The sequence below is a fragment of the Kogia breviceps genome, chromosome 14 (genome assembly GCF_026419965.1).
Source record: "Kogia breviceps isolate mKogBre1 chromosome 14, mKogBre1 haplotype 1, whole genome shotgun sequence".
NCBI lineage: Eukaryota > Metazoa > Chordata > Mammalia > Artiodactyla > Physeteridae > Kogia > Kogia breviceps.
This window is the reverse complement of record NC_081323.1, coordinates 68471538-69599772: the sequence shown is the minus strand read 5'-3', so window position 1 is coordinate 69599772 and position 1128235 is coordinate 68471538. Positions and strand designations below refer to the sequence as shown.

The following is a 1128235-nucleotide window of genomic DNA, read 5'->3' as shown; positions in this document are numbered from 1 at the left end:
CAGTAATATTTATCAAGCGATTTATCTCATTCCATCTTCACACCAACGCTAGTAGCTCTACTTCACAGATCATAAAACTGAGGCTTATAGAGATACACTTGCCCAGATTTACAAGGTGGCTCCTTCCTCTTGGCAAAGGGCATCTATCTATATTACAGAACTCCTGCTGGTTTGGGGTCTGCTGAGTTATTCTGTAGTAAAAAAGGGGAGAGGAATTTGAAGGACCCCCGCAGGTGAGAGGAGTGGAGGAGCCAGGCAGGGGCTGCCAGGGGCTGTGGGAAGGATGAGGAAGGCGCCGCTTCCAGTGGGGCGATGTCTAGCTGGGGCTGTTTAAATAGTTCGTGGTGGAGTTTGTGACCTAATCACTTACCTCTGCCCCAAAGAGTTCTTAGTCAAAGCCACCTTGGACTGGAATGGTGTATGTGACCAAGTTCTCCCATGGAACTGGAGGGAGGGCTGAGTGTCCAGGTGAGTCCCAGGCAAACACAGAGAAACAGGTGTGTGCGGGCAGGCCAGAGACAGACACGGTCATCAGGGTATGCATATGGGAATATATACATTTTTCCTAACAAGAGTGGACTCATCTATTTCTCCTTTCTACTCAACACTAGGTTGTAAACATGTTTCTGTGGTCAACGGCCACCTGTCATTTGTAATGCCTTCTTTGATGAGCCTTTTTGGGGTTTTGGTAAAAGCTGATATTTACAGGGCATTTATTTTGTGTCAGGTACTGTGGTAACTGCTTTACAGACATTATCTCTTTTAATTCTCATTACAACCCTCTTACTGTCCTCACTTCATACACAGAAAGGAGGCTGGTTAAGTGACTCTCCCAAGTTTACATAGTAAGTTGCAGAATTTGACCCAGGTCTAGGTATATACTGACCCCTTTAATGTCCTGTCTGTAAGCCTTGCCTCTTCAGTTTTTGTGGCCCCTAAAAATTCAGATCCCGTTGGGAGAGTGAAGTCCTTCAGCTTACCAGCTGCAATGGCCCCTGCAGGGAGAAGGTTCAAGTTTATGAGGTTTGGGGAGTGGGTGACATTCAGGCAGCATCTCATAAGGTGGTGAGGGGAATGAAAAAAAAAGAAATGGTCCTGAACCCCATCATTGAGTGTTTTAACTTTTTGGCCTCTGTACTACAAGTTTCAGAAAATATCAATACAAGATCTAGAAGATACAATCAGTTTGGTTTGAAGTATTGGCTCCTTTAGTCACCTTGAGAAAACTCCTCTGGCTTTTGGCAAAAAACAAAATTGCACCTGAAATTTTGACCGTGGGAAAGTTGGGCAAGGACAAAGAGTCTGATCTAGTCTGTCCAAGCCCAAAACCAGACAAAAAAAGAAAAAAGACTGTTCTACGTATAGCTCTGTGACCCTGCGCAAGTTATTTAGCTTCTCTTTTCCTCTTTAATCTCTTCTGTGCATGAGCATCTTGATTTGTCTTCAAGGAACCAGTCCACCCTATTCTCAGTTCATGAAAACTGCCCTCCACACTCTCCTGCTCTAAGATTGGACATATGATTAGACCTGGCCAATCAGCATATTCCATCCCTTTTGCCCCATTCATTGGTTCTGGGATGAGTATGTAACTCAAGCCAAGCCAATGAGATACTAATCTGGGTCTTTTATAGAAACCATTTATAAAGAGAATCTCTTGGAAGCAACCTAAATGTCTATCAGCAGATGAATGGATAAAGAAGATGTAGTATACATATATACATATATGTGTGTGTATGTGTGTGTATAATGGAATATTACTCAGCCATAAAAAATAATGAAATAACATCATTTGCAGCAATATGGATGGACCTAGAGATTATAATACTAAGTGAAGTAAGTCAGACAGAGAAAGACAAACATCATATGATATCACTTATATGTGGAATGTAAAAAAAAATGATAGAAATGAACTTATTTCCAAAACAAATATTCTCACAGACATAGAAAACAAACTTAAGGTTACCAAAGGGGAAAGGGGGGGAAGGGAAAAATTAGGAATTTGGGATTAAAAGATACACACTACTATATATAAAATAAATAAACAACAAGGACCTACTGTATAGCACACAGAACTATATTCAGCATCTTGTAATAACCTATAATGGAAAAGAATCAGAAAAATAATATATACATATATGTATATCTGAATCACTTTGTGTGCACTTTCTGTAACAGTTGTGTTAGTTTCAGGTGTGCAGCAAAGATATATATATATTTTCTCACCTTCTTTTCCATTATAATATTTACAAAATATAGAGAGCTCTTAGAACTCAAATAATAAAAAGATAACTCAATTTCAAAATGGGCTAAAGATTTGAACAGACAGTTCTCCAAAGAAGATATATAAATGGCCAATAAGCACATGAAAAGATACTCAACATTATTAGTCATTAGAAAAATGCAAATCAAAACTACATCCACTAGGATAGCTGTGATCAAAAGTCAGATAATAACAAGTATTGGCAAGGGTGTGGAGAAATTGGAACACTCATACACTGCAAGCAGGAATGGAAAATGGAAAACAGTTTGGTGGTTGCTCAAAAAATTAAACATGGGGTTACCATACAACCTAGCAATCCCACTCCTAGGTAGAAATGAAAACATGTCTGCACAAAAACATATGCACAAATATTCATAGCAGCATTATTCATAATGGGCAAAAGGTGAAAAAAAACCAAATATCCATCCACTGATAAATGGATAATTAAAGTGTATTATACCCATACAATGGAATATTACTCAGCAATAAAAAGGAATGAAGTACTGATAAATGCTAAAACATGGATAAACCTTAAAAACAGTATGCTAAGTGAAAGGAGCCAGACACAAAAGGCAACAGATTATATGATTTCAATTATATGAAATGTCCAGAATAGGGAAATCCTTAGAGACAGAAAGTAGATTAGTGGTGGCCCACAGCTAGGAAGGGAGTCTGGGAGGAATGAAGAGTGACTACTAAAGGTACGGTATTCCTTTTGGGGAGGATGAAGATATTCTAAAATTGATTGTGCGGAGGGCTGCACAATTCTGTGAAGATACTAAAAAACAATGAACTATACACTTTAAAGGGGTGTCTTGTATGGTATGTGAATTAAATCACGATAAAGCTGTTACCCTCAGAAAAGGGCTTCTGGTATCCTCACAGTGCTTCAGGGTGTGGCAGCAGAAGAGAGGTCACCAGGAATGGTGCTCTAGCCCAATCTAGGTATGTGGCTGCTCCCAGCTTCAAGGGATGGGTGTAATCCTTCCATGGGCTCAGGGAGGGTTGGAGAACTGCTCTAGACATCTATGCCATGGGAATGAAATGCTTCTCAAGCTCTAGCTGCTCGGATTCCCTGTCCACAGGAGGCCGTGTCCGAGGGAGTTTAAGGCAGTTTTAGGTTCACAGCAGAGTTGAGTGGAAGGTTTGGAGGTTTCCCATATCCTTCCTGCCTCCACACAAGAATAGCCTCCCCCATGATCAACATCTCCCACCAGAGCAGTGCATCTGTTGCAATTAACAAACCTACACTGACACATCATAATCACCTAGAGTCCACAGTTTATATTAAAGTTCACTCTTGGTGGTGTACATTCTGTGGGTTTGGTCTAACTTATAATAACATGCATCAACAGTTACAGTAACATACACAGCTGTCCCACTATCCTAAAAATCCTGTGTTTCAGCTATTCATCCCCTGCATCCCCCTCGATCCCTGGGAACCACAGTGGGATGTTTTTAAGCAGAAGCTTTAAAAAAAGTCCTTGTATGGGAATGCGTGTATATGTATAGCTGATTCATTTTGTTATAGAGCAGAAACTAACACACCATTGTAAAGCAATTATACTGCAATAAAGATGTTTAAAAAAATGTCCTTGAAAGTCCTCCTTGGCTCCTTGGTTCAGGAGGTCCAGGGCCTACTGGGCACAAAGCCATCACAGGGCCATTCAATGACCCACCTGTAGCTACAGAAGGACTCACAGAAGCAATGAAATGACCACTCTTCTGTCTTTTGGATAGTATCTTTCTTCCTTTCTCTTGCACAAGGCAAACCCCAGGATTAGGGTTGGGTATGTGTGGGCCTCTAGTTGCCCCTACGTCTGCATAGGGAAAGATCTGGAAGGATACAGCTAAACTGTTATCATTATAATGAGTTGTGGGATTCAGCTGTGAAGGACGAAGGTGGTGAGGAAGAGAACTTCCCTTTAACTTTATACAGAAGATTTGACATTTGAAAAAACAATTTACAATAAGCATGCATTACATTATATTTCAAATCTAAAAAGACAAAAAAGCACCTTCCTTTACCAAAGTGTTGACAGAGCTTAACTGGGTGGAGAAATTAAAGGTGATTTTATTCTCTTATTTGTGCTTTTCTTTCTTAGCTTGGAGTTTCAACAAGGAACATGTATTTATTATTTTAGCAAAAGTTATTTTTAACTGTTACTTAAAAAAAAAAAAGAAAGGAACAAAAACTAAACAGAGCCCAGTTGCCCTGGTTTCTGTAGCCTCCCCACCCTTGCCTGCCTGGGCCTAGGTTTTGCATAGGAACTGCCCTCCCAGCCTCGACCTTAAGGCATAAATCACAAGGAAAGCCGAGTCAGGACTACTGCGGAAGTCTGCAGGGAGACAGGCCTGCTCGCTGGAGCAGATGAGCTCATGGCCTTGCTTCCACTGGATTTTTGTTCTGGTGAAGCACCTCTGTCATGCAAGTTCTGAGCAGCTCTGCTTCTCCTGAAAGACCTGAGTTTTGCCCGATCTGGCCTAGTAGGTATTGGATAAACGTTTACTTGAATTAAATTATTAGAGACAGAGAGAGTTGGGAGGGGAAGGGTCACATTACAGAGTCCAAGCTCATACTTCTGGTCACATGACAGGCCAATAAATTGAGAGATGAGGTATTGGGGCAAGGAATAGCAACTTTATTTGGAAAGCCAGCAGACTGAGAAGGTGGTGGACTGGTGTCCCAAAGAAGCATCTTCCCCATGTTAGAACTCAGGCTTTTATATTAAAAGGGGAGGGGGTGTGGTTAGTTGTTGTAAACTTCTTGGTGCTGGAATCCTTTGTTCTGGCAGCTGTCCAGGTAGGTCAGGTCATGACGTTCCTGTAAACCTCCAACAAGACAAATGTTCTTTTCTGTTCTGCAACTTTTCCTCTCTATACGAATGGAAAAGTGTTAAGTTTAAGGGTCAGAGCCTTGAGAAGGGAGTATCCTGTGTGTTTCAGACTACAGGCAACAATCTTTCACAAAAGGTGCAGAGCCAGCATGACCAAGAACAGGCTACAGAGCACAAAGGTTAGAGCTAAAGGAATAGATTCACTATGGAGCAGGTTTGTTCTTCTCTGTTACAGTTGCTGTTAGCAAATGGTGCAACTACTGGAGAATGCTTCGAGTCATTTGTGGGGGAATGACTCAAAGAGATCTCCGCTTCCTTCTTGTGGCCACAGGGGGTGATCTTTCAGAAGAGCTGAATATAATTAATTCTGGTGGCAGAAAATGGAAGTTTGTTATGTATTTATTGATATGTATTTGCTCTGAATTTACTGCATTTTGTTTTTATTTTTATTTATTTATTTTTTTTGCGGTACACGTGCCTCTCACTGTTGTGGCCTCTCCCGTTGCGGAGCACAGGCTCCGGACGCGCAGTTTCAGCGGCCATGGCTCACGGGCTCAGCCGCTCCGCGGCATGTGGGATCTTCTCGGACCGGGGCCCGAACCCGCGTCCCCTGCATCGGCAGGCGGACTCAACCACTGCGCCACCAGGGAAGCCCTTATTTTATTTTATTTTATTTTATTTTACTTTTTACAAGGAAAACCACCATTTTGGTTCCCAAGTTTCATTCAAGAACTCAACAAAATATTCCAGATAATTGAGTTTTAATCATCTTCCTCCTCTTCTTCATCTTGATTAATCTGGAAGTAACGCAATTCGAAACTCTCTTTGCTGTTAGCAACTATGCGTAACCAATCACGCAGATTATTCTTCAAATATTTTTTGGTGAGGTATTTGGAATACCTTTTGGAAAAAGGCACCTCAGAGGTTACAGTAATCTTGCTTTTGCTTCTTTCGGTTGTTACAACCCCTCCACCAAGATTCCCAGCTTTTCCATTCACTTTGATTCTCTCCTGAAGAAACTGCTCAAAATTGGCAGCATCTATGATTCCATCTTCTATAGGGTGGGTACAGTCAAGGGTAAACTTCGGGACCTGCTTTTATTTTGCTCCCCTTCGCCACAAACTTTTTCACGGGGGCCATGGAGGCAGCAAAGGCAGAAAAGGCTACTGCATTTTAAAACACACTGAAATAGTCTACATAGACGAACACTGGGTTTTGGGAGGCTAGGGAATGCTGGCTCTGCCTGCGGGTAGCTAACACAAGTTACTCTGACAATCTGAGCCTGTTTCCCCCTCTGTAAAAAGTAGGTAAGAGTGATGATTGAGGGAGCCTACACAAGGCAAGGATCTGTAAAAATGTTCAATGATTTTCCTCCCTGGACCCATGATTTTTACATCGCGGTGGCAGGGGCCGGCCATGGGGCCACCCGAGACTGCAGAGGTTCCCTGAAGTAGGGCTACAGAGTCCAAACAGGATGGCGACTCGGCCGGTTCCGCGCAAACCCGGGTTCCCGGCGGGACCCGCAGCCCAGCCAGGAGCAAGCGGCAGCGCGACACTGCCCCCGCGTGGCCGTAGGCAGTATGCCACGCTCGTGGAAAATCAAATGCAAACATACATGACGATTGAATATTAATATTAACAATTGGGAACTTTGTTTTCCTTTTTAATGCTGCGTCCCAACTGAACTTATTACTGCCGATTATAAGAGCACTTTGACTTCAAAGCCCAGGAGGAAGCCAGGGGTTAATATGCTGTAACTGGCGCGGTAAGCGTCAGGCTAATACCGGGCATGCGTAAACCGATGAGGGTGGGGCTTAGAGAACGTGAAGAGCCGCGTCACTAGACTAATATAGTATGAATGGAAGAAATTGAAAGCGGGCGGTAGCGTGGCCGAGTGGTCTAAGGCGCTGGATTTAGGCTCCAGTCATTTCGATGGCGTGGGTTCGAATCCCACCGCTGCCACACCTCAAGGGGTCTTACTTTTCCATCCTTCAACTTATATATCCTCTCTCAATTTCTCTTCACTTTTTCTGCCCTCTGACGCTTTTTTTCCCCACAGTAGAAAATCCTCAGAGGGATCCTTCATTTCATTCACTTTCTCCTTATACAGGAATTTAAACGTGTAAAAGTTATTTCTTCCAGTTCAGCCTTTTTTTTTTTTTAATGGAATGGGGGAAGGGAGGGGAAAAGAAGGAAACTGCAGGACAAGCCACCTCACTCCCTAGCCTAGTACACAAACCCACCAATACCGCTACGTTAAAAAACGGAAACAAAAACGTCTCCCTATTTCCATGGGAAAGCATCCTGAGATACCTTGAAAAGCTCTCAACAGTCTGCCTGCACCTTTAATTTAATGCTTCAAGGCCTGAGGCCACCGGGAGTGGGCCCCTTTACCTCCCAAGGACAAAGATTAGGTGGAGGTGATTTTAATCAAGACGTCAGTTAGGAAGGGTCCCTTTCTGGCCCACTCTATGTCAGCAAAGAGCTCAGGCTGACTCCATAAATCACTGTTGGTAGAAACTGTGTCAGGTGCCTTTATGGAGGGTCTGGGGTATCAGGAGCCCTGCCCCCCACCCAGGTGTATCAGCCTTGAGGTCCCAGCTTCATTGATCCACTTCCTGCTTGGTTTTCCGTGCTTGTTTATTTACTTATTCAACAACCATTTATGAAGGGCCTACTATGTGCCAGAAATCAAGATCAACCTGAGGCTACCGAGCAAAACAGCAGACAGGTCTTGGCCCTCATAGAGTTCACAGCCACTGTAATTTCTTTAATTATACCTGTGAGGAGTGTCATGAAGAATGCGGAAGCTGACCCAGGGACAATGGAACAAGTGACATTTAGCTTGGACTTGAAATTGAGATACTAGCTAGTGAAGGTGGGAGTTCCAGGAAGAGGGAACAGCATGTGGAATATCCTAGAGGCAAAGGAGAGCCTGGTGAGTCTGAGATGCTGGCAAGGTAATTCAGGGCAGCTGGACAGAAAGCAGCTGGACAAATGGCTAGAGATGAGACTGAAGTGTTAGGCAAGGAAGGCCATGAATGCCAAGCTGAGGCTTTGAACTTGGCCGTGAGGGCATGGGAAACCATTGAAAGGTTTTAAGCCGGAGGGTGGCATGTTTCAATTTTGGATGTTCCCTTTGGCAGTAGGAATAGGAGGTTCCATTCAAAGCCTACTGTAGTTGTCTAGGAGAAAGGAGAGTGGCTTGTACCATGGTTGTGACAGTGTGTTGGACAGGGAGACATTTTGGAGGTGGATCTCACAGAACTCAATGACGAAGACATGAAAAAGAAGAACACATCGAAAGTGATGACCAGGTTTGGGGCTTGAGCCACTGGATGGCTGACAGTGCCTCTTGTCTCCCTAGGAGGGAACACAGGATGAAGAGGACGTTTGTGGAAAAGATGATTTCACTTTGATCCACATTGAGTTTGAGATTTAGGACATGGGGTTGAGTAGATTGGACATAGAAGTCTGGATGCCAAGAGAACACTCTGAGCAATTGATACAGATTTGGGAGGCATTGGAGACTGAGGTCATGGGAATGGATGAACTTGCCCAGGAAGAGCATGCAGAGGAAGTAGAGGGGCCAATATGGAGTCCTGAGGACCATCATCCAAAAGGGAATGCAATGGAAAAGAAGCCAGTGAAGGAGATAAAGAAGGACTGGTCAGGGCTTCCCTGGTGGCGCAGTGGTTGAGAGTCCGCCTGCGGATGCAGGGGATAAGGGTTCGTGCCCCGGTCCAGGAAGATCCCACATGCCGTGGAGCGGCTGGACCCGTGAGCTATGGCCGCTGAGCCTGCACATCCGGAGCCTGTGCTCCGCAACGGGAGAGGCCACAACAGTGAGAGGCCCGCGTGCCGCAAAAAAAAAAAAAAAAAAAGAAGGACTGGTCAGAGACACAAATGGAAGACAGGTGTGTTGTTAAGAAGATTATGGCAAGGAGGGAGTAGCCAACTATGTTGAAGAGACTTGGCAAAAAAAAGACTGAAAAATACTCTTTGGTTTTATGATTTATGGACAAGGTCATTGATGACCTTAAAGCCATTTTGGTGTGAGTTGAAGAGAAGAAATGGAAACATAAGTGTGGACATCTCATCACGAAATTGGATGAGTGATGGTAGCAGTAGCGGGAGGGGGAATGGGGAGTCAAGAGAAATATTTTTAAGATGAGAGAGACAGGATGATGTTTTAGACGCCTGGCACTGGGTCTACAAAGGGGAATAGCTTCATCACCCATAATGGAAAGTTTATGAATTCGCCTTACTGGTCCATTCTTATTGGCTGTTTCACCTTGAGCTGCCCACAGTAATGACTCTGTTTTCTGCGTTTATAATGCTTCTGCTTAGTGTCTCCAAGAAAGCTAGGACCTCTTCCTACTTGCTGTCTCAAAGTTAGAACACTCCCTAACACTACACACAAAAATAAACTCAAAACGGATTAAAGACCTAATATATTTGTAAGGCCGCATACTATAAAGCCCTTAGAGGAAAACATAGGCAGAACACTCTCTGACATAAATTGCAGCAAGATCTTTTTTAATCCACCTCCTAATGAAAATAAAAATAAAAATAAACAAATGGGAACTAATTAAACTTAAAAAGATCTTGCACAGCAAAGGAAACCATAAACAAGACGAAAAGATAACCTACAGAATGGGAGAAAATAGTTGCAAACAAAACAACTGACAAGGGATTAATCTCCAAAATATAAAAACAGCTCACAGAGCTCAATATCAAAAAAACAAACAGCCCAGTCAAAAAATGGGCAGAAGATCTACATAGACGTTTCTCCAAAGAAGACATACAGATGGCCAAAAAGCACATGAAAAGTTGCTTAACATCATTAATTATCAGAGAAATGCAAATCACAACTACAATGAGCTATCACCTCACACCAGCCAGAATGGCCATCATCAAAAAATCGACAAACAATGAATGCTGGAGAGGGTGTGGAGAAAAGGGAACCCTCCTGCACTGTTGGTGGGAATGTAAATTGGTACAACCACTATGGAGAACAGTATGGAGGTTCCTTAAAAAACTAAAAATAGAACTACCATATGATCCAGCAATCTCACTCCTGGGCAAACATCCAGAGAAAACCATAATTTGAAAAGATACATGCACCCCAATGTTCATTGCAGCACAATTTACAATAGCCAGGATATGGAAGCAACCTAAATGTCCACAGACAGAGGAATGGATAAAGAAGATATGGTACATATATGCAATGGAATATTACTCAGTCATAAAAAAGAATGAAATAATGCCATTTGCAGCAACATGGATAGACCTAGAGATTGTCATACTGAGTGATGTAAGTCAGACAAAGACAAATATCATATGCTATCACTAATATGTGGAATCTAAAAAATGTACACATGAACTTATTTACAAAACAGAAATAGAGTCACGGATGTAGAAAACAAACTTATGGTTACCAGGAGGGAAAGGGTGGGGATAAATTGGGAGATTGGGGTTGACATATACACACTATTATATATAAAATAGATAACTAATAAGGACCTGTGTATAGCACAGGCAACTACTCAATACTCTGTAATGACCTATATACGAAAAGAATCTAAAAACGCATGGATATATGTATATGTATAACTGATTCACTTTGCTGTACACCTGAAACTAACACAACACTGTAAATCAACTATTTCCAATAAAAATTTAAAATAAAATATCTATGAGAAGGTATACAGGAAAAAAAAAAAAAGAACCTCACGGAGGGTGGGTTATCTGGGCAGCCTCTAAAACCCTCATGGGCACTTGGTTCCTCTGTTGGGTGGAAATGCCACCTCCTTTCCCACTGGGTAAAGACACTTGAGAGGAAGGAAGCTTTCTGGCATAGTGACCCATGCTGTCCCCATGCCCAGGGTTTAGAAGTCTACTTTCAGGGGAAGAGATGATTTAGAGAAATCCAGAAAACAAAGAAATTGGTTTTGCTTTTGGGTTTCACAAGCTGAGGTTCGGCAGTAGACAAAAGATCTAGAAGATTATGTGAACAGTGAAAACCTGTTTTCCCTGCCCTAAGGACAGATTTCTCAGGATTGGTAGAGGAAGTCAGAGGAGAAGGTGAGTTTACATGCAAGCATGTTACTGAGAAGAAAGCAAGCCCCAAATGGCCTGAGGTTTGTGGATCTGAGACTGAGAAAGACCCCAGAGCTCAACCCAAGCCCTGACGTGGTTAAGGTGCAGAAAAGCAGAAATAACCATGTGTCATGGGCAGGTCCTCCAAATTACCCCACCTGTAGAGAAGTGACCCCCCACCCTCCTCTACTCTCTGAAGTTAGGCAACCCCAGTTTCCTTATTTATAAAATAAGAATAATAAGCCCTATGTAAGGGTGGGCCTGAGAATTAAGTAAGAGCATACAGGTGAAAGCTCTTTCAAATTGTCAAGCATTAAACATAAAGGATAAAGCATAAACAAAGCATAAAGGATTATTATTGAGCTTTTAAAAATTATATACACACATGCAAATTCAACATAGCAAACAGGAGCACACATTTTTGAACTGCTTCACAAACTTTCTTAATTGTTCAGCAGAGGACATACTGCTGATGCCCACACCGGGCGATGGCCATGTTGGCCCTAACTAACACTTTGCTCCTCCCCGTCACAGATTTCTTTAGGCTTGTGATGGTTTTCTTCTCTGCTAGGATCCATAGTTTTATCAGCCAATTCCACGTGTGCATATTATGATATATACACAGACATATTTACACACTAATATTTGGGTATTCACAATTGATACCAAGATGATAGGGAGGCGCTGTTTCTGTGGAGAGCAGCGCTGGATTAAGAAATTTTGTGGTTTAAACATTATAGATTATGGTGATCACTACTGGCTCCCTCATTAACAAATTGAAGCAATAGTAAAACAAAAAATATGACCAACTAATTTCTAATAATTCCCATTATACTATATTGGTACTTTTTAGAGAGATCCAATTTTTTAAAGGGTTTTTTTTTTTAGATTTAATTGACATGTAACATTACATTAGTTTCAGCTGTACAACATAATTATTTGCCATATGTATATATTGTGAAATGATCACAATGTTTAGTTAAATTCCATCACCACACAGAGTTCCAATTATTTTTCTTGTGATGAAAACTTAAGATCTACTCTCAGCAACTTTCATTTATACAACACTGTATTATTAGCTATAGTTACCAGGCTGTACATTTCACCGCCATAATTTATTTACTTTGTAACTAACTGGAAGTTTGACCACCCTAAAAAAAATTTTTTTTTTTCCTTTTTTGATGTCCCTTCTGGTATTGAAGTCTGTGCTTACTGGGTCATCCCCAGACTCATGCACCGGAAACCCAAAAAGGCCAAGTTGGGCTGGACAGAAGCCTGGGTCTCAGGTGTCCTTCCAACCCTGGCTATCAACACACAGGCAGACCTGCATTAGTGAGCGAACCCAAAACATACGCGTAGCAGCTGATCAAACTCAGTGCTCCTAGAAGGGGTCTAATCCAAGATCCCGAGACGATCTCAAGACAAGCACAGAGAAGCTCGGGCAGCGAGGAGGGTCCGTGTCCCTAGAGAGGTAGCAGCAGCCAGCGAAAACTTGCAAACGTCAGCCCAGCCTGCACGAGCGGCTGCGGCTAGGCCCCTAGGAGTGGAGCCAGACGGGAGGGGATGGGGCTGAGGCTGACTCACAAACAGAAGAGAGGGACCGACCAAGAGAGATGAGCAAGTCTAGTTACCAAAGGAGAAACCAAGGCGAGGGCTCAGGCGTTCGGCTAGAGCCAGAAACGACGCGCACCAGAGCAGAGGAGAACGCGAGGGCGGGCCAGGCCTGGGCAGGGGCGGGGAGAAGGCCTGGAAGGCGGAGCAGGCTGTGAAGATAGGACCTTCTCGTAGGCATCCCGGCCAAGTCAGAGACAGACCAAGGCCGGAGGGAGGGGAAGGGGCGTGGCCAGGGCTCAAGAGGCGGGGCAGGGGCACGTCAAAACCCAGAGGGCGGGACAGGGGCGGGGTTAGAACGCCGGAATATCCAAGCGGAAGACCTGCTGGGCAGATCCAAGCCCAGAGGGTGGGGCAGGGACAAGCCCGGGACTCAAGGGAGCGCCCAAGTCCGGAGGGCGGAGCAGGGTCTGGTCCAAGTCCTGACGGCGAAGCAGGGGCAGGGACAGGCCGGCGACGATGGTCAGACGACGAACGGCCGCGGGCCTAGGAAGTGCAGGGCCAGCACGAGCAGGCCAAGGAGCAGCAGCAGCCCGAGCAGCAGCCGCAGGAGCGTCCGCGCTGTGGAGCCGCGGGTTCCCGTGCCCGTCGACTGCACGTATCGCTCCACGGCGTCCGCGAAGCTGAACTTGTCGGGCACGTAGCCAAGCTGAGCGCGGGCCTTAGCGATCTGGAAGGTGTGCGTCACGGCCACGCTGCGCACCTGCGGGGAGAGGCGGGGCAGCCGAGGGACGGAACTAGTGGGCGTGGGGAGCAACCTCTACCATGTTTCACTCGGATAAGAGAGGGTAGGGATTTCCCTTCCGTCGCACAGGGATTTAAAAGGACCTCTATGCTGGATCTTGCGTCTGCGACTCCCTCATCAGGGAGGACTTCCTGTCTCTCTTCCACCTCCATTTACCTCGAGGGGGCCGCCTCCAGGATACATTTTCTGCATCTCCCCACCCTACTGAACTCCTCAGTCCCCCAAAAGTAAAGGCCCCACCTCTTCACTCCCCTTCCCCGGCCCTAGCACGATGCCGGGGCTCAGGAGGCCCTTGATACATTCTGCCTGTGGCCTGAATGCAGCTATCCGGAAAACTGTCTCCAGGAAACATCCTTGACTTTTCAGCCCACAGCCCCAGATGGAGTCTGGGCAGGCAGGCTCCAGGGTACAAACTTCACGCCCTGGCTGATTAACTGAGCTTCCCTAAGAGAGGAATTCAAGTATGCATAAATGATTACTCTCTCCAGGGTTTGAAGCTGCGTTTCCTGATGCCAAATGGCCTGCGTCCCACAGGCTTCAAAGGTAGTGCTGATAAAAACAATTACTGAATAAGCACTCTGTGCCTGTCATGGGCTAAATTCTTTCTAGGCCATATCTCATTTAATCTTCTGAAGTGGTAATACCACCATCTCCTCTTTTGAAAATTGAAGATCAGAGAGGTTAAGTGACTTGACCAGGGTCACACAGAGGAGCCAAACTCTAGCCCATGCCCTTCCCTGCTATGCTAGGATTGAGAAGAAACCCTCCCACCTGACTCATTTCTTCGCCCTTTGTTCCTCAGCTGGACACTGGGAAGGAGTCCACTAGCTGCTTGATTCTGCCGTGGCCCTGAAACAGCCCCTGGGGTCAAGCCCCTGGTCTTGGATGCTTGTGTGAGGAGAGAGGGAGAGAGGCCAGTTCTTGTCCTTTTTTGCCTCAGCTAGTAAGTTGAGGGCTTTGGCGGGTACAGCTGTGAACTAGATAGGCAGGGTCCTGGGACACAGCGTTCTCAGATCTCAGGCTTAGATGTCACCTCCTTTGGGAAGCCTCCCTAACTTCCTCAGAATTGGCTTAGGTGCCCCTTCTGTGTACTCTGAAGTTCCTCATTATTTCCCCCAGTATAGCCCTTGCTGGGCTGTCTTCCCCTTTGGACTGTGAGCTCACCATTAAATGAGGTCATAATCTTTTTGCCCTTCCTAACTTAGCAAAGCATCAGGGACAATCAAATGAGAGAGTGGACTGGAAGGATTTTGCAAATAACACCAAACACCACTTGTTGCTTTACTGTTTACAATCTGCATTAAAACATCCTCTCTTTTAAACTGTATGTGCAAATAGAAAGCAAGGACTGTCTTGCCTCCACTCCTCAGCACAGTGCCTGGCATACATTAGGCGCTCAATAAATGTCAAATGAATGAAAAAAGGCTATGAAGTCAAACTAGAGGGCTAGTTGGTGTGTCATAGACTGACCAGAAGAGGGCGCCCGAGCTACAGTGCCCAGAAACTTCCCAGCTAACTAGGGATCCTTTGCCCCCGAGTTGAACAAGGAATCCAGGATTGGTACCTGGCTCCCCTCTCTCTCCACTCACCTGTGAGTGGAGAGAGAGGGGAGCCAGCTCCCTACCGGACCACAACTCAGCAGCACTTTGGCAGCTATTTTATGTGACTACGATTCCTGACATTTCACAAGCTAGTGGTTAAGCTTGAAATCATTTAGGTCTCCTCTGGGTTCAAATCTCGATGCTGCTACATAAGGGAATGGTCATGAGCAGGTTGTTTCACCCCCTCCCCCTCCCTCCGCTAGGTGTTTCATTTCCTTCTCTGTACATGGAGGTGATAATAACAGAATCCACAGTGTATAGTAGTTGTGAAGATTAAATGATATAAACACAGTGCCTGGCATTTCACACTCTATAGATGGTCCCTATTTTCATTATTCTTTCCTCTGCTAGTCCAGACGGTTCAAAAGAGAGACCATAGGGAACTGCTTTCTGTGGCCCATTCTCGATTCTCTGAGGTGGAGAGCACTGAGCTTGGAATGTGAAGCCAATTCCAGAATGGTGGGAGCTTGGACAAAGCACTTATTTCTCTAGTGCTCAGTTTCTCACCATTAAATGAGATCATAATCTTTTTGCCCCTCCTAACTTAACAAAGCATCAGGGACAATCAAATGAGAGAGTGGACTAGAAGAAATTTGCAAATAATACCAAACACCACTTGTTGCTTTACTGTTTACAACCTGCATTAAAACACCCTCTCTTTTAAACTGTATATACAAATAGAAAACTGCATCATCATTTGAGAACAGTGTTCTTAACACAGTAGGTACCTTAATATATACTTATTATTCAGTGAGTAGCAACTGTGAGCCTTGAATCAACAGGCTGTGTGTGTGTGTGTCTGTGCGTGTGTGTGTCTGTGCGTGTGTGTGTGTGTATTGATGGTTATTGGGAGTAGTGATATTCCAAAAAGTGAATTTCATGGAACCTGCCTTTGGGAGCCTCCAGTCTGGCTGGGAAGACAAACTGCTTATGAATGAAATGACAGTGATAAAGGATGGGCTTGGAGCTGTTGCCCTTCAGACCAAGAGAGCACAGCCTCAGCAAAAGCTCAGAGGTCGGAATGTTATACAGGAGCTGGCCCTAGATTTGAGCCCACATGGGAGGTTCTGAGACCTCAGACGAGCATCTGGTTACTACAGTGTCAAAAGGTGAGGGTTTGTGGCAGTGGAGAAGGGGCAGGAAGGCAAGTGAGGGGCACCAGGGCACAGGGGCTCCCCTCACAGCAGCCCACTTACCTCACTCCGGGTGAGCACTGGCGGGAGGCTGCAGATGGGCTTCAGGGCCAGGTGCAAATACTCCATCACCGTGGCTGTGTGGGGAGAGAGGGACCAGTGATCAGGCGGCCTGCTCGAGGCAAACTGCAGGGAGGTTCTCAGGGACAAGTCAGCTGGGGGCATTATTTGCTTTGCTCGGGGGAATCTTCACTTAGCCAACTTTTCCTGTCCTTGGATTCCTTTAAATCATCAGTTCTCCGCTCACCCTGGGGTGCCTTGTTTGGCTGTGAAATATGTCACAAGTTAAGTTGTTATTAATATTAAGACTGACATTTTAAAATAAATCTGAGCAGATTCAAAGTGATCTCTGCAATCATGTCTCTCTCACTCACTTCTATCCCAATATGCTCTCTTGAGTCAGGGAGAAAGAAGTTGGAACGGTGGTTCAACTCAACCTGGGCTGCACTTGGGACCACTTTTTAAAAAGTTCCGTCTTCCCCCACCCCCTTGCTTCCTGCGGATGCTGAGGTCATTGGTCTGGGGGTGTGGCTGAGGCATTCCTACATTTTAAAAGCTCCCAGGTGATTCTACTATGCAGCCAAAGTTAAGAAGCACTGAGTTTGCAGTCAGCTCACTGGGAATTTATAGACAGTCCTCCAAAACTGCCAGAACCTGCGGTTGAACTTTTCTCAGCTGGGGGTCAAGGAGTGTCAATCTTGGTGGTGATGCTGTGCAGGGGAAGTCATCCTGTGTGAGCTCCCTGGGGGACAAAAATGTGCAAACCCCTGCTTTAAATGGCAGGCAGCCCAATGCCGTTTTTTTTTTTTTTTTTTGGCTGCTCTGTGCAGCACGTGGGATCTTAGTTCCCAAACCAGGGATCGATCCCACATCCTCTGCATTGGAAATGCAGAGTGTTAACCACCGGACCACCAGGGAAGTCCCCCAATGCATTTAAAGTGCAAGAGATCCAGCTGAGGTTTTCCAGGAACACAGCGACTTGAGGGCCACCTGCCCCCCTCGGGCTGATCACTCCAAGCCTGAAGCCTGTGCTCATTCCAGCTGGAAGGAGGCCAGCATAGGGAAGGTGGGGCGTGAGAGCAGAGACTGACCTTCAGGGTGAGGAGGAGAATCTAGGGTCAAACAGAACCCTCACATGTCTAAAAGCAGCCTTAACTCCAGGGCGACCTTGGGGGATGGGGCAGCCCCAGGGCTCCCCCTCCTCCACCTGGCATAGCGCATTCCAGCACAGGCGGCAGGACTGGGCGTGGGCTTCGGGGTCAGCCGAGCCCAGTGTGAATTCTGCCTCTCCCACTTTCCCACTGGGGCACCATGGGCAGGTTGCTAACCTCTCAGAGCCTCAGTTGCCTCATCTTTACAATGGGCCTAACCACACCCACCTTGCAAGTAGGATAGGGTTAAACCGGGCCAGGACTAGGGTGAGGGGAGTGAGGTGCCTCGAGTGCAAAATTTAAGGAGGCACTTGCTCTCAGGGCTGGGCAAGTGCAGATGGGGCTTGGAGCATTTGACTCCCGAGAGTAAGGGTTTCCTTAAATTTTGTGCTCTCAGTGCCCCACTCGCCTCAGCCAGGTCCTGGCTCTGGGTTTAAAATGAGGTAATGCATGTACATCTGGCACATAGAGGGTTTTCACATACACACTCCTTTCCTCACCTGACAGGTAAACCCAGGAAGTAGGAACCTGGATCCAGGGCTTGCTGTACCCCAGCTTCTCAAACTGCAAGGAAACATGGCTTGAGGTGAGAACAGATCCTTGGAGGGCTGGTATTAAATTTTTTTAAAAAAAGCATACATGTGGAGGGTGGTGGGAGAAGCATGAAGAGGTGGGCTGGCATAGGATGAACTGAGGTCTTGTATGAAAACTCTCCAGGTCAAAAAGACAGATAATAACAAGTGTTGACAGGATGTGAAGAAACTGGAACCCTCTTACACTGCTGGTGGGAATGTAAAATAGTGCAGCCATTTTGGAAAACAGTCTGGCAGTACCTCAAAAGGGTAAACATAGAGTTACTGTATGATCCAGCAATTCCACTCCTAGGTATATACCCAACAGAAATGAGAAAATATGTCCACACAACTAATGTTCATACAGCATTACTGATAACAGCCCCAAAATGGAAAACCCAAATTTCTATCAATTGATGAATGGGTTAACAAAATGTGGCACAGCGATTGAATGAAATATCTTTTGGGCAATAAAAAAGAATGAAGTACTTATATGACACATCCACAACATGGATGGACCTTGAAAACATGCTAAATGAAAGACACTTAACACAAAGCCCACATTCCATTCATAGGAAATGTCCAGAACAGGCAAATCTACAGAAGCAGGAAGTAGCTTAGTGGTTGTCTATGGCTAGGGGTGGGGTGGGGTGAGAGGTAAATAGAAGTGACCGCTAAAAGGTATGGGGGAGGTTCTTCTCTGGGAAGGTGACGAAATGTTCTAAAATGTGTTTTGCTGATGGTCGCACAACTCATACGAAAAACCATCGACTTGTATGCTTTCAATAGGTGAACTGTATGGTCTATAAATTATATCTCAATAAAGCTGTTAAAAGTTGACATGCAAAGGGCCTGAATGCCTCCAGGATGTATCCTCCAGCGCGGGGTTTCTGCTCTACCCCTTCCAGGAGTCTGTAGGCTGCTGGGAGAGGAGGCCAGGACTCTCAGAGGGGCTGCAGCATAGGGGCCCGAGGGCCAACACCTCCCTTTGTGCTTTGCCTACCTTCTACTTACCTCTTTCAGGGCCTCACCCATAGTACGGGGGCCACAAGCAAATTCCCACAGGGCAGGACATCGACATAAATCAGGAAGTGGGCTGGGAGGGACTATGGCAAACTGGGGGAGCTCACAGCCCCCCAAAGGGGCAGCCACCACCCAGCTCCAGCCAGTTCCAGTGTTGCCCAGTGGACACTGTTGCCAGAGCTGGTCTTTAATGTGAAATCCTCCTACTTTTTTGGAAAAGGTGACAGGGAAAGAAGACATGGGGATCCCTGAATTCGCACTTGGGATGGGGGCGGTGTCCGGGCACCTACCAGTGGGGCCATCCACTCGAAGAGGTTGACGCTTTCCCCGTCATTGATGTAGTACGCCTGCCCACTCTGAGGGGAACACGCGGGGAGGGGGACGGTCAGGCACATACCTGCTGCCTGACCCCACCCTCTCCGATGGCTCCCAGCAGCTGCCCCAACTCCCCACTTCTCCTGAGCAGCCCTGGAGACGGACCTGAACAAGTCCCTTTGAGTTCCGGGGCTGCCAACTGACTAGCTGTATGACCTCAGTGGAGTCACTTAACCTCTCTGTACCTCAGTTTCTTCATCTGAGAAATGGGAGCATAATAATGGCATCTCCCCCTTGGGCAACAGCCCAAGGTAAAGGTGCAGGTGAAAACGCTTAGCATTCGGTGACTGTAATTCCAGGCTCAACAACACCTACCTCGCAGGGTCATTTCAAGGAGCTAATGATGCTCTAAAAGGCCACTCTCCGCCCACCCCATCGGGCAGCTTGAATCGGGGAGCTATGTCGTGTGTGAGCCAGGAATCCCCGAGGGATGGGGGACCCGCCTGCAGCCCGAGGAGTAAGGTCGGGGGAGCACTGCAGGAGACTCACGGCCACGTAGCCCTTGGCGGCGGTGAGGGCCTCGGCTGCTAGCACGTGTGCCTGCACCAGATTGCACACGTGAACCCAGTTCATCCTCGTCCTGCGGTCCCCAAATCGGAACATGAACAGTCTCTTCTTGATGTGGCTCTGGTGGTGGGGGGGAGAGGGTGAGAAACACAGACCGAGCCTGGAGTGGCTTTAAATTCCATCTACATGCAGAAGGCTCCCAGGCCAGACTCCTCTGTCCCAGCCCCACACGTCTTCCAGAAGTCTCCACTTGGCTGCCCGATAGACAAGGCAGACTTATCCTGTCCTGTAAGTGCCTGATCCCCATTTGGCCGCCCCCCAACCCTCAGCCCACAGCACCCAGGGCTCAGGCCTAAGGCCTGCAGCCAGCTTTGGCTGTCCCCTCCCTCCCTCCCTCTCCACACCCAACTGTCTGCAAACCCAGTCGTCTCTGCCATTACAATCTGTCCAGAATTCGGCCACTCCTCACAGGACTGACTTCCGCCCTCATCTCTCACCTGGACACTGAAACAGCCTCCTAACTGGTCCCCTGCTTCCACCCCCAGCCGCTGTCGCTTGTTCTCTGTGCAGCTGGAGGATCCGTTTTTTTTTTTTTTTTTGGTACACGGGCCTCTCACTGCTGTGGCCCCTCCCATTGCGGAGCACAGGCTCCGGACGCGCAGGCTCAGCGGCCATGGCTCACGGGCCCAGCCACTCCGCGGCATGTGGGATCTTCCCGGACTGGGGCACGAACCCGTGTCCCCTGCATCAGCAGGCGGACTCTCAACCACTGCGCCACCAGGGAAGCCCCCTGTTATGCTTTAACGTCGGACTGTTGGCCCTGAGCAGCCTGTTTGTTCCTGCCCAGTCGTCCTTGTGTGTGTGTGGTACGCGGGCCTCTCACTGCTGTGGCCCCTCCCATTGCGGAGCACAGGCTCCGGATGCGCAGGCTCAGCGGCCATGGCTCACGGGCCCAGCCGCTCCGCGGCATGTGGGATCTTCCTGGACCGGGGCACGAACCCGCGTCCCCTGAATTGGCAGGCGGACCCTCAACCACTCGCCACCAGGGAAGCCCTGCGGGATCCTTTTGAATCCTAAGTCAGATCGTGTCTCTTCTGCTCAGAAACTTCCGGGCACCCATCCCACCAGGTCAGGTGGCAGAGGAGGCCCTTTCGCTGTGGCCCCAGCCACTCTCTGACATGTCTCCCACAGACCCTCTTGCTCAGTCTGCACGAGCTACTCGGCCTGGAACGTGCCAGCAGGTCCCCACCTCAGGGCTTTGGACTAGCAGTTCCCTCTGTCTGGAAGGCTCTTTCTCCAGATAGCTGTGTGATGCACCTGGTCACCTCCTCAAGTTGCTCAATATCCCTGCTTGAAGAGGCTCCCCGACTGCTGGCACCCACAGCTTCCCCCAACCCCACTCCACTTTTCCTCTTTCTCCATAGTCCCTGGCACCTTCAAACATTCCTTGTATTATATCATGTTTATTCTCTCTCTCTCCTCCTGTAAGAATATAAACCCCACAGGGGCGGGAATCATCTGTTTTGTTCACTGACCTGTCCCCAAACCTGGAACAGTTTTTCATTTCCAGCTTTGTGCCCAAGCTGTTTCCTCTCTTTGGACCACTTTCTCTCTACCAACCCATTTCCTTGGTTATCTCCTTCTGTATCCAAACAGCACAGCCATCACTTCCTCCAGGAAGCCCTCCTGGACCTCCCCTGCCAGGCCCTCTCTGCTGTGCTCCCATCGTCTCCCTCTCACCTCTACACAGCCCTTACCACCCTGAATCTGTGACTATGGAGTCTGTCTCCCTGACTAGGCTGTGAGAAATTTGAGGACAGGATCTAGAGCCCCTTGTAGCTATATCCCTGGCAACCTGCCTTCTCTGAAGACAGGTTTTCTGCGTGAAAAGCCTGGTACTGGCAGCATGAGATGAGCCATCTGGCCCTCAGGGAGCTCACGTCTGAGCAGGGCAACAGTTTCCTCTGCTTCTTTGGGGTCATAGCTCCATGTCTCCTCTACCGGTACCCAGGCCTGGCTGATACACCCTGAGAGCTCTGTTCCTGGTGGGCCTAATGGGGGCAGGACTTCTCCCAGAACTGAGGGTCCCCCGCTCGGGACACTGCCCTAAGACTGACACGGTGACCGTGGGTCCCCATTCACACACATATCAGCCAGGCTCCTCCTGTGCCTCCGACCTGGGGCTGGGACAACATACCGCCACGCGGGGCAGGTGCCTCTGCTCTTCGGGGCCGTAGATCCCTGGGGGCCGGAGCACACATGTCCGCAGAGCGCCTCCTCCTACAACACAGGGGAGGGTAGTCAGGGACCTGGGGAGGGGCGGATGAGCAGGGAAAGGGACAGAAAGGCTGTCCGCATCTCCTGGTTCTTACCCGGAAAGGTTAGTGGGGAAGGCAGGGCCTTGGGGTTTCCTCATTCAATTAATTATTCTCTCAGTCGATCAGTCAGTCATTCAACAAACACTGTTCAGAACCATCCCCCACCTCCACCCCCCTCAGCACTGGGCCCTGGGATGGATGCTGTGAAGAATCCAAGGATGACCAAGAAATGGTACCTGCCCTCACAGTGCTCTCAGGCCAGTAACAGAGGCAAGACCTAGATGCAGGTATCTGCATGGCCCGTGAGAGTCTAACCAGCACTTGACAGACATGATCTCCTTGGACTCCCAGAGTCCTACTGTGTCCATTGTACAGATGCGCACAGACCCACACGTCCTCATGCCAACAGCTATAGTTCTTTCCTTTTTCTGGTCATCAGTTAGATAAGGATCATGATGGCTCTCAGAGAGGTCCTACTATGTGCCTGGTGCTCTGGTAAGCCTGGAATTTTTTCCCTCAAAGCAACCCTATGAGGTGGGAGCTGTTATTATTCCTGTTTTATGGATAAAAGAACCAAGGCTCAGAGAAGGGATGTGATTTGCCTAAGGGCACAGAGCTCAGCCTCGTGGAGCTGAGATGGGGACCAAAGTCCAGGCACTTTCCACTAATACCTCTGGTGACACAGTACTAACAAATAGGCCCTCAGCTCTCTCACCTGGGTCTCCTCACCTGGAAAATGGGTGCTTTGTAACTGGTGGTAGCAGTTATACTTTCCAGACAACCAATGGAGAAATGAAAAGACTAGAGCCATCAGCATGAGAGCTGGGGGCCTGTTTCCCTAACTCTCACTGCTCTGTGCCAGCAGAGTCCCCAGACCAAGACAAAGCCTGGTCCAGGGCTTCCCAAATTCTCTGCTGAGGGGCCCCCACTGGTGGGAGTGGGAGCATGTCTCCCCAGGGGAAGTCTGGGGGTACAGCCTGAAGGGCTGCTCCAAACATAATCCTTTTAAGTCTTAAGAAAACCTACAGATTTTTCAATTTATTCTCATAATTCATCTGTGTTTAAGATTAAAATTTTTAAAAATTACTATTTGTAAATTATTTGATCCCCAACCCCAACTCCTTAACTGAGATGGAGCCTCCTGGAAGATGTTCCACTCCTCCAAGGCTCAGGTTTCCCAAGTGGCTGTGCCTCCAGTTTGGGGAGCCTAGTGTATGCCATCCTCTGGGACCGGAAGCCCACCTTCCTTGGGTGGCCCCTTCCCCTTTGCACCAGGTCTAGCAGGGACTGTCAGTCTAGATGCACCTCTCTTCCCTGAGATGGCAGCCACGGGACCCAGGCTGGGCCAATGCCATGTTCTCACCCAGGAATGTGACTCTGTGCAACACTGACACGGGATCGAAAAATCATAGGAGTGGGTTCACACTGAGAGACTGATCACCAGCTCCTGTCTCCCAGGTCCCTGGAACTGCCCTGACCCTGTCCTTTCTAAGCCCTGGTGGTCATTTTTCTGGAATATATTTTCCAGAAGCTATCCCAGTATAAATTCCATTTTCTCCATAAATTAGCCAGGGTCAGTGTCTCCGGGTCATAGCCAAACACCCTGACTGCTCCCCCTCCAAAACCCTCACTTTACAATGAGGCCCAGTGTATTGGGTTGAACAGTGGCCCCCCAAAAGATATGTCGGTGTCCTGGAACCTGTGGATGCTACTTTATCTGGAAAAGGGGTCTTTGAGGATGTAATTAAGGACCTAAAAATGAGATGATCCTGGATTATCTGGGCGAGCTCCAAATCCAGTGTCAGGTATCCTTATAAGAAACTCACAGAGAAGAGGCAGATGGAGAAGAGAAGAGGCCATGTGAAGGCAGAGGAGGAGACTGGAGCGACGCAGCCACACACCAAAGAAGGACCCCAAGCTTCTGGCGCCACCAGAAGCCGGAAGAGTCAAGGAAAGATTCTCCCCTCGCACTTTTGGAGGGAACGCAGCCCCAATGACACTTTGATTTCAGACATCTGACTGTGAACTGTGGGAACTGCGAGAGAAGAAATTTCTGCTGTTTTAAGCCACCAGGTTTGTGGCAATTTGTGCCAGTGGCCCCAGGACACTAATACACCCAGAGACAGGAGGACACAACGCATTCGCATGGAGCTGGGGTCTGCGCGCCTCAGGACTCTGCTACAGGGACCAGCGCGCCCCATGCCAGGTTAGAGGCAGAGTCTCAGGGACCAGCTTGGGTAGTAGGGACTGGAAATCACCCAGGGCGATCGTGGCTGGACTCCTGCAAGGCAGGTATCAGGTGAGCTTTTCTGTAAACAGCCTGCAGCTAATTTTAAACTCTGGGTCACCTGGGCATGGTGGGGGGGAGGTTGGTTGGGCTACAGCTGACACTGGCCAGCGGGGCACTGGGTGCCACGTCACAGAGGGACTGCGCCCAGGGTATCCATGACTCTCCTGACCATGGAAAGCTGGGGATGCTTGTATAAATAATTCTCAGCCAGAGGATTAGGTGTCTGGCTTGTAGGCTGCTGGTACAGCCAGGGGAGGCCCTGGTAGAGAAGAGAATTCAACTGCAGAGGGTCAAACTCCTGGGAAACACAGATGGATGTTCCCACTGGGATAAGGGGTTGAGGCTTGACAGGCCCAGGGTAAGAGGGTGAGGTGGGGAGGCTTTTAGGGAAAAGAGTTCATGCTCAGAGACTTACTCAGCCATAGCTACAGTGGATCACAATGGTTAAGCCCCAGGCTCTGGTTTTAGACTCCCCTAGGGGGAGAGGGGGTTTTCAAATCCCACCTCTGCCACCTAAGAGCTATGTGACCTTGAGCTAAGTCAGTTAACCTCTTAGCCTCAGTTTTCTCTCCTGTAAAATTGGGGATTATAATTTCAAACAACATTCGCTCTCCGAATCCACTTGGCTCCTGAGTTTAGACAATGAGGGAAACCAGGTTTTCTGTTTCTTTTTAGTTTCTGAATTTCAGAAAGCAAATAATGATAATTTAGATAGCAGGAATCTTTCTGAATCTATTGATATTTGACTCCTGAGTTTGGAAAGCAAGGGGTAGCTAAGGTTCTTACCTCATATGGATGCTATGAAGAGTTATTGAGACTTTTGCAGGTAAAATCAGCATGGAAAATAGGGCTTGGCATGTAGTAAGCACTCAATAAACACAAAATGTCCATGTTGGTTTTTTTTTTTTTTTAACAGTGCCCATCATTATTTTATTCTCACTCAAGCTCTTTGAGGTAAATTCCACTATCCATTTTTTCATAGGTGAGGAATCTGAGGCTGGGAGAGGGTAAGTGCATTGCCCAAGATCACATAGCTGAGAGGCGGTGGAGCTTGGATTTGAACTCAGTTCAGTCTGATGCCAGTACGTGGGTGCTTAGCCACTGTGCCATGCTGCCACCTGTCCTTAATCTACTATTGTTTCTCTATCACAATACAGTAAAAAGAGGCAATCCAGTAAGGCAGCCAAGGCCAAGTTTTCTGGCAGTTACTGAAGGGCCCCTCACTTGCACAGCCCTTCCAAAGCGCTATACTTCATGCATATTCATAAGTTTGTACTTTTATAAAGAGGGTCCCCAAAACTGGATCCCCTCCTATGTGGCAGAAAAGAGAGCTAGACATGGACTAGCTCAAGTGTCTCCCCACCAGGCCATGAGCAATGTGAGGGCAGAGATTGGGCCTGACGTTTTCCAGGCTGTATCCCTGGGTGCTCAGAATTTGTTGGATGATGAATGTCCAAGGCCCTGGGGAAGTGTTCTTCGGAAGGAAGCGGGGAACATACCAGCTAAAAGCTAGAATCGCACATGTGCTCCAGGGAGGGAGCAGTGGGTTTGCACGTTGGCTGTGAGCAGGGCCCCCCAGTACTCACCTGGGAGAGGCGTCCCGTTGGCCATGAGGATCAACTGGTCGGCAATGGCTTTAGTTCGGGAGTAGTGGTCCATGTGCTATCAGAGGACAGGGAGCACAGAGCCACCGAACGGGGGTCAGAGACACTGCTGGCCACACCCGCCCGGCCCACCCAGCCCTCCCGGCCCCAGGGCTGTACCTCTGCTTCAGACCACATGGGGGTTCACTTCTGGGACCCCCCCACTGGGAAATGGCCAGGCCCTGAGCCCCACTCCCCCTCCTCTCCCTCTGGGTGGGAGCCACAGGAACAGAGGAGAGAGTTCAGAGCAGTAAAAATGACCAGGGGCTCGCTGATTCAGGGAGGCTCCCGCAAACCACAATGCCTGCTCTGGGATGTGAACGCTGGGCGTGAGTTGATGGATTGTTCACATGGAGTCCTTTAGTGCTCACGGGGCATTTTCACATACATCAACTCATTTCCGGGTCTCCACGCCCCCATAGGGTGGTGCTATCACACCCAGATGAAGAAGGAGAGCCTCCAAGTGAAGTGGTTTGCTCAGGGTTCCACAGTAGAAAGTGGCTTTGCTGGTTCAAGGCCAGGTCTATGTGATTTCAAAGCTCCTACTGGCACGACCAGCCAAAACAGGAGAAGGCTTTTGTGCCACGCCGTTTCGGGGACCCTTTCTTCCTGGGTCTCACCCTGAGTTGTGAAATTGATGCTGGCTCCGCCCATCCCTACCCTTTGGACTGTGGGTTCCAAGTCCATTGGCCCCGCCCACCTCTCCTGGAAGCCAGGTACCTTCTCCAGTGGGAAATATGGCACAGAGTCCTCATCGCCCTGTTCTATGGGCTTCCCGCCGAATGCGACATTGACGGTGCTGGTGTAGACAAGCCTTGGAACCCGCCGGTGGACACAAACTACAGCGACAGGTCACACGGCAACACACACACACACACACACACACAGCTGATGTGAGCAGGGAGCTGGCTGAGGAGGAACCCATGGGGACCTCTGTGGTGAATCCTCCACCCAGCCTCCTGCACACATCCTGGCTCGGGGCGGAAGAGCCTCCTTCCCTTAACTTGGGGAGGGGTCAAGTCCCCGCTCCCTGGGCCCTTGGGGGCCGGGCTGGCTCATTCTTCCTTCTCAGTGTGGCTGCGGCCCCTTAGCTACCTTGCCAGGGACAGGTCAGAAGAAAGTCTCACTCAGTGGGGACATAGGGAAAACACACTCTAGAATCAGAGAGAAAAACGGGATGCAGGACAAGGCAGGACATGCCCAGAGAGCCCAGATGTGAGTTTTCTAATTTGGTGCTTCAGCAACTTTTCTTGCTCCCAACCCCTAACCCCTCTGTGCAAACTCCACTCCCCGTGTCCCCAGACACACTGAGGCCACGCTGAGCCCATGCCGGGGCCTGGGCAGGCCTGCAGAACAGAAAGAATGTGCTGCCCACAGGCCCTCTACTGGGGAGGGTGGGGGTCGGGGGGAGGCTCCCACCTTTGTCCCCCTGCCCTGTCCCCCCAGAGCCGGGCCTGTGCAGGGGTGGGGAGAGAAGAACAAACACACAGCAGGTCACACTCTGCTCTGAGCGCCTACCATCAATCACTAGTTTGGTGCCTCCAACATTTATAGACTCAATCTGCTCTTTTTGCAGCTAAAAGACAAGACGGAGGTGGGAGAGTCGGGGTGCTGTCTCATGCCTTGTAGCTGAGGCCGTGAGGCTGGGCTTGGGTAGCAGGGCGGGGGGCTGCAGCTCAGAGGCAGGGATCCCGAGGGGCCCATGGGCAGGGCAGGGCCCCTGGGCTCTAGTGCCCCTTCCTGCCACCATATGCCTGGACCACAGGGGAGGTTCTACCCCTCCTCTGGCCATCAGCTCCTTCATCTATGAAGTGAGGAAAGACCCCCTTGGGTGGTCAGCAGGATTTAAAAAGCCCCATGAGAGGACAGGGTACAGGGCTTGACACAGAAAAGAGCCTCAGATGTGTTGGATTGTTTCCTGGCTCTAGAAGTCTCAGCTTCCTTATCCGTAAGACGGACAAGTAATACTGTCCCTACCCAAGTGAGAGGGCTAGGCTTTGAAAAATAAAAACAACTGGGCTACAGGGAGAGCTGCTTGTGCGCCAGGGATGGGGCGAGGCCTTTACATCTCATTGAATCCCTACAACCACATGGGAGGTGGGTTCCCTATTGATTTTCAAACTATATTTATTCTTGTTGTGGTTGTTTTCAATAGGTAATACAATCACAAGGTTAAAAATAACTCAAACAGAAAAACAAGAATGCAATGAAGAGGAAATTTCCCTCCCACTCCTGATTCCAAGTCTCCCTTTTCCCTCCCCAGACTGTTACCAGTCTCTGTGTTTCTAGAGATAATCGACACATTAATATCAGCGCACACACAATGTGTGAGTATATAGCTTTTTTTAAAACAAAAATCAGTGTCAAACACTGTTTTCGTACCTTGGAAATTGTTCTGTTATCAGTACCTATCGAGTTATCTCATTCTTTTGAATGGCTGCCTAGAATTTCATCGTTTAGCTATATCACAATTTATTTAAATAATCTCCAACGGATGGGCATTTCAGTTATTTCCTGTTTTGTTATTAAAAACAATGCTACAAATACATAACTCAGTGTAGTTTCTGAGTCAAAGGGTATTGCATGCTTTGGTAGATACTCTTATACTGCTCTCTGGGGAGGTCGTGACATAAGTACTAGTAGTGTCCTCACTCTACAGGTGAGGAAACAGAGGCTCAGAGAGGTTAACTTTCCTAGCCACACAGGCAGAAAATGGCAGAACTGGCATTTGGTCCCATGGGTGTAGCCCAAATCCTCCCTGGAGTAGGTGAAGAGCACGATGAATGCCAGGCATGAAGCGGGCAGGCAGAGCCAGGACCCAAGCCTTGCATGTGAGACACTCACCTGCTCGGCACCGGACATTCCGCAGGAGGCCATGTGGAAGACACAGTCCACCCCTTCGAAGGCGCGGTGCAGGGCTTCTGCATCGCGGACATCAGCCTGAAACAGAGAAGGAATACACGGAGGTAGGAGGTCTGGGTCCAAGACAATCAGAGGTAACAGCTGTGCCAGGTCCCGGGGCCGGGCCCCTCACCCCACCCAGGCCCACAGCACCTGCAGGGCCCAGACAGGCTTTGGGGCAGGATTTACTAGATGATCCATTTATGGAGCTAAGTCACAGAGGCTGTGCTCAGTGTTTTACATGCACTGTCTTCTCAACTCCCCACGAGACCCTTGCGAAGCAGATATTGTTAGTGTCCCCTTTCTGTGGATGAAGACGTGAGGCTCAGAGGTGCGAGACCCTGTGGCCAAGGCTGCCCAGCTGGGAGCTGGAGTTGGAGCTTAAACAGTCTGACTCCGAAGCCTGTGCTCTCAACGCCAGGCACTGGTTACACATCAGACCCCATCCCCTGACCTCCACCACCAGCCTGCCCCCGCCATCACTGCACCTGGATGAACTCGGTTCCCGGGCACAGCACCCACTGGGGTCTGCGGAGGTCGAGCAGGATGACAGAAGTGCCGCTCTTGGCCAGGCTGGAACCCAGGGTAAAGCCCAGGTAGCCTCCTCCTCCAGTCACCAGAACCTTCTGCTTAGAGGTCTGCACAGGTGTGGCCTGAGTCTTCTGCTGCAGTACTGGCACTGGGGCTGTCACTGGCTCACTGGGTTTCTGCCCAGCCCCTGATTCCCGTCTGGGCCCAGGCCCTACCCCTGACCCAGATAAAGGTGCAGCTCCTGAACCAGGTACTGACCCAGCTCCTGGCCCAGGCCCCAGAGCTGGTCCAGGTGCTGAAGCAGCACTAGGCCCTGGTCCAGGCCCCAACACTGCGCCAGACCCTTGTCTGGGCCCCAGAACAGCACTAGGCTCCTTCCCAGGCTCTGACACTGCTGCTCCAGTCCCTGGCCCAGCTCCTGAAGAAGCCCCAGGCCCTGGTCCAGGCCCCAACACTGCGCCAGACCCTTGTCTGGGTCCCAGAACAGCACTAGGCTCCTTCCCAGGCTCTGTCACTGCTCCAGTCCCTGGCCCAGCTCCTGAAGAAGCCCCAGGCCCTGGTCCAGGCCCCAACACTGCGCCAGACCCTTGTCTGGGCCCCAGAACAGCACTAGGCTCCTTCCCAGGCTCTGACACTGCTCCAGTCCCTGGCCCAGCTCCTGAAGAAGCCCCAGGCCCTGGTCCAGGCCCCAACACTGCGCCAGACCCTTGTCTGGGCCCCAGAACAGCACTAGGCTCCTTCCCAGGCTCTGACACTGCTCCAGTCCCTGGCCCAGCTCCTGAAGAAGCCCCAGGCCCTGGTCCAGGCCCCAACACTGCACCAGACCCTTGTCTGGGTCCCAGAACAGCACTAGGCTCCTTCCCAGGCTCTGACACTGCTGCTCCAGTCCCTGGCCCAGCTCCTGAAGAAGCCCCAGGCCCTGGTCCAGGCCCCAACACTGCGCCAGACCCTTGTCTGGGTCCCAGAACAGCACTAGGCTCCTTCCCAGGCCCTGACACTGCTCCAGTCCCTGGCCCCGCTCCTGAAGCAGCACCAGGCCTTGATCCAGGTTCTAGAACCACACCAGGCCCCAGCCCAGGCCCCGGAACAGTACCAGGCCCCAACCCAGGCCCCAGAACAGTACCAGGACTCGACCCAGGCGCTGGAACAGTACCAGGCCCAGGTCCAGGTCCTGACACAGCACCAGGCCCCGGCCCAGGTCTGGACACAGCAGCAGGCCCTGGTCCAGGTTCTAGAACCACACCAGACCCTGGCCCAGGTCTGGACACAGCACCAGGCCCCGGCCCAGGCCCTGACTCAGACCCCAGGCTTGAGACCCCACCCCAGGCCTGGCAGACAGGGCAGCTCTGCTCGCCCTGCCCCGCAGCTTTGCAGGCCTCTGGGGAGGAGCCTGCCGGGTTGGGCTTCATCTTCTACTGAGCCATGTGGACCTGGGATCTGTCCACCTGTAGGAAAAAACAAAAGAACGTATGTTCTAGAGTTGTCTCAACTCATGAGGATTATCAGACCCCTGGGGGCTTAGGAGACCTCCTGGTAGTAATTAGAGACTCTCTGAGTTCCCAGACCTGTCCCTTTCAGAATCTTGAGAATTTCCAAGGTGGCTGCTGCCTTCCTCAAAGAGAGTCAGAGACAAAGCAGCCAGGCCTTGGGTTTCACAGCTCAGGAGACCGAGGCCCAAAGTCACACCGCACGGCTGAGATTGACAGCAAGAATTCCTGACTTCTCTACCAGTTCCTTAAAATCGCGGTTCCCATGTAGTACAGAGGGAGACAGATCAACTCGTGCCAAGGGGAACCCCACCTGACTCGGGGGTGACTGCTTTCTGATGGGGAAATGGGGAGGGCCTCCTGGAGAAGGAGAGAAGGGAGGAATCCCCATGGGATCCAAAGGGCCTTGGAAACTTGCACAAGTGCTCCACCACCTCTGCCCTGGCAACCGCTGCCTCTGGTTCTCCCAGGTCCCCCAGCAGTGCAGACGGCTGGCACCACAAGGCCTACCAAGCCCCCTGTGGGCTTCAGGATCAGGTCTGTGGGTCTCGGGGGGCCAGCACTGCGGATCTCGTCCTCCTCACTCTAGACTTAAAGCGAGCCAGGCTGTCAGTCACGGTTACCATCGTCTCACCCCCAGCCCCCCACCTCCTGCTCCACCTGAGGATCAGGCTGGCCCGGAGGCCGGATCACCATTATCATCATTAATAACAGCAGCAACCGTGTACTGTCAGCCTGCTGTGCGCCAGGCCCCGTGGATACAGAGAGAGGTGAACTCTGCCCCGTGTGGCACACGGTGGCTGTAAAAAAAAGAACAGGCGCCACTGGGTGACCGAATGACTGAGTGATGAGCCCCACAGGTGTTGGTGGTGGTGGTCACGGGGCAGGGACGGGGACAGCTGTACAGCATCTTCTAGTCTCCTCTGTCACTGCCCTGCTCCCCGAAGTCTGAGTGAGGGATATAGTCATGCCCCATACAAGCACTGACACTCATGGGTGTAACAGGGAGGGGAGACACCCCAGATGTCAGTCGTCACAGGGGATGGGTCTAATTCCTCCACTGGGAGGGGGTATACAACCACAGAGTGGCGCCCTCCTCTACCCAGGCCCAGGGGACTCTGTCCTGGGGAAGCGTTTGTGGCATCAGAACTGTCTTTCTATCCTATGGGGCTGCTTCCAGAAACAAAGGCTGGGACCCTGCCTCAGGTCCCATTTGCTGGGTGTGCCCTTGGACAAGGTCCTTATAACCTCACTGCACCTCAGTATCCACGTCTGTCAAATGAACCCCCATAACTGCCACAGATGGCAGAGTCCTCACAGACCACTGGCATGCACACTCCAAGAAGGTTTGGGTCACTATAGGGTGCATGGCACCCAGTCCTCTGCCTGGCACAAAGCAGGCCGTCAGTAAACAGCCGCTGAGTGAATGAAACCACTCAGGTCTGTTCTGCATGAGGGAGCCTAGGGCCAAGCACCCGGCTGACCCCCAAGGCACTGCCCCATTTAATCCTCCTGGCGGTCCTGTGCAGCGGGGGCTACTGTTCCCATCATCCGGGGAGGGAAACTGAGGCTCGGAGAACATTTGCGAACTCTGATGGAGTCTCAGTGAATGGCTGGCTCTGGACCCAGGTCGCTGGGGACCCAAAGCGGGGTTGGGTGAAAGGAATCGGTGGAAGATGGTCAGGGACCACCCCCCACCCCGGGCGCGCGGGCGCCCGCCTCGATGGGGCGGCAGGAGCGGACCCCCAAGCGGAGAGCGGCCGCCTGGCAGCTCGGGGGCGGGTCCGCCCTGCTGCCGCGTGCGCCCACCCCCCCCCCCCACCCCCCCGCGTCCCCAGCCTCACGCCCTGGCTGCGCTCACCCGGCCCGGCTCCCGCGGCGCTGCGTGATCCCGGCTGCAACCCCGCGTCAGTCAGTCTCCGCGCAGAGCCCGGCGCTACGGGGCTGCCCCCTCCTCGGGGCGGGGCCGGCCTGGGCTCCTGGGACCGCCCCGAGCCCGCCCCGCGCCGGTTTCCTGCGTCCCGGCTGCACCCACTACGCCCTCCGCCGCAACCGTCGTCTGTAAGGCGGGGACACGCACGCTCTCCCAGAGGGGAAACTGAGGCCGGTCGATGGGTGAAATGGGCCACGATGCTAGTGGGGAAAAGGCGCGAAGGTCCTGCGTGCTGGTCCGGGTCCTGCTCGCATAGACGGCCTGGAACCCCAAGAAACGGTGTTTCTTTCTCCACCCACCTACCCATCCATGTCCTCTCCCACGTGGTCCCGTCTGTTCAGCCTGCCTCTTGCCTTCTTTCCTCCTGCCCTCCCTCCTTCCTCTCTCTCATCTATTCATTATCCCGCCTATTCTTCCATCCATCTCTTTGTCTATTCATCCATCCTTCCACCAATTTTAAACTATTTTTTTGTCCATTCGTCCATTCATCTATTCACCCGTTATTCTGTCTTTCCACCTATCTATCCATCAAGGCTTCCATCCATCCAGTTCATTTCGATCTTTCTTTCCTGCCTTCCACCCATCTATCTACCCTTCCTTTCTTACATCCTTCCACCCACCTCTGGGTTAGCCATTCTCCAATGCCATCATTCCACATTTAATAGGTGATTCTTCAGTGCTGTCCTTTCCCTTGCACTGGGGACCCAGATGGATCGCACCATCCCTGGAAAATTCATTTGTAAGTGCCAGTGGCAGAGGGCAGGCATGTGCCCAACAGTGGGCACAGCTGCAGAGCACCAAAGGCTGGTTACTTCGGTTTGAAGAGGGCTACTGGAAAGGCTTCACCTAAATGAACCTCCTCTGTGGACATAGGTGGGTGTGGGGAAGAGAAAAAACTCAGCCAGCACATGCGATGTGCCAGGTGGTAAGGTATCTTGCTTAATCCTCACAACTCTGTTTTAGCCCAATTTTAGAGACAGTGAAGCAGGTTCAAAGGGATAAAAAGGGGCTCAGAGTGTAGTGGGAAAAGGCCATGGGGTCAGCCCTGGGTTTAAGTCTTGGCCCTGCTACTTTCTTGTTGTGTGTTTGGGTAGCTACAAGGCTCGGTTTCCTCATCCACTAACAGGAACTAGCATGTACTTTACAGTTGTGATGTTGCAAGCCTTGTGGCTCACAAGGTACCATATGCAGAATGCTGAGTATTGTGCCTGCCCAGTTGGTGCTCAACCAATGGTAGCTGTTATCATCATTATATGAGAGGAGGTTGGGATTCAAACCCAGCACCTGTGATTCGCTACTTTGCAAACCATGTCTCTGGTCTGTCCTTCCATTCACAAAGACCAGCCTCTTCCTCTCCCACCAGCAGGGCTGGAGAACGCTTGTTCCACAGGCCCAAGTGTCATCTGGCTGGTGTCATCTCATGAGGAGAAGCATAATTTACAATACAAGTGTTATAGCTGAACTGTGCCCCCCTCAAGTTCATATGTTGAAGTCCTAAGCCCCAGTGCCTCAGCATGCGACCTTAGCTGGGAATAGAGTCGTTGCAGATGTAATTAAAGATAAGGTCATACTAGAGTAGGGCCCTGATCCAGTATGACTGGCATCCTTATAAAAAGGGGAAATTTGGACACAGACATGTGCACAAGGAGAGCATCACGGGAAGATTGGAGTTATGCTGCCAGAAGCAAGGAACTGATAGAAGCCAGGAGAGATGCCTGGAACAGACCTTTCCCGGTGCCTTCAGAGGGAGCATGGGCCTGTCTGTACCTTGATCTCGGACTTCCAGCCTCCAGAGCCGGAGACAATACACTTGTGTTATTACGGCCACTCAGTCTGTGGTACTTTGTTATGACGGCCTGAGTGACATACTATAGCGACCACAGGCGTGGATAGAGATGATGCAGAGGGCAGCTGTCCAAGACAGTGACCAGACTGAGACCCACTGTGGAAGGGGCTGTGATCACTGCTGTCTCCCTGGGCCAGTACAGAGCCTGGCCAAAGCCATGGCTTGTCAAGTCTCAGTAAACTGTGTTTTTAAACAATCTGATGAATTTTTACTTATGTATATATCAATGTAACCACCGCCAGATCAAGGTATAGCCCCCTTGTGGCCCCAACACACAAGGTAATCACTATTCTGACTTCTGTCACCAAACAGTAGTTTTGCCTATTCTTGAACTTCATATAAATGGAATTATACTGTATGTACTCTTGTGTGTCTGGTTTCTTCTGCCCAATATTGCTCATAAAATTGATGCAGCTTGTTGAATATAGCTGTAGCTCATTCTTTTAAATTGATGTGTAGTACTCCACTGCACAGATGTGTCACAATTTATCTGTCCCTTCTACCATTGATGGGCATTTAAGTAGTTTCCATTTTCTGACCCTTACGAATAAAGTTGCTGTAAACATTCTTGTGTATGTCTTTTGTCGAACGTGGGCACTCATTTCTCTTGGAGTGGAATTGCTGGCAGAGAGAAGGCACACGTTCTACTTTGGTGAAAATTGCCAGACAGTTTTCCAGCGTGGTTGCACCAAGTTACGCCGCGCCACCCTGCACTCCAGCAACGCGTGAGGGTACCTATCTTCATATTGGCAGCCTTTACTTTTAGCCACTCTGGTGGGTGTGTAGTGGTTCTCACTGTAGGTTTGCTTTTTTGTTTTGGTTTGGTTTGGTTTGGTTTGGTTTTTTTGCGGTACGCGGGCCTCTCGCTGTTGTGGCCTCTCCCGTTGCGGAGCACAGGCTCCGGACGCGCAGGCTCAGCGGCCATGGCTCACGGGCCCAGCCGCTCCGCGGCACGTGGGATCTTCCCGGATCGGGGCACGAACCCGCATCCCCTGCATCGGCAGGCGGACTCTCAAGCACTGTGCCACCAGGGAAACCCCTCACTGTAGTTTTAATTAGCATTTCACTGATGGGTAAGGCTGTTGAGCACCTATTTTCATATACCTCTTGCTCATTTATACCTGTCTGAGCCTTTTGTCCATTAAAAAAAAATAGGATGTTTATCATTTTCTTATAGATTCAGAGTTCTTCATATATCTAGATACGAGTCTTTTAATGAAGTTTTATCACACCAAAAATTTACACAGAGAGACACACACACACACACACACCAATGATCACATCCATTTAAAAGTAACTATGATCCTATTAATTAAATAAAAGCAATTTTCCCTGTCTTAGAAATGACCCCAGCTGACAAAACACATGACACAGTCATTGCATAGGTACACAGTGGGGCTGGTCCAGCAGGTCCAGCCCGATTTTCACAGGCTTGAGCTGAGCATTCACTCTGGACTGGGCTCCAGAGCAGACTTCAGTTCAGTTCAGATGAGCAGGGGCGGTGGGTGGCGGTGAGACTCACTTGTTTCTTCTTCCTCCAAGATGGGCTGACGGTGAGTCTGCATCGCACCCGTGGATCAGGTTGGTGGGGAAGCACAGAGCAAGAGGACTGGGGCAGAAACAATCGCATCTGCCTGGTCTCCAGAGCTGGGCTCTCACAACTAAGCTTCATGCTCACTGTTTACTATGGGTCTGCCACGTGGCAGATTCTTGGGACCCAGAGATGGTTAGGACACCAGCCTCATCCTGAGGGAGCTCACGGTCAAGGAGAAGAGACAAGGGAGCAAGGGAGCATAACGTGGAGTGCTAAGTATAGTTAAGTGTCACCTCTATAAAGAGGGATGTGTGGTCAGGATGCTATGGGGGGAAGACTGGAATCTCCCAGCTCTTGATGGGTCCCAGGGGCATCTGCACAGTGGAGTTGATGCCACTTGCACTGTGCCTGCATGGACGAGAAGGAGTCACCAGGCACAGGGCGGCAGAAGGATATTCCAAGCAGGGGGCTCAGTGCAGGACTTCCAGCAAGTGACAGTCTGGTGACTGAAGTGTGTTGGGGACAAGGTGGGAACATTAGGGTGGACCCAGGGATAGAGGGCTTTCCTCTCTCAGCTTCCAGGGAGTCCTGGTGCCTGGAATCACGCTGGTCTGTGGGTTACAGCTTTCTAGGGCCCCTTTCCCTCTGGGCCAACATTCGCTGAGTGGGTCCTTGTAGGATTGCCTTTCTATTTAGAGGACTCATTGTTTCTGATCCCACCCCCCCATAGCCACTGCTGTCCACAGAATGGAGCCTGCTGCCTGGCCCTTGACGAACACTCAAACGTTGACGAGTTCATCCCCTCCCCTTACCTGGGAACACTTTTCTAAAACGGAGCGACCTTCGGTTCTGTGTTGTTTTTCTTCTGGAGTTGGGACCTAGTGAACAGGAGATGAAGAAAGATGGACCCTCGATGCCCAAATTTCTGGGCCTGGCAGGGAGAAGCAGGGCAGGGGCTCTTGGAGCAAGGGTGTCATGACCGAATGGGCACTGACCTGATGGAGGCCCAGGGTCTGGGTGGGCTGGAGCCACGAGGCAGGTGGGAGGGGCTGCTTGAAGGGCATTCCTGAAGGACTGGGCCTGCCAGAGGAAGCTTCTGGCTTTGGTGATCTCCTGGGCCAATCTCCTTAAATCATCTCCTTCAAATAGTGGCAGCATGGGGTCCTTGAAAAGGGGAAATGAGTATGAAGTTAGATCCGTTAAATGACTGGGTGGAACCTGAAAATCCAAAATCTCTGGAGAAAAGTTTTAGAGTGAACTCCAAGCAGCCTTCCTCCCAGTGCAGGAAATCTTGTGGGCCTCAGCTCGCATGTTTCCAGGGACAGGGAGCTCACCACCTGTCAAGGCAGTCATTCTGCAAAGAGGACACTTTGCAGTTAGATGTCTAAGAGTCACTATAGGGAGGGGATGGTGGAAACTAAGAGGGTCTCTGGACTTCACTGAAGTCAGCACATCTCTGCCCAGTAGAACAGAAGAAGTATATACACCTTATCTCACTGTTAATCAGTAAAACCTATCCAGCCCCTTCTCTATTTCTTCTAGTAAAACAGCTCCACAGACATGCCTTTTTCTTATGTCAACTAATGAAATTCTAGAGCCTAGCCTTAAAAGTACAAATTCTCACAATTAGCAAGAGAAGCTAAGAAAGAGATGAAACTGTTTCTTCTCTCTGGGAGCAGTAGTGGCAAAGCTCCCACTCTGCACCCAGAAACTATTCAAAGAATCTGATTTGATAAGGTATGAAACAGAGAACCTTCCCAATATCGTCATTTGTTTTCCTGTGTAATAAGGATATGGGTGAATATTCATTACTTTTACTTATTCTAATCTCTGTATTATTTGTAATATTTGCCCCTAAAACAGTTACTCAAAGAAATCATGCAAAGCATTGACTTCAAACATTATGCAATGTTCTGTAAACTTTAATTCCCCCCCACCAAAAAAAAAAATTCTGGAATTCTGGTTGTTTGTCTTACTGGATGATTTGTTGGCCTGGAGATGTTGTAATTCACAGCAGCATATTACTAGAAGGTACGAATATGTATATAATTTTTCTATCAGATTGTAAGATCTTATCCTGCATGCATTATAAAACCTATGACTTTACTGTATTTATTTTTAAACAGATCGTTTGAATATCTGGGCTTCAATGAATTTAAGGTGGGAAGACAGAAATATGCAGGAATTAAAGCACAGAATTTAGGAGCATGGGTGTCTGGGCTCTGGCTCTACCATTTACTCTGACTTTAGGTGTATTCCTAAACTTGGCTGAGCCTGTTCATTCATCTGTTAAATGGGTATAACAATGGCTGGAAGGCTTAAAAGAGGTAATTTACATAATGCAACAAACCTGTAGCATGTAGGAAGTGCTCAGTGAATGTGAACTGTTCTACTATTAAATAATGCCCCTAACCCTGCTTCTTTCCCAGCCTCGAGGGGAGGCAGCCTAAAAGGAGAGCAGCAGGGAAACACAACCTTTTTTAGTCAATACTTTGTTTTACAAGAGAAGCAGCAATCTTATCAATCAGGAGGAAAAAGCCACGCCTGTTGACATGTTATTGAGCTGTTTCAACAGAACTCACCCAGTAGCTCCACAACCTACCCTTTGGTCGGTGAAGCCCCTGGTCAGCAGGCCCTGCATTTTGAAGAGCGAGTCCTCACCGACAGGGCAGTGAGAGCAACCCCCAGTAAGAGAGGCCAGATCTCTCAAGAAGTTAACCACCGTCCTGCGGGGAGGAACCGAGGGCTGGGGCCAGGCCCACCGAGGTCTCTGTGAGCCCCCAGCCCCTGGGGAAGTCACATGAGTGGGGTAAGGGGTCTTGGACCTTGAGGTCCAAGTCTCTGTGCCACTGAGACTGTGTCAGCATCACCAAGCCCACTCTCCCAGCTGGTATTTGGGTGGCAGGGGCTACTGCTGTGTGAAGTGGATTCACCGTATGAGGGTCACCCTCAAAGCACGGGGCCCCATTCCTTAACTGGACATCTATCCAGCGCCCACTATGTGTCTGGCCTGGCAGGGACACCGTGTAAACCTTTACGGAGCTCACAGTTTAGACAGAGATTAAATATGAATGTTCTGAAGGAGCTGAATCTCTCCTGTCTAACATACGTTCTTCTATAAAAATAACCACAGTTACTTTAAACTTTTTCCCCCTAAATATTCACAAATGTGCCCCTAAGGAAGACGAAATGGGAGAACACAGCGTGTGACTGTGGGAATCGGTGCAAGTCCATTTCCACGCTGGAGAAAGTCAGGATGCTGACGGGTGGGCAGGGGCACAGAGGGCTCTCTCCGGTGCAATGCCCGCCCAGGGCCTCCTAACTGCTCACACACAGGACTTGGGCCCAGGAGAGCTCAGCGTCTAATGTGAGTCCCTGGATTAGGCAAGGATCAGCCTTGCCCCTCAGACACGCGGCCGTGGGGAAGGGATACAACTCCTCACCGCCCACCTTTCTGAGCAGTTCAGGGAAACGGTGTGCACTTTCACGTCTCTCTTCTCCTTGAGTCTTTGGACTTCACTGAGGATAAGGCTGCAGCTTGTATCTGGCTTCCCGTCTGTCAGGAGGCACAGTCCTTCCACATCAGGAAAACTGAAAGCTTTCTGAAAGAGCATGTCGGTTGTCTGGCTCAGAAGAGGGGCCAACCAGGACTCAGAAACCACTGGCCTGCTGTCCCCAAGTCTGGTTGGATCTCACCAACTTGTCATTAAGACTGAGAGCCTCCTCTTTCAGCCTATGACAGACCAGGAAGCTGCTGAAGTTTAGGAGAAAGAGCTCGGCCCACTTCCTAGCTGGTTAACCCCAAGCAAGTCACTTAACCTCTCTGGGCCTCTGTGTCTTCAGCTATAAAGCGAGAACAGCGAGAATCTCATCCTCACTGGGTTGCTGGGAAGATGAAATGATTTGACAGTAAATTCTAAAGTGCTCTTTGTAAACTGCAAAGCATGGCGCAATGTCAGGATAGGGGTGATGGTATTTCTGCTTTGCCACTGGGTCGGGCTTGGTGGTGGAACTCGCCAGCAATGCTTGCAAGACTGAGGTGCTCCCCTGAGCACGCAGGTTGGTCACCCACTGTATAGCCTCGTGACAGGCTGCATCTGTGGTCCCCACCAGAGTGTCCTGCCACGGCTATAGGCCCTCTGCAAAGCTGAGCAGGTTAAAACTGTGGAGAGCAGAGAAGAGGTGGGGGCCGGAGAGGAGGTGAAAGAGATTGGTTAGAACGCACCAGTCTATATTGACCTCAGGGGAAGTAACCTCCGTGAGGACTCACACCTATCCCTGAAGGCCCTACAGCAAGCCCTGGGCCCCCTGTGGACCACCTGCGAATGAGAACATACACAGTGAAGATTCTGGATGCAGACAGAAATAGATTTAAATCCCACTTCAGCCTCTTACTGGTTATGCAATCTTGGGCAAATGATTTAACCTCTCTAAGCCCTTGTTTCCTTTGCTGAAGAATGGGGATAATCACCGGATCGTTGTACAGACTGAATGACATCACGCATGTAAAGCGCTTGGCACGAGGAAAGTGCTCTCTACGTGTTGAGGAGGGAGTGACCTTGGCCAGGGGAGCCTCAGGAAGTATCCCTTGGATCTCCTGACCCCCGCGCACCAGCACCCCTGCCTCTCACCTGTCACAGTGCTTCCACAGCTGTTCCCAGATCAGCAGAGTGAGCTCTGTCTTCACCTGCTGCAGGGAGGGGCCCATGGATCCCGATGTGTCCAGCAGGACGCACACTTTGCTCTCCAAAATGGCACCAAAGAGTCGGCGGCTCCCTGCTCCGAGGCGGGTGCAGGCAGAGGCAGGGGAGGAGTGAGGGTGGTTTTTCTCACGGCAGCTATCAAATCCAAGGTCTTGCCACACCCATTGCCTGAGCGATCATGGATCAGATGTGAACCCACTGGGAGACGGCCTCTGTGGTGTTGCTAGAGGGGTCATTGTCCAAGGGCAGAGCCGGTGTGTGGACTGGGCTTTGGGAGGTCAAGGTTTCAGCTGTGGCTTTGCCTGGGATGACTTGCCCAAGTGATTATAACTTCCCTGGGCTTGAGTTTCCTCACCCCTAAAGTTAAGTGATTGGGTTAAGCGGTGTCACAGTATTGTTTGGGGCTGGAAATGATGTTACAGAGCGTGCAGTCTGTAGATTGGTTGACAGAAATCAAGTGAGCATGCACCGTGTGCCTGGCACTGAGCAAAGTGCAGTGGAGATGAGAGAGTGTCCCTGCCCTCACAGAGCTGCCAGTCAGGCAAGGAAGACGGATGTTATACCAACAGCTACCACTCTGCTGAGGGTTATGACAAAAAGTTAAGGAGTACATACTTGGGAGAATCTGAGTTTGATGGATGTAGGGTGGGGAGCAGACAAGCTATGGCTGAAGGATGAGAGGGGGTGTGTGTGGAGAGAACAGACTGTGAAAAGCTCTGAGTGGGAGAGAGGAGCATGTCATGCTTGAGGGACAGAGAGGAAGCTGGAGAGGTTGTTAAAGAATTTGGGATTTATCCCAAGGGGAAACAGAGAGGGCCAGTGACTTGCCCAGGGTCACACAGCCTGGCAGCGAAGCCGAGATTCACATCCAGGTCCTCTGATCCACACTTTAAGGCAAGCGCTAACCCCAGCCCTTCTGGTGCCTCAAGGCTAAATGGAGGTAACACGGGGGAAGCCAAGGAGCAGAAGATGGCATGTCCAGCATTCCCGAATCACACCTCAGACCTCATTGGAGGCAGGAGTAGAAAAAATGGAAAACTGCTGCAAAAAGGGTCCACTGGTCTCCAGGAAAAGGTGGCCTGTGCTGGCTGGACACACTGCCCAGGAATCTTCCAGGACTCATCTGGGCTGTTCTCTGGCAATGCTCATGGCAACATGAGGACATGAGGGGAGCCATCCTGAAGTGTGTGGGATGTTCCGCGGGGACAGCCAGCCAGCTGGTCGAGGGGCCTCCCACCACAGAAGGCCAGCTGATCCATCTTGGGAACCAGACAGCGGAAACACCCTGTAAGCCACCGAGCCCCGCCGTTATTGCCTCCCTAACTCTGCTTTCTTCGTCCGTCTCCGTCATCACTACCCTCCCCAGCTATCCTAATCTTTCCCCTGGATTCCTACTAGGTTCGCCTGATCTCACTCCGTCCCCTCAGCAATTTATACTCCACGCAGCAACCAGAGGGATTGTTGCCGATGCTAACTTCATCACTTTCCCCTTATTTAAAACCTTTTAGTGGCTTCCCATTGCTCTTAGGATAAAGTCTGGGCCATGGCCTCATCTCCCTGGAATGGTGGCACCCTTTAATCTCAGCCACCCTGCTTCCTTCAGTCTTTGTACTCAGCCTCCTCCCCCGCTTAGCACCTCAGTCATGCCCTGAGAGTCTTCCCTCTCTTTCCTCAGGTGACGTCTATTCATTCTTCAGATCTCAGCTCAAATGTCACCTCCTCAGGGAAGCCCTCTGTGATCTCTCTGTGCAGGCCCCCTGCCCCTCTCTCACTGCACCATGCCTGTCTCCTCCTTACACTTGTCACCATTGCTCTTTGGGTAACAACTGTCTCCCCCAGACCATATGTTCCATGAGCTCAGGGAACCTGTGGAGTGTTTCCCCTACCACCTCCCCAGCACGGAGCAGGAGAACAACACTTATTCGTTGAATAATGAATGAGTGGCTCAGGGCAGCATCCCCTGGGTACGTTTGGAGGCGTTAGATGGTGTTGGATGGGTAGCTGTACGTGAGGTGGGGGCGCGACTCGTACTACACCAGGAGCGGCTGCACTTCACACTCTCTCCGGCGGGAAGTGTGCGTTGGGAATGGGGAACGCACACGACCTCGTCGCCCCACCTCAGCCTCTGGCCTGACAGCTGCACCCGAGCTTGCCGCCCGCTCCAGAGGCTTTGGAAAGCAGCAGTCAGCCCAAGGACTGTTTATACCAGGTTCTACTGCAGAGGACTGGACCTGATGAATTTGTGCAGGCGCCTGAGTGGCCCACCCTGGGATCCTTCCTCTATCGTCCCAGGAACCCTCCAGGCTCCAAAGCCTGAACTGAGCCTCCGGTTCAGTTCCAGCTGTCTGCCCGGCCTTTTGGACTTGATGCTTCAGACCATCTCCTAACCCCCAGCCCAGCCTCCTCTGGGATGTGAGCCTGGCTCTCCTCAGCCAGCCCTGCCATTCGCCTCTCCCAGAGGGGCCTCGGTGCTCTCTGTAAAGAAGAACAGGGGCGGGCTTCCCTGGTGGCGCAGTGGTTGAGAGTCCGCCTGCCAATGCTGGGGGCGCGGGTTCGTGCCCCAGTCCGGGAGGATCCCACATGCTGCGGAGCGGCTGGGCCCGTGAGCCGTGGCCGCTGGGCCTGTGCGTCCGGAGCCTGTGCTCTGCAACGGGAGAGACCGCAGCGGTGAGAGGCCCACGTACCACAAAAAAAAAAAAGAAGAACAGGGGCATCTTCTCTGTCCAGAGCCCCTCCCACCTCTACCTTCATGGACTGGTATTTAGTATTTAGTATTGATTGGGGCCCAATCAATACTAAATCGAGGCTCCTGAGGGGCAGCAGCCCTTCAGTCACACCCAGGAGGCGAGGTGTGGGAGACGACCTGGCAGAGCGGCCTGAACAGGCCTGGTTCTCCCTGGTGCTCTGGCTTGTGTTCCACCTCCCTGTCATCCAGCACCTTCCCTGACCTCTGAACCCAGAAGTCATGGTGTCCCTGGGTGACAGTCTGTGAGTGCCTAGCCTGGGAAGGACTGACCCTGGGGTCCCTGGGTTGCCCTCCTGGTGCCCGTTATGCCCCTCCGCCCTCCAGGACAGCAGGCAGGCTTACCAGACAGCAGCCATTGCGGCCTTTGGACATAGCACTGCATCACCTTCTCCAGCTGTGTGACGTACGCTTCGATTTCCCTGGGGGTACACTGAATGTGTCTCACCATCCCCTGGATTAAGGCAAGCAAAGGAAAATTCCACCCCCCGCACCCCGTCAGCTATTTCTTCACCTCCCCATTACCCCCTAAAATAGTTCAGTCTACTGTGGTTCACAATTTTTCAAACATTGTTAAGCATACATTTTTGTCTCTTTGTTTAAAAGCTTTTTTCTTTTATCGAACTACCAAATGCATAGTTCTCAGAAGGTGTGTGAGAATTGGGATGATGATTTTTGTGGCAGATGTGGTCAGTGTAATAAGAAAAAACATAGTATCTCTAAATTTTAAATAGAAAACCCTTAATGGTAGGATGGGAGGTCGATAAATTTCAAACTAAAAGATGACCTCCGATGGAGGAGGGGGGCAGCATAATTAAACTCCCATAAAATTTTTCTGGTGGATAATTTTGAAGTTGGTGGCTATTTTTAGCTTGATAGTTGACAATGTCATATCAAAGGACAAGGAGAGAAAATGGGGTCTCTTTTTTTAAAGCACGATTAGATTTTCATTTTCTACTAAATTTACCTGTGTCTACTAAATTTACCTGTCTACTAATTTTCCAGTGTCAAAGCAAAAAAAAAAAAAAAAATGACCCAGGGGCTTCCCTGGTGGCGCAGTGGTTGGGAGCCCGCCTGCCGATGCAGGGGACGCGGGTTCGTGCCCCGGTCCAGGAAGATCCCACGTGCCGCGGAGCGGCTGGGCCCGTGAGCCATGGTCGCTGAGCCTGCGCGTCCGGACCCTGTGCTCCGCAACGGGAGAGGCCACAACAGAGAGAGGCCCACGTACCAAAAAAAAAAAAAAAAAAAAAAAATGACCTCAAAACTAGAAAATAGAGAACCCCCTCACCTCCTGTCATAACTTCTGTTCCCGGTCATCCTGAGGGGACCATCATCAGTATCAGGGTACGGAGTTCTCATTAGGGAGTATTCCAGCCACTGACCTACATTCTCAGCAACTGTTTCTAATTCTCACTCCAATGAGCCCCTCTAACCCTAGGGCATGGTCTCAGGTACTCTGAGGGGCTGACTTTTCTTCCAACAGGATTCTGCATCTCCTATTCCTTGAGGGCAGTCCCCCTTTGGGGGTTGGGGTTCTTAGAAATAGGAATTGAAGCCAGGCGCATACCTTCATGTGGAGTTTTCCCCAACACACTCAGCCATTTGTGCCTGAGAAGAGCCAGGAGGTGGGGGGAAAAAAACCCAGCACCAATCTTGACTTACATTGATCTCTATGCTGGGGAAGATACTGCAGTATCTGGCTGATGCCGACGTCTGTGTTGACTTTTGATTAGTGCACTTGGGACCGAGGTACCTGGAGATCTCCATCTTCAGTTTTTTTAGTCCATAATTTGCTACCCACTTTGAAATAAAGGAAAGAACTATTATCTTGGGTAATCCAGGCTTAATGGAATGATTGACCCATGTTTGAAATCTGTCTTGTATTTGCAATGTGGGGTCCCCAGGTCCTCAATGGGCCTCCATCACATTCAGATTCCTGCCCCTGTGCTGGGGAGAGATGCACAAGAAATACGGGGAACAGGGAACAAAATTTATTGAGCACTTACTACTCCCTCGTCTGGTGGATACTGTTGCCTCCCCAATTTCCATTTCAACCCTCCCCCATGAAATTTGAGTGGAAACCCTGATTGCTCTAAGGTTTAGACTCTAAACCAATGAGGATAGTCTCAGGCTCCTTGTCACAATGAGAGATACAAGAATGGCTCAGTTTAAAGCAATCAGAGCATGGCATCCAGGGTCAGAACCAAGCTCAGACTTTTATTGACCGGTTGTGGGAAGAAAAGAGGTTCTATCTTCTGGATCTGTACAAGAAGGGGGATTTCTGCTGCTTGCACCCAAAAGGATCTGACGTCACTAAGTACTTTACACAAAACATACTTCAATTAATCAGCAATCCTATTAGGTACAATTGTTTTCATTTTATAAAGGAAGACTTTGAGACTGAGTGACTTGCCCAAGGTCACCTAGCTAGGAAGTGGCAGACCCAGGTTCCCACGTAGTTCTACTGAATCCTTATCCTGACACTTTAAACAGTTCCCACGTAGTTCTACTGAAACCTTATCCTGACACTTTAAACAGTCACTCTAAGCAGGTTTGGCCTCAATTCCAAATATACCCACCCTCTTAGAAATAATGGTTGGTGGAAGGAATTATCGCGTGGGGGCATGTGCTGGTGCAGACAGCATAATACCTCTCGGCTGGAGCAGACTGTATCCTTTCTGGGCAACTCAATAGAAGAGCTAGTCCTTCTTAGGCCTCTTCCTTGAGGGTACTTCCTGTACACGAAGCCTGGGAGAAACAGAGCAGGGTTACTTTGTGCAATTCTCTTACGCTAGCCTCCCTTTTGCATGTCAATTTCTCTATCAATCAAGTCAGCTGTAACATCCCTTAGGTGCAATTTGCTGAGAGGTAGGAGGGAGGCTGTTGTGCTGATCTGGGGAAGCATGCTGGGATCTTCCTTCTCTACATGTCAATGAGTTGCTACCAGGACCTGTGCCACTTCACAGCAATCAATCCAGCTGGCCTGGGAGACTCATCTCCACTCCCTTCCCATCAGTCTGAGGACACTGCCCCTCATGCACGGAGCAGGAGCGCCGCGCCCAAGGACCTGGGGAGATGCCGACATCAATTCTTCCCATTCTCCTGCCTGTGTCAAGACTTTGCAAGCTCATTTCCCTGGGCTGGGAGATGTGAGTGGTTTGAGGATAGGCCTGCTTGGGGTGCACTGCTGCCCACGTCCCTGGACTGCGGGAGATTTCTCCTTTCCTTGGGGCCTGATCACCTTCCAGGTCCCATGGGGAAAGGGGGCTGTCCAGAAATCTGTGCAGCCTCCGACTTACCCACATTATTCCCTGTCTCTGTATAGAACAGCGAGAGAGAGGTCTCTGCGTCCCTTGATTTGGTCTTCCTCCTCCGATCTGCAGTCCCTTTTTTCACTGGCTGGGCTGTAGCTAGAGGACATTTGGCCTGTCGGCTGGAGCAGCCCTGAGGGTTTCTGTGGTGAAGCTGTGCAGCTTGGCTTAGAGACTAGTCAACTTCAGCTATGCTCTGCCCTTGAAATGGGGCTCCCAGGGGGATCTGAGGTCCTTTGGGACTACCCGGGTCCTCTGGCCTCCCCTGGATCAGTAAAGCCAGAGCTGCTGATATTTACCAGGCTTGGTGCAAAGTGCTTCCCGTAGCCTGTCTTGTTTTATCCTCATAGTACCCCAGTTCACAGATGAGGTAAGTGGGACTCAGAGTCGGTAAGAAGCAGAGTAAAGATTCCATCCAGGTCTTGCTGACTCCAGAACTCTGCTCTGAGCCGCTCTGCTATGTGTCTGACATTAGAAGACACATGGTCTTAGGTGCCATGAGCTGAGTACTTTCATAAAAATACTGGTGCCCTGTCATGACCGGCTGACACTGGACATTCTCCTTAGCCCCTCTGAGCCTGAATTGCTTCATCAGTAAAATGGAGGAACTAATAGATTCCCTGCCATTCAGGACGGATTGTTACAAGCTTTAAATGGGACAATATTAGCAGAAGGGCTGGCACACGATTGCTGATCCCTTGAGTTACTGTCGTCACGAATCCATGCCTCAGCCGTGCTTGTCCACCCCTCCACCCCCATGGCCGTGCCTTACCTGGGGGGACGCCCGCTTGGCCACTGAGTGGACTCCATAGCAGAGCTTTCAAGGGGGGACTCTTCTCTCTGTCAGGGTCACCTTTAATGCTCTAGAAAACAGCAGTCTTTTCCATCAGAGGTCTGTTCTCTGTGGGGGGGGCAGTACCCCAGGCACCCCAGCCTCAATCTGTTAAGTAGGAACTTTGCATGGAGAGGCCTCAGGAAATAGACTTCTCACACGCTCGCCCCATCTCCTGTTGCACGTTCAGAGAGGACTCTGGGGTTTGAGGTGAAAAAGGGTGTGTGTGTGTGTGTGTGTGTGTGTGTGTGCGCGCGCGCGCACGTGCGTGCGCGACTAAGTGTGTTTGCATGTGTGTGCGAGTGTGTGAGACAGTGTATGTGCGTTGCGTGTGTATGTTCGAGAGTGTGTATGTTCGAGAGCGTGCATGTGAGTGTGTGCGTGTGTGGAAGTGTGTGCGTGCGTTGTGTGTATGCGTGTCTGTGCGAGTGCGTGAGTGTGCGAGTGCGCATGCGTGTGTGAGTGTGCGTGCATGTGTACGCGTGTGTGCATTGTGTGTACGTGTGCGTGTGCATGTGTGCGCTCATGGGTGTGCGTTATGGGAGTGTGAGAGTGTGCATGTGTGTGAGAGTGTGCATGCATGTGTGTGAAGAGTGTGTGCACATGTGTGAGCACGGGTGTGTGTGAGAGCGTGAGTGTGTGTGTTATGAGAGAGGGCCTGCTAGGACAACTGTGGGGGTTTGCCTGAACTTTCTTCACCAGTTACCTGCCCCTCTTCCTACTGGACTGGGATTTCTGGGCCTCCAGCATGACAAGCAACCACTCAGGTAACTTCTGTGCCCTATTGGGCACCTCGGTTTTAGGGAAGGGGTTCCTTCATTACCGGGCATAACCGGAATGTGGTGATGGTTAAACAAAGTCACCCAGGGCCTGGACCAGCGGAGGAGACCTCTGGGTGGTGGCTGTGAAAAATGCCCAGAGCTGCCATCCCAGAGAGCCACCCGCCAGCAACCCAACTTCCCACACCTGCATTTCAGGAGGCCTGCTAGAGGCCCTGGCGAAGCCCAAGCCCCCTCGTAACCAAGCCAGCTTGGGAAGCACTGAAGGCCCAAGGCGGGCTCCGAGACCGCGGGGTTTCACCTCAGAATCTGGGAAGACGGGAAGGCGTGATGTCTCTGGGCCGGTGCCCAAAACCTGGTGGAGTTCTGTGCACGAGGGCAGTGCCCGTGGGGATAGAACCACTCGGAAGTGCTGACCCCGGGAAGGGAGTCAGCTGCACACGGTTTGGGTGGATTTCTTCACTCTGAAAACGTGCTGTGTTCACAGGGGCCTGTCAGTTGGTGAAATGCTGAAGCGCTCGCAGATCTCACTGCCCTTCTGCTTGCAAGTGCTGTGGAGTCTGGGGTCTCCCCCCAGACACACCTCTAGAGGCCCCTTCTGATTGCCGAGGTGGCTTTTTTTTTTTTTTTTTTTTTTTTTTTTTTTTTTTTTTGCGGTACATGTGCCTCTCACTGTTGTGGCCTCTCCTGTTGTGGAGCACAGGCTCTGGACGCGCAGGCTCAGCGACCATGGCTCACGGGCCCAGCCGCTCTGCGGCATGTGGGATCTTCCCGGACCAGGGCACGAACCCATGTCCCCTGCATCAGCAGGCAGACTCTCAACCACTGCGCCACCAGGGAAGCCCCGAGGTGGCTATTTTATGTGGGACAGATTTGACAGGCTGTGAACGGGAATCAGCCCTGGGCAGGCCCAGGTCCCCCCTCAGGCTCCTATCAGGCCCCCGAAAGCCTCGAGCAGCAGCAGAAAGAACCCATGAGACGCCCCAGGCCCTGAATTCCTTTGCCCTGAGAGACCCTCCCGGACAAGCCCTCTTGCCTTACAACCAGCACGTGTAACAGAGGGTGCCGAGTCCATGGAGCCCTTGGTACTGCAAAGCTGGGACAGCCAGGTGGAGTCAAAGGTGGGGTGGAGGGGTGGCCAGAGCTGAGAAGCAGCGCCCCCGGGGGTCCCCTCCCCCTGGAGGCCAGGACACTGACAACTAAGGACCCTGCTCCCAGCTCTGCTGGCCCTGGGGTCTGGGGGCCTGGCCCAGGCCACTTCAAGATCTAGGAAAGACCAGGAGACAAGGCAGAAACAAAATCCCCTGTGTGTTATTAGGGAGGGGAGTCAAACCATTCTGGCCACAGAGCGTGCTGTGGGCTTGGAGGGACAGAACTTCCCGGGCTGACTTCTCAGCTTGAGCATCTTTGGCTTTTCTCTCAGGAGGGCTGCACTTTCCTGTTCTTTTCCAGACTGGTTCTTCAGAGATGACACGAGTAAGGCACACTGCAGGGGGATTGGGAGTGTCAGCAGCACCCGAGCCAGCGTGTCTCCATGCAGGGCACTGGTGCACGCGCACGCGCGCGCACACACACACACACACACACACACAGCAGGAGGTGCTGGGGCCACTGGGGCCCCTGTACTCCTCTTTCTGTCCCTAGAGTGCTGCCTGGGGCCAAGAGCACTGTGGATCAGGCCTATTAATAATAAGCACCATGGGACTTCCCTGGTGGTGCAGTGGTTGGGAGTCTGCCTGCCAATGCAGGGGACACGGGTTCGAGCCCTGGTCTGGGAAGATCCCACATGCCGCGGAGCAACTGGGCTCGTGCGCCACAGCTGCCGAGCCCGCGGGCCACAACTGCTGAGACCCGCGTGCCCGGAGCCCGTGCTCTGCAACAAGGGAAGCCACCGCAATGAGAAGCCCGCGCACCGCAACGAAGAGTAAACCCCACTCGCTGCAACTAGAGAAAGCCCACTCACAGCAAAGAAGACCCAACGCAGCCAAATAATAATAATAATAATAAGTACCATGTATGGAGGGCCTGGGATGCATCGGGCACCAGGCTAGTTACTGCCTGGGCGTCTCAAACCTCCTTGCCAACAAGACATGCAACTACACTGTCAGGGCAAGTGCTATCTTATCCCCATTTTACAGGTGAGGAAACCAAAGCTTATGAATTTAAAGGACTTGTCCAAGGCCATACTATGAGTAAGTAGAGGATGTTCCATTCAATCCCAGGCAGGTCTTGTTCCAAAGCCAGTGTTCTCTCCATATGTGGACCCAGCAGCCACATGGGGTGGTCAGCTCACCATGTGCCCTGGGCCGACCCTGGATGCTGGCAGAATAGTGGTGTGATACTTTGTTCCTTTGCCTATATATTTCTCAACTGCCTGAAAGATTCTTCAATAATTACTCTCGATCAAGGCACTAGAAGACACCACTCAAATGTAACTAACATCATAAGGAGGGTGGATTAAACCATTAGTGCCCATTAACACCTTGTGAACGAGTTTATCAGAGGAGGGAGCAGGACTAATGTGCACCTGAAAAGCAGTTTAATACAAGCACCAAAGAGGGGCCCTTTCTGGGAGGACAGCTCAGGCACGTCTAGGGGAGCCGCAGGTTTGCCAATCTATGGCCCTGCCTTCCCAAGAGCTCACCATGTAGTTGGGGAGACGGGCAGTCCTGACAATGGTCATATTTGCAATGTGAGTCACGTCCACCTACGTGTTCTCTGTCCACCCCCATGGCTTGAACTGCCCCATACCTCTATGTCCAGGCCTCATTTTTTTTTTTTTTTTTTTTTTTTTTTTTTTGTGGTACGTGGGCCTCTCACTGCTGTGGCCTCTCCCATTGTGGAGCACGGGCTCCGGACGCGCAGGCTCAGCAGCCATGACTCACGGGCCCAGCTGCTCCGCGGCATGTGGGATCCTCCCGGACCGGGGCACGAACCCACGTCCCCTGCATCGGCAGGCGGACTCTCAACCACGGCGCCACCAGGGAAGATCCAGGCCTCATCTTTATCCACCTGCCTGAAGGATGCCCCCACTTGTTATTTCACAAGACCCGCAAACTCACCTTTGTTCTAGGCCCACCCTCCCTGAATCCCCACCTGTTTTCTCTCTCTGGGTCAATGGCACCACTGTCTACCAGGTCCCTCAGCAAGGAACCTGGGAGTCATCCTGGGATTTCTTCTTCTTCCTCACCCCATTCATTCAATCAGCCACAAGTTTGGTCAATTCTTCCTTAAAGACATATTCTCATAGTTGTTCCCTTATTTCCATTCTCATTGTTCCCGACGCGAACTGGTCCCGCTCTCATCTCACCTTGAACTGCTCAACTCCCTCTCTGAGAAGGTAACATATTAGTGAAATTTGAGTCATAAGGAGCAAACCATGGATGACCTGGGAGGGGAACAGTTGGTGAAGGAAGTGGCAGGTACAAAGGACTTGAGTTTAGGAATGAGACTGATGTATTCAAGAATGTACAGGCCAAGATGTAGAGCACACGGACCTGAAACCAGTGACTTACAGGAAACTCTCACATTTCAATGGAAGCCTTTGGTATCTGTGGATCAGCACAAAGGTGGAAAGCTGATGTGGGATGAGTCGTGTCCCCCAAAAAGACATGTTGAAGTTCCCTTGTACCCATAAACGTGACCTTACTTGGAAACAGGGCCTTTGTAGATGTCATTAAGATGTAAGTTAATGAGGTTGTACTGGGAGGGTGGGCCCCTAATCCAATACAATTGGTGTCCTTATAAGAGGAGAAGAGACACAGACACACACACAGAGGGAGGAGAGCCATGTAGAGATGGAAGCAGAGATTGGGGTTCTGCTGCCACAAGCCAAGGAAAGGCAAGGATTGCTGGTGCCAAGGACTCCCTCCTTGACCAAACTCTAGTCATGTTCCTCTGAGCCCTCTTCTTGACTGGGCTTTGACTTTGGCCTGCTGAACCCGGTTTTAGCAAAGAATCCTGTTGAGCCCGTTTAGCAAGAATCCCCCTACCCTCGATATCTAGTCAACTTCATCTTAGTAATTTTCCATCCACTGACCCTCTCACTCTGCTCATTGGCTATAAATGCCCAGCTATCTTTGCTGTAAAATCGGAGTTGAGTTCAATCTCTCTCCCCGATTGCAGTCGTCTTGAATAATGTCTTCCTTGCCATTTTTAACAAGCGTCCAGTGCAATTTCATTTCTTTAACAGCAACCATCACCAGAAGCTAGGAAGAGGTAAAGAGGGATTCTACCCAGAGCCTTCGGTGGGGACATGGCCCTTTTGATACCTTGATTTCAGACTCTAGCCTCTGGGACTGTGAGGGAATAAATGTCTGTTGTTTTAAGTCACCCAGTTTGTGGTACCAGCCCCAGGACCCTAATACAAAAGCCAGCACAGTCATTTGCCCCACACCTAAGGCATACCTTTTGGGAGTAGTTGAGAGCCTTTTCCATCTCAGACGTGATGGCACTGATATCATCGCTTTCGTAAATACCTGGAAACAAAGCACATCATGATCGATCGTGGGGAAGGGATGGAGATTCTGGCAAGTGTCCACATCTGTAAACACGTGGACCATGTGGAGGTGACCTCAGCCCAAGGGGCAGGGTGGGGTCTTAATGGGCTTAGCTGACTAGCCCCCCCCCCATACTTTCTGGTGGTAAAGAGGATGGACGGGTACAGTGAGGATACCAAGAGCGGGGCCGGCCTTGGGACCCAGCACCCTGGCACCCAGCCAAGAGCTCTCACCCACAGGAAGCGTAGGTCAGGGGAAAGGTCCTGCTCCTCCAGTGAATAAAAAGATCCACCCTGGGGTTAATTAAAGTAGCTAATGTCTGTAGTGAATAATGTCTGTAGTAATATCTCAAATATGACTTATTTGAGAGGGACTAGAGTGTAATGACTAACAAGACAGACTCTGGGTTCAAATCCTGGTTCTACTACTTACTACATTTATGCTTTGGGTTCTGTGTCTCAGCTTCCCTATCTGTAAAATGGGGATACTAGTAATAACACACTTCATAGGGTTATTGTGAGGAATGTATCACAACATATGCAAAACACTTAAAACCGTGTCTGGCATATAATAGCTATTCTATAAATGTTTGCTATTATTAATAATAATCAACAATAATAAGTTAAATGTATATGCCTAGCACTTTTCATGAGTTCCACCCCCGGCTATGCCACTAATTTTGTAACCACAGGCACCTCATGTTCTTGGCAGTCATTTCTTCATCCGTAAATCAGAGAGGTCAGAATGCACTAGCATGTCCTAAGCTTCAGTCCCTCCTGAATCACGCCACAATTTTGCCTTGTCTGCATTATCACCTAAACCATAATTTACTTAACATATATTTTTAATCAATTCACTTTCATTTACTTAAAAGTACACACATATATAAAATTGAGATATAATTGACATATAACATTATATTACTTTCAGGTGTACAACATAATGATTTGATATTTGTATATATTGTGAAATGATCACCATAGAAGTCTAGTTAGCATCCTTTAAAAGCATATTTTAAAGAGAAAATTTATGTCACTGCTGACAATGAATGCTAGCTTTTTTTTTTTTTTTTTTTTTTTTTTTTTTGTGGTACGCGGGCCTCTCACTGTTGTGGCCTCTCCCGTTGCGGAGCACAAGCTCCGGACGCGCAGGCTCAGCGGCCATGGCTCACGGGCCCAGCTGCTCTGCGGCATGTGGGATCTTCCCGGACCGGGGCATGAACCCGTGTTCCCTGCATTGGCAGGCGGATTCTCAACCACTGCGCCACCAGGGAAGCCCCCTAGCATTTTTTAAATGAAATATTAAAAGAATCATATAACCATTTAGGGGAAGGAACAAAATTTTCCTCTACCCTCCTAGATTCTCCGGCTGGGGCCTTGGAAATCAAACTGACGAAAGACAGATTAACAAGAGAAAAATAGAGTTGATTAATGCATGCGGTGTGCATACATGGGGGAGAAACTCAGCGATGAGTTACTCAGAGGGAGTGGTTGGAACTTGGGGCTTCTGTAGCATCTTAACGAAGAACAATAGAAATGACAAGACAAAGAGAAATGACAAGACAAAGGAAATGGGGTTTGGCTTTGAGGGCCGGCAAACTGTGGGAAGGTAAATATTTGGAGGGAACTAATGGAAGACAAGGGTTTTTTAGGTGAGGGTTGTCACGTAGATCCCTCTTGGTGCTGTGAAGAGCCCAGAGCTGCCAACCAGAGCTTACGAGTCTAAGAGTCATCCTTCTCCTCCTGGCACAGAAGCAGGACATAGAAATTTATGTCCTGCTTTTAGGCAAATGGGGGAAGGGGGAGCAGAGAGGGGTTTTGGCATCTGCTGTTTCTTAATTGTCTTCAGCTCAAAATAATCCTTATGCCAAAGTGGCACATATTGAGGTGGCGTATTCTGATCTGCTACAGCTATGATAAAAAATTGTTGCTTTGTGTTCCATGTACAACTATCTTGCCAGCCACCTGCTGCGAACACATCACCTTTTGAGAAACGCTAAACTAGGGGACCTTTAGGACCCCTTCCAGCCCCGACATTCTAAAATGTTTTTAAGTAGTTTTACTTTTTTTCTTTTTCACTTTAACACAATTATGGGAAGATACACATAACATACAATGTACCATTGTAACCATTGTTAAGTGTACAGTTCAGCAACATTAAGTACATTTACACTGCCGTGCAGCCATCACCACCATCCATCTCCAGAACAGTAATTGTACATTTGCAAATGTGATTTTCACATGCTGCTTTCCTGGCATATGTCTATAGCATAGGGAGCTATATTGGCACTGAGACAACTGTCTGGAAAGAAAGATGTGGAGAGTTCAGCCAACTCTTACGCACCTGTGTCTCCAAACCAGTGGAAGCGGCCCCCAGCAGCCCGGGCGACCTCCCGGTAGGCGGTGGCTGTGTCACTGCAGCTGGCATAGCAGGCAGGGGGCGTGGTGTCCATCTGTGACTCTCCCACGTAGAAGAGACACACGTTCAGCTGGAAGTCACAGCCCACACGGGCCTCGGCCATGTAGGCACTGAGCATGGCCTGTGGGGAGACAGGGAAGAGGGGTCCACAGCTGACGGCTCTCCAAGCCGCTGATCTTGGGTCAGTTCAGCCTAATTGCTTTCTTGAGGACCTACTGTGTACCTGGTCTAGTATGTGGCACTGAGGATGGAAGGGTGAAAGAGCCTGGGTCACCATTTCTCTTACTATCTTAATAGGGCCTGGCCAGGGAGCTGGGCCTGAGATCCTAGACCAGCATCCTCGACACCCTGTGGAAGCTTGTTAGAGATGCAGACTCTCAGGCCCCTTCGGAACCAGATCTAACATCATCTGCATTTGAACAACATCTCCAGGTGATTCTTCGGCACGATAAATTCCAGACTGGAAAATCATGCTGGAGAAACCAGTTGCTAGGCGTCCACCTAGCAGAAGATGTGGGGTCACAAAGGCCAAGGGATGCTCAGGACGTGTTCTACCCACCATGTCCTGGTCAGGGACACCCCCGGTGAAGAGGTAGATGCCCTGTGATTGCTGTTTGTCTTTGTCCTTGAAGTCCACTTCCACAGCCTTCCGCAGGGCGCTGAGGACGTTCCTGCTGCCTTGACACTGCAGGCTCAGGACCCACCTGGGGGGGAGGGAGGGCCATGCTGAGGGGGAGGGCAGGGAATGGAAGGCGGTCGTTTCCTGATTCACGCCTGAGTCCCTCGGATGGCAAAGATTCTAGAGAGAGCTACTTTCTGGGGGAGGGGGGCCAGAAAATAATAGCACAGGGGAGGGTGACGTCAGACCCAGCAGGTCACCTACCGCCAGGCGCTTTGTAAGTTGCTATGGCTTGTGACAACCATCTCAGGCCTCCAGCTTTCAATGGTGCTTCCAAACCTTGGAAAAAAGGAAAGAGGGATTGTTCTTAGGGGGGAAATACGTGCCCCAGCTCTTTGGGCTCCCCAGGATTTAAAGGGGGAAAGATTTTGATTACACCCCCAAAATATTAGGGTGCCACTGGCCTGGGCCAGCCACAAGATCTCCTTGCTGGTCATGACACATCTCAGCACATTCACGGTGGGAGCAGAGCTGTGCCCTCAGTGGAGACACAGCCAGCACCAGTTTAGCCAGACTTCCCTCCTGAAGAAGGGTCACTCCCTTCTCTGTGTGAACTTCCTCAGCCCCAGGGAAGGAGTCGTTTCTCCCTTTTTAGCTCTGATTCATCCTCACAACATATTTTTCACTCTCCATCTGCACTATAGCTTTTCTTTTGTATATGTATCAGCTCATTTTCCCTATGAGACAGAACTTAAATCTTTGAGAAGAGGATTTATCCCCTTTAACAAGGAAAAGATGTAAAGATGTCCCCTCTCTGGTTCAAGAGCAATTCCTCCACCCGGGCTCTTGACTTCACCACCACCCATCTCTTCTGAGACCTTGTCCCACAGTGACCTCTCTCCCACACATATGCCCAGCGTCTACTTCCGTCTTCCCCATCGCCTCTCTTAAATATAACTTCTTCGTCTACCAGCTACTTCTCTCTCTTTCCTCTTCCCCCTCACAGACATGCTCCCTAGAAAAAGTGTTACCACGTCCTCCTCATCTTCTACTTCTCAACCCCCTGCAGTCAAGCTTCCTCCCCAGTTCTCTGATAAATATTAACAAGGCTCTCCTTTCCCCCTCCCATGGAAATATCTCTATTACAGTTGGATAAAAATTCTAACAATATACAAAGAGTGAAAATTCCTCCAATTTTATCCCTCTCTCCCAATTTCTGTTAACTCTTTGTTCTATATTCTTTTGGATTAAAAAAAAAATGCGTAGGACTTCCCTGGTGGTCCAGCGGTTAAGACTCCATGCTCCCAATGCAGGGGGCCCGGGGTTCGATACCTGGTCAGGGAACTAGACCCTGCGTGCCACAACTAAAAGATCCCTCGGGCTGCAACTAAGAGCCGGCGCAGCCAAATAAATAAATACATATTTTTTAAAAATGTGTAGGTAAATATATATTTACAGAAGTGGAATTACATAACCTAGACTATTTGTTTCCTTTCATTTGGACTTATTGAGGACTTTTTCTGAATGCGTTCACGTAAATCTCCCACATTCTTTTGAATAGTTGCATAGAATATGCATAGTTGCATATTCTATTCTATTCAATAGAATAGAATCCTATTGTCAGGATTATTTTACCAATTTCCTCTTGCTTTTTTCCAGGTTTGCCAACCATTAGAACTCTGCACTGAAAGACTTAATCGAAGGAACAAAGAACATACACTTAAAAGATTTAGTGCTTGCTTCAGCAGCACATATACTAAAATTGGAATGATACCAAGAAGATTAGCATGGCCCCTGTGCAAGGCTGACACGCAATAAATTAGGAGTTTGAGTTTAACAGATACACACTACTATATATAAAATAGATAATCAACAAGGACCTACTGTCTAGCATGGGGAACTATACTCAATATTTTGTAATAACCTGTAAGGGAAAAGAATCTGAAAAAGAATCTATCTATCTATCTATCTATCTATCTATCTAGATAGATAGATAGATAGATAGATAGATAGATGAGAAACTGAATCACTTTGCTCTATACCTGAAACTAACACAACATTGTAAATCAACTATACTGGAATAAAAAAATTTAATACAAGGGCTAAACCAAATTACACTTCCACCAATACTTTCCAAGAGTGCCCTTTTCACCACATTATCGTCAGCACTGGGTATTATCAACCTTTTAAATACTTGCCAAAATGAACTGCAAAAACATTATATCTCATTGTTTTCCTATCAGGGAGCGCTACTGTCAGATTCAGTGGATTCCTGCATTCTTCCCTTTCCTTCTTCGCTTCTGCAGGCTCTAACTCTGTTATTTTTCCCTTGGGAAAGGGTAAACGCCTTTCTCTCCGGTCTTCCTCCTGCCTTTCTGGATGCCCTTGTCTTGTTTCTTTGGCGGTTCCCTTTCTCTGCCCACACTCCAAATGGCAGTTCTTTCCAAGTTCTGTCCTTGCTGGTCATCTCTCCCCCTTCACGTCTCCACAGGTGCAATTCATGCCCTCCCATGTCTTCAGCCAAAATGCTGATGGCTCGCAAACCCGTATTTCTTGGCTAGAGCTCCTAACAGGAGAATCCCCGGACTCCTGAGGATCTCAAACTCTACGTGTTTTTCTTCCAAGCTCTGCTCCACCTGGCACATCCTATCCTCACCATTCCCTCATCCCCTACAGCCAAACAGTGACTACATTCTGTAGAGTCTAACTCCCCCGCACCCCTCACAGGCCTCCCTGTCTTTCATTCTCACTGCCTTGGCTCAAGCCCCCTCTACCCCTGCAGTGGTCTAACTCGTCTCCCCTCCAGTATCGCATCCTTTCAGTCCATCCTTCCCCTTGTAGCTCGAGCGTTTCAAGATTATTACTCTTGCTTAAAATCCTTCAGGGCTTCCCTGGTGGCTCAGTGGTTGAGAATCTGCCTGCCAATGCAGGGGACACGGGTTCGAGCTCTGGTCCGGGAAGATCCCACATGCCGCGGAGCAGTTGAGCCCGTGCGTCACAACTACTGAGCCGGTGATCTAGAGCCCGCCAGCCACAAGTGCTGAAGCCGGCGCGCCTAGAGCCGGTGTTCTGCAACAAAAGAAGCTACTGCAATGAGAAGCCCGCATACGGCAACGAAGAGTAGCTCCCGCTCACCACAACTAGAGAAAGTCCAGATGCCACAACCAAAGAAAGCCCGCACGCAGCAACGAAGACCCAATGCAGCCCAAAATAAAATTAATTAATTAAAAAATGTATATATATAACTATACATATATTTAAATTATATATAATTATAGATTAAAAATATAAGTAACTATGTAGACAGAAGTATAACTTAAATATATATAGTATTATAATTTAAATGTATATGTAGTTAAACACTTGTTATATATTGAATATTTACATTTTAAATTTAAGTTTATTTATATATAAAATATATAATTTAAATATATAGTTTGATTTATACTATATATTTAATTTATACTATATATACTTATATATAATTTAAATATATCGTTTATATATAATTAAATCATATAGGTTTATATATAACTGTATAATTTAATTCTATATAGCTATATATAATATACAATATATAACTATATACAAAATTATATTGATATACCTATGTATAATTAACATTTATAATTGGAATTCTGAATGTTTGAAATACTGTGGCTTGCTAGAACTGAGCTAGGAACCAAGCCTGGGGGCCCTTCTTTTTCTCTTTTGTGTTTATCAGCTTGGTAGCAAAATGGGGCAATGGGCTGAGTTACTTTATCCTGGCTGATCAAGCAATGTGTTTTGGGGCCGCTTATCACCTTCGCCCCAGTGGGACTGTCCTGCAACCATTTAATTATTCAATGCCCCAAACAAGATCATTCAAATCAGATAAACTGACGGCCCTCCTAGGATGCTGGGTGCCCATACATCTGTCGTCCTGCCAGAAGCCTCAGCCCAGTGATGGCATCCGAGCGCACACGCCCTTCCCACCACGTGAAGCGGGAAGCAGGAAGCGTACGCGATGATGTTGAAGCAGTCCTTGTCGGACAGCTGCCCCTCCAGCAGAAGTCTCAGGGAGTGCTGGATATGAATAATGTACATGGAATTGGTCACAGAGATATCAAGCAGTATAACCACCCTAAAAAGAAACACAAGCTTTAAGAGGAGAACCGAACCTCTCAGATAATGTTCATTTTGTTCCATTTTACTATTTAACGTTTTTTCCAGGGGAGTTCTGCATGCCAAATTCATAGCTGGCCAAATCTCCATGGTCTGAAGTCAACACAGGCGGGTTTACAACAGTAGAACCCTCTCTCCAGGAGGGTCTATCATGGTATAAAGGCTCGTGGTGGAGATGGTTTAAGGGCAGGGCTGCATATAATGATTTCGTACATTTCCTTGTTTTAAATTACTAGCGTTCAATATTATTATAGGTTGGGGTCTATGAAGGGAAAACAGAAACAAGCTAAGCAAGTTAGATGGGGAATTAGGCGTAACTGGGGCCTCTGGGGAAATGTATCATTGTTTTCTCTCTCTGTTTTAAGATCTCTAGTGCTATTCAGCCTTCTCCTTTTATTACTTCAAATCTTATAGTCCCATCTCCTCCCCACCATTCTCATTTTGAGACAGCTATGGATAGCAAAAGAAAATCCACTGGATAGAGAGTCAGAAGGCCTTGGTTCAAGTCCCACTTCCTGTGTGGCCTTAGGCAAGTCACAATACCTCTCTGATCCTTGGCATATTTAACTATAAACTATTTAAAATGAGACTCTTCATCGTGTTGCTTTGAGAATTAAATGATATAATAGATGAACAGTATTACCAAGCATAATACTTGGTAAGTGGTAAGGCATCAAGTAAGCTATGGAAGTGATAATGATATTTTGGATACCTATTGTTTCTCCCTACTCAGCATCCATTACCTCTTCTCACAGCAGCATCTTGATTTTTGGGGGGTGAGGAAGGGGAATACCTCTGTCTCTAACAGTCCATTTGAGTTTGGTAGAGCTGACGCCATCCCAAGTTTTAAGAGTGGACATTTGACCCCAGGCAATCAGAACATCAAACCCCCTTGGCCCTAGTGAATAGCTCAAGGATGGACCGTTGCCCCAAGCCCTGGGAGTGCTAAACTAGAAGGAAGGAAGTTGGGAGCTTTGGGTGGCTATCTTGCCACCTGGAGGGGAAAGCCAGCCTGAAAACAAAGCGAACAGAGAGGAAAACAGAGCTGAGGGATGGAGAGAGATTCCTGACATGCATGAACCTCTGGACCAAGCCATGCCTGAAGACAGTTAGCAAATCTAGTCTAGAATTTTCAGTTACCTTAACCAGACTTCCCTGTTTTGTTTAAGTCAATTTGCACTTAGTTTGTGTTGCTTTTTAACAGAAAGATTCCTGAGTGACACTGTTGATATTGAGTGACGCTATTGTTGATGTTGAGGATGATGGTGGTGACTTTTCCCTCCAGGGGTTCTGCTGTGTGATTACTATTCCTTAATCGAAATGATGGCTTCTGACGCTACCAACAGGGAATTCGAGTTGGTTGAGTGCTGTGTCACACATGACACCCATGAAGGACAAGAACACTACTGGGGGAAGGTACCTTTTTTCACAGACGGTGCCCCAGATTCTTCTGCTGGCCAAGGAGAGCCACTCGATCCGTCTCTCATACATCCGCATAGCTCTGCTGAGCTGTTTCTGCAAACTCATGTGCCACACACAGTGAGCGACTGTGCAGAGCATGGCCAGATTAAGGGGTCTGGGGGGAAGGGGGTGTACCCCACTTGGTCTCTGGGAATGGTGTGTCAAGGCCATGGGTATCCAGGCAGTACAAACATTCCACTAAAGCATGGACGAGTCTGCCACAAGATCAGGAAGGGAAGAGTCAAAGTATTTCATTGCCTCAAATGGGGAGGAGGTAAATGTGGACCCAAAGGATCAGAGGCTTTTGATCCAGGTCCCTGCCTGGCATCCAGGTCCCTGCCTGGGGAGGAGGTGGAGAAAGCTCCAGAGGGGCCTGTGGGTAGAGCACAGTCTCTGTTTATAAGAGGGAGTTCAGTTAGTGGCTTGGTGTCTCCACATTCCACCCATCTCCCTCCCCGCACCCCATATTCTGACTGATGGGACCCACCACTGACCTGGTACTCATACAGGAAGGGCAGGTCCACGTGAATATTCTTCATTGCCCCATCATGCCATTCAAGTTGTACCATTGCCTTCTGCACGCAGGTGTGGCCAGGAGGGGAGCAGGTGAACAGAAGCACAGGTGGGGGAGGATTTTAAGTTTAAATTGGCCACCGGGCTCTCCAGGTGAGATGCAAGACAGGGAAATGGGCTCTTAGCACATCTGGGGTTGGACTATTGCCCCTCTTCCCCACACACCAGGCCATTGCCTTATCTGGAGCTGGTAGCAGAGGGCTTCAGGATACAATCCCCTGAGTGAACTGTGCCTGACAGCAAGCCAGCTCCCTTCTCAGGAGGCCCTTCTGAACATCAGAGTCTCTACTACAAGATATGGTTGGAGGTTTGGTAATAACAGAGTTGGAGACCTTAAAACATGCTAGCCATGAGTTCTTAGGTTTGGGAACCCAGATGGGCCTTCATGGACACTTTGAAAATCAAGTTTGTTCATTTTGTTCTTTCATCCTCCACCAAGTTGTTATATCTCTCACTACCACTCCTTCCATCTAGTCATCCATCCATGGGCTGCCAGAACTCCACCTCCCCACACTCTCTCTTTCCTTGCATTCTTCTGCCTTTCCACTGACCTTTCTTTTCCTTCCTTTTCTTTCTTTTTTTTTTTGACCGCATGGTGCGGTATGTGGGATCCTAGTTCCCCGACCAGGGATCGAACCCATGCCCCCTGCAGTGGAAGCGCAGAGTCTCAACCACTGGACCGCCAGGGAAGTCCCTCCACTGATCTTTCTATTCGCCCATTACCATCATACCATCCTTCCATTTTTCCATCCTTCCACCCTTCCTTTAATCTTTACTTTCATTCTTTCATCTTTTAAAAGAAATATTTATTTAAGTAATTAATGTATGTATTTGGCTGTGCCCGGGTCTTAGTTGCAGCACATGGGACCTTCGTTTCCACGTGCGGGATCTTGGTTGTGGCATGCGGGATCTAGTTCCCTGACCAGGGATCGAACCCGGGCCCCCTGCAGTGGGAGCGCAGGGTCTTAACCACTGGACCACCAGGGAAGTCCCCATCCTTTCCTCTTTTTAATTTTATCCTGTCATCCATCCTTCCATTTTCCCTTCCATCTGTCCATCTGTTCACTTTTCCATCCATCCATCCATCCAACCATCCATCCATTCTTTTACCTATTCATTCATCATTTCTATCCATCCGCTCATTCATCCTTTTCATTCTTCTTTCCATCCTTCCTTCCACCCACTCAGCCACCATTCACTGAGTGCTTACTTGTACTAGATATTGGGGATAGAGGGTTGGAGAAGAGCTTTTTCTTTTAAAGGGCTCATACTTCGGTGGGGATTAGACATGTAACAAATACACACATTAGCGCATTACAGGAGTGATAGTAGAAGTCTGTACAAGGTACAGCGAGGACACAAGGAGAGTGTGTTCTGAATGGGGAGGAGGAAAACCTCCAGGGAGGAGGTGACTGTGGTTCCTCTTACCCCAACCTCCCAAGTTTCATTTCCTTGAAAAACAGCAGTTAGAGTAGATTTGATGAGAGTTCTAGAGTCCTGGGTGGAACGCCTCCATCCCACTCCAGGCCCTCAGGCCCTTGCTCCCTGGGCTCTGTCTTATGACTTCTATTTCCTGAACATTTCCAAAAGGAAATACCACTCAGGAGCTCCCCTGCAAAGGACTGGACAGAACTCTGAATCTGAGTTACCTCATGGATAGTTGATGATACTGTCTTCCGGAGAACAGGCAGAAATTCCTCTACGGGAGAGAATGCATTGGGTGCCAGAACCTGATAAAGGCTTAGCTTCTTGGCTGTAAAAATAAATGGTGGGGTTTGAGGCACCACTCATGGAGCCCCAAAGGGTTCATTCCTTTCAGTTAGTCACCTGAGTCCTGGGTTCTTCCCTCTTTGGGTATTTACCTTTCAGGCTATTGGTCTTTAGCCATTCTGCAGAAGACTTGTCCAAGTTTGGGAACTCAATTGTGAGGGGATCCTCATGCTTTGGGGGTTTAGGCAAGAGACTCGCAAGTGGCCTCTCTGCAATCTCTGCGGAAATCTAATTGAAATGAAAAATCATCCTTACATAATCATATTTTAGAGCTGGAAAGTTCACAGTCTCCCCCATCCATCCAAGGGAGTATCTTAAAACACTACCTGGTACATTAAAGGCAGTTCTGCCTTCCCCTCCCACTATCCCCATCCGCTTCTCAGGAGATTTCTGGAATTCCCAGGAGAAGAGAGAGATGTACCCAGAAACTGACTTCCTCTTTCATTTGTCCATCTTCCTCACCCCTTCCCACCCTTACCATTAAGATAAGCACCTCGGACTCCAAGATGACAGGTGGCCTTGCCGAGGGCTCAGATATAAGGCTCCAAGGAACTAAAAACTGTCTCCTGCACCAAATCATTTAGGGAGCCCTGATCTAGCCCAGCCTCCCTCGCCCACATTTACAAACAAAAACCTGAGGTTCTGAGAGGTTAAATCACATAGTTCATGTATGAGGAAAACACAGAACAGCAATTCCCAAACTTCAGACTTTCGAGTACCTCCTTCATGAACTTTGCTATGAGTACCACTGTACTGTTATTTACTTAATATTTTAAAAATCAAACATATAACATTAAATCTTTTTAATTATTAATTTTAATAATATTAATTGAAATTAATGTTAATTTCAATTTTTGACTTCCTTTTTTGTACTTAAATAATTTTAGAAAGATCTATTTCTGCCATAATGAGCTAGTTTTAAATGCATAACATTGAAAAGAATATTAATCTATGTATCACCTTATAATCATCTTGCAAACTACAAGGAGTACATGCGTTTCATTTTGGAAAACATCTGGCAAGGTTTTGGCATCAAACAGACCTGGGTTCAACTGAGACTAATCAGCTTCCCTCTGTGATCTCAGGCAAATTATTAAAACTCTTAACTTCAGTTTTCTCATCTGTAAAATGGGGGTAATAACATACCTACCGCAGACGGTTGTTATAAAGATAAAATAAGGCATTTAAAGAATTAAGCATTGTGCCCATCTTATAGTGAGCACTCAGCAAGTGAAAACTATTCTAATACTAATAATTACTGTTATTGTTTTAGATAATCAGTAGAAGAGCTGAAACTAAAATTTAAAATCCCAGTCTAGGGCTTCCCTGGTGGCGCAGTGGTTGAGAGTCTACCTGCCGATGCAGGGTACAAGGGTTCATGCCCCGATCCGGGAAGATCCCACATGCCGCTGAGCGGCTGGGCCCGTGAACCATGGCCGCTGAGCCTGTGCGTCCGGAGCCTGCGCTCCGCAACGGCAGAGGCCACAACAGGGAGAGGCCCGCGTACCACAAAAAAAAAAAAAATAAAAAAATAAAATAAAATCCCAGTCTAGGTCCTGTGTTATTCATTCTGTGAAGCTATAAACGCATTCCCAATTCTCTTCTGTACGCAGCTTTAACTGTGATTGTGTCCATAAGCTCTCTGAGTTACTCTCCTGATGTTAAATTAAGCGTCCTCAAGCAGGGCCTTTGCCCTGAATGAGATACTGGTGGGAAGACCGTCTTCAAGACAGCCTACCCTGTGTGGTTGAGGCTTTCATCATTCTCCAAACTGGGGGGAAGGGAGGGGCAGTGGTAGGGGGAAGCGGTGTCAAGGAGCCTCCTGGCCTTTCTCTGAAATAAACCTTTCGCTTAGAAAATCCACCAGGATCCTTCCGGCGGAGGCCTGGGCAGCTCACAGCTGTTGGGACAGCGGGGGGCGAGGCCTCGCTTTGTTCGGTCTGAGCTTGGGGCTCTCACCACCTACCTCGTGCATCAAGCCGGTCCGCTCCTCGCAGGGGGCGCTCTGGTGCAGGGCTTGCACATGGACCCGGAGGCTCTGGGCCTTCTGGATTTCTGCCAGCAGCTCATCCACCTCCCGGCTGCTGTAGATCTGGGGGTGGTGAGGGCAATCAGTCATCCAGAAGTCACCTGGCTACCGGCATTGGAAAGCGGACGTTGTAAACCGGGGTCCATGTGCAGGACAGGGCCTGCGAAAGTCAGTGTTCCATTTGTACAGTATTGGCTTGCAGTGTTTTTAAACAACTGAAGGGCTGTCTAGCCTTAAAAATGGGAAGAAACACTTTACACCCTCTAGGATGAAAATAATAATAATGATAGGAGGAGGCGTGGGGAGCAGGAGGAATTGGAACTGTGGGGTGAGGGTGGAATTGTAAAATGGTGCAGCTGCTGTGGAGAACTGTTTGGTGGCTCCTCAGGAAATTAAACAGAATTACTACCTGACCCAGCATTTCTGCTCCTAGCTTTATACCTACAGGAATTGAGAACAGGGACTCAGATACTTGCACACCAATAATCATACCAGTTCACAACAGCTCAAATGACCATTGACTGATGAATAGATAAACAAAGTGTAGTTTATCCAGAAAATGGAATATTATTCACGCAAAAGGAACAAAGTTCTGATACAGGCTACAACACAGATGAATCTTGAAAACATGATGCTAAGTGAAAGAAGATGGACATGAAAGGTGTATGATTCCATGCATATGAAATATCCAGAATAGGTAAATCCCTAGAGACAGAAAGCAGATTGGTGGTTACCTGGGGCTGCAGGGGAGGGGGAACAGGGAGTCACTGCTTTAATAGGTACAGAGTTTCCTTTGGGGGCGCGGAATGGAAATGTTTAGGAGCTAAATAAAGGTGGTGATTGTACAACATTGTGAATGTACTAACTTCCCCTGATTGTTCACTTTATGTTATGAGAATTTCACTGCAATTTTTTTTAAATGTAAAGAAACCACACACATACAAAAATTCAGGTTTCTGGCTCTTGTTGAAAAATCAGAAGACCTGGCAACACTGGTGGTCACACCCCTACAGAACACCCGGCTGGGGCTGCGTGGAGGAGCCTCTTGAGCTGCGGCAAGTGCTGCTTCGTTCACCGCACTCCTTACCGCTCACTGTTGTGTCCCCATCAGAATCAGTTGTCATTTTCTGTCACCTTTGCACTGTTGTTTCGCCCATAATAACGAAGACAATGAAATTTGTTTTACCCATACCTCTACCAAGAGTGGAAAAACAACAGATAAGCCAAGAGGTTCACAGGTTTTAACAGAAAATATTTCTTAAACCAGCCAGTTTCATTCACTCACTGTACTTTCCTAGCCCCTGGAGTCTGTGACTCCTCTAGAGTCTGGGCAATGAGGTAAACAAGAAGGGGTTCTGCCCAAGGAAAATGTTGCCTGACCTTGGCTCCCTCGTGGGAAATGTCCGACTTTTCGACACTCGAACATACTTGTGAGATGCGAATATTCATGTGCTCACGGCGATTAGCTTAGCAGGCAAGGCACAGCCTATTAGCTGAGCCAGACCAAGTGGATCTACACACACATTTGTTAACTGTCACCTCCATTGTCGACACGGAGTACACGATGTTATTATTAACCGGGGGACTGGTACAGAATTACTTGCTCATTCAGAATTGATTGCTGTGCGTCTCCTGCTGTAGGTGGGGTCCATCTAGGAGAGAGAACTGAAGCAACTGCTTCAGACTCCGAGCGCTGGTGGGAGCCGAGGTGGGCTGGGGCCCATGTTGATGGCAACTGGATAGGGATTCAGGATTCTACCGGCGTGTAATCAACTCATCATACACACCGACAATAGGATCTCTTGTGACTTCATGTTGTTTCTGTTCTTCCCACATATTCATTTTAACCTGATTTTACCTCTGTAAACCCACCGAGTTGGGGAGCAGGGAAAGCAAGCACACACACAGCATGGTCTGTCAGGCCCAGATTCCCCAGGCACTATCTTGGAGGCAGGCAGGGATGGGAGGAGGGGGCAGTGTGTCGGCCCAAGGGCTTACCTCTGTCTCTGGGCTGTAGCAGTGGTAGTAGCCCCCAAGAGCTTCTGCAAGGTTCTTCAGAACAGCCTGCGGGGATGGTGACAGGGTGAGCCGTCACTAGGGCAATGCCGGTACCTTAACAAACTTTCTCCTCGTCTGAGCCTCCCAGCTGAGCTTACCAACAGGAGAACTAGGTACAAGGAGAGTTGTTTTCTGGTCCGCAGCTTGGGGGCCTCAAAGGCTGGCCCAGCTCACTATAGCCAATCCAAGGGAAGCCTTGGAGAATCTCGATACTTACAGGGGGCACCTGACCATCGCATTTGTAGGTGATGATGTGGGTGATGAGGTCCCTTCCAACGGTGGACTGTTGGATGTACTCGGACAGGATTTCAGAAGGCTGATCTGGGCTGTGGAGAAGACGGAAGAAGAGAAGGGGACGCCTCAGCCTGAGGACATTCCGCAACAAAATGGTAATTCCCAAGGAACATCTACCAAATCGAATCAACCGCCTGTGTCCCGGGTCACCTGTGTAAGATGCAGGGCTGAGTGGGCCACAGGCCTGGCCACCCTGGCTGCCCTGCCCCATCATCTGTGGACAAATGGCCTGGAAACACAATCCTTCTCTCAAGCGTCCGTGAAGAGTCTTGATTGTCTTTTTTCTAACAATGGTTTGGTTCTCCAACCCCTTCATGTTATCAGCTTAGGAAAGGAGACCTACCAGCTTCCCATTATGGTCACCAGAGAATTCAGCCCCTTCAGAGCGAAGATTTTCTTCAGGGCTTGCAGCAGATTGCTGCCTCTCTCAGGCTGCAGTTTCTTTACCCAGAGCTTGAGTTCCTGGAGGCTGGGGGAGAGGAGAACAACCTAATAACGCTTCCTAGGGGCCAGGCCCAGGACAGGTACGAGCTGGTATAAATCTAACAATCGTTCTTTGAGGCGGATACCTTTATTCCCATTTTATAGATGAGGAAACTGAGTCTCAGCGTTAGGACTTGCCCAAGGTGATACTGTAAGCAGCTGGCAGCGCTGAGACTTCAAACCAGGTGTGACTCTAGGGCCTGAGCTTCTAGCGACTCTGCTGCATGGGGGTCTGGGGCTAAGCTCTTTTCCCCTCCAGCTCTCCTGGGAGGCAGACCTCAGCCTGAAGCACAGAGTTAATCCCTTAACCCTAAGAGGGCTTGAAGAGAAGGCACCGAGGCTGTGTGGCTACATTCCACATGGGCTGGGAGGCACACCACTCGTAACAGGCAAAATGACATAACACAGAGCTTTCTTGGTTAAATGCCTCATGTGGCACTAGTGAGACAGCCCTTCTCTCTCCATTTCTCTTTCAGTCTGACCTCCCCCTGCAAAAAAGACCCCTCAGCTCGTTGCTAGTAAGTCTGTCTTTCATTACTATAACTGTTTGAATCTCCCTTTTAAACAAAGAGAACAAATCACAGGCCTGGCGCCCTCTCTAGCCAATAGGTTTCAAGCTGGAATTTTTTTTTTTTTTTTTTTTTTTTTTGCCGCTCCGGGGCATGTGGGATCTTCCCGGACCGGGGCGCGAACCCGCGTCCCCTGCATCGGCAGGCAGGCTCTCAACCACTGCGCCACCAGGGAAGCCCCAAGCTGGAATTTAATAATGTTGTTTTGTCTGCTTTCATTCTATTTATTTTTATAGCGACTTTCTAATTATGGCAAGTGATACGGGCTTCTCAGTTATGGTATTGATAGTTGCCTTCAAAGTAAATATAGCGTTGATATTTTAAAAAATCGATAATAGTACAAGTGGCACAGAGTAAATAATAGTTCAGGAGGCAGGGATATGACAAAAGTCACAAGGGAAGACCAGGAATAATTGCAGTTGAGGAACTCTTGGCTAGATGGTCTCAAGGTGACTTCCAGGTCTGACATTCCAGAGCTCGGGGGTTGGACAAGAGTGGAAATCACAGTAAAAAACACTCTTACCCACTGAGTACCTGCCCCATGCCAAGTACTCATTTTTCACTCATCTTCACAACAACTCTGTGAGAAACAATTGTCCTCGCCTCATCCTGCTAACAAGAGAGTTAAAGGACCTGTCAAGATCCCCCAGTAACTGTCAGAGCCAGGAATCAAAGCCTGTGATGCCTGAACCAGCACTTCTCTACCTGCAAGGGCTCCTCTTTACAGCTAGTGCTGGGCAAGGCGACCTCCGTCCCAGAAACCCGAGCATGTGGTTTTCCCTGGGATCCGCTCTGGGCTTTGGAATCCAATCCTGACTCTGCCATTTTGGAAAAGTTCCCTAACCTGAGTCCCAGTCTCCTCATCTGCAAAACGGAGGTAGTAATCCTATCCCATGTGTTGGCTATAAATATTAAGTAAGAGAGTACCTGTGAAGTGCCAAGCATGGCACCTAACACATGGTGGATGATCAAGGCTATTCCCTTCATGGAAAAGAGATATCTATTTACTGGCATAAGTAAGTAGAAATTCTTAGCTTCCCCCTCTCCCCACCTGCAAAAAACTCTCCAAACCAGAAACTCCCAAAGGACTAGCTAAATAAATTACAGTATATCTACACAGTGGAATACTATGCAGCTATTAAAAAGAATGAGGTTGATCTCTGTGTACTGAGAGAAAAGGATAGTCAAGATTACGTGCAACGCCAAGATGCAAAACAGTGTAATGTGCTCCTGATTATGTTTAAATAAGAGAGGGTACACACACAGATGCATGTATGTGCAAAGACTGTGGAAGTAGATAGAAGAAACCGTTATTGGGAGGTGAGGGGGAACTAGGTAAGAGGGAGACTCATCTGCTATTATTTATCCTTTTATTCTGTTCCAGTTTTTGAAAATGAGCATGTATTATTTTCATAATAATAAAACTACCTTGCTAGTTTTCTGGGTAAAAATGGTGTCTCGTCTTTTCATTTTGTGGTGCTCGTGGGGTGACTTTTCCAAAAGTTACTGGCTCCCTGTGTTTCTGCTTTTGTGAATTGTCTCACTTATCTGTTGGGGGTCTTGCACTTAATCATGGAATAAAGACACTAACACTTAGGGAGGAAGATGACCAGGTAGACGTCCGGGTTAAGGCTGGGCAGTCACTCACCTGGAGGTGCTGACTTCTACCGGGCTGGGCCACAAGGTGCCGGTGGTGGTACCGAAGGACAGGACGTACAGCTTCTTCTTGTGGCTCAGCTGCTCATCAATGAGGCTCTGGTGGGCAAAAGGGCATCCCTGGCGGCCAGAGCCACGGGCCACGTGGAGCCTGGCTTCACCTCTCACGCCGTGGCTGGGCCCTCTGGGCTGGGGTGTGAGCCGTGCTGAAACAGGCTCGTTTAAGGCCCAGCTTAGTAGCCCCACGTTGACATCTGCTCGCTGCCCATCCCAGCCTGCTCCTGGCTGTGCGTGGCCGGTGTGGGGCCTGGGTGGCCAGCCCGCGGCTTGGCGGGCCAGTCGGGAGCTGGGCCCTCACTCCTGCTGACCGCAGACCACGTGCTCTTCTGCCGCAGCTGCTGTGCACTTGGGTCACGGGTGCGGTGGAATGAGCGCCCAGCTCAGCGTGTGCTGTGGTTGGACCCTCAGCCCTTCGCTGTGGCCCCCAGGGAGGAGAAGGGAGGTCGGGGCCAGCGGTTTCTGTCCCAGGCGTGTGAGTTGGGGATAGAGCGACGGGTGCGGGGCCAACCCATGGGACGCTCTCAGGCTCAACCTGGTGAGCGTCCAACAATAAGATAACTCATCCCGCTTCTTCCCGGCCAGCTACAAACTTCACCTGTTACTGTCAACACGAGCCTTGCCCTGGCTAAGACCGGACCAGCCCAGCTGGGGGATCTTTGGAAACCGGGCCCTGGGACCTGTCAGGAAGGGGGCCCTGCACTGACACCTGTTCCCTGACACCTGCTGAGACCAGGAACAAGGGACAAGTCTGGAAACTGGCCCATATAGATCCCTCTAAAGGGTCCTGGCACCAGCAGCTGTTGCTGCTAAGGTCTCATTCAAAGCTCTAGAGGTTCCGCGAGGAAAACAGACGCTCCGTATCACTTCCCAGAGACTACAGAGGCTTTTTCCGATGCCAGACTCTGTACTGAGCACTTAATTTGCATGTACTCCTTTTGTCCTCTGGTGACCCTGTGAGGCGGCGACTGTCATCCCTGTTTTACAGATGAGGTAACACGGTCACACAGCCGAGAAGTGGTGGAGGTGCCTGGGACTTGACCCTAGAGTTCTTAGCTTCTGAGTTACGGCCAAAGTAACCAGGATAGCTCCTTGTGTGGAAAAGGCTGGAAGACCGTTCTGTGCTGAAGTCAGTCCAACTGATTACCACCTACGTGCCCTCTTTCCGGGCTCTTGAGACAAAATCAGGTTAGTAGGGACTGCTGTGGTGTGAATACTAGAAGCTCACACTGCAGCTGAGAAAGACTCTGAGGCTGGGTTTTGCAGAACTCAACATACATATTTTTTAACTGTAGGTGTTCATTAAGTGTGAACTGTTCTTTGCAAAACGCTCCATTTTGCCCTTGCTATAAACAAAGCCCATTAGCAAGCTTACCAGGGAGGGTGGGGTGGAGGTGCCAGTTCCAGGTCCTTCTCTGCGCCCGAGAGACTTACCATGAGGTCATTTTGGAACTCCTCCTTCTGAGGGCCACTGCTGACAGCTGACACATCAATGAGGGTGCCAACTCTGTCCCCCTTGATGAGGCCAAATGCCTAAAACCAAAGAGGGCATGCGGAAACAACCAGCACAGCTCCCTGCTTCTACAAACCTTTTACTGGGCAGCTCTGTGTAGCAGACGTTCAAGCGCTCCCCGACCTCAACAAGAAGCCGCAGGAGGAAGACCCATTTTATAGAAGAATGCTGCAACTACTGAAGCCCGGGCGCCTAGAGCCCGTGCTCTGCAACGAGAAGCCCCCGCTCGCCGCAACTAGAGAAAGCCCGCGTGCAGCAACGAAGACCCAACGCAGCCAAAAAGAAAATAAATAAATTTAAAACAAACAAACATGCATTCCCTTAAACCTAGCCATTGAACTTCTAGAAACTCATCCCATAGAAATAACTGCAAAAGTAAATAAGAGGGAATTGGAGTCCAGTGATGCCAGATAGTCTCAGTTTTTCAAGAGAAGACTGAAAGCAGACATAAAAGTGAAATATCAGGATTTTAAAATCTTGACAACTAATTCAAAAAATAAAACTATGGAGGCCTAGAAAAACATGGTTGTAGGGCCAGATCTGCCTGCGTGCCACCGGTTAATAACCCCCGCTTATATCCTCTGCAGATATGGAAACGGACACCCAGAGAAGTGAGGCCTTGCCGACAGCAGAGCCGGGAACTGGGCCCAGTGACGGACTATGCATCACCCCAGGTGCCCCAGAACCCAGAAGGCTCACGAGCTGGTTTACAGGTGATTGCTTCCCTGGAATCCAATCGGGGCTTGTTTCCTGGCTCCGCGGTAACTCCATCAGAAAGGGGTAAGGGGAAGAAAGACCCAACCAGCAATCCCTGCCCCTTTTGTCAAAAGTGCCAGGACGGGTGTGATGTGGGTAGGCAGGTGAGAGCAACATTCCCTGAATGGGTGTTTGTGGAGTAGGTGAGGATTTCACCCCTCTCAGTTCTCTCTGCCTGTGTTACCACGTGCAACCAGAGGGGGCATGCCACAGCTGGAGATGTGCATTTGCTGACCTGTCTAAGCAACTGAAGATGGTTCTGGATCTGAGATGTAGACTACACCCTGGAATCGGCCTGGGTAGTAGAGGTGGGGCTTGAGGGTGGGGAGCATGGATTTCAGCATCTTGCCTGTCCCAGGGTTTAAGAAAAGAGTTGAGGATTGCCTAAGGTGAAAGCAAATGGTGGGCCAGAAAAGCATCAGTGGAAGAATATAGGCTAAAACAAATAAGAAAGCAAAATAAAGGTTAATTTGCCCATGATCACTCTTCTACTCTTTGGGTCTGAGGAAAACATTTAATCAAACTTTCAAAAGTTATGTCCAGATGATCAGCCGTAATCATAAATCTCATTAGGGGTCTGAGGTTAAATGGTCCAGGGGATTTCTGCTGTTCTCACTCAGGATCTGTTTCCTCTTCTGGTAACAGCACTCTGGCTTTCCATGTGCAGCCATCTGTCTCCCTTTTCTCAGTCCATGAGGTTTGGGGGGGCTCACCCAGTCTCCCCCAACTTCCCTCACCCCCTGTCTTTCCCCAGGAGTGAGCACTAGTTCCAGGCCCAATCAGTTAGTGCATCTCATCCTCTTGGTTATGGCGATTGGTCTAAATTGGTCCAGAGAGTGTCAATCCCAGGTCTTGGGAGGGTGTACTGGGAAAGCAAGGTGAGATCCTTTCTGACATGTCACCTTAGTTGGTGACATGTAAGCTTAGAGCTGCTGGTGACCATCTTCCCAAGACTGGGAAGAGCCTTCCCGAGAGTAAAACCAACCCAGGGGAAAGCGGAGCTCAGAGACAAAGAATGACATCATTTGAATCCCCGGATACAGCGGTGTTTGAGTTTTTCATTTCTGTAGGTCTAGAAATTCCCTTTTTAGCTTTGGCTAATGTAAATTGGAGGTCTAGCACTTGCATCTGAAAGGGTTCTAACAAGTACAGGTGGAATGACTGAAAGGGGGCAAAGAATGAAATCTATTACCTTCTTGCTATTTTCTGTGAGCCACTGAATTCTCTGTTGATAGAGTTCAATAGCTCTGTCAAAACACCAGGAAGACTTGTCACCCAAGGTCAGCTTCATCACTGAACAAAACAGCCACTTACATACATGGAAGGAAAGTGCAGATGGGACTTTCTTTCTTTTAACGTGTCTAAGGCAGTGGGAGAATATAAGGAAAAATCTAGCAAAGAGAAAACTGAAGGTCTTCGTTTTCTGGGATAAAGGATGGAGGGGATTTTGTGAAAGGGATCAAGTGTGTGTGGGGGGGTCCTTTTGCTGATGCAATGTTCATTATAAATGGCTGTGGTTTGGTGGAACTAGGTGGGCTTCGAGGGAGGGCCAGTCTATGGAGGATGGGGGTCGTTCTCATGAGGAAGGTGGAAGAACATTCTTACTCTTCTCAAATCTGTGTCTTCTCAGGTGAGACTTCCTAGTCACCTGGACATGATCATAAATGCACAAGTGAGGCAACTCAGCAGCAGTTTCTCAGTGGATTGATGAACAAAAAACTTAGTCTTTGAATAGTAAGTGGCCAGGGGAATTGCTTGAGTTTCCCTTATTGCAAACTATTCCAGTGGCTGTTTGGAGACCAGCCTGTAATAGGCACTCAAGTTAAGGACTCAGCCACGTGAATTTAACTGAATTGCCCTCACTGAGGCAGGTGGGATTTGGGGGCCCAGAGAAGGGCAGGGAAGGCCTTTGGATATAAACTCATGGGCATGGGGCAGTGGGCAGAGTCATAAGGCATGCATGAGTGTGGGTGCAGGTAAGGGCATGGGCAGGTAATGAGACGAGCTTGTCTTTGAGGCCCAGCTCTGCTGTTTACTAGCTGTGTGACCTTGGACAAGTGTGGTGAACTCCACAGCTTCATCAGCTCCAACATGAAGATAATAAGACTTTATCCAAGTCAATTTGCCAAAAGTTAGTTTACTGAAAACCAATTCTCTGAAAATCAATTTGCCAAATGACCAATTAACTGGAGACCTGAAACACTCCTTACATTGCTGGATTCACAATTAAAACCAATCAACCAAAATCTTGCAGAAATCTTTAAAATCTGTTTAACCTTCCAACCCAATAAAATTTGCTATAAAAGTTACAGTTAAAATGTTTTGATAAATTTGGCAAATTGGTTATTTAGTAATTGACTTTTGGTTAACTGTCTTGAGAGTAACACTATATTTTGAGTTGTTGTGAGGATTAAATAAGATAATGTGTGCAGCCCTTAGCAGAATTTCTGACACATTAAGAAATGTTGGCTATTGGGCTTCCCTGGTGGCGCAATGGTTGAGAATCTTCCTGCCAATGCAGGGACACGGGTTCGAGCCCCGGTCCGGGAAGATCCCACGTGCCGCGGAGCAACTAAGCCCGTGAGCCACAACTACTGAGCCTGCACATCTGGAGCCTGTGCTCCACAACAAGAGAGGCCACGATAGTGAGAGGCCCGCGCACCGCAATGAAGTTACGGCCCCCCGCTTGCCGTAACTAGAGAAAGCCCTCACACAGAAACGAAGACCCAACACAGCCAAAAATAAATAAATAAATTAGTTTTTTTAAAAAAAGAAATGTTGGCTATTAATTATTATTCTAACCTTTTAAGAAACCTCAGGCAAGCAGTAATCATGGCCCATAGATTGCTACACCGGGGATGGATGGTGCTGTCAAAAATCTGGTTTGGGGGAATTCCCTGGCAGTCCAATAGTCAGGACCCCTCGCTTTCACTGCCAAGGGCCCGGGTTCTATCCCTGGTTGGGGAACTTGGATCCCACAAGCCTCTTGGTGTGGCCAAATAAATAAATAAATAAACCAAAGAGAAGCTTTAAAACAAAATCTGGTTTGGAAGTGGGGAGCCTGAATATTTTTTGACATACATCTGTAAAAGTATGAACCAAATCAATCTGTCATCGAAAGTGGTCACTCTTAACCATTACACATCAGATGAGGCTGTGAGGTTTCATGTGTTCATCCAAAGGGACCATGGATTTTAAAAGGCTGAGAAAAACTGATATGGTCCAACCTCTCTGTTTGCAAAAACAGGAAACTGGGGCTAGAAGCGGGAAGAAGCCTGCCCAAGGTCCCACAGAGAATGTCATTTGAACAAAGTCCTTTTCAGGTGACTGAAACCAGGTACTTCTTGAGCTCTTGGGTTGTTGGGAAGACACTGAGAGACATACTTACTCAGAAAGCTTGGATTCGAACTGGTGAATGGTCTGGGTGGAGATGTGCATTTTCCTCGTGACATTGCTACCCTCCTTCCTGAAGAAGAAAAGTCTTATGAAAGGGTCTCTTGGGCTCAGGGGGACGGACGCGTCTTGCAGGCTTGGGCGGGGGGAGGGGAATGGCTTCAGACTTACAGCATGGCTGTGCCCTGGCTTATCAGGTCAGCCAAGGTGAGTTTCATAGACTTTAAATTGTGTGTTAAAAGCCAATCTTCTGAATCCTCCCAGGCTGAAGGCAGCTGGGTCTCATCGCCCTGCAGCCTCTGCAAGACAGAAGCCAGGGTCAGACAGAAACCAGTGGAAAGAGAGGGTGAAGTTGAGGATGTTTTGGGTTCCCTCCATGTGGACCCCTAAGGGGTGCCAGCCTGACCGGTCCCACCCGAGAGCAGTCTGTTCAAGAACTCGCCTTGCTGAGGCAAACAGACAAATGCGGAGGCCTGTGCTCTGGACCAGTTGCCCGGAAATACCCGTTCCCATCCCTCAGCTCATCCCCAGTACGTGTCTAGAGGAGTCAAACGCCAGTCGCCACATCCTGCCTTGTGAGAGACTGAATACACAAACACACTGGCTAGACCCTGTATGACAGCAGAACTCCAACCCACACGTGTAGCAACCAGTCCATGGAGCCAGACCACAACCTCTGCAGCAACTGGACTGGGAAGTCAGGACTCTGGCAGTGACTGCCAGCTTGCCTACTTTTCATCTCCTTTTCAGCTCAGGACCAACCAGAGAAAGTCAAACATGCCCCCTGATCAGTCACAGGAGACGCCGGCTTCTAGTTAGTCCGCCTCTGGCTTCCTTCAGGGTACACCTGAGGCTTTCCCTGTTTTTCACCATAAAGCTTTCCTTCTCCCCTGCCAACCTTTGAGTCTCTGTCAAACACAAGTAATGGTGGCGTCTTTGTTTATTTCTGTATTTGCATTCCCTGCATCTTTTCAGGTATATGAGTTCTGCCTCCCTCTCAGTCTGAGGGATCCTCCACAAACGTTTGTTGACTGATGGAAGAGGGAAGGGGTTTCCCTGTCCATTCCAGAGGCCAGAAACAGGAGCAGTGGGTAAAAGTTTTAGAGGAAGAATTTCCGAGCCATCACAGGAGTCTGGCCATGAAATGAACAAGCCCAGTGTCACTTAACATAGTACTAAGCTCAGGACGTGGGTGGTGGCCTTGGTGATGGAGCTGAGGTCGTTCACAGCAAGCATTCAACATTGGTGATACATTCTGAGAGCCAGAAGGTGGAGAGAGCTGACCTAAGACTGAGCCCACTTTGCCCTGTTCTGAGCCCTGTTTTGAACTAGGCACTGTCCCTGGTCCTAGGGCTACTGTGTGAACAAGATAGAAATGTTCTCGCCCTCTCGGAGCTCACATTCTAGTGTGGATTGATGGTCAGTAAAGAAAAGCAAAATCAATGTCCATAATTTCAGCAAGGAACAACTGTATTAAGAAAGTGGGGCAGGGCAATGTGATAGAACATGACTAAGGTGGAGATGGGGAGGTCGCTTTAGCTGAGATGGGGGGTCAGGGGAGGCCCCTCTGAGCTGTGATCTGGAGGTTCAGATCCTGTGTGTCTCTGGGCGCGCACAGCCCAGGCAGAGGGGGGCTTGGGGGCAGGGGCAGAGTGCTGGAAGAACAGAAAGGCGGCCACGGTGGTTGGAGTGTAGCGAATGCAGGGTAAGCAGCGTGGTGTGAGAAGAGGCTGGAAAGGTGTGCCAGGCCTGGAGCAGACAGGGATGCTGCAAGAGCTTCCAGCACGGCCGCCATAGTCTGTGTGAATTAGTGGGCCTTACATGTTGCCAGGGTTGGCTGTGACTCAGGGTGTGGGACACGGCCTCACAAGGGGAGAGGCCGGCTCAGTCCCACAATGAGAGAAACCGCCCTGCCGCGTCCAGTGACTGTGGAAAGGGCCTGCGCACTGCTTAGCCCACCGCGGCCCCCGACTACACCCAAAGAGGGCTTTGCCTGTCTCCTGTGCGCCTGTAAGATGGGCGTGTGATGCTAAGATCTGGAGCGTGGCCTGGAGTGCTGCTGCATAAACGGTTCTTTTTTTTTTTGTAGTACGCGGGCCTCTCACTGTTGTGGCCTCTCCCGTTGCGGAGCACAGGCTCCGGATGCGCAGGCTCAGCGGCCATGGCTCACGGGCCCAGCCGCTCTGCGGCATGTGGGATCTTCCCGGACTGGGGCACGAACCCGTGTCCCCTGCATTGGCAGGCGGATTCTCAACCACTGCGCCACCAGGGAAGCCCCCATAAACGGTTCTTAACAGTGACTCTTGTTTCCCCTCAGGTTGGGTCATAAACAGAAGGTAACAAACAAACAAAGGCAATGAAAATAAACTGCTGCTATCATATTCCAGCTAGATAATATTGGATGCCCGTGAGTTCTGTGCCTGAGACCTTCTCCCCCTCTGTTTCAAAAGGAAATTAGCAAGTGTTAAAGAAGTGTGAAAACACGAATAATTAGAGCAAACTCTTAATAGTGCTTATTATGTGACAAGCACTTTCCGTATATTAACTTATTTACGTCTACAAAATAGGTTCCATAGTTATTAACCTCATTTTACTGACAAGGGTGCTGAAGTGTTGAGAATTAAGCAATTTGTCCAGTCACACAGCTGGTTAGTGGCGGAGCTGGGATTCAAACCCAAGCAGTATAGCTTGAGCCATGCTCATAATCACGATACTATATTGCCTTTAAATTACCACCAAACCGTGACTATCTTTGTGAAGGATCAAGAGAGAACTGACTGAAAAGACAACTTTCTCAGTATGTGATTCTCTGCTAATTAATGTCCTGCCCCAGAAGAGCACCGCCTATAATCTTAGCCCCAGCCGCTCGCTTAGGAAAATGCTGCTCTGCAGCATATAAACACTAGGTGTCACTCACTCTTCTCATCTTTCAGGACAACCACCTCCCTTTGGTAACACTGAACCTGGTAGACTTCTAATTCACCTCTCTTCCATTTTACTCGCATTTGAAATGATCCATCACGTTTTAGGACATGGATTTTGTATTATTAATATTTGAAGAGTCCCCATTAAACACATGATGGATTTTGACTGTAGGACATACTGATTATATACTGAAGGATGTGCTTTACATACAGAAGAATAAGATCTTTGTGCTGGGGCAATCCTTTCTCTCTTTCCCACTGCTATTTAGTTGTGAAGTAAAGGAGGCCCCAGTCGTGGCTGATAAATAAGAGTGGTCCTCGTACACCTGGAAAGTCATGTATTTGATAAGAAATTAGGTGAAATAAAGACTCATAGTACCAACATCTAAAGTCATTGAAAGAATTCTTCAGAATTTCCAGACTCTATTGACATTTGCTCATTTCCTTTTAATTAAACTTGCTTTCCCATAAGTGCCAATACTGGAGAAAAGTAAAACACAACGATTTTCCTGATTTTTAATTGCTAGCATTAAAACTGTATTGTTTTTGACTGATTATCATTTCAAAGGACCATTGTTAAACTCTAGTGTAGAATAGGTAGACGGTTATGGGCCAGACTCGGACGGACAACCCCTGATGACAATAGTTTCTATGGTGGAGTGAATTGCGAGTTCTAGACAATCCACTCACCACCACGGGAGGAGAGCTCATCAACACATTGAGAGTCAGCCTAAGACCACAGTTCTGGTTATTCTAGAGGTTAATTCTCCTGCCCTAACGTTCTCACTCCAATGGCACTTCCTGAAACTGATTTTTGGATCTAGATTTTAGGGAATCCTACAAGAAAAACAAATCTCAGGAAGGAGAATCTTAGAATTATATTCCTTAGTCTTCAAGCTTTGAGAACAGTGTCTTCACATCCCCCTGAATATTTAATGATATGGTCAAGAAGGCCATACAATTTCTATAAACAGCGTAGAGATTCTTCAGTCATTTCTAAAGGCAGGGGATCAGAGAGGAGTGTGTAACTAATCCTTTTCAGTCCTGAGATCCCACGTGAAGAAAGAAATACCCAGAGTTTAACACATTCTGCATTCCCAGACTATGGTTTGTAAGCACTGCCATCCAGTTAAAGCACTATGGTTTTTACCAGTAAGTCCTGTGTCTGGTTAATATGTGTAACCCGTAGTCCATTGTCTAGCTTTTGGCCACGTTCATTGATATTCTTCTGGTTCAACTGCTTCTTTGGATCTCTGTCATTGTTTCTCCTCATGCTAAAAAACACAAAGTGATTTGATCAATGCCCCAGCACCAGAAAATGACTCCACCTTGTCAGGGCCTCCAGAAACATTTTATTTCTGTACAGTAACTGGGAAAGTTTCCTGTGTAGATCCCGATAAAATGTGGACTCCAGGTTCATAAGACATTTTATTCTAGTGTTTTGGTAGTTAGGTAACTGAAGCCCTCAGGTATAAGATGATGCATCGACCATTTACCCAGTCTCACTTAAAGGCAGGTATTTCCCCCTCAACTCCCATGAACAAAATATTGTTGTTGTTATTTTCATTTGGAAAGTCCGAGAAGATGCTTACCAATGATTTTCCAGAAACTTATTATCTTGACCATGGAAGATATGACTAGTTTGTGTGGCCATTATAAAAACACCCAATACTTATTTTCCTAAGGAGGAAAAGAATACCAGAAAAGAAAAGGGTAAGTGCAGCATATAGACAACAGCTCAACTGTTCTTTAATTCATTCATTCAATAACTACTTATTGAACACCTACTAGGTATCAGGCTTTGTGCTAGATGCTGAGGATACAACAGTGAACAAGATAACAAAGTTTCTTGACTTCAGCACTTTCGACATTTTGGACGAGCTAATGCTTTGCTGTGAGGCTCTGCTGTGCTTTGAAGGATGCTTAGCAGCATGCCTGGCCTCTACCTATCAGATGCCAGTAGCATCCTTGCCCCCCTGCAAGTTGTAACAACCAAAGACGTCTCTAAACATTGCCTAATGTCTCCTGGGTAGCATAAGTGTCCCCAGTTGACAATCACTGAGCTAGACATTGTCCTTGTCCTCCCAGAGGGGGAGAGTGATGTAAATATAGTAATAACAAATTGTGGAAAGTACTGTGAAGGAAGTAAACAGGATGATATGATAGTAATCAGGAAAGGAATCTGCTTTGCATAGGTCAGGTGATCAGTGAAGGTGTCTTCTGAGCTTAGACCTTTTTTTAAAAAAGTATTTTATTTTATTTATTTTATTTTGATTAATTAATTATTTTTTTTGGCTGCGTTGGGTCTTTGTTGCTGTGTGCAGGATTCCTCTAGTTGCAGCAAGCAAAGACCCAACGCAGCCAAAAATAAATAAATAAATAAATAAATAAATAAATAAATAAATAAACCCTCCCCCCCGACACACACAAAAAAATCCAGGGAACTCCCTGGCTGTCCAGTGGTTAGGACTCCACGCTCTCACTGCTGAGGGTCACGTTCAATCCCTGGTTGGGGAACTAACATCCCGCAAGCCGTACCATGCAGCCAAAACCCCCACAAATCCGAGGTCACACCCCCTCTTCTCCCTCCTGTTTAAAGCTATTCAAAGGCTTCCCTTTATTTCTAGGATAAAGACTAAGATCCTTAAGATGGCATTTGAGGCTCCCAAGCTCTGGCTGCTGCCCACCTACCTCTCCAGCTTTCCCACTCCACCACTGCTCACTGCTTCAGTGTTTGACAACCCCGTTCCCCTTCAGTTCCTAGAACGCTGTACAGTTGCTTTAATCACAGGGTCTTCTCATGTGCTGGTTTTGCTCTGGAACATTCTCCTCCCCTCCCCCCAACCACTCATCCTTGACCTTTCAGCTCAAGTGTTACTTCCTCTAAGGAAGTCTTCCCTTCCATCCCACTCGATTCCAGGTTCCTTTGTGTTATGTAAACTGTCATAGAACTGTGCTCCTTTCTTTAAAAGTAATTAACTTAAGTTAGAATAATACATTTATTAGTGTGATTTTTAAGAATTGGCATCTTTCTCCCATTAGACTGTAAGTTATGCGAGAGCAGGGGCTGGCAGACAGTAGATATTCTGAGGAGGGGAGGTAAACCTCAGTTCTTGAAGAACTGACTTCACTTTCTGCTCTTGGGTTCCATGAGATACTTGTTCCTTCTAATTCCCTTCCTTTTTGCTTAAGCGACCTCGTTCATTTATTTATTATAAATGTATGTATGTATTTATTTATTTTTGGTTGCGTTGGGTCTTCGTTGCTGCACGGGCTTTCTCTAGTCACAGTGAGCGGAGGCTACTCTTTGTTGTGGCGTGTGGGTTTCTCATTGCAGAGGCTTCTGTTGTTGCAGAGCACGGGCTCTAGGCACACGGGCTTCAGTAGTTGTGGCACATGGGCTCAGTAGTCGTGGCTCGTGGGCTCTAGAGAGCAGGCTCAGTAGTTGTGGCACACGGGCTTAGTTTTTCCACGGCATGTGGGATCTTCCCGGACCAGGGCTCAAATCTGTGTCCCCTGCATTGGCAGGCGGATTCTTAACCACTGCACCACCAGGGAAGCCCAAGTGACCTCATTTCTATTGCTTATTACTTGCAACAGAAAAAATATTGTCCAAAACACTGCAAGTGAGAAACTCCAGATGGAACTGCAGCTTCAACATTGGAGTGTGTGTTCTTATGAAACCATTAAATTAAATAGCCTAATGATGGTTCGGCAACTTGCTTTTCTCTTTGGGGTCTTCAATCTTTTATTCAGAGGAATTTTCTTTTGAGAAGCACCAAGATAATGTGGCAAATGTCTCAGAAAAAGAAAAAGCGGTTTTACTTCAGTATGCTTTGCTGGGAGACTCTTGTGGCAGAGTCTGCTGGACTAGAAATACCTCATCAACACTGGACACCCCGCAGTCTCAGTTCCCTCTTTTCAGTGAGTGATTAACAACCTAATGAATTCAGAGGCTTGCACGACTGGATTCTGGGATGACTTGTGTTGGCCAATGGCAGGGTGTTTGGGGTGCATAAAACTAGCAGAACAATGTGGTGTGCTAGAAGGAGCACTGGACCATTGGTTTCTTCATCTGCAGGATGGCATGGGGATAATAGTAACTGCCCTGCCTACTTCAACTCCACCGTCAGGAGGATCAAATGAAATTGAGAATGTACAAGAGCTTTGTAAAATACAAAAGGCTATAGGAATGCAGAATACCATTTCAAAATCTGCTGCATCTTCAAGAACTTCAGCATATGACACAAGCACTCGTTCATTCCGCGCACATTTACAGAGTGCATGCTAGGTGCCAGAGAGAGTTGGTAGGCAGAGCTGGACAGCCCTTACCCTCAGGCCTTTGCTCAAGTGAAACCTTATCAGAGAGGTCTTCTTTGATTACCCCATCTCAGACAGTACCTCCCTGCCTCTGTTTTGTTTTCTCTGTAGCACGTTTCATCATCTGATGTTCTATATATTTTCTTATTATCTGTCCCTGGCCCCCTCTCTCTCATCCATCAGTCCACTAGAAGTAAGATCCATGAGGGCAGGGACTTAGTCATGTTCACTGTTAGAATAGTTTTATGTAAACATTGCCTAGAACATAGTAGTTGCTAAAAAAACATTTGTTGAATAAGTGTACTCAGGGCAGGTCCAGAGTTTAGAGAAAGGTGGGCCACATTCATTACCTTGGGAGACTGGTCACGGGAGGGGAAGAGAACATGCAAGCCGGTCCTTAGGAGATGGCATCTCGTCAAAGGGAGAGAGGTAGCCCTGATTAGTGGATAAAAGAAAACCGTCAGCTAACTTCCTGATTTGCTAACAGCTGGATCTAGGATTCTCCTAAATATCCAGGATAAAGCCACCCCCAGGGTTTGTATTTTTAACTGCCTAATAACCTCTAGTCTTTCCCCCAACCAATCCATTTTACAATCTGCTGCCAGAATGATTTTCCTGATATGCAGAATTGTTCATGTTACTACTTGTTTAGAACCCTGCCGTGGCTTCTCAGTACCGTGGACAAGCAAGTCAAACCTTCTTCACAAGGCTTTTCATTCCATTTGGATCTATTCTTTGCTCACCTCTCTACCTCATCCTGCATCCTTCTACACACCCTGGTAACCCCTACCTACACACACCTTGCTAATTCATACTCTTCTTTGTTCAAGTTGGACCTACTTCTAGAATTGCCCTTTGCCCTTTTTGTTTGACAAGAAAACCCAGGAAGTCTTTCCTGAACAGTGTTTGCTGCCCTCCAACCCCCAAGGAGGAAATCATTCCCTCCTATTTCTGCCTCCCGGCTGTCTCTTACCAACTGGTCACAATCCTTCTGGGGAGCAGCCCCGTTACTTGCTTGTCTACTGTTGTACCCCCAGCACGTAGCAGAATGTCTGGCAGGTAGGGAGCAGGTGCTTAAGACCCAGGCTCCCTAAATCTTTCTCACTTAGTCCAGAGCTTAGAGTCTGGGCCCCCCCGCCACCCACTCTTTTACCACCCTGTCAACACTTGTGACTCTCAACTTCACCTGCGTTTCTCCATTTATTTCTCCATCTTTGGGAGAAGGGGCCCTGGTCATCCCAGGACTGTTTTCTCTGGTTCCCACTTCTAGTTCCTCCAAGCTCCTCCAGGCAACTCAACAGTGAAGCTTGCCCTGTCGGGAAGTGTTTGCTGGTCTCCATGGTAACAGACTGCACCATTGCAGCTTGAGGCAGGGACAGGGAAAAACCTTCCTCACCCTTGGGAAGAAATTACCACTTTCTTGTTCATAACAACCTCTCCCTGGGCACTCTGCTTTTCTCTGCCCCCGCAAAGGCTGGGGAGCAGGATTTGCACCTCTTTTCTATTTTTAGAACCTTTGGGTCAGCAGAAAACTGTGGTTTAGACCAGTGGAGCCCTGGTGCCTGCTGCCTTCCTGTGGTAGGAACTGAAGAAAGACAGCAGAGAACCTGTGACATGCGTGAAAGGTGGTAACTTTCTCTTCCTCCGCAGAGCCCCCCAGACATACTCCTTGGGAGAGGTCTGGCAGTCCCTCACCCCTGCCAGGTCCATCTCCACCCAAGCCAGGCTAACACAGCAGCAGACTCAGTGACCTCTTAGCATAAGAAGAGATCATCTACTGCAGTGGTTCGCAAACCCAGGTGCCCGTCATAATGATCTGGGTTGTTTGCCAGGAAAACATATGTACATTCCCATCTGGGAGACTGATACAGAACTGTAGCAAAGTGTAGGAACATGAGTATTTAACAATGGCCCCAGGTGATTATGATGTAGCCAGCCCTTAGCCCACAGCTGGGGACCTTTCCAACTCCTTCCATGGAAATCAGGAGAGATGAAATGATGTGCTCAGTGTCAACTAGCTTGTAGTGGCTAAGGGAACTGCACTTAGTTTTTCTTATCCAGGTCATTTCTCAAATCACGACCTTCACTTTCTGAATCTTTAATTTGTCATTTAGAACATGTGCTACTTGTGGTAGTCACTGTATGGTAGAGAACCCCTTCAGATGTTGACCCCAGTGCCTCCTATAGGCCAGATCAGAAACAACAAAACCCTTCAAAGTAGAGACAGCTTACCTACCGCCAGTCGCTCTGGGCAGAAGAGTCATGGGGTGTAAATCATGGCATTTGGTCAGCACCAACAAGGCAGGAGAGGAGGGAGATCAGAAAGAGGTAAGGAAGTCAGAAGAGTCACAAGAGGCTGAGAGCAACCAACCAAAGGCTACTCTGTGAGCAAGAGGTAAGTGTCCCTGTGGCCACCTTACTGCGAATCCTGGGTAGAGGGGCTGGCTAACTTTGAGACACCATTTTTGGAGACACAGGGGCCCAAGATGGATGGCTTATCGCCCTCACAACGTCCTTTGCTCCTGGATACATGGGTTTTCAACGTTTTACAAGAAGTAAAACCCAACTTTGAAAAGTTCTTTGTTACTGCTTTTTTCTACTTGAGTTTACATGACACATGTTCTGGACGTATTTGTGCCAGATGGATAAAGCAGAGTAAGATTTTCAGGCTGTATGACCAGCCAAGGAGAAAGCTCTGTGCTGGTACCATCTTTCTCAGTTCTCCTCAGGCTGTATAGAGCTCATGATTGGCCCCATGTAAGGAATCAGAGCACAGTAGGAATTTCTTTTCCTCTTACCTTAGGTTCTTGGGACCTGATGGGTCACCTTACCTCTGGTCTTTATTTAGGAGCTCTAAACTGTTCCCATTACTCAAACTATATTTGCTATGATCTGAATGTTTGTGTCCCCACCCCACAATTCATATGTTAAAAACCTAACCCCCTAATGTGATGGTATTCGGAGTTGGGGTCTTCAGGAGGTGATGAGGTCATGAGGACAGAGCCCTCATGAATGGGATTAGCACCTTTATACAAGAGAGCTGACAGAGCTCCCTAGCCCCCTTCCACCATGTGAGGATGTGAGAAGTCTGCAACCCAGAAGAGGGCCCTTGCCTGACCGTGCTGGCACCCTGATCTCGAACTTCCAGCCTCCAGAACTGTGAGAAATAAATTTTTAAAAAGTGATGTTGCAGTGAATATTGTTTTGTATCTTAGGTTCACAGCATGCTCATTTCATGGCAAAGCCTGACTTGAACTGGCATGAGGCTAGTTAGTCTTTATTTGTTCCCTTTAATGTGAATATTTAGATGTTTTGTGATTATGGAATACTGCTTCATTTTCTGATGGGGATGTTACATAATATATAGTGAAGGCACATCATTGATTTTTTTTGTCTGAAAAAATTGAATTCCAAAGATCTTTTAGCTTTTTGATAAATACCGTAGTGAGGTGTCATATTTCGTCCCTATTATCTTCATGTGTTAAAATGAGCACATAATGGTGACTTTGATGGTTTTGTTTTCAGCATCTAAAATTCCTCTTAAAAAAAAATAATAAATAAATAATAAAATTAAATTAAATTCCTCTTTTCAGGAATTCCTTGGTGGTCCAGTGGTTTGGACTCTGCACTCTCATTGCTAAGGGGCCAGGTTCGACCCCTGGTTGTGGAACTAAGATCCCATAAGCTGCTCGCACCACGGCCAAAAAAAAAAAACCCTCCAAATCCTCTTTCCCTTTTTTTTTTTTAAATTGAGGTATAACTGACATATAACATTACATTAGTTTCAGGTGTACAACATAATATGTATATATTGGGAAATGATCACCACAATAAATCTAGTTAATATCTAGTTAAATTTGTTTTCTATAAGCCACCTAAGTCCGTGGTGTTATAGTAGTCCAAACAGGCTAAGACAATATTATTGTGTGATATATTTCTTTAGGTATTAATTTGTATTCTGCTCTGTTTCTTTCCTCCATTTCAAGCAGTTGCAGGTGCTTTTTAAGAAGCGACTTGAAGTCAACAGTTTTTTCTGTCTTTTGTAAAAGCCTAAGCTACCTGAAAGATTATAAAGTGACATGCCAGAGCACGGGAGGTGAGGGATGTGTTTAATGTCAAGAGGAAAGTGGGAAGGTATATAAAGATTCTTTCAGTTAAAAGAGTCAGAAACCCAGTTCAAACTGGCTTAAGGGAAAAAGGGAATTTGTGTGATCAGATAAAAGAAAAATCCAGGGATAGTTCTGGCTTCAGGCATGGCTTGATCCAAAGGCTAAAATGTTAACAGAAACCTGTCTCCACTTCTCAGCTTCTTTTCTTCTGTGATGGCTTTATTCTTAGGTAGGCTCTTTAGGAGTGGTTGGTAAACTTGGGACATCAGCACTAAGCTTTCCCCCCCATAGCTTTTAGCACCCTAAAGGAAGGAGAACAACTCTTTTCCAGGAGTTCCAGCAAAGTCCCAGGCTTGGCTTAGTCACAGGACATGCTGCTCATTCTTGAACCAATCACTGTGACTCTGATTGGCCAGACCTGGTTTCTGCACCTAGTCCTGGAGCCAGAGGGTGAAATCAGCCCCATGAAAAGAGCTGTTTTTGTTGTTTTTGTTATTTTGTTTTGTTTAACCAAAGAAGGGGACACGAGGCAAACAAGACTGAGGAAAGCCAAAGGGGAGAGAACAGTCCCCAGATAAACAGAGGTCAAGAAATCAGATCTGAAAAATCAGAGGGAGGAGGGACCTGCCCCGTGTTTGGTAGCAACAGTGGTGAGATGGCAAGACCTGAGAGGAAATGGGTCCTCGGTGCATACAGGAAGAAAGTCCAGAGGCATAGGGGCTCACAGCTCACCAAAGGTTACCGTGCCCCAAGCGTGGGATTGGGTACTGTAGAACTATTGCACCATTCGGCCTGGAACAGTTGATGTTTCAGCAGCAATGGGTATAGGCAAAAGACAAGCAACCAGAGGGGACTTTCTAAAGTTTCAGCCATGGATCTCTGCACAACCCTAGGGTATCCCCAATGGCCAATAGATTTCCTACCAACAAGGAAGAAGGGATCTAGTTGATTTTTAAAAGTGCTACAGGGAGGATAGGAGATAGCTTCTTTGGGAAAATTTCCCTGGGTGCTCAATTCTCAAAAGGGTTCCGATAAAACCAATGGATAACATGGTATAATTTACCAGTCAAGGAAGTAAGCGCTATAAAATACCACTGAGCAATGATTGCAGAAATCTTGACAATGAGCAGGGAATGATGGCAGATTAAACACAACTTAACAATAACTTACATAATTTTTTTCTGTCAACAAAATATGTAATATTCACAAGTAGAGACTACTTTTTATGGTTGTTTGCATTCCACATCCAGAAGAAGCAAACCATAGATTTAGCTGCTCATGTCTGAGCCAAGGAATCATGCAACTGGGACAAGCTATTTTTATTTCGTTTAGACTAGCCAAACTGGCAATGTGGGACAGCAGAAGCAGTCCTAGATTTGAAGTCAGGGAACCTAGGTTTGAAACCCAGATTCCCTAATAGAACTTTGGGTAAATTGCTCACCCTTCTGACCTTAGTGTTTTCTAGTCTATACAATACTATCTCCTACTTCATAGGAGGAGTATTAATTAAGATGACATATGGAAAAACACAGCATGAATTTAATGTTAGTTTCTTTCTCTAAACTCTTATGAATGCCACTATTTTTTAACCACAGTTTTTCAAAAAATATGAATTGCCTTAATAGAGTAGTTGATATGCTTCAGTTAGAATGTCAGATTATTATGATATTTGGGAAGTTTCTGTCATCTAAGGGCTAAGTTCAGAGCAGCATTATTTGTAATAGCAAAACTTGGAAACAACTTAAATGTACAACAGGGGAAGAGAAATATATCTATATCTCTACAGTGTGTAATAGAGGTATCTATCTATACTATACAGCCATTAAAAATGAGGAAGATCTATATTTACTGACACTGAAAGATATTTATCATAAATTAAGTTAAAAAAGAAAGTAGTGGTAGTTACATATAATATGATCTTGCTTTTGTTAAAACAATTGAACAGGACACACCCATCTCTCTCTCTCTCTCTCTCTCTCTCTCTCTCTCTCACTCACACACACACACACACACACACACACACACACACATAAACACATCATACCCACACATACACACTGTAAAGAAAGCAAAATGTCTGAAAGAATACCTAATAAACTGTCAACAGTGGTACTCTCTGGAAGGTGGATTGTGTGGGAGGGAACTTTTAATTTCCTATATTCATTAAAAAAATTTACAGACAGGTGCTACTGTAAAAAAAAAAAATTCTTTTGTCACAGTTTAGGGTCATGTTAACTTCCTTCTCCATAGTAGCAGTTAGGACAAGAGAAAAAGTTACTGAGACTCCCTGGTGGCACTGTGGTTAAGAATCCGCTTGCCAATGCAGGGGACACAGTTTTGATCCCTGGGCTGGGAAGATCCCATGTGCCACGGGGCAACTAAGCCCGTGCGCCACAACTACTGAGTCTGCGCACCACAACTACCGAAGCCCGCACGCCTAGAGCCCGTGCTCCGCAACAAAAGAAGCCACCGCAATGAGAAGCCGGCGCACCTCAATGAAGAGTAGCCCCCGCTCACTGCAACTAGAGAAGGCCCCCAATACAGCCCCCCCCAAAAAAAGTTACCAATGACTCAGAAAGCAGAAATGAGGTAAAGTATTTGAGTGGTGTGTGTGAGTGCGACTGCAACACACAAGTCCATTTTGCTCTCACTAATTAATTAGCAAAATACGTAGATGAGGTAGTGAAAAACTTTCTTAGATATGTGGATTATTTTTTTTCCCCTAGAGTGGATAGTGGAAGGGGTTTTTTTTTTTGGTGGTTCTTCAACTGCATTTGTATTTTGCCATAGAAATCAAAGCAATGTAAAAGAAAGGGTTTTTATTTTTTTTATTAAAGAAAATACTTGAATTGTCTTATACAACTAAATTAAGTATTTAAACAACATGAAAATAGTGCCAGAGTCAGGACACAGTATTTATTTTAGTAACTTGCCCCAAGAGATAATAAATAGAGATTGATTTAATGGTGACCAAAGACATTGAAAATATCTACTAAAATGCACCATAAGATGGCCAGTTGGGGATAACCACATCTAAACTGAGATCAAATCCTTGAGTCCGTTCCATTTAGCAGAAATAATTAAAGCCGTCTTGGTAGAACCAAGTCTCTGCAAAACATACGAAATGTATGGATGGCTTCAAGAGAACAGAGAACCCACAAGCTTGAGGCCTCCAGAGAGTTCTCTTCAGGATCGACAGGGTACTTGCATCATCCTGGTCCTCTGTATAAGTATCAATATTAGAGCACTGTGAGTTTAGTAGTAAAGGGTCTTGAGTCCAGAGAAAACCTAAGGAGGTCAGCAAGACTGGCATATTATGCAGTCAAATACTTACCAGTAAAATAACCACACTTACTTATAAAGGCTGATGCTCTATGCAAGCTTCTGCTTTCAGGAAAAATTTCACTGGAAGACAGGTGACTGGGCCTTTCACATCTCCAGGAAATACAGTTTCATAATTTTCCTTTATAACCTAGCCCCAAATTTAATCATGATAATTCATGTGTAAAGCACTGTGTCAGGTCTCTGGACTATGAGAAAGCCACATTCCTTGAGTTCAAGAGTTTATGATATAGTTATAGAGAAGTGTTTAATAACATCAGCAGCTAACACTTGAAGGCTTACCATGTACCAAGAACTTTCCACACTTTATCTCATTTAAACCAACAATAACCCTATAAGGTAGGTACTATCAGGCCCGGTCTACAGATGAGAAAACCAAGGTGCACAGAGGTTAAGTGATTTATTGTGGAACTGAGACTTGAATCCAAGCAGTCGACTCCCCTCTAGTAAGTTCTGTTACAGAGGTACAAGCAAAAGAGAAACAAAGCACAAAAAATTAGATTATTTCAAATACAGGAGGGAATAAAGAAACTGCAAGGGGGAGGTAATACAGGCACAGCTAAGACAGAGAGCAAGGTGTAGTAAAAGAATGGAGAATAGGCTGGTTAATCAGTAAAAAGCGAAAAGGGAGAATAATGGGAAATAAGGCTGAGGAGACAGCTTGAAGCCAGCTCAGTAAGGGTTTTCAGTATTATGCTAAGAAGTTTGGATTTCATTCTGTAGACTGCTGGCATGACAGGAACTCGAATAAAGAAGTGAAAAGTTTCTTTTGTGTTAAGATTATTTTGGTAGAAATGATCTGGATGAATTGAAGTATATGGAGATTAGTTGAAGAAAGATTCATTTAAGTGCCTATAGAATTTGAACGACTCTCCTAGGCCCAAAACTGTCCAAGGCCTATTGTCAAAGACATTCTTTTCTACATCGAGTGTTCTGAGACCTAGTTATGTGACTCTGGGAAAGTCAAGAAGCCTTTGAGTCCTTGATTTCTTCATCTGGAAAATGGAAACACTGAACATGCTTTTAGATTTCATCCAGCTCTGAAATTTGACAAGTCTCATGAAAAATTTCTTCTTGAAATTTAATCTTGGGTGGTCTTAGTCTTTGGAACTGGAGCGTCTTTGTAGAAAGCTTAAATGTGCTTCAAAATATCATCCCAGCATTTTTTTTTTCCTGCTGGGAAAAGAACCAAAATTCTAAAAAAATAATACAGCATTATGCTTTCTATCTTTAATACAATTTATAAATAACTACTTTTATTTTGTTGCTGGGTAACTGTGACCCAGAAGAGTTGACTTTGCATAAAAGGAACCCAGAGTCCACTAGTCTTGGTGTTTTTCCTATAACCTTCTCATACAGTGGTTAGAAGGGAGTTGATGGAAGAGTAACTCAAAATAGTTTTTTCACCCATGTTATTGTTTTTAAAGACGGTCTGTTGCCTTTTCCTACAGTATTACCAAAGAGAAGAAAAGTGTTTCCTTCCCCTCTCTTAGAAGTTCAGTATTTAGTCAACGATTACAATTTCCAGTTGACCTATTCATTAATGTTTATAGAAAAGAACTCTTCAAATACCTCTAATCTGTGTTATAAATCGGGGTAAGATTTGAATGGTGGAAAGGTAGGGTGACCAACTCATCCCTGTTTGCCTGGAACTTTCTCAATTATAGCACTGAAAGTCTCATGTTCCAGAAAAGCCCTGTCTCAGGCAAACCAGGATGGTTGGTCACCCTAACATGACGTTAAGGTCCAGAAGCCAAGAACACCCAAATCCTACCTTGTCTTAAACTCCCAACTCCGCACGAGGCTCCTGCAGAGGCCATATAAAGGAGAAACAGCAGCAACGGGTAAATATAGTGTTTCATTTGATTACTAGTTATTATTAGGCTAGGTCACACCTGATACTCCTAGAGAGAGTTACAGTAAAGCCGTGATGGAGCACACGGATAAGTCTAGAGACCAAAGGGTTCTATATTGCTCCTTCAACCCAAATTTTAAAATCTTACAAGCTAAGAGGACTTTGGCCTGAAATAAAGTAAAAACAGAAGAATGAAGCAAAGATGAAAGGGCTTAGGTCGATGTGCAAGGAAAGAAGGAAAGAAAACTGAGAGCCTTGGCTCAGTATCTCTCTCCTAGTCCATGGAAACATGATGTAGAAGAGAGCGCCACATGTGTGTGGTCTTTTATTCCTGAGTGCCTCTTCTTATTGGTAAACATAGCCTAATCCATGTTCTGGAACATTAATAGCATCTCCTCCCGAAGGCGGAGCGAGGAGTGAGAGTGGAAGAAGAGAGGGGAGACATTCCCCTGGCACAATGCTAACAACAAGCCTAAACCAAGAGGCATGGAAGTGTCACTGTGTGAATATGTGAAACCTCTATAAGAAATTCATTTCTGAAATAAATTTTTAAATTCAAAGCTTATTTCAAAGTAATAGAAGCCTTTTTAGTTTCTTTAGTAGACAATTTATTTTGATAAACTTGCTCAATAACAAAAATACAAGTGAAGAAAATTATGTTCATTTTATACAGTTTGTATTAACAATTTGTTTTGAAACTATTAATCGAAAAATGTTATAACCAATTAGAAAACAATTCTTAATAAAGTTTGGGGTAATATACAGGCCTTGATGACAAACTTTAAAATCTCTTGAGGTGATATAACTAATAAGTCCTATGTAGGGAATCCAACCTACACAGGTCACTTTTTTCCTTCATATATTTTTATCTTTCAAAAATTAGTTCTGAAAGACAGCTTACTGTTTTGAATTGTGAATGTACATTTAATATTTTAAAGAAGATCAAAGCGGGTTGATAAAACAGTTACTACAATCAGAGTAACTGTGGCTAGTAGTCTTTTAATAAAGACAAAATAAATGCAACATGTTCCTCCCATGAAGCCCACGATGCAAAATAATAGCTAAGAGTAGTATATTCAAAGTTAGTTTCCAATACTTTTTCAGGGTCTTTCCTCTAAGTCAACAGGTTGTGTCACCAGGACTGTTCATTGTTTTACTTAAGAGATTAAACAGTGAATTCACAGAACATCGAGTGGGGATATCAAAGATTTAGGCAAAAGGGTAAAAACCAATGAAGTGTTTTGGTCATCTAGAACATTAAAAAGAAAAAATTTAAAAAGAGCCGTCCTTCAAAAACAAAACAAATGAAACGGAAAATAGGCTTATAAGAAGTAGAAGAGTCGGAAAAATTACATACACACATTAACAACATAGAACATGGATTACCTTTGGAAAGAATCATACTGAAATGTTTGCTTTTAATGAATTGAAGATTTTTCATGTTTACAGATGTTTAGGCATGTTCAATAGGAGCTTCCAAAACTTTCAAACTAATTAAGTCTTGTGCAAATAAAACCTATAAATATTTTTCAGCAGATTTTACAGTGATATTCTTAGGTATGAGAAGAATGCACACACTCTAAAAACAATGTAACAGACAAAAATTTGACAAATGATTGCACCATTAAACAGTGTTTTATATACAGTTTACAAGATATGATTTCCTGCTATAAATTAATACTGTACTATATAGTACTTATTATAGTGACCTTTTTAAAAGCAACTGCTGACAGTTGTCTATCTTTTCATTTACAGGGTTTATAGACTTTTATATGAATGAGTCCATTTCAATGTTTGGTCTGGAAGAGTACAAAGATTTGACTTCACATACTACTTAATGGGATGGTTTTAATCCTGGGTTAGAGTGCTGACTGGTTAGAGGGAGTTTTCCCCCATCAGCCCTTTGTGCACTGGACCTCCAAGATAATGATGAAATTAAAGACAATTTAATGGTTTGTGTAATAGATACAAATAAAACCTTAAATTCTGCAATCTTATATGCAATACCACTGTAAGTGAAAGACGTAAACAGTGGGGAAATTCTTAGCAGCTGAGAAACTTTCTCTCCCCATGCTCATGGTCCAGTTAAAAATATTTTGAGAAACTATTTACAATAAAATTCATCTTTTGGAAGAGAAAAGCTCTTGGTCATATCATAAGTTAATTTGAACCATACTTTGCTAACCTTTTATTTCAGTGGTATAATGGTGACAACCAAAGCTTTCCTTCAAAGTGATCCATTTGCCTGAGGTCCAATCAAATCGCAATGGGAACTGCCATCCCAAATGTCCATAGCACATGTCCAGTGGTATTCTTAGAACTGACTAGACATCATAATACTTGGGGAAAATTAGTCTCCCTCAGGCATTTCCTAGAGGTTCCTTTGGACTCTGGGAAGGAAATGTGTGACATGCCCCCAGCACACTCAAGGAACTCACCCCAGTGGTGGTCTACCTCTTACCTGACTCCTGAGTGAGCTGAAACACTGGGGTTTTCTTCCACAATAAAATACTGCTGAATTAACAGTAAGATACATGAATGTCAAACAAGCCAGTGTGAAACACATCAGGCTCCTCCATTTCATACCTTGAATATCTGAGGAGGCAGCCCCATCTCTGAAGTAATCATTAAAAAAAAAAAAAAAAAAACCACAGTGCATTCATTTCAGTTTGTGTGAAACAAGGGACCCTAACTCTTCTGACAGGGACATTTCAGTTGCCGTTGCCATGAAAGACTCCATTGCCATGAAAAACCCTCCCGCCCCACATTTCAAACAGGAGATTATCTATTGTGTTCACCTGGAAAAACAACTAAGCATTGACATGAAGACATGGAGATGTGGAGAAGAGAAATACTATATTTTAAAACTATCTGTGGGCTAAAGGGTTAGCTGCAATGCTTCTTTCTGAAAGAAATGTAAAGCTGTGGGTTTAGTACAGCCCTTTAAAGTAAATGCAAAAATGTTAGCTTTTAGCAAACAAAGCCATATAGCATTGAAAGAAAATACTGTATTGCTCAGGTTTTTGGTAAAGGAGATTATTAATAATGCTTAGATGAAAAGAAACATAAATTTAATTTTTATGGCAGAGTGAAGTTAGTGTTATAAATAGCCAAAATATTGTAAATTGATATTACTAGTGAATTTTGTATTTATGTAAAGTTGTGTGCTTAAACATATAAAATGCTTTATTAATGTAACAGAATGAGCCAGTAGAAAAAGAGAACCTCTGTACAACAGACAACAGTTGCCAATAATTTAAATAGTGTCAGATTCCCCAAATTATAAGGTTTGACATGATCTTACCTTCTACTATCATAAACAAATAAATTAACCCTACGAAGAATTTTAGCTTAACTTAAAATTGCACCTAGAAAGGTATGGGATTATTTGTACCTATTACAAAAACCTGTTAAAATCAAGGGCTGCTACAAAGAATGAGGTAAACTGAAGACTCTCTCCACTATGCAGCCTTCAGATAAATGGCTTTTTTTCTATTGAGTTCTAGGTTTGCACACCACAGTGTTTTGCTAGCAAAGCATTCAGAGTTCTCTTCCAGGAACTGTTTGCATGTGTGTGTATATAAATTTACACACACACATACACACACACACACACATATATACACACTGTATACTGCATCAGCAAAATATATATATTATATATATATTTATATAAATATAAGGAAAATTTCCCCCACCCAACCCCCCGCCCCCCAACGACATGTTTCTTAGTGTTTGATTTTTTTTTTTTTTTTTTTTTGTACACAGAGAATAGGGAATTTCAGAATTTTTACATACATTTTAGCAAACGAGTTTTGATCTACTGGCTTCTTGGTGCGGTAATGCAATGGCAATCCATTCTGGTGCCAAAGGCTCATACCATTACAAGGAAGCTGGGAACTCTAATTTCTTAGGAGGTGAGGCCAGCCCCACATGAACTTCTCTTGCATCCCTCTGGTCCGCCATGATTCATAAATACTTAGACTTATTTTTTCCTCCCTCAAATGAATCATTAGACGTTAAAAATGGAACAACAGAGTCACAAAGGGCCACGTGCTTTTCAGTATAAAGCATTCTCCTTCACTAGGTTGCTATCACAGTGCAGACCTGACTGCCTGAATATGCTCAGGAGATTTAGTCAATATTGTCTGTATTTGGTTATGGAAAAGGCTCTCCTTATTTTTTGTTTTTAAATCCAAAGTGCATAGTGAGAACAAATCAAAGCATTTTTTTTTTCTTTTCAGCATCAGTTTCATCTAAGCATCTTCCTATGTGAGGACTGCTCAGATGCCTTGCCTTTGTCCTCCCCACCCTCCAAAAATAAAAAAATAAAATAAAATTAAAAATAATAAGAGTCAAGCAATTCAGACATTCATCAGCCTGGTAAACAAACTTTGCCGGCAAATAGAAGTCCTACTATTGTAAAGAAAATTGATAAGACAAAAAGTACATATGATGACCCAACTACTGTGTTGTTGGGTAATTTATATGGTTGACCTCCGACTTCATTGATGTAAAATCCTATTGGAAATATTAGGGCAGCCATACAGAAAAGGATCACTGTAAAACAAACCAGAACACAACATTAGTAACATGGTTTGGTGATTAAGAAAACAATGAAAATTTGGCACAAAGGAAGTTTATAAGGGTTGTGGATTGATGACATGGTCAAATCTGTTACAACATGGATCACTTATCAAAAGATTTGTGTATACTACAGATCCCCAAAGCCTAACAATTAAATACAGTAAAAGCTAGCTTAGCCTTTTACATAGTTTTGAATATCAGCATTAAGGAAGGCCTCCAAACCTACTAAGTACTCGTATATACAACTCTTGACCATTTAAAATAGTGACTAAGGGCTCTGGCTAGTGTCAGACAGGGGCTAAGTTCTGGGTCTACTACTTACTAATGGTATAATCTTAGGCTTCTGAAATTCTGAAAATGGGTAAGTATATAGTACAAGGATAAACAAAACAATGTCAAGTCCTTCACACAGTGAGTGGCAGGTTGATAGTTAAGTGCTGAATAAATGCTGTATATTATTATTATCCTAGCATTATTTTGCCAATTCTCTGCTCTCTCAGTTGGTATTAGCTGTAAGGAATTGAGAAAAGGTGCATACAAATATAAATACTATTTATCTTACTCTGATTTAAAATCAGTTAGTGGAAAGAACCACAGACTTCTGGGATGAGGAGCAAATTGTCAGACTGGTTATCTCTCATCATGGACAACGTTCCAAAAAAAAAAAATCTCCCAGGTTTCTGACTACAGAGTTTAAAGTGGGGGAGAATGGGGAAATCTTTTGAGTTTTGTATGCAAACACAATGAAATATATTATTTGCTAAAATGCTTCTAGAAAGATATCAGAAAACCCAGTGTCTGGGCAGAAGTAATTCCACAGTTGGCTGTTTTAGGAAACCGTGTGCTCCCTGTGCTAACAAAGAAACACTCCTTAGGGAACACAAATTACCTATAGATAGGCTGGCGTTTCCAAGAAAATATTTTATGCTTTTTGAAAGCATGTTGGTCAAATGTTCATAGTCTTTCAAATTTCTTTGAAAGCAGAAACATTTCTTCAGTGTAATGTCATTCTATAGTCATTCCCAATATTAACTGAATGAGAAGACTTTTCTCAGTTAAACCCATCCCTAGCAATACTGACAGAGTCCTGGATAAGTATACCAGCTGACACTTGTCCTAAATTATTTTTGTGTTACTCAATCTATAAAATTTAATAGGAGAGTCCTGAAAAAGCCAATTAGGAATATTTCTTGGAAGGAAGCTCCAGAAATGCTGTAAAAAGTAACATTTTCTTAAGTAATACACTAGCTTAAGAAACACACCAGCACACTCGTTTGCTTTGCACCATTTAGGTGGATTATTTTATATTAAGCAGTCATAGAATCTGTTTCATTTTGGGCATATGACCACACCAAATAATATTACATAAGCAGGTTTAGATTATTTTGGATACCTACTATAGAACAAATGAAAAATTCAGGTATTCAGTATTAGATCTTTTGGCCTTTCTGTTGTATAGTTAGCAATAAATAACTTTATTACTGCTGCCAGTGCCCCCTGATCTGTGGTATCTGTCACCAATCTCTAATGGTGCTTATGCCTTAATATGGTTTGGTAGGTAAAATGAAACCACAATCTAAATAGCTATAGACAATCTAATAAAAACAATGGGAAAACATTATTGTCTTAAAAACAATTTGTTCTTTAATGTGGATTAATCTCTAACCTCAAGAAACACTAAAATAATTTAGAAGTCCTTAAAAGATATGCAGATATTACTGTTGTGCATTCTGTTAATTGATGTGCCAACTTAATTCCTATCCTTTCTTATTTTCTACTGTAAAATAAAAATCCATCTTTTATAATGGAGTAATCATTTAATGACTATATTTAAAGCAGGGCTTAATATTTTACAAGTGTTAAACATTTTCCAAATTGGTTAGGAAAAGCTTAATCAAATTTTAAGAAAGCAATGAACTACTAATTCTATCCAATATTTGTTTTTAATCCAAGGAATCTAGTTCTCTATCCCTGGGGAGATTTAATGTTGGTGGGTGAGGTTTTTTTTGTTTTTGTTTTCCTGGTTTTTGTGGGTTTTTTTTTTTTAGCTATTGAGACCTGTGAAGTTACTTTAGATCTTAAAATACTGTTAATGCTGAAAATACATATCAACTTTTGACAATTAAGTTCTGGGTCCTAAATAAGTCTGTAAAGACATAACTTCATATTCTGTATAGCATAGACTTCTTGGTGGTGAAAGTCCATCAGGTGTACTGGTAGACAAGTAAATTAGGGTGGCAAGAGCAAGGACAAGAGTCAGACTTGAAGAAAAAGGCACAGCTTTGTCACCCTTGCCCCCATAGGTGAGCCCCCTCATGTGTGGCTCTCCTTTGAACATTTCCACTGTGTAAATCCATCAGAAAATGTTAGCTTATATTCTTACCAAACTATAGCTTAACTGGAATAGAAGTGCAAAAAATAGAGATGAAGTACATTTTCAAAGGCTGAATGGAAACACCAGGGGGAGCCCAATCCCTCTTAGGACTACCACCCCAGTAAACTAGCTCTGGGAATGCAGGTCTGCGCTTCCTTAGATGACATCAACACCAAGACATACTGTTGAACGAAAAAAACCAAGGTACAGAATAGTATAAATAGAATAAATATGTATTTACAGAACACTCACACATATACATATATGATTCTATGCATAGAACACCACTGGTGGGAAACCCCAGAAACTGGTGAGTATGGTTGCTTCCAAGAAAGGAGTATCGGACGACTGGGTGACAGGGCCACAAAAGAGATTTACTTTTCACTTGGTGACCCTTTCATAGGCTTTGAATTGTGTATTATGCACATATTATTTTTAAAAGTTAAATTATTTAAAATGGAAAATAAAGGAAAAACATTTTGCATTTCAAGGTAGCTATATATTAAATATGTACTTAAATATTTTCTCTTGAAGAGGAATGAAAAACAAGATAATCAAAGTTCTTTCCCTTTATTGGGTCATAAGAACCAATGGCTCATGGGAGCACCTTAATGCTTTTCTCTGACTCATATTACTTTGCTAAATAATATTTCAGATTTTTGGTATTCAGAGCACATGCACTCCCAAATTTCAACAAAATCCAGAAAGTAAATCCTTCTTCTTTGATTTTATTTTACTCCTAAAGAGTGAATTCTAAAGAGTGGATAAGTAACTGTATCTGTGAGTAAAGATTCTCTTTAAATTCCTCATCAATACCCTTTAATTTAGTAGCACTGTCGCTATAACTGCCTCTAGACCCTACTATTTAGAAAAGAACTCTCAGGAGGTCTGTTTGACCTCAAAAAATATCAACTTGTTTCACATTTCTTAACAAGGATGGAGAAGCCTTTTTATGTCAACTGCAACTTGATCTAAATTTTAAAATTAAGGGAGAAATAGATACAAAAATAAAACAAAAGATCCAGAAACATATACATTCTCTAAAGAGAGTTTCCCTATCCTATGATCTTTAAGAATAAACTGAGTTTTAACATTAATAGGGATACATGGGATTATGCCTTAGCCCTGTAATACAAGTTCTACATGACAGTATCAGGTGAAAGTAAGCTGTGTTATAATATTCATTTTTTAAAAACATAAGAAAACCTGAGATGATTATAAGACACTGAATTAGAAATTAAATTCCATAGTATTTGGCATAGGGATAGTTATCCTGTTTAGAGCAGGGTTTCTCAACAGGGCCCTATTGCCATTTGGGGCCAGATTATAGTCTTTGTTGTGGAGGGCTGTTCTGTGCATTTGTACACTGTTTAGCAGCATCCCTGGACTCTACTCACTACATGCCGGGAGCATCCCCTTAGTTGTGACAATCAAAAATGTTTCCAGACTTTGAGGGGACAAACCTGCTTTAGAAAGAAGAAAGCAGAACTACAGAAATCTTCCCTTTGAGCATTTTTGTTGCTTTTAGCTTGGGAAAAGCCTGCGTTATGTTCTGAAATTAAACCAGTTTTGCAAAGTACAAGAGAATGTGTAATATGTAAATATTATCACACCCTTGGGCATAGCATAAATGGCATCAGAAACGTTGAGAAACGATTATTAAATAACCAAATGTGTTGATTTTTCAATGGTCACACCACAACTTTCGGTAGAAACTCAAATCAATGATATTAAAAAGCAAATCACCACCTTAAACTAATTTGTATTTATCTATATTTTCTTCTAGATTTATCTTTATTTGACAGAAGATACCAATACCTTCAAGAAGAGGAAGACTCAGGTTAGTGGTAGTTCTGAGTCACAGACCTGGAACACTTATGTCACAATGTGAGCAAAAATAAAATTCATTAAAATAGCACGTTATACAAAGCAATTAAGGTTTGGATGTCCTGGTCTTATGGTGAGAATTCTGAAGAGCTGATGGGACCGCGTAGAGTCTATCTGATGGCCGTATGCAAGTGGTGCCCTTTGATGATTAGAGAGTCCTTATTACTGAGTCTTGATTCCAGGGTGAGTGCCTTCTAGACAAATTTAGTTAGCACAGGTTACTTACTTCCAGTGAATGCTATCCATCGAGCATATTTTGTGGCTTCTCTTCGCCAGTGGGAAGCCACCAGCAAACCACATGTGACAGTCAATGAAATGATTCCCATGATGATAAAAAACAGTGTGGTGACCCACTCTGGGGGAAGCCGAGGTGGGATGCATGTCCGGTCTCGTCCATGGATTGTTTGACACTGTCGCACAAGGCCCACAGTGAGTGCTCCTGGAGAGATGCAAAACGTGGGAGTATTTTAGTGGGTTTGGCACACCCAGGGAATTGTCCCTACCAACACCCCTTTAGTCCTTTTCTCTCTGAGTGGGTCATTCAAGCATTGAATTCCACTGAGTCCTATTCTTCAGCATCCTGCTGTAGTCCACTATGTAGTAATACTTTGTTTAAGGTACAAAGTGAACTTAAAAAAAAAAAAAAAAACCTCACAAGTTATAGAAGGCAATACATTCAGTCATTTATTAAACACTTTTCTGGGTACTTGTGTCTGGCACTGTTCTAGGCTCCAGGAAAATAATAGTGAACAAGAGAGATGAGGTTCCTGCTCTCGCTGAGATTACCATACTAGCAAAAAGAACTGGAACTTTTCTATTCCCAGATACAAGACTCAAACGTTTATGATTTTATTTTGGCTGAGGAGAAAAACACGTTTTAAAAATTTGAAGGCAAACTTGAAATATGTCTAAGTGTAATACATAGATAAAATTAATTAATGGATTAAATACTGGAACTAATATTATTTTATTAAACTTAAAAGGTCTAAGAAAATTACAATATGAGTACTTTTCCACTAAATACAAGAAAATGCTGGAAAAACTAGTAGGTTCACCCCATTTGGTAAGTTCAACAATTTTGTACAATGTACAAGTGCTCACAGTGCCAAATCATTACTAGTATGCTTCAGCAGAAAAGCATAAAGGCATCGGTGCTCATTTTTAAAGTGCTCCCTCTTCCATTTAAATAAATGAAAGTGGTTTTTGTAAAACATCAAGTGCTATTTTTAAACAAACATGTTCTCATGTCAAACCCAAGGAACCTCTCTATCAAATTTGGGGTGAATTAATTTACAGAAACCTACATAAGGAAGATGAAAGAATTACTACTTTATCCTTTTCCCCAGTAAGAAGAACAAGTAAAATGTTACTTTTGAGTAGAAGTTGCTGGCTTCCCCCTTTAACGGCAACTGAAAATGGGAAAACAGCTGCCAAAAATACAAGAAAAGAAATTTCTGGAGCCACTGAAAACAACAGATTTCTGCATCTTTTATTGGTCTTATTTTGAACAACAACAACATTATGAACAACAACTACAACAAAAAATCATTAACCTCAAAATCATAGCACCTGCCATGAACAAGTGCCTTTTTTGAGGACAGTCAGTAAAATTCCCAGAGGCATTTTGGGAAGCTGCCCTTGGTGGGAGAAGACAGACCAGGGCTGGACCTGTACATACAGATGTATATGTGGGTAGGTGGGGCTGTTGGAGGGAGGGGGTTTTCCTGCAACATGCCTTTGCCATTCGTACATTTGTAGAAATAAGCAATGTGTTCAAAGAAAATGAAGAGAAAAATGAGTTCTGCTCTCAGAATTGAGTTGTGGTCTTTTTTCCTCTAATGCTAACTCTGACTATAACTTTTCAAAAGAGTGGACGACGATAATGAAAACAAGTTGTACCTTTTTCTCTCAAATCATCTAATAATTAGGCCCTTCTTGTGATCTCCGCATAGGTGCAAACAGCAGTACAATTACAGGATCATCGCCAGCAAGATGGAGGCAGATGAGGGGCGGGAGAGGGATAGAAAGTGAGCAAACTGTCACAGTAAGTAATGCCACACTATCCCTCCTCCTAGCTGTTGTTTGGAGTGGAGTGATTCCACAGGCCAGAGAAGTAAATCAGTTCAAAGTTTTTGACAGTCACTAACATTTTTAGTATCATGGTAATTGCTTGAAACCAGAAAAGGGGTGACAAAAGGGGTGAGTAGGTACCAGGGAGTTGCATAAATGTTCTTAAAATGAAACATTAAAAAGTTTCCTTGAAAAGAAAACTTGAGGGAGAGGGCGTGTCTTATTATGATAAGGCATTTTATGGTAATTTTGGAAATAAAGAAGGCATTCTTGAGCACAGCAGTGCTCAAGCTCTTCTAACAGGAAACCACTCCTGATCACTCAGCAAAAATCTTCTAACAAATTACCCTCTGTAGTCACTATCTCATTTATAAAAGCTATCAGAACTGTGAGAATAGACAACAGGCAATGAAAGACCCTCTGGCAAAATTCAATATTATGGATTCTGATTATAGTAACAATTCTCTTCACAAATTTAAAATACAAAGGAACTTTCATTGGTAACTCTATAAATAGCTAGTGGACTGAGATTTACTTTTTTTAAAAAATGAATTTATTTATTTATTTATTTTTGGCTGCGTTGGGTCTTCGTTGCAGCATGCAGGCTTTCTCTAGTTGCAGAGAGCCGGGGCTATTCTTTGTTGCGGTGCGTGGGCTTCTCATTGCGATGGCTTCTCTTGTGCAGCATGGGCTCTAGGCGCGTGGGCTCAGTAGTTGTGGCTCGCGGGCTCTAGAGCACAGGCTCAGTAGTTGTGGAGCACGGGCTTAGTTGCTCCGTGGCATGTGGGATCTTCCAGGACCAGGGCTCGAACCCGTGTCCCCTGCACTGGCAGGCAGATTCTTAACTACTGTGCCACCAGGGAAGTCCTGAGATTTACATTTGAGAATTATTTTTTGCTGGCAAATATTTGAAGTTGTAGGTTCAATAAACCATAACTAAAACATTTCTCCTTCAAAATATTTTTGAGTATCCTTATGTTGCCTCGTTTACTTTCCATTTATGGACATGGCAAGGAGGGCTCAAATTTAACTTCCTGTGCTTATAGGTTGTTAAGCTTTCTGAGTAGGATTGCTTTTTCCTCCTCTCCTGGCTGGCACACCACACCAAGTGAATACAAAGAGAACAAGTAAGAAAATGAAAATTATACCTATACTTTCTACAAATCAATGGAAATAACCTGACAGATGTTCCGCTGTAAAAGAAGAGTTATGCGTCTGTATTTATGAAAGTCCTTATCACCACAAATCAAGACCAAATATTCAACAGCTACATTCTGGAAGAAAAGAAAGCTAATGATAACTAACAAGAAGGTGTACTGTATATAAGAAAATCAATTCATAAATATTTTATTGAGTGTCTCATGTGCTCACATTTTTGTAGTGGTCTGAAATTACAAAACTAGTACTCTCACACTTTCAGTGAAAACAGAGTTTTCTTAAATTATGCAAAGGCTAGTGCAAACAGTGGTTGGTCAACATTGTTGCTAAAATGCATTTTCTTAAGATTCTATGGCAATATAATTTATATCAGAGTTACATATTTTCCATAAGCTGTCTGGGTGTAGGGATCTGCAAGGGTAACTGTGCTGCTACCATTGAATCTTGTAAATTCAGTTAACTGTTAGTACCCAAACTTTTACCATGTCTTTAAATTTCAACTTTTACCTCAAAGAATGATCTCCTGCCTATAGATTCAAATCCATCACTCACATTGACTAGCCAAGATCTTTCACATCCTCCAAATTCTCTGAACACATTTAGACTGTATCACATAATCGTGCACTTGATTTTAAGGTAACTTCTTTTAACCCCAAACAGAAAATGAGCTTTTCAGGAGGGAACTGAACCTTCTGCTTCATTGGAAACCCTTAGAATGGCCTGCAGCAGTGGGCACAAAGCAGGAATTAATAAACATTTGGTGAACTTAAATAAATTAAAAACAAGCTAAATTTAAAAATCACGCTGCATTAACTAGGTTCTCCTATAGAACTGTCTCAGTTTGATTTGTTGAAGCACACTAAATTAAACATAAATTCAGCCATTCACTAATTTTTGTTTTATCCAACAGGTCTTTTGCCTCTTGAAGGGGCCTGTAATTCCATTTTCCAAATAGCCAATCCATCTTTACCCTGCAGCTGTTTCCTAGGTAACCAGTCTAGCCAAATAAAAACTTGTACACAATAGGAAAAAGGAAAACCAACTAGGAACTATAGCATCCCACATGCCTCTTAGTATCTCACCTGTGTATCAAAACACAGAAAAGGAAGTCATAATGAATCTTACCCTGTTAAGTGGGGAATCTTGACTAAAGAGGCTTTTGACACCCATCATCTATAGATCCAGACACTGCTGAAATGATTTAACAGTCTGAGCATGTCTGTTGCCACAATGAGGATGATTACAAGGCATGTCATCACTACATGTAAAAGCTGTGTCACAGAAAATCTGAAACACAGTAATTGTAAAGCAGAAAGGCACATATTCCCACCAATCTGTCAGAGCAAATCATATGCAGTAACTGCTTGCTAAACTGACCACGGAGAGGGTTTTCCAATATAGGGCTGAATTTGAACAAAATCGTGAAGTTAACATTTGCTATTGCCCTCTCCCATCTCTCCCCAGAGTTTTCTTCCTACTCACGTTCTCTTCCTCTCAGGGGGCTCTCTTCGTTAGCTGTAGGTATTGTGAACTGGCCCGCCCAATCCCTACAACTGATGTGGATCTTTTACTCTACTTTCTCCCTGGGGATATAAAAATCTAATCTTGGCAAGCTATCCTACTGGTAACACAAACCAAACATGTTACCACAAAAGGCTTAATGACTGATAGAGGCTTAACGTATTGCCCTTTCCAAGAGCATCTGTAGTTAAGTAAGGGACAATATTCCAACTTAACTGAAATTATAAAGTTTCATGTTTCAGTGACAGGTTGGCTGAGGAAATTTAGGAGAACCTGGAGGCAGCTGAGAAGGGGCCTGGTAGGGGGCCCCAATGTAGGCAGTGACACATACCTTCCGGTGTAAGTCATACCCTGGCAGCTCATACTTTAAATGAGTAGAAGCACAAGCACAGAAAATAATAGTCTATAGGTAACTTAAAAACTTCACATACTTAATTTTTTTCCTCCAGAAGCACTGCTAGTGATGATTATTTTTATCAGCTGTGATTTCTGGGTTCTACCTTAAGATGCGGGTGCTCATAAATAGTGAACTGGCCAAAAAGAGTCAACACGTAAAACAAGGAAACTTAATGAACCATACGTAGGCAACGTCTGAAAACGCGAGTAACATAATAGGTTTATTAGGCCAGTCACTAGTGTCTACTATAGTAAGAGTGTCCATTCCTGTTACTTCCACCTGTTCTTATACCTCCCTGGCACTAGCCCCTATTATCTCCCCATCCATCACTTTCCTATTGTCTTCACTTCTTTCCTTATCCAGCCTAGAGTCCTTGATCCATCATATTATCACCTAACTTCTGTCCTTTCACTGCACCCACCTGGCAAAAACCATAACCCTGATTCACTATAAGTTTTGCCCCTCCTGCACTTACCTCCAGTATGCTGAATCCTGATGAAGAAAATCGTATCTCAGAGAAGAGGCATGCCACTATAAATTCCTAAGTTTCTATCTCATGACCATCACCACTACCCAGAAACTAATTAGATTTTCCTAATTCAGCGCTTCCCCATTCTCTACTGTCAGGCCTTACATTTAGGTCTTTAATCCATTTTGAGTTTATTTTTGTGTATGGTGTTAGGGAGTGCTCTAATTTCATTCTTTTACATGTAGCTGTCCAGTTTTCCCAGTACCACTTATTGAAGAGGCTGTCTTTTCTCTATTGTATATTCTTGCCTCCTTTATCAAAGATAAGGGGACCATATGTGCATGGGTTTATCTCTGGGCTTTCTATCCTGTTCCATTGATCTATATTTCTGTTCCTGTGCCAGTACCATACTGTCTTGATTACTTACTTTGTAGTATAGTCTGAAGTCAGGGAGCCTGATTCCTCCAGCTCCATTTTTCTTCCTCAAGATTGCTTTGGCTATTCGGGGTCTTCTGTATTTCCATACAAATTGTGAAATTTTTTGTTCTAGTTCTGTGAAAAATGCCATTGGTAGCTTGATAGGGATTTCATTGAATTTGTAGATTGCTTTGGGTTGTATAGTCATTTTCACAATGTTGATTCTTCCAATCCAAAAACATGGTATATCTTTCCATCTGTTTGTATCATCTTTAATTTCTTTCATCAGTGTCTTATAGTTTTCTGGATACAGGTCTTTTGTCTCCTTAGGTAGGTTTATTCCTAGGTATTTTATTCTTTTTGTTGCCATGGTAAATGGGAGTGTTTCCTTAATTTCTCTTTCAGATTTTTCATCATTAGTGTATAGGAATGCAAGAGATTTCTGTGCATTTTGTATCCTGCTACTTTAACAAATTCATTGATTAGCTCTAGTAGTTTTCTGGTAGCATCTTTAGGATTCTCTATGCATAGTATCATGTCATCTGCAAACAGTGACCGTTTTATGTCCTGTTTTCTGATTTGGATTTCTTTTATTTATTTTTCTTCTTTGATTGCTGTGGCTGAAACTTCCAAAACTATGTTGAATAATAGTGGTGAGAGTGGGCAACCTTGTCTTGTTCCTGATCTTAGTGGAAATGATTTCAGTTTTTCACCATAGAGAACGATATTGGCTGTGGGTTTGTCATATATGGCCTTTATTATGTTGAGGTAAGTTCCCTCTATGCCTACTTTCTGGAGGGTTTTTATCATAAATGGGTGTTGAATTTTGTTGAAAGTTTTCTCTGCATCTATTGAGATTATCATATGGTTTTTCTCCTTCAGTTTGTTAATGTGGTTTATCGCACTGATTGATTTGCGTATATTGAAGAATCCTCACATTCCTGGGATAAACCCCACTTGATCATGGTGTATGATCCTTTTAATGCGCTGTTGGATTCTGTTTGCTAGTACTTTGTTGAGGATTTTTGCATCTAAGTTCATCAGTGATACTGGCCTGTAGTTTTCTCTTTTGGTGGCATCTTTGTCTGGTTTTGGTATCAGGGTTATGGTGGCCTCATAGAATGAGTTTGGAAGTGTTCCTCCCTCTGCTATATTTTGGAAGAGTTTGAGAAGGATAGGTATTAGCTCTTCTCTAAATGTTTGATAGAATTTGCCTGTGAAGCCATCTGGTCCTGGGCTTTTGTTTGTTGGAAGATTTTTAATCACAGTTTCAATTTCAGTGCTTGTGATTGGTCTGTTTATATTTTCTATTTCTTCCTGGTTCAGTCTTGGAAGGTTGTGCTTTTCTAAGAATTTGTCCATTTCTTCCAGGTTATCCATTTTATTGGCATATAGTTGCTTGTAGTAGTCTCTCATGATTCTTTGTATTTCTGCAGTGTCAGTTGTTACTTCTCCTTTTTCATTTATAATTCTATTGATTTGAGTCTTCTCCCTTTTTTTCTTGATAAGTCTGGCTAATGGTTTGCCAATTTTGTTTATCTTCTCAAAGAACCAGTTTTTAGTTTTATTGATCTTTGCTATTGTTTCCTTCCTTTATTTTTCATTTATTTCTGATCTGATCTTTATGATTTCTTTCCTTCTGCTAACTTTGGGGGTTTTTTGTTCTTCTTTCTCTAATTGCTTTAGGTGTAAGGTTAGGTTGTTTATTTGAGATGTTTCTTGTTTCTTGAGGTAGGATTGTATTGATATAAACTTCCCTCTTAGAACTGCTTTTGCTGCATCCCATAGGTTTTGGGTCGTTATGTTTTCATTGTCATTTGTTTCTAGGTATTTTTTGATTTCCTCTTTGAATTCTTCAGTGATCTCATGGTTACTTAGTAGTGTATTGTTTAGCCTCCATGTGTTTGTATTTTTTTACAGATTTTTTTCTTGTAATTGATATCTACTCTCATAGCATTGTGGTTGGAAAAGATACTTGATACAATTTCAATTTTCTTAAATTTACCAAGGCTTGATTTGTGACCCAAGATATGATCTATCCTGGAGAATGTTCCATTAGCACTTGAGAAGAAAGTGCAATGTGTTTTTGGATGGAATGTCCTATAAATATCAACTAAGTCCATCTTGTTTAATGTATCATTTAAAGTCTGTGTTTCCTTATTTATTTTCATTTTGCATGATCTATATACTGACTTTTATATCCACCTTTGTAGTTACCTTTATTGTGCCCTATTTCTTTGTGTGGATTCAAAACACTGCCTAGTGCCCTTTTCTTTCAGTTTGAAGACTCCTTTCAGTATTTCTTATAGGACAGGTCTGTTAGTGATGGATTTTCTCAGTTTTTGTTTATATTAGAATATCTTGATTTCTCCTTTGTTTCTAAGGGATAGTTCTGCAGAATTTTTAGTTGACAGTCTGTTTCTTGCAGCATTTCGAATATGTCATCCCACTGCTCTCTGGTCTCTTGGTTTCTGATGAGAAGTCAATTGTTAATGGTATTAAGGACCCCTTGTACATGAGGATTCACTTTTTTCCTGCTGTTTTCAAGACTGTCTTTATGTCTTTGGCTTTTGATTGTTTGACTATGACGTGTCTAGGTGTGAATTACTTTGAGTCTATCCTACTTGGAATTTGTTGAGATTCTTCAATGTGCAGAGTAAAGTTTTTCATTAAACCTGGAGAGACTTTGGCTCTTATTTATTCACATATTCTTTATGTCCCTTCTCTCTTCCCCTTCTGAGACTCCCATTATGTGTAGGCTGGAATACAGTTCCCCTCTTATCCACAGTTTTGCTTTATGCAGTTTGTACCTGCAGTCAACCACAGTCCAAAAATATTTAATGGAAGATTCCAGAAATAAACAATTCACTAGTTTTAAATTGCAAGCTGTTTTGAGTAGCATGATGAAATCGTGCACCATCTGGCTCCAGCCCACCTGGGACGTGACATTCCATTGTCCAGTGCATCCACACTGTATGGGCTACCTATCACCTGTTAATCACTTATTGGTCATCTAAGTTATCCAATGGACTGTTGCAGAACTTCAGTGCTTGTGTTCAATGAATCCTTACTTTACTTAATAATGGCCCCAAAGTACAAGACTAGTGATGCTGGCAGTTAGGATATGCCAAAGCAAAATCATAAAGTGCTTCTTTTATGTGAAAGGTGAGAGTTCTCAACTTAATAAGAAAAAAATTTGTATGCTCAGATTGCTAAGATCTACAGTAAAAATGAAACTTCTTTCTGTGAAATTGTGAAGATGGAAAAAGAAATTCATGCCAGTTTTGCTGTTGTACCTCAAACTGCAAAAGTTATGGCCACAGTGTGTGATAAGTGCTTAGCTAAGATGGAAAAGGCATTAAATCTGTGGGTGGAAGACATGCTGATTGATGGCAATGTGTTAAGCCAGAAAGCACTGAGCCTATAAGAAAACTTCAGCAAAGGATCCCCTGAAACAAGTGATACAAAGCCATTTACTGCAAGTAAAGTATGATTACACAGCTTCAGGAATAGGTTTGGATGAAAAATATAAAAACTACTAAAGAAACTGTATCTGCCAGTGAAGAAGCTGCTACCACATTTCTGGCAGAGCTGAAGCTAAAGAGAGAGATCACATTCACATAACTTTTATTCAATATACTGTTATAATTGTTCTCTTTATTTTAGCTGTTGTTTTTAAGCTCTTACTGTGCCTAATTTGTAAATTAAACTTTATCACAGGTATGTATGTATAGGAAAAAACATAGTATATAGAGTTGGGTCCTATCTGCAGTTTTAGGCATCCACTGGGGGTCTTGGAACATATCCCCTTGCGGGGGGGGGGGCGGGGGGATAAGGCAGGCACAACTGCATTTCCCTTATTGAAGTAAAAGAGCTCTTTAAATATTAAAGAAATTAACTACTTGTCTGTGATTTGAGCTACTGATATTTTATCCCAGATATTTTGAGAACTCCTGCTCTAGAGACAGGTTTACCTTCAATACTTGCTTCTAGTCATAGAGATGATCAGACCTAAAGAGTAACATCCAATTACATTTGGCAAGAAAGGTGTTTCTTAAACAATGGAATTATTTTTTTTTTTGAGTTTAATATTTTAAATCACCAAGTAAATTTTCTGGTGCTAGAGATATAATGAAGTATGCTCTTTAAAGACCACAAAGCAGAAAGTTGATAGAGGAACACAAGCAGAACCCAAGTCAATACACTTGACTTACTGTAGCTTAAGAGGGGTTTTCCTTTTAACTTCCAAAATTAAACTGTTTGAAAATATTTCTACAGAGTGCTTTCTTTCCAAGGTAAACTCTCTAGCCACAAAATAGATATATCAATCAATAAAACAGAATCAAATACACCTCAACAGCCCAAATATATATATGATGGCATTAGAAATCAATTGAAATAATGTATTATTTAGTAAACTGTTTTAGATAATTGGTTTACCATTTAGAAAAGAATTAAGATAGATTCCTACTTAATACCATGCATCAAAATAAGATGGCAGAAATATAAAAATGAAAATCATAAAATAAAAAGGAAAATAGTCTAGTTGACTGTGTGGTCTTAGGAATGGGGAAGACCTTTCACATATATATACAGTCAGATTCTATAAAGAAAAAGACCATGACTGTAATTTAAAAGTAAACAATAACCATCATGCAATACACATGAAGGGGTAATATTCTTTATATATAGTGAGTCCTTTCAAATCATTGTGAAATCAAACACTAAAACTGAAAAATGGACAAAGGATATGAATAAGCAATTCATATAAGATGGCATACAGGATATCAAAAGGATATATATATTTTAAAGTTCATGCTTTCCAGTAATCAAAGAAATGCAGACCAAAACAACAAACGTTTAAAAATATCTGTATCTTCTAATCTAATACATATAGGAATTTAGAATACGGTAAAGGTGGCATTTCAAAACATCAGGGAAAAAATGTGCTAGTCAATGAATAGCACTGGGGCAATTGCCTATAGTTGGGGGAAAAATAAAAGCTAATTATTTAAAATTATGGATAAAAATAAAGTGCTATATACGGCTAAATGTAAACAAAACAAAACAAAACAAAAAACTATAAACTTGAAAGGACTTTCAAAAGAAAAGAAAAAAAAGACACAAAACTCTAAACCCATGAAGAAAAAAAAAAGATAATCAAAACTTTAAACTTCTTTACGACAAAAGAAACCATAAACAATATTGAAAAATAAATTTGAAAACCAATGTGAGGCTGGGAGAAAGTATTACAACTATATAACAGTTTAATATCTGGAATATATGAATAGGTACTAGAAATCAATGAGGAAAAATTGAAAACTTCAAGTATACAAACAGAAGAGTGGCCAGTAAGATGAAAAGATGTTCAGGGAATCCCCTGGCGGTCCAGTGGCTGGAACTCCGTGCTTTCACTGCCAAGGGCCTGGGTTTGATCCCTGGTCAGGGAACTAAGATCCCACATGCTGTGGGACACAGCCAAAACAAAACAAAACAAAAAAAAGTTCAACTTCATAATAAAGAAACAGAAATTAAGACAAAATACCATGTTTTGGTCATTAAATTGGCAAAAACTAAGATTTATATTAGCCAGTACCAGAAGAGGTATAGAGAAATGAATACTATTTTACACATTGTTGGGATGGTAGGAAGAAAAATGGTACAGTCTTTTGGGGGAGCAATTTGAAATAATAATAATAGCAACAATATCAGTTAATGCTTATGTAGTACATGTCCCAGGTTCTATTCTAATTGCTTAAGATAAACTAGCTCATTTCATCTCTTTACAATACTATGAGGTAGGTACCATTATTTCTCCAGTTTATAGATGAAAAAACTGAGCCACAGGGATGTTGAGTAAAATCATTCACAAAGATGTTGAACCTAGGAAGTTTGGCTCTAGACTCTGCTATTATCCACTATGCTATATTATCCTGCAGTGGCAGCCTTGGAAATACACTGCTCAGATCTCCCTTGAAGACACCTCAAAGTTTAACTCCAAAGTGCAATTAGCCTACAGCTGTTAGTGCCTTTCAGATTCACCTAATTTTTCAAGATGAAGCCACTTTTTTCTCAGACAGCCTCTGGTCAATAACTGAGCATGAAGGAGTTCTAGGGCCTAGCCATTTCTTCCCAATGCAGTACTACTCCTCTAAGAAGTAATCTTTACTTCAGAGTATCCTGCTGAGTTGGCTGAGACTCTGATAGATCTGTATCATGATCTGACCACTTTCCCTCTCCTTCAGCTTCTGCCCTTTTTCATTCACAGGCACTAACCCTTGAATACTATTTGCAGTTCTAACTCCATCTCAGTGTCAGCTTCCCAGAGGATCCAACTGACTCAATTGCCTTTCTAACAAAATTTTAAGTGCATATACCCTTCTATCCAGCAATTTCATTTTTACATATGTAATCTAGAGAAAACCCTGCACATATGGATAAAGAAACAGGTACAAAGATATTCACTGCAGAACTGATGAGGATGATTATAATTTTTGTGACTTTCTGTTTGAATAAAAAAAATTTTTTAATATGTTCACTGCAGTATTACTTATAATAGTGAAAAAAACTAAACACTGATCAATAGAGGAATGGTTAATTAAACTGTGGTACATACACACCACAGAATACAGAAAAGAATGAGATAATTCTTGCATACTGATATGAAAAGATTTCTTAAGACATCATGAGAAAAAAATAAACCAGTATGTATCATGAGATCCACTTATTTAAAAATATTTATTTTTGTAAGTACACATATATGTAGATGCATAGGAAACTGAGTAACCACTGTTACTTCTGGAAAGGAAAGATGGAGCTGGGGGTAGGAAAGTTAGAGATGGGCAAGAAAACCCTATATTTTCCCTTTTTTTTTGGCTGCACCTCACGGTTTGTGGGATCTTAGTTCCTGGACCAGGGATTGAACCTAGGCCCCGCAGTGAAAGTGCCGAGTCCCAACTACTGGACCATGAGGGAATTCCCTCATTTTTCATTTCAAAATTTAGAATGCATTCATATACAGTTGATCCTCATTATTTACAGATTCCATACTTGCAAATACGTCCACTCATTAAAATTTATTTGTAACCCTGAAATCAATAGTTGTGGCACTTTAGTGGTCATCCAAAGACAGCACATGTGCGGGATGGCAAAAAACTGAGTCAGCTGACACACACACTTTCACTTGAAGTCAAACCAGGAGATGCTCTGCCTTCTTTCAGCTCTCATACAGAAAACAAGGGTCCTTTCCATGGTCCCTTTATACCGTGTTTTTTACATTTTTGTGCTTTTTCTTGGTGATTTTGCTGTTTAAAATGGGCCCCGGGCTTCCCTGGTGGCGCAGTGGTTGGGAGTCCACCTGCCGATGCGGGGGACACGGGTTCGTGCCCCGGTGTGGGAAGATCCCACACGCCACGGAGCGGCTGGGCCCGTGAGCCATGGCCGCTGAGCCTGCGCCTCCAGAGCCTGTGCTCCACAACGGGAGAAGCCACAACAGTGAGAGGCCCGTGTACCGAAAACAATAAAAATAAAATAAAATAAAATAAAATGGGCCCCAAGTGTAATGCTGAAGTGCTGCCTAGTGTTCCTAAGCGCAGAAAGGCTGTGACGTGCCTTTCAGAGAAAATATATGTATTAGATATGCTTCATTCAGACACGAGTTACGGTGCTGTTGGCACGATGTTATTACATATTATTAGTAGTATATAATATATAATATTATATATTAATATACAGTTGATTCATTGAATCCTTAAGGTGTCTTTAAATAGAAACACTCACAAAACTAGGTTACGTATTGATTAGTTGATGAAATGTGACCATAGGCTCGCAACAACCTAACCCCTGGGGACAATAATCCACTATTTACTAATCCGGCGTTCACAGTGACTTTATAGAACATAACTACCACATGAGAATCAAGTGTTATTAAAGTTTTAAAAAAAGCACAAGAGCTATGTTAACCAGAGTCCTTTAAAAATAGAGCAATAAAGTCATCAATAGGGGTCAAGTGTCCTTTTAGCTCTCCTGTGCACTGAAATTCCACACCCCTGAGCTGCCTGCTTTTTACATGGTGATGATACAGCTGTTTGGACTTTTATTAACTCAAATTTTTCTTCACGAGGCCCCCAAAAAGAATTAAAGAAATCAGAACAAATTACTATTGACACCCTGGGTTCATCCAAAGAGACTTAAGATCTTACTACATAAATGACCCCTTGGTCAGCTTGGACCTAAACTAATATGATAGCCACTTAGCCACATGTGGCTATTAAGAACTTGAAATAAATATACCATAAAAATTTTTAAAAAACACTAATTAAAGTCCTTTTAAATGTAAGAAATGCAACGAGCAGACAAATTTTTATTTTCAGGATCCAATAACTACTCATTTTTATCAGTTTCCAAATATTTTACTACCCACCAATGCCCACAGCCAACATTAGAGAATTCAATACATTTTATTTACAAAGATCATGGAGATCTATTCCAAATACTGCTCTTCTGGGAATTCCCTGGTGGTCCAGTGGTTAGGACTCGGCACTTTCACCGCCGTGGCCTGGGTTCAATCCCTGGTCGGGGAACTAAGATCCACAAGCTGCGCAGTGCGGCCGAAAAAAACAAAACAAAACGAACTTCACACTATGAATTAACTACAGACGTTAGAATCTTGACTGTGTATAAGAGATTATAGCGAAGACCTGATTCTTTCTTTTCACTTAGTTATATTATTGCTATTAAATATAAGGTCATCAGATGATGCAGAATAACTTGCTACGCTGTTTGAAAAGTTATCCTTATTTAACATGAAGGCCAGTGAAAGGCAGCACAGAATATTCGCTAAGAGCATAGTAAGCTGGAGAGCAAGTCTGTCTGGGGCTCTGTCACTTACTAGCTCTGTAGCTTTGGGCAAGTTATTTATCCTCTCTCACTTTCTTCATCTGTAAAATGGGGATGATAAATAGTACCTACCTTATAGGGTTACTGAAGATTAAATTGAGTTTAATCTTGCAAAAAGCTTAGAACAATACCTGGCACACAGAAGGGCTTAATAAATTAGTTACCATTATTAATATTAAGAAGGTGTTTCAACAATACAAACAAAACACTTCTGGCTACCTAACTTGGGGAATAGGTAACTAAACAATCATGTATTCCTTCAATGGGTTGCATTCTTTACAACTATTTTCTATACTATTTTCAGACAACTGATATTTCAGAATTTCTCAAACCTACCTCAACTGATCATATATTTGAGGCAATCTAGGCATCTTAGCCTGTTTCCTTATTTATAAATAGAGACCTTCTATTATCTATTATACAGGTTGTTGAAAGTATTTAGTAAGATAAGTATAGTATAAACAGTATAGTGCCTAGGTGTTCCTCCCCACTTAGTTCCAACTGATTTCTATTTATCCAAATCGACAGAAAGCTAAGCAGGTTGGTTTCCTTTGCCCTGAGCCAGGGCCCTACATTCACCTGGTAACTTCTGGTGCTCAGGTGAAAATATACACCTTCCACAGAGCTGGCCTTAGAAAAACCAATCTGTAAAATGACAGCAAGCATCATATGAATTGTAATCAAAGTCCATAAAAACTTGAAAAGTATGGAGAAAATGAATGTAATTATGTTTTAGCAAATCACAGGAACTACCTTTTGAGCTGAAAGTCAGGTAAATTTTAAATACTTATAAAGTAAAATACCCTATATATGAAGTTCATCATTCCATGAAGTGTGAGACAGGGTAAAACCGTCAAAAAAGGTGTAAGTAAATCTACAGATGACAGAGTCATGACGAATTACCAAGAGAAGAAACATGTTTTTAGGACTATTCCTTACTTTGAAAACTGTCAGGTAACTGCTGACTGGGTCCGCCAGTCATGCCACCTAACTTAACAGAAGCCTAATGCTGCTCAGTGGGGCTTAAGTTCCTCCTTGGTGACTCTGTTGCATCTCCCACAGAAGCTGTTTTGGACTTTTCCACTCTCCTCAAATTTTCTCTTGCCTGCCCAGAGTAGATAACCTTTCTTCCCACTTAAAGGAAAAAATCAAGGTCATGCAAATGAAGCAAACTTATTTGCCCTCCTCTCCACCTGAAATCATCTTTGAAGCTCAGTGTACAATCTCAGAATTTCTCTGTACCACCTCTTCCGGTTTTTTGTTTTTTGAGAGCTTAATAGTAACTTTCACGGTGATTCTTTTTCTTTTTTTAATTGACATATAGTTGATGTATTTCCTGTTTCTTTTAAAGGAGATGAATTCCTTCTTCTTCCCAAAGCTTAATCCTTAACTAATTCCCTTCCCACCCTTTCTTTTGACTTCAATTACTCCCTAGACCAGTGTTGGTCAGAGTGTGGTCTTAGTATTTAAACATATCAGAATCTCTTAAATGGGTACATGTGCCTGTGTGTGTCTTGGGGGTGGGGGTGGGCATGGGAATTACTTGTTTTAAAATGCTGATATCTAGTACCCAGACTTATTGAATTGGGTTCCCCTTATACGGTGCCAACAACTTGCATTTTAAACAAAACCCTCTTTTTGGCTGCATGGCATGTGGGATCTTGGTTCCCCGACCAGGGATTGAACCCACACCCCCTGCAGTGGAAGCACAGTCTTAACCACTGGACCACCAGGGAAGTCCAGGCAAAAGCTTGTTATTCTTGTGCACACTAAAATTTGACTAAAATTTGATAGTCTTAGACTATCGATCTTTCTTCTGTCTACAAGATGTTTATGTCTTTATATATATATAAAAAAGCAAACTATACTTCCTTTAAGTGATTATCTCAGATTGCCACATTGCCCCTCTTCCTTTAGCTCTGTGGGGAAATGTATCTCATTATCCACTCATTCCTCACACTCTTTGTAATGTGATTTTCACTTCATTGCTCTATGTAGGTTGCTCTTTCCAAGATCATTCTTGTCTTCTCCAGTCCTCATTTTCTTCAGCTTTTCCGAAGCATGCAACATTGGTAGCTAGCTCCTTCTTCCTGGCTCTGTCTTTGTTATCTTGAAACCATACTCCTGTTACTCTCCCATCTCTGGGGCTGCCTCTTCTGTTTAGTTGGTTCTTTCCCCTTAAATGTTGTAAATCCCAAGGCTCTTAATTCTTTACAGAATTTTAGCCTCATCTTCTACCTGCTTGGGTGTCCTATTGTTACTTCAAACACACAATGCATATAAGATGTAACCTTCTGATTTCCCATTTCCCTTCCTTCATTCAAATATTTACTGCCCATCACTATATGCTAGGCACTGTTCTAAGTATTGGACATAAAAAGTTGTAAAAGGAGATGGAGGCAGACGCTTTCAATAATGAAACTGTCACTGCTCCAATCACCTACTTTGGAAATCACGGAACCATCTTGTTGCTTACCTCATTCTGTCCCTTCTAACATATTAAAAATCATTCTTTCTTTGTAATTTTTATTTGTTCCTTCCATTTCCACTGCTATCATCCCTATCTAGATCTTCACACCCTAATGCTGAAATTATTCTAATAATTTTTTTAATGTCACCTTTATTTTTAAAAATTATTTATTTATTTTTTATTTATTTTTGGCTGCGTTGGGTCTTCGTTGTTGCACGCAGGCTTTCTCTAGTTGCGGTGAGAGGGGGCTACTCTTCGTTGCGGTGTGCAGGCTTCTCATTGTGGTGGCTTCTCGTTGTGGAGCACGGGCTCTAGGTGCGTGGGCTTCAGTAGTTGTAGCACGCAGGCTCAGTAGTTGTGGCTCTCGGGCTCTAGAGAGCAGGCTAGTAGTTGTGGCACACAGGCTTAGTTGCTCCACGGCATGTGGGATCTTCCCAGGCCAGGGCTCAAACCCATGTCCCCTGCATTGGCAGGTGGATTCTTAACCACTGAGCCACCAGACAAGCCCTCTAATAATTTCTTAACTAGTCTCTCTCCTTCTAGTTCCTTCTTATATTTCATTCATTCAACACATATTTACGGAATGGCTTCTATGTGCTAGGCACTCTTCTGGGTAATGGGATACAGCAGTAAGGCAAACAGCATCCCTTTTCTCATGAAGCATATATCTTAGTGGAGGCAGACAGGAAAAAAATAAACAAATAAACAAGGTAATTGTAAATAGTTACAAATGTTACTATGACATTGGAAAATGATATAGGGTAAGGGGTTAAAGAGGAGGAGGAAGCAAATCTTAGATTCTCAGGGTGGTTATGGAAGGCATCTCTGAAAAGGTGGTATCTGGCTTAGATTATAAATCCTATCACACTACTGTTAAGTTAATATTCTCAAAACACCACTTTCATGTTATCTCTCTGCTAATGAACTTTTAAAGGCTATCTATTGATTATAAACAAAGGCCAAAATTCCCACCTAACTTTCCAATTTAATTTTCTAAAAACTCTCCTACAGATTCTGCTTCAACTCAAAGTTACTAAGTGGTGAAAAGGATACGCCTGGCATAGTGCTCTTTTTTTAAAAAAAATTATTTATTTATTTTTGGCTGCGTTGGGTCTTCGTTGCTGCAGGCGGGCTTTCTCTAGTTGTGGTGAGAGGGGGCTACTCTTTGTTGTGGTGCACAGGCTTCTCACTGTGGTGGCTTCTCTTGTTGCGGAGCGTGGGCTCTAGAGTGTGTGGGCTTCAGCAGTTGTGGCTCATGGGCCCTAGGGCACACAGGCTTAGGTGCTCCGAGGCATGTGGGATCTTCCCGGACCAGGGCTTGAACCCCTGTCCCCTGCATTGGCATGTGGATTCTTAACCACTGCACCACCAGGGAAGCCTTGGCATAGTGCTTTTTTCCCTTCAAGATACCCAAATGAATACATACTCCCAACAAGTATTATCGTGTCCTTTTTTGCAAATAAAAAGGAAAGAGACTTGCCTAAAATCATTCAGCTAATAAGGGACAGGACTGGGCCACAAATAACAATAAAACTGCTATTTATTAACGTTTATGTGCCAAACTATGTGTTAAGGGACTTACCTGTTTGTCTCATTTACTCCTCATCACTGAAGGAGATAGGTATTATTATGACTAGGAAACTGATATGGTTAGGTGTGGTTTGATTATTAGGAAACTGAAGCTTAGAGAAGCTTAAGTAATCCTCCTAAATCACTAAGTGGTCAAAACAGGATTAAAACTGAGACCCGTCTGATTTAAAAGTCTATTAGACAACTATGCTTAATCAACTCAATGTTATGTGGAACAAACTCCAACCCTGGATCAACACAATGATCTTTTCCCATATCTCCACTTAGTCTGCTGAACTCTACTGGAAAAAAATATATAACCAGAAGACTGGGATCATTAAAAAAATTTATGCCCCATAGGCCCAGCTAGGCCCGCATTATGACCTAGAAACATTCCTACTTTTCTAGCCAGCTCTCTCTCTCCCATTCTCTATAGCAGCTGTCTCAACCTTTTCCACTCTCCTCAAACTTCCTACCTTATCATCCCCTTTTCACTCCTAACAAATGACCCCTTCTGTTATACCACAGAGAAAATATGAGCCATCAGAAGTAAACTCCCTCAACTTTCTACCATCAGATCTAGAAACTAACTTAATCTACTTGCCCCTTACTTCCTTTCCTCCTGTCACAAAGGAAAACTTACCTTGTCTCCTGAAGTCTATCCCTCTGCTACGCTGTCTACCACTCTGCTTTGTATCATTAGGATCCTTAATCAAGAATTCCTTCTCTTTGGTGCATTATCAACCCCTCCCTTTCTACTGACTCCTTATTACCATCAAGATAAGCCCAACTCCTCTCAAGCTAAAATTGACACACCCTGGACCCCACATTCTTTTCTATTTAACTAACCTCCCTCTCCCTTCCACTCGCAAAATTCCATCTCCATTGCTATCTTACTTCACCTAGTCACTTCTCAACCCACTGGGAATGAGGCTCCTACTCTACCACTTCACTGAAACTTCTTTCATCAAGGTTATTAAAAATCTTTTTTAAACCAATTTCATTTTACTTTGGTAACACTGCTGACCATTTCTTTCTTCTTGAAGGCACTTTCTCTTCATGGTTTCCACAATATCAAATTTTCTTTTGGTTTTCCTCTTAAATCTAGCTCTTTCTCAGCCTCCTAAAAATGTTGGTAATCTTCAGAGGTCTGTCCCTGGTTCTGTTCTCTTTTTCTCCCCCCTCATTCCTTGTACTCTCCCTGGGAAATACCATCCCTACACAGAGCTTCTAAAATAAATCATATACTAAGGACTATTCTTTATCTTCACTCCAAGTCCGATTTATCAGTTTCAGGTTCACCTATATACCTGCCCAGCAGGCGTACTCTCCGGTTTGACAAGCTCTTCAAATTCAAAATATTAAAATTGGGATTAATATTAAAATGCCCCCCTAATGCCCTAACAATCAAGTCCAAGTTCTTCACATAGCTTAAAAGGTTCTTCAGAAAACATGTTGGCAGTTTCTTAAAAAAACTAATCATGCTACTACTATATGACCCAGCAATTGCACTCCTGGGCATTTGTCTCAGAGAAATGAAAACTTAGGTTCATACAAAAACCTGTACATGAATGTTCATAGCAGCTTTATGTGTAATAGCCCCAAACTGGAATTAGCCCAGATGCACTTCAGCAGGTAAATGATTAAACAAACTATAAAAAGAAATTAACTATTGACACACACTACTTGGGATGTCTGATGCTGACTGTGGTGGTGGACACATGAAACTACCCAAGTGATAAAACTGGGTAGCACTTATTAATACATAAACACAAGTGAGTACAAGTAAAAGTAAGTAAATCTGGATAAGATCTGTGAAATACATCGATGTCAATAACCTAGTTGTGATATTATACTATATGTTTGCAAAAATGTAGGTATAGAATAGGAATAGGCTAGGAATAGAAATGAACTTCCTCAACCTGATAAATATCATATATATATAACATATTATAACAGTAGGATGTATGTATATATCCCACCGTTAACATACTTAATGGAAAAAGACTGAATGCTTTCCCCCTAAGATCAGGAATAAGGCAAGGATATCTACTCTTGCCGCCTCTATTCAACACTGTTCTAAAGGTTCTAGCTAAGGCAACTGGGCAAGAAAAATAAATTCATGGAAACACTATTAGAATAAATGACTTTAAAAAGATTGCAGGATATAAGATCAATACATAAAAATTAATTGTGTTTCCATATACCAGTAATGAGCAATCTGAAAATTAAGAAGGCAATGAGGGACCTCTCTGGTGGCGCAGTGTATAAGACTCCCAGTTCCTAATGCAGGTGGCCTGGGTTTGATCCCTGGTCAGGGAACTAGATCCCACATGCATGCCACAAGTAAGAGTTTGCATGCCACAACTAAGGAGCTCTGGAGCTGCAACTAAGAAGCCCACGAGCCACAACTAAGGAGCCTGTCTGCCGCAACTATAAGAAGCCCACGAGCCACAACTAAGGAGCCTGTCTGCCGCAACTAACACTCCATGCAACTAAATAAATAAATAAATAATTTTTTAAGAAGAAGGTAATGATTGCATTTACAATGACAGCAAAAAGAACAAAATACTCAGGAATAAATTTAACAAAATAGGTGGTAACTTCTGGTTTCTAGACCAGTATGTAAGGAGCTTTGAAGCTGTCATTCTTGCCCATAGAACAAGAAAAGTAATGAACAAACTGCATATCAACAACTCTTCTTAGATCCATCAGAGAACTGAGGACACAGGGCAAACCACTACCTCCAAAATTAGAGAAACAAACAGGCAGATATAGAGAATTACAACCCATTGCAGCAGAAACCTTGAATCTTCCATGGGGACTGATACCAGGGTAGGAAAATTTAAACTGTAACTTACGAATTCTTGGAGGCTCAGTGTGATTAAGTTTAAGAGTTAAAAATTCCAGGAGTGTCTAGTTTTAGAAGGTCTCCCACACTTTTGTGAGTTTTACCTCTGGGAGCTCTACAAGGTTCTCACAGTGGAGATAAGAGAAAAATTTCCTTTTGCATCCAGCATGTAAAAGGACAAAACAGCTATTTTAAAATAAACCCAGAACATTCTATTCTTAACGAGGCTTGGCCTCAAAAGAAACCATTTCACCAGAGCCTAACAGATGGGTTTTTACCAGAGCCTAATAGAGCTAGAGAAAGAGAAGAGCCAACTCCAGCCCTTTTTTAGCCTTAATGTCTCACCTAAGGAGGGTAGGGGGACTGAGAAATACTTGCAACGGTCACAGCCCAGGGGCACAGGCTCACTAGAAGACTCACTAAAAGACCTGACCTCAGAACTGTAAAATGCTCTCCCTCCCTACATACCTTGACATCACCCAAATAGGGTTCCTGTATAATAGCAGAGGAATACAACTCAAATAACTGCATGTATCAGATCTTATTTAAGAAGTCTCTAGAGAACCTCCAGACAACACTGAAGACAAAAGACAAAAAAAAAAACAAAAAAAAAAACAAGACACCAAAGGAAATTTTAGCCACTGACACTACAGCTACAGTAAATACAGCCAAGCCCCTAGCCAGATAAACATAAAACCTCACACTAAAAGGTCTATTTATCTTAGTTTCCTTTTACCCAATATATCATGTGCAGCTTTCAACAAAAAATTACAAGACATACTAAAAAGATAAACACAGTTTGAAGAGGAAGAGTGAAAAAGCATCAGAAGTAGACTCAGATAAGAAAGACACTGGAATTGTCAGACTGGAAATTTAAAATAACTATGATTAATATGCTAAAGGTATACCTAATGGAAAAAGTGGACATCATGCAGAAACAGATGGGCAATGTAAGCAGAGAGACAGAAACTCTAAGAAAGAAAATGCTAGAAATCAAAAATCCTGTAACAGAAATGAAGACTGTCTTTGATGGGTTCATCAATACACTAGACACAGCTGAAAAAAGAATCAGCAAGCTTGAAGAAATCTCAATAGAAACTTCCGAAACTGAAATGCAAGGAGAAAAAAGAAAGAAAAAGACAAAACAGAATATCCAAGAACTGTGGGACAATTACAAAAGGTATAACATAGTGTTGCAGGAATACCAGAAGGAGAAGAAAGAGAAAAAGGAACAAAAGAAATATTTGAAGCAATGACCAAGAATTTTCCAAAATTAGTGACAGGTACCAACCACAGATCCAGGAAACTCAGAACATCAAGCAGGATAAATGCCAAAAAACATACAAGTATATACATTATATTCAAACTGAAGAAAATCAAAGAGAAAATCTTGAAAGAAGCCACAGCAAAAACCACCTACCTATAGAGGAGCAAGGGTAAGAGTTATATCAGGCACCATGCAAGAAGACAGTGGGGTGAAATATTTAAAGTTTGAAAGAAAAAGCCCCATCAATCTAGAATTCTGCATTCAGTGAAATTATCCTTCAAAAGTAAAGGAGAAAGGGACTTCCCAGGTGGTGCAGTGGTTAACAATCCACCTGCCAGTGCAGGGGACACAGGTTCGAGCCCTGATCTGGAAGATCCCACATGCCGCAGAGAAACTAAGCCCGTGCAGCACAACTGAGCCTGCGCACCACAACTACTGACGCCCATGCACTCTAGGGCCTGTGTGCCACAGCTACTAAGCCCGTGTGCTGCAACTACTGAAGCCCACTCTCCTAGAGCCCGTGCTCCACAACAAGAGAAGCCACCACAATGAGAAGCCCACGCACTGTAACAAAGAGTAGCCCCACTCGCTGCAACCACAGAAAGCCTGCACGCAGCAACGAAGATCCAATGCAGCCCCCCAAAAAAGTAAATAAAGGATAGTCTTAAAAAAAAAGTAAAGGAGAAATAAAGACTTTCTCATACAAACAAAATTGAAAGAATTTTCCACCAGTAGACCTGCTTGCAAGAAATATTAAAAAATTCTTCAGAAAGAAGGAAAATTACATCGATCAGAAATTTGAATCTACAGAAAGAAAGGAAGAGCATGAAGGAATAAATGAAGGTAAAATAAAATCTTTTATTTTTCTTATTCATGATTGATCTAACAGAAAAGCGTTTGCTCAAAGTAATAATAGCAATGATGTATTCATTGAAGTGAATGACAGCAAGGTTACAAGGAGGAACTGGGAATTGAATAATACTTTATAATATGGTAGCTGCACTACCTCTGAAGTGGTGTAGTGTTATGTGAAAGAGGACTTGGATGAGCTATAAATACATACTGCAAACTTAAGGTAAGTCACTAAAAAAAAAATTTTTATTAAGTATAACCCCTTTACACTGAACACTACAAAATGTTGCTGAAATTAATGAAGTTTTAAATAAATGGTAAGATATCCCATACCCATGGATTGGAAGACTTAGATAATACTCCCCAAATTCATTTATAGATTCAGTGTGATCCTTATCAAAATCCCTGCTGGGTTTTTTGTTTTGTTTTGTTTTGTTAGTTGCAGCAATTGACAAGATGACCCTAAAATTTATATGGAAATGCCAGGGACTTAGAATAGCCACAAGAATCTTGAAAAAGAACAAAGCTGGAAGACACACTTCTTGACTTCAAACCTACTATAAAACTACAAGTAATCAAAATGGTGTAGCAATGGCATAAGGACAGACATATAGATCAATGGAGTAGAACTGAGAGTCCCAAAATAAACCCTCACATTCATGGCCAATTGATTTTTAACAAGGGTGCCAAGACTATTCAATGAAGAAAGAATAGTCTTTTCAACAAGTGGTGATGGGACACATATGAAAGAATAAATGTAGACCCCTACTTCACACCATATACAAAAATTAACTCAAGGGGGCTTCCCTGGTGGCGCAGTGGTTGAGAGTCTGCCTGACTATGTAGGGGTCATGGGTTCGTGCCCTGGTCCAGGAGGATCCCACATGCAGCAGAGCGGCTGGGCCCGGGAGCCATGGCCGCTGAGCCTGTGCGTCCGGAGCCTGTGCTCCGCAACGGGAGAGGCCACAACGGTGAGAAGCCCGCGTACCGCAAAAAAAAAAAAAATTAACTCAAAACTAAAGAGAAATCTAAATGTAAGAGCTGAACCTTCTAGAAGAAAACTTAGGAAAAGACCTTCATGACAGTGGATTAGGCAATAGTTTCTTAGATATGACACCAAAAGCACAAGCAATAAAAGAAACAATAGATAAAATGGACTTCAAAATTAAAAGCATCTGTGCATCAAAGAATACCATAAAGAGAAAAGATAACCTACAGGACAGAAGAAAATATTTGCAAGTCATATGTCTAACAATGAGTTATCTTTTATAACTCAATAATAAAAAGACAATTCAACATAAAAATGGGCAGAGGATCAAACAGACATTTTTCCAAAGACAGAAGAGAAATGGCCAAAAGCATATGAAAAATGCTTACCATTATTAGTCATCAGGGAAATGCAAATCAAAACCACAATGAGAACTACTTCATATCCACTAGGATGGCTATAATCAAAAACACAAATAACAAGTATTGGTGAGACATGGAGAAACTGGAATCCTCACACATTGTTGGCGGGAATGTAAAATGGTGCGACTACTTTAGAAAACAGTCTGTCAGTTCCACATAAAGTTAAAGATACGATCCAGCGATTTCACTCCTAGGAAAGCAAGCGAAATGAAAAGATATGTCCACATAAAAATGTGTACAGGAATGTTCATAGTAGCATTACTCATAATAGCTACCAAAGGTAGAAACAACCCAAATGTTCATCATCTGATGAATTGCTGAACAATATGTAGCTTATCTATACAATGGAACATTATTTGGCCATAAAAAGTACTGATACATGATATGACATGGATAAACCTTGAAAATAATATACTGAGTGAAAGAAGCCAGTCACAAAAGACTATATATGATTCCATTTATATAAAATCTGCAGAATAGGTAAATATATAGAGATAGAAGGTAGATTAGTAGTTGCTTAGGGCTGGGATAGTTGGTGGGGGTGTTAATAGCTGAAGGGTATAGGGTTTCTTTCTGAGGTGATGAAAATGTTCTAAAATTGACTGTGGTGATGGTTGTACAACCCTGTTAATATACTAAAAACTGTACACTTTAAAGGGATGCACTATGTGGCATGTAAATTATATACCTCAATAAATCTGTTTTTTAAAAAGGAGGAAGAGAGACGGAAAAAATAAGCTCTTCATGATCTAGTCCGCATTTCCCCACCATCATCTGATACCAGTCCTCCCTTCAAACTATTGTTATCAGGCACACTGAGCTTTCAGGTTCCCTACATATAACTTTTTTTTTTTAAACCTCTGAGGCTTTAAACTTGCTTTTCCTTCTACATGGAACATTCTTACATTCTTTCCTTCTTTGGCCAATTTATTCCTTAGATCTCAGGTTGGATGTCATTATTCCATGTAGCTAGCCATTTCTAACATTCCAAGCCTGAATTAGAGGCACCCCAATGTGCTCCCACAGCAATATGCATTTACTACTATTTCAGCACTCTTACTGAATTCCAATTAACTGTTTAATTGTTTGTAGTTCTCACTAAAACTGGGTCTTATTTATTGCATCGTGCTCTAGAGTAGGTAAAAAATACTTTGCAAAGAATGGAATAAACTAACCATAAGCCAGAATCACTTTTGTGATCATTAGTCAGCTCAATAGAATACTTAAAAAAAATTCCTCAACTACTGGAAATATTTAATTGTAAAGAGAAAAGCACTGGCGCACAATTTGCCTAGAAATATGCATGACACACTTAATGTTCCGACACTCTAAGTTTTCAAATGGAGAAATACTGACCTGCCTTAGCTGGTTAAGCTTTATACAGACATACACGTTTAACCTGTTTGGAAAATACAGCTTTGATTTTCACATACTTTGATTGTATTTGAATCTTTTCCTGTGGTGATGCATGATAGGTTCTGAATCCCAGTGAGTATCTATCTACAGGTAAGTCTGCAAAATAAAAGACCCAAGAGAATACTAAGGCCCAGAGCACTCTTATCAATTCTGAGTCTGGGTCAAGTTTGAATAGATAGTATAGATTCCATATATATGGAAGATTATATATAACAGTTCCTAAAAGAAAGAGGTTCAGTAGAGTAAAAGGTAATTAAAAAAGAAAAGAGTCACGGATATAGAAAAACTAGTGGTTACCAAAGGGGAGAGGGGCAAATGAAGGGTATGGGATTAAGAAATGTAAGTCTAAAACAATGTGGTGTTGTCCTCTGTATAGATTTCTTCTAACTTAAGAATGGACTTCAGAAGCAATTTTGCTAGGAAATGTTCTGAAACTGGGGGGTTGGGTAGAGAAACATGGGTTTATGGGGAAGAAATCTGAGAAAATGGTCTTTTTAGCCAAACATTAATGTTTTGTCTGAAGTTGTTTAGCAATCCTGTAATTTAGAAATTTCTATGAGAGGTCCAAATAACTGCTGAAAAGCCTTTAAGAACACAACAGCATTTTCTGTCCAGAAGATTTAATTGTCTGAAGTTCCATGTCAACTGATTGCCAAACTACATTTTGGTGACACAATGAAAGGAGAGGTAAAAGCTTTAAAACTGGAAAGGAGATTGAAGAAAGGAGAATTTTCTCAAACCATAAGATCTATGATAATGACATTAAAGTATGTTAGATTTTTTTTTTCCCTAGACAGATGATAAGGCTGGAAGACTATAAACGTCAACTCAATTAAGAAAGAAAAACAGGCAACCCTGTTTCATGTTATGAATCATACATGTATCTAACAGCCTTGAGAAAGAGGACTTTTGAACTTGGAAGTATTTAAAATGCTAGGAATGTACATTAAACAATCTGCCTTTTATAACTTTTAAAAACATGAACACTGCAGAAAGTGTAAAGGAAACAATGCTCTCTGATCTTATACACTCATTCACATATATGATAGTGAGGGAATGCTCGGCAGAATGTAAATGTAGAACACGAAATATATAATTTATCGCCTTTGGGAAAATAAGGTTTTAGAAAAGGAAAAATTAAAGGATATATGACTGAGAAGATTATATATAACAATTCCTAAAAGAAAGAGGTTCAGTATAGTAAAAGGTAATTAAAAAAGGAAAGAGTCACAGATATAGAAAAACTAGTGGTTATCAAAGGGGAGAGGGGCAAATGAAGGGTATGGGATTAAGAAATATAAGCTGCTATGTATAAAATAGATAAACAGCAAGGATATATTATATAGCACAGGGAATTATAGCCATTATCTTATAATAAATTTTAATGGAATATAATCTGTAAAATACTGAATCAATATGCTGCACACCTGAGACTAATATAATATAATCAACTATACTTCAATTTTTAAAAAAGTTGTTTTAGAAATAAGTTTAAGACACCCTTCTGATATTTACAGAGTATTAATTATGTGCTTCTGATGTTAGGATCCTCTCTTTCCTTTGGCCATGCTGTGCAGCATGTGGGATCTTAGTTTCCTGACCAGGGATCCGATCCGCACCCCCTCCATTGGAAGCATGGAGTCTTAACCACTGGAACTCCAGGGAAGTCCTGGATCCTCTCTCTTTAAAGTCCAGGGACCAGAAGGCTTATCCATGACATTGCTGAAATGATTATAATCAAACAAATGTCATAACTTCTACTACTTAAAGCAATTGAGTAATCACAATAAAGGAAAACTACATTTGTATGTATGGGTATATATGTATATGCATGTTATGTGTTTGGCGTAATGCTTATATTCTGAAACTGAGATAAGAAGGGAAAACTCCGGTAGTTTAATTGATAATAATAATTTTTATTGATAGTCAACTACATTCTTTGTATTTTCTGCAAAAAAAGATATACAGCTCTTAAAATGGATGGGCACAACCTAGGAAAAGAATTGAAATCAATAATTTAGAACTACAGAAATTTACTGACATAAAATATGATAGACTTTAGAAGCTGAAACTGCATCCAGATGTTCTTCCAGAAAGTTATGGTTAGCTAGCCATACTAAAACTCCCGGAGACTGTTCTTTGTTGTTTCAGTCAGACAGGAATCTCCAAACGAATACAGAAATTTTCATATTGAGACAAAGGGATTCAAGGCAAGGGCTTGAGGCAGGAAACAAATTAGAAATTCAATCTTCTTGCCACTGCACAAGTAGAGTAGATATTTGGCATCTGTCTTTCTTATTTCCCAAACAGAACCTCAAGTGTTTGGGTTCAGAAAAATCTGGTTTTGTCCTAACCTCTCCTTTAAAACCTTGACATTAGAATAAAGGGTGCTCAAAATAAATTTTGTTTCCCTATCACTCATAAATCTGGAGGAGGAAAAAGGATAAATAATAATAGCTGTCACTATATTCTGAGCACTTATTTAGTGCCATTCATGGTATTATTAAGTGCTTTACATATGCTCATTTAATTCTCAAAACAATACAAATGAAGGAACTGAGTAACAGGCTAAATGAATAGCTACCAGCTTGAAAAAGGTCTGATTGAACACTGTGCTCAAAGTTTACTATTTAGTAATATTTTGGTAGAACAGTTTAATATTTTTTGTTTGTCCAGAGAGTTAAAACCGTAGAAACATCAACAAAGAGGTCTCATAAACCGTTTCCACAGACAATGGCACATTCTCCACAAACAACTTTGCACAGGAAATACTAAATTAATTTTCTCCAGGTGTTTAGAAACTCAGTTAATCCAATAAAAGACTATAACACTATTTTACTTTCTTAATTCTAATTAAAAGCAATTTAAAAAAATTAATCTGACTGCCAGTCTTACTTCCTTTTAAAATAATATTGAAATTCTGGGCCTAGATCTTCTGGACAATTTCTCTGGTATATTATTTAAAATCACATTTTAAAGCCATGCATTTTAAAGATAGTATTTCATGAGTGATTAAAAAATAGACAATTCCATTTTGATTCTGCTAATTCAAGAAGTCTTTTTTCGTGTGTGTAGTACACGGGCCTCTCACTGTTGTGGCCTCTCCCGTTGCAGAGCACAGGCTCCGGACGCGCAGGCTCAGTGGCCATGGCTCACGGGCCTAGCCGCTCCGCGGCATGTGGGATCTTCCCGGACCGGGGCACGAACACGTTATCCCCTGCAACGGCAGGCGGACTCTCAACCACTGCGCCACCAGGGAAGCACGAAGCCCTCAAGAAGTTCTTTAAATTCTGTAATTTATTTAAAAAGTAAGTTTGGAGATTTACGACACGAAGTACTTTAAGCAAGATCCAACTAAATTCTTGTACAGTTTAATTCTTCCTATCATTTTTCCTCTGCAAAATCTCCAATAGCAGCTTGTGTACTCAAGTTATTTACATATTTTCTCCCTTAATCATTCGCTTTTCAAAGGACAGAGTTCATTTAACAACCAGTTATTATGTCTTTGTTTCGTTGCTATTTTTGTTTGCCTTCTTTAATGAATGAATCATTTCAAAATCACAGTTTATAAAGTGATACTTGTTTCTACGATCTTTCATGGAAAAAATGCAGGTCCAACAATTGCATTCTTTATCACTCTCCCGCTACATGTCTCACCACCAAATCCCCAAAAGATATGTTAAATTACAAATAGATAAATGTCTTTAAGAAGGCAGGTCTCTCATTTACAACTTTCAGGCTCAGTTATCAATAGACTATGCCCGTAAGTAATCATGACTTTGACACTAGCTATAATTCAGCAGGAAACTAATTATTGGTGAAGTAGGAGGAATAAGAATCGAGAAAGATCTGTCAGGACACCTTAATTCGTAAAGAAAAGTGTGGGAAGTGTCACATACCCTTTAATTTAGGAAGGCAGATTTCAAAAGGGTAGGCATGATTGCACGGAATGAAATTCTTGAAGGAAAAGAGATGCGAGAGGTTAGGAAGCTCTTGAAAATGGGGTTCTGACTAATATTACAGATGACGCCAAGAAAAGGGAGGTACTAAAGAAACCAGGGACTCACCTGAACAGCACGCTATAAAAATAAAGTAGTGCGGTATAAAGAACGGAGCATGGGCTTTTAAATCCAGTTCTACCACCTAATTAAATGATGCCAAGTAAATCCTTCTCTAAATATGCTTCTTCGTCAGCAAAATGGGAATAACATTTCTTGTGAAGAGCTACTATAGGGGGTTTGCTAAGTTCAATATTTCTTTGCTGGTCTCTTTGCCCTTAGGCTATATGCTATTAAGAAAGCACTATGTTCAAAAGTTACTTAATTCTTTTTTCCTTGATAGTTACATTATCAATGTGACATATAGTCAGGCTCACTGGTTTCAATTTGTATTCAATACTAGGATTTACTTTCTTGCTATAATTTTTAATTTATTTTTTTGAATACGTGACACACATATGTGGTTCAAGCAAAGCTTCCTCTTTGCCCTACATTACAGTGGTGGTACTATTCTTTATAAAGGGTAAATATTTGACTATTTGTCCACAGGCTAGAATCTACATTCTAGTATGGTGACATTTATATCTACAACCTAAAACTACATAGCATTTATGATCAATTTTAAGATAACTGCCTATGGCTACTGAAAAGATTATAGCAAAGAATCTTCAAAAGTTAGTCCCATTAATTTTAGTTGACACACAGTGCTATGTGCCAAGCACTGTTTTATATACATGAATGTTTTAACCTTCAAAGAGACCTCTGAAGTATGTCGGCCAAGATCATGCTGCTAGCAAGTGGTACAGGTAGAATTTGAATCCAGACTCCAGAGTCTGTGTTATTAGCCACTTAACTATAATGTCTCCTGCATCCTAACCAGTCACACAGATGTTCTTGCCATATGGGGACTACAGAATTTAAACCTTTTCTGGCTTACCTTAAAAAAAAAAGTGTGACTTAGGAAAATTACTGTATCACAACTTTTCCCATTATAAACAAAAATTTAAAAGATAAGCAAATATGGACTAAATCTCTTTTGATTTCTCTCATTCAATTAACATTTATTAAACACCTCTGGGAGATGAAGTGAATCAATTTGCTCTCCTTCCTTCTCCAAATCCCACTGAAATGACCCAAGCAATATATATGTAGAAAAATTCTATAACAGCATGGGAAAATGTCAACAACAAAGCAGAATCACTAAAGAATTTCTGGAATGTAGAAGAGAATAAGTTCACAGAAAAGGAGTAAGTGCCTATGTTGCTTATAATAATACAGTTAAAAGACAGTCCTCTTCCTCAGAGAAGTGGATGGATTTTCCTTTTTAGTTTTTTGACTCAGAAAAACCCCAAGCTCAGAAGACTGGAGACCTCAACCACAGTAGAGGGCTTTGGGTGATATCTAAGGGGATACAAGAAGTCAGTGGGAACTGCACGAGTGTCCTGACCATTTGGGATGGCTGATGACATTTGCAAGCCAGACTTTTTCACCTGGGTGTGAACTGCTTGAAGTCAAGTTTGGGATCTGCCACATCAAGTTCCTAAAGAGGGAGGGCAGAGGGCAGTAGGAGGCGATATGAGGGATAAAGTGGGTTTTTTTTGTTTGTTTTTTGGTGGTATGCAGGCCTCTCACTGTTGTGGCCTCTCCCATTGCGGAGCGCAGGCTCCGGACGCACAGGCTCAGCGGCCATGGCTCACGGGCCCAGCCGCTCCGCGGCACGTGGGATCTTCCCGGACCAGGGCATGAACCCGTGTCCCCTGCATCGGCAGGCGGATTCTCAACCACTGCGCCACCAGGGAAGCCCAGGGATAAAGTGTTTTTAAAGAGGGAGGGCAGAGGGCAGTAGGAGGCGATATGAGGGATAAAGTGTTTTTGTTATAACTCTAGGCTATCAAAGAGAACAAAAGCACCGGCCAACAATTTATAGGGGTAAAACTTTTAAATAAAAAAAAACTAAAAGAAATAGCACAGTAGGGAAAACCCATAATGCACAAAACCCCCCTGATAACTCTGAAGACATTCACAATAACATTAATTAAAATCTTAAGGGGGGAGGGATAAACTGGGAGATTGGGATTGACATATACACACTACTATATATAAAATAGATAACTAATAAGGACCCACTGTATAGCACAGGGAACTCTATTCAGTACTCTGTAATGACCTATATGAGAAAAGAATCTAAACAAAGAGTAGATATATGTGTATGTATAACTGATTCACTTTGGTGTACAGCAGAAACTAACACAACATTGTAAATCAACTATACTCCAATAAAAATTTTAAAATAAAATAAAACTTGAAAGTCAAAACAATAAAATAAAATGAAATCTTAAATACAGGGTGGTCCACTTAAAGCAGACATCTTACCGGCTACTGGTGTGATTGTAAATGGTTGATGGATGATAGCTACCTACTGGATGGTTAGTAGGCAGATACTAGAAATAGTCCTCTAAAGCTCTGGGGGTTAGTCCTATATCAGTGACACTTCAACATACATGAGTTTGTCTTCGGATCCTAACACATTAAATGTTACTGAGAGTGGAAGTCCTAAAGGTGATCTAACATGACTGTCTACATTTGTTTTAAATAAGATTCATTGCTATGGTTTTTTAAGTGATTCAATTAATGATTTTAAAATTTTTAACTCTCAAAGTAATTATTTTATCTACAGGATAAGAAAATGTAAAGAGTTTCTCATTTTATGCTCATAATAAGCAAACGAATAGGACTGTAACAAATTATCTTATAGACTACCTGGGATTATCAATCACCCTTTACTTTTAGAACCCTTTATACTTGGTTACTGACTTCAACTAATGAGGTCAGGGTCATGACTTATATACTTAGCTGGTTAGGGAGAAATCTACTTTAGGACGGCAGACTACATCCATAACCTACTTAGCAAATATTAGCTAGAGTAAGAAGGTTGACAGAATATTAATGGTTTAGTATAATATGTCATCATTCCTGGAAAAATCCCCAAATACATGTTACCTTTGATATGCAGAACAGAACTTGTATATAAACATTAAAATAGGCTGCCTGGTACTTTTTTCTCTTAGTGCACTAAGGTGGAAGGAAGAAGGCAGCAATCCAGGTTAAGCATCAGGGGCATCGTACAGTGTGTATGGTCAAAATGATAGGGTCAACCAGGTCTAACACAGTGATATACCCCAGTTTAAAAAAAATCAGGACTTCCGTGGTGGTACAGTGGTTAAGAAGCCACCTGCCAATACAGGGGACATGGGTTCGAGCCCTGGTCCGGGAAGATCCCACGTGCGTCGAGCAACTAAGCTTATGTGCCACAACTACTGAGCCTGTGCACTAGAGCCCGCGAGCCACAACTACTGAGCCCACGTGCCACAACTACTGAAGCCTGCACACCCAGAGCCCGCGCTCCATAACAAGAGAAGCCATCACGATGAGAAGCCTGCGCACCGCAACAAAGAGTAGCCCCCGCCCGCCGCAGCTAGAGAAAGCCTACACGCAGCAACAAAGACCCAATGCAGCCAAAAATAAATAAATAAAATATTTTTTTTAATACAGAAAAAAATCAGATTGCTTTTGGTGACTATACGATGGGCAAATAGCCAATTGCAACATTATATTTTATGTATCACAATGTGATAACAGATTAATCCATTTAGTTGCTTAACAACAGCAATCTATCATAGGTGCCAGTACTGTGGTAGGTGTTTCAGGTATATTAACTTTGATTCGTACAGCCATTTTGCAAGGTAAGAGGTATTATCCCCATTTATAGATGAGGAAACTAAAGCTCAGAGGCCAAACAACAAGTCCAAAGCCACATAGTTGGGCAATGGCAGAGCCAGAATTTGAACTGAATTCTGGCTTCACCCCCATACTCCTTTCACTATAACTTTCTTAATAAAATAATTTTCTAAGAATTCAATGTATCATATATACCCACTTTTATTTTAAATCAAGAGATGGGATTTATGAGGGTGAAGGAGGAACACAGAACTATTTTTTGGTTGGGGAAAATAAAGAATAAACATTTAGGTAATTTTTCAAGCACAAAGAAAACATCTACAGCAAAGCCTAAACTAGAAGCCAAGTTTCAATAGAGGTACTCCTCAAGTTAAAAATACTTAATTTGTACCATTTTGTACCCCAATTGGCATATAAAATACTGTTTTCCTCCTCCTTCCATCCATTCACAGGGCCCCTCAACAAACAGTAACCATACTAGCCAGGACTCTCGGCCCCTCCCATGGGGGTTGAATGAGGAGCACTGGATCTAGTCTATTCTGTATCACTTTGCTTCCACCACGGAGAGATCATTTATCCATTACAAGTTCCTTACCTTCCCCCTGTCCACTCACCACCATCATGCACCATACATATCACATGCACATTCATGCACTCATACCAATCTTCCTCATCTCTACTGAGTTAATTCTATCTCAGGTTATTCCACTTCAGGAAATCTCTTAAACATACATTTTCTGCAAGTCCTTTTTCTTCCTTTGACAGGACACTTTGTAAGTAAAAAAATGACCCAAAATATTGTTGACAAATGTAAGAAGAATCTCAGTGAAGCACCTATATCACACAGAAGAAATGTCATAAGTTTTAAAGTCAAATTGACAAATTAAAGGATCAGAGAAATAAGCCACCATTTCTTATTCCTTTTTAACTTTTTAAAAGCTATTTATTAGTAATATAACTGTATTGCTTTCTACTATTTTTTTTGATGCAGAAGTAAATGTTTCAGTTATAACATGGCCTTAAAGACTCACTTAGGAATCTAATTTCTGTATTGACCCAGAGAATCAACTAGTCAACCTACAAATTAACTTTCATCTTATAATATGTTTTCAAAGTTGGGAATAACTAGATGGTTGCTGGACCTTACTTTCCAAAATAAAAACCAACTGATAATCTATCAAAAATCTTAAGAATGAATTTTGTGGACATGCAGTTATTGAACAAAAATTTGGCATATGTAACAATGTAAGTATCGTGTTTGTGAAAATGAGATAAGACAACTAGGAATGCCAAATAGTCCTCTTTCCTGACTAGCTCCTTTCTGCTTTGATATTCGAATTCTACTCTTACTTCAAACATAACGTCTAACAAAATCATCACTTTTGCCCTTAAAGCAGCTCACTCTCCAAAGTTCCCAGTTCTAGTCCGTACTCCAGGTTCAAAATCTTAGTGTCAACCATAACACTTCCTCTTTCCTGCCATGTGCAAGCTTGGTGTGAGTGCTACCTAAGGTACAGAGACCAATAAATTTTATGCCCTGTTCTTAAGGAACTTTAAAAATCTACATTAGAGGGACTTCCCTGGTGGCGCAGTGGTTAGGAATCTGCCTGCCAGTGCAGGGAACACGGTCTTCCTGGTCAAGGAAGACCCCACATACCATGGAGCAACTAAGCCCGTGCACCACAACTACTGAAGCCCGCGCCTAAAGCCCTTACTCCACAAGAGAAGCCCCCACTCGCTGCAACTAGAGAAAGCCTGTGCGCAGCAACAAAGACCCAACATGGCCGAAAATAAATAAATTTATTTTAAAAAAAATCTACACTAGAAAACAGGGCAAGTAACACACATATAACCATGATATGGATATGCTACCATGAAAAACATGCAAGAGGGAAAAATCACTTTAGGTAGGGGATCAAAAAAGGTTTTTATGAAGACAGCAGTTAACACACGCTTGGAAGATGGGTAGGACGCTGATACAACAGGAACTGCGAAGAGTGAGAGGGCATTTCAGACTGAGAATAAACAACATAAGCAAAGATTTAGAGATGAGACTACAGGTTGTATTTAGGAAACATAAAGTAATACAGAGAGGCTGGAATGTAGATCCACATAGGGAAAATGTAGGATCTAAGGTTGGAAAGGTAAGCAGAGCCACATTGTGAAGATCCTTGAGTGCCTTCTGTGCTATGGCAGATGAAGAGTCACTGAATGTTTCTGGTCCAAGCATATGCAGTGGTTAAGAGCCAGGACTCTGGAGCTAGAGTTCCTGGATTCAAATCTCAGCTCTTCCACTTACCAGCTATGTGACCTTGGGCAAGTTACTTAATTTCTCTGTATCTCTGTGGGGCTAATAACAGCACTTAGGGATGCTGTGAGGATTAAATTAGTTCATACATGTAGAGTGCCTAGAAAAGTATCTGTCATAAAGTAAATGCTATATAAGTATTTGCAATTATTACTATCCTTATCCTTTAGAAAGATAAATTTAGCAGCGATGTATAGAAATGAACTGAAATGGAAATTTCCCTGTCTTCTATATACGTGTACTCACACCATTCCACTTTCAAGCACTGCCCAAGTCTTCCTAATTATTTAAATACCATCATTGGTACTCCCCTGACGGTCCAGTGGTTAAGACTCCGTACTCCCAATGCAGCGGGCATGCGTTCAATCCCTGCTCGGGGCACTAAGATCCCACATGCCGCACAACGCGGCCAAAAAAAGAAAAAATTGAGTTTCATAAATACTCATCATTAAATGTATAATCTATTAAGCTCAAATTCTACCTCCTCCTCAACCACCTGGGCAGAAAGTAGTTTCATCACCTATGACACTTATTTAATATGTGTATAACTTTATCTTCCCAAACACAGTACAGGTTCCTCAAGGATAAAATACTTTTTCATTTGCTTAAATGCAGTCCCTCAGAATATTTAGTTCAGTTCCTTACAGACCACACATACCTTAATAAGCATCTGTTGTGAGACTGTCTGGTATAAAGTATAGTGGTATACGAAATATCTACAGGAAGATTTACAGAATACTCATAGTAAATTAAAGATTTATTTTATTAAAATGGATGGTACTTTATAAATGAAATGGACATATAAATGAAATGGCTTTGGAAATCTCTGCCTTAATTTGAACATGTCCTATCTATTTTTGAAAAAAATTTCTATTATTATAGCTGAAAGTAGACCCAATAATGTTCCATGTGAATAACTTACTGTGAATAGACCACAAGTGGGGAGACCTAGTGAAATTCTCCTCTGCCATTTTCTTACTTGACTCAACCAACTGCATTTTCTTTACTCTTTTTAAATCTCTAACGATAGCAGTATATGGTCGCTGGTTGAACAGATCTATATTAAAAGTCAGCAGCTGCCTTTTTGCTCAATATACACAACAGCAAGTGTCAAAATACCAAATGTGACCTTTTATTTATAGCAAAGCTAGTATAAAGAGACACATAAAAAGTGCAGTCTTTTCCTCCCAATTAAAAAAAAAATTCAGCAATTCAAAGAAATGTTTGCTTCAAAACTGAAGTAATATACTGAAACTTCATGTAAGCAAATTATACTTGCTGGTTTATATATACTCATAAATACATGTAAATATCATTGATAGCAACACTCAAATCTTTATTTTGTCAACTCTAAGGCAATGAATCCCAGAGGACTACTGCGTTCTACTTGCCCATGTCATATTCAGTAAGGATATGTAATTTAGCTGTAATTTACAGTTAATGAGAGAATACATAGTAAAGTTTACAGAGGTGTATTATTGAAAAGTGATTTTGATCCAGATATTTACTTTTAGGTACCTTGATTTTTAAGGATCCTTAGGTTCCCTCATGCTCTTATCTAACCTCTCTAGTATTTCAACAAATAGCTTTGCTAAATATTACTTTTTCACCAGTCTACAGTCAATAAAGAATAAATAATGTTGCCACTACCCCCAATCTGTTGTTACCAGTGGACCAGGTTTTGTTAAGTATCAAACTTTTCAGCAGTTAGCTGCTAGTTGGGCAAAGAATTCTAAAAAGTACTTAGAAAAAAATGTGTAATTTCAGAGCTTGAAAATAAAACATTCTGACAACCAAAAAGATATGAATGTCATGTTTACATAAATCATCATAAACAAAGTTGTAAATAGGAAATTTATACCTATACATTGTCATTGCTGTCACTGTACAACCTGATTTCTTGGGTTACTTAGAAGATATAAAATAAGGTCACTATGTAAACAATTATCCATTCAGTTGGCATGATTAAGCTCTTATTTATAATTCAATAATAACAATTTCATAAACAGTAATACTTTACTAGATCTCTAAATTTCCCCTATAAGATTATGTAATATGGCCCACTGCTTAAGTATGCATTGAAATGGGGTATGAAAAAATTCAAAGACTCACAGTTGCATTGAGGAAGCTAATGACAACTAGAAGAAATTTTATTCCATAAACAAAAACTAAATTTTCAGTTGTACTATTTGCTATTATACAGTTGTACTAGTTGCTATTCAGTTGTACTATTCTATTAAGAAACAACTGTCTCATATATTTCAAACTTATTTTCAGCCTTTGAGGTGAGACTAATTGACTCTCTATACTCCAACCGTAAAGCTTTACAGACCACTATATTCCTTTAAAAATAACTTCTGGGACTTCCCTGGTGGTCTAAGAATCCGCCTGTCAATGCAGGGGACACGGGTTCGATCCCTGGTCTGGGACGATCCCACATGCCACGGGGCAACTAAGCCCATGGCCACAACTACTAAGCCCATGCGCCTAGAGCCTGTACTCTGCAACAAGAGAAGCCACTGCAATGAGAAGCCCATGCACTGCAACGAAGAGTAGCCCGCTGCTCACCACAACTAGAGAAAGCCCGCATGCAGCAACGAAGACCCAGCAGAGCCAAAACAAACAAACAAACAAAAAAACCTTCCGAAATAAATGATTTTCACAGTGCACTGCAGATATTACTGTAATCTACAGAAGAACAGAAAGTTGGGGTCTGAACCTGCATAACAATTGGAAGTGCCGCAAGAGGTATTAAGCACATCTGAATGATATAATTTTTATTAATAAAAAACCCTCAACAACAACTTGTCTAAGATCAATTACATGGCTAGCAAATAGTGGGACTGGGATTTGACTACATGTTGATTTAGCCCCCAAACCTGTGTGCTCTTTCCACTATGCCAGGCTGCCTTTCACTTAGAAAACCTCTTTAGTCTGTTCTAGAAACATATAAACCCAATGCATTCCTTGGTTTTGGTACTTACGTGTATCCCATTAAGCTTATATCACCACTACAACTGACCTCAAAGTCTGTCTTCCCAGAGACCTCCCCTCCCCAAGTTGGACTTCAGAAATATTCAATACAGACACATCGTGTTGCCTTAAATCTTTTTTAGAACAAGGTAAGATATAAGTAAATAAATAACACCAATAATACAAAAGGGAAATATTTTTAAATTCAGATGTTTTGATCTTTCATATAATAATACTAACATTTGAGCATTTGCTATGTATTAGACCATGTGCTAATTCTTCATATGCCATATTTTATTTTCTTACAAGCATCCTTTGAGATAAATATATCATCCCCATTTTACAGCTAAGAAATCAAATTACATGCCCCAAATCATAAAACTCATAAAAAGGGAATCCAAGAATCAAATCTAGATATGTCTGACTCAAATCCCATAGGACCATTTTACTACACTGCAACTCCAATACAAACTCAATATTTATGAGGAAAGGGGTTAAACAACAACACTATTTTAGGACACACTAAGCTGAACAGTGGATGACTGACGTATATGACTCTTACTATGCCAGCTTTGAAAGGGGCTCAGGCAGTCAAGTGAGGAAAAATTCAACAAGTCTGGTTGCATCTAATAAATGCAACGGCAGTCATCACTCTGTAATATCTTTTTCGGAATTTCCTTCCTCTTAGATTTTTCCATTCTCTCATGGCTTCTGTCCGTGTTCTTGGTCCCAAATTCCCCTTCTCCAAAACTTTTAGGCCAACTAGCTTACACCCTTCATCCTGAAGTGGCTACATCTCTGTTGATAATGGTAAAAACAGAGGCTTTCTGGAACTAACGTTGTAAAGGGAATATATGCTTTGTTCAGGAAATATAATCTCATATTGGAAAATCTGGCCTATGCTGTGAAATTCACAGTATTATAAGTGATTTCAAGTTTCAAGTATGACCTGTGAACACTGTAAAAAGACTGGCCTTGGATTCTGGGGGTTCTTTTTGGCTGTATTGGGTCTTAGTTGCAGCACGTGGGACCTTTCTTGAGGCATGCAGGATCTTTCGTTGTGGTGCGTGGTCTGTTCGTTGCAGTGCAAGGGCTTCTCTCTAGTTGTGGCGTGCGGGTTTTCTCTCTCTAGCTGTGAGGTCTTTGAATTTTTATTCAAAGTTCTTATTTGATATGTTGAAATAAATAATACTGATAATGTTACTTTTGTGTGTGTGTGTGTGTGTGTGGTATGCAGGCCTCTCACTGTTGTGGTCTCTCCCGTTGCAGAGCACAGGCTCCGGACGCCCAGGCTCAGCGGCCATGGCTCACGGGCCCAGCCGCTCCGCAGCATGTGGGATCTTCCCGGACCGGGACACGAACCCGTGTCCCCTGCATCGGCAGGCGGATTCTCAACCACTGCGCCACCAGGGAAGCCCTAATGTTACTTTTTAAAAAATGAAGGAGGACTTCCCTGGTGGCGCAGTGGTTAAGAATCTGCCTGCCGATGCAGGGGACACAGGCTGGAGCCCTGGTCAGGGAAGAGCCCACATGCCCAGAGCAACTAAGCCCATGCGCCACAACTACTGAGCCTGCAAGCCACAACTACTGAGCCCGTGTGCCACAACTACTGAAGCCCATGCTCCTAAAGCCCGTGCTCTGCAACAGGAGAAGCCATCACAATGAGAAGCCTGCACACCGCAATGAAGAGTAGCCCCACACAGCAACAAAGACCCAATACAGCCAAAAAAAAAAAAAAAATCTTCCATTAAAAAAAAAAAACAAGGACAAAATTTTATACTGCTTTACCATTATGAAGAAATGTTATTCTTGGAAGGCAAAGAAATTTACTGGCCCAAATTTCCATCAACTGATGAATGGATAAGTAAACGGGGATATACCACACTATTTGGCAATAAGAAGAAATGAACTGCTGCTACTTGCTATAATATGGATAAACCTTGAAAATGTTATGCTAAGTGAAAGAAGCCAATCACAAAAGACCACATATTGTATGACTCCATTTATATGAAATGTCCAGAATAGGCAAATCTACCAAGACAGAAAGTAGACTGCCTAAGAACCAGGAAGGTGGAGGGTAATGGCTAAGGCATCTGGGGTTTCTTTTTGGAGTACTGAGAATATTCTAAAATTGACTGTGGTGATGGTGGCACAACTTTATGAATATACTAAAAGCCACTGCATTGTATACTTTAAATAGGTGAATTTTATGGTTATGTGAATTATATCTCAATAAAGCTGTTTTTAAAAAAGGAATTTACTGGAAAAAGGCTCAAAAGGCCATTGAAAAAGTTTTGTTAATGCTTTTTAAATTAAAGAAAAGCACAATCTCAAGATTTTTGCCCTCTTAGGTAACCCAATTCTGTCCTTCTCTGCAAGTCATGTCCAAGATGATTAACAAGACAAAGTTCTAGATAGGCTTGTTTGTTTAACAACTGATGTTACAGAGCTCCTTCACACCAAACCAACTTTGTGATTATTGAAGTTGTCACAGTTCAGGAGAAAGGACTTATTATTTAATAATTTTCTAGTATTTAATAAACAGGTCTGCTTGGGAAGCTTGTAATTTTAATGTTTTAAACCAAACACTCCCAACTTGTAGGCTAGGATCTACCTAAAGATCTTGAACTCTTATGTGATAGATGTCAAGCCCACAGTCCCCTATCTGAGGTTTACCAGGATTTCCTGTGGAGAGAGTAGTGAGTAACAGAATGGGAAATGAAACCCTCCCCACAAAGTCTTTTATTACCCCAAGCATCTGCCAGTCTTTGTACTTGAGGAAAAAGAAAATTCTTCCTTGCAAATGCCAGCCATATCCTGGGTTTCAACCAGGTAATGCTTTTTTCCCATTTCTGATGTTTCTATCCATGAGGGGCGGGGTAGAGGTATGGCTGTTAGAATATCTTAGCTTATCTGTGTCCCCTCACTCAATCCTTCTCAGATCAGGAGGAATGACTTCATCTGACTGACAGTTCAGGAGAAAAAACTGGGCATAAGTGGTCCAATTTTTTGCCCTTGGGAGCAAGTTGCCTAAAGGGAGCATTCATCTCTTCTGTTCTTTCCTGCTGGAAGTCTTATAGGGCGGGTCCCAAGTCCTGCCTGGGATTGGACAGTTAAGTCTGTTCAATTTTGAGGCCCAGTAAGAGTAAGTGACTTGTCCAAGGATATAAGCCACATTCGCCAATATCCTCTTTATCAATAATAAATAATATTTTGGCTCCTAATTATCTTATTCTTTTTTTTCTCAATTAGTTCAGAATATAAGTAGGGAAGAGGGTGTTATTGAGACTCCTTAAACACCCTAACATCCAATCTAAACAATTTTTAAAAGAACAAGAATGAAAGTAAAAAAATAAATAAATAAGGTGGCAGTCATATCTTTAAAAGTTTGAGCATAATCCGCAAGCTATTAGAACAAACTCAGGAAATGCTATCACACACAGATGAAAATTAAAGGAACATGCTTTCTCTGTATTTGGGCCAATACTATAAAAACTGCCGGTATGAAGCAGGGTCCATAATCTTATGGTAATATAGTTTATTAGTTGGGATTTTAGGAAGTTCTTCTACTCAGCTTTTTGTTTTGGGATATTTCATTTCCTTTTGTGGTAGTTCAAGCAGAAGGTGAGGTGTAGAGACACTAGAATATGGAGATGAGAGACTGAAAGAGGATAAACAGTGATGGAGAAGTCCAAAGCCAAGAGGGAAGACAAATTTATTTGACTAACACTAAGCCTGGCTATATTATTCTTGATGTTTCTTCATTTCCAAGAACATCTAATAAAGAAACTGTGTCGGTTCTCACAGTAATAAGTTCTGAGCTTTAGTTTCAAAATTGGGATTCTGACACCTGTTATAAACTAGAACAGCAATATAACAATATCTAACTTTTACTGAGCACTTCCTATGCGTCAGGCACTGTTCTAAATGTTTTACATGAATTAACTCAATCATCACAACAACCCATTGAGATGGATACTATTATTACCCTTATTTTACAGAAGGGGAACTATAAGGAGAGAGGCTAGGTAACTTTCCCAAAGTAACAGAGTTAGTAAGTGATAAAGTTTGGATTTGAATCCTAAACTTTCCCTTACTAGTTTACTGCAGTGGTTTTCAAACTACATTCTACAGATCTTTCAGCTCCAGGAGTTCTATTTTCAAAATATATTTTGTTCATTTAAAAAACTGCAGTAAAAACATCACAATCAAGACTTTTGTACAATGTATAATGCACCAAAGGGAATCAACACATTAACTTTTTGCTACCAGGTGAAGTCACATTTATGCAGATCTTAGCATAAAGCTAGTCCTGTCACCTCTGAGATCTTAACTGAACTTCCTGTAAATGTTTCATTGATTTGGAAAGTATAACTCTGCACTGATTTTTTTTTTAAACTCAAGACTGGATCTGTCCAGGTAAAAGTGTACAGTGAGCATACAAGCTCAAACACTAGGCAAAGTTCAGGTGCATCTTATCACAATGCAAAAGCACAAGAGTGAACAAAGGAACATACCATCTCATTCATTTTACATTTTGGGGGGCTTATTGTCTGACATATTTAGCCGTTAAGAAATACGCGTTAGGGAATTCCCTGCCAGTACAGTGGTTAGGCCAAAAAAACAAAAAACAAAAAAAAAAACGGGGTTAGATACGATTTTGAAAAATTTCCCCCTGTTCTTATGCTCTTACTATCTCCTCCTATTCCTCTTTCTAGCCACAGAATATTTAACTGAAGGGTATCTTGAGATGGCAAGGGAAACTGTTAGGAAAAAAAATCACCTCCTCCCCACTTCAGCCACACATCACCACTGTCACACTCTGGACCTTGTGCCCACAATGCCCTGCCCTTCCATTCTGCTGTATCAATCACTCCCAGTCAAGTCTTCAGCTCCATTGGATCCAGATCAACTATTCCACTGACCATATACCAACTGTTATTCAATGACCAATATACCGGCTTTTTCCTTTTTCACTTTTACTCTTTATCCAGCTAAGATTTCATGAGCCATCATTACAATATTTTGACTAACACCCTAAACACCTCTGCTCCTCTGTCATTCTGTTGCATGTATCTGGCAAATCCCAACCCTGAATGAAGCCTTCTATTGGCTTTCACCACACACTGGTGACAAAGTAGCTGAGCACTACCAGAGACAGCCAACAAAGCAGACCCATTATCACACTGTATGTTCATGAATACTGACTTCAATGAAGTGTCCACACTGCTAGATAATCCTACTGTCTCTGGTTAGCATGCTTTCTCTCACAACTATTGATTTATTTCGAACATTTTCTACTTCTCTCAAACCTTGGACTTCTGTCCCTCCCATCTCCAAGGCAACTCACAGCGGATGACTTTGCCTAATTTGAAGGAGTTGTATTCATCCTATTCTTGCTTTCTTTCAAATATAATAGAGCATAACATCTTCTCAGGAATGTTATGCTATTACTTATCTCTCTCTTCCCTCTCTCAACTCTATCTTTCCCATGGACATTTAGTCTATTTTGTACATTGGGATTCCACTTGAAACTTCTTTACAAAAAAAGATCTGCTAGAACAGTGAACCTCTTTGCCCCTAAGTATGTTAAGTCTCAAAGAAAGTCTCATAAAAGGAGTCATTGCACACATAATCAGGATAAAAACAACAACAGGTCATGAACTGGACATCACACATATAACTACAAACTAGTACTAACACTGACATCACCAGCATTTTCAGAAACAAAGCCCATAGTTTCACCAAATTCTAAATCATTGATATTTTCTTTATATGCTTTACAGTTTAAAAAATTGAGATATAATTAACATATAACATTGTGTATGTTTAAGCTGCACAAAGTGTTTGATACATTTATATATTGCAATATTACCACTGTAGCATTAGCTAACACCTCTATAGGGCCACATAACAATCATATATGCTTTACAATTAAGAGCTCTGCTAAGACTATATAGGCAAGAAAAGGAGCAGAAATTTTTAGTGTTATTTTAATAACCAGTAAATCTGATGGCATGATTTTGTGTTACTAGGTCTAGATGGGGGAGAGAACGGAGGCGGAAGCAACAAATGTCCCAGCCACAGCTTTTTTTAAGGGCTAAAAATATTGCAGGATAAATACAGAACCATAAGTAATACTTAAGAAGTAAGTTTGACAGCATAGTGATACATTCTTACAACAAATTATTCATGGAGGGAGTCTGACATTCCCACCCCCCATTATTCCCTTCATCTGCACTGAACAAGCAGTTAGAAAACAAGCTCATTCCTTTATTCCCATCAGCTCTCCTGGCAGCTGTTACATTAATTAAAGGTTTGGTCTCAGAGGTCTGGGTGAGTGTGAGCGAGTGAGTGTGTGTGTGGGAGGGTGGAGGGTGGCCCGAACTGAGAAAAATCGTGCAAGGGCATTCACCTAGGATACCCTTCAGAAAGATGCCTGCCTCTTTCCTGAGGGCACCACCTTGTCTCTGCTGCCCACAGCTCCGTGGTGCTACAGCAAGCACTGCTACTGGGCTGCCTGCAACTCTAATGTGTTATTTAATTCTGAAACTACTATTAGGATCGCTAAAGCGTTTTGTGATGCGCTGGAACGAAAGATGCTCCATAAAATGAAGTTTATTATTAAGGTTATTACAGCTCCGGGGCCTAAAATAAAGCTAAATTATAACCACACAGACGTCAAAGGGAAACTCGGAAGCCACATGCATCTCAAACACTGCCAAGTGGGCAGGGGCTGGGCAGGGGTGCGGGCAGGGGGCTCTCATCCGGCGCCCTCCATCGGCATCACTGCTCCCGGCACCATGAACCCGGCCCCGCCCGGACCTCTCCCCCGGACGCCGCTTCCTGGGGAGGGGTGGGGGGACGTCAGCGGTCGGACCCGACTCCTCTTGGTCTCTCATCGACCATCAGCTCTCGGGTGACTCTCACACTCCATAGGCTGCCTCGCTCCCGGCCCCAGCCTCCCCGGCGGGTTTCTAATTCCTTCACAGGCGCCTCAGTTTCCTCCCGTCTCCCACCTTGACTTTTGTTTGTTTGTTTAAGTCCAGGACGAAGCTCGTTCCTCTACAGTCCCTCAGGTCGCCGGCTGTCTCCCCTCACTCTCCCTCCCCGGTCCAGGACCGCCAGCCCTGCCCAGGTCTCCTCGCCCCTCCGCCACTTTGCACTCAGCCTGGGGCGCAGCTCCCCTCCGCCCGGGGGTCCCGATAGCGCCCCGCGCGTCCCCTTCGCCATCCCCTCTGCCCCTCGGCCGCCCGCCCCGGCAGCCCGGATCGCCTCTCCGCCCCCTTCTCCTCAGGCCGGCCCCCGCCTCGCACCCTCCAGCCCGGTCTTCTCCTCAGCTGGGTCTCCCTTCCCCTCCCTTCGCCCTCAGCCAGTCCTCCATCCGGCCCCGCGCGCCCGCCGCTCACCGGCGGACTCCCCGGTGTTGATCCAGTCCGGGTTGGCGATGCTGGCGATGGCGAAGATATCGGCGGCCAGAAAGAGACATCCTGAGATGATGGTCAGTTTATCCATCTCCCCGCCCCGCTCCCCCCACCCCCCGAGCCCCGGGCAGGCCGCGGCCTCACGCCTCCCTCCCCATGGGCCGCCGCCGGGGCCACGAGACCCCGCGCCGCCGCCTCGCGCCCCCTCGGCCCCCGCGCGCCGCTCGCGCCCTCCGCGCGCCCGGGACCAGCAGCCGCGGCGCGGCCCGCACAGCCGGAACCGCCGCCCGCCCCGGAACTGCTCGGCCCGCCCGCCTCTCACCCGGAAGCGAAGCCGCGGCGCTGGCGAGGCCGGCTCCGGGTCCCGGCCGGCGACGACCCTGGTCCGACTTCTCGGTCCTGCCCTAGCACGCGTCCCCGACCCTCCGGCCAGCCCGCCTGGGGCCCCGCTCCGCCCCGACTTCTCTTCGGCCGCCCGCCTCGCTGTCCTGGACAGGGCAGGAGCCGCCTGTCTTCCTCAGGAGGCGGCCCCGAGCCCGCGAAGGGAGTCGGTGACAACGCCTTGTCACCTTGTGTTATCATTGCCTCTGCCCTGGCAGTCCTGGGACTGTCCCTTTTAGGAAATGGCTATGGACACCTGCTGTGCGTCAGGCACTGTAGGTGTATGTGCTGGGGCTGCAGGAGGGGACCTGAAAGATAAAGTTTTCGTTCTCAGGAAGCTTACCTCCTGGTGGGGAAGAAACGGAAACTTAAAAACTGATCTTTAAAATAAAGATAATATTAGGTGTTGATCTATTAATTAAGTTGGGGGTCGGTCTGATGGGGGGTTTAGGGTACATAGGATGGTCAGGGAAGGAAGGTTACACGGAGAACGCCAGGTTCATAAAAACCTGATCTATGAAGATATGAGCAAGACTATTCCAGACAGAGGGAAAAGGAAGTGCAAAGGACATTAGGGGAGGGGGCAAGGAAGAGGTTGGCCTGTTCAAGGAATGGCAATATATCCTGTGTGCCTGGAGAGTGGTAAGAAAAGACAGAGGTGGGCAGAGACCAGCTGTAGGACTTTAAGAGCCATGATAAAGAGTTTGGATTTTGTTCTAAATGCAACGGGAAGGCACCGGAGGGTTTAGAACAGGAGAGTGACAAGGGCTTATTTAATCTGTAAAGAGAGTGTCGATTGTAGGGGGGAGGGGCAAGAATGAAAGCAGGGATACCAGTTAAGAAGCACAGTAGTCCAGGAGAGAGAGAAATGTAGCTTTAGCTAGGATGAGAGTAGTGAAGATAGGGGATGATGGGCAGATTGGATGTTTTGTAGGCAGAGGGTAGGACTTGCTGATAAACGGGGGAGGGGTTGAAAGAAAGAGAGGACTCGGGGGATGACTCCTAAATTTTTGGCCTGAGTAATGGGGTGTTTGATGATACTATTTATTGAGGTGGGTTGTGGGGAGGAGCTTAACTTGGATGGAGAAACAGAAAATAAACAAGACAGTGGCATAATTTATTAGCAATACCAGATGGTCTACCACATAGTTTTTCTGTCTAGTGGAGATTTCCTTTTCTTCCATGGCTCATGGACTAAATCACCATTAACCCTGACTTTGAGTCCAGCTCTTCCTTTCCCAGTTAGTTCCCCATGAGATGCTCATTTTCTCCATAAACGCCACCTAGGTCATCTCTAGAAAGACCTAGAAGAGTGACATCTGTCTCTATTTTTGGAATGCCTACATGTCCACAGAACTCAGCAAGTTTCAAATTCCACCAATCCAACATCCTTGCGGAAGTGCACAGAGTTGAGTATCACCACATACATTGGGTAAGGAAATTTGGTTGCTAGCCTGCAGACTTGCCTGTCCAAACATTGGTCTCTTGTGGGGGGGGTAGTTTTTTTATTATTATTATTAAACCATTCGTTTTTCCTCTGCCACAGAAACTGACACAAGCTGATTTATATGTTCCAGGGATTTAGACATAATGTGTATCACATTACTGCAGGAAGTTTCACTGTTTATTGTTGTTTAAACACTGGAGAAGTTTGGTGGAGTCATATTCTTGGCTTCTTTCTGGTGTTTCTGTTGCCAAGTAATAGAAGACACTCCAACTATACAGTTATGAATTCTCAAATAATGTCCACTGATGTTCACTACTGGGCAGTTGATGAGAATCCTAGGGTGAAATGTTGGAACATTTGCCTATTCTAACTCCAGCTAAGTGGAATGATGACTTGATTCTTGTGTTTAAACAATACAAGTGTAAATCCCTCCTTCTACCCAGGCATCCCTTCCTGGTCCCTCCAGCCTTTGCCCCTCCACGAAATGTTCTGGATCTAAGATTAAAGCATAAAAACAACCAGTACCCAGTTAAACATTTTTTTTTACCAGGTTAATAGCTGCATATCCCTACAGACAATAGTCACCTATCCCATTCCTTACCAACCAGGATGTGGGGTGGGTGGCATGGGCAGGACCAAATACTCTGTTTACAGATTTCCCATTAATCCCATTAATTTGGGGCTGTTTTTACCCCAAGTCTCATTCTTGCTTGCCAATGTACCTAGTGTTTCAAAGTCTCAAGGCTCTCAGGACAGGACAGATCAATTCTGTTCTCTTCTATATCTCAATCTAGATTTTAGTAGAGGCAAACCCTAGGAGTTAGGGACAGGTGGCGTGATGGAGTAAAAAGAATACAGAACCATATTTTAGTCCCGCCTGTGCTACTGACTTGAACTTGGGTAAGTCATGTCACCTCTCTGGGTCTCTTTCCCCTATCTGACCAACAGACTCCTGGAGTCAGGCACTCTGCTTCAGTGATAGAACTTCCCCATCCTCTCACCCCTAAGCAAAGCAGCTAGGGCTTTTCTATTCAGAGAGAGGATGAGCCATGAGGCTACTTAAGGCAGAAAATCCTTCAGGACCCGGAAGAACATAGAAGGCCCCCAGGAGGGAGCTATGCTGGCAGCCTGAAGTCATAAATAGTCATTCTGTGGTTGTTAAAGGGCCGTGAACACAGCGTGCTTTATCGTGATGGATGGTAGGCTTCAGCCCAGCAGAGGCTGAATCCAAATGGGACCTCAGGGAAAGCTGTGGAGGGGAGTGTGCAATCACTCTTCTCTTTGAGGAGGATCTTTGACCTGACAGGATAGAGAACACACTACCTCCCTGGAGGTTACGTTTACCATCCAGGCCAAGAATGTGGTGGATGCACCACATGTGTTCACCTGGGGTTTCTGGGACTAGACGAAACAAAAGAGCTAAATCCAGAGGTTAATAGTTTGTGCCTTGAGCTCAGGTCTCATTTAGTCTCATGGATTGGGTTCTGTTGGAGCTGACTTGGAGACAAGAGATTATTGTCTACTGTGCAGAAAGTTTATTAGGGTGTGCTCTTAGGATCGACCCCTGTGGGGGAAGGGAAGGAAGCAGGATTGAACAGAGGGAGCAGTTTGACTGTGGTGCAGTCACAGGAGGCTTTGGCAGAGCCCAGGGAGAGCTCTGAAGCTGGGACGGCTGTTCTGCCTTGTTTTGAATTGGAGTAAAGGGGCCAACCAAGCCTTTGTATCTCTGCATGGACCAGTCATTGGATGTCAGTCATGGGGCATGACCTTGGGTAAGGCGGCTCTCCAGCCAAGGACAATTCCTTGAGGGAGCTGACAGCTGACAGCAGTCAACCGACAACCTCCCCAAGAGCTGGGGCCTAGGTTCTCCTGTCCTGAAAGGGGACTAGGCATGACAGTGCAGCATTTGCAGCAGTGCACCCATTGTGCTGCACAGATCCACCTGCTTCTTTTTCAGTTCTGAAAGCAGAACCTTTAGGGCCCTGGTGGGCGTCTTTTCCTGTGGGAAACTTATAAGAGGAAAGTTAGTGGGACAGAGTATAGCTCTTGCTGCTGCTGCTGTTGTAGCTCACCTTAAGGTGTAACAGACATACTCATCATTTCCCTCCTCTCCTATCCATCCTAGATTCCTCTCACCCTCTGCTAGCACCTCTAGGTGGCTTATGGTGGGGTGGCCCAGACCTCCATCCCTGAGGGGGGTGAGCCACTAGTTGCCATATACTTCTCAGGCTGTGGCTACTGTTTTTGTCCATTTACTGTAAAATAGGCCAAAGGAGAACTAAGAGACACCCACGTGGATCATGTGGGTGCCACATCATTCCATTTTACTACTGGTGAAAAACTGAACAATCTTAGTGCTTCCCTGTGCTGAAGGCTACGTATGCTTCTCCTCTACTGGGGATGGGGTCCTCATTATTACCTGGGCAGCGGGTCCAGCTCCAAAATCCCATCTTAGCATCTACTCTTTCCTGTTGTCCCTGGCACAAGCGGTTGCAGGTTGGGTTCTCTAGGAAATACTCTTGAGTTGCAGGACATCTATTGAGGAGTACTCTTGGGACCCCTATCTGTGGAGGGAGAGAAGGAAGCAGGACCTGGCAGAGGGAGAAGTCGGGTTGCAGTGCAGCCACAGGGGGACCTCAGCAGACCCCTAGGGAGCTCTGAAGCTGGGATGTCCCTCTAGAGTTGTTCAAGTTTCTGAGGGAGCCAGGTTTTTTACCTGCCTTACCTGCATCCAGTCACTGGATGCTCGCTGCCCTGGGTAGGTGTGATCTTGGGCAAGGGGCTCTCTTCAACTAGTGGCAGGGTTGGGGTGGAGGGAAAGGAATAGGTCCTTCAGTCCTGAAGGGGGAATCTGGGCAGCACAGCATCCATAACAGTTTTTATCCTTCAGCTCCACCAATCAGTGTGATCTTGGCATTCACAATAGTTTTCAATCTGGGATGGAGGGAAGGTAGATGGACCCTGTGCGCCAGGCACTGATATGCTCCCCTCACAGGACCTTAAATACTGATGTGCTTTATTCCTTCAAACTCTCACCATTCTCTACCGATACGAAAATGGAGGAAAAGGATGCATTTTATAATAGAATTAATTTGGTGTCTGGACAGAAGCCTTGCCAGACTGGAGGAGGAAACAGGCGATCTATCACAAGGCGCTACCTGCAGGAGATGCCTTGATGTTGAGAGTTACAGGGAATGGGATGACACTTTGCATTTCCTCTGTCTCAGCCACTACAACACAAGATTTATCCAACCGGAAACCTGCCCTGGTTTATTGTCTGGGTAGAGCCACAGAAACAGCTGAATAAGCTGGGACCTCCCAGTTTACCATGGAAATCTTTGCACACTAATAGGTGCCTGATTACTATTTGCTGAAGGTATGAACACAGGAGGCTTTGCCTTTCGCTTTCATCAGAGTGGGGATGACAATAGGACCTACTACATTACATTGTTTTCTATTTCTTCTAGAATTTATTTTTGATACTTTATACTTTCCTAAAATTGTCCACTCCATCTGCTTTTTAAATCTAAGTTCCAAGAGGATAGAGCCCTTGCTTGTTTTGTCTACTGTTGTGTCCCCAGCATCAGCAAAAACCACAGAGCGGGCTTCCAGTAAATATTTGCTGTATGAGTAAACGTGTCTGGGGGAGGAAGAGTTATTTTGGAAAAAAAAGAAGGAAGAATTAATTCCTCTCCTAATCGTGACTCATTTTTAAAAAATAAATTATTTATTTTTGGCCGTGTTGGATCTTCGTTGCTGTGTGAGGGCTTTCTCCAGTTGCGGAGAGCGGGGGCCACTCTTCATCGCGGTGCGCGGGCCTCTCACTATCGTGGCCTCTCTTGTTGCGGAGCACCGGCTCCAGACGCGCAAGCTCAGTAGTTGTGGCTCACAGGCTTAGTTGCTCCGCGGCATGTGGGATCTTCCCAGACCAGGGCTCGAACCCGTGTCCCCTGCATTGGCAGGCAGATTCCCAACCACTGCACCACCAGGGAAGCCCGTGACTCATTTTTTTCAGGCCACCCTTGGCCTTTTCTTATTCAAAACATCCGTGAAAAAGAGTGCAGTTCCAAAGCAGTTGGCGCGGTTGATAAAACAGTATTTGAAAACACCATTATCGGGAGTGCAGCAGGGCATCTGTGTTCTTGTATGAGCTAGCTATAATCTTCCTTCGTGGACCACTCACGTCTTTGAGACACCCTCCTCTGGGCTTCCTCCACCGTCTCCATTTCAGTTTCCCAAGAATGGGTGAGGAACCCACTGTGAGCCAGGCACTGTGCTAGTCCGTAGTTTTGTTTTTCTGCACCAAAATTTTCACATACTGCATTTTCCAGGGTCCACTGGGGACCTTGTGACCGCACTGCAGCGCAACGTCTGGGCGGCATTGTCGCAGCGTCCCCTGGGGGCCAGCCCGAGATCTCCTCGCCGCCCGCGGTCGGCCCGCAGTGCGCCGGCTCCCGGAGGGTTCGAAACAGTTGGGAGTTGGACTGACTCCAGCCTCGGTTCCGGGAGACCCTCCTGATCGGCCTGCCGTCCCGGGGCCATGAAGAAGGCCGTCCACAAAAGCGTTAAAGGTAACTGGGTGATGTCCTGGGGACCAAGACTTCTTCACTTTTCCTCCTCTGTAAAATGGGAAAGTCACACTCTTGGGCCTCTCACCATCATTTGTTTACCAAACTATAATTTACATACGGGAAGAGCCCCCTCTTTTTAGTGTACAGCTTTGTGAGTTTTGATAATCATATACCCACATTTAACCACCACCACAATCAAGATGTGGAGGTCTCACCACCCCCAAAATTACCTTGTGATGAAGCCCCTTTGCTGCCAATGCCTTTCGCCACCCCAGCTGCTGACACTCCTGATCTATTTTCTATAGTTTTGCCCTTTCCATGGAGAATGTCACAAAAATGGAATCATATGGTATGGAGTCTTCTGAATCTGGCTTCTTTCATTTAACACTACTGTCTTTTGAGACTGGGCTTCATAGTAGATTATATCATGAGCACTTTAATTTGCAAGCTGAGGTTGGAACTCAGACCCTGTCTATGATGCCAGTTCTCTGTTTGCTCAGGAGCCAGAGGCTCGAGGAGGGGATGACCTGTAATCCTGAAAAGTCTTGAAGATGGTACCTTCTTTATACTAGGTTACTTTATTTTCCAGACAGAGAGCATCTGTGCTTTGGGAGAGGGTGAGGTTGGAGATAGGCAAGGACACTTGCTTGGAGTTGAAAGGACCATGAAACCACCCAGCTCCCTGCAGCTGGAGATGTGGGAGCATGGGAAGCCCCTCCCCCAGCAGTGGGGAGGACTCCTGGGTCCCCGAAACACCACAGTCACATGGATTTGGCAAAGGTTTGGCAAGGTAGCAGTTTGTCACCTCTCCTTAAGGAAAAGTGTTGTGTGTGTGAAATGCTGGAAGAGTGTGCTGAAAACAAGTTTCTCCAGAAGCTTCCTGTAGACTGAAAATGAGTCTCCTCAGAAGCTTCCTCTTGGGGAAATAACTTGTTGTTTTAAATCACTCCTCCATCTTCGAAACTTTTCTTGTGAGGTTTAGTTTTGTAGAAAACATACTTCAACGCCTCCCTACCCATTTTTCCTGGATTTTCCTCCCCAATGCTTTTTTTATACTGTCCATTTCCACTGACATTGCTTGGGTGACATGCTCTGGGTGAACGCAGTAACCCTTTCATTTCTCACTTCCACTCTGGACCCCACAGTCCATATAACAGTCGGAGGTTTTTGTTTGTGTGTTTCTTTGAAGGCAGACCTTAGCTTGTCCTGCCGAAATTGCTTCTAAGCTTTTCTGGTGAGGTAAGAGAGACAGCCAAGCAGCCTGTCTGCTCTGCCTTTGCTCCTCCTGCCTGCCCCCTACTGGTCTCCTTTATGTTCTTTCCTGTCTCAGGATTGTGATCTAATTTGCTCTCTCCCATCCTACTTTGCTTAAAGCTTTCCTGTTGGTCTTTTCGACCTCAATTCAGATTTTACCTCCTCTGTGAAGCCTTGACCCACCTTCCTCATGGGAGACGTTAGTCTCCTGTTGGTCACCCTCAGAGCTCTCTGAACTTTTCCTTCATAGCATGTGTCACGGTTTGTTGTTCAAAATATGTTTACATGATTCATTGATATTTGTCTCAGCCACTAGGCTGGAAGATCCATGAGGGCAAGAAACACGTTTCCTAGCATACTGCCCGTATCAATAACTATTTGTTAAGTGAATGGATAATAATAACTAACATTAATTAAATATTCACAATGTGCTAGGCACTGTGCAAAAGCTCTTTAACTGTCTCCTTTAATTTTCATAACAACCCTCTGAGTGGGCATTTTTATTATCACTTTACTGATGAGGAAACTAAGGAAGAGAGAGGTTGAGTAACTGCCCCAAGGGTCTGGCTTTAGAACACCAGTTACTACTGTCATGCTGATGTCTAGGTGAAGGACTAAAACAAATCTCTCCTTTTTTAGAAAGACAAATCGGCCTCAAGGTCAAGCCATCTGTACACAACTTGAGCAAAACTGAGCAGACCGAACTCACTGTGGGCAGCCTGGGATTAGGCCTGATCATCATCCAGCATGGGCCCTACCTTCAGATCACCCACCTCATTAAGAAGGCGTCTGCAGCCAGGGATGGAAAACTCCAGCCAGGTGACTGTGCTTTCCCCATGCCGTCCAAACACTCCACCTCTTTCTCCCTCCCATCTGCCTTCAGGGAGACTCAGGTTTCACTGTAACAATGATAATGATGACATTGTTTGAGAGCTTTCAATGGGCAGGCAAGTTGGTATTACTTGTATAACCTTCGCAGTTGGGCATTTTTATTCATTGAATTCTTACAATAACCCTCTAGGTAGGAACTATTATCATCCCCCTTTTACAGGTGAGGAAACTGAGGCTCAGTGAGACTGAGTTCCTTGTCGAGGTTCACCCCCATCTAGCAGGTGGGATTCATATACAGGCACAGCGTCACACCAGCATTTATGGCTCTCTGTGGATAAAGCTTTCTTCTTTTGTAGGCAGTATTAATCATCATTAACATTTAGAAGCATGATCTTATTTCACCTTCCTGGCAATCCCTGAGGTAGATTCTACATTAAAAAAATATTTTTAAAATTTTTTAAATAGACCTTTATTAGAGTATAATTGCTTCACAATACTGTGTTAGTTTCTGTTGCACAACAAAGTGAATCAGCCATATGCACACACATGTCCCCATATCCACTCCCTCTTGAGCCTCCCTCCCATCCTCCCCTTCCCACCCCTCTAGGTCATTGCAAAGCACTGAGCCAGTCTCCCTATGCTATGCTGCTGCTTCCCACCAGCCAACTATTTTACATTCGGTAGTGTATGTATGTCGATGCTACTCTCACTTTGCCTCAGCTTCGCCCTCCCACCCCATGTCCTCAAGTCCATTTTCTATGTCTATCTCTTTATTCCTGACCTGCAACTAGGTTCATCAGTACCTTTTTTTTTTTTAGACTCCATATATATGCGTTAGCGTATGGTATTTGTTTTTCTCTTTCTGACTTACTTCACTCTGTATGACAGACTCCAGGTCCATCCACCTCACTGCAAATAACTCAGTTTTGTTTCCTTTTATGGCTGAGTAATACTCCACCACATATATGTGCCACATCTTCTTTATGCATTCATCTGTTGATGGACATTTAGGCTGGTTCCGTGTCCTGGCTATTGTAAATAGTGCTCCAATGAACATTGTGGTACATGTCTCTTTTTGAATTATGGTTTTCTCAGGGTATATGCCCTGTAGTGGGATTGCTGGGTCATATGGTAGTTCTCTTTTTAGTTTTCTAAGGAATCTCCATACTGTTTTCCATAGTGGTTGTATCAATTTACATTCCCACCAACAGTGCAAGGGGCTTCCCTTTTCACCACACCCTTTCCAGCATTTATTGTTTCTAGATTTTTTGATAATGGCCATTCTGACCAGCAAGAAGTGATAACCTCATCATAGTTTTGATTTGCATCTCTCTAATAATTGGTGATGTTGACCATCTTTTCATGTACCTCCTGGCCATCTGTATGTCTTCCTTGGTGAAATGTCTATTTAGGTCTTCTGCCCATTTTTTAACTGGATTGTTTGTATTTTTGCTATTGAGCTCCATGAGCTGTTTGTATATTTTGGAGATTAATCCTTTGTCTGTTGTTTCAGTTGCAAATATTTTCTTCCATTCTGAGGGTTGTCTTTTTGCCTTGCTTATGGTTTCCTTTGCTGTGCAAAAGCTTTTAAGTTTAATTAAGTCCCATTTGTTTATTTTTGTTTTCATTTCCATTACTCTAGGAGGTGGGTCAAAAAAGATCTTGCTGTGGTTTATGTCAGAGTGTTTTTCCTATGTTTTCCTCTTAAGAGTTTTATAGTGTCTGGTCTTACATTTAAGTCTTTAATCCATTTGGAGTTTATTTTTGTATATGGTGTTAGGTAGTGTTCTAATTTTATTCTTTTACATGTAGCTGTCCGGTTTTCCCAGCACCACTTATTGAAGAGGCTGTCTTTTCTCCACTGTATATTCTTGCCTCCTTTGTCATAAGTTAGGTGCCCATATGTGCATGGGTTTATCTCTGGGCATTCTATCTTGTACCATTGATCTAGATTTCTGTTTTTGTGCCAGTACCATACTGTGTTGATTACTGTAGATTTGTGGTATAGTTTGAAGTCGGGGCACCTGATTCCTCTAACTCTATTTTTCTTTCTCAAGATTGCTTCAGCTCTTCAGGGTCTTTTGTGTTTCCATACGAATTGTAAAATTCCATACGAATTTTTTGTTCTAATTATGTGAAGAATGCCATTGGTAGTTTGATAGGGATTGCACTGAATCTGTAGATTGCTTTGGGTAGTATAGTCATTTTCACAATATTGATTCTTCCAATTCAAGAACATGGTAGGGCTTCCCCGGTGGCGCAGTGGTTGAGAGTCCGCCTGCCGATGCAGGGGACGCGGGTTCATGCCCCGGTCCAGGAAGATCCCACGTGCCGCGGAGCGGCTGGGCCCGTGAGCCGTGGCCGCTGAGCCTGCGCGTCCGCAGCCTGTGCTCTGCAGCAGGAGAGGCCACAATGGTGAGAGGCCCGTGTACCGCAAAAAAAAGAAAAAAAAAGAATATGGTATATTTCTCCATCTGTTTATGTCATCTTTGAATCATTTCATGATTGTCTTATAGTTTTCTGAATACAGGTCTTTTGCCTCCTTAGGTAGGTTTATTCCTAGGTATTTTATTCTTTTTGTTGCGGTGGTAAATGGGAGTGTTTCCTTAATTTCTCTTTCTGATTTTTCGTTGTTGGTGTATAGGAATGCCAGAGATTTCTGTGCATTAATTTTGTATCCTGCAACCTTACCAAATTCCTTGATTAGATTCTACATTAAACCACCTTACAGAGAAGGAATCAGATATTTAGTAACTTGTACCTTGTCACACCAAGGAGTGGGGATTTGAACCCTCTCTGTTACACTCTTTGTCAGTACTGCCCTGCTTCTCTTGGCTTTGGGTGAATGAATTTTCCATCCAATTCAAGACGTTTTCCCAGCACCTACTCTGGCCCTGGTGCTGTGCTCAGGAGTCAGGGACGCACAATGGGATGGTAAGGTGGTGGGAAGGAAAGACCATTCAGTGGGAGCTGGCCTGAATTCAGGCCTAGGCTCTGCCACTTTCTAGTTCTCTGACCTTGGACAAAGTCCCTTAACTTTCCTGGCCTTAGTCACCTCATCTCTAAATTGGGATAATACCACCTTTGTCAGAAGTTGCTAGGATTTGATGAGATAATCTTTATGAAAATGCTTTGAGAACTACAGTACTATGGAAATACTGGCAGTCATTTCTCTTAGGCTGTTCTTACTTAGAGATTCTTTAGACTGGTATCTTTGTTGTTGTTGTTGTTGTTAACCAAAAATGATTGTGGTACAGGAGCCCCCAGTGGATTAAACCACTGGTTTGCAACTCTGGTTACCTATTAGAATCACCTGGAGACCTTTTAAAACAAAAATGCCTTGGCCCCATGTCCCCAGAGGTTCTGATTCAATTGGTTTGGCTTTGGGGATAGAGCAGTTCATGGTTTAAAAGCTCCTCAGGTGATTCTAATTGCACCTAGGGTTAGAAGCAGTGGATTAAAGAATTAAGTAGATCAATGATGCTATTACAAAAGTTTACCTCACCTTAAAATCCAAAGCATTTTCTCCACATAGAAAATGGTGCTGGGGAACAAACTGACAGAGAGTTCTGGACTTTCCAGACCAAAAGAACTCTAGGCCAGGTCCCGTGGGCCTTTTCTGCTTGTTCTCCTTAGCTTCTCTGGGGTCAGGGGACAGATGCCGGTTGATAACCAGAGTGCACACTCACTAGAGTGGGACAGGAGTATGCTTTCATGCACATGAAACAGAATCTCCTGGTGGGGCTACAGTTAGTGGACTCCTGGAGGTCAGAGGCAGTCCTGAATTCACCTTTTAAATCCACGACTTACCTACAGCACTGGCACATTTATTATGTGTGTGCTTGATAAATGAATAGCAAGTGAGTATTTGTCCTAGGCATTTTGCAAGGTGTTTCCACATCTATTATCTCATTTAATCTTTGCAACACTCCTGGAAGGTAGATAACAAAACATAGAGCCTTAGAGAGATGAAGTAATTTGTTCAATACAGAGCTAAGTGGGTGGTCAGAGCTGAGAGTTGAAACCGTATCCGCTTAGAAAGCCCATACCTTTGACTAGAAAAGAGATTTCAGTAGAGAGGAAGTCCAGGGCCTCAAATCTCTTCATGACAAGTCAGCCACTTCTCTTCAAGGTCTAGGTTTCAAAGACTCTGTAACTCAGTCCTTCTGACAATGATTATGAGATTTTGAGAGGTGATGGTCTTAGAAACCTGATGTTTTTTTTACCCCATTACCTCCCAGCCCCATTATTTCTCATTCATGTGCTTCGAATTTCTCTTTTTGGTGTTTAATAATAGGGTTTCATCTTGATTTCCTAATTAGTTTATTCTGGCTAAACTTTAAAATCCTTTTGGCCAGTATAGCTTTAGCAAACTCTGATATCCAGAGTCTTAAGAAATTAATATAGCTTTTTTTCCCTTTTCTCAGAGAAATTAATATAGCTTTGAAGGTAAATACAAGTCATGTACTGGTCACCACCCTTACTAGGCCACATTCATTCAATAAGCATTTCCTGAATGCCTGCTCTGTGTAGGCATCCTGCTAGGCACTGTGGTATAATGATGAGCCAGACACACATGGTCTCTAACCACACAGAGCTTATGGAATCTACTGCCTAGTTTGTAGAGATGGTAGGGGCTTGGCTGCTGCAAAGTTGATTAAATATAGGTAATCGAGCCAGTTTATATAATGTGGTTCCTATAGCCCATTAAAACAGAAAGAAAATGTATAATGTTGATATTCATAAATACCAAATTGGTGTTTCTTTATGAAAGGCAACGTTAATATCTATTGCCAGAGTACTCACATTCACACAATGATATGTCTGGTTTACAGCCAGGACGGTCAGGGAATTAAGCTGTTTATTTTCTGCCCTCTTGATAAAAGTCACCCTTTAACAACATAATTAAGCAGAATGACAAGCCATAAACACTCCTTTTAAGATTAGGCAAGTAAGCTCATCCAGTGAGGTTTTCTTCCTCCCCCCACCATTTTAATTAACCTCCATAGGGTGAACAGTTTTAGATCGCACAATCTGCAGGTCGCCGGGAGAAGCCCTCTTTCATTCTGAAGTTAGCCCCAGCTATTTTTAAAGACCAAAGTAGGTTTTCTTCACCCTTCTAAATATTCATTTTCTTTAATACTGTGAACTTTTGTTTCTGATAGGATCTAGCACTATGGAAATTTGTCCTTGGCATTCCTTGGAGGCTTCCTTTGGGATCAGCATAATTCCCAATTATAGCACAGTGGGGAGTAGTATCAGAAAATGTATTTCATTTTGACTCTTTTCTCCTCTGAGGTTAGGCTTCAGCTGTCTTTGAGGTTGACTGAGGGGTCTCTAGCTTCCCATGCACAGAGAGGTGAACATATCCTTTGGGACTCATTGGGGTCACTTTATCCGATGTTAGCTATAAAGTATCCATGACCATTTGGCAGGATGTTAGTACTAGTAAGAGCTGATGACTAAGATTTTACCCAATGTGAGTCTGTCTGTCCTTAAAAAGCAATTTCCCTGTATTCCTTCCTCTCTTGCTGAATGCCCTTGTAATAGTCAGAGGTCTTCAATGCAAGCAATAGAAAAGTTCTGTTAAGGCACTGGATTTAGAACACTGAGTCTGACAGAATTGCCAGAAAGCCTGGAGAACCAGGTTTGGAAAATGGTGAGAGAACAAAGGGCCATGAAAACTGGGTGCTCCTGTCACCTCTCTGCATCTCCTGCTCCAGGTTCAGTGACCCAGGGAGACTGACAAATAACTGGACCTAGTTTACATGTTCATGCCCTAGCTGCTGCGTACAAGTGAATAACTGGTCTTTTTAACATCCAGTTTGGAGGTCCAGGGGCTTGCTGTCAAGATGTGGTTCTCTGCCTATCTGCTGGGGGCTCAGGAGCTCCATGGTTGGCCATCACCCTCCCCTGCCTGTTCAGCACTGTGCTATGGTAGGGGACCTAGCTGTCAAATCCCTTTGAGCTGACATACTCTCTGTATACATAGCTTAAACTTAATTGAAGCATGCTAACTGTCCAGTGTTTCATGTAGAATTACTTGCTCAACGAATACTATGTAAGGGCAAACATTAAACTGAAAGGCTTGATGTTTAATATGGTCTGCTTACTGTGGAGGGCATTGGAAATGGCCAGGCAGGTATAATAGAAAGTGGGTCATTTATTCACTTAGTGTAAGTGGTTTTTTCTTTAATAGTAATAGCCATTTATTTTACTTGAAATGAACACATTTTTAGAATCCTAAAGGATGATTCAGATTATAAATGGTTTTTAGCCTCTGTCACACCAAGGACTTTAGAAATGTTGTAAAAACATGCTACAATATCTACCACCACACTATTAAGAAACATCTTGCATGTATTCTTCATTATTCAAAGGATACTTATGTCACCGAGAGGGTCATTTTTATTAAATAAAGGCGGAAGCCTGGCTTTGGTTCAAAATGAACCAACAATATGAACCCATAAAATGAAATACCTCACCGCCCCGCAAAAAAAAAAAGAAAGAAAAACATTGCACAATAAAGCCAGAAATGGTTATGACCCTTTTAAACCATTATCTTAATTTTACTGATTTTTTTTCCTTTTTCAGGTGATGTTTTGATTAGTGTTGGCTATGCCAATGTGTTAGGATATACTCTTCGAGAATTTTTAAAGCTTTTGCAACATATCACCATAGGAACAGTGCTACAAATCAAGGTTTACCGAGATTTTATTGACATACCCCAAGAATGGCAAGAAATATATGACTTAATCCCTGAGACCAAATTCCCAATTACACGGTAAGTAGTTAAGTTTAGGAAATCTTTGTTATACTACAGAATTCCCTAGGGTCTATGAAGTAGAGTCTTAGTTTAATGTGAGACCTATCAGTTGGACCACATAGGAGGGATTGATGACACTGCCACAATTTAATGGGTTTCTAAGTCCTTTTGGAAAGTACAATCTGTAGGACCTAATATGAGGCAGAATGATAAAGGCAAGAGCCTTGGACATGGAGTTTAAAAAAAGACCAAACTATCCAATGGCAACTCCACCTCCAAACCTACATGCGTGACTCTGCCTTTTCCAAAGTTAGCCCTTAAACATGTGCTGTGAATCCCATTTCCTCATTTGTCTCCGGCATATTCAACTTCTCTCTCTGGATCCTTCCCAATAACATTTAAGCCCTTTTAAAACCTCTACCATCTTAGCAAACCCCACCTGATTCCACTCTCTTCTTCTTTCCCTTCCAGCCACTGCCCTGTCCCTTGACTCCAAACCCATTGAAAGAGCTGTATTAGACTTTGCCATTTCCTCAGGAGACACCATTTCCCCCCATCAGTGCAGGCCTTGGCTGAGAGTCCTTTTTCCCAGGGTCACCTACAACCTTCATACTGCTGATTTCAGAGGACTCTTCTCAGTCTTTATTTTGCTTGGCTTCTGAGCAGCATTAGACACTGTACACTCAACTCTGGTTGAAACATCATTTTCCCCAGACTTCTGGGATACCATACTCCCATGATTTTCCTATTTCTTCTAGTCACTTCCTCTTGATCTCCTTTTACCCAACCTTGGAGTTCCTCAAGGTTTAATCTTTGGCTTTCTTCTCTCAAGCTCCTAAGCAAACTCCTTGATTTCTCTAAAAATAGAACTACCATATGACCCAGCAATCCCACTACTGGCACATACCCTGAGAAAACCATAATTCAAAAAGAGACACGTACCACAACGTTCATTGCAGCTCTATTTACAATAGCCAGGACATGGAAGCAACCTAAGTGTCCATCGACAGATGAATGGATAGAGAAGATGTGGCACATGTATACAATGGAATATTACTCAGCCATAAAAAGAAACGAAATTGAGTTATTTGTAGTGAGGTGGCTGGACCTAGAGACTGTCATACAGAGTGAATAAGTCAGAAAAAGAAAAACAAATACTGTATGCTAACACATATATATGGAATCTAAAAAAAAAAATGGTTCTGAAGAACCTAGGGGCAGGACAGGATTAAAGATGCAGGTGTAGAGAATGGACTTGAGGACATGGGGAGGGGGAAGGGTAAGCTGGAATGAAGTGAGAGAGTGGCATGGACATATATACACTACCAAATGTAAAATAGATAGCTAGTGGGAAGCAGCTGCATAGCACAGGGAGATCAGCTCTGTGCTTTGTGACCACCTAGAGGGGTGGGATAGGGAGGGTGGGAGGGAGATGCAAGAGGGAGGAGATATGGGGATATATGTATCTGTATAGATGATTCACTTTGTTATAAAGCAGAATCTAACACAACATTGTAAAGCAATTATACTCCAATAAAGATGTTAAAAAAAACCTCCTTGATTTCTGTGGTTTCTATTAGTATCCCTAAATTAATAATTTTCAAATTGTATTATCTCCAAACTTGTATAAATACCCAGTTGATATCTGCATTTGTATGTATCATAAACCCCTCAAACTCATTATGCCTAAAATCAAAAGCCAGCTTGCCACTGTCCTAGTGGAAGAACGCTCACATAGTCAGACAAGTCAGAAATTTATGGGTTGTGCTTGATTTCTCCATCTCCCTTTTTTCTTTTTTTTTTTTTTTTGTGCAGTACACGGGCCTCTCACTGTTGTGGCCTCTCCCGTTGCGGAGCACAGGCTCCGGACGCGCAGGCTCAGCGGCCATGGCTCACGGGCCTAACAGCTCCGCGGCATGTGGGATCTTTCCGGACCGGGGCACAAACCCATGGCCCCTGCATACGCAGGTGGACTCTCAACCACTGCGCCACCAGGGAAGCCCTCCCTTTTAAGTGATAAATTCAGTGCTCTGATGCAAGAGTGGTCCTTATTAATTCTGACCAGATTCTTGACCACTAGTTGCTTCAGCTGTGCACCTTTAGTTACTGGGATGGGCTCAAAGAAATATGGCTAGGGACTTTACTAAGACTAAAAAATGGCCCATATTCCATAGACATTAGAGTCCAACTTGTGGCCCTAGGAACTGATATGGCCAGCAGATGTACTTTGCTTGTCTCCCTCAGTGTTTTAAACACTGTAGAGAGAAAGGATAGGTAGGGGGGTGCTTTTCCAGGGGGCAGTAATATACTATTTCTTGAACTGGGCAGTAGCTACCAAGGTATTTATAAGTTTTTTTCATTCAACTTTTTTGCATTTTTCTGTGTTTCAAAAAAATTTTTAATGAACAAATATTTGAATCGCTAAATTTACGAATCTAAGATTCGTAAAGAGTCTTTATCTCTGGTTCCTCCTGAAAAAACTAAAAGATGGGCTTGCATTCCCACATGGTGACAGTGGACTAGAGCTGGGCAGTTGTCCCCTTAAGGCACAGATTGGGGAAAAAATTCCCAATAACTAAACCAATCCTGATTTGATTAAAAATCGTTAATGATAATAGTGATAATTGCTTGCTATGTGGTGGGCACTGCTTTACAAGCATTATACCATTTAATCCTCATGCCAATTCTTTTTATTTATCCTCGTTTTACAGATAAGAAAACTGAAGCCAACAGAGTGTATAAACCTGCCAGAGGCCACAGGGCTAAGTGGTATATGTCTGTCTCCAGAGCAGCAATGTCCAATAAGAACTTTCTGTGATAATGGCAATGTTCTGTATCTGCGTTATCCCATGTGGTAGCCACTAGCCACAGGTGGCTACTAACCCCTGAAATGTGAAGATTTGTAACTGAGAAATTTTAAATTTTATTCAAGTTTAACCAGTTTAAATTTAGCAGCCACACGTAGCTGGTGGACCTTGTACTGGGGAGTTCAGCTCCCGAACCTGAACTCTTAACCATTCGCTTATAGAACTACTTTCTAAGCACAGAGTTTGAGATTCAGAATATTAAAAATCTAAGGATGGCAGACTGACCGTTCAAAAGCAGACATAGGGGCGTCTCTGGTGGCGCAGTGGTTGAGAGTCCGCCTGCCGATGCAGGGGACACGGGTTCGTGCCCTGGTCCGGGAAGATCCCACATGCTGCGGAGCGGCTGGGCCCATGAGCCATGGCCGCTGAGCCTGCGCATCCGGAGCCTGGGCTCCACAACGGAAGAGGCCACAACAGTGAGAGGCCTGCGTACCGCAAAAAACAAAAAAAAAACAAAAAAAAAAAACAGAACAGCACAACTTAAGTATGAGGCTAAAATCCACAAACTTAGGGACAATATCAATCATGTTCTGAATCTCTTTCTTAAGCAAAGTGCTTATAGCTAAGGCATTTTAGCATCTTATATGGAAGGGGCAGAAGTGGAAGGAAAAGGCTTATTTGGTATGATTTCCTTCAGGAGCAAATAACACTGTGTGCACAATGGAGAGAATACTCCATATGATGCTCTGGGCAGGCCTAGTCGTATAAAAACTGTTTCCAGCTAACCCTGACCTCTGCTGGCTTGTGGCGTTACTATCTAATGCAGCTCAATAACAACCTGGCTCTGCCACCTGTCCTCGATGGTTATCTAATACAGTTACAAAGGATGTCCTTTGCACTCTGAAGGCAAACTGTTCTAGTCCTGAGATCTGAATCTCCTTGCACACACTATATCAAGGATTAAAAGAAAATAGTACAATTAAGACTAGCGGCCCTTAGTAAAATTGACTCCACACCAAATGTCATTTCCAGAAGAGAGAAACTTTAGAAAAACTTCAAAAGCTAAGGAGCAAATAAAACAGGCAGGCCTCCAAGGATGTTAGTGAAAACACCAGTAAGTCTGTAAGCTTGGAGGGACTGGGGTAGGGAAGAAATCTATTTCCTATTAGCAGGACAGAAAGTAACCAAGGTTCATAATTCCAAAGGTCTGGTTTTGGATCTGCGGGCAAATCCAGCACCAGAATGAGGGGTAGCAGGTAACAGACAGCATTTGTTCAGGAAAATAATAGCAGGCGCACGTGCTGCCATTAGAAAAGTTCAAGAAACCTGTTATTGGCAAATTACAAAAAAAAAAAGTCTTTACAAGTTTTTGGATGGCAACAGCGAGGTGGAATAGTGAATGATGAGACATCTGGATAGAAGGGTGTTCTACAGATCCACATATGTAAACCCAAATGCGAAGCAAAGAATGATGCTCAGGGGAGGAAAAAACAGACTCAGATTAGCATGTTGAAGATCTTTGAGGGCCATTATTTCTGGACGTCCCCTTGGAAATCAGTAATATTCTGTTATTGCTGACCCCATTTGACCCATGAAAACTGAGTTCTGTGGAGGAGATGGCCACGTTGACCTGTCATTCTGTGTGAAGTGAAATTAACCCACCGTTAAGGCCTGCTAATATTCTGGTCAATAGTCTGGCTTAAATCTGTGCAAAGCTTTTTAAAGTAATGTGAAATAATTTAGGGCAGAATTTGATTTCCATTGAGGAATGGAAACAAATTTAAAGGTAATTTTTTTTTTGGCCACATCTCGCGGCTTGTGGGATCTTAGTTCCCCTACCAGGGATTGAACCTGTGCCCTAGGCAGTGAAAGTTCTAGCCCTAACCACTGGACTGCCAGGGAATTCCCTAAAGGTAATTTTAAAAAGAGAAAATTTTCAATAACACAGAAAGGTGGTGTTAAAGCTAAATTGTATTCTTTCTTTTACAAACCAAAGCAGGTTGTAAGACATCTCTTAGATGATAATGAATGTTCAGACATTAAAAATCCATTTCATTCACTATTCTTTTCATTTCAGCATAACAAAGAAAACTGAGGAGGCAAAAGAGGGCTCTTTCACAAGCAGTGATGACGATGAAGATGCAGTTTTAGATCAAAGATTTAAGTACTATAAATATCCGCGGTCCACTGGGCATTACCCTGCAAGGAGACCAATGTCTATCTCCAGAGAATGGCATGGATATAAAAAGAAGAACTGTACTATTAGTGTAGGAAAAGACATTAACTGTGACGTGATGATTCACAGAGACCACAAGAAAGAAGTGAGAAGCCCTTCTCCATACTGGACAATGGTGAAGCAAGACAATGAAAGCTCCTCCTCCTCCTCGGCCTCCTCTACCTCAGATGCATTTTGGCTTGAAGACTATGCCCATGTTGAAAAGGGCAAGAGTGAATCTGTATCAAAAGTTGGTTAGGCAGCAGTTTGCAAATCTGTGACCACAGGAGCATTTGTCTTGAAAACACCCATTTTTTTTGCATTGCCATGTATACGTTTGCTATACTTACAGGAATATGTGCAGACTTAACATTTCTCTTTCACGAGTGTGTTGTAAAGCCTTTAGAGACCTTCTTCAATGTGATATCCAAAGACTTGCTTGAGGTTTTCACAGGCCTCACAATTATTCAGATCCTTAAGACACTCCTTTCTGAGAAGAATGTCTCATCTTTTAGAAAATGCAGCAGAGGAACCCAATATCAGAATGTGTAAACACAGTAGAGAATTTTACTCTTTAAGTATCACATTTTACTTTATTTAGTTTCTCGTTTGTAAACTTCAAGTGCCCCACTTAAAAGAAATGAGAGATTTTTGCCTAGTTGTTCACATTAGTTTTTTCCCCCCTTTTCAGCCCCACTTTTACTTTTGTTTAAAAAAATTATTTATTTATTTGGCTGCACTGGGTCTTTAGTTCTGGCATGTGGGATCTTAGTTGTGGCATGGGAGATCTTTCACTGTGGTGTGCAGGCTCAGTAGTTGCAGCACAAGGGCTCTCTAGTTGTGGTGCATGGGCCCGAGAGCACTCAGGCTTAGCTGCCCCACAGCATGTGGGATCTTAGTTCCCCGACCAGGGATCGAACCCGTGTCCCCTGCATTGGAAGGTGGATTCTTAACCATGGGACCACCAGGGAAGTCCCCCTACTGTTACTTTGAATGTTGGGTTGATAGTTAATTACTTGAAAGAGATAGGATAGAAAGAGATGAGGGAGAAGACAAGGAAAAAAACCCACAAAATTCTGCCACAGTGAAGATAAACATAAAATGAAGCAGTGTGAATACAGGATATGACTGGCAGGGAATTTATATTTTTCACAAATAACTTTCACAAAAAAGGCAAAAAAGGGGGTAAAACCCAGACCATCTAATTATTCTTACCCAAGAATACAGACTTTTAACTGCGTTTATCTTAAAAAGCCACCAATAACAGTCTGGAAATAGTTACTCTGATAGCCACTTAGCCTTAATTTTTAATAGTTTCTCATGCTTCTGTACTTTATTATTATATTCCTGTTCTCCTTTAAAGCATCTAAAACAAAAACTCAGCATATAACAAATACTTGTTGATTAACTGATTAGGAAAAACGCGAGAAAAACATTTAAACAGAATGTTTTATTGACTTTAGGTCAGCTGGGAACAATTACCTGCATTTATGCTTTATGATATTTCACCTCATTGGAAAAAAAGATAAATGTTACATTAGAGACTTTTCACTTTCATATACTTGCTGCTCTGGGTTCAGAAAATATTCAGCTCTTTCCTGCAATATGTGTTTCAGTACTACAACTCATCAACGAAAGGTGTATGCCCCAAATTTCCACTTGCTGCCATTGACTTCCGGCTAGAAACAAACTTCTTTGCAGCCTTTAAGTAAACAAACAAAATAAGACAGTTAATAGAAATAACCAAGCAGATAAACTTCCATTCCTTTGAGTATTTCATCCTATGTGTGACTGAGCAAGTGTGGTGCTCTAAGTATGAGCATAGCTGTTAAAGAGGGAAAAGGAAAACCCTTCTGACGTTGCAAAATATGGCAGAGTCTCCTTGAGCAGAGCTATACTTCCCTGCTTTGGTATTGCAATGGCAAATAGTCTAAGTCAATAAAAATAAACTGATTGTTAACTTAAAAGTTACACTTTTTATCCTAGTATTCTTTATGCCGCTACTTTGAGTCCAAAGGCTGGTTGTTTAGGTTAAGTGCAATACCATGAGGAGCAGTCCCACATTATCTGAGGTCAGCTTTTTTAAATAAAGAGACAGTGTTGGGCTTCCCTGGTGGCACAGTGGTTGAGAGTCCGCCTGCCGATGCAGGGGACACGGGTTCGTGCCCTGGTCCAGGAAGATCCCACATGCCACAGAGCGGCTAGGCCCATGAGCCATGGCCGCTGAGCCTGCGCGTCGGGAGCCTGTGCTCCGCAACGGGAGAGGCCACAACAGTGAGAGGCCCGCATACTGCAATAAATAAATAAATTAAATTTTTTTAAAAAAGTGTTGCAGGCAGCTGGGTTGGGCTCACATGATAGTATGGTATATAAGATGAGGACAGCCATTTGGAAGAGTATATAATGATGAACTTATGGGCCAAGTGAAATCAAGTCAGGGTTGCTATCTTAAAATAGCCTGCTTCTTTTTTCTATCCCCAAGGGGAGACTCCTTGGTGAGAAGATGGTTAAGATCTCGACCATGGAAGAGGAGTTGGCATTTTTAATACAAAAAGGACTGATTTGGGGTTCATTCTGTAGTTCATGTACTTGTTAGGCATAGCAGGGAATACAAAGAGGTATAAGACATAGTCCTTGCCCTCAAAACAACTCAATTTTAGAAACAATATATGTGAAAAAATAAATAGAGCAGGGGCAGGAGAAGGTCTTAGGTTGAGAAGACTAAAGAAAATCTTGAGATGGTAGATTGTGAAAGATTGGCAGGATAGAGTTTATTTCTTAGGAGTGAGGAGGAAAATACCAAACTTGACAATTAGGTTGAATCGTATGAAACTGCCAATATTTGACTCTTCTCGACCTTTAAGAATTTAAAATGGTTTAACCTAATCGTAATTTAGTTGCATGAGGAAGATACATCACCCTGAGTTGACAAGGAAGCTATCTGCAGATATGGGGATGAGCCCTTCTGCCTCCACATCAGGTACACAGGCACCAAACACCACAAGAACAGCATATACAGCCCAAGGAAGCTTATGCATTCCTTCTGAAACTGGATCATTAAGGACAAGTTATTTGATGTTAAATAAATTTTCATTTGCTTACGTTTATGACATCAGCGTCAGCTACCGAGTCAATCTGCTGAAGGACTGTGGATGGCGGCACATATGAACCAGCAACTAGAGCCTGGGACCCAACTTCATCCAGGAAACCCTCAGAAGACTCCACTGACATTAGGTACCCAGCTTTCAGCTTGTTCCTGTCCAATAAAAGGTGTGTAACTAAGGCAGATGCCAGTTTTATAGAGTAAGGCAAAGTATGTTCCCAAACCCTTAAACATGTTTGGGTAAATATGCAAACTAACAGCTTTGAAATCTTACAGTGCTAAAGGTCTCCATTCTATTTCTTCAACTCACCAACTATTTTAGATACATTTTTGGTGATGATTTTAGGCATCTCTATTAAAGAACATCCCTATGTGGGCTCTTCTCACTGTCCCTTTAGCAGAATGCTGTGTGCTGATAATATAACTTCCCTTAACCCCACCCCCAGCCCATTTGTGTGCTGGGATTTGTCTCACTGAGGGTAGGGCAAGTGGGGAAGGACAGTATAGGTCCTATTAAGTCCCTGTAGCTTAAATATGGGCACAAAAACATCAATTTGAAATAAAACAAAATCCAATTCATAATTATCCCAGAAAGAAATTGATGTTCAATAAGGCACTTGAGTTATTTAACTCAAACTAATCTCCTTGGCACTCTGTAGCAAGACTTCCGTTTAAACATAATTATAATTTAATGTAACAATTTTACCACACTGTCCGCTTAATTGAAAAAAGATTTTACCTGCAATAAACTTTACCAAGTGATTATTAGTTTGTCCCTTCAGCAATGACACCTCACTTCCTCTCTTTCACTATAGGAGGACTAAGAACCTTACAAAAAAAGTATCAACTCCATCAAAATGGCAGAAAATAAATATATCTTGACATTAATAACCAAAATTCCATTTTCTAAATGTTGCTGTACCTGGTAAGAACTGTGCTACACTTATTAAGAAAATACATTTTCTTAAATAAATTAGATTTGAAACAGATTTCTCCTAAGCTTATCCATTGTTTCTATTATAAGGTTTGTTTCTGATACAATCATGCAGAGCTGCATCCTATCGATCCTTGATTCCATATATACAATATTTAATAAATTGTGTTGTACTTATTTGAGAGATGCACTTCTTAGTGTGTTCAGTATAACAAAAGTAATAATACTAATGAGAATAGAAATGGTAAAAGACTGTTCCCTCCTGGGTTGTAATTCACCCTGTCGTATTTCCTTTGTGGGCAATACTGAATGATCATAAAGACCTCCAGAGTTTTAGGATTCACATTCTGAATTGTCTTAAATGGATGGAGTCAAATTTAAATGTTTTAAACTCCTGTATGAAAATGCAAGCTTATTTCCACCTCTGTCCAAAGTCTGTCTCTTTTAGAGAAACTCCCAGAGCTACTGAGTTAAGAGGTGTTGTTAGCACTTTCAATGAGGACAGTGGGAATTTAAAAATCACCAAATAGGAGACAGATATTGCAATCTTTTAATCAGATATATTTTTTGGTCTATCAAATCAGTAAAGAGGAAAAAAGTTGCCAATGGTTATGGTAGAACAGGCACTCTCATATATACTGACGATGTGCTTATCAACTGGTAAAACCTTTTAACATTGTGACTCCAAAATATAAAAATAAAAATATTACATAAACAAAAACATATATTTTAATGCACAGTTTTTCATTATGTTTATAACTCTTGGCCCAGCTGCAAATCTATACCAAGAAAGTAATATGAAATACAAAAATGTTTTAAAACCCAAAGATATCCTTTATAGTTTATAATTTCCAACTGCCAACTTGTTGAAAATGTCCAACAAGTATATTTTGACACACCAATTAAAATTGTTTATGACAAATTTTTAGTAATAAAAATAAATGGAATAAATGCAAACAGCATTATAATGTTAAAAAAAGAGAAGAATCATTGGTAGGGAATGAAAAATAATTTTTGTCTTTCTTTGTGTTTGTAATTTTCAATTTCTACAATAAACACTAATAAGTATTGTTTATTAACAAGTATATATACAATATTAACAATTATGTTTAAAAATGGTCAAGAGGGCTTCCCTGATGGCGCAGTGGTTGAGAACCCGCCTGCCGATGCAGGGGACACAGGTTCGTGCCCCGGTCCGGGAAGATCCCACATGCCGCGGAGCGGCTGGGCCTGTGAGCCACGGCGGCTGCGCCTGCGCGTCTGAAGCCTGCGCTCCGCAACGGGAGAGACCACAACAGTGAGAAGCCCGCGTAACGCAAAAAAAAAAAAAAAAAAAAAAAAAAGATAAAAATGGTCAAGAAAATAATCAAAATGTTAACAATTATATCTCTAGGGGGTAGGAGTATATTTCCCTTTCCTTTTAAATACTTTTCTGTACCTTTCAATCCTTTTGTGTATTTATTACAATAGTGTTGTAACTAGAAAAAATACAACTTTCAAATAACTGAAACATGAAACATTAATATTGAAACTTACTTGGCAACTTGGACATCTGTATTAGAAAGGTTTCCTTGAGCAACTGTTTTTACTTGGTTATAGGCAGCCTTGATAACCTAGGATAAACAAGTAAAAGCTGGTCATCTTTGATCAGTGCCAAAGTCTGCTGCAGCATTCAAATGCTCCTCTACTGAGGCAAAAACAAAAGATGGAAGGTTAGTTCCAGAGAAACAGTATAAGTGTCCATTTGGAATTCTTAAGTCACTACGTGCTGCTTACTCTTCCAATGTTCCATATAGCAGCTGTTTGTACAATATCCAAGTGGCCAAGTTTCTTAACAAACATTAAGTGGCAGAGGGCAGAGGATGGCAATAGGGTTTAGGAAAAGAAAACTCAGGGATTTATAATTGCCTACAAAGAATAAGCACCTCAAAATTTTCCCAAGACTCTCAAAGTATCATGTAATTAATACTGCTATCTCTTACTATTCACTAAGAAAAAAGTAGTAATCCATACACAGCCAATCGGTAAAGCCTGTCCATACCTGGAGTGCTAGAGTCGTGAAGGAATCAAGTTATAGTGATGTGGGTGGGTACTTGGTAAATATATGTTGAATAAATAAATTAATAATAAACCTGGCCCATGATTTTCTCCATCCCAACCCTGGCACCATTCTGGGTTTGCTACTTACTTTTCTTCCTAATCACCTAAACTCTAGGACCTTCATTTCCCCTCCAGGTGAGCTACCCACTTCCATAGCCATATCCCAGACCTGCACATAACCTAGATCTGACCTACCTCTGAAATCCTCAATTCCAAGACCTCTAGCCTAAGTCTTTAATCATGGTATCCTTATCTTTCATTTTATCAACATCTCTAGTTCCTTGATTTGTCCACTTTCAATCGATCAGGTCCCCCTGGCTTCACTTCTTTAGCCTAAATCCATGAATCATCTCTTCAATCACTCTTGCCAGTGTTTCCAACTTCCTGCCATCTTTTCATACTTCCAACCTGCCTACTTTGCAGGATTCCAGCCTGGGATCAACCCTACTGCCTGCCTCCTCCATTTCTGCATTAGGCTAGACATCTGACTGTACTATGAATTTGTGGTCACTTATCTCAAGGAGACATCTGTACTGCTGTTATGCTCATTCTGTGTGCATCTAGCCACTCATCTGTCCCAAACCTCATTTCTTTCTTTAAACTCTCCTCCCTTCTCTTATTCTCAAAACATGACTTAGCCTCCTACCTCACCAGGGATGTACTTTCTCATCTTCCCAACATCCTCTTCTCCCATCAGCCTTTCTGTCCAAGGCTAAAATGTCCGATTGTACTTTGGATCCTGCTTGCTCTTGCTTTTTCTTTTTTTTTGCTCTTGCTTTTTCAGACTTGATCCATCTATAATTTATCTCCTACATTTGCTCCAATTTTCTTTCCTTTCAGTGTGAATGTCTCTTCCTACTTAATCTCTCAGTGGAAACTCTCCTAAAAACTACCACCCACCTCCTTACAAGTCTAAGCTCCACCTGCCTGCACCAACTTTGTATTTCTTTCTTCCCATTCATTCCTTAATATTATAAATTTTAGTTCACTTCCAATACTCTGATAAAAACTGATAGTATCCCCAATATTATCCTAGTTTTCTAAAACTACCAAACCTCTCTGTGGTTAACTAAAAGGATGTTAATCCAGAGTAGATCGAAACAGTGTTAACCATTCTCTCTTTCCTGGCCTCCAAACATGCCAGTTTCTCTTCTTTTTCTTTCTGTTTTTTTTTGGCCGTTTTTCTTAGCTCGACCTTCAGTTTTCTTCTCCTCCAACCTTTCACATGTAACCCCGACTTCATCACACCCTTTATAATGAGGACTCCCAGTATACATCTTGGCCTTGATCTCAACTGAGTTCATTTATATATCCCAGAGACAACTAACTCAATGCCACATGTCCACACAGAACGAAAATACCAAGGAAACATTTCCTCCCTCTTTTCTGGAAGCATCAGTATATGCATTTTTCATTTTTAACTTTCCTCCACAGCAGGTAACACTTTAATGATATTATACTACTATACAGAACTCTGATAAATCATGGCATTCAAACATTCCATGTTCCTACTAAATATATGTTAATGGGGGAAAAAATCTTGTAAGAATTGATGAGTTTGCAACTTACATCTCCAGCAGCTGCAGCCTGCGAGATAGTGTAAATCCCAAAGAGTCCAGAATCTGAGTAACTGGCATTAAAAGCAGAAACCTGAAAATATAATGAAACTTTACTGTATGTCATTCTACCAGGTAAAACAGGGCACAATTTCCCTAAGGCTGTCTAGACAAAAACGTATACCTTCACAGTATAAGCAAAGACATGGATTAATATTTCACTTATTAAGGACTGAAGTGTTCTATATATAGGTTACCTCTTTCACAACTGTAATTTTTTTTTTTTTTTTTTTGCACGGTACACAGGCCTCACTGTTGTGACCTTTCCCGTTGCGGAGCACAGGCTCCGGACGCGCAGGCTCAGCGGCCATGGCTCACGGGCCTAGCCGCTCCGCGGCATGTGGGATCTTCCCGGACCGGGGCACGAACACGTATCCCCTGCATCGGCAGGCGGACTCTCAACCACCGCGCCACCAGGGAAGCCCACAACTGTAATGTTTTAACTTTTCTCATTTAACTCTAAAACGACGGCTCACTTTCATTGGTATTTTCTAACCTTTTGATGATTAAAAGTTAATGCAAACATTAACTTATGAACATTACTACTGTAGATTCAGTACAGCTGAGTGGTATAAATCATGGGCTTTGGCATTAGACAAACCTGCTTTCTTCCCTCTGCTGTTGGTGGTGACTTCCTTTTCACCAATTCGCTTTCAACTCTCCTATAGACTAAAGTTAAAGGGTTAGGAAAAAAATTTCTGCTTAGTATCTATTATTCAGATGTCCAAGGGAGTAAGAAGTTTAGCCTCTGGAAAACAGGGGTATTTCTGTCTGTAGTCTGAGTAGAGAGTTAAGTTCCTTAAGGTGGACATGACATCCCAATAAAGTGCTTTTCAGTGTTTATGTGGACAATTTACATTAAGGATCACTTGAGCTGTTATTAAAAATGTAGACTTTCAGGTTCCTACAACAGATCTACTCACTCAGATCACTAAAGATGCAGTCTGGGATTCCGAATTTTAAACCAGTGTTCCAGATGAAGTTTGAAAACCATTGGTTTGGCCCATATGAAGCATACAAAGATATGCACTTCAATCACCTGAAGTTTAATTACAATTCTGAGACTAACAAGTCATCCTCCAAATTTCTGGCCAAATTCTGAAGTAGGAATTTCTATTAAATTTTTTTTTTTTTTGGTGGATTTATCTTTTAAATTTATTTATTTATTTATTTTTGGCTGCATTGGGTCTTCATTGCTTCATGTGGGTTTCCTCTAGTTGCGGAGAGCAGGGGCTGCTCTTCATTGTGGTGCCTGGGCTTCTAATTGCGGTGGCTTCTCTTGTCGCGGAGCATGGCTCTAGGTGCGCGGGCTTCAGTAGTTGTGGTGTGCAGGCTCAGTAGTTGTGGCTCGCAGGCTCTAGAGTGCGGGATCAATAGTTGTGGCGCATGGGCCTAGTTGCTCCGCGGCATGTGGGATCTTCCCGGACCAGGGCTTGAACCCGTGTCCCCTGCATTGGCAGGCGGGTTCTTAACCACTGCACCAACAGGGAAGTCCCAGGAATTTCTATTATATTATGTCACTGGATTAGATTAAACTCCAACTACCCAAAGCATCATTAACATTCAATGGTGAAGAGTAAAGCATGAAGAAAAGAAAACAGAGTAGACCATGAACCAGGAGAAAGAAAATCTGGAGGAAATCTAATTTAGGACTAGGACTAATTTAAGATAATGGTTTTGGGGAGTTCCCTGGTGGTCCAGTGGGTAGGACTCTGAGCTGCAGGGGGCCTGGGTTCAATCCCTGGTAGGGGAACTAGATCCCACGTGCATGCTGCAACTAAGAAGCCCGCATGCTGCAACTAAACATGCCACAATGAAGATCCCACGTGCCACAACTACAACCTGGAGCAGCCAAAATAAATGAACTTAAAAAAGAAAAATAAGATAATGGTTTTCAAACTGTACTCCAGGGAACCCTAAGGTTCTATACAGAAGATTCCAAGGGTTTCACTGTCAAGTAAGCCTTCTAAACTTCTTTAAAAGCAAAAACTTTTGTGTTGGGCATTGAAGCTGGGAAATGGCACCGATGAAAAAGGCTCCAGTGCTAAAAAAAAAAAAAAAAGTCTGACACTACCACTAAAGTATTAAACAGAGGAATAAAAAGAGAAGATAACTGATTTTAATTTTCACCATTAAGTGTCAAATGGCCAAAGACTTACTGAGGCATAAACCTACCTGTGCCATGTACTATTGCTGAAATTATAAATGAGACTTAATCCTACAATTTAGTACATTTGTTACTTTTTAAAGATATCATTGAAGGTCACACGGGGCATTACACTGGGCAAACTATCGTCACTCATTAAATATTTTGCCGGTTGTCATTTTACATTCTCTTGATTTGAGTATCATTATTTTGAAAGCTTTAGCACTTTCCTCATTGTCATAACAAGGTGTCTTCTAAGGCAACATAACTTTTGGTTGTGGTTAAATGTCATTTTTCTCTTTTAACTTAATCTCAAGCTGGAGGAGCAGGTCTGTAATTTCTTGCTGTATATCTTGCACACTTGGTTGGAAAACATGAAGAGCAGTGAAATTCAGGAAGTAGCCACAAGAATAGAAGGGGACAGAAGAAATCAGAAAAAAAGACTAATTGGAATGTTTAATATCTAAAACTTTATTCTAAAGGGAACTGAACCAAGACTGAACCAGGAAGAAATAGAAAACATGAACAGACCAATCACAAGCACTGAAATTGAAACTGTGATTAAAAATCTTCCAACAAACAAAAGCTCAGGACCAGATGGCTTCACAGGCGAATTCTATCAAACATTTAGAGAAGAGCTAACACCTATCCTTCTGAAACTCTTCAAAAGATAGCAGAGGTAGGAACACTCCCAAACTCATTCTACGAGGCCACCATCACCCTGATACCAAAACCAGACAAAGACGTCACAAAGAAAGAAAACTATAGGCCAATATCACTGATGAACATAGATGCAAAAATCCTCAACAAAATACTAGCAAACAGAATCCAACAGCACATTAAAAGGATCATACACCATGATCAAGTGGGGTTTATTCCAGGAATGCATGGATTCTTCAATATACGCAAATCAATCAACGTGATACACCATATCAACAAACTGAAGGAGAAAAACCATATGATCATCTCAATAGATGCAGAGAAAGCTTTTGACAAAATTCAACACCCATTTATGATAAAAACCCTGCAGAAAGTAGGCATAGAGGGAACTTTCCTCAATATAATAAAGGCAAGATATGACAAACCCACAGCCAGCATTGTTCTCAATGGTGAAAAACTGAAACCATTTCCACTAAGATCAGGAACAAGACAAGGTTGCCCACTCTCACCACTCTTATTCAACATAGTTTTGGAAGTTCTAGCCACAGCAATTAGAGAAAATAAAGAAATAAAAGGAATCCAAATAGGAAAAGAAGAAGTAAAGCTGTCACTGTTTGCAGATGACATGATACTATATATAGAGAATACTAAGGATGCTACCAGAAAACTACTAGAACTAATCAATGAATTTGGTAAAGTAGCAGGATACAAAGTTAATGCACAGAAATCTCTGGCATTCTTATACACTAATGATGAAAAATCTGAGAATGAAATTAAGAAAACACTCCCATTTACCATTGCAACAAAAAGAATAAAATATCTAGGAATAAACCTACCTAAGGAGACAAAAGACTTGTATGCAGAAAACTATAAGACACTGATGAAAGAAATTAAAGATGATACAAATAGGTAGAGAAATATACCATGTTCTTGGATTGGAAGAATCAACATAGTGAAAATGACTGTATTACCCAAAGCAATATACAGATTCAATGCAATCCCTATCAAATTGCCACTGGCATTTTTTACAGAACTAGAAAAAAGAATTTCACAATTTGTATGGAAACACAAAAGACCCCGAATAGCCAAAGCAATCTTGAGAACGAAAAATGGAGCTGGAGGAATCAGGCTCCCTGACTTCAGACTATACTACAAGGCCACAGTAATCAAGACAGTATGGTACTGGCACAAAAACAGAAATATAGATCAATGGAACAGGATAGAAAGCCCAGAGATAAACCCACACACATATGGTCACCTTATCTTTGATAAAGGAGGCAAGAATATACATTGGAGAAAAGACAGCCTCTTCAATAAGTGGTGCTGGGAAAACTGGACAGCTACCTGTAGAAGTATGAAATTAGAACACTCCCTAACACCATACACAAAAATAAACTCAAAATGGGTTAAAGACCTAAATGTAAGGCCAGACACTATCAAACTCTTAGAGGAAAACATAGGCAGAACACTCTATGACATCAATCACAGCAAGATCCTTTTTGACCCATCTCCTAGAGAAATGGAAATAAAAACAAAAATAAACAAATGGGATCTAATGAAACTTAAAAGCTTTTGCACAGCAAAGGATACCATAAACAAGACCAAAAGACAACCCTCAGAATGGGAGAAAATATTTGCAAATGAAGCAACTGACAAAGGATTAATATCCAAAATTTATAAGCAACTCATGCAGCTCAATAACAAAAAAACAAACAGCCCAATCCAAAAATGGGCAGAAGAACTAAATAGACATTTCTCCAAAGAAGATATACAGATAGCCAACAAACACATGAAAGAATGCTCCACATCATTAATCATTAGAGAAATGCAAGTCAAAACTACAATGAGATATCATCTCACACCGGCCAGATTGGCCATCATCAAAAACTCTAGAAACAATAAATGCTGGAGAGGGTGTGGAGAAAAGGGAACACTCTTGCACTGCTGGTGGGAATGTAAAATGATACAGCCACTATGGAGAACAGTATGGAGGTTCCTTAAAAAACTACAAATAGAACTACCATATGACCCAGCAATCCCACTACTGGGCATATACCCTGAGAAAACCATAATTCAAAAAGAGTCATGTACCAAAATGTTCATTGCAGCTCTATTTACGATAGCCAGGACATGGAAGCAACCTAAGTGTCCATCAACAGATGAATGGATAAGGAAGATGTGGCACATATATACAATGGAATATTACTCAGCCATAAAAAGAAATGAAACTGAGTTATTTGTAATGAGGTGGATAGACCTGGAATCTGTCATACAGAGTGAAGTAAGTCAGAAGGACAAAAACAAATACCGTATGCTAACACATATATATGGAATCTAAAAAAAAAAAAAAAAAAAAAATGTCATGAAGAGATTAGTGGTAGGAGGGAATAAAACACAGACCTACTAGAGCATGGACTTGAGGATATGGGGAGGGGGAAGGGTAAGCTGTGACGATGTGAGAGTGTGGCAGGGACATATACACACTACCAAATGTAAATTAGATAGCTAGTGGGAAGCTACAGCATAGCACAGGGAGTTCACCTCTGTACTTAGTGACCACCTAGAGGGGTGGGATAGGGAGGGTGGGAGGGAGGGTGACAAAAGAGGGAAGAGTTATGGGAACATATGTATATGTATAACTGATTCACTTTGTTGTAAAAGAGAAACTAACACACTATTGTAAAACAGTTATACTCAAATAAAGATGTTAAAAAAAAAATTAAAAAAAAATAAAATAAAAAATAAAGGGAACTGAAGTGTGAATTTCTGACTTTTTAAGCATTCAATTCTTCTTTTTATATTAGAATAACAGTAAGTTTTTGATAGACCCACTAAGGTACTAAAATTAAGCCCGGCTGCCTCTTCAATTTTACAAAGATTTTCTCTGTGTTCACCTTAACTTTTTTTTTTTTTTTTTTTTGGCCACACCATGTGGCATGCGGGATCTTAGTTCCCTGTAGGGATAGAACCGGTGCCACCTGCAGTGGAAGCGCACTGAGTCTTAACCACTGGACCACCAGAGAAATCCCTCATCTTAAATTTTAAAAGCATATTAACGTTAAGAGCAAGTTATCAGGACTACATCGTAAATACTGAGCCTGTGAAAACAAAAGGAGAGATATCAACTGTTCAGACTCACATCAAATGGCTGGTGAATTCCCTTGGCAACAGCTTGGTATAGAGAGCTGGTGGCATTGCTGCCCCTCTTAACATGTGGTCCAGCACCGAGGACATGCTGGAGAACACTAAACGCATTTGCTTCTGCACTTCCTGCAGCAGCACTTTCTGCTACAAGAGCAGCATGGACGAGACTGTCTCCATTCTGTTCTCGAATTTCACCTGGGGCCAGGTAAGGCAAGAGCAAAGAAAGTGGCTTTTGGTTTTATTCTTCAATATTCTCTACAACACAGTATTAACCCATTAAGATTAAGCTTTTCCCTGGCCTGGTGCTCTCCTTGCTATCCTGCCCTTCCCCCAACACATACACAAACATGTTTAATACATAACACTCAAGCAATCTAATTCTTTCTTTCCACATTGATACTATTTGGTAGTAAATAATCAGGGCTATTATACTCCAATATGCTACTGGGGGGAGAGGCAGCATCCTGGTAAATTAACCTTAATGGAACAAAACGCTTACCTCCACGGTACTTGGTCTTTGCACCAGATAAACCAAGCCCACCCCTCATGTTGAGAAACTGCTCAGCAACTTGCTTTAGAACAGGATGACTCACACCTATTTCAAAAGAAACAAAAACAAACTAGAACCAGAATTTCTAAAACACAATTGTAAAACACTATTTTAAAAATACATCATTATACAATTCAAATATTACAGAAATAAAGAAAATAACAGCCTCCCATAATGCCACTCTTCCAGACACATGCATTACTATATATTCATCTAGAACTTTTTCTATGCAAATATTAATATTATCCTTTTTATTTTTAAAATATGTCATTCTATTGATATTGTTTCTAACTTGTCTTTTGTAATTTACATCTAAGTGAATGGACTACACCAAACATTTAATGGTTATAAAGAATTTTATTATATTGATATACCATCATTTATTTAATCAATCTCTTCTTGAGGGACATTAGTATGCTTCTAATAGTTGGCTATTAAAACAATATGCCAATGTGCATCAAAAGACATTTTCAAGAGTGAAAAGATAATCCACAAAATGGGAAAAAATCTGGTAAGGATTAGTATCCAGAATATATAAAGAACTCTTATAACTCAACAATTAAACAAAACAAACACCCCAATTAAAAAATGGACATGGGACTTGAATAAGCATTTCTCCAAATAAGATACACAGACGACCAAAAAGCACAAAAAAATATGTTCATTGTTATCAATCACTACGGAAATGCACATCAAAACCACAATGAGACACTACTTCACACCCATTAGGATGGCCATAAGCAAAGACAGATAACTAAGTGTCTATAAGCACGTGGAGAAATTGGAACCCTTGTGCACTGTTGATGGAACGTAAAATGGTTCAACTGCTTTGGAAAACAGTCTGGCAGTTCTTCAAATGGTTAAACAGAGAGATACTCTATCCTGTCAATTCTACTCCTAGGTATACACCCAAAAGAATGAAAAAGATGTTTTGTTAAAACTTATATATGAATGTTTATATTCATAAAAGCCAACATTCAGGAACAACCCAAATGTCCAGCTAATAAATGAATAACAAAATGTGGTAATGAAATATATTTTTCAGCCAGAAAAGGGAATGGAACATTGGTACATGCTACAATATGGATGGACTTTGAAAACATTATGCTAAGTGACTAAGTGAAAGAAGCCAGTTACAAAGGCTATTATTGTATAATTCCCTTTATATGAAATATCCAGAATAGTCAGCTCTATACAGACAGAAAGGAGATTAATGGTTACCACAGGCAAGGAGGAGGTGGAACAAGGAGTGACTGCTAATGAGTATGGGGTTTCTTTTGGGCATGGTGAAAATGTTCTGAAATTAGATAGTGGCAATAGTTGCACAACTCTGTGAGTATACTAAAAACCACAAACTGTACACTTTAAAAGGGTGAATTTTGGGGGCTTCCCTGGTGGCACAGTGGTTGAGAGTCCGCCTGCCGATGCAGGGGACACGAGTTCGTGCCCCAGTCCGGGAAGATCCCACATGCCGCGGAGCGGCTGGGCCCGTGAGCCATGGACACTGAGCCTGCGCGTCCAGAGCCTGTGGTCCGCAACGGGAGAGGCCACAACAGTGAGAGGCCCGCGTACCACAAAAAAACAAACAAACAAATAATAAATAAATAAATAAAAGGGTGAATTTTATGGCATGTGAATTATACCTCAATTAAGCTGTTATTTATAAAACAAATGAACAAAAACCCAATACTGAAAATAATATTCTCATGCAACTATTTTGTAAACTTGACCAAATGTTTCTGCAGGGTAAATTTTCAAAAGTAAATGCTAGGCCTAAGAGTATGAACAATTACAATTTTAATATATTAAAATAGACCTCCAGGGACTTCTGTGGTAGCACAGTGGTTAAGAATCCACCTGCTGATGCAGGGGACATGGGTTCAATCCCTGGTCTGGGAAGATCCCACATGCTGTGGAGCAACAACTACTAAGCCTGTGCACCACAACTACTGAGGCCACGTGCTTCAACTACTGAAGCCCACACGTCTAGAGCCTGTGCTCCGCAACAAGAGAAGCCACCGCAATGAGAAGCCCGCACACCACAACGAAGAGTAGTCCCCACTTGCCACAACCAGAGAAAGCCTGCGTGCAGCAACAAAGACCCAACAGAGCCCCCCCACAAAAAAAGACCTCCAAAAATGTACCATTTTACACTCCCACCAATAACTTTTGAGAGTGCCTATTTCTCCACACCATGGTTAATACTAGGCAGTGTCAATCTTTTAATTTTTGTCAATTTCAGATTAAAAATTTTTTAGTTATTACATCTTTTACAATAATTGGCCATACACACACACACACACACACCTTTCCCCACGAATTGGTTGTTCATGCCCTTTGTCTATTTTTCTACTAAATTGTACTTAAAATGAAGCAAAACAAAAACAAAAGCTCTTTGCTTAGAGAAATCTGCCCTTTGTCATAGGTTTTGCAAATACTGTAATGAATTTGAAAGCCTGTGCTTTAAAAAGTTAAATGCTGGATTCTGCTTAAAAATAAAAAAGACTAGCTATTTTTTTTTTCAGAGTTGTGGAGGATTTATTTATATGCTATAAAACTGTTGGGGAAGTTGTATTTTAAAAAAATTTTATTGACATATAGTTGATTTACAATGTTGTGTTAATTTCCGCTATAAAGTGACTCAGTTATACATATATATATTCTTTTTCATATTCTTTTCCATTATGGCTTATCACAGGATATCGAATATAGTTCTCTGTGCTATACAGTGGGACCTTGTTGTTTATCCATTCTACATATAATAGTTTGCACCTACTAATCCCAAACTCCCAATCCTTCCCTCCCCCCTCCCCCTTCCCCTCCCCCTCGGCAACTACAAGTCTGTTCTCTATGTGAGTCTGTTTCTATTTCATAGATATGTTCACTTGTGTCGTATTTTAGATTCTATGTATAAGTGATATATGGTATTTGTCTCTTTCTGACTTACTTCGCTTAGCATGATAATCTCTACGTCCATCCATGTTGCTGCAAATGGCATTATTTCATTCTTTTTAATGGCTGAGTAATATTCTATCGTATATATATGTACCACATCTTCTTTATCCATTCATCTATCAATGGACATTTAGGTTTTTCCATGAAAGACTAGCTATTAAAATCCGATCACATACTGACTTTCTGACATAAACAGAGGATGAGTTCTGAAATTTTGTTCAATCCTGTGTTCACATAATTATAGCTTAAAGGACTACTCTTTTTTCTTAATGACTCACATTGAGACAGTGAAACAATACTTTTATTCATAACTGTAAGTGCAACATTTAATAGTAGCACATCTTAGAGTTTCTCTTTTTTTCAATTAACCACTTTCTAGAATGAGACAGAACAACATAATGGAGAATTGTATAATCAGAATTTAAGAAAATACCCAAGTGAGTATATTATAAATTGAGGCTGGTTACCTATATAGTGACAGAATCACAATGCACTGGAAAGGTGTCCCATCCCCTACCACACCAAATTATAAAGGAAAAGTCAGCAGCCTCAGTGAATTTTCTGACTATCTACCACTTTCTCTGGGAGCCAAGGACCATGAAACTGTAAATTATCTAGATATCGATCTATATATAACTATAAAAGATGTATATATACACAGTCAGTTACATATGATAGTACCTGATTTTACAGAGTTTCAAGGATAATTCTACCTTCTCATTGAATAAGTTAGTCACATGTTTCACTATCTGCCAAATCATCCTTTTTTTTTTAACTGAAGATTTACAATGTTGTGTTAGTTTCTGGTATACAGCAAAGTGATTCAGTTATAAATATTCTTTTCCATTATGATTTATTACAGGATATTGAATATAGTTTCCTGTGCTATATAATAGGATCTTGTTGTTTATCCATTCTATATATAACAGTTTATATCTGCTATTCCCAAACTCCCAATCCAACCCTCCCCTGTCCCCCTCCCCAATGGCAACCAAAAGTCTATTTTCTATGTCTGTGACTTAAAAGCTACTTTTAAAAGAAGCAAACTGACATGCAAGCAATTCCCAACTTACCAAGTCCAATCAAAGCTATTCTTGCACTTGTAAAATGATTCTGTACATAGTCATGTAACTGAGGAAGTAAAAACATTTATTAGGTTATATTGGTATAAATATAAAAAGCTATAAAAACGTGAAACTGCAGTTCAGCAGAAGATAAATACTCAGGCTTAAAAGCTGCTATAATGAACTATAAGGGACTACTTAGTACTGAATTAAACTGAGCTTTTAAAAACCATTGCTTAAAAAGAACTAAAACTTAATGTGGTGATGGTTATGTAACTCTGAATATAATAAAAACCACTGAATTGTGCATTTTAAATGGGTAAACTGTATGGTATGTGAATTACATCTCAATGAAGCTGTTAATGGAAAAAAACAGAATTAAAAATTAGAGCGCACATTAGCTTGAACTTGAAGATATGGGACTAAGTATATGATTTTTATTATAATGTGATTTAAGTAGTATATCAGGTTTCTTTTGTCTTTATACAGGTAGTAATAAAGCACTGTTATTAACATTCTATAGTAGGGCTAATAGAGTTATATCACTATACCCCTCTTGCGCATCTTTGAAGGTTTTTTTTGCTCTGAGGTTACTGTCTATACCAGGGTTTCCAACCTGGGTAATTACAGAAATTATATGGGGAGCTTAAAAAACAAAAACACTGTCAATGTCTCCCCACCCCATCCTATTCCTAGGCCCACTATATAGACTGATATAGTAGATTCAATGTGAAATCTTCGAATCTTTCTTTAAAACAAACCACCCACCCATCTAATCAACCACCCAGGTGATCTGAGGATCAGCGAGATTTGACAATCACTGGTTTATACTATCACTTTAGACCTAATATACAAAAATAGTGCTAAAACATGCATTCTAAATAGGCACACTATTGCTCCCAAGGGAGTGAAAATTAGTTCTTCGGGGTAAGAAAAAAACCTTATTGCTTCACATATAAACTACAAATATACATAAAGTACATAAACAGATACACAGTATATCCATGGCATTAAAAATTCATGAGGGGTGGGTATTGGCTAAAAAGGCTCCTTGGCTAATGTTGAGAACTGTGAAGCTAAGTTAATAAAACTAAACTTTTATTCAATTTATCAGAATTTGTGCCCTAAAATGAATGGTATCTCCATCTATGGAGCCACCTTGGAAAGTCATATTCTTTTTTTTAAATGTTGATGTTTTTCTATTGAATGCTGCCTTTGCTCAAATTATTCTAGCAACCATTTCTTTAGAATTTCCTTTAGCCTAGGGATATATTTTAAAAATGCTAATAACTTTGAGATAACCATGGTTAACATCTTGGTATTTGTCTATGATGCACACACCTTATTTTTTAAAAAATGGGACCCCTTGGTAAATCCTATTCATAAATTACCTTTCCTTTACTTGACAATAAGCTATGAAAATTTCATTATCAATTAATATTTTTGAATGGTTGAATAGTATTCCATTCTACAGATATTTAATATATTATTTAACTCGTTCTCTAATGTTGGATATTTGATTTGCTTTTTCTAATTTTTCACAATGACATACAATGCCACAATGGACATCCTTGTAGGTAAATGTTTTGTTATGTGCATCCTTTTAGCTACCTCAATAATATATCTTCAATAATATATCTTCACAAGAGTGAATTTGATTTCTGAAAAACTTCAAAAACTTACTAGAGGCCAATCTTATGAAAAATGTTGGCTGTTCCAAGTTGGATGACATCAGTTATAATTTTTTTTAATAGTACCATATGAATGGTAGGCATTAAACCGATAACTGGATAGTTTTCTTAACTAGGAGATAAGTCAAAAGAGGAAAGGGATACAAAATTCAGTTTTCTGTAGTGGATAACCAGAAATGAAAATAAAAACCTAATTTCTGAGTCATATATACTTTGAAAGTGTTGATAATTCCCAGTTTTTCTCTTAATGTCTCTTGGTAAAAAGTTTTTTGGGGGGTGGGTGAGTGGTAGGAGTATGAAATTAAGATCATATACACATATCTACACTTGCAAATTTAATGCTCAAAGTTTCACAATTTGGAAACAAAGTTTTATGATATATACATGGCTGTGACATGTGACAAATCTGTACTGCCAGCAAAGTGAAGCAGGTGTGCTAGAGAAGGTAAATGAGCTGGTGAGCAGGCTGATGCCAGAATGGGAGGCAAGAAAGTGGGGTTCATTCCTACCTATGTATTCAGAGTGGTTAAAGGAAGACTTTTAGTCACAAGACTATGGTATTTAAACACTTACATACTGTTTAAAAGATAGATATACATAGAAAAGGGTCTAGAAGAAAAATACACCTATGTGCTAAGAATGAGTGCCTTTAGGTGTGTGAGATATCTTTTCTCCCCCTTTATTTTCTGAAATATCTATAAGGAACATGTCCATTTTGTAAGAAAACCTTTTTTAGTTGAAAGATACACAAATATTGTTCAGATGGAATTTTAATTAAAAAGCAAGCTGATGGATGGGAAATTCCCTGGCAGTCCAGTGGTTAGAACTCTGCTCTTCCAATGCAGGGGGCACCAGTTCAATCACTAGTAGGGGAACTAGTACCCCACAAGCTGCATGGCATGGCCAAAAAAAAAAAAAAGCAAGCTGATGGAAAAAAAGCAAGCAAGAGAATTTCTTAAATTAGAAGACATGAAAAACTAGCAAATGAAACTGAAGTGGTAGATGAACATTCAATTTAATGTGAAAATAAGCACATTTTAAAATGTAATGTGTTGGAGCCTGAACCAAGATGGTGGAGTAGGACGTGCTCACTCCCTCTTGTGAGAACACCAGAATCACAACTAGCTGCTGGACAACCACCGACAGGAAGACACTGGAACTCACCAAAAAAGATACCCCACCTCCAAAGACAAAGGAGAAGACACAATAAGACAGTAGGAGGGGCGCAATCACAGCAAAATCTAATCCCATAACTGCTGGGTGGGTTGGTTACTCACAGACTGGAGGACACTTATACCATGGAAGTCCACCCACTGGAGTGAAGGTTCTGAGCCCCATGTCAGGCTTCCCAAATTAGAGGTCTGGCAACAGGAGGAAGAATTCCTAGAGAATCAGACTTTGAAGCTTAGTGGGATTTGATTGCAGGACTTCAACAGGACTGGGGGAAACAGAGGCTCCACTCTTGGAGGGCACACACAAAGTAGTGTGTGGTGTGCATCAGGACCCAGGGGAAGGAGCAGTGACCCCAGGGGAGACTGAACCAGACCTACATGCTAGTGTCGGAGGGTGTCCTGCAGAGGCGGAGTGTGGCTGTGGCTCACAGTGGGGACAAGGACACTGGCAGCAGAAGTTCTGGGAAGTACACCTTGGCGTGAGCCCTCCCAGAGTCTGCCATTAGCCCCACCAAAGAGCCACTGTAGGCTCCAGTGTTGGGTTCCCTCAGGCCAAACAACCAACAGGGAGGGAACGAAGCCCCACCCATCAGCAATCAAGCAGATTAAAGTTTTACTGAGCTCTGCCCACTAGAGCAACAGTCAGCTCTACCCATCCATCACCAGTCACTCCCATCAGGAAACCTGCATAAGCCTCTAAGATAACCTCATCCACAAGAGGGCAGACAGCAGAAGCAAGAAGAACTACAATCCTGTAACCTGTGGAACAAAAACCACATTCACAGAAAGACAGACAAGATGAAAAGGCAGAGGGCTATGTACCAGATGAAGGAACAAGATAAAACCCCAGAAAAACAACTAAATGAAGTGCAGATAGGCAATCTTCCACAAAAAGAATACAGAATGATAGTGAAGATTGATCCAGGACCTCGGAAAAAGAATGGAGGCAAAGATTGAGAAGATGCAAGAAATGTTTAACAAAAACCTAGGGCTTCCCTGGTGGCGCAGTGGTTGAGAGTCTGCCTGCCGATGCAGGGGATATGGGTTCGTGCCCTGGTCCGGGAATATCCCACATGCCGCGGAGCGGCTGGCCCGTGAGCCATGGCCGCTGAGCCTGCACGTCCTGAGCCTGTGCTCCACAACGGGAGAGGCCACAAAAGTGAGAGGCCCAAAACAAACAAACAAACAAAAAAAAAAAACAAAGACTTAGAAGAATTAAAGAACAAACAGAGATGAACAATACAATAACTGAAAAGAAAAGTACACTAGAAGGAATCAATAGCAGAATAACTGAGGCAGAAGAATGGATAAGTGGCCTGGAACAAAGAATAGTGGAATTCACTGCCACAGAACAGAAAAAAGGAAAAAAGAATGAAAAGAAATGAAGACAGACTAAGAGACCTCTGAGACAACATTAAACACAACAACATTCACATTATAGGTGTCCCAGGAGGAGAAGAAAGAAAGGACCCGAGAAAATATTTGCAGAGCTTATAGTCGAAAACTTCCCTAACATGGGAAAGGAAATAGCCACCCAAGTCTAGGAAGTGCAGAGTACCATACAGGATAAACCCAAGCAGACACACGCTGAGACACACAGTAATCAAGTTGGCAAAAATTAAAGAAAAATTATTGAAAGCAGCAAGGGAAAAATGACAAATAACATACAAGGGAACTCTCATAAGGTTAACAGCTGACTTCTCAGCAGAAACTCTACAAGCCAGAAGGGAGTGGCATGATATACTTAAAGTGATGAAAGGGAAGAACCTACAACCAAGATTACTCTACCCGGCAAAGATCTCATTCAGATTTGATGGAGAAATCAAAAGCTTTACAGACAAGCAAAAGCTAAGAGAATTCAGCACCACCAAACCAGCTCTACAGCAAATGCTAAAGGAACTTCTCTAAGTGGGAAACACTGAAGAAGAAAAGGACCTACAAAAACAAACCCAAAACGATTAAGAAAATGGTCATAGGAACATACATATCGATAATTACCTTAAATGTGAATGGATTAAATGCTCCAACCAAAAGACACAGGCTTGCAGAATTGGATACAAAAACAAGATCCATATATATGCTGTCTACAAGAGACCCACTTCAGACCTAGGGACATATACTGACTGAAAGTAAGGGGATGGAAAAAAGATATTCCATGCAAATGGCAATCAAAAGAAAGCTGGAGTAGCAATACTCGTATCAGATAAAACAGGCTTTAAAATAAAGAATGTTACAAGACACAAGGAAGGACACTACATAATGCTCAAGGGATCAACCTAAGAAGAAGATAAAACAATTATAAGTATATATGTACCCAACATAGGAGCACTTCAATACATAAGGCAACTGCTAACAGCTGTAAAAGAGGAAATCAGGGCTTCCCTGGTGGCGCAGTGGTTGAGAGTCCGCCTGCCGATGCAGGGGATATGGGTTCGTGCCCCGGTCCGGGAAGATCCCACATGCAGCTGAGCAGCTGGGCCCGTGGGCCATGGCCGCTGAGCCTGTGCTCCGCAACAGGAGAGGCCATAGCAGTGAGAGGCCCGCGTACCGCAAAAAAAAAAAAAAAGGAAATCAACAGTAACACAATAACAGTGGAGGACTTTAACACCTCACTTACACCAATGGACAGATCATCCAAAATGAAAATAAATAAGGAAACAGAAGCTTTAAATAACACAATAGACCAGATAGATTTAATTGATATTTATAGGACATTCCATCCAGAAACAGCAGACTACACTTCCTTCTCAAGGGCGCACAGAACATTCTTCAGGATAGATCACATCTTGGGTCACAAATCAAGATTCAGTAAATTTAAGAAAATTGAAATCATATAAGGCATCTTTTCTGACCACAACGCTATGAGTTTAGAAATGAATTACAGGGGAAAAAAACGTAAAAAACACAAACACATGGAGGTTAGACACTACGTTACTAAATAACCAAGAGATCACTGAAGAAATCAAAGAGGAAATCAAAAAATACCTAGAGACAAATGACAATGAAAACACGACAATCCAAAACCTATGGGATGCAGCAAAAGAAGTTCTAAGACGGAAGTTTATAGCTATATAAGCCTACCTCAAGAAACAAGAAAAATCTCAAATAAACAATCTAACCTTACACCTAAAACAACTAGAGAAAGAAAAACAAACAAAACCCCAAAGTTAGCAGAAGGAAAGAAATCATAAAGATCAGAGCAGAAATAAATGAAATAGAAACAAAGAAAACAATAGCAAAGATCAATAAAACTAAAAGCTGGTTCTTTGAGAAGATGAACAAAATTGATAAACCATTAGCCAGACTCATCAAGAAAAAGAGGGAGAGGACTCAAATCAATGAAATTAGAAATGAAAAACGAGAAGTTAAAACAGACACCACAGAAACACAAAGCATCCTAACAGACTACTACAAGCAACTCTATGCCAATAAAATGGACAACCTGGAAGAAATGGACAAATTCTTAGAAAGGTATACCTTCCAAGACTGAACCAGGAAGAAGTAGAAAATATGAACAAACCAATCACAAGTAATACAATTGAAACTGTGATTAAAAATCTTCCAACAAACAAAAGTCCAAGACCAGATGGCTTCACAGGTGAATTCTATCAAACATTTAGAGAAGAGCTAACACCCATCCTTCTCAAACTCTTCCAAAAAACTGCAGAGGAAGGAACACTCCCAAACTCATTCTACAAATCCAACCATCACCCTGATACCAAAACCAGACAAAGATACTACAAAAAAAGAAAATTACAGACCAATATCACTGATGAATATAGATGCAAAAATCCTCAACAAAATACTAGCAAACAGAATCCAACAACACATTAAAAGGATCAAACACCACCATTAAGTGGGATTTATCCCAGGGATGCAATGATTCTTCAATATACGCAAATCAATCAACGTGATACACCATATTAACAAACTGAATAATAACCATATGATCATCTCAGTAGATGCAGAAAAAGCTTTTGACAAAATTCAACACCGATTTATGATAAAAACTCTCTAGAAAGTGGGCATAGAGGGAACCTACCTCAACATAATAAAGGCCATATATGACAAACCCACAGCAAACATCATTCTCAATGGTGAAAAACTGAAAGCATTTCCTCTAAGATCAGGAACAAGACAAGGATGTCCACTCTTGCCACTATTATTCAACAGTTTTGGAAGTCCTAGCCACGGCAATCAGAGAAGAAAAAGAAATAAAGGAATACAAATTGGTAAAGAAGAAGTACAGCTGTCACTTTTTGTAGATGACATGGTACTATACATAGAGAAACCTAAAGATGTCACCAGAAAACTGCTAGAGCTAATGAATGAATTTAGTAATGTTGCAGGATACAAAATTAATGCACAGAAATGTCTTGCAGCCCTATACACTAATGATGAAAAATCTGAAAGAGAAATTAAGGAAACACTCCCATTCACCATTGCAACAAAAAGAATAAACCTACCTAAGGAGGTAAAAGACCTGTACTCAGAAAACTATCAGACACTGATGAAAGAAATCAAAGATGACACAAACAGATGGAGAGATATACCATGTTCTTGGATTGGAAGAATCAATATTGTGAAAATGACTATACTACCCAAAGCAATCTACAGATTGAATGCAATCCCTATCAAATTACCAATGCCATTTTTTACTGAACTAGAACAAAAAATTTTAAATTTGAATGGAGACACAAAAGACCCTGAATAGCAAAGGCAAACTTGAGGGAAAAAAACGGAGCTGGAGGAATCAGACTCCCTGACTTCAGACTATACTACAAAGCTACAGCAATCAAGACAATATGGTCCCAACAAAAAAACAGAAATATAGATCAATGGAACAGGATAGAAAGCCCAGAGATAAACCCATGCACCCATGGTCAACTAATCTATGACAAAGGAGGCAAGGATATACAATGGAGAAAAGACAGTCTCTTCAATAAGTGGTGCTGGGAAAACTGGACAGCTACATGTAAAAGAATGAAATTAGAACACTCCCTAACACCATACACAAAAATAAACTCAAAATGGATTAGAGACCTAAATGTAAGACTGGACACTATAAAACTCTTAGAGGAAAACATAGGAAGAACACTCTTTGACATAAATCACAGCAAGATCTTTTTTGATTCACCTCCTAGAGTAATGGAAATAAAAACAAAAATAAACAAATGGGACTTAAACTTAAAAGCTCTTGCACAGCAAAGGAAACCATAAACAAGATGAAAAGACAACCCTCAGAATGGGAGAAAATATTTGCAAATGAATCCATGGACAAAGAATTAATCTCCAAAATATATAAACAGCTCATGCAGCTCAATATTAAAAAAACAAACAACAACCCAATCCAAAAATGGGCAGAAGACCTAAATAGACATCTCTCCAAAGAAGACATATAGATGGCCAAGAAGCACATGAAAAGATGCTCAACATCACTAATTATTAGAGAAATTCAAATCAAAACTACAATGAGGTATCACCTCACACCAGTTAGAATGGGCATCATCAGAATATCTACAAACAACAAATGCTGGAGAGGGTGTGGACAAAAGGGAACAGTCTTGCACTGTTGGTGGGAATGTAAACTGATAAAGCCACTGTGGAGAACAGTATGAAGGTTCCTTAAAAAACTAAAACTAGAATTACCATATGATCCAGCAATCCTACTACGGGGCATAACCCAGAGAAAACCACAATTCAAAAAGACACATGCACCCCAATGTTCACTGCAGCACTATTTACAACAGCCAGGTCATGGAAGCAACCTTAATGCCCATCGACAAAAGAATGGATAAAGAGGGCTTCCCTGGTGGCGCAGTGGTTGAGAGTCCGCCTGCCGATGCAGGAGACGCGGGTTCGTGCCCCGGTCCGGGAGGATCCCGCGTGCCGCGGAGAGGCTGGGCCCGTGGGCCACGGCCGCTGAGCCTGCGCGTCCCGAGCTCGCAGCGGGAGAGGCCGCGGCAGTGAGAGGCCCGCATACCGCAAAAAAAAAAAGAATGGATAAAGAAGTTGTGGTACATATATACAATGGAATATTACTCAGTCATAAAAAGGAACAAAATCGGGTCATTTGTTGAGACGTGGATGGATCTAGAGACTGTCATACAGAGTGAAGTAAGTCAGAAAGAGAAAAACAAATATCGCATATTAATGTATATATGTGGAACCTAGAAAAATGGTACAGATGAACTGGTTTGCAGGGCAGAAATTGAGACACAGATGTAGAGAACAAACATATGGACACCAAGGGGGGAAAGCCGCGGGGGGGTGGGGGGGTGCGCTGAATTGGGCGATTGGGATTGACATGTTTTATACACTGATGTGTATAAAACTGATGACTAATAAGAACCTGCTGTAAAAAAAAATAAATAAAATTTAAAAATTAAAAAAATGTAATGTGTTTTATCAGTACCTCATCTGGTGTCACTTTTCCAATCCTATAATCAGGACAATATAAGGAATTAGCCAAGGCATTACGGTAAGCTGCAGCATGCAAATTTTCAATGACATCTGTAAAGTAAGTAAAGAAGCAGTTACAGAAGTGTGATTTAAATAAAGACAACATGACATTTAGAGCCTAGAAAGCAACTAAACTATACAACTTTGGTCATTGAATTCAAGTATTAAGAGGACTGAAAATATAATTTCATTTAACCTCTAACAACTGTTAAAATTCTTCCACTCGATTGTGCTGAGAAAAATGAGTTTCTATGATAGCAGCTTCTAAATGTCAGAGTCCACCTAAACTCTTCTCTAACTTTAATCGACCTGATATCATCTGGAAACCATACATGGGTTTTAGATTCAGAAGTCTGAATCTAATTACAGTTCTGCCACTGATTTGCCATGTGACCTTGATTAAGTCATCTAATCTGAATTTTGCTTACTTCTAGATTCCCTCTCAAGGTAACAAGGGAGTCGTCAGGGTAAGAGGAGATATGAAAGTATCGTGTTAGGTCATATTACTAGCTTACAGGGGTCAAATGCTACTGCCAAATTGTATACCTCCCTGGCACTGTTCCTACTTTCCTGGTTCAGTGCCTTTGCCTGAGGTATGTCTCTTTTATTTGCTTATTATTTGGGCGTCCCTCCATGCCAGGCACTGTGCTGGAAATACAGAGACCAGTAAGACACATGTGTGCCCTCAAAATGTTGAGGGGGAAAAACTGTAAAATAAAGTATTATGGGTGTGATGTTAGCAGTATATCAAAAATGCAGCGGGGGCACTAGGGAAGGGCTGTGGGAATTAGAAAGGAGAAATAAAAGTAAAATCTGGGATAAGTCTTACAGAATGAGTAGGTGTTTCCCAGGTGAATGATCTGGGAACAGCATTTCAGGCAGAGGACACAGACAAAGGCATAAAGTATGACAACAGTCTGATTCAAAGGGGAATTGCAGCTAGGAGGGAAAGAGAGCAAGAAACAAGGGAGGGAGGCAGGGGCTAGATCATCAGAGTTACCATATATGCTAAGTTAAAGAGTTTGCCTTTAAAGGATTTTCACTGGATTTTCATGTCAGAAGGATCATTGTAATGACAATGTAAGATGTACATTGCCATTGGTGGAAGATGTACACCTGGGGACAGAGACACAAGCCAGGAGACTATAATAACTTTCCAGGCAGAAAGGATGAGGGCTGAAGCCTCACTACCAGTGGGGAAGAAAGCTACCCTGGACACTGAAATCATCTTTTATACAATTTACCATTCTATCTATTTCTTTGGTAGAGGTCTGGAGTAACAAAGTTATCTCCATGAAATAATATGAGCTAACAGGAACCAAGCACACATTATGTTCCAGACACTTGACAGGAGACCCTCTTGACAGGCCTGCATCTGAGAAGTCCATCCCATTCTGAGCCCCTGCAGCTGGTCACCTGCTTACACCTCAGTGGTCTACCTGCACACTTCCGCTCCTACCAGAAGCACTATGACTTCTGAGAATCAGTGGTGCTTTTTTTTAAAAGATTTGTTTTGCCAGACGTGCTTGTCAAGATTAGATAACTAAACATTATATAAACACAAATATGAATACAAAAAAGTTTTTTTTAAATTAATTACTTTGGAAAGACACAATAAAAGTGAGTTGGCTAAACAATAATAGCAGCAGCAGCAACAATAAACTGCTGCCAGATTTAGTGTAAGCAAAACAACCACTGAAAAAACACCAGGAGTGGGGTGGGGTGGGCGGTAGGGTAGATGGGTGCGGAGATGGGGGGAGGGGGACAACACAGGCAAAAGGCCTAGGATTCTATAGTCAATTTACTTGCTATCAAAGATGAAAAATAACAATACAAATGTTTAGAAATGAACAATATGTTTTAAAAAGTGGACAAATTTTTGGAGAGGGTATTTTCAAACCCAAGGAGAAAAAGAATTTCAATAGCAATTTTATTCTTCTACACATTGATCTTCTCAAAAACCCAGTATCTTAGAAACAACAGAATATAATCTGAAAGTGTACTTACTAGCCTGTGGATTCTGAAAAGCCACAGCTTTGTCAATCCTTAGCTGAGACTGAAGGGCAGCTACCTCCCAGCGACAAAATTCTGGTGCTGTGGTGACATTGAGCAGGAACTCCATTAGAATATCACTACAGAAGACATGAAGATAAGTTACCAGTCAAAAATTTAAAACCTACATAACTGTATTGCTCTCATTATTAAACTTTAGGCAGTTTGTGAATAATAATCTGAAACCAACACCAGAGGTCATAATGCCACATTAAAAAAAAGACTACAACTGAGCAACTTAAAAAGCAGATGTTCTAAATACACAAAGATACTTACACATCATCCCGCAGGCACTCCACAGTATAAGCCATGTTTTCCCTTGTTGAAATCACACTGAGTCAAAAATAAATTACAGTGAATTATCTAAATCAGAAGAACAAGCTTTCCCTTATATCTTCATTCAATCAACCAATTCTTTTGGAAAAAATTATTTTGAAGTACAGAAAGTATAAATAATAGTATAACAAAAATACACTCAACTAAATTTTTAAAATATTTTTAAAAATCTTAAGAAAACCACAAATATTTCAACCTTAAAAAAAAGGAAGAAAATCCTGACATATTACACATGGATAAACCTTGAGGGCATTTTGCTAAGTGAATCATAAAAGGACAACAAATACTGTATGATTCCACTGATAGTAGATACCTAGAGTAGTCAAAATCACAGAAAGAGAACACAGAATGGTGGTTGCCTGGGGCTGGGGGAAGATGGGCATGGGGAGTTAGTGTTTAATAGCTACAGAGCTTCAGTTGGGGAAGATGAAAACATTCTGGACATGGGTGGTGGTGATGGTTGCTTAATGACACTTATTGCCATAGAACTATACAATACAAGATGGTAAATTTTACGTTAAGTATATTTTACCCCAACTTAAAAAAAAGGGCAACTTTAAAGTTGAAGATCTCTTTGTACCATTCCCAGGCTAACTCTCACACCTTCTCCCACTCTAGAGACAAACATAATCATTGGCATTACATATTATTTTGTTAAAAACCTCATACCTTAAAAAAAATCTTGAAACTTGTTTTTCCACAAAACATTTTTAAGTCTGCTATGCTGAACCAGATTGAGTTCATTCCTTAACTGCTGTGTAGTAGTCCCAGCATATTACTATATTATACTTCACTTATCCATCTCTTTAAAGATAGGCATTTAGATTGTTTCTGGTCTCAATAACAATAAAGAATCCCTTTTTGTGTGTGGACTAAAAACTGTTAGATTGTAGAATATGCTCATTTTCAATATTAATAGATATTCCTTGATTCTTTCCTATATAGATGTATCAATTTATACTCCCACCAGCAGTATAAATTGGTATTACACTGTTGATTATAAGTAAAGATCATTGTTTCTGTCTTACTCTTCTGGGAACAGCCTGTTCCTCTCCTCTATTTACTCCTTGGTTGTTTTTTCCTAATTTGTAGTTCTTTATTTTTCCAAATAATCCTCTCTATGTTACATATGTTGCAAATATCTAGTCCTAGTACTTAAATTTTTACTTTAAGGCATAAAGATGTTTTACATTTTATGCAAATTCATCAGTCTTTTCCTTCTTGTGCCTTAAGAAATTGTTAAACACCTTGATAACAGAGAAAAGTTCCTTTACAATTGATTATCTTCTGGTGTTTTCACTATTTCCGATTACATATTTTTAACAAACCTTAATTTGCCACCAACTGCTTCAATTCCACGGGTTATCTTGAAAGATGAAGCTCCTTTTGTAGTCTTAGAAATGAAAAAACAATTGTTTTTAGTAGTTTTTAAATGCCAAGCTTGCCAAACATCACTTTATGTCAAAATCTAAAGTCTAATTGTCATTAAATTCAAAAGGAACACTAACCGAATAGTGAATCCTTTTTAGTTTAGAATTATAAAACAAAGTTGACCAAAAAGCACAAGTATAGATTTTTATACAAAGTACATTTAGGTAAAAATTCCATTATCAAATACAAGCTTACTGGATTCATCCATTTATTCAGAAAGAGATTTGCATATGAGAAACAGTAATTTTCTTTCCGTTTCTGGCACTTCTTTTTTAAAATTAAAAATTTTGTTTTTTACTGATTTCTTATGCTCCAGCACTAACATTCGGATGGACACTAGTTTAATGCTTCTCTATGGTAAATATCCTGTGGTTTTTCATGATGTATTAGGGGACTGTACTGGGTTGAAAGTGCCCCCCAAATTCATGTCCACCCAGAACCTGCAAATGTGACCTTATTTGGAAATAGCCTTTGCAGATAGAAATATTTCAAATGAGGTCATGCTGGATTAGAGTGGGTCCTGAATCTAATATGACTGGAAAAATTTAATAAGAGGGATATTTGGAAACAGAGACACAGAGAGGGCCATGTGAGAACAGGGACAGATATCGGAATGATGCAGCTGCAAGCCAAGGAATGCCAAGGATTGCTGGCAACCACCAGAAGCTAGGAGAGACAAGGCAAGATTCTTCCTAGAACCTTTAGAAGGAGCACGGCTCTACTGACACCTTGACTTTGACTTCTAGCCTCTAGAACTGTGAGAGGATAAATTCCTGTTGTTTAAGCCACGCTGTTTGCAGTAATTTGTTATGGCAGCTCCAGGAAACTAATATAGGGATGTTGCTTTTAGTTTTTCTTTTCTGTAGGAGCAAGGTGCCACAGATTTCTAAACATATTGAGGTAGTAAAGATGCTTACCAAACTGGATGCAAGACGAAGCAAATGAGAGGTTCCTAAATTGTTGGAGTCCTCATATCTGCTGCCTGCTTTAATGAACAAACCAATTCTTGATGCAGGAGCATAGTTTTCGAGAGAAGCAATCACTAAACCATTTGGTAATTTGGTAAACTGTATTTAAAATAAAGTAGGGATGTGATTAATGTCTTTATATTACCAAGGACAGTAAGGCACGTATGTGTCCAGTGAGCAACTCAGAGGGACTAACCTCAAGGTCCTGAGGATGTGGAGGCGCTCCTGCAGGGGCAGTTGTGGCTTTAGCTTTGGGAGCAACTTTGAGGGAATAAAATCTCTAAACACAAAAAAGATAGGTTACCACATTTCTCAAAAGAATAGTGCATTGTATCCAAGTGGGCCCAAGCAATAGAGGGTGTTCAGTGGTAAAAGAACTCCATAGGAGGACTTAGCTGACTAACTTTACTATGAAATTACTACCCACCAGTTTACCCATGCCACTCTTAAATATCTAGTTATTTGTGATTTGTAGAGCCTGAAGGAATACTGAGTTGAACATGTTCATTTCATACTATGTAAAGAATTACTGTATTTTCTTTTACCTTTTAACTACCTTAGTAAAAATTCAAGTAGTCCTTTCTAGCTCTAATGCTTTGGAATTTTTTGAAAATATGTGGAATAGCCACATTCATACCCTTTTATAGATTTCAGCATTATTGCTTCCCTTATCTGCCCAAAGAGTCTCATCTTTTTAATCTATTTTCCAATATGACTTCATTTCCTTAATGTTTAGTAATCTTTAAAAAAGACAAGGTATATCAAAGAAAACTGCCTCCAGCCCCCAATATTTCCCATAGTATCTTCACTCTCTTCTGTACTACATTAAGACTACACAACCAAAGGTTTTATCTTCTTTGACTAATATACCCTGAGATTAACAATAGCTTCATCCATAATAGATTCTCAGTATATATAATATGCAGCCACTGGAAGGGTAAAGGGGTCCTCTTAAATGTCAGATAATGGATCCAAAATGCATAACTTTATTCAGTTTTTTTTTGGCAAATGATATACAATGCCACAGAATTCATTCTGATTATGTCTAAGGATCTTAAGGTTACTAGTAGAGATGTTGAGAGTTAATCCTTGGTACTCCCAGGATCAAATGAACATGCTGCTAGAGTTTCCCAAGGACCCCCCTCAGAGGCTGCAATGCCTCTACTCCGTGTTGTCCAGGATGGCTGTCTGTTGTGCATTCAGCATCAGTGCTATACTATCATAAGCTGGTTCCTAGTTTTCATTTGCTGTTAGTACTTTCAAATTATAAATTCCAATTAGCTTTGCTTTATCATCATCAATTTCATTTCCTGGGTGTGGTACAGTTAACCCTACTATTGATTCTAGCTTTTGATTTTCCAGAAAGTAAAAAAACTGTTGTGGGCACAGCAGTTCAAATAATCCATAGTTCCATTGCTAAGGTACATTTAGGTGCTCTCCTCTCAAATGTGCCCGAACAGTGATACTTTGTTGGTTAGGTACTTCGTATAATTTGTCCCATTCAAATCTGTTGCAAAGAATTTTCCTAGTAATTGTCCATACAACTACTATTTTGTTTAAATAACAAAAGATGTATAAATTTATTCTTATGTAAAATAAGTGTTATAAGTAGAAACAACAATTGCTTTCAAGCTTATTGCAATTTGTTTACATTGGTCCTCTTCAACTCTGTTATCTTTGAGTTCTTTTTTCTCCTGGAAGGTGGGGATGGATGCAGTGGAGGAAGAACTTTTGGGGCCTTTTGCCAGTCTAACCGGGCTTCTCTCTAAGGGTTATTAATCACTGGTTAGTCTAGGGGTGCTAAGAAGGGTAAGAGAATTACAGCCTAAATTACAGCCATTTGTGTAATTCATATTTTATCTATTTAAACATTAAGCACAGGGAAACTCCATTCTCCGGTCTTCTGCACCTCCTTCTAGAAGGTTACTAGGTTACTCAGTAACCCAGGTACTCTTGGCACTTTGGGCTGGAAAATTCTTTGTTGTGGGTGGCTTTGTGCACCGTAGGATGTTCAGCAGTAGCACTCCCCCCCAGGATGTTACAACCAAAAATGTCTCTAGATACATTGCCAACTGTCCCCTGGGGGGCAAAACTGGCCTCGCTGAACTTTTTTAATCTCAGAGACTGAGACTGTCCCCCCTTGACAACCACCAGTTCACACTGATATAACACTGACCCTAGAGTTTTCCCCAAGCAACAGCTGTGTTTCACTCGGGCTTGAAGGAGGAGCCTTAAGAAGCTCTAGAGGACACGCCAAGAAACCCTCCTGGATAAACTCTAATAAGAGATCAAGAAAAGCATACTTCATACAGCCAGGACATCACAGTAACAATCAAGTTCCAGGAACAGTGAAAAAAGCTATAAAGGCATTAGCTTATTTCCTCCTTATGATTTTACTCATAAGCCCACTTAACCGATGGGGAAGCTGATGCTCCGTGATACGCCAAGAAGCAGAGGCCGCAGTTGATAGGTTATGGATGGGGGACTAGGTCTACGCCGGCCTCCCGCGTCCCAGATCTCGCGGTCTCCTTCTGCACGCGAAGTGCAGCAGTGACCTTCAAAGGTGTCCCCACCTGAGTCGCTTCACCTCCGCTCTTAAGCCCTCCCCCTCTCTTCAGGTTTTCCGGCATTAAGTCTCCTCTGCTCAGAGCATGAGCTGGCCTTCCAACGCCCGAACCACCCCGCCTGAAGCCCACTTGGCCGGGAGGATTCACCTGAAGGGCAGAACAAAACCCAAGGCCCCGAGACCCCAGACCAGGCACCTCCGGTCCGTATGACGCTGCTGACAATCTGCTCCCCCACCCTCCCCCAAGCCCGCCAGCTGTACTCACCGAGAGGGTCCCAGCTCTGGCTATTAGCTTCATGGCTGAAGCTTGCTCTGACCCGCGGTCACGGCCGCCTTTGAGTAAAGCAAGATGGCGGCGGACGCCGGAAGCGGCCCAGACTGCCCCGCGACACTCTTTCCTACGCCTCCTACGTGAGGAGACTCTCTATACGACCGACCGCACTCTACTGCTCCTTGGAGGAGGTTGGAACAGTCCAACTCCTCCAACACGCAGGATAGGGAGACGCATAATTTCGTAACGCAGTTTTCAGAAGATAATTTAAGTTCCCGCTTTTTGGGTTCTCTTTCTGGCCCGGATATCCGCTCTATAATCCTCTTCTGACTACGACTGCGACAGCCCATCTCCCCCCCCTCCACTTTGGATTCTTCCGATCCTGGCTGTCCAATGAAAGAGCCCCGGTTCGCCGGATTCCACCCGCGGCCTCTGGGCTCCAGCCTTCTGAACTTCAGGGCCTCCTGCACTGTGGAAGCTGGCGGCTTTAGGAGACTTCTCCCTATCTGCCTTTCTACGGAGACATAGGCTTTGAAGCCGGGTGTGATCGCCTCTTGCTTGGTGAGGTCCTCATTAGCTCATTAGCTCCTAGGAACAGAGCCCTTGTCCAATGAATTCGCCGCTCTAACTCCCAGGCCTGGGACACACATAGGTGAGACCGAAACCTAGGAAATACTTAAGACTAAGGTCTCTGGTCTTATGGAGTTTATATTTTAGGCTGAGATTACGTAGAAAATAAAAACAAATATAGTTTTGTCTTAGAAAAATTAAAATGTTTTGAATAGTAGTGGTGTGTGTGTGAGAGAGACTTCTGATCTGAAGCCGGCATATGGAGAGTCACGTGACTGCTTTTGTGGGAAGAAAATTCTGTGCTGTCTTCAACGAATGTTAGCTGATAAGTTGCCTGTGCCAGACACTATACTAAAGATTAAGGCACGGTCCCTCCCCTTCAGGGACGTATAATCTCGTACCTTGCAAAGTTGTGTGATTGGGAAACCAACATTAATGTCATTTAGGGGTTTGTTAGAAATGCAAAGTCTTCAGATTACATAATGGATCAAAATCCGAGTTTTACAAGGTCCCGAGGTGATTCGTATGCACAGTAAAATTTCCTACGGGCTGGTTGTAGGCGTTACAGAGCATAGACAAAATTTATGCCCTCGGCCTGTGTTCGAATTTCTTCACACTTACAAGTGGTTCTCTAACGAGATTCCAGATGACATCTAAGACCCGGTCATTAAGAATCCGGCAGGAGTTCCCTGGTGGCCTAGTGGTTAAGATTCGCTGCTGTCATGGGTTGAATCATTGGTCAGGAACAGAGATCCCGCAAGCCACGGGTGGTGCGGCCAAAATATATTAAAACAAACAGACCTTAAGACTCTGGCACAAAACTGGTAGATTTACATAGTGCTGCATGAGATGATTTAAAGTTGGTACATAAATGAACATTGTTCTACTTTAATAGTTATATATTTATTTTGAATATTTGTTATGGCAAGCAATGGTGGTAATGAGTTTCCTCTTGACATACGTTTGTAAAAGAATAAAAGGGTTTAAACAACATTAAGTAAATTAACTACAGGTGATATGAAGATAAGGCAAAAATCATGAAGGTGTTATAATGGGTGAAGTTTGAGAAACATTTTGCTGATCAAGTCACCCACCTGCCTAAACTTTTTCGATGGTTTCCCATGTTTTTCAGGATAAAGTTCAAATTGATTAACATGGCATACAAATCTCTGTCTCCAGTACTTTAAAAAAAATTTTAATACCACCACTCTCCCCTACTTTACCCCCTTGGTGTCCATATGTTTGTTCTCTACATCTGTCTCTATTTCTGCCTTGCAAACTGGTTCATCTGTACCATTTTTCGAGATTCCACATATGTGTGTTAATATATGATATTTGTTTTACTGTAGATTTACTGTAGATTTCCTGTTTTATGGCTGTTAGCATTTGCCTTATGTATTGAAGTGCTCCTGTGTTGGGTGCATAGATATTTACAATTTTCATATCTTCTTCTTGGATTGATCCCTTGATCATTATGTAGTGTCCTCCTTGTCTCTTGTAATAGTCTTTATTTTAAAGTCTGTATTGTCATATATGAGTATTGCTACTCCAGCTTTCTTTTGATTTCCATTTGCATGAGATATATTTTTCCATTCCCTTACTTTCAGTCTGTATGTGCCTCTAGGTTTGGAGTGGGTCTCTTGTAGACAGTGTACATATGGGTCTTGTTTTTGTATCCATTCATCCAGTCTGTGTCTTTGGTTGGATTGTTTAATCCATTTACATTTAAGGGAATTATTGATACGTATGTTCCTATTACCATTTTCGTAACTGTTTTGGTTTTCTTTTTGTAGGTCTTTTTCTTCTCTTGTGTTTCCTGCCTGGAGAAGTTCCTTTAGCATTTGTTGTACAGCTGGTTTGGTGGTGCTGAATTCTCTTAACTTTTGCTTTTTTGGCAAAGCTTTTGATTTCTTCATCGAATCTGAATGAGATCCTTGCCGGGTTGAGTAATCTTGGTTGTAGATTTTTACCTTTCAACACTTTAAATATATCCTGCCACTCCCTTCCAACCTGCAGAGTTTCTGCCAAAAAATCAGATGATAACCTTATCGGGATTCCCTTGTATGTCATTTGTTGCTTTTCCCTTGCTGCTTTTAAGATTTTTTCTTTGACTTTAATTTTTGTTACTTTGATTAATATGTATCTTGGTGTGTTTCTCCTAGGGTTTATCCTGTATGGGACTCTCTGTGCTTCCTGAACTTGGGTGGCTATTTCCTTTCCCACATCAGGGCCGTTTTTGACTATAATTTCTTCAAATATTTTCTCAGACCCTTTCCCTTTCTATTCTTCTTCTGGGACCCATATAGTTTGAAAGTTGGTGCATGAACTGTTTCCCAGAGGTCTCTGAAACAGTCCTCATTTCTTTTCATTCTTTTTCTTTATTCTGTTCCTCAGCAGTTATTTCCACCATTCTATTCTCCAGCTCACTTATTCATTCTTCTGCCTCAGTTATTCTGCAATTGATTACTTCTAGTGTATTTTTCATTTCAGTTATTGTGTTGTTCATCACCATTTGTTCGTTCTTTAGTTCTAGGTCCTTGTTAAACATTTCTTATATTTTCTCAATCCATGCCTCCATTCTATTTCTGAGATTGTGGATCATCTTTACCATAATCACTCTGAATTCTTTTTCAGGTAGATTGCCTATTTCCTCTTCATGTATTTGGTCTAATAGGTTTTTACCTTGCTCCTTCATCTGTAACACGTTTCTCTGTCATCTTGCTTTTGTTGATAGGTGGGGCTGTGTTCCTGTCTTGCTGGTTGTTTGATCCGAGGCATCCAGCACTGGAGCTTGCAGGCAGTTGGGTGGAGCTGGATCTTGGTGCCGAGATGAGGACCTCTGGGAGAGCTCACACCAATTAATATTTCCTGGGGCCTGAAGTTCTATGGTAGTCCAGTGTCTCAGACTCAGTGCTCCCACCAAAGGGGCTCACGCCTGACCCCCGGCATGGGAACCAAGGCCCCGCAAGCAACATGGCTTGGCAAATAACAAGCAAACAGAAAAACCCTAAAATAGACAAACAAAGCCCAAGGTAAATAATAACAACAAAAACAAACAAATAAAAACAAACAGACAATACCTGAGACAAATAACAAAAACAAATCCAAGCAAACAAAAAGCAAACCACCAACAACAAACAACATGGATAGCAAAAAACAAAACACCCAAACAAACAAGAGGACCCCAAACCATAACCAATAATAGAAATGAAACTAAACAGAAAACAAACAATAAAATAAAAAAACAAACTAAAAGAAAAGCTAAGAGAAAAGACAATAAAATGACAAAAACAAAAACAAAAAAAAGATAAAAACAAAGCAAAAAAATAACAAAATGAAAGAAAACAACACAAAAATATCAAAAGAACAAACCACCACCACCAAGAAAACAAAAACAAAAAACAGACAACAAATGAAAAAGAGCAGAACAATAACAATAAAAAATAAAATAAGAAAAATAAAAAATATATTAGAAAAAAATTAAAATGAAGCAATGACAAAACGAAAGAGGACAACAGCGAAAAATAAAATTGAAAAAATGAAAAATTTCCTGGTACCTCTGCTATCAGTGTCATTGCCACTATAGTGAGTTACATCCATTCCCCAACTCCCCAGGAGGCCCTCCGAGACCTCTAGGTAGGTCTCTGGACCTGCTGTGTCAGCCCCACCTCTGCATGTGTTCCTTTTACCAGCATCTGCTCCTGAAGCTGGCCTGGAGCACACATGCTCGTGCAGGCCAGGTGGGCACAGGCTTCCACAGGTGTGTCCACAGGGGCTGGGACAGCCAGAGGAGGCTTTGGAGGGTGGTGGCACTTGGCCCACCTGGACCCATGTGGCCAGAGGAGGCTTTGTCAGGGGCGGCCCACGGGCCACCACAGAGGCTTGGACGGGAGGGCCAGTGCTCGGATCCATTGGTACCGCGGGACCCTCAGAGGCTTTGATGGACGCGGGGCTCAGGCCCAGGACCTGTGCAGCCATACTAAAATTCCTAATATGCTTGAGGCAGGAACAGACGGATGTCAGGAGTTTGGGTCTGGGAATAGTGCTCTGTGGATGGATTGTGCTCTCTCAGCTTCTTGGATTGTGGCCTTAGCCTTAAACCTCGGGGTTATAGTGCTAGCAAGAAGGGCTCCTTTAACAGGAAGGACGATTGAGAGCCACCAGTGTGGGGAATGGAGACAGGAAGGGAGCTTGGCCTACAGGATCGAAGATTTGGGGGTTCCTTGTGTGTAGCGGAGAACCAAGCTTAGGCAATTCCAGGTAGAGAATGCCAAGGAGGGTGGGGTGGGGTGGGTATGGGAAGAAGAAACTGAAGGGAGCAGGAGCCAGGCTTTCTAGGTAGCATCTTGCACATGCACCTCAGGGTGGCAGTGTTGCACAATTGCACTGATTCCCTGTAGCTGTTTCTGCAGGACCCTTAGGGCCTCACTGCAGCCTGCTCACGGTAAGAACCTGTCTGTTAGATCTAGCCTGATGGCTGTTTTTTGTTTGCTTTATTATTTTTTCCCAGAATTTGAGGAGAAGCAGGCCCATCCTGTGTACTCTTTCCCTGAGTGAAAAGCAAGGCAAATCTCTATGTAAGAAGGCTTCTGCAAACCTGTCGCAGTCTGAGGTGGCAGAGCCAAATCCTCCCTGGAATGTTGTGTGTCTAAGTTGAATAGGTACCTGAATCACTTGGCAGTATGGTTAGCAGGTGGGTTCTAATTCCGTGTGTAGATCTTGGTGGGGTACGAGCTCTCTGGTGATGTTGATGCTGCTGTTTGAGCAGCACACTTTTAGAGCCATGCTGTAAAGTTCTGCAGAGACTCCTTTTCTGCTCATTCCCCCCACCTTCTCTGTGAAGGGGTAATTGATTTTGTATAAAACTTTCTATGTAGACAATTTGAGCCAGGAGCTAAGAAAGGTCACTCACAGAAGGCTGGGTCTTGCATATGGGTTTTTGTTCTAATTAGCACAGGCCCAGTGAACATTGGGTATTGATCTGCTTGTTCTTTTTTCAGTCTTGTGATGCTTAGAGGTTTGGGCAGAAAATGTTGATTGTTTCAGATTGAGGGCCACTGAGGAGCCTAAGCCATTGAGCAGCTAGGAACAAAAACATCCTGGAGATCACTGTTGACACTAATGTGTGCTCGCTGTGGGCCATCTGCTGTTAGGTGGTGAGCTGTGTCCTGTTGTCCCTACTTTATAGATGGGGATGCTGAGGTACAAACTGCCCTTAAGTCTCATAACTGGTGAGTTAGGTGGAGCAGGGATTGGAATCTGTCCTTTGGCTGCAGAAGTGTGTCCTTAACCAGTATATGCTGTGGCTTGTAGAACTCTGAGCCTCGCCCTTCCTCCCCCTCCAATAAAAAGGAAAAATAAAGCCCCCAAGAAGTCTTTCAACTTAGGGGAGCTGTTTCTTAGAACCATACCTTTTGCCTCAGGCCTGCCCTGGTTTTTGTAGCTGCTCTGTTTGAGCATCTGCTGTGCAGGGAAGTGTTAGTTATGGCTCCATCTCATGAGAAGCACTGGGTTCCTGTGAAGTTTTTGAAAAAATCCTCTCTCAGACACTAGACATACACAGTAACTGCTGTTTATTATTTTTCACATGCAAGGCACTCTACAGAGGTTGAAAATATGTCTTTTTATGGGGCTTACTCTAATGGGAGAGTCTTATGTGAAAATAGACATGACAATATGGTTTGCTCTCCCACAGGGACAGTAGGTGAAAGTGCCACTGGAGACCAGAGGAAGGCCACCTGTGGGCATGCTAGGACAGATGGGTTTCAAGGTGTCCAGAGGTAAGGGACCAATGTGTGCTAGGGCTTGGGGTATAAGTAGTGTTGGGATCCAGGGGTATGTGAAAAGGAAGGTAGGAGAGGTTGGATGGATCATTCAGGATCAGGCTGGAAGAGGGGCTTAGGTGTCCTAGTGTTAGAAGGGAGTCCATTTCCATCATCAGTTTTGATCACTCAGGCCCTTGAAGGCGGTTGACTAGAAGCAGGGAGATTAGGAAGCCTGTTGTGGGTAAGACATGAAGGCATAAGCCAGATGGGGGCAGTGAAGTTGAAAAGGAAGGTGTTTGGATATAAGCTGGAAGACTGACTAAATCTGGGCTTTATGGAACAGGCTAGGATTTCTTGTTTACTGGTTAGGCTGCTGCTGTTGCCATATGTGGAGATACAGAGGTAGTAAAAGGAAGACAACTTCAGTTTGGGAAATGGTAAGGTCTTTGCAGAACATAAGTGAACAAACACATCTCAGGGATTGAATAAGATTTGGTTTATAAGATTTAAGAAGACTTGGTAGAAAAGGGCTGAGGGTGAAATGGGGAGCATCGGCATTTATTTTATGGGGTGGCTGACTAAAGAAGATAAGCCCAGGGGATCCTGAGTATTGGGGCTGGTTCCCGATTTGGGGGAAGCTCAGCTTTCCTCCTGGAGTCCTAAATGGCATTAGGAGCAGTCCCATGTGACTGTGTAGCCTTGACAGTGGTCATTAGCTTAGCTTCTTGGTAGCTTCCTCCTACAGCAAATTACCTGTTTTCTCCTGTTGCTCTGGTGATCTGGTCATCAGAATAGGGAAATGTTACATAGACTGTGTGTGTGTGTGGAGGGAGGCAGGGAATGAAAACTACATTTGCTAATTCTTGTGTTTAGGGAAGGTATTCCAAGTGAAGCCTTCATACAGCTTTGTTCATTCTGCACAGGTGTATCATTGTGAATGGTACACCTTGCACCCTCATACCTGGATCCCTGAGTCTGATGATCTGACTCCTAAGGATAGGATAACTGGCCTTCTTGGGGCCTGCCTGTTGCTTTGCATCCACCCCTTCTAAGCCAGAAAGAATTTGGGTGCAAAATGTACTCAGGATGTGGTCCTAGGATCCTGGTTCCCTAACAGCCTCTGGAAAGGCTCCTTAAGTGCTGTTTTCTGGAAATAAATATCCGTATGTTCTTTTGTTGGCACAGTTCCATCAAGAGAAGAAACAGCTACTAGAGCTAATTTCCTTAAGTTTTGCTTTTGTGGTTGGCAGGTTTTCTGGGCCAGGTGTAACCTATAACCCCTTCTTGCAGTAGGTGGGAGGGAGCAGTGACGCCTGCTGGTGTCAGTGCCAGAAGGAACCCCAGGAATACTTGGTGGTTTGTGCTCTTCTGTTCTGCTTAGATGATACTCTTGTCACTTCCCCTGAAAATTGCTCTCATTTTGCAATTTTTTTTCCTATGATAAAGTGAGCGATTGAGAAGCTTGGTAGACGAGTCTGTTTTGAAATGCATCTGTCAAATATGGCCCTCCACAGTTCCAGGCCCTTTGTACATACCTCTAGTTTAAGTTTTAGACCTTGGCCACAAGGCTAACTTGTATTCACGGGTCTCAAGGGCAGACCCTCTGGGGTGGCATTGAAGGAGCCACAAAATGGTGAGGGACTATTCCATGGTGACTGAGGCAGGAAGGATGAGGTGTCTGGGGAGTCTGCTGCCCCAGGAACAGGCGAAAACTAGAGCTTCATCTGAGCCTCTGTGGGGCTTGGATGTGTAGCTCAGCTCCACGTGTGCTTCCAGGCTGGAAGTAGGAAAACACACCAAGTACAAGCTGATTTTTCATATATCATGTATAAAAAATCAGAGACTCCAGGTAAGATGGCTGGAACAGCCAGGGGTTGTCTGTGGGACCGCTGCTGGGGAAGATGCCTCAGCTCTGCTCCAGGTTGACCACCAGGTAGGGCTGGGTGTCCCTCAGGGCCTGGAGGAGCAGATCCTTGGAGGCCAGGTTCCAGGCTGGAGCAAAGCAGAAGAGCTTCCTCATCTTGGTAGGATTGGTGCGCTCCGCCTGCACAGTCTGGTACTTCTCCTCTGTCAGGACCTTCCCATACAGGGCGTCCAGCACCCCATCCGTGTCTGTGACCCGTGCAATGAGGGCCGCCCGGTGCTGGTCCACAAAGTGCAGTGCTGGGGCGGGAGGGAGGAGAGGGGATGAGCTGGGACCAAGGTGGGTGCTGGAGCCTGTCCCTCTTGAACACTAGGCTTTCTTCAGAAATTGCCCTGAATGCAACCCTAAGCGGTGGGGCTCAAGGCGGGCATGCCACCGGGACTCTACGTATAGTGGGATGAGTTTAACTTTGTCTCCCTTTCTCCTCCCAACCAGGCTCGGGCCCTGGAGGTGTGTGAGTAGGTGGGTGGGGAGGGTTGGCCTAGCTTTGCGCTCTCTGGGTGCTCTTGGCCTTGGGGCAACAGATTTAGGCTGTGCAGGGGTGCAGTGGGGGCGGGGCTGGTGAGGTGCCCAGGTGGGTGAGGTTGGGTGTTGAAGACTTTACTTGGCTTGGCTGCTGTCTGGCGAGGGGCCTTGATCTCGGTTGGCACGGTTCCAGGGCCTGTAAGAAAATGTTAAATGGTGTCTCCAAGTCTTTCTGGGGTCAGGGATCTCTTGGTCCAGAAGCCAAGGTCAGTACCAAGCCTCCCCAGCAGGAGAAGCTTTTATTAAAGGGTAGGAGGAACAGGAAGCGAAAGCACGGGGAGAGGCAAATGTTCGGGTTGGGAGGAGGGTGCAGATGAGGGCATACTGGTCTGGACCTCTGCGCGGAATGTGGAGGAGGTGAGCTCCCCCTTGCCCAAGGTCTGCAGCTGCTCTGCCACCTCCTGCATGCCCATATCGCAAAGCACGAGCGCCGTGAGGTTGGCACCGTATGCCTCCAGATAGTAGCTGATGAGCTTGTCGGTGAGGTCCACAGCATCCATGGGCAGCAGCGTCCCCTGTGGGATGCTTGCATAGCCTTCATGCAACGGCACTGAAAGCAGCTTCATCTTGAACTTCTTGAACTCGTCTGCAGTGAGGTTCTACAGCGCATCCAGGATGGCATCACGCGTGCACCCCATGGCTCCCGGGGTCACCCACCGTAGCTCACTCAGGCTGTCTGCCAAGCAGGAAGTCTGCTCTGTGGCAGGACCTGGAACTCCCTGCCTTCTCTCAACTCCGGCCTCTGCCCCAGAGCATTGCCCTCGGGTGTAAGGCTCCCGACTATCCCGTTCCTTCCCATCCTCTCCTGGCCATCAGGGGGTGCCCAGATCTCATCCTTTCGTTGGTCTACAAGGTGGGACCCAGGAGACCAGGTGGAAAAGAGCTCATGGGTGGTGCCTGCCTCTCCAGGCTTGGACTAGCTAGCCCACATCAGGAACCTGGTTTATTGGAGTGCTAAGGCTTAGAACTGTGGAATTTTAGAACCCTGAAATCTCCATGTTTCCCTAAACCTTAGCATCCTCTCTGACATGTCATAGAATCAGAGTCATAGAATCCTAACAGACCATGTAGCTTCCCAAATTCTGGGGAATACTGGGGAGAAATGAGGTGTCAAAAAGAGGGTAGAGATAACTGTGTGTGCTTTATGTCTCCAAACCTCAGTTTCGTTATCTATAAAATGGGGATAATAACAGTCACTCTTCCACTTAGTAAGTATTCCAACATAACATGGGCTACCTAATGGTACCTGAGACCTTGACAAATGCTTCCTGGGAGAGCCAGAATTTGGTCCCCCAGGAGTTGAATTTCTTGGGAAGTGATGACAAGAGACACTTGCAGTGGTTGAGAAAATTCTTGACTGGAGGGAAGGTCATGGTTAGAGAGCAATTCTGGGGTCAGGGGGCTTGACCCAGAAGAGCAGATGAAAGGTGGCGTGGGATGGCACTGGAGGCCAAGCTGTGCCCAGAATCGTTAACTTGCCCTTAACATGGCTAGGAAGGCCCTGCTGGTCTGCCCCTGTGGACCTCACCAGCCTTGTCTTGCACCACACCCGGCCCCCCACTCCACCTCTGAGTTACAATCACACTGGCCTTTCAGTTCCTCAAATCTGCCAGGCTCCTTTGCTTCTCCAAGCCTTTGCACATGCTGTTCCCTCAGCCTGGAGCTCTCTTCCCTCACTCTTTGCCTGACAAACTCTCAAGACTTTAGGTCTTAAGTTAAATGCTACTTCCTCTGGAAGTATATTAATGTGTATATGTGGAATCTAGAAAAATGGTATAGATGAACCGGTTTGCAAGGCAGAAGTAGAGACACAGATGTAGAGAACAAACGTATGGACACCAAGGGGGGAAAGCAGGGGAGGGGTGGTGGTGGGATGAACTGGGAGATTGGGATTGACATGTATACACTAATAAGTATAAAATAGATAGCTAATAAGAACCTGGTATATAAAAAAATAAAACAAAATTCAAAAAAAATGATAAAGGGATCAATTAACTAAGAGGATACAACATTTATAAATATTTATGTACTCTACCTCAGAGTACCTATATAAGCAAATATTTAAAGAACTGAAGGGAGAAGTAGACAGCAATACAATAATAGTAGATTCCCATCACCAGCCTCTAAGGCAGTGTGCATACCTGTGGCAATATCCTGCAGCCATGGAATTGCACACTGACAGCTGGGGCCCCCACAGCTGCCTGAGGGCTCAGCTCTGGCCTTATCTCCTGTCACTAGACTGCACCACTAGGCTCACCTGCAGCTGTCCCCACAAACTGTGCACCTGCATCCAGCCAGCTAGATCCCCATTAAGCCTCCATTGCTGTGCATGTCTGATGTGAGATCCTGCAGGCACAAAATGTACATACACCAACATCCAGGGCCTCTGAAGCCGCCTGTGTACCCTCACGTGGCCATGGCCCTTGTTCCTGGCCCTGGCCCCTACCACTGTGTGTGTATCTGCAACCAGCCTCTGCCATTACTTAGGCACCAGTTGGTGGTATGTACACACCACCACCAGCTCCATGCCACTTCTGCCTGCCCTTGTATGTAGCCTCTGGACCTGGAGGCACCACAAGGGCCCCAATAGCCCTTGTAGCCATTGCAGATACCCCACTATGCTCACCAAGGACCACATAGTTGTCAATGCTGTGGACCCCTGTGGCCTGACCCAGAGAGACATCATGCCCCCACCCCCCACCCTGGACCCAGAGCTGCCACATGCCCCTGCATTTGGCAGTCTGCGCCACTAGATACAGTCAGAACAGACTCCAGCATGCTCCCACCCACAGAAGGTCTTTCATTACCAGAGTCAGTCCATAAAGTCTGGAAGAGGTGACAAGTTTTTAGTTATGCAGACACCTACACAAGACTACCAGGGTCACAAAGAATTGGGGAAACATGACACCACCAAAGGAACATAGCAAACTTCCAGTAACTGACCCCAAACCAATGGAGATAATTTAATTGCCTGGCAAAGAATTCAAAAAAATTATTCAAAAGATGTTCAGAGAGCTCAAGAGAACACATAAACAATTTAATGAAATCAGGAAGACAATACAAGAACAAAACGACAGGTTCAACAAGGAGACAAAAAACAATCCCATTCACAAAAGCATCAAAAATAATAAAATAGGGCTTCCCTGGTGGCGCAGTGGTTGAGAGTCCGCCTGCCGATGCAGGGGACACGGGTTCGTGCCCCGGTCCGGGAAGATCCCACATGCCGCGGAGCGGCTGGGCCCGTGAGCCATGGCCGCTGAGCCTGTGTGTCTGGAGCCTGTGCTCCGCAATGGGAGAGGCCACAACAGTGAGAGGCCCGCGTAACACACACACACAAAATAATAATAATAATAAAATACTTAAAGAGTATATTTAAAGAAGTGAAAGATCTGTTCACTGAAAACAAGACATTAATGAAAGAAATTGTATACACAAATAAATGGAAAGCTATATGTTCATGGATCAGAAGATTTATTGTTAAAATGTTCCTACTGCCCAAAGTCATCTATAGATTAAATGTAATCTCTAGGTTGCCATGGCTAAGGGGTGAGGGAGATGGAGAGAGGTTGGCAAAAAGGTACAAACTTTCAGTTATAAGATGAATAAGTTCTAAGGATCTAATGTAAAACATGGTGACTATAGTTGATAGTATTGTATAATTGCAATTGCTAAGAGAGTAAATTGTAAGTGTTCTTACCAAAAAAGGAGAGGGGGCAACTTTGTGAAGTGATTGATACGCTAATGAACTTGAATTTGGGAATTCTTTCACAAGGTATACATATATCAAATCATCATGTTGTACACTTTAAATATAGTACAATTTTATTTGTCAATTATACCTCAGTAAAACTGGGGGGAAAAGAAATGAAAGAAGACCTAAATAAATGAAGACAGCCCATGTTCATGAAAAATTCAATATTGTTAGCATGGCACTATTCCCCAAATTGATCTACTGAGTCAGTCAATTCCCAGCTGCCTTTTTTTCAGAAATGAACACACTGATCCTAAAATTCATATAGAATTGCAAGGAACCCTGGATAGCCAAAAATTTCTTTAAAAAGAAGAACAAAGTTTTGAGGTCTCACACTTCCTGATTTCAATACTTTCTACAAAAGTAACGGTAATCAAAGCAGTATGGTACTGGCATAAGTATAGATATATCTTAATCTAATGAAATAGAATTGAGAATCCAAAAGTAAGCCCATACAAATATGGTCAATTGATTTTCAACAATAAATAACAGTCTTTTGAACAAACAGTGCTTAAACAACTAAATAGGTGTGAGACTGGAAGACAAGAGTACAGCCATTTTTGAAAAGACCCAGGGGACGACCTTGCTCAAGCAGGCTTCACAGATCCCTTAAAATGTCATCAGTCACGAACTGACCGGTGAGGCCAGCCGCGGGTTGAGCCCAGGGGGCCCGCCGCCTCACACAGCGATCCCAGGAAAGGGTGTGTCAACCGCCTCCACGTGGCCACCGGGGTCTCAGCGGCTTCTGCGCCTCGCTTCACCTAGACCTGGAGGAAGACGTTGCTGGAGCAACCTAGTACTTCTTCAGACCTGGCGGCTTTCTGGGATCGCACCTTTCCACTCAGGGTGTGAGAGCTGCGAGGCAGGCGCGAGCTGTAGCAGCCCCGCTCAGCCATTGGTCGGTGCCACAGTGGCCCCGCCCCCTCCCCCCTCTGGTATATAAAAGGAGCCTGAATTCGGACTGAGGTAAGGTGGATTTTTGAGACGCTAGTCTGCCGTGTTCTCGGTCTGCTAGCTTTACCATTGAAATCGTTATTCCTTGTTCCAACAACTCCTCTCCCGATTTATTGGCCCGTCGTGCAATGAGCAGAAGGAGGTTGGGCTTGGTAACAATATGACCTTGCAATTCCACTCCTAGGTTTCTAGGAATGGAAAGCATATGTCAACACAAAAACTTGTACACAGTAGCATTATTCATAACACCCCAAAAGTGGAAACAACCCGAAAGTCCATGAGAATGGATGAACAAAATGTGGTATTATCCAATATGTAATACATGACACAACACTCATGAATCTTGAAAATATGCTAAGTGGAAGAAGCCAAACACAAAAGACCATATATTATGATTCTATATATAAATGTGCTGGAAGAAATGTTCACATATTGAGTTATGAGGCAGTCATTCTAGCTTATACAGGATTTAACTTGAATTTTATGCTAGCTAAAATAGTCTGTAGCCTATTAAACATACACTGTACATCTGCTTTAATCATCAAAGAAAAGGGTACCTGAAGTAAAGAATGTCCTTTTTAAAAATAAAGATTAAATGCCTCCCTTCCTGGGATGTCAGTGCTGCATACTTCTTCGATGATAAGACTCCCTTCCCAGGTGCCAAGGCCATACCGACTCATTGTATACATGCTGATCTGTTTTTTTGTTTTTGTGAAATCTTGAAGGAATGTATTCCTGACTTGTTTGGTGTTCTTCGTTCTGATGAGATATAAAACTATGCGGAAAATCATGCTTCTCTGGAGCAGTTCCTCAGAGTTATCTGAGAGACCGTTCTCCTGGGTGATCATCCTCAATTTGGCTCTAACTGGCTTATTGATTATTTCCGTCCACATAAGAAATGCCCAGAATTGGCAAATCCATACAGACAGAAAGCTGATTTGTGGTTGCCAGTGGTTGGAAATACGGGGAATGAGGAATGGCTGCTCATGAGTACAGGGTTTACTTTAAGGAAGATTAAAATGTTCTGGAATGAGTGGTGACAGTTTCACAGCATTGTGAATGTAATAAAAGCCACTGAATTCTAATACTTTTAAATGGTGAATTTTACCTCAATTTTTTTAAAAAAGAAAAATCCTATGGGATGGGTAAAATGATATTCCTACATAATAGCTGAGATTCAGAGGTCAACTCATTTGTCTAAAGTCAAATTAAAATTTGACTGAACCTCCCAAAACCTTCCTTCTAATCACTGTTACAACCAAAATAAAAAATAAAAACAGTTAAAAATTAACTCTAAGTCCCTAGTGGGTTTTTGCGTGTTTGTATGGCGTTGGGGCGGGGGGCGGGAGGGGCGAGGGGAGGGGAGGAAGCACGCTCTTGGGCTGGAACGTGGGGTAGGCGGAGCATCCCTATTAGGAGGGCTTAGGGAGGAGGAGGAAGGGCGAGAAGGTCTGCACTCACGGCCGAGGCCTTGGTAACTGCCTCCGACCCGCCGTTGAGGGGCGCCAGTGGACCCAGCGCGGTACCTCCTTCCAACGCTTTCCCCGACCGCCCCGCCGGCGGCCCCGCGGACAGGTTTGCAGCCTCTGCCCAGCGCGGACCCCTCAAAGGCGAGGTCCGACCCCGTACCAGGCGGGCGGGAGGACCCAACGAGGGCTGCCTCGGCCCTTTTCCCGCTCACGGACCGTGGAGCCCCTACCTTCCTGGCAACCTGCCATCTCCTGGCTCGCCCAACCCACCTGTCTCAGGTTTCCCGAATATTTTACCACTTGCTCCTCCTGGCCCACCACACAGTCCCCCACTTGCCGAAGCCAGAGACTAGGAGTGAGAGGAGTGAGACACTTGCCTTGGTATTATTAAAATAATGAAACTACTATTAGTAGTAACGACTTAATAGAAAGAATGTTAATAAGCTTATTAGTAATGTAGGGGCCAGTAACCAGGATGCCTTGCCTGCCTGTTTAAGGGGAAAACAACTCAATAAGCAAGATAAATACCTTAATATGACATTTAAAATTTTTTTCAAAATAAAAAACTTAAAAGTACCATGAGGTGCTATATGGGAGGCTAAAACAGAAGGAAAAATCAGTAATCCTGATCCTAGCTTTATTTAAAATTTTGGTAGTTTCATTATCATGGAATTTTTTTAGTGTTTTTTTTCAATATTACATTAAAAAAATTTTTTAAAAATCTTAAGTACTATCTTGAGTTCTGAGTATGTCCCTAAATTTTGCACTGGAAGTGAGTACTTCAGTCACTGTGCTTGGCTCACCCTAGTGACAGCCCTGCCCTACTGTCAGCTTCAGTGTGGTAGTGGCAGTAAGGAAGGGTAGGGAAGTGCAAGTGGCCACCTTCTCCCCAGAGTCTGTGGAGGCTTAGCGAGGAGCTTCCAGAGGTTGCAGGCACAGGGGCCTGTAAACCCTCTAGGTGTGTCCCAGCGCAAGGTCTCAGTGGAGGGCAGGGAAGGAAGAGAGTTACACCAGCATCCTGGTTACTTGCTCCTACATTACTAATAAGTTTATTAATATTCTTTCTCTTAAGTCATCACTGCTAATAGTAGTTTCATTATTTTAATAATATAAACCAACAAGCATCAATAATACTTATATAATATAATACTTATTAAACACCTACCAGCTAGACACTTCACAAAATGATTTCATTTATGCCTCACCACAACTCTGGGAGGTTGGTTCTAATATTACTAATACCATCTGATTTTACAGTGCAGGAAAGAGGATCAGAGTGGTTCAATCTCTTGTTTAAGGTCATCCAGCATGTACAGTGGCAGAACTAGGATTCAAATCCAAACTGGCTGACCACAGAGCCCTTACTTGGGAATCACAAAGTACGAAGTTCCTAATCCTCTACCTGGAAATGACTTGGTGGGGATTTCATCTCCAAAGCATTAGAACTCCAATAAAAACCTTAGAAACAAATTGAGATGTTAGGATATCTGCTCATATAATGTATCACATCAATAAGTTGAAAAAAACAATATGATAATTTCCATGGAAGCTCCTTGTAAACTAAGCCTAGAAAGGTATTTATTTACATGTCATACAAAAGTATGCTAACTCCATAGCCCAGCCATGTAGTGTGGCACCAGCAACCCCCTTCCCTCTGGACCATTGGACCAGTGTTTGTTGTACACTGGTTAATCTGCTGTCAGTCCACACTGCAAAACAGCTTCTAACCTATATTCTAGATCATTGCTCTTCAGTTGGCCACCAGACCTGTGCTACTCCCCTGGAATTCCAACCAGCCTCCCCAGAACCACTGCTGCTACCACCAGGCTGGGAAGGAGGAAGAAGGCTGCCCTCCCCTTTTATGATGACTTCTTTCCAGACCCTTGAGCTAAAACCAGACCACCATGTTTGGCAGCTAAAACTTTGCTGAGGACCTGGGTGATCTCACCCAAAGCCGTATAAGGAAGATGATTTGAGGTGACTCACAGACCTACTGTCTTTTGAATAATCATGCATTTGTTTTGATGCAAATTCAAAATGATTGAAATAGCATATTAAACTACAATAGCAGGCTAATTTTGCTCCTAGTGCAGCTAAAAAGAGTAGTAAAAATTTTAACACAGTATATTTAAAGTAAATAATAAAAGAGATCTCAAGGAGGTATCAGAGCTTCAATAGAACCTGGCAGTTGGACTCCTAGCATATGTGATCACCTAAGAATTCCCTTCTACCTGCCCAGGTTGCACAACTCCTGACCCTAACCAGATATTGCATATTGTATAACTTTCATTTTGGAAAGGCTCTGGATACTTGGGACCAGTTAGTTCCCTGGGTCTCCAGTCCCAACAGAATTAATTCAATCAAGACCAATTTTCCCAGTGCTACTTTAGTGAGGGCCTGGGTGATGTTACGCAAAGCTTTATAAAGAACACAATTTGAGGTGATTTACAGACTAGTCCTGTTCCTACAGGATTTGCTAGAAACAAATACAAAAGCTTTCTACTTGACCAGGGCTCAATTTTTAAGTACAATGGAAACAAACAAACAACAAACCATCTGGCTTTCCTATTTAATTTCTCTTTTAGTTGGTAAGTATTTGGTTTTGCTTTTTTTCCCTCAAGAATAATGAGACACACTGCTATTTTCTTTATACCTATGTCACTTTTTAAACCCAATAAACGTTACATCATAATAATTATAACAACACAAATAATGAGCCGTAAACACTTCCGTAATCCCAGCAGCCCTGGGCCTGCATTTCTAAGGATGGTGAACTGAAGAAACAAATTTGTGTAATTGAAATAAGCTTTTCCAACCACTGCCACATCTTCTCTGTTTTGATGATATAAGAGGTTTTCATTTATTATGTGGCTACTCTGTGCCAAGCACTGTGCTAAGTACATTACATGCGATTTATTATTTCATTGGTACATATTTTGACAATTACTATACTGTCTTTCATTATGATGTGACCATTTCCTAAGAAGTGTCCTATGTAGCTCCCAGTGAAAATATCAGGGGAGCACAACTTAAGCACTGGAGTCTCCTGACCTGTCTCCCAGGCTACACTCTTGCTCATTTGTTTCACCCTCTGCATTGGTACAAGACCCTCCTATCTAAATGTTTAATCTCTTTAACTATGTAATTCCCTTCCAAAGAATCACCCTTCTTAGCTGCTTGACTTCAAGAAGCATCCCAGTTTTATGTCTTGATGCTCCTAGATATCAGTCCCTGGTTTCAGTCCAACTCTGTCTGGCAAGACACAGTTCTCAAGGAGGAGACAACATTCCTTCCACCCCTGGGTTTAACCTGGCCCGAAATGCCCTCTTACACCCTCTCTGCCAATGTAGCCTAATGGCTAGGGGTAGAGTTCTGGAGTCTCACTTCAAGGGCAGATCCCAACTCCTCTGCTGACATGACATCTTATGCATTTGGTGATTTGTGACTAAGGCCATTATATCTTGTCCTGGGAACTTCCCCCTTTTCTAAAGGTGAAGGTTAGTTCAATTAATTAGCCCAGGAGAATACTGTGCACTCGAAGCGGTCAACAGCCCGGGATCTGGGGGTGGGGATGGGGTAGGGGTGGGAGGGAGGTTGGGATAAGAGACTCCAGATGGGGACAGAATTGAAAGGAAATCGTTTTTAATAACCTTCTATCTCCTTTCATCTAAGAGCTCCTAAAAAGCACGCAATAATTTAAGAAAGCAGGGAGCCCATCATTTTTTGCCCCCAACTCCTCTGTCTGCTCTTTCCCAGGCAGCAGGACCTGGACAGCAAATAGTGGAGTTGGGGGGAGGGAGGAAGGTAGGGCGCCAAACTAACATGTTTTGCAAGGAATGTGACTACAGCTAACTACAGGAATTGAGAAAGTGGACCCAAGAATACTAACTCCCTGCCAGCCCGCCGCCTCAATCCAATCTTGGGGAACCTGTGTCTGGAGGGGACCCAGCTCGCCCACCCCTGCGGATGGGGGTTGGAGGAAACCGGTTTTGCTCCGCCCCCGGAGCTGGGCGGTGACCTGTAGGCGGCAGCGCGCCCTGGGCGCTCTCACATAGGGCGCAGCGCTGGAAGCGCGGATCCCCGTGAGCTCGTAGAAGGCCCCCGGCGACATGAGCTCTGTACCAGCGTTCCTGAGCGCGGCAGATGTGCAGGACCACCTCCGCAGCTCCAGCCTACTCATCCCGCCGCTGGAGGCGGCTCTGGCCAACTTCTCCAGCGGCCCCGACGGAGGGGTCATGCAGCCGGTGCGCACCGTGGTGCCCGTGGCCAAGCACAGGGGGTGAGTGAGGAAGGCCGGGCCAGGGGCTGGAGCAACTGGAAAGGAGGAAGAGGAGGGGTGAGAATGGAAGCAGCTGGAGGAAGGAAGGGAGGGCTTTTACCTAACCACTGCTAATAACAGCTCCCACCTGATTTGTGCAACCCACTGTGTCAAGTGGGCGCTTTACAGGAATTACCTTGTTTAATTCAACACACTCCATATATAGGTGGGTATTGATGCAACATTTACTAATGGGAAAACCGAGACTCAGAGAGGTGAAGTGAATTACCCAAGGTTATGCAGCTAGGAAGTGGCAGAACTGGGGAGATTTTTCTCACCCAGAGCCGGATTCTTGAACATACTGAGCATACTGCCAAAGGGCATGACAGAGGGATGGAGTGGGGGGTGGCGAGGGAGAAGGCCGGTAGGGCATTGAGCCAGGAAAGAGAAAGGAAAGGACATGGGGACTTGATAGGATACCTCAGCATTGACCGGAAGGGGTTGAAGCTTCTCCCTCTCTTCTTGTAGTTTCCTGGGGGTCATGCCCGCCTACAGTGCAGCAGAGGACGCCCTGACCACCAAGTTGGTCACCTTCTATGAGGGCCACAGCACCACCTCCACTGTCCCCTCCCATCAGGCCACTGTGCTACTCTTCCAGCCGAGCGATGGCTCCCTTCTGGCGGTGAGCAACTCCCTGGCCAGGGGTGGGTCAGGGCCCCTGTACACAGAGCTAGGCTCAGAAGTTAGTTCTCTGTTGACCAGGAGGAGTTTTGAGTGTGACCACACATGACCCTCTCTGAGTGACTGGATGCCAGTGATAGTGAAGGTTATCTGTGACTGTGTATCTGATTCCAGGACTGCCTAAGGATGCATAACCCAGCACCAGAGCCCACTGCTGCTTTAAGTGTGTGACAGTGTGGAAGTAATAATCTCGTCATTCTTGTAATGTTCTTGTCCTATAGCGGTTACTCCAAATATACATCTTGCACCAACCCAGTAGCCAAGGAAACGTTTATTTAGTGAATCTCTGCAATGTGGAGTTACGTGAGTTACAGAGTAGGGGTGCTCTCTAATACCTGGGAGTTTTTTTCTAAGGGGTACACAATGACCTGTTTTAACATTTAATGATAATATCAAAAATTAGTAGTAGTCCAAATTTATTAAGCACCTTGTGTGTGTCAGGCACTGTTCTAAACACTTTGTATGTGTTAATTCTCTTAATACTTAGAACCACTCTGTGAGGTAAGTAAATTTATTACCTCCATTTTGCAGATGAGAAAACTGAGTCATAGAGCAACTATGCCAAACTTACCAAAATTTATATAGCTAATAGTGGCATGGATGGACTTCAGACCTACTCTGTGTAAGTCCAAGGCCTATACTGTCTTAAGACTGTGCTCTACTGCCTTTCTCACTGCTGCTTACTGAGCACTTATCATGTGCCAGGCAGGATAAATTGATCTCATTCAATTCTAACAACACTCCTCTGTGGGAGTTTTTATTACACCCTCACCTCCCCACCCACTTTCTTTTGAGGTTCCTGAGGCTCAGAGTATTAGAGTCACTTTGCTTGAGGTCACACAACTGGTTAATAAAAGTGCTTTGTGCCCTCCAGCCTGGCTCTGAGGCCAGCCAGTTGAGTCCTCATCAGGGACAGACCCCTTAATTCTACCCAAACCACCCCTGGATCCTTAGACTCTCCTTCTCAGAATTTCTGGTTCCCCAAGGAAGCTGGCCATTTATTACTCCCCTGAAAAGAGTATTTAGCTATTCCCAGTCGCTGCTCATCCAATGGAAATGGCATCCATACCACCTACCAACAGTGCTTCCCCAGGAAATTGGGACCACCTCAGGCTTTGGAACTAAATGACAAGGCCTGAGATTCTTCCTGAATCTGATCAGTAGCCAAGCAATTCACTTCCTTGTCCATAAAATGAGAATACTGATACTACTTGGTGAGGACCAGTTGAGTTGATTAATATAAACAGAGAACAGTGCAAAGGATGTTAGTTATTACTAGCAAGGCATAATTCAGAATCACCTGGGGAGCTTTTAAAAACAATGATGTCTGGGTCCTATCCCTAGTGTTCAGATTCAGTCAACCTCATCTGTATCTTCACAAACCTCCCCACATGTGCAGGAGGAGTTGAGAGCCACTGAGATAGAGTTTCAGGGCCCTTGCACAGATGTCAAGTGACTTACTCTTATTCCTGAAGTTTCTCCTTAACTTGATGTTTTGAGAATCCCAGGGCAAGTAAAGCAAATGGGCAATTCTTGAGGGCTCGCCATATGCTAGATGTTTTCATGTATGCCAGTGCATTTAATCTTCACAAAAACCCTCTGAATGGTTGCCATTATCTTTGTTTTTACAGGTAGGAAACCGGTGCTTAAAGATTAAGATATTTTTTCAAAGTTGCATTTCTTATAAGTGGAGGAATTGGATCCAGGCCAAACGTTCTCTGTATAGAATATTATGATGCTTCCTAGGGCTAACTCTTTTAGAGCGTCTTCTCTCTGCTTAAGTGGTGGATAGGGGTGCCCCTTGTTCACTGTCTCTCCTTTCCTCCAAGGTCATGGATGGAAATGTCATAACTGCAAAGAGAACAGCTGCAGTGTCTGCCATCGCCACCAAGGTGAGATTAGTGCCTGGCTGTGCTGAGCTGGTGGGTGGGATTGAGTGTCTCAAGTTTGAATGTCTAAGGTAGAAGTGAGGAACTCATTTTGATCTTCTTTGGACATAACTGGAACTTCATATGCCAAATATGGGATGCCAGCTGAGCACAGTGATTCACGAAATGATTGGCTACCATTTAATGAGCCCAAGATTCCAGGTACCTCACATGTGCTATTCCTGATCTTCACATCAACCTTGCAAAGTAGATATGATTATCTCCATTTGCCAGGTATAAGGAATATGGCTCAGAGAGGTTGTGTGAGTTGATCAGGATCACACAGCTAACAAGTGACAGAGCAAGAATATAAAACTTGACCTCTCTGACTCCCAGGACTGCTTTCTTTCCCCTCTGCCACACTGCTCCTGGCAAATCGGTGTGGTTGCCCCATAGGCCAGAGTCAGTACTGCACAAGTACTGCACAAGTAATCTCCCCAAAAGCAGAGGGGGAGATAAACAGATCCAAGCCACACAAATGTATCCATTCAGCAAGTATTGACTGAGATCCTACCACATATCAGGCACTGTTCTGAATGTCAGAGATGTGGTAGTGCACGAAACAAGAGTTACATGCAGAGGGGCGGTGAGACAATAAATAAAATAAAAAGTAAAATACATAGTATGATTTGCTAAAAAAAATAATTAACCAACAGCAAACCCCTTTTGAGTTTACTAATAGGCTAGGACTTGCTTTAAAAAATAACACGCCCACCCCCCCCACCAGCTAGAAGGATGAAAATAGAGCAGAATTGAGAGCATTGGGAAGGGGTGATATTTTAAATTATCGAGGAAAGACCTCACTGAGAAGGTGATATTTGAGTAAAGACCGAAAAAGAAGTGAGTGAGTGAAACAGGAAGAGGGGAGGAGCTCTCCACGCAGAAGGAAAAGCAAGTGATAGAGGTGATGATATTTCTAAGCAGTGCAAGGGCATCCTACAAGAAGAACAGTATTTTTAGAGGCTAGGGTTAAGAAGACGGGGTATCTGTAGGAACAGTTAAAGGCTGGAATCTTTCACATTAAAGGTCTGGGAATGCTGGTTTATGAGGCCTAAGCATAAAGGAAATGTGGGGATACATCTGGTAATTATATAGGAAGGGAGTAGACTACAGTGTGCAGCTTGATGAACTGGCTTTGAAAAATTATATCCAGACCCAGCTCAGATTGAAATGATCAAGGGACTCTGAGGTATGTCCCCTGGTAACTTAGGAACAGAGGGACTCTAACAATACTGCCCTACATTTGAAAAGGACTTTGATCTTTTCCAAAATAATTTCCATACCATTGTTTGATTTATTTTTGGATTTCTGGGAGGAAGGCAGAGCAAGTATTACTGGCCTCACTTTGTGCAGAAGGAAATGGAGTCTAGGGTTTTCTGTAGTCAGACAACCCAGGTAGCTGTGGGTCTTCTCGTCCCAGGTCAGTAGTTTCCAACCCAGGCTCTGCAGCAGCAGCAGCATCTGGGGAATTTTTTTTTAAATTCAGATTCCCAAAACCACTGAATTGAAATCGCTGAGGGTAGGGCCTAAGAAACTAGGTGTTTCGGTTTTTTATGGTATCTGATTGATTCTGATGATCAACCAGGTTAATTCTTCTATCAGAGGTTAAAGGTTACTTTATAGGATACTGCAACAATTTCTGAAGCCCACGTGTACTTCCAAGAATAGATTCATATTAACTGAGAACAGAAAAAAAAATTGAGTTAGAGGAAAATTACATAATTCTCCGTATTGGACAGGAGCATAAGACTACTAGTCTTGTGGATATTGTCATTTTGAAAACTTTTCAAATCAAGGTTCTTTGAACCTTGAGATACCACAAAATGGTAACTCTCCTTCTGCAGCTACAGGAGACATCATCTCTAATCACCTGTCAATATTTGAGACTCCTTTTTGCAAGTGATTAATAATTAAGAATACTTTCATTTTTAAGGTTGCACTCCAGAATCTCAATAATTAGCGTTGTAAGAAAGAGCAGCCCCAAGGAGCTCAGTTTTTATTAAATGAAATAGAGGAAAGTCAGAACACGGTTTTATTTCATATGGATGGTTTGAGGAGCAAGTGATGTCATTCCTCAATGCCAGTTGTTCTTAACTGAAAACAATTCGGCCAGCTGCCCCAGAGACAATTAGCAATGTCTGGTGACAGTTTTGGTTGTCGCAACTGAGAACATAGGGGGTGCTAATGGACAGAGACCAGGGATGCTGCTAAACATCCTATAATGCACAAGACAGCCCACCCACCTGCCAACAAAGAATTATCCAGCCCAAATATCAGTCGTGCTGAGAAACCCTGCTCTATTTCTCATAGGTAACGGTAGATATGTGCCAATTCTGTGCAAATAAGACTGTCTCTGTTTTCATGGGGCTAATATACCAGTACAGGAAAATGAATTTGTAAACAAACAAGTGCTGTGAAGTGGTGAAATCTATCAGGGTGGTCAGAAAGACTTTACTGGAGAGTTGATCAGAGAACCTCACTCGCAAATAAAGACACATACACCCTTAGCAGGTGCCACAAATGCCATCTCTACAAAGGAAGACAGAGGCTGAGTCAGGATCAACAGAGAGTGGGCACAGCAAATATAGCTGAGAACCTAGGCTCGCAAGGATTCATGGATTCCAGAAGCCATTAACAGCTCTCAGAAGTAGGTGTGGCTTATCATGCCCCTGAGATGGGGTAGCAGAGCAGAAAGCATGTGGGCTTTGGAGAATGAAAGATGTGGTTTTAGGGCCCCACTGTGCCATTCAATAGTCATAGCGCCCTGAGCAAGTTACTTAACCTCTCTGGACCTCAATTTCTTTATCTGTAAGAGGAGGATAACAATGGAAGTATCTAGCTCATAGGGTCAATTGTCTGGACTAAATGAGATCATGAGGCTTAAGCACTGGCATATGTTAGGTACCCAATGAAGGCTCCTTCCCTCCCTCCCCACTCTGCAGAGTGGAAACGGAAATACACAATGACATCTCCTTGATTGCCTGAGAGGTCTTGAAGTTCACCTGATTCTCAAACTGTATTTGATCTTCTCCTGGCTACTAGAGTCTCCCTTGACCTTTTCTATCTCATTTCTCTCAAATAGTTTTTGAAACCCCCCAGCAGTGAAGTGCTGTGTATCCTTGGAGCTGGCGTCCAGGCTTATAGCCATTATGAGGTCCTCACAGAGCAGTTCTCCTTTAAGGAGGTAGGTCCAGGGAGGGTTGTGGAGGAAGCTGGGAGGAAGCAGCAGTGACCTTTCTCTGTACTCCTTTGTTACAACGTGGGTTATGCTGAAATTGTCAGGTTGAGAGTCCCACCATCTAGACCATTCTTTTTTTTTTTTTTTTTAATAAATTTATTTATTTTTGGCTACATTGGGTGTTTGTTGTTGTGCACGGGCTTCTCATTGTGGTGGCTTCTCTTGTTGCAGAGCACAGGCTCTAGGTGCGTGGGCTTCAGCAGTTGTGGCGCACAGGCTTAGTTGCTCTGTGGTATGTGGGATCTTCCCAGACCAGGGATTGAACCCGTGTCCCCTGCATTGGCAGGCGGATTATTAACCACTGTGCCACCAGGGAAGTCCCTAGACCATTCTTTTAATGACTTGCCCAGAAGTCCCACTGGATATGAAGAGTTGGGGGAAAGGCCTGAATCACCTCCTCCAGTTTCTCAGTTTGCAGGGTGTGCCAAAGTATACAGAGAGCCTACTCGGTTACTTAAAGGATTGTGTCATATCCATTACATACATTCAGGTGTTCTTTTGGCCCCTTTCTATTGTTTCTCTTAGGAGAATCTGGGGTCCTTAAGTATTCAGGCTGAGGGATCCAGGAACTGGGAATGAGGCCTAGAGAGCATGAGGCCACAGCATGCCCCTTCTGTAGCCTAGATGTTAGACTACTTTTCCCCATTCTGGCTGGCTCACACTTCCTATTATTATTATTTATTTATTATTTATTATTATTATTATTATTTTTGCGGTACGTGGGCCTCTCACCGTTGTGGCCTCTCCCGTTGCGGAGCACAGGCTCCGGACATACAGTCTCAGCGGCCATGGCTCAGGGGCCCAGCCGCTCCGCGGCATGCAGGATCCTCCTGGACCGGGGCACGAACCCGTGTCCCCTGCATTGGCAGGCGGACCCCCAACCACTGCGCCACCAGGGAAGCCCTTCCTATTACTTTTGATACATTTGATGCTACTTTTATTTTATTTTTTTCTATGTGTGTGAGAGGGGTGGGGCAGATTTAAGGTATGATTTCTTATGATAAAAATAATACTTCTGCTTTGAGAAATGAAGACTGTAACGAAGAAAACAAAAGGAAAATTCCCTTTGATCTGTTTTCAAAGACAAGTAGTTAACATTTCCAATCTCTCTCGTCTGCTTTTTGTAACACAGTTGTATGGTTTTTCTCTGCTTTTTTTATTAAAGTATAATTGACATATGATATCTTATTAATTTCAGGTGTACATCATAGTGATTCGATATTTATATACATTTCGAAATGGTCACCATGATAAGTCTAGTTACCATCTGTCACCATACAAAGTTATTATAGTACTATTGACTATATTCTCCATGCTGCACATTATATCCCCATGACTTAATTATTTTGAAACTGGAAGTTTGTACCTGTTAATCCCCTTCACCTGTTTTTACCCATCCCCCAACCCTCCCCCCTCTGGAAATCACAAGTGGTTTATTTATTTAACTTACTTATTTATTTAACATCTTTATTGGGGTATATTTATTTTTGTAACATCTTTATTGGAGGTTATTTATTTATTTATTTTACAATGGTGTGTTAGTTTCTGCTGCATAACAAAGTGAATCAGCTATACGTATACATATATCCCCATATCCCCTCCCTCTTGCGTCTCCCTCCCTCCCTCCCTACCCCACCCCTCTAGGTGGTCACAAAGCACCGAGCTGATCTCCCTGTGCTATGCAGGTGCTTCCCACTAGCTATCTCTTTTACATTTGGTAGTGTATATATGTCAATGTTGCTCTTTCACTTTGTCCAGCTTACCCTTCCCCCTCCACGTGTCCTCAAGTCCATTCTCTACGTCTGTGTCTTTATTCCTGTCCTGCCCCTAGGTTCTTCAGAACCTTTTTTTTTTTTAGATTCCATATATATGGGTTAGCATAAAGTATTTGTTTTTCTCTTTTTGACTTACTTCACTCTGTATGACAGACTCTAGGTCCATCCACCTCACTACAGATAACTCAATTTCATTTCTTTTTATTGCCAAGTAATATTCCATTGTATATATGTGCCACATCTTCTTTATCCATTCATCTGTTGATGGACACTTAGGTTGCTTCCATGTCCTGGCTATTGTAAATTAATAGCCAGGACACAATGCTGCAATGAACATTGTGGTACGTGTCTCTTTTTGAATTATGGTTTTCTCAGGGTATGTGCCAGTAGTAGATTGCTGGGTCAAATGGTAGCTCTATTTTGAGTTTTTTACGGGAACCTCTGTACTGTTTTCCATAGTGGCTTATCAATTTACATTCCCACCAACAGTGCAAGAGGGTTCCCTTTTCTCCACACGCTCTCCAGCATTTGTTGTTTGTGGACTTTTTGATGATGGCCATTCTGACTGGTGTGAGGTGATACCTCACTGTACTTTTGATTTGCATTTCTCTAATAATTAGCGATGTTGAGCATCTTTTCATGTGCTTTTTGGCCATCTGTATGTCTTCCTGGGGAAATGTCTATTTAGCTCTTCTGCCCATTTTTTAATTGGGTTGTTTGTTTTTTTGATATTGAGCTGCATGAGCTGCTTGTATATTTTGGAGATTAATCCCATGCTGGTCACTTCATTTGCAAATATTTTCTCCCATTCTGTGGGTTGTCTTTTCATTTTGTTTATGGTTTACTTTCATGTGCAAAAGCTTTTAAGTTTAATTAGGTACCATTTGTTTATTTTTGTTTTTATTTTCATTACTCTAGGAAGTGGATCCAAAAAGTTATTGCTGTGATTTATATCAAAAAGTTTTCTGGGGCTTCCCTGGTGGCACAGTGGTTGAGAGTCCGCCTGCCGATGCAGGGGACACGGGTTCGTGCCCCGGTCCGGGAAGATCCCACATGCCGTGGAGCGGCTGGGCCCGTGAGCCATGGCCACTGAGCCTGTGCGTCCAGAGCCTGTGCTCCACAATGGGAGAGGCCACAGCAGCGAGAGGCCCGCATACCACACACACACACAAAAAAAAGTTTTCTGCCTATGTTTTCCTCCAAGAGTTTTATAGTATCTGGTCTTAAATTTAGGTCTTTATCCATTTTGAGTTTATTTTTGTGTATGGTGCTAGAGAATGTTCTAATTTCATTTTTTTACATGTAGCTGCCCAGTTTTCCCAGCACCACTTATTGAAGAGACTGTCTTTTCTCCATTGTGTATTCTTGCCTCCTTTGTCAGAGATTAATTGACCATAGGTCTGTGCATTTATTTCTGGGCTGTCTAACCTGTTCCATTGATCTATGTGTCTCTTTTTGTGCCAATACCATGGTATTTTGATTATTGTAGCTTTGTAGTATAGTCAGAAATCAGGGAGCCAGCACTGTTTTTCTTTCTCAGGATTGCTTTGGCTATTCAGGGTCTTTGGTGTTTCCATACACATTTAAAAATTTTTTGTTCTAGTTCTGTTTAAAATGCCATTGGTAATTTGTAGATTACCTTGGGTAGTTAGTCATTTTGACAATATTGGTTCTTCCAATCCAAGAACACGGTAATCTTTCCATCTGTTTGTGTCATCTTCGATTTCTTTCATCAGTGTCATAGTTTTTGGAGTACAGGTATTTTTACCTCTTTATGTAGGTTTATTCCTAGGTATTTTATTCTTTCTGTTGCAGTGGTGAATGAGATTGTTTCCTTAATTTCTCTTTCTGATCTTTAGTTGTTAGTGTATAGAAATGCAACAGCTTTCTGTGTGTTGATTTTGTATCCTGCAACTTTACCAAATTCATTGATGAGCTCTAGTAGTTTTCTTGTAGCATCCTTAGAATTTTCTATGTATAGTATCCTGTCATCTGCAAATAGTGACAGTTTTACTTCTTCTTTTCCAATTTGGATTCCTTTTATTTCTTTTTCTTCTCTGATTGCTGTGGCTAGGACTTCCAAAACTATGTTGAATAAAGGTGGTGAGAGTGGACATCTTTGTCTTGTTCCTGATCTTAGAGGAAATGCTTTCAGCTTTTCACTGTTGAGTATGATGTTAGCTGTGGTTTGTCATATATGGCCTTTATTATGTTGAGTTATGGTCCCTCTATGCTCACTTTCTGGAGAGTTTTTATCATAAATTGGTGTTGAATTTTGTCAAAAGATTTTTCTGCATCTATTGAGATGATCATATGGTCTTCACTCTTCAATTTGTTTATGTGGTGTATCACACTGACTGATTTGCAAATATTGAAAATCCTTGCATCCCAGGAATGAATCCCACTTGATCATGGTGTATGACCCTTAATGTATTGGTGGATTCAGTTTGCTAGTATTTTGTTGAGGATTTTTGTATCTATGTTCATTAGTGATATTGGCCTGTAATTTTCTTTTTTTTGTGGTGTTTTTGTCTGGTTTTGATATCGAGGTGATGGTGGCCTCATAGAATAAGTTTGGTAGTGTTCCTTCCTCTGCAGTTCTTTGGAATATTTTCAGAGGGATAGGTGTTAACTCTTCTCTAAATGTTTGATAGAATTTGCCTGTTAAGCCATAAGGTTCTGGACTTTTTGTTTGTTAGGATTTTTAAATCACGGTTTCAATTTCAGGACTTGTGGTTGGTCTGTTCATATTTTCTGTTTCTTCCTGATTCAGTTTTGGGAAATTTGTCCACTTCTCTTAGATTGTCCATTTTACTGGCATATAGTTGCTTGTAGCAATCTCTTATGATCCTTTGTATTTCTGTGGTGTCTGTTGTAACTTCTCATTTTTCATTTCTAATTTTATTGCTTTGAGGCCTCTCCCTTTTTTTCTTGATGAGTCTGGCTAAAGGTTTATGAATTTTGTTTATCTTTTCAAAGAACCAGCTTTTAGTTTCATTGATCTTTTCTATTGTTTTTTTCTACTCTATTTCATTTACTGCTGCTTTGATCTTTACGATTTCTTTCCTTTTACTAACTTTGGATTTTATTTGTTCTTTTTTCTCTGGTTGCTTTAGGTGTAAGGTTACGTTGTTTATTTGAGATTTTTCTTGTTTCTTGAGGTAGGCTTGTATAGCTATAAACTTCCCTCTTAGAACTGCTTTTGCTGCATCCCATAGGTTTTGGATCGTCGTGTTTTTGTTTTTATTTGTCTCTAGGTATTCTTTTATTTCCTGTTTGATTTCATTAGTGATCCAGTGTTTGTTTAGTAGCATATTGTTTAGCCTCCACATGTTTATGTTTTTTATAGTTCTTTTCCTTGTTGGTTTCTAATCTCATAGCATTGTGGTCGGAAAAAATGCCTGAAATGATTTTAATTTCTTAAATTTACCTAGACTTGCTTTGTTGCCCAGCATGTGATCTGTCCTTGAGAATGTTCCATGTGCACTTGAGAAGAATGTGTATTCTGCTGCTTTCAGGTGGAATGCTCTATAGATATAAATTAAGTGCATCTGGTCTAACGTGTCATTTAAGGCTTGTGTTTCCTTATTGATTTTCTGTCTGGATGATCTGTCCATTGATGTAAGTGGAGTGTTAAAGTCCCCCACTATTACTGTGTTACTGTCGATTTCCCCTTCTATGGCTGTTAGCATTTGCCTTATGTATTGAGGTGCTCCTATGTTGGGTGCATATATATTTACAATTGTTACGTCTTCTTCTTGGATTGATCCCTTGATCATTGTGTAGTGTCCTTTGTCTCTTGTAACGGACGTTATTTTGTTTGATATGTGTATTGCTACTCCAGCTTTCTTTTGATTTCCGTTTGCATGGAATATCTTTTTCTATCCCCTCACTTTCAGCCAAATTCTCTGGGGGCTCTTTCTTCCAATGCCAGACCCCCAGACTGGGCAGCCTGACATGGGGCTCAGAACTCTCAGTCCTGTGGGAGAATCTCTGCAGTATAATTATTTTGCAGTTTTGGATCACCCATCCAGCAGGTATGGGATTTGATTGTATCGTGAATGCACCCCTCCTACCTTCTTGCTATGGCTTCCTATTTGTCTTTGGAAGTAGCATATGGTTTTTGGTAGGTTCCAGTCTTTTTTGTTGTTGGTTGTTCAGCAGTTAGTAGTGATTTTGGTGTTTTCATGAGAGCAGGTGAGCTCAGGTCCTTCTACTCTGCCATCTTGTCCTGCAATTCTCATGGTAGTTCTAGTCTTAGTTTTTTGAGGAACATCCATACTGTTTTCCATAGTGACTACACCAATTTCCATTCCCACCAACAGTGAACTCAATTTCCCTTTTCTCCACATCCTTGCCAACACTTGTTATTGTATTCCGATAGTCATCATGCTGAGGGAAGTGGAGGCGATATCTTATTGGGGTTTTGATTTACATCTCCCCTATGTTCCAGTGATGTTGAGCATCTTTTCATGTGTCTGTTGCCCATTTGTATGTCTTCTTTGGAAAAATATTTATTCATGTCCTCTGCCCATATTTAAATAAGGTTGCTTATTTTTTAATATTAAATTTTATAATTTCTTTGTATATTTTGAATATTAACCTCTTAAAGTTTTAATCATGTTAGATATACACAGTTGTATGTACTGTATTTTCACTGAATGTTGTAACACCATCACTTTTCCAGATTACTTAATTTTTGTATAGTATTTCATATTTTTCTATCAAGAAAGGTGGTATAGTTAACCATTCTCTTATAAATGGACATATTGTATTGTTTTTCACCTTAGTTAATGAACTTACTCAGATATAACATTTATTTCCATATTTATTATATTTCCTTATGAGAGATTCCTTAGGCCTTGTTTTCAGTTGAAGGCTGACAGCTGCCACCACAGACATCAAAATCTGTTAAGCAAGCAAGCAAGTCCCCACCTCCTGGTGATGCCAATGACCCACCCTCTCCCTGCCACCGCTTCCCAGGAATCTAATTGTAGCTATTACTCTTGACCTTCTACTCTGCTGCACCATTCACTCCTAAAACCCTTCCAAATTTTAATTCCCTACATATCCTTCAGAGATCAAGTTATTCCAAGCACAGCCTTGCACATCCTGTTTGTGAATCTCATACCAGTTATGACTCCTTTACAGACTCCCAAACATAAACTGTGAGTTTGATACTGACTTTGCCTGTTATCATTTGCATTTTGCAGACATGAAAACTTAGGCTGAATGAAGTTAAATATACTTCAGGAACAGTAAGTGACAGAGCAAGGATTGATTCTAAGCCTGTCTAGCTCCAGAACTTGCTCTGCTAATCTTTAAGCTATATAGTAGTTATTAAGCTACTGAGGCTGTGTGTCCCAAGCTAGAAATGAAAAACCTCCCCCCTTCTTGAAGGGGAATGGGATAGAGAAAGGTCATTTTCAAATATCTGGCCCAGACAAATGTACATTCACCATACAGAATGATTTAAATACTATAGCCCTAACCCCAGAGTGGTTCAACTTTTCCTTGCACCCTTGGGCTTAATGAAACATAAACAGCCAAATAATCATGGCACCAATGTCCCTCTTGTTACCCCCAATGAAGGTGAGGATATGGAACCGCACCAAAGAAAATGCAGAGAAGTTTGCGAACACAGTGCAAGGAGAGGTACGGGTCTGTTCATCGGTTCAGGAGGCTGTGACAGGGGCAGATGTGATCATCACAGTCACCATGGCAACAGAGCCCATTTTGTTTGGTGAATGGGTGAAGCCCGGGGCTCACATCAATGGTAAGCAGAGTGGCTCCATGAGCCTTGGGTGGCCAGACTCTCCCTTGGCTGGACCAAGGGGGCTGTATCTGCAGAGCTGTTTTTTACTCATGCAAAATGCTTGAGCTTTTTAAAGGCCTCAGAAACATTTGAGTCCTGAAAAAAACGATACTCATTCCAAAATATGAAACAAAAATCACAAACCTGAAACTAATAAATTTAATTAAAGTTTTATAAAGTGTATCATTATAGCAAATGATCAATTATAGCTGAGTTCTTAAATGTCATGAAATTTAAATTACAAAAGCCAAATGACTCACTTGTTCTTTAACAACACTTGGAATTACAAAAACAAATTTTTAAAAATTACAGCACAAAAGACATTTAATGTGACATGTGGATGCTTTTTAATATGTGGGATAGGATGGTTGGGACTCTAAACATAAGAGTTCCTGGGGCCTCTGAAGATCCTCAAATGGCCCTGGGGGTTATAACAAGATCTGGTCTATATTGAGTACTTAATATTGCAGGTGCTGTTCTAAATTCTTTGTATGTACTATATTACTGAATCCTCACAACAACCATATGAAGTAGGAGCTATTATTATCATGACCCCCATTTTACAGGTAGGTAAACCAAGGCATGGAAAGATTAAGAAACTTGCCCGAAGTCAGAGGTTCTTAGAGGCAAAACTGGGATTTGAACTGAGGTAATACACCCTCAGAGCCCAAGATCTTAAATGATACCCTATGTTATCTTTCTATAAGAAGACTGGATTCTGATGAGCAAGCAGTTGAAGACTCAAGAATTTAAACATGGTATCAGTGCCCCATGTTTTAGTGACAAGCACATAGTGTGAACTCAAAATCTAAAATGTCTGCACACACATGCAAGGGCCAAGAATCATGATTATGCGTTCATTTACAAATATGTATTGACTCCCTACCATGTGTCAGGCACTGTTCTAGATGCTGAGGATGCCACAGTAAACCAGCAATCAAGACCACTGCTTTCCCGCTGCTTACATTCCAGAGAAGGGAGGTAGACAACAAACAAGTAAACGAATAGATGAGCTAGATAGTTCCAGCTGAAGATAAGTTCTATAAAGGAAATGAAATGTGGTATGATTAAACAATGGGCCATGCAAATTGAAGGTCTCAGCCTGTGTGGGACTGGTATTATGAATGTGGGTCCAGGGGGTAGGTCTTACTATTCATAAAGCCAGACTTGAACAGTAAGACCATTTCTGGAAGGACTTAGGGAATCAAGAGAAACCAGTTCTTGGTGAAATGGACAAGAGCTGAATCTTCAGCAAGACTGATTTGATATTTTTTCAGCTTTTTCTTTTTTTTTTTCCAGCTTAAAACAGCACATTTATTATCTCAGTTTCTGTGGTTAGGAGTCTGGGCATGGGTTAGCTAAGTCCTCTGCTCACACAAGGATGAAATCAAGGTGTTGTTCAGGCGGCAATCTTATCCAAAGCCCGGAGTCTTCTTCCCAGCCCACAGGGTCATGGCAGGTTCCTTGTGTTGTAGGACAAAGGTGCCCTTTTCCTTGGGGCTGCTCTCAGCTCCTAGAGGCTGTCCACATTCCTTTTCATGTGGACGCTCCACCTTCAAAGCCAACAACAGAGACTCTCCCTCATGTTGGATTCCTCTCACACTTTGAGTCTCCCTCCAGGAAGGGCTGACTTGATTTTGAGTCAAGCCATCTTGTATCTTTCCCTAGCCTAAAGATGAAATTGGTTTATGTATTCACAGAGGCATTAAATATACTTAAGTATGTTATAAGTGCAGTCAACAGGGAAACACCATCAACAGATTTTACTTACTTTACAGCTTGGCTTAAGATACGCCCAATTCCAACCTCCCCTGCACGTCCCTCATCCTATCCCTGCAGCCCAACAGCCAGCGTTTGACCCTCACCCATTCTCGCCCCACTGCAGGAAGGCCAAGGCCCAGCCCGAGTCAAGCCCGTCCCTTTGCTACCCAGACCATCTCCATCAGCCTCAGTGGCCTTATGCAGCCCTTCGAGAATTCACCGTGCTCCAGACTGGGGGGAACAAGAGCAATCAGAAGAGGTGGCTTAAGAAGCTAGGGTTTCTCCCACCAGCTTATGATTTATTTATGAGCTTCATTAGTTGGTGCTTCTGTTCTATAGAACTTCTCACACAAACAGCTTTCAAGATGGACATTTTCACATCACTCTCTTTGAAAATTAGAGTGAGGGAGAACAGCAGGAGAGGGAACAAGTAGAGAAAACTGGATGGCAGTGAGAGAAGGCTTGTAAATGCTGCCTTATATTTGTATAAAGCTTTATAGCAGTTTCCAAAGACTGGCTGGCATGGGCCGGATCCAGCCAGCAGATGTGTTTTTTTCAGACCATACAGTGTTCTGAAAATCAAGAATCTAACACATGCAAATGGATTTCCTGCTTCTCTTTTAAAAAAGGAGCAGGGGTAGGGGAGGCTCTCTAACAGTGGCCCTGCATTCTCACATGGCAACAATTAGCTTGAGCTGAACAATAGCTGTCCCCTTTAGAAGGGTCTGCTTTCTTCTCTGTACCTCAGTCTCCACCATTTCCAATCCACTTCCTCTGACCAGTTCTGCTCATTTTCATTACCTTCGTGGCCCTGCAGGCATTTGGTTGCAGCCTCTGCGTATCCCTGTGTTCCAGTGCCAGGAGTCATGATTCCTTGGATTCATCATTATGGTTCTGGGCTCTGCAGAGGATGTGAAGCCTTGGTGCCAGGGTGCAGCCAGTTTCCTCTTTATTGGGGCTTCTCTCTGACCCTAACACTGGGCTCTTTTCTCGTGAATTAAGAGAGAAGTGGTTGGGGCTTCCCTGGTGGCGCAGTGGTGGAGAATCCACCTGCCAATGCAGGGGACACGGGTTCGAGCCCTGGTCTGGGAAGGTCCCACATGCCACGGAGCAACTGGGCCCGTGAGCCACAACTACTGAGCCTGCACGTCTGGAGCTTGTGCTCTGCAACAAGAGAGGCTGCGACAGTGAGAGGCCCGCGTACCGCGATGAAGAATGGACCCCACTCGCCGCAACTAGAGAAAGCCCTCGCACAGAAACGAAGACCCAACACAGCCAAAGATAAATAAATAAATAAAATACAATTTTTTTTAAAAAAAGAGAGAAGTGGTTGGGGGTGAGGAATGGGAATGATTGAAGAACAAGCAGACAGACAGAAGATAGAGGAGTGTTGGGTCTGAATAAGCTCCAAGTGATGTCTCTGTTTAGGGGTTTTGTAAGGAAGTCTCTGTTCCTGATAAGTGGAAGAAGCATGAAAGGCATGTACTGTCTCAGAGATACAGATGCACTTATTAGATACGTAACCTTGGCATGTACCACTTCTTTGAGCCTCAGTTTGTGTACTTTTTAAATGGGAATCAGATGTGAAGTGTGCTTGTGAGGACTATAAATAGTATGTGTGAAACATCCCACAGATAGTAGGCACACAGTAAATGAATGCTAAGTTGCCTCGAAATCTTTTTTTAGTAGTGAGAATGGATATGAAATGGAAAGGAAAAAATGCCCGGGTATCATTCTTATTAGTGAATTCAGTCTTGTCGATTGGGAGGGAGTTGGCCTGGGGAAATGAGGCATTCCACATCTGTTCCCATGTGTCCTCTGTCACCTCCTTTCCCCCACCCCTTTCATTCTTTGGAGTGTTTGGTATCCCTTGTGACCATTTCTAGGCTCAGGGTCTGTTTTGCTGTCTCTTAGCCATCGGCGCCAGCAGACCTGACTGGAGAGAGCTGGATGATGAGCTCATGACACAGGCTGTGCTGTATGTGGATTCCCAGGAGGCCGCCCTGAAAGAGTCTGGAGATGTCCTCTTGTCAGGGGTGAGCCTCCTTTCTGGTGGGCTGTTGCCTGGCTGGCCTCACCTGGATCCCTGGGTTTCATTAACACCCCCTTCTGTCTGGCCTGCTTCAGACCTCGGTAACCCTTACCTCTTTGTGGGATGACAACTCCCAAACGTCTCTCAACCTTTTCTAATCCCCTTCCAGAATAATGTGGCCATTATGTGGTGATGTGTTTTCCTGTCCCCTTTGCCTGAAGAGAGCAGCTTGATGGACTTTTCTGTTGGACTGGGCTGTCCTATAAAGCAGTAGCATTGCAAGATAGGAGGCTGTTACAGCCTGGAGACTTTCCCAATGTGGCCAACAAATTAGGACTAGGGTTGGCCACTTTCTGGCCTTTTTTTTGTAATCAGGGCCTAGAGGCAAGAAGGGGGCTGCCAAAATGAGTGTTCAGATAAGAACAGGCCCATTTCTTCACTGACAGTGTCCTGGCAGGACATTCCCCTGGCTACAGATTTGTATCTCTGCAATCACAGTATCACAGAGGCAGATGGTACCCGCGCCCCCCTCCCCCCAAAAAAAAGGTTTAAGGGGGAGGCTTCCTTCCTGACTTCATCCAGTTTACAAAAGGTATTTTTATCAAGTTTATCCTTATCCAGTTCAGGGACACCCTGTCCTGGCTTCAGAAGCTGGCCCTGAGCAGACATTAGCCCCATGGCCTGGGTCGGTGTGTGTTCATTTGACAGGCCAAGATCTTTGCTGAGCTCGGAGAAGTGGTAAAGGGAGTGAAACCAGCCCACTGTGAGAAGACTACGGTGTTCAAGTCTTTGGGTAAGAGCCATTGCTCCCAAGGCACAAACTTAACCAGAGCACAAGGTAGGTTTACCCACTGGTGGGAAGAGGGATGAGTCAGCAGGCTCCACAGCTGAAGCACCGTGAAATCTGTCACTCAGGTCAATCATTTATGTCGGCATAGTGGTGAAGCCCATGAACTCTGGAACTGGGCAGTCCTGGGTTGGATTCTCTTCTCTGCCACTCCCTGGACACGCGTCCTTGGGCAAGTGACCTCACCTCTCTGAGCCACAGTTTCTTCACCACCTGTTCCCTGGAGTTTTTGTGAGAATTAAGTGAGATGTGTGTATAAAACAATGTGCACACAGCAAGTGTCAGCATTAAGACAGTGACACTAAGAAGAAGATGTCCTTCAGAGGTGGGAGGGCAGGAGAAAAAGATGTTTAAAAACAGGGAGCTTGGGCTTCCCTGGTGGCGCAGTGGTTGAGAATCCGCCTGCCGATGCAGGAGACACGGGTTCGTGCCCTGGTCCGGGAAGATCCCACATGCCGCGGAGCAACTAAGCCCGTGAGCCATGGCCGCTGAGCCTGCGCGTCCGGAGCCTGTGCTCCGCAACGGGAGAGGCCACAACAGTGAGAGGCCCGCATACCGCAAAAAAAAAACAGAAAAACAAAAACAAAAAAAAAAAAAACAGGGAGCTTAAGAGAAATAGCAGGGAGCCCCAACCTGACAGAGACCCAGACAGGAAGTACAGCCTGAGACCTTTTTTTCCCCTCGTTCCCTACCTTTCTGCTTGCTGATTTAAGAAGGTCTTCAGTGGGGAGCCCCATTACTACCTGAGTTAGCACAGGCAGAAGCCCAACAAAGAAACCAGCTTCCAGCGGCTGGCTTGCCCCTCAGCTCAGCTCTCCCATCCCACCAGATTTAAGGAAATGGACACACATGGTAACAGAGCTAATATTCAGCTCCTACACCTAAAATATTGAAATACTCTCAGAAGGGTTGGTAAATATTTGCTGCCCTGAGCCCCTCAGCCTCACCAGACAGACCTTACATATTTTTTAATGTTTAAGCAACCAAAGCTTTCATGCCTGGCAGACTATTAAGAGTACTCTGACCACCCAGCATCCGTGCCAATCAGTCAGTATCCATGCCTTGCCATCTGTTAAATATTTTTTAAAAATCTCTCATGCACAGAAAGACAGGCAAACACAGTATAAGCTTTATCTAGAGCCTGGTTCAAAGACATCACACTGGTCTAGTTGGGTCTGAAAGTCTCATTGTTCCTAGCAGATCAGAGGTCAGCCGGCTCCCTTCAGGAGACACAGCACTGCATAGCCCTGCTCTACACTTCTGAGCAATTTTTACTTTTCACTTCTGGGGCCTGGTTTATCGGCACATCCGTTCATCTAGCAGGTGCATGTTAAATACCTGCTATGTATCAAGCTCCATACTGGGTGCAGTGGTAGCTACAAAAATTAATAAAAACCGGCCCCTGGCCTTTAAGAACATATGTCCATTCAAGCTTAAGGTATGTGCCCCAAACTACAAGACAAAGGGGTCGTTGCTGAAGGATTCAGGGTTTGGATTAGACCAGGGGGTCCAACAAACTGCAGACCACAGGCTAAACCCAACCTACCACCTGTTTTTGTACAGCCCACAAGTGAAATGGTTTTTTACATTTTTGAATGATTGGGGAAAAAATTAAGAATATTTCGTGACATGTGAAAATTTAAGAAATTCAAACTAGAGTGTCCATAAAGAAACTTTTCTTGGAACACAGTCAGGCTCATCTGTTTCCCTATTGTCTGTGGCTGCCCTTGCACTACAACGGCAGAGTTGAGTAATTGCAAGTAATTGGCCTGCAAAGCCTGAAATATTTACCATCTGGCCCTTTACAGAAAGTTTTCTGACCCCTGAACTAACCTCGGAAGTATACGTAAAATTTCTTTGGTGGGCATTGCTTGCCGTGTTTTGCCCTTTGCCAATAATTCAAGCCTGAACTCACCTCTGGGCGTCAGTCCTTGTTACCCTGATGGACACTGTATCAGGGGACTGCCAGTTCTGGGACCTGGGCTGTTTGAGGAAAAGTTGTTCTGACAAAAGGTGAACCAAATTTCTGTCCATTCCAGGAATGGCGGTGGAAGACATGGTTGCAGCCAAACTTGTGTACGATTCCTGGTCATCTGGTAAATAAAACGAAGGAACTTTGTGTTGAATGGATGCTACAGCTCAAGGCGTATTAAACTAGTTGTCTCATAATCTCTAGATTAAATGAGGGAGCCCAGTGATCTATAGTTTTGTGCTTATCCTGTCTTACCTTAAATAATGAGATCCCCTTTTGTGTTTGTAGTTAGAAAGCAAAACTAAGTGGCCATTCTCTGTTATGCCAGATTATACTAGCACTCCCTTTCCCCTGTATTTCACTACCTTTTCTAATTCCTTGAAATAAAGCTTTTTCCAATTCTGCAGTTCTTGCTTTGGTAACTTCTGTCCCTCACAACAAGGAAAGTGAGGGGATCAAGTGCTCCCGTTCACTCCCTGCAGGAGCTCCAATGGCTATAGTTAAATTTTTTCTATTTTATTAATTGGGATACAATTTACATATCATAAAATCCACCAGTTTAAAGTATATAATTCAGTGTTTTCTAGTATATTCACAGGGTTGTGCAACCATCACCACTGTCTAATTTCAGAACATTTTCATCACTCCAAAAAGAAACCCAGCAGCCATTAGCAGTCAGTCCCCATTCCCCCTTCTTCTCAGCCCCTGGCAACCACTAATCTACTTTCTGTTGTTATGGATTTGCCTTTTCTGGACATTCGTATAAATGGAATCATATATTATGTAGCCTTTTGTTTCTGGCTTCTTATAATTGAAATTTCAAGGAACAGCAGAGCTTCTCTATTCGTCAGAACTCCTTCAGTCACAGTTGGTAGAGACCACAACTCAAACTACCTTAAGTTGAATGAATGAGTGAAGAATGGAATTCATTGGCTCTTATAATTAAGAAGTACACAGGTAACTGGTTTCAGCTATAGCTGTATCCAGGGGGTCCAAGTGTCATCAGGACCCAGTCTGGCTCTCTCTGTTCCTTGGCTCTGTTTTCTTCGGTGTTGGCTGCATTATCATGTAAGCTCTCCCCTGATAGTGGCAGGATGGGTGCCAGCAGCTCTTGAATCATAGTCTGTCCTCTTCAGCAACCTTGGCAGAAAGAGATATTCTCTTTCTTAACAGTTAAAAGTCTCAGAATGGAGACACACCGGACCATCTAGGGCCTATGCCCATATGCATAACAGTGGCTAAAGGAAATGAAATCTGCTGTTTGGCCAGGTCAGGCCCATATGCTTATTATCCCTGAACCACTGCATCATCCAGGGGGATCTAATTCCCCTATTATCCAGGCCTGGGTCACATGCCCCCCTTGAAGTCAGCAGTGCAATCAGCCCATCTGACCACATGAGCTAACAAAAGGAAAGGGGTCTCTTACCAAAAAGGGGGAGGACTGTATATTGGGTAGGCAAAATCTACAGGTGTGCACTACAGTATCAGTGTTGAAGGGCTATTAGGAATTATCCAGTCCAACCTCTTCAACTTACAGGTGGGAAAACTGAGGTGCAGCAGTGCTTTCCTCAGGTCCCCTGGGTTCCTAGCAGAGCTGTGTTGTCCGTGTCCTGTCGAAGACCCATTCAAATACTCCCTCTCCAATCCCTGGGCTGGTTATAAGTCAGCAGCAAAGAGAAGCATATTATTTTGCTTTGTTTTCTTACCCAAATTCCTCCTGGCAGGTCTTCTTCATGCTGTAGGTAGCTTACCCAAAAGTTTATCATGTTTGCCAGACTGTCTAGCCTTTGTGCTAGAACAAAATACCCACATGATCTGCTCTGCACACCTCAAGCGACTATGGAGTCTTTCTGGAGATCTTAATGGTCACAACTCTAAGGATGTGTAGAGAAGGGTGTGTGACGATGAGATTATCAAGAGCACCTTAATTTATTCATAGATTTCTTCTTTCATTCATAATAGTCCCTACAATAACTCATGCTAGACTGCTAACAGAAAAGAAATGGTCCTCACACCAAAGAGCACAGATGACTCTCTCCAACTATATTAGAGTTAGGGCAGGAAATGGATCGAGAGTAGTTTTGCAATAAGTTTTTTGCCTTTCAAAGTTACTCTTTTCCATTTCTCATTGTCCACCCACCTCAAATGCCATGTGAACCACTGAAGTCGGTCAGAATCACAGGAATCAACAGACCAGAGTAATCTGCATCCCACCTTCAGCCTAGGCATCACATTCTGTTGTTCAGCAATATTTATTGAATACCTGCTTTGTGATGGATTGGCACTTGGTACAAGGGATATATCAGTGAATACAGGAAGAGCAAATTCCCTGTCCTAAAGGAGCTTACATTGTAGTAGGGCAGAACCTAGCTTCTCTGCTAGGGAAGTGGGCATAGGAGAATTCCCAGGAGCTGGAACCATTTAATTTGCCTACTTTGCTCCTTGATATGTAAGCCCAAAGGTAATTCTGTTTGGTTCATACACTTTAAGCCAGTCTTTGCAATAATCATCAATATAGTATTTACCCTTTAAATGGAACAGGAGGTATTCAGAGAATGGTAGATGAGCCTATGGAGTCTATAAGCTGGGATACCTTAATAAAAATAAAATGCAACTATTCGAAAAAAAAAACACCTTCTAACAACCCATTCTGGCTTCACTGTGTTTTATGTTATTCACTGTTATTATATAAAGGGATTATGTTTGCTCTCTCCTTTTTTTTTGGTACGCGGGCCTCTCACTGTTGCAGCCTCTCCCGTTGCGGAGCACAGGCTCCGGACGCACAGGCTCAGCGGCCATGGCTCACGGGCCCAGCCACTCCGTAGCATGTGGGATCCTCCCGGACCGGGGCACCAACCTGTGTCCCCTGCATCAGCAGGCGGACTCTCAACCACTGCGCCACCAGGGAAGCCCCTGCTCTCTCCTTTTTAATCCAGCAATGTTAAGGAAGTTTTATGTGAGGTTTTAAAACCCACAGAACACGCACTGGCTTGAGGTGTTCTTCAAATTCATATCACTTTATCTCATCACAGAACTGACATAAAGTCCAATGGGATGGTCCTGGTGAGAACTTCCAGTCCTGCTTGGCAAACATCCCCTTCCCATATTTCTGAGCAAATTGCTACCCCTCCAGTAGGGCAACGTGGACAAATTCCACTAGAAATAATCAAATCCCATGAAGCAGGACTATATCCTGTAATGCTGAATTCCAGTAACATTTTTGCTGGCCTGTCTTTTCTTATTTTCCCTAAGAGTACCTTTCCATTTACTATTCTGTCACCTTCCAAGTAGCAATGCTCGTTGCCAGTTCAAAATTCTTTATGCCACCTCTCATTTGCTAGAATACATTGTCAGGCTCTCTATATTATTTTTACCTCTGACAATGATGTACAAAGCACTGCTGGAAAGCATCCTTTTTGTTAACAGTAGTACTTTCCTAGTGGCTTATACTTCTCCTATATCCTAGCAATGAGTGTCTCATCAGGCAGATTCTGGGGGTTACTTGGAGAGAGGATCCTGGCATCTACAATAAGGACATACTAATAGAGAAAGACTGAGACACTACAAACTTTTTCTGAGTGCCTTCTATGTGACTACTGCTTTCATGTACATTATTTCTTGTACAGCTGCAGTTTATTCCAGAACAATGAAATGCAGCATTTGTAAACATAATTATCCCCTAGTATAACATATTTATTCAATGACTGACAACCTTTTCGATCCATTCACTGAGGAAGAATGTGCCAATTGTTCATCAGATTTAAGCATCTGTATCCTCCATGGTGCCTCTTAAAGTAACAGACAGCTGTGAATCAGGAAGCATGCTGAAGCTTTTTCTATATTATACACATAATGGTAAATTTCATTAAATGCAAGTCTGGCTATAAAAATCCAGTGAAGCTTAGCTATTCAAATAGGGTTTCAACTTAAATTTGGGATTTCCATTTAAATAACATCAGCAGCAGTATTAGTGTTGACAATTTATATTGTAGAACCTACACGTATTCAGACGTGCAGAAATGGTGATAGACAACAGTAAATAAAAGATATGTATATAATAAGCATAAAAGGTAAAACTTACTTTTACAATTGAATTTTCCCAACAAAGAACCTAGATTTCTTTTTCCTTTTTTTTTTTTTAAGTTTCAGGAGGCACTTACCCTTAGGAAAAATCATCTAACAAGCCAGAGTTCTTTTCTGTATCCTTCTTTCTCTCCTCCCTGACTCTCTTGCTTAAGCACTGTATTAGTCTGCTAGGGCTGCCATAACAAAATACCACAGACTGGGTGGCTTAAACAACAGAAATTTATTTTCTTATAGCTCTGGAGGCTGGAAGTCCAAGATCAAGGTGATAGAAGGTTTGATTTCTCCTGAGGCTTTCCTCCTTGGCTTTCAGATGGCTGCCTTCTTGCTGTGTCTTCACATAGCCTGTTCTGTGTGTGTGCACATCTCCAGTGTCTCCACCTCTTCAAAGGACAACAGTCATATGGAATTAGGGCCTCACCTTTATGACCTCATTTAATCTTAATCAGCTCTTTAATAAAGGTCTTATATTCAAATACAGTCACATTAGGTATTACGGTTTCAACATAAGAATTTTGGAGGGACAAAATTCAGTCCATACAGGTAACATACATTCTGTTTCTTTCTTCTCTCTCTCTACCTGCCATCTTCTCTCTGTTCCCAGGCAGGAGTACTATAGACCCATTTCTATTACTTGTAAACATGTAAACATCTGTTGAAGGGTTAGACACATTTAAGTTGGGCATCACGCCACAGGCCAATGGAGGAACTTTAGTCTCCGCCAACAGGTAAAGTCATAGAGCTAAGGACAGAACTGGAGTTAGAATCCCTAGCTATGAGGATCAGAAATTAATCAGCAGCTAATGTGATGAGATTATAATTTTAAGTCCAGAGTTAGGAAAGTGAAGAAAGTTTTTTTCCCTTCTCTGTCATCCATTTAATCCTTTCTGTATTCAAAAATATCAAAAAGATAATTGAAGAGAAATGTCATTTTCTTATTCCCAGGTCTCCTTGAGTTTCTCATGAGCGGTTTATGTGGACAGGTATAGAGTATTTCTCAGAGTAGAATTTGGGCCTCTTAGATGGACACCTCCAAAACCCTAGAAACCCAGTATTCTGGTATTGGGTAGAGAATGGGTAATGCCTGAAATGTTTCCAGTGGGCCACAGCATCACCCCACTGCTGCAGACTCACCCAGTTGACCCAACACTCCATCAAAGGCTGGTGTCGACCAACTGCCCAGGCTGTTGTAGCACCTGCTTCCTTCTGTTTATGGCATGAAGGACTTTCTTCCTGGGACCCAGCTGCATTTGTATGCTCTGAAGGTCCTCATCAGAGCAAAGCAGCAGAGCTTCCAGATCAATCTGCTCTCTCATGAAAATAGGAAGGAATTCTTCCAGGTAGTGGGACTGCAGGAACACTTCCAGGGGGGTAGCATCAACCACATCTTCCTCCCATTCCACTGCGTTCTCATCCCAAGGCAGATTGTCTTCATGGTTGTTTTCCACTCCCTCTTCATCAGCCTCAGCTCCTCCTTGTCTCTGAAGCAATTCACTGGGCATTTTGAACCCCAACTCCCTCTTGCTGTCTGAGATGTCTTCAGGGCTCAATATTCTGTTCCTTCTAAAAACAACATTTCCTAGACCTGGACGGTTGAGAATGGATTCGTGTTGCACACAACTGTCTGCCTTTACTGAGAACTGGAGCTTCTCTTTGAAGTCCCCTGAGAAGTGACCTTCCTCCTCCTCCTCCTCCTCCTCTCTGAACACTTCCATCACGTTCTTCTGCCCACTTGTTCTCTCCTTCCCTAACGGCTCTGCTGTATCTTTGTTCTTCTTGAACTTTATTTTAAAGGTGTCTTTAATGCCCTTAGACAGTGACCCAAATGTGTTGGAAGCAGAAACATTTGAAAGGGGTGACCTGGAGAAAGTGCCCTTGGAAGAAGAAAGAGTCCCAGATTCCTCCTTGTTGTAGGTGCGGGCCATCTTATTTTGGTGCTTCTCCTGGAGCCTCTCACACTCTTTGATCTGCCTCCTGGCATTCTTCTGAGCCTGCTCCTTCAGCCTGGTGACCTTCTTGGGGTTCATGATGTTCTGGGCAGTGGCAGCCTTATCCAAGAGACCAACACATTCATTCTGTTCTCTGCTGGCAGCAGCATCCAGTGGAGACTGTAAATCGTTGTCCAGGGCAAAGATGTTGGCACCAAAGTTGATCAGAAACGAGACACAGTGGGCATGACCATTGGAGGCTGCATAATGTAAAGGAGTATTTCCCCAGATGTCACATCTATCAGGATCTCCTCTAGAAGAGAAATTATAAAGAATACATGCTAATTTTTTTCTCTGAACATGAGGTCTAAAAAATAAAAACTAAAAGAACAAAATGCATGTTAATCCTGCCTTGACACTGTTACAAGATAACTTCTGAAAGTCCACATATGTCACATCCAGACATCACATGGCCAGAAACAGAAAGAGCCCATATCTACCCTGTATCTCCTTGTTAGAAGCAAGAAAAGCTTTCTAAGAAACTCCCAACATGAGCAACTTTCTTGTCTCATTGGCCAGAACTGGGCCACGTGCCTAAGGGAAAGGAAATATAGCTATCTTGTTTATCTTAAATCAATTAGGTTTTTCCCCTGTATAGGATTACCCCGTGGTGTGCTGGTAAATATTAACAACCAGCTCACCCAGGAAAAACATCAAGCTCCTATTTATATAGCATGTGCCAATTACTGTGGTGTAAACACACCACCATAACACATTTCAAGCTCCTAATGTGACATTACTGGACGCAGAATTTGGAAGAGGTGCACAGTCAATTGAGTACAAATTATTCCCACCACATAGATATTTAATAGATGTGCGTAATCTTAAGAGCAAAGATAACAGTAAAATGTGGTAAAATAATTAGAAAGAAGTAAGTTTTGAGTATTACCTTTTTAATATAATTTATTAAATTTTAAGTTTATATAATTTTTTTTTTTTTTTTTTTTTTTTTTTTTTTTTTTTTTGCGGCATGCAGGCCTCTCACTGTTGTGGCCTCTCCCATTGCGGAGCACAGGCTCTGGACGCGCAGGCTCAGCAGCCATGGCTCACAGGCCTAGCCGCTCCGCGGCATGTGGAATCTTCCTGGACTGGGGCACGAACCTGTGTCCCCTGCATCAGCAGGCGGACTCTCAACCACTGCACCACCAGGGAAGCCCCTATAATTTTATTTTTAATAATGGATTGTTTATCTGATTCAAACTTCCTAAAATTTAGCTGTCATCTCTCCTGAGCTGGTAAGAGCTGGTTCTGAAACTATACCTTGTACCTTAAATGATCTTGGTCCCTAAGGTAGAAACAAGATAGAAACAAAAATCATAACATGGAGAACACCAAGCTTGGTTCACAGAGTATCAGGGAAACCACAGATGTGCAAACAACTTGCTGCTAGCCCCTCCAATTGATCATGAGCGTCACACAGGTGCACTGAGGGACGGGAATGACTGACAGCACACTTCGAATGGCGCAGGCTGAAAATCCAATGCATGTTACATACTGCACTCCTCCACCTCTGAAATTGTACATGCCACCCATGAAGAGGCATGAAGGACTGTCTGGCCCATTCAGGGAACGCTTGAACTCTCGAAACTTACGTTGAAACTTACACTTACTTTCCATCAATCATTTGAGCACCCTCCCCTTCTTGTTCCTTACTTCCAAGATAACTACTCCATTCAAATGCCAGTCAAGGAGCCAGATCGAAAGCAATGCCTCTTGTCTCCTTGTTTTCCACCCCACAATAAAGTCTTTTCTCTCTGCAAAAGACCATTGCCTTGGTCTTTCCATTGCACAGTGGGCAACGAGCCCATTTGCTCAGTTACAGTTCCAGTACACCACTGCTACCCTCCTCTGAGTCACAGGCAGGGAAATGAAAACTGAACAAAACTGGTTCCCCATCAGCAAGAAAGAAGAGAGGAATGGATACTGGGCAGGAAGCAAACAGTGTCTAATACAACTAATATTTGTACAAAGAGTCTATTAATTCCTCAGTTTATTTCCATATAATTATGAGTAGTTCTGCAATGGTTTAAGGTAGAATTGGGGGCATTATTAGATAGCATTATGGCCAGGGACCCCATGCCTAACACAGAATCGGGTGCATGGTAGATTAAAAAAGATTTGAGGAATGAATATCTACTGGAATCCTGCCCCAGGCTCTAACCCCCACCCCTTGCCCTTCTCCTGTGAGGCCTTGAGTTACAAACAGGCACAAATGAAAAGTAAAGTAATAACTTATTGTTAACTATGGCTCTGACCCCAAGCCACTGTTGAGAATTCTGATAATACAGGTACTAAAGGGCATCTTCCTTTGCCCTAGTCTAGATTCCAAAATCAGGACCTCAGTAAACTTGGGCCAGGCTGGCCCCATGGGATGGCAGGAGAGAGAGCCTGAGAAGGCCTCTTAACATTCCTGGTAAGTAGCAGGTGGAAACAGGAGAGAAGGCCCATGCCCTTGCGACTGGCATGTTAATGCACTGTGGCCTTTCCATTCCTTGCCACTTAAAGGTTGGTCCCTGGACCAGCAGCAGTAGTAACATCACCTGCAAGTTGTTAGAACTGCAGAATCTTGGACCGCATCCCAGACTTCCTGAATCAGAAACTGAAGTTTAACAAGATCCCCAGGTTAGGCTCACTGCAGGTTGAGAGCTGTACTAGTTAAGGTGACCCAACCAGTGTCCTATAATTTGGTGAATCAGATTTGTAATTCCTCCATGGGAATCCTTGGCTTCTTCATGCTTTTTGGTTACAAAGCACTTACACATTCTCTGCCCCCCCACCCTACAAGCACAATCTTTCTCTTAGAGAAGGAAGAAAAGAATAATTATCAGAGGGGTAAAATAAGACTCCAAGCACGTAACTGATTTTCTTACCAGTACATAGGCAATACACTTTGGATCAGGCCTGCCTCCAAGTCTACTGGTCTCCAACACAATATGGTCTTATGTTAACTCATTTCAGCTTTTCCCTTTTACCCACTGTGAGACCTCAAGTTCAACTTTTCTAGGACTCAGTGTCCTCATCTATAAATTTAGGATAATATTACCTACTCATAGAACTATTACGTGAATCAGTCAACATACATATAGCATTAGAAACGTGCTTGGTACATAATGAATACTCAATAAACTTTACCTGTTACCATTTCCTTTGTCTCTAAACTCAAAATCCTTAATTTCATATATTTATTTTTTTCTCACACCCATCTAGTAAATTCCTGCAGCACTGCAATGACTCTTGTGCCTTTTTAACACTTATAGTCTTAATTTGTCAAATATGCCCTGCCCCCCAACTAGATAATATGTCTCAGAGGGCAAAACCTGTGTCTTTTGTCTTTTATATCATCCACATCTCATAGCAAATGTCTCAAACTCAACCTAAAGAAGCCAAAAATGTAATGTAAGTAACTTAATGGGGCCAGGTTTGTTCTTTGAACAAAGTCATAATTAAGTGCAAGTTCCATCTAAAAGAATAGACATTGATCAGCTGTGGCTGATTGCTACCTTGAAAAAAAGCAGACACAATATTGCCAGAGTTTTCCATTTTCCAAACAAAGCCAGAAATCCAGAATTTCATGTGAAGCTTTTTGATTTTTAAATGTTGGCTCAAATTTAAGAGAAAAATACACTGAAGTCCAAATAAAACATATTTGTGGGCTAGATCCAGCCATAAGCTGGCAGTTGGCAACTTCCTTCTGAGCAGAGAGAACAGTGTAAGCAGATGCACATATAGGTGATGTTACATATTTGTGGCACCAGGAGTATACTTCAGTGTGACCAGAGATAAGGGAAGGGAAATAAGTTCAAAGAGGAAGGAAAGAAAATAAAATTGAATCTAAGGAAAGCAAATATATTAAATAACACAGTTCTGTTGCACAGCCTTTTTCCTGATTTAATTGTCTTGGATCAAAGGAAACCTCTTTCAACCTTAAAATAGTTGTATATCTTAAGGGAGCACAGTACCTCACCCCCAAAGATGGAGTTTCACTTCTTATTTATTTTAACCAAACACCACACTCAAAAGACATAAAAGAGGGATTGTAAAACATCTAAGACATTACTATAAACATAAACATATGGATTAAATTTGCCTGAAATTAGATTGGGTAAGTTAAAAGAGAAATTACTGAGACGAGTGAACTGTGGTAAGTATGTTAGAGGTATTAAAAAGTTTGGGTTAAATCTACATGCTTCAGGTCATAAAATAGTGGAATTTTCCCATCCTGAGGGATCTTAAATGATCCTTCAAGATAGGAAGAACATGAAGAAAACCTGAGGTGACCCCAAAGACTATTCTTCTCTTAAGAAACACAGAATTCCAAATTTAAAGATGAAACTATCAGTAAGCTGATTCATGAGTTTCCCTGGTGCATTTAAGCTATTTCCACTTGAAATAAATTCTGTTTACAGACAACTTTCCAAATTGATTTACAACTTAAATCAAAATGTTTACTATTGACAAGTTGGGGGTCCTTCTAAAATCAGTCTTTGTCTTTCAGTCCCTGATATCCTTCACATTTCTTGATAGAACCATTACACATACCTGTCCAGATAGTCACAAACTCATTTGATGATCTGAGTCCAATATTGATGTTATTCAATATATTGTTTCCTTAAGCTAAATTCATAAAATTTTGATTTGACTTTTTCCTATCCTTTTTTTCCCCCAAAGATAAACTCAATGAAAAGATTTTAAGTAATCATATTTTGTCCTTGCTTTTTTGTAGATTAGTACATTTGAGCAATAATTTTTAGAGCTGGATTGCTATTATTGTCACAAAATAGGCAATTTGCTTATATTAAATTACTCAGAATCTGTTTCATTTCAGTTTCTCCTTTTTTTTTTTTTTTTTTTTTTTTTTTTTTTTGCCGTACGCGGGCCTCTCACTGTTGTGCCTCTCCCATTGCGGAGCACAGGCTCACGGGCCCAGCCGCTCCGCAGCATGTGGGATCTTCCCGGTCTGGGGCACGAACCCGTGTCCCCTGCATCGGCAGGCGGACTCTCAACCACTGCGCCACCAGGGAAGCCCCAGTTTCTCCTTTTGAAGTTGATTTGATTTTTTTGTAGTTGTTCTCAGAAAAAAAATCACTCTTTCAAGAAATGTTTTTCTACATAGGAAGGAATATTTAGACTCACTAGTAATCAAATAAATGCAAGTGAAAATAATGCACCACCATCTACTTGCCTATCAGATAGGCAACAAATAAAAAGAATACTACTACTCAGTTTTGGCAGGAGTGCGAGGAAATGAACAATGCTGGAGGAAGCATAAAGTGGTTCAAATTTCCTGGCACAATGTGTGCCAAAAGCCTGTAAAACATGGCACCCTTCTGAATCAATAATTCTGCCTTAAGGAATTTATCCTGAGGAAATATCAGACCCTTGTGCAAAGATGAATGATCAAGGATGTTCATTCCAAATTATACAAAAACTGGATTCAAAGTAAATGTCATGAACAAGCAATTGATTAAATAAATTGTGATGAAACCATAAAACAGAATACCATGTAGCCATTAAAAATAATGGCGTGCATCTCTACTTTTAAGTGCAAATGGTCCATGAGGTATTACTAAATAATTAGATGAAGATTCCAGAACAGCTTGTATAATGTGATTGCCTTTTTAAGGGCTGAACATACGTACATTTAAGTGCATGTTCTCAAAGGGAAACGTCTGAAAGGATATACACCCAAATGTTAATGACTGAGAGAATTCATGTGATTTTTACTTTATTAAGTATATTTTCCAATATGACATGAAATGTTACAAAAAGTCTGTATTCCTTTGAGAATCAGAAAGGAAGAAAACATTCCATTTTAGAAAATGAAAAAAATAACTAAAAAAGAAAAATTCATGCACATTTTAAAGGCAAAATGAAATTTTGTGTTATTGAGGCCATCTTCCCAGTGTAGGATAATACATGTAATCGTTGCTTTCCATCTTTAAAATTAAAAAAGAAAGAAAAACAGGTTTCAACAAAGCCAGAGTTTGGATATTAATGGTTGCCACATGATCCATGGTTCAATCAGGTAGTGGCAGGAAAACACTAAAATCATCAGACTGCAATAGACCTCAATAATTGATTCAATTTTTGATTGGTTTCCCTTTTTAGCCCCCTTAAATTTAATGGGCAATTTGTTTTCACACAAGCGCCTAAAGATTGGCTATGGTGAAAATGGGAGGTGACCTATGAAAACCCTTACAAGACATTTTAATAAGACTACACCAGGCCAACTTAACAGATCTTAAATGCTTCTGGAGAGAAGGAAACAAAATCTGGGATGTACTAGAATCGATCCACAAGATAAGAGTTGAAAAGGAAGGACTAGAAAAGTCAGGGTAAGAATGTTGATGCCCATAATCAGTTTTTAATAAATATAAATCAATGGACCGGATTTTGACATTACATTGAGAGAAATTACCATGTCAAATAAATAGGTAAAGGGTGGACTATATAACAAAATGTTTAGGGACAAATGACTAACCACTCGGAGAAGGCATAGTCAGATCATAACCCCAAATCTTAAATCAAATAAATGATATATGAATTATTTAAAATAAAAACTAAAACTAAAAAAGTACTAAAGAAAATATCTGTCAATATTTAGGCAGGACCTCAAAGTTGGAATTATATAGTAAATTGAAAGACTTAAGTATATAAAATATATACTTAAATATATTTATATTTTCATTTATAGTAAATATCACTGTCAAAAATATGAATTATGCATTGTGAAAATATTTGGAAATATAATGACAAAAGACTGATATTCTAACTTTAAAAGCATATTTAATAAATCAATGAGAAATGTTGAAGACCCCAATATATAAGTGGGACAGGGTTATAAATACATAGTTCACAAAAGTGGAACTATTATGGCCACTAAATAGAAAAAACTTTTCAACCTCACCAGTGACCAAAGAAAAGAACATTAAAGGCACATTGATATTTCATTCTGGACCTATAATAATGACAAAAATGGGTGCTCACTTTCTGAAGGGCAATTTGTCAACAGACACCAAAAAAGTCTTTAAATTGTGTACATGACAATTGATCCAGAAATTTCACTTTGTAGAAGTTGTTCTCAAGAAAATGTGAGCAAAGATTTACGTACAAGGATAATCATCACAGTACTGTTTAAACTATGGGAAACAAGTTATTTGTCTGAAAGAGAGACTGACTTAGAAATGTATTTATGTAATATATTTATTAACTAGAATACTAAGAAGTCCCTGAAAATTAAATTGTAAAAGAATATACACTGACATGGAAAAAAATGTCCATGATGTATTGAGGAGTAAAAAGAAAAACTGCATACCACAAAAAAATGTCTACTTAGTATACTATTTCATGTGTGTGCACAAATATACATGCATATTTATTTATAAATAATATATATACATGTATGCATATATATTTATATACACTATGTATATACTTATACACACTATATATATGGCATTACGGGACATTTTATTCTTTATAACTTGTGTGCATATATATATGGTTTAATTTTCTGGGCTTAGCTTATGTTACTTTTGTGATAAATGAAGACCAGTAGAAAAATTTGTATAAGAAAATGTTTCAGGTGTACAAAGGGGAGAGAGAGAGAGAGAGAGAGAGAGAAAGAGAACATCTAGGCATTCTCATTTAAATTGGACCTCAAAAGTGCAAGGGCTTTCGCTGGTTGTGAAGTAACTGATACCTGCACTTCCTGCAGAGGTGGTATACTTTGAGTAGGTGGAGAAAAGTTTGGGAGAAGAGGAGAGATGATGCAGCGTTACATCTGGAGAAGGCTGACTAAACGGGTTGGGCAGTGTCTAGGAAACGGAAGTTAAACAAACGGAATGGAGTACATCAACTCTACTTACTTCCTCATTCAGTTTTCAACTCAGGAACTCTCTCCAGCTTTGGTTCCTATAACTTCCTAAAGTGCCCCTCACTTCAGTAAAGGGTGCCAACATCCACAAGCTGTCAAAGCCAGAATCTGGGGTCTTGATCCTCCTCTTCCTTCCACCCCCCAGAATCCAGTCAATCATAACCAATTCTACATCACAATTGCCACTCAAATCCATCCACATCTCTCTATTCCACTGCCACTATCCTAGTCCAGTTTATCCCGCATCTCAACTGTTAAACCAGCCCCGGAACATTTTCTCTGACCACTGTACAACTGCCTGAGCAAATTTTGTAAACAAAACCCTACATGTATAAATATGTATAAATAAATATGCATTGGATTGAAATAAATTCACTTGTCTCCTTTACTCACATTTTCTTTTTTTCTTTCTTTAGCCTTCTTGGGTTATAGTTGCCAACACTGCCTAGCCCCTCCAGTAACAAGCAGAAGACAAGAGCTAGCTAATTTCTGCTTCAGAATTTGCAGGGAGAGTATGTGTACGTGTATGTATCTAACAGCCAGAGAGGTAATGAAGTTAAGACAGGCTGAAGGTCCCTTTTATAGCTTATAAAGCCAGAAATTTCACCTAAGAATCATGAGCTTGCACTAGGATTGAATATTTTTTTAAAAGGTTGTGAGATTTTAATGGCATAGATGAAAAAATAAAAACATGTCATTTGTTCCAGTCAAGGTTAACATCTTAAAACCAAGTAGATCAGTGATCTCTTTTTTAAAAGTGAAGAATTTGCATGTCATGGAAAAGATTTTTAAAGACACAGAATTAAAATATCTTCCCCCAAGGCAAATAATAGTGCCTTAGAGTTCAGGATCTCTGTATCTCTGTGTGTCTGGCTCATAAAGGATCAGCCAACACATGGTGCCAGTTCTCAGAGTGAAAAGAGAGCATCTCTGGGGAATTTTCTCCTTTTCTCTAAAAGACAATTTTTTACACAGACTAGAAAGAAAGCAAAGTATTTTCACTTTTTCCCTGCCTCTTGCTGCTGTCTGCAAAATCCTCCCCATAAACAGTTTCCAATCAAATCCATCAGGTTGATATTACCCTCTGCTGCAGATTATTTCTAGGGCTTCCAAGTTCCCATGGTAGGCTGCCAGGAGTGTGGGAGTCATGCCATCTTCATCAGAAAGATTCAGATCTCTCTTGGTAGCCTCTTTCAGAAGTTCCAGGTAGCTATCACTAGCAGCTTGGTGGTAGCGAGTGGACATTTTTTCTGCTCACCAAAGCTTTGCCAAATGTCACTCTCCAGGCAGAGCAGGATGTCAGTGAAGCAGCCTTCCTATGAAGCTTGTTAATCAGTGACAAGGAAGAGTGTCAGCCCAGGGCAAAGCTCATTCCAACCTCCCTCCATGGAAGGCAGCCAGAAAGGTTCACAGCACTGAACTTAGACCTTTTCTTTCTGGAATGGCCATGACATTGAATAACGAGGACTGCTGTGTTCATCTTGAATGTTTTGAGGCACTGTTTTTTTTCTGTCCTTTAACAAGTACTGAATGTAATATTAGTCATCTAGGCACACTCAGAACTAGTCTAGTTCCCTGGAGAGGTCTATTTTTTTTTTTTTTTTTTTTTTTTTTTGCGGTATGCGGGCCTCTCACTGTTGTGGCCTCTCCCGTTGCGGAGCACAGGCTCCGGACGCACAGGCCCAGCGGCCATGGCTCGCGGGCTTAGTTGCTCCGCGGCATGTGGGATCTTCCCGGACCAGGGCACGAACCCGTGTCTCCTGCATCAGCAGGCGGATTCTCAACCACTGCGCCACCAGGGAAGCCCGAGAGGTCTATTTTTTAAAGTGCTGTATTGAGGTATAATTCACAAACTATGAAATTCACCCATTTTAAGTATACAATTCAATGATCATTACTAAATTTAGAGTTCTGTAAGTATCACCATGAAACCAAGCAGGACCCTGTGGGGCCTTTGCAGGGACAGACCCCCTCCTCATCTAGTCCCCTCTTGTTTATAGGAAAGCTGTAGTCTCCTAGGCCTTCCCTGAGTTCTAAAGAGCAAATTTAATCAGAGAAGGGAGAAAAGACAGAAACAAAGGAAAAGCCATGAAGCAAAACAAAATAATAACAGCTTAGCCATAAAACAAAGTCAAGGGCCTTTAGTTCCCCAAGATAATATCCTGAATCATATCCTTGAGTTGTTTGGCAGATACTAAAACCCTCACCAGGTGAAAAAAGGTAACTGCATGCTGACCACCAGCACATAGACCCCAGACCAGTTAGAACCAGAAGGTTGATGATTGAGATTCCCAAAATATCACCCTGTTACCTCACCATCAACCAATAAGAGAATTGTGGATGAGCTGATCGCACACCCTGTGACCCTCTCCCTCACACTGTGTTTAAAAACCTTTCCCTGAAAGCCATTGGTGAGTTTGGGTCTCTTGAGCAGAAGCTGCCCATTCTTCTTGCTTGGCATCCTGCAATAAATGCTGTATTTTCAGCAGATTGGCTTTGCTGCACTGAGGGTGAGCAGACCCAACTTCTGTTTGGTAACAACCATGATCCAATTTTATAACATATCCATAACCCCCCAAATATCCCTCATGCTAATTTGTAGTCAATCCTCATTCCTACTCCCAGCCCCAGGAAACCACTAAAATGCTTTCTGTCTCGAAAGATTTACTGTTTGTAGGCATTTCATATAAATGGAATCATACAATGTATATATAGTCTTTTGTGTCTAGCTTTTTTTCAGCTTAAAATAATTTTTTAAGGTTCATCCATTTTATAGCATGTAACAATATTTCCTTCCTTTTTATTTCTGAATAGTTTCTACTATACTAATATACCACAGTTTATGGACATTTGAATTGTTTCCACATTTTGTTTTTACGGATAATTCTGCTATGAACATACATGTCTTTGTGTGGACATATATTTTCATGTCTCTTGGGTATATACCGAGGAATGGAATTGCTGAATTACATGATTTGTATTTAACTTTTTAAGAAATTGCCAAACTGTTTTCCAAAGTGACTACGATTTTCATTCCCATCAGCAATGTATGAGGCTTCAAATTTCTCCATATCCTTGCAGCATTTGCTATCTGTCTTTTCATTTTCAGCCATCCTAGTGGGTGTGATGTGGCAATGATTGTGGTTTAAATTTTCATTTCCCTAATGAATAACAATGTTGAGCATGTTTCTATGTGCTTATTAACTATTCATACATCTTTTTAAAAATTTCTTTACTCAGTTTTTCATTAGGTTGTCTTATTATTATTGAGTTATAGGAATTCTTTATATATTCTAGATACAAAGTCTTTATCAGATATATTTTGAACTTAATGAAAATAAAAGCAAACATTGCAAAATTTACAGGATGCAGTTAAAACAAAACTTACGTGGGAAATTTGCAGTTTTTAATGCCTGTGTTAGAAAAGAAGATCTCAAATCCTTAACTGAAACTTCTACCTTATGGAAAAGCATAGAAAAATTAGTGTAAATAAAGAGCACAATATAAGACCAAAAACATGGTCCAAATTTATCTGCAATCAAAATAAATGTAAACAGACCAAATTCACCAGTTAGAAGACTCAGGTATGTCTTATTTACAACAGACATCTAAAATATAAAATTGCAAAAAAAATTGAAAGTAAAAAATGGAAAAGTTATATCAAGCAAATACTAACAACAAATTGGTACAGCTATATTTATATCAGACAAAAAAATAGTTTAAGCCAAAAATATTACCAGGGATAAAGAGAAATAATACATAATGATAAAAGAACAATTCATCAAGAAAATATGATACTCCTAAACTTTTATGTACCTAATAACATAACCTCAAAATAGAGAAAACAAACAGTAGTAGAATTTAATGAGAAAGAACAAATCTGCAATCATAGTGGGAGATTTTAACACAACTCCTTAATGTTATATAACAATCAGACTAAAGATTAGGAAAGGTATAAAAAAATTGAACACAATTAAAAAGCTTTATCTAACAATCCTGTATAGAATACTGCATTCAATAGAAAATGCATGTTCTTTTCAAGCACATGAGAATATTTATAAAAATTGCCCACCTAATAGAACCAGTGCAGGCCTCAACAAACATCAAATAATAGGTTTCACGTAGATCATGTTCTCTGAAGACACTGCAACAAAATTAGAAACCATCATCCTTATACAACTGATGAACTGTTTACATGTTCTCTTGTGATATAACTTTTACATCATTTTCATCATCAAATACTTAACATTTTGCATTGTAATTTTTCTTCTCTTTAATACGTCATAAATATTTCCCACATTGTTACAAAATATTTAATATGTTTGGATAATATTCCATGTAATTGATGTGAGGAAGGTATATATTTGAAGTCTGTGACTGTTTATTCCTCTTATCTCTTTTTGTCCAAGTCTTTAGTCCAAGATAAATTATCTGCCCACTCTGAAATAGTACAAAGCTTTCATCTGCAAATTCCTCACAATAATTAGCTCTAAAGGTCAATGTGTGTTCCTTTTCTTTGGTTTCTATGAGAACAACAGTGGAAGCTGTAGAAGCAAAACCTGGAAGCCAGAATTATTTGTTTGTTAAAAAACACGGGGGCTTCCCTGGTGGCGCAGTGGTTGAGAGTCCGCCTGCCGATGCAGGGGACACAGGTTTGTGCCCCGGTCCAGGAAGATCCCACATGCAGCGGAGCGGCTGGGCCCGTGAGCCACGGCCGCTGAGCCTGCACGTCCAGAGCCTGTGCTCCGCAAAAGGAGAGGCCCACGTACCGCAAAAAAAAAAAAAAAAAAAAAAAGGAATTTTTTTATCCTAGAGAAAGTGAAATATCTAAACATGGTTGTGGACACTTTGAGAACAATGTAACACTGTTGCTCTATCATTTTTGCATAAGCCACTTTAATTTAGACACAATTGCATTCATTAATGTGCTCTAAATAGAAAATCTTATGTAACCTGAGAAAGGGCTTCTCAAAGATGGATTAATGGAATAGAACACTCTGTTCTATTATACAGTATTCCATTCTATTCTACAGTAATAGAATGCTAAGTGCCAATCAAATAAGGAGTCTGCTGCCAGATAAAGATGATGATGGTGATATTAATGATAATGATACCAATGATGAGAAGAGCAGAATGGTAAGAATTAGGGTAGAAGCAAAGGAAAAGGAGGACAGAGCAATTATAGAGGAGGGGAATAAGAATTGGAAATGCAAGACAAAGAGGAGAAGGAAGAGTGTCTCAACTCCAGTAGTATTTACGACTTGGACTTAAACTTTCCTATGAAATGTTAAAAAAACTGAGCTTTCTTTTTTTTTTTTTTTTTAAATGGTGAAGATATTGGCACCCTCTGGCATTTCCTTGGGAAAATTTTCCGTCAGAGAAGAATGGATGGGGAGGGAGAGGGAAAGCAGAAACAAATCTTTATGAGTTTGAAGATCCTCCTTACTTTATCCCTTCAAGATGAGGTTGAGAGAGAGGGCTGAACTTGGAGCTAGAAGGCCTAGAGTTCATATGGTCTGGGACAAGTTATACTCTATATTTGAGTATTTCTTTGTGGATAAAATTGGAGGAAATTGCTCATGATGCTATCATCATCACCTAAGCTTACAGGAATAAGGGTGAAATGAGATTTTAAAAATTCCTTATAGACTATAAAGCATGGTATTACAAACTGGAAGTAGTGTGATTGTGGCTTAGGGGACAGGGAGAGAGTGCTATAGCTCAATAATTGGTCTACTTCCTTATTCCCCAAAGCCCAAAGAAAGGAAAATTGGTAGAAGATGGTAAGGGCAGACATTAATGAAAATAACTTAACACAGATTTACATATAATGTAGACACGAATTCCTTATGAGGGGTTGGATAATTGTGGGGCAATTGTGACTTTTGACTGTTTTTTTCTTATGGAAATAAGTATTTGAGTGTCTTGTTCCAACAGTATGCTGCTGGACTCTTCGAAGGTCAGAGAAGAACTGCCATACACACAGAGACTTTGAGGATTAGATTTAAGTGGTGATGACCCTCCCTTGTATTGTTCTATTAGCTAGCAAGTTAAGGCCCTCATCAACCATCCTATTGGAACCAACCCTGCTGCCCTCAACTCACTACACTCCTGCAATATTAGTATAACTTTAGAGAAACATCCTGCATGTATCTTCTGTGTTGTTCTGGTTGTTACTTAGGTTCAGAGGGGTAGACTCTATTTCCTCCTTTGTTTTTCTAAAACTCTAGAAACTCAACCTATTACCAGGATCCCCAAGAATGTAACTTTGAGAGCCCTTCTGCCTAGACACCACTTTTTTTTGCCAAAGACTCATAGGAAAATGGGGTTAACGAGCTTCCAGGGACAGCATTTGGAGAGATCCTCTCGCCAGTGGGTTTCCTCTTTCCCATAGAGTGATGCCATTTTCAAGTCTTCATTGTTGTGTTTATAATTCTGTGACCTCTCCTGCTTTAATAGCAGCTACCTGATAGCTGAGTGGTCTGAACAGGAGTCCCATATACCATGAATGCAATCCTGGCCAAGTAACCCTTGGATGGAGGATTTATCCAGGGCTTTGACCTATCTATAGAACAGATTCCTGTATGTTCCCTTGCTTAGGGAGAGGAAAAGAAGGGACAAAGACTAGTGGTAGTTGATAATTCCAGTCTGCCCCACGAAAAACCAATGCCAGAAAAGTGGAAAACAAACTTCTCCCTTGTTCTGAAAAACCATTCACTGCTATTTGGGAAAGAAATTCAACAGCTTGTGCAACCTATATTTTTTTTAATGGGATTGCCACCTGCACCGCAAGAGATCTGGCTTTCAAAAGCAGACATTATTTGTTCTTCAAAGCTACTCACATCTAATTACAGAGGAAATTCACTTGTATGGTAGGGAAGCACATTTTTATGTAATAAGGAAAAAGAAAATATCCAAGCAGAACATTTGCTTTTAACAAGATCACTTCATCTAATGAGTATCTTATTATGAATTCTATTGAAAATAAAAACAATAGCAGAAAGTAAATGAAAATAAAGGGGATTACAAAAGCCCTGTTGTTACCCAGAAAACTTAGAGGAATCAGGCAAGAACAGAACCAAGCATCGTTAACACACTACTGCATGTGCTGAATGTGTTTATGAGAAATATATCTGTTGAGGTAAAGGCATTTTCATATGGATTATTAAGAAATGTCACTTACATGTGTATTTTTTCCTCTTTATCACTGTAATAAAACTGTTCAACCTATTTGATGTGGATTTTTTCTATTCAAAAGAGATTTCAACAATCCTGTTTGTCATTTAAACTCATATATAACTCCTAAAATACAGAAACTTTGGGCTTCCCTGGTGGCGCAGTGGTTGAGAGTCCTCCTGCCGATGCAGGGGACACGGGTTCGTGCCCCGGTCCGGGAAGATCCCACATGCCGCGGAGCAGCTGGGCCCGTGAGCCATGGCCACTGAGCCTGCGCGTCCGGAGCCTGCGCTCCGCAACGGGAGAGGCCACAGCAGTGAGAGGCCCGCGTACTGCAAAAAAAAATACAGAAACTTTCTTTCCCACACTGAATATCATTGGTGTTGTTTTCCTTAGAAACATTGTTTAAACACAAACATGAAGCAATCAAAAGAACCACTGTCTTCCCTTTTGTTTTTTCTTCTCCAAATGAAAACATTTATGAAAATATTTAGGTGGATAAGTTGAGTATTGAAATTGTAATGTCCCTGAGGTATTGATTGGGCTTAATTTATTCACATAAGTTTCAAGACACTCAAAGTCCTATTTTTTTCTGCCAGAAAAATAGAGCTGTTATTGTACCATCTGGTTTGCATGAGGAATCTCTTGGCATCTCTTAACTGCACATTTTATAAATGCTAAACCCCAGATGGCAGTACATTTTAACAGTGGAGAGTTTTATAAAGGTTTCCAAAAACAAATTCTTTAAAATGTGAATATTAGATAGTCTAAGCTGGGGCTATGAATTTAAATTCCACGCTTGAATTAACTGACTTTGTTAACTGGACAAATTTCCTTTCATCTTATGTCTTTTCCCCTTCCTAATTAATTATGGTTTTATGAACTGAAGACCTCAATTAACATAATCATGTGACCTAAATCCTCATACAAAGCTTAAGTCCAATAAAAACTTCAGGAACAATGATCACTGGGAAACCTACATCAATGGCCATTTTGTTTCAAGATGGTGGAATTTACCACAAGGGAGGTGTGGTATAGCACCATTAAGCAGATTATCAAATACCATCAAAACCATTCAACTTTCTCAAAGCTGATAGTTGGACTGAGAAGACAGGAAAATGTGAATGTCAAGCACTGCACTGAAATAAAGCCAGAGTACAGTATGGTTAAGAACATAGATTCTTAAGTCAGAAACTAGACTCTGCATTTTCTTAAACATTCTTCTCTTTCCTCTGCATTTTTCTTTTCGATAATAAGAACAACAACTTGGTCCTGGGGTTTTTATCATCCTATACCTTACAACACAGTAAAAAGTATATATTTTATAGTCACACAGAGCTGTATTTCAATCTGGGAGTTTATATTGGTTTTCTAAGGCTGCCATAAATAGTACCTCAAAGTGGGTGGCTTAAACATCAGATTTTTTTTTTGCTTAGAGTTCTGCAAACTAGAAGTCTGAGATCAAAGTTTTGGCAGAATTGGTTTCTTCCGAGGGTGATGAGGGAAAGATTTTTTTCCAGGCCTCTGTCCTTGACTTGTAAAACGCCATCTTCCCCCTGTGTCTTCACATTGTCTTCCCTCTGTATGTGTCTATGCCCAAATTCCTTCTTCTTAAAAGGACACCAGTCATATTGCATTAGGGCCTACCCTAATGACCTCATTTTAAGTTAATCACCTCTGTAAAGACCCTAGCTCCAAACACAATCACATTCTGAGGTACCTTGGTTTTTGGCGGGGAGGCTTCAACATTAATTTTGAGGGGTATTGCAACTCCCACTTTCTTGTCATTTCCATTTGCATGAAATATCTTTTTCCATCCCCTTACCTTCATTCGATGTGTGTCCTTCGCCCTAAAGTGGGTGTCTTGTAACAGCATATTATAAGCTCTTGTTTTTTATCCAATATGCCACTCTGTGTCTTTTGATTGGAGCACTTTGTCCATTAACATTTAAGGTAATCATTGATAGATATATATTTATTGCCATTTTAAATGTCATTTTCCTATTGATTTTATATTTCTTCTTTATCCCTTTCCTTTTCTTTTTGTTTTCCCTTTTTTGGTTTGATGATTTTATTTTGTATTATGCTTATGTTCTCTTCTTTTTGTGAATCTACTGTATGTTTTTGATTTGTGGTTACCCTGTTATTCAAGTATATTAACCCTCTATGCTTCCTGTACCTGGATATCTGTTTCCTTTGTTAGGTTTGGGAAGTTATCAGTCATAATTTCTTCAAATACATTTTCAATCCCTTTTCTCTTTCTTCTCCTTCTGGGATCCCTATTGTGTATAGATTGACACGCTTTATGTTATTCCATAGGTCTCCTATATTGCTTTCATTTTTTATTTTCATTTGGCTTTCTATCTGCTGTTCTGATTGGGTGATTTCCATTACTCTATCTTTCAGAGCATTTATGCATTCTTCTGCATTTTTCATTCTGCTATTCATTGCCTTTAGCTCAGCTTTCATATCGGCAAATGAGTTCTCTAATTTTTCTTGGTTTCTAGTTCCTTTTTATAGTAATCAGCATTTCTATCAATGGTCATTCGCAATTCCTTCAGTATTTTCATTATCTCTTTTTTCAAACTCAGTGTCTATTAGACTGGAGAGGTCTATTACATTGTTTGTTCTTTCAGGGAAATTCTCTTGATCTTTTCATTAGGAGTGGTTCCTCTGCTTCTTCATTTTATTTATGTCTCTCGCTCTATGAGTTTTGGAGAAACAATTATGTACTGTGGTCTTGGAGGGCTATTTTTATGTGGGAGTGTCCTTGTGTAGCTTGCGTGGATTTAATATTTTTTGGTGCGAGGGCTGTTTTTAGTGCGGCTGGCTGCCACCTCTTTCCTCACGTATATGCTGGCCATTATCCCCTTGACGGGAGGTGTGACTAGTGTTGTGGTGACCAGAGCCTGCACTGGACATTGAGCGGGGCCTCCTCTTTGCTATGTGGTTGTCATGGGCCGGGTCTGTTCCCTAGCTGTTGGAATAGAAGCCCCCAGATCCATTTCTGAGCTGTGTTTCTGAGCTGTCGTGTGAGGTAGGTGGGACTGGAGCTCTCCCATTGGGAGAGGAGCCACTGAGTATTCCTCCACCATAGATGTTCACCAGTGAATGTGCTCTGCTGTGTCTGTCACCTGTCACCCGTTGTGCAGGCTCACAAAGTACACTGTTGTTGGCACTGCCTTGGCCATGTCTCAACCTTGGGAATGCCAGCAATTGGCCCTGGTATCTATCAGGTATTGTTTTTACAAGGCAACCAGTGCAGATCCACTGAAGTCAGGCCCAAGGACTGCAGAAGGCATGCCCCTGGACCTGCTATGAGCACTACAGAGCCAGCTCATACCCTGGCCCAGCCCAGGCCCCATGTGCAGGTGCCCACAAAGCCTGCAGCTGCTAAGCCAGAACCATCCCAGCCACAGGAGCACCCGTTGTCCACTCAGATGTCCTGCAGGCGCTGAATTTACAAAGCCGGCAGTGGAGGTGTAAATCTGTGGCTTGTGCAGCCAGGGGGAGAGATTTCAGCCTTGCCGCCTAAGCCGTCCAGGCCCTGGGACTCAGCTGTGGTTTCAGCTCTGTCTCTGCGTGTGGGCAACCGGGTGGCATCTGCTCCCAGAGCCTACCGAGGCAGTGGCTGGGGCATGGGAGGCCACCGAGGTGGGAGGCCCCGAGGTGGCAGCTGGGGCACAGAAGCCCGCTGAGCTGGCGTCGGGGATGAGCTCTCCCTGAGCCCCTGTAGGCAGGGAGTGGTGCATGGAGAAAAAAGCTATCCAGGCAGCACCACCCCTCCCTTTGTGGGCCACTTAACAATGGCGCCTCACTTCTGTGGTGGCCCGGGTTTCTTTCACAAACAATCCCCTTTGCAGCTGTAGCACTCTCCAGCTCCTTCAGGCTGTCTCCATGCAGCCAGCAGCACTCCTCTCCCTGGGTCTGTCCTCTAAACCCCCAGTTTTGGCACCCAGCCCCACCCATAACAGCAGACTCATGTCTCAGGCTACGATGAGCAGGGTGGTGGCACAAATGTCTGTGTAAGTCTCTCTCTGTTCTGCCTGCCACCAACCAGCTGTGGCGCTCTCCTCGAGCCTCTGAAGCTCACTTTCTGTCACAGCTGGTCTCCCTGCCAGTGAGGCAGCTTCCCACGGTGTGCGGGAACGTTTCCTCTTTTTCAGCTCCCTCCCAAGGCCACAGGTCCCATCCCACTTCCTCGTTTTTTTTTTTTCCTCTCATCCTACCTGGTTACATGCTGATCTTTCTTGTCCTTTCAGCTATTTGAGGTCTTCTGCTAGTGTTTAGTAGGTGTTCTGTGAGAACTGTTCCATTTGTAGATGTATTTGTGGGAGGAGGTGAGATCCAAATCCTTCTGTTCCGCCATCTTGATGTAAATGGATTAAATGCTACAACCAAAAAATATAGCCTGGCTGAATGGATACAAAAACAAGACCTGTATGTATGCTGTCTACAAGAAACCCACTTCAGACCTAGGAACACATACAGACTGAAAGTGAGGGGATGGAAAAAGGTATTCCATGCAAATGGAAATCAAAAGAAAGCTGGAGTAGCAATACTCATATCAGATAAAATAGACTTTAAAATAAAGAATGTTACAAGACACAAGGAAAGACACTACATAATGATCAGGGGATAAACCCAGGAAGAAGACATAACAATTGTAAATATATATGCACCCAACATAGGAGCACCTTGATACATAAGGCAAATGCTAACAGCCATAAAAGGGGAAATCGACAGTAGCATAATTATAGTGGAGAATTTTAACACCCCACTTATACCAATGGACAGATAATCCAGACAGAAAATAAATAAGGAAACACAAGCCTTAAATGACACCTTAAATCAGATAGACTTAATTGATATTTATAGGACATTCCATCCAAAAGCAGCAGAATAAACTTTCTTCTCAAGTGCACACAGAACATTCTCCAGGATAGATCACATCTTGGGTTATAAATAAAGCCTTGGTAAATTTAAGAAAATTGAAGTCGTACCAAGCATCTTTTCTGACCACAACACTATGAGATTAGAAATCAATTACAGAAAAAAAAAAAACACCTGTAAAAAACACAAACACATGGAGGCTAAATAAATATGCTACTAAATAACCAACGGACCACTGAAGAAATCAAAGAGGAAATCAAAAAATACCTAGAAACAATTGACAATGAAAACACGACAACCCAAAACCTGTGGGATGCAGCAAAAGCAGTTCTAAGAAGGAAGTATATAGCAATACAATCCCACCTCAAGAAACAAGAAAAATCTCAAATAAACAATCTAACCTTACACCTAAAGAAACTAGAAAAAGAAGAACAAACAATGTTAGTAGAATTTTATAAATTTTTATAAATTTATATTAAAAAAAACAAACCCAAAGTTAGTAGAAGGGAAGAAATCATAAAGATCAGAGCAGAAATAAATGAAATAGAGACAAAGAAAACAATAGCAAAGATCAATGAAACGAAAAGCTGTTTCTCTGAAAAGATAAACAAAATTGATAAACCTTTAGCCAGATTCATCAAGAATAAAAGGGAGAGGGCTCAAATTAATAAAATTAAAAGTGAAAAAGGAGAAGTTACAATGGACACAGAAATACAAAGAATCATAAGAGACTACTACAAGCAACTATATGCCAATAAAATGGACAACCTGGAAGAAATTGACAAATTCTTAGAAAGGTACAATCTTCCAAGACTGAACCAGGAAGAAACAAAAAATATAAACAGACCAATCACAAGAACTAAAATTGAAATGGTGATTAAAAAACTTCCAAAAAACAAAAGTCCAGGACCAGATGGCTTCACAGGCGAATTCTATCAAACATTTAGAGAAGAGTTAACACCTATTCTTCTGAAACTGTTTCAAAAAAATTGCAGCGAAAGGAACACTCCAAAACTCATTCTATGTGGCCATAATTATCCTGAAACCAAAACCAGACAAAGATACTGCAAAAAAAAAAAAAGAAAACTATAGGCCAATATCACTGATGAACATATGATCCAGAAATCCCACTCCTGGGCATATATCCAGAGAAAACCGAAATTCAAAAAGATGCCTGCACCCTAATGTTCATTGCAGCACTATTTACAATAGCCAAGACATGGAAGCAACCTAAATGTCTATCAACAGAGGAATGGATAAAGATGATGTGGTACAGGGACTTCCCTGGTGGCTCAGTGGTTAAGAATCCGCTTGCCAATGCAGAGGACATGGGTTCAAGCCCCAGTCCGAGAAGATCCCACATGCTGCAGAGCAACTAAGCCCGTGCACCACAAGTACTGAGCCTGCTCTCTAGAGCCTGCAAGCCACAACTACTGACACCTGAGTGCCTAGAGCCCGGGCTCCACAACAGGAGAAGCCACCACAACAAGAAGCCCACGCACCGCAACAAAGAGTAGTCCCTGCTCGCCACAACTAGAGAAAGCCCTCATGCAGCAACGAAGACCAAATGCAGCCAAAAATAAACAAATAAATAAATAAATTTATTTTTTTAAAAGGTGTGGTACATATATACAATGGAATATTACTCAGCCATAAATAAGAATGAAATAATGCCATTTGCAGCAACATGGATGGACTAGATTAGATTATCATACTAAACAAAGTAAGTCAAAAAGAGAAAGACAAATTCCATATGATATCACCTGTATGTGGAATCTAAAAATGACACAAATATATCTATGAAACAGAAGCAGAATCACAGACATAGAGAACAGACTTTCTCTATGTGGTTGTCAAGGGGGAAGGCGGTTTGGGGAGGGAAGGATTGGGAGTTCACACTTAGCAGATGCAAATTAGTATTTATAGGATGGATAAACAACAAGGTCCTACTGTTTAGCACAGGGAACTATATTCAATATCTTGTGATAAACAGTAATGGAAAAGAATATGAAAAAGAATATATATACATATGTATAACTGAATCACTTTGCTGTACAGCAGAAATTAACACAACATTTAAATCAACTATACTTCAATAAAATATAAAAAAATTTTGAGGAGGACAAATTCATTCCATAACAGCTTTCTACTTAGTGGCTATCAACTTGGGGGAAATTCACCGTGAGGAGCCTTAATTTCCTTTTCTTATTCCTACCTTGAAGGTTTATACATCGGTGTCCAGCACAGGACCTATACATAATGGACCTGAACAAAAATTCCCTTCCCTCTTTCCTGCAGAGACTCATCAAATCACAGGGTTTCTGAGGACCACCTACTCTTTCCCAGTACTCTGTGTGAAATGTGAATTATAAAGGCATGGATTTATAAAACCCACAGGGAAACCCAAAGGGAAAGGGGTGGATTACAGAGATTTAGTGAAGGGAGATTTAACAGAATTAGGGGTTACTTGAATAAGAGACAACCCTTCAGGAAATGGGCTGAGTTTCAACCTGGGTTATCCTGATCAAGACTGAAATTCCATAGACCTTGTTTGATTAGCTTTAGTCATGTACCTACCATTTGTCCAAAGGGTGATGGAGGCAGCTTGACTGAAAGTCTCACCAAGACTATATCTAATGGGAAAGAGTTCCTACCAAAAGAAGAGAAAAGGATACCAGACAGAAAAGAATATACCTGTGTGTATTTAAGTTTACTTATTTATGCTTAGGTTTTATTTGTTACATAAGTAGTCATTTGGTCTCTCCCATCAGAAAGCAAACTCCTTAAAGACAGTCTTTGTCTGCACTTGGATAAATGTGTGTGTTGCTTCTTTTGAGACTTCACAGTTTTATAGTTGCTCGGTAAATGCTCCCTCGGAGAATACCCACAGTTTCATAATGTAAAATTGGGTTCATTTTGAAACAGGAATTCTAAATAATAGTCACAGACAAGCACTGCCACAGTCATGCTGCTTAACAAACACACAAAATTAAGTGGCTTTAAAGAATAAGCATTGATTTAGGTCACAAGTCTACAGTCAACTGGTCAATTCCTCTGTGCTCAGCTGACCTTGGCTTGGCTTGCTCATTCATCAGCAGTCAACTGGCAGGTCGGCTGGGAACTAGTTGCTCTAGGATGGCGTCAGCCTAGATGACCTGTTTCTGCTCCTTGTGATTGTTTATCATCCGGCAGGATACCCTGGGTTTGTTGTTACAGTGAATGCAGAATGCTAAGAGACAGTGCATAAGTGTACAGGCCTCAAGAGACCTAGTCTCAGAACTGGCATACCATCACTTCCACCACATTCTGTTGGCCAAAGCAAGTTACAAAGCCAGTCAGATTCAGCAGGGAGGAGGAGCGAGGGGGACCAGGCTAACTGCAAACCATGCTGCTAAGGATGGGAGTCCAGGGAGGGGTGGAAGATTGGCACCTCTACAGTTAATCTACCATATCACCTTAAGCACTTTAACATTTCATATTCTATCAACTAAAAGGACTACGCTGTATTGCATTTTCTTTATTTCTATGGTAACCATTACCCTAGCTATAGAGTAATCTGTGTTAATATTTGTACGTAAATGAGCTTTTATTTAGAACTTCTGAGTCTTCTGTCATTCATTTATCTAAGCTACCCAATTTTTACATTAACAGATCAATGAAGCCTTTTATGCCCTTGTCCTATTTCTTTCTGAATCCATCACTGTTACAAGGCTCATTCAATTTTGATCTGTCTAAAGATCCAAAGGTGGAAAATGACATTAACATTGTATAGTTACATTGTATAGTTAAAGGAACTACTATATGGTGTTCAAGAACACTCTTTTTTTTTTTTTACATTTATTTATTTTTATTTTTGGCTGTGTTGGGTCTCGTTTCTGTGTGAGGGCTTTCTCTAGTTGCGGTGAGTGGGGGCCACTCTTCATCGCGGTACGCGGGCCTCTCACTATCGCGGCCTCTCTTGCTGCGGAGCACAGGCTCCAGACGCGCAGGCTCAGTAGTTGTGGCTCACGGGCCTAGTTGCTCCGCGGCATGTGTGATCTTCCCAGACCAGGGCTCGAACCCGTGTCCCCTGCATTGGCAGGCGGATTCTCAACCACTGCACCACCAGTGAAGCCCCCAAGAACATTCTTATTAACATAGTCTATCTTATTTTTCCAAGTTAAATTCATATTTGATATTTGAAAGCTATTTTAAGCTATGTTAGCCTAACTGATAGAAGATTCTGTATTTCTTATTTATCTAATACTGCTAAATTCTAATTAATGCCATCTTGTACTTTTAAAGCTAAGTGAACTGCAAGAGAAGCATTGAGTTTTAAAACACCCCCTCATACACACACAAGTACACACACACACACAGAAAATCATAATGAATTAGAATGAGCCTGGGAGTAGATATCAGAAGATCTGGTTTCTCCCTGGAGCTCTGCTACTAACTTTCTGTATGACCTTGGGCAAGTCACAGAACCTCTTAGGCTTAATTTCCTCATTTTATATTGGGGAGTTGGACTTTGAAAGCCTCATGAACCAAATCTACTCACTTGGGTGATATACCTTTATACCATGAAGCTTAAATTCATCGGCCTTTCATTCTATAGCTTCTATAGATCACTTATATACAAATCAGATTTACTGTTATCACTTTTAAATTACTTTAATTGGTTATTTATCACCAAGATAATTCAATCAATACAGAAGTGAATGAAGTTTAAAAAAAAAGTATGATACCAAATGTAAAGTAGCTAGTGGGAAGCAGCCACATGACACAGGGAGATCAGCTCGATGCTTTCTGACCAACTAGAGGGGTGGGATAGGGAGCGCGGGAGGGAGACTCAAGAGGGAGGGGATATGGGGATATATGTATATGTATAGCTGATTCACTTTGTTATACAGCAGAAACTAACACACCATTGTAAAGCAATTATACTCCAATAAAGATGTCAAAAAAAAAGAAAAAAGTATGAGTCTCCCATCTCCCTATTCCTATTCTGGGAATAATGCATCACATATGTTTATAACCAGTACAGCAAGAGCACAAACAAATCAGAACAGATGACAGTTGTGAATGTCCAGCACAGCTGGATTGGTGTGGACTGCCTGGATACCTGCACTGTCTCCTCCCTCAGGTAACGTGTTGGCTCCCCGGCATATAAATGCAAACACACATTTCTATACTCACACATAGACACATAAATGGATAAAAAATACACACATTTCTCATTTTTCTTTTTTTAAGTAAGACAACATACTAATCATACAGCTCTAATACTCCAATTCATTGTGGATGTCTTTAATGTCAGCATTTATAGATCCAGTTGAACCCATAGATTTATTTTAGTATCTGAACAGTATTCCAGAGTTTATCTAACCATCTCTTGATGATGACAGGTCATCTTCAATTAATACTTTTACAGTTGTTGTGGAAAGTAAGGCAACAGGATTGGAAATTAAGAATTATGAACTATTGTTTCAAAGAACTGCATTTCAGAAAGTAAGGAGGGCACCTGCCCAAAGGAGGCAAAAATAGTGTATTGTTGTTATGCATTACAACCTAAAACTCTCTTCAAGAAATGCCTGGTGATTAGCAACAGGTGAGAAGAGGCCTCAGAAGTCAAGCAGAGACCAGGGCATTCAAAGAAGAGGAGAGGGAACACATTGTAGTTATAAACACAGTTTAAAAGTCTCATTGAAAAGAATGTGGAAAACAGAAATACATCTGAAAGAGAGCCTACTGTTTATTTGGTAAAATATTAAGGATCTATTATTTTTGTAAAGGTTTTAGTTTTCCTAACTAGTGATATGAGACACCATCTTATTGTAGAGAGCCATGTCTTCCTCATTCTCAAAGTTGGCTACACTGAACACATCTGTATCCTTGTGCCCTTATGCAGAATTGATTCTTAGGGGCCTGGAGCTAGTTGTTCAGTGACTGTCCCAAGCACAGCATTGGTTGGGTCAGGCAAGGCAAGTGAAATTAATCTCTGGTGCACTCACCACCCTCACCAGCTCTCACAGTGGTCCTCCTTCTCTCCATGCCTCCTGCTTAGGGCCTTTGTGCTGCCCCTTAGTCTCCCAGAGCCCCCAGTTTAGGGCTCTGACCAGAGCTGCCTTTTCCAAGGCAAGACCTCACACTCTGGAAAAAAGGTACAGTATTGGGGGAAGCAAGCCTGTGGGTGGGGCCTGGGAAGGAGGAGCAACACATTAATCTATTACCTCTCTGACCATCTTCCTTTTTTTTTTTGGCGGTACACGGGCCTCTCACTGTTGTGGTCTCTCCCGTTGCAGAGCACAGGCTCCGGACGCGCAGGCTCAGCGGCCATGGCTCACGGGCCCAGCCGCTCCACGGCGTGTGGGATCTTCTCGGACCGGTGCACGAACCCGCATCCCCTGAATCGGCAGGCGGACTCTCAACCACTGCACCACCACGGAAGCCCTGATCACCTTCTTAATAGGTCTCTCTGAATCTTGCTCCTGCATTCCATCCTCTAATGGCTGGAATGGTCTTCTAATCTCTCCAATGGTCTTCTTATCATAGTCTTAACCATCGTGGTAACAAATTACCTTCACAGTTGTAGAAAAGGTCCCACTTTTCGGAAAACATGCTTAGGAGTAACTATTGCAATCATGCTTCTGCTCAGAATCTAAATCCTTTCACCATCTCTATCCTCAAAATCCTGCTTATCCCGGATTTTGCTCCCTCTCCCCCATTCCACTGGTATAAAATCAACTGATTCTCATGAAGAAGTTAGTTAATCACTGGCAATCATTCAGTTTCTTGCCTGCCTCCCTTCAGATATTTCCCAAATTTTCCTGATCATAAGACTCACCTGGCTTGTTAAACATAGAGTACCCCAGGCCCCTCCCCAAGAGAGCCTGATTCAGCAGCTTTTCGGTGGGCCCCAGGAATCTGTGATGTTAACAAGAGCCCCATGTGATCATTTTGATCAAGGAAGTCGGGGAAACCGCTACTCTAACCAACAATATTTCAGACACCTATAACAGGGAATGAAGATTACTCCTCAAGTTATATCGTAACGACATAAATAAAGACATAAAAAACAACACATAAATAAATATTTCAAGTGCCACCCCACTACTTGCACAGAATTTGAGCATTATCACCTGTTATGGAACATGGACTGCAGGCATCTAGGTATCTCAGTCTGGCCCTGGCCCTGACACCCAGCTTGGGCAAATTGCTTTTCCTCAGTTTCCCCACCTGTAAACTCCCAATTGCTACGCAGTGACATTCTTATTTAGATCACTATTCCCTTTGACCCAGAATTTCTACTTCCAGGAATTTATCCTGAGAGTTAACCAGGGAAATGTACAAGAATGTCCATCAGATTATTGTTTATAATGATGAAAAATAGAAAGCTATATTAATGTCCATCATTAGGGAACAGTTAAACACTGATTTATCTAGACATTGAATACTATGCAACCCTAAAAATGGTAATGGAGAACTTTACGTTTGATATGGAAAATGTACATGACATATAAAGTAGTAAAAGCAGGTTACAAACATAATTTATACTTCAATCTCATGTTGTTTTTAAGTGTGTGTGGTGTTTGTAAAAGAAGACCATAGAGTTACATACCTAAGTATTAGCAGTGGTAAAATTTGGATGACTTTTTCCTTTTCTCTATATCCTTCTGTAATTGTCGACATTTTTTGAAGTAAGCTTAAAATCTATACATGGGGAAAATAATGCTTCATCCATTTTTTTTAAAGGTACTTCTTCATACACATTGCCAGGATGGTGTCTACAATAGCCAAGGAGACCAGGAGTAACTTAAATGAAAGGTTTACTTAAAGATAGTGTGAATAAGAGATGTTCTTTCCTCAAAAAAATCCCACCACATTCTTTCACTGTGCATTTGAGTTGTAAAGATTTTGTCCAAAAGATCCAAATTTTTCCCAGTGTTACAGAAAAAAAAAGCCCCAATTCATTCACCTGGAGCCAGTTTCAAGGACTCTGGTTTCATGGCTGGCCCGCAGAGCAGCCGGTGGAACAGCAAGGCAAGCGTCAGAAAGCGCAGAACTCTGCTTATTTCAGGCCTTCCAGAAAGGCTCTCCCTTCCCAAATTCCCTCCTCTCAGCTGCAAGGGCTGGAGAAGACTCAGGTGTCTCCAGTGGGGAGAGGGCGGGATCATGTCCTGCTTCCTGCTATAAAAGCACAGAGCAGCACACCCTGCTGTCTGGCTGCTTTGGTGGTGTCTTCGGTCATGGTGTGCAGGCAGAGAGGAGACAGTGGGAGACCCTCAAGCTGGTTCAGTGCAGACTGGAGGTAACTGGGGGCAGAAGGGAGAGGACATAATGGCCTTGTCTGCTGAAGTTCATCCCTCTTTAACTTTCTCCCCCATGCCCTCCAGCACCTACAGGTCATTTCCTCTATTCTTCGCCCTTTTGACTTCGGTGAACTCAGTACGCGTTAATCAGTTGGTGGATCCCACCTTCCCAGGTAGGCCTCTTGGGTGAGGGAAGTGCTCTTAAGCATCTCTCGAACAGTTTGCACCTAGGGTGCCTAGATGGCCAGGAAACACAAACATAGGTTAAACAATCTCCACTCATTCCCCCCGTGTTTTTTTTGGCTGTACGCGGGCCTCTCACTGCTGTGGCCTCTCTTGTTGCAGAGCACAGGCTCCAGACGCGCAGGCTCAGCGGCCATGGCTCACGGCCCAGCCGCTCCGCGGCACGTGGGACCTTCCAGGACCAGGGCTCGAACCCACGTCCCCTGCATTGGCAGGCGGACTCTCAACCACTGCGCCACCAGGGAAGCCCATGTTCTTCTTTCTTTTTTTCTTTTTTTTCACTCATTCCCTTTATTACCTTGATCAAGTCACTACAGTTTTTCCATTGCTTACCTAGAGCTTGTTCTACCAGCTAAATGCAGGAGTGTGCAAAAACACCTGTACTACCTTCTATTCCCTCTCTGCCTCAAGCTTTACGGCATCCAAAGAGTAGCAAACCACATGCTAAGCCCCCATCTTTGGGAGCAGTCATCTTCAAACAGATGCTGCTGCTTAAGGAAAGCATCAACAGAACAGACAAAATCAGAGCCGTTCCACTTGTAATGAGTTTTTCAAAATTTTCATCTGAGCCAGAGGATGCACAGTGTCAGCTTATAGGCAGATTGGTTAGTCTTTAAAAAGTGTGTCCTTGGACTTACTTAGGGCATTTGTTTAAACTTCAGATTGAACAATCTTAGACAAAACTTTTCTCCAGTTCTTCACAGACCTACCATCCCCATCTCCATCAGGGTGCCAGCCTGGTTCCTGCATGCATGTGTGTTAACCCGAATCCAGGCTTATCCTGGAGTACTTCAGAAAGCCCTAGGCACCTAATTGATACCTTCCCTACAGTTCTTGGTATCTTGCATTGTAGTTATATCTTTCCCACCAATCTGTAACCTCCTCAAGGGTGGTAGGCAAGCTTTGCCTCTCCCAACTGGCATCTTCCCTGTTGCCTGTTGGAGAGGAGAGTTCCCTCAATACACTTCTGTAAGAATCATGCCTCTTGTGTTCAAAGATGCCCCATGTGTTTCATTTGCTCTTCAGGTACTGTCACTTGCTATGAAAATAGAATGATAGTGGAGTTTCAAAGCATTCTTGCCAACAAGATACAGCATGCAACTGTGGTGGGTAAGTCATGTGTATTATCTCATCTTAGTCTTAGTAGAAGCCCTTGGCTCAAGGCCATCTCCATTTTCTGGTGAGCAGAGCACACAAACCCTGGAGCAACTGGCACCCAAAACCCATGATGACACAGGGGCCCTGAATTGCATGATGCCTCCAAGAGTGGAAAACCCTGTCTTTCTTTGGAAATCTGTCTTATCTCAGAATCCCCTAGGAAACATCTACCTTCAAATCACAGCATCTCCCAGAGCTTGGGTTATATCATTCAGGTGGGAAAATAAAAAGTGAAGTGATTGAAGTACCTTAGAAATGGATTGGCAGTCTTGGCTATGTACCTCTGGTTGATTTAACGTCACTGAAATGTACTTCTTGGCCATCTCCTGTCTAAATTGCTCTTGCTTCTGTAGATCCCCTTGGTCTTGAAATGCTGAACTGCACTTATGTTCTGGACCCAGAAAAGCTCACCCTGAAGGCCCCATATGAAACCTGTACCAAAAGAGTAGTAAGTAATTGTTTGAGGAGTGATTTGGGAAGTAGTAACCTAGGAGTTAAGGCTTTGGAGTAGAGCAGTAGTTCTCAATCAGGGTGATTTCTTTTGTCATCCCAGAGAACATCCTGCAATGTTTGGAGGTAGTTTTGGTTATCACAGGTGGTTGAGGGGTGGGGCGGGAAAGGGCAGCTACTGGCCGTCTAGTGGGTACAAGCCAAGGATACTGCTAAATAGCCTCCATTGCCCAGAGAAACCCTCAGTAACAGACATGTTAGAACCCAAATGCCAACGCTGAGGTTAAGAGACCCTGGAGTTGAGGATTTGGGCTTGATTTCTGGCTCTGCTACTATCTAGATGTGATTTGGGGTAAGTTAGCTAATCTTTCTAAGCCTCTACTTGCCCATTGGAAAATGGATTATGATATCTCTCCATAAGGAGTCTAAAGATTAATGACATAATACAGATGAAGGACTTGGCATAGCATCTTGACACAACAAATGATCAAACATGAGCTATTTTGATCTGTAAGCCCCATGGAAAAGGGGAGGCTATTTTGGGGCTGGCAAATAGAGTGCTGGTACCTCTAGGCTGTAAAAACATGTGTCGGAGGCCAGCAGAAGCTGAACAATAGGATTTTCTACTGTTAAGCAATAGACTGCCCAATCAGCGTTATTAGGAGCAGTAAAAGCAACCTAGTCGTTTTCAAGTTTTAGTGTGCAAACAATCACTTAGGGAACTTGGAAAGTACAGAATTATTTCATTTAGTTGATGACTTAATAGGTCTGGGGTGCATCCTAGAAGTCTGCAAGTTTAACAGTCTACTTCATCTGATTCTATAGTGAAGATCTCCAGTAATTAAAACTTTCCCTTCTGAAATGGCCTTTCCCAACTTTAGGGAGCTTAGGGTTGCATTCCTTTAGACCAGAGGCCTACAGAGTATCACCTGTGGGTGGCCACATCCAGCCCACAATCTGTGTGTGTGATGGTCCTCAAGCTAAGAATGTTTTTGTTTTTTTAAAGAGTTTTAAAAACATGTTAGCACTCATATGCGGCCTATAAAGTCTATATATTTACTAACACTTAACAGAAAATTGTCGGCTGACTCCTGCTTTAGACTGTGAGTTCCTTGGGCCAGGGGAAATGGCAAAGATGGCTACGTCCAGCACCCAGCACAATGGCTGCTACATAGGTGCTCAATAAGTGTATTTGAATCTCTTGTTACAGGCCCCAAACCAAACAGGACCTTGATACCCAGATATAGGGTGAATGTAAAAAGAAAATAAAAACTGGACTCTGAGCCCTGAAACTCAAGGAACTATTCTCTGCCAATGTACAAGTCTTTCCTGGGATATCTAAAGAGGCTATAGAATCTCCTGGTATGGGAATGAGGGACCTTCTAGAACCCGTGGTGCTGATAATTTAAGGGTTTTGCCAACATTAAGGGTTTTACCAATCAGCTGGGTCAGATGGTATTCTGGAATCCCCTTTCTCGCTGAGGTACTAGCACTCTGTCCTTACTATGCCATTTTCATACAGCTTGGCCAGCATCAGATGACCATCAGACTCATGGATGACAATGCTGCTTTAAGACAAGAGGCTTTCATGTATGACATCAGCTGTCCAGTTATGCAAGCAGAAAGCCATGAGCAGCATTCGGGATCCACAGACTGCTTGAAGGATTTCATGTCTGTGAGTGAAGCAGCCTGACTGCTTCTCACCCACCTACTGCAGGGGAAATGTGGTCTAGACAGAGCTGGGCTTCAGAACAAGATCGGGATTGCAATCTGTATTTCACTACTGACTTGCTGTGTAGCTTTGGATTGATTTCTTAACCACACTGAGACTTTGTTTCTAAGTCTGAAGTGGGGGACAACAATACCTCATAGGATGGCTTTAAGAATTGACTGAGAAGGCAGATACAGCACTCAGCACATCATGTCTCGCAATAAAAAGGATTCAGTTGGTAGCTTGACAAACTGGATACTTATCCTGTGCCAGGCCCTACACCAGATACTAGGATATAGCAAATGAGCAAAACAGCCCAATCACATACTCGTGGACTTTATAGTCTAACAGCTAACATCAACAGTGGACAAAAATAATCATACTTTATTAACAATGATGGAACTGCATGGCTTGACAGAGTATTTGATTTCTATGCACATAGTAAAAAGCTGTACATTTAAGGACTTAGTGTCTCAGCTTACAACTGGAAGGGAGCTTAGATCTTCCAATTGCCTTTTGGTATCAAAAGCTCAAAGAGGAAATGATGTCTAAGGGCACTGCTAGGACTCATGACTGGTCCTGTGCTTCTACTACATCCCACAACTAGGCGTCGTGGTGTAAGAATCACACAGCAGTTGCTCTGGGTGTTTTCCACATACTCTCAGGTAACATGATTTCAGAAATCTCCAAATCAAAGCCTCACATCATCTTTTTTTTCTTCCAGTTTACCTTTCACTTTTTTCCTGGCATGGCTGATGAAAGTGCGGTATGAAAGTTATTTTTTAAATTACAAGCCTAAGTAGCCTTTAGTTCTATATTAAAGATGACATAACTTCAATCCTGGTTAAAATATTAAATAGACAATAGTCTTGGGGTTAAGGTGAGCACCAGCCCTCTAAATGAAACTTTTGACTTTAGGATCCCAAACCTCAGATGGGATGGACCTTTGCAGTTGGTGATGGTGAAAGAGCCCAAACTCTGACCCTTCAGGAGGCTATGACACAAGGATATAATCTCCTGATTGACAACCAGAAGATAAGCGTCCAAGTGTCATTCCATGCCACTGGAGTGACTCACTACTCGGTAGGTGTGAATCTTTTTGTACCACAATCCAGGCACAAACCAGTATTTCTAAATCCAAGCAATGATCTCAACCATGTCCTCAATTGAGAATACAACTCATTCAACAGGTATCTTAATGCTTACTATGTGCTAAGCACTGTACTAAGAACTAAAGATAAAATGGTGAGATACAATGGTGAACAAAATAGATATGGTCCTTACTTCAATCTCTTCTCCCTCTTCCTCCATAGATCTAAATTAACTACATAATATGGAGCTAGGGTACTACTAAATTCTTTTACGAATTAAGGTGTTCTGTTTTATCATTGCCCTGTATTGTGTTTACAGTAGGTACCAACACTTTGGGTACCAACAATCATGACACTCCATTAAATCAGTTAATGTGCCAAAATACTTAGAACAGGTCTTGGCACCTATGTGCTCAAAAGTCAGCCATGTTAACAGTCCTGTTATACACTGAGTATATGCTGAATCTTATAAACATTCTCTCTGAATGCTGATACCATAAGATAGTCATAAAACAAGAGCTCATATCTGCTTAGAAATGATCAGCTATAGGTCATATCAGTAGACACTACTTTGCCAGATGTTATGAAGTACAAGATTTTAAAACTAGAGCACCTGCAGAACAATTGGGACAAAATGCCTGAACTCTGGGCCAAGACAGTGCCCAATAGTTGAGTATGTTTGCCCTGACTGTTCCAGCATTGGTTAGAAATTCAAGTAATTCAGGTAAACCAATGTCTTTGAAAATGCCTCTCCTCAGCAAGGTAACAGCCACCTCTACATGGTGCCTCTGAAGCTTACGCATGTATCTCCTGGGCAGACGATCATCTTATCATCACGACTCATTTGTGTGTCAGGTAAGTGCCTAGGAAGGGACAACCCCAGTTGTGGAAGACATTGTTCTAGGGCCTTAATCAAAACTGATCATTCTGTCATTCCTTCTAGATCCTGTGACTTGTAATGCCACACACATGACTCTCACCATACCAGAGTTTCCTGGGAAGTTAAAATCCATGAGCTTTGAAAATAGAAACATTGCTGTGAGCCAGCTGCACAACAGTGGGGTTGATATGGAAACAACAAATGGCTTGAGGTTGCATTTCAGCAAAACTCTCCTCAAAACAAAAGTACGTTCCATTATCAATCACTGAGCGTTATGGAAGCCTGACTTGAAGCATAGCCTTTTAGGCTACCCCTGATACAGCTGCTGACTTGTCCATAAATTCTAATTGCTGATGTAAAAAATTCAAACTTTGGAAGGCCTCATTTGAACACCTTGCATAAGTGAATCCTCAAGTAACTGAAATTTACTCTCAAAACACCAAGCCTCTTTAACTGCAATGGAAGTTTTCCTGTTTCTTAGTTCACTGAATAGTACAAACTTCTATCAAGCTTCTAATGATGAACCTCTCATGCCCTATTAAAACAGGACAGCTTGAGCCAAACAAGTGTCCCCAGAGGTCCTCACTGAGGCCAGCCTTGACTGAGGCAATTGCCAGGGCCACCAAAGAATAATTTTATGTTGGTATGTACTTTGCAATAACATTTTATAACTCCTGGATTGGCAGCTCTTTAGAGGTTGAATTAACAGATCAAATTCCAGTGTCTAGTACAAAGAGCATACAGTACTGGGTACTGGAGGGCATGAGCTTAAAGAAATAAATTTCCTTCCTAGGGAAGAATCCTGATCTGGAGAAGTGATAGGGTCTCTTGTTCTGGCTTAAAGGGAAACCATAATAAGTCTGGAGTGTGCCTTGAAGGTTTCAGTGTACTTCCTTCCTACCTCCTTTGACTGCTCCGGGTCCCAACAGGCTGTGGCTGCTAACTGACATTCTTTCATTTCAGTTCTCTGAAAAATGCCTACCCTATCAGTTCTACTTATCATCACTCAAGCTGACCTTTTACATTCAACTGGAGATGGTATCCATGGTGATTTATCCAGAGTGTCTCTGTGAGTCAACAGTTTCTATCGGTAAAGACCATTTTTCTTAAACGGTTTCCTACATTCTTTCTCTCTTAGCTCTTGCATGTGGGAAAGTGTATAGAAGTTCAGACGCTGCATTGCTTATACTTTGAGGAAATGAAAGGCTGGTCAGATCAGAAATGTCAGTCTAAGCTGCTGTGATAGGGATCTAAGAAAGATAACACTTCTAAAATACACATACAGGTAGGTTTCACAACTGTTTCATGTTTTTAAGTAACCTGGATATACTTCATGTTAGGAGCCTAAGCTTACCATCTAAATAAGACTGCTTCAAACCTGAAACTACAGGGACTACAAGTATTTCCCCAAACTCCTGAAAATTCCTCAAAGAATATGGAAGTAGGTATTTCCTCTGGTGTAGTATTGCTTCTGCCTCTTTGCTCCTATTATTCGCTGACCTGTATCAGGTCAAGCCAAATAGGAAAAATTAGTTGCTTCTTCAACTTCCCCTTAAACCACCAAGATTTGTGAGCCTTGAAAGAAGGGACATTATGACACAAGGCAGTGTACTTTAAGCCTCATCAGGGTTTTTTGTTTTTTTGTTTTTTTTTTTTGCTGTACACGGGCCTCTCACTGTTGTGGCCTCTCCCGTTGCGGAGCACAGGCTCCGGACGCGCAGCCTCAGCGGCCATGGCTCACGGGCCCAGCCGCTCCGTGGCATGTGGGATCCTCCCGGACCGGGGCACGAACCCGTGTCCCCTGCATCGGCAGGCAGACTCTCACCCACTGCGCCACCAGGGAAGCCCCCTCATCAGCTTTTTATCATGGGTCTCTTACCTCACCTGGTGCTTCTTCCCATGTCTCCTGTTGCCTCTTCCTTTGGATGAAAAATCCTTTTGCTCATATAGAGCAGCCTCACTGTTGTCTTGGCACCTTAAGGGTCTCCCCTTGTAACTCAAACTGCTTATCAAGGTATTTTCCCAAATAAAGACTTAAGACAAATTCTGTTGCCTCCTGATGAAAATTCAAACTTCCATCACACTTCAAATTAGTAGATGACAATAGTCACATGGCAGACAGTTTTTTTTTTTTTTTTTTTTTTTAAACTCTCACCACTCTCTAGTTTCAGGGGAGCTATGTTCTCAGGATGGGTTTATGGACGTTGAGGTCTACAGCCATCAAACAAAACCAGCTCTCAACTTGGATACCCTCAGGGTGGGAGACTCATCCTGCCAGCCAATCTTTAAAGCTCCATCTCAGGGGTTGGTGCGGTTTCACATACCCCTGAATGGATGTGGAACAAGACATAAGGTTAGTACTGGCCCATGGCAAGAGGTTAAGACTTACTTTTGAGATAACTAATTAACCACTTTCTCTAACCTTACTCTAAGTTCAAGAATGACAAAGTCATCTATGAAAATGAAATCCATGCTTTCTGGGCGGATCTTCCTCCAAGCACAGTTTCCAGAGATAGTGAGTTCAGGTGTGAATGCAATTGCTACTTGACTTTTTAAGCCCCAGCTTAAACTCAAGCAGTCTTTTAATCTAAAATTCTTAACTCCACCCACCCACTCTTACAGGATGACAGTGAGGTGCTATTACAGCAGCAGTAACATGTTAATAAATACCAGTGTTGAAAGCCTTCCTCCTCCAATGGCCTCAGTGAAGCCGGGTCCACTTGCCTTGACCCTGCAAACCTACCCAGGTGAGACATTATAACCTAAAAAATCTGCTTAAATACTTTCAGAGAACTCTTCCCTAAAATGAACTTTGATGCCACCAGACTAGAGTAATAGCGATGCTTAAGCTTCTGTTGTGACCATCAACTACTTGAGTACCAGAGGGGCTTCTCCTCCATTTCAGATAACTCCTACCTGAAACCATATGGGGACAAGGAGTACCCTGTGGTGAGATACCTCCGCCAACCAATTTACCTAGAAGTGAGAGTCATGAACAGGACTGACCCCAACATCAAGCTGGTCTTAGATGACTGCTGGGCAACATCCTCCATGGACCCAGCCTCTCTCCCTCAGTGGAATATTGTCGTGGATGGGTATGTATTCTCCATATAATTAGCCCAGCTAGTCAAACTGCCAGTAAAAAGAATAAAAGGCTCCTGGGCTTTAGAGGAGCACTATAGCAAAGGCCCTGATTTTTGTTCTTGTTTCTTAACAACCAGTCCTTAGTCTAATAAGGTGACTCATGCTTTCCTATTACCCTTGAATCTAAAAGTATAAGATCCTTCCCAAGGAAATCTGGCTTTAATATGCCAATATCTGGAGAGAAGAGATTTCTAGTTCCTATTCATTTATTGAATACCTACCATATGCCAAACATGGTGCTATGTACGCCAGATGCATTATTTGAACCTCTTCACTCTATGAGAGACACTAGCCACTTCACTTCATAAAGAAACCCAAGCTTGCTACTTAAATAACTAGCCCAAAGTAATATTTAGTAAATGGTAGAACATGAATGCCCATCTGACTCTAGATCTGAATATAACAATGCCCTGAAGTTGTGACTACCCACTTGTATGTTGGTGTTTGTCCTCTTGGCTCTGCTGGCACCTAGATAGAACTGCACCTTATCTTTCTTTGAATCTGTTGTAATCTGTTAAGCTTGTATCCTCCAGTTGCACTCCTGCTCCACAATCATAGTAGCCAGCACATTCATGCAGCTCATTCCTTCACCCCATTAAAGGCTTGCTCGAGTGTCCACTTCTTGAAGCCTACCCTGACCCTCCTGCACCCTTACCCTGGTCTAACTCTTCTTTTGTTAGTACTTACATGCTACCTAACATACTAATTTATAGCTACTCTACTCTGCTAGCATCTAAGATATAAAATGGCAGGAGTTCTCCACCTTGTTTTTTCAGCAACATATACAAACTGCCTGGGACAAAATAGATACTCAGACTAATAAGAATTAAGCCAGTGTCATCTGAAGAGTTACATAATTCTTGATGAATTTAGCTGGCAAACAAACTGGTACTGAAATTGTATTAACATATAGTAGAAGAAAAACTAGCATGAACAACTTATAACTTCATGAATATTGTTGGATAGGCCAAATCAGAGGTATATTTTTTTTAAAAAAAGAAAAAAGTACAGGTAGAAGGTGTTATGTGTGACTGAATTTGAGAAAATGCTGAGTTAGACTCTGGGGTGAATTCAGCTGATGTCCCTCCCTGAAATGTACCTTCCAGCTGTGAATACAACCTGGACAACCACAGAACCACCTTCCATCCGGTTGGCTCCTCTGTGGCCTATCCTAATCACTATCAGAGGTTTGATGTGAAGACCTTTGCCTTTGTGTCAGGGGCCCAAGGGTTCTCTCACTTGGTAAGTGATTAACAAGTCACCTGGGACAGGTCGAATGTGAGACCTCAGTTTTACTCAACTCTTGTCCCATCTCCAGGTCTACTTCCACTGCAGTGCCTTAATCTGCAATCAACTCTCTCCTGACTTCCCTCTGTGTTCTGTGACTTGCCTTGTGTCATCCAGAAGCAGGCGAGGTAAAAATTTCAAGTCCTTATTAATGTGAGTTTACAGCAAGCCTCAATCTTTCAGAATTTAAGAATGAGTGCCCTTGTTCTTCACCTAGTCCCAAGAGCACAAGAAACCTGAGTCTGAGATAGACAGGTTCTCCATCAGTCCTATGGACAAGCTTTTTTTTTGCACATGAGCTGTAGCCTGATCTTCTGTAGACTTTAAAGTTTCTCTTCCTGAGTCACTCTTCCTGAGTTTAGGTAGACTCTGAACTTTGTCTTCCGATATTCTTTGATAGTTCATCCTGCTTTTACAGTAAGGTGTATGCCCTCTCCTGTGAAGGCAGGCAAAACCACCTAGAGCAGGGGCTCCATGGGGAGCTGCTCTAGGTAATCCCTCAGCACACTTCTTACCACTACTCATTATCCCAGAGGTCAAACTATCTGTTTCCAGCCACAGGAGCCACTGAGGAAGAGAAAATGATAGTGAGTCTCCCGGGTCCCATCCTCCTGTTGTCAGACAGCTCTTCACTCAGAGGTATGGATTTAAAGCTTTGGGTACTTCTTGGACTCAAGTTCTTGGTTTTATGTCAAATTTAACTGTGCATAGATAACACATGCTCCTGATTAGACAAGAAGAGGAGGAGTCTCTTCCCAGCAATAGGTTCTGTTAAGTCTCTTGTGTGCCCTTCCAAAAATCCCCATTTAACACAAGTGGAATCATATATTCTACCTACTGTTCTGTAACCTTTTTAAACTTGTTTTAGCCATCTTATATCTGTACAGAGACCTCTCACTGTTAGTAACTAAAGGATTCTAGTTTTGTCACTAATGCTACATTAGAATCCTCAAATCTTGGTCCTCAAATCTTGGCCTACTATATAAGAACTTCAGACTATGTTTCTAAAAAAAAAAAATAGGACTAATAGGTCAGAAGACATGTGCTTGTTACTATTAAACTTAAGTCTTTACTGGATTATGTTACTGTTAATATTTTATATCTTCAGCCCAGATAGTCTTAATTTTAGGCCTAGAACTTGAAATTAAGCTCTCAAATCCCTAGCTAACAAGCTGCAAGAAATCATGCACTCGGGACAACTAATCATATCTGTTAGTGCCAGAATGTTAAACAATGAGCTGGGACTGTGAGGTACTTTCCAGGTGTCAGGCCAGAGTGAAAGCAAGTAGGAAGTTGGAAGAGCTGTGGGAGTGGAGTAAGGAGAGGAGGAGGTTGGCTTGAGGGGTAAGACTACACCCTGTTGCAAGCTTCCCAAATGAGCTCTTTGAAGCTTAATTTCACTTCCTTCTCTGGAGAGTTTTAATGTGTAAAACTTCAGCTTCAACTTACACTTCATTTCAGTGATCTTAAGACTTGAATGTCTGCTTCCTTTCCAGATGCCGTGGACTCTAAAGGGTATGAGACTGCTGGATATGTTGCTTTTAAAACTATGGTTGCTGTGGTTGCCTTAGCAGGCATTGTGGCAATTCTAAGCCTTATCAGCTACCTGCACAAGAAAAGAACTATAATGCTAAGTCACTAATTGGATATTCAAACAAAGTAGTCAACATAAGCCTCTTTCTTCTTTCTTATTAAATTTAGATGGAATTCAAGGACTGTTTCTTGCTCTCATTCTTCTTTAGAGAATATAGTACCTTTCCACAATCCTCTGGGCAGGCCTTGTTCTGTGTGGACATGAATAAGGATATTTCTGACTTAAGTGCTTCCGGTCACTCAGCTTTTTCTGAACTCCATCCCCCAAACTGGCAGTCCCAGAGAATTCAATCACTAATGGGGCTTGAGGACAGCCCACCTCTAGGGGTGCATTTAGGTGACTTTAATGTCTTTTACCCCCTCCATTCATATATACAAGATGAGGAGGGCAAGGAGTCACCCCTAGTCCTTGGCATAACTTCCCTTCTCTACAGAGGAAGGGAAGCCAGGTATCCCCAAGGAAGTAATCTAGTATCATACTTAAGTAATATTTCCTAATTCAAATTAGTCTTTCCAGTGAGTAGAAAACTTTCCCTGAGAACTTAAGGGATTTATTCTCCCGTGTACTCCCATTCCAATTAAAGGCCAGCAATCTCCTTTGGGGGGAGGGAAAGGAATAATAAAAGATTCTAGCTTCATTAAGTGCAATGACAATATTCCTGGTCTTATTAAGACTACACATCTGGACACGAGCCTCTTAGCTGAGCCTGGAGAGCTGCTTTCCCACTACCTAGCACTCAATTATTACCTCCTCCTGAGGCTGCTCCATCTTCTTCCTGAGGGTGTCCCATCTTAACTAGGCTGTAATTATGTCAAAATGACTAGTCTGCCTCACACTGTAGCTCTAACAGACCACATTCAAGATATCTAATATAGACATTAACTTGTATACTTCAACTAGAAAAAGTCTGAATCTAAACAAGAACTTTTGCTATGAAAAAAGTTGTAAAGCTTCTAAATCTCTGTACATGGTGGAGGTGAATAGAAATATGAACATCTTTAGTGTTTTGACTTCACCCCTCAATTGTGAGTTGTTATACTCCTGGGTTTTTCAAAACCTTGAAAGAATATATACTTGGTCATCTTATGATACTGTAGGACTTTAATAATGAATCCTGCCTTTTCTTCAACACAACCTTTGATTCTAAATCCTTTTTTTTTTTTTTTTTTTTTTTTGCGGTACGCGGGCCTCTCACTGTTGCGGCCTCTCTCGTTGCGGAGCACAGGCTCCTGAAGTGCAGGCTCAGCAGCCATGGCTCATGGGCCCAGCCGCTCTGCGGCATGTGGGATCCTCCCGGACCAGGGCACAAACCCGTGTTCCCTGCATCGGCAGGCGGACTCTCAACTACTGTGCCACCAGGGAAGCCCCTAAATCCTTTTAAAAGTTATATGGTAAAACTCAACCCTGGTATGGGTAAGGAAACAGTGGCATTCATATTGTATAAAAGGTCTGGTCTTCCTATAGTAATAAGGGCCAAAATTTCAAGTTCTCATCCAGGCTATAATAAGGCATTAATAATAATAAGGCATAATAATAAGGCATTAATCTGTCACTGATAAAACAAATGGTCTTGGATTCAAACTTTTTCTGTGACTATGTCATATTAGTGTTACATATTAGAATCAGAAATATTGCATTGCTGCATGCACTTCTTAAAACAGCATTTAAAAAACTGTTGGCCACTTACATGGCTCCCTGATCTCATGTGGTAGGCTGAATAATGACCACCCCCAACATGTCCACATCCTAATCACCAACAACTGAATATTGTTACCTAGTCATGGTCCCAAATGGACTTTGCAGATGTGGTTAAAGGTCTTGACATGGGAAGATTATCCAAGTGGGCCCAATTATAAGGCTCCCTATGAAATAGACAGGAGGGTCAGAAAAGATGTCCCAGTGGAAGCAGAAGTCAGAGTGATATTGTCCACAAGCCAAGGAATGTGGGCAGCCTATAATAGCTGGTAATGGCAAATAAATGGATTCTCCCCTAGGGCCTCCAGAAGAACACAGCTCTGCTGCCCTATTTTGGACTTGTGAATTCCAGAGATAAAAAATAACTTGCTTCAAACCATTTAGCTTGTATTAATTTGTTACGGTGGAAACAGAAAACTAATATACCCTCTAATGAGTCATTACCCACAAGTTGAAAAACACTTTGCTAGAAATGCACATTTTACAGATGAGCAACTTGAGCCCTAGCAAGCTTGTCTAAGGTATCAGAGTATCTTGGTTATAGAGGTGGGGCCTCTCATCCCCAATCTGGTCTATTTGTGTAGAGTCACAAGCCAGGATCAGACCTGGGCCACAAGGCTGCCACATGGCAGGTTGGTTCTGATGTGTTTGCAAATGTTGAGGCAGAAATTTGAGAGAGGAAAGCCAAGCTGGCTGTGGAGCAGCTGCTGGAATGAACACTAGTTGCCATGGTATCCTAGAACAAATATAATGAGCAGTTGTTTAAAGTCGTGTTCTCATCTTCTGAAGATACCTATCCTACTGTATACATGGGGGGAGGCAGCCTAATAAGCAGAGAGGAGCTGTGTGGGCAGAGAGGGAGCTCAGATCCCAAGAAGCTGCTCCTTCATCCAAACTTGTGTTTGCAATCTCCCTCACCAGGTAGGGATTGGCTGTAATTGTAACTCAGGTGGCAGGAGGTAGACGAAAGGCATTTGGGATTCTAATATTCTACTGGACAGTTCTGTTGGTGCAGTTTACAGGGGCTGGGAGCAGACTTGTGTGCCTTGGGAAGCCCCCTTTAATGCTGAACTTCTCTTCCCTGCCCTGTTCTGCTGCTTCAAGCTGTTTTATGGAACGTGTACAGCTCTAGAACAAGAGCTGGGCTTGGGTTCTGGATCTGTCTTCCTTACTGTGTGACCTTGGGCAGATGGAACAATTTCCAAGCCTATTTCCACATCTGGAAAATGTGAATAAAACCTACTTTGGAAGCATGCAAGGGTTCAATGAGATAGTCAACGTATTAGTGTATTTGCATTGGAGCCACCTAGAGAAAACCTCATAATACTATAAACAATAACTAAAGGTTGAATAAAATTCTGTGACAGATGAGAGGTTCTTGATCATGCACATATTTTGTAAAATATAGATGTCCTGACATCACCTACTGAACTAGAATCTTTAAGGAGTGGGGTCTAAGCATGTTTAGGCTCTGTGGGAGGCTGAATAATGGCCCCAAAATATCTATGTCCTCATCCCAGGAACCTGTGACTGTTGTTACCTTTCATGGCAAAAGGGACTTTGCACACATGATTAATCTAAGGATCTTGGACCGAGAAATTATCTGGATTATCCAGGTGGGCCTGAATGTAATCACAAGTATCCTTATACAAGGGAGACAGAATGAGATTCACCTACAGAGAGAAGGTGATATGATGATGGAGATAGAGACTGATGCACTTTGAAGATGGAGGAAAGGGCTCCAGCCAAGGAACACAGGCGGACACAAGAAGCTGAAAAAGTCAAGGAAACACTTCCCCCAGAGCCTACAGAAGGAAACAGCCCCACTGACACCTTGATGTCAGCCCAGTGAAACTGTAGGAGACCTCCAGATTTGTAGGACAGTAAATCTGTGTTATTTTTAAGCCACTAAGCTTGCGGTAATTTGTTACAGCAGGGAGAGGAAACAAACACAAGCTCCTCAGACGATTCTGACATGTACCCTGGATAAGAATCACTGCGCTAGACAAACGCAAAGGCTGTGTGGACAAAGAATGTTCCCTGCCATCAAGCCCTCAGCCACTGCAGCTGCCCCCAAGGTGCGCCCTGAGGTGAATTCAGGATGGAAAAAAACAAGATACTGGCCCTAGATAGTTAAGAGGCATATCAAAGGAATAATTTCAAAGAGCCCCGACTCTTGCATCTACACATACACAGAAAAGCACTAAAATCATTAACTCAATATGTCTGTTTCTTGTGATTAGCAACATTTTGATGTTTGACTACAACTTTGTTTTCAGCAAATCTGCTATATGTCCAGACTCTTCCCTCACCTCTTTGCAACAGTTCCTCAGAGCTATCTGAAAGGCTGTTTCTGAGCTAAAGTCCTCAGTAATGTCCTTGAATAAAACATAATTCTCAACTTCTGGCTTGTGCATTTTTTTTCAGTTGACTCTTGACTTTGTTCAGGAATGACATAGCATGCCCCTAGTATCATGATTGGGCTAAATAATCAAGATAAAGCCTCAGTTCCCTTTGCAGATATTTGTGTAGTGGTAGGTACATGATACTGTTCTGTTCAATAAGATTTAAGAGAGAAACTGGGAGGGGGTTTCTGTCTTCTTCCTCATTAAAAAAAAAAAGGTATATAAGGCTAGCCCCTTTTCTCCCTGTCTTTGGCTGTGGTTGTGTGAATTGTGATTCCTTGAGCTGTGCCAGCTTTCCTGTGACCATGAGGAAACAAATCTAAAGATGCTCTCTGAGAATGGTGAAGTAATAACACAGAAAGCCTAGATCCCTGATTACTTCACTGTGTTTCCTAAATCAACCCTAGAACAACCTGTATCTGGATTTCATGTTTAGTGAGATGCTAAGAGTTCTTATTTTTTAAGGGAGGCACTTTGTTTCCTGTAAGTAAAAGCTTTCCAAATCATTCAGGCTGAAAGAACCCTTATTTTTAGAATAAAGTTTATGACTAATTTGCATCTATAAGAACACACCTAGTTATATGTAAGCGTTTCTTTGGGTTAACAGCCAAATTTGTATAAACCAAAAAAATAAGAAAACCTTTTGTTAACAAATTTATTTTGCTTTGGCTCCCTCAAGGTTCAAGAGGTCCAGAGTCTGATTCTGTTCATCTTTGAACTCCCACTGATACTTCTGTGAGGGAAGTGATTTGACCAAAAATGCAATGCAAAGAAGCTTGATTCATAGCAAACAGTATAGTCACTTACTTCTCACCCTTACTTAGAGATGAATCCTCCTGCCTTAATTCTGTTCCAGGGTCACAGGAGCAGGGAAGATGTCATAAAGCAAGAATTGGATGCAGGAAACATAGATTCTATCCCCGGCACTGCAGACTTACAGTGTCCACTTCTTCTCTGGGCCTCAGGTGTACCAGCTGTAGAAGGAGAGGACTGGAGAGAGCATCTATTACCTTGCTATTCAGGGTGTGATCAGTGGAAGGCTTTGAAACCGAGGGCAGTCATCAGTTAGATTCCCTTAGACTATAATGTGCTTAATAAATAATATCCTGTAAACTGCCTTCACTGACCAAGCTTAATTTGTTTTGCAAATTGCATACCCTCCAAACTTCATGTAGCTTGGACAATATATATCAAGACTCCTTTAACAGCCCCTTATAGAAAACACCTCTGAGAGTAATGTTTGCTTAAGTTGTTTTTAAGGAACATGGAGCTAGTCTTACCCAGTTCAAACCGGTTGAGACCACCAACCATTCAGCTGCACAAGTGGGCCTGCACAAGTGTCTGATGGGTGACTTTTTGACATCAGAGGGCCAAAAACTCTACCCTCAGATCATGCTACTGCCACCATTTTCTAAGCATGTGTCCCATGAAGAAGCATGTAACTCAGATATGCTTGTGCAGATCGATTACCTCGCCTTTTTCCTGCCTCCAATCACCTTCCCCTGGACCTTCGACCACCCTATACTCTCCACCCACAAATATCCCAAGCCTCTTGCTTTTGAGGAGGCAGAACCTGAGACCTATTCTCCTGTCTCCTCGCTTGGCTGCCTTGTGAATAAACCGTTTCTCTGCTGTAAACCTTAGCGTCTCAGCGCTGGTCGGGCAAACAAAACTAGTTCAGTAACAGCTTCACCAGGAGCTGGTGAGCCATGTAGAAGCTCAGGTCCTGCTCCAGACCTACAGCCTCAGAATCTGCCCTTTAACCCCTTGTACACATGCACATTAACGTTTAAGAAGCACAGTCTAAAGCTTCTTCCAGCTCTCAGTTGAGCCACCTGCAGATCACCTGATGTGAGTGCCCTCTACTGGCTTTAGGAAACATTTTCTTTAGGAAACACTTCTGTTCCATTTCCCTCTGCTGGTTCTTTAAGGTTTTCAAATGGGGCTTGAAGCTCCTAAATAGGGCCATAAGGACTACTAGAGCATATGTATGGGGCTTGAGTCTCCTCTGCAGTTTTGGGAAGCCGATCAATGTCTACTGCCCCAGCAGAGGGGCCCATGCCCTCTCTAGCTCAGATGGCTCTGTGATTCCCAATTACCGAGTAGTCTAGCTTCCTGATGTCTCACCCTTGGCCACTTCTGCTTTAACAAAAAGCAGGGAGCAGAGGAAGAGCACTTGAGTGGGCCAGGTGATGGTGGGTCCCTGGCTTAATCACTAGCTGTCTCTGAGACCTTCAGAAAATGACTTGCTTGTTCGCCCAGTTTCTTCTGCTGCCAGTTGACTAGTAAGGCATGGAAATGAGAAGAGGAGGACCTCTCAGGACTCTTATGAAAGGTCAGAGATGACAACATATGTGAAAGCTCTTTGAAACCCTGAAACATTTCACAAATGTGAAGGTGTATGTGTCCCTGAAGCCGCTGGTGTAACCAGCTGCTCTGGTGTAACCAGCTGCTCTGGTGCAGACCTGGCCAACTTCAGCCCCGCCTCAGCCTGATACCGACCAGGGTTCTTGGCCTTCCCCAAGCGACAGAAATTGACTAGAGGCAAGACAAGAAACTCAGGCAAGGCTTTCCTGGGGACCCTGCTGCAGCAGAAGAGAGAACAAACAACAGTTTCCCTTGATTGTTTGCTCCCTGAGGGGGTCCAGCTTATTCCTTACATGGGGTGAGGGTAGGGGTGTGTCCAGGGGTCAAGTCAGAGGCGTGGCTTAGGTGGTTTACCCACCTCTTAGGTGGTGTTGAGTGCAGGGGGCATGCTCGGTACCCTGCTTTTGCTCCCCACACCCAGTTTTTGCTCTGGGCTCTTCCAAATTGGCAGTTGGGTTTTTTTGGTCTCTTTGTATCTTTTGTCCAGAATTTGCCCCAAATTATCATGCAGTTATTTTTAGTCCCATACAGTTTCTTTGTATTTTGTTGCTTGAGGAGAGGTGTGTCCAAGTGCAAACACTGCAGAACTGCAGCACTGCTGCAAAGGACCCCAAGTCCCAGCCTGTCTCAAGCCCAGCTCTGCTGTTGTGGGGTCTAATGCTCTAAATTCTATTTGTCTAGATCAGGGATTCTCAACCTTGGCACTGGTGTTTGGGCCCCTTAGATCTTTGTTGTAAAGGGCTGTCCTGTGCATTGAAGAATGTTGAGCAGCAACCATGACCTTGACCCACTAGATGCCAGCAGCATTTCCCCCAAACACACACAGTCATGACAATCAAAAATGCCTCCAGACTGCCAAATGTCTCAGGGTGGCAGTGGGAAACGTCACCCCTGATGGATAACTCCTCTAGGTTCAGTTTCCTCAAGTCTTTCTAGTCCATGCAAAATATTGTGCAGGGGTTTCTATAGTTAAGTTTCTGGGCTACCCAAAGGGAAAGATACAGACACTGTTTCCATTCCCAGAGCACTAGAAGAGAGGAGGCAGGTAGGGCAGGCGGGAGGAAGGACAAATATAAGGGAATAGTGGCAAACAAGACACAATCTAGTCAAGCAAAGGTTTAATCGTCTAGTATTTTGTAGCACTTTTATAATTTAGAGATCACTTGCCTCAGTTCCCAATGACAGGTTGGGCAGCATTCTCGTTACTGACTGAGGACACCAATGCCCAGAGAGGTTGTCATGTGCTTACCATGCCTGGTCCATGAGGGCTGTAAGTGTAGAGACAGTGTACATAAGTGAGACATGACTTCACTGAGGGATGAGCCTTGAGCTGGATCGTGGAAGGTGGAAATGTTTGGAAACAGGAGGTGGGGAGTGGGATGTTCCAACATCATTGATTTGTAACTTCCATACACATGATGGATAATATTCACCATAAAGACATATCCAGGAGGCATGCCAGATTTGGATGTAATCCCTACCTCCTGTCTTTCCCCCAAGAAGGCAAAGAAAGCACTTCAATAATTTGTAATTATCAGAACTCTTACCAACCACTCAGGGTGTGTGTGTGTGTGTGTGTGTGTTTGCACACATGCTTAATTACTCAGGTATATGTGTGTGCACACACACGTGTTTTGGGGGGATACTGTGGAATAGGTAAGAAAAAGCAGCTTATTCTCAAATTCTACTCCCTCTCTCTAGTTCCAACTGTTATCTCCTGCTTGAGGAAGCACAGCAGAATATGTGAAGTAGTTAGTCATCCTCAACCTTGCGACAACTCACACCTGATCATACCTTGCTGGGGTGTCACAACATCCGGGCTGAATCTCCTATTCTATGTGGAGCAGATAGTAGAATCCATGCAGAGGCAGTGGTTGAAACAGTACTTCTATATGCACAACTCTAGGGGGAACCAACGGTTCACGTCCTATTTTATGAAAACAGGGATCCCCGAAGTTATTCGACACAGCAGCAAAGGTTATAGGAACTGTTGCAGACAATGTCTATTAGGGCATGGGTCCACATCCCAGGCCTTAAAGGTAGGTGGAGGCATTAACATTTAATAGCACACTGCTTATAAGGGTGGGCTCTTCAGTCAGGCGAACTGGGCTTGAGTCCCACTTCTGCTTCTATGTGCCCTTAAGCAATTTAACATCTCAATCTTTCAGCTTCCTCATCTCTAAAATGAGTGGTAGTGAGAACTGACTGAAAACGTGTATTGAAGTGTAGAGGGCTTAAGATAGCACCTGACTCATGGCAAAAACAAACACCTATAGTTATACTGATAAATTAACATTCTGACTGTGTAAAGTCAGTTTCCTGCTTTTAATTACCTTTCCAAATAAGGAACGTATTGAACTGTGCCTAAAAGGCCAACAATACCTTTTTTTTAAGTATAATTGACACACAATGTTAGTTTCAGGTGTGCATCAGTGAGTCAATGTCTTTGTACATTATGAAATGGTCATCACAGTAAGTCTAGTTACCATGTCACCATACAAAGCTAATTCAATATTATTGACTATCTTCCCCGTGATTAACCTTACAACTGTTCCACTGTTTCAAATGATGGTGCTCCGTGCACTGTGACAACTATTGTTTATGGGCCTATTTCTGTGGCAGGCACTGTGCTGGGTTCTTTTTTACTTTGTTTGATTGGCAAAGGCCTCAGGCTCCAGGCAGTGTGACAGACAGCCTGAATTGCAAAGCTCTGATTTAGATGCCACGTTTCTTGGCAGAACTGGTGAATCATTTCCGCTCTGAACCTTCGTTTCATCCACCTCTAAAATCCAGAGGCTAAGGGAATATGAAAAATGAGAAGCTGGCAGGTGCAGCTTGTGATGGGAAGGAGTTAGTTAGCACTTTTAAGTGCAGTGGGAAGGCAACTTGAACTCTGAAGAATTTGAAGCAAGGCTGTTTATGTGATCAGAAATATGTTTTAAAAAGATCTCTTGGCTTCTCTCAGGACAGCATTCCGTAAGAAGGCTGTGTACAGCCCTCAGTACTGAAAATACTCCTAAATCTTGTATCCCCAGCCCATACCTACTCTCCAAGCCACTGTTCATTTGTCACATCCTCTTGGTGTCAAAAAGGCGTATCTGACTCAATATGAGCAAAGCAAATTTTGACTATTCACACAGCCCCCATATCAGAAAATACTGTCACTGACTACCCACTGGCTCAAATTTAAAATTTATGTGCCATCCTTGTGTCTCCCTTTCCTTCACTACCCACATACAATCCATCACCAACTGCTGCTAGCTCTCCAAATAAGGAAGGTCTCCATTACTTCCACTCTAGTGTAAGTCACACCGTCCTCTGCTCTGGACCTCCACAGACCTCCTAACTGGACTTTTGACTCCCAATCCATTGGCCAAAAGTGACCTTTAAAAATCTAAGTCTAATTATGTCCCTCTTAATGCAAAGTGTAAAATTCTTCATCATCTGCCCTTTGCTTTTTGCTGTAAATTTCTTTCCCTTCGAGGTCCTGCCTAATGGGCTCCTATCTCTCCTCCATTTACCCTTTACTCACCAAGCCCAGTCACACTGATATTTCTTTTCCTTAAACACATTCAGCTCCTTCCAGTCTTGGGGCCTTTGTTTTGCTGCGCCCTCTGCTGGGAATACCTGAACCCCCAGCTCTTAGCACAGTGGCAACTTCTCATTATGTGGTTTAAAGAAAAGATTGCTGTGGCTGACATGGCCTGCCCCTTCAACTTTCTTCAATGCACTTATCATAATAATCTAATATTTTGTTTACTTGTTGTCGCGAGTAGAATCTAAGGTGGAGCCCATGATCCCCAACTGTGGTATGCATTCCCTTGTGTGATCCCTCCTCTTCGTGTGAGTGGGACCTGACTGCTTCTAACCCACAGAATGTGGTGAGAGTGACGGGATGTATGTGATTATGCATACATGATTATGTGTTATAAGAATGTGATGTCCATCTTGCTAAGAGACGGTCTCCCTTGGTGGTTTTGAAGAAGCAAGCTGTCAGGCTGTGAGCTGCCATATGACAGGGACTGGGGGCCTCAGCCCCAAAGCCTACAAAGGAATGGATGTTGCCAATGACCATGTGAGCTCGGATGTGGATCCTTCTGCAGGCGAGCCTCAAAGGAGAAGCAACGTGGCAGCGCTACTGTTGTAGTCTTGCAAAGGACTCAGCTGAGCCAGGCCTGTACTCCTAACACACCAAAAATGTAGGATGACAAAAGTGCTCTTCGTAAACGGTTACACAACAATAGATAACTAATACACTTGTTAGCTGACTCCTGCATTAGAAAGTAAACTTCAGGAGGCCAGGGCCCTCTTCATTCTTCTTTTCTGAAGCCTCAGAACCCAGCAGGATATTTAGCTTAGACAGCTAATAGCAGACACTTGCAGGTCAGAAAGAAACATTCAGTAAATAGTAACTGTTAATACCCCCATGTATTGGCAGGAAAAGGCAGTTCTTGTTCTCTAATAGAGTTGAAGGCCACTTTAGTGACAGGTGTGGCTGTCATGGGATACAGAAAAGTTTGAGTACCAAATTAAGGCCTTTATGCCCTCCTGAATCAAAGAGCAAGTATTTGCTTCTGTCTGCCTGGCATACATGTCCTTTCCTTGCAATACTCCTTTGGGATCGGATTGTCCTCCCATCTCTACATACTCTAGCACTCCCACCTATGCAGAACCAGTGGGGCTGACCCACCTCCTCCCCTGGTTCCAGAAAGCACACATGTCCCAGCCCTGACCTGTCAGCATATTCCGTCCCCACTTGCCACGGTGTTTGGTTTGGAGTTGCTCACATGACCCAAGTCTGTCTAATTGGAGCCAAAAATCTAAATGTACCACTGGAAAAGAATAGCGTCCTTGTCCAATAGGGAGTGCTAACTATAAGGTTGATGTAAAATTAGAGCTGCTGGGACCTCCACATGGGGAGGGCCTGCCTAAAACTCAGCTCACACTGAGAAAAGCAGTGCTGAGAGATGAAGGGAGAGAGATGCCTAATGACACCACTTGAGCCCCTGGATCCGGCAGCACCTAAAGACCTAACCTCTTGGACTTCCCTGGTGGCTCAGTGGTTAAGAACCCGCCTGCCAGTGCAGGGGACACGGGTTCGAGCCCTGGTCCGGGAAGATTCCACATGCCGCGGTGCAACTAAGTTCATGAGCCACAACTGCTGAGCCCGCGTGCCAAAAAAGAAAAAAAAAAAAATAAATAAAAAAGACCTAACCTCTTGGCCTTTTAGTTCAGTGAAACGAATCCTTCCCCCTCTGCCCCCACTTTTTAAATCCATTTTGAGTTGAGTGTCTATCACTAGCAACTAAAAAGTCTTATTACCCAGGATCTGCCATGAAATTGACACAGAAGGAAAAAATGGGTCTGATGTCTAGAAAGGGGGTATTTTGAAATAGAGTGAAGATAAAAAGCTCATCTAAATATTTTTAATAAAATACCACAGGAAATAAACCACTGAAGTAGATATCCCATAGGATTTTTAAAATTTTTGTAGTCCTTTATCATTTTCATGGGACTTTTTGAAGCAATGGCTTAACGAGACAAGTCCTTAAAACAATAAAAAAGTATCAAGTGCAAATATTTTAAAGAGTAACATCACTTAACAATACTCAACAGTGGAAACCATACCTTTAGACTTAGAAAAAAATGCTCTTGGCCGTAAGGTTAAGTTTGGCCTCTATTTTCTAACTTTGTCTGAGAGGCTATTATTCCCAAATGTTGTTTGTCTTTCTGATAAAAGGCTAATAAGGCAGAAGAGCTTGTTCTGTTTTGGATTCTTCTCCCCACCTCTTTTTTCAAATGAGTGAAGAAATAAGCAGCTCTCATTTAAGAAAAAAAGGAAGAAAGAAAAAGGAAAAACAACCTGTGGCTGCCCCAAATCGGGGCCTCGGATATAAGATCTGAGCCTTTGGGGTCAAGTCACTGGCCTGTAGAGGCTCAGAACCCTGCCAAGGTCAGGTGTGCATCTCTGGGGAGGAGGAGGTGAGAGGCGCGAGGAGCCGCCACGCCATCGAGATTCTCTGCTGATTCTCCATGTGAGGGCCGGTCAGCTGATGGAACTGACCAAGAGCAACAAGATCCCCAAAACTGTCCATTGCAGGACGCTACAAATAAGTGAAAAAGCTAGAGGACACCTCCAGGAAGAGCATGACTACCCAGTCCCTTCTGAGACATAATCCCAAGGGGCAAGGATGATCCAACAGCTTTCCAGAAGTGCTTGAAAAAAAGCTTTGGTTCCATTCAGCTGGTCATTCTTGGTAGAGCCCCTCTAAGTGTGTAGACGTCATGGCCAGCTAACAGTCACCACTGGAGTTGTGTTGTGTCCACAGTCTGTTTGGCAACAAGAGGAAATGATCAGCTCTGAGGCCTCTTTAAAGAGCAATGTTGAGAGTATACATGGCGGAATGAATGACGTTCTATGTTGGTTTAGTTTTGGTTGCTTCTTGCAACCACACCAGAGTTTGGGCTACACTGACTTTACAGATGAGGAAACTGGGGGCCCAAGAGGTTAAAATGCCTGAGTTAGGGGCAAGGGTTATGATCCTTTTTCCCATTCTAATTTGGATACTGCATTTTCTCCAAAATATTGTTTGTGTCCTCATGACAATCCAGTGAGAGAGGCAGAGCAAGGAGTAGCCCTATTTTACCAATGAAAGAAAACTGAGAACCGAGATGTTGAACAGCTTGTTCAAGATCACACAGGTAAAAAATGGCATAGCTGGGATTCAAACTCTAATTAATTCTAATTAATTGACCATTTCTTTACATCTTTAACAGAAGGGAGATGGAGCAGGGAGAGAAATAGGTCTGTCTTTTTTTCATCCCAGTGATGGTAGGTTTCAGAGGTAAGTGAGAGAGGAGGTAGCACAATTGATATTAACTTAACTGGCTCTATGGATTCTCTTTGAATTTCAAGTAGCCTTGCTAAGAACACTTATACCCCAAGCAGGGGAGCTATGGCACACACCAGATCTCGGCTGACCAACACACATTCCCAAGGCCCTTCTCCTTGTGGGTTTATACTCCATTTCCCAGCCTCCCTTCCAGCTTACTGTGGCTATCTGCCAAAATTCCAGCCAATGAGGTTGGTTGGGATAAGAAAGGGGGTAGGTTCTGGGAAAGATTTCATTTACTTGACAAAAAAGGTCAGACTCAATTGGTGAGGGAGGACTCATTTTTTTTCCTCTCTTCATCCTGCCTTGAATGAAGCTGGTGTAGCCAGCAGCAGCTTTCTTGTGGCCATGAGGTGACAAGCCAGTGGGGTAAGGATGGCAACACAGAAAGGCAGAAGGTGCCTGGTACCTTGATGACACTCGAGAGGCTGTGCCAGGACTGGGCTATCTCCAGCTTTTTGTTATGCAATAAAAATAAATCCCTATTTGTTTAAGCTAGTATCTACTTAGGTTTTTCATTACTTGCCACCAAAGTATTCCTACCTGATAATAAAAAAAAAAAAAAACTGAGAAGGAAACCTTACCTCTTTTTAAGTAGAGATGTGAAGAGGCTAGGCACCTCCTATCTTGGGAGACTGAGTATGATGTGACCAGGGTTAGGGTGTTACTTGTGAAAATCTCCCCAAATAGTAAAGATTAAATTATTGCGCTGACATGTATTTACCTGGGAGAAAACCAGTAGTTGACGAGGCTGGAGACTACCATGTAGGACACTATGATTGTCCCTGACATGATGAGTGACACGAAGCCCAAGCCACAGAGGACACAAAGCAGTGAGAGGCTGCCCACACAGATGACCAGTCCTAGAGGAAAGCATGTCAAAATAATCATTCATCTAAAACAGACTGAAAACACCAGACCCTGCACTACTGTGTTTAAAACAACAGTTAATTCAGATGTTTTAAGTGAGGAGGTTTTCCACAAAAATCCAGGCTTCTGGTATCGCTTAAAAAGGAGGCAATCTCAATACCCAAGTGAGCATCACTGCAAGGCAACAACTGCTGGCCTTCCAGTTTCCTCCAGGCCCCACTGTTCCCAACTGTATTATTCTTGGACCGCTTTGCTCACTTTTGTTACCTGTCTTGCCCATGGGTGTTTGAATTTGAAACTCCCTCATTCTCAAGGTCAGGGATGGGCTCCCGATGGAATCCTCTAGAATGAGTTAGCCAAGACAGTAATGGGGGTGGTAAATCACGACCAGTGTTTCAAATTGCCTAACAAATACTATAATTTACACTTACCTACAACCTATGGAAATAAAGGCTATGCCAGCTAAATAAAGTCTAAACATAACTTTTGATTACATCCTTTACAACCCAGCCTGGCAACTATCACACAGTAACCATAGGTCTGAATGGTCATTTTACCCACCATTAAGTAAGTTGTTAATGGGAATATTAATGAATTACCATCTAATAAGTGCAGAGAAAATACATTTCTATAACATGGGGTCTATGGGAGAAAAATAATAAAAGGTTCCATGGAAAGAGGATGGATTTTCATAGTTGACACACGTGAGTTTGATCCTAGTTAAGTCATTTATGGTGAGACTTTGGGCCGCTTGGAGCTTTAGTTTAACTCATCTGTAAAAAGAATATAATAACTACCTCTAAGTGTTGACATGACAATTAAATGACTATCATATATGTGACTCACTGTGGCAGTTTTTGTCTGCCCAGCACACTTTCTCTTGCCTTCCTCATAACAAAATTCCTCTTTCCAATGCAGAACTAATAACATGGCAAATGTTGCATGGCAGACATCCTTTCCCTTGCCTCACGAGTTGTCAAATAGCCCACCCAGTCCTCCACAGTGACAGTTTCAGGGATGGACTCTGGAAAGGAAGGAAAGTAGAGAATGTAAACAGACGTGCTGCCTTTTCATAAAGATTTACAAAATCTTAGATCAGTATTTTTCAAAGGATGGTTAACAACCACCTGTATCAGAATCAGATGAAATAGGGAATCTGGTTGAAAATTTGCATTTCTGGACCCCACTCCAGACCTACTAAATAACAATCTCTGGATGATACATGAAAGTCCACATGTTCAAAAAGCAAGTAAGATTTATGCAGACTCAAGTTGCAGAACCGCCGCTCTAAAGTGTAACAGCTTTGCACATGCTGTTCCTCCTATCTAGAAAGCCCTTCCTTGTCTACTCTGGGACAAAATTGTTACACATCTTTAAAGTGCTCTCTCCTGTAAAGCTTTGTATGATACCACAAAAAGGTAGTGGCTCTCTTATTTCTTTCTAAATTTACCTTTGTTTTAATATTGATTCATCTTTCGCCCATCTATTCATCAATATTTACTGAACAACCACTCTGCCATACTGTATTCGGCTCATCCACCTACCGTGCCTGCCTTCTTCAAGTGTAAACTGCCTTGTCCACAATCCCTTTGGTAGGGAAGCAACCCTGGGTGCTCTTAGCTCTGGGAAGCCATAGATCGAGCCAGAGGTGATCACCTGAGCAGATGGCAACCATCTCTTTGTGGATTGTGATCTGACTTGAAAAGGCAAACTGAGCCAATCAAATTTACTTTCTTAGTAATTTTAACTTAGCAACTCAGGGAGAAGCTGACAATTGGCAGTGGGACCTCAGGAGGAAAGGTGGAGAAGGGGGAACCCCAGTACACAGCAAGGCACCTGACATGCAACAGGTGTTCAATAACTATCTGTGGAGTGAATGGCTTTTCTGTTTAATGACAATAGTTAGCATTCATGGAGAAGCTACTCTGTGCCAAGGATTGTGCTAAGTACTTTATGGAACTGTAAGTTTCAATCCTCACAACCCTCTGAGATAGTATTATTATATCCCTATTTTACATATGAGGAATTTCAGGGTCAGAGAGGATAAATAATGTGTCCAAAATCATACTGTGGGAGGTGGGATTCTAATAGACTCCAGAGCCCATGTTTTAACTACTCTGACAATCTGCCTTGGTCGATGTGATTTTGACAAGAACAGGAACCTTTGACAAGAGTGGCAGACACCCAATAAATACTGTCATCCCAAGTGAGTCATTTTCCAAGGGGGAGAGTAACTGAGTAGGATACCTTCCAGTAATATGACTCCCACAAAAGCAGCCAGGGAGGTAAGCAGCACGAGGACCAGGAAGCAGCCAACAGGAACGGCTGACACAGCAGCAAACACCAGCAAGGTGAGGGCCAGAAAAGGATGCCTGTCCAGGTACTGGCCCACTGGAGACTTCATAAAGGCAACCACCTGTGGGCAAAGGAGACGAGCAGGACTGAATGCCATATCTGAACCCCAGGTTGATGAATTCACCCGAGCTATAGGAAGTATAAGCCAAGGTTACAAAGTTGGAAGGCCCATAGGTAAGAAGTCAACAATAATAATCCTTCCAAGACACGAGTTGCCCCAGCAACAACTTAAGGCAGTTGTGGACAGGGGGCAAGTTTGAGGGCCCCACCCAACCCCAAGTCTTGTGAAAGAAGGAAAGACCCAGGCATGGCTCTACTGCTTCACACACACACTCTCAGAAGGCATCCTCAGCATATCTGTGCTCTGACGTAATATACATATAATTGGCTGCTTACTTCACAGCTGAGGCCACTGAGGCACAGAGAGGTTAAGTCCTAGCTACTTGGCATCACCTGGGAGCTTGTTAGAAATGCAGTATCTTGGGCCCTGACCCAGACCTGCCAAATCAGATTCTGTTTTTTAATGAGATCACCAGGTGATTTGTACAAACATTAAAGTTTGAGAAACAGTGGGACGAAATGGCTCACCTAGAGTCACACGGCTTCCAAGTGGCAAAATCTGGGCATTCAAAGCTAAATCTTTTCACTTCAGATGTCAGATGTTTGCAATGGCTGCCACTTCATTAGGAGAAAATGTTTTTATGTCATCAACCTGGATACCACAGTCAGGCCACAGCCTGATGACTACTGCAAGCTTATGCTGTGTTAATAAGTAGATTATCTTCCTCCATCAGGCAAAAGAGTTCTGGAGCTGGCTCAGTGGGGGGGGGGGGGGGGCCTGCTTTAATACAGAGCTGGCCCTAGGCGTCCTCACAAGGATGGGCTTCCCCCTCTTCTTAGGGTCCACGCCGTCTCTCTCCTCAGTGCTGGCATGCTAGTTCCCGTTCCCTTGAAAGCTTCCATCATTCCAGAACTTTACCCCATCAAAACTGGTCCTTCCTGTGTCTCATTCCTTAGGGCCATGTAGGCCAGCAGGTGAACTGAAGACGTAATTTAAGCTTCAGTGATGGTGGGTGCCACTAACCAAAACACACGTTCTCCTAGAAAGAGTTGTTCACCCAAGTGATTCAAACGGAGGAAACTGTGGGCAAGCTGGAAGGCAGGAGGATTTTGGAGCTCAAGTTGATGGTGACAAAGCACAGGACTCACTCTGCTTAACTAGAAAAGGCCGTTCCACAAAGCCACCGTTCTCAGTCCTAGGGCTTCAGCATTGACAAACTTCAATTCCCATTCCCAAAATGGCATAACGCCTACTGGCTACACTGCCTCCAGCTACTCCTTTCAGACAAAAGCTTTTTAAGACTTGGCTGTTCAGCTTCTCTTGCCAGAGGTGACTGTGCCAGGAATCACCTCTGAGCTGGAAATACCCAGCTTGGATACTCTAGGATCAGAACCCAGTGAGATCTTCCCGTTAGGGCGGCTGAAGGTGAGAGAGAGGCAGAGGGGCCATGGGAGTGGGGCTGGATGGTCCTTCGAGCTGTCTCAGGTCTTGACTGCTTTCCAGCTCTAGTCCACATGTATCCTTAGTAAACCTCCAGGGGTCATTTGACAGACTGAACTGCTCTCTCTGATCCTTAAAATCAAGAGACCCAGTAACCCCAGTGGTGGGGGAGCAGATGAGGCTGGAACCCCAGAATGCCAGGCTTATGACTTTATACCCAGACTGTCCAGCACAGAAGCCACATGTGGCCACTGAGCACTTGAAATGTGGCTAGCGTGACTGATGAATTGGATTTTTAATCTAATTTAAATTTAAAAACTGATGTTTGATTCAGTCATTGAAAAAATTTTAATTGCATTTCATATAAGGTAGGTATGTTTCAAATAAGTTTTTCAATTATCAATTTTATGAAATCTGAATAGAGACCAAGTATTTCCAATGGAAAATCAGCATGTGAATTGAGATGTGCACTGAGTGTATTAAAAAAAGAATGTAAAATATCTCATCAATGATTTTTTAAATATTGATTACATGTTGAAATTACATTGTTTTGGATATATTAGGTTATATAAAATATATTATTAAAATTAATTCTACATGTTTCTTTTTATGTTTTTTAATATGGCTACTAGAAAACTTAAAACTATATATGTGGTTCACATAATATTTCTGTTGAAAAGCGCTCACTCAAATTTTACCTAGAAAAAAAACCAAGAAGCAAACTGTTGGCATTTGAGCAGGACTGCGATGCAATCAAAGGAATAATTTTAAAAAGATGAACCTGGTGGTCCTGTGCAAGAGGCAACGAGGAAGTTTTGCAGGGAAGCCAGCAAGAGGTAATGATGGCCAAAACTAGGCTGATGGCAGGGAAGGATGAGGAGGAGGAGATGCAGTATGAAAGTGGAATGACAAAAGAAAATTCAACAGGACCAGGAGACAGATTGGCATGGGGATCCAAGAGGAGAAAAGCAGGAAGGGATGAGTTGTAGTCCTTAAGAAATCTAATTTTTTCTTAGCCTCTTCTAAATCTGGGCCCTACAACGAAAAAATAGAAAGTTATTCAGATATGCAGAGAGACCAACTTAAGATGCAGACAATTAAGCCCAGCAATTGTCTTCCCCTAGGGAGGATGGCCCTGCTCGGACCAGTCTGTCTCAGAAGAGGAAGATATGATTCAGTTATGCCTAATAATAATAGAGAACATTCATTAAACACTCAAGTGCCAAGCACTATTTTAAGAGCTTTCAATAAACCTCTTTATTTCTTTCTCTCTACAATGCTACGAGGTAGATAACAAGGCAAAATTTAACATTATTTAAATCCGGGAATTAGACTATAGCAATTAACTTTTCATTCTCCCAGGCAACAGAGGGTGACACAATGGAAGGATGGAAAGTGGGAGAGCTTATTATTCAGCAACATTTTCCATCGCCCTCCTGGAAGCAGACACAGGTTATCCAACCTAGATTTTACAGGCATGGTGCGGTGCTAAATAACCCAGGAATGCCAGGCTGGGACAGACTGGCACCATTATGTGCCAAACTCTGTGCTAAGGCCTTCTCAAACGACATCTGAGATCATCCTCACAACAAAGCTATGAGCCTGGCATTGCTTATGTTAGAGAAGATGAGACGGAGAGTCAATGAGCCCAAGCAACTTGCCCAAGGTCAAACACAGGTGATTTATTTTAAAATGCACACATGATTATGGGAGGTTCCAAAATAGGGACAAAATGGCCATGGCCAGTGTTTAAGGACATGGAACTATTCAGAAGAGAGGCTAATTCCCTGGTGTTAGAATGCAAAAGATAATCAGTATCCACTGTCTTTGCTACCAGAGGGGTCAGCATTATTTAAAACCACTGGTAATGACAAGTCCAAGGTGCTGTGTGACAGTTTCTCCCAGATTTTGGTCCTGTGATTCAGGATTAGAATATAGGTGCCAAGGAGCTAATTCAAAAGCATCCTTTGTGGAAGGAAAGGGCCAGCATGAGAGCAAAAGTATTTTGTCCTAGGTAATCCACACAAGGAGATACCATTGGGAGGGCATCTGCCCAGCCTATGCTCCATCTCTCTTCCCTCCTCTGTGAAAACTGCCCCCTCTCACAGCAGGGGAAGCCATGTTTATACCAGTGAAATGGAAAGCCCCAGCCCAACTGCCACCTCCCTGGCCACAGGTGACTTGGTCAAGCAGATTCTTGCTCCTAGGAATCAAGCTCTCCTGAGACCAGGTCCCATAGAGGAATTCAGCTGGGAGCTGGAGGAGACATGGGGAGTTGAAGGTACCATCCTGGGCGATCATGTCTGCCCATGTGAATGGAAGAGCAAAGGAAGCCAGGCTGCAAAGAGAGGAGAATGAAGCTGATACACAAGGAAGAGTTATGATGAGGAACAATATGTCTCAAGAGAGGGCACTGAGAGTTATCTCTGACCCCAGTGACCTGCCAGACCCTGGTTCTAACCCCTCCTGAGGCTCTGCCCTGCTTACTTCCTGCCTTGGCTTCTACGATAGCCTTACATTTCCCAAAAGCCCTGGCAGGTCTCAGTGTTTGTTTGTTTGTTTGTTTAAGCTATTTGGGACAGGTTTCTGACTCTGTCAGTCTAAAAGTAAGACAATTAAGACTTGACTTTCCAGAGGTTTCCTAGAAGAGATGACGGAGTTGTTCCACAAACACTCCATCTGGAAGCCATCTATTCTTATCTGGAACTCAAAGGGTTTATTAACTCTGAGAAAAGGTTATAAATTATTTGGGGGAAAGAAATCATCTAAATATCACAGAAGCAAGGGGATGACTACGTAAATTATGGTGTGTCAATCTGAGGGAAGGTTCTACCACCAAGAAAAGCAACTGTTCAGAAGACCTATGCTTTAATATGAAAAAACACCAATATACAGTATCAAGCAAAAATAAAAATACAGAACTACATCTGCCACAATTAAAACCACTAGATCTAAAAATTACATACTAAAGGGGCCTAATAATAACAACAACAACAACAACAGTAATGATAATACCACCACTGGATTTGTTAGTGATGGGTTTACAGGTGATTTCCTTTCCTCTACTGCCAATATTACTCTATTCAGTAAACACAATATAATTAATTCAATTAATATAATTTAAAAATTTAAAAGAAACTACCTCAGGACTATCTGAAGAACTTAGCCAGGGCTTAGCCAACTGATGATCTGTCCCATCATTCTGGGAGTCAACTGCCCTGCAAGTTATCTAATCCAAATCTATTCCAATGACCATGGCTGAGGATCCAAGGTGAAAAAAATGAAGAAATGTCAGGAAGTCAGAGTTCACATGCTTTGAAATGCCTACCTTAGACGGTAGACACGAATATTGACTAAGTTAAGATATGCCAAGTGCATAGCACAGTGCTTTGCATATAATAAGTGCTCAACCAAGGTTAATTAATGTACAGTCAATCCCTATTATTTGCAGATTCCATATTTGTGAATTTGCCTACCCACTAAAATTGATGTGTAACCCCAGAATCAACACTTTGAGTTGCTTTCATGGATGTGCACACGGCAGTGAAAAACGTGAGCCACCTGACGCACATGTTCCCAGCTGAGGCCAAACTAGGCAATGCTCTGTCTTCTTGTTTCAGCTCTTTATACAACTGTCCTTTTCATGGTTTATTTAGTGCCATCTTCTTCTGCATCTTTATGTTTTCTGTTGGTGATTTTGCCATTTAAAATGTGTAGCAGTAATGTCTAGTGTTCCTAAGTATAAGAAGGCTGTGACATGCCTTGTAGAGAAAATACCATATGTGTATTAGATAAACTTTGTTCAGGCAAGAGTTATAGCTGCCTGTATAGTATAGGCTGTTGGCCTGGAGTTCAATGTTAATGAATCAATAATATCTACAGGATAAAGGTGCGTTTAAACAAAAAAACACAAAAAAAAGGTTATGGTTTGATTGGTTGATGAAAATGTTGCCACCAGAAGTTTGCCAGAACCTAATCCTGTACTTCCCGTTTGAACAATTGTTCAGTATGTGCTAATTCAGTGTTTGAGGTGACTCAACAGAACAGAACTAACACAAATTATATAACGAGAATCAACTGAACATGTAGATGAGTATGAGGACCTTTCTCACGGAGCTAACTTGTAGTAACAAGAGTCTCAGCCTGCTGGCTAGAAAGCTGCTTGTCCAACCTAAAAATATCTTGCTAAATCCACAAAGAGTGCCAGAGGCATTTGGGGATGAGTTCAGAAAAGATCTCTATAGAGTATATTGCTCTGCAAAGGTCTGGCTCCTCAAATAGATACTAGTGGTGTCCAATACAAAAAACAGATCACCAGCCAGTTCAGTTTCTTACATATACATATGTATTTTATGGGTATATTGCATAGAAAAAAAAGTCTAGAAGAACATACAACAAAACGTTAATAATATTCTGAGAGCTGTTATTTTTTCCCTGAAAAAATGCTGAAAGGCACATAGAAGAAAGCAATAAAGATAAAAGTTCAAGAAAGCAGAATATACTATCTCAAGTCCCATTGCCATTGAATAGCTATTGAGCCCTTGTAAAATGGCTAGTTCAAATGGAAATGTGCTGTTAAGTGTAAAATACAGACTGGATTTCGAAGACTTAGTACAAAAAAGAATGTAAAACATCTCAATAACTTCTTTCATTAATATTTTTTATAATGATGACATGTTGAAATATATTTTAGATAGGTTCAATAAAATACACTATTAAAATTGATTTCACCTGCTTTTTACTTTTTAAATGTGGCTACTAGATAATTTTAAATTACGTATGTGGCTTATGGCATATTTCTATTGAACACTGGATTTCTAGTGGAACACTGGGCTCAAAGTAGACGTTAGCCTCTCATTTTCAGTGTAACAGGTCAAAATTAACAGCAAAACAAAAAAAAAGGATGGTATCTGTGGCACAGACTAAGAGTTGCCTCTATTTCCAGCTAAAGAATTGCATTTGCTACAAGGGATGATCGTAAGACTACATTTTGGTCTATGAGATGCAACTGGAAGCTTTGTGTGTGTATGACTTCCAGGAAGTCTCCTTAAATTGGAGGTGGTATGCAAGTCTTTCTCTTCCCACATCTTATTGCCTAGAATATGGATACAATGGCTGATACTCTAGCAGTCATCTTGGACAGCGAGTTTGAAAGTCACAACTCAGACACGACAAGGTGGTGAGTTAGAAAGATTCCTGACCTACCTCCAAATTTCTTCTACTTGAGAGAGAAACAACTTTCTATGGTGTTTAAGCTAGTATTATTTTGGGATCTCCCATTATATGCTCTGATTGGAAACTGACCTTTGAGTTACTCTGGACAGACGCTATCAGCAAAGACACCCTCCTCTGCAGCTCCTGCAAGTCCTTTGAAGTACTCGGGGGCTCTTCTTTCACCATCCTGAAACCCACTTCAGGTCTCTTTAGGGATTAATTCTACCAGTAAGCTCTTTAGTGCAGGGCACGGTCGTATCTCTCATGTCACCTTGTCTCTTGCTGTCACTGGAGGAAATGAAAAGTATCTTAAACCATTAGTGGTCTTCACCCAACTGACCCAACAAGAAATTCTACTATCTTCACATACTGATGGTGGGCATGCAGATGGAGAGTAACTTGGCAATATCTATCAAAATTTCAAATTGCACACACCTTGATCCAACAATTTACTTTCCAGGGACTTGAAGGAAATAATCAGTTATACCAAAACATGCCAAAAGGATGTGCAATGTACCCGTTTCTAATACATAATAAATAGTAAAACACTGGAAAGAAGCTGTCTACTAATAGGAAATAGGTTAAATAATGATAAATTCATAGAATGGAGTATTGTATAGCCATTAAAATGATGTTGATATTTATTTAGTGAAATGAAAATATATCTATGATGTGAAAGTTATAGAATACTATAAATTGTTACATATTTTATGCATATATCCATAATATAAAATACATATATGTATTTATGTATTTTATGTCTATATCCACAGTAAAATAAAAGATCTAGATGGACATATAATAAAATGTTAATGGTATTGTCTCTGAGAGCTTATGTTTATTTTTTTAGCCTGACAAAATTGTGAAAAGAATGTGGAAGAAAGTAAGAAAGCTGAATACACTATTTCAAGTCCTATTGCCTTTTTTTTTTTTTTTTTTTTTGGCCAGAAAACCTTTTTCAAACAAGTGACAGTGGCCAATACACTAAACAGGTTGGCTCCCAATTACATTGTGCCCTAAATTATTCTCTATTTACTTGTAAGTCTCAGCTCCATAACAAGAGAGGCACCTGAGGGACAGACTTTGCCACAATTATACCCTGTGACTCAACAGCCTGGAATTTCCAGGACTGTCCCAATCTCACATAATTATTTATTTTTAATAAAAGCTTTTTGTTAAGTTAGATATCTTTTAAACCCTTTAAAATCTTCATATAAACTAATATATTGTTATTTTATATTTCCCAGAACAACACTGTGGGGCTGGACACAGATATCTTTTCCATTTCTCCCTTACAACTGATCTCCTGACCTATAGCACAAACGCCTAAAAGATTCTGTCACAGTGGACAAAATTAACTGAGAGATGCTCACATTTATTTACCATACTGAACGTCCCCCATGCTAATTATGTGAGATGGGAAGAGGTATCTCCTAATATCTATAGGGTCTAGCACCAAATTAAAGCACATTTTAATCTCCCCAGCTAGAGATTCTCTGCTACAATCCCTTTTGTGAAACAGGAATCCCCTGAACAGGGCAGGACTAAACTCCCATTCCCATACTGTATCTGAAGCTACAGCTGGCACAGATTTGAATTTGCGATGTTCCCAGCACTCAATTCCCCTAATCTCCAATCCGCAAGGGTCAGAAACAAGCCCAGCTCCCCTTACTGGTCTCCCAGGGCCTTGGAAACCCAAGCGCCACCCGGACCAACCGGGTTTGGGGAGTCCAATAGGGGCTAGCGTGGGTAAAATGCCAGCGGCCACATCCGTGGAATGCAACCACCGGGCCACCAACCCCAGACCCCCTAGTTACTCACTCCTCGGAGGGGCCTCCACAGGAACTGAGAGGTCTCGGGAGGAGGGAAGACGGCAACCCCTTAACCCGACGCAGCGCACTGTTCCCCGCCTTCTGCCTTCTCCGCGCCTTCGGGCTGACCCAGGAGAACACGAGCCAACCCGCCCTTCCCCTTCCACGCCCCACCCCCTCCAAAAGCCCCCGGCTCTTCCACCACCGCCCCTCCCGGGACAAACGGAAACCCTGAGCATTCCAGCCAGGCAGGGGAGGGGTCGCATCTCGGCTTGAGGCCGGGAACCGCCGGGCGCCTCGGGCCTATCCAGACCACCCGCTCCTCATCTGGTTCCAGTCTCTCAGCCTTCCTAGACGCGACAGGGGACAGGCGGCCAGTTTCTTGGGATCCAAGGAGAGGGGAAAAGGGGGGTGATGCAGGTACAGAGCGGGCTCTGCGCCCGAGGGGGCACCGAGGCTGAGAAATGGGAGCTCGGGGGCGGGGAGTCGAGTACACCGTCGTTAATTTGGGGAGGAGAATCCCACCTGTGGTGCTTGGAATTCCCCTCTCCGCAGTGAGGGGGGAGGGGCCCTCCGTAGAGAAGAGGAACCTGGGAGGGAGGAGGGCACCCATTTTCATTAATCCCAAAGAGGGAGTTCGGAGACTTCCCAACCAGGTTTCCCAAGAACGGGAAGGGTCCGGGGTGGGATGGGGATGGCAACCCTTTTACCACATGTAGTAGTAGGTGTCGGGGTGTGTGTGTGTGTGTGTGTGTGTGTGTATGGGGGTCTCGCAGGGACTCGGAGGGATGAGACTCCCCTTATTACCAAACGTCGTGCTGAAGGCTTCGAGCGTGGGACACCGACTATCCTCTCAACCGACTCCCCGCCGCCCTCCTCCAAAATTTGTCCCGCCCGGCGAGTGTGGGTCTAGCCAGCCGGGTCTCACCTGGTTCCGGCGGCCGCGCTGCAGGCCGAGCTGAGTGTGCCGGCAGCTGGAGGAGACACGCCCTAGCGGCGGCTCTGGAGCCGGAGCCTGCGGCCTCACTCCACCCCCGCCAGCAGTCTTCCGCCGCCGCGCGGCCCCGCGCCGTCCCTCCTCGCCCCTCCCCTCCACTTCCCTCCACTTCGCTGGGCTCTCCCCGCCTGCAGCTCTTGAAATGGACGCTATCTCCCTCAGCTTTTTGGAGCCTCCCGGACAAGCCACGAGTGAGGAGCACGTGAGGAAACTGAGGCTCAGAGAGAGTTGCCCTTCCTACACTCTTGGCTTGGGGTGAGGGCGCCCAGGCCATCTCTGAGACAGGTGGACTGGCAGCTGAGAACGGGTTTTCCCAGGGTCTCAGGGCTTCCCCTGCCTAAATACCCTGAACCAGCTCTTCTGGAAGCATCTCTGGAGCTCAGGACAGACAAGTGATGAGGTACGACCCTGACTGGAAGGTTTTAACCATTACTTCTCAAACGCAAATATCATGAGCCAGGGAGATCCCTAAAGATCGGTTCGATTAGTATCTCCATTTTATAAATGAAAAGGTCTAATCCCAAATCCTTCAGTTTCAAGTCAGAGCCAGAACACATGTTCCTTGGCCTGAAACCCAGCCCATAGAGCAGGGTTTCTCAAGGGGCAGCGCTATTGACTTTTTGGCCAGGAAAATTCTGTGTTGAGTGGGCTGTCCTGTGTATTGTAGGATGTTTCGCAGCATCCCTGGCCTCCAACCGCTAGATGCCAGTAGTACTTTCCTTCCCTGCAGACCCCCAAACATTGGCAGATGTCCCCTGGGGGGCACAGTTGTCTAGGTTGAGAACAACTGCCATAGAACATACTCGTAAAGACCATGAACTGAGGTCCAACAGCCCTGGACTCTGATCCCAGGTCAGAGTCTTACTGTGTGGATGAGTTAACCTCGCTGAGCTTCAGCTTTATCTGTAAAATGGAGAGGGATAGACTTGAGAATTGGCCTGCTACTGCACACTTCTCATGCCCTTTCCATCCAGGGACCTTTGTTGATCTGTCTCTCCTCTGTGACTTTGTGTCCGTAGGCACCTGAAAAATAACTTCAGGAAAGAGAAAAGCAATCACAGGGTTGTAGTGAGGACTGGTGCAATAATGGCTGTAAAGAACTTAGCACCTATCGGGGACATAGGAGGAGCTCAAAAATATTTAACGTATTGCACTTTGTTTTTTTCTGTGTCTTATCATGGTCACCTGGTTTATTTTTCTTTTTTGTTTATTTTTATATTGCGGTATAGTTAACATAAAACATTATATTAGCTTCAGCTGTACAACGTAGTGATTTGATGTTTGTGTATATTGTAAAATAATCACCACAGCAAGCCTAGTTAACATCTGTCACCATACACAGTGACAGAATTTTTTTTCTTGTGACGAGAACTTTTAAGATTTGCCCTCTTAGCAGCTTTCAAATATGCGATACAATTTTATTTTGACTTCTTTCACTGATTTTGCCCACCCACCAATGATGTATTACTTCTATCAACTAATATTTCTAGAAATAATCAGGCTGGTGGATAGAGAAATAAGCTTGGGGATAATAATAATAAGCTAAGGGATCCTGCTGTAACTCCACAAGAGCCAAGAAGGGGGAAGCTAATGGTGAAGATAGGAGGACGTGGATGGAAAAGTGTCCCTAAATTTTACGTTTCAGGCAGTCCTGTCCGGTTTCATGCCTTTTGTTCAGCTGCAGTGTGATGGGTGCCCCATCCAGGAAAGCGCTGGTTATTGTTTGGGTTTGGAGGGTTTTTTTCTTTAGGACAAAACTGCAACCCTCCTTCCCTGGTGGGTGTTGCTTTGGGAAGCTGAATTGAGGCCTTCACTGGAAATTTTGTTCAAGGGTGCCATCTAGGGGAACCTCTGTGAATCTTCTAGTTCCTTCCACTTGCATTTTTGTAGGGCCAGCCAGATTTTGCTTTTCCTTGTGTGTTGGCTGGCTTCTCTACCACACTATATATTACCCAACGGTGGGAATCTTTTTTTTTTTTTTTTTTTTTTTTTTTTTTTTTTTTTTTTTTTTTTTTTTTTGCGGTATGCGGGCCTCTCACTGCTGTGGCCTCTCCCGTTGCGGAGCACAGGCTCCGGACACGCAGGCTCAGCGGCCATGGCTCACGGGCCCAGCCGCTCCGCGGCACGCGGGATCCTCCCGGACCAGGGCACGAACCCGCGTCCCCTGCATCGGCAGGCGGACTCCCAACCACTGCGCCACCAGGGAAGCCCGAGAATCTTAGCATCTCTCATTAGCACAAGGACTTGGCTCTTGCTGACCATTGGATGGGTCAATAAAATAAGTCCCTGGATAAGCAACTGTTTCAAGCCTCAGAAAAGATCTGCCAGAAACACTAGGCTCTGAATTAGAAATGTGTGAAAATTTCCAGCAACAGATTGAGTCTCTAAGCTGTTAACACCACAGAGATGGGGATAACCTAGAGCCTAGCTGACCTCTTCTCCCCATATTGCCAGATTTAGCAAATAAAAATACAGGACAACGAGTTCAATTTGAATTTCAGGTGAGCAACAAATAACTTTTTTTCGTATAAGTATGTCTGGGCATCCTGTGTTTTATCTGGCAACCCTATGTACTTGAAGTTGATTAAGGGATTTGAGGCCTGCATCCTCACTTGGAAATTTCTGAACAGAAGATTAAGTCAGCAAGCAATTCTGGTGCCAGTGAGGTGGCCTGGGGCAGAGGGGAGATGATGGAATTTTCATTCTCTTTGGCAGATATTTTATTTATTTTCTGTCTTTCTTCAGACTACATGTAGGCTTTTGGTTAAAGCCATGGAGCAGATTCCATAATCAGGTAAAGTTCTGACTTTGCCACTGACCTAGCTGAGTGACTAAGGGCAAATTACTTAACCTCCCTGTTTCTCAGTTTCCTCAGTCGTAAAACTTGGGATAGTTGTATTCATTTTCTCTATTGTTGAGACGATTTGGAAAGATGATGCTCATTAAGTGCTTACCACAGTGCCAACAGCTAATATACGTCGATAAATGAAAGCTATAATTATTGCTTGTATGTTTTTGGATACGGGTAGACTTAAGGCACACAAAATTTTAAAGCAAGGTGTGTCTCCTACTCACCCACAAGGTCACGGGGCTCATGGGCACCCTACCAGGCCCCTTCTAAAGTTCTTTACTTTGTTGGGTTACAGTTGCTGGTTTTTTTGTGGGACATGGGGTTTCATATCCTATTATAGGAGGCCTGGTAATAACCCCATTTCCGTCTAAAGTCTCAAACCCTGTCACTGGCTCACTTATTCCAAACACTATTTGAAACTGTATATATATATATATATATATATATATATATATATATATATATATATATATATATATATATGTCTTATGGTAGAGAGTGCAAATGTAAGGAATGAGGAGCCTCAAGGTTATTTTGAAGGTATGGAAAGCCAAACTTTGAGGGAAAAGTAAGAAAACGGAGAAATGGAAGTACTTGGTACTATGTAATGCTCATTGTAAGATCTCAGAAATGTTTTTTTTATGAGCAGGTACTTTATGGAAAGAACACTGGACTCTGGAGTCATAAGGACAGGGTTCAAATAGTATCAGCACTACTTACAAGTCCTGGCAATTTAGGAAAATTATGTTTCTTTCTCAGTTTTGGTTTCATCAGTCATAAAATGGCAGCATCATGGAGTTTGGGGAAAAATTGAATGACAAAACATACATATATGTGTATATATAGAAGCCTGTCTCCCAAAAAGAGCTCAATAAGTCTAACCTGATTTTGAGAGAATTTTGAAAGTGACTGCTTAACATGTGCTTTGAATATCTGGGCAGCAGCTAACTGTATCTTGTGTGTGTGAGTGTATGTGTGCATGTGTTCCTGTGTTTATCATGAGAATGATGTTAGCCACACTTATAGAGTGCCTGCTGTGCTGAGTGACCAAGCTGTCTCAGTTTGTCCAGGACTGAGGGAGTTCTCAGGGAGCAGGACTTGCAGTATTAAAACCCAGAAAGTCCCAGGAAACTGGGACAAGTTGGTCATCCTTCTACTATGTGCAGGTTGCTTTACAGGTGTTATCTCATTAACTCTCAAGTCCACCTATGAGGTAGGTTGTCACACTGTTGGCATTTTACATTGTAAAGGACACTTGGAGAGATTAAGCAATTTGCTCAAGCCACATAGCTAATTAAATGGGAAGGGCAGGATCTGAACCCAGACCTGTCTGACTCTAGGGCCCAAGAATTTAACCACCACTCTGTGTGCATTTAGGCCCCTCCAAAGGCACAACCTCTTGTTGCCATTCACCTCCTGGATCATTGCTAAACACCTTCCCACCTTCCCTCCTGTCACTGAAACTTCCTGCTGGACAGCTGGCCTACAGCAAAAGGAGAGACCTGGACACAAAGCTGAGTCAAGACCAGTCTTGTATCTGGGCACAACAGAGGCACCTCCTTCCCTAGCAACAGACACTGAAGCCTTGTGACTGGCCCCAGGACCTGGGTACAAGCTCCTCCAGTGTTAAAAATAACCCGAGGGGAGGAGAAAGAAGAGTTCAGGCTGTCAGGGGGATTGTTTGGTGGGGTGCTTCCTCCCTCTTCTCTGTGTTAGTATGTAACTCTGCTTCAGTTTTTCCTCTATGGTGAACTCGGTGTATTCCTGGAAAAGTTACAAGGGAGGTGCTGCTCAGTAGCAGAAGAGCGGCCATCACAGGGAAGCCGCAGCACAGAGCCCAGCAGGGCCCCATGGCTGCTGCTTCATTCTTTAGCTTCCCTTTCTCTCCTCTTCTACCTGGGAACTCCTCGGGGGGCTGAAGTCCATGACCTCGGAGAGGCAGCCCTGTGAACAGAGCTTTCAGAACATCTGGAAAGTTCCATAATCCGTGTCATCCCCATTATGCTATAAGGAATTTCAGAGCCACTGATAGGAGAGGAAGAAACTGAGAGCTCTTTGTTCCTTTTTTTATATTTTTATAGGTCCAATTAGAATGGACAACATGAGTGACATGGATTGCTCATCTCAGAAGGTAGGTATGAATTTTAAGGTGTATTTCTTTTTTCATACCTGTAGTATTTTCAACATGTAGGGAAATTGGAAGTGGGTGGGAAGGAGATGTTTCAGTCGTAAACCAATTGCCATGTTAGATCTCCTTGACCAGGCATATATGTTAATCACATAATGTCCTTGAATTACGCTTTGTTCTGAATTAGGCTTTTGGACATCTTCAAGTTTTGCTGAGAAAATTTCAGGAATAGACACCTTTCTTTCCCTTCCTTTTCAAGGCCATTAGACCATATGTTCCATCCATCAGTTCCCAGCACTGGAGGTACATAAATAAGAATGTACTGGGGAGTATCTTGAAAATATAGAGACTTGGCCTCACTGCCAAAGATTCTGATCTCAAAGGTCTGGAGTGGAGCCCTGCAGTCTGTATTTTTAGCTAAGACTCTAGTGACTCTGCTGTTGCAGGTCCTTAAGTGAGCATTTGGAAACTGCTTCCGTGAAGGACTTGCAAACATCACATGTAGTCAGAAATAAGCACCTGAAAGTAACAGTTCTACCCAATCTAGGTGCCAGAATCTTGGTGGAGAAGCCAAGATCCACTAACTTGCCATACATTGAAGTGTATGGAGCATTTTACACTCTAGAGGAGCATTTTAAATCAAAACTTTGTGAAATTAAAGTGGATTTATTGATAATTACTGAGCCCACCCCCTGAAATGGAAATACTCTGCAATTTACCAGAGAGAACACTTATGCATTAATATTTTTAACAAACCGTTTTGGGTAGCCAGGTAGTTCTTAAAGATATCTCCATCTCTTTCACCTTGAAGGTGCCACAGAGGATTCTTAACCAGGCGTGTTCAAGAAAACTCTCTTTGTTTTATGAATTGATTTCTAGATCTGCTAATCTTGTATGTGTCCCGTGTGTCCCTGTCGCATGAACTGAGCTGTTTTCTGCTATCATGGTTTAATGGCTATGTGTGTATAAGTCTTAGTCTGTGCCCATGAACTAGCTTAAAGTTTAATTTGTTCTTCAGTGGTTCTGCTTCTCTCCATTGTACTCTGCAAAACGCTCAATGTTAGTTTGCTTTCTTTTTTTAATATAAATTTATTTATTTTATTTTATTTATTTATTTTTGGCTGTGTTGGTTCTCCGTTGCTGCGTGCGGGCTTTGTCTAATTGCAGTGAGCGGGGGCTACTCTTCGTTTAGGTGTGTGTGGTTCTCATTGTGGTGGCTTCTCTTGTCGCAGAGCATGGGCTCTAGGCACACAGCCTTCAGTAGTTGTGGCTTGCAGGCTCCGTAGTTGCAGCACACGGGCTGAGTTGCTCCGCAGCATGTGGAATCTTCCCGGACCAGGGCTCGAACCCATGTCCCCTGCATTGGCAGGCAGATTCTTAACCACTGTGCCACCAAGAAAGTGCCTAGTTTGCTTTCTTGCAAAATGTTGCTTTCTTTCTTTATTATCCCAAGAATGGCTTTTCTCTTTATATGATGACTCAGCTGCCTCTGTGTCTATCTCTTGGATGACCGTCTCTCAGTATGGAGGGACTTACATATGATTCAGTCTGGCTCAAACCCAAAAAGGAATCTATGGGCTCAAGTAATTGAGAAGTCCAGGTTGGATCCTGGGGTCCAGTTGATGTCATTGGGAGTCTGTCTTTGTCCTTCTGGTGCTTTGCTTTCTTTCATGTTGGCTTCCTTCTTCTAAGGAAGACTTTTTTCACATAAGGCAAAGATGGCTGTTGAGAGTACCTCTTTCTCAATAGCACTATCAAAAGTGTCAGGAATGATTGTGATTAGCCCAGCTTGGGTTACACACCTATCCCTGAACCAATCACAGTGTCTAGGAGGAGAGAGTATTCTGACTGACCAGACCTGTATCACATGCTCTACCCTGGACACAGGCTGGAAACTATACAGCATGGACAGAAATTGGAGTAGAGCCAGTTTATGTCCACTAGGGCTCTATTCTGCCTGTTTTGCTGGGAAGAGTAACTTCCCAGTATATGTCAGGGCTGAAATCAGGTTTACCCCAACCATAAGCAGAAGCATGAATGCTAAGCCACCTCCTGAATAATGTTAATATTCTCCTCAACTGCAAAAGAGTCTCCTCAACTGTAACTTACTCAAGATGTCTGGAATTTGTGGTGTTTGCTTATTGTTCTTTTAATGAATATTTTTATTTGAAACAGATTTAAAAGCTAGGCCAAGGGAAAGATTTCCACTGACCACAAAACCTTCTTGCTTGCAAAGACAAAATGCAGACAGCCCTAACTTATCAATCAGTATATGTCCCAGTCACATCTGGGATCCTGAAGGAAAACATGAATGACTTCATTTCCCTGAAAACAGTGCTGCCAAAATCTACCTTGGATGGTATAGTACCCATTTTGGATGACCAGGTTCCTTTCAAGTTGATGCTGAGTTTTTTCATTTTGTTCACCTCATCAATGCAGATCTGATATTAATTTCAGTAGTGAAAGAGAAAGCTCTTGGAGATGATTAATCGATTCTTAGATCCTTGAAATTGAGGTCAAGAGCAGAGAGACAGGCACAGTGCTAAGCTGAAAACAACAGGGTCATCTTGTTTAAGGTGGAGCCTGAGCATCCCCATGTTTAATAAAGTTCTGTTAGTGGGTCTGACATTTTTGAAAACCACTGAATTAGGCCATTAGATCAGTGAACCTATTATGTTTTTAAAACTCCCAGGCTCAGTATGCGTTTTAAGAGTTTGCATGTTTTTGTTTAATTTTAAGATCAACACATTCCCAAAGTAATTTGCCGTGTAAATGATACTTGTCACTTCCAGTGTGTTGGGATGCTGAGTGATGTGTATTTAAAAGCTCCTCTGGGGACTTCCCTGGCAGTCCAGTGGTTAAGACTTCGCCTTCCAATGCAGGGGGTGTGGGTTCAATCCCTGGTTGGGGAGCTAAGATCCCACGTGCCTCATGGCCAAAAAAACAAAACATAAAACAGAAGCAATATTGTAACAAATTCAATAAAGAGTTTAAAAATGGTCCACATCCAAAAAAAATCTTAAAAAAAATAAAAGCACCTCTGTGTGGCTAGTATGTGTTACCTATCCTCTGTGAGCCTTAGTTTCAGCTAGAACATGGGTATAAAAAATCTCATAGATATGGGAACATATGTATATGTATAACAGATTCACTTTGTTGTAAAGCAGAAACTAACACACCATTGTAAAACAGTTATACTCCAATAAAGATGTTAAAAAAATCTCATAAGTGCCTGGTGCATAATATTTAGAATGATGGCAGATGTTATTGTTGTTAATGTTATTATTTTATGAGGTTGAGTCATCAGTGAGGGATTGGTTGGGGCATGGGATGGCTAATATCTGATTCATATACCCCCTACCTCTCTACCTTCAGTTACCCTGCATGAGTTAATTTGCTGACCCAAATAAATCAAATCTGTCCAATAATGTCTCATCTTACACAGTCATTGCCTAAGGTGAAAAATCACAAAGAGCCAAAATTATCCTTGCAGATCCATCAAACCATCTTTAAAGTGCTGTATAGCAACATCTCTCAGTAAGTCCAGCCCAGAAGTTTGCCTCCATCACAGCCCCAGATAAAGTAGTTGTCTTGCTTATAGTGGCTGGGGTGTAGGACAGAAACACACACAGCATTGCTCAACACTGAAATCACCTTCAGCTCTGAGGTGAAAAGGCATCGGGAACTGAGAGTGACCGTGGGAGCCACAGGTTCGCCTCTGTCTGAGGCTCACTCTCAAGTATACACTCATGAATGGCATGGTGGACCTACATGCCCGCACTCTTTAAGTGATACTTTTTCTTTCCACAGGAAGCACAGAGTTACTTATGCCACTGCATAAGCAAATTTCTATTTGGAATTTTGCCAATGTGAAATGCAAGAGTCAATTTTTTAAAGTCAACCCCTTTAATTACAACCCAGGGTAGGGTACCTGGAGGTGCCCTCAGATTTGGGCTCTTCCCAGGGGAAAACAATATATATCTGAATTTGCTCATTGAAGTGTAGCCAAGGAGGAGATGCGAGAGGAGAGACATTAACAATTAAGAAATGAAACCTACACAGTGGATAGGGGTAAGAAGGTTGCTGTATGGCAGAACTTTGTGCCTAAAACCTTTCCTGAGGCCCTTTTTACTCCTTATCAACCTCAGAAGCTTGGAAATCTTTCCTAATTCCTGAAGTGTGGCTTTGTGTCTGTTTCCCACAGATCCATAGAAGTGACTCGATACATCACATGAGCCACTCCCAGATGCGGCCAGAGTTGCCTCCTCTGCCTGCTTCTGCTAACGAGGAACCATCTGAACTCTATCAGGTATGTTCACCTGGCTGCTATTCTTCTGCTGGTACTAGTTTGGGGGCAAACAGTCAGACTTGACAAGTGGCATTAGAGGTCTTGGTCATTTTTGCCACTGGAAGAGGCTACAGCACCATGGGAGAAAGCTATGCAGTAACACAAAGGTGAGTTAGAATCTGGCCTTCTCACTTACCTGCTGCATTATTTAAACTCTCTGAACTTCTCCATACTCAGCTGTAAAATCAGAACAGTTATTTCTACCTTATAGCCACGTCCATAGCAATAAAGACAGTAGATGTAAATTATCTGATTGCAAATTTACTGAATATTGAAAGCAAGCTGTTATCCTTGTCATGAGAAATCATGCTCACAATGGTCAGAGAAGTACAGTTGGTGTCCATTCCAAAAGTATTTGCACTCAGTGTGCAGAAGTTAGAGCCACCATGTAAGGCATGTGGGATGCCATGAGTCTCAGTGTGAGTGGAGCCTGGCCCTACGGAGCCCAGGCCCCCTGAGTCATGTCCCTCATCATGTGTCACTCTGCATTTCTTCCCTTGTAGACAGTCATGTCGCACAGCTTTTACCCACCCTTGATGCAACGCACATCATGGACTCTGGCTGCACCCTTCAAAGAGCAGCACCACCACTGTGGACCCAGCAACTCCATTGCCAACAACTACTCCTTGATGGCCCGGGACCTGAAGCTGAAGGACCTGCTGAAGGTCTACCAGCCCGTCACCATCAATGTCCGCAGGGAGAAGATTGTTCAGGGGCTGCCATTAGGTATTTCTGGCCGTGTGCCAAACCCACTCAGACTAGGGCTTTGGAGTGAGATTTCTAATCCTGGGTTTTAGTCCTGGCTCCACCTTTTGCTGCAGCTAACTTTGGGTAACTTCATGGAGCCTTAGTCTCCTTGTCTCTGAAATGGGAATGATTGTAATGGCTAGCATGACATTTACCATACACCAAGCACTGCTCCATGCGCTTCTTGTTGATTGCTGCATAACAAATTACCCCCAAACTTAATAGTTTAAAACAACTACCATTTGTTATCTTACAGTTTCTGTCAGGAATCTGGGCATGGCTTAACTGGCTCAGAATCTCTCACAAGTGTACAATCAAGGTGTCAGCCAGGGCCACAGTCATCGAAAGGCAACTAGGGAAGGATCCTCTTCCAATCTCACTCACATCCTCCACTGCCTGTTGGCCATAAACATCAGTTTCTTACCATATGGGCCTATCCATAGTGCAGTTCACAGTATGACTTCTGGCTTCCCTTAGAAGGAACGAGGGAGAGAGCAAGAGAGAGAAGAGAGCCAGCAAGATAGAAACCACCGTCTTTTTGGAACTTAAATTTGGAAGTGACATCCTATCACTTTTGCCATTTTCTCTTTGTTAGAAGTGAGTTGCTAGGTCCCACCCACACTTGAGAGGATTACACAAGGGCATGATTCCAAGAAGTGAGGATCCTTGGGGACCATCTTGGAGGCGGCTTACCACAGTACTTTATATGTATTAATTTGTTTAGCCCCACTGGGTATACCTATATCTGCTTAAGGATATCCTTTAGTAGTTTTTGTTAGAGGTGTGTTGGAGACTTTCAATCTGCCTGCTGTCTCAAACTCATTATCATGTTTTTCTTTATCCTCTCTGCTGTGTCTCAGTGAATTCCTCAAATATATCTTCCAGCTCACTAATTTGCTCTTCAACTGTGTTCAGTCTTGAGTTTAACGTGTCTAATGAATGGGTTTTGTTTTAATGACAGTATCTTTTTATTTTCAGATTTCCTAATTGGTTCTATTTATGAGGACCACACTTGCCAATTTATTATTCTATTCTCATGGACATAGCCCTTCCAATATCAATCGCTTGGAGGATCTTAAACATTTATTTTAGAGAATTATTAGTACTGCTGTATTATTTCCATTTTGTAAATATGTCCCTCAATTGTTGAGTTTATTTGCTATCTTTCTTAGTATTGGTTTCTCATGTGTTATGGGATTTTAGTTTGCAGACTTACGTTGAGAGTTTTTCCCTTTCTTGCTACATGCATTCCCCATTGGTTGAGGTATAATTCACATACAATGAAATGCACAGATCTTAAGTGTTCAGTTCAATGAGTTTTGACAATTGTTCACACCATATAGCCACCACCCAAATAAGGTATAGGGTATTTCCATCACTAGAGAAAGCTCCCTTGTGCTCCTTTCCCATCAGTTCCTTCCTCTACCCAACACCATCCCACCCCAGGGTAACCACTTTCTGATTTCTGTCACCGTAGGTTAGTTTTGGTTGTTCTCACATATAAATGTACTCAAACAGTGTATTCTTTTGACATACCTTTTAAAATCTTGCCTTTTTCCCTTATGCCTTCATCTGACATCTTGGACCCCAAATTAGTACCAGACCTTATATTGGTGGCTTAGGACTCCCATCCTAAGGTGATGTTTGGGGATTGTAGATCTGATCCCTGAGGCAATGTTAGGCTTGGCCTAGATATTACCAGCCTTTCTTTGCTCTCTGTGGCCACCATGTGAATTGAGGACAACAAGTGCTTTATCTGCATGACAGTGCTGCTGTCTTTTCAGCGTGTCTTTGTGGGTAGGGCAGCCCTGGCTTCATGCTGTGAGCCTACCTGCAGTCCCCACAATCATGGTGTGTTTTGGGTTCTGGTATTCCCCCAGGTATCAAACACCTAACTACTTCTGCCTGCTTCTGGAGCCAGAAGCCAAGTTTAAGACTTTTAGTTCACAATGTGTTTATTTTTAGCCCACACAGAAGAGCATCTTTTCGAACAATGCACTGTCTTTTTAATTTTAAAGAATATTTTTTCTATTATCATTATATTTGGAATAGGTTGAGGAAATTAAAGTATGAACTCAAAATACATCTTAACCAAGAGTCTTCAATCCTCTGATTCCCTCAAAATGTCAATTTCATATTAGTATGTCTTTAACATGTCTCAATGACATGTTAGTTTCCTTAGGCTAGAATATTAAGCAAGTATTCAGTTAAAGTTTAATAGTAGAGTTTTATATTATTTGTTGAATTTATTTATCACAAATGATATTTATTGCAAAACCTTCTATTTATTACAAATGACATCGGTTTTTCTATTTGCAATAATTATATTTATTGCAAATGATACTGGTCTTTCTACTTGTGATAATCATATAATATTTCCTTTAAAATAAATATATTAGGTTTAAAAGTCTGAATCTATTTAAAGAAAAATAGTAAGCAGTAATACACCTGATGTTTAGAAAATAGAGCATATGGGATTGGGGAGTGAATTGAGCTTTTATTAATACTTGTCCAATGTATGGGATAACAGAAGGTATGCTCATCCCCATTTCACAGTTGGGGAAGCTGAGGCTTGGAGTGATGGTCACTTCTTCAGGGTCACACAGGTAATTAGTGGTGCAGGGCTCACATCACCTGCGTCACCCCACCACACCAAGTCCACCCTGCTTAGTGTTCTCCTGCACTACCCTGAGACTGGCATCCCTGTGGACAGAGGACCGCCCAAGGCCACTGCCCATCACTGATGTCTTTCTTCTCTACTGTTCTAGCAAATAAAAGTTCATCAGAGCCTAACAAGAAGAAAATGAAGTTCTCCCCCAAAGACAAAGAAGATCTCACTGGGTAAGGTGTCCCTATGGGCACAGGGGATTGCAGGACACTGGGCTGAACCGAAGGAGGCTGTGGTCTCTTGAAAGCCATACTCTGCTTCTTGACTTTAAAGCATTCCTGGATACCTAGTGACTCATGTTTTTTTCCCAACAATCCTCTTTATCCAATTTTTTGAGGCTCTAAATAAAAATAAATTAGCCAACTAAGCAAAACCAATGCTAACGAACCTATGAGGTGTTCCATGGAACCAAGGACTGAGCTTGTGTCTACTTTTCAGGACAAGGTTGGCCTGCAACACCTCAACCTCCTTACCTATGAGGACGGAGGTGGTGACATCTTTGACTCTCCCAGGAAGCAGACCAATGAGTCCAGAAGAACAGATTGATGTGATGTTGCAGCAGGAGATGGAAATAGAAAGTCGAGAAACCAAACCAACTGAATCAGACTTGGAGGTACATTCTTATTGCCTCCTTTCTCTCAGTTTGCTAAGTATTACTCTTGGCATCTCAGTGATTCTAAACTGGAGAAAAACAGCAGAGTCACCTAGGGAATGTTTTAAAAATACTGAAGTCCAGACCCCATGACAGATTACTGAATGAAGGTGTGCGTGTCTGAATTCTCTGCTCTAGTAAGTCTTAGAAATCAGTGCCTGTGGGTCCTCGTAAAATGTAGGTTGCAGAATGGTGACCCATTGGCTGGGGTTGCCAGATTTTGAAAAACAATAAAACAAAAAACAAGACACCAGTTAAATTTGAATTTCAGATAAACAATGAATAATTTTTTAGTATAAGTATATCCCAGTGCATCCTGTATTTTATCTAGCAACCCTACCATAAGCTGAATTTGGCTTGTAAGTGTGTTTTGAAAATAAAGGAAATCTCACATAAGCTAGATTTCTGACCTCTCTTGAAAAAATTAAAATATTTGAAGCTGACCAGTAGCTACTTCCTTTAGATGAGAAATACATTCTCTGGTTTGTCAGTCTCCACAATTCCTTATTATCTTCTTATGTACAGCCAACTTTAAGTTATTAACATTACCTGCTTGGTCCCAGGTAGACTTTTGAGCTTCCATCCCCTATCTTAAAAGAACAAATAGCTTGCGAATTTATAGTGTATAGTAAAATGATTAATAATAAAAACCCATAGTGACTGAGCATGAGCTATTAGCAAAATTCCATGCTAAACCCTCTAGATGCTTGACCCCATTCAAGACCTGGGGACTGTGATTATTTCTATTGTCCAGTTGTGGAAATTGGGGTGGGGACTGATTAAGTAACTTGCTCAAGGTTATACAGTTAGTAAGAGGCAAAACTAGAACTTAGACCAGGTCTGGCTGATACTGACATCTCTGTGCTCTTAGGAGCTACACAGCATTTCTCAAACTTGCCTGAAAATAAGAATCAACTGGGGTGCTTGTTAACAAATCCCAAATTCCCTATCAGGGGGCCTATGAATCTGCATTTTAACAGGACCCTCTCTCCTCACCCCACGCAGTTCTTATAATGAGAAGTTTGGAAGTTTGTCCTGTATTAAGGTTGAAGAGATGTAAGCTCAGCCTCTTCTGACCACAGACAATTGGCACTGAAGGTCAAATCTGATTTCAAACCCTTTCCTATACTTTGTGCTTCTTATCCATCTGAAATTATTCATTTCCAGAACCACTTAGCCATCTAGCAGCTTAGAGGCAAGCCCTAAATAAACCAAACTTCCTAATGTCACCAGGTCCCACTGGGCATTTTTGTTCAGTTCCTGTGTTTGTGTGGCTTTTCTAATCTCAAAAGTCCCATGGTTGGATTAGAAGAACTAACCCCCAAGTCTCACTCAGACTTGGGGGTTTTCCCCCATGGACAGCTACAAGCCACAGGATCAAGTGCTTTCTTTGTATAGGAGCACTGTTGTTGAGGAGGGTGAATTATTTGAGTCCACTTGAGGAGCTTGTCATTCCTCTTCTTAAAGCTCACTAGATAATGCCACCTCCATCCCTGGCCTCAGTCCTCCTTCCACTATTCCTATCTGAATGGCATTTGACAAGTCCTGCCTTATACCACGCTGAGATCTCTTTGGCTTTGTTTGACTCCTCCAGAGTCATGGGGAATACTCGCCAATGATTTATTGCAATGAGTGTGAAGTCACAGGCCCAGGAGCGAGTGAAGGATGGAGATAGGTGCTGTATGAACAGGGTCCCTGGGTGGCTGACGGATGTGGGCAAGTGGGCACAGTTAGCCAATTGATTATGATCATTTTCTTGTTGGTGGTTTGTTTATGGAAGAGATACTATTACTATTTGACCAATGGAGTCCAAAAAGACATGATTGCCCCTGAGGAGGATGAAGTGATGGTTCGGATTTCAAAGCTGATTTCTAACACACTGCTGACAAGTCCCTTCCTGGAACCCCTGATGACTGTCCTTGTGGAGGAGAAGGAAAATGACTATTACAGTAGCCTCATGAAAAGCATTGGTAAGGCTGGGCATAAATGGGACAGGGGTTCCTATGTGGAAGGCACCTTCTTTCCTCTCACTGTCAGTGCTTCACCCTGGTTACTCTGAAAATGCCAAAAACATCATTTAACTTTTCATTCAGATGCTCCCCGCCACCATCACTCGTGTCCACACCAGTACTTACCACGCTTTAATGTGCATCTATGTAACCTAAAGATCTTGTTAAAGTGCAGATTCTGATTCAGTAGAGTTTGGGAGAGGCCCAAGATTCTGCACTTCTAACAAGCTCCCAGGTGATGCAGGTGCTACTTAATGTAAGTAGCAACCCTGAGAAGTAGGGGCCTACTCACATTTAAAATCTAGTTCAAGACCTGCCTCTTCCCTCAAGTATTTTGATCTCTGCAACCCTCAGTGATGAATCCATCCTCTGCATTCATAGCACTTCTTGTTTCTACTTTCAACTCATCCCACTTTGGAACTTCTCCCGTGCCACTGTTTCTCTACAGTTATTTAACACTGGCATTGTCTTTCTTATGGGTCTCAGCTCTCTTATTAGACATTAGCTGATGTATCATCAATCCTCCCTCCCCTTCATATTTAGCCCCATGTCTTGTGCACACGGTAGGTCATTGGGAAATGTTTGATGATGGTGAATAATGTGAGAAACATATCAAAGGGGAGAAGTGATCATATTAGCCCCCCACCTTCCCATTTTATCTGGAACACAGCTATACTTACCAAGTTGTCTAGTTATTTTTAATTTCTTAATTAACCTTCTAATGGTGTCAGTGTAATGGCTCCTTGTCTGCTATAGGCTAGAACCAAACTTATAAGGATAAACATGTAAAGCCCTTTAAATTTCAGCCTCAACCTACTTCTCCAGTCTTATCACCTTGAACTCTACCACTTGTACCTGTTATTTCTGCCACAGAATGACTCACAGCACCTTGAGTATATTATACAAAAGTCATGGAACTGCACTTCTTATCCTTCAAACAAAATCCTACTCATTCTTTATGACCCAGCTTAAATGGTACTTCCTCTGTGAGGCTTTTGCCGATCCTTAGCACGTGAAATATTTGGCCTCTAAATTTCCATTCATAGGTATCTGGTGTCATCCATTGTGTTTATTTTTTATGTAACTATTTTGGTGTGAGAAATCAGTGAATGAGTAATGAGGTATCAGCAAATACTAATTCACTGATATGCATGATGCTAGATATCCTAACAGGACTCAACTCCGGATTCGAAGTACTCCAGACTGTAAAGTTATATTCCTCTTTCCCTGAAATATCTCACATACCGACAGAGAGGAACCTACCCAATTTAGTTATACCCAGGGGATTACCACTGACCTTGTAAACGAGGGAGCATTTCCAAGTGTAAATGGACAGAGGCACATTTACCTTTAAAGTGTTGAAGCTAAGAGCACAGAGTGTTCAGGGTCCCTGCTTAATAACAAGTGTTCGCCCTGTTGGTTATAGTTGATTACATCCTCATGGATCCAATGGAGAGGAAAAGACTCTTCATCGAGAACATCCCCCGAGCATTTCCTCAAAGAGTGATCCGGGCCCCTGTGCCCTGGCACAGTGTCTACAGGAATGCCAAGAAGTGGAACGAGGACCATCTGCACACAGTGAACCCCATGATGCTCAGCCTGAAACAACTGTGGTTTACAGAGTAAGAAGTGCTTCCTGTCCCTTTTCTTCCCTTTCTTTTTGCGGTACGCGGGCCTCTCACTGTTGTGGCCTCTCCCGTTGTGGAGCACAGGCTCCGGACGCGCAGGCTCAGCGGCCATGGCTCACGGGCCCAGCCGCTCTGTGGCATGTGGGATCTTCCCAGACCGGGGCACGAACCCGTGTCCCCTGCATCGGCAGGCGGACTCTCAACCACTGCGCCACCAGGGAAGCCCTTCTTCCCTTTCTTTATTGCTTCCACACATAAGAGATCATCTTATGTGGGAGTAGCCTTGCCCTTGTAGTAAAATGACAAACATCTCAGACCCAAAGTGCATATGAACAGCAAGTGACAACTCTCCATGCAGGGCTAAGTGGCCCTCCTGTGTGCCTTCACAGCACCCAGTGCCTGTCTGTAGGCACTGGAGCATACTGGTTAAGAGCACTCACATGGAGCCAGCCTGCTCAGGTCCACCTCTAACTGTGCTGCTTCATAAGTAACATCCTTATCTCTAAATTTGGGATAATAAGACTTCCTACTTCATAGTGCTGGTAGGAGGGATAAATAATTTAATACATGCAAAGTACTTAGAATAGTGCCTGATATAAGTATCCAGTAGGTGTTAATTAGACCTCCATTATGAAATGTATCACACTGAATTATAATTGTATATTTATGACTTTGACTCTCTCTAGCCTATGAAATGTATGGTGGCTTGAGTCTTTTTGTTTTCTTCCTTTCCAAATTCTTTTTTAAAATTTATTGAAGTATAGTTGATCTACAATGTTGTGTTAATTTCTACTGTATGGCAAAGCAATTTGGTCATACATGTATATATTCTTTTTCATATTCTTTTCCATTATGTTTTATTACAGGTTTATCTAACATAGTTCTCTGTGCTATTTAGTAGGACCTTGTTGTTCATCCATTCTATATATAATTGTTTGCATCCACTAACCCCAAACTCCCACTCTGTCCCTCTCCCAGTCTCCCTCCCCCTTGGCAACCACAAGTCTATTCTCTATGTCTGTGAGTCTGTTTCTGTTTCATAGATAAGTTCATTTGTGTCATATTTTAGACTCCACATATAAGTGATATCATCTGATATTTGTCTTTCTCTGTCTGACTTACTTCACTTAGTATGATAATCTCTAATTCTATCCATGTCGCTGCAGAAGGCATTATTTCACTCTTTTTTATGGCTGAGTAATATTCCAGTGTGTGTGTGTGTGTGTGTGTGTGTGTGTGTGTGTGTGTGTGTGTGTGTGTGTACCACATCTTCTTTATCCATTGAGTGGGATTACTAGATCATATGGCAACTCTATTTTTAGTTTTTTGAGGTTATTCCTTTATGTAACTCAGGGCCAGCACAGGGTTGGCAAACAGTAGTCTCAGTTATATTCATCAGTGACTAAATTTGCCACAGGTATTGGTAGAAGTCCAGAGGAGGCAGGAGTCACTTTTTTTCTCTTTCATTTTTCTAAATTGTTATTCACATACTTTAAAATTCACCCTTTTGAAGTGTACAATACAGTAATTTTGAGTATACTCACAGATTTGTGCAACTTTCCTGAAAATATTGGGAATATTTTCATTATCCCTAAAAGAAACCCTGTACCCATTAGCAGTCACCCTCTCTTCTCCCTTCCACCCAGCCCCTGGCAATATTAATCTGCTTTCTGTCTCCATGGATTTGCCTATTTTGGATATTTCATATAAGTGGAATCATACAATATGTGGCCTTTCATGTCTGGCTGCTTTCACTTAGCATCATGTTTTCAAGATTCATCCATATTGAAGCATGTACCAATACTTCATTCCTTTCTATGACTGAATAATATTCCATTTTATGGCTATACCACATTTTGTTTATCCATTCATCAATTGCACTGGGAAGAAAGACTGATTTTTTGTGTGAACCCCTCAAGAAGGGGTGTGAATCCTGGTGGGAGAATGAGGCCACCAGAGTTCACCAAAGGCAGGCTAATGAAATGATGAGCTGCCACCATCTGGGTTTTTTATTAGAAAAATTAGAGGCCAATATGTTTACGTAATTTTGATCGGGTGAACTTAATCAGTAGCTCAAATATTTTGTTTGGGGAGGACCTATAGCTGTGAATGTGTTACGTCTTTGCAGAGTCTTGTTACTTGGATAACTTACTTGTTTTTTCACATTCTTAGTTTTACCTGTATCTTAAAAAGGAATTGCAGGTGGGGTCAACCTAGGACAGAGCCCACCAATGATAAGAAGGAAATACATTCCCTGTTTGAACTGAATTCAGTTTTCTAAGGCATTGGAGGTGCTAGTAAGGACACTGGGGGAAAGAAAGTAATTTTTTAATGAGGCATAAGTATATAATAATAATTTATAGAAGAGTAATAATTTATAAAGTGGGCTCTGAAACTAGACAGCCTAGGTTCTGGTTCTTGCTCTGTCCCTGATGAACTGTATGATTTGGGGAAGTTAATCTGTCTGGACCCCTGTTTCTTTATATGCAAAATGAGAATTATAACAGTACTTCCCTCATGGGGTTGTTGGGTGAAGTGCTTAGAGCAGTGCTTGGCGTACAGTAGTTGTTCAATAAATGAAGATAACTGCTTTAACTACAAGCATGTTTATGGCCTTAAAAAATATATTAACCTAGAAATTAACAAGAAAGTCAGTCACAGGGCTGGTAAAATTGCCAGAAGTTCAGTACCAAGAGGATGTACATGTGAATTTAATCTGATCATATAGTGAAGATGACAAATTATTGAACATATAGCTTCTACTATAAGAAGGATTCTTATCACTTGCTTTTCATGGTTCCCTGAAGAAGATTATATAGGCAACAAAGGCACAAAAGTGAACCAAAACCATTTAGGTTTTTGTCAGCTGAACCAAAAAATCATCAAGGAGAAAGATTTAAGGAAATGCTACAGAAAAGTGTTCTTATATGACCTGCAGCATTTAGCTTTAAACATTTTAAGAGGTCAACTAGTGATCAGTGAAGGGTGAGGGGTTTAGGGGCCAGAATGAGGGTCGTGATCTGAAGAAAGAGTAGATTTTTCTGGCCAATGTGGGAAGTTTTTTAGGATTGAACTAAAGATGAGTAACATAGTTAATCAGGTTGTGACCAGGGCCATGCTAGAGTTGGATATCAAAGTGTGTGGAGAGTGAGGTCCTCGAATTCTCCTCTCCCCTAGCAGTGCTTTGTGACTGGCCAGACAAAAAGGAATAGAAATGTAGACTGCGGGATTTTAGAAGGATGAGGGAAAGTGCCTAATGGGTCATTACAGTGGATGATGAAAATGAGAAGCGAGAACTGAGGCAAGCTAAGAAAGTGAGCAAAGATCTAGTTTGGGAAGTTGTAGGCACTGATGATTTAAAAGGCTGATTAATAAATGAATGAATAGGTGTCAGGAAGAGAAATGGTGGCCCTGTAAGCTAAAAAAGGCCTTGGGGAGTGTGGTAAAGGGCAGAACCTCCATTAATCTGAGAGAAATAGGAGAAGGTAAGGTTATCATCAGAGAGGGCAGGAAGAGATTCACGTGTTCATTTAACAAATATTTATTGAGTACCTGCGCTATGTAAGGTACTGTGCCAGGGATGCTGTGGGTGTCTCGGTGAGCCTGTCAGCTGTCGGGGGCAGGTCTATAGGGTTTTCTGGGTTCAGACCAAAGTGGACCTCCAAGTTGTTTTGAGTAGCTCACCCAGGGGCCACATTGAGGATTGAGTGGAACCCACTTGATCATGAAGGTGGTGCTTTGCTTGCCCTGTCCTCTGTGTCTTCACTGTTGGAAAGAGCTTTGATTTGTCCATTTGGTATCCCAGTTCCCAGCCAGCCAAATTCCAGGTCAGTGTTAAAATCCCACTTCCCAGATGCGTTACCCAGAGCAGGACACATAGGAAGGCTCAGTAATACCTGCTGAGTTTATCTACTCCTTGCAAGAGTTCTTGTGAACTATCCACTCCCTCCTCAGACTCCCAGATTTTTCAGATATAATTCATTTTAATCTGTTTATATCTCCTCTCATTGAAAAATGAAAATATATTTCCTTTGAAGCCGTCATACAAAGTTTGTTATTAAGCATCTACTTAGCTTAGGAAGATTTTCCCTCTCTTTCTGCAGATTTAAAGACCTCAGGTTTGTTCGAACAGCAGAATTACTGGCGGGAAAATTACCTCTGCAGCCTCATGAATATCAGGATGTCATCCAGAAACACTGCATGGAAGCACGCCAAATTCTTCTCAACAAGTCAGTATCTGGCCTCAGAATGGGGCTGTATCACAGTATCATAAAGATCAAAAACTCTGTGAAGTGAAAACGTATCCAACCTGGGGGGTACACAGATTTTGCTGACTTCTCGCTGACATCTTCCTCTGTTCTCTTCCTCCCATGTTCCCGTCCCCGACAGCCTCTGTGCCTCCTCATGTACACTGATCTTTGACCCTTACTCCTAGTCTTTCTCTGCCTTTTTGAAACTCTCTCATTACCATTCCTTGATGAGAGTACCACTTCCATTCCCCCCCTCTGAAATCCTGTAGGCCTTGCTGGGTTACAGGACAATGCATTTAAATGACTTGTGTTCAGGTAGCCCAGATAAATACCTGCAAGGTTCCAAGAATGGGAGTTTTTAGTCACTTAATTCTTTTTTCCTTTGCAAATGCATGCAGGACTGTGTCCAGAGCCAGAGAAATTCCCTTATGTGAGATGATGGTGATAATACCTACCAATGGGTTTTTATTATCAGACAAAATGTTTATACAATAGCTGGTACAATAGTAGCTGTTAAATATAATTATTACATCTACAACTATGACTATTACCAGTACTTCTCTGATTGTTAGAGTAGTACTTTTCTAGCAGTCAGAAAGGAGAAGTGATAGGATGCAAATGCCAGTGGTTCCCATTGGGAATTAGAAATTGGGGGAAGTAGGATGAAAGGAACAATGAGGCATCCATTTCCTCTTTTGGTTTTCTAATTTCTGCTCTCAACTTCTGAGCAACCACTGCCACACTGGAGTTTCTCCTTCCAAGTTTTCTTCCTTTTCTCCTCTTTCTCTTTCCCCCTATAAAGTCTCAATCAGAAAACAGACATCTGCCAGGGAGAGAAGTTAAAGAGAACATTCCAGTTCCTTAAACCCCTTTACCCCAATCTCTGAATATAATGAAGAAACTGTAGACACTTTCATGTTTCAGCAGGACTGTTCATTTGGGTATTGCTTAGTACTATCTTCCCCAGAAAGGGATGTTGGCAGGTGAAGTGGCCAGGGATATGAAAGTACCAATTTGCAAAGCTGCTTAATGGGAAAGGAGCCATCTGCCTTGTAGTGGAGAGTGGGGAGTGGCTGAGAGGACTTCTTGGAGCTTGGAAGAGATTCTTAGTTAGACGCCCTGCTTTCTTTACAGATGGATCCCCACCTGTGCCCAGCTTTTTGTCTCCCAGAAGGAGCAGTGGGTCCTTTTTGCTCCCAAGAGTGACTGTGACTCCTCTCGTCGCATTGAGGAATATTTTGCTTCTGTTGCATCCTTCATGTCACTCCAGCTCAGGGAGTTGGTCATTAAGTCTCTGAAGGACCTCGTTTCCTTTTTCTTGATACACAAGGTATGTAGAGGACCAGCAGTAGACCCTTTGGAGTGGAATCAACTGAGATAGACTCAGGATTCAGTCATGTAAGGTCCTCAGCTGTAAGCCAAGCCAAAAAGTAAAATTGTTGATTTGAACACATATCAGGTGATTATTAGTTTATAAAAATGATTTATTTAAACACACAGCAACCTTTCCTGAGATAATTACCTCCTACTATATTGGTAAAAATCTATAGAACTATAGAAATTAAGAAACTGTAAAGAAAGATTGAATAAAATGGAATGCATACCTCCTATAGTAGAGGGAGTGGTCACTTTTTTATCCTCTCTATTAAAAGAAGGAGTTGAAAATGGTTTGTTATCAATTTTTGGCTTGATATTTAGGGAGTGTTGTGTGTGTTCATTGCAGATATTGGCTTTTGTTCTTCAGTCTTTGAAAGGGTACCTCTTAAGACAAAAGGCTTTATTGACCTAATAACTTCTTTCATGAAACTACTTCAGTGAAGTCTAGATAAAAACTGAAGCACTAAGTCCTGGTTTTCAAAGCATCCCTTAAATTTAGATAACCTGGGAGATCAAGGAATATTCTTTTGGATTTTATATTATGTGCCATTTTATCTTAAAAAGAGCTATAAAATTTTAAATTGCCTGTTAGAAAAGGTTAAGTTCTAAGCATTTTTACAAATAGAGTAAAAATGAACAATTGCCCTTTTGCTCAAAAGAATGTAGAACCAATGCTGTTGAATTTAGACTGCACTGTTAGCACTCTACAGTGGACTAATCTATACATGTCATTGTAATCATCTACTGGCTAAGCAGAAGAAACTCAGATGTGGGAACAAGTCTCACTCTAAAATTCCACACAAAGGGAAAACTAATATCTTCATATATCTTAAAGAAAGAAATTTATGGGTATTTGGTACATAGTAGGTATTCAACTAATGATTATCAATAATACTTAAACCAAGCTAGATATCTCTAGAATCAGTTACTTGGACAAGTACTTTACAACTGCCCCATGCCAGTTTCATTAGGCACTGTAGTTTATGAAAGGTATTTTGTGTTACTAACCTGTGTTGGGAATTAGAAATATCTCCACACCAATATTTTCTACTGCAGGAAGGTTGACATTTTGAGTATCTAAAATATACTATATGCTAATTAGCAACTTCATGTGAGGTATACAGATAAACTATTTATACTTTTGGATTCAGTCAACAAATTTTTATTGAGCACCTACGATGTACTAAATGATATTTTGGGGGACATAGATGGATCAGAGACAGATCCTGCCCTTAAGTTTAGTGTAGAGAAGATGTGCATGTAAATCTCACGAGAGAAAGATAAAATACCATAAGGAAGTGGAAATATGGAAGTTCAGAAGTGGAAAGTTATTTCTTGCTGGGGAACAGGGAGGCTTCCCAGGGGAGGGGATTTTGAGCTGAATTTTAAAGGATGGGGAGGATTTGGAAATACTGACAAAGGAATTTCCAAGGAAAGTAAATGTACTGAATCAAAACTTCGAAGAAGGGGGAGAGGGTGAATGAACTCTGGTGATTTGCCCTTATTTTAAATATGAACAGTGCATGGTACCTTTCATTTCCTTTTCTGGTGCCCATGTAGTACTATAAATGGGTAAGATTCACTCCCTTGATTCTAGAAGGTTCCATTTTGTAATAATTTCCATATCTTATGTCTCCTGAAGGATGGGAATGATTTTGAAGAGCCCTACCAAGAGATGGAGTTCTTTATACCTCAGCTGATCATGATCAAGCTTGAAGTCAATGAGCCCATTATTGTCTTTAATCCATCTTTTGATGACTGCTGGGAATTAATACACAACTCTTTCTTGGAAATTATTAAGAACTCTAGGGGGATTCCCAAGGTATAGTATTCACTTAATTATTCATTTTTAATTTTATTCACATATTGAATAAAATATATTTAAAATGGCTGCTTGTACAAGGTAGGGTTTTATTGATACTTTGGGAGATATATCCTGAGTACACCCACTTGACTCCCAGAAAGAGGATTTGGGCCTTAAAGAAATGTCCACACATCCCATTAACAAGGACACTAAGAGTTACTTTGTGAGAAAGTAGAGTTCCCCACATGATGCCAACCTCAAAAGGGCAGATGTGTCCCAAGCTATATCCATCTTGGGTTAATAATTCATGATGGATCAATTGCCATGTACTTTGCCAAGAATTTTCATAAGACTATATCTAATTTAGTTCTTGAATTTCCATTTGTTTGTTTGTTTAACTCACTGTAGGCTTCTAGGGGAGAGATTAAAGCTTCCCTTCCTGGCCCAAGCCCTTTTCCAAGTTTCCTTTCCAGGGTGACATTACTTATCAGATTACAGACAGTTATTAGCAGACTTTTAGAACTGGGCAGGATCACCCACATGTGTGTGACTCTTTGGCATTCCATCTTCTGCCCCCTCTGGGTGGTTGGTGTGGCAAGAGGGCCAGTGTCCAGCCCCACATAGGGAAGGGGCTTGTGGGGTGTTTCTCCCCTCCCCATGCATTATGTGTGATGCTTGCATGCTCTTAAGCACTCTTCTCTTTGCAGTCCTGTGCTTAGAGGGTTCTAAGAGCTCATGATTAGAGTTGGACTTTGTAGGGAAGCATGTGAAGCCATATGTTCCAGTTGATTTCACCAGAGAACTCTAAATTGGGGGTTTTGAACCAAACCAAGTCAGACTAACAGGAAAACTGGATGTTCAGAGGGGGAAGAAATGTGGGCAGCTTGCCTACAACCAGTATTCCTAGGAAGGAAATGAAAGAGAAGACCCTGTAATTTGGAAGGATAAGTGTGGGACTTGGAGACAGTTAAAGTACATACCACTCAAGTTCCCCTTCACTGCTGTTGATCAGCAACGTTTGCGAGCAGCTGAGCTGGCAGAGCCCAGGGCTCATGTGGCTGCTGCTGCTAACAGTCTGGCAGGGGCTGGTAGTAGATTTAGTGGGTTGTAATGCCAAGAAGACATAGTCATAGGTCATAGTTTGTACCAGGTTTGAAAGCTAGGCCCAAGTAAATGCTGATGACTCTACTAGACTATGAGAAAAAGCAGCCCAGGATCTGAATTCTCCATCTAGAGATGCCCATAGCACAGTCTGCCTCCCTGAACCCCTCACACTGTATTATCTCTGATCTGGGTAGTGACATTTTAAAAGAATAGTCCCTCAGGTTGAATATCTAAGAAGAATATCTAAGAACAGCAACAGATAGACAGTACCCCATCCCCTATCAGTCCTGTCTTATTTATGGTTAAAGATGAATTTTAAAAGTTGGAAAAAACGTCAGCATGAGATGTTTGAAAGTAGTACTCAAGGTGCGAAAGGAAAGCATATTTGTGAGAAAGTTACTAAAGGAAACCAAAGTAAATATTAGAAAATATTTGCCTTTGCAAAAAACCGAGAAAAACATGGATCTGTAATACTGACTGAAATGAAGAGGTGAATGAGAGACATAAATAAAAGGAAGCTGGATGAGATAAGGGAAGGATTTTATAAAATTGAAAATGCAATAAGAGTTTAAAACAGCATTAGCGGTTGATGCATTACTTTCATAATCGTTATATAGATATATAAAACACATTATATATATATGTATAAAATTATATATAAATTATATATTCCCCCTATGGAATGGAGTTGCTTGGGTCAGTCTCTCTCCTGATGGGAGAATTTTCTAACTCAAAGTGCTAGGGAAATGCCAAAGTTGGAGAAATATACAGGAGGAAGCACTGAAGGTAATGACAAAACCGAGAAGTCTGGGATCAGAGAGCCATGGAGATAAGCAGATAGTAACAATAATTACCTGGAAAGAGCACTATTGTTCTTGGCTCGGTTTTACAGACTGCTCTGTGAGGCATAGGAGAAGCAGCCACATTTTTTTAAAGGTGTATTTTAAAAAATTTTTGATTGAAGTATAGTTGATTTACAATGTTTCAGGTGTACAGCAAAATGATTCAGTTATACATATATGTGTATATATTCTTTTTCAGATTCTTTTCTATTATAGGGTATTACAAGATATTGAATATAGTTCCCTGTGCGATACAGTGGGTCCTTGTTGTTTATCTGTTTTGTATATAGTAATGTGTATCTGTTAATCCCAAATTCCAAATTTATCCCTCCCTCTCCATTGCCCTTTGGTAACCATAAGTTTGTTTTCTACATCTGTGAGTCTGTTTATGTTTCGTAAATAAGTTCACTTGTGTCATATTTTAGATTCCACATATAAGTGACATCATATGGTATTTGTCTTTCTCTTTCTGATTTACTTTACTTAGTATAATATTCTCTAGATCCATTCATGTTTCTGCAGCTGGCATTATTTCATTCTTTTTTATGGCTGAGCAATATTCCATTTTGTGTGTGTGTGTGTGTGTGTGTGTGTGTGTGTGTGTGTGTGTGTGTGTATAGGCCACATTCATCTGTCAGTGGACATTTAGGTTGCTTTCATGTCTTGACTATCATAAATAGTGCTGCTATGAATATTGGGGTACATGTATCTTTTTGAATTAGACTTTTCTCTGGATATATGCCCAGGAGTGAGATTGCTGGATCATATGGTAACTATATTTTTAGTTTTTAAGGAACCTCCATACTGTTCTCCATAGTGAGAACCAGCCACATTTAAAATGTTCTTTCGATTGAAGACTTTTCCCAAGAGATAATCCCTTATCCTGCCCACCTATGATCTGTTGCAAGGCCTGAATGCTCCAGCTGTGCTGCCCTAAGCCATTTCACTCATGTCCTGTTTTCAAACACTGCCTGCAATACGGCTGCAGCAAAGAAGTTGCTTCTCCACTGGTTTAAAAACCTTTGGATTGTCCAAAGAGGGAAGACAAAGATCTGTTGCACTTGCTTTTCCCCCTTTTAAAGCAATGGGTTTTCATCAGCGGCATATAACTCATAACTCAGTAAAGCCCTCTGAAGAGTCTTTTCTTAGATCACTAAAATCTTTCTTAGTAGGGAGAGCAGTGGAAGGCAATGGGTCCCCAACAAGGCCTTGCAGCTTGCATGAGTCATGCAACTGAGAACATTCTCAGAGATACACTGTGCCATTAAGAAGTTGGAGAGTTGAATTCTCAGGAAAAATACTTTTTGTGCCTCAGATCATAACAACATAGCTTTTTTTCCTGAACTGAGGGAAGAATCTAGTACACATCTCCCTTTCTTCAGATGAGAAAACTAAAGTCCAGAGAAAGTAGCTTACCTAAGGTCACATAGTCAGCTAGCAGCAGAGTTTGAATTGGAACCCATGCCTCTAGTAGCTTTTCATTAGAGAGGAAAAGTGTTTGGTGGTGGGGAGGGGTACCACTGTAGTATTTATTCACTCACACAATGTTTATGTGCACTTACTATGTGCCAAGCTCTTGTTAGGCCCTTCACAATAGTGAAGAAGTCAGATACAATCCAGACCCTCATGGTATTTATATCCCAGGACAAACCTAGAACAGCTCATTACACATATGTTTAATTACAATTACGATGAGTGCCAAGTGGGATAAATTTAGAATGTGAACTTTAAGCAGGGAAACCTAACATCCACTGGGGGCCCAGGGGGGACTCTCTAAGGACATGAGAGTTGAAAGGAGCAAGAATTTGAAAGATGAGTAATCCAACAAGAGGAAGAGGAGAGAGAATAGAGATAAAGGGAACAGTGGGGTGATTCCAGCACCATCTGAGAAGAAATAGAGTTGAAATGCAGCTGATGTCCCTGGAAATTAGTGCATTGCAGGAGACTTTACATTTTGGTGTCATCTTCCTCTTGTGTCTTGTGGATGTCTTGTGACATTTAAACATGGTTTCAGGACTTTCCTGGCAGTCCAGTGGTTAAGTCTTTGCCTTCCAGTGCAGGGGGTGTGAGTTCAATCCCTGGTCAGGGAGCTAAGATTCCCACATGCCTTGTGGCCAAAAAACCAAAAAACATAAAACAGAAGCAATATTGTAACAAATTCAATAAAGACTTTAAAAATGGTCCACATCAAAAAATAAATCTTAAAAAAAAAATAAAAGTGGTTTCTCCTCTTTAGGTGGAATCTATCCTGTTCCCAGAGTTGAAAGGATATAATCTGATTCTTGGAACTGTTAATGCTGATGAAAAACTGGTTTCTGACTTTGTGGATCAAACTTTAGAGGTATTTCAGAAAAATCAAGTTGGCCCCTACAAGTAAGTTGGTTTAGTTGTAACTTAGCCATTGGCATTGGTTTAGAGTTCCTAACTGTCATCAAATAAACAATCCCTGTTCCCACATACCTGAAAGAATAAGAGTATCCAATGTTTACTTACATCAGTATTGCTGTTTAGCGCTATTTGCAGATAAGGAAACCATAACTTTCCAGCAAATAGATAGGAGAGCCAGAATTCAAATAACAGGTTCACCTCTATTATATGAAAGCCATGGCACCAGACAGGTTCTGGCATTTAGAAATTCATGGATTTTAACCAGTGGGCAGGCACCAGTTCCTCCCATCAGGAAACCTGCACAAGCCCCTGGACCAACCTGACTCACCAGGGCGCAGACACCAGAAGCAAGAGGAACTACAGTCCTGCAGCCTGCAGAACAGAGACCACAAACACAGAAAGTTAGACAAAATGAGATGGCAGAGGACTATGTCCAGACAAAGGAAGAAGATAAAACCCCAGAAGAACTAAGTGAAGTAGAAATAAGCAATCTACCTGAAAAAGAGTTCAGAGTAATGATAGTGAAGATGATCCAAGGTCTCAGAAACAGAATGGAGGTACAGACTGAGAAGATACAAGAAATCTTTAACAAGGAGCTAGAAGATTTAAAGAAGAAACAAACAGATGAACAATAGAATAACTGAAATGAAAAATACAGTAGAAGGAATCAATGGCAGAATAAATGAAGCAGAAGAATGAATAAGTGAGCTGGAAGACAGATCAATAGGTGGAAATCACTGCTGTGGAACAGAATAAGGAAGAAAGAATGAAAAGAAATGAGGACAGTCTCAGAGACCTCTGGAACAACATTAAATGCACCAATATTTGCATTGTAGGAATCCCAGAAGGAGAAGAGAGAGAAAAAGACCCTGGGAAAATATTTGAAGAGATAATAGCTGAAAACTTCCCTAACATGGGAAAGGAAACACTCACTCAAGTCCAGGAACTGCAGAGAGTCCCATACAGGACAAACCCAAGGAGGAACACGCCGAGACACACATTAATCAAATTGACAAAAATCAAAAACAAAGAGAAAATATTTAAAGCAACAAATAACATACAAGGGAACCCCATACAGTTACCAGCTGATTTTTCAGCAGAAACTCTGCAGGACAGAAGTGAGTGGCATGATATATTTAAAGTGTTGAAAAGGAAAAACCTGCAAACAAGAATACTCTACCCAGCGAGGCTTTCGTTGAGACTCAACGGAGAAATCAGAAGCTTTATAGACAAGCAAAAGCTAAGAGAATTCAGCACCACCAAACCAGCTTTACAACAAATACTAAAGGAACTTCTCTAGGTGGAGAAAAAAAAAGCCCACAACCAGAAACAATAAAATTATGAAAGGGAAAGCTCACTGGTAAAGGCAAACATACAATAAAGGTAGGAAATCGTCCACACACAAATATGATGTCACAAATATGATGTCAAAACCAGCAATCATGAAAAGAGGAGACTACAAGTGCAAGATATTGGAAATACATTTGAAATTAAGAGACCAGCAACTTAAAACAATCTTGTATGTATATATATGTGTGTATATATATATATATATATATATATATATATATATATAGAGAGAGAGAGAGAGAGAGAGAGAGAGAGGCTGCTATGTCAAAACCTCACGGTAACTGAAAACCAAATATGTACAATAGATACAAAAAAGAAAAAGCAATCCAAACACAACCCTAAAGATAGTCATCAAATCACAAAAGAAGAGAACAAAAGAGAAAGGGAAGCAAGAAGACTAGACCAGAAAATTCTGCATTATGAGGGGCTGTCCTGTGTATGGTAGGATGTTTAGCAGCATCCCTGGCTTCTACCTGTTAGTAGGACCCTCCCCAGTTTTGACAACCCCAAATGTCTTTGGACATGGCCAAATGTCCCCTGGGGGCAAAATCACCCACAGCTGAGAACTGCTGCTAATCTATTCCGAAAACCATGGCCTCAGATTTGAAAGCTCTGCCCTCGTGAATTTAATCTGGTGTCATCTATTTGAAACCTCTGTTTTCCCTGTTGTTGATTCTTATACATATAGTTTGTTTTTCTGTACTGACAGTTCCATGGGCTTCTCCTTGTATCTCAGTTTCAGTCTCTGAAGTGTTGGCCAGCTCTTGGAAGTATACCCCTGGGCCCCACAAAGTTAATTCTGTTTACTCCATGTCATCTTTATTTTAATTCAACCTTATTTTAAGTCAGAGCATCCCCCAAACGTCCTCCAATTTGGGGGAAATCTGTCCAGCCATTTCTGCCTCATCTGACAACAGACAGAGGGAAACTTATTCTATTCAATAGACTTTAGGTTCATTAGTTACAAATTTTCATCTTAAAATTTAGATGTAGTATTTTAGAACCAGAAGGAAGGATAGGAAGTAATGTTTATTGCACATTTACTGTATGTTAGGCATAGTATTAACTGCTTTAAATATATATTATTACAGCTTTACAACAATCCAGAGAGCTGTTATCATTTCCACTTAAAATTAAGGACACTGGTCTTTGAAAAAGAGAAATATCTTGTCTAAGTTCATGCATCTAGGAAGTGGCAAAATTGGAATTTGAAGCTAAAGTTCTGAATTCCCAGTTCACTCTATTTTGCCATGTTATATTCCTCTTTCGTGATTTGGGCTGGTTTTTATGATATTGTCTCTTCATTTGCCACTCTGACTAATCTGATTTGGTGACCTGTATTTGTATGTTTGATTTTATGCTCTTCAATATGGAAGATACTTAAATGTATACAAGAAGTATGATGACTTATTGGATAACACGGCAGAGCAAAACATCACTGCGTTCCTGAAAGAAAATCATGAAATTGAGGATTTTGTGATGGTAGGAGATGCCACTTGACATTTCGTATCTTGGTTACATGTGCTACAGACAATCCATTGAGTAGTCAGTGTGTTTCATTAGTATATATACTATGCTCAACATTGTACTATATTGGCTGGGGATGAGGCTGGGGGCATATGCATAGAGGCTAGAGGCAAATTAAGCTACTGAATCTACTCTCTTCTACAGAGGATCAATAGCATAAATAAGCGGAGAAATGAAATTGCATCCATGCACATTACCGTGCCTTTGGCCATGTTCTGCCTTGACACCATGACCCTAAATTATGATATCTGTGAGCGAGCCCAAAATCTTAAAGACCATCTGATTCAATTCCAAGTGGATGTAAACCGGGACACCAACACCAGGTACTATTGTTGCATGCAGAGAAATAGCAATGATAATTGGCACGAATGGGAGAATGGAAAAGTGGACAGATCTTGCACCTTCCAGAAATGACCAGATTGAACTTCCAGTTCACATTGTTTCTGCCCAAAGTGACGGTTGCAGGGAATCAGGTTCACGCTAGAAGGTGAACAGTTAGGAGAAAACTACCTGGGACTTGGAGTAGGAAGGTGGAAAGCATCCTGAGGCAGTTCATCTCTGATCCTTCAGCCTTTGTTTTCTTGCAGGCAACTTCAGAGAGAAATTACTTGACTCTCTGAGGTCACAGCCTCTCTCGCTGGCCATCTAGCACACATTTGAAGACACAGAGTGATTACAGGCAGCCCTTAGAATCTCTTCTATACAGACTTCTACTGTCTGGGTCTGGGGATTCTGTCATTCAATGTTAAACTCTATATTGTGTCTTCATTTTACTGATGAGTATTTATTAAAGACGTTTTTGGTTTTAAGAGATAGGAGGCCAGACTGGCTAATGTAAAAAAAGGAATTTGGGGCTCACATGTTGGAATGTTTAGGAGTTACTAGCTTCAGGCCCTCAACACTACAATTAGAATGCAATCTCCCTCCCTCTACTTGGCTGTCCTCTGTGTCAGCTCCGTTCTCTGACAGATTCTCTCCAGTTTGTGGGCCCCAGCAGCTCCAGACTTACATCCTCCCAGGTTTCCATCCACAGAGGAAAAAATGGTTTCCCTTTTTTCCAACACTGTGGCACTGGCTGGTTTGGCACTGGCCTGACTTGGGTTGTTTGGGCCACAGCAAGGCAAACACCATAGCCAAGAGGATGGTTTAGATTCGGGTAGTGTTCTCATCTCTAAAACATGAGAACCAAGAAAGAGAAGGATGGGGTACCCCAAGAAGGCTTAAGCTGTGGTTAACAGAAAAGGGAATGATGCTAAGAGGCTGGGACAGCAACTATCTGCTACTCTGTTTCTATTTGAATGTTACAAAATGGTTAGCCCGTGTTATTTTAGCTCTCTTCCTCAGAGAGCTTTAAACTATAGACTAAAATGATTTAATACTAATAACCACTGTTAAATTGTTATATATTATATTATTCATATACATGTAGATAAATATAAGTTTAGCATTTTATAGCTCTTTTAAGGTTTACAAACTGCATATCAGAAACTCATCGGGAAATTAATTATGATAATAGCTACCATTTTTCCAGCACATGTTATAGTCCAAGCACTGTGTAAGTGTTCTGAACATTCAAGATTATCAGGTCTTTACACCAACACTAAGAAGTTGTTCATTATTCTCTCCATTATGTTGATGAAGAAACTGAGACTCCAAAAGGTCAGCAAGTGGCATATCCAGCGCTTAACCTAGTTCATTTTGACTCCAAATTAATTCTCTCCACCACTGCACTCAATTTTCTCATGGGTAACGAAATGGTGGGATTCCTGGTTTGGGAGCCAGAAGGCTTGGTTTTGAATCCAAGACCTTCTGTTTGCTAGCTTGTGTCCCCTGAGGCTTCACCTCTTGGATCTTCAGTTCCTTTGCCTATAGAATAAACATTTGGGACTAGGGTAGTAAAATTTTTTCGACCTTCAGACTACTAGGACACTTTCCTTTGGAAAGTTTGAGCATCAAGCAATTTATTTTTTTTAAACATCTGTTCCTGTCTAATCAAAGCAACATAGTGCCTTGGTTGGTCAGTGCTTTCTTTCTCATCAAAATAAATGTACAATTTCCTTTGGCCTTTTTAACATAAATAAAAGTTAGGGTCCCATTACAAACCTGGGGATTTCTAAAGACCCAGAAACTCCAGGTTAGTGATTGAGTTCTGAAGTTTCTTTCTACCTTAAAAATAGTGATTCTGACTCATTTAGTCTTCTCAGCCACCCCATGAGGTAGATAAAACATATATAAGACACCCTAATGAATGAAGAGAGAAAAACTAACTTGCCTGATTAGGTGAGTTTGAGTGTTCTGAACCCTTGCTACTTCATTGTCCTATAATTGCTGAGTGGAGAACCCTCCTTTTTCCAGTGATTAGGTGTGCCCTACAAAGGGGTGCTCTGGTCATATAGGCAGGGGGCACCTTGGAGTGCATTGGTAAGAAAGTGGGCATGCCATCCATTTCCACTACAGGTACAAGGTCTAAAGTTCCTAGAACAATGACCTGAAATCTTGACCAGAAACATAAGAGCCTGAGTTAGAGATAAAAGAAATTATCCCTCTGGTCTGTGGCTGTTTGTTTCCTTCAGGGTAGGAAATCTTGTCCAAACAGTGACAACAAGGTAGAGAGAGGCCATAGATTGATGCAGAATAGTATTGGTCTCCCTTATGCCATCCCCTACACCAGAAAGAGAGTGGCCCTGTGCTTACAGGACCCCTGGACCTTTATATTTTAAATGATATTATAAATACATGTAGAAGACAGTATTTATTTCTTTTTTTTTTTAGTTTTATAACTTTAATATGTTAACAAATCACACAGTTTTTTTTACTTTATTTGTGAAGTCAATAAATACATGATAAGTGGTCATGACATCAGTGGCCTCCATCTGCACATCAAAGTGCAGGGTGCTAAATCAATAAATACACAATCAGACGCTTGATCGTTGGCTATCCAAGGAGCCCGTGGCTACACTGCTGGACAGTTATGTTCTGTAGTCTTAAATTATCAGTTCTTTTGATGTGACCTGTATTAATGACTTCTGGGTGTCCTCAAAATGCAAGTGATTAAAGAAATATCGCAGCATGCAACTTAGCCAAACCAGTACTAGTAGTATCTTAGAAGTTTAAAAAAAAAAAAGAGAGAGAAAGACATATCAATGTAACTTGTAACGATGCCTGATTTAGCAGATGCTTCCCCTGACTTTCCTTCCCTATGCATTCTTTTTTTTTTAACATCTTTATTGGAGTATAATTGCTTTACAGTGGTATGTTAGTTTCTGCTTTACAACAAAGTGAATCAATTATACATATACATATGTTCCCATATCTCTTCCCTCTTGTCCTTAGTTTATCCCTAGATATTGCTAAGGTGTTATGTTGGTCCAATTGTTAATATTGTCAACCCATATTCAGGACTTTTTAGAGGGTCTAGTAGTTAATGGGTATAAAGGAAAAACTCAATTCAGTCTACCTTCTGAGTAGAGAAAATCCAGTTCTTCTCTACTGTGTCTTTTCTGTGTGTCTCCTATATATTTTTTTATTGGAGTATAATTGCTTTATGATGTGTTAGTTTCTGCTGTACAAAAAATTGAATTGGCTGTATGTACACATATATCCCCTCCCTCTTGGACCTCCCTCCCATCGCCCCCATCCCACCCATCTAGGTCACCACAGAGTACTGAGCTGAGCTCCCCATGCTATACTGCAGGTTCCCACTAGCTATCTGTTTTACACATGGTAGTATATTTATGTCAAACCTAATCTCCCAGTTCATCCCACCCTGCCCTGCCCCCCCATGTCCACATATCCGTGCTCTACATCTGCATCTCTATTCCTGCCGTGGAAATAGGTTAATCTGTACTATTTTTCTAGATTTCACATACATGCATTAATACATGATATTTGTCTTTCTCTTTGTGACTTACTTCACTCTGTATGACAGACTCTAGGTCCATTCATATCTCTACAAATGACCCAATTTCATTGCTTTTTATGCCTGAGTAATATTCCATTGTATATATGTACCACGTCTTCATTATCCATTCATCTGTCAGTGGACATTTAGGTTGCTTCCATGACCTGGCTATTGCAAATAGTGCTGCAGTGAACATTGGGGTACATGTGTCTTTCTGAATTATGGTTTCCTCTGGGTATATGCCCAGTAGTGGGATTTCTGGGTCATATGGTAGTTCTATTTTTCGTTTTTTAAGGAACCTTCATACTGTTCTCCACAGTGGCTTTATCAGTTTACATTCCCACCAACAGTGCAAGAGGGTTCCCTTTTCTCCACACCATCTCCAGAATTTATTATTTGTAGATTTTTTTGATGATGGCCATTCTGACTGGTGTGAGGTGATACCTCATTGTAGTTTTGATTTGCATTTCTCTAATAATTAGTGACGTTGAGCAGCTTTTCATGTGCCTCTGGGCCATCTGTATGTCTTCTTTGGAGAAATGTCTATTTAGGTCTTCCACCCATTTTTTGATTGGGTTGTTTGTTTTTTTGATATTGAGCTAAATGAACTGTTTGTATATTTTGGAGATTAATCCTTTGACCATTGCTTCGATTGCAAATATTTTCTCCCATTCTAAGGATTGTCTTTTCATCTTGTTTATGGTTTCCTTTGCTGAGCAAAAGCTTTTAAGTTTCATTAGGTGCCATTTGTTTATTTTTGTTTTTATTTTCATTACTCTAGGAGGTGGGTCAAAAAAGTTCTTGCTGTGATTTATGTCAGAGTGTTCCTCTCATGTTTTCCTCTAAGAGTTTTATAGTGTACAGTCTTACATTTAGGTCTTTAACCCATTTTGAATTTATTTTTGTGTATGGTGTTAGTGAGTGTTCTAATTTCATTCTTTTACATGTAGCTGTCCAGTTTTCCCAGCACCACATTGAAGAGACTGTCTTTTCTCCATTGTATATCCTTGTCTCCTTTGTCATAGATTAGTTGACCATATGTGCGTGGGTTTATCTCTGGGCTTTCTATCCTGTTCCATTGATCTGTATTTCTGTTTTTGTGCCAGTACCGTACTGTCTTGGTTACTGTAGCTTTGTAGTATAGTCTGAAGTCAGGGAGCCTGATTCCTCCAGCTCTGTTTTTCTTTCTCAAAATTGCTTTGGCTATTTGGGGTCTTTTGTGTTTCCATACAAATTGTAAGATTTTTTGTTCTAATTCTGTGAGAAATGCCATTGCTAATTTTATAGGGATTGCATTGAGTCTGTAGATTGCTTTGGGTAATATATTCATTTTCACAATATTAATTCTTCCAATCCAAGAACATGGTATATCTCTCCATCTGTTTGTGTCATCTTTGATTTCTTTCATCAGTGTTTTATAGTTTTTGTTGTACAGGTCTTTTGCCTCCTTAAGTAGGTTTATTCCTAGGTATTTTATTCTTTTTGAAGCAGTGGTAAACGGGATTATTTCCTTAATTTCTCTTTCTGATCTTTTGTTGTTAGTGTATAGGAATGCAAGAGATTTCTGTCCTTAAATTTTGTATCCTGCAACTTTACCAAATTCATTGATTAGCTTTAATAGTTCTCAGATGGCATCTTTAGGATTTTGTATGTATAGTATCATGTCATCTGCAGTGACAGTTTTACTTCTTTTTTTCCAATCTGTATTCCTTTTATTTCTTTTTGTTCTCTGGACGCCATGGCTAAGACTTCCAAAACTATGTTGAATAATAGTGGTGAGAATGGACATCCTTGTCTTGCTCCTGATCTTAGAGGAAATGCTTTCAGTTTTTCACCATTGAGAATGACGTTTGCTGTGGGTTTGTCATATTGGCCTTCATTATGTTGAGGTAGGTTCCCTCTATGCCCACTTTCTGGAGAGTTTTTATCATAAATGGGTGTTGAATTTTGTCAAAAGCTTTTTCAGCATCTATTGAGATGATCATATGGTTTTTATTCTTCAGTTTGTTAATATGGTGTATCACATTGAATTGATTTGTGTATATTGAAGAATCCTTGCATTACTGGGATAAATCCCACTTGATCATGGTTTATGATCCTTTTAATATGTTGTTGCATTTGGTTTGCTAGTATTTTGTTGAGGACTTTTGCATCTATATTCATCAGTGATATTGGTCTGTAATTATCTATTTTTGTGGTATTTTTGTCTGGTTTTGTAATCAGGGTGATGGTGGCCTTGTAAAACAAGTTTGGACATGTTCCTTCCTCTGCAATTTCTTTGGAAGAGTTTGAGAAGGATGCGTGTGAGCTCTTCTCTAAATGTTTGATAGAATTCACCTGTGAAGCCATCTGGTCCTGGACTTTTGTTTGTTGGAAGATTTTCAATCACAGTTTCAATTTCATTACTTGTGATTGGTTTGTTCATATTTTCTGTTTCTTCCTGGTTCAGTCTTGGAAGGTTGTATCTTTCCAAGAATTTGTCCATTTCTTCCAGGTTGTCCATTTTATTGGCATAGAGTTGCTTGTACTAGTCTCTTATGATCCTTTGTATTTCTGCAGTGTCAGTTGTAATTTCCCCTTTTTCATTTCTAATTTTAATGATTTGAGTCCTCTCCCTTTTTTTACTGATAAGTCTGGCTAAAGATTTATCAATTTTGTTTATGTTCTCAAAGAACCAGCTTTTAGTTTCATTGATCTGTGCTATTGTTTTCATTTCTTTTCATTTATTTCTGCTCTGATCTTTATGATTTCTTTCCTTCTACTAACTTTGGGTTTTCTTTGTTCTTTTTTGTCTAGTTGCTTTAGGTGTAAGTTTAGATTGTTTATTTGAGATGTTTCTTGTTTCTTGAGGTGAGATTGCATTGCTATAAACTTCCCTCTTAGAACTGCTTTTGCTGCATCCCATAGGTTTTGGGTCATTGTGTTTTCATTGTCATTTGTTCCTATTTCCTCTTTGATTTCTTCAGTGACCTCTTGGTTATGTAGCAGTGCACTGTTTAGCCTCCATGTGTTTGTGTTTTTTTACAGTTTTTTTCCTTTAGTTGATTTCAAATCTGATTGCGTTGTAGTCAGAAAAGATGCTTGATACGATTTCAGTTTTCTTAAACTTAGCAAGGCTTGATTTGTGACCCAAGATATGATCTACCTTGGGGAATGTTCCATGTGCACTTGAGAAGAATGTGCATTCTTCTGCTTTTGGGTGGAGTGTCCTATAAATATCAATTAAATCTATCTGATCTATTGTGTCATTTAAAGCTTGTTTCCTTATTTATTTTCTGTCTGGATGATCTGTCCCTTTGTGTAAGTGGGGTTTTAAAGTCCCCCACTATATTTGTGTTACTGTCGATTTCCCCTTTTATGGCTGTTAACATTTGCCTTATGTATTGAGGTACTCCTATGTTAGGAGTGCATAAATATTTAGGTGCATAAATATTTAGGTGCATAAATATTTATGATTGTTATATCTTCTTGGATTGATCCCTTGATCATTATGTAGTGTCCTTCCTTATCTCTTGTAATAGTCCTCATTTTATCGAATATGACTGTTGCTACTCCAACTTTCTTTTGATTTCGCTTTGCATGGAATATCTTTTTTCATCCCCTCACTTTCAGTCTGTATGTGTCCCTAGGTCTGAAGTGGGTCTCTTGTAGACAGCATATATATGGGTCTTGTTTTTGTATACATTCAGCCAGTCTGTGTCTTTTGATTGGAGCATTTAATCCATTTATATTCAAAGTAATTATCAATATGTATGTTACTATTACCGTTTTCTGAATTGTTTTGCATTTGTTTTTGTGGATCTTTTTGTTCTCTTGTGTTTCCCACCTAGAGAAATTCCTTTAGCATTTGTTGTAAAGCTTGTTTGGTGGTGCTGAATTCTCTTAACTTTTTCTTGTCTGTAAAACTTTTGATTTCTCTGTCAAATCTAATTGAGATCCTTGTGGGTTAGCGTAATCTTTGTTGTAGGTTTTTCCCTTTCATATAAATATATCCTGCCACTCCCTTCTGGCCTGCAGAGTTTCAACTGAAAAATCAGCTGATAACCTTATGGGGATTCCCTTGTATGTTATTTTTTGCTTTTTCCTTGCTGCTTTTAATATTTTTTCCTTGAATTTATTTTTTGTTAGTTTGATTAATATATGTCTTGCTATGTTTCTCCTAGGGTTTATCCTGTATGGGACTCTTTGTGCTTCCTAAACTTGGGTGGCTATTTCCTTTCTCACGTTAGGGAACTTTTCGACTGTAATCTCTTCAAATATTTTTTCATACCGTTTCTCTTTCTCTTCTGCTTCTGGGACCCCTTTAATTTGAATGTTGGTGCATTATTAAATGTTGTCCCAGAGGTCTCTGAGACTGTCCTCAATTCTTTTCATTGTTTTTTCTTAATTCTGCTCCTTGGCAGTTATTTCCACCATTCTACCTTCAAGCTCACTTATCCATTCTTCTGCCTTAGTTATTCTGCTATTGATTCCCTCTAGAGTATTTTTAATTTCGATTGTTGTGTTGTTCATCACTGTTTATTTGTTCTTTAGTTCTTCTAGGTCTTTGTTAAACATTTCTTGTATTTTCTCGATCCATGCCTCCATTCTATTTCCAAAATTTGGGGTTATCTTTACTATCACTCTGAATTCTTTTTCAGGTAGGTTGCTTATTTCCTCTTCATTTATTTGGGCTTGTAGGTTTTTACCTTGCTCCTTCATCTGTAACATATTCTTTTGTCATCTCATGTTTTTTCGATGGGTGGGTCTGTGTTCCTGTCTTACTAGTTGTTTGGCCTGAGACGTCCAGCACTGGAGTTTCCAGGTAGTTGGGTGGAGCCGGGTCTTGGTGCCGAGATGAGGACCTCTGGGAGACCTCACTCTGATGAATATTCCCTGGGGGGGTCTGAGGTTCTCTATCAGTCAAGCAATTTGGACTTGGCACTCCCACCACAGGAGCTCAGGCCCGACCCTCGGACCGGGAGCCAAGATCCTGCAAGCTGTGTGGCACAGGAAAAAAGAAAAAACAAGGAAGAACAATAACAAAGAATAAAAAAGAAAATAAAATTAGAAAAATTTAAAAATCTATTAGAAAAAATTAAAATGTAAATGAAACAACAAGGTAAAACAGAGTTCCAAATGGCTGAGTAGAAGGACGTGTGCTCACTCCCTCTTGCAAGAGCACCAGAATCACAACTCACTGCTGAACAATCATCAACAGGAAGACACTGGGACTCAGCAAAAAAGATATCCCACATCCAAAGACAAAGCAGAAGCTGCCATGAGATGGCAGGAGGTGCGCAATCACAATAAAATCAAATCCCATAACCGCTGGGTGGGTGACTCACAAACTAGAGAACAGTTATACCGCAGAAGTCCACCCACTGGAGTGAAGATTCTGAGCCCAACATCAGGCTACCCAACCTGAGGGTCCAGCAATGGGAGGAGGAGTTCCCAAGAATCAGACGGTGAAGGCTATTGGGATTTGACTGCAGGACTTTGACAGGACTGGGGGAAACAGAGACTCCACTCTTGGAGGGCACACACAAAGTCATTTGTGCATCGGGACCCAGGGGAAGGAGCAGTGACGCCATAGGAGATTGAACCAGGCCTACCTGCTAGTGTTGGAGAGTCTTCTGCAGAGGCGGGGTGTGGCTGTGGCTCACCACAGGGACAAGGACACTGGCAGCAGAAGTTCTGGGAAGTACTCCTTAGTGTGAGCCCTCCTGGAGTCTGCCATTAACCCAAGGGCCTGTAGGCTCCAGTGCTGGTTGTCTCAGGCCAAACAACCAACAGGGAGGAAACTCAGCCCCACCCATCAGCAGTCAAGTGGATTAAAGTTTTACTGAGCTCTGCCCACCAGAGCAACACCCAGCTCTGCCCACCACCAGTCCCTCCTGTCAGGAAGCTTACACAAGCCTCTTAGATAGCTTCATCTACCAGAGGGAAGACAGCAGAAGCAAGAAGAACTACAATCCTGCAGCCTGTGGAACGAAAACGACATTCACAGAAAGATAGACAAAGTGAAACATCAGAGGACTTTTTACCAGATGAAGGAACAAGATGAAACCCCAGAAAAACAACTAAATGAAGTAGAGATAGGCAACCTTCCAGAAAAAGAATTCAGAATAATGATAGTGAAGATGATCCAGGACCTCGGAAAAAGAATGGCGGCAAAGATTGAGTAGATGCAAGACCTGTTTAACAAAGACCTAGAAGAATTAAAGAACGAACACCTAGAAGAATTAAAGAACAAACAGAGAAGAACAATATAATAACTGAAATGAAAAATACACTAGAAGGCATCAATAGCAGAATAACTGAGGCAGAAGAACGGATATGTGACCTGGAAGACAGAATGGTGGAATTCACTGCTGTGGAACAAAATAAAGAAAAAAGAATGAAAAGAAATGAAAACAGCCTAAGAGACCTTTGGGACAACATTAAATGCACCCACATTCACATTATAGGGGTCCCAAAAGAAGAGAGAGAGAAAGGACCTGAGAAAATATTTGAAGAGATTATGGTTGAAATGTTCCCTAACATGGGAAAGGAAATAGCCACCCACGTCCAGGAAGCACAGAGAGTCCCAGGAGGGATAAACCCAAGGAGACACACACTGAGACACATAGTAATCAAATTGACAAAAATTATTAAAAGCAACAAGGGAAAAATGACAAATAATATACAAGAGAACTCCCATAAGGTTAACATCTGATTTCTTAGCAGAAACTCTAAAGCCAGAAGGCAGTGGCTCAATAAAGTGATGAAAGGGAAGAACATACAACCAAGATTACTCTACCTGGTAAGGATCTCAATCAGATTTAACGGAGAAAACAAAAGCTTTACAGACAAGCAAAAGTTAAGAGAATTCAGCACCACCAAACCAGCTCTACAAGAAATGCTAAAGGAACTTCTCTAAGTGGGAAACACAAGAGAAGAGAATGACCTACAAAAACAAACCCAAAACAATTCAGAAAATGGTAATAGGAACATACATATCGAGAATTACCTTAAATATGAATGGATTAAATGCTCCAACCAAAAGACAGAGGCTGGCTGAATGTATACAAAAACAAGACCCATATATATATGGTCTACAAGAGACCCACTTCAGACCTAGGGGCTCATACAGACTGAAGGTGAGGGGCTGGAAAAAGATATTCCATACAAAGGGAAATCAAAAGAAAGCTGAAGGAGCAATGCTCATATCAGATAAAATAGACTTTAAAATAAAGACTATTACAAGAGACAAGGAAGGATACTATATAATGATTAAGGGATCAATCCAAGAAGAAGATATAACAATCATATTTGCACCCGACATAGGAGCACCTCAATACATAAGGCAAATGCTAACAGCTATAAAAGGAAACTGACAGTAACACAGTAATGGTGGGGGATTTTAACACCTCACTTACACCAAGGGACAGATCATCCAGACAGAAAATTAATAAGGAAACATAAGCTTTAAATGACACAGTAGACCAGATAGATTTAATTGGTATTTATAGGACATTCCATCTGAAAACAGAAGACTACACTTTCTTCTCAAGTGCACACAGAACATTCTCCAGGATAGATTACATCTTGGGTCACAAATCAAGCCTCGGTAAATTTAAGAAAATTGAAATCATATCAACCATCTTTTCCGACCACAGTGCTGTGAGATTAGAAATGAATTACAGGGCAGAAAACATAAAACCACAAACACATGGAGGCTAAACAATATGTTACTAAATAACCAAGCGATCACTGAAGAAATCAAAGGGGAAATCAAAAAATACCTAGAAGCAAATGACAGTGAAAACATGACAACTCACAACGTATGGGATGCAGCAAAAGCAGTTCAGAGGAAAGTTTATAGCAATACAATCCTACCTCAAGAAACAAGAAACATCTCAAACAATCTTACCTTACACATAAAGGGACTAGAGAAATAAGAACAAACAAAACCCAAGGTTAGTAGAAGGAAAGAAATCATAAAGGTCAGAGCAGAAATAAATGAAAGAGAAACAAAGAAAACAATAGCAAAGATCAATAAAACTAAAAGCTGGTTCTTTGAGAAGATAAACAAAATTGATAAACCTTTAGCCAGACTCATCAAGACAAAGAGGGAGAGGACTCAAATCAATAACATTAGAAATGAAAAAGGAGAAGTTACAGCGGACACCGCAGAAATGTAAAGCATCATAAGAGACTACTAGAAGCAACTCTAGGCCAATAAAATGGACAACCTGGAAGAAACAGACAAATTCTTAGAAAGTTATAATCTTCCAATACTGAACCAGGAAGAAGTAGAAAATATGAACAGACCAATCACAAGTAATGAAATTGAAACTGATTGAAAATCTTCCAACAAGCAAAAGTCCAGGACCAGATGGCTTCACAGGTGAATTCTGTCACACATTTAGAGAGAGCTAACACTCAACCTTCTCAAACACTTCCAAAAAATTTCAGAAGAAGGAACACTCCCAAACTCATGCTACAAGGCCACCGTCACCTTGATACCAAAACCAGACAAAGATACTACAAAAAAAGAAAATTACAGACAAATATCACTGATGAATATAGATGCAAAGATCCTCAAGAAAAAACTAGTAAACAGAATCCAACAACACCTTAAAAGGATCATAAACCATGATCAAGTGGGATTTATCCCAGGGATGCAAGGATTCTTCCATATATGCAAATCAATCAATGTGATACATGATATTAACAAATTGAAGAATAAAATCCATATGATCATCTCAATAGATGCAGAAAAACTTTTGACAAAATTCAACACCCATTTATGATTAAAAACTCTCCAGAAAGTGGGCATAAAGGGAACCTACCTCAACATAATAAAGGCCATATATGACAAACCCACAGCAAACATCATTCTCAGTGGTGAAAGACTGAAGGCATTTCCTCTAAGATCAGGAACAAGACAAGGATGTCCACTGTTATTCAACATAATTTTGGAAGTCCTAGCCACGGCAATGAGAGAAGAAAAAGAAATGAAAGGAATACAAATTGGAAAAGAAAAAGTAAGACTGCCACTATTTACAGATGACATGATACTATACATAGATAATCCTAAAATGCCACCAGAAAACTTGTAGAGCTAAGCAGTGAATTTGGTAAGGTTGCAGAATATGAAATTAATGCACAGAAATCTCTTGCATTCCTATACACTAACAAGGAAAGATCAGAAAGAGAAGTTAAGGAAACAATCCCATTCACCATTGCAACAAAAAGAATAAAATGCCTAGGAATAAACCTACCTAAGGAGGTAAAAGAACTGTACTCAGAAAACTATAAGGCACTGATGAAAGAAATCAAAGATGACACAAACAGATGGAGAGATATACCATGTTCTTGGATTGGAAGACTCAGTATTGTCAAAATGACTATACTAACCAAAGCAATCTACAGACTCAATGCAATCCCTATCAAACTACCAATGGCATTTTTCACAGAACTAGAACAAAAAATTTCACAATTTGTATGGAACCACAAAAGACCCCAAATAGCCAAAGCATTCTTGAGAAAGAAAAACAGAGCTGGAGGAATTAGGCTCCCTTACTTCAGACTATACTACAAAAGCTACAGTAATCAAGACAGTACGGTACTGGCACAAAAACAGAAATATAGATCAATGGAACAGGATAGAAAGCCCAGAGTTAAACCCATGCACCTATGGTTAGCTAATCTATGACAAAGGAGGCAAAGATATACAATGGAAAAAAGTCTCTTCAATAAGTGGTGCTGGGAAAACTGGACAGCTACATGTAAAAGAATGAAATTAGAACACTCCGTAACACCATACACAAAAATAAACTCAAAATGGTTTAAAGATGTAAATGTAAGGCTGGACACTTAGAAAGAGCACTCTGCCATAAATCACGGCACGATCTTTTTTTTTTTTTTTTTTCTGGCTAGGTGGACCTCTCACTGTTGTGGTCTCTCCCGTTGTGGGGCACAGGCTCCAGACACGCAGGCTCAGCGACCATGCCTCATGGGCCCAGCCACTCCGCGGCATGTGGGATCTTCCGGACCGGGACACAAACCCATGTCCCCTGCATCAGCAGGTGGACTCTCAACTACTGCGCCACCAGGGAAGCCCAGCACGATCTTTTTTGACCCACCTCCTAGAGTAATTAAAATAAAAACAAAAATAAACAAATGGGACCTAATGAAACTTAAAAAGCTTTTGCTCAGCAAAGGACACTATAAATAAGACAAAAAGACAGCCCTCCGGATGGGAGAAAATATTTGCAAACGAATCAACAGACAAAGGATTAATCTCCAAAATATATGAACAGCTCATGCAGCTCAATATCAAAAAAACAAACAACCCAATCAAAAAATGGGCAGAAGACCTAAATAGACATTTCTCCAAGAAGACATACAGATGGCCAAGAGGCACATGAAAAGCTGCTCAACATCACTAATTATTAGAGAAATGCAAATGAAAACTACAGTGAGGTATCACCTTACACTGATTAGAATGGGCATCATCAGAAAATCTATAAACAACAGATGCTGGAGAGGGTGTGGAGAAAAGGGAACTCTCTTGCACTGTTGATGGGAATGTAAATTGATACAGCCACTATGGAGAACAGAATGGAGGTTCCTTAAAAAACTAAAAATAGAATTACCATATGACCCAGCAATCCTACTACTGAGCATATAACCAGAGAAAACCATAATTCAAAAAGACACATGCACCCCGATGTTCATTGTAGCACTGTTTACAATAACCAGGTCATGGAAGCAACCTAAATGCCCATCGACAGACGAATGGATAAAGAAGATGTGGTACCTATATACAATGGAGTATTACTCAGCCATAAAAAGGAATGAAACTGGGTCATTTGTAGAGACATGGATGGACCTAGAGACTGTCATGCAGAGTGAAGTAAGTCAGAAAGAGAAAAACAAATATCACATGTTAACGCATATATGTGGAATCTAGAAAAATGGTACAGATGAACCAGTTAGCAAGGCAGAAATAGAGACACGGATGTAGAGAACAGACATATGGACACCAAGGGGGGAAAGTGGCGGGGGTGGTTGTGGTGATGGTGTGATGAATTGGGAGATTGGAATTGAGATGTATACACTAATATGTATAAAATAGATAACTAATAAGAATTTGCTGTGTTAAAAAATAAAATTCAACAACAACAAAAAAAGAATTTAGGTGGAATTGGTAGAAAATGGAGTGGGCAGAATTAGAAAAACATTTCTTATGTATAGCCTGCTGTGTTTTTAATACAATGTAAGATTTTTACCCTGAGGATGATATTGTTGACAGTGGCATATTGAAAGCCACATTTTATATTGGTTCCAATATTTAAATGGAAATCTGAACTGACTTTTATGTGAATTTATTCCTGGAAATCGATGCTGAAGGATATTGGAGTGTGGATCATCAAAAAGTTTTTAACTTTTATAAATAAAGTTGTAATCAACAATTGTAAAGAAAAAGAAAGAAGCAAGGTAAAACAACCACAACAGCAAAACAAAACAAAACAAAAAGCTGGAAAAGGCCTTGGCTGTGTAGAGGTGGGGAGGCTTAGGTGGGGGCGAGGCCTAGGCTCAGGACCAGAGTGGAGGTAAAAGGTGGGGGGTGGGGGGGTAGTGCCTAGGCTCAGTGCAGCCAGAGGGGCCTTGGAGTGCTGAGGATCAGGCCTCGGACCTCAGCAGGCCCCCTGGGGCCAGAGTGGGCAGGGGAAACACTGGCCCGTTTCCTTCTGATCCTCCTTATCCCCCGAGTGTCTCTCCCGTCCTGCTGGCTGATCTCACTTTGGATGGACCCCTCCCAAGCGAGTGTGGGAACCCCTCCCCTCCCCCAGCTTCCCATTAGTGGCACTGACCCTGTGTATGCTCTACTTTTCCTCCCCCTCCCTTCCTCCCACTCCCCCAGGGCCCAGCAGCAGGAAGGGGCCTTGGAGGGCAGAGGATCAGACCCTGGACCTCAGCAGGCTCCCCAGGCCCAAGTGGGTGGGGGAAACGCTGGCTGTGTTCCCTTCTGATCCTCCAATCCCCAGAAGGTCTCTCCCCATCCCCACTGATCCCCTCACTGCGAGTGTGTCCCTTCAGGCATGGGAGCCCCTCCCCTCCCCCAGCCACCCCTCAGGGGCGCCTGTCCTGTCCAGCTTCCACTTCTCCTTCTCCCTCCCTCCCCCCATGTCCTACCCAGTTGCTTGGGGGTTCCTCCTGTCTCATTAGGTGTCCAAGGTCCCCCACCAGCATCTGGTAGGTGCCCTAGTGGTGAGGACACATGAACTCCGTGTCCTCCTATTCCACCATCTTGACTCCCCCCACCTTCACTTTTATATAGAACACTTCATTCTTGTCACTGCTGATCACCAAATGTGTGGAGGATTTTCTCCACACCACGCAATTCTGTAACACCAGCTAGGTGCCCTACAATTCAACTTAATTCTGACACTGTCTACCCAGAGATAGCATCAGCTTGCACAGGTTAGGGGTTCAGTCCTATAAAACTGGCCCCCATTACTTCAGACACCAGTCACAAGTCCAGGTTGTCACCTTGCTTCTGATCAGCCAGCTATAGATTGAAGGTTCCAATGACCCCCTTCTTGGGTTTGATTAATTTGCTCCAAGCTTCTAATCATGGCTCGGTGTTTTCGGTGACCCACTCCTCATCCAGGAGCCATCTAGGAGCCCACCCTGAGTCACCTCACTAGAAGAAAAGATACTCTTATTATCCATGAAATTACATGGGTTTCATGGGCTCTGTGCTAGGAACCTGGGGCAGAGACCAATATATATTTTTCCTTTATTTTGCAGTGGGTCTGCTACCACTCTTCTGGGCCCTTGCAAGAAGCTGATAGGTTAGCCACATGATATTTACTCTATGCTTTCTCATACAAAAGGGAAGAAGAATGGATTCTTATCAGAGGGAGTCTATCACACTGAGAGGATCTACCTATATTAGGCTAGGCTACATGCTGTAACAAAGAGACCCAAAATGTCGTGATTGAAAATAATAGTTTATTCTTGCTCAGTATAGCTCCAGATTGGCGGGGAGACATATTGTGTGCATTCAGAGACTCAAGGAGATGGTGACTTTACATCTTTAACATATAGCCTTCAAGGTCATTCTAAGTGTTGATATCCTAGACTGTTGGCAGGAAGAAAGAGCATGGAGGAATATGCAAGGACAGTTTCATGTGCTGTACCTGAAAGTGATACTTATCACTGCTTCCTACTTCCCACTGACTGGAACTCAATCACATGACCTTACCTACTAGGGACTGAATTGTGTCTCCCCCAGATTCATATGTTGAAGCCTGTCTTAGTCCATTCATGCTGCTATAACAGAGTACCATTGGCTGAGTAACTTACAAACATAGAAATCTATTTCTAACAGTTCTGGTGTCTGGGAAGTCCAAAATTAAGGCTCTCGCAGATTTGTTGTTTGTTGAGAGCCTACTTCCTTGTTCACAGGCCACCATCTTCTCATTGTATCCTCACATGGAAGAATGGGTGAGGGGTCTCTGGGGTCTCTTTTATAAAAACACTAATCCCATTCATGAGAGCATAGCCCTCATGACCTAATTATCTTCCAAAGGCCACCTCAAAATAACTGTTACAGGCTTGAGGCACAGGGGGGAAGGGGAAGCTGGGACAAAGTGAGAGAGTAGCACTGACATATATATACTACCAAATGTAAAATGGATGGCTAGTGGGAAGCTGTTGCATAACACAGGGAGATCAGCTCTATGCTTGGTGATGACCTAAAGGGGTGAGAAAAGGAGGGTGAGAGAGAGGCTCAAGAGGGAGGGGGTATGGGGATATATGTATATGTATAGCTGATTCACTTTGTTGTTGTACAGCAGAAACTAACACAACATTGTAAAGCAATTATACTCCAATAAAGATTAAAAAATTTTTTTAAATACTGTTACATTAGAGATTAATTTCAACATACAAATTTTGGGAATCCACAAACATTCAGTCTGTAGCAAAGCACTAATGTCCTATGTGACTGTATTTGGAGACAGGGCCTATAAGGAGAGAATAAGACTAAAGGAGGTAAAAGGATGAGGCCCTAATCCAATAGGGTTGGTGCCCTCACAAGAAGAGAAACAGACAGAGCTTCTTTCCTCTCCACCATGTGAGGACACAGCGAAAAGGTGGCTATCTGCAAGCTAGGATGAGAGCCTTCTCTAGGGACCAAATAGGTCAGTACCTTTACCTTGGACTTCCCAGCCTCTAGAACTATGAGAAAATACATGTTTTGTTGTTTAAACTACCCAGTCTGTAATATTTTGTTATGGTAGTCCAAACTGACTGGTAAAATACTCAACTAAAAATACAGAGGAGGCTGGGAAATATAATCCAGCTCTGAATCCAAAAGTGGAGAATACTATGAATCCATGTAGCACAATAGATAAGTTTTCTGTATAGCAAGTTTCTGAATTGTATAAAAATTCATTTCTAAAATCCCAGCATCATCTGTAAAGATGTTTTAATAATTTTCTCATCAGTTTGATACAATTAGCTTCGTTGTGGAGGGGCCTCCACACATTGAGAAGGAATATCAAGGACTGAAAACATTGAGAGGAGTGGTTTTTATCTATCTATAGTGTATGACCATCAACATATAACAACCAATTAATAACAAAAACTATTATAGCTATAATTGCTGACATTTCTTGAGGGCTGCTAGGCATGTGCTAGGCATGGATGTATTGCAAATAATTTGTTCCTAATTGTAGTTAAAATGCTGAAGACTGTCATTCATTAGCTTTTGTATAAATTAGAGCATACTCAAATTATCCCTATAAAAACATATTTTTTCACAGTCTTGTGTTTGAGGATAAGTGGGCAGCTAGATCTAGTGGTCCCAGTAGTTGAATGTAAATTTCTCTATGCCACCAGGAATTACCTGCAGCACATGAGGATAAACTTGGTGGTGTACTATTAAGAGGAGTGATTACAAATTAATTTAGTGTTCTACTTCAACATAAAATTGAGGAGTTGCTGCTGTTGGTAGTGGTGATATTGGTTATTGTTTTGGTCTAAATCTGTATTTTACCCATGGTATATCTGTTAAGAGTATAAGCTTTGGAATCAATTAAACTAGTTCAAATCCTGGCTCTAACATCTACACATCATGTTGCTTTGGATAAAGTTACTCAGCCTCCCTTTCTTCCATTATAAAATGTTGATAATAGTTCCTAACTCTTGGAATTTTCATGAAGATTAAATGAGTTAATATTCATTCAGTGATTAGAATGGGGCATGGCACATAGTATAGGGCCTAGTACATGTCATATATTATTATCATTTCTACTGTTATTATTTCTACAATATGGTATGTATGTGAATATTATCCATCAAGAATTTTCAGGTAGAGAAAAGTTGGAAAACATTGTTCTAGTCTCCAAATAGGAACCATGTTTATTTAGTATAGTGGGTCTTATAAGAAAGCTATTTTTAGATAATGATGATGGCTGTTTCTTTCCCTATAGCATCTGTAATCAGTACAGCATCATTGCAAACAAAGTCAGTGAGATTCCTGTCAACACTGGGGAACTAGTATCCCTCATTGAATTCTTAAAGAAATCTAGTGATGTCACCGTGTTCAAACTCAGGAGGCAACTTAGAGATGCAGCTGAACGGCTAAAGTTCCTGATGGACTATGCAGACTTGCCCCGTAAGTCCAATGTCATGTGTGTACATGCAACTGTATGTGTATGTTTATATTTTTAGGGATAAGGAGCCAGGGGAAGGAGAGTTAGCAATTCTACCACTAAATATCAGTATCGGGAGAGCTACTTTTCAAGTGTGTCCATATAATAGAGGCGCTAATTCCACACCAGAATTTGAATCAAAGAGAATCTTATTGTTAGACAAAAAGAAGAAATATCTAGGGACTTGACTGGTTCTTAGATGCCTGTCTTTGCATCTTGTGCCGGTGTTCCTGGAAAAGTCACTTTCAAATGCAGAGTCCTTTTATAAGTGGGTAGGTTGCATTCATCTATAATCTAAATAGAATCCCACCTCTGAGGAGGCCTGGGCACTTTCCTTCATGCTCCTGCATATATTAAAAGGAAAGAAATGATCAGAGCCCCTTCAAGGCTTATTGAGCCAAGTTAGGACTCGATAAGGACCTAACTTTGTAAAGACCAGGTTCTGAAGGAAAAACTAATATGCCCTCTACAAGCCAAGTTTCAGAACCTTTTTCCATCTGGAAATACCTGTGAATTACCTGGTATTCACAATGCTTAGGGGGAATGGTTATGGAAGATAGAGATAGGGCTAGGAGTGAAAAGTAGTCCACCATCACCATCCACCTGTACATTCATGAGCTGTGCTCTTGACCATGTGAACACACACTGGACTCTCTCACTGTGGTCTCTGCCTCCTAAATTCCCAAGGGTACAGAGGGAACCCAGGGCATTTTAACTGACCAGAGCCATAGATGGGTAGGGCATCTGGCATTGATATTATCACTGACCTTTAACCAAAAGGGAGACTGAAACTCAGATGAGGTGAAATAGTTTAAAGAATAGTACTGAACTTCAATCTAGCTTTCTACTCAGACATAGCCTGGGAAGATAATGAAGCACAGTGGTTAGAACATAGGCTTTGGAGTTGGTTAGACTTAGACCTGGGTTTGAAATCTGCTCTGCTGTCTCTTACTGGTGTGACCTTGACCACTTGGCTTAACTTTGTTTCCCATCTGTGAAAACGAGGATGATAATACCGTCTACCTTCTAGCCTGGCCTGTGGAAAGTGTTCAATAAATGTTGGCTATCATTCATCAGTAATGGGCCCATTCATTAATTGCCACCCCCATACTCACTTCTGTTGACCTCTTGTTCTGCTGAATTAATTCCCTGCGAGTTGGCCTATGCTGAGCATTGTCCTAGAACAGACTGTGTGTGTTTTGCAGAAGAGGATATCAAACTGAACAGTACTCTGTTCCTCTGGCCAGACCAGATTGAAGATATCTTTGAAAACAGCCGAAACCTTCTCCTTAGCAAGAGGGATCAGGCAGAGATGGACCTCATTAAAAGGTACAGGGAAAGTCTGAGGTTGTTTTAGACATGATACCCAGCATCATAACATGCTACATGTTCCTGGTTCTGTCTAGAGCCACCTCACCCAGCAGTGTGTGGGTGAAGTCGCAAGACAATTGGTGGAGAAGGAATTTCCTTTTGTTTCCCATTGAAGTATGTTCTCTTTAAGCCTGCTTCACTGTAGTGACGCCGGCCAACACCTTCTCTCCCTGCCTTGAACAATTGGAATTAAGTGGTGCAGAGAGAAAAACACAGAAATAGTAACATGTAATAATAGCTTCACAATAATAATAGCAAAATTGTCAGCCTTACATTGGAGACTATAGATATGTGAGATATCAAGATAGGATAATAAAGGCATGGTTGGAGGCTGAGAAATGGCCTGTTTTGCAGCTGGTCTCGTTCAGTGCTAATGTGCCTGTAATCATTTATTCATTGAGTATTTATTATGTGTTTTTACTATGTGCTATGCTCTATTCTAGACACATAGTGTGTTTGATTGCTAAATAAATATTTTAATGCAGTGACAAAGAAAATATTGCACACTGAAAAAGTCAGACAATATCAAGTGAAGTGGGCCAAGTACCACGTATATGGTAAAGACACACCTGTGTGCATGTACGCACGTGCACACACAAACACACACATCCCAGCTTGTAACACTTTGTTTAGGAACTGCAGATTCATACCAGTTACCATCCCCATCACACATGAAACTCCCACTACCCAACTTTAGGTTCCATAATCCCTGGAAATACTCAGGAGAAAGGAAGAGGGTAGATAAAAGCAGGGATTTCTACACAGAATGGGAGTTTGGGCTGAAGAATAAACCCACTTAGTTGCCACCTTCAAAATATGACTTAGGTCTGTTGCCCAGAAAAACAACAACAACAAAAGATGTGTCTGTGCGAGTATTTGTTTCTTCCTGCAGCCTTCTCCTTCCTCTACCTAAATGGCTACTGTCCCCAGAACCCAGAATTTAGCCCAATGAGTAGAAGTGATTTCTTTTAACTAATAGATTTTTATTTTTAGAACAGTTTTAGGTTCACAGAAAAATTGAGCACAAAGTATAGGATCCCTCTATACCCCCTCACCCCTTACACACAGCCTCACCCATGGAACTGAGTTTTGATGCCTCACCAAGAAGCAGAACCATTTTGTAAGTTAGATGAACAGGAGCAAATTTCTTCATCTTTTTGAGCCTCAGTGTCCTCATCTGGAAAATGGGATAGTAGAACCAATCTCAGATCGTCTTATTTTATGAGAGGTGTCATTGTATTGAAGGATGAAATGAAATGGTCTGAAGTGGCGCCTAGGTGGCGTCCAGCACGTGACGGGCATTCAAGAGTGGTCAGCTTCTTTTGCACTTAAACAATGTCTTCTTTGGGGAGACAGTGCTTCTTACCTTCCAAACCACTACCTTGTGAGCGTACTTCTAGAACATTACTGTAAGGCCATTTACAGTAACTGTTGAAGTTAAGAGGAGTGAAGGGTGTCTCCTGAAGAAATGGGTACAAGTGTCATTTATGATGAGAGGAGAGTGCCAAGATTCTTCTTCTTGGAGGGGCAACTCTAGCTTGACCCCATCAACTGGTCCCTGAGCTCTCAACCACAGAACTCAGCAGAGGAGCCTCTCTAGGGGATACCTGCAGCCCTGGGCTCAGCCCTCTCTTTGGTGAAGTCTTAAACTTGCTGTCCATCATTTTTGCATAAATCCTGAGAAAAACCTTTGAGGAGGGCTTAACAATATTCATTTATTGATTCATCTTCTGTGGAAACAATCCCATTCCCTCTCTAAGAGACTTGACCTTATTTTTCCAGCCCATGATAAGTTTTTGGCTTCAGTGCTTATCTTTCTCCACTTGCTGTCCCCACTCCCTCTCCCAATTTCTTTCCACCTTTCCTCTGTCCACTCCATGCCTGGTTGGCTGATACCTGCAGTCTGTAGCCTCTGGCTCCCGTGTCTATTGGATCCAGACAGGGCCTGGCCAGTGGAGAGCACTCAGGAGGTTAGAGAGTGACTGCTGGGCTTCTTCCCCTCTCCCTCCCTGTTTGTTCCTGGGGCTCTGGCCAGTAGCTGCCTCCCTCCTGGATGACAATTCTTGCTCCTCCGTGGTTGTCCCCTCAGCCCTAGGGATCATAATGGCTTCCCTCTGAGGCTAGTCTCTGGGTGCTTCACTCTCCCCTCTTTGTTCCTTTAACCCTACCCACATCTCACCTCTGTAAGTAGTCCCTTAATTAAAGTCTCTTTCTTTGAACATCAGAGTGAATTCTATTTCCCACCAGAATTCTGACCAATCCACCATTTTAAAATTCTTGCATTATTCTCGCATAGACCCCAGGTGGTCCCACTAATAGAACTCAATTTACTTAACTGAATTTCCTGAGTATCTACTATTTGCTAATGACATACATTTATATATGTATATATTATGGACATGAAAGCACTTTAGAAACTGTAATGTGCTAAGCAATTATTAAAAATTTAAAACAGTACAAACTGTCAGTTATAAAATATGTTACAGGGATGTAATGCACAGCACAAGGAATAGAGTCAATATTTTATAATAACTTTGTATGGTGTGTAATCTATAAAAATATCAGATCACTGTGTTATACACCTGAGGCCAATATATCAATACTATTGTTAGTCAACTATACATCAATAAAATTTTTAAAAAGAAATTTAAAACAATAATAATCATACTATTTTACAATAATCACAGAGTTTGTATACTATTTCCCCCTGGGAAGAATTCAAGAGTGCTTTTATCAGAGATTTATCTTTGTGTGTGTGTCTGTGTTTGGAGCCTCAAGAAGAATCTTAACGATGTGAAAAGGCACCCAGCAGCACCTAATTGTGTAGATAACAGGGGAATCAGCTTTCCCCTCATTTTGTTCCACTCAGTGGTAGGTTCCATGGGCCTGGAAGTGACCTGGAATATACATGATGGACATCTCAGGAAAGTGAGCTGCTCTTTGCCATAAGAGTGCATCTTCCGGGAAGAAAGGAAGGCGCCTTAGGGGGAGTACCCAGATTGTGTTCTGGGATCCAGAGAGAGCACAGTGCCTTGCAAATAGCAGGTGCTTACTTTTTTGATGAGTGAATGAATGAGACTTTCTTCCAGTAAGGATATTCTCTAAAATTAATACCTATCAGAGTCTAAAATCAGAGATTATTATGAAACAAAACAAAAATCTGAGAAGAAGCAGGCTGTCTCTCATAGCACTTATGTTCTCTATCTCTGAATCCTTAAGACTTTGGTGAAAAACAATCAGGGGAAAGAGAGGGTGGCAGTGGCCTCCTTGCCCAGTTTCCTCTTGGGCTCCTGTCTCCATTCCTCTTCTCTGAGGATACAGAGAACAAAAGGGGCATGGGAGATGGAAGATAAAGCAGATAAATACGGAAGCTCTATGAAGGAAAAGAACAGGGTAACAGAGCACAGTGATCGCATTCAATGGGCAAGTCAGGGAAGGGCTCATGTAAATAAGACTTGAAGGATGAGAAGGATCCCATCAAGGGAAGATGTGAGGAGAGAGTAGAAGGGGGTCCTGTCCAGGCATAGAGCATAGTGTGAGCAATGGCTCCACCATGGGAATACCTTTGCCTAAGAAGGAGAGTAGCTATAAAAGGAGGCTGAAGAGTTAGAGGAGCACGTCCTTGAACTAGTGGTAATGAGTTTGGGTTCCTTATTAAGTATGGTAGAAAGTCACTGATGGTTTTTAATCTGGGGACCAAAATGATCTAATTAATTTTTTCTTTTATGGCTTGTTTACTTGAATCAGAATTCAAAAATGTCTACAGCATTGCTGTAGACATGTCGACATGTCTACATGTAGACATGTCAACATGTTGACATGTCTAAGACATGTCTCTTAGATTTCTTTTTATCTGTAGGTCCCCCCTCCATCTCCTTTGTTTTTTTCCTTGTAATTTATTTACTGAAGAAACCAAGTCTTTTGTCCCCAGATCTAGACTTTCCTGATTGTACCTCTGTGGTGTCATTTAATATGTTCCTCTGTGCTCTGTATTTCCTATAAAATTTTAATAACTGATTTAAATCCTGTTACTAATCTTTGTCCCTGATCTCCTGTGCTAATAGGTAGCAAAGAAAATTTTAACTTTGTCTGTGGGCAAGAGTACTGCATGCAAATATGAGGAAAAAGAAAACGGAGTCAGCCATATTAATATCAGATAGAGTCAAAGTCAAGGCAAAAACATTAGTGATTCAAACATGGTTACTTAGGTGGGTGAAATAATGTTAAAGCAGTCATCAACCCTTTTATATCAAATAATCAATCAATTAAAAATAAATGAAGTGAAACTTGAATAAGGAGATAATGGAAGTAAATAATTAAGAACCTTAATTTGTTGGATATGTATCAAACCTTCTACTCTACAATGGAAAAAACTATTCCTAAATGTCCTTAGGGGACTTCTCTGGTGGCGCAGTGGTTAAGAATCTGCCTGCCAATGCAGGAACACGGGTTTGATCCCTGGTCCGGGGATATCCCACATGCTGTGGAACAACTAAGCCCGTGCACCACAGCTACCGAGCCTGCACTCTAGAGCCCACAAGCTGCAACTACTGAGCCCGCATGCCACAACTACTGAAGCCCACATGCCTAGAACCCATGCTTTGCAACAAGAAGCCTGCGCACTGCAACGAAGAGTAGCCCCTGCTCGCTGCAGCTAGAGAAAGCCCACAAGCGGCAACGAAGACCCAACACAGCCAAAAATAAATAAATAAATAAATTTATTTTTTAAAATGTCCTTAGAACATTTACAAAAATTGACCATATTTTAGGAACCCCTCCCCAAGAAAAAATATTTAAAGAAGCAGAAACGGTATTGGCCATACTCTGTTATAATAGTGTGTATTAGTTATCTATTTCTGCATGACAAATCATTCTGAAAAATAGCAACTTAAAACAACAAACATTCATTATCTCACAGTTTCTGTGGGTCAGAAATCTAGATGCAGCTTAGAGTATACCTCTGGCTCAAGATCTCTTACGAAGTTGTAGTCAGAATGTCAGCCAAGGCTGCAGTCTCATCTTACGGCTCAACTGGGTGAGGATCTACATCCAGGCTCACTCACATGATTGTTAGTAGGATTCAGCTCCCCATAAGCTGTTGGCCAGAAATTTCCCTTTATTCCTTGCTATGTGGACCTCTCCATAGAGTAGCTCGTAACATGGCAGCTGGCTTCCTTCAGAGAGAAAGAGAGAGAGAGAGGGAGAGAGACAGAAAGTCACGGTCTCTTTGTAACCTAATCTTGGGAGTAACATCCCATCACTTTTGCCATATTCTTTGTTAAAAGTGAGTTACTAGGTCTAGCCCAACTCAAAAGGAGACAGTTACAGAAGGATATGAAGTACCAGGAGATGTGGCTCTTTGGGGACCTTACCAGAGGCTGCTTATCACACAGTGCAATTAGAAATAAAACCCAAATCAAACCATTGAAAATTAACTCTCTTAAATTACTTTTAAGAAAAAAAGAACATCAAAATTGCCATAACAGAATTAAGTGTTCTTAAGATAATAGCCAAATTTATGGTACGCTACTATAGCTGTTCTGAATGGCAAATTCCCTTATTCATTCAATGAGTATTGATTGTTTTATGCCGGACACTCTCCTAAGTGCTGGAGATACAAAAAGGCATTACGGGGATTAAAACTGCATTGATAGAGTTTAAATTCTAGTGAATGAGACTAAACATTTTTATAGTGATTATTATGTACCAGGCTTAATTCTGAGCATTTTGTATATGTTAGCTTATTGAATACTAAAGTATCCCTGTTTTCTTTAGCTGAGGCATACAGAGGTTAAAGGACTTGATCAAGGTCACATAGCTACTGTGTTGCAATGTAGGGACTTGAACTTAACCTGTCCAGCTCTAGAACCTGTCCACTTAACACTGTGTTAATCTACCTCATTAGGAAAAGGGAGAAGTAAATTTGAGAACTGCTTTGTTGATAATATGGATGAAGTAGATAAATCTCTGGAAAAGTCCTCCCTGATCACTCTAGCTAAAGTAGCCCTTCACTTGCATCCACTAGGCACTCTGCCCTGTTCTATTTTCTTCAGAACATTTATCACTATCAGAAATATCTTATTTCATTTTTATCTATGTATGGATTTATCCATCCATCCATCCATCTGTCCATCCATTCATCCATTCATTCATCCATCCATATATGTTTACTGTCTGGGTTTCCCCAAACTAAAATACAAGCTCCATGAGGGTAGGGAGCTTCATAGTGTACTTCACAAATATATTCCTGATGCCTAGAGCAGTTCTTGATATTAGGCACTTAATAATAAATACCTAATGGATAAATGAATAATATGTATATACATAAATTTTATACATGTATATATTATATAGCATATGTATTATATATTTACCTATATGAGAAACATCTGGAAATAGTTAACCACCATAGGTTCAAAGCAGCTGTTTCTGGGAGGTGGGATTACAAATTATATATAATAACATTTATAACTTTTACATATATTATATCAGAAGATCAAATTCTCCCCAGGCTTGAATTGGGTGAGCAATGCTGATAAATGGAAAGTCCAAATGTGATTGGGCTGTCTTTACTTTCAGATGCTCAGAATTTGAGGCAAAACTTGAGGGCTACAAAAAGGAACTGGAAGGTTTTAGGAAACGTGAAGTGAAGACTACAGAAGAAATGAAGAGCAGTGTTGAAAAGCTTAATGAGCTTTCAAAGAATCTAGATCAAGCATTGGTGGAATCTGAGGTTTGGGGTCTTGGGATGGGGACTTATGACTGTACTGTATGACTTATGACTGTACTGCTCTGTTGGTTCTGGCCCTTGGTTTTGTGTTTTCCTAACATCATCTGTCAGGTGGATAGTATTAGTTGATTGACCAGTTCTTCCATTGGTGCTTTAGACTACCTTTTTCCACACCCCTACATTATACCAGCTTTTTTGTTAGTCACTGAGTACACAAAGAAGAATTATAATGGAATAATTGCTCATGTGTATTGCACATGTATTATGTGCACAATGTGCAAAGGACTTCATATGTGATATATCACTTCATATCCATAATAAACCTTTGTGGTAGGTACTGTATCTTCATTTATCCCTATTTAAAATGGGAGAACTAAGTCTTGGAGAAGCTAAGTAACTTGCCCTGAAGTTCACTAGTAAGTTCTTTAATCATTAAAGTTCTTACCTTTGAGGCAATTCAGCATAAGAAGGCAACATTGTGTTAACAGTTTCATATGTACTTTAAAGTACATATGAAAATTGGGAAAATGGGGATATGGATATGATACAGTTGGAGCCAAGGTGATGGAGCAAGTGGCAAATTATCATAAAGTTTCCCCCAGCTAGATCTCAGCTGCCATGGCCCTCAGAGGTAGCACAGGGACATTCTTGCTTGAGTTCATGCCTTATTTTCCTGTCTTACTCTCCAGATGAACACGCATCTTCCTCAACTTGGTTTTCAAAGCACTGGGGAACTTGCCATGGTGGCTTCTAGGGTTCAGGGGAACCACCCACCCAATAAACAGCATCCCCTTTTGCCCTGCAGTTGATCAATAAGGAGGAGGAGCTGTTGGAAAAGGAGAAGAGTACCTTCCCTCTTCTACAAACCATGATGACCAACAAAGTGCCTTATGAGCAGCTGTGGGTGACAGCCTACGAGTTTAGCATCAAATCGGAGGAATGGATGAATGGTATACCGCATTCTCACTCTGCTGGGTCAGGATGGCGATGGGGTAGCAGATTCAACCCAGCCAGTTCTGAAATAAGATTGGGACCTCAGATTCTGGCTGGACTTTTTATCATATTCTCATACTCTGGATTAAGGCAACCATAGTTAAATTTTTCTGATGTGATAATGATGGAAGGTGGGGATCAAAGTGCCAGATCTATTGCCAGGGTAAAATAGAATAGGCAGCCACCCACAGCCATGGGTTGGGTAGTGACTCAGAGAGGCAGGTGGTGGGAGAATAAGATGGCAGTTCCCCTATTACGCTGATGCAAAGAAGGCCAGAGTGCCATAGATATCTGTAAACTACCTCTTTTACTATAGATCCTGGACACTAGAGAGAGATTGAGGCAGTAGAGTCAACAAGACTTAATGATTGATCTGATATGGGGCAGGGAGCAGTGAGGGAGAGGAAAGCACCTAGGGTGAATTCCAGATTATTAGCTCAGGCAGTCTGGTGGATAATGCCATCACTGAATAAGAGAAATGACAGATTTGTTGGGAAGAAAACATCAGCTTGAATACACTGAGTTAGGTGTCTGCAAACATCCAAATGGGAATATTAATTAGCAGTTCAGTATATCAGTCTGGATTGAAGTTATAGTGGGGGTGGGATTTATATTGGGGAATAATTGATATGTAAGAGTACAATTAAAAACCATCAATGACATCACCTGGGCAGAGTATTTAGGAGCAGAGGACAAAATCTGAGACCTCCAGGGTTGAGCCTTTAGCTTATTTCCAGTGCTTCAATATTTTTTTAAATTAATTAATTTATTTATTTATATTTGGCTGCATTGGGTCTTCGTTGTTCCACGTGGGCTTTTCTCTAGTGCAGTGAGCAGGGGCTACTCTTTGTTGCGGTGCATGGGCTTCTCATTGCGGTGGCTTCTCTTGTTACAGAGCACGGGCTCTTGGCATGCAGGCTGCAGCAGTTGTGGCACACAGGCTCAGTAGTTGTGGCTCGCGGGCTCTAGAGTGCAGGCTCAGTAGTTGTGGTGCACAGGCTTAGTTGTTCCACAGCATGTGGAATCTCCCCGAATCAGGGCTCGAACCCATGTCCCCTGCATTTGCAGGTGGATTCTTAACCACTGTGCCACCAGGGAAGTCCAGTGCTTTGATATTATAAGAACAACTGTGATGAACATCTTTGTTGCCAATTTTCAGTATACAATAATGATCATTTTCTTAGGATAAATTACCGAAAGTGAAACGGCTAGATCAAAGGGATGTAATAAAAATTATTAGGATTTTAGAAAATGCTTTTGTTATTGGTATTGCCTTCCAGAAAAGTTACATGTTTTAATTTATTATTCTTCTAGCAGTATTTGAGGGCGCATTCCTCATACCCTTAACAAACTTGGGAAGTAATAGCTTTAAGAACTTTTTTTGCTCATTTGATGTTTAAAGTGGTATTTTCTTTTTCACAACGTTTAAGTATGCTTTTTCATTATTAAAAAGCATTCTTGGGGCTTCCCTGGTGGTCCAGTGGTTAAGAGTCTGCACTTCCACTGCAGGCGTGGGGCACGGGTTCCAACCCTTGCCGGGGAACTAAGATCCTGCATGCCGTGCAGCCAAAAAAAAAAAAATTGGTCAGTTGAATTCCTTACTTTATAAAAGGCTATTCATTTGCTCTCCCACTTTTTCTCTATTACTAAACCACCTTACTTAAATAATTTTCCGTTTTGAATAATATTTTTATTGATGCTTTTTATTTTTTGAAGTACTCGATCGTATCTATACACTTAGGATATTTTACCTTATCACTTTCACACCCCTTTTAAAATTCACTTTTCTGTGTTGACTAGCACCTCCAAATTAAACAGTAGTAATAATGATACCTTTGTCTTATTCCTGGTTTTTTTTTTTTTTTCGGTATGCGGGCCTCTCACTGCTATGGCCTCTCCTGCTGCGGAGCACAGGCTCCAGACGCGCAAGCCCAGCGGCCATGGCTCACGGGCCCAGCCGCTCCACGGCACGTGGGATCCTCCAGGACCGGGGCACGAACCCGCGTCCCCTGCATCGGCAGGCGGACTCTCAACCACTGTGCCACCAGGGAAGCCCCATCCCACAACTTTTGATGTTAATTTTTATTTTCATTTAGCTCAAAATATTTTAAAATTTATCTTGATATTTCTTCTTTGACTCGTGTTGTGAAGAAGTATGTAGCTTAATTTCCAAGTATTTTGGGATTTTTCCAGCTAATTGAGTTATGAGAATAAAAAATCCTTGCCTTGTTTCTGATCTTAGGGAGAAAGTATTCCATCTTTCACCGTTAAGTATAATGGGGTTTTTGCTTTTTTTTTTTTTAAACCACTTTTTTGGTATGATTAGCGTATAAAAAGCTATATATATTTAATATATACAAAAATGTAATGTCAGTGTAGATTTTTATAGGGTGCCCTTTATCAGATTGAGAAAGTTCTCTTGTATTCCTAGTTTGTTTATAGATTTTTATCATGAATGGAATTTGGATTTCGTCAAATACGTTTGCTGCATCAATTTACATTATGTGATTTTCCTTTTTTCGACTGTTAATATGGTATATTACATTGCTTGATTTTCAAATATTAAATCAACCTTGCATTCCACCAGTAAACCCCACGTGGACATGGTGTATTATTCTTTTTATATATTGTATGGAAGTCATACATATTTCTTTTCTTCTTTTTAAAAAATTTTAATATTTTATTACTTAACAAAAAATGTTAGGTTGATAAAGCATTAATGAAGGTATATGAATGAATCTATTTTTAGTCTTGGCAGCCCTGAAAGAAAAGTGTTTTTGAGTTAATTAGCAACATCATAATGCAAGAGTTAATACTAATTTGAAATAACAAAGGGGAAGGAAGCAGCAGCATGGAAAGACTGAATGTGAAAACCCAAATGCTAAAAGATACCTGTAAAAGAAAAGGAGGAGAAGAGAATGAAGGTTTTGGTGAAGTGTTTTTTCTTTTTTTATAAATGAGGTGTCATTTTCTGTTTTAAAGATAATCTATTTTTAAATAATTTCAAACTTACATAAAAGCTGTCAGAACTGGACAGTTAATTCCTATGTCCCTATTCATTCACATTCCCCAGTTGTTAATATTTCACAGCATTTGTGAAGCACCTTTTGATACTTCTATAATAGCATCTATAACATACTAACAATTGATTCCGAAACTACTCTTGCATTGTGTGCCAGCCAATATGTTAGCCACTTTACTTATCTCATGTAGTTTTTACAGTCACCCTCCAAGGTATCCAGTATTACCCCTGTGTCACAGGTGAGACTGCTGAGGCTTAGAAAAGTTCAGTCAGTATCCCCAAGGCTTCACTGGCTAAATAGAGGTTTCAGACCCAACTCTAAAGCCTGTGCTTGTTCCAATATCCATACCATAGACACAGTTCTAAATTCAGGGAGTTAAAGGTACATGTGACTAACACTACTTGGTGATCTGACCTTTCCCTCACCCCATCTTTTCTATTTCAGGACCCCTCTTTTCACTGAATGCTGAGGAAATCGCGGAGAAAATAGAGAATATGTGGAGGACGATATATAAATTGACCAAGACCTTAGCTGACGTGCCTGCACCCAGGCGCTTAGCAGAGAATGTGAAAATCAAGATTGATAAATTCAAGCAGCACATCCCTATCCTCAGCATTTCCTGCAACCCAGGAATGAAAGACCGGCACTGGCAGCAGGTCCCTGTCACTGCCCACCCCCAGCCAGCCCAGCCCATCCCTGGTCCTGGTAGCCCTCTGGAAGGCAGAAACCATTAATGGGTCAAGCTTCTTCTCTCTAAAAGGAGAATCTACTTGAGGCCAAGGGAGTAGTAAAGGGGGTGATAGTCTCTTGAAGGAAGGGAAGAACTTCCTGCCTCTCCACATAAACAGGCCTATCCTTTTCTTTGGGGACCCCTTTGCTGGTGGTTGAGTATTGTTCTAGCCAGTGGCCACAGAGGCTCTCCTAATCTGCTTTCCTAAGCAAATGGCTGTTCTGCATCCTAAAGGGTGATTAGGGTGTTAAATTACAATGGAAGGGGCCTGGATTTGTTCCTTAAACTAGGCCACACAAAAGAGTAAATCACATTTATCCCTGGGGGCTCCTAACAATGTCAGATGATTCCTACTTCAGCTTCCTCAACCAGGAGGCTATATTCAGAAGTAATTTTGCACTCTTTTTTCAGCCCTTTGAGTCTATAAATGAGAATAATAAATATTCTCCCTAAAAATGATGGGATTTTTATAAGCAACCAAGTGTGAAGGTGATAAATGTAGTATGAATACTAAACGGAAGAAAGAAAACTCACTGTGTTTCTAAAATAATTGTCACATTCAAGAGCTAACAATGGCCTTGAAACATCTTCTACCAGGGAATTGCTCTGTGTGGAGGTGAGGAAGAGACTGGCTCTCGGTAGGCAAATTGCTCTCTGACTGGGCCTGAAATTCTCTCTCCGGGAACCATGCACAAGACTGCGGACATTGTCTCTAGAAGGACTCAGTCTGAGAGCATAACCATTAGGAGTACTTTGATCTCCCTGGGACAACAGAGATCTTGATACATGAGAGATTCAAGATTTTTCTGTAGAGAGGAGCTGCTTTCAATTTCCCAGAAAGCCTTGAGATTTGCTTAAAGACTTAAGCAAAGATGTAAAGAAGTCAGAGCAAAGTTCACCTGGTAGACTTTGGGTCTTGAACTGCCCCAGCAGAGGGATCTGCACAGCGGCAGCTGCCCCCACTTGGTACTCATAGGGTGCCTCTCCCTGCGGATCTAGCCTGACTAGAACTTTGACCATTTAGGGAGTTAGGTAGACAGGTGCCCTCCAGCAGTGCTAGGTCTCTCCATGAGATGACATTATAGAAAGTGCCCTCATCAATGGCATTTAAACAGTGCTCTAGGGGTGCTCAGAAAGCCATCCCCTCCGTCTGGTGCTCCCCCTGTGATGACAGGATTCTCACACATGGGCACTTTGAAAATCCCAACCATTCCTGGACATTAATAATTCTCATTTATAGGCCACTTAGATGGACAGATTGGGGGAAAAAATTCCCTGGACTTAAAATAATAATAACAATAATAGCTAAAGTGTATTGAGTACCAACTTTGTACTGGGTACTGTTATATACTTTATGCAGATTCTCTCATTTCATCCTCCCAAAAACCCTTTGAAGTAGGGACAATAAATTGTCACGTGGCCAGTGAGGAGTGGGGAAGAGAATTGGAATCTAGGTGCTTTTGACTCAGCCTTGATGTGTGAAAAGGGGGCAAGAAATATCAGGTCAGAGAGAGGGAGTGGACAGTAGGGGGCAGTGAGCTATAGATAAGAATGGAATGTGCTATATTCCGCTTAATAGGCAAGAGGAAAGGTAGCTAGCTCCTGAGTAAAGAGCACCTACAGTGGAATCTCAATGGGCTAAACTGTTGAAGATAAGCTCAGAAAGGACAAAGGCCACAAGGTACCCTCAGGGTTGCCCCCACTCAGAGCCCATTTCTGCCTGTACTGTAGGTCACACAACAAGCCCGCCCAGTGACAGCCCCAGGCTTGGGGAAGCATTCTCAGTTCTAATGCCTAACTCAGGAGATCCTTGTGCACAGATTTGGCTCTGGCAGGGGGGTTCTGTAGGCTAAACCACCTGTAGCTCTCAAGACTACAAAATGGATCTTCTGTGGTCATGAGGTGGTTGTGTTGAGATTTCTGACCATTTCCCAGAACTTAAGCAGGAAAGGCTAGTCTCCGTATTTGAGACATAGACTTTATTGCTACTGTGGTGTAAAACAGGATGGAACAAGGTAACACTACTGATATGTACCAAAGCTGGCCTCTAGGACACTGCTGCCCAGTGGAAGTATACTATGAACATATGTATTATTTTAAAACTTCTAGTAGCCACATTTTTTAAAGTATAAACAAGGTGAAATAAACCTTGTTTATGAATGAACCTTGTATGAACAGATTTAACCAAACGTATCTAAATCACTATCAGTTCAATAAGTAATCAATATAAAATGTTAATGTGATCTTTTACATTACAGTTTTCATACTAAGTCTTTGAAATATGGTGTGCTTTTACCTACACGTTTTGATATGGACTAGTTGCATTTCAAGTTCTCAGTAGCTACAAGGGGTTAGTGGCTACATATTGGACAGCATAACTTCATTTTCTTAGAATTAGACCAGATGCCTGTTAATCTCTATAATTAACAAAAGCGATTTAAAAAATAAAACTACAAATCTCTGAGTCCTTCCATAGGCCAGGTATTTACTATGCCAAGTGCTTTTACACAGTTAATGTCATTTAATCCTAGAGATAGTTAGTCTGTTGTTCTAAGCCATACTTGCAGGTATTAGAGAATAAATGAGAGCCCTGGGCCACCAGGAATAATTGTGCAGTTTATGCTCTAGGGAATGCTATTTTTGTGCACTACAGTGGGAATTGTACTTTCTAGAGTTATGCAGTATATAATCTGCACAGTTATACATAGAAGACCTGCAGGAAACACTAGCGTATGATGGATGAGAGCTTTGGAGTCAGAATCAGATACAAGTCCCAATTCTGCAATGGCTGTTATGGTCTATTAGCTAGATGATCATAAACTTAATTTCTTTGTCTCAGTTTCCTTGTATGTAAAATGGGAATAATAATATACCAGTACCTTCCTCACCATGTTGGGAGAATGAAATAAGTACATAAAGCTCTTAAAACCAGCCTACCACATAATAAGCCCTCAATAAATGTTAATTAGTTTTATTATTTCCATTACCTCAGTGGTCCTCCAGGTGACCTCAGGACCCAGATTGGAATTAGCTGGTTCACTCATGCTTTCACTCCACAAGTGCTTATTGTTGCCTACTGCATATCAGTAGCCCCAGGGACACAGGGCTGAATAAGACAGAACATGATGGGACTTTCATGTCTCTTCCTGCTCTGACATTCTTTAGTCCTGCTGGAGCTGGACAGAGACAAAACTGGGCAGTAAGTGAGGTTCTTTTTACAGAGTCTCATTCCCGTTAACCCCTGTGCTCTTCTTGAGCACACATAACCCTCGTACTGCCCAGATCTCTCAGTCCCTGAGAAAAATGTTCAAAGCCATCAGAGACTTCATCACACCTTTCACAGGGATATTTTCACTTAAAAGATAAGGTTGGGGTAATATTTACCAAAGGAATGGGCACAGGTGCTAACATTTCCAACAAGTTAGCACACTGGGTTGGAAAGGAAGATTTTGGTGGGGGGAGTCCTTCCTCCTTCCCAACATCCTCAGATCATAGGATTTGGGAATCCACCTGTCCCATTGACTCATGACTTCCTCCTTTTATTCAGCAAATGCTTACAGCAGCTTCTGTCATGGACCAGGTTTTACAGTCAGCCCTGGGAGCACAAAAACAAACCAGACCTGGTTGTGAGCCTGTAAGGTGCCCACAAGTTTGCATTATGCTAATTCCTGGTGGGAGAACAACCCCCAGCAAACCAGACACAATGCAGAGTGGGCCCTAGGCCACTGCCCAAAACCTTAGACCTGCGCTGTCCAATTCAGTAACCACTAGCTACATGTAGCTATTTAAATATAAATTAAGTAAAATAAAATTTGAAAATCAGTTCCTCAGTCACACTAGCCACCTTTCCAGTGCTCAACAGCTGAATGTGACTGGTGGCTCCTGCACAAGACAGCACAGATATAGAACATTTCAGTCATCACAGAAAGTCTACTGGACAACACTACCTTGGACAATACACACTTGTTTTTCTCTTTGCAGATTAGTGAGATTGTCGGCTGTGAAATAAAGCCCACTGAAAGGACTTGCCTCTCAAATATGCTGGAATTTGGATTTGGAAAATTCATTGAAAAGTAAGGCTTCTCCCTTCAGAAAGTTTTTTCGTCAAAGTGTCTATAAATTCTCACAGTTGTATGACTGAATGGCCTCACAGCAGGCTGCTTTTCTCATTCTGGTTTAGGGTAACCTCTACTTCAGCTGACTAGCTGCTTGCTGGTGAAGCTTTCATTTCCAGCTGCAGAGTTGATGTCAGATTATGACTAGAAAATTGAGTCAGAGATTTTATTTCAAAAAGAAATTTTTAAAAATAGTTCTCTGAACCTGAGCTCCAAGCCCAGCTCTCAGTGACTTTGCGTAAAACCATTTCACATTTCTGGGCCTCAGTTTCTTCCTCTTTAAACAAACAACAGCAACAAACAGGAGTGGCTCTCTGAGCTCTAAAATTTCATGAAATATGTTCAAATGAGAGATCTCTTCACTTGCTTTCTCTCCTTCTCCAAATGCCCCTGGAGTTCATATGTGAGAATTTGTACTATTTGAACTGCTGTTTTCAGGACCAGAGATTCTCAGGACGCTGTTTGTTTTTCCACACTTCCTTCAGGGTGATGCATAGGGAGATGTATTGCTAAGACTAGAGACCCTGTTAGGCAACTGGGTTTGGTGCTCACGCAACACGTGAAGTTCTCAGACTGTGACCCCAGACCAGAGGCATCAGCATCACCTGGGAACTTGTTAGAAATGCACATTCTCAGGCCCTACCCCAATCTGCTGAATCAGAAATTCGGGGGATTGAAAGCTGAAATCTGGGTTTAAACAAATCCTCCATATCAGCGCTGTTCAGTACAGGAGCCACTAGCCACGTGTGGCTACTCAGCCTTTGAAATGTAGCTATTCTGAATTTGATGTGCTGAATGTGTAAAATATAGGCTGGATTTCAAAGACTTATTAAGGAGGGGAAAAAAGCAAAATATCTAATTATTTTAAACATTGATTGTGTGTTGAAATGATAATATTTTGGATTTATTGAGTTAAATAAAATAGTTTCTTTTTACTTGTGTTAAATTAGCTACCAGAAACTTTGAAATGACATATGTGGCTCAGGTTATATTTCGAATAGACAGCGCTGCTCTAGGCAGTAATGATACCTGTTAGAGTTTGAAAGCCCTTCCTTTATACTGGGGCAGAGCAAGAACCTAATCTCAGGTCCTTCCAGGCCCCCAAATCTGTCTGCCACCTGAATACTGTGATGACCCCCAATACCACCACTACTGTCCCTCTTTAAGGAGCAGGTCTGCAGACACAGGCTTTTATTTTATTTTTTAAAAATTTTTATTGGAGTATAGCTGATTTACAATGTTGTGTTACTTTCTGCTGTACAGCAAAGTGAATCAGTTTTACATATACATGTATCCATACTGTTTTAGATTCTGCATAGGCCATTACAGAATATTGAGTAGAGTTTCCTGTGCTATACAGTAGGTCCTTATTAGTTATCTATTTTATATATAGTAGTGTGTATATGTCAATCCCAATATCCCAATTTATCCCTCCTCCCCTTTCCCCCCTGGTAAACATAAGGTTGTTTTCTATATCTGTGACTCTATTTCTGTTTTGCTAATAAGTTCATTTGTACCATTTTTTAAAATTCCACATATAAGTGATATCATACAAGACACATGCATTTTTACCAGGTTTATGTTATTTTATTAAAGGGCCTCAATTTCCCCAATGAGATGTTCCCAAGAAATACCAGCTCTAGAAATTGATTAGAGAGATTAAGCAAATATCCAGAGGTCACAAGAACCAAGACCCGAGCCCAGGCTAGCTAACTTCAGAGCCTTAACCATTACCCTGTACTGCCTGAAAAGATAAACCCATCAAAGGAGACAGACTGAGCAGATACAAAGCACATGTGCTCAGCTGTGACAAATCTAGAAGTGGTGTTTCCTTGGCCAAGTTGTTTACCTCTATGTGCCCAGTCTCCTTATCTGTAAAATGGAAATAATAATAGTAGTTGGGTGATTGGAGTTATTGTGAGGATTATGAGGTAAGGCATGTAACCTGGACTGAGTTAACGTCTAAGTTCTCAGCTGCTACCTATTAGTGAAATGTGATGTTCCTTGTATCCCACTATCCCATAGTTAAGGCAGTTTTATCACAGCCCACAGTTAGTGAGCATCTTGAGTACATTTGGATAAGGTCAACTCAATATACTTCATGGACTCCCAACCTCATTAATTCCTCCCCTGTGCAATTATTTGCATAATTATAAGTTATAAGGCACATTACAAGCATTTTATCTTATTTAATTATACCACCAATGTTTGATATGAGCAGATGGGGACCGAAAGCCTGTCAAGTGACTTGGTCATGGCCACACCGCCAGCCTGTTTGTCTCATACTCATCTGGATTGGCTCCTGCCTTTATTGTTCTCTATATGCACGCTCATTTTGGTTGTCTCCCAAGAAGGCCACATTTAGAATGAAGACCATGCTGCTGAGGTGTTGATCAGTCATTGTCTGGCATTATCCGTGCCTCTTCTACCTCCCTACATGAGGCTAGATGAGGGTTTTCAGCTCTATTTAGTTGAGCTGTTTGGCTGACCACATGTGAGCAATTCTTTTGCTTCTCTGACAAAGAGAGAGGAGAAGGCACATAGTAGGGCAGGAAGAAACACCAGATTAGGAGTCAGAGGAGCTGGTTCTGGCACTCCCCAGCTGTGTGTGTGGCTTTGGACATGTCACTTACTTCCTCTGGGCTTCAGTTTCCTGACGTGTAAGTAAAGACCAGATGGTCGAGGATACAATGAAAGACAGTGCTGAGGAAGAAAGAATAATCCCTCCTTTTCCCTCCAAAACCTTTGCTTCCCAATTTTTTAGCCACGCCTGCATTTAGTACCCAGCTCTCCTGTGGAAACAAGAAGAAAGGAATTTATCTTCCCCTTCTATCCCTCCCCCCCTTTCTATAGAACAGAGGGGCTGTAGATGGATGGATCCAGTGCATCAGGAAGATAGCAGGTGTTTTTTTAAAAGGTAGGGACAGGTAGTGGGAAAAAAGCCGTCATATAAATTAACAGAAGGTCTAAGACCTGAATAAGAAGTCAATAATAATTCTGAAGTAAATAGGAATAATAAGGAGTAAATGAAAATGGAAAAAGGAAGTTTTGTTTTGATGGCCTTAAAACAGTCGTTCTCAACTGGGGGTATCCACCCCCAGGGGACACTTGGCAACATCTGGAGACATTTTTGGTTGGCACAGCTGGCAAGAGGTGGGGACTGGGGGAGTCAGTTACTGGCGTCTAGTGGATTGAGGCCAAGGATGCTGCTAAGCCTCCTGCAGTGCACAGGACAGCTCCTCACACCAAAGAACTATCCAACCTGTATTAGTTTTCCAGGGCTGCTATAACAAATACCATAGGCTTAAGCAACAGAAATTTATTTTCTCACAATTCTGGAGGTTGGAAGTCCAAGGTCAAGGTTTTCAGGGGGTTGATTTCTTCTGAGGCCTCTCTCCTTGACTTGCAGATGGCTGCCTTGTCCTTGTGTCCTCACATGGTCTTCCCTCTGTGCCTCTGTGCGTATCTGTCTTAATCTCCTCTTATAAGGACACCAGTTATTTTGGATTAGGACCCACCCTAATGACCTCATTTTAACTTAACTACCTCTTTAAAGACCCTATGTCCAAATAGGGTACCTCACATTCTGAGGTACTGCTGGGTAGGACTTCAACATACGATTTTTGGAGGGATACAATTCAGCACATAACACAGCCCAAAAAGTCACTAGTGCCAAGTGTAAAGAAACCCTGGAGATAGCTGGTAAATATTAGAGTAGGATGGTAAACATTTTAGTAAAATTAAAGGCTTTTTAAATTTCTCTAATGGCTGAGCTGAAATTCCTCCTTTGATGTGTTTTGAGGCCTCCTCTGTTGACGTTACTGTTGCTGTGTTCTCTCTAGACTGGAGCCCATTGGTGCAGCTGCCAGTAAGGAATACTCTCTGGAGAAAAACTTGGAGAAAATGAAGTTAGACTGGGTTAACATGACGTTCAACTTCATGAAGTACAGGGACACCGTGAGTCTCAGTCCAACTGTTCAGCCCCCTGAGAGCAGCCCATTTATTATGTAGTAAATTACAGAAGGGATTTGTTTCAGAACCGCAACAGAGCTCAAAGAAGAAGGATCTCTAACTAATCTGTTTTAAAATTTTTTATTGAGATATAATTGACATATAACATTGTGTAAGTTTACAGTGTACCGTGTGTTGATGTAATACTTTGACGTATTGCAGTATAATTACCACCCTAGCTAACACCTCTATCACCTCACATAGTTATCCTTCCTTTTTTGTGGTAGGATAATTAAGGTCTAGTCTCTTAGCAGCGTTGAAGTTTTTAATACAGTATTGTCTATAATCACTGTGCCGTTGCATCAGATTGTTTCCTCCTGTCCGCCTTCCTGTGCCAGTCAGCCTTCCTCCCAGACACCGTAGAGGGATGCATTTTCAAATGAGAAAGGCCTTTTGATTCAGAGCAACAAGATTTCTGTTGAAAAGGAGCGGAGCAAGCCTCCTGAATTAACATCTCCCTGGGAGGGCACCCCAGGTCCCTCAGAAGTATACCTGAGGTAGACAATACTTAGCACTTCTCCAGTGTTATTGTATTAAGTGCAGAAATCACCTGAGAATCTTTCTAAAGTGCAGGTTCTGATTCAGCAGGTTTTGGCTGGGGCCTGAGGTTCTGCAGTTCCAACAAGCTCCCAGATAATACTGAAGCTGTGGTCTCTGGACCACATTTTTTTTTTTTTTTTTTTATTTTTTTATTTTTTTTTTTTTTTTTTTTTTTTTTTTTTTTGCGGTACGCGGGCCTCTCACTGTTGTGGCCTCTCCCGTTGCGGAGCACGGGCTCCGGACGCGCAGGCTCAGCGGCCATGGCTCACGGGCCCAGCCGCTCCGCGGCACGTGGGATCCTCCCGGACCGGGGCACGAACCCGCGTCCCCTGCATCGGCAGGCGGGCTCTCCACCACTGCGCCACCAGGGAAGCCCTCTGGACCACATTTTGAAGAGCAGTGCTGTAGACTTTCTTGTCACTGGCACTTGTAGAAAACATACAAGTTCACAGAGTGCCTGTGGAGGTGCATAAACCTGAAGGGTTTGCTCAGCCGTCTCTGGGGTCTGGCTTGCTCTTGGGATGGGCCATGGATAGGAGGACTTGCTGCTTGGGTGAGCTGTACATCATGGAGGCAACAGGCAGAAACTCACATACTGCAGGCCGTCAGCTCTTGAACCAGTGCATTTCAACACTGGTACACTTCTGGTCACTCAGTTCCAATGTGTGTGTGTTTGGGGTAGGTGGCTGGAGTTCCCACACCACCACTCAATTCTCTGACACCAGCTGGGTACCTTCCAATTCCACTCAACTCTGACACTATCTACCTGGAGACAGCATCAGATCCCACACGGTAAGGGCTCAGTCCTACAAGACTGTGAACCCCTTCACCCCCCTTCAGATGCCAGTCTCAAGCCCAGGGTATCACCTGTGCTTCTGACCAACCAGCTATAGATTGGAGGTCCCAACGACACCCTCCTTGGGTTCAATTAATTTGTTAGAACTCAGAGAAACAGTTTACTTACTAGATCACTGGATTGTTACAAAAGGATATAGGACCCAGGAACAGCCAGATGGAATGCCTATGGGGAAGTGGTGTGGAGCTTCCATGCTCTCTCTGAGCATGACACTGTCCCCAGATCTCTACATGTTCACCAACGCAGAAGCTCTCTGAACCCTCTCCTTTTGTGTTTTTTTTTTAATTCTTTTTTTAAACATCTTTTTTATTTTTTTTTTTTGCGGTACGCGGGCCTCTCACTGCTGTGGCCTCTCCCGTTGCGGAGCACAGTCTCCGGACACACAGGCTCAGTGGCCATGGCTCACGGGCCCAGCCGCTCCGTGGCATGTGAGATCTTCCCGGACCGGGGCCCAAACCCACGTCCCCTGCATCGGCAGGCGGACTCTCAACCACTGCACCACCAGGGAAGCCCTAAACATCTTTATTGGAGTATAATTGCTTTATGATGGTGTGTTAGTTTCTGCTGTATAACAAAGTGAATCAGTTATACATACACATATGTTCCCATATCTCTTCCTCCTTTTGTGTTTTTATAGAGGCTTCATTACTTTGGCATAATTGATTAAATCATTGGCCACTGGTGATTGAACTCAGTCTCTATCCCTGTTGCCCTCCCAGGAGGTCAGAATGGTAGAACTAAAAGTTCCAACCCTCTGATCAAAGGGTTGGCTCTCCTGGCAACCAGCCCCCAACCTTTGGTGTGGTCCAAAAGGCCACCTCGATAACAAAACAAAAGATGCCTTTATTGCTCTCATCCCTTAGGAAGTTCCAAGGGTTTTAGGAGCTGTGCCAGCAACAAAGACCAGAGATATGTTTCTTATTATAAATCACAATATCACTCTGGCCTGAGCATCTGTATTTTTAAGGCATCCCTGGTTTTTCTAAAGTGCAGTGTGGATTGAGAACTAAAACCCTAAAGACTCCCATACTCCTCCATCCCCCAGGCTGCATGTTGTCCTTTTGTGACTTCTTTTCCTTTTTGTCTTGATGCCTTGATTTCACTTGACGAAGAACTGTAGACAAGCCAGTGGGAGGGAGGAGAACTGGGGGCCTCTCCCAGCAAGACCAGGTGACCGTGTGTCCCAGCAACTTGGTGTTACAGGATCTGATTGGGTTAGATACTGCTAGAGGCTGTGGGGCTGAGATGAGGAGTTAAGTCGGGGAACCTGATAACAGCTCAGTTACATCTGGCCAGTCTTCAGAGTTTTTGACTGAAGTAGCTATAGACAAGGGTCAACAGCAAAATGGGAATCGAGGTACCACTTCATTAATAGCTGGACACCCCTCAGTGCAGAGCTGCTGGTAAAAGGTGGATGAGAGAATATATCCTCCCTCCAAATTAACCACCCAGATGTAGGTTTGAAAGAAGTGAAAACAGAGGAAGAAAGACCAGACCTACCACAAAGGGACAGACCCTTATCAGCTTTCTTGCCACATGGCCCAGGAGGAAAAGTCCATCTACAGGGGCTAACCTTTAAGGCACAGTAACCCTAACTACCAGTAAAATATGGCCAAATAATTATTTAGTCAGAGGTTCCAAAACTTTCTTGGTTCACAGTGCTGTTGGTATCTGAGTACTTTTTAAATGGTTCCCTTCCCTAGTCCAAAAGAAATACTTAACAGCTTTGTTTATGAAGTAACTGGGTTCAAACAGTTAAGTATTTGTGTCCCATCAGCTGAACAAAGGTCTGGGAAAAAGTGCGTATAAATTAAAAGAAAAACATTTGTATTTTGTTTTAAAATAACCACAGTTATTTGCTGTGAGTTTGCTGCAGTGCCCTGGGGCACACAGTTTGGGAACCAAAGGTCTAGACCTAACCAGATTAGCAGTTGATTCTACCTGAGGAAGAGCCAGGAAAACAAGTGAACAGAAAAGCAGGAACACAGGGAAGGGGACAGAACTCTTCCTCTTCTAAACAGGCTCTAGTTGCAGGTCTAGGCTTGGACCGTATCTGATTTCTGCAAAGGAGGTAAAAAAGTCTTTAAGAATATTTTCAAGGAAGACAATAGAAAATTCCACCTCCTACAAGACCTAGTGTCCCACTAGGGTGGAGATCCAAGCTGTGAGGACTTTGAGGATCAGCATAAAAATTTGTGGGAGAGGTCTTGCGATTTTGACAGGGTGGTCATTTTTATTCACAGGATACAAGCATCTTGTGTGCAGTTGATGACATTCAACTGCTGCTTGATGATCACGTGATAAAGACCCAGACCATGTGTGGCTCTCCATTTGTCAAACCAATAGAAACAGAATGCCGGGTAAGAGGAAATGAGGTTGAATGTTTTGTGATGGCCCATTAGCTCCGGGTTTCTTGGAGGAGCAAGAAGTTTTTGGTTGTTGTTGTTGTTTTCTGGCTGTGTGGCATGAGGGATCTTAGTTCCCCGACCAGGGATCCAGCCCGTGCCCCCTGCAGTGGAAGAGTGGAGTCTTAACCACTGGACCACCGGGAAAGTCCTGGAAGAAGGTTTTTAAGTCCAATTAACAAAGAAGCTCACTTTCTTTTGATTAGGAAAAAAAAACAACAAAAGACTGAAAGCAATAACCATCCAAGTAAGCCTTTATAACAGTCTGCCAGACTGAGCTTTTGCAACAGTCTGCTAAAAGAGAAGATGAGATTATTTGAATGCACCAAACAAAAGTACATATGGAAAGTATCTTATGGGCTGTAGTAATCTAGAATGTAAATTACACGAGGTTTGGCCTCCTTTGTTCTTTGTTTGTAGAAGTGGGATAGGCTAAGGACGCAAACTTGAGCCAGACTGCCTGGGTTCAAATTCTGACTCTGCCCCTTATCAGTTGTGTGACCTTGGACAAGTTACTTGAATTAGTTGTATGTCAGTTTCTGCACCTGTGAAGTGAGCTTTGTAATAATATCTCCCTTATAAATCTGTTGGATTAAATTGGTTTCACATACATAAAGCACTCAGACCATCACTTGTCACAGAGTAAGCCTTACAAATACTACTGTTATTGTTATTATTATGATTATTCCACTAGGAAAAGAACTCTATGAGGGCAAGGACTCTTGTTTTTTTCTCTCATTGCTGTATCCACTTTGCCTAGAAGAGTGACCAGGACATAGTGGGCACTCAATAAGTATTTGTGGAACAAGTGAATGAGTGAATGCGTCAATTTGTCGGTGGGTCTGTGATGCAGAGTGGCATGTTAATGACTCAGATATGAAATGCTAAATTTGCAGAACTGGGAAGAAAAGCTAGTTCGCGTGCAGGAAATTTTGGATGCCTGGTTAAAATGCCAAGCTACCTGGCTGTACCTGGAACCAATCTTCAGTTCAGAGGACATCATAGCCCAGATGCCAGAAGAGGGCAGGAAATTTGCCATCATTGATAATTACTGGAAATCACTCATGTCCCAAGCCGTGAGTTTTTACTGCGTAGCACATCTCACCATCAGGAATGTGGGATGCCATACAGATGTTTCTCATTGTGCAATGCAGCGATGTCCCTTGAAACCTATTAGTAAACTGGATTTTTGCAAATTCATTATCTTTATAAATTTTTTCTAATTTCAAAAGTTATTTGTTATTAAAAATTCAAACATAGAAATAGGAAATATAAAAAGTAGAGGCCTTTTGAAATCCCAACTTCGTAGAGGTAACTATTAGCAGTTTGGATAATTTAGCTCTCATTCCTAACGAGGTATAAGATTTTATTTGTTACACGATAATGCAGTAAAGCTTTTATAGATTGAGAATAATTTTAGAATTCAGATAATTCTCTGTATTCTGTTACTCAGTTGTTTAACAAATGTTCAAGGGACCAGCGCAGACTAGTATAGAATGTTGTGGTCTGAATTCCACAATCCCAGAAGTTAAAATATAATTGGCTTCATTGGTTTCAGGTGCCCAACCCCAGCCTAGTCAACCATGGCTAGAGGAAGAGGGTCATGTTATACGAGCAGTCAACCTTGTGGGATTAGGAGGTGATTAGGGTAGGAGGGTCATTAGTTGATGGGCTGGTCACACACTCATTACAATAACCATTCTCAGAATCTGGGAACCCCATGATGATTATCACCTTTTTTTATGGAACCTAGGTAAAAGATACCAGGGTTCTGGTGGCAACAGACCAACCACGGATGGCTGAGAGGCTTCAAGAAGCTAACCTTCTGTTGGAGGACATCCAGAAGGGGCTGAATGATTACTTGGAGAAGAAGAGACTATTTTTCCCCAGGTATCCAGTACCGTTCTCTTGCTTGAAGTTGCCCTCTTGACCCATATATAGGTAGAATTACATTTTTTCATACTGAGAGTTAGCTTCTACTCATCTATTCCATATTGTTTCTAGATTTTCCATTCCCCAAAAGACAGCTCTCATCGGTAAGGCAAGTCTTCACGGTCACTATTTAGAGTGAGGTTGAATGGACACCAATGGAACCAGCATGGTCAAATACCCAATTAGAGGGGTATAGTACTCAAGAGCCTGGACTTTGGAGTTTAACAGACCTCAGTTTGAGTCCTTAGCCACACATGGCTATCCAGTGCTTGAAATGTGGCTAGTATAACTTAGAAAGCAAATTTTTAACCTATTTAATATTAATTTTTAAAATGTAAATAGTCACATTTGGCTAATTGCTTCAGTGTTGGACAACACAAATATAGCACAAATAGTGGAAAGAACCTCGATCTGGAAGCACAGAACTTAGTAAGAGGAGACCTCTGAAATTTGGGCTTCTAGTGCTATACCCACTACTGTTATTCCTAATAAAAATATGAATAATAGCCAACACCCATACAGCATTTACCATATGCCAGGTCACCACTTTAAGTGCTTACATGAATTATCTGATTTAACCCTTACAATAATCCTATGAGGTTGCTAACATTATTTTTACCCCCATTTTACGAATGAGAAAACAAACAGTAACTTGCCAAAAAGCACAAGACTGGTAAAAGAACAAGCTAGAATTCAAATTCAGGCAGTCTGGATAAGATACTCAGCTATTTAAATTCTCTGAGCTTCATTTTCTCCTTAAGTTAATTAAACACATACACGAAGTATCTCAGTATTTCTTTGTGCATTTTTATGGAATAAAATTAAGCAGTCTCAACAAACACTTTGAAAATATTATTGATAGTCACATATTTTAAATTAATTTTAGCTTGAAAATACAGTGCTAAATAATGATTTTAGTTTTAAATTATACAGATATATTAATTATTACTCTTATGGCCATTGGCCTTATTCATTATCATACATGATGAATCCACAGAGGTCAGCTATTTGAATTTCACTTGGGAGTGGGAGAAATTGACATCCTCATTAGATATTGGTTAGTCAACCAGCCAACAAATAATTATTGAGCTATTCCTACCCATTCAATGCTGCAGTTATAGTGTATTAATTTGCTTTGCTGCATAACAAGCCACCCCAAAACTTAGAAGCTTAAAACAACAGCTATTTTACTTAGCTCACAATTCTGTGGGTTGGAAAATTGGGCTGAGCTCAGCTGGGTAGTTCTTCGGGTCTCATCAGGGCTCACTCAGGTGACTACAGTCAACTGGCAGTCAGTGGCCTCAGTCACTTGTCTGGTGGTTAGCTTCCTGTTGGCCAGGGCAGTGAGGATAATTGGGCCACATGTCTTTTATCCTCCAGAAGGCTAGCCTGGGTTTATTCACATGGTGGTGGTTGTAGGGTTCCCAAGAGCAGCAAGAGTGGAAGCTTCAAGGCCTCTTGATGTTTAAGCTTGGAACTAGTACAAATTCATGTTTGCCACAGTCTATTGGCCAAAGCAGGACACAGACCCAGCCAAGGTTCAAGAGATGTGAAAACAAACTCCACCTCTTAAAGAGAGAAGCTGCGAATATTGTGGTCTTTTTGTAATCCACCAAATACAGTGAAAACCATCATCATATGATCCCTCCATTATGGAACTTAAAACCTAGTGGTTACAGTAGAGGTTTGTCCCTTGAACATTTTCTGAAGGTTTGTTGTTGCTTAGGGTATAAGCAAGAGAATGAAGCTATCTTATTACCTCTAATATAAAACATGATAAAGCCCTCTGCACATGAATAGGCTCATTATTAACATGCACTTCTTACTTCCCACCTGTAACATTTTTCTGGAGATAAGGAAAGAAAGGGAAGTCTTTTCTCCTCCTACCCAGCAGTTCTCAACACTGACTGGACATTAGAATCACCGGGGATTTTTAAAAATACAAATTCCCAGACCCAATCCCAGATCAGTTATATTACAATCTCTGGGAAGTGGAACCTTGGCATTGGAATTTTTTTTGTAAGCTCTGCAGATGATTCTAAAGTTCAGCCAAGGTTAAGCACCACTGCTCTATCCAGGTTTCTTTCACCTGGTAGCAGCCCCTCTCTCCCAGCCATATAAAATCCACATATACCAGCTTTCTTCCTTTTTTTTTTTGCTCTGAGTCAAAACCATCTCCACCCTCTATGCCCTAGATGAAAAATGGTGAAGAAGAGTGGGCCTTAGATAAGACTCTAGAAGTAGCTGGTATTCACGGGAGTGTCATCTACCTATTGGGGAGTATCACCTTGTTGGAAAAAGAAGCTCTTAGAAGAGATTCCAGTAGCCATCTTCCTTTGCTTTGCAATAGGTTCTTCTTCCTATCAAATGATGAGCTGTTGGAGATCTTGTCAGAGACAAAGGACCCCCTCCGAGTTCAACCACACCTGAAGAAGTGCTTTGAAGGAATTGCCAAGCTGGAGTTTACAGACAGTCTGGAGATTGTGGGCATGATCAGCTCAGAAAAAGAAATCGTTCCATTCAAACAGAAAATCTCCCCAGCTCAAGCCAAAGTAACTCCACTTACCCATTTTTGGTTCTTATCGTCATAACAGAGCGAAACAGAGAGAGGCAGATTGTATGTTGGTTAAGCATGTGGACTCTGGTTCCAGACTGCCTGGGTGTGGAACACTTAGATTACACAACTTAATGACGGGGTGACTTTGGGGAACTAATCTTTCTGAGTCTGCTTGCTCATCTCTAAGATGGAGATTGTACTGCAATTCACATGGCATCATAAATTTGTGGAAAGATGTCAACCAAACTTGATGTGGAGGCAGCAGCAGGAATCAGATCCAAACAACTAATGCTGTTTAAATCCCCATGAGCAGAGCCCAGTTTAAAGAGATCTGGTCAGATGGGGCAAGTGTTTTTAAAGGTCAATAATATTTCATAGAATTAATGCCATTTAACTCAGATTTTTCATACATGTGCCCTTATCAAATGAGTAAAATGTAAGTTACTTCCACTCTTGCTGAACATGACAGCACCCCAGCGTAGAAATAGACAAGCACTCTTGCTTTGCCGTTTTTGCCACCCACACATTTAAGTTGCAACAACCAGGGATCATACCTTAAAACCAGATACCAGCTAGCTCACAAGCACCTGAGGTCAGCAGGTACAGTTGCCTGAAATTCTAACACTGAATAATATGCTGCACATTCAGATTACCTGTAGAGCTTTAAAAAAATCCAAATGCCCTGCTTTCATCCCATACCAATTAAATCAGAATGTCTGGGAGTGGGAGTCAGGCATCCATAATTTTTAAAGATCTCCAGATGATCCCAGTGCACAGCAAAGTTTGGGGACCGCTGGAATAATGCAAGAATTAGAACTGTTCAATTAGAAATGAGCAATTTATTTTATGAACTTGTCGACTAAAAATAAAAATGCACAACCTAAACGTTAAGAGTTGTGTTTTGTTCAGCGGACATTCTTAGGACTTCAAGCTGGAGAGGCAGCATCTCAAGTAACCCTGAGAAAACTGCTTGGAGGAGGCAGGGAGGGGAGATACATAGGAGTTTTGCAACAAAGGGCAGGTAGTCTGAACTTCAAAAGATTATTGTTAATTAAAGAAAACCAGATATCTCAAGTTAAGGAATTTAGTGCTTTTCTATGGATGGGAAAATGCAAAAGTCTAGGCTCACTGAAATCATTCCTTTGATATGCACGTCAGCTATCTGGGGCCAGTATCCTGTGTTTTCTCATCCTGAGTTCCCTCAGGGCTCACCAGCTCACTTTGGGAGGTGGTGGCTGTAGTCACTGATGGCTGCAGCATCTTTTGATTACTGGTATGGCAGAGGCAATATTTTATTTCTCAAACTGAAGTGTAAATGTGTCATTTGTCTCCTGAGAGAGACATAAATAACTTTATTTACAGTTGTCTTCCAGAAAATGATATGAAAGAAGTACATGTTAAAAACCCCCTATTGCCCCTTTTTTGAGGCATACACTTCTTAGAATACAGTAAATAAGTGTAAAACCAGTTAAAGAATACTGGCTTGAAGGTGTCCAAACCTTTGGCCTCCCTCCAGCCCTGTCCAGAGAGAAAGCTGGCTTCTGCCTATGGTCCCTCCCTCCAGGCTTGGCTAACTGTCACTGCCTCTCTGTCTGTCTCAACCCACAGGGCATGGTGGAAAGATGGCTCCAGCAGGTGGAACAGATGATGCTTGCCAGTATGCAGGAAGTTATTAGACTTGGGATTGAAGCATATGTCCAGGTAAATGAAAATTGGGGTACACATGCCAGGGTGTTGGTACACCAACAAGAACTTTGGGGACAAGGTTAAATGGAAGCCTGGCTTCTGCTAAAACCCACCCCTCTCCTGCTGAGTAACACCTGACCCCTCTGTGCCTCTTTCTCCTTTCCCTGTAAATCCTGGGGCAGTGTATGTATTTCTGAACGTAAAACGTTTGCAGTTAGAAGCAGCTGACACTAGCATAGCCTGTGAACCAGAACCCTTTGTTTGCTGTGGGGCGGTCCTTTCTGTGAAAATAATTGATGGCAAACAGTTTATTTAGAGCCCCTTCCCAATTAAGCATCCCCTCCCCCAGGTTTTTATTAACATTACACATGCCCTGAAGGGTTCAACTCATTAAGCTCCCAAAGATTTAGGTGACCTGTATAACAGAAGGCCTAAGGGAAAAGAACCTGTGGCAATTACTCTTTAGCCAGCTCCTGGCAAGGTTAATGTTGGCAGACTAGATATTTAGTCTCCTCTACTTTAGGTGCTTCTCACTTTGGGGCCCCCACCCCTATCCCCAGGACTTTTTCCATCCAAAAAAGGGGTATTCAATGAACACCTTCCCACTAAGTACCAAGGACTGACCCTGCTGCCCCTCTCAGTAGTATTTGCCTTGTAAATGAAAGACCAGTCCTTTATCCCATGATGTATTACAAATCAAAAATTAAAGAAAAATGCCTACCTGTATGAAGTTATTTCATGCAATTGCATCTGTAGCCAGACAAAGCAAACTTTTTCTGTAAAGGACCAGATAGTAAATGTTTTCAGCTCTGCAGGCAATATACACCAGGCACAACTATTTATCCTTGCCTTTCTTTTTTTTAAAAAATTTATTTATTTTTGGCTGTGTTAGGTCTTTGTTGCTATGCATGGGCTTTCTCTAGTTGTGGCGAGGGGGGCTACTCTTCACTGTGGTGCACGGACTTCTCATTGCAGTGGTGTCTTTTGTTGCCGAGCATGGGCTCTAGGTGCGTGAGCTTCAGTAGCTGTGGCACGCAGGCTCAGTAGCTGTGGCGCATGGGCTTAGTTGCTCCGTAGCATGTGGGATCCTCCCCGACCAGGGCTTGAACCCGTGTCCCCTGCATTTATCCTTGCCTTTCTAATACAAAAGCAGCCTTGGATGATGGGTTCAACAGTGGGCATGGCTGTATTACAATATAACTTTATTTACAAAAACAGATATGGCCATATTTGGCCCTCAGGCTATAATTTCCCTATCTATAGTTAAAAAAAAGTTAGGGCAGTCATGGCTAAGAAAATCGTGGGGCAGTACTACAATGTTATGTAGCTATCAAAAGGAGTAGTTACATAAATACTTCCTGAACAACACCTTGATTATAACTATGTAAAATCCCTGGATTGGGAGCATTAAAGAAAAAAAAGGAAGAAAGGAGTTGTTGACTGAAAAAAAAATGCACGACATGAGAGTTTTGAGTTAAGTTTTATTTGGGGAAAAATGAGGACTATAGACTGGGAGACAGCATTTCAGATATCTCTCAGAAAATGCTCCAAAGAAGTAGGGGAGAAGGTCAGTATATATGTGATTTTGGTGAAGGGAGAGTACATGCAATCATCACATATTTTTTGCAGAAGTTTTCTTCTAGTCTCGAGAAGGTTGCTGCTAGTCATGAGGAGCAGACGTTACCAAAAAGGGTTTTAGTGCTTTTCTAGATATGAGGAGATGCAAGAATTGGGCTTATAAAATGCTTTCCTGAAAATATCTAATTATCTGAAGACCTGTTCTGCCAGTTTTTCCCAGAGCACAGAGTGCTTCATTTCTGATCTCTACCCTGAACTCCTTGCAGGGGGTGTTGAAGGTCAGCAGCTGCAGCAGGTCATAACTTAATCCTTGTAGAGGTAGATGGCAAGTGACAACTTATAGACGACAGAGTTAATGAAATTGTTGGTGATGATCCTTTTCTTTTTCATAAAATTCAGGGAGGAAGACATAAATCAGTAATCCCAGAAATGTCAAGCCTTGTAGCCTCTGAGGTTGGGGATGAATTTTGTTTTTGTTGAGGGGGTAAGATGGTGGTGGATGTTTTTAGGAAGTCAGTTTAAATCACGCAACATGAACTGACCCTACAATGTGCCCCACTGCACTTTCCCAGGTCCCTCGTAATCAGTGGGTCTTGCAGTGGCCTGGCCAGGTGGTTATCTGTGTCTCCTCCATCTTTTGGACCCAGGAGGTTTCCCAAGCCCTGGTTGAAAAGACCCTACCGGTAAGTGAGCCTGTCATGAAGCTTGTAGAGGAGATTTGAGCTTGATTATGATTTGAATGACATATAATTAGAATAGCCATTTTTCTAAACAAAAAAATAAACAGCCCCATGGTGTCACAGAAGGCAGGGTTCTCTTCGGGACAGAGATTTGGGAATTAGGGCTGTCCTGGAGTTCTGTAGTATAAGAACTCTGACATTTCTTCCCAGACGGAAATTCTAGGCTGCAGTATCCTAAGTTTCATCAGCCTTTGCTTTCAGGTGTCAACCTGGCAGAATTTCTACCAACAGAGAATGCTCATCTTCTTCCTGGTCCTGTCTTCCTCTCCTCTTCCTCCACCACATCCCTTCTTACCACCTCCAGTCCAACACTAACCCACCTCCAACTTTTCCTTCAGCCTTCTCTTGAGACGAAGAATGCTCAGGTCCTGCTTGTTTTCAGATCCGGACATACATACTTCCAGCTAACTGTGCCACCGATGCCTGTACTTGAGAGTTCAAGACCTGGATGGATTTGAGTTCAAATTCTGACACCTCCACCTGTTAGATGTGTGACCATGGTCAAGTTACATAACCTGAACCTCAGTCTCCTTGTCTGTAAAATGGAAGGAATTGTAGCACCACACCTTACTACTGTGAAGGGTTAAATGAGATGCTAGTAAATTACTCAGTACTTAGATCCTAGGCTATAAACCCCACAGGGCAGGGGGCATGTCTTCTTGGCTCACTATTATATCTCAGGGGGTTATTGCAGTGTCAAGTACATAGTAGTTGATCAATAAATATTTTTTGACTGAATACATGGTAACTCCATTCCCAACATTTTTACCATGGTATAATTTCCCATGATTATCTTATCAGAATTCCTGTTATTCCCCCTATATACAATATGATTGTCTGTGACTAGAATATGTTTTAATTTACTATATTTTACTTTATACATTAAAATCAGAACATTAGTATTTGACCAAGTTTCACTTTTTTACAGATTTCTTGTTGATAATTCCTAAAAGATGTGTTGCACTTTACATGTGCAAACTGCTTTCACGTACATCATTTCAAACCTCAGAAACACTAAAAAATTCTGACTTTTGTGACTGTATCTCTGTGCCCCAGTTTTCCTACCTGTAAAAGAGGAGAGTGCTTCCCATCACACACTCAAGCCCTGGAGTACAATGAATGCTGAATGATGTGCCTTGGCATCCTAAAGGTGTTGGTACAGAATTGCTATCCATCTACCCATTGTTCATTTAACAAATATTTGTTTGATGTTGCAACTGGGACTTTGCTGCTAGGCAAGGGGAATTAGAGGTGAATGAGACAGTCATGGTTCCTATCCTCACGGATTTACAGTCTAGTGGGGGGAGATAAAAAGGCTCTTTTATAGAACTATGATACTGAAAGTACAGAGATCCAGAAAGCATGGGAAGAAAGGAGAAAAGTAAGAGAGGGGAAGATTTCCCGGAGAAACAGTGTCTAAGAGGAGACATAAAATATGAATAGAGAGTAGCCAAGCAAAGAACAGGAGAAAGAGCACTCCCGAGAGAGAGAGAGAGAGAGAGAGAGAGAGAGAGAGAGAGAGAGAGAGAGAGAGAGAGAGACCAGAATGTGCAAAAGTCCGACGATGAAAACTACGGTGCATTCCAGCAACTGAAGGCAGTTTGGTCCAGAATTGCTGTGGAATGCATGTGGTTAAGAGAGATGCAGGGAGCAGTTCCATCACCAACGGCTTTACAGACACAACAAGGGTGATGGGGACACATCAAAAAGGCTTTTTTTTTTGCTATGTGCTACGGATATTATAATTAATAACAATAACAACCACCACTATTTACTGGGTGCTTTATTCACACCAGACATTGTACCAAGTGCTTTACATACACTATCTTATTTAATCCTCAAAAGCACTTGAAGAATAGCTATAATTATCGGGATTTGACAGATCAGGAGACTGACACTCAGAGGGTTAAAATCATTTGCCAAAGAAGACCATAATAGGAAAGTGGGGAAAATGAGATGAGCCTAGGGCGGTCTCACTTATTTTTAATTCTTTTTTTTTTTTTTTTCAGTTTTTAAAAATTTATTTATTTTTGGCTGCATTGGGTCTTCGTTGCTGCGTGTGGGCTTTCTTTAGTTGCGGTGAGCGGAGGCTACTCTTCGTTGGAGTGCAGGGACTTATTGTGGTGGCTTCTCTTATTGCGGAGCATGGGCTCTAGGCGCGTGGGCTCAGTAGTTGTGGCGCACAGGCTTAGTTGCTCCGTGGCATGTGGGGTCTTCCCAGACCAGGGCTCGAACTTGTGTACCCTGCATTGGCAGGCGGATTCTTAACCACTGCACCACCAGGGAAGTCCCATTTTTATTCATTTTTATTGTTTAACTCTTTATTTTGAAATAATGTCAGACCTGCAAATAATGTTGCAAAAATAATACAAAGAATTCCCATACACTCTTCATCCAGATTCCCCACATATTAATATCTTACATAACCACAGTACAATGATCCAAATCAGGAAATCAACATTGATAAAATATTGTTATCTATTCTATAAACCTTTTATACTCATCCTGGTTCAGGATCCAATCCAGGATTACATGTTTACATGCATTTAGTTTTCGTATCTCCTTTGTCTACTTTAATCTGAGTTTCAGGTATTTTTGTTAATTCTGGTTTACTACCTAATTTATATAATAGTAAAATTCACCCCTTTTAGTGTGCATTTCTGAATTTTGACAAGCACATACATTTGTGTTACCACCATCACAGTCAAGACATAGAACAGTTCCAAACACCCTAAAATTTTCCTCATACCCTTTGTAGTCAACCCTTTCCCCTATTCTCAGCCTCTGGCAACTACTCTTTTGTTTTCTGTCCCTATAGTTTTGTCTTTTCCACAATATTATAAAAATGAAATCATATAGTATCTAGGCTTTCAAATCTGAATTCTTTCAGTTAGCGTAATGCATTTGAAATTTGTCTCAATGTTAATGACTGGGGGTGAGGGAAAGGGAGCTTGAGGGATGACATCCAGGAGTCTGGTTTGGACCATGGGGTGGTGGATGGTGTCATTCCAGAAAAGGGATTACCAGAAGAGAATCCATTTTAACCCATTGTTCCATCTTCCTCCCCTGCTAGGATTTTCTGGAAAAGAGCAATGATCAGATTGCACAGATTGTCCAGCTGGTGCGAGGGAAGCTGAGCAGTGGGGCTCGACTCACCCTTGGGGCCCTCACAGTCATCGATGTCCACGGTAAGCAAAGAGGTTTCCCTCGCATTACTGACTGTCCAGTAAGAGCTGCCAGGCTTGCCTCTCTCCCTTCTGGATGGAATGACTCAGGTCCCTTTTCTCATTAGGAAGAGGCTTCTCCAACTGAAAGTAAGTGAGGGGGTAAGGAGAGGAGTCAGTGCTTCTGTGTATCTCCATCTTATGTTTTCCCCTCCCATCCCCAGCCTTTCTGAGATTTACCAACTCGAATCGGTTTCCTTGTACTGATCTTAATGAACATTTCTGAATACTTACTTGGTGCCAAGCTTTGTGCTAAGTGCTTGACATACATTGTCTTATTTTTGTACACATTTCACAGATTAAGAGCCTGAGGTTTATAGAGGCAAATAACTTGCTGAGAGGTACACAGCTAGTAAGTAGCAGAGATGCTTTTGTAATTTGAACTTATGTCTGATTCCAAACCCAGAGACTGGAAATGGGCAGTGATGCAGGGAGGGGATGGGTAAGAGAGGATGCCTTCCAGCTCTTCCTAAGAGAGAAGAGAGAGAGAAGGAGAGAAGGAGGAAAGGAGGAAGAAGAGCCAGGGTCTTTATATAGAGCAAACCACCCCCACACCGTCACACCATCATCACCAAGGAAACTAGGGCTGGACCAAACTGATTGCCTGGGAACAGTGTCTCTTTTGCTTACACACCCAGCTTCCTACTGGCAGTTCATGCATCTTACTCTCTGTGAGGCTGATGCTCATTTCTTTTTTGGCCACATGGCTTGTGGGACCTCAGTTCCCTGACCAGGGATTGAACCTGGGCCACAGCAGTGAAAGCCTGGAATCCTAACCACTAGACCACCAGGGAACTCCCTGATGCTCATTTCAGTCTGATTTCATTTGGATAGACTAGCGTAAAATCCAGAGGAGAGAAGGGAGAATGTGATCTTCATCTGGCTACATATTTAACTGGTAGGAGTAATAAGTGCAAGCATGGTTACTGCCCAGGATACCTCAGAGTGGTTGGGTTTACACACATGCACACACACACACATTCATGCACAAACACACGAACATGCACTGCATAGGGAAGGTATCCCCAACCCAGTGCCTTGAGATTCACCTTCCTCTTGGATCTCTCACATATACCCTGCTCCTGCCACCACTCTCTGGGTTCTCCCAGGAATCTGGTGTGGAATTAAATTCTTTGGGGTGAATGGAAGAGCTGTTGGTGTAATCTTCTGCAAGGACTCTTCTCTGTAGGGTTTTGGATTTTACTGTAATAAAGATTTCTCTCACAGAGAGGCAGTAGACTTACAGAAGTGTCCCTTTGCAAGTTATATTTCTGAGATCCTGATTTCAAGCTGCTCTACTAGTTCTAAGATCACAATAGCACTTGCCCTGTGAGTTACCTAAAAAATAATGAATGATTCTCATAAACTTATGTCCACTCACCAACTTCAGGGCTCCCATCACTGTGAGAAAATTAAATTAGGCTCACAATCCCATGACAGAAAGGAGAAAACCTAGAAATGTATCTCCTAGTTAGTTTCTCAGACACCCCCCTTCATGGAAAGAATACATCTAACAAGGATTCATGGGACCCCTGCCCTTGCTAACTATATCAGGCAAGGCAGATCGTGTTCACCTAGGATATCTAGAGGCCTGGAACAGGGCCAAAAGCATCACACTGGGGATAAGATAGCATTTGGGGTAACTACATATTGCAAACCCCTCTGGTTCAGCCTCCCAAGAGTTTGGGAATGATAACAGTAGCTAATACTATAAATTTATATAATACATAAATACAGATGTTGCTTGAAGTTTGGGGATGGGCGAGGAGGATAGTTGAGCCTAAAATTGTCAAGATAGTGAGGGGTGGCCTTGATGACATCCTCAGTCAGACCCTTCTGAGGAATCCATGAAGACGGGAGGATGCTGTTGGCTCCGCAAGTGTGTGTTTCCACATCTGTGTCCCCACAGCTCGTGATGTGGTCGCCAAGTTATCTGAAGACAATGTCTGTGATCTGAATGATTTCCAGTGGATCTCCCAACTGCGCTACTACTGGGATGCCAAGGATGTACAGGTGCAGATGATCACTACAGAAGCCTTATACGGCTATGAGTACCTGGGAAACTGCCCCCGGCTGGTGATTACGCCCCTCACTGACCGCTGCTACAGGTAAACTCTGGGGCTCCCCCATACCTGAAGGGTGAATAGAGAATTCCAAAAGGAAAACTTGGGGAAGAAGGTTAGAGCATCTTGAGTTTGTTACCTTTACCGTCTATATTTTAGTTTCTCAGATTTTAGAATTTTTCCTTCATCACCATAGTCCCACAGATGGGCATGGAAACTGGGCCTTAGGCCAGAAATGAGAACCCAGTAAGAGTCCTAATGCAAATTAATGTGTTCAAACCAACAATTAGCACGTTGATGCCTCTCCTTGAAATTGGCACAGTGCTTAAGTAAAGGTCTCCAGTGGCAGGAATCAAGATGGTGCCTGGAGATCCCATGGCCAGAGATAGGAAAGGGGCCAGGTAAAGGACCCAGGCAAGGAGTCTCTGAGCTCTGCCACCCAGTCTGATGAAGAGGTATGGCCATTCTGTGCTCAGCAAAGTGCTTTGCCACTTTGCTTGGCATTTATAACTTTAGAAATCTGGACTTTGTGAACTTGTCAATTTTGTGATGTTTAGATTTTTCTTTGATTTTATACATTCCTTAGAGTGGAATTTTTTTAATTATAAAAATAATACTTGAGTATATTTTAAATTTCAGAGTCCTCAATCACTTATTTTCTATGTTCTATGATTTCTGTTCTTCATTCATTTATCTATTCCACTCATTATTCAACAACCATTTCTTGAACTTTCCTGTGCATGATGTATGAACTCCAAGAAACCTCAACCTAATGGGGTGGGGGAGAGACACACCCTCAGGTGATAACAAGAAAGTGTGTTAACTGAAATTATAGAGACTCATACAAGGGGCTGTGGAACCACAGTTAACACATCATTCATTTCTAGCATTTATCTTGTGCCTACCATATGGAACTGAATCAAATATGGGTCCTGAATGCAAGAGTTCATAACCTAGTGGGAGAAATATATTTATTTTTCATCATTCCATAGGCATTGATGATCTTTGGAATGTGGAGTTTATGAGGATTTTTTACTCTGATTCGTTTAGTAAGTATACATTCATTTATCCATTCAATCATTCATTCAAACAAATACTTACAGGTGTCACCCATGTACCAGGCGCCGAGGTTACAACACTGAGTAAAATAGAACTTTTTACAATGATGATGTATTGCTCATATAATCAGGGAAAAATATTTAATTACTTGTCTGAGTCAAAACAAAATAAACCAAAAGCAAGTTTCTTTCCTGTGCCTTAGGACTTGGCACTGAGTTCTTATTCTCTTCTTCTTAGGACACTGATGGGGGCTTTGAAGCTGAACCTTGGGGGAGCCCCAAAGGGTCCAGCTGGGACAGGCAAGACAGAAACCACCAAAGATCTAGCCAGAGCTTTGGCCAAGCAGGTAGGGAAATGCTGTCTATCCGCACACTCTTTTTCCCATCCCTCTCTGGACCCCTGTCCAGGGGAATTGACATGAAGTTCAAGATGGTTCACAGTAACAGGCAGAGTGGGGCTCTACCTCCTTCAGTGGAACAGGAAGAGGGGAGCCCCACCTCTGTTTCATGGTGCAGGGTGATTCAAATGGGAGGAAACCCATCCTGAATGCTGCCCACATCCTCCCTCTCTCTAGTGTGTGGTCTTCAACTGCTCAGATGGTCTAGATTACAAAGCCATGGGGAAGTTCTTCAAAGGGCTGGCCCAGGCTGGAGCATGGGCCTGCTTTGATGAGTTCAACAGGATTGAGGTAACTTTGCTACTGGACTACTGAATGGAGGGTTTGGACATGCAGGGACTTTTTTCTGGGCTCTCAGTTCCTCAGTGACAGGGACTTATGTCCCCTCTAAGGCCTGTTGCACAGAGTATAAGTACTCAATGAACCAAACAAAAACAGCCCCAAGGAGACAAAATGCATATTTTATACACATAAATATTCTCACCAAATTGATTGCCTCACTCGCTCATTCAAAAATTTATTGGGCTTCCCTGGTGGCGCGGTGGTTGGGAATCTGCCTGCCAATGCAGGGGGACATGGGTTCGAGCCCTGGTCTGGGAAGATCCCACATGCCGCGGAGCAACTAAGCCCATGAGCCACAACTACTGAGCCTGCACATCTGGAGCCTGTGCTCCTCAGTGGGAGAGGCCGCAACAGTGAGAGGCCCGCGCACCGCGATGAAGAGTGGCCCCCGCTCACCGCAACTGGAGAAAGCCCTCGCACAGAAATGAAGACCCAACACAGCCAAAAAAAAAAAAAAAATTTATTGAGCAGCTACTCTATGTCAGATACTCTGCATGTGTTCATGATACAAAGATGAGCAAAAAATGGTTTTGCCCTCTAGACTGTTACAGTCTAGCAAAGGGAAATAAAAATTAAATGACACAAATAGAATATGAAAGAAGTCTATAGCAGTGGTACAGAGGAGTCATCATAAAAGAGGGGGCGGTTAATTCTATTTGGGTAGGGAATTGAGATTAGGAAATGTAAACATGCAACTTGAACCAATAAACACATACTATGGGTGAAGCATTATGCTAGGTGCTGGAACAAAGGTAACACAAAGATAAGATACTATGGAAACTACTTACACACACACACACACACGTATGCACAGGTATGCATGCATATACACACCAATTATCTTTTCCTTTACCAAAACCCTAAATCATGCTCCTAATTTTGAATGTGAAGGTCTTATTCTCAGGTGATGGGGTTCTTTCTTTGCTAAGTGAAGGGTACTTGGGCATAGTGGGGTTGGTGGCTGTCAGAAGCAGGAGCTCAAATCAACCAGCCATTCTCACTCCAGGTAGAAGTGCTGTCTGTGGTAGCTCAGCAGATTCTCAGCATTCAACAAGCCATTATCCGGAAGCTAAAGATGTTCATCTTTGAAGGCACTGAGCTCTCTCTGAACCCAACCTGTGCTGTCTTCATCACCATGAACCCTGGGTATGCTGGCAGGGCTGAGCTGCCAGATAACCTCAAGGTAAATACTGAGTGTGTAACTACTGGGTGTACTTTATGGTATAGAAACCTTTGGAAGTATCCGAGGGTCTCACAGAGAAGCCAAATAATAGTACCAGTTGACATTTTTCAGCTGTGAGAAGTAAAGACGTTACTTGGCTTCAGAACTCAACCGTATCCCCAACTAGGTCTCATGAGATGGGAGGAAATATATACATAATAACCAATGGCAAAGAGGTAATAGTGAGCACTGGAATAAGTATCACTATTTCTGTTGTCTACAGGGATCAGACAGTTAATATAAATGAGAAAAGCCAGCTGGGCCTGGTAAGGACTCTGACAAATGCCCCATCTAGAGGCAGCAGCCCCTACTTAGCCCCAGCCTACTGTTGGCAAGCAGGAATTGTCAGATCTTCTCATTTTTCAGGAAAAGCCAGAAGTTTTGATTTTTACACGAAATCTTATTTTTAGATCCTGGCTCAATGCAAAAAAAAAAAATTCACTGTAGGCCAAATAGAACAGATCTGCTTATAAGAGACCATCAAAGTTCAACACAGAGAACACTGGTAGACCAAGACTAGAGCACATGGAGCTAAGCTGGTTAGGCCTAAGTGGTGTCCACACCAAAGCAGGCTGTTCCAACCAGCTAGAGATATAACAAGAGAGCTTATATGTCCCTGGTACCTACTGCTGAGCTGTCCTGAGCTACAGCTGTGGCAATAAGCATTGGCCCTGCTGCTAGTGGGAGAAGGAAAGTGCCTCTGAAGGGGCAGAGAGAGAATTCCAACCAGGCCATCTTAAGGGAACAGGCACTAGATGACCTTGGCATGCTGCTCTCATGGAAGGAAAAAACACAAAGTGCAAGATGAATAGGTCTTCACCTGTGGAAAGAGCACCTAGCACCCCAACTGCATGAAAAGAGCAACCAGAGGGAAAATTCTAGGCCTGCTTCTTTATGGATTTCCTTTCAAGTTATTGCTCCATTCCCTTGCATGAAAGACGTAAGAGAGACCTGGACAAAACCCACATTCACTGACTTTAGGACATGATGCTCCATCTGCTAGAAGCACATTCTGATTAGTTCCCTGGAATCCAATTCAGACAAGCCACTCCTCCTCCTCCCTGGGAATGGAAAAGAAGTCAGAGAGACCCCTAAGGGTGACTCTTCTTCTCTAGGTCAGCATAGGCCAGGGGACACCAAAGTAGAATTTGGACCCACATTTCTCATTTTAGAGTGCCTAGTTGATGTAACTCCCCCCTGCACCCCTCCCAGCCAACAACCATGTTAGATCTGCACAAACAACTTTCATGAGACATTGTGGCATAGTAGAAGGTACCCAGGGTTGGTGTCAGGAAGCCTGGATTCTAGTCCTGGCTCTACCTCTAACTGCATGACTTGGGCAAGTCACTTCTCCTCTAAGATCTAAGATATTAGAAACAATACCTGATGTTTATTGAGCCCTCACTATGTGCCACACACCTTTTTAAGCACTTCACTTACATAATATCATTTGTTCTCATGATAACTATGAAGAGGGCACAGTTGTTAGTACATTTTGAGATGAAAGACCTGGGTCTAGAGGGGTTACATAACTTACCCACAGTTAGTAGGTAGCAGAACAAGGACTCAAATCAAGATTTGTCTTGGGCTTCCCTGGTGTCGCAGTGGTTGAGAGTCCGCCTGCCGATGCAGGGGACGCGGGTTCGTGCCCCAGTCCGGGAAGATCCCACATGCCACGGAGTGGCTAGGCCCATGAGCCATGGCCGCTGAGCCTGTGCAAAAAAAAAAAAAAAAAAAAAAAAATGATTTGTCTGACTTAAGGATTCTTCTGATACATAATTATCCTGCATCCCTGAATGACTTGTACTGTCTACATTGAACACCGGAAAGCTCCAATAGTTGAATGATGCTCATTTGGCATAGGAGGATGAGGTGTTGCTAGGATACCAGCACCCACGGCCTTCCACACAACCACTGAGGGACCCAATGTGACACATGTACCTGGACAAGGCTAGTGGGGAGGTTCATGGAGCAGTGGATCTGTCCAGTAAAGACAGTCCTTCTACACTGATTTGTCCTCCAGCCCTCCTTTCCTTGATTGTCACTGGTGGTCTGAATGATCATGTTACTTCTCTTTGCCTCTGTAGATGTACCTTCCCCCATTTTCACCTTATGTGTTTAGGTTCTGAATGGCTTTTTCTTTTCCAGGCCTTGTTTCGGACAGTGGCCATGATGGTGCCAGATTATGCCCTCATTGGAGAAATCTCCCTCTACTCTATGGGGTTTCTAGACTCCAGAAGGTATGTTACATTGGCTTTCTAGTGGGTTCTAAAGAAAGAGTGACAGAGTGGCTTTTTGTGGGGTGGATTCAAGGTAAATTGTCCATTGGAAAAAAAAGAGAGAAACTTGAGAAACTGCTTTCACTCACAAGTTGATCTGAAAGCACATAGCCCTGGTCTTGGTCCTGACCCCATCCCTGGCTAGGAAATGGCTCAGATTACCAAGAAAGGGCCTCCACTCTATTTGTATACACCTGGACTTCTTCTAAGGAAGAATCGCTCATCTCTTCTCTACCCTTCACTCTAACACGCACATACACACACACACTCCTAAATGACTTAAGGCGGGACTGAAAAACATGAAGTTATTCCCAAGATTGAAGAGGAAAAATTAATATAATTTAGAATTAACGTTGTTATCAATATAATATTTATTTACTCAAATCAACTTGGTTATCTCTCACTCAAGTATTACCCAGTTTTCTAAGACATAGACATACACAAGCATCAGTGTCTTTATCACATGCACCCAGAGTTGTGAATATTTATTGTAAAATGGCTTTTATTGATCTATTTCAAATTTTACATTTGTCTTTTTACATTGTCTTGCCCATAATCAATTGATTTTTTGTTACTGCAGTTATCTCCACAAGGCCCACAGTGTCTTTGTGGCCTGGAGGTCCTTGCTGTTAATGCAAGGGGCTGCAGATGTTCTCAACAGAATGTGCCATCCTTCCTAGACTAAGAGGCTGCCTCAGTCATAAGAGGTTTATTTTTTCTATAGGAGACTTGGGTTACATTGATTCGCCTGTTCAATTCATTTATTTATTCAATTGGCAAACCACCTACCTTATGCCCAGCCCTGTGCTAGGTGCTGATGAGCAGCACAGTCTTTGCTTTTAAAGTAAATCAGTCTTGTTAGAGAGGAACCCTGCAAGGGGAATATGCATAAGTACATTAGTTAGGGTAAACCTGACCTCCAAATTCCAATGGCTTAGCATAGCAAAAGTTTATTTTTCACTCCCTAGAAATCTAAAATGGGTGTTTGTGATCAGAGGAGTTCTTCCCCAGGGACCCAGGTTACTTATATCTCACAGCTACAACACATGAGCATAGAGTATCTTACGGAGGAGGTTTATATGGACCAGCCCTCAAAGTGGCACACTTCCCTTTCATTCATATGCCACTGGCTAGGACTCAGTGATGTGGCCACCCGTAACTGTGTGGGAGGCTAGGAAATGTGGTGCCCCCCGTGTGCCCAGGAAAAATAAGATATGGCAGTGCACACGAGCATACGTGTATTGTGTGCTGAGTATATTAAATTTTGAATTGGTTTTCTTAAATAAAAAAGTAAAACATGGGTATTGAAAAAAATTGTAATATTACAGAAATGCAAAAATGAGTGTCCCCTTTGTGACCCTTAGTCCTATTCTTTAGGCATTAACATTGTTAATCGTTTGATGTAATCTTCCCAAGTGTGTGTTTGTGCGTGTGTGGGTATGTGGTGTACACATACATTCATATATACAGATAAAAGTATAAACACATATAACTTCTTGTACAGTATATGTTATACATATGTATGTGCTTGCTGTTTTTCATCCTGCCTTTGAAAGAGAGTTACAGTGCTTCCTTGGCTCATTATGGTAACTCTGTGAAGAGGCCTTTAAATGATAGGGTTTCTCCATCAAGTTCGTGGGCAGGCCTGGCTTCTAAAGGGACAGGGCACAAGCATGTTGGGAATGTCTGCTGAGCAAGACATGGTCCTCTCTAGAGGGTCTGCAGACATGTCTTTGCCCTTCCAGTCTTGCCCAGAAGATTGTTGCAACCTACCGCCTGTGTTCAGAGCAACTTTCCTCCCAGCATCACTATGACTATGGCATGCGTGCTGTCAAGTCTGTGCTCACTGCCGCTGGCAACCTGAAGCTGAAGTATCCAGAGGAGAATGAGAGTGTCCTGCTGCTCCGGGCCTTGCTTGATGTCAACATGGCCAAGTTCTTGGCTCAAGATGTCCCTCTATTTCAGGTATGTAGTGGTTTGGAACCTTGGCTAAGCACTGAGACTTGACATCCAAAGATGAAAAATTTTTTCTGCACCTCTTCCATCTCCTGACACCCGCTCCATTCTCTAGCCAGCATACCTATTGCCAGATACCCTCCCCCAAATGTTAAATAATAATGTTAATAGCAATATCCCTAATTCCTGATTTTAATAAAAATAGTTTCACTGTTAGGATATTTGCTGTTGAATGTGAGTAATTGTTTATATCAAATGTAATTAGTTTTCTTTTGGAATTATTTTAATGCTTATCTTCCTTACTAGACTGTAAGCTCTTTAAGACAGAAATCATGACTGTCTTGTTCATTGCTAGTATAATGACTGAAAGACAGTACAGACTTATTAAATATTTGCTGACTTTTAAAATTTTGGGGAAGGGAAATCATATTTAACAGATATTGTTGGAATTTGTAATTGTAGACAAGTTTTGGTACAGGAAAAATGAGGTTTGGAATTTTCCAAGGATTCCTGCTACCTGTAGATCTCATTTTAGAAAAATGTTGAGGTTATGTATCTGATAATTCATCTTTTTCACATCTTGAATTTTTGTTAACAGGGAATTATATCAGATTTGTTTCCTGGAGTTGTTCTTCCAAAACCAGACTATGAAGTTTTTATGGAAGTGCTGAATGAGAACATCAAAAAGATGAAACTCCAGCCAGTACCTTGGTTTATTGGAAAAATTATCCAGGTTGATTCCTTGTACCTATGTGAGAATGTACCTGTTTACTGTTTGCTGAGGTCAGGAATTAGAAAGAACTATGGTAGATTGGAATTGAACTGACAGCAATTGGAGATGTCTGATTAGAGATGAAGACACTCAACAATCTGTTGTGCCTTCAGTTTTCATTTCCAGGAGTTGAATTTTAAATTCCAACATTTTTCCTATGACCATCTTCCCTGGGGTTTCTTTTTCATCATTTGGGGATGAAACAGAACCTTTCAGGGCATTGGGCTTTGAATTAGTCAAAAACCAACTTTTTTGGTTCCCAGTGACAGAAATCCAATTCAAACTGTCTTAGTCAACAAAAGGGAATTTACTCACTTACCTAACTTGGAAAGTACAGCAATATGTTGGTTTCAGGCATAGTGGGATACAGGTTTTTAGATAACGTCATCAGGAATCTGCCTGTCCTCATTTCTGGATTCTGCCTCTCTCTGCATGAAAAATTCATTTTCAGTTGGGCCCTCAGTAGCCTCACACTTAGATTGTATCATGTTCAAGCCCAGAAGGAAAACGAGCATCATTCTTGGAGTGTCCTCAGCAAAAGTCTCAGGATTAGCTTTGAATGGTGCTCATAAAGTCACGTGACCAACCCTGAACCAATTACAGAGATAAGAAGTAGACCATAACCATCCCACCTCTGCCAGAAGTAGAGGTGGAGTCAGAGCCACCCAAGTCATGTGGACTGAACCATGAAGTGGTGGTTCCTCAGGGAAAATCAGGGTGCTGTTATCAGTAGGTGAAAGAAATGTTTCTACAGTCTTGACCCTGGAGAACCTTAGTGAAACTTCACATTAATTTCAGGGATCCTTCCCTAGGATCACTTTCTATGTAAAACTGACTTAAAGTCATACGTTGAATAAAATAAGCCCCCAATGCACTTTTTCTACAGAATCACAGGGCAGAACTACAAGGGACCTTAAATGCCATCTGCTCCTGGCTCCTTAAGAACCTCTCTGGCATCCAGAGAGGGAACAGATTTGGATTCATATAAAACTAGTTTCAAATCTCACCCCCATCAGTTTTTTGCTGTGAGATTTTAGGCAAGTTAGTTCACTATTCTGAGCCCTAGTTTTTTCATCTGTAAAATGGAGGGAGTAAAACCTTCCCCACAGAGTAATTTTGAGACAAGAAGTACATAAATGGCTAGATATAGTACCTGATTACTATATCAAAATCAACCTCACCATCTCCACAAACATCAGAAATATCATCATTTCCCAAAATCATATTGTTATTTAGAATTAAAGGTCAAGGTAGGACCTAGGTCTCCAGATTCTGAGATCAGAATAAAAATTTTTAGAAATAAAAATTTTTTCCCTACTAGTCATCAAATGTGCTAGTCTTGACACAATTCTTTTAACTCAATATTGAATCCCAATCTATTCATTGGGATTTTATAGATGGACTTTAAAACTAGGCATGAGCTTTTATTTCCAATATTTTATAATAAAAAATTTAAACATGCATAAAAATTGAAAGAATTTTACTGAGAATACCCATGTACCCACTACCTAGATTTTATAATTAACATTTTATAACACTTGCTTTATCACTTACCTATCCATCCATCCATCCATCAACTTATCTTACTTTTTTATGTATTTCAAAGTAATTTACAGACCTACAGATGAACTTTTATATAGTTTAGTACCAATTTTCAAAAGCAAAATATATGGAGCTACCTTCCCTTTTGTATATTGATACCTTGATAATCCATTTAAAGTTATGTGAGGGGGAAGGTGAGAGGCTATTGAATCTTAAGTGCCTTTCTCTCTTTTTTCTAATACACAGTCAACTCCATTTATCTTTATTCAATCTGAAATGTCTTTGCAGTCTACTTGAATGTAAACCTTACTTGATGGTTGGGGATTTTGTTGTTTTGTCCTCTGTCTGTAGAACTTAGAACAGTATCTGGCACATAATAGGTATTTAACAAATATTTGCTGACTCACTTTTGTCAGTACCTGTACCACCTCCATTGTCCTAATTTACACCCTCTGTATAACTCACTTCCAAGGTGAAAAATAATTCGAACAATCCTTAAAATAAAAAGCTTCATATATTCCCTTTTGCTGAGAGACTCACAGTTTACAAGGAGAGAGAAAACATTTCACATTAATATAAATGACCGAAGCATTTGCATTTCAACTGTCACTGACTACTTGTCACAGACAAAACAATTAGAAAATTCAGAAAATGAGCTTCCACTTAGCTGTTGATTCTCAAGGGTAGGGGCTAAAATTACATGGAAGTTCATTTATATTTTACAGCATCACCCCTGGCTCAGAAAATACATTTTACTCTATTGAGAGTTCCAGTCAAGTCAGAATAGCATTTAGGCCTTGAGAAAGGAAATTTCCAATAGAAATGCAGTTGACGAAAATGACCATTGTTTCCTTTTCCTCTTTAAAAGCAAGTAGAAATGGTACAATGAAAAGACTGGTGGCACTGAAGTCAGAGAGCCCTGTGGTCAAATCCTAGTTCCACCACTGATGAGCTTGGGCAAGTTAGTTAGCCTCTCTTGGGCTCAGTGTTCCCACCATTTAAAAGTAGTTAATGATACCTGGGTGGATTAAATGAAATAACTTAGGTAAGTCACTTGCTGCTTAGCACATAGATAGGTGCAGAGCAAATAGTATTTCCCATCCCTTAAATAATCTGAGATGCACACATATAGTTATTCATCCAAAAGATATTTAAACAATAGATGACAAATAAAGGACTGCAGTCTTTGTTCCTTGTAAACGTCTGACTAATTGCAGTTCTGGGAGGTTTGCGATGATTAACTTCTTATATGATGTCTCCTCCCAGATATACGAGATGATGCTGGTAAGACATGGCTTTATGATTGTCGGAGACCCCATGGGTGGCAAGACCTGTGCTTACAAAGTGTTGGCCGCAGCTCTGGATGATTTACACGAAGGTAAAACTCATATCCCTGGCTTCCAGGGAGGACAGGAGTCCCCACTCAGTTGACTGGCTCCATAGAGATGATGCCAGGCTGTTAACTTTACCAACTCTGATTTGTAACATTAGAGCCAGGAATAGAACATGGCACACAGAGGTCTGCAGGCAGAGAATAAAGAGGGGGAGAGCTTCTAACAGGGGATTTTATGTGCATCACTAAAGCTAGAGGAATTTTCTCAAATGCTGAACAGTGGCTTCTCCAAAGGTTTCCCAAAGAGAGGGAAACTCCTGCCACTTGCCTAAACAAAACTGTTCTAAAAACAGATCATTACATGGTTTCTTTTCTTTTCCTTTTTTTTCTTTCCATCCCTTCTTTCCCTCTCCTTTCCTTTTTTTCTCCCTCCCATTCTCCCCCCCTCCCATCCACCTTGCCTCCCTCCTTCCCTCCCTCCTTTCCTTCTTTCCTTCCTTCAATTTAATGTAAAAGATAAGACCAAAGACTTTTGAATGAAACCCAGACCTTGGGCAAATAACTAAATCTCTCTTTGCCTCTGTTTTCCCAACTGTAAAATGGGATTGTTGTGATAATTAAATGAGATTATGCAGGTAAATAACCTAGCTCAACAAATAAAAGCCATGTTTATTGCCGGAGAAACTTTTGAGGTTTTTTTCTTTTATAAAACACAAGACCGTGGTTTTGAAAAGCAGTTCCTTGCTGTGCCTGTGTTTACACGATCCCTTCCAGTATGCTTCATTTTAGTATTTTTTTCTAATAACATTGAGTTACTGCTGATTGAGTTACTGTGGAATTTTTGAGTTTTTTGTTTTGGACGCTAACTTGGCCTTAATAACTTGTTATTTAATAACTTGGGCATTTCACGGGCTTCCTTGGTGGCGCAGTGGGTTGAGAGTCCGCCTGCTGATGCAGGGGACACAGGTTCGTGCCCCGGTCTGGGAAGATCCCACATGCCGCGGAGCGGCTGGGCCCATCAGCCATGGCCGCTGAGCCTGTGCGTCCGGAGCCTGTGCTCCGCAACGGAAGAGGCCACAACAGTGGGAGGCCCGCGTACCGCAAAAAAAAACTTGGGCATTTCAAACTTAAGTAATAATTTTGGCATTGAATATAATATAGGAAACTAAATGAAGAGAAAGGAGGTTACCCCATTGTCTTTGCCTCAGAATTCTGCAGAAATGATTATTTAGTTCATGACTCAGGCACTCCAGTTTTTCCTTACTTTTAAGGATCATGTAAAAGTGTGGTTATTTTCTGTTATTAAATACATACAATGTGCCATCCATCAGCCTGTGTATTCTGGTTGGGTCCTGGTGCTCCGTTTCTCAGGGGACACTTATTGGGCAGCTAAAGAAGAGGTTTCAGGGCTAAGCTAGCCCTTCAGATAGACAAAAGGAAAGTAACCATCATTTTCCAGAATCTTTTACCTGTCAGCTGTTTCCTCATCTCAAGTCAAAGCCAAGGTTCTAGGGTAGCCAGGTACATAAAGAGACCTGATTATATGGCATCTCTCTCCTTTACTGCCTGAGTTCTTTTAGGCCCAGGCAGACTTCTTTAGATCTGACTGGCACATTTGACTTGTTTGAAATGAGCCTCAGAAAACAATATGGTGAGAAACTAATAGCTGTAATAACCTAACAACTTAAGGTTTTGCCTATCCAGTTATCCCAATTTTTATACGGACTGAGTACAAATTTTAAGGACTATCCTTGGATGGCATATTGATAAAAGTTGTTTGGTTTTTTAGATGGCATTATTTCTTGTCCTAATGTTCTGGTGTCACCAGAACTTTTGTAACTTGTGTTGGACCTTCTTACCCAGCCAACCAGATGGAGGAATTTGCTGTGGAGTATAAGATCATTAACCCCAAGGCTATCACCATGGGGCAGCTGTATGGGTGCTTTGACCAAGTGAGCCATGAGTGGACAGATGGTGTCCTTGCCAATGCTTTCCGGGAGCAAGCATCGACTTCGTCTGATGACCGCAAGTGGATTATATTTGATGGGCCAGTGGATGCTGTTTGGATTGAAAATATGAACACTGTTCTGGATGACAATAAAAAGGTACCTGTCTGATATCACTTTTACATGGATGTGCAATAAACTCTTTTACTGAAGTTAGTGATTGATCAAAACTATATAATAGGGCTTCCCTGGTGGTGCAGTGGTTGAGAGTCCACCTGCCGATGCAGGGGATACGGGTTTGTGCCCCGGTCTGGGAAGGTCCCACGTGCCGCAGAGCGGCTGGGCCCGTGAGCCATGGCCACTGAGCCTGCGCATCCAGAGCCTGTGCTCCACAATGGGAGAGGCCACAGCAGTGAGAGGCCCGCGTACCGCAAAAAAAAAACTATATAATATAACAATGGAATATTACTCCGCCATGAAAAGAAACGAAATTGAGTTATTTGTAGTGAGGTGGATGGACCTAAAGTCTGTCATACAGAGTGAAGTAAGTCTGAAAGAGAAAAACAAATACCATATGCTAACACATATATATATGGAATCTAAAAAAAAAAAAAAAAAAAGTTCATGAAGAGCCTAGGGGCAAGACGGGAATAAAGATGCAGACCTATTAGAGAATGGACTTGAGGACATGGGGAGGGGGAAGGGTAAGCTGGGACAAAGTGAGAGAGTGGTAGTGTATTTATGGACATATATACACTACCAAATGTAAAGTAGATAGCTAGTGGGAAGCAGTCGCATAACACAGGGAGAGCAGCTCGGTGCTTTGTGACCACCTAGAAGGGTGAGATAGTGAGGGTGGGAGGGAGGGAGATGCAAGAGGGAAGAGATATGGGGATATATGTATATGTATAACTGATTCACTTTGTTATAAAGCAGAAACTAACATACCATTGTTAAGCAATTATACTCCAATAAAAGCGTTTAAAAAAACACTATATAATATATACATTTATTACACTACAAATAAATGCCCCACAAGAAAGTTAACAGTTATAAATTCATGAATTATGCTTTTGTTTGTACTTGTAGTGGGTAAGTTATGTGTGTTTAGGGACACTGTTGTATAGTGGTTAAAAGCCTTGGTGCTGGCATCAAATTGGCCTACTAGCTCTCCAACTGAGCTGTTATATTGGGCAAGTCACATAACTTCTCTGAACCAGTTTCTTCATGTGTAAAAAGGTAGTAATAAATAAGGGTGTTGATAATTAAATAAGATAGTCCATACATAGTGCCAAATATATGAGATGTGTTTTGGGTATCCATTGCTGTATAGCAAACTACCTTAATACCTAGTAGCCTAACTTTGCTCATGATACTGTGGATTATAAATTTTGGAAGGGCTCAGGTGGGTTCAGCTAATCCTCATGATGTCAGCTGGGACAGCTAGGGTTAGAGGAGCCACATCCATGGTAGCTTCTTCACTCAATGTCTGGGGCCCATTCTTCCTTGTCTTGTCTATCTCTCTGTAACTCTCTCTGTGTCCCTGTCTCTCTGTCGCTCTGCCTTTCTCTCAAAAACATCTTATCCTCTCCACATGGCCTCTCCACATGGCCTTATCATTTGGTGGTCTTGGAGTAGTGGCACTTCTTACATGATGGTTAATTTCCAAGAGGCAGGAAGTGAAAGTTTTCAGGAAATTAAGAGCTATGCTTGGAACTGGCACAGCATCACTTTCTCTGAATTCTATTAATCAAAGAAGTCACAGAGCCTTCCCAGATTCAAGGGGGTGGAGAAATAGACTCTACCTCTTGATGGAGGTGGGCGAGGTCACATTGCAATAGGAGATACTGTTGCAGCAGTCTTTGGAAAATACATTCTGCCACAGTAAATGTAGTGGCTAAAGAGCTTAGACTCTGGAGCCAGACAACCTGGGTTCACATCCTGTCCTGAACCACTTAGCAGTGAGGTAACCTCAGGCAAGCTATTTAGTCTCTCTATGCCTCAATTACATCATCTGTAAAATGAGAATAACAGTATCTATGTCATAATGTTGTTAGGAAGATAGATAAATTAATATTTGCAAACTGATTATAATATTGCCGGGCATGTAGCAAGTGCTATATAACTTAAAATAAAATAAAATAATATTTATCACCATTTCAAGGAAGAGTTCTTACACTGACTATACATCATTATCAAATCAAAATACATTTTCCTTCTGCATTTAAATTTTGCAAGACTAAGAGTGAGTCATGCTCAGCAATGGAAGGCCGAATTATCCAAATTATATACATACACTAATAATATCATGTTCATAATTTTAATTATATAGCATATAAAAAAGAAGTACGTTTTATTATACGATATGGACTATGTTATATAAACTAGTTGTACACATGTATTGGTTGGTCTTGAGATCAGAAGTATAGAGTCATAATCAGTGAATTTCCTGTTGACTCTTCACAGTTCTGAATGAAATCAAACTACTGTCACAGGTATGGGTCTATTTCACTTTTCTTGATTTTCAGAGACGACACTGTTAATGGTATCAGTCCCATAACAGCTGTGACCTTCCTAGGGTTGCACGTAATGACCTGTTCCAGATGTGTTTGATGTGGGTCAGGTAATATATCAGAAACTTTTAAAACCACAATTTAGGATGAGAAGCAGGGAACAATGGAGTTTCTTCTTTTCCCCTGAGAGACCAAGGCCTCAGGCCATCTTATGACTTAAACATCTCACTTTAACCCATGTTGGCAAATGAGAAGCAGCACCACGGACTTGGTGTATATACTCAGAGGCTGTCCTGTGTATTTGCACTACTTTCTGGAGGGATATGCCTGCTAAACACTAGGACTTGTAAAGGTCTTTCCTTCCATTCCAAAAAAGGATGTGGAGATATTCTTGTCATTCTAACCCTGGGCCAGTCCATGAGGGATTCCAAAAGGAGTCTTTGTGGGAAACTTGAGCAAATAAAACTGGATGGGGGTGTGCTACTAAATTCCTTCCACTGAGGAAGGAACCATGAAACTTGCTGTAGTCTGATAATTTCTGGATTCTTCATCTAAGGCTGCAAGTCAGTGGTTCTCTGACCTCCCTACTTAATATTACAGCTCGCCACACACAGCATTCTCCAGCCCCTCTTCGACTTTATTTTTCTCCAAAGCACTTTCATCACTGTATACTCTATATATTTTGCTTATCATCTGTCTCCTCTGAGCAGAATGCAAACCTCAAGAGGACCGGAATTTTTGTCTGTTTTATTCTATACAACTAGCATAGTGCCTGGCACAGAATAGGTGCTCAAGAAATATTTGTTGAATGAATTCAAACCATCTCTGTCCCCACTGATGCCTTTCACTTGCAGATGGAATTTAATTCGTTTGCTGTCCTCCACCCCTCTGCTTTGTACTTTCAGCTTTGTTTAATGAGTGGAGAGATTATCCAGATGAGCTCCAAGATGAGTCTGATCTTCGAGCCAGCTGACCTGGAGCAGGCCTCCCCCGCCACTGTGAGCAGGTCAGTCAGCTTGCATGGACCCCCTGAGGGAATGTGAGGCCTCACTAACCCTAAGCAGGAGGGAAAGCTCTAAAAATCCATAAATGTGATTAAACTCCAGCAGATCACCTATATTACTTGTTGTCAGATTTGTCATAAAGTTAGTCCTCAATCCACAGTGCTGGTAGGAATCTAAAATCAGACAATCACTTTGGAAAAGAGATTGATATCATCTCCTAAAGTTGATCTTTCTTATGCCTCATGACCCAGCAATTCTGCTTGTAAGTATTGATATATACCCAAAAGAAACTTTTGCCCATGTACAGTAGGAGACATGTACCAGAATTTTCAGAGTAGCATAATTTACAATAACAAACACTTAGAAACGACCCAAATGCCCATTAACAGGAGCGAATTAAAAAGTATAGTAAGATCACAAATCGTAGTATTTGTATTGTCATTCAAAATAAATGAACTGTACTGACAAGCAACTATGTAAGATAAATCTTAGTAAAATTAAAGATAAAATCTTAACAATATTATGTAGAAAAGTAAGCCTGTAGGGCTTCCCTGGTGGTGCAGTGGTTGATAATCTGCCAGCTAATGCAGGGGACACGGGTTCGAGCCCTGGTCTGGGAGGATCCCACATGCCGCGGAACAGCTAGGCCCGTGAGCCACAACTACCAAGCCTTCGCATCTGGAGCCTGTGCTCCGCGACAAGAGAGGCCACGACAGTGAGAGGCCCACGCACTGCAATGAAGAGTGGCCCCGCTTGCCACAACTAGAGAAAGCCCTCGCACAGAAACGAAGACCCAACACAGCAAAAAATAAGTAAATTAATAAACTCCTACCCACCAACATCTAAAAAAAAAAAAAAAAAGAGTTTTCCCCATCCAAAAAAAAAGTAAGCCTGTAATATTACATACAGCATAGTGTCCCCTTTTAAATTATTAAAAACAAGTAAATATATATATATATATATGCTATAAAACTCTATAAGAAGGAAAGAAATCAAAGCACAGGTGAGCATGAGATTCAAGATGCTGTATAACCTCAGGTGAGGAAAGCCACAGGCATAGGATAAGGGAGACTTTATGGTTAGATGAAGGTTATTGTCAAGACCCCATCTTCTGTCTGGGTATTGGGTTCATGGACACTTAGTACATTATTGAAAACAATTAACTAAGAAAGGCCATGCATGGGCTAATGATGAGTGTGCCAAGGATAAGAATTAATCCAATAGTGTAACTTCAGTCCATAAAATATAAAATAAAATAAAATCAGCCCACATTCCCAAAGGCAATGTAAGGGAATAGAAAGAGCATGTGGCAAGTTAGACCAACTTGGGCTCCCACCCTGGCCACACCACCTGCTAGCTGTGTGACCTCTTCCGAGTCACTTAGCCTCTCTGAGCTATAGTCTCCTCATGTCTAAAATGTATACCATAAAGTGGAATATTTAGAGATGAAGGCCATTAAGACTTAGCATAGTGGCTGACACGCAGTAGGTGTTCAATAGATGGTAACCAGTGTTAGTAACAAAGGAGAGAGTGCCTAGATATAACTGAATGGGGAAAAAAAGTGCTAAATAAAATATTACATGTCAGTGCATAGTAATGTACTAACATTATGGTAATGATAATAGTAGCTTTCATTGATTAAGAGTTTTCTGTGTGCTAGGCCTTTCATTTAACCATTACAAAAGCCTTATGAACTACATATTTTTTATATTCCTCAATTTACAGACAAGGACACAGAAGTTCAGACAGTAAAGAAATTTGCCCAAGGTCACTCAATTAGTAAGGTCTGGGGCTGGGATTTGAATCCAGGTCTCTGATTCTCAAGACCCAACTCTTAGCACTGGTCTCCACCCTTTCCTGGCAAAATCTGTGCATCTTTCCTTTGGCTTGGAGCTGGTGAGGGTCTATGCCCCAACCCAAGCTCCAGCCTCTTACCTCACCATGACCTCCTACATTTACTTCACCCCTACGTGCTTGGGAGCCAGATGTGGACCAGGCTGGTCCTCTGTTTGTGCTTGCCAGGTGTGGGATGATCTACATGGAGCCCCATCAGCTAGGCTGGAAGCCCCTGAAGGATTCATACATGGACACCCTGCCTTCCAGTCTCACCGAGGAACACAAGGAATTGGTGAGATCCTCTGGTCCCTTTCCTTCCTGTCCCTCCCCGTCTCCCTACTCCTCATCTCAAAGGTCTTCTAGGATCATTTTCACATTCATAATTACAGAAGGCAAGAAGGAGCAGGAAATTCTCTGACTGTCCCTAATTATCTTGCTTCCTGGCTACCTGCCATTTTTCTGACTTTCTTCTCCATGTGGTGGGGATGGGGTGATGCAGTCAATTTCTCCTTTCTCTTCCACCTTCTCCATTACTTCTTGGCTCCCCAGTGGAGAATTCTGGTGCGTGAGAAACGTTCTACTTGATGACTGGAATGTCACCCCTTTCCTCATTGCCTACTAGCGGAAATGCCTCTGGAAGTTGCTCTAAAGATGGACCAGGTTAGGAAGACTTGTGTTCTTCTCTTCACTGCCACTTTCCATCCCTGTAACCTAGACTCCATACCTTCTATATTTAGGGGGACAGAACCAGTTAGAAATTCTCTTAGTGCAGCTACTAAGAGTGTCCATTTTCTTCTTCCCTTCCTAAAAGAGATGTGAATGTTCAGGTTACATTAGCACACACCCAGACAAGGGAAGTAGGAAGGGAGAACCAGTTCTTATGGTGTTTCTTGTCTTTCCCTGCATTAACAGGATTCCCTAGGAAAGTGTCCCACTGAAGAAGCCAAAAAGGATCTGAGGTGGATTCTCTTCCCACTGTGGAAACAGTCTGGGGAACTGTGTAGGACAGCTCCTCTCCTGTCACATTTACATACATGTACAATATATATATATATAGCATGTTTATTTACATAGACACATATCCACATGCACAGTCAGAAACCAATCTACACATGCACAGGAAGCCTTCAGAAACTTCCCAGTGTCCTTAGTACAGTCTAACTTCTTATCAAGGCCTCTGAGACTGTGATCCCACCCAGCCTGCCTCTCCAACCTCACCTACCCTCTTCTCAGCCTCAGCTCATTATCTTCCAGCCCTTGGGTCTTGTTTGCATTCCTAGAAAACCCCAGGTTTTACTACCTCAAAGCTTTTGCTCTTTTTATTTCTCTTTCTGGAAATCTTGGCCCATTTATTCTCATAAGGGATGATTCACTTTTGTCATCCAGGTCTCAGCATAAAGGCCTTCTCCAAGAAGTCTTCCCTGACCACCCTATTAAACCCTACCTGTTATTTCCCATTGTAATACCTTTATTTGTTTCCTGCTAGTACATTCATGATTTGTAAATACTTAGTTCGTTTCCTTGCTTGCTTATTTATTTTTTGTTTGTCTTCCCTTCCCCCCAGACTATAAATCACGAGGACAGGGACCTTGTCTATCTTGTTCATCATTTATCCTTAGCACCTACCACACTGCATTTAGTAGATGCACAATAAATTTTACTGACTGAAAACTGCATATCTATGTACTCATGTATAGTCATATATACATATAAAGACATCTATACATTCATATATGCACACATATCCATATATAATCAGTATGCGTATATTTATTTAGTGATGACCTGCCTACTTACAAAAAAATTAAGTAATTTACAGCGAAAGTTACAAAGTATAACAAAAATGAAAAAAACACTGAGAGGAGAAAGTGAGTCAAGTAATTTCTTAATATATTTTTTATTGGAGTATAGTTGCTCTACACTGCTGTGTCAGTTTCTGCTGTATAGCAAAGTGAATCATCCATACATATACATATATGCCATCTTTTTTGGATTTCTTCCCATTTATGTCACCACAGAGCACTGAGTAGAGCTCCCTGTGCTATACAATAGATTCTCATTAGTTACCTGTTTTAAATTGGTGGGGAGCAGAGCCAAGAGACAACAATTAACATACCCACCAATAAGTATGTACATACATACATACGGGGACTTACTGAAAATGAGCCTGAAATTCCCTGTGGCTACTTTCTACAAGAGACCTGCCTTATAAATGCCAGTCAGTCATTTGCAAATCAGTTGTTTAGAATAACATTTTTTTATAGAAACAAAGGCAGATACAGTGGCTGGGATCTAAAACGATTTCATGCATCCTGTAGCTTGACCCATAGTGGCTCCACGCTTCTCTTGAGTATTCAGCTTAGTGGAATGGGAGGGGTGGGGAATGGCCAGTGGGCTGCACAGTCCATTAAATAGGAAGCTGGGGGCATCTGTCTTGGTGCCTGTGGACTTTCCTCAGTACACCTAGACTCGAAAGTAATCAGCAGTCTTACCAACATTTCCAGCCTCCTCGAGGTGTACCAAGCTCTTGGTCTTAAACACACTTTTTAATAATGTCAAATCTCACTTTCTACTCTTAGATCAATGACATGTTCATGTGGCTCATCCAGCCCTGCCTGGAATTTATTCACCTTCAGTGTAAATTTGTGGTCCAAACATCTCCCATCCACCTTGCCTTCTCAATGATGAGACTGTACTCCTCTCTGCTAGGTAAGTACTACCCTACAGTTCTTAAGCCAGATGAGCGTATGGTGTGCCTTGGCCATTTCTTCTGCTCCCACCCCTATTATTCCCTCCATGAGTTACCATGAGACCAGCATTTTGGTCTAGAACCAGCACGTCTTTTGAGTGTAGATAGTAGAGTTTGGCGGAAAGAGTCCATATATTTTGGCTTGATCTTACATTGACTTCCTGGGTATTCTTGTGCAAATTAGCCCATTTTTCCTCAGTATTAGATTCCTCATCCACACAACGGGAATAATAATTCCTGTTCCTCTTTACCTAACAGGGATATCCTGGAGGAAAATGAATTTAGATGACATATATAAATGTATATCAGAAAAAAAAGATTCTGAAAAGAATAAGATAGGAAGTTTTTCCATGTTAAGAAAAGTTATATTACAAAAATCTGAATTCATAAAACACATAGATACACTATAAAAAAACTGATCACATTAGTCTCCAGAACTAGGAAACTTCTCCAGGACATGGACAACCATCGGTTTAAATGTCCTGGAGAAGTTCTCTATAACCATTTCACATAAATCAAATTTTACAGGATTCTATTGGAAATGACAAAAGATGTGTTAATTTGGAGAACTTTTATTGGATGCCATTTCTTTCTCAAGATAATACATAATTCAAACTGAAGGTGAATCTTCTTACAGCTTCTGCTACATGAACATATTTTCTCAGCCCATTTCTTCCAAAGGCATTATAGATGTAGATTTTTAAAAAAAGTAACATGGGAGACTGTTGAGTGGAGACTTTCTCTAGCTAAATATTATTTGATTTTCTAAAATTAAAATTACAGGCAATATTTTTAAAAGCACACTATTTCATACAATATCATGTTTGTATTTTTAATTTGTAAATTTTACATACTTTCCCAAGCTCCTTTTACTGTCCTTGTGTAGTATCTCCTCCAGGAAAGAAAGCACCAGCATGAGAAGGAACTTATTGTCCACAGTCCTGAGTAACCTCATCTCTTGCCTTCCTGAATCTATAGCTATGAATCCTCTCAGGAGTGCTCAAATACACACAACTATTAAAAATGGGGGACTGGGTTTGAATGCACACATATTTGATTTGGGGGCTATAACTTTTTACTCTGTTACATGTTACTCTGTTTACATGTTAAAATGCAAGAACATGGTAGCTGTGATTAACAAGGACTTGAGATAAGGAACACTGAATACATTTTTAGCCTTTTATTTTGAAATAATTTTAGACTTAAAGAAAAATTGCTAAAAGAATATAGAGTCACATATACCCTTTACCAAGATTTCTTTAATGTTAACATCTTATATAACGAAGGTACAATTATCATAATAAGGAAATTAACATTGATATTATACTGTTAACTACAGTTTATTTTAATTTCACATTTTTCCACAAATGTTCTTCTTCTGATCCAGGATCCAATTCAAGATGCCACATTGTATTTAATTGTTGTTATCTCTTTGGTCGCCTACAAGCTATGACAGTTCTTCAGTCTTTCCTTATATTTCATAAACTTTTCACTTGATGAAGACTGGCCAGTTATATAATGGAATGCTTCTCAATTTAAGTTTGCCTCATATTTGCTCATAATTAGATTGAGATTGTGCTTTTTTAAAAAATTGGGGTATAGTTGATTTATAATATTAGATGTTTCAGGTGTAAAACGCAGTGATTCACAATTTTTTTAATTTTTTTAATTTTTTATTTTTTTTTAACATCTTTATTTGAGTATAACTGTTTTACAATAGTGTGTTAGTTTCTCCTTTGTGATTCACAATTTTTAAAGATTATATTCCATTAAAGTTATTATAAAATACTGGCTATATTCCCTGTGTTGTACAATATATCCTTGTAACTTATTTGTTACATACATAGTAGTTGGTACTTCTTAATCACCAAACATTGTCTTGCCCCTCCCCGTCCCTCTTCCTGCTGGTAACTACTAGTTTGTTTTCTATATCTGTAAGTCCATTTCTGTTTTGTTATATTCACTAGTGTGTTGTAATTTTTAGATTCCACGTATAAGTGATAACATGCAATATTTGTCTTTTTCTGTCTGACTTATTTTACTAAGCATAATAACCTCCAAGCCCATCCATGTTCTTGCAAATGGCAAAATTTCATTCATTTTTATGGCTGAGTAGTCCATCTTCTTTAATGATTCATCTGTGGATGGACACTTAAGTTGCTTGCATATTTTGGCTATTGTAAATAATGCTGCTATGAACATTGGGTGCATGTATCTTTTTGAATTAGTGTTTTTGTTTTTTCAGATATGTGCCCAGGAGTGGGATTGCTGGATCGTATGACAATTCTATTTTTAGTTTTCTGAGGAACCTCCATACTATTTTCCACAGTGGCTGCACCAATATACATACCTGCCAACAGTGTATGAGGGTTCCTTTTTCTCCGCATCCTCACCAACATTAGATATTTGTGGTCTTTTTGATGATAACTATTCTGACAGGTGTGAGGTGATACCTCATTATGGTTTTCATTTGCATTTCTCTGATGATTAAATATGTTGAACATCTTTTCATGTGCCTGTTGGTCATCTGTATCTCTTCTTTGGAAAAATGTCTATTCAGATCTTCTGCCCATTTTTAATCAGGTTGTTTGTTTTTTTGTTGTTGATTTATATGACCTGCTTATGTATTTTAGATATTAACCCCTTATCAGTCATATCATTTGCAAATATTTTCTCTGATCCAGTAGGTCGTCTTATCATTTTGTCCATAGTTTCCTTTGATATGCAAAAGCTTTTAAGTTTAATTAGGTCCCACTTGTTTAGTTTTAATTTTGTTTCCTTTGCCTTAGAAGACAAATCAAAAAAATATTGCTATGTTTTATGTCAAAGAGTGTTCTGCCTATGTTTTCTTCTAGGAGTTTTATGGTTTATGGTCTTACATTTAGGTCTTTAATCCATTTTGAATTTATTTTTTGCATATGGTGTGAGAAAATGTTCTGATTTTATTCTTTTACATATAGCTGTCCTATTGTCCCAGCACCACTTACTGAAGAGACTGTCCTTTCTCCATTATATATTCTTGCCTCCTTTGTCATAGATTAAGTGACCATAAGTGTATGGGTTTATTTCTGGGCTCCCTATTCTGTTCCATTGATCTATATTTCTGTTTTTGTACCAGCACCATACTATCTTGATTACTATAGCTTTGTAGTATAGTCTGAAGTCTGGGAGCATGATGCCTCCAGCTCTGTTCTTCTTTCTTAAGATTACTTTGGCTATTAGGGGGTCTTATGTGTTTACATACAACTTTTAGAATTATTTGTTCTAGTTCTGTGAAAAATGCCTTTGATATTTTGATAAGGATTGTATTGAATCTGTAGGTTACCTTGGGTAGCATGGTCATTTTAACAATATTAATTCTTCCAGTCCATGAACACAGTATATCTTTCCATCTGTTTGTGTCGTTTTCAGTTTTTCATCAGTGTCTCGTAGTTTTCCAAAAGTAGGTCTCTTACTTCCTTATTTAGATTTATTCCTAGATATTTTATTCTTTTTGATGCAATGTTAAATGGGATTCTTTCCTTAATTTCTCTTTATTATAGTTTGTTTTCAGTGTATGGAAGTGCAACCAATTTCTGCATATTAATTTTACTGAATCCTGCAATTTCACTGAGTTTATTGGTGAACTGTAGTAGTTTTTTGGTGATGTCTTTAGGATTTTCTATATATAGTATCATGTCATCTGCAAACACTGACAGTTTTACATCTCCTTTCCAATTTGGATTCCTTTTATTTCTTTTTCATGTCTGATTGCTGTGGCTAGGACTTTCAATACTATGTTGAATAAAAGTGCTGAGAGTGGGCATCTTTGTCTTGTTCCTGATCTTATAGGAAATGCTTTCAGCTTTTCACCATTGAGTATGATATTTGCTGTGGGATTATCATATATGACCTTTATTATGTTGAGGTATGTTTCCTCTATACCCACTTTGTGGAGATTTTTTTTTAATCATAAATGGATATTGTATATATATTTTATCAAAAACTTTTTTGCATCTATTGAGATGATCATATGGTTATTATTCTTCATTTGTTAATGTGATGTATCACACCGATTGATCTGTGATATTGAAAAATCTTTGCATCCCTGGGATAAATCCCACTTAATCATGGTGTATGATCTTTTTAATATATTATTCAATTCAGTTTGCTAATATTTTGTTGAGGGTTTTTGCATCTATGTTCATCAGTGATATTGGCCTGTACTTTTCTTTTTTTGTGATATGTTTGTCTCGTTTTGGTATCAAGGTAATGCTGGCCTCATAGAATGAGTTGGAAAGTGTTCCTGCCTCTGCAATTTTTCAGAATAGTTTGAGAAGGTAGGTTTTAACTCTTCTCTTAGTGTTTGGTAGAATTCACCTGTGAAGCCCTCTGGTCCTGGACTTTCATTTGTTGGGAGTTTTTAAATTACTTATTCAGTTTTATTACTGGTAATTGGTCTGTTCATATTTTCTTTTTCTTCGTGGTTCAGTCTTATACCTTTCTAAGGATTTGTCCATTTTTTCTAGGTTGTCCATTTTATTGGTGTATAGTTATTCATAATAATCTCTACAATTACTTTGTATTTCTGTGGTGTTGATTGTAAGTTCTCCTTTTTCATTTTTGACTTTATTCATTTGGGCTTTCTCTCTTTCTTTCTTGATGGATCTGGCTAAAGATTTAGATGACTGGCCTTAAATGACATTAGGCTAGATGGACCCAATAGACATGTATAAAACATTCCATGCAAAAGCAGCAGAATACACATTATTTTCAAGTGCATACAAAACATTCTCCAGGATAGATAACATGCTAGGCCACAAACAAGCCTTGGTAAATTTAAGAAAATTGAAATCATATCAAGCATCTCTTCCAACCACAATGCTATGAGACTAGAAATCAGGTACAAGAAAAAGACTGCAAAAAGTACAAAGAGGCTAAACAATATGATACTACACAACCAATGGATAACAGAATAAATCAAAGAGGAAATCAGAAAATACCTGGAGAAAAAATGAAAACAAACAACAATCCAAAATCTATGGGACACAGCAAAAGCAGTTATAAGAGGGAAGTTTACAGTGATACAAACCTGAGCAACAAGAAAAATCTCAAATAAATGACGTAATCTTATACCCAAAGAAACTAGGAAAAGAATAACAAAACACAAAGTTAGCAGAAGGAAAGAAATCTTAAAGATCAGAGCAGAAAGAAATGAAATAGAGACAAACAAACAAAAAAACCAAAGAAAAGATCAGTGAAACTAAGAGCTGGTTCTTTGAAAAGATAAACAAAAATCAAGATTTGCGTTTTTAGTGAGAATACCACAGAAGTGATGATGTATCCTCAGTGCATCATCAGTGGATACATGGTATTGATCTATCTTATTATTGGTGAAGGCTCTGGTCAAAATTAACTTTGTTCATAGTTATATTTCTCCACTGTTAATGTTACTATATTTTCCTTTGTTATCAATAAGTACATTGAGGAAGATAATTTGAAACTATGCAGATATCCTATTTCTCCTCAAACTTTCATGCACTGATTTTAACATTCATTGGTAGATCTTGCCTACAACAATAATTATGGTGGCATTTCCTAATGTAAATTTTCTATTTATATTTATATTCCTTTTATAAATTAGAATTCTTCTGTAAAGAAAAACTGTTCTTCCATATTTATTTATTTATTGATTGATTGATCAAAGTATGGACTCATGGATATTTATTTTATTCTATGGATTATGGTCCAGTGCTATAATTATTTATTTTGCTGTTCAAATGGTTTTTGCCATTGGGAGCACCTTCAGGTTGGTTCCTGTGTCCCTTCAGCATGTCTTTATCTTCAAATTACTAAAATCAGATATGAAAATGGGGACATTACTACTCATTGTACAGAAATAAAAAGGATTATAAGAGAACACTGTGAACAATTTTATGCCAACAAATTGGATTACTTAAATGAAATGGACAAATGCCTACCAAGACACAAAACCTACCAAGACTGCATCATGAAGAAATCTGAATAGACCAGTGACTAGTTTTGATCAGTTATCAAAAAGCTCCCAACAGGGCTTCCCTGGTGGCGCAGTGGTTGAGAGTCCGCCTACCGATGCAGGGGACGTGGGTTTGTGCCCTGGTCTGGGAGGATCCCACATGCCGCGGAGCGGCTGGGCCTGTGAGCCATGGCCACTGAGCCTGTGTGTCCGGAGCCTGTGCTCCACAACGGGAGAGACCACAACAGTGAGAGGCCCGCGTACAGCAAAAAAAAAAAAAAAAAAAAAAGCTCCCAACAAAGAAAAGTCCTGAATCTGATGGCTTCACTGGTGAATTTAACCAACATTTAGAGAACTAATATCATTCCTTCTCAAACTTTTCCAAATTGTTTAAAAGAGAACACTTCCTCACTCATTCTGTGAGGCCAGTGTTACCCTGACACCAAAGCCAGACAAAGACACTACAAGAAAATTACAGACCAATATCCCTTATGAAGATTAATGCAAAAATTCCCCGCAAAATACCGTAAAACCAAATTAAGCAGCATATTAAAAGGATTATACACTGTGACCAACTAAGATTTATTTCTGTAGTGCAAGGATGGTTCAATGTATGAAAACTGATCAATGTGTGATACATGTCATACAATGTAATTAACAGAACGAAGGGAAAAAAAACATTATCTTAATTAATGCAGAGAATCACTTGACAAAATTCATGAAATCATGATAAACAACACTGAACAAAGAAAGAATAGAAGGATACTTCCTCAACATAATAAAAGCCATATATGAAAAACCCACAGTGAACATTATACTCAATGGTGAAAGACTTACAGCTTTTCAGCTAAGATCAAGAACAGGGAAAGGATGCTTGCTTTCACCACTTCTGTTCAACATAGTATTGGAAGTACTAGCCAGTGTAATTAGGCAAGAAAAAGAAATAAAAATATATATCCACATTAGAAAGGAAGAAGTAAAATTATCTCTGTTTGCAGATTATATGATCTAATATGTAGTAAATACTAAAGATTTCACACACACACACAAAAACTGTTACAAACAAATTCAGCAAAGTGACAGGATACAAAATCAACACACAAAATCAGTGTATTTCTGTTGCATTTCTGTACACTGACAATGAACAATCCGAAATCTAAATTAAGAAAACAATGCCACTTACAATAGCCTAACAAAGAATAAAATACATAGGAATTAACTTAACCAAGAAGGTGATAGACTTCTACAATGAAAACTACAAAACATTGCTGAAAGAAATTATAGAACACTTTAATAGAAAGGTATTCCAAGTTCATGTATTGGAAGACTAAATATTGTTAAGATGTCAGTAGTACCCCCAAATAATCTACAGATTCAGTGCAATTTCTATTAAAATCCCAATTATATTTTTTGCAGAAATATAAAAATCCATCCTAAAATTCATATGGAATTTCAGAGACCCTGAATAGCCAAAACAATCATGAAAAAGAGACAGAAAGTTGGAGAACAAAGAACACTTTCTGATTTCAAAACTTAATGCAAAGCTAAAATAAAACAGTGCAGTACTCATAAAGACAGATGTATAAACCAATGGAATGGAACAGAAAGTCTAGATATAAACCCTTACATGTATTGTCAAATGACTTTCCACAAGGATGCCAAGACATTTCAATGGGGAAAGGACAGTCTTTTCAACAAATGGTGTCAGGAAACCTGGATATCCACTTACAAAAGAATGAAGTTGGACCCTTAATACCATCTACAAAGATTAACTCAAAACAGATGAAAGACCTAAACATAAGAACTTAACCTATAAACTTTCTAGAAGACATAAGGTGGAAAGCTATTTGGCAATGATTTCTTGGATATGACACCAAAGTCACAGGCAACAAAAGAAAAAAAAGACAAATACATTGCATGAAAATTGAAAACTTTTGTACATCAAAAGACTCTAGCAACAGAATAAAAAGGCAACCCACAAGTGGGATAAAATATTTACAAATCATATATATGATAAAGGATGAATACCCAGAATATATAGAAACTCCTAAAATTTAACAACACAAAAACAAATAATATGATAAATAATAGGCAAAGGACTTAAATAGACATTTCTCCAAAGAAGATACACAAATGGTTAATAACCACATGAAAAGATGCTCAACATCACTAATTATTAGGAAAATGCAAATCAAAACCACAATGAGATACCACCTCATACCTATTAGGATGGATACTATCCAAACAGCAAGAACAACAGCATCAACAACCAAAAGAACAAGTGTTGATGAGGATGTAGAGAAATTGGAACCCTTGTGCACTGTTGATGGAAATGTAAAATGGTACAGTTGCTATGGAAAATAGTTTGTCAGATCCTCAGAATTAAAAATAGAATTACCAGATGACTTAGCACTTCTACTTCTGGTATATATACAAAGGAATTGAAAGTAGGGACATAAACAGATATTTGTACACCTACGTTCATAGCAGTATTATTCACAGTAGCCAAAGGTGGAAGCACCCCAAGTGTCCATCAACCAATGAATGGATAAATAAATCTAGTATATACATATGGTGAAATATTATTTAGCCTTTAAAAAGGAAGGAAACTCTGGGGAGTTCCATAGTGGTCTAGTGGTTAGTATTTGGCGCTTTCACTGCCGTGGCCAGGGTTCAATCCCTGGTTGAGGAACAGAGATCCCACAAGCCGCATGGTGCGGCCAAAATAAAAAAAAGAAAGAAATTCTTATAGATGCTGCAACATGGATGAACCTTGAGGACATTATGCTAAGAGAAATAAGCCAGTCAGAAAAAGACTATATGATTTCACCTCTAAGACATATCTAGGTTAGTCAAATTTATAAAGACAGAAAGTAGAATGCTGTTTGCCAGGCCGTTGGGGAGGGGGTAATGAATTAATGTTTCATGGATAGAATTTCAGCTTTGCAAGATGAAAATAGTGCTGGATATGAATAGTGGTGATCATTGCACAACAACATGAATGTATTTAATACCAATAAACTTTAAAACGGTTAAGAAGGTAATTTTTATGTTATGCATATCTTACTACAATAAAAAAAATCTTTTTTTAATGTATGTGGATAAAGGATGTGGCCACTCAACCAGTATCAATCCTCTTCCCAGGGCCCTCACAGACAAAACTGCCCAATTCATATCTATTGCACTCTGCAGCTTTTCCTGAGATTCCTTTTCTTGCTTTTAGATGAAATCAGGGAAATAGAAGAGAAGGAAAGTGAATTATTTGAAAGCCTGACAAGCCAACAGATCTTCCTCTGGCTGCAAGGCCTATTCCTTTTTGCCTTGGTGTGGACCGTGGCTGGCACCATCAACGCAGACAGCAGAAAGAAATTTGATCTGTTTTTCCGCAACCTCATCATGGGTATGGATAATAACAACCCAAGACCCAAAAGCGTCAAACTCACCAAAAACAACATCTTTCCAGAAAGAGGTAACTTAGTACCTGTTTGTTTTGTCTTACTATAGTGGTTTGGAGCATATGTTCCAAACCCAACCAAAATGTGTGGCCCACGTGAGGCCTTTACAAAAGCCAGGAAAGATTTTGTAGCTTGCCTGAGAGCATTCACTTCTTCAGAGCTGGCCCGTGTATGTAGAGATGGGTGACCCTGAAGTCAGGGTCTTATGGTTATTTTAACTACTAAGTTTTAATTTAGAAAAAGTCGATGTAACTTTTTTAAAATTACCCATAATCTCATCACTCTAACAGGCCCCAGGGAACAGCATGAGAAATATAGCCACTTTTTTTTCTTACGCCCTTCTAGTCCTGTTCTATGTGTATACACGTCATATCATGGTGATTATGGTATTAACATTTCCTTTAATTTTTTCATTGTAATCTAATATTATATTAAAATCTTTATAACTTTGCTACATACATTATCTTCAGAATGATTACTTTAATGATGTGTTAATATTCTTATATGTGTGACATCATTCATAAAAAGATTGAAAGATGTTTATTTTCTTTTAAGTAGCTTTTACTGCTTTTTTTTCTTATCACCCAAGTAATACATTACATCAAATTTAGAAAATACAGAGAAAGGAATAGAAGAAAATAAATATCAATGGTAATTCCACTATCTGGAAATAATCACTTTTTATATTTTTTCTTCCATTTTTTTTCTGTATTTCTATAGCAAAAATGCGATCATACTGTATATACATTCCAAATAGTTTTACATTTTTTTAATTATGAAAAAGTATATGATGGGCCCATGAGGGAACTCCCTGGAGTGATGGTAATGTTGTATATGTTGAGAGAGATTTGGGTTACACAAATACATGCAATTCTCAAAACTCAGTGAATGAACACAAGACTTGTGCATTTCATTGTATGCAAATTTTGTAGCAAATGAAAAAACATAAATATTGAACAGTTAATGATAATGAACCTCTGCACTATAATTATTCTCCAGTTTCTGGGTCACCCTCACCCCACAGGTATGGAACTTGATTATATTGCCAGTCCATCCCTCCTACCTGTCTCATTGTGGTTCCTTCTTTATGTCTTTAGTTGTAGAAGATCTTTTCTTGTAGATTTCAGTCTTTTTCAAAGATATTTGTTCTGCAGATAGTTGTGATTTGGGTGTGCTCATGAGAGTTGAACTCTTTCTATTCTGCCATCTTGCCAATCCCCAAATTTCTTCTCTTTTTAAAAAAGAGAACATTTTAAAAATGTTTAATAGACTTTAGTTTTAGAGCAGTTTTGGTTTACAGAAAAATTGAGCAGAAAGTACAGAGTTCTTTCTAGTTTAACTGCATTCTAGTCTGAGAGTATACACTGTGTGATTTCTATTCATTAAAAAATTTTAAGATGTGTTTTATGGCCCAGAATATGGTCTATCTTGGTGAATGGTCCATGTGAGCTTGAGAAGAGTACATTCTGCTCTTGTTAGATGAAGTAATCTATAGATGTCAGTCAGTTCCAGTAGACTGATGATGATACTGCTTAGTTTAACTATATCCTTAATCGTTTTCTGCCAACTACCTGTCAATTACTGATAGGGTGTATTGAAGTCTCCAACTGTAATAGTGGATTTTTCTGTTTCTCCTTGTAGTTCCGTCAGTTTTGCCTCAGGTACATTGATGTTCTGTTCACGTTTGAAGTTTGAAAATAGTATCTAATTTAAATTTCTTCTCTTTTTAATTAGAGTGAGATTGACTTTTATATATCTATAGTGGTTGTTTTTCACAGGTTCTTTTTTTTAATAGATTTAATTAACTAATTTATTTATTTATTTATTTATTTTTGGCTGTGTTGGGTCTTCGTTGCTGCACATGGGCTTTCTCTAGTAGTGGCGAGCAGGGACTACTCTTCATTGAGGTGCACAGGCTTCTCATTGCGATGTCTTCTCTTGTTGCAGAGCACAGGCTCTAGGCGCATGGGCTCCAGTAGTTGTGGTGTGTGGGCTCCAGTAGTTTTGGCACGTGTGCTTCAGTAGTTGTGGCTTGCAGGCTCTAGAGCGCAGGCTCAGTAGTTGTGGCGCACGGGCTTAGTTGCTCCACAGCATGTGGGATCTTCCTGGACCAGGGCTTGAACCCGTGTCCCCTGCATTGGCAGGAGGATTTTTAACCACTGTGCCACCAGGGAAGCCCTTTTCACAGGTTCTTATTGGCCTGTTGATGTTCTTTTTTGTAATGTTCTATCGTAGTTTTATTTTTAACAGACTGTGTCTAGATGTAGGTATTCTTTTGTTCATTTTTCCTAAAACGTGATGAGTCCTTTCAGTCATCAAGGGAAAGTTTTAGTCTCTGGCTTCCATATCTATCATCTCCTCTTTCCTTATTTTTGTGTTTTTGCCTTTTTTATACCGATTTTTCATTTTAATATGATTCACCCACAACTTCAATTATGCTTTTACTGCCTTGAGTGATTTTAATTCTGCTGTGTGTCTTTTGTTTCCTCACTATACTTTCTTAGTGTATGATTAAAAGCACAGGCCATGAAGTCAAATTGTCAGAGCTTGAATCCTGGCTCCAGTATTTACTAGTTGGGTGACTTTGAGCAAGTTCCTTAAGGCCGCTCAGTTTCCTCAATTATGAAACGAGGGCAATGATAATACTATGCGTTCATGGTGTTCTTGTAAGAATTAAACAGGTTAACACATATAAAAGCATTTAGAATAAAGTGTGGTACACAGAAAGTGTTAAATAAATATTAGCAACTTTTATTGCTGTCCTCCTCCTCCTCCTCATCTCTGTTAGCTCATTCATCTCCCTTTTTTAATCTCATTTTGCCTTTTCATCTAAGCCTCTTTTCTCCTTATGGTTTTCTGTTCCTATTTCATGGAAAAATTATGTCTTTTTGCACCCTATTTAGGATATCAAACAGTTTTCTGAAATTTGGTTGTGAGTCCTGCATTAAACAAGGTTCAGAGGTTTAGTTTTAGAGCAGTTTTGGTTTACAGAAAACTGTAAGATTAAAGTTTAGTCTGTAAGATCAAGTTTAATCTCCATATTATATTCCTTTACATTGCAACATTTTTTCACAGGTTCCATGTGTTGTTGTCTGCTTCCCCATGCTTCAAGATCAATCTCTTCATGCTCTGTGTCAGCAAATTGGTACATGAAGTACCCTTGACCCCATTCTTGGTTCACTTTGTGACAACATCTTTCCTTTCCTTCTGTAACTGAACAGCTAATTATGTGCACAGCTTCCAAGTTCCCTACAGCATCTTCTGCTTACTGTAATGGGCTCATCTCCTTCCTCCATGTCATATTCAACTGATGCAGTATTAAAAAGACCCCATAATTTCCAGTGTGTACTGCAGACTAGTTTCTTCATGTACCTTCTTTTGCAACAGCTACTCTACTTAAAAGTAGATTTGGTTCTGAAAAAGCTGTTTGTAAGAGCAAAACGACACCTGACCGATGTGAACATATGCATTGAGAGTTAAGCTTTAATTTGTCTCCATGGTAATCATACATCTCTCTTTTTGCTGGTTTTCAAAACTCTCCACTACTTTTGGACATGATCAGGGTAAATGGTATTCATAAACCCCCTTAAAAAAACCCCAAATGCCGTAAACTCTAGAGTCAGGAACAAAGACTCTAGAGTCTTGGCCAAAGGATGGCCAAGATCCAAAGACCACATGTGATCAACTAATGCCATCTGTTGGAAGCAGCCTTTTTATTTGTTTCATCTGTGAACATTCTAAAACAGGACATTTTGTTTTGTTCTGTTTTTGTTTTTGTTTTTTGTGTAGTACGCGGGCCTCTCACTGTTGAGGCCTCTCCCGTTGCGGAGCACAGGCTCCGGATGCGCAGGCCCAGCCGCTCCGCGGCATGTGGGATCTTCCCGGACCGGGGCACGAACCCGTGTCCCCTGCATCGGCAGCCGGATTCTCAACCACTGTGCCACCAGCGAAGCCCAAAAAAGGACATTTTTGAACTGAGGAGCGACTGTGGTTCTTAACCTTGGAAGACTATACCTCACTGAATTTAAAGTGCCGTGACTATCTCCTTCCTCATTGTGGTCTGGGACCCTGCCACCCCTATCAGCTGTAGAATGATGGCCTGGCAAGGCAAGGATGAGAAAAAAATGAGACAGTTCTTCCAGGTCTCCCAGAATAGTACCTGGCAGGGCAAAGCAACAGCTGCTTAATTTTCTATGTGGGATGTCACCTTCATCTCTGCATCTCTGTATCCGGGGGTGGGGGGAGGGGAGGCTAGGAGTATACCCAGTGGGCCTGTTGCTCTTTCTCATGCAGTCTCTTGAGGTAAAATTTCTCAGTCTGGCTCATCTACTATTTAGTTAGAGGAGATTCTGCCTAGCTTCTCTTAGTCTTTGTTTTCAGTGACATTATTCCACTCCTTTCTCTTGTGCCTTCCTAAGTATTTTACAGTAGGAAATTACAAAGCTCCTAGACAAGAACCCATTTAAATCCAAAGATGTGTTTTAATTGCCAAGTGTGAATTCCTTCTAATATAACAGCTTTATTGAGGTATAATTTACAGACCATAAAATTCACTCATTTAAGTGAGCAAATCAGTGGTTTTTAGCAAATATGCCTAGTTGTGCAACTGTCTAGTCCAATTTTAGAATATTGGAACCTTCGAACAAATTTAGAACATTGATCACCCCAGTCAGATCCTTCATGCCCATTTTCAGTGAATCCCTGTTCTCATCCTCAGCCCCAGGCAACCATTCATCCGCTCTCTATAGATTTGCCTTTTCTGGACATTTCAAATGCATGGAATCACGTAGTATGTGGCCTCTTGATCTGGCTTTGATTTTACTTTCTTATTACCATCTTAAAAAGCTTAAAATGTCTCTCTAGCCTTGCTACAGGGTTTTATTTTTTTTTATTTTTTATTTTTTTTTGTGGTACGCGGGCCTCTCACTGTCATGGCCTCTCCCGTTGCGGAGCACAGGCTCTGGACGCGCTGGCTCAGCGGCCATGGCTCACGGGCCCAGCCGCTCCGCGGCATGTGGGATCTTCCCAGACCGGGGCACGAACCCGTGTCCCCTGCATTAGCAGGCGGATTCTCAACCACTGCGCCACCAGGGAAGCCCATGCTACAGGGTTTTAAATTCTCATGGTGAGAGCTCCAGGGAGGCCTTCTCTGACCTCATGGGATGTTGTTTTCTGGGCTTTTCATGATCTAGGAGCCTTGGGGCACATGGATGTCTCAAATAAGTGCTGAAGGAACTGTGTTGGGGAATGCACACTAAGGAAAGCCAGCAGTCCTTTGGGGAGTTCCCTCAAGGTTGGGTTAACATCATCTAACATTTATCTTTATTTTTCCAGAAGTGCTAAATTTCCATTTATTCTTTTGTTTGTTTTTTCATTTTTTTAAAGTCTTTATTGAATTTGTTACAGTATTGCTTCTGTTTTATGTTTTGGTTTTTTGGCCATGAGACATGTGAGATCTTAGCTCCCTGACCAGGGATCGAACCCGTACCCCCTGTGTTTGAAGGTGAAGTCTTAACCACTGCACTGCCAGGGAAGTCCCCCATTGTGTGTCTTTTGAAAACCCACTCACCTCTCTGTTGAAGTTTGTCTTGTTCTCCCAAGTGAAGGCGAGGAAAATAGCTGGGGCAGGGGGTGGTCAGAGGTGATAGAACTAATTTGTCTTCCTGGATTTCTACTACTATTCTCCCCATTCCACCCCTGCACTTGCATCAGAGTTTGAGTTAAAATCACAGTGCAGAGCAAACAGGAGCACTACTCTGATGAGGACCAAACAGACCTAGAGCTAAATGTTCTCAAGTGCCTCTCTGTGTGCCCACAGCTATGATAAATGTCTGACACATATATCTCATTCACCTTCCACAGGTATTCTCTAAGCTTTATATAAAATCAGGCCCATTTTACAGATATGCAAATGGTAACCTTGGCCAAGATCACACAGCAGTAAATCCACTTTTACTCAGTTGGACCTTTTCTCTTTGGCCGAAATGTTCCTGTATCAAGCCACAGATTAACTCTAGCTAATAACATCAGCAAGAGAAGGGGATAAATGCTTTTCTGAATCATGCTTTTTCTATCTCTTTTTTTATTATAAAAACAATTCAATTCTATTAAATAAAAATGATCAAAAATATTTTTGTTCATACCACATTATCACAAGTATTTCAGTTTTCAAAATATCTTTCTCTATCTTGTCCATCTGCTTTCATCTCTTTATATAGTTGTCATAATGGTATATATTCCATTTTTTATTCTTCTATTTTATCTGTCATTGTTTCTTAAATGCATTTTTCTATATTAATACTTAGATTTTGTAGCTATCATTTTAAAGTATTTAATAGATAATTTATTTTAAAACTTCAATTTTTAGTTTTCTATTTTACTTAAGTATTAATTGGGTATATATCTCATTATCTTCCTCTTAGTTCTAGATAATGTGAATTCTCTTCTTAAGGTCACTTCATCTCTCTAGAATGTGCATCTACATCATTGACCCTAGTTCTTTTTTTTTATTGAAGTATAGTTGATTTACAATGCTTCAGGTGTACAGCAAAGTGATTCAGTTTTACATATATATAAATATATTTATATAAACACGCATATATATGCACATGGCTATTCTTTTTCAGATTCTTTTCCATTACAGGTTTTTACAAGATATTGAGTAGAGTTCCCTGTACTATATGGTAGGTCCTTGTTGTTTACCTATTTTAGATATAGTGGTATCTGTTAATCCCCAATTCTTAATTTATCCCTACCCCCTCATTTCTCCTTTGGTAACCATAAGTTTGTTTTCTATGTCTGTGCATCTATTTCTGTTTTGTATGTATTTTGTATGTATCTGTTTTCTGTTTTGTAAATAATGTAATTATCATTTTAATGACTAAAATATTCCATTCATTTTATAAGACATAATTTTGACTCATCTTCTAATGTGGGACATGTAAATTATTTTTAAATTTTTGTTACCACAGATGTTGCTGTATACTCATGTATAGAGATTATTTTCATTATGAATTATTTCCTTATGATAAATTCCCAGAATGTGATTTCTGACTTGGACTAGAGACATTTTTGTAGCTCTGTAAGCATAGTGCCAGATTGCTTTCTAAAAGTGTTGTACCAGATTGACTTCTAGGTAGAGCTGCACAGTGACATAGGACAATAGAAACTCTCTCCTATAATATATAATGATATGAACAATAACAACAGTTTAAGCCTAAAAATTTCCCAGTTACAGCCTGATTCTTTAAACATTGAGAGGTAGAGGATAAGGAGAGAAACAAAAGATCCTACATGTTGTATCTCTCAACCCACAACCCACAGCCCCATTGTCCTTCTAAAAGTGATGCTGAGAGGAAAGGGGGTGAGTTGACAAAATTCTGAGAGTTCTCACTGGTAATCACCAGTGTGGAAAAAGCAGACAGCAGTGGTGACTGGGAAGCTGCAAAAAAAATGTCTAAGAGAAACCTTTGAGCATGAAACCCCTCCATAATTTGGTAGGACCTTATTAGGAGTGGGAGAAACTACCAGGGTTTGCATCTTCCAGAGCTCCATGCTGGGTGGGGGATGTGAGCTGAATTTTTCAGGAGTGAATCATGTCTCTAACTGAGGTGGGAGTGGGATGGACCCATGGTTCTGGAAAATTGGCCAAATTTTAGAAAGAGAGAGCAAAGCGGAGGCTTCCTGGCAAGGGCAACTGAGTATTTCCTTTTATCCAACCCCTGTACCCTCAGGCTACAGAAAAGAAATCCACACAAATCCACACACCAGCCCTTGAATTGTGGCCAATAAAGTGAAGGAAATAAACTCACCCTAGATAATGGTGGGGAAAATGTCAAGATTTTACCTGATTATATCAGAGTAAGAACATCAGAAAGAAAGAGACAGAGACAGAGAATGAGAATCTAAAAGAAAAACATGACCTAAGAAACATAAAATATTTGTGTTGCAAGAACTTAGTAATAATATAAATTTAATTTTTAAAATTTATAGATGAACAATGTGCTACTGGCAAAGGGATAGATATATAGATCAATGGAATAGAATTGAAAGTCCAGAAATAAGCTCCTCATATTTATAGTGACTTGATTTTTGACAGGGGTACCAATATAATTTTATGGAAAAAGAATAATCCTTTCAACACATGGTGCTGGAATAAATGAATATATACATGTAAAATAATGAATTTGGGCCTCTACTTTACACCATAGTCAAAAATTAACTCAAAATGGATCAAAGATCTAAATTCAAGAGTTAAAATTATGAAAGCTTAGAATAAAACATAGGTACAAATGTTCATGACCTTGGACTAGGCAACAATGTCTTAGGACACCAAAAGCACAAGCAACAAAAGAAAAAATAGTTAAACTGAACTTCATCAAAATTAAAAACTTTTGTGCTTCGTAGGACAACATCAAGAAAGCGAGGGCTTCCCTGGTGGCGCAGTGGTTAAGAATCCGCCTGCCAATGCGGGGGACACGGGTTCGAGCCCTGGTCCAGGAAGATCCCACATGCCGGGGAGCTACTAAGACTGTGCACCACAACTACTGAGCCTGCGCTCTAGAGCCCGCGAGCCACAACTACTGAGCCCGTGAGCCACAACTACTGAAGCTCGCATGCCTAGAGCTCATGCTCCACAACAAAAGAGCAGGCCCCGCTCAACGCAACTAGAGAAAGCCTGCGTGCAGCAACAAAGACCCAACGCAGCCGAAAATAAATAAATAAATAAATATTTTTTAAAAAGAAAGTGAAAAGACAACTCACAGAATGGGTGAAATTTTTTTTTGCAAATCATATATCTGATAAGGGACTTGTATATAGAATGCATAAAGAAGTATTTTAATTCAATAATAAAAAGATAAATAACACAATTTTTAAATGGGCAAAGTAACTGAATAGACATTTCTCCAAAGAAGATATATAAAGGGCCAATAAGCACATGACAAGAACTCAACATTACTAACATTAATAGCCATCAGGAAAATGCAAATCAAAACCACGAGATACCAACTTACAACTACAATGAGAATAATAAAAAAGATGGAAAACAACAAGTGTTGGTGAGAATGTAGAACAATTGGAACCCTCATATGTTATAATGGAAATGTAAAATAGTACAGCAGCTTTGGAAAACATCATTCATTTGGAGGTTCCTCAAAAGTTAAACAAACAAAAGAAAGTTAAACATAGAGTTACCATATGACCAAGCAATTCCACTCCTAGATATATGCCCAAGAGAAATAAAAACAGATGTCCACACAGACTTGTACACAAATGTTCATAACAGCATAATTCATAATGACCCAAAAGTGGAAACAATCCAAATGTCCAAATGTCCATCAACTGATGAATGAATAAATAAAATATAGTATATCCATACAATTAAACATTATTCAACAATAAAAAGAAATGAAGTAATAATACATGATACAACATGGATAAACCTTAAAAACATTATGATGAGTAAAAGAAGCCAATCACAAAAGAACATCTATTGGATGACTTCAGTTATATGAAACGTCCAGAATAGCAAATCTATAGAGACAGAAAGTACATTAGTGGTTGCCTAGTGTATGGGCAAACGGGAAGATGAGGGACGAGAAGAGGATTTGGGAGGTGACAGCTAAGAGGTATGAGGTTTCTTTTCGGTGCAATGAAATGTTTTAAAATTGATTATAGTAATGACTGTACAACTCTGTGAATATTAGTATATTCATACCTACATGTATTTTTAGTAAACGATTGAATTGTACAATTGAAATGGGTGAATTATATCATGTGTGAATTATATCTTAATAAATCTGTCATTTTAAAGTTTGTAGATGAGGTGATAAAACCATAGAATCAGAGAAAAAGAGGGGTTGAGAAACCAAAGAAACAAATTGAGAGCTAAACAATGCTATTAATGATCTAATAAATTAGAACCAGCAAGGAATAAAGCATACAAGTCTAGACAGCTAACAAATGGCTTAGAGGAAAGGTTTCAGATAACTACACTTGCTGCAGAGGATGAAGTCTAAGAGCAATTTTAAAGAACATGATTGATATGGAGACCAAACAGTGCTAATTCCTTTAGTAGGTAACCCAATAAATAGTGTACAATATATACTAAGATATAAATGCAGAAATTTTTCCAAAAATGAAGAACTGCTTCTGTAAATTTTAAGAGTATGCTGTATTCCAAGAAAAACTGATACAGAATAATTGACCAAAAGAAATAATATGATTAAATTATTGGACTTCCAGGATAAAAGAGATTCCATCACACATCTGTATAGGAAAGAAAAATCAATAAAAGTGGAAATATCTGATGGGCCTCAGACTTTTACACAGCAACCTAGATGCAAGAAAACACACTGGAACAATGGTCTGCAACATTCTGAAGGAAAGAAAATGTGACATAAGAATACTACTCTCAGCCAAGTCACAGGTTCAAATACAAAAGGCAAACATTGTCAAACATGCAAGATCTGAGAGAATAGAGCCCTGATAAGTCCCTTCTTGGAAATACAAAATGAAATCAGCCAACTAACAAATCAATCAAGATAAAGAACTCTTGGGGACTTCCCTGCTGGTCCTGTGTGTAAGACTCCACAATCTCAATGCAGGGGGCCCGGGTTTGATCGCTGGTCGGGAAACTAGATCCCGCATACATGCTGCAACTAAGAAGCCTGCATGCCGAAAATAAGCCTACATGCCGCAACTAAAGATCCCACATGCCGCAATGAAGATACCACATGCTGCAACTAAGTTCTGGTGCAGCCAAAATAAAATACAAAAATAAATAAATAAATAAACACAGCAGAGTGTACATGTCAAATTAAAAAAAACAAAACTCTTAAATAGTCTGTGTTAAAAGCCCTGAGTTTGAGTGTTGAACCTATTTAAATAGAGACCTAAGACTAAGGAATGGGAAAATTATAGTTGCAGAACAAAATGTCAGTGTTATAATCCCTGAAAAAGTAAAAGTTATATCATCAAGAACAATAAAAGGAACGAAAGGAGAGGAGAAGGGAGAGTGAGAGTTAATCACGTCATAGTTCATAAAGGAATCAATGAAACTGGTTTAACATCAAGTCACATGTATTTACAAATGAAATGTGATATCAGGATTTACTTCAAAATACTTCAGACAAAGAAAGAAGACAAAAGGTAAGGAGGATGTGAGGAGGGAAGGAAAATGAATATGGTGCTGGTTGGTGTTGGGGAAATGAATGAGACAAGAGTTGCAAAATGTTGAAGATTATTGAAGCTAGATAATGGGTACATGGCAGTTTATTATACTATTCTCCTTATTTTTGTGTATTTTAAAATTTTTTCACAATAAAAAGTTAAAATATAATAGCAAAGTTGGATTAAATTATTTTTAAAATTATAATGACTTTAAACCCTAATGGCTTAAAAATATTTTTAAATTAAGAAGCATCTTGTTAAGAGGGTAAATATTAAAAGTTTTCATCACAGAAAGTACTGATGAACTGAAATGTTTGATGAACTGAAATGTTTGAACTGATGGACTGAAATGTTTCATCCCTTTAACTGAAGCTCAAGACTCTCTTGCTCACACACACATACACCCTACAACCACCAAGCCTGCCCTCTTTGGGCCAATTATAGGCGGGTCTTGTGGAGAGAGAAGCAAGTCATTTGTGCTTACAGCTTACCTGGCTGGGCAGTGGGGCAGGCCCTGTCATGCCTGCTGCTGCTGTGAATCACATGGCCTAGCATTTGTCTTGCCGGGGCCTGGGTAATTCTCCATGTCCACTTCAGAAGGTTTTTCTCTTATTTTTTTAAAAATTTTATTTCATTCTGCAGGCTTTGCAAACAGTATCTCATAGACTTCTCATGGCATTCTCTAGATGAGGAAATTGAGAAGGGAGTCATTCACCCGGAACCCCACAGTGAGTCAGTAAGGAACAGTTGGATGGGAGGCCAGGTCCTTCCCTGACACCCTTCTTATTCCCACTCCTCATCTTAAAGTGAAAAAAAGAAAAAGACACCCACCAATTACAGAGGCAAGGACTTCACTGGGAAAAAGGATCATAGGAACTTTGTGTCGCTTTTGTGGGGAAGGTGGGGAGTGGTTCCAGATGGGTATTATGATTGTAGTTTGGAAGAATTGGTGGAATGGGAAGGCAACTCAGAATCCAAGTTCAAGCATCCTGACTTCTCACAAACAACCTGTAGCCCTGTAACTCTCCAGCTCTGCTACAACTGGCTTCTGCCTCCCCCACAACCTTTCTGCTGTCTCCCTACCTACCAGCCCCTCCAGCCCTCCCCTCCAGCTTGGCCCCCAAGGCCCACCTCCTCCACCTTTCTCTCTCATCAGCACCTCTACTCCCTCCTTCCCTTGTCCTCCTGCCAAACACACCCGGCAAAACCCCAATCTTGGATCAATACACCACCCCTTTTTTTCTTTCCACTCATACTACAGAGCTGCTGAACAGTACAGGAGAAAATCACATAAGCAGAAGACTTGGCATTACTTTCATGGTCTCCAACCTCAGTTTGGGGAAGCAGAAAGACCATAGGATTTGGACTCAAATAGATCTGTTTTGGGACATAGATGCAAAAACACTTCAACAAAATACTAGCAAACCGAATCCAACAATACATTAAAAGGATTATACACCATGGTCAAGTGGGATTTATCGATTTCCACAAATCAAACAATGTGGAACAACACATTAAATTGAAGAATAAAAAACATATGATCATCTCAATAGATGCAGAAAAAGCTTCTGATAAAATCAGTATCCGTTTATAATTAAAAACTCTCCAAAAAGTGGATGTAGAGGGGACAAGCCTCAACATAATAAAGGCCATATATGACATACCCACAGCTAACATCATACTCGATGGTGAAAAGCTGAAATCATTTCCTCTAAGATCAGGAAGAAGACAAGGTTGCCCACTCTTCCCACTTTTATTCAACATAGTTTTGGAAGTCCTAGCCACAGCAATCAGAGAAGAAAAATAAATAAGCAAAAGGAATCCAAATTGAAAAAGAAGTAAAACTGTTACAGTTCGAAGATGACATGACACTATACATAGAAAATCCTAAAGACACTACCAGAAAATGACTAGGGCTCATCAACAAATTTGGTACAGTTGAAGGATACAAAATTAATATAGAGAACTCTGTTGCATTTCTATACACTAACAATGAAATATCAGAAAGAGAAATTAAGGAAACAATCCCATTTACCATTGCATCAAAAAGAATAGAATACCTAGGAATAAACCTACCTAAGGAGGCAAAATACCCATACTCTGAAAACTATAAGACACTGATAAAAGAAATTGAAGACAATACAAACAGATGGAAAGATATATAATGTTCTTGGATTGGAAGAATCAATATTGTTAAAATGACCATGCTACCCAAGGCAATCTACAGATTCAATGCAATCCTTATCAAATTATCAATGACATTTTTCACATAACTAGAACAAATAATCCTAAATTTTATATGGAACCATAAAAGACCCAGAATTGCCATAGCAATCCTGACAAAGAAGAAGGGAGCCGGAGGTATCATGCTTCCTGACGTCAGACTATACTACAAAGCTACAGTAATCAAAACGGTATGGTACTGGCACAATAACAGACACATAGATCAATGGAAGAGGACAGAAGGCCCAGAAATAAACCCATACACTTATGGTCAATTAATCTGTGACAAAAGAGGCAAGACTATGCAATGGAGAAAACACAAGCTCTTCAATAAATGGTGCTGGGAAAACTGGACAACTACATGTAACAGAATGAAATTAGAACATTCTCTAACACCATATACAAAAATAAACTCAAAATGCGTTAAAGACCTAAATGTAAGACTAGATACTATATGACTCCTAGAAGAAAACATAGGTAGAACACTCTTTGACATGAATCACAATATTTTTTTGGATTCGTCTCCTAGAGTAATGGAAACAAAAGCAAAGATAAACAAATGGGAGCTAATTAAATTTAAAAGCTTTTGCGCAGCAAAGGAAACCATAAACAAAAAGACAACCTACAGAATGGGAGAAGATATTTGCAAACAATGCAACTGACAAGGGATTAATTTCCAAACTATACAAACAGCTCATACAGCTTAATATCAAACAAACAACCCAATCAAAAAAATGGACAGAAGACCTAAAAAGACATTTTTCCAAAGAAGACATACAGATAGCCAACAGGCATATGAAAAGGTGCTCAGTATCGCTAATTATTAGAGAAATGGAAACCCAAACTACATTGAGTTATCGCTTCACACCAGTCAGAATGGCCATCACCATAAAGTGTACAAATAATAAGTGCTGGACAAGGTGTGGAGAAAAAGTAACCCTCCTACACTGTTGGTGGGAATGTAAATTGGTGCAGGCACTATGGGGAACAGTATGGAGGGTCCTCAAAACACTAAAAATAGAGTTACCATATGATCCAACAATCCCACTCCTGGGCATACACCTGGAGAAAATATAATTTGAAAAGATACCTGCACCCCAATATACATAGCAGCACTATTTACAATAGCCAAGACATGGAAGCAACCTAAATGTCCATTAACAGAGGAATGAATAACGAAAATGTGGTGCATATACATACAATGGAATATTACTCAGCCAGAATAAAGAATGAAATAATGTCATTTATGGCAGCATGGATGGACCTAGACACTATCATATGAAGTGAAGTCAGACAGAGAAAGTCAATATCATATGATATCACTAGTTTGTGGACTCTTAAAAAAATGATACAAATGAACTTATTTGTAAAACAGAAATAGACTCACAGACATAGAAAACAAACGTATGGTTACCAAAAGGGAAAGGAGGGAGAGGGATAAATTGGTAGTTTGGGATTAACATATACACACTACTGGACTTCCCTGGTGGCGCAGTGGTTAAGAATCCACTTGCCAATGCAGCGGACACAGGTTCCAGCCCTGGTCCCAGAAGATCCCACAAGCTGTGCAGCGACTAAGCCCTTGCACTACAACTACTGAGCCTGTGCTCTAGAGCCTGTGAGTCACAACTACTGAGCCCATGTGCCCCAGCTACTGAAGCCCACGTGCCTCAAGCCCATGGACTTCAACAAGAGAAGCCACCGCAGTGAGAAGCCCGCTCACCTCAATGAAGAGTAGCCCCGCTCGCCACAACTAGAGAAAGCCTTGCGCATGGCAATGAAGACCCAATGCAGCCAAAAAATATATATACATACTGCTATATATAAAATAGATAATCAACAAGGGCCTTCTGTATAGCACAGGGAACTATATTCAATATTTTATAATAACCTATAATGTAAAAGAATCTGAAAAATAATACATATATACATATATATGTGTACCTGAATCACTTTGCTGTACACCTGAAACTAACACAACTTTGTAAGTCAACTATACAAAAAAAGTTTTCCTCACAAGAAAAAAAATTCTATGTATGGTGACAGATTTTATAAGAATAGAATCATTTGACATTATATGCATTATATATTATGTATACAATCTTTATTAATATAATTTTATAGTGTGATCAGTTCACTGTATATATAAATATTGAATCATTATATTTTATACCTGAAACTAATATAATGTTATTTGTCAATTATACCTCAATTGAATTTAAAAAAAAAGAAACCACTTTTAGGAACCAATATCTCTTGTAGTGAATAATAATTATCTGAAGTTCAGCAGGTCCTTCAGTTTCATTTTAGTCTCCTTTTCTTCTAATTTAAGTAAAATTAGATTTAATGTTTTTATTTTTAATAGTATAATATATAAAAATATATATTATATTTTATGTTGTATTCATATAAATCATAAATATATACATAGTATATGATATATAATAGCAAATGATCCTAGTCTAATAAAATCCTTTCTTTCATCTACCTATACTTCCATCTTTAATATGTTTGTGTACCTTGAGAGAGGACTGGAAGGGTTGCCATCAAAAGTTATCTCTAGATGTGAGATTTGGAGTGATTTGTTTTCTTCCTTTTTTGTTCTTTTCAATACTTCCTCTTTATATTATTAAGAATAATTATTTGTATAATTAGCACCTATTATTTTTATACATATAATAAAGTTATTGCTCTTTAAAAGGTGTTGTTCCAGGTTATACCGTTACACAACTATGCCAGTACTGTTACACATTTCAGATGCCTATGGCTGAGGTAGTTAAATACCTCAAATATGAAATGTAAACCCCTGATATACTAATAACCTATTCTATTTCTTTGGGTCCAGGAAGCATCTATGATTTTTATTTCCTCAAGCAAGGTGGTGGACATTGGTACACATGGACAGAGTATATCACCAAAGAGGAGGAAGATATCCCAGCAGATGCAAAGGTAAAAGAGAGTTATTGGCTATGGAACTTTGGTAATGACCTGATATTCAGCAAAGTGGAGAGGTTAACAGCAGGTCTGGGTTAGCATTTTTAAGAACTTACTTTAGAAAAAGGTTCAAACATGAGCTGGACTGAGCCTTCAAAACATGGACTTTAGAATCAGAGAGTCCCAGGTTCCTTACTCAGCCTTCACTCTCTCTGCCTCCCTCAATTTACTCAACTACACAATAGCAGAAAAAATACCTAAAGGATGGCTGCAAGGATTGAAGACATCATACATGAATTTGTGGCACACACTGTGTGCTAGATTATGCTGTTGCTATTCTGATTATTATCACTGTCTATAATGCCAGATGGTCATCAGTCCACCTCTCACCTATCTCAGCCAAAAAGATCCTTGCCTTTTCTTTAAAATCCCCAGAGAAAGATTTCTTTAATCAGAATTCTCAGAAAAATGGGTACTGATTAATAGATTTTCTGGTTAGCAGACAGTTCACCTACAACTCCTGCTCATTTCCTTGTGGAAATTTTTTTCCAAATGTGCAATTTAATGCCTCTATTTGCAGTTATCTAGTGGACATAATTTATCTTTCTGGGGGTGATTGTAGATTGTTCAGGCCCCAGATAGAGTAGTAGGAGGTGGATGGGAAAGTGGAAATATTGACGACAAAGTCAGACACCAGACAGGAGCACAGCTGCTTGTGAAAAGGGTGCAGTAAGCAGGAGTGAATGTGTGTTGAGTTCAGGACACACCCTGGAGGCTGAGTCTTGTAAAGAACCCCACAGCACTGAGGCCCTAAACTTTCATTCTCCTTAAAGAACTTAATCACCTGAGCTCTAGGAGTTTGAAATCTTGCTGGATTCATACAAATAAAAGTCCAATGCAGAAAATATTTTAGTTCTGCTGGGAATTTTTCCTTTGTCAAAAAATTGTTCTAGCCCCTGAAAATAAAAATATATGAAACAAAACCTGCTTTAAATTCCTAGTCTTGGTACCTGGTTCTGCATTCAGTATCACTTACTGGCTATGTGGCTTTGGACAAGTTAGCCAGCCATCCTCCAGTCTCAATTTTTTCATCTGAAAAAGTGAGCTAATAATATACCTGCCTCAGAGGGTTATTGGGAAAGCTGCAGGGAATAACAGAGGCAAAACATCCATAGCTCAACACCTGTTAATTCTCTTCCTCACCACTTCAATTCCTTTGTTCTATCTGCTCTTTTACTTTGATCAAATTATTTATCAAAAGAAGCCAAGACTTTGTCTACCAATATACACAAGGCCACCATGTTGCACAGTCCCTGTTGGTACCACTTGCATTATGGTCTAGTTTTGCTTTAGGGGCACCATTTGCATAAATCATAGTGTGAATGGTGCTCCCTAGAGTTGCACAACACAGTGGCTCCATGTTCACTAGCCCTTCTAGTCTAGACATATAAGTAGTAGACATCTAAGTAATAGGGATTCCAGGAGCTCAAGACCAAGCCCTTAGAGCCCAATTGGAGCCTGAATACCAGGAATAGTATTGCAATTTCCATATTGGAAAAGGAGTTAATAGGAACAACCAAGAATCTAAGCATTAGGAAAAGCAGATGAGGAACAAGCACAGGGAATGGGGGTCAAGGGTCACACCTAACCCTTCTTGAACAAACAGTATATAGGTGGCGTATGGGAGGTGGATCTTTCCTGGGGCAAGGCAGACAGCTTGGTTCAGAGCAAGGGTCTCAGATGGCAGTAGCTATAGACCCATCCTTACTGTAATTGGTATTTATAATATGACATTTCAGTGGTTAAGAATATAAACCTTGGAATCAGACAAGCTGGAATTAAAATCCTTGCATTTCCACTTACTTGGTGTGTAAGTGAGCTCTGGATCTCAGTTTTCTCATCTCTAAAACAGAGTTTCCTCATCTCTAAAATGCCCATATTTACGTGCAAGATTTAATTTAATCCTCAAAACAGCTCAGTGAACGAGGTGCCATTATTATCCCCATTTTATAGATGAAGAAACTAAGGCCCCTGGAGAGGTAAAATACTCAAAATCATAAAGATAAATAAGAGATGGAGCTGAATGGATAGTAAGGATAGAACCCAAGTCTCCTGAATTCCGAGACCCAATCTCCTGGGCTCAGTACCAAGACTCACCATGTCTTTGTGGCACAGGTCTCAGAACTCATCATCCCCACAATGGAAACAGCCCGGCAGTCCTTCTTCTTGAAGACCTACCTGGACCATGAGATTCCAATGCTGTTCGTAGGACCCACGGGCACTGGCAAATCAGTCATCACCAACAACTTCCTTTTCCGCCTTCCCCAAAATACTTATCTGCCCAACTGCATCAATTTCTCTGCCAGAACTTCAGCCAGTCAGACCCAGGATATCATCATGTCCAAGCTGGATCGACGGCGGAAGGGCCTTTTTGGGCCTCCCATAGGGAAGAAAGCAGTGGTATTTGTGGGTAAGGCATTGGCCTAGATCTGGACACACCAAATTCTTCTACTCTAAGCTGCAGCAAAACAGAATCTCCCCTTGTAGGGCCACTGTAAAGGCCTTTTACTCTCTCTGGGAGATAAAATATTTCTGGTTAATAAAATTCAGCATTCCTTCCCTCCCCTCCTATTTTCCTTCCTTCCTTCCTTCCTTTCTTCCTTTCTTCCCTCCTTCCTTCCTTCCATCTTTCCATCCCTTCTTCTCTCCCTTCCCTCCCTCTCTTCCTTCTTTCATTTTTTGTTTCCTGTCCTTTCATTCATTACCAACTATTTGTTAACCATGTACTGTAAGCCAAATTTTCAGTAAGTGAGGCACGGTCCAGGCCTTTTTGCCTGAGAGAGGATCCCAGTTTCTCCTGGAATGAAGTTGAGCCCATTGATCAGGCAAAGTTACTTTGTAGTGAGAAGCAGTTAGGTCCAGAAGGGGATTGTGGTGTTTGCCCTCTTGCATCTCCAGAAGCAACTCACACTTTGTGATGAGCTCCTATTCCATTATGTGCCAGATAAATATGTTATCAGTATATGAAGAAATCTAATAGTTGCTAAATAAATATTTGTGAAATAAGCACATTGAATTTTCCCAGGATTTTATGTGTACATAGCACTTCCTCATTTATTTTGTTTGAGCCTCACAGCCCCATCAGTTTATTAGCCACCATTATCACTTTACTAGTCAGTTAATTGAGGCTCCAGAGGTTAAATTCCCTGTTCAGGGTCAAACATCTAGAAAATTCTGGAACCACGAGCCAAAACCAGGTTTCTTGGTGCCAGATACATTATCTTTTCCACTCTCTTACTGCTGACTCATAAAATTCTCATTTAGTAATAGTAATGCCCTGCCCTTCTGGGTTATCTCATGTCCTATCTTTAAAATTCATGTATTGATAGTAAATGTTTCATGTATTTATAACCTTGCCAATTAGCAACAGCTCCTTAAAGGCAGGGATCCTATTTCGTTTCCCTTTCTTTTCCCCCTTTCTCCTTTCCTCCAGTCTTTTCTCCCTTCCTATTTTTATGGTATATCCAAAAGCAGATTAAGCTTTGCAGCCAAACAGACCTAGGTCCAAGTCTCACTTTTTAACCCTAAGCATGTTGTGACCCTAAGCATATTATTCCATGACCTTCAGTTCCTCACCTCTAACATAAAGGTAATACTCGCTTCCTTATAAAGTCATTATTTTGATTAGATGAGATAATATGTATAAAACTCCTAAAATCTTACATGACACAAAACTGGGCATTTAATCAATGTTCATTGGAGTTTATTGAGTGCCTTCTATGTGCCAGGACTGAGCAATATGCTATTTTAGAAAATCAATCCCTACCCTGGAGGAAATATGAGAAAAAATTAAATGTCTGTTTGTTAATGCCAATCTGTCAATAAAGCAGGAGAGCCCAGAACCCAGGAAAAGCTCTTCTATTATGGTGAGAATGTCCACTGGCTGAGCCCTGCCTAGAGTGAGGATGTAACAACTGGGCACAGACTCTCCCATGGAGGGATAATCATCTGCTACCTCCTGTGAGAGCAAAGGATCCCATAGACTTACAATCTGTGGCCATGGCTTCTTTCCCCAGATGACCTCAACATGCCAGCCAAAGAGGTGTATGGGGCCCAGCCCCCCATTGAGCTCCTGAGGCAATGGATTGACCACGGTTACTGGTTTGACAAGAAGGACACAAACAAGCTGGGCATTGTTGATGTGCTGCTTGTGACAGCCATGAGCCCCCCTGGTGGAGGAAGAAATGACATTACTGGTACGTGAAGGAGAGAGTTCCTTACTCTTCACCCACCCCCTGCAGAGCCAGACCACCTTCATGAATGGAGGGTTGGTGCAGGGCACTCGTCCTGATGGAAGGTGGAGAAAGGTGTGTTTAGGCTGTAGCCAGAGACACTTGAGTTAGCTTCAAGCAGTGACATTTGAATATTTCATGTTGGTAGTTGTATAAAATAGGATGGGAAGATGAAAAGAGGATTTGAGGCATCTTTGGCTAGGGCTTAGAGGAACAGAGAGCCCCATGAAGAGGGGAGTTCAGTGTGGACAGCATGTGTTCCAGGAGGAAGGCTAGATCAGAGGTTCTCAACTAAGGGTGCATGACAGATTCACCTATTGTGTTTCTCATAATTCTTTGGATTGCCAGAGATAGAACACCTAACCCAAAGTGGCCTAAGGAAAATCATAATGATAATAAACAAACAAATAAATAAGACTTTTTCCCCTGTCATCTAACACTTCAGGAAGATATTTTGCTTCAGGTGCAACTTGATCCATCTAGGTCTACAGATTTTCATACTTTTATTCTGAGATACATCCTTGGTTAAGAATCTTAATGCCATTTCCAGACTTCAGATTCTGTGACCTTGCTCTCCTCTGTGGCATTTGTCTTTTTCATTTGTAAAATAAGGAAGATAAGCAGGGTGATTTTACTTGGGTACACAAACCCATCACCTTCCACTTCAAGTATAGAGTCCAGGAGTACCTTTGCCTTGGGTTTAAGTATAACAGGATCTCAGGCACTTAGCGTCTATAAATTCAACACTTCTCTCACTAGTGAGAGGGAGAGGAACTTGGTATATTACTTTTCTCTAAGACCTAGTCATTCAATAGGAGAAAATATTTGCAAACCATCTTTCTGATAAGGAGTTAATATACAAACTATGTAAGGAATTCATACAACTCAATAGCAAAACAACAAACAATCTGATTGGAAAATGTATAGAGAATTCGAATAGACATTTTTCTAAAGAAGACATACAAATGGCTAACAGGCACATGAAAAGATGTTCAATATTGCTAATTATTAGAGAAATGAAAATCAGAATCACAGTGAGATATCACCTCATACCTGATAGAATGGCTATTAACAAAAAGTCAAGAGATAACAAGTGCCCTCGTACACTGTTGGTGGGAATGTAAATTGGTGCAGCCACTATGAAAAACAGTAGGAGGTTCCTCAAGAAATTTAAAATAGCACTACCATATGATCCAGCAATGACACTTCTGGGTATATCTGAAGGAAATGAAATCACTATCTTGAAGAAATATCTGCACTCCCATGTTCATTGCAACATTATTCACAATAGTCAAGTCATGGAAACAACCAAAGGGTCCATTGATGGATGAATGGATAAAGATGTATACACACACACACACACACACACAATGGGATATTATTCAGCCATAAAAAAAATGAAATCCTACCCTTTGTGACAACATGGATGGACCTTGAGAACATTATGCTAAGTGAAATAAGTCAGACAGAGAAAAACAAATACTATATGATATCACTTACATGTGGCATCTAAAAAAGCCAAACTCATAGAAACAGGAGTAGAATGGTGGTTGCCAGGGGTTAGGGGATGGGGGAAATGAGGAGATGTTGGTCAAAGGGTACAAATTTCCAGTTATAAGAAGAATAAGTTTTGGGAATCTAATGTATAGCGTGGTGACTCTAGTTAACAAAAACAGCAACAATGGAATTGTTACTTAACCTTATTGTGGCAATCATTTTGCAATATCTATATGCATCAAATCATCATGTTGTAAACCTTCAGCTTATATATGTTATATGTCAATTATATCTCAATAAAACTGGCAGGGGGTGGAGATCTATTCAAAAGGGAATATCTGTTTCCAGTACATATCATGGAAATAGTAATTACTAACATCTGTGTAGCAATTGACAGTTTTCAGACTATGTCACATATATGATATTTGAAAAGATCCTATAATAAAGACCAGTGCCCAAAGTCTGCCAGGAACACATCGGTAGTCAAGTGAAATTGGGTTTATTAATTTGCTGTGGAAAGGGTGTCTGCACAGCATGGAGAACCATGAGAGTGCCTGGTGAAAGAGAGTTAAATGGGCTTGTGCTGGGTGATGTGAGGAAAGGCTTAAGGAACCAGGGACTCTGTTTGGGATTGGGTAATCTCAGAAAGTAGGGACAATTTGATGAGTGGGTATCTTAATTTTTTTCTCTGCTTGGTAAAGAAGTAGAGTCACTCATATTAGCTAGGGGGGAAGTTTTCATGGTTTCAGAGCAAACTTGTTTCTATCTTGTTCCATCATAGCTAGGGAGTGACCTCATCTGATGTTGATATTTAATGAAATTGTGTTCAGTGGAGAACTAACAGCCTAGATGATATTTGCCAGACCAGCTGCCAGCTTTCAGGGCTGAGATGGGAAACCTGAAGCTCAAGGCAATATAGTATGGTGGTTGAGAGTATGGCTTGACAGAAGACTGATCTGGGTTTAGGTAACATTAACAAACATTAAGTACTATTAGTATCCTTATCATCAAAAGAGTAAGTGAATTTCTCAAGTTCACACAACTGTAAATGGTTCAAGATCAACGTGTAAAATATTATTCTGGCTATTTTTTTAAAAAAAGAAAAACCTACATATGTCAATACATAAGTATAGTGGAGTATATATATATATATATATAATACTTACATACTGACATATGTATTTTCCTTTTTAAAAAAAATGCCATATATATATATAGATAATTAGATAGATAGATAGATATAGAAAAGAGTTTTGGGAAAAATGGCAGCAACTGTACCAGAATCATCATTTTTGGCTCTTCCCAAATTCCCATAAACAGAGCAACTAGCTGGCAAAACCAAAAGCCTATAAACAACATTTACAACAAAACTAGTTGGCAGAGTATTCCCCACATATTCTAAAGTATAATTGGTGGGAACAAACCACTGGCAGCTACAAGACCCACATGTTATCTGCATCTGTGTGGGAGAAAGCAGAGGGAAGTATTGAGACATCTAACAGACCTGAGAATGGTTGAACCCAAAAGTAGCAAACAGGTATTCACTGATAAGCATGGCAACCAATTTGAGAACAGGAGCTGAAGTTGGCAGGATTTTACCTTCTCAAATAACAAGTAAACACAGTGAACCTGCAGTGAGCTCTGAGGGACTAGAGCATTATAGCCAGTTGTGATTTCTCTAAACTAACAACCCAAGGTCTCCCATACAAGGTGAGACCCTACACTGAAGAGAAACTGGAGTTGAATCAGAATTGAGCAAGTTAAGATTACTAGAAACAAAGGAAAGAGAAGGTCAAAATGAGAATGAGAGAGAGGAACAGAGGCAGGAAAGTTCAGAAAGCAAGCCACTATATTTTTGAACACTTAAGAAATCTACAGAGGGCTTCCCTGGTGGCACAGTGGTTGAGAGTCTGCCTGCCGATGCAGGAGACACGGGTTCGTGCCCCGGTCCAGGAAGATCCCACATGCCGTGGAGCGGCTGGGCCTGTGAGCCATGGCCACTGAGGCTGCGCGTCCGGAGCCTGTGCTCTCACTGAGGCCACACAGTGAGAGGTCCGCATACCGAAAAAAAAAAAAAAAAAAAAATTAACAGAAAAGGAAACTTTGTGGAGTTAGAAAAGCCATCTGAGTCAAGCCTTCTCTAATTGCATATATAAAAATGAGCAAAGAAAAGTACTGAGGTCATGTTTCATAAAAATTAATGTAGGAAGGAAGAGAATAGAGAAAAACACCCCTGCTTCAAAAGCACAACAGAAAGACATACTTTAAAAACTTTAATCTATTACTTCAAAATAATCTGAAAGACATTGATGAGATAATACAAGACAGGAAAGAATGACATAAATCAGAATTAGAAAAACTTAGAAATTGAATGATGGAACTCAAGAAGTAGGGAAAAAAAGTTACCTTAGAAATGAAGCCAAAACTAAAAGGAGCAAAAACAGAATAAATACAATCAGTAATGCCTTAAGAAATAAAAAATTAGAAGGAATTTTTAAATCAGAAAACAAAGACACACCACAACATGGATGAACCTTAAAGACATTATGTTAGTGAAATAAGCCAGTTACAAAAGGACAAATATTGTATGATTCCACTTATGTGAGGAACTCAGGTTCACAGAGACAAAAAGTAGAATGGTTGTTACCAGAGGCTAGGGAGAGAGAAATGGGAAGTTAGTGCTTAATGAGTTTCAGTTGCAGAAGATGAAAAGATTCTGGAGATAGGTGGTGGTGATGTTCACACAACAATGTGAATGTGCTTGATGCCGCTAAACTGTACACTTAAAAAATGGCTAAAATGGTAAATTTTATGCTATGTATGTTTTATCACAATAAAATTTTTTTCTAGAAATGAAGAAAGGAACTAAAAGGTTTGAGAGAAAGTAACAAATATTAAAGTTAGGTAGAGAAAATCCAACATACAACTAATAGGAGTGTCTAAAGAAGAAAACCGAAGTTTCTTCAAAGAAGAAAACAGAACTAATAATAAAAGCTATAATCCAATAAAATGTGCCCTCAAAAAAAGTATTTTTGAAAATTACATATTGAAAAGGTACATTGTGTACCTAAGAATACAGACTCAAAAATGATCATTACCGGGGCTTCCCTGGTGGCGCAGTGGTTGAGAATCCGCCTGCCGATGCAGGGGACACGGGTTCGTGCCCCGGTCCAGGAAGATCCCACATGCCGCGGAGCGGCTGGGCCCGTGAGCCATGGCCGCTGAGCCTGCGCGTCCGGAGCCTGTGCTCCGCAACGGGAGAGGCCACAACAGTGAGAGGCCCGCATACCACAAAAATAAAAATAAATAAATAAAAATGATCATTACCAAGACTAGTAAAATCACTGGACTTTAAAGGAAAAGAAAATTAGATCATCTTAAGAATTTTCAACTACAATCGTTATGTTAGGGAAAACAGAATAACATATTTATGATACTTGAGGGAATACAGTGAGAGTCAAGGCTTTTATTGCCAGCAAAGCTGACCTTCAAGTATAAAATAAAAACTATTATCAACATGCAAGAACTCAGAGACTTATTTCCATAAGCCCTTTCTCAGGAATCTATTAGAAAATGGGTTTCACATGATCAAAATAGCTATAAAGAGATCAATGTAACAACTGGTAGTGAGCATTACTTAATGTGGTTATTTGTTGAACTAAGACTACATGGGAGAGATTATAATATATAAAGCCTATATGATTTGATGATGTAGATATTGAACAGTTGAAAATGGAGGGGGATGAGGATAGCACATACAAGAAGTTTTAAACTCTTCTGTTGTTGTAATTGGTGGCGGTAGTATATTCTTATTCTGAGTGTGTTATATGTATAAAGTAGGATTATATGAATGAGTAACTATAGTAATTTCTGTTTCTACTGTCCCTTGTGTCCTTGAGAACCAAGACTCAGTGTGGAGAAAAGGAAATCAAGACATAATATAGAAGAAGTTAAGAAAAAGCTCTGGAGTCCTAAATTTGAAATATCAGTACTAACTCATGTTCCAGGTCTAAAAAGTAATAACCAACTCATTAACAATAAGAATTCTTAGCACCAAGACTGTGGTCTTGAAATCCAGTTTCCTACTAAAATAAACCAGGCTTCTTGGGGAAATGGTTTATTGCATGTCTGGGGCAGGAAATATACAAGATATGCCTGTAACATCTTCATATATGCCTGTAATGTTTTCATATATCCAATCATGAGAAAGCTTTCAAAGACTACAGAGTCATGTCAAAAGCATTCAGTTAACAGCACAAGGAGGCTTTAACTGGCAAATATGGGGAAATTTGAGTTTCAACAATGATAGTAATTTAAATGGATTGAAATTTATCAAAAGATATTTAAATCTATGAATCAGTAATAACAATCATAGCTGGTCATCTTCAGAGGATGATGAAAAACCAGTTCACTATCTTGAAAACTGATAAATAAATGGAAAGAAGCAAGCATTTATTTTGACTTCCTTATATGAAGTATACCACTGTAAAAGCAAATAGTAGATGAAGGGGAAGTGTCCCTTTCTAAAAATATTCCTAATATTTTAATAAACTATATAGTAAATGAAAAAGAAATAATAGAATCAGAATATCACCATTTGGCAAACTTCAGTGAATTAATGGATCTAGCCATTGAGAATCAGTAGCTACCAACATTGCAGAGGGAGAGACAACATCATGTGCCCTCTGATGAAGGACTACACCACCACCTATAGTCTGGCCAAAGAGATGGAACCTGAATCTGATTAAGTCTCTGGATACAGCTGCAAATTGGTAGGAAATATGAAGGGCAGAGGAACCAAAGAAATTACACCATGAATAGGCAATCAACAAGATCCTGACTGTGGAAACTTCTACAGATCAAACAGTCCAGCTAGTCAATAGACAGAAGATAAAAGAGACTTAAAAGACATATCAGTTTTTTAAATTAGTGGGATTAAACTCTGGTATCTAGAAATGAACACATAGTTAATAAAGACGCAAGATAGCAATTACTTTAAAAGTCAGGATAGTGGCAACTTTTTGAGGGAGAAAGGGAGAGGTCTGTGATTGGGATGGGATCTATGGAGGGGCTCCTATGGAGGGCTGGCAAAGTTGTATTTCTTGACATGGATGGTAGATGTAGGGATGTTAACTTTATAATGATTCACTAAACTGTACATTTGTTTTGTGTGATTTTTCTATATCTTTGCTTTACTTTATATAGAAAAATACTTTTAAAAGAATATATTCAGGCAAGTCTATAGAGACAAAAAATAGATTATTAGTTGCCAAGGGCTGCAAGGAAATGGGGAGTGACTGCTAGTGGGTAAAGGATTTCTTTTTAGGGTGATTAAAATGTTCTGCTATTGATTGTGGTAATGGTTGCACAACTAAAATCCAAAAAATCATTGAATTGTGTACTTTAAATGGATGAATTGTATAGTATGTGAATTACATCTCAATAAAGCTGATACATAGTATAACTATAAGTATATGGATATCTAACATTGGGTACATAGATACAGATACAGAGATGTTAGAATGTCAGACTAACAGTGGGGAGGGGAGAGAGAATGGATTTTGTGTGGGGGAGGTAAGGAATACTTTCTATAAAAGTATTTCTGAGTTGTTTGATTACGCGCAGGCTTAGCAGCCATGGCTCACGGGCCCAGCCGCTCCACGGCACGCGGGATCTTCCCGGACCGGGGCACGAACCCGTATCCCCTGCATCCGCAGGCGGACTCTCAACCACTGCGCCACCAGGGAAGCCTCCCATAGCCTTTACCTTTTAACAACCTTGAGCACTGGACTAGCACTATTACCAGAACTGCAATCATGGAGACGTTCTATATCTGTACTGTGCAATGCAACAGCCACTAGTCACATGTTATTCCTGAGTAGTTGAAATGTGGCTAGTGAGACTGAGGAAATAAATTTTAACGTTGTTTAATTTTCATAAGGCTGCCATATTGGACAGCACAGCTCTAGAACATTAAGGCAGAGGGAAAACTCTTCTATATCTCAGGATCTCTGGGCCCAGGAGGTAAGTGTGAGAATATACGCACACTCACACCTGTGCATGTTTTCCAGGACGATTCACTCGCCATCTGAATATCATTTCCATCAATGCCTTTGAGGATGACATTTTAACCAAGATTTTCAGTTCAGTCACTGACTGGCACTTTGGAAAAGGGTTTGATGTGATGTTCTTAAGGTAAGAGGTTTCTGTGTTATTGGACTGGGTTCCTCAGTTCTGGCCCCTCTTTAACTGGTCTGCCTTCTCCTTCCTCCCAAGGTATGGAAAGTTGCTGGTACAAGCTACGATGACAATTTATAAAGCTGCAGTGGAGAATTTCTTGCCAACTCCCTCCAAGTCACACTATGTCTTTAACCTGCGGGACTTCTCACGGGTGATCCAAGGGGTATTGCTCTGCCCTCACACCCACCTACAGGTCAGCCGCTATCTTTTCTGTTATCAGGTTCATTCAGTGCTATCCTTGGCTACATGGAATATACAATGATAAGAGTAATATCTAACTTCTATCAAGCATTTAATCTATGCTAAGCATTGTGCTAAGTATTTTGTAAGCATTATCTCATTAAAGTCCCATATCGACCCCAGGATTTGTAAACTATTTGAGAACTACCACCTCAGTCACCACCTGCCATTTATTCAAATAATTAACTGGATTTTCAGGATGTAGAAAAATTTATCCGGCTTTGGATCCATGAGGTTTACCGGGTCTTCTATGACCGTCTGATTGATCATGAGGACAGACAGGTCTTTTTCAACACGGTGAGGGAAACCACCTCCAATTGCTTCAAGAAGTCTGTGGAAAAGGTAAGCCAGACCCTGTGATCATTTGGCCTCAGAAATTGCCCCAAATCTTTGATCATGCTAGTCTCAGATTTCAGATTGTCTTCCTACTAGAGACTTACAGCTCCACTTTTTGAATCTCAAGAAACAGTGTATTGAGCCAACCAGTCACTCAATTTGGTGATATAATAGTTGGCCCAATTTCACTTCACTTCCCTGGTAACATATAAGTTTGGGTACATTCAAACTTACGGTTTATGATATGATGTTATTGTTTATGATTAATGTAAAATGCATTTGCAAGGTCAGTTAATTTGTGAGTTGAGAAATAAATACACCATGAATTTTCATGGTTTGATTGATGCCCTGGTAAAGCCCGAGTGAAAGATTGTCATGGTTTCCCATTTGTAAATATTTTCTCTTTTCTATTTTGATATAAGAAAAGTTTTAAGCCTATGTATTTGCATCATCTAGTTCTACCTCTATTCTTAAGAAGCTACGATTTCTCCATAGAAAAAATTGCAAGTGTTTCATGTTGCATCCAGAGGCCAAGTGCAGAAGCACTGCCAGTTTCTAATATCAGAAAGAAGAGGCATCTAAAGCATTTCTACTCTAGGTACAGAGTGGGGACCAGGGAAATGCCTGCACTTCTATTTGGTGAAGGAGCAAGTACATTAAAAATGATGCCATCTTTCTACTACCTCCTTTTGGGATCTTACAATCTGACCACCAATGTTTTAATCACTTAGCAAACAGATTGACCCTTGCTTTCATACTCTTTTCTCAAATGTCCTTTCATCATAGTCTTTACAACCACGAGATCCACATATTTTGTTTAAAGAAAAAAAAATGTTGATGAACCATGACTTTGAAGAATGCTCGGAGGAAACAAATACATCCCCTGCCATCCCCTGCTCCCTCCCTCTACACCTCCCAGTACCATGGTGGCTGGGGCTACTGGCTGAATGCCTAGCTGAGACTTACCTTTCCTACAGGTCCTCATCCACCTGTCACCCACTGGAAAGATAGTTGATGATAATATCCGTAGCCTCTTCTTTGGAGATTTCTTCAAGCCAGGAAGTGACCAAAAAATCTATGATGAGATCACTGACTTAAAACAGCTCACAGTGGTCATGGAGTATTACCTGGAAGAGTTCAACAACATCAGCAAGGCCCCCATGTCCTTGGTCATGTTTAGGTTCACCATTGAGCACATCTCCAGGATATGCAGGGTCCTGAAGCAGGAGAAAGGCCACTTGCTCCTGGTGGGCATTGGGGGCAGTGGGCGGCAAAGTGCCAGCAAACTGTCCACATTCATGAACTCATATGAGCTGTACCAGATCGAGATCACTAAGAGCTACTCAGACAATGACTGGCGAGAGGACCTGAAGAAGATCATGCTACAGGTTGGTGTGGCCTCCAAGAGTACTGTGTTCCTCCTCACCGATAACCAGATCAAGGACGAGTCATTCACTGAGGACATCAACGTGCTTCTGAACACGGGAGACGTGCCCAACATCTTCCCCGCTGACGAGAAGGCTGACCTTGTGGAGAAGATGCAAATGGCAGCAAGGACAGAAAGTGAGAAGATCGAAACCACTCCTCTTTCTATGTATAACTTCTTTATTGAGAGAGTGAAAAACAACCTTCACATTGTCCTTGGTAAGAAGAAGCAAATTCAGTTTGCCCTTTTCCTCTGGGTATTTCAGGATCTCCTGTGCCTTAAGCCTGTTCCTCTTACAGTGGTGCCAGGAATGATCCAGCCAAGGCACTCACTCGCCCACGGGTCAGTGCCTAGAACTCCTTTGGAAACTTCCACTGTCCTGCACAACTGTTTTAAACCTGTCCCACTCTCCTAAGTTCTCTGAATTCTCCTCTGAACCCTCTCCTTCCTTTTAGTACATTACCGGGCAACCTCACAGAACAGCACCTGGAGTTCTTCTCTCTATGAATGATATCTCCAATCTATTCAGAAACTCAGGGGTCGTGTTCAATACTTCTCTCTTGTTACCATGTCCTGTCAATTTTTGCCTTCTCTCTCGCATATCTACCCACTTATCTCTATCTCTGCCACCTTCATGTTAGCTAAGCTGCTATCATCTCACCCAGACCTCACCTCTACAGCCTTCTAACTCCTCTATGTCCACTCTGTCCGTTCCAGACCTTTATGTTCCACTGAGTGAGGATGGGGTTTTTTTTTTCATGTATTGCAAATGTGATCATTATATATTTACACACATACACAAATTAAAACACCTAAATTGCTTTCTATTCAGACAAAGACCAAAATTCCTAAGCTATAGTCTTATAAGGCCACCTGCCAGGCTGTCCCCTGCCTCTGCTCCACTCTCATCTCCAACCAAGCTTCCCCTTCTCTCCTTTTTAGCCATGCTGACCTCCTCACCCTTTCACCTGTGCCTTATGCTTCCTCCCACCACACTGGGTCTAAATAAACAGTGAATGGAATTTGGGGCATAGAATCCGACCTTTGTGGTTGGATGGGGATGAGGTCAGAAACAAGCTGATGGCCCCACAGCTCCCTTATGTCTGTGAGTCAGAACAAACAGAGCACGTGGGTCAAAGGACTCAAACCACTCTGGCTATGTGACCCTAAGGATCTGGAAGGGACAATGTGGATACTGGAGACGAGCCAGAAGGTATTGTAATAAACTGAATTCCCATCACAAAGTTTCCTGAAAATATCCCATGATTCCCCTGTGCTTCCCAGGCACTCATCCTGACTATTCCCAATCACACCCTGGAGTGCCAATAGGAAACATGACTGCTCCCTTACCCCACCAGAATCCTTGGAAAGACCTGCCTGTCCCTTTCAGCCTCCTTGACTTGGAGAAAGAGAACTAATGAAGTCTACTTTTCTTTAGCCATGAGTCCGATTGGGGACGCCTTCCGGAACCGCCTGCGGATGTTCCCTTCCCTGATCAATTGCTGCACAATTGACTGGTTCCAGTCTTGGCCCACAGATGCCCTGGAATTGGTAGCCAACACATTTCTAGAAGATGTGAAGCTCGATGACAATATTCGGATAGAGTAAGTGTTAGCTGCATTTTAGTACGGCAACCAAATATTTCAAATGAAAATCTAGATATTGTCTCTATTCTTGTTGCTGTTTCAAAACTTATCATTTTATGTATAGAAAATGTCTTATATTTTTAAATTACATTTAGATATTTAATAAAACACCTTTGCTGAAAAAGAATAACATTTCATTGTTCAGAATTGTCCTAGAGATGCACTGTTGTCATAGCTATGAGAACCTGGATATAATACTATAGCTATTTCAATAGTCTTAGAGCATGCATTCTCAAGAGGGGTGATATTGCTGCCAAGGGGATGAAAACTGGTTCCTGTGAGGGTTTTTTGTTATGAAAATAACTTACTCTTTTTTTGTATAAAGCAGATATACAAATGAAAAAAAAAGCACTGAATTTTGGCTACAGTAAGAGAAGGGTTGAGACTGTTGACCATTCTAGGTGTCCCATGAAGGCAGGGGGTCCTATCACCTTCTTGTACACTTCTGTATCCTTAGTGCCTAGCAAGTGCCTGGTACATAGTAGGTTCAATTACTGCTTATTAAATGAATGAATAGAAAATGAAGAAATAGGTAGCAGTCAGAATATTCATGGCTTTTAAGAACTTTGAACTTTGTTCTCTAGGCCAGAAGACCCTTAACCTGGGTCCATAGGCTCATGAACAGAATTCAGAGGGACAGTGAATGTGAGTGGGGAAAAAGTACATCTTCATTTTCACTGACATCTAACTGATACTTTGCATTTCTTTCAATGATGAATGTAAGCAGTAAACCCCAGTAGGATTGTGTGACTTTGTTACCAGTAGGAATCACAGTTATTTTCATAACTCATTCAGTCATTACAGATGCCCCAAATATATCATTTCCTTCAAAATGATGGTAGTTGTTAGACCTGCTGTCCAATCTTACTATTTAATGCCACAGTTGGCAAATGATAATCCATGTGCCAAGTCTAGTTCACAGCCTATTTTCGTAAATAATGTTTTATTGGGAAACAGCCATGCACACTACAGTGGCAGAGTTGAATAGTTGCTCTTGAGACCATGTGGCTCACAAGGCCTACATTTTTTTTTTTTTTAATTTTTGGCTGTGTCGGGTCTTAGTTGCGGCACATGGGATCTTGGTTGAAGCATGCGGGATCTTTTGTTGCAGCGCACAGGCTCTTTGTTGTGGCGCAGGGGCTTCTCTCTAGTTGTGGCGTGTGGGTTTTCTCTCTCTAGTTGTGGTGCGCAGGCTCCAGGGTGCGTGGGCTCTGTAGTTTTGGCATGCGGTTCCAGAGCACATGGGCTCTGTAGTTTGCGGCACACAGGCTCTCTAGGTGAGGCACGTGAGCTCAGTAGTTGTGGTGCGGGCTTAGTTGCCCCGCGGCATGTGAGATCTTAGTTCCCTGACCGGGGATCAAACCCATGTCCCCTGCATTGGAAGGTGGATTCTTTACCACTGGGCCACCAGGGAAGTTGTCCCATAAGCCTAAAATATTTAGTATCTGGTCCTTACCAGGAAAAGTCTGCTGATCCCTGATTTAATGCATAAATAAAAGCATATATATCATAAATTTGGTTTTTAAAATATTTTGAAAATTCTCTCAACATAATTGGTTTCCTTTGTAACCCTCTATATATTATTTTATGCATTTTAAAACATTATTCTTCAAAGTTCAGAGGCTTCACCAGACTGACAAAGGTTAAGAACTCCTGCTGAAGCCCTGGTGAGTCACAAAAGTGATTAAAGGTAGAAATTACCTAATCAAAGATCATTCTAGTAAGAATATATATACTTGCCCAATCATTCTCGAGGCTCTGTTGACATGCTTCAGAGAATTTGGGATTCTAGTGGGCCATAGTGAGTGACTTTCTCACATTCTCACATCTGTGAACCAAGGCTGTACTGGATCTCTCTGGAACGAGTAGGGCCTGCCTAACCACCTTTGTGTCCTCGACAGGGTCATCTCCTTGTGCACATATTTCCAGGAGAGTGTGAAAAAGCTGTCGCTTGATTATTACAACACATTTCGCAGACACAACTACGTTACCCCCACCTCCTACCTCGAATTGATCCTAACCTTCAAGACACTCCTGAATAGGAAGAGGCAAGAGGTGGATATGATGAGGAACCGCTACCTGACAGGCCTGCAGAAACTTAAATTTGCCGCTTCACAGGTGAGCGCTGCCAAAATAGTACAGGTCCAAAGAGGTCCAAGACTAATTGGATGCGGTAAAGCACTTGTTCGGGTACAGAAGTCAAGAGAGCAGCAAATAAAATAAAGACAGCCTCTGACCCTGTGCTCGCAGAACTCACCTCACTTGCTTGGCCTAAACCCAGCCCTGTCTGTCTTTAAGATTTTGATGTTTTGTTCATCATGGATCTTTTTGAACTAATTTTAACTTTTTACAACATTACAGTAAAATACTATTTATCTTGAATACTGAATTTTTTGGAGCCTGCTTAAATTTTGTGTCCAAGGCAAGTGCCTTACTCACCTCACCCTTGCCCCAGCCCTGGATACTCTCGTGGGGAACTGGGCAGAGTAAGGCAGTGGTTAAAAGCAGGGCCTGGACTCAAATTCCAGCTTTATAACTTATCAGCTATAGAAACTTGAAGATGTTATTTCACCTCTTAGGGCCTTAGTTTCCTCTTCTATAAAAAGAAGTGATAATAACAGTCTTCACTTCATAGGGCTATTATGAAGATTAAATGAGCTGACACAAGTGTAACCCTTAGCAAAATGCCTGGCATATAAATTAGTAATTGATTTGTGCTTGAGCCTCTTGACAAAACCATATTAAGACGTGGATTTTCAGCACCAATAAAGAACTAAAGAAGGAATATATGTATATGTATAACTGATTCACTTCATTATAAAGCAGAAACTAATACACCATTATAAAGCATTTAAACTCCAATAAAAACGTTAAAAAAAAAAAAGAACTCAGGCAACTGAATGGTTTGCAGTAGGTTGACCTGTCACTGAGTACAGCAGACACACCAACATGCGCACAGGGACGGGAAAGAACATCAGAGGTGCCTCTGTTGCTCTGCTCCTGCAGTTGCTGGGTCCAATCCAGGGTCCTTAGCTTTTAGAGAGATGTTAAAAATTGGAGTCTTTCCAGACAAGGGTGAGCAAGCTGTGTTGAGCAGCAAAATGACCTGAGACAGTCTAGACCAGTAAAGAGAATGTGGTGCCAGTTAACATTACTTGAGCCCTACCACGTGCCTGGTGCTGTATATGAGGAAAGTACTGTTATCACCACATTACACACAAAGAGACCAAGGACCCAGAGAGGCCAGGCAACTTGCCCATGATCACACAGCTTTGTGAGTAGCTGGTGCAAGTTGTGAGGCCAAAACTGAAACTTAGGTCTGCATGACTGCAGAGTCTGTGTTCCTGATCAGGCCAGCATGCTATGCTTCTTCTCTCATGTGGGCTTTCTGTGGACAGTGAGTTCAAGGTCATGAAACTCTCTTCAGATAAGCATCTGAGCTGCCTTAGAAGGCAGAATCAGGACCAGTGGGGAAAAACTGCCTGCCTGAAAAATGGCCCAGCTCTCCTGAGAGGTGGCGAGCTCCCCACCATTAGGAGTGTTCAAACAGTGGCCAGAAAACTACTGGGCAGGAATTTTCTAGAGAGCATCAGACTGTTGGGAAAAAATGGCCTTGAAAGTTCCTTCTATCCCAGCTCTCTCAGCCGTGTATGATTCCTTCACAGCCTTAAAAAAATGTAGGTTTTTTTTTTCCCGCTAACTTACTTTTGTTCTGTCTTTTGCTGCCCCCAACCCTAGAGTGTAGGCTCAATGCAGGAGGAATATCTTTTTTTAAGTGTTGTATCTTTAAAAAAATTTTTTTGTTTACTGTTATATGTATAGTGCCTACCACAGAACTTGGTAACTACAACACATAGCATGAACTCAGTAACGAAATATTGAAAGATCAAAGAGAGAAACTCCAGCCAACAAATATGTACCCAGTACCATTAAAATCATTAGTATTTTCTGCGTGTATCATAGGTTAGAGAATCGTTTCAACTTTTGCCAGCCATGCCATTTTCGGCATTGACATAGCTGACCCTGCACCCTTCCCACCTTCCTCTCCTTGCTAGGTGGCCGTCATGCAAGTAGAACTGACTGCCCTCCAACCCCAACTCATTCAGACCTCTGAGGAGACTGCTAAGATGATGGTGAAAATTGAAGGGGAGACGCGAGAAGCTGATGCCAAGAAACTTCTGGTGCAAGCTGACGAAGAAGAAGCCAATGCTGCTGCCGCCATTGCTCAAGGAATCAAGGTATAAACTGCTGAGAGAGAAGAACGGGAACCAGCATTTTCAGGGTTCATCTGTTATCTCACTAGAGCCTAACAAAATCTTGCAGAATAGGCATGGTCATGCCCATCTTGCAGAGGAAAAATATGAGGCTTGAAAGGATGCTTTCCCAGCATCACATAGCTAGTAAATGATACCTGGCTCTCTCCAGGAAGCATTATTGTTTTACAAATACTCTCCATCTCACTCAGAGTCAAGTCCTATAAGCACCAACAAGATCTAACCATATCTCTTATTACTTTCCCCTCATTAACTCTTCTGGGCACACCAGCCTCCTAGCTATTCCCCAAAGAAACACAAGGCATGTTCCCACCCCAGGGCCCTTGCACTGGCTGTTCCCTCTGGCTATCTCCTTCGCCTCAATCATGTTTTTGCTCAAATGTGGCTGGCATGTCATAGGTGTGGAGTAAATATTTGTCAAATGACAGACTGTTGAATCTAGAGGACCCCATTTGAAGGTAATTCTTATACCAAAGAACAGTCCTGGGAAGGGCTTCACCTATATTAAGATATTAGAAGAAAATCTAATTAATGTTCATGTTATATATTTCCCCAAGCACTTTCAAGTATACGGTTCGGGGCTTCCCTGGTGGCACAGTGGTTGAGAGTCCGCCTGCCGATGCAGGGGACACAGGTTCGTGCCCCGGTCCGAGAAGATCCCACATGCCGCGGAGCGGCTGGGCCCGTGAGCCATGGCCGCAGAGCCTGCGCATCCGGAGCCTGTACTCCGCAACAGGAGAGGCCACAGCAGTGAGAGGCCTGCATACCACAAAACAAAATCAAGTATACGGTTCCATTATCACAATGACTTTGGACTTACTAATGACAGCCATCCATGTCTAGAAGTCAACAACACTGAGGTTAAGTGGTAAATTGACTTTGCAGAGCCTCACAGCTAGTTGGTAGGATCAGACTCCAAGGCTCTTGGCACTGAGCTGAAGATGCTTGTCCCTGTGTCTCCACTTAGCAGTTAGAAAATTCTTCTGACCATTCTTCAAACAAGAGCTTGCTTCCAAATAAAATGGTTTGCTTACATTGGTCAATTCTTTGTAAGCTAACGGATCATTTCTTTCCCCTGTAACAAGGATAATAAATGACGTCAGGAGTACTGCAGAGTTGATTACATTTCATCTGCAGGCACTGTGCTTCACATGCCTCAAACAGCCCTACTGCTCTGTGCACTGCTAAGCCACAGAGGTCTTTTTTATTTTATTTTTTGGGGGGAGGCCTGTGTCAGGTCTTAGTTGCAGCCCACATGTGGGATCTTCATTGTGCGGCGTGTGGGCTCCAGAGCGTGCGGACTCATGCGCTTCTCTCTAGTTGTGGCTGGAGAGCTCAGTAGTTGTGGTGTGCGGGCTTAGTTGCCCCACCCTGCTGCATGTGAGATCTTAGCTTCCCAACCAGGAATCGAACCTGCACCCCCTGCATTGTAAGGCAGATTCTCAACAACTGGATCACCAGAGAAGTCCCCACAGAAGTCTTTATTTATTTTTTTTTTTTTGCAGTACGCAGGCCTCTCACTGTTGTGGCCTCTCCCATTGCGGAGCACAGGCTCCGGACGTGCAGGCTCAGCGGCCATGGCTCACGGGCCCAGCCGCTCCGCAGCATGTGGGATCTTCCCAGACCGGGGCATGAACCCATGTCCCCTGCATCATCAGATGGACTCTCAACCACTGCGCCACCAGGGAAGCCCAGTCATTTTTAATCTTAATTTTTTTTTATCATAGAAACAAATGGTGTCATAACACATACAAAAGAATTTTTAAGAGCTCAACTTTAACACCTTTCCAATTTTCCATGTTTTCCTCTAGTTCCTGTCTATACACGTGGATAGTTTTGTTATTGCAATCATAGCATAATTGTGATTTGCTTTATGCTTTTTAATTTCTTTAACAGCTTATCACAAATGTTTTTCCAAAATGTCATACAATCATTTTAATGACCATTTTAGATAGGTGCTTCACCTATCAAGTAGCCATTCCCCTATTGGGCATTGAAGTCTGTTTCTTCCTGCCTTGTTTTCAGTGTTTCCAGAGTATCAACTGGAATCTCTCAACAGAGCTTTGGAGTTTTAAAAACGCAAATGCCCAGACCCCACCCAGACTGAATGAATCAGAATCTCTGGGTGTGGAGCCTGACCATGAGGATGCCCTAAATGCTCCTCAGTGACTCTGATGCAGCGTCAGGGTTGAGAATCACTGCTAGAGATAATGTTACAATTAGAGGCCTTTTGAGTCACGTAACAAACTTGCTAGAATCCAGGCCTTACCCTTAGGAAAGAAGCAGAGCTACCGGGCCACTGGGAGGCATAATGTGAATGCGGACCACTAGTTGTCTGGCACATTATAAGAAAGTGACACAGAACTATCAATAATAGGACACCAGGGGCATCTGGGATGGTTGAAATCTACTGAGAATCCAAAGATGTAGCTGAGCCAATACCCGTAGTCTCCTCTGCCACCAACCCTTTCTGAAGCTGGTCATAAGAAGCGGCAGGGGTCAGCTCTGGTCCTTCCCTTTGTCTTGCACTCTGGCACATATCCTAGGGCTGAAGAAGGGCAAACTGAGTTGCCCCTGGGACTGAGCCATTCTTACCATCCAAAGCAGGGACATTCCATTTTGATACTGGGGACATCTAACGTGACTCGTCTGGGGGTGGGGGTTAATATAAGGAAGCCAAATAAAACCTTGCTATAAGTTTATAGGAAAAGCAGAAAACCTAAAATAAAGAATCCATGATATACACACGCGTGTATATATACACATGTGCACACACCTGTATGTAAGAAGGTGGAACCTCCTTTATTTTGTTTGCTTATCACAATAAACGTGCAGGACGTAGACTTCAACACATGCTGCTTTTAACATTCTCTTTTGAAGTTTCACTTCAGTCATGGCTGTGTGATCAGTCCCTGCGCTGGGAGACTAACAGAAAATTCACTGAGTGGGGAGCTGGGGCCCAGGGTTGGAGCTTGGCCCATTGACTAAACAGCTTTGTGACCTTGGCTAACTCATTTTACGTCTTGAGTCCTCGTTTCATTGTTGTTGTTGGAAGAGGATTTGGTAATTTAACTGCTAAATGCAGTTGTATTTGCAAGGGATTGGGTCCAGCCCTCCCCACTCCAACCCCCCAGCCTCTGACCCCACAGATACCAAAATCCACAGATGCTCAAGCCCCTGCAGTCTGCCCTCTGGACCCGTGGTTCCAGATCTACAGGTACAGAGGGCCAACTGTAATCTATAAAATTCTGGAATCTTATAATGTTAATCTTCCCTTTTTTAAAAAAAATTGAGATATAATTCACATACCATTAACATTCACCTTTTTAAATCATGCAATTCAGAGGTTTTAGTATATTCACAAAGTTGTACAACAATCACCACTATCTACTTCTAGAACATTTTCATTACCCAAAAAGAAACCTATACCCATTAGCAGTCACTAGCCATTTCTCCCTCTCCCTAGCCACTGGCAACCACTAACCTACCTTCTGCCTCTGTGGATTTTCCTTTTATGCACATTTCATGTGAATAGAATCATAGAGCAGGTGGCATTTTGTGTCTGTCTGGCTGCTTTCACTTAGCATAATGTTCTCAAGGTTTATCCGTGTTGTTGCATGAATTGTTACTTCATTTCTTTTTTATGGATGAATAATATTCCATTATATTAGCTTTGCTTTCAAACAAAAAAATAATGGACAAAACGTATACGGTCTCCTTTTCCCAGAACTCACTACCCAGCTCTGATCTTATCCCCATTCCTCCTCCTTAAAGTCTTGCCTTAAACTCCACCCTGTCCCCAGCTCCACCCCTACCCCATCTCTGAGCTACAGTGCATCCCAGACCCTCACCCCATCTCTGACATTCTCCCACCCCTCATGCCTTATTCTTCCCCAAACTTGCCCTAATCCCCTTCCCGTCTGTCACTCACCCCTAGGCTTCATTCTTTACTTCATCTTCTCAACCCATCCTTGATCAGTGGGTATGAGGTCACTCACTGCATATATCTCTTGGGAATTCATTAAAAACCAAAAGTTTGATGTTTTTAAGATTGCAAAACCGGTAAATTCTCAAATGTCCAAGGCATCCAAACCACAGCTCCCAAATGTATGCATGCTTCCCTGCTTCCTGTGAGAGCCACCCTCGCCATGCAAACCTCCGGGAGGGAGCAGTGTCCTGGAAGGACACTAGGGCGGGAGGCACCTCTTCTCACTTCTGCTTCTTCCCCCAGGAGCAGAGCTTGCTTCACTCCCAGTGTGCCGGGCACCAGGCACTCACCCCTTCTGTCTCTGTGCCGCCTACAGAGCGAATGTGAAGGGGATCTGGCAGAGGCAATGCCGGCCCTGGAGGCTGCACTCGCTGCACTGGACACCCTGAACCCAGCAGACATCTCACTGGTGAAGTCGATGCAGAACCCACCAGGTCCTGTCAAGCTGGTCATGGAGAGCATCTGTGTGATGAAGGGGCTGAGACCAGAGAGGAAGCCAGACTCCAGTGGCAGCGGTAACCACCCCCCACCCAACACCCAACACCCCTCCTGACCCAGCGGCCTGCACGGGCTGTGCTCCCCTGCCAGGAAGGCTGCCAGCACCCCCGCTCATCCGGCCCCAGGCCTGCAGGCAGTATCGTGGTGTCTTGGGGGAAATAAGAAAGGCACCAGGATGCGTGTGTGCTCACTTGTGTTTCTTCACCATCCCCTCTCCTCTCAGTCAGTAAGGAAAATACAGGCATCTTTGGGTGAAGCCAAGCTCAGTCAAGGCCCCTGCCTACAAATCATTACAAAAATGAAGGTCATTGAGACAAGAGGACTGATAGAGAGCAAGCACACAAAGTAGTGTGTGGGTGAGAGGAAGAGAGAGAAACAGAAAGAGCTAGAGAGAGAAAGATAAAGGAGAAACAGAAAAAGAGACAGACATGGAAAGAGATAACCAGAGGGAAAAAAGATAAGAGAATGAGACAGAGACAGAGAGAGAGATGGAGAGAAAGAGATAGAGACTGAGAAATAAATGGGGAGAGACCCAGACACCTAGATGCCTTCATGTGCATGCACATAGACACGTGAACAGGGAGAGGGAGGTTGGGAGGGAAAGAAATCAGGAGGGAGAAAGACAAAAAGTGGGGAGGTGAATGAGGGAGGGAGAGACTCTTACAATGTCGGATACAGAGAGACAGAGAAAGATATGGGCGGGAGAGAGAAACAAACAAAAACAGGCAGAGAGACAGAAAAGCTGAAAGTGAGAAATGGAGACAGAGACCCCCAGAGATACAGAGACATACGAAAATAGAGAGTGAGTGGGAAGAAAAGAGACCAGAAAGAAGAGAGACAGAGACAGGGAGACAAAGACACAGAGAGAACAAGAGAGATCTGGGTTGGGGATGGGGTGAGGAGGAACATGAGCTGCTGGTGAAGGATTAGAGGGACAGAGACAGGGGCAAGGGAGGGAAAGACTGAAACTGATGGGCCTGAGGAGGACAAGGAAACAGAAACTTAGAAGAGGGAAGAAAGGAATAGCAGAGGGAAAGAGGAAAGCTTATATAATCAAGCCTTAGAAGCATGAATAGGTGAAAATTCATTCTTAAAATCCAAATTAGATGTAGGATCTTGCAGTAAAACCAGTGTCTTAGAATTGAACAAGGACTTTATAAACCATCTCCAGTGATATTTCCTATCTTTTGAATCCTCGTATCCTTCCAACAGTCCTGCTTTTCCTCCATTCCTTCCGATATGTTAGAAATTTCTGATCCCTCATTTGGGAGACTCTGGCTTCTGCTTCCCATTGTTTAGCATTCCCTCTTCCTTGGCTGGTTTCAGGCCAAAAACCACATGAAAAAATGCAAAGGTGATCAGGATGGACAAGCAGCGAGCAGACATTACAGGAGGCTCCTCTAGGGAAGCAGCTGAGGTATAATCTGACTGCACCCTGGAATCACCTGGCAGCTTAAAGAATGCTAAAGCCGCTGCCCCCACCCCTAGAGATTCTTATTCCTTTTGTCTAGGGTGTGGCCTGATCATTAGTATTTTTCTTAAAGCTCCCAGGTGATTCTAAGGTGCAGCCAGGATTGAGAACTGCTGAGATACGCAAAGCATGGCCAGGTCACAAAAAATCAGTTCTCTTCTTGGATCATTGATGGTGGGCACAGGATGCATCATTCACCTTCTTCTTATTTTAAAATTGAAGTGAATTTTGTGTACTATTCATGTAACCCACAGAATTTAACCAGTACATTGGGACGGAGCAGAAGAGCAGTTAAATTAGTTTTGGGTACCTTGAATTTAAACAAAGCAGATCATTTCCTAGAATGCAAACAAAAACTTTCATGGAAAATATTTGTTTGGTGTCTAAGCTTGCTTTAGGAATAGGACATATTTGACCTGTTGTACCTAATATGATATCTCAAGTACAATTTTTTTCGATGAGCCTGAGCTTGGCAAGGGTTTATAATTACCTGAGTCAAAGAGTTTGACTTTTTTCTAACACATTAACAAAAGGAGCACTGCCCTGGGATGGGATCAGAACTCACTCATTTATTAGTCAGCGTGAAGGCTGCTAAGGTGAATAAGGGCCCTGCTTTGTTTCTGGGCAGGCCAAGGACAGCCTTCTGTTTTGTTGCAAGTCTGCAAGCTGCTTCCCCCACCCTCACTCTTTGTCTGGAGACAGCCTCACACACTTACTCACTCACTAGAAGGACTGATTAATCACAAGGACGGCCTAATGTGCTCCATCTGACCCACCTCCCATATTTGAAAAAGAATATTCAAAACACATACCCATGGATCTGGTTGCCTTCTTCATCTGTGACTGGGATAAGGGGCAACATTCATTCAATACATACTGAAAACTGATAAATTAGGCACTGTGCCAGATTGTAGTAAATACAGAAGGAGCATACAAATTTTTTTTAATGTACACTTGATTCGTTATGTTAGTTTCGAGTGTACAGCATAGTGACTCAAAATTACTTTAGATTATATGCCATTTAAAGTTATTAAAAGGGGACTTCCCTGGTGGCACAGTGGTTAAGAATCCGCCTGCCAATTCAGGGGAGACAGGTTCGAGCCCTGGTCTGGGAAGATCCCACATGCCGCAGAGCAACTAAGCCTGTGCACCACAACTACTGAGCCTGCACTCTAAAGCCTGTGAGCCACAACTACGGAGCCCGTGTGCCACAATTACCAAAGCCCACATGCCTGGAGCCCATGCTCCACAACAAGAGGCCACTGCAATGAGAAGACCATGCACCACAACAAAGAGTAGCACCCACTTGCCACAACTAGAGAAAACCTGTGCGCAGCAACAAAGACTCCGTGCAGCCAAAAACAAATAAATAAAATATAAATTTTTTTAATTAAAAAAAAATAAAGTTATTATAGGAATAAACCTACCTAAGGAGACAAAAGACCTGTATGCAGAAAACTATGAGACACTGATGAAAGAAATTAAAGACGATACAAACAGATGGAGAGATATACCATGTTCTTGGATTGGAAGAATCAACATTGTGAAAATGACTATACTACCCAAAGCAATCTACAGATTCAGTGCAATCCCTATCAAACTACCAACAGCATTGTTCACAGAACTAGAACAAAAAATTTCACAATTTGTATGGAAACACAAAAGACCCTGAATAGCCAAAGCAATCTTGAGAAAGAAAAACGGAGCTGGAGGAATCAGGCTCCCTGACTTCAGACTATACTACAAAGCTACAGTAATCAAGACAGTATGGTACTGGCACAAAAACAGAAATATAGATCAATGGAACAGGAGAGAAAGTCCAGAGGTAAACCCACGCACATATGGTCACTTTATGTTTGATAAAGGAGGCAAGAGTATACAATGGAGAAAAGACAGCCTCTTCAATAAATGGTGCTGGGAAAACTGGACAGCTACACGTTAAAGAATGAAATTAGAACACCTCCTAACACCATACACAAAAAGAAACTCGAAACGGATTAAAGACCTAAATGTAAGGCTAGACACTATAAAACTCTTAGAGGAAAACCTAGGCAGAACACTCTATGACATAAATCACAGCAAGATCCTTTTTGACCCACCTCCTACAGAAATGGAAATGAAAACAAAAATAAACAAATGGGACCTAATTAAACTTAAAATCTTTTGCACAGCAAAGGAAACCATAAACAAGAGGAAGGGACAACCCTCAGAATGGGAGAAAATATTTGCAAATGAAGCAACTGACAAAGGATTAATCTCCAAAATATACAGGCAACTCATGCAGCTCAATATCAAAAAAACAAACAACCCAATGCAGAAATGGGCAGAAGACCTAAATAGACATTTCTCCAAAGAAGATATACAGATTGCCAACAAACACATGAAAGGATGCTCAACATCACTAATCATTAGAAAAATGCAAATCAAAACTACAATGAGGTATCACCTCACACCGGTCACAATGGCCATCATCAAAAAAATCTACAAACAATAAATGCTGGAGAGGATGTGGAGAAAAGGGAACACTCTTGCACTGTTGGTGGGAATGTAAATTGATACAGCCACTATGGAAAACAGTATGGAGGTTCCTTAAAAAACTAAAAATAGAATTACCATATGACCCAGCAATCCCACTACTGTTCATTTACCCTGAGAAAATCATATTTCTAAAAGAGTCATGCACCACAATGTTCATTACAGCACTATCTACAATAGCCGGGACATGGAAGCAACCTAAGTGTCCATTGACAGATGAATGGATAAAGAAGATGTGGCGAATATATACAATGGAATATTACTCGGCAAGAAAAAGAAATGAAATTGAGTTATTTGTAGTAAAGTGCATGGACCTAGAGTCTGTCATACAGAATGAAGTAAGTCAGAAAGAGAAAAACAAGTAGCATATATTAACACATATATATGGAATCTAAAAAAAAAAAAAAAAGATTCTGAAGAACCTAGAGGCAGGACAGGAATAAAGATGCAGATGTAGAGAATGGACTTGAGGACACTGGGAGGGGGAAGGGTAAGCTGGGACGAAGTGAGAGGGTGGCATTGACATATATACACTACTAAATGTAAAATAGCTAGTGGGAAGCAGCCACATAGCACAGGGAGATCAGCTCAGTGCTTTGTGACCACCTAGAGGGGTGGGATAGGGAGGGTGGGAGGGAGACACAAGAGGTAGGGTCTATGGGGATATATGTATACGTATAGCTCATTCACTGTGTTGTACAGCAGAAACTAACACAACATTGTAAAGCAATTATACTCCAATAAAGATGTTAAAATGATGCCAATCTAAAAAAATTAAGTTATAATGAAGTAGTGACTATATTCCCTATGTTATACAATATATCCTTGTAGCTTATTTACTTTATGCATAGTCATTTGTACCTCATAATCCCCTGCCCCTATATTGCTCCTCTCCCTCTCCTCTCCCCACTGGCAACCACTACTTTGTTCTCTATATCTGTGAGTCTGTTTTGTTATATTCATTAATTTGTTTTGTTTTTTAGATTCCACATATCAATGATAACGTACAGTACTTGTCTTTCTCTGTGGGACTTATTTCCTTAAGCATAATAGCCTCCAGATTCATCCACGTTGCTGCATGGCAGTATTTCATTCATTTTTATGACTAAGTAATATTCCATTGTATATATGTATACCATATCTTCTTAATCCCATCATCTTTTTTTTTTTTTTTTTTTTTTTTGTGATATGCGGGCCTCTCACTGTTGTGGCCTCTCCCGTTGCGAAGCACAGGCTCCGGACGCGCAGGCTCAGCAGCCATGGCTCACGGGCCCAGCCGCTCCGCGGCATGTGGGATCTTCCCGGACCGGGGCACGAACCCGTGTCCCCTGCATCGGCAGGCGGATTCTCAACCACTGCGCCACCAGGGAAGCCCTCCCATCATCTCTTGATGGGCACTTGGGTTGTTTCCATATCTTGGCTATTGTAAGTAATGCTGCCATGAACCTTGGGGGTGCATGTGTCTTTTTGAATTACTGTTTTTGTTTTTTCCAGATATATATCTAGGAGTGTAATTGCTGGATCAATTTTTAGTCTTTTGAGGAACCTCCATACTGTTTTCCATAGTGGCTGTACCAATTTACATTCCCACCAGTGTATTTGAGGGTTCCCTTTTCTCCACATCCTCTCCAACACTTGTTATTTTGGTCTGTTTGATGATAACTGTTCTGACAGGTGTGACATGATACCTCACTGTGGTTTTGATTTGCATTTCTGTAATAATTAGCGATGTTGAGCATCTTTTCAGTGCCTGTTAGCCATCTGTATGTCTACTTGGGAAAAATGTCTTTTCAAGTCTTCTGCCCATTTTTTGGTTTTATTGTTTGTTTTCTTAATATAGAGTTGTATGAACTGTTTATATATATTGGATATTTACCCCTTATCAGTCATATCATTTGCAAATATTTTCCCCCATTCAGTAGGTTGTCTTTGTTTTGTCCATAGTTTCCTTTGCTATGCAAAAGCTTTTAAGTTTCATAAGGTCCCATTTGTTTAGTTTTGCTTTTGTTTCCATTGCATTAGGAGATGAATCCAAAAAAATATTGCTATGATTTATGCCAAAGAGAGTTCTATGTTTCCTTCTAGGACTTTTATGGTTTCCAGTCTTATATTTCGTTTTTAATCCATTTTGAGCTTATTTTTGTATATGGTGTGAGAAAATGTTCTAATGTCATTCTTTACATGTAGCTGTCCAGTTTTCCCAGCAGCACTTATTGAAGAGGTTGTCTTTTCCCCATTGTATATTCTTATCGCCTTTGTTGTAGATTAATGGACTGTAAGTGAGTATGTTTATTTCTGGACTCTCTATTCTTTTTTTTTTTTTTTTTTTTTTGCGGTACGCGGGCCTCTCACTGTTGGTTGTGGCCACCTCCGTTGTGGAGCACAAGCTCCAGACACGCTGGCTCAGCGGCCATGGCTCACGGGCCCAGCCGCTCCGCAGCATGTGGGACCCTCCCAGACCGAGTCACGAACCCGCGTCCCCAGTATCGGCAGGAGGATTCTCAATCACTGCGCCACCAGGGAAGCCCTGGACTCTCTATTCTGTTCCATTGATTTTTGTATCTTTTATTTTTGGATCAACACCATAATGTAGCCTTGATTATTGTAGCCTTGTAATATAGTCTGAAGTCAAGGACTGTGATACCTTCAGCTTTGTTCTTTTTTCTCAAGATTGCTTTGGCTATTCAGGGTCTTTTGTAGTTCTATGTATGTTTTAGGATTATTTGTTCTAGTTCTGATTTTGGTATTTTGATAGGTTTTTGCATTAAATCTATAGATCCCTTTGGGTAATATGGACATTTCAACAATATTAATTCTTCCAGTCCAAGAACGTGGGATATCTTTCCATTTATTTGTGTCGTTTTCAGTTTCCTTCATCAGTGTTTTATAGTTTTTAGAGTACAGGTCTTTCACCTCCTTGGTTAAGTTTATCCCTAGGTATTTTATTCTTTTTGACAGGATTTTAATGAGATTATTTTCTTGCTTTCTCTTTCATTATTAATGTATAGAAAAACAACAGCTTTCTATATATTAATCTTGTATCCTGCAACATTATTGAATTCATTTATCAGTTATTTATTGGTTAAATTTATCAGTTAAAATTATTATTTTTCTTGGAGACTTTAGGGTTTTCTATATGTAGTATCATGTCATCTGGAAATAGTGTCAGTTTTCCTTCTTCCCTTCCAATCTGGGTGCCTTTTATTTCTTTTCTTTGTCCAATTGCTGTGGCTAGGACTTCCAATACTATGTTAAATAGTAGTGCACAGAGTGAGCATCCTTGTCTTGTTCCTGATTTTAGAGGAAAAGCTTTCAGCTTTTCACCATTGAGTATGATGTTAGCTGTGGGTTTGTCATAAATGACCTTAGTTATGTTGAGATATGTTCCCTTTATACCAATTTGGATGAACATTTTTAATCATGAATAAATATTGAATTTTGACAAATGCTTTTTCTGCATCTATTGAGATGATCATGTGATTTTCATCTTTCCTTTGGTTAAGGTGGTGTATCACATTGATTGATTTGTGGATATTGAACCATCCTTGCATCCTTGGAATAAATCCCACTTAATCATGGTGTATGATCCTTTTTACATATTGTTGAATTTAGTTTGTTAATATTTTGTTGAGGATTTTTGCATCTATATTCATCAGAATTATTGGCCTGTAAATTTCTTTTTTTGTAGTGTCTTTGTCTGGTTTTGGTATCAGGGTAATGGTGGCCTCATGGAGTGAATTTGGGAGTGTTCCATCCTCTTCAGCTTTTTGGAATAGTTTGAGAAGGATAGGTATTAACGATTCTTTATATGTTTGGTAGAATTCCCCTGGGAAACCATCCAGTCCTGGACTTTTGTTTGCTGGGAGTTTTTTAATTGATTACCAGTTTGATTTCACTACTAGTGATTAGTCTGTTCAGATTGTCTATTTATTCCTGATTCAGTCTTGAATGATTGTATGTTTCTAGGGATTTATCCATTTATTCTAGGTTGCCCTTTTTGTTGGCATATAATTATTCATAATATTATTTTATGATGGTTTGTATTTCTCTGATATCTGTTGTTATTTCTCCTCATTTATTTCTTATTTCATTTATTTTTTTTCCTCTTTTTTTGTGATGAGCCTGACTAAAGGCTTATCATTTTCGTTTATCTTTTCAAAAAAAAAAAAAAAAGCTCTTCATTTCATTGGTCTTTTCTATTTTCTTATCTCTATTTTATTTATTTTTGTCTAATCTCTATTGTTTCCTTCCTTCTGCTGACTTTAGGCTTTGACTGTTCTCCTTTTTCTAACTCCTTTAGCTGGCAGATTAGGTTGTTTATTTGAGATTTTTCTTGTTTCTTGAGGTAGGCCTGTATCACTATAAACTTCCCTCTTAGAGCTGCTTTTGCTTTGTCCCAGGTTTTGGAAAGCTGTGGTTTTGTTTGTTTGTTTGTCTTTGTTTTTTTTTTTTTTTTTTTTTTTTGTGGTACGCGGGCCTCTCACTGTTTTGGCCTCTCTCGTTGTAGAGCACAGGCTCCAGACGTGCAGGCTCAGCGGCCATGGCTCACGGGCCTAGCTGCTCTGCGGCATGTGGGATCTTCCCAGACTGGGGCACGACCCTGTGTCCCCTTCATCGGCAGGTGGATTCTCAACCACTGCGCCACCAGGGAAGCCTGGAAAGCTGTGTTTTTATTTTCATTTGTCTCAAGGTGTTTTCTGATTTCTTCTTTGATTTCTTCATTGACCCATTGGGGTTTTGTTTGTTTGTTTGTTTTTGTTTTATTTTTAAAATTTATTGATTTTTGGCTGTGTTGGGTCTTCGTTTCTGTGCGAGGGCTTTCTCTAGTTGCGGCAAGCAGGGGACACTCTTCATTGAGATGCACGAGGCTTTCACTATCACGGCCTCTCTTGTTGCGGAGCACAGGCTCCAGACCCGCAGGCTCAGTAGTTGTGGCTCACGGGCCTAGTTGCCCCGCGGCATGTGGGATCTTCCCAGACCAGAGTTCGAACCCGTGTCCCCTGCATTGGCAGACAGATCCTCAACCACTGTGCCACCAGGGAAACCCGACCCACTGGTTTTTAATAGTATGTTGCTTAGTCTCCACATGTTTTTGTTTTTACCATCTTTCCTCCTGTAGTTGCTTTCTAGTTTCATACTGTTGTGATCAGAAGAAATGCTTGATATAATTTCTAGCCTCTTAAATTTGTTGAGACTTGTTTTGTGGCCTACCATGTGATCTATTCTGGAGAACATTCCATGTGCACTTGAAAAGAATGTGTATTCTGTTGTTTTTGGATGGAATTTCCTGTAGATATCTGTTAAGTTCAATTGGTCTAATGTGTCATTTTAGACCACTGTTTCTTTATTGATTTTCTGTCTGGGTGATCTGTCTAATGATGTAGGTAGGGTGTTATTAAAGTCCCTTACTAATATTGTATTATTGTCAACTTCTCCCCTATGTCTGTTAATATTTGCTTCATATATTTGGGTGTTCCTATATTAGGTGTATATATGTTAACAAATGTTGTATCTTCTTATGTGGATCCCTTTATCATTATATAATGCTCTTCTTTGTCTTTTGTTATAGACTTTGTTTTAAAGTCTATTTTGTCTGATATGAGTATTGCTACCCCCACTTTCTTTTCATTTTCATTTGTGTGAAATATCTTTTTCATCCCCTCACTTTCAGTCTGTGTGTCTTTAGCCCTAAAGTGAGTCTCTTATAAGCAGCAGACTTGTTTTTTTATCCAATCAGCCATTCTGTGTCTTTGGATTGGAGCATTTAGTCCATTGACATTTAAAGTGATTATTGATAGGTATGTACTTAATTGCCATTTTCTTACTTGTTTTCTGGTTATTTTTGTAAATCTCAGTTCTTTTCTTCGTTTAGTCTCTTGTGGTTTGATCATTTTCTTTAGTCTTATGCTATGTTCCTTTCTATTTTTTGTGTATCTGTTGTAGATTTTTGATTTGTGGTTACCATGGGGGTCATATATGTTGACCTATAATTGTATCTACTTGTCTTAAACTGATAGTCATTTAAGCTTGAACACATTCTAAATGAGCTATATTTTTCTACTCCCCTCTCGCATGTTTTGTGTTTTTGATGTCATACTTTACATCTTCATGTTTATCCCTTAACTGTTTATTGTAGTTATAATTGATTAAACAATGTTTATCTCTTGATCTTCATACTAGCTTATTTAAGTGGCTGATCCACAGCCTCTTCTATACCAGTTACCTATCCCAGTCTCGAAGGAGTGTTCTTGTGTGGGAGTGTCCCTATGCAGCCTATGTGTACCCAGTGGCTGTGGTGGAAGAGCTGAATCTTGAAGTGAGCATGGTTCACATCTTTCCCCAGGGTCTGCTGGCAGCTATCACCTTGGTGGGAAGGGTGCTGGAGATGGAGGGGCTAGAGCCAGAGCCAGGTGTGAGATGCGCCTTCTCCTATGCTCAGTGGTCATCACCACCCCGTCAGGGGCAGGGCAGGTCCCATGGTGCTGGAGCAGAAGCCCTGTGGGTTGGGTCCAAGCTGGTTCCATTCTCTGTAAATGTGTGTTCTCCCCCTCCCATCGATGGCACCTTTATCCCAGAGGGGAGCAGTTCTGGAGCAAGGGAGGACAGAGCAGGCACCCTGTATGGGCTAGGTGTGTGCTGGGATGGTCCCAGCACACCAGTCAGAGCTCCAGACAGCTCCTGATCTACTGCCTCCATGAGCTCCAGCAATGGATACCCTCATCCCATTAAAATGCAGTGCCAGGTCTGGACCAGCTCTGTCCACCCCCACCCCACCCCCAGAAGTACACAGTCTCCTCAGCAATGGAAGCCTTCACCCTAGTGGGGAGCTACAACAGAGCTAGAGGAGCTGGAACAGGCCCTTGGCACAGGCCAGGCACATACTGGGGCAGTGGTGGGAAGCTGGTCAGTGCCCCAGGCAGTTTCAATCTGCTTTCTTCATCTTGTTTCCGGAAGTAGGCAAGCTTGTGTGCACAAGAGTGGAGTCTCAGTTTGTCCTAAAAGTCCCACTAGTTTTCAAATCAGCTAAAGGAATTTATCTTCCTGGTGCCAGACCCCAAGGGTGCCCAATATGTGTTTGAACTCCTCACTCTCAGGGAGGATTTCCAAGCCTGTGATATCCCCTCCTCTTCTGTATCTCCTCCTAGGGGCACAGGTCCCAACCTGATTGCTTCTCCTCCCTTCCTACCCAACTCCATGCGGATCTCTGTTTATAGACTTGGTTGTAGAAGAGTCTTTCTGCCAGTCTACAGTTGGTTTTCAGTGAGATTTGCTCCACGTGTAGATGTTTTGTTTTTTTGTTTTTTTGTTTTGTTTTTTTGTGGTATGCGGACCTCTCACTGTTGTGGCCTCTCCCGTTGCGGAGCACAGGCTCCGGACGCGCAGGCTCAGCGGCCATGGCTCACGGGCTCAGCCGCTCCATGGCATGTGGGATCTTCCCAGACCGGGGCACGAACCCGTGTCCCCTGCATCGGCAGGCAGATTCTCAACCACTGCGCCACCAGGGAAGCCCTAGATGTATTTTTGATGTGTTCATGGAGGGAAGTAAGCTCAGTGTCATACTACTCTACCATCTTGCTCTCCCCAGAAGCTTACAGTTTTGAGGGAGAGACAGACAATTAAAACTAAACCAAAAAAAAATCACAGATTGCCGTCAATGCTATAAAGAGAATGGATGTTCTAGCCTCTGAGATGAAAGAAAATGCTCCACAGAGAGGTGGCTTTTAAAATGAGCCTGAAGTCTGGTCAGGAGCCATCTAGGTGCCATTTACAACCTAGGTGAAGAGCTCATGGTAGTGAAGCACTTGGGATCGTCAAGGAATTGAAGGAAGGTTCTTGTGACTGAAGACCAGGGAGCAAGGCAAAGATGAGGTGGCTAAGGTTGGTGGGCCACCCAGACCATGGTAAGAAGCTTGGGCTTTTTTTTTTAATTAAGATTTTATTTTTTCAGAACAGTTGTACGTTCATAGCAAAATTGAGTTGAAGATACAGAGATTTCCCATATACCCCCTATTCTCATACATGCCTAGCCTCCCTCATTATCAACTTCCCCCACCAGAGTGGTATATTTGTTACAACTGATGAACTACATGGACACATCATTATCTCCAAAGTCCGTAGTTTACGTTAGTATTCATTCTTGGTGTTATACATTCTACAAGTTTGGACAAATATATAATGACATGTATCCATCATTATGGTATCATACAACATATCTTCTGCCTAAAAATCCTCTGTAAGACCTTGGATTTTTTTTTGTTTTTCTTTGCCAAATATGAGAAGTAGCCACTGCAGGGCTGTAAGTTTCAGGCAGAATGTCTTAATAATAGTCTTATATCTGTTTTTTGTCCCAAACAGGTAAAATGATAGAAGATTACTGGGGGGTATCAAGAAAGATTCTCAGCGATCTGAAATTCTTGGAGAGTCTTAAGACATACGACAAAGACAACATCCCACCAATGATCATGAAGCGGATCCGGGAAAGGTTTATTGATCACCCAGATTTCCAGCCGGCTGTTATTAAAAATGTGTCATCTGCGTGCGAGGGTCTGTGCAAGTGGGTGAGGGCCATGGAGGTGTATGATCGTGTGGCCAAAGTGGTAGCTCCTAAACGGGAGCGGCTGAAGGAGGCTGAGGGGAAGCTGGACACACAGATGCAAAAACTGAACCAGAAGCGAGCAGAGCTGAAGCTGGTGGAAGGCCGCCTCCAGGCCCTGAACGATGACTTTGAAGAGATGAATACCAAGAAAAAGATGTTGGAGGAAAACATTGAAATCTGTTCCCAAAAGTTGATCAGAGCAGAAAAACTGATCAGTGGTCTTGGGGGAGAGAAGGACAGATGGACAGAAGCTGCCCGGCAGCTGGGTGTCCGCTATACTAATCTGACAGGGGATGTGTTGTTGTCCTCTGGGACCGTGGCTTACCTGGGGGCCTTTACCATGGATTATCGGGCTGAGTGCCAAAAGTGGTGGTTGGCCCAATGTAAGGACAAGGTCATCCCCGGCTCCAGTGACTTTAGTCTTAGCAACACATTAGGAGACCCTGTAAAAATTCGTGCCTGGCAGATTGCTGGGCTGCCCACTGACTCCTTCTCCATTGACAATGGCATCATTGTAGCCAATTCCAGGCGCTGGGCCTTAATGATTGACCCTCAGGGGCAGGCCAATAAGTGGATCAAGAATATGGAGAAAGCAAATAGGCTTTCAGTCATCAAGTTCTCGGATACCAACTATGTGAGGACGCTGGAACACGCTCTGCAGTTTGGTACCCCGGTCTTACTAGAAAATGTTGGGGAGGAGCTGGATGCCTTTATTGAACCCATCTTGCTCAAGTCCACGTTCAGACAGCGAGGGGTTGAGTACATGAGGCTTGGTGAAAACATCATTGAATATTCCAGGAATTTTAAGTTATACATCACAACCCGTTTGAGGAACCCACATTATCTCCCTGAAGTCGCCATGAAAGTCTGTCTCCTCAACTTTATGATCACCCCCTTGGGCCTCCAAGATCAACTCCTTGGCATCGTGGCTGCCAAGGAGAAGCCAGAACTGGAAGAGAAAAAGAACAAGTTGATTGTGGAAAGTGCCAAGAACAAGAAGCAGCTAAAAGAAATTGAAGATAGAATCTTGGAGGTCCTTTCCCTTTCAGAAGGCAACATCCTTGAGGACGAGACTGCCATCAAAATTTTGTCCTCCTCCAAACTGCTTTCCAAAGAAATCTCTGAGAAACAGGAAATTGCTTCGATGACAGAAATGCAGATCGATGAGACTCGCATGGGCTACAAGCCAGTGGCTGTCCACTCTGTCACCATCTTCTTTTGTATCTCTGACCTGGTCCACATTGAACCCATGTACCAGTACTCCCTGACATGGTTCATAAACCTCTACATGCACTCCCTGGCCCATAGCAGGAAGAGCGAGGAGCTAGAGCTACGAATTGAGTACATCACTGAACATTTCACTCTAAGCATCTACAACAATGTCTGCCGCTCTCTGTTTGAGAAGGACAAGCTGCTTTTCTCCCTCCTCTTGACGATAGGCATCATGAAAGAGAAAAAGCAAATTAACGAGGAAATTTGGTACTTTCTTCTAACTGGAGGCGTTGCCCTGGACAACCCCTTCCCCAACCCAGTTTCCGAATGGCTGTCTGAGAAGGCGTGGGCAGAAGTGGTTCGTGCGTCCGCGTTGCCAAAACTGAAAGGCCTCATGGAACATTTGGAACAAAATGCTAATGAATGGAAGCTGATCTATGACTCAGCCTGGCCCCATGAGGAGGTGTTCCCTGGATCTTGGAAATTTCTTCAAGGTTTGGAGAAGATGGTGATCCTCCGATGTCTGCGGCCTGACAAAATGATTCCAGCCATTCGGAAGTTCATTGCCGAACACATGGGAAACGTATACACTGAAGCCCCTACGTTTGATCTCCAGGGGTCCTACAATGATTCCAGCTGCTGCGCACCATTGATATTCGTGTTGTCTCCGGGTGCAGACCCAATGGCAGGTAAGGGCAGAATGTTGTGTGAGTAATATTAAAAGACCAGAATGCATGGATGGATGACAATAGCATGTCCCTTACAGCAGGAATCTCAAATTCAAATGGCTTTGAGGGTCAAGCAGTTAACAGACTAAGGCAGGGCTGGGGCAACATAAGACTTCTTTTCCTGCCTCAAGTGGGCAGCTGCTACTCAGCTCTTGTGCATTGTGCCATCTGATAATGTGATCTCAGGATGACCAGATCATCTGCCTTTTCAAGAGGAACCAGAAAGGTAGAAATCACCCATTCTTAAATCTTGATATCTCATTCAGATTTTTTTCTTAAAAACTTTATAAGGGTTAAGCCAGGGCTAGATTTAGCCAAGTGACTGCTAGTTTATCACCTTTGTCTTAGACCATTTTCTCAGACTGTTGCTTCTCTCAGCTACGCTTCTTTCTTTTCTTTCCATTTTTAAATATTTTGAGTAATTAATGCTGCATGTAGTAAAAAAATCAAATCAAATCAAACAATGCAAAAAGTATAGGACTGTGGCTCCATTTTGTCCCCTTAAGGGACATTTGGGGAAACATTTTTGTTGTCAAAACTGGGGGGTGCTACTGGCATCTGGTAGATGGAAGCAAAGGATGCTGCTAACTATCCTACAATGCCCGGGACAGTCCCCACAACAAAAGATTATCCAGCCCCAAATGTAAATAGTACTGGGGTTGAGAAACCCTGGTATAAAGTGAAAGGTACATCTTCCTCCTAACCCTCTTAGAGATAACCACTACTAACAGTTTGTGTATCTTTCCAGAAAGTTTTTGTGCATATAAAAGGGTGTGAGTTGTTGACAGAAATAGATTCGTTTTCTGTTCTGATGGGGAATCTTAAAGCTTTAGTTTTCTCTGTTGCTGAATGAAGAAAGAATACCAGAAATGCAAATGACATAGTTGGCAGTTCTGTGAAAGCTGAGGAATTTGACATGTATCCTGATCCGGTTAGAAAGCCAGCACTTCTCCTCAAAGGCAATCAGAGGACTACGCTGAAATGAACTGGTACCCTTTCCAGGTTCCTACACCCAAATCATTGTTATTGTCAAAGCTCAATTCATGACCCCTTTCTAGCATCTTTTCTCCTCCCCCTATGTCCTTTCTGTGGCAGGCTTATATAAAAGAAATGAGGGGAAACCAGGAAAAGTAGAGAAGAGAAATGGGGACAAAGTCAGAATATGGTCTGTAGGATGATGATGCTGTGTTGGGAGAGGACAGGTCTGTAAAATCCAAAGGTGCATGTAGCTTGTTCCTGTCCCTCTGTGCTAGAGGCTTGATTAGATTCAGCTGGGATAACTTCCCAGGAAACTGCAGGTACTGTGTCCCTCAGAGTGTGCCATATTAGGAGGCACATACTGTCTGGTCATCTTTTTTCATTAAGATTGATCAGTGGGTTCAGGCATTGTCAGTGTGATTCAGCTCGCTACTCCTCCACCGCCTCCTTTATAAAGTTTCCCATCAGCCTTTCACCTAATATGGTGGTTCTCAATCTTGGCTGCACATTGAAATCACCTAGGGAGCTTTAAGAAAATCTCCATGGAAGGACAAATACCCTATGATATCACTTATATGTGGAATCTAAAATATGGCACAGATGAACCTATCTATGAAACAGAAGCAGACTCACAGACATAGGGAAGAGACTGGTGGTTGCCTAGGGGGTGGGGGGTGGGAGAGGGATGAGTTGGGAGTTCGGGGTTAGTAGATGCAAACTATTATATGTAGAATGGATAAACAATAAGGTCCTATTGTATAGTGCAGGGGACTATATTCAATATCCTGGGACAGAACATAATGGAAAAGAATATAAAAAAGAATGTATATATGTGTATAACTGAGTCACTTTGCTGTACAGCAGAAATTAACACAGCATTGTAAATTAGCTATATACTTCAGTAAAAAAATAAATCAAAAGCATTCAGTGAGAAAAACAAGATTATCTCTAAAGAACAGCAGTTAGACTGACAACAGATGTCTCAATAGCAACAGTGCAATTTGTGGAATAATACCATCATTGTGCTAAAAGAAAATATGCAAACATAAAATCTATCTTTCAAGAATGAGAGTGAAATAAAGAGAACGTCTCAATTAAAAATTGAAAGAAAGAAAAAAAATCTCCATGTGCAGGCCTCATTCCCAACCAATTAAATTAAAATCTTTGTAGGTGAGACCCAGGCACTATGTTTCATAAAGCTTTTCAGGTAGTTTCAGTGTGCAGCCAATGGGAACCACTGACCTAATGGTTTTGTCGGCCTTAGAAAATCATTACCCAGATCCATTATTTCATTAGGGGCTACAAAATGATGATATTTTAATTCTATCATTCCTCCCACATTTATTAGCTGGAACTCTTCTATAAAGAAGAATTTTTCTTTATCAACTCTTTGGTTTACTCTAAATATAGTTCAAAAAGGACAGGCAGAAAAGATGCTTGGTTCATACTCTTTATTTACCAGCTTTCAGAATAATGCATTGGTACCCCAATAACCTCCAAAGTTACTTAAGCACTAAAATGGAGTTTTTTGGTACGATTATTAATGTATTGGTTTTAACATATTGGATGTTTCAAATATAGTGGTATTTTACTCCACTGCTGTCATTATTCTTTTTGATGCTCAGATTATTCAGTCTTTGGCCTGTGGGAGCACCTCTGTGTCAATATCCTTTTCACATACCCCAGTGGTTTTTGATAACTTCCTTGCTGTGTAGAACTACCATATATATTTCAGGCTTATCTTGAACAAACGTTTCTCCAAGGAACTCCAATTCCTTTAGCAGGTGATGGTATTTGGAGACCTGGGGTTCCCCCATCACTACTGAATGCATCATTGATTGCAGACCTTACTTACTAATTCTCTTTTTGGCTGTATCTAACCTGCTTTTTTAATCAATGCTTCAACTTTTTATCTTCAATGACAGTGCTTTCCATTTCTAGAAGTTTTGTTTTGTTCCAAATCCATGTATTTTTTTTTTTTCCATAGCACTCTGAATTTTAGGCTACTGACTCAAGAAGCAATGTGGAAGCTTATCACTGGCCTGGAGCTTGGGTGGAAAAAGTAAACAATTCTTCAGTGAGAAATTAAAACTCCAAGCCTATGCTACATGCAGATGAGGGGTGTAGATTTACAGTACCCTATGGTATGGAATTCTCAAGCTGAGAAATTTCCCATAAAATTGATCCAGAATGGCAAGACGCTAGGCACACCAGCGTGTGTGCAAAACATATGCAAAATTGTTCTGTTAGGGCACTCCTAAAACCCAAGATATATCAGACTCCCACAAAATAACACAAACTTGCTGATTGTGAACTCAACAATAAAAAAATTATAAACTACATGAGGAAATACATCACTATAAGGCATAATCAGCACATAGAACAATCAAAAGAATTAACCCCCAGTATTATGGGGGTATTATGGGCTGAATTGTGTCCCTCCCAAATCTGTATGTTAAAACCTAATTCCCAGTACCTCAGAATGTGACTGTATTTGGAGATAAGGTCCTTAAAGAGTTAGTTGTGAGGTCATTAGGGTAGGTCCTAATCCAATATGACTGGTGTCCTTATAAGAGAAGATTACAGCACAGACACACTGACAGGAAGAAGACCATGTGAGGACACAGTGAAAATATGACATTAGAAAATGGCCACAAACAAGCCAGGGAGAGAAGCCGCAGAGGAAACCAACCCTGCCAGCACCTTGATTTTGGATTTCTAGCCACCAGAATTGAGAGAAAATAAATTTCTGTTGTTTAAGCCACCCAATCTTTGGTTGTTTGTTATGGCAGCCCTAGCAGATTAATATTGTCTCTAAAAAATATCATAAAAGAAATGCATTTAAAAATCATTAAAGAAAGAACACAAAGCAGATTTCTGGCCTTCTTAATGAGAGTGCAGCTGTTTGAGGATCCTAACTTTATAAAAAAGTCTCAGTTCTAGCATCCCACCCCTTGTAAGTGCAAAGCTATATTCCCTGTGGTTGGACAAACTCCATATTCTAGTGGTTGGACAAACTCCAACCACTAGACTGGTTAAATAAAGTATGGTATTTTCCAAAGGTGAAATGCTATGTAACCATGAAAAAAGAATATGGCCTTTATATATGTACTGATGTGGAAAAGATCTAAATGAAAAAAGCAAATATAGTGTTCTACAATTCATGTAAGTATAATAGTGTATACACATTTACTTAAATGCATGAAATATCTCTGGAAAGACTCACAAAAAGGTGTAACATCAGCTGCCTCTGAGGAAGAGATGTGAAAGAGATCTATTTGAAATTTCACCGTCCAAATACCTATTTTCCTAGTAAAATAAATTTACAAAAACCCAGTTCCTAAATGAACTTATTTGCAAAACAGAAATAGAGTCACAGATGTAGAAAACAAACTTATGGTTACCAGAGGGTGAGGGGGGGAGGGATAAATTGAGAGGTTGGGATTGACATATACACACTACTATATGTAAAATAGATAACTAATAAGGACCTACTGTATAGCACAGAGAACGCTTACTCAATACTCTGTAATGGCCTATATGGGAAATAATCTAAAAAAGACTGGGTATATGTATATGTATAACTGATTCGGTTTGCTGTACACCTGAATCTAACACAACATTGTAAATCAACTATACTCCAATAAAAATTTTTAAAAAAGAAAAACCCAGTTCCTAGTTCTTTGGTTATGTGCTAACCTTTCTAGTTTGGAGTTCCCTCTTCATTTTTGGCACCTGGGAATTTCTCTTCCTTTCAAACTCTTATTTTTTTTTTTTTTAGTTTGTGTCTTTTTTTTTTCATGAAGAATGTCTATCTATTTAAAGCAAAAGAAGAATCAGTAGTATCTTCGTTCACCATCTTACCAGAAGTCTAAAGCTTCCTCAGAAAGATGCTAATTTCATAATTAGCAAAAGCCAGTGGCTTTCTTTCTGAGTCCAGAATTTTAATGTAACCCCTTCTTCTGTGTTGTTATTATTAATACAGTCTTTTTTCTTCCTGATCTCAGGCCTGCTGAAATTTGCTGATGATCTTGGCATGGGAGGTGCCAAAACACAGGCCATCTCCCTTGGCCAAGGCCAAGGCCCTATTGCTGCCAAAATGATTAACACTGCCATCAAAGATGGGACCTGGGTGGTCTTACAGAACTGTCATCTGGCCACGAGCTGGATGCCTGTGCTGGAGAAGATCTGTGAGGAGGTGATTGTTCCTGAGAGCACTAATATGGGATTCAGGTGAGATGCTGCCCCACCACTGTGTCTCTGGGCCCCAACCTCGAGTTCCAGACGTCATGCTAATGGCTAGGAATGCAAAGATGAACAAGACACATTTCTACCCTTAAAGAAGCTCTCAGTCTAGTAGAAGGCAGACCATAGATGAATAATGTTGATAACATGCAATACCTGCTGTACTTGTTTGAATAAGAATGGAAAAGGGAAGGAAAATTTGGAGAAGACCTGGAGTACCGAAAGATGAATAGGAGTTTTCCAGGAAGAACATTCCAGGCAGAAAGGGCAGCATTTGTAAAAGCAAAGGAAAGACCAATAAATTATCCTATGATTTCTGGGTATACACTGTGAGAAACTGTTTTTGGGAGGTGATAGGAGAGGTGCCTGGGAAGGTAGATTAAATGCCAACAAATGGGAGTTTTAAAACTTATTTGCCTAAAAACAAAAAAAATCCACCTGTAGTCCAGGCACTTGATCTGTCCCATACTTGTTTAGATCCATGGAATTTTAATCAATATTGGAAACAGCTATTTATTTTCTGTGAACTTTAAAGCCCAGCAAGACTGGGCCTAAGTATTTACATTTAGAGAATGGTGAGATGAAACAGACTTCAAAGCCCCTTTTAACTCAAATGTTCAGTGATTCTTTCATTCTGGGCCAGGGGTCAGCACACTATGGCCAAATCTAGTCTGCTGCCTGTGTTTGTACAGCTTGCAATCTGAGAATAGGTTTTACATTTTTTATGGTTGAAAAAAATGGAAAGAAGTATAATATTTCATGACACATGAAAGTTATATGAAATTCAAATTTCAGTGTCTATAAATAAAGTTTTATTGAAATGCAGCCATGCTTACTCATATACTGTCTACGACTGCTTTTATGCTTCAAGTAGTTGTGACAGAGACCACATGGCATGCAAAGTCTAAAACATTTACTCTTTGGTCCTTCATAGGAAAAGTTTGCCAACTCCTGCTCTAGGCAACAAAGTTTGCTGGTTATTTTTATTTTAGTCATGCCTGCCTGAAAATAGAAAAGTGTTTGGTGTTTATTTACAAAGCCAGATTAGGCTGTAGTTGATTGTATTCATGTAAGGCTCAAATAAGATTCATGTAAGAGTTTAAGAGGAAATCCATTAATTTCAAGAATTCTATCTGGTTTTGGATGCTGAGTTGACTCATTGACCATCAATGACATACTCAATGAAGAAAAAATTATTCATGTTGACATTTAAAGGTCTTCTGTAATATGATCTTAACCCAAGTCACAAATTCAAGTGCCTATACAACGAGGAATGTAACGTAAATGAGTGAAGAGGACTGAGCACAAGAAATATTCCACTTTCACAGTACAATAGCTATCATCATGGACAGTCAGCCTCAGTGCTGAATAACGGTAGAGAATGGTGGGGACTATGGTGAACTAGAGGCACATGCCCTGTAGAGAAGAACAGTTACTGCCCACTACCAGCCGTTGCCAAGCAGGAATACAGGCCTCTTGTATCAGATTTTATGACGATTTTAAAGGAAAGATAGGAATCTAGAACTTTAAAAGAAAGCCCTAGATTTTTAAAAGTTTGCAACTACTTCAAAAATATGTTACAGCATTGCGTTGGTTTGCATGGTGAGAGTTAAACATCACCCATCTGCAGACTGAAGTCAGGCCACAGGCCCCCAGGTTATGGCCTCTTCCCTCCCCTCTGAGGCCTGTGCCTGGACCACAGCAGGCTTCCCACTATAGGCCTTAACACATCCCCAACTTTTCCTCCTCCGTGCAGTTGCTCAGCTTGTGTCCTGTGTCTTTAATGACCTTCCATCCCCAAATCCTCCTGTTGGAAACCTCTCTAATGTCTAGCAAAAAAGAAAAATAAACCCACAAAAATGAAACAAAACAGGATGCCACAGTGTGTATGTAACCTGAGCTTGAGTAAGAAAAACAAATGAATAAAAGCGTGGAAGACAATATGCCAAAATGTTAACCTGTAGATGGTAAAATCATGTATTTTTTTCCTTTCTAAATACTTTTACCTATGTTCCCATTTCTTATGGGCATAGATATACCTTCATTATTTAAGAAAAGAAATCTTCCATATTCTCAAGACCCATTTCTAATGCCATTGGCCTCTATGACAGGGGTCAGCAAACTTTTCCTGTAAGGGCCCAGATAGTAAATATTTCAGGTTTTGCAGGACATGTTGTCAGTTGCAACTATTCAACTCTGCTGTTGTGGCATGAAAGCGTCCATAAGTAATTTGTAAATGAAGAGGTGTGGCCATGTTCCAATAATATTTTATTTACAAAAACAGGCTAAGGCTAGATTTGGCTCCCTGGCAGTAGTTTGCAGACTTCTGCTCTCCACCCCGTGGAAATCTCTTCTTCCCATGGACCCCCACGACCCATTATTTCCCTCCCTCTCTGCGGTCCTGATTTTATAACTCCTGGACACTCTGCTTGCTTGTCTTTCCTCCCCTCCCCAGCTCCCATTTCCCCTCCTAGCAGCGAGGCTGTGAGTGTCTAGGAGCAAGAAACAATTCTTTGCTCATTTCGGCCACTCCTGGAGTGCCGGGTGGAGTATTTGACCATAATAGATGCTCAGAAAGTCCAACAGGGCAGGAACATGGTGTAGTGATTAGGACCGGGCCTTTGGACTCAGGGAGCCCTGAGTTCATCTTGGTTCTGCTGCTTCTAAGTGGTGTGTCCTTGAAAACCCCACTTGACTTCTCCATGCCTCTGTTTCCTCACTGGTAAAGGGGATAATAAATCATAGGGTGGCTGTGAGGATTAAAGTAAATGAAGGGACATAAATTAAATTCTTAGCATGGCGTTCAGCATCTAGTGATGCTTAATAAATGGTAGTTATTATTTTTTGTTACTATTTTTCAATATAATGTATTGCATTGCTGTAAATAATTGGGTCTGTTTTTCTTCCAGACTCTGGTTAACCAGCTATCCATCAGAAAAGTTTCCAGTCAGCATCCTCCAGAATGGGATTAAAATGACCAATGAGCCCCCCAAAGGGCTCCGGGCCAACCTTTTGCGCTCTTACCTCAATGACCCCATCTCAGACCCCGTGTTCTTCCAAAGCTGTACAAAAGCAGTGATGTGGCAAAAGCTGGTGTTTGGCCTTTGCTTCTTCCATGCCGTCGTTCAAGAGAGGAGAAATTTTGGACCCCTAGGTGAGAGATGACAGCATACCTGGATTGCCTGGGGGAAAGATCACAGGCAGATACAAGGGTGCGTTCAAGTTTGTACTCAGGGTTGCCAGTAAAATAGGGTATAAGTATGTTCCATGCAATATTGGGGACATATTTATACTAAATATGATTTGTTGTTTATCTGAAATTAAATTTCACTGAGTGTCTCTGTATTTTTATTGAACAAGTCTGGCAGTCCTATAACCAGGTCAATATCAATGTCAGGGAAAGAGGTGATGCTCCAGAATCAGAGGTCCCCTAATTACTGAAGTAATATGATAATGAGAAGATTGGAGGCCCTTCCCTTTGGTGTATTTGCCTAGCTTGGGTATCATGGCCACTCTCCAGGGAATTGTCACCAGGTGATTTATAACATTTTAGGTTGCTCTCTTTACCTGTGCATAACAATGAAAGAAGTACAGCTGGGACATCTGTTCGTGCTTCTCCTTGAAAAAATAAACATAAATTTCGTTATTAATGTAACTTATCCATGGCCTAACTTAAGTGACTCAGTATTCTTGTTAGAGCAGATCATCTGCTAAATACAGATCCCATATCACCATGGTTTTAAGGTTGGATTATTTTTCTCTCACCCATGGGCTGCGGCTGATTCTTTTCTTGAAATGACCCACCTTAAGGTATTCTTGGCCATTCTTTTGGGTTACAAAAGGAGGCAAATTGTCCTTTTGGTGATTCTCTCAGAACATCCTCTTTCCTTCTACCTGCCCCAGTTAGCTCCACAGACCACCTGACCCTTCAACTGAGGGTTTCAGAGACGAGACAGCCAAAGGGGACACTCCCTCTACATCTGCATCTCACACACCACATTCTCCCACCTTTGCCAGATCTCCAAACATCCATACAACAGTTTGGCTTATAGTCAACTGCCCAGTTGTGTTCTCTTTGCCAGAACCCAAGTTTTTGTTATTTTATTATATTTTTAATTTGAATGTGAATGTTTAGGAGGAAATTAAACGTCTCCATTGAGCACAGGTCCTACCATACCCTACTGTCTTACATCCAGCCTGGTTCATACATTTATGTCACTTGTGCAGCCCCACTGGGCATTTACCATTATAACACTTGAAAACACAAGCAATAGTTTCTTCAAGGCCAGCCATCTAGTTCTCCCATGAGTGCGAGGAGGGGAATTCTCAAAGCTAACTTAGTTCTATTGCCCAATCACAGATAGTGCTCTCTAGCTATGCTTTGGTGTTATTTTTGGCATTCTGTGCATTACCACAGTATTCCAGTCAGGGTGAATAACTCTCATTCCACAAATCCCAGGATGTTAACGTCTTCCTTATCAAATGGGGGAGATCCATGAGGAAACTGACTTTAGAATGGATGTTTTCTCAGGCAGAATGTCTCCCACGTTGGCAGTAAATGTCAAAGCTAATAGTTGGTATGGTGCTTGATATTCACTGGGCTGAAAGAGGCTCTTGATCCATAGTGATGCTTAATTCCACCAGCTCAATCTCTGAGTGGAGATTAAGAGTTCTCACCCCTGAAGCATCTAATTTATCTCTGCCCCATACAGGTTGGAATATTCCTTATGAATTCAACGAATCCGACCTGAGGATTAGTATGCAGCAGATCCAGATGTTTCTGAATGACTACAAGGAGGTGCCGTTGGATGCTCTGACCTACCTGACAGGTATTTACGGAAGGAGGCTTTGGCAACCATAAACCTCCACGATTATGCTCCACCTTCCTGCTCCTCTGCTTCCATCTCCATTTGTTTACTTACTCACTCATGCTTTCAACAGACATGGAGCTCTTAATGATGCTGGTCACCATGCTGGATATTGTAAAACAAACAAACCAACAAAAACAAAAAACACACACAGAAAAAACAAGATCAATCCCTCCCTTTAAAGGGTGCACAGTCTACAAAGGCAGGGAAATACAACAAAATAAATAACAGTACAGTGATAACTTCAATAAGAGAAACATTTATAAGATAGCACAATGATTAAATTTCAGACATGGGGTGGGGATGATTAGGGAAAACTTCCTGAAGGCGTGAAAGATGGTTTTGAGGGATAAATAGGAGTTTTACAAGTGGAAGAAGCAAGTGGGGGCAGGCGGTGGGAAAAAGGAAGGAGAGGACTCCCAGCAGAGGTACCCTGAGGTGAAAATTACACTTGCTGTTTTGTATTAAAGCAATTCATCAGCAGTCTTTTATCAGTCATCCAATATATACTAGTACATAATATGGAAGAATGTAAATATATAAGACTTGGTCACTGCCCTCAAGAAGCACACCACGTAATCCCAGAGATAGGAGATAAACTATAGATGGGCTAAATGAATGGATTACCATGGCCAAAAGTCAAAATGCAGCTCAACAGAAAAACCTAGGCATCTGCCAGGTCACACACAAGTTCCTCCCTCAACTCTGGATCCTTTCCTCAATCATACAGCAGGCACTTTATCTACATCATTCAGTCTTCACAGCAATCTTATGAGCTTCACTTTAGTGACCCTGTTTTGCAACTGACAAGACTGGAGGCCTTAGAGCAGTGGTTCTCAACCAAGGGTGATTTTGTCTCCTAGGGGACATCTGACAAACTGAGGAGACATTTTTTGTTGTCACAACTAAATGGATGTACTACTGGGTAGAGGCCAAGGCTGATGCTAAACATCCTACAATGCACAGGACGGCCCCCTACAACACAGAGCTACCCAGTCCAAATGTTAATCGTGCCAAGACTGAGAAATCCTGCTTTAGAGTGATTAAATTCATTTGTAAAAGGTGACAAAGACCTTAACTCAGCACAGTGTCTCCTAAAACAAAACCCCAAATGACACACAACATAAGTTCAGTGGATTTTAGTTAGGTGAAAGAACTTTTCCAAAGAAGTGAGCCATATTCCCATTATTCTAGACCACACAGAAGCACATCCCAGGGCTCCCCTTCAGATCACAGAATGAGTGCATAATTGCCCTGGGATGAGGTCTTAGTATTGGACTGCCTGCAGCTCCTAAACCAACCTGCTCCAGCTGTGCCAGCTGGCTTGAGGATAGTCACTTTCCAACTGCACCAGTCAGGATAGACTAGTTAGTCTGAGATAAAAAGCAATCCCCAGATCTCAAGGGTGGGAGACATTTCTTGCCCATTTTGTATGTCCAGTGTGAATTGGCAAGGGTCTCTGCTCATTGTAATTATCTATCAGGGGCACAGTTGGCAAAGGCTCCACCAAATTTTGATGCCACCATCTCACATATACTTGTGTGGTCACTGCCACAGCGTAGCACTGAAGAGCTCATGCCAGGAGTTAAATGTGCAAGAACTTGTCACCTGGCCCTACCTCACTGCCAGAGGCCCGGGTAGTTATAACCTTCCTATGTGCCTGGAAGGAAAGAAGATCAGTTAGAGATGATTATTAGAGCTCTGTACTGACTGCAAGAGACAGGCTAACCAGAGAGACAGGTCTTATTTGGAGAGTGGTTATTGAATTAGATGGGCCAAAGTAAAATACATTCTTACTCTGGTACCCCCAACCCTGTGGCAGAGCCAATGGAGAATCTAGAAGAGATATAAGGCACATCCTGGCCCCTTTAGGAACTTGTGCTCTTGCTACAAAGAGGAGACATATAAGTAAAGAAATGCACCTTCCTTCATAAACATAAAACCCAGAGCCTATAAAGGTATCCCCTGAAGTAAAATTTGCTGATGAGAGAGTGAAGGTGGAACCCTGAATCATGACTCTGTACCTAAGGTTTACCTTCACTTGTAGTCCCTCTTTGGTACTCTCTGGCACTGCCATGCTAACTTCAGGGGGGAACTACTCTCCCTTTAATATTGTGGTTCTAGTGTTGTCATAAACCTCTTTACAGCTGGGACAAACTATAATGTTCAAACTAAACTTTGCTAAAGGCCTGAGAGGAACAAGAGAGAGATCTAGATGGTCTGGCTTAAGGTCAAACAGTTTTTGTAGGGCTCAAATTACTCAGTAGGTATGAGCTTCCCCTTTGTCTCTTACTTCTTCCTTAATGAGCCACCAGGATGCTCCTTCTAGACATTTAGACCCCTCCAATACCAAGAGAGGCTGAGGCCTCCTCAACTTGAGTCATACTTCCTGTTTCATGTCCATAGACCTGCCCCTTCCTAGAATGATTGAAATTGGAAATGAGCCCACCCTTCAGGGGAGCCCTTGCATGCGAACACACACACACACACACACACACACACACACACACACACACACACACGTCTTTTCCTTGCAGACTAGTGTGTTGTCCCCAGCTTCCAAATACCAGGTGGTACCCACATACTGTGGAATCTGATCCAGCTAGAAAATGCATCCTGGGTTGGTGAGATGGATTTGATGGCCCCTCAAAAAATTACCTAATTCTTTTTGTAGAAATCCGAGTGTAGAAACCTGAGTCTCAGAGAATGATGTTGATGATGGGGATGGGGGTAGGAGAGTCATATCCCAAAGAAGTATATGTAGGATAATCTTAATTTTCTAAACTATACATATTTGTAACAGCTGTAACTGAATGCTTTCTATATGCTAAGCATTGTACTAAATGCTTTATAAGAGTTGTTAACCACAACGCCTTAAGATAGGTATGCAGTTATCTCTACTTTTAGACAGATGAGAAACTGCTAATAAGTGGCAAAAGTTGGAGCCCAGAAGCTGGCTGTAATTGGAGCTCAGTACTGTCTCATGCCAGAGTTCTTGCCCTGAACCACATTTCTATAATGCCTTTTACATTTATGTACACATACACACAAATGTCCAGACAAATGTCTGGAAAATGCCTAAATGTTAACAGTTAACTTTGTTGGAATTATTGGTGATTGTATTGCTTTTCTTTCAGTTTATCACTATTTTCTAATTTCTAATATGGTGAACATGTATTATTTTTGTAGCAACCATAATACCAAAAAGGCCTGGTCTCATCCCAAGCTGAGCACGGTTTTAGCAACCCTGTGTCTCAGCAGAGCTCCTTGGCTGGAAGAATCCTCTATTTTAGGTTATTGACCAAGTTCATTATGGGCTCAACTTCTTCTTCTGTCGGTTGTCCCCAGGGGAATGTAATTATGGAGGCAGAGTGACAGATGACAAAGACAGAAGGCTCCTGCTATCCCTTCTGTCCACATTCTACTGTAAGGAAATTGAGCAGGACCACTACTATCTTGCTCCTGGAGACACTTACTACATCCCTCCTCATGGCTCCTACCAGGTGAGGGGCAGGGAGGGAGAGGTCCATCTGTCGCCCCAGAGGGGCTTGGCAGTCTCCATGTGGCTAGGGTTACAGTATATCCAAGGAGGGCCCAGGGATAGCTTGGGCTTCCTGACTCAGGTCCATAAGCTATTTCAAATCTTCCTGAAAGCCTACAAGATAGACATTATTACTGTTTAATGAATGCTGGGCATTTGGTAGACAAGATCTTTCAAAATATGGGGTTCATCTGGGGAGAAGGGGGAGGGATGTTTAAGATGAAGCCTTGGTAGTGAACAGGATGGAAATTGCTACTTGAAATCAAAGGTTCAGAAGGTGGCAAAGGGAGGGACAGAAAAACTGGATGGGAGAATGATAAAAGGAAGAAGAAAACAAGAAATCTGAAGGAAGAATGAAAAGGGCTTACTTTCATCCAGTACCTGTTAATGTGCCAAAACCTTATTCCTTCATAACCTCATTTATTTTCCCACTTACAGATAAGGAAACTGGGCTTTCAGGTGACTGGCTCAAGGTTACACAATTGGTTTAAGATGGAGCTAGGATCTAAATCCTGTTCTGCCTGAATCCAAACCCAATTTTTGTCTCCAAAGCTAAGACTGCTGGGGGAGCAGGGAGGAAGCCAGCAGAGGTGGGAGGGGAGATACTCAGTCCATCTACCTTCATTCTCATTCATACTCATACTCTCTCCTCCAAAACCTGTATGTGGGAAAGCTTGGGATGTCTTGGCCCCGGCGGCGTGTGCGTGTGTGTGTCTATGGCCTGTGCTACTGAAACAGTGTGATTCCTGCATGGGTCTGCTCTGGCAAAACCTTGGGTGATCTGTGGGACTCCAAGGAACCTGAACGTATGTCGACTGAAGATTTCCTTTCCAGTCCTATATTGAATATGTCAGGAACCTCCCTATCACAGCACACCCAGAAGTGTTTGGCCTGCACGAGAATGCCGACATCACCAAAGGCAACCAGGAAACCAACCAGCTGTTTCAAGAGGTGCTGCTGACCCTCCCTAGGCAGTCAGGAGGGAGTGGCGAGTCCCCTCAGGTAACCAGGCTTGAATTCAATTTCCCAGGCAATTTTTCATCTAGTGGGCAAGCAGGATTGTGGCTGATGACCAAGAAGGCAGGAAAGTGGAGGCCTGGCAGACCCCTGAGGGAGGATATGGGTGCTCTGGTCTTACTGCTGAGAGTCTTTAAATACTGAGCTGGAAGAGCGCCAGTGTTTCTAAAATGTCAGCTATTCCTATATAACCTTCATGATTCATTGCTATATCCACATATCATCTGTATTCCATTTACATAATACTTAAAACTAAATCTCTTTTGCTTCAAAACATTTATTTTAAAAACTGCACATCAGGACCATAAGTGGGAACCCATACCATTTCCATAATGTCGTGACAGCCACAGAAAGAAAACAAAGGCTAAACATTATTAGGTTCTTCCAGATGCTGCTGCTGCTGTCTCTCTGGCTCCTTAGGAGAAGGGGAGGATCAGCAAGTGTTACAGAGCAGTCTCAGCCCTGACCTGAGACTTTCTCCTTGAAGGGAATGAAAAGAAAAAGGTGGCCAAAACTTGACAAGAGAGTGACTTTTTCATCAAGTGATTCAACATTATTTGCATTATGTCCTGGAAACACCTGGAATCATTTTGGGTGTCTCTTGTGATCATTCCACACATTGTGAGGGACTGATCCTGTCCACCCTCCTTGGTCTACAGATGAGGGCAAAACAAACCCTACAAGAAGTGACCCACTTCAAGGCATTCAGAAACACAGAGGCAGTGCCAGGCCCAGAACCACATCTGCTGACTCCACCCTGATCTTTCCTTTCCTTCTCTTCCCTTCTCCAGCTTCTGAGCTACTCCATGTTCAACCCTGCTCAGCGGTGGACTTTGCATACAGTTGGCCTTGCATATCCACGGGTTCTGCATCCTTGAATTCGACCAAAGATTGAAATATTCAGAAAAAAAAATTCCAAAAATTTCCAAAAAGCAAAATTTGCATTCACCCCACTTCAGCAATTATTTAAAAGCATTTACATTGTATTTACAATTATTTACATAGCATTTACATTGTATTAGGTATTATAAGTAATCTAGAAATGATTTAAAGTATGGGGGGCAGGGGTAATGTGGGTAGGTTCTATGCAAATACGACACCATTTTCTGTTAGGGACTTGACCATCTGTGGAGTTCGGTCTTGCAGCCAATCCCTAGTGGATACCAAGGGATGATTGTATTTGGTTTCTCAATTTGGTTCATAGTACCATAAGTGGTAATATGTGTGAAGATAAAGCAGCCTGGTTTGTGTGTCTCAGCTTAGGGATGGAAATTCCCCTCAGAGAAGGAAGAGGGAAGGAAGTGTACATTCCCGCCTCCTCGAGCCAAAGGATGGCAGAGCTGTGTTTCTCTCCCACACCCACGTCCCACTCCTCCTCTTCCTGCTCTTCCTCTAGGCCTGTCCCCTCCCCACTTGGCTAAACTCACTGCCATGGGCTATTCTTAATGCTGAGGAATGGCCTACTACCTTCCCAGGTGTCCATGTCACTGGCACAGAGCAAAGTCCCACCTGCACCAGGAGCTGGTCCTAAGGGGCTGGCTATGAGAGTCTTGGGAGATTGTCTCCCAGGGGTGACCTTGAAGATTGGAGGAGTTCTGCAGGGTTCAGCACTGCCCTGAGTCTACCTGGCTGGCTGAGCACAAATTCCCCACCTGGCCCTGAGGCCCTTGCTCAGGACTTTCATTGTTCAGCTTAGAGGTGATGTCCTCCCTAAGGCTGGGGGCAGGGGTTGGGGGTGGGAGTGGGTGGGATGGGTGTCCTCCTTCCCCTCAGGGCAGAATTGGCTTCTGTAGGAGAGTTCCCAGGAAGGTCCTGCAGACTGTGTTTAAAAAGACAAAGGCTCACTGCTTCAGGTTTAACTGGACAAAGCCACAGCCCACTGGCCTTTTTTCTCATTCACCTCTCTAATGCTTACACTTTAAGGAAGTGGTTGAGGAGCTGGCCCAGGACCTACTCTCCAAGCTTCCCGATGACTTTGACTTGGAGTTGGTCACGAAGTTGTACCCTGTGGTCTATGATGAATCTATGAACACTGTCCTAAGGCAAGAGCTCATCAGATTCAACAGGTGGGCTGTATGGTCTTACTTGGATCCTGGGAGTTAAGAGTGTGAGGGGTAGAATCTAATGGGCAGTAACTAGAATGGACACTAGATAAGGGTTGCTGTGCAGAGTTGGTTTGCCCTACCTTGTAGGAAGGGCTGTAAATAGGGCCATCCCAGCATGTGTTGGCCCAGGGTTAAATCAGTTCCTTCTATTCATTCTCTCTCGTTCATTCATATGACATCTAAACTGGGGTTAAAACCAATACCAAGCACAGGCTAATAGGAAAAGTAATTATTAAAGCCACTTTTATTGAGCCTTTAGTGCTAGATATGGCCCCAAGCACCACTCATACCTTTGCATTCAAACCACACAATATTCTTTAAAAATATGCAGTTAGTAATCCCTCTACCACTATTTTACAAATGAGAAAACTGAGACAGAAGGGCTAAGTAACTTGCTCAAGGTCACACAGTCATTCAATGGCAGAATTGAGTTTGAATCCAGGCTCTCAGATTCCAGAGCCCATGCACTTAGCCAGTATGTGAAATCAGGGTAAACCTAGAAAGGGGTGAGGAACAGTTCATCCCATTGCCACTGCCACAGGGGTAAGGAAGGGCTATCATAAGATGGCCATGGGGCTAAGGGTCTCCGGCCTTCTATTCTAGTCCCTCCTCACTTCTCCTCCAGGTACTAGAGCATAGAGCCTAGTGGGATCACCTTGACTTGATTTCTAGATAGTCAAAACTGAAAGAGTTCCCAAACACCATCTAGGCCAGATGAGGAAATTCATCACTTCTGCCTCCAAGTCAAGGTTCTTGCTGCTCCAGATACTCTTAAGTGCTGTTGTCTCCATTTTGCTTCATTGGTCATTGCTCAGTTTTCGGGACAGCCCTGACGCTGAAAGACTAGTGAACTTGAAGAATGTCAACTAAGAATTTCTTGACTCCCTTCGTCTTAGGGTTACTCCCTAGAGTCAGTAGGCGGCTGGCCGTGTGGATGACCAAGCAAAGTATGGGTGTGAGTCAAGCATGCTGACTCTTGAGTCAGATACCTTGGTGTGATGGGTTGTAGTCCTCACTCATCCAGACACCAGGCCAATGGCTTTCCTCCTCTGCCACTCACTCTCCGCTAAGGTCACTGAAGCTCTTGGTGGTTACAGGGGCCTTCACTAGCCTTTACCACTGGCCATTGTAATATAAAAGAAGAGGGTAACAGCAATCTTATATTCCAGTGATGCCCAGGATTAACTACTTTGGGCAATATTGTAACATACTTCCGCACTACCTTTTTTTTTGCCTTTTCACCCAGTGGTATGAGAAGCCCCAAATGACAGTTCAGCTTCCAATTCAGGGGAACCATTATTGTGTCTTCTAGGGCAAATATTCCTTCCTTGAGTACTAAAAATCTTGAAACTAGCAGAGCTCATAGTTTCAAGAATAGAAAGGAGGGCTTCCCTGGTGGCGCAGTAGTTGAGAATCCACCTGCCGATGCAGGGGACACGGGTTCGTGCCCCGGTCTGGGAAGATCCAACGTGCCGCGGAGCGGCTGGGCCCGTGAGCCATGGCCGCTGAGCCTGCGCGTCCGGAGCCTGTGCTCCGCAACGGGAGAGGCCACAGCAGTGAGAGGCCCGCGTACCGCAAAAAACCAAAAACCAAACAAACAAAAAGAATAGAAAGGAAACTTTTTCTAGTAGGTTTCAGGTATAATAGAGGTCTGTGGTATAATCCCGCAGAGGGTAGTTTTGCTCTTCACTCCTCCACCAAGCACATACACCAATAACACATTTGAATCTTAAATTCCTCTTAATATAAATGTTTAGTGGTTACACATCCAGGAATCCCTTTCTTGCGTTTGAGCATTCTCATGTCCATTTGGCTGGGATTCCATAAGTCTTTGGACCTGACAAGCTCTCTCTGGTAGCAGAGTCTTTGGCACTCTCAACTGAATTCCCTCTGGACTTGATGAGACCTCATAACAGAGGCCAGAGAGAGAGAGACAGGTGATCTTGGCATCTTTCAGGCTGCGCTTCAGCTGCCTTTTCTCAGGTATGCATGCACTTCATAGTCTATAAAAAGAACTTTGGCGATATAGGTCAGAAGCCTTAAAACTGCATTACCCTTTGACCCAGAAATTCTACTTTTAGTAAGAATATCATTATAAATTTCCACAGTGATTAATATAGATGGATGTTCCTAGTAATGTTGTTTACAGTGACAACAATCTAAAAATATGTTTCAGTGATAGAGGAGCAGTTAAATTAAATGGAACACTTTGCAGTCATTAAAAAGGACAATTTTAGTTTGGTCTCTATTGAATTGGAAAGATGTTCCTTATATGCTAAGAGAGAAAAACAAATTACAAAAAACACATACATAGTATGATCCCATTAAAAAATAATTTGTGTTTACATATAGAAAAATCTAGAAAGATATACATCAAAGTTATCTTTAGGTGGTGAGATAATGGGTGATTTAATTTTTTCTCATCTTTACAATTCTTCTGTCATGAATGTACATTATCTGACTTTTTAAAGGGAGGAAAAGTAAAAGGAGACTTGGAGTCAGTGTACTTGGGGTAGAATGAGGTCACTGGAGAGCCAGGCTGAGTCTGCTCCTTTGTTCTTGCAGATTGACCAAAGTGGTTCGCATAAGCCTCATCGACCTTGGCCGAGCAATTAAAGGGCAGGTTTTGATGTCCTCGGAGCTGGAGGATGTCTTCAGTAGCATGCTTGTGGGTAAAGTGCCGGCCATGTGGATGGCCAAGTCCTACCCATCACTGAAGCCCCTGGGAGGCTACGTGGCTGACCTGCTAGCCCGCTTGGCCTTCTTCCAGGTACCTTGGAGTCAGGGTAACTGGGCACCTGGCATTCTCATTCAGGTGGAGAGGACGTTCTGAAATGACGGATTAGAGGCAGCGGGAGTAGGGCAACCTCACAGCATCCTGGACTGAGCACCTACTAGAAACAGTCTTACCAGGGTTGAGGGCAGGAGGGAGACTTTTCAAAGTCCTTGGGGCTTCCCTGGTGGCGCAGTGGTTGAGAATCCGCCTGCCGATGCAGGGGACATGGGTTCGTGCCCCGGTCTGGGAAGATCCCACATGCCGCAGAGCTGCTGGGCCCTTGAGCCATGGCCGCGGAGCCTGCGCGTCCGGAGCCTGTGCTCCGCAATGGAAGAGGGCACAACAGTGACAGGCCCATGTACCAAAAAAAAAAAAAAAAAAAAAAGATGTTATCAAAGTCCTTGAAAAGATTATAGCCTCTAGAGGCAGGAGTGGGAACCAGAATAAATGTCACAAACTGGTGTCTCATGGGCCACAGCTCATGGGCTAGTAGATAGATTTGGTTTGGCTGCGTGGTTATTTAAAAATTTGAGCTAGCAAATGAACACTGGATTGTTACATATCAAAATACAGATGTTGGGGCTTCCCTGGTGGCGCAGTGGTTGAGAGTCCGCCTGCCGATGCAGGGGACACGGGTTCGTGCCCCGGTCCGGGAAGATCCCACATGCCGCGGAGCGGCTGGGCCCGTGAGCCATGGCCGCTGAGCCTGTGCATCCGGAGCCTGTGCTCCGCAGCGGGAGAGGCCACAACAGTGAGAGGCCCGCGTACCACAAAAAAAAAAAAAAAATACAGATGTTTGTCCTGCAAAAACAGAAAGACCTGAAACGATGGACCTGCGTTCCTGCATGGCAACTATTATGGAGATGAGTGGCTGTGGCTCAGTTTAGACAAGGCACACACTCTCCCCTGCTACAGTCCCTACCACGCTCTACCGACCGTATCCCTGACACCAGCTTGCACCCGCGCTTTTCTTAAAGTAGACATATATTTCATTGTACTTTCGTTTCAAAGGGGGAAAATATAAGCTAAACTGAGAGAGCTGCCTGTTTCAAGAAAAATAAGAAAAAAACTATTTCTTTATGGGACTCGATGTGTTACCTGCCTTTGAACAATCTTTGTTGTGTTGTTGACTTTGCATTTTTATTTCTGTGGCTCTCCAGGAATGGATTGACAACGGGCCTCCTGTGGTCTTTTGGATCTCTGGATTCTACTTTACACAGTCTTTTTTGACAGGTGTCTCTCAGAATTATGCTCGGAAATATGCCATCCCCATTGACCACATCGGATTTGAGTTTGAGGTAAGGGGCATCTTGGCTTAGATCAACTCAAAGGGCCAACCAGAGAAACCAGTGCTGTCCCTTTCCTTGAGTCCAAACATTTGGATCTGTTAAGGCTCAGATACTTCTGAGATGGTACAAATGAAGTATTTAGCATGACTTAAAGTAGCTCCAAAAGTTGTTCCCAACAGAATCAGAGGATTCCTAAGGCTTTGTGTCTGTGTAAAAAAAGGAATCTTTCCAGAGGAAAATTCTGCCACAGTTGTACCGAGAAAAATGAAAAGCACGTTCCACATTGTTTATTCAACATGGTGGACTCTTCATTTGGAAGGATGTTAATGGTCTTGTGTAGTGCTTTGCTTAAAGTCAAAGGAATGGCCAATAGTCAAGTATCACACAGTCCATATTTGGAGAGAAAGTAGTAAGATGGACTGTTAGAGAGCATTGTAGAATTTTAAATTCTATAGAAAGATCCTTTGAAATCATCTAGTCCAGAGGTCACAAACTGATTGCCCTAGGTCTTTATTTAGTTTATAAATGAACTTACCTTGATTGGCCTTTGAAGACAATGCTAAGCCAAAATTAATACAATAAGAAAGCAAAATAATGGGAATAAACACTGGAAAAAAGATAAAACTATCTTTTTTTGATGTTGAAATGATTGTATACCTAGAAATCCTAAAAACACACCTATCAGAATTAATAGAATTTGTAAGATGACTGGATACTGGTTAAATATACAAAAATCCTTTTCCTATTCTAGCAATAAATACTTAGAAATAGAAACGGGAAAAACATTCCATTAACAATAACAAAAAGATTAGAATTTGAATGATTTTAAATGGAGCTCGTGCTCTCTGCTTCACCATAATCCCCTCCACCACCCTATTCTACACCTAGACCATTTTCTGCATTTACCAGAAGAAATTTATCACCTCTGAATCTGAACAGTTGTATGCTGGAGCTGGCTCATACTAACTCACCAGAACCTGTTAAAGTTGGTTGTTAAACAATTGATAGGCTGAAATTGACCATGGTGGGAGTCTTTACACCACAGAAATTGACAGAAACTACAAATCAAGGTTTCACTTCTCCTGCTAGAGAACTGTTTTATCAGCATGCATCTGAACCTAACCCCTCACTACAGATCCAGGTTCAGAAAGGGGAAAGATTGTGCAAGGCCCCTAAGCTCGGTAACAGTTAATGTGGCCTCCTGGCTCTTACTTTAGTGCATTCTCTGTGCCTGCAGTATATAAGGGCAGCATGCTAACTAGAAATCAGACCTGGCCCATGTAGCAGGCAGGAATATTAGAGAAGCCCCAATGTCCTGGGAAATGCATCCTGGGAAAGGCAGACGGTAAAGCCAGTTTTTACTTTTTCAATCTCTTAATACTGCCTCATTTAGGAAAATGGCAGATAATGGAACTCACAGCTTCCTGTCTTCCAGGTAACCACACAAGAAACAGTCATGGAGAATAACCCAGAAGATGGGGCCTACATAAAAGGACTCTTCTTAGAAGGTGCCCGTTGGGACAGGGAAACCATGCAGGTCGGGGAGTCTCTCCCCAGAATCCTCTATGACCCATTGCCCATTATTTGGCTAAAACCTGGGGAAAATGCAATGTTTCTGCATCAGAACATTTATGTGTGTCCAGTCTACAAAACAAGTGCCCGAAGAGGTATCCTGTCCACCACAGGCCACTCCAGCAACTATGTCCTATCCATTGAACTCCCAACCGACAGGCCCCAGAAGCACTGGATAAACCGAGGAGTAGCCTCACTGTGCCAGCTAGATAACTGATGGCATCTGTCTCAACACAGAAAATAAAAGGAATTTCATTCTTGACTGCAATCTAGCTTTCCTTTCTTGCTAGTCACATGGGATGATGATGATGATGATGACCGTGATATAAGTGGAGCATTTGCTATGAGCCAGGTGTTTTAGAGCATTCCTATAAAGTGGGTTATTATCCTTATTTTATGGCTGCAGAAGCCATGATATAGAGAAAGCAACATTTTCCAAATCAGATATAGCTACTAAAACAGTAGAGCCTAGATTTGAACACAGGCAGTGGGACTCTTCAACCTAGACCTTTTAGTCATGTGGCTAAGCTCCTGGTGGCTTTTTTTTTTTTCCTATTATTTTGCCGTAACTGTCACTGATCTTTAATTGCTTCTCTCCTAGTCTATTCACATGGGCTAACATTAGGGCTTCTCATAGGTTGAAATGCTTGGGCCACTTCTATTTTTTAAAGGCTCTTGACATACTTAAAATGTATTTGTCACAACAATCTTATCCAGTATTATTGTTATCTCCATTTCAGTGATGCAGAGATGGAGGCTTAGAAAAGTAACTAGCTCAATTTTACAGCTAGCCAGTGGTAGAACTGGGACCCCAATTCTTCTCCACTAGCCTACACAGATGGGCAGAAATTTCAGGAAGAAAGGAGACCTGAGAGAACCATTATTTGTTGCTTGCCATGGTTTGTCCCTGGGCCTTTAGATACCTTGCTTGTACCTATGTTGGATATGATCGTCTCCCCCTCTAGAGGTTCAAGGAGACTAACTTGCCTACAATTATCCAGCTCTTTCACATTGAAAAGCCAGGTTTTGAGCCAAGGTCTGTCTGGCTCTAGAACTTATGCATTTTTCACTGCTTCACGCTGCCTCCTTGCTGAGGACTTTGCTATATTGTGATGTAGAATCTTAGAAGAGATGTATAGTTCCAACAACCATGTCTAAGAAATTTCTAGTTTATCACTGTTTCTCCCCAGGGCCAGCTGGAAGAGAATCCTGAGGGAGATAAAAATCAAATTCTTGATATATTCTCAACCAACTCTCTCTTGTAGCTCTTTGGCTCTAAATGGCTACTTCTAGGGCATTCCCTTGGTCAGTCCATAGATGAACAAAGACATAAGGCTTTTTGGGAATCTTAATGTGTCTGGCCTGGCTTCCCTGCCGCTTCACTAGAAGAAATGTCCTGACTTGGGGTCTTTGCTTTTTCTTAAATGAAGCTTCTGAGAACCAAATAAACATATTCCAGAAAACTTGTTTCTTCGTGGGAATGTGGAGCCAATCAAATTCTGATTGAGGACTCTGAATTCTGAGATCAGCAAATCATCTAATTGATCCTAAGTGCAAAAGGGGAGTTCTCCAAATCTTGCCAGGGGCTGATAAAGAGACAGTGAGGTGGAGCCACTCTTTCCGCTCCAAGTAGGTAGCCTAAAAGCTGTTTCTCTAAGAAACATAACTTTTTCCAATAGAGGAAAGACAATCAGAATTAATAGATAACTGGAACTGCCTTATTGTCTGTTATTCCAAATAGATTGCTAAGCCATGTGAGATGGAAAGACGGTCAGGATCCCAAATCCCTGAATCTTCGACTGGCTAGGTAAGTCACATTGTAAGCTGTAAGGCAGTGAGAAGGTTGCTTAGAGAACAACTGAATTTCTCTTACAGTTATCTAACTCCACCTTCAGCAGCAAAAGCTGAGGGAGGCAGGGACTGTTTTATTCCTCAGGGGTCAAGGGACAGAATGTTCCTGTATGATGGATTAAATTTTTGTAACCTAAAAAATTTCCCTCAATTCAAAAGATTCCCCTAAATTTAAGGTCATTTTCTGTTGGGGTCCATGTGTTAATTAATGTCCCCACCCCCACCCCAGGAGACAGCAATAGGTTCTTTAGGAGTCCTGGTGAATTAGAGGCTGGGGCCCTGAGGCAGAGATGGCCAGAGATCAGCTCCGTGAGAAGCTATAGGCCCTGCCTATAAATACCTCAGCAGATGACATCAGACAAACCTTGTCACCAAGCTAGTCCTTGCTCTTTAAAAATCTGGCTGTTGAGTAGTTTTCAGTCCTTGTCAGCATTGGAAGAAAATTTCATTGAAAGAGGGGATGTAGGGGATACCTTTAAAAGACCAAAGAAGGAGATTTTATAGGGTTGGAGGGAAAATGAAAAGAAAAAATTATAAACAAATAGGTTTCATGGAAGGTTTGGCAGGAAATTATGTTTCTGTGTAATAGAATATGCATCTTTGCAAAAGAGGCTAGGTGTATAAAATTCACATTTAGGGAAGATTCCTGGCACACAGAAGGTACTTAGAGGTTAGTTAGCATTAGATGGACTTCCATTTTGGAAGTCTGGGTAGGAAGGATGGTTTCTAACCACTACAGCGTAAAACAAAAATTGCATATTCAAAATCACCTTGAATTACTTAGAAAGGGACACTGATGGAGACAGCAAGTCATGTTTCACTCAGTTCTGCACAGCCAGCTTTTCCTCCAATGTAAGAACAGGTCAGTGTTTCACTGATTGACCACCAGATAAAGCAGTTGGCTTGAGTTCACAGGCCTTATATTGCTTTAGAAATACTTAACTTTAAACATCAGAACCACCTCTTGGTAGGGAAATGCTTCCACAATGAGATCAGATAGGAGAGTGACTGATGGAATAGCAGACTGATGTCTCCTAATTGAAGCGAGGCTGGGGTATGTGCTCACCGAATGGCCGTGGAGGGGCCGACATGCCTGCCAGCACATTTACATTTCTCTCTCTCCATCAAAGGCCTATAGCTGCATTTGTGTTAAATATGTACATGCTATATCTCTGACACAGTATGATATTTGCTCTCCATGTCACTGCCAAACCCTGTAATACTTACTTATCCTGAGCATGAAAAAGTATGTTCCTGCTCACAGGAATGGGTTTTGAAATTGAAATATACATATTTTAAATTAGAGAATCTGTGTGACAAGTGAATCCTAAATCTAGGTATGGGCAGGAAGTTATCAACTGCTGCTTTTGAGGATCACAAGGCCATTCTGGAAAACAGTACAGAGACACCAAAATCACTAGAGATTTTTCTTTATTGGTGATTACCCAGCCCCTTTGGAGGTAAGAGGGAATGACACTGACATACAAATGAACTGCCATGGGAATCTCACCTGAATCCACACATGCAGGGGAATATGTCCCTTGTGTTTTGATCTCTACTTGTCCCATTTCAGTCTGGATATAATTTGAAAGCCAGCTTAGCTCTTGTACTTCCTAATTATGTTAATGTAAAATTCTCATAATGAATGCAGTATGAGTTTCTAGTGAGCCTTTCAGATATTAAGTGTATCCAAAGTAATTATAGGCTTTAAGATAAACTAAACATATGCATTTACCTAAGACATGAACTTTTGTATATGTGTATGTCTGGGGCAGAGATGGGTCTCATATAAAATTTCACTGAAAAACCATGATTGATCCAATGATGCACTTTTTAAGGGGATTTTATGTGGAAATTGGAAGTGTCAAAAGACAACAAAACTCACACAAAAAGCCCACTTTTAAGCAAATCTATAACTTGAAAAAAAAAAAAAGCCTAAAAATATTCTGAGGGGTGGTATACAGTTTTATGGTAGCCATGAGGACTTCCAGCAACTGGCTAATTTCTTCATATCAGCTGGCATGTCTGGTGATCGGCATTCCCTTGAAGAGCTTTGTCACCCTTCAGTCTTCTGACCACAGGCCTTAGTCTTGTTTCCAAATGATGCTTCAGTGAGGATATAAGGTCCACGACCTCTAGGGTTAGTGATGTCCACTCAGGCAGTAAGATCCTGACAAACTGTAGTGATGTGAGCACACATCATGGGGTGAGTACCAGTATTTCGAAGGTTTTAAGAAGATATTTGGATTTTTGCTGCTAATCAAGAAGAGCTTTGTTGTCTGGTTTACATTTAAGGCTTAGTTGGCCCATCATTCTCAGAAAAAACCTTTTTTTCTGAGTTAGGAAACCTCATCATGAGACTTGAGATATATTGGTTTGGAAAATTTCCTCAATTTCTCCTGGCTTCGAAGTCCCCGGCCTCGTAGTGGGGTAAGGCCCATAGGAGGTAGATGAATCTGAATAATAATAATAATAAATATTAAGAATTACAATCATTGCAGCGGCTTATATTCACTGAAGATTTACTAAGTACCATGCTCTCTGCTAAGTGCTAACTCTGTACTGACTCATTATTCCTTACAGTCCTTATACACATTAACCCTCAATATAATCTCATAGAGAATTATTATTCTAATATTCACAGATGAGAAAATGGAGGTTCGGGTTCAATAACTTGCTCAAGATTATACAGTAAGTGGTAGAACCAGAATTTGAACCCAGATCTGTATGATTCCAAAACTTGTGCTCTTCTTTGCCATATTTCCTGCATGGAGGAAAAAACCACAGATCACACAGTGAGATGAGAGTCCAAAGAAGGTGAGGAAAAAAGTGTATACACAAAGATGTTCTTTGCATAGTGGAAAACTGGGACCAACGTAAAAGTCTAGTGAAAGGGTGCTGGTTAAATTATGGCATATTCTTACAATAGGATACAATGCATCTACTTTAAAAGATATCCAGGGCTTCCCTGGTGGCACAGTGGTTGAGAGTCCGCCTGCCAATGCAGGGGACGCGGGTTCGTGCCCCGGTCCGGGAAGGTCCCACATGCCGCGGAGCGGCTGGGCCCGTGAGCCATGGCCGCTGAGCCTGTGCGTCCGGAGCCTGTGCTCCGCAACGGGAGAGGACACACAGTGAGAGGCGCGCTTACCGAAAAAAAAAAAAAAAAAAGATATCCAAAAGAGAGGAAGTAAAATAAATAGGCGATAAACAGTATGCCTAGGGTCTCCTGTACTTTAAGTAAAGAAAATGTACATACATGAGTATTGAAAAAAAGACTAAATGGATATATTACCAAACTGTTAGGCTGAGCCAATACAATATCAAATTGCTGTTTTTGTAGGTCAAGAGTAGAATATTGGCAATTTCATATGGTCCAACTCAACAGTTATCGTGGTCACTTCCACAGGGTGAGAATTTTTGACAATTTTCACTTTCTACCTTATGCATTCTTTTAATATTTGAATTTTATTCTTTCATTAACAATAAACCTGTGTTTTACAATAAGGAAAATAAAAATACTTCCATAAAAAAGGTGAAAGTCAGAAGAGAAAGCTATGTAAATGTGAGCTGGCTTTCCCTTCCATATAAGGGAAAGTTGTTCAAGTAGGAGAAATCAGGCGTTCATTGACATTTTAGTCTGTTGTGATGGGCTGGTGGCCATGCAAGGGCAGCTTATTTCCAGCATGCCTGCTACAGTAGCTCTAGACTTCTCAGCAAACACTAGCCCTCTTGGTACACATTCTTGCAAATAACTGGGTTGACAAGGATAAGTACACACCACATGTTAACTGGAGTCACACTTACTGGCCTTGGATAAGGAATCTGGTAATGTAGTCCAATTTCAATCCTGGCTGTGCACTCATCTATACACTGTTTAATCAGGTTTGTGTCTGTAAGCTATTAAAAGGGAAAAATAGGTGAGATTGTTAGCATCTTTCCAATGCTACATAAAGTATAGGTATACATTTTCTTAAACTTTTTTCAGTTCATTAGCCACTAAATTAAATATTGGTAATTTGAAAAATCAAAAGCAATTTACTATAAAATTTCCTGTGGATTTAACTTTTAAAAATTATTAAGGTAATATTGAGGTAGATAATACAAGCACATGGTAAAAATAATTCAAATAATACAAAAGGATATAATGTAAAACGAAGTCTCCCTCTTCTTCCTGTCTCCCAGTTCCCCTTCTCAGAGACAACAATTATCAGAAGTTTCTTGTTTGTTCTTCCAGGGATATTCTATGCATATATAAGTATACCTCTGTAAACTTAGCATTTTTTCTTATAAAAATGAAAGTTCTGAACCTTGCCTTTTCACTAACAACTTGAAGCTCCTTCTATATTTACACATACAGAGCTGCCCCATTCTTTTTAACAGCTGCACAAAATTCCAACATAAGGCTGTATTACAATTTAACCAATCTTCTACTGATGGACATTTAGGTTATTTCCAATCTTTTGCCATTATAAACAGTGGATCCCTCTAAAAATTTTTTTGACTCACATGCAAATATATTTGAAAGATCATTTCCTAGAGAGAGAACTGCTAGGTTAAAGGGTTTATGCTTTTTAAATTCTCACAGATATTCCCTGTAGATTCAAATTACCCTCTAAGAGGCTGTACCAATTTACATTCCTAAGAACAATCCATAAATTATATTCCCACCAACAATGAACAACAGTGCTTTTTCATATCCTCCCCTTGTTGATCAAGTTACTTTCAGGTAACCCAATTATCAGCAAGTGCTGTCTAGAAACCCCGAGTAAGATACTGGAGAATGATCCACCTATTTTGAACTGTAAACTGTCTTGCTCATTAGCGAGGAAAAGAAATGACATTTGAAATTTCAAAACAGTTAAATTGTGGTAGTCCATTTCAAGTAAAGGAATGAAAAGTTCATTCTGAAAAACAGAGAGCCAGGTAGAAGGGGAGAAAACGTTTCGTTCCAAGGATGGAAAATGAGTCAACACATGCCTCTGCTAAGTGTTGGTGAGTGGGCCTCAAAGTAGAGCTTGGATTGCATCAGCCCCTGATGACACAGACAGTGAACTCTGGGCCATCGTGGCTTGGAAATTCCAAGGGCATTCTGTCCTATGGTACCTCTTGGAGTAAAGTTCCAGAAACTGCAACACACAGAAAGAACCACAGCTGAGTCCCTTGGGACAGAGGCTCAGCTTTTTGACCTCTGTATTTCTCAAAAGCTATTGCTCTGATGTCCACCTTGGGAGTAGATTTCCATGTTCTCATTTGCTCATTAGGATTTAGACCAATTAATGAGATACCTTTGGGTTATTATTAAGCACTTATAGCAAGTGAGGTTACAAGAGACTACTTATGTCTATATGGGGGATTAGGAAGAAAGAAGCCCCTAATAAAGATGTGGTTAAGGGGACTGAGGGCTTCTGGGGCTCCAGCTGTCCATTTGAACAAGTTGGGTTAGAGTTCTCCAAATCAGTCAGTCAGAGGCTGCCTGCGTGATTCTGCCAAATCCACAACTCCCTATACTAATATTAAACTTTTTCTTTAAATGGACTCTCTAAGCACAGTACTTGCAAAATTATCAGATACTGTTTTCTTTCTAGTACGTGGTAAAACAAGTAGGTATTTTATTTTTTATAAATTTATTTATTTTATTTATTTTTGGTTGTGTTGGGTCTCCGTTGCTGCACACGGGCTTTCTCTAGTTGCGGCGAGCAGCGGCCACTCTTCGTTGAGGCATGCAGGCTTCTCATTGCAGTGGCTTCTCTTGTTGTGGTGCACAGGCTCTAGGCACGTGGGCTTCACCACTGGCAAATACACCTCCCTCTGGCTCACACCACATTGGGCCAATTCAAGCAGAGGCAAATGAAGGACTACTATTGCCTTAACTGAAAACCCAAAGGGTCTTGGGCAGTAGTTAGGTGAGTGAACCTGCAAAGGTTTACTGGGCACATACTACTATATATCCCCAGCACCAGACTAGACACTATGAGGCCATGGTCCCTGCCTTCAACTATCAAGGATATTACCTTGGCAGAACAACTCTGACACAATGGTATATAATCAACTAGGGCAATGACTGCTATCTAGATTCCTATATAGCAGAGTAGGTGGCCATCCTGGGGTTGGGTGAGGGCAGAGAACTTGAGGAAGACTTCCTGGAGAAGATCAACTGAATCAAAGTATTTGTAAATGCTCATTAATTTAGTGACAACCACAAGGCAGGGCCCATGAGATATACTAGAAAAGGATAAGAAACTGTCTATGTGCTCAAGGAACTGACAATCTGGTTAAGGAGACCATACCAACATAAATGAAACAAACAAGAAAAAAAAAAGAGAGTATCACCAACTAATTAGGGGTAGGTATAGCTCAGTGGTCTGTAAAATTTTTGATCATCTACTTCTTTCAATAAAAAATTTCTGGGCTTCCCTGGTGGCGCAGTGGTTGAGAGTCCGCCTGCCGATGCAGGGGACATGGGTTCGTGCCCCGGTCCAGGAAGATCCCACATGCCGCGCAGCGGCTGGGCCCGTGAGCCATGGCCGCTGAGCCTGCGCGTCCGGAGCCTGTGCTCCACAACGGGAGAGGCCACGGCAGTGAGAGGCCCACGTACCACAAAAAAAAAAAAAAAAAAAAAAAAAAAAAAAAAAAATTTCTGAGCCCTGAGAATTCCCTGGTGGTCCAGTGGTTAGGACTTGGTACTTTCACTGCCATGGCCTGGGTTCAATCCGTGGTCAGGGAACTAAGATCTCAAGAGCCACACAATGTGGCCAAAAAAAAAAAAAAAAATTTCTGAGCCCCATATGTGTATTTATAAGTTTATTAAATATATTAATAATTCCATTATAAATATATATAAAATACACATTTTTTTAAAGAGCAATAAAAATAAATAGAAACGGCACTTACAATATTTTACTTCTATTCCTCAAAGGGCTATTTCAGGACCTTGGGGGGTACATACATTCTGATGTGGTATGCATGGTCTATGGTAAGAGCAGAAAATGTTCAGAAGCAGGTTGGTATTAAAAGCAGGGAGACTTCAGGGATTATAAGAAGGGAAGGATATTGTAGATCGAGATGGTTTCTTGTGTAGCACTACCCCAATGTAATTTTACATTTCTTTCTATCTAACTCTGAAACATCTTTCAGGGACTCTGTCTCGGTTTTGCTCAGTTATATCCCTGATGTCTAGTCTGGTGTTTGGAACATGGTAGACACTCAGCTACTTGTTGAATGAAAGAATGAGAGCAATGGGTCACAAAATAATGGCAGGAGCTATGACAGAAATGGGAAAGCTGGGAAGGGGAGGTGTTCTTGTGGAAAGATAAGTTCTGCTTTGGGCTATTATTATGCTTGTGGTGAGTTCCTGCAGGTGGCTGATGACAGGTCAAGGTATAGGATCTGGAACCATGGTCTCTGGGCCTCTCAGTGCAGAGGGCTGACCTTCAGAGGACGCTTACAGCTGGTAGGAGTGTGTGTGAAGAAGACAGGGCAGAAAAGGAGACTGAGATGGGGTCAGAGAGGGAAAAGTAAAGAGAGTAAATTGTCAGGAAGTTTCACAAAGTGAACAGTGACAGTGCTGAATCCATGAGATCAATGAGAAAGAGGCAAGAAAAGTCAGGAGCTGAAAGCCTCCTTCCATGCTTAGGGCCGGGCAGTCTTCCTAAGGAGCTGACAGCTAGATGCTTTATGGTTTGTCAAATCAAGCCTCTTGGAATGGCTTTTGGCTCCCTGGTGTCTGGGTTCAACTAGCAAATGGAGGTACTATTTCACCCAATTCTGAGGTCCCAAAGGGCAAAGTCTCTCTGCTAGCCAAGGAGGCTTGAGTTCAAAGCTAAGTTATGAAGGGAACCCCATCTTAAACCTATTCTCTTCCCTCTGAATGGGTTTATACTTGGAGGCTCTGAATAGCTTATGAATTGAAAAAAAAACCACAACAAATTTAACTGCACATCTCCTGTGGGAGACAGGAGGCTGACAACAGGCACAGTGTGTGAGGAACCAATCCTACCCTGAAAATTCTCATTGGCCTGACTCAGGTCACCTGGCTCATGGGGTCTTCTGAAGATGCTGAGCCACTTACCCGCTGGACTGAGACCTGAAAAGAGTGAAGAGAGAAGCCCGGGCTGGGCTCTGCTTTTCAGTGGCTGGGCAAGCCAGCTATGCTGTGCCTCTGGCCCCTTCCTGCTCCACACTCTGTCGCTCTGACTTGTGCTGCTCGGTCCTCTCAACTTTAGGACAGAAAAGAAATGAACAAGCACCACAAGAAATTGCTCTCCTCCTTGCAATCTCCAGCTAGAACCTACTTACATTTTTGTTTTTCTGAAACAGTGTTCTAGCTTCATTTAATATGTACTGTTTTTCTTTAATGGTGTCTTCCATCTGCCCTGATGCAGCCTGCCATTTCCTCACAAGCCTGAAAATTCTGCGGTAGAGGCCAAGAACTTCTTGTCGTGTTGCCGTTGTCATCTTCCGACCCACCAAAATAGAAGAGGAAAATTTGCATAAAAATTCAATTTGACAGTAGGCAGGGAGGCAGCTGTACATTTTTAAAAATCAAGCTCTTTAATTAGTCTAGAAATAACTGCTCTTTCTGAACAGATCTTTTTGCTAGCATTGCCAGAACGGTGTTATATGAATACCAGCAGTCTCTTAGATGGCCTTGTACATCATCCCATGGTTGAAGGTTGCTCAACCTTGCTGTTTGCCATGATGGGCATTTTTATGAACATGACAAAACCAAAACACACATTTAGTGTTCTTTAAACCAGTATATTCTTTGCCAGAATATCTTAGGAATGATGCTTTTAGTGTGTATTCTGGTAAAATTACATCACTAACCTGAGTGCATAGGAGAAGCCACATTTTGAATAACTGAATTTTCTAGTTAAGTGTGAACTTGAGTTTAATGCAGGGATTGCAAACTCAAGTGCCTCTGGAGCCTGGCAGGTAACAAAATGAGGGAAACCGTCTGGGTGGGGACAGTGGCCAACTAGAGAAGATATCCCCCCTTGAAAGGGGGCAGTTGCTACTCTGCCCCAGCCAGCTGCTGTCATGTAGAATTGAGGGCCTAAGGGTACCATATTTCCTGATAGCTTAACAATAGGTGGCAGTCGAGATTTTTAAAATATGAAACTTCAGAAAAGACAGTAATTCCTTAGTTTTGAAAATGTGAGTACCAAACATAAAATGAATCTGCAGGCTCAATTCCACCCAGAGTTCGTCAGGTTGCAAACTGTTTTTTAGTTCATCATAACTTGGTTGAAAATATTTCTCAAAATTGTTGGTCTACTTCCTTGTCCACATAAGAACTGTATAATAAGTACAACTGAAAATCTCTCTGATGACTGAAGATCTTGTGGACCCTCTGGGATTTGACTGCAGGACTTCAACAGGACTGGGGGAAACAGAGACTCCACTCTTGGAGGACATACACAATGTGGTGTCAGCATCAGGACCTGGGGAAAGGAGCAGTGACCCAACAGGAGATGGAACCAGACCTACCTGCTTGTGTTGGAGGGTCTCCTGCAGAGGTGGGGGGCAGCTGTGGCTCACCCCAAGGACAAGAACACTAGCAGTAGAAGTTCTGGGAAGTACTCCTTGGCATTAGCCCTCCCAGAGTCCACCATTAGCCCCACCAAAGAGCCTGTAGGCTCCAGTGCTGGGTCTCCTCAGGCCAGACAACCAACAGGGAGGGAACTCAGCCCCACCCATCAGCAGACAAGCGGATTAAAGTTTTACTGAGCTCTGCCCACCAGAGCAACACCCAGCTCTACCCACCACTAGTTCCTTCCGTCAGGAAGCTTGCACAAGCCTCATCCACCAGAGGGCAGACAGCAGAAGCAAGAAGATCTGCAATCCTGCAGCCTGTGGGATGTAAACCACATTCACAGAAAGACAGACAAAATGAAAAGGCAGAGGACTATATACCAGATGAAGGAACAAGATAAAACCCCAGAAAAACAACTAAATGAAGTGGAGATAGGCAACCTTCCAGAAAAAGAGTTCAGAATAATGACAGTGAAGATGATCCAGGACCTTGGAAAAAGAATGGAGGCAAAGATCGAGTAGATGCAAGACCTGTTTAACAAAGACTTAGAAGAATTAAAGAACGAACACCTAGAAGAATTAAAGAACAAACAGAGATGAACAATACAATAATTGAAATGAAAAATACACTAGAAGGAATCAATAGGAGAACAACTGAGGCAGAAGAACGGATAAGTGACCTGGAAGACAGAATGGTGGAATTCATTGCCACAGAACAGAATAAAGAAAAAAGAATTAAAAGAAATGAAGACAGCTTAAGAGACCTCTGGGACAACATTAAACGCACTAACATTAGCATTATAGAGGTCCCAGAAGGAAAAGAGAGAGGGAAAGGACCCAAGGAAATATTTGAAGAGATTAATAGTTGAAAACTTCCCTAACATTGGAAAGGAAATAGCCACCCAAGTCCAGGAAGTGCAGAGAGTCCCAGGCAGGATAAAGCCAAGGAGAAACATGCTGAGACACATAGTAATCAAGTAGACAAAAATTAAAGACAAAGAAAAATTATTAAAAGCAACAAGGGAAAAATGACAAACATACAAGGGAACTCCCAAAAGGTTAACAGCTGCTTACTCAGAAGAAACCCTACAAGCCAGAAGGGAGTGGCACGATATATTTAAAGTGATGAAAGGGAAGCACATACAACCAAGATTACTCCACACAGCAAAGAGCTCATTCAGATTCAATGGAGAAATCAAAAGCTTTACAGACAAGCAAAAGCTAAGAGAATTCAGCACCAACAAACCAGCTCTACAACAAATGTTAAGGAACTTCTCTAAGTGGGAAAACACAAGGGAAGAAAAGGGCCTACAAAAAGAAACCTAAAACAATTAAGAAAGTGGTAATAGGAACATACATATCGATAATTACCTCACATGTGAATGGATTAAATGCTCCCACAAAAAGACACAGGCTTGCTGAATGGATACCAAAAGAAGAACCATATATATGCTGTCTACAAGTGACCCACTTCAGACCTAGGGACACATACAGACTGAAAGTGAGGGGATGGAAAAAGATAGTCCATGCAAATGGAAATCAAAAGAAAGCTGGAGTAGCAATACTCATATCAGATAAAATAGACTTGAAAATAAAGAGTCTTACAAGAGACGAGGAAGGACACTACATAATGATCCAGGGATCAATCCAAGAAGAAGATATAACAATTATAGATATATATGCACCCAACATAGGAGCACCTCAATACATAAGGTGAATGCTAACAGCCATAAAAGAGGAAATCAACAGTAACAGAATAGTGGGGGACTTTAACACCTCACACCAATGGACAGATCATCCAGACAGAAAATTAATAAGGAAACACAAGCTTTAAATGACACAAGAGACCAGATAGGTTTAATTGATATTTATAGGACATTCCATCCAAAAAACAACAGATTACACTTTCTCCTCAAGTGCATACGGAACATTCTCCAGGATAGATCACATTTTGGATCACAAATCAAGGCTTGGTAAATTTAAGAAAACTGAAAACGTATCAAGCATCTTTTCCAACCACAACGCTATGAGATTAGAAATAAATTACAGGGAAATAAAACGTAAAAAACACAAATACGTGGAGGCTAAACAATACATTATTAAATAACCAAGAGATCACTGAAGAAATCGTAGAGGAAATCAAAACAATGCCTAGAGACAAATGACAATGAAACACAACGATCCAAAACTTATGGGATGCAACAAAAGCAGTTCTAAGAGGGAAATTTATAGCAATACAATCCTACCTCAAGAAACAAGAAAAATCTCAAATAAACAATCTAACCTTACACCTAAAGGAACCAGAGAAAGTAAAACAAACAAAACCCAAAGTTAGTGGAAGGAAAGAAATCATAAAGATCAGAGCAGAAATAAATGAAATAGAAACAAAGAAAACAACAGCAAAGATCAATAAAACTAAAAGCTGGTTCTCTGAGAAAAAACACAAAATTGATAAACCTTTAGCCAGACTCATCAAGAAAATGAGGGAGAGGACTCAAATCAATAACATTAGAAATGAAAAAGAAGTTACAATGGACACTGCAGAAATACAAAGCATCATAAGAGACTACTACAAGCAACTCTATGCCGATAAAGTGGACAACCTGGAAGAAATGGAAAAATTCTTAGAAAGGTATAACCTTCCAAGACTGAACCAGGAAGAAACAGAAAACATGAACAGACCAATCACAAGCAATGATATTGAAACTGTGATTAAAAATCTCCCAACAAACAGAAGTCCAAGACCAGATGGCTTCACAGGTGAATTTTATCAAACATTTAGAGAAGAGCTCACACCCATCCTTCTCAAACTCTTCCAAAAAATTGCAGAGGAAGGAGCAATCCCACACTCATTCTATGAGGCCACCATCACCCTGAGACCAAAACCAGTCAAAGATACTACAAAAAAAAGAAAATTACAGACCAATATCACTGATGACTATAGATGCAAAAATCCTCAACAAAATGCTAGCAAACCGAATGCAACAACACATTAAAAGGATCATACACCATGATCAAGTGGGATTTATCCCAGGGATGCAAGGATTCTTCAATACATGCAAATCAATCAATGTGATACACCATATTAACAAACTGAAGAATAAAAACCATATGATCATCTCAATAGATGCAGAAAAAGCATTAACAAAATTCAATACCAATTCATGATAAAAATCTCCAGAAAGTAGGCACAGAGGGAACCTATCTCAACATAATAAAGGCCATATATGACAAACCCACAGCAAACGTCATTCTCAATGGTGAAAAACTGAAAGCATTTCCTCTAAGATCAGAAACAAGTCAAGGATGTCCACTATCGCCACTATTATTCAAGATAGTTTTGGAAATCCTAGCCATGGCAATCAGAGAAGAAAAAGAAATAAAAGGAATACAAATTGGAAAAGAAGAAGTAAAACTGTCACTGTGTGCAGATGACATGATACTATACATATATAATCTTAAAGATGCCACCAGAAAACTTCTAGAGCTAATCAATGAATTTGGCAAAGTTGCAGGATACAAACTTAATGCACAGAAAAAAATCTCTTGCATTTCTATACACTAACAATGAAAAATCAGAAGGAGAAATTAAGAAAACAATCCCATTCACCACTGCAACAAAAAGAATAAAATACCTAGGAATAAACCTACCTAAGGAGGTAAAAGACCTGTACTCAGAAAACTATAAGACACTGATGAAAGAAATCAAAGATGACACAAACAGATGAAGAGATATACCATGTTCTTGGATTGGAAGAATCAATATTGAGAAAATGAATATCCTACCCAAAGCAATCTAGGATTTCAATGCAGTCCCTATGAAATTACCAGTGGCATTTTTTACAGAACTAGAACAAAAAATCTTAAAATTTGTATGGAGACACAAAAGACCCTGAATAGACAAAGGAATCTTGAGGGGAAAAAAACAGAGTTGTTGGAATCAGACTCCCTGACTTCAGACTATACTACAAAGCTACAGTCATCGAGACAATATGGTACTGGCACAAAAACAGAAATATAGAAAAGGAACAGGATAGAAAGCCCAGAGATAAACCCACGCACCTATGGTAAACTAATCTATGATGAAGGAGGCAAGGATATACAATGGAGAGAAGACAGTCTCTTCAATAAGTGGTGTTGGGAAAACTGGCCAGCTCCATGTAAAAGAATGAAATTAGAACAGTCCCTAACACCACACACAAAAATAAACTCAAAATGGATTAAAGAGCTAAATGTAAGACCAGACACTATAGAACTCTTAGAGGAAAACATAGTCAGAACACTGACATAAATCACAGCAAGATCTTTTTTTTTTTTCAGCAAGATCTTTTTTGACCCACCTCCTAGAGTAATGAAAACAAAACCAAAAATAAACAAATGGGACCTAATAAAACTTAAAAGCTTTTGCACAGCAAAGGAAACTATAAACAATACAAAAAGACAACCCTCAGGATGGGAGAAAATATTTGCAAAGGATTAATCTCCAAAATATATAAACAGATCATGCAGCTCAATATCAAAAATACAAACAGAGCTTCCCTGGTGGCGCAGTGGTTGAGTCCGCCTGCCGATGCAGGGGACACGGGTTTGTGCCCTGGTCCGGAAAGATCCCACATGCCGCGGAGCGGCAGTGCCCATGAGCCATGGCCGGTGAGCCTGCGCGTCCAGAGCCTGTGCTCCGCAACGGGAGAGGCCACAACAGTGAGAGGCCCGTGTACCGCAAAAAAACAAACAAACAAACAAACAAAAAAACCCAACCCAATCAAAAAATGGGCAGAAGACCTAAATAGACCTTTCTCCAAAGAAGACATACAGATAGTCAAGAGGCAAATGAAAAGCTGCTCAACATCACTAATTATTAGAGAAATGCAAATCAAAACTATAATGAGGTATCACCTCACGCTGGTTAGAATGGGCATCATCAGAAAATCTACAAACAACAAATGCTGGAGAGGATGTGGAGAAAAGGGAACCCTCTTGAACTGTTGGTGGGAATGTAAACTGATACAGGCACTATGGAGAACAGTATGGAGGTTCCTTAGAAAACTAAAAATAGAATTACCATATGATCCAGCAATCCCACTACTGGGCATATACGCTGAGAAAACCATAATTCAAAAAGAGTCATGCACCACAATGTTCACTGCAGCACTATTTACAATAGCCAGGACATGGAAGAACCTAAGTGTCCATTGACAGATGAATGGATAAAGACAATATGGCACATATACACAATGGAATATTACTCAGCCATAAAAAGAAACGAAATTGAGTTATTTGTAGTGAGGTGGATGGACCTAAAGTCTGTCATACAGAGTGAAGTAAGTTAGAAAGAGAAAAACAAATACCTTATATAACATATATGTATGGAATCTAAAAAAAAAAAAAAAAAAAAGGTTCTGAAGAACTTAGGGGCAGGACAGGAATAAAGACGCAGACGTAGAGAATGGACTTGAGGACACGGTGAGGGGGAAGGGTAAGCTGGGACGAAGTGAGAGGGTGGCATTGACATATATACACTACCAAATGTAAAATAGCTAGCTAGTGGGAAGCAGCCGCATAGCACAGGGAGATCAGCTCGGTGCTTAGTGACCACCTAGAGGGGTGGGATAGGGAGGGTGGGAGGGAGACACAAGAGGGAGGGGATATGGGGATATATGATACTTATAGATGATTCACTGTGTTGTACAACAGAAACTAACAGAACATTATAAAGCAGTTATACTCCAATAAAGATGTTAAAAAAAAAAAGCAATAAATATAATATTGCACTTTCAGTGCAATTTTATTTATTTATTTTTCAGTAAAAATAATTGTAGTTTCTTCAAAAAAAATCCACTAAAAATAGAATTACCATATGACCCAACAATCCCACTACTGGGCATATACCCAGAGAAAACCATAATTCAGAAAGACACACATGGGGCCTCCCTTGTGGCACAGTGGTTGAGAGTCTGCCTGCCAATGCAGGGGACACGGGTTTGTGTGGAGCGGCTGGGCCTGTGAGCCATGGCCACTGAGCCTGTGTTTCTGGAGCCTGTGCTTCGCAACGGGAGAGGCCACACAGTGAGAGTCCCGCGTACTGAAAAAAAAAAAAAAAAAAAAAAAAAAAAAAGACACATGCACCCCAATGTTCACTGCAGCCCTACTTACAATAGCCAGGTCATGGAAGCAACCTAAATGTCCATCGACAGACAAATGGATAAAGAAGATGTCGTATATATATACAATGGAATATTACTCAGCCATAAAAAGGAACGAAATTGGGTCATTTGTAGAGATGTGGATGGACCTAGAGACTGTGATATTGAGTGAAGTAAGTCAGAAAGAGAAAAACAAATATTGTATATTAACACATATATGTGGAATCCAGAAATATGGTACAGATGAACCAGTTTGCAAGGCAGAAATAGAGACACATATGTAGTGAACAAATGTGGACACCAAGGGGGGAAAGCAGCAGAGGAGGGTGGTGGTGGGATGAATTGGGAGATTGGGCTTGACATCTATACACTAATACATATAAAATAGATAACTAATAAGAACCTGCTGTATAAAAAAAAATAATAATAAAATAAAATTCAAAATAAAAAGAAGAAGAAAATATGAACAGGCCAATTACCAGTAATGAAATTGAATCAGTAATTTAAAAATTCCCAACAAACAAAAATCCAGGACCAGAGGGCTTCACAGGTGAAATCTACCAAACATTTAGAGAAGAGTTAACACCTATCCTTCTCAAACTATTCCAAAAAATTCCACAGGAAGGAACACTTCTGAACTTATTCTATGAGGCCGGCATCACCCTGATATCAAAAACAGACAAAGATATCACAAAAAAAGATAATTACAGGCCAATATCACTGATGAACGTAGATGTAAAAATCCTCAACAAATTACTAGCAAACTGAATCCAACAAGACACCAAAAGGATCATACACCATGATTAAGTGGGATTTCAATATCTGCAAAGCAATCAATGTGATACACCATGTCAACAAATTAAAAATTAAAAATCATAGGATCATCTCAATAGATGCAGAAAAAGCTTTTGACAAAATTCAGCATCCATTTGGGACTTCCATGGTGGTCCAGTGGTTAAGACTCCATGCTTCCATTGCAGGGGGCATGGGTTCGACCCCTGGTCAGGGAACTAATATCCTGCATGCTGCATGGTGTGGCCAAAAAAAAAAAAAAGTGAAAAAAATAAAATAAAATAAAAATTCAACATCCATATATGATAAAAACTGCCCAGAAAACAGGCATAGAGGGGACATCCCTCAAAATAATAAAGGTCATACATGACAAACCCACAGGTAACATACTCAATGATGAAAAGCTGAAAGCAGCCCACTCTCACCAGTTTTTTAATTCAACATAGTTTTGGAAGTCCTAGCCACAGCAATCAGAGAAGCAAAAGAAATAAAAGGAATCCAAATTGGAAAGGAAGAAGTAAAACTGTCACTGTGTGCAGATGGCATGATACCATACATAAAAAATTCTAAAGATGCCACCAGAAAACTACTGGAGCTCATCAATAAGTTCAGTAGTGTTGCAGGATACAAAATTAATATATAGAAATCTGTTGCACTTGTCTATACTAACAACAAACTATCAGAAAGAGAAATCAAGGAAACAATCCTGTTTAGCATCATGTCAAAAAGAATAAACTATCTCAGAATAAACCTACCAAGGAGGTAAAAGACCTGTACTCAGAAAACTATAAGGCACTGATGAAAGAAACTGAAGAGGATGCAAACAGATGAAAAGATATACCATGTTCTTGGATTGGAAGAATTAACATTGTTAAAATGACCATACTACCCAAGGCAATCTACAGATTCAATGCAATCTCTGTCAAAATACCAATGGCATTTTTCACAGAACTAGTGCAAATAATTTTAAAATTTGTATGGAAACACAGAAGACTCTGAATAAACAAAGCATCTTCAGAAAGAACAGAGCTGGAGGTATCATGCTTCTTGACTTCAGACTATACTACCAAGCTACAGTTATCAAAATAGCATTATACATCATTTATAAAAATAAACTCAAAATGGATTAAAGACCTAAATATAGGACTGAAAACCATAACACTCCTAGGAGAAATCATAGGCAGAACACTCTTTGACATAAATCATAGCAAGTTTTTTTTGACTTGTCTTCTAAGACAAAGGAAACAAAAGCAAAACTAAACAAATGGGACCTAAGTTAACTTATAAGCTTTTTCACAGAAAAGGAAACCATCGACAAAATGAAAAGACAACCTACTGAATCGGAGAAAATGTTTGCAAATGATATGACCAACAAGGGGTTAACATGCAAAATATATAAACAGCTCATACAACTAAACATCAAAAAAAAAACCTGATTAAAAAATGGGCAGAAGACCTGAATAGACATTTTTCCAAAGAAGGCACAGAGATGGCCAACAGTCACATGAAAAGATGCTCAACATCGCTAATCATCAGAGAGATGCAAATCAAAACCATGATGAGATATCACCTCACACCTGTTAGATGGCTATCATCGAAAAGAACATAAATAACAAATGTTGGCGGGGGTGTGGAGAAAAGGGAACTGTTGGTGGGAATGCAACTTGGTGCAGCTACTATGGAAAACAGTATGGAGGTTCCTCAAAAAACTAAAAATAGAATTACCATATGATCCAGCAATTCTACTCCTGGGTTACATATCTGAAAAAAACACTAATTCAAAAAGATAAGTGCACCCAGTGTTCATAGCAGCATTATTTACAACAGACAAGATAGGGAAACAACCTAAGTGTCCATCAACAGATGAACGGATAAAGAAGATGTGATATATATATATATATATATATATATATATATATATATACTATGTTGTACACCTGAAACTAATATAATATTGTAAATCAACTATACCTCGATTTTAAAAAAAGGAAATTCAGAGAAGATATGAAAAAAAATCCCACTACTAGAGGATTGTGATTAGTCAAAATTAGGAGAATGAATACTGTACTGCCTTTAACAAATTACCAGGCTGGGAAGACAAGGAAGACAGATTTAGCAAGTGAGTAGCAGGACCAGGCACTGGGACACCTCATATGAGTCCTGGGCTTTCCTCAAACAGGTCATCTGTTGAGATGTAGGCTGCTCATTGCCCTTTGAGAACAGACCCATTTCCAACCCAAGGGGGAGGGGTAATACATGGAGACTGCATGCTTTAGGGTGGTCCTGAGCTTATGAGAATCTAGGCAGCTAAAGAAAGCAGATGGGAGCTGGAAGGAGCTGTGTTTATCTAGAAATTCTAAGTAATTGCAAGGACTTCACCTTAGAGAGAATGTCTCTTTTGGTATGATTGCACCTCTTACTTCTCCTGACCCTGGTGACCTTTCTTAAGCAATGAGGAATGAACCAAGGCTTAACCATTTGATGGGAAGCCTGAAATCACTACTTCACCCAATTCAAAAGTTAAAAGGACATACCTGATATCCATTCTGATATCCATTATACCTCACAGGAAAAAATGCTTAAAAGGAATTCATACAAACCAAGAGAGAGCATCATGCATTGTGGCTAATTGTAATGAAAACTCAGATGAATTGATGATGTTTTTCCTGGTAAGGAAACAGGTTTCTGAGTTTCTGGCTCTCCCTAAAACTCCATGGTTTCATATGAAAATACATGAGTCAGTTCCTGTGAGGAACAGAGTCTGCAACTAACTAACTATTAATGACTGCTTCACTTCCCTGTCATCAACAGATGAAACTTCCTTGACTGCATGACACTTAAGGAGGAAAGTGAAGGCAGTATGGCATATTAAAACCGCAGCAACATTCTCCAAAGTCTGACTTTCATTTCTTTGTTTTTACTACTGTCTGAACCACAGCTTCAAACTGTAACTGATGACATACCATAAGCTGATACACACGCCCTGCAAGTATGGTATTTAAGGTAACAAGCAGAACTAACAATTGGCATTTAATAATACCATTTTCAAAACCCTTTAACGTTTAAGTGTTTTGAAAACTAATCCTGAAAGGGAAATAAGTGGTGTCTTCCTCTCCAACATCAGGTGATCCAGAAAACACAGTCCAAAAGATTTCCACAGTCTAAAGCTGTGTTCTCCATTATGTACTATTCGCAAGTGGTTGTTACAAAGCTTGTGATTCTAGAAACAAAATCAGCCATATAAATTAAAAAAATGTTAAAAAGCTGTCTTCCTTTTGGTTTATATTTTTATTCCCAGGAAGCAACTTGTCTAGGAAAAGTGACTTTTCCCTGAGAGTCTTCCTCCCTATGGTATGATGGCTTGAAACCAACACTTATTCCTCTAAAACTATCAACGATCTCTCACTATTGATGAAAGGCCGAGTCAGCCCTTCTTCTTCTTCCCTAGTATCAGGGGTTGACTTGATGCAGTGGGGTCTGCTGGGATTCTCCCATGGTCGACATCAGGAATATGAAATTGTTTAGAGGACCACAAGTGAACTTCAGTCTCAACTGCCTGTGAAGTCAGTTCTTATAGAATTTTTACAGTAAAAGTTTTATAACTTTTATTCTGAGACTGATATTTCTTCAAATTCTGCTTTTTACTTCCTTAACCCTCAAATCCTAGAATGAGGAAAGATAAGAGATGGGAAGTGTGTCTGGGAGGAATTGTGACTGGAAACTGGGCTCTTTTCTTTAAATCGTATTTCATGCATAAACACAGTGCCAGGATAAAACTCATTACCAAGCACCTACCATGTGCAGCCTGTACCATTAAAAAAGGGCTGACAAATATTGCTGCTACCACATTTTGGCTTCAGGTCATAGTCAGAAGTTTCCTTTAAAGTAAGTGTCCCAAAGACTGGTTGGGGAGGTAATTTTTGATGTACAAGAAAATATTTATTTTCTTAGTGTGATTCCCTTAATGTGTTTTACTAGCCCAACAAACCCATGATTTAAAGTGATTTCTATTTTGTAGTGATATAGAGCTACCTTTAAAACATATTACAGAAACTTTGAAGCTGGTTTAAAACATAGGCAGGACTTCCCTGGTGTCCAGTGCTTAAGACCGCGCTCCCACTGCGAGGGCACGGGGTTCAATCCCTGGTCGGGGTAAGATCCAGCGTGCTGCGCAGTGTGGTCAACAAAACAAAACAGAACAAAACAACACAACATAGGTAAATAACAGCAGAAATTGTGATGTGGAGTCCCCAAAAACCTGAGTCTGGGAACTGTAGCTATAAGGCATCCTGCTGCGGTGTTTGTTCTGCTGAACCTTTCACTTAGAATGCCTGTTTTCTGCTGGCCACCTCAACCTGTAGACACCAGTTTATTCTCAGGCTTTTCTGGAGCACCTTTTTCTCTGCTTCTATCACATCCAGCCATTGTTCTTTTGCAGTTTCACTGTCTTTTTCTTCCCAGAGTCTCTGAATTCCTGGAGGGCAGGGACTGCATTTTGCTCATTAAAGGAATAATAATAGGGATAAGAATGATAATAATAACAGTAATAGCTACATTTACTTTGCACTTCTTCTGTGCTACGCTTCCTAGGTACTTTACATACATATATTAACTCCCATAATCGTCACAGTTCTATAAGGTAAATACTACATTATCCTGTTTTACAAAGGAGGAACCTGATGCCAAAAGAGGTTAAGTAACTTGAGCAAGGTCACATGGCAAGGAAGAGGTGGAGCCAGGATTCAAAACCAGATAGTGTGGAGTCAGAGCCCCAACTTTTAATCACTAAATAGGCTGTTCAATCTCAGTAAATGTGGTTGAACGTCTGCTGATTGCTTAAGGAGCTTAGCCAGTGTGACAATGGGAACTGAATTCTATTCCCTTCCCACAAAGAGCAAGACCATTCTTTTTGCACCCTGACTGAATTGCAATTACCCTTTTATAAGGTTTTCCATATACCATCTGTCCCTCCCCTGCAACTGTCCTTCCTCAGTAATGACGTTGTTACACACCAGCACCTTTAGAGGCTGTGCACTTAACTGGACTGCTGTGCTCCTGTTCCCTGCGGCAACCCTGTCCTTGACACTCCAAAGGAGCTGACATCCTGTAAGAGATACCAGCACTCATTACAGTGCTACTACCCTGCAGGTCTTACTCTTTCCTCCCAAGCATCTCTCCATCCATCCAACATTTATTCAGTGCCCATGTGCCAGGCTAGGCATACAGTGATAAACAAGCAGCCACGGTCCCTGTCCTCCTAGAGCTTATATCCTAGTGGCAGAGGCAGATGATATACAAGAAAAATTTTTGTATATATTTTTGTATAATTTTGGTTGTATGTGCTCTCAAGGAATGAAACAGTAATATGATATGAATGAGCAGAGGTGGGGGTTATTTTATTTTGCGTGGTCAGTGACGTTTGAGCTGAGTCTTGAATGGTGTTCAGGAACCTATTAATGGGAAGAGTTCAGGGGAAGGTGATGCAGGAAGAAAGAACAGCAGGAACAAAGGCTATGAGGTGGGAACCAACCTCAGTGTTAATACAATTGAGAGCCTATGGGGGAAGGAGGACCACAGGTGGATAGGATCCAGCACAGGCTGGGAGAGTAGGCCTTGGAAAGGAGTTTGATTTGTAGTCTAGGAGCAAAAGGAAGACACTGGTAGGTTTTAAGCAAGTAAGAGTATCATGGTCTGATTTACATTTTTAAAAACATGCTGGATTTCAAACTGTATCATAAGTACTTGTGATTCTACCAGTCTTGCAGATGGTGAAGTCTTGCCTAATGCTACTTAACTGACAGGAGAACTGGGATTAAGAGCCAAAAAAGCGGAATGATTATTTCCCTGACTGAAAGCTTTTCCCTGTTTTTATTTTGGAGTCAGTAATGGGGACTCCAAACAGGCAGTGATCAATTTCCTAGGGGGAAAAAAAAAAAAAGCACCACCCACTCACTCTTCCACTTGCTGTGGAGAATGAAAATACAGTGAAAGGGTCTATATACCTGGCATGTCCAGATCTAGTTTTGCAGGAGAACTATAGGAAGATTTGCCAGGACTAGGGGCTTTACCCACTTCACCCTTTTCCCCACCTTGGGAACAGTTTCTTCCACCTTTGGAAAGAGCATCACTGCATGAACACTTAGAAGTTTAAGAGCAGAGATGAAAATTCCCTTTCCTCAGATGAAATTTATAGAAGTATGACTCTGGTCTCAGGAATGTCAAAATTCCAAATGTTGCACTCCCATGAGGCTTTGCCTTCTACTGAAGAAAAAGTGTTGCAGTACGAACAAGGGACAGAAAAGGCAAGGGAAATTAACTGACTTTCAAACCCTCCGTGGAAGGAGACTCCATTCTTTCAAGATCTGTCCTTAGGTGTAAATTTAAAAAATCATAACCAATGAATATAATGTAGTCAAATTTCTCTCCCAACTACTTCATGATTTTGGGGGAGGGTGATAATGAAGCTCATCCAGTGAAATCCATCGTATGTGTTCACCATGTACCAGTGGTGACCTATCCCGTGTCCTGCTGCCCTATCTTCTTAAATCTGGGACTCCCTCTTTTTGCCAAATGGAAGGCCCCAACCCATACAACTGAAATATTCTTTTTCGGCTTAACTGCTGATTCTCATCCTTTCGCTTTCATCACCTTTCACGGGGTGCCTTCTTCACACTGGGTCAGCGTCCCTGCTCTCGTGTGTACCCCTATCATAATGTTCATTCTTCTCTATTGTAATTTTCTGTTTGACTTATGTTTCTTCCTCCACTGTGTGTGTTCTGGGAGGGAGAGAGAGAAGCAGGTTGGGACCCTGTCTCATCCATTACACTCCTAGGCCTGGCCCAGAGTTGGAGCTTGAAATACATTTGTTAGAAGAAAAAATTTACCCACACAGAATAATCACCAGTAATTACCATTCTCATCCTGAGATACATGCAGTGGTATTTGGATCAGGTTTCGCAACAGAAGACCCTAGAGCATTTAAAAATACTAATTAACCCTCACAATGATGTTTTCAAGAGTGGCACTCTGGGTGTCAGGGTGAGAATTGAAGATTAAGTGTTATTTAGTGAGGCAGTCTTCTCACTTCCATCTAGGGCAGCATACACAGCTGTTACATAACCCTGGCTCTTAAGTTCTTTTAAGGCCACTTAGGGTTTGTCCACAGGACTGAAATGATATACTATATTTCTAGGAAGCTTAGAATCAAACATATAGAAAAATGAGTTTTTGATATTTTTTTCTTAAAAACAATCCTTTGAGGGAATAAGGTCCATTGCAACCAAATGACGAGGGTTCAAAACCAACCTAAAAAATTATAATTTAAAGCTTTTGTCATTTGGAAAACCTCCAGGGAACTGAAGCATTCTTATAATGTCAAAGCAAACAGATTTTCTTGCCCCAGATAGCAGAATAGAGAATGACTACCTTGATTTTAGGCATTCAAAATTTTTCCACAGATGTAAAGGACGGGAGATATAATACAAACAATGAACTAATGGGCTCTGGAATGATCTGGGTTTGAATCCTGACTTCACATCAGGCAAGATATTAATCTTCCTGAGCCTCAGTTTCTTAAAATGGGGAAACAACAGAACCTTCTTCAAAGAGTTGTTTTAAGGATTGTTCATAATAATCCATGTAAATCACTTAGCATTGTGAGTTAACAAAGGCAAATGTTACCTGAAAAGGAGGAAATAAAGGAGGAACAGTGAGGCCTCTTTTATCTCTGCTAAACTTTGCTGCCTGCTGGTGAAATTATCGCTTTGTGGCAGTAATGGATTTTCCTAAAGCTGTTTCCCTCTGATCATTAATAATCCCTGCACAGTAAAGAGCTATTGTTCTTCAGTATGAGTAAATAACCCTGCCCAAGGCATCGCTTATCTTCAGACCACAGAGCAGACTTCTTACTGGAAATACAATGCAGGTGCCAACACCAAGGGCATGAGCAAGCTTCCCTTCCTATTTTTCTTCCTTTTATCTCTTACTCCTTGCTTATCCTTCGGTGCACTTTTCTCCTAGATCCGTTATCCTTCCCTACTTTCTGATGTATTTCCATATCCTATGAAGTACCATCTTACCTAAATTGAATAACTTTCAAGCTAAACCAAATGCTCCCATCTCCCCGCCTCACATACGCCCCCATGGACTTGTTTCCTGACCTGGATTCAGTTTTTGGTTACTAGAATCCAAAAGGGGAAGTGTAATGCCACACACTGTTTTGTATATCTCAGGATATGCTTGTGTGGTGTACTTAATCATACCACGGCTATTCTCTGAAACAGCATCTTTTTACACAGAAATTGACAATATGGTATGTCAGAGACACGGGTCAGGGAGGAAAGGGTATATCATATTTTTATCTAAAGGAAAAGAAATTAGGTTAGGCCCCATAACATGGGAAATCTTCAGAAGACAGGGAAAAACCAAAAATATTTATGTCTGAAAGATTTCTAAACTATCCCAAACAAGATATTCATCCTAAATATATCAGCACAGGAGCACATACAAGATTATACTTGTAAGGGGAACTCCAATCAGGCTCTTGTATCCACGAGATATACAGCAATTTGCCCCCTCAGGGATAGAAACTCCAAATGGAAACCAAGTTTCAGTCTCTCAATTCAAAAGAAATGGAAGCAACTGTTTCCTTATCATCCAATTTTAAGAGACAAAGACAAGGTAAGGGTCAATCAGAGGGAGGTGTGTGTCTGGGGTGCTGTGTGTATGTGCTGGCAATGGGTGAAAACTTGGTCAACGCTGAAGATCAACCCCAGTCATTTGTTCGTAACTACCCAGGATTTGAACCCTTCATAGGAACTAGGGAAGTCAAGAGAACACAAAACATTTAAATTAAAACAGTCAAACCCCTTCTTTGTGATAATTTCCTAAGAAACAGACAAAAGGGCTCTGGTTATAACATTAGATACACCTAACCCTTGATCCAACCACCTGATATATAACCCTCACCCCGCACAGGGGGTCTCCGCCTTCACGACAGTTTCCAAGTACCCTCCACCTGTTGAATAAGCAACTTTCTCCACCTGCAGAAGCATGGGAGCTCTTTACTAGACAAAGTTCCTTTCGAGTAGGAGCAATGACCGCCCATCTTTAGTGCACAGAATGATTAGCAGCCAGAGTACCTTCGAGTTCCTCCAGTCCGACAATGACCAACAGAATGTTCGTCAATGATGGAAATATTCTGTGTCTTCGCTGTCCAACAGGGTGGCCACTGGCACTGGGCACCTGAAATATGGTTAGTACATCTGAGGAACTGCATTTAAAATTTTATTTCATTTAAATTTAAATAGCTTGTGGCTACATATGGACAGCAGAGCTCTAGACCAAAAAATCGCAAATCAAATGCCCACAGGGATTAGGCTGGTAGAGGAAGGGAGAAGAATCTCATTAGCTCCAGCTGACTGTTGCTCTGTAGGAACCTCAAGCTGGAAGCCGAAAATCAGATTTTTATATTTGGCAAGAATTTTTAAAAAAATAATTTAAATCAATCTGTGGGCCAAACTACCTTTGCAGGCAATATCTGTCTCGCCAGTTTGTAATCTGTAATCTAGGCCAACCCCTAAACTCAAAGCAAAGGGTCTTATTCAAGGCCATTCTGCTGGTCAGTAGAGATGCAAGACTGAAACCCAGGCCTTCTGATTATTCTTCTGATACCCTTTCTAGAGTTTATGAAATCAACCATATCTAGTGGTGGAGGTGGCAGCAACAGTGGGGACAAATGTCCGTTTGTCAGAAGCTGTGGAAGTCCATGGTTGATACATTATGGACACAGTGTTCCTATATGTTGGGTCCATAGGCAAGGCTCTGAAATAGGAGCCAGCAGGGCACAAAGAAGAAATAGTTCACAGGGTAGTCAGACCTATAAACAATTAATAAGCAAAGTAAGGTGTGCTATAATGAACACAAATCACCTAAGCAGGAGTCCAAAAGCACGGACAGCTGGGAGAGGAAAGGAGGAAAGAGATCTGAGCCAGGCCTTTGAGGATGAGTCTTGATGATAATGAGGGTGGTCCCATTATTCAAGAATATTACAGGGCCTCCTTCTATCTTGGAGGCTTTGTGTGTATGAAGAGTCTCCTCTGCTGGCTTTTCCTTCTCTGGATCATCTCTGCATGAAAAGAGCCCCAAGGAGTTTAGAGGCCTTACTCTTTTTTTTTTTTTCCCCCGGTATGCGGGCCTCTCACTGTTGTGGCCTCTCCCCTTGCAAGGAGCACAGGCTCCGGACGCACAGGCTCAGCAGCCATGGCTCACGGGCCCAGCCGCTCCACGTCATGTGGGAGCTTCACGGACCGGGGCACGAACACGTGTCCCCTGCATCGGCAGGCGGGCTCTCAACCACTGTGCCACCAGGGAAGCCCTAGAGGGCTTCCTCTTTATCTGCACCCTCTTCTTAGGTGATCCAGGAACAAACTGCTAAATTTATTATCTCTCTGAGTTTTCCCTTGACTTGTATATTTAACTTCTCAACATCTTTACTTGGACCATTAATAGACTTACCAAAACTAGTATGTTCAAAAGAATAGTAGTGCCTTCCAAACTATTTTCTCTGCGGAGTCATCCTTGGTTCCTTCCTTTCCCATACACTTCACATCCAATTTGGCAGCAAGTCCTGCAAGCTCGACTTTCAGAGTACATTCCAAATTTAATTCTCTCCATTTCCACCGTGAATACAACACTACTGTCACCTCCCCCTTGGCCCTACTGCAACAGCCTCCTAGCAGGTCTGACTATGTCTACCCTTCTCTATCCAGTGGCCAAGAATGATATTCTAAAAATGTAAATCAGATCTGGTCACTCCTTCTTAAAACCCTCCATTTAAAAAAACAGCCAAACCCTCACCTTGAGCTAAAAGGCTATGCTTGTTCAGGCCCTGCCACTTCTCCATCACAGACCACTCTGGCTCTGGTTCATTCCTTTCTACACCAAGCACATGGCCTTTTCGCCATTTCCTGCCTCAGATCCCTTCCCGTTGGTTCTTTTCTCCACCTAGAAAGCTCATTCCCTAGCTTCCCTCTTTTCTCGGATTTCTGTAAACCCGGCCTCCTCTGAACAGACTTATCCGATTTAGAGTGGCCCTCCCCACATGTTCTACCACTTCACCTGATACTACTACCTTTGGGGCATTTCTCACTTGCTGATATCTTACTGATTTACTTTTTAACTTTCTCCAGGACTCGAATAAAAAGTCACGGAGCAACGCCTTTGGCGGACCGAGGAATTTAAGAAGCTGGTTCTCTTATCTTAGAAAATCTCAGTATCCTGTAGGGGACTCGTCTGTGTCAACCTTCCTCAGCTAGACGCCTCTCGCCCCCGGATTTGCCCCTACTGATCTCCCATTTACATTCGGGAATCCAAAGGATTAAGAAGTCTCAGATGGGCCCCAAACCAGCATTTCAGCGTTCCCAAACCAGGGCTCCCCGTCCTGGCCCTCGAGCCGCTTCTCTTAGCAAGTTGCCGAGGCCAACGGCGGTGACACCGAGCCGCCCTCGCGAGGCTGGGGGGTGTGTGTGTCACACAGGCTCGTCTCCTAGCAACGTCGCACCCCGCCCCCCCCACCCCATCCCTGCCCCTGGGGAGCCAACCCCTTCCCCCAGTCTCCCGCGCCAGGAGTCAGCGTCTCCATCCTCTACACTCACGCTGCATCAGTCCAGCCTTCCCCCACCCGCAGAAGCCCGGCAGCCTACCGCAGGCTGGGAAGAGGCGGCGCCAGGAGCCCAGCTGAGCTGCGGCCGACTGAGCTCTGGCAGGTCCGGTGGGCCAGGCCGTACCAAACCACCGGACGGACCTCTGTGGGAGCATCAGTCCCAGGTCGAGGGTAGGCTTGAGCCTTCCTTAAACTTCAAACTCTAGACCACGCTCCGCCGTACAGCCAACAATATATCCAAGTTCATCCTTTCCTTATTTCCCTTTTCTCCCTTTAGTTCGCCTCTCTCCCCCCATCCCAGCCCCAAAATGGTCCAGTCCATCCGCTCCTAGCTCTCCCTCCGCGCCGCTAGGTCTTTGCCCTTACTTGGCGACGGCTTCGTACGTCTTTGCGTACGTCGTGGCGCAAACTGCCACTCTTTCCCTTCCCGCCCCTCTCCTATTCCGCGTTCTGGAGCGGGCGGCTCGCGGGATTACCGGAAGTGATGATGTAGGAGGCGATGGAGAGGGCGGGGCTTCGGGGCGGCCCCCGCCGGTGGGCCGCAGATGAAGAGGAGGAGGCGGCAGTCGTGGAAGAAGAGGCGGCGGCGGCGGGGGCGGCGGCGGCGGCGGCGGCGGCGGCGGCGGCGGCGGCGCGGGTAGGGAGCCTGGAAACGCGAGCGGGGATGGTAGGTGTTTTGGACCCGCCGGGCCGCCGTCGTTTCCAGAAAGGGTTTGACTGGAGGAACCTCTGGAGCAGCTGTGAGTTTGAGGGGGGGTTTGAGGAAAAGGGGAGGCATTGGGAGATGAAGGGGCGGGGGTTGGGTACCTTCGAGAAAGCGGGGGGTGAAAGGGGAGGAGTGGAAATCGGCGCCTTGTCTGGACTGGTCCCGCTGGAAGAGGAGGCTGTGAGGGGAGCCTGTGGCGTGTCAGCCGCAGGGCTCAGAAAACTTACCTACTGTCCCTGCCTCCCTACCGCCAGCACCCCTCAACCCAGGGCCTGGGGTTCTGGGGGCCGGAGCTGCCCTGAAGGGAGTGCAGACTCTGGTCCTCTGCCCCTTGTAAGCGCCGTGAGGTAGGAGCCCAAGCGAGAGGTGGTGGGTGAATCTCCACCACCGCCCTCATTTCCCTCCCCACCCCCATCTTTCTCTTTAATCATTAACAGCCCTGGAATTAAGGGGCTCAGACCTGGAGGCCTTCCTATGCACCTTTGCTATAAACGATAACCATCTGTGCCTGAGGTAATGGGGCTGGAAGCTTTGCCTGTATCCTGTATAGGAAGTGGGACAGGGTGACAAATGTATTGTGTTTTTCCGTTACCCCCTCACCCCCCATCCTCTCCCTTGTATACCCCTCCTTTACACTTTAGTTCTCCGTGGCTAGGTGGTAATCGTGGTGGGTTTTGTTGTTGTTGTTTGTTTCTTTGTTTCTTTATTGCACTTGGTATCTTGGTTACCTCTTTTGAATTTGGTGTTCCACCTCCATCCCAGATCTTAACTGCAAGCTTTGTAATACTTCAGTTACAAGCTGTGTGTCTTTGGGAGTACCTCTCAATGCCTGGTCGCTCCCGATTAAGATGAGCGTTTTCTCCTATGAATACTGGAATTCCAAAGCCCTTGCAAGGATTCCTAAATGGCATCATAGCCTAGGAATCAAGGTCTCTTGCTCTAAATACTTTGTGTGTGAGGAATTTAAATGTTGTCAACTCTTTCCAAAGTGATTTGATGTTAGGCTAATTCTGGATTTCTGTGTTTCTCTCCACCCACACTTCATGATGCACTTTGGAGAACAGAAAACCCTATATTACTTTTTTTGTTTCTCCAATTGGACAATAGCTCTTTTATCTTCTCCATTTGCGTGTCTGGCACACAAGTCTTCAGTGACACATTTGGCTTGTGCTGATTCCCATCTTATTTATTTAGCTTATTCTTTGTGTATAGGTGGTCTTAAACGAGACAATGTGATTTGCTTAGTTTTGTTTTAAGGAAGAATACAAACCAGTAACGTCTGTGAAAAAATTATTTGAGAAAAAAAATTATTTGAAGAAAGCAAAGAATGATTGGAAAAGAAGGTCTCTTTGTTGACGTTCTGTTGGTTTAAGGAAAAAAAAAAGTAGTGCTACTTTAGCCTGTTGTAGGGATTTCAGAGTGAAGTGTAATGATTCCTAGTTTGGTGTTGATATTTTCTTTGGAAATCCTCTGTTGAGTCTGGCACTGTGTTTTCTAAAGAACTTTAAGAGATGGTGCCCAAATTGTACGGATCCTTTGAACAGAAAGTGTCCGTAAATCCTGTTCCTCTGTAACTGAGTTTATGTGCATATTGCTAGAAGAATTATCACAACGGGTTCCATCCTACTCATCAGGGCTTTCAAGCCTGATAAAACAGAATGTTTAATGCTTTGATTGTACAAGTAACAGCATGTTTAGATGTTTCACAGAAATGCAACAAAAGAAAAAAATGACTACTCTTCTCACCTTAACTGATTTGGAATCATTGAATAAAAAGTCCAAAATTCATTCATTCATTCAACAAACATTTATTGACTGGCTACTAATTGCTAGCCAGTATTTCGGGCAGTGGGCATACAAAGGTGAACATAGCAGTAAGGTCCACGCTCTCATGGAGCTTACCTCAGAGTGTGGGGTGGGGACAGATAAATAAGCAAATCGGACTTTGTTAAGTGCTGAAGAAAATAAGAGTGTTGTGATAGAAAGTGTCTGACTGGGATACAGTCTAGACCTTTCTGAGGAGGTGACATGTAAGCTGAGCTTTAAATAAAAAGGAGCCAGCCACGCAAAGATATGGGAGGAGCCTTCCAGGTTTAGGGACTAGCTAGAGCAGAAACTGGGCTAGAGTGAGTTTGTCAAGTTCCAAGGAGTAGGGAGAAACGGGAGGTGGAGGAGGTTGGGGAGTAGGGGAGGCGGTAATAGCAGAGTCTAGTGAGCAAAGAGGAGAGTGAGAAGAGTCTAGGTCAGAGAGGTGGAGGCAAGGCTCAGAATAGGTAGGCAAAATAAGAGGAAGAAGGAGAAGGAAATAGAAAATCATGTTCCTTTTTAATTCTGTTGCCTTTCCTAGAGTCTCACCACATGCTACTTTGAGGGTACTCTTGGACTTTTATAGGAAAAAAAAGTCACCCTGCTGAGAGTGGGCGAGGAGGAGGCAATGGTCATCTGGGTCTTTTCTGGCAGATGAATCTCAAGCCATGTGTTAAGAATTCAGCGGGATGTTCAACTGAGAGATTGCCTTTTTCCTTACAGGATTTTGCCTTATACACTTTAAAAAATTGCATAATGAGTACCCCAGATGTTTTCTAGTATATGAATCTTCCTTTGCTTCCAGCTGTGAATTTAGTGCTGAAGGTTGGGCAGGTGATAATAATATGCCCCTGTTGGTTCACAAAGATGACCATTAGGATCTAAGTTTGAAGTTATTTTTTGTAGGGAGGCGGGTTTTATGTTGCAATGTTTCCACTCTTGTCTGATCCACCTGATGACTAATAACACTCAGCTGAGGTGTAGGTTGGTGCTAAAAGTTTACATTTATCCAGTGTAATCCATACGCAGTGGATTACATTAGATAAATGACCATTGTGGGCATAATCCCACTCTGTTGACATCTTTGGGCTGGCATGTAACCAAGTGATGTAACCTATTTTGCCTTCTGTTGGGACCATTCATCTCCAGTAGTCAGCTGCTTTTCAGCCTCACCTTGACCAGCTTGTCCACTTGAGAGGCCCAATCAGGACTCTTTTTTGATTTGGCCCTCTTGAGCCATGACACAGTGGGCCAACAGAAAGAATATGCTGTTTTCTTCTTTTGAACACCACAACAGTGACTAGTGTGTTCTTTGAGTGAATTGGCCCTTTGAGCCAGGCAGTTGAGAGACTTAAATATTGCTGAGGCTATTTGTAGTAAAGTTAGTATCAGAAATGCTAAGTAAAACCTTTTAGTGTTTGGGAAAAATGAATCAGAAACTTTGGACTTGTCACCTATTTTAGGTTCTAGTAATTTACTAGCATGGGTAGATGGATTATCAAAAATAACTTGAATAGTTTCCTGGGCAGTCCTGGGGTAATGAAGGGGATGGAGTTGAGCCTGTACTGACTTACTGAATCCCAACTTGAATGCAAATAGGAAGTCATTTAGTTAGCAAGCAAGTGAACAGCTAGGACCAGGCAAACAATAGACTCCACCCTTTATACTGCAGAGTAACTCTAAGAAACTGAGAATTGAAAAAATATATATGGTTTTGGCCTAGGTTGAAGAATTTTGCTCTCTGTATCCTAATGCTGGATTTAAAATGCTGTTATTAAGCTGTCCACTGTTCATCTTCATTTTAATAGTTATTATAACTCAAGTATGAAAGTATCCTGTAGGCTGAAATTTCATCAGCCAGTTTGGAGACTGGTGGCTCTTTTCTAATTTGTGAAAGGTGGCGGATGGGCAGGAGAGGACTTGAATACAGGGAGAAGCCATCGACTCCTACATTGGCCACTAATTGTGTTTGGGGAAAGAATCCGCAAATCTAAATAAATTTAGATTCTTAGAGCTGAACTGGCCTTTTATTTATTTATTAAAAAAATATTCATCTATTTGGTTGCGCCAGATGGGCTCCTGCATTGCGGCACGTGGGCTCCTTCGTTGCAGCATGTGAGCTCTCAGTTGTTGCACGCATGTGAGATCTAGTTCCCTAATCAGGGAATTGAACCCGGGACCCCTGCATTGGGAGAGTGGCATCTTAACCACTGAGCCACCAGGGAAGTCCCCTGAACTGGCCTTTTAATCTAGGGTACTAGTGGATTTGTTTCGTAAACTCCCAGGGCTTTTGGACAAACTCTTCTGAAAGAAGAGTTGATGCCACTTACTTTTGGAGTTGTGGGTGTTATGCATTGCATTAGATGACTTAAAATTAATCTGATTTTGCTACTGTTTTGATATCTTTGCAGTAAGGACAGTTAATTGTACACTGGCTGCCAGTTGTTTTAAGATGAAGATGTGATAACTCAGATTGAAACAATGGTAATTATGTGGTGACTTCTATTTCCCCAGCTCTTGATAACTTACAGTTACTTCTTTGTGTCTATTTACAGATGTTGATACCAGTGAACCAGGATCAATTCTCCCTAAATGTTGGAACAGTGTTCTGAAGCTCTCTGCACAATGGACCAGGGTGTTTTATTGAGTTAGTGTCTTTCAATTAAAATCTAGTTTTACTAGTTCTTGTATCTGTTTTTCTAGGTGAATGATTAGTGAATGACTACAAATAAGAACTTAACATATTAATTTAGTGGAAGTGGCTCAAACTCTAATTCTTTGAAGTTGTGATATGTAGAAAGGAGAAAATGGGAGGGGGGAAATGCCAAATCCTCTTCTTTAAGATGTGTGCAAATGAAACTATTTAAATACCATACATCAGAATAGGGAAGCTCAGTAAAGGAATCTTGAGGTGGTAATTAGCCCTTGTAGCAAAGTAAGCCATCTATGGCCAGCGCCCTGATACCAACCTGATTGCACGAAAAATCAGGCATCATGTTGATGACTCCTGACTTCCCTATGGCTTGTCCTTGCTCAGGAGTGCCCTTTGACACGTGCTGTGTTGGTGGGTTTCAGGCTGAATTGCATCGTGGAAGCTTAGGTTGCATAGTGCTGGGAAGCATAATCCATGTTCCTGTTCTCCCTGCTCTGCTGGAGGCCTCAGCCTCAGGACCTGGGGACTGGAAATAATTCTGTCACTGAGGCCTGGAGATCCAGACCAGATATATGACGACTGATCAAGGGTCTTGGATAGCATCACTGCATAGTGTAGGACTTCTCATTTTTGCCCTAATCTCTGCTGGTCAGTCTAGAAGACAGTGTGTTAGAAAAACTTGCTTTCCTTATTTTAGTAGTAGATTGCTTCCACCATATCAAGACCACAGGGTTTGGTTATCGCTTTTAGCTCTTGTTGGTTGATGAAGGGTTTGGATTCTGCAGTGTCTGCCTAAAGTGGGTTGGTGTGTGACCTGTAATTTTGATTCTGAACAAGACTCAAGTCATAGCATTTACTATATTGAATGCATTTAATTCTCTCTCCAGTTAAGGAAGAAGCAGGAAGAAGACCCTCAAAGAACCTTAGAATATCTGGCATGATAGTTTTTCAAACTGGGCTATGCGGAGCCCTCTCGGGTCATTTCTGGAGTATGCCCCCTCATCTTGCTGTCTTCCTTCCACTTCACTGCCCCCCCACCATGCTTCACTCTGCAGAAGGTACCTTGATATTCTGTTCTATTGCGTTTCCCCGTAAAATTTCAGTCAATCAGAATGTTTTGAGGCTGAAAACAGATAAAAAAGCAGTAGGTAAATGGAAATCTAGAAAGGTTAGTAAACTTGCTGAAAGCTACGGAGCAAGGTACTGGCAGCTACGAGACTAGAAAAGGACTTTCTCTGCACTAATTTTGTTTTTTCATTTACATTGCCTCACATATGTCATTGTAGGCACTCAATAGAGTTTGAGTTTAATTGAATCCTTGGTGTTTGGTCTTTTATATTACTGGCTCTTTACTCAGATGTTTTGTCACACACTACTGTTCTTTCAGAGAAAAATCCTTATAACCAGTTTTGAAACATATGTGAAGTTATTGATGGTAATGGTACTAGTAAGTAGCTGGCCTTTCCTCCTCAGAATATTTCTGAAAGTGATGATAGTACTTTCAAACAGAAGTGGAGGCTTTATCACTATAAGTTCTTAAGATAAGCTAGTGGCATGCTGTCCAGAATGCCTGTGCAAAATGCTGACCTGAATATTCCCATTTCCAGTGACCTGCCCTGGAATCTGAAAAGGAAAATCCAGGTATACGCACTGACAGAAAAGCTTTAGAATGGCTCTGTGGAAATAACTACAATCACCATATTCTTTTTTTCTGAAAAATCTGTGAAGCAAATTTGTTTTCAATTAAACATTTACTTTATTATATCTACTTGATGACTACCTAGTGGCTTCTCTTTAAATAGGAAGGGAAGGCGAGGAATACCACTGCAGTGAGGGTGCTGGGACCCTAGCAGCATGGGTTCTAGGTGGCAGGATTGTGGACATGCTAGAAGTTCCAGGTCCTCAAAGGAGGCATTTTCCCCAGTTGTGGTGATATTTTCTTTATTCTAAGTGATTGTAATTCAAAAGTGAGGAGTGATGTGTAGTGAATGTTCTGTGTTCATTTTAAAGAATGTTTCTGTGGTTCTTTTTCTCCTAGTAAATTAGTTTTTCTTTGAAATAACTAGTTACTTGTCTAGTCATTTACTCAAAACAGTTGGTTATAGCTGATGTTTATGGTAGGAGAATTTTGCTTGGGGGTTTACTAACATTTTATGAAAGAGAAAAGTCTAAAGACCTTTCTAGAGACATCTAGATAGGTGGGTTCTGTTGTGGGGAGGAGAACATGTCAGGGAGCCGGCCTTTTGGGGGCAGGGTGGTGGTGGTGATATTGTGGGCTGTGTGTACAGGGTGAAGAGAAATGCCCATTGATGGTCCAGCTGGGGAAGGGTGGAAATTGCTAAAAATGGCACTTGATGGGGGAAGAGTGGGTCAGGAAGGAGCAGGCCCACAAGAGTGCCCAGTGCCAGGGAACACCATTCACAAGGAGGGGGATGGGGACCTATGAAGTTGAGTAACCCATTGGCCCTGACCAGGACCCTGACCACAGTACTCTCTCCCCTGACTGGAAAGTGTATTCCTGATGGGGAGGGTTGAGTGCAGGGATGCAGTATCCGGTTTGACCAGATTGATCTTCAGGATTGACTAGTTGGTCATGATTGACTGCTTATGGAGTACTGGCCTAACTTTTTTGAGATCTCTCTTTTGACTTTTGCTTTTGACAAATAAGAAGTTGGTAAACAAGAGGGAATGTAATGTCCCTGGGTCTGTTAGAGTTTGAGTTAAAGTACATAATACTAGGTGGTGGGGATTGTCATTTAACAATGTCTGTTATCCAAAGGGAACAGTTACATGTCAACTATTGAGGTAATTCATGATTCTCTTATGGGGACTATAATAAATGGGAAATAAATCACAACTAAAATGATTAATTAAAGAAAATATATTTTGACTCCTTATTTCTACAACATTCCTTGGTCTCTTTAGCAGGTCAAATTAATTCTTTAGTCATTTAAAAGAAATTTTATTCTACCAGGTACTCGTGGATCTGACAGAAGGCCAAATTTCCTTCTAGTGCTGAAAACAGCAAGCACTACTCTGAATTGGTGACAGCTATAGATTTAATGATTAGATCCAGTACGGAGGTGGCTTCTAAGCATCAGTTAAGTTGGTTGTAATGTGGACCTCTTTTTCTGAGGTTAATTATGTCATTCCTGCAACAATTCTCTGACATCACTGAGTGTCCAACAATTCACTTCTGACAAAACTGCCTGGAGTTTGTGCAGACTCCATAGGCTAATGACTCCGTCTCTCAAGATTGCCCCACTTCAGGTGCCAGCCCCAAGTATCAGGTTGTCTCAAGTTACCTACCTGCACTTCTGCCTGGCAGAGTACAAATTTCCCACGACCACCCTCCCCCAGGTTCGATAATTTGGTAGAACATATGACTCATAGAGCTTATAAAACATGATATTTATGAATACAGTTTCATTATAAAGGCTATAACTCAGGAACAGCCAAATGGAAGAGATGTATAGGGCAAGATTTGAATTGGGGGCACAGAGCTTCCGTGTCCCCTCTGAGCATGCCAGCCTCCCAGCACATCAATGTGTTCACCAACCCTGAAGCTCCCCTAGCCTTGTTTCAATTTCAGTTGAGGTTCCTTTGTGTAGGCAAAATTGATTAAAGCATTGGCCTTTGGTGATGAAACTGCAACCACCCTTCCCTTATGGGCTGGAGGTGGGACTGAAAGTTCCATTCATATGCCTGGTCTTTCTAGTGTGGCCAGCATCTCTCTTAAAACTATCAAAAGGGCCCACCCTGAGTTACCTCTTAGCATAAACTCAGATGTGGTCCAAACCCTGCTCCTTATGAAAAACAAAGAAGCCTATCAGTAAGGAAATTCCAAGGGTTTTAGGAGCTCTGGTAGGAACTGGGGACAAAGACCAGATATATTTTTTATTACATCACATTAATACTCCAGTTTTGTATCCCATAAGTAGGAATAAGGTTACCTAAAGTTGATTTAGATGATAAGTAATAATATGCATTTACTGTTAATTTGATGGCGGTTTTTTTGGGGGGGTGTCAAGAGAGTACAAATTGCATAGCTTCAGATTACAAGGAGCAAACTCTTCCCTCAATCAGTATGAAATGGCACTCCTAGAATGTGTTATATATTCTTGAATTTAACAGGTGCACTACCTCTAGAGCTCCCTAATGCAAGAAAGGAGCTCACTTATAGGAAATCAGATACACAGAAATCATGTTTCCTTTCAGTGTGACTTCAAAGATTCAGGTGTTCGTAGGGTACTGGTTAAGCGCTTCGGCCTGGAGTCTGGGTTTGCGTTTGAACTTTACCATCGGCTTGCCAATTGACCTTAGATGAGCCACTTAACATCTCTAAGCCTTGTTTCCTTCATGTATTACGTGAGGATAATAACAGTAAGTAGTTGTGAGGAGTCAGTAAGACAGTACATTTGCAGGACATGGCACATAGCCTGGCCTATAGATAAACATTTAATAACATTAGTTATTATTAACTACATGCATATATAGCTAAGCTGACAGGGATTGGCAGCTCCCAAAGGGCCAGGAACTATATCATTTTACCTTCTCTTATATGGGAAGTATGGGACAGTGTATAAAACATTGCTAGGCACACAGTAGACACAAGTTATCTATCACTCGAAAATAAAACCTGCTCTGGGTATCTGGGAAATACAGGAGTAACTCTGTAATGGAAACTTCCAGCCTGTTTCCAAAGCTGGCCTCAAACCCAGAGATGGAAAATCTTCCTCCTGAAACCATATAGAGCATGCATGAATCTAGCAACGGGGACAGGGGCTCAGTGGCTAGGATATTGTTGGATCAAAAAATGGGAAACTGATCCAGGAGACATTTTTATCATTGGCAGTATGCCTTGAGGTTCAATGAGTTGGGCAAAACCACATGAGACTTTGGGAAGGAAACAACAGATTTATTTCAGTTGGTCCAGACAATCTTTGAGAGTCAGCTGGCAAGTATCATGTTATGTGTGTTGCTTCTCAGAGAAAATGAAAAACCCGGATCCACCGGCAAAGGGCTTACCAACTGCTTGAGGTTCACTTCTTGGGGAAGTCCCCGAAGGCCAGGTCTAATTCTCCTTGTAGCTTACCCATCTGGAGATTCTATTCTAGTGGACCATCACTGGACTAAGTACTAGATTCTGGTCTAGACTCTGCCACCAGATCTATGTGTCCTTGGGCAAGTTATAGCCCCTCTTTGAGTGTTTCCTTAGCTGCGACAAAGGATTTGGGACTAAATCACTGTTTCCCGAAGTGTGGCTTTGGTTACATTCTTAGTATATGTGCTGCTGAAATGAGCATGCAAGGATGTGTTTTTTGTACTATTGATGGTACATGAGATGATTTTTGCTGGATGAATACTTTTCGCTTATTCTATATTTTAATGTGTATTAATGAAAACATAACTAGCATATTAGACCTATGACTTCACGGATGATGTCGCTTAGCGTGATATTTAAAGTGGATGTGATTTTTTTTTTTTAAGCTTTTAAGAAAAATCTTAGGGGAACAGTAGTTGGGATGGTAAATGGATATGTAAGATCATAAAGGTGGTGTAGGAATGGCTGAAGTTTATAAGTTCTGAGACTTAGTAATTCTAGTACAGTGATGTGGCACCTTCATGAAGACTTTGTGGTGATGGACACAATAGGACAGGTCCAAATTTGAGTGGCTTTAACAATTTGCCCAACGCAAGCAAATTGACAGATTTATATTTGTGCATTCATGGTGAAAATGCCCATAAGTTGGTTGTGTAGAGTTTAAATGATCATAGACATTAGTGGTGGTGGCTTTTCTTAAATAATAAAAAATGAATAATGTTGCTTCCTCTTTCACTTTTAGGAGTTTCCTGGAAACCTGGATTGATCTTTAGTTCCTTTCACTCTTTGCTGTTGGAACTCCCCATTGTAGGAGTTAGGGGTTCCATTTGTTCTGTTGAGGAGGGAGAAAAGGCCATCCCTGTCTCTTGAACGCATGCCTGTGCATGTGTTCTAGGTTCTGGAAGGCCGAGACTCTGTCACATCTTAATGATTTATACATTACTTCTTGCTGTTAGCTACTTTAAAGGTGCAGTGTGATGTGTGCCCTAAAATGAAGGTAAACTCTGAGGCAAGTTTTATTTAAAATTGCATTTCACTTTTTGTCGTAATGGTCATGACTCAGTGTACTGGGGGTCTTGAGAAGTAAAATGAGCAGTGGTAGAAATGAAATAAACTTGTGGGAGGTACTTTCTTTTTAAGCAAAAACCCAGAATAAAAATGAAATCTTTTTTTTCTTTTGCGGTACGCGGGCCTCTCACTGTAGTGGTCTCTACCGTTGCGCGGAGCACAGGATCCGGACGCGCAGGCTCAGCGGCCATGGCTCACGGGCCTAGCTGCTCCTCGGCATGTGGGATCTTCCCGGACCAGGGCACGAACTCGTGTCCCCTGCATCGGCAGGCGGACTCTCAACCACTGCGCCCCCAGGGAAGCCCTAAAAATGAAATCTTGATTGCATAATAGGAGCCAAGAAAGCTGCTTTCAGATGTAGTCTATGGTTCCTTGAGTTTTTCTTTTCTTTTTTTTTTTAAGCCTTAATTACCTGTGTTCCCTTGACACTTTCTGTGTATATTAACGCTGTCATCTTTCATTATCTACATTTGGTTGTTAGCCTCTGTTCTGCAAGTGATTTTGTTCTATAGTTACCTCAACATAAAGGGCCATGCATCTGGTATAGCTCCTTGTCATAAACTGTTGAATGTTTCAAATTGTAGTTTTTAAAAATTGCTATAAAGATGGTTCCAAGTCTGTTATCTTTCTGTGTTATCTAGTCAAGATTAGGTTAAAAAAGAACAAAATGGTGACAGTGATGTAATCCAAGATTTTTTTCTCCTTCATTTTTTTTCCTTCTTCATTTATTTAATACAAAGTTTCGACATGATTTCATGATGAGAAACTCTCAGATGTTTCCCGATTGAGGTGGAATCTAATGTTCCAAGCCAGAAACTCTCAAACTGTAAATTTTGGTTTTGTCATTCATACTATCTTCTCTCCCGAGAAGAAGTAGTGACCTGTCTGTGTTATTTTGGCACATTGGAAAAGGGAAGAAGCCTGTACTCTGGGCTATATTTTGGAGGATTAAAAATCTCTTTTCTTACTAAAATCTGTTTCATGACATGCATGACATTCATCCTTTGCACAAATTCACAAGACCCACCTTACTCAAGATGTCAGGTTTCTGACAGAGTCCATTTCCCTTGGTGCAGAGGCTAGTCATTATTTATAGATAATTGCTGATGAGTGTGGAGATATTCTGAAAGGGGATATGCAGGGGTTGTGACATTTACCTTTGGGCTATAGACTAGGATTTGCAAACCTAGAGTGAGGTTGTTTAATACCTTCTCAGGAAATTGCCATTGGATCAATGAGTCTTAGTTAAGATTTCTTGAGGGCAGCTGAATAGTTGGGCTTTTAAAGATGAAAGCCACATAAAAAGCTATTCTTTCCCAGTCATACAAATAATTATCTCTGTGGTAGTATAATCTCCATAGAAGTATAAGCATTCAAGACCATACATTAAAACAGATAAATATAATTTTGAGTCAGAATGAAAGATGTGCAAACATAGTGGTAGAGTTCAAAACCTTTTTAGACCATTCTTACATGTTTCCAGCACCACTTTGGTTTTCTCATGGTAGACTAACCTTTTAATTCATCTGGAGTCTTTTCACTTCTAAAGTAAAGCCCTTTTAGGATGCTGGAAACTTGAACTTTCATGGTTACCTTCAAGTCAAAAAAAAAGGTGTACTCGAAGACTTTCTTTAATTCTTGACTTTAAACCTCCCTGTCAAAGAACCGGAATTGCTTAATTTATCAGAGCTTTTGCTTTTCTAAGTTTCCGGCTCAACCATTCTGTGGCATAGCAGAAAGAGATAATAAAAAGTTAAGCAACAGGTAAAAATCTTTTCCTGTAGCCTTTTCCCCATTTGGAAGCAATTTTTCCTTCCCTCTGAGCAGTTTGGCCTAAGCTCCTCCTTTTTCTGATTTGAAGCTTTACTATTTGCATACAATGCTTAAATTGACTCACTCAACACCAAGTTCTGAACATCTCCAGTATTTAGTACTTTTGACTCAGTCTGCTTAAGCAAAAGATTACAATAGAGGCTTAACAGGACAAAACCTTTAAAAACACACGTTAATGGTACTCAAAGTTTCCAAACAGATACAAACTACTTTCTAAGAAGAACCAGACTATGTAGTTTTCAAGTTAGACATATATGAGCAAGGAACCAGCTTTCCCAGATGGAATGTGGATCATTCACAGAGAACTTATGAAACTCAAAACTTGTCTTCTAGGTCTTGGCCTCCAAATTTGATTCTCTCATCACTGTCTTCAAAGTGAAGTATGTGTAATCTGAATTTTTCTTAAGGGCCAACTCTAGGATTGTATGCATGGTGCTTCAGGAAAAATAAATGTTTATATGTTGCCAGTTTTTCATTCCAGTAAATTTGAGTGCCTTTTGTGGACCTTGTTCTTAAGGACCTTATGGTATGAAAACAGATAGAACAACAAATAGAAAATGTTGTGAAACCTGTGCCCAAAATGTTAGTGCTATAAATGAAGGTGTGAAGGGACAAAGAGGGTCTAGGTCAACTTGAAGGAGTCAGGAGAGGAGTCCTGTGAGAAGTAAAATCTGACCTGGGCTCAAAAGACCAAGACTAGAGAGAGGAAGCATTCCAAGCACAGGTAACAGTAGGTGTAAACCTACAGAGGCATGAGAGGCCATGACATCTTGGGGAATGGGACATGTTTCACAGTATGCCTGAGGGATGTGGAATGAGAACAGGAGAATGACAGTAATTGAGGACAAATTCAGAAGAGCCTTGTATGCCTTATTAAATTTGGATTTTATTTTGTAGATGAAGGGGAGCTATTAAATAATTTTGAGTAGGGACATGGCATATTCACATGGGCTATATGTGTGTTAAAAAGATCAATCCAGTGGCAGTGTGGAAGACACTGGAGGGAGCAATCCCAGAAGTAGGTAAACTGTGAGAACACTGCAGTAAAGGTGGCAGGGGGCTGAACTGTAAAATTAGGGAGTTAGAATTTACACAGTTTGGCATAATCTGATGAAAGTTTATTGCTTGCATGTCCCACATGGGTTTTAGGCTGAAGCGTGCTCTGCTCTCTACAGTCTCTCAGGGACCCAAGCTGATAGGGGTTCCACTATCGTGTGCTGAACTGTCTTGGTCACCATGGCAAGGGAAGAGATGGCTGGGATGTCATATGCCAGCTCTGTGCTTGGGCTGGGAAATAAGTATCACATCTGTCTACAGCTCACTGTGTCATTTCTGCCTACAGCTGTTTGGCCAGAAATAGATACATTTCCCCATCTAACTGAGGAGGCTGGGAAACTGGGGGAGCTGATGGAATGTTGTTTGAGCTTCTCTGTCTGTGCTACATACAGTGTAGGGACTTGAGTAAGGTACTTTATTTCTGAGCTTATTTCCTCATCTGTAAAATAGGAATATCAAGAGTACCAGCCTCAGTCCCAGAGACTCTTTTAGGAGGATCCCCAAGACACTTTCACAGGATCTGGAAGATGAAATTCTCTTCTTAATAATACTAACATCATTTGTCCTTTATACTTTCATTCTCCCATGAGTTTTATAGAGGCTACATGACATGTTATATCACAAAAGATTGAATGGAGAAGCATATATGGGAAATTAGCTGTCTTCGTTTAAGCCAGACCTTAGGGACATTTGCAAAAGTGTAAAACAGTGTCACTCTTCTCATTAAGTTTTTGGAAATACAGTTATTTTTCATAAAAATGTTTATGTTAACATGTCATGGTTTATTATTGATATTTTATTTAATTTTTTTAGAGGCTATTATTTTTTTCCTATACAGACTTCCCCTTTCCCTAAGTCTTAATATTTTATTCTTTGTACTATACATACTTCGATAACCTTGCTTAAAATGCATACATATGTCATATGATAACACATGGTGTGTATTTTGATTTTTTAATATTTTTAAGGTTTCACTGTTGTGGCCTCTCCCGTTGCGGAGCACAGGCTCCGGATGCGCAGGCTCAGCGGACATGGCTCACGGGCCCAGCCGCTCTGTGGCATGTGGGATCTTCCCGGACCGGGGCACGAACCTGTGTCCCCTGCATCGGCAGGCGGACTCGCAACCACTGCGCCACCAGGGAAGCCCAAGATTTTTTATTTTTATTTTTATGTGGACCATTTTTAAAACCTTTATTGAATTTGTTACAATATTGCTTCTGTTTTATGTTTTGGTTTTTTGGCCACGAGGCATGTGGGATCTTAGCTCCCTGACCAGGGATCAAACCCATGCCCCCTGCATTGGAAGGTGAAGTCTTAACCACTGGACCGCCAGGGAAGTCCCCAGTTTTTATTTTATATTGGAGTATAGTTGATTAACAATGTTGTGTTAATTTCAGGTGTACAGCAAAGTGATTATACATATATATGTATCCTTTTTCTAATTCTTTTCCCATTTAGGTTATTACAGAGTTCCCTGTGCTATACAGTAGGTCCTTGTTGGTTATCTATTTTAAACATAGCAGTGTGTATATTATTGATATTTTAAATGAAGTAATACAATATTTTAAAATTTCTCAGTTAAAAAAAGTACCAACCTCATAGGGTAGCTGTAGGGATTAACTGCTGTCACGACTATAAAATGCCTAGCATTGTGTCTGGCACAATAAATATATTGGAGGGAACCTTTAAGTTTGATCTTGAGCTTTTGTTACTATGGGTCATATCTAATTAGTGGATTATAACCAACAATTAAAAACCAAATAAAAAAAGAAATAGCATAAATCAGAGTTCATCATTGAAGTGAGAGTAAATACTGCTTAATGAGTGGTTTGTGTGTGTATATACATGCGCATTTGGTCAGGATGTAACGTGTTTCTTACTGAAGGTCGCAGTTCAAGTTGGAAAGACAGTGGTCTAGTTCACGCTCTCATTTTGCAGTGACTGAAAGACTTACGCATACTAAACCAAAAAATGACTCTACTGTAGTATGCTTTAAGAGGCAGTTTAAACTCTGTATTTTTCAAAAGTGGGCTTGAGAAGCATTATCTCTAATTTTGAGAAAGGGTAGAACATGGTTTGAATTTAGAAAGTTTATTAGATGCCAGTTAGCCCTTTTCACGCTACCATATACACCTCCTGCCTTCTTGGAACTTTAATCCAAGATGCAGTCACTAAAACAGTAACATCTTTTCTGTGCTTGTCATTTCTGACTATCTGCTTGAGAGCCATGAATGTTTATGTTCCATAGGAATAAATAATGTACAATGCATTCAAGTCTTGAATGCATAGTAGAAATAATTGTCTATTATACCAGAATGTCATCGTAGACAATAAAAGAAATTCAGTCAGAAGAACTTACTGGGGAAGGAGTTAATGAAATATTTTCCTTCCCTGCCCGCCCCAGCCTGGAAGAAACAAGTATCAAAGTTGTATTTAAGATTGTTAAGTGACTTCTCCTAATGAGTAGTGATGTCAGCAAACTGATGTACAATGAGCAACATGCTGTGTCTTTTTTGGAGCAGTGGTGGATAGTTATGCTTTCATTTTGATAAGCCCATTGGTGACACTGAGTAGTACCCCGGGTGAATAGGAGTTAATACTGGCTGCCTGGCAGAAGTGGATTTGTTATATAATTTATGGTACCCAGAAGCCCTTTGGGGAGGTCTTTATTATTGTCCTGACAGTATCCATCTAGGCCTGAAGATTAATTTTTGTTGTTCTCATCTAGTTCTACCAGACTGATTCTCATAACTGAAAGGGTAGCAACTTGCTGTTAAATGCTGGCACTTGGCTTTTGCTTTTGACACAAAGGTATGTTAATCAAGAATGGGTGTTAGGAATCCTGAAATGTTTCAGTTAGTGATTTATTGTAGTTTAGAGGCTTTTTTTTCCCAGTTAAACTGATTTAACTTCTGAAAAATGAGTCAATTCAGGGTTTCAAACGTTTCCTCTTCCACTAGCCTCAGAAAACGTTTATTAGCGTTTCTGTCTTGTAAATTGCTGCTGCAATTCATTTGTGTCAGTCCTGCCACTGCTGAAACAAATGCAGGAGTGTCAGTTTAGTTTTCCATCGTATGATACATGGACTTCTTAACTCTATTACTGGGGGATGTCTACTGTTAGTTAAACAAGCCTGTACTATTTTTTAATGACTCACTGAGAAGTCATGTGGTGGTGTGATCCCTGTCCCCAGCTACCAGCACTTAAACTTGTAATTTTCAATGTATTGTGTTAAAACAGACTTCTAATTCTGGCTATTTTTCCTTTCAGTTTTAAACCTAAGGTTGGAAGCTCTATTTTTATAAAATACTCTCCTAGAAAAGTCGCTCGTGTTGCTACCCCAAATACTGGCCCTGGGGGTGGGGAGAGAAAGAGCTGTTTCACATGCCTAGGCAGAATGTGTGGGCTGGCCTGCCAGCCAGCAGAGGTGGAATCTGCCCTTTGCTTTCTTGGCAAGTGCGTCTGGCTTTGAAGGCCCTGATTAGGATTTTAGGTCTTGTCCTTTTCTTGCCGTTATATGAAACGTAGTCTGTTGTCTCCAGTGGTTCTAAAGAGATGGAGGACCTCGATGGTCCACATCCCTTATCCTCTTTGACAAGGTACGTGCTTCATCCCTCAGACTTAAAAGCCAATCTGTCATCAAGCGAATTTTAAAAAATACTACAGTGGAACAAGATAGCTTAAGAAGTGTAAAACTGGCTGTGAGTTCTTCGTGTTCACTATGTAGTATGCAAAAAAGCTGCTGGCTATTGCCCTTGCATCTCTCTAGACACCTTAAATGTGATTTCTTTGTTTATTGCGGTAGAGAAGGAGCAGTTCAGACCAGCAGCAGAAGGTTTTTCACTGACTTCACCTGCTTGGCAAACCCTTGGAACTTCTAGAGTGCTGCATGGCTATGGCTTGAATAAACTGTCTGGACTTTCACCCTTGCTCAAAGGAGAGGCAGGAGTGATTTCCATTATTATGTGAATTTTTTCCCAGGGACTAAGGTACAGGTCAAAAAGAGGCACGATAGGATGAACATCTCCCAATTGCAGCTTCAGATTTTGGCTTTTGCTGTGTTTGAGGCGAAAATTAGCTTGTGGAGTGAGGAGAGATGGAGCTGATACTGCTGAGAAGCTGCGTTTATATCACATTATATGGTAACTGATGAGGTAGGGAGTAATTGGAACAATGAGACAATTTTCTCCTTTATCTTTTTTTTTTTTTTTTTTTTTTTTTTTTTTTTTGCGGTACGCGGGCCTCTCACTGCTGTGGTCTCTCCCGCCGCAGAGCACAGGCTCCAGACGCGCAGGCCCAGCGGCCATGGCTCACGGGCCCAGCCGCCCCGCGGCACATGGGATCTTCCCGGACCGGGGCACGAACCCGCGTCCCCTGCATCGGCAGGCGGACTCTCAACCACTACGCCACCAGGGAAGCCCTCTCCTTTATCTTTGAAGGTAGTTAGTAGGGTGTTGAGAGGCAAGGCATTCAGGAGGAATTGGACCTTAGGAACCAGCTCTTGAGTGGTGAAGTTAAGTTCTACTCTACATTCTTAGGGCTCAACTTCCTTTACTGTTGAGTATTTGATAACATCATATAATTAGAATTGGTATGAATAGCTATCAGATGATATTGAGAAACTATGTGCTAGGGACAATGCTGAATATGCCATACTCATCATTTATTCAAGCATGAGTTAATACATTTAAAACGTGCATAGACTAGTGCCTTGTACAGAAGTGCTCAACAAATATCAGTGATTATTATTTATTCAGGAGATATTTATCAAAACATTTGCTTACATGACAAAGCTTAGGTGCACAGCCAAAGTGGTGAATAAAATAAAATCCCTGCTCTTGTGGCAGTTACCTTCTAGTAGGGGGAGTGGACAATAAATAAGTTAACAAATAAGAATTTCAGAGAGTGGTATGAAGAAATAAAATAGTGTGCTGGATCAGAGGGAGAGGGCACTTTAGATTGGTTGGACAGGGAATGCATCTCAGCATTTGAAGGAGATGCATCTGATATGAAGGAGCCATTTATTCTTCACAGTGACCCTTTGTCCCAATTTTCAGGTGAGAAAACAGAGGCGCAGGGTGACTAAGTATGTGCTGGGAAGTGAATAGAGCTGGGCTGTACAGACTCAGTCATTCTGCATCCAAAGCATGTCCTGTCCTTCCCAGAAAGGCAGCTGTAGGAGCTGCAGTATCTGCATTTGGTTTTGAGGGAAGGAAATGAATGTGGTTGCAGTGCAGGTAAAACCCTCATGCAGTTCAAAAAAGTTGCAATTTCACGGACCCTCAGTCATGGGGTGCAAAATTTGAGTATGAGTGTGTGTACATATGTCCAGTTTATTTTGGGATCCAAAGCTGTCTTCCGGTTTTCAAAGGTGGTGACAAAAAGAGCTTGTGGCATTGCTGCTTTATTTTAGGATTTTCTTATATTGTTTTTTTGTAAACTAGGGCCTACCTGCTAAGGCAGAGTTTATTTATTTTATTTTTATTATTATTTTTTTTTTGCGGTACGCGGGCCTCTCACTGTTGTGGCCTCTCCCACTGCGGAGCACAGGCTCCGGACGCGCAGGCTCAGCGGACATGGCTCCCGGGCCCAGCCGCTCCGCGGCATGTGGGATCTTCCCGGACCGGGGCACGAACCCGTGTCCCCTGCATCGGCAGGCGGACTCTCAACCACTGCGCCACCAGGGAAGCCCTATTTATTTATTTTTTTGGTGTTATTTATTTATTTATTTATTTTTGGCTGCATTGGGTCTTCGTTGCTGAGCATGGGCTTTCTCTAGCTGCGGCGAGTGGGGGCTACTCTTTGTTGCGGTGCATGGGCTTCTCATTGCAGTGGCTTCTCTTGTTGCAGAGCATGGGCTCAGTAGTTGTGGCTCTCGGGTTCTAGAGCACAGGCTCAGTAGTTATGGCGCATGGGCTTAGTTGCTCCGCGGCATATTGGATCTTCCCGGACCAGGGCTCAAACCCATGTCCCCTGCATTGGCAGGCGGATTCTTAACCACTGTGCCACCAGGGAAGTCACAGGGCAGAGTTTTAATAGACAGCATTGCAGTTGGCCATTAGGTGGTGGCAATTTTGTCAGATCAGTATGGGCGGGAAGTGGGTGGGAACTGGGCTGGAATCACAAGATGTCTTATTTTGCCAAGCCTGTAATATACCATGATGCCAGTCACCAGGTATAAAGATCTATTTTTTATTTGATTATCTGCTTATCTTTACCCATGTTAATGTACCCTTTGGCCTCATGCCATATGAGTGCACATTTGTGAAATAAGTAACTTGAAGAAAAAGGCTCAAACCTTGGGGCCTCAAGTTTCAACCTGCAGGGAATGTATTTCCAATAAAGACACACTAACATGGGCATTTCCTGTCACCATCTTCAAAACCTGAATGCTTGCTTTCTAAATAGGCTCTTCAGTACTTGAAACCAAAGAGAAATTGTTTCAATAATAGTCATTGAAACCAAGAGGGTAGTTATCAAAGTTCTGGTCAGGTCTGGTCTTTCAGTTTCATAGGATGTGGTTTAGATCAAATAACCTATTTTAGTCAGAAGATTGATCATGTTATTGCATAGGGAAAGACTTCCAAGAGCTTTTGCTTTACAGCCTTTCACGTGGTGTCTGAATGCTGGGAGGAGGTTCCTCCTTGGGAACATGAAGATGACAGAAGTATACACAATAGAAAAAAGCATCTGTAAGTGCTCTGTGGCATATTTGCTTGAAGGAGGCTTAAGGTTGTAAGGATTGCAATTGGAAAGGTTCTTTTTCTCATTAGTCATACCATCTTTTAAATTCTTTTAAATTGCATCATCGTGGCCCACCCAGTTGTAACGGAATTTTACAGTTTGCCCGAGTTTGGGATTGTTGGTCTTAGGGTTCAGCTCAGGGGTCTCTTGATATATTGGGTTGAAATTGTGGCCTAGTAAGTTGGTCTTTGACCATGGTATCAGATCTTCTGTTTCTTTGCTGTGTGAGTAGAAGAGATCTGAGTGACAGCTATATCTTGGTAGGGACTCTTTCTGTTGTGACAGAAAACCTGGCTTCTAGAATTAATTGGCTTATACAACTGTGAAGTTCAGGCTTTGATCTGACTTAGGTACAGTTGGATTCTGGGTGCAAATAATGCCTTCAAAACTGATTTTCTCTTTGTCTCTTGGTAGTGATTTTATTCTGGTGTCTTACGTGCATTTGAGTTGAGACCCATCTGATAAGAAGGGACAGTTTAACTCTCACAGTGACCCTTGGATAGGCATTATTATTTTCCCTGGTGCTCTTTCTGGTAAGATGACCAAAGCAGCTCCAACCTCCTTTGCTTTCGGTGCTAAGATTCACTTTGTCTGACTTAGGTTACCTGCATATTCCTGGCCCAGTCATTGAAGCCAAAGGCATAGGAGGCTTTGGTGGGCTTGAGTGAGTCACATGGATGGTCCATTATGAGCCCCACCCAGCTTACATGACCAAGAGTGAGGGAGAGGAATCTTCTAGTGAAAATTGGTGGCCACCTGATGAAGAACCTGGAGGCTGGGGGAGCAGACAAGTCTCTGCTGGAAGCGATAATATCCTTTGGTCCAGTCTGAAGCTAGAAAGCCATATAATAAGTCTGTGGTCTAAATCCAGCCTATTAACTGTCTCAAGGGTGCCACAGTTCCATTTTGAACGAGCCTCTTGCTCCTTGGGCATGTGATTCACTCAGTGTCAAGTCCACGGGTCAGACCCTTCTACCCCAATGCTAAACCTATGATAAGAGGACCTCATTAGACCTTAGGATGGGCGTTAATCTTTTTTGTGTGTGTATGGGACATAGGGGAAGGTTCATTTTCTTTTGAAAGAATAAATTGGGGGAATGTAGATATAATTGAAACATACCCTTATGATTAATCTCTTCCTGTCCCCCACACTGTACCCCACCCCCATCATTTAACAACACTGTCTTGAAATCCTTGGAGCCAAAATTGTTGGATTTGTCAGTCTTTTGATGTGATTTACAATGAAGCAAATGGTCTCTCTCTTGTTTAACATCCTCCTTTGGCAGTTTGATATTTTTCCTTAAATACTGTCTTAAAGTGCTTTTGGTAAGGTGTTTTTTTTTTTGGCTTTATTTTTTAAGAAATTGAATTAGTTGACACATATTACAAGATAATGTAAATAGTCCCAGTACACTCCCATTACATAAGTTGACACTACTTTTTTTGAATACACATTGAATATTATATATATAATACTTTTTTGCACAGTCTTTGATCTGTTGTTCCACTTCTAGGAATTTTTTTCTCAGGAAATAATTATAAATGTGCTGAATTTTAGCTGCTATGCTTATTATCCCAGTATTGCTTATAATAGTGAGCTATTGGAAGCAAACTAGATGTCCAACAATGAGAGTTTATTTTAAATTGACAAATTATCAATGAAAGACCTATCTGGATATTAAATCTGTTTTAACAGAGAGTCTCATCCTTTCTGTAACCCCTCTGCAGTGCAGCACCAAATTTTTGACAGATTGAGTAGTAGGCTATAAATAGTTTATGGGTTATGTGAAATAGCTGGTGTGTCAGTGGTGATACCAGTACTGCCATTGAATGCTGCTCTTTTAAAAGCATTTGATGAGAGATTTATATTAAAAAGTATAAAATGGAAAAATTTGCAAAATAGAATGTACAGTACAACCCAGTTTTGTTTAAAAGTTCAATGTGTGTAGTATGAACATGCATGTATTTACTTAGGTGTGCCATCCATATGTGCTTATATAAAACACTGAAAGGATATACTCCAAAATATTAATTGTAGGTGGTGGGATACTAGGGGACATTTTTCTCTTTATGCTTCTCCGTATTTTCTAAACTTTACAGAATAACTATGTAATGCTTTTGAATTTGGCAGTGGGTAAGAAAGTCTTAGTGGCTTTAGTTCTCTGACCAGCTTTCTGATGTGGTTGAAAATGGATATTCTTTTATTACACAGATCTTTTTTCTGTCCCTCTTCCTCTTCCCATCTACTATGCATTAGCAGTCAGCTTCCATCATGGTCCTCTAGGAAAAAACTGATAAATGTGGCCTTAATGAATTTGGATTTTTTTTTTTTTTTAAGAATTAGCAAACATCACATTAGTTACCATGTGATGAACCTGAGATCTATTTAGGAGAAATGTGGCTCTAGAAACCACATCTGTACATCTGTGGTCATTCAGGTGCCCCTCTAAGACGTCTGCATGCACTCATTTATCATCTTTATATTGGGTTCCTTTCTCATCTTTTGACTCATTTCATAGTTTCCTTTCTTGCCTTTCTTTTACTTAGATGCAAAGACCAAATCTCAACTCCAGTTAACTATTTTTCAGTCATTGACTACTGAATTCCTCAGGTGACTGAAAGGTGAACAGTTGATGTGGTAATTGGGTGTTTGAGGACTAATTATCTACAATCTGGTAGACCTCCAGGGTGGCTGGTATCCATTTGCTAATTGAAAGCAGGGAATTGGTGCCTAACCAGTGGTTTTACCTTCAGTATGGCCTAATGAGGCTGTATCCTGAAGATAAGCTCCAAGCTAAAACCAGAGATAAAGAGTATAGCATATAGCAGGCATGCCATTTTTATTATGGTACCACAGAGCACAAATCCAAGACAGCCCTCTGGTTTTAAACAGGGAAAGTTAGTTAGTGAAAAAGCTGGTGCAGAAACAAAAAGAGTGGCCAGCCTAGAAATCTGGTGCCCGTTAATGATGCGTACTTTGCAAATAAGTGGACAGTCTGACTTGTCCATATCAATAGTGACAGCAAAAATATTCCAAGTGTGGGTCAGTAGAATAATTCAGCACTTTTTTGGTTGTTTTGAGTCATGTTGGATTAAACATATAGCAGCTCTGGAACCCAGAGACCAAAAATGCTTGATTCTTTGGTATTTGGAAACTTTATAGTATACGTGTGTGTTGGCTTGGTTGTATTTGGCAAGTAGTATTTGTTCTGGCCAGCCCACACTGACTTCAGTCTTCAGACCTCAGTTGTATATATATCCTTAGTATGTCTGAAGTATGCAAGGTAAGGAATGTAAGAACCCTTTAAAAAGAAAAATTCTTTTGTACAAAGCTGACTGGTCTTAGTCCTGTGACCTAAGATTATTTTACAGAAATATAACCAATTGGTTTATTTTCTTTTTAAAAAATTTTACCTTTCCTCCCTCCCTCTTTTCCTCCATCCCTCTTTCCGCACTTTTGAGATTGGTTGATGTAGAAAGTTTTGTGTTCCTACCCATCCCTAACTGGAACTGCTGTTTTAGCTTGCTGCTTGAAGTACATTTTAGGACAGAAAGTCTTTTAAAAGCATGAAAATAGCAGACGCATCTCATTTGCTTTGGCAGAGGAAACAGCTTTTCCTCCCAAGTAGCTCTAGGTAAGACCTAATCTCCAAAGGTGCTCTTGGAAGTCCCAAGTTCCAAATGACAGCAAGCAGAAGACTTTGCATTTTAAAGTACTCCCTCAGTCTTTCCTCCTTGTTATTTTTGCAAGTTTACTTTCTAGGAAGTAGTTTATAAATGGACACCACCCATTTCCCAACTTTTTCTCAGGTCATTCAGCATCTGCAGCTGCCAGTTGGGATCAAGAGGCTCTTGTGGTCTTGGTTTGAGACTCCCTAGGGGGATGGCTTCTGCCAGTACAGCTGCTTCAGCCCCTGGCAGCTGGATGTCTGGCATATATCGTAAGAAGTAAAATCATGCACCCAACTAGCTATACAAACTGTTTGGATGGAAGTTGGAAAGATGGGTTTCTTATTGCTATAATATGTAGAAGCACCAACATTCGTCAGTGGCTTCTTGCTTCTGAATAGACTCTAGATGGGAACAGAATGGGAGGGGTGGACTGGATCAGTTCCTTCTCTCAAGGAAGTCATCAGAGTAGATCTCAAGTGCCTTGCTGACTCTGGATTTTGGTGCCAGCCTTTGCCCCCTGTTTTTTAGCTCCCAGCCAGCTATAACAGTGAGCCAGCTTGCTTTATTTTCCATATGTCAGGGCCTATTCCTGACCCTGCAGAGTTCAAACTAAGATGATTAGGACAGGGAAGCCTGCAAAAACAGTGTAATCTTTTACCTCTTGTTCAGATTGGAGTAGCTCTGCTTTCTCTGTCTTTTTGGACTTCTCATTTTCCCTTGGCTTTAACAGGCTTGGCCAAGAAGTATGAGAGTGTTCACTGAGGAGGCAAAATGCCTGTCCTCAGAAGGCTTGCAAATCTAGAACTTCAGCCTCTCTGGATACCAAAACGTGAAGGTAGTCCCAGAGTATTAGACTTGGAAGGATTTTAATCATGGAAACACAAACTCAGAGAGGTTAAGGGACTTGTTCAAGGGCACACCTTGCTTAGGGGGATCCCAGACCAGAACTGAAGGCTTCCTGGGAGTTTACTCTGTTCCTGTTGACTCAGTACTTCTGGAGTACAATCAGGTGTTGATAATGTATCTTTCCTTCTTGGGCCATCATCATCGCCTTAGGGGAAGGATATATCCTGGCATATGTCATAGCAAAGAACAGTAAGTAGAGAGGCCAGTGATGTAGAATGGTGAGTTTAGAATCACACTGCCTGGGTTTGAATCCTTTTCCTGTATGACCTCAGGCCAAATCCCTTAAACTCTGTTCAGTTTCCCCCTCTGTAAAGTGAAGGTTATATTATCTTCCTCTTAGAGTTGTAGTGGGTTAAATGTGATAATTCATGTCAGTCTCCTCAATACATACATGTAACTTAAAAGGTATTGCTGTTAATAAACATTTTAAAATCCTGTCTCAACTTGGACCAACCAGATTGGTCCTTTGCCTCCTTCCTTTCCACTTTATGCTTCCAGTCATTGAAGGACCAGAACAAGACTCATCTTCTCTGAAACTTTCCCACTGAGTTGATTTTGGAGTCTTGACAGACTGGTTTTATTTCCTAGTCCCACTGCTTAGTGGTTAAGAAACCTCAGTTTCCTAATCTGTAAGGGCTCTGACAACGTAGGTTGTTGTGAGGTTTGAAGGTGATGTAGATGAAGCATATAGCCAGCCCCATGGCCCACAAATACCAATTTCTCTTCATCAGTCCCTCCACCTTTCTTTCCATAACACTGGTCCACACTCCACTCCTTTCCTGTCTCCATTTGTCTTCGTGTGGTTTAGCCCTTCATGGTCCTTCTGTTCCATAAGAGGTGATTCTGTTTCAGAGGTAGATAGTAAGTCCTAGAAGACAGGGACTTGCCTGATTGTGAGAAACAGTTTCCTGATGTCTTCTTCTCTGGCTCTCTGGAGCCAGAGCATCCACTGGGACCACGACCTCTGGGATTGCCCTCAGCCCAGCAGTGCCAGCGCCAGGCTTGGGGCCAAGCAGGCAGCCAAGCCCATCCCCAGGAACAGCAGCTGGGCCTGGCACGGGGAGGAGGGAGGCTGGAAGCTGATGCAGAGAAGATGTGAGGGAGAGAGGCGAAGTTAGAGCTGAGATTGAAGGAGAAAAGCTGGAGGCTGATCTTAGTCCAGCATAAACTGAGCAGTTCCTGTCTTTCAAGTAAACCCCCAAAGCTGTGCATACAAGTAGGTTTCCTGGTTTGTGGCTTTTTTGCCCCCTTTATTCTTCTTCCTACCTTTCCTTTCTTCCCACCCCTCCTTGTCTCTCACTCCATTTCACTCATTTATGCCACTTTAGCTGAAACAGGAGAGCAGAATCACTTACTGCAAGAACAGGAAAGCTGCTGTGGGCATTTGGGGCCTCAGCATACCTGAACTGCCCCAGGAGACCTGGCCTGGCTGCTGACAAGAGCACTGTTCTAGAAGGGAGGCTTGATTCTGTCACCAACTTTGTGATAATAACAACTGTAATAAAGGCTAACACTTACAGAATACTTTCTATGAGCCAGGTATTAGGCAGAGGATTTTACATGGGTTATCTCATTTACTCTGTCCACCAGACCATGAGGTACAGCTGTCCCATTAAAGTTACATGCTGATGTTCACAAAGTTGGTCCATCACCATGATTCAGATCCAGGTTTGTCTGCTCCCAGAGCTTTTCCTCTTAATTACTCTGCTCCAGTTTCTCCCTTCCTAGATAGCTCATTGACCTCCATGTACCTCCATTTCTCTTCCTATGAAATGGGGGTAATTATTTCATAGAGCTACATTTATATGTAGCTGTTATAATGTACTAACAAATACAGAGTGGTTATTCATTAATAATGATGCTCTATTAGTGAAATTTGACTCTGGGTTGCCCAGATTGTGCTGAGGCTGTCCACTTCAGAGAGGTGGCAGGAGGACCACTGGGAAGTATAAATCAGTGTAAATAAGTAGCAAGTTGGAAATCCTGTCTTTTGCAGATCTACAGAGCTGGAACCTAGTGGAAAGGGAATGGAGTCTGGAACTGGCTGGAAGGTTGTCCCAGGTTAGGGACAGGGAGTGACCAGCAATTCAGAATATCCATAGTGCACAGCCAATACCCAGCTTGATTCTATTCAGCATCATTCACAAGTCTTATCCTATGGAGGATCTGATTCCCCCAGGTATTTTGTGACCAGTGGTGCATTTGAGCAGGGTCAGTGCTGTAGTTCAAGAGACTGTTTTTGAGTAAGACCCAACTGCATGACTCAAGGCAAGGGTAGGCATCCTGTCTGGGCCTGGGGAAGCCAAAGCCTGGAGCCCATTGTTCAGATGGGACAAGCTGGGGCTTCCATCAGGCTAATCAGATACTACTCGGCTGTTAATAATGGCTCTCATATCAAGTGTTTTCTGTGTGGAGGACAGTGTGTGCCAGATACCCTTTATCTGCGTTTCCTGACTGAATCCTTAAACAACTGCTCTTTGAAGTAGATACCATTTTGCAGGTTGAGGAAATTCAGGTTTTGATCAGGGTCGAACATCCGGTGGCAGAGTTGGACTTTAAGAGCTGAAGCTTTTAACCATGCTGGTGGGCTGAAACATCACAAGTTTAAGAACTTTGGACTAATCCTAGTCCCTGCCTCTAGTGAGACTGAGCCTAACGGCATCTTGCCTGCCTGCCTCACGGTCTTAATGCTTGCCTGGGAGAGGGCAGTGGCTAGGACACCCTTCTTAGCACAGGGCACAGACCATGTTGTTTTTTTTTCCCAGTGGCTAATTGTAAAACTCGCTGCTCTGTGATTGATGCGGTGACACTCCTGAGCTTGGGACCCATCCATTGGTGGGCTTTCCCGAGGTGATCTGATGTAGGTGGGCTCAGCAGTCCAGCCTAGTGGTGGTGAAAGGTCATGGTTTCTCAAGCCAGACATACCAGGTCCTGCTTGTGATCTTGGGTAATTTTCTTTGTGCCTCAGCTTCCCTGTCTTTAAATGGGGTTGTGGTGAGGATATATGAGTGTTATTGTCCATAAAGTGCTTAACATAGTGCCTGGCATGGTATCAAGCCCTCAGTAATTGATGACTACTATTATTAGCTATTAGCCAACAGCTAGTGGGTCCAGGGAAACTTTCAGCTTTAAAACACTTGAAGTGCTGCCACCCTGGGACACACGGCTGAGCACCATGATTGAGCCTGAGAAATCTCTGGGTACAGAACTATTTTCCCAAAGAAAGAGGAGACACAAAAGAAGGGAGCCCATTGAGTAATCAGGGGGCCACACTTACCATCAGATCTGAAAATACTTTTTTCTGGCTTGAGACCACAACTTGCTTCAAAGAAAAGGACCAGAATGGAAGAAAGGGATCCAGCCTTCTGGCACTTGCCGATTGATGTTCGTCTAAATTGATATCCCCCTCCTTTTTTTCATCTGCTGGGCATGTAAAATGCCTTCGGGTTTCAGCTGGTACTGCTGTGCCAGGTCATCAAAGATGCTCTCATGTGGAGGGCTGGTTGGGTAAATGGATTAGGACCTCTTGGGAGGCCCATCTGTTCTGTCCCTATTTGAAGGCCTTGGTGCCAGGATTTGGAGGAAGCTGATATAATGCAGCATCTGTCCAGTGGGGCAGTGGTGAGTAGCCTAGGGTAGGTTGGTCAGTAGGAAACCAGGAAATCCTCTTATCCGGCCAGGTACCTGGGCTTCGCTCAGCAGCAGGAGCTGAGCAGCAAACCCTGGTGAGTCAGCGTGCCTGGGAATTAGAGTTGCCAGTCTGTGAGCATGTGGGATTTGTGTACGTTTGGGCCTTTTGTTTCTTTCAGCATTTTAGTCTTTAGAAACACAAATCTGGAAACCAGACCCTCCACATGGTATAGTCCTGCTTGTTTTGAGATAATTCAGCTTGAACAGTTGCTTTCCTTGTATGCTGGTCTTCTAAGAATTAACCCCTTACCTTTTAAAATTGTAACAAGTTGTGCTTATGGCTTACTAGCTATATTCCAAAAGCATAAAAAGGCTTTAAAAAACTTACTTGGGTCTGTCATTTTCCACACCAAAACCCTTCTAAGGGTTTCAGCGTGTTTTTGAAACCTAAGTGAAACTGCGAGTCTTTTTTTAAGGGCGTGTATAATCATGTCTGTCATGTATTCCCTTTGAAGGTGGACAATGGGACACACCCCGATACAGTGTGATTCCAGTAACTACAGGAATGATTCTGGTCTTCATTTTAAACCTGTACACTCAGAACATACTCTTAGAATTCCTTTTGAAGATAACTCTGAATTTATCCAAGCACTATTTGGAGGAAGCTAAAGTTCTTTAGGTAAAGTTTAAAGCTCCAGCCTTCCATTAAAAGCACCCTTCTGCCCCACTGCCAGTCTCCTTAGAGCTTTGAATTTGGATTGTGGAGATCCCTGACCCTAGAGCTGGAGAGGCACGGGACTGACATTGATTTGGTCTGCTTTCCCGACTAGACTTCTGGCTCCTGGTCTAAATTTCTGTTAACATTATAATTTCAGAGGCTGCAGTTATTATAGCAGATAGCAAACTTTTATAAGTACTAAATTTTAGATGGATCTTCTAGTGGACTAGTTGAAGGTAAGAATAAGAGTCTGAGTAGATAGAGTCTTCAGAGAAATCACCTCATCTGTGGCCCAGAAATTTCTAGCAATTCTTTAAAAAGCACTTTTTCGTTACTTAAGTAATAAACCAACCACTGTGATGTTTGTTATGCATCAGTGCAGACTTTTCTTTTTCATCTAGCAGTTATTCTATCATTTAGAGACTGTATTTGGGTAAATCAGCCCTTCTTTTAAAATGGAGACGCTATCTTGGAAGACTAAGCCTGCAGGCCCAACAGGACATTCACATATAGTGTGAACTTGACTTTCCTCTACATACCACCTTGTTGGGGGTGGGGGTTAGAAAAGCAGCTCAGCGATTGGGACCCTTGGCGTGGAGAAGAGTCTTGGTGGATGGCTCCCATAGGTGGATAGAGGAAGGGTGGAGAAAGGGCATTTCACCTACTGTGCAGGTGGGTCCCAGAAAGGAATTTGAAGAAATCAAGACAAATTTTACTTTATTTGGCTAGGACTCTGCCGTTAGTCTTGACTCTGCAAATTCTTTATCTCATCTTTAGGCCATTATGAAACTATATAGTTGTTTTGGATGTGGCTACCCCTTCTTCCTACTCATCCTGCTTAAAAAGAACATCTGAGAATTTTGACATTAGAGACCAGAAGATGAACCTTTTATTTGTACCTTCTGGGTTAATACAGGTCCAAATAACTTTCTTATGTGACGGCAAGTTGGCAAGACAGATTTCCTTTGGAATATTTCTGGCAAAACTGTAGTCTTCCTTGATGCATTCTGCACATGAATCAACTTCTTTGTGATCTATGTTACCTTAAGAATTTTAGGAATTTTCCTTATTGCTTCTCCATATGTGCTCTAACCACTGCATTTCCAAGGTGAAGATATAGGCCTGCGAGGGAGGTGATGATGAACTTGGGGTATTTTCCCTGGTTCATGGTTACCTCATTGAAACAGAGTGGTGTTCCAGTGTGCAGTCCCTGGAGGGAAGCTTGCATACTCTGTCTCCCTGTGCAGCAGTGATTGCTCTCTAATTTCCTTCCAGGTTGGCTGGCTCCTCTGGCTGATGGCATGTTGAGGCACGTGGGCCAGTGGCAACAAGGGCATCCAATCCAGAGGGGGCCACTCTAGAGGCCAGGCCACCAGCATCATGGGCCAGTGTGTCACCAAGTGCAAGAATCCCTCATCAACTCTGGGTAGCAAGAATGGAGACCGTGACCCCAGCAGCAAGTCACACGGGAGGCGGGGTGCAGGCCACCGTGAGGAACAGCTGCCAGCCTGTGGCAAGCCAGGTGGGGATATCCTTGTCAATGGGACTAAGAAGTCAGAGGCTGCTACTGAGACCTGCCAGCTGCCAACATCCTCAGGAGATGCGGGGAGGGAGCCCAAGTCAAATGCCGAGGAGTCTTCCTTGCAGAGGTTGGAAGAACTGTTCAGGCGCTATAAGGATGAGCGGGAGGATGCAATTTTGGAGGAAGGCATGGAGCGCTTTTGCAATGACCTATGTGTGGACCCCACGGAATTTCGAGTGCTGCTCTTGGCTTGGAAGTTCCAGGCTGCTACCATGTGCAAATTCACCAGGTTAGTCACAAATACTTCATGTCACCAGGTGATCAGAGGAGGAAAGAGAGCACCATTGAGCAGTGGTGCCCAACTAGGATAGATAGAACTGGGTTGACTTCATAGGGTTTTGGGTAGATCTTATTTTTTCTGACCAATTTCTCTAAAGCTATTCAGCCTCTGAAGAACTGGGTACCAACCATCCTTGCCTGAAGTTAAATGAGGAATAATCCATGTTGCCGAGTTGCTGCCCCACCCCACTGCTGTTTGTATTTTATCTTTTCTTTCACTCCTGTACTTGTCAATTCACTCACTTCCTCACTCGATATATATTGTACACCTATCATGTGTTAGGCATTGAGTGCCAGTATAGTGAGTGCCACTGGGGATGTGCTTCAGTAACTGCATGAAGCCAGTTGCCCCTTCTGGCTCTCCGCACATTACCCTTAGCCAGCCTATGCGCCAACAAGGACAGCTGGTCCTAGTTATCAACTAGTAGTTGTGTACATTGTCATGGTCATGCATCCCTATAGAGGTTGTTTGTGGGAGACAACATGGCAGGGTCACTGCAAGGTGTGGTTTCCAGAGCACTGGGTTATAAGTAAGTAAGAAGAATTGACTTTTTTTTTTTTTTTTTTTTTTTTTTTTGTGGTATGCGGGCCTCACTGTTGTGGCCTCTCCCGTTGCGGAGCACAGGCTCCGGACGCTCAGGCTCAGCGGCCATGGCTCACGGGCCCAGCCGCTCCGCGGCATGTGGGATCTTCCCAGACCGGGGCACGAACCCGTGTCCCCTGCATCGGCAGGCGGATTCTCAACCACTGCGCCACCAGGGAAGCCCAAGAAGAATTGACTTTGAGAACCCCTCGATACAATTTTTAGTCCCTGGGTAGGTTACTCGACAGACCTCAGACGTTCTATCTTCAGCAGTTGCAGAAATCTCTGAGATGATGATCAATGTGAGACCATGCTGTAAGCTAAAAGTGTTATATAGACGTGAAAAATACATACTCAAGGGCTTCCCTGGTGGCGCAGTGGTTGAGAGTCTGCCTGCCGATGCAGGGGACATGGGTTCGTGCCCCGGTCTGGGAAGATCCCACATGCCGCGGAGCGGCTGGGCCCGTGAGCCATGGCCACTGAGCCTGTGCGTCCGGAGCCTGTGCGCCGCAACAGTGAGAGGCCCGCGTACCGCAAAAAAAAAAAAAAAAAACAACTCAATTTTTGTTTTTTAATAACGGAACTTTGATCTCTGGTGGCAGAGTTACCCAGGTTCATCCAGAAACTTTGGCTTCAAAAACTTCCCTTGGCAGTCACCAAAAATATTCCAAAAACAAACAACCCCTAGAGAATCAAAAGGAAAACAGGCAGAGACTCCCCATCTTGGAGAGGAGTCTACAGCTTAATCATAGTTGCAGAATGGGAAACAGAGCATGGAGCTGGAGACTTTGAGTTTAGCTTTGGAAAGATGAATAGATGCATGAATGAACCATTATTAGCTGTCTACCATGTGCCAGGCACTATTAGAAGCAGCTGACATATTAACTTGTTTAGTCCTCACCAGAACCCTATGAAGTAAGGTAGTATTCTCACCATTTGGCAGATGAAGAAATAGGACTACAGTTAGCGGAGGAGTTGGCATTCAAATCCAGACAGCCTCACGGCTACCCTCTTAATTATGATACTATATTGCCTCTCAGTAAATGATACTGTTTACAATTATTAATTGTGCCCCCTCCTTCCTGTTGCAGGAAGGAGTTTTTTGATGGCTGCAAAGCAATAAGTGCAGACAGCATTGATGGGATCTGTGCACGGTTCCCTAGCCTCTTAACAGAAGCCAAACAAGAGGATAAATTCAAGGATCTCTACCGGTTTACATTTCAGTTCGGCCTGGACTCTGAAGAAGGGCAGCGGTCACTGCATCGTGAAATAGCCATTGCCCTGTGGAAACTAGTCTTTACCCAGAACAATCCTCCAGTATTGGACCAGTGGCTAAACTTCCTAACAGAGAACCCCTCGGGGATCAAGGGCATCTCCAGGGACACTTGGAACATGTTCCTTAACTTCACTCAGGTGATTGGCCCTGACCTCAGCAACTACAGTGAGGATGAGGCCTGGCCAAGTCTCTTTGATACCTTTGTGGAGTGGGAAATGGAGCGAAGGAAAAGAGAAGGGGAAGGGAGAGGTGCACTCAGCTCAGGGCCCGAGGGCTTATGTCCCGAGGAGCAGACTTAGTGGCTCTGTCTCAGGAGCAGCAGCAAGGATCTGCCCGCTGCCCTGTGGCCAACCAAGGAATTGGACCTTTCTGGAAATTACTGAAGATCCGGATATTTTCTACTTTACACCTTTCTCTGCCTTGTATCTGAAAGGGCTCTAAAATGCTGTATCATGTTTTAGGCACTTTCTTCACTTTTTGGTTATTTCTTTTTTGGGGGGAGGGTCCCCCAAAATATTTGAACCTGGCTACATGTTGTGTATCTTTTTTTTTTTTTTTTTTTGAAGCCTTCAGATAGAATAAGCCTGCCACTTCTTGCACAAATTAGATTTTGGGGGGTGGGGGGGGAGGGTGTAGAGCAGGGAGGGGGGAATGGGACAGTTAGGTTGAATTATCATTACAAAACGATACAGTGCCAGATCTCAGTTTTGCATATTCTTGTTTTTCAGGGCAGGTCTGTACTGTGTGTAGTGCTGTTTACATCGTTGAATTTAGGTTGTAATAATTATTTTTAAAGATTTACACAGAGTTGAATAGCAGTGTTAATTGTTAACCACATTGCATTAATTCCCAGGCGATTTAAAGCTCTTGGAGAGCCAAGGCCAGCCAAGAGCATTTGTAGTCTGGTGACAACCCCTTTTTAAGCTAATTTATCTGGAACCCTTATTTTCCTCACTTCTTGCTCATTCCTTCTTTGACCTATTGCATTTCATGTTGAGTTTATCCATCAACATGCTGCACCTGTCAGTCAAGTGAGCGGTTTTTTTAGAACACATTGTACTGAGAACCACTTAAGCATTGAATGCAGAGAAAGCAGTGCTACCTCAGTTTTGCTGGAAGTAGACTTTGATAGTTTTCTTTCTTTGATGAACTTTCTGTATTTTCACGTTGTAAGTGGAAATACTTTTTTTTTCATTTGCCTTGGAGCCAAAGTTTCTGTTCCTGGTGGTCAGAAAACTGTGCCTGCCGGCCAACTGACTTGAAGGAAAACTGTGGTATGGAGCTCTGCTTGAATTTTTTTTTTTTTTTTTTTTTAATTGAGTATCATCAGCTTACTTGTCTGGCAAGTGCAGAAGCCTGGGCTGGCTTGAACTCTGCCAAACAAATATAAAAATGTATTTAATAGTTAAAACGTGTGCCCTTTCCCTTCTTGCTGCACCCATGTTGTCACTTAACCCCCAGAAGTTATTTATTTTCTTCTTTGTTAATGTCAGGCTCATTTGGGGTAATGTGATGACTGTTTAGGTTTACATGACCCACCTCTCCTTTTCCTACCCCCAAATATGTATATATACATATATAAGATATGTATATATTTTACCTATATAAAATATATATATATACACATATATGTATCTATATTTCTTTGTTTCTTTGCCTGCTAAAACTGGCTATAAAAGGGAGCCTTCAATATATATAGTATAAGAAGAGTGCCAGGGAACATCATAATGGAGGCTTTTGAATCAGAATTTGGACCAGTTTCATTAGAGAAGATTAATTTTCTCAGCCTTTTCCTCACAAGAGGGAGTCCCAGAGTTCCCCAGACTCCTCCATGTGCTCGCTCTGTAAGGCCAGCTTTGGCCAAACTGCCACACAGGAGCTGACTCTGGTCCTACCTGGTTTCAGTAGAGGGTCCTCTTGTTATTTTTCCATTAAAAAAAAAAATGTCCTCATAAAACTGTACTGGAAGGGTGGGTGGCAGAAACTTGTACTGTTCAGCTTCCAACACTTTGGAACAGATTGAAAAGGGAACCTTTTAAATAAAAAAATATTTACACTCTTGAGGTAATGAAGAGTTTGTCTATTAAACATTTGGAGTTTTCTCCCCCAACTTACCCCTATCTCCCTCCCAGGTGTATGTTTCTCAGCCTGGGCAGGAATCAGTTATTTTGAGTTCCTTCATTAGTAGCCTATGGCTCTGGGCTCCCATATTTACAAAAATGATTTAAGGAGTTTCTGCAGTCGATGTTTTTCTAAAATTGGTATTGACAATAGGGAACATACTTGAAGTTACATTTTCTTTTTTGAATCCTAACCCTGACAGTTGCCCCTTCTTAGAGGGATGGGTGGGAAACTTTAAAGTCAGCCACAGTAGGTTGGCAATACTGCTGAAAAGCTGACGAGGGTCCCAGTCCAGATGCCTGGCTTTGTTCTAGCCTAAGACACAAGATCCTTGTATAAAGAGTTTCTAGAGGTCGTAGCAGGTTCTGTGGCTCAACTATAGTCAGGGCATCTATACTGGGGTGTTAACAAGACTGCCTTTTCATCCAGTGTGCAACCCCCAGTTTCTCCCAATTCTGGACTGGGTAGAGGTTGAATAAGGGTAAAGGCAGGCTGCTCCTAGCCAGGTAAGGCTTTTTCTGTCTCAGATCAGAAGGGTGTATGGAGAGAAGGGCACAAAACAGGTAGATGCTGAATATCCTGAGGACTCTGGAGGAACTGGATTCTTTCTCCAGCCTATACAAGGCGTGATTCCATGTATTAGGTGTGCTATGATGGGTGGTTTTTTAATTCAGCTCTTCAGCTTCAACAAAAGAACCATTAAAAAAATTTATTTGGGGTTATATATTTGTTGCAAAAGTGCAAATTAGAAGCCTGAAAGGGAATGGTCAGGGAGGGAGTTTCCTTCCAGGTTTGAGTGAGTCCTTAATGCAAGGAATTCAAGCTTCTGCAGTAGCCTGGGCCAGTGCTTAACTTTCTCATGAAAAGCAGTTTTCTGCAAAGGGATCCAAGGTAGTGTGTGTAGGGTTTGCAGTTGCACTTGTGCGAAATGAAAGGTCCCTGTTCCTCTTCACCTAGAGATAGGTTTGCTGCTTAATGAGCGAGCAATAATTGTGTTGAAGAGGTCAATGCATGCTCAAGTAAGCCAATGCACCCTTCACTTTAACAATATGACACCAGAGTGGGGTGGTGTGGAGAGGAGGGGCAGGATGTGGATGCCATTTTGAAAATAGGCAAATATCAGAGTGGCTACAACAAACTAAATATGTTGGGAAATTGCTTGATTTTTGGCAGTGGTTTTGTGTGTGAGCTTCTGTGGTATTTCTTTAGCAATTGATTAGAAAGCTGTATGAGATAAAGTGTGCTTCATTGAATTGCTTTTCCCTTATCCCTGACAAATTTGAATATATCATTCTTAGCCCTGCCTCCTGTAATGACACTTTGCTATGCTTCAGCTAGTTGCCTCAGCAGTTCTCCCTGCCAGATGTGCTAACATGTGTGAGTTGGGTCCAAGATCCCATTTCTACCCTTCTGATAAGAAAAAAAATCTAGAGCTGGGTAAAGATCCAAATTTCAACCAAGCCCTCAGGCCCAAGAAAATCCAATAGAAAACATACAAGGCAGTGTTTTCAATATTAAACTTCCCTAAGGAAGGCACAAACTAGCCTTCTTGGAAAGGAAGAAAGATTAAGCCACACATTATTTTTGGTCTTTTAAACAGTACGGATCTCCCAAGGACTGGTGGCAAAATTCAGTCCTCAGTGCTGGAGCCCGCAGGGTGTGGGACTCCACAGTTCACGTGATGGTGTCATATACTATACCATGCCAAATTTAAACAACGGTAGGAAATTACTGGGATAAGGACCTGGTATAAGTTTAAAAAACAAAACAGAAGATCTGTATTTAGGACTGTGTTTGGTTTGCCGCATTTAAAGTAAAGTCTTCAGTGCAGTGAAGCCCAAAGGTAGACCCAATTACATAACTGTAAGGGCTGGAAGAAAGGTGCTGTTTTGCTGTAGTAGCCCGCTTTGCCATTTCTGTCTTATGTTTGATTAGTGATGACCTGAACATCTTGGTAATTGACAAGGTCTTCCTTGGGGGACTCCAGCAGTATCTTGTTTAAAGAAGATGGACTAAAAGGACTATTAAGTCACTAAAGTGTTAATTGGGACTCATTTGAGAACACATGACATTGATCTTCCTCTTAATTCTGTCTGTTTTCTGATTCATATAGAGGGGTTCCCACCCACTTCCCCTTCAAAAATCAGTCCTTTGCTAAGCTGTAATTATAGCATATATCCAGGTTCACCTTTACTGGCACTGCCTTACAGTGAGGATCTGCAGGTGTTTTTCCTCATTGAAAGACAAAATTGAGTAACCATCAGATTCTGCTTTTGATTCAGGTGCTAGGGCATCACATCCTCCTCCCTATTTCTCTTCTTGGAAACTGAGCCTGCTCTTCCACCACCCACCTTCCCTAGTAGAAACTTACAACACAAATCTTGGATATTGCCAAAGGAAGCCATTCAGCAGCTGCTGTGGTTTTATTCCCAACACACATTTATTCTGGGAGAAGTGTCTTCCCTCTGACCCTGGTCCCAGCCCACTGAATCTGTTATTAATTGCTCTTACCTGTTGCACTAAGGAATATGATTCTAGGTTTCAAAGGGGGAATTTGAAGCAATAGGCAAATGGGACTTGGATAAATTGGTCCTACAAATAAGATACCCTGCCATAACCCGCTGAGGTGATGAGTCCACTACTCATGTGACCCTCCACCTTTGTGGATTCCTCTTGGTTTGTGACCAGTGTGTCTGTTTCTTGAAGTTGTACAAATTTGTTGACAAAAGTCAATACTTTGATTTTTATTCTCTGCACTGTTGCACTCTCCAAATGGCTCCTTGATTTTTTAAATTAACTTGTTACACACATTATTGTCACTTTTTTATTTGGAAGGTAACCTGCTGTTGGACTTAATAATATTGACAATTCTGCAAAAAACAAAAACAAAAAACCAACCCCCAAACAAACAAAAAACAGTGACTTCATTCTGGGGTGAGCTTTACTCACCAGGAGCCTCTTCCACCAACATACTGGATGGCAAATCCTGTGCTTTGTAAAATAATCCAGATGGTACAGGATCCCCAGCTACAAACATGGATTGTTGACCTCCAACTCACCAAGCTTAGTGGCTTTTGGAGTCCCAGGACTTGTAGGCAAGAAGCAAATGAGTCCTCACAGGGCCACTGCCTAAACAGTCTTACCTTAGCAACTGACGTCGATTCCCTCGAAGAATAAAAAGTGAACACTGTTCTAAATGGTTGGCTCTTACATCTATTAGGTTGGCAGTGATTAAGGCAAAGGAGGCAAGCTGAAAACTGTCAAGTGCTCCTGCTCTGACCTTTGGCAAGTTAAATTCTGCGTTTCCTTTTAGTCATCTGCAAAACCAAGAGACTTATTTCTATCAGTGTTAGGATTTAGAAGAACATCTGTGATTTATAAAGCACCTAAGACACATAAGTTTAAGGTTTCCAAAAGGTTGTTAGGTGAGTAATGCAGGGAATCCAGAGAAGAAGGTTGGCATGGTCACACACAACCCTTCACAAGTCACTGCCCCTCTTGGGGGCTCAACTTCCCTCTGTGCCAAATCGGGAGGATGGGGGGCTTAGACTTACATGATCCCCGATGGCTCCATCTGGCTCTTATATTCTGGAAGTCTAATTGTGGTACATCTTAGCTTCCTTTCATTGTATTTTCTGTCTAGTTATTGTTTATGCTCAGGAAAGCCATTGGCTAGCCATCTTAAAGGCTAGGTAGGGCCTTTGATGCAGGCCCTAGTGGCCTTTCCAAAGATTCCCAGCCAGCCTCATATAGGTATCTCCTAAAAATAAGTACAGTGGTGGTATGAGATGTGCTTTTATTTTTCTTTTCAGTTGGAAAGGGCTTAGGAGTCATGACTACCTCCTCTTTCTAGCTAGGAGAGGGTTATAAGGTTTCCTCAATGAACTGGAATTTTTCTTTTCTTCTCATATTACCAAGGTCAGCATCAGATGGAGGCTGGAAGGAAATCTAGGGGGTGACTTTTTCCTCACTTAAAAAAGTAAACCTTCAAAACAGGTACTTATTTTCCCAGTTGGCTCTTGGGCTTGTGTCTTCTTTGGCTCTTCTGAGTTACTGAGCCCAGCCAAGGCCTTACAAATAGAGGTGTGGGGCATAATAAAGTGAAGATTACTGATTTGGGTGCTTATATAGAACATGGAATTATTCAAAGTGTTGTCATGGTGCTGTATGGCTAAAATCCAATTTTTGACTAGATGAGGGATAAGCAATTAATTCACACTATCACCAGATAAACGTAACAGTATGTGGAATGGTATACTGAAAGTAGTGCTGAGGGTTCAGAGGAGAACAGTAGTCAACTCAGCACTGGCCTCTCCCTTCCTCCCAAATCCAGCTGCCAAAGCACATGTTTGGGTTAGCTCTGGAAGTCATTCTTTAGCTCTGGATTTTGACCTAGGTCCTAAAGAGTTAGTCTGCCTGGGAAGTTAAGGCAAGAGAGCCAGCCTAACCTCTCCCACTTCCTTTCCTTTGCTCCCACTTCCTTTCCTTTGCTATGACTTCCGAGGATGCCCTGTCTTATAAAAGCCATAAGGCTCTTATGTGGGTTTAACATTCTTCCTATGTAATGTTCCAACCTTGATTCTCTTCTTACCTTAGGGGTGCTAGAAAGTCCTAGTGGAATATGGCAGCAATGCAGGAAGCAGCAGAGCACCCAACTCTGCATAGTGTTCTCTAATCCATGCTGATGAGGACTCTATGGGCCCACGTTTATCTGGGGTGGTGCTGCTGAAATTGCTAGTATATTACAATACAGAGCTACAAAATAAAATGGTACTTGTGTTAAGACAGAAGAACACATAGACACAAGGCTCTTGTATACACAGACTTAAATAAATAATGCAGCCTCCTTTACTAAGTAAAGATAGATAATTGGATAAAATCTAAATATTTGGGGGAAAGTTACATATGTCAAAATAAGTTCCAGGAGGAATAAGGTATATGTGTAAAAAATCATTAAAAAAACCCAATATATGTATGTGATATATATTGTCAATGGGTATTAAGTTGATCTCTGGATCATTCAAAATGTTTTAAGCATAAAAACAAATAGAAAAATATGAAAGACAAGAACAAACTTCTAATACTACCTTAAACAACTAGAAACATTTTTGCAATAATTGACAAATGGACACTATACTCAATGTGTAAAGAGACCTTAAAAATTCAGAATGGAAAATTCATTATGGAAAAGACAACAGAAACATGAGCAAAGGATATGGACAACTCTCTAAAGAAAAACAATTGGCCAAAACCTTCTGGAAAAAATAGCAGATGACAAACTAAAGGGTATTCAAATAAACAGCAATTAAACCTATAACGAAAAACTTTTTTTATCTGTCAAATTAACAAAGATTTGAAACAAATGGATGCTAGCAAACACAAGGTAAAAACTTTCCTGGAATTAAAAAATCCTTCAGTGTTGATACTTTTTTAAAAAAGCCCAGTAATTTCACTTCTAGGAATTTTTCCTCAAATAATTATCTGCCAAAGATGTATGTGCAAGGATATGATTGGCAGCATCATTTGGTAACAACTTAGTGCCAACCATAGGGGACTGTTTTAGAAATTATGGCACACATCAACATATTGGAATATTATGCAGCTCTTAAAAACTGCTTTTGAATAATGGAAAAAGTATGATAGAAGATTGTAAAACAGGGGCAGTCATTGACTGAGTGGTGGGATTAGATATGGTTTTAACTTTTCTAGATTTTTCAAGTTTCCATTAATGGATTTCCTTTATAATAGGGAAGAGAATTTACAAAAAGGGGGACAAAAGGAAATGAAAATGACATGGCTGAGTGTCCTACTAAACAACCCCAGTATGGGTGAGGAGGCCAGAAAGTTGGGGAGTAATATGTTCAAAGCCTAAACCAAGTGTTCTGTGAAAGCCCTTCAAGTTGCCTTTCCCCCCCAAATGAGAAGCTGCTGCTGCTGCAGCTGCCTTGGCAGCTCTGCATTGGCTGCCTAGAAGGGTGTGGGAGGAAAAATGCACAAACGCACTTATGAATGGAATGTGTGTTTTGCAAGAGGCCAAGTTGGCAGCTTTGGCTTCCAAAAGGTGGGAGCATCAGCTGAAAGAACAGTGTGTGCAGACGGGGGCCTCAGAGACCTTATGGTCTAGGCCTATTTCTGTAGAGTTCTAGAGTTGGGGGCCCGTGGGGAAACTTCCACCCCCACCCATCCAGGAAAAGGAATGGCCTTGGCTGTTCCTAGGAGCAAAGGGAGTGCTCTTGGCACAGGGAACCTTCATCTGCTCTGTGAATATGCAGTTGGAAGATGATCCTCAATAAAATGTAGGCTTTCCCTAATTTAATTCTCACAACAATCTTATGAAGTAGGTACTAATGTTGCCATCTTTAAAATGAGGAAACTAGAGGGAGCTCCCTGGTGGTCTAGTGGTTAGGATTACATGCTTTCACTGCTGTAGCCAGGGTTCAATCCCTGGTCGGGGAACTGGCAAGCTGAGTGGCATGGCCAAAATTTAAAAAATAAAAAATAAAATGAGGAAACAGGCTCAGAGAGGGCAAATAATTCATACATATCCCACTATTTGGTCATTTTCCACAAACTGAATCTTTAAGTATTCATAATAATCCTTAAAAGTAGATACATCCTCATTTTATACAGCTGTAGAAATGGACTCAAATAAGGTTAAGTGACTAGCCCAGGAGCACAGCTGAAGCGCCAACCTAGACAGACACTTATTTTGTGTCTCAGGACTGGAGTCTCAAGAGGTAAACAGCAGCTCAACTCCCACAGCTTTGGAGCTCAGCTGCTGGGGGAAAGAATCCAGCAACATTGTTTCAAGATGTTCTCAAGGCCTTGCAGCTGAGGTCAGTAGTACACCTGGGGAACTTCTGCTCTTTACAAGGGAACTTCATCCAAAACAAGAGCTTCAGTTCTGGCTCCCAGTTCCCCACTTCCAGATCGTATAGAAGTTGCAGTTAAAGGATTAAACACTGCCTCAAATGCCCAACCTTGAGAGTTATTTAATTATTTTTTTCTAACTATGAAAGCAATATATGCTGATTTAAAAAAAACCAGCCTATATACAGAAGAGCATTTGGTAAAATCGAATCTGCCAATCCCACTAGCCAGAGACAAATACTGTTCATATTTTGGTATATAGCCTTCCAGGTTTTGTTCCAAGGCTGTGCATATCTTTGTATAGTTTTTTCTACTCAAACTATACAGATTATCCTGTAACTCTCCATGCTTTATACAACCTATAATATACTATAAATGCACAGTCTCATCTTCACAACAATCCTATAAGATGTATACCATTATTAGGTACTAAGCACAGAGATGTTAAATAATTTACAGTAATTCAAGCTCACCTAACTAAAAAGTAGGAAAGCTGGAATTCAGAGTCTAGCAGTTTTGATCCAGAGGTCTACTGCTGCTGCTTGTAGATTTCTTTCACTAGAGATTTTATTTACACACACATGTGCGTGCACACAAACATAATTTTTAAAAATAGCTACCTAGAATTCCATTGAATAACCCCATGACATCTCCTCCATGCATGTTTTTGAGGATATTACTCTAGGAGTAGAATTGCAGAGTCCCAGTTTAGAGAGAAATTTACAAGATTTTTTGTAATGATACATACTACATGCCAGATTAACTCATCTTTTCTGGAGGGCAGCTAATATCTCTATCAGTTTTGGAATGGTGTGTGCCTGTGCCCATGTCCTTTCCAACACAGAATGTGGACAATTTGAGTTTATTTAAAAAAAAAAAAAAAAAAAAAAAAGCAAAGGCTTTTACTGAAATTTAAGCTTCTAAGGGGGAGCTCTGGTGTGATGGAGGCACCTGTTGGTAAAGGGTAACACTGCAGTCTCACTCGGACAGGAAGCATTCCTGAAAATTGAATTGAAAGGGGGCTTCCTGGATTGGTTAAAAGCTAAAAGAGTCAGTCTTCAACTTTGCTCTGGTGGACCTGCCAGATTCGCAGTCAGACTATCTTTTTCCTTCAATGTTATAAAAGCCATTAATAGAAAACAGTTTGCCTTACAGAAATTTGCTTCACAGATGTTACCACTTTGACAAACTACGTAATACCTGGGTTTTCTCCACAGAGAAGTCACTCCTCCTGGTTTCCTTACCTATATACGGTATACCATTTAATAGGAGCGCTACATGAAATAAGCACCTGCTGTAATACCTGTGTATAAACCCACTGACACAAAGAAAGTACAAACTGGTTTCCTCCCCTCACCTTGTCTTAAGATGAGGAATGTCTGAATTTTAGGCATTTATTGAAAATTTGTACATGTCATATAAATGGACTAGACTCCTTAAGCTGGTACAATGTTTCCACAAACTGTCTACTATATAGAGGTCTGGCAGCCTCTGGAGTGCCTGCAGCCTGACCAGATTCTCTGCCATTGCCCACGAGGGATTAAGAAATGGCACATGGAAAATGGTGGGCAGACTCACAAACACTCATTTGGGGTGTTGCTTTCCTCTTCATCTTTTATTCCCATCAGTCCTAGGCCAGAGAGCGATCCATGAGTGCTGCAACAGATGAGCAGTAAAGATAGTTTTTGTCGACAGGGTTGAATGAATGGTTATAGACTGAGGTAGATGAAAAGGTTTTTTTTTTTGATATGTGTATGTGCCATGGGGCAGGGGGCAGGCAGGTAGATGGCTTATGGAAAGCTGCCTGCTGAAAATGGTCCAATGGAAAGAATACTGACTAGTCCCAGATGCCTAGAATCAAATCATAGCTCTGCCACTTAACAGATGTGAGGCACATCTCAACTAAGGGTGAATGATCTCAAACTAAGACTCAGTTTCTTCAACTATAAAGAAATATTAAATATTTAAATTACTATCTCACAGGGCTTTTGTGAGGACTACAGACAGTAATAGCTAACATGTTAACATATATGGAGCACTTACTGCATGTCAAGCAGTTAGGACTCTGTATGTGTTCTCATTTAATCCTCCAAACAGCTAGTGTACCTTATATAGATACTGATACAGATACAATTGTTATGTCCACTTTTCAAACAAAAAACAGGCTTATAGGCATGATATAACTTGCTCAAGTCACACAACCATTAAATGACAAAACCAGGTAATAATGGCAGTCTGTCATCAGAATCCTTTTAAACTGCTATTCGAATTTTGTTTGTTTTACTTAAAACACTTTTGTAGCACCTATCATGTGCCAGGCACTGTTTGAAAAACTTTACAAGATGTTAACATTTAATAATGTATGTTGTAAAACACCTAGCACAGTGCTTAGAATTTAGGAGTCATCTGGTATATATTAGTTCCCTGCCACCATGTAGTGAATATTCTTGGAACTGGGTTAGAGCACTGAGGTGCTCTCCAAGGCAAAGGAGGCAGAAATGAGCAAAGACAAACACAGAATCTGTCTCCATCTGATGTCTGAACTTAAGCTAATAAGCCACAAGCCTTTTGGCTATAGAGGACTGGAGCTCTAAGTGCTGGAGAGTGGCTCTGGACCTAGAGACCATCAGAATTCAAATATTAATTGTGCACTTACTAGCTGGATGACCCTAGGCAAGTTGCTAAATCTGAGCCTTTTTCTCATCTTGTTAAAATGGAGATTCAACAACCTTAACCAAAACTGCATATAAAAGCACTTAGCAGTACTTGACAAATTAAGGGTTTGATGAATTATAGCAATTATTAATATTAAATTAATATTAATTTTAGCAGTCACCAAAAGTATAAGGATTAAGAGCTGAGTCAGGCTCCCAGCACAAGGAAACCTTCCATTCTCCTTGCTACTCCTTCTTCCTGAGCCACTTTTACCCTTTCCCAAATGTTATCTACTGGCATCATGGAGACAGCTGCACAGATGAGGCCCAGAGAAGTCAGTCACACAGCAAGCTTACAGTATGGGGAAATACATGCTCCTGCTGCTGGGTTTGATCATTATGGCTATGGAAATCAGAGTGCAACTTTTAAAACAAAGGAGTAACAGCAGGTTTTGTTACTACAGGATTTGTTATTTCCAGAGTTTTCTTCTGACTTGTCAAACATGGCTTAGGACCTCTGCCTCAGTCAGAACCTAAGCCTTTTGCTCCCTGACCCAATGCTCCCTCCTCTAAGCCCTCATCCCCTGAGAACATCCCAGCTACTTCTGGAAGAAGAAAGCTTTGGCACTCTCTTGGCTCAGTTTACCTACACAATGGGGAACTACAAGCTAAGTATTCCACTTGGTACACGAAAACCCCTATTTTACCCCTACCTCCATACACTGGCTCTGAGAAGTTTTATCCAGGCAAGTTTGCCCCTCAGGGTCCAAGCTCTTAAACAAAAAGCTTTCTTTTTTCTTTCTTTGGCAATTTTTGGTCACTTTTAAACCTCCTGCTGTTAAGTCTACCCATAAGCCTGTTTGAAGTATATCAGTCTTTTTTTTTTTTTGCTGTAAAACCTAGTACTTATTTCTGTTTCTCAGAGACAGTAATTCTCTCAAGCTGCCCAGCAGTTAGCCTGTTTTGCTAGTGGCCCTAATACATGTTACAAGAATTTTATGACAGGAAGTTAACTTCTGATCCAGGCTTCAAGGCCTGAGGCATTCATGTTTTGCCACCTGGGACCTTGGGCCTGTGAAAGAATCCTAGAATGTCAGAATTTTAAGGGACTTTAGAAATAATACAATCCAGTGATTTTCAAACTGTGCTTTTTTCAAAAAAAAGCCCTCTTTCCCTCTCTCTCCTCCCCCAGCATACACATTCATTCATATACCTACTCATCCACTTCAGAATTGCTCATCTTTATGCCTTAGTAAAGATTTAACATCAATTTTTCTTTTAAAGAAAGGGTTGTATAGTTTCAAGCATTTGAAAATTACTGATTTACTCCAAATCCCTCATTTTACCAAAGGGAAATTGAGATCCACAGTGGGAAAGTGGCTTGGCCACTACTTGTCAGCAGAGATAGGTGATACAGCTGGGACTAGACCCAGAGTCCTGCTCCAATATTCCTCAGGCTTAGAAACAGCAAAACAGGCCCTATCTCTTAAAAGTTAACAGAAATGGTAAAGGAGGCAAGGGCTGGGAAGGCAGGAACACACTCCTGATATGTGGGAAAGGTAGGTTATAGTCACATCTAAGCCTGGGCCTTGCCCTAGAACTTCTTGACCATTTTTACTCAAGTGTCTCTTGTTCCAGAGAGGCTGCAGGACCTAAGACCTCTGCCTTTAAACTGGGATGAGCTGTCTCCTTGAGGGACCACTAAGTGTAGTTATAAGAGCAAATATGAGTAAAATGGGGATATAGTACCTCTCTCTTAGGACTGTGAGAGTTAAGAGATGATTCATTTCAGTTTTCATTTATGTGCCTGGATGTCAACAAAAGGCTTTTCTCCAAGAAAAGCTTAAGTCCAGAGAGTCCAGAGGTCAGAATCATGAAGGGGCAACCCTTCAGTCCTTACCTGTCAGTTCCTGGCAGTAGGATGAGGCAGAGGGTGCCTGAGCTCAGGCTGTGGTAGAGCTTTCCTATCTTCCTGCCCCAGCGCCAGGATGCTATCTTTGGGTGGTCCACCTTCAGCAGCTAGAATCAAAGCCAGGTGTTGACAGTCAGAGTACCCACTGCTGACCTTTGGAGGGACTGCAACATTCCTCAGGCTCCCAGGAAAGGCTCTGTACAAATCCTCAGTCTGAAGCCAGAGTCTATGCTGCAGGGTTCCCTGTCCACTCCAGCATCCCCAGACCTCCAAGTCAGTTTAGGGTCCTGAGTTAGGGAAACCAAATCACTAAGGAGAGCTCTAGTCTGGCCTCTGACATGAAGTATCTCTGTGACTGGGGCAAAGTCACTCACCAGCTCTGGTGTCTATTTCTCATCTGCTAAGTGTGGGACATTAGACTATGGCAGGGCTTCCCAAACTTAAACCATTCACCTTCTATCTTCACCCTTCTGTTGCATATTCCCTAATGGTTTTCTTTAAAGTGAGTCAGTTTCTTCCTTAGCTTCGTCTAAGTAATACTATCCATGAAACCATACATTCAATGTGGTGGTTGCATACTTTAATGAATGTTAGAAAAACAAGTTCATAACAAAGTGAAAAAAAGAGGTCCATCTATGACCACCAAAAATCATATTGTGTTATGTATGTACTACACTTCAGGAAACCCTAGATCACTAAAGACTTGTCCAGCTCTCCAACTTCCTGTATTAACCTCTCAAAGTCCCTTGGAGAGACACCTGGAAAACCTGATTTTAGCAAGTTTGGAGGGGGGAAAAGTATCAGAGATCTTGGAGAAAGAAAGGTGTGTCCAGGGCTGGAAGACACTGGAGAGTGAAGTAAGACTAGGGGCAGGGCAGGAAAAAAAAGATTGAAGGCTTAAGTGTCACTTGAGTAGGACTATCCTGCCTAATTTCCATAAACATCAGAAGGCCAACCACCAGAGCCAGCAAACCAAGGTAGCTAGCTACCTTTCCCCCCTAACCCCAGGATACATTTAATCACTCACCTGCAAGGCCTCCTGCTCTGAGGGAGGAGGTATGACACGAAGCCCTGGGGGCCTTGATTCAGGTGAGCCCCTGAGCCATGAATGGAGGTGCCTGGGAGTTAGGGCATGCCTGCCTTTCAGCTTCCAGTTCTTGCCTGTGAGAATGCCAAGGGCCCTCTGGGCACTGCCAAAAGTTTTGAATCCTGAAAGCAAGAATACCGCCCTTCTGTTATTAAGGACCAAAACCAAAACCAAAACAAACAAAAAAAACCTGATCACCATCCAAGCTGGAGCCCATCCAGAGCCAAGGGCGAAGGACAAAATCAGGAGATGTTGACCTGGTCCAGCCCAGGAGGGATTACTTGTTGAACATTTCCTTTCTCTGATGTCTTGTTACCACCATCTCTAATCTCCTTCCCCAAGGCTATATTCGATGGCACAGACTTACTCAAGAAACAGTATTTTTTCTGCTTTCCATTTTTAAGATCTTTAGGCAAGATCACAGCTTTCAGGCCCAGGAAGAGGCTGGACTGTTGCAACAGGCGTTCCTTGAAGGTTTCACTCACTCCAGACAGGTATATAGTACCTCGGTTCTCAGAATCTTGTTCCAGCTCATTCACAAGGGTGTCACAATCAAGGGTGAGCTCTGTCACAGGCCTCTGCACCTAACCAAGGAAAGATGGCGTTAATGGTAGAAAAGTCACCACTTCAAACCCCAGGCCTGTTACATACTAGCAAGTAGCTTAATTCTGCAGCTTCCTTATCTATACAAGGAAGCTAATGATAACTGCCCCAAAGGACTATGGTAGAAACTTAAGTAATAGATAAATACAAAATGTAAATAAATACAAAATGTAAATAATTTTTGTGTAAATAATACTCTCTTCCCTTTCCTTCTCTCCCCCACCAACTGCAATCAGTTCTCTGCCTTATACACCAATGAAATTCTGTTTAATTGCATAAGAAACCTCAAAATACCATTTGATTCCCCTGAAAGCTAAAGGGCAACCAAAAAAAACCACCCTGAACAAAACCATTTGGGGTCTAAGTAGTGATAAAGAGTACATGGAAGATGTAGCCCAGGCTGATTTTGACAAAAATGAAAAGCTATCATGTCTTAGGTCACCACTATAAGAATGCCAGCCTTGGCTGAAGGCTTTCCATAACAGAAAATCTTGTGTCTTAAGCCTCTCGAGGGTGCTTGTCTAAGCTGTTATGTCTTAGGGTGCTGTAAATACAGCCTTGAATAAATACAAGTATTGAAAATACAGGATTGAGTGAAGTGTACTACTTTATGCTTTCTCTGGCAACCCTACCTTGATGCAGGCACCTTCTACCAGGCTGCCATCCAAAGACTCTATGGCCAGCTGGGCACCTTCCAGGACTTCGTATTGTATACAGAGATGTGGCTGCAGAAAAATCAAGATTTCCTTACTTTTGCTTTCCAGGCTAAAACTGCCAGAGATGGGGCTAGGAACGGGGCCCACCTAAACTACAGTGGCCAGAGCCACCAGAACGGATGTTCTTGCTGTGCTGGGCTAGACAGTGATCACAGACCATCAATTTTAAGTGGAATCATCATGGTTCAGGGCTTGGTTTCTCAGAAAATAATCTTGTCACTTAAAATTGAAGACTTCTCTCCCTGGGTGGTATGGGGAGAGCACTAACAAATTCTTTACTACCCAACTTGCTCTTCATACCATTTATTATTAATCACTAAAGTTACCGCTGCAAGTCACAGGTAGACATTCCCATTTGCCTTATTAGCTTAATTTTAGACAAGCAGCTTTCCTACAAGCTTGGGGAGGTTAAGTTCTTCCACTGAATTTGTATCTTCAAATTGACTGCTTTTGCACTTGATTAATACCAGAGTGTCTAAATCTATGTGATGGTCTGAGCCACAGCATCATCATGGAGATTAAAGTGCTCCCATAGAAAACCTTCATTTTATTGGATTTGGCAATGATTTCCTGAATATGACACCAAAGGCACAGACAACAAAAAAAATATGGAAGTGAAACTTTATCAAAATTAAAAAGTGTATCAAAGAACAACCATCAACAATGTCAAAAGGCAGCAGAAAGAATGGGAGAAAATATTTGCAAATCACATGTCTACTGAAGGATTCATATCTAAAATGTATAGAGAACTCCTAAAACTCAACACAAAAAAATCAACCCAATTAAAAAATAGGCAAAGGACTTGCATAGACATTTCTCCAAAGAAGATATATCAATGACCAATAAGCATACAAAGAAATGCTCAACATCACTAATCATTAGGGAGCTGCAAGTCAAAACCATGAGATACTATTAATACTTCACATCCATTAGGATGGCTACTATCTAAACAACCCCCCCCAAACCAAAAACAACAACAAAAACAAGTGTCAGGGGAATTCCTGGCGGTCCAGTGGTTAGGACCCCCTAGCTTCCAATGCAGGGGGCACAGGTTTGTTCCCTGGTCGGGGAACTAAGATCCCACATGGGGTACAGCCAAAAACAAAAACAAACAAACTACAAAAAAGACCAAACAAACAAACAAACAAAAAACCCCCCAAGTGTCAGCTGGAATATGGAGAAGTTGGAACCCTTGGCATTGCAGGTGGGAATGTAAAATGGTGCAGCTGCTATAGAAAACAATATGGCAGTTCCTCAAAAAATGAAATGAATTATCATTTAACCCAGAAATTCCACATCTGTATATCACCCAAAAGAACTGAAAACAGGGACTCAAACAAATACTTGTACATCCATGTTCATTTCATAGTAGCATTATTCAGAATGGCTAAAACGTGGAAACAATCCAAATGTTCATCGATGGATGAATGGATAAACAAAATGTGGTATAATCATACAATGGAATGTAATTCAACCTTGAAAAGAAATGAAATTCTGATGCATACTACATCATGGGTGAACCCTGAAGACATTATGCTAAGTGAAATAAGCCAGACACAAAAGGACAAATATTGTAGGATTCCACTTATATACACAGAGTAGTCAAACTTATAAGACAGTTAATACAATAGTAGTTAATAGGCCTGGGAGAAAGGAGACTGGGGAGTTACTGTTTAAAGGGTACAGAGTTTCATATGGGATGATGAAAAAGTTCTAGAGAGAATGTACTTAATAACACTGAACTATATGTAAAAATGGTTTAAAAGGCAAATTTTATGTATACTTTACAAAAAGAAAGAAAAAAAAAAAAAAAGACAAGACAACTTACAGGAAGGAGTTACAGTCCCTTGAATACCCTTTCCCATCCCTCAGTCTATGTTCCCAGGGATCTTTTTATTTCTGTTTTTAGGTGTTGGAAAGACAATAAAAGATTTGGGGGAAAGCACATTTTAAACATCTAGGATTCTGCAGTTAGATCACTTTGGAAACTTTAATTTTTGCTTCACTTTAATAGTTACTAAACCTAATAGTTATTAGTTATATTATTAGCTATTACACATAATAGTTTAATGCACCAGATTAATAGTTGCCTATATCGAAATTCTAAAGGTACAAAAAAATTTACAGTGAAAAGTCTTCCCCTAACTCCTGTTCCCAGTCACCTAGTTCCTCTCTCCCTGGAGGCCTTCATTGTTACCAGTTATTGTATATCATTCTACAGATATTCTGTTATAAGTTATTTTCAATTCTTTTCATGGTTTCCTATCTCATAGTGGTTATAATGTTATTGCTTCATATATAGTAACTTTAGTCTTTATCTGACTTCCTGCTATGACCATGAAGATAGAGGCTTACTCATTACATCCTTTTAAAAAGTATGAATTTTTAAAATCATATACAAGTATTATTTCTTAAAAAGTAAAAATAATTAAACTCTTTATAGGGTTTTTATGTAAATAACAAACTAATAAACAAAACTTACTCTAAGAGATTGGAGAGCTAACAGCAACAACAACAAAAAGCCCTACTCCTCTAGTATCTTAATCCAGCTATGAGCCTCCTTTGGATTTAAGCCCTACAGACTTCCCGGCACATGGAAGCTACTGCTGTTTTTGAAAGGGCATTTTATCATTTAAAGCTGAAGTCACAAGCATGAAGCCCATAAACTACATTAAACCACTAGATGTATTTTTTGTCTGGCTTACATAATATTTAAAAAATTGGAGCCAACAATATGAAAATTGGCAGACTTCTTGATTCTCAAAACAAAAAAATCAGAAGATCTGGCAATATGGGGCACACATTCTTATGGGTCAACAGTGTTCCCATGAGACAGAGAATGTCTCACATTCCATTTGGTGACAATCAAGCTCAAATCACTAATACTTGAAGGACCCTAGAAGGCATCTGAATTTCCCACACTAGATTAGAAAGTCAAAATCTAAGTTTTCTTGTCTCATTACCTGATGGCTTTCAAGAATAAGAGTCGCTGACCGGACTGAACCAAAACTCTTAAACAGCCTCTTCAGAGCTCTAAGGTTACAATTTTTGCTAAATGGCCCAGCATAGACAGTTGACATCTCCATCCACTTGATCTTCAGCTATAAGAAAAACAACAGAATATAGTAAGGAGGTGGATGTGGAAAGAGAATTAAGTCAAATCTAAAGAAATCATGAGTCAAAACATGGGATAATTCCTTTCAAGGAATTTCTTAACACAAACACTTGCCAAATGTACAAGGATTTGTATACAGGCATTTCATTGCATCATTATTTGGAATAGCAAAAATTTATAAAGTGCAAATGCTGAAAATAGGTATATCATACAGTGGAAAACTATGCAGCACAAGGGAAATAAGATTATACAGTGTTATGAACAGATGTGTAAGATATACTGTTAAAGGAAAAAATAAAGTTGCAAAACAGTATATATAGTCTGATTCCCATTTTTATAAAAATGAAAATGGTAATATATTGATACATATAGAAAAAATTTAGGGAAGTATACAGTAAACTTAATGAAGTATGTATTACTTTCTTTAATGGAGGGAGATTATAATAGGTCAAATAAATCATCTAGCAGAACCCGTTCACTTACTCTTTTGCTCATCTCCTCATTGAGGGTGGGTGGAAAGGGTTCAAAAGAGAACTGCACGATGCTGAAGGTAAACAGGGGGATTTCCACTCTAGCCTGCTCAAGAACCTGCAGAAAACATCATAGCCTGGATGAAGCAGGAACCTAATAGTCTACTGTGGCTCATGGAGGTGAGCCACAGTAATATAAACAATGGTTGTCTTTTTACCCATATTCAAAAGCAATATGAGGCTGACTTCAAGGTCCAGAAGAAAATGGTGACACCACACAACCTTGTAGAAAAACCATATATAATCAGGAAAGAGAATAGAATCACATATGACCCAGATCTTTAGCATTACTAAGAAGCAGGCTACTACAATCTTCAAGTTACCTCTAAGTAAAGAAACAAGTTAAATTCTGCAAGCCTGTGAATAGAGAGGGAGAAGAGACACAAGAGACTCTGGGAAAAAAAAAAAAAATCAAGGGGCATGGAAGACATGGATGAAACAAACAAAATCAGCCCCAGAAAGAAAGTACAACAAAATGCCAAAATAATGAACACAGGTCACAACTTTGATAGTTCAGGCACTTAACTACAAGGAAGAGACTTGACAGCCTCAGAGAAGCAGTGCTTCTGGAGAAGAATCAGATATACAGAGAAGAGACAATACCCTGCTGGAGACACTGCAGTGAAGGAAAAGAAGGAAATAAAGAAATCAGGAGGGAAATTAAGGATCCTGCGGGGGGAAAAAAATAAAACAAATACCAATCCCTTCCAAGAGCATTATAGACTTCATCTTTTTCCCAGCACATCTTTCTCAAAAAATACCCCAACACTTTAAAAAAAAAAGAGAGCATGACATCAGCAAGATAGAGTACAAGGAAGCTTTAGGCTGTTAGTTTTCCATAGACACCAAGTTAACACTATATAGACCAGAATACCTTTGCAACAACTCTAGAGACCAGTTGAGAAGTTACAGCACTCAGAAACAACAACAACAACCAGAAGGGATTCTAGCAAAAGGGAAAGGAAAATATGTAGTTTTGTGTACCCATCTGTCCCTGCCCCCCTATCTGACCCAGCAGGGCTCAACACAGAGGAAATTTCCCACACTGGGGATCTTCCCTCTGGACAGAAACAAAAGTGGACCATGCAGCCAATGTCATGGCTAGGCTGGCACTGCCTGAGGGACTAGTTTCTGTCTCACCTGACTCAGAGCACTGAAAGGACTGGCAGCCTTGTTTGGAAGCCACTGAAAACATATGCAATCACCACAGCACATTAGAGCTGCAGTTACAAAGGCAGATAACAGGAGGAGCAACAGATTGCAAGCTCTGAGGAGAAACAGGGACAAGCTGCTCAGGGAATATGAGACAACTAAAAGCACCTGCACAAGCTCAGAGAAGACACATCCTCAAAGTATGTTTGAGAGGTCCTGAAACCTCAGGCTCAGCTGATTGGTGAAAGTCTTCCCCTCCACCATGCCAGGCACTAATAATTGGAGAGATAGTTGACAAAAAAAAAAAAAAAAACCTAAAAGAGAACAAAGATAGACAGACAACTAATGAAATCAGGAAAATTATGCATGAACAAAATGAGTATTTCATTAAAGAGACAGCAACTATAAAAAGGAACCAGATACTGCGGCGGCAGAGGCACTGGCGGTGGGGTGGAGCGGCCGGCTGAGCCCAGGCCAGCAGGGCCACAGGCTGCCAGTGTGCAGTGCCACCAGTCTGCCTGCCTGCCCTCTCCTCTTGGAGTGGCGGTGCAGAGGCAAGAAACAGCTACTATTATATGTTGTAAAATGGATGTCTTCTAAAAATTTCCTGAGAAGATGGTGGAGTAGAAGAACATGCGCTCATCCCTCTTGCAAGAGCGCCGGAATCACAACTAACTGCTAAACAATCATGGATAGGAAGACACTGGAACTCACCAAAAAAGATAACCCACGTGCAGAGACAAAGGAGAAGCCACAATGAGATGGCAGGACTGGCCCAATCACAATAAAATCAAATCCAATAACTGCCGGGTGGGTGACTCACAAAATGGAGAACAATTATACCACAGAAGCCCACCCACGGAAGTGAAGGTTCTGAGCCCCATGTCATGCTTCCTAACCTGGCAGTCTGGAAACAGGAGGAGGAATTCCCACAGAATTAGACTTTGAAGGCTGGTGGGATTTGACTGCAGGACTTTGACAAGACTGGGGGAAAGAGAGGCTCCACTCTTGGAGGGCACACACAAAGTAGTGTGTGCATCAAGACCCGGGGAAAGGAGCAGTGACCCCATAGGAGACTGAACCAGACCTACATGCTAGTGTTCGAGGGTCTCCTGCAGAGGCAGGGGGTGGCTGTGGCTCACGGTGGGGACAAAGACACTGGCAGCAGAAGATCTGGGAAGTACTCCTTGGCGTTAGCCCTCCCAAGAGTCGGCCATTAGCCCCACCAAAGAGTCTGTGGGTTCCAGTGCTAGATTGCCTCAGGCCAAACAACCATCAGGGAGGAAACTCAGCCTTACCCATCAGCAGACAAGGGGAGTAAAGTTTTATTGAGCTCTGCCCACCAGAGCAACACCCAGCTCTACCCACCACCAGTCCCTCCCATCAGGAAGCTTGCACAAGCCTCTTAGATAGCCTCATCCACCAGAGGGCAGACAGCAGAAGCAAGAAGAACTACAATCCTGCAGCCTGTGGAATGTAAACCACACTCACAGAGAGATAGACAAAATGAAAAGGCAGAGGAGTTTTTACCAGATGAAGGAACAAGATAAAACCCCAGAAAAACAACTAAATGAAGTGGAGATAGGCAACCTTCCAGAAAAAGAATTCAGAATAATGATAGTGAAGATGATCCAGGACCTTGGAAAAAGAATGGAGGCAAAGATTGAGTAGATGCAAGACCTGTTTAACAAAGACTTAGAAGAATTAAAGAACAAACAAACAGAGATGAACAATACAATAATTGGAATGAAAAATACACTAGAAGGAATCAACAGGAGAACAACTGAGGCAGAAGAACAGATAAGTGACTTGGAAGACAGGAAGGTGGAATTCACTGCCGCGGAACAGAATAAAGGAAAAAATAATGAAAAGAAATGAAGACAGCCTAAGAGACCTCTGGGACAACATTGAATGCACCAACATTAGCATTCTAGGGGTCCCTGAAGGAAAAGAGAGAGGGAAAGGACCCGAGAAAATATTTGAAGAGATTATAGTTGAAAACTTCCCTAACATGGGAAAGGAAATAGCCAGCCAAGTCTAGGAAGCGCAGAGAGTACCAGGCAGGATAAACCCAAGGAGAAACATGCCGAGACACATAGTAATCAAATACACAAAAATTAAAGACAAGGAAAAATTATTAAAAGCAACAAGGGAAAACTGACAAATAACATATAAAGGAATCCCCATAAGGTGAATAGCTGATTCCTTAACAGAAACGCTACAAGGCAGAAGGGAGTGGCACGATATACTTAAAGTGATAAAAGGGAAGAACCTACAACCAAGATTACTCTACACAGCAAAGAGCTCATTCAGATTCAATGGAGAAATCAAAAGCTTTAAAGACAAGCAAAAGCTAAGAGAATTCAGTATCACCAAACCAGCTCTACAACAAATACTAAAGGAACTTCTCTAAGTGGGGAACACAAGAGAAGGAAAGGACCTACAAAAACAAACACATGACAATTAAGAAAATGGTAATAGGAACATACATATTGATAGCTGCCTTAAATGTGAATGGATTAAATGCTCCAAAAAAAAGACACAGGCTCGCTGAATGGATACAAAAACAAGACCCATATATATGCTGTCTACAAGAGACCCACTTCAGACCTAAGGACACATACAGACTGAAAGTGAGGGGATGGAAAAAGATATTCCATGCAAATGGAAATCAAAAGAAAGGAGTAGCAATATCGTATCAGACAAAATAGACTTTAAAATAAAGAATGTTACAAGAGACAAGAAAAGACACTACATAATAATCAAGGGATCAATCCAAGAAGAAGATATGACAATTATAAACATATATGCACCAAACATAGGAGCAACTCAATACATAAGGCAAATGCTAACAGCTATAAAAGAGGAAATCAACAGTAACAGTGGGGGATGTTAATACCTCACTTACACCAATGGACAGGTCATTCAGACAGAAGATTAATAAGGAAACACAAGCTTTAAATGACACAATGGACCAGATAGATTTAATTGATATTTATGGGACATTCCATCCAAAAACAGCAGATTACACTTTCTTCTCAAGTGCACCTGGAACATTCTCCAGGATAGATCACATTTTGGGTCACAAATCAAGCCTTGGTAAATTAAAGAAAACTGAAATCATATCAAGCATCTTTTCCGACCACAACGCTATGAGATTAGAAATAAATTATAGGGAAAAAAAAGTAAAAAACACAAACATGTGAAGGCTAAATAATACGTTACTAAATAACCAAGAGATCACTGAAGAAATCAAAGGGGAAATCAAAAAATACCTAGAAACAAATGACAACAAAAACACGACAATCCAAAACCTATGGGATGCAGCCCAAGCAGTTCTAAGAGGGAAGTTTATAGCAATACAAGCCTACCTCAAGAAACAAGAAAAATCTCAAATAAACAATCTAACCTTACACCTAAAGGAACTAGAGAAAGAAGAACAAACAAAACCCAAAGTTAATAGAGGGAAAGAAATCGTAAAGATCAGAGCAGAAATAAATGAAAGAGAAACAAAGAAAACAATAGCAAAGATCAATAAAACTAAAAGCTGGTTCTTTGAGAAGATAAACAAAATTGACAAACCTTTTGCCAGACTCATCAAGACAAAGAGGGAGAGGACTCAAATCAATAACATTAGAAAGGAAAAAGGAGAAGTTACAATGGACACCCCAGATATACGAAGCGTAAGAGACTACTACAAGCAACTCTATGCCAATAAATTGGACAACCTGGAAGAAATAGACAAATGAACAGAAAAAATGAACAGACCAATCACAAGTAATGAAATTGAAACTGTGATTAAAAATCTTCCAACAGACAAAAGTCCAGGAACAGATGTCTTCACAGGTGAATTCTATCAAATATTTAGAGAAGACCTATCCTTCTCAAACTCTTCCAAAGAAATGCAGAGGAAGGAACACTCCCAAACTCATTCTACAAATCCAACCATCACCCTGATACCAAAACCAGACAAAGATACTACAAAAAAAGAAAATTACAGACCAATATCACTGATGAATATAGATGCAAAAATCCTCAACAAAATACTAGCAAACCGAATGTAACAACACATTAAAAGGATCACACACCATGATCAAGTGGGATTTATCCCAGGGATGCAAGGATTCTTCAATATATGCAACTCAATCAATGTGATACACCATATTAACATATTGAAGAATAAAAACCATATGATCATCTCAATAGATGCAGAAAAAGCTTTTGACAAAATTCAACACCCATTTATGATAAAAACTCTTCAGAAAGTGGGCACAGAGGGAACCTACCTCAACATAATAAAGGTCATATACAACAAACCCACAACAAACATCATTCTCAATGGTGAAAAACTGAAAGCATTTCCTCTAAGATCAGAAACAAGACAAGGATGTCAACTCTTGCCACTATTATTGAGCATAGATTTGGAAGGCCTAGCCATGGCAATCAGAGAAGGAAAAGAAATAAAAGGAACACAAATTGGAAAAGACGTAAAACTGTCACTGTTTCCAGATGACATGACACTCTACATAGATAATCCTAAAGATGCTACCAGAAAACTAGTAGAGCTAATCAATGAATTTAGTAAAGTTTCAGGATACAAAATTAATGTACAGAAATCTCTTGTATTTCTATACACTAACAATGAAAAATCAGAAAGAGAAATTAAGGAAACAATCTCATTCACCACTGCAACAAAAAGAATAAAATATCTTGGAATAAACCTACCTTGGGAGACAAAAGACCTGTATGCAGAAAACTATAAGACACTGATGAAAGAAATTAAAGATGATTCCAACAGATGGAGAGATATACCATGTTCTTGCACTGGAAGAATCAATATTGTGAAAATGACTACACTACCCAAAGCCATCTACAGATTCAATGCAATCCCTATCAAATTACCAATGGCACTTTTTACGGAACTAGAACAAAAAATCTTAAAATTTGTATGGAGATACAAAAGATCCCGAATACCCAAAGCAGTCTTGAGGGGAAAAAAATGGAGCTGGAAGAATCAGACTCTGTGACTTCAGACTATACTACAAAGCTACAGTCATCAAGACAATATGGTAGTGGCACAAAAACAGAAATACAGGTCAATGGAACAGGATAGAAAGCCGAGAGATAAACCCACGCACCTATGGTGAACTAACCTATGGCAAAGGAGGCAAAGATATACAATGGAGAAAAGACAGTCTCTTCAATAAGTGGTGCTGGGAAAACTGGACAGCTACATGTAAAAGAATGAAATTAGAACACTCCCTGACACCATACACAAAAATAAACTCTAAATGGATTAAAGACCTAAATGTAAGACCAGACACTATAAAACTCTTAGAGGAAAACATAGGTAGAACACTCTTTGACATAAATCACAGCGAGATCTTTTTTGATCCACCTCCTAGAGTAATGGAAATTAAAAAAAAAAAAGAACAAAGGGGACCTAATGAGACTTAAAAGCTTTTGCACAGCAAAGGAAACTAGAAACAGGATGAAAAGACAACCATTAGAATGGGAGAAAATATTTGCAAACGAATCAACGGACAAAGGACTAATCTCCAAAATATATAATTAGCTCATGCAGCTCAATATTAAAAAAACAAATAACTCAATCAAAAAGTGGGCAGAAGAACTAAATAGACACTTCTCCAAAGAAGACATACAGATGGCCAAGAGACACATGAAAAGCTGCTCAACATCACTATTAGAGAAATGCAAATCAAAACTACAATGACGTTATCACCTCACATCGGTTAGAATGGGCATCATCAGAAAATCTACAAACAACAAATGCTGGAGAGGGTGTGGAGAAAGGGAACCCTCTTGCACTGCTGGTGGGAATGTAAATTGATACAGCCACTATCGAGAACAGTATGGAGGTTCCTTAAAGAACTAAGAATAGAATTACCATATGACCGAGTAATCCCACTACTGGGCATATAGCCAGAGAAAACCGTAGTTCAAAAAGACACATGCACCCCAGTGTTCACTGCAGCACTCTTTACAATAGCCAGGTCATGGAAGCAACCTAAATGCCCATCAACAGACGAGTGGATAAAGAAGATATGGTACACATATACAATGGAATATTACTCAGCCATAAGAAGGAACGAAATTGGGTCATTTGTAGAGACGCAGATGGACCTAGAGACTGTCATACAGAGTGAAGTAAGTCTGAAAGAGAAAAACAAGTATCATATATTAATGCATATATGTGGAATCTAGAAAAATGGTACAGGTGAAGCAGTTTGCAAGGCAGAAACAGAGACACAGGTGTAGAGAACAAACGTATGGACACCAAGGGGGAAAAGCAGGTGGTGGGGATGTGGTGGTGGGATGAATTGGGGGAGCTGGGGATTGACATATATACAGTAATATGTATAAAACAGGTAACATATAAGAACCTGCTGTATAAATAAATAAATAAAATAAAATTCAAAAAAAAAGAAAAAAGAACCAAACAAATTCTGCAGCTGAAAAATACATTAAGTGAGTTGGAAAATTCACTAAAGGGGTTCAACATCAGACTTGATCAGGCAAACTTGAAAACAGATCTTTGAAATCATTAAGTTAAAGCAAAAAAAAAAAAAAAAAAGAATGAAGAAAAGGAAACAGAGTCTGAGAGCCTTTGGGACACACCATCCTTAGGACCAATTTACAAATTATAGGAGTCCCAGAAGAAGAGAGAAAGGAGCAGAGAGTTTATTTGAAGAAATAATGGCTGGAACCCCTCCATATCTGAGGAAAGAAATGAACATACAAATTCAATAAGCTAAAAGAACTCCAAGAAAGATAAATCCAAAGAGACCCACACAAAGACACATTACAATCAAATGGTTAAAAGTCAAAATTAGAGAATCTTGTAAGCAGCAAGAGAAAAGCAAATCATCACATACAAGGAAGCTTTCATAAGATTATCAGTGGATTTCTTAACAGAAACCTTGCAGGCCAGAAGAGAGTGGCATGATATATTCAAAGTGATAAAATAAAAAAACCATCAACCAAAAAAAGAAAACAAAAACAAAAAACAACCATCAACCAAGAAAACTGTATCCAGCAAAATATGCTTCAAAAATGCAGGGGAAAAAAAAAAGTTAAGAAAGTTTATTATCACTAGGCCTGCTCTTATAAGAAATGCTAAAGGGAGTCCTTCAAGATGAAAGGATACTAGACAACAACATGGAAAAGTTTTCCAGTTAAGGTAATAATTATGGACACATATAATAACCTGTATTAATGTAACTTTGGTGTATAAATTCACTTTTAATTCTTATTCAGAACTTAAATGACAAAAACATGAAAAAAATAACTATATGCCTATGTTAATGGGCATATAACATATAAAGATGCAATTTATCATATCAGTAACAAAGTTGAGGGGGTAGAGCTTATAGGAGTACAGTTTTTGTATGCAATTAAACTGCTATCAGTTTAAAATGGAATGTTATAATTTTAAGATGTTTTATGTAACTGCAATAACTGCAAAGAAAACATCTATAGAACATACACAAAAGGAAATGAGAAGGGTATCAAAGCATGTCTCTACCAGAAAAAAAAAAAAACCCAAAGGAAGACAGTAGAAAGGAGAGGAGGGACAAAAAGCTGTAAGACATACAGAAAACAACAAAATGGAAATAGTCCTTCCAATCTAGTGATTACTTTAAACAGCAAAATGTCAGCAAACTGAATTCAACAGCACATTAAAAATATTATACACCACGACCAAGTGAGATTTATTCCTGGAATGCAAGGACGGTTCAATGTATGAAAACAATTCCATGTAATATACCACATTAACAGCATGAAAGACAAAACCACATGATCATTCAACTGATGCAGAAAAAGCATTTGACAAGATTCAAACTCTTTCGAGATAAAAACACTCAAACTAGAAAAAGAAGGAAACTACCCCAACATAATAAAGGCCATATATGAAAAGCCCACAGCTAACATTACACTGAAAGGTGAAAGACTGAAAACTTTCTCTAAGATCAGGAACAAGGATGCCTGCTCCTGCCACTCTATTCAACACAGTATTGAGAGTTCTAACCAGAGTAATTAGGTAAGAAAAGGAAACAAAAGCCGTCCAAATTGGAAAAGCTCTCTCTGTTCACAGAGGACATGTATAAAACCCTAACAATTCTACACAAGCAATGTCAGGACTAATCAATGAGTTCAGCAAATTTGAAAGATTCAAAATCAACACACAAAAAAATCAATTGTGTTTCTACATACTCTAACAATGAACAATCAAAAAAGGAAATTAAGAAAAAAATCTCGGGCTTCCTTGGTGGCGCAGTGGTTGAGAGTCCGCCTGCCGATGCAGGGGACATGGGTTTGTGCCCCGGTCTGGGAAGATCCCACACGCCGTGGAGCGGCTGGGCCCGTGAGCCATGGCCACTGAGCCTGCGCGTCCAGAGCCTGTGCTCCGCAACAGGAGAGGCCACAACAGTGAGAGGCCCGCGTAACGCAAAAAAAAAAAAAAAAAAAAAAGAAAGAAAAAAATCTCATGTACAATAGCATCAAAAAAGGATAAGATACTTAGGAATAAACCGAACCAAGGAGGTGAAACACTTCTATGCTAAAAACTATAAAACAATGCTGAAAGAAATTTTAAGACACAAATAAAAGGAAACATTCGATGTTCAGGGACTGGAACACACTATTGTTGTCAACAGTATACAAAGCAATCTATGGATTCAATTCAATCCCTATTAAAATCCTAATGTCATTTTTTGCAGAAAAAGAAGAAAATCATCCTAAAATTCATAAGGAATCTCAAAGGACTCTGAATAGCCAAAATAATCCTGAAAAAGAGTCAGATGACACAAACTTCTTGATTTCAAAACATATTAAAAACTACAGTAATCAAAACAGTGTGGTACTGGCATTAAGACAGACAAACAGACTAATGGAACAAAAGAGAGTTCAGAAATAAAGCTGTGTGTATATGGTCAAGTGATCTTTGACAAGGGTACCAAGAACATTCAATGTGAAATGGATAGTTTCTTCAAAAAAATAAGACTGGGAAGACTGGATATCCATATGCAAAAATGGGAAGCTGGAACCTTATGTGCTGGTATGATTTCCAGGACATCTTGTTAAGGGAAAAAAGCCAACTGCAAAAGATTTTATTTATATAGTATGTTATCTTCTGTGTAAGAAAGAAAAAGAAATAAGAAAGCGTATATATATCTACTTTTCTTTACAAAAAATGGAACAAAGGAAGGATAAATGAGAAAGCAACGTTATTTACTTACATGAGATAGGTGGAGGGTGGACTGGGTTAAATAGATATGAGAAGGAATGACACTTCTTTTAGTATACTTGTTTGTGTAGTCTTTGGAAGCATGTTAATGTTCTATAGATCCAAAAAATAAATCAACAAGGATGGAAGAAAGGAAAAAAATACTAAAACTAAAAGCAAATTGAAATAAATGAACCCAACTGTATTCTAAATGCATAAGAGCTCATCTGAAGGGGAGGAAAAAAGGAATCCAAGTAACTTATAAAGGGAGATACAAAGATGAAATGAGGAAAAGCAATGAAGAATCCTGTGCAAGGGCTGAAATTAGAGGTACTGGTATAGACACGTGATTTCTTAAATATGTATTTGTGTGTACATACATATTTGTGTGTGCGCGCGCATATCCTACCTACATGCATATATTTCCTAACTCTGTCTGCTTTGAGGGGCTAGAAACAAAGACATCCCAGTAAAAATATGCACACCCAGCACCCAGATCTTGGTTTCTAATACAAAGATGAACCTGACTTTCTTATTGTGCCAGTAGGAAGAAAATGCTGAAAAAAAAATATGGGTGCATGTCACAAGGACAGAGGGGCCAGCTTGAAGGGGCTACTGCTTACCAAATCTGAGAAATGTGTAAACCAAAACAATTTAGTACAATTATAAATTATAAACCACTGAAATAAACAGGAATCCATGAGTCCACACAGAATTAATGAATGAATGAACAAATAAGGTAAAGGGAGGACTCTTGCTCATAGAATACTGAGTAACAACTAGTTAATATGGAGGAAATATATAGAGTTGGAAAACCATCATTGTACAATAAAAACTGGTTCACAGTAAAAACTGGTTCAGGTAAGAATCATCAGTTTTTGCTAAATATAAGAGGAGATGGGGATTTTGATGAAAAGCAGGATATTTGCTATTCTTAAAGTATATCCTCACGTATTATTTATTCAAAGCAAAGGGAAAAAATAGTAACTCTACAGTGGAAAAACTAGCCAACATCTTGTTAAGGTCATCAAAATAAACACAAGAGAGGGACTCTTGTTGTGGCATAACCTGAATCTAATCATGAGGAAATCCAAAATGAAATTACCAATGTCATGAGAGACAAAGAAAGATTGAGGAATGGTTCCAGACGAAAGGAAACTAAAAAATGAAATGTCATATAGACATAGGAAGAGAGAGCAAGAAAGTGTAAAAAGTGCAGGAGCACACACACAAATAATAAAGCAAATGACGCAGAGTATTAACAGAAGATGAATCTAGATAGAAGGTATACAGATATTCCACCATTCATGGAAGTTTCCGGTAAGTTTGAAATTATTTCCAAATAAAATGCTTAAAAAAAATTACAGAGCCTCTGAACAAGATGACATAAGTTCATGTTTTGATGCATCCCTTCTGCTATACACATATAGCTATGATAGGTAAAATATATTTAAAAAAATAGGTAAAATATATTAAATATATTAAATTAAAATATTAAAATATTAAAATATTTTAAATATATTAAATATATTTAAATATATTAAAATATATATATATATATATATATATAGGAAAACCAAAAAGATATAGTCAGGCTAAAAACCAAGATAAACATCTCCATGAACCAGAAAAAAGAATAGAAATTCAAAGTGGTGTGCAAGGCCAAAGCCACAGGCCTGCTAGAATCTGGAAACAGACACTGGCAGCTGACAGTTCTGCTCCTATGGGGTAATTGAGACTAAAAGTGCTCCACACAAAATTTGAGGTAGAAGCCAGACTGGCTAATGGTAGCCAAGGTTGCTGATGAAAAAAAGCTTGATACTTGCATGGTTTGCAAAGGGTTACATTACCCTCTACTCTGAATGCAACCTCCAAAGAGATACTGGGTCACTCACCTCTTTATTTGAAAGGCACTTAATAGTTTGACAGTTTTTGGAAGAAGAAAGTTCAGTAGCATCTGCCTCCTGAGTCAAGAAAAGGAGCTTCTGGCCCATTGAGTCCAAGCATTCTATAACACTGTAAAGAAGGAGAAGAGATCAAGGTAGGAACAACAGTTTTCCCTAACCCAAGAATTACTTCTCTATACTTGCACTGTCTAACCTGGTAGCCATTAGCAACGTGTGGTTATTTAAATTAAAATTAAATAAAATAAAAATTCAGTTCCTTAATTGCACTAGTCACATGTACTATAAGGTCCACATGTATGGACCTTATTGGACAGCACAGATATAGACCATTTCCACCATTACAGAAATCATATTGAACATTGTTGCTCTACATTTAGGGAGAGGAAGGATAAACAAAAAATATACTCAAAACTCTTTATCAAAATTTAGGCTAGATTCTAAGGATCTGATACATTTACTATGGTATGGAGACAAACCTCTTCTGAGTCTGTTTTTTGTTTGTTTTTTTCCCAATCTGGGCAATACATCAAGGCTATAGCCGACACGTCTAATCAAAATACTCACTAGTCTTATCATCTCCCCCAATGCCACTTAGTTCAATGTATGTCAATGTCTTACTTTTTTTGTAAAGTGAGTTATTTTAAGACCAATCAACAGATTCAGAAAATCGGAAGAACAGATGCTATTTAGGGCAGTAGGTGGTATTTTTCCATCCATGGTTTTTCTAATGGAAGAATGTTACTCATATTATTGGTAAACATTTCTCAATAGACTCAAAGGAGGAAAAAAATATTCCAGGTTTTGTTGTTAAATAAGAAACCAGATACTCCATTTGTCTTTGTGACTATTCAGAACTGAAAAATATTACCTTGTGTTTAGCTGCTGAACTACTTCTGCTGTATTTCTCGGCCCTAGGCCTGCTGCTTCTAGTTCTTGGTGACTAGCTAGTGCCTCCAGATTTAGTTCTGCAATCTGAAGGAAAATAAAGTGGTAAAATCATTTAATATCTTGCAAAGTATTTGAGGCTAAAAAAAAAAAAAAAGAAACCAACAAACAAAAAAACACCCAAACCCCCCAAAAATCCAAGAAAAACCCACTCAAGTGGTGTTCTCTGTTTCTGTAGACAGTGACTTTGCTGTTACCACAGTCCCAGGCTGGGTTCAATAGTTACCAGATGGTTTCTGGCTGCTTAGCCAAGAATGGCAATATGTTACCAGCTGCTGATGTAGTGACATGAATATGGGAAAGGGCCAAGTATGGTTAAGTGAAAAGCAATGTCAATTTTGGCTCATCATTCATTCCAAAGTCACTTAAAACTTACTTCTCTGCAAACATGCAACTTTTGGAAATTATAAAAGAATGGCTTTCATGGCAATATAAAAAAAGACTTTATTGGATTAACACAAAATCATGAAAAGTATTCTAGTTTATTCTCTTTCCATAAAGTGGGAGCCCACTTGGGAGTTCTGATGTGTAGAGATACAGACTTTTTACTTAGAATCATTTTAGATTTGCAGAAAAACTACAAAGACAGTACAGAGTTCCCACATATATCCAACTGCCATTTTCAACTATTATTACTATCTTAGATTAGTATGGTGTATTTGACACAATTAATGAACCACTATTGATATGTTATTTTTTTTCTAAAATTTTTTATTGGAGTATAGTTGATTTACAATGTTGTGTTAGTTTCTGCTGTATAGCAAAGTGAATCAGTTATACATATATCCACTCTTTTTTAGATTCTTTTCTGGTATCTTATTATTAACTAAAGTCCATCCTTAATTCAGATTTCCTGAGATTTTACTCAAGTGAGATGCAATTTTTCCTGGAAATCAAGTGGCAGCATAATAGAATGCAACTGTTCTCAAAGTGTGGCTTGAGAACTCCTAGGGGTTCCAGAGACCCTTTCAGGGGGAAGTTTACAAGGTCCTGTCTTCTCCAACTATATAACACAACAGATTGGATGTAAAAGCAGATATGAGAGAGTCACTAGTCTCCTTAATAGGAGCTTAATAGCTAGACATTAAAGAGATTTACAAAATATGTAAAACAATGACGCTCTTCTTATTAATATTTTTGAAAATGCTTTTTCCATAAAAATACATTTTTATGTTAACATGACTTTAAAAAATATTTTCAACAAATTAGTAAATATAATTTTTCTCATATGGTCAATGTTGATAGATATGACCCACAAAAACAAAAGCTCTTAGAGGATAAATGGGTCCTGAGACCAAGTTTTTAGAACCTCAGTGCAGTGGTTTAGAGCAGGGGTTGGCATATTACAGTCATTGGATCAAGTCCAGCCCAATGTCAGTTTTTTGTAAATAAAATCTTACTGGCACACAGCTGTGTCCTTTTATTGACATACTGTTATAGCTGCTTTTGCACTACCAACAGCAAGTTGAGTAGCTGTGATAGAGACAGTATGGTCTGTAGAGCCTAAAATATTTACTATTTGGCCTTTACAGAAAAGGTTTGCTAATTCCTCATGTACAGCAAAGACAGGCTTTAGAATCTGACAGACCCTGGTTTGAATCCTGGTTCTGCCTTTAACTGTAGGACCCTCAATAAGTTACTAACCTTTCAAAACCTCTTAACGATCATATATATAATAATATCAATAGTTAACTTATAGGGTTGCTATAAGGATAAGATAATGTACATAAAGCATTTTAGAATAGTACATTTCGTAAGATCTCAGTGAATGTTGGCCATTATTCACATGCTGCATAAGATATTTTACAATGTCTTTCTATCACCATGACACAAAATACTATTTTGGCTTTTTATTATTCTATATGGACTACCATTTATTTCATAATGGGGTCATGTTAGAAAATATCACACAATGGGACAATCTAATAGGTTAGAATGTGTTATAACACAGTCTGTCAGAAACTACATCCTCTTCAATGCCTCTTTTATGTGCTGTTCTAATCCAGGCCCACTGAACTGCTTTTGAAACAATGATATGCTACTCACACCCCAAGAGAGCAAAAATCTATCTAGATTTTTATAATTATCACAATTATTAGCATCAGCTACAATGAATTAAAAGTGGCATGTGGGATCTTTAGTTCCCCAACCACAGATCAAACCCGTGCGCCCTGCAGTGGAAATGCAGAGTCTTCACCGCCAGACCACCAGGGATGTCCCTCAGCTACAACAATTAACACCACATTATGGTGCTTAATATATTCATGGCACTGTGCTAAGAGCTTTATACTACATAATATCTCATTTACCCTCACCAATATCCTAGAGAAGTGTGCTCCCATTTTACAGATCTAGAAACTAAAGTTGCTCTGAGAAATTGCCCTAGATATCATATAGCCAGACCTATTTAAAAACAAGGAAGTCCAACTTCAGAGACTACATATTTAACCACTAAATGATGCTAGTGATACAGGTCTTAATTTCAAATACATGTTCACCTTGAATTACACTGCCATTTTTGTAAAGAAAGGTAACAGCAGGATATGGTGGTCTGTGACTCTGTTCTAGTCTCATAATTTTAAGGAAAGCAAAGGTACTAACCTTCTTTGGGCCATATTTGAGGAAATACCGAGCCAATTCAAGGGTTGTTCTAGCATCTTCTGTGGCATCATGACCAAACCTGTCTGGACACTGTATATCCTTCCTGGAAAGTCAAGGTAAAACTGACATACCTGGGAGCATTTTTAATGACAGATTCTTTCATCCCAAATATTCTGGCTACATGTAGAATTTCAGTATTCTAGTAATTAGATTTGAGTCACAACAATCAAGATTCCTTTATTACTTAGTGCCAGGACCTGAGAGGTACTGAGGGTAGAGAATGATCAGGAATGGCTTTGTTTACAGCAAGCATATCATCAAAGGCTACTCAATAAAAAGTCTCTGGTAAACTCCCCAGCCAACCCCTTGTCTCATTTTTTAGACGTAGCTGTTGTTTTAAAGTTACCTTCCAGAAATTTTCTATTATATACAAGAGTCTATTATATAATTAAAAATCCTTTGTTTTTTAAAATCTTAAAAAATACATGTTTATGTCTATAGATATATCTAAATCTAATCTACATCAATCAATATCTCAGTATTTACACATCTTGTTCTGCATCTCCATTTTATTCTCAGTAGCATCTTAGAGGTCCCCTTATTAGCACATAAAGATCTATCATATTCAGTAACAAAGTATTAGTCATGCAGATAACCATAATTTATTTAACTAGTCCTGTAGAATATCTGAATTCTTTTGGGCTATTTTAAATCATACTATAATGAATATCTTTGTACAATATGTGTTTGTACATAATAGGATACATTCAATATAGGAACATTATGTTTCGAAATTTTGTGTAACTTCTGCCTCTTCTCTGTCCAGTTCTATCCATCAACCTTCAGCTATGAATGCAACTACTTTTTGTATTCCCACAGTTTTTTCATTTCTGAGTCATACTTCTCTCTGAAGTTAGGATCTCAGCATTCATAATAATGTTTACAAACTAAGTGGGAAAGGAGAGAGGCTGAACGTTGCAATATGCATTAAATAAGATATAATATTCTAACTTATGTGCAGTCTATCAGGACAATATTATAATATGCAAACAAACCTACCCCAAAATAACTCTGGCTAAGAACTTGAGCTTAAATCTTCTGCCCTGCTCTCTGACATAAAGCAATGATGTATCAATAACATATGGATGTATCATCTGAGAAGGAAAGAGAAAAGAATGAGTAGCATCCTATGCTAAAGGAAAAAACAGGTGGGTTGGGGGACAGAAGGCTTTAGATCTGAGATTAATGAAACAGGCACATATGCTAGAAAAACTAAGTCCTAAATCAGATACTCACTTTCAGTGCTCTGAGATCTAAGTCTAAGGAGTGGCCCACTAACACAGCGTTGGGAGGAAGCAGTGTTTTTAACTGTCTCTGTACATCTTTGAGTTTGGTTGTCACTGGGTTAAGAATCTTCTTTGTGATTCCTGAGAAACTTTCCATAAAAAAAGAGAAATGGACAGACCAGGATATAAATAAGCTTTCCTCCCCGGAAAGTCATTTCAAAAAGAATATTTTTAAAAATTAATAAAAAATTAATAAATGCTCAGTGTAACAAGGTTGAAAATCAAATAACAAAGAAGAAGTTAAAAACTGCCCATAATCCTACCACCCAGAGATCATTTTTTACACTTTAGGTAAATATTCTATCATATTTTTTGAAACATATATATTCATGTATATGTTTCATTTTTATAAAAATATAATCATGGGCATTCCCTGGCGGTCCAGTTGTTAGGACTCCATGCTTTCACTGCCACCGGCATGGGTTCAATCCCTGGTCAGGAAACTAAGATCCTGCAAGCCACATGGCACAGCCCCAGAAAAAGCAATCATAATGCCTATGCTACTTTATAATATGATCATAACATGTGCTATATATCATGAACAAGTTTTCACATCAATAAATCTATTTCAGTACATCCTTTTAAATGGTTAGAGTACTCCATAGATAAATATAACATTCTAACCAACCCCCTACTTTCATTCATAGTCCCATATTTCTGCAATACTATGACAAATACCCTTATACATACATCTTTGTCACATATGATTCTTCCCTAAAAATATTGTCTAATTGTCATGTCTGCCAACAGCAGAGTCTTTATCATCATCATGGCCTCTCTGTGCCTAAGTAAGCATGAATTGATAGGTGCAACTACAATGGGCAGCAACGGTAATGTTTCACTGGTTTTTCTTTGCCTAATCACTGTAGGGTGTACATTCTGAAATTACTTGCTAATCTTTGGAAAGACAGAGGAAAATTTTTGAGCTTCAAATTTCTGTTGTGGAAACACTTAGTTTTGTTTTTGTTTCTGAGGTCAAGGCAGATTAAGCTCTAAAATCATTTGACTGCCAGAAGAAGATTTGCAGATTTTTCAGATGGGGTCTCATCAGAGAGCAAAGCTGTTTGGAAGTTGCTAGATAACGATTACAACTGTCAGATTCTATGACAAGGAAGATAATATTCTGGTGACTTAGGTCACAGGAAGATTAGAGAGCAAGAAAGGTAAGAGCATTAAATACCGACATTGTGCAATTTCAGTATTAAAATTTCTGGTTGTAGCACCCCAGCCTTTTCTTTGATAATAAATAAGTAGATAATACCTAACTAAACAGAAGCTACAGGCTATTCCTGTTAAGTCTCATTCCACTCTAGTCTGACAGCTATAGAGAGCTGGAGGCAGGGTGAAAAATACCTGGTGAGGTAGTCCACAATCTTGTTGTCAGGTTTAACAAGTTCATCCATAACACAGAAGCCTCCTTCAGCAACCAATGAGATGCGTGTTAGTTCTCGCCCCTTGGATGTCAGGCACTGAAAGACCAGGATGTAGATAGGCTGCTAAACTGTGGAAACTCTTGCTTCCTCTCATTATTCAAGACTACATCAACTGCCATCTACTCTAATCTACTCTGCGACAATGGCACAGCCTTTTGCTGACTAGAGAATCCAATATGAATGAAATTAAAGCTAAGCAGGCTGTTGAACATTACACTTAAAGTAACCAACACAGGGGCTTCCCTGGTGGCGCAGTGGTTGAGAGTCCGCCTGCCGATGCAGGGGACGCGGGTTCGTACCCCAGTCTGGGAAGATCCCACATGCCGCGGAGCGGCTGGGCCCGTGAGCCATGGCCACTGAGCCTGCGCGTCCGGAGCCTGTGCTCCGCAATGGGAGAGGCCACAACAGTGAGAGGCCCGCGTACCACAAAAAAAAAAAAAAAAAAAGTAACCAACACAGTACAATTTCTCTGGGAAGGATGTGCCCCAGAGGGACAGAAATAATAACATCAATTATAATTGTACTATTTACTGTGTACTACAATCCAGTATTATGCTAAGTACCACAAAAAATAATTATTAGCGCACTCTATTATCTAATGTAATACTAAGCATTTTATATACCACCTCATAATAACCCCATGAAGTAGCCTCTCATATTATCCCTGCTTCACAGAGGGAGAATTAGGGAATTTGTCCAAGGTGACAGGCAAGGCCAGGATACACACCCTGATACGACAGACTCCAAATCCTTAGCTCTTAGCCACTCTGTTCAGTGTTGAGAAACTGTTACTTGAGTACTAAGTGAGAGCGGATACACTGCCTCTGAAAGGAGACTTACTAATTAGACAAAGTAAAACACAACGGGAGTTTAAGCAGGAAAATCCTACTTCTAATCTTAAATGTGTAAAACTAAGCCAAACCAATGGTAATTCAGGCAAAGTCTTCAAGGCAACAACAACAAAACACTTGTTCAAAAGACAGAAGTAATCAACTTCTAGTAATATTCAAAAATTAGATTAAATATATCAACTAGTTAGAAAACTTATGTGATATTTATTTCTCATCCTGGAGCAAAGATCCAGTTTTTCTAAAATGTGATTAAATGGGTCTACTTTCAGTTATTTAAACTGAATACTAGAACTGAACACACTCAAGAAAACTAGACCCTAGTTTGCAACACTCTAGCTGAAAAATCAAAAGCAGTACTTACCATTTCACAGTCAAGCCCAAAGAGAGGACTGTTGTCGGTTATAGGACCACAACATTTTGTAGGCACAAAGTTTTCACAGTCAGGAAAACCTAGGACAAAAAGGAGTAAAATATTTGCCTTTAGAACTAGAAATTGTAAAAATTACTCCTATATTCATCCAGGGGAAACTGAGATACCACGTTTGTGGGGCACCTTCTCTATGTCAGACACTTGAAATATAAAATTAAATAAGAGACAATGTCTGTCCTTAATTTTTTCTCCATCTACTCATTTTTACATTTTGGTAGAATAATGTAGGCTGCTGTTATTGGAGATATGAGGGCCTAGACTTCTTTGCAGTTACCAAGTAACAATATTTTCCTCCTTATTAGAAATTATAATTAAATTGTGGCTAAATCCAAAGTCACTGGACCTTTCCCATGTAGGCACTAAGGAAGGATGAATAAAGTATGCAAATGACTGCATGTGGCATCTTTCTTTCCTAAATAAAACAAGAAAAAGTAGGAATGAGATTCCATCATAGCAGAGATTTAAAAGGATTTCATGGTAGGCAGAATGTTTAACATTCACCATATACACTCTTGTACTCAACTCTACCCTTAAAATTTCTCCAAGATCTCTCTGTAGAAACGTGCCTCATTTTCTGGAATCATAGCCTGAAAATTCCCTACAGAGGCTCAGATATAGGCTGAGGGTACCCCTTCCATTGTGTACTCTAAGTCAATAATCAGGCACATTCAGCTCAGAGGCCCAAGTGTCTGAATCATTGAAGATTCCTACCTTCAGATAGAGGCTGAAACAGTAAAGGTAATACCTAGATCTTATTTGACAAGAAACTAAGGGGAGTATGAAAAGCTTTGACCAGTTTCTATGTCACAGTACCCTGAAATTTTCAACTGATTACAATTAAAAGAATCAAAATACAGTCTAGACCAGAAAGGAGTACCCCCAAATCCTGGAGATATTATACGTGCTGCCCTCCTTATCTATATTATTAGTACTTTTTTAAAGCACTATGTGCCCCATGCTAAGCTCATTTTGTACATTAACTCAATTAATCCTCATGGCAATACTATGATATATGAACTATTAACTCCCCAAAGACAGCCCAATTAAGAAATGGACAAAGGATCTGAAAAAATATACAAATGGCCAATAAGCATATAAAAAGATGCTCAATATCATCAGCCATCAGAGAAATGCAAACCAAAATCACAATGAGATACTACTTCACATACACACTAGGATGGGTATAATCAAAAAGGCAGAGCATAGCAAGTGTTGGTAAGGATGTGCAGAAACTGGAACCCTTATACATTGCTGGAGGGAATGTAAAATGGTGCAGCTGCTTTGTAAGACAGTCTGATAGTTCCTTAAAGGTTAAACATAGAGTTACCATAGGATCTAGCAGTTCTACTCCTAGGTATATACTCAAGAAAAATGAAAACATATGTCCACACAAAAACTTGTATCTGAATATTCAAAGTAGCATTATTTATAACAGCCCCAAAGTGGAAACAACCCAAATGTCATCAACTGATGACTGGATAAATAAAATGTATAACCATACATGGAATATCATTAGAATGAAAATAAATGAAGTAATGATACATGCTACAACATGGATGACCCTTGAAAATTTGATGCTAAGTGAAAGAAGCCAGTTACAAAAGACCACATATTGTATGATTCCATTTATATTCACAATAGGTAAATCTATTAACAGAAAGTAATTAATAGTTGCCTAGGGCTAAAAGGCACTGGGAGGAAACTATAGTACAGGTTTCTTTTGGGGTGATGAACATGTTCTAAATTGGTTGTGGTGATGGTTGAAAAACTGTAAACATACTAGAAACTACTGAAATTGTATACTTTGAATGGGTGAACTGTATGGTAGGTTAATCATAACTCAATAGGGCTTTTTTTTTTTTTAAGGAATTTTAACATGACTGCTGTGATTAAGAGGTAATAAATAAAAGAATTTTTATTAAATTCTTGCTACATAACGGACCAAGGCTCTGAGCCTAGACTTGTCCTATTTATTAAAGAAAATGGGGGTGGGATGGGTGGGAGGAGGATTAGAAGTACCAGAGAAGTGTTAAAGTTTTAAAGACATACTGACTTTTTTTCAATATACCAAGGAATGAAAGAAAAATGAAAAAGGAATAATTTTCCCACAATATTTAAGGTCATGTTTACATACTACCTAAAATCAATAATGGTACACATCCTACACTTTAGGAAACATTGCACTGAAAGTATTTCCTCTTTAGTAGAAGATGGAATAAATCACTTGGAAAGCAGCCCATAAAAATGAACTTTCAACAGTAATATTTTTAAATAAACTGATAGATATTCCATTGTTACCAACATCAGGTTAAATCTAAACCAACCTTGTAATGGAAAGTGATACATTTTCATTTCCTCCTTTGTGAGAAGGCATCTGGTCAAGCTTACTTTCTTAGAGCCATACTTTTGAACGATGGGGTCATTCTGCAGGATGATGCTGACTTCTGAGCTGGAAGAAGGTAAAGACCCTGAAGCAAGGACAATCATACATATGTTAGAATCTGCGTTTAAGAGGCCTCAAAGGACATATCCTTTTAATGTTGTATAGGGTAAGCATGATGAAGACCAAAGATTTTTAAGACCCAGCCCCAACTTTAAAGGAGCTTGCACTCTCATACACTTATAAAGAACACAAAGAGAAAATAAGTCTCAAATGGGTTATAATAATGAAAGCTATAAAAGGAAAGGGAGAATATACTGGCTGAGATGGTTAGAGATGGTTCAAGAGAAGATTAGCTGAGTCTTAAAGAAAAGGCAGAATTCAGATATTTGGTGTATTAGACCAGTCCGTTAGTGTCTGCCACTCCTAATAGCCCATTCTAGCTAAATCTACTGCACCCCTAACCACTTGCTCAAGCACCAGCAGGGGTGCTGGTTCTTTACGCAGGGCTGGTTACTGATTGGATTAAGAGTGGGGATTTGGCTAAAGAGGGAGCCATCTATAAACTGACCAGTGACTTGATATTCCTTGTCAAGACATGCTCAAAAGGGACAAGGGTAATTAGCTAAGCTGATCAGATTGCTTGCTTCCAGAACTGAACTAGGAAATAAAGAGAACACACCAGTTAGAACAGAAAACAAAGAAGCTAAGATGCCATGAAAGGGATGGAGAACAGCTCTTCACCAGAGGCACTTAGATTCTTGATGACTTTCTAGTCCACATGCATCCTTCAAATAATACCCTCTCACTTAAGGTGGCCTCAGTGAGTGCCTGGTCCTTGCAACCAAAAGAGCCAAAGAATCAGAAGTAAGGAAAGAGGGCATCCCAGGTAAGACAGAAATGTGCAAAGCAAACTTGGTATGGTAGTGACTAGACCAGTCGGGGAGAAAAAACGGTCTTTGTAGAAGAGCAGTATAAGAAACAAGGTTGAAAGAGGAGGATAAAAGTGAATTGTAGACCATTGCGAATGCCAGGCTCAAGAGTTTGAACTTTAGTCCATCGTTCCATATATAAGGTGGAGCAACAGAAAGTTCCTGAGAAGGGAAGTGGCATAAGCAAACAGTACTTTAAGAAAGATCAGGGCTTCCCTGGTGGCGCAGTGGCTGAGAATCCGCCTGCTGATGCAGGGGACATGGGTTCGTGACCCGGTCCGGGAAGATCCCACATGCCGCGAAGCGGCTGGGCCCGTGAGCCATGGCCGCTGAGCCTGCGTGTCCGGAGCCTGTGCTCTGCAACGGGCAAGGCCACAACAGTGAGACCCGCGTACCGGAAAAAAAAAAAAAAAAAAAAGAAAGATCAACCTCAAAGATATGTGGAAAATGAAGTAGAGAGAGAAATGAGAAATGACTTTGCAATAATTCTGGCAAAAAAAAAAAAAGAGTCTGGTTTAAGATGATGGAAGGAGGAAAAAGGTTATAAGAAAGAAACATTACACAAGAAAAACTGGTAGAGGGACTTCCCTGTTGGCTCCCAATGCAGGGGGCACGGGTTAAGACTGCGCTCCCAATGTAGGGGGCCTGAGTTCGATCGCTGGTCAGGGAACTAGATCCCACATGCATGCCTCAACTAAGAGTTCTCATGCCACAACTAAGGAGCTCTCAAGCCGCAACTAAAGGAGTCTGCCTGCCACAACTAAGGAGCCCACAAACCGCAACTAAGACCCAGTGCAAACAAATAAATATTTCTTTAAAAAAGGAAAAACTGGGGCTTCCCTGGTGGCGCAGTGGTTGAGAGTCCACCTGCCGATGCAGGGGACACTGGTTTGTGCCCCGGTCCGGGAAGATCCCACATGCCGCGGAGCGGCTGGACCCGTGAGCCATGGCCACTGAGCCTGCACGTCCGGAGCCTGTTCTCCACAACGGGAGAGGCCACAGCAGTGAGAGGCCCACGTACCGCAAAACAAACAAACAAACAAAAAAGGAAAAACTGGTACAGCATAGTGACAGGGTAATTCAATTCAGTCAACAATATATTTACTGAGTACTTATTATATCCCTGGCATTGCTCTAGCCAGTAGATTCCCCAATGAGCAAAATTAACAAAATTATCTTAAATTCTAGTTGGGAAGATGGACAATAAACAAACAAATAAATAATATAGCAGGTGAGGATAAGGACTATGGAGAAAAGTAAAGGAGAAAAAGGAGGAAAGGGAGTGCTGGGGCAGGAAAAGGGTTAATGTCATATATTTTATAATCAGGGAAGGTCTCTCTGATAAAGTAACATTTGAATAGATTCTTAATAGCAAAGGGAATGAACCATGAAGATTGGGTATGGGGAGCCAAAAGAAAAGTAATTCTAAAATTCAATACTGGTGGCTTAGAGAAAAACAGTACCAACAGAAAAGGGGATTTGAAGTTGGGAGTCTATTATTTAGGGATGAGAAAAATGCTTTTTTTTTTTTTTTGGTACATGGGCCTCTCACTGTTGTGGCCTCTCCCGTTGCGGAGCACAGGTTCCGGATGCACAGGCTCAGCAACTGTGGCTCACGGGCCCAGCCGCTCTGCGGCATGTGGGATCTTCCCGGACAGGGGCATGAACCCATGTCCCCTGCATCGGCAGGTGGACTCTCAACCACTGCGCCACCAGGGAAGCCTGAGAAAAATGCTTTTATATATGCTATGACTGAGGGTACAGTGGAGTATCCAGGTAGCAACAACCAGCAGGCAGTTGAAAATGCAGGCCTGGCGTTTGGGATATCAAACCTAAAGACAGAGGAGTTATCCACAGAAGAGTAATGGATAAACTGGGGAAGAACAGATGAATATTTCAAAAGAGAACTGAAGAAAAATCAAAGTGTATGGACTATATCTCGGGGACTTCGATATTTATTTAGGTTGGGAAAATGAAGCAAAATCCTTAGGAGGACAGAGAAGTAGCTATAACCCTCTAGCTCCTCAATGCTTACAGGATAAAATCCAGAGTACTTAGCATGGCATTTACAGCCTGCAAGACAAAGATTTAACATACCTCTAAGCCTCTACCCGCCCTCTTATTCCATCTCCTCCCCCTAATCATCCTCAACAATCTATATTCTTCAGTCACATCAATTTCTTTTTTCTGATTACATCCTTTCTTTTACAACTCAATGTCTTTACCTGAGTTTTGAATCTCATAATGACTACTCTGTTATTCACTCAAAGATGTTTAAAATACAGTGGAGGTCAAATTAAACAAAGCTGCAGGTCCGATATGGACATCTATTAGAAGGAAAGGGGAATGGAAAGGCAGGAAGTTAGATGCTTTTGAGACAGAAGATAACAGGAAACACAGTCATGGAGGATATGGAAAGGAATCACTAGTTATTCCTCACCACTTTTTCCTGTCCCCTCAGTGCAACTATTCAATAATTTAATTATTTCTGAACAAACATACAAAAAGCATTATTGAACAATACTTACCTTACTATGTGCAATGAACTATTGAGGTCTATTCCATCACTCACCTCCTCTCCCCCCAAAAGAGAAGGTCAGCTATAACTTGCTAACAAGACACAACCCAGTTTGAAAAACACTGCTATCATGGATATTTATACTTTAGCTGGCCAGCATCCAAATCTGTCTATTTCCCACTGTGAGTAGTATTAGTGACTATCCCCTACATTAGTCAAAAGCAAGATCTTCCTTCCCATGTGTACACTTGTGGGTACAAAGACCCAGTGACAGTTTGAGTCCAGTGTCAGTGATATCCAGGGAGCAGACTTAGCTATCTAACCTAACCAAATGATTTCTGAGGCATGAACCCTGGTTATGTTTCTGGCTACCTTATCCCCTTTGGTACTTACCCATTTTTTCCTTAAAACACACACACACACACACACAAAATTGCTTTTCTGCTTAAGTTACTTATAGTCATACCTTCCATTCCTTTAGGCAGATCCCCAATTATTTGTTTCTTTTGCAGCCCAATGATATCAGCTAGGAAATCAGATGATGGGGGAGACAAGCAGAACTTCTGAAAATACATAATAGGTTTTTACAAAAATGCTTGAAAACAGTTAAAATACTGTCAAACCTAGACTTTTATTGTCAGCTCAGTGCTATGAAAGATCTGGACCTTAATTGTTTGCACTGTAAAATGAGGACTGTTCCCTTAAATTGTAAAAGTGACTAAATAAGTGAAGCCACATTTATCCTACCCCAGAAGTTTTCTTTGCTTCTCTAATTACACAGTATACAAAAGAAACAAACATTACAAAAATGTATAACTTAGAAAAGCAAAGTTCCTTATATTTTTCAAAGCACTTTCATATCTGTTACTTTAGTGGATAACATGCCAGGTGGATGACACAGAAAAGCAATGAGATTGAGAGTTCAAGTCTCAGGCTCACCTGGGCTTCAATTCCAGCTGTAAATTCCACTTACTAGCTGTAACTTGGGTGTGTTACTTAGTTTCCTTATGTATAAAATGGGAATAAAAAAGTACCTCTTGTAGGACTATTGTAAGAATTAAAGATGATGCATACAGTATGATTAATATCGGGCCTAGCACATAGATAGTGTTCAATAAATGAAAGCAAAAAAGAAAATGGAGACCCAAGGGGGTTAGGTTAGGGCTCACCAATTCAAATGCTCTCAGGGGTAAATGGATCAAACAGTCTGATAAAGAATGGAGGAGGCTATGGTAAAATGGAGAGCACATGCCCTTTCTAAAGACAGTTGCTATTCAGCTCCAGATACTGTTTTAAGGGAACCTAATCTTGTGATGTTGTCAAGAGAGGCCAAAAAATATAGATTTTATGTAAATTTTACAAGTTTTGAAAACGCCAAAGCCCAAATAAAATGTGACAATATCAACTACAATCTGGGAACTAGACTGCAATCTGGGATTAAGGGTTTTGCCTAGATTACCAAAGAAAAAAATCAGAGATAAATCTAATTTCAACAATCAAATCTCAGGTATCAAGCGTAATCTTTTTAGCTTTCTACAACTTCTATTGCTTGTTCAATCAGGTTGCCAAGGAGCACAATTCGAGACATGTGCACTAATCTCTGAGTGTGAGGACCTGACTCAGGTCCAAATACAAAGTTTTCTTAACTTACGTGTCTGAATGTCTTTCGGAGAGACCCAAACTCCAAATAGAACCTGTAAAAGTGTAGCTGACTCATTCCCTGCAGTATAAAAACCACCACGTTGTTCAGGTGGTTTTGGTGAAAAAGCTGGCACCAGCTGTTGAAAAATCAAAACAACAAAGCTAAGACTGATACCATCAAATCAGTTACAGACATACAGAAGGGAAGTGTGAAAAAAGCACTGAGCAAACAGATATTGGAGTTTATCATCATTCACTGAATGCCTGGAAATGGAGAACAGCTATTACTGCACAGAATTCAAATAAAGATCTCGAGATAATTATTTATTCCATTCAAATCAAGTATAATACCAAGTGAAACACAATGCATTCAAATCCAAAATTCTATTAAGATTTGTTTTAAATTGGAACTAATTAAGCTCAGTTTACAAACGCATATCTTCAAGATCCCAATCTGCTCTACAGTCCTCCTTAAGCCAGTAACATGACCGGCTTCCAGAAAGCCAGTTCAGATAAAGTGACAGAGCAATGATAGTATCTGTTAAGGCAGAAGCGGGCTTTTGAGGTATGTAGCCACTCCACCCCCAGGCGGAAGTGTACATATGAAAATCTCTCTACTGTGTATTGGTACATATAGAAATGCAATTTTCATTTGACATTTAATAATGGCATTGAGGATATCAGAATAGTAAAATTCTCTTTGCCTTTGATTTGTAAAAGAAGAAAAAAGATTGGGATTCTTAATACATGATCATGTTACTTCAATCAGGTCTCCACTGGAGGTTATAAACCAAAGTACCTATAGCAGCCAGACAGATACTGTAAATAAAGGAAGCAGACCAGGTGGAACACTGAAGTGTACATCTATAACAGGAGGCCACTATTCAACTTCAACAAATTGTTGCCATAGGGACAGTTGCCAGAGTTTTTCGAAGAAGTAAAAAATATGGATATAAAGGGACTCTCAATTTAAATTGTTGGCAACTTTGTAAAAAAAAAATTTAGGACATTCTGTGGGGCAAACAGAAAACGTTAGGTAGACATGGTCCTCTAGATACCAATATGAAACCTCAGGTCTATACCCACCATTTACGTTCTTCTCATACCTAGGTTTAGGAACACTGGATTTGCCCAGAACTGCATACTTCAGCAATTCACATAGCTGGTCATGAGTTATTTCACGGTTTTCAGTAAATAAAATGGTAGATAAGCGGGCTTTCTGCAAAGATAAATCAGAGTATAACAAATTATGATTATAAAGAACAACAACAAAACACAGCAAATTTTAAAATATTCTAGTTTCTATTATTTTAGCAGACTCTAAACATAAGGAGGGTTCTTACGAATTAGAAGTGAAGTTCTAAAACAACAACCTGTGATATGACATTATTAATAGGATATTTAATAAACACTGATACAGAACCTTAATTATAGACACTTGGTTATGTGCTAGGGATAGCAGGATGAATAAAACATGACTCATGCTCTCAAGAAGTCCATTCTACTAGGGGGGAAAAATGCAGAAACAGGTAATTCCAATATAATGTGGGTGCTACTATAAAGGTAAGGGAGAGCAAAAGAGGCTAACTAACTGCCTTGGGGATTGGAGAGTTTTGGAGATAGCATCACTGAGATGAAAATAATGGACTTGAACCTTGAAAATAATGAGTCAGCCAGGTAGGAGGAAACATTGTGTCTAAACACTTAGTTTGGTTTGGCTCCAGTCAAGACTGCATGTTGCAGAGCAATAGAGATATGAGAGGAGAAGTGGGAGCCAGTTCATAGATGATCAATGTGGTCTAACCTAAGGAGTCAGACTTTAAGCCTCTCCTTAAAATAGCTTTGTACTTACATATAGTTATTAAAGTAATTCATGCTTGTTAAAAAAGAGTCAGATAATAGAGAAGGGTAAAACAGATAAAACACAATAAGTGAAAGTAAGTCACCTGTATTTGTACAATTCAAGTACAAGTAATACCACTTTCATTTTGGTCTGGGAGACAGCAGAGTAATAGTGGTTAGGAGCTCAAGCCCTGGAGTCACACTACCTGAGTTCAAATACCAAGCTCTACCATTTTTTAAAAAAAATTTTATTTAATTATTTGGCTGCATCGGGTCTTAGTTGCGACATGCAGGATCTTCGTTGCAGCATGAGGGATCTTTCATTGTGGCGCACGGGCTCAGTAGTTGCAGCACACAGGCTCTCTAGTTGTGGTGGGCAGGCTCTAGAGTGCGCAGGCTCAGTAGCTGCAATGCGTGGGCTTAGCTGCCCCACAGCATGTGGGATCTTAGTTCCCAGACCAGGGATCAAACCCACGTACCTGCACTTGAAGGTGGATTCTTAACCACTGGACCACCAGGGAAGTCTCCCAAAGCTCTACCATCTTAAGTGCCTTAAGATGTTAAGAGCTTAGGGACAAGTGCCTTGACCTCTCTAAGACTAAGGTTCTTTCATTTACAGAATAACTACAATTCTACCTCATGAGATTACTGGGAAGACCAATGACATTGTAAGTGCAATGTACTGAGGCCAGTGCCTGACATACCCTAAGATAAGTACTTAAACACCAGGTATTATTATTATTATTGTTATTTTCCCCTGTGACTGTTTAAAGCTAATGTTTAACAATTATTATTAGTCATTTACAGTTCTGAGCACTTTATATCTATTAAATCATTTAATTCTTAAGTCTTCTCAAGTGGGCACTACTGTTATCCCCATTTTACAGATTAAGAAATGGAGGAACAGATAAGTGGCAGAACCAAGACGAGAATGCAAGCTACAGATAAAGAAATGGAGGAACAGGGGCTTCCCTGGTGGCACAGTGGTTAAGAATCCGCCTGCCAAAGCAGGGGACAAGGGTTCGAGCCCTGGTCCAGGAAGATCCCATGTGCCACGGAGCAACTAAGCCCGTGCACTACAACTACTGAGCCTGCAAGCCACAACTACTAAGCCCGTGCACCACAACAAGAAAAGCCACCGCAATGAGAAGCCCACGCACCACAATGAAGAGTAGCCCCTGCTTGACGCAACTAGAGAAAGCCCGTGCGCAGCAATGAAGACCCAACGCAGCCAAAAATAAAATAAATAAATAATAAAAAATAAAATTTAAAAAAAGAAATGGAGGAACAGATAAGTGGCAGAACCAAGACTAGAATGCAGGCTGCAAAGCCCAAACTCTTTTCATCTCTACTTTGTAAGTTTCCCAAGGGATTATACTTTACATTGTTTTGTAACCAACTCCCACCACCAATAAAAAATAAATAAAAAAATAAAAAATTGGGGTGTTCCCTAGCAGTCCAGTGGTTAGGACTAGGCACTTTCACTGCCATGGCCCAGGTTCAATCCCTGGTCAGGGAACAGAGATCCCACAAGCTGTGTAGTGTGGCCAAAAAAATAATAATAATCTGTAAATATCTTTCCATATCTGTTAAACATAACAAAAGTCAATTTTAATAATAGTCCACTCTTTCAATTTAATTAAAACTTATAATTTATTTGAAAAAATTCCCTATTGATGACACTGTTGTTGTTTTAAAAAATTATGAACATTATGATAAGCATCCTTGTATACCTATTTTCTCAGGATAAATTCCTGGTCAAAATAAGCATGTATATCTTATATTCTGACAATATTGCTAACTCCTGAAAGAATATACCAATTTATATTTACCAAACAAAACTGTATGATATTGATAATGTATGAGTAAGGAATCTATATAGCAGTGAGTAATCATGGTTGCCGAACATGTGATGTCAAAGGCTGAGCAGGGTGAGGAGAGCATCCTATAGGGGAGAAAGCCCAGGACTAGGGGTAGGAACCAGGATATATATGCAGGACAGTGGCCCAATGTGAAGTGTCAAAGCCTCAGCGGTATGGGGAGGGCATCCATGCAGTGGCAACTGGAGAGCAGTGAGGCTGGTATCAGATGTCAGAAATTGTTTACGGTAAGGAGGGCATCAATGCTGAGGGACAAATAGGGCTGTCACCGAATTCAAAGCCTGAAAAGGGTGTGGGTGTCCATGTGAGAGGGATGAGGGTAGTAGCTTGTCACAGCAGCAATGAAAGCATTCACATAGGAGAGAGACCTGGTATAAGATGCAGAATGACAAGGGCCCAAGCAGGGTAAGGAAGGTGTGAGGGTGTGGGGCAATGGCAGCAATGGGGGACTGATCAAATATATTGAAGATAATGGGAGTCAGGTTTCTCACTGTTATATAAGGAAGTTATAAATATGAAAAGGGAGAAAACTAGAATGAACCCTGTGGAATTGGATTGGAAGTAGAGATATTGATATGAATTCATAGTTTTTCAATATGTATACAGAAAAATATTTAAATGTAAACATACGTACGTGTGTATAAACATATACACACATATTTCCTAGCTCTCTTTTTGGGAGTAGTGACATATCAATAGCAATAAACACATCTAGCACCCAGATCTTGATTTCTAAATGATTTCTCTCCACTAAAAAGAACTAAGTCTCCTGGAAGAAGTGGCCGATTCCAGGGCTGGGGCAGGGAAAGCACAGAAGAGTCTGGAACATCTTTTTGTGCCAGAAAAATAAGGAAATGCTCAAGCATGATGGGGTCATGTTAAAGTGACACAAAAGCTAGCTTAATGGCCAAATCTGGGATATTTTGAGCAGCAAAATAAATACAGTAATGGATAACTCAATGAATAAAATAGGTATCCACAAATTCATACTAATAAAAAAATGAATAAACTGCAAGTTTAATGAGGAAGCATCTCCCCACAAAATAACAGAGAAAAAGAGTAACTTTACAGAAGTTTAGCACACACTTTCTTAGTCAAGTTATCAAGGTTAACATCACCAGTAATGGGACAAATCAAACTTGTGTACAACCTGATAAAATACAAGAGAACAGATTATCACTTCTGTGATATTCCTGCCAAAGATGTATAATCTGAATCTAATTAATGAGGAAACAAACAAACCTAACTTCTACAAAATAAATGGTCCAGGATTCTTCAAAGGTAGTAATGTCACAAATGTCAAAGAAAAGACTGAACAGTTGTTTGGATTGAAGGAGACATGACAACTAACTGTAACACATGATTCTAGACTTGATCTTATTGCTAAAAGGGACATTATTAGAACAACTGGAGAAACTTGAATGGGGTCTGAGTATTAGATGGTAGCAATATATCCATGTTATTTCCTGATTTTGATGGTTGCATTTTAGTTATGTAGATTGTTTGTAGGAAATAGGTAAACACTAAAATATGGGTGGGGGGAGGCATTCTGTAAGCAACTACAGTACTTTCAAATGTTGGCTAGTGGGTAGTTTTTGATACTGTCCTTGCAAATTTTCTTTAAGTTTGTTTCAAAATAAAGTGATGAGATTGTGAACTTCCTTCGACTTTCTACCACGTTAACCTTTAAAAAATCGCTTTGCCAATCGGCTAGGCCCCCCAAAAAAAGGAATCCCATTTAAAAAACGTTTTCATAGCACTAATTCCCTTCTATATAACTGATTTATCATTATCTATTGTTTATCTTCTTTCTCTCTCCACTAGAAAGGTAGTAGCGATCTCTGTTTATTCACTGATGTACCCCAAGTGCCTAGGAAGACAATAGAAATCTGATGACTAAAGGGATGAAAGGCATTATTTAGCTCTCAGTAAATGATAGAGATGATCATCAATCTTACTTCCCTATAAAATGTAAATTGCACGAGTGCAGGGGATTTTGTGCTTTTATGCACTGGGATACTTCCAGAAGCTAGAGCAATTCCTGGCATACAGAAGACTTCAATAAATATCTGTTGAACGAACATTCTTCTCCTGTGCCAGGCACAATACCTGTTTTAAACCGCTAATATCAGCCCTAAGGTATGTGGTACGGTATTATCATTTGGGAGCTCCAAACTGCCTCGGGCCGCCCATTCGGGATCCCCCGTTGCTCACCTTGGCCTCGGGCTGCTGCCTCTCCTCAAGATCCGAACGGTCTCTCATCACCTCAGACGCCCCGACCAGCTTATTCGGGACCCGCCTCCTCTTCCTGCCTTTCTTGGGGGTCCTCCCGGTCTTTTCCTTCTCTGGCTCCATGAGCCTGTGGAGAAAGGTCGGTTAGAGATGAGAAAACCACGACGCCCAGATGGCCCGGGCCGTCTCCTGAGTGGGGAGCACAAGGGCTTCGACAGCCTACAACCCTCCTCAGATCCTCTCCTTAATTCAGTCTACGAAGCGCTCCCCGCCCGCCGCGGAAAGGGAGGGTGCCAACGGTCTTCCCCGTTAACGCGGCGCAGAAAACCACGCCGCACGAAGCCAAACGGCTTTACAGTTGACGCCGGAGGCCGGATTCGATACGCTTCCCCAACCGCAAACGCGCCTCCGCCCGTTGGAAAAGAGGGAAGGGGGGCGCTGTCTAGCTGCTTCCCTGCCCAAACCACTCCCCACGCGCCAGATTCCCCGAAGACGCCGAAGAGAAGCAGGGCGGAGAGCACCGATAACCGCCGCCGCTGCCTCAGCCTCGGGCGGAGCCGACCGTGTAGCTGCCTCCTCAGCGGCGCGCGGCGTTTGAATGGGCCGGAAGTGGGAGTACAGCGACTTCCGGCAGTTGGGCTGTGAAGAGAAAGGAGCGTCGGGAATGGCGACCAAGAGGCTTGCGAGGTACGTTAGGGGGCTCCGGGCGGCGCGGGGTTCGGTCCTGGTCCAGCGCTGGCGTCCGCGTCAGAGTCCGCAGTGTCAGCCTCCATTCTCTGCAGCTCGGACGTCCCAACCTGTACTAGCCATCCCAGGCTGAAAGGACTCTGCCTAGACCTCAGTCTCGAGCCTCAGGCAGCCCTCTGCGCGAGCGTGGAAGGACCAAGGCTCTCGACTCTGTGCCCTTGAGCCACAGTCCGCCTATACCAGGCCTTGGGAAACTATTAAGAACGACCCTGGAGGGCTGTTCGGAGGTCTCAGGGAGCCCCGACCGCCGTTCACCCCACCACTTGCTCGTGATCCGTTTAATTCACAATGTGAATCATTGTGGCCTTTTTCCTGATTCTTGGACACGCTGTTCACGTTTGTGATTAATAGCAGTATAACGCATTAGTGGATAGCATGGGTTTCACAGTTGGATGATCCTTGGTTCACAGACTAAATATGTGTTTTCTGGCAAATTGCTGAGTTCGTTTTCTCATCCATTAAATATAGGTAGCAAAAGTGACTACTTTGTACAGTTGTTGAGGATGAAAGGAGATCACCATCTTAGTTCAGTGCCTACTATGTAGTAAGCAGTCAGTAGGTGTTACCCATTATTCTCAACTCCCCATCACAGGTCAAACAAAAAACTAGAACAGGAGGTGTCTACCTAGTTAAACTCTCCTTAGCACAGTAGTTTTGTCTCAGGGCACTTAGGACCTCAGTAAGCATGTAAGCAGTTAGGGTAGGGGTTCCCTGGAGAAAGAGAACCAGGCATGGCTTTCTTAACATAAGAGAAGCCTTTTTTTTTTTTTTGCGTTACGCGGGCCTCTTACTGCTGTGGCCTCTCCCGTTGCGGAGCACAGGCTCCGGACGCGCAGGCTTAGCGGCCATGGCTCATGGGCCCAGCCACTCCGCGGCATGTGGGATCTTCCCGGACCGGGGCACGAACCCGTGTCCCCTGCATCGGCAGGCGAACTCTCAACCACTGCGCCACCAGGTGAAGCCCAAGGGAAGCCATTTTTGGCCGAAGCCATTTTGTAATCTAAGCCTGGACACGATGCTTGTCCTTGAAAGTCTCAGTAAGTAATGATATTAAAGGAACAAAAGAATGCAGAAACATTAGGCAAGAGAACCAACAGTGGCAAAGATAATAAATTAGTTGTAAAGACCGCTGGTTCAGGGAATTCCCTGGTGGTCCGGCGGTTAGGGCTTCACGCTTCCACTGCAGCGGGCACGGGTTCGATCCCTGGTTGAGTAACTAAGATCCTGCAAGCTACGTGGTGCGGCCACACACACACACACACACACACACACAAAGATTCCTAGTTCTGTTTCAGTGGTAAAGATTAGCCTGAGGCGCTCAACCACCAGATCAGCTGGAACCCAAGGGATGATGATGTTGACCTTTTTTGACCCTCTTGACTTCTATCAGCTAAAGCTTGGAATCTTTCATGAATATGCATGTACCCTTAGCTGACAACTTCCCCAATTTTGCAATTGAGAGAAACACTGCTTTGGAAAGGATTCCCGCTGTTCTACTTACTTGCTGCGAGTAATAAATCCTTCCCTCTCCTCTTTTTTTTTAAAATTACTTTATTTTATTTTATTATTTATTTTTGGCTGCGTTGGGTCTTCATTGCTGCACGAGGGCTTTCTCAAGTTTTCAGAGAGTGATTGCTAGTCTTCATTGCGGTGCGCGGGCTTCTCATTGCTGTGGCTTGCCTTTGTTGCGGAGCACAGGCTCTAGGCCTGTGGGCTTCAGTAGTTGTGGCTCGTGGGCTCAGTAGTTGTGGCTCACTGGCTCTAGAGCACAGGCTCAGTAGTTGTGGCGCACGGGCTTAACTGCTCCGCAGCATGTGGGATCTTCCTGGAGCAGGGTTCAGACCTGTGTCCCCTGCATTGGCAGGCAGATTCTTAACCACTGAGCCACCAGGGAAGACCCCCTTCTCCCACTCTTTGCCTTGGTTGTATCTTTTGGCTTGACAGCCACCAAGAGGGGAGCACAATTTTCAGGTAACAAGCTCTTCCCTTTCTGTGGACTTAGCATGTTGCCCTTAAGGATCCTTTATTATATATTACCTTTCAGTAGTTTGCTATGGATATTTTGTTTCTTTACCCAGATATTTTAAGCTCTTAGAAGACTGGACCTGCCCTGTCTCCTCTCAGCTGTGCTGTACACATAGCAAGGGCTTGAAAAATGCAAAAGCAAAAGTAACTTAGCTTTTCAATGCATCTTTAAAATCACTTGAGTTCCTCAGTATTACTGTAAAATAAGGGGAGCACAAAGAATTGGTCTAAGTTTGCAAATATGCACTTTGAGGCCCATGCAAGTAGAATGACTACTAAAGTCAAAAGAGTGCAAAGAACCAGTCTAGTTCAATTTCCTCTCAATTACAATAGATTAATCCATTAATAATGAGGGTTATACCATCAGTTTGTTAGCTTATATAAGCAGGAGTATGAATGAGTTTGTTGAGCATACCTGGATTGTTTTACATTTTTAGGCAGCTTGGATTAATTAGGAGAAAGTCAATTGCACCAGCAAATGGAAATCTAGGAAGAAGCAAATCTAGTAAGTAGTGTGCTTCATTTCTTTATTTTCTGTAGCCTTGCATTTTTAACAGTGGTAAAACATAAGGACACTCTGATCTTTTGCAGAGCAGTTGTTTCACTACTTAATTGTTATTGATTTTGAGTCGACTTGTTGGAATGATGGGAAACGCCACCGTAGCCAGGAAATAAGTAAGTCTGAACTTGACTGCGAATGGCCAAAGGTAACACTAGATAAGTTACTTTAAAGTTTATAAATATAAAACAGTTAACAGTTAAAGAAAACAAAATGATCTATTAATTGGTAATTTACTATAAAATCTGACTTGACAAAAAAACCCAAAAACCTAGTACCTAAATGTGTCATCATATAAAATAATTATTTTAGGATTATATACAAAATCTCAATTGCATAGAAACTGAAAAAAACATAATGCCTTTGCAAAAAGAAGTATGTTTCAATTTTCATATGGTCTTCATATTTAATTATGGAAATATATTCAAGAGTTTTAAGTAGATAAACCTGTAACTTTAATAGTTTAACTTATTCCTTGGCATAACTTTAACCATTACATTACACTGCTTTGGTCATTTTAATATGCTTTTACTAAAACAATGATTGTTTAATAATGAATGCTATATGATGGTAATATATATTTAATTTAGATTGATTGCAGCATTAATTTAACAATTGTATATTCAAGTGTCAATTGGTGATTCTTTCATGTAGTTGAATTTCCAGCTATATTGCTAAACACATCAACTGGAGAGATTGAATCTGAGTTCCATGCTTATGTTCAGCCTCAGGAACATCCAATTCTTTCTGAATTTTGCATGGAACTAACAGGCATAAAGCAGGTATTCCCTTCTCTTTTCCTCACTTCTCTTCTCATCTTCCCACCCCAACAAAAAACAAGCAGGCGAGATGCAGATATTAAAATTCGGAAATCAGTTTCAAAAAGAAAATAAAAGCTATATGCCATTTGGAATTAGATTTATTCACTGTTCGGAGAAATAATGTCCCCTCCAAAGCCCACTGGAATCTTTAAAAATTAGAAAGAATTGGACTTCCCAGTGGTTAAGGTGCTGTACTGGCGGTCCAGTGGTTAAGACGCTATACTTCGAGGGCACAGGTTCAATCCCTGGTCAGAGAACTAAGATCCCACGTGGTGTGGCCAAAAAAAAAAAAGAAAGAACAGTGTTATAAAGATATCAATTTCCATATTTTATGGAAATTAAGTGACATCAAATTTTTGTCAGTCGAGATATTTATTGTATCTCTGTGTGATTTAGATTGATCAACTGAATTTTTCTTACCTTGCAGAATTCTAACCATTATATTATTTGTCTCCCATGTGTTTTAACATCTTTTCACTAGATGAACTCTTTGCCAGTTAGAATTTCTTCTTTGTTGTATATCCCCCCCACACTGCCCACTTATGTACTCAAGAATTATGGAATTCAGTTGTTGAATTCAGATTTTATGACTCTATTCAGGCTCAAGTTGATGACGGAGTCCCTCTGAAGATTTGCTTATCTCAGTTCTGTAAATGGATTCAGAAGATTCAGCAACAGAAGAAAATTATTTTCGCTACTAGGGTTTCAGATATTTCTACTTCTGAAGTAAAATTATGTGCATTTGTTACTTGGTCAGGTAAAAAAAAAAGTTGTATCTATCAATCATAAATGAGTAGTGTTGCCACCATGTAATTCTTTATTTCTGGTAGGAATTATACTTGTTAGCTTCCTGGGCCACGAAAAGAAATCTAAGTGTCTAGCAGATGTTAACCAAGAAAAGTAAATTTATTCATATTTAAAATGTTTTAAATGCCTTAAAAATTTAAGCCCTAACTTTAAATAATCTTTCTAGACTGCTCCTCTCTGTTCTCCTGAATCCAGGCAAAGACTGGTGAAAACTCTTAGCATGCTATTTTCTACAACTTTGAAAAAAAAGAGTCGTTATTCAACTCGCAACCTTTGCTTTTATACTCTCACACTTCTAATGTAGACATCAAGGAAAAAATGAGCCATTTAAAGTAGACCTTTTCTATGCCCATGTTAGAGCATTCCCATTAATAGTCATTAATAGCAGTGCTGTGCCATTGATAGCATAGCACTGATAGTCTTGAGTCTGTATGATCAGGCCACTCAAGATGGCTGTTCTCTTGTTCTCTGTACATCCCCTGATTGACTAGTCCCTGCTTTACTTATACCCTACTCACATGCCTGACCTCCCCTCTTAATACATACTTGCCACTGGCCCCAGCTAGTGATTGTTCTAATCTTTAGATCAGAATATCTCCACCATGATAGCTTATCAAAGGGGCATAAGGGCTTGCTTCTCAGCTGGTTTCCCTGGGAACTCATGAGCCAACCTGGTGTCAATTCCCCCTGTGACTGTTAACACTTAGCAGAAGACTGCTGCCATCTGCTTCACGTGGTGGAGTGTCCCTCCAAGGCCTTGCTTCAGACATGTATGATCCCCCTGTTCATTAAATCCTTGATGTCTGTGTCACTGATTCGGGCTCTTTATTCTGTATTGAGGTTGGGCAAGTACAGGGCTTGCAGGCCTGTGGGGTATAGCCCAAAAGGGTCCCTGTAAGATGTTTGGTTTCTCAATTACATTAATATTTTTTAGAATGTTGAAAGCAGATAATTGTTTCCATTTAAGCCTTGTAATGTGACACCTTACTCTTCTTTCTGAAATATCTGTGTTTTAGTGGGTTTTTAAGAAATCATTTTGAGACTTAGTTACCAGCCTAATTTCTTAATAGTAAGTTATGAAAAATTGTTAGATATTACCAGGGCAATTAAATCTTACTTTTACATATTATATAGTATGTTATATATACCATATGTAGTATATATTATATTTAAAATATAGTATACTATTATAGTATAATATACACTTTCATATATTATTCTAAGTCCTGCTATTCTGTTTTATATCATCTTTCACCATTTTACTTGTAAATGATAGCATAAGGAAAAACTGCTGGCATCATTGACTTTGTTCTGTTTTAATATACTTAATGCAGACTGGGACTTGGGGGTTTGCCTGGAGTATGAGTGTAAAAGAAAACAGCTGTTAAAACCTGTGTTTCTTAATTCTTGGATTGATCTCAGAGTAACTTACAAGGTAAGGGTCAAAGATGGGGGCATGTTCACTTTCTTTCTATTGAAAAATGATTAAACTTTATCCCACGCATGGGTATGAGTTTCTACAAACAAAATATTTTATTTTGAAACATTCACATAAATACTTTTCTTAAAGTATATAGAGCAACACAAAAATAAGCACATTCCAAATCTAATAGAATAAAAATTATGAGAAGTAAATGGTTAATACCTAGACCCTAAGGGACCTCCCTGGTGGTCCAGTGGTTAAGACTCCACACTCCCAATGCAGGGGACCCAGGTTCGATCCCTGGTCAGGGAGCTAGATCCAACATGCCACAACTAAAGATCCCACATGCTGCAACAAAAATCCCGCAACTAAGACCCTGCGCAGCCAAATAAATACATATTTTTTTCAAAAAACTGTTTAAAAAAATACATAGCCTTTCAAATAGTAATCATTTTTAAAGACATTTGTCTTTTATTTGACTAGATTTTCTATAGGAGAAAACCAAAAGGACTACGTGGTGCCCTGCAGGATGTGGGAATAGAATTCTTGGGACGAGAACATTTTGGTTAGTATAATTTAAAATTTTATTATGTAAGTCATTCTATTTTTATACAGTCTTTCATTTGAACCTCATTTTTTGATGATGTCATTAACAAGGAATATCCTTCAGCCTGAAAAAAGCCCTAATCTATACAATTCAAACTGTTTCCAAGATATTCAAATTACCACTTTCATACAATATTGTAAGATAAAGACTGTCATGTAGTGGCTTTCTACTTGCTAAAAAGAATGAAAAGAATTAGCCAAATCAAATGGAGATTATAAACAAATGCCCAAATAATACAGTGGCCTAGGGAAAAAACTGAACAAGACTATTAGATTACTCATAAAACATGGTTCCTACAGAATGTTGGTCATATACTTTTTTTAATTTTAATTTTATTGGAATATAGTTGATTTACAATGTTGTGTTAGTTTCAGGTGTACAGCAAAGTGATTCATATATACATATACATATATTCATTCTTTTTTAGATACTTTTCTCATATAGGTTATCACAGAATATTGAGTAGAGTTCCCTGTGCTATACAGTGGGTCCTTGTTTGTTATCTATCTTATATATAGTAGTGTGTATGTTCATCCCAAGCTCCTGATTTATACCTCCCCCCAACGTTTCCCCTTTGGTAACCATAAAGTTTTTTCGATATCTGTAAGTCTGTTTCTATTTTGTAAATAAGTTCATTTGTATCTTTTTTTAAAAATTAGATTCCACATATGACCAGTATCATGATATTTTGTATTTTTCTGTCTGACATACTCACTTAGTATGATAATCTCTAGGTCCATCCATGTTGTTTCAAATGGCATTGTTTAATTCTTTTTTATGACTGAGTAATGTTCCACTGTATATATGTACCACGTCTTCTTTATGTATTCCTCTGTTGATGGACATTTAGGTTGCTTCCATGTCTTGGCTATTGTAAACAGTGCTGCACTGAACATTGGGGTGCATGTATCTTTTCAGATTATGGTTTTCTCTGGATGTTTGCCCAGGAGTGGGATTGCTGGATCATATGGTAGTTCTATTTTTAGTTTTTTAAGGAACCTCCATACTGTTCTCCATAGTGGCTGTACCAATTTACATTCCCACCAACAGTGTAGGAGGGTTCCCTCTTCTCCACACCTTCTCCAGCATTTATTGTTTGTAGACTGTTTGATGATGGCCATTCTTACCAGTGTGAGATGATACCTCACTGTAGTTTTGACTTGCGTTTCTTTGATAATTAGTGATGTTGAACATCTTTTCGTGTGCTTTGGGCCATCTGTATGTCTTCTTTGGAGAAATGTCTGTTTTGGTCTTCTGCCTATTTTGTTTGTTTGTTTGCTTTTTTTGTTGTTTTGGGTTTTTTTGCTGTACGCGGGCCTCTCACTGTTGTGGCCCCTCCCGTTGCGGAGCACAGGCTCCAGACGCGCAGGCCCAGCGGCCATGGCTCACGGGCCCAGCCACTCCGTGGCATGTGGGATCCTCCCGGACCGGGGCACGAACCCGCATCCCCTGCATCGGCAGGTGGACTCCCAACCACTGCGTCACCAGGGAAGCCCCAGCTTATTTTTCATTTGGGTTGTTTGGGGGTTTTTTGACATAGAGCTGCTTGAGCTGTTCGTGTTTTTTGGAGATTAATCTCTTCTAGGTCGCTTTGTTTGCAAATATTTTCTTCAATTCTGTGGGTTGTCTTTTGTTTTGTTTATGGTTTCCTTTGCTGTGCGAAAGCTTTTGAGTTTAATTAGGTCCCAATTGTTTATTTTTGTTTTTATTTTCATTACTCTAGGAGGCAGATCAAAAAAAATATTGCTGCAATTTATGTCAAAGAGTGTTCTGCCTAGGTTTTCCTCTGTTTTATAGTATCCAGCCTTGCATTTAGATCTTTGATCCATTTTGAGTTTATTTTTGTATACGGTGTTAGAGAATGTTCTAATTTCATTCTTTTACATGTAACTGTCCAGTTTTCCCAGCACCACTTATTGAAGAGACTGTCTTTTCTCCATTGTATATTCTTGTTTGTCAGAGATTAATTGACCATAGATGTGTGAATTTATTTCTGAGCTTTCTATCCTGTTCCATTGATCTATATATCTGCTTTTGTGCCAGTGTAATACTGTTGATTACTGTAGCTTTGTAGTATAGTCTGAAGTCAGGGAGCTTGATTCCTCTAGCTCCCTTTTTCTTTCTCAAGATTGCTTTGGCTGTTCAGGGTCTTTTGTGTTTCCATACAAATTAAAATTTTTGTTCTAATTCTGTGAAAAATGCCATTGATAATTTAGTAGGGATTGCATTGAAACTGTAGCTTGCTTTGGGTAATATAGTCATTTTGACAATATTGATTCTTCCAATCCAAGAATACAGTATATCTTTCCATCTGTTTGTGTCGTCTTTGATTTCCTTTATCAGTATCTTATAGTTTTCTGAGTACATGTCTTTTGTCTCCTTGGGTAGGTTTATTCCTAGGTACTTTATTCTTTTTGATGCAATGGTAAATGGGATTGTTTCCTTAATTTCTCTTTCTGATCTTTTGTTGTTAGTGTATAGGAATGCAAGAGATTTCTGTGCATTAATTTTGTATCCTGAGTCTTTACCAAATTCATTGATGAGCTCTAGTAGTTTTCTGGTAGCATCTTTAGAATATTCTATGCATAGTATCACATCATCTGCAAACAGTGTCAGTTTTACTTCTTCTTTTCCAATTTGGATTCCTTTTGTTTCTTTTTCTTCTCTGATTGCCGTGGCTAGGACTTCCAAAACTATGTTGAATAGAAGTGGCGAGAGTGGACAGCCTTGCCTTGTTCCTGATCTTAGAGGGAATGCTTTCAGCTTTTCACCATTGAGAATGATGTTAGCTGTGAGTTTGTCATATATGGCCTTTATTATGTTGAGGTAATTTCCCTCTATTCCCACTTTCTGGAGAGCTTTTATTATAAATGGATGTTGAATTTTGTCAAAAGCTTTTTCTGCATCTATTGAGATGATCCTATAGGGGTTTTTTTAAACTTTTTATTTTTTATTGAGGTATAGCTGATTAACAATGTTGTGTTAGTTTCAGGTGTACAGCAAAGTGATTCAGTTATACATATACATATGTCTATTCTCTTTCATATCCTTTTCCCATTTAGGTTGTTACATAATATTGAGCAGAGTTCCCTGTGCTATGCAGTAGGTTCTTGTTGGTTATCCTTTTTAAATGTAGCAGTGTGTACATGTCAATTCCAAACTCCCTAACTATCCCTCTCCCCACTCACCCCTGCCAATCATAAGTTTGTTCTCTAAGTCTGTGAGTCTGTTTCTGTTTTGTAAATAAGTTCATTTGTATCATTTTTTTTAGATTCCGCATATAAGTGATATTTGATATTCACTTTCTCTGTCTGACTTACTTCACTCAGTATGACAATCTCTAGGTCCATCTATGTTGCTGCAAATGGCATTATTTCATTCTTTTAATGGCTGAGTAATATTCCATTGTATATTTGTACCACATTTTCTTTATCCGTTCTTCTGTCAATGGACATTTAGGTTGCTTCCATGTTTTGGAAACAACGCTGAACATTGGGGTGCATGTATCCTTTCAGACCATGTTTTTCTCCAGATACCTGCCAGGAGTGGGATTTCACGATCATATGGTAGCTCTATTTTCAGGTTTTTAAGGAACCTCCATACTGTTTTCCACAGTGGCTGCACCAATTTACATTCCCACCAACAGTGTAGGAGGGTTCCCTTCTCTCCACACCCTCTCCAACATTTATTATTTATGGATTTTTTGATGATAGCCATTCTAACTGGTGTGAGGTGATATCTCATTGTAGTTTTGATTTACATTTCTCTAATAATTAGTGATGTTGAACATCTTTTCATATGCCTCTTAGCCATCTGTATGTTTTGGGGGAAATGTCTATTTAGGTCTTCTGCCCCTTTTTTGATTGGGTTGTTTGTTTTGCTGATATTAAGCCACATGAGCTGTTTGTAAATTTTGGAGACTAATCCCTTCTCAGTCACATCATTGGCAAATATTTTCTCCTAATCTGTGGGTTGTCTTTTCGATTCATTTATGGTTTTCTTTGCTATGAAAAAGCTTTTGAGTTTAATTAGGTCCCATTTGTTTATTTTTGTTTTTATTTCCATCATTCTGGGAGACAGATCAAAAAAGATATTGCTGCAATTTATGTCAAAGAGCGTTCTGCCTATGTTTTCCTCTAACAGTGTGATAGTGTCCAGTCTCACATTTAGGTCTTTAATCTATTTTGAGTTTATTTTTGTGTATGGTGTTAAAGAATGATACTAGAGACAAATGAAAACAAAAGCACAACAATCCAAAGCCTATGGAATGCAGCAAAAGCAGTTCTAAGAGGGAAGTTTATAGCAATACAGTCTTAGCTCAGGAACCTAAAGCAACTGGAGAAAGAAGAACAAACAAAACCTAAACTTGGTAGAAGGAAAGAAATCGTAAAGATCAGAGGAGAAATAAGTGAAATAGAGACAAAGAAAACAATAGCAAAGGTCAGTGAAACTAAAAGCTAGTTCTCTGGGCTTCCCTGGTGGCATAGTGGTTGAGAGTCTGCCTGCTGATGTGGGGGACGCGGGTTCGTGCCCTGGTCCGGGAAGACCCCACATGCTGCAGAGTGGCTAGGCCTGTGAGCCATGGCCGCTGAGCCTGCGTGTCCAGAGCCTGTGCTCCACAACAGGAGAGGCCACAACAGTGAGAGGCCCACGTACCGCAAAAAAAAAAAAAAAAAAATCTAGTTCTCTGAGAAGATAGACAAAATTAATAAACGTTTAGCCAGATTCATCAAGAAAAAAAGGGAGAGGACTCAAATCAGTAAAATTAGAAATGAAAAAGGAGAACTTAAAACTGACACCACAGGAATACAAAGGATCATAAGAGACTAGCAACTGTATGCTGATAAAACGGACAACCTGTAAGAAATGGCCAAATTCTTAGGAAGGTACAACTTCCCAAGACTGAACCAGGATGAAATAGAAAATATGAACAGACCAATCACAAATAATGAAATTGAAACTGTGATTAAAAAACTCCGAACAAACAAAAGTCCAGGACTAGATGGCTTCACAGGTAAATTCTATCACACATTTAGAGAAGAGCTAACACCTATCCTTCTGAAACTGTTCCAAAAAATTGCAGAGTAAGGAAAACTCCCAAACTCATTCTATGAGGCCACCATCACTCTGATACCAAAACCAGACAAAGATACCACAAAAAAGGAAAGTTACAGGCCAGTACCAGTGATGAATACCTGCTTGTGGTCTCCTATGGGTGACTGCTATTCACACACTCCCGAGACAGTGGGGGCAGGGCTTGGCGCCTGCTCTCAGGTCTTGTATGGGCAGGTGGTCTCCACGCATTCCCGGGACAGCAGGGGCAGGTTTGGTGGCTTCTTGTGGATTTCCTAGGGGTGAGGGCTGTCCATGTACTCCTGGGACAGCAGGGGCTGGGCCTGGCATCTGCTTGTAGGTCTCCTGTGGGCAGCCACTCTCTGTGCACTCCCAGGACAGTGGGGACAGGACTCGGTCATATATTTTCGAACTGTCTAACAAAATTTCACCTCCTCTGTAAATGTGGGAAATCTTTCATTGGTAAGGCTGCCACAGCTTTCTACAAGACCATTTTTCATGATTAAAATTAGTAGATGATCAGAAAACCAACAGTGTGTTCCAATGTCTGCTTAAATGATGGTATTTTTTGCTATATTTCTTTACACTGGTACCACTAAATTCAGTGTTTGATATCTGTTTCCTCAGGGTTGGATGATTCTAGGAATACTGCCCTTCTTGCTTGGAAAATGATCAGGGATGGTTGCTTAATGAAAATTACAAGGTCCTTGAACAAGGTTAGTAGTGTCTTACCTCTTTATTCTGTTATTTCAAACTCTAGAAGTAATCATAGGCAAGTTGAAATGTAGATGTCATGTATGCTGTCATTTGTAAATCAATCAATGATGACATTTTTCTTTTTTGTCATATAATGTGTACTAAAGAAATTATGAATGCAGAATATCTAAAGCTGTTGGATTTGTCTGTGAAATCATAGGTTCCCACTAAGAGGAATCCTAACATTTTCACCAGAAATTTGAATATGGATCAAGTTGAAGAAATATCAGCCTGCAACAGTAACATTCATGATCCCAGCATATATGGTAGGGAGCCTAAAAATGCAATAAAATCCTATGAGAAAGTGCAAATGAAGTCAGTTGGTATGAATTTTCCTATAAAGGTACAGCAAGATCAGTTACAACTAAAGGGCAATGTAAATGTAGGCCGTCAGAATGTCAAAAGCTCTTTATCTCTTTTTAATACTAAGTCCTGGACCTCTCTGGGGCAGTTACAGTCTTCCAGTTTGAATACACCTATGCAGAAGCAAATAAACCAACATCTTGCATTTAATACCAATTCTGAGTCTTCAACAGTTGGTTCAGAATTGATACTTGTTTCAACTACCATTTCATCTGTTAATAATCCTGATATGGAAATGAGTTCTGCTCTTGACAGTTTACCTATGTTGACTGATTGGGAGGATGTAGCTTTACTGCCATCATCTCAACCTGAGCAGAATATATATTGTATGCCTCCCGTTAGTGACTCAAACTTAGAAACTTCATTTAATTCTGGAGAAAGATTAATGGTTTTAGAAAAATCTGAAATGTTAAGTCAAGAAAACTTTGGAGGCACAGAAGAAACTCCTCAAAAATCTGATACCTCTAAGTCTATTGTATATAAGAGTCCACATACTACTATTTATAATATAAAAGAAGCCAAAGATCCAGGTTCAGATGCTTTTGACTTTAAGTTACCTGAATGTAAATCAAGTAGCTTCAACAGTGTTAATGCCAATATATCTCATCCTTTAGTTTGGGGGAAACATCCTCTTCATTTAGGTGGTGCTAAGAGGAATCCATCCAGTCCCCTACCTTTCCCACTGGCAAAAAAACAGACCTTCACTATTCATGAAGAAAAGCCTACGTCATCTAATGGCTCCCCAGGGGGAAGTTCTTCCAGGAAGCTTCTCCCTTCTATCTTAACTTCTACAGTTAACGTACAAGATCCTTGGAAGGGTGGGAAAATAACACCTCCTTTATGCAAGTGTGGCCGAAGATCTAAGAGACATGTTGCTTCTAATAATGGACCGAACCATGGAAAAGTCTTCTACTGTTGTCCTATTGGGAAGTACCAAGAAAAGAGAAAATGTTGTGGTTATTTCAAATGGGAACAAACACTTCAAAAGGAGAGAGCCAACAGCATAGTTCTGTCTCATTCCCCAGGGGGACTCACTTTTAACTCTCCAGAAACAAGCCATATTTGTGACAGAAATGTAGATTTTCCTACTAAAAATTCATTGAGACTCAGACCTTCAATGAGGAATTGACTTTTTTTACATGTAAACTATGTTTTTACCTCAATCTGACTTTTACTGCAGTAAAGAGAAAAAAATTTGTATAGGGCTACAAGTAGTGAGGACATAGTGTATCTGAGCTCTGTAAGCTACACTGGGGCTATTCAACACATTCCCCCCCCCCCCACACACACACACACACTGAAAATAGAAAAAAGAATTTCACAGGCTTCTAATTTCATTCACCAGTTATCTAATTTGTCTTCTGTTCATGTATGAATGCTGATTGCCCCCTTGAATTCCCACATATTATGAGTATTCTGATAATATCTTCTACTGTTTTATTTATATTTCACATATTAACCCATATGAAATTTATCATACTTTTTTTAAGAACCACAAATGAAATACTTGGTAAACTGTATTTATTAGATTAAATATAATAAGCAGCAATACTAGTATATGATATCCTTGTTTCTTTTTATTGAATTATAATTGTCATGCAATATTATATTGGTTTCAGGTGTACAACATATGATATCCTTCTTTTACAGTTAGACCTTGAAACAAATTTTAAACTATTTTTAATTGTTTGAATAAAACTGTGACCAATAAAAATCACTAGACTGTTTTCAGGTAGATACTTTTGTACTTTGAGAATTATGATAATCTAATATTTTAAGTTTTTCTAAAATCTTTTATAACTTGTTTAGTTTTATTTCAACCCTTGAAAATTGGTTCTGATGTGTATGTCAACATATCAGAAGAATTATTCAACTAAGATTTGAAATCTAACAGGTCAGAGATTTGGTTCAGAAACGCTTCTATACTATATGTTTAAAAATTCCTCAGCAGCTGATGGTATTCTATTTATATTACCAATGCAGAGGAATTTACTGAATATTTTATTTCAGAATTCAGCCTGTGATGTTATAACCACAAGATATTTAAAATCAATTAATTTATAAGCATACTGTCACATTTTTAAATCACCTTTTCATAATCTTGTGGTTTTACAGAGCCTTATTTTATAGATATCATGATAAGTAATGAATTTAAATTGTTTCCCATTCTTTCTTCCTCAGTTCATTTCTTTTTATCTTCCCACTAATAGTCTTTGGCAGCTCTTGAATAAATTCTACCTGTAGATATCAAGGGAAGAAAATGAGCCCAGAAGTTTTCATCTTTAGACAAAGTCAATTATATAAAAGTTCTATTATGAACTCTAGGTGAAAGAATCAGGACACCCATTGGGGTGGGTTTTTTGTAGCAGCCAAAAAAGGGAGAGGGGTATTGTTGAGGATATTTTTCTTGATATTTAGTACAGTAAGTCCTCTACACACAAACCTTCAATTTGTGAACTTTCAAAGATGCGAACGTGCATCTGGTTCCAGCAAGGAACCCGAACCTGTGCCATCAGCATCAGGCGTGAGTGAAATTGCAGCTTGCCCTCCGTCTCATATTGCTGACGATCCTTCAGCTCTACCATCTCCCACCTCCTCCCCCTCCAGTCAGTAATCTTCCTGCCTGTTCACTCGATGCCAGCCCCTGTGTGCCAGCTCTTGTACTGTACTACTGTACTTTTCAAGGTACTGTACTTAAGATTAAAAATGTTTTCTTTATTTTTTGTATTTGTTTTTTATGTATTATTTGTGTGAAAAGTATTATAAACCTATTACAGTACAGTACTATATAGCCGATTGTGTTAGTTGGGTACCTAGGCTAACTTTGTTAGACTTAACAAACAAACTGGACTTAATGAACATGCTCTCCAAACAGAACTTGTTCGAATATAGGGGACTTACTGTATTTACTATAAGTCAGGTTAGCCAAATGACCCAACAAATTAGTTTAAGGGTTTCATTTTAATCTCAAAGATTCTGATTCTTATCCATGTCATTAGTTTAGTTTGGAATATTTGGTATAGCATGTTTGAGGAAAATGTTCATTAAAATGGAAAAAATAAACAGCTGAAAATTTCCAAAATACTAGTCAAATATTGTTCATAATCAGAATACCTACCTTCCTGGGATATTTGTAAGGTGCTGTAGTTCTTTTTACATGCTCCTGAATCTCGTTCTTCAGTTGTTCTTGATCGTTTGACTTCTAATCAGGGTTCAGAACAATAAAAGCCTTTACTACCTAAAATAAATATTTGAACACCAGGAAGATGAGTTGTATATTCTTATGTTTTAGTGTGTCTTTTCTTTCTCTTAACTTGGGAATCTAATCTAAATACCTGATGGGGTGGGCCAAAAGGTTTATTACGGTCTGATCCCAGCTGTATGCTTTTAAGCCAGCCAGTTGACTCCCACACCTAGATTTTATATCTAATACAAGAGCTTCTGGAACCCCTGCTTTGATTATGATCTATACTTGAACATTCTCATCTAACTACGTCTTAAACTCTACCTTCTGACCTGTTTCTGATCATCTCTGCTCTTGACTTCTTGCCTCATCTTTTATCTCCTTCAAAAAAGTTTTGCTTTGGAAACTTGGTAATGCACTAAGCACAGTCTTTTATATAACAACCCAGCCTGATCTAGTCTAGCTCATAGGTCACCACCCTCAGTGTGGCTGTAATGAACAGTATTCTCATGGGTTTGCCATATCCTTATTGAAGGGAACAGTTCACTGAGTGAGACTGTCTACTCTTTTATTCCATAGACATTTCTGTTGATGCAAGGCTATGAAGATTCCAGCAGTCACTTTGCTATTGCTCTGACCCATTTACCTGGCCTTCAGTAATAAAAGTGGTGATGGTCCTTGCTCTATAATTGGCAGAAGACAGGGAAGACTTCATCACTTCATGCTCACAAATCCTGTTCCCCAAAGTTCACCCTTCCTTGAAATGTTTTAGAAAATCCTGCCCAGAAATTTTGGACCTTTACTGGAGAAGACAGAGGCTGTTCTTCATGTGTAGTCCCCTTCAAGAGTGTATGGGAATTCTAAGTGTTCTCTCCTGGGGCACTGCCAGCACTGCCGTTTACTGCCTTCCCTAGAGGCAGAACTCTAGGTGAGTCAATTAGTATGCACCACCAAATCCAGAATACCAGCCTAGGGTTTGCCATGGAATGATGCTGCCTTGTGGGCATAGTTCGGGAGAGTCACCTGTAAATTTTATGATTAAATATTCTGCACTTAAGAGGCTTAAATCTTTTTGAATTCACAGATTCATGTATCTAGCTTGAAGATAAATTGGCAACATTACCTATCTACCTTGGTCTGGGAGTAAATAGTTGATCAAAAATGGATTATTTGAAAGACTAAGTCACTCAGGACAACTAGTTAGTGAGAAGTGAAGACTTGCAGTTATAAAATTTTCACATTTTGGTCATTGCTTATCAGTGTGCAGTTTTACAACATTTTATGAGCAATTATTTATTTCTATCTTTACCAAAACACCTTGAAATTTTCTAAATTACATGTGCCATGGAGCAGTTGTGTGTGTATGCATGTATATAATTTTATCCTATCCATTTTTTGACATTTCAATAAATTTATTTGTATTTATGCCTGCTCTATTTCTTATCAACATTTTTATGAATAAAAAATTATCCTTGCTATAAGTGAATTGTTCAAAGGCAAATTATTTTAAGAACTAGTGTCTAAATACTGGTTTGCATATTGATGACTTGTATACCTTGGGTAAAGTCTAACTTATCTTTATAAAAGTCTTTATAAACCATTACAGAAAATGATAAATTATTAAGGAACAATCTAACATGGTTAAGAGCATGAACTCTGAAGTCAGACAGCCTGGGTTCAAGTCACAATTTGCGTGTAATCTCAGGCAAGTTAGGACACCTCTCTCTGCCTGAATTTCCTTCTCTGTAAAAGGAATTTGTGAGGATTAAATAAGTTAACATATGTATAGGGTTTATAACAATACCTGGAACATACTAAGTCATTAAAAATATTAGTTATTAGTTGTAGTAATTTCTTTTGCACAGAATTTCAGAGAAACTTTGAAGCCCACTTACGGATTTTAGATTAAAAAAAATCTCATACTTCTACTACTGCAACTAATACCTTTTTTTTTTTTTTTTTTTTTTTGCGTTACGCGGGCCTCTCACTGTTGTGGCTTCTCCCTTTGCGAAGCTCAGGCCCAGCGGCCATGGCACACAGGCCCAGCTGCTCCGCGGCATGTGGGATCTTCCTGGACGGGGGCACGAACCTGTGTCCCCTGCATCGGCAGGCAGACTCTCAACCACTATGCCACCGGGGAAGCCCCAATACCTAATATTTTTAATGACTTAATATATTCCAGATGTTGTTATAAGGCCTATACCTATGTTAACTTATTTAATCCTCACAAACTTCCTTTTTAAGAAATTAAAAATCATTTTTAATGCTATTCTCCAGAGAAAACCAGCAAAGAGGTATAAATTATTCCTGTTTTTTTCCCAATATTTATACTTTAAAATGGAACCATGCTATACGTTACAGCTTTGAATCCTCTCTTTTTAAAAAATTTTTTATTGACGTGTAGGTGATTTACAATGTTGTGTTGGTTTCAGGTGTACAGCAAAGTGATTCAGATATATATATAGACTCATGAAACCCTACTGGTGGAGTTCAGAGAAAAGGGACAAACTTCAATAATCATTGAATCTGTTCCATACTCTCATTACCTGGAATATTGGAGACCCTGCCTGGCAAAGGGGGCCTGAAGAGTGGCGTGGAACCTTTAAACCCAAACTACCATGTGATCAGCCCCAACAGAAGTAAGCTTTGAGGACTCCTGTCTTATTCATAGTTTATTTCCTGAACCCTCTACTTACTGACCGAGCCAGCCTACTTCTGGTTACTTAGTACTGTCTCAGACCTTGCTCCCACTCGCGATATCTGATGCTAGCCTATCCTCCTCAGCTACACCAGGGTCCATGTTGGTTTCCAGACCTTCTGGGTAAAAACTTGAGCCTTCTATCTGACTTCTGGCACCCTATCCTGGTGTGAGCGTGGGTTGCTGGCATTCACACCGTCTTTGCCCCAGCACTCCATGGAAAGGATTCAGATTCTTTATAGTATATATTTTCAGTTTCATTCTGTAGCAGTTCTCTCTGATTAGCATATTTCTATCTGACTTGCATATTTAGTAATGAGTCTCTAACTTACATAGTGAATGAATCATTTGGATAATTCTGTTTCAATGAACTACTGTTTAGAAGTATGTTAGACTGCCAACAAACTATAAGAGACAAATCAGTTCTCTTACCTCTCCTCTGATGGGGTCTGGGCTGCTGACGACAGCTAACTCTGCAAGTGCAGAATGCTCAATCAGGGCACTTTCTATCTCAAACGGTCCAATTCAGTAACTGGGAAACAAAACATGGCAGGAATTTGTGAAGGTGAGCAAAAGGTTAACTCCAGAATACCTACAGTCTTTTAACACAAACATATCCACAGACGAAAATTACCCAGCGGATAATATGATATCATCCACTCTTGCAACAAACCAGAAATGTCCATCCTCATCCGTATAGCCCCATCCCCAGTGATATAGGAATTGCCTCGTAGAGTTGAAGCTGTTTCTGTAGGATTAGCCTGTAAAACTAATAATTAATATTATTTTGAATGTGACTCTTCTGTTCAGTTGGATTTTTAAATATTTAAGGAGAAAGAAAAGTTTGGTGTTTTTGAGAATCCTTTGAATGAAGAGGAGCAAGCATGGGAAATAGGGATGAAAGTCTAGCATTGAGCCAGCCCAATAATCAGAAAGGTAAACTGTAATTACAAAGACTAGGCATGCTGCCATCCTGAGAATTTTCTTAGATTGGTCACAAAAATATTGCAGGTGCTCAGAGGAGAAGGCTAAATAAGTCTTTTGCTAATTGGTTAATATCTAAACACTTGTAGGAAAAAAGAGAAGTCAATACTCAGAGTTAAAAGAAAGTACCAAATGAGTCAACAGAGAGGGGGGTTTTTGTATTTGTTTTGTATTTGGTTTCATTTTACACAAAAGTAGAGAATTGATTCTGTAAGTTTAGCAGGAAGAAAAAGGAGGTATTTTTACATTATGTAAAATCCACTGACAATTAAAACCTGGGCCTTTGATTTTACTGATGTAAACTTTTCTCTAATTTGTATACTGTAATTAGAAAGTATGTTTGCAAACAGTAAGGAGCTTGGGAGAAAGAAAATTACTTAAGCTCACTGCACCATTCTCTGTCTCTCTCACTCCTTACGTGAAGGGAAACCACTAATCAGATTTCAGGAAAATTATTGGGTGCTGATTTACAGCAGAGAGGATTAATGATATTAAGAGGGCTGTCTTCTTTCTAGGGCCCCCTTCCTTTTACCTTCACGGGCTTGGAGCAGTGATCTAGCCTGGGGGGACCAGTGTGCGCTTCTCTAATAAGCATTTGGGTATTTCTTCAGTTCCCTGTCCGAGGGATTACTGTTCAGGACAACGAATCTCTCAAGAAAAGGCTGAATACCTATCCTAGGTGTATTTTGTGGCAAATAGAGATCGTTACCAAGCACTTTTGAGAAATAAATAGAAAATGAGATGTTATTTAATAAGTCTCTTACCACATAATGTGTAAAAAGGCGAAATGGTCGGTTAGGTAGAACTCGAATGCCAGTATCTCCTTGTCTAGGTGGTAGAACATTGCCATTTGCATCTAAAATCTAGAAAGAGGGCTTCCCTGGTGGCGCAGTGGTTGAGAGTCCGCCTGCCGATGCAGGGGACACGGGTTCGTGCCCCGGTCCGGGAAGATCCCACATGCCGCAGAGCGGCTGGGCCCGTGAGCCATGGCCGCTGAGCCTGCGCGTCCGGAGCCTGCGCTCCGCAATGGGAGAGGCCACAACAGTGAGAGGCCCGCGTACCACAAAAAAAATAAATAAATAAATAAATAAAATCTAGAAAGAAACAGAATAATTTATTTAAGGGAATTTTTATTTAATGCCACATCTGAAATCTTTGCTTTGCATGTTTTGTTTTGTTTTTTGCCATTTAAGAATGCAGACTTCAGAAAAATTTTAAGTATACTTTAAATTCCTAAGAGAAATGTATTTATTTAAATTCTTACTGCAAAATATATTGTAAAATGCAGGTTAGCAAAATGTGAAAGAAGAATAAAATTTTTCTTTAATTCTATCATCCAGCAATAATTACATTTTGGTAATAACCTTTGAGATGATATAGACAGAAAAAAATAGGATCACTTTATAATATTAGTGTTTTGCAACCTGCTTTTATCATTTAGCAATATATCTTAATTGTCTTTTCCTTTCAAATAAATATTTCATTACTGGTTTTCAAACTTTGATAAACAAACAAAATCTTACTTCAGAAGCCCAATATGAGTAAGCAGGAAAAGGGGAATGTTCTCTGGCTGAGACAGTGGTGGGTAATCCGAAGCCTTGCTCTTTTATCCTCTCGTGTTCTCTGAAGTACCTAATAGTAGCTAGCATCCTAAATAATAAATGCTAATGCTCTAACTACTTTATATGTGCTATCTTCTTTAGTCCTTACAACAGCCATATCTGGTTAGGAGTATTATTATGCTCATTTTGTATGAGGAAACTACGGCGCAGAGAGTTTATGTAGTGCCACAGTGCATGATTGAGCTGGAATTCAAATCTCAGCAATCACACTCTAGATCCTATACTTTTCATCATTATACTTCTCTGTGGAATCTCTCCAGGGAGTTCAATCCATTTTCTAAAAATCCAAATAAGCATTTCTCAGATTGATTGCTCATCTCATATACCAGATTTTGCTCTTACTTTTAGCTGTTCTAAATATGAAAACTCTACTCTGCTTTTATATACACCCTTCAAACCTGAGATGTAGCTTGTTGGAAAATAAGGGTATGATATTTATCTGGCCCTTTCCAGAAGGAAAAGTGCTTATGTCCCTAATGAGAAACTTGAAAGGCATTCTAAATATTAACTTATTTTTAAATTCTTGCAAATAAAGAAGTATAAATTCCCACCCAGTCATCTAAAGAATTATTTGGTTTCAGGTATCAAGAAGAGATATGTTAAGAGTTCCAATTACTTAACACAGACTACTATTTAATAGATGGGAAAATAGATAAAATATTATATCTCTGGGGAGAATCTAATTCCTCATTGTTCAAGGGGGTCCTAGAATGTTTAAACATGAAAATTATGAGCTTTGATCTTTGAAGTTGCAAAAACTTGATATCCAGCTGGTTAGAGTACATCCCCAGATGTCAGAATGTCACTAAAGATGCTCTTAGCTAGGTAGGGAGGGGCCCAATAATAAAACCCATGGGAAAGAGTTAAAAATGAAGGTGGCTGCATGAGGGAAATGGAAAGCAAAACTACAATGAGCCTATTAGTATGGCTACTATCAAAAAACCAAAATAACAAGTGTTGGCAAAGATGTGGAGGAATTAGAACCCTTGTGCACTATTGGTGGGAATCTAAAATGTGGAAAACAGTATGGCAGTTTCTCAAAAACTTAAAATTACCATATGTATAAATGATTCACTTTGCTGTACACCTGAAACTAACACAACATTGTAAATCAACTGTACTCCAATAAAAATTAAAAATAAAATTACCATATAATCCAGCAATTCCACTTCTGGGTATATACTCAAAAGAATCAAAAGCAGGGTCTCAAAGAGATATTTGTATACCCATGTTCATCACAGCATTATTCACAATAGCTAAAATATGGAAGCAACCCAAGCACTCATCAATAGATGAATGAACAAGCAAAATGTGGTGTGTATATATATATATATATATATATATATATATATATATACACACACAATGGAATATTATTCAGCCTTAAAGGAAATTCTGACACATGCTACAACATTGATGAACTTTGAGGACATTATGCTAAATGTAATAAGCCAGTTACAAAAAGACAAATACTGTATGATTCCACTTATACATAGTACTTAGAGTAGTCAGAATCATAGAGGCAGAAAGTAGAATGGTGATTGTGAAGGACAGGTGGGAAGAGGAATTGAGGAGTCATTGTTCAATGGATATAGAGTTTCAGTTTTACAATATGAAAAGAATTATGGAGATGGATAGTGGTGACACCTGCACAACATTATTTAATGTGATATTATTTAATACTACTGAATTGTGTACTTATAAATAGTAAAAATGGTAAACTTTAAGTTATCTGTCTTTTACTATGATAAAAAGAAATTTGGATAAATAAGTGAAAGTGGAGATGCTCATGGGGGATGCACTGTTCTTCTTGGCCACACAATTTTTGCATTTAAAGATAGTTACTCCAATAAAACACTGGGCTTAAATGAGTGGGGAACTGGTGGTACATTGCAGTTGGGATGGCTGTGAGTACAGCTATGCCTGTGAGACTCTGATAGCCATGCATGTTGGGAATTGTCATCAAGAGAAAACGTGTGAAATGCCAATTTTTGATTACTTGTAATGCAGATATGATAATGCTTAATTATCAGTATTTCTTTATCTGACCTAAGGCAGCCTATTAACCAATGAACTATTGTTAAGTCTTTTTACAGAATGTAATCAATGCTGCTCTACCATCTCTTCTTAGAAAAGTTTTTCAAAGGAAAGGAATTCCAGGGAGAGGTGAATAGTAACAGTGCCTATCTTTTGGACCTTTATTATGTGCCAAGCACTTTGCTATGCTCTTTAGAAATATTACCTCATTAATCCTCACTAGAAACCTATGAAATCAGTTCTGTTATTATTAGGGTTACCAACCATCTTGATTTGCCGGTGACTAAGGCAGGGGGTGTATCCTCAGGATGTACTACTTTCAGGGCTAAAAGTAAATAAGTCCCAGGCAAACTGGGACAAGTTGTTCACCCTGGTCCCTGTTTTACAAATAAGGAAACAGACTTTAACAGCTTAACCAAAGATACTCAGCTAGTGAATAGCAGAGCCAGACCAAAACCATCAGGCAATCCTACCTTTAGACAAGGTTCCATAGCAAAGTGAAAGTGAGGGAAAGGAACCAGCATCTGGTTTATTCCATAAATAGTGAGATCAGCAACCAATCTCATCTAAACTTTCTCAAACTTACCTGACTATAAGAATTACCTGAGGTGTTATTTAAAACACAGATTTCAACATCCCACCCTAAATTTATTGAATCAGGCTCTCTAGAGAAGGAGCCTGAGAATTTGTATTTTTGACAAGTACCCATGTGATTCTTTATGATCAGATAAGCTTGGGAAACATTAGTCTCATCTACAACTAACCCTCAGTTAAGATTGATTCTGAGGTCTCTGTAAACTCATCCATTTTGCGTTTTTGTTGCTATTGTTTTCTTTTATGTATTAGTGTAAGTTCCTTTGGCTATACTTAGTTTTGGCTGGGTTGATCCGAGAACAAGTCTAACCCTGTACGAAGTGTGCTGATGGGATAATAGGATGCCCCCTAGGGATCAAGTGATGAAAATGGCAGTGGTTACATGACAGCCAGGAACTGGCCAGGCAGGCTTAGGAAGAGAGAGAGAATGCTGCAACCATTGTAAACTGTAGCCTCTTTTGGCCTACTTGACCCTTTTAGGAGGTCTGGAGCTCCCTAACCAGAAGGGGCAGTGTGGTGTCACAGTTAAGAGCATGGATACTGGAACAAGATTCCTTGGGATTCAATCTCAGCACTAGCAGCTACTAGCTATATGACCTTGGTTGAGTCTTTAACATCTCTGGGCATCATCTGTAAAACGGTTCTAATATTGCCATGCCTCTCATAGGTTCCTTCTGGAAATTAATATTTATAAAATGCTTAGAACTATTTGGCATAAGAACTGCTTTTGAGAGAAAAAAAGAGACAAATAAACTAATATTTCTAACCCATTTCCATCTTTATATGGAAGTTAAGATATCACAGAAGTAACATAATCATCACCAAAACTAGGAATTTAAGGGAATAGAAGTGGGGTAGGTGGTAAACAGATTGGGTTGTTAAATATTTTCCTGGGAAGGGATATACAAACCTTAACATCAAGAGTAGGGGAAGGCTTCCCATTGAGCCAGGCTTAATTTTCATTCCCTTAAAATTTCCACAGATTAGTACCTAGTTAAGAAGAAGAAAGAGTAAAATAACATTGCAAATAACTTAAATTTATTCATTCATCCACCATGCATTCATTCAACAAATATTTATTCAGAACTTACTGTGAAACAGGCTCAAAATAAAACATTCTATGCTCTCATGAAGTATAGAGATAAACACTAAACAAATATAATAAAGTTATAACACTAAATTTATAATTGCTAAAATATCCATATTTATGAAAGCATTTGTACTCATTCGCATGATACTTGTTATGCTGTTTCTATTTAGTAAATTCGTCAATTTTTGTTTTTATTTTATTTTTGATATTCTAATTTTTGACCAGATACTACTTTCTCATAGTTCATAAATTGAAGCATTATAAAAAGACACACTGAAAAATTTCTTTCAGCCTTTCCCATATCTGCTCCATTTTACCCCTCCCTTTCCTACATAATAACCACTTTTGTTATTATGTCATTCATTTCCTCTAGAATTTCTTCTTATTTCTACAAGCTCTTTAGAGAAACCTTTTTGGAGTGTGCTTGTCAAAGAGTTGTCCAGCAAACTTAATATTTCAAGTAACAAGGAGCTCAGCATTTTCTATTTTTGAGGTAGCCCTAAGAAATTTCCTCATTACATAAGGGGAGATGTTTTTGTACATCTAGTATTTTTTAATTAAAAAAATTTTTTAATGCCCCGGCCCTGATCAATTATATAGTGGCTTTCCTCAATGAATGGCTATTTAAACTGTATCTGTTACAGAGCTTTTTTGCAACTATCTTCCCTCAAGTTTTTTTTTTTTAACTGTTCTTCTAATCACGCCACTCCCTCCCTATCCCTCAACCACAAAGCTATAATAAACATTTTGGTTTTTATTCATCTGACTGAATTGAGTCCAGCCCTGTCTTTTCAGTGAGGTCTGTATACCGTTTCAGTCTGTCCATATCCTTCGTGGATATCTAGACCTGTCCTGTTTCTCCATTTTTCAGTCACTTCAGAGTTGATTGACTCTGCAGCACTTACACAGTGCTTTAAGTTTTTGAACTTATAGTTTCTCAGAAGACAGATAACGAGTTAAATTTAGGAGGAAAATGGAGAAAAAATGGAAATTAGGGTTATTTCTAGTGAAATTTCATACAAAGTGTTTTAGTTTTCCCCCCAACTCTCTTCTCCAATACAAAATAAACAAACCATTCTACCATAAATTGACTCCCGAGACACCAGTTGTTTTCTTTTTCTCTTTCTCCCTTTTATTTGGGGCGGGGGCGTGATTTGTTGCAGAGAAAAGCCATGCCATCCCTAGGGAAGGTACCACATAATATGTTAAATCAGTGAGGAAAGGTTTACCAATTGTCTGGTTAAATTGTGGAGTATTTATACAACAGAACACTCTACAGTTGTTAAGAAAAAAGAAGAAGCTCCTGGATTGTACTGTTCAATAGCACTTTTTGTTATGATAGAAATTTCTGTGCTGAGCTGTCCACTATTGTATCCTCTAGCCCTGTGTGGCTGTTGAGCACTTGAAGCATGACTAGTGCAACTGAGGCCCTGAGTTTTTTTCATTGAGGTATGATTGACTTATAATGTTGTATTAGTTTTAGGATTACAACGTTAATGATTTGATGTTTGTATATAGTGAACTGATAAGCACAAGTCTAGTTAACATCTCTTACCCTATGTATTTACAAGACTGTTTTCTTGTGATGAGAACTTTTAAGATCTACTCCCTTAGCAACTTCAAATATACAACACAGTAAGTCCCCTACATACGAACCTTCAAACTGCAAACTTTCAAAGATGTGAACGTGTGTTTGCATGTCCAATCACATAAGTTAGTTCATGTGTCTGGCATACATTGTCACGTGCGTGCATCCTCTACAAGTGGTTGTGCTTTTGTGTACTTTACTGTGCAGTACTGTATAGAGGACAGTAGTACGGTATCTTTATTTCAAGCCCAGGATGTCTGGAAGCAAGTGTAAAAGCAGTGGTGATGTAGCTGGTACTACTGTACTTTTCAAGGTACTGTACTGTAAGGTTAAAAATGTTTTCTTTGTTTTTTATATATTATTTGTGTGAGAAGTATTATAAACATATTACAGTACAGTACTATATAGCCAATTGTGTTAGTTGGGTACCTAGGCTAACTTCATTGGACTTACAAACAAATTGGACTTACGAATGTGCTCTCGGAACGGAATTCATTTGTGTATGTGGGGGACTTACTGTACGGTATTATTAGCTATAGTCTGGAACTGAATTTTTAATTTAATTAAAATTTAAATTTAAATACCTACATGTGGCTAGTGGTTACCAAACTGGACAGCACAGTTCCAGGATGTATTCGTCAGAACTGTGTGTATATCATGTTCCCATTATAACAGAGGGGGAGAACATATGCATATTGGCTTGTACATGCATAGATCTCAGGGAGAGGGAGAACTGAGACTGAGGACAAGGTATGGAGGAAGACTTTCACTAATATATTCTTATATACCTATTGAATTTTACGACATGTGAATTGTTTCCTGTTCAAAAATCAAATAAAGTCAATTTAAAAGTAGTGATCAGTCCACACTTTCAAATGGAATCAGTAATAAAGGACATTCATCTTCTTTCCTGTTTGCTAGGATAGGGTTTTAAATAGGGGTGACATATATTTTCTCAGCTCAAGTAACAGTCATCATACAAAGGATAAACACCTTCTTATCCATAACTACTGGGCTCAGAGCTATACACTTGGCTGAACCCTCCCTTTCCTCTCCTTGCTTGAGGGAAACCGCCCTGGATATAGTAATTATCATTTACAGAATGTAAGCAAGAAGGAAGGGGAGAAGAGATTGCTAAACCCCATACCTACTGGCCTGGAGCTATGTTTTTAGGCAGAGAGATCTTTTATTTTATAAAATAAAGATATTTTATAATATTTCTTATAATATTAAAAAATATTTTATAATATTTCTTCTTCTTCCTCTCCCCTCCTCCCACTAAGTGCCCATTCACCAACCTTTCTTACCTGGTCTTATCATTCTGCACAAGTATTCTATCTGCAGTTGGTGCTGAACAGAAGACTGTGACGGGAAACTTGTAAAGTGTCTGCAATTTAGAAGAAGTGGTCTTACCACAATTTTTAGTAAGTGCCTAAGTGTCTGTGGTAGATAACAGCACAACTTAAAACATTGTTTATTCTAATGTAAACATGCTCATACCTTTGCTCTGTATATCTTTTCAGGCTTATTGATTTTACAGACATGAAATACTTTAAATCATGTTGTCTACTCTGATTTCCGCAAGTTACTTTATTCACCAGTCCTGTCAGTGACAGTGCTAATGCATTTCTAAATGTTGACCTCTTTTGCTCTGCCTTACTTGCAAGACGGAAGTTGGCTCAAACCGTGGCAAATAATGTGCAAATACACATGCTCCCTGGATCCATGGAGAATAAACACTACTCCATGCAGATTTTGCCCAGCCTGTGTCTCTGTGTCTGAGGTATTCCACATGACATCCGAAGGGGTCAAATCCAGCCAGAACCTGCGTAAACAAAGAATAGACTTTATATATATATATATATATATATATATATATATATATATATATATATATATATATATATATATGAAAACAAATTTAAAATACCAATAAAGGAATCATCACCTTTGTAGCACTGACACTTCAAGCTACAGTTATGTGAGAGTACTTTCCATTTATAGATAATCCTAAACCCAAACTGCTGTGGGTGTGTCCGGTGATTTTAGGAGATCTGCTTGTTCCGCTGGTGAAGAAAAGGGCCATCATCTCATTGTGTTTTGTCTTCACACAGGTGGTGTTGTCACTGGCATGTCTATGAAGGAAGAATTACAATGATTCTGCACATTAAACACAGTACCATATTTTTTGTTTTAGTTTTGATTCTTTCTTGGCTGCACCACACAGCATGAGGGATCTTGGTTCCCTGACCAGGGGTCGAACCCATGCCCCCTGCAGTGGAAGCGCAGAGTCTTAACCAAGTCTTAACCACTGGACCACCAGGGAAGTCCCAAACGCAGCGTCACAGACTGTTACCACAGAGAAGGATTTACTCAGACCTCTTCATCTCATTGATCAGGCTCCAGTGACTTAGGGTGAATTCCAAGGTAAAAGCCATCTCTCTCAGGACCTCCCTGGTGACACAGTGGTTAAGACCCTCTGATCCCAGTGCAGGAGGCCCAGGTTCGTCCCTGGTCAGGGAACTAGATGCCACATGCATGCTGCAACTAAGAGTTCACATGCCACAACTAAGGAGCACACTGCAACTAAGACCCGGTGCAACCAAATAAGTAAATATTAAAAAAAAAAAGCCATCTCTCTGCATCTTTTAAGGTGCTTTCCAGAAGCAAACTAAACTTTGTTGTCAATAGCCCATTTATAACAAGTTGACTTCATAGCTTTTTACTGTATAAGGAAGAGTTGAAGCAGTTAAAAAACTCAAGAATTTTATCATACCTCCAACAGAAAGAGGATTCTATGATCTTATCTTATAATCATGGATATGTGAAGAAAAATGTGATTTTTAAAAAATGGATATGTTAATAGAAGTCATGGCTAATGGTATAAGGCGGGGATCATCAAGCTATAGCCCACAGGGCAAATATGGCCTGCCTTCTGTTTTTGCAGATAAAGTTTTATTGGAACACAACAATGTCCATTCTTTTACATATTGTCTGTGACTGCTTTCTACACTATGACAGCAAGGGTGAGTAGGTATGATAAGAGACTGCATGGCCTGCAAAGCCTATATATTTACTATCCATCCCGTTTATAAAAAACATTTGCTGACCCCTCAAAAGGATGGTTTTTCTGTTTCCAAAAAGAGAGTCTACATAGTTCTGAATATAGTAAACAATAAGACTGAAGAGGATCTAAGTATCCACCTAGGGAAGGAAGCGCCTCAGTTAAAGAGGAAAAAAGTTTTGGTTCCAAAGGATAATTGGGCTTTGATACATGTCATATATCAGGGCAGCTGAGGGGAGGTAAACTGCACATTTGAGTGTCTAAGAAGCATACAGAATTTTATTTGGGAATATTGAGCTGAGAATGAATGAATCAGAAATATCCAGCCATGAGAAATATAGAAAAGCTATTTTTAAATCCTAACAAAGATAAACCAAATGTTTAGCCTATAATTCCGTAATTTTTTTCTTTAAAAAAGTTAGTACTATCTGTGTACCTATCACTTCTATCATAGATATGGTTACTCTTGAAACCTAAGGCAGGTTTAATGGACCAGTCTTTCAGAAGCATTATACATAGCAGTTAGAAATGTGGGCTCAGAAACCAGACTGCCTAAGTTTGAAACCCAGTTCTGCCAGATCCTAGCATTTGACCTTATTCATTTGTATAATTACAGTTCCTACTCCCTAGGTTGTTGTGATATTTAAATGAGTGAATATATCTGAAGTGCCTGGATTAGTTTTTGGCAGATAATCAGTGCCATATAAATGTTAGCTATTGTGCAATTATAACATTTTTATTAGAACAGAATTTGGCCTTTGATAACTCAATAAACGTTAACTATTTTAGAAGAGGTAGGAACAAGTCCATAGTTGCCAGCATGCTCCAAAATCATTGAGTAAAGGTAGGAAGCTCATTCCAGAAAGGAAATTTGCTGCCACCCTAAAGCTAAAATATAACCAATACTTGGCGAGATTTCCAAGTGACCCCTGGAAGCACCCCAGAGCAGGGCTTGGACGTCAGTATAATTCAGTTTTATAATTGCACCCATTAAATAGTCTTCATACTATAACCTGATAGAAATGTTACTGTCAGCAAGGGAATGATGCAGCCTACAAAGAAGGATTGATCAATTCCCCTGGGAGATAACAGCTCTGGTTGATGCTGTGATGCACCTCCTAGATCCTGCTGCAGGATTTAAAAACATACTCCCTCCAGGTGCTAGGATCCTCCTTTAGATACTACCTTGACTGAAGATAGCTGCCTTGCTCAAGGTCATGCCTCCTAAGGACAGCCCATACCCAGTTACTGATCAGCATAGGACCTCTTGCTTTAGCTGGGCAGAGCTTTGAAGGGCTATCCAAACTCCAGAGATCTCAGTAGGCTGGCTGAGGGCTGTTTTGGAAGTACAATCCCACATCTTTCCCTTTCTTTCACAGGTGTTTAATGCAAGATAACTCCTCAACAAACTTCTTACACAACTAATCTCTGTCTTAGGGTGTGCTTCCTTGAGATGCCAACCTATGAAAAACACAGCCAGCTCCTTATTGCCTCAGAGCTTTGCACTATAAGTGCAGGAATAATCACCAGTTGTTCCCTTTGTCTGTTGTTTTAATTTTCATTTTTCTGGTCAGTCATGGATTGACTGTCTTATCAATGTTGCGTTTCTTCTTGGGAAGCTGTTCTACAACAATTATGGCTACTCATTTCATCATCTCCTTGAGGTTCTCCCACCCCTGTCTGGGGCTCTGAGACACAATTAGCTTGGAGTGCAGATTTTCATATTTAGATGCAACACTATCTACTGCTGAAGCTAAAACATCATTGGTAATAATGCACTTTGCTTTTGAAGATTGTAGTCAGTAGAGGATGTCTTTCTGGGTCATCTGAGTGGTTCCTGGATTAAAACTGTCCCTAAAGGAGAAGAAAAGAAAATGTTTAGAAAGGATTTCCTTCACCATGTTAGGGTAGTGTAGATAACTCATGTACATTCTGTATTTCTCAGAGTGAGTGAGTTGGTTTTCTAGGCGAGGTATCTGTCTTCCTTTCAGTATTATGCTTTTGCCTTTCAAGGGATCTCAAAGTCTATGACCCTTTTGACCTAACATGAAAGGGTATTAAATCCTGGATAATTATCTTCTATCTGGAGACCATTCATAACATTCACCTTGAAGAGGGTTTTGATTGAAAAGTAATATTACCCAACATTTATTTAGTACTTTGAGTGCCAGGTGCTATTTAAGTGTTTTGCATGTTTTAACATTTAATCCCTACCAAAAAACACAAAACTCAAAAGCTATTGTCAACTAAAAAGATAATACACAACATAAAAGTTGACAATTATGTTTTATTGGGAGGACTTTCTCAGGATGTAAGCCCGGGAGCAGCCTCTCGGATATCTCTGAGGGACTGCTCCGAAGGGTGAAGGGAGAAGCCAGGATATATAGGGGTGGTTTTTACAACAAAAACCAGGTAGTTAGAACATCAAAAGATTACTGTTAATTAAAGAAAACCTGACATCTCAAGTTAATGAATTTAGCTCTCTTCTGTGTATGGGAAGATGCAAGAGTCTGGGCTCACTGAAATCATTCCTTTGATAGGCACCTCAACTGTCGAGCGCCAAGATCCTCTTCTTTCCCATCTTGAGTTCCCTCAGGGCTTTACCATCAGGGGCAGCTACAGTGGCTGATGGCTTGATGGCCACAACATCCTTTGTTTGCTGATATAGCAGGTGGCATTCTTACTCCACCCTATAAATAATATGCCCAAGATCACTGAAGTAGCAAGTGGCAGTGCATGGACTGAACCCTGCAGCCTGACTTCAGAGCTGTACATTTAACCACTTCGGTTCAGTGCTTCTTAAAACATACATGAATATTTTATGGTTTCTTTCCAAAGAGAAGGATTGAGGCAATTATCTCTTCTGTGCTTCTACTCCCACCTCCTGTAAATTACACTGTAAGGTGTAGAGTAATGGTTAAGAGTGTGTCCTGGAGCCAGACACTCTTAGTGCTTGGCCTTGAGCAAGACTACTTCACCTCTGGGATTCTCAGGTTCTGCATCTGTAGAATGGGGATTATAATAACACTACCTTCTTTATAGGATTATTAAGGATTAAATGAGTTAAAATGCATATAGAGCTTAGAACAGTACTGAATAAAATTTAGCTATTATTTTCTCTAAGGATCAATGGACTTTCAAGAATATATCTATATCTGTATCATATTTCTATCTCTGTCTCTATCTGTGTTCCAGATTCCACCACTCAAATTCCAGACCTTCAAGTAGGGGTGGAAAGCATTTAGTTTATAATGTTTTTTCCTCTTCCTGGTGACACAGCAGGCAAGGAAGTTTGAAGAACATATATCTGGTCATTCCTGGACTCTTTATTTATTTAAAACTTTTTATTTATTTTAAAATTTTTGGCTGTGTTGGGTCTCCATTGCTGCTCATGGGCTTTCTCTAGTTGCGGCGAGTGGGGACTACTCTTCGTTGCAGTGCATGGGCTTCTCATTGCTGTGGCTTCTCTTGCTGTGGAGTACTGGCTCTAGGTGCCTTGGGCGTCCGTAGTTGTGGTACACAGACTCAGTAGTTGTGGCTTGTGGGTTCTCGAGTGTGGGCTCAGTAGTTGTGATGCATGGGCTTAGTTACTCCGCAGCATGTGGGATCTTCCTGGACCAGGGATCAAACTCGTGTCCCCTGCACTGGCAGGAGGATTCTTAACCACTGAGCCACTAGGGAAGTCCCATTCTTGGACTCTTGACACTGGCTCATCTTTCCATCTTGGAAAGGACAAGTCCCTCCCATGGAGTCCTTCAAGACACAGACAACCAGGACCAAAACACAAGGTTCTCTAGAATATCTTCCCTTTCTAATCAAAGCAATGCAGCAATTTTTATGAGGCTTTAACTCCAGGGTTATTCCTTCGAGATGTTGCACCTAGAGATAAGTAGTAAGCCTGCCATGTCCAACACTTTTCCATAATTTAAAGGCACTTAACAACAAACCCACTGTTGACATTTCATGACCAAGAAGAAGTACTTTATTTAAACACATTACCCTTAGATAATTAAGTTCTGCCAATACATAATTCCTAAAATATCTTTAAAGGAATCTATTAACAGTGATCAGTCTTACCTATTAAACCTCTTCCTATCCAAATTATCATTTGGGAAGCATTACACTGTTTAAAACAATCTTCTGGTATTGCTCTGGAGTGATGTCCTAGATGATTACGTAACAGGGATCTGTTACGTAATCTGACTCCATGTTGGATCTGTTTCTTTAATTTTTGCTTTCCGTTTGCTTTTGTTATTATAATCACTGTCTATAGCTGTAAGCACACATAATGGCCTGCCACTGGGAACCCTGCCCCCCTGCCTGACTGTTAAACTAAAGTGCCTTTGTTCAGCTCACAGAGAGACGCTCTGACCCTGCCCACCTGTGAATGGCTGCAGAAAAGAAGAAATTAACACATCCCCTCCCCAATGCAGGCCATTGGAGGAGATGTTTTGCAAGATAAATGGCCTTTTTACTTTACTTCCTCACCTCATCCCCCTCCCGGTTCTTTAAAAGGAACTGGCATCCAGACCTCAATAAGATGGTTTTTGGGGGACCATAGTCTGCCATATTCTCCATCTGCCAGCTTTCCGAAAAAAGTCTCTATTGGTTGCCTCAACACCTCGTCTCCTGATTTATTGGCCTGTCCTGCAGTGAGCAGAGTGAGCTTGGACTCAGTAACAATTATAAATACAGTGGATACCTTTATTCATTAAAAAGATATATTGAAGCCTACTCTGTGGTGGACACTTTTCTAAGTGCTAAGGATACTGTAGAAGACAAAATGGACAGAGGTGCCTGCCCTCATTCTAGACAGACTGGAAACACATATACAATATCAGATGATAATAAATTTGTTAAAAAAAATAAAGGATGAGCACTTTGGGTGAAGGTAGGGGGAGGAGCTGTTCTAGATAGGTTGCCTGGGGATGGCCTCTCTGAGGAGGGTACCTACTAATATTTAAGTTTCATGTAAAAAAAAAAGAAAGTTCAAAACTTCCAGAAATGAAATGCCCATTTCTGCTTCACAGTTGTCATTTTGTATAAATGTATAGACATCATATATCTTTTCAAATTAGTGTTTTGCTGAGAAATCTGCTGATAGTATAGTGGGGGTTCCTTTTAGGTTACTGTCTTTTTTTCCCTGGCTGCCTTTAAAATTCTTTCTTTGTCATTGACTTTTGACAGTTTTCTATAATGTGTTTTGGATAAGGTTTTTTTGCATTGAGGTAATTAGCTTCCTGGTAATTAACTTCCTGGACTTGTACATAATTGAGGTAACTCCTGGACTTGTAATACAGTTCCTTCCCCAGGTTTGGGAAGTTCTAGCTATTATTTCTTTAAATAAACTCTCTGTTCGCTTCTTGTTCTCATCTCCTTGTGTTGCCTTTCCTAATGGAATGAGATGGTTCTCTTAGAAATTATTCATTTAGGGGCTTCCCTGGTGGCGCAGTGGTTGAGAATCCGCCTGCCGATGCAGGGGACATGGGTTCGTGCCCCGGTCCGGGAGGATCCCACGTGCCGCAGAGCAGCTGGGCCCATGAGCCATGGCCGCTGAGCCTGTGCGTCCGGAGCCTGTGCTCCGCAATGGGAGAGGCCACAACAGTGAGAGGCCCGCGTACCACAAAAAAAAAAAAAAAAAAAAAAAAAAAGAAATTATTCATTTAAAAAAAAAAAAAAAACAAAACTTAGTTTTCTCTCCTCTCCATCCTGGATCATTTCTAGATTTCTGTACTCATGCTTGCTGATTCTTTCCTCCATATGGTCTGCTCTATTTCCAGTGCTTTCTATTGCATTCTTTATATCATTTATTGAGTTCTTTGGCTCCAGAATTTCTATTTGTTTCCTTTTTAGAGGTTCAGTCTTTTCGTAAAATATGCCTTCTGCTCATTAATTTTATTCCTGAGCTCATTGAAATGACTTTCTGAGTTTTCTTATAGATCATTTTTTTAAAACATCTTTATTAGAGTATAATTGCTTTACAATGGTGTGTTAGTTTCTGCTTTATAACAAAGTGAATCAGCTATACATATACATATATCCCCATATCTCTTCCCTCTTGCGTCTCCCTCCCACCCTCCCTATCCCACCCCTCTAGGTGGTCACAAAGCACCGAGCTGATCTCCCTGTGCTATGCAGCTGCTTCCCACTAGCTATCTATTTTACGTTTGGTAGTGTATATATGTCCATGACATTCTCTCACTTTGTCACAGCTTACCCTTCCCCCTCCCCATGTCCTCAGTCCATGCTCTAGTAGGTCTGTGTTTTATTCCAGTCCTACCCCTAGTCTCTTCATGACATTTTTTTTTCTTAGATTCCATATATATGTGTTAGCATACGGTATTTGTTTTTCTCCTTCTGACTTACTTTACTCTGTATGACAGACTCCAGGTCCATCCACCTCACTACAAATAACTCAATTTCGTTTCTTTTTATGGCTGAGTAATATTCCATTGTATACATTTGCCACATCTTCTTTATCCAGAGAGATTCTTTTAACATACCCCCTTTTCCATCATAAGACAACAACAACAAGGGAAATGGGATTAGTGTTGGAACCATTTCTTACATGGAATGGAAAAGAATTACCATTTCTTGAATTTTTTTGTATGTCATATAGCAGCTCTGTAAGAAAAATAGAACTATGCCCTTTTTTTAAAAAAAATATGAGGAAATGATTTGAGTAGAGAACAAATAACCTTAAAATAAGTCATACAACTTGAAAGTGACTCTGTTGGAAGGTTCATATCCTTCTACTTTAATGTCAAGTTGTTTGATTACACCTACAATCAACTTAACTGGAGCAAAGATTTTGATAATGAACATGTCAAAATAGCCCTTAAGCTGCCTACCCATAAAGTTCCCAAGAGAAGGGGAAAGGGGAAAAGGGCAAGGTGACATAACTGATATGTGATTAGACCCCATCTTTCCATTTTTATTCTTCCCAATATACCCTGCCCCCTACATATACAAACGCAGAGGGAAAATGGCAGGCCTTCTCTGAGCCCCACTAGCTTTTCCATCACTTGCAGAGAGCTGGGTGTGTGTGTATGTTTTGTGGAATTGGCATAACTAAGTCAAAAGTGGAAAAAAGTTACCTGGAACATTCTCTCACTCCTGATTTCCTGTCACACCAGCCAAGGTTGACTAAATCTTTCTCAACAGGTAAAATAGTCTGAAGTTATGAATATTTCCCCCAAATAATTTAAGCAATAACAAGAGAATCCTTCAAAAGTAAAAATATTTTCATAAATGGTTCTACAGGAAAAAGAACAAAGTCTGTAGTACTGTCTCAATCATCTTGTAATCTACTTCCAGATAGAAGTCTACTTCATATACATTTTGTAAGGAGAAAGTAAAAGGCATGATGTGGTGTTTTGGCAAGAAAACAGAAGCCTGGCCACTAGGCGAGGATTTCCCTATGAGTCTACAGAAAAAAACAACATAACTGGGCTTTCTACTCAGATCAGACTTCAAAACCCATGTTCTCTTCATTTTGTTATGAGGCCTGTTCTTTCAATTTATCAGAAGAACAGTGTTATAATCACTATGGACAATAAGACTCTAACAAAAATAGTAAAGACATTCTGAACAAACTTTAGATTCCCAGTATATTAGTTAAAGTTTGCTAGACTATGCTGTAGAAACAAACCCAAAACTCAGAGGCTTAAGTCTAATGCAGAAGTTCCTGGTTGATGTACTTTCCCGGACAGTTCCCCTCCACAAAGTAGTCATAATTCTTATATTCACAGGTTTCACTCTCCCCTAGGCCTCCTAAGAGTCCTGAATTGGATACTCTAAAATCAGCAAGTTGGCAAGCAGGAGAATGAGAGCCAGAGCAAGGGAACATCAGAGAGAAGAGTGCATTTGTGGAGGATCTCATAAGAATTTAGGCCTAGATGCATGCATTGCTTCCACCCACATTTCCCCACCCTTACTTACAGGGGGTTGAGAAATTAGTCTAGCTGTAGACCCAAGGAGGAAAGAGAAATACTTTTGTGAATATCCACATCAAGTAAATGGTACTTTATTTTAACCTGTAAAAAGAATACATGCATGTGGCCAGAAACAAAATAAAAAATACAGAATGATATAAAATAAAAAATAAAGTAGTCACTGAATGTGTTGCAAAACAGGGTGTGTGTGTGTAGGGGGTGGGAGGGAGATATATATATATGTGTAAATCTCTGTATATATATATCTATATAAAAATTACATATATATGTAACTATTTATATGTAGTTTTTCAAATGAGTCTTAACTCAAAACTTTATTTTCCCCTCAATTTCTGTTTTCCCCCTTGGTATTCAATATCCCTTTTCCATCACTTAATGATTTCTTGGAGGGGGGCTTGAGCTCAAGATGGCAGAATGTCATGGACTCACCCCTTCTTACCAAAACACCAAAATCACAACTAACTGCTGAACAATCATCAACAGAAAAATGCTGGAATCTACCAAAAGAGATACCCTACAGCCAAAGACAAGGAAGAAGCCACAACAAGATAGTAGGAGGGGCGCAATCACAATAAAATCAAATCCCATACCTGCCAGGTGGGAGACCCATGGACTGGAGAGCAACTGTATCACGGAGGCCCTCCCACAGGAGTGAAAGTCCTGAGCAACACGTCAGACTTCCCAGCCTGGGGGTCTGGTAACAGGAGGAGGACCCCCCAGAGAATCTGGCTTTGAAAGCCAGTGGGGTTTGATCACAGGCAATACACAGGACTAGGGGAAACAGAGACTCCACTCCTGGAGGGCACACACAAGGTCCTGTGTGTACCAGAACCCAGGAGAAAAATAGGAGTGACCTCAAAAGAGACTGGGCGGGACCTACCTACTAGTATTAGAGGGTCTTCTGCAGAGGAAGGGGGTGGCTGTGGCTCATGGCAGGGACAAAGACACTGGCAGCGGTAGTTCTGGGGAGTACATATTGGTGTGAGCCCTCTCAGAGGCTGCCATTAGCGCCCCCAAACAGCCTGTAGGCTCCAGTGCTGGGTTGCCTCAGGCCAAACCAACAGGGTGGGAACACAGCCCCACCCATCAGCAGACAGGTTGCTTAAAGTTTTCCTGAGCACAGCCCTGCCCACTAGAGGGACAAGACCCAGCAACACCCACCAGTGGAGTCCCTCCCATAAGGAGGCCTGCACAGGCCTCTTAGACAGCCTCATCCACCAGAAGGAAGACAGCAGAAGCAAGAAGAACTACAATCCTGCAGCCTGTGGAATGGAAACCACAATCACAGAAAGTTAGACAAAATGAGATGGCAGAGGAATATGTCCCAGATGAACGAACAAGATAAAACCCCTGAAGAACAACTAAGTGAAGTGGAGATAGGCAAACTGCTAGAAGAAGAATTCAGCATAATGATAGTGAAGATGATCCAACACCTTGGAAAAAGAATGGAGGCAAGGATCAAGAAGATGCAAGCAATGTTTAACAAAGACCTAGAAGAACTAAAGAACAAACAAACAGAGATGAACAATACAATAACTGAAATGAAAAATTCACTATAAGGAATCAATAGCAGAGTGACTGAGGCAGAAGAACGGATAAGTGAACTGGAAGACAGAATTGTGGAAATCACTGCTACAGAACAGAATAAAGAAAAAAAGAATGAAAAGAAATGAAGACAGTTTAAGAGCCCTCTGGGACAACATTAAATGCATCAACATTCGCATTATAGAGGTCCCAGAAGGAGGAGAGAGAGAAAGGACCTGAAAAAATATTTGAAGAGGTAATAGCTGAAAACTTCCCTAACATGGGAAAGGAAACAGTCACCCATGTCCAGGAAGCACAGAGAGGCCCAGGCAGGATAAACCCAAGAAGGAACATGCCAAGACACATAGTAATCAAACTGACAAAAATGAAAGACTTCTTGGGATGGTCCTACAACTTTACAATCATTTTCAGTTATTAAAAGTTTGTCCACTCAAAATTTAAATCTCAGACTCCATATACATTGTACCTGCTCCCCTCTCCCCAGCATAGACTTGCTCTGTGCTTCTGGGGATCTGCAGTGGACAGGAGGGCTGGCCACTCTTTCTGCTGCTCCTCCCACTGTCATGCCTGGAATAGAGACAAATGGTCTTTTCTATCTCCCAGACACATTTTCCCCCCTCCCAATTCTAAACATTAGATCCTCTGTTTTGGAGGGTAAGGAAAAAAGATTAGGGTAAGAGGAGTTACCATGACAGTGTGACTTTAATTCTCTGTCTGTTGGGTCTACTTGTTTAAGCCCAGGTACTTTCTGGGAGTCTACTTGACACAGATACTCACACATCTTTAGAACACCCTATCTTGGGTGGCAGTCCTCTTCTCTGTTGTCCCTCCCCATTCTCTCACTCTCTGTACCCTGCCATCTGCCTCTACTTCCCATTCTGACTCATTTTCTTAGCCAGGAGGAAGGGGACATCAACCCAGAATATGATGCCAGTCTCTTCTTCTTCCAGGCACCTTTAACCTTTATGAGGGATTCCCTTGATGCCCCTCTCTGTAAAGGGGGTGAATACACTCTTAGGGACATTGACTAAAGTAGAAATTAGAAGCAGGAAAGGGGGTGAAAGCACTCTCTCCTCTCCTGTCCCCAGGCTTCTGATGTAAACTGAGAGGCAGAGTGGTATGGGGATAGCAGGGCTAACTGAGCCAACTTTTTCCAAACTTAGAGAGACATGCCTTAGTCTTTGTTGACAGTTCTTTTTATACTGGAAAGGGCAGAGACAGTGCCTCTTAATTCTTAGCTTTGAGTTTTAGTTGAGAAATGTGCAGAACAACAGAACTCTTTCTTACTAAGCATCATTTTGAGATATATATATATATATATATGTGTGTGTGTGTGTGTGTGTGGTATATACATATATGTATACATATACATATATATAGGATTAAGACACACATATACATATGTATGTATGTATGTGTACATATATGCACATATATATTTCCTTTTAAAACATGAACTGGTTCATACTATACATACCTCATTTTGATTTTTTTCCCCAGTTTCCAATGTATCTTGTAAATCTTTCCATATTAACACACTTAGATATAATAAGGTATCTCTTGGGTCCTGGGAATCAGTAAATGGCGACTGGAGATACTTCAAAGCCAACTGACCAACACAAAAAGCCTGGGCCTTAAACTCAATTCTGGTTTGATAAAAATTACCCTCATCAAACCTTCCAATTAGCAACAGCTACAATAAAACAGCAGCAGCTAACATTTATGGAATATTTTTATCTGAGACTGGCATGAATTATTCAATACTCACAATGACCTATAAGGTATATATTATAGCTATTCCCATTTTACAGATGAGGAACACGAAGTTCAGAGCAGTTAACTTTCCCAAGGTCATAAGGCTAGCAAAGTAGTGGAGTTAGTATTTAAACCCAAGACTTTCAAAGTGTGCTCCCAATCAGTTTGTCTCGCTGTTCATCTGTACACTGAATGCTGTATTCTAATTGACTTCCCTTCAATTAAAAAAAAATTATTTATTTATTTGGCTGTGCCAGTTCTTAGCTGTGGCACGTGGAATCTTCGTTGTGGCACGCAGGATCTTTAGTTGTAGCATGTGGGATCTTTAGTTGCAGCATGCAGGATCTAATTTCCTGACTAGGGATTGAACCCTGGCCCCCTGCATTGGGAGCATGGAGTCAACTGCTGGACCACCAAGGAAGTTCCAACTTCCCTCCAATTTTTAATTTAAATACAAATTATTCAAACTGAGCACTCATATAGATCATTCTTATTTGGCCTCATCTGTGCTAAAAGATCCTCTATACCTGAGTTACCCTGGGCTCTTAAATATGTGGTTGGCCAAAAAGTTCGTTCAGGTTTTTCTGTAACATTTTACTTTGGCCAACCCAATACATACTATACCTACTCTGAATTTATACTTCTTGCATTAGTGTATTATTCAAGACTAGTGTTATGCATTGGTGGAATGTGCAGTTCATAGTATGATTTGAATTGCAAATGGAAACATTTCTAAGTTATAAAACTGCCTGAGATTCTACCATTAGGGATTCATTCTTAGGAGGACTGATTAAAGTGGAAGTAAGGGGCTTCCCTTGTGGTGCAGTGGTTAAGAATCCGCCTGGCAGCTCTATTTGCAATAGCCAGGACATAGAAGCAGCCTAAGTGTCCATCAGCAGATGAATGGATAAAGAAGATGTGGCACATATATACAATGGAATATTACTCAGCCATAAAAAGAAACGAATATTTATAGTGAGGTGGATGGACCTAGAGTCTGTCATACAGAGTGAAGTAAGTCAGAAAGAGAAAAACAAATACCATATGCTAACACATATATATGGAATCTAAGGGGGGAAAAAAGGTCATGAAGAACCTAGGGGCAAGACAGGAATAAAGACACAGACCTACTAGAGAATGGACTTGAGGATATGGGGAGGGGGAAGGGTAAGCTGGGACAAAGTGAGAGAGTGGCATGTACATATATACACTACCAAACGTAAAATAGATAGCTAGTGGGAAGCAGCCGCATAGCACAGGGAGATCAGCTCGGTGCTTTGTGACCACCTAGAAGGGTGGGATAGGGAGGGTGGGAGGGAGGGAGACGCAAGAGGGAAGAGATATGGGGATATATGTATATGTATAACTGATTCACCTTGTTCTAAAGCAGAAACGAACACACCATTGTAAAGCAATTATACTCCAATAAAGATGATTTTTTTAAAAAAAGAATCTGCCTGCCAATGCAGGGGACACGGGTTCAAGCCCGTGGGGTCCGGTAAGATCCCACATGCCGCGGAGCAACTAAGCCCGTGCGCCACAACCTGAGCCTGTGCTCTAGAACCTGTGAGCCACAACTACTGAGCCCACGTGCCATAACTACTGAGCCTGTGCTCTGCAACAGGAGAGGCCACCACAATGAGAAGCACCACGTACCACAGCCAGGAGTAGCCCCCGCTCGCTGCAACTAGAGAGAGCCCGTGCACAGCAACGAAAACCCAATACAGCCAAAAATAAAAATAAATAATAAAGTGGAAGTAAGAAGCAGGAGGGGGATCTAGAAATACTCAAAGAAGTAGAGCTAAATAATAAAACAACTAAATTTAAACGTAGATTATTCAACAAAATCTCAAATTAGTAGGGAGAAAGTACCCATGAAACGTCAGGAAAAGTTTTAAGAAGAAAGATTCATACATGTATAGGGTGTAAAATTGGAGAAGAAAATTGGAGAAAAAAGATTCATTCACCTTTGCCTTCAAGAACCTAGGTCCACAAAATGCAAAATTTGCCTTAGAGAAGCATACCTGTCAAAATTGAGACTCCAGCAATGGTGGGATGAAGCAAATTGCGGGAGGCCAGGATCAGGAGTTTTGAACACCCAGTAGGGTGAGTGAAGAGGCACATAGGAGCAAAGAGCCAGGCCAAATGTGGTTCTCCAGGGATAGACCCAAGTTCACATGCGTTCAAATTTAGGTTTCAGCTTGTGGGATGAGTCTGTTGGACATCTTTCTTAAGTAGCTTGCAGGTGTGATGAAAGTGCAAGTGTGACACAAGCGCTGTCAGCTAAGGAGACAAATCCAGTTAAACACCTGGGGTGTCATTCAATCAAATATTGGCAGGAGCCAACTGGCAGAGGTAAGGGCATGCAGGTGTTATGTATTTTATCTTATTTTACTTTGCACTATTTTATTTTTTGATTTATTTCCCTTCTAGCTTCTTTCCTAAAAGGATTAAATTTAACTTTCAATAAGTTATACATACAAAAGAACCACTGAAATAAGAGATTAAGAGATAAATAATGAATTTAGGAGACTGGATTGGGGAATGGATACTAGTGCCAAAAAAAAAAACAACTAGGCTTCGATGAGCCACAACTGTTTTCAAGTCCACATTGGTTGAACAGTAACTATGAGCTTAGCACTTGTCATGCCTGACCTTAATGAATTTTCCCAGTAACCCATGATGTGGGTATTGTCATTTCCATTAAATTTTTTTTCCATTAAAGTCAACGAAGAAATTTGACTTAGCTAACTTGCTCAGACTCCCACAGCCTGGACATGGCTGAACTGGGATTTGAACTTGATTTGACTTTAGAATTTGGGCTCTTAAATCTTACATGATACCAACTCTGAAGGTGGCAGGTGTTGAGCAATCAAGTTAGGAGGATACTGGGGTTCAGTATCAGAATATCTATTATCTGAAGATGCTGGGTATCAAGAGAATAAGGCAGGAAACCCTGGATGGATAGTCAGGTCAGAACATGAAGGGTATCTAAGAGTGTTGTGCTCAGGGCCAGAACGGATTCTGTACTGAACATACAAGTATAAATTAAATGGTAGTAACTTTGAAGGTTAGGAAGAGAAAGCAAAAGGAAATTTAGAATGTCTTACACCAACCCCTCACTTGTTGGACTGTAAGCCCTCCTGAATATGTGAAGCAAATAGGTTAGAATAAAAGGCAAATTCCTCAGAACACCATTATACACTCCACAAGATGTCAAGTGCCACTTTCTATAATGTCAACATTTCTTCTTTAAAAAACACAAATACAGGAGCCAGAGAGGGGTTTCCAAGCCACATCATAGAGCCCTTAGTGCCCAGTGATAGATATTAGTCCACTGACCATGATTGGTGCCCTAAGGAGGTGAAAGTTCACATAAGCAGAAACTGTGTACAAATGTGTTTCCAGCATTGCCAAGGAAATCTCTCTCTAAATGAAATAATGATGTCATAGTCATGAAGAAAAAAATGAAAAAGAATAAAGAAGAAAAATCAAGAATAAACACAGGCTGAGTTATTTAGAGCTGGATTAAGGGCCTAGTTCAGGAGAAAGTGGAAGTGTCATGTGAAGTTGCCATGGGATGGGGGTGAAATTTATATAAGTCTAATATCTAGACTGGGGGTTGGAAGTTTGCATATTTTTTCACCTAATAGGGTTTCTCCCAACATAGCAAACGTGAAATACAACAGTTTGGTTTTCCAGTTTGCCTCCTGATTTGCACCTCCAGCATGTAGGACTAAAATATGCTTAGGGGTCAAACTATGTATCTTAAATTTTATCTGTATGCTAACTTCTAAGATCCTAACGACAGAGGGTAGTGTATGGGCAACTGAAATTCACCTAGTGAAAGAGAGGTTCTGGGGGAGACCAATGCCGTTTTCCAGGTTCTCTGATATGGTTTAATGGGATCAGGACTGGGGCGTACTTTCCCTTTCAACAGCGTGAGTCTTAACCTTTTTTGTTTATTGAACATTTTTTGGGTGGAATTCAATTCAAAAACATTTTCGAGCACCTACTATGGGCAAGGCACTGTGCTAGGCACTGAGGATGAAAAGAAAAAAGTTTTCCAGCCAGCTCTCTCTATGCCTCCTGACACCACAGCAAGGCCAGTGTAACGAGACTGCCTTTCACAAGCAACTCAGGACCTCCATAAATATATCCTATGCAATCTCCACAGATGACACTCTGAAAAGTAAAGGCGGAAGCAAAGATGAAAGAAAAAATGAGATGGTGATAAGATTTTTGGAAATAATGGTAAATCTGGGTTTAGAATCAAAGATTATTGACTCTCAGGTCATTGCCCCTTTTGAAGATAACCTCCTCTAGGATTTGTAGTAACTGAAATCCGGCAACAACTTTGTACCTGAGGAGTAGTTGGGGGTGAGTGTGGGGAGCACTTACTCCTCCTGAACACGTTCTTCAAGAGTGGCATCTTTTCAACGATTTTAAAAAGATAATATATTAACATGATAGTTGCTGAGACTAGGGATAAAACCCCAGAGAAAGCAGTGTGACAAACCACCATTCTTGGTTGTAAGTCACATAGAAACATATTCTGGCAAATTTAGGCTGCAGAGGAATTTATTGGGAACTTTTGGGAAGCTGACAGAATTACAGGGTAGGCTGGAGGAACAGGTGCCAAGGATGGTTGCGGAAACTAGGAGGCTTGAACCGGCATCAACGTTCTGGAAAGTGCCACTACCTCCACTTTTGGAATGGCTGCAAAGCCGCTGATACTGGACGCGCAAAGCCGCCTCCATCTGCCTGCCTGAGGTGGAGGCGGCCACTTCTCTAGGGAAACACCTTTTTCCGGCGGTGAGGAGAAAGCGAGTGCCTGTCAGTCCTGGCGAGGGTCGGGCCTCACGCCACCTCTCGGCTGCCTGCCGCCCACCGGCTTTAGGACCCGGCGGAGCCGGGAATGAGGGTTGGAGGAGGGACTAGGGGAGGTCATCGCGCATACTGACGTAATCAGCCCGCGCCAGCAGAGGTGAGGGCGCGAGGGCCGTAGGGAAGCACGTTTCTTGCTTGCCTCACCTCTCACGTACCATGGCGTCCCCAGTCCAGCAGTCTCCTCAGCCTGGCGGCGGGAAGCGCAAAGGCAAGGCTCAGTACGTGCAGGCCAAACGGGCTCGGCGCTGCGATGGCGGCGGGCCCCGGCAGCTGGAACCCGGGCTACAGGGCATTCTCATCACCTGTAACATGAACGAGCGCAAGTGCGTGGAGGAGGCCTACAGCCTGCTCAACGAATACGGCGACGACATGTATGGTCCAGAAAAGGTACCGGCCCCGGGGAGGGCGGGCCAGCAGGCCTTTGAGGGAGGAGGGAAGGGTGGTAGGCCGGCTACCTGTATACGCATGCGCGAGGTTGGCCGCTTGAGTGGTGGTGAGGGGGCGTGTCCTCACTTCTGTGTCCTCCCCGCTCTCCCCGCCCCGCCGCAAGGTCTCGGCCCCCGACCCCTACCCGGTCTTGTGCGTAAATGCTTGCGCTTTGGCCTTTTTTTTCTCTATCATTAATCACGGTTGCTCCCATGTATAGATTGCTTCCTGCGGTTCAAGCGTTGTTTCTGAAGCTCTTTCAGAAACATTTACTTCTCACCGTAGCTTTGTGAAGTATTGCTCACCAGGACACTGAGGTTGAAGTAGGTTAGGTACTAGCTGGTCCAAGTTCACAAGGGCACACTTCATTCGTCCTTAAGGTTTTTGCCATGTCTTACCACCATTTGAACATCATGGCTGTAGTAATGTGTTTGTCCTAAGCAATAACATCTCTAAAATAGTGTGTTTAGTACTTACTAGTGCTAGTTATTCTCAAATGCATATAAAAATACATTTCGGAAAGTAAGAACTTTTTGAAACAATACCATATAAAGTCTCGTCCCATTTTGGAAATAATTATATTATTGGCTTAGGATTTGGACCAATACACACATGCACACCCCAAGGAATTAAATGGACGAGCATAGTACAGAGGGCATTTAAATTCAGGTACTGTCATTTACTAGCTCAGGGGATGGGCATGTTATTAATTCTGCTGAGCTAGATAAAAAAGAGAATAATTATAGGACTTCAGAAGGTTGGCTAAAAAAATTGCATATGTACATAAAATCACATCCTGGTATACAATAAAATCTCCATAAATGTGTAAAATTACCATTAGTGCCTGATTGGCAATCCCATTAGTGGAGCAGAGTGGGCAACAAGTTCATAAGTTCATGTCTTGTCTACACTGACAGCTTGAGCAAGTTCTTGAGCTATTTCAGTAGAACAGGAGTAAGGATTTTTAACTTCATAACTATTTGGTTCAATCTCATGAAAGGAGAGTGTCATATCAGGTGCAGTCATATCTATTGATAGGATTAAGGTCCACCCTGAAATGATTCATCTGATGAGCACATTTCCTTCTGCCCCAGACTGTCAATATGCGTTAGAAACATTTTCAAATGATATGTACCACAGTCTGAGAGAACTCCCTTCTTCCTCCACATTTTGGAGGGAATGGTGTCTGAATAAAAAGCTTTATTGTCAATATTGAATCATCTGCCACTGGAGGTTTAACATGAGTAGTTAATTAAGAGCTTTTAACATAAGCTGTTGTGGCATTTCTGCTCATTAGTTTTATGCAAACAGTTTGCAGACAAGGATCAGCAACCCTCTGGAAGTGAGGGAGAAGACGATGATGTGGAGGCCGCCTTGAAGAAAGAAGTTGGTGACATTAAGGCATCTACAGAGATGAGGCTGAGAAGATTCCAGTCAGTGGAGAGTGGAGCAAATAATGTAGTCTTCATCAGGACACTTGGGATAGGTGTGTCTGACTAACACATTTTAAGATTATTGATCCTGTGATATCTGGACACCTGTTTCTGAGAACACTGCCTACAAAATGGCTTCATGGGCATGGCTCAGTTAATCATTTGATTGCATCCTCTCTACACTGTGTTAGCACTAGGCGTATGGAGAGGTAGAATGGGGTGGTGGACACAGGGCTTAGGAGTGGAAACCTGGCCTTGCCACTTTATCTGTATGTAACTTTAGGCAAAGCAAGAATACAGGGTCTGTCTAAAAGGAGCAGCTGCTCCTCAACCCCAGGCAGTTTGGATTGGCTCCAGCCATTTGGGAATGTAGTCTTAGGGGAGCCAGATCTTCTGATTTTTCAAAAGAAGTTGGAAATCTAGAGAAGTTTCTAGGTTTTTAAATGTAGCTAACTACTTTAAAAATATTGAAAACATTGAGCAGCCCAAAACAAACTCGTATATAGTCAGGATGCCTCCTGAGTACTACATTATGATCTTGTGCATTCATGGCTCTGGGGCTCCTCTGAGGTCTGAAATCTAGACTTCTGTACAAACTTAGCTAATGGATTGATTAAATCTTTTTAAGTGACTTGCAGATTTTTGTTTTGTTTTTGTAAAAAATGTACTATTTAATGTTTATTACTTCGATCATTGCTGCTGATACAGGAAAACAACAGCATGGTGTTGCCATCAGATAAATTAGACATCACAAATAAGTTAACTCCAGTGTCTTCAAGAACAATTGTTTTTGATAAAAGCAGAGTTAAAATATGAGATACAGTATTAATACAGAGTAGGCACCAAAGAAATATTAATTGGGAAATATGGTTGGTTAAACTTGTTTAAAATTCATTATGATGATTTTTCTACTCTACTGTCAATTTTTGTCACTGCCAATGAAAATTCATTTTAGAGAGTTTGAAGAGTTTAAAATGTCTGAGAACTTTTAAACTTACCTGTTTGTTCTGTGCTGAATTTTTAAATTTTAGAACCTGAGAAATTGGTGCATCATATTCTCCAAGATATATACAAAACCAAGAAGAAGAAGACTCGGGTTATTCTACGAATGTTACCCATCTCAGGCACATGCAAGGCTTTCTTAGAAGATATGAAAAAATATGCAGAAACATTTTTGGAACCCTGGTTTAAAGCTCCAAACAAAGGGACATTTCAGATTGTATATAAATCTCGAAATAACAGTCACATGAATAGAGAAGAAGTTATCAAAGAATTGGCAGGTATGTTTCTCTTAGTGATTTTACATAGGTGTGCCACGGTAAATACTTGTTTATAAGATTTTTTTTTTTTGAGATTTAAGGCTTACATTTTTGAATGTAGAACAAGTATATTGAAATGCCCTTAAATAATATCAAACCTAACTTTTCAATATGTTGGGTATGAGATTTTTTTGGTAGTTAGATATGAAAGTCTTTTCCAAATCAAGATTGAATTTTCTTCAGGGAAAAAGTGCTCTTGTTAAATGTCTCAGGATTTTTTTTGTATTTATTTATTGAAAGCATTCAGTGAATTTGATGGAAGTCCATGTAGAAGAGTGGACTAGTATATACATATTGTTTTAACAAATTCTAAATAGGAGGAGATGAAAGATTGTTTTTGTATCTGCCAAGCTTAAAGGTATCCTTCTTAGCCTGTTTTCCTGTTATTTTTGTTACAGGAATAGTAGGCAGCCTCAATTCGGAAAATAAAGTAGATCTTACCAATCCACAGTACACAGTGGTAGTAGAAATCATTAAAGCTGTCTGTTGCCTGAGTGTTGTGAAAGATTACACGTTGTTCCGAAAATACAATCTCCAGGAGGTGGTAAAGACTGCCAAGGACTCGTCACAGCTTAACCCAAAGCAGGCAGCACTAAGAGGAAATGGGAAAGAAGCTAAATTGGAATCTGGTGACAAATCAAATCAAAATGACACAGCAGAAGGAAAAAATAACCAGCAGGTGGTACCAGAGGATAGCGAGGAGCTGGGTCAGACAGAACCAACATCTGAGACACATGTGGTGAGTGAGGGGGCCGCTAAACCTGAACTTGCAAGTCAAGTCACAGAAGGATCTGAGTCACATGAAAATGACCTCTCATAGGAAAAAAAATCGTTTGGTGTTGGAGGTGGTTTTCTTAACTGCGGTTCTGTGAGATGTTGCTGGGATTCTATATAAAATTGTTACTAAAAATATTGTTTTTGAGTTTGTGTGCTGCATAATGCTGTATTCACAATAATTGAGCAGCCCTGTTAATAGTTTCGTTAGAGATCTTTCAGCCCTATATGGCAGTGTGCATTTGGTTGAGCTAGAAGAGGCTATGGATAAATTGGTGAACACTACTGCACAGAGCGGAGGGTGGCGGGAGGATGATGTTGGCCTCTCCCTCTTGATTACCTTCCCCACTCCCCCGCTTCTGCACTGCCAGCTGACTTATGGGAGTGAGCAAGCTCTGTGAAATCGAAGCTCAGAGGGAAATTTTCATTCTAAGGAAGGAAATTTTGCATTTTGCAACTCAGCTGTCCCCTGCCACTTTGTTGTAAACATTGCAAGAACATGGGCCATATAGGTTAGAAGTGTATTGTTTTGTGAAGTTTTTGTACTTTTTGTGATTTTCTTGTTTAGTTTTTATGCCCTGCCCGCCTGTTTCTTTGGCTGCTCCGCGAGGCATGTGGGATCTTCGTTCAACAACCAGGGATCAAACCCGCGCTCTGTGCAGTGGAAGCTATGCCCATTTTTATGTTTTCATAACATTTGTTACAACCAAATCTGACGGTGCAGTGCTGCAATTTTTGGAGGCAAGGTGTGAGATAGAAGTGTTCATTCTAGGCATACAATTACAGATATTTCTGATGAGGTTAGTTATGAAGAATTCGTCTTCTGAGTTATTACAGTATACTAGTGCGGCAAGGCACGCAAATTCTTCACAATGTAAATGGACTTAGTATTCAAGCTGTTTCATTCCATATCCTTTGTGAAATGCAACTTACAAACCGAACATTTGCTTCAGCAGTTGTAACTATAAATCATAGCTCCTTGACAAATAAAGATTATTATTTTAATGGCTTTGGAATATCAAGATAGTAAAGCTTTTGTTCAAGAAATCACATTCAGTGAAAAGCTTTAGGAAGCAAATTATGTAGTAGCAGAACTTTTTCCAGGAAAGAAAAATTCACATAGTTGGTAAGAATCTAACAGTACCAACATTAAAATGCTAGGTCAAGCAGTACAAGAAATTGAAAAGACTTTTCTCTCAGTGTAATAAATTGACTTACGTCACATGATACTAAAGAGATTTTGTTTAAAAGCAGCAGCAGTTGCTGATTGATCAACAGATTTCATGAATATTTGTCATGCTATAGCATTTGTAAGATTTGTAAATGATGAGGAAATTCAAGGAAACTTTGGCCTGCTAGGAGCCTCCCAAAACAATGGTCAGTATAAATTTAATAGGTCTTCATATCTGAAAAACAACAGTCTCATCTGTACTCCTGGTGCCCCATCAGTGGCTGGCTCTGAGACAAGTTTTGCCTGATTTTAGTAAAAGAAAATCCTGACGTTGATGTTACAGCACACTGCTTTCTTCACAGAGAAGTGCTGATATTAAAAACTTGGAGATGAAATGAATAAAGTTTTAAATAATGCTGCAAAAATGGTTAACTTAATTAAAGATCCATTTTATGCAAGAATGTTTTAAAAAAAAAACAAACTAAAACCTGAACAAAGAGCACATAAATCTCCTATATACAGAAATCCAGTACTTATCAGAGGAAGCGTTCTCCACAGGATATTTGAGTTGAAAGGTGAATTACCAGTAAATTATAAGTACAATAAAATACTAGGCCAGATTTTGCTAAATGCTTTGTAGACGAAGAATGGCTACAGAAACTAGTCTATTTAGGAGACATTTTTTCATTGCAAGAACAAATGAACAGTTTTCTGCAAGGGCCTGGAGAAAAATGTTTTTTCTTAAAAGTGACAGGAGTCTTAGATTAAAAGAAACTGACTCTTGGGAATAATTACATTGCATAAGGCACTCTGGAAATGTTTCCACAACCACTTGGGTTTGAGAATGAAGAAAGCAACAAGTCTCAGGTCTTATTTAAACTCCTCTTGCAGAACTGCAAAACCAAATTAAATAACATTTCCCCTCCTTTTCCCAACACTGGTGTGTGACTGGGTGAGGAACCCTTTTGCAAAATCTCAGCCTGGGATTTTTTCACTGAGAGAAGAGGAAGAACTCAGAGTCCTCTTCTGACAGTTCTGGATTTCTGTGAAACAAGAGTATCTTTCAGCTTAGTGCTCACACTCATATACATTGAGGATCCCCTGCATTTGAAAGTTTTTTCAAGGGTTCCTCCAGGGTAAAACTGAAAAAAGATGGAAGAGACAGACACCAAAGAGGGCTGCAAAGTTAAATGTCCTGATTGAGAATACTAAGGGGTTGTGAAATTGGCTTTTTGAGTTGGATTTTATTAAGTTTTAACAAGTTCGGAAGTATTGTAAGTGTTAAGTCTTCCTGCACCAATAGCTGTTTGTTTATTGGCTAACGTGCAAATATGTTTTTATCCTCCTAGCTAGTGGTCCTGCTGGTAAAACGAAGGATTTGGGAGGAGCAAAGAGAATAGAAGGGGCCTTGCTGATGCAGATGAGGCTGGAACTTCCTTATATATCTTTAGAATGTTAACTCCTTTTTTTTTTTTTTTTTTTTTTGCGGTACGCGGGCCACTCACTGTTGTGGCCTCCCTCGTTGTGGAGCACAGGCTCCGGACACGCAGGCTCAGCGGCCATGGCTCACGGGCCCAGCCGCTCCGCTGCATGTGGGATCTTCCCGGACCGGGGCACGAACCCGTGTCCTCTGCATCGGCAGGCGGACTCCTAACCACTGCGCCACCAGGGAAGCCCAGAATGTTAATTCTTAATAAGTTGAGGTTATCTTGAAAGGATGATAGGAGCATTGTAACTATCATTGGGAGAACACGGATGATAGGATTTTGGTGCCTTCATCAGACTTTTTCCAAGACAAAGATACTTTTATTTTGATAGTACAAGACTCTGGGAAATAAAATTGGCTGTAAGCTTACAGAACGTACGACCCTGTGGAACTGGGTTCCTTTTATTTGTGAAAGCTGCTACTCTACAGAAATATTTTGATTTAGTAGTTTGTTTTTAATCCTCTTTTGTATTTATTTTAATCAGTATTTGATAAGACCTTAGTGTGACAAAAGCTATTCTTCCCCAAATGTAAGGTAGTACTGTGTTCTGTTGGAATCTGAATTCAGTCATTGAAAGATTTGTTTTCAGGTTTACCAACTGTTTATTTTCACTGACATCTGAGCATGTTATTCTATAAATGATGAGATTCCAGGGTGGGAATTGAGTGCTTTTTGTCCTTTTAATTTTTATTTTAAAAAATTATGTCAGTTAAACTCCACTTCAGTGTTGTGGTATAGTGAAACTTGTTTTGCTCTGTGGAGGAAAGAGTGTTAAATTTGATATTTTAAAACATGTTTCCCTTTAGTTAAACATGGTTTCTAAATGTTATTTTTACTTGTATTTTGCTTTTGGTATGGCCAGATATTCAGCTTGTTTTTCAGTTTCTGATGTTTTCAGAAAAATCAAAATAAATTTGTTCCCTAAAGACTGGTGTTCTCTCTCCTTTTTCTTTCTGCCTCTTAGTAAATCTCTTGCTTTATTGTCATAAAGTAGATATATCATAAAAGATGTTTTTATGTCAAATTATGTATCAAAAGTCATGTACGTTGTCCAAAAAGTAAAGATACAAAAATTTATTAATTGCTCTTGAATAACTAAAAACTCTTAAGCATTTTGTATCTTATTCAAGCATTAGATATTTTACAGTGAGTTTGCTTCAAAATGTATAGTACAGTACTTAATTAAGTTCACTTAATTGGCTTTTGAATCCTTTACATTCCTCACTTTAACATTAATATTTTAATTCACCTTTAAAAATTAGTAGCATATAAAGATTTTAAGCAGAAGAAATTTTGTCTTGAGCATTTCTGTTAGAATAGTTCTAATCTTTATTTTAAATTAATCAGGTAGTAGATAAATTCAGTCTATTGTGCTTTTCTAATTAATCATTTGACCCCTGCTATTTTAAACACTCCAAGTCATTAATCATTGCCTTTGTTGTTTGGTCATCATAATTTTCTTCCCAAATATTTTTAGATTTTTACTTATTTATTTTTTGGCAAAGTACAAAACAAAAATTCAGTTGAATTTTTCAACCAGGAAAAAATCTTAAGCATTTTAAGAGAGCAGTCACTGAATTATCAGGAAGCAAGGACTAAAAGAAAAGAAAGCAGCCCTGTTAACTACTTAATACCACAGTGTTCTTGTCAGGCTATGTTCAACCCCATTCATGGTCTCTTAAAACGTTGCGTTTAATTTTCCCAGTGATCGTCTTCGGGAGTTCTTTAACAAATTCCACCTAATTGACAGAAAAACATATTATGAGACACTTGATTCCATTTTTACTCTCCCTACTGTCAGTATAATAGGGGAGAGCTTTCATGAAACTGGCATTGAGTTTCAGGGTCTGGGTGTTGTCTTAACTGAAGCTAATTGGATGCCTTGGTCACCAGAAACTGTTGTAAAGATGACAGTGGTGCTCCATCATACTGGTTTTTAGTGCAAATTCACCTGTATGCTTTGACAGAAAAACAATCCCTTTATTCTATTGCTTTCTTCCAGTTGGAACCAGACCTGGGTCTCTACTGCCCCAGGGAAATGAATGCCACAACTAAATGCAAAGAGAAACATCAAGTTAATTCTTGGCTTTTGACTTTTTAAGACCTGGGTCCTGGAGGTTCCCAAGAAGATTTTTAGAGATAATTTTGAGTTTATACAATTTTCCCCTTATGCCCTGACTTGACAGTAAACTACTCCTTTTGTTCTCCCTCAGGATGTGACTACTGTATGTTAAAATGTCCTCAAACATTTCTGAAAAGCAACTAGTCACTAATTTAGTGAATTGAATGGAGAAAATGTAACTAGTTCTTAGGTTGAAATTAACTACATTTTAGCTGAAGTGATGCCCCTCGAAATGGAATTCTCATGTAGAGGATCGGTCAATATCAACTAATAGGATTCTAGGACTAGAAGGAAATTGCAGTGCCATCTGTGTCTTTATACAGAATTATGCTTAAATCCCTCCTTTGAAGAAGAAGGTTTCAGGAAAGATTCCACAGTTTCTTTGGATAATATCTTCATCCTGAGCCTTAAATTTGGTCACTTGATACTTAAAGGCATGTGCTTTGAATTTATGAGTGTGTAATGGCCCAAGAGTACTATGATAGATAAGTCAGGTGCTGTCTTTAAAAACAATTTGCTGTCTTAAAAAAACAATTTTTTTTCCTCATATGGAATGGGACTGATTAGTCTGATAAGGATCCTTAGTAGTTACTTAGTATTGCAGAGTTGACCAAAGATTCTAGTTCTTCAAACATTTGTAGTGTCCTAATATAAATTTTTTTTTTTTGAAGATGTTGGTGGTAGGAGTTTATTAATTTATTTATTTATTTTTGCTGTGTTGGGTCTTCGTTTCTGTGCGAGGGCTTTCTCTAATTGTGGCAAGCGGGGGGCCACTCTTCATCGCGGTGCGTGGGCCTCTCACTATCACGGCCTCTCTTGTTGCGGAGCACAGGCTCCAGATGCGCAGGCTCAGTAGTTGTGGCTCACGGGACTAGTTGCTCCGTGGCATGTGGGATCCTCCCAGACCAGGGCTCGAACCCGTGTCCCCTGCATTAGCAGGCAGATTCTCAACCACGGGGCCACCAGGGAAGCCCTAATATAAAATATTTTAAAGCAAAATTCTTAGGGCTAACGTTGAAACAGGTGTCTTCTACTTATATAATGAGTTACTATAAAGTCAAAAGCTAATAAAATCTATATACTTACTAGTTTAGATCCTTATTTGGTAACACACACTTAACTTTTGCACACAATACTTGCCTTTCTTGGATATTTGTAAAGTGCAGTTGATTTTTTTACATGATCCTGAAGTTCAAGAGTTAATTTCTCTGGGTTGGATGATTTAAAGGGTGCAGATAAGACAACAAAAGCTTTCACTCCCTGCAGGAAAAAAAAAATCAATTTATATTGATACATTTGTTTTTCAGACACATCAAGAATTTGGACCAATGCTGAACACTAACTGGTTCTTTATTGAATCAGTTAGATATTACCCACCTGGACATCATAGGGTAGTAGTACTCCTTTCCCTACTGAGCCTGGTTTAATTTCTTGCCCTTTCTGATTGGCACAAATTATTCCTTATTAAGAGGACATGTTTTATATAACTATGTAAAATTTCATTTTCTGTAACTATATCATGACAGTGAAATCCAAGACCCAGCTTTGACTGATTTTCCCAGTATTCAGTCTCATCTTCTTGAAATACATTATCTGAGACGAGTGGTTCTCAAACTCGAGTGTGCATCAGTCACCTGGAGCATTGTTAAAACACAGATTGCTGGGCCCCATCCCAGTTTCTCATTTGTAGGTCAGGGAGGGGGCAGGGGTATTAGAATTTGTATTTCTGCCAAATTCCTGCGTGCTACTGATACTGCTGGTTTGAGGACCACACTTTGAAAATCACTCCTTTTGACTAAGAGTGCCATTAAGTGCACCTTGTAACTCCCCACTGGGGCTCTCTGGGGTCCTTCCCAGTGCATTGGAAAGATGAGCTACTCAATTCTGAACCTCTTCAACCCCTAACACCTCTGAGACTTATCCTGTGTGAGGAGGAGGCAGGAATACCAAGTAATAATCGTAATTCCCCTTCAGTCAAACCTAATTGGGCAATTTAGAAGTTTTGGGAAACACCATCACAATTTAGAGCATGGTGGGAGCACTTCAGGGGCTCAGTTGGCAGTCCTGGGGTTGAAAGGGTAAACTTAAGCTTTGTCCATTAAACATACCATCTGTCTGTCCGTAGCCCTCGTACAGCATTAGCCCAGATTGCACTTTCCACTGTTCCAGCAGCTCTGGATTGAGTGGCTTCCCTCCCATCAGGCAATGCCGCAGCTTCTTGAATTTATATCTGAAGAGAGAGTTGCATGGAGTCTTTGGGGAGAGCAATATGAGTGGCTTTCATTGCCAGATAACTAGGGCATTAGCAACAAGCAAAGAGGAGAGGCAAGTCTTAGGAAAGTTCATTCAGTGAATATTTGTTGAGCACCTACTCTCTTGCCAGACATTGTTCTAGGCACGTGGGGCATGTTATGATTAAAACAAAGATTCCTGGTGGAGTTTACATTTTAGCAGGTTATTCAAGAGAGGAAAAAGTTTGGAGGAAATGTTAATAAGGATATTAAGCACTTATTAGGAGCCAAGAAATATGGCAGCTAATATTAATTGAATAATTTTTATATTACAAGGGCTTTTGGAGCACTCTCATAATCTTCACAAACCCTATTTTATAAATGAAGACACTGAGGCCAAAAGAAGTTAAAGAACTCTCCCAAGGCCTTCCAAATAATAAAGAACCTTGTTGAATAATCTGTACTCTGCACTTACCACTTGTCAAGTATCTCATTCACCAAGCATGCTGCTGACATTGAATTCTTACCAGAACCTCATGAGGTAGCTCTTAACTATCTCTTACGGATGGAGGTAAGGCAGGCTTAGCAAGGTCCTCTTGAGTGATTGAGGTCCACTATTAGAAAGTAGCAGAGCCCTGCCTGTTTGACTTTGGAGCTTGAGCTTTTAACCAGTGTCTTACTACTCAGCTGCCCAACAGGACTCAGGTGAGAAAGCTTGGAACAGCCGGACCAATACAGTGAGCCCCAAAATGGGTAGTAGGGTTTGGTAGGACATGAATTGTGTCTATTCAAAATAGAATAGCCCTTGAATTAATCTTGAAATGTGAGCAAGATGTTCATATTCTGAGGGCCACAAGGAGTTGATCAGGAAAAGAGAAGATTCATATCTGCTTTATTCTGTTTCTCATAGCATCCTGCCTCCTAGATGTCTACACCTTGGGGAAACAAAGGATGTCCTTTTTCCGTTTGTTTTGTTTTGGCTTTGAAGCATCCACGTTTAGGGGAGAAAGGGGTGACTGTGATGACTTAAATTGTTTCTCCCTTTCTCTTCTTATGTATTGAATTCATATTAGTTAAATAAATATACTTTGTAACTTCACCTAATGTTCAGGTGATTTGGCTAAGTTGAATATAAGCTTCAAGTCATAAGACTTTATTAACTTCACGACAGTATAAATGTAGTTGTAGGTTCTTTTAGGGTGGGGGTGATGGGAGTGCTGGGATTGTAGAGCTCTGGTTGTCTCTGGAAAAATGTTCAGTTGCCCTTAGAGGCTTTCCCAGTGATTTTTTTTTTTTTTTTTTTTTTTTGCATTACGTGGGCCTCTTACTGTTGTGACCTCTCCCGGTTGCGGAGCACAGGCTCCAGACGCGCAGGCTCAGCGGCCATGGCTCACAGGCCCAGCCTCTCTGCGGCATGCGGGATCCTCCCGGACCGGGGCACGAACCCGCGTCCCTTGCATCGGCAAGCGGACTCCCAACCACTGCGCCATCAGGGAAGCCCTCCAGTCACATTTTTATATGCAACAGATAGGAGGTTTCTTTCTTCGGTTGTCAACTCCACATCCATCCCTGCTTGCTTTCTTCATTGATTCCACCATTTTGTTGTATCGCTCAGCCTGCTCGGGCAGCTTCTGCTTGGTGCACCGGATCCTCCCAATCATCCACAGTGGCGGCGGCTCCCGCAGGGTCTGCGGGCCTTGCATGGAAGGGGATAGCTTCTCCGACACTCTCCCACAATTTCTTTTATTTTGTTTGACTGTTTCCTTGGCTTTTCCTTGTTTTTTTCACGCCCCTCTTCACTAGAAGGGAGCTCTTTGAATAGGGACATTTTGTCAATTACCATTTACTTCCCAGAACCAAAATAAGGTCTGGAACATAGTTGGTCCATGAGCGAATGCATGAATGCGTGAACACGGGGGACGTGTATTCATTTTGTTACTCTCAGTGAAACATTTGTTCCAGTGATTCCTGAACAATTGTGGGTCACATTTTCCTTGACAGTAGTGTGCACATAAACACACGTGACCGTGCTGCAGACAGCATCAAATGCTCTATTTTCCCTATGAAAAATTGCACCTCAACCCATTAGCCTTAAATTGTCCAGGCTTCTTAGGCCAGAACATATGCATGCCTTTAAATGCTTTGGGGAAAAGGTGCGTGTGAAGTCGACTCAGCCCGGAGAACACTTTTAACCCTGCAAAACAAAGGAAGCTTTTCCACTGCTCCTTGAGAGAGCCTATAGACTGGTTGAGTCCCACAACCAAAATTATTTTAGAATAAGGTCCATACTGCTCTCTCTGGCACCAGCAACATGCACCAGGGTATTGGGTTGCTATCCTCATGCCACACTGCCAATCTGGAGGTGGTAGGTGGTCAGTTTGAAACACCACAGCCTTCTCTTACGTCAAAGCAGAAAATTCTTGCTTCACCAAGTCTTCCTCTGGTTGTGAAGTAATGGAAGTTATTATTTGAAGGTAATAAAAGCGGTTACTTGTGGGACTGATGGAAGTTATTTCATCCATCTGCCATCTCTAAAGCACTTTTCATGGAAAACATCAGCCAAGGATACACGCAGTAAGTTAACAACAGGTAGGTAGCTTCCTCTAGGTTTGCATTCTGACCCTGTCATGTGTATGTCACCAAATGGCAACTTTTAAAATAAGCTCTCACGATCAAGATGGTGATGCTAGAGAAATTGTCTGGTATAAACTGAATTTCACATATTTAAAAATGACCAGAAATGCTTTTTTAAAAATGAAGAAGATGAAAGCGAAATGGAAAACTAGTGTAAATAATGTGAAAATTTGGTTTCACAGAAATATTTTCATGGTTAAACACAATCATCTGCCGTTTAGCATGTGTAAGTGGTAGTCTGTATTTATGCGGCCAGTGCTTACATTAGTACAAATTATGCAAATACATGCATAAATTCTACGTTTCATTCAACACTCAAAAAACCCAAAGATTTCTTTGTTTTCCAGCCCCTGTGGGTAAGACACGGCCCGACAGAGAGGAAAGTCTTGGCTGGAGCGGTGCGCCAACTGAGTGACCACCTCGCTGAGAATTTCCCAGGACGTTCCTAGAACGGCCAGGAGAGGGCGCGCGGTCACGGCTAACGGGCACGGGGCGGTTCCCCTCCATGCAGTGCGCAGCGAAGGCCGGCAGGGGGCGGGCGCACGCGGCTTCTCCGACCAAAGGCGCCTCAGGGCAGGGCGGGCCGGGTTCTAGCCATGTTCTCCCGTGCTGCTTCAGCAGTGAGAACCGCAGCTCCGTTTCCAAAGGGAAACGGAGGAAGTGACTGCGGAGGCTCTGGACCAACCGCCCTGCGTAGGAAGCTTCCTCAGCCGGCTGAGCGCTGAGCGGGGAGGTTTGTGCGGCTTCCCCGGGACCCTTGCGCTTTGCGGGCTGTTCCCGGTATTTTATTCTTTACTTTCTTTAAAATAAATTTTATTTATTTATTTATGGCTGTGTTGGGTCTTCGTTTCTGTGCGAGGGCTTTGTCTAGTTGTGGCAAGCGGAGGCCAGTCTTCATCGCGGTGCGCGGGCCTTCCAACATCGCGGCCTTTCCCGTTGCGGAGCACAGGCTCCAGACGCGCAGGCTCAGTAATTGTGGCTCACGGGCCCAGTCGGTCCGCAGCATGCGGGATCCTCCCAGACCAGGGCTCAAACCCGTGTACCCTGCATTGGCAGGGGGATTCTCAACCACTGCGCCACCAGGGGAAGCCCTCTTTACTCTCTTTAGGAATGTTTGAACAAGGCTTATTGACTGAAGTATCCGTTGGTTGAGGGCTTGACGACTCTAAATCAGAGCTGCAGTGGCTTGTTTCCTTGTTTCTCTACAGATTCGAGGATGTTTCTGGGGAGAAATCCCAGCACGAGCTCAAAGGAAGGGGAGATTCCCTTGAGTGGGACGTGAACACACTCAATACTCAATATCGCGACCTTCGAGGAGAATGAGCTGGGGACCCGCTTTCCGAGTCATGTTGGAACCAGAACCCCAGGTAAAAAGCGAAAACGCACTCCCGTACATACATGCTTTCACTAATTTTTAATGGCTCCAGTTTTCCAACAGCGTTGAAGTTGCTGAAAACTGGAGAATCTGACAAGTGAGTGTAATAAAACTTAACGTTATTTTAAACTTAAATATTTCATATATACCCAAGCGGAATTTATTATAGTTTTACTTTACTGTCTCTATTAAAAGCAAGGTCACTAATAATGTTTTAAGAATATACTTGTTACCTTGTCTCCTTTTCAGTTGAGAGGCTTTCTGTGTTTTATAATTTCTCATGATCTATGACGATCTTAAATAATTTTGAATGATTTCAGCTTACTAAAACCTCATTCACAGGACCCCACTGATACTTATTGTTAATTAAATGATCAAGACCACATTAGAATTGGTTAATATGGCACTAAGCAAAATCTGTGCATCAATTTTAGAAGCAGCAGCATGATGGTGTTTTTAAATATATGAACATTGATGCTTACCTTCATACATTTCCAATTTCTATATTTTTCTTTTTTGCGTATTTTCTTTTTTTTTGTTAAATTTATTTATTTATATTTATTTTTGGCTGCGTTGGGTCTTCGTTGCAGTGCGCGGGCTGCTCATTGTGCCTTCTCTTGTTGCGGAGCACAGGCTCTAGGCACGTGGGCTTCGGTAGCTGTGGCTCACGGGCTCTAGAGCGCAGGCTCAGTAGTTGTGGCGCACGGGTTTAGTTGCTCCGCAGCATGTGGGCTCTTCCTGGACCAGGGCTTGAACCCGTGTTCCCTGCGTTGGCAGGCGGATTCTTAACCACTGCGCCACTAGGGAAGTCCCTCTTTTTTGCGTATTTTCTAATTCAGATATTATATTCATATGTTTTCCTACATTTTACATTCATCACCCATACTTTCAAGGCTCGTTTCATTTGCTGTAGGAAAGGAGATAGGCCTTGTACTGAGCATGTGGCTTTATTTAATATCAGAATTGATTTTTATATATCTTTATTAACTTTCAACTGAGTTGAAAATATCATCCTGTAATGACAAGTTACATATATAATCTAATCTCATTGCATCAGGATGATTTGATTTCATCATAGTATATTTCTTCATTTGATATTTTATGTGTACGTACTTATTGAATATATGTATGTTAGACATGAGACTATCCCATCAGTTCATCGAATTTGAAAAAGGAGAGGTATTTTTTCTTCTTATATTCTCAATATTTTCCGGGTCTAACCTAACTTCCTAGTAGCATTTAAAATTCCTTTTGAATTTTATTACATAAATAAGGGCCATATCTCCATCCATCATTAGCTATATGGTTAGGTGTATCAACAGTATAATAACCTATAATTCCTCTTAACTCAGAAACATTCTGAGCTTTCAGTATATTCTTATGATCTCCTAAGAAGTAAATTAGTTATTGCATGAAACATCAAAATCTAAGTCACTTAGATAAAATATTCTTTTATTCTTTAAATTGATTTTATCACTTGCTGGAAAACATCATCTAATAAATTATGAGTTTGAATAATTCTTTTAAACCCTTCTGTTTTAGAAAAGACCATGGTGAAACACTATCTTTGGGGTAACCAATTCTTTTTATGTTCTATCAATGAGCCAAAGATGGCTCTGGTGTATTGGCGGGCTGGTACCCCCCGTTAGCTCAAAAGCCTCCTGGTGCTAAACTCAAATTTTTCTACACTGAGTTTTTTTAAAACATAGCCTCAGTAAGAGAGTTTTAGTCATTTACGTTCCTGATTTTCTTATCCCGTGAAACTGTGCCCAGCATCTGCTAATTGTAGGTAAGTTCAACCCTGTAGCTCTGCAAGACCCCAAGCTACTGCTGCCGTTCTGAGTGCTCTGAGACTCCCAGCCTGGCTGCGCAGGGACCTAATTTAGGCACGTCAGCTTCCTCTCCAGTTCCCCTCTTCCCAGAGAGATGCCTGCCCACCTTCTGCTTCTGGGTAGTAGCCATTGGAAGGTCTCCTGCTGTGATTGACTTCTCTTCATTCAAACCTTGTCAGAGTTGCCCACATGAAGCTTGTTGCATGCTACTGCTACCTCATGGTCACTTCTTTCTCCTTCAGCCTGAAACCCCTCAAACTCACTGTACATTCTGCCAATCTTTGAATATCTCTTTGAATTAGAAATATTTGATGCTGTTCGTTACTGCTGAAAGGTATTCATGGGAACAAAATAAAAACAAGGATTATTCAGAACAACTGAGCCAGTCACAATGAATCACTTGGCTATTTGTTTCTTTTTTTTTTTTTTTTTTTTTCAGTACGCGGGCCTCTCACTGTTGTGGCCTCTCCCGTTGCGGAGCACAGGCTCCGGACGCACAGGCCCAGCGGGCATGGCTCACGGGCCCAGCCGCTCCGCGGCATGTGGGATCCTCCCGGACCGGGGCACGAACCCGTATCCCCTGCATCGGCAGGCGGATTCTCAACCACTGCGCCACGAGGGAAGCTCTATTTGTTCCTTTTTTGAAAATGTTCAGCCATGGTGTGAAATACACTCTCTAAAATCTGAATATTGTCTACCATCCATGGTGACCAACTTTACAGAGACACTTCAAAACCAGAAAACCACATAATTATATAATACACAATGTAATGTTGTATGCATATGTATTATTTTAACATAAAATAGGTAAAATGGATGTTTCTGTGAATTATATATTATTGTGTAGTACTTGATCTAATGTATACATAATGGCAGCATAAATGCTAGTATTTAAATAAAACAAGGGTACAATAAGAGTAGATGTTAATATGTAAGAGTAAATATGTGATCATATGTAAAAAGATAAAACCATGGTTGTTAAAAACTTAATTTTATAATAGATTTATTTTTTAAATTTAAATTAAATTAAAATTTTTTTTTTGCCTGCACCACATGGCATGTGGGATCTTAGTTCCCTGATCAGGGATCAAACCTGTGCCCCCTGCAGTGGAAGCGTGGAGTCCTAACCACTGGACTGTCAGGGAATTCCCTATAATAGGTTCAGATTTGCGAAAAAAAAAAATATTGTGAAGATAGTATTGAGAGTTTCCACATGCCTAAGACTCAGTTCGCCCTAATTGTGAATGTCATAACACTTGGTACATTGTCACAATTAATATCCAAAATTGATACAATATTATTAACTAAAGTCCACATTTTACTTAGATTTGCTTGGGTGGGTTTTAACTTTTTCTGTTGCAGGACCCAGCCCAGCTGGCACATTGTATTTAGTCATCATGTCTCCTTAGGCTCCACTTGGCTGTGACAGTTTCTCAGACTTGGCATATTTTTCATAATCTGGAAAGTTTTGAGGAGTATTGTTCGTGTATTTTATATAACAGTCCTACTTGGTATATATCTTATGATATTTCAAATGTTTAGACTGGGGTTATTAGTTTTCTGGGGCAAGGAGGGGTGAAGATCAGGAGGCAAAATGTCATTCTTATCACTTCATCTCTAGGATGTTTACTTTCGAGATAACTTGTTGATGTTGCCTTTAATCACCTGGCTGAGGCAGAGTTAGTTAGGTTTTTCCTCTGTCCACAGTGTACCTTCTCTTTGATTAAATCACTATGTGCACATCATAAGGAGTGGGAAGTTATGTTTCTTGTCTTTGAGGACTGAGTATCTATGTAATCATGCAGATTTTTTTCTATATGGAAAATGTTTATTTCTCTCCATATGGACTCCTTGAAATTTCTTTTATGTTTTCTAGAATAGTGCAGTACTTCTTTATATGTTTTCTTGCTCAAATAGTTCCAGCTTTAGCCATTGGGTTCTCTTTCAGGTAGCTCCAGTGTCCTGCTTGTGCACCCCGTCTTTGTTTTTTATTGTTTTGTTTGTTGGTTTTTGAGAACTACCTTACTTCCTGGCACTAAGGAAAGTTGCTGTGCACTCACTCTGCATATCCTGCTTTAGTCTTTAGTATCAGCCAGTTCTTCAAAGTGCCCTTGTTTCTCCTTTTGGAGAATGGTATTTGAAACCTAAACCGGGGATTTCAGTGTGCTCGTCACTACTAAGGTGTTCTTGATTCTTCGCCATCTCAGCAGACAGTGCAAAGAAGAGTGTGTCTATATACTAATCTGTGTATATACATGTAACAACCACTATCTGTATGGAACAAGTTGAATGCCTATGATGGCAAACATGAATTCATACAGATGACTCCACCTGTAACCTATTACTGTATGGATGATTCTAGCCTTTTCCATATAAGAGGGTGTGGAGACAAGGGAACCCTCTTACAGTGTTGGTGGGAATTTAAACTGATACAGCCACTATGGAGAACAATATGGTAGTTCCTTAAAAAACTACAAATAGAACTACCGTATGACCCAGGAATCCCACTCCTGGGCATACACTCAGAGAAAACCATTATTCAAAAAGATACATGCAGCCCAATATTCATTGCAGCACCATTTACAATAGCCAGGACGTGGAAGCAACCTAAATGTCCATCAACAGAGGAATGGATAAAGAAGATGTGGTACATATATACAATGGAATATTACTCAGCCATAAAAAGTAATGAAATTGTGTCATTTGCAGATATGTGGATGGACCTAGAAACTGTCATACAAAATCAAGTCAGCCAGAAAGAGAAAAACAAATATTGTATATTAACATATATATGTGGAATCTAGAAAAATGGTATAGATGATCTTATTTGCAAAGCAGAAATAGAGACACAGACATAGAGAACAAATGTATGGATACCAAGGAGGAAATGGGGGGCCTGGGATGAATTGGGAGATTGAGATTCACATACATACACTACTATTTATAAAACAGATAACTAATAAAAACCTATAGCACAGGGAACTTTACTCAGTGGTCTGTGATGACCTAAATGGGAAGGAAATCCAGAAAAGAGGGGATATATGCACATGTATGGCTGATTCACTTTGCTATACAGCAGAAACTGACACAGCAGTGTAAAGCAACTATACTCCAATAAAAAAAATAAAAGTTTAATTTGAAAAATGAACCAAATTACATTTGCAGTATAAAGCCTAAAAGTGGGGCTTGGTCAAGCCTTGCCCTGAGCTTTCAGTTCAAGGAGACAGATATTTAGGATTTCCCAGGTATCTCGTCTTGTCCATATAATTTCTTATATGCCCTTCAGTCTTATGGAACCTGCAATTTTATGGGGAAATAAACTTGAATATATATAATACAACAGTAAACTCATTGAGAACATAGTGAAAAGATGTCTAGTTCCTTTGTTCTCCATTTCTTCATGCTTAAGTGTCTACAAAGAATCTTGTCATTCAGGGCAGGTCTAAAATATAGTGTATTAATAGAAAATTTGAGGTAAATTTCACAGTAAAAATAAGTTTGACTCAGTAAGTCATGCATACAGTGAATGGTAGACCCACAAATAGTGTTTCTTGGGCAGCTTTCAAGGGGCAAAAAGCTTTCAAATGAGGTAACTTTGTATCTTCCCCAAATTCTACTTTAAAGACTTGATTTCACCGTACATTTACTTAGATCTTTCTAACTAGCTCCATGAGAGAAATTTGATACACATTTTTTTTCCAGTGAAAGAAAATTATCTTCACTGAGTCATGCATGTAGTGAATTCTATAACACAGTTGTAGCACTAGGTTTTCTAAGTCTCCATTGACCTGAAAAAGCCTCACTTTTCAGCAGGGAAAATCTGTACCTTTTCTGGTTAGAGGGAAAGTTTTGTTTCCCCATTAGATAAATAGTTGTTTGTGGTAAGCTGCTTAAAATTAATTGTATGGTTTTTCTGGAAAGCTTTTTTACTCAGAGTTTCATGCATACAGTGAATGTTAGGCCCAGAACACCAGTGTTTTTTCCAAGATGGCTTTGAAGCTCAAAATTTTAGCTTTCAAACCAGGTAAGGATATATCCTCCCCAGTTCTGCATTAAAGATTTGACTGAACCATATATTTATGTAGATGTTTCTTACAAGCTACTTACTTAGCTTTTAGAGAAATAATTCATGGCATTTTTGGAGTTATGACCCTCAAAAATTGTTTGTTTAAATTGAGGATTCCTCTTATCTTGAAAAAGTCACCCCAAATGTGTAAATTTCAATTTGAAAATCACATGAGTTCAAAGTCTCTGTCTCTTGTCAATTTTGTGGCATCTTTATAGTTTCTTGGGAACTCTGTAGAATGTTGCAGAGTTTTTTGTTGTTGTTGTTGCAGAGTTTTTAAGGACAGGGGCTTAGAAGTAAGGGTGAGAAGGGCAACTGGGATGGGAAAGAAAATAGGAGAACTTCAAATTATCTGTACTTTTTATTCATTCTTTAAAATTATCTTTGATATTTGTATGATGCACATAAATACATATGTATAATTTATAAATAAATAAACATGTATTAGGGAAGTGTGTTAAAAAATATTTTACTGAGGGGTGTACATATTCAATCGGGATACCACTACCTTAGGGAATCACTGCACTGCTGAATGACTTTATTAACTTGAGAATAATATATAATAACTTGAAAACAAAACAAATGAACACACAAACAAACTGATAGATACAGAGAACAAACTGGTGGTTGCCAGAGGGGATGAGGGTTGGTGAGGGAAGAAAAAAACAGGTGAACAGAATTATAGGTACAAACTTCCAGATATAAAATAAGTCACAGGGATGTAATGTACAGATAGGAAATGTAGTCAAAATATTGTAACGACTTTGTATGGTGATGATGTTAACTGGTCTTATTATGTTGATCCTTTTATCATTTTTTTTTCATCTTATCATTTTTTAAAATTAATAATTTATTTGGCTGCGTTGGGTCTTTGTTGCTGCACACAGGCTTTCTCTAGTTGCGGTGAGCGGGCGCTACTCTTCGTTGTGGTGCGCGGGCTTCTCATCGCAGTGGCTTCTCTTGTTGCAGAGCATGGGCTCTAGGCACGTGAGCTCAGTAGTTGTGACTCGCAGGCTCTAGAGCACAGGCTCAGTAGTTGTGGCACATGGGCTTAGTTGCTACACAGCATGTGGGATCTTCCCGGACCAGGGTTCGAACTTGTGTCCCCTGCATTGGCAGGTGGATTCTTAACCACTGCACCACCAGGGAAGTCCTGATTGTTTAGTAATGTATAAAAATATCAGTTCACTGTTGTACACCTGAAACTAATATAATATTGTATGTTAATTACAAATCAATAATAAAATAAAATAAAATATCCACCAGAATGTGAATATACTGTGATATACTCATCTCCTGGAGTCCACTAAAATTCACCAGAGTTTTATGTTTGGCCTCGTCAAGAAACATAATCTGCTAATCAAATAGCAAAACTTTTTCACAATCTGGATTTATCACTGTTGACGGGAATATCATTTTTAACTGAGACATTCCAATTTATTTTTAATTTGAAGATTATTTATTTATTTACATCTTTATTGGAGTATAATTGCTTTGCAATGTTGTGTTAGTTTCTGCCGTACAACAAAGTGAATCAGCTATATGTATACATATATCCCCATATTCCCTCCCTCTTGAGCCTCCCTTCCACCCTCCCCCAAATTTTAAATCTAGCAGAATGAACATTCTGATACTTTAAGTGTTATCTTTCTTTTATAGTGAGAATGATTTTGATCACATCTCCTTACTCAGTGCCCATCCTATGATCTCCTTACCTTTTCCAGGCTCTGGAATGAGTGATGTTGGGAACCCATACTTTTAGGGAAAATCTATGACTTAGCCAAAGTACAGAATCTGCCTCTCTTCCCTTCACTCCATCTCCTTCTGCATTTGGCTTGTATATAGAAATCACAATATTAAGCCAGTACCTTTCAGATTGGCTTACTATAACTACAGGCATATTCATCTCATTGTTTCACTTGATTGCGCTTCACAGATACTGTGATTTTTACGAATTGATGGGTTTGGGCAACCCTGCGTTGTTAGATGATGGTTAGCATTTTTTAGCAATAAAGTATTTTTAAATTAAGGTATGTACTTTTTGAAAGATGTATTGCTACTGCACACAATAGATTACAGTATAGTGTAAGCATAACTTTTATATGCACTGGGAAACTGAGAAAAATTTGTGTGACTCTATTGCGATATTCGCTTTATTGTAGTGGTCTGGAACTGAACCTGCAATATCTTGAAGATGTACCTGCACAAGGAAATCACAGACTCTTGCTTTTTTTGTGATGAGATAAAAATAGACTACCTCGGGCTTCCCTGGTGGCGCAGTGGTTGCGAGTCCGCCTGCCGATGCAGGGGACGCGGGTTCGTGCCCCGGTCCGGGAAGATCCCACATGGCACGGGGCGGCTGGGCCCGTGAGCCATGGCCGCTGCGCCTGCGCGTCCGGAGCCTGTGCTCCGCAGCGGGAGAGGCCACAACAGTGAGAGGCCCGCGTACCGCAAAAAAAAAAAAGAAAAAAAAAAGACTACCTCATCCTTCCTGTCTTTGTCTAGTTAAAGCCTTTGAGGTGCCCCAGTAACCCTCAGAACTAAGAAGTAATGATTGTCAAGTCCCCGTGACCCAGTATATGTTGTGCATAACTTCCCTGGATAATCGTTAGCTCTAGAGAATTCACAGACTAACTAACTTGTGTATGTGTTGATGGCATAAGTTGCCCCCGGATTGCTGCAATTATCTGTAGATAGAAGGAGGAACTTACCCTGTAAAAGGATAGTCACCTCACTTGCATCCAATATTATTTCAACATCAGGTTCAAGTTGTGAAATGTCAGAAGGGGTGGTCATTATATCACATGATAAAAAGTTTGGACTTTATCTGAACAGTAATGAACTCAGTCAACAATTTATTTCTAAATGATTACCTTGGTAACTGAGTGGTAAATGTATTAAAGGAGGATTTGAGAAATGCTTAGAAGAAGAATTCCTTCTTCTTGGAACCTGGTAACTTAGTGACTAAATAAGGCAGATAGGGTTAAGGGCAAGGAGGCACAGAAGTATGGTGTCTAGGTGTTTGACTAAGTAAACTGGGAGGGGTGGTGGTAAGACTGAGAGGAATAAGTTTGGAGGCAGGAGCACAGAATTCAATTATGGTCATGTTAATTTATCTATGCTGTCTATGAAATACTGAGGTTAGTGTATATTTAGTAATCAGCTGGATATTTAAGTTTGAACTCTGGGGAAGTAAAGATTTTTAATGTGGTTAGGAAATTATTGAGAGAGAGAGAGAGAGAGAGGGAATAAAAGGAATGAGAGAAACTGTTGGGTGTGGATGAGTCCTTGCAGAACAACAATACTTTAATAAAGAGGAAGAGAATTCTATAATCAATATTGAGAAAGAAGACTCAGAAAAGGCAGAATGTGATAACAGAAAGGTAGAAGAGAGCAATGAAAGGGCTGGTTAACATTACTGTTTAATTTTAGCTACCCTTAATTAAAACTTCAGTCCACCAAAAGAGCCAGTCTGCCTACAGAAGGAGAGATAGGGGGAGGAGCGAGCAGGGCAGGGGCATTTTCTCAGAAGAGCAGGTATATTTTCAGACTCTTAAGATCCGGCTTTTTGATGGAGTCATGACTTTTTTCAGTCATTCTTCTCTACTCACCCATGGGCACCATTCTATCGTCCACGTCCCTCCAGGGCCCAGGGCTCTGAAAAGAAGAGGGTCCTGGGAGAAGAGAAACAGAGACCCCTGGGGCTGTGAGCTGGATATGGAGCCTGTCCCACAATGGGTTTGGGAGGTCCAGATGTCCCAGCAAGCCCCGCATAAGGTATGAGAGAATGTGATATCTGAAACGTGCAATGCAGAAAGGGCCCTACAGAGAACCAGGCTGATAGAACCTCTGCCATATTTTGATGCTACTATCTCCACACACAGTTACCAGGACTACTGAGTAAGGAGAAGATTATAGAGAACTCATACCAGCTCTTAAATGCCCTAGACCAGAAGTGACTTGTGTCACTTCCACCTGCAGTTCCTTGTCCCAAAGTGGAATTCAATAGCCTCACCATAACTACAGAAGAAGCTTGGACGTGAGAGAGACGTGCACATGGAATCTATAGAGAATTCTACTATCTCTGAGGCACAAAGGGATAATAAACTCATTCAGTGTCCCAGAGCTGGTAACAGATGAAAGCTAGACTGAAACGCAGGCTGCTCGGCCCCTGAGCCTGTCTTCTTGACCACAATGCTTGTATTACATTTCTACACGGGAGATCTACTGAGATCCAGAGGACACCTCGTGCACTGTTCCTCCTGTCCCCATTCTCTTCTCAAAAGTGACTGCCTCTTCTGCTTGAGTAACAGGGTGTTTTGTACTTCATAATCTTTAGCTTACTATGGCCAGTCAACTAGCCCTGCCTTCTTACTTGCTCCTCTCCATAAAATAAGTCTATCCTGAGCAAGGATTCATCATGAATGCATCTGCCAGAAAGAGCAAGACCCACCCCTCAGAAGCCTGGCTTGCCCCTTAGCCCTAGCAGGGGTGTTCTAGCTGTCTCCAGCAGTCTTTGGTGGTGGCTTTGAGCAGAGGTATTTTTCTCCCTGGTTCAATGCAGGTTGGGAGGCAAAAGGTGCTGGGAAAGTTGCACCAGGATACTGGACATCCCCCATCCCCTTACAACTCCCCAAAATGGCTCTAGAAGAAAACGAACAGTACAAGCCACTACTTGTGACAATCTGGACTAATGCAATGCAACATCAGTGTCAACTGAGTGTCTACATGCCTGGGCCAGGCACGCTGCAGCCTTTACATTGTGTGAACCTTTCAAAGATCCCGTGGGACAAATCTTATTAACAACCACCCACTCCTCCACTTTTCAGATGAGAAGACAAAAGTTAGAAGAAGTAAATGGCTTGCCACGGGCCGTCTTATTAGTGTCTGTGCCAGGATTTAAGCTCAAGACTTTGGGATTCCAAAGACCCTGCATCTTGCCAGTACACCACACTGTTTCTCTTAGAATCCCACATTAATAAAAACAGCCAACATTGATTATGCCAATCACTGTGCTATGTACGTTTCGTGAATTATTTCATTTAATACTAACAATGACAACAACTAAAAGCAACCATAGGAAATAGGTGTCACTGTTAGCACTCCCATCTCACAGATCAGGAAACTGAAGTGTAGAAAAAGGAGGTCCACGAAAGTCAAAGAGAGCGTAAGTGGCAGACCTAACGCTCAAACCCAAATCTCTCTGCCTCGGATCACAGGCTTTAACTACTAGGCCACGCTGCCACCTGGCTCTCATTGAAGCGAGAGCATTGGAGACCTGGGACTGGGAGAGGGGAGCAGGGTAGCTACAGAGAACTTGTGAAAGTGCTCCATTTGGCTTTATCTGTTCATTCACACTGCAAGCCCTCCCTACCATAATTGGAGATTACATTATATAGTTTTTCTACCCGATTTTCTCTCCATGAGGGCTCGTGATTGCTTTCTGACCTGTTATACCTGAACATCTCCTCCCCCTTCTGAATCATTCAATTCCTGCCAAGTTCTCCACCCCAGCTGTGGCCAGGAACCAAGTCCTGCTGTGTGCACGGAGAGAACTGAACTTCTGATCAGAGAGAACTGATCCCGCAAAGTCCCCATCCAAGACCTAACCCAAGTGTTTCCTAGACAGTACCAGGTAAGATGGAGGTGAATGACAGCTTCTTGGCGGGGTGCGGGGAGGAGGGTTGTGTTTATATGTGTGGGTTTATCTGCCGCAGGGCAGTAAAGTATATACTGAACTTAAAATCTGAGGACCCAATTTCAAATTCTGGCAGTGCCACTTACAGACCTTGAGCATGTCTCTTGACTTCTCTGAGACTTCTTTTCCTTTACTGCAAAATGAGGATGGTGATGTCGAGAGAGAGGGCTCAGTGTATCACATATACATGTGATATGCCTAGCACCGTGGCTGGCACATGGGTGATGATTTAATGTTAGACAGCTCTGAATGTGCTGGGCTGTGGGAGGAGGGTACCGAGAGGGTAAAAAGGACCCAGAAGTTAGACGCTGGAAAGAAAACTCCATTATGCAGAAGTTTGTTCACAGTATATAAGGTGAATGCCTTTTATTAAAAAATATCTTTTTAATATCTAACAGGGAAGGGGTTGGCCTCAGAATTTGCTGGGAGTTAGAAGGCACCTCAACAGTTATTGAGCCCTTATTCTGTATGAGACTCAGTGCTGGCAAAGTGATTTATATTGACTATCGTGCTATCCTTGTGGAAGCCAGATAATGGGTATTACTACGATGCCCTCAAGTTTGGAGACATGAATGGTGGTCAAGATCACTCAGCTGGTACCCAGTGGAGCCAAACCTGGCTCTGTAACTCTAGGATCCCGTATAACACTCTAGGGATGTTGCCTCATAAAATAAACAGCTTTTCAGTCCAAATGCTTGTGAAATCAAAGCTCTGTTGCAAGAACTCGTCAAGGCACTGTGTACCAGTCATATGGGATTAGGGCCCATCTAATGACCTCGTTTTAACTTAATTCCCTCTTTAAAGATTCTATATCCAAATACAGTCACATTCTGAGGTATTGAGGGTTAGGACCTCAACATGAATTTTGAGGGGACACAATTCAGCCCATAATAAAGGATTAATTAATTTCCTCATAATTTCTCTTGCTGTTGTTTTGGTTTTTAGCCACTTATTAAGGGGTTGTTTGCACTGTCCTTGAGTATTTTAAGGACAATCCTGCAGTGATGTAAACACCTGTGTAGAAAAATAGCAACTGAGTCTGGTTTCTTGCTCTCAATGAGCTCATGCCTGTGGAGAGAGGTATGTGTTGGAAAAAACAGCAGGAAAAGCAGGTTTTAGAACTAGCTCTGCTACTAAACTTGCCTTGAAACCTTGGGGAAATCCCTGTCCCTCTTGGGATGTTGGCCTAGAATGGGGGTTTTAAGCTCAAATGTCGACAAAAGCTGGATAGGTACAGTAAGTGCAGAAGCAAGTAGCTGTAACAACATAGGGAGTGGTGGATACCCTGTTGAATTGGACAACATTCCATTTAATTTTCAGCTCCAACCAGTTGGTGCCAGGTTGAAATAAAGGCCCAGTGTTGCCAGGCCTTCTGAGTTTTCAAGAGAAATCTTCAATTCACATTTTAAATGAAATCTCCCAAATGTTAAATATTGGCAATTCAAATTTTTTCCTCCAAAGGATGAGGGTCAAATGTCTGGGGCAGCTGATTATCTTAGGGTCTTTCTTCCCTTAAGTGCTCTGATAAAACAAAAGACAGTACTATTGATTGACAGGCACTGAAAAGGAAGGGGACATACTTTAGTTCATGTGGTCTAAGGATCCACACAGACAAGGAAACTCTAAGGGATGAAGCTTTCACATATCTGTCCTCTTTTCTGCAGACAGTAGCAGGGTTCTGAGGGCAGCATCAAAATTAATTGGGGTTTGGTTATTTACGAGTCTATAAACACGTTGGAAATAAATTGAGTCAAGTTTTATTGATCTCTTTTATGGGTCTATTGTCAAATAGTATTATCTTATTGCTGAAACGGGGAGGAGGCTTAATTATTTGCAGTGATGAAGTGCTTGAACCTCAGAGCTATTTGTGAAGTGGCTTTCTTCTCATAGAACAGAAGTTCTAGCTTAAGCCAATTTTCCCAATCTAACTTCAAGAAGCATCCTACTAAATGAGCGTTCTGCTCCCATGTTAGAAGCATTTGTTGGGATCTGGAGTGGCAAAGAAATTTTATTTCATAGGTCAAGTGATGGATTGGTAATAGCTACCTGGAATGCTGTCCTGGGGAAAACCCCGAGGCCAGATCCCAGTCCAGTACGGAAGGTGCTGTGATACTAACTTCCTCCGTCCTGAGTGTGGTGCATATCTGTCAATATTCTTAGAGTCTAAGTGACAGAAACCCAATCTCAGGCAAGAAAAATTGTTGGCTCATAGAATTCAGGACAGGATATTACCAAGAGAGGGGTAGAGATGCAGACGGGCCTCAGGAACAATAGTCCTGAACCAGAGACTTGCATGCCTCTGAGATACTCTCTGCCCCTTATTTCCATGTCTCTGAAATCTTCCATGTTTTCTTCACTCATGCAGAGCAGTTATCTCCACATGACAGGAATTATAGCCACCGACAGTTTCCAAAGTGTGCATTTCATGGCTTCCACCAAGGAGAGACTGCCTTATATACCCTTTGGTAACAAGCAGACACACACAAATTTTGGAGAGGGATTCTGATTAGCCCAGTTTGGATTAAAAAATCACGGGAAATGATTGCTCAGCTCTGGACCAGTCAACTTTGAACAGGGGGTGGAATCATCTAAGAATATGTTAGTTTCCATGAGAACCATACATTTGGGCTCGGTGGGAAGAGAGGTCTCCAGAGCAAAGACAGCATGAGGTACAGGACTTTCAAAATGATGCGTTTCTACCAAAAAGGGAATGGCCACATGGCTGCCATCCCAGGGGGTACAAAAAAGAGAAGGAGAAGACCCTCCGAAATATGTGCCAACCTTATCTGGTAGCTATAGCCCCTCCCCATCTTTTGTGGCCTCATCTGGAAAGAGAAATCCCCACCTAAATCCGTCCAAGTTCCAGTGAGCTGAAACAAAGTTATCACTGTAGCAGTTACCCAGAACAGTGCCTTCATTTTGTGGAAGAAATTCCTGCTCCGATGACCAATCCACTTAGCCATCTCCTCCCAAGGCAGGTGGTGGCCTGAGAATTCTGTGCCTGCTTCCTGAGGACTGCTCCACCATGCAACGGCTGATGACGTTCCGGGTCCTCTGGGGCATCCACAAATCCCGCCGTGGCCTCCACCCTGCCCTTCAGCGCCTGCGCTGCCGCTCTTTATCGGGAGCTGGAGCCCCAAGATGGAATGACTATGATACACCTGAGGAATTTAACTTTGCAAGTGATGTGCTGGACTACTGGACTCAAATGGAGAAGGTAAGGAGGCACCCATGATGGGGGGTGAGAGCAGGATTGACCTCTTGCTCCTACTAGGTTGAGGGGCGCAGAGCTAAGAATGGCTTCTGGCTAAGCTTACAAGTATCATGAAAAGCTTATGTTTTGGGCTTCAATTCTCAGCCTGGACACTTCCTCAATTCTCTGAGCCCCAGTGGTTTTATTCGTGAAATGGGTATAATCTCATTGAATAAACAAGACAGCAGGTGAAAGTATCTGGTACACAGTCAGGTAATTGTGGCCAAGTGTCAAGTTCTAATCACAGGTCAGCAAGTTGATGTTGGTCTGAATTCTCACCTTCAGCTACTGGAACTGTGAGTCTAACTAGAATTCATCTCATCACACTTGGGCTTGACTTCAGGCTACACCGAGAGGGAGGGTACAGGCAACCTGACTGTGCACATGGACATCTGACCATGTAACAAGATCATGTCATCTATCTTCCTATGAGGATGGCAAGTACATCTGGAGTCTTCCCTATCAACTACCTACTTGAGCGTGTGGCTTTAGGGTGTGTCCAGAGAAACCTGTCCCTGTGGTCTCTGCAGAAAAATGCACGTTCTTGGTTTGTCTTTTACCAAGAGACAGACCAAGAGAGGAGCAGTGTTGACACTAGGAGTTGCGGTAGACAGTGGGTGGTGTTCCAGCTACTAAGTCCCAGCTGGTAATGTCCACATTGTGAAAACCCACTCAACATTGTCTCTGTATAGAAGAAAGAATTCACCTGAGGTGGAGTCAGAGAGTTGATGTATTTTTAATTTCCCATGAACATACATTCATATGTTAATATATATTATTATATTATATATTATATATAATATATATATTATATATAAATATATATTATATTATATTATATATAACATATTCATATGTTAATATTAATATATATATTAATAAAGGCTTACATGCCTTTCATAGGGACTTTTTTTCCTACCTCCATCTTTTTTCCTTTTTCTGAATTTCCATAGTAACTCCAAGGAAAATAGAGCCCTCAGTCATGGAGAGCCTTTTTTTTATGTGCCATATCAAGCACATTGCACTTAATATTCTGATTAGATGGACACTTTAATTATCCCCATTTTCCAGCTGAGGAAACTGAGGTTCCAAGGGTTCAGATAACCTGCAGAATTCACATAAGTGAAGGAGCAGGATTTGGGTCCAGGCCGTCTGATTCTATAATCCACTGTTTAACCTGGTCTCACAATGTGATGATGTCCAAACATCTCTGCCTTCAGACTCGAAACTCACTTTCATCACTGCCCACACCAAAACTCTGGTTAGACCTTTTGAATCATGAGAAATGGCTGGAGAGACCATCATTGTTTTTCTGCATTTGTCTTCATAAAGTCCTTATTAGTTCACATATAAACCCCTGGATATTATCACCATGTGAATATTTGCCCAGGGAATGCTGCGTCTTTGTTGGGTCATTGTCAGTTCCTCCGTATCTCCAAACTAGCATCTCCACCCCTTTTACATTCATTCTCACAACAGTTCTGATCTGTCTGTTTCTACTTTTCCAATTGCCTTGGTCATGATCAGTGTCTCTCTAGTGACGTATGGTGTCTGACACCTAGCAATCCCTCAGTACACATTTGTGGAATACATTAATTTTGAAACTTGCCTTATGAGCACTGTATGGATTGATGTTGCTCCCGTGGAAGACCTTCTAGAGGGCACGCCACCCTAGTCCACTCTCGCTTTCTGGGCCTACCCTTACAACTTAGCAAGCATCATTCAGAAACTGATCCGTAGCCTAATCAACAACACAATCCAAACCATAAAAAATAGACAGAATTTATTTTGACTCAATTTTCAACACATTTTACTTATTAAAAACGTTAAGTCAGAAATCCAACATTTTAATGTAATTGTTTTTAGCATAAGCCAGGCAACATAGGTTCAGGGGTGGAAAATATAGTCATTCATTCAGGCCACCAATTTACAACCCCTGACTATCCTTGGGAATTAAACCCTATATTACTCTAGGTTCCAAGGATACTACACTCCAACTGATTCATGGAGCAGCCTCCCAAATCTGTTTATGAGAGGTCACGTTCTTGTCCCAAATCATTCATTCTGTCTCTTTGATACTGCATTCATTCATTCAGTTAGGATTTAATGAGTACCTAACATGTGCCAAACACTATTCTAGATAAGATAGGGATAGAAAAGTAAACAACATACAACGCTCCATCTTTCCTTTTTTGATTGTGTGATTCTCCACTTCATGTCTCAGGAGAGATGAGTACAGCATCTGTGACATTGACTTCTGTTTGTTTGGGCAAAAATCATGACAGGAGCAAATTCTTTTTACCATCTTCTGATGTGATTTAGTAATAAATATTGCTCAATAAGTATAGTGAAATATCAACCACAGAGCTTAAGAAAGCAACAGCTGAATGTCATTGCCACATAATGTCTGGTTCTTTGTCCTATAATATTTTCCCAAAGAAATTAATTTAAGTGTTGACAAATTTTCTAAATTTCTTAATATATAAGTCATGTTTGCCTACATTTTTTTTTTCTGAGCCAGTAGGTCTGTGTTTCATGGCTCTTGAATTTATTTCTATGTGCAAGTCCCCACACAGCAAGGGAAGAAGAATGCTTTTATAGAGAGGTAAAGGAAGTTGGGAGGGCTATCGTAAACAAAGAGTTCATGGCTTAAGCTGAGTCCTTGCCAGGAAAGAAGAAGATTCTTTCTTCTTCCTTTTGGGCTCTGCTGTCATTACAGCATGTGAGAGCTTCCCTGGCTAGTCTTCTAACTCTATTTAATTGAGGTTCTATTTATTACTTTTTTTTAACAACACAAAACATTCATTCCTATATGGCAGCAATCAGTAGAGCTGAATGGTTGCTGCCTCCTTGGGAGATGCATGGCTCTCCAGTTTGCCCCTGAGAAACCTGGCCAACTTATCTCATTTGTTATTTGCTTGGTCTCTACAGGCTCTGTGTTTGTAACCTCTGGAATAAAAACAAGATGATCTCAACTTATCTAAATATTAATGGCGTAATACACGTTATTTCCAATTTAAACAATGCAAAAAGTTTTAACATCCAGAACTTCAGTCTACTTTGGTAAATTTGTTAAAGGTGTGTGTATCAATCAATTAGTTAATCCATGTGAAACTGATACTTCATGACTGGGTTTCCTAGTTTGACATATCATACTACACAGTGATCATTTGATGAGGCTGTAAGGATTATACTCATTTCTTATCAATGGCAATTTACAGAAGGATAACATGGCACTTACCATTTTAAATTATATTTAAACCACTTTCTTTGTAAGTTAAATTACAATCAATCTGACATGTAACCATATTTAAAATAAATAGTTTGGGCATAATCTACATACAGAAAATTTAATTACTGCCAAGTTTAGAAAAATAAATCATAAGTTTTATCTAAAGAGATAAGTCTGATCTTATCTTTAGATTTTTTATTGAAGTATGTTGACTTACAATATTATATTAGTTTCAGGTGTACAACATAGGTGATTTAATATTTTTATACATTACAAAATGATCACCATGATAAAGCTAGTTACTACCTGTCAGCATAAAAGCTATTGCTTTTTATGTTATTGACTGTATTTTCTATGCTATACATTACATCCCTGTGACTCATTTATTTTTATAGTTAAAACTTTGTGCCTCTTAATCCCCTTCAAGTATTTCATCCCCCCCCGGCCCCCCCCCGGCAACTACCAGTTTGTTTTCTGTATCTATGAGTCTCTTTATGTTTTGTTATTTTTTGTTCATTTACTTGTATATTTTAGATTCCATATGTAAGTGAAATTATATGGTATTTGCTTTTTCTCAAGATAGTTTTGGCTACTTGGGGTCTTAACCATGTGAATTTTAGAATTACTTTTTCAAGTTCTGTGAAAAATGTCATTGATGTTTTGATAGGAATTGCATTAAATCTATAGATTTCCCTCGGAGTCTGGTCATTTTAACAATGTTAATTCTTCCAATTGATGTTTTTGTTGTCATCAGTTTCTTTCATCAGTGTGTCAGTTTTCGGAATACAAGTTGGTTAGAATTATTCCTAGGTGTTTTATTCTTTTTGACACAATTGTAAATGGGATTGTTTTCTTAATTTTTCTTTCTGATAGTTAATTGTTAGTGTATAGAAATGCAACAGAACCCATACAGTTCAAACCTGTGTTGTTCAAGGGTCAACTGTATTTGCTTTATGTATTAGGTGCTCTTATGTTGGCTGCATATATATTTACAATTGTTATATCTTCTTGTTGGATTGATTCCTTTATCATTATGAAATGTCCTTCTTTGTCTCCTGTTACTCTTTTTTTTTAATCTTTATTTTTAAAAATTTATTTTAGGCTGTGTTGTGTCTTCGTTGCTGCACACGGGCTTTCTCTAGTTGTGGCGAGTGGGAGCTACTCTTCATTGCGGTGCGCGGGCTTCTCATTGTGGTGTCTTCTCTTGTTGTGGAGCAGGGGCTCTAGGCACGTGGGATTCAGTAGTTGTGGTGCGTAGGCTCAGTAGTTGCCGCTCACGGGCTATAGAGCACGGACTCAGTAGTTGTGGTGCCCGGGCTTAGTTGCTCCGCGGCATGTGGGATCTTCTAGCACCAGGGCTCAAACCTGTGTCCACTGCATTGGCAGGCAGATTCTTAACCACTGTGCCACCAGGGAAGCCCTGCTCTTTGTTTTAAAGTCTGTTTTGTCTGATATGTGTATTGTTGCACCAGCTTTTTCTTTTCACTTCCATTTATATGGAATAGTTTTTGCCATCCCCCGACTTTTTCAGTCTGTGTGTGACTTTAGATCTGAAGTGAGCCTCTTGTAGGCAGGATATAATGGGTCTTTTTTTTTTTTTTTATCCATTTAGCTACTCTATGTCTTTTGATTGGAATACTAATCCATTTATATTTAAAGTAATTATTGCTAAGTATGTAGTTATTGCCATTTTGTTGTTTTCTGATTGTTTTTATAGTTCCCTTTTTGTTCCTTTCTTCTTTTTTTCCTCTCTTCCCTTGTGATTTGATGACCGTGTTTAGTATTATGCTTGAATTTCTTTCACTTTTCTGTGTGTGTACCTATTATAGGTTTTTGGTTTGTAGTTATCATGACATATATATATATATTTTTTTTTTTTTAATTTTTTTAAATTTGATGATCTCCTAAGGTCAAATGCATTCTAACCACCCTACATTTTTACTGTTCCTCCCCATGTTTGTTGTTTTTGATGACATATTTTACATATTTTTCTTTTGCATATCCATTAACTACTTACTGTGGGTATAAATGATTTTATTACTTTTTCTTTTTTTCTTTTTTTTTTTTTGCGGTATGCGGGCCTCTCACTGTTGTGGCCTCCTGTTGCAGAGCACAGGCTCTGGATGCGCAGGCTCAGCGGCCATGGCTCATGGGCCCAGCCGCTCCGCGGCATGTGGTATCTTCCCAGACCAGGGCACAAACCCGTGTCCCCTGCATTGGCAGGCGGACTCTCAACCACTGTGCCACTAGGGAAGCCCCTACTTTTGCTTTTTAACATTCCTACATAAGTGGTTCCTTATCTTGGAGAAGTGGCCTAATGTAGGAGATGTCCTATGGACCCAGCAGCACGCTCCCCTCTGGTAACCAGAATTATCTGCTCTAGTGTTGAATGCTCTATGGCTCCCCCCTCTATGGGCTATGTGGGCCCTTCTGTTGTGGCATGGCTAACTACCCTGGGTGCACTGGTAATCAAGGCTGGCCCCCAGACTGGTTGGCTGACATTTCCTGTCTCATGTAGTGGTTGCCAGCCTGTAGCCAGGGATGGTTCCTGATGTGGCTGGCAATGTGGCCTGGGATGTTCTAGGGCTGATCTTGGCCCACTGATGGGTGAAGCTGGATCCTGGGATAGCTGGCCATGGGGACTGGGGCCCCTGGAGCTGGTGTCGGCCTACCAGTGATTGGGGTCATCTTTAGATTTAATTTAACCCTGAAATTCCTTGTTATTCCTTCTTTATATTCCAGAGTTATTGTTGTTTTATTTATTCATTTAATACATATTTAACAAACATTTACTATGTACCAAGTACTCTTCTAAGTGCTTTGATAAAGAATTTAAAAGTTATCACTAATTTTTTGTTGTTGTTTTATTGAGATATAATTGGAATATAATTATCACTGTTTTCCTAAAAAAACAAAACCCAGCAGTTTTTCAGCTCAAACTCTTAACACACTAGCATGCGTTTCGAAATATTTAGACATAAAATCTGGGGTTTTCATTGCAGAAAAGCTTTTGGTAATGGATTTAACTTTTTTTTTAATAGACAGGAGGTTTTAAGATTTCTATTCATCAACTTTGGAAAGTTAACTTTTTTTTAGCAATTTGTTTATTTCATTCAAAATGTCATAAAGTTATTTTTTGACATAAAGTTATAAATACTTTCATTATTGCTATTTTAATGTCTGTAAGATTTATGACAATGTACACTTTTTTATTCTTGATATTTTTAATATGTTTATTCTCTTTTTTTTCTTGATAAGTCTTCCTAAGAGTTAACCAATTTTATAAATCTTTTCAAAACCAGTTTGGGTTTTACTGATATTCTCTCTTGTGTATTTGTTCTCCATTCCATTGATGCCTACTGTTATCTTTATTATTTCTTTCCTTGTACATTCCTTTGACTTAATTTGCTATTTTTTCAGCTTCTTGAGATGGAAGTTTATGTCCTTACTTTTAAGACTTCCTTCTTTTTCAATATCTGCATTAAAAGTATAAATTTCCCACTAAGCACTCCTCTTAGCTACATTATACAAATTTTGATATGTCATATTTTATTATCATTAAGTTCAAAATATTTTTTATTTGCCTTTTGATTCTTCTCTGGCCCATAGATTACATAGAAATGTATCGGTTAGTTTCCTGATAGTTGAGGTGGGTTTCTCATTGTCTTCTTGTTAATGATTTCTAGCTTAATTCCACTGTGGTCAAAAAGTATACTCTGACTTTTGAAATTTCTGGAGGTTAGTAAACATTACAAATGCAATGGAAGAGAATGTGAGTTATATCATTGTTGGGGAAAGTGTTTCATCTATGTCAATTAGGATTTAAATTCTATAAAATCTATCATATTCTATCATTAATTTACAGAAATTATAGAAATTCTACTTGTATTTCATTTTAATTAAAAATCAAGCAAGCCCTTTCTATAGGCAATAAATTCTTACGTGTTTTAACATTCAGAAAGAATCATCTCATTCATCAATCACATGATTAATTGATCTACTTTCCCATTTTCCTTCTTTAAAGTATATTTTAGTTAGAGTAGCTATGTAGGTTTTTGTTTATTTAAATCAACTGTTTTGATCTATAATTTACCTAGAATACAATTTAGACATTTTATGTGAAAGTTTAATAAGTTTTAGAACATTTCTACCACCTCAAAAATTTCCTTTTGTCCTTTCCTAGTCAATAACCCCCTCATCCCCACCCTGAGCCCCAGGTAGACACTAATTTGCTGTCACTAACCATTGTATTTCTCTTTCCTAGGGTTTCATAGAAATGGAATGATATAAGATGCACTCTTTTGTGTCTGGTTTCTTTTACTCAGCATATTTTTGAGATTCATTCATATTGTTTTGTGTATTACTTCTTTCCTTTTTATTGCTGAGTTAGTGTTTTATTTTTAAGATCTATTTCTCAATTTCCATTGGCTTCCAACTTCACTGCATAAAAGTTTAAATCTCATATCCAGTTTAAAGGTTGTGTTTTATCTTCTTGAAAACATGCTAATCTTAATATCATATTATCAGATTAATTCTAAGCCCCCCCAAGCCATAAATCCTTAAGCAATATCATTTCAAGTTGCAAGAGTTAAGAGTCTAAACTTTTCTCTGAATTAAAACAACAATTGTTTTTCCCTTGATACCCCAAACTTTCTATCATTTTGTAAACTCATACAGAAATATTATATAATCTGTTCCCCTTATATAGACAGTGTACAACTAGTCATTTATACTTGCTAACGTTCCTTAATCTGTTGGAGAATATTTTTTTCATAGCACTGATTTTTCCCTAGATATGAATATATGTATATACATATATCTCTGTGTGTGTGTGTATATATGTATATAAGCCTTATCTCAGGTGAGACACACTCTTTTGTTCCAATCATATGAGGCAAAGATGGTAGGATCATGTTTGCACATATGTGGAAAATAATTTCTGGAAGATTATACACCAAACAGTTATCAGTGTTGACCTTCAGGGAGTTACAATGTGATGAGAAATTTGAAGAAATTTTTCTGTTCATAAGAAATTTTTCTGTTAGTAAGATTGTGCGTTGCCTGAAGTTTTACTCTGAACATGCTTTGTTTGGGGAATTAAAAAAACTTTAAAAATCGTTTTACTTGGGGAAAATAAAAGACTTCATTTAAACAAGAAAATGAAAATTGTCCATAAACATTTAAAACTGTTTACATACATATGTATATATATGTCTTGTTCACCATTGTATCTTTTTGGTCTAAGAACAGTGCCTAACAAATGATGAGAAGTTAGCAAATATATATTGAATGAATGAATGGATACTATTATATGTTTGGATTTAATGTAAATGTGTTTTTGCTTTTCTAAATTGATATTATATTATAAAATTTTTATTGCAAAAATATTCTGAAAGTTTTTTTGATTGGTTTTATCATATTCAATAACATGGAAGTAACAATTCTGTTAACAGCATATAGTTGAATTCTGGTTTTTTTATCCATTTTGCCAATCTAGTTCTTTTGATTGGGGAATTTCATTCACTTACACTTAAAGTAATTACTGATAAGGATGACTTACTGTTGCCATATTGTTAAATGATTCCTTGATGTCACAGCTTTTGTGTCCCTCAGTTCATCCCGTACTGCCTTCCTCTGTATTTAGTTGATTTTTTTGTAGTGATATGTTTTGATTTTCTTTTCGTTTCCTTTGGGAATATTCTGTAGATAATTTCTTTGTGATTACCATGGGGATTACATATAACATTCCAAATTATAACACTTCATTTTAAACTAATAACAACTTAACTTCATTCACATACAAAACCCTGTTTTCCAGTTCCCTTGCACCTTCCTATATTATGTTATTGATTTCACAAACTATATCTTTACATATTGTCTACCCATTAACATAGATTTATAATTATTTTTTATGCTTTTATGGTTTCCATACAGTGAAAGAATAAAAAGTGAAGTTATGAACCAAAATTATAACAATACTGTTTTTATATTTGTCTTTGTATCTATCTTTATTAAAGAACTTTATACTTTTATATTTAAGTTACTCTCTAATGTCCTTTCATTTCAACTTGAACTCCTTTTAGCATTTCTTGTAGGTAAAGTCTAAGGATAATGAACTCCCTCTGTTATTTTATTTTATCTGAGAAAGTCCTAATTTCTCCCTCATTTTTAAAAAACATTTTAATTTTTATTGGAGTATAGCTGATTAACAATGTTGTGATAGTTTCATGTGCACAGTGAAGCAACTCAGCCATATATATTCTCCCTCATTTTTGATGGACAATTTTGCTAGATATAGAATTTTTGGTTGACAGTGTTTTCTTCCTTATCACTTTAAATATATAATCTCACTGCCTTCTGGTCTTCAATCCACTGGTAATCTTATTAAGAATTTCACCTGATGAGTCAGTTTTCTCTTGCTGCTTTTAAGATGTTCTCTTGTCTTTGTCTTCTGTAGTTTGATTGTAATGTCTCTCTGTGGGTGTCTGGGTTTTCCTACTTGGAGTTCATTGAGCCTCTTGTATTTGTCTCTCCATGCCTATCCTGAAATTTGAGAAGTTTTTAGCCATTATTACTTCAGATAAGTTCTATGCTCCATTTTCTCTCTTTCTTCTCCTTCTGATATTCCCATAATGTGTATATTGGTCTCTTTCATTGTGCCCCATAAGTTTCTTAGGCTCTGTTCATTTTTTTTCTTGTTTTTTTCTTTTTGCACTTCTGACTCAATAAATTTAGATGACTTGTCTTCAAGTTTACTGATTCTTTGTTGTGCCTACTCAAGTCTGCTGTTGAGTCCCTTTGTGAAGTTTTCAGTTCAGTTATTGTATTTCTCAGCTCCAGAATTTCTGTTTGGTTCTTTTTATAATTTGTATCTGTTTGTTGATATTCTCATTTTGTGCATATATTATTTTCCTGATTTGTTTTAGTTCTTTGTGTTTTCCTTTAGCTCTTTCAGTGTATTTAAGACTGTCATTTAGAAATCTTTGTCTAGTAACTGCAGCCTATGTCTCTTTAGGGTCAGTTTCTGGAGATTCATGTTGTTACTTTGAATAGGCTGCTTCTCTTTTTCTTTGTAGACCTTGTGATCTGTTGTTAAAAATTGGATATTTAAAAAAAATAGCCTCCTCTCTCAATCTTTGCAGACTGGCTCCATGCAGGGAAAGACCTTCAATAATCTGCTCAGTACAAAAACTTAAGGTCTTCTCTGGCATGTGTCTTTCCTGGTCCTGTGCATGTGTTTTTTGGTTTTTTTTTTTTCTAGTTTTGTCTGCTGTTTAACATTTTAACTTTCTTAAAATTCTGCTTCTTCTGGGGGACTTAAATGTTCTATTCTTTCTTTGTCTGTAGTCTCTAATCCCTAGGTAACCACAGGTCTACAGTTTGCACACACTGTGACATGTGCCACTGTTTTCAGATACCTCCAATATGCCATCATACCCATCTGAGCTCCAAGTCAGTCAAGACAGAAACCAGTGCCTAAGGCCACCTCCAGTCAAGCCAGAACGTGGCACACAATTTTCAATCCTTTTCATCTACCCTAGGGAAGGAGCTGGGAATTGGGTGGCTTCCTCTGACTACACTGTGCCACATCAGAAAGCGGGTGGTGCAAGAATAAGCAAAATCACCACAAAATTTCTTACCATTTTGGTTATGACTTTTTATTGTTTGGGCATTTGTTGGTTGCTGTGGATTTGTGACTCTTTTCTAAATTCCTACAAAGCCAACTTAGTCTATTGTTGTTTACTTGATATTTTTGTGAGGGGAAAAAGGCCCTGGAGCTTCCAAGAGTGACTTCTTGTACCTCTAGAGGTACTTTAATTTAAAAAATAATTTCCCCAAATATTCAGGAATTAAATTTTCCTCTTTTTTTTGTTGTAATAATAATAACAACAACAGTAATTTTATTGAGCACCTACTATATGCCAGGCACTGTTATATACACTTGACCTTTTAAAATAATTCATTTGAACTTTACTACCTTCTAGGTAGTGTTATTATACCCTTTTCATAGGTGAGAAAACTGAGGCATAGAGAGTAACCAACTGTCCATGTGAAACTAAGACAGACACATGGGGAATAAAATTGTAAGTCTTCAATAAGTAACATGAAAGCTCTTCATGGTTTTATGTGACTTAAGAGGAGGGGGTTACAGTAGACCAGAAGAAGTTGGCTGGATCACACCTCCCTTCAACTTCTCTTTGTGCTATAAATGCTTTAAAATGGGATCTCAGACCTTGAACTACACTCTCAGTGGAATGTGACTGTGGTAGTGGATTGGCCAAATTAGTGCCCCTTTCCTTTGAAGCAGGAAATAACATGTAGCATATGATCCTAACCAGGAAGGCAAGAGGGGTCCAAACCCAGCCCTGTGGTGGGTGAATAATCAAGGGGATGAAGTGAAATGGAGTTTCAGAGAGATGACAGACTTAACCCGTCGTGCAGCCAACGTCTTCACACAGACCTGTGGCCTCCAGGAGGGAGACCATCTAGCCTTGATTCTGCCTCGAGTGCCTGAGTGGTGGCTGGTGATCATGGGCTGCATCCGAACAGGTCAGTGACCCAAGCAGACCTTTGGGCTCACCTAGAGCCAGCTTGTCCTGAAATATTAGGTGCTTTCTCTTCCCCCCAATTTTTCTTCTTCACAGTGTTTCTTTTCCTCAGACTCACTCAAATATTATTTTACTCCTTCTCATCCACTCTCTCCCTTATACTCACACCATCTCAAACACGATGTCGTAATTCTCTCTCACACACAAGCGTGCACACACAACACACACACACACACTTTCTCTTACACAGTCTCAGACATTCCTGCTTCATCATAAGCTTCATCAATTGTTAACGTTTTGCCATATTCGAGCCCTCTCTCCCAGTGAGTCACTTAAGAATCAGTTGCAGACACTGTTACACCCACAAACACCAGATAAACACTGGTGCATGCATCTGCTAAGATCCAAGACGTTTCCTTCACATAACCACAGTAGAGTTATCACACAAGAAGTTTAACACTGATGCAATCTAGTTACCTGATATACATCCATTGTCAAAATTCCTCGATTGTCCCAATAATGTCCTTTATAGCATTTATTTGGTTTAAATCAAAATTCCAGGGCTTCCCTGGTAACGCAGTGGTTGAGAATCTGCCTGCCGATGCAGGGGACACGGGTTCGTGCCCCGGTCCGGGAAGATCCCACATGCCGCGGAGTGGCTGGGCCCGTGAGCCATGGCCGCTGAGCCTGCGTGTCCGGAGCCTGTGCTCCGCAACGGGAGAGGCCACAACAGTGAGAGGCGTGCGTACCACAAAAAAAAAAAAAAATTCCAGTGCATTGCATTTAGTTGTTATATCTCCCCCGTCTCCTTTAATCTAGAATGTTTCTCTACGTTCTACACTGTCTACATGACGATGACAATTTTGAAGCGTCTAAGCCAGTTGTTTTGCAGAAGGTCCATCAAAATTTGTATTTCTGACTCCTTCTTCATGATTATCTTCAGGTTAGACATTTTTAGCCCAGGTACTGGAAGGGCAATGTTGTGTCTTCCTTGGTGCGTCACGTTGGGGATATATAAAGTTGGTTTGCCCTAATATCACTGATATTGTTTTATCACTTTAGAAAGGTAGTATCCACCTTTGTAAACGTACCTTTTCCTTTTGTACTTAGTAAACAATCTGTCATGTAATAATTATGGGACTGTGTGAATATCCTGTTCCCCAACTGTCTTTCACCTTATGGTTTGAGAATCCACTGATGATTCTTGACTGAATTGAATATTTTAATGGTGGTCTTTTATTAGGAATTTCTATTTATATCATTCCATCGACATTTATTAGTTGGCTTCTTCTATAGAGATTTTCCTTTCCCTTTTAATTGCTTATCTATGCATTAATGTATATAGTCAGTATGGGACTCATGGATCCTTTTGGAATCACTTCAGTTGTCGTATAATGCATGCTCATACAACATGTCGTGCTCTTGGTCACATATCCTGTGTCTCATGTTTTCTCACAAATAGTTGATTAATCCATCAAGGTCAAGAAATAACAGCAGTGGCTGAGGGAGTATAGAGAAGCCATGCCATCTGTCTAGTGAAGAGACAGTCCATGAGAAACCCAAGACATGAGTTGAGACCTCTGGGATAAGAAGAATTAAAGAGGAGTAGAAGCAAAGGATGGAAATTCCAAGAATGGTCATAGCACATGGAAATGCTAAGAGTCAGGAGTAGCCGATACGAAGAATGGTCATCTTGAAATAGAGAATAGAGTTGTGCGAGGGAAAGATGGAGTGTGTGCAGTGCCCTCCAAGTCAGGATGGGGAGTGGGGTGTTTTCCTGGAGAGAGGGTCCAGGTGTTAGTGAAGAGAGGAAATGTGGAGGGAGAAAGTCAGTGCTCTGTGGAACTAAGCAGGCTAATCATATGGAAGGTGGGTAGTAGGAAGACTCAGAACAGGGCATGTGGTGGGGAAGTTAGCATGCAGGAGGGGCACACAAAGTCTTGAGCTAATTGTTGGTGATGGAAGATGAAAGGGAAAGTAGGAAAGTTCAAAGGACATTGTAGCTAACTTTGGGTATGACGAACGAAGGAAAGAGAGGAAATTCAAGATGACACAAGGATGATGACAGGAGATGACAAGAGATTCACGATGACAGAGAAGGAAGTGAGTGAAGGAAAATGGGGGCAGGGAGGCAGTGTCAGGGACACTGTCCTACTTGTATCTTTCCCAGATCCTGTGTAAATTTGTATAAAGAAGGACTCACCTGTCTAGTGACTAGATCCATTTAGAGTAGAAATGATTAGGGCAGGCTTTTCAAATTTTAATGTGTATAGAAATCCCTTGGAGATCTTGTTAAAATGCAGATTCTGATTCAGTAAGTTTGGGGTGGGGTGTGAGAGTTTGTGTCCTAGGTGGTGTTGATGCTGTGGACCATCCTTTGCATACCAAGAAGTTAGGGGATTTCTATGCAGATAAACCAGGTCTGACAGCCAAGGTTGTGAGGCTGTGAGAGGTACCAGAACAAGCAGTGTCTTTCTCATCCCTAGGGATCGTCTTCATGCCAGGGACCACCCAGATGAAGGCCAAGGACATTCTGTACCGACTACAAGTGTCTAAAGCCAAGGGCATCGTGACCACAGATACCCTTGCCCCAGAGGTGGATTCTATCGCTTCTGAGTGTCCTGCTCTGAAAACCAAGCTCCTGGTGTCTGACCACAGCCGTAAAGGGTGGCTGGACTTCCGATCACTGATTAAGTGAGTTTCTGGTCTGATGAGTGTGCTTTCTGAGGAGTGGCAGGAGAAAGCCACTCACTGCCAAGTGCTGGTAGAGAAGCGGCCAGTGGGAGGAAGCTCACCAGGTCTGAGCTTCTCTTCACAGCTGTGACACTGATTAGCTGTGTAACCTTGGGCTAGTTCCCTCTCCTCTCTTGCCTGCAATTGTTTTACGAATAAAATGAGGAAATTGAACTTCTATGGCTCCCTCGCTAAAATATAATCACCCCTGTGCAAAGGAGATGTGTAAAGTCAGAGGGTTCTTGTGTTGCATTTTCCTTGTAGGTGCGGAATCTGAATATTATTTTAATGTAAATAATTAGCAATGAAAGGAGTTGAACGAAAGGGTAAGATGAATTTTTACGGTGAAACTTGAGACTGAGGAAAAAGTGACCGGCAGCTTTGGGATCAAACACTTTCCATGTCCTATTAGGGGGTGGGTGTCTATAGGGACACCTTGAAGGAAAAGTTAGGGAAGTGCTGAAGGTAAGAAAGACCCCTCCACCTCCAAAACTCTGATTCCGCAAGCCTTCAGGCATTTTTCATATCACACACAAACCATGCTGGATTTGTTTTCTTGAAGTAATTCCACAGTTTTTAAAGCTCTTTACTTCAACCCCCAAGGGCAAATATTACAGTGAAATCACATCTTATGCTAGATTCTGAAGTCAGAGAATTAGATTAAAATAGCTTAAACAAAGAATACTCATTAAAACTCACCTAAATTGCCCAGACTCAGTATGGTATCATTTCTCCACAAGAGCCAGTGCTCATTCCAGCACTGGGATTACTTGCAGCCTCTCTGACTGAGTACTATAGGAAGCTTGCATTTACAATTGTAATAGGCCCAAGAAAGAGACTCTCAGCCAAGGAGAAGCTCCCCGAGAACCAAGGCAGATGGAGGGAGCTGCGGATTCTACCTTCCACTTCTAGCTCACGCTAGGGCAGATGTACATATATATATATTCCTTACACTCTCATTCTGCCTAGCTTTCTCTTTCGCACCCTTCAACACCAAGTTTATGAGGTTAAGTTCCTGTAAAGCTAGTCTGTGTAAAATACAGGGTTAGCAGAGTGACTATAAGCATTAGTATATCGATGACACTGTCTGAGTTTGAATCCTGGCTCTGCAGCTTACTGGCTATATGTCTTCAGGTAAGTTACCTAACCTCTCTGAGCCTCAGTTCTCTCATCTACAAAATGGGCACAAAAGCAGTACTTACCTCTTAGGGTTGCTCTGAAGATTGAATGAGTTCTTATTTGTAGATCATTTAGAGCATTGTCTGGAATCATTGGCAATACTATTTCAATGTTTATTAAAATATAAAGTAATCCATCATATTTTCCCCACTTTTTAAAAAGAAGAAATGTCAGTCCACCTATCCAAGTCACCCATAAACTTTGTTTGGTGCCTAATACTAGGAGTTGCTAACCACAGTTTTCTGACTCCAAGCCTCATATTGCTTCTTTTGCTTCCCCAGAGGATGGAAAAACAGGAATCATGACTTCTGTCCTTTTGTATTGAATCCCTTTGCAGGTCAGAATCCCCAGTTCACACCTGTATTAAGTCAAAGACCCTGGACCCAATGGCCATCTTCTTCACCAGTGGGACCACAGGCTTCCCCAAGATGGCAAAGCACAGCCATGGACTTGCTTTGCGATCTGTCTTCCCTTCATGGTAGGAGAGAGGGCACCAGCTTAGGAGCTGGGCCACACGTCTGGGCTGAAGTGCGCATGTGTATGTGTATTTGCCGGGAAAGGAACTCCTGGTGGAATTGACCCCTTGCTGTTTATCCTTTCTGCTCTCTTCGGTTCAGACCCCTAAGGGTGTGAGACGTATAGACTACGTAGGAGTGTTTGCTGACAGAGGCATCTGAATGACAAAGGAGGCACATTTGGGTCCTGCCTGGGCACCTTCACAGGAGTCAGGAGGAGATGTGGGTGGAAACTGCAGGTGTTCTGCAAACCACACAAATGACAAGCCCCTGTGTCCCTGTCAGTAGCTCCAGGGTTTGGTGGGGAAAGATAAAATGCTCCAGCAATGTGACCTTACGTGACAGGTCCTCTCCTCTCCTCGATTGTGGACAAATTCGGCATAGAGTTTCCCAGTCATGAACTGTTAGGGAAAAATAATAACTGGAACTAAGCCACACCAGGCCACTGCCCTAACCTGGAACAAACATAGAGGCTGAAGCTAGGTTAACCATTTAATCAATTTTAAACCAAACTCTTCTCCTTTCTCCCATTCCCCAACTAGTAATATTCAAACCAGACCACATTCTATATACTTTGTACTTTATTAACCAGACCAGGGGGACAGAGAAGGCTTTTGTAGATAGTTGGTATCTGTGCTAATGATAACAGCTGAATAGCAAAATCCTGGAGGAATGGGGGTGGAGAAAAGGGAAGGATAGTATAGTAGTCAGAATAGTATCTGAGGCCAACTGTATTTTGGAGTTAGCAGGAAATTACTGCAGCTGAAGACGTCTGATGTCCTCTGGTGCCTGTCAGACACAGGCTGGATTCTGGCTGTCCTGGGGTCCCTGCTAGAACCATGGACAGCGGGATCCACAGTCTTTGTCCATCATCTGCCCCAGTTTGACCCCAAAGTCATTGTACAGGTAAGAAGACGAACCTTTCTATATCAACATACTCCCAGAAGAAACTCATTTCCAGCTCAAAGCTGGACCCAACTGAGAAAATACTTTATTTAGCAAAGAAGCCTCTTAGCATAATATAACCCAGGCTCTGGGTTTCTCAAATGTGAAGGACTGACTCAATCATTGTATCAGAATTACATCAAGAGGGAACTTTGAAGAAAACACATATTGCAAACCTTTCCCTAGACCTATGAATCAGACTTTGTGGACCTGGGAACCAGAATATACATTTTGAGAAATGAAAGCAAACAGAACAAGCTCAGGTCTCCTGGATCCTGGCTCTACCAGGGCCAGGTAGCTGGTGTATGAATGTTGTATTTGTGTGGCTACTCAATTTAATGATGTATTTAGAAAAAAAGGTGTTGGAATATGACAGATCTAGTTCAGCATCCCATGGCTGACATTTATTAGTGGTTTCCTTACCACTCTGAGCTTCAGTTTCCTTGTCTGTAAAATGAGAGTCTTAATGGTTACTATCTCCACAGAATTGTTGGGAATATTAATGAGATGACATAGGAAAGGTGTGTAAAGTGCTTAGCCCTGAAACTAGCACAGAGAGAACACTCAGTAAGTGGCAGCAGTTGCTGTTATGCATACACCATGATAATAACTGAGGTCACCTGCGTGAACTCCGTCAACGTAGTTCTCTTCGCTTAAAAATTGTCGTTGTGTCTCCACTCACTCCCCTGCTTTCTATCTCAGAGGCGGACCTGCCCCTTCACCTCTCAATGTCCAACTCCCTCCCGACAACTGCTGCTGATCCTGTTCTTTTCCCTGCCCTTCTGCTTGGAGTCCGTCTCTATTAATCTTTAACTCATTAAACCTTTTCTCCTGTATTTTCAGTCTCTCACTTTTCATTAACTCTACTCCCTCAGTCCATAAGCATATTCAAAGTTCCACATCCTAAGAACACCTTCCCTTCACCCTGGTACACCTTGGACCAGCCCCATCTCTCCTCCCTTAAGGTCAAATTGCTCCACAGAACAATCTCCACTTGCTACAGCCACTGCCTGTTCCCCCGTCTTACTCCTGAACTCTGTAGTCATCCAAGGCTCTGCCCTCAGCTTTCCCTCCCCTCTAAGCAGCTTCCTTTACTTCCATTTCAACAGCAGGTACATCCACCCAGGTGGCTCTCAAAACTGTCCAGTCTTCTCTCTCCAGCCTAGTTCCCCCCTGTTTTTCTGCTGGTTGGTTAAGTTCATCTCATCATCCCTCCAACACCTGAAACTGTACCTCCCACTTCTCATTCCCTGCCCCTGTGTCAATATCTGCCTCTCCGTCATTATTTTCTGCCTGCATCCTGCCTGTCTCTGAGGCACAGAACTGCACAAACCACAATGAATCCACCTCTCTCCTTCCCCCACCAGGTCGAATTCTCCTTCCCCTACAAGGGGTGTCCCCAAAGTCTCAGTGTATTTTAAACTTGAATTATTTCAAAGAATTGAGTCTACAAATTTACCCCAAACCCTGCATTTGAAAGTTTAATTGTTTAATTGACTTTACACTTATTACTTTCATGAATTTTTAAAAATAAACTTTTAAAATTACTTGGTTTCAGCCTCTCCTATTGAAGATGGGAGATAGTGAGTAAAACGAAAAATGTTAAATTAAAAATTTACTATTCAAATTCAGAAAACAAAACTTTCCCTTCATTCCTTCCCTACCCATCCCCTCAACTTAGACTTTCTTGTGTTGCTCCGATAGTACCTGCCACATGCCCTGTATAGAATTCATGCTCAATTTAGGTATTCTGAAAGAATTAACAGATGAATAAATGGGCTCTCCTAGAGGAGAGGTCAGAGTGAAAATGCTAATAACAAATATATGTTTTAAAGCTTAATTGTAAAAATAAAATTTTTTCTCTCCGAACTCTCTAGACTTTATTCAAATACCCTATTACCCAATGCTTTGCTGCGCCCTCTGTATTTCGAATGATTCTGCAGCAGAATTCCACCAGGTATGGTAGAAGTGGCTGTGGTTGGTAACAGGAATCTTCGGGTAGGATTTTAAGTAATCTGATGCACTGTGGTCTGACTGATTTTAGTTATGGTTCTTTGAGGTTACTGTGTGTGTGTGGTGGGGGTGCGGTAAATGTTGGTGGTGATATTTAGCAGCTAGTCTAATTGGTTCTTTAAACAGGATTCAGAGAAGCAAATGAAACAGTGTGCCTTGCATTATTGTGGGTTTTTACTTTTATAAACATTTTGTTGTGAAATAAACATACAGAAAAGTATATAATATATACATTTACAGATTAATGAATTGTTGAAAATAAAACACTCATGCAAGCCCTCACCCAAGGCACAAAAATAGAAAATGGCCAGTGGCCCCAGAGACCTCCTTATGCCTCTCCATCTCCACTAAAGGAATCCACTATCTTGGCTTTTATGGTGTTCATTTCCTTATTTTCCCTCACAGTTTACATAGGAAATTTCCCTAGACAAATTACTTTCCTTGCTTTTGAACTTCGTTTAATTGTACATTATTCGTTCATATCTGGCTTCTTTTTTCAACATTATGTTTCTACGAAGTGTCCGTGTTGTTAAATAATGCTGGAGTTTTTCATTGCTGTATAATGTGACTTTTTATGAAAGTAGCACATTTTTAATCAGTTCTATTATTGGGCATTTGGGTAGGTTTCAGTTTGGAATTATTGATGATTAATTCTGCATTGAATTTTTGAACGTTTACATAAACATGTAAACACACATTGCTGTAGATTTTCTCTGGGAGAGAAATTGCTAGGTCACACTGACATTGCACCCTACTACCTTATTTTCCAAAGTATTGAACCAAGGTATGCTCCCGCTACCAGGGTAGGAGAATTCCCATTGTTCCACATCTCTGGAAATATGTGTTTTTGTCCAAGTTTTAATTTTTGCCAATCTGATGGGTATGTAGTATCATACTGTAATTTTATTTTTGCATTTCCCCATGTTTGTGGATTAATTTTTAACTCACCTGAAATCTGCTCTTTGAACCTTATGGTTGTTTATGTATCTTTTAGTAACTCTGAAATTGAAATGGGTACTTCAAAATCAGAGCTAACATGTTTTAGACATATAAGACTTAAAATATCAGGGAGTTCAATTTATGAAGGTAACTGAAATACAGCTTGATTTTATTCATGAACCCTCAATCTGACAGAATTATGTTTCCAACTGTATTTCAAAGCTCATATTACAGCTACTTGTTGCAACGTTCTTGAGATGGTGAACAAACCCCATAAAAATCCAACCAGGGCATGAATATTGACTCTATTGGAGACTCTGCCCATTTTATGTACTTTGGATGAAGGTCAAGAGGAATGAGGAACATACCCTCAATGAAGCCAGCCCTCCTGTCCATCACCACAGGCTCTGTATATATGAGGACAGGGTGACAAGGGATTCTGCCACCTCCCTCATCCCTACGAGCTGGCTCAGCTCAGCCCTGTGCAAGGTGGTACTGAGACCCCAACCACTTCTACCCATTTCCTTCAGGGAATCCATCATTATTTTGTGATGATTTTTATATTATTTATGGAAATCTTCATGGGGAAAATAGATGAGAGGATTTACATCGCACAATGTACCTAGCAAACTACTGCAAATGTTCACAGCGGACTTTTCTGTTCTCTCCCAAATTCCTGCTCTCAGGGCTGTTACCTGGGATCCTTCTCTTCACTTACATGAACCCCGGTCTTTCTTGATGTCCCAAGCAATTCACTTCCAACCCCTAATTTGTGTTCTCCAGCCAGAAACACCAAAGACCTTCAGTTCACATAAGCCCACTCTTCCCAGAAAGCGGTAGAGTTCTATTACCCTCCCAGCATATCCTTGGGGTCTTATCCCTCAGCCCTTATGGTTTATAAAGATATCCCTCTTAGCCACATAGAATGCTTAGAATGTGTTCCAAGCACACTTTTCTCCCTCTTGTTACATCAACATCCATATTCAATCCTGATCTCCCTGATTTAACCCATGAGCCTCACCACCACCACCACCTACCCCTGCCAGATGAGTTAACAGGCAACAACAGGAAGTGACTTCCACTTGGACTTGACCACCAGTAAAATGCCCAGAAGGCAAGTGAGAAGGTGAAGGAGCAGAAGGATGAATGATCCAGATGACAATGCTCTGAGCTCTCCCTGGGGCTGGGCAGAGTGCCCAAGCCCAATCTGCGGAGGCTCTGTTGACACCTTGCCTTCCCCTCAGTCTCAGGTTCCCCACCCTGGAGCACTGCTGTACTGGTGGGGAGGCCCTGCTGCCCGAGGAGCAAGAGCTGTGGAGAAGACAGACAGGCACTCTGCTCTACCAGGCCTATGGACAGTCAGAAACGGTAGGTGAATGGTCCCTCTGGGCCAGTCACGATGTGCTCATCTACTGAACCCAGCAGATGAGCTGAATCCTGCTATGAGTGTGTGCAGAGGCCCCACTGTGCACACAGCATTGCTGAAAGCCAATGGGAGCCTCCAGAGCTCTAGGCTAATTTGTCCCAAGTAAATTTGCAGAGAAGACAATTGCAGCTCATCAACTTGTCAAAAAACCAATGTGCTGAAAACTATTGGGCAAAAATTTAGAAAGGGGTCTAAGGACATGGTGCCACTGTACCTGTGATAATTAGTTTAAGGGAGCCCAGGAGGGGTACTGGCATAGAAGGCACTCTCCAGAAACATGGAAGCCACCACTGCAAGTCCTGTCCACTTCACTGTCCCTTCCTAGGCAGCAACCACAGGAGCAGGCAGGAGCTAGCCCCGGAAGTTCACTAGTTCATTTCTGGGTGTTTATGAGGAGAGCACACAGCTTTGATTGTGAGACACTAGCAGGAGGAGAGATCTTCTATATACTCGCCACACACACACACACACACACACACACACACACACACACACACACACACACACACAGACACAGTGTGATCCCAAAGAGGATCACTGACCGGTCAGGTGGGCAGGACATGCAGAGAATAATGCATGTCTTGAACCTCAAGGACTTTATCCATGATAGTGTGGGCAGGTATCTCACTTCTAACACATTTTCAATGCATTTCCGATGCTGGACAGAGCCACTTTCCCCTACTTCCCTATCATCCCTTTAGCTGACAGAGGGATGACTGTCATCTCAGGGCCTGTAGCAAAATAGCTGTTTCAGTCCCAACTGACATACTTTTCTGACATTATTTTGAAAAAATAAATAAATAATCAGTTACTGGGTCTGATTCCGGGATTGAGAAATTTTAAGACTCTAGGTCTGTCCTTGCTGGTTCACAGTTTGCATTCAGGCAAGAAGGGTGAGGTTACAACTATGCGCTACACCCATGACACTAGTCCCTTTGCATCAGCTATTCATAACACAGAATACTCCCCGATACCCGGATGATGCTTTATTTCTCCAAACATTTTCACACCTATACACTCATCTCTGCAACATTTTCCACATGCCTAGAGTGTGAGCAGTGACATTGCAGAGGGGAAAGTACTTCCTCTCTCAGGAGCTCAGACCACAGTTCAGATCTCACTCTTGCCAGTTATAGGCTTCGAGACTGTAGGCATATCATTGAATCTTGCAGGGTCTAGCTTCCCCATCTCCAAAATGGAAATATAATGCCAATCTTGCCAGGTTATGATAAGGTAAATGAAAGAAAGTACACAAAGCTCTGGGCACATTGTCCAACCCCTACTGCAGTTATGGTTGTCACTGTTTTAAGGTAGGTATTGTGTTTAGATGCCGGGGGTGCAGAGGTGGATGGGACAGTCCCTATTCTCTAAATGCTCATTATCTACTGAGGAAACAGACAAGCAACAAAAAAGTGCAGGGAAAAATACCACAGAAAGAGAATCTCCCAACTTCATTTTATTAGGGCCTGAATGATGGCTGGTGGTAGTTGTTTACTGAATACTTGGTGTGTGTCTGGCACACACTCACAAGCACTCGATGAGCGATAATGTTATAATTACCCCCCTTTGACAGAGGAGGAGATCAAGGGGGATTACTTGGTACATAGCTATTGAGTGGTGGAGTCAAGATTCAAACCTTGGTCGCTCTGTGTGTAAAGCGCTTAACTTTAGGAAGAATGATAATTTAGAGAACCATAAAGAAGGAATAAGGTTCATCAGGAAGACATAGCGGGTAGGAGAACAACGTGAACAATCTGAATAATCGCAACACAGCTCTGAGAAGCAGTTGAGGCAGCTACGAGTAAATGGTTGTTAAATATACTCATAGCCCTCCCCGGCAAATGGACACATGTCTAGCATACAGTGGGCACTCCACACCCTACATTACATGCCCACAGCCCTGGGCTCACTCCTCTGCTTCTTCGTGGTCTCTCCCACTGGACTCTGTAGCCCCAGCACTGGGCTCAGGCCCAGTCCATGTCAGGTGCAGTGAATGTCTGCTGACTAGAGTTGGGTTGATGCCTTCTAGCTTCGCCACGAGGGCTCTTTGCACAGCATCAAATGACATCTGTGAGCAAGGATGCTGTGTTTCTGTGATCAGCCTGGACGCTCGGCCAACCCCAGTTCTCTTCTTTTGTGAACAGGGAGTAAGTTGTGGCACTCTCCGGGAGATGAAGATCAAGCCGGGTTCCATGGGGAAGGCCATCCCACCCTACGACATTCAGGTCTGGTGGTAAAGACACTGGCAGAGAGCAGTTAGTGCTCGGCTAGGGTTGGACCATCGTGTGACACGAGGTGACAGAACCAGTCCTGCCTCCCCCGGTTGCCCTTCCTCTTCTCCGCCTACTTTTCCTCCAATTTCCTGGGGAGGTTTCAGTTGGGACCTGCAGTGTCCTGGGCATGAGTGCAGCCTGCCAGGACAGCCAGAGGCCTCACGCACCGAGCCTGGGAAAGAGTACTTGCAGTAGCGCAGGCGGCTCTCTCCACTGCTGGTGCTTTTAATTGTTCCTGATCCGTGTTTTCTAGCTTGAAGACACATTTGTGATGTCTGTATATGCATGAAACACATAGACCCATGGCTTGGGTTTCACCATTTGCTGATTTCAAAGACTTTTGACAGTTTTATTCTATTTTCTGACAGGGCTCCTCTACCACAACCTCCCACCCCAGTTACCCCTGCTGTGTCACATGAATGAGCCAGGCAGTGTTTGGGTGGGGCAGGAGTGCTGGGGATCCCTGCAGGGTGGGATTCACAGGTCTCTTGCTCCAGATCATTGATGACAAGGGCAACATCCTGCCTCCCAACACTGAAGGAAACATTGGCATCAGGATCAAGCCCACCAGGCCCATAGGCGTCTTCATGTACTATGAGGTAAGGACACACCATCTGCCCCCATACAGGCCCAAGAATCCTTGCAGGGAGCTGTGTAGCTGATAAGGGACTGGACTGAACTCTGCATCCTGAGACTTCTTCCTTCTTCCTTTATTCACTCCAAGTCAATGAAACCTGTTCTAATTAATCTCAAAGCTCATAGTGTGTTCTCATGTCCCTTTCTGTCATAACCCTCCTGGCACTTATGGGCTGACTGATGAGGTAGAAAACAGCCTGGCTTCAAAACCACCAGACTTGGGGTCCAGTGATCTCTCGTGGTTAAGAATGCTGGCTTTACTGGGTTCACATCATACCACCCCACTTACCAAGAGGGTGCAAACAAATCTATTAATCTTGCTGAGCCTCCAGGGTCGCTATTATCGCCACTTTAAAGAGGAAGAGACTGCAGATTGGAAGCTTTACATGTCTTTCCCATGTCAAATAAATGGCAGGTCTAGGCTTCAAAGTGGTGTGTCTTGGACCCCAAGCTCTAAATGAGAAATCCAGGGACTACAGAAACCTACAATAGAGTATAAGGAAACCTGCTGTAACTCTTCATCAGACAAACTGTAGCTAGCAGTGGCCACTAAGAGGAAATCCTCAGCTTCCAAGATGGACCGTAGAAGGGTAGACAGACCCTGAAATTGATCTCAGACTCCATCTCCTTTCTACAGAGTCCCAGCCGCTGGTGTCACTGTTGTGATCACACTATGGCCTTGGGTGGGTGGGTGGGGTCCTGCCCCTCTGTGGTACTATTGTCCAGAAGCAATCATGCAAGCCTTAGCCTTAATTCTCAGTAGCACAGTTTAGAGGTTGGCTAAAAGGGAAAATGAACACAGAGTAACAGGTGTATAGATCAGCAGTTCTTAATACTGCCTGCATGTTAAAATCATTTGAGGGATTCTTTTTTTTTAAATACTTGGATCCAATGCAGAGATTCTGGTTAAGTTAAACTGGGGTGGTCCAAAGCCATGACTTTAAAAAAATTGTACATAATATATTTTATTTTGCAAAGATGTCTTCACATATGGCCACACTGATTTCCTTCATTTCACATGTTCTCATGGCAATGAGACATGTCACTCTTCCATTGAGATTTGTTGGCTTATTTTCTGTTCATTTTCTTTTTATTGAGGCATATACATACATATATATATATGATATAAAATTTACCCTTTTCACCATTCCTGAGAATACAATTCAGTAGCATTGAGTAAAATTTACAATATTGCACAACCATCACCACGATGCATCTGCAGAAAATTTTCATCATCCCCAGAAGAAATTCTGTTCCTATTAACAATATCTCCCTAGTCCCCATCTCCTCATCATTTGGTAACCTCTAATGGTACCATTTGTCTTTAAGAACTTGCCTATTTTAGTTACCTCATATAAGTGGAATCATACAACATTTGCCCTTTTGTGTCTGGCTTATTTCACTTAGCACAATGTTTTCAAGGCTCATCCATGTTTTAGCAAACTGTCATCTTTTTGAGACTGAATAATATTCCATTGTATTTATATATCAAGTTTTGATGGACATTTGGGTTGTTTCCACCTTTTGGCCTTTATGAATAATGCTGCTATGAACACTGATTGTGCAAGTAACTGTTTGGGTCCCTGCTTTCCCTTCTTTTGGTTATATACCCAGAAATGGAATTGCTAGATCATATAGTAATTCTGTTTAACTTTTTGAGGAATTGCCGTACATGTTTTCCACATGCACAAGGGTTTTCGTTTCCTCATATCCTTACACACACTAGCTTTTTTTCAGTTTATTTTTAATAATGGCCATTCTAATGGGTTTGAAGCGGTAACTCATTGCGGTTTTGATTGACATTTCTCTAATGACTGGCATCTTTCACGTTCTTATTGGCCATTTGTATATCTTCAGATAATTGTCTATTCAAGTTATTTGCCCATTTTTAATTGGGTTGTTCATTTTTCTGTTGTTTCTAAGTTGTAAGAGTTCTTTATGTAGGCTGGATATTAATTCCTTATCAGATATGCAAATTATATGCTTTGCAAATATTTTCTCGCATTCAGTGGGTTGTCTTTTCACTTTCTTGATAGTATCCTATGACATACAAAGTTTTTAAATTTGGTGAAGAACATTTTATCTATTCAATACTTTTTCTTTTATTTCCTGTGCTTTTGATGTCATATTCAATAAATCATTGTGAAATCCAAGGCAAGATTTTCCTCTATGTTTTCTGCCAAGAGTTTCATAAGCTCAGCTCTTACATTTAAGTTTTTGATCCATTTTGAATTAATTTTTGTGTATGATATAAGGTAACTTCATTCTTTTGCATGTGGACATCCAAGGTTCCAAGCACCATTTGTTAAAAAGACTGTCTTTCCCACTGAATGGTCTTGGCACCCTTGCCTAAAATCAATTGACAGTATATGTGAGGGTTACTTTTTGGGTTCTCTATGCTATTCCACTGATCTGTATGTCTCTTTTTATGAACGTATCACATTGTTTTGATTGCTGTAGCTTTGAAGTAAGTTTCTGAAATCAGGAATGTAAGTCCTCCAACTTTTTTCTCCTTTCTAAAGGTTGTTTTTGCACTTTGGGATCCCTTGAGATTTTATGTGAATTTTAGGATGGGTTTTTCTATGTCTGCAAAAAACAGCATTGAAATTTTGACAGGGATTGCATTGTATCTGTAGAAAATGTTGGGCAGCATTGTCACCTTAATATTGTCTCAAATCAATGAATATGGGATGCTTTTCCATTTATTTGTCTTCTTTCTCTTTTTCAGCAGTGATTTTTAATCTTCAGTGTACAAGTCTTTCACCTTCTATACTAAATTTATCCTTATTATTGTATTCTTATTGATGTTTTCTTAATTTCTTTTTGGATTGTTAATTGTTAAAGTATAGAACTGCACCTTAAGTTTTGTGCACTGATTTTCTTTCCTACAACTTTGCTGAATTCCTTTATTAGCTCTAACAGTTTGTGTCTGTGTGAGAAAGTTTTTTAGGGTTTTGTACATGTAAGATCACGTTATCTGTGAACAGATCTAGTTTTAATTCTGTTTCATTTTGGTGCCTCATTTCTTTTTCTTGCCTAATTGATCTGGGTAAACTTCCAATACTTTGTTGAGTAGAAATGGTGAAATCAGGCTCTCCTGTCTTGTTCTTGATCTTAAGAGAAAATCTTTCAGTCTTTCACCAGTGAGAATGATGTTAGCTATGCTTTTTTAAGAAAAATATATGGTCTTTGTCATGTTGAGGATGTTTCCTTCTATTCCTAGTTTATTAAATAAACTGAGTGTTTTTATCATGAAAGGGTAGTGTATTTTGTTAAATGCTTTCTCTGCATCAATTGAATAGATATGTGGTCCCCCAGTCCCCACTGTCATTCTATTAGCATGGTTCATTACATTGATTTTCATATGTAGAACCAGGAATAAATCCCACTTGGACATGGTATATAATCCTTTTAATATGTTGCTGAATTCTGTTTTCTAGCATTTTGCTGAGAATTTTGCCCCAATTATTCATAAGGGTCTCTAGTGTTCTTTTCTTGTAGTATCTTTGCCTGGATTTGGTGTCAGAGTAATGTTGATGTAGTAGATTGAGTTAAGGAGTATGTCCCTCCTCTTCAATTTTTTGGAAGAGCATGAGAATAATTGGTATTAATTCTTCTTTAAATGTTCAGGAGAATTCACCAATGAAGCCTAAAGGTCTGGGGCTTTTTTTCAGGGTGGGGAGGGATGAGAGGGTTGATTACTGATTCAATCTCCTTACTAGTAGTTATAGTTCTATTCAGATTTTTAATTTCTTCATGATTCATTTTTTGTAGGTTATGTGTTTCTAGAAATATGCCTCTTTCATCTAGATTATCGAGTCTTTTGGTAATAATTGTTCATCGTGTTCTCTTACAGAGTTTTCTTTTTTTGAAATGTAAAATTGCTAGTAATATCTCCTTTTGCATTTCTGATTTTAATAATTTGAATCATCTCTTTTTTTCTTAATATAGCTAAACATTTGTCAATTTTTGATCTTATCAAAGAACCAACTTTTGGCTTTATTTGTTCTCTCTATTGTTTTCCTATTCTCTATTTTATTATTCTTAGATCCAAACTTATTTCCTTCTTTTGCTAGCTTTGGATTTAGTTTGCTCTCCTCTTTGTTGTTACTTAAGGTGTTAAATTATTGACGTGAGATTTTTTTTTTTCCTAATGTAGGCATTTAAAATTCCTTCTCAGCACTGCTTTTGTTACAATGACAAGTTTTGGTATGTTGTAGTTTGGTTGTTATTGATCACAATGTAATTTCTAATTTCCCCTGTGATTTCATTTTTGACTTATTGATTGTTTAAGACTGTATTGCTTAATTTTCTACATATTTGTGAATTTCTCACTTTTCTTTTTGTTGTTAATTTTTAATTTCATTCTATGTGATCAGATAAGATACCTTGTGTTATTTCAGTCTTCTAAAATGTAGTAATCTTTGTTTTGTGGCATATTATGTGGCCCATCCTATAGAATGTTCCATGTACATTTGAGAAAAATGTGTGTTCTGTTGTTCTTAAGCAGGATATTTTATATATCGGTCAGATCCAATTGGTGTGTAGTGTTAGTCAAGTCCTCCACTTCATTATTGACCTTCTTTCTGGTTGTTCTATCCATTATTGAAAGTAATATATTGAACTCTACAAGTGTTATTGTAGAACTGTATATTTCTCCCTTCAATTCCATCAATGTTTATTTTATATAATTTGGAGTTTTGATTTCTCCCTTTAATTCTGTCAGCGTTTGCGTCATATATTTTGGCACTATGCTGTTAGGTGCATATACTTTTCTGAATGTTATATAGTCTCAGTGAATTAATTTTTTTTCAGTATATAATGTCCTTTTTCTGTCACTTGTACCAGTTTTCAACTTCAAGCTTATTTTGTCTGATATTATTAGATAGTCACCCTAGCTCTCTTTGGCTCCTATTTGTAGGGAATGTCTTTTTCCATCTTTTCAACCCACTTGTGTCTTTGAATCTGAAATGAGTCTCTTATAGGCAGTGTAGAGTTGGATCATGTTTTATCATCTATTCTGCAAATCTCTGCCTTTGGATTGGAGAGTTTCATCCATTTACACTTAAAGTAATTATTGATAAGGAAAGACTTACATATGCCATTTTGCTATTCATCTTCTGTATGTCTTAATGCTTTTTTGTCCCTCATTTCCTCCACTACTGCCTTCTTTTGTGTGTAGTTGATAGTTTGTAGTAACACATTTTGCTTCTCTTCTAATTTACTTTGGTTTATATTCCTTAGATATTTTCTTCATGGTTACTATGGGGATTACATATAACATCCTAAAATGATAACAATCTAATTTGTATTGATACCAAATTAACTTCAATTACATACAAAAGCTGTACTTCTAAGCATTATGGTGGTGTGAGAAAATCCCTTTGTCTCTCTCCTTTAATCTACAGCTAGTAAAACATCCATAACTCAACATCGGTTCCTCTGCTCAACATACCAGGTCACAAGAGAGATCTACACATCTGTAATCTGAAGGTGGGTGGGTTGGAACACATAGAGGAGGCAGAACCAGTGCCCATGATACTGGCCTCCTGGCTATCATGGCTGAGCCACAGCCCCAGAGAATCCAGTAGCAGCAGCAAAGGTGACACACATGACTCTGGCTTCCAGCTGCAGCAGTGCCCATGGCCACCGAGAACTGGGCAGCAGTAGAAGTGAGCCCCATGACCCCCGTCCCTTCAGCCACAGGAGCACATGAAACTCCAGACCACTGCTTGTGGTGGTGGTGCCCATGAACTTGACAACCACTGACCCCAGCTTCTACCCCTCCCTCCAGCTTCCCCCACTGGGGTAGCAGTGGCTGCAACCTAGGAAACCCAAGCCACAGCGGAAGCTTCTGCCATACCAGTGCTCCTGGTGGTGATGCTAGCAACAGACGTGACACCAGTAACAGCAAGGCACCAGTGACCCCAGGGGCACAAGAAGCAATTATGAGGGCGTGGAGCCACACCTTCCACAGAGACAGTGGAAGATGGAAAGTACAGATTCTCAAATACCACAAGAGGCAGTCTGGAAAGACGAACCAAAAACTTGTGCTATAGTGCCACCTACTTAAAAACAAAGGAAAAACCTCTAGTTACCAATTGTTGGTTTGTTAGAAACAAAGTAAGCAAAACTTTATCTATTAAGAAAGGTGTTGGATACTTCAAATGTACTGGCACAGGAACATCTCATCAAGCACCATGAAAAACGATAGCAATGCAGTATGCCAAAAAAGAAATGACAATTTTCCAGAAACCAAACTGAAAATCACAGAAGAACATGCTTTTAACTGATGGAGAATTCAAAATAGCTATCATGAAGAAACTCAATGAGCTACAAGAAAACTCAGAAAAGCAATTCAATCAGCTCAGAATAAAGTTGATGAACAGAGGAATACTTTACAAAATAGATTGGTTACACTAAAAAAGAAACAAACAAATTCTGGAGCTGAAGAACTCAATAAAATGAGATAAAGAATGTACTAGAAACAATTGGAAATAGAGCAGACCATATGGAAAGGAGAATTAGTGAGCTCAAAGATAGTAATCTAGAAATGATTCACATAGGAGAGAGAAATAAGTTTTTAAAAAATGAAGAAACTGATCAGACTCCATTAGAAAAGATAACATAAGGATAATTGGTATTCCACAGGAGGAGAGAAGATGAGATTAGAGAGCATGTAAATAAATAAGAAATAATAGCTGAGAACCCCCCAAACCGGGTGAAGGAACTGGATATATGACTCTGCAGCTGATAGAACACCTAATTGTCTCAGTGCAAATAGACCAAGGCACATTATATTAAGCTATAAAAATCAATGATAAAAAAAGAATTTTAAAGGCAGTGGGGAAAAAAAGACATTATCCTGCAAAGGTACCTGCATTGGCCTATCAGCAGATTTCTCAGTAGAAACTCTACAGGCCAAGAGAGAGTGAAATGACACATTCAAATTGTTGAAAGATAAAAACTGTCAGCCAAGACTATTCAAACCAGCAAAGTTATCCTTCAGGTATGAAGGAGAAATAAAGGTTTTCCCTGACAAACAAAAGCTGAGGGAGTTCATTGCCACTAAACCTGCCTTACAAGAAATGTTGAAAGGAGCTCTTCTACCAAAATGAAAAGACAAAGGTACACAAAACATTGAGTATATAGAATCAGAAAATTGCAACTCTATATTAAACAGTTACAGCATAAAAGGGGGAAAGCAGTAAAAATAATTAAGGTACTTCAATCTGATAACAAACTTACAGTATAAAAGAAGATAATTTGAGACACACACAGAGTATAAAAGGGGAAAAGGAAAACGATGTAACCTGCATAGGCAAATGAGATAAGATGTTATCTACAGAAAAGGGCTATTTTATTTATGAGACATTTTATGCAAACCTCATGGTAACCACAAAATGAAACATAAAAAAAGAATAAGCTTAAGAAAAAACAAAGAAAACCACCAAACTAAAATGGCAGATAGAAACACAAGGAAAAAAACAAAACAAAACAAAACCCCAAAAAACCCCCAAACAAACAACCACAAAAAAAGTGTCAATACAGAGCAAGCAGAAAACAAAAGATAAAATGTCAGAACTAAGTCCTCATATATCATCAGTGATCACCCTAAATGCCAATGGATTAGAGTCACCAATCAAAAGAGACACAGTGGCTGGATGGATTAAAAAACAAGATCCAACTATATTCTGCCTCCAGGAGACTCATCTCAGCTCTGAATACAAAATAGGCTCTGAGTGCAGGGATGTGAGATGATATCCAAGCAAAGGACAGCCAAAACAAGTGGGTGTAGCTATATTCATAACAGACAAAATAGACTTCAAGCCAAGAAAGATAAGAAGAGCAAAAGATGAACATTACATAATAATAAAGGAGATAATCCTTCAAGAATATAAGATATTTATTAACATATATACAGTCAACCCTCCAGATCTGCAGGTTTTACATCCACAGATTCAACTAACTGCAGATCAAAAAAAATTCAGAACACAATTCCAGAGAGAAGCAGAAAGCAAATCTAACTTTGTTGTGTGCAGGCAACTATTTGCATAGCATTTACATTGTATTAGGTATTATAAGTAATCTAGAGATGATATAAACTTTACAGGAAATTGTACATTATATATAAATTATAAGAGACTTGAGCATCCTCAAATTTTGGTATCTGCAGGGGTTCCTGGAACCAACAACTGTATACACCTAACCTAGAAGCAACAAAATATATACAGCGATTATTAACAGACCTAAAGGGAGAAATTGATGGCAGCACAATAATAGTAGGAGACGTTAACACTCCACTTACATTAATGGATAGATCATTTGGACAAAAAGTCAACAAGGAAACAATGGTCTTAAGACCAAATGGACTGAATAGATTTATATAGAACATTCTATGCAAAAGCAGCAGACTACACATTCTTCTCAAGTGCACATGGAACATTCTGAAGGTTAAGCAATGTATTTGGACACAAAGTAAGTCTCAATAAATTTAAGAAGACAGAAATCCTTTCAAGCATCTTTTCTGAATATAATGGTATGAAACTAGAAATCAACTACAAGAAGAAAGCTAGAAAAGTCACAGATATGTGGAGACTAAACAACATGGTACTGAACAACTACTGTGTCAAGGGAGAAATTAAAGGAAAAAGTTAAAAATACCTTCAGACAAATAAAAATAAAAGTATAACATACCAAAATCTGTGGTTTGCAGCAGAAGTGGTACTAAGGGGAAGTTTATAGTGATACAGGCCTACGTCAGGAAACAAAAAAAGTCTCAAACTATTTAACCTTACACTTAAAGGAGTTAGAAAAAGAACAGCTGAAGCCCAAAGTCAGTAGAAGGAAGGAAATATTAAAAGTCAGAGCAGAAACAAATGCAATAGAGACTTAAAAGACAATAGAAAAGATCAATGAAAGAAAGAGCTGGTTCTTTGAAAAGATAAACAAAATTGACAAACCTGTAGCTCAATTCAAAGGAAAAAAGAGAGAAGGCACTGATAAATAAAATAAAAAACAAAAGAGGCATAATAACAATGGATACTACAGAAATACAAAAGATTATTAGAATATTATGAACAAAAAATGGACAACCTAGAATAAATGGAAACATTCTTAGAATCATGCAACCTTCTAACATTGAATCATGAAGAAATAGAAAATCTGGATAGACTGATCAACCTTAAGGAGATTGAAACAGTAATTGAAAACCTCCCAGAAAGCCAGATGGCTTCACTGGTGAACTCTACCAAACATTCAAAGAAGACTTAATACCTATCATATTCAAACTATTCCAAAAAATTTAAGAGGAAGGACTGTTTCCTAACTCATTTTACAAGGCCAACATTAGACTGATACCAAACCAGACAAGGATAACATACACGAAAAAAAAAATTGCAAGCCAATATCTGTGATGAACATAGATGCAAAAGTTATCAACAAAATATTAGCAAACCTAATACAACAATACATTAGAAGGATTATACGCCATGATGGAGTGGGACTTATTACAGGGATCCAAGGATGGCTCAGTATATGCAAATCAAGCAACGTGATACACCACATTAACAAAACAAAGAATAAAAATCATATGATTATCTCTACAGTTTTAGAAAAATCATTTGACAATGTTTAACATACATTTATGATTAAAAATAACTCTCAATAAAGTGGGGATGGAAGGAATATACCTCAACATAATAAAGTCCATTTATGACAAACCCACAGCTAAAACCATACTCAACAGTGAGACACTGAAAGCCATCCCTCTAAAATCAGGAAGAAGATGAGGATGAGCATCCTCACCCCTCTTATTCAACATAGTATTGGAAGTTCTAACCACAGCAGATAGGCAAGAAAAAGAAATAAAAGGCATCCAAATTGGAAAGGTGACAAATTTTACTTGTCACCTTATTTGCAGATGACCTGATTTTATATGTAGAAAACAGTAAAGGCACCACTAAAAACTATTGCAACTAATAAATGAAAAGATGAAAGTTGCAGGGTACAAAATCAGTATACAAAAATCTGTTGCATTTATATACAATAACAATGAACTAGCAGAAGAATACATTAAGAAAAAAATCCCACTTACAATCACAACAGGTTGAATAAAATCCTTAGGAATAAATTTAACTAAGGAGGTGGAAGACCTGTACACTAAAAACTATAAGACATTGTTGAAAGAAATTGAAGAAGAAGCAAAGAAATGGAAAACTAGTTGATGCTCATGCGTTGGAAGGATTAACATTGTTAAAATGTTCATTTTACCTAAAGTAATCTGCAGATTCAGTGCAATCCATATCAAAATCGCAATAACATTTTTCACAGAAATAGAACAAAAAATTCTAAGTTTGTCTGGAACCACAAAATATCCCAAGTAGCCAAAGCAATCCTGACTGAGAAAATAGAACAAAGTGGGAGGTATCACACTTGTTGATTTCAAATCATACTACAAAATTATACTATTCAAAATAATTTGGCAGAAAAACAGACACATAGATCAATGGAAATATTTGAGAGCCCAGAAATAAACTCACATGTATACGGACAACAAATTTATGACAAGGGAGCCAAGAATCTACAATGGAGAAAAGTTAGTCTCTTTAATAAATGGTGTTGGGAAAGCTGGACAGCTACAGAAAAAAGAGTGAAACTAGACCACTATCTTACATCATATACAAAAATTAACTCAAAATGGATTAAAAACTTGAATGTAAGACCTAAAACCATAAAACTCCTAGAAGAAAACATAGAGAGTGTGCTCTTTGACATTGGTCTTAGCAATATATTTTTGGCTATGTCTCCTCGGGCAAGGGCAACAAAAACAAAAGTAAACAAATGGGACTACACCAAACTAAAAAGCTTCTGCACAGCAAATGAAACCATCAACAAAACAGAGAAGGACAAGTGCTTCCTTGGTGGTGCAGTGGTTGCGAGTCCGCCTGCCGATGCAAGGGACACGGTTTTGTGCTGCAGTCTGGGAAGATCCCACATGCCACGTAGCGGCTAGGCCCGTGAGCTATGGCTGCTGGGCCTTTGCGTCCGGAGCCTGTGCAATGGGAGAGGCCAAAACAGTGAGAGGGCCATGTACCTCAAAAACAAACAAACAAAACAAAACAGCCATAGACAGTACATAAGTAAATTGGATGGCTGTATTAAAAAAACGAAACAAAACAAAACAGAGAAGGACAAAGACCTGTGATGTCACTCATATGTGGAATATTAAAAAAAAAAAAAAAGCAAATGCATAGAAATGGAGAACATATTAATGATTATCAGAGAGGATAGGGGTTGGAGGGCAAAGTGGGTAAAGAGGGTCAATTGTATGGTGAAAGATGGAAACTAGAGTTTTGGTGGTGAGCATGCTGTAGTGTATAAAGAAGTCAAATTATAATGTACACATGAAACATATGATGTTATAAACCAATGCTACCTCATTAAAAACATGTAAGCAGTAAAAGAAACAAAAACAAGAAACTCTACTTCTATAGAGCTTTGTCCCCTGTTTCTGATACTGACACCGTAAATTATATCTTTGTATGCTGTTTACCCAAAAATATAGACTTAGAATATTTTTTTATAAATTAAAAAATATACTATAGAAAATTAAAAGTGGAGTCACAAATCAAAATTACAGTAATATTGGCTTTTACATTTGCCCACACACTTAACTTTTCTGAAGGTATCTTTATATGGATTTGACACATGTCTAGAGTCTTTTCATTTTAACCTGTAGGAATCCCTTTACCATATCTGCTAGGGAAGATCTAGTGGTAATGAAGTCCCTCAGCTTTTATCTGAAAATATCTTAATTTCTCCCACATTTTTAAGGAGCATTTTGAAGGCAGGATAGAGAAGTCTTGATTGACAGTTTTTTTCTTTCAACACTTTAAATATGTAATCCCACCACCTCTGGCCTTCAAGGTTTCCTATGAGAATCAGCTGATAATCTTACTGAGGATTCTTGTATGTGATGAGTCACTTCTCTTGCTGTTTTCAAGATTCTATTTGGCTTCCTATATTTTGATTTTTATGTATCCTGGTGTGGGTCTCTTGGGTTTATCTTACTGGATTTCTTTGAACTTCTTGTATTTGTAAATTCATGTGTTTCATTACATTTGAGAAGATTTTGCCCCTTATATCTTCAAATAATATTCCTGTCCCTTTCTCTGTTTCATTTCCTTCTCTCATAATGCACGTTTGTTTGCTTGATGGTGTTGTGCAAGTCCATTAGGCTCTGTTTGCTTTTCTTCATTTTTTTACCTGTTTGCTCCTCAGACCCAATAACTTCTATTGTTCTGTCTTCAACTCTCTGATTCTTTCTTATTCCTGTTTTAAACTGCTGCCAAACACTTTAATGAATTTTTTGTTTTAGTTATTTCACTTTTCTAGAATGTCTGTTTGGTGCCTTTACATAATTTCCATCTCTTTGTTGATATTCTCATTTTGTCCACATGACATTTTTCTGACTTCTTGTAGTGCTTTGTTCATTTCTTTCTTTACTACTGTGACCACATGTAACAAACTTGATTTAAACTGTTTGTCTAGTAAGTCTGATGTCTATGCTTCCTCAGGGATGGTTTCTGTCAATAAATTTCATTCCTTTGAATGAGGCATGATTTTTAAAAAATATTTATTTATTTTATTTATTTATTTTTTACTTTTGGCTGTTTCAGGTCTTAGTTGTGATACACAGGATCTTTGTTGCGGCATGCAGGATCTTTTGTTGCAGCGTGTGGGCTTCTCTCTAGTGTGGCATGTGGATTTTCTCTCTCTAGTTGTGGCGCACAGGCTCCAGGGTGCATGGGCTCTGTAGTTTGCAGCATGCGGGTGCCTAGTTGAGGCAAATGTACTCAGTAGTTGTGGCACGTGGGCTTAGTTGCCCCACAGCATGAGGGATCTTAGTTCCCCGACCAAGGATCCAACCCATTTCCCCTGCATTGGAAGGTGGATTGTTTAGTACTGGACCACCAGGGAAGTCCTGAGGCATGATTTCTGTTTCAATGTATGGATTGTAATTTTTAGTTGATAATTGGGCCTCTCACTATTGCAATGTGGTAACTCTGGAAATCAGATTCTCCTGCTTTCCTGGGGGTTGGGGTTGCTGGGGTTTTGCTGTTGTTCTTGTTTTGTTTTGTTGACCGTTGAAGCCAATAATAGTATGTTTGTTTTGAGACGTTTCCAAACTCTTCTTGCAAAGACAATTATTTGCCATGTGTGATCACACTGAAGTTTCTGATAATTTAGCTCACGTTCAGCTAATGTTTTGACAGAGATTTTCTTGAGTGCCAAGAGGTCAAACAAACAAAAGTACCAATAACAACAAAAAGGAGAGAACAACCAATGTACAAGTTAGGTCTGTGCTGGGGTACTCCTTCACCACTTAGCTAGGCTTGCTCTGAGCCTAGAGATCAGTCTGAGGTGAAAGTTTAAGGTCTTCTTAGGACTCTTGTGAGCACACGTCTTGCTCAGGTACGTGCATGGTTTTCTAAATATAAGCATGGGCACAGCTGTCTTGAATATCCTGATTTCTCGAAAGAATCTCACCCCAGCTTCTCCTCCAGACCTTGATGATCTATTGTATATCTCCACCCATAATTTCTTACCTCAGGCATCTTTTAGTTTTGTAGTCTTCCAGGTAGCTTCTGTGAACAGTGCCTGTTGCTTTTCCCACTTATAGTCTGAGTTACATGAACTGGGTACCTTGCACCAGTCCTCCAATTATCCAGAGACAGGTTACAACAGGTGTGTACAATAATTTGCAAATGAGATGTTCTCTGCTCTCTCTGGTTGGAGCAGGGACTGGGAGCTGGGCTGCCCTCTGCGCAAGAGCAAAACTGCCATGCAGGAGATAGGCTGGAGCAAGGGTGAATAAAATGTCACAAAACTTTTCTACCATTCTGAAGATGGCTTTTTCTTGATTGGGTATTTATAAGGCTGTTTTAAGCCTTTGACTCTTTCCTAGACATCATACATAGTCAATTCAACTTCTTGTGCTTTTTTTGTGTTTTTTGGGGGGGAAATGAGACCTTAAATTTCCCGCATTTGTCACTTTTTTTTGACATGACCCACCAGTAGCACTTTTAAAAAGTAGTCAAGGTGAAGAACTCACTTTGGTGCCTCTGTAGACTCTGGCCCTCTCTGTGTGGTAGATGTGATACTATTCTCCTACCATTCAGGAGCTCTTCAATGGCTCTGAGAATCTACTTCCAAGAAGTTCAGGCCCATAGAGACAAAGGAATTCCTTCCCTGGGTGTGGGAGTCCCATCTGCAAGGTTCCAATCTCTGACCCTACCTGAGATGATTGACATCAAGAAATTTCATTTCCTTCAGGGAAGACCTGTCCACAGGGATGTGTCAAGTCAACTGTATCATAGTACACTGAGATGGACAGCAGTTCAAATGGTACATGAATTGGGGGTGGGACTTTTTCTGTACCCTTTGATGTGGTGTCTCCTAAATTTCAGTCATTCAAGTCCACGTCAACTATTTTCTGCCATATCCATGCACCATCTATATTATTACTTACATTACTTTTCACTTTAAATCACATTATTACTTTAAAGCATTTGTTTAAAAAAGAATTTGATCTGGTATCTCAAGTGGAAAACAGTATCTCTTGCCAAAAACAGGAGGCACTTATAACCATAACTATAATACACACAAAACATTTTCTTAAATTCTAGCTAACTTCTGTTTTCACTAAAAGAAATGATGTAATATCTCTAAATGGAAAGACACCTTTCAAACTGTATAAAAATAAAAAATTAAAGGCAAAAAAAAAAAATCTCTGAAATGGAAACTTACCTTACTCTTGGTAGTTCCAGAGCTTTTAAAAATATGTCCGAGAATCTCAATATAATCAGACCAATTGAACGGGACTCTAAAAAAGGATGCAATTTAATGTTTAAAGATTTTTCTTCTGAAACCTCTTGAAATTATCCCATGTTCCAGAAGAAGGAAAGTCCCAGCACAGTGGTTAGTGGTCACACGCATAGGCTGTAAATTCAAATGCCAACCCTCCCAGTGCCCCGCTGAGTGACTATGAGTGAGTTATTGCGCCTCCTTGAACATCAGTTTCCTCTTCTGTAAAATGGGCTAAAAAATGCCAGGCTCACACAAATCTGTAAGGTTGACAGCAGCTTTATGCATAATAGTTAAAAATGAAACTACCCAGACGCCCTTCAGTGGGTGAATGGTGAAACTGTGTCTCATCCGTAACGTGAGATACTGTTCAGCAATGAATATGATCACGTTATTGATGAACACAACAATGTGGATGGATCCCTAGAGAATGATACTGAGTTTAAAACAAGAGCCAGTCCCGAAGGTTATATACTATATAATTCCCTTTACGCAACATTATTAAAATGACAAAAGTATCAAAATGGAGAATAGGTTAGTCATTGCCAAGGGGTTACGTGTGGGAAGGGAGGAGGAAGAAGGGAGAGGAGAGAGGTGGATGTGGATATAAAAGCAACATGAGAGGGCTTCCCTGGTGGCGCAGTGGTTGGGAGTCTGCCTGCCGATGCAGGGGACGCGGGTTCGTGCCCCAGTCCGGGAGGATCCCGCGTGCCGCGGAGCGGATGGGCCCGTGGGCCATGGCCGCTGGGCCTGCGTGTCCGGAGCCTGTGCTCGGCAATGGGAGAGGCCGCAGCGGTGAGAGGCCCGCGTACTGCAAAAAAACAAACAAACAAACAAAAAGCAACATGAGAGATCCTAGTGATGATGGGACTGTTCTGTACCTTGACTGTGGTAGAAGATACATGGACCTACACATGTGATAAAATGGCATAGAACTAGATACACTCACACACACCCATGAGTACAAGTAAGAAACTGGGAAAACCTGAGTAAGATTGGTGGATGGTATGACTGTCAATATCCTGATTATGATATCGAGCATTATTTTTGCAAGATGTTACCATTGGGAGAAACTAGGTGAAGGGTACATGAGATCTCTCTGTATTATTTCTTATAACTGCATGAAAATATACAATTATCTTAAAAGTTTAATGAAGAATACCAGCTTCAGAAGCTTTCTGTGAGGCTCAAATGAGGTAATAGTTTGGGAAGAAAATTCATTCAGCAAACATTTATTGACCCCTCCAATCTGTCCAGCCACTGTGTAAATGCAGAGCTTATAACAGTGAAGAAAAGACAGTTATGCTCTAGCGGCAATTTTATTTTACCGCAGTGGCACACAAAAGTGAGTTGTTATTTTTAAAAATTGTTCTGGGGACTTCCCTGCTAGCGCAGTGGTTGAGAGTCCGCCTGCCAATGCAGAGGACACGGGTTCGATCCCTGGTCTGGGAACATCCCACATGCCACGGAGCAGCTAAGGCTGTGTCCCACAACTCCTGAGCCTGCACTCTAGAGCCCGTGAGCCACGACTACTGAGCCCACGTGCCGCAACTACTGGAGCTCGCACACCTAGAGCCCGTGCTCCGCAACAAGAGAAGCCGCCGCAATGAGAAGCCCGTGAAACGCAACGAAGAGTAGCCCCCGCTCGCCTCAACTAGAGAAAGCCCGCGTGCACCAACGAAGAACCAACGCAGCCAAAAATAAGTGAAATAAATAAATGAAATAAAATTTTAAAAATTGTTCTTAAAATTGGTTTAACATTGTTCACTAATCGACCAGTAGCATGCATGGAGTGCTTGCATGTAATGAAAGTAGAGTCAAAGAGATTATAAAAATTGCCCAGGTGCCAGGTAGAGCCAGAAGCCGGATTCAAACCCAGGTCCGAGCCCACTGCTGTAGCTCATCACCTCTCAACTCACTGTTCTTGACAGAGGTGTGTTGTTCTCTTGGCAGAGTAACCCGGTGAAGACAGCCGAAGTGGAGTGTGGGGACTTTTACAACAGTGGGGACAGAGCAACTGTTGATGCAGAGGGCTACTTCTGGTTCCTGGGGAGGGCCGATGATGTCATCAATGCCTCCGGGTAGGTGTGGCTGACGCTGAGCCAGAAGGTACCACCCTCAGGAGCCTGGTGGGGGGTAGCAGGCCCAGACATTACTTCATGCCTTGGTGATGGACTCTCAGCCTAACTCTGAACCAAAGTAAGACATCATGCAAGTTAAAGGCACTGGGAAGGAAAACTTGACTTCGGTCCCTGTTTGCTGAGGGAGCTTATTCTGTGTGCTCCTCTGATGAACCACGTGTCACAGAAACACATAACAACAACAACAACAATAATACAATTCACCTTTATGGAATATGTACTATGTGACCGAACTCTCTGTAGAGCTTTATACGAACCACCTCCCAATGCTGTAAGGTAGATGTGATTATGCGCATTTTATTTTACTTTATTTTATTTTATTTTGGGGGGGGACGGGGTGGGTGTGGAGGCCCGCACTGCGTGGCATGCAGGATCCTAGTTCCCCGACTGGGGGTTGAACCCGTGCCCCTGCAGTGGGAGCACGTAGCCCCAACCACTGGAACGCCAGGGGAGTCCCATGATTATGCCCATTTTACATGAGGAAACGGAGTCAGTGACCAGGGAGAAATGTTGCCTGAAGTTTCAAAGACAGTACAGGGTGCAGCCCAGATTTGAACAAAGGCGGTCTGACTCCTAGTCTGTTGTTCCTAACTCTTACACGATTTATAAAGAAAAAAAATGACACGGTACACTAGAATAACATGTTTTCTTGGGAATTTCAGGAAAATTGAGTTTGTTGTTTTTCATTTCTTAAGCAAATGCTGATATAGTGGGGAACAGGGTGTAAAATTGGTACAAATGTTTAAGCTAAGGAGTTTTCATGCCAGGGGAAGCTGCTTGAGCTTGAGCCAAGCCCCAGAGCTCTGGGAGGATGAAGCACTCACCTCCACCCTCACCTGGGGTGCTGAGGTGAGGAGGCCTGGGGAGCACCTGAGCCTTGTATTTCTTAGCATGGAACGTTCAGGACTTCACATTTCAGCCCCATTACACAGGCCTCTGGCGCCCTGTGACAGATACCCTCCGTGCCAAGGGAAGATGTGTCTCTCCAAAAGATGCGATCTGAGGGCCTGGGTCACCCTCGCCCGGGAATTGGCTCAGAAGGAACCATTGGTCCTGCAGGTACCGCATTGGGCCGGCAGAAGTGGAGAACGCCCTGGCGGAGCACCCAGCGGTGGCTGAGTCCGCTGTGGTGAGCAGCCCGGACCCGATTCGAGGGGAGGTGAGGAACGGGACGTGGAGGTCATCGTGGCTGGGTGTGGGGCTGGGAAGGCAGGTGAGGGGAAAACGTCCAGGCCATACCTACCCAGCCTTGGACCTAGGGTGAAGGGAGGGCATGGTTGGTGTGCATGTGCACTTACACGATGTGGTCAGCAGGGGGCACTGTGGCCTCATCTGTGACTGAAATGAGGCTGACAGTGAATGCCGCTGCTGCTGCCATCTAGTAGTTAATCAGCTCTCACTGGGTGTCAGCTCATTTATCCCTCACAGAACACAAGGAATTAAGGACTCTTTTTATACCTTTTTGCAGAGAAGGAAGCAGAGGCATAAAGAGGTTAAATAACTTGCCTGGATTACACAGCTAATAAGTGGTGGGAAATTGAGCACTCTGGCTCCAGAGCATGCATCCTTGATTCAACAAGTGTTTACTGAATACCTTCTATGTACAGTCCTGTGAAATGAAATGAGGACATAAATAATAATACGAAACTAATAAATTACCAGCATTTATTAAATGCCCACAGAACTCTACCTACAATAATAGTGAGAATGGTGATGATAACAATGATAGGAATACAAATACATTTAAGCTAGCTTTACGTTTCATGTGTATTATTATCTCATGGAATCTTTACATAAACCTGATGAGGAATGAACCTGTCCTCTCCCCATTTCTCAGAGAAGGAGATGGAGATTAAGATAGGTTAAGTAATGTTCCAAGGCAAAGAGTAGAAATTGGAAGTATTGGGATTTGGACCTGGGATTTCCAAAGGGTCTACTGTCAGTTTGTTTTCCCATTAATTTAGTCAGCATTTACTCTTTATTTCTAAATTTTTATTTATTTATTTATTGGCCACGCAGTGTGGCATGGCACGCGGGATCTTAGTTCCCTGACTAGGGATCGAACCCACGGCCCCTGTGGTGGGAGCGTGGAGTCTTAACCACTGGACCTCCAGGGAAGTCCCAAGCATTTACTCCTTAAACTATAATTTGGTTGTCACTCGCCCTGAGCCTCCACTCTGGTTCTTCACTGCAGGTAGTGAAGGCTTTCATTGTCCTGACCCCAAACTTCCTGTCCCATGATCGAGACCAGCTCACCAAGGAACTGCAGCAGCATGTGAAGTCAGTGACAGCCCCATACAAGTACCCAAGGAAGGTGAGCAAGAGCAAATGGATGGGGTCTGGTCCCTGTGAGTGGTTCTTGGGGCTCCACTGCCTCAAGTCTCATACAGTGTCTGGGGTGAAGCCTAAGTAGCCAAGAGCAGTAATATTTTTCTCTGCAGAAGAGGCATTTCAGCTTAGGGGTGTGAGGGAGCCCACTGAATCGGATAGAAGCTCGATCCTGTGTCAGAAACTCATCCATTGCTGGAGTGTCAACCTAAAGTGTCAACCTAAAGAAAAAAGTCAGACAATTGCCCAAAGCTATCCAAGAAGGTTATTTATAATCTTTCAAAATTTGAAAAAGACACCCAAACCAGCAACTTCCAAACTATTAAAAAACATTCTTTGTCGTGAGAAATACATTCTATATTGCAACCCAGTACACATATACATACATAACAAACAAAAATGAACACAATGATATTTACCCTAACAACATGTAATACATTCTGATATTTTTTGTTCAACTTCATTTGTTTTAAATGCCGTGCACAACCTATTAAACTGTGCAGCAGTAGAGAAATGATGAAATTACTCATGGAATTTAATATTATTCTGTAATTTAAAATGATGATGCAGATTTTTAACATAAAAGATCACAATAATATATTACTGAGATAAAAAGGCAGGCTAAGAAATAATATACGTAGTGCTACCTGATATGTTTAAAAATAAGTTAAAATTTCCTTCTTTTGTAGTAATACTTTGCTGCATGTCTGAATGTTTACAATCAATACATATTATAAATCTATATAGCTAACATTTATTGAGCATTTACTGTGTGTACCAGGCCCTGGACTCAATGCTTTACATGCATTATTTCATTTAATCCTCTCCACAACCTGAGATAATCATCCCGGTCTACAGAGAGGAAACTGAGGCTTAGAGACTCAAAGTAAATTGTCTGAGATTAGAGTAAATAGAAGCTGGAATTCAACCCCATGTGTATCTGACACAGAGTTCATGCTGCTAACATTAGGATCTGAGGCTTTATCAAGAGTAGAATAGAGGATGCGTACCAGTCAGGAAGGGCTACATGTTACTGTGGGTAACAAACAGTCCCAAAGTTGTAGTGGATTATAACAAGGACGGTGTCTTTCTTGCTCACGCCACCATAGCTTTCCCGGAGCCTTTGCTCCACATCCCCTCGTCCTGGGACCAGGGTAAAGGAGCAGCCACCAGGTAGGTACCTCCCAGAGTACTAGAAGAGATGGACAGAGGGGGTGGCCTGTCTCAATGACTCCCAACTTTTCTGTTAGAGGTGGCACACTTCACTCCTACTCATATTTCACTGGTCAAAATACATCAAGGGGCTGCATCCAACTTAAGGAGGTCAGAGGAGCATCTGACATAAACAGTGGACCCCATTAAGGCCCCCACATGGCACCAGCCTGTCTAGGGGACTGTGAGAGGCCAAAGGAGGAGAGCTGAGGGTTGATAGAAAATGACGTGGGACTTAGTCAGAGTGTGTTTGCTTTATCCTCAACCAGGTGGAGTTTGTCTCAGAGCTGCCCAAAACCATCACCGGCAAGATACAAAGGAGTGAACTCCGGAAGAAGGAGTTTGGTCAGGTGTAGTTGGCAATAAACTCAGAAACCACTGTGTGACGTTGGCCAAATGCCTGGCGGCCTCAGTTTCCTCACGATGGTGAGGGTGAGGAGAGGAACGCTGAGAGAGTTGACTTGAAAGAGAGCCAGGAGTGTCAACATTCCAGCATTTTTGTTCTTTTAAATTAATATCAATCACTCTCCTTCCTCCAAGTTCCCTGTTCCTTTCAGACTGCCCAGCTGAGCGCTCAGAATGGGGCTGAAGCAAATTAAATACTGACTCAGCATCCACAGTGAGTCTGCTGTGCATTTACTCTGCGAAAGACCCAGTGCTAAGTGCTGTCCCTCGTAATTCCCCCAACCCCCATCAGAGATTGCCCCAGGGCCTGATTCTCCCTCCTGGTTCCAGACACTCTGTGACCCAGTCAAGGCCCAGGACATAGAGGTCTAGGAGGAACAGTCCATGTGGCCCCCGGGGTCTGCTCCTGCCTGGCTTGCCTCTGCCCAACTGGGGGTGAAGCGGGAGGCAGGGCAAGTGTGGTGTCCGGGGAATGGAGAAGAGGGGAGGGCAGCCCAGCTTGGTGACGACACTTGCCGGCCACACCATCCCTCACCTGCACCCTCCGGTGGACCCACTGCCTCTCCTCCCGCCAGTAATGCTGCTGCTGTTGCTGCTTGCAGGTCCCAGACTGGACCAGTGCAGGTGAGTGAGGGACCCGCCCTCTGGGGGCCCAGGAATCCTGCAGGACTCCTCCAGCCCTTCCCAGAGACCCAGGAGCTTTGTTGCCCAGCCCCTCCCTAGACACCGTTCCTTATACTGTGTAATCCCCTCTGCCACCCAGAGCCCTCTGACTCCCCGGCCTGTGGTCCCGTGAACTAACCCTTCACTCCATCCATCCTTCCGGCCTGAGATGGAACCACCAGAGGCTGGAAGGAGCAGAGGCAGAAGAGGCTGAGCCTGGGGGTGAGAGAAGCACATACTGGCTCCTTCTCACCCATTCCTGGGGGTCACCGATAGGGAGATCCCCTCCGCAGCTGCCCTCTCCTGAGGTGCACAGATACACACACGCGCAGGGTAATATACAGACATCGCAAACACAAAGACGCACAGGCAAAGAATCACCCCCAGCCTCACCTGGGGGCTCAGGTGTGGAGCTCATGGACAGCTCACACACAGACCACAGCAGGCAAGGATACCCTGGGGAGAACACACACACACACACACACACAGAGATACACACACAAGTACACACACTCAGGGCCATGTGAGACAACCCCCAGGGCAGACCCACACACAATCCAAGGAGGTGCACACATGCGCACACACACACACACACACACACAGACAGACATGTAGGCAGAGACATAGACACAGAACACAGCCACATACACACAGGCACAAAAAGAAGACAATCACACAGATACAATCAGGAACACCCAAAGGGACAGCAACTTCACACACAGCACACTCACACACATACAAAACACAGACACAACTCCACGGACCCATATGCCCTGAGACACATACCTAATAGGTAATCCCCTGAGTCACAGACACACACATGGATTTGCACAACCAACGTACACTCATTCAGTGACAAAGGTGCAGACACAAATTCATACAGAGGAAAACAGAGAGACACTCAATGTCTCAGTGCTGTGCAGGGGGAAATTCACGTTCACAGTCGAGATGCTCACAGACACGGAAACTCAGACACACAGGTTCATACATGCAGACTTATACAACCACAGTCACACACACACATACTCCCAGACAGTTCTGGCACTCCAGTGGGTACCTCCACAGGCAGTCAGGGTGAATAGACCCTGGCACTGAGGTAGAAGGTAGACGGCTCTAGGCTGAGCAGCTGGAGATTGTCTCCTGCTGACATTTCAAGGAAAAGATAAAGACAGGAGCAGAGAGAAGCTCAGCTCTGCCTTAGTAAAAAGATAAGACTACCATATTTTTCATTCTGGAGGTCAAGGAAACCACCTGGACTACACATGCACAAAAAGGTTCCTCAATATGTCCTGCCAACCTCTCAGAGACTCTGACGCTGGAATCTATCTTTGCTAAAAGATATTTTTATGGGCCATATTTATATGGGCTCTGTCTCTCAGTATTTATTACATTAGAAATTAAACGAAGAAATCTTATAAATGTGTGCTTTTAAATATAATAGTAATAAACCCATTATATATTACCACAAACAAGGCATGTTTTATTGAAGAGAGAAGTATATTTTCCAAAACAAACAAAAAAATTAATGAGAAGAGTGGTATCATTTTACATTTTTGCAAATCTTTTTAATGTCTTCCTTAGTAGAAGACATTTGGATTCTCTTATTTTTCTATACTTACTTTGTTGTAGTCTGGAAAATGCCTCAGTATACTTGTGAGAGGATGAGAATGAAGAAAGGCAAATATTGTCTTAGGTATATCTATCTCTATCTATCTGTCTATCTATCTATCTATCTATCTATCTATCTATCTATCATCTATATGTATTTATTTTTGTTTTCTTTTTTATTGTGGTAAAATATACATAACCTAAAAGTTACCATTTTAGCCATTTTTTCAGTACACAGCTTGGTGGCTTTAAGTACATTTACATTGCTGTGTAAGCACAACTGTTATCCATCTCCAGAACTTTCTCATCATCTAAAACTGAATCTCTGTTTCCATTATACAATGACTCCCCAGTCACCCCTGCAACCCCAGCTCCTGGCAATTACCATTCTGCTTCCTGTCCCTACGAATCTGACTACTCTAGGTGCCTCATATAAATGAAATCACACAATATTTCTCCTTTTGTGTCGGGCTTATTTCACTTAACATGTCCACAAGGTTCATCTATGGTGTATCATGTATCAGAATTTCATTCCTTTTAAAAGCCATTGTGTAGATACGCTAATTTTATTTATCCATTAATCTATTGGTAGACATTGGGTTGTTCTTACATTTTGGCTATTGTGAATAATATTACTATGAACGTGGGTGTATAAATATCTCTTCAGGGGCTTCCCTGGTGGCGCAGTGGTTAAGAATCCACCTGCCGGGGCTTCCCTGGTGGCGCAGTGGTTGAGAATCCGCCTGCCGATGCAGGGGACGCGGGTTCGTGCCCCGGTCTGGGAAGATCCCACGTGCCGCGGAGCGGCTGGGCCCGTGAGCCATGGCCGCTGGGCCTGCGCGTCCGGAGCCTGTGCTCCGCAAGGGAGAGGCCACAACAGTGAGCCCCGCATATCACAAAAAAAAAAAAAAAAAAGAATCCACCTGCCAATGCAGGGGACACGGGTTTGATCTCTGGTCTGGGAAGATCTCACATGCCGCGGAGCGACTAAGCCCGTGCGTCACAACTACTGAGCCTGCGCTCTAGAGTTAGCGAGCCACAACTACTGAGCCCGCGCGCCTAGAACCCGTGCTCTGCAACAAGAGAAGCCACTGCAATGAGAAGCCCGTGCACCTCAACAGAGAAAGCCCGCACGCAGCAACAAAGGCCCAAAGCAGCCAAGAAAAATTTAAAAATCTCTTCAAAACCCTGCTTCCAATTCTGCGGGGTACATACACAACAGTGGAATTACTGGATTAAACAGTAACTTTATTTTTAATTTTTGAGGAAATGCCAAATTGTTTTCCACAATGCTTGTACCATTTTACATTCCCACCAGTTTTGCACAAGGGTTCCAATTTGTCTTAGTTTTGTTTTGAAATAGTTTTGATTTCACATATTCCCCTGGAAAGTCTCAGGAATCCTCAGTGGTCTCCATATCGTAGTTTGAGAGCACTAATGCCAAGTCAAAGAGAAAATTTATTTGTAATTTTATTAGATACTTCAAAATTCCTCTCTATATGAATTGTCCCATTTTGCACTTTGACCAGTAACATGTGAGAGTGTTTATTGCCTCATAGCCTTGTCAACAGAGTATGTTGACAAACTTTTGTATTTAACTAAACTGGTAGGTAAAAAATATATTTCAATGAAGTTTTAATTTGCATTGCTGTTACTATGAGTGAGGTTGAACATTTTTTCTTTTCTTTTTTGCGGTATGCGGGCCTCTCACTGTTGTGGCCTCTCCCGTTGCGGAGCACAGGCTCTGGACGCACAGGCTCAGCGGCCATGGCTCACGGGCTTAGTTGCTCCGCGGCATGTGGGATCTTCCCGGACCAGGGCACGAACCCGTGTCTCCTGCATCGGCAGGCGGACTCTCAACCACTGCGCCACCAGGGAAGCCCAACATTTTTTCTTATATTTAAGGGCCATGTGAGTTCACTTTTCTGTGAACTGTCTGTTTATATACTTGCCCACTTCTACTTTTGGCTGCATCTTTTTACTCTTCATTTCTAGGAGCTCTTTTTGCATTAGGGATATTAAATCTTTGCTGTGTTCTGAATTGAATCTCTTTTCCCTGATTGTCATTATCTTTAAATTTTACTTATAATGTTGTTTTTCAGTGGAAAGGTTTTTTGATATTTATGTAGCAGATTTATGAAATCACTTATTTTATGGATTTGCGATTTTGAGTCATGGTAGTAAAGACGTCATTCATTATTCTAAGGAGGTATAACTTTAAAAGGAAAGCCAGAAATCTAAATTTTTATTTGAAATTTTTCAATTTTAAAATGTTTACCAAATTTTTTTTTTTTTTTTTTTTTTTTAAAGAGAGCCCTGCAGCATGGGCAATCTTCAGCCTAGAGGCCTGGGATTTGCAGTTTCTGCACTCAAGTTGTGTCATGGTGTTGGGTGACGTCACAATTATGACTCCCTTTGAGCGCCATTCTTTTAAGCCCATGTTTACAGATCCACCTCTTCTGCTACCCTAGCCAGGATGAATCCTTTCATCCTCCATAAAGGTGCACAGAACTCAGGTAAGGGCAATGGCAGGATCAGCAACGAATGAGATAGAATTCTAGAAGTCCTGGGCAGGAAAGGAAATTTGGGAATTCCCACATCAGTCTCTTTCTCTGATGTCTCATGTTGGAGTCTTTTTTGACAACCCCTGCCTAGCAGTCATCCTACTTGCATACCCCTAATGACAAGGACGCATAGCTTTCTGAGAAGACTGACTCAGTCTTTGGTTGGTGCTGGTTTAATAAGAGAATGCTGACTTTCTTTTATTAAACCTAAATCTACCGCCTCTGTGACCCCAACCCACTAGTCCTTGTTTTACCGTGGGAGGTGACAACAGAGCATGTGCAGTATTTGCAGGCGAACTGTGTATCAGCTGCCTGGAGGGATTCTCAGATTGCTCCACTAGCCTCCTGGGCCCTTGCTTCTGCCAAGCCCATGTTCTCTTGCTTCTACCCTATGCTGCCTCCATGGAAGATAAACATCTCGTTCACAGCTCATCATAATGCCTGACACATAATAATTGCTCAGTACATATTTATTGAATGAATGCATGAATTAGTGAACTCAGCCAAATTTTCAAACTCTGTGCCTCTTCTCTGCCCCATTACCTTCTCCACGCCAGCCCAGTGACTTATCACATCACTAGCAAAGTTAAATTTGGCAGGAATTTCCTGGTGGCCCCACTGCAGTGATGCCAGTTGCCTGGTATGGATGTGGACAGTGTGACCAGACGTCTGAGTCCCCTATAGGATGCAAAGTCCCTGGAATTTCTGCAACCAATGCATGTTCAAACTGTGATGGAAAGAAAAAACAGAGGTGAGTCTTTCTGTACAGTCATCAGTTGCTTAAGGAGATTCATCTCAACTTTACGGGGCTCTTCCAGAAATTAATTTGTTACAGTTATGAGTGAATTGGCAGTCAGCATCCATCTCAGTCGCCTTCTGATGTGTCCTCCAAAAGCACAACACCTGCTCTAAATCCTATTTCTCTAACACCTCTGACAGCTTTGTGAACATCCAATTCCATGTAATAAATCCTTTGGTGCTTAAAACACAGTGGTGTGGCAGACTGAACTGTTGTTACTAACAACTCCCTGTAGTAGAATTATATGTATGTCCTCATTCATTTTCACATGACTTGCCCAGTGCATTCTGAAGAAGAGTGTATATGTACCTCTCATTGACTTTGGCTTGTCCGTAGGATATGCTTTGGTCAGTGAGATATGAGTGGGTGTGATCGTGTGGTTGGTCAGAGACTCTTGCATTTCTGCCCTCTGCCATGAGAGTAGCATGTCCCAGATGGGTCTACCTCCAGCCTGGGTTCCAGAACACACGTGGAGTGGAGCTGAGCCCAGCACAGCCACAGATAATCCCCAGACTCATGGGAAAAATATGTATGGTTATGAGCACCTGAGATGTTCGGGATGCTTGTTATTATAGCAAACGTTGACTAATACAAGTAGCCTCTATTTCCTTCCACTGAGAATACTATGCATTTAGCACCCAGGACCTAACATACAGTATCACTTTAGAAATTATAACTGTTGTGATTATCATTTCTATCGCTGCATTGGTTCCAGGGAAAGTAGTTCAAACGCTACTGGTCTCTGAGTTCCAACATGTGCACCCTGATGGGAGTTGCAGAATTTAAGTCTAATGACCTTTGACTCAAGGAATCCAGCCAGGAGTCCCACCAACTGGCCAGATTCCCATTCCCTGTTGTTTGGGCAGCAGCAGTCAGAATGCTTAAGGTCTCCGACACTTGGGCTTCCTCTCCTATTTTCCAAAAGAATAAGGAATGAAGATTTCCTTACCAGCTCCTACGCAGGGATATTTATGGCCTTTCTACCTGCTGATCTCTCTCTCTCCTGTGGCTGGCTCTGTCTCATTCTTCTGGCCTCACCTCCTCTGAGAGGCTTCCTTCCCTGACCACCACCCAACTCCCATCCCACTTTGACTGCCCTTCTCCCAGCCACCCCAGCCCCTCCCTTTTGCTGTGCTAAACACTCCTTTTTCCTTTGCCCATTGCTGCCTCCTCACTGAGACCTGGAAGACCTGTCTCGGCCCCTAGAGATGGCAGACCGCCTTTCCCTGTGGATTGTCACTCTCCTGCTGGCCCGGACTTCATAGATTGGTTAGTGCCATCGTGAGGCATGACTCCCCCTGTCCTTTCAGGAGGTCTTTCTGGAGATCTCTTGGTCTACTCCCTCCTGAGCAGACAGTGCCAGAACCGCTGCAGCCTTGGAGGAGGGCACAGCTAATCAAGCAGAAAGCTCCAGGATCCCTGCAACCTTCAAAGAAGGCACAGCTAATCATGAACTGTGGACAATCCCCAAGCCTAACTTGGGGTAACATCAGTCTTCCTAGCTGTGTTTATGGATTGCACAGCCCTACAGCCTTGGGGCCAGCAGGAACTGTTCTTCCAACCCAGAGCACCAAAAGGAGATTTATGTACAAGACGGACAGCAGGTTCATGCTCCAACCAGGAAGGGAGAAGCAGAGTTCACATTGGCTTGATGTACATACATCCTGTCCTCTCACTTCCTTTAGCCCTTTCCTCCACCTGATTTCCCTCTTACTCTCAGTCTCTTTTAATGATTCCTCCTCATTTCCTTTATTCACACTCACCCCATACATGATCTCATCCAGTATTGTAGCTTGAACCCCAGCTGCCTTGCCGATGACCATACATGTGTCTCCAGCCTGGATCTCTCTCCTGCACCCTAATCAGCTTGACCTCTCGCCTCAGATGTCTAACAGGCCTGTCAAACATGCTTTGTCCAGAACTGAACACCTGATCTTCTCCCCCTCAGTGAAGCATCGCACTGTGTCTGCCGCCTTGGCCATCTCAGTGAATGTTACCTCTTACACAGCTCTTTTTGAGTCACAGGGTCAGAAAAACAAAACCCTTTCCAGATCATTGAGTGGATAATATAAAAACTCAAAGTGGAACAGTAACTTGCTTAAGGCCACACAGAAAATCAGTCTCAGGCCCAGGCCTGGAACGCTAGCCTCCAGAAGGGTGGCTCATGCCCAGGCTGCTGACTTACAGTGGATCCTCAGGCACCAGGATTAGAGCTGGAAATCAGAGGGCTCTAAGCTGCTGAGACAGACTGTGTTCCAGGAACACCCACCAAAGGAAAAGTATCTCAGGCCACCTTGGCTCCTGTATCCTTGCAGATGGGGAGAGGACCCCTGATGCCACAGCACCTCCCCGCCTGCTCCCCTGCACCCCGTGCCCACTCTTAGAGAGTTATTCCTTCGATGTGCTGGCCATCAGCCATACATCCACTAAAAGAGCCCCGTGACAGGCAGGAATGGGGGTTCCCTAAAAACAGATGTCTCTGTTGTATGCTCACAGGCCGGGGGCAAGACGAGGGTGCTGGTTACGTGGCAGTGACTAATTGCTGAGGGCACGAGTGACAGAGACCCACATTAGGGGACATCTAGGGAAGCCAGAAGGGCTTAAAGATCCTAGAAGCCAGGGTTCAGGGTCTGGCGAGAGAAGAGAAGAGATATATCTGGAGAGGATATCCGAAGCAATTTGCTTTTCTCTGGGCAACCCTAGAAATAATACGTTTGAAAAACCTGTTTATGTAGAGCAGCAGCTGTGTCCTGGGAAGAATTCCGGACCCTTTCTGGAGAAATTCATTGAATTTCACTACTTAGCCCCATCCAGTCCTAAAGGTATCCATCCTTTCTTAAATACCCCTGCAAAAGGTATTTCTGAATGTCTCAAAATCACACAGTCATGAGACTCAACTCTCTTCTAGGAAGTTCTCCCCAATGTCTGCCTTAAATCCTTCTTGCTGCTGCTGCTCTGTGTCCTCTCACTGCCTACTGACAGAGAGGCTTCGGAGAACCAAGACCATGAGGACAGCTGTACAAGTCCTTCCCTTCTTTCCGGTCACTCTATTTTGACCTATTTGCCACAAAGAGTAGGAGAATACCTAGAGTGGAGACCTAGATCTTGAAGAATAAGCTGAGTTGCTGTCTCTGCTAAGGCTCTGTTTACGAATAGTTGAAAATGCTTGGAAAGGGAGATGAGGCTTTCTGAAGGAATTTGGTGGCAAGACATAAGAATTACCTCCTTGTGAGTTCTTGGAGTCTCCTGAGAATCTCAGGCTCTCTCTGGGTCTACCAGGAGTCCTGAAATGGTCAGCTATTTCTCCTGTTGCCTTCTCTCCTTTTAAAGGCTCTCCACTCTGTCTTGGGTGTCTATCAGAGACATCAAGGCCTCTCACCTCTGCCTCATTTACTTCCGTGGGCTGAGGAGGGATTTCACCTTGTCCCATCCATTCCTCCTCACTGCTGCTCTGAGTGCCTTAAATGCCTCTCTGCCTGAGATTGGATTTGTGCTTTCTTCTGTACCAGTCACCCCCTCTTCTGTGTACAAATACCCTCTGGTTCTTCAGCTCCAGTGGTTGTCAATCTCTTCATTCATGACTATAGAGTAGCATTCATGGTTAAGTATCGGGGGCCTGAAGTTTGTCTAGATTTGAATTTGGCCTCCTCTATTACTGAATTTTGTGCTCTTGAAGAAGTTAAGTTACCCTTGCCACACCTCAAGCCTCAGTCTTCTCATCTGAAAATGGGGGATAATTCTAAAATACCTCTTAGACGGGTGAAGATTGAACTTGATAATGCACATCAAGCATCCAGCACATGAACATGTTTACAACACTTCTAGTATCAGAAACTGCTAACCTCAGCTGCTTCTGGAGAGGGGAGCTAGTATGACTTTGAAACAGGTCAAAGGGTCCTTTTTTAAAAAAACTTATTCATATTTGAATGTTTATTTACTTAAAAGTTTTAATAGTTAAAAAATAAACCAAACGCATAGCACATAGTAAGCACTTAGTAAATCACAATGGGAGAGATTTGAAGGGGAGTCTTTGGACTTAAATTCACACAGCAGCCTGGGCAGGGGGCCTGGGGTCATTAACCTGCCTGCAGATCACGTGGATGCAGCAGATTTGAAGAATGAGGGTCCTGATCCTTGGAACAGTAGTTAGGGTCCCACAAATGGAAGGGAACCTAAGAAAAAGTCATTTGTCCTCCCAGAAATGGAGGCAAAAGGACCCACCCAGTAATTTGGTTTAGACGTTCTGGAGCCAAGTTCCCCATGATAAGCCACGGAACACTGTCTTCCTTGGAAATATCTGTCCCTGTCAATGAGTCAACAAATATTTATTGACTGCTGCTCTCAGATGGACACAGAGGTAACCAAGACAGCTCCCTCCCAGTGCGGAGGTGAGACAGCTAATAACATGTAAAGTGATTAAGTTCATTTTAGATACTGTTAAGGGTAGGTCAGAGGTCAGATAGGTCACACCTCTACTCATCACCTACCAGTGGATCCCAATTTCATGCAAAAGAAAGGTCAAAGTGTTTACCACACCATCCAAGGCCCCACATAGTCTTCATATACACTCCCATCCTCTGGCTTTATGTTCTGTCCATTTACCACACACCGCGAAAGAGCCCCACTGGCCTCCTGTTCCTTGAAGGCATGTTCTGCCTCAGGACCTTTGCATTTGCTGTTTCTTCTCAGACTACTTTTCTCTGGTATCTGAGGATAACCCCCTTCCTCCTTCAAATCTTTGCCAAAGATTTTTGTCACCTTCTTTGTTACCTTGACCACCTACTTCAAATTTCCATCCACTGGTTCTCCCTTCCCACATTTACGCAGTACTATTTTTTCCTTAATACTCATTGCTTTCTATCATATTATAGAATTTACTTACACATTATTTTTTATCTGTCTCTTGCCTTTAGAATCTAAGCTACATGAAGACAGAGCTCTTTGCCGTGTTTTGTTCATTGATTTAGTTCAAGAACTCTGTAAAGTATCTAGCACCGAGTAGGTGCTCAGTAAATATCTGGATTAGTAAATAAGGGCTATGAAGGAAAACACAGACTGATGTGTAGAAAAAAGACAACACATGCCTTGGGTAAGCCAGGGCTGGGGAAGGGGAGCAGCTCTAAGCTGGATTTAAGTTTTGATTTAGTTTGGACTAAACATTTTAATACCTGAAAATGAGGCTTGAGAAGGAATAAAAAGATAAGGGATCTGCCTGAGGATATACAGTCCTTTGGGTGAGGGAGAGAGAAGACATAGTGGCACTGAATATTAGTGACAGGAGTAAAAAATAGAGCTATTTTCTGAACAGTAGCCCAACAAGCCCAGCCCACTCAATGTCTCCATCATTTCTGCCACCATCGGGTTAGGTAGGGTATCCTGGGATCCCCCAAAAGTTCCTAACATGGGGATCCAGGGGAGCTTTGCAAAAGTAATGACTTTAAAAGCTGAGCCACATGAGCGGCTAAGTTGAGCCCTCAGGCCAGGAAGAGGCAAAGGTGAAGAACAAGTTCAGTAGGAAAAGGACAGGGGCAGAGTCCAAGAGGGCAAACTGTTAAAGAGAAAAACCACAGGCCCCAAATGGTATCACTTGTGTTAAAGCCGTAATACCAAACTTAGATTTAATACCTGACCAAACTGCAGTTTCAGCCTTCACCAGAAATGTAATCTTAACCAACCAGTTTGGAATTTTCTTATTAGCACCAATGAGGTAATCCCCTGGGCCCTCTTTACCCTCCACAGGAAGAAGAAACATCTGCATGATAAAACCCTTGCCCTTGCCTTTCCTTCTCCACCAAAAGAAGATGCCCTGGCCTAAAAATAATCCTTTCTTTTCTTTTACTAATAGCTCCCTTGCCCTTCCATTCTTCCTTAAAAGCCTTCTATTTTGTGCAACCCAGGGAGCACCCTCCAGGTTGCTAGACGAGATGCTGCCCTGTTCATAAATCATTGAATAAAGCCAATTAGATCTTCAAATGTACCTGGTTGAATTTTGTTTTTTAACAAGAATTTAGAAATTTTGTTTTCCCACTGGAAAGGTTGGAAGGTGTCTTAGTAGGGTCTCCAACTCCTGACAGAAAAAGGGGTGGAGACCCAGGAAGGAGCTGCTATGCAAGTCCCTACTGGCCTTCAGTCTCTTTATCTGTTAAACGGAGATTATAATACTTTCTTCTTAGGAGATTATAATACTTTTCTTCTTTCTTACTTCTTATAATACTTTCTTCTTATAATGATTAGAATTAGATCGGATCAGTGTTCCCTAAAGTGGGTTTTGCAAGGTGATTTTAGATGAGCAGTTTTCATGTTCATGATTACTTTGATGTGCATTAGAAACAAGTTAACTGAACTACAGACTCTTCTTTCAGTGCATATTATATTGCTTAGGGTTTAGATATTTTCTTTGAAAGGTGAGCTGATTTCCAGCACAGGTGGTGTGTGGCTACAGCTACAGTCCTGATGGTAGAATGGGAATGAGTAAAGGTTAAGGTGAGTATTTCAGCAGAGCTTCTAGCACAAAGCATAGTGTGGAATAAATTGCCAATAAAGTGACAGCACTTGTCATTGCTTTCACTACCAGTGACTTCCAGGTCTGGGTGTGCTGGGGGCTCCGATGGTAACGCAGCTGAGAGCTTTGCTTTTGACTTTTTGGAGCAGAACTGGGCTGAGGTGACTGTGGTGCAGTTGGCTGGGGAGTCTGGTGTGTTGCGGGGTGTGGAGGGCAGTCGGAAGGGGAGGGAAACTGGGCCTCCCCCCCACCCCTTGTTATCTTTGCCTCGTTCTGACTGAAGTCTGAAAAAAGGCCCCTAGGTGGAGAGCTCTGATTATAGCTGGAAAACAGGCTGGTTCAGCCCAGGGCAGGGAGGGAGTCCAGAGAACATCAGCCCTGCAGGCAAGGACGCTGAGGCTTAGAGAAGAAAGCAGTGTAACCACAATGACAGAGATGGTAGGTGCCACTTCCCCAGGTGTCATTTCCATCCAAGCCCCTGGGTTTCAGGGAACTGACATTTTGGAGGCTCATTAGGAATTCCAGCGGCGCCCAACACAAGACAGCCTCAGCTCAAGAGCACTGGTGATGTTGAGCTGGACCTGCATGTTTTCCTTGCCTCTGGTGCCCCCTCCTGGTAGGTGTTGGGCAAATCACCAAAGTCCTCTGAATTTCCACCTTTGTGATAAAGCGAATTTGCCCAGTCTAGGAATGCCATAAAGACAAAAGACATAAAGAACAAGTAAATCACTTTGACAAGATTTTTTTTTCTTATTAAGGACTAGTGAAATTTTAGGAGGTACATTTCTCTGCCATAAACCTTCAGTGGCTCCCTTGCACTCACAGGAGAAAATCAAAATTCCTAAACGGCGCTGTGTGAACTTCAGCGAACTGCTTAACCTCTCTGTTCTATCTGTAAAATAAAGCATGTTGCCCACCATCCAGTTCTACAAGAATCAAGTCATTAGCCACTGCAGTTGCTGACCTATAGTACACACTGAAAGGAATTCAGAGCGAAGATCAGGATGAAGCATTAACAGCCAACAGGCCCTTAGATAGTTAGATATATTTCGGGAGAAATTCTTATGAACCCAGATCCTTGCATCTTCCCACACTTAGAAAAGCACTAAAATCATTAACTGGGATATCTGTTCCTCGTGACTAGCAGCAATCTTCTGCTGAGATATGTGCTTGCGTGCACACACCCCCTCGCCAAAATCACACACATACTGGCCTCCCCCACCTCTTCTGAGCATTTCCTCTGAGCAACCTGAGGGACTGTCCCCTCGGCTATAGCCTCAGTAAGTTCCCAAATAAAACTGGAACTCAGGGGCTTCCCTGGTGGCACACTGGTTAAGAATCCGCCTGCCAATGCAGGGGACACGGGTTCGAGCCCTGGTCCAGGAAGATCCCATACGCCGCGGAGCAACTAAGCCCACAAGCCACGACTACTGAGCCCATGCACCACAACTACTGAAGCCCATGCGCTTAGAGCCGTTACTCCACAACAAGAGAAGCCACCACAGTGAGAAGCCCATGCACCGCAACGAAGAGTAGCCCCTGCTCGCTGCAACTAGAGAAAGCCTGCACGCAGCAACGAAGACCCAATGCAGCCAAAAATAAATAAATAAAATAACAAAAAAGAAAAAAACAGACAAAAAGAAAAAAACCGGAACTCACAGCTTTCATGTGCATTTTCATTTCACTCAACATATCTATAAAACGAGGGTGTTATTGGTACCTGTCCAACAGGATGGTTGAGAGTTAAAAAATTTAGAATTGTGCTGACTGTGAGCTGTTTTTAGAAACACAAAACCTTTCTTTCCCACCCCAAGGCCTTTGCACATGCTGTATCCTTTGTTCAGAAAGCTCATTCCCAATTTCCTTGTTTAGTTTACTTCCACTTTTCCTTTGATACCAGCTTACTGGTGACTTCCTTATGGAAGTCTCCTCTGATACCCTGAGGCCCCCTCAGTCTCCATCAGTCCCCTCATCTGTGTTTTAACTGTCCTCTTTGCTTCATGGCCTTTAGCACATTTGTGCCTTACTTGCCTTATTCTTTGATGAATAATACCAACCTCCCTATTAGACTGTAAACTCCACAAGGGTAGTGTCATGGGCCAAATTATGTCCCGTCAAAATTTATATGTTGAAGTCCTAACCCCCAGTACCTCTGAATGTAGCTACACTCACAGACAGGGCCTAGAGAGATGATTAAGTAAAAATGAGGTCATAAGGGTGGGCCCTAATCTAACACGACTGGTGTTCTTATAAGAAGAGGAGATTAGGACACAGACATGCACAGAGAAGGGGCTATGTGAAGACCCAGGAGAAGACAGCCATCTACAAACCAAAGAGAGAGGCCTCAGAATGAAACCAACACCTCCAACGCGCTTGACCTGGGATTTACAGTCTCAAGAACTGAGGGAACAAGTCTCTTTTATTAAAGCTGCCCAGCCTGTGGTCCTTTGTTATGGCAGCCTGAGCAGACTAATACATGAAAGGACTGGTTGGCTTTGCTTATCACTGTGTTCCCCGAGCCCGGGACGGAGTGGGCACTCAATAAACATTAGTCAGTGAGTGAATGGAAGTGCTAAGAGTTGGATACACAGCAATAGGGTCAGTTTCCATCTGCTTCTTTTCTGCATGGCTGCGGGACGGAGTAGGCACTCAATAAACATTAGTCAGTGAGTGAATGGAAGTGCTAAGAGTTGGATACACAGCAATAGGGTCAGTTTCCATCTGCTTCTTTTCTGCATGGCTGGTCTCAGCGGCCCAGAGTCACCCCTGTCTGTTTCTGGGCTTCTGAGACATGGCTTCCGGTCCCTGTATCTTTCCTGGGTGAGACATAACACACTAGCATTTGAAGTTGATGTGTTGGTATGTGGAGGAAGGACAAGACATGAGTCAGAGTACGGTATTGGGTGATTATGTCTTTAAAATAATTTTTTCATTAAAAGAGTTAAATATACTTACTGAGAAAATTTGGAAAACAGAATTGTAGAGGAAAGGAAAAATCTATCATCCATTATTTTCAATACTCAGGAAAATTACTATTAACATTTTAGTGTATCTCCTTCCAGTCTTTTTTCCATCTGTAGATTTTCCTTTACATTTCCAAGTTGTGGTTCTCCACTCTACATATATTATTTTTATTCTGATTTAAAATTAATTTAGCTCAAATTTTCCCCAGTACATATTTTTCATGACCACATAATATGTTATTGAGTTAACCTACCGCAATTTAGGTAATCATTGCCCTATTAGTTAGGCATTCATTTTTTTTCCATTTTTTTCCACTGTTTTAAACAATGCTACAGGAAACACCTTTTGAATACTTTCTTTTGTAGTGATTCCCAAAGATGCATTAGCGGTGTTGGTTTCATTCTGAGGCCTCTCTCTTTGGTTTGTAGATGGCTATCTTCTCCTGGGTCTTCCCATGGCCCCTTCTGAATTAATTTCTGAATTAAAAGGTATGACCAGTTTATATGGCACCGGATATGATTACCAAATAGCTTTATCAAAAGGGTCAAGTGGTTACACTCCCACTGGCAGTGAGTGAGATCACAAGTGCCCCGATGCTCTGGTGACCTGTCCTTTGGAGGGCCAGCTGAAAGCTCTTAGGAAGTAAGACCAGTGGGCAGCTGCTGAGGATGTCTCCAAATATCCAGGGAAGTCAAGCCACCAAACATTTGCTAGACCAGGCAGTGGCTCTGAACTCTGGGTTCAGAAGAGAGCAGATGTTCTCTGCTCTCTTCCGGGGTCATCCAATGATTCTGGAGATGCTCATTTGGAAACTGAAAGCCTTTGCTGTCTACAGGGTTGAAGGGACGTTGCTCCAAGTGGGGACTAACCAGTGATCCCACCAGTTCCTTTTAGGAGCTTCCGAGGTCTATGGGGCCTGTTGGGGGCTGCCTCTTATCTCCCCACTCTGGTCTTCTCAATTTACTCCTTTGGACCTTGCCAGAAACCGTCTTTGGCAGCTCTGAGACAAAGGCCATCTAGTGACCATAAAACAAAAACACTTGGAAATTATCATTTTACAGAAAGCCTTTCGGTGTTACTGGAAAGCCTCCATGATGCGTAGTTTCCCCAAACGGCAACAATGAAAACAGCTAGCCTGGAGCACATGTTCTTTCCAACAGTGTTTCAGTACCACCAACTGAATCTCCTTTGTGTCAGTTCTTAGAGTGGGAACACAATGTGCTATGGGGAAGGCCCAGTGCAGAAACAGGGAGACAGGGCTGAAGCAGCAGCCAGGGTTATTCATATCTTCATCCTCCCAGTGCCTGATGCTGAGTGGGAGGCCAGGGAGCATGTGCCCATTTGATTTCCCAGCTTATTAAGTCCTAGAACCCGGAGATGTTTACCTTTCCTGGGGTACTTGTACTTAGCAGTCACCCTTTTCACGTGCTCCTGGAGTTCCTGGGTTAGTTTCTCTGGATCATGCGAGGAACAGGCTGGAGAAAGGACTATAAATGCCTTTATCACCTGTTGGAAAAAACAAAAATAAACAAACAAACAAAAAGCAAAGAATCAGGCCTCATGTAACAACTCTTTTCTCTTTAACCTAGCCTTGTGAATAAGTGCTCACAGCTACCAGCCCAACATGAAGGTTCTACCAGTGACTTGGACTCAGCCAGCAAATTGGATACCAATTTTTTTCTGTTGCCTGCCTTTCCAGGATCAACTATTGGGGGTTATGGCTTTTATGGTGTGATTTTAGAATCCTATTTTTCAAAACTATTCCCCATACCTGAAATGACACTGTTAGAAGCCAACAGGCTTCCCTTAAGATGCCAATACTTTGGAGAGAGGAGATTCACAAACTCCTTAGGGTTCATTACTTATAGGTTTTCCTGACTAGGAAGGCAGCTAGATACAGGTTTGGACAGGCAGGATTGGGGGAAAATGTGTACCACTTGCAAGGGGAGGTGGGTCTTTCGGAGGCTGCATGTATGAGCGTTTGCAATCAGCAAGCATTTTGCTGCATAGCTGTTTCAGGCATCCTGAGGGACGTTCTGCACCTTGGCTCTCTCTGCCCACATCTTTCTTGCAGGTTGCCTCCTGCCAAGGAAGAGAAATAGTCCCAACCTCAGGTACAACAGAACATGGTTTCTGACAGGAATGGAAGAGTTCAAAGGCCAGCACACAACTCTGTCAACAACACCCTAAGTGGTGGTGCATTGTCTTTGCATACTTCCCAGTGGTGGGCGTCTCACTACCATTTCATGTTCAGATAGATCTGGTTTTTAGGAAGGACTTTCTCTTACTGCTAAAACTACCAAGCATTTATCGAACACTTTCTATGTGCCAGGCTCTGTTCTGAGCATTATACTTGGCTTAACTTTCAGCACACAGCCATTTGTCATAGCCCCAGTTAATGTGAGGCATGCAGGACTAGGCGTACTTTTCCAGGCACAATTTCTCTACCCCATAGATGGGATTCTCACCTCGTTCACTCTGTATTAGTGGCCTCAAATTTAGTGGGTGTCGGAATCACTTGGCTAGGGGCTTCTGGTCAAAATGAAGATTCCTTAAGGCTGCCTTCCCAGTCACTTTGATTCAGCAAGTCTGACTTTAGGTCTAGAAATCTATATTTTATTTTATTTTATTTATTTATTTTTTAAAGACTAGTCCTTTGTTTTATTAATTAATTAATTTATTTTTGCTGTGTTGGGTCTTCGTTTCTGTGCGTGGGCTTTCTCTAGTTGTGGCAAGCGGGGGCCACTCTTCCTCGCAGTGCGTAGGCCTCTCACTATCGTGGCCTCTCTTGTTGCGGAGCACAGGCTCCAGACACGTAGGCTCAGTACTTGTGGCTCACGGGCTTAGTTGCTCTGCGGCATGTGGGATCTTCCCAGACCAGGGCTCGAACCTGTGTCCCCTGCATCGGCAGGCAGATTCTCAACTACTGCGCAACCAGGGAAGCCCTAGAAATCTATATTTTAAACAAAAATCCCAGAAGACTCAGCTGTGAGCAGTCCAGGGCCCAGACTTTGCAAATCACTCCTTTGCCCTGAGGCTTCTGAAAATGCAGCTTGATCTTGCACTAACTTTCATAAGGTAACTACGGGGCTTCCCTGGTGGTGTTTTTACGTGTTTTTTTTACGTGTTCCTTTATATATCACTCCCAATAGACTGTGAACTCCTTGGAAGCATAGGATCTGCCTTTTTGTGTGTGTGTGTGTGTGTGTGGTACGTGGGCCTCTCACTGTTGTGGCCTCTCCCGTTGCGGAGCACAGGCTCCGGACGCGCAGGCTCAGCGGCCATGGCTCACGGGCCCAGCCGCTCCGCGGCATGTGGGATCTTCCCGGACCGGGGCACGAACCCGCGTCCCCTGCATCGGCAGGCGGATTCTCAACCACTGCGCCACCAGGGAAGCCCTCAATTCTACTTTTATGAGGTTCCCAGAGTAGTCAAATTCATCAAGACAGAAACTAGAATGGCTGTTGTCAGGGCTGTGGGTAGGAAGCAATAGGGAGTTTTTGTATAATGGGTACAGAATTTCAGATTTGCAAGATGAAAAAGTTCTGCAGATGGATGGTGGGGACACCTGCACAACAATGGAAATGTACCTAATGACCCTGAACTATACACTTTAAAATGGTAAATTTAATGGTATTATAGTTTACCACCCTTAAAACAACCACAACAAAAAACCCCCCCAAAACCTCCAATGGCTTCTCACCTCACTTAGAGTAAAGCCCAAAGCCTTCAGATCCTTACCTGATTTACCCCCTTGTTAGCTCTTAACTTCAAATCCTGCCACTTTCACCCTTACCCACACTCCTCCACCTCACCTACCTACTTTCTGTCCCTTGGACCCACTAGACGCGCTGTCCCCTGGTACCTTCCACTAGCCACAAAACTCAGTCCATAGTTGGCCTGGCCGTGCTTGACCGTCTTGGGGGCCCCAGTCGTGCCACTTATGAAGTAGATGGCCGGCGGCTCTTGACTCCTGGTCCTCTCACAGTTGTTCTCTGTTGACGCCTCCCTGTAAAATACAAAAGTGGGTACTGCTAATGGTGAAAACACTCATAGTCACAGTAATATCTATAACAACAATACTGGCTACATTTGATAAATATCACGCGTGAGGCACCTGCTGGAAGCTCCAGCTTGAGTTAGCTCTAATCTCTACAATCACCTCGCAGGGTAGGTATTATCATTATAACCCTTTGCAGATAAGGAAATTGAGGCTCAAAATGGTTAAATGACTCACTGCTGTCCGACACAAGCAGCTTGGTTTGGAGGGAGGGGCCGCTGGCGCTAATGGCGTCCACCCGTGGAGCCAGGGAGTCACGGGTGATAATGGACTTGGCCCTGGATGTCTGCAGCCAGAATTTGAGGTCCTCCTCTGTCAGCTGAGAGATGCCGGGAATCATGACGGCCCCTGATACCACCCAGAGAGGGGGGATGTTGACTGGGCAACAGGGAAGACCCCTGTGAACAGCTCCAGACCAGATATCCCCAGATAGGAGCAAGAAGGGGCTGGAGAGAGTTGGAATGCTTGAACTGGAAAAGGCGTTATTAATGACAACATATTGAAATTCAGAAACTATTTCCAGAGCATTTACGTGCGCTAAGAATTTTACATGCATTATCTCATTTAATTCTTACAATCCCTGAAAGTAGATGTTATTAATCCCACTTTGCAGATTCAAAAAAACTAAGACCTAGACCTTTATGCCTTAAATAAATTAATAACTTGCCCAAGATCACACAGCTAATACATTGTAGAGCTGGAATTGTGAACTGAGGCAGGAGTAACCTTAAGAGTCCATGATCTTGAACATTGTATTATATTGCCCTAGAGATTACCTAGTTGAATGGTTTTCCTTGCCTTTCAAATAAAAGGCTACAATGAATCTTAGTGTTGGGGGTGGGTCCCTTGGGGCAGGGGCGTGGAGCTCCAGGACCCCATATTACTTCAACCAAAGCCACTCTGAGGTAGCTGAATTCATCTGCTCCCAAGCGGAAGCGATAAGGAAGCAGAAAGCAGGGACAAATTTTAACAACACTTGAAAAACCACTTTAGTATCTCAGAATGCAGGCTGTAAACATTCCACACTCCACTGAGTCCAACATTCTCATTTCACAGGTGAGAAGAAAGAAATTCTAAAATAATCAGTCATCTGGCCACAGCCCAGCCACTGAGTTAGGACAGAAGACAGAGGAAAGAGCCAATCCCTGTGTGTCTGTTTCTTTTCCTCAGAGCTGGATACACTATAAGGGTGCTCACTTTTATGTATTGTGCAAAATATGTAAAAATCAATGAACGTTTCTGCCTCCTTTTTGGAGAGACACTCTCTTAACAAAATGGTTGGATTAAGCTTGTTCATACAGAAAGGTTAATTTTCTGATGTGAGTGTGTACCCCTCTGTTTTGTAAACATTATTTGTGAAAACAAATTTCAGGTAGATTCGTCTACGGACACGACTGGAAAGGAGTGGACAACATTCTAAGTGGTGGAAAGTTCCCAGGGGATGGGGAAACCAGCACTCCACCGAAAGTAGTTGTCTTGTTTTTGTAAAATCAACCTAAAAACTCCAGCCCTTTCAACAAGTGTACCAGACAGGGCCAGCAGAGGCTCTCAGGGCTCCGCGGGCTGTGTCCTTTGGCCTCCTCTCCTCCTCTGCTGGAAGAACCATCCCAAGATGGATGGTTCCCTACCCCAACATTCATGACAGCGGGAACACAAACCTTTCAGGGCTGATAAACTAACTTAGATTGGTTATGAAAGTCTCTCATCTATAACCACATTATTCTCCACACACTGGCAGCTCCCAAACCACAACTGCAAAAAAAATACGATTCGTCTGATCCGTTTGGAATCGTTAAAAAATCTATTTATTTGTCAACATTAAAAGACCGGAAGGTTTCTTCCATAAAAATCCAAGTTTTTTTAATTACAAAAATCAGAAGTTCTGGAAACCCTGGCCCTCATTCACACATGGAAACATGCGTTTGGAGTTTGGAAGAGTGGTGGTCCCTGCTGGACAAGGCACGTGAGCTCCAGTTCGGCGCAGTCCTCAGCACTCCCTGCTGCCTCACTCTGGCCTGTTTCAATCAATTACAGTGCTATCTGGCCCCTGTACACAATCAAGTGTGTGACTGTTGGGCAAAGGGGAAGTAAACAAAATGCCACATGGGGTTCAATTTCCTCCATCTCCCAAACCTTGTGGATGCTGCCAAAGCTCGGGCAGGTTGTGTCGGCCCCAACTGGGAGTCTCAGCCCTGCTCACTGACCTGTCCGCATACAAGCCACACTGACCGGCCGCCTCTCCGGGAGCTGAGGGAGCACCAGCATCATTCTGTCTCCAGGCTGCAGGACACACGTGCCCCCCAGCACGTTAGCTGCCCTCCTGGACTGCTCTCCCAACTCCTCAAAGCTCCCCTGACCTCTGCTCCCATGCCATGGACCCACCAGAAGGCAGGGGTTGGGGGCCGGTGACCAGCGTAGGCAGCAGTATTGGCAAAAAAGAAGTAGAAACCATTGGTAAGGATTTTTGTTTGCTTGCTGCTGTTTTTCAAATTTAATTTTATTTTTACAATAGTTATTCAATTCACAGGGTTCAAAAATCAAAATATGAAAAGATATGCTTTGACAAGTCTTCTTCCACTGTTGTGTCTATCCACCTGCCCCCCACTTCACCTGTCTCAATGAGTAATCAACATTATTAGTTTCTTGCAAATCCTTCCAGGGTTTCTTTAGGCAAATGTTAAGTATATTCTTTTCCCATACCATCTTTTTAATGCAAAAGATAGACTAAAATTCATGCTGTTGTTGTTCTCCCCTTTTAAAAATTGAGATATAATTCTCCTACCATAAAATTCACCATTTTAAAGCACATAGTTCAAGGGTTTCTGGTATATTCACAAAGTTATGTAACCTTCACTACCATCTAACTCCAGAACATTTTCTTTATCCTAAAAAGAAATATCTTACAGATTAGTAGGCACACCTATTCTCTCCTTACCAAGGCCCTAGCAACCACTAATCAATCTACTTTCTGTATGGATTTGCCTATTCTGGATATTTGACATGAATGGAATTATACAATATGTGGCCTTTTGTGTCTGGTTTCTTTCACTTAGCATAATGTTTTCAGGTTTATCCATGTTGTAGCATGTGTCAGTGTTACATTCTTTTTAATGGCTGAGTAATATTCCACTGTATGGGTAGACCACATTTTGTTTGTCCATTCATCAGCTGATGGACATTAGGGTTGCTTCCACTTCCATAATGTTGCTATAAACATTTGTGTATAAGTATTTGTGTGCACATATGTTTTCTATTCTCTTGGATATACACCTAGGAGCATAACGTTAGGTCATACGATAACTCTATGTTTAACTTTTTGAGGAATTGCCAAACTGTTTTCCACAGCATCTGTACCATTTTACATTCCCACCAGCAATGTATGAGGGTTCTAATTTCTCTACATCTTTGCTAACCTTTCTTAGCAAACACTTTTTGGGTTTTTTTTTGGTTTTATTTTGTTTATTTCTTTTATTTAACACTTTTTTTGTTTTTGTTTTGTTTTTGTTTTTAACTGTGTCACTCTGTGTGAAGTGGTGTCTCATTGTGGTTGGGATTTTATTCCCCTAATGAATAAAGATGTCGAGCATTTTGCCATGTGTATATTGGCCATTTGTTTATATTCTTTAGAGAAGTGCCTATTTGAATCCTTAGCCAATATTTTAATTGGGTTATTTATCCTTTTATTGTTGAGTTTGAATTCTTTATTACTGCAGATATGTGCAACATATATGCAGGTGTGTACATATATATGATCTATATATGTATATCAGATATGTGATTTGCTAATATTTTCTCCCATTCTGTGGGCTATCTTTTCACTTGATTTATTTATTGTCTTTCATTGATTATGCTTTAGAAACCATTACCTAATTCAGGATATGCACTTATATTTTCTTCTAAGAATTTTATAATTTTTTCTCCTTCATTTAGGTCATTGATCCATTTTTGAGTTAATTCTTATATGTGGTGTGAGATAGGGACCACATTTATTTTTTGCATGTGAATATCCAGTTGTGCCAGCACCATTAATTGGAAGGACAATTCTTTCCCTATTGAATTTTTTTTGGCACCTTTGTTGAAAACCGATTGATCATAGATTTATGGGTATATTTCTGGATTCTTAAGTCTATCCCATTCATCCATGCCAATCTTTATGCCAGTACAACATTGCCTTTTTTTTTTTCCCACACAGTCTTGATTACTGTAACTTTGTAGTAGGTTTTGAAATGAGGAAGTGTGTATACACCAGTTTTGTGTTCCTTTTTCAAGATTGTTTCGGTTATTATGGGTCCCTTGCATTTCCACATGACTCTATGGACAAGACTGTCTATTCTGCAAAGAAGTCTACTGGAATTTTTGTAAAGCTTACATTGAGTATGTAGATCACTTTGGGATATATTGTCATTTTTTTGCAACTTTATAATTTCTGCCTTAATGGCAATTAAGGTTTTTTTTTTTTTTTTTTTTGCGGTATGCGGGCCTCTCACTGCTGTGGCCTCTCCCGTTGCGGAGCACAGGCTCCGGACGCACAGGCTCAGCGGCCATGGCCCACGGGCCCAGTCGCTCCGCGGCACGTGGGATCCTCCCGGACCGGGGCACGAACCCGTGTCTCCCGCATCGTCAGGCGGACTCTCAACCACTGCGCCACCAGGGAAGCCCGGCAATTAAGTTTTTAAGAGTGCAGTTCAACTTATTCATACTATTCCTTTATAAAAGGCAGACTTCAGGTAAGCTTTTAAATGCATGCACAATGTAGAGGATATTATTTTCTGGCAGTTCTTTGTTCCTGAAAGTTAAACATCAGATGTGTTTTAAGCTTTTGTCAGAATAGTCATGAAGGGTATGTTATTTTTACATAATGAGGTAATATCTCAGGGGTGGGCTCACTGAGATACACCAAAATCGTAACAAGTTTTTCTTTAATAAATATTTCCTGGATTACTCTAGCCTTTGGCTAGTTTCTAGCGTTCTGAAAAGTTGATTATGACCACTTTTCTAAGGTTTTTGTTGCTGCTATTATGGAGAAAAAATTTTTAGAAAGTCCTTATTCCATTATTTTTTCTGACTTAACCCTATTTGTTTGATTTTTTTCATTAGGAGAAGTCTTCTAAGGATGAGCCTAGTGTAGGCTCACTCTGCTTACTCTGTAGACAGGAAAGGACTGACTGACTGACTCCATCTCTTATTTCTCATTTAATTCACACACCTCCAAGTGGCACATGAGTCCCTTTTTATAGGTTAGAAAACTGAGATCCAAGGCGCCTAGGGATTTGCTCAAGGTCACACTTCAAGCAGATGAACCACATCTATTTGACAGCAAAGCTTGTTTTTACATCTCAGTCATTCTCACGTCACCTCCATAAATTTTACCATATCCACTAACAGTGGACTGTTATTACATCTACTCACAGTAGTACTTGCCTCATCTTTTTTTTTTAAACAAGCTCTTCTTAAAATTAACGTAAATAAATTTCTTTGAGATAAAGTTTATATTCTCCTACTACAAATAAAAAGTACCTTTAACATAGAATTCAGAGAGAGGCACAACAGACACATAAGGAAGGGAAAATGAAGAAGGAAGCAAATGCACAGAGACACCCAAAGAAATAGAGATCATCTGAATTCAATTCTATGTATCTGCTGTGATCTGTGAAAAGCTTTGAGCCTGAGCCAAGCTCTCTCCTTATGTAAAAGGGTTGTGCCCGACGTGAGGAAGATACTAAAAACAGACTAGGAGTAATACAAAACTTTCTCCTTCACTTGCTCAGAATGATCAGAAGGGAATCAAAAGGGGCGTAACTCTCTCCCTGTGTGATTTGGGCTCAGGAATGTGAGACACACTAGGGATTGGGCAAGGGTGTCTAAGGCTCAAAGACTTGGTTGTAATTGTTTTTCTAAGGTTAAATGCTAACAGTTTAAATTTTAGGACTTGAGAAACTCCCAAGTCAAAATGTCCACATGTCTTGTAGCCCTGAGTCTCACTGGGGTGCCCAAGGGCAGACGGAATCTAATGCTCAAGATGGACCCTGGGACGCAGTGAGCTTCACCCTTTCCAGCTGACTCCACACGTCCAGCACGTCATGGGCAAAGTTGAAGTACTCAGACACTGGCTGCCTGCCCAGGCTGATGACTTCCCAGGTGACCACAATCTTCTGAGCGACAGGTAGAGGCGGCAGCTGCCCATGAGACGCACAGATAGCCCAGGCATTTCTCAGAGCCTGGAGGACCAGTCCTCTTAGCCATAGCCTCATGTTGCCTCCTGCCTGTCACCAAAGAGGAGAGAGAGCATCGTCATGAATTCTGGGCTTCAGGGAGACTCTGAGGTTGGAGAGAAGTTTGTGGTCAGCCCTAGGGTGAGCACGGCACATATTGGCTTGTAGAGCAGAGTCTTGGGCTTTAGTCTGAGTTCCATGGTGTGATTTTGATCATTTCTACTCCCTGGACATGAGGTCTAGCCCTTCCACCTCTCACTGTCCGTGGATCTCTGTGGATCTGAGTGCAGGAACTCAGAGCCTGCTTCCCAAGGCTCAGTCCTTCCAAGTGAATCCCTCAAAAAGCCTTTGGCAAATCCTGAACTGGCTTGACAATGCGAAAGAAAACCCCGGGGCAGCACTCTCGGATAGAAATGTGATGTGAACCACACGTACTTGTGTAATACACAATTCTCTAGTAGTTTCATTCAAAAAAGTAAAAAGGAACAGGTGAAATTCACTATAATACATTTTATTTAGCTAGCTAAATTCTACAATTTCAACATGTAATCAATATCAGAAATTATTAGAGAGATATTTTACATTTTTTTCGTTGTTGTTCTTAATTCTTTGAAATCCAATGTGCATTTTATACTTACAGGCACACTTCAGTTTAGACCAGCCACATGCAAATGCTCAAGAGCTACATGTGGCTAGTGGCTACTGTATTGGACAGAGAAGCTTTAGTGCCTGGCTCTTCAGAGTGTGGCCTATGGACCAAGGACAACAGCATCACCTGGGAGCACGTTACAAAGGCAAAACTTTAGACCCCACCCTCGACCTGCATTTTAACAGGAACCCCAGGTAAGTCGAGCACATTAAAGTTTGAGAAGTGAAGCAGTGGCCTCGAGACTGTATCCCCAGTTTCTTTCTGCCAAGTTCCTCTTGGTAATAATAATCATAGAATATGGGAATAATAACAGCCATAGACTAAATGTTTGTGTTTCCCCCCAAATTCATATGTTAAATCCTAACTCCCAGTGTGATAATGTGAGGAGGCTGGGCTGCTGGTGGGTGATTAGGTCATGAGGGTGGAGCCCTTAAAAAAGAGACCCCAGAGAGCTCCCTTGTTCCTTCCGCTTGCTGAGGACACAGCTGTGAACCAGGAAGCACGCCCTCACCAGACACCAATCTGCCCGTGGTGCCTTGATCCTGCACTTCCCAGCCTCTAGAACTGTGAGAAACAAATGTTGTTTAAACCACCCAGTATACGGCATTTTTGTTATAGCAGCCCAGACGGACTAAGACAATAATCAACAATAATAATGTGTCATGGTAACAGGAAAAGCAGTAATAACTGTCATCTATTGAAGGCTTACAGTGTATTAAGCATTTGAAAAGTGCTTTATATTTCCTTAAATCCTCATAACAACTGTATGATGTGTTATATTCTCTATTTTATAGATAAAGAAAGTGAGGCTTGGAGGGGAAGGTGACTTCCAGGTCTCACCTCCCAGAAAGCTAGACCCCAGCTCCTGCTGTGGCCACCAGCCCTGCAACAGGGGTTGGCCTGTGAGGCAGGACTTGCTTTCCCTCACCTCCCTCCCCAACTCCTCACCTCTCCTGCAGTCTGCCCCAAGCCCTTTCCTCTGCCTTTCACTCCTGCATTCCGGGGGCGGGGGCGGCCCCTTGACAGCAGATAATTAGAATCCCAGGCCTCCTTCCCAAGTGCACAATGCCATTTCAGGCCCTGCCCACTTTAGGCTTAATCAATAGGGTCCTCAGGGGCAGCTGACACCCCCTGCTGAAGGATTTCTCTCCACAGTGCCTTGTTCTTGAACCCAGGAAGTGAGAGGACTTCTAGGTTTTGCTTCAGCTGAATGCAGGCCTTAATGCCTGTAAACATTCGGGCTCCTGGGACCGGTAAAGGCAATTTGCTAACTCAGCCTCCCTTGGGAACTTTGGCCCCAAACGCAGCCAAGAGAAGGCAGAGCCCGAAGCCAGCAGGGGACATGTGGCTTCAGCTGGTCAGCACACCTGAGCCAGCGGGCACAGCCCCGCCACCTTTTCTCACAGCTGGGAGATGGTACTCCAGCCCCAGCGCCTGCTGGGTGTCCGGACCTAGGGGATATTTTCCCTGAAAATTCAGGTCATCATCTAATCCAAAAAGAGAACAGGAACTTTATTATATTTTAGCAGAAAGGAGACAACAGTGACAATAATATAAATCAAATCACGTCCCTTTCCTGCGCAAAACTCTCTAGAGACGGGAAGTAGATTAGCAGTTGCCTGGAGCAAATGGGCACAAGGGATCTCTTTGTTGGAAATGTTCTAAATTTGGAGTGTGGTCAGAGCTGCACAACTCTGTAAATGTACTAAAAGAAATTAATAGTGATACAAATAATCGTACACTTGAAATGAGTGAATTTTTGGTATGTAAATTATACTTAAATAAAGCTACTAAAAAGAACAAAGTCTTGGGGCTTCCCTGGTGGCGCAGTGGTTGAGAATCCGCCTGCCGATGCAGGGGACACGGGTTCGTGCCCTGGTCCGGGAAGATCCCACATGCCGCGGAGCGGCTGAGTCCGTGAGCCATGGCCGCCAGGCCTGCGCGTCTGGAGCCTGTGCTCCGCAACGGGAGAGGCCACAACAGTGAGAGGCCCGCATACCGCAAAAAAAAAAAAAAAAAAAAAAAAAAGAACAAAGTCTCCTCTGGCTCCTGTGTCTGTCAAAGGCAACGTCTTGAAAACAGCTCTCACCTGGCTCGCTGGGCTGCAGTCACAGTGGTCTCCCTGTGGCTTTGAAGTCCTGGCTTGGGGTGGGGTTGTTGGTAAAGTGGTTCTCTGAGAACAAAAACTGCACAAGTGCCTTGTAGTGTTTGCCAGTATCTATGGTGAAAAATTCCCACCATGGCCAGTTTTGATTCCCACCAGTTTCAACTTAAAGTTTAACAACCGGCCTGCAAAGTTTCTGAATATTAAGAGGCTCTCAGGTGGCCCTGCAGGCCGGCTCCAGCCAGCACTGATTCAGGCCTTCCTGCGGGCTCCTCCGCCAGGACACTTCATCCACGTGGCTCACAGCCTTGCCACCCACAGGGCTCAGCTCACGGACCTTCAACCAACTGCCTCAACGAAAGTGGAACCCTCTCCCATCTGACACTTCCTGCCCGCCATTCTCTGCTTGATCTTCCTCCCCAGGATTTATCACTTTCTAACAGTCAGTATATTTTATTTTATTTTTTATAAATTTATTTTATTTATTTATTTTTGGCTGCGTGGGGTCTTTGCGTGGCTTTCTCCAGTTGTGGCGAGCGGGGGCTACTCTTCGTTGCCGTGCGCTGGCTTCTCATTGCGGTGGCTTCTCTTGTTGCAGAGCACGGGCTCTAGGCGCGTGGCCTTCAGTAGTTGTGGCTCGCGGGCTCTAGAGCGCAGGCTCAGTAGCTGTGGCGCACGGGCTTAGTTGCTCCGCAGCATGTGGGATCTTCCCGGACCAGGGCTCGAACCCGTGTCCTCTGCATTGGCAGGTGGATTCTTAACCACTGTGCCACCAGGGAAGCCCTCAGTATATTTTAAAATATGTTTTTATTTTTTCCAGCTTTACTGAGTGATGACTGACAAATGGAATTGTATATACTTAAGGTGTAGGTTGTGCTGGTTTGAGACATGTGTACGTGGTGTAAATGATTACTGGGACAGGGCTTCCTGCCTTACAGGTACTATGCTGCTCACTTTGCATGTATCATCTCGTCTAACAGTCCTCCTAGGATTGTATGCCATGTTGTATGCCATTTTCCTGGTGAGGAAACTGAGCCTTAGAAAGCATAAATGACATGCCTGAGACCACACAGCTGCTTAGGAACACAGATGGCATCCAAATTCCAATCTATAGGCACCTTTGATGCCACACCCAGTACCCCATAGTGTGTTTTGTTTCTGGCCCTTCTTGTGACCTCCAGCCCTCCTCCCCCCACTCAGCATGGGCAGGGCAAGTCCCCCTCTTACTCATCAATGGCCTATTCTTCTCCAGGGCCAGAACCCCAGAACTCAGAACATTGCTGCTGAGGATGTTCCGGCCTCAGTGTGTCCAGGAAGGGACTCCACTTCTGCCTCTGGATTTACACGCAGCTGCCTTTGGGTCCTGCTCTGGTCACAAAGGGAAGCCAGGAGCCTGCTCTTCAGGAGTGAACTTCCCTCCTCAAGGGCCACAGAGTGTGCTGCCCTGGCCCTGGCTTGGCCCCAGCAGGCCTGAGAGAAACCAGGCCTCCTGCAGGTATGAGCTTGAGTGAAAATGGCAATTCTGACTGAAGGGCCCTGCCCTGGCAGCCTTCCTTCTCCAAGAAGGTTATAAATTTAAGTGTGAATTTCAGCATAAATGGCTACACGTTAGGATCACCAAGGGGGCTTAAAAAAAAAAAAAAGAAAAAAGATGCCCACACTCACCAGACCCCAGATCAATGAAATTGAATCCAATGCGTTTTGAGTTCAAGTTCTTTTTAAGCACCCGGGGAGATTGAAATGCACAATCATGATTGAGAACCACTGAAACAGACCATGGGGTTTGTGTGACAAGTAAATTAGGTTATTTGTTCATTCATTAATTCAACATACATTGAGCTCCAAATCTGGGCAGGGCACCATTCTAGGAGGAGGAGAAACAGCCGTGAGCAAAGGCCCTTATATTAAAAAGTTAGAGATATAAACAAGATACACTCAGAAATAATAATACAAAATTTGAAGCAAGCAGGGGTAATGTGACTGAGAGCGCTCAAAGTTGAGGTTGGGGTGACAGAGTGGCCTGGAGAGACCCCTCTGAGTTGCTGGTGTTTGTACCGGGACACTTCAGAAAAGGCTGAATGAAGATCAGGGTAAGGGGTTCCAGGCAGATGCAAAGGTCCTGAGGCAGGATGTGCTTGAGGAGAGGAAAGGAGACCAGCATGCCTGGTGCCCTGTGACTGGGGGGAGAGAATGGAGTGCCAGCGTCAGAAGGGAAAAGGGCTTTGGAGGCCAGAGCTGGCCAGAGGGGCCTGAGAGAACAGACACAGGGTTGGGTTGTCTGAGACGACAAGCCTTGGACCTTTTAGTAAGACAGCAATGCGATCTACATTATGGTTTTTTTGTTTGTTTTTTTTTTTTTTCCCGTACGCTGGCCTCTCCCGCTGCGGAGCACAGGCTCCGGACGCGCAGGCCCAGCGGCCATGGCTCATGGGCCCAGCCGCTCCGCGGCATGTGGGATCTTCCCAGACCGGGCACGAACCCGTGTCCCCTGCATCGGCAGGCGGACTCCCAACCACTGCGCCACCAGGGAAGCCCTACATTATGTTTAAAAAGAAAATTGCTAACTGCTGTGTGGGGACTGGATCGGGGAAGCAAAGAGAATAAGCAGAGTGGTCAGAAAGGAGGCCGCTGCTCCGGCTGGACGAGGGCCGGCGGTGCTGGGACAGGGGCCCTCTCTATGGAACGCTGGCGGAGACAGCACACACTCAGTGGTCAGTGTACTGGCTGGCAGGTAGGAGGCACCTCCGTGTTAGCTCTTCTTATTCTCAGTCTTATTAATAAAAGTTTCCCATCACGGCACTCCCCTGGAGTAGGTGGTGGGGGGAGGAGGCTGGAATCTATGGGACTGGGGCAGACGGTGCCTGAGGAGACACAGAGGGGCAGCAAGGGATGCCCGGCCAGAAGGGCAGGTACAGGGAGAACTGAGGTCCACAGGCCCAGAGAACAGAGGGGCCCAGGTGGGGCTGAGGGAACAGTGCCAGGGGTTGAGCCAGAATGTGGTCCAGAGTTTGACGGGAGCCCTGTGATGAGGTAGGACGGAGCTGTGGCCACAGTCAGTTTCAGGAGAGAGTACAAGAGGAAGAGAGAGAGACAGAGACAGAGACAGAGAGATGACTCTCCCTGCCACCCCCCATTTACAACCTGATCCCAGAAAGGCGAATAGTTCACTTCTTTGCTTCCTTCAGTAAAATGTCAGCTTCTGAGTGAAGCTTTCTATGTGACCCTATTTAAAATGTCAATACCCCCCTCACCTTATCCCTTTCAAATCTTCTCTGATTTACTTTTCTCCTTAGCACTTACCAGCATGTGACATACTTGGTATTCTTTCTATCTCATTCACTTGCTCCCTCTTCTAGAATATATGCTCCATGAATGCAAGAACTGTTGTCTATTTTGTTCACTTCTGTACCTAAAATGGTACTTAGCACACATGGAGACCTTAAATAATATTTGATGAATGAACAAACAAACAAATGAGTGATTGAGTGGATGAAGGAATGATCAGGAGTTTGGAGGACTGAAGTAGGCAGTCGGACGGTGGAGGGCTTTCCGCACAGCTCAAGGGGCTCGAGCTCCATCCCGTGAGACCTGGGGCTCTGAAAGCATTTCCAGCCAGCAGGAAGCCTGGCTCTTCCCTCTCGGGGGTCTCCCACTTCTCCCTCCCCATGAATTGATCAGGAGTCCCTGGGAATCCTGTGTCAAAGACCTGTGAGGGGAGAGCGTGGTAGGGCAGCCTCCACTGCCTCGGCTGCTCTCAGATGCTGGGTCACCCGCTGGGTTGGGGGGAGGGCACGGCAGCACAGGTCTCCCGAGTCCTGGTGTGGAGGTGAGGCCACAGGCCCACGCTTCCCTTCCCTCTGACAAGTGTTATCCAGATCTCTCAGAGAGGGTCTAACAACCTCAAGTCTTGAGGTTTCTTTCCGAAAGGCCTATTGGCACTTTTGCAAATCCCTCCCGCCCCTGCCAAACAAGAGATTCCGTGTGCCAAGGGGTTTGGAAGGGGTCGCCGATAGTTGCAGGAAGGTTCTGGGTGGCCCTCACTGCCTTATGTTTACATAACTGAGAAGCGGTTATTCTAGTGATTTTCTGTAAAATAAAATTAACTCTCTAGTGCTTTGATGTCTCCATCTAGGCAAAGAACTTTTAGATGACACTTTCTTTTGCAAGTAAATGATTCCATGAACAAATAAGCAAACAGGTGCCACCTAGAGAATGGTGCTCGCCACCCAGTTCCACAGGAATTACATCAGTCACTGCAGCGGCTGACCTTAAACGCACCCTGAAAGGAGTTCAGGGCAAAGATGAGGAATGAGGTACTCTGTGGTCTGGGAAAACTGGCAGAGCAGGCCTTCAGATAGTTAGATATTTTCAGGAGAAATTTTTATGAACACAATTTCTTGCATCTTCCCATACTTAGAAAAGCACTAAAACCAATAACTAGGGCTTTGCTTCCTTGCTGAGATGTGTGTTTGATTGCACGTACCCTCCTTCACCAAAATTACGTATATACTGACCTCCCCGCTTACATCTTCTGAGCGGTTTCTCAGAGCCAGCTGAGAGGCTGTCTCCCTAGGCTATAGTCCTCAACAAGACGCTGAATAAGCTCAACTCACAGCTCTTATGCTATGCATTTTCTCCCAAGTCAACAAAGGTGGATTAATACTAGAAACAAAAGTTCCATCTAATAGTCATCACACCGTACCAGACTTACCCAGGGCTGACAAGTGTCATGTTACCTGGTGGGCCGCTCCTTCTTCTTGGATGGGTCCCCACCTTGTAAGGTGGGCATCCTAATTGAACCTACCTCACAGACGTGCTGTGAGGGTTAATGAGATGATGAGTGTAAAGCTCACATACTAGCTTACTACGTAGTGATTGATTTATTACTGTGGGCAGGCATGGGACTGGGGACTGGGTCTGCAGTGGTGCGCCAAAAGAGACAGGGCTGGGGTTTCGGCACAGAGAAGGGACAGAAGGTAGGACCCCTTTCTCAGGACCCCAGAAGCATCAAAGCTCTTGACACTCCTCCCCATTCTCCTCCCTCCTGTTAGGAAGGCACACTTCAATCTCCTTTGGGGAAGGTAACTGTTCCTTCTGTCAATATGTTCTTCCAAACCTAGAGTTTATAGCATAAACCTTTGAGTAGTCAAAAACCCTTTTCTTTCCGAAAAGCCCAGTTCTTGCAATTGGAGCGCTGGCTTGCAAGTGCCTTGTCCCTGCTGAGTTTCAAAGGCCTGTTTTGCAGCCCTAAACCAAAAATCCGATTCTGTTCTCTGTTGCCAGCCTCAGTCCTCTCCTCTCAGACAGGATGTGATTGAATGGTGGATGCCAGGGGTGGTGGTTGGGCGGAAGCCTCAGTTAGTGTCTCAAAACACTGTTCACTACATCAGTTTTGCAGGGGGACACTAGAGAGGCAGTACATTATTGTGGTTAAGGGCATGGATTCTGTAGCTAGATTGCCTTGTTTAAAATCCTGACTCTGTCACTATTAGCTGTGTGGCCTTGGGCCAATCACTTAACCTCTATGTGCCTCATTTTATGTTCACTAAATGGGGATTATAATATTACTATACTTACCTTATAGAGTTGTCATAAGAGAGGTGATGACATGGAATGCATTAAAACAGCACCTGGTACATGACAAGTATGTTTAGCTACAGGTACTTATAAAATTTAGCACTTGAGAATCGGTCACAATCCTTTATATATTAGACCAAAAAATTACATTAGAAGATCTACTTTTAAAAAATCATCAGATAGTGTGCCAAACATATTTCCCAGGTAAATATCAAGGATCTATTCATTCATGTTCATTTTCCTATCATAAATGCCAAGTGCTAGGAATACAGCACTCAACGAAGGAATTCAGGTCCTTATACGTTTAATCTGAACTTGCTATATGTCTTCTTATTTAAAACACTTGGACGGTCTGTATGCTACACAGGAAAATGGCTCTATGCTTGTGGAGAACATGCAAAGATCTGTGACAGTGATCCTGGGCTTTAAATTATTAGGGAAAACCTATGCTATCAGGGAGAGTGGAACTTACAGAGAGGCAGCTGCTGACCCAAACCATTCTAACAGATAAGAATTGTAAAAAAAGATAAATAAAAATAAAAAAGAAAAGAATGAGAAAAAACGAGGAAAGGAAATCATGTTATAGATCTAATATGTACTCTTATCAGAAGGTATCTGGGGTATATTTCATCTCATTGAGTAAGACAATCGAAACGATGAACAGTATACATATCTAATTCCATTTATGTTTACATATGTCCACTCAAATATACATTCATATGGGCATTTTCAACATCAGTAAAGATTCATTCCAAACTGTTAAGAGTCATTTTCTCAGGGGTGGGGTTATGGGAGAAATTTTTATTTTCTACTTAACATTTTTTAATTGTATTGCTTGGAATTTTTACAAGTGTGCATTACGGTGACTACTTTTAAAATAAATATTTACACTTGAGAAAATTTGCTCAAAAATCAAATGGGGTACACTGTCAAGTAGTGAGCTTCCCATCAAAAGAGGTATTCAAGCAGGAGCTGGAGGAGCATGAAGCAGAGGCTGTGATAGGGATTGGACCAGTCATCTCTGAGACCCAGAGGCTCACCCTGGGATTCTGGATTGGGTTTCATATCTGAAAAATTCTCACCTAGTGTCTGGGGAGCCAGTGGGCTTGAGTGGCTGGCATGTGATTTGGCTTTCTGCTGTTCCAAGTGGGACTGTGCTCCTCTGAACTAACCCTGCACCATTTCCATGGGCCCTGAGGTTAACCTAACACTTTGCCTCTCCTTTGCCAGCTTGCTTTGCTGAGCTGTGGGCACTGCTAGGGGCGCAGTGGGACATGCTCAGGCCGTGTTCTCCACATCAGGACTGACCTGGCAGGGAAGGAGATGGGGAGGGAGTGATGACATGGGGCCCCACCACCTGTGTTGATAAGCGTTCTTGTTCCTCCTCCTGCCCCTGCAGGACAGCAATGGAGCTGCTCTGGATGTCTCTGCTGCTGGTGGCCTCTTGTGTCGGCACTGTCCAGGGCTCACCAGAGGTGGACGTCAAGGAAGCCAGCATCAACATGTCCCAGCCCTTGCACATCCTGGTGGAGAAAAACTTGATGGTGCTAACACCTGCCGGCCTGACCCAGATGCTGAATGAGACCCGCTTCCTGATGGTGCTCTTCCGTGAGTGTCCCTCACTCCTGGGCAGTGGGTGATGGGTGGGCTGAGACCTGCCCCCTTTCTCCTGGCAGCGAGAGGAGTTTATTTATTTATTTTAAGATAAATTATTTATTTTATTTTTGGCTGCACTAGGTCTTCGTTGCTGTGCGTGGACTTTAGTTGCGGCGAGCAGGGGCTACTCTTCGTGTGGTGCGCGGGCTTCTCATTGTGGTGGCTTCTCTTGTTGCGGACCACGGGCTCTAGGCACGCGGCTTCAGTCATTGAGGCATGTGGGCTCAGTAGTTGTGGCTCGGGGGCTCTAGAGCGCAGGCTCAGTAGTTCTGGCGCGTGGGCTTAGTTGCTCCATGGCAGGTGGGATCTTCCCGGGCCAGGGCTCAAACACGTGTCCCCTGCACTGGTAGGCAGATTCTTAACCACTTCCCCACCAGGGAAGTCCCCAGAGGAGTTTTAAATATTGCTAAACACATGAGAACACATTTTAATAATAATTTAAAAAATAATATATATAACATCATCCTCAATATACAGATGAGAATACTGAGGTCCAGGGAAATTAAGCAATTTGCAAGATACTATGTTGCCACTCTTGTCTTTATTTGTATCTGGCTCCTCTGTCCCACTGAAGTCAAGAAGCCAGGATTTACCCTCAGGTGTCTTTACCATTCTGAACCTCAGTTTTCTCCTCTGTAAAATGGGCATGAATATAAGGGCCACACTGGATCGTTGTGAAGACTAAATAAGATCGCATGTTAAGTTGCTGGGACACAGTTATGGGCATGCTCTTGAGAAAGATTTTTAGATCATCACCTTTAGTGTCTGAATTTTGCATGCCCACGTTTATTCTTTAGGCTTTGCATCAGCCCGCATTTTGATAAAGAGAACAGACTTCTTTTTCCTGAGACGTTGGCACAGACCTGTCTGTGCCTTGGGACAGGGTAGAAGGGATTTTCCTAACAGTCACATAGTGAGCACTTACTGTGGGCCAGGCACTGTCCTTATAGCCCAGTAAATGTCATACAATCCTCACAATGACCCAGTGTGGTGCCACTGTTTGTCTCCCTATCTTGGGACATTTCACAATTGAAACTGAATTTACATCTGCTCTTGAAAAAACAAAAGTTCTGGAAGCACTGGCTTACATTCTTGCAATGTGACAGTTGGCTGGAGCTGAATAACAATTTCCGATTTTGATCAGAAAACATACTTGTCAGTTTACCACATCCCTATCCAGCCAATCCCACACAGTCACACCCCTGCCTCACCCCTCTAGTATTTGAGTTTGTGTCCCCTGCCTGAAATTTAGGCCTCCCAGCTCCTTCCTCTATTTTTGTCTCTTCTCATTTGATACATTCTCTCTGAGTGAGGCCCCTTCAGTGGGGGAGTCCGGTAAGTGACAGTATCAGCAGCTCAGTTACCATGGATCCCAGTGCTTCCTCAGCTGGCTTGTGCAGCTACTTCATAGCAACATAGAACAAAAGCATTCTTTTTGTGCCCTTAACCTTGGAGGTTCACAGAAGGGAAAATCTAATCGGGTCATTTTGCCTCCATCCAATGTGGAGCATGGCTGTTGTGTAAAGTTCCATCAAAATAGTTCCAAACCTCTGACTTCCATCCAGCTCAGGCTGTTGATGGTTTGTTTCCTTCAAAGTGTCAGGATGCATATGCCTAATTTGACTTCCAGCCCATGGAGCAAGATCTAGGAGAGATCCAGCTTGGACCATTTCCTTTACATGAGCCTGTGAGCAGGACACGATTTCCACTTTGCTGAACTACTCCTCCAGCTGGTCCCCTGCATCCCTCATCCACACCAAGACTTGGGCCACTACTTGAACCTTTGTTTTATGGTTCCTTTCTCAGAAGATTTGAGAACTCTGCAGCTGCTCTACCTGCTGTGGATTATGAGTTAATGGTTTGCACAGGTCAGACATCTAAGCCATCTTCTCTTTTTTGCTGCAGCCTTAATACCTGAATCCTAGACCCTCAGTGGAGACACTGAAGGATTTAGAGCCACATACTTTGCACGACACAACACACATCGCAACACTCATTTACCCTTCCAGAATGGCACAGCAGGTCACCAAGCCTGGATACCTCTCCTGTCCGTGTGAGAATGCAAGCTCTGCCCATGACTACTCTGTTTATTTTTAATAAATTTATTTATTCGTTTTTATTTTTGGCTGTGTTGGGTCTTCAATGCTGCGCGTGGGCTTTCTCTAGTTGCGGTGAGCGGGGGCTACTCTTCATTGTGGGGCACGGGCTTCTCTTGTTGTGGAGCAAGGCTCTAGGTGAGGGGGCTCAGTAGTTGTGGCTCGGGAGCTCTAGAGCACAGGCTCAGTAGCTGTGGCACGTGGGCTCAGTAGTTGTGGCTTGGGGGCTCTAGAGCACAGGCTCAGTAGCTGTGGCACGTGGGCTTAGTTGTTCCGTGGCATGTGGGATCCTCCGGGACCAGGGATCGAACCCATGTCTGCTGCATCGGCAGGTGGACTCTCAACCACTGCGCCACCAGGGAAGCCCGAGAGCAGTGATTTTTATCAATCTGTTTGTTGTTAAGTCCCCAATACTTAAAACATTTCCTGGCACATGGAAGATTCTAAAAAAGATTTGTCAGATGAATGAGTGAATGAATCCCATTACTGTTACTGTTAGGTCCCATCCATCCAGCTCTCAGATTCCAGCTTTCACAACCTCTTTCTCTCACTTCCATTTTGGACACTGAAGAGCACTGGTCTGTGTGTGGAACCTCAAAAACTCCACTGTTTAGACAAGTGTTTCTCTTGCCCCAAGCTCGTACCCTTGGAAACTCTGAGATGGGTGCTCTGTCAGTAGCCCTGAGCCAGGCACTGCCGGATCCACGAGGGAGGCAGAGGAGAAGGCTGCAGGCCAGAGTGGCTGGCAACAGGCCAGCACCTGCTGGTGGTGATTGATGGGGGTATCGGAGGCAATGATGGTGACAAAGTAGGCGGTGGAAAGGCATCGATCTACAAGAGAGGCAAAATTCCCACTTCCTGTCCATTAACTGGGAGTTTAATGAAAACGATCATTCACTTTCAGGTTCCATCACTGGAGCAGGTGTGCTGACTGTCAATAGGACGTGTGCCAGCTGTCCCGGGCCTAGCCTTCTGGGTTTTGCTTTACAAAAGCCCTCTCTGTTGGACTTGGAAGTTGCCCATAGCATTGGAAGTGATTTGCACTTCTTCCAAATGCTCCAGATGGACAAGGGAGTTTGAAAAAGATAAACTGTTCTGGCTTGAAAGGGAATTAATGACCCCCTGCCCTGGCTCGGCCCACCTGCTGCAGACACCAGTCGGTGAGGGACCAGCGAGGGGCCTGCAGTTTCACAGTCCTCTCAGGAGGATGGGAGGCAAAACTGCCTGCCTTTTAGCCTCTCCCATGTAGGCCAGGAAGATCTCTCCTCCTGCTGGGATCACATGCCAGGCCCCTGAGGCTCTTTCCAGAAAAGGGCTCCTCACTCCAAATGCCACCCCCACTGCCAGCAATGTGATAGTGTCAGGTCTCTTCAACACCCCAGACCAAGGGGATGGGCTGAGTGCGTAGAAGGTCATCATAACCTCCCTCCGTCCTTACCCTTCCCACATCTGGCCTTCTTTCCATGAGAGAGTCCCCTGCCGTATTACATGCAGATACAGGGCAACTGGCGTGGCCCATCTTGGCCTGTTAGGTCCAGGAATTTCCACCAGATGGCATTCTCTCTCTCTCTCTCTCTCTCTCTCTCTCTCCCCCTTCTCCCTCTCCCCTCTTCTCCCTCCCTCCCTCCTTCCCTCCCTCCCTCTCTCTCTCTCTCTCTCTCTCTTTCTCTCCTCTCACCTCCCTTCCTCTCTCTTTCTCACCCCCTCACTATAATTTCTGATAGAAATTTTACAGTAATAACGGTGCTAGTAAGAATGCATCATGTACTGACCAAGTTCTAGGCATTGTGCTAAGGGTTTGACATGCCCAGTGGAGGTTAGAGAGCAAAGCACTCCGGAGCCAGAGTGAGTGGGTCCGATCTCGCTATACCTCCTGCTGCCATGTGGCCTTGGGCAAGTAGGTCATTTCAATTGTGCAACAGTTTTCTCATCTATAACAGTGAGATAATAATAGCAGTACCTACCCCATAGGGTACTAGGAGGATTAAATGGCTTAATCCATGTAAAACTCTTAGAAAGTAATAAGCACAATACAACTGATTGTAAAATAAATCTTTTGACAACTTCACAAGGTAGCCACTATTTTCCCACTTTATCTATGAGGAAATTGGAGCGTCAGGAGATTAAGTTGCCCAAGGTTGTATTGTTTCCAATGTGGCCGAACCCAGAGAAACCTGATGTGTGTCTCCCAAACTGACTGACCAATTTCACGAACCGTGTGTCTCACATCCTGTCACATTTCTGAATCTACCCACTAGCAGCGGAGCACCAGAAAAGCCCAGGAGCTAAGCAGGCCAGACCAAACCTCCTCCTTGGGAGACAGGGATGGAGGAAAAGCTCTAGTGAGTTCTGTCTTCATACTGTCTCTTTCAGACAACCCATCCTCAAAGCAATCCAGGAACTTAGCTGAGGAGCTGGGCAAAGCCATGGAGATCATGGGCAAAGGCAAGAACGGGATTGGCTTTGGCAAAGTGGACATCACGGTTGAGAAGGAACTTCGGAAGGAGTTTGATGTCAAGAAGGCCCCAGAGTTGAAGCTGTTTTTTGAGGGCAATAGATCGGAGCCCATCAGCTGCGAAGGTAATGGTACTTCTGTGTCGATCAAGGTAATGCTAACTATGGAAACACAAACATCTGCATTTCAGTGGCTCAGCAGAATTACAAGTTCATTTCTTGCTTGCGCTGATCCCAGTTAGCAGCCAGAGGGTGGAGATGAGGGGACTCTGTTTTCCCCACAGTCTTTCAAGGACCCAGGCCCCTTCCAGCCTGTGACTTTGTCCTCCCCTAGGACCCTCGAGCTTCCTGCTCTTCCCTCTGTATCTGGCCAGCTATTGGCGCCGAGAGGCAAAGGGGCGCCACCAGTGGTGTCGGTGGCCCAGGGCTGGAGATGGCAAATATCACTTCTATTCTCATCCCATCGGCCAGAATTCTGTCAGGTCGCTCCGCCCCACAGAAAGGCTGGGAAATACGGTCCTGCTCTATGTCTATAAGGAATTAAAGATTTCGGTGGACATGTAGCTGCCTCCACCACAGCTTGCATCTCAGCTGGTGGGCTCTGGAGGTACCATGAGGCGGGTTAGTGATGCACACGGTTTATAAACTATAAAGACCAGAGAGTGAGCTCCCCACTCACCTATCTCCCCACTCCCACTTCACACTCTTCCACTCTAGAGTGATTTTGACAGGGTCCCAGGCCGAGGAAGCACTGGTTGCTCGAAACGGAGACTGGGAGTTGCTAGAACAAGACGGGTTTGAGACGGGGTGACTACCAAACCATTTCGCTTCTATCATCCTCCATTTAGTTCACTCATTCATCGACTTATTCTACACCTTTTTATTAAGAACCTTCCATGTGTCAAGCCCTATCCTGATGTCGTAGAAATTTGAAGAATTTTGTGCTTCAGTGTGGCCCATAGCAGGTCCTAAGTTTAAAGAGTGTGAAATATATGGATGCATAAATGTATGTACAATGGGTGGATAGATGGATGGATGGAATAAAACTAATGAATACAGAAGTGCCCAGCACAGCACTTACTGTTAGTAGAATGTTCCCAGTGTGTATGTTGAATGATTGAATCTCAGAAAACTGAGTTTGTATTTTTCAGGGCCTGGCGTTTAGCAGGTTCGAGAGTTTGAGATAAGCCTGTTTGAGAGTTGTTACAAGAACCAAAGGGACAGGGAGGAGAGGGCCACCATGTGCAGAGGCTGCAGGATGCCTTGCAGTTCTCAGAATGGACACAAAGGGGGTGTGAGACACACAGGCCAGACTTGCTGAAGAGCCAGCCTCAGGGCAGGTTGCATAAAAGACTTGGAGCCTTGAGGCTCCCAGCTGGTTTGTATGAGACTGGTGTGTGCAAGGGGAAGAGAAAGAGATGGGGAGAGAGGGCAGGAGTGAGAGAAGGGACAAAGACTGCTGCTTCCTATGCACCGGGTGACAGCCCTCGATGGCCACCCGCTGACCCTAAGCGATGAGCCCTTTGTGATGTGTTGGTTTGGGGGAGGGCTGTGAAGAAACCAGAAACCCCCAGTTACTTTGTCAAAGTCCATATCTCTTCATGGAGTGGCTCAGGCTCTGGGATGCCTTCACCTCCTGAAGGACAGGTGAGGTCCAACTCCACTTAGAGGTAAGAAGGTGACAGAGTAGTGACTTCCAGACTGTCTGAGCCCCCTTTGTGCTGGGAGCCAGGCCTGGAACCTCCTCTGCCATTCAGGAAGCTTCACTATCACCTCCTCCAGGAAGTCTCCCCTGACTGCCTGGGTCGGGGTCCCTGCCCCGTTTCTGTGGTCCCACAGCACCTGTGCTTCCCCCTCAAAGATCTCATCTCACAGAATTGTATCTCTTCCTCACTGTCTACTCAACTGAGAGCACAGGGCAGAGGCCAATCTCACCTCTTTTCCTAGGGGTCTCCTAAAAGTCTGCCAGAGCTGGTGGACTCCTAGGCTTCAAATCCTCACTACATACCTGAGGAACAATCACTTCCTCCTGTTGAATTCTGGTTTCCTCATCTGTAAAGTAGGGATGGTAAAGGCGTCTACCTCCAAGGGTTCCTAGGAAGAAAGAATAAGTCTGCACATGTCTGAAGCATTTACTGTGTTCCAGGCACTGTTCTAGTCCCTTCTCAGATGTCACAACACAGTATAGGAGGTGCTTTTACAGATGGGGAAACTGAGGTGCAGAGAGGGGAATAACTCTCAAGGCTCCCCAGATAATTAGCAGTGGGATCCACAAACATTTTCTCTAAAGGACCAGAAAGAAAATATTTTAGGCCTTACAAGCCAATCTCTGTTGAAACTATATAACTGCTGATGCCGTGAGAAAGGAGCCATACACAAACAAATGGGCAAGGCTGTGTCCCAATAAAACTTGATTTATAAAATTAGTTGGCAGATCATATTTGGCCCGTGGGCTACCGTTGACTGATCCCTGCTGTACACTGTGCTGTCCTCTAAGTAAACGGCAGATGTGGTTATTATTATCCTCAAACTATTAGTTTCCTGACCCTAGTCTAGTGCCTGGAACACTTAGGTTTTTAATGCATATGTTGAGTTTGAATGGGGTGGAATTGCAAGTGCCCCACAGTTAAGGAGCCAGCCCATATTTGCACTGGACTTGACCATCCCCTTCTTCCTCAGCATTACCCCCAACCATGGAAAGAGGCAGTGAAATGCTGGGATGGACCCAGAGCCCAGAGTTCAGGGTGAGCACTAGCTGTGAGAACTTGAAGCAGCCTCTATTTCTCACTTCCTAAAAAGAAACTTGACAGGGCTTCCCTGAGCTAAGGGGGTCCTTTACTGGCCTCCTGCACTGTGACTTTTACGAAAACTTCCCTCAGAGGCAGGTGGGGTTTAGACTTTTTGTTTCAAGTCCAGGTTCTCCTCTGGTCTCCAAGGACTGATGGTGGGAGACTTGACCTTGGCCATCTCCCTGGAGGGAGGGGGACTCAGGCTGCCTCCAGGCCTTCAATTAATGCTGCATTCACAGCTTGTGCCTGGAAATATGCAGCGGAGCTCTGGCCCCAGTCAATCATTGACACGGCATTCATACCTCGGTTGTCACTGTGTCCTCTGGCTCAGAGCCGAGCACCAGGAGAGGCACCTGCCTAGCGGGGACAGTGCCCAATTGGCAGGCACTCAGAAACAAACTGTTTGCCAAGTTCAGAGCTATCTCGGTCCTATGGGGTCCAGAAGGGCAAACGGAGCTCATCCATCCCAGAGATGAGGGTCCAAGATCAAGTTCCCTCAGACCGAGTTATCTAATGATTCATTCACCTCATCCATTCACCCCATAATTATTTCCTGAGCACCTACTATTAATCAGACACTACAGGATGCAGGGGAGGAAAATTTTTCGTTTCTTCCCTTCTAGGTTCTTTGGCTGGTCTAATAATTAAATTGACATAAGAAAGAGTAAAAGAAGAAAAACAAATTTAATTTCATACATACAGGAGTCCCAAAGATGTGAGGCTCAAAAAAGTGACCAAAACAGACAGCTTTTATACCTTTTAGACAAAGAAACAATAAAGTTGTGAAGAATTGACAAGGCAAAGGTGTTTGGGCTTGGGGTAGAAAATTAGTGAGGAAGTAACAAGGTTTGTTTATACAGCCTTCTTGACCTTAAATTTAACCTATGTCCGGTGATAAGGATGTAGTCTACCCTCCCGGCATAGGGAGGGTACCTCTACATGGGAGATTTATTTCCTGCTTTCGAAGGGACAAAGGAAGGTCAGACATCCTTCTTGCACAGGCTATTTCTCAAGTAACTTTAATTCAAACTAATATGCCAAAGTAGTAGAATTTGAGGTGGCATATTCTGTTCCCCCTCAGGAGCTCCTGAGAAAGTTAGGAAAAAAGCATAACTTCAGAAACAGACTCAATGAAGAAAATACAACAGGTCATAAAATAAGAAATGATTGAGGGGAGAGTAAGAAAAGACCAAATTGAGAATTAAATAAGCAGGGTGAGATGCCCTTGAGAGCTGAGAGGAAAGGACAGCCCAGGCAGAGAGACTGGTGGGTGCCAAGCCCAGTGTGCTGGATGATAAGGATACGGCTGGAGTGTGGACAGAGGGAGAGAGTAGCCCAAAGGGAAATCAGAGCAGTGGTTCTGAGGACCTGAAATTCAAACCCATTTGGAAGGGTTTTATTCACCTTTTTTTGTTATTTTCAGAATTTCTAAACCAATTCCTTTCAGGTCACTTAAGACATAACTTTTTCAGGCAAAGCCTTTAAGAGAAAGAGTTTGTTTTCATGACACGTGCCTCTTTCTTCCTAAAAGATGGCTTGGACCACTGTGAAAATAGAAACTCAGCCTTGGGGCTGGTATCCAGGAGGAGGGGGTGACTGCAGTGGGTGGAGAGCCGTGGTCTGAGGGTGGCATGAAGCCTCCCCCGCCCCTTCTGTCCCTTGAGACCACCCCATCATCCTCTTATGAACTTTTAGAGGCCTGACTCACTGTGGCTTTTTAAATGGTCTAATCTGCATCTACTAAAGCTGGACACAGCGTCCCCATGACCAGGAATTCTTCTCCTGGGCATGTATCCAACAGAAGTGCATACAATGTGCCCCTAGAGACATGCACAAGAATTAATTCTTAATAGCCCCAAACTATAAACAAACCAAATACCCATTAACAGGGAATGGATAAATAAGTTGTAGAATATTCACACAATGGAATGCTACACAGCAGTGAGAATGAATCTACAGGTGCAACACGGAGGAATCTCACACGTATAGCGAAGCCACATCCTAAACACATACTGTATGACTCTATATAAAGTTCAAGAGCAGGTTGTTAGAAGTTAGGATAATGGTTACCTCTAGGTGAGGGTTGGGTAGTGGCTGGGAGGGGGCACAATGGAGATTTCTGAGGGGCTGATAACATTCTATTTCTTTATCTGGGTGATATTTATACATGTGTGTTCATTTTATGAAAATTCATCAAACTGTACATTATAATTTGTATACCTTTATGCATGTAAACATACTGCATTATAAATTTTTAAAAGGCCTAATGTTCTTAGGAAAAGTAAACAAAGACACTGAAAATAGTGTCCTTTTCAGTCGATTTAACAACTCAGTGTGCATTCCTCAAGCCCCAGGCAGCAATTTTTCCTGCCACAGGGCCTTTGCACAGGCTGTTTTCCTCTGCCTTTCCTTTTCCAGTTGCTTCCTGTTAAGTCCTATGTATCCTTCAGTTTTCAGCTTATAAGTGATTTCCTCCAGGAAGCTCTCCTTGACTTCACAGTCTAGGTCATGTATCTTTTCTACAGCTTCATAGAACTTTGCTATTGAATACTTACTTTGGGTGTGATTATACACTTGTTTGTGCAGTTATTGGATAGTTGTCCTCCTCAACAGAATGAGAGCTGCATAGTCTTGTTTCTGCTCACCATTTTATCCCCAGGACCAAGCACAGCATTCAGTAATGTAATAAGCACCCAATGCATATTTATCAAATGAATGAACGAGTGAAGGAATGAATTATAAGAGAAAGAATAAAGACCTTTGTAGTGGCCTTTTTGGCCAACCCACTATGTTGTCCAAAGCTACTCACAACAAACATTGCTTTAGCTCATAAACTCATTTTAAACGATCCATTGTATTCTATAGCAGGCCTTGACAGAAAATAATATTTTACTTTACCTGCCACCATATGAAACTGATGATCCTAGCAAATACAAGTCCATTTGTAGCCTTGAGTACATTCTGGCACACCATTATGACTCCCCAGATATGGTAGATGTGTCCCAATTTTAGATGCTTTTTGTGTGCTTGGCACTTCCCATATGATAGCTGAGAAATGGAAGTCAAGGTATATGACCTCAGTGGACATCTAGGTCTCAGCTAAGGAACTGGAGACACAGGGAGATAATGGAATTCTCCCAAGGGTGCAGAGCTAGCTGGCCTTTTAATTTCCATTTTAAAATGTTATGTTTTAAAAAAATAAATCCATATTCCTGTCACTTGGAAGGGTGAACAAGAAAACACAGCTGGGCGTGCTTCCTCCCGGGTTTGAGTCCCAGCTTCGCTAGTGGAGTGGCCAATGGCAAAGTTGAACCTCAAATTGCCTTATCTGCAAGATTGGGAGAATATGTATCCCATAGGGTTATTGCGGGGATGTAATACATGCAAAATGCTCAGCCCAGTGCCTGGTCCTTGGTAAGTGCTCAGTCAAGTTTAGCTGCTGTTGTTAATGTTCACGTTTTGGGGCTCAGGTGGGGAGGAGAGGAGAAACCGGCCTTGGCTTTCAAGGGGTGGGAATCCAAGACAAGAGGTTTCTACTCATTTAACTTGGGGAAGACAGGACTTGCTCCAGTTCAAGAGGAAACTTCTGTGGGATCCATTTAATTGTATGTCTCTCTCCAGGAGTGGTTGAATCTACTGCCTTGGTTGTTTGGTTGAGAAGACAAATTAGCCAGAAAGCATTTTTGTTCTCTGACACCAGTGAGATAGCAGAGTTTGTGAATTCCAGGCCCTTGGTCATCATTGGCTTCTTCCAGGTACTGCATTCAAGAGGTGGGAGGTGGCTTCTCAACTGATGAGGAGTCCTGAGTCTGGGAGGGTGGATAGGGTGAGGAGAGGTCTCCCATTTAGGTTAATTCCATGCCCATTCTTCCTTTTTCAATGAACTAGTTTTCTGGGGGAACTGCAGGATAAAAAATAAAGAAAAAACGGAAGCTGAAATGGTAAGAGAATCTAACTACAAAGGTGGACAGTAATGGGGAGAGAGGAGAGGAGATTGACATATATTGAACTGGTTTTGATAGTATAACTGATCTTTTTTTGGGGTCCATTTAGAACATCACTGAATGATAAATGATTTACAAATTGCTCTTGCTTTTGGAGAATGAGCTCCTTATACATCTTAACGCATTTCCTATAACTCTGATGACTCTTCCCCTTCTCTGAGTAGAAGTCAGAACTTGGGGATTATATTTATACAGGGGGAGAGTTTGTACCTTTTTCTCTCCCATCCTACATTTTGACATTGTTTTTGGCCCCAATTTTCTTTCAAGCTAAAGAAGAAGGCTGAAACTACAACCATATCATGATATCAAGTTCATATTTGGTACCACATGTGGTCAAATCAATGGCCTCTTCTGAAAGCAATTAAGGAAAAAATGTTAAAAAGTCTTAACACCTGTGTTAGAACAGCCTTCACTCTAATACTTGGAAAAGGTCAAGTTTATCAATTCTCTCCATTCATCTCTGTGGATTTGCCTATTTTGGCCTTAGTCATAGCCACAGAAGTATTCTGGGTATGGAACATCCATGAAAGTGGATTTAGGTGGCCCAGCAAAACCACAGAACTTGGAAAGGTGAAGAGATGAATTAGTCACTAATTTCACCCTGTCCTTAAAAAATCCAGGCATTTTGCTTCCTACCAAAGCCTCATCAGACATCTCTCCCCAAACAGGATTTAGAGGAAGAAGTAGCAGAGTTGTTCTATGATGTGATCAAAGACTTCCCAGAACTAACATTTGGAGTGATGTTGATTAGAAATGCCATTGGACGTTTCCATGTCACCCTTGACAGTGTTCTGGTGTTCAGAAAGGTAGGACTTTGGTCTTTGCTAGTGAGGGGGCTCTAGTTCAAAATAATGAACTATGTGTGTATGTATGGGCTTTGGGTATAAATTCTGGTTCTGCACTTGTGAACTAAAGGGCATTGGACTAGTTGGTTTCTGGGAAATCACAGTCTCCTGTTGTCTCTCTGACCTTTCTAGCCATTTTCCATTGGGAGTTCCTCCATTCCTTAACCAGTAAATGACAATAATTAAGGCTCAATCTTCTGCCCCGAATTTTCCTCTGGTCCATCTCCCTTTCCCCATCACCCGTGACTTACAAATCTCCATCTCCAGCCAGACTTCTCTAATCTCCAGACCTTTATATCCATCACTAGATGTCTCAACATGGCCATGCCTAAAGTCATAATCTCCCCTCCAGATCCTCTTCTAGTGTTTTTTCTCTTTTAATGTATGGTGTCACCATCTCTCCCAGCTCCTCTGTAAACAAAGCCAGAACACCTAGGCATCATTCAAACACCTCCCTCTTCTCCATCCCTCAAAGCCAATCCATCAGCCCAATCCCATTGATTTTTAAATCCAAAATATCCTGTGAATCTATCCATTTCTTTCTACTGCTACCATCCTAGATCAAGTGACCATTCATATTCCATAGCCTAATATAACATACATCCAACTGGTCTACCACATTTTATCTTGTCCTCTAAAGAAAAATCTTTCCAAAATTAAAATCTGATGGTTGCTTTCCTCCTTCCAACTGAAAGCCCTTTAACTGATTCCTATAATTTTTAGGATAAAGATAAGTCCCTGATGAGGCCCACAAAGCCTTCCACAGTCTAACCTCTATTACAAAGCTTCCTCCTCTCTCCCTCTGGAATCTAGATCTGAGCTGTCCAATATGGCAGCCACTAGTCACATGTGACTGTTTACATTAAAATTAAATTTAAATTTTAGTTCTTCAGTCAAGCTAGCTATTAGTGGATTGTGGCTACTGTATTTAATAGCATTGATTTACAGAGCATTTCCATCATCACAGAAAATTCTATTGAATGGTGTTACTCTAGACACTGTGGTCTGGTTCCTGGAACATGCATTACTCCCTCCCCACACAAAGCTAAATCCTTACAATAACCATGTTGCTTATAGACATGGCTCAAAGAGGCTAGGTTACTTGCCTAAGGCCACACAGGAAGTAGGTGGAGTGATATCCAGATGCTGGTTGACTCTCAGAGAGAAGTCTTCTCATTGAGAAGACTGAGACATTGTGTTTTACTTAGGCCCATGGAAGTCATTGAAAGATTCTAAGTTGGAGAATAAAATAAGATGATTTGTGTTTTGAATGAACATAGAGTCCAGAAATAGATCCAAATACATATGGAAATTTAGTATATGATAAAGATGATATTTTAGACCAGTAGGGAAAATAGCATATAATATGCTAGTCATGTTATTCAATGACTAGCATTGGGTAGCCATTTGAAAAAAGAAAACTAAAGCTAAATCTATATATCACTCCTTCCACCAAATTAAATTCCAGATTGATCCCTGATTTAAAAATATAACAATAAAACTGTGGAAAGACCAGAAGATGCCATGGGAGAGTCTGCTTTATAACTTTGGAAGGAGGGGGAAAGCTCCTTTATAAAGCATGAAAGAAACCCCAGAAAGTATGAAAAGAAATACTGATAAATTTGGATCATACAAAATTTTAAAATTCTGCAGAATAAACCCAATCACAAAATCAAAAACCAAATACCAAACTTGGAAATGCATTTAGGAGAGATTTGGTCTCTGTTAATGGTTAAGAACATGGGCACTAGAGTCAGATTGCCTGGCTTGGAATCTTGGCTCCACCTCTTACTACCTTAGCAACCCTGGGCAAGTCATTTCACTTCTCTGTGCCTCAATTTCCTCAACTGTAAAATGGGCAAAATAATAGTATATAGCACAATGAGATGTTATGAAGATTAAATGAGTTAATACATATAACATATTTAGAACTGTGGCTGGTACAACATGAGCTCTCCATAAGTCTAATTAGGATTATTAAACTATTGTTATGACCAGGAAAGAGTATAGGCTTTATCCAGGGGACAATGGGGCCTATGAAGTGTTTAAGCAAGTTGCATTTTAACAACATCACTCTGGCTGAAGTGTGGGAGATAGATGGAAGGGAAGCAGGGGGAGAAATTGGAAGACCATTAGGAGACTTTTGCACGAGTCCAAGGAATAGGTTTGGACTAGAGGGTGGGATTGGCATGGAGGAAGAGGCGATGGAGTAGAGAGAAATAAGGAGATAGCTGCTTCTTTCTCCTTCCCCCACAGACTTTGAACCTGGGCTACAGAGAATTATGTCATTTCCTGTGCTAATCCAGGTCCTTCTTAGAAGCAGTCATCAAGCAGGATTAATCATGTAAAAGATTAGGGGACAAGAGGGAAGAGATATGGGAACATATGTATATGTATAACTGATTCACTTTGTTGTAAGGCAGAAACTAACACACCATTGTAAAGCAATTATGCTCCAATAAAGATGTTAAAAAAAAAAAAGATTAGGGGAAATGCCTTTGAAGGAAAATAGAGAGGGAGCTGGGAGAAACTTATCAGACCATGATGTATCAATAGATCTGACCCTTTGGAAGGAAGGAAGGTGGGATGGAAGAGTCCTTGACTGCAGTGTAGTTCTAAGAAAGTTCATCAATGTCTCCTATAAGAGAAGCCCTGTATCTCCCAGAAATGGGCTTGCCTTAGTATCTCTGACAAATTCATTGGTTAGGAGCAGCGTGTGAGAAACTGCTCAGCACCAGCGCAAATATGTTGATGGATTTCAGACCAAGGCAGCTGGCGCTGTCCGTCAAGTATACTCCCTGTGTCTGTAGGCTGGAGGTTTTCATGGCTTCCACATACCTGTATTCCACCCTCAGGCTAATCTGCCCAACCATCCATATTTATTAAGTATCTAGCTTATGTATTACACCTGTTACCATGGTGTTTTCCTTTTATCCAAGGGGAAAATTGTGCTATTATATTTATTAAGTGCCTACATCATGGATGCTACTGCCCTCTAATGTTTTTCTTCGTTTGTCCAAGGGAAAAATCGTGAACCGCCAGGAGCTTATCGATGACAGTACCAACAAACATATCCTCAATCAACTCATAAAACAGCACCTCACCGATTTTGTTATTGAATACAACACTGAGGTCAGTGAGCAAAGGGTCCCGGGAGAAGGGTAGCTGGGGCAGCTGTGTGCAAGGAATGAGCTGTTTTCCTTTTAATTTCAGAATAAGGATCTGATTTATGAATTGAACATCCTGAATCACATGTTGCTCTTCGTCTCCAAAAGCTCCAAGTCATTTCGTATGATAATGCAGCATTATAAATTGGCATCGAAGAAATTCCAAAACAAGGTTTGTGGAAGTTGCCACTGCTCCTTGGGGCTCTTTATTTAGGAATCCAAGACCTGTGGACCCTAATGCGATCCATCTGCTTTACCGATTATAAATTAATCTAGGAAGGACTGGTGTATTCATTTGCATACCAATCTCCTGATTTGCATTCTTCTTCCTGCCCAGTGTCTCTTTCTTTCTCACCAAACCTTTGCTCCTTCCCTCATCTTTTTGAGAAGTCTACTATGGGAACATGATTGGTCTGGCTGCGTTTTCAATGGACCATGCTTCACTAAGAGTGGGCGACTGCAGTGTGGCTAGCATTTGGCTTGGAGGTGAGGGGAAGGAAAGACCACTCCTGCCTGAGGTCAAGGAGTGTGAAAAGCCTGAAGGTGTGAAGCAGCACAGACAAGCAGTTGCTGAAGTTCAGGCTTCAGCATCAACAGACCTGGGTTCAAATTCTCTTCCTCTTACAAGTGATTTTGTCTTAGATGAGTTTAACCTCTCAGTCTCAGTCACCTCCCGTGTAAAGTAGGAGTTATAGCAAGAATTAGAAGTGCTATATGTAAAGCAATGAGCAAATGTACAATAAACAGTGCTTATATATATATTTTTATTATTATCATTAGAAACACATCAGGGGACTTCCCTGGTGGTCCAGTGGTTAAGACTTTGCCTTCCAATTCAGGGGGTACGGGTTTGATCCCTGGTCAGGGAGCTAAGATCCCACATGCCTCTGGGCCAAAAAAAACAAAACATAAAACAGAAGCGATATTGTAACCAATTCAATAAAGACTTTAAAAATGGTTCACATCAAAAAAATCTTTAAAAAAAGAAAAAAGAAACATTAGTTTTTCCTAAGGATTATACCTATATTTATAGAGTTAGCACCATCTGGACTCTGGGGGCTACTTACTTCACTTTTCTCTTTATTTTTATAAGAAGTAAGGTAATGGTAGGTTATCTTTCTCTTGAAGAAAATTATTCTGAAATTTAAACAAAACAAATAAAAACTTTGAAACCCCAAATAAATACAGAATAAAGCCACTAGGCAGGAGCATATTTAATGTCTGCTACATCCCACCTCATTTTTCTCCAGGAAAGTTATTCTAATTACAGAAACACCTCTTGTAAATACGTTTCCTGGTTTATTCAATTTTAAACTTTAAGAATTTTGAAGTAATTAAATTGATTACAATCTGATTGCTTTCACGCTATTTCTGTTATAATAGTCAATGCTTAGCCATAATTCTTCTAGATTTTTAAAAAAATTTAACTCTTTAATCTAGGTGGAACTCATTTTGGCGTATATCATGGGTTTAGGTTGTAGATTGCCTTTACCCCAGTTAGCAAACTTCTAGAATGCCATTTATTGGTTGTGCTCCATTTTCGTGCCCAATATAAACAGTTGGATGAATATTATTCCAACAGGTCATACCCCCATATCTTATCTTGTTCACCTCTAACAAATGTTTATTGAAAGTATACATGGTTGGTTTTAATATGTCTGCTTTGTTTTTCACAATCTCCCTAGCACCTGGAAGAGTGTCTGGCACATAGTAGGGCTCTTAATATTTTGATAGATGAATGACCTGAGAGTATCCAAATCCAAGGTCTGCAGGAGACTCTAACTGGTCTCCTTCTTCCATGCTTGTTTCTTCTCTACGACCAGAGTGGTCTTTTAAAAATTATCACCATGTCACACTCTGGCTTATTATCCTCAGTGACCTCCCATCTCATTCAGATTAACCCCTGGCTCCTTACTGGAGCTCTGACCTCATCTCTCACCATCTTCCATGACTCTCTCTGGTACTGCAGCCACACTGGCCTTGTCTCTCTATTCTGTAACATTCTATGTGTCCCCCCTCCCCACACCCAGACCTTTTCAGTGGCAGTTTCCACTGCCTAAATAAATGTTCCCCTGACTTGTTACTCATCACCCAGGTCCCAACTCAGATGTCACCTCCTCAGATACTCCTCCTGACCTTCCTACCTAATACTGAGCCTCTATCTCACCCCATCTGTACAGTCACTCTCTCACAGTGGTGCCCTGTTCTATCATCTGGTTGGCACTCACTCACTGCTATCTGATTGACTAATGTCTTTACTCATTTCTTGCCTGTCTTCTCCACTAGAACGTGAGATCCATGAGGGCGTGGACTTTGTCTGCCTTGTATCCCCAGTGCTTAGCAAAATGCCTAGTAGCCACTCCACAAATAGGTGTTGAATGCATGATTGAATGAGGTCGTGAGTTTCCTAGATAGAAGAATAATTTAGAATAATAATGAGGTGAAATGTTCTGAGCATTTTATACCTCCCAGTCACTGAACTAAGCCTTTTATATACAGTGTCCTGTTTCATTCTCACAGCAACCCTATAATGTGGGTACTGTTATAATCACCACTTTACAGATAATGCAACTGAGGCACAGAGAGGGGAAGTTACTGTTTTGCCCAAGGAACTGGGATGAAAGCTCAGGACCTCCTGACTTCCTGCAGTTGTGTGAATGGTGTCCTGCACAAGGATGGTGGGACCGGGATGACAGCTGATGCCTGTCTGTGCAGTGAAGCACAGCGCTGCCCCTGCCTGATGAAAAGGAGCTTTTGTCCTGGCTTTCAGAAGTGCTCCATAGACTCTGCTATTCGCTTTCCATTAGTGTCCCCCACAACAGCTTCCCAACAGCTTCTCTCCCTCGGTAAGGGGGTCGTTACCTTTTTCATGCCTCCGATCCAGAGAGACACAGGTTTCGTTTGTTTTGGCAGATCCTCTTCATCCTTGTGGATGCAGACGAGCCCAGAAATGGACGTGTCTTCGAATACTTCCGGATCGCAGAGGCTGATGTCCCATGTGTCCAAATCCTAAACTTAAGCTCTGATGCAAGGTACAAAATGCCTTTCGAGGAAGTAACCTATGAAAACCTCAAGAAATTCGGCCAGAGCTTCCTGAATAGAAAGGCCAAGGTAAGCTCATCCTTGGACAAGGTTTAGCCAGAGCCTCAATAGAATTCTTTTTCTGTAATTATGATGGCTTTAGTTATCTGAATGGGGAGGCAGAATAAAGGTCAACCTCATGGTTCTTGTGAGGAAATAGCCCCTTTCCCCACCTCGAATCAATTTAACTTTTGATCTGTCCTGACCTTATAATTCCACCATTAATTCTTTATTCTTAAAGTAAAGGCATTTTCTTTGTAGGAATCTCCAAATGCAATGCAGGCACTCCCAGGGCTGGCATCCTCTGAAAGTAGGTTCTTATCCTTCTTTCAGACTCTAATGTGAAAGGTTTACTTGGCCCCAGGGTAGATGCTTGCTTGGGGGAGAAGATGGGGTGGCATATATGAAGCAATCAGGATGTAACCTCAAAGGCTTTAGGGACCAGGGAGGAGAGGCTGCAAAAGGATGGCTGCATAATACTATGTAGCCCCATAACATAACCACCTGCTGTTTATTTAGCTCTTACTATATCCTCAACCATCCTGTTGAGTTACGTCCTGCTGAGTTAGGTGACCATATTATTTATTTTCCAAACGAGGACACTTTTGAGAGTAATGGAAGCAATTTTTAAAAGTGTTCTGAAATGGCAGGAATAAATTGGGACTCTCCAGGCAAACCAGAATGTATGGTCACCTTACCTTGGAGGGTTCCCACTACCTTCTGTCCGTCCCCCCACAGACACCGCTTCCCCCACAGCCTTCTCAAATGAAAGCTGGTTTTTGTCTGACAGACAACATTATCACAAGCCAGTTGGTAAGGTTGGTGTCCTCCATGCCACTTCCAAACCATTTCTCCTCCTTCTGCCTTCAAAAACTCCAGATTCTTGGGATTCCACGCCTTTGGACTTTAGGCCACCTGCTCCTGATCCTATTGCTGTTCTGATCGCTTCCCTTTCACTCTCTGAGGACTTAAGCTCCTCGTCACAGACCTGCCCTCCACCCCTACTCTGCCCTCATTTACAGAGATGTCAATATCCAAAAACCCTGGTCTTTTCTGCAGTAATGGTGTGTCCATGCCCTCTCAGCCACCTGCTCTTATGGTCATACTCTAGAGACGGCAGCCCCTCTGAAAGCCTGATTTCCCACTTCCCGTCCTCTTAGTTCCCTTCTCTAGTAGCCACGTTGCTACAATCCTTAACCCTTTTCATGGCCTCCAATCTCCTGATCCTGTTTCACCATCCCTTTGTTGCCCTCCTTCATGAACTTGGATTCCACGGTTCATCGCTCTGATGATGATTCCCTTAACTCTTCGATCCCTTCCATCTCCTCTACACGCTGTAGTATTTCCCAGGCAAAATCACCACTCCTGTTGAACCCACTTAATTTCCCTACCGCTTCCAGACCAATCCTGGAGAAAAAGGATCTCACCGCGAGGTAGGCTGGCTTCATGGAATCACAAACCAAATATCCTGTGGGCTCTTAGAAATGTCCTGACATTTCAATATAAATTTCTCTCAGTGTGTTCATTCTCTTAATCTCGGAGTCTATTTCTCCTTCAACCCCATTCCTACTTGCAGTCTGAACTGAGTACTCTAATCATTTATCATTAAGAAAACAGAAGGCTTCAGACAGGAGCCCCTCATTTTCTATCACCACATCTACAGACCTCCCTGGAGCTCTGCCTGTCCTCTTTCTCCCCCTCTGGTTATATCTCAGGAGGTGTCTGTCTTCCTCTCAAGGGCCAGCACATCCTCTTCTGTTCTTGGAATGAAGATGTGCATCCTTCGCGTGACCTACAACATGTCACGTGCCTGATCTGGCCCATTTCTAATCCTCCATTCCCCATCTCTCATATCCAGTCGCCACACTTTTTAAGCTCCCTCACAAAGAATTTTCAGGTCCTTTCCAGGGATTGGGGTGGGAATGAGGGAAGCTATAGTGGGAGACAAGGCTGGTGAGCTGGGCAAAGGCCAGACAGCAAGGATTTGTGAGCATATTAAGGATATGGTACCCTAAGAGCAACGGGAAGCCAGATTTGTCTGGTGAAGGTAGAATCTGCTTGTAGGGGAATAAAGGTGTGGTGAGGATTAGGAGGAGATGCAGAGAGAACACTAGGAGGCTATTACAGTGACCTAGACGAGAGATGAAAGCTACCTGGCCAAGGGTAGTAGCAGTGCAGACAGAGAGGAGGGTGTGAATTCAAGAGATATTCAGAAAATAATGGTTGCAGAGAAAAATACATGTTCTGGGATTTTCACCACTTTCTTCAAAGAGAAGCAAGAGCTGGGTTCATTCTTTCATTCATTCACAAAACGTTGACTGAGGTCTCATGATATGCCAGTACTCAATTGTACTTAATGATGGGGGAAGAAAAAGTCCCTTGTGACTTTCCATTCATTGAGATAGTGAGACATTAATCAAATAACCAGAAAAATAAATTATAAATGATAAATAAGTGATGCAGGAAAAGTACCAAATATTATGAGAATTTATGAAAGCAGGGCCTGGCATTGTCTGGGGTAGCGTCAGGGAAGTCCTTCTCTGAGATCATTCTGAAAGATAAATCTGAGTTAGAGATAAATCTGATAGAGAAGGGCGTGTGGGAATGAGGAAGTGGGTGGAAGGCTAGCCCTTTGGGTGAACAAACCAGCGTGGCTGAAGAAAGCAAGCAAGGGAAGAATGGTGATGAGCTTGGAGAAGGTGTCAAGAAACGAAGTGGGATAAATATTTTATAGGTCACATAAAATGATCTTAGTTTGATTCTTGGGGTAGTTGGGGATGGCTATATTTTTGGGAGAAGGGACACAAACTAGTTTAGATGTTAATGATGTGAAACGCACTCTCATCTAAGAAGTCTAACAATCAGGTATTTGAAATGTTAGAATCCACCCTGGTTTGGAGCCCTGCCACCTCATCAGTCCTCTGATTCCAGTGCCCCGGACAATCTAGGCTGCACATCTAGCTCATGATCTATCTCAGCATTTCCAACTCTTTCCCAAGGCTGTTGCAAGAACAGGAGAAAGTCTTCCATTGTTCCCAGTCAGGGTGGGGAGCCCCAACTGCCAATTCCTTTCTGGAGACCGTGAAAGTCGCTCAAATTTGCTTTCTAGAAACATCAATCCAGTGAAGAAATTCCCAATTACTGGGACCAGGGGCCAGTTAAGCAGCTTGTTGGGAAGAACTTCAATGTCGTTGTCTTTGACAAGGAAAGGGACGTATTTGTGATGTTCTGTAAGTATCTCTGCAGAGGCCATTGGAGGCAGTGGCTTCAACATTACTTTTCAGTGTAGCTCCTGAATTCTTGGGTACCAGAATCTCCAAAATCTATCAAAGCACCATGCCAAGAATGGTCTTCAGACATCCAAAGAGTTTGGATCAAGATGCTATCAGTGTCTTTATTCCTGTCCTGCCCCTAGCTGCCCCTAGGTTCTTCAGAACCTTTTTTTTTTTTTTTTTTTTTTAAGATTCCATGGAAAGCAGCCACATAGCACAGGGAGATCAGCTTGATGCTTTGGGTCCCCCTAGAGTGCTGGGATAGGGAGGGTGGGAGGGAGACACAAGAGGGAGGAGATATGGGGATATATGTGTATGTATAGCTGATTCACTTTGTTATAAAGCAGAAACTAACACACCATTGTAAAGCAATTATACTCCAATAAAGATACTAAAAAAAAAAAGATGCTATCAGCTACAAAGCAACTCTCCCCTCCAATCAAATTCTTGGAATGTGTGGAATACCTTCTCATAATCAGGCCTGCGGCTATTTGTAACACCAGTAATGCTGATGGCTAACACTGACTGAATGCTAGATAAACCAGGCCTGTGTATCTCATTTAATCCTCACACCTTACTTTTGAAAATGGCTACTTTATTGCTCCCACCTTACAGATGAGTAAACAGAGTCCCAGGGAAGTAAAGAAACTTTACTAGAGTCACAAAGCTAGTATGTGAACTTAATTAAGTAAGGGATTGGAACCTAGTCAGCCTGAATCCAGTGCCTACTCTAGTAACTGCTGTACCAGTGACCAGTGTTAAGTTAAGTAACTTATCAAATGGCCCATACTTAACATACCCAAGTTGGTGCAGCTAAACTGAAGACCCACATCATGCATGTAAAAGACTTGCCACAGTGTCTGGCATCTTGTAAGCATTTGATAAATGACAGGTATTATTGCTATTATTTTCCCTGTTGTTATAATTATTTCCATTGCTCACCCAGGAACTACTGCCCTTCCCTCACTGTTTCTGATTTGCATGCGAGAGCCAAAGCCAGGGACCTTCTCTTCCACCCTGAGACACAGAGAAGGGTGGTAATGCAGTGACTGCAGACATCTCTTTTACTTAACAGGAGGAGTTACCATTTATTGTGCACATATGAGTTTGCAGTTTATACACCTGCTCTCATTTCCTCCTCTAAACAAGCCTCTTAGGAAGGTCCAGTGGATTTCCCCATGATACAGATCAGGGAACCAAGCCTCAGAGAAGTTAGTTACCTTACCCCAGGTCACACAGTAAGTAAATTGCAAGGCAAAAAGTTCAAATCCCGTTCCAACGCCATCATTGCCTGGAGGGTGAAACAAGGGCTGGTTACATCATACAGGCCTTAAAAAATCTCATTAAAATGGATGCTCATCCACAGAGCCAGGTGTTTAAAGTCTGCATGGCTGAATAACCATGATCTGCTGCCTTTAAGTGAGAGGCTAGGGAGGCCCTTCTGTACTCACTGACCCTGGGAGCCATGAGAACGCCCACTTAGTTCTGGTAAAAAGCAAAAGCAGCTTCATTTTCTTGGAAGCGGGGCTGTCAGATTGGCTCCCTGGGACCACCGCCATTAGGCCCCCCTCGTGTTCCAACCCAGGGCCCATTGGGCTCCAAGGGAGATTCGGGGATTCAGCTGGGAGAGCAGATGGTCCCAGAAGCACTTGGTTTGTAAATGGAGGGATGATCATCCAAATGTAATAACCAGGGCCTTTGACTCCTCTCCTCCCACAGAGCCAGACATTTTAATGGAACCAGCAGGCAAGGTTGTTTCCCTTCCGTGCTGGAGCTGGTCCCAGATTTTTCTCCATGGGTCCCGGTGACTTGCCCACACATAGAGCTCAGGGGGGGATGTCCAGTGTCCCCTTCCCAGGGGTGGTTGTACGTGTCACAACCTCATGTTCACTTCCTGGGTGCGTTCTCCTCCACAGGGCTGAAAGGCAGTGTGATATCAAGGTCACAGCTCAAAACAACCTTTCTGCAGATCCCACCTCCTCTGCTTAAGTAACTAAATGACCTTGAGCTGTGAGCTTAACCTTTGTTGGAAAACTCTCATGCTATCTCACACACACACACACACACACACACACACACACACACACACACACACACTTTCTGACAGAACATGAGGAATCATCTATCATAAATATTTTTCTCAGTTTTCCTCTTCAGCTGGAGTGGAAAGGAAAATTTTCAGAGAACAGAAGAAAATGTCCCAACATGTAAAAAGTTTTAGTGTCTGAGTGGAAGGGGACTAGGTTATTATGTTTTTTCTAATTTAGTTAATGATGATCAGGTACTATGGTTGAAATGTAAAATAACCTAACATACTATTAGAAGAGAAGGGGGCTGCAATTTGCATGGCAACAGACCATTAGTGGAACACGGTGATACTGTCTACATGGGAGTGTGGCTTTCAGGGTCTTTATTAGTGTGAGCTTGAGTGACGGCCTTTCTCTTCCAGATGCACCCTGGTCCCCAAAGTGCAGGGCGCTGTTCCCAGTGTTGGAAGAGTTGGGTAGAAAGTATCAAAACCACCCCACAGTCACCATCGCCAAGATCGACATCACAGCAAATGACATTCAGCCGACGTACCTGGACTGGTACCCTGTCTTCAGGCTCTTCCCCACTGACTCTCAACAAGTGAGGGGCTCTCGGGAGTCACGTAACTAGAAATGTTACAGTATTGTCATGGACTCAGTCTCTCCCTGTCTCCAGCTCTGCCTTTTACCAAATCAGCTTCATTCTCAGCTCCAGCCCTTATTATCTTCTCATATTCAAGTTAGAGAGTGTTTTCCATTAGCTTTCACGAAAGTCCCAAGACTCAGTCTGATTGGGTCCCCCCTGACCCAGTCATTGTGGTCAAGGCGATGTGGGTGTTTTGATGGTCAGGCCTAGGTCAAATGGTTCCCTCTGGTATTAGAGCTGAGCCTGATTCAGACTATATGGAATAAGGTCGGGGGAGTCACCGTGTGAGTATTGAGGGTGGAGTGCTATCAGAAGAAGAAAGAGTGCATAATAGAGACAATTAAGTATTTTACATTTTGGTGTTAGGGTCATCGAACCTCACCAGTGTTCATGCAACACATTCTTCATGCCACTTTGGCATGTGGGGAAGAATGTCAATCAAAGAATCACAAGCTAAAGTCCCTGCTCCTAAGAAGAGTATGACTGAGTGTGGAGGAAACGTCATGATATGTGCTCATCTCCAAGTGCAACTGGAATTGGATAGGGCAGATACTGGAGGACAGATATGGCCGGAAGTCTTCATGCAGACATGAGACTTTGAAAAATGGTGGGGATTTAAATCAGAAGGGTGTGAAGTATAACATGAACAAGGACATAGGCAGAAGGCTGGCCACAGAAAGGTGAAAGGGATGTCATCCTCCTGGTGCAAAAGGTGCACTTGCCTAATTGAAAGGGTGGACCTGGCACAGATCTTCAGTTATCTGAAAAGGAGTTTGGACAGCCAGAGGGCAGTAAGCAGTTTCCTAATCTTCTTAAAGACTGAAAGAGGAAAGGGGGCTAGTGATGGTTGAGCAAGAACATAGGCCAGACACTTTGTGAAATAACTATTCTTATTCTTTAGTAATAATAGTAATAGCAAATATATATAGTGCAGACTATGAGTCGGGCATTGTTTTAAGTGCTTTTCGTATAGTGACTCATTAAATCTTTATAACAACACCATGAGGTAGGGACTGTTATTATCTTCATATTACAGTTAAGGAAACTGAGTCATAGAGAGGTTAAGCAACCAGACTACACTGCTAAGTGATGAAGCCAGGGGTTGAGCTCCAAAAGCGTGGCTCCAAAATTCTTGCTCTGAACCACTATATCACAGCCCTATGATGGAGGACGTTTCATTATGCTTATGTTAGAAACATGGTAATGGAGTCTCAGAGCAGTTAAGGAACTTGCTTACTGCACTTAGGTTGTTAGGAATTTGACTCTGGATTTCCCTGTGGAGCAATCTCTGAGTATTTTGCAAGAAGGGGCTACCATTTCGACCCTGCTCCATTTTCTTCCTAGGCTGTACTATATAAGGGCGAACATACCCTGAAGGGCTTTTCTGACTTCCTGGAAAGTCAAATCGAGATCCAGACTGAGGACGGAGATGAGGTAAGGCGAAACAGCAGTACCCTAGATTATTCTGTCCCCCACAGCACCATCAGGAGCTCAATGGACTAGGAAAGAGGGTACCAAGATTTCCATAATCTTGTGCACTTTGGAGAGAATGGAGGATGAATCCAGTTTGGATGACTTTATTTCAAGAACACATACTACCAGAAAGGTGGAGTTGAGAAACACTGAGAAGGGCAAACGCTCTGAAGTCTCACACAGCTCCTAAGGCTGCTTCCTTGGGTCACTGATCCTGACTGGGTAACCGCATGTCTTGATGGGCTCTTGCCCTCCGGCATCATTCTACAATCTCCATTCTCTCCTAATTCTGTTCATGCCTCAGTGAGGCCATCTGCTGGAAGGTGTCATCTGTATTAGTTAGGACCCTTTCAGCTGCAAATGTCAGAAACCACAGTACTCTTTGGCTTAAGCAGCAATGGGAATTTATCCCCTGTAACTGGGAGAACGTCAGATGTGGGTGGATCCTGAAGCTCAGAGCTGTCTTCTGTCTCCCCATATCTGTTTTCCTCTGTGTTGGCTTCATTCCCAAGTAGGCATTTCCCCACAGAGGGACAATGACTGCTCCACAGTTCTCAGCTAACACCCTCTCAGCTTGGAAAGAAAGTACCTACTCTTTAGTCCTAGCAAATGTCCGGGAATGGATCTCAGTAGCCAGGCCTGGCACAGCCGCAACTGTGGGCATAGAGCAGAGAAAAGCAGCTTGGCAATTACAATAATTCTCGCGTAATTCTTGCGTCTGTTTCTTTTTCCACCTTCTTCCCCCTGTGTCCCTCCCACTCTTCTTTTCTTGAATAGCTGCTGTCTGTTGAGCAAAGTGAAGTGACAGAAAAGGAGGTATTAGTTGAGGAAAAGGAGGTACCTCTTACGAAGAAAGAGCTACCAGGACAGAAGTTGCCTGAGCTGGAGAACTTGACCAAGCTGGAAGGGCCAGCTGGACAGAAAGAAATGGCTGAGGAGGAGGAGAAGGTAGCTGAGCCAAAGGGACCTCCAGGACAGGAGAAGAAGCCAAGAGTGAAGGTAGAACTGTAGCCTCTCCAAAACCAGGAGAGAGGGTGCCCATTTTCCAGGTCCTGGCATCATTTTCTGAGTGGATCTACTCCAAATAAAATTATATATAATTGTGGTAGGTGGGTGGAGGCTGGATAATAAAAGCCCCTGAATGTCTTTGGCCCTGTTTTATTCATTACCTCTTTTTCCTGGCTGGTGCTGCTTTAGAAGAGTTGTTTGGCCTGGAATTCACATAGGGCTGCAAGGGAAGCCATAAGAGCAACATGTAATGAGTGTTTACAACATGGTGGGCATTTGCCGGGTTCTCACAACCTCACTGAGAGCTAGGCTTCATCATGCCCATTTTACAGATGAGGAAACCGAGGCAAAGACAAGTTAAGCAGCCAGGCAGGATCACACAGCTAGAAAGCCCTTGAGATATGATCCTAGGCAATTTCACTCCACAGACCATGCATTTAACCACTATGCACACACTACCACCATCAGGTTGGGGTCCCCAGAGGGTGGCTGATGCTTTCAAAGAGGTGGATTGAATTTTTCACGTTTCATTTTAGCACAGTAAGAAAGAGATTCAACTCCAAATCTGTCCCCAGTCTTTCACGTCTCAAAAATGACCCACTCTCTTAAGCAGCCATATGCTGGGCTAACCCTCAAGGTCCCTCTTTCCTTTTATTACCATAAAAGTAACTCTACCAAATCACATGACTCCACCCACCGCCCTCCTTTTCCACCCACCAGTCTCAGCCACAGAAGTCTTCTAATTGGTCCCTCTACCGCCTCTCTGCACCTCCACACCCCCCACACATACACAAAATCCATATACCCTAAAGCTGCTAAAGTGATCTTTTAAAAAGCCATAGCCGAGAGGGCTCGCAGTACTACCTTGTTTTTCTAGCTTCTGGTGGCTGCCTGCATTCACGGTTCCTTCTTCAAAGAACTCTGACCTTTTGTTTCCATCCTCACTTCTCCTACTTCCTCTAATTCTTCTTGCATCTCTCTCACAAGTGCCACTGAGATAGCACTGGACTTGCCCAGATAACCTCATCTCAAGATACTGAACTTAATCATACCCACAAAGTCCTTTTTGTCACGTAAGGTAACATTCATAGGTTCTGGAGATTAGGACGTAGACATATTAGGAGGTCATTCAGACTCATGCCACTGGTTTGTGACATTCATTTCAGTCAGGTGATAGATGATAAACCTTCTCTTGGGAAAAGGAGGGCATAATATTTTAGGGACCAAGGTCTGCACAAACCATCTGGGCCTCTCCTCACTCTACCGGTCATGTAACACAAAGGCTGATCGTACTTTATCAGGCCTCCGGAGCTGGTGTCCCTGTCTCTCTTCCCCCAAACCTGGCCTGTCCACATCCAGACCAAGCCGGGAACAGCCCGGGGCCCTGGAACTCACCTGAACCAGTTGCCCCGACAGGGGCAGGTATTAGTATTCAGGACACGATTCGGGGCTCACCTGCTTCAGTCTTAAAGCCACGTGGCTGCCAGTGGCTTTAAGAAGGAGGGGTCCGCAGGGGCTGCTAGAACTAAATCACATGGAACAGAACCCCTGACTGGCCACAAGCCAGAAAACGGGTGTGCTACCTGCAGGTCCCCCAGGTGCAACTGGGACCTTAGGAAATAGGGGCTCAGATTGGGGTAAACAGTATGAGTAGGTGGCACAGGTGATGACCCTCTGTTGGGAGGTCATCAGAGCATACAGGGAGAGAAAGGCCTTTTGCAGAAAGATATTGTCTGCATCATGACAGGAGAGGGGATGTGGGAGATGAGCCCAGAGGCAGGTAGATGGAGAAGATGTAGGAGGCATGGCTTCGTTACTCCAGTGAAGTATGCCATGATGTCATTAAGTGTGTGGGACTGGGGAGAGGGTAGAAAGAAGAAAGAGTGGAAAAATAGCCAATTAGAGAAATCCCACAAGATGATCCAGCTGTGTTGAGTGAGGATGATGCTTATTGTTTTAAAATGTAGGTTTGATTATGATTCAGGTGTGGCAAGGCCAACAGATGAGATAACTGTCATCGAAAAGACAGTTAATTATACTCACAAGACCCCAAGAGGAGGGTACACACCACGCCATGGGTGGGGCCCACAGGGAAGTGCTAGGGTTGGTCAGGAGGCAGAGAAAGCAAGGGGAAAATTTAGCTGTAATTTGAAACTGTAGCCTTCATTGTGGTTTCCATAGGAAGCAACAGAAGAGACAAGGTAAACAGGTTTAGGATTGGCTAGTTTGAATAGTTTCAGCAGGCTCTGGGACTTGGGAGTTGTCCCTAGTTGTCTGGTACCTGGCCCTGGGGTGATTAGGGCAGGGAAAATGTGGCCCTGAGTGTGAGCCTGATAGAGGAGGGGTTGGGGGATGGGCTCTGGACTGGCGGTCTTGCACATGAAAGTCATGCTCTCAGGAATACGATATTCCTAGAGATGGCAAGGACATATATCATGAGATATTCCTTGCTATCTCTAGGCATTAGTTTACCTTCAGTGAGATAGTCCAGAGTCAGCAAAGCCTCAAGGTGTAAAAGCATCAAATACAGAAACTAGAATAATGTGGTTATTAGACTTATGAATAGCCTCCAGCCCATACTCCCCATTTTCCTGCCCAGGATCTCTGCCCAGACAACTCCAGGAGCCACCTGGAGCTCCATCTTTAATCCTTTAGAGACACCCAAACTCGGATTTTGACAGAGCCTCATGTGCACCAGCCAGAAATGATATTCACCATCCAGGATGGAGAAAAAGAATATTAAGAACTTTTATTTTCTTCTTAAGCTATAGAAAAGAGAGGGAAAAAAGACATATTCTTATAGGGGGGAAAAAAGGATACAAACAGCCAGTTCAGAAAAGAATAATAGTAAACAAATGAAAAGATAATGAAGTCCCTTTTCATCGAAGAATTGCCGAAGTAAATAACAATGAGATATTTCTCACTTTTCGACAGAGATGAAAGTTAATGCTCAGGGTTGGTGAGTACTGTAGTGGGATTGTAAACTAATTTTTAAAGATCTCTCTGGGGTGTTTTGGGGGAAGAGGTATCAAAATGCTTAAAACTGTGCCACCTCTTTGACCCAGTAACTTCACGCTTATGAAATTCCCCTGAGGAGGTGAGTGTGACTCTGCCGATGGGCACCCGACCACTAAACCAGGCGGAAGAAGAAAGCCTGAAAAAGTAGGTGCCATGGGGCACTATCATATTTCCTGCGCATCCAGAGTTCACACACATCTGATGTTTCTCAGTATGGGATTTCCATCGACATGGAATTAGGTCAGGAGACACGGGGTTGAATCCAGCCAGGCTCTGGCATTTTCTACCCCGTGACGGTACATCAGCAAAGCAGCAGTGGCAGCGACTTCCACAGATGGTATCATTGCTACATGCCTTTACTTGCATCATCTCCTTTTTTTTTTTTTTTTTTTTGCCGTACGCGGGCCTCTCACTGCTGTGGCCTCTCTCTTTGCGGAGCACAGGCTCCGGACGCGCAGGCTCAGCGGCCATGGCTCACGGGCCCAGCCGCTCCGCGGCACGTGGGATCTTCCTGGACCGGGGCACGAACCCGTGTCCCCTGCATCGGCAGGCGGACTCTCAACCACTGCGCCACCAGGGAAGCCCTTGAATCATCTCCTTTAATCACCATAACAACTCCAGGAGATGGGTATTGTCATTTTATAGATGACGAAAATGACCTCAGGAAGGAAAGAGGTGAGCCTACTGGCACACAGCAATGTCTGATCAGGATTCAGATGGACTGACTCCAAAGTTAGTTTGTTCAATCACAAAGTTATCCACCTCCCAAGGGACCTTCCTTCATGGGAATTCAGATTTCTTGGTTCATAAAGTGAGTCTGGTTCAATGACGTCTGAGTTATCTTCTGGCTCTGACCTCCAGCCATTCTCAGCTCCTTTCCTGCTCCCATCTGGACCCCAGGGGAGCTGGCTTAGCCCAGGAGGATGGAGTGTGCTTTGGAACCCGAGTGGCCACAGGTACATGTCCCGGTATGGACAAAGAACACCCTTTTCTCCTGGAGCAGGCTGGCTTCAGATTCTGACCTCTGCCTGGCTGTACCTCGTCCTTTTCAATGACCAAGAAAAAGCCCAGTAACTTGGCACTGTTTTCCCAGTTAATTTCTAACTACGGAATCTCTTGATCCCAAAAGGTGCAAAACAGAGGGCTTGTAACTGTGGGTACAAGCGTGACCCCCAGTGTCAATCATTTGGGGTCTCTACCAATTAGGAAAAAGAATAACAACCACCTCACAGCCTAGGAAAGGAAAACACTGTGCCAAAGGGGGAGAATATTCCACCTCCCGGAAAACAATCAAGAAATAGAACCAGAGACGAGAGTGCCAGTGGGGGGCAGATGTGTGTGTATATATATACATACATATATATATATATATATATATATAGGAGGCACACACTTGTAAACGGATTAATTCTACCTTTCTGGCTTCAGGTAAGGCTATCTGCAGCTCTCACTTCTAGCCACTTCTCCCCATCTGGTCTTCTGCTGATTTCCATTCTGTTTGAGGGAGGGGGGAGCAGGAATGAAGAGATAGGACACTTGGGTCAGACCTAGGTTGAGTCCTCACTCTGCTGACCATTGGCTTCGCGAGCTCTGGTAAGTCAATCCCCCTCTCTTTCAGCCTGTGCTTCCCTAACAACAATTTTTTCATTCATTCAATTCATATTAGTGAAGTGCCTACTAGGTACCAGGCACTGGGAAATACAGCAGTGAACAAGAGTATCTGCTCTGAGCCTGCTTTGCACATATCATCTCAGTTAATCCCCGGACAACAATACCTAGTTGGTTATCAGCCGGACTATAGGTCACAACCCATTAGTGGATCATGAAATCATTTGTGGATTACATTCAGAATTTTATTTTAATTAAATACAATAGAATATGTCATCCAAGAATGCACACCGTAATGGTAAGAATTGTTTTATAAAACATTTAGTTCATGTGTGCATGTATGTGTGTGTGTGTGTGTGTGTGTGTGTACAAGCAGCTGTACTGGGTCATAAAATAATTTCCTTATAGCAGATCATTGTCTCAAAGGCTTGCAAAACACTTTTCTGGGACACAGGTTCTTTGATGACAGGGGACTTCTTCACAGTGAGCCTGATGCATTGTGGTCACTCAATTTGTGCAAGCACTGATCTCTGTTTCATAGATGAGGAAACTAAGTCTTAGCGAATTGAAATAGCTTGCCCAGTGTTACACGCTATGAGTTTACCAATCATAGTGATTGGTAAAATAGGGATTTGAATCCTGGTTGCAGGCTCCAGGTCCCACATACTTAACCACCATGCTACGCTATTTTGCTGCTGTAAAAATTGGGGTAATAGTAGATTATTTTGCCAGGTGGGTGAAATAATGAGTGAGCACTCTGGAAACATTAAAATACATACGAAGGTTAATCACCTCTCAAGTTGCTTATCTCAAGCCACTTCTTTACAATATGAGAGTTGCATGAAGTCAGGGACTTTGTCTGTCACCTTGGTGCATAGCTCCCTCTTTGGCACATAGTAACCTCTCAATAAATGTCTGTTGAATGGATAAACGTATCTGGGCAAGTTCAAAGTTTCCCATCAGGGGATCAGGAGTTGGCTGTTAAAACCCAAAGCTGCCTCCAGTAAGATGGTGAGTCCAGAACACTCCCCCATCTTGCTGGTTCCTGCTCCAGATGAGAGACTCAGTTCTTCCAAATGCGCTGAAACTGGGGAAGCTGATGCTGGGATGTGAGTGGGAGTTAAGAGTAGGGCCACAGAGGGGAACACCCCACCAAAACAAGGGCCACAACAATACACACTTTTTGTGGTTCACATAAATGGCACCTCCTGGACTTACGCAGTGCACAACCAAAGTACTCCTCCCAACTGTGGGGCTGGGAGTTAGATCATGTGTTTATCCCATCCGTTTCTGTTCACAGGACTTCAGCTGTCAAGGACAAGGAGGAAACCCCAAGAGGCCAGACTTTCCTTGCCTTTGGGAAAGTCTTCCCAGACCAGAAGTAGCTGTGAAGAGCAGAAAAGATGAAGTGGCTCTTCTCTTCGACCTTAATGTGGACGGCAGTGGTGGTGACCTCTTGGGTCATCGTAGCTGCAGCCTCTGACACCTTGGCAGCGAGTAAGTGCTGTGTGCGTGTATAGTGAGCAGCGCCCACATTAGCAGAGGCGGTCTCAGTCCCTCTCCTATTTATTGTGCTTGGGGTTTGCGCAGTCTTTATTCTAAATTCATTTCTTACTCTATAATGTACATAGGACTCACCCAGGAATTTTACTAAAATGCAGATTCTGATCCAGTAAGTCTGGAGTGGGGCCTGAGACTCTGCATTCTAACCAGCTCCCAGATAATGCTGATTGATGCTGTGGTCCTTGGATCACATATTGAGAGACAACAGTCTAGAACATCACTAAGGCCCCCTGGCACTTCACTGGAAGGTCAAGAACATATTCAACCACACAGGAGATTTGAACACACCCAGGTGGCTCCCAAATACCTCCCGTTTAACACTTAAGTGACCATTCCATTGGGTTGCACATTGCTTCAGCTTTTCCTTGGAGAAGGGAGCTGGCCACCGCCCCACAATCCCCAGCTGGGGTACTTTGGGACAGAGAGTAAATACCACCGTGTTGTCGTGGTTAAGAGCACACACTATGGTCCTGCCACCCCAGTTTGTGTGCCAGCTCTGCTGCTTACTAGTGGAGCAAGTGGCTTAAAACTTCGGAATCTGGTTTCCTCACCTTTAAAATAAGGGCAAATACAAAAGTCATTCCCCAGGGCCATTGGAGAGGATTCACTGAGATAATGAATAGAAAGTGCCTATCCCAGTGTCTGGCATATACTAAGTGCTTAATAAACAACAGCTCACTATCTTTACTGTTATCGGGTTGGCCAGAAGTTTCGTTTGGATTTCTCCATACTATCTTATTATTATTGTCACAGAGGAACAAAGTGTGACTGCCACCGCCAGACAGAGAGAGGAAGCAGGGAAGGAGATCCGAGCAAAAGGTATAGAATGTACCAAGTCGGGGAAGGGGGTGACAGTGCCACCTAAGTCCTACCAAAGTGTCAAGAACTCTGCATTATTCCTCTGGAGGTGGAAAGGTGGACGTTTGAAAAGAAGACACAGCTTGAAGGCAATGCTTAGACACCATCAGGGGAGTTTGGTTTCTTTCTTTCGAAGGTGGTCGGCTATGGACTAAGTCTTAAAGAATGTGGGTACCCTAAGGGACACGAGAAGAGTCTCTGGGTGACCAGTGGCCTAGCGACCTCCACTCTGAGTCTGGTCTCTTCTGTCCGCAGGAAGCTGCTCTGAATGTCACAGCAATGCCACCTGCATGGAGGATGGGGCTGCCACTACGTGCTCCTGCCAGGCGGGCTTCACTGGCGACGGCCTCGAGTGCGAGGACCTGGACGAATGCGCCACTCCCGGGACACACAACTGCTCCGCCCCCAGCAGCTGCGTGAACACGCCAGGTTCCTACGCATGCGTCTGCCCCGAAGGCTTCCGCCTGAGCTCCGAGCTCGGCTGCACAGACGTGGACGAGTGTGCAGAGCCAGGGCTCAGCCACTGCCACGCCCTGGCCACCTGCATCAACAGCGAGGGCAACTACTCGTGCGTGTGCCCCGCGGGCTACTGGGGGGACGGGAGGCGCTGTGAGTGCTCCCCGGGCTCCTGCGGGCCTGGCCTGGACTGCGTGCACGAGGGCGACACGCTCGTGTGCGCCGACCCGTGCCAGGCCCACCGCATCCTGGACGAGTACTGGCGCAGCGCCCAGTATGGCTCGGGCTACACCTGCGACTCCGACGTGGCCGGCTGGTACCGCTTCGTGGGCCAGGGCGGCGTGCGCCTGGCCGAGACCTGCGTGCCCATCCTGCGCTGCAACACGGCCGCCCCCATGTGGCTCAATGGCACGCACCCGTCGAGCAGCGAGGGCATCGTGAGCCGCAGGGCCTGCGCGCACTGGAGCGGCCACTGCTGCCTGTGGGACACGCCCATCCAGGTGAAGGCCTGTGCCGGCGGCTACTATGTCTACAACCTGACGGCGCCCCCTGAGTGCCATCTGGCTTACTGCACAGGTGAGTGGGTGACTCCCCGCCACCGCAACCGGGCCGCGTGGGCGCCTCGAGGGACTGGAGCGCATCCTTGTTGATTGTCTGTCTGTAACCCTGCAGACCCCAGTTCCGTGGAGGGGACGTGTGAGGAGTGCAGTGTAGACGAGGACTGCAAATCGGATAATGGCAGATGGCACTGCCAGTGCAAACGGGACTTCAGCATCACCGGTGAGGCCAGTGGGGAGGAGGGGAGGTGCTGAGAAATGTCAGCGACCAGGGGAGGGACACATTCCTGTGTGGGAATTGGGGGCCTGTGGGGATGACCCAGGGAATGCTTATTATCCAATCTGAGTGGAAAGCCGGTCCGGTAATATCCATGTAATCCAGCAAGAAGCTCTCTGGGCTCCCAGAGCTTGGGGAACAACCTCACCCCCAGCCTTCTTTCTGAGGCCCCCTGCACCACAGTGGATACGCAGGTGGCTGCCACCTGTTGGCCCAAGCCTGCCTGAACCATATTCCTGCAGCACAAGAACGCAGGCTTGGCCCACAGTCTGCAGTTTCTCGGGCCGGGCCCTCCACTGACCAGCTGAGGACCCCGAACAGGGCCCTGGCCATCTCTAAACCTGTTTCCCCGTGTGTATAATGACTGAAGCAGGCTAGTATTTCCCAAATTCCAGTCCTGATTTTAGTCACATCCTTCTTTTAAGTAAACTTGGGACATTGAAGTTCACTGCTGTGTCTGTCTGTGGGAAGTAACGCTTACCCTACGTAGAGGGTAACAGTAAAAATGAATACAATGAAAGAAAGTTATTCAATTTCAGCAGCTGTGTAATACTTCAATTTAAAAAGTCCAACCGTATTTTATGTGCTGCAAATACTTAGCCAGAGGTCTGCAATCTGTTGTTTCAAAGGAAAATCAGCAAGTGTAGGGCACTGAAAACATTAGCAGCTATTGAGGACTGTCTCCTTGATGGAGAAAGGATGGAAAGAAATTGCAGTTAATTTATTAGCTTTTTTTGTTTTCTTGTTGTTTTGTTTTGTTTTTTTTACTGGGATTCAATGTTATTTAATGCCGGGGCAGTGAACGCCCCAAAGATAATACTCTTCTTTGTATACAGCCTACTCTTAGGGTAACATGGTCTGGTGGTTGGTCACGTGGGTCCATCCAGTGAGCTGGGAATCCACTCTCATGTCTCCATCTCTCTCAGAAGGGAGGCCACAGGGGGAGACCGAAGCGACTCTGAGTACCCCCAGCTGGGGGCCAACTTGGCTAGCTGGGCCTGGGCCCTGGGGATGTGCTGTACCCTGGATTGTGGCCCCAGGCCTCCCTCCAATCCTGCCTTCCCTAATCGTTTCAGATATCTCCCTCCTGGAGCGCAGGCTGGAATGTGGGGTCAATGACATTAAGCTGTCCCTGGGCAAGTGCCAGCTCAAGAGCCTGGGCTTTGAGAAGGTCTTCATGTACCTGCGGGACAGCCAGTGCTCGGGCTTCGCTGAGAGGGGCGACCGGGACTGGATGTCCGTGGTGACCCCAGCCAGGGATGGGCCCTGTGGGACGGTGATGACGGTACGTTCTGGCCAGTGTGGGACAGGGTCAGAGCACTGCCTGGTTCAAGCCTAGCCCTACCACTTGCTAGCTGTGAGAGCTTGGGTGACTTGCTTAACCTAGCTGTGCCTCGGTTTCCTCAGCTGTAAAGTGGAGTAATAGTAGTACCTACTGCATAGGGTTAAGAGGGTTAAAGGAGTTAATGTGTGTGAAATGATTAGGACAGTGACTGGCGCATAGTAAGTGCGCGGTAAATGTTAGCTGCGAATAAGAGGACGAACCATAGTGAAGGTTCCCCATTTTACAGATGGGAAAGGTAGGGCCCAGACAGTGCAACGACTATTCTAAGCCAGTAGGTATCCGTGCTGGGTTCAGAAGCAGATCTGTTTGTCTCTGGCCGTCCTGGGAGGCAGGGTCTGCATCACTGATGTTCGCAGACCTAGGACCTCAGCTGTAGAAGCCTCCTCCAAAGGGACCCAGAGGTAAACACTTGTGTGAGTGGGCTCTGCTTCCTCCCATATCCCTCATTCCCCAAAAGAAAGAGAAAGAGGACTAAAGAAAAGAGGAAAAAAATTGTCATTTGCCAGAGATGGCTTTTTGAAGTTCCACCATTAATGATGACTCGGTACGTGGTTTTCAGTCTTTGCAGTGTTTGCGAGAGGAAGCATGGGGTGATGGGAAGAGTCCAGGCTTGTTAGAGGCCCTGTATCAGGGGCAAGTCACTCAGTTCCCATGAACTTCTGTCTCCTTTCAAGAGGCAGGGGGGTGCTTGCCTTGCCTCTTAGGGTCATTGCAGGGCCAGTGCAATGACGCAGTATGAGCGTTTAGCTGGGGTGAGGGAAGGGGGCTAGCACATGAGTCGTGCTCACGGAAACTGGGAGGGCAGTTTCAACACCTTTGGCTTTGAATCTTACTCAGATTCTATACCCCTTTGTCCACCCTCCCTCCCCCCACCTCCCCACCCTAACACAGAGGAATGAAACTCACGCCACATACAGCAACACTCTCTACCTGGCAGATGAGCTCATCATCCGTGACCGCAACATCAAAATCAACTTTGCGTGCTCCTATCCCCTGGACATGAAAGTCAGCCTGAAGAGCTCCCTGCAGCCAATGGTCAGGTGAGGCCAGAGAGGGTCCCCAACGTCCCTGGCCGGCTCCACCCCACAACCCCTTAGACACCAGGCCCTTAGCTTCCCTGTCAACTGCCGCCCTTAAGGAGCTGGGCGGAGGGAGGTGGCTGGGAGGTAGTGTTGGACTCCATAAGGAGCCCCTAAGGAGCCCAGCTAGGAAGTCTGGAGCCTGCTTTCAAATCCCGGGTCCATCACACAGATGGCTTTGGGAAGTTGATGACCCACTCTGAATGTCAGTCTTCTCATATGTGAAATGGGTTTAGCAAAGCTGGAGTATCTTTCTTAGAAGCGCGAAAGTGCTCTGCAGAGGTGAAACCAATATTAGGGTCCCTGGCTTATCAGAGGGGTAGGGTGGTTGGACCAGAGGAAAGGAGGGAGAGGTCTCAGTTCAGACCTGCTATGGGACTGGGCAAATTGTACCCCATATCTGGACCTCAGTTTCTTTCTCTGAAAATAGAAGGAGTTTGAATAAAGAGGAGTTTACAATTTATGCTTCTTGGACTGTGAGGGTCTTTAACGAGGTGATTTAGGGGTGGGAACCAGAAAACTTCCACCCACATTGAGTGCCACATGAGGTTTTATTTTTTTTTCCTATTTTTTTAATTGAAGTATAGTTGATTTACAATGTTGTGTTAATTTCTACATACAGCAAAGTGATTCAGATATATATATATATATATATATATATATATATATACACACACACATTCTTTTCCATTATAGTTTATCATAGGATATTAAATCTAGTTCCCTGTGCTCTACAGTAGGACCTTGTTGTTTATCCATTCTGTATATAAAGCTTACATCTGCTAACCCCGAACTCCCACTCCATCCCTCCCCAACCCCTCCCCCTTGGCAACCACAAGTCTCTTCTCTATGTCCATGAGTCTGTTTCTGTTTCATAGATAGGTTCATTTGTGTCATATTTTAGATTCCACATATAAGTGATAGCATATGGTATTTGTCTTTCTCTTTCTGACTTACTTCACTTAGTATGATAATCTCTAGTTGCATCCATATTGCTGCAAATGGCATTATTTCATCCTTTTTTATAACTGAGTAGTATTCCTTTGTATGTATATGTACCACATCTTCTTTATCAGTTTTATTATTTAAAAAAATAAAAGGATCCTGTTGCTGAATAAACTTGAAAATCTCTGAATAGGATGAATCACAAGCCAATGAAGCTTATGCTGGAAAAAAATAATCGTTGTAATAATAACAAGTGTTTATCGTGAGCTGACCATATGTCAGGCATTGTGCTAAGTGCTCTGCATGGAACATCTCATTGAAAACTTAGTGCACCCCAGGAGGTGTAAGTATTATTATTATTCCCATTATACAGATATGGAAATTGAAGGTCAAAGAAGGTTTAGTAACTTGTCCAAAGTCGTAGAGGCTAGTAAGTGACAGAGCTGGGATTCAAACCCACGCCATCAGGCATAGGGTCCCCATCCTACCATGGCCTTTTCTTTGAAGCTTGCCCATGGTCACATGTTCCCTGGGCCAAGCAGACTTGGGGAAGGGCACTGGGCACCGATGAGGGTGCTTGGCTGACTTGAAGGAAGACACTTACTCATTGTCTGCCTTTGTGTGGAGCATCACCTGGCCAAGCAGTGCCCTGGAGCAATGTGGCCATGTCCCAGGCCTGGTAGGTTCCAGGGAACAACACATCTGTATGCAGATCTCTCTCTGGCTTGAGCTAGAAATCTCATTCCAGTCTAACCAAGTCCAAACCAATAACCCCGTTCTCACCTCTGAAATGGATTTCCACATTACTATTTCTTATGTACCCCATTTCCTCGGGCATCAGTCTTTCAGTGTCCTTTGTAGGATAATCCCATGGACTCTACATCAGTGTGGCTGTTTTTAATGTGATTTAAAATAACCCATTTTAAAAACCCCAATCTTCTGCTGTAGGTGGAGGCTGAACTCTGACTAAAGCCTGTAGGACTCATAGCCCATCTTTTTTTCTTTTCTTTTTTTTTTTTTTTTTTTTTTTGCGGTACGTGGGCCTCTCACTGCTGTGGCCTCTCCCATTGTGGAGCACAGGCTCCGGACGCGCACAGGCTCAGCGGTCATGGCTCACGGGCCCAGCCACTCCGCGGCATGAGGGATCCTCCTGGACCGGGGCACGAACCCGTGTCCCCTGCATCGGCAGGCGGACTCTCAACCACTGCGCCCCCAGGGAAGCCCTAGCCCATCTTTTTAAACTGTTCTAGATTAAGACCAAAAAAGGAATCTAGGTGATTCCCTAGAGAACGTGTTTGCTGCACTTCTTGAATGTAGGGGCCACCACCTGAGGGGGTGGACGTTACAGAAAATAATGGTCTATGGATCAGAAGCAGCAGCATCACCTGGGAGCTCGTTAGAAAAGCAGAACCCTGAGCACCATCCAAACCTACAGAACCAGAACCTGCATTTCACCAGGATCCCTAAGTGACCTGTGCATGCTCATTGTAGTTTGCAGAGCAATGGTTGGTGGGTTCCAGTCCTATTGCTGGATAAAAATGCAAATAACTGCCAGGAACTGCTCGGGAATGCAGACCAGAAAGGATGACCTATCTGTTGCTATTCTCAGCTCCGGTTGTCTCACCAGCCCCTCTCCTCCTGCAGCGCCCTAAACATCAGCATGGGTGGGACCGGAATGTTCACCGTGTGGATGGCGCTCTTCCAGAGCCCTGCCTACATACAGCCCTACCAAGGCTCCTCCGTGACCCTGTCCACCGAGGCCTTTCTCTATGTCGGCACCATGCTGGATGGGGGTGACTTGTCCCGGTTTGCACTGCTGATGACCAACTGCTATGCAACACCCAGCAGCAATGCCACAGACCCCTTGAAGTACTTCATCATCCAGGACAGGTAAGGCCCATGGATGGAAATTGGGAGCAGGGAGGGTCTTTGGACTTGGATGGGTACAAAGTACATTTTCATATTCATTCACCTCTAGCTGAAATTTAGCATTGCCATTCGTTATGATATAGGCAAGAAACCACAGAAATATGAGCAGGACATATGAAAACATTTACACACATCAATACTTTTTAGTTACTACAGTATTAGAATTTCTACTAGATATTATTTGATGTAATATCAAATCCATGTACTTGTAAATATATATATGCATTTATATAATAGATATGTAAATATATAATGCATGTATCAAAAGCTTTAATATTTTAAGAACTATGTTTAGTTGGTTTTCTTTATAATCTTATGTCATTTAGTTTATGCATTTAAGGCATTATTTTTGAGGAGGGAAGCATGGGCTTCACCAGATGGTGGAGGGGGTCCAGGACTCAGAAAAAGATGAGAAACCTTATGGAGAGGCAGGCCCCGGGCAGGAGCACGCTGGCACTTGGCTGGGAGGAGTGCAGTGGAAGGTATGGTTAGCCAAGGGCCAACTGAAACAGGGAGGACACAGATGGGCTGCTTTTGACTCAGGTGCATTAGAGAACCATGAACCACACTGTGAGGAAGTAGTTCACAGCTTCATTCATAAATTGAACCGATATTTTGGGAAGTTTGCATGTGCCAGGCTGTGTGAATAACAGTGAATAGAAGGGACAAAAATCTCTGCCCCCACATAGCTGATATTCTAAGCAGGGAGACCAACAATTAAACAAAAGTGACATCCTTGGCATATTAATGATGAAGGGGCTATGGAAAAAAACCTAAGCAGGAAAAGGGGAGGGCATTTGCAATTTTAATAGTGCAATCAGAGAAAGCACTCCCAGGAGACACTGACCTATTTCTGTTTCAGTTCTCTTAGAATCTGCATGGTCAAATCAAGGGGGAAAGTCTCAACTCGGTACTCCTCTGATGCTCACACTTCTGTTATTTGCTAATCTCCCTTTGCAACAAAAAGAAAGGAGAGCAGAAGTCTGTTTGGGGCCTTTTACAGTCAACAGTGTCTAAGTAAAATGTAATAGCACTGTTTTACTTTATATTTATTAGTATGGCCATGTTTTATATATGGCTAATACTGGTTTGCTATTTGTGGTCATGATTTTCTAAAAAATAGATGTATTTCCGTAAAAAGGTGTGTAGATTTAAAGAAAAATAGTAATAATAGTATAATAATGTGAAATAATAATACAGATATTGGGAAACAGGAAAACATTCATGGAGATGGTTTCTGGATAAGGCAAAAAAAGAGCTGAAATTTGGAAAATGCTGGCATGACCTCGATTGGGGCATCATGGAGACTTGGGTTCATATCTTGGTTTTGCTATTTCTTAGTTTGAGACACAAGTCAGCTCATCTCTCTGGATATTCATGTTCTCATATGTGAAATAGGCATAAATAAAACCTACCGTGCAGGGATCTTTTAAGTTGTTTTTTTTTTTTTTTGTCTGAGTATAAAGGTAGAGCATGTACACTGTGGAAAGCTTGGGAAGTTTTGAAAAAGAAGCATGAAGAAATGCTGGCTGTGGCCCTGTGTTTCTGCCGTGGCATGGGTGGGAGCTGGGCTGAGGACCACCGGTCTGTGAGAGGCTCAGAGTATCACGGGGCATGTAAAGAGGAGACAAGTTGGGGAGACCATGGGCAGCTAGAGGAGACACGCAGGTGCCTTGCCTGGGTTGAGTGCCTGGGGCTGCTGAGGGCAGTGCTGGATGCCACTCTCTCTGCCTTTCATGAAGTGGGTCCCCTTAACCTCAGGGCTTTTATTTTGCCAAGCGGAGTCAGATCTGAATTGGAGGGGACACAGAGCAGAGTGAACCCCACCCGCAGAAGTTCCTTTCCCGGTTCTCCTATGCAGTCAGCCTTCAGCCCCTTTCCCAAATCCATTTTGAGCAGATCGTGTGAAATAGAGGACAGGGCACCTGATTTGCCTGCTAAGGGTACTGCCCGAGCCCAGCCCCCACGTGAGTCTCCGAACGTGCAGTTTTGAGTTTCGATCCATGTGTTTGGGTGCGTTGTGTATGTGTGTAGATGAGCACACACACTCCAGTGTGGTCAGTGGCCCTCAGTGCTCAGACGTTTCCATTGTTAATATTAACACCAGGCCCTAGTGGACAGCCAAGGAATGGTAGGTAATGATTCCTGAATGCCATTTCCTGGGAAATCAGGAAGTGCTAACTTTAGGATGGTTGAAGCTCTGTACCGATGACATTTTTACTTTAGAATCATATATATGTATCACCTATTGTACGTCACATACTGTAATAAGTACCTTGTAATTTTAACTCATTTAATCGTTGCAACTATCTTATGGTGTGGGCTACAATTATTATGCTTCCTACCTAGATAGGGAAACAGGTTCAGAAAGGTTAAGTCAGTGGCCCACGGTCACACAGCTAATAAGTGGTGGAGTGAGATTTAAATACAGGAAGTCTGGCCCCAGAGTGTTTGCTTAACCAACCGTGTTATATGACGTAACCTTCCCAGATGTCCACGCACGGAGGACTCATCCATCCACGTGGAGGAGAATGGAGAGTCTCCTCAGGGCCGCTTTTCTGTCCAGATGTTCCGTTTTGCTGGAAACCATGATCTGGTCTACCTGCACTGTGAAGTGTACCTCTGCGACACCATGAATGAAAAGTGCAAACCTGTGAGTCACCTCCCCTCCCTCAGCCTGCTCTCCATGCCCTCCGCCACGCCCAGCTCCCATAACCGAAGACATTTGGCCGCAAGGCTCAAAGAAAACATATAAACATGTCTGCCATGCTTCTGTTTTAGTACAGGGGTAGACAGAGCAATAAGACGAGGCCGCTGGGGCCGGGCAGGAGACCTAGGCTGTGGGGAAGTCAGGTGGGGTCAGGGTAGTGCAGCAGAACCTCTGGCTTATTTGCAAGCTTGTGTTCTAATAACAGAAACTGACATTTTTAAGCACCGAGTGCGACTTACGTGTGTTAACTTTTTAATACTTCACAGCAGCTCTGGGAGGGAGGTATTTTACCAGTCCCTTTTTCTATATGGGGAGAGAGGCGCAGAGGCTTGGTGACTTTCCTAAGATCATACATCTAACATATGGTAGAGCTGGGACATGAGCCCACATATACCGATCTCCTAACAAACCCTGCTTCTACCATCCTCAAGTCCCAGCCTGAGGCAGGAGAACAACCCTGTGAAGGGTGTAGCCCACTCCCCCTGGCAGGGCCACATTCAGTCTCCCTTGTGGAAAGGTTTCTTTGTCACCCTCTCCCTGCAGACCTGCTCCGAGGCCAGATTCCGCAGCGGGGGCATCATAGACCAAACCCATGTCCTAAACTTGGGTCCCATCACACGGAAAGGTAAGAGGGCCCCTCCCTTCCCCACATTCCTGGTGAGAAGTGTTCTCTGGAGATGAGGAGGGGTGACAGAACCTGGCACTTGGGGTCTTACTGGGGTCTGAAGAACTGGAGCAAGTAAATCCTGTGAGGCGAGGTAGACTATAAGCTGTCTTCCTCTTGCCGGTTCTTATTCATTCATTCCTGGCACAGCTGTCTTCTCATGCCTGCCTTGTGCCAGGCCTTGTGCTAGTGGCTAGGGTCTCAGGATGAGCAGCAACAGGTACAAGCCTGGCTCTTGTGGCACTTATGGACCAGTAGGGGAGACATCATTCAAATAATCATGTATCTCTGCAGTTGCGATAAGTGCAGTCATGAAAATGGATCAGGAACTCCGAGCTCTTACAGCAGGGGAAACAGACCTTGTGAGGAGGATTGGGGAAGAATGGAGCTGAGGTTTGGAAATTGAGAAGGGATTAACAAAGAGGGGTCAGGAGAAGCAGAGGAGAGGGAGGAATCCCAGGGAGAGAGTAGAGCATGGGCAAAGGGCCTGTGGCAGGAGGGAGCCTACCGTGCTAGGAAAACTGAGATAAGGCCAGGCAGGCTGGAAGGAGGAGAGTGAGCTGATGCAGGTTGGGGACCAGACCATGTGAGGCCTTATAGTCCTTCTTCTCTTTCTTCTCCTTCCCCTCCCCCTCCCCTCCCCCACTTCCCCCTCCCCCTCCCCTTCCCCCTCCCCCTCCCCTCCCCCCCTCCTCCCCCCTCTCCCTCCTTTTAATTGAAATATAGTTGACATGTGGTTCTCGCTAAGGTTTGGGGCCTTTCTCTTGAAAGTAGCTGGCAGTCCCTGAGGGGTCCAAAGCAGGGGAGTGACAAGATCAGATTGGGGTTTCAGAAAGACCACTCTGACTGCAAGGAAGAGCAGATGGAAGGGGCGTCACCCAGGCTTCCCCAGGCACTGATCCTTCTGTTGCCTCCCACAGGGAGCCAGGCTGCAGTCTCGAGGGCTGCTCCCAGTAGCTCGGGTAAGTTCAAGTCCTCCTTGCACAGGGACTTGCACCAGAACCTTCCTCTGGGGCTTTTATCTGTGGGCCCAGGGTGTGCTGGAGTACCTGGCCTGCTCGAGCTGAGCTCTGAAGAGGTGACGGCACTTACGGAAAGTCTTGGACCTGGGGCTGCACACATAGCCATGCTGTCCCACAACAGTGCGCGTGGACGCAGGCACGCAACAGACAGGTGCACAAGAACAGACATCACCCAGACGTTCACACACACACACACACACACACACACACACACACACACACACACGAGGTCACGTGCACATATTCACATTCACACACAAAGGTGCATGACAGCTGTAGCTGCATGTGTGCATATCTGTATAAATAGACATATACTCGCTCGTTACACACCTGTACACAGTGAACAAGCACACACTCTAGATCTGCACCGTGGGCACTTCCTGAGGCTTCAAGGCTCATCTCTGACACCTTTTTCAGGATGCTTAGTGCCAGGATGAACACAGCCAAAAAGCAAGAGACGCTGTTTCTCTGCTTCTCTGCTCCTCTGACCACAAAGGCCGGGGACCGGCAGCATTTTCAGGGCCCTTGATTTTTATGGCCACTGAATTGACTGAAAATCTGGACCAAAAGTGAATCCATGTAACTCTTGTCCTGCTTGGCTCCTGGCACCTAGATCCAAGCAGGTTGTTACACCAACCTAGTGTCTGACCTGAGCTAGTTCATCCCAGTAACAGTGAGCTCAGAGCTGGAGAGTCAAGGCATCCCCAAGAAGCTTGCCCTTTGTGAATATCCCTCAAGGTCACCAAGGTTGAGTAAGTTGGTCACTGCCCAAGAGTGCCCTTTTGAAGGGATACCAGGGCTAGTGCCTGCGGAAAGCCTGCCTTTTTCAGATTGGCCCACCTGGGAGGGCACCTTTTTCTAATTGGTTTTCAGGGCAGATAAAGAGAAAGCTTCCTTTTTCTAACTGATCAGCCCAGAGAGGGTGTCCTTTCCTATTGGTCAGTTTAGAGGAAACAGTTTATGTTAGTCTTGCACATAAAATGTGCACATCAGTGCTAGCAGCAGCCCTGTAATCACTTTCCTTTCAGGGCTCCTGAAGGTCTGGCTGCCTCTGCTTCTGTCGGCCACCTTGACCCTGATGTCTCAGTGATCAGTGGCTGGAAACCCCGTGCTCTGTGGCTACCAACTCACTTCCTACTGATGGGTGAGGCGATGCAGGCTAGCACTCCACCCACAGAGAAAGGAACCCACGTTTCAGTCACTGTGTTCCTATTTTCTCCCCTTTAATCCTTGCTACCAAAAAACAGCCTGTGTCTTTAAATGCCGCCTTCTCTCAAAATGGGACTTGTGATATGTCTGCACATGAGGCCCCTATCTCCTTAAATAGTGTTGCAAAATAATAACTTTGAAAAGCTCAGTTTGTGAGTCATTTATTCACTCAATAAGTATTCATTGGGCACCTGCTCTGTGTAGGCACTGTCCGTGGTGCTAAGGATCCGATGATGAGAAAAACCGGACTCCATCCCTGCCGTCATGGACTTCATGGTCTGGTCACTGAGACGGGGTTCAACTCTAGTTCTGTGAGCTTAAATAAAATGCGCAATGTCTCTGAGCTTCATCCATCTATCTATCCATTCAGTCAGTCAGTCAGTCAAGAAATATTTGCTGATCACTTACTATGCGCCAGGCACTGTACTAGCTGCTGGGGATACAGCAGTGAATGATCTCTGCCCTCCTGGAGCTTAAGGTTTGGCAGGGGAAAAAGAACTTGAACAAGTAATGATAAGTGTGTCAGGCATTGCAGAAATGGAGGGTATAACAGGGGGCTGCTGCTTCTGTATAGTGGGGATAATAGTGATACCCTCACAGGGTTCATTCAGTTTTCCAGAAAATTTTTGTTGAGCTCCTAATATATGCCAGGCACTGTGCTAGGTTCTGGGAAAAGACAGACATGAATAAGATAGACACAACCCCTGCCTTCTGGAGTCTCACAGTCCTTAGAGGTGACGTACCTGGCACGTCCTAGGGACCCCTCCATCCTTTGCACTTCTCCCTCTCTATGTAGAAGATGTAGACCTGTTTATAGGGACTTGGCAGCAGAAGAATGCAGACCATTAACCCCACTGAGAGGGGATGCTTTGCTAGGGGGGCCTCCAGGAGGCTCCTTGCACGCACAACCAGAGGCTGCCCAGGAGACCTGGATATCCCAAGGGGCTCTGGACTTCTTTGACCAGTAGACCAAAGGAAGCTGATGCCAATGGGAAACGTCCACCTTGATGCCAGCTGCTGCCCTGGACCCCAGCTGTGGCATTCAGGAGAGACCAAGGCCCTGACCCATTATTAGAACCTCTGATCCCAGGGAAAACCACACGTGTGTATCAGCAAACTGGGGGCTGTGGGGACAGCATATCTCAAGTTAAGGAACCTCTTATCACACGCAGACACGCACTGAATCCCCATGCCTGCTGCCTTTACGTAAGAGCTTTACGTGGGAGGATTTCCGTGGTCAGATGGGCCTGGCTAGACGTGTGCAGAATCATCTATACTTTGATTCAGGTACAAGAGAACATAAAGAAAAACAGAAACAAGGGCCAAAAGCAAGAGCCAGGAGGAAAAAGCACATCAGAGTTTATCCTTTTGTCCCTCTGTTCCTTTACTTTTCCTCTCCTTTATTTTTCTTTCCTTTTTTGTTTGCTATCAGATAGTTATTCAACTCAATATTCAACAGAGATTTTGAGCATAAATTCAAGGCCGGACGCTTTTATAGGCAGTAGGGAAACTGACAGTGATCAAAACAGAGCCCTTGCTGGTAAGGAGCTTATGTTTAAAAGGGAGATACATGTAAACAATAGCTATGTGATATGTCAGGTGATAACAAGCGCTCAGAAGGGAGGGGGTGGGAAACAAGGGTAATGAGGCAATGAGGGCGTTATTTTACACAGGATGCCTGGGGAAGGTCTCTCTGATAAGCCGAAACTGAGAGAAGTAAGAAACTGAACCAGGGAGATATCTGAGGAAGAACATTACAGGCAGTGGGCCAGCAAGTGCAGAGGCCCTGAGGCAGGAACTTGTGTCTTTCCACCAAGCTCTCAGTAAGACCTGGGCACCATGAGTTTGAGGCATTACACACAGGAAAGGGTCTTGAGTATACATACTGTGATTTCTGTGCATTTGTTTACCCAACAAGTACTTACTAGGTGCTGATTAGAACTGCAAAGGCAGGATCCATGTCCACAAAGATCTTAGGGCCTTCAGTGGGAGACAGATACGTTAGTGGGTAATTGAGTGTGACAGTAATGAGACCAGAGAGGCATAGTGGCACAGAAGAGCAGCACATCAAGCCTGTGGAATTCGGGAAAGACTTTCTGGAAGAGGCAAACCTGAATGATAAGCGCTAGGAGGAGGTCGGGCACAGAGTAAGCCAGGCAGAGGAAATAGCGTATGGAAAGGTGTGGAGGGGGAAGAGTTCAGAGAACCACAAATAGGCTGGAGCATAGAGTGTGTGGGGAAAATCTGTAGATGAGCTGGGAGCTGTGAACAGGGCTCAGATCCCAGGGGAAGCCTAGTGTGCGGGGGGTAGGGCATACTGCTGAGAGGTGACACCGCGGCATCTGGCTGCAGGGAGATAACAGAATCAAAGGGGACAAGAACGAAAGCAGGGAGACCCATTAGGCAGCTGTTAAAATCACCCTCCTAAGAGATGATGGTGGCCTGAATTAAGGCTGATGACATGGGGATGAAGAAGGAAGGACAGGTTCAAGAATATTTGAAAGGTTGATGATTATTGGCAACGTGAGGCTGAGGGAGAAAGGAAGGAGCCAGGTTTCCAGCTCGGGTGACCAGGTGAGCAGTGGTACCATTGGTTAAGATAGGTTATACAACGAGTAGGGAGAGATCTAGGGGAATTGATGAGTTAGGATTTGGACCTGCTAAGGTCCTCGGTGCCTCGAGCATCTCAGTCCGAGTGGAGCAGTCCAGCAAACATCTGGGTAGGCGGATCTGAAGTTCAAGGGAGTAGTCAGGGAGGGAGATACAGATTTGGAACTCACCAGCCTGTGGATGGTACTTGAAACCATGAGATAACTTGACACCTTCCAGGGAAAGTCCGTGGAGTGACAAGAAAAATGGGACCTACCAGCATTCTTTTTTTTTTTTTTTTTTTTTTTTTTTTTTGCAGTACGCGGGCCTCTCACCGCTGTGCCCCCTCCCATTGCAGAGCACAGGCTCCGGACGCACAGGCCCAGCGGCCATGGCTCACGGGCCCAGCCGCTCCGCGGCACGCGGGATCCTCCCGGACCGGGGCACGAACCCGCGTCCCCTGCATTGGCAGGCGGACTCTCAACCACTGCGCCACCAGGGAAGCCCCCTACCAGCATTCTTAAGAACAGCTGGAGGAAGAGGATAACGATAATGACAATGATAATGATAATGATAGAGCATGAGTATCCAGAGAGGTAGAGGCGAATCAAGAAAACAATTGGCACTGGGGAGTCAAGGAAATACAGAGCGCCTGAAGAAAGCAGCGAAAAATCCATTGACAAGAGACCAGAAAAAAATGCCCAGTGGACCTGCTTAAGAGGTGACCTTAGCAGGGCAATCTTAGCCATATGCCTCAGCTTGAAAGGGAGAGGTCAGAGAGGGATGGAGGAACTGACTTTGAAAAGAAGAAAGATCACCTTGTCAGAAGTTGGCGAGGGACTAGAAAATGAGGGTAGATATTTATATGTTTCTAGGGGAAGGAGACACAAAGTGGAGTGAGGTCGAGTGTGATGACTTAAATTTTCTTGAGGTAGAATGCAAGACACCTGCTGAGAATGGAGGAAGTGGGGAGAGTAAGTGAGTAGTGATGGCTGCAAAGACTGTTTAAAAGGGTGGAGAAGGTTGAGAGTGGCCCTAGGGGAGACTAGGGCGGGTACCTGGCCAAAATGAATGGATCAGTGGGATATTTTGTGGGCTCAGATGAATTTCTGAATCCAGCATTTGTAGTTGTTATAAGTTTCACATTTAGGGGATTCTCCTCCAAATGCACTAGGAGTAGAGAAGGTGGCTTGTACCATCTCTTCCTTGTCCACGTTGAGGTTTTCCTGGAAGCTGTTACCAACGCCAAGACAACCCATGCTCCCCGACCCTGTAACCTTGGCTCCTTAAAGAGTCCCAGAGTAACACAGAAAAGGCAACGGCCATTTATTCTGCTAAAGCTTTGTCTCTTTTGTTAATTCTGTAATATCTACCTTGCCCCAAAAGCCAGGTCCAAGCCTGGAATTTAAAAGTCCAAGATCTTCAGCTTCCTCTCAGTTTTACACCTTCCAATCTCTAGGGTAACCCACATACATAAGGCTCTTCTGATGCTTGTTTTGTCCAAGGACATGGGCTATCCTTTGCTAGTCCGTGGTTCACACATCCCCAGATTGGCCCTTCCCAGACTCCTCAGCATTGAGCATCTGAAGCTGGGTAGATTCTATGGGCCCAAAATCAGACATACCCATCTCCCCTTCCTTACTTAGTCCCTTGCTCTAACTGACTTCAAGCTGAGTGGCACCCAGACAAAAGCAGAAGTATTTTAGGGCGATTAGCCGGGAACACAAGGTACAAATGGAAATCTGTTGTGCAAACAAGTGGGTGTTTGATTTCTCTCCACTTCCCTTTGGATATTAATCCTTTAATATCCAAATCCTTCCTTTTGATTAGCGTTTGGTTTCTGGTAATAAATATGGTACCAGCTTCATTGGTTTATTGTGAGGATTAAATGTGAGAAGTAATGGGTGCAAAGCACTCAGCGTGTTCAGCATTCAATACATGCTGCTCTTGTTTATTGAGAAGCATTTGCATGAAGGAGGCACTGCTGGAAGGATTTACATGCAGGGGGATGGTGGGAGAACAAAGGGGACTTCCTTCACCGTCAGTCCTTTGCGGTAAATTGTTTATCTTGCCTGCACCCAACCAGCCCAGTGTATGCCTGGCAGGCTAACTCCAGTCACACCTCTGCACCAATCGTGGAGAGCCACATGGGTTGGCAACTGCAATAAAAGGATGGTCCACAGCAGGCTTGCATTCCCATTGCCAGAGGAAGAGGAGGAATGCTCTGTGTTCTCAGCTCCAGGTAAGTCCTGCTTCAATCGTCAGCAGTCTTTCCTCCTGATCCTGGGGGCCTCCCCCAACCCTTGACTCACTGGAATTGCTAGGGCTGTTTGTTTCTGGAAGCTTTCAGAACCCAGCAAGGAGTTTGCACCCTGGCCCTTGTCGAGGGCTCCAGATATCACTCTATGTCCAGATCAGCCATGACTCCAGGCACCTGCTGGCTGCTCCAGGCCTAAAAATGCCCCTCACCTTGTCCCTGGACACCCCACCGAGAAGACAGGCCTCTGCTTGGGATTTGATCTCTAAGAATTACCAGTCCCGGGCGCTCTCTCTTAACATATTCAGGCTATCCCTTCCAGAAACAGACCTCTATCTTCAACTGAAGTCTTCCAGAGGCTGTACGCAGTTATCTAAAGATTTTTCCATTTGAGGAGAGTTTCCCAGAAGAGGAAGTGTTATTTATTTGAGTGTTGACAGGCTCTTCACAGCTCTTTGTTTCTTTTTTTTTTTTTTTGTGGTACACGGGCCTCTCACTGCTGTGGCCGCTCCCGTTGCGGAGCACAGGCTCCGGACGCGCAGGCTCAGCGGCCATGGCTCACAGGCCCAGCCGCTCAGTGTCATGTGGGATCTTCCCGGACCGGGGCATGAACCCGTGTCCCCTGCATCGGCAGGCGGACTCTCAACCACTGCGCCACCAGGGAAGCCCAGCTCTTTGTTTCTATCCACTCCCTCCCCGTTTATTATTCATTCATCCCTCAAACCCCTGTTGAGCAACTCTTGTGCTTCTGACACTGTTCAAGGAGCAAGCACTGGGCTCAGTCTGACATGGTCTCACCCTCACAGACATCTACACACGTAGAGGACACTTCGGGCTCTCTTGGCACAGTGCCTGATGCACAGAACTGAGAAAGGGAAGCCGTTACTTTTGTCTGTAGGTATTCATAGCACCGTCACCCGCCCCCCTCCATCCAGTCTCCAAGAGCCACTACCTTGACCTGAGTAGGAACTACCCTGAGACCTTCTAGGACATTCTGCAGTCCTGGCTGGCTCTGAGCTTGCCTTTGGTTCTCTTGCTGTCAATCTCACCCACTTGGCAAGTCTCCTGCTCCTGTTATACCACCTCCTTTCTTCAAGTCACACCTGCTTTAAAGCAATACGGCCCTTCATGAAGGAAGCCATCGGTCCATTTCTAAGAATATGGGCCTAAGCAAGCTATTTCACTTCCAGTGCAGTGCTTACACATAGGAGGGGCTCAATAAATATTTCTGGGATTAATTTACTCTGAGTCTCAGCTTCTTCATCTGTAAAATGGGAGGAATGATAATACCTTCCCTGGAGGGTGGTTCGGTGCCTTAAATGAGCTAAGGTATGCAAGGGGCTTAGTACACGTGCTAACTGATGTGAGTTCCCTTCTTACCCTTGCATGCACCCAAGGGAACAACCTCTGTCTCCTTGATCGTATCTGGGTCTCTCCCTCCCACACCGTCCCCCGCTACATGGATAATCTGCAGGCCACTGAGTGACCGCATGTCTCAGCTCATGGAAAGGATGGCTCCTGTCCTGTGGCTGGCCCTGGCCTCCTGCATTCTGACTCTGGCATCTACAGAGCAGCAAGGTGAGTGCTCTGCTCACCTGGCATCTCAGATGCCCTGCAGTACTTGGAGAGTGAGCAGGGAAGTGCAGAGAAGGTGCTTCAGAGTCAGTGAGGAGACAGGGGCATGACTAAAGCAAGGGCTCAGAAGCCAGAAGTCGAGGGAAACAAGATGAGAGAAGCTGGAATCCAGTCACAGTCTCTCAAAGAGCCAAATCAGAAACTCCCCATCAAGGACAGTGGGAACCAGTTAACATAACTTCCCGTGCCCGGATATGGGGGCGATCAGCAAGCCCGGGGTTCATGAGGACATGAATCACCCAGTCACTCGGTGCCTTGTTTTGGCAATCGCCTCTCCTTCTTCCGAATCAGTTTGCTCATCTGTAGAATGAAAGGAGTAGGCTTAGTGATCTCTCTGTGGTCCTTCCAAAGATCCATGGATTGGGCCTCTTAGATGCTTGTAGGAAGGGTTCTCAGGCTCAACACAAGGGTGAAAATTTCTGCCCGTGTCACCTGTGGAGGGGGCTAGAGGGACTCAGCTCATGGCCTCCCTTGGGAAAATACAGTGTGTGCAGGAAATCATCCAAGAATAACAAGTGCAGTGCCTCCTTTCCTTAAAACAAGCATGTGCATAAGCAAGGCTTGAAAATCTCTTTTCTAAAAATTTCCTGTAATGTGATCCCAGCTTTGTGGGGATGGACAGAGAGAGCCCTAGCAATCAGCGCGTCGGTGCTGGGCACACAGTCACCCATTAAGTAGCTTGTGCATCAGGGAAAAGAAAAAAGGGATGTGATGTGATCCTGGTAGGATATACTTAATTCATCATTAAGGCACTCACACTATTCAACATATCAGAACTAGAGGAGAGAACTAGCTTAAACTACTAGGCCCCAGGTGCTGTGCATGGCATTTTGCACCTACTATCTCATTTAACCAGCCAACAATCCTTTAAAGCTTTATTTTCCCAAATGGGGCATGCATATACCAAAATGACTGTGAGGGTGCAGAAATTCTTAAAGAAGTTTTGGGGGACTTCCCTGGTGATCCAGTAATTAAAATTCTGAGCTTCCACTGCAGGGAGCATGGGTTCGATCCTTGGTCAGGGAACTAAGATCCTGTATGTCGAGGGGTGCAGCCAAAAAAAATTTTTTTTGATAGCTGTATATACTTTTCTTCATGGGTATTAAACAAAATAACTAGTACATCATACCTATGGTATCACAGATATTATTCCTTAGGATGAAACAAATTTATAAAGAGAGTCATTGAAAGAAACACGTGGAATAAATAATAGGACAGGTGGACACACGTGTGGCAAATGTCATGACCTTTGTTTTCTGTGGGAATGGATGAAGTTTGGGCGCCATTAGCTCACAGGTGTTGTTTTGCAGAAGAGTCTCAGGGGAGTTAAACCATCTGCCAAGGTCACCCAGTCAGCAGGCACAGAGCTGGGTTTAAACCCAGACTGAGCAGCCTGTGGCTTCCTCCGCCCTCCACCCCAGCCCTGCTTTACTTGTCTGCCTCTTCACGCATCACAGTCCCTGAATCTGTTAAAAAGCCATGAGATCAGCAATCAGAAATGGTCCTGTTAGACCAGCGGGGGGTAATTTTGCTTCTCAGGGGACAATTGGCAAGGTCTGGAGATAGCTTCGGGGAGGAGTACTCCTGGCATCTAGTAAGAAAAGCTCAGGGATGCTGCTAAACATCCTACAGTGCCCAGGACAGCCCCCAACACAGAATTGTCCAGCCCCAACGTCAGCAGTGCTGAGGTTAAGAAACCTTGTGTTAGATCTTCATCTACTGATAATGGACAAATGTCTATGATATATTCAGTAAAAAGTGCAAGTGGAAATGGACATATATACACTACCAAATGTAAGATAGATAGCTAGTGGGAAGCAGCCGCATAGCACAGGGAGATCAGCTAGGTGCTTTGTGACCACCTAGAGGGGTGGGATAGGGCGGGTGGGAGGGAGACACAAGAGGGAGGGTATATGGGGTTATATGTACACGTATAGCTGATTCACTTTGTTATACAGCAGAAACTAACACACCATTGTAAAGCAATTATACTCCAATGAAGATATGAAAAGAAAGAAAAAGAAAGAAGAAAGGAAGGAAGGAAGGAAGGAAGGCAGAAAGAAAGAGAGATGCAAGTGGAAAAAAACAAGCTCATTAAACCCATTTTTATTTTAAAAAAACTGTACTTTAAACATATGCTTAGAAAGGGTCTAAAGACTGTACAACAAATTTATGGTTACTTCTGGGAATGGAATGGGCTCTGACAAGTTTCACTTCTACTTTATTCATTTTAATGACCCTGATGTTCTTAATGCCTGTAACATACCACACGGGGCCTATTATTATTCTGACCCCAAGGTGATGAAGGCTGATGTTCAATGAATGGGTCATGTTCTGCTTGTCCTCGTTGGGGCCCCTGGCATTTCCAAAACAAAGTGTGTCGGGGATAAAAACCCTGTGAGCTCTGGGGTTTCTCTGTAAACCTAAGCATACTGTTACTCTCCAGGTTACAGAAACCCCACCAGTGCCAGTTCCTATGAGCAGGACTTGGAGTGCGGAGCCCCTGGCACCCCGGAGGCCCAGCTCTGTTTTGACCCCTGCCAGAATTACACCCTACTGGATGAACCCTCCCGAAGCACAGAGAATACGGAAGAAGTCCAGAACTGTGACAGTGACAAGCACGGCTGGTACCGATTTGTGGGAGATGGAGGAGTGAGGGTGCCGGAGGACTGCGTCCCCGTGTACCGCTGCCAGACGGCTGCTCCCATGTGGCTGAATGGCACCCACCCCACCCTCGGAGAGGGCATCGTCAACCGTACCGCCTGTGCCCACTGGAGTGGCAACTGCTGCTTCTGGAACACGGAGGTGCTGGTGAAGGCCTGCCCGGGCCAGTACTACGTGTACCGCTTGGAGGGTATCCCGCAGTGTAACCTGAGATATTGCACAGGTGAGGGGAGCAGGGCTACCTGGTGAAGTGCCCAGGGTCAGTAGAGCAAGTGGAGCCGGTCAGGAGGAGACTCGGCAAAACAGCCTCGGCTCAGTCAGTGCCTGTCAGTTGTTGCCCAGTGGGAATGTTGCCCAAGGGCTGCCAGACCTTCCAGCATTTCAAGTAAAGCCAGAAATTCGGATCTGAAGGTGAAATCTCCTGGTATATCTATCCACGTGTGTGGCATAATATTAAGAGCTCACACTCACTGAGATTTAAATTTCACTTGGGCAGTTTAACTCTCTGAGTTTTGGTTTTCTGATCTGAAAAAAACAGACAACGGCAAAAATAACTGCAACACAGCATGCATTTACAGTGCCGCTGCTCCTGTTCTAAACACTTTAAACCATTAATTCCTTTAGTCCTCTCATCAACTTCATGAGACATGCACTATATAGTTCGTTCAGATGAGGGGTCTGGGGCACAGAGAGGTTCAGCAGTTCTCCCAACATCACAGAGCTGGAATTGTGGCAGAGCCAGATTTGAACCTAGCACCCCAGCCCCATGATCCAAATGCTTAACCCCTATGCTGCCCCCACCCCGCTGTGGTCACCACGTGAAATGAACGGGCTAATGCAGGGAAAGTACTGGGAACAGCGTCTGCCTTGTAGTAAAAGCGCTAGGATGGCACCTCCGAGGTTCTCACCTCACTGGATTAGGAGTCAGGAAATTCGAGTTTGAGGCTTGACCCTTCCACCAAGCGTGGCACAAGTCCTCCGTGCCCTGTAGAATGACAAGGTTGGCCTTGGTGGCCTCAGGTCCACCCCGCTCTGCATCTTGATCCTCTCCTCTGCGCCTTACCCCAGACCCCGCCACCACAGAGGACAACTGTGAGAGGACCTGCCGCCCCAAGGAGGAGTGTAGCTTCGTCGGCGACACCTGGGACTGCGTCTGCAGACAGGACCTCAATATCTCCGGTGAGTGCTAGGATTGGGCTGGCCTAGTGGGCAGGGCAGGAGGGAGGGAACTTCAGAGGGTCTGGACAAGGTGTGGACCAGAGTCAGTAGGGATGGAACTGAGGTCAGGGGATGAGAGTGCACGAAGCCAGTGAGTTTGCAAGGATGGGGGCCAGGGATGGAGCACATTTCCAGGTCAGCCACTGGACCATGGCCTCAGGAGTGAGTGGGCTTGACCCATGAGGGACAAAGGTACTGAGGATGAGAACTCTGCAGGTGTGGAAGGTGTGTTCAAATATCTACAGAGTCTATACATGAGGAACAGGGACAGACTCCTGTGCCAGTCCTGGATTGGCCAGGTGGGGCCTGGGGCCTGGGACAAGCCACCTACACTCTCTGAACCTTAATGTCCTCATCTGTAAAATGGGGGTGAGATAATAATAAAAAAATACCTGCAGGGCAGTGTTTTTATGAGAATTCAATCAGAGCAGTCCAAATGGGCAGGCTCTGGAGGGGATGTTCTTCTCATCCCGGTAGGTAAGCAAACACAGTCAGGTGACCCATGGGTAGACATGCCACAGATGAGCCCTGAGCCCTGGGTGGGGATTGGATGAGCTTCCCACCGAGAAGATCTCCTTCCCTCCGAGACTCTAACCAGGGCCTCCGACTCTTACTTTGGGCACAAGCCTGCTTTCCTGTGAGCGCACTCCCAGTCTCTGTAGAAGAGAGAGTGTTCTAAGCAGAGGGGCAAGAAGGAGCCCGAGTTCCCCATCTGTGGCGACAAGGGTGTCCTTCTACCTCCAGAGGCAAGGAGGGCACCTTTCACAGGGGAGACTTATTTCCTGCCTTCAGGGAGACAGAGAGGAGGGTCAGAGTGTCACTCGTGCATTAGCTGTACCTTAAGTAACTTTAATTCAAAATAGTCAATGTACCATTAGGCATACTTTGGGGCGACCTGCTCTGGGGCTCAACAGGAACCAGACACGAGAACCTTCACCAAGCTGCACACAAAATGCTTGGAAATCTTGGACCAGGGGTATCTTTGCCAACCTCGCCTACCACAAGCCTGGGTGTGAATCCCACGTGGGTCCCAGGCCCCCTCCGGTCTCCCCAGCCTCCCGGTGGGCAAGGTGGCTTTGCCAAAGGGCAGCAAGTGTGAGCTCTGCCCGCTACTTCCAGACCTCTGTCCCCTCTACCTACCTTCCTCTCCCAACTTTCCAGATGTGCACAGTTTGCAGCCCCAGCTGGACTGTGAGGCCAAGGAGATCAAAGTGTCCCTGGACAAGTGTCTGCTGGGAGGCCTGGGTTTTGGGGACGAGGTCCATGCCTACCTTCAGGACCAGAACTGGAACTGCAGCAGCATGATGCAAAGAGAGGAGAAGAACTGGATATCGGTGACCAGCCCCACCCAGGCTGGTGCCTGCGGAAACATTCTGGAGGTGAGTGGTGTGTATCCCACTGCTGCCAGAGTGCGGGAGCTGGGCTGGTGGGGCCTGTCTCAGTAACTGGGAGCCCTTGGACAAGTCACTTAGCCTCCATGGGCCTCTGAGGTATGTGAGCTTACACATGTGTGTCCAGGAGGGAGCTGAGAATAGGTTTGATGCTTAAGCTCAGTCAATGAAAGCTATGATTATGATTATTTCACTTAGGGATGAGGTGGGAAAGGCTCGCAGAGGACCAGGCATGGTGGTTTCTGACTGTTCCCAAGGGTCAACAATTTATTGCTCTAGTTTTTGATCTGGGGTCCTCAGTCCCCTTCCCGTAAAGTGTCAGTGCCACTGCGGGAGGAGGCCCATTGCCTCCTTGAGGTCAGAGGGCGGGGTGTCAGCTTGACTGACAGCATCAACTCTGGAGTCACACAGACCTGAATCCCAGATACACTTGTACCCTCGTCCTCATAAACATACATGTGGTCTTGTTTTTATGCCAAAGAGAAACCAAACCCATGCCATCTACAAAAACACCCTCTCCTTGGTCAATGATTTCATCATCAGAGACAGCATCCTCAGCATCAACTTCCAGTGCGCCTACCCCCTGGACATGAAAGTCAGCCTCCAAACTGCCCTGAAGCCCATTGTAAGGTATGGCACTGACCCTTACTTACCCTTTGACCCGTAACCCTGACTGACTTCATGACATCTTATGACGTCCACAGGATCCGCCCACCTCCTTCAGAAGCTTCCGTTCATTCACTTGTTCATTCCACAAATATTTGCTGATTATGTACGAGGATGTTCCGCATGAACAAGGCAGGCATAGAATATTTTGTGGATATTAAAGATTATCCCTATGAAACAATACAACAACATGAAACTGTTAATTAAATGCGCTAAGAAACAAAAATGCACAACAATTTCATTTATTTTGAGGAAGGAAGGCATTAAACAACTAACTATGTCAAAAATTATTTACAAGTGAGATACACGCAGTGTGGGGTAGGCTTGGAGTGCTGTGGGATCAGGGAGTCAGGGTCCCTGACCTAATCTTGGTTGGGGAGGACAGCTGGGGGCAAGAAGGCTTCCCTGCAAATGTGGGATTTAAGCCAGATCAGCTTTGATTGGATAAACAGCTCCGGTAACTCACCAGAAATAGAACCAAATAGCGATTTGGATGGAATTCAATTTGGGCAGGGGCTTTTGTCTTTTGTTCACTACTGTATCGCTGTGCCTGGAATGGGCCCTGTTGAAGGAATTCCTCAGCATTCCTAGACTTGCTGGGGGACCTTCTGGGGGTATCAGAAACCCAAGGTGTCCTTCCCATTCCCTTATTGCCTCCTGGGCTCACAGAATGGCAGGGTTAGGATTAGAAATCTTCTGGTTCAATTTCTAGGTTTCAGTCTGTAATGTGTTGGGGCCCAAGTTTCATAAAAAATAAATATTAAAGCCCTTTTATTTATCTTGTTAAAATTGGTGTTTCATGGACGATTATGGGTTGGAGGGAATATGTCTGCTGCTAAAAACTGTGAGCCCACAGAACTGGTCCCAAGCCCTATGCTACAGGTTAGAAGATGGAGGTGTTCTTTGAGTGAAGGAGGTATATCTGCTCTCTGATGAAGGGAGAATTTGTAGGAATCCCAGCCAGACTCATGTGTTTGTCAAGATTAGTGCCTAGAAGGCAGTAAATGCTTGATTTAAATAAGTGATTGAATAGTTCATTTAGGAATCAAAGATGTACCTCTGCCTTCATAACCCGACACAAGTGTGGGACTTGATTGATTTTGTTCTCACTGGTCAAAACCTGAAATTTCCATTCTTGTGGATTCTCTATTCTCAGTTCCCTGAACGTCAGTGTGGACGGGGAGGGGGAGTTCACTGTCAGGATGGCCCTCTTCCAAGACCAGAACTACACATCTCCCTATGAAGGGGCTGCGGTTGTGCTGTCTGTTGAATCCATGCTCTATGTGGGCGCCATCTTGGAGAGAGGGGACACGTCCCGATTTAACCTGGTTTTGAGGAACTGCTATGCCACGCCCACTGGAGACATGAATGACCCTGTGAGATATTTCATCATCAGAAACAGGTACCGGACAATCTGGGGTTATCTTTTGGCCTAAATGAGGTTTGGGGTGGAGAAGAATGGTCATCTCATCCTTGCCTGGCGGTTGGGTAAATGGGCTTTTGCTTCTTTTGGAAAATAATTTGGTATTACGTATCATGACCACACCCTGTGACCCAGAAATATCACTCCTGAAATTGTAGCCTTAAAGGATTAATACAAAATAGGTGGGCAGGGTAAAGAAATGCCAATTATTTTTCATTTCAGTATCTTTTATAACGTTGGCAATAGGTTCATAGTTCAAAAACAGGGGACTTTTATACAGATGTTAACACTAACTGAACAACATGAAAATAGCACAAGTGTTGTGGGACAAAATATTATTGAATATTGTTAACAAGCAAAAACAAAGGGAAATGCATATCTAGAGATCATGATTCAAACCGTGGTAATGATGCTAGTTAACATTTACCATGGAGTTTAGCTGTATGCCAAGCACTGTACTAAGCAGAATATAAGGATTCTCTCATTAAATGCTCACATCAACCCTAGGAAGTGCATATTCCTGTCCCTGCTTTACGGATAAGAAAAGTGAGGTTCAGTAAAGTAATCGGCTCATGATCACTCAGCTAGAAAGTGGGTTGGGTTGGAATTTGAAATCAGTCTGTCTCGTTCCAGGGGCTGTGCCCCCCAAAATTTAAACCGTGTGGGCTTATGGGTAACATTGTGGAGGAAACCTGGAGGAATAAAATCTGTGTTATAGGTTGGAGAAAACACTTGGCGGGAGGTGGGGAGGTTCTTTAATTCTCTCCGATGCTGTTTTTATACTGGATACAAATTAAAGATGCAGACAAGGGCCTCAGGCCCCCTGAGTTGCTCTAGAAGTTAAGTCCCTGTCCCCCTCCCAGCTGCCCAAATAAACGTGATTCCACTATCTACGTGGAAGAGAATGGGGTGTCCTCGGAAAGCCGGTTCTCAGTTCAGATGTTCATGTTTGCTGGAAATTATGACCTCGTTTTCCTGCATTGTGAGATTTCTCTCTGCGATTCCCTTAAAGAACAGTGCCAGCCGGTGAGTATCTCTTTGGACTGAACAACTATTCAGTGTCTGACATGGGGCCTGGTACCTCCCTATATATTTATTGGAATTATGGATGGATTGAAAGAAGGGAGGGAGGAAAGGAGAGAGGAAGGGAGGAAGGAAGGGAGAAAGGGAGAGGAAGTTAGATGGATGAAGAGATGGAAGGATGGATGGATGGGTGGATGGATGGAAGGGAGGGAAGGAGAAAAAGAGGAAGAGAGGGACAAAAGAAGGATGAATGGATGTACTTTAAGCCTCCAAAAGCCCACATGTAAGCAATCCTTGTGTCCCCAGGAAGTATATCAGATGAAAGAGCCTGTCCTCTAGATTTCCTTGGCCCAGAACATTTTAATAATAGTTGACTTTTTTTAGTGCTTACTCTGTGTCAAGCACTGTACTAAAACGTTTACATGCCTTATCTAATTTAATTCTCACAGCCACCCTTTAAGTAGATTCTTTTAGCAACCCCATTGTACAGATGAGGAAACTGAGCTCAGAGAGGTCCCTTGCCCAAGGGCCACACAGCTAGAAAGTATCAGAGCTGGGGTATGCCCTGGCTGAGGTGTAACTACAGTGCCTATGCTCTTAACCCAGATTTAGCACTGCCCGCTGAGAGTTGGCATTTCTTGAGTGCTAACTATGTGCCTGTGTGTTGCAGACATACTTCCTCTTAACCTTCACAACCAAGAAGATACTATTTAATAATAGTAGACAGGTATAGTCATTTGTCCCAAATTAAACAACTGAAAGAGAGGAGAAGAGATTCAGACCCAGGTTCATTTGACATGACAGTGAGAATTCTCTAGATTGAGAAAACCAAACATCAGAGTTAGAATCATATAGTGGGTGAGGCTCCATTCTTGGGCGGGAGCTGCCCATTGCAGGAGGCGTCTGGAGAGGAACGTGCCTTTACATTTTGACATAATGAGAATTCTCCATCCCTACAGTCTTGCTCGGGGAGTCAACTCCGCAGTGAAGGAGTGGCTATTGACCCAGCCCGTGTTTTAGATCTGGGACCCATCACTCGCAGAGGTAAGAAGTGGCCACGTCCCAGTGATAACACCAGCTGGCCAAGTGCTGACAGTTAACTGCAGATGCCTGGGGTCACCAACCTAACAACCCAGGGCTTTTTCTGCTTCCTCAGTGCCCCCCACTGGTGAATGCATCTTTCCAGGAGATGCTTTGGGTACATGAGAATCGCTTTTGCCACATGTGCTGTGCTCTAGAGATCAGGCTAAGCTCTCAGCATGCACTGACTCACTTAATCCTCCCCAGATGCATCCATTTTACAGGTGAGAAACTGAAGCTCAGAGAGATTGACTCACCCAAGGTCACCCACTCATGAGCAGCTGCAACCCAGCTCGGTCTGATTCCGAAGCGTGTCCTTTGCCTTTTCCCTCCTGCCAGGTCCCCATAACTCAGTCTAAATCCTAAACCAACTTTATTTTCTGGGGAATGACTGTGTTTCTCAAAATCCAGTTACAGTGTTCTGGGGCGTGACCCAGGAGAAGCTTTCCAAGTGCTCCTCAAATTTTCATCCCTCCATCCCACAGGTTAGCAGCACCTGTGGTAGTTAGTCATGGTTTGTATTCTCACTGGAATCGCAGAATCAAGAAATCCAAAAAAATGAAAACATTTTTTTTTGTCCTAGAGAAATTAGGATGCAGTAACATTAATAACAGTAATGATAGTAACAGTAATAATAATACTTTGTTCCTGGCAGCATACCAAACACATTTATATGCATTATCACATGAAATGTTCACAACAGTCTAAGGACGTAAGCACTATTCCCACTTCCATTATCCAGATGAGTAAACAGGCTGTCTCCTGAAGAAGGCTCTGCCTGGAATTGTCCTGTCTTTTTATTGCCTCATGTGTTGTCACAGGGTAGCTAGTGGAGGGGGGAGGAGGTGCTAGGAGCTTCCACTTTGCAATCAGACAGACTGGGGTTCAAATCCAAGCTCTTCCACTTACTGGCAGACATTGCTGAGACTCAATCTTCTCATCTGTCAAATGGGGATGCGAACAGTTTCCTCACAAATCTGTCAGGAGGATTAAGTTTCATATGCATGATAGTAGATGCTTCCACAATGTGGATTGTCCGTGACTGTGATGGCCAGGTCCAGGAGGTCTTGGAGAAACTATGGCTACAGTGCCACAGTCAGTGGAGCATGACTATGGAACCCCTCACCTTCTGCTCTTGTCTCCAGGTGCCCAGTCTCTTGGTGTCATGAGTGGAACCACCAGTACTGCAGGTACATCATTTTCTCCTGCCTTTCCCACAGCCCTCCCTCCCAACTCTCCCTCTTTTTAATTCAGTGCATATTTAGTTATAGCCTCTTCTATGTGCCAGGCCCTGTGCCAAGAACTGTGGACCCTGAAATGAATCAGACCCTAGACTGGCTCTAGAGATGAGCTCTCACAGTGGAGCAAGAGAGCCAGTCATTAGACAGGAAATGTTTATTGAGCACCTACTGTGTGCTAGGCTTTGTTCTAGGCACTGAAGTTATAATGGTGAACGATACAGGCCAGGTGCCTGTCCTCACAGAGATTGTGTTCCAGTTGAGAAATAGATAACAAAAAGTTAACAACGTAGTTTAGAAATAGAGGAGAGTGTTGTGATAGAAAATTACCAGCATGGGTTAGGGTTAAATAACCGCCTTAAATAACACAGAAGTTTATTTCTCTCACACATAAATGAAGTCCACAAGGCAAGCAATTCAGGGCTAACAGAGCAGCACCATGAGGTCATCAAGAATCCAGACTCACTTCATGGATAGGGGAAGGCTAGCTGCTAATAAAGAGAGGTAGGCTCTGAGGGCATTTGTTCCGGGCTATCAGAAGAATCACAGTCCTTAGGAGCCTCTATCCAGATGATCTCATCCCATGTTCCTCAGTCCCCAGGTTTTTCCAGCCAGAGCTCTGACATCGTAGCAAAGCTGCCTAGACAGAGCATTCAACCATCTTTCAAGCTTGGCAACTATATTGAGTCCAAATTTGCTCTTCAGCTGTATCCACACTCCTATTTGCAGTAGATAAGGGCTTCGTACAAGCTAACTAACTACCAAACAGACCCTCTGGCTCTCTCAGTTGGCCGTAACAATTAAAACTCCTCAGTTACTCATCCTTCTGCATTAGGGCATTACTATAAAGCCGTAATAATTCACCAATTCCATTTCCCCTGTACTTAAAGGCCTGAATCATTGCACTGGCCAGAGAATTCCCCCCTCAACAGGAACTTTCTTTTGAGTCACTAAAATTGGTGAACATTTTAGCAATTATTTTGCTACCTATGATGGGAACTACTTATGCCACACATATTAGTTGGAATTGGGTTCTAAAAAAAAAAAAAAAAAAAAAAAGAATCCAACCTCCTTCCATCTCACCCCTCTACCATCTTTAGGGTGTGGCCATCACCTTCATGGTCCAAGATGGCAGCCAGAGCACCAATCTTTTTTTTTTTTTGATAAGAGTACTTTTCAACCTCTCTCATGGGATCTTTTCGCGGGCCTTTCACTGTTGTGGCCTCTCCCGTTTTAGAGCACAGGCTCCAGATGGCCATGGCTCACGGGCTCAGCCGCTCTGCGGCATGTGGGATCTTCCCAGACCAGGGCACGAACCCGTGTCCCCTGCATTGGCAGGGGGACTCTTAACCACTGCGCCACCAGGGAAGCCCCAGAGCACCAATCTTTATATCTAGGCCAGGATTGAGGGAACTTGGAAGAAGTCAATGACTTTTAAGGAACAATCCTGGAAGCTGACACCTTATACCTCCACTTACATCTCATTGGCCAGTGCTTAGTCATGTGGCCACACCTAGCTGAAAAGGAAGTTGGGAAATGTAGACTTTATCCTGGGTGGCCATGTGCCCAACCAATGTGTGATGGTTCTATTATCAAGATAGGAAGGAAAATGAATCTCAGAATGGATAAATGGTCGGAAAACTTTTCAGAGGAGGTGATATTTGAACTAAATGAGAAAAAGGAGACAGGTGTGCAAATATTAGCAGAATAAGCCCTGTAGGCAGAATGAATGCCAGTTGCAAAAATGAGATAGGCATATAAGCAAATAAATCACAAGCAAGTAGGTAGTGCAGAAGGGGCACACAGAAGAGTAATTAACTGTGTTGGATAAGGTCAGGAGAGAATTTCAGCATGTGTTAACATCTGAAAGGGCTTTTGATGGATGAATTAGAGCTCAATAGGAAGACAAATCTAAGAAATGTATTTTGGCCCAAAGGGAAAGCAATGTATTAAGATTTCACTATCCCCCAAAATGGCCTATGCTGGTGAAACCAGACATGAAAAAAGTTCTATCCATCCTCAAATCTCCAACTAGATAACAGTCTAAAAGTTTCCAGATAATCTCAACTTGTCCTCTCCATGCTCAGTGCTAACATTCAGACAACACTCAGAAAAGCAGTGCTCATTGGAGAGGGGGGTTAGAGCTCAGAGCAAAAGCAGCTTGAGAGCAGGGACCTCAATCTCATTCATTTCTTCCAGTCCTTCAGGTTAGCACAGTGCCTGGAACAGCCTGGCTTCCCAGTAGACTTTGCCAAATTGACTAATTTCTTGGTGGGTAGTGGATTCTGGAGCCTTCTGAAAATGGAGGGAATCACTCTGACCTGGTAGCAGAGTACCACAAGAGGCCACCTATGGTTTCATTGCTTGCTATCTCCCACAAGCATTTATAATGTTTTAGAATTAATTAAACGTCAATCTGTGTTTCATAATTATAAGCTGGTTGTCATATACTAATATGTTTCTGAAAATTATGATATTCTTCTCCCCCTCCCTCCTAAGGACATCAGCAAGTTACTTTGAAATTTAGGGGACAGAGAGCCGTTATAATCTGGTATTGGGTGGAAGGGGCAGTGCATGCCTCTCCCAGGTCCTCCAATATGAGGCATCTATGATCCAGGATCCAAGCCCTTCTTTAACCCTGAGTATACAGTAACGTTTAGAAGAGATATGATTCCAACCTCCCAGATCTTAGAGTCTAATTTTCAAAATCAATACTTACATGGTGTTTACCATGTGCCAGGCACTGTTCTAAATGCTTGCTATGAGTTCACTCACTTGCCTTACAAAAATCTCATGCAGTAATAGCTGCTAGTAATGTTTCTATTTTGCATACAGGGAAATTCAGGTGCAGAGAGCTTCAATAACTTGCCTAGGTCTGCACAGCTAGTTGCAGAGCTAGGATTCTAAGCTAGGTAGTCAAGCAACAGAAGTAGTGCTTTTTAACCTCCCTGTCCTTCTGCCCCTTCAGTATTAGTCATAGTAAGTAATGCTAGCTGCTGTAACAAACAATTCCCATCTTTCTGTGCTTTTATACAACAGTTTATTTCCCATTAAATCACTGGAGGATGCAGTTCAGTGCCTTTGCAGTCATTAGGAACTCAGGTTCTTACCTTCTGGTAACTTCTGGCAACTCTACTGTCCCCTGCAAGTCCTCTCCTGGATCCTCTGCATCTGGTCCCTAGATGATGGATGAGGGAGCATGGAGAATTATGTAGGAGGTTTTAAGGACCAGGCCTAGAAGCAGCTTCTACCCACATTCCACTGGCCAGATTCAGTCATATGGTCCCACCTACCTGCAAAGGAGGTGGAGAAATGTGCCTTCCAGCACGCCCAGAGGAAAATGAAGTGTTTGTTTGGTGGTGGTGAGACAGCTTTGCCTCTATCACATGGCCCTGTGCCACCTCCCAGGGGCTATAACCCAAAATAAATATTAAGGATACTCTGCCTTTGTCATCCTTGTAAGACAGAAGATAGGGATGCCACCTCATTTTGGCTGCTGAATTCCAAAGCCCAGCACCTGACAGTCCTCTCTTGCATTTCAGTGTTCCTGGTGGCCGGGCCCATGCTTCTCCTGCCTGTCCTCCTGGCTGGGCTCTTCTGAGAGCTCAGCTGGGCATCTGGCCTTGAAGCTCGTGTTCTTCCCTCTGGCGATGGCTTCCAGTCACCCTTCAGCTCTGCTGATTCTCTCTCCAGATCACGTAGACACTCTCCAGCCCTGACTAGGTTTGGAGAAAAAGAAGAGCTTTCCCTTGTTTAACACTCTCAGTGCCTTTGTATTCCTCTTTTTTCTCATGGTGGGTGCCCTACCACCTGGCCTGGCCTGACTTCCTCATCCATTAGCAGGATCCTGAAAGCAAACTTGCGATGAGCTTCTGTGGCTACAAGTATAGCACACGTTCATAACTTCAGGGAAGAGGGGCTGTGTCAATGGGGGGAAGGGGCGGGGGAACTGCTTGTAAAAAGATACCTCCCACAGACTTCCCAAACACCCCCTGTTCTGACTGCCAGTGAATTGAACAGACCAATGTTTGCTTTCACCTCGCTTCCTCTGGTGTATTTCCATCACGGTTTCAACACTATGCATGGGAACGTGTTGTAAAGGGGCCACTTTTGGAGGCCTCGTTCTGGGGAAGACTGGTGCCCATTGCTCCCCTGTCCCCCACCACACTGCAGACATGCTTTGACATGCCTAAAACTACACAAACCCCTACCCCTGGGACCTGGATGCTAGAGGAAATGCTCAGTTTGGGTGCAGAGATGCTGTCTCCCCAGAGCACACCTCTAGCTGTAAATCGTGACACCCTTGCTCTGAAGGGCTAAGCAGGGAGTCCCAGTGTAAAATGATGTATCAATTCTGCTATGGGGATGTAGCAGCAGAGCCTGGGGGATGGGTGAAGTCCCTTTCTGGAAACCTTGAATGAACCCTCACAGAGACTCCTTGAAGATGCCACAGATAGAGAATGCTATGCATGAGGCCTCTCCAAGCCAGCCTCAGGGAAAGTGACAGGATCAGGGCTAGGCGACCAGAGGCAGAGCCTATTCATCTGCCAGGAGGAGACTTTCCAAAGTGCCCCGTTGTTCGGAGATGGTATGGTTGCAAGAAAGAGAAACCCACTCCAGTGGACTCAGGCCAAAGGGGAATTAATTATAAGGATATAGGAACACCAAGTCCAAGGACAGAAGATACAGCCGCTTATCTTTTTTTTTTTTTTTTTTCATGGTACGCGGGCCTCTCACTGCTGTGGCCTCTCCCGTTGCGGAGCACAGGCTCCGGACACGCAGGCTCAGCGGCCATGGCTCACGGGCCCAGCCGCTCCGCGGCACGTGGGATCTTCCCGGACTGGGGCACGAACCCTTGTCCCCTGCATCGGCAGGTGGACTCTCAACCACTGCGCCACCAGGGAAGCCCATACATCTGCTTATCTTTGTGTGTTCCCTTCATTTCCTCCCTCACTCTGTGAAACTAGCTTTACCCGTTCATTCATCATCCTTGATCAAATATGGACATTGCAGCTTCATATCACTTCTTAGTTCAGAGACCACAGAGACCAACTGGCATCTTGGTGTCCCACATCCAAATTGCACCCGGAGAATCTGATTTCCCTGTGGGTATGAGTGCTTCCCCTGGTCCAATCTTTGAGGGCAGGTGAGCGGGCTCATCTAGCACAGAGCCAGTGGGGCCGACCTGAGGGGGCAGGTCTCAGATAAATGGGGGTGTTCCTTGGACAGATATCCCAAAAGACCACTATGATAGTGGCTTCTTTGAAAGGGAGGTTCCCAGGAGGAATTGCTTTCCGTTTCCCAGTAAGTCAGAGGATTCACAACTACTATACTCCAAGGGAGGTGGCATGCTAGGAATGGACCTGAAAGGAGGTCAGAGGTCCTAATCTTTCCCCTCTCTGAGGCTCATCTTCTCCCTTCTGTAGAAAAAAGGGGCTTGGCTAGAGCAAGATTCACAACATTTATAGTGGAGCTATTTCTTTAAATACAAGTCTACATGAACATCCAGTATATAGAGATTAAAAGCAAATAGACTCTTGTTGATGTCAGGTAGGGGGCTTAACTCTTCTGTTCTGTGCTTCCCTCCTCAAACCCCCAAAGAAACTCCATGATAACCCACAGGGTTACCCAGGGCAAAATTTTGGAATTCCCTGGAACATACAACCTCTAATATCTCTTCCAGTGTAAAGCACATGGGATTCCACTTAACTAGACCGAACCCCCTTTGTCTGTCTGTCTGTCTAACATCTATTCATATATCATCTATCTATCCATCCATCTATCTAGCTCCTAATTTCTCTTTCCCTCTCCATCTGTCTGCCTATCATCAAGGTACCTACAGCTTTTTGTTTTCTATGGATGGACATCCCTACAAATAAGAGCCACAGAATATTCAGTCTACTTCGTTCATTCAATCAACACTAATCTGCTGAGCAGTTGTTATGTCCCAGGTCCAAGGACCTGGGTAAAATAATGAAGGAAACACAGTCCCTGCCCCTAAGACGTTCACAGTCTGGTGGAACACACACATGCACAGAGACACGCACAGGCAGATCACATTCACACGTACTTTCCCACTGACGCTCAGGCCCAGAGCTCACACCCATACCAACATACACTTGCAACAGGTATACATGTCAACTTCACATGCTCAAAGATACATGTCACACACAGAGATCCTCACCTGGGCCCTCAAGCTCAGTCACCTACATATTTATTGCCATGAATAACTTAGTAACAGCTAACATTTTCACATGTCCTGTGCATCATTCTAGATGCACTGTGGACACCGTATCATTCCACCCTCACATTAGGTACTGAAGATAGGTACTTTTATTACCCCCAGTTTAGAGATGAGTAAACCGAGGCTTAAAGAATTACTAGCCCAAGAGCCTATAGCTTTCAAATTCTGTATTCAGGGTTTAAACCCGGGTAGCCTGAATTTGGGGCATTTGCTCTTGACACTCTACGCTGCCTCTGTTTATATACAAAGCACACGCACACACACAGAGGTACTCATATATTCACACATGTACCACTATATATAGATGCAACCACTCATGTGCATACAGGCACATGGGAACATGTGGACACATTTGCCTACATAGAGACCCTCACACATACACAGACGTGAACATGAATGGACACACAGATGCTAATGTACACACTGACTTACGCATGGTAACGTAGATGCAGACACATACACCTTAGTACAGAAAAAATAAACCAGAAACACATCCTATGCTACACACACACACACACACACACACACAAGCACACATAGATACATACACATATGCACACATACCTCTAAGACACAGGACCTGGATCCAACTCCCCAGGAGCCAGGACTCCAACCATGTCTCCTCTCTCATAGTTTTCCTCTCCTCCATCTCCAGTCCTGCCCAGCTGGGCACTGAGACAAGAAGTCCAACCTGGGTCACAGTGAAAATAGGCTCTAGACTCAGCATCTGGAAGTTCTGGAGTAGAAAGATGATGGAGACAGTGAGAAAGAACTTGAACCGTATCAGGAACACTGATGTCTCTGTCCCGGGGGGGGCATGGGGTACCTCCTCGTAGCAGTGGTGGAGGATGCAGAGAAGAACTGGGCAGGCCTGCCCTCTAGGACCTTAGAGTCGACTTGGGAAAGCAGGGCATACAAACTCCATGCAGCCAAAGCCAAGCAGTGTAAGACTGACACAGATGCTGCTGCAAGATAGGGAGAAAGGAGAACTCAGCTCAGCCTGGGAGAAGAAGGAAGTATCCCAGCCCAGAGAGTTTAGTCCCTTCATTTTCCAGTTGGAAACTGAGGTTCCCCAAAGAGAAGTCACATGTCCATTCTTAACCCTATAAGGGACACTAGAAGACGTGTTGCGACCAGCTGGGCGTGAGGGTTAGGGGGAAAGTGGTCCCCTGAAGGAAATTGGAATGAGGACCCCAAAGGATAAATTCCACCCAACCTAAGTCATTTCATAATCTCTCCTCACCCCCTCCTTCTTCTTCCACCGCTTTCTCTTACAAAGGGCTGGAAATCACCCTTTTCTTTTCCTTCCTCATCACAGTAGATTCTCCTTTCTAAAACTCTATGAAATCCATCAACTTTTCTTCAGTTCCATTGACCCTGATCTTTTCTAAGTCACTATCCTCTCATACCTCTATAATAAGCTTCCCAACTGGTCTGTCTCTAGTCTCACCCCACCCAATCCACTCTCTACACTGCAGCTAGTCAGCATATAAAGCAATTCACTTCTCTCCTGAAACTCCTTCAGCAGCTCCTTACCTTCCATGGGATGAGATCAGCTTACTAGCTGGCAGACAAAGTCCCCACCGTCTGAGCCCTTCCTGTCTCTTCAGCCTCAGATCTTATACATATCCCCTTTCCACAGTTCCTTGACCTGTTCCATTTCACCTGTGCTGCTTTTTTCGTGTGCTGGTCTTGCTGCCTGGAAGGCCCCTCCCATTCTGGGCATGTGACCCTAATTAACGTTAGGGTCATTTCTCCTGGAAAGCCTTCCTGACCCTGCTCCCCAGTCTAGAGCTGATTACACTCCGTTCCGTGAGCCCTTCTCTGCAGAACCTCATTCTCATGTGCATTATCTGCATCTGAAGTGATCTGTTTATACTCATCCCACACCCTCCACCCGAGACTGTTGGTTCCTCAAGGACAGGGGCTTTGCCATACGCACACATTACTGGCTGGATAAATGAAGACACAGGCTGCATCATGCTGTCATCTTCCAGGAGAGGAAGAAAGAGCTTAATATCAAAAATAAAGAAGAGTTTCCCACTTGGATAATTATGAAAGTGCCAACTCAGAATGGGAACAGGAATTCTAGGCTCGACCCCAAATGTGCACTCCATCTCAGTGTCAGTCAGTCTTAGCAAGGATCGCTTTTCTTTCCCTTTAGTTCCCATCTTCTGTGACTTCAGGGGAGGTTGATTGGAAATCTGAGTATTTTTTTCTTTTTTTTCTCATTGAGGAGGGCTCTTAGGAAACTGATAGAGCGGTTATTAGTGGAGAGCAAATTGAGAGAGCTGAAGAGTGATTATTACTTAACAGCAGGGGGGAAAACACACACACAAAAACCTCATAAAAACCAAGCATGTAAGAGAGTGGGAAACTAAGTCCAGAACTGAACACACATAGCAGCTGTAAGGGTGGAAAAATAATTTTCCCTCTACTCTTATAGGGACAGGCTGAGACACACACCCCCGCCCCAGATACACACACACACCGTAATAAAAGATTAACAGGAGCGGGCTTCCCTGGTGGCGCAGTGGTTGAGAGTCCGCCTGCCGATGCGGGAGACGCGGGTTCGTGCCCTGGTCCGGGAGGATCCCACATGCCGCGGAGCACCTAAGCCCGTGAGCCGTGGCCGCTGGGCCTGCGCGTCCGGAGCCTGTGCTCCGCAACGGGAGAGGCCACAGCAGTGAGAGGCCCGCATACCGCAAAAAAAAAAAAAAAAAAAAAAAAAAAAAGATTAACAGGAGAGAAACAAACATAAGTTTAATAACATGTCTACCTCCTGTATACATGGAAGATGCCCAGGAAAACTGAGTAACTCCCTGAAATGGCCCAAGCCATCATCTTAAATACAATCTCTAGCTAAAGACAAAAGAATATTGGGGGAGGGAGGGCTGGGTAGGGAGGAGGTCAGTTATGGGAGGTTACCAGGTAAACAAGGGTAAGGTTGTTTTGCAGAGTTTCGTTGTTGTTATGCAGATTTAAGTCCTTGCCTCTCCTTTGATAGAGGTTTAGAGTCATTCTTCTCTTCCTGGTACAGAGAGGGAAACACCCTTACAGATGGAGGTTTCCCTCATAAATGTAAATGTCTCTTACGAAACGTTAACTTCTACTCAGTTTTCAGAGCTTCTCCGGTGTCTGTTTTTTCTTAAAAATAACCAGCTCAAAATGATTCTTATGCCCAAGACGCATATTTTGGGGTGGCGAATTCTGTCCCCCTTCACAGCCAATCAGCAATCAAATCTTAGAAAGTCACAGAGAAGGACCTTCAGACAGGCAAGTCTCAGAGAAAGTGTTTGTTGTGGAGTCCAGACAAAATGCTGGATTCTGGGAGCCCCTGTCTTCGAGAGGAATTAGCTTTGGTTCATAGAATACTTTGCCATTAGGTGAATTGGGTTGGAAGGGAGGGAGAGGGACCCGGTTGTACATATCTTATTTCAGTACCTAAACCTGGCTCCAAATTCATTGAGAAGAGCTACCGTTTTAAAGGGCAGAACGCTTGAACTCTGGGTCCCAAACTTACCCACGCAAATGCTTCCATTCCTTAAATGTAAAAATGGGAGTTGCAGAGTTGCCAGAGAAATAAAGAAGATACGGGACATGCAGTCACTTTGCAATCATACAGATGATAATTGCATTATTACCATCACAATGGATCGTCAGCACCAGGGCTATTTCCCCATTGTAATGTATTAAGCTGCCCTCTTACCGCCTAGAGGGGACCAGAGGGAGACGGTCTTTAAGAGCCTTTGTGTTTGCCAGTCTGAGGAGCATGTGGAAGGGAGTCCCCCTCCCTCAGACATGAAATAATACGGTATGAACACTTAATACGTACAAACCAGTGTGCCACACATTTTACATTTATTATCCAACTTAACCCTCACAATCATCCTTTGAGATAGGTGCTATTATTTCCACTTAACAGAGGAAGAAACTGAGGCATAGGGAGATTTAAGGGACTCATCATCACACAGATAGCACATACCTGTCATTTATTTAGTGCGCTAAATAAGTCAGCACTTCAAATTTCACATTTTACAGAGGAGGAAGCTGAGATTCAGAAACATCGGTAACTTGCTCAAGGTTGCACAGTGAGGAAGTGACAGACTCCAAGACTGGAACTCAGGGTTGCTTAGATTTAAAATATGTGCTCTTTCTTCCATGCTACACTGGCCTCCCTTCATGACCCTCGACGCTCTGCAATGACGACTAAAAACCTGCCTCAGAACTGTGGCAAGATGTGAGCATGTGTATTTGTGTGTGTGTGTGCAAGTACACATGCACATGTGTGCGTGTGCGTGTGCGTGCGTGTGTGTGTTGGCAGCCACTAGTTAACTGTAGCAAAGCTGAATGGTATAAAAACCACTTTTCCTGAGACATCCTTGAAATCCTTTCCCACTAGCAGGAATTCAGAGGGCTCGTTGGAACTGGGAGACCCAGGGGAGATTTACAGATGATCTATCCTACCCTCTCTTGTGTCCACAAGGAAACTGACACCCAGAGTGCACTGGGCCAGGAATCAAGAAATTCAGATTTCAGACTGACTTCTGCTGATGTGAGTTCAAGAATGCCACTTAACTTCCCTTGGGCCATCTGTAAATTAAGATAATGATACCTCTTCCACTGCACTTAATGATCTGTTAGACCTGAACGGTCTCTGAGGGGTCCCAGCTCGCCCAAGAACCGCCAAGAGTCGAGAGTCGCTGCAACACGCAAGAGGTTTATTAGGAGCCGGTGCACCGGGGTTCCTTGGTCCTCACGCAGGAGGCCGAAGAGGAACCCCCCCAAGCGGAATTACATACATTTTATAGTTTTCATTATGCAAAGTGTGGATATATCAAGGGTTTTTTTCTCATTGGTTTGTTTGTTCCTGGACCGGAGTGGGGACTTGGCTCTAGTTCCTTGATTGGTTAGCTGTTGGATGCCTACTTTACATTTACCGGAGTGGGGGTTGAGTCACATGAGTTATGGTTGGCTAGGGCGACCTTTAAACTCTGGCTTAATCATTCTTATCACCCGCCATACTGGTTTGCTGAGGTTTCATCCCCCGCCATACTTGTTTGCTCAGAGCGGTTTCTGCCCAGGGCGGGGACATTCCATTATCTTATTGCCAGCGAAAAAGCTTAAAGCTCAAAAGTATCGATAGGGAAGTAGGGGTGTAAGCATAGTTAAGGCCCTACAGATCTATGACTCTGCCACTGACAGGCTGTGGCTGTCGCATGTTCTGGCCCCAGCATAGCCCTCTCTGTCCAACCTGGGGCTGTCTCAAGACACATTCCCTGTGGTAAACTTGGCCTCAGAACCCTCTGGTTGGCTTGGAACCTGGGAGAGCACCTCTCTGGTCCTGAAATGCAAGGGGGAGGCAGTTCAGAACTTGGAGATTACCTGGGAGAAAATGCTCCCTCCCTTGATTCCTTCAAATTCTTTCTGAAGAGACCAGTGGGCTAGCTCCTGTGCTGGTCTTTCTTCACTCTCTGGGGACTCACTGGAACTGGTTTACCTTGTCAAGTGTCCCCTCCAGTTGGAACTTCTCAGGTGGAAAAGGGGCACATAGGGCCTCAAAATAGTCGTGGCTGTGTTGCATCGTGTGTGACAGTAATGCAGCTGTAATGAAAAGGTGATGTCACTTTGTAGCCACAGAATGCTTTCACTATATTTTACTGGTGTATAATACACATATCACGCACACATCTCACTTATACACCTTGATAAATTTTAACAAAATGAGCCCTCCAATGTAAGTAGTACCCAGCTCAAGAAATAGTAGCCCCCTTCCTGACCCTCCAGTTATTGCATCTCCCAAAGGCAACACCTGTCCCAGCTTCCAGCACCACAGAGTAACTCTGTCTGATTTTGAATTTTATCCAAGAGGAGTCATACAATGTCTATCTTTTGAGCCTGGCTTCTTCCGATCAGCCTTGTCTTTGTGAACTTGATCCATGTTGTGTTTAATTATAGTTTGATCATCCTACTTGCTGACATTATTCTGTAGGAAGAATACAACCTAAATGATTCATCACTTCTACCATTGAGGACATGTGGATTGTTTCCAGTTTTCAGCTGTTGCGAAGGGTGCTACTTTCTTGTTCCTGGCTTTTGGTGAGCACAGGTACCCATCTGTGGTGAAGTGTGTATATTCGGCTATAGTAGCTACTACCAAGCACTTTTCCAAGGTGATTGCACTTATACCTGACATGCTTTTTTTTAACATCCCAAGATTCTTTATCTTCCAGTATCTAGTGACTATTGACTATTGACTTCACTTCCTTGAGCACCCCAAGACCTTTGCCTCCCTCAGGGCCTTTGCACATGCTATTCTCTTGGCATGTTAATCTTTCCAGGTGAAGGATGGACAAGTGCTCATCCTATAGGCCTCAGTGCTGATGTTGCCCCTTTGAAGCAGGCCTGTGCCTGTTATACTCACCATTTCATGCACAGCATCTAGCCCAGCCTAGTAAATAGCCAGCACTAAACAGATGTTAGTTCATATTGCTGTTGTTGCAATCAATAGTCTCATTCCAAAAAGAAAAAACAACAACCACAAAAAGAGTTTCTCTTTCCCAAATTCTATGATTCCGGGAAGTCAGATTTCTTGACTCATTCTGCTGCGTGCTGATCCGTATGTTACCCCCAAGGGTTCTAAATCTCCCCACAGGAGAGGGGCCGTTAGCAGGTGGGGTCTCCCCAGGCCCCCAGCGGAGCAGCGATCTCCCTGGGGCTGCGCAGTCCCTGCTCTCTACAGAATGGCCAATAGAGGGCACTGTGGGAACATAACCAAAAGAAGGAGGGAGGCGGCGGTCAGAATTAGAAAGACAGAGCCGGAAGGGACCTTCATTTTGCAGACCCAAACCTTCACTTTACAGATGAGCAAACAGATGCCCAGACGCGAGACGTGACTCGCCCAAGGTCACACTGGTACTGCTCGGCGAGCGGAGATGACTCTTCACCCCCTGGCGTTCTCCGCTCTGCGTGGGAGCTGCCAGCCCGGAAGGAACCGGCTGCCCGCGGGCGCTGCAGCCTTGAGCCGCCAAGGCTGCCGTTTGCCAAGCCCCTCACAGCCCCGAGTTTTCTCCTTTGCTCCTGTTCCATGGGAGAAAGGATCTAGATTTTGGAGGTAGGACAAAGCACACAATGCCCCTTTGATTCCACAATGTTCTCTGAGGAAGTATTCTACTTTTCTTAATAATAGCTACCAATTATTGGGAACTTCCTGGTGCCAAATATTATGCATTACCAGATTTAATCCTCAAACCAGGGATGCTTTGAGAGTTCAATTTTTCCCTCCCTTCTGGGAGTCCTTTCCTGATCATCACCCCATTGAAAGAGACCTTCTCCCTCACCCATTGCCTCTCTATCACAGCACCTGCTTTATTCCTTCACAGCTCTTATAATTATGTTTATAACAATTTTGGTTATTTACCTGTCTGCTTGTTTATCGTCTGCATCAACTCCTCTCCTCCTCCCAGTAGACTCTGAACTCCGTGAAAGAAAAATTCTAGAGCTAGACAGACCTGAGTTCAAGTCTCAGCTCGTCCATTTACTAGCGTTATGACAACCTTGTGTTATAGTCACTGAAACTGTCCGAGGCTGCATTTCCCTTTGTAAAATAGGGATTCATGCTTGTATTTTACAAGTATATGGATGGCTGTGCCAGTCATTTGTTGATTAGATCTCCTCTCCAATATCATCATTGTGGTCATCCACCCTATATTTGATTACCCCCCGTGATGGAGAACTCACTATAAGGCGGCCCAGATAAGGCAGCATATCTGGGCATTCCAAGGTCAGTCATAAGATATATGACTTTGGAAAAGTCAGAAAACTTTTCTGAGCCTCAATTTCTTATTCTGTAAAGCGGGGATGGTGATGATAAAACCCATTTCCCAGGGATGCTATGAGGATGCAATGAGACTGTGTGTTGTGTATAAGGGTCTGGCATATGGTAGGTGCTTACTAAATGTTAGTTTCCTCACCTTGTTTCTTAGAAAGGGGGAAATGACTCTAAAAAGCACATTTTATGGTATCTGAAGTTGTTATCATTGATGGCATGACATAGTTTGGAGGCACCGTTCTTTTATTCTTGGTGATACATGTAATGATGTGTTTTATAATCAAAGTCATCTTAGATTCAATGAGATGTGACAGTTGGTTCCAGGGACAATATTCAAATTCAGGTTTACCTGACTCCCAAGGCCCATTTCTGGGGAGAAGAGTCAGGGAATGGTGGACACAGTTGAGAAGAGAACAGACAGTAGAAGTGTGTTCCAGCTAAGACTTATCTGAGCCTGGCTGTCCAGAACGCCACCACTGCTCAGCTGGTAATTGAATTTGGAAATGTTTTACCATGTAGGTCTGTCTGAATAAGACTCTTCATAACCACTGGTGAACTGGCTCCCCTGCAACTCCAGCTCTATCCCCAGCCAAGCCAAACAAAAACTTAAAAACTGCAAGGGGTCATATTAATACGCTACGCTTATGTGTGTGGGGCAAGGAGAATCTGGGGCTGAATTAAACGAAGATGTCCATCATCTGCTACTGTCAATAGATAAGTCTGGAGAGTGTACCTGTGGCTGTTTGAAAGGACACGACATTTGTTGAGTTTCTACTGATTTCAAGGCCTTGGGCTAGGCATTTTGACAAAGGCAAACAAATTAGCTCCTCACTACAACCTTATGAGGCAGGTATTATTTATTTAGCTCATTTGCATACAAGGAAAATATTGACAAGGTTAAGAAACTTGTCCAAGATCAGGCAGCTAGAAAGAAGCAGAGCAGGGACTGGAATCTAGGGTTACTCGGGCACAGAACAACAAGGAAATTGGTTGAAATTGCTAGTTATAAACCTTGAATGAGCCAACTCTCATCCTTTTTCTTGGTTCACAGGGATCCCCAAATTCTGACTTTGTTATCTTTGCAGCATGTACTCTGTATTCAAGAAAAATCAAGCAAAGGGATATGAACTCCAATATACAAGCATTCATCTACGCTGCACTCTTCCAAGAGTGGGCTGTTTGTTGGGTGGACTTTGTAGCAGAACGTACCGGCGTGGCCCAAGTTCCTTATGCCTTTGGGCCCCAGTTACCACATCTAAGGGAGGATGATAACCCTTCCTCTGTTGGAGACGAGAGCCTGATAAGATGCTCTGAAGGGCCAGGAGCCGTGGTCAAAGGAGAACGTGTCGGCATTGCCCCAGCTGGGGAGCCAAAATTTGGGGCACGTGGATTTCCAGACTCAAATGGGACAGAAAAGAAGAGAAAATTGGAATATTTGAACCCGAGGAGGTACAATTCCAGGGTCCACACTGTCAGTCATTACGTTATTTGCCTTTCTGACCCTCATAGCTTCTGTGCCCTCATTTTCTCTGTTCCACTAACTATGGGCCAGTCACTGAACTTGGACTTCAACTACTTTATTCCAGCATTTCTCAAGCTCAGCACTCTTTAGCATTTTGAAGTTAAACCAGCTGGGGTTCAGAGAGGTTAAATTACTTGCACAGAGCTGAGCAGTTTGAAACAAGTCTGACTCCCAAACCCAAGTTTGTTCTACTACAGTGTACTTTCTACCCACTGGAGCACGGGGCAGGCAGATGGACAGTCGTGGGCGTGAGTGACAAGCTGTTAGCAGCAAGAAGTCGGGTCACTGAGACACAACCGTTTCAAAGAGCCTTGGTGAATGGAACAAAGATTTCCTCCAGACACAACACCTGATATCAGCACATTCCATGGTTACTTCCTGGTATGCAGTTCCCAGGTCTCAGCCCCTGGGAGCCAGAGGGCACATGGTCTGACCCTGAACTGAACAGAACTAAGACAGGGACAATTCTGTAACAACAAACACATAGTGTTTATCATGTTGCAGGCACTGCCCTAAGCACCATAGCAATATTAAGTCTTTTCATCCTAGCAAGGAAAGTACAATTGCATTCTCCTGTAAGGTGGGAAACTAAGTCACAGAGACGTTAAACAACTGCCAAGTCACACAGCAGACAGCAGAAGTAGGATTTGAATCCAGACAGTTGGGTGGTAGAGCCTGCATCATTTGACCATTGCGTCTGTCTGAGCCCATCTGCTTTTGGCCCCATGGCTTCTCTGCTCCCAGAGCCTTGGCATCCTGGTCTGAAGGGTTTGCTCTGTGCCTGGAGCAGAGACAGCCAGTCCTGCTCTCACTGACAACCACCGGAGTCCAGCTGATAAACTACCAATGGGTTGTCAACAAGGAGGCTGTAAACTCATGCAGAAAAACCCTATAGGATAGATTCATGGGATGGCTCCATACATTCTGGGTGGGTCTACTTCCTAGTAGCCTCTGGGATTTTTGTCTATCTCCCAGACTTCCCCTTGTCTTGCTGTTACCCTCAAATGTGTTTATTTCACTGTGGCCTAGAAAAGTCCTCACCCTCTGCAGCCAGAGCGGTGAATCATATTGTGGCTTTTCGCCTCCCATCGGCACTAGACAAACAGATCACCACTGATAAGAGCCTCTTCCTACACCTCTTGGAACTCACTGCTATTATGGCCTGTTCCGAACTATGATGATTTATGTGTCTCTCTCTACTTCTCTAACTTGTGAACTCCTAGAGAGAATGAATCATCTTATTCACCCAACACACCTACTGTAGAACCTGGCACTTAAAGATACTTTATAAATATTTGTTGAATGCATAGGTGGGTGGATGGATGGGTGGATGGATGGATGGCTGGATGAATATACAAGGTAACTCTCAGTGAGACCACTTTTCATCACCACCCCCATCCGTTCCTATTCAGACAGATGTAATCGCTTCCTAAAGGGCTCTTCACCTCCACTTGGCCCTCCTAAAATCTGTTATTCATACTGCAGCCAAAGGAATGCTGTAAAGATGCAGATCTGATCAGCCTTGACTCACCTCTGTCTAAAACATGCCAATGACTTCCCACTACCCTTGGAATAAAATCCAAGTTCCTTCCCAGGGCCTGTGTCGACCAACAAGCTGTGGTATCTGCTGGCCACTCCATCCTCATTCTGTGTCAGCCTTCTCCTCACTGATGACGTTTGGACACCCTAGCCATCTTTCATTTCCTAGAATGAGCCCAACTCTTTCCTACCTCAGGGCCTGTGTCTGAACTTGCTGTTCTCTGTGTCTGAAATGCACTTCCCCTGACTTTTTGCATAACTGGCCCCTTTTCTTTAAGGTCTCAGCTTCAAAATAAATTCTTGGGGAAATTTTCTCTGCCTCCCCCATCTAAGTTACACCCCCTATATCTTCTTTATGGCACTCATGTGGTATATCCACTTTCATTATGGTACTTTGTTGAACATTTTCAGCATCCTTTGTTAATGTCTATCTTCTTAGCTAAACTATAAGCTCTAAGAGGGCAAGGAGAGCAGGGACCACACCTCTCTTATTCACTACTCTACCCTTAGTACTTAGCAGATTGTAGGTACCCAAAATATTTTTAATAGGTGTTGTGGGTGAATGGATAGACAGGTACAGGATATGTTATGACATTTCATCAGACTGAGGACACTTGGAGGACTGAATGAGGGTAATAACCAGGCCTCTTTCCTTTTCCCTGAACATAACTGATAAGTAAGTTTAGGTTCAGAATCATGAAATCTGATAACCTTGGAGCTGAATGGGATCTCTTTGATCATTGAGAATCATTAAGCTGATAAATGGAATATCAACTTCATTTTAAATTTGCAGAGATGGAGCCCCAAAGTGAAAGTCACCTGCTGGAAGTTACTGTAGTTGGGTGGGACTGCTAGTTACCTGAGCAACAGCATTCTTCCTTCATCCTTATAAGCAGAACCCAGATTTTGTTGGTGGTGGCGATAAGCCCAGCTTAAAGATAAATAAATAAATAAATAATAAATGCTACATTTATCAGCCTCATTTTCAGGGAGGGATGGTCGTGTGACTGTTCTGGCCAATGATGTAAGTAGACATTGTTAGATGCGGTTTCTAGAAAATCTTCTTAAAAGAGGGCTTGACTTAGCAGGTATACCCTTTGCCTTTTCCCCCTTCCTTCTTCTGGAACACAAGCATGAAGGCCGGCGCTGAGGGGGCTATTCTGTGCCCAGGAGGCAATCTTGATGACAGAAGCCACAAGTTAAAGAGAGTAGAACAGAAAGTTAGGAGTCTGGAATACTGATGACATCCAGAACCTACCACATTAGCCCTGGATCACTGACCTCTGTGTTTTATGTCACGAGACAAAAATAGACCCCTATTTTGTATGAGCCATTGTTATCTGGATTTTCCATTATATGCAGCCAACTTAATCCATAACTGATATGGTCACTGATAGAGCTACTGGCACAGCCAGGATCTGAAACCAGGGATCCTGACTCCATGCCAAACGCCACTTACATAAGGATAGTAAGTAATCCAGTGCATCTAACCACATGGGCATGATAAGAAAATGCTGTCCTAGAGATACTGCTGTAATACAGCCATTCTCAAACTGTGGCCCCTAGACCAGCAGCATCACCTGGGAACTTGATTGAAATGCAAATTCTCAGGCCCCACCCCAGACCTACTGAATCAGAAAACTCTGGGATGAGGCCCAGTGAGGTGCATTTTCACAAGTCTTCCAAATGCATTCTAATGCATGCTAAAGTTTGGGAACCACTCCTGATCAAATACTGTGTGTTACCTATGGGAAGCACGAGTGAAGCAAGTCATTTGGTGCAGAAGTCACTCCTAGCGCAGAAAGAAGGGAGCTGTGTCCAAGTTCAGGGATACATGGGCTCTCGCAGACAGAACAGGCAGTTATTCCTGTGTTCTCTCTACTTGCTACTCAGAGTGTGGTCTACAGATCAGCAGCACTAGCTTCACCTGGGAGTTTGATGAAACTGCAGAATCTCAGGCTCCACCAGACCTACCGAATCAAAATCTGCACTTTAATAAGATCCCACCTGTGGTGGAGCACACAGAGGTTAAAATTTGAGGGGCCAACTCACTCAGCGAGGTCTGGGGCTGGGGACGAGGTGGCCCAGGCCCTGATCCCTAGAAGCACATGCAGATGTTTGCGGGAAGATGGCAGCCACGCCTGGTGCCAAAGGAGATGGGGACACAAAGCTGACAGTGTGTAGCTGCCACATGGCACCTATGGCCCACCCATCCACCTACCATCCTCTCTATCTTGCTATCTCTGCTTTCCCCTAACATTCCCCCAACACCGTCCTCTCCATCCCCAGCCTAATGCTTAAGAGAGTCCTAGAGTCACATCTGCCTTGATTCCACTTCACAACTTTGAGCTGTTTAATCTCTCTGAGTTTTGGTACCAACTTCATGGAGCTGTCGTGGAGATTTCAACGAGTTAATACTTCTAAAACACCTAGACCAGAGCTTCACAATCCTGGATCACCTGAGGAGCTTTCAAAACATGCTGATGGCTGGGCACCCTCGACCAAGTAACTAAGAATCTTCGGGGGAAAGGGCCCATCATTCTTATTAAAACAGATGAAGAACAAGCCTCTGCAGGTTTTTCTGATGTGCAGCCAGGAGGGAGAACCACTGACCTAAAGCAGTACCAGGCACACAGCAAATACTCCATAAATACCGCTGTTGCTATTCACACCGTGTGCCCTTCCTCACCCACCCCCAGACTATCTTCACCCCAAAGTTTAATCCTTTGCCTCAGATGACCTGCCCCTCCTGGACTGCCTGGAACACGGTGTTCCTCCAAGATTCTGCAAGAGTCTCACCACCTTCAGGAAGCCTTTCCTGATTCCTCCAAAGGGTACGGACCACTTCCTCCCCCGGGCTCCAGTGTAACCAAGTTGATAATAAAAATACTCACTTAACCCTTTTATAGGGTATTAATTTATCCTGGGCATTGTGCTGGCTCGTGTGTACATTCTCTTTGTCATTTCTCACAACTCTAGGAAGGTTCTGTTGAGAGCCCCAGTATATGGATGAGGAGACAACGATCCAGAAAGGTACAGTCACGAGCCTAGGAGCGCCTGCTGGTACCTTGGGCAGGTGGTCTTTGCACTCGGGTGTTGGCTCAGACCCCTGCACCACACTGCCCGTATCTGCCTGTCTGTCTCCTGCGACAGCCTCTTCAACTTTTCAAGGACAAGGATTGTGTGCAATTTATCATTGGATTTCCAACACCTGGGATATGTTAGGCACATAATAAATGATTTAATTAATTAACTGTCAGGGTAGGGTGTGATATATATCTGCCACCTGCTTGCTGCTTTACCAATGTCGGGGACAAGAAAGTATAGAGTTTGAACCCAAGAACCCTGGTTGTGGTCTCACTGGGATCAAAGACTGCCTACAGCTCTCCACCGTGATGGTGACCTTGGCACGTCATCTGATCTCTCTAAGCACCAGCTCCTCACCTGTTGGTGGAGACAACGAATGTGGCCTCTTCACGTGACTGAGTTACACACGTGAGGTGCCTAGCACGGTGCCTGGTATCCAGCCAGGGCTCAATCAGTGTGAGCAGCTATTGGCATCTCCTTTTATCCTCACAACAACTGGTTTAGGTGGATAGTGTCACCATGGTTTTATTTTCTTCTTTAGCTGAGGAAGCTGAGTCTCAGAGAAGTTGCCACTTGCCAGAAGTTGCAAAGAAAGTAAGTGGCAGAGCAGGGGCTAGAACCCAGCTTGGCCTGACAGTAAGTCCAAGCTCCTTTCTAGGCTCGCTCAGGCAGACAAAATGGTCTAGTGGCCTTGAGCCCTCCCCTGGAGGCGGCTGCAGGCTGGGGAACAGCAGGGAGAAGAGCTTGCAGGAGGAATAGGCTGCCTCAAGCATCATGGCTCAGAGGTGTCATCCTCTCCTGTCCTTGCACCTCTGTATGTGCCCCAAGGCCTGCAGGGGTGATGGCTGGTGGGCAGAGAGCAGGGAGTGGCCAATGGGGGTTGGGCCAAGTGCAGGGAGAGGACAGATGGTGAGGACAGGATGAGAGGAGGGGGGAAGGGTGGGGGAGCATGGGGGAGGGGAGAGGGGCGGTGGCAGCACAGGACGATTGTCAAGAGCAGATGGAAAGGTGACTATAGGACAGTGGGGGGGGCAGGGAGGTATGGGGGCTGAGGAGAGGGAGGGGTGGCCTGGGAAGAGGAGGAGAGGAGGCTAAAGAACGTCTCCTTGTGGTGGTGAGCTGATCTCTCCTGAGTAGAAGAGCTGTTGCCATGACAACGCTGAGAGCCAGATCGATGCTGGGCGCTGGATGGAGCTCTCAGTCACTGCCAACTCCCTCCCCCTCTTTCACCCCTGAAGTGGGGAGCGTGGGGGGAGAGGGTGGAGGATCGTTCCTCACTCCCCAGAGCCTCCTGGAGTGATGACAGGGGTCCCCAGAGCCCCCAGCTGAGTACTGCACATCCTGCCCCCGAGAGTGGGCCAAGTGCGGGATAGGAGGGGTTCCTTCCGCCTCCCTCCCAGCTCCTCTGATGATGGGGTGAGAAGGGAGCACAGGGTTCCCTGAGAGCTGGGGGAACCTCCTGGTTGCTGTCCCTAGGGATCAAGGCTACAGTAGCCAAGTGTCACCTCCTCCTCCCCTCCATCTTGCCAAGAAACCTGCAGAGGGAATACCGAGGCATGGGTTCAAATGCCTTTCCAGGCCTCCTCTTCAAAATGTGGCAAATGGCAGCAGAGACTAGATTTTCTCTGAGGCTCCTTCCAGCTCTAAAAGCCAGGACTTTTTTCTTGTTGGCTTCCTGGGCTGGGGTCACCTTCTGGGATAACTGAAGAACCCCATGGGATCCCCTCCTGCCTCTCAATACAGGCCTTTCCACGGAGCAGTCAAGAAGGTCTGAAAGGCCATTAGAGGGTCCACTTCTTTGAACTGTTACACAAATGCAAGTTCTCTGCGGCAGGGCCATGTGTTAGCTTCTTACCGGGCTCAGGCCTGGAGCTCCCAGACCTCAGGTGAAACGCTCAGTCCCCACTCACTGGCTTTTTGATCCTGGCAAGTTACACGACTTCTCTGAGACTGTTTCCTTCCTCCAAAAAGCACTGTTTGGGGAAATAATAATACAAGGGGGTATGGTGAGTATGAGTAAAGTGAGATGATAGAAATGAAAATATATCTAAAAGTAGAAATCATTATGTAAGTATTTTAAATTATCATCAGTCATAGCTGAGTGAGTCAGCCTGATAGAGGTTTTGGTGAGTGTAGTGACCTGGGAACAAGCCTTGAGCAGTGCCAGGCCCTCTGCTATCCCTTGTGATCTCAAGAACTCTGGTGGTCATGTTATTCCCATTTCTCAGTTAAAGAAACTGAGTCTCAGAGAGGCTACGTATATTTCCAAGGTCACACCAAACGTCAAGGACCATTCTGGGATTTGAATTAAGGACTCTCTGACTCCAGAGTCCTCAGTGGAAGTACAGTTGTTGAGCTGAGTCTCCTGTCCAAGAAGGGCGAGGCTTGGGAGCTATCTTGACGTAAAGACATAAGAGGTTTGGGCAAGAAAGGCAATGAAGTTGGTGAGAGACTGAAGATCGCTTCTACCCACGCCCCCTGTGGGGTCCCAGAGGGAGAATTTCTGAATGAGTCCAAGTCCAGGGGGATGCATCAGGGGTGGGCAGTTTGTCATGGATTTCAGCCAGGAAGGAAGATGGAAACCAAGGAGGGAAGGAGGGGGAAAGGAAGGGAACGAAGAAGGGAGGGAAGGAATGGTGAGCAAGAAATCCTGGCTCCAAAGTAATGAAGTTCTCTTTTCTCTAGTTCCAAGGGTGACAGGATTTCACCAAAGGTCCCACCTGGACAGTCCAGAGAAGCCCCGCCCAGGCACTTCCAACTTCACCAAAGTCTGGCTTCCTGGGAGTGCAGGGGGCAGGGAGGGGGGAGCATTTTCAAGCAAAGCAAGAAGCTGACACAGAGCGCAGCTTTCCAGGAGAGAAGGAGAGGGGAGGACGACCTGAGTACAGGTGCCCTGCGCAGCTAGGAGATTTCAAGAAACTCCCAGCCAGCAAATGCCAGGGCGGCTGCCGAGCATCAGGACCAGAACCGGGGGCTGGGAGGCCGTGGGTGGGAGCCAGGCCTGCAGGGAGGGACGAGGGGCATCAGGGAGAGGGCAGCAACTGAGGAGAAGGCCTCAAGCTCTGCTAACTAGCAGCAGCCTACGGATGCCAGCCTTCTGCTCTCTGTTTTGGTTTGGAAACTGCTTTTTTTTAAAGGAGTAAGTTTTGCTTTTACTTGGAAAATGAGCAGATTTGTCTGCACACAGAGGTCAGTTGGTCATTTTGCCTCTTAACAGCATGGTCTCTGCTGTCAGGAGATCCTGGCTTCTGTTCCCGTCCAGCTTCCTGTGAGCTGTACAACCTCCAAGTATCAGTATCTTTTTCTGGAAATGGGGATGGGGATGCCTAGCCTGGAGGGTGGCTGTAGAGATTAAATGAGATGATGTGTGAATGGGAGCTTAAAGGACTCCTGTCTTCTAACTTCTGATGTGCAAAGGGGCTGAGTGGGATTTCTCCTAGGAACTCAGGGTCCGGGGCAGGGAATGGATTGGGCTCTGGGGGCCTGAAGAGAACACATCACCGAGGGTGTGAGGAAGCGAGTGTGTGAGGTGACAGGGCCAACACGGGGTCCCGCAGGAGCAGAACATTTCGTTTCCACTGGGTGAGACACCATTAAACCCATTGTACAGATGAGGGGCTGAGGCTTACAGAGGGGGTGATACTTATCCAAGTTCACTTGGTCACTGAGTTCCACCAAGTGGTAGAAAGAGAAGGTAGTCCAGGTGTTTCTGCTTTCAAAGCTCAGGCCTTTGTTATACTGTCCCCTGAGAGGGCAGCATTGAAGGCAGGCAGCCCTGGGTGCCAGCTTCACCTTTGCCGCCGTAGGCAGGGGTCTTCGCCTCAGTTTCCTCATCTGTAAAGTGAGGGTTATCTATGCTGATGTATTAAGAGAGCCCAGCAATTTCAGGCACACGATGATGTGTTGGGAAGACTGTTCTGAGAGCCAGGACTCCTGGGCTCTAGCCTTGCCTCTAGACCTTGCTGTGTGACCTTGGGCAAATCCCAGCCTCTCTGGGCTTTAGAGCATTAGAATTCCCAGGGAAACTTTAAACACACAAGTAACTCAGCCTCTCTAGAGATTCTGATTCAGTTCATCTGGAGGCCTACACACCCAGAGCTGTGGCTGTGCAACCAGGGTTAAGGTGACAACAGGGGTCCTCAGATGTAGTCCCTGAACCAGCAACATCACTGGGGAAATGCAAAATCTCGGCCCACAGGGACCGACTGCATCAGAAACTTCGGAGCTGGAGCCCAGTGATCTGTTTTGGGTTTTTTTTTTTTTTAACATCTTTATTGGAGTATAACTGCTTTACATTGTTGTGTTAGTTTCTGCTGTATATCAAAGTGAATATATGTATACATATATCCCCATATCCCCTCCCTCTTGTGTCTCCCTCCCTCTCTCCCTATCCCACCCCTCTAGGTGGACACAAAGCACTGAGCTGATCTCCCTGTGCTATGTCGCTGCTTCCCACTAGCTAGCTATTTTACATCTGGTGGTGTGTATATGTCCGTGCCACTCTCTCACTTCGTCCCAGCTTACCCTTCCCCCTCCCCTCGTCCTCAAGTCCATTCTCTACATGTATGTCTTTATTCCTGTCCTGCCTCTAGGTTCTTACAAAGCCCTCAAGGTGATTCTGATGTGCATTCCAGTTTGACAGCCTCGGGGCTACAGGATCCAGCCCTAAGATGCTCTACTTTTTAGGTTGTGTGCTTCAGAGGAGCAAGATGAAGGAACTGGGGAAGAGCAGGAGGAAGTGTGGGTAAGCTCGGGGGGAAAAATAGAGGGATGGGAGAAGAGACCCAGAGAATCGAGAGGCGACCTCAGCCTCGTCCCTGGGTCTGTTGCCATTGCAGCCATGAAATCTGCTGAAAAACTTAAAAGCATCCAAGGACGTGCTTCTCAAAACAGAGTGTGCCGTGCGGGTGATAGAAGCCACAGGAGGAAAATGCTTCTCTTCCTGGAAAGTCAATTTACCGGAAGATGTTTTAGGGGACAAATGTTAAATTATTTCATCAATGAGTAACTGAAAACATGACTATTAGATTTAAGCAACCAGATACATTATGGTACAGAATACACTTCTAAGAGAAAAGAAAAGCTCAAAAACATTTTGCACTTGCATTCGGGAGCTTCAGACCCTAGGAGGTCAGTTCTCTTTTCCTTGCCCTTTGGACAACTGCGGTAGAAAACAGCCATTAATGAATGAATTCATGGATTGACTGATTAGACAAATGACTGAGTCCCTACCTTGTCCCAAGCACTCTACTAGACACAGGGGTGTACCAGTAACAAAAATAGGCAGAGTTTCTGTCCTGAAAAAGCTTATGTGTAATGAGGGTGGGAGAGGTGGACAGACTCCAACAATAATCCAATTATCACACAAATAGATACATAATTACAAACTGTGATAAATGTTTTGAGCAAAATAAAAAAGAGGCAAAGGCAAAGGGAGCGTGTGACAAGGGAGCAAAGCTACAGTGAGGTCAGGAAAGGCTTCTCCCAGGAAGTAACACTGGACCAGAGCCCTGGAACCAAGAGTGGGAAAGGAACCACCAAGAGGTGTTTCCAGAAGGTCTGGAAACAGCACACCAAGTCTTTGGCTTCCCCACCTGGAGCTTTCTCCTTCACCTACTTAACCCTTAGATCAAGCCCAGCCCTGTCCAGGAAGCATTTCCTGACCCTGACCAACTCTGGCCACGCTCTGAATTTCTATGCCTCATTGTTCCAGCACCGACTGTGATCTTATTTCCCGTCATTCAGATCCCACTTTCATGATCTTCTCTATACCCAGGTAATACCCATCTAGAGTTGCCTTAAATAAAAGGTAAGTAAAAGTAATCACTATGACTCTTCCTTTGTGATAAAGGGAGACTGGCCAATTTTAGAAGGATGTTAAAGACATACCAGCGCTAACTGAGACATCCTTCTCGGCAGATCAGAAAGACCGATGAAGATATGTGAGGGGAAATATGGTCACTCTGTGATTCACTAGTTGTCCACGTAGCTCCCGAGACAACTTCCTGTCCCATTAACGGTACAAACACTGCATATATGTTTTGTTTGTATTTTTCATGTTTTGTTTGCAGGAGGATATTAGGGATCTCTAACAAAACTGTGAAATCCTCAAGGATAAGGTCTCTCTTACATATCCATAGCAACTGCAGTTAGTGTTCAAACGTTTCTTGATTCAGAGGAAACTTTTCTGACTTGCCATGACCCCAAAGAGCTGAGATTTGTTGTGTGCTTAATGTCCTCCGTGAACTGTGCGAAATGCTTTACATCTCTTGCCTCTTTTTATTCTCACAGTAACCCTGGGACAGAGGTCGTGCTGTCATCTCAATTTTACAGAAGAAACTCAGGTTTAAGAGATGGAAGGAAATGACTTGATTGGGCTCATCCACGAAGAGGCAGAGCTCAGTGTGGACCCAGGCCTGGCCTGAAGTGCTCTGGGCCACGCCAGTCAGCTAGACCATGTGCACACAACGGGGTTGTTCAGGCCTGAATCACAGACACATGTTCTGATGAACAGTCTCACTTTTGCAGGGGGCCCCCTTCCCATAAGATTCTTATGAAAATACAATGAGAACACAGATGTGTAAAAGGGTGAAGGGAAAGACATGATACCAAGTACTGCAGACAACTGGTTAACATAGTAGATCCACGTGAAACTCTCCTTAGCTGCCCTGCTCTTCTCTGCTTCCCCGTTGCCTGCACACAGGTCTCAGACTCACGCCTTTCATGTACTGCCATGATAATCTTCACCATATAGATGACCTGCACTCATTAATATTAAATAATTCAACTTTACTTAGAATGCATTTATGTGGTTCAAAATGCTGAAGTTATAAAAGGGTATACAGCAAAAACTCTCCCACCCACCCTGTCAATCAAAGATGGCCACCATTGCTACAGTCTGTATGTTTGTGTCCTTCTAAAATTCATATGTTGAAATCCTAACCCCCATGTCATGGGTTAAAAGGGGGGAGCCTTCAGGAGGTAATTAGGTCGTGAGGGTGGAGCCCCCATGGATGGGATTAGTGCCCTTATAAAACAGACCCCAGAGAGTTCTGTTCCCCCCTCCATCATATGAAGACACATGGAAAAGGCTTCAGCTGTGAACCATGAAGAGGGTTTTCTCCAGAATGTGGCCATGCTGGTACTTTGATCTTGGACTTCTCAACCTCCAGAACTGAGAAATAAATTTCTGTTGTTTGTAAGCCACCCAGTCTATGGTATTTTGTTATAGCAGCTTGAGCAGACTAAGACAACTGTTATTAGCTGCTTGTGTCCTTCCAGAGAAAGTATACTCATATATAAGCAAATACACACACACACACACACACACACACACACACACACACACACACACACACACACCCTTTTAAACACAAAGAAAACATATCAGACATTACGTTGTGCCACTTGCCTTTATGACTTAACAATACACCTTAGAGCTCGTTCTATATCAGAATATAAAATCTTCATTTTTAAAGGCTGCTTTGTATTCACTCGCCCCATTCTTCAACCAATTGATGGACATTTAGGTGGTTCTTATTCTTTTTATATTGCAAACAATACAGCATGAATAATCCTCCAGTTATACTATTAGTGAAATAACATCTTTCTCTCAATCAGCTGTTTTTTAAAACTTTGCTTCTCTATTAAGCGATATCTATGAAATCACAGGTTTGATGGACTAAATGTATATTTTTCAAATTCACATTAATATAAATAGGTAAGAAATCCATAACTGTTTAAATGAAAGTGCTTGCCTGTGTATCACCTATATTCATTTTGCTTAGCCCTTGTACCGTGCATCTGCTATTTAGGGAAACACCAGCTTCCAGACATTCCCAACTCCTTGGCCAAGATCTACCCTCTGCCTCCCTCTCCACATTCATTTCTCTGATATCCTACGCTCCAGGCTTCTGGACTAGTGCTCTTTTAGGCTTGTGTCTAGGTTGATCATGACCCAGTGACTGTACATGCTCCCTGGTACATGTACCACTGCCTGGAATAATATCTGCACCCTGCCCCTGGAGAACTCCCATTCTTCCTTCAAGTCACAGTCCAAGTCTTCCCCCTCCAGGAAGCTCTCTCTGCCTTCTTCATCCAAAACTTGCATCCACACATCTTGTGCATGCTTCTACTCTAACACTCAGTGCACATAGCTAGCATGGCAGAGTGATTAAGAAAGTAGGGCCTGAATTGTGTAGCTCTGGGATCAAATCCCAGCTCTACCACTTACTGTCTCTTGGTGGGGGGGGGGGGCTCAATTTTCCCATCTGTAAAATGGTGATAATCATAACATCTACCTCCTTGTTATAGTGAAGATTAAAAGATGTGTTTAGTGGGTTAGGTGTTCACTTTGGCTCTTGCCTTTACAGCTGTTTCCCCCACTACATTACTAGCTCCTTTGAGCTTCTGAGCTCTCTATTTGCAATCCTGTCAGGCTTACCTTCAAAACAGATCTCATTTCCGAGCACATTGCAACTCATCCACGGTGCCAGCTGAACAACCATCCTCTCCCACCTGGACATTAGCCTCCTACCGGCCTCCGTGTTCTATGCCCAATCCCTTCAGTTTGTGCTTTACAGACGCCAGAGGGATCCTTCAAGACAGAAGTCAGGTTGGCTCTTATCCTGCTGTCAACCGTCTAGTGGTTTCCAATCACTGTTAATGTAAAATCCACAGTACTTTACTAGGGCAAAAGTGGCCCACGTGAACTGGTCCTGCCTTCCTCTTCCTCTCGCCCCCTTCTCTGGCCACACTGGCCTCCTTGCTCCTCTGGCTCACGGACCAAGAGCTTTGCACTGGCCAGTTGGGCCTGCGGTCTGCTCTTCCTGCAGGGAGCCGCGTGGCTGGCTCCTTCCTGTCAATCAGGCTTCTGCCTTCCCGGCCCCCATCCAAAATGACCGTCACCATCCCTCTCCAGTCCTCTGTTCACAGCATCACGGCTTCCTAACATGATGTCTAAATTTGTCAGTCTGTCTGTCCCACTGAATGCATGTTCTGCAAGGTCAGGGGATTGATTTTATTCACTGCTCTCTCCACAGTCCCCACGCCAGTGCCTGGCACATAGTAGATGCTCAATAAATATCTGCAGAATGAGTGGATGAATGAAGGACTGCAGTGCCTAGTACAGGGCCAGGGACTTTTTTTTTTTTTTTTTTTTTTTTTGCGGTACTCGGGCCTCTCGTGCTGCGGAGCACAGGCTACAGAGGCACAGGCCCAGTGGCCATGGCTCACGGGCCCAGCCTCTCCGTGGCATGTGGGATCTTCCCAGACTGGGGCACAAACCCGCATCCCCTGCATCAGCAGGTGGACTTTCAACCACTGCTCCACCAGGGAAGCCCCAGGGACATTTTTGAGCAAACGTTTAGGGAGGAACAGAGAGAGGGAGAGAGAGAAGAAAGCAAGGACTGAAGGAAGGACAGAAAGAAGTCCAGAGCATTCTTTTTAGTTGCTGTGTCTCTTTAGTGAGGTATAACTTATATACGATAAAATTTACCCATTGCAAGTTTACCGTTCAGTAAGTTTTAGTAAATTTCCACAGTTAGGAAACCATCCCACAATCCAGTTTTAGAATTCTTTTATCACTCTCCTCGCCCATTTGCTCTCAGTCCCTACTCTCAAGCGACCACTGAACAGCTTCCTCACTCTCTAATTTTGCCTTTTCTAGAAATTTCATATAAATGGAATCATACATTATGTAGTCTTTTCTGTCTGGCTTTTTCCACAGTGTTTCGTAATTATTTTTAGGTTCACCCGTGTCAGGCACGCATCAGTAGTTTTTTCCTTTTCATTCTGGAGTAGCATTCTAGTGCACGTTTGTGCCACATTTTATGTATCCATTTGCCAGTTGATGGATGTTTGTAGGGTTTCCAGTTTTAGGCTGTTATGAAGAATGCGGTCATGATTTTCATGCACAGGTTTTGGTGTGGACATCTGTTTCCAAATGTCTGCGGTAGACACCTAAAAGTGAAATTGTTGAGCCATACAATAAGCATGTGAGTCCAAAAGATTTTGATGCCGTAAGACACGGCTTACTTTTGGAGTCTCCACCTAGGCTTGTAAGAAAATGCCCCAAACATGGTAGAGAAAAATGCATATAAAACTCAGTTTGAGCTGCAAGCTCAGCTCCAAGTCCTAAGTGCATGGCCAATTCATTACGCCTGTGTTTGAGTCCCATTTGTAGCTGCGTTTGATGTATTGTCTGTGGGGAGATGGTGAAATTTGCCAGCCTTCAGACTAACAACTGAGCCTCATTTTTCACCCAGTGATTCTAAAGAATTCTCTTGTTGGCAGAGGTTTGAGAGAAGAACAGTTGCTGAAATTGATTGTGGCAGAATCATGTGGGAAGAAGTCACACTTTCTTTACCACTGAGAGGCCCAAGCAAGAGGTGAAGTGATCACAGGCAACCACAGTTGTGCAGAAGTATCTCTGGCCCCTGTGAGATTTTGGCCCCTTCCAAGTGTCCTGGACACCCTGTCACCATTCCCAGCTGTAGAGGCCTTGAAACCTGGGCTCCAGCACCAAGATCTCAGGTCCTTCCAGGTGCATCCTGCCAGATCCTTGCTCCAGGTTTTAAACTTCATAACTACGATGATGAGGCTGCAGGTGGAATTTACAGAAAGCTTTGAGGCTTTCATCTCCTGCCTTGCCACCTGACGCTGTGCTTTGCTCTGCTGTGCTTAAGTTTCAAAGACTTCACTTCACCCAGTGAGGGAGTTAACCTTCAGGTGGAAACCTCAGGGGCTGGACCATGTCAGCTTCCATCCCACGCATGAGAAAATGAAAAGCTCCTGTCCTTAGAGATCTTTTGTAGCATAAAATCAGAGTTCATCCTAGGATATAATTTTGGCTTCAAAAGTCAATTTCTGATGTTCCCAATTGAACAATGCCCATTCAAAAGAAGAAGAAGAAAAAAAAGCAGACTAAAAGCAGAGGTTCACAGAGCTTTGGATAAGTAAACATCCTTTCTGATGGGTTCCAGTCTCCCTGCAAAGAGAGGACACTGAGAAAAATGATAAGTCAAGGGAGTCAAGATTTCATATGAATTTTTGTTGTTTGTTTGTTTGTTTGTTTGATGCAACAGAGGTTCTGTCTGAGAAAAAGGGAATTCAGGCTCTCTTGCAGGGCAGATAAGTTGGGAGGTGAGCAACCCCAAGGTAATCCACGTGCAGGAGTTGATTAACGTGGAAGAAAGATGTGGGGAATCTCACTGGCCTCAAGGCTGGGGTCTGAGCCCTGAGAAGACAGATGCCGAAGGAGCATCTCTGAGCCTCAAGCGGCCCTGACATGACAGTTTTGGAGACCAGGGGACAAAGTGGGGCACATGCAGGGGGAGGGCAGCATTTGACTCGTCAGCACAGCACACAGTGTGGCTTCTGCTCAGGAAAGACTGGGAATGTGGCCCTCCCCAGTGGGGCAGACTGCAGGCTCTGGGCTGGCCACCTGGGTTCACACCCTGGCTCTGCTTCTTTCTAACAAACTTTGGGCAAGTTGCTTCTCCTGTGTGAGCCTTGTTTTTCTCATCTGTAAAATGGGTATATTAATAATGAAAACCTCCTAAGTCTGCCATGAGAAATAAGTAAGTTCTCACATGGAGAATGCTTATCTGGGTATACAGAGAGTGTTTGCTAAATGCTGGCTGGCTTTTTGATGTTGCTGTTAAAGAATTCCAGCTTTCAGGAGCACTCGGCGACACCACCCTAACATATACATCAATGCCATCAAGGTGGTTCCAGCAGGAGCTGGCGAGAGGTGGCCACTAGAGAGGGGCCGGGACAAACACACCCTGAGCAAATCATTTCAGAGCTCATATGAAACCCCTTTGGGACTCGTAGCAAAACCTGGGCGAGACCTCACCTGGAACGGGAGAGCCCAAAGGCCTTTATTACACAGATGGGGTATCAGCCAGTGAAATAGATATCACCACTGTCAGTAATGATCTCGTTAAGCCCTCAGCTTCTGGGACCTGGGACTCTCCAGGTTACCCAAAGAAGACAGTGGCAGAAACACAGAGGAAATAGCTGCTGAGTAGCTAAAAACTGAGAGCACAGCCATCCACACTCCCTGGGTTCCAATTCTAGATCTGCCACTTCCTATCTATGTGTTTTCAGCAAGTTAAATTTCTCTGTGCCTCAGTTTCCTCAACTGCAAAGTGGGAATAAAAAGAATAGTCCATATTTCATAAGGTGTTTGTTGGGCTTTAAAGAGATCATTAAAATAAAGCACTTAACATGGTATGGTGGCCCAGCAAACATTAGTGAGCCAAGCTAGCAGATTAGAAGGAAGAGTGTCCCATGTGCAAAAGCCCAGAGGTGCAGAGAGAACAGAGCTGCAGGAGACAAGGCCTGAGCCTATCCTAGGCTCACAGGGCTTCTCTTCACAAGGGAAGTGATGATGAGTAGGAGAAGAATTTTGGGGGCCATCGGTCAATGACCTTGTTTGTGTCTGTGTCTCACTATCTAAACTAAGCCCTTTGAGGGCAGGGACCTTGTTTCCTCATCTTTGTTCCCATAGCAACTACCACCACACCCAGCATGCAGTGAGTGCTGAGTTGGCATTCTCAAGATGTTGTAAGCACTGGAAAAAGCTCCAGACCAAGATTCTGGTCCCACGTTGGCCTTCACTGATTTTCTCTGGGACTGTGGCCAGGTCATACCATTGATGTCCAGGTTTTGCTGGACAGAGATCATGGAAGGGATTTTATTTTATTTAAAAAAATTTTTTTATCATCCAAAAATAGTTTATTATTCACTTTATCAACTCTTCCTGCCAAATCAAGGACCCCAAAGCATTAAGTGTTAACTGCAAAGAAGTTAGGTGAGGCTCGTTTTCTCTCCTGGAAGGGATTTTAGAGACGAGGAAACGAAGGCTCAGAGGACAGGAGGAACACAGTTAATGTCGAACACTGAGCAATAGAGCCAGGCCTGGAAACCATTCCCTCTGCTAAGTCCCGTTCCCACCTGATTTCTCACAGGGCAGATCAATGACAGATTTTGCTGTGCAGCTGAACTTCGTATCTTCTATCAAGCTTGCATATTTATTTTCAGTGAACTGATCAATTCATCCTGAGACTATTCTTCCAAACCAAGCTGGAGGTTAATAATAAGCAATTACAACCGTGATGTGAATAAGATATGAATCCTATGTTACAAGTGAAGACAGCCTCCAAAAAGCTGAATTTACTTGTTTAGGTTCTCACACCTGGTAGGGAATTTGCAGAGTACGAATTCATCTCAGTTCTCCCTGAATCCAAAACCCATGCACTAAATCTACTGAGAGGGAATTCCGGTGTAGTTAAGGAGCTTTGACTGGGGTTCAAGGATTCTACTGGAAGTCTGGGGTTCTGCCCACCCCACCAAGAAAGACCTCTAGGACAGAAGACTATAGTAGGGGGTGATGGCTCAGCCATTCAGGAGGTTCAATGCCATCTTGGTGTGCTTGACTATTTAGGTAAATCAGTGAAAATCTCAACTCCCTACCTAATCCTCTCCCTCTCTCCTTCCCTGAGGGTCATTGAGCCTATAAGAAAAGTCTTAACTCTCACCACGACTATTTCCCAGACTGATAAACAGAGGTCAAACAGAAAGGTAGAAAGCAGGGCATGCTCTGGGCTGTGGTGTCAGATGCAGCACAAAGGAGGCAGATCACCTTCAAGTTAAACAGCCTCCCGAGACTCCACAATTTCCTCCCTCCCAGCCCCAAGCCCCTTCAAGAGAATCAATGCTTTCACTTTGTTTTAGCTGAAATTCACATTTAAATCCCCATTACCTCATAAAATATTTCTCATGCATTCACACAGATTTACCAAATGCATTACTGTCTTTTGCATTTTTTTTCTGTAAAGATCTATCTTAATCCAATATTGCTCCATCACCATTAAGATACCTCCTTTAAAGGTTATCCCCATAAGAACATTCCTAAGTGCCTGCAATTTCATCCCCGCTGTCAGCTGGAGAACTCGAAAAATAAATGATAGCTACAACTTAGTGAGCACCTACTATGTGCCATACATCTCAGATACACAATGATAAATTATATAATTAAGTTATAACTTTGGTTGCTAAAACAGAGTCCCCCATTTTCCTCTCATTTAACGGTCGAGGAGTATGCTGTCCAGGGTTGGGATGGGGGCTCCAGGATGTCAGAATTCCCAGGTTCCTTCTACCTTGTTGCTCTGCCATCTTTAGGTGTTGCCCTCATTCACCTCGTCCAAGATGGTGCATTGCTACATTCCAGCCAGCTAGGAAGAGGACTAGAGAAAAAGAATGCCCCTTTCCTTTAAGGACATGAACTTATAGATGGCATAGCTGCACATTTCCCATTAGCCAGAACTTAGTCAATGACTATGCCCAACTGCAAGGGAGGCTGGAAACTGTAATCTTTAATCCAGGTGGGATAGACCCAATGAGAAATCAGAGGTTCTAATTCCACCGAAGAAGATAACGAATGGTGGTGCTGGGTACCACCAGGAATATGTGTCATATCAGGTGATTCTAAATGAAACCAGACCCCAAGAATTTTGAAACTATGATAAGAAAAGGCTGAAAATGAAATGCTCTGAGAGAGGTTGCAGCCTCACCTGGACTGGGATATGCATGCGTCACTTCCAGCTTTGCTTAATATAAAATAACCCAAAGGACGGGATGTAGGATAGTCCCACCTGTGTGGCAGGGACAGGCACAGCCCTGGGGGTGGGGAGGCGCTGTGGAGCTTCCCCTGAAAAGAAGGGGTGATCCTGCAGTCAGCCCTCCTGGAGGGCGGCCAGCCCTGGTGCAGGAAACGAGGATTCTGAAAACAGACCTTAAATGAGATGGATGGAAAGTGGTCTCTCCTCTGTGAACTGGGGGTCAGCTGGGTCTGGACCCCACTGTGTAGAGATGCCTGGAGTATTTCTGGTGAGGGAAGTGGGCGGACTTGGGCCCAGTCATGGTGAAGCAATACTGAGAGGGACACCCAGAGCCAGGCAGTCCAGAGAAGCTGAGGACACATCTGGACCTGTTCGGTCATAATTATTCTCTATTTTGCTTTCTTCTCAACTAGCCTCAAGCTGTCATAAAAGCCTGTGAATAGCTAATCCTGGTCTGTCTTCTATTGGGGAAATGAAGGCAAAGTGGCTGCTCCACACTTAGGAAGAAGTAGACCTGTCACTCTGGCCTTCCTTCAGACCCTCAAATATGCCACATTCCTTCCTGCCCCAGGCCTTTGCACACACACTTTCTCTCGGCCTGGAATGCCTGCCTCTGCCCCTTTTGCCTGTACACTACTGCCCACTCTGACCTATCATCTAGAATATCACTTCCTCAAGAAAACCCTCCCAGACTCTCCTAACCTTCACCCCCCAGACCTAGTAGATTCTTCCTATGCTCTCTCATAATCCCCGAATTATCATATGCATGGTTTGTAATTACATATTTATTCATGGGATTGTTTGATCAGACTCTTTCTCCCCTACTAGACAATAAGTACCACAAGGGCAGGAACCATGTTCAATTTTTCTCACTCTTCAATTTTGAGCATCTAGGACAGTACCTGGAACGTAGTAGGTGCTCAATAAATATGTGTTGAATGAATGAACAAGAATGGTGTCCCATCGCTGAGGCCAGAGTACATGGGGCTCAGCAGCAGAGGACAGTTTTGGTCACCAGAGTATTGACCCTTAAGGGGCTTTGGCATGACAACATGAGGGGGAGACAGGAGAAACCCTGCCGGTTCAGAGGGTCCCCTAAGAGCTTCTCACAAATATCTGAGGAGACACATTTGGAACATAAGGGGCTTAACCTGGTTCAGGAATGTTTGAAAACCACTCAAGGACATACAGTAAGTAAATGAAGTCTGGATTCAAGCTCACCTCTGGGCATCTCCAAAGATCACCCTCGTTCTACAAGTCCAGTTTGTTTTCCAGAGAAACAAAGGCAAACTGGAAAAAAAATACAAAGTCAACTCATGAAATGACTCAATGACAAATGTTTTCAGCTCATGGCTGCTCCAGGAGGCCTTTTCTTCTGCAGGAATGTCTCTGTGTCTGAGTACTCCCAGCCTAGTCTCCCAGACCCTCTACTATTTAAGCTTGACACTGACTGCTTTTCATAAAGTTCTGTTTCAGTTATGCCCTTAACATGGCAAGCATACTTTGGGATCCTGTTCTCTGAATACACGGTAGTTTACACCTATGCCCCTTAAGGGTAGCATCCCAAACAGAACATGCTGAAATAGACCCAGCCTTTCCAAAGGGCAGTTTGGGTTTGTGTATGCAAAGCTTCTGAAATGTGCATCTATTTCATCCAGCATGTCTGCTTAAGGGGGTTTATCTCAAGAACTAAATCAGACAGATGTGTAAAGATGTCAGGTCAAGGATTTTTTATTGGCAGAGATATTTGCAATAGCAAAAATATGGAAACAATCAAATATCCAATAATAGGGATTGTTAAATAAATGGAAATATCTGGAGACATCTATACAATGATATACAATGCAGTCATTAAAAATGACAATGGGGCTTCCCTGGTGGCGCAGTGGTTGAGAATCCGCCTGCCAATGCAGGGGATACGGGTTCGTGCCCCGGTCCGGGAGGATCCCACATGCCGCGGAGCGGCTGGGCCCGTGAGCTGTGGCCGCTGGGCCTGCGCGTCCGGAGCCTGTGCTCCGCAACGGGAGAGGCCACAACAGTGAGAGGCCCTCGTACCACAAAAAAAAAAAAAAAATGACAATGAAGATTTTTACTGATGATAAAAAACATTCACAATGAGAAAAAGTAGGTTCAGAAGCAATTTGTACGGTATGATTTCATTTCTGTTAAAATATAGGTTTATTTGTTCATTCCACAAAATGTATTGATTGGTTGCTATTTATCAGGTGCTAAGAGCTGGGGATATAGCAGTGAACAAAATAAAGATTGTCTATCAGGAAATCACCAATCCATTGACCATTCTCTGCTGCTGATCACTGAGGTCAAACTCTGAGCCTCCATTTCCTCATCTATCAAGAAAGAATAATAACAGTTATCTACAGAGATGTGGGAAGGTTAAACGTGTATGAATATAAGGGCTCAATAAATAGAAGATAGTGTATTTATCACGCCAAAATCTACTACTCCCTACTACTCCCATTTACCAGGGATTATTGTGATCTTATGTAAAGCCCTGAGGCTGCATCTCAAGTTCTAGTCTCAACACAACTATCAAATATCTGTACAGCCCAGGATAAATTGCGACATTCAATCACTTCAGTCAGTTGGTTAGTCTGTCATTCAGCAAACACTTATTGAGCACCTACTATGTGTCCTCCTATAGCCTATAAGTTTGTACACCCTCTGGTTCCATACCCACCCCTCTGCCCTCTGCTCCTACCACTGGCCTCCCAACTCTGGCCTTCTTGAAGTTCTTCAAACAAGCCAAGTTTGTTCCCATTTCAGGGCCTGCTGTTTCCTTTGCTTGGAATGTTCTTCCTTCTATATGTCATGACTGACTCCTTCTGTCTTCCCAGTCTCCGTTTGAATATCTCCTCTCAGAAGAGTCCTCAGCATCCTAGACCCCCTGCTCACTACTCGACTCTATTGTCTTCATAGCATTTACCACTATATTATGATCAAATTTATTTTCTTGTTTATTACCTGTCTTCCTCAATACAATGTAAGCTCCAGGAAAGCAGACACCTACTTTGTCTAGTTCATTACTATACTCCAGCTCTTAAAACTGTAGTTGTCACATAGTAGATGCTTAATAAATTATGTCAGAGGAAAAAAATGAAAGGATGGGCCTGGCCCCTTGCTAAGGCAGAGGACACAACAGCAAACAAGGCACATGTAATCTCTTAGAGTCATCACCTTGTGATGCCTAGTTTCTCAGTCCTCCAAAAGGGAACTATTCTTGCCCCTTTCTTACCTGAGAATCCTTTATAGCTATGAAACCAGCATTCATTTTAACATGCACAACCCCCATCAGATTCTTTCTCCAAGACTATCCTCTGCCAAAGTGCTGAGTAATTATCCTTTAGGAGCTACAATGGCTCCAAATTTTGATTAAACATTTTCCTGGCTTTTAAAATGCCAGACTATTAGGCTGTGTTCTGCTATGGCATTATCCAGTGCAGTGACTGACTGAGACAGACTTTGTCCCCCTCTTACTTTGCAGTTATTTCGTTGAGTATTTTGATCTGGATGAGAAGTATGACATGATTGATTTGCTCTGCTCCACACACCAACTGCCTCATCTGCAAGAGTAGGAATCTTTATGGCTTCAATAATTTCCCGGAGTGCAGAGAACGAGAACTCTTTATATTTTTGCTTGGCACTTGGCAATTCTGTAAATTTTTTATGGACTCTGAGGTTAAGTTTTGTCCTTTGCTCTCGGGCTCATTGGGATGTCTGATTGTGCTCTATGAAAGAACCTGACCCTCTTGTACCCGGTCATGTCGCACCCCATCCTCATCATCAGAGAAGAAGGAGAGAAGAAGAGAGAAAGAGAAATAGAATAGAATTCTAGAGCTCTTTAAGTTCTATACTTCTTTTTACTTAAAAAAAAAAGCAGCTCAGAAAGCTTTAGTGACTTAACCTAAAATAACCCTTATTAGTAGGAAATAATAAGTGGGAAGCACTCTTCTGCTTCTGGGGCCATCTTTGGTGCTCTTCACCAGTATTTTGTTTCTCTTCCCCCTGAGCACAAAATAGTGTTCTGCTTCTCTGTCTCCATAAGGCCCTTTGACGTGCAGAGGCCAATGCAATGCGCATGGAAGTGAGATGTGCCACTTCAGGGGGACGCCATCAAGAGCATCAAGAGCCGTGACCCATTGTGGCTTCCCCACCTCCGGATGGTGGAGGCTCCATCTACCTGCATCCCTAAATGAGCTCAAGCTCATCAAACAAGGACAAGTTCAATTCATTAGGAAAATACTTAGATCTCTTCACAACTTGACCCTAAGCTTCCTTTCCAGCCTCAAATCTCCAAATCCCTTCCTGAGACACTTTTCTTCCACGTTATTAACCTCTTTCCCTGCACACATTTATTAATTCTTTGTTTGCACAGTCATGCAGTCAACAAGTGCTTATTGGGTTTCTGGAATGTTCAAAACATGCTGTGGACTTCAGTGTATCGAACTATTGCATGTACTTCTTTATTCTTTTTTCAAGATCCAGATCAAAATCCTTTCCACTAGGAAGGCTCGTCTGACACCACTTTTTTCCAAAGCTATTTAGCCTCCTCTTTCTCTGGGTGTTGATGACATTTTGTAGGTCTTTCTTTTACCTACTGTGCATGTGGTACTACAATTACTGGTTCACATATTTATCTCCCTCAATAGACTGTGAACTCTTTGAGGGCAGGGATCACACCGCAGTCACCTCTGGAGTTCTAATGCCTGGCTCATAGTCTATGCTCAATAAATATCTAATGAAAGGAGGGATGGCTGGTGATTCAATCTCACTATTCTGATTCTGCTTCCAACATCCCAGCATCTTAGCTCGCCAAGGGGGAAAATGGCAGCCAGAGTCCCAGAAATCTGGTTGAGCTGGAAATTAGGGTGAGTGTCTGATTTATAAACATACTGGGTGTGTTGGTGAAGATGAAGAGGTGTTTAACATCTCTGCACCTACCTGGATGAGAAGCAGCGGAGAGAGACCCCAAGGATGTGCTAATATGTCTGCATGGTAGAGGGCCACCCAAGACTGGCTTGTTTAGGGGAGCAAATGCCACTTAATGAGCAGGAATCACTCTCTTAGAGGCCCCAGAACATAATTATGCCGGTGGCGATGTCCTCCTTCTCTGCTTGTATTTCAAACATAATAAATCATGAACTACCCTCCTGAACCCAAAGCTTGGATCCCAATGGTGGAGCATAATAAGACCCAGGCTGTACAGCAGGGCTTGTCATTTCTGAAACAACATCAGCACCACTGATCTTTGGAAGTAACCCCAAGTCAGCTGAGCCTTCAGACAGCCAACACCCCTCACTTACCCTCCTCCCCACACTTGTGTCTGTACAGATCCTGGGCTTTCTGTGTTGGTTTCCTCAACCACATTTGACATAATCCATATTTTCCACTTTAAATATTTATAGCAAACTTGGAGGGAAGACATTCTCTTTTCAACAGGCCTTCTAATTTCATTCAACAGTGAAGGTCAGAGCAATGAATGCTCTGCACAGGAATTTCTCTCCTGATTTTCAATCTACAGCAAGCAGAATGGAGAGCAGGAAACTGAGATTTCTTTTACCCAGTTTCACCCTCCATGCTCTCCACTAACAACCATCTGAAGGCTCCTGTTAAGGGGAAAAAGAGCTGAGAAATCACCTTTTAATAGATTTATAGTATTTTTCAGGTTATAAAAATGCATATCTCTTGCAATAATTTCAGGATATAGAAAAAAATAAAAGCCACCTTTAATCCACCACACAGAAATAATCATTATTAACAATTTGATATCAAATCTTTTAGATCTTCTTCCAAAAAAGGATTATATTACTTCTTATTAAAATGGGATTGTATTATGCAAACTATTTTGCAAACTTCTTTTTTTCTAATTATAATTATAGTGTGGAGATCTTTCTTGTGTGGGAGTGTGTGTATGTGTTTGTCTAATGCACATAAATTTTAATGGTTGTATATATTCCACTGTAAAAAAGTACCAGAAATAAGTAATTAAGCAATCCCCTATCACTGGGCACTTAGGTTGTTTCCACTTATTCATTATTATTTAAAGATGTGGTGATTATCCCTCCACAGAAAGATGAGTGTTCTTCTCTTACTATTTCTTTCATATAAATTTCTTGATGCGAAACTGTTGTTTCAGGGGATGTGGGTCTTTTAAAGACTTTGACTCACATTACCAAAAAAAAAAAAAAAAGGAAAAGAAAGGACAAATTTGCTTTCACAAGCAGTGCATCACCCTGACTATTTCCTTACAAACTTATCAGTTTTGTGTATGAGCCATCTTTATATTTTTGACAATCTGATGGCAGAAAAAAATGGTGGTCACATTACTGTCATTTTTAATACATTTCATTTATATTAAGTTTAAATGTTCATTAAATACATTTTTATGAATTTGTATATTAGGTATCTTGCTCATTTTTTCCCATTGGAGTAACTTGATATACTGCCATTTTAAATGTTAAAGATTGTATGCTGTAAGTACTCTTCTTAATGTGCCTTTTGTCCTTTAACTTTGTTCTCCTTTGCTGTGCAGATTTTTTTTTTTTTTTTTTTTTTTTTTTTGCGGTACACGGGCCTCTCACTGCTGTGGCCTCTCCCGTTGCGGAGCACAGGCTCCGGACGCGCAGGCTCAGCGGCCATGGCTCACGGGCCCAGTCGCTCCGCGGCACGTGGGATCTTCCAGGACCAGGGCACGAACCCGTGTCCCCTGCATCGGCAGGCGGACTCTCAACCACTGCGCCACCAGGGAAGCCCTGCTGTGCAGATTTTAACTTGTGTGTAATAAAGTCCATCAGCGTTTTTTTCTTTTTTAAAATTTATTTTATTCAAGTATAGTTGATTCACCTCTTCTGCTTACAGCAAAGTGATTCAGTTATACATACATATACATTTTTTTCATATTCTTTTCCATTATGGTTTATCACAAGATATTAAATATAGTTCCCTGTGCTATACAGTAGGACCTTGTTGTTTATCCATTCTATATATAATACTATGCATCTGCTAATCCCAAACTCCCAATCCATCCTTCTCCCTCTCCTCTTCCCTCCTGGCAACCACAAGTTTGTTCTCTGCGTCTGTGAGTCTGCTTCATAGGTAAGTTCATTTGTGTCATATTTTAGATTCCACAAATAAGTGATATCATATGGTATTTGTCTTTTCTTTCTGACTTACTTCACTTAGTATGATAATCTCTAGTTGCATCCACATTACACAAATGGCATTATTTCATTCTTTTTTATGGCTGAGTAGTAGTCCATTGTATATATGCACTGCATCATCTTTATCCAGTCATCTGTTGATGGACATATCCGTGGTTTTTTCTTGATGGCTTCTGGCGTTGACTTCAAACTTTAAAAGGCCTTCCCCTCTCCCGAGAGAATAGAACTTTCACCTATATATTTCTATGGGAATTTTGTGGTTATTTGCTTATTTTTATATAAGTATTTAAACAATGTGAAATTAATTTTGGTATAAGGTATGAGGTAGGGATCTAACTTATTTTTTCCCATGAAGTTAATTCATTTTACAATGAACTCTTTCCTCTGATTTGAAATACATTTATAATATAGAAACTACTTACATATTTGTTTTAGGTAGACACACTTTGTTAGAAGAAATCCTTTCACTGCTCTTCTTTTTTCCGAAAATCCTTGAATTGTTTTCAGTTATTTATTCTTCCAGGTGAGCTTATTATTTTGTCAAGTAATAATAAAAATTCTGCTAATATTTTAATTAATATCACATAATGTTTATATAATTTGGGCTAAATTGGCATGTATCCAATACTGAAAGCATAGATTCCATTTATTTCTCTCTTATACCCTTCAATAAAGATTTGCAGTTTCGCACAACATAGAATAACACATTTCTTATTCAATTTATATCTAGATATTTTATGTTTGTGCTCAGAATTTTATTATTAATTTTTACTGATCTATAGAAAAGCTACTGGGAATTTTGGAGTAGATTTTAATTGTTTTTGAAGGTGGTTATTTGGTGGTTAAAACCATGTCATTGTACTTCATAGTTGCAATTGTATTACAAATAGACATAAATCATGCCAACTCTTCTGGAGTTATACCCCACTGGTATAAGAATGGTTGTGCAGCTTGGAAAGTTCACCAAGGATAGTTGTATTAATCATGGTTTTTATTTTCTGTATTTTATTATGCTTTGACATTTAGAGGGCTTGTTGACTGGGGAAAGACTGCCCCTCCCGGAGCTAGCTGATTCCGGGAGACAGCAAGCTGCTTTCCTGCAAGCACTTCTCATACGCAAACTACCCACCCTCCAACCGCCTCCTTTACTGCGTTCTTATACTTATGCCCATATTCTCCTGTCCTAATCACCCCACAGCCAGGTACTAGACAACTCAGGCCATGCTTTCCTCCTGCTCCACTGCCTCCTGATCAGCCCTGGTACTTCCCCATGTGGCCCTGCATAGGGTGGCAGACCCCCTGCTCTCGCAGACTGTGAGTAAAAAACTATCTTTTCAATCTGTTCAATCTGTTTCAATCTGCTCAGTCTCCTGATCTGCTGGCCTTGCCACACTTGAATAGTAAAAGATTTTATTGAATAGTCTGATACTGGAGCGAGATGCTAGGTTTTAGAGTCACACAGTCCTAGGGCTGAATTAAACTTCCTGGCTTGCTAGTGGGGTGACCTTAGACAAGTATCTCACTCTGCCAGTACTCCAACTCTCTCCACAAGATGGAGGTTCTTGGAAACAGAATGACTCGCTGAAGTTCACCCAGGCAGTTGTTGGCTGAACTGGGACTCAAACCCACTTGAGTTGGAACCCAGACCCATGCCCCTGTCACCAAGTTACATTGTACTTCATCTCACTGGGATGTGTGAGGGTCTTGCAGGGCTCAGCCACCTTTCTGAGTCCTTGATACCATCATCCATATCTAAGACAAGAGTCTAAGATGCAGAAGAGAAGGAGAAAATGCAGGGACCTCTTTCTACTAGCTGAAGCCTACCGTGCCCATTAATAGAGGGCCCTGGTAAGTTGGAGTCTTACTGATTGAGTGGGGTTACGCTGAGGTCAAGACACGCTGTACACGCCCAGCACATCATGAGACACACCGGCAGCACTTTGAACAAGCAGGGAGGCAACAGCAAGAGAGGTAGCCTGGATTAAAATGGTCACTCTGTGGTAAAGGAACACCTCCAAGGACCCACAGCCTCACCTCAGCTCTTGTGAAACGTACACAAAAGGAAGAACCGTGCAGGTTCTTCTTCTTTCTATGCACTTACTACTTATTCAGAGCTTACTTTCTGCTGAGACAATGCTAAGGAATTCATAATCACAACTTCACATAAACCTCACAACAGTCCCGTGAGGAAGAAACAGTCATCATCTCCGTTTTACAGGTTAGGAAACTAGGATTCAGAGAATAGAGTCTAACTCAAGTCATATATCTTAGAAGTGGCAGAGTCAAGATTTGAACCTAAGCTTGCCTGGTTTTTAAACACTTTGCTCTACTGTCTTTCTTCGGATGTTCTGGGTGCCCATGCACATCCTGGCACGGATATGTCAGCATGTGAATTGGCTATTTGTTGGTGATCTTATTGCTCCAATAACGAGTCGCTGATGAACATTCGTAACAGTACAGGTGGCATGATCAGAAGTTTTACAGAGACATCATGTTGCACGCGTTTTATGCTTTAACTGTTACTGTCAGTTGCCTTCCTGCTTGTCAGGGTGGCTGCTGAGGTCTTGTGGTGTGTCCCATGCTGCCCTGGGTGTGTAAAGCATGCCTTGACCTCCGAGCTTCCCCACTCCAATACATAAGAGCTGATGTTGCTTTTAAGGAGACATCTAACAACGTCCAATGAGTTCTGCAGATGAAATCCTCCCACACCCACACATCCCCTATGAAATAACTGAGAGAGGACACACACTGGATGTTGGCCAGTGAGGGAAAGACATGTTTGTGCAGAAACATGTTGGCAAAACGATCTACAACTGAGTGTTCCTCTTTGGTATTTAGGCAGCAGGTGTTCGCTGGGGTTCAGCTGGGGCCTTTCACTAGAGGAGCAGCTCTCATCAGCCAGCTCAGTGCTGCCTCAGTTTACCCACTCACAGCCATTGTCTGTGGGAGGCACTGAGGTCAGAAGAGCTGTCACAGGTCCAGATATTCCCAAATGCCAGCCCTACGAAGCTCCACTTCCCAAGCACTGAGTCGGCTGCCCCTACATGTCTAGAGCACATGGTCCTCCCTGGGAGGCTGCAGGAGTGGTACCTGGGACTGAGCAGGAACAGAAAATCCCTCTTCTGAAATGTTATGCATTAATGTGAGAACGACATCTGGCCTGGAAGCCAAGGACCCAAAGCCTCTGGTTGGTGTGTGACCTCAGGGAGCCCAGGGCTGCTTGGGGGGGGTGAGGCTTACTCATCATAGACATGCGGCCACAAAATCACATCCAAAAGGACTTCGTTCTCTGCTACGAACACCAGGTCATGGAGCCTGCAGAGCATATGGTGAAACAGATTAAGAGGGCAAGAAAGATTTTCTGTGCCAAGACATCAGCCTAATTTACATGGGTTAGCGCCTATGAATGAAGTCATTTCCTTTCAGTCAAAGGCTGAGGAACTTGAAGACCAGAGCAGGAACCAGGGCAAGCTATCAGGAGAAGGGGCGAGTTACATCTCCCAGTGGGAGATCCCCTCCCCTGGGCTTGAGCCTTGGGGTTTCTCTGCAGCCCTGAATTTCTGCCTAGTGACTGAAGTTTCCCTTAATCTTTCCCACACTTTTGTCTTTCCCAGCTAAGACTCGAGCAGCCTAAGAGAGTGTGACAGGGTCTTTCCCCTCTTTTTTTTTTTTATACCAGGAAGAGGTTTATAAAACTAGCTGGAGGAGACCTGATGAGAGTTTGGGTATTCACCTGCGGGGTCACTGAGCACCTGCTATGTGCTAGCACAACTTCAGGCATTTTGCATATATTTTCTCACTTCATTCTCACAGCAAACCTGTGAAGGAGGTATCATCCCCGTTTTCTAGCTCCAGGTCCTTTCAACTATGCTGAAGATGAGGATAATGCTAATAACAGTGCCAACTGGCTCTGACCCATGACTACGGCAGACACTATTGTAAAAGTTCTTCCTACTTTAACTCATTTAATCCTCACAACAACCTCATGAGTATTAAAATTATGATGATGATTATGAGGTATCACTGGTGCCACCTTACCGATGAGGAAACCGAGGCACAGATGGGTTAAATACGGTCACACAGCTGGTAACTGGAAAAGGCAGGAGTCAAACTCAGGGGATTTACTTCAGGGATTTGCTAATTATTGCATACCAGCTGGCTGCCTGTGTTTATAAATAAAGTTTACTGGGACACAGCCATGCCCATTTGTTTACTTACTGTCTGTGGCTACTTTCCTGTTATAACAGCAGAGTTCAGTAGTTGAAACAGAGATCATATGGCCTGCAAAACCTAAATACTTATCACCTGGCCCTTTACAGAAAGTTTGCTGACCCCTGGTCTAGCACCAGAAGGAGATGGCGCCTGGCACTCTCTGAGCAAGCCGAATGCCACCTCCACCAGCATGTCTTTCCAGAGCCCAGGTAGGGTGGCAGAAAACCTTCAGGCCTTGGTATCAAATACATCTGCGCTGAAATCCCTACTCTGATGTATTGTCTCGCAGCACCTTGAGTTCATCTGTAAACTTAAGGATGACCATTTCTTTCCTGCGGTTGGGGGGTGTCCCTGTGTGTGGAGGCCATTATACAAAATACCATAAAACAGTAGGTACACAACAAGTGCCCAGAAATCATCAATGGCGCAGGTGAAGTGAGAGACTCCCTTCACCTCCTCTGCATCCCAACAGAAGTGTCAGCTCCATCCTCCGCCATCCATGGAGGAATAACACCCGTTATGCCACCGAAGCGCAAAACACTTCCTATCTATTTCACATTTGCAAGCAATCATCAATATGCTGCTTCAGCTTGGCAGATGCAAAGAGAATGCTCAGATCTCCAGCTCCGGCAGCTGCTCCCTGGTGGGCAAGGAGGAGGGGGCTAAGGAGAGTGAGGAGGGGGAGGGGGAGAGGGAGGAGGGGGAGGAGGGGGAGGGGGAGGGGGAGGAGGAGGCGGAGGAGGAAGAGTGAGGAAAGGAAGTGGAGCCAAGGCCCGGGGCCTCCGTCACCCCACTGACCTCCTCAGTGTCTTAGTGGCCCCACTTCCAACTTGAACAAAGGGCCTTTTAGAACACGGAGGTGGAGTTCCAAGACTCCCAGAGCTGATTGCTTCCAGAGAATGCTTTAATAATGGAAGCTCTGTACAGGAGAAAAAGACTGGAATCTGCCTTCAGCAACCTCTCTCTGGAACTGCTGGGGTGAGAGATAACTGGGGGCGCCTTATCAGACTGACTTCCCTGAACAACTTCCCAGGGGCGCCCCCAGGAGCCCAGCACCACCAAATAGTAGTAGCCACCATTCACTGAGCACTTACCATTTAATACCACAATAACCCCATGATGAAGGTACTGCAATCTCCGCTTTGCAAATGAGGATGCTGAAGCACGAAACATAGAAGATCCAGCACTGTGAGAGAATGCAGTTCCGTTGTTTCAAGTCCCCCAGTCTGGCAATTTGTTAGAGCAGCCACAGAAAACTAACACAAGGGCTTCACACAGGATCTGGCATGTGGTAGGCAAGGCCATTAAATCTCAGCACACCCAGCCAACTCAGATCAATTGATAATGCCTGAAAGTACTGAGTCTGGACTCCTCAGGAAAGAAGAGTACAATTGATTAGTGATGTCTGCCATAGGTAAGGAAACAAGGGCTGTTGGCATGAATACTATGTATTTCTATTTCCTATAAGAATGCACAATAAAAAGCTGTTAAATTAGTAAACAAATGAGCCTTCTGCAAAGAGGGTCCTCCTGAGATAGAGTATTGAGACTGCCTAAATATCCAGAAGGCTCTAAACGCAGCTCATCTCCAAGCTTTCAGTGACCCTGGGACGCCTCAACAGAACTGGGAACTCAGGTCCCCTCCTGCCCTGTGGTTTCTGGAGGGGAAAGGGAAGAGACCAGTGCATTTCTTGAATCCATGCCTTGCTTTCCTCATTGTCCCCACAGCCACCATCTCAGTCCTTCCTCATCACCCACACCCTCATTGTGGCATCAGCCAGGCCAGGCCTCCTCTTAGGCTTTCCCCTTCAGCTTCTCCTACACAGGGCCGCCACCGTCTGTGGGAAATACCACTTCCCTGCTGCTGAAATACCACTTCCCTGCTATTTCTCTGCTCCTAAACTCTTTAGGGTCTACTCATCGCCTACAGTACAAAATCTAAACTTTTCTGCTTGACAATAAATACCTTCTTTCTCCCTTTTTCGTAGGTTACCTGCACTCCAGACAAGCTGAGCTGGCAAGATGAATGCCTTGGGTGAAAGAATCCAGGTCCTTGGCCAGGAACGACCCCGGGATGCCCAGCAGTTTTTCCTGGTGTGTGTTTGTTTGGAAAGATACCAGTTATGCAGATTTCAGCTGTGAGTAACAGAATTCAGGACTCCAACTGGCTTCAAAGTTTGAGAAATGTACCATCTCCCCTGAAGGTTGTCGGGAAGAAAGCGGGCTTCAGGAGTGCTGGATTCAGCCACTCAGCAATGTTACCAAGGACCCTGGTTCCTTTTAATTCTCCCTTCAGTCACCCTCAGGGCTGGTGTCCTCAGGTTGCTGTTACTTTATTTTCAGATGACAAACATGCAGAACAAGAAGAGAGGACACTTTTTCCTATTACTCTACTTCAGGGGCTGTAAGCTTTACCCAGAAGTCCACAGCAAATTTTCTCTCACCTCCTACTGGCTACTTTGGGGTCACAAGCTCATGCCAAACCATTCTATGATTGGGGAGTGGGATTACCCCCAGACCAATCAGATTCACTCCTTATCCTGAGGCTGGGTTCAGCTTCCCCTGAGGCTCATGCCTGCATTAGGGAGGGGAAGTTAATCAAAAGCAGGGGTCTGCTAGGAAGTGGCAAATGGATGCTGGTGGGGGTTGGGGGTGGGAGGCAGCCAGTGGTACCCATTACAGAAGAATTAAAGGCACAGCCTTGTATTCAACATCTTTGAGAAATTCTTTTTATTAAAAAAAAAAAAATTTATTCATTTATTTATTTGGCTGCACCGGGTCTTAGTTGCTGCATGTGAGATCTAGTTCCCTGACCAAGGATCAAACCTGGGCCCCCTGCATTGGGAGCGTGGAGTCTTAGCCACTGGACCACCAGGGAAGTCCCATCTTTGGGAAATTCTAAGAGTCTTAAAGACTAAGATGCCCCATCTCAGCCGTCTCCACCGTAATCTAAGGCACCATCATCTCTTGACAAAGCCACTGCAATAATCTCCTCTGTTTTCCCCACATTCTCTCTTGATGGCCTCCACCCAATCCATTCTTTACTGACCACTGGAGTCACATTTTTTAAATGTGCACCTAATCTCGCCAGAAAAACCCTACACGTCTTCCCATTGCTCTTAAGCTAAAACCCAAACCTACCCTGACTTAAATGGACCTAGAGAATCTGGCTTCTGCTGACCCCCAACATCAACTTGGGTCACTATCTTCCCTCCCTCTCTTGCTGTATCTTTATGCCTTGAACCTGTTGTCTCAACTTCCTTGAACCTTATAGGAGCTCCTTCCCCTCTCAAGCCCTTTAAAGCTGTTTCCTCTCCCAGTCTGCTATCGTTGCTTGACAAACTCACTGAATGTGTGGACTTAAAAGCTGAGAGTTGGGCTTCCCTGGTGGCGCAGTGGTTGAGAGTCCGCCTGCCGATGCCGCGGAGCGGCTGGGCCCGTGAGCCATGGCCGCTGAGCCTGCGAGTCCGGAGCCTGTGCTCCGCAACGGGAGAGGCCACGACAGTGAGAGGCCCGCGTACCGCAAAAAAAAAAAAAAGTTGAGAGTTATATTTTATTCCGCGGGAATTTTTAGGACTTCAGGCCTGGGAGGCAGGGTTTCAGAAAACTCTGAGAAACTGTTCTGAGGAGATGAGGGGGGAGCCAGGTTATACAGACGTTTTGCAACAAAGGGCAGGTAGTCGAGAACATCAAAAGATTATTGTTAATTAAAGAAAACCAGATATCCCAACTTAAGGAATTTAACACTTTCCTATCAATGGGACGATGTAAGAGTCTGGGCTCACTGAAATCATGCCTTTGATATGCACCTCAGCTATCTGGGATCAGTATCCTGTATTTTCACATCCTGAGTTTCTTTTTTAAAAAATAAATTTATTTATTTATTTTTGGCTGTGTTGGGTCTTTGTTGCTGCTTGTGGGCTTTCGCTAGTTGCGGTGAGCAGGGGCTACTCTTCGTTGTGGTGTGTGGGCTTCTCATTGCAGTGGCTTCTCTTGTTGTGGAGCACAGGCTCTAGGCATGCGGGCTTCAGTAGTTGTGGCACACGGGCTCAGTAGTTGTGGCTCACGAGCTCTAGAGTGCAGGCTCAGTAATTGTGGCACATGGGCTTAGTTGCTTAGTTGCTCATGCTCTGCGGCATGTGGGATCTTCCTGGACCAGGGCTCCAACTCATGTCCCCCGCATTGGTAGGCGGAATCTTAACCACTGCGCCACCAGGGAAGCCCACATTCTGAGTTTCTTCAGGGCTCACCATAGGGAGTGGCTGCCGTCTGATGGCTGCTACATGGCAAGTATTCTTTCCTTCCTGAGTTCCCTCAGGACTCACCAGCTCACACTGGAGGGCTGCAATTGCTGATGATTGTGACATCCTTTGGTTACTGATACGGCAGGAAATATTCCATTTCTCAAATGTAATGTTTTGTGTCCTGACTTAGTCAGCTTCTTCTAGTATTTGTTCTCAGAATACTCATTGTTTCATCACATTGATCACAAATGTAATTACAATGCTTTTTGTATAATTAACTGATTGACATTACATCCCCTTGCTAAATTGTAACCATCGTGAAGGCAGGGACACGGTTTATTTCCTCCTTTGCTGTATCCTCCAGAATCCAGCATGCAGATGTTCAATAAATAGTGGAATTATTTAGGACTCTTGGGGTTGCAAGCAACAGAAACTCACTATATTATTTAGAGTATAACTTCAGCTGCTGTACCAGAGAGCCAGAGTACCAGGGCCTCAATAACACAAAAATTTCTTTCTCTGACATGTAATAGACTTGGTGTAAGCATTCCTGGGCTGACATGGCAGCTCTATGATGTTACATACCCAGGCTCTTTTGGTCTTGTTGCTCTACCATCCCCTTGAGTGCTGCCCTCATCTTTATGATGCAAAGGAGCTTATGGCCACATCAACATTCCTGTAAGAAGGAAGGGAGAAAAGAAAAATGGGCAGGTGAAGATTTATCCCTTTTGTTCAGGGATACAACCCAGAAGTTACAAGCTTTCTGCTTGCATCCATTGGCCAGAGCGTTGTCATGTCATCACCCAGTTGTAAGGAGACAGGCAGAAGTATGGTCTTTAATTTGGGCAGCCACATGGACAGCCAAACATCAGGGGTCATAAAGAGTCAGGCCAGAATGAATATTAGGAGAAAATTATCACTACCTTGAACAAGGGTGGGCAATTTATTGCTTCACATAACCCCTAAAACATGGTTAATAATCAAACCTCATGAAAGGCAAGGACACGCCGGGTCTCAGAACAAGGAGAACTAGGACAGATTCTCCCTCCATCTTCAGTTCAGCTCTCTTTGCCCGTCACCTCTTTCTCAATGTGATAGCTCCTGAATTATACATCTTACAATGCTCACAGTTGGAAAGAGACTGTTTCTCTATATCAACTCCTGGGGAAGTCCAATGCCCACTTTGAATTAAGCAATTGTGGTCAAGGAGACAGGGTGCTGTAAGAACATTCTACTAAAACTAAGTGGGTAAACACAGATGCCTCCTACATGATGTAAAGACAGATAAAGTAAATGAATAAGTGACTTTGCACATCCTTACCTATCATCTTATATTTCTGGCTAATAATCATATGTCAATACCTTGAAGGCTAAAGCCTCCATGTGATCCCATTCCTATTTCCCCAGATGCTGAAATCATTCTGTGAACATTTGTTGACGCATAGTCAGAGAATCAACACTTGACATTAATGTCAGACAATACCGTAAAAATGATCAGTGGACTAAATACATAGTGAGGCACAAGAGTGGGAAAACTTAGCAACTGTGCAATGGAAAAGGTAACAGTGCACTTGGAAAAGCCCCAAGGCTGTGGTTGCTGAGTTTGTTCTTTGTGTCCAGCTGATAGGAGGTCCTCGGGGTACAATAAGGGCAGCACGCACTAATTGAGGCCAGAAATCGTGTTCATCACCAGAAAGTTTCTGTTATCCTTTAAATCTAAATGAGACCCAGTGGGGTATGTTTGGAACATGATTATCAGGGATTTTGCAAGATGGCTTATTAACATAATTCCCCTAATTAGGAACCAAAGAAGCTCTTGTTGAAAATTTTCCACTAAATATTACAGGGCCATAATTCCTGCATCATTAGGTGCCTAGCTCTGAATTCGAATTGTAAACCTTCCCCTATGATCTGTGAAGGGCTCAGTTCTAGAGGGATTTCTTTCATTTAATAAACAGTTATTGAGCTCCTACATGTTTACCACTGGGTTAGGTGTTGAACATACAGAGACAAGAGATAGTCCCTGACCTCAGGAAGCTCACAATCTAATAGGTGGGACAGAGAAATAGACAGGTAATTGCAATTCAAAGGATGATGTGTGTGCATGTAAGGGGATGGGGGTCGAGAGAGAGGGAGGGAGGGAGGGAAAGAGAGAGAGAGAATATGAATTTGAAAAAGATGCTTTGGAAAAACCTAACAGCTTCTCAGCTTGGTGGAGGGAACTGAGGTGGGGAACAAGGGTCAGGGAAAGCTTTCTGAACTAGGCAATCCATTAGCTATTTTGAGGATCATTATGTGAAAATAAGAAGAAAAGTATTTCTGGTTGGGGAACAACACATACAAAGGTCTAGAGACATGAAGGACAATGTCAGGCCCAGGGATTTGCAGGTAGGCAGTTCAGCAAGTCCAGAACTTAGAGCAAAACAAGAAGTGGAGACAGACATGTCTGTATTGGTGGGTGAGGGCCAGATCACTATGCACCTTAGAAACCATGGTAAGGAAGTGTTTTCAAGGGCTAAGAGGGAGAGTGAGAGCTTGGAGGAGGATAATGATCAAAAACACTTTATGTATGATGCCTAGAGAATTATCCTCCCAGCAAAGCCCCTTCCTCTCACTCTAAAAACCTGCCTATCCTCCCTGCCATCCCCGCCATCCTAACATGGCCGCAGTTCACAGCACTGGTTACAATTTGGCCTCACAGTTGATTGGTTTGGAGGGAGATCACCTGATTCAAGCCAGACCAATCTGGCATCAGGAATGTTCTAAAGTTGGGTGTAAAATGCAGTATACATTTTAGGGGAACCAAACAGTCCTTAACTTTTCTCAGGTTATCACAGGATTCCTCCAACCTCTCATTTACTGAGGCCCAAACTAGGGGGTGGGGTTGGGAGTAGGGGTGAGGAGCCATACAACAAGGCACCCAGGCCCACCATTCTGCAACTTGCTTGAGCCAAAAGGAGGATGGTTTCATAAAGCATAAACTACTCCCGTGACCTCTGCTCCAAATTTTTCTTCTGGCTTTTTCATTATTTCAGACCCAAGCCCACCTCACTTATTTCTGTCTGACATGATACAGTGCCTATCTTGTGAGACATGGTGAAATGGACTATAATAAATACATTGCTTAGGCAAGGAAAGTTGACAGGAATATAAATACAGGGCGTGATATATAAAGCCCCACACATCCCAATGGCCTCATTTATTAAAATATTGCCATGCTAAATTTACAAAGAATGCTCGTCTCTACGTGGGCTCTCATAAAATACCACTTACTCTATTGCTCACGTCCAAACCCTCCCCAGTTTCACTCTGGGGCGGGGGAACCGTTCTCTATGTAAACCTCAAGGTCTCACTAGAATCCACCAGGGACTCAGCATTTAGATGTGTTCAGGGTAGGCTTTAGATTTGGATTAAAGTGAAGATATGAAGCTCTGGTCAAGGTTAGAATGAAAGTTAAATGGGAATTTCTGGAGGAATCGTGGTCTCTGGGTCGTTCCCATCACTAGCCACTCATCTAATCAATCCTGAGCCAGACCCCAAATCAACAACGTTCACTTATCTAATTAATATTTAATGAACATCTGCTATGTTCTGAGTATGGCAGGACAGAATGAATTGGCCACAGCCCTTGCCTTTTAAGAACTCACACTAGAATGAGGGAACTAAATACACAAATATATAGTTTTGACACGTTGTGATAAGTGGTGTAAGTGATTGGAAAGGCAAATAACAATAACATTTGAGAGTCTATGATGAGCCAGGCACGGTGCTGTCTTTATGCTGCTGTCTTGTATTTACATATGTATCTCCACTTTACAATTATGGAAAATGAAGCTCACAGAGGGGAAGGGAACTGCCTGAGTCAAACAGTGAGAGATTTTTTTAATTGAAGTATATTTGACTTACAATGTGTTAATTTCTGCTGTACAGCAACATGATTTAGTTTTATGTGTGTGTATATATATATATTCTTTTTCATATTCTTTTCCATTATGGTTTATCACAGGATATTGAGTATAGTTCTCTGCTACACAGCAGGACCTTATTGTTTATCCATTCTATATGTAATAGTTTACATCTGCTAACCCCAAACTCCCAATCCCTCCCTCCCCCCACTGCCCCTCCCGCTTGGCAACAATAAGTTTGTTCTCTATATCTCTGAGTTTGTTTCTGTTTCACAGATAGTTTCACTTGTGTCATATTTTAGATTCCACGTATGTGATATCACATATTTGTCTTTCTCTTTCTGACTTACTTCACTTAGTATGATAATCTCTAGTTCCATCTATGTTGCTGCAAATGGCATGATTTCATTCTTTTTTATGGCTGAGTAGTATTCCATTGTATATATGTACCACATTTCCTTTATCCATTCATCTGTCGATGGACATTTAGGTTGTTTCTATGTCTTGGCTATTGTAAATAGTGCTGCTGTGAACATAGGGGTGCATGTATCATTTTGAATTACAGTTTTGTCTGGATCTATGCCCAGGAGTGGGATTGCTGGATCATACGGTAATTCTATTTTTAGTTTTTTGAGGCACCTCCATAGTGTTCTCCATAGTGGCTGCACCAACTTACATTCCCATCAGCAGTGTAGGAGGGCTCCCTTTTCTCCACACCCTCTCCAACATTTGTTATTTGTAGACTGTTTAGTGGTGGCCATTCTGGCTGGTGTGAGGTGGTACCTCATTGTAGTTTTGATTTGCACTTCTCGAATAATTAGCAATGTTGAGCATCTTTTCATGTGCCTATTGGCCATCAAACAGTGAGAGATCTGAATCCAGTTCTGTCTGAATCTAAAGACTGTGCTTTATTCTCTGGTTCCTTTTTTACTGAGGCCTTCAAGATGAGCGTGGGCTTCCCATGCAGGGTCAGCACTGGGTAGCTGATATACTTCAAGATCCCCCTACTTACCTGCTTCAACTCCTTATTCCTACTCTTCCCCTTCCCTAGATATACACTTGAAGAAATTTTTGCATTGCCCTCGGTCCATGCTGATGGACCTCTTTTGGTTATTGCCTGCCTACCATCCATTCCCTTTTCTTCTTTTAGTGGAACCCTGGTATCCCTTTCCCTCTTTCTATCCACATGCTCAGATGGAGCTGATCCCACTCCCATGACCCAACCCTAAGCAAGCACAGCCACAGTGACTGATTCAGGGATGGGCATGTGATCCAGCCCAGCCCAACTGGAATGGATGTGGGACCTTCTGCTGGAATTGCTGGGCAAGAGCTGCTCTCTGCTGGCTGGGGTTGCTAGGGAGAAGAAGTGTAAGCCTGAAGCTGTCCTTGGCCATTTCTGCCTCTCTTTGGGGGGAACTTGCTGTAGAACAAAGTCTACAAAGAGAAAACTGAGCCAAGAAATGGAAAGAGCCTGGCTCTGATTCTCTTTTCAGTTCATCTTCAGTACTGGATACAGCCATGATCCAAACCTGCACTATCACAAACTATCAAGGTACAGCAGGCAGTAAATGCCCTTTTTAGCTTAAGCTAACTCGAATTCAGTTTCTGTTATTTCAATCAAAAGAGTCCTAATTAGTACATCCACCAGTCTTATCTCTGAACTCCTAGAGGCTGGAGCTGAGACTTAGGTAAGCCCCAAATCCCCGCCAGCTCGCCAGCTCTCCATTCAGGCAGCAAAGCAAAGAATTCAGTTGGTCTCAGACCCAGAATCCTCTCTGTCAATTCACTCCATCACCTTCCTCAGTGAAACTCAAAGAAAAAGTTGAGAGATGTCTCCTTGTATGACTTGAAGAAAAGACTACCTCACAAAACTGGGTATTTTGTAAGCTATTCTCCAACATGAGTTCTTAGGAGAAAGGTGTGTCGTGGACGGCTAAGTACCTGACCTTGTAATAAATAAAACTCCCTCTCATTCTAGTACTAAATAAATAAAAGTGGATATGAAATTATATGTGAAGTATGATTAAACCATGAGAAGATACATAAGGGGAAAATGGTTTAAAACGTACTGCTAACTACAAAAAAAAAAAAAAAAGAGAAAAAAGAAAACTGATGGAGATTTATCACAGGCCACCATTTAAGTATATTAAAATCACATACACATAGAAAGCAACCCTGAACATTTTACAGATAAACATGCATTAGAGACATATATCCAAAACATGAGAGCGGTTGCCTGTGAGGGAGGGGATGGGGATAGGGACTGGGAATGAACAGGGTGGAGGCGATAAGTAAAATGAGAGGGGCATTGCATAAACCAATGATGACCCCAGAAGTAGGAGTAACTCAGCTCTCTGCATCTGAGATTACAGGCAACAGAAAGAAGGAAAAGAAGGAAAGAAAGAAGGAAGGAAACTAGGAGGAAACATTCCAAAATATTAACAATCATTGTATAGTCAGGGAGCATTTGGCTACCAGGAAGATAAACTCACTCAAAGAAGCTAAATTAAAAGAGGGCTGGTCTTACGGACACAGCCGTAGACAACTCAGGCTGACCTCAAAGAGCTGTAATCTCGGCGACTCTCTCCGCCAGCTCTTTATCAGAACTACATGCTCCCTCAAACCTGCCTCTCATCCTATCCTGCTTCACACCCTGCAGAACAGCTCTTCGTGCTTTCATCTCCTTCCACAAGATCCACTGTGGAGGCCCCAATGGTCCATGTACCTCGGCTGTTCAGCAACCCTCCTTTTCCCAGCCAACGGTCTCTGTGACTCTATTCTAAATTTGCGATGGACAGATGTGACTGGCCTAGCTTCAATCACCTATTTACCCCTGGTTTAAACAGTGCTGGTAATAGTGAAAGGGAGTGAGGTGGATGAAAGGGAAATGAAAATGGGGCTGGAGGCTAAGACAGTTGGGGGAGAAGAATAGCATAGCTTGTACGGACTGTCCCTCAGTGCTGGAATTATGAACAGTTACTTTCTTTATAAGGTTAGCGTGGTCCAATTTTCCTAAAGTGTGTGAGTTGGAGATAGAACGACTAGTGTTTAAAGGTGCAAGCTCTGAAGTCAGACAAAACTGGCTTCAAATCCTTGCTCTTCCGCCTCCTAGCCATGTGACACGAGCAACTGCCTTCACCTCTCTGAGCCCCTCTTTCCTCCTCTGGAATGCACGTGGGGTGGTAGCTTTCTCATAAGCTCGTATAAGCAGTAAATGAAACAACATAACTAAAGCCTTGAGCACAGTGTCTCATTCGTAGTAATCACTCAGGAAATGTTATTCTACGTTACTGTCAGCATACGTGATTTTTAGAATTAAAAATTCTTAACCGGAACAAACAAACCCCCTCATGTCATATGTCCGTTATCGTTGAACTCTGTTGCTACTCTTGTTCCCTCACTCTCTTCCTGCTTGGAATACGGGATTTATCTGTGCCGGAAATGGCTGTGGGAAATCTTCCCTGTATACCATGTCCCCCTCTCCCCACGCACCTCATCAATGAACTAAGCTTCCTCTTCCTAGCAGCCCTCATTTACTCACCCTAATTGATCATTAAGAGGCATGCTCAGGGGGTCCCCGGGCTCATATGTTAATTGACCGCACGCCCACTTCGTGGGGAAGTCCCCAGTCCCCCAAGTGTGAGCGGACTCTGCTCCCTCCCGCACCCACAGTGCATTCTGGGAGCCTTCCGAGGAGAGAAGGTTGGCAGGTGGTGCATCTGATCAATTAATTAGGAGCATATTGAGAGGTTTGACGCCAAGCCTAGCTAATCGCATAATTAAATCTCCACCCATCCTCCATCCCAGTTCGCAATTCAAAAGGCTCTCCCAGCCTGCCGTCCTGCTTGTTGCTGGGGAGATAGGAGCCCTGCTCTGGTCTGTCCACGGCCGGGGCAGCCCCTCCCCCTCCTCCTGCTTCTCGTTTCTGAGGCTGAAAACAGTGGACTAGGAAAATGATTTTTTTTTTTTTTTTTTTTTTTTTTTTTGCGGTATGCGGGCCTCTCACTGTTGTGGCCTCTCCCATTGCGGAGCGCAGGCTCCGGACGCGCAGGCCTAGCGGCCATGGCTCACGGGCTTAGTTGCTCCGTGGCACGAACCCGTGTCTCCTGCATCGGCAGGCGGATTCTCAACCACTGCGCCACCAGGGAAGCCCTAGGAAAATGATTTTGAGAGCGCCTGGGAATGAAACGGGACCAACTTCCTCAACAGGTTATGTGAGGATTGCAGAAAATAATAGTGAAAAGGAGCTTTTTCAAGGGGAAAAACCTCAACCGGTTTCAATAAGCAAAGCCTGTTGATCTGGTCCTCGGAGGTCGTTGTGCCAGACATGGCTTGTTCTCCCTCTCCTGTCCATATCTGGCCTCCTCCACTTTACATAGAAACCCTGCTTTTGTTCATGGCATCCACTCGTGCCAGCAAAATAAAATGTCTTTCCCAGGCTCTCCTGAGTGAGGAGCGGCCCCAGAACAGTGAGATGTTGGGAGTCGACATCAGAGAGAGTCACCCTGTACAAATAATAAGGGGGAGCCATACAGGAAGGACCTTTTTTTTTTTTTTCCTTTCTTTTTGGCTGTGTTGGGTCTTCGTTTCTGTGCGAGGGCTTTCTCCATTTGCGGTAAGCGGGGGCTACTCTTCATCGCGGTCCGCGGGCCTCTCACTGTCGCGGCCTCTCCAGTTGCGGAGCACAGGCTCCAGACACGCAGGCTCAGTACTTGTGGCTCACGGGCTTAGTTGCTCCGCGGCATGTGGGATCTTCCCAGACCAGGGCTCAAACCCGTGTCCCCTGCATTGGCAGGCAGGTTCCCAACCACTACACCACCAGGGAAGCCCTGGAGGGAGCTTTTGCCTCAGGTCCTTCACCTCCTTTTTGCTCTCTTGGTGATGCATGCAATGCCTGGCAGTGAAGCAACCATTTTGTAGGCGCGAAGAAAAAATGCCGACCTCTAAGGACCACTGAGATGAAAAATGGAGGGAGTCTGGGTCTCTAATGGTGCTGTAAACAGCCAGAACAGCCGGGGCTGCCTCTCAGGATTTGTTGCTATGTGAGACTATAAAGTTCTATTTGGTAAAAACCACTGTGGGCAGCTATTACCTGCATCTGAACAAACTCCTGACTGATACAGATGCTGACATTAGCCTGATGTATAGTAGTAATGGTAGCGAGAATAACAAAATACAATGAGCATATGCTATAGACAGGATTGTCAGGAAGATTGAATGAGATAAAAGTGGTTAAAACTCTTAGTACAATCAATGACAGGCACATGGCAAACATTCATGTACTTTGGTTTTTATTAGAATTTGAGGTTGAGAGCATTTATAAGACTTACCAAGAAGTTGGAAGAGAAACCAGTACCAAGATTTGGGAACCACAAAAGAAGTAATTACACTGATCTCATGCTCAGGAATTTTCCCCATTAGCTAGTGTCCTGGACCTGCCTCTGACAAGACGTGTGAGCTCAGGCAAATTACTTAAGCTCTTGGAATCTCAGTTTCCTCTTCTGCAAAATGGGGAAATTATGAGGATTAAATAAAATATGCCCGTTGGTTAGCACTTGTGGTTAATTCCACCTGGAGGTGGGCAGGAATCTCAAAGGAAGAGAATCTCTCAGGGCATTGAGAAAAGTAGCAAGACAACCTCCCAGTCTTCAGCAAAGGTGTTTTCCAGCAGACCCCATGAAAAGCAAGAGGAGGCACTCAACATATTCCTCGCTTTGATAAAAATCTCTCAGAGAGGCAGTAAATTACCGAATCCTTGTTTCAGCTAAATCAAACATACTGCAGATTCCATTGGCATTTAATACTGATATTATAGCCCCAGGAATAACAAGTGAAAGTAATTAAGTTTAATGATTGCAGCGAACCCAATACGCTTGATTGCAGCGTGTATGCCTAATTATCTTCCTTCTTTTGTTGTGTGTGCGTGGTATAACTAAGGCCTATTTGTTAAAAAAAAAAAAGAAAAGGCACTAATTTTAAGATGCATTAGGAAAAGTTGCATCTGCAGCACCTTTCTGAAGGGCTCGCTGGAAACCCAAAGTGAGGAGAAAGTAGCTTGGCTTGTCAAAGTGGCAAGGGAGGGATGATGTAATGCTCAGGTCTCTAAACTGCAGGACAAAACCAACTTTCCCAGCAGCAGAGGAGGAAGCCAAGGAGGCCCAAGCCTCTAGGGGCCCCCATCTTCTCCTCACCAAGGTAAAGGAAAAACAGAGGCGTGTAGAGGCTAGAGGCATACCCTGGGGGAGGAAATGGTAAGGTCTGACTATGGTCCTCAGGTACTGAGCCTGCTCTGCTCACTTGGAGAGATGCCCCATTTGGTAGATGAATCATCGGCCTCAATGCCCCAACACCTCGCTGTATCCAGGCTCTTTGCCATATGACTTTCACTTCTTTCCATTAAAAAGACAGAATATATTTCCCTACCCCTTGACTTTGAGTCCGAACACGTGACTTGCTTTGGCTAACAGAATAATGTGGAAGTGACAGGCTGCCAGCTACAAGCCTAGGGCTTAAGAGACCTTAAACATTTCTAATTACCATCTTGTGTTTCTGCCATTGCCATGTGACCATGCTTGGACGAGCCTGCTGGTCCCAGGTGGAGAAGGAGAGACACATGGCAGACGCACTGAGTCAAGCCCAGCCTAGATCAGCTGGACCCCAGCCAAGCCACAAATATGAAAGCTAAATAAACGCTTAGTGCTGCTTTATTTATTAAGTGCCACTGGGATTTTGGTTTTTTTAATGGAGTATAAGGGCTTTGGTATAACAATGAAAACCTTGAAATGCTTTGAGAATTTTGTGACAATAAGCAATTTTCTGGGAAACAGTTTCCCAGGTTTCAAGGGATTCTGAAAACTGGGTCCGATTCAAGGGAAATTAGAAACCACCTGAAACAGTTAACCACACCTCCCTGTACTCAACCGCAAGCTGAAAACTCCCAAGGCCTTCTTGGCTCTTCTTCTCTCTAACAGCCACTGTCTTCTCCCAGCTCCACATTCGGTGACATCACATTAGTAACTTCAAATTGGCCATGGTGGGAGTATTTATACCATATACATTGGTGAAAGCTACCAACCAGGGTTTTTCCACCCAGAGAGCCAGCTTAGCATATCCGCGCCTCAGGCAATCTGTTGATCAAGTCATCTTGCAGCTTTGGAGGCAGCCGTGTCTCTTGGATGTAGCCCCTTCCTCCTCATCCTTGATTCCACTGCTCTCGCACCAGGGGTAGCCTGGAGCTGCAGAGCATATGTCAGAGTCAAATGACCTGTGCTCAAATCCCAGCTCTGCTACTTAGCAGCTGTCTGCTAGTTAATTCCTGAAACATTTACTCCTCATTCTCCACATGTGTAAAATGGAAATAATCAAACAGTGTTTAACTCTTAGGGTTACTAGGAGAGTTCAGTGAGATAATTCAGGCAAAGCAGGCAGCACTGCTTACGACACCTCCTAACCACATAAGAAGTGACAGCTATCGTTACTTGGTTCATGCTCACACCATCTATTGCCGTGTTTACTTGCAACGCCTTCCAAGTGACTTCTCACTGGTTGGCCTTGCCCTCTTTCACTCTATTCTCCCCAAAGCAGACAGAGCAAACTTTCAAAAACACAAATATGATAGTGTCACTCCTTGCTCAAAATCTTCCAGTCACTCCCCTTTGCCTTCAGGAGACAGCCCCAATTAACAAACAGGGAACTTGGAGCTTGGAGAGGTTAAGAAATTTGTTCAAGGTCATACAAGCAGTAAATAACATAGGATTGGAATCCAGGCTCTGGATCTCCATATTCTGCCCTCTTAACCACTATGCTATACTGAGGATGAAAGGACAGGTGGTTAGGAGGGATAGATGGATGAACAGGTGGAATAACAAGAGGAGAGAAAGATTGGGGGATGGATGGAAGTCTAGAAAGGATGGCAGATTCTGGAATGAAAGGATGGATGGAGGGATGGATGGAAGAGTAGAAGATAGAAGGATAAAGATAGAAGGATGAATGGACTGAAGGATGGACGAATGTAGAGATTCTCCTAAGTTGCTTTCTCCCCTTCCCTCTGGCCTGGCCTTGCCTAGCAAGGCCTTCTCTCCACGGACACCCACCTGGGACATCTACTGAGAATGTAGCAAGTCCTTTGAACCCTTCCACTTCCTGGCTCCTAGTTCTCTTTTTCTCCTGCCAGCTCAATTCATCCCTAAACAAGTCTCCCTTGGTGATCAGTTTCCAGTGAACTAACCACTTCTGTCTTCTTCCAGAAGCTCAGGCTTTCCCATGACCAGGGACCAAATTTATCTTAATAGTTAACATACACTAGGCACTTACTGTATGCTAGATATATAACTATCTCATTTAATCTTCACGATTCCCTTACAAGGTAGGTACTCTTATTTTCTCCATTCCATGAAGATTAAGAAACAGAGTCACAGAGACCTTAAATAATTTGCCTAAAGTTGCATAACTACAAAGTGGTGGATCCAGGATTAAACTTGGGCACTTAGACCCCAGGGCCCATACTCATAATGACTGCACTATGCTGCTATGTCTCCTTAGCTACCCCAGCTGCTAGCTCCATTCTCCATATTTGGATGGACAAGCTCTTATCAGTCCATGAGGGCGAGATTCACATTGTCTCTTGTGACCTTACCTAAGGCATTTCTCAGACATCTGCCAATTTATATAGTCATAAACAGCTATTGAGTACAGGTTACAGAATATACCACCACTACCAAACCAGAGCAATATGGGCCAAAGACACCTCCCATATGGGATTAAAGGGTCTCTGACATCTTGCCTGAGAAAAACACTCCTGTAGGAGGCATGGCCTAGTTGGGACAAAAGACCCACAGTGGTTTCAGAATCGGACAAGCCTGGATTCTAGCCCCTACCCGCCATTCAGTTAAACTGTGTGACCTTGGGCAACTTACATTTCTGAGTGTTCGTTTTCCTATCTGCAAAACAGGGAAAAAAAATAGCAGCTAGTATGAATAGTTGTAAGAATTCAATAAGATAATGTGTACAAAAGGCTTGACATGATAAAAAATACGCAAATGACAGCTCTCGTGCTAGCGGTTGTCATATTCTGACTGCAACTTCTCCCTGGGCAGATAATCTGCCTGGAAATTTTCTAAACTGTGGTAGGTTGTAGAAAAATGCCTCTCTACCACTAAGACACATGATACAGTATAAACACTACCTGCGAAGAAAGGTTTTGTTTCTTCAATGTGTGTTTTTTAAACAAAGTGAAAAAGCTCAATCAACTCTGACCAAAGGCCCAAGGCGCTCACCTCCCTGCTCGTTTTCTCATCCCCAAAGGCCTCACCTCTTGGCAGAGAATCTGTTGGATGAGCTCCTCTTCTGGCTTGATTATCTTTCCCTGGTTCACTGACAGGGTTCAATGCAATTTAATTTCATTGAGAGGAAGTGGTTCAGAAATCAAGTTCATTTAATTTCTGAAAGGCAAGTAAAGGGTTGCCTTTCTTAGGTGATCTTTCTGCCATTTTTCCCCTTAAAACGAAAAGTACAGTGGTTAATACAATGGCTTCAAGGTCATGTTAGAGCACCTTTGCAAATAAGGGAAGAATTCTTCTTACAGGATTTTAATTAGGTCGAGTACAACTAATTCTTCCTTTGCTACTTATTCCATTTCCTTTCCTTTCTGTAATTACTGCCAGTGTAACTCCCCTCGCACACACAAATGGAGCTGAGGAAAGCTGTGCGATTATCCTTTATTTCTCCTTCATGCAAGAAGGGTGGGTGTTATCCGCTGCCTTCAGCCTTTGTAAATCTGAGGACTATAGTCCTAACAGCCTTGTACACATGAGTGTCAGCATCATTATAAGAAGTGAGGGAGTTTCAAATGTGATGCTAACACCGTGACACACAGGTCACCCCTTCACCTGGTCTACAGAAAATGATTAAGCATCAGCACAAAGAAAACCAACGCGTGTGCACTTTGTCCATCCATAAACATGTATCACCTGCCTGTCAAGGGCTTAGAAGGGTGTTGGGTACATGGGAGTCAGGGTTGCAAAGGAGACTAAGGAGCTTAGTCAGGTTTGGTGAGACTGACAATTAGTAGGTACAATAAATCAACAATACACTACTTGGAATGGCAAAGGCACTGCATGCAGCAGTGGTGATAGGGGTGCAGGGAGGCAACCAGAAGGTTCCACAGAGGAGGTGAGGCTTGAGTTGACTTGGCGGCACAAGTAGGATTCAGATCATTCACTCATTTAAATATTTCCTGAGTGCCAAATATAGGCCAGGTATTGTGTAAGTACTGTCCTCACTTCAGTCCTGAGGGGCAGGTGCTGTCTTTACACCCACTTTACAGATAAGGAAACTGAGGCTCAGATTCATTAAGCAAAGTGCTCAGAGACGCATTAAGAGTGGCAGAACTAGAAACCCAAGTTTCTCTGACTCCAGACTCCAAGACAAGAAGGGAGAGAAGAATGAAACTCACTGGGAAGAGAGAGATCATACAGGTTGTCTGGACAGGGAAGAAAGCTGGAACAGAACCTTTAAGCGCCCATAAGCCAGGTTCTGTGGTAAATGTGTCACCTCAGACAACAGTAACACCATTTTATTTTTAGCATAGCACTTTTCAGTACCTGTTATTTTCTTGCTTTGATTGTTTTTTATCAGTCTCCTCTCTCTACACGACAGGAAGGCCATATCTCGCTTGATTACTGCAGACTCCTCGGTACCTAGTTCCCTGACTGGCACATAGTAGGTGATCAACAAGTATGTGTGGAATGACAGATTGAATCTCATTTCCCGGGAGCCAAGGGGAGGAGGTGCTACATTGCAAACTCCAACAAAGGTACTCTCCATTCCTGTCTGCTGCCCCACTGTATCACCAGCACCTAGGACAGCACCCACAGCAGAAGGCAGCGGACTGTTGAATGAAGGAGAGATGGAGGGAGGGAGAGAAGGAGAGGAAGAAGAAAGAGGAGGAGGAGGAGGAGAGGGAGGGGGGAGGATCAACTAGAGCAAGACACATAAATTTAGTAGAAAGCAGATTCAAGTTCAGCTAAATTGTTACTCCCCCTCACTGATGGACAAAGCCACCTTGCTAGAGACTGAGTCAAAGAAAACTCACTGCTCTGAATCCATTCTCAAAAAGACCCAAATGCCTGGCTGGTCCACATCCCTGATGGCTACCCTCTGTGCATATCATCCTCACCTGACCCAAAAGGGAAAGTGCCCTCTGGACCTTGCAGATCTCACCACCAACTTGGATTCTCTTTTCATTAATTTGTGTTTTCCTAAGGAATATTTATTCATGTAGTTTCTGTTTAGGCAGTTATTGAAATTATGTCTAATTATGTAATGATGGTAAATAATAATAATCACCTAGTTGCAACATGCTCTGCTTCTATTATGGGTAAGGATTTTAGGCAATTTACTAAGAAATTTTCTGAGGTAGGAATGCTGATTAGGAAGAAGAGATGGTCATTTTGAATATTTGTTGAGTTATCACTATCCCTACCTAACTGTGAGGCAGGAAAGGTCCTATATCTTTTTTTATCCAGCCCTAGGGCTGTACTCTTTGAATATTAATACCACAATTACTATTAATAATAGCTACTCTTAATTCAGCATTTACAATGTGTCAGATCGACTTTAAATACAAATTAAAATTCAATGCAAACTTATGTGCCTTCAAAGACCGAGAAAGTACGGTAAATGACTGAAGCAGGTTGGGTTGGGGATCAGCAGGGCGGTGGGGTCTGCTGTGAACTGCAGTTTGCTTGCCCTAAAGGAGACAGCCAACACTCAGCTTCAGCTGGATATTGCCATTTGGAGGTGTGGGAATGGTGATGCCAATTCTTCTGACCTTTCAGGAGAAGCCAGAAATATGGATTTTCATGTGAAATTCCTAGATTTTTCAACTACTGTGTGTGCCAACAGTCTGTGTGCTGCCCATTTATAATCCCTCAACCTCAGGCATTTTCCATCGGAAGCTTCTGGAAGCAGGGGCTGTGTCGACTTTGTTGATTGCGGCATGGGAGAAGGGAAGGAAAAACTGCATTGAGCTAACGTGGAGGCTGTAAGAGATCATTTCTCATTTTTATTTAAAATCTCATGGAGGTAATTTCGGAGAACAATGAAATATCAGAAGTCTGGTCAGAGAGGAGAGGTGGGTAAAAGGGACGGATATAATTACTGATAAGGAGAGCCAGAAACAGACAAACCAGAGGCATGAAGTCCTTCTCCAAGGTTTGCACATGCCCCTGGGGCTGGCCAAGGCAGGGATCTGCACAGAAGGGGTGTCAGGCTGCCCAAGTCCGAGCCCCCCAGGACCAATAGGGACAAAAAGAGGCTGATCCTGGCTCTTAAGTCACAGGGGGAAGAGGGCATCCATGGTCTTCCCACCTCTGTTTAACTGTCATAACTCAGGGGAGCCTTACGTTCACGTTCCAGTAGCTTGATATTCCCTCCCCATAATATCCTTAGACTTCCTCTTTGTGACATTCATTATGCATGTGGTTATCTGTTTATATCAGATCCACTTTCCCTCATGAATATGAGAGTAGGGATTTTATCTGTCCTGTTTATCACTGTATCTTTAGGACACACAGAGCTTGACACATAGTAGGGGATCAACAAATAATGACTTAAAAATAAACAAGTGAATAAATAGTTGTTTGACCTTAGGCATGGGTTATTTAATTGCACGGGTTAGTCAATAAGGTGAAACAGGGAGAATAATAGTGCCTCTTAGAATCACTGTCTTCTTTGTACCCACAGAAAATTTATACACTGTGTGTTTCATCTGCTTTCCACAACAGGCATATTAGATCAGCGGGCTTTTTATCCCAAATTTGTACTAAGGAAACCCAGGCTTACAGCAGCTAAATGACTTGCCCAAAGTCACACAGCTAGGAAGTGACACTATGGAGATTCCAGTCTGAGTTTTTCTGAATCTTTATCTTCTTCCCCACAGGAATTTAGAAAGTGAGAATGTCATTTTAGCAAACTGCTGGGAACCAAAGCAAACCTCATAAAGAGATGCATTTGTTCTGGTCTTGAAGGGTGAATGAGGATCTAAAACGCAGAGGAAACAGGGAAAGCATTCGAGGTGGAAGGAATGACTTGGGCAAAAGCCTAAAAATATCAGGTCCATTCAAGGAATGGTGGGTGATCACTTTAGATAAAGGGGAGTCCTGAGTGAGGCTGAAACCACATTGTGAAAACTCTGAATTCACTCATCCTCTCAACAATTATTTAGTGAGTGCCTGACTCGGTGCAGCACCGTGCCGGGTAATGGGGAGAAGGAACCACGCACCCTGGCTTCCTGTCCCCATGGAGCTCACAGTCTAGTGCTCGGCTGCACTGACTCCATAGCACTGTGGCAAGGACCAAATGAAGAAGTAGGCAAGAAATTACTTTGAAGAGCTAAGCTTTGCTATTTAAATTCTCTCCTCTGTTCTGCTATGTCAGCTAGATGCTTCGTTGCGATTAAGTGAAAACTCCAGTTCAAACTGGCTTTCGCAGAAAGAGAATTCATTGACTCTGGTAAGAGGAAAGCTGGAGAGTAATATGGCCCTGCTGGTTTCAGGGGCTTTATCAAGAAAGCAGAACAAGTTCACCACGACTCTCTGCTCACCTCTCCTCTGTGTGAGGGCTTTATTCTCAGCCAGCCTGGCTCCTCTCAACATCTCAAGACCTCATACCTCACTTTCACATCCCACTGAGTTGAAGCTTCTCTTTCCCAGTAGCTGGACCTGAGTTCAACTCTCATTGGCCAGAAAGTGATCATGTGCTCATCTTAGAACCAATCACTATACCCATAGGGACGGGATATGCTAATTGGTTTACACTAATTGGGACCTCCTTCTTCTCCACCAACCAAGTGAAAAACATAGGCTAAGAGTTAAAGAAAAGTGGTTTTACAAAGAAAATCCTGGGCATAATTTTACCAGAAGAATGGTAAATTCTGGGAATCAAAAGCATAGCAGTGCATTAGTACCAGCGTGGGGTTTGTGATCATAAGAAATCTCACATTATCAAAAATCACATTATAAATACACAATTACACTTGCCATGCCAAAGTTGTTGGGGGCTTTTGGCAGAAATTTCAATAACAAGGTTTTCTTTTTTAAGATAGATGTGTTATTTTGTCACTGCAAGCTATAAAACTGACGAGACATCGCTGAGTACATCCTTAGCAGCACTTGAGATCAGACCCAAATCAGTGAGCTTCCAGAGTGGCCGTTCTAAAACCACGGGAGTGGTAGCTGCACATTAAATCACCAGGAGAGCTTTTAAAAATGCTGATGCCCAAGCCTCACCCACAGGGATTCTCATTTAATTTGTCTTCAGCGTGGTCTGCTAGTAGTTCTCAATTGTGGTCACAATTAGAACCACCTGGAGAGTTTAAGTCCCAAAGTCTAAGCTAAAACCCAGACCAATTACGTTGGAATTCATGAAGGTGAGACCTAGACATCAGTATACATTGAAGTTCCCACGAACATCATTGTTGGTAGCAACCAAAGGGAGCGTAAAGAACACGTTCCCAGCAAACAGACAACAGCTCCGTGAAGAAGCTGGGCATTCCTTTGCAACGTATGAGATGATTTTTCTTCTTAAGTCCATGCTTCTGATTCCCAATTTTGTTCCCATTATGTGCAATAGAGGTCTGAGTTAGGCAAGCCATGTCCATTAACTTAATTGATGACATCAGATCCATTTCCTGCTATAAAAACTTGTGTGGTGGAAGTGGCCAGGACCAGAGCTATTTTCATGGCTTACACATGAGATATCACAAGCCACCATCATTGTCAATGATCTGAGTTAAGGATTTGCATTGAGCTAATATTTAATAAGGGCTTAGTTTGTGCCAGGCACTGTTTTAAGCAGTTAACATAGACATGACTCATTTAATCTTCAGAAAACCCTGTGCTATCATTATCCCAGTTTTACAGATAAGGAAAGCCAGACACAGAGAGGTTCAGTGGCTGGCCCAATATCCCATGGCTACCAAGTTGTTGAGCCAATATTTGAATCTTAGCAGCCTGGATCCAAGGTCTATACTCTTAACCTCTACATTACAGGAAGTCTGGCTGGAACTTAAAAGGAATGTTCCATACCTCTTACTGTATTGCCACCCTAGTGAGCACATGTGCAGCTTGACGGGACTCTCCCCTGTGTTCTCATTAGAGACAGTGGCTGGTGACCTCTGGACTGGTGGCCTTTCAGATCAGGTCCACAGCGTTCCCTCTTTTACCCACTGGCTCAGATGATTTGATGAAGGTTAAAAGATGCTGCAGGGGAAGGAGGCAGGAGACAGGTGATGGGTGTTCACCACTCTCCTCCTCAATGTCTTCGCTCATGGAGAATGTTCTCTCCGCCCCTCTTTTCTGAGTGAATTCTAACTTCACCTTCAGGACTCAGCTCAGGATTAGTATCCCCTCTGAGAAATTTCTCCCGATCAACTCCTTCTCACTCCCAGGTTTTCCTTCTCTCTCAAAGGAAGTGTGGAGAAAACAATTCTCAGATTAAGAGTTGAGATTCGGGGAGAGGTCTGCCTTTGTTTAGCAAAACCACCTTGATGAACAATGTTGGTTGTGGAAAGATGGCTCTCAGACTCTGGAAGGATTAGGACATCCATGAAAAACTGAATGTCTCTGTATAACAATGCAAGAGGAATTTGGAAGCTCTTGGGCAAGATGAGTAGTGAGGATGTGAGGAGATTCTTGGAGGTGAAGGACAATATCATGGCTGCAGAACAGGAAACTTGAAGAATGACATTGGCCCATGAGAATTCCCCTCATACTCTGGCAGGTCTGGTAGAGGGACCTTACAATAAGGATGTCCTCTTAAGCCATTGGTTGTGTTATAATTGAGCCCCTTTCACTGTCTCTCTCTACCCACTCACCCACATCCCAAAATATATTAAGTGAATCTTGACTTTCCCTTGGTTGATTGACATTTTGGAGCGGTAAGGGAAAGTAGGTTTGTTGAATATTTGGGCTGATGTGGAGAAGAGCACAGCCACAGAAAACAAAAGACCAAGGCACATAACAGTAAGGGAGAACAGAGCTGGAGACAGGAGCATAAGTCATAAAGTTTAGGAAAATCTTGGGGAAGACTAATCCAATAGCATGAGACGCAGTTAGGGATATAAGCCAATGTTATTTAATTCTCAAAAGATAAGGCAACCTCTGCTATTATTTTAGTGACGCAAGGTTTCTCTTAAGGTTGGATTCCTCAAAGGCGCTAACCTTTCCTTTGCAAATTGCCAACATTGTACAAGAAACTTTAAAAAGCAACTTCTTTAATAATCTAGATTCTGGCCACGCTGAACCATTTTAAACTCTACAGGCGCTTCACATTTTTATTCCTATACAGATTTTTATACATGTTTCTCCATCTGCCTGAAACATACTTGCCCAAAATCTTTGCCTATTTTAATTCCCGCTATTCTTTCAGGTCTCAACCTTAGCTGTCACTTCCTGTGATGTATTAGTGAGGATATTTCAGACTGCCAGGAAAAACAACATTTAACTCAAAATGACTTAAACAACAGGATATTTACTGTTAAATTAGATACTTCTTATTCTGCTGCTCTCAGTGCATCGTGTTCTTCATCCCAGTGGGCCAGCAGCCAAAGAAAAGGGTGACAGTGCCAGTGAGGTTAATTGATTATTACTGCATGAAGAAGTAGGGGTGCAACTACGCAGTGGGGGCAGGGAGAATCCTCTGGGTTATCTTTTGGTGCTTCTATTCCCTGAGATCATAGAAAATTAGCAGTTTCAGGAAACATGACCCCAAAAGGGCAAGGCAACCAGGGTCCAGGGTAATCCAGCATGGTAGTGAAGGGTGAAGATGATGGATATGAATTAGGAGCTCACGATCAGCTGCAACAGCAGGGATTACAGTTGTGAAAACCCTCTTGCCTTGAGTCTTTGTAGGTACCACCTTGAAGACGACTCTGTGATTAATCAGACTTTTATCTCTTCTCTCAGGGGAGAAGTAAGGGTATATTGTTTTCAAAAGTGGAGGTCAAGAGGGGATCTGATTGATGCAGGGCATGGACTGTGTTAGACACCATATCACCATATGCTTCTATCACTGCTGAGATTCCATCAGAATGAGGTGCAATCTGACTGTACCTCAACTCATCCTTGCACCTGGACCAGACATTTCTCATCTCCTTCCCGAGGTTTCCCTGTTAATGCTAAGCTGTTGGACACTGTGGAACCTGGCTGGTACCCATGCATGCAAAGCTCAAAAGTCTGAGGCAATTAACACACCATAGGCAAATCTTTGATCAACAGGAGGCGAGAGGTGGTGGATCAACTATCCACCCTCTCCCCCTGATGCACTGTCCCAAGATGCAGTTTACATGGCTTCTTAGAGGACTATCACACTTAGTGGCAGCCAACTTGATAATGCTTTCTCATACTGACCCTTCCTCCTTCCCACATCATTCTCTCTGTTCCTCACACATGTTCCCTGATATCGTACCCTCTGCTGAGGTGCATATCAGCTCTTGGTCCCAGGATCTGCCTTTTTGAGCAAACCAAAGATAGCAATCACCCATAACAAAAAGTACGGAGGTAGGAAGTTCTAGAGTTCAGAAGGATGTGTGCCCTCTTTATCTTTCCAGTCTTCCTTTTTCAGTGTCTTGGGTTTTGTCTTCACACTTATCCTTTCATGGTTTTAATAGGGCTGCAGTAACTCCAAGTACCAGGACCTCAAACAAAAATGTTCAAATTCTGAAAGAGGGGAAGAGAGCATAACTCGTCCTTTCTGGATAGGAGTTAAGTCTCCTAGAAGCTCCCCAGACTTCTGGGAGATACTTTCTCACATCTCGTTGCCAGAACTGCATCTCATTCCCATTCCTACCTGGCATGAGGAACTGACTTTCTTAGTCCAATCACGATTCATCCCTTGGGATTGGGGAAGACCCATCCTCCCCTAAGTCGCGTTCCTGAACAAATCAAGAAAGAAGTGAGGGATTAATAGCGGTGGGCACAGTGGTAACTATGTCAGACACTTATTAGCTAACCCAGGGGCCATTTTCAACCCTCCTTCACCTTTGCCCATCTCCCACTATAGAGGCTAAAGAAGCAACATATTGACTTTCAGCTTCCTTTGCAGCTAGGGAGCCATGCTATCTGTTTTTAGACATGTGTATGTAAGGGAAAGCTTTGTAGGGGGGGTTCTTCTAGGTCCTCCTTGATAAAAGTATATTGACACGAAAAGAGCTTTCTCTCTCTCTTGCTCCCTCTTTGATCACCTCTCTGATTCATTCCTTTACACCCGATCATGTGAAGATATGATTCCCAGAGCTTTGGAAGCCATCTTGCAACCATGGGGCAATAAGCCTAAGTACGAAAGACTAACAAACTAATAAAGGTAGAGTAGAATGATAGAGAGAACCTAGCTCCTTAACTACATCCTTGAGCCACTAAAGCAGCCCTGGGATTGCTTTTCTCTGGATTTTTTTTTAGTTATATCAGATTACTGTCTTTCTTATTTAGCCAGTATTATTTAAGTATTACGTTACATACAGCTAAAAGCCCTTCTAACTGATAAATCAACCAACACTTCTAGGAGGTATCCCTGGACCCTACAGACTATATTAGCTATCCCTTTCCCCTGACAGCCAAGGCTTACTGCTATCGTGGCTGTTACTGCAGTATGCTTTCATTGTTCAGTTAAACAGAGATTCCTTTGAATCGTCTAAATTCTGCAAGCAAAAGCTGAGCCACTGCCACAGAGAGTGCAATACAGTATTCCTGCACAGGACAGCGGGCTGGCCTAAGCACCTCCACAGTCTCTTACAACTTTGAAATCTATGATCCCAATTCCTTTAATATAAATGTCCCTTTCCCATGTGTAAAGGGCTTTTTTCCTTCCATTATGTCATAGCAAATTGGTAGGCAACACAAGAATAAAACTTGGATAAGTGTTCTGTTTGTACTGTGGGGAACGATCAAGCTGAATTTCCACTTTTGCAGATCATTTGGGGGATTATTTGTTATTCTGAATAGGGCTGTCCCCATTCTCCTTCAGGAGTATGGAGAATGGATACGAAAAAAATGTGCGTAAATGTTTCTTTCTTTTTGAAATGATATTTATAAAGTATTTCCTGTGGTTATGGCTAATAAGTCACTTGTTTCCTAATTTTTCTGTATCAATATGCTCTTCAGGGAAGCTTAAACCGCAAACCTCTACACATAGTGTGGTATTTGTAGAGTTCATTACAGTCTATAAGAAACAGGGGAATTGCCTTTGGGGAAGAACAGAAAATTGAAGATTAAAGAACTGACCAAATATTTACCTGCAAACAGAAACCTTTTTTTTTTTTTTTCCCAGGTACGCGGGCCTCTCACTGTTGTGACCTCTCCTGTTGTGGAGCACAGGCTCCGGACGCGCAGGCTCAGCAGCCATAGCCCACAGGCCCAGCCGCTCCGCGGCATGTGGGATCTTCCCAGACCGGGGCACGAACCCGTGTCCCCTGCATCGGCAGGGGGACTCTCAACCACTGCGCCACCAGGGAAGCCCCAGAAACCTTTTATAAGTAGCAAGGACATTTTAAATTTATAAATGTTCAGAAAATGTTCCCGATATTTTGTCTGCCTTCACTGAGTGATTTCTTGGTGATCGACCAGAGAGCAGAGCAGAGAATGACACTGACTGTCCTCCAAATCTATGCCGGGTACTCGATGAGTCACTTTATAGGTATTATCTAATTAAATGATTTTTGTCATTTAAAAATACTTTTTACAATTACATAAGTAATACACACTTGTAAAATTTTTCAGCAATTCAGGGACATAAAAATGAAAAAGTGAAAGTTCCCTTTCACTCCCTTTACTCCTCAATTTCCCTTACATTCCTGGAAATAATTACCATTCCCTTTGATGTATATCCACCCTGACTTTTTTTTTCTATGCCTTTTCATAAATGCACATATTCTTACATGAATATATAAACAAACCATATTTCATGTATTCTAGGATGCACTTTTTTCAAGTTTAAAATCTCTGAAATAAGAATGCATCTTACAATTAAAGGCATTCTACAGTGGTCAATTTCTCTCTTTCTTAGTGGCACATAAAATAATGGTGCATTTGAAATAAGTGGCATTTTGGAGTAACAAAATACAGTAGGTACAGCGCTTACCCAATTATATAGATGTATGACTGTGTGAATTGCTATGGACAGCTTTCAGTACACATGGGTCTACCTCATTCATTTTAATGTCTGTGTGAGCTGCCATTGTATGAATGTACCTCCTTTTATTTAGCCATATACCTTGTAGATGGACTTTCAGATTATTTCCAAGTCCTCCTGGTAGAAAACAGTGCTGCACTGACCATCCTTGCCCCTAACTCTTTGGGTCCATGTAATAAATATTTTTTACAAAGACATTCCTATCTCATGAGTTTTCATAGTTGCCCTATGTGGCAGGAAAAACTTAGTTATTCAGAACTCAGTGAGACACATGTTCAAATCCTGGCTCCAGAGCTGCCATGTTGAACAACTCAAGGGAGTTCAAACTGTCATTTGGGTCAGGGGTCAGCAAATTTTTCTGTAAAGAGCCAGATGGAGTGAACACCTGAGATGTGTGTATGACTCAGTTTCTTCACCAAGAAAAGAAATCTATGTTAACAGTGTTTGTGAGAATTAATACAATGCTACAAGTAAAGCATTTACAAGTGCTTGGTAAATGCTATAGCTATTAAAAAATTTTATTCTTTTACTGATGAGGAAACTCATAGTTATTAATTCACAGAGGCAGGACACAAACCAGGTGAGTCTGACTCCAAAATTTGTGCCTCTCCTATAGCACCTACTGCCTCAAAAGGAAAGATCTATTGCAGAGAGAATCTGAACTCAGAGGAGCTGAAAGGCTTTTATAAAGTCCTACTATGTCACTGTCGGACATAGTGGACTTCGGCTCTTCGAATGTCCAGCAAATACACTCCCCACCTGAGAAGGCAGCTTCTGTGAGACCCAGCCCTTTGGGCTTGCTGACGTCCGCAACCAGTGGATTTTCCTGTTATTTACACCAATTTAATATGATCGCAGTTCTATTACCTGGATGGAAATGCAGCCACAGAGGTGTTGATAAAGCTGTCACAGCAAGATGGAGATAGTAAATCTCATTAATATTAAGAAAAGAATAAACCCATAAGTAAGACATTATCAAGTGAAATCAGATAGTCTGTCCTCCAACTTCTAACAAATCTCATGTGCAAAACCATGTAATTTCCCCAGACATCCTCCCTACGAGACAGATGTATAGAATATGAATTGCACGGGGAGGGAAATTGATATGCAGAACAGGAGTTGGCAAAATAATTCGCACTGGGAGGCTCCCTGAGCCTTGTGGTTTATTTCAGAAGTCACCAAATGTACAATCCCGGGGTCCAGACTGATATGTAATATATCAGTCCTTGAAAAAAGCCTGGAGATGATGGAGAGGTGATGGTACTGGCTCCTGGGGTGAAAGCATTGCCAGGCCCGACACACTGAACAGGTAAGGGCCACTTTCCCAGGTGGGGAAGGTCAGGGGCTGCCCCTATGGTGGCACAGATCTCAACCTTCTACATCCCTCTCAGTCACCCCAACCATTTCTCCTGGCTGAGGCTAAGTACCAAATGAAAGTTGTATTAAGTTCCTAAAACCTTATCAACGAAGAACCACTTGCAGACAGGGACCGGTTGGGTCTGTATCCCCAGAGGGCCCCCAGCTCAACGCCTGGCTGTGGTAGGGAGTCTAGAGATGCTTATTGATTGGAATTGACTAAAGCCACCAACAAAATACCCAGAAGGAACAGGAGAGAAAGGAGAGAAGAGAAAGGCAGGAGTGAGGGGAAGAGAAGAGAAGGAAGATAGCAAAGGAGGAAGGTAGAGAAAGTGGCGAAGATGCTGGAACGTGAACTGAGCAGATTCAGGCAGAAGAGGAGCAGAGAGACGAGGGAAGAGAGAGGAGGAGACCGGCATAGAGCAGCGACAGAAGACAGAGGAGGCAAAGTGGAGTGCAACGTGAGCTGAGAGGACAGGGCAGGGAAATGGGCAGACAGAGAGAACAGGCGAGCGGGGGCAGAGGAGAGGCAGCGAGACAGGCAGAAAAAGACACACGGGACAAACACACTGAAAGAAGGATGGGCACAGAGATAGTCAGACCCCCGCAGACTGAAACAGGGCACAAAGGTGGAAAGAACCTAGACAAAGCCTGAGGAGGGACAGAGAGACAGGGCAGAGCCAAAGACTTTCCTGGTCCCCCAAGGGAATCCACACTCCCCTCAGTTTATCTTCCTACTGAACTAATTCCTTGATAAAGAAAGGGAAGAAGAAAAAAATGTCTTTCTGGAAGAAGAGATTCTGGAAACCCATTACTTGGGAGGTGAAAAATGTCCTTCGTCTCCAGGCATTCTGCCAATTCTAAGGTGGCGCTGCATCTCAGCTTTCAGTCATAAAAAGGCTGCGTCCGGGCTTGCATCTCAGCCCCAGAGAGCCTGGGCGGGGGCTGACCCTTCTGGACTCCAGGCTCCTCGACGACGTGGTAAGTTGTGACCAGGAACCCACTCTATCTACCCTCATGGAATTCTTGACAGGATCAGCTTAGATAGCACTCTGAAAGCCTTCCAAAAAGTACATCACCCTCTGAGATGATCCAGTAATGAAGGTGAGAGCTAGTTTGTTTTGGTTGACTCCTCTAGTCATTCACATTCCTCCCTCCCTCTTCACTTCCTCCCCTCCCCCTCCCTTACTGTCCTTCCCTTTCCCATCGACCCCCCCACCCCACATGCACATCTGCTTTATATTCCAAAGAGACCTTAACTTCAGCCCTCAGGCCATGAAATATTCAATCCACTTGGACACTTTTTAATTAATCTGGGCTTTGATTCACGCCACTGCGCCTTGACGCCTGCCTCTGTAACCCCTTCCTGGAGCCTATTAGTCAGCTTTGAGCACTGCCCTGGAGATGGAGACAAGTCCTCCTCTCGGAACTGGTTTGCTGAGGCATCTGCAAGCATTCTCTTTGCCATCCGGCCATGCGTGCCTGGGAGAGGCAACAAGGCGATGAGATCTGTCTTACGCACGAGTCAAAGGTGACTTTTGAAGGATGAGAAAAGAAAAATACAAACCAAAAGCTACTAACAGCTCAGGCAGCAAATATCCAGATGATTAACAGGCTGGCTGGATCAAGGATACAGGTGTTTCATCCGAATTCCACGTTGTCCTCACCTGACTTTCTTCAGCAGCCCCACCTCTCATACAGACTCAATTATCACAAGATTCATTTGCACTTATTGACATTTTGCTCTGTTAAAAAAAAAAAAAAGTGGGCTTTTCATTGCTATTATTATATTGTGCTAGTGGGTTTTGTCTGACAGGTTGAGTCATAATAAAATTAAACAGATTGATGCATTTAAGACTTTTAGCACAGTGCCAGGCACATGTTAAGTGCTGGACAAATAACCAGTATTTTGATTAATTTTAGTCAGAATCATTGTCACCGTATTCATCTTGGGGACAGGCCTGGCGTTCTGTTCTGCCCGCAACAGGTCACACCATATCCGGCACTGACGTGGTTCTTAGTAAAATTTGCCAAGCTGTTTGGACAGTGAGCATAGGACCCCCAAACAGTCTGTCGCCCCAACGTGGTCTCCCTTCTTCCCGAAACTCCTATCCAGTCATGCGACAAATAGTTACCAGGCACCTGCTGGAGGCCACACATCAGACTAGGCGCTGGGGATTCCAGATGAGCAAGAGAGAAAGGGTTCTTACCTTCAAAATTGTTAAGCCACAGGACTTACCGTCCATGTCAGTGTCAATGGCAAAACTTTATACAGCACGGGGCACAGCCAGGCACTCTTCTCAGAGCCTCACCGGCACTGACACGCTTAATCCTCACAACTGGTCTTTGGGGGAGGGACTTCTACAACTCTCATTTTATATTTTATGTATCTATAGACTGAGGCCCAGAGAGGTCGATTAATCTACTGAAAGCACACAGAAATAAGCAGCAGAGCTGGGGTTTAAAAGCAGGCGGTGTGGCTCCAGAGTCCACACAGCTAAACCACAGTGGTGCAACATCATTCGGTTCATGGTACTTCATTCTGTTAGTGACTGTTTCCATTTGTTTCTGCAAATAGATTAGAATATCCTTAAACTCCGTGGAGACGGGAAGCAGATTAGTGGTTGACAAGGGCTAGGAAGAGGGGGAGTGAGGAGTGATCACTAAGGGGTATGGAGTCTCCATTTGGGATCATATAAAAGTTCTAGAACTAGATAGTGATGACGGTTGCACAATATTGTGACTGTACTTAATACCATTGACTTATACATTTTTAAATGGCTAAAATGGTCCATTTTATGTTACGGGAATTTTACCCCTTAAAAATTTTCTTTAATCGTTAAGTGTAGGGTTGTCTTATATCTTTCATATCCCCACAACGACTAGAATGTAAAAGTTCTTAGCAAACATTTCATGATCGGTTGAGTGATTGCCAGTGGTCTTAGAAGTGGAGTTTGTTTTGTTTTTATGATCATCACTCTTGTGATTATTATCAACAGAGCCCTTTTGCAGCCCAGAAGGTTCCTGTCCATCTATGAGCAACGGGACCACAGATTGTGCTGATTGCGAGGGTGAGGGGACAGGTGTTCAGCACCAGGTGCTGGGCTAGGCCGGGCGAGGTGCTTCCCCAGAAACGGCGATACACAGGGGCGAGTCAGCATCAAGACGGGGTTGAGAAGGCAAAGTTCAGAACCAGAGGAACAGCTCAGGCTTGAGGTCTGAGGGACAAATCAGGGCTAAAAATAGAAAACAACCTCAGGGTCAGGAAGTGAGAGAATCTGAAGCTTTGGGGGAAGAAGAATACAACAATAATATAAAAATAACAGTAATAGTGAATCAAACCCTTAGATAATGCTTTCCACGTGCCAGATACTTACTCAAGGGTTTTCACATGTTAATTCATTGATTCTGGGTTATTATTATCATTACCCCCATTTGATAGGTAAAGAAACTAAGGCACAGAGAAGTTAAGTGACTTGCCCAAAGTCACACAGCTAGCGAGTGGCAGACTTTGTATTCTAAGCCAAGTGGTCAGGAGCTCTGGATTGACTCAACCATAGGAGTTAAGGAGGAGTGAATCTGGAGTTAAGATTCTGGTCCTGCTGAGAGCTAACTGCTGGCCTGATGAGAGGAAGGGCCCCCTGGAGCTTGAGGTTTAAGGATGCAGATGAAATGCAGTCCTCAGGGCCCTGGACTCACAAAGGAGTAAGTCAGTTCCCAGCACCTAGATGTAGAGAAGTGTAATGGTTAGGAACACAGATTCTGGCCTAGAAGCCGGGCCTCGGACTCCAGCTCTGCCCCTTAGCAGCTGTAAAACCTCAGGCAGATTCCTTGATCTCTCGCTGCCTCAGTTTCCTCATCTAAAACGGAGGTATGATCCTTCCTACCTGTGAATTATTATAGAGTTACTGTCAGGAGTACATGACTTGATTTTTGTAAAGCGTTGAGAACAGCGCCTGGCATAGAGAAAGCAGAATATGAATGCTAAATACAATAAACTCAGTCGAGTAGGAGCCACAACGCCATGTACCTTGGGCGGGGAGGACTTGGAGAAGCAGCAAGCAGATGGAGAGCTCCCCGCACACTTTGCCTTTAACAAAGGAAACCGAATTCTTGGCTGAAAAAGAACTGGTGGCTGGTGTCCTACTGAAACTTCTCTTATGTCTTGAGCCACCGCGCTGCTCGTGTGCCCACAGTTTCTGCACGCCTCCTCCTGTTTCCATCCATGGCAGGAAGGGAGGGGCTGCAGGTCCTCCTGCCTCAAGCTGCCCATGCGGTGCTATTTAATTAATCTATTCATTTGATCTTCTGGTTTGTTCAGTGGCTCCCTTTCCTTGATGCTCCCTGAGGTTTGAATACAGTAAAATTCAGCCCTAACTAAAATTGTTGAGACGCCAGCAGTCTCTGTTAATGAAACATCAGAATGAGACTGGATTTCTTTTTCTTTTAACAGGCTTTTCTTAAAATCTTTGAGAGGGGGGATAGAAGGAGCCCAGGTAGGAAAGAACAAAGTTAATGAACTCCCTCTTGTCTCCAAGTGTGTGAAGGTGACCTTTCTAAGACTCTCTTCTGGTCTGGGACTGGAAGCCAATCCTTTGTAGCAGAAAGAGTCCTAGAGTCTGTGTCCAGAGATCTCCTGTCCCAAGCTTCCCGTTTGGGACCTAGACCTCAGCTAATTTTCTCCCCTCTTAGAGTCTCCGTTTTTCCATCTGCAAAATGGGGATGCCAGACCAGCTTTAGTAGTCTATGGTTTGAGAGCGTTAAGTAGTCAAGTCCTTGTATTCTTGAGCCTGGCAGGACAGAGTCGCAGGACCATCTTCCTCCCCAGTCTCTCCCCTCCCCTCATCATCCTGAGAAAATGGCTGCAAGCAGTTTTTTCCACTCAAGTCACTGGGCTTTGAGGGATACAAGCTGCCCACAGTCACAGGGAACTGGACTAGAGATTGGACTCCTAGTTCTAAGCAGCACTGCAAATCTAACTAAGAGGGCCAGTGACGTGTCTTGGCTCAGGATTCTTCACATTGGGTGGAACCAGCCAGACCTAGCCAGATTCCCTCTCCTGGGGGAGTTTTAGCTGTTCCTCTCCCCAGGCAGAGTAGAGAAGACACAGCATGGGCACTGGCCAGACCAACCCGGGTGTAAAACCCTCCTGGTACCTCCTCCCTGCCATGTAGCAGCTATGTGGTGTACACTCTCGGGGCCTCGGGTTCATGATATGTAAATGAGGATAATAAGAGTAATTCCTTTCTTTATCTCACTAGATAACTACGTCAATTACATAGCACAGGGCTTGACACATATTAGCCCCCAGTTATAGGTAGCTGGTAGCTGTAGTTACCATTGATGGCAGCAGATAAAGAAACAGGAGAGAGAGAGAGAGAGAGAGAGGGAGAAGGCAAAAGCAGAAGAGACACAGAGACGGCAAATCACAGAATGTGTGCATGGGTGAAGTGCTCTTACACGCAGCTCTCGGCCCACGTGCTCCAGGGAGACTCCACCCCTTTTCCAGCCGTAAAGCATGTGACTCAGGCCCAAGGCAATCGGAGCCTCACATTCTCCTGGCCATTGTGACTGGTCCAGAGGAGAGCACGCAATCCAAGTTCGCCCATGCCTGGTTGCACTCTGCCGTACCCAAGACGCAGAGTTTAGTTGATTCTCCAGTGTCCATGAGAAATCAACTCCCGCTGACCCTTTTGTGGCTTTCGAGGACTCTCGTACATTTGTTGAGCAGGTCATGGGAAAGGATCACATCACAGAGCAAGTGGCTTTCCACCAGATGGTCACCTTGCCTGAAACTTAGTCTTCCTCTCTTGTCTGTTGCTCCCCGCCTCCCTGGAACAACTCAGGTGCTTCCAAGAATCAACTTCAGCCCCAAACACCCCCCAAAATGTTTTCCCAACAAAAGGGAGCTCTCTATTCCAAAGAGCAATTCTGGCTGAACCAAATGTCCTCGATCTGTCTGCGTAAGCCAATTACCAGGAAAGCCCTCCATCAGCAGAGGACATTATCATAACAGTTCCTGGGCAGGAGATAAGATCGATATCCTTTCCCCCTCATTTTGCTGGGATGTTGCTCCCACCCCTGGTATCAACATCCCAGGCCGACGGAGCAAAAGACTTTCCACCTTAGTTCCCAGAGGGGAGAGATTGTGATGCACACCCATCTCGTTTGACTTAGGGTTTGCAGGTCTCGCTGCCACCAGAAATGCCAAGGTTAACCATTCCGGATGAGACCTGGAATTAATAACACAGCAATGGCCTTACACCAACCATGGGTTCCCCCTGTTAGTTAATAGAATGATTCATTTGAACTGCTTCCCCCTTCATTGATGGCGAGGGGCCCGCTCCTCCTACTGCTAGCCCTTCCCTCTCTAGGAAAAGACAAGTGAGGCTTATTGACTTCTAATACATCATCCTGGCCCTGGGCATCAATAGAGAGAGACAGATGTGAGAACGGAACACGGAGCCCCATATCCACCCCTCACAGTCCCCCCGCTTCCTCCTCCTCCTCTTCTCAGCAGATCTACTCAGCACCCCCCTAGGGAAGCCGAGAGTTCATTATGAACACTAGCCAAGGGTCAATAAATACATGGCTGAGATTTCAGTCACCTACTATAGCTGTCCTCACCACCAACAAAGTAATTGCATGGCCCCAGCCTCGTTTGTGGGGTGGGGATTGGTGGCAGGGAGCTCAAGAGCCAGAATGATCTTTTCATAAAGCAAATTTGATCGTGTAAAACCTCTCCACCTCACTTAAAACTCTTCAGTGGCTCCCTATTGCTTCTAGGATAAAGACCAAAGCATTTAATATCGCTCACAAGGTTCTGCAGGGTCTGGTCTCTGCTGACGTGTCTAACATTATATATCCATGCCTGCCCCCTCCCATTCTCAACCTCTCCAGTCACGTGGAGAGACTTTCATGCTGACAGTGGCTTAGGGGGCCTCCAGAGCTCAGGTCAAATATAACCTCCTCATTCTGGAATAGATCCTACTTTAATATAGTCTTCTGACCCCTCATTCTTGCCCTTCACTGCATTTGTTACACCTTGTGGTTTTATATACCCCTATCTAAAGACGGGGTTGATGCTTTGTCCTCCCACTGGTATGTAACTCGATGCTCTGTTCACCAAGCATCTCCAGCTTCTAACACAAGGCCTGGCACACAAAAGGAACTCAGTAGATGTTTGCTGAATGAATGTAGTTATAAAGTAGGGTGCGTTCCAAGAGCTGGAATCTGGACGTGGAGCTAAAACAGAGAGCATGTGCAGCAAGGTGGGAGAAGAGGCAAGAGAGGTAAACGGAGGAGATCTCAGGACGATCACTATTGAGCACCGACTGTACGCCAGGCTCTGTTCTACGCACCGAGGATACAGCAGTGAGTAAGATGGACAACACGCTCTAAGTTTCTGGAGCTTACATTTGAGGTCATCCCCCTCTTATGTTGCAGGATATTGATCCTGAAAGTATCTCCATTTGTAGTGTTATTCGAAGTTGTGCCAAGAATAAATTGCACACATAACCAGGTGTAAAGGACATCCCATGGGCCACCTCTAGAGCTGGGGTCTCATCCACGGGGAGGCCAGTTAAGTACTTCAACACATCCCCAAAATAAACCCTCTCTGCAACCTGTTGATAAGAAGTGGGTGGCTTCTTCTGGATTTTGTGGAGGCTTAGGGAAGGCAGATTGCATTGCACACCGTAGGATTGTTTCCCCCTTGCACACCCCAAGGCCCTCACCCCTATGGGCCACTTCATCTCTCTTCTCTCCCTCACATGCCGCCTCTCAAAATTCTTTCTGCTCTGAGCAATTCAGCCTTCATCTTCAGCTTGCAAATTTTCCTAATAGTGAGCGTCTACCGTTCTTCAAACGTGCCCCTTGGTCTATGCTCCCATATACACACTGATCTAATTTGCTTGCTCTCCTACGGACAGTTAGAATTCACCAGTGCACCACAGCCCACTGGCGGGCACACACGGGGCCTTGCTCCTTACGCTAAGGATTTCGGCCTCTGTCTAGAGGGCCATGTGTAACGTAAGAGGTTCCTGGTGGGGGTGTGACCCTGGGCAGACTTCCCCACAGCACCGGAGACTTCACCTCAGCTGCCAGGAAGAATCCAGAGGCAGCTGTGGGCGCCCTTCTTCTGGCATTACTTGAGGCTTCACCCAGGGCCCAGCTGCAGAGAAACCCATGTGGTGCAGCACAGATGGGGAACAGCTGCATAGGCGGCTCTAGGCTCAGCAGGCCTGCCCCACCCCAGGGGTCTTGCTGCTGGAAGCAGAGCTAGGGTGGCCTTGGGGAGAGGGCATCTCTGAACTGAAAGGGAAATGCTTCGGCTTCCCACAGAAGAGGGAAATGGTTGTTTCCTTGGGAAAAAACCTATAAAGTGGAATCGCCCGAAGGATTCTCTCTGATCTCCTTTCAGGACTGAAGCCTGCAGTCAGTGGCCCTTCTACAGAGCACTCCTTTCAAGGGAGAGTCAAGGAGTTGTGCCACCTGGCAGCCCCACTTCCCATCTCTTGCATCCAATTGGCCTCCTGTGGCTGGGCCTAGTGGGCCCAGAGAATCGTCTGGTAAGAATCAAAATTGTCAAAAATAATTGCAGCTACCATTTATCAAGAATTTACCAAGGCAACCTGCTTAACATACACCATCTTGATTAAGCCCCTCAATAATCTGGTGAGATGGAGATTATTATCACCATTCGACAGACGAGGGAGCTAAGGCTTACATCTATCTACTTTCAAGTCCTGAACTCCCAGTTAAAAGCATTGTGATACTGAGCACGTTACTTGCTTAGCCTTTCGGCCTCAGTGACATCCCTGAATGGCGATGCGTACGAAAGTCTCTCTCTGAGTACCACCCCCATCCTTACCCCCGGGTCTCCTACCCACCCTCAGGGTGACTCGTAGACCATTCTCTGGGATGGGGCAGCAGCTGTGGACTGGGCCTGCGGGAACCCTGGGAAAGTGAGAGGAACTGCCCCAGTCTGGAAATGATGAAAGTTTGAGGCTTAGGCAAAAACACAGGGTCCTGCAGAATCCACTCTGCCCAAGTCTGGCTGATGGGAATTCAATTCTGCGTTAGATAAACACCTATACCATCCCCAGGTGAAAATCCTAAAAGGCATATCTGACCCGTCTGTCATCTGATTGAAAACTCCACCACTGGCTCTCTTTCTATTACAGAACTCATGGGTAGCCAGCCATAAAAAAGACAGCCACCGAACTTGAGAGGGGAAAAGAGAGGGCAGAGAGAATATACGGTGGCCTATGGGAATTAGTAAGAACTGGTAGCTTAAGAAAAGAGAGAAACTGAACTTCAGTGAGCCTAGTCCCCAAAGAGCAATTTCGTGGGCCACATAAGGAAACAGCAGAAAGCATGGTGAGGACGGGCACCCCTGGAACCAGGGGCTCAGATGCCGTCAGGCTTCTCTAGCTCTCGTGTCTGTTTCTTTCTGAAATTTGGCTTCATTGTTCCTGTTCACACAGGTCTTCACCCAAAGGGAGCATGGCTGTGACAACCCCAGTTTTACTGCTTTTCTGAGTGACCGAGAAAGGAAAGGTGGGTTCTCTTGCTTCAGGTTGAGTTGAAGAATTTGCAGGAAAAAACAGATAGTGGCCAGATCAAAAAAAAAAAAAAAAAAAAAAAAAAAAAAAAAGCCATCTGCAGTAATCAGGATGGCTATAGATCTCACTGATGTAATAGAGCCCCAATATGACAGTGGCTTAAACAAGTTAGCTATTTTTCTCCCATGTAATAGTTCAGATGTAAGCAGGTCAGGGTCTGCAAGGTGACTCCATTTTGTCCAGGACCCAGGCTCTTTCCATTTTTTCTCTCTGCTGTGCTTAGGTATCATTCTGCATGGCCTAAGAATGCTCATTACCACATCTACCATCCGGGCAGCAGAAAGAAGGAAAAGGTAAGTGAAGGAAGCAATACTTGGCTTGAAGAGCACAACTCAGAAGTTATATATATATTAGTTCCACTGACATCTTATTGGCCAGAATATAGCCACATGGCCACACATAGCTGCAAGGGAAGCTGAGAAATGTAGTCTTTAATCTGGGCAGCCATGTACTACACCAAAAACTAGGGGTTCTACCATTACTATAAAAGGGAGGTTATACATCCAGGTCGACCTCCATTTCTGCCACAGTTGAGCAAAGGCAGGAGGGTTCTGGAAACAGAAACCAGAATATGACCTGGAACTAAGGCTGTATTCTCATCTCCATCACTCTTCTCTGCTTCTCTTGGATGTCTGCTTCATTACCCTCTCCCTCCTCAGCTTTGAGCCCCTTCATGCCCAGGGCAGGTGGGCTATGGCCACCTCACCATTTCTAGGCTTCCACATCCAGTGAAGGAAAATAAGACCAGCCAGGCTCCAACACACATGGAACTTGGGATGAGCATTTACTGCCAAGTTAAGTGGATTTATGATTTAACTCTGGGCCAGAAAGGGACAAATAATAACATAATGAGGCTAGGCTATTAGCTTATGAGAAATAAATGTTAAGTTACGTTAATAAGGGGAATATTAAATCCTTGTGAAGATATGAAGGAGCTATATGTGGCAGGGGTATGTTTTGGAAATAAATTAATTCTTGGGGTGATGAGGTCAGTTTCATTTTAAATGCTCTAGGGAGCAGCCAGCAGCAGAAACACAGAGTAGAAGGAGATGCTTCAATCTATCTACAGAAAAAAAGCAGTCCCCACAGCCCAGCCGGCTGGCCCTGTGTTGGAACTGCCCTCTACAAACATCAGTAACTAAGGCATAGGAGAAGAACCCTTGACAGTCAGAGTCTGAAGCTGGAAACCTACCAGACATCAGAAGGGACAGGTGAGTATGGAGACTTGAAGATTTTGGGTGGAGTGAGGATTGGATTCAAGAATGGGAGGGTTGGTGTACTCTAGAGAGAAGTGGAAAAAGGGAGAGGGCTAGGGAGGGGCAGGAGAGAAAGGAGGGTGTTGGGACTGGGGAGAGCATCCACATAGTACGTGCTTCAAATTCTAGCCCCCGGGGCATTCTGAGTGGTACCTTCGGTCAACGTGGTTAAGCTAAGGTCCAGCTGCCCCAGGTGCTACATAGTTTGGTACTTAGCACCTGAACCTGAATCCTTGAGCAAGGAGCTGCTCAAATTTCCATCAGAGTCCAGTGTACATGCATTCAGTCTGGGAACAGCAAACAAGTTTGTTTCCAAAATAAGGAGGGAAAGAGCCCCTTCTTGCACCACCAGGCATCAGAACACTCCCACTGTAGACTGTGAGGTTGAGGGAGGGCCCACCATGTGGGGACTACTGAGAAGAGATGGGACCCACCTGCAGACCACAAGCCAGATGCCCAAATGTTTAAGTTAGCTAGAGACGCACGGTATGAGTTTGCTAGGGCGACCATGACAAACCACTTCAGACTGGGTAACTTAGAGAACAGACATTCATTTGCTCATACATCTAGAGGCTAGAGGACCTTGATCAAGGTGTCAGTAAGGTTGGTTTCTTCTGAGATCTCTCTCCTTGCCTTGTACATGGCCATCTTCTCCCTGTGTCCTCACATGGTCTTTCCTCTGTGTATCTGTGTCCTAATATCCTCTTCTTATAAGGACACCAGTCATATTGGATTAGGATTAGAGCAGGAGATGAAAGTCAAGCACAGTTTTGGGTTTTTTTTGAGGTACACGGGCCTCTCACTGTTGTGACCTCTCCCGTTGCAGAGCACGGGCTCCAGACGCTCAGGCTCAGCGGCCATGGGTCACGGGCCCAGCCTCTCTGCGGCATGTGGGATCCTCCCGGACCGGGGCACGAACCCGTGTCCCCTGCATCGGCAGGCGGACTCTCAACCACTGTGCCACCAGGGAAGCCCCACAATTTTTATGAAATTCATTGTAACGGCCACTGTTAACTAAGTACCTTTTAGATGTCAATCATGGTTAGGTGTTTGACCTACATTAACTTTAACCCTCACAATAAGCCTGAGGGGCCATTATCACCTTTTTTCAGATGAACAATTGAGGCTCAGAGAGGAGAAATGACCTGCTTGTGACTAGCAGAGCAAACTGAAATCAGAGAGGCTTAGAGAATGTTCTATTATGTGCAGGAAGTGGGAGGTGAATGTCTCATTCCAGGCTCAGAGAGGCCACCCTACCCCTCTGTCATTTGGGGGAGGGAGTGGAGGAAGTCAATGCAGACTCCAGACTCTGAAGATTTGGTTTCTTTGACTCAAGACTGTTGGAAACGTCGTGTCTTTCCCTCTCTCCTGAGAAAATCCATGGAGGGAGAGAGACTCTGGGTGGATGCTCTGAGGAGCTGGTGGCCCCATGAGTACAACATAAAGTGGTTTTCTCTTCCCAGCTTATTCCTGAGAGCAGCCAAAAGGCCCAGGTGTGACTGGGGCTCCCTTTTCTCAGAACACCAGATGATGCTGTTCCCACCTGGTATCCATGGTCCTATTGTCCCTATAACTGCTCTCTTTTGCAGCTACAAACCTAGCAAGGTCCTTTCCCCATGCCTTGTTCATGTTCTTTCCTTAATATGGCCTTGTCTTTCTAGTTCCCCCTCCCTGTCTAACACCACTTGGCAAACTCCTACTTATCCTTTGTGACACTCAAAGTCACCTCCTCCCAGAAGCTGTCTGTAATTCTCCCAGTTTAAGTGACAGCTCCCTTTGTACTTCCTTAGCCCTTGGCTTACATGTTTATTTTCATAACCAGTATTCATATTAATGTCTTCCTTAGTCACTTGGAGGTTCCTAAAGGACAGAGGCTTGTGCTTTATTTGTAAACTGTGTATCCCATTGTGCCCCGGTGATAACATGCATTCATTCATTATTCCACAAATAGTTTTGAATACAAAGCAAGCACTATGCTAGACTTTAGGATAGGTAAGGTGAATTTTGTCTAATAACCTGGAACCCAGAATCTACTGCAAGAGAAAAGCAATATAACAAAAATTGTGACTGAGCGTTCTAAGGGCTATAAAAGAGGTACATACAGGCACAGAATGAAATAAAAGAGGGAGGCTGACTCTAAAGGAAGTCAGAAAAGATTTTCCAAAGGAATGCTTCAGTTGGGCTTTGAAATATAAATATAAGTGAGAGCTTGTCAGGTAGACAAAGGGAGTGGAGAGGGAAGCCTTGCTAGATGGAGGAAACAGCTTGAGTGAAGGCCTGGAGGCAGGAAACAATGACGTGAGGTCAGGGCATTGTACCTTTAGTACAGATGAAGGGCAGAATTTGTGCAGGGGTCGCAGGGCACGGGGCAGAGAGGTAGCAATTAAGGGGGTAGGGAGTAAAGGATTCTGTATGCCCTACTAAAGAGTTTGAGTTTATTCTGACAGGTGATATGGAGTGTCTGTCAAGGTCACAGGCCAGTAGCTTGCTGCCAGCATCCATAGGCAGAGTCTTGGCAGCCATGTTTGTTCTGGATGAGCCCACATACTTGGACATAGCTGATTGGACCAGGGATGGACATCTGTCCCAAACTGGACCAACCCCAAATCCTTTCTCCCCAAATTTGTAATTAGAGATGAGAAAGAGTTTAGTCAGTCTCTCCTTGAGGCTTTGACATGTGAAATTACAAAGTAAGCTCCCTTTTTGGTTCATCACGGTTGATGTTATGAGCTGAAGTGTCTCTCCAAAATTCACATGTTGAAGTCCTTAACTCCCCAGTCCTAATTTCAGGATGTGACTATCTCTGGAGATAGTCTTTAAAGAGGTAATTAAGTTTAAATAAGGTCATTGTAGTGGAGAGTCTATCTCTCCATGGAGTCTCTCTCCCTCCATGGATTTTCTCAGGAGAGAGGGAAAGACACGACGTTTCCAACAGTCTTGAGTCAAAGAAACCAAGTCTTCAGAGTCTGGAGTCTGCATTGACTTCCTCCACTCCCTCCCCCAAATGACAGAGGGGTAGGGTGGCCTCTCTGAGCCTGGAATGAGACATTCACCTCCCACTTCCTGCACATAATAGAACATTCTCTAAGCCTCTCTGATTTCAGTTTGCTCTGCTAGTCACAAGCAGGTCATTTCTCCTCTCTGAGCCTCAGTTGTTCATCTGAAAAAAGGTGATAATGGCCCCTCAGGCTTATTGTGAGGGTTAAAGTTAATGTAGGTCAAACACCTAACCATGATTGACATCTAAAAGGTACTTAGTTAACAGTGGCCATTACAATGAATTTCTTAAATAAAAATTGTGCTTGTCTTTCATCTCCTACTCTAGAACCATAAGTTTCTGGAGTAGATTCATGCCCCATACTGTCTAGCATATATTTATGCTCAATAAATGTATGTTACATCAATGACTGCCTAGAATCCTAGAATTTTCAGACTGGGAGATACCTAAGAAAACAGCTATCTCAACCCCTCATTTTATACACGGAGGAAATAGAGACTTCTGACTATATCACATGTTTCCTTACCCACAAAAAAAAAATGGAGTGGCTATTGGAAGGTCATAGGGATTCAATGAGTAAGTACACATGTAGCATTAAGGCCAGCGTCCGGCACATAATAACCATCAATAAATATTAGTACTGTTATAGGATGATTGATATGGGCCCAAAGGCACATAATGAAGTAGTAGTGAACCTGAAGCTGGAGCCATGTGCCCCTCCCAGTCTATCACTTTCCCCATTACACCCCACTGTTTCCACATGCTCTTACCCTAGTTCCTGAGTTCACATGGGGTGTGGAATTCACATGGTGTTCCCATGTCCCAACAGGGCACAGGTTGACCCCTAATTCCTGGGGAGGACTTCTCAGGCAATCTGATTGTCAGCCAAACCAGGGTCTTGGCCAGCTTAGGGCCCCATCATCTCTGAGCATCTTCCCTGCTTGCAACATCCCAAATATGCTGAACTACTTCGTCTTCAGTTATATAGAGCAGTTTGTCTCAATCAGGGCAAGTTTTGCCCCCAGAGGACATTTGACAATATCTGGAGACATTTTGAGTTATCAGAATTGGGGTGAAGGGTGCTACTGGTTTCTAATGGGTAGAGGCCAGAGATGTTGCTAAACGTCCTACAAGGCACAGGCCAGTCCCTTACAACGATGAAGTATTCAGTCCAGAATGTCACTGAGCCGCTGTTGAAGGACCCTAATGTCAGCGCATGTGCATTCAGATGCAAACAAGTGTCTGTTTCGCATCTGTTTTATAGCTACACCATCAGCAGGTAGCTTCAGCGTTAAAGAGACCAGGGTTTAAATGTTAGCTCATCCACTTACTAGCTGTATGACTTTGGACATGATACTTAACTTCCAGTTTCCTCATCTGAAAACTGGAGATATTTACGCTCTAGTGAAGCTTTATGATGATACACAGAGAGCACACAGTATGTGTTTAAGACATAATAGGTAGTAGACAACATCCATTATTATTTACCTCCTCATTTTTGTAAGGTATGTAAACATGGATTCTTGAAAATTTTGGTTGGGGATGAGCTAGAAGTTGGCTGACAGAAGACAGATTAATGGATGTTGATGGATCACTTAGGGCCAAGGAAGGCTCCAAGGCAAGAGATGGGAACCTGGGCAAGGTGAGTGGGAGGGAGAGGAGGCAGAAGTAGTAGGAGAAAGAATCCATGCGTGTAGGAAATTATCATTCACTCATTTATTTTAAAATGTTATAGGCCAGGCTCTATGCTAGAATCATAGACATGATTCATTTATTCATTCAATAAAAATTTAGTGAACACCTACTATGTACTTAGCACTGTACTAACACACCACCCATTTGTTCATATCTTTATTTATTTATTCTGTAGTTATTCATTGAGTGCCCACTCTGTCCCAGGCATTGTGTTACCATTTCTCATGCATTGCTACCTCCCTCACTCATTTACCCACTCCCTCATTAATTCATTATTTAATTAACTCATTCAACAATTGTTTATAAGAACCTATGCTATACCAGACACTAGGTTAACTGCTGATAAAAGACTGAAAGCTCTAGAAAGGCAAGAGACAGGTCATTGGTGGACCTTCATCTAGGATGGGGAAACCACAAGGGAAACAAAAAATTCTGGACTTTATGGAATCATGGTACAACCCGCTTAGTGGTCAAAACTGCTGTGGAGAGAAGACCCTCCACAGCAGCTAGTAGGCAGAAGCTCATTTTCCCAAGATCCCAGGTTGTCAGTGATATAGACGTGAATGGTAAAGTCTGAGGTCTGAATTAGAATTGTTAGGTGATTTTCTAGGACTTGGCTGCAGAGAACATAATCCACTTCAGCTACTGAAGCATAAAATCTCTTGGGTTTTGGGTTCTGTTCATTGCTTTGTGCAGCAATGGATTTTAGAATCATTGCAAAAACTGAAGAAACAGCGTCTAGACTGAGCTTCTTGGAGTGACTCCTAAAGCGTAAGAGCAGAATTGAGACCCAAAGAACTTCTGCTCCCACCATACTAATCTGCAGCCAGAGATGCGAGCCGTCTCTGCTGTGCACTGCACCAGCAAGGGTGCCTCTTACCTTGCCCCCTACCTAACTCAGTTCTGAATCTGAGTTTCAAGCAAGATTGTCTGATTTTCAGAAGCCTTCTCTGGGAGATGTAGTTTCTATCTTTCCAGGAACAAAAGCATTTTGGAAGGAAGCTGGAATGAAAGTGGATTGAGCCAATCCACAGTCTTCCTCATAGGAGATTAATTTAGTTGTAAACCAGTGATAAAGTAGGTTCTGTAAATCTAACCCTCTAAGTTACCATCAGAATACAGTGTTCTACAGGTGTTAAAAGCTTTCCCTTTAAAGGGCTGTCTGAGTAAAAGTGTGCTAATGACCCATTCATTCTGGAATCCAACTTAATCAGAATTTTTGTGGGTAGGGACCAGGAATCTGTATTTTTTAAACTGTTTTGGTAATCCCTCTGATCAGCCTGATTTGAGACCACTGAGAAAAACTAATTCATAACAAATGACTTAATTAATCCTCCCAGGAATGCGTACATCTCAACAGAAGACAATTTCCTCAAAAGAGTAGATTGTCTAATGCCAGAATAAGACAGGAGAAGAATGCTTTCTATTTTCATCAAACCAAACCAGGTGGGCACCACTCATTTCATATAATCATAGTCAAATCTTTCTTAAGGGGGTTTTGGAACTTCCCTCTTCACTTAAACAAAGAATGCCAATACTGTCAGTAACTAACTAGCTAGTTGCAAAATTGAATCTCAAGAACTGAAATCTGGCACACATCAAATAAAAGAAATAGAGTCTCTGCCCTCATGCTAACCCTAACAGAGCAGACTAACAGGTAACCAGACAACCGTAATTACTATTTAGGGGCGATAAGTAAGTGCCATGATTTGAGGAGCGGGGGAAGGAGGTGTGTGGACACAGAGTGAAAAGGAAGCGTCAGCATGGATCCCTGCCCAGCCTGCGGGCATCAGAAAATCTTCTTGACGGAAGTGCTGTCTTAGCTGAGATCTGAAGGACGAGGTGGCCAGGCACAGAGGCCAGAGAGAGGGAAGAGAGCTACACGTGGAGGAGGGACCCATAGGTGAAAAGGCCTGGAGCCATGAGAGAGCAGGACACATTCGGAGAACTGAAATGCGTTCAGCATGGCTGGAGCACAGAAAATGAAATGACTGATTCTGAAAGTGGTGGCCCTGTACACAAGGAAAGCAAGGAAGCAACATCAGCTGACATCTTGGAAGGGCAGAGAGACCTGGCATGGACTGTCCCAAGGATGGAGCAGCGACCATCCAGTGCCCAGAACTGGGCAAGCGGCTTCCGTGTCAGCTAACTGGCTGTAATTGAGCTGAACCAGCAAGAATAAACGGCGAATCCGATAGGGCTGGAATGAAATCGCTGTCCCAGCTTCACGCCGGAGGAGCATCTAAAGAAGCAAAAGCTTTCAGTGGCCTTGCAAGAGCAGCCTGAGTACAATTCTCCTGACTGCAGGAGTCTCCATTTAGAAGCACACAGCGGGCTTCCCTGGTGGCGCAGTGGTTGAGAGTCCGCCTGCCGTTGCAGGGGACACGGGTTCGTGCCCCGGTCCGGGAAGATCTCACGTGCCGTGAAGCGGCTGGGCCCGTGAGCCATGGCCTCTGAGCCTGCACGTCCGGAGCCTGTGCTCCGCAACGGGAGAGGCCACAACAGTGAGAGGCCCGCGTACCGCAAAAGGGGAAAAAAAAGAAAAAGCACACAGCACAGATTGCGTCCTTAAACCAAGCACATTGGGAACACAGCTGATCGTCTAGCCCATCAATACCGTATGATTCATTTTAGTCGCCCTTCGCATTCTTGAATCTGATCCAGGCAAGGGAGGCACCGGAGAGGTAGGTTCAGGGACCCATACACACACACACACACACACACACACACACACACACACACACACAAACACACACACACACGCCCACAGGCCCAGTTATACATGTCTTGTTCTCTCTCATTCCTCCCACTGAGCCCCGTGCTCAGCCCTCCTGGCTTCTGGTTCTCCTGTTTTCATCTCACCTGATGGTCCACATTCACCACCACCTCCCCAGCTTTGCCTTGACCTCCCCTTCTCAATCATGATTTGACTTTTTCTTCCAATTAGGCTGTCTTAAAAGCTGCCTTGATACACTCTTTCCCGGTTTAGCCTGGAGAGCGTTTTGTGATGAAAAGATTATGGCTCTCCGATCCCTCCTTGGCTGTATGACCTTGAGCAGGTGATAACCTCCCTGAGCCTTGGCTCCCTCACCCATGAAATGGGAACAACAGTGGCTATGTCAGCATTGTAGTGAAGATCAAACGGGAATCCATGCAATAGCTTTACTGCAGTACCTGGCATATAAAAAGATGCTAGAGAAGTAAAGCGTCCTTTTGTTTTCTTTCCCCTCACCAAAAGGAGTGCTTTTCTCATGGCCACTCGTCTGAAATTAGGTAATCATTATGATTGTGTTTTCTTTTTTCAGTTTCCCAGATTATGTTGAGCAGAAAGCAGATAAGTAGCACTTGTTTAGCGTTTCTTGCATTTTTAGCAATTCTAAGAATAACCATTGCAGCACTAAGAATAACGCCTATTTGATTTCTCCCGTGCTTGCTCTCAGAGAATTTGATGTTTTTATGCAGTTGGTTGTTTTGCCATTTCTTTGTTTCTTTATTGTACTTACTTTCTTGCTGCCCAGAATTCATCTTTAAATTATCACAATGGCAATGATGAATGAAATGTAAGCTCAGAGAGTTTAAACATCACTCAGGGGGCTTCCCCGGTGGCGCAGTGGTTGAGAGTCCGCCTGCCGATGCAGGGGACACGGGTTCGTGCCCCGGTCCGGGAAGATCCCACATGCCGCGGAGCGGCTGGGCCCGTGAGCCATGGCTGCTGAGCCTGCGCGTCCGGAGCCTGTGCTCCACAACGGAAGAGGCCACAGCAGTGAGAGGCCCGCGTAACGCAAAAAAAAAAAAAAAAAAAAAAAAAAAAAAAAACCATAAAAAACAAAAAACATCACTCAGCAATGCCATAGCCCATTACCCTACTGGATCTCCACCAGAGGTGGCACTTCCCTGACAGGGACCATTTGGAAATGCGGGGAGCATTTGGGGTTGTCATAGTGACTAAGCGGACACGACTGACAGGGGAAGTAGCTGATTGCAAAATAATCTGCAATGTGCAGGATTTGTCCAGCCCCAAAGGCCTATAGTTACCCACTGAGAAATACCATATAAAGCACAATGAAGCCACATAGAGAAATTCTGGGGGAACTGGGGCTAGACTCAAGGATCATTTCCATCCAGAGCAGCTTTTCCATTTAAAAAAGTTCTTTAACATATTTAACAGATGTGCAACAGATATGATTTTAGCTCTTATTCTATAAATTAAGTGGACAAAAACTGTCACAGTACTTTATTTTCTCTAAATCAAATTTGAATCCCAGCCTCATCCCATTGGCCGGGTGGGAAATTCAGTTCCAGTTATTATCAGAGCTTTTTCTCACTCTCCAGGACTAGGAAAAGACCTCAAATTTCTTAGAAAGAGCAGAATATTCTGGGAGCCACTTCACTCTTCGGAGTCAGGCAGCTCTACTATGATGGGTCTTGCTTGGCCGTGGGCCCCAGAGGATGCTGGAAGCCCAGAGACTAAGCACACCTCCGTGGGTGCACCTTGACCATCACCCTGAGGTCTTGACTCCACAAGGCCTTGTGAAGGGATCAGCCACAGGTTCCAGCCTCTCACAGAGGCTGTCCAACTTCCTGTACTTGGGATTTACTCTTCTCTCTGTCCTTCTCATTTCTGCTGCCCCCCAAAAGAACTTGCCTCCCTATCCTCACTGTTTCAGGGCCCAACTAGTATTATCTTCCCAATAAACTGCAATAAAACTAGGAAGGGGGTTCGCCTTCCAGGCAAAGACAAAGGAGTGGTTACCTTCTTGGAAAACACCTTATTTTATCTGTTCTAGGATATAAATCTTTTCCTGCCTCTTAACATCTCTGGCAGTCTGAGGCATCACTATTGATGGCATCTTACCATAGCCATTGGTCAGTGGCCGTCAAGACATAGGTATTATTTTCCGTGCATGTCCAAATTCGGTTGTCACTCCAGAGGGCAGGACACCTACAACCTCTTGACCTGTCAGTCAACAAACTATTGAGGACCATCTAAGGAAGGGATATGAGTCTTGGTTGTTATCTGAAAACTTTCATTACAACGACCTGATAAGATCTAGAAAAATGTCAACATCAAAACTTGTAGAATGAATGTCAGAGGTTTGAAGAAAATCCCAGTGACAATGATGGAGCTCCCTTCTAGGAAATGCCATATCACCAACACTCCGAACAGCACAGAGGCTGACACTGTGTGGAAAAACACAGACACTGTTGACCACAGATGGCTCTGAGTTGAAAAGTGATTCACAAGAGTCGTGCATTGAATGTGAAGAGATTTTAGGACCATCCTAAACCATTTTTTGCTAAAATTTTCTGTTGGATATATCCATTAGAGTGATACATATTCAAATCTATGTCTCAAAAAGGCTAGCAGGCATTTTTCATGAATATTAAAGCAAAATTCTAAATGATTAGCATGTGTGATGGTAGTGTGATGGTTTTTTTTAGTGAGATACAAAGTAGTGGTACATCTTAAAATCAATAGCATCTTAAATTCCAGAAGATAAGTTACCAGGAGAAGAGAACACAAATGAAGACTTCGATAGACCACCCAGCCATGTGTGCGGCCACACACTGCACACCAAGACCCTCGCCAACTGGGAGACAGCAGCTGAAGAATGGAAAAATGAGATGTCAGGGAAGGAGGAATTCCAGTTCTTGCCTGTGGTCTGCAACTTCTAGATCTGGACCCTAAGCCCCAGAGCCCCTGCCTGAGCTCCCAAAGTATTGCCAAATGAAGAGCAAAGACAGGGCTGTGAGCTCCAGCATAGCAAGCCCTTGGCAAGGAATGCAAGGACCTGTCCACTAAGGGGCCTCAGAGACCCTAGAAGGTCAAGTGGACGAGCTCTCAAGCTGATGGTTATTCGTTCTGAACACCACTTAATGGCTCTTGTCTTCCCTGATCATTCATCCGTCTGGAACCAGGATGATTGGTCCTGCCTGATATCCTGAAACATCTCTTGTGTCTGCCTTTCTACCTTGTTGAGCAGGAGGGGCACTGACTTCAGAAAGGACCCAGACAGGTGGGCTTTCACATCCCAACTTTCGAATATATTAGTCGTGTGTTGTGGACAAGTTACTTAATCTTGTTGGGGCCCCTTCCCTCCCTCTTTTCCTTCATCTTTTTTCTCTCACCCTCCTTCCTTCTTTCTTTCTGTCTTCCTCCCTCCCTTCCTTCATTCTTTCTTAAGCAAATACTTTGTGTTAAACACTGTCCTAAGAACTTTACAAAACTAAGTCATTTAATCCTCAGAACAAACTACAAAGCAGAAACTACTATTTTCATCATTCTCATTTACAGACTGGGAAACTGAGGCACGGGGAGTTTAACAAACTCACCTGTGTTCACATAGCCAGTAAGTGGCTGAGTGAGGATTCAGACTCAGGCAGTCCGCCCCAGAGTCTGTGTACTTTCTTCCTATGCTCTGCTACCCTGTCGCTCTTGTCAGCAAGAAATAACCACCATCTCTGGATTATTGTGCTGCTTAAATGATAGAAATAAAGTCCCTGGCACATAGTAAGTCTTTAATAAATGACAGTCGTCAACTTCATTCTCCAGGCTGCCAGTCTTTTAATTCACATAGAGAATAATCATAAATTCTACTTGTATTGTTTTACAAGTTTAGAAAACGCTTTCACCTTAATCACCCTCATTCATCCTTATAACAGTCATACAATCCACTGTTTTGATTATAATCATGTTAACATATAGTACTTTATACATCCCAGGCATTATTCTATGTGGCTTATGCATTTAGTCCTAAACTCAGTTCTACAGCTCTGTGAAGTAAGTACTATAGTTATCCCCATACCACTGGCCCAGAGAGGTTAAGTAATGTGCCCAAGGTCACACAGCTAGTAAGTAGTTAGTGGTGCTGGAATGAAACACAGAGAGTCTGGTTTCAGACTCTGAGCTCTGAACCTCTACTCTGGGAGGTCCATGTATGAGGCAATTCAGGCTCTTAAACCCTGTGATGAGTAACAGAGTCAGTAAGTGACAGAGCCAGAACTCAAACCCAGGGCTGTCTGTCGCCAGTGTCCCCAGTAGTGATTTTTTCTGACCCTGCTGTCTCGCACATCCAAGTGGCCTAATGGAAACAACCTTGAGTTGATGGTCAGGAGAAACAGGTTCTAGTCCTGCCAAGAAAATAATTGGTCAACAGCTGAGTGAACTTGGGCAAATCACTTTGCCTCCATGCTTCATTTAAAACATTAGGGAGTCATACTCACTTGCTCTTTAATATCCTGTAATTCTAAGCAACTATTTTCCGGTACTGAATTGTCTGCCACAATTATGTTTGAAGAAAAGAAATGCAGCATGTTTCTTATGGCTCAAGGTCAACTCCACCCCCACCCCTGAGGAAAACTCTGGAAAATGCCTCTGTACCTGATGAAACCCTGCATGTCCTCTGAGGTGCAGCTCAAATGCACAGCAGCCAGAAACACAGTCACTTCTCTGGAGACCCCTCCAGCTCCCAGCTGCTTCCTCTCATCACTACTGGGAAAAATTACACAACACTTCTCTGTGCTCCTGCAATACTTGGTTCGTGCCTCTATATTAGCAATTACTCTATTCACTGACATTAGGGGTAAGTGTGTGTGTGTGTGTGTGTGTGTGTGTGTGTGTGTGTGTGTGTTCCCCAATGAACAGGAGCTCCTTGAGGGCACAGCCTGTATTCTATTAATTTTCATATGCTTGGTAAATTATATTAGATTGACCATATGTAACTGCCAATATTTGACCATTTGTGACCTGCACAAATGACAATTTCATATGGTTTAACCTAACGGATACTCATTAAATATGGGATATTTACTATTGTGCAATACATGCCTTCCTTTAAAACCTCATGTTCTGCAAGACAGCTCAGTAAGCTTTTTCTGTAAAAGGCCACATAGTAAACATTTTAGACTTTGTGTGCCATATAGCCTCTGTCCCAACTACTCAGCTTTGCCATATTTTTTATCAGAGCAGTCATAGACAATCTGTAAATGTATAAGTATGGCTGTGTTCCAATAAAACACTATTTATAAAAACGAGATGGACTCATGAAGAAACAGAAAATCTGCATAGCTCTATAACAAGTAAAGAGATTGAATAATCAATCAAGAAACTGCTCACAAAGAAAAGCTGGATACACCAGTGAATTCTACTAAGCATTTAATGAAGAATTAATACCATTTCTTCATGAACACTTCCAGAAAATAGGAGAGGAGAGAATACTTTCCAGTTCCTTCTATGAGGCCAGTATTACCTTGATGCAAAAACACAAAGGCATCAAAAGAAAAAAATCTACAGACCAATATCTCTTAAAAATACAGATGTAAAAATACTAAAAAAATACTTCAAATTGAACCCAGCAATATATAAAAAGGATTATACATCATGACCAAGTGGGATTTATCCCAGGAATGCAAGGTAGGTTTAACAACTGAAAACAAGTTATGAAATACAGCACATAAATAGAACAATGTACAAAACCACATGATTAACTGAATAGACACAGAAAAACACTTGACAAAATTCAACACCCCTTTATGGTAAGAACATTCAACAAATTAGATATGGAAGGGAACTTCCTTAAGCTGATAAAGGGCAGCTACAAAAAAAAATTACAGCTCACATCATCCTTAAAGCTGAAAGGCTGAATCTTTTCCCTCTCAGATGAGGAACAAGACAAGGATGTCCACTCTTACCTTTTCTATTCAACATTGTACTGGAGGCTCTAGCCAGGGCAATTAGGCAAGAAAATGAAATAAAAGACATTAGGAAAAAAAGAGGTAAACAATCCCTATTGCAGATGTTGTGATCTTGCATATAGAAAATCTTGCATATAAGAAATCCACTAAAGAATTTTTTGCATATAAGAAACTGTTAGAATGAATAAATGAGTTCAACAAGGTTGCAGGATATAAGATCAATATACAAAAAATCTATTGCATTTCTATATACCAGCAACAAACAATCCAAAAATGAAATTAAGAAAACAATTCCATTTACGATACCATCAATAAAACATTTAGGAATAAATTTAACAAAAGAAGTGCAAAATTTTACAAAACATTGTTGAAAGAAATTAAAGACCTAAATAAATAGAAAGACATCTCATGTTCCTGGATTAGAAGACCTAATATTGTTAAGATGGCAATAGACCCCAAACTGATCTATGTAGTCAATACAATTCCTACCAGACAATGTAAAATGCCAAAAGCAGATAAGTATAAGATGAAAAATAAGAGAAGGAAAGTCCTGGATGGACTGGATAGAAACCACTTTCTTAGTCACACATAAAAAGATAATGAACAACTTTGGAATTGGAAATTAATATTCATAATCATATATATTTTATGCTAACTGAACAATAAACTGTATACAAGTCTCATTCCAAAATTTAAACTCATTCTTCTCAACTAGCCTTTTAGTCATACTCATAAAATTCAGAATTAATTTGGGGGTATATGGTTGAGATGACTATCAGGATTGTTATACTTATAACTGACAATTATAATCACTATTTTGTTGCCAAAGTGGGAAGATGGACCCATTTTATAATAGTGCCTCAGCCCATTTCTATCCAGGAATGCTAAATAGTACCCAAGTAAGGCTGTTCACATGAGTAATCAGTATCATTACCATCTACATGATTCTTTTGATGCTAAAGAAGTTATCTAGCTGAAAGAAACTATATATTTCTTTTCATTTGCTCAGCTTGTATTGAATGCTTACTATGATGCCACCCAGGGCTAGGTGCTAGAATATGGCAGAGAACAAGCTCCAACTCTTGCTTCAATCCTAGAACTTGTAATCTGCTTGGATATCATCTAATTCAGTGGTTCTCAACTGGGGGCAATTTTACATCCTGGGGGGCATTTGGCAATATCTGGGGACTTTGTCACAATTAGGGGAATGCTACTGGCATCTATTGAATAGGCCAGGGTTGCAGCTAAACATTCTAAAATGTACAGGGCTATCCCCAAAACAAAGAATTATGCAGCCCAATTTGTCAAGAGTGCACCTAGTGAGAAACTCAATCTCCCCATTTTACAGAAGAATAAACCGAGGCCTATGTAATGATGCACCCAGGATCTTCGGCTCTACAGAAATGGAGTCCAGAAGTCCTGGTTGCATACTGCATTCAATAAAACTTCACCTTCCCTTCTTTGAACTGATATTGAGGACTCTTTTTTTTTTTTTTTTTTTCCGCTCCGCAGCATGTGGGGTCCTCCCGGACCGGGGCACAAACCCGCGTCCCCTGCATCGGCAGGCAGACTCTCAACCACTGCACCACCAGGGAAGCCCTTGAGGACTCATTTTGACATGTGTTCTCCCTTTCCTAAACGCAATGGGTTCTGCAGTTGCACCCTAATGGAAGGCTGTTTTAGCCAGTAATGGTGAAGCAATCACCTTTTATCTGCATGATTGCTGCAGGAGATGGGCTCTAGTCTTGAGTAACAGAGCTGCCTTGGCATGGTTGGATATGGCTTCTGGACTTTGAAAGAAAGGATACTGTGAAGAAAAGCATAGACTTGGAAGTTTCACTTATGCATTGTTTCCTTTTCTTGTTCATTCCTAGATTCAACAAAAAATGCTGAGCCCCTACTATGTGGAAAGCATAGGCTAGAAACCAGAGGCATGACAATGAATAATAAATATGTGGTCCCTTTTTTCAAGAGCTCGTGGTAAAAAAGAGACACACAGATGAACAAGGCATTACAATACATTGAGATAGAAACACTGATGGAGGCAGGACAGGATGGAATGAGATGTGGCAGGCAGGTCAGAGTTATTGGTTGCAAGCAACAGAAACCAATTTTGGCTTATTTGAGCAGAAAAGAAATTTACTGGAAAAATACCAGGGAGCCCACAGAAGCACCAGGGAGCCTAAAGAACAAGGCTCAGAAAACAGACAGGAAAAGGGAGGCACAGCTGTAGCTAGTATCTCAGTCTCAAATCTACTATGATGAGGACTCTGCAACTGCAGTCAGTGAACACTGGCTGTTAAAGTTTAACAGCACTACTCCAGCACTGGACACTATAAGTTGCACTGGACTCCTGCCCCATGCCCCTGGAGCCAGCATTTTGCTGGCACAGCTATGGCAGGATGCCTTCCCCAATGTCCCAGCTTTTTTAACTTTCCAGATTCTAAAGCAAAGTCTTTGGCTCACTCTAGCTGCAAGGCATGCTGGGAAAGTAAGCATCTCACCTGTTGAGTTTCTGCAGATAGAGGCCAGCTCTGTCTCCCACCACCAAAACTCATGCGTAAGAACAAGTGCTCCTGGGCTTTGCTCAAATGTCACCTTCTCAGTGAGACCAAAGTGTATCAAATCAACCTATTGTACACCTTAAACTTAAACAACTTTATATGTCAATTATATCTCAATAAAGCTGGAAGAAAAAGGAAAAAAAACCCTCTAATACCTCCCTCCCACAGCACTTGTTTTCACCCTTCCATGCTATATTTTCCCCCATAGCTCTTATTATTATCTCATATACTATATGTCTATTTCTTTATATACTTGTCTATACCTCCCTTCTCAAATGTAAGCTCTATTTGGAAGGAATCTGTGTCCAGTTTATTCACTGCTGAGTCCGCAATGCCAAGAACAGTGTCTGGAGCATAGTTGACTCTCAATAAACATTGTTGAATAAATGAATGAATGGATGGATGGATTCTTCAAACAAAGGGAGATCAAAGATCCCAAGGATCCAAATTTCAACAAACGCTCACTGCACAGAGTCTACGGGAAAGGCACATAACATAACCTGGCCTGGGGATAAATCAGAGAGAGCTTCCTGGAGGAAGTGAAACCTGAGCTGAGTCTTCAGAAGGGGCAATGCAGGCAAATCAGGATCAAGAAAGCAAGACTTAAACAGTTATGTGGGATTCCAAGAATGTGTTGTTTTATGGTTTGCCATGGTTCTGGATGCTCCTCAGCCAAGCTCCCTGCATCTTTTCTGTTAGAAGGAGGCGCTGGGTTGGACAGGTACAGCATCAGGCTTGACCACAAAAAGCCAAGATTCAGAGCTTGGAGGTGGAAGGAATCTGACAAAAAGCATCCAAGAGTGAGTTCCCTGTAGAATCAAATGGTAGGTTCCGTGGAACCTTAAACAAAACGGAGACTTAAACAAAATGGTATTCTTCTGAACATGATTTTGGAGAAAAGCAATCAGAGCAGTGAGAAAATAATGATCAAACCTAAAAGGCAAATGAGTTTCTCTTAATAAAGGTGCTTGTGTTATTACCTGGATAGCTTTTTGTTTAAGTGATTATGTTGCCATAGAACTTTTTGTAATTCATTAAAATTCATAGGACATGGAGGGCCAGGAAAAAAAAGAGTAGGTGACAGGGTTATTGCTTGAAGTCCAATTCAATAAATATAATTTATTTTTCTATAGAGTCCTTTATACAAGATATTGCCAGTGGCTTTACGGTCCAACAAGACTGAGTCTGAATGACTTAAGGTATTTGCTTTCAGATCAAATCGACTTTTGTGAACATTCTGACTTCCCCCTGTACTAAATGAAGTGATATACAGCTATTCTCGACATAATTTCTGTCACCGCCATTATCTTTCCTCGCTTCAGCTCTTTCACAGAGCTCCAGGGTGACATAAAGTGATAATTGCTGCAGTCTTTCCCTCACAGAGAAGACTGCTTTTGCTTCGTTCAGTTGATCACTTCAGAAGGGACTTTCACAAGATGCTGGGTGGTGTACGGAGAGGAAGGGAGCCAGTAAGGACAGGAGCCTAATGAAGGAGCACAGGACTCATCCCTCTGTCAAATCCAACCGACCCAGGCTCCGCTGTAGACAGTTTCCTAGGTCCTGGGGATGCAAAAATGACCCAGATGCAGCCTTGTCACCTTGTGCCTTACCTTGTCTCCTTACAACATTCAAATAAACAGTAATTGAAAGGCAATTTACATCTTTGCTGCAGTTTTTGCTAAAAATACCAAGGGGAAAAGACCTTCATGGTGCACAGCAAAACTCAAAAATCCTTCCCCCAGCCTGTCTCTCTTCTTTCCTTCTGCCCTCCCTAAAACTCCCTCATAAATCAACCCCTGGCAGCCTTTCTGCTTTTCTCCCTTCCCCTCTTCAGGCTCAGCTCTCTGGCTTTTGCCAGTTTTTCTTTTCTACCCTCACCTAGATACCGTACCAGAAAAGAAAGCAAGCAAGGTGAGCCCAAGGCAGAAACACATTGCAAAGATTTATAACTTAATATATTTTCTTTTATAACCTGTCATAAATTCTCCCTTCAGGGAGTACCTGTTATGAGAACAGTTGTGTTTTAGTTAAACCTACAGTGTAAAAGATTATATTATCACCTGGACTTCCTGTTTGTTTATAAGTAACCCTTAGAATTGGGCCAAAGAAGAAGAGAACTGTGTATAATTTAATGTGAGCAAAAAAGATTTAATGACCTCAAGTGTGATCCAGGAACAACTCCTTCTTTGTAAGAGTAGAGAAAATCCCAGAGGAAGCAGATCTGCTTTTTCCTAATTCCCTTAACCAAAGACCACGTCTTTAAAATAAACCGAGGTGTCAAGACAATAGTTTTTAAAATTGGGTAAAATACACATAATATAAAATTTGCCATTTTTAAGTGTACAGTTAAATGGCATTATGTACATTGATATGGTTATATAACCATCACCACTATCCATCTCTCGAATTTTTTCGTCTTCCCAAACTGAAGCCATTAAGCAACTCCCCATTTCCACCTCCCCCCCACTCAGCCCCTGGCTACCAGCATTCTACTTTCTCCCTCTGTGATTGACTACTCTAGATATCTCATCAGTGGAATCATACAGCGTTTGCCTTTTGTGGCTGGCTTAGCTCACACAGCATAATGTCCTCAAGGGTCATCCATGTTGTAGCATGTGTCAGAATTTCCTTAGATTTGTTTATCCATTCATCCATTGGTAGACACTTGGGTTGCCTCCACCTTTTGGCTATTGAGAATAATGCTGCTATGAACATGGTGTATTCAAGCTGCCATTTTTGTCCAGTACAAAAGTCTGGGGGCTGTTTTGTTTCTGCTGGATTTTTACTGGGTAGAAAATGAGCAGCCTTGAACATTTAGTGCTTCAACTCCTTACTCATCATTGCAGTAGATGCTTTGTGGGCATTCGCCAACCCATATCCCTGTTCTCTAACAACTGCCTCCTCATCCATCACTTGGGATGCTGCTGATGTCATCCCAACACTGTGAGTGACTCCACCCTTCCCTGGACACATCTGATTGGATAAGGGAAAACTCTGACCAGGGGAAGCCAAGCCATTGGCTGAGATCAGCCCATCAAATTCCTCCTCTCACACATTTGGACTTGACGCTCATGAAGACACTGGGTCAGTTAGCACAAGTCCACAAGTACTGGACTTGTGCAATACGTAAATTCAGGGCCACAGGGCCAGTCAGCCTGCTCTCTGAGGTGGAAAAAGGAGAAAGCCAATGGCTGAGAGAAAAGAGTAAAGTCTTACTACAGAGAGGACAAGAGACAACCTGTAGCAGAGAAAGTTATACACCCAGAGAAAGGAACAGAGACAGAAATAGAAGAATCTGCCTTTGGGGCCACTGGCCTTTCTGTTTCTGAAATGCTGGATTTCCCATTCCTGTGTTCCTTGAGATGCTCGTGTATCCTTCCAAAAACGTTCCCATTTTGCTTAAGTTATTTTGAGTGATTTCTGTTCTCAGTAACCTAATGTGTCAAGATAATCTATTGAGATATTAATTTTTGTCTTGTTTCTCTGCTCAAGGAGAGAAAGATGAGAAGTAATTTTCTCTTTCTCCCCACCTCCTGAAAGAACAGCCACATTTCTGTTTTTGCTTTATTGTTCTAAGATTCCACTATTGTTCTAAGGTAGCCACTAGCCACATGTGACTGTTGTGTGCTTTTGACATGTGGCTAGTCCAAATTAGGTGCTCTGTAAGCATAAGATACACACTATTGCAATGACGTAGCCCTAAAATCAAATGTCAAATAGCCCATTAATCACTTTACATTGGTTACATGTTCAAAATGGTAGTGTTTTGGCTATCTTGGGTTAAATAAAATATATTATTGAAATAAATTCATCCATTTTGCTTTACTATTTTAATGTGGCCACTAGAAAATTTTTAAATTATATATGTGGCTCAAATTATATTTCTCTGGGACAATGTCAGTTGAAGGTCTAGGCTAGTCGGAGGGAAGAGGAGTGTCCAGAACTTCTTTGCATTCCAGGAGTCCTTCAGAAGAAAGCTCCACTCATGTCTTTTTTTTTTTTTTGCGGTATGCAGGCCTCTCATTGTTGTGGCCTCTCCCGTTGCGGAGCACAGGCTCTGGACGTGCAGGTTCAGCGGCCATGGCTCACGGGCCCAGCCGCTCCGCGGCATGTGGGATCTTCCCAGAAGGGGGCACGAACCCGTGTCCCCTGCATCGGCAGGCGGACTCTCAACCACTGCGCCACCAGGGAAGCCTCCACGCATGTCTTTAGTGGGTAGGTCAGACCGACCATGGAATTAAGCTCGAGTTGTCATAGAGGAGCGAGAAGAGAAGGGCGCTGTGAATGGAGGAGAGAATAGTGCCACCCTGGGGAGAACTGGAGATCCTGGGACCCAGAGGGTGGAGGGAGGCAGACTATGAGTACCAGAGACCTGCGGTGCCCTAAATGAGGCAACCCTCTGATGGGGTGACTCCTGGATCCAAGGGGTGATGGATCCATGACTGCAAAGGCTACAGTGAGGTCCCTGTATCTGAGCCACAGCTCAACTATGGAAAACATCTCCCCAAACAGATGGGTGAGGACCGAGCCCCCACTGGCATCAAAATAAACTCCGGGATTTGATAAAATCCCATGGGGCGGGGTGGGGGGCAGCCTAGTGATGACAGATACAGCACATCTCGTCAGTCACGTGGGTGGGGCCTCGGAGTCCGATTTTATTTGACTTAGAAAAATGAAGAGAGGTGAGGTTTTCTGCACCCCAGCACAATGGAGCAAATGCATGCCTGTTTCACCAATAATCTTCGGCTAAGACAGCCAGATCCTGCGGGTCTTTAGGGCACGTGAAGCCGAAGGTCCACGGGTCTCTGTGCGTGTGGCTGGCTGCAGGACTTCTCTCCCGTAGCCGCTGACCTGAAGTATCAGGACCCATATTCCTTCCAGTTAGATACATCTTCTTAGGAATATACCGAGAACTGCTGGGAAGCAGAAGCCAAGAGAATTCCAAATAATGTCAAAGCTGCCGTCATAAAACCTCTGAGCTGGAAAGAATCCATAGAGATGACACAGTCCAACTCCTTCGTTCTAGCAGGAAGAAACCATAGCCTGGGTGGGAAGAACGGAGGATTTGCTTGCGGTGACACAGGCAGTGGTCAGATCTCTAACTAGAAGGCGGATGCCTTTTTTTAAACTCTCCTGGGCATCTCAAACGGCCCTAGAGCTGGGTCCTCGACACTGGGGCCTCACATCCTTCCCTTTTCAAAAATGCCAAACACTTTACAAGATTCTAGGCAGAGCCTTCTAACCAGATAACACGCAGGTATCTAAATTGAGACATTCAAACTCTACAAGGAGGAAACTACTTTTACTAGAACTAGACGCGTATACACACATTGTAATTAGATATAGCCTAGTACAGCTTCTGTAGCTGCTATCACCGACAGAAGGTGGCTTAAATAAGAAGCTCATCATTGTCTCATGAAACAATCTGGACATAAGTAGTTCAGAGCCAGTAAGAAGGCTCCAGGGCTCCTGAGGCCCAGGATCTCCCATTGAGGTGCTGTTCTTCCACACATAGGGTCTTTCCTTCCCTGTGTGGTCCAAAAGGGCTCATCTTCATACCTCCATTCTGACCAGTGGGGGGCAGGGGTGGGGAAAAGAGAGGAATGTGGGGAGAGTCACGACTGGAAGCTGCTAATATCACTTCTGCTCATACGTTATGGATCAGAACTTCATCACATGGCCGTGCCTCACTGCAGGGGAGACTGGAAAGCTACCCTTGTTCTGAGAAGCGACGTACCTAGCAAAAAGTCTATCACCACAGAAGAACAGAGTCATCGATGTGGGGAGAACTAGCTGCTCATGGATACAGCTGCCCACGTACCCATACTCACACATCAACATGCCGGCTCAGATAGAAACACACGCTTACGTGTCAATGAATGTACATGACACCCATGCTCCTATAGGTACTTTCACACACACCCAGATATGCATGTGTTCCAACCCTATGCGTGCTCGCTTATCCATTCACGTGTTCATATGTCTCCACACAAAGCACAACATACCCATGTGGCTATGTCACTAACATACACCTACAAATGCATGTACACATGGAGAGAAACAGAGACAGAGGGAGAGAAGAGACTGCCAAACCTGTCACTCTGTCATCCTGCTGTGCAACGTGGGCATCGATTCCCAACCTTCCTGTACCCCCTCTCCCTGGGGATGCCCCTTGTCCTGTGTTTAGGACGCATTCTTTTTTCCTATATTCGGAAGGAGATTTAGAACAAGATCAGGGATTATGCAACACACCACAATGTAAAACAAAACAAAATATCATGGAAGTGCCTGTAAAGAGGCCCACCCTACACTCCACACCCTTAACCACTGGGGTGACTGACATCTCACCCTCTCTATTGGCAGTCTGCCCACCACATGTTTGGGGCCACCCAGCTGACTAGGAGGACATATAAGGTGCTAGAGCCAAGATCAAGAATACCTGTAAGGCCATGTGGTATGGGAAGGGATACAGACTTAGAAGCAAGCACAAGATACGGTGAAATACCCAAGCAGGTCACCGCATATACCTGACACGCAGTACTTAGTGAATACTTGGATGGATGGATGGATGGATGGATGGATGGGTGGGTGGATGGACGGGTGGATGGGTGGATGGACGGATGGACAAGTGGACAGATGGATAAATGGATGAGCAGATTCATGGGCAGAGAGCATAGAACATTCTGCACCCTGCCCTCCCCTCACTCCTGTGACTCGATCCCCTGACACAGTAGTAGGCGCATAGTAGGTGCACAAACAACAGTTAAGCCAGTTGGTTGGCTGATTGGATGGAGGAATGAATGGTTTAGATCTTTTCCATCCTTCTTGGAAGATGAGTGTTTGCCCGAAGTGTCATTTTGGATTAAGTAAATTGAGGAACAGGGAGGATCAAGACTAGCACTTCCTGGTATTCACTGTGTCCCAGACAGAGCAGCTGCACGTGCTGGCACGCTGAATTCTCAAAAGAAGCCTGTAAGGCAGCTTCTATTATTATCTTCTCCATTTTACAGTTGAGAAACTTGAGACACAGAGAGATTAAGTACTTTGCCCAAGGTCACTTGCTCAAGCTAGTGAGTGCAGAGCAAGAATTTGAACCAGGGCTGTCTGACTCTTGCTTGCAACCATGCCGTACTGTAGAAAGCTTTCCCCAACTGTAATGCGGTGTGGGAGCCCAGTTCACGTAACAGATGAGGGAAAGGCAGCTCTGGCTGTTTTGACCCATGATCCCGGAGCTCTGCTGCTCCCGTCCCCTCTCCTCACTGCCTAGGACAACTCTGTGGACCCCTGGGCCACCCCTGGACCTCTGTGGACCCCATGAAGCATGGTGGGAGAGCTGCTGCTCTGTAGGACGCTCCAGGGCTCTTCCTGGCCCTGTGCTAAGAGGCCTCCCAGGCTACCACAAGTAGAGATAAAATTACATCCCCCAAAGCTTCCAACCAATAGGGGAAAAGCAGCTAAGGGAAATGGGACACGATGGGAAAAAAAAAAATCCAGATGGGGCTTCCCTGGTGGCACAGTGGTTAAGAATCCGCCTGCCAATGCAGGGGACACGGGTTCGAGCCCTGGTCCGGGAAGATCCCACATACCTCAGAGCAACTAAGCCTGTGCACCACAACTGCTGAGCCTGCGCTCTAGAGCCCGTGAGCCACAACTACTGAAGCCTGCACACCTAGAGCCCGTGCTCTGCAGCGAGAGAAGCCACCACAATGAGAAGTCCGTGCCCTGCAACAAGGAGTAGCCCCTGCTCACTGCAACTAGAGAAAGCCCACGTGCAGCAGTGAAGACCCAATGCAGCCAAAAATTAAATAAACGAATAAATAAATTTAAAAAAATCCAGATGGCCCCAGGCTTTGTTGCCTCACCACTGTGAACTTCATTTCCTCAGATGTGAAGTGGGTGTAATGCTGTCACCTTCACAGGGTGGCATGTGGGTAAAATGAAACAATGCGTGCTCTGCACACAGTGCATATAATAAATAGTCACTAAAGGTCAGGTGGCAGTAGTAGCAGTGGAGGAAGGGCCAGAAGATCCTAGTTTTGTGGCCCCATTAGGTGGCAATTCCTTTGCTTTGTCTCTTCTGGCAGCATGAAATGGTAAAAAGAGAATTAGACAGATGTGAATTAGAATGTCAACTCAGCTATTTACTTGCTGAGTGACCCTGGGCAAGTCACTTTACCTCTCTTAGCTTCTTCCATTTCTACTTACTTAAATGTAGACTATTTCCTAACTTATGTTATAAGCATCAAATTAAGTGAAGGCGGGCACACAGGAAGGGGGACATAAACATGCTCCTTTCTTTTCCGTTTCCCGGGGACTTTAGGGTTTTGCAGTGACAGTCAACAGCCCCAGCTCCCGTGAAATCCACAGGTCCTTCCTTAGGACAAAGGTTCCCCAGCCACTTCTCACCGCAGGGGCTTACAGTTCTCTCCTTCCCACCAGGCTCCAAGACCTGCTGGCTTCAGCTCCTCAGCTGTGGGGTAACTTCCTCCCGGTTATTTAGTTTATCTCCAAACAGCAAGGGAGGAAGAGCAGGCCAGCTCCTGCCTTAGGCAGACAATCCTCAGATACAGAAATCACTTCCTTAGGCAGCACAGACGAAGAAAGATTTGGGGCCCTGGATGAATCATCAGGGCTCTGGGGAAGCAGGGAGCACCACAGTCTATCATCCAGTTGGCATCACAGAGAAATAAGGGTCACTGGGGTTCCTGGAAAAACGACATGTGAGAGGAGGCTTTGGGGGGCCAGTGAGACAATTTACTAGTTGGCTGTGCCATCTAAATAACGCCCGAAGGTCCTCTGGACACCTCTGTCACCTCACGACAGGGGATCTGAGTGAGGCAGCCCGGACAGGTCCACAATGGCGAGAGGAGTTATCTGTCACATCGACCTTTGCCACTGTCACGGGGTTTGAGTCTCTCTCCTCCTCCTTGGGTGTTTCACTCTGGAGTGTACGTCTGTACGGGACCTGGCACAGAGCATGGGTGGCATGGAGCTGAATGGATCAGGATCCTGCCCAGGAAGAGTGCTCAGAGAGGGTAGACATGTGCACCAACCGTCGCACCTAATAATCACCATGCTAGGCGCTGGGCGTTCATTCACTTCATCTACACCACCGCCCTGTGGCGTCAGTGCCGTTATGGTTCCCATTTCACAAACACAGAAAGTGAGATACAAAAGTTCAGTGACTTGCCCAAGATCAGCAAGTGGAAGAGGCAGGAATAGAAACCAGGCGGTGTAGCTTCGAGCCTCCGCCTTCAACCCCTCCACTCCAGTCCACACAGGGCAGGAAGCAGTAGGGGCCATTCAGGCTTTGGGATAAAGTGTTCAAGGCAGTGCACAAAGGGAGCCCTGGAAGGCTCCCCAGATCCCATATGGTTTGGACCGAAAGGGATGCAGGAGGGTGGGCATGCCGGCTGATGAAACAGCGTGAGTAAACAGACAGAGGGTACCCTGCGGGCTTGGAAAGTGGACCTCACCAGCCGGTGGGAAGGCCCTGGAGGAGAAGGTTGGTAGGAGGGCACTCAAGCACGAGAGCAAGAGCAGGTCTGAGGCCACCGAGGTTCTAGAACAGGAGAGAGACCTGCTCGGATTCGTGCTTTGGGGGCCGCGGCGGTCCTGTGTGCCTAGGAGCAATGGAGAGGCTGAGCCCCAAGAAGAGGGCTGGAGAGGAGGGTGCAGGCACTTATAGGTGATTCTGTAAAATTTGAGGAAGAAAGAGGAAAAGGGAGGAGAAAGATGAAACCCAAGGAAAAGCAAAGGAGAGCAAGGTAAAGAAAAGCAAGGAGAAGAAGAAAGAAGGAGGGAAAGGGAAAAGGGAAGGAAAGACCTGACTCGGGCCCGGGGTGGGGGGGGGCAGGCACACGCGTTCTCTCAGCGTTTCCCCTGAGTGTAGGGCTCACGCATCCGGTGATGAGCACACACGGAGATGACATGAGGGGTGCCTGGCCATGGGATTAAATAATGCCAAAGCTGGTAGTAAGAAGGGTGTCCCCATTTAAATGTGTTCGTTCCTGTTTGTGTTGAAAAGGAGTGTCAGTTTGGTGCCCTCTGACGCTTGCTAATCTTCCTCTCTAACAGAGTGGCCTCTGGCCCACAGTCTTTGGCGGGCAATGGTAAATAGCTAGCACTGAGAACATTATCTTGTTTTTGTTTTTGTATTGGGGTCGGATATGACGAAAACCACAAAAATGGTGCCCAAGTGACCAAAGTGCTGGTTTTCTATCCTGGCTGCACTTTAGAATCATCTGGGAGTTTAAAAATCCTAATGTCCAGGCTGCTCCACCACAGACTCTGGTTTGATGGGCCTGAGATGGGGCCAATGCATCCATTTTTTTAAGCTCTTGAAGTGATTCTGAAAAGCAGCCACAGCTGAGAACCACTGGCTAAAGTCTTGAAAATATCGCATTATCTCGTTTAAATCATCAGTGGTATGTCATTACCCTGAGGATGGTGACAAAAATCTCTACCTCACGCCATTGCCGAGGACAGGGGATCTGGCCCATATTTGTAGTTCAGGTTCATCTCTTCTATGATCATGTCCCCTCCCTAACCTTCATTCCAACGCCCAGGGCTGGGCTCAGGGCCAGGATCATAGCACTGAAAAGTCCTGCAGGGTCCTCTGCCCCCATGGAGATTACAGCAAAGCTACCCCATGTGAAGGCATGTCCACTTGTAAGCTTACCCTCCTAAGACGTGCAGCTTTCCAAGTGCCCAGTGAAGCCCCAGCCCTGGCAGCATTCCAATTCAACCAGCCTTGCTGAGGAGACTGGGGAATCCCTTGTCCTCTTCCCAGCCCAGCCCAGACCATCCATTCTCAGTGGAGCGAAGCTGGTTCTTTTAATTAAGCCCCACATTAGTGCCAAGTGCTTCCAAGACAGAGTGTGGGAGGAGTCTCTGAAGTGTGAGGCAAGTTGACAAGGGGGGGTCATGATGGATCTTTCCACACCAGATTCAATACGCCTCTAACAACTTGTGATACAGCCAGCATCAATCCAGACGAGCAGGGGCCCCCAAGATGCATCTGTTTTCTCTGCAAACCAGAACCAAGTTTTCACTCAAAGGAATTCCCAAGAATGCCATTGCCTTAGACACATTAATCTGCAAAACAGGAATTGCATCTTTAAATACCTTTAGGGGCCATATGAGAAACATCTGTGAGTGAAGCACGCCAGGGTGGGTGCAGCAGGGAGTAGCAGAGACTGCGGCAAACAGGAGGGGAAATGCCAAGGAGAAAGCTGCTTCTGAGCTCCAGCTGCCTCCTGCCCTGGAGGAACTGGGTCCAGTGTAGCCTAGTCTTCTGATTTTTTTTAGGAGAGCAGTCTTCCCATTTCACTCTGAGTAAAAGCTAAAGTTCTGACAAAAGCTTGTCAGCCCGTCATGATCTGCTCCTCCTCCCCCACTGCCACCATTTCTGTGTCCTCTTTTCCTATCACTCCCACCCTGCTTGCTCTGCCCCAGTCACTCTGGCTTCCCTGCTGATCCTGAAACACACCAGCCACACTCATGTCTCAGGGCCTTTGCACGTGCTGCCTGACAAGCTCTTGCCCCAGACATCCCCATGGCTCATTCCCTCACCACCTTCAGGTCTTTGCTCTAATCTACACTCTCTCAATGAGATTCACTCCAACTAACTACCCTCTGCCATCTGCCCTCCCCACACCCCAGCCCTCCAGGATCTTCTTCCTTACTCTGCTTTTTATTCTTTCGTATAGTGTTTGTCACCTCTCACCTATATTACCCCAAAAGGCAAGGTTTTACTTTATTTACTGCTATATCCTAAGCACCTGGGACCATGCCTGGTGGGTAATAAGTGCTCAATAAACATTTGTTCAATGGATAACTGAAATCTGCTGTTGTGAACTGAAATTATGGTGAAATTCATATGTTGAGATCCTAACCCCCAATGTGACCATATTTGGATACAGGGCTATCTAAGGCAGTAGTTAAGGTTTAATGAGGTCATAAGGGTGACCCTAATCCAAAAGGACTGGTGTCCCTATAAGAAGAGGAAGAGACACCAGGGCCACACATGTACAGAGAAAAGGCCACATGAGGACACAGCAAGAAGGCAGCCTCCTGCAAAGGCAAAGGAGAGAGGCCTCATCAGAAACCAACCCTGCTGGCACCTTGATCTTGGACTTACAGACTCTAGAACTGCCAGAAAATAAATTTCTGTTGTTTAAACCCCTCAGTCTGTGGTATTTTGTTATGGCAGTCCAAGCAAACTAATATATCTGGACATCTGGATTTTTATGTGAAATCTCCTAATTCATAAACGCTGTCCACTGTTTCAAAATTTAAAAATAAACTTAAAAGATCTTTCTGTAGGCCAAACAGGGCATGTCTATGAGCCAGATACTGGACATGTGCCCCTAGGTTGTGATGTCAGGCTTGCTAGAAGTCATGCACTCAAAGAAGGATTCATATCCCACTTTAGATCACCCGTGCTCATCCAGCATCACTCAGTTAGGACAAGGAAAGGTGAGAGTTTTGTCAGCTTCCTCCCACCCTACCCCTTGTGCAACTCACTGGAGCCAAAGGCTCTGAACTGCAAAAATGATCATGCCCCCCCATTCCTGAATCCTCCCATAGCCCCCTATTGCTCTTGCAGTAAAGCCTATCTCCTTACAGGATCTACTCAGCCCTTCATGATCATACAGCAGTGATGAATGCCACCTCCGGATATGGCCCCCCAAAACCCAAGTGGCCACCCACATTCTCTTTTCCTCTTTGATGGCAACCATTAAGGTTTTGTGTTGCAGATGGCAGGGTCACGTGATGGAGGGGGGCAGGATCCCTGAGTCACTGCTTAGAAGAGAACCACCAGGAGAGCTGCCCTGTTTTTACCCAGACTGTGACATGAGTGAGAAATAAGCCTCTACTGTTTCAGAAACTGAGATTTGGGGGTGCGAGTTCTGTTAAGGCATTGTTACTGTAGCACAGCTGGCCTTTCCTGATTATTACAGTGCAAATGCCAATCATAGCAGGCTGTTCCTCCCATTTAATCCAAGCCAATGGGGCTCTCTCAGGATGGAGAGAAATAGAAAAGCCTTAGTTCAGATTCATCCAGCAGAGGTTCCCTGAAGAGAGTGCCCAGTAGTTCCTGCTTTCTGGAACCTCTGAGGGAATCTGGATCCTGCTCTTTGAAAGCCTGGGCAACATGACTGAATTCTTGCCCCCCACTGTCCCAACTTTGATCCTTCTCTGACCCCTGGGACTTACTCCCTAAACTTGGTCTCCCTGCCACCTACTTTTCTTCCAAACCTAGAGATTCTGCACCCTGTGTGACCTTAGATAGGAAGCCTCTTTTCCCCTGACCGCTCAGAGCCCAGTCTCTGACACTGGCCCTTAAAAGGTGCCCTGGTCACACCAGGAAGGCCATGCCTGCATCCAGCCCTTGACACAGTGATTCAATATGGCCAGAGAGCTCTTTTTTTTTGTCAATTCCCTTCTGAATCCATTTACAAACATTTAAAAGTTACAAGACGGGAACAGACTCATATAACCCAATGGTTAAGGATTTAGGATCTGGAGCCAGATTGCCTTTTTTTTAAAACATCTTTATTGGGGTACAATTGCTTTACAATGGTGTGTTAGTTTCTGCTGTATAACAAAGTGAATCAGTTATACATATACATATATCCCCATATCTCCTCCTTCTTGTGTCTCCCTCCCACCCTCCCTGCCCCACCCCTCTAGGTGGTCACAAAGCACGGAGCTGATCTCCCTGTGCTATGCGGCTGCTTCCCACTAGCTATCTATTTTACGTTTGGTAGTGTATATATGTCCATGCCGCTCTCTCACTTCGTCCCAGCTTACCCTAACCCCTTCCTGTGTCCTCAAGTCCATTCTCTATGTCTGCGTCTTTATTCTTGTCTTGCCCCTATGTTCTTCAGAACCAATTTTTTCTTTTTAGATTCCATATGTATGTGTTAGCATACGGTATTTGTTTTTCTCTTTCTGACTTACTTCACTCTGTATGACAGACTCTAGGTCCATCCACCTCACTACAAATAACTCAATTTCGTTTCTTTTTATGGCTGAGTAATGTTCCATTGTATATATGTGCCACATCTTCTTTATCCATTCATCTGTCGATGGACACTTAGGTTGCTTCCACGTCCTGATTCTCTTAGCTTTTGCTTGTCTGTTTAATTGTCTTGTTTAATTTCTCCGTAGAATCTGAATGAGATCCTTGCTGGGTAGAGTAATCTTGGTTGTAGGTTTTTCCCCTTCATCACTTTAAATATGTCCTGCCACTCCCTTCTGGCTTGCAGAGTTTCTGCTGAAAGATCAACTGTTAACCTTATGGGGATTCCCTTGTATGTTATTTGTTGTTTTTCCCTTGCTGCTTTGAATGTTTTTTCTTTGTATTTAATTTTTGATAGTTTGATTAATATGTGTCTTGGCATGTTTCTCCTTGGACTTATCCTGTATGGGACTCTCTGCTCTTCCTGGACTTGATTGACTATTTCTTTTCCCATATTAGGGCAGTTTTCAACCATAATTCAAATATTCAAATATTTTCTCAGTCCCTTTCTTTTTTCTCTGCTTCTTCTGGGACTCCTATAATTCGAATGTTGGTGCATTTAATCTTGTCCCAGAAGTCTCTGAGACTGTCTTCAATTCTTTTCATTCTTTTTTTCTTTATTCTGCTCTGCAGTAGTTATTTCCACTATTTCATCTTCCAGGTCACTTATCCTTTCTTCTGCCTCAGTTATTCTGCTATTTATTCCTTCTAGAGAATTTTAAATTCCATTTATCGTGTTGTTCATCACTGTTTGCTTGCTCTTTAGTTCTTCTCGTTCCTTGTTAAACGTTTCTTGTATTTTCTGCATTCTATTTCCAAGATTTTGGATCATCTTTACTATCATTATTCTGAATTCTTTTTCAGGTAGACTGCCTATTTCCTCTTCATTTGTTAGGTCTGATGGGTTTTTACCTTGCTCCTTCATCTGCTGTGTGTTTCTCTGTCTTTTCATTTTGCTTATCTTACTGTGTTTGGGGTCTCCTTTTCCCAGGCTGCAGGTTCGTAGTTCCCGTTGTTTTTGGTGTCTGCCCTCAGTGGGTAAGGTTGGTTCAGTGGGTTGTGTAGGCTTCCAGGTGGAGGGGACTAGTGCCCGTGTTCTGGTGGATGAGGCTGGATCTTGTCTTTCCGGTGGGCAGGACCACATCCAGTGGTGTGATTTGGGGTGTCTGTGACCTTATTATGATTTTAGGCAGCCTCTCTGCTAATGGGTGGGGTTGTGTTCCTGTCTTGCTAGTTGTTTGGCATAGGGTGTCCAGCACTGGAGCTTGCTGGTCATTGAGTGGAGCTGGGTCTTGGCGTTGAGATGGAGATCTCTGGGAGAGCTTTTGCCGTTTGATATTACGTGGAGCCGGGAGGTCTCTGGTGGACCAGTGTCCTGGACTCGGCTCTCCCACCTCAGAGGCTCAGGCCTGACACCCGGCCAGAGCACCAAGAGCCTGTCAGCCACACGGCTATGTCAGACATGTAGCTGTCCGAGTCTCTGCGTCCCCTTCCTTACCATCTACATCCAGGCTGGCTGGGACGGTCAGGGTGCAGGACACCGGTCCGGGGCTGGCGGACTCCGGCCTTCCCCGGGCTAGCCGAGCTCCGGAAGCCCAGATTGCCTTTAAATCCAATCCCCAGTACTCACTAGCAAATGACCTTGGACATAACTCTCTGAGCTCTGATTTTCCTATTAGTAAAATGGGCCTAAGAACAGCCCCAAGATTTTTATGCAGGTTTAATGAATTAATATATGTAAATTACTCAGAAGAGACTCTGGTACAGAGTAAGCACTCAACGAGTATAAGCAGATCTTACTTTGTGTCACATCCTAACCATATTTTCCCATTTAACCCTGTCATAAACGATACTAGACTCTCCTGCTTACAGAGGAGGAAACTAGGGCTCATCGAGGCTAAGTAACTGGCCCTGGATTAAACAGCTCGTCAGGGATGTAGCCAAGATTCCAAGGCTTGTCTTTCTGCTCTGCTCTACTACTTTACTTCTCCAAAACCAGTATTCAAAGAAAGCCAAGGTTTATTAAGCACCTATTAATGTTTCAGGAACCAAGCTTGATGTTTATGAATATACAGTTTCAATTATCCCGCAAGAGCCCTATAAAGTCTAACGTATCATCCCCAACGAGCACATGAAGAAACTGACTCTCAGAGAGGTTAAATCAAGCACTGAAGGTCACAGTGCTAATAAGAGCAATTGGGCTTTAAATCCAGGTCAGTTTGACTCCAAAAGCTCACTCCACTGTTGCTGGCTACCTCTTGTAGTAAAATTAAAACTATTTGTTGAGCTTTCGTTTATGTCCCAGGCGAAGTGCAACTGACATAGCATCCTTTGCACAGGGCATGTCGTCCTCAGGAAACTGAGGCTGGAGGAGCTAAATTTGTTGCCCATGTGCGCACAGCTCCTAAGTGACAGAGGTAGGACTGGAACTCGGATCTGCAGTCTCCACAGTGTTTGTTCTTTCATGATGACATCAAGCTGCAGAGGCTAAAGGCCTCCCACACTGATGAAAATTCCCGCCATCAACTCACGGGCCACATCGTGACTGTCCCATAGTGGCTCGTGGAGGTGGATGCTTTTCCTGTAATTCAGAATTCTTGATACTTTGAGCAAAATTGGAGTTTCCCTGCCTGCGATTAAAAAAAGGATTGGCCCAGGAAATGAGGGGTGGAAATAAGATTGTAGGCTCTTGTTTACATGTGCAAGGCATGTGTTCTTACAAAAGCTCATACATCTGAAAACTGCATCTTTTTAAAGAAACAGTCCCACAGAATTATTGGGAAAGGACTTCAGGGGCCCAGCTTCAGCAGTTGATTAATGACTTATAAGCTGCTGACATCAGAAGCTGGTGAGGCTGGTCCGGCTCTACCCCACAGATAAAAGATGCTGCCAATCTCAAATGCCCTGTCCCCCCTTTGACAAAGCTAACTCCCAGCCTGCTTTTTTCCTCTGCTGCCCTGGGGGAGGTTAGCTTCTCAAAGTATTCCCAGCAAGGGCTATAAAAGACTTTTGGGAATCCGAGCTTTCACACATAATAGATTCCTTAGAACCCTTTCTGCAAAGAGGCAAGAACAAATCACAAATGGTTAATGAAACCAAAGTAAAATTTGCAGTGAGATAAATCTTCTCCTGGACTTTCCAATTACATGAGCCAATAGCGCCTCTGGATAGAGAATAAAAACCTGAGGGGGCAGAAGGGAAGGTGGCCGGCGGCACTGCACTCCCTGGCAATGCCCCTGCATTAAGGAAACTTTTATATTCCGCACACGGGTACGCATAAGATCACAAAAGAGCCGAGGAAAAAGCTCCTGCTATTTCAGAATCGCATAACCGGAGGAAACCAAGAAAGCCTTGATGTTTTGCCTTCTTAAGAAGACCTACAGTTTTAATCCGTGTTAGCATATTAATTGCCCTTATGCAGCTGCGTGCTGCTAATTACAAATGAATGGTGTTTATTCATCATAGAAGACCCAGCAGGAAGGTCTCTCTACTTAGCAACACTATGTTAATTTGAGTTTGGCTTTCAAAGGTCATAAAACTGCTTTGAATGAAAACGTTTCTTAAAGAGAGAGCTGTTTCCCCTTCTCTCCTTCAACCCATTGCAAGGAAGTTCTGGGTAGAGATCTTCTGGTCCTTTCTCAGACTTGCTCCTCAGATGAGTGAGAGCCGGTTTTCCTAGTGGGCAGGGAAACAGCGCTAGCAGCTGCTGCCAACTGCACAGTGCACAGCCCACCCTCTTCGTCTCTTTCCCTCTTTGTTTGTTTTTCAAATATCAGCACTTCAGCACTGCAGACCCATCTCTCCTTTTCTATCTGTAAGTAGGAAACACCGATCCCCACCAGCCAGTATCTGCTGGACAGAACCCACAAGAGCTAGTGGAAGGGTGTCTCCTTGAACCTCTCTTGAAGTCTATAATTTAGATATTTCCAAGTTATCTTTACCGTGATTAGTCTGAAGTATTAAAGCTTGAGCCTGTATGTTTACCTCCCCTGTGGAAATCCCATTTTCCTTCCATAATAATCCTAAAAGGCAGTGCTATTATTATTCCCCTTTTTTCAGATAAGGAAACTGAATCTCAGAGAGGTCAAACAGCTTGCCCAAAGTCACACAGCTAGTACAATGTGAAAGTAGAAGCTGAATATATCTGACTCCATAGCTCTGAATCACTGCTTTACAGGGATCTACTAAAAACTCAGGGCTTTTCAATGTGGAAAAAGACATGTGCTAGAGAGATGGAGAGAATCCAAACTCATACCTGGATAACCTGAGAGCAAGGTCCTCTATGCCTTCTGGGGCATTGGCCACAAGCTGAAAGATGTCATTACCCTAGACGAAAGCATTTTAGAAGCCCAGTTTTTAAAAAAAATCAGTAAAATGTAATCCATCAAACTATTGAGAAGTTGCAGCCGCTGATAGGACGAAACATAAGCCTAGAATTGCTCGTAACCTTCTTATCACCGTGAGGGAAGAGCTTGTCAGAAAATGCAGACCACATTGAAGAGAGAAGATCTGAGATGAGGAGAGAGAGAGAAACTAAATGCTGATCTCACCATTCAAGCGCCTGGATCCAGCCATAACTGTATGTTCACCACTTTTCTAAAATTACTTGAATCAATCATTGTCCAATTCTTCCACATCCTGGTACTTATAAAAATCAATTATGAACTGTTAACTCTTCTCCTGAACTTTTTTAGTTACATGAGCCAATACATCTTCCTTTCCTTATTAAACTGAGTTGGATTTTCTGTCATTTGCACCTGCCAGTGTCCTGAGTACCTATTAGTTTTGTATTGTTGTTGCTGTTTTTCTCTTTATTATTAATATCATTATTTTATAGCACATGAATAAATCATTTAACTGTGGATTTAGAGAGCCCTCAAACTTTACCTCACACCAAACACAAAACTTAATTCCAGATGGATCACAGACCTAACTAAACCTAAAAGCTAAAAATATAAAAACTTCTCAAACAAAACATAGGACAATATATTTGAAATCTCAGTTTAGACAAAGATTCCACAGACAGGACTGAAAAGCATTAACCATAAAATGTTTTAAATGACAGATTAAACTTTGTTGAAACTAAAAACTTCTATTCTTCAAAATACATCATTAAGAAAATGAAAAGGCAAGTCACAGGCTGGGAGGAAATACTCACAATACATATATCTGACAACGAAGTTGTATCCAGAATAAACAAGTCATACAGCCCACAATAAAAAATTTTAATGGCAAAATGCTTAAACAGATATTTCACAAAGAAGAGATTCAAATAGCTAACAGGCCATATGAAAAGATGCCCTATATTATGAATTTCCTGGGAAATGCAAGTTAAACTTGCAATGAGATGCCACTTCATATCTACCAGAAAGGCTAGAATTGAAGACTGATAACCCCACTGCTGAGTACAGTAAACCACTGGAACTCTCATGCTTTGCTGGTAAAATGTTAACAACCACTGTGGAAAACAGCGTGGCAGTTAGTTAAACACACTTGAAATGATCCAACGATTTCACTCCTAGGTGTGGAAGAGAAATCAAAACTTGTGCCCACAAAAGGACTTTCATAAGAATGTTCATAGCAGTTCTATTAAGAACAACCAGAACCTGGAAATGATCCAAATGTTCATCAAAACCAAATCATGGTATATTCCTACACGGGAATAATATTCATCAATAAAAATGAACAAAGAACTAATACATACAATAACATAGGTGAATCTCAAAAACGTTATGTTGAGTGAAAGGAGCCCCCACACAAAAGGCTACATGTTGTCTGGTTCCATTTATGTGAACTTCTAATGCAGGCAAAACTAAGCTATGGCAATAGAGATCAGATCAGCGGGTGCTTGGGCGAGAGTAGAGGGTGACCCTCTATACTCTTCCTTTCTTCATGAAGAAGTATAACAGATACACAGCATATAACAGTATACAGCACAACAGTTGAATACAGCAGAGAAACAGTGTAAGCATGGAGACTTGGAACTAGAATGCCCAACTCAAATCCTGGTCCATGACATACCAGAGGTGTGACCTTGGGCAAATAACTTAACCTCTCTGAACTTCCATTTCTTCACCTGTACATTCTTCATGAACGTTCAAAACTTAAATCACGTTTAAAAAAAATAAGGTAAATTTTAAAAATAAGGTAAATAAAATATGGTGTAGTAGGTTGAATAGTGTTCCCCAAAAAGTTCACCCAGACCCTGGAATGTGACCTTATTTGGAAATACGGTCTTTGCAGGTATAATTAGGACAAGGATTAAGATGAGATCATACAGGGTTAGGGTGGGCCCTAAATCCAATGAGAATGTCCTTAGAAGAGACAGAGAAGGACAGAGACACAAAGAAGTGATGTGATGATGAAGGCAGATGTTGGAGTGATGGGTACACAAGCCAAGGAACCCCAGGGCTAGCCGGCAACCTCCACAAGCCAGAGGACGGGCATGGCACGGTTGGTCTCTCAGAGCCTCCAGAAGGAATCAACCTTACAAACACCTTGATTTCAGACTCCTGGCTTCCTAACTGTGAGAGAATAAATTTCTATTGTTTTAAGCCACCCAGTTTGTGGCAATTTGTTATAGCAGCCCTGGGAAACAAATGAATATACGGTAAGGGCCCATGCTGGATAAATGGATTTTTTTATTAGTAAATGTCTTTTCCTGTTATTAAAGAGCAAAGTCCCTGCCCTGTATTTCTGGGGATCCCATGTAGTATCTAGCTAGATGTTTGTATTAGTTTCCTGGGGTTCCATAATGAAGTGCCACAGACTGGGTGGCCTAAATAACAGATGTTTATTTTCTCACAATTCTGGAGGTTAGAAGTCCAAGATCAAGGTATTGGTAGGGTTGGTTTCTTCTGAGGTGTCTCTCCTTAGCCTGTAGATGGCTGACTTCTCCTTGTGTCTTCACGTCATCTTTTGCACGTGCCTGTGCCCAAATTTCCTCTTCTTACAAAGAAACCCATCATATTGGATTAGGGCCCACCTGCATGGCCTCATTTTAACTTATTTATGTCACTTAAGACCCTATCTCCAAATACAATCTCACTTTGAAGTACTGGGGGTTAAGATTTCAACATATGAATTTTGAGGGGACACAATGCCACCCATAACAATGTTGATAAATGCTTATTTTACTGAAGCATCAGAGTCTTGACCTTCAACTTACAGAGACAATTCGATTATACTGAACAAGAACTTACTACTGAGGCTTCCTGTAGCAACCATGGAGGTGCCCTTGTCAGATCTTCCTTCAAGAGGCCCTGCTGGTTGTTTGACATCCTTCAAACTTAGCACCTTTGTACCTGCCACAGCATCCCTGCCAGGCCATGTTCCCTGGGCTGCTCCCAGCCAGGGAGGGAGGATGGCAGGGGCACTAGATCCCAGCCATGGCTATGGCAGGGCTGCTCTAACCAGCAGCTTTGGCTCTGAGTCTCCCCAGCAGCCGACCAAGACTCACCCAGGGCTGCACCGTGACCTGAGGCTCATCTTTTCCTCTCTCCTTTCACAGATGTCAGGCCTGAATCAGGCTGAACTCTCTCCCTCTGGACCCCTGCTCCCATCCTTTCTCCTTCACAGGCATTTCCCCCAATAACTCTTGCATCTCTTATCTCATCTTGGTATCTAGTTCTCAGAAGATCCGAACTGACACATATGCCATGATGAGAACTTGGAATGAAACACAAAATTGTCCTAAAAAACCTGGGATTCACCAAAACCACCCCAAAGCACAAAATCATTTGCTGCAAAATCCAGCGAGGGAGGGGCTCCCTTCATGGCCAGGTGCCACGGTGTCACTTCACTCTCTCACAACCACAAAATTAAGTAGGTACAAACACACTCATCATTTTATGGATCTTAAATAGCTACATGGAGGAGTTGGAACTCAAACTGAGATCTCTTTTGCCCCAGAGTCTGTGCTCGTCACCACTAAGTTCTCAAGGGTTCCAAATGCAAATGCCTGAGACATTGGCCGGAAGGAAGGAAGGAAGGAAGGAAGGAAAGAAGGAAGGAGGGAACCCGGGCAGGTTTAAGACCCAAGGAGTGGTGGGCTTGTAGGAACTGGAGAGACTATATGCATTCAGATTTAAACTTTTAAACTAGGCAAAGAAAGCTCATCTGTGGACAGGATTGAATCTGCTGAGGAGTTGGCAGCTCTTCCTTTTCTTCTTCATTATTGACATTGTCAAGGTCGTCATCCTGCCTCCGCTTCTTGGAAACCTTTTCTCTGACACTGACATGACGAACTCCTACCCATCCTTTAAAGCCCCAGATAAATGTTATCTATTCAGAGCTTTCCCTCACTTCCCTAGAACAGCTAGACTCTGCATCCTCTCTGCTCCCACAGCACTCTCTATGTCCCTCTGTCCCCGCAAGGAGTACCTTCGTTTGCAGATCTGTCTCCCTTGCTAGACAGTCAGTTCCCCAATGTCGGGCCTTGTTCTCCTTCCTATCCTTCAGCTGCACTGGGGGCAGGAAACCACTATTTTTTGGGTGCCTACTCTGCCCCAGGCATTGCAATGAGCACTTAATCTTCACAACCACCCTGGAAAAGCATTTCTCTTTCCCCGTTTTACAAATGGGGAAAGAGAAAGGTGAAGTGACTTGTCCCACAACTAGCAAAACTTCGGCAGAACCAGAATTCAGACTCAGCCTGCCGTCCCATTGTCCTCAACCAAAGCCCCCTCGTCTTCTCACACTTCTCTCCGGGCAGCCAGAAGGGCAACTGCCAGAGCCAGCAGCGGGTGTAGCGGAAGGGGCCGCAGGACAATCCCAGTCCTCTCTGTATATTGAGGGGGTTGGCCCAGCTGACGTTTAGCTCCTTTCCTGCACTGACATTTTATTCTAGGAGGTTTGTTATCTCTCCTTTTGACACCATCTGAACTATTCGAGACAAGCCCCTGCTTTAAAAATAATGATAAAACTGCCTGTCATTGGAAATAAGCCTCACACACTATCTCACTAATAGAAGCAGGAAAATTTCTGAGATACCTTGGCGAGTTCGTTAGGCATGCGAGATTAAACTCGAATTCATCTCGGCTCAGTCAGACGCGCCCTGAAACCCAATTGCAGGGAATGGAATTTTCAGCTGCTCAGCTGGTTCAAGACGAAGGTGAGGGAGACCTGGACAAACATGCAGAAATCTGCCCACTGGAAGATAGGGGCTTCTAACTGCCGAAAGCCACCCTGACCCATACAGGGACATGGCATAATGGGTAGACATGCAGACACTGGAGTTGGAATCACTAGGTTCAAACCCAGCCCCCCCCCCCCCCCACTTGTTAGATGAGTATCCTTGAGCAAGTTTCTTAACCTCACTGTTCCTCAGTTTTCTCATCTGTAAAATGGGTGAATGATAGAACACATACTATTAGTTGTTGTGAGGAATAAATAAGCACGTAGTTAGTGCAGCCCCTGGTATATAGGAAATGCTTAGTAATCGAAGTTAGAATTATTATGTAGGACCTTTGTAAAGGTGTCCAGAATATTCTGTTGCTCACAGGACACAGCTCATACTGGATCATACTTGCAAGGCCCTGCACACCCTGGCCTCTGATTATCCCTCCAGTCTCGCCTCTTGCTTTTGGCCCCATGTACTCCGCATCCCCGTTTAACTGCCTACAATCTCCCAGATGTCCCCCTCTCTCTTCCCTTCCCCAACACTGCTGTCACATACAAATTCCCATACACCCTGCAGAGGTCACCCTCTCCGGAACCCTCTCCTACCTCCCCATCAGGCACGAAGACTGGATTAGGGGCTGCAGGTGGAATATCCACACAGACACGAGGCTTGGTCCTGCGGGGGATGGCACTCCTGAGAAACTGCCCTTCAATTCCCCTCACCCTACTGTACACACACAGGAACGTGCTGGCTGTCACTGGAGACTCACCCTTGGTGGGCAGGCAGGCAAGGGTCAGCGTCACACAAACTGTCAGGAAGGAACTGGGTGTCCATGATGATGGCCAAAGGAAGTTACTCAGAGAATCAGAAGAGATCCTCTCCCCTCTCAGGCAGTATTATTGGTAGCTGGGTGTCGTCATGGGGACTTGGAAGCTACAAGTTCTGTGCAGTTTTTTTCTTGTTCAATAAGATCTTGTATCCTTTACCCGTGACATCTGGCATTCTTCCCTCCAAACACATCACTGTCACCTCCATTATAGCCTCTCTTCTAAGTCCTGTGCTGCCCTTGTATTTCCCCTCTTATGGTCCTTCTCAGGCTGTACATGGTTAGTATGGAAGATTATGGATTCAAGAACCAGACTGCCTGAGTTCAAACCCACATTTTCCATTTACTAGCTGTGTGATGCCGGGCATGTTACTTAACCTCTCTGTACTTCAGTTTCCCCATCTGTGCAGTGGATAATACTAACACTTTTCTCAACGTGTTGTTGTGAGCGCTAAATGAATCAACACTTGCGCTGCTCTGGGAATGGTGCCTGGTACACAGAACTAGTTCAAGAAGCACTAGCGATGATTACTATGACTCTTAATCTGAATCTCCCTCCCTCCTGCCCTCTGGGTTGTAAGGTGAAAGAGAATAGTGGTTGCCTGCACTGTTTATACTTTGCCCCCAGCACAGGATATAACCCAAAGCAGGTACTCAGTAAATATGTGTGGAAGGAAGAGAGAGAAGAAGAGGGAAAGAGAAGAGGAGAGGGCAGGAGAGGAGAGGGGAGGGGAAGAAAGCCTTGAAAGTTGTTTAAGTGCAACGTATAATGTTATAGGTAGAAAATTATCTAGAATTGAAGAAAACCAGATAAATCCATTTCCACCCAAGTGGAAGCAAATCATGCTTTTTCAATTTGCCAAAATCATGTAATTATTCTCAACCATCAAATATTTCATAATTCCTTATATTGAGTTCATTATTTGTTACTTTAGAGAGAGGGACTAGGACACATTAGCTCTTACTTGAAAGGTGCATTGACCAGCACAGAATGACTGTCTACATTGGACCAGGATCCAGCTGGTCCTTCAGAGAGCTTGTGACCACATCTCAGTCTCAGCCGGTGCCGTCAGCCCATGGAAAGCCAGTCATCGCCTCGGTGCTCATCCTGCAGTCCCACACGTAAACCTCAGCTTTGCAGATTGAATCCCCGATATTGCCAACACACCAACAATGAATCTGTTTTCAGCTGCACATTCACATTATGCAAGTTCTCAAGATTAATGTTTAAAACCAAAAACTTAATTGAATAGTTTTCAATGCAAAATCAGTATCACACAGATTGGATTCCTCTAACTCCATGTGACCAGTATTTTCTCTCCCTGTCAACAGGCAAGTAATATTCAAAGGTCATCCGATGATTAGACACTCAGAGCTAGAGAAGCTGAATGAATCAAAAGTTCAGCAGCATCAGGATAAGATGAACTGATGCGTTCATCTCACAGTAACAGAAGGCCTTGCCTCCTAGTCCTTAAACTTCAGGCATTCCGGTACCACCTGCATGACTTTTCGCTGTATCTGCTGGTACTATTATCTGCTGGTACTATTGTCTACTGGTACTATTATCTACTATCTTATAAGGAGCTCCTGGACAATTCCTTTGTTGGGTGGGGCTAGGAGCCCTCAAACAAATACTTCTTTATATCAAGAGTTTTTCTCTCTTGTTACCAGATAGTTCCTAATATCGTTAAAGCCTATAGTTCTTCCTTAAATGTAAAACTGGCTTTGCAATTTTTTTTTTAATCAAATGGTGACTGACAAGAGATAACAGTTGTATCTTGAAATGTAAGAATGTTCTTGCTTTTCAGAATTATGGAATTTTAAGGATTGGTGTTTTTAATATGCCTGGGCAGTCCCACTCTGGAAATCTTGCCACCATTAATAAGGTTAGGTATGCTTAGATGACCAGCACTCCAGGGCAGCCAGAAACAGTGGGATTCCCACCCAGTCCATTTCACTACTATTGTCCTGCTGAGAACCACTGGTAGAAATTCTGATCTTAACTGACTGGGTACAGATAAAACACAGGTTTCCTTAGGAACTCACAAGTTGTTGGAGTCTGAAGATTAAAAAATTGTAGCTCTCTATGCCCCTCTTTTAAAATATTTATTTATTTATTTGGCTGCATCGGGTCTGAGTTGCAGCACGCGGGCTCTTCCTTGCAGTGCACGGGCTTCTCTCCAGTTGCAACATGTGGGCTTTTCTCTAGTAGTGGCACTTGGGCTCTCCAGTTGTGGCACACGGGCTTAGCTGCCCTGAGGCATGTGGGATCTTAGTTCCCCGACCAGGGATCGAACCTCGCCTCCCCTGCATTGCGTGATGGATTCTCAACCCCTGGACCACCAGGGAAGCCCCTCCTCTCCTCTTTGATTAAGGACCACACTTTCTTCTTCACTGGGTTTAGGGAAGTTGGAGTATCATCGAAGTTCACATCTATTAAATCTACACCTTGCCTACCTGCATTCCCCATGCAAAGCCCCATTCATTTGGTGGGAGAAGAACCACCTCCTCTTCTAACTCCTCGTTTGGTACCAGAAAGTTAGTTCTTAATCAAACTGATACATTTACACCACTTTTAATTAATTAATTTATTTACTTAATTTATTTTTTTGCGGTACGCAGGCCTCTCACTGTTGTGGCCTCTCCCGTTGCGGAGCACAGGCTCCGGACGCGAAGGCTCAGTGGCCGTGGCTCACGGGCCCAGCCGCTGCGCGGCATGTGGGATCTTCCCAGACCGGGGCACGAACCCGTGTCCCCTGCATCGGCAGGCGGATTCTCAACCACTGCGCCACCAGGGAAGCCCTACACCACTTTTTAAAAGTCAACTCTCTCTTATATTACTTAAATCCACTTATTTTTAAAATAAAGCATTATATTTCTATTCTATGATTATTTTACAGATATAAATAAGTGGAAAATCTGTATCACTTGCCAGAAATAGAAAGCAAAATAAATATAAATAAAATAAGACAATACCATTAAAATCTAAATAGATACTGTGGTTTGCTAAAGGCAGCAAACTGAATGAAGGAAACGTACTATATCTTGTTTTTGGTGGTTGTGTATACTTGTCAAAATTCATTTAATTGAACACTGAACATTTGAGCGTATGTAAACTGTACCACAAAGAAAAAGAAAAATTCCATTGGTTAAGATTTCCTTCAAGCTGGACAGTGCTGGCCTGAGTGTGACAGTAGTTGCTCTCCCTTCTCTTGTCTCCATGGCTGCTCAGTCACCTGCCCATCTCTTTCTGATTGACACTTTCTGTATTTGGCTCTGTTAATTCATTCAATCAGGTTACATGAACATCCTACAGGCCTAATACCTACTCAGTCTTTCTGAAGTGATTTTTTACATCACTTTTCTGACCCTTTATGAAGTTATATGTCTTACCCACAATAGCCTCCAAAAGGCTACCCTACCACAATGATCAAGTTTTAAGGACATGCTTCACTAACAGCTTCAATACTAGACTATGGTATTATTTCCAGTATATGCTCCCCAGGATTAAACAGGACAGTCCAGTAGTTTAGTTTACAGTTAGATGAAATTAGTAAACTGAACCATATGAAGTTGCCAACACTCATTTATTTTTACCAACAAAATGGCAATTATATACAGCTCAGAAAGTAAAATTGGATAATTTCACACCTACCTTAACATTCTGTACAGTTACTATAAAGTAAGATGAGTATTTCTTTAAAAAAATGAGAAAAACTTAATCGACAAGCACAAATCATTAGTTAAATAATTAAATTAAATACATTAAAATTAGTTAAATAATAATTAAGTAATTGGTTAAAATGATTAGTCAAGTATGCAAAAGATTTTAACTACATTAGTGTATGTATACATATACATGCTCAAGGTGGCCCAATATTTTGCTGAAAGTCATCTCACAACCACAGAGATGAGCCTTTATGTCTTGTTCACGGGTACATTTCCAATAGCCAGTAGAGTGCTGGAAGTATAGTAAGTGCTCAAGAAATATCTGCTAAAATAAGCAAATGATCAGGACTTTTGGCAAATAGATCACCCCATTCTCAAACCATATATCCCCAAATTCTTTTACTTCTAAAAGAAAGTTCCAAATTATTTTTGTTGCATTTTTCCGTGTTTACGTTGCACCCAAATCAACTTTCCTGCTTCTAACCAAGACATACAACAGTGCACAAATCAAAAGGAAAAAGATAGGGGTATCAATAATCCAAGTTTTAAAAATCATGTCCTCTGTGTGACAGAATAAAAACCAGCTCAGAGGATTTTAGGTTGGACAATAACATGAACTTCCAGAAAAGATGGTAGAATGCAACCAGAGTATATCTTCTGCTATGGAATATTTAATTTGCTGGAGACAATATGACAATCTGCTAAGAGCATGAAGCTTATGAATTAGACAAATCTGTTTTCAAAGCTCAGCTTTTCCCTTTTCTGGATGTGTTGCTTTGAGCAAACTCTTTAACCTCCTTGAGCTTCAATAACTCATCTGTAAAATGGGGATGATAATGAATTATTCATTCATTCATTCATCAGATATGAATTGAGCACCTTCTCTATTCCAGGCAAGGTGGTGGGATACAACAGTGAACAAAACAGACCAAAATTCCTGCCCTCGTGGAGTTTACATTCAAGAGAGAATAAGAGGCAATAAATTAGGGAAGTACATTGTAGAGTATGTTTGAAGATAGGGAGAATTTCAGGAGGCTGAGATTCTGCATGAGCAGGTAGGGCAAAAACCAATCAACTTTGAGGTATCATTGGCAATGGGATGAATTACATGCACCAATGGGCAGCTTAGAGCAATCACTTAAATCAGATGTAAGAGAGTGCGAGCCCTAGCTAGATGGGTGAACACCTGTATAGATCAGTATGATGGGTAGACAAATAGAGTGACAGATGGATGAATTCGAGAGTCAGGCAGACAGACAGACCTAAACAGACCGACACAAACAGTAATTCAAGTGCTCTGACAATAGCCTCTGCTGCTGGAATAATTGACTGTTGATCTTGCACATCTGGCTCACGATGCAGGCATTTCATCTCCCTCCCAGGCTGGGACACAGGCATCCTTGACAAAGCCTCTCCATCCCTAAGGGCAATTGGAAGAGGCTGCTCCTCTCTCCAGAGGGTACCCATGTAAACCCACACCAGGCCTTCATAACTTCCCACTGCAGAGGAATGATTATGGACTGGGTATTGAGAGCTATTGGAGAAGGGTTGTTGGTCTCCTGGGTGTGCTGATAGCCCTGCAGCACAGTAGAGAAAGAAAGGTCTTTGTCTTTGATGTTTGCAATAGAATGATATCAAATCTGGGATTTACCTTGGCAAACTCCAGCCAGGAAAATATGAAAGGAATTTGGGGATTGAGATGAAACAAGCTGGGCAAACTGCTTATAGTTGTTGGGTGCATGGGAGTTCCTTGGATGGTTCTCTCCACTACCAAGTGTGCTGGAAAGTTTTTATTGAAAAAAAAAAAAAAAAGGTTAACATAAAATCTTTCCATTTATTTTCAGAAGGGAAAAAATGCACACAAGCACACATATATGCACTTGGAGAATTTTTCCAACTTTGAGGATTAATTCTGTTTGGCAGACAAAAGCTATTCTATACAATGATTTACAGTATTCAAAGAGCAATTTGGTTCCATTTCATTGCTACCTTAAAGTAACTGCTTCCTGAGCCTAGAGAGATGATTGTTAGGGCCAGAGTGAAGGAAGACGTGGCAGTGGGCTTCAAGTGGCATTGAGTGGTTTCAAATGTGACCCACTTAAGGAAAATCACCCATCCTCAGGAAGGATGCAGAATTCCCAAGTGGAAAGCAAAATTCTCCAACAACCAGTGATGCCAGTGGCTTGTTTTCACTGCTCTCAACAATCTGCCACCATCTGAGTGAGAAGATGATTTGAATTCCTCCACAACTGCTCCTAAACAGAGCATTTTAGCAGTGCAAGGGAATTTTAAATAATTGAGCCTAGTCTTACCTGCCTTCAACATCCATTCACTATATGTTTGTTCAGTATCTACTCAATGGCAAGCACTGTGCCAGCCATAAGGGACATATAGTTGTAGGGGACCCAGAGAAGGGCACTGGCCTTATGAGACTTGTAATCCAGCTGGGAAGTCAGAAATTCTCAACAACTAATTCCACAAGACAGTAATCAGTGTTGTCGAGCATGATACAGCATAATAAGTGCTATGAGGGAGAAAGGCAAAACTTGAGGAGGGTGTCTTAATCCATTTTGGTCTGCTGTAACAAAATACCACAGACGGGGTGGCTTATCAACAGAAACTTATCTCTCACAGTTCTAGAGACTGGATATCTAAGACCAGGGTGCCACCATGGTTGGGTGAGGGCCATCTTCTGAGTAGTATCAGCACACAGTGGAAGAGACTAGGGAGCTCTGTGGAGTCTCTTTTATAAGGGCACTAATCCCATTTAAGAGGGCTCCATCCTCATGACCTAATCACCTCCCAAAGCCCCACCTCACTGGGGATTTAGGATTCATCATGTCAGTTATTCAAACCATAGAGGAGGGCTTAAGCAAAGGGACTCGACATAGTCTAGGAATCAGGGAAGTCTCCTTGAAGAAATGTCAGTGATTAGCAGGGGCCAGAGGCAGCGGAACCTGTGCATGCAGAGCTCCTGAGGTGGGAGATGTATGGTGCAGCCTAGAAACTGTAAGCTTGGTGTAGTTGGAACTTCAGGAGTGAAGGTGAGAGTCGTGTGAGATGAAACAGGGGTAGATCACACAAGAAGTTTTTAGCCATTTCAAGGACTTGGGGCTTAAACGAGTAAGGAAACTGCAGCCCAAAGAAGTTAAAGTGATTTCCCCCAATTCACTCACTCACGGTGAGGCTGGAATTCAAAAATAATAAAAGAAAACATTGATAAAGCCCCGTAAGAATGCGCTGGACACTGGGGTCTCTTGGATAAGGTAAAATTTCAGCAGAGATGTAATGAAGCCTTGAGAGCAGATAGGAGAAGATTATCCCAGGAAGCGGTGACAGCATCCAGGCCTTGAGGTAGGAAAGGCCCTACTAAATTCAAGGCCCTTCCCAGAAGACATTTGACCTTGGAGGAGTGAGGGGATGAAATGGGATCTGTGGTCTGAAGGTGTCAGGAGTCAGATGATGCACAGCCTTGTAAATCAAGGTGGGGTCCCTGGATTGTCCTTTGCATAGATGAAGAGCCCCAGGGGCAGGGAGCAGAGGAATGATAGAATGTGCCATTTTTTAAAAAAAGTCTCACTCTGCCTTTAAGGAGCGAGGGTGGAAGCAGAGAGACACTTTAGAAGGCTGTTGTAACAGTCCGGGGATTCGTAACGGCTTGAACCAGGAGATTACAACAGGGAGGATGGGAAGCATTCTGATTCTGGATGTATTTGAAGGGGAAGCCAATAAGACTCTCTGACAGAGCGAATGTGAGTTAACAGGAGAGCACCGAGGTGTTTGGTCTAAACATCCACAAGGAGGGAGCTGTCTTTAACCAAGGGGAGAAAGAGGCGGGGGGAGAGAGAGAGAGAAGGAACTGCAGGAGAGCGAAATATCTCTCCTGACACCGGGGAGGGACCTAGAGGGTGGAGGAAGGAGAATGAAAGGTTTTCCTCCCCCTCTAGAGATACATAAACTGAGTTGGATCAGGTCAAGGCTGGAAACAGGGCTAGATAAAGAACAACGGATGAGGATTATTCAGAAAGGATGAGCAAGCGGTGGTCTGCAGGAATCCTGGGGCCTAAGTGCCTGCAGGGTATTTCACCTGGGGTTATTTAAAGAGGCAGGGTACTGAACACTTGGCATTCTGCACTGAAGGATGGAGAAGCCACGGGGAAGCAGAGATAGCATCATGGCAACCATGCAGGTAAAGGTGCAGCATGAGGCATGGCTTTGATGTGTCGGTGGGACTTTCAGTGTCGCCAGCGACCATTGGATGAGGTTTCCAGGCCTCTGTTTTCAGCCTTGCCCAGAGACTGGGCAGGGGGACAGGTCCTTCTCGAGTTTCCCAGGAAAACATGTTAAGCTTAATGGAGAAAAACAGATGGTGCAGCAGTAAAAACAAACCACCCCCTTCCAGGCTTGGCTGTTTGGGTTGTAAAATTATTGATGGAGGCTGAACAAGTGGAACGTGGGGAGGCACAATTCAGTTTAGTGATGTCTCAAGAACTTTCTCAGACGCGTGATTCGGAGAAGAAGATGTGGACAGTCCCCCTTGGCTGTGGCTTCACACAGCCCTCACTGCTCAGCCCTGCTCCCCACTACTGCTACACTGGGCCAGATCACGGGCTCTGGAGGAGCTGGGAAGGGGTGGCAGAGACCCGTGGGGAAAGCCACTCTCCCACTGTAGCTGTGTGACCACAGGCAGGGGGAGTGACACTCATAGTGTCTCCTCACAGGGTGCTTGTGACATTGAGTGAGCTAAGCCATGGAAAGCATGTAGAGCAGTGTTTGGCATGTACTAAGTACTCAATAAAAATTAACTGTAGTTATTATTATTCAATTCTGAATCCACCGAGCTGAGTATATATAGCCCAGCACAGGAGTTCAATAAATAGTTGTTTAATAGAATTTGATGTCATTGCCATTGTCATCAGCATAATCACCGAGCCTTTACAGTGTCCACTTCTTTGCAAAGCAGCTTATAGACACTTGAGTTTCTTGGGTTGTGGTTAAGGGCAAGTTCTAGGATCTAAGGACATGTGTCAGGGACCAATTTTGCTCAGAAACTCGAGGATCACTTTCACAAGAAGATTTTGGCCTTGTGGTTGAATACGGAGGACACCAAAGCAAAGGAGAAAGAATGAACTGAGAGAGAAGGTCTTCCTGAGCACAGAACTGAGTTTTTTCGTGTGTCAGGGAATGAGATGTGTTCATACTACACCATTCTCTTTTTAAATTGGAGCTAGGAGTTTTTTAGTCAATAAGTCAGTTAATTACTTAGTTAGTTTTACTTTAGGACTGATAGTCCTTCCTTCCTTCCTTCCTACCTTTTTCCCTCCCTCTCTCCTTCCCTCCTTTTTTTCTTTCTTTCTCTATTTCTTTCCTTCCTTCCATGGAAGAAAGACCAAGGGTTAAAGAACTATAAGGTATGACTCAGGCCAATACACAGACAAACCAGTACACTAAACACCAATTCCAAAACAGCCAGCTCCCTGAATGCCAGTTTTTGAAATTTCCCACTCAGCAATTGACTTTCCTTGAATTTACCTAAATCCTTGAGGTACAACTGAAGATAGAAAAATAGAGACAAGTGCAGGCAATTGGGCCCTTGGAGAGAACAAGGCATCAAGCGCTGTTTAGAGAGTTGTTCAACATGAGGTACCCGTGACTGAGAGGCACTGGGGGATTTGCCCTCAATAGACCCAAAGGGAAATGGACATCGGAGGCTTTAAATATTTAGGAAGAATTCTTAAGGGAAAAAGAAATCCTGAAGCAAAACCTGGAGACCAGATGCCACCTCAGAATCCATCCAAATGTGGCCGGAAGACCAGCGTGAATTAGACAAGTTCCACGCTCTGAAAGAGGAGGTGGGCTACAGCACAGAGGCGGATTCCCCCCTGGAATAAGGGAAGCAGACAGACACAATTTCTACATGGGAGATTTTTTTCCCAGCTGCATTTAAATTCATGGTTCTTAAATTCCACACAACTGGTATAAAGTGACTAGCGTCCTAGTGAAGCATAAACTGTGGAAGTTGTCTTCTTTTTTCTCCTCTTTTCTGTGTCTCTACCTTCCCCAGATAACACAGAGATTTTAACTGACCCCAAAGATACAGATACTTGTAACTCAGTGATCAAGAGTGTGGACTCAGGAAACACCTGCCATGTGACCTTGGCTAAATCACTTCACCCCTCTGTGCCTCAATTTCCTCATCTATAAAATGTAGATAAGGTAATAAGAGCACTAACCTCATAGGGTGGTTGTTGAGTATCAAATTAATAATGAAAGTGCTTAGAACAGTTCTTGACCCATAGTAAGCGATCAACACATGATAGTAATGATTACTATTCCTATGACTACTACTACTGTTATCATTATCATTATTTACACTGTTGAATGAAACTACTCAGGCTAAGACAAATCAGAGTAAAAATTGGGAAGAGGATAATTGCAGACTTCTTTGAACTCTAATTTAGAAGGAGAAGGGGAGTTAACTGGAGAGGAGTTATCTGGTTTCCATTTGGGACAAGGCATGATCACTAGGGAGCTATGTTGGACAACATCAGTGGCTATAATCTGAGATGGTCATTGGAACACAGAGTGAATTGTCATCCTTGGTGGTACAAGGAGGCCTCACGTAATGAATGAGTTGTCATGATCCATGTCAAAGAGTTCTCTTAGGCAAGAGCTGAGCCATCCGTCCCCCAGGTTCCAGGAAAACAGCCCAGGTTGTGTTAGGAGGGAATTCTCCAGAAAGTAGAAGCAGAATTGCCTACTTAGGCTTCTGTCCCTCCCCCAACGAGGAGAACTCTACTCTGGTCGGCCATTGGCTAAGCCTTTTAAGCCAAGGGTAGAGAAGACCAAACCTAGAAAATGTTTCAGAGAAGGTGTGTTTCCTCCTCTCCACTCACATTTCTAGACTTTTCCTCAACGGAGAAGAGAATTCCTGTCCTTTATCCCATTATCTGCCTGTTACCCAATCCCACGGGTGGAGAATCGCTCATCTAACCTTCACGGGGACAAGCTTTGCTGCAGATCACAACACTGAATGGAAAACCCTCTTTCTTCCAATGTGTGTGACAGCCGCAGCACGGCTGGTCCTAGCGGTACTTTCTTTGCATTTTCTGCTGCTCCCAGTGCAAGGCGGATGAAGGGTCTGACTTCTCAGGGTAGGCTGGATTACATGCTAGCCTCAGTGGAGGGAAGCACAGACGTTTCCTATTCCTTTTTTTTTTTTGCGGTACGCGGACCTCTCACTGTTGTGGCTTCTCTTCGGTTGCGGAGCACAGGCTCCGGACGCGCAGGCTCAGCGGCCATGGCTCACGGGCCCAGCCGCTCCGCGGCACGTGGGATCTTCCCGGACCGGGTCACGAACCCGCGTCCCCTGCATCGGCGGGCGGACTCTCAACCACTGCGCCACCAAGGAAGCCCTCCTATTCCTTTTTGATTTTTTTCTTCCCCTGTGCCTCCATGTGGACAGCCAACAGACGAAGTCAAAGCCAGCCTTCCTGCACCCACTGTGGAAGATAGGCCCACTATTCCCTTCCCTGCCGTGTTCTGTGACCCACTCCTAGCCACCTCTCTCCCTCTCAACTGGTTTTTGTTCAGTGTGTGAAAAGGCCCACTCTATGATGACCACATGCAGGAAAGCAGAGGGGAGGGTGAGGGTCCAGTTACTCAGAAGCCTTTGCATCTAATTCCACACACCCAAAGAGCGACAGCTTGTATTGCTGTATTATACAGCTTGTGTAATTCCCACTTTGTCGAAGGGAAAACAGAGGCCCGCAACACTAAAACGTCTTGAATATAGAGAATAGGTGGCAGAGCCAGGATTCTATGACTGGTCTTCAAACTCTAAACCCTCTTGCCAGCTCATTCATTGCCCTTTATGCATATTCAGTGCACGTTACTTTAATAACTTAATCACCCTAGAAAAAAAACGTGTATGTATACATCTCTATACACGTGTGTGTAAAGAAAAGTAAAATGTGTATATAGTATACGTATGTAATATAAGGTAAAATCACATAATCTACCATCCAATGTCTAGGTGCTTGGAGGAATGTATGAAAATCAAAGTATGTTTTCTACCACCTTGACTCGCTGGGCTCAATGCTCCTTCTTACTTCCTGATTCACAGTAGACTCTCAAAACACCAGCCCCTTCCTCTCTGGCTCCCAGCCTGGCAGTCGGGTTCTGAATTCTACACTCAGCACAGCACAGCCTTCTGATGGAGGCTTCCTGGAGTTCAGAATAATCGACTCTGCTGGCAATTCCAGTCACTCTACCTGAGGGAGATGCCATGCTCAGCCCACAGTGTAGATGGAAGACAACAGAGCTGAACATGGACCTGACCACACACAGATAAGAGAGGGTGTTGGCACAGACCGGGCAGCTGGAGCTTCCTCCTCCAGCCCAGCGTTCAGGCAGGGGTCTGGGAGGAGGCAAGCGCTGTAGGTGTGTTGAGTGATGGGCGCAACAGTGCCAACCGGAGGGTCAGGTGCTCTGGGGTCAAGTTTTTCTCAATTAACAAATTAATGCTGGTAACACTGGGACAGCATGTGCACTTTGGTGCCTGGTGAGAGAGCAGGGCAGCTCTTCTCCCATTAATCCTAGGAAGGATTTTCTCCTCTTCTGGACATGAGGGCAGGGGTTGGGGGTGCCAGGGCTGGACGCAGCTGCAGTAGAATAAAAGCAGCACCGTCTCTGGAGTCAGAAACCTGAACTCTAATCCCCAATTCATTCACATACGAGCGACAAGACCTTGGGCAAACTACCCCATTATCCTGGGGGGCAGCTTTCACAACCGCATCAGTATAGAAATATAGAAATAATAGATATAAGTATTTTATATCTGACATATTATATAATGCGTATACAGTATACTATGTATAATATTTATATTATATATAAATTGTATATTTATATATGTATACAGTCGGCCCTCTGGGTCTGCGGATGCGGGTACAGAGGGCTGACTAAAGGACTTAAGTATCCATAGATTTTGGTATCCGCAGGGGTCCTGGAACCAATCCCTTAAGGATACCGAAGGACAACTGAACATGTCTATATATGTATATGCATACATATGATATGTATAAAGCCGTATGCCTCTATGTATATCATATACACAATATAATATATACATACAATATAGACAATCGTATATACATACAATATAGACAATCGTATATACATACAATATAGACATATATACCCCTCACGTCAGAGGGTTGATGTGAGGATAAAGTGAGACTAACTCTGCTAAGATGCGAGATACTCAAGAAGTGGTCCCTGTTTCCCCTTCCTAGCAGTTAGGATAATCGTAATTTTAGGAAATATTCATCTATTTTGTGGCTCTTGTCTGTCTCCCCTGCTGGATTTTGAGATGGACGGCAGCAGGAACTATCTCTGCCTGTTCATCAGTCTCCCCAAGTCCCCATCAGGGTGGGCGCTCAATAAATTGTGCAGCTTGAGCAAACGACTAAATGAAGATATTAGCGCCTACCTCCAGGAACTGGAAATAAGGAGATGGCATGCAGTAGAAAGCATCATAAGCCATTAAATGCTGTGGAAACAGGAAAAGTAGTTGTTGCTGTAGTCTGTGAGGTGCAGAGGGGATCACAGACCACTGGGTGGGGCAGGGATGAGGAAGAGGAGAATTAGAACTCAGGCAAAGAGCTGGAAGAGAGACAGAGAGGAGTCTTTAGGAGGTGGCCTGAGGGAATGGAAAGATGAGTGACAGAGAGATTGACATCATGGCTGGTCCAAGAGCCCTGATTCCAAGATGAGATTTCTCCAGCGCTGCACAGGCAGAAACTGAACAGACCCTGGGCATGAACCCCCATTTCAACACTCTTTCACCTCATGGCTCCTTTTTTGGTCATTGTCATTATCCCTTCAGTCTCTGGGGCTTTGGAGAAGCAGATCCACAAAGAGCTACTGCACTTTAGAGGTCAGGGTAAAATTAAGAACAACTTGCTTTTCATTTATAATTTATGCATTATACACCACCTACTTCCCAAAAGGATTTGAGACAGCTTTACAATAACAATCAACTTTAAACCATCTGCAGAGCCACCAAAAAAACATGTTTTCAGAGAATCCTTAATGGCACAAGGAAATTCTCAAAATGTAACTTTAAATGAAAAAGACAAGACAGGACACTTTATTTACTCTAATACTGTCACATAATATAAAGATGGATGGGGGAGGGGACAGGGAAGAAAGACCAGGAACAAGAGAGGAGAGAGGAGGAGAGGGGATAAGAGGGGCCGGGAGGGAAAAATAAAGTGGAAGGAAGTATTTGCAGTAGTTATTTCCCTCCTTAAAACTGTAAGGAGAGACCTCACTGCTAACAGCACAATTTCCCCCAAGATGTTGTAAATAAGATGATCTTCAAGGGTACTAATGTCTCCTTAGCGTTAATGGTTATGCCTTCATAGATCAAATGTGTATTTTTTGAAACATAACTAACACATTAAAACTGTATGTGCTGGTTCGGTTTCATTGGCCCGGATCCATTCTCCCCTGGCCTCTGCCCTGCTCTGTGCAGAGGAGTCTCCTTTGTCCTCTGGCTTTGGGTTGGTTGGGGCCAACGGGCACTTCAGTTAAAATATAGAGGGTGGAGGAGAGAGGGGTGAGGGTATTTGCTGCCCTTCCCCTAAACCCTGTGGCCTTGCCCCAGCTCTGGACCAGCTGTGTGGCCCTCGGTGCCTGAGGGCCTATGGGGGCTCTCTTAGGGCGCCTTGTGTCCCATTAATACTGTTCGGTTTGGGCTTCCCTGGTGGCGCAGTGGTTGAGAGTCCGCCTGCCGATACAGGGGACGCGGGTTCGTGCCCCGGTCCGGGAAGATCCCACATGCCGTGGAGCGGCTGGGCCCGTGAGCCATGGCCGCTGAGCCTGCGCATCCAGAGCCTGTGCTCCGCAACGGGAGAGGCCACAACAGTGAGAAGAGGCCCGCGTACCGCTAAAAAAAAAAAAAAAATACTGTTCGGTTTCCCCTCTGCTAGTTCCTGCTGTTTCCCTGGCCTTTGCTGCTTCTCTTAACCCTGCCCTCAACTCTGTTGCTCTAGTTCCTTTATTACTCTTTTTAGTACTTATTAAAGTTTAATGTGCATAAGAGTCCCCTGCAGGGCTTGTTAAAACACAAGATTTTTGCCCATCCTCTCACCCCCATTCCCATCTGGAGAGTCCGCTTCAGTAGGTCTGGGGCAAAGGCTGAGAAGTTTCATTTCTAACAAGCTCTCAGGGGATTCATGTACTGGTGGCCCGGGGAACAGGCTTTGAGTGGCAGTCTCTTGGTTACTGCCTTGGGCGTGTCCTCTACTTCCTAAAAGCTCCCCACCAATACTTGATGAGGGCAGTTCAATAGAAGTGTGTGCGATCGTGGAAACGTTCTATAATATTCTGCGCTCTCCAGTCGGGTAGCCACATGTGGCTTGTGAGCACTTGAAATGCACCTAGTGCATTGAGGAACTGGATTTTTAATTGTATTGAATTTTAATTCATAAAGATAATTAGCTCTGAACTAATAAAAGTCAGTTGGTACTTTCAGCATTCTACCTGGAAATTTCCTTAGCCACATTGGCAGGTTCATTAGGTACCATTTCTACCCACGTGTTACTGCAGGCAACATTGTGCTGATTGTTCTGGCAGTTCATTATTTGAGTCTCATTTTCTCCGGCCTCTGATAGTTTTCTCACTGCCCTTCTAGCCTCTATTAACAGCCTCCTCAAGGTGCTTCAGGCTTCCACCTGCTGCCTGGTTTCAAGGCCATCACCACGTGTTTTAGGTTTATGGTTCAGCAGCACCCTACTTCTGGGTACCATTTCTCTTTCGGTTATGTACTGCTGCATAACTACCTGAGATTTAGTGACTTAAATCAACAACCATTTTACCATCTTTCCTGATTCTGTGGGTTCAGCTGGGCAATTCTTCTGCTCTGTGTGTGTTGGCTGGGGATACACTTGCCTCAAGTGGGAAGGAACCTCCAGGCTGGTTTACTCATTTGGCTGGCAGTTGGGGTCAGCTAGATGCTCAGATGAGACTATGAATCACAGCCTCAATTCTTACCCACGTCTTCTCCATGTAGCTCCACGTAGCTCAAGCTAGGTTCCAAGAGGCAAGAAGTAGAAGCTGCTTGGAAATCCCAGAACATCATGTCGGGTGCATTCTAGTGGCTAAAGCCAGTCCTAAGAACAGCACAGTTTTGAGGGAAACAAGTTCCACCCCTTGATGGAAGGAGTGGCTTGTGCACTGAGGGAGGGGATGGATTCTTGGGGACATCTTTGGAGACTAGCTGCCCTTAGAGAGTGTCTTTCTACAGCAAAGACGGGCTACACAGACCATTGCTTCTCAAACTTCAGGATTCCCACAATCCCCTGCAGACTCTGATTCAGTAAAGCTAAGCAGTTCATAAGAGACCACATTTTTAAGACGTTTCACATGATTGCTGATGCAGGTGGTTCACAGATCACACTTTGAGTAGCAAGGATGTAGATTATACCGTGGAGGTAGCCGAAGGCTTAGGATCACAGACCTAAATTCAAAACCCATCTCTACCACTTTTTTGTTGTGGGTCCTTGAGTAAATTACCTAACAACGTCTAGCCTCAGTTTCCCCATCTGTTAAAACGGAATTGTGGGACAATTATGACAACCTATAGGAAGAAGTACAATATAGCAGCATTTGAGTCTCTTTGAGTCTCTCACTAGCTGTGTGTCTTGGGACACTTAACTTTCCCTTACTGAGCTTTAGTTTCTTCACTTAAAATTAAAGTGAGAATGGAAATGATGGTACCTATGCTGTAGGGTGGTTGTGAACATTCGGTGAAACCTGGAATGAACCGACGGTGACTATGTGAGAGGACGTGGGAAATAGACCTCTCCTCCCGCTCAGCCTCATCAAACACTTTCCGGCGGGTCAGCATTTGCTGCTATTTGGCGGAAGGATAGGGTGGATGGAAACAAGCAAGGACGCTCCACCAATTCTCCAGCAACGCATCTTCCGGTGAGATGTTAACCTTTCCAAACCACAGCTTGCTCATCTGTAAAAGGGGTATAATCTGCCTACCACTCAGGATTGTTGTGAAATTTAAATGGAGGTATACATATGACAGGCAAAGTGTGGTAGGCACTCAACCAATGGCTGATATTGTTGCTGTTGTTGTTATTACACTTGAATATACTTAAAATACTCCAGTAGCCACCAGTAAGAGTCCTAGGACCCCCATCTGTGCCTCAGCCCTCTCATTTCCCTCCCCTGCTTGGTTTTTCTCCACAGCCCTTATCACACCTAATATAAAATATATGTTTCTTTATTTGTCGTTATCATTTTTCCTCATGGGGAATGTAAACTCCTGGGGGCAAAGATCTAGGTCAACTTTTTTCACTGCCAAGATTCCAGCACTTATCAAATGCATGGCACACAGTAGATAATAAATACTTGCTGGATGAATGAATAAATGAACCCATACTGCACTCTGATCTCTAGTTCTCACTGTAGCTATTAGAAAAGGGAGAACTCACATCTTCTTCTGGTGTACCCTCTGCAAGTTCTATGACTATCAAATAGACCAAGCCAGGATATTGGTTCTGGATAGTTTGCTGTGAAATAAACCACCCCCAAGCTTAATGACCTAACACAGCAACCAGTTTGTTTTTCTCATGACTTTGCCAGCCAGGAATTCTGGTCTCACAAGCAGTTGCCATCAGTTGTTGGCTGGGCTGCAATCACCTGAAGGCTCAACTGGGCCTGGAGATCCAGTTCCCAGATTGTGCACATGTGGCTGGCAGCTGATGCCGGCTGGCAGCTAGAAGCTCAGCTGGGGCTGTCCCCAGGCATACCTACCATGGCCTCTCCAGCATGGCAGTCTCAGGGTAGTTAGATTTCTTACATGGCAGCTGGCTTCCCCCAGAGTAAGCACCCCAAGATGACAAGGCAGAAGCTTTGCGTTTTATTGACCTAACTCATGTCACATAGTGTCACTTCTGCCATGCTCTATTAGTAAAAGCAGTCACATTGCCCACCGAGGTACAAGAAGAGGGAACATGGATCCTACCTCTTGATGGGAGGAGCATTAAAGAATTTGAGACCATGTTTTAAAGCCGTTCCTGATTGCTTCAGATTGGGCAGACTTGAAGGAACTTTTGAGCTCCCCTCCCCAGAACAGGAAACAATGGGAACCAGACAAAAGACCTCTTTGGTGGAGATGAGTCATCACCGATCCTGAGAGCTGGGAGAAAATAAATGGAATGAAGCGACACATCTGTTGACACACCTCCCATCATGTGCCAGGCATTTTATGTGTATTATTGCATATAATTCTCACCAACAACTTCATGGCATAGGCAGAATTACCTTCCCATCACAATTGAGTAAAATGCTCCTCAGAGCAATTAGGTGCTGTGCCTGAGTTCACACAGGCAGAAGGTGGTAGAGTCCAGGTCGGCAGGACCCCAGAGTCCACACACACAACCCTCCCTACCAGACAACATCCTTGGGCGTTGCCAGAGCTGCGTAATTAGTGTGGTGGCCCAAACTGGCTCAACCAAATATGAGGTCACTGAGTAAGTGGTATAATGGGAATCATGAGGCCTTGAAATGAGCCAAAAGCTTTACCATCTTCTACTTAGAGCATCTCCTGGTTGATGGTCTTTATACCAGTAGAACTTCCCTATGATAATAAAAATGTTTAGTAATAATAAAAGTACCATTTATGGAGTGCTCCTTGTGTGACATCATCTGTTTGTATGTATGTATGAGTATATATATATACATGTTATTTAATCCTTAATAGTCCATTTTACAGATGAGGAAACTGAGGCACAGAGAGATTAAATAAATTGGCTGAGATAACACAGTAGCAAGCGACAGAGTTAAGGTTATAACCCAAGTCTGTTTGACTCAAAGTTGTTCTCTGAAAGCCTAGGCTACCCTGCCTGTGCCTTCTTCCTACATGCCACATTAATCAGTGAAGTTTGAATGGGCTGTGTCCATCAATATCAATCACTGTGAGTGTCTATCACTGGGAGAAGACAGAAAGCTGCCTCTCAAGGAGCCCTGCGGGATGAGCTTATCTTGGGGGATTCATTTATTCTTGGTAAGGCACAAGGATTCGGCATCCTAGAGTCAATGGTGCTCAGGGAGACTGACACATGCTGGCAAAACTCACAAGAGACAGGCGTATGCACCAGATGAACGTACAGTAAATGCCTTCATTTCGATGATTACTAGAAGTGCCAAGAGGATCAGAATGCCTCTGCTGGCATGAACAACACATTCTTTCCCTGTAATCATTTATTCATTAAACAAACATTGATGGAACAGGTGCTCTGGGGTGAAGAGAATCAGACATAGCAAAAAGGTGGTTTGGTGAGCATGTAATCAACAAACTGACACTGAGATTCTTTGGGTTGTAGGTGACAGAGACCATTTGTATTTGCTTAAATGGAAAGAACCATGTATTCCCCACCCCCAAAAAAATAATACAGGAATCTCATGGAATCCAATGACAGGAATTAAACTTTGGTCTCAAGGGATATAGAAATTAAGAACAGGAAATATTATATATATATAATTTCTCTCTCCCACTCTCTGTCTCTTTCCTCCCATGGTCTGTTGTCTCAGCTTCTCTACATCAGCTTTGTTCTTTTCTCCTATCAGCCAGAAATTCCGGCTGCACAGAAACCAACTTTGGCCGATTTAAACAGAAAGAGATGTATTGAAAGGATATCAGAAGACTCAGAATCTCCAGGAAGCCCAAAGAACAAGACAAAAGGAAAAGCAAGAACTAGTCCCAATTTAGAATTGGGACTCGATACCTACTGCACTTGAGCTGGGAGGATGTGTGAACTCAGGGACTGTTGGACAGCCATGTTGGGCTGTGTGTACCGAGAAAGTGTAAAGGGGGAGAGAGAGATGGGGGCACCTGGCATTTGGGGGGCTGTCTGTTGTCTAACCCTCCTCCCCATGTTTGGGGAATTTCCCTTTCTGTCAGCTTGGTGGGAGCAAAGAAGCCCATTACAGAAGTCCCCGAATCCAAATCCTTGATTCCTCAACCTCCTGGCTGCTGGTGCAGGGACAAGTGGTACTCCGCCAGATGGTAACAGCAGCTCGGGGCTGGAGTCTGGAGCCAGGGTTACCAGGAAGCGGGGACACACTAGAAGGAGCTAAGGCTCCTTTGAGAAATGACTGATTCCTGTTCTGGGGCAGGAAATGTACATGATGAATCTGGAATATTTCTTCATATCAGGAAGCAAGGAAGCTGCCCAAAACTGGAGTCCACCAAAGGACTCAGGAGCCAACTTGAAGGGGTTCCCACTGGCCAGAGTTGGAACAATTGAGCATCAAAAGGAATATAACTGATATATATTCCTTTCAGCAAGAGACTGAAAACATTTCTATTATGTTTTATTTCATGAATTCAAGATTATACCAATCACAACAAAACTCACAGGTTTCCTTTGGAAGATGCTGGTTTCCGAATGCATTATTTTGAAAACTGATAAATAAAGGAAACAAATCAAGCATTCTACTTTTCCTTTACAAACCGTCAAGGTAACCCTACAATTGAAAGGCAAGTTTATCTTTATAAGTATTCCAGCTAATAAATGAAGAAGGAGTGATAGAAGTTCATTATTGTTAATACCTAATGAAATAAAGGATTTAGGAAGTGATTGCCAATGACTGCTGGTATCCAACGAAAGAGGCAAATGGGCATCTTGGCCTCCTGATGGAAGTGTGCTCCATGACCATGAGACAGGGATTAATAGAGCCTGAATTGGATCAGACCTCTAGATCTAACTACTAATTTCCAGGACATACAGGAGACAGAGGAGAATGGTGAGTTAAACCATGGGGAAATAATCAGTAAAATTCAGACTGTGGGAAATTCTACAGGACCTGATGTCATAAACAAATAAGTTGCAAAGGGAAAAAAAGAGAAGGGGGAAATGGAAGCCTATTATTTAAAGAGACTTGTGAAACATATTAATCAATTGCAAGGTATGGACCTTATTGCAATCTAGAATTTAACAAACAAATATTGTAAAAATATTTATGAAACAATCAGACAACTTTGAAATCTGACTTGACATTTAATGATATTGAGGAATTATTTTAACATTTTAAACATCTGTGAAATTTCCAGAAGCTTTGGTCTGATTGTTCCAATCTGAGTCAAGTATAATTTAGCCTAAGGGCAGGATCATGCAGTACACACCTGCCCACAGGGCCTCCCCACTGAACAGAGAAAACAAGTCTCAAAGAAAGGGAGACCTGCCTGAGCCAACACCCCCAAAAGACACCCTCTGCCTAGAGCCAGAGTTGATGGATGACGATCCAAACTTTGGAGGCTTTGCTTCTGGAATCACAATGGACCCCTTTCTGCAGTTCCCAATATGTAGAGCTCCAAAGATCACACCTTAAGTCCTCTACAAGCCTACGTGGCCTCTTGTCTCAGTGACATCAGTTACTGATCCCTCTTTCTTCAGCTAACAACCACAGTGCATATTTACACAGTCCTCACTGCAGGCCCGTCACCCTGCTACGCATCGTACGTGTCTTGTTTCTCTGAATACTTGACACCTCTTCCGGTGGGCACTATGGTCTTCGTCCTCATTTTTCTGATGGAGAAACTAAGGTTTGGAGACATTAATTTCATCACCCTACTGGTAAGAGGTAGAGCCAGGATTTGAACCTAGATGGTTTAAAGCAGAAGCCTGTGTTCTTCAACAGGACACCATCTTGCCTCACCAGCATCTGGGAGCACTTGAGTCTTCCCCTGTCCTGTAGCCATAATATCTAATGAAGGTGACTATCTCTCTAGTTTCATCTAAGTATCTCCCTTCTGCAGTTATCTCTTAGCGAGCCACCTGATTTTAAAGTCGGCGTCCATGCACTAACCACAAAATAGAATTCAAGAGCCAAACTGTCTACTGTGGTCCCATGCAAGGGAGTCAAGTTATCATAACAAACAAACAAAGCTTCATCATAAAACTTGTACCAATTAGTGTAGATAATGTGGGTTTTTATGACTATCAGAAAAATACAAACTCATATGTTGAAACCTAATCCCCAATGTGATAGTATAAGGAGGTGAACCCTTTGGGAGGTGATTAGATCATGAAGGTGGAGCTCTCATGAATGGGATTAGTGCCCTTATAAAAGAGATCCCAGAGAGCTCTTTCATCCCTCTTCCATGCGAGGCACAGCAAGAAGGCAATCTGTGAACCAGGAAGTGGGCCTTCACCAGACACTGAAACTGCCAGCACCTTGATCTTGGACTTCCCAGCCTCCAGAAATGTGAGAAATAAATTTCTGCTGTTTATAAGCTACCTGTTTATAGTGTTCTGTTATAGAAGCCCAAATGAGCTAAAATGCTCATTTGATCATGTGAGAAATATCTGTTAAGAACTATTTTAGATGTGGGCAGTAGAGTAGTTAACAGATAAAATGTTGGAGGTAGCGTGGAGTATTGAGACAGGCAGAAAACAAGAAAGACAAGTAAATATATGATATATTAGATAATGATGAGCTCTTTGGGGAAAAAAATTAAAAGGGAAGATGAATATAAAACGTTGAAGGCAAGGAGTTAAAATTTTAGATTGGGCAGGAGGAGGTCCATGGAAGAGTCATTTGAATAAAGTACAAAAGGAAGTGAAGTAGTATGTTACTATCTGAGGGATAACATACCAGGAAGAAGGAACAACACATGCAAAGGCCCTGAGGTAGGAGCCTGACTGCAGGGTGCTCAAGGCACAGTGAGAAGGCCAGTGGGGGGGGGCGGTGAGAGTAGAGGAGAGGCAGAGTAGTGGAGGTGAGAGAGCCCTGAGCCAGTCCTGTAGGGTCTTGATGGCCAAGGTGAAGACTTTGACCTTTACTGTGGGTGAGGCCAGAGAGAGTAGAAGAGTGACATGACCTGACTTATGTCTTCACAACATCACTCTGGCTGTGGTGCAGCAAAGAGACAGCCAGCAAGGAAGCCAGGAAACCAGTTAGGAGGCTGTTGCAATAATCCAGTAGGAGCTGCTGTGGTCTGACCCGGGTGGTGGCAGTGGAGGTGGATATATTTATCTTCCTTCCTCACAAAGGTAGAAGTGACAAAACTGATGTGGGATGTAAGAGAAAGAGAAGCATCCAGGCAACTCCCAGGTGTGGCCTGAGAGAGTCCTCCAAACTTTAAAACTTCCAAGTGAGACAGAATGCAGCTCTAGTCACCTCTAAGTTGGCCATGCCTGCAGCCTGAAGAGGAGTTTTTCTTTCCTGTTATATATTTTCTTTTTCTTTAACAAAGCCAGCTTGAAGCCAATTTGTTTATAACTTTAAAACCCCAAAGGATCTCTGCAGGTAAAAATAGTGCATCTCCTCCCTAAAAGATGCCCTCTGTATTTTCAGACCACTAATAAGATCTTCTCTCACTGCTTGCCCAGCCCCTGCCCCAGACACACAAAGACGTTATTTTCCTGAGTGCCAAGTTCAAGTAAAAACGTATTTTTCTGGCTTACTGTCCCAGGCAAAATTCCAATACATTGCTGTCAGCCAATTAGTCAAAGATCTGTTAACTCACACCGGTGCTACTGACTAGGAGTGTGTGTGGATGTGTGCCTGTGCATCTTTAATATACACTGTTTTTCAGAGTATGCTGAAACCAGGGGAAAACTGGGAGTAAGAAAGAAGTAGAAAGAAAAGCAGAGCTGGGACGAGAGAAGTTAGACCTATGGATTTAAGATAGCAAATTAACAAGCAGTTGGGTACTGAGAAAGAGGAATTTCAAACAAAAACATCTATCTCAAATCTACTAATGTACACACGCTCACACACACACACACACACACACACAAACACACACATACATTAAACACTTGTCTCTAGGGAAACATCTTTAGACATTAACCATTAAGTTAGGTTTCTCACCCTAGAGATTTGCAATGCTCTTTTGCAGAATATTGAATTTATCTTTGGAACTAAAGCATTTTGATAGACACAGGCATGTCCTATCACAGAAAGAAAAATAATGTCCTCTAACCACAGCTGACCAAGAATTCTGAGCTTGATGCATAAGGCATCCTATCAACTGACGTATTTCCTGGCCAAGAGGAAGTTTAGTGGCGTGGCTGAAAGCTCTAAGCAGAAGTGGGTTCAAATCCCAATTCTGCCTCTGTGGAAATCTTGCACAAATGACTTAACCTCGCTATGCCTCATTTTCCTCATCTGTAAAATGGGAACAATTATATTCTACCTCCTAGAGGAGCTGTAGAGATCAAATAAGGGAAAGCCAAGTTCAGCTTAGCACAGTGCCGGGCGCACAGTAGGACCTCAGTAGAGGTTGGCTACAGCCATGTCATTACTAATAACAAGGCCTGGGGATATTGATGGCTCTGTGTCCCCAGACTCACCACCAAGCTTCCCTCCGGGTCTGTTGTCACACCCCATCAGTGGGCTGTGAATATCTAATGAAACACAGAAGCCTGTTCCAACAGCATGTTTTCCTTCATTGGGCTGCAATTTCTTAATTGCTTTAAAGCAGATGTACTTGGTTTGCCAGCCAAGTTGCAGGAGGTTGGTTTCAGGGTTTGGGTTTCAAAACACGACATTGGCACCGGGTTGTATCACGTTTGCAAGACGGTCTCTGGGAGTGGTATGAGCAAGGCTGGGGGTGGGAGGTGGGGAACGGTATTTTCTGGCTTAATTAGGACGTGCCTAGGAGTGTGACCCCTCTGCGTCCTGCCCACCTAGTGACCTAGACACAGACCACAGGATGGGAGGGGGAGGGCTCTGGCGGCTGCAGTGAGCCCCGAATATAGTAAGAACTGAGGGAGAAGACTTCGGGTGTCATTAAGAGCAGAGGCTGTCAAACTGTACTTCGCAGAGCTCTGGAAGGGGGTCCACAGGCCCTGTCAGGCCCCCCAACCTCCCTTTTAATAGCATTGATGATCATGATGATCAGGGTCCACATTTATCGAGGACTCACACTCTGCCAAAAGCACAGTCTTAAGCGCTTTGCACAGGCTGAGGCATTACATCCTTCAAGAGTTCCCAGGGGTGGGTGCTATCATAAATCCGCTGTCATAGGAAAGGGAACCAAGGCTCAGAGAGGTTAGGTAATAAGCTGGGCCCAAGGTCACCCAGCTTGTAAGCAGCAAGGCCAGGACTCTGACCCAGGCAGCTTGGGGTCAGGGCTCAGGCTCTTAAACGCTCAGTCTTCATCGTCTTTATTTGTGCAGCTTTCTGTGTGAGATTCCATTTCGTTGCATCTGTGTGTACACACTCAAAGGCACACGTACGCACACGCGCATGCGCACTCTCACAAGAACGCACACGGAAATCATTATCTAGCCTAGAAGAGAAGAAACTACTTCAGACAATGTTCCAGAAGCGTTAGGACCCCTTGCTCTTAGCTGCTTCTTCCTAGATACTCATTCATTCGGTTGTCCATTCATTCGCTCCACAATTTTCACAGACTATTTACCAGGAAAGGGAGCAGAGCCCAGGGTCTCCCAGCATGGAACATTCTGCAGGACACAGCAACGGCCTGACAAACGGGAAGAGGAGCTGTCTTGAGGCAGAGATCTCAGAACCATCCCCACCAAATGCAATGGGAGACTTGAACGGGTCTTGATTTGAAAAAACCCAAAGACATGTTCAAAACAATTGGGAAATGTGGATACAGATGGGTATTAGATGGTATTGAGGATTATTTATTTATTTATTACCATAGGTAATAAGGTCCTTTCTTTTTAAAATAAATTTATTTATTTTATTTATTTATTTTTGGCTGCCTTGGGTCTTCACTGCTGCGCGCAGGCTTTTCTCTAGTTGTGGCGAGCTGGAGCTACCCTTCGTTGCGGTGCGCGGGCTTCTCATCGCGGTGGCTTCTCTTGCTGCGGAGCACGGGATCTAGGCGCGTGGGCTTCAGTAGGTGTGGCTCGCGGGCTCTAGAGCGCAGCCTCAGTAGCTGCCGAGCACGGGCTTAGCTGCTCCGCAGCATGTGGGATCTTCCCGGACCAGAGATTGAACCTGTGTCCCCTGCATCGGCAGGAGGATTCTTAACCACTGTGCCAACAGGGAAGTCCAGGATTATTGTTAATTTTGTGAAAGTGATAATGGCATGACGGACATGTAAAACATGGCCTTGATGGCCTGGTTTCTCTAACAAATAAATTGCAAGGGAGAAAAAGAGAGAAAGGGACAATCCATAGGTTAAAACACTTTAGAGACATCTCAACCAACTGTGCCATACGGTCCTTGTTGCTACACTGACTCAGACAGACTGCAAAAAAGAAAAAAGGCAAAGAGAGGGAGAGAAGGAGGAAGAAAGAGGAGAGAAGAGAAAAACAATAAAACAGTATGAGATGATCAGAGAAATGTGAATGTCAACTGAATGTTTGATGGTATAAAGGAAATGATTGTAAAATGTTTAGGTGTGATAATGGTATCATGGCTATGTTTTTTCAAGAGTCCTTCTCTCTTATAGATACATGCTGAAATATTTACAGATAAAGTAATAAAATGCCCAAGATTTGCTTCAAAATAATTGGCAGGGGAGATAAAGGGGAATATAGATGAGGGCGCAAGGCAACAAGACCAACCAAGAATAACTGTCGAAGCTGGTGATGTATACAAGGGAAGTTGTTATACTACGGTCTCTACTTTTGCCTAGGTTTGAAATCTCCACAGGGAAGTTTTTTTTTTTTTTTTTTTTTTTTTGTGGTCTCTCACCGTTGTGGCCTCTTCCGTTGCGGAGCACAGGCTCCAGACGCACAGGCTCAGCGGCCATGGCTCACGGGCCCAGCTGCTCTGCGGCATGTGGGATCCTCCCGGACCGGGGCACGAACCCGTGTCCCCTGCATCGGCAGGCGGACTCTCAACCACTGCACCACCAGGGAAGCCCAGGGAAGTTTTTTTATATGTTCGCATAAGTCAGAGATACAAACTGACATATTTGTGAGATAACCTTATGTTTGGGATTCACTTTAAAATATTCCAACAAAACGATTTTAAATGTAGGAAGAAGGATTAAATAATATGGCCATGACTTAATTGCTGGAGTTGAGTGATGGATCCATGGTGGTGCGTTATTCTATTCTCTCTACTTTTGTTTATGTTTGAAACTCTCCTCAATACAGAGGTGGGCTCTGGACCTACAGTACCTCTGTCTGCATATGGCTCCCCCATTTATTAGCTTTGTGGACTTAAGCAGTTTATATACTCCCGCCTCAACTTCCTCATCTGTAAAAATGGGACAAAATAAAACCTGTCCATAGCAGCTTTCTTTGAAATAGCTCAAAACCAGAATCAACCAAATGCCCATCAACAGGTAAGCGGATAAATTGTGGTGTATCCATACAGTGGAATACTACTCAGTAATAAAAAGGAATAAGCATTGATATATGCAACAAAATGGTTGAAGCTCAAAATAATTATGCTCTGTAAGTTAGCCAGACCAAAAAAGAGTTCATATTGTATGATTCCATTTACATAAAATTTTAGAAAATGCAGACATATCTATAGTGGCAGAGAGCATACAGCATTTGCCTAGTGGGGGGGGCGGGTAACCAGGAGAGGTGGGATGGAAGGATTATCAAGGGGGACAAGGGAAGTTTGGGGTTGATGGACACGTTCATTATCTTGATTGTGGTTTTTTTCTCACAGGTGTGTACATGTCAAAATTTATCAAAGTGTACACTTTAAATATGTGTACTTTATTGAATGTCAATTATATTTCAATAAAGCTGTTAAAGATAAAGTAAAACTTATCTCAGAATGTTGTGAGAATTAAACAAGTTGATACATGTAAAGTACATAGAACCATATTAAGCACCTGGCTCTCTCGCTCAGGCAAACATTAGTAGATGTCAGATTCTGTGCTAGATGCTGGAGTACAAGAGAACACAAGACAGACCAGGATCTTGAATCCTGCCTTCATGAGGCTTTCAGGCTTCCCAGGAGAGAAAAGAAGCAAATTCTAAAATATTACAATAGGAAAGAACCACAGGGAAGGGAGAATACAAGGCAGTGCAGGCTTCCTGGAAGAAGAAGCGTATCAGCTGAGTAAGAGTTGTCCAGCAAAGAGCCTGGGTGAAGAATGTTCCAGTCAGAAAGAAAGAATGTGCAAAGGCCCTGAGGTAAGAGAAAGCATGGCATAGTCGGGAAGTACACATTGCCGCAATGGGTAGAGTACAGAGAGCATTAAGTCTGCAAGAGGAAGTGGCAGAGAAGAGACTGAAATGAAGAAGAGAAGGAGGAGGAGGAGGAGGAGGAGGAGGGGGAGGAAGAGGGAGAGGAGGGGAAGGAGAAGGTGGAGGAGGAGAAGAAGAGAAGAAAAGAAGAAGGAGGAGGATAATCACTAGCATGCATGGTTTCCTATGAGCCAAGCTCTATACTAAGCATTTTACGTTCATGAACTCATTTATACTCAATAACAAACTTATTAAGTGGGTATGATTATTCCTGTTTTACATATGAGGAAATTGATGCACAGAGTGATTAAACTTCTTTATCCAAGATCACACAACTATTAAGGATGGCAGGGGATTCAAATGCAAGCCTGGATGATTCTAACTTCCAACCACACCCTGACACCCTAGCTCCGACACCCTAGCTCCAAAGAAAGGATCAGAGAGTTGTTCCAAGTATTAAAGAGGTGTTAACGACGGCCCAGTGCCCAACTGAGTCTCTCTCCTCAATGTAATGAAAAGGATTAAAAGAGATTCGAAAAGCGAATGACTTTCCCTGCAATACCATCTGTGGGAAACATTGCCTTGGCAAATATTTTCAACCTCCATTTAATGAATAAGGAAACTAAGCATCAGAAAAGTCAAGCAACTGGCCCAAAGTCACAGAGTTGGTAAGGTCTGGAGTCCGACTCCAAATCTCAGGGCAACACCCTGTCTTGAAATTACTTCTCCCTGAAGTACCATCTCACCATTCCCCTTCTGTCTCACCCTTCCCAGCCTGTGCCTCTGCAGGGCTCTGGACTTCCATTTTCCTTTCCTTTACCAATGCCTGGCACCCGGCAAAGCTGTCTGAGGAAGGTCATCATGATTGCTGTGGGCAGAGGAGGCCATAAGACTTCTACCTCTTGAAAGTGCGTGTCAGAGTCTTATGACACTGTACTCTCAGTCAGCCCCTCTTTCCTATTGAATTACCATGCTTGACACAATCCCTCTTTTGCCATTTTAATGTAATAAGTGGCTAATTTGATTGGGTTCAATGAGATGTAAATGATTGGATTCGATAAAGAGCCAGGAAGTTCTTCCCTCCACCCTGCTGACCTCATTTCTCATTGGAGGTACAGCTTTCTGCCCAGGAGCAATAGAGAGGAGATGGAAGGCTTTGTTTGTACCTTACTGATAAGGAAGACTCCAGGCTCCTCTCTCCTCCAGCTCCAGGGGTCCTGCTGGGTAGGCAAACCTTGATTCTGCAAAACAGGATCACCAGATACCCATATCAGTACCATACCTGATCTCTTTGCCTCTAAACTCTTCCCTCTTCAGGGGCACTGCCCCAAAAGGCAGCCTCAGAGTGTTTTGCTCAGGTGCCATCATGTCACTCCAAAAGTACTATCACCCACTTCGTATGGAGGTGCAAAGCAACCGAGACACTCCAAGGGGGTGGGAGTGGCAAGTAATTAATGGAGTGAAGTCCCTTGAGGGGAGGTCCTGGGGTCCAGATAAAATATACCCCAGGTAAATTTGAATTTCAAATAAGCAATACATAATGTCCCAAATTTTACATGGGACATCCGAAATTCAAGTTTAAATGGGCATTCTATATTTTTATTTGCTAAATCAGGCAACCATTGATCCACAAGTATGGACAAATTAACCTTCAACAAGGGACATAACATGTCTTCCATTGTAAGAGTAGAGGATGAAATTTATACTAAATGTAGTGTGACTTGTTCAAGTTACTTAACCTCTCTCTGGGCTTTATTTCCTCCTGTATAAAAAGGAGATGATAAGAATACATACCTCCTAGGGTTCCGGTGAGTTAATATATGTAACGTATTAAATAGGTTGATGTATGTAAATTGCTTAGAACAGTCCCTGGCACATAATCAGCATTAATAAAAGAGATTGTGAAGGTGATAGTGATGATGAAGATGAAGAGAAGGAAGAGAAGGAAGAGGATGATAAATCTGAAGGCGGGTAAAACCACAACTTCCTATTAAAACAGTAAGTAAAGAGAGTCCCCATCTGATGGCTTATGTTTTCTCTGTGAAACTTCCAGAGGGCAGGAGCCATACCCCCTGAGGTTTTAGTCACTGCTGATTCTCCAATGCCTGTAAATATATCTGCCACATACTAGATGCTCATAAGTATTTGGTGAAAAAAAGAAAAGGAAAGAAAAGATGGTACGGGAGGAGATTTAAGGCAAGTTAAGAAAGTTGGAAATAAGAGTGTTGGCTACGGTAACACAAAAGGAATTCTAGGCTACATTGAGAATGGACCCCTTGAATTATAATGGTGTCCACAAAGAGCATTCTAGAATTTAGTCCAGGAGAGCTCACCAGAACAGACGTAAGTACAGGTAGTAAGAAAGATGGGGAATTCACTAGTGGTACAAGAGTGGGACAGTGAAACAAGGAAGTTGAAGACATTCCTAAGAAAGTAGCTCAAATGATGGACTATTATTCATAGACTTGACAGGGGAGGATGTGAAGACATGTGGAAGCTGACTGGCATAAAGAAACTTGAAGAGGCAATGGCCAGCTTTAGTGGGAGTAACTGAGTAAAAAGTTTGAAGGACAGGAGGGTGTGACCTGAGTGCAAAGTGTTCACATTTATGATTTTAGTGATGGAGCAATTCTGGGTGACCATGAGGTTCAGGTTATGGCCAGAGAGATCAGAGTTCAACACTCTTATTTAAAATGTAACAGCTTAAACTTATAATGGACACCTTCATATGTTAAGCTCTGTGACAAGCATGTTCTTTTCATCCACTATCTTTTCCACCTTACTTCATTTAATCCCCGCAACACCCCTGGGAACTACTCTAATTATCTTTGTTTTAAGGAAGGGGAAATTGACACTTAGAGGGGTAAATATCTTATAAAGGGTCACAGGACTAATCAAGGGTGGAATCAGGATTCACATCCGGTTAAGCACCAATGCCCATGGTCCTAGCCACTTCACTATATTGCCTGGGTAGGGCTCAAGGAGAAAAACAGAGAGCCAAGAATGAGCCGTGACTCACCCAGAGTGAGGGACTCAGAACCTAAACCATTTTCTTCTGACCTTCAAGGAAAGTACATTTGGTCAAGTATCTGGCACAAAGTGTCTGGCACATGGTAGGAGTTCAATTCCTGGGGTGGTAGCTAATTTCCAAGATAGCACCCAATGATCCCCACCTCCTGGTATTCACACCCTTCTGCAGTCCCCTCTGATACATACCAGTGCAACCTATATAATGACAGAATAATGATAGAAGTGATGGTAAGTGATGGTAACCTAATCACTTCCAAGATTAGACTGTAAAAGATACCATGGCTTTTGTCTGGGCTTACTCTTTCTCTTGGGTCACTCATTCTGGAGGAGTCTGGATGCCGTATTGTGAGAACACTTGGGCACCCTATAGAGAGGCCCACATGGCAAAAGAGTGAGGCCCCCATTCAACAGCCAGCCGGGAACTGAGCCTGCCAACAACCAAAGGAGCAAGCAGGGAAGCAAAGCCTCCCCACTTAAGCCTTCAGCTGAGTGCAACCCCCAGCACCACAAGAGACCCTGAGCCAGAATCACCAACTAGGTGACCCCCAATTCCTGACACACTGAAACTGTGAGATGATAAATGTTTGTTGTTTTAAGCCACAAAGTTTTGGGGTAACTTGTTACACAGCAATAGATAACCAATACATCTAGTGACTATTCTTCAAGTCAAGGCTGTCTCTGAGCTCCCTGACCCTCAGCCTCCTCATGAATTTTTTTCAAGAAGCAGACAATAAAAGGACACATCATTAAAACCCTGAATGTCCCTCAGTTTAGACCTTTCAGTCAAGAATGGGATCTGAGCCAGTCTGTTCAGGTCTGTAACCCAACTCTAGCTGCATGACCTTGAATATATTATAAACTCTCTGAGATTCAGTCTCCTCTTCTTCAAAATGGGGATAATATTAGTACCCGCCTCAGAGAGTTGTACAGATGAAACAGAATAATGACTAGCATAAGAGCCTGACACATAATAAGTACTTAATAAAGATTGGCTATTGTGGTATTATTGTTAGAATTATTAGTAAAAGGCTAACTGCAAAAATTAGAAAAAAGAAAAAGAAAAAACTATAAGAATTTCTGTTACCTAACATAGCTGTTTAAAGACTAAACAGAGGTTTGAAATAAGAAAAAAACAAACAACAAACAAAAAACCTGCCAGTGCAATGATCTGTAAAGGGCACTGATGAATGTTGATCATACACAGCATGAAAAATCACCCCAAATGGTGCTCCTGGGTATCCCCACCTCAGACACCCAAAGGTGTACCCTGACATTGGGCCCAGATGTTGGCAGATGGCTGACTTCCAGGTGCTGCACATTCATCAGAACTGTACTTCTCAGGCTGTAATAGAAGTGAGTCAATGGCTTAGTTACTGCTTGGCATGTAGCAGAGGTCAGATTAGGAGAGGAACTGAACCCCGAAGCAGAGGCTTGTTGGGAAAGACCTCAACCGTTCCATCTCTCCTTGGTCAGTGGAAATCCCTGCTTGCTCCAGAGCTGGCCCCACTTTAGGGGAGGCAGGCAGAGGATAGGGAGCCCAAGATGAAATCAATTCTGTGTTTAAAGGTATCAGCCAAACCCCAGTGGAAAGAACTAGAACTCCAGGGTCAAAACACAGCTCAATTCCAGCCTCAGTTCAGCCACATACTGTCTGTGTGCCCTTGGGCAAGTCACTTTACACATCTAGGCCTCATTTTTCTCAACATAAAATGGTGCAAACTGATGCCTACCTGGCAGAATTTTGTGAGGCTAAATCAAGATCACACATGTAAAGCAAGGTACCTAGCACACAGTAGGCCCTCAATAAATAGTAGCTAGACATTTACCAGGGTTTGCTCCATGGGGATAATAAAACTGCCTTCAAGTCATTGTTAGGAGGATTAAACAAGGTAACAGAAGTACAGTGTCAGGCATACTGCACACAGTAGGTCCTCAAGTAGGTGAATTCCATTCTTTCTAGCAGTTCCTAAAATCTCTTCTCCAGAAAGTCTTCCCAGGCTAATCAGAAGAGGAATGATAAATTTCTCTAGGGCTTCTTGACCAAATTTAAAGATCCTTTGATATGATCACTGAGGCAGAGACTGGCTAGCTGATCACCACACCTGTTTCCTCTTCTTCTTGGGTGCATGATTGGACCACACTTCCCAGCCTCTCTTTAAGTTATATGTGGCCAGGTGACTGAATTCCAAGCAAAGGATGTGGACAGAAGTGATGCCTTGCCCTTGAAGACCTCCTTCACTGTTCCTCCATGTCCTCTCCCCCATCCCCTGGGTGGATGCAGAAGAGTCCAAGGTCCTAGATGGGGGAGAAGAGCCAGAAGATGGAAAGAACCTCGGCCCAGGAATCATCCCGTGAACAACCACCCCGGTGACCAGGAGTACCTATGTTGGACTAGTACATAAGCAGGAAATAATACTTTTGTAACGTTAAGCTACTGGGTTTAGGGGTTTGTTTCAGCATCTGGAGAATCCTGCTCCAAGTTCCCACTATAAAGTGGACCAAATGAATAAAATGAGCTTGGCTGCTCCAGGGATTTGAGAGCTAGATATTCCACCAGCAAATATGAATTATCTTAACTTCAAAATTGCCGTAAAGGAAAAGCTCGTGGGGAATTAACCTAGGAGTTACTGCCCATAATAATACCCAACATTTCTGAGAGCTTGCTTTGTGCCAGGCACTGTGTTAAGTGTTGCACAGCCCTTATCTCAGATACTTCTTATAAAAACCATATGCAATAAATATTATTAAGCCCATTTTACAGTGGAGGGAACTGAGCATCACAGAAATTAAGGAACATTTTCTCTTTTTCACAGCAGAGAACTGGGTCTATGTCATGAGACACTGATGGTTCCATTTTGTCCAGAGAAGGGGGAGAAGTAGGTGTGCCCTGGGGTCCTCTGGGAGCCAACAGGGAACAGGAGGGTCCCCAGGTCCCCGAGTACAGAAAGAAGAGAATGCTGCCATTTCCAGATGGTGGGGAAAAAGCAATGTTCATACTCTGATCCCAGGTCAGCCCTGCCCTGTGTCTCATGCTTGATGTAGATATTACATTTGTCTATTGCCAGTGTCCATCAGAAGCATATTCACGTCTGTGGTTTTGGAAGCCTTCCCCTACCTTTTTAGGCCAACCATTAAATGGTTGTCTTTTGAACTCTCATTGCACTTCATTTGTATCTCTCACTGTGTGAACTCAGGCAAGTTACTTAACCTCTCTGAGCATCAGTGGTCTCATCCACAGTATAGAGATAATAATAGTGCCAACTCCCTTGGGCTGTCATAAAGATCAAACAATGTGATACATGTAAAGTGTTTGACTTGGCAGATAGTAAGTGCTCAATCGGTTGGGTGTATGCATGTGTGTATATGCATGCACAGATTTGCTGAGGACCTGCCTAAAATAGAGATAATATTAACTCATTTGGTACCAAGAGAATTGACTAAAATAACATATTTCCAGTCAGGACAGCACCTTGCACAAAGACAACAGTCAAAGAACCTTAGCTGGTATTATTATTTCAAGTCATCCGCCATTAGCACTGAATTGGGATGAAGAAGTTCCTGGTTTGAGTTCTGGGTCTCCCTGGTGGAAGCCTCAGCCAGGGCAGCTCATCTGTCCATGCCTTAGTCTTTATGTCAACAACATGAGGATAATGAAGATTACCGCAGAGGATTTTTTTTTTTAAGCATTGAATAGTATATAAAAATATTCTGTAGATGGTAATAAACTTTTAAATGTATGTAAATAGAGTTATTTGGGGACATGACCTTTATTCTTCTTGTTAACAGGAAGCAGAGTTCGCTTTGTTAGTCCCCCAGTACCCAACACAATGACTGGCACACAGTAGGTGCTCAAGAAATACTGAACAGCTGAGTGAAAGAACAAATATATGAAAGAATGGGTTCAACGTCTGGGACTGTTTTAAGCCTCCGGAACACAGGGTTTTTGTCTCTGATGCAAATTTCTCTTGGAATAATTATCTATATAATCCACTGGCCCAGGACTTCCAGCTTGATTTTCAATAAAAGTGATGAGGACTTTCCAACACTTTCCAATAAGCATAACAATAATAATAATTGAATACTTTACTTTCAAAAGGCCTTTACATCTACCATTGCATTTTATTCTGTCAGCACCCTTATAAAAGTGAGTTATTATTTTCATTTTGCAAATGGAAAAAAAATTGAGACCGAGAGAGGAAATGCAATTTTTCCAACTCCGCAAGCCAGTGGCCTGTCTGGAATTTCTAGGATAAACTTGATTTCAGTTATTCTTTCCCCTCCTCAGAAATCTGGCATTTTGATTTAGGGATCTGGAAAAATGCCCTCATTGTCGGTGTCCCTCAGAGTTCATTCCAGGTTAGATATTTGCTCTACTAGCTAAATGGCATCACCTTCTACTCTATTGTCCAATCTAGAAATTCAGAAATTATCCTGGGGTCTTCTCTGTGTCTCATGCCTCTCTAATCCATACCCCACACACTTTCCCACTGAGGCACATGCATTCACAAACCAGTCACCAAGTTTTGTCCATTCTTCCTCCAAATCATCTCTAGAACCTCTTTGTCCATCTCTATGACTCCCACAGTAGATGGGACCACCATCACTTCCCAAGTGGATGACTTCAATTTCCTGATTGACTACTTTGCCTCCATCCCAGTCCCTGACCATTCCCCACATCCTAAGTGATCTTTTTAAACATATACATTCTACTTCGTAGCCTTGGGATAGAATCCAAACTCTTCACCATGACCCACCAGCCCTTCAAGATCTGCCCTCTGCCCTCCTAACTTCCTCTCTGGCCACCAGGGTCTCAAACTCACATTCCCACCACAGAGAAGTCCTTGAAATTTCTAGAGTGCTCCCTGCTCTCTCTGGCCTCTGACCCTTCACACACGTTGTCCCCTCCTCTCCATATCCTTCTGTTCTCCAAGACCTGCCTCCTCTCTCTACCCTTCTATTCTCCAAAACTCATCCTAAACATCTCAGACTCAAGGAATTCTCCCTTGTTCTTGCCATCTCCGTATTCCTGAATTCAACGTATGTTGGTTTTTGCATTCTCCCATCACCAGCCGTGAGAGCTAAATAAGATTGCATTGAGCCACCATTTCCCAATGAGTTCCACTCTTGCCCAAAGCCCTTCCAAAGACTCTGTGAATTCCAGGGCAATAGATGAACTTCACGGGTTCCTCTGGCAGACCACATTGTGCCCAATGGGAAAACTCAAGCTCTTCTCCAACTGTCACATTAGAAAACCACTCTCACTGATACAAAGGGGATTGTTTGACTTTCCTATAATGTTTGGAGGTTCTCAGAGAGGTATCTCAAGATGTTATGGAGAAGCACATATCCTTCTGCCATTTTACTGGAACATTCTCCATTTAGATGCCCTTCACACTTCCCCTCCTTATCTCCTGCAAAACAACTTAGCAAATCCCTCAACCAATATGGCAGCCAGTAGCCACATATAGCTACTGAGCACTTGAAATGTGGCCATAAATTTTACGTTTATGGCAAATGGCCATTTGCCATAAATGTAAAACAAGCACCGAGTTTCAAAAACTTTGTACACAAAAAGAATGCAAAAATCTTATTAGTAATTGTAATATGATAATATTCAGATATATTAAATTAAATTATTTCACAGTTTCTTTCCAACTTTTAATGTGGTTACTAGAAAATTTAAAACTTCATATGTAGCTCACATTGTATTTCTACTGGACAGCATTTATCTAAACCACTGAGCTCACCAATGGCCCTTGTTTCCTCAGGAGAAATTCCAGTGCCAAGTTTTAAGATGATGTTTAATATCTACATCCCCTTCATACACTATAAAGTGAAGACACTATAGCACAAAAGTTCATCTTCTCTTAGTCTGTTTTCCCAGTGATAAAATAAGGAGGGCTGTTCTCTTGACAAACAGCTCTGGAACTCCGCAATATGGCTGGCACTGGGGATGGAGAGGTGAAGGAAATGGCATAGAACCCGCACTCAGGGTTGGACCAAGAGGAACTTCATGACCCCTTCTATCTCTAAAATGTCCATGTCACCTCAAAGCTCCAATTTTCAGTGGCACAATCTAGGATTCCTCTATTTGTGGTCCAAACATGAGGAAGTCAGGGTCTTGTAACTTGAAAGATATTTTCCCTTAGAAGATCCATTATAAAACATAAAATATAAGGCCCCAGGCTACCCACACATACATTTATTTAACTAATAATTACAGTAATATATTATTTATTCTGTAAACACTGTGCATTTTAAGGAATTGTCTCATTTCATTTTCACATCAACCATGAGAATTTGACGTTAATATATTGGCTTTTCAAATGAAGGAACTGACATTCAAAGAAGTTTAGCAACTGCCAAAGTTCACAAAGCTAGAAAATGCTAAAACTGGTATTTGAAGAAAAGTTTGTGTATGTGTGGAGGAGAGGGGGGCTGAAAACCATGGCACGTTTCATTAAGTCAAAGTAGAATTGGAGACAAAAGCTCTTCTTCCTTTCCCTCTACCCTACCCTCCATTAGATTTTCTTGCCAGCTGCCCTGGAATTTGATCCACAGCATGAAAGCTGTAAGGATCCCGAAACAAATGGGGCTTTTTCTGTTACAACTTGTAACTTATAAGGGATGGAAAACCCAACATACCCAGGTTTAAGCCAAACAAAGACGAAAGTGGACTCAGAATGACTGGCGCAGCAATTTCAAAGTTCATGGATATTTGGCTTCCAGCGTAGCTTTCAGGAGTTCAACGCATGTCATCAGGCCCTGGTTATCTATCCATCTCTTGGCATCTTGTTCTACTGAGTCCTCTCCAAGCTCTTCCTTCTCCTCTGCTCTAAGCTCCTACAACCTCTAGCCTTCATGGCAACAAGATTCTCTTCCCTGGAAGTGCCACCCAAACTCCATAATTAGCTCTGATTGCTTTTAAGTGAGTCACATGCTCATTTATGAACCAATCTTTGTGGCAAGGGGAATGGAGTGTTCTGATTGGCCAAACTAGATCACATGCTCACTCTTGGACCTGGGGAATATGGTCAGTCCCACCTAAACCACTGGCCTGAGGTGAGCGGGGAGTATTTCCTCAAAGGAAATCTACTGTTACTGGAGGAGGCAAAGGAACTGATGGTGGACAGGCGAAACCCACAAATATCAACTGTAGTTGTTATGAACCAGTATGCAGGTAAACTGGCTCTCAAGAAAACAAATAGACCCTGATTTGTAACATTTGAAGATGTCATTGATGTAAATAATCCCACCATGGCTAATTTCAAGCTACCAACGGTTTAATAACTGCTTCCAAAATTCCCGAATATTTAATAGTGTGTTCTCATAAGCCAGTCAGACCTGGCTTTATCACACCACTGCATCCTCTAAAGGAAGAAGAGGAGAACCCTTGTAGAGAGAGCTATTATAAGAGGAAAGGGATTTTTAAATCCCTTTTATTTTTGGTATTTTATTAAATAAAAGATTATGTCTCTCATAATCTCAGAAAATGTCCTTCCTCTAATCCCCAGAGCTCAGGGAGAAGCAGGAGACAACTCCAGTGACCTCAGGGTAGCCTGCTCGAATTCTTCAGGTACTGTAGAAAGCTCCATCACCAATTTACCCAGAATCTCTCTGCAAAAACACTTATGGGCCAAACTAAAGCTCCTCTTTCCACCTTAGGATTTGTGTTTAATGTTATTATCAAAACACCAATTCAAAGAAAATTCTGCCAGCTGTGAACATCTGTTGTCCCTGATTAGAAACCACTCAGAACAAAGCCATTTCCCATCTTGTCCAATATTAACTGCAAACAGACACCATGGCCAAAGTTGCTCTAAATAACTTGTGATAAAATGGGATGTTTCCTTAAAGGTACATGCCGATGAGGACTCACCATAGCAACTATGAGTGCCAGGGTGTGAAATGCATACTGCAAACAGGGAGGTAGCTGTATTAGTCTGGGTTCTCAGAGAAATAGAACCAATAGGAGATAGATATGCATACAGATATTAATGATAAAGAATTGGCTCACATGATTATGAAGGCTGAAAAGTTTAAGATAAACTGTTGGCAAGCTGGAGATCCAGAAGAATCAGTGATGTAAGTTCCAGTCCAAGTCTGAGTGTTGATGGTATAATTTTCAGTCTGAGTCTGAGTCCAGAGGCAGGAGAAGACTGATGTCTCAGCTCAAAGACAGTCAAATAGAGAGGATGCATTCTTTCCTACTCAGCTCTTTATTCAGGCTTTCCACAGATCAGATGAGATCCACCCACTCTGGGGAGGGCAATCTGCTTTCCAGTTTTCTGATTCAAATGCAATCTCATCCAGAAACACCTTCAAAGACACACCCAGAAATGTTTAACTAAATGTCTGGGCACCCCCATGGCTCAGTCAAGCTGACACATAAAATTAACCATCACAGAAGCCATTTCGCCTATATTCCAAGGGTCCAGCAATAGTCTGTTAGTCTGAGACCTTATATTACACATTTGATAATGGAGTCTCTATAGAAAAATATCCCCAAAGTTCAAAACCCCTGACTTCCTCATGTTGGGAACCCAAGTAAGTGGAGGAATACCTAGGCTGCACCACCGAATATCGGAAATTTGAGGTGAGATGTATATTTTCAAGCTGGATGGGACCATAAAACTCTCTTTTCATCCAGCCCTTAGGGTTAGCATAACAAAGTAATTAAGAACTCAGCTTTTGGGTTCAGATAGACCTGGGTATACCTCCCATCACTTTCTAGCTGAGTGAACCTGAGCATATTTCTTAACTTCTCTGAACTTAAGTTTTATATCTCTGTGCTGCGAATAATAACAATACTACTTCCCAGAGAAGAATAGTTTGAGAAGATACAAAGAGTTTCAGCACTGAGTCTAGGGCTCCCAACTGATAGGCTCCCAAAGAGTAACAAATAATTTTTAAATCGTTTTTTTTTTTTTTTGCATTTTATTCTCATTTTAATGAGATTTTCAACAGCTGCCATTTGGTTTGTATAGCAAATTTTTTAAAAAGTAACTTCTTTTCCATTTTTTATATTCTTATGAAAAGTATTTTCTTCAATTTTAAAGCCTTACCCCTCTCCCAAAGAAGTATGAATAACTATGATGTAATGTGTATTTAGGGGAAAAAAGGAACAAAAACAGCTTTTAAAACACTTGAGAAATAGGAATAAAGGTCCAAAGTCCAGGCCTGGGCCTGCTTTCGGTGCTAAGCTGCCCTGGCAGGCTCGGCGCTTTACCATCCACAACAGCAGGTGAAGGGGCCGTGCACAGGCCCACTGGGATGTACCACAAAGTCCAATCTCAATATTATTCCCTTATTGAAAATGCCCCCATGACTTAGGTGTTAGGTCACTGAAGAGAAAGTTGAGAAACACATGAGCTGTGTTTAAGGGGTCTATAAAAGAGGATGTTTCGTAGCCTGTTTGCTTTAAGGAATACAAGACTTCAACACAGGTGAGTTTTGAACTTCCTTTGCTTGTGAAGTGCTTCTTTCCATCAGCATTTATTATAATCTACTACACTAGGTGCTGTAGGGGTCACGAAAGAAATAGAAGACATGGAAGATGAGCAAATGTAGTGACCAGTGTGTGGACATGGAGAGACAGCCTTGGATTTAAAGCCCAGCTCTACCACTTTTTAAACGTGTGACCTTGGGCAGGTTATCCTCATCAGGAAAATGAAAGGTGTCCCTACGTGGCAGCATGATTTTGAGGACTGAATGAGATAATGCCTGAAAAATATCTGGTACTTAGTTAAGAACAATGTTAGAACCTTTCTCTGCCCACAGGTAGGAGCTGATTTTCTAGGAGAGAAAATAAGATCCACAGAGAAGTCAAAGCTACCATTTGTGTTATGTTTACAATGGACCAGGGTTTTGCATATTGATTTATCATGTTCTTCATGCTGTCGTAGCAAAGGGAAAAAAAGGTAATTTCCCTGTCTCCATCCATGCTGGAATAAAGGGGCCTTATTGGAAAAAACGCTGCTCCATCAAGGAATCAAGCTGAAGTGACCTTAGAGGGGGTGGAAGGAGAGCGAATGTAGCAGCAGGAGAGGGAGGTACCCTAAGACTGGAAGCACCCAAGGGCGCAGGGTGATCTCATCAGGAGAAGAGTCCTGGGCCTTGTTGTCACCCCGCCCCAAGGAGTCAAGACCCCAGTCAGCAAAAACAACTTCCAGGGCCTCTGTTTGGGCAAGCCTGGACAGGCCAGGTTAGCCCTGGAAAGAGCATGGCTAATTCCTGAGCAGGAGCTCCCCCAGAGGTTGAAGGACCAACACTCAACTAGGAAAACGACAAAAGCAATCTCAAGGAAGAAAGACGGAACTCCATCAACCAAGCAGATGAGTCTTGAAGATTGATTTGATTTGTTTCAGTAATAATAATAATATATTTCTTGAACCAGAATGTCATTTATAGGACTATAAGGCTTTACTAAGGACTTTCATTCATATTCTGTGCACCGAATTGTTCAAATCATCCTGTGAGACAGGCTTCAGTACTTCCATTTGACAGAGGAGGAAACTGAGGCTCCAAGGGTTGCAACAAATTGTTTTGGGTCACAGTTAGTGAGAAATGATTAAAGACTATTTATAGCACCAACTACGTATCTGAAATGGAGTAGGTGTTTAAGACATATGTGTTGAATTGATTGAATGAACAAAATAGATACCTTCTCAGTAAAGTCCAATCGAAATAGCAAAGCTGGGTAACAGTAATAGCTGGCATGTGCCAAAACTGCTTTAGAACTAAACTCATCTAATCCCCAGACAACCTTAAGAGATGCATTGTCCCCATTTTACAGATGAACAAGCCAAGGCCAGAAAGTCACATATCCAGGAAGTAGCAAAGCCAACGTTGACACTCAAGATGTCTGGCTCCACAGGCTAAGTTTTTAAGTAATGTACTATCTGGTGTGTGGATGGGATACAGAGTGAAGGAACACTCCTCGGAATTGGCACCAGGACCTCACCTTTTCTTTCTAGGATTGGGAAACTGATAACATGAAGGTTAAGAGCAAGAGCTCTGGGGAGAGAGAAACTTAACCCCAAATCCCAGTTCCAACACTTTCTAACTCTGTGATCTCAGGCACGTGACTTAGTCCTTCTGAGACTCAGTAAGTTGGAGGAAACAATAAATTGTGGAGAGAGGCAAATGTTATAGCCTCATCTCAGTGCACAGGGCCTGGTGGAATGGCAACAAATGGTGTTAATCATAATAATAACAACAATAACTAGAATGGCAGCTACGATAATGTTGCTGATGATACCAGTGATGAGGAAGGAGGACGAGAAGGCAGATTCCAGGAAGAAGGGACTTCTAAGATGGGTTGTGAAGGTAGGGAGGAACACAAGATCAGAACAGAGAATATTCCCCAAGTTGGGCAGGGGTGTCGGGGTGGATAGCACATCAAAAGGCACAGACATAAACCTTGGAACACACTCTTTGACAAGTATGTGTTAGACACCGTGGAGAGGAGAGCCCCAGACACGTCGATGGAAGAGGCAGCCCCTGTCAACACAAGGCCCAGCAGCCCTAACCCCTACAGCCATTTTTCAGCAGGTCTGAGAGTACAGTCCAGGTGACTTCACTCAGGGACATCACATGGCACATGCCTCCCTCAGATGATAACAAGACTGAATTTCCAGCCACATCCTCCACATCCATTTTGGCAGAGATGTTATTTGGAGGGACCAATCAGAGGTGGCATCTTAAATGCAACCCCTTTAATTGGAGTAACCTCCTCCCAGGGCCCTGAGTGCCTCGACACACCCACACAGACACTGCTTGTGTTTGAAATGTTCGGTTTGCCTGAAGCAGTTGAATGGAAACCCAAATTCAGAGAACAATTTGCCACTCATGAGGAGCCATCACTCAGAAACGCAGTGACCGGGCTTGAAGAATCAAGGCCATCACCCATGGCTCCTGTGTTGCTCTACTTAGCTTGGATGACCTTGAGGCATGGGACCTCCAAGATTCAGAGTCTAACAACATTTCCGTTAACTCAACAGAGACCCCATCCACTGGGGCTAGGAGCCAGAGAAGCCAGAATGAGAAGCAAAAAGTCAGGAGAAGACAGATTGAATCTCATGCTTCTTCTTCCCTCTTCTGTCAATGGGATCACCAATTGTAGTCCTCACAGACCTTGGTTGTTCAAAGCCTGGTCCACGGAGCAGCAGGGGCAGCCTCACCTGGGAGCTTGTTAGAAATACAGAATCTCAGGACCAATCCCAGACTTGCTGAATCAAAGTCTGCATTTTAACAAGATCCCAGGTGATTCCTGTGAACATTGCAGTGTGAGAAGCATGGTTTGGGGCGAATCACAGCCTCTGAACCCATGTACATAGCTGGAAACATATCACTCTAAATTTAATCAAAGGCAAAGAAGTCATACATTTATGAAAGAATCAGGACAGCTACCATTTATCAAGGGCCCCTGGCATGCCAAGGACCTTCCACATATTTTTCTCATCTGTCCATCTCCCCACTCTCCAGATTCAGCACTGAGACTCAAAGCAACTTGCACAAGGCCATCCATGTAGTAAGTGACAAAGCTGGGCCAATTATGGTTCATCCCCAGGGGCAAGGGATGCGGTTCACTTTCCCAGAGCACAGGGCCACAGGTTTTATTGTCAAGGAAGAAGGGGACAGCTCTTGGATGGGAGACCAATGGTGTGAGCCACGGCTGGACTGCAAGAGTAGAATTCTTCCACAGAGCCCTGAGGCCCATGAAATGAGAAACACGTCTCTCAAGAGAGAGAAGTCATTGTCTGAGAGAAGGGAGGCTCTAAATCAGGGAACGAGCCCTCTGCTAGTGCCTGGGCACCTAAGTGCTGGTTCTCATCTATCGCCAGTCCTTATTGTCGCACAGGAAGGAAGGGAACTAACCATGCTGGGTGCCTGAACCACGTGATCTCACTTCTTCCTCAAATAGACTCTGTCATCGTTCTCACTACATAGAGGAGTAAAGTGTGGTTTGTAGAGGTGATATCAATTCCCCAAAGAGAGCTGAGACTCAGATCCTGTCTGGTATGATAGCAGAACCCAAGCCCGTTTTCCAATATGGCACACAAGATGATAAAATCCTGAACTACGAGAGCAGCATAAGAAACGAGAAAGGAGGTAAATGGAGGAGACTCCACAGAAGTAGAATCTGCCAGCCTGGGTGTTTCTTTGTATGGGGAGGCAAAGGCAATGTTACAGGTCATTCTGAAATTTAAAGTTGACCACTGTTAAGCATGGTCAAGAGACTCATTGTCTTTATCAAAATAAAATGCTTAGGGTTGAATTCCCAAGAGTTTGAGAAAGATGTTGACCTGTTCAACCACAGGGTATCCTCTTCCTTCATGCCCTTCTCCCTAATGCTTGCAGTAATTTCCAGAAGGAAGGTAAGTGAGATCAGAGGCAACAACCCCCAAATAAAGTACCCCTTGTCCACGGGGAAGACATGGCCAAGAGAGCCTGCAACATCCCCTACCCTCCGGAGAGGCCTAGGCCTAGCCACACCCCACTGCACCCGCCATGCTATTTCTCATCTGATAGCCACACACACAGTTTTCTCATCTCACCATCTTTACTTGTATTTCCTCTCATGGAATTGGCCATCTGTCTTAAGGCATATGGCAATTCCTCCCACCTCAACTCCCTATCTCCTCCAAAGTTGAAGAATCCTTTGGACCAAATATTTGAATATTACGGAAGAGCTTTTCTCTAAGCACATAAAATTACTGTATTTTCTAAGCCTAGTTCCCCAAAGAAAACAAATCCAGAATGAATGTTAACATGTCCTCCCATGTATGGAACCCTGATCAAATCTGATGCATCTACAGAAAAGCAGAATCTTGGATGCAAGAAACTGTGGTGATGGCTTCCTAATTTCTCATTCAATTCTCTATTGATTGAGAATTTACATCTACCATTGCCTCAGTCAAATCGCTCTTCCACATAACTTTCAAAATGATGTTTTTAAAAAATCCAAATCTGATTATGTCATTCTTCAGCTTAAAACATTTCAAAGACCTCCCATTGCACTTAAGATAAATTCTGAACCCCTTAACATGGCCTGTGAGGTTCTACATGATTGGGTCCCTGCCTACTTCTTGCAAATTCTCTGGTGCTTCTTTATAAGTAAGTACCACCCTTGGATCTGGAAAAAGAGGGGTCCTCATGCTAGGCCCTCACAATGTACACAGCCCACATACCACAAACATAGAAAAATAAATTATTAAAGAACACTAGGGCAACCCTTAAAATCACTTGAGATATGGCATTCAATGCCAGCACAGTGGGACCTATATCCTAAACATCCACTCTCATGACTAACACCATTCAAGCCCCAGGAAAATGCTTCTCTGCATCTTTTGCTCTGTATTTTTAAAACAAAAGGCAACTGCTTTCAAATGCCATGAAGGATTGTCTCTGATGCCCCTGCTGATTTTGGAAACAAACGATGCCTTGGAAGGCAGAGATTTCAGCATTAAAAACACTTAGGTAAGAGAAAATGGGAATTAATTAACTTGTCACATCCTTCCTCTCAGATAGCACAAATGGGACACATTCTTACAAAATGAGGCAGTGTTTCCTAGTAATGCCAAGCAACCATTTTCTTGCTTCACTTCTTGTTTCAATTCATGAGACTAGAGGTACTCACAGATTAGCACAGTATTTGCAATGGTTGGACACGTAGCTGAGAAATATTCTGCAATGTTAAATGATTTATATTACTCTGAAGTTTATATATATGTAGGTCTAGAGTCTATTCATGACAAGCGAAAAACATGATATCTAATCTTTGCATTGACAACTAGCTAATCTTTGAAAGTTAAAATTAGTTAAGGAATTTGAATTTAAGTTCTTAAAACACTGATTTGTTTTATTTAAATCATTTTATTTGGATTTTGATATTCATTATAATTCATACTTTACTGATTAAATTTAGTAAATAATTGAAAATATTTAGGCATAAGTTACACTGGCCTCCCTTGGGTCCTGAAAATTTTGCCATTGGAGTTGCTTTACACCTCCAATCTCGATGGAATTCCTTGAGTTCCTCAAGTGCACTGTCCTTTCTCACCTCAGGGCCTTTGCACGTGCAGCTCCCTCACCTGGGTCATACTTCCCTTCAGTACCCTTCACCTGGACAACTTCTCCTCACACCTTATATGTCACCTTAAACTTCTCATCCTTTAGGAAGTGTTCCTTGGTTCCCCTGACTGGGTTCCCTTATCATGCATACCCATAGCCTCTGTTCTTCTCTTTTGTATGTTTTGGTTCAATATCAGTTTTCCCCAGGAGACTGTAAGCTCCTTGAAGGTAGGGACTGTCTTGTTCACACCATTCTCTCCAGCACCTGGAAGAGAACCTGGAGTACAGCAGATGCTCAGTAAATATCACATGACTAAACAAATAACTGGGCAGAGTGCCAGCTCTGATCACACTGCATTGTAATTACTTATTCAGGTCTCTCCAGTTACCATGAGCCTGAAGCCAAAAACTGGCAACCCCTGGGCTTCATTTGGCATGCAGTTTGATTAGTTTGTCCTGCAAAATATTGCCCATACCATGCCTTTACATTTTTGAATTAACTGCCAATGTTTAAGAACTGGGAAATTTCATTTTAAAAATCCATTATTTTTGGCTTCTCTTGAGAAAGCCAAAGATTTGACAACATTTCCCACATGGCAGTGACCCTCTGAGCTGAGACACATCTGCTCGTAGAGAGCTCAGTTGTCCTGCCTGCCACAGTCCTGATCTACTCTGCCTCACTCCTTCCATTACACTCCTATGGCAGCGACTAATATTCCATCACCAAACCTTTCTCCTCTTCTCCCTGAACTCAGAGCTATATTACATTTTGCAGCCTTCCTTGCAGCTAGGAGTGGCCATGTGACTGAGTTCTCGCCAATGAATTCTGATAACATGTAATGAGGATCACTTCTGGTCCTGGCCCATAAAAGACTTCCATGCAAGGTCCTCTCTCTCTTCCCTCATCTGTCAGCTGAATATTGATGGCCAGGGAAATCCTGGAAGGCACATGTTAAAGATGGAAAAGCCCGCATAAGCCTAGGTTTCTGAAAGATTGGGTAGAAACTTCCCCATCTACCTGCTTCCCACCAGGAAGAGCCACATGGGACTGCTTCATTAGAGAATAAAACATTCTTATTATATGAAAGCGACTGAAATGTTGGGGTTTATTTTGAACAGCAGCTAATATTACCCCATCACAGCCTCCATAAGGCATTTGAATTTGGTATCCCTGTATAAGCTTTTGGAAAACAGAGGTGATGTCTTGTTCACTCCTTTATCTGCAGTGCCTGGCACAGTGCTGGGCCCATAGTGGATGCTCAAAACATGTTTGCTGAATGAATGAATTACGGGAACAGAAAGAATCCATGTAAGCTGCAATCAGAGCTGAGACAGGCTAACTCTACCCCACCATCCTCATTAATGGCAGCAGCATCCCTGCCCATCACCAGTCCCTAACCTTGCAGCCGAGCTTTCTCCTGTAAGACCTTCTCCAGTTGGCCTCAGATCTCCCTTATCTCCTGTGCTTTCGTGGCCTACACCTGTGCAGAAGACAGCAGGAGGTGACATGTGGAATTAGTAGGAAGAGATAGGCATGCAGTGTTAGAAGCTGCTTGGAAAATAAATTGCATGGAATCACCTGCTACTCCTACCCAAATCCCACCCAGAAACTGCTCTCCCAGTCCCTGCTTCAGCTCCCTTCTCTTGGTTACAGAATGCCCTGAAAAGAGTGCCACTGGACAAGAGGAAGAACAGAATCTACCTTCAAAATCGTGCATCACCAAATATTTATTACATGACCAGCTCAGATAACAGTGAATGCTGAGCAACGTCTGTGCATGCCTTCTTGTCTAGAAATTGAGAATAGTAACAACTAATATTTTATGTCGCATCTTTAAAATCTCATTCACTTACGTTATTTCATTTAATATTCAAACATCTGTGTGATAACACACAGGCAGGATAAGGATAAGTGCATTACACAGTTGCAAAAAGTTCTCAAGCTTTTGCTTTGTAGGTGTCAAGCACTATGCTAAGGACTTTATGTTCATTATTTCATTCAAAGCTCAAAAGGGTTCTATGAGGCACGTTCTATTGCAATTGTGTCCAGTTCACTAATGAGGACTCTGAGGCCTAAAAAGATGAAGTGAGTTGCTCTGAGCCAGGAGAGAGTAAGAAGTAGAGCCAGAAATTGAACCCCCGTCTATCTGACTCCAACATGCTATATACCCCTTAGCGTAGGGTAATACTGAGTTATTTTTGTTATGCATATGTCTGTCTCCTCTAGATTATGAGCTCCTCCAGGCAAAGACCGAGCCATAACACTCTCCCCAGTGAGTACCATGCCTGACACTTCCAACAGTACATATGTGGAGGATGACACACACAGAAAAGAAAGAGTGAGTAAGAGTTTAAATAACCTGTCCACAGCCATGTACCTAATAGCTCCCTGACTTGAGACTCAGAGTTTTGAATCCAAGAACTTTTCAATAATAATAATAAGAAGAAGAATAGCTATCATTTATTGAGAACTCATATCAGGCATTTTTATGCCTATACTATTTCATTTAATTCTTGAAAGAACCTTGTAAAATGGATGTCATAATACCCTCATTTTGATCTCAATGAGATTCAATACCTTGCCTAAGGTAACCCAGCTAACTAATATCAAAGACTCAGTTTGTCATATCTGGGTGACTTAATGCTTCCCACCTTCCTCCTCTGAGAACTGGACCCAGTCTCTGTAGCTGTTCCAAGCTGACTGAATCCTTCCCACCCCATATCCCAAACCATGACCCCCACCCATATGACTATAAGAACCCCACTGCTCAGACATTCCTGTGATGGAGCTCCACCTCCAGAGGACGCCTTTTAGATATGGGGGACACTCCCCAGAATTATACCAGAGAGGCCAGGCACATGAGCTTCTGCACCAGGCAGACCAGGTTCTAGTGCTCTGCTGCTTTCTAACTGCATAAATGGTTGGAAGAAAGAAAGACAGGACTTACTGCGGACTATTATTCCTCTATTAAGTGTGGCCTGGGATCCCTAACACATCTTATATCCCCACTACATATTTCAGAGTGTTCTATCCATCCACCCATCTATGCACCCATTCTTTTTTTAATCTATCAATCCATCAACCTTGCATCCTTTCCTTTCTTTTATCCATTCTTTTACCAATGTCCCCTTCCATCATCTTTCCTTCTTCCTTCATTCACCCCTTCCTTTATTCCTTCAATCCATCCACTTGACAAACATTTGTCAACTGAAAAATATGCACAACCTGAAAGTTGAGAATTATGTCTTATTCAGTAGACACACTGAGTGAGGACTTAAGCCCAGGAGCAGCCTCTCAGATAGCTCTGAGGGACCTTTCCAAAGAGGTAAAGGAGGAGCCAGGATATATCGGATGTTTTGCAAAACAAACAAACAAACAAACAAAAAACAGGTAGTCAGAACATCAAAAGATTACTGTTAATTAAATAAAACCAGACATCTTAAGTTAAAGAATTTAGTGCTTTTCTATGTATGGGAAGATGCAAGAGCCTGGGCTCATTGAAATCATTCCTTTGATATGCACCTTAACTATCGAGGGCAAATACCCTGTTTTCTCCATCCTGAATCTCTTCAGCGTACACAGTCTGGGGCAGCAGCAGTGGCTACTGACTTGATGGCCACAACATCCTTTGTTTACTGGTATGGGAGGTGACATTCTTTGTCCACACATTATTGACCAACTACTGTGTTCCCAACATTGTACTGGGCTCTGGGTTTACAAAGAAAAGATGCAGCACATGACATACTATAGTGGTCAAGAATGGGGTCAGCAAGCAGAGAGAACTAAGTTAACATCTGGGTTCTGTCACTTACAAGCTGAATGCCCTTGGACAAGCCCCTGAGCTTCTCTGAACCTCAGTTTCCTCCTATATAAAATGGGGCGATGGGAGTGTAGTACATAACTCATCGAGTTGTTTGTGAGGAGAAGACAAGATGAAGCACATAGTGAGTGCACAAACACCATCAGTTGGCATCATTATTATAAAAGCAGTTCCTGCCCTGGAGGAACTCGCAGGAAGGCACACTGATAAATAAGTTAAGACTGGTGATATGAAGCCAAGTAGTGGGAGGTGATTAAAGTCAGCCTGAGGCATTAAGGCCTGTCTCTCGAGAAAGAGGAAGATCCCAGCTTCTTTTCAATAAAAAAACACCTCTTCCAAGAGAAGATTCATCCTGAATAACTTGATGACCTTGAGGCATTTAAAATGACTTTACAAATAATCACCTCTTTCCTCCCCTTGACCAAGGTCCTTGCCAAAGTATTTTCAGCACTCTGGTTTTGTGCTGGTGTCCTGTTTCTGAGTTTAATAGGTCTTCATTCTCCCATATATTGCTTCTAGAATGTCCTTGGAGCTTGATATATCTTAGATTCATCATAAAATTACAGCAGTGAAAAGTACCTTAGGTACCATTTACCCTACACTTCTGCACTCACTAGAAGGAAAGGCCCAGAGAGGTTAAGTGAGTTGTCTGAGATCACACAACTAACCTTGTGACCCAGTTGAGATCACATACAAGGTATAGTGAAGCCCACTCCAAGGTTACTTCCAGATTACCATGCTGCCTACTCCTCTAATTTCTCATGCCACCTAACACCCGTCTGCCACCCTGTAGTCCTCTTTCTGTGTATTTCTTTATCTCTTTCTCATCCATGGTGGGGAGGCAAGTTGAGAGCCAAATTATCTTGAGAAAATTACTTTGCCTTGCCTCACTGAGTCTGTTTTCCCATCTGTAAAATTATGTTGATAAGACAAACTTCACAGATTTGATGTAAAGATTAAAGGAGAGAATTTAAGTGAAAGTACTTCAAGAAATGCTATATATTGTCTTTGATTCCCAGTACAGCCTGTAAGTGGTGGAATCAGGACTCAGACTTAGCTGGATCTGACGGCAATGTGTATGTGCTTTACATTACATTTCTGGCACTTAGTAGATGCTTAACAAAATAAAAGAAATTAGTTTCCAAGAAGGTCAAGTAAATGTACTTTTCCCTATTCCTCCTGCTAAGTACAACTGAAATACATGGACAGTATATATGAAGCAAACATAAGTACAACTTCTACTTCTACCTGAAAATAGCAGTGCGGTGCCACTCGTTTCCCCTACCAGAGCAGTGTCAGAGAAAATTAGTCAAAACCAAAGACTTTACGAAGATACAGGGTGACAACTGCTGAACAATCATTGACAGTAAGACACTGGAACTCACCAAAAAATACACCCCACATCCAAAGACAAAGGAGAAGCCGCAATGAGATGGTAGGAAGGGCGCAATCACAATAAAATCAAATCCCATAACCACTGGGTGGGTGACTCACAAACTGGAGAGCAATTATACCACAGAAGTCCACCCACTGGAGTGAAGGTTCTGAGCCCCACGTCAGGCTTCCCAACTGGGGGTCTGGCAACAGGAGGAGGAATTCCCAGAGAATCAGACTTTGAAGGCTAGTGGGATTTGATTGCAGGACTTCAACAGGACTAGGGGAAACAGAGACTCCACTCTTGGAGGGCACACACAGAGTAGTGTGTGCATCGGGACCCAGGGGAAGGAGCAGTGACCCCAGGGGAGACTGAACCAGACCTACATGTTAGTGTTGGAGGGTCTCCTGCAGAGGCGGGGTGTGGCTGTGGCTCACAGTGGGGACAAGGACACTGGCAGCAGAAGTTCTGGGAAGTACTCCTTGGCTTGGCGTGAGCCCTCCCAGAGTCTGCCATTAGCCCCACGAAAGAGCCCAGGTAGGCTCCAGTGTTGGCTCGCCTCAGGCCAAACAACCAACAGGGAGGGAACCTATCAGCAGACAAGTGGATTAAGTTTACTGAGCTCTGCCCACCAGAGCAACACCCAGCTCTACCCACCACCAATCCCTCCAGTCAGGAAACTTGCACAAGGCTCTTAGATAGCCTAATCCACCAGAGGGCCGACAGCAGAAGCAAAAAGAACTACAATCCTGCAGTCTGTGGAAGAAAAACCACATTCACAGAAAGATAGACAAGATGAAAAGGCAGAGGGGTATGTGCTAGATGAAGGAACAAGATAAAACCCCAGAAAAACAACTAAATGAAGTGGAGATAGGAAACCTTCCAGAAAAAGAATTCAGAATAATGATAGTGAAGATGATCCAGGACCTTGGGGAAAAAAATGGAGGCAAAAATCAAGAAGATGCAATAAATGTTTTAAAAAGACCTAGAAGAATTAAAGAACAAACAAACAGAGATGAACAATACAATAACTGAAATGAAAAATACACTAGAAGGAATCAATAGCAGAATAATTGAGGCAGAAGAACGGATAAGTGACCTGGAAGACAGAATGGTGGAATTCACTGCCATGGAACAGAATAAAGAAAAAAGAATGAAGAGAAATGAAGACAGCCTAAGAGACCCCTGGGACAACATTAAACAAAACAACATTCACATTATAGGGGTCCCAGAAGGAGAAGAGAGAGAGGAAGGACCTGAGAAAATATTCGAAGAGGTTATAGTTGAAAACTTCCCTAACATGAGAAAGGAAATACCCACCAAAGTCCAGGAAGTGCAGAGAGTCCCAGGCAGGATAAATCCAAGGAGAAACATGCCAAGACACATAGTAATCAAACTGACAAAAATTAAAGACAAAGAAAAATTATTAAAAGCAATAAGGGAGGGCTTCCCTGGTGGCGCAGTGGTTGAGAGTCCGCCTGCGGATGCAGGGGACATGGGTTCGTGCCCCGGTCTGGGAGGATCCCACATGCCGCAGAGCGGCTGGGCCCGTGAGCCATGGATGCTGAGCCTGTGCGTCCAGAGCCTGTGCTCCACAACAGGAGACGCCACAGCAGTGAGAGGCCCACGTACTGCAAAAAACAAACAAAAACAAGCAAAAAAAAAGCAATAAGGGAAAAACGACAAACAACATACAAGGGAACTCCCATTAGGTTAACAGCTGATTTCTCAGCAGAAACTCTACAAACCAGAAGGGAGTGGCATGATATATTTAAAGTGATGAAAGGAAAGAACCTACAACCAAGATTACTCTACCCAGCAAGGATCTCATTCAGATTTGACAGAGAAATCAAAAACTTTACAGACAAGCAAAAGCTAAGAGAATTCAGCACCACCAAACCAGCTCTACAACAAATGCTAAAGAAAGTTCTCTAAAAGTGAAACACAAGAGAAGAAAAGGACCCACAAAAACAAACCCAAAACAATTAAGAAAATGGTAATAGGAACATACATATTGATAATTACTTTAAGTGTGAATGGATTAAATGCTCCAACCAAAAGACACAGGCTTGCTGAATGGATACAAAAACAAGATATATATATATATGTATATATATATATATATATATATATATATATATATATATATATATATATATATATATGCTGTTAACAAGAGACAAACTTCAGACCTAGGGACACATACAGACTGAAAGTGAGGGGATGGAAAAAAGATATTCCATGAAAATGGAAATCAAAAGAAAGCTGGAGTAGCAATACTCATATCAGATTAAATTAGACTTTAAAATAAAGAATGTTACAAGAGACAAGGAAGGACACTACATAATGATCAATCCAAGAAGAAGATATAACAATTACAAATATATATGCACCCAACATAACAGCACCTCAATACATAAGGCAAATGCTAATAGCTATAAAAGAAGAAATCGACGGTAACACAGTAATAGTAGGGGACTTTAACACCTCACTTACACCAATGGACAGATCATCCAAAATGAAAATAAATACGGAAAAGAAGCTTTAAATGACACAATAGACCAGATAGATTTAATTGATATTTATAGGACATTCCATCTGAAAACAGCAGATTACACTTTCTTTTCAAGTGCACACAGAACATTCTCCAGGACAGATCACATCTTGGGTCACAAATCAAGCCTCAGTAAATTTAAGAAAATTGAAATCATATCAAGCATCTTTTCCAACCACAACACTATGAGATTAGAAATAAATTACAGGGAAAAAAATGTAAAAAGCACAAACACATGGAGGCTAAACAATATGTAACTAAATAACCAAGAGATCACTGAAGAAATCAAGGAGGAAATAAAAAAAACCTAGAGACAAATGACAAAGAAAACATGATGATCCAAAACCTATGGGATGCAGCAAAAGCACATCTAAAAAGGAAGTTTATAGCAATTCAATCCTACCTCAAGAAACAAGAAAAATCTCAAATAAACAATCTAACCTACACTTAAAAGAACTAGAGAAAGAAGAACAAACAAAACCCAAAGTTAGTAGAAGGAAAGAAATCATAAAGATCAGAGCAGAAATAAATGAAATGGAAACAAAGAAAACAATAGCAAAGATCAATAAAACTAAAAGCTGGTTCTTTGAGAAGATAAAATTGATAAACCTTTAGCCAGACTCATCAAGAAAAAGAGGTAGAGGACTGAAATCAATAAAATTAGAAATGAAAAAGGAGAAGTTACAACAGACACTGCAGAAATACAAAGCATCATAAGAGAATACTACAAGCAACTCTATGCCAATAAAATGGACAACCTGGAAGAAATGGACAAATTCTTAGAAAGGTATAACCTTCCAAGTTGAACCAGGAAGAAATAGAAAATATGAACAGACCAATCACAAGCAATGAAATTGAAACTGTGATTAAAAATCTTCCAACAAACAAAAGTCCAGGACAAGATGGCTTCACAGGTGAATTCTAGCAAACATTTAGAGAAGAGTTAACACCCATCCTTCTCAAACTCTTCCAAATAACTGCAGAGGAAGGAACACTCCCAAACTCATTCTACAAGGCCATCATCACCCTGACACCAAAACCAGGCAAATATATTACCAAAAAAAAAAAAAAAAAAAATACAGACCAATATCACTGATGAATATAGATGCAAAATTCCTCAACATAATACTAGCAAACAGAATCCAACAACACATTAAAAGGATCATACACCATAATCAAGTGGGATTTATCCCAGGGATGCAAGGATTCTTCAGTATATGCAAATAAATCAATGTGATACACCATATTAACAATTTGAAGAACAAAAACCATATGATGCACAAAAAGTTTTTAACAATATTCAACACCTATTTATGATAAAAACTCTCCAGAAAGTGGGCATAGAGGGAACCTACCTCAACATAATAAAGGACATATACAACAAACCCACAGCAAACATCATTCTCAATGGTGAAAAACTGAAAGCATTTCCTTTAGGATCAGGAACAAGACAAGGATGTCCACACTTGCCACTCTTTTTTTTTTTTTTTTTTTTTTTTTTTTTGTGGTACGCGGGCCTCTCACTGTTGTGGCCTCTCCCATTGCGGAGCGCAGGCTCCGCACACACAGGCTCAGCGGCCATGGCTCACGGGCCCAGCCGCTCTGCGGCATGTGGGATCTTCCCGGACCGGGGCACGAACCCGTGTCCCCTGCATCAGCAGGCGGATTCTCAACCACTGCGCCACCAGGGAAGCCCAACACTTGCCACTCTTATTCAACATAGTTTCAGAAGTCCTAGCCACAGCAATCAGAGAAGAAAAAGAAATAAAAGGAATACAAATTGGAAAAGAAGTGAAACTGTCACTGTTTGCAGATGATATGGTACTATACATAGATAAGCCTAAAGATGCCAGCAGAAAACTACTTGAGCTAATCAATGAATTTGGTAAAGTTGCAGGATACAAAATTAATGCACAGAAATCTCTTGCAATCCTATACACTAACAACAAAAGATCAGAAAGAGAAATTAAGGAAACAATCCCATTCACCACTGCAACAAATGGAATAAAATACCTAGGCATATAGCTACCTAAGGAGGTAAAAGACCTTTACTCAGGAAACTATAAGACACTGATGAAAGAAATCAAAGATGACACAAACAGATGGAGAGATATACCAGGTTCTTGGATTGGAAGAATCAATATTGTGAAAATGACTATACTACCCAAAGCAATCTACAGATTCAATGCAATCCCTATCAAATTGCCAATAGCATTTTTTGCAGAACTAGAACAAAAAATCTTAAAATTTGTATGGAGCCACAAAAGACCGCGAATAGCCAAAGCAATCTCGAGGGGGAAAAGAATGGAGCTGGAGTAATCAGACTCCCTGACTTCAGACTATACTACAAAGCTACAGTAATCAAGATAATATGGTACTGGCACAAAAACAGAAATATAGATCAATGGAACAGGATAGAAAGCCCAGAGATAAACTCACTCACCTATGGTCAACTAATCTATGACAAAGGAGGCAAGGATATACAATGGAGAAATGACAGTGTCTTCGATAAGTGGTGCTGGGAAAACTGGACAGCTACATGTAAAAGAATGAAATTAGAACACTCCCTAACACCAAACACAAAAATAAACTCAAAATGGATTAAAGACCTAAATGTAAGACCAGACACTATAAAACTCTTAGAGGAAAATATAGGAAGAACACTCTTTGACATAAATCACAGCAAGATCTTTATTGACCCACCTCCTAGAGTAATGGAAATAAAAACAAAAATAAACAAATGAGACCTAATGAAACTTAAAAGCTTTTGCACAGCAAAGGAAATCATAAACAAGACGGAAAGACTACCCTCAAAATGGGAGAAAATATTTGCAAATGAATCAATGGACAAAGGATTAATCTCCAATATATATAAACAGCTCATGCAGCTCAATATTTTAAAAAAAATAATAATCCAATCAAAAAATGGGCAGAAGACCTAAACAGACATTTCTCCAAAGAAGACATACAGATGGCCAAGAGGCACATGAAAAGCTGCTCAACATCACTAACTATTAGAGAAATGCAAATCAAAGCTACAATGAGGTATCACCTCACATGAGTTAGAATGGGCATCATCCGAAAATCTACAAACAACAAATGCTGGAGAGGGTGTGGAGAAAAGGGAACCCTCTTGCACTGTTGGTGGGAATGTAAATTGGTACAGCCACTATGGAGAACAGTATGAAGGTTCCTTAAAAAACTAAAAATAGAATTACCATATGACCCAGCAATCCCACTACTGGGCATATACCTAGAGAAAACCATAATTCAAAAAGACACATGCACCCCAATATTCATTGCAGCACTATTTAAACAGCCAGGTCATAGAAGCAACCTAAATGCCCATCGGCAGATGAATAGATAAAGAAGATGTGGTACATATATACAATGGAATATTACTCAGCCATAGAAAGGAATGGAATTGGGTTATTTGTAGAGACATGGATGGACCTAGAGACTGTCATACAGAGTGAAGTAAGTCAGAAAGAGAAAAACAAATGTCGTATATTAACGCATATATGTGGAATCTAGAAAAATGGTACAGATGAGCCGGTTTGCAAGGCAGAAATAGAGACACAGATGTAGAGAACAAACGTATGGACACCAAAGGGGGAAAGTGGGAGGGGGGGCAGTGGTGGTGGTGTAATGAATTGGGAGATTGGGATTGACATATATACACTAATATGTATAAAATGGATAACTAATAAGAACCTGCTGTATAAAATAAATAAATAAAATTTTAAAAATAAAGATTAAAAAAAAGAAGATACAGTCACATAGCATAATACAAAAATGTATAGGCTTCAACAAAAAATCACTCATCAGACCAAGAACCAGGATTATTTCAAACTGAATGAAAAAATACAATGAATAAATGCCAACACCAAGATGCCAGAGATGTTAAAATGATCTGACAAGAAATTAAAGTAGCCATTGTAAAATTGCTTTAATGAACAATTACAAAAACACTAGGGAAAATGAAAAGACGGAAAACCTTCATAAATAAATAGAAAGTGTCAGCAAACAGAAGATATGAAAAAGAAGCAAATGATATTTTTAAAATGAAAAAGCCAATAACCAAAATTTGAAAACTCAGTGAATGGGTTCAATAGCATAATGGATGGGAGAGGGGAAATAATCAGTGAACTGGAAGATTGAACAATAGCAGTTACCCAAACTAAACAACAGAGAGTAAATAGGCCAAAAAAAGAAAAGTGAAAAAAGACTTAGGGACCTGTGGGACTGTAAAAGGTCTAAGATTCATGTCACTAGAGTCCCAAAAGGAGAAAGAGGGTGAGTCCAAAAAAGTACTCAAAGAGTTAATGGCTGAAAACTTCTCAAATTTGGCAAGAGCCAGAAACCTTCAGATTCAAGAAGTTAAGAAACTCCCAAACCCAAAGAGAGCCACACTTCATAAACAACCTTCTGAAAACTAAAAACAAATAAAAAATCTTAAAAACAGCCAGAAAAAGGACACTTTATTAACAGGGAAAAAAACAATTCAGATAACATCACATTTATTACCAGAAAACATGGAGGCTGAAAGGAAATGGCACAACATATTCAGGTGCTGAAAGAAAAAATGGTCAATCCAGAATCCTATACCCAGTGAAAACATCCTTTAGGAATAAAGAGGAAATCAACAAATTCTCAGGTGAAAGAAAACTAAGAGAATTTGTCACCAGAAGCCTAAAGAATGTCTAAAGAAAGCTCTCTGGACAGAAAGGTAATTTTTAAAAAGGAAACTTGGACAATCAAGAAGGAAGAAAGAACACAGTAAGGTAAATACAATAGGTTTTCCTTTTCCTCTTGAGTTTTCTAATCTATGTTTGATGGTCAGAGAAAAATAGATAAATCATCATCATAAGAAGAGAAAAATATTTGGAACTTAATTTATAAAAATTTGGAAATTTCTTTATAAAAATGTCTTCTTGATATGTGCATTATTTAGAATTTCCAAAAACTTCATTTCTTCACTTTTCACTTGCCCTCTAAGAAGTACAAGTCTCAGGCAGATCTACCTGTGATACATCACTTCTCCCTAGTCAAATCCCACCCAGGTAAGGCACAATGTGCCCAGCACCCAGAAAATTCTCCTTTGTCTCTCTAAAAATTTTCCTTAAACATGGCTAAATTAGAACTCTTTGATTGCAAATGACAGATACTCAGTTTGAACTTTTTTAAGCCAAACAATAGGAAGGTCAGGGCTGGTGCTAAGAAATGGCTAGAATCAGTGTCTCCAATGACATCAGCTTACCCTCCATCTCTGTCTCTCGTCATGAAATTGGTATGCCTCTTTCTGCATATCAATTCCATGATCTCCTATCTGGGCTTTCTCTGAGTTTACTTCCTAACAGCCCTGGGCCCAGAGTAGAAAAAGATTTTTCTCCTCTGCTTCCCATTTGTCAAAAAAAAAAAAAAAAAAAAAAAAAAATTCTCTGGCAGTCCAGTGGTTAGGACTTGGCATTTTCACTGCCAAGGCCCAGGTTCCATCCCTGATAGGGGATCTATGATATTGCAAGCCACCAGGTGTGGGAAAAAAAAAAAAATCTCAAGGAAGGACTCTGGTTACTCCTGGGTGTTTTCTTCCCTTTTGACCAATCTCCTAAACCTATTCCTAGGGGATGGGATCTGCTAGCAAAAGAGAGCCTTAGGTGCCAGTCAAACAAAATTTGTGGCCTGTGAAATACTTTAAAAGCATGAAATCAAAGCAAACCTTGACTATTCTCCTCCCACTGACTTCCTTAGTTAAGAATCCTTAAGGAATCTGATCATAGCAAAGCAGGGTTTCTCAGCCTCAGCCCTACATCAGTAGTTGCCAAATAGTTGCCAAATAAGTCTGTTGTACGGAGCTGTCCTGTGCACTGTAGAATGTTGAGCAGCATCTCTGGTCTCTCTACCTACTAGATGCTAGTAGCAGTGCTCCATCTCCCATTTTTAAAAACCAAAAATATCTCCCGACATTGCCAAGTGTCCCCTGGGGAACAAAACTGCTCCCAGTGTAGTCACTGTAGTGAGATGGGAGAATAGAGGGCATTTTCCCAGAAGCTATTACCAAAGTGGACATCTTGTGGGGTGAGGAGAAAATAAGGAGAAAGACATGGAGGAAGGGAGGGAGGAGAGGATGGAGATGACAGTGCTTCCAGCACCTATCATTTTTCTATTACCACCTTGGAACCAATTAATTTATCATATTATCTAGCTGTCAACTTGGAAGAAGAGCTAGGGCACCAGGGCATATGAAATAGAATGAGACATATAAATACTCCAGCCTGCGGGTGTGGGGAGGGAAGGATGGACTAAGGATTCAGACTCCTTAATGGAGCAGGTAGATGGTGGTAATTCAGCATCAGTGACCATAAACTGAGGGTGCTGGACTATGATTCTTGTGTCTACTACCAATTGTTATCCATATTAACAAAAGTGATCACTTGTAGTTCAGAGTTTTCATTGGGGTTTCTCAGGCCCAATCTTATTTGATTCTCCCCTAAACCATATGAGGTGGGCAAGGGAATATATCTTGTTATGCCCATTTTCATAGGAGGAAACTGAAACCCATTGTATAGGAAAGAGAGACACTATCACGTGGGCACTGAACGTGGGGGGCTTTTAATACGACAAACCAGGCTTCACTTCTTGGCTCCACCACTTACTAGTTATTTGATCTTGTCATGTTACTTAATACCTCATCTGTAAAATGGGTCCAATGCCTAGGTAATACAGGTTGTTATGAGAATTAAGTTGGTTCATGCAGGTAAAGCATCTATTACAGTACCTGACACTTACCAAGCACATAATAAAAGGTAGCAAGTATTATTATCATAGTTATCACTCTCCTCACTGAAATTCCAAGAAAAATTAATATTAAGCAGTTTAGCCAGAGTCTCACAGCCTGTAAATGATGGATCATGTCCTTAAAATCAACTTGTGAATATTCAGTATCATTTTACTATTCTGTGATGACTGAGACTGAGTAAGGGGATAAAGACTGATTATTCACTAATGTGTCTGGTACTTTACATTATCTTACTCAACCTCACTATGATAGAGAATCAGTCAATGGTAGCTGCATTTCACAGGTGAAAAAAACTGAGATGTAGAGAAGTAATTTGCCCCCTGTCACTCAGGTTGGGAGTGGGGTTGGATTATCAGTTTTGTGGTATCGTTGCAAGAAGGGAGACTCCTTCCAGAACCCAAGAGTGGACTCTTGTCTAACACTCAGAAATGAAATTGTCTGAAGAGACACACGTGCTGACAAAGCGAAAGACTTTATCGGGAAGGGGCACCCAGTTTACTGGGAAGGCAGAGAGCAGCAGGGTAAGGGAATCCAGGAGAACTGCTCTGCCATGTGGGCTGGCAGTCTCAGGTTTTATGGTGATGGGGTTAGTTTCCTGGTTGTGTCTGGCCAATCATCTTTCTTGGCTCATAGTCTGACTCAGGTTCCTTCCTGGGGGTGCGCACATCTCTCAACCAAGATGGATGCCAGTGAGAAGGATTCTAGGAGATTGGTCGTCTCCTCCTTCTTTTGTCCCCTCCCAAATTCTCCAGGTTAGTTTTCAGTGGCAGCATCACGTTCCTTATAGGCACTTCCTATTGTGAGACAACTCAGGCAAGCGGTCCTGGCCAAGGCAGGTGGTTTCAGTCAACAGTTCCCTAAAAACCTCCCCACTGAGAGACTTCATACTCAAGATACTTCTTGGGAATTAGGGTGGAAGTCTGTTTCTTCTGTAACTACTTCCTGCTGGGAATGGGTGCCATCTTGCCTAGTAGAGTAGAAGTCTCTCTCCACCTGTTCTAAATCAAGGTATTCCGGGTCTGAAACTGGCTTCCACCCTCATAGTAACAACAATTTCGCCTGAAACTGTTGGACCCTATTAGAGGTAAACCTTGTAAGCAGACAGGGGCCAAACAGGAGGCCTAACCGAATGTTCATTGCCGAGCCCAGGAAAGGAAGGCAAAACTTGGGGTGAGGGCTGCAGGGGGTGTGACTTTCTTCTGATTGGTTAGTGGTGAGGTAACAGGGCGGTGCTCCAGGAATCTTGCACTCAGCCTGAAGTTACCATCCTCCACCTGGGTGGGACCCCCACTTCTACGGAAAAGCTCAAAGATATTGTTATGCATACTCCCGAGGCAGAACCAGGGCCCTGACCCAGGGCAGCACCGTCACTTACTGCTCCCCCCCTGCTTCTGCATTCCCTACCTTCCCTGATTAGCAACTGTTTGAATCTGCTCTTTTGAACTCAAGGAAGGTCAAGGAGGCTGAAACATGGGACACAGAAAGGATTTGTACCTGGGCGCTCTACAGGGTCCTGCTCAGTTTCAATTCCCCCTTTTCTTTGAAACTCCTCAGTCTCTCAGGGAATGGAGCGACCAACACTGTGGCCACTTTCTGCCCAAATGGGGCGTAGTCCTGCCTCAATGTGGGGAATAGATACCAAATTGGAAATATTCCTGAGTTCCAAGTCCTGGATCTGAGTCTTTTATGATTAAGATCTCAATTCCTTGGTCTGTCATTTTGGTGTAACCGACCCAATTAGAAGTCGTTGGAAGAGTGACAACTGGAATTTTAATAGACAAAATAAATTCCCCAAGGAATTTAGAAGAATAAGCTTGCAACCCAGTCTGGACCTCGCATCTTGGGGAGACTTATAGCCAGATAGCCGGTTGTCTAATTTTACCTAAGTAGGTTTTAACTTCTGATGTAGCATTAACATATACGTAACAGGAGCTATTGGCCACTACACATATGTCTCCTCTTTTTGTTAATATCTGATCTAAAGCAATTTCATTGTCTAAGAAATTTAATAGTTACAAGAGGATATCTTGAAACCGTAAGGTTGCAGCTACCAGAGGCCAGCAGATATTGTTTTGAGAATGGCTGGTGGCATCCCAAGTCTGACACAGCTCAGAAAACTCAAGTTCTCAGCGATACAAGGACTTGTCTGAAATCACGTCCATAATGCCACCTAGTATTACCTCGGATGTCTGAACCGCAGCTACCCCATTTTGACTTTCAATTATATTTCTCTCCTTAATGACCAAAGCAGATGTCACTGTTAATGATTTCAGTGCTTTTCTAGATATGAGAAGATGTAAGAATTTGGGCTCATAAGGTCTTCTCCTGAAAGTATCTAACTATCTGAAGACCTGTTCTGCCAGTTTTTCCCAGAGCACAGAGTACCTCATTCCTGATCTCCACCCTGAACTCCTTTCAGGGTGTGTTGAAGGTCAGTGACCACAGTAACCATAGACTTAATCCTTGCAGAGGCAGATGACAAGTGCCAACTTTCAGCTGGCAGGGTCCCATCATGGTCATAAACTGTCAGCTGGCAGGGTTCCATCATGGTCATAATTCGACCATGGTTTGGCAGGTATTTCATAACCATTTCGTCCCACAGTGCTAGGGATGCTCATTCCCAGGTCTGGCAAAGATTTCGCCAATAGGCCACTCAATGTGCTGTTATTGGCCTAGGCCTTATTAACAGTAGCCAAAAGTCTCTGGACCACCTGTCTTACTAGTCTCTTATGGAAAATAGTCCCTCTTGTTGCTTTTTCCTATAGCTGGAGCTTACACTATCACAATCCTTGATCTCACAGGAACATATCATCATTTTATCAGAGGCTCAGTCACACATTTGGTAATGCAGGAGACAACAATTTTATAAAACAGGCAGTGTAAAAAATAGTACAGCTAGCAGTATTAGTAAGGTCGTAAGCAAGAATTTAAGTCAAGAACTTCCATTAGGTGCAGCCCAGTATATCTCAGGTTGTCTGACTTAGTTTGTTCTGCAGCAATCCTTATCTATAAGGTAAATTGTATATTGACATTGTCCATAAAGCACCCAGCCCAATTTCCTAGTGTTACTAGGCTGGTTATCACAAGTATGGTTTGATTGTTCCCAACATAAGGGAGGCTTTAAATTTAAATGACCATAGCCTAGTGTTAATCTCCTGATTGCAAATCATGAAGCATTTGATCTTCATTCGTAGACAGATTACTGAGTTAAGTTTCAGAAACAAACTTAGAGTGCCCTTTTAATAATTCAATTAAACTTTACAACAGTATAACCTAACAGCAAGGAACTATCTAGGAAGTGAATCTTAGTGAATACAGACCTCAATAAACAGAATTAGAATTTTATATCCATTGATACATCTCTTTCTCTCTAATATTACCCTCACTTTTGTCAAATATGGTCAAATCAAGACTGATTTGTCTGCAAATTTAGTCTGATTAATGGATAGAAGGCCCCCTAGGGCCAGGAAAGCCATGCCAAGGGCTTCTCACAGATTCCGCCTTACAGATTTAGGTGAATTCCTCCCTTTTGAGGTCCACAAGATACCTTCAGATTCCTGCACCTGTTAAGAGGTGGCCTTTCTAATTTAATTTACCTTATAAAGCTGCTGGGAACCTAAGAATTTCCAATCTCTGGAGGGATCAGGTAGAGAGAAAAGAGAAATGCCTCGATTTTACTCACAGAGGTGTGATTTACCAAGTTGTTGTAAGTCGTAAGTAACTTGAGGGGAAGGTTTCCCTATATCTGGAAGACACAAATCAAGACCAGTAATACTCCAAGATGAAACCCATAAAAATTATAACCATATTCACCAGTTCACGCAGTAAACAATCCTCCTGTTAACTTTTTATGAGCCATCAAGCTTTCCTTTAGGATTCTTAAATTTCTTACCCAGTTCAGCATTATGGTCTGAAAGTCAGAAACTTATATTTATCCAAAAGTTCTTTCTATAAATCTTCTTGAAGAGGAAGCTTTTTTTTGCAAAAGCATCAGAGTAAAACCATAGCTATCTATAATGAAAAAAGACTTAAGAAGGCACGTTTAGAATCTGATTACAATGCAACTGACAAAGAAACTTGATTACTGCTGTGACATACACTTTCATATTATAACTATAATTAGAACTGATAACATTTTACCAGGACATATCAGATTCTTAGGAACCCCATATAATTTCTAGGATATCAATATTAATGACATTTACCATACAATATAGCCTAAGAAGATTTATTACTCATTTTACAATACTTCTCATGTAATTTAACATACCAAATGAACCTAATAGAGTTTAATATCTCTCTTTGGGAGATTACATGATTATAATTATGTTTTAGGAATGTCTACTTGAGGATGATCTCTCCAGATATTTGGTGACATTAAATTTTAGAGTTGTGTTAAATTAAGTTAAATGATGGAATTTTATTGAATAGCTGGGCCATTCCCAAATAAAATTATTAAACAGAGAAACTAAAGGTATTTTGGACTATTAATGAATATGTTTGGTGCCTCCCTGAGATGTTTTTAGAATTTATCACTGGTATTTATGTTTAATGCTAATGTAAAAGACAGTTCATGGTTGCTTAAGGAAAGTAGGATGTATGTTTTCAGTAAAGAAGGTATGAGGAGTGGAATTACATTTTATTAAGGAAAAAGAAAGTGAGTCTATCTTGGAGCTAGTTGTTTTTGGATGGAAAAATGAGGGATGTGCTAGTATAGATACAGAAAGTGATGTAAGGTTTGTGGGAAGCAGACACTGAGTTTTGTGCGTGGTTGGGACTGGCTGAGTTTAGAATGAAATTAAATGATTAAATGAATTTTAAAAGTAAGCTGGTGCAAAACTTTTGGTTTTTCTCTCTCTTAAAAAAACAAATTTTCTTAAAATGTTGAAGTGACTTGGATAACAGATTTTAAGTTTCTTTACCTTTTAAGTGAACAGTTCTGTATTTACCTTTGAAATCTTTCATTGTCACTTTGGCTAAGTGAATAACTGTTGTTTCACAGTGACCTATGATCCTATCTGACCAAGTGTTTTAAATCCTTTTTGGTATTTTTAATTTTGGACAAAACTTCCTAAATCAAATTCTAATGAAGTCCTTTTGACTGCTAGCTAACTTTGGGATGCTTCAAAGGGCCCCTGAACATCAGTCTCAAGAATTAGGGATGATCTAGATAAGATAAGTGATCCTGAGTGCCCTGGTCCCAAGGCACAGGGTGAGAAAAGCAAATTCTTCTAGAAGGACTTATTCCCTCAAGGTCAGAATTCTGAAAAGATGTTTTATCAAGCTTGCTTTTACTAACTGTACATGCAAAAAGAACCAGTTTGGGAATTTTCAAGTTTTACCTAAACCAACTTTCTCTGGAGTCTAAAGAATATTGTGGCCACACAATGTTATAATAAAATATCATCTTTTCTTAGTCATAGGCTCATAGCTAAAATCTTTCCAGTCAGGCAGAATTCGCCTAAGAGGGCTTCACAGTAGAACAGAACCAGAATTTCCCATTTTACAAGGCAGAATGACCATCACAAATCACAACACAGAACACAAAGTATTAAACACACATACTCACAGCTGTCCTAACCAGATATTCCCTTAAATACAAGGCTGCAGTTTCTCAGGAAACCTCCTACAGAGACACAGAACTTCAGATCAGAGTATTGACAAAGTAAACGGAAATATCTTCGGTCTTCAATGATTTCAAACGGAGGGAAGAAGGCCAGGTTGAAAGAAGAAGGGAAGGAAGAGAGACAAAAGGGGTGGCCTTACAGACGTCTCCTGCCACCTGCAGAAGCCCAGGCATTACAGGACTTTTCTCTGGGCTTACAGGAAGGGAGGACAGGAACTCAGCCCTACCAAAAACCAGAAACCAGATACCAGATACCAGATAATTTGAGTTCTCTGCCCACCAGAGGTGATTAGTCTCTGGCCCTCAGATCAGGCTGAGGCCCTTCAACCAGACTCCTGTGTCCAGGACAGAAGAAAGGAAGGGGCAGATAGGAGGGGTTGAAGAGAGGAAAGGGAGAGGGAAGGGGAAAGAGGGCAACAAACTCTCTTGTTCCTGACCCGGTTGGGGCACTCTGGTCAGTGGTCCATGTCAGGAGGAGACCAGGGACAAAAGGGTCCTGGTAGCAGCTGCTGGGTCTGGTCCATCAGTGGGTGAGCTGGTCCCCAAGAACCCTGAGTGGTCGGGATGTCAGTCGTAGCAAAGAATGGGTCCCATCAGAGTCATCAGTTGTTGCAGGAAGGAGGATCCCTTTCAGAACCTGAGAGTGGGCTCTTGTCTAACACTCGGAAATGATTGTCCGAGGAGACACACATGCTGACAAAGCAAAACACTTTATTGGGAAGGGGCGCCCAGGTGAAGAGCAGCAGGTAAGGGAACCCAGGAGAACTGCTCTGTCGCATGGCTTGCAGTTTTAGGTTTTATGGTAATGGGGTTAGCTTCCAGGTTGTCTCTGGTCGATCATCTTGCTTTGGCCCATTGTCTGACTCAGGGTTCTTCCTGGTGGTGCGCACGTCTCTCAATCAAGATGGATTCCAGCAAGAAGGACTCCGAGAGGTTGGTCATCTCCCCCCTCTTTTGGCCCCTCCCGAATTCTCCAGGTTAGTTTGCAGCAGCTGCACCATGTTCCTTATAGGAACCTCCTGTTGTGAGACAACTCAGGCAAGTGGACCTGGCCAAAATGGGTGGTTTTGGTCAACAGTTCCCTAAGAGTATGAAGCCCTAGGACATCCAGCTGGTGTTGGAGAATTGCTTGGTGTGGGGGGGAAAACCCCTACATAATGGAATGGGTATCAGAATATTATGCACTTTTGTTGCCAAAAATCCATGAGACGTTGCTGATGGTTACAGTTCAGTCATCTCTCTATCAGCCAACCTGGGCACAAACTGACCTTGAGTATTTGAGCAATCAGGGCTCTGAAGTCTCAAACTATCTTATTCTAAAAAAACAAAAACAAACAAACCAAAACATGATCAGGTAGCTACAGTAGGAAATTTGGGGTCAGGCAGAGCTGGCCTGGAATCCTTCGTATCTAGGTGATCTTAAGCACAATGCTCAACTCTTAGGCCCTCAGTATAATTGCTCTGGAGTCAGACAATCTGGATTCAAATCTTGGGTCTGCCACCTACTGGCTGTGTAACCTCAGATAATTTACTTATAAGCTTATATATAAGCTCTCTGAGGCTGTTCCCTTGACTGTAAAATGGGGAATATAGTTTTACCTACCTGTTAGAGTGGTAGAGATGAAATTATATAAGTCATACATTCAATGAGTAGTTACTGAGAACCTTCTGTATGACAGTCAGGTTCTGGTGGTGACAAGACAGACTAGATCCTTGTTCTTGTGGAGCTCACGCTGGAGTGTGAGGTAAGAGATGATACACATATAATTAAAATAAAAAATAATATCAAGCAGTGATCAAACTAGAGCTGCTGTTGACACAGAGGGGAAGTTTGAACAGAAAGTTGAATAATGGTTGAGCAGGGGCAACAACAAGTACAAAGGCCCAGAAGCAAAACAGTGTTTGGCACAATCATGGAGGAAAGTATTAAAAGGCCATTGCATCTGGACTGAGCAAAGGGAAGTGAAGTGTAAGAGGTAGACAAGGGCTGGACCCTGGGAAGCCTCATCACTCTTATTTTGGAGTTTACTTGAGAAAGGAAAGCATTGGAGGAGGTTTTTAAATAAAGCAATTTCTTACCAGAGTGCCATCTATTCTAAAATTCATACCCAGGATTTGTTTTAATGAGGTATGGTTAGACACGCAGACATGGAAATGACTGTCATGAGGGAAGTTGTTTATACTCACAGATCCCTAGAAACAGGAGGCAGGGCCACACAGTGAAGCACCAGGGTCAGTCAGGAGTCAGAGGTGGGATATGGCAGAGTATGGCCCAGAGCCTTTATTGGGGTACTAGCAGGAAAGAAAGAGTGAGGCAGGGTAGGTATACTGAGTAACTTTAGAAATGGATGATTGAATAATTTTGATGGGTTCTGGAGTATAGGGGCAGTCCCTAGTTGTCTAGTACCTGGCCCTGGAGTGATTTAGGGCAGGGGCAACTTTGGTTTGGTGTGTGAGAGTTTGATAAAGGAAATGATTGGGGGTATGCGATCTGTATTGGTTGGTTTGTATATCAAAAGCACACTCAAAAAAAGTTGTTTGCTATTTCTAGGAATTAGCTAGCCCTGGAAGGGGCCATATCTCTAGCATCAAGGCCCTAGATGTCAGAACATCAAGAATACAGAAAATAAGAAAATATAGCCAATACATTACCACATAACAAGATTTCCATAATTGATATCTATAGTATTATCTAATAGAGAGATGGGGGCAATGCATCCTATTTTGAAGAATTGTGAGAAATGATTGTGCAATGTATGCAAAGAACCAAAAACATAGGAAGTCCTCAAAATTGTTATTTCTTTCCCTTTCCTGCTACAACACATTTTGACCTCTAATGCTGTATTTAGACCAGAAAATACCCTATAGCAGATGGGTTCTGACCTGCATTTTAAACTGAGAACAAAGTTTCACCTTCTACAAACCAAATCAGCCCTGGCAACTGATTTTTTTAAAAGTGTATTCATCACTGGATGTGTTGCCACCATGTTTGATCCTCTGACAGTCACTTAAAAAGTAGCAATGACAAAAGGACAAGGGAAAGACAATAAACGTGTTGAGTATATTCTATGGGCCAAGCACTATGTAAGACAAACATTATCACAATGTTTCCCCAAATATAGTCACAAAAATGCTATGGTCTGACCATTGTGCCAACACTTCAAATCCATGTGTTGAAATCCTAACCCCCCAAAATGATGGTGTTAGAAGGTAGGAGCGTTGGGATTGATTAGGTCATGAGGGTGGAAGCCTCATGAATAGAATTAGTGCCCTTATAAAAGAGGCCCCATAGAGCTTCCTAGCCCTATCCCATCATATAAAGACACAATGAGAAGGCTCTGGCTGTGAACCAGCAAGTAAGCCCTCACAGGTCACTACACCAAATCTGCTGGCACCATGATCTTAGACTTCCCAGCCTCCAGAACTGTGAGAAATAAATTTCTGTGGTTTATAAGCTACCCACTCTTGTGGTATTCTATTGTAGTAGCCTGACAAACTAAGACAAGAGACTATGGGGAAGATAATTTTAGAGGTTCCTATACCCAATATTAAATGACATTGAATCACAAGGAGAGAGAGTTCATTCCTTTCCCATCATTCCAATTGCAGCAAAGGAAAGTCTCAAGTGGGTGCTAGCGTACCTTTAACGCCTCTCTAACACTTAACAATCTCCTCTTTCAACAAAGAATGAGTTAAGCCTTAGACTCAGAGCCCTGGCAGGCTACAACACTAGCTAGAATTCTAATGACATTAGTTTTTTTCCCCTTTGATTTCTATTTTTTTCCCCCTTTGATTTCTTAAACAATTTCCTTCTTTATGAGCAAGAGAGGATAGTTTGACTATATGTGATAAAAATTAATTTTAAATATCGAATTTCTAAATAGAAGTATTTCTAAGTGAATCAACTTAAAGAAAAATACTATGTAAATAATAGTACAAGCAGCAAAAATCATGCACATGGTACTCAAATTGCTAAATTTCTGGAAATATTAGGTTATTTCTTTTATCTTAAACCTATGAGGCAGAAGACTTAATTATCTCTGGTTTACCTGGAAACTGGAACACAGAGAGGAGAAATGACTCAGCCAAGGTCACATAAGCCTCTTCAACACAGTTCCCTCAGGCTCCAAAGTTTGAAATCTTACAATACTGATAGATCATGGTGTTTATTTCCAGAATCAGAAGTTATCAATTTGGGAAAGCCTCATATGTACCTCTTAAGGAAGCTCAGGGACCTGCCGGCTTTAGAAATTAGCAGCCAGATGTCTGGGTAACCCTCACCTGGGAAAGCCTGGGCAAAACACTCAGTTCTCTCTTCAAGTCTGCTGCAGCTTCTCCTCCCACAGCACAGCTATAGAGAAAGGCAGAGCAATACTAGAACCAGACATTACATTGTAAATTTGTCCCTTACGTCAGTAATGCAGAGTCCCTGGGATGACAGCCCTGCTCCAGAGAAGACAGCTTTCAATGCTCAGGTATTCAGGACACTCTGAAACTTTCCCGAGCAGGACAGCTCTTTCCTCTACCCCCACCTAGCCTGGTCCAGCTATTAGATGACTTATCTACTGGCCTTTCTAGCTGCTCTGCTTCTGTGCCCATTGCTGCAAGGTGGAACTGGCCTTATCTGTACATTGATGAGTCATGCTTTCTGTACATTTCAATGTTTTATCCCTGCGGGAAAGATTCTGGTAAATACCTTCACTCTCACTGCTCTCAATACCCTGTGCCTCCCTCTTAGGACTATTTCTAAGGCTCTTAAAGAAAATTGAATTTTTGGCAGTTATAGTGCAGTGATTGGAGGGAAAAAAGCTCAAGGAACAGGGGAATGTTCTCATGATAGATGGCTGGAAAGGATATTCAAACTTTCTCTTCTAGTTTGACAACCTGAGTGCCTGGAATGTTCTAGGTGTTATATGGTGTGTGAGAATTCTTGGCCTCTGTAACTCTACAAATCAAAGGAAAATGACATTTGGTAGCTTTTTATTCATACAATACATAGACATGATGGTAACTCTACTGTTATCGTGTCTTCTGAAGCCAGCTCTCCATTGCTCCAAGAATGGATTCAGCTTTGAGTTTTAAAAGCTGCGTTTGTGTTCCAGCTCTGACACTAATACTGTGTGTGGTCATGGACACCTCACTTGACTTCTCTGGACCTCCATTCTCTCATCTATAAAGTGGGGGAATTGGACAGAATTCTCTCTGTGAGTCCCACAGCTCTCAAGCACCAGGTCATCATGGGCACATTGCTTCCTCTCTCTGAGCCACGGATTTCTCATGTGCAAAACGAGCTAATTAAGCCCTGGTCACTTCACACAGTAATAATGAGGATGCAAATAGGATGGTTTATGTGACCACACAGGCAAACCTGGGAGATATTTCGGGTTCAGCTCCAGACCATAGCAATAAAGCAGATATTGCAATAAAGTGAGTCACACGAATGTTTTTTTTTCCCAGTGTGCATAAAAGTTATGTTTACACGATACTGGAATCTATTAAGTGTGCAATAGCATTATGTCTAAAAAAAGGCACATACCTTAATTAAAAAATACTTCAGGTAGGGCTTCCCTGGTGGCGCAGTGGTTGAGAGTCCGCCTGCTGATGCAGGAGACACGGGTTCGTGCCCTGGTCCGGGAGGATCCCACATGCCGCGGAGCAACTAAGCCCGTGAGCCATGGCTGCTGAGCCTGCGCGTCCGGAGCCTGTGCTCCGCAACGGGAGAGGCCACAACAGTGAGAGGCCCGCATACCGCAAAAAAAAAAAAAAAAAAAAAAAAAAAAAAATACTTCAGGTAAAAAATGCCAACCAACACCTGAGCCTTCAGCTATAGTCGTAATCTTTTTGCTAGTGGAGGGTTTGGAATATTTTGAGAAATACCACAATTGTGACACAGAGACACGAAGTGAGCAAATGATATCAGAAAAATGGCATCCTGATAGATTTGCTCAATGCAGGGTTGACACAAACCTTCACTCTGTTAAAAATGCAGTATCTGCAAAGCACAATAAAACAAGGTACGCCTGTACTTTGTTAAAAGTAAAGTCCTATGAATTCTGAAGTGTTACTGTAATGAGAACAAAGAATCTAAAAGACAAAAAAGTGGATACATGTATATGTATAACTGATTCACTTCGCTGTACACCTGAAACTAACACAGCATTGTAAATCAACTTCAATAAAAATTATAAAATAAAATCTTCAAATTCTAAAAAAAAAAAAAAAAAAATACTTGGCTGATCAGTGAGTGTCCTTTAAATGAAAGGGAGGGTTTTAGGGGCTTTTTTGAGAAGTACTCCTCACATCTCTACAGAGCCTTATCTAGACCATCTTTATGTTTGGGGGATTTTTTTTTTTTAATTGTGGTGAGAACATTTAACATAAGATCTACCCTTTTAACAAAGTTTTAAGTGTATAATACAATATTGTTAACTATAGGCACGAGGTTAAAGATAATATCTCTAGAATTTATTCAGCTGGCATAACCGAAACTTCAGGCCCCTTGAGTAGCAACTCTCCATTCCCATCCACCCCCAGCCCCTGGCAACCACCATTCTACTTCTGCTTCTGTAAGTTTGTTCTTTTAGACACTCCATGTAAGGGGAAACATGCAGTACTTGTCTCTCTGTGACTGGCTCTTTCACTCAGCCTAATGTCCTCCAGATTCATCCATGTTGCCACAAATGGCAGCATTTACTTCCTTTTTAAAGCTGAATAATACTCATTTGCATGTATGCACCACGTGTTCTCTGTCCATTCATCCATTGATGGACATTAGGTTGTAGCCACATCTTGACGATTGTGAATAATACTGCCATGAACATGGGCGTGAGGAGATATTAGAGGGCTCACAAGGAAGCTGGAAGCCATACATCTGGGAATGAGCAGGAAACATGAATCACAGAAATGGACCCAGAGCAGGTGAGTCCTGTTGGGCCGTCCCCACGGAGGTGAATGAAATCTACCTCTCCTGCCCATGTTCTACTCATTCAAGATTATAAACCCCAGAGAACAGAGTCTAATTGACCAAATTTAGGATACCTGTCTGCCCCTGACTGTCCTGACTCAAAGGATCTGGCCTCTTCTGCTTCCGTCAAGGGTTGCCAGGTGCCTGAATTCACTGTCCTTCTGAGAACACATCCAGCGGGGAGGATCACTCTCTAAAAGGAAACCAGGATGTGTTAAGAAGGGGAATAAGATTCTGCACAACCCCTAAATGTGAAATAACCACTGCCCAGAGACTACTTAAATGCTTAAGTAATCACAATGTGTCACTCTCAGATATGACTTCTTTGTTTTACTTTTTGCCATTAAACACGTTCCCCCACCCGATAGGAAACAGGTTATTTGGTGAGACAGACTAGTTTTGTTTCTTTCCTCCATCTCCTCTCTCTTTTCTCCTCTCCTCACTCCTCCTCTCACTTCCTGTTCCTCCCTCCTCTTTTCTCCCTCTCCTCCAACTCACTTCTGTCAGGTCGGATGACAGGAGCAAAGTGAGCCTTAAAGGCTATTCCAAAGTCTCATGTGTCTCTTTGAAGGAGAGAAAAGACTGCTCTCCTCCTGCTTCAACGTTCTGGTCAATTACACCCTCCCTCAATCTACCCCCTCCCCCACACGTACAGACACACACACAGGCCCTCCCTCAATCTAACAACTACAAACTACCAACTATACACACATACACCCATATGTGCATACATACACACACATATATAAAGACATATACAGGGCTTCCCTGGTGGCGCAGTGGTTGAGAATCCGCCTGCCGATGCAGGGGTCGCAGGTTCGTGCCCCGGTCCGGGAAGATCCCACATGCCGCGGAGCGGCTGGGCCCGTGAGCCATGGCCGCTGAGCCTGCGCGTCCGGAGCCTGTGCTCCGCAATGGGAGGGGCCACAACAGTGAGAGGCCCGCGTACCGCAAAAAAAAAAAAAAAAAAAAAAAAAGACATATACATGTGCAGGTACATCACACAGGCATGCGCCCACATGCACACATATATAAATACCTGTGCATGTATACACGTGCATGTACATGTGCGCACACGCACACACACACACACACGCACACACACACACACACACACACTCTCCTAACCCTCACCTCCCTTCCTCTCAGACAAAGGCCCATTTCCTTCACCTCATCAACAGCTATTCTTTGCCTGCTGATGAAATTTACCCAGCTGTGACTTGGACTCTGTTTCCGCCCCACTGGGCTGTAGGGGAGAGAGAGGCATGCCATTGTGGAAATATTCTCTTCCTGCTCTGTGGCAGCCCCTGATCACTTGACAGGTCAATGACAAGCAACAAAAGACTCTTTCCAAATTCTATGAGAATCGATGCGCCCCTCAAAGAACTTCGCGCATGGCTGTTACAAGCAGCGCTGGAATGAATCCTCAGCAGCTCACCAAGACGGCCTCAACCACAAGCCATGCCAACGGAGTAAAACCAACACAGCCACAAAACGCAAGGAAAGCAAACAAGAGGCTGCAGACAAACTGGTAAGAGCTCTAGCAGAGCTGGCCAATGGCAGTGGAGAACCCGGAGCATCAGGGGAAAATGCCAGGTACCATTCTGACAGCTTAATAGCAGGGAAGGAATGGTCTTCTGCAACATCTCTGAAGGCTGGATGTCTAAAGAGCTGCAACACCACCAGGAGGGGTTGGTTTCAACAATAGCTTGTAATAAATAACCTGCTTAGCCAAGAGACCTTACACAAGATATTTTTTCCTATATTTTACTATTAGAATTTTCAAGGATACGTGAGAAATGAAAGAGAGTGAAAACTCTCATGACCCATGACCCAGACTCTACTATTACTATCTCCTTGCTTTAACACACATCTATCCTCCCTTCTCTCTAGTCACCAATCCATTTCGTTTTTTGATGCATGCCTCTCACAATGACACACTTCACTCCAGAATTTCAGTACGCATGTCACTAACTAGAGTTCAGTGTTTGTTTATGGTTCATACACAAGATACTTTTGACATAAAAATAAAAGGGGGGGTTAGGGAAAGGGAGAGAGGAATAGGTGAAGCACAGAGAATTTTTAGGGCAGTGAAAATATTCTTTATGATGCTACAGTGATGGCTAATGTCCTTACGTATTTGTCCAGACCCATAGAATGTGCACCACCAGGAGTGAAGGCTAATGTAAAATATGAATTTTGGGTGATAATAGTGTGTCATGTTCATCAATTATAACAAATGTGCCACTCTGGTGCCGGATGTTGTTGATGGGGGAGGATCTCCATGTGTGAGGGCAGAGGAGATATGGGAAATCTCTCTGCCTTACGCTCAATTCCGCTGTGACCTAAAACTGCTCTAAAATGTAAGGTCTGGTTTTTCAATTAAATAAATAATTTTAAAATGAAACAAAACCTATGACTTAGCTATGACAGAGGACTAGCAAACTGGCATCCCATGGGCTGAATTCAGCTTGCAGATGTGCTGGTTTTACCTGCCCAGCATCTATTTCCATTTCTCCTGTTACAGAATTCCAAGTTTCCTTTGGATAAATGGTCTACCGTATCTCACAGTCCATGTGGTTTGGAAAGAACTGACCCCTTCTTTTGGCTCCATCGCTGGACCCGTGAGCCCCACCCGGCCAATCAGTGCATTTGGGTCTGGCTTCAGAAATCCAACTCAACTCATGAGTTGGATTGAGATGGGCACATGAGAAGGGCTGGTCCAACCAGAGCGAAACTTCTATTTTAGCTCAGGTTACTAAGCTGTTAGGATACATCCAGGGATGCTGGAGTCCATCTTTTTATGATGTTGTAAGAGCCTGTATAAGAATGTAGCTAATCCAAAACAAAGCAGAGCCTATTGGTGGAAAGGGTTTGCTCCTGGATCCAACAAGTCCTAAAGTTCAGCAAACTTCTATATTTTTCAGTGATGAGTTGATACATTCCTTTTTAAAATTTAAGCTGGTTTGAGCTTTGTTATATTGATTTCAATAAAAAGATTCCCGAGGAATACACAGTAGTGAGCTGATCTGGGATTCACACCCAGGTCCAGGTTCAAGGACCCACTACACACCCCTCAGTGAGGTCCTACATTAAGGATTCAAAAAGGAAGGAAACTGACCTTGCCCATGAGGCAATCTGAATCCAGGAACTGCAGGTAACAGGTAATGCCTGAACAGCAGCATGGTGTGGTGAAGTGGAGGGGGGGGGGCGGTCTGTGCAGGGAGCTACAGGGGGTGTGAAGACTAGGAAAGCCTTCGAGGGTGAGAAGTCTGGAAGAGTGAGGAGGGACCAGCGGACAAGTTATACTCTTATGGGAGATGGGGGACTGGACAGATCAGCACTGTGGGCCTAGGGTGCTCCAAGCTCCCTTTCACCAGCCCTTCCACCCTGAACAATTTCAGTCATAATCACTGTGTGTGTCTCTCTCTCTATCAGTCTGTCTGTCTTTCTGCCTATTCATCTATCCCTTGTCTCTCTCCACTTCTCTGTCTCTCCCTCACTGTCTCTCTCTTTCTTTTCCTCTCAGTCTCTCCCTCTCTGTCCCAGTGTGTCCCCCTCTCCCTCCCCTTCCTCCTCCCCCTCCCTCACACACTTGCTCTCCTAACTGCTGGGAGGCAGTCCACTCCATCACCATCACCACCAGAGTTCAACACAACATCAGTTCTCACATGTCCAACTTGACAGCCTCATCACTTGTCTTCTCACCCCCATTCTTGTCTCCCTTCCATCAATCCTCCACCTCCCTGACAAAGCAAATGTTTTAAAATGCAAATCTAAACCTGGCACTCTTCTGCTGAAAACCAGAGGTAAAGACCAAACTCCTCACGACAGGCTACAAGGCCCTTCCCACTCTCCAACCGCAACCGGCTCCATGTACTCTCCAGCTCACTGCACCCCAGTCTCCCTGGTCTTCTGGTTCCTCATAGAGTCCTTCTCACTCCCACCCCAAGACCTTTGCACTTGCTCTTTTTTCTCCCTGAGATGCTCTCCTCACTCCCAACCCCACATCCCTTCCTTAATTAACTATTATTCATCCTTCACATCTTGTTTCAGGTCTAAATATTGCTTCCTCAAAGAAGCCTTCCCTGATTGCCAAACCACATCAGATATCACTAGTATATGGTCTCTCATTCCTTTGACTTTTTCTGTAAAGCATTTATCTAAGTTTATAATTATATGTGTGTGTGTGTCTGTCTGTCTGTCTGTGTGTTTATGGTATCAGATGGATTAATTCATGCCTATCTTTTGCACTTAAGATCCAAGAAAGCAGAGACCAACTTTTGAGAACAACTGTATACCCTGAACTCAGTACAGTGGCTGGCAGACAATTCTAGTTTGTTATAGTCCCCACTTCTCCCTTTTGCCTTCCCAACACTGAATAAAGTGTTAGTTACAATTTATATTATATTTGTGCTACTCTTTTTCTTAAAGAAGTGTTACTTCATACCACTGTCTCTGTCAAAGGGTGGAGAAATGAAAGCTAGACCAAGAAGGCTAGGTGTCACCAGGAAAATGGGAAATAGCATATTTCCTTATGGAATTGAAGAATGAACAATGGTTCTGCCTCACTCTTATTTATTACCTGCCCAGGCTTATAGGTATTTGAGTTTGCAACCCCCATCCCTAACATTCTCCATATATTTCTATTATATTTATTTACTCATTCATTTAAGATTTATCACTGGACACCTACCTGGCACTGTTCTTAGCACTGGGATACAGCAGAGGACAAGACAGATGAAGTCCCAGCCCTAGTGTCACATGGAGCCCACATTACATTGTGTAACAGTTTTCTGTTGGGTACCTGTCTTTCCACTAAACTAAGATCCTCCCAGTGGTTACAGCACAGGCTCTGAAGCCAGACCACCTTGAGCCTAATCCCAGCCAGGTGGCCTTGGCAAATTACTAAACTTCTCTGTGCCTTGGTTTTCTCACCTGTGAAATGGGGCTAATAATTGTACCTTCCTTCCAGTGTTATCATGAGGATAAAATGAGTTAAGACATAGCTGTTTTATAAGCCCCCTATCAATGTTAACTCTTATTACCCACCTCTGTACCCTAAGCAGGGCCAGGTTCATGGGCGTGCTGTCACACAGGCCCCTCGCTTAGAAGGGCTCCATGTTTGGTTTAATGCTCTGCTGTTACCACTCTGAAATGCTTAATTTTTGAACAAGGGCCCCACAGTTTCATTTTTGCAACAGGCGCTGCAATTATGTAGTCAGTCCTGGTCAACACATTTCAAATGTCCAGTGAAAGTCTGTTGAAAAATGAATACGTATATGAATTTCACCAACCACCATTGTCAGCTGACATACTCCATTGTCTTACAGAGCCAGGCAAGTGGGTCAGTGCTTGAGCAAAATTAAACAGACTTTGTTGTTGACTCATCATGTCCCTCCCCCAGGACCAAGAACACCCAAGGCCTGACCTTGGACCTTAAAGTTCTTCTCGTCCCACCCATTCATTTCCCAGGAAATCTGGACATTGACAAGCTGCCAAGGCTTTCGATAGAGCAGCAGAGAACCAAGTCCAATTCCCTGTTCTCCAGAACTGCAGTCTGCACCGTCTCTGCTGCTCCACACCATCTCTCCCTGCTCAGCATCCCTAGAATGAGGCATACCTCTGCCCAGTCAAGTCTCTAGTTTTATAAAGAATCTCTAACTAGAGCCTCAGAATCAAACCACACAAATTATTTGTAAAGTAGCAGCCATATATGATAATGACATGCTAAACCTAGGATTGTGCCCTACCCCAACCCTATCAGCATCCAATATTCTGACACTCCACAAAGACAAGGACAAACTCATTTTCCCCTGCCCGGCATGCCCTAGGTCAGTGGTGCTGGGGCCCTCAATTCTTTCAATGTTTGTTGAGAATCCACCAAATGCAAGCTCTGTGTAGAAGCACAGACAGGAAACAAACTAAGTAATTAAATTGTATATTGTATGTCCATGGTGCTAAGCTTATGGAAAAAAATTTAGCAGGGGAGGGGCAGAGGAAGTGAGCATTTGGACAGGGGTTGGGTGAAAATTTCAATTTTAAATAGTATTGTCAGGGAAAGCTTTAATGAGAAGGAGATGTACAAGCAAAGACCTGCAGAAGCAGCTTAATGCAGCTTTATGGAGAAAGAGCACGCCAAGCTGAGGAAAGAGCCAGTGCAAAAGCCCTGAGGCATTATCCATGTTTCGCAAGGTAAGGAGATATCTGAATAGACTGGGAGCTTTGTCAAATCACATACACCTGCCCCTCTCCAGCCCCAGTTTCGCATCTCAGTCTAGTTGCCTGTACACAAATCGAATCTATAGGTTCTTGAGCAATTATTTGTCAAGCCTCTATGATGGCACTGCTTTATTAATGAATGCACTGGGGGTTTTTTGTTTTGTTTTTGTTTGGGGCAGTCACATTTAAATGGGAGAGTTCACAACAAAATTTCAATATCTAACTTGGCTTGAGATATCAGACCTGGCCTCACTGGGCCCACATGACTCTGTCATAATCTAGCAACGATATGTAATGATCTAACAGTCCTAGCAGTGATGGGAACTGGACACAGTCCCCTTGCTGGGCAGAAGGGGCAAAGGTCCCCTCCATCTTGGGAGACCCGGAGAGGCTGGGGAAAGCCCACCCAGTCCCCTTCCCCTTGCAATAAATGTTATTGGGGGGGGGTGGCTGTCGGGGCGTAGAGTGGGGTCATAGTCTTTTCTGAGCCCATCACATGCTCCTGGGATGACAGCTGCTCAGTCCCACCTCTCCTTGGGATTTCTGCAGAATCTTTAACTCTCTCACGTGCACTGCCTTGAGCCCCAGGTGTATCTCCCTTCCCAATTCTCTTGTGACCCACAGAAGAGCTGCATGGGGAAGTCTCCCTCTCCCTGCCCGGAGGACAAGGTGGTGCCCATTCACCCCAACTCGCCAAGATTGCCTAGATCCCACCTGCTTTACCTCCCTTATCCTTCACTCAACCCTCAAACACTAGACCACCCCCAGATAGCTCCCGCGTGAGTCTGCGTGTGTGTTGCGTGAGTGTGGTCACTGTGCACATTGACGAAGATGCCCCTGTGTTTTCACGTGCCTGGATGTGGGATGAGAGGGCTTCCACATGCCCCCTGAGAGTGTGATTGTGTCCCCATGACTGGGTGTCGTGTCTGTGTGAGTGTGGATGAGCGTGTCTGAGTGGTGCAGCATCCTATCCGTGGCAGGAGGGCTCCATGTGGAGGGCTACTGCAACCCTGCCCACATTCCATTCAAAGGCACTCAGCTCAAGGACAGTCCACCTCCGGCCTCCCCCAGAGCCAACACACGCACTCAGATGCACACACACTTCCTTTTTTTTTCCTGTTTTTTTCTTTTTTAATATCTTTATTGAGTGTAATTGCTTTCCGATGTTGTGTTTGTTTCTGCTGTATAACAAAGTGAATCAGCTATACATATACATATACCCTCATATCCCCTCCCTCTTGCATCTCCCTCCCACCCTCCCTATCCCGTCCCTCTAGGTGGTCACAAAGCACGGAGCTGATCTCCCTGTGCAATGCGGCTGCTTCCCACTAGCTAGCTATTTTACATTTGGTAGTGTATCTATGTCAGTGCTGCTCTCTCACTTCATCCCAGCTTACCCTTCCCCCTCCCTGTGTCCCCAAGTCCATTCTCTACGTCTGCATCTTTCTTCCTCCTGCTCCTAGGGTCATCAGAACCTTTTTTTTTTTTTTTTAGATTTCATATATGTGCATTAGCATGTGGTATTTGTTTTTCTCTTTCTGACCTACTTCACTCTGTATGACAGACTCTGGTCCATCCACCTCACCACAAATAACTCAATTTCGTTTCTTTTTATGGCTGAGTAATATTCCTTTGTATATATGTGCCACATCTTCTTTATCCATTCATCTGTGGGTGGACACTTAGGTTGCTTCCATGTTCTGGCTATTGTAAATAGTGCTGCAATGAACATTGGGGTACATGATTTTTTGAATTACAGCTTTCTCAGGGTATATGCCCAGTAGTGGGATTGCTGGGTCATATGGTAGTTCTAAGCTCAGCTCCTCTGGTCCAGGAGAACGGACAACCCTAGAACATCCTTGCTCCTACAGCCTCCTCTTCCCACCCCCTGCCCTGGGTGGAGAATCCTCAATATGGAGATGGACTCGAAGCCCTGGCGGGGGCGGGGGCGCGGGCACTTGGGGGGAAAAGAAGAGGCTGGGGGGAAGGTTGAGAAAGGCAAACTGAGGACACGCTGGAGGTGTACGGAGCCTTTGCGGGAGAAGCAGGTCCCACCCACACCACGCCCCTCCCACGCTGGGGGGAGATGAGGGTAGTCTGTTCCCACCCAGACTTCCTCTGGGGTTCCCAGGTCTAACTCCATCTCTAATCCAGAAACCGAAGCCGAGAGAGGCAGCTGGGACCCCCTCCTCCACCTCCACCGCGTCCAGGCATTGCTGATTGGCTGCGGGGAGCGGCGTCCCAGCCCCCCGGCTCCGAGGAGGGAGCCTAGAGGGTCGGAGGTGGGAGGTGCACAATCGGGCTCCGGGAGCCCCTCCCGAGTCCTTGCGCCCTGCGCCCTGCGCCCTGCGGGAGGGCTGAGCCGGGACTCCAGGCGAGCAGGTGCGGAGGGAGCAGAGGGGACCACGGCCGAGGGTAGAAGCAAGTCCTGCAGGGAGGGGCGCTGCTGCTCCAGCTGCTGCCTCGGCGGCAGCCACCACCGAGCCGGCGTCCAGAGCAGGGCTGGCAGGCCGGGCGCAGAGCTGCGGCGAGCGAGGGGCGCGCTCATGGAGCACACTCACGCCCACCTCGTAGCCAACAGCTCGCTGTCCTGGTCCCCCGGCTCGGCCTGCGGCTTGGGCTTCGTGCCCGTGGTCTACTACAGCCTCTTGCTGTGCCTCGGTTTACCAGGTGAGGGGCGTGGGGGACAGGGAGGGAAGACGGGGAGCCCCGAGTGCGGGGTGACCCTGCCCGGGACCCCTAGGCCTAGCCACCTTCTCGGTGCGATCCCTGACGCCCCCTCTGAAAAAGTTTACGCCTTAAGGGCAACTGCGGACATTTGCAGGCTGGGGGAAAGGAAGTTGCGGTGGCCTGGCGGGGACCGTGCGTGTGTGTGCGTCTCACGAGTGTACGCGGCAGGCGATGGGCAGGGTGTGAGTGGGGTCGGTGTGAGTGCGCGGGATTCGAGCGTGTCTGTGTGTATTTGTGTGCGCGACTGAAGCGGTCGGCGCCCGTGAGGGGGTCCGGGGGGGCTGTGTGTGTGACTCGACTGCAAGTCCGGACAGATGGTTTTGCGGGGGCCTCCCCTCTTCCGTCGCCCCCAGACTAGGGGCACCTCTGCCCCTCTGCCCAGCGGCGTGTCGCCGCCTGACCCGAGATGAAGCTGGAACCCCCGATCGTGGGCACTCTCTGGCCCCGGGGGGGCTCTGGGATGGAGCGAGGGATGAGCCCCCGCTGCCACCCTGAGGAACGCGTCCCCAGGCCGGCTAGAAAGAGTCGGGGCGGCTCCGGAACCATGCCCTGGACAGGGCAAGGGCACAGAGGTACACGCAGGCTGCCGAGGCCGCCACCTCAGGGGGTCACAGTCTCCTTGAGGACATGACTCACCCCTGGGCTTTGCCTCCTGGTCCACCCACCCTAGGTAGATCACAGCTGCTGCACATGTCTGGGCTGGTCCCACATCCTAGCCTCCTGTCCAAAGTATAGCTGAGACTTGTCCTGAGTTCCTGAAGAGACCTGAGCTGTTGGGAAGGGGCTTACTGAAGAGGGAGGGGGGAGTTGGTGCTTGCCACGGTCTCTGAGGGGGGGGCGGGCTTCCTGAGGCTCCAGCTTGAGAGGGACCTTTCTTCCAGATTGTCCCTGAGACAGTCTCTGTGGCAGAAAGATTCCTAAAGGTCACTTCCAGGAAGATGGGAGAGACGGACAGAAAGAAACAGGAAAAAAAAAAAAAAAATCCAATCCTATGTAAAGCCTAGAATCGTAACATCATCACCCCCACTGTCTTTAGCATCCTGGGATCCTGGGAACTTGGGAGCTAGATTTCTGAGAGCCTTGTGAGATTCCCTTTCCAAAACATTCATCTTGGTAGTCACGGCCCCTGCTAAGGTTGTTTAAATAAATCCTCCCTCCCAAATTTGGCAGGTTCGAGAAACCCTAAGTTTGCTAAGGCTGAGCCTCTCCCGCAGTGAGTGATGGGAATTTTATTACTAACTAATCGCTCTGGCTGCCCTCGCAGAGAGTCTAGCCTGATTCGCCCTGCTGGGGTGGTGACATGTGTCCTGTAATTACCTAGAGCTGGAATTGATTTCGGCCCAGTTCCCACCTCCTCATGTTGGCCCTCCTGAGCCTCTCCAGAGCTCTCCTTTGGCGAGTGTTTTTGAGAAGGTTGGTTATTTGCTGATCCAGAGAAGTGACAGGGCCCCTTTCTGACTCCTACCCCTCACCCCTCCATCTCCTCTTTGGACTCAAGAGTAACTACTCTCTCAGGCTTTTCTTCTGAAAACCCCTTAAGGGACAGAACCGTAAAGACGAGGAGAGGCTCTAAATGTGCAGAGCAGGGAAATGAGGGTGGGGAGAATGAGGGAAAGCTCAGACCTTCAAACACCTCAAGGTGGGAGTCAAGGTACCACACACCTTTACAGCTTAACTCCTATGCCACCTTGGACCTTCCTGACTCATTGAAATTGGCACCTATTATATGCCAGGCACATGCTCTTCAAGGCTGAGCTCAGGGCTTAGAGACTTAAAAGAGTGGGGGATTGTGATTAGAACTTGAAGGGCATTGATGTGTTCATACATTCAGAGTTATGACCACCTACTGTGTGCCAAGGGCTAAGGAGATGTAAAAAAAGTGACTCAGAGACCCCTAAGATGCAGTCTCTGAGGTCAAGGAGCTCATAAGTGGAGCTTATGATGGATGCAGAAAGACTAGACATTCTGGAGAAAATCAATTGGAGAAGCCAGGCTTGCAGGCTGGTTCAAAAGTGAAATCCTTCAGTCATTCTCTCAAAACCATAAGGGCAGACAAGTATGTCCTAGTGACTAAGAATGCAGACTGTAGAATGAAGCAGAGCTGGGTATTAATCTGTGAAACTTTCATGTATCTGTGCCTCAGTTTCCACATCTGTAAAATGGGCATTATGAGCGTACCTAGCCCTGAAATTGTGGTGAGAAGTAAAGATGTGGATGGAGGCGAGGGTGCAAGTGAAGCGCACAGCTCAGTGCCAGACACACCACACATTGATTGCTGCTGTGCTGCTGCAGTTGTGGTTATCATGAAGCTGCCTTGGTTATGAGGAGGAGGGGGGTTGCTCGGCCCTGCCTGAGCCAGAGAAGGGACTGGGAAGCATGCTGAGAAGAGCACTCAGCTCAGTGCGGTGCTTCTCTGGCTGAGCTCACTACAGTATTCCCCGCCCTGCCCCTAGCCCCAGCAATTCGCAAACCCTTGCTACCAGGCCTCCGACTGGGAGGCTCAGCTATGCTGGGTGTGAAGTAACAGACCGCAGGTCTTGGTAATATTGTTGAAAACTGAGATTTTAATTGAGTCACTTTTCCTGACAGTGGACTCACCCCAATTCCAAATTCTCGCCATGGTGGTTGGAGACGGAAAGAGTGATGGGGAATGGCTGTTTGGCAACAGGGGAGCTAGTAACTAGGGGAAAGTAGGGCTGTTTCTTAGCACTTTTCAGCCTCTAGATTGAAAGGAAGAGCTTGGGAAAGGCCATGTGGTCCAATCCCCTGCCTCTAGGAATTACCCCAGACAGTCCAATTTAACTGGTCTGGTGTGGGATCCACACCGTACTTCTAATGTGAAGTATAGGCAAAGCTCTGCCACTTAAGAATTCTTATTCTCTGTACCACAATCTTTCCTACCTATAAAATGGTGGTAACCATAGCGCACAGGCAGTGTATATTAAATAAGATAACCCATGTTAAAATGGCTTAGCACAGGGCCTGGACTGTGGAAAGCACTATCACTCAGTGCTTTCTCCACACTGGATCTTTTCCTGTATTAAATACTTATATTATTGCAGTGAATCCCCACCACATCCCTGTGACCCGTACAGGCCCTGAACACATTTTACAGAAGAGCAAACTGAGATTCAGAGACGTGGAGCGTCTCATCTACAGTCACACAGTCCAGCCAGTGTGCAAACACCTGCTCTTTCCATTGCATCCAGTGCCTTCATTACTGCCTCCTTTACTACTAGTTCTTTTAACTAACTTCAGTTCTTCGTGCTGTGGGCTCACTGGAGAAAATTGGTGTCCCAGCTGTTCCTAAAACTCCATCTCTTTCCTCCTCCATTTTAAATAAGCAAAATGTTTCCAACTTTTCAAAACACATACAATAAGCCAACAAAGTAGAGTTGGGGACACTGATTGGGCCAGCTGGGACAAGACAGTGCAAAGCCAAAGGCAGTGCAAGAGGAAAAGATGAGCCTGAATGCCTGGGGGAAGAGTGGGAGGGAGGACGGGTGAGCCCACCTGATAAGGAAGGAGTAGTGGAAAATTAAATTGAGATTTGAAAGATATTTTTAAAACTTTACCTTCTAAAAGGCACAATGGATGTTAAGGGAGACAAAGTGAAGAAGATGAAGCCTGAAACTGCATGCCACCCAGCAGAAGGGAGCATTTCCACAACTGCCTGCCTGCCTCTTGAGGGCTGGTGCAAGATGAAAGGAGACGATGAGTCTGTAGCCTGGCAGGTAGTAAGTGCTTTGACATGTGCTAGTTACTGTTGTTAACCACAGGTGGAAGAATGGTGGCTGCTAAGCTGGGCTGAGCCCTCCAGATGTGTTCTCTTTTGCCTGTAAAATCTTTAGAGAAAATGTAGTAAACAGATTAAGAGTACAAAGTCTGGAGCTGGACTTCTGGAGTTTGAGTCTTGGCTTTACTACTTATAAGCTGTGTGACTTTAGGCAAGTGGCCTTAACTCCTCTGTGCCTCAGTTTCCCCACCTATAAAGTGGGGATGATGATAATAATGGTACATAATTCATAGGGTTCCTGTAAGTATTAAATAAGTTAAGCACGTAACACAATGCCTGGCACACAGTGAGCACTCTGTAAGTCATTTTTTCGTCATTTAAAAATTAGGGAAATCAAGGAAAAATTCCCTACTTGCTTTATGACATCAGCTGTACTCTAATATCAAAACCTTTTCCATTACAGGAAAACTACCAACCAATCGTCCTCATGAACATAGTCATAAAAATCCTCAACAAGATATTAGCAAATCTAATCCAGCAGTATAGAAGAAGGTTAAGATGTAAGACCAAATTGGGTTTATCCCAGGAATGCAAGGCTAGTTCAACATTTAAAAATCATTTGCCATAATAACAATGTGATTCACCATATTAACTAAAAATCCATATAATCATTTTAACAAATGCAGAAAAATATTTGACAAAATTCAACGTCCATCCATTTGATAAAACCTTATCAAACTAGGAACAGGGAGAGAACTTCTTTAACCTGATAAGGGACATCTATAAATAACCTACAGCTAGCATCACATTTAATGATGAAAGTTGGAATGCTTTCCCCTTAAGATCTGGAACAAGGCAAGGATGTTCTCATCACTCCTATTCAGCATCATACTGGAAGTTTTAGCCAGTGCAACATGGCAAGAAGAAGGAAAAATAAACAGTTATACAGGAAGGAAGAAATTAAATTGTTTCTATTCACAGATGATACAATTACCTTCATAGAAAATCACAAAGACTCCATAATAAAAGTTCCTACGAACAAAATGAGTTCAGCATGTTTGCACACTGTTAATATGCAAAAACTCTATTGTATTTCTACATATTAATAATGAACAATTTGAAATTAAAAATTGGAATTTAAAAAAAAATAGATTTCCAGGTTCCCTTAAAAAATCAGAACTGAAAACATTAGGATCATGTTCCCAGAAAGTAGCAATTGGCTAGAGCTGAGTAATAGGCTGCTTTTCCTATGCAGCTGTGTGTGAGTATGTGTGTATGTGTGTGTACATACACACACATTAACTAGGTAATAACATTCATATTATTTGAAAACCTAAAAGTATAAAAAAGGCACACATTGCAAAGTCTCCCTCCCGTTCCTTTGCCCTGCTCACCAGTTCCCAAATCCACCCCATCATCACCACCACCACACAAGTAACCACTGCATTAGTATCCTAGTTTCCTATTTATTCTTTCAGAGTTTTTAAGTATATATACAAGCAAATATGAATAGAGGATTTCAACTCTCCTTTTTTTTTTACTCTCTCCAAAATGAGCACATTATTCACACCATCCTATATCTTGCTGTTTTTTCACTTAATATATCACCCAGAACAGTATATATAATGCTTTTTCATTCTTTAATGAAACTGCATAGTATTCCATTGTATATTTGTATCATAATTTAGTGGTTGCCCCCTCAAAAGCACACATGCACCCCAGTTCAAAACACTCCCTACATGGTGCACCTAATTCTCCTCTAAAACCTGTCTGGCCCCTCTTAATGTGCATTTGGCCTCAGGATCCTTGTTATAACAGTGGGAGAAAGAGCACTACATGAGGAATTCTGAATTCCAGGATTGGTTCTTGTAACAACTCACCGTGAGACATTGGACAAGTCATTCTTGATGGGTCTGTCAAAGGCCCAGGAAAGCTGGACTCTGCTTGTGTTACTCAGTTGGAGACATGGCCCATAGATGGGACATAAGTACAGACCAATGAAGTATCTATGCTGGAGGCTGCCTGGGTTGGCCTTGGGTTGGGGTTCAGAACAGTAGCTTTGTAATCCTTGTCTCCAACTAAGAGTTCAATAAACGTTATTAAACTTCTATGCCTGGCATTGTTTTGTGGCAATTTGAAATAAAACATGCAAAGGCTTCTTTTGTTTTTTTAATTTTTATTTATTCTTTATTTATTTATTTTTGGCTGCTTTGGGTCTTCGTTGCTGTGCACGGGCTTCTCATTGCAGTGGCTCCTTTTACTGAGGAGCACAGGCTATAGGCGTGCGGGCTTCAGTAGTTGTGGCATGCGGGCTCAGTAGTTGTGGCTCACAGGCTCTAGAGCACAGGCTCAGTAGTCGTGGGGCACGGGCTTAGTTGCTCTGCAGCATGTGGGATCTTCCTGGACCAGGGCTCAAACCCGTGTCCGCTGCATTGGCAGGCGGATTCTTAACCACTGCGCCACCAGGGAAGTCCTGAAGGGTTTCTCATAGTCCCTCGCACATTGTAGAAGCTCAACAAATAGTAGTTCACATTGTTTTTATTGCCTAACATGTCAATGTGTCCAAGCCCTGAAGCCACACACTGCTTTATACATAGGTCTTTTCCATAAATGCACAATTCCACTCCAAGTGTACCCACCAGACATGAAGCTCCTTTTCCTGGCAAACGAGGAGAGAATGATCCAATGGATTAAGCAATCAATGCCATCATAAGCCTAGGGAATTTGGACCCCTAAGAGAGCTGCCAGTGGTTCAGTGAAACCTCCAGAAATAATATCAGTCCAGAATACGAAATGGTCTTCAGCTAAAGCTAGTGAAGAGATTGACAAACACCGCCAGCAAGATCACCCTATAGGCTGCAGCCAGGATCGTGAACACAAGTGGAGCAGGAGGTGAACACAGATCCTGCCACTGAACCTCCATGTAGATCTGAAATATGTGGGCGATGTTTACAGGGGAAGCAGCCCTGCAATGCAGGGGGGGTGGGGAGGGCAGGTGTCTTGAATTCAGATACCTGCATGGGGCAGTCAGAGTATAAATGAACAAAATGGGCCAGTTTTAAGAACTGCTTCACTTATCCATAGAATTGTGCTTCCTTGCTGTTTTTCTGAAAAGACGTGGCTCTTTTGGTCTCTCATTTTCTCTCAATGATAGAGACATATGTACCAAAAACACCACCCTTTCCTCTTAATAATTGCTAGCACTTATGTAGCACTCATTATGTGCTAGAGATTCTTGAAAGCACTTCACGTACAGTAGCTTATTTAATTCTCACGACGACCCTTTGAGGCATGGATAAATATTATGCCCATTTTCCAGATGAGAACATCGAGACACTTACCCAAGGTCACATAGCCAGAAAATGACAGAGCAATATTCAATACTGCTGTCCAGCTTTATTATAAGAAAACGGCAGCACACGTGTAATGACAGCTGACAACTGACACTCAGGCTGGGTTGAGAGGTGGGGGTGATAGACAATAGGGAGGAGGGGGCCCTTGGGGGAGTTAGAAACTGCTACCACCACTCAGCTTTCCAGCCAATGGTCCAGTGTTGCCAAATTGTTCCAAAAACTCTAGAAATCCAGATTTTTATTTGAAATGTCCCAGTGTTTAAATGTTGGCAACTAACTCACAAATTTTAAAAACACTATGTGAGCCAGCATTGCCTGAGCCAAATCAAACATGTCTGCAGGCTTGATACAGCCCACCAGGCTGCTAATTCACAAACTCCAGAGTGGGCACATCTTCCAGAAGCACCAAGAAACACCAAGGGGGTAACAGTGAGTGGAGAATAAAAGCAAGAAGCTAGAAAGAGGAGCAAGAAATAATAGAGATGGAGACCCAAAGAAAATGTAGGTAAATCAGAAAAGCATGCCAACTCAGGAAACCAGGGACGTGGCATAAGCTGGAAGGAAAAGCTCCAAGAAATACCACACATTTCATGTTGATAATGTTTTGAAACACAAACCTACCATTTGGGGGGATGGGAATTGCCCTGAGAACCTGACAGCGTGGGCTCAGTGGTCCTCACACCTGGATTCAAGTTCTAACTTTGGGGCTTCTATTGGTGGGGCTGTGGCAGGTTGCTCAAATCTCTCTGAGCCTCCACGTTTCTGCCTGCATAATGAATGGAACAGTGCCTTTCTCACAGGGTTTATGCTACGGACAAAATGAGACAGTTCTCAGCTAGCCAGGGCCCGGAGCCCGCCACTCCATGGCTGCTGGTATTTGGTGAGTCCAAACACTTCCGTTTCACAAAATGAGGAAACTGAGACCTCACCCAGAGTCACAGAGCTGGGAATGACAGAGTCTGGACCAGAACTTAATTTTTCCAAGTCTCGCTTAGTTCACTTTTTACAAGATCACACGCTAGTGGTCTCTGAAGAGGAAGCAAAGTGATAAGAGTAAAGGAGCAGGGCTTCCCTGGTGGCGCAGCGGTTGAGGGTCCGCCTGCCGATGCAGGGAACACAGGTTCATGCCCTGGTCCGGGAAGATCCCACATGCCGCGGAGCGACTGGGCCCGTGAGCCATGGCTGCTGAGCCTGCGCGTCCGGAGCCTGTGCTCCACAACGGGAGAGGCCACAGCAGTGAGAGGCCCGCGTACCGCAAAAAAAAAAAAAAAAAAAAAAAAAAAAAAGGAGAGTCTCAGCTAGGTGCCAGTGTGTCTTTAACACCTTTACATATGTGCTAAATCTCCCTTTTTAACAGACACAGAGCAGACCTAGGGCTCGGCACCTCAGCAGGCAGCAGTATCTAGCTAGAATTTAATGGCACTCTTGTATTGTCATTGTATTTATTTTTAAGGCTACCTTCTGTTTACAACAGGGAGGTGTGTTTGTTATCCACGATTGTCAGATGTCCATGCTGTCCACCGTAGTCACCACCAGCCAGTGGCTGTTGAGCACTTGACATTTATTTATTTTTTAAATTATTTATTTATCTATTTATTTATTTTCGGCTGCATTGGGTCTTCGTTGCTGCACGCGGGCCTTCTCTAGTTGCGGCGAGCGGGGGCTACTCTTCGTTGCGGTGCGCGGGCTTCTCATTGCGGTGTCTTCTCTTGTTGCAGAGCACAGGCTCTAGGTGTGTGGCCTTCAGCGGTTGTGGCACGTGAGCTTCAGTAGTTGTGGCTCGCGGGCTCTAGAGCACAGGCTCAGTAGCTGTGGCGCGCGGGCTTAGTTCCTCTGCAACATGTGGGATCTTCCCAGACCAGGGCTCCAACCCGTGTCCCCCGCATTGGCAGGCGGATTCTTAACCACTGCGCCACCAGGTAAGTCCTGCAGTGCAACCTGCAGAACTGAGTTTTTTATTTCATTTCATTTTAATTAATTTACAATTAAAATCTGATACTTGACTCAGTTATTAGAAAATAACTGTGTGCTTGGAACAACTTGAGTATGTGAGTCTACTCTTTCAACTGTACATTTTATGACATCTAAACAGAGATCGAGGATTTCCAGTGAAAATTTAGCATCCATAGAGAGATGTGCTGCAAGTATAAAATACAGAGCAGACTCTGGACATTTAGTATGAGAAAAAGTTAAATATCTGGGTAATTTATGGTGATTACATTTTGGATGAACATGGTTACATAAAATATATTGTTAAAATTAATGTCAGAACTTCCCTGGTGGTCCAGTGGTAAAGAATCTGCCTTCCAATGCAGGGGACGCGGGTTGAATCCCTGGTTGGGGAACTAAGATCCCATGTGCCGCGGGGCAACTAAGCCCGTGCACCACAACTACTGAGCCCTTGCACCTCAACTAGGGAGCCTGCGTGCTGCAAATTACGGAGCCCACGCACTCTGGAGCCTGCGTGCCACAACTAGAGAGAGAAAAGCCCACATGCCACAACTAGAGAGATGCCCATGCACCTCAACAAAAAAATAAATAAAAATAAAATTAATGTCACCTGTTTCTTATTTTTTTAAATGAGGCTGCTAGAAAACTAAAAGTGCATGTGTAGTTCATATTACATTTATATTGGAGAGTAGTATTATATAAAGTATAAATTCAAGGAAAAAAAAGGCAAATCACTTTAAAACAAGATGCTAAGTAAGTAACAGTACAGGGGACATAAGAACGTGGCCAACGTCACAACACTGGTGGGCCAGTTACTGAAATCTGGGGAACACTCATCTAGTACAACGCTCTTGATGAAAACACTGAGGCCCAGAGAGGGCAAGGAAGTTCCCCCAAGGTTTCAGAGCTAATTAGGGGTGACCTTGACCCCAAACCTTCCCGATTCCAAATCAAGTGAGCTTTGGCCATTGCAGGGGGGATAATCCTGCCATCTCTACCCCCACCAAGGGAAACGTAAGGAACGTAGGGTCAGTGTGTGGGGAGGAAGTGGCGACCCTGGCGACCCTAGTGGGCTTCAAAGGGAGGGGACTTCTCTGTACGGATGACCCAGGAGCTTGGTCCTCCTATCAAGTGGAAGCAGAATGACTGGGGCTTCTCTCGAGGAAAGGCATGACCAGCTGAACTACACTGAGGGGAAGCTAGGGCTTTTAAGCCAAAGGTATGTTTTCATTTTGCCCCATGACGAAGAAGGAGGAGATGAGAAACCAGAGAGCACAAAATTCAATCCAGAGAGCATCTGCATTCGTTGATTCACTTACCCACCCATCCGTCCATCCATCCATCTGACCATGTGCCCGGCAGTGCCAAGTACCAGGCACTGTGCTAGGCATATGGCAAACCAAAGAAGAGCCCCGCCTTGCCTTTGTGCACATGTGAACACAACTACACACACACCACACACATACACACACACCACCACACACACAGATGGGGCGGACCAGCATGACCAGAAACCCGAATAAACGTAAACAGTCACCCGTGAAAAGATCATGAAGGAGAGAGAGAGGCACATGGAGACGGGGCCACCTGTGGCAGGAGGGGAGCTGGCGCCCGCACAGAGGGACAGAAGGGGCGACCGAGTCTGGGGGCCAAGAGGTGGCTGAGGTGGGGGAAGAACGTAGGTGTGAGATGAGAGCCAAGGGGAACAGGAAGCCAGAGCTTCATAAAAACCACGCACGTTGACCCTGAGTTGGGACAACACGTTCTGCAGTGTGAAGACCGATGGGTCCACCAGCGACTTCTTTCCTTGCCCATCGTTTGCCATTGATCGAGCTCAGGGGATTGCTGTTCTGCCCCAGACATTTCTTATCATTTTCAGCTAAGTGCAGAGCAAGCTGTCAGCCGTATCCCTTCACCCGAGGGCCTCTACACACACACAGATACACAGAGACGTGCATACGCAGACACGCACACGCAAACACACAGACGTATAGACAGACACACACACACACACACAGAGACATGCACACAAATACCACACAGACACACACTCCACAATCAAAGTCATAGAATGGCCAGCGATTCTGTTCTGGCTGCAGCCCTTGCTCTTAGCATTCCTGGCCTCACTCCACGGTTCAGCTCCACAGAACCGCTGACAAGAGCCACCATCTGCCTCTTGAAAGAGAAGCACCGGCTTCCCTGGAAGGTGGTAGAACAGGGCGGTGACTGCAGAGGGAACTCGACCCAGTGGGGCCAGTTTTTGAGGAGGGTGGGGATGGATGTTCCTTAAAGGAATCACACGACCCGCGCTCTTGACCTTCACAGAACGTGGTTCCTACACATGTCCGCCCTCCACACCCAGGACCCTCTTCCAGAACTCCACTGCCCCTGGCCAGGAGGGATCAGGGAAGTAACACTGGTTTAGGAATTAAGTTCCACTTTGCTAGCTGTAAGGTCTTGAGCCTATGCATGTGGGGGCCCTTTCACGTGCCAGGAACCCTTGTTGTCACTGGAGGAAAAGGAGGGGGACAAGCGGTCAGCAAGTAAGCCACGCAGCCACAAAGTCATGTTAGCTGGTGATGCATGCTTCGGGGATAAGAAGACGTGGTAGAGTGATGGGGGGCAGGCAAGGGCTCTCCAGGGAGCTGATGTCTGAGTGGAGGTTGGAATGAAGAGAAGCCGGGAGGGGGACCGCGCGCAGCCTCGGGGCTGGGATGTGAGGACCGAGAGGTGGGGACGAGGGAGTCACCGGCTGGATGCTGTGGGCCCTTCGGTCCAGCGAGGAGCTTGGATTTTACTCTAAGTGTTGCAAGACACACTAAGCAGGTGACATGACCTAATGTGAGGTTTTCCAAGGCCTGTCTAGCTGCTGTGAGAAGAATCGAGGGAAGGTGGTGCGGGGGGAACAGCGAGAAGCTGAGGAGGTGGCTGCCGTGGGAAGGGATGTGAAGGGTTTGGGCGCCGGCCCAGGGCAGGGCACGCGGTGGGAGTGCGGGTCAAGGGTCACGTTCACAGCCCTCACCTCCCACTCCTGCCCTCTCCACCATCTCCTCCGTCTCCAAGTAAAACAGAGGCAGCCAAAAGAAGTGAGCCAGCTAACGATGCTCTGGGACATGTGCCCGCCCCGGGGCTGTGGGGGGCGCCCGCGTTGGGAGGGCCACGGTCTCGGTCATGGCCATGGGCAAGTCCCGCTGATGACCCAGCTGTCAGCTGCAAGAGTCCTGATCAGAGAGGAAGCAAGTGCCTGGGTGAGAAGAATAGCGTCACCTTCAGCTCTGTCACTTGCAAATGAATGGGAGCGAGTTGTGGCCTGTTGTGGCAAAGGGACATTGTCACCGTGACTGCATTCAGTTCTGAGGACCAGGGGCCAGCAGGAGGAAGGGAGTAATGTCCCTAAGACTGAGGTGGAGACACTGAGGACATCTTGACCATGGGCAGAGAGAGCTCGTGGAAGGGGGAAGAAAAGGCTGGTCGCCTCTTGGATCTTCTCGGAATAGACCTTCTGGCCAGAAGAGGTGGGCTCTGAGAAATGAGAGGACTTTTTTTTCTGAATCGCTGTCAGCGCTAAATGCTGGTCAGATGCTTGCTAGCGAACACCGTTCTCAAGCCCCTCATTCACTTTCCAAAGAGGCCTGGTCTGGGGGGTCAACAGTCTCAGAACTTTTGGAATGTGAGAGTAGCTTGTTCAAGGTTTTCTTAAAATGCAGCACCTTCCCTATTAACATTCAGAGACAAGCTCATAACAATTCAGATTTCTCATGACTCTTGAGAAATTTTTAAGTCTGGCAAAACTGAGCTCTCCCTGACTGTCATCAGGTGCCCAGAACAAGGCAGCTCTGGTCACTTTACATGAAGCTGGTGCCGTCCAGTTCACCTCAGCCCCACCTCTCCCTACTCATGCCCAGCACAAAGAGTTTTTTCTTCTATCTGGCCTGCTTCTCTCACTCATGTCTCCTGCCTTGCCCCTCTAGGATTTGGAATTTTCTGTGTTAATGCCTTTCCTCAAATTTAACTATGTGTACAATACACACACATGCCATATCCATTTACACCATCACGCTTTGGGCCTCACAGCCACTTTCCAACCACTCTAAATGCTTTACTGCAAGAAAGGAAGTTGGTAAGACCTGGATTTGAGATCCACTGGACTTTCTAGGTGTGTGTAGCTAATTTCTCGGAGCCTCTATTTCCATATCTATCACATAAGGCTAAGAGTACCCACCTTGCTGAGAATACATGAGATGATGGACATCACGGGCCTGGCATGAGGCAGGTGCTTGAGGCCAAAAAAACAAAACATAAACCAGAAGCAATGCGATATTGTAACAAATTCAATAAAGACTTAAAAAGAGCGGTCCACATCAAAAAAAAAAAGAAAGACTGACAAGGATTTCTCATCTGATCCCCACTTGTGCTCTTAGGCTGCATAAAGGATCAGGCTCCATTTCATGAGGCCCTGCTTTGTGCCGAATGTTATAGGGGAAAACGATGTGGGAAAAGACAAAGATGATGGCGAAGTGGTCCCTTCAAGCACTCACACTCTAGTTAGGTAGGAAGGCAAATCAATAATCATGATACAATGTGACACATTCTATAACGGAAGTGAGGGTGAGGCATTTAAATTCCTGTGGGGCCTCAAACTTATCCCTGCCTGGGAGCATCAAAAAGATATTGAGTCAGGCGATGTGCCCTTGACAGTAGGCGCAGAGTCTGAGCCCTCTCTTTGACTCCAATGCCCTCTGGCATTGGCGCATGGCACGTGGTAAGAGGCTTGTTAAGTATTGGATGGGTGGATGGATGGATGGATGGATGGATGAATAAACAGATGACTGCCTTCTTAACTCCCTAAGTGTAATTTCCTTACTAATCTTGAAGAGACTGAAGAAAACATCTTGACTATAACCATCACCATCATCATCATCCACGATGCCTCATTTAATCCTCATAGCAGTGGCTGTGGAAATACTATGGAAATACTATGCTTACTTGGCAGATGGGGAAACTGAGGCTCTGAGAAGTCAAGTGAGCTGCCCAAGAGAATTCAGCCACTGAGCAGCAGAGCTGAGCTGTGACAAGCCCGTGCACCCCTGCTGGTGCCTGTGCTGCCACTGGGCCTGCAGTGGACATTGGTATTCAGAGCATCGGAGAAGACAAATGCTGTGTCTACAGACCTCTGCCTCGGTTCACCCCTCCAGCCTGGTGTTTGTAGGCATTCTGAGGGACTATGTCTTCCTTCATGATCGAGGACTCTCCTGGCGTCCGCATTGCCCTTTCCCCGAGCAGATGATTTAATTACTGGAAATTATTTTTAAGCAAGGACAGGAAGGTGAATTCCCTCTCCACCCCACACCTAACCTACAAAAAGGAAATTGAGTTGCTTCTTTTTTTTTTTTTTCAAGTGGCACATTGTGATGAAACAACTCCCTGGAAAACTCTGCCATCTTCCAGAGCCTTCCAAGGTCTCCTTTATCAGCCAGAAGTGGACTCAGTTCAACCAAGTGCTCAGAATTCCAAATCTAGTCCATGGGGTAAATGTTTATTGACCACCTATTATGTGCCAGGCTCTGTTTCTAATGCTTAAAAAGAGTCATCTGTAATAGCCATTAATGTCAATATAGTGTGGGCCAATATGCAGAGTGAATTAAAATTTACAAAGGGCTTTCTCATCCTTTATGAAACTGAAGTTAAGAGGAGTCAAATAGCTTTCCCAAGTTACTCCTAGTGAGCAGGCCTGAAAAACCAAAGCTACATCCTCGGACCTCAAACCAAGGGTTCCTTGTTTCACTAAATATACAAAGCTATTAAAGATAGGAATGAGTCCCCACAAATGAAGCCACCCCACTGAATCCTGCTAGGACTTCCCAGTATTCATTCATTTGAGAACTGAGTGCTCCCTACAGGTGCCACAAACAGATCTGGGATCCTGCCCTCAGGGAGAGCTCAGTCTAGTTGGAGAGATGAAAAAGCAGATACATCAACGTGAAGCTTGGAGTGTGATATACTAGAAGGGAGCCTGGGTACCATGGGACAGAGAGGAAAGCATCCACTCCCATCCTGGGGTAGGGGCAGTGCTGGGGATGGGGTGTGGCTATCGGGACAGATATTTGCCCCTGCTCTCTGGAACTCCCCTTCCTCTCTTCCGGGATGGACATGCTATGTGTGTTCTGACCACAAGTCTTGTCTTCACCACACACACACGCTGAGCACCTCCTTCAGCATCAGAACCATTGCCAAGGACTGGGGACCCGAAAGAGGAATGAACGTTGCCCAGGCTTTCAAGAAATACACAGTCCAGTAGGCAAAACAAGTAAATTGAAAAGGATTAGGCCACTTTGGGGCCACTTTTTGCCTTTTCAAATGTCCATTTTGTATGGTTCAACCTATTATCCTATAATGTACTAACTTGCTGTTCTTAAGAAAAACTCAGGATGATGTGAAAGCCCCACATCCTCAGCCAAATAAGGCACACTTCCTCCTCCGCCCCCACCCCTGCAGCAGTATCCGTGGCTGAAACTTAGAGAGCACGACTGCTGAAGCCTTGATGGTAGAATCATAATGGACATTAATTGAGTGCCTGCTACCTATTGGGCACTGTTTCAAGCACTTTCCATGAATTAACTAATTTAATCCTGATAACCCCACGAAGTCAATTCTATTATTACCCCATTTTACAGGTAAGGAAACTGAGGCACATGGTAAGTTGTTAAGTGGCTCAAGGTCACGCAGTTAATGCTATGGCAAAGACAGGTTTCTGACCCAGACACTGGGAGCCAGAGCCTGTGCACTCCTTGTTAGCTGCAGCAAGGGATGGAGATTTCCATAGCGTTTTCCATCAGTTTTGTGAGAGACTTAGGGAGATTTCAGGCACAAGCAGGCCTGCTTCGAGACCCAGGAGACAAAGTACAACCCAGAGTCATCGCAAAGGAGGCCATCCTCCCCACCTGTGGGCGCTTAGAATGCTGTGAATGGAATCGTCTTCCCATTCCATTTTCTGATCAGCCATTGCTGTTATGTTTGGGCTTTGATCCTCTTGAGGTCTCACTTGCTGGTTCCAATAAAGTTTTGACTACTTGTCTTGAGTTCTCTAAGCATACTATTATATAATCGGTAAATAAGAATAAAATTAATTATGTTTTCTTGAATAGTTTCACCTCTTTGTTTAGTTTCCTACCTTAGTGTTTCGGTTAAACTGTAGATTTGGACTCTTCATTAGTAGCATTAGTATGTAACATTAGCTAAGTTAGTTTTACCAATAGTATTTTATTAGACTGAGGGAAATGGATTGAGGTTTTGAGCAAATGTAGACAAATGGCTTCGGGAACAGAGGGGCAGGGGCCAGGGTGGAGCTAAGAAGTCTCTGCAGTAACTCAGGTATAATATGATGCCATGTAGACTTGGATGCTACACTAAACAAATATTTATCAAGTGCCTACTCTCTGTCAGACACTGTGCTAGTGACTAAGAATATGTCCCAAAACGAAGGAGACATAGACCTGTCCCCCACCCCAGTGTCAGAGGAAAGAGAAGAGACAGGGTGCATCTAAGAAGTATTTGGATAAAGAATTAGCTGGATGTGGCCTTATGGGTGGGCAACAAAAATTCCTGCAAGTCTCAAAACCTGCTAGTGTAATTGATAATGACCAGGAAATTGACTGAATTTTTATTAGAGTCCAAAACCTATTACAATTTACTAAGCTGAAAAAAAGATGAGAGCAATGAAATGAGAATTTTTCATTTATGAATTCTTTTGAGAATGTGGATTCAAGAGAAATTAGCAGGTATTTTAATTTTCTGCTCTCTCTTTCCCAATACCGATGAGGCTCCTCCAAAATATCTTGTGATAATTAACATTGGCCTAACGCTTTTCCAGTTTCCAAAGCCGCTTCCGTGCAGTGTCTCCTTCGGTCCCCACGACAGCCCTGGGAGTTTGCAAAGCAATTTCACTAAGGTTATCACACTGGAGACTGGAATTCTCAAACCTCATTTCCCTGCGGTCCACATGCCAGCCAAGCCTGTCATTTTACAGTTCTGCAAACACAGCATGGTTTCACATTGGCTTGATTTTGTACTTGTAGTTCCCTCTGCCAAGAAAGTAGCCCATCCCTTCCCTGTACAACCAAGGGGTGCCCTCTTCATTCTGGAAAACGCTGGGCAGGCAGGGAAAGACCTTTTTCCCTGGGACACCCTGAAGTCAGGAGCACCCAAGGATGGGGCCCATGTCAGAGGCAGACCAGCAGGCCAATGAGCACAGGGCCTGTCCTGCAGCTGATTTGGGTGTCATTAGAAGCAATGGTCCCGAGGCCTTCTGACTTCTTAAAGAGTGTGGCAGTTAACAATTTGCAGTTGGACAGACCTGAGTTCAAATCCTGACTTTGTGACTTACTAGCTGTGTAAACTTGGGCAAGTCTCTAAACCCAGTCCTGAATTCCCTCCTTTATAGAAAGGATCTGATAATACCCACCTTTAAAATGAGGGGACTAGCAGTGACTATTAAATGTAAAACGCTTATCACAGTTTTTAGCATATAATCGATTGCTAAGTGGAAGCTATTCTTTTTATTATTAAGACCGCTTTTGTCTGCGTCTTTGTTCCTGTCCTGCCCCTAGGTTCTTCAGAACCATTTTTCTTTTTTAGATTCCATATATATGTGTTAGCATACAGTATTTGTTTTTCTCTTTCTGACTTACTTCACTCTGTATGACAGACTCTAGGTCCATCCACCTCACTGCAAATAACTCAATTTCATTTCTTTTTATGGCTGAGTAATATTCCATTGTATATATGTGCCACATCTTTATCCATTCATCTGTCAATGGACACTTAGGTTGCTTCCATGTCCTGGCTATTGTAAATAAAGCAATTATACTCCAATAAAGATGTTAAAGCAGAAAACACTTCTGGGAATTCCCTGGCAGTCCAGTGGTTAAGACTCCACGCTTTCACTGCTGAGGGCCCAGCTTCAATCCCTGGTTGGGGAACTAAGATCCCACAAGCCGTGCAATGCAGACAAAACAAACAAACAAACAAAAAAAACAATACAGCCTGGAGAGCTGGGTTGAATTTTTTTAAATAGTAATATTATTAAGAAAAAAAACACAAAACACTTCCCTCATGGCAGAAAAAGGTATAGAATCACTCATCACCATCATCATCACCACCACTAGTACTACTGCTATTATTATTTACATTTTCTCTTATTTCTAAAGGGAGAAAAAAAAAACCACTTGCTTTTCTACTGACACTTTCCCTGTCCTCTCTTGAAAATGATATTTCTGCTCAGAAAAAAAAGGGAGGCAGATTGTTTTGTCATAAGCAGGGCTACAGCAAAGCATGGGGGGCATCAATCCTGGGGGCTGGACAAGCTGACTCCTGAAGGGTCAAGGACAAGGGTCAACCAGACAAAGTGGATGAGGAGTGTTCTAGGAAGAGATAAATGCCTAGGCAAAGACCCAGAGCTGGAGACAGTGAGGCTTGTTTGGGGAGCTGCACGCGCGTTGGTTCCTCTCCGCTGGGACAGAGGGAAGGCAGGAGTGGTGAGTGAAATGGGATGGAGAAGGGAGCCGAGGCCACAATTCCAGGGGTGTTGACTATGCAGCCCTAACTATTTTTTTTTTTTTTTTGCGGTACGCGGGCCTCTCACTGTCGTGGCCTCTCCCGTTGCGGAGCACAGGCTCCGGACGCGCAGGCCCAGTGGCCACGGCTCACGGGCCCAGCCGCTGCGCAGCATGTGGGATCTTCCTGGACCGGGGCACGAACCCGCGTCCCCTGAAAAGGCAGGCAGACTCTCAACCACTGCGCCACCAGGGAAGCCCAGCCCTAACTTTTGTAAGCACTTTCTATGCATTGACTTATTTAGTCCTCACAATAGGCCTCATTTCACAGATGAGCACATGGAGGCACAGAGAAGTTAAGTAACTTGCCCCGGGGTCACACAGCCAGGAGGAGTCACATCTGGATTCAGCGTCCATGCTCATCATCAGAGCACTAGGAAGGGCACTGCTTCTTTTCTTCTGTGACATTCAGGTGTGTGTCCCCAAGCTAGAAAAGAAAGAGACCCCCTCAAAGTCACGAGGAAGCAAGCTGACTTTCACCTGCTGAACCCAGCTTGGGCAGAATGGAAGCTACGCGTTCTCTCTGCCACCTCCCAGTGTGCAGAGGTGGGTCTTTAGAAGTTACCAAACATAAATCCATTTCCATATAATTACACCTCCTTGACCTACATGTCATTCGGCTATGTGGCACAAAAATCAATTTCTCCAACCAGAGAAAATTGCTTCCTGAGGCCCCTAGGTAATTAGGCATTGTCTTCTGGGCATGGCCTGTTCCCTGTCCGTCCATGTCCTCTGGCACAGGTGCTGCCGCTTCAACCCCGCATCTGCTGGGAGAATGCAGGTCCCGTCATGGAACGGAACCACCACCAGGATGGTGGCCTTGGAGAAAGTGCAGCCAGGTAGTGTACGTCAGAGAATTTTCCAATGTTCTTGAACATCCAGATCCCATGGAACTTTCCCCTGCCAGCCTAAGAGGGGGAGGGGACATGCTATGCAGGAAGATGGTACCTCTCAGTATTTCTGCTGCTCCTGTCAAATTTTATATAGGAGGAAGCTACAATACCAACCCAGGTTTGAGAGTTTCAATGAGTTATATAAAGGACCCTCTGTTCTCCCCCACCCCCCTCATCTACCTTCAAGGACGTCTAAATAACAAGCATCTTACTTAGTAAAACACTTTAATGCTTAAAGCCCTTCAATGAATCTCCATCACCTCAGGGCAAATTCAACTCAAACCCAGTTTGAATCATTAGAATCAAGTGCTGTTACTTCTCTACCACTTCTCCCGCCAGGCCTCCCTCCAACTCCCTCCCCGGCTCCGGGCAGGGGCAGGCAGATGGCAGAAATGAGTGAGACCGATGGGGACTTGTTGACCTGGAGGGTAGCCCCAAGTAGAAATGTGGGCCCAGTGTGGCCTCCCCTTCTGATTTTCGAAAGAAGTTCAAATCCTCAATTGGACATGAAATACTCCAATTTGTAAACATGGCAACTGATTCAAAAATCTTAAAGACACATCTGCAGCCTGGAATCAGCCCCTCAAGCCCCCAGTCTGTGGCCTCCATTCCATGCTGAGCTTATGAGCTGAGCTGCTGCAACGGCCCGCCTCTTTCTCTTGCCTCTTGGCCTTTACACATTCTGTTCCCTCTTGTTGACACACTCTGCTCCCCAGTCATTTGACTGGCTCCCATTCCTCCACGTCACTGCACATGTGCCACTTCCTCCAAGAAGTCTTCCGTGATCCTCTAGGCTAGACTCGTTACCCCTTCCTAAGTGCTCCCATAGCACGATGCCTCCTGCTGTCATGGAGCTTCTCTCTGGTGATCTATCTGGCTTCTGCCAGGACAGGAGCCACAGAAAGGAAGAAACCATTTCCTTGGGTTTACTATGACATCCGTGGCTGTAGCAAGGTGGCTGAATCCAGCAGGGAGTCAATATCTATAATAGAAGGAAGGTTCTGGAAGTCGGCCTGAGTAGTCTTGGTGAATATGCAAAATCCTCCTCACCCCTGAGTCTCTTGGGTTGGGTTGGTGAGCAAAAAAATTAACACTTACTGAGCACTCACTATGTGCCAAATACTCTTCTAAGCCCTTGATTTAATTCCCACAAGAACCCTAAGAGACAGGTATCATTATCCCCATTTTACAGATGAGGAACTTTAAGGCACAGAGTATTTAAGTAACTTAGCCAGGATCACAAAGCTAGGAAATGACAAACTTGGGATTCAAGCCCACGAAGTCTGGTTTCAGAATCGGTGCTCCCCACTTTCCAACGAGGGAAAGAGTCAGTGCTCTAAGAAAGAAACTATCACACCCAATAGAGAAATGAATAATACTTTTGAGTACATACTAAATGCTAGGCATAGTAATAATGCTTTTATATATGAAGTTACTCAGTCTTCTCAATAAGCCCTTTGGGAAAATGGTATTTTCCCCATTGCACAGGTGAGGAAACTGAGTTAAAATCATGCCTGGACAAGTAAACGGGGAATTTGAGACCAGATCCATCAGCCATCATAAGAGGAAACAGGAAAACGTTCCCGAGAGGCTACCTAGAGAGACTGGGTTTAGAGAGAAGACAGAGGGAAGGGATAAGATCAAGTCATCATGGATATAATGGAGTACCCCAGAAGTGACAGGCAGCAGATGAATACTGCACAGAGAGTGCCTTGGGTAACCCATTCATCCACCCATCCATCCATCCAGCTGTCACACTTTTATTCCTCTAACATTGACGGAGTGCATAATTTGACTGCCCTGTGATAGGCCCTCAAGGTTCAGAGAAAAAAGATACAGTCTCTGCCTTCCAGAGAATGGGTGATAAAGATTTTGAAGGAGATCAGTACCAAAATGTTCTAGATAGTCTACCCAGTGAGGTGCTTACCTCAGTGCATTGAGGTCAGGAAAGGCTTTAAAAATAAAAAGTCTGCCAGGCAAAGTGGTGTAGGTAGGGAAGGCATTCTAGGCAGAAGAAATAGCCCATACAATGCTACAAAGCTAAGAAAGAGCACTGCACATTTAGGCAACAGCTCGTAAAGTGAATAGCATTTGCATGGGATGCAGAAGGGCGCTGATGGTGTGGGAGGTATCTGGTCGGCTGTGCGAAGACACTGGATTTGGCTACAGAGCAGAGGTCTCAAACCCATGGGCCACCCTCTGTGTGTGTGTGTGTGTGTCTGTGTGTGTCTGTGTGTGTGTGTGTCTGTGTGTCTGTGTGTTGCTTGCAAGCCTCTCTTGAAACATTGGATGACCTGGCCACAGTTGGCTGTCATTCCCTCCGGGGAAACAACCAGGTGGAACTAAACAGTGGCTGCGCTCTTGAAAGGGGGTATAAGCTGGGCAGTTCACTAAAGGTTCCCGCAGGTTCACCTCACACATTGATGTCACCTAACTGGTCCCTTGTGCCATGTGAGTTTATAAGCCCTGGCACAGAGCAATTGAAGGTAGCAGGGAGTTTGAATGACTCCTCGTGCTGCCTTGGGATGACTTACTCAGTAAGATCTCAGCACCCCGAGCGCAGGGTCTTGTACTGATCCAGGCTTGGCTACATAGTTGAGCATCACTAAATTTATGCTGAGCTGAAATTGGATTCACATGGAAGATTCTGGCACAAAACCTCTTCTGGAGAAGCTGATAGTCTCTAAAAGATCTCACACAGTGAACACTAAATTAATTTCCAATTAATTTCCAGTTACCCTTGATCACATCACCTGACTCATTTTCTGCAGTAAACACCTAGCAGCCTTCCAATCTATTCAAAACTATGACAAAGCCCTTCTGCATGTCTAAAATGCCATGTTAATCTATGTTCATAGTCATTCATTCATTCATTTCATTCATTCAACAGATATTTAGAGCACCTACCATATGCCCAGAACTGTGTAAGAGGTTGGCAATATATTAATAGTAATAAGAAAAGCAAACACACTTCCTGCTCTTCTGGATTTCTAACCTAATAGTTATGATGGTAAAATTATATAGCCTGTATGGTAACAGGCACTGTGCTCGGTACTTTCCATATATTATTAATTTACTTAATGCTCACAAAAGCCTATGATAAGTGCCGTATCATCCTTTTCATAGATGAGCAAACTGAGGCATAGAGAGGTTAAGTAGATTGTCCGAGGTCACACAGCTAGAGTGGCACAGGCAGGTTTGAACCCTAGCAGCATGGCTCCGGAATCTGTACTCTTTGCCTCTTACCATTCTGGGATGACACTGGGAGGCCCTGAAGTGCCTCCCAAACCATCAAAGTGATGGTTGTGGTAGCTGTGGTCAGCACTGGTGGTGTCTATAGCAATGGAACCCTGGGTAAGTAGATTAACCATAACAACATGTTCTGGAACCTTTGTGTACAATAGTGAGTGTGGTTTTTTTTTTTTCCTGACATCACATGGTATTGCTTTTCTTTCTTTTAAGTTGGAGACTCTTGATGCAGACCTAATACTAGAAAGCAGCTGGAGGTGCAAAGTGACAGCTGATTGCTGCAGTTTGTACATGGCCTTGGCTGAAGGGCAACCAGCTGTCCCTAGGAAGTGGGCCCTGGGAAGAGAAGCCTTCAGGCTAGAAAGACAGCTTGGGTCATTAGCTGAAGAATTTATTTGTTTAATTTATCTATGATGTTCCTAGTTCTTGACTGTGTTGCCCACGGTCCTGCTTCCTTTGTCCATGTGGGTCCTGGATCCCACCAGCTCCTCCACGCTTCCGTGCAACTTTCCCAGGCCCCGAGGTCAGAACTCATTGCCACTTTCTCCTGTGGGCCTGAGAAAATGCCTGGGCCGCCTGGGTCATGCTCCCTGTCTGGTCGTGCAACCTCTTTCCCTTCCTACCTCGCTTGCTAGTGGGGAGAGACTTGTCTCTCCACACCAGCAACCTCAGTGCTCTGAATGGCACATAGTATATGCCCAGCACACGCTTTTTGAATGAAAAAAGGTCCAGAGAAATGTGTGACTCACCAAAAGCCTCAGAGTTAGTAGGTAGCAGAGCAGACCTCAACTCTGTCAAAATAGATGGTAAGCCCCACGTGGACTCACGCCACCTGTGCGTTTGCACATTGCTGCATCCACAGTGCCTGGCCCAGCGCCTGGTACATGGTGGGCAGCTCAGTAAATGTTTGTGGAATGAGCAAATGAGTGCCAACCTCCTTTAATTCTTCTGTTGTCCTTGCCTGCGTGGAAGAAGACAGGCAACAGGAATGAAGGCTTTGTGTTGGCTGCGTTTTGCATGCACAATTGATAAGCTATTTGCCCACAGCTAAAAATACCTACCCCCGACAGCCATTGGGAGACGGATGGTGCTTAGTGCAAGACATTTAATCAAACAGCAACAACCCGAGCAGAGCCACAAAAGCCTCTGACACCCCGGTGAACTCCAGATGAAGAGCCCAGAAGCCTCTGACTTCCTGTTGGTCCCCTGACACCCAGTGACCATCACTCTGGGTCCACAAAACAGCAAAACAAATGAGCATCCTGTGCACATGGCAGCCACCAGCTGCAAGTCTGGGGACGGCCACGTGGGCGGAAACCGTGCACCTGGGGTGAATGCCAGGGAGAGTTAGCCGGCGCGAGCACCATTCCATATCGGGAGGCACCATGGAGAGGATCTCGGTGGTAAGCCCTGGACTTGGAGAAAGCGATTAGACCCTCAGAGGCAGAGATGAACCCCCTGTCTCTTTACCCTCGCTTATCCCAGGGACTGGGAGCGGCGGGTGTTCTTGAAGAACCTACAACTCCTCTGAAGGGAATTCTTCCCTCGGCTACCTCATGCCACCATACATGCCAACTGATACACACTGTTAAAAAAGAAAAAGAAACAAAATACTGACCCATTTCTACTTAATGGTCAGTTCCCTCAAGCTAATGATGGAAGCATCTGGATGTGCAGGTGCATTGAATGGGCTCTAGAGTCTAATAAATTGTTTTTGAATCCTGGGTCCAGCATACATTTGATGTCTGATCTGGGCCAGTCTCTTAACCCACTGAGCCTCAGTGTTCTCATCTCTATAATGGGGATATTATAGATAGATAGCATCTATCTCTTTATGTCATGTGAGGATTAAATTTGATCCCAGTAAAACCTTTAGCAAGTGAGTCACACAAGTGCCTAATAAAGGGAATTGTTGTTAATAAATGTACCAGTTATTACTGCATGTGCTCAGCCCTTGTATTACAGGTCTGCATGAATGGAAGAACTGGAAGAGGCATTTGACACTTTTGCACCCAACCTCCGTCAACTTCTTCACCCTCTGAGCCTCAGTCGTTCTCATCTATAATAGGGGATGAAAATAGTACCTACTTTATTAGCAAGGATTACGTACTGGATATTTAATGTTAGATATTATAATATTAGATAATGTTTGATATTGTAGACATGAAATATGCTTCATGTGTATGAAGAAGTGAGGTCAGGGCCTGACAAACAGCAAACACTCGATAACATCTAGTTGCCCTGAGGACCTTCCTCTTTCCTGCCTTTGCACGTGCTATCCACTCTCCCTGGGAGCCCCTCCTTGTCTTGTGTGCCTGTTTAACCCCTGCCCACCTTTACCAAATGGGAGCTATGATACTATTTTTTAAATTACTTCTTTATTATTAACTGGCTCACTTTGCAGATCTGGAAACTGAGGCTCTGAGAAGGGAAGGGGCTTGTCCGGGAGCACACAAGCGTCTATGAAAGAACTCAGTCTAACCCAAGGGGGCTCCTAACAAAAATGGAAAGGTTGAAGCTGCTTTCTTTTTTCTTTCACAGTTTTATGGAGATATAATGGACATACATCACTGTGTAAGCTTAACATACACAGCATGATGATTTGACTTACATGTATTGTGAAAGGATCACCGCAATAAGTTTAGTTGGCATCCATCATCTCACAGAGATACAAGAAAAAGCAGAAAAGGAAACAAAAATGTTTTCCTTGTGATGAGAACCCTTAGGGTTTACTCTCTTAACAACTTTCATCTGTAACGTACAGCAGCATGAAGGACACTTTCACTGACCGAGTGCGAGAAACAAGTCAGAGGTCTTTTCTACGGCCAGTTCTCCCATCCTCAAGAGCTACACCAGGAGAAGCCCCACCCAGATTTGCGGGCGCTGCTTCCCCTGCACCAGGCCTTCGCCTGGTTCAGTTTGTCACCTTCACAGGACTGGTCATCACACGCACGGACAGTAACTGTGACCACTTATACTGCACACTCTCCCTGGGCCGGGCTGCAAGCTAAGAGCTTCATGTGAGTGCGTAAGATTCCCTCCGGTCCTCACAACAGCGCTCTGAACTGGACACCATCGTTACTCCCATTTTATTGATCGTTCCTTGCGTTTACTTGCCCAAGAGTGCCAGCAAGAAATGTGCAGATCTGGGGTGCTAACCCAGCTCCTCCAGACTTCAAAATGCATGCCTCTCGCTTTAAGGAGCCTGTCCTTTCCGATAACTCTTCTGTTCTGTGTCTGCTGGAGACTCACCTCAAGCCCTGCCCCCATCTGTCTCTGCGACAAACCCCCCAGAGCTGAAAAAACACAGTCGCATCCATCACTTAGTACGAAATTTGACCCAGAATGGCACCATCAAGTGCTTTCAGAATGCTTCTCTGACTTACCAGCTGTGCCATCTTGGACAGGTAGCTTAACCTTTCTGAATATTAGTTTTTCCTCAATTGTAAAATGGAGATGAGAGCCTACATTCTGCTTGCACTGTCATCTCCTTAAATATTTCTTTAAGTCAGTTCACTTTTTTGATAAAGTTATTTTATAAACAGGCTTTTATCACTACCCTAAATGGAAAAGTAACATTCCTCTAATACCATTTAAACTAAATGTATAACTTTGAAAGTAAAAATGTTCATCAGCAAATCTCATAAAATGATTTCATCTATACAGAGCCACCCAGCACACAGTAGGTGCTCAGTGTATGGTAGTCATAAGAAAATGAAGCTTGGCATTGAGAAGTATGGTTTGGAAACTTTTGAGTCTGTTGGCCAACTTGAATGTGGTTTCCCAGTTGAGAATCTAGTTGTTGTCATGCTTACCCAAAGAAGCTGCGCCTAGTCAAAAAAACCAGAAGCAATTTTACTGTCAAGAGAAGGCCAACTGACTGGCCTGTAGCCTGGAGGATGACTCACTTCTCCCCATTGCGCTGAGTCAGACTGCCCTGGGGTGGCAGCCATCTTAGCTCTTGCTGACTACTCAACCACAAGGGTAGGCTTGCTAGGTCTCAACTAGTCCTGGTCTATACTGGAAAACACTACTTTATTAAGTTCTGGGAAAAAGGAAAACTGCGCCATGGATCCAGGTCCCGAGACTTCCTTGTGGCAAATTCACAGCATTTCTTCCAACAAGGCAGGCATCACCAATACATTGCAGCACTGCTAAACCCAGGTGTGGTTTTGGAATAAGTTTCAACATGGCACCAAGCAGCCCCTACCAGTCAATTGAAGAGTAAACATTTTTGTCATCCCTGCCTCAGGCGATGCTATCACCCTGGGCAGGAGATCCTAGAAAGGGAGATTCAAAGAAAGGAGGAAACACCATCTTAGCTTTGAAAAGGATCCACTCAAGTGTTAAATGTGGTGACAAGTAGGTTCTCCACAAAAAAAATAACAGTGAAGGGCATGATAGTAAAGCTACAAAGAAAATTAAAGAGTTATCAAATAAGAACTAAAATTTTAAAAGAACAAAGGCTGTTTCAGAGAATGCAAGAAACAACTGAGTTATCATGTAGTAATGGCTCTTAAGGGTATAGTTCCATAGATAAAGACCAATGATTTTCTCCACCAAGCAGAGAAAAATAGAGGGGGGGGTTGTTGGTGGGACACAGCTGCAGCCAAAGGAATTGGGAATGAAGAATTTCCAGATAAGGTGACAGGACTATAGTGCCTGGAATGATCCATGGAGGTAAACGAGAATCTTCCATGGATTCCTTGAGCGCTCAGACTCTCCCCTATTCAGCTCTGCTTCCAGCAAAGTGTCTGGCCTCTAGCTCAATAATTGTCTGCTGAACTGAACTGGCCAGGTGTGAAAAGTAACAAAACTAACATTTACAGAGTGCTCACCATGTGCCAGGGGCTGTACTAAGCATTTTACACATGTTATTTCCTCTATTTTTCTAACAACCTATGAGGGTGCTATTTATATTGATGCCGATTTCACAAATGTAGGAATTGAGGTTCAGGGAGATTAATCATTACACTGCACAACCTCTTCCAGCGATGATAGGTTCTTTTTTTTTTTTTTTAATGAGAATTTTAAAAATTATTTATTTATTTTTTGGCTGTGTTGGGTCTTCATTGCTGCACGGGGGCTTTCTCTAGTTGCGGCGAGCGGGGGCTACTCTTTGTTGCGGTGCATGGGCTTCTCATTGCAGTGGCTTCCCTTGTTGTGGAGCATGGGCTGTAGGCGTGTGGGCTCCGTAGTTGTGGCTCACGGGCTCTAGAGCACAGGCTCAGTAGTTGTGGCGCACAGGCTTAGTTGCTCTGCGGCATGTGGGATCTTCCCGGACCAGGGCTCGAACCCGTGTCCCCTGCGTTGGCAGGAGGATTCTTAACCACTGCACTACCAGGGGAGTCCTACGATAGGTTCTTATGTACTTGGATATGTGGGGTGAAGTTCAGCCTGCAAAGAGCAAAAAGAACAAATGGCCCTTCAGAGCCCTTCCAGGAACCTGGGAGCCATCCCTCAGGGATTGCCTTCCCATGAGCTGGGGCCCCACTGACTAACCTCCACCCCACTAGTCCACAGTCAGTTTCGTGACCCTAATAGCCAACTTCAGGAAGCACATTCCACATTCCCTGGCTTCTGCCCTGGAGCAAGTGGAACAATGGGAAACAAGGTTGGCCACTGGCCCGCGGGCAGTGCCTGCGGTTAGGACCACATGGACGGACAGCTGCCCTTGGGAAACCCTTCCCTGCTCCTCTCCTAGAAGCCCTCAGGGCACAACCGCCTGAAGACCTCCTGGCACCATCCACAGAGGTCAAAAAGCCTGAACACCAAGTCTCGTCAGCATCATCTCCCTCTATCCCCCGCTGGAGACAGGAGATTTTAATAATGCTGATGGGGTAGGAAAGGCTCCGGGGCATGGGGGGCTGAGTCAGTCAGCAAATGCATAAGACCTGGGCATGTGGGAGTAGGTTAGGGCATATTCATTGTCCTTGGGTTCCGTGGCTCCTTCCTTGGGGAGGGGAGAGAGCATTTGGAGGGGGAACCAAAGAGCAGTGAGGGGGTCGTTAGGGACTGGACAGCTGAGAGCTCCTAACCTGAGAGGACGCAGCACAGAGACACCAACGTCTGTGTGGGGAAATGGGGAGGGGCAAGGGTTGGCTTCTTGGGGAGGGAGCCAACCTTGGCCTGGGTGAGCGCTCAAGAATACCTGGTGTTCCCAAGCAGGCTGGGGCAGGACCCAAGACCCCCTCCCTGTGGGCCTCCTTAAGGAGAAAAAGGCATTCAGGGAGCACCCCCCCTCCAAGGAGTACTAGAATTGTCCTTCCGGCTCATCTCGGGGCAGACAAGGCACCGAGGCACAACTTGCCCGGGGTGGGGCAGGGGCAGCCTCCAAGCTGAGTGCCGTCCTGCCGCCAGGGCAAGCCCTCCAGGCAGCACACAGCATGGATCTGCTCGGCCAGCACCTGGCCCTGCCCTTGAGGCGCCGCAGGTGTCAGGCTGAGCTTTCAGGTCCTTTCTGGTGCTCACTAGGAGGATGTACACCTCAGGGCAGTGGTGACACGCTTCTGGACGCCACCTGTGCCGCATGTTCTCTGGCAGTGGACACAGAGATGACAAAGACTTTGGTCTGAGGGTGGGAGAGTGTGCGAGACGGTCGTGCTCCTCCTGGCCCGGCGTCCCACAGGTTCGGGCTCACCGTGCACCAGTCAGGTGCACTTCGGGCACCGTAATCGTCAAACGCCGCGGGGGTGGGCTCCTCGGGGAAGGCATCAGCTGTGTCGCAGAGGAGCCTCATCACCTACCACCACTCGCTTGAAGCTCTGCATGGTGGGTGCAGCTGCTGCGTCAAGGCAACACCTCCCTCCCCTTCTGGCCTCTCTGGACACAGCCACCTGGTGCCCTGCCCACCACGGGGGAGCTGGGGCAGCAGCAGCAGCTTGGTTCAGGGTTCCAGAGCCAGCACCAGCATCTTATTTCCCCTTTCCCCCTTATCTCCCCTTGCTCCAAGATCCCCCCGAGACCTGTAGTGGAGCAGGTAACAGTAAGGGAGATGACAGCCATCAAGAGCAATGCCCCATCACCCAATTCAGTCCCCACTCCCCAGCTGATCTAAACAAGGGCAGTGCTGACTTCTTGCCTGCGAGGCTTAGAAATTGCTTTTCCTAAAAATCTGTCCTTGAGGCACCTTCCAGCAGCCATATAAATAACACCACTGGAATAGCTCACAATGTCAGGGGTCGTCATGTGTCTGTAGGACATGAGGGCTGACTCTTCGTGTACAAAAGATAGGCACCTTAATAAGGGATGGATGCATTTAAGTCACAGGCGATGGTGGCTGAAAGGGGTGAATGGCTCTCTTTCTGGAAATTCACAAAAATATAATGTGGGATGCAGAGGAAGAGGATTTGCAGAAGGTAACGCCAGGAATGTAATCAGCCCAGATATACAACTCTTTGTTCTTTTCAGAAGACCTGCGTGGACCAAACAGCTGTGGTGTCAGTGGCCCGCTCTTGTTCACGTAACTGCCGCTGTAGTCAGAAAGTGCTTCTTGGTGTCTAATCTAAATCTTTTTGTAGCTTCACCTTGAACTCTTTCCCTCCTTACAAATTCGATTAGCTGCCTTTAAGAAGAAAGGAGGGAGAAAGGGAGGGAGGGAGAGACGGGGGAGATAGGGAGGAAGGGAAAAAATGTGCGTTACCCTTTAAGCCAGCATTTCTACTTTTGAGAATTTATTCTACAGAAATATGCAAAGATGTTTCATGAAGCTCTGTGGTGGCCAGAATAATAAAATAAAACAAAATAAAATAAGTAATGTCCAGCCATAAGTGAATATTTCATGAATATAATTGACATAGGAAAAAATCCACGATTTATTTCTAATTGATTAAAAAACCAGCTTGGGGCTTCCCTGGTGGCGCAGTGGTTGAGAGTCCGCCTGCCGATGCAGAGGACACGGGTTCGTGCCCCGGTCCGGGAGGATCCCACATGCTGCGGAGAGGCTGGGCCCATGAACCATGGCCGCTGAGCCTGCGCGTCCAGAGCCTGTGCTCCGCAACGGGAGAGGCCGCGACAGTGAGAGGCCCGCGTACCGAAACAAACAAACAAACAAACAAACAAAAAACCAACTTGGGGCTTCCCACATGCCGCGGAGCATCTAAGCCCGTGTGCCAAAACGACTGAGCCTGCGCTCTAGAGCCCACGAGCCGCAACTACTGAAGCCCACACGCCTAGAGCCCGTGCTCTGCAACAAGAGAAGCCACTGCAATGAGAAGCCTGCACACCGCAACGAAGACCCAACGAAGACAAAAATAAATAAAAGGTTTTAAAGAAGAGAGAGAAAAAAGGAAATAAAAAACCAACTTGCACAATAGTATTAGTGTATGATCTCATTTTGTGATAATAATCATATTACTAATTATATTTATAATGATAGGCATATAAATATCCTAGAGATACAAACACCAAATGGTTAATAAACCTCTTTCCCGGTTGCAGCATTGCAAACCACCCTAAATCTTAGAGGCTTAATACAGCCATTTAGGATTATTTGTCCTGGTTCTTAGGCTGACTGGGCTCAGCCAGACGGCTCTTGCTCAGGGTCTCTAGCAGTGGCAGCCGCAGGGGACTGGGACTGCAGTTATTTGGGGGTTCCATGGAGCTGGACATCCAAGAGCACTCGCTCACATGACAGACAGTTGATGCTGGTTGTCGGCTACGAGCTCACCTGGGGCTTTCAACCAGAGTCCCTACACACGACATCTCCATGTGGCTTGGCCTTCTCACAGCTGGGCTCCAAGATGGAGCATCCCAAAGCAGGTATTCAAAAAGCCCACTTACAACCTGGTCATGCAGTGTCACTCCCACAATAGTCTATTGGTTGAAAGTGTATCAGTCACAGGGACTTCCCTGGTGACGCAGTGGTTTAGAATCCGCCTGCTAATGTAGGGGACATAGGTTCGAGCCCTGGTCCAGCCTTGGGTGGGGGAAGATCCCACATGCCGCGGAGCAACTAAGCCCGTGTACCACAACTACCAAGTCCGCGTACCACAGCTACTGAAGCCCGCATGCCTAGAGCCCGTGCTCTGTAACAAGAGAAGCCACCAGAGAAGTCACCGCAATGAGAAGCCAACGCACCGCAACAAAGAGCAGCCCCCGCTCGCTGTAACTAGAGAAAGCCCATGTGCAGCAACAAAGACCCAACACAGCCAAAAGTAAATAAATAATTTTTTTTTTTTTTAAAGTGAATCACAGGACAAGCTCCAATTCAAGGGGAGGAGACTACACAAAGGCATGAATACCAGGATGTATGGTTCACTGGGGACCGTCTAAGAGACTAGATCCCATAATATCTCTAGAAAATGGGATTCGGACAGACTTTCACTTTCCAGTGTCTAATGGAATAGTTACATGTACAAACTCAGGAGACAAAAAGCCTGGCTTAATGTCTGGGCTCACCACTCGCTTGCTCTGTGACCTCAGACAAGTTACTTATAACCTCTCTAAGGCTCGATGCTCTCAGATAATTGTTCCAACCTCATAGGGTGGTTGTAAAAATTAAATGAAATTAAATGTGTGTAAGCTGCTTAGAAGTAAATGCTCAATAAAAGTGAGCTAATAATATTATTATACACTGATATAATGTTTAATTTTTACAGGTATATTTTACTTTTGTAATTGAAAAAAAATTTTTTCAAAAACCCCCCAAACCAAGAAATGTAGCAGAACTAAGAGATATAAACTCAGAACTCCCAGTCAGGGCTCTTCCAAGGAATCTCCAGGAACTTCTTAGTCCTCACAGACACAGGAAATACCTCTGGAAGACCTTGACCCTTTCCCTCTACGCCAGTTAACCGTCCAGTGGTGGGGTCCGACAGCCCAACCTGTGTTGATCTTTTAGCTGCTCCCTAAATCCTCTCAAGTTTGAGCATGGTAAGCTGCAAAGTATAGGAAATGAATTCCCCCAAGAATATAACCAAGAAGCTTTGCAATCACAAAACATGGGCATTATATTACCCAGGAGCTTAAACCTGTCCAACGACACCATTGACAGAAAAGATTTGCTTTTTGGAAGCACTGACATTTTGATCATGAAGTTCACATGGACTTGCTTGGATGGGATTGGTTGATTTTCCACACAACAGATTCTTGGGCCTGTTAGTTTGAGAAAAAAGCTGAGAAATGGAATTTCAGGTGGTGATGACTTGGATTTCTTTGCTTATTCACCCTTTATAAATACACACAGACCCTGTCAACACCACTCCTTTTCTTTGGGGAAAAAACTATCACAGTGGAATGAAAGGAGTTTTCAACATGGGGAATTATAGCAAATGCCAACCTTGAGAGTTGAAAATTCTACCTTCTCATTTCCTTTTCAGAAAATCAATACACAGGCATTGTTCCATTCCTCTCTGGGTCTCTGTGGCTCACACATCTCTCTCATCCCAAGGATGTTCTAAGTGTTCTTGATATTGCCTTGGGAGCAAATCGACCTGCACGAAAGAAATGGGAAACTGAATGTCTGCGGGTTAGTTTCTCGAGAGATGCAGTTACTAGAAACTTAAGGAAATGTCAAATATGAATAGCTGGAAATTTAATTTGGAGTTGATGACTTGCCTGACTTAAAGCATTAATTAGGTGGAGATGGAATATTTTTGAAGAGTTTGGATATGGAAAATTTTTAGCACCACATTACAAACAGGGTTCGATGAGGAAGTAAGAGATGGTGGTGAAAAGTGACTCTCTGCAGAATATATACAGTCAGCCCTCTGTATCCGTGGATGTGGAACCCACGGAGACAGAGAGCCATCTGTACTCTACAATTTTATTTAAGGGATTTGAGCATCTGCAGATTTTGGTATCACAGGAGGGCCCTGGAACCAATACCCTGCAGATACTAAAGGATGACTGTATAACATTTTGTTTCTGGGGACACCCCAGCATTTATTCATTCCTACCCCCCTTACAAGCTGGGGAGCAGAGCAGGGACATGAGAGAGTGTGTGGGCATTGTTTAATGAATGGAAAAAAGGGGTTCTGAGAAATGATGGCACTTTTCTAAGTCAGGGGCAACTGAGAGAACAGGAATCACTTTCCTCCGGCTGGAAACAAAGTGGAACTTGATATGCCATAAAGTCAGAGAGAGCTGGAGTTAACTTCAGGCTCTCCCACTTACTCAGTTTGTGGCTATGGACAGATAACCTAAAGATCCAAGCCTCAGTTTCCTCCCCTGTAAAATAGGAATGATAATAGGACTGATGAGAGTCCTTCTTTCAGTTCCATGAATACCAAGTCTTTCCTTCCTCAGAGCCTTTGCACTTGCCATTCCTCCTGCTTAGAGTTCTTTTCTCACGGATCTTTTTATGGCAGATCCCCTTTCCTCATCCTTAATTGAACTCAAATGTCCAATCTAAAAAACAACACCTCCCAACAATTTGTCTCTTCCCTTGGTTTTATTCTGTATAGCATCGCTATTTGAAATTCTGTTGTACATTTTTGTATATATGTGTTGTCTCTCTCACCCACTATATTATAAGCCCCATGATAAAAGGGAACTTGTCCATTTTGTTAATTCCTGCATCTCTAGCATCTCATACAGTGCCTGACACATAGTAAATGCTCTGTTAATAACTGTTGAATGAGTGGATTCTCAGTCAAAAACTAACATTCATTGAGAACTTACCACATGCCAGATACTGTTCTAACCACTTTACAAAAATTATCTCACTTAATCCTCAGAATAACCCTATTAAACCTATTTTATAAAAAAGGAAACTAAGGCACAGCGGGATTGAATAAATTCGCCCAAAGCCAAAGTGTCAATAAATAATAGAGCCAAGACTGAACCCCAGGCAGCCTGGCCCCAAACTCCACATTCTAAATCACTGTGCTCTGATGCTCTTGGCTTGATGGGAAAGCATCAGACCTGGTTTTACAGCTTGAGTTCCATGAAACTCTGACTGTCAGGTCGGAGTAGCCTAAATTTTGACCCATAACCTCCTCCAAAGCCTTTGCCCTTCACTCTGTATCTATGCACCTGTGGCTCTTGTATCACTGTGTGTATTCTTGTTTGTCTCTTTAATACTCAGGCCCTTGCAAGCTGTTTCTACACTGAGTGGAGACTCTGAATGTCTACAATACCAATTTGTATCCATCTTGGGCCCATGTACACAGAAGGAAGATGCTAGATGTTTTTTTGAAAGGATTTCTAAATGAATAAGACATTTTCGATCACTTCAACAGGCTGTTTAATAAAAGAGAGCTATGAAGTGCAAAAATGCATACAAAGCAATTAGAAATCAATTTGAGTATTCCTTGCCTTAATAAACTCAACTCTTCATGCTTTCCCCACCTCAGGGTCTTTGCACATGCTGCTTCCTTTGCTTGAAACACTTTCCCCAACCACCTTTTTTGCCTATTTACCTCCTATTGGGTCTCCAAATTTCAGCTTGGACATCACTTCTTCAGTAAAGGTTCTTCTGATCACTAATAGCACTTACTAGAGCTTCCAGTTACACATTTTCTTCTGTGATTCTTCGGTTGATGCTTTTCTTGCATAGTAAACTCTAAGCTCCATGAAGTTAAGATAGACCATGTCTATTTTGTTCAATATCTCCTTCCAGAGCATAGCTCATAGTAGGTATGGAAAAACACTGTTGAATGCCTAAATAAACTTTTGAAATTTCAGGATTAATAATATAAAGAATTTTGCTTTAATGGACCTCTTTTCTTAGGTATTGACTTAAAGTAAAATTTACTCATAATTTTTCTTTATTGTGCAGGGTGTAACATACCCACATGATACCCTCACCCCCGCTTAGAAGTACTGATATTGCCAAGTGGGTTAAAGCATGGGTATTGAATGCTCTAAACCACTGGGAATGAATACTGGATAATTAATATAATTGGTACCTTAACTCTCCACCACTTCAAAATGTTATTTCAAAGTGCTTTGAGCAAGAACAAGGACAGCACAGACTTAAACAAATAAACAAACAAAAAAACCTGACAGTGCCAAGTAATGAGAGGTTATGGAGCAACTGGAACTCTCATACTCTACTCTTGGGAGTGCAGATTAGTAAAACCACTTTACAGAACAATTCAGCAATATCTGGTAAAGATGAAGATGTACATATTCTAAAACATAATAAACACCCTTCTACATATGTATATACTACCTGAGAGAAACTCTGACACGTAGCTACTTCTCATGGAGAGTCATATCAAGGTATTAACTATAGCAGTTTATAACAGCAAAATCCTGAAACCAACTTAAATGTGTATATATATATATATATATATATATATATATATATATATACAAAAACACATAGATGTCTATATAGTATATGTGTATATATACACATATAGACAGCTAGATGTATATGTCTATATAATATGTGTATATATACATATATAGACACGTGTGTATATGTATAAATAGTTGTATGTATATATGAATAAATAAATTGCAGTAAGGTTATTAATAGAATTGCTCTATAGTTGTTAAGATGAGTGAAATAGATCTACATGTATCAAAAAAAAGAGGTCTCAAAAGCAACTTGTGTGAAAAGAAGCAGCATGTAGAGTGACAGGTTCTGTATAAAAGAAAGTTAAGAGTATGCAAACGTGGCCCTGAAGACCGAAGCACTGTGGCTGCCTCTGATGGGGAAAGGGAGAAGGGAAAAGATGGGCTGGAACAATTTCAAAGAAGACTTCAACTGTGTCTATAGTGTCGTTTCTTTATTTAAAAAGAACTAAAGCATATGTGGCAAAAAGTTAAAATTTGTTTAACCTGAGTGATGAATACACCAGGGTGTGCATATTAAAGACATTTTCACATGTGAACTCTTGTGAAATAATTTTAAAGGCACATGCGAGAAAGAGAGCCCTGGATTCCAGCTCTGCCACTGCTCTTCAGACAGGGGACATAAATTCTCTCAGACCCTTGTTTGCAAACTAGGATTAATAATGTTCAAATTTCAGGCTTGGTTGTGACTTAATGAGAATAAATGTGTAGAGTGACTTCCAGATGTTATCCATTGGGATATCATTTTAGAATGAGTCCCTAATGACTTTCCAGATGTATCTTATTCAGAGCGACATTTGTTTTTTTTTAAACTGATCATAATTATGTGGATGCATTCCAAAACAAGTCTGACCCCCAGAAAAATAATCTATTGCTACTATTTTTGCAAAACCTATATAACACACATAGTATACAGACATGCATAAGCACAGATTATTTATTAACTATGATTGCCCTGAGGGAGGGGGTACTTGGGTGCTTGGAGAATAAGAGTGGAAGGAAATTTTACTTTTCTATTAACTTTAATTATGTACCATGTGTACCTACTCTAAAAATAAATATAATTTATTTTAAAATTAATCTAAAGGTCATGATCTTCTCCATCCTTCAATTCTGAACCCACTTAAAAAAGAAAGGTCTTAAAATCCAAGTTCTAAAGGTTCTTAAGAGGTTGTATAGTCCAATGTCCTACTTGAGTGCGGGAAACAGGAAATGCCATCCCAGCCCCATATTCTCCACGCAGTCAGACAAAAGAAAGAGCACAGGATTGGAGATTAGAGGATCTGGGTTTGGTCCCTGTCACCATGAATGACTAACTCTGTGGCTCTAAGTGAGTTCCTTAAGTTCTCTGAGACCCAGTTTCATTTCTGAAGTGAGGACAATGGCAGCACCACTGTCATGACTGTGTGAGGGACAAATTAAGTACAATGTGAACATGAAACTTTGTCAAAATCGTATCCAGATGTTCGTATGAGGTGCAATTGCAGTGCAGAGATTGTCCCTCAAGAGCATGGGTTCAGTCCCTTTGACTTCCTTGGGAGTGTCTAATAGACTATGCCTAGGGGACCCTAGTAGCCAATAAAGTCATCTTGCTTCAGATGTAAACCAGATTCTCTTCTCTCCACAGCAAATATCCTAACCGTGATCATCCTCTCTCAGCTGGTGGCTAGGAGACAGAAGTCCTCCTACAACTATCTCTTGGCACTTGCTGCTGCTGACATCTTGGTCCTCTTTTTCATTGTGTTCGTGGACTTCCTGTTGGAAGATTTCATCTTGAACATGCAGATACCTCAGGTTCCCGACAAGATCATAGAAGTGTTGGAATTCTCATCCATCCACACCTCAATTTGGATTACTGTTCCATTAACCATTGACCGGTATATTGCGGTCTGCCACCCACTCAAGTACCACACGGTCTCCTACCCAGCCCGCACCCGGAAAGTCATTGTAAGTGTTTATGTCACCTGCTTCCTGACCAGCATCCCTTACTACTGGTGGCCCAACATCTGGACTGAAGACTACATCAGCACCTCCATGCATCATGTCCTTATCTGGATTCACTGCTTCACTGTGTACTTGGTGCCCTGTTCCATCTTCTTCATCTTGAACTCGATCATTGTATACAAGCTCAGGCGGAAGAGCAATTTTCGCCTCCGTGGCTACTCCACAGGGAAAACCACTGCCATCTTGTTTACCATTACCTCCATCTTTGCCACACTCTGGGCCCCACGTATCATCATGATCCTCTACCACCTCTATGGGGCGCCCATCCAGAACCGCTGGCTGATGCACGTTATGTCCGACATTGCCAACATGCTGGCCCTTCTGAACACGGCCATCAACTTCTTCCTCTATTGCTTCATCAGCAAGCGGTTCCGCAAAATGGCGGCCGCTACCCTCAAGGCCTTCTTCAAGTGCCAGAAGCAACCGATACAGTTCTACACCAACCATAACTTTTCCATAACAAGTAGCCCTTGGATCTCACCGGCCAACTCACACTGTATCAAGATGCTGGTGTACCAGTACGACAAAAATGGAAAACCTATAAAGGTATCCCCATGACCTCATAGGTTTGGCACCTAGTGTCTCTGCGTAATCCATTTCCAGATGGGAATGTGGCCCATCCTATGGCTGAACAGCTCTCCTTAAGAGTGCTAACCTGATTTCCTGTCTCCACAGATTGAGCAACTCTCAGACTGGTAGATGAGGAAAGATGGAGGAGAAGAAAGAAAAGCATGAATCTTGTTTTCAGTTATGCATTCATTTCTACCAAGTCATGCTGACAGCAAAAGTTCCTACCAGTTTGAAGATGTCATTGGAGGTTGTGTCATTATCCTGTGGCCTCTAAGGACACACAGTAGAGAAATAGTCTATGACTTAGCCTTGGCACCATGCACAGTCACTGGAAACTGCTCATTTATGTGACACATCAAGCCACAGTAGCACATAGCTGAGCCCACACTCTTCTTCCAAGAGCTGAGGTCATCCATCATTTCCCTGTGCTGTTACCAGCAGCTAAAGATGCTGACCAATTTGAGAATTTTCCTAGGTGCCCTTTGTCCTAGTGAGGGTTTTGGTCTTGAAGTGACCCTGGCACCCCAATCTCTAGAATGAGATTCTGGGGGCAGGGGAGGATTGGATCTTGCTCAAACTCTGGTCAGAGCTTCTGTGAAAAGGCTCCTAACCAACATAACCACGACACTGAGACCTGGGGTCTAAGATGCAGCCTTTCTATTTGCCATTATGTATAGGTTTTAACTAGCTCCTCCAAAACAAAGACCCTGCCTGGTGTGTGGGGATATAGGAGGAGTTCTTGAGCCCAGAAAAACAAAAAAAATGAGCCCATTCTTGCCATTGTTTCAATCCATCCTGTGTCAGCTGTGTACGGTCTCCTTACTCAAATAGCTTCTTCTTGTGGGTGCCACTCAAGCTTCCTGGAGAAGCCTTTATGTGTAGAGTTGCCAACCCTGCCTCCTTGCTTGCTGAAGCCGTCACCAAACTGTTTTATTTGAAGTGACTTTGGAACTGGGTTTAAGTTTTGAGGGTCAGGAACTGTAGCCCTCCAGGTGTGAAGGGAGACATTCTCAGCCCTGCCCCACTGTCTAGCTGGCACTGCCATTCGGCCGCAAATGGCAGTGGAAAGGTTCGCAAGTTGTCTGCATGTCTGCCCTTTGATGCACATGGCTCAAAAGGGTGGTGCCAGTTTTGGGTGATGCTATTTAACCCAGATCCTTTGCAAAATAATAAAATATGAATTTTTTATTCTGCTCTTGTCTGTCCAAGGCAAGAACAGTTCTAAGGTGTAATTAACAGAGGCCTCCCTGGGAACTACAACTCATGTGTGTGCACACACACAGACTTGATTACATTAGGTTCCTATGTACCCCATGATGTGTTTTGAAAGAAAAATCCATGCTGGAGTTTTTCTCAGTTACATTTTTTTAAGAACTTCTCTCCCAGATTCCCAGTATTTGAACTTATCCCTGTTCTAGAAGAAGGCTTCCAAAATGATTTTGGAATGGTATGATATTTTTGGTGACCCAACAAAAACCCGACAGCCCACCTGGAACACTTGGTTCCTCAGGCTGAATTTTTACTGTACTTTTGTCCCTAAATTGGAAGACATGTCTACCCTTGCAAAGGGAACTTGCAATAAATGAGCAGGGTAGAAAAGGCTCCGATGCCACACAATCCCAAAACTTCAACCGATGTCCTCAACACTAATTCAGTACAACTTGATGTCACATTCATCCTGATGATCCCAACTCCTATTCCTTTTAAATAATTGCAGTAGAGTCTCATCAAGAATCTGGCAGAGCCAAAGTTATTTCTGCAAAGTTCTCAGGAAGGAGCCATGTTGGAGACCATATTCTACCCCTTAAAAACCTAGCTAAGTTTTCTCCCAGCATTGGAACAGTTTGCTGTTTCTTCTGTTGAAGACGAGGCAGAGTCGGCTGGCATTCGGGGACCATATGGCATGACTCTTATGTATCCAAGAACATTAGAATCACACTGGTGCAGCAAGACGCTCCCACTAGAAGAGGTTCATGGAAGTTGTTTGACTGGGGGACAAGCAGGTTCGGATCTCCCAGGTCACACTCTCCCCAGGGCACGTGCACACCTAGTGGAAGGGCGGCCAGATTTCCCCACAGATTTCCCCTTAAGTTGCATCTCTCTCTGTTTCTTTTTTGCCAAGCATGTGTAGTCAGGCACCTGTTCGTTAAACGTGTGTATGATGCGACTCCACCACACCCCCTTGTGAATGAACATTGACCAAAGGCTACCTACACCTAATATATATACATATTTATTTAATTATTTATTTTTAAACGCATAGCTCCGAAAAAATGCTAGTTTGAACTCTACATGAATGAGTCACAGTGCAATATCTATAAAGGTTAAGCAATTCCTTTTTGAGAATGTATGTAAGATGAAAAATATGTATGTGGATCTCAATGCTCTCTGCTCCACGTTTTTAGTTGTATGTAACGATTAATTATTGATGTTTAAAAAGTAAAAACTGGGTGTGCATTTGGAATGTTTTCCTCATGCACTCGTTTATTACTTCTCTTAAGAACAGAGGCTGTACCAAGTAGTATTGTGACCTCTCTTCCTTCTGACTGCATTTTATATTTTGATACAGTAATGTTTAAAAGAGGTCTGATTTGTGAAGGCAGCCCAGTGAGGTGTTGTCTTCTGGTTAAAATGCATACAAATGCCTGTTGGCTTAGGTTGATACATATCTCCTAAAGTTTATTTCAGATAATCTAAGGACTTTTAATTTATTCTTATTTATAGTAATAATTGTGGACAAAAATTAAAAGTTTTTTTAAAGAAAAACACCAACTTTTAAGTCTTTTCTTTCAGGCCAGTTTTAGAAATAAAGCCTTGAATTTTGAAGCCTGTCGCGTAAGCAGCTGCTGTTGATGGCATTTAAGCAATTGCCTTATATCAGGTTTTTGTGATGCCTCTTTCAAAGACTGTTAACTAGCATTCCTCTTGTATGATTTGTGTCCTTGGTTGGACATGCAGTGATGCTACGCAGGTACACACTGTATCATTTTTATTGAACAACTCAAGGACTGAACTGTCTAATAGGAAGGAAATAAGGAGGATGACAGACAAACCATAAAAAACAGACCGTGAGACGGCATGAAGTTTCATTTTGCAAACATTCTGCAATTAGAAAAGGTTACTTTGCACAGTTGGTGCCTACTGGTCCAAACTGGGGGCCTATCTGAAGTGAATAAGAGACTCTAGTGTTGGCTATTCCGGTTCAAAGAATGGAATAAAATGTTACCATAGAAAAATAGTAGATGTTCATATTTTCTTAATTAGATATATTGTGTTTGGACTTGTTTGTATTATAATAAATTCTAATATGGTGCACACTTGGTGTTTGGTAGATGCTTATGTGCTCAAGCAATGGCAGAACTCTGATTAAAAATTTTAAATAAGCATCTTCCTTATGCTTTGTGCTGGTACTAGAATGAGACCTGAGTCCCACCTGCCCCTGGCACTGAACTCTGCTTCCTATAATCCTAAATTAGGTAGCTTACTGGTTATAAATCTGAATTCTTTTCTGACTACATCGTCTATGCATCTTCGAGACTGTGGTGGCTGTTATCTATCATAAGTGGAAATCTAACATAATGGCTGAGAGCTTGGGCTTTGAAGTCAGACAATCACAAATTCATGTCCTAACTCCACAATGTACTAGATGTTTGAGCTTGAAGAAGTCCTTCAAGATCTCTGAAAGATTGTCCTCATGTAGAAAGTGGTGTAAAAGTCAACTTTTCCCAGGTGCCTGAAAGGTAAGTAGACACTCTCAAGGTCAGGACACCAAAGTTTGGAGTGAGTTATTGTCAGCTATAGCTTTGCAGGCTCTGCCACTTTCTAGCTGTGTGGCCTTGGGCAATATTTTCAATCGTTCTGAGTCTCAATTTCCTCTCCATAAAATAAGGCTAATATTAATTCCAGTACATACTTCATGGGGTGGTGATTATTAATAGGAGAGCTAAAAGGAGCTTCCAATGGTACATGCTCTTACAGGTGAGGATGCTAGGCCCGAAGACTTTAATGATTTTGTCCAGAGTAGAACCCAAGTCACCTAACACTTCATCCTTTCCACTCTACCTCATTGTGTCTCTGCAAGATTCTGATTCATCCCTCCAAAAGTTCACATTATTTTTGTGCCCTTTTTAGAGTTGTTATATTACATAGTTTTCCAACTCTTCAAACCCAGGTCATCCAAACATGAGATATAGTATAACAGCATTATAATTAAAACACTTGATTTGACTTTTCCCTGTGAGGTGTAATTTTTGTTTTTAATTGACTCTATCAGGAATCCTAACCCCAGCTCTCAAACTAGCTATGCATTTCCCACACAAACCACTGTCAATTCCGACAGCCACCCACAAACTATTGCCATAATCTATCTTTGCATCAGCTTGGATCACGAAAGTAACTTACAAGTTGAGAGGGAAGTACAGAAAAGCAAAGATTTTCTGCAGACAGAAGCTGGTAAGCATGGCCACACTGTTCTCATTAATTTTGTTCACCAACTCAGGGAGGCAGGATAAAAGTGAGTTGATGGAGGTTGTACTGTTAAATAATAATCCTTTTATTACATTTATTGGCTAAATGTGATGGCTCAGCCTCTGTGGGGGTGTGCAATTAGTCTGAGTACTTGCCAGACACAACAAGGGGGTAAGAGGTTTGTGTCTATGGGATAAATAGACACAGTGAATTTCCTGGGTTTATTGAAAGAATGTGTCACTGTCATGCCAGAAAAAGAAAACTTTTCTGATTAAAAAGGAGCAAAACAGGGCTATGGGGAAGAGAGATGCCATCTCACCAACTCTGCATGAGGAGTTACCATGTCTGTGGAGCTTTGTTACCTAGTGAATGGCGGTAACATGATATTTCTCTCCACTGGCGATAGAACAAGAAGGAATGAGACCTAAACTGCAGTGTAAGGGATCCAGATCAAAGCAAAGAAGAAATCTTCGCAGTGATGTCTATTAAATCCACAAATGGTTTTCCATGGGAGTCCTTAGAATCTGCTTCTCTGTATATATTTCCAAATGGACTGTATATCAATCAGAGTCTTGGAGGGAAGTAAATCTCACTCAGATGATTTCAATAAAAAGACTTTAACCGAGAGACTATTAAATAATGAAGGCTTCCCTGGTGGCGCAGTGGTTGAGAGTCCGCCTGCCGATGCGGGAGACAAGGGTTCATGCCCTGGTCCGGGAAGATCCCACATGCCGCGGAGCAGCTAGGCCCGTGAGCCATGGCCGCTGAGTCTGCGCGTCCGGAGCCTGTGCTCCGGGGAGAGGTCACGACAGTGAGAGGCCTGCGTACAGCAATAAATAAATAAATAAATAAATAAATAAATAAAAATAAATAATGATCTGAGCAAGAATAAGGGAAGCAAAAAGAGCTATTGAGACACGAGGAACTAGAAACAATCGGAAGCCTTACCTCCCTATGCCTGATGGGGCAACGGGGGGAAATAGCTGTTACTGCAGCTCAAAGTAGGATGTGTTTTGGAGAAGGGGCCTTCCAGCAAGCAGGTGCTACACCGTTGCCGGAGATATGATGCCAGAGAGGAAGGAAGGGGTACCCCAACCTCTTTCTTCCTTCCCTCTGATATCATGCTGATACCTCCACTGTCCGAGCTCAAAGAGAAGTCAGCGAGGAAGAGAGTGCAGGTGATGCAGTCCATAGTGGCCAGATTCCAAGGCACAAAGCAGTGAATAATCAAGGGTGAAGTGAGATAGGAAGTGATTACAGAATAACCAGCAAAGGGTAGATTCTTATTTTACTATCATAGGATGCTGGGGAGACTCTTAGAGATTATTTCACTCAAATATCAAAAGGAAAGAAAGCTAAGGCCCAAGAGACCCCTTTGCCCAAGATTACACAATCTAGATGTTGGTAGGTCCAATTTCCAATGATTTCCTAGCACATTACGGAAATAGATGTTATAGACCTTTACAAGCTTGCTTTCTAACCTTTATCATTAGGAATTTCTTTATTAATCTTCATCATCTCCAATGACTAGACCATCAGCTTGAATATGTCTAGGAATGGAAATCAAGAGCGCCAAGCGAGTGGGCACTCGTTTAACAGCCATGTGTCCCAGCACTCCCATGGTCATTGATTTATTTGACTAATATGTATTTAAACACACTATGTGCCAAGGTCCATTCTAGGCATAGTGATTCAAGACAGATTCAGTGAACAAGACAGATAGGGCCCCTGTCCTAGTAGGAGAGACAATACACAAGGAAGCCAATACAATCATTTCAGGTAGTGATAAGTTCTAGGAAAGAAATAATAGTAAATGACTAGGGTCAGGCGGAAAGAAGAGCAGACAAGTTAGTCAGGGAAGGCCTTTTTGAGAAGGTAACAGAACTGGAATCCAAATTAAAAGGAAACAGTCATATAAAGAAGATTCCAGGCTAAGGGGAAAAATGGACAGAGGCCTTGAAATGGGAATAATTTTGAGTACTCAAGGAAAAAACCGAAGACTAGTACTGCTGAAGCACAGTGACCCAGCAGAGAATGGTACTGAACAAGGCAAGGAGGGGTGGGTTGGAACAAAATCATGTAGAGCTCTGTGGGCCCTGGTAAGGAATTTGGTGGTAAGGCAATGGAGAATTTTAAGTAAGAAATTGATGTGATCTTCTTACTTCATTTAATCATCATAACTCTTAAAATGCTGTCACTTCCATTTTTCAGATGAGAAAACTGTCTCGTGGGAATTAAATTAAGCTTGTTCAGGGTCACAGTGAGTAACTTATGAGTTGTTACTTAAGCCCAGACCCATCTGGTTCCATAAGCCACTTCCTCAGGCCACTTTGACACATTTTCCTTGACATCCCAACACTCTCCTGAATTAGCAGCTTGTTCCCATTCGCCTTTTCCGTATCCAAGGTTGATATTTAGGCTAAAGTCATCCTCTAATTCCAGTAATGAGGATTCAGAAATCATCAGGTCATAATATTAAATGGTTCTATTTCATGATCCAATTCATGTGTCTAATGAAATCAGGCAGAGTAGAGTATCAGCCCCACAAGACTGTAGATGAAATAATGTAGACTCTACTAGCAGGTAGGGCATTAAAAAGGTATATACTTTTTAAAACTTTCCCGCACAATCCGCAGTAATATTTTCTATGTCATTGTTTTGCAGATGCTTTTGTATGCAAATTTCAAATCTTGGTCCTTCTCTAGTTTAGGCACTGGTCCTTCAAAAAAAATAAATAAATAAATTGCCTGTGCTTCTGTCCAAGGTGCTGAAGCCATTTGGCCACGAATTTGACTTGAGCAAGAAAGTTAATATCTGTTAAGATTTTATGTATGAGATTTTGCTCCCCCCTTTTCATTAAAAAAAAAGGAATTGGGACAGCATTATTTACTTTATGAAACCATTTAAAATACGATTTCTTAAAGAAACAAAATTCACTGTCCTTGCTCCTCCACCTAACAGGAGCATCGCATGGGCATCCCCTGGGAGTTTGTAAGAAATGTGGACTCACAGACCCCACCCAGCCTGCTGAACCAGCATCTGAATTTTAATAAGATCCCCAGGTGTTTCATACACATATTAAAGTTTGGGAAGCACTGCACTGCCGTGCTTTAAAACAGTGGTTTTACACCCTTGGCAAGCTTTTGAAAATCCCAATCCCAAGATGAAATCCAGAGAGCAGTATTTTTTAAAGCTCCTCAGATGATTCTAGTGTTCACCCAAGATGGAGATTTTTTTTTTTTTAGTGCAGTATAGTTGATGTGCAATATTATTTAAGTTACAGGTGTACAATATAGTGATTCACAGTTTTTAAAGGTTATACTCCATTTATCGTTATTATAAAGTATTGGCTATATTCCCTGTGTTGTAGTCATATTGTGTTGTATTCTTGTAGCTTATTTTATACATAATAGTTTGTACCTCTTATTTCCCTACCCCTATATCACCCCTCCTCTCTTCCCTCTCCCCACTGATAGCCACTACTTTGTTCTCTATATCTGTGAGTCTGCTTCTTTCTAGTTATATTCATTAGTTTGTTTTATATTTTAGATTCCACATATGAGTGATACCATAAGTATTTGTCTTTCTCTGTCTGGCATATTTCACTTAGCATAAAACCCTCCAAGTCCATCCATGTTGTTGCAAATGGCAGATTTTCATTCTTTTTTATGGTTGAGTAATGTTCCAATATGTGTGTGTGTGTATATATATATATATATATGCATATTCATACATATCTTCCTTATCCATTCATCTGTTGATGGACACTTCCATATCTTGGCAATTATAAATAATGCTGCTATGAACATTGGGGTGCATGTATCTTTTGGGGTGCATGTATCTTTTTGAATCGGTATTTTGGGGGTTTTTTGGATGTATACCCAGGAGTGGATTTGCTAAGTTGTTTGGTAGTTATATTTTTAGTTTTTTTGAGAAACCTCTGTAGTGTTTTCAACAGTGGCTGCACAAATTTATATTCCCACCAACAGTGTTTGAGGGTTTCCTTTTCTTAGATAGCGATTCTTTTCAAAGAAAACTTTATATCACTACCATAAGCGAAAACCAGTATCACCTGCCGTAAATAGATAGACACCATTAAAGAAAAAGATCAAAGACTGTCAATAATTCTTACCTTACATAATTGTCGGAAACTGACATCTACTCTCTTTTTGTTAAAAAAACAAAAGATAGGTGTTAAGGGCCTACTACCACCATATTGAGACTTTTCTTTAACCTAATCAGAAGAATTAATAGTAAAATAGAAAGGGAGAAATTTTTTTCCCAATATGCTTCATTGTTACTGCTATCTCAGCCTACTCACACACCCCTTGTGTCATAAACACTGTACTTTGTGAAACACTGATCTATTAAATAAGGAGGTTTCAGCACCTTCTTTATTTTAGTGATTCCCAACCTTAGCTGCACTTTAGACTCACCTAGAGTGTTTTTAAGCCTATGTCCAGAAATCTACCCCCAGATGCATTAAATCAGAACATCTGGGAATGGGCCCAAGGCATCAGAATATTCTAAAACATTTCCAGGTGATTCTGCTATACAGCCAGGATTGAGAACTTGCTTGTCTACTTAGTAACACTTGGTTGGTTATAAGAACTGAGAAATTACAATATAACTTTCCCAAATAATCTGTCATCAGGCCAGTTCCCTAATATAAACTCTCCACAATTTGTTGAGGTTTCTGTTTCATGTGCAGTTCTCACAGTTGAAGATTAAGGGGACTGACAAATCATACCCATCTACCCCCTCGCTCTCAGTGCGGAACAAATTGAGAAATATATTCAAGAAATAGACTAGTGGCGATCAGTTATCAGCTCTATTACTGGAAGGGTAGGTTGGAAAACCTCAGTTGAATCCAGGGCCAATGAACTTCCTCCCCACCCAGTTTAGATCTCGGCTCACACACCCCTGAGGGAGTCTGGAACTGCATAAAAGACAGTTACCCAGATGATTACAAGCAGAATTTCTGTTCCCCCAAGTAGAGTCTTATTAGTGAGAACAATTAGAGATGGACATCTAGGCCCTACTCTGGGAGCTAAGCCTGGATCACAAACCAGTTAGGGTTCCTGTATGTAAGATGGGTGCATAGAAAGAATTCCTCCCTTCTAGAGACCTGAGAAATAAAGAGTGAAGGAGGCTTTCTCACCTATGCTGTGTTCCTTCTCCCAATCCTACAAATCAGTCAAGGCTTTCCTTCCCGGAATGGAAGAGAAGGGTTGAGAGAAATTATATTCCAAATACTTCTGACAGTAAGATCAAGAATTCCTAAATTATGGTCTAAAATAGAACTATTCGAGAAAATGGTTCCCCCTCTACTCACCTCCTCATGACCTAGGGAATTTTACAAATGTGACTCAGGGAGTTTCACAACCCTCAAGGAGATAGACAGTCAGGTGTGCTGTACTGTTAAAATACTTAGAGAAAACGCAAGAAAAGATCCTCCTGGGGCTTCATTGTCCTCAAATTAAGGCTTTTGGGTACTTCCAATGGCATAATTCTATCTTCAGGGTCTGAGATTCTAGGCCCTGGTATATCCATCTCTCATAGCTGGCACTCAGGTACCTAAAAGTTCTGAAATCAAAAATAATTTTAATTGACTTTGATTAAAATAAGGATGCCAAATAGCACTTTTAAGAGTGAACAAAGTGGTGCCAAAATCAGACACATTCATAGCATTGCAACCCCCAAAGGCAGGTTTCTGGTTTACAAGGATGGGGGTTGTGCAGATCTGGGTTCAAATTCTGATTCCACCACTTTCTAGCTGAGTGACATTGGACAAGTTATTCCCAGTCTCTGAGCTACTGTTACATGATATGTAAAATGAGAATAACCATAGTACTGACTTCAAAAGGAGGTAGTGAGAATTATTTGTAATATTATTAAGTGTATAGAACATACTTGTATTATTCATAAACAGTATTATTATTATTATTTAGCTCCCTGTCATAGGGACAAAAAGAATATGGCATATTCCAGGACTTCTCTGGGAAACTCGGTCACCTTTACAATGAAGAGGACACTCCCAGGAAGAAAGGGTTTAGCTACGTCATTTTCCAGCTCTTTCTCTTTTCTAGTGTAGAGAAAGCATATCATTCATTTCAGTTATCCAAGGACAGTCCCTGAAAAAGATATAGCATCAAAGATTTGGAAGACTAGAGACAGGCCATCACTCACTCCATACTCAATTTCAATTTTCAATGAAATGTGGCCTCTAGTTTTACCCTAATTCTTTCTCTCAGTCAGTTTGCATCCACTGTCAATCTCTGGAGCAAAACTTTAGCCTTTGGGATGATTTGATGGCAGCTGCATAAAGGCCAACTTGCCCGTCTTGTTAGAATTGCTATCACTTGGTTCCAATGATGAGAAAAATGGAAATAGTCCTTCCTGCTGGTGGGTGGAGGTTGATACAGGTGACCTGTATGTCAGGAATGTCTCTAGGGCTCTGAAAGAGGATACAAATATTCCTCAGCTGGAGACAAGGGCTTCTTGTTATTGTAAATTAATCTCGTAAATATCTGATTTCTAAGAAGCTGTAAGGAAATGACTTCCTACTGCTATATGTGTGTGCCTCTTAATGTATCTGATTGCTGGGGCATGGTGATGTGTTCTGACATTGCTGTCCCAGTGAGGTCTGCAAGGGAAAGGCCACAACCATGAGGGAAAAGGACAGGGCCTTTTCCACAGATGAGGTCATCATAGCATCAGTCATCCAGGGAAGAAGCAGGTCATCAGACAGGGGAAAAGGAAATGTTCCTGGGAAGGTAGGAGAAAGGGCTCAGATTCTCTTTGTCTTACCTTGGACAGTCTAGATATCAGCAGTAGTTTTCCTAGGGCAGAGATGTTAAAGATAGGGCTTGAAGCCAGAAGAAAAAGGACTGGGATGGGCCATTTTTCCTGAGGCCCCATTAATGAGAAAGGTATTCCTGGAGAAGCAGCTCTACTTCAAGCTTGACCAGCTTCTTAAGGTTCTGTTTGTTAGTTTCCTGCTATAATCCCAGGACTTTAGCAAAACCCTGTTTAAATATTCCATCTTGTTTCACTTGAACTGACGTGTTAAACAAGAGTGTATCCCCAATCAAGGCCAACACAGCTGTAGAACCTCCCTTCCAAAGAGAAGGTGAGACAGGATCAGCTCTTATGATAAGAGATCTCCTGCCTGGGGAAGCAGCAGTATCTTTGAGAGATTAACTTCTCCCTTTGGTTTACACATATGCTGCTAGGGTTATAAAAGGATTGAACTGGTGACATATTATCCACAGCCCAGAGAAGGTTAAACTGTTTAATAATCCAAATATGCCCCTGCCTCATCATCTTACAGACACACAAAGAACTACATCGAGATGTTCCATTAATCAAATTATTTATGTCTTGCCTTCCTGTGTTCACTCAAGTCCCTCCTTCAATATTGCTGGGAGTCTCTGCAGTCACTTCACATGTTCTCAGTCTGTCAGCTATTGTGTCCATGTGGGGTCCCACCACCCCCCTTTCCTCTTCTCTTGTCCCAGGTCCTCCTTGTTGATGTCTCCCAATCACAAAGAACTTCAGGGACCTCATTGTTGCCACTGCTGACAGAGGCCACATGAAAAGGACACCGAGGAGCTAGAGTAGGGCCCCTAGCAGAGGTGGGAAACTGTCCCTCTTCCTGGTCAAGTCACCTTGGCACACATTTGGGGAAAAAAATGGATGAAAGTTCTGACTATGAATAGGTAGTTCATAAAAGAGAAACCTGGATGGCTAATAAAAATAAAAAGCTTGCCTTAGTTCACTAAAAATCAGAAATGTGAACATTAAGATACCAACAATGTTCACAACTATCAGATTGATAATAATTAAAAGAAATAGACAACCTCAGGTGTTGGGTGGAAATGGAAGAGACAAGGACCTTTGGTGAGAGTGAAAATGGATACAGTCACTTTGAAGAGAAACTGGGCAACCTACAGAAAAATTGATGACACATTACCTTACTACCAAATGATTCTATTTCCAGGTGTATGCTGGAGGGAAAAAACCTCACATGTGCTCAAAGAGGTAGATACAGCAATGTTTATTGCACGTTGTTGTATTAGCAACAACTTGGAAGCAAACTATATGCCCATCAAGAGGAGAATGGATAAATAAATAGAATACTATACCACAAAGCAAATGGATGAACTAAGGCTACATGTGTCAACAAGGATAGGGCCTCAAAAAGGGAATGTTGAAAGTTGACACCTATGTACAGTATGATTCCATTTACATGAAGTTTCTCTGCATACATACATACCTTTGTAGAAGCAATATAAAAAAACATGAACGAAGATGCGAAATTCCAAATTTCCGAGAGTGAGTACTTCATGGACAAGAGAAAGAAGTTAAGAAGGGAACAGACATACCAGGAGCTGAAACTCTAATCTGATATGTTTCATTACTTTAAAAAACTCTGAAACGAACAAGGCAAATTATTAAGATATTATATAGAAGAGTGTCCTTTCTGTTATTTCCTATGACTTTCTGTGCATTTACCATATTTTATAATAATGTGACAGATATATCCTAATGTAACCTTCAATGAGTCAAGTCTTTACATAATTCCCTCCCTATGACTGCAGGCAGAACCTGTGACTTGATTCTAACCAATAGAATACAGTAAAGGGGATGGATTGTCATTCTCATGATTAGGTTATGTCTTATGGCAAAGGTTATATAATACTCTGCCTTAGAAAACTAGAGTGAGATACTCTTGCTGGCTTTGACAAAGAAGCTGCCATGCTGTGGGAGAGCAACATGGCAGGGAACTGTGGGTGGCCCTCTAGGACCTAAGAACTGCCCCCAGCCAGCACCCTGCAAGAAGCATGGACCCTCAGTGATATAGTCATAAGGAAATGAATTCTGGCAGCAACTTGACTGACCTCGGGCCTGAATTTTTCCCCAGTCAAGACTCCAGATGAGAATACAACCCAGCCAATCTCTTGATTCCAGCATTCCTGGATCCAAGCAAGAGGACCCATGTAAGCCATATCTGTACTCTCGACCCACAGAAACTGAGACCATGAAGGTGTGTTGTTTTAAACCTAAATTACTAAACTACTAAATTTGCAGTAACTTGTTACACACTGGTAAAAAGCTAATACAAAAAAAAATATTCATGAAAAGAAACAGAAGTTTAGAGGAAAACCATAAAATTGTGATGTCATAATGCTCAAGTTTCAAGAAGGAAGCAATTAGCTAAACAAAAGCTCTCAGGCTAAGGTAGGGTTTGACCAAGACATCTCCTTGGCATTAGCAGTTTCAAAGTGGTGGATGGGTCGGAGGCTGGGTGCCAGTGGCTTGAGAAGTGAGTAGGAGATGAGGAACTGGAGACAGCTGGCCAGCAAGTGTCAAGAAGGAAGGTTGAGAGGGATGGAGTTGCTCACTGCAGGAAGTTGTGAGGCTGAGGGAAATTTGTTGGGTTTAGTTATTTTTATAAACCAGGAGAAACTTAAACATGTTTACTTGGTGTCTCAAAAGTTCTTATTTATAACGGGATGGTGTAGTACAGGTATACGTTGTTTTATTGAACTTTGCTTTATTACACTATGCAGTTTTGTTTTTGCAAATTGAAGGCATGTAGCAACTCTGCATCGAGCAAGTCTATCGGTGCTATTTTTCCAGCAGCATTTTCTCACTTTGTGTCTCTGGGTCACATTTTGGTAATTCTCAAAATACTTCAAACGTTTTCATTATTATTATATTTGTTATGGTGATCTGTGACCAGCGATCTTTGATGTTATTACTATGACTCACTGAAGGCTCAGATGATGATTAACATTTTTTAGCAATAAAGTATTTTTAACTAAGGTATGTACATTTTTTAGACATAATGTTACTGCACACTTCAGTATACATAACTTTTTTACACACTGGGAAACAAAATAATTTCATATGACTCATTTTATTGAGATATTGGCTTTACTGCCAATGGTGGTAATAGTCTGTGTAGTGTGGTTCCAGCGGTCTGGAACCAAACCCACGGTGTCTCTGAGGTCTGCCCATATCTGGTGTATATCCATCCTATAAAGTACTATTCAACAATAAAAAGGAATAAAATAGAATACATGCTACAACATGGATGAACCTCATGAACATTATGCTAAGTGAAGGAAACCAGACACAAGAGACCACAGACTGTGTTGTTTCATTTACATAAAATGTCATACACAAAAAGGCAATTCTATAGAGACAGAAATAGATTAATGGTTACCTGAGGTTGAAGGTGAAAGTGTTTATCAACTGTAAACTTTTTTTTTCCTTACCACTGTTCCGTTAAAGAGACTTTCTCATCTCATTTGTCCCCAGGTCCTGGCTCCTGGGGGTCCACCCTTCTATTGGGGTAACATCCCCTCTCCAGATGACCCTCATGTGTGACATGCCTTTGAGGATGACCCATAGCCAGCTCCCTTCCATGGGTAAGGTGGGGGCAACCTTGGCTGTGAGGCTCAGGGGAATACAAAGGCAACCTCATCTCATGCTCTGCTTTGAGCCAGCATCTTGGCTCTGGATGGCTAGGAATGCAACAGGTAACAGTTACTCTATTCCTCAGGTTTCAGGGGATTTAATTCAACCTATCCAAGCAGATATCTTTAATTCCACTACCACCCTCTTCTGCCCCATAGTTGGAAGAGGAGGGAGAAATTTTTAGATCAACAGTCTAAGAATTTTAGATCAACCAGTCTAAAAATTCTCTCCAAATACACCGTCACTCTTTGGTTTATTCATGCTCTACTGTCTTCAACTGCTGAATGAAATTTTAGCCTTTCCCCCTGGAGGCTGGGGATGAGCTAGTGCTAGAAAACTCTATTTGGGGGCCTGCCAAAGTTCTCTCAAAGGAATCTAGCACCTCACTTTAAAATATAAGGATCCTTGGTCCCCATTTATCTCAGCTTTGGGGACTCATCCAAAACTCTGAGACGAGATGACTGTCCCATATGAACCATCTATTTCGTCTTTGTTGGCTGTCTGAAACATCCAGGTTGTGTGAGGGCCCAACTGTAAGTTGAGTGTGTGTTTCTTCCAGGTAAAGGCACAAGTAAATGGATGTGTTACACTGAAGGGAAAGGTGTGCGCAAGGTGTTAGAGCATTGGGTTTTACCTTGGGCATCATTCAGATAGCTACGCCATGATTATCGTGCTGAGTGGGTGTGAGCTGTTGTGGAATATCATCAGCCTCACCCAGCTTTGCTCATTCAGAACTACACACTGCCCCAGTTCACTAACACAGGCAAAAGTACAAGAGTTGGACTGGCCACACCCCACATCCAGTGCGTGATCCAGACCTTGAACCATCAAACTATGGTTGTTCCGGCCTGTGGTCACATTTCTATTCAGGTGATGGTTCCAGACACGGGACAAATTTGTAGCAGTCCATATCAATTATTCACCTTGAAATACACATTGGTTTTTCTCTAGCACAGGAGTCAGCAAACTTTTTTCTGCAAGGGACCAGATGATAAATAAATTTCGACTTTGAGGACCATACCAATTCCATTAAATTACTCAGTTCTGCCATTGCAATATGGAAGCAGCCATAGATAGTACATAAATGAATAAGCATGGCTGTGTTCCAATAAAACTTTACTTCCAAAATACAGGCAGAGGCCATACTTGAGTCATGGGCTGTAGTTTACCAAAGTCCTCTTCTAGCAGATTGTCAAAAGATAGGTAATCAGTGACTCCAAATAATACAGGAGATATTTTGCCAAATAATCTTGTTTCCTTATTTATTGCCCAATAAATTGTACATTTATGGGAAACCACTTTTGAGATACTCTAGTAAATGTTGGTGGAAAGGAATCACTACAGGAGAAAAGTGGAAACTACTGGAAAGATTGGGGATAATTGATGGAGCATAGTCCCTGAGAACCCAAGAGGGGGGATTCCAGAGCACAGGCGAGACACCTGTTTGACCATACGAAAGAGAAGGAGAAGATGCTCAGTTGGAAAGGAGAACCTCCCCTTGACAGATGCTTCCATGAGCATCTGCTGAGGGATGGTAGATGGTGGCAGGAGTAAGAACAGAGGAGGTTAAATTGCCGTCATGGACAATGGACATGAAAGCTGAACAGGGACGTGGAAAACATGGTGATCAACCACAGTGAGGCTCAACTTAACTCATTTTTAAAGTGAAACAATGCCACCTGCCTCACCAGATGATGGCGGAAGTGTTAAAACAGCCATCTAGGTATTCAAGAATCCTGGAATGTCTGAGCAAGAAGGGACTTTGAAATCATGGAGGCTTCCCCAAATGAGTCATGATTATCACTGATGAGGGTAGAGATTGGTTTTTATGTGGTGCCCAGCCATGACATTAAATAATAGCAATTAATATAGTGGGGCAGTACTTTCCTTCTCTGTTCTTTTTCTACCTTCCTAATCACCTCACATAGAAAGTCTCCATCTGGTTCCGGCATGTCTATAACACCTCTCTTAAATGTGCTATTTTCCTATTTAACAAATCATGGCAGGCACCAGATTCAGAGCTTGCAATGGGTAATAGCATCTGAATAGAATTTAATAGTGGGGGTTTTTTCCCTCCTATTTATTTTCTTAGTTGTCTTCTACTTATGGCAATTGATTGGCTTTTCATTCATGATATAAATATTATATAATTTTTTCTTTTAAAGTAAATTTAAGGTGAGTCATTTTAAAAGAAAAAAATTCAAATAACTAAGTCTCAAGGTAGTATGCAAATAAGGAAAAATAATGAAGATGTTGCAAGAATCAGACATCACAGATAGGGCTCCCCAGAGGAAATGAATTTCTCCCAGATCACACAGCATGCTAGAGCTAAGCTGGAATCAAACACCAGGTCTCTCCATTCTGAGTTTCTTAGTCTTTCTGGTAAACCAGGCTTCACTCTCACTGAAAAGTTCTCATGTTTTGCATTGTACAGCCCAAAGCTGAGACCCCATCAGTAACCCTTTCACGCTCTCTTCTCAGAGGCGCACCTTGGTAGGATGCAGTCACCAGTCGACATGGTGGACAAAAGTATTCTTGTCCATCAGCTCTGGCCTTTCATGCAGGAAAGTGGAGAAGCACCGTGATATATGTGAGGAAGCAGCTAGTCAAGGGGCCAGAGCTCACGGAGCTGCTTTATCCCAGAGTCTCGTGAAGAATCAAGATGCTCTGGCAGCCACTGGCGCTGATGAGAAAATGTAAGGGAGAATTGCGAAGGATGCTGAGGGTCTGGAGGGGACAGTGAAACTTGATCAAGGTAGCAGGCGTTTCTGGAGGCCAAGGGGCCAGACCCACTCAGAACTCAAGGGCAGAGCCCCACTGCCCACATCTTAAATGGAAATCTCTGCTGTGCTGTTGGGCACAAGTGCTCCTTGTTTTGTTCTCTGCTATATCCCTGTGTCCTGGCACGTATTAGACACTCAGTGAAAATCTGCTAAATGTCTAACGAAAGTGAACCTTGAGTAAGAGAGACAGGAAAGGGGGAGGGAGACAGGAGAGAAAGAAACACAAAGGGGAGGAGAAGCAAGAAAGAGGAGACCACAATTTCCGTGCAGGCAGGGACTGTGTCTAACGTCTTTCCCAACATTTCCACAACTGGTAAGACAGTACACAGCGCAGGGATGACTCTCAATGGTTACCTTTTAAAGAAATGAATGAATGAATGGAAGCAATATGAGAAGCGTTCATAAATAACCATGATATAATTACAAAGTGGGAATAGTCAAAACGATTCTAACAGATAGCATTTATTGAGCACCTACTATAAGCGCTCAACGGATATTAATGATGTTAACTGTTGCTACTATAACTAGTCTTACTGAATACCAGGCAAGATGCTAGGAGCATTTACATGGATTATCCCAGGTAATCCTCAGTATTCCTCGAGGCAGGACCTCTTATCAACCCCATTTTACAGGTGAGAGAACTGAAACCTAGAGAGGCCAAGTATCTTGCTGAAAATCACTCAGCTAATAAAGAGACTGGTGGAGCCAAGACCCATGTCCAGATCTATGTGACCCCAATATCTGGGCTCTGTCCCTTATATGACTGTGATTAGTAATATGACACCCAGAAGGCTGGATAGATTTGACACGTGTTTGAGAAGAATCGATCAGACACAAAGTAGAAAGAGAAAAAGAGAGGGAAGAGACACTGTGGGAGACATTACTAGGACTCACCAAGATCTGGGGCTCCCCATTCTTTCTGGGCAGACCCCTCTTAAGGTGAGGCGTAGACGTATGACTTTCTTTGGCCAATGGAACACGAGTTACATATATCACTTTTGGGCATTTAAGAGCTACACGGTGGTTCGTCTGCCCTCTCTCCCTGCCAAGCCACTGTGGAAAGAATCTGGGCCAAGCCAATATATGGAGGTCAGGCACCCAAACCCACAGTGAATTTTAAATGAGTAAGAAATGAATTTGTGTTAAGCAACTATGCTTTTGGGGACCTTTGTCACTGCAGCATCACTTTGCCTACCCTGAGTAATACGATGATAACTATGAAAGAGTTACAAAGCAGTGGTACCTGTAAAAACTGAAATGTAGGAAACAATGTTTGCATAGAAGAATCTATTCATGGATGTCAAGTCAAAGAGAGAGGTTTTCAGTCTGCTTAAAAAATAGAGCAGCAATATCAACCCTTTTGAAAAGGTTGTACAATGTGGTAGATAAGTGGCGTCTGACCAACCTGGGATTAATTCTGGTCTTGGACACTCACCAGCTGGGTAGACTCAGCCTCTCTGAGTCTGTTTTCTCATCAGCAACATGGGGTCGACAGTAACACTAACCTCATAGAGTGGTTACAAATTTTAAATGATACTTTACCCATAAATTACTCAACGTACCTGGCACAGGGTAAGCCCTCAAGAAATGTAACTATTATGACTGAAGGAGGAGGCAAGAGTTACTGGCAGGAATGAGGAGTATGTTTCCCCCTCCCAACAATGCCCTGTGAGTCCTGCAGGGCTTAGCCCGAGACACACACACACGCACGCACACGGTCACATGCGCAGGTACATGCAGCCCCACGCACTGCCCTATGATTCGTCTCCCAAGGCAGGAATGGAGATGAAGTCTGCCAACTGTGCAGACTTAATTGCATTTTCTTCCTGAAAGAGGGTCTGGTGCAGAACACCTGCGGTCCAGCGCTACGTGACCGCCAGGCTGTCATGCAGGCAGCCGTGGCACAGGCAGCGTGCAAATTCGGGGCCTCTGGGACCTGAGATGTAGCCAGACCTCTGGATGCCCTCCCAACCGCTGCACCCACCCAGGAAACAGAGCTTCCTGCGCAAGGCTGGGGGCAGTCTGGAATTTTGCAACTAATCCCCCTCTCAAGGGTCCTGAGGGACCGAAGGTAGAGAAAGGGGAGTGCAAACCTTTCCCCGACACCCTGGAAGGCAGAATACAAACGTGGTGTAGAGAGCAGAGGGTTTTGAAAAGGAAGAGTCAGACCCCAAATCAAGCTCTGACATCACTAGCCGTGCAACTTAAGCAGGTGTGACACACTCTTCCTGAACTAGTTTCCTCAGCTGTAAGACCTGAGATGGTAACATTTGCAGGTCTGTGTGGGGTGATGTATCTAAAGTGCTCAGTCAATACCTGGCATGTAGTAGGTGCCCGATAAACTGTAGCCATTATAATTAGGATGATTCACTCACTCATTGGACGAACACTTATTGAGTTTTACCATGTGTCAGGTACAGTTCCAGCTCAGTGGTTTGCTAAGGCAAACCGCTTAGACCAGGTCTCTGCCCGTGCAGAGCTTACAGGGCAGAGGAAAATAATCATGCAAACCAATTAGATAAATTTAGCCCAGGATAAGTTCTCTGGAGGAAATAACACAAGATGACAGGATAGAAGATAGCTGAGAGTAGAGAGCCCTACTATAGCCACACCCTTCGGGGAAGTCTTCTCTGGGGCACCTGAAGGAGAACATGTTGGCAACTAATGAGAAGATGGAGGGTAGTGTGTTCCAGGCGGAGGGAACAGCAAGTACAAAGGCCCTGAGGCAGCCTCTCAGTCATCGTGTGGAGAGGTGGCAAAGAATGTCTCATAAACCACAGCTACCACCACTCATTCAGGTTCACAAGAACTGGGATCAATCTAGAAAGGTTTTCAAATGTTCCAAGGTTCTGAAGCCCAGAGCAGAGGGGGCAGATTAATATTCCATAAAAGGTAGTCTAAGACTGCTTAGACTCTACAGATATTTACTGAGCTTCCTCCATGAAGCAGAGAGTAGGCTGAATACTGGGGAATACAAAGGTAAATCGGGATGGCTGTTGCCTCCTACACCTGTGACCTCCCTGTATCCCAAGCTCCAAACCCAGGGTCTGGAAGATAGAAAGTAATCAGCAAATATTTGTTGACAGAAGCAACAAGAATAATGACATTTGTTAAGTTCTTATTCAGCTCTTCTACACCATTAACATATTGACTCATTTAATCCTTACAACTCTAATATTAAATACTATTATTATCCCCATTTTACAGAAAGGGAAAGTGAAGATCAGAGAGATCAAGTAGCTTGCCCAGAATCACACAGCTAGTAAGTGGTAGAGCCAAGATTCAAATCTTGACAGTCTGGTTCTACAGTCCACGCTCTTAACTGACAGCAGCATGCCCAACCACCCTGATTTGCCTGGAGCAGTCCTGGGTTTAGTGCTAGAAGCCCCATGTCCTTGGAAACCCCTCAGACCTGGGCAAACCAGGACACTTGATCATTCTACCCAGTACTGCCTTTCTAACAAGATATATTGCCATGAAATAAAATAAATTTCAACATGGTGAGCCAAGTAGAACAATAAATGCACGTACACCTCCAGACTAGCAAAGAGAGGGAACCTAGACTCTTTCTGGATAGAAGGGAGCTTTCGTATAAGACTCCTTATACGAAAGGAGGTGGGGTTCCACAATCCCACCTGATATCCGGTTTGCTCCTGTCAAATGCCTTTTCTCTGTATTTGAAGGACAGCATCACTCACTAAAACTAACTGTTCCCAACTTTACTCACTTGGTCACTCATGCAGTCATCTAATAAACAGTACCTACTCTTTGCTAGGCACTGTACTAGTCATGGGCATGGAGGATGTGCAGCTAACCAGACAGATGTGGTTCCACCCTCCTGTCATTCTTAGTCTAGTGGGGACAGAGGTACTAAACTACCAAACATAATTAGCTAAAGAATTCTAAATTGTCAGAAACCATGAAGTAAACCAATACCCATAAAGTACCAAAGGAGAGAATAGTCCCAGTTTAAACTAGGAAGTCAAGGAAATCCTCCCTGACCCCAACAATGATCAGCAGTTAGCCAGGTAACAGTAAGGCAGGTGAGAATTCCAGGTAGAGGAAGCTGTGTGTGCAAAGGCCCTGAGGTAGGAAAATGCTTGGCTGGGAACTTCAAGAGGACACATGTAGCTGGAGCAAAGTGAATGAACTGGTGAGAGTCATGAGATGAGCTGGAGTGGGGAGCAGGAGACAAAGCATTAAGGGCAGTGAGTTTGGATTTCATTCTAAGTGCAAAGGGAAAAGCCACTGGAGGGTTTAGTTCGAAGAATACATGGTCAAGTTCACACTTTACAAAGATCTTTCTGACTGTTAGATGCAGAACAGATTGGAGATGAGCAAAAGTGGCTGCAGGGATGTGGGTGAGGAGGGAACTACAGGGGTCCAAGCAAGAGATAATGCAGGCTGAACTGGGCTGGTGAATGTAGACATAGACATGTGGGTACAGGGGAGAGTTATTTAGAGGAAGGTAGAATCTACCTTTTTTTTTTTTTTTTTTTTTTTTTTTTTGAGGTACGCGGGCCTCTCACTGTTGTGGCCTCTCCCGTTGTGGAGCACAGGCTCTATACGCACAGGCTCAGCGGCCACGGCTCACGGGCCCAGCCACTCCATGGCATGTGGGATCTTCCCGGACCGGGACACGAACCCGTGTCCCCTGCATCGGCAGGCGGACTCTCAACCACTGTGCCACCAGGGAAGCCCAAATCTACCTATTTTTAAAGATCGCTTTGAGAGGAAGACCTTAACAAATGGTACTGCCATCCACCCGGTTTCTTACACTGGGAACTTAGGTTGTCTTTTTCTTGAGCGTTGACTCTCCACTCATGGGGAATTAATCATGGCTCACATTCCCCTGTGGCCCTGATTTCTCATGGAAAATAAAACCATTTCCCAACACATTGATCTTCCTCCCCTCCTGTGATGGGTTGAATTTTGTCTCCCAAAAAGATATGTCCAAGTCTTAAACCCTCGTACCTATGAATGTGACCTTGTTTGGAAATGGATCTTTACAGATGTCCTCAAGATGTAAATTAAAACAAAATTATACTGGACTAGGGTGGGTCCTAAATCCAGTCACTGGTGTCTTCGAAGAAGAGACACAGACACAGGGAGACTGTCATGTGATTATAGGGGCAGAGATGCATTTACAAGCCAAGGAACACCAAGGATTTCTGGCTACTACCAGAAGCCAGAAGAGACTTCCCCGTCACCCTCTGTTGGTTTGCAAACTGGCCTCTGTACACAGAGGACAAGGAGAGACCAAAGAAAGAGACAGTCACTCCAGACTGGTAGGGGGCAGGTTTAACAAGCAAAGGGAAATTACAGTAATACAAGGCTTGTCTTTGGCACCACAAGACAAGCATACGGCTCCGCACGTGCCCACCAGAATCTTAACAGTGTATAGAGAGGCCTTAACAGGGTTCAGTCCCATTTACAAGTCCAGATGGTCTCATCAACACATTACTCTCTCAAGGCTGCATCCTTGAAGATGGCTCCACTGTGGGAACAGTGGGTGGAGTATACATTCCAAGGACAGGGAAGGGGTGAGGAGCCTCCCATTGGCTGGGTCCAACTCAGGGGTCAGCCAACAATCATGTCCTCTCCATGACCTCCTCCAACACCCTCCAGAGCTCAGGAAGGCATCCCTTTTGACTACCTTAAATACAAAGAAATTGAAGCAGAGAGGAGCTCTCATTAGACATCTCACTGTCTCAGAAGACAATGGCAGGATATACTATAATAGTTGCTACCAGTAAGAGTCAGGGGCTGGCAAACAACAGCCAAATTCAGCAGGCTGCCTGTTTTTGTAAACAAAGCTTTATTGGCACACAGCTAGGAGAGATGTTGTTTAAAGGTGCAAACTTGCAACTAGTAGATAAATAAGTTCTGGAGATCCAATTTAAATGCACAGCAGAATGATTATCGAAGTTGCTAAGAGACTAGGTCTTAATTGTTCTCACCACAAAAAAGAAAGGACAATTATGTGGCATGATCAAGGTGTTAGGTAACACTATGTGATAATCATATTACAATATATAAATGTATCAAATCAGCATGTTGCACACCTTAAACTTACACAATATTACACACCAATTATATCTAAATTTAAAACTAAAAATAAAGAAAGTAGGGCTTCCCTGGTGGCGCAGTGGTTGAGAGTCCGCCTGCCGATGCAGGAGACACGGGTTCGTGCCCTGGTCCGGGAAGATCCCACATGCCGCGGAGCGACTACGCCCGTGAGCCGTGAGCCGTGGCCGCTGGGCCTGCGCGTCCGGAGCCTGTGCTCCGCAACGGGAGAGGCCACAACAGTGAGAGGCCCGCATACCGCAAAAAAAAAAAAAAAAGAAAGAAAGAAAGTAAATAGGAAGGTCCTTCTTTTTCCTGTCTCCCCTCTGGGATATATACAGTTTCTCACATGGCCTTCAAATCATTTTCTACACATAAATATCCTTTAAATACACACACACGCGTGCACACACACACACACACAGACACATACACACATAATGATCGCATACTATACCTGCTGACAAAAACTTGCTTTTTTCACCGAGTATGTCCTGGATATTTTTCTATGTCAGCACATATGGGGTGACCAAAGTATTCCGTAGTAAGGAGGTACCATAATGTATTGCTAAACTTGCAGTGGCTTTCAGTATTTTACTCTCCAAATGATACATCAGTTGGATTGGTTTTCACCATGGCCTTCAATGAACAGCGTTCAGACAACAGCTAATCTAACACCTGATATGAGCCAAGCACTGTGTTAGGTGCTGAGCTCCAGAAGTGAATAAACCATGGTCCCTGTCCTCAAAGAGCTCACAGTGTTTTCCAATGATAATGTTGATAAATTTAATGAGCATCTACTATGGGCCATTCAGTGTAATGATACTGACATGCATTATCTCACCCAATCTTCACAACAAAAGCAGCTTATGAGGCAGGTACAACTATGAGCCCCTCTTTACAAATGAGACTGAGGCTCAGAGAGGTTAAGTAACTTGCTTGAGGTCACACAGCTAGCAATAGATTGAGCTGGAATTCAAATCCAGGCTCTTAAGCACCCAGCCTATACTCAGGAGACAGGATTAAAACCAGTGCAAGTGAGAGCTTCGAGGAAGGAACGAAGGACTCAATTAAGGAGATCAGGGAAGGCTCCATGAAGCAGTGACAACTTAGTGGCATCAAAAAGAACAAGCACTTTCCAGTGGACAAGGAGTGAGAGGGAATTCCAAGCAAAGAGATTAGCATGCACAAAGCCATGGAATTTCTGGGAACCGGTATATATAATTCAGCATGATTTGAGTGCAAAGTGTGGCAGATGAGGCTAGAGAGAGGCATGGCAGGATCACAACAGCTCCTCCTCCTAGCTGAGACTCTAAACTTTATCCTAAAAGTTATGAGGAGCCATTGAAGGGTTTTTAAGCAGGAAATTCAAGATCAAAGTTGCTGCTGGTTGCAGCATGGAAGATAGATCAGACAGGAGGGAAGGGGTGGAGGGCAAGGAGACTGATGAAGAGGTGGCTGCCGTCATCCAAGCCGTACATGGAGAGTTTGTCTTCTCGGGGCCAGCTTTTACCCGTATAAGACAGCAGGGTGGTACTGAGGGCAGGACACGCCAATCCAGGGAGACTCAGGAGCTCCTGGTGATGTTAAAGGCAGAATGAGTCCCTGTTTTTTTCCCGGGATGTGAGAGCTGATGGCTGACTGCCCAGTGGGGGAATCTGACTTAAGCCTGGTCTATTTCGCTCCATGTTCAGACAGCTTCCAGCAGCCAAGAGACTTCCTCGGGTCGCCCAGTCCTGGTGAGAGGAGGACATCTTGAGCAGTGGCCCGTCCACTTCCACCACCCCCTTAGCTGGCACCATGAGGCTGTGGGCCTGCAGAGAGCCAAGCCATGAGGCCACCGCATCGTGAGTCATCTCAGCTGGCTCCGGCTATTTTCCCTGGGATGCAAGAGAGCCAGCGGAAGCGTGTCCTGGCGAGGCCAGGCGGGAGACCAGTGGCCGGCCTGCCAGGGGCTGCCAGGCGTGGCCATGGCCTAAGGGGAGGATGGATGCCTACAGCCACCCGCTGACCTTGGGGGGAGGAGGAGAGCCACTGGGAGGGCCTTGCTCACTTCCACAAAGCAGGCAGAGCCATCAGCAGGTCTGGCTCTGAGACACAACATACCCCAAAGGACACTGATCAGGGCAGGAGCATAAAGCGCGAGGGAGTGGTGTCAGGGGTTGAGGTTGGCAAATAAAACAGCTAACTGTGTACTGAGCCCGGACCCTGGTCCAGGAGCTGTGCTAAGCACTATACAGCACCAACATGTCTGCTAAAACACTTTACAGCTATTATTTCATTGAGTCCACTACGACAGGGTCAGCCAAATCCAGCTTGTGACCTGTCTTTTTATGGCTCACGAACTAAGAATGGTTTTTACATTTTTAAAGGGTTTTAGGGAAAAAAATATGTGATAGAAACCATCTGTGGCCCACAAAGCCTAAAATATTTACTATCTAGTCCTTTAATGAAAACGTGTGCCAATTCCTGCACTAGAATATAAGCTGCAGGTGGACAAGTAGGGTGGGTGCATTGTATGTGTGTTCTACTCCTATATTCCCTGACACCTAGAAGAGTTCTTAGCACATAGTAAATGCTCAATAAATGTCAAGTGAACAAATGAAGGCATGAGTGAATAAATTTTTATTATCACCTAATCAGATAGATACTATCCTTAGCCCCATTTTACTAATGAGTAAACTGAGGCTCACGGTGGTGAATCCACTTGCCCAAGTGAAAGAGATTTGTCAATACTTTGGAAAAAAATGGATTGAGAACTAGGGAGTCAGAGAAGGGAGAACTGATTCCTGGTAAGAGCTCGATCACGTTGCACGTGGAAATTCAGGATACACGAGGCCAAGACTCAGACACACCTAAAACAGAGCTTGAGTATTTGGGTACAGAAGATCTCCACTGGGGCACAGAACTTGCCTAACTGAGGACATTAGGGGGCAAAAGTCACAATCATGAGCCACACCCCACTTAAAAGCAATTTAACTTAGTTTATTGTTTTTTTTTCTTCTTAAGTCACTTTATTTTTAAATCACCAACAGATTTAAGTCATTCAGTCAACATAATCATTACAATGAAGCATCTCTTCTTTCTACAGCAAAAACAGTGAAATTAGAGAAAGGAAAAGGAATCTAGAAAAGAAAGCAGACTGGGCAGAGAGCAGAGAAGCCAACAGGAAAAAAGGCAGACAGCCCACCTGCCTACACCTGACACACAAGGAGAGCAGAGAGGGAGGAAACCAGGGAAGCATGGGGCCTTTGAGGCCACACAGGCCTCACTCCACCACTGGCCAGCTCTGCATCCTTGAGCTGGGCACTAATTTCAGTCAGGGTTCAATGAGAGGAGCCAATCTCTAGATATGATGCAGATGTGGATGTAGATGCAGATACCGATAAGGATACAGATAGAGTTAGACTTGGGGGAATCGATGTTCAACAAACATTTAATTTGCACTTTAGTGGGGGTGCGAAGATAAAAGTGCTCCTTCACGCAAAGAAACAAAAATAGATACTTATGAAATAATATAACTACTTATAAACTATTTTAAATGCAGTGGTAGAACTGTGCACAGGGTACAGTGAGAGCAGTGAAGAGAGTCCCTAACTCATATGTTGGACCATAAGATGAGAGAATGTTTCTCGGGGGGAATAGAGGGGATGAGCTTATCCTTAAAGAATGAATAATTGTGAAGGAGACACTGAACATGACAGGACAGAGTAACTGAAAACATAGGTGCTGTTGGTGAAGAGTCAGGGCTTCAGATTTATCAGCAAAGAACATATTCTTTTCATCACATTGACAAACAGGGGAGTCAAAAGTAAAACCTTTTTTGGTGAAAATATGTGAATTTGAGATATTAGCACAATAGCCAATTAGAAAAGCCTAGCAAGTACAGAGTTTGAAATGAGTGTAGTTTGAAATGAGAACACAATCGCAGGTAGATTTGGGAGGCAGAAACAGTCACCTAATTTACTATTTTTCTGGCTGTTCTTTCTCAATCCATTTCCTATTCCCTGCCTACGTATTGAATGCTTATGCCTTTGAGTTCTTTCCTTTACTTCTTTTCTTCTTACATTAAAAAAGGAAGGGAGGAAGGGAGGGAGGGAGGGGGGAGGAAGCAAGGAAGGAAGGAAAGAGTGAAGGAAAAGATATAGGAGGGTTGATCAAGAGCAGGCTGGAAGCCACAGGCACCAGCTGAAGCCCATGTCAGTTCCTGATGGCTCTCACCTTGGTAACTTTACTGTGGAGGTGAACAAACTCCTGCCAGGAGAGGGAGAAACTAAGGAGGAACCGAGGGAGGGGGGCAGCTGTAGGCCTGGCACTGCCAGACACCAAGGAGGTGAGCCAGGAAATCAGCAACAATACGGGGAAGCTATGAATAGCTGCTGCTCCCACCGGCCTCCACGGCTCCCACCAGAATCCAGAAACAGGCAGGAAAGAGGATTCTGGGAAATGTAGTTCAGTCTAGACAGTCTTCACAGTACAAAGCCACCACGGCCCTTAAAGAAGTTTCTTCTGTTTTGGGAGCTAAGATGTGAGGAGGGGAGCTGAGCTGTGGTTTCTTTCTTTATGAAATGGAACAAAAATAGCACAAACTATTAAAGGATAATGTTTTTAAAACAAGTGAAATGTTGACTCTCATACAAATATAAACACATGTCAAAGATTTTATTTAACTCATTCATTAATGAGAAAACCAGGAATATGTTAGCAATGGTTCAAAGGAGAAGCCAAAGAACAGATACACATATAGGTAATCAGCATTCCAGAAATAAAGTTTGCTTAATAAATGCAAAACTGGTCAATATCCACAGAACAGTAGTTAATTGCATTCTACTAGACACAGTTCATTTGCATTTCTATGGCCAAGAACAATTTGCATGATCGGTTTCCTGCAACTTACCAAGTTGTAAAATAGATCGAAGACAATGAAAGGTGGAGATAATCCAGAAAAGTGCACTAGCTAGGACACCCAGTCTTATCTATTTGCTCATCCCAAATCTTGCACAATTTTCCTGACACTAATAATAGGCAACGTTTGTTAAGTGCTCACTAACAGCTCCAAGCAAATGGCAAGTATAACTTGTATAAAGCTACCAGCAACGCCTGAAGTTGTATGGTACTCAGTTCACAAGTGGGAAAACGAAGGTTCAGTGAAGTGGAATAACTCACCCAAGGTCACACATCTAGTAAACATAGGAGCTGGGATTCAAGCCTGGCTGTCCCACTCTGGATTTAAACATTTTCCCTTCTCCGACTCCCTAGCTCTCAATTCACTTTGTGGTGGCACTGGAATGTAGGGAGGGGAAAGTATTTTATCACAGACATTGTTTAAAATTTCTGGCCAATGCTTGTTGATAATAAAAAGGAAAAAAGGATGCCTACTTCTCGTTTCAATATTGATTTGAATTCTCTGCTGACAATGACACACCTTCCCCTTTCTTCCTGGGGCAGACTGCTCCATCACCCCCTCCCCTTGATAAGTCATCTTCACCTCTGCCCCTATCCTCACCCCCACCCCTGCCTAGGGTGGCCTTTACAGCGAATCTCCAGCTTTTGTCCTGCTTAAAAGGGGATGCTGAGTGTGGGAGTGGAATTCCTCAGGACACCAGAGGGGCTTTCAGAGGCTACAGAATGGGAGAAGAAGAGGAGGGAGAGAAGGGGGGAAAAGGGGAAAGAAGAGAACACAGGTGGGGAGAGATGAGCCCCCTTTTGGGAAGAAAATTTGGTGGGCAAAACACAGATGTTTAATGAGGAATCTGGTTGGGTTTCTGCAGAATGGAGTGCAGTGTGAACCACCTTCCCTACATCCATGACATCTCCAGGAAAAAAGGATGCAGAACTCAACCCTTGGCCCCTGGGATCCAGAAAGAACAAAGACAGAGAGGAAGGAGAGAGAGAGAGGAGGGAAGAAAGAGGGAGGGAGGGAGCCTCAGTGGCTGTTGAACGAATGACAAATTCTACAAAGAATAACGGTTGGATGCAGGGAGAAGGTGGGCTGAGAAAGTTTCTCGAAGTCTTGAAGT

The 1128235-nt window shown here is 42.6% G+C and overlaps 21 protein-coding genes, 1 long non-coding RNA gene, 2 other non-coding genes and 2 pseudogenes across 68 annotated transcripts; 14 read left to right on the top strand and 12 right to left on the bottom strand.

Moving 5' to 3' along the window:
- Positions 1 to 954: 954 nt before the first annotated feature.
- SDR42E2 (short chain dehydrogenase/reductase family 42E, member 2) lies at positions 955 to 33081 on the bottom strand. Of its 4 annotated transcripts, XM_067011778.1 has the most exons (12): positions 33009 to 33081; positions 29618 to 31105; positions 29073 to 29168; positions 27747 to 27804; positions 26949 to 27067; positions 26172 to 26247; positions 22175 to 22257; positions 19960 to 20097; positions 19386 to 19451; positions 18001 to 18064; positions 16353 to 16426; positions 12270 to 13513 (listed from the first exon to the last, which is right to left on the bottom strand). In XM_067011778.1, exons 2-12 carry the CDS (start codon positions 31067 to 31069, stop codon positions 13274 to 13276), a joined length of 2466 nt encoding a protein of 821 aa, XP_066867879.1. In that variant the 5' UTR covers positions 31070 to 31105; positions 33009 to 33081; the 3' UTR covers positions 12270 to 13273. The 4 variants fall into 4 exon arrangements, with proteins under 4 accessions (XP_066867878.1, XP_066867879.1, XP_066867876.1 ...); XM_067011777.1 differs by lacking the exons at positions 12270 to 13513; positions 26949 to 27067; positions 27747 to 27804 and adding an exon at positions 955 to 995; XM_067011775.1 differs by lacking the exons at positions 26949 to 27067; positions 27747 to 27804.
- Positions 5859 to 6237, bottom strand: LOC131740804 (large ribosomal subunit protein eL22 pseudogene; annotated as a pseudogene).
- On the top strand, positions 6978 to 7059 carry TRNAL-UAG (transfer RNA leucine (anticodon UAG)). Its single transcript has one exon. It is a non-coding gene; the product is annotated as a tRNA-Leu (tRNA).
- A 3414-nt stretch (positions 33082 to 36495) lies between the features above and the next one.
- Positions 36496 to 81727, bottom strand: VWA3A (von Willebrand factor A domain containing 3A). The gene is given in 33 exon segments (XM_059036973.2): positions 36496 to 36966; positions 37273 to 37338; positions 37456 to 37624; positions 39063 to 39186; positions 39911 to 40062; positions 40478 to 40622; positions 41092 to 41236; positions 44252 to 44360; positions 45569 to 45706; positions 46557 to 46654; positions 47206 to 47316; positions 47990 to 48080; positions 50162 to 50314; positions 53236 to 53306; positions 55671 to 55866; positions 56305 to 56449; positions 56629 to 56703; positions 60368 to 60487; positions 61949 to 62043; positions 62484 to 62564; positions 64212 to 64315; positions 64425 to 64560; positions 66299 to 66424; positions 68360 to 68425; positions 68637 to 68745; positions 69057 to 69182; positions 71414 to 71520; positions 72913 to 73011; positions 74940 to 74994; positions 77136 to 77213; positions 77312 to 77439; positions 81215 to 81338; positions 81657 to 81727. Coding segments are annotated over 33 exon segments (3795 nt in total). The 5' UTR covers positions 81719 to 81727; the 3' UTR covers positions 36496 to 36775.
- Positions 58097 to 58202, top strand: LOC131741937 (U6 spliceosomal RNA). The gene has a single exon (XR_009331289.1). It is a non-coding gene; the product is annotated as a U6 spliceosomal RNA (small nuclear RNA).
- A 15698-nt stretch (positions 81728 to 97425) lies between the features above and the next one.
- Positions 97426 to 149904, bottom strand: MOSMO (modulator of smoothened). The gene is made up of 3 exons (XM_059037063.2): positions 149730 to 149904; positions 102765 to 102977; positions 97426 to 98250 (listed from the first exon to the last, which is right to left on the bottom strand). The coding sequence occupies exons 1-3, from the start codon at positions 149833 to 149835 to the stop codon at positions 98066 to 98068; spliced, it is 504 nt and encodes a 167-aa protein (XP_058893046.1). The 5' UTR covers positions 149836 to 149904; the 3' UTR covers positions 97426 to 98065.
- Positions 149905 to 156051: 6147 nt separating this feature from the next.
- Positions 156052 to 170571, top strand: PDZD9 (PDZ domain containing 9). Its single transcript, XM_059037083.2, has 4 exons — positions 156052 to 156143; positions 158037 to 158216; positions 164823 to 165012; positions 169879 to 170571. The coding sequence occupies exons 1-4, from the start codon at positions 156113 to 156115 to the stop codon at positions 170273 to 170275; spliced, it is 798 nt and encodes a 265-aa protein (XP_058893066.1). The 5' UTR covers positions 156052 to 156112; the 3' UTR covers positions 170276 to 170571.
- Positions 170572 to 171447: 876 nt separating this feature from the next.
- Positions 171448 to 205597, bottom strand: UQCRC2 (ubiquinol-cytochrome c reductase core protein 2). The gene is made up of 14 exons (XM_059037021.2): positions 205232 to 205597; positions 202597 to 202680; positions 202350 to 202499; positions 201330 to 201394; positions 199942 to 199998; positions 199621 to 199745; positions 197567 to 197664; positions 188298 to 188355; positions 184219 to 184314; positions 183715 to 183914; positions 177723 to 177803; positions 175590 to 175666; positions 173119 to 173272; positions 171448 to 171718 (listed from the first exon to the last, which is right to left on the bottom strand). Exons 1-14 carry the CDS (start codon positions 205262 to 205264, stop codon positions 171635 to 171637), a joined length of 1362 nt encoding a protein of 453 aa, XP_058893004.1. The 5' UTR covers positions 205265 to 205597; the 3' UTR covers positions 171448 to 171634.
- A 7817-nt stretch (positions 205598 to 213414) lies between these two features.
- LOC131740796 (apoptosis-associated speck-like protein containing a CARD) lies at positions 213415 to 214659 on the bottom strand (annotated as a pseudogene).
- A 9338-nt stretch (positions 214660 to 223997) lies between these two features.
- On the top strand, positions 223998 to 244968 carry CRYM (crystallin mu). 2 transcript variants are annotated; one of them, XM_059037035.2, is made up of 8 exons: positions 223998 to 224474; positions 224982 to 225135; positions 227024 to 227086; positions 230205 to 230306; positions 237728 to 237911; positions 241626 to 241747; positions 242452 to 242536; positions 244630 to 244968. In XM_059037035.2, the coding sequence occupies exons 1-8, from the start codon at positions 224305 to 224307 to the stop codon at positions 244692 to 244694; spliced, it is 945 nt and encodes a 314-aa protein (XP_058893018.1). In that variant the 5' UTR covers positions 223998 to 224304; the 3' UTR covers positions 244695 to 244968. The 2 variants fall into 2 exon arrangements, with proteins under 2 accessions (XP_058893018.1, XP_066868817.1); XM_067012716.1 differs by lacking the exon at positions 244630 to 244968 and adding an exon at positions 242659 to 242696 and having other exon boundaries at positions 224216 to 224474; positions 242452 to 242581.
- Positions 244969 to 245687: 719 nt separating this feature from the next.
- LDAF1 (lipid droplet assembly factor 1) lies at positions 245688 to 316743 on the bottom strand. Of its 10 annotated transcripts, none has more exons than XR_010836450.1 (7): positions 315549 to 315680; positions 313818 to 314015; positions 306905 to 307073; positions 304512 to 304650; positions 262582 to 262653; positions 261898 to 261963; positions 245688 to 245702 (listed from the first exon to the last, which is right to left on the bottom strand). XR_010836450.1 is itself a non-coding variant. In XM_067012710.1 (6 exons), the coding sequence occupies exons 2-6, from the start codon at positions 313911 to 313913 to the stop codon at positions 261964 to 261966; spliced, it is 480 nt and encodes a 159-aa protein (XP_066868811.1). In that variant the 5' UTR covers positions 313914 to 314015; positions 315549 to 315679; the 3' UTR covers positions 261898 to 261963. The 10 variants fall into 10 exon arrangements, 7 of the variants coding, with proteins under 7 accessions (XP_066868811.1, XP_066868816.1, XP_066868815.1 ...); XR_010836451.1 differs by lacking the exons at positions 245688 to 245702; positions 315549 to 315680 and adding exons at positions 250807 to 250886; positions 316467 to 316618; XR_010836449.1 differs by lacking the exon at positions 245688 to 245702 and adding an exon at positions 250807 to 250886.
- On the bottom strand, positions 248850 to 261958 carry ANKS4B (ankyrin repeat and sterile alpha motif domain containing 4B). Its single transcript, XM_067012709.1, has 3 exons — positions 261898 to 261958; positions 259591 to 259833; positions 248850 to 250886 (listed from the first exon to the last, which is right to left on the bottom strand). The coding sequence occupies exons 2-3, from the start codon at positions 259752 to 259754 to the stop codon at positions 249800 to 249802; spliced, it is 1251 nt and encodes a 416-aa protein (XP_066868810.1). The 5' UTR covers positions 259755 to 259833; positions 261898 to 261958; the 3' UTR covers positions 248850 to 249799.
- LOC136792530 (uncharacterized) lies at positions 275213 to 278152 on the bottom strand. The gene is made up of 2 exons (XR_010836452.1): positions 277405 to 278152; positions 275213 to 276964 (listed from the first exon to the last, which is right to left on the bottom strand). It is a non-coding gene; the product is annotated as an uncharacterized lncRNA (long non-coding RNA).
- Positions 278807 to 290475, top strand: ZP2 (zona pellucida glycoprotein 2). The gene is made up of 18 exons (XM_067012912.1): positions 278807 to 278868; positions 278954 to 279042; positions 280139 to 280222; positions 280624 to 280718; positions 282243 to 282395; positions 283156 to 283197; positions 283350 to 283514; positions 284281 to 284377; positions 284466 to 284647; positions 285366 to 285492; positions 286568 to 286755; positions 286836 to 286927; positions 287025 to 287149; positions 287308 to 287497; positions 288653 to 288788; positions 288865 to 288961; positions 289389 to 289472; positions 290330 to 290475. The coding sequence occupies exons 1-18, from the start codon at positions 278807 to 278809 to the stop codon at positions 290473 to 290475; spliced, it is 2154 nt and encodes a 717-aa protein (XP_066869013.1).
- On the top strand, positions 315748 to 514707 carry DNAH3 (dynein axonemal heavy chain 3). The gene is made up of 62 exons (XM_059036889.2): positions 315748 to 315958; positions 321468 to 321517; positions 325719 to 325823; positions 326366 to 326588; positions 329378 to 329450; positions 329716 to 329890; positions 331710 to 331899; positions 333365 to 333560; positions 337670 to 337795; positions 338951 to 339146; positions 340836 to 341015; positions 345180 to 345316; positions 348058 to 348163; positions 348353 to 348531; positions 367586 to 367770; positions 369013 to 369136; positions 375758 to 375911; positions 376714 to 376858; positions 380369 to 380580; positions 384636 to 384727; positions 388612 to 388726; positions 392420 to 392536; positions 393478 to 393657; positions 394335 to 394471; positions 396864 to 397065; positions 398679 to 398771; positions 400907 to 401017; positions 404148 to 404262; positions 406208 to 406406; positions 407658 to 407766; positions 407995 to 408108; positions 409166 to 409342; positions 411530 to 411621; positions 413406 to 413625; positions 414215 to 414349; positions 417197 to 417308; positions 419127 to 419368; positions 422628 to 422728; positions 424749 to 424854; positions 427142 to 427271; positions 436509 to 436754; positions 452981 to 453084; positions 455245 to 455539; positions 457146 to 457325; positions 464930 to 465053; positions 465135 to 465291; positions 465537 to 465680; positions 466652 to 467318; positions 468539 to 468704; positions 470648 to 470864; positions 472802 to 472984; positions 477325 to 477523; positions 489868 to 492009; positions 497034 to 497259; positions 500181 to 500425; positions 501984 to 502100; positions 505488 to 505642; positions 506515 to 506682; positions 508621 to 508763; positions 511368 to 511572; positions 512739 to 512876; positions 514303 to 514707. The coding sequence occupies exons 2-62, from the start codon at positions 321479 to 321481 to the stop codon at positions 514654 to 514656; spliced, it is 12219 nt and encodes a 4072-aa protein (XP_058892872.1). The 5' UTR covers positions 315748 to 315958; positions 321468 to 321478; the 3' UTR covers positions 514657 to 514707.
- Positions 514708 to 517704: 2997 nt separating this feature from the next.
- On the bottom strand, positions 517705 to 544755 carry LYRM1 (LYR motif containing 1). The gene is made up of 6 exons (XM_067012518.1): positions 544414 to 544755; positions 543275 to 543398; positions 541900 to 542002; positions 524586 to 524744; positions 520095 to 520187; positions 517705 to 518746 (listed from the first exon to the last, which is right to left on the bottom strand). Exons 4-6 carry the CDS (start codon positions 524742 to 524744, stop codon positions 518630 to 518632), a joined length of 369 nt encoding a protein of 122 aa, XP_066868619.1. The 5' UTR covers positions 541900 to 542002; positions 543275 to 543398; positions 544414 to 544755; the 3' UTR covers positions 517705 to 518629.
- A 291-nt stretch (positions 544756 to 545046) lies between these two features.
- Positions 545047 to 578631, top strand: DCUN1D3 (defective in cullin neddylation 1 domain containing 3). Of its 8 annotated transcripts, XM_059037048.2 has the most exons (5): positions 545047 to 545161; positions 549489 to 549580; positions 550474 to 550644; positions 575593 to 576128; positions 577853 to 578631. In XM_059037048.2, exons 4-5 carry the CDS (start codon positions 575698 to 575700, stop codon positions 578334 to 578336), a joined length of 915 nt encoding a protein of 304 aa, XP_058893031.1. In that variant the 5' UTR covers positions 545047 to 545161; positions 549489 to 549580; positions 550474 to 550644; positions 575593 to 575697; the 3' UTR covers positions 578337 to 578631. The 8 variants fall into 8 exon arrangements, 7 of the variants coding, with proteins under 7 accessions (XP_058893031.1, XP_058893039.1, XP_058893033.1 ...); XR_010836554.1 differs by lacking the exons at positions 575593 to 576128; positions 577853 to 578631 and adding an exon at positions 551194 to 551282; XM_059037056.2 differs by lacking the exon at positions 550474 to 550644.
- Positions 578632 to 588371: 9740 nt separating this feature from the next.
- On the bottom strand, positions 588372 to 631582 carry REXO5 (RNA exonuclease 5). 5 transcript variants are annotated; one of them, XM_067013273.1, is made up of 20 exons: positions 631504 to 631582; positions 630965 to 631109; positions 626135 to 626247; positions 625039 to 625165; positions 623854 to 623950; positions 619882 to 620025; positions 617489 to 617577; positions 616197 to 616312; positions 614794 to 614932; positions 614557 to 614651; positions 613498 to 613600; positions 610820 to 610923; positions 609940 to 610060; positions 597599 to 597703; positions 596964 to 597101; positions 593917 to 594009; positions 593049 to 593265; positions 592622 to 592803; positions 591583 to 591701; positions 588372 to 588684 (listed from the first exon to the last, which is right to left on the bottom strand). In XM_067013273.1, exons 2-20 carry the CDS (start codon positions 631103 to 631105, stop codon positions 588603 to 588605), a joined length of 2325 nt encoding a protein of 774 aa, XP_066869374.1. In that variant the 5' UTR covers positions 631106 to 631109; positions 631504 to 631582; the 3' UTR covers positions 588372 to 588602. The 5 variants fall into 5 exon arrangements, with proteins under 5 accessions (XP_066869374.1, XP_058892952.1, XP_058892951.1 ...); XM_059036969.2 differs by having other exon boundaries at positions 631545 to 631580; XM_059036968.2 differs by having other exon boundaries at positions 631461 to 631577.
- On the top strand, positions 631480 to 660564 carry ERI2 (ERI1 exoribonuclease family member 2). 19 transcript variants are annotated; one of them, XR_010836549.1, is made up of 12 exons: positions 631480 to 631669; positions 634192 to 634259; positions 634346 to 634429; positions 634968 to 635095; positions 635735 to 635891; positions 637276 to 637376; positions 637848 to 637929; positions 643672 to 643760; positions 643961 to 644066; positions 647927 to 648275; positions 649780 to 649986; positions 660075 to 660140. XR_010836549.1 is itself a non-coding variant. In XM_067013283.1 (10 exons), the coding sequence occupies exons 1-10, from the start codon at positions 631581 to 631583 to the stop codon at positions 660116 to 660118; spliced, it is 948 nt and encodes a 315-aa protein (XP_066869384.1). In that variant the 5' UTR covers positions 631480 to 631580; the 3' UTR covers positions 660119 to 660199. The 19 variants fall into 19 exon arrangements, 13 of the variants coding, with proteins under 13 accessions (XP_066869384.1, XP_058892966.1, XP_058892959.1 ...); XR_010836551.1 differs by lacking the exon at positions 649780 to 649986 and having other exon boundaries at positions 660075 to 660121; XR_010836548.1 differs by lacking the exon at positions 660075 to 660140 and having other exon boundaries at positions 649780 to 651895.
- Positions 646241 to 777795, bottom strand: LOC131740776 (acyl-coenzyme A synthetase ACSM5, mitochondrial-like). Its single transcript, XM_067013288.1, is given in 17 exon segments — positions 646241 to 646401; positions 647282 to 647401; positions 650478 to 650577; positions 650680 to 650749; positions 650752 to 650806; positions 651794 to 651892; positions 656193 to 656224; positions 656227 to 656272; positions 657182 to 657308; positions 659268 to 659347; positions 659621 to 659737; positions 659740 to 659785; positions 771350 to 771518; positions 771722 to 771892; positions 773749 to 773895; positions 773898 to 773960; positions 777594 to 777795. Coding segments are annotated over 17 exon segments (1731 nt in total). The 3' UTR covers positions 646241 to 646314.
- THUMPD1 (THUMP domain containing 1) lies at positions 677228 to 684703 on the top strand. Its single transcript, XM_059037029.2, has 4 exons — positions 677228 to 677556; positions 678907 to 679081; positions 680060 to 680308; positions 680746 to 684703. The coding sequence occupies exons 1-4, from the start codon at positions 677326 to 677328 to the stop codon at positions 681165 to 681167; spliced, it is 1077 nt and encodes a 358-aa protein (XP_058893012.1). The 5' UTR covers positions 677228 to 677325; the 3' UTR covers positions 681168 to 684703.
- LOC131740805 (acyl-coenzyme A synthetase ACSM1, mitochondrial) lies at positions 691442 to 752597 on the top strand. Of its 3 annotated transcripts, none has more exons than XM_067013286.1 (16): positions 691442 to 691546; positions 691975 to 692133; positions 703467 to 703674; positions 706716 to 706954; positions 718562 to 718772; positions 721258 to 721465; positions 723021 to 723161; positions 723945 to 724104; positions 726021 to 726100; positions 728340 to 728463; positions 730666 to 730746; positions 731292 to 731393; positions 748252 to 748379; positions 749499 to 749598; positions 750634 to 750753; positions 752249 to 752597. In XM_067013286.1, exons 4-16 carry the CDS (start codon positions 706763 to 706765, stop codon positions 752333 to 752335), a joined length of 1734 nt encoding a protein of 577 aa, XP_066869387.1. In that variant the 5' UTR covers positions 691442 to 691546; positions 691975 to 692133; positions 703467 to 703674; positions 706716 to 706762; the 3' UTR covers positions 752336 to 752597. The 3 variants fall into 3 exon arrangements, with proteins under 3 accessions (XP_066869387.1, XP_066869386.1, XP_058893064.1); XM_067013285.1 differs by having other exon boundaries at positions 706712 to 706954; XM_059037081.2 differs by lacking the exons at positions 691442 to 691546; positions 691975 to 692133 and having other exon boundaries at positions 701115 to 703674; positions 706712 to 706954.
- Positions 777796 to 787492: 9697 nt separating the features above from the next.
- On the top strand, positions 787493 to 814685 carry PDILT (protein disulfide isomerase like, testis expressed). The gene is made up of 11 exons (XM_059037003.2): positions 787493 to 787694; positions 792212 to 792418; positions 798703 to 798836; positions 799754 to 799891; positions 802952 to 803062; positions 803144 to 803269; positions 806011 to 806208; positions 809288 to 809408; positions 811900 to 812078; positions 813468 to 813557; positions 814374 to 814685. Exons 1-11 carry the CDS (start codon positions 787493 to 787495, stop codon positions 814605 to 814607), a joined length of 1740 nt encoding a protein of 579 aa, XP_058892986.1. The 3' UTR covers positions 814608 to 814685.
- Positions 814686 to 820633: 5948 nt separating this feature from the next.
- On the top strand, positions 820634 to 833725 carry UMOD (uromodulin). Its single transcript, XM_059036996.2, has 10 exons — positions 820634 to 820727; positions 821907 to 822683; positions 822780 to 822887; positions 824018 to 824226; positions 825178 to 825326; positions 827955 to 828200; positions 830730 to 830892; positions 831493 to 831574; positions 832534 to 832575; positions 833664 to 833725. Exons 1-10 carry the CDS (start codon positions 820634 to 820636, stop codon positions 833723 to 833725), a joined length of 1932 nt encoding a protein of 643 aa, XP_058892979.1.
- A 4917-nt stretch (positions 833726 to 838642) lies between these two features.
- On the top strand, positions 838643 to 854629 carry GP2 (glycoprotein 2). Its single transcript, XM_059037005.2, has 11 exons — positions 838643 to 838675; positions 840088 to 840268; positions 842772 to 843212; positions 844058 to 844168; positions 845369 to 845586; positions 846080 to 846228; positions 847421 to 847666; positions 848551 to 848713; positions 849670 to 849754; positions 850936 to 850980; positions 854571 to 854629. Exons 2-11 carry the CDS (start codon positions 840181 to 840183, stop codon positions 854627 to 854629), a joined length of 1605 nt encoding a protein of 534 aa, XP_058892988.1. The 5' UTR covers positions 838643 to 838675; positions 840088 to 840180.
- A 204984-nt stretch (positions 854630 to 1059613) lies between these two features.
- GPR139 (G protein-coupled receptor 139) lies at positions 1059614 to 1098399 on the top strand. The gene is made up of 2 exons (XM_059037030.1): positions 1059614 to 1059737; positions 1097465 to 1098399. Exons 1-2 carry the CDS (start codon positions 1059614 to 1059616, stop codon positions 1098397 to 1098399), a joined length of 1059 nt encoding a protein of 352 aa, XP_058893013.1.
- The last annotated feature ends 29836 nt before the right edge of the window (positions 1098400 to 1128235 follow it).

Bases quoted from the DNA above. Each gene is read 5' to 3' on its own strand.
- SDR42E2 (XM_067011778.1), bottom strand. From the start codon at position 31,069: ATGAAGCCCAACCCGGCAGGCTCCTCCCCAGAGGCCTGCAAAGCTGCG. The intron at 20,098-22,174 runs GTATGTTGTCCC...CCCCACCACCAG, and splicing joins GGCACCTGCCCCGCGTGGCG to AGCCACATCAAGAAGAGACT. The intron at 18,065-19,385 runs GTAGGTGCCCGG...GTTTCCTTGCAG, and splicing joins TCGAGTGGATGGCCCCACTG to TTTGAGAAGCTGGGGTACAG.
- MOSMO (XM_059037063.2), bottom strand. From the start codon at position 149,835: ATGGATAAACTGACCATCATCTCAGGATGTCTCTTTCTGGCCGCCGAT. The intron at 102,978-149,729 runs GTGAGCGGCGGG...GCATCTCTCCAG, and splicing joins CAACACCGGGGAGTCCGCCG to GAGCACTCACTGTGGGCCTT. The intron at 98,251-102,764 runs GTAAGTAACCTG...TTTGTTTTACAG, and splicing joins ATGGATAGCATTCACTGGAA to TGATCCTTTTCTGTATGGCT.
- PDZD9 (XM_059037083.2), top strand. From the start codon at position 156,113: ATGAAGAAGGCCGTCCACAAAAGCGTTAAAG. The intron at 158,217-164,822 runs GTGACTGTGCTT...TTCCTTTTTCAG, and splicing joins GGATGGAAAACTCCAGCCAG to GTGATGTTTTGATTAGTGTT. The intron at 165,013-169,878 runs GTAAGTAGTTAA...TTTTCATTTCAG, and splicing joins ACCAAATTCCCAATTACACG to CATAACAAAGAAAACTGAGG.
- UQCRC2 (XM_059037021.2), bottom strand. From the start codon at position 205,264: ATGAAGCTAATAGCCAGAGCTGGGACCCTCTCG. The intron at 201,395-202,349 runs GTAAGCATCTTT...TTCATTTCTAAG, and splicing joins TTCGTCTTGCATCCAGTTTG to ACTACAAAAGGAGCTTCATC. The intron at 183,915-184,218 runs GTAAGCGTTTTG...ACCTGGCCCCAG, and splicing joins AAAGACCAAGTACCGTGGAG to GTGAAATTCGAGAACAGAAT.
- CRYM (XM_067012716.1), top strand. From the start codon at position 224,305: ATGAGCTCTGTACCAGCGTTCCTGAGCGCGGCAGATGTGCAGGACCAC. The intron at 225,136-227,023 runs GTGAGCAACTCC...CTTTCCTCCAAG, and splicing joins GCGATGGCTCCCTTCTGGCG to GTCATGGATGGAAATGTCAT. The intron at 241,748-242,451 runs GTGAGCCTCCTT...TTCATTTGACAG, and splicing joins GAGATGTCCTCTTGTCAGGG to GCCAAGATCTTTGCTGAGCT.
- ANKS4B (XM_067012709.1), bottom strand. From the start codon at position 259,754: ATGTCCACTCGCTACCACCAAGCTGCTAGTGATAGCTACCTGGAACTT. The intron at 250,887-259,590 runs GTAATATCAACC...TTTCTCTTCTAG, and splicing joins GAAATAATCTGCAGCAGAGG to AGGAGATCCTGATAGATGTG.
- ZP2 (XM_067012912.1), top strand. From the start codon at position 278,807: ATGGTGTGCAGGCAGAGAGGAGACAGTGGGAGACCCTCAAGCTGGTTC. The intron at 278,869-278,953 runs GTAACTGGGGGC...CATGCCCTCCAG, and splicing joins TGGTTCAGTGCAGACTGGAG to CACCTACAGGTCATTTCCTC. The intron at 285,493-286,567 runs GTAAAGACCATT...ACCACTCTCTAG, and splicing joins TGAGTCAACAGTTTCTATCG to TTTCAGGGGAGCTATGTTCT.
- LDAF1 (XM_067012710.1), bottom strand. From the start codon at position 313,913: ATGGTGAAAGAAGAGCCCCCGAGTACTTCAAAGGACTTGCAGGAGCTG. The intron at 307,074-313,817 runs GTCAGTTTCCAA...CTTTGCCCACAG, and splicing joins CTGTCCAGAGTAACTCAAAG to GTGGTTGCCTTTATGAAGTC. The intron at 304,651-306,904 runs GTATCCTACTCA...GCTTTCCTCTAG, and splicing joins GGGAGTCATATTACTGGAAG to GACTGGTCATCTGTGTGGGC.
- DNAH3 (XM_059036889.2), top strand. From the start codon at position 321,479: ATGGACAACATGAGTGACATGGATTGCTCATCTCAGAAG. The intron at 329,451-329,715 runs GTAAGGTGTCCC...TCTACTTTTCAG, and splicing joins GACAAAGAAGATCTCACTGG to GACAAGGTTGGCCTGCAACA. The intron at 401,018-404,147 runs GTAAGTGAGCCT...CTCCCCTGCTAG, and splicing joins TGGTTGAAAAGACCCTACCG to GATTTTCTGGAAAAGAGCAA.
- LYRM1 (XM_067012518.1), bottom strand. From the start codon at position 524,744: ATGACAACGGCAACACGACAAGAAGTTCTTGGCCTCTACCGCAGAATT. The intron at 520,188-524,585 runs GTAAGTAGGTTC...CCCTTTTAATAG, and splicing joins TGTTTCAGAAAAACAAAAAT to CTTACAGACACAAACCTGAT. The intron at 518,747-520,094 runs GTAAGTGTGACT...ATTATTATTCAG, and splicing joins AGATTCCTTATCCAAGGCCA to ATTCATCTACCTCCTATGGG.
- DCUN1D3 (XM_059037050.2), top strand. From the start codon at position 575,698: ATGGGCCAGTGTGTCACCAAGTGCAAGAATCCCTCATCAACTCTGGGT. The intron at 576,129-577,852 runs GTTAGTCACAAA...TTCCTGTTGCAG, and splicing joins ACCATGTGCAAATTCACCAG to GAAGGAGTTTTTTGATGGCT.
- REXO5 (XM_067013273.1), bottom strand. From the start codon at position 631,105: ATGGAGCCAGAGAAGGAAAAGACCGGGAGGACCCCCAAGAAAGGCAGG. The intron at 620,026-623,853 runs GTATGACTATAA...TCCTTGCTTCAG, and splicing joins TCTGCCTAAAGGAATGGAAG to GGTCTTTACCTTCTTCCAGC. The intron at 616,313-617,488 runs GTAAGTACTGCT...CTGGTCTTTCAG, and splicing joins TTGGGCTTGACTGTGAAATG to TGCCTGACATCCAAGGGGCG.
- ERI2 (XM_059036976.2), top strand. From the start codon at position 631,581: ATGGGCCGGAAGTGGGAGTACAGCGACTTCCGGCAGTTGGGCTGTGAA. The intron at 637,377-637,847 runs GTAAGGGTCAAA...TTATTTGACTAG, and splicing joins ATCTCAGAGTAACTTACAAG to ATTTTCTATAGGAGAAAACC. The intron at 637,930-643,671 runs GTTAGTATAATT...CTGTTTCCTCAG, and splicing joins CTTGGGACGAGAACATTTTG to GGTTGGATGATTCTAGGAAT.
- THUMPD1 (XM_059037029.2), top strand. From the start codon at position 677,326: ATGGCGTCCCCAGTCCAGCAGTCTCCTCAGCCTGGCGGCGGGAAGCGC. The intron at 677,557-678,906 runs GTACCGGCCCCG...TTATGCAAACAG, and splicing joins ACATGTATGGTCCAGAAAAG to TTTGCAGACAAGGATCAGCA. The intron at 679,082-680,059 runs GTGTGTCTGACT...TTTAAATTTTAG, and splicing joins CATCAGGACACTTGGGATAG to AACCTGAGAAATTGGTGCAT.
- LOC131740805 (XM_067013286.1), top strand. From the start codon at position 706,763: ATGCAACGGCTGATGACGTTCCGGGTCCTCTGGGGCATCCACAAATCC. The intron at 706,955-718,561 runs GTAAGGAGGCAC...GATCCTAACCAG, and splicing joins ACTGGACTCAAATGGAGAAG to GAAGGCAAGAGGGGTCCAAA. The intron at 749,599-750,633 runs GTGAGGAACGGG...TCTTCACTGCAG, and splicing joins CGGACCCGATTCGAGGGGAG to GTAGTGAAGGCTTTCATTGT.
- PDILT (XM_059037003.2), top strand. From the start codon at position 787,493: ATGGAGCTGCTCTGGATGTCTCTGCTGCTGGTGGCCTCTTGTGTCGGC. The intron at 806,209-809,287 runs GTAAGCTCATCC...TTTGCTTTCTAG, and splicing joins TCCTGAATAGAAAGGCCAAG to AAACATCAATCCAGTGAAGA. The intron at 813,558-814,373 runs GTAAGGCGAAAC...TTTCTTGAATAG, and splicing joins AGACTGAGGACGGAGATGAG to CTGCTGTCTGTTGAGCAAAG.
- UMOD (XM_059036996.2), top strand. From the start codon at position 820,634: ATGAAGTGGCTCTTCTCTTCGACCTTAATGTGGACGGCAGTGGTGGTG. The intron at 820,728-821,906 runs GTAAGTGCTGTG...TTCTGTCCGCAG, and splicing joins CTCTGACACCTTGGCAGCGA to GAAGCTGCTCTGAATGTCAC. The intron at 822,684-822,779 runs GTGAGTGGGTGA...GTAACCCTGCAG, and splicing joins CCATCTGGCTTACTGCACAG to ACCCCAGTTCCGTGGAGGGG.
- GP2 (XM_059037005.2), top strand. From the start codon at position 840,181: ATGTCTCAGCTCATGGAAAGGATGGCTCCTGTCCTGTGGCTGGCCCTG. The intron at 845,587-846,079 runs GTGAGTGGTGTG...TTTATGCCAAAG, and splicing joins CCTGCGGAAACATTCTGGAG to AGAAACCAAACCCATGCCAT. The intron at 850,981-854,570 runs GTACATCATTTT...CTTGCATTTCAG, and splicing joins TGGAACCACCAGTACTGCAG to TGTTCCTGGTGGCCGGGCCC.
- GPR139 (XM_059037030.1), top strand. From the start codon at position 1,059,614: ATGGAGCACACTCACGCCCACCTCGTAGCCAACAGCTCGCTGTCCTGG. The intron at 1,059,738-1,097,464 runs GTGAGGGGCGTG...TTCTCTCCACAG, and splicing joins GCTGTGCCTCGGTTTACCAG to CAAATATCCTAACCGTGATC.